A 959,842-nucleotide genomic window follows, 5' to 3' on the forward strand; every position below is an offset into this window, starting at 1 on the left:
TAAATAGATAACAAGTAATATAGTATTAATAATATACATTACAATAAGCAATATAACTATAATGTATAAACTTTTATAAATAAAATGAAAGAAAAAAATATTTAGTTTTCACTTTAAACCAATAATTGTTCATAAAATATATAAATACAAACATATATTTGTACTTGTTGTACTACGTTATAAGGCATTTGAAATATAACTTAAGCGTCAGTATAAGTGTAAATATAAAGTATTTATTTGTAAGTATAATCTTGAAATAACGTGTTTTATTTATTTTTCATATTAACCATTCATATAGTTTTAATATGTATGTCACATATGTATATAAAGATAAGTAAAAAGAGATAATATTTATATAATTTATGAATCCAATATAAAAACTGAAAAATTTAAACACTTAATATATTTAAATGCAGTCACTGTATTGCAGGGATATTATTATAACAAATTTATAGCAAAATAAAATGATAATATAGATTTTATAATAAATTTAATTAATTTAGTTTAAAAAAAAAAATTTATAAAATAAAAAAAATGTTGGTTTATATTAAATTAATTAATATAGTATTTATTTGTGTATTTAATTATATCAAGATATGTATTATATTATTTTTATTATTAAAATTATTGTTATTTTTATTCACACATAGTCGATATGCATCGCTTTAAGACTACGAAATAAGATTGTTTTTGTGACACACTAGCAACACTGAGCCGGTTGTCATTGCCTTGGTGGGATTTTCGTTTTAGAAATCTTTCAAAATGAGCGAAGAGGATCTTATCGATCCCGCTGTGACTGAGGGGGCGACGGAGCTCCACAAGTTGCCTCCGCCTACAGTGGCTCAGATCAATTCAGATAAGATCACGCAGGTAATCGCCCATTTCTACTATAACCTCAAAATACGTAATCTGCACGTATTTTTTGGAAGAAACAACGCGTCGTTTACATCGTTTATTGTTATTTTGTAGCTTGCAAATCAGTATTGGGCCCCGGCGACTCAAGAGAATCACATGCCATTTGATAGGCAGATAATTGAAGATATATACTTGTTGGAAATATGTGGTTCAAAGTAAGTTTGAAGGTGCAATATTTGTTGTTGTTGTACATATTAACATTACAATATTATTGTGCAGCTTCTCTACGAGACGTATCATGATGTTGGAGTTTTCTCAATATTTAGAGAATTTCCTCTGGCCAAATTATGAGAGTGGAAAATCGTCACACGCCCATATGATGTCAATTGTCGTAATGTTGAATGAAAAGTTTCGCGAGAGAGTTCCAGTATGGCAGGTATGGCCTAAATATATAAATTTCACATAAGAATTTGTTCTATGAAGTGTATTTTTTAGGCAATTCAAAAGAAACCAGACCATTTTGGAGGATTTTTTTCGCAATTGCTGCACGCGTGCTTAGCAGAAGAAAATACGATAGATTACCGCGAGCAAACAGCGCTAATTTTATTATTTAATAGATGTTGCGGCAGTATGGAGGTTCAAATATGCCGTGACCAGGTTAAGCGACTTGTGTCGCTCAGTATGTGGGCATGCTTACAATCAGGTAAGTTATTTTATACAATTTAGAGACTGACTGAAGCATTTTTAATATTTTTCCAAATTTGTTGTGATTCTTTTAAAACTTGAAATATAAATGTCTAATTTTTTTATATTTCATAGATTTTTTGTGTATAAAAGTGTTAAAAATTGTTTTTATTTCAATTTTTATGTTATTTAAATATCTATTATAGAACATATTTTACCACTTTTTTCTCTAAGATTTCTTAAACAGAGCTACAAATTTCTCAAATTTTTGCCTAGTCGCTTTTTAGCCGAGATATTCACAAGATTTATTTTTAGCTATGGCGTTTATTTATTTAGTTCGATATAATTAAAACTATGGCAGTTATTTTGCCCTCAATTTTGTATATATTTTTTTTATTTTTCATTTTAGTTTAATTTCTATTATAGAACGTTTTCGATTTCTCATCATTTCTCGAGGATTTTTTTAACGGGGCTATGATTTTTTTATTTTTTGAATAGCCGTCATTTTGAAACAAGTTAGTGGATCAGGCTGGCTAACGAAATTTATCTAGATATTTTCAAGATCTATTTTAACATTACCGACGGATTAAGTAGTATCTATCCATTGTCTTATGATAATCCACACAATAATCCACAATCCCTTTACTACTTTTCATGTTTAACGACGGGTTCGGTAGTATCTACCTGCAAAAACTAAAGCATTTTGTGCTGCCTAATCCATGAGTCAAATGTTTATACTTTAACTCTTTGGACTCCTATGTCGAGGTAGACATGACATCGGTTGTTTTACCAGCAACTCCAATGTCGAAGTGGACTCTACATTTTTTTCAAGCTGTTTCTTAAATAATTAAATCTATTTTATTATTTCGGAAACATCAGGTAATGGTTTAAAAAAAACAAATTTTCGATTCTACGACCAAATACCTATTTATTCAACATCTGGAATTAATAAAAAATGGTCTACTTAGGATCGCTCGATGTAGCGGGTGCTTGATACAATAGTCTGTGTTGCGACATATCATCGTGAACATCTTATGTATTTCTGTTGTAATTCATTCTTATTTGGACTATACTTACATTTCAATGGTTTTATCATTTATTAGTTAATTATATGTTAAAATTAGTGTTGTTTTTTTAAATTTATTGTATAGAAAGATGTTTTAAACTATCAAAAATTAATTTGAATGTAGTGAAGATGATGAATATTATATGAATATTTTAGATGAAGCTTCAGAACAATTAGATATAGCATAAAAATTACATTTCTTAGGGTAATCATAAATATAGAAATTGTTTAATATGGAAGCTTTTTGTTCCAGATTGCATTTTTTTATAAAATATTTTATTCCCATTAAGGTTTTCTTTTTAAATATTCTGAGTATTTTATTTAGAATATATATTTAAAAAATCATAAAAAGAATTTGAGAACCAGAACCCCAAAGTCGCTTGCTTTTAATTAAAAAATTATCATATATTTTGTTATATCTCTGTGTTGTGCAAAGTACTCGCAAAACAGTTCGTTTCCGCACATCACACAGCGAAAAACGACCCGTTGGTTAAGTGGTAAGAAGTTTCATGTTTATATGATTCAAAATACAACAGTTATCCTGTCTTCAAAATCAGTTTAATTCCACATATATGTATATGCCATTTTTTTTCAATATCTAGTTTAAAATGTTTTTGAATTTTTTATTTTTTTCTTCAAGTTTTTTTCAACGAAGTTACAAGTTAAAGAAATTAGCGAAGCAGGCTTTACTTACTTTTTTTATTTTAATTTACTAAGTATTTACTATCAATTCGTAATCTCCAAATAATAATTGTAGTTTACTATCATAACATTTGGAGACAATATTTATAACTCTGTAAGACGCAGCAGATGCTGTATTAGTTTTATAGGTTTATTTTGAATGTTAGGACTGGGTTGTTTTAAAACTTAATTTTATGAAATTTATTTATAATGTTTCTTTTGTTTACAAATTATCTAATAATATTTGTTGTCATATGATGACCATAAACGGTTTTCTTTTACCAAGTTGCATTAAATTAAAGGAGATATTCACATCTGTTTCCGTGCATATTCCTCTCAATTTAGGTTACTCAATAACTTCAATTAATTCAATATTGTAAAAAATAACTCATTATGCACCGAATAACACAGCATCTCGAATTGCAGAAGTTTAACCTCTAGCATCAGTCTGAAACGGTAATCGTTTGTTATATGTAGTTGTGAGTGAACGTAGTTTTTCTTTGTTTTATATATAATTTTCTTTACACAATTATCAGTTAAAAGCAGACATTCAAAACCTTTTTTATTAGTTACAATTTTTATTTATCAAAATATCGCTTTTTTGTAGTCATTTTCTCTATTTAATATAAAGAAGTAAAAATTTTCAAATAAATTTTGATGTACAGCTTGGCTTTTAGTTGTCTACGTTAGTCCAATAAAAGCCAATTATTTGGTTTTAGTTGAACCAATGCAAATGACAAAAAACAAAATGTGTATGTTTTGGTCGGTCTCTAATTAAATTAGATTGTTTTCGATATGATATTAATATTTTTTAAATACATAGGACGACGTGAGCAAGAATTCTTAAATGTTCCTAAGTGGAGAAAATACTGGAAAGCTATACAAAAAAAAGATAAACCAGATCAAATGGAAAAGTTAAACTGGGAGAGACATTTTCTTCAAAGATTGATGATAAAGTTTGTTAAAATATTGGAAGGTATACCATTGGATGACGATGTTAATCCGAATAAGATAAGGTAGTTCATAATCTTATGCTTATAAATAAATATAAAATATGGTTTTCTAACACGTTTTTTTTAAATTGTAGGTATTGTGAAAGATTCCTTGAACTTGTGATTGATCTCGAAGCACTATTACCGACCAGACGATTCTTCAACGTTGTAATGGATGATTGTCATCTCGTCGTACGCTGTCAACTATCTAATCTCTTGAAGAGGAATGACGGCTTTCTGTTTGATCAAGTAAGTTTTTTTTACATAATAAAAAAAAAAACCAATCGATTTGAAGGTGTATATTTATAAATTTCATATAAAAATGCATACAAAAATTAAGTACCATGTATAAACTGGTGCATACTCATAAAAAAGCTCGTTTTAATCACAACAGGCTATCATGAATATTATCAATTTAAATGTTATGTATATGTATATAAACACGAGTCTTGATTAGTCACGTTGACGTAAATCAAATAACAGGTTTATTTAACATGCATAATCACAGCAAATAGCATTATTTAATAATTAAACAATGAGGCAGATCCATTTAAATTTATATAAAAATATAAATAAGTAAAATCATAAAATCAGAGAATATCGAATATCAAAAATTATGTCATAAGTATTAAATATTATATCTTAAAAAAATAAAAAAGGCACACTATTAAGAAATATATCAGATCATAAGAAAATAAATAATAAAATAAAAAGTGATCGATAAGAATGCATCTTTTTATATCACACCGTGCTTACATCTAGAAAGCTTATAATATAAAGTCTTTTATTGGAAGGAATATGTTATAAGTTTCATATATATACCTTTTTAGAAAAGTGATTAACATACAATATCATTTTTTTAAGTACATTTTTGGTGTTAGACTATATAACAATACAATATTATAACACATTCTTACAGAATAAATATTATATCTTTTTTGGATCAATTTATAAAATATATATATATATATATATATATATATATTTAAACTTACAAAAGAAGAATAAATATGCACCAAAGTTATTCATAAAAATATGAATATGGGTATATTGATAATTATTGATCGTAAGGAATATCGTTTGATTGGGAATGTCTCAAGAGTTATATTTCAATAAGAACTGCCGTTCATTTGAGTCATTTCGTCTCCCCAGTCGTTTGTAGGCACAGGTTCGCTGTAACAACAGCTCTTTCTTAGTAAAAACATCACGTGAGTTTGTCTACCGACACAAATGTAGAGGATCAGTGGTCCTTGAAGCGCGTTTATTGCAATATGCGTATACATTAAGCCGTCATAGCGCAACCAAGACAATAAAAAGAAAAACCAACACACTGTCATGACAATGAACATCATTAAGAACATGTCGAAGCTGTAAATAAAACAAAAGTGTTATTTAAAGTTTAAGAATATAAATTTAGCAATAGCATACTTGTGTTTGAGCTTGTGATGTATTCTGCCGTAAGTGTTCATCCTCTTAATGACTTTAAGAGTTGTCACGTAAAAGAATATATTGATAATGATCGTGAACGCAATCGGAGTGAAGAATACGGCAATACCCAACCATCCTGTAATTGAAATGATGTAAATTATACAGGATCAATTTTTCTAGAATCTCAGTAATGAAAAATAATATTACCGATCGTTTCTTGGTCTCCGTTCGTAATCAAAGAATGTGCCGCTGAAGAAATGCTTTTTTGCGTACTGCTATCGATCATAAAATGAGCAAACAAAGCCAACGCGCACATTAAAAGGGTGCATCCCCAAGCGTAACACGAATAATAGCAATATTTGCGACCGTCAGTTACACGTAGAAAAACGTTTCTTGACCTGTAATATTAAATGATACAATTAGTACGTATATTAAAATAAAAATATTGCACAGTTCCACATACTTGAATGTCTTCCAAATGTAATAGCCCAAGCTATTCAGCCAGAAAAACGCAGCCAGCATACTTATGTATAGGATAAGATCTTAAATTATGTAAAAATTATTACATACATTTAAAAAAATATATATTTTTTTCGCAAAATATATTTACCAGCAACCATGAAGCTCACGTGACTGCTCAATTCGGTGAATATTCTCACAAGATCTGACGCTTGACTCACGATCAAGCAAACGTTAATCGTTGTCACTATATTTCCAGTCAAATCCCTCAATGTCGGCAAGACAAAATATATAATGGCGACTATCAAGAAGCAGATCATGCAGACGGCGTGAAAAAAAGGATTCAGTACTTTTCGCATCCAGAAGTCAAGTTTCCAGTCGAGATTGATTTTTTGCAAGCAAACTAACGCATACAAAGCAGTTTGGTTGTTGGTCGTGAGGATTTGCTGTAATGAAAGATATGTTAATATGAATTTGAAGCATGTATTATTTTATTTAATATACATACTTTGTCCATGCAGTATTTTCCTTGTTCATAATCGACAAAGTGCGTTATTGTATCTTTTTTTACATCAGGCAGTGGTTCGTTTAATCGACCCATCTTGTTTTTAATGTGATCGTCGACGAGAGATTCCAAATACTCCTCGTGGTTGATGTAATGTCTAAGTTTCCCATCAGGCAGAAGATTTAATCTGTAAAAAATTATGTTATAATTAATTTAATGAATATTTTTGTATATGATAATTGGCTTTCATTTAAACGGTCAGCTAGTTAAATACATTAAATACATTTGCAGCAATATAAGTCAGATTTAATAAAAATTTGGCAAGCTGTAAAATTTAGCTGTTATACCATTATACAGTGAAATTTCTTTGTAACTAATACCGAAATTCTCAATATAACGAATCTTCGATTTGTCCCTGAAAAACTTTCATACAAAATGTTTTCATTGTAACGAAAACTGATCTCAGTATAACGAAATAATTTGATTAATTACTTGTCTTCGGAGTTTGTGTAATGGTGTATCTGCCAATGCTGGGTGACGTCGCATTCAGGTTTTCCGATCACAAAATCATATGGCACTTGTATATTATCGACTCCTTTGTCGGTCGTAAAAATCGGTTTCCAACGACCTGAAAATTAATAATTTTAACAAAAGTCTAAGAATAACTAATTTTATTTATAATTTCAAGTGCTTTATTGAGCGTGTCTTGTATTTACGTGAAACATCCTCCGTCTGGATCTAGTAATATAATAGTTTTGATTCGGTGATCATTATTCACATGGCAATTGGTCACATGAACATTGATCACAAAGCAACTTCTCACAATGAAAATTAGACGCAAATCGATCGCAAAGTGAAAACAAAATCAATTGATTAAAATAATTATATTATTTCCTCAATAATATACATATAAGTGATATAATATAGTTTGGCTAATTTTAAAAGTACGTGTTCACCTAAAGGTGTCGAGGATTGGGTTTCATCTTTTCCTAAATAAGGAAAATCATTTAAAACATATTTCGATTTCAAATCAACTGCCAATCAAAATTTTATACCATATTTATGTGGTTTATTCGGCATCTAGATTTCGTTGGGAATAATTGTTTGTCAATAGAAATATTATCGTTGAGTTTTTTTATATAAATCTATTCCAGGTTCTAGAAACTAAAGTGAATTTATTCGTATGCAATCTTTCAAATCGTTTTGTTTTTTATTTGTTAATAATTTTTCTTTATTTAATATTCAATTATAAATGATATCTTTTAAGTAGATTCGTTGCAGAGTTATTCATGGAATGTTCACTGTATAAATTTGAAGACGTATATATGTATCAAAACAACCACTGCCGCTCATTTGCACCAAACTTGTTTAAATTTTAAAACATAAATACGTTTTAAAATTTAAACAGGTTAGGTGTTAACGAACGGTAGCGAGTGAGCATTGGTCGGGACGGTGAACATCCCATAAATGCAACACAACAGATTCTTGCAGGAATTATATGGCATCTGTTTCGATACGAGACAATTTGAACACATTCATTTTCAATGAAAATGTAATTGTATAAATATTTTCTAAGAATAAATTTGACCCTTGATAATAAGCAAGTACAGATAATTTTCATGAATTAAAACACATTGATCAGATGTTTCACATACAAATCTCAAATATTAGTTGTTTTTTCAAACCGACAAAGTATATATTAAACCCATGACTAAGAAGTATTATATTACTAGATCTACAGAGGCGAACTATGAAGGTACTCGATCCCTAATAATAGAATATCGCTCAGTATGATTTTCAAGCATAAAGTTCAACTTTGAGAAGCATCGAATTGTGCAAATCTATATTTAGGTTATGTTTTTGTTACGGGCACTGACTGGTGTTGGCGTGGTCGACGTGAGTGCACCTGGCGCCGACCATAATCTCGCTGGGCTCGCAGCACTTGTTGACACTGATGATCTCTCGTATATCGGCGGTCGCCACTGTCGTCCCCGCCCAGGGGCGCAGCAGCAGGGCCAGCGCCAGTGACGCCACCAGCGCCGGCGTCGGCATCGCGCTCTGGGCTGTCACGCAATTGTCATACTCGTCGGACCGGTCTTAACGCGTTGTTTGTTGGCCATTCGACCATATTTGTAATTCTTGCCCAAGGCTATGTTCGAACAATAATTTTTCGTTGTTTGTTAATCATATTAATGATAAATCTAACGTAGCATAGATAAACTCAGCAATATTTAACCCTTTAGCGCACTTTTTGCTCCAAGGGCTACACTGACTTATACGAAGTCGGACATATTTTTTAAAGTACTTTCCTGTTATCGGGGGTCAAATGTTGTGACCAAGGCTTACTCGCTATCGCTCGTTCGCACCTAACCTTTAGATTGATAACTGGAAAGTACATTTTCTTATACCAAAACGAAACAAAACTTTGGGTTTTTGTTTTTCATCCTCTTTCCCATAAATAATTAAATTATTTTTTAAAATCGTTTTATTTCGTGTAAATAATATAAATAAAAATAAGTACATAATGCTAATTATTTAATTTAAAAAAATACTAATAAAAATTGAAGTCTAATTTAATATCCGGTTTTTCTAGAATGAAAGGTGTTCGTGCTTTTCTTCTTTAAAATAATTTTGTCCCAAATTTTGGTATAATGTTTTTGTTCCCCCAGGCATGTAATGATTGAAAATCATGTAATAATCAATTATTGTGTAAATAAAACCATTATTACGAAAAACATATTTTGAACCACAAAGTTAGGAAAACGCCATACGTGATTTGGCTAAACTAAAAGTTAAAAAATTGATACAACACAAAAAAAATAATTAGCTGTTTTACCAAAACCACAAAAAAGTTAATACGATACTATTTGTAATTGTCGTTTTCGAGTCCAATTGATTTAGATATCATTATAGATTAAATCAAATATCAACTACTTATTATAAATATTTAAGAAATCGTTAAAATAACAGAAAAATGGGGTTCAAATGTACCCCACTTAGGGATGGGAAGGTTAAACGAGGTGGTTAGTAGTCAATACATAATACTTACATTAGAAGGATTGAATGAAAATTATAATAATAAAATAATTCAGTTCAAGACTGTATTAGAAGTCTTTTGTGAGTCTGATAAAGACCTGTAGAAAAATTGTAAAAATATGAACTTTTAAGTTTACGCAACCCTCGATACATGATTGAGGTTTGCGAAAATCAAGTTTCTAAATATGGAGGTGTTCTTTCGGACTTCTTTTTATCGACAAAAATTCGCTATATTGAACAGTATTTGTAGTTAGTAATATTGCGATCATTATTTTTTTTGTAGTTTAGTGCTTTGATAAGAAGTTCATTTTAATTTTAAACTTATGATATTTTTACTGTTCCATTATACTTTAATAGTTTATTTTAGTAATTTAAATAAAACGTGTTCAGCTAGTTTTTATTAATATTATATAATATATCTTTATAATATATATAATTTATTAGAAATCTTTCGAGATTCATTATATTTGTCGTAAATGTTTATAAAGTTTTAAACAACGATTCATGGTTGGTTCTCCTCTTCCATTATTTCTTCTTCTTCCATTTCGTTGTTATATGATACGCAAGGAATGCGTAGACCCAACTTCGCTAGACCTTTACGAGCTCTTTTTCTGAACACTACTAATATTAAAAAGTATAGCAATCCTGACAACATGCACAAAATGTCAACGACTATCCTTTAAATCAAATAATCATTATGTCAGGAGAAGAATGTTTACATGTTGAAATACAACCAAAACTCACCATGCTGTATTTTCTGCGTCGTATACAAAACTTATAAATTCGATCAGCCAAATAAATCCGTTGACTAACAACAGTTTAATGTATAAACAGAATCTAAATTATGAATAAAAATACATCATTAAATAGTATAACTTGTATATAAATACTTTTTCTTTAGATATTCACTTGTATTTTATGCTCTTCAGTTTGGTCACGTTGTTATAGTTGGTCGTATACCATAACGCTTTAAAAGTAACACCAAAGAGTATGACATTTGCAATCAAAAGCACAGTGACTGGTCCATAGAAGTAAGCCCAAGTTTCAATTTCTCCTGTAAAATATTTATTTTATTATAAAGTAATATATGCTGAAGATGATCGTTTTTTGTATCTGTGATATTAACGTTCAGCATGTTTCTATAAAATAACAACTTTCTGATTCAGCGTTTATAAAAATCTTGATATTCTTTTTGATATATTTTTTCAAAATTATTGTTTGGCCGGGCGTTATCGTGGTGCAATATGCGCGAGATTGCTCTTCGTTATTTATTCACACAGTATTTTATTTAGATCTCTTTATTTTGATTTTGTGTATCGTATATCGAACGACTAAATACATACCATAAAACCAGCAGCTGTCTGTTCCAATATGAGGCTTTATATGAGAACCTTCTATAAAATTAGCAGAGAGTGTGATCACTAGAAATGCTAAAGGTATTCCCCAACCATACAGTGTATAGTATAGAAACATGCGCTTGTCCGGTATATTGCGGTTCTTAAATCTAAAGATGAGTTTTAAATGATTATTTTATAACATTCAATAAATAACACAGTCTGAGATTCGTTGGTTAACTTACGTTACATTCTTCACCATGTCGACTGAGATTACGTTCATCCAAAAGAATGCCGCGAGTAGCCAGTAATACATACTGAAACCTAAAATGTCAATGTTTTATAGAATCCCATTTTAATAGAACAACTTTATATTTTGTAGATACCCATTATGTAACACCAGGCAGGTACTCTTACGGTTATTAATTGTATTAATAATATGTGCAAATATCCAAGAGCCAAACTTCCGCATAAGCACATTGTGCACAATCCTTGAAGATCCCTATTAATCCTTATATTTATTTATTGAACACAGGGTTTAATATATAAAATAAATACCTCAAATCTGGAACGATTATGTAGACGACGAGAGTCAGTATCAATCCTCCGATACTCAAGATCAGCAGTAAAGGTGATGATATAATGCTTAAAGAATTGAATTCATCTGCTGGAATGCATGCTACAATATAGCGCATTTTTATTTCGTATGTATCAGATTTGTTATATACAATTGTCTTTGAATCTCCTATGCAGTATCTAGTAATGTATCGAATCGTCTTAATTGTGTTTGATAGATTTTCTCTGATCTTGTTTATGATTACTCACTTTCCAGATACCAAGAAGTAAATGTCGTCTTCTTTGAGAGAATCATCAAGTTCGATATGAAACATTCCGATATCGCACTGCAGTACACTCTTGTTTGTATTTTCATTTTGGCATTTGTAATCCACAATGATGGAATTGTTGGAACAGCATTCAGGATTTTCTTTTTTTGAATCAACGAAAGCATAATGCCACAGCGTAAATAATGCGAAGTGATGCAATTTCATATCTGAAAAATAGAATCACAAAATAATTATTGGGTAGCCTTCATTCCGTCATACGCGATCGACCATTTGACCGCGAAGCTATTTGCAGTCGCCCGCAATTTATTATGATATATATTTTCTAAATAAAATAATTGTTAAAATTTAAAAAAAAGCATAAGTAAAAGCTGATTCATGCCTAATTTGCATATTTATATATGTCTGGGAATGACTATAAAATCGAGAATTTTCACATGCTTACTGGCGGCGACCGTTCGCAAATAAAAAACGTTTCTACGAAACTGAAATTTTATTCCAACTTTTTTTGAACCACTTTAAAACGAATAATTTATGGATAAAATATTTAAAAAATGGCTTAACCTACTTTGTGTTAAAGAAAAATTACAGTTGAATAGCATAAACCAAAAAAATTGCGCTGCGCGGCTACATACTCGCCGTCGTTTTATTTAATATAATATTTATTCAAAATATGTATTTTTTTAATACGTATGTATGTATAAAGTAAAGTTTATAAAATTTATATTTAAAACCTCTTTGTTATGTATCTCTATTACTCTGCGAATATATTTTGAGTAGTCTTGTGCACAATGGTTGCAAGAAGACTGATTGTACTATTATCATATATTGAATAATATGCCGCGTGATAACACTATTAAAATATATACACACATACTCATGCAACTATCAGAAGAACGGTCAATATATCCGCGATATCAATATTTGCAACACTCATTTAATTATAACTGTTGAAATTTAATATGTAATCGACGTTTTACTATTAATTTTCAAGGTTCGAGGACTAAAATTATGAAATAAAAAATGACACCTTTTTGGGTTTGCTCTTGGAACTCTTTTTGTGTACTCTAAATGATGTGAGGTAGTAAAAAGGTAGTAAAAAATAAAATATAAATCAAGTTTGATTTAAAAAACACCTATCAACACATTTTCATTATTACTTATTTTAATTACATCGTCTAGTACAACTTATCTTTAGTTTGTTAAAGAAAAAATATGTTTTTCTATTTAAATATTAATGTTTAGTGAAGCATATTTCGTAGAGTATTTGGGTAAAAATATGTCTGAATGGTGTAAAACTGTACAAATAGTAAAAAGAATTTCGTGTATGCAACACCTACTTTTGTTTTCACTTCGCCAGCCAACCTTATCATTAAAAAGGGCGTGGTCGTTTCTCTGTTACATAGCATATTTACTGGGAACTGTTAGATTTTTCTGAGATAAAGCAAATGTATTCCTGTTATGTTGACCTGTTGCGCATATACAAACAAACAAAAATATTGAACATGTTAAATTGAATTTTAATTTGATTGGTGGGATATTTCGCATAGGATGGGCCGATATTTCGGCTCTCTTGGACCAAAAGGAATAATATTATTCTACTTTGCTCTCCTACCCTGATAAAACTACTTAACTTAATCACCTACAATGAGCATTTTATGCTACGCTTTTGCTTTCAAGCAATATGAGCACCAAAGATGGATTTCAAAAAAATAAAAATATTTTCGATATTTCGGTAATACCGGTAGTACTAAAGGTAAAATTTAATATCGGTAACGGTACTGGGGCAAAATTTAGGTATTAGGTATTGTAATTCCTATTCTGAAGTACAGACCAAAAAACACCTGCTGGCTGCAATTAGTCTCTCACCAATATCCCAGATAAACTTTGTTGTAGGGCCTGGAACACCTCCACAACTGCCATATTGGAGCGGTTTATGATGTACATATCATCTGCATATGCATGTAATTGCACCGACTTTGTGTAATTGGTTCGCTTTGTCTTTCGGGCAATTTTATTATTATGCGACACGTTTTGGAAAAATCGTGACAGATGTCAGAACTAAAATATAGATGCACGTGTCCCAATCCATGCCCATTGTATATAACAAGCTATATAGTATATATACAATACTATGTAATTTTTTATATAAAATAAAAAAAAAAATAAGATACACTGCATATATAAAAAAAAACATTCACCAAATTATATGTTGTATTTACTGTTTTTTTTTTTACTGAATTAAGTTAATACGTTATTATTGCAATTCGTCTCACCTACATTTTCTTTATTTGATTATATAATTGCCGTATTGTGATATTATTGTGTATTATGATCGTATATACAAAATAGTTCAAGGATGAAATACGCCCCCTTGAATTTACAGATCATGTTAACGATTTATTATTTGCATATTGCAGCTGGATATTTTATTCAATTATAAGTTTTATAGGACGAAACTCGAGTATTGTAATGTATTTATAGATATTTGAACGCTTTAAACAATTTATGGGCGAATCGCGCTCTGTACGATACGCTAGTTCGTAGCATCCTTGAATATGGCCCAATTGTCTGGAATTCCAGTGAAGCGGAGTACTCTTTTTTGTTGGAGAGAATTCGAACATAATATCTCAAGAGTGAGTACTGGTTGTATTTGTATTCTAATACCTTTTTACTAGAAGCGTTGAAGTTCATTGTATTATAGACGTAGCGTCTATTTAATGAAATATTTTTTAAAGTGACTTGCAACTGCTAGATTTAGTCAGTGGCGTAGCTAGAAATTTTGCGCCCTCGTGGATAAATTACGCAAGGCGTGACTTTTTTAATATACGATAAAATGATTTTTACTACATGTTAGTACATATTCACATAATAGAGTAAATTAGAAATAAGATCACCGATTTTAAAATCTTCTCTTTCTCGCTTTCAGATTTGCTTGATAACCAATAAGTTTTTTACTACATTTTCGATGCTTGTTTGTTTTCAATGGCCAGAAATTCAAGTTGTTATTAAGTTCATATTAGCGCCTATCAGTTAATTTATATTTTCACTAAAAGAAATATATATCTACTAGTGAAAATGTATTTGAACTTAACCAGTGAAAATATAACTTTACTAAACAACATACATTCACTGTAACATTTATACATCGCATATAAATAAATAATGATAAATATGTAAATGTGTATATTCCTACATATGGAAAAGTTGAAATCATATAATTTTACGAACACCCGCCAGATAAATTTTATTTTCACGTAAAAATATATATCTACCGATGAAAATGTTTTTTTGAATAGATTCGAGACGGCTTTTTTTTAGATTTTTAAGAGGGATATTCCGATAAGTTATTTCAGATTTTTCCGGAGGGGGGGGGGAATGGTAGAAGTTCACCAGTCAGTGGTCGTTTGTTTTTATTATATATATTTTGATTTTATTTCGATTAATAATATTCATTAAATGACATTCATTTTTCTGGCCAAATTCAAGGGGGGGGGGAAAGGCAAATGCTTCCACCTACCACTATCCAATGTCGTCCCTGTGCACAATCTTCGATACGTGATCAAGGTTTGCGAAAAACAAGTTACTATATATGGAGGTATTCTCACAGAGTACTTTTAAGCGATTATAATCGACATATTCGACACATAAATCACGTATTTATGGTTAGTAATACTACAATGACGGATTGATATGTTTGTTTTCTTTGTGGTTAATCCGCTGATAGTTTAGTGGTCTGATAGGATGTTACTAATAAGGCATTTACGCATTTTAGACTTACGATGTTTTTCCTGTCCTCCTTTAGTTTCAATATTTTATTGTAAATTTTAGTAGCAGGTCATTAAACTCAAAAATGTTTCAAATTTATTTATAATATATTTTATAATGTACAATTCTTATCTTTATGATTATTTATATACCTCTTAAGAATTTAGAGATTTATAGTATTTGTAAAATACGATGTATATATTTATAAAAAAAATTAGTTCGACTTATGGTTGGTTCTCATTTTCCAGAATTTCTTCTTCTTCTAATTCTTCGTTATTTGAAACGCACGGAATGCGTAGACCCAACTTCGCTAGGCCTCTACGAGCTCTTTTTCTGAATACTACTAATATTAAAAAGTATATCACTCCTGATAAGCTGTTCAATATGCCGATGATAATCCTTTAAATCAAATAATCATTATACAATAACATAACGAATGTTAACATGTTGAAATGCGATCAAAACTCACCTTGCTACATATAGGCCGTCAAAAAGGGAACTTGATAATTCGAAAATCCAAAAAAATCCATTGATTATTAAGAGTTTGGCGTATAAGCATAATCTAAATTATAAATATAATTACATAATTGTTGTTAGCGGATTAGAAAAAATATTAATTTGAATATTCGCCTGTATTTCATGTTCTTGAGTTTGGTCACGTTGTTATAGCTAGTCTTATACCACAACGCTTTAAAAGCCATACCAAATAGTACGAAGTTTCCAATCAGAATTATAGTAATTGGTCCATAAAAGTATGCCCAACTTTCAAAAGCTCCTGTAAAATAGTTTTTTATTATGTAATTGAGTTTATAAGATGTACGGAGGTTGTTCGATGAGTAATGCTGTTTTTAATATTCCCATTATATAATAAAAAATAGCTCATTCATGCAAACACCACACTTTCTATGATTAATTTCCAATGTTCGACATCTTTCTGATTATGATTTTCTAAAAGTTTTTTTGGGCGTTTAGCCGGGCGTTATCGTGGTGGCATACCATAACACATACTATGTTTACAAGCTTCTTTCATAAGAGAGATTGTTGTAATTGTTCATTCACATTACCCTTTTTTTTGGCGCCAGTCGACCACACGCTGGAGCTCGCAGTAAACAGTGTGGAAGAGTGATGGACCTCTTTTGAACTTGAATTCCCAAGCTCTTGAGAGGAAGTAAACTCTGTGAGTACCCAACCGAGGTAGCGTCCTGTGGACTACCAACGACGAGCAAAGCATTGATACTTTTAGCGATTTGCTATTTGTTTTTCGTTTTAATATTATCGTTTAATTCATGTGCTCTTTATTTTTAACAAAGCGTAGAGGTCGAATTATTGAACTGATTTAAATAAATTATTTGCGTCTTGAAACAACAAATACAAATAACTCATAACTTCTCAAATATTTGCGATGCACACCTGTTTTTGAGATAAGCATTAAACGATAATTAAAGAATTTTCCATGAACGAATTCTATGAATTTCTGTCATAGTAGACATAGCCGATTAAAATTCTATTCACAAATGTTTTACGAAGGCATAAAAGCATTTCTTGTTGTTGGGAATAAGCGTCTCATTGTCTCACATTTCGAAACAAAATAAAGGCGCATTGGTTTCAGAGTTCGGGTATATTGAAAGAAAAACGACTATCTGTGTTGCTCAAGTATACAATTGTTTCAAATTTCATTTGAGATGGTATAAACGAATATTTGACGAATATTCGTCTAGTTTAAAATCGGGCAAATAATTATAATAATCGAATATTTAATTGAGATACTTTTCTCGAGCGCGTGTTGTGAAGGTGATGCTCTAACAAAAGGCAGAGCGTAATTCTTTATTATTATTATTGTAAGTATGGAGTTTGATTATTATTGTAAATATGGAGCGAAGTAGTAGTCCTAGCGTCGAAACATAGAGTAATCTAGTATTTTGTGCCGCGTTATTTACATCGTCGTGCGAGTAAGCTGTACCCCCATCCTGTACGTTCGGAGGGATCGTAAGAATACGGACGTACTTCTCGACGGTTGCTAGGTCAGCGAACACTGATCGCGCGACTACAGACGCGCGTTTGCCGTGTCTCTTTATATGTATGAGTCGCTACAATACGTTTATCAAGGATTTAAATTGATTAACCTGTTGACATTATTTTCATCAACTAGTTCATAAATAAACTTGCTTTCAACTTAATTTAAAATTCACACAGTATCCAGTAACGAATATGATGAGAGATTACTATTACAATATTGATCCAATCGAACGATCTACATGCATAGTTACGTAACTTACCATAAAACAAACAGCCGCTCTCTCCCATTTCAGACTTGATATGATTTTTTCCTATGAAGTTAGCGAAGATAGTGATCAATAGTAATAGTAAAGGCATTGCCCAACCATACAAACTGTAATATAAAAACTTGCGCTTGTCTGTTTTGTTGCTGTTTTTTAATCTAGGAAAGAGTTTTAAATTTATATTACGTTATATAACATACGTATATACTGAGATTTGTTGGTTCGTTGCTTACGTTGCAGTCCTCATCATATCGATCGAGATTACGTTTATCCAAAAGAATGCCGCGAGTAACCAGTAATATGTACCGAAACCTAAAATATAAATATTATATTAAAACCCATTATAAGATAGCTGTTTTGCTTTTGAAACATACCTATTATGTAACACGCTACACCTTCTGTTCTAAACCTTGTTATAACTTGGGCCAATAGGTGCAAATATCCGAGAGCGAAACTTCCGCATAAGCATACTGTACTCAATCCTTGAACATCTCTGATGATCGTCAGATATATTAGTTAAATACGCGGAAAAGCATTTATTTTATCAATTGATTTATTAACCTTAAATCCGGAACGATTATATAGATAATGAGAGTCAGCACCAATGCAGTGATAGACATGATCAAAAATATAGATATAACTATGGATCTAATTTTGTTGCTGTTGTGATTCGAAAAACAGACTATAACGACGCGACGAATTGTGTTGTGTGTTTCGTTATCCTTTTGAACTTTGTTTCCGAAACAGAAACTGTAAATACATAGAATCTTATTAATGTTGTATAGACGCCATTTAATATTGTTTATGATTACACAAACCTTCCTGAACCCATATGGTAAAAGTCCTCTTCTTCTAACAAAGATTCTAATTTAAATTCTAACATTTCCGTCGAGCACTGCAGCACACTTTCGTTTTGGGTCGGTACTTTTTCATCTTCACATACGAAACCGACCATGGTGTTATTGTTGGGACAGCATTCATGCATTTCTATTTGCGAATTCACCAAAGCAAAACGCCACAGTGCGAATAATGCGAAGTGACGTAATTTCATACCTGAAAAAAACATAAAAATTAGGCAGGATCTAAATAAAAAACACTACAAAAACGGGATGGTAAAGCATTCTAGCTTTACCCTCGCTTCTTTTAAAAATCATTATGTATGTTCTACTTTGATAGAAGGGTCACTTACTTAGAAAATACTAGAATATTTTAGCGGAAAATCGAAGTAAGTGATTTTGGCAGGACTTCAAATTAATTTACACCAATAAAAATGTGTGCATAGCTCTACAGCTCTACACAAATGATAGAGTAAAATTGCAGGTTCCGGACTATATGGATGTACTGAAACTTTAAACGTATCCGTAGAAACGTGTGATCTGGCATTGATATTATGGAATACGATGCTCTTTCTATTGGTTAATTCTAGTTTTTTACTTTCGATTGCTTCAGTTTAATCAATTGTGAGCAGTACTCAGTGGAATCGATGGTTCGGTGGCAGCAGCACATTGTACACTATAAACTTTACGATGACCTGTGATTCACCTCGCTCTGACCATGATTTTTATCGACTAACGTTTTTGTTTTTTTCGCTTAAGTAATGCTGCACTTAATTATCGAGTTTATTGTGACCATTAGAGTGGTTAAAACCATCTTCGACAATTTTTTGAAATTCTAATATTTTTGATCTCCATTTAAAGCATGTATATTTTCTAACATCTGGCACGGACCCATCCTTTCTTATGCAGCAGTTATATAACATTAAAAAATATATCTAAAAATTTAATTTTTAACAAAAAAGGCTTCTCGAAAAATCAATAAATTTCTCGAGAAAAGTAAATTCTCAATTTGCCATTTTTTCAATAATTAAAAAAAATATTCTCGTTAAGAAACACTAAACATATGTATAGTACATCCAAGATGTCAATTGGTCTTATTTTGATAATACTAAAATGGACATTAATCGAGATTATGAGCAGTGCGTAAAGTAACATATTTTTAAAATATTTATTTGATTTAAAATAACTAGTTTTAACACTTTACAAATATGATTAGAAAATGCATATGTCTGGTATACGACTCTTAATATATTAAAAATAATTAGCATACTAATCACGTATTATTATTATAACTATATTTAAAACTCACTGAATACTTATGCTTCTTTATTATTTCGTAAATATAATAGGAGTAGTGTTGTGCACAATGTTAGTAAGTCGACTGATTGTATTTTTTTTAGTATATCGCATATTATATATAATATGTTACAATACATGTTATTATTAATTGGCACGCACATTCATGTAAACTTGCGGGTAATATTAACAAGATAAGATGTGGTACAGTCTATAGAATAGACAGTATAGATATAGACTATTTGCGCAATGATAGTAATTTGCGACTCTAATTTAACTCAAAATTTTGTCAACGATCAAAGATCTGTTACTGTTAGCGCGATTTGTGTGAAAGTATGGAAAAGATAAGTAATTGAGTTGGCGACGCAGGTCTGGGATCGGGACCTCGACCTTTGTGGAATCTGTTCCATTACGTACGATTAATTAAATAAAAACATGTTTTAAGTAGCGTTCATGTATTTTTTTTGGGAAATTTGACGGACGGAGAATATAGTGGGTTTTTCGGTCGAGTTCGGTTGTGCCTGCTCTAAAATCTCTCGGAAGTTGTCCGAGGTTACTGAGAACGGGAGTTAAAGTGCGGGTAATTCAGTCGACTTGGCCAGCTTCGAGCGCTTCCGAACATTGTCGGCATATTTTCCGAGTCAAAGGGACCGAAGTCGGAGCTGCTTTTTCGAGCGCGAGCGGTGAGATATTTCCCCTTTCGCTCTCTCGCGTGTTAAGTGACGAGAGTGATAGAGATAATGATATGGTGCTACGCAAACTGAGATAGAACGAGTAACTCGTTTCAATTTCAGTATGCGCGTAGTCGTTCTATGGTTAAAACTCATGACGAGCGATGCATCGTGGTCACATGGTCAAGTTATAATACCGCATGCTACAGTGGGACGCATGTTAACATGCTTTATGAAACTCGATCTTAAACAGCCTCTTACTGACACCTTTGAATATTTTAGGGCACCAAAGGGGATTAATTATATTTTTGATAGTATATTAATCTTACAGATGTCGATATTATATTTTTTTCATATAAAATTAAATAATTAAAATATAATTAGTGGTACTTGATTTTGCCAAAAAAATCGTTTTTAATATCCTTATGGGTTTTTCTAGATCTGTTTATATAAATGACACACCATAACGAATTCGTGTTTAGAATCGATGGTGACCAATTCTAGGATAGTCACAGATGTGGTGTATTCTGAAGTATCATTTTTATGCCATATGGCATTTCGCAAAAGCCGACAAAGATTTTGCGTAAATTGAATATTTACGACCGAAAAGTTTTCATTTATTTTGCATTGGTGAGTGCCCACATAAACTTTTATAATTATCAGAGGCGTAATTATAATAATATTACGATTTAAAAATTGCGATTATTTGGCACTTTTTTCGATCGCCTGCAAATGTGCCGGCTGTACGTGACAGGAGCCTCCGTCCGAACGACATGCACGCCGCGAAGCGCGCGGGCATATGAAATCTGCGACAGTGTAGGCGCTTACTCGAAGTCGTAGATGTCGGCCGACTTCAGTTGTAGCTTCGGTTCGGATAACTTCCAGAGAGTGTAGTGGAAGCGTAATATACACAAAAATCTATCTGATTCTTGCAGCTTTTGTTAGACATAAAAATAATAATTAAATCAATTTTGATGTAAAAAACACATTTTATTTAATCGTATAGCTAGTACAATATATTTTTAGTTGGTAACAGAAAAAAACAAAATTTTTAAATAAAGATTTTATTTAGATTTATAGTATTACATTAAATGACGTGCATTTTTTGGCCAAATTCAAGATGGGAGAGGGGCACATGCTCCCACATACCTTTATATAATAACATCTCTGTGCCCAACCTTCGATACGTGATCAAGTTACTAAAAAAAATTAATTAAAATACGATGTAATATGCTTATAAAAAAAAATTAGTCCGACTCATGTTTGGTTATTATCTTCCAGAATGTCTTCTTCTTCTAATTCTTCGTTATTTGAAACACACGGAATGCGTAGACCTAACTTTACTAGGCCTCTGCGAGCTCTTTTTCTGAACACTACTAATAATAAAAAGTAGATCACTCCTGATAAACTGTTAAATATGCCGCTGATAATCCTTTAAATCAAATAATCATTATACAATAATACAACGAATGTTTACATGTTGAAATGCGGTCAAAACTCACTTTGCTACATATAGTTCGTCAAAAAAATAACTTAATAGTTCGAAAATCCAAAAAATTCCATAGATTATCAATAGTTTGGCGTATAAGTAGAATCTAAATTATGAATTATTAAATTACATAATTTTTGTTAGCGGATTATAAAATATTTTTATTTAAATATTCACCTGTATTTCATGCTCTTGAGTTTGGTCACGTTGTTATAGCTGGGCTTATACCACAACCCTTTAGAAGCCACACCAAATAGTATGAGGTTCGCAATCAAAATTATAGCAACTGGTCCATAGAAGTAATACCAAATTTCAATATATTCTGTAAAATATTTTTTATTATGTAGTTGAGTTTAGAAAATGCACTGAGGTTGTTCGATGAGTAATGCTGTTTATAATATTTCCATTATATGATATAATAAAAAATCATTCATACAAACACCACACTTGTTCTATAATAACTATTCTAATTCTTCCTGGTTTTGATTTTCAAAAAGTTGGATGCACAATGTTTACTGTATTTTTTTCACCGTTGTTTTTGTGGTGTGAAACCGCGCGTTATCGTGGTTGGTGTACCTTAACACATTATGTTTACAAGCTTCTTTCATAAGAGAGATTGTTGTAATTGTACATTCATATTCTTCCTTTTTCCATTAAAATAAATACTTTTAGCGATTCGGTATCTGTTTTGTTTTTCATTTTAATAATACCGTTTAATTTATGTGCTCTTTATTTTTAATGAAGTGTACAGGTTGTAATGATGAACCCTTTTTATCGTAGGTTTTACCAAAGGTGTACTTTCGCTAATGACTAATCCTACGAAATCATATTAAATGTCGGCAAAACGACCGTTTCAATTCTCCATGTTTTCATTTCACGATATGAAAAAATATCGAATCTTTGCGTCTTGTAACAATAAATTTAAAACTCATAACTTCACAAAAATTTGCGACGCACACCTATTTTTGAGATAAGCGTTAAACGATAATAAAAGGCGGGCTTCTGTAACATTTTATTTTTTTCAACGAACGAATTCTCTGAATATCGGTCATAGTAGATACCGCCGATTAACATTCTATTCACAAATGTTTTTCGAACGCGTAAAAGCATATTTTTGTTGGGAATAAGTGTCTCATTTCGAAACAAAATAAAGGCGCATGGATTTTAGAGCGGTATTTGTGACTCGGGTATTGAGAGAAAATCTGTATACAAACTGTGTTGCTCAAGTATACAGATTGTTTCATTCTAAGATACTTTTCTCGAATTCGTGTCGTGAAGGTGATGCTCAAACAGGAGGCAAAACGTAAGTTTTGATTATTATCATTGTAAGTATGGAGTTTGATTATTATTGTAAATATAAAGCGAAGTAGTAGTCCTAGCGTCGAAACAATAAGGCATTTAGTATATCTAGTCCGGATCGTCGTTTGAGTAAGCTGTAATACGTTTATCAAGGATTTAATTTCACTAACCCGTTGACTTTATTTTCATTAACCACTTCATAAATGAACTGCTGCTTTCAGCTTAATTTAAAATGCATACAGTATCCAGTAAGGACTATGTTCAGGAATTACGTTTACAATATTAATCCAATCGAACGATATACATGCATATTTACGTAACTTACCATAAAACCAACAGCTATTGTCTCCAATTTTAGGCTTAATATGATATCCATCTATGAAGGTAGCGGAGATAGTGATCAATAGTAATATCAATGGTATTCCCCAACCGTACACACTGTAATATAAAAACGTGCGCTTATCTGTTTTATTGCCAATTTTAAATCTAGAAAAGAGTTTTAAATTTATATTATGTTTATGACATATACATCTGAGATTTGTTGGTACGTTGCTTACGTTACAGTCCTCATTATATCGATCGAGATTACGTTCATCCAAAAGAATGCCGCAATTATCCAGTAGTACATACCGAAACCTAAAACAATAATAATTTACTAAAACACATTTTAAGATTTCTGTTTAGCTTTTGAAACATACCTAATATGTAACACATTACACCTTCTGTTTTATAGCTTGTTACATTTTGTGCCAATAGGTGCAAATATCCGAGAGCGAAACTTCCGCATAAGCATGCTGTACTCAATCCTTGAATATCTCTGATGATCATCAAATTTATTAATTAAATACGCGAAAAAGCGTGTAGTGTTTTATTGATTGATTAAACCTTAAATCCGGAACGATAATATGGACGATGAGAGTCAGAATCAATCCAATGATAGACATGAGCAAAAATGAAGGTAATACTATGGATCCAAATTTGCTCATCGAACTGCTGTTGTACTCCGGAATACAAACTATAACGACGCGCTTTGTTTTTGTGTTTTGTGTTTCAGTTTCATTATGCTTTTGAACATTGTTTCCGAAGCAAAAACTGGAAATACATAAAATCTTATTAATATTGTATAGACGCCATATAATCTTGTTTATAATTACACACACCTTTCAAAATCCTGATTGTCGAAGTTCACTTCTTCTAACAAAGATTCTAAATCGAATTCAAACATTTCTGTCGAGCACTGCAGCACACTTTCGTTTTGGGTCGGTACTTTTTCATCTTCACATACGAAACCGACCATGGTGTTATTGTTGGGACAGCATTCATGCATTTCAAATTGTGAATCCACCAAAGCATAATGCCACAGTGCGAATAATGCGAAGTGACGTAATTTCATTTCTGAAAAATTCATGAGAATTAGGCAGTAACCAAATCAAAAACGTTACAAAAACGGGATGGTAAAGCATTTTAGTCAAACATATGTACGTGTATTTTATAATTGAAAATATAAAGTAGAACAATGTTTTTTTTAATGGTTGTACTCTAAAGAACTTTTATAAAAAACACTATTGGCGTTCAAATGTAAATGTATTTCAGTAATGACAACTGGGCCAGTTAGAAGGGCTTAGTCCTCTTTAACCGTTTTTTCAAGTTGTCCATATTGAGGAGCTTGCTGCTTCGATATTGACGTGCTGTTAGAGCTTCGTTTTATGTTTAGCAGCAGAACGTTTTATAGCACTGGCGACGTCTTCGACACATGTCTCGCGAACATACCACGGACTTTCAATGTTTCCTAACACACCAGAGCTGTATGCCGTGGACGCGTTGACCCTAACTGTTTAAGGACTTGATTGTATATCTTGATTTTGTTATATAATGGTAGTTTAAGTTTCTTCCCATAAGCCAAATATAGCTTTCCGTATTTTATTTCATGTTATTATTTTTCATTTTTTATATTTTCCTTTCACCGCAGTGTTCATGATCATACGAGGTATTTAGCTGTATTTCAAAATGGAATAGTGTTGCCGCTTATGAAAATTTACAATTGATTAGTTACATATTTATTAGTGAAGTTGCTATGTACCGATTTTAGTTAATTCAACTTTATTTTCCATTTTTGCTACAATTGGTGATCCTATCAGTGACTTTTTGAAGTTTATATAGTGCTGTTTAGTTTTTTAATTAAGCCTTTATGTCATACTTTATCAAAAGCTTGAGCAACATCTTCAACAGAAAATAGCCGAACAAAAATATTTTTCTTTCAGCGCTTTTTCTATTAAATCAGTGATGCAATGCACCTGACCGATTGTAGAATGTGTATTTCAAAACCCAAACTGATGGTCAGAAATTGATTTTTTCTCGTCTATTATGGGTTTTCTTTTCAACGGGAGTTTTTCAATACTTTATGTATTATTGGTAGCAATGATATAGTTATGTATTGTACGATTTTACTTCGTATAATGGTTTTCCTGGTTTCGGAATTCTTATTACTTTTGGTATTTTCCAGGCACTGGCACATGTCTTAATCTAAACATAGTGTTAATTAAATATAACACAAGGAACAATATACATATATTGCTGAAACTATCATTAATTTCCAATGGTGCCACAGTTTTGACAATAAAATATTTCGTTAATTAGTAATGATTTATCTGTTTTTATTGGCGTCTAGTTAATTTTGACTGAAATAATATTTTAACGTGATCCTGATGGGATTAATTAGATATTTGAATCAGGATTGTTGCTGTTCTTTAATTCTTTATATAGCACATAACTTTTCTAAATATATAATAATTTAGCAATGAAAAATGTAATGGTTATTATTATTAGAGATTATGCGTTCATTTTTATTTCATTTATATTAATATGTGAAAATAAAACTGATCGAATCACTGGACTTATTTTGATAATACTAAAATGGACATTTATCGAGATTATGAGCAGTGCGTCACTAAAACATCCAAATTATGAAGTCATGGCTTCTTAGGTGAACAATATTAGTATAACTTTTGCGTTTGAAGTAACACATATCTTTCAAATATTTTTTTGATTTAAAATAACTAGTTTTATCACTTTACATATATGCATAGAAAATGCATATGTCTGGTATACGACTCTCAATATAATAAAACTAATTAACATACTAATCACGTTTTATTATTATAACTATATTTAAAACTTACTGAATATTACTTATGTTTTTTTATTATTTCGTAAATATAATAGGAGTAGTGTTGTGTACAATGTTTGCAAGTCGACTGATTGTGTTTTTTTTATGATATCGTATGTTATACAATTATTGTTATTATTAATTGACACGAATATTAACGCGAACTCGCGGGTAATTTAATTTTTAAGATGAGATGTGGTACAGTATATAGCAGTGATCTCTAACCTTTTTATCGCTGCGTACCAGTCAACGTTTGATTTTATTTTACCGCGGTCCGCTGAGGTGGGACGTTGATTTTTTATATTTTAGTTTGTTTTAATTTAATAATCTTATATTATATATAATTGTTCTAAGCCAGTTCCCGACGCGCATATTTTAAAATAAAACATTCTCCATATTATTTTCTACTCTGTGAATTGTATCTTTGTATGAAAGGTGTATATAATAATACACATAAACAAAGGAAATATATTTAATTATAATTTATTAAAATAAAAATAGAGTTGGCACGGTTCGAGCCTTCGCTAATGTATTATTTTGTTGTCGACCAATGAAAAATAAGCATTCAAATATAAAACAAGATGGCCGACATCAACGTGACAACAGTTTTAAATAATTATTATTTATTAATAAAATTTTGCTACGCGACAATGATTTTCATTTGTTCGATTTGACTGAATAGAAATAAACGGATTGCAAATTAACTAGGTATGTTATAACTATGAAAATTAAATATAATCATAATTTGTGTAAGGCTTAAAAAATTACATAAATTAACCCTTTGCACTCGTATTTTTTTTTTGGTTGGGGTACTGCCAGCTCGTATTTAATTTCAAGTTTTTTTTTTAAGTTCAATTTTTGAAAGTAAAAATGAAATAAAACATGTTTTGATTAATCTTTTTACAAATTAAAATTAGCACAGCGAAAGATTGATAGTTAGTCAGTATTTTAGTTAAAAAACAATAAATTAAATATTAAAAATATATTATAATTTAAATACTTTAATCGGAAAATAACTTTTTTTATTGCAATTTTTTAAATAATTTGTAAAACGTTAACCATTAAACTTAGAAAAAAATAATTTATTGAAATGTGTTCACGAAGAATTGTACTTACTATTCACAAAAAAAAAATGACATAGTATTAGGTATACATAGTATAGGAAGGTAAATGTAATGATGTTTTTAGATGATTTTTCGTCCATCGCAATCAAATGCGCGGTAAAACAAATAAATGAATTATTTAAAAAAAACAGCTGAGTGATGTAGCGGCAGGGGTTTATAACCATTAGGAAATTTGTAAATAGCTAGATGTCATATGAATTCTGAATAATTAAAATATTGGACTGTTTGTATTTTTTTGCACCTATCGTTTATTATCTTGCGCAATGCGCTTATTATCTTGCGCATCGCGCTCGTTCTATAGCGCTCATAACATCGATCAACAATTTGCGTTCATACAAAAAAATAATGGTTACAATATAATTTAATCAAGATTAAAATTACAAAGAGCACAAGTTTTCTACTTGTTGTTTTTTTTTTAGTAAAACCTTACTTTTTAGTTTTTTTAATTGTTGTTTTTTCTTGGTAAATAGTTAATATATTCCCATTAACATGTTTTAGACTTTATAGCAAATCAGATTACAATAAACGTATTATAAAAAATCAAAAAATATACTGTTAGTTAAATAAAACATATAATAACATATAATACATTTTTTAAAACATAGATAATACGAAAAATTGTTATGCACCTTACAATAAATAAAACACAAACAATATGCACATCAGTACATATGTTTTAAGCAAAAGGATACATTTTGACGATTTAATCAATGATTTTTAAAAGAAAATTTAACACTTTTGACGCTAAGTTGCCGATAATGAGATTTCGAATAAAGTGAAGCGAAGGTCCATATATAAAGGAGAATGTAGATTAGTAAATATGGTTCTAGGACACTAACCGCCTGGAAATATATTTCTTGGACAATAACCCCCCGTCAAAACCCCCCTGGACATTGACCCCTCGTGCAAATAACCCCCTGACAATTAACCCCCGCCACGTATAAAGATAAGTATTTTATATAAGTTGTTAGTATTTATACTAAATGGTCATTATTTTATTAATATAATGTTTAATACAAATAATCAGTATCAATACTAATTATTTGCACAGGGGATTATTTGTACAGGGGGGGGGTTAATGTCCAGGGGAGTTTTGATGGGGGATATATGTCCAGGGGGTATTTGTCCTGCGTTTACGTGCACTTAGGATAGGAATATTTAAAATACGAAAAAGAATGCCAATTTAAATTAGATATTTTTTTAATATATTCACTGTCTATGGCAGAGGTCAGATTACGGCCAAATCCAGCCCTCTGCTTATTTTAATCCGGCCTGCAAGTAATTGTTAGATTTGACATTTAAAAAAATCAAAGTATGTGCTATAATAGAGCGGCCAACCGTCGAGTTAAGGAGCTAGCTAGGTATCACCTTATAAGGTGCTCCTATGCTTTGGATTTCACTGTGACGTTATGCAGTTTAAATTTGACAGCATCTTCAGTGCCCACGTAACGCCTTTTGCAATAGATTTGTTCGTCTATTGCAAAAGGTTTTTCGGCGAGAACAGTTGCTAAAAGATAAGCACATTGTGTGTAACATCAATAGACAACTAAATAGCAGTTTTTTTAACTCAATTCGGTGAATTTAAATTATTTTCGACTCTTAACACCATTGCTAAATTCAGGCTTTCGCATGGCTCTTTAAGTCAAAATATTACATGTAGCCTTTGCCAAATAGTTAATATTTTTTATAAGTAAAGGGCTATGTATAAATAGTAGCAGTATTTATCCATTTTTAAAGGCTTCTGCAAACAGTAAGTTACTAAGTAAGTTACTGGTTTGCACTAAATTATTTATTCAAGCAGTCAATGCTATGTTTAAGTGACTGAAAAATTAGTTTTGACGAATAGTTTGCATGGAACTACTACAAATGAAAATATTATTTATAAAGTTTAAAAACGTTAACAAAGTACATTTTAAAGTGAATTTCGAATAAAATCCGTAACATCTGATGGTGGTAAATTTAAAAACAGAACAAGAATAAGCTTTTTTAGAAAAAAATATGATTTTTGTAAAAATGCACTATTCACCAACAGGTACTATAGAAAACATTTAAATTTATTGTGTATTATTAAAGCAATTATATTAACCGTAAACTTTATTAACTATCGTGAACTTAACCATCATCAGTTCTGTGACTATTTTTTTATCATAATATAAGCCGTATATTTCGACTTTCTCTACCATACAGTAGTCCAATGGCCCAGTCATGGTATAGGTTGACTAAGATTTTTTAAATCATAGGAGCGATTAAAATTTTTTTTCAACGAAAAACCCTACCCTCGGCTATTATTATCTAATATTAAATATATTTGAGAATTAGCCTTTGCTGCAGATATCATGAGATTTCTTAACAGATTGAACTTAGAGCTAAAAACAAAAACAGTGCTTATATTTAAAATTTACACTACATTTGAATATTTGAAAGAAATGATAAAGCTCATTTTAATTTTGCTTCCTGGCCCGCTAAGCTTAAAATATTTACAATCTGGTCCTTCACAAAAAAGGTTTGCCGACCCCTGGTCTATGGTGTTACACGAGCAAAATAACCTTGTCTATATTCTTCAGTTATATGTTTTACAGAGAGACATTGAAAGCGCGTCATGGCGATTTTACAACTTTATATTTAGATTGTCTTGTATAACCGGAATGTCGTAGTCCTTAAGGCGTTGAACTGACATCCTAGAGACTATCGGTTCATGTCCCCGCAGAAAACTAAACATTTTAATATTAAGAATGCGCTATTATTAAAATTAAGTCCTAACTGCTAAGCGACATCTATTGATTGTAAGCTGTAATTATAGTTAACAATATATAATAGATATCACTAATTTACAAACTGTGTTTTAAATCTTATCCAATTAAACGTGTAAGTGTTGATTATGTTGTGCATAAACGACTTTTACCAATAGTTTTTCAATGACGCATATTTGAGTCATTGACCTTTAGAGTGTTAAATATGGATAAATTTATATAAGTACAATACAATCCTAAAACTCACTGAAAAAAATATGTTTTACAAGACTTTTAACCCTTTCACCGCGGATGACTTCTATAGGTGTCATAAAGAAAATCGCCAGTACTCATTGGACATTTAAAGGTGCCGTAAGCATTTGAGCCTAATAAAATGGCTTTTTAGTATAATTTAAGGCTGTAAATTAATTATTTGAACCATAATATTTTTAAAAATATGGCATTAATAGGTGCCCCCACATATTAACAAATTTCGAAATGGCGCTCAAAAATATCAGCTGTGGTGATAATATAAATGCAATCGGGGCCAGGCCCCACTCAATTTTTTTGTACATAAAAAAAAATAGGTGGGGCCGGTAAAGTTTTATTATATTTTGTGAAAATGATCAAATTTTATATATAGACAAATATTCTATAAGTTTTTCGTATGTATTTGCCCATTTGAGGCAGAAATGATAAATATTACATTGTTTTTTGTGGGGATCTGTTTTGGATTGGCAGGCGTTCTTACACCTAGAGCAAACCAGCGTAGTTTGGCCTCGTGGCTTTATTTTTAAATTTTTAAGTTTTGAATTTATTAAAACAGTTTTTAAAAATATAAATAAATTGATCATAAAAAATGATTACATTAAAAGATTATCCTATAACTTGAAACGTTAAATACTTGTAACAGATTTAAAATTGGTAAAAATAGTCTTAGCATAAACGCATACTATTACTTGTCACAGTAATAATATCACGGTTAATATCGAATTCATCGTCACGTCCTTAAAATTCAATATTATATCGTCATTCGTAATTATATGGATAATTTTTAAAATAAAATCAATATATGTATTTATAAATAATTAAAACACAGATTACTAATTCTGTTTTATATAATTTAGTAATTTACTAGCTCGAAAATAAATTAAATGTGTCGAGACCAATATTATCATTTAAGTTGAGTACCCAGGTCGATAGTTGTCAATCGCTCGTTTTATTAGTGCGAGCGAGTAAGCGAGCTCTGCTTGCATAACGGCATCTCGCTCTTTTTTCCGTCTTACAAATTTTATTTTTATTTCATAGCAGACACACAATATAAAGTAATAATTATGCACAATTAGAGCATATGATCCCGTTTCATCCCATATCATAAAAATATAGATGCCCTTTGAAGGAAAAAATCAGCTTTTGAACAAATAATTGACAACCTAAATCTGTCAGTCTAGCGCGATGCCGTCCTAACACCGCGCGCTTTGACCATGTTCCGATGAAAAATCTTACAATAAACTTACACTTGTAAATTTAAAATTATTGAGCTATTTGCATAAGTTAAAAATTCAATATTACTGAAATGTGTTTAGCAGAAGTCTTTTTAATATTAATAAATTTAAATTTTCAAAATTTGCTTGAACACAAAGCCAATAAATGCATTCAAAGTTTTGTCGACATATTGTCGACGTTCGAGTACAACGCTTGAAATACGATGTCGACACATAGTCGACTTACGAGCGCAAAGGGTTAAACTAGATAAACAATCATAAAACAACCTTCGTAATGAAATCTTCAAATTTTGAATTCCTGTCGACGGGCTCCGAGGCCAAAAAGTGAGTTTTTCCTTTTTACAATTTATAAAAATTGTCATTGCTTCTGATTTAATGCACATATACGTTAGATTTGACGAATTACAAATAACCAGGTACGTTTTATACGAACGTGTCACACCATAACGAATTCTTGTTTAGAATCGATGGTGACAAATTCTAGGATTGTCAGATGTGGTGTTCGTGTTCTGAAGTATCATTTTTATGCCTTATGGCATTTTGCAAAAGCCGACAAAGATTTTGCGTAAATTGAATATTTACGACCGAAAAGTTTTCATTTATATTCTATTGGTGAGTGCCCACACAAACTTTTATAATTATCGCTAGCGTAATTTTAATAATATGACAATTTAACAATTGCGATTATTTGGCACTTTTTTCGATCACGCGCAAATATGCTGGCTGTACGTGACAGGAGCCGCCGTCCGAACGTCATGAAGGCCGCGAAGCGCGCGGGCATATGGTATCTGCGACAGTGTGGGCGCTTACTCCAAGTCGTAGATCTCGGCCGACTTCAGTTGTAGCGTCGGTTCAGACAACTTCCAGAGAGTGAAGTGGAAGCATAATAAACACAGAAATCTACCTGATTATTGCAGCTTTTGTCAGAAAAATAAATAAAAATTAAATCAATTTCGATGTTAAAAACACATTTTAATTAATCGTATAGTTAGTACAATATATTTTTAGTTGGTAACAGAAAAAAATAAAATAATTAAATAAAGATTTTATTTAGATTCATAGTATTACATTAAATGACGTGCATTTTTTTGGCCAAATTCAAGATGGGGGAGGGGGCACATGCTCCCACCTACCTCCATATAATGACATACCTGTGCCAAACCTTCGATATGTGATTCAAGTTACTAAAAAAAATTTTAAAATACGATGTAATATGCTTATAAAAAAAATTAGTCCGACTCATGGTTGGTTATCATCTTCCAGAATTTCTTCTTCTTCTAATTCTTCGTTATTTGAAACACACGGAATGCGTAGACCTAACTTTACTAGGCCTCTGCGAGCTCTTTTTCTGAACACTACTAATAATAAAAAGTAGATCACTCCTGATAAGCTGTTCAATATGCCGCTGATAATCCTTTAAATCAAATAATTATTATACAATAATACAACGAATGTTTACATGTTGAAATGCGGTCAAAACTCACCTTGCTACATATAGCCCGTCAAAAAGGGAAATTAATAATTCGAAAATCCAAAAAATTCCATAGATTATCAAGAGTTTGGCGTATAAGTAGAATCTAAATTATGAATTATTAAATTACATAAATTTTGTTAGCGGATTAGAAAATATATTTATTTAAATATTCACTTGTATTTCATGTTCTTGAGTTTGGTCACGTTGTTATAGCTGGGCTTATACCACAACCCTTTAGAAGCCACACCAAATAGTACGAGGTTCGTAATCAAAATTATAGCAATTGGTGCATAGAAGTATGACCAAATTTCAATATATTCTGTAAAATATTTTTTTATTATGTAGTTGAGTTTAGAAAGTGCACTGAGGTTGTTCGATGAGTAATGCTGTTTATAATATTCCCATTATATGATATAATAAAAAATCAATCATGCAAACACCACACTTGTTCTATAATAACTATTCTAATTCTTTCTGGTTTTGATTTTCAAAAAGTTGGATGCACAATGTTTACTGTATATTTTTCATTGTTGTTTTTGTGGTGTGAGACCGGGTGTTATCGTGGTGGTGTACCATAACACATTATGTGTATAAGCTTCTTTCATAAGAGAGATTGTTGTAATTGTTCATTCATATTCTTCATTTTTCCATTAAAATATATACTGTTAGCGAATTGGTATTTGTTTTGTTTTTTGTTTTATTAATGCTGTTTAATTCATGTGCTCTTTATTTTTAATGAAGCGTACAGGTTGTAATGATGAACCCCTTTATCGTAGGTTGTACCGAAAATGCACTTTCGCTAATGACATATTAAATGTCGGCAAAACGACCGTTTTAATTCTCCATATCTTCATTTCACGATGTGAAAAAATATCTTTGCTTCTTGTTACAATGAATTAAATAACTCATAACTTCACAACAAGTTGAGACGCACACCTATTTTTGAGATAAGCGTTTAACGATAATAAAAGGCGGGCTTCTGTAACATTTTATTTTTTTCAACGAACGAATTCTCTGAATATCGGTCATAGTAGATACCGCCGATTAACATTCTATTCACAAATGTTTTTCGAACGCGTAAAAGCATTTTTTTGTTGGGAATAAGTGTCTCATTTCGGAACAAAATAAAGGCGCATGGATTTTAGAGCGGTATTTGTGACTCGGGTATTGAGAGAAAATCTGTATACAAACTGTGTTGCTCAAGTATACAGATTGTTTCATTCTAAGATAATTCTCTCGAATTCGTGTCGTGAAGGCGATGCTAAAACAGGAGGCAAAACGTAAGTTTTGATTATTATCATTGTAAATATGGAGTTTGATTATTATTGTAAATATAGAGCGAAGTAGTAGTCCTAGCGTCGAAACAATAAGGCATTTAGTATATCTAGTCCGGATCGTCGTGTGAGTAAGCTGTAATACGTTTATCAAGGATTTAATTTCACTAACCCGTTGACTTTATTTTCATTAACCACTTCATAAATGAACTGCTGCTTTCAGCTTAATTTAAAATGCATACAGTATCCAGTAAGGACTATGTTCAGGAATTACGTTTACAATATTAATCCAATCGAACGATATACATGCATATTTACGTAACTTACCATAAAACCAACAGCTATTGTCTCCAATTTTAGACTTAATGTGATATCCATCTATGAAGGTAGCGCAGACAGTGATCAATAGTAATATCAATGGTATTCCCCAACCGTACATACTGTAATATAAAAACTGGCGCTTATCTGTTTTATTGCCATTTTTAAGTCTAGAAAAGAGTTTTAAATTTATGTTATGTTTATGATATATACATCTGAGATTTGTTGGTACGTTGCTTACGTTACAGTCCTCATTATATCGATCGAGATTACGTTCATCCAAAAGAATGCCGCAATTATCCAGTAATACATACCGAAACCTAAAACAATAATAATTGATTAAAACACATTTTAAGATTTCTGTTTAGCTTTTGAAACATACCTAATATGTAACACATTACACCTTCTGTTTTATAGCTTGTTACACTTTGTGCCAATAGGTGCAAATATCCGAGAGCGAAACTTCCGCATAAACATGCTGTACTCAATCCTTGAATATCTCTGATGATCATCAGATTTATTAATTAAATACGCGAAAAAGCATGAAGTGTTTTATTAATTAATTAAACCTTAAATCCGGAACGATAATATGGACGATGAGAGTCAGAATCAATCCAATGATAGACATGAGCAAAAATGAAGGTATTACTATGGATCCAAATTTGCTCATCGAACTGCTGTTGTACTCCGGAATACAAACTATAACGACGCGCTTTGTTTTTGTGTTTTGGGTTTCAGTTTCGTTATGCTTTTGAACTTTGTTTCCGAAGCAAAAACTGGAAATACATAAAATCTTATTAATGTTTTATAGACGCCATATAATCTTGTTTATAATTACACACACCTTTCAAAATCCTGCTCATCGAAGTCCACTTCTTCTTTCACAGATTCTAAATCGAATTCAAACATTTCTGTCGAGCACTGCAGCACACTTTTGTTTTGGTTCGATACTTTTTCATCTTCACATACGAAACCGACCATGGTGTTATTGTTGGGACAGCATTCATGCATTTTTATTTGTGAATCCACCAAAGCATAATGCCACAGTGCGAATAATGCGAAGTGACGTAATTTCATTTCTGAAAAATTCATAAGAATTAGGCAGTAACCAAATCAAAAACGTTACAAAAACGGGATGGTAAAGCATTTTAGCTAAATATATGTACGTGTATTTTATAATTTAAAATATAAAGTAGAACTATGTTTTTTTTAATGGTTGTACTCTAAAGAACTTCTATATAAAACACTCCATTGGTGTATTTCAGTAATGACAACTGGACGAGTTCGAAGGGCTAGGTCCTCTTTAACCGTTTTTTCAAGTTGTCTACATTGAGGAGTTTGTTGCTTCGATATTGACGTGCTGTTAGAGCTTCGTTTTATATTTAGCAGCTAACGTTTTAGAGTTTTAGGACTTTATTGTATATCTTGATTATGTTGAATATTGGTAGGTTGACGTTTCTTCCCATAAGCCAATATAGCTTTCCGTATTTTATTTCAAGTTATTATTTTTAATTTTGTATATGTTCCTTTCACCGCAGTGTTAGGGTCATACCGAGGTATTTAGCTGTATTTCAAAATGGAATAGTGTTGCCGTTTACAACAATTTGGAATTGATTGCAATATTAGTTCATTCAAGTTTATTTTCCATTTTTGCTACAATTGGCGAGTTTTTCGGTAGTATTCGCAATCAGTTTTTCGGTAGTATTCGCTATTTTTTTCCCCACTGCCAAGATTACTGTATATTCGGGGAATGTTGCGTTGTGGCAAATAATATGTGTACAACAAATAGAGTAACGGCCCTAGGACACTTGCTTGTGGGACTCCAGTTCTTATTTCTTTTAATTCAGTATGTTCGTTATTTTGATTATTTCTGAATATTCTGTTAGAAATGTACGATTTAAGTAATTCTATATATTGCTTCGGTTGTATGCTATTTTGTTTTTTAATTATTCCTTTGTGCCATACTTTATCAAAAGCTTGAGCAACATCTACAAAAGAAAATAGCCGAACAAAAATATTTTTCTTTCAGCGCTTTTTCTATTAAATCAGTAATGCGATGCACATGACTGATTGTAGAATGTGAATTTCAAAACCCAAACGATGGCCAGGAATTGCTTTTTCTTCTCTATTGTGGTTTTCAATCTTTTCAACAGGAGTTTTTCGAATACTTTAGGTATTACTGGTAGCAAATATATAGTTGTGTACGATTTTTCTTAGTATAATGGTTTTCCTGGCTTCGGAATCATTATTAATTTTGCTACTTTCCAGGCACTGAGCATATGTTTTAATCTAAACATAGTGTTAATTAAATATTACACATATAATACAAAAATTGCTGAAACTATCATCAATTCTCAATGCGGAATGTGGCGCCAATTTTTACAAAAAAATATTTTGTAAAAATTTGATAATGATTAATCTGTGTTGATTGGCGTCTAGTTAATTTTGACTAAAATAATATTTTAACTTGATCTTTATGGTATTAATTGAAGACATTTGAATCGGGATTGTTGCTGATCTTTAATATATGTATATAGAACATAACTTTTCTAAATATAAAATAGTTTACCATTGGAAAATATATTGGTTATTATTAATAGAGATAGTAAATATTCACAACAAACGCAGATAAGGGGAAGAAATAAATGAAATATTCAATCTATATTTTTATAACAAAAAATAAATGCACAGATATTTGTATTATGCATTTTTCTCATGCATTAATTTGGTAAATAAATGGCATATATCTGGTATACGACTCTCAATATAATAAAATTAATTAACATACTAATTACGTATTATTATTATAACTATATTTAAAACTTACTGAATATTACTTATGTTTCTTTAATATTTCGTAAATATAATAAGAGTAGTGTTGTGTACAACGTTTGCAAGTCGACTGATTGTGTTTTATTTTTGTATATCGTATGTTATATATAATGTTAAAATTATTGTTATTATTAATTGACACGCACATTTACGCAAACTCGCGGGTAATTTTAATGAGATGAGATGTGGTATAATCTATAGTAGTGGTCCCCAACCTTTTTATCGCCGCGGACCGGTCAACGTTAGATAATTTTACCGCGGCCCGCTGAGGTGGGACGTTGATTTTTTATATTTTAGTTTGTTTTAATTTAATAATCTTATATATAATTGTTCTAAGCTGCTTCCGGACGCGCAATTAAAATAAAACATTCTCCATTTAATTTTCTACTCTGTAAATCGTATCTTGTTGTATGAAGGGTGTATATAATAATACACATAAACAAAGGAAATATATTTAATTATAATTAATAAAAATAAAAATAAAGTTGGCACGGTTCGAGCCTCCGCTAATGTATTATTTTGTTGTCGACCAATGAAAAATAAGCATTCAAATATAAAACAAGATGGCCGACATCAACGTGACAACAGTTTTAAATAATTATTATTTATTAATAAAATTTTGCTACGCGACAATGATTTTCATTTGATCGATTTGACTAAATAGAAATAAACGGATTGCAAATTAACTAGTTATGTTATAACTATGAAAATGAAATATATACATAATGTGTGTAAGGATTAAAAGAATACATTGATTAAACTAGATAAACAATCATAAAACAACCTTCGTAATGAAATCTTTAAATTTTGAATTCCTGTCGACGGGCTCCGAGGCCAAAATGTGAGTTTTTCCTTTTTACAATTTATAAAAATTGTCATTGCTTTTGATTTAATGCACATATACGTTAGATTTGACGAATTGCAAATAACCAGGTACGTTTTAAACGAACGTGTAATATAACCTTAGTATGTATGAGGAGGCAAAATATGTATCTACGTCATAGTTTCTTATGAATTTTTTTCTGTGCAATAATTTCTCTTTTGGATCAGCCAAATTCAGTATATTCAGCTACATCGAACTTATGTAGTATGTTGTTTATAAAAAAATAATACTTGCTAACAGTGACCTCAACTTTTTGTTTAAATATACCAATTCTACGTTGTCAAATAGATCATATAATTGTTCGTTAAAATCATTGCTTCTGAAAAATAATTAAAAACAATAAGACCTTATCAAGAGTTAAACATTGAACACATTATAACTACTAATTGAATTCAAAAATAAATTTAAACAACATCCGAAATACAAAATTAACGGAAGTTACTGTAGAGGATTAAATACATAGATTGATATTTCTTCATATTCTTTGTCGCAATACGTCATATTTTAATTGTTTGTCATACGTAAATGTTATTAGATCTTTCATTGCTTCTGAAAATTAACTGTAAACGATACTATGGTGGGTAAAATATAACTTTTTGTTTACACTAATATGAGATTTTTCATTATTACTACCATTGTAATATATTTTTAATTGCCAAATCACTGTTGTTTGTCTTTTAATATTTGATCATAAAAAGTCAATAGTTTTTTTGTTAGAATAACCGTGATATTTTATTCGTATAACCAAACACTTACTGACACACTCATAATTTAAAGTTTTGCTTATATTATCTATAGTTCCAATGCTACATCATTTTGAATCTTCTTCAATTAACACTTTATATTAGAAAAATTATATGATTATAACACATTTCCCTGTTTATTTAATTGCACTAAACTTCGCGGCGTGCGCTTGACAGAAAGAGTTGCCATATGTAAGCAAATTTGACATTTAAGGGAAATCCCGGTTTTGCTGCGCTTGAAAATTAATTACGCAATTAATTGTATCAATTCAAATTGTAAATCATCAAGCTTTTAAAAAAATATATTTATAATTTAATATAAATTATGTAAATTTGTATAAGCTTCTCCATGAAGATAAAAGGTGTAATTAAATTTTGGAGAACGTTGGCAATTTAAAGTTATATATTTTAGAGAATTTTTAACTATTAATATGAGGTTGCAAAAATTACATTTATAGACGCGTTCAAGAGGAAACTACACAAAATTGTAAAACATTAATTTAAATATTTTTAAAGTTTCATGATTTATTAAAATATTTTTTTTTATACTTAATTTTTATTTTATTTTGAATTTAAAATATTTTTAATTTCTTATAGATTTTAGATATGCTTAGTTTATTATAAATTTTAAATACAGTGAATTTTTTTTGCACGTAATAATTATTAAAATATATAATGCTGCGCAGAAAAACATATACTTAAAAAAATATATAAATCATATTATTTTTTAATAAAAGTAGACAAAGGTCCCAAAATTATTAATATTTTTAAAGCACATATTGTGCTTACTGTTTACTTTTGGTCTAAATCAACAGATTAGGTGGTCGATATTTTAAATTTATTGTTTCTTTCTAATTAGTAAATTGTGATAAAAAACTGGATTTTATATTTACACATAAAACATATAATTTTTTTTAAATTATAAAGTAACTTATGGGTAACTAAAAAACGTACTTATTACTGAAATTTAAATTAATGATAAAATTGTGTGATATGTAAGTTATGTTATTTATATCACATGGTAGTATAGAGAGCTATTTTTTATTATATTGCTGTAGTTATTTAGACAAAAAAACATTATTTAAACAGATAAGCCAGTTTTGCGACCCATACCTTGTCACCGAAATATGCTGCCAGCGGTGACTTCTTTTCTGAGAGAAATCTTTGCAATGCTCTCGTAATTCAAATACTCTGGTTAGCGATTTCCTTTTGGATAACCATATTATTTCTATGTATACATATATTGCGAGTTACTATGATGGGCGAGTATCGTTTTCTCTGAGTAGTAGTTGAGAAGCTGACGAAGGGATGATGTCCATGGAAGATCCTCAGGTGTCTTGTATTATAGGTGGCAATGACAGTGTTTGGAGGTCGGTTCCTTTTGCTGCGATGATCGTTTTCGGGAGTCGTTGGGGGAACGTCTGCCAGGCGGGCGAATCTGCGAGTGTCTGCTTCTCCTCATTGGAGACCAGCCTTGAATATTCAGGGCTGCATAGCTTGCTGACAAATCACAATCAAAAAGCGATCATTCAGCTAATCGTTGCACTCGCTTCTTAGAACAACGAAATAAGTATACGGCGGCCCTCGACTTTCGCGAATAATTGGTTCCTGAAAATGTGTGCGAATGTTGAATGTTCGAAAGTAGAGGAAAGTAAAAAAAATTGAAATTGTGCGTATTTTAAAATATTTATTTATCAAGTAAATATAAGATGTTTAAGAGGCGTTTAAGAGACATGTTTAAGTGGGGTTTGCGGGTGTTTCCTTTGAAAAGTTATCAAGAGTTAACTGTTTTCCACTATTCTTTTTCTTTTTTCATATAGTATTTTATAACATGCTATGTCGTTATTGATCGCCCTACGCATTTGAGATATGCGTTCTCCATTGGGATCACAATCTTCCATAATATTTAAAAAAATTGTCAAGATGCGTGAAGGCTTCAATAATATTTTTCATTGGAAAAGAGTTTTCTAAAATAAACCTGTCTCATCTACATTAAATATTTGGCTAAAAGAATATTCTCCATTTTCAATAATTTTTAATAATTAGGAAATAAATTCTTTTGCAGCATCTTTATCCGCATCAGCCGATTCTCCAGTAAATTTAATATTATGAAAAGAATACCTCATTTTAAACTTGTAAAACCAACCGTTACTTGCTTGAAAAACCGCGTGATGAAAAAATGTTTTTTATCTATCCTTCCAATCTTTATGCAAACTAAGAGCTTTTGCTTGAATAATTAAAATACTCAAAGGGACATCTTTTTGATGTTGGTCATCGATCCATAATGATAAAGATTTTTCCATTTCATTCATGCTTTTTTTGCCGTGTTTTTTTGGAAACATCTTTAAAGAATGTGGAAATATATCTTTAATTTTCATAATTTTGAACGTATTCTTTAATTATATTTTTATTTTGCAAAATTGAACATATCGTAGACCTGTTTGTAATAATTTTTTGTTTAAGTTTATGAGTCCTTAATTTCTTTTTGTTTGTATCAACAATAAAGTTTTTTCGTTTTTCACTCATGTTTATAATTTTTTATAAAAAAAAATTAAATTTAAAAAAAAACAGTTTTTTTTTTAAATGTGCGAAAGTCGAACATTCGAAAGTCGAGGGCCGCCTGTAGTCACATTTGCTTGATGGACATCTCCTAGGTAGAATTGTGCAACGGGAATTCTGTAGCCTTACAGTGCTATATTATGTATATAAAGAAATATTCATTCAACGCACCGCAGAATCCTTGCGTGTTATTTATGGGTAACTCATTTTTTCTAGTTGTAACGGGGGCTTTTTCAATTTTGATCAAGATCCCCCCCACAAATGAGTCCCACTTTTGTCTAGTTTATCCTTATTGATGAATAATTATTTTTGGTCACAGATTTTAATGCGAGGTTCAAGAATAGGATTTCCCACAAAACAATAAATCTAGGACAACATCGCCTTTGATGGACCGCTTCTGGATGCCTCCTTAATTTTTATACCAATAGCCAAAACACCACTAGCCTATTTATTCTAATCAAATATATTACTCACTATTTTTTATCAGTTACGATTGATGATTGTGATATTTTTGTAATTGAGATCTGATTTATTTATAATACTTTTTTATTTATTACACAATTTTAAAATATTGCAGTAATATTTTTTTTCGAAAGATTTATCTTTCGTATACTTATTTATTTCTACTACATAATGTTAAAAGTAACATTAATGAAATTTGAACTGTTTATGTAAATATTATAGAATAAAACATATGTAACTACGGCATAACTCTTTTAGTCCCAGACAATTTGACCTAACATATATGAGAATTTTTTTTTTAAAATATCATTGATTTAAATTATATTAAATTAATTATTTTATACATATATCTTTTATATTTTAAAACTCTTTTTTTTTGTACTCTAAATGATTAGATGTAATATGGAGCAATAATATTTAGTGGTTAAAACAATTAAAAAAATCCTTATTTATTTAAAAAAATAAAATATAAATGAAGTTTGTTTTGAAAAAAGCACCCGACAACTTATTTGAATAACATCGTCTATACTATATTTGCGTTAACACAGTCAGTTCGAGAGCTATCAATTTTATTATTATTCATAATTGAGAAAGAGATGGCAAGTTGGGCTTAGGCCCCTACTATTAGCTCTAAAGCACACAGTACGGATAAACGTTAGATATATTTATCGTTACTCCTGTTTATATTTTGAACACATTTATAGAAATTAAAATCATTACTATATTTTTTATATTTATCAATTAACCGGAGTCAATTTTTTCAATAGTGAACTGGGATAAAATAAATTACACTGAGAAAATTCTGTGTATTTTTTCTGAATATATGCTTTTGATACATAATTAGTAATACTACGATGACGGATTGTTATGATTGTTTTGTTTGTGGTCGATCCGTCGATAGTTTAGTAGTCTGATAGGATGTTACTTATAAGGCATTTACGCATTTTAGACTTACGATGTTCTTCCTGTCCCATTTAACTTTCAACCAAGTTCCAATGTTTTATTTGTAATGTTTTATTATTTATAATGTACATTTCTTATCTTTATAATTATTTATATAACTCTTAATTTAAGAATTTAGAGATTCATAGTATTTTTAAAAACGATATATATGTTTATAAAAAAAATTAGTCCGACTTATGGTTGGTTCTCATCTTCTAGAATTTCTTCTTCTTCTTCTTCTAATTCTTCGTTATTTGAAACACACGGAATGCGTAGACCTAACTTCACTAGGCCTCTGCGAGCTCTTTTTCTGAACACTACTAATAATAAAAAGTAGATCACTCCAGATAAGCTGTTCAACACGACGGCGATAATCCTTTAAATCAAATAATCATTATACAATAATACAATGAATGTTTACATGTTAATATGCGGTCAAGACTCACTTTGCTACTTGTTGCCCGTCAAAAAAAGAACTTAATAATTCGAAAATCCAAAAAATTCCATAGATTATCAAGAGTTTGGCGTATAAGTAGAATCTAAATTATAAATTAAATTACATAATTGTTGTTAGCGGATTAGAAAATATATTTATTTAAATATTCACCTATATTTCATACTCTTGAGTTTGATCACGTTGTCATTGCTGATCTTATACCACAATCCTTTAGAAGCCATACCAAATAGTACGAGGTTCGCAATCAAAATTATAAAAATTGGTGCATAGAAGTAAGACCAAATTTCAATATCCCCTGTAAAATAATTTTTTTATTATGTAGTTGAGCTTAGAAGATGCACCAAGTTTGTTCGATGAGTACTGCTGTTTTTAATATTCCCATTATATAATAAGAAATAGCTCATTCATGCACACACCACACTTGTTCTATAATTACTGTTCGACAATTTTCTGGCTTTGATATTTTAAAAGTCGGATGCACAATAATATAGGCGTACTTGCCGACAGTTGCTAGGTCCGCGAGCACTGCTCGCGCGATTACAGACGCGCGTGACTCTTTTGTGTTGATATGTATGACTTTATGTTCATTAACCACTTCATAAATAAACTGTTGCTTTCAGCTTGATTTAAAATTCATACAGTATGCAGTAACGACTATGTTCAGGGATTACTATTACAATAATAATCCAATCGAACGATCTACATGCATATTTACGTAACTTACCATAAAACCAACAGACATTGTTTCCAATTTTAGGCTTAATATGATATCCTTCTATGAAGTTAGCGGAGACAGTGATCAATAGTAATATCAAAGGCATTCCCCAACCGTACACACTGTAATATAAAAACAGGTGCTTATCTGCTATATTGCCATTTTTAAATCTAGGAAAAAGTTTTAAATTTATATTATGTTTATAATATATACATCTGAGATTTGTTGGTTCGTTGCTTACGTTACAGTCCTCATTATATCGATCGAGATTACGTTCATCCAAAAGAATGCCGCCATTGTCCAGTAATACATACTGAAACCTAAAACAACAATAATTTATTAAAACACTTTTTAAGATTTCAGTTTTGATTTTTAAACATACCCATTATGTAACACATTACACTTTTTGCGCTAATCCTTGTTAAATTTATTGCCAATAGGTGCGAAAATCCGAGAGCGAAACATCCGCATAAGCACATTGTACTCAATCCTTGAATATCTCTGATGATCGTCAGATTAATTAATTAAATACGCGAAAAACCATAAAGGATTTTATTAATTGACTTAACCTTAAATCCGGAACGATAATATGGACGATGAGAGTCAGAACCAATGCAATGATAGACATTATCAAAAATATAGGTGTGACTGTGAATCTAAATTTGCTGCTGGTATGATCCGGAGAACAGCCTATAAAAACGCGCTCTTTTCTGTTGTTTGTTACTTTGTTTCCGAAGCAAAAACTGGAAATACATAGAATCTTATTAATATTGTTTAGACGCCATATAATCTTGTTTATGATTACACATACTTTCTAGTTACAAAATGGCGAAAGTGCTCTTCATCAAGCAAAAATTCTACTAATTCGAGTTCAAATATTTTCGTCGAACACTGCAGCACTTTTTTGTTTTGGGTCGGTACTTTTTCATCTTGGCATACGAAATCTATTATGGTGTTATTGTTGGGACAGCATTCATGATTTTCTGTTTTCGAATCCACCAAAGCATAATGCCACAGTGCGAATAATGCGAAATGACGTAATTTCATTCCTGAAAAAATCATAAGAATTAGGCAGTAACCAAATTAAAAACGCTACACAGACAGAACAGTGAAGCATTCTAGCAAAACGTATGTACGTATATTTTATAATTGAAGATATAAAGTAGAACTATGTTTTTTTTAATGGTTGTATTTTAAAGAACTTCTATAAAAATCACTTCACTGGTGTCCAAATGTAAATGTATTTCAGTAATCACAACTAGACCAGTTCGAAGGGCTTAGTCCTATTTAACCGTTTATTCAAGTTGTTCACATTGGAGAGTTTGCTGCTTCGATATTGACGTGCTGTTAAAGCTTCGTTTTATGTTTAGCAGCACTGGCGCGGTACAATTGGGCGACGGTCATATGAGCGACAGAAATTAAAAAAATTTGCACGCTTTGCTTTATTGTAAATATTAATAAAATATACATTAAAACGAAAAAGTATATTAAATGAAAAAGAATTTTATTTACAAATTATTAACTCATATTATAATTATATGCAATACCACGTAAATATTCTATAATATTTTTTCTATTGTACCTCAAAACTTTTATAAATATTCTTTGGTCTATTTTTTTTATAAAGATATCCATTCCAAACATATTTTTCCTTGTCCATTTATGAAGAATATAAACTGTGGTAACTCAAATTACTCGTTCTCAACAATGATCTATAAAAAACAATTATCTATAAATAACACATAAAATATAACCCACATGTGAATAAAAAGACACATACTAATTTTCTTGCTGTACTGAATTTTTTTACCAAAAACACAATGAAACTGTGATAAAGTGTTTTAAAACCACGACAAAAATAATTTTCAAAGACGCGACGAAACTTTTTGCGAACGTTTTCAATCAAAATTCAAAAGTATACTGAGCGCTAGTTATGGGTTATTATATTTATATAATATAACTATCCTATCTAGTTTTAAATAGATAACCGTAAAATATGCGATTTTTGTGTATTCCCAAAGTTTATTCTCACACTAATTTCCAAGGCGCAAAACATAAAAAAATTCGCGTTAAGGGCAAAATCCACGATAAACATTTATCAGCGCTAGTTCTGGGTTATTATATTTATATATAACTACCCTATCCAGTTTAAAATAGATAACGGTAAAATATGCGATTTTTGGAAATTCCAAAAGATTGTTCTCACAGTAATTTATAGGTCTCAAAACATAAAAAAATCGCGTAAAGGGCAAAATCCACGATAAACACTTATCAGCGCTAGTTCTGTATTATTATATTTATATATAACTATCCTATCTAATTTAAAATAGATAACTGTAAACTATGCGATTCTTGGAAATTTCAAAAGCTTGTTCTCACAGTAGTTTCCAAGGCTCAAAACATAAAAAAAATTCGCGTAAGGGCCCACTATAAACATTTATCAGGTAGGTATTTATAATAAAATTACCGACTTAACCTGTGCGTTTTAAGTGTTTTATGATATCGGGTAACTCTCTTAAATTCTTGAATAAAAAAATCAAACTGTTAAAGTGATATTTTATTATTAAATAAGCACAAATGATAAGTAAATATATACATATATCTTATATTTTGTTTAGACCGAATAATGTTTTCATCTTTTAATTCTATTCTAAAAAATATTATGTACTTATATTTTCATATGTACGTATATGTATATATATATATATATATTTTATTGTGTATTAAATTATGTTAATTATTTAATTAATTATAAGATCATGATTTGCATTACATTTATTTGTAATGCATTATTATTGTATCGCCCAAAAGACCATCGCCCATTTTTCCGTCGCCCATTTTGAATCGCCCATTTGACCGTCGCCCAATCGCCGTAGCCCAATTGACCGTGCTTTCCGTATTTTATTTCAAGTTATTATTTTTAATTTTTTATATGTTTCTTTTACCGCAGTGTTCAGGGTCATACCGAGGTATTTAGCTGTATTTTAAAATGGAATAGTGTTGCCGTTTATGAAAATTTGCAATTGATTGCAATTTTAGTTCATTCAATTTTCCGTTTTTGTTACAATTGGTGATTCTATCAGCGGCTTGTTGAAGTTTTTCGGTAGTATTCGCTATTTATTTCCCCACTGCCAGGATTGCTGTATATTCTGGGAATGTTGCGTTGTGGCAAATAATATGTGTACAACAAATAGAGTAATGGCCCTAAGACACTTCCTTGTGGGACTCCAGTACTTATTTCTTTTAATTCAGAAAAATCGTTATTTTGATTATTTCTGAATAATCTGTTAGAAATGTACGATTAAGTAATTCTATATATTGCTTCTATTGTATGCTATTTAGTTTTTTTAATTAATCATTTGTGTCATACTTTATCAAAAGCTTGAGCAACATCTACAAAATAAAATAGTCGAAAAAAAATATTTTTCTTTCAGCGCTTTTTCTATTAAATCAGTAATGCACCGATTGTAGAATGTGTATTTCAAAACCCAAACTGATGGTCAGGAATTGCTTTTTTCTCCTCTATTATGGGTTTCAATCTCTTCAACAGGAGTTTTTCGAATACTGGTAGCAAATATATAGGAATTATTATTACTTTTGCTATTTTACAGGCACTGAGCATATGTTTTAATCTAAACATAGTGTTAATTAAATATTACACATGAAGTGGCGCCAATTTTTACAAAAAAATATTTTGTAAAAATTTGTTAATGATTAATCTGTGTTGATTGGCGTCCAGTTAATTTTGACTAAAATAATATTTTAACTTGATCTTGATGGGATTAATTGAAGACATTCGAATCGGGATTGTTGCTAACCTTTAATATAGAACATAACTTTTCTAAACATAAAATAGTTTACCATTGGAAAATATATTAGTTATTATTATTAGAGATAGTAAATATTCACAACAAACGCAGATAAGGGGCAGAAATAAATAAAATATTCAATCAATATTTTTATAAAAATAAATAAATGCACATTAATTAATTTGGTAAATAATATGTCTGAAAATAAAACTTATATAATTACTGGAATTATTTTGATAATACTAAAATGGACATTAATCGAGATTAAGAGCAGTTCGTCACTAAAACATCCAAATTATAAAGTCATGGCTTCTCAAATGGACAATATTAGTATAACTTTTGCGTTTTTTATTATTTAAAATAACTAGTTTTATCACTTTACATATTTGCATAGAAAATGCACATGTCTGTTATACGACTCTCAATATAATAAAAATAATTAGCATGCTAATCACGTATTATTATTATAACTATATTTAAAACTTACTGAATATTACTTATGCTTCTCTATTATTTCGTGAATATAATAGGAGTAGTGTTGTGCATAATGTTTGCAAGTCGACTGATCGTGTTTTCATAATTTATTCTATATTATACTACGTTAAAATAAATATTATTATTAATTGATACGCACACTTATGTGTTTACATAAATAAGATTAGATGTAGTGCAGTCTATAGAATTGACAGTATAGATATGGACTATTTGCGCAATATTAGTAATTTGCGACTCTAATTTAACCAAAAATTTTGTTAGTGATCAAAGACCAGTTACTGGCAGCGCGATTGGTGTGAAAGTTTGGAGGAGATAAGTAATTGAGTTGGCGACGCAGGTCAGGGATCGGGACCTCGACCTTAGTTGGAGTCTGTTCCATTAGGCATGATTAATTAAATAAAAAAATGTTTTAGGCAGGGTTTATGTATTTTTTTTTTTTGAGAAATCTGTATTTGGAACCTCAGCTTCGTTTAAAGAAATCATAATAAAAAAAATGTTCTATATTTTACATTAATGTAAATTACACACTATTATAATATACATAAAAATCTACCTGATTCTTTCAGCTTTTGTAGTAAAGATTTTTTGTGCTTACGATGATGTTCCTTTCTCATTTAAATTTAAATCTACTTAAGACATTAAATGCAAAACATGTGTTTTAATTTTTTTAATATACAGTTACTCCTCATTTAACGACCGAGCTTCGTTCTTACAATTATTTTATTATTATTTTACCAAGTTCGGAAGCTTGTTTTATTATTATTTTACCAAGTTCGGAAGCTATTTTTATATAACGTTATATTATCATTTAGTTGATGTGCAAATCTTTTATCAAATGGCTCGAAAATAATCCGTAGTTTGTCCACATATATAACTTCATTAATCTATAGTAAAAAAAACTGATAAAGTCTTTGGTTAGTGCGGAAATAAATACAGTAATATAGGAACGGACAAAGTCCACCGCATGTCTATTGTAAAAAACTTAACAGTAGCAAAGAAAATATAATTTTAAATTTGGTCCAAAGTAATTTTATGAGCAATCATTATATTTCTATATTTTAAAAGTAGCCCAACCACAATGGCAATAAAAATATGTAGTGTAGTCCAGGGGCGTATATTCAGGGTGTGCTAGGTGTGCGGCGCACACCCGCAAAACCATCTAAAATATAAATTTAGAAATTTAGAAAATTTAGGGCGTAAAGCGACATCATTTTGCATACAGTAGTATGTAAAATTATAAAATTTTAATATGCAGTGTATAGTATGCATTGGTATTTGTCATTCGCTCTGAACGTTTTCGCGCGAGCGATCGTTTTGGAACAACACATATAACGCGCCGACCTTGCGCGCGGCCGCCGACTAAAGTAAATTGTTCCGAGATTTAACGGCTGAAGTCGATCTGTCGGCTGGCAGCGCTCAGTGGTAAAATTGGTCTCGAATTTGGTGCGCGTACTTCAAAAACTCTTGCGTCCGTCGCTGCTTTTTTATTACATTATATCACAATAACAGGTCACTCATTTTTTATATTTTGGCGTAAAATAGTTTATTATCTTATTTACATATGATCAATATTTAATTTTCTATTCTAGATTATATTTTTTTATTTACCCCAATAATGATGAAGAATACCGTTGAAGATATTTTGAATAATCTATTTTCAAAAAGAAGTTATGAAATTAAATTGAAGATCATCAAAATTGGCAAACCACGTCCACCTCTTCCCAATTTATTTATGAAGCATAAAGACAATAAATGTGAATATACAAGACATTTTTCATTTTCATCATATGAACGAACTGAGTGGTTAACAGGCTGCGAACTTCGATCTAGATTGTTCTGTTGGCCATGTTTATTGTTTTCCAAAGAAAGCAGCGTGTGGAATAAAAGTGGATTTGCTGACCTTAGTCATCTGATAACGGCACTGAAAAAACACAAAAGAGCGCAGTCACACGTTCAATCATTTTTTTCTCTCAAAATGTTTGGAAAACAACGAATTGAAGTCATGATTGACGCTCAACGTAAAGCTAATATAAGTCAACATAATGAACAAGTTCATAAAAATAGAGAAATATTAAAAGGAATGATTGACGCAGTAGTATATCTAGGAAAACAAGAACAACCTTTTCGAGGCCACGATGAATCCTGTAATTCACTAAACAAAGGAAATTACCTTGAATTTTTAAATGCACTTCGAGAATACGATTCTGTTTTGGATACTCATTTAAATACTGCAACGGTGTTTCGTGGTACTTCCCCATCCATACAGAATGACATAATTGAAGCGAATGGTGATGTTATTAAAGATCATATTAAGGAAGAAGTAAATTCAGCAAATTTTGTCGCTATTATTCTTGACGAAACTTCAGATATAATGACGAACTCACAGCTCTCGACAGTTTTGCGTTTTGTTTATGAAGGTAAAGTTTACGAGCGGTTTTTTGGCTTTACAGACGTTAGCTCTGATAAAACAGCCGATGGCTTATTTTGCCACGTTGTAAATATAATTGAAGAATTTCAAATTCAAGAAAAATTAGTTGGACAGACTTATGATGGGGCGAGTGTAATGAGTGGGCATATTAATGGTTTGCAAGCCAAAGTACTCGAAGTTTATCCATTGGCCATTTTTACACACTGCTATACTCATATGTTGAATTTAACATTACAACAAGGTCTTTCCAATATAAAAGTGTGAAAATCATTCTTTCAAACTTTAAATGGATTGTCTGCATTCTTTTCTAAATCTTCCAAACGAATAAATGCTTTACAAGAGTTTGTAGGTAGAAGACTTCCTTCTGTTACACCTACAAGATGGAATTACACATCACGATTAAGTAACACAGTGCAAAAATACAGAAATGAATTTATGGACTTTTTTCGAGACGTCGTGAAAAATTGTGAACTATGGGACCCCGACACTGTAATAAAAGCACGAGGTTTTCTTAGCTTTTTGGAAGATTTTGAAACCAGAAAACTTCTCCACATATTTTCAAACCTTTTTGGACAAACTGATGTGTTATACAACATTTTACAATCCAAATCTTTTGACATATTATATTGCTGTAAGAAAGTTACCGAAATTTTGCAACAACTCAGACATGAACAGGAAAATAATTATGAAACATTATGGGATTCTTATGTAACGGAAGAAAATTATCCAAGACTGAGTAATGATTTGCTTGTTGAAGAAAAGCACGCGTTTAGCCAACTATTTAATACAATAGTTGATAATATATGTAAGCAAATTGAATACCGTTTTTCTTCAATGTCCAAATTGGAATATTTTCACCTTCTGGAGAAAGAAAAATATGAGCAATATAAAGGAAAATTTCCAAAGGAATTACTTACCAAACTGCAACAATTCTATGGAACATTATTTGATTATATAAGTTTAAAAAATGAGCTTGCTGTTCATTATCATTTACCTGAATTTGCAGAGAAATCTGTTCATGAGCTTGTACAATTTATGAACACAAATAATCTTGAGTCAGGTTTTCAGGAAATAGATAAATTAGGCAAACTAATATTAACTCTTCCAAGCAGTACTGCTTCAACAGAACGTTCATTTTCTGCTCTGAAACGAATTAATAATTGTTATCGAAGTACCCAAGGCCAAGAAAGGCTATGTGGCCTTAGCTTGATTTCAATAGAAAAAGGAATCCTTATGGATATTAAAAAGAAGAGCACTTTTTATGACAGCGTGATAGAAAAATTCATGATTAAAGAAAGAAGATTAGATTTTATATATAAATAATTATAATTTTATGTTTATTGGAAATTTGATATAATAATATTTTAGATTAGGTTTGATGTTTATTTATTTATTTATATATGGAAAAAAGCTGTAAGGCAGTTTAGGCATGCCAAAACCTCGGCTAATAAAAATGAAAAAATGTACGTTTTTTTTATTTTTTTATAGCACACCCAATATTAACACCCACCGTACGCCACTGGTGTAGTCTACATTTTTATCCAATTTTTTCTCTACAATATGACGCACAGCTACACAATGGTTTGAATTTTTAATTTTAACAAATAAATAGTAGAACTGAAAGCTTCAACAAATAAATACTAAAATCAAAAAAATCAGAACGAATCAAAAATAATATTTATAGCACAAAAAGTTGAGGGTTCAGTATTCGTACACTCGCTAGCTGCGGTACCTCACCACAGTGAGGGACCGACAGCTATTCATGAGAATGCAATAAATAAATTATTTATATTTCTTTATTATAACTATTTCGAGATTCATAACATTTGTAAAACACGAGGTAGATGTTTATAAAAATTAGCTGTCTTCTGTTTGGTCCTCTTCAATGATTTCTTCTTCTTCTTCTTCTATTTCGTCGATTTTTGAAACGCACGGAATCCGTAGTCCCATTTTCGCTAGACCTCTAAGAGCTCTTTTTCTGAACACCACTAATATCAAAAAGTATATCACTCCTAATAAGGTGTTCAACATGTCAGCGATAATCCTTTAAATAAAATAATCATTATACTACAATACTAAGCATGTTTACATGTTGGTAAATAAGTCAAAACTCACCACGTTACATATAGTGAGTCAAAAGAGAAACTGAATAATTCGAACAGCCAAATAAATCCGGTGATAAACGACAGTTTAATGTATAAGCAGAATCTAAATTATGAATAAAATTACATAATGAAATATTATATTTTGGCGGATTTGGATGTATTTTGATTAAGATATTTACTTGTATTTCATGCTCTTGAATTTGGTCGCATTGTTATTGTTGGTCTTATACCACAACGCTCTAGAAGCCACACAAAATAATACAAAGTTTGCAACCATAATTATAGCAATCGGTCCATAGAAGTATGCCCAAGATTCAATATCACCTGTAAAATATTATTTTTATTATGTAGTTGAGTTTATAAGATGTATTGGAGGTTGTTTGATGAATAATGCTGTTTTTAATAGTTGTTATGTAGTTAATTGTGAAAAAATTGTGAATATAATGTTTCTCGGTTGTATATAATATGACTGAAATTTGCAGAATTCGTTTGTTAAACAAAACAAAATATTGAAAAAGTACACCCTTTATTATTGTTAAACGCTTATCTCAAAAACAGGTGTGCGTCGCAAATTTTGTGTTACGTTTTTATTTGTTGTTTCCAGACGTCAGTTAAATAATTTGATCGCTGTTGATTTATTAATAATTATTTAATTTAAATGCAAATACACATAAAACAAACGATTTTTATGTGTAATAAATGATGTATTTTCATACATTAATTCAATAACAGTTGATCTTAATTCTGGTGATTTTAAAAAGCTGAAATGACGCTCCTGATTAAAAAGTATGCTAAATAATAAATTAAGCATTTTGACGCTTCACTGATCAGTAATTCGCGCTATGCATATTTTGTAAAATTCGAATAGTGACAACTATAAATAATTAAGAATCCTAGTCATAAAGTAGGCGCCATGGAACAGAAAGGATTTTCTCTTAGGACTCTGATGTAATTGGTCGTCCCACCGAAAAAGTGGCAGACAACAAACTCGTGGAAAGGACCATGGATATAAATACTCGAACGTGAGCAACCAGGAATAACTTCTCCTCAAACACTTCGTCTAAGAAATTCCACTCATCATTTCACATTAGACAGTTTATCTGAGAACCATCTCTCAAAGATTTTCTTTGACACTACTGGCATCCACCCTTGAACAATAAGTACCATACTTGCGAATATTGCAGAAACCGCTGCTTCTCTCTTCGTATATACTGATTAAGCTACACATCCAGAATCAAAGGCAAACCTACTTCAGGGACCCATGCAGTCTATGAACACACATTTCAGTTGCTGATAATATTAAATATATTAAAAAAAAATAACTCCCTGAGTAGATCAGAAAAGTGGTGACCTCGACGTGATTTGAACACACAAAAATTGAGTCAGATTAATAAACTTTTTCGATTTATGACGCCACCACTGGTTCGCCATGAAGATCCACGCTTCTGGCTCACGATGCTGGAGAGTCTTTTCCAGCAGGCGAATATAACCGTGAACACGATGAAATTTTGAAAGACGTGCCGTCTCAGATAGCAATGGAAGTCCGCGACATCATTAGCACCGAGTTTACTTGTCGAGTTAAAAATAAAATTATAAAAAAAATCTAGCAATTAGTTGTGCATGAAATTAATACTTGAATTTTCTGTAGCCTGTAAGATTTGAATATTGTTATATTTGTTGAAGATCTGAAACATTACGTTACACACTTAATCTTTAAAATCAGATTTAAATAGATTAAAAATATGTCAAGGGATCACATTTACAATATCATATAAAAAACAGCATTATTGAATCGAATGATCTACATGCGTAACTTACCATAAAACCAACAGTCTAATTCTCCAATTCTAGGCTTAATATGATATCCTTCTATGAAATTAGCAGTGAGAGTGATCACTAGCAATAGTAAAGGCATTCCCCAACCATACAGATTGTAATATAAAAACGTGCGCTTGTCTGCTTTATTGTAGTTTTTAAACCTAGGAAAGAAATTTATATTATGTTATATCACATATACTGTGATTTGTTGGTTCGTTGCTTACGTTACAGTCCTCATTATATCGATCGAGATTATGTTCATCCAAAAGAATGCCGCGAGTAACCAGTAATACATACCGAAACCTAAAATATCAATATTATATTAAAACCCATTATACGATAGCTGTTTTGCTTTTGAAACATACCTATTATGTAACACGCTACACCTTCTGTGTCAGTTCTTAAAATTCGTAATAATATTGTGTTCAAATATCCGAGAATGAAACTTCCGCATAAGCACACTATGCACAATCCTTGAAGATCTCTGTTGACGTCAGATTTATTTATTAAATACACAGAAACGCATGATGTGTTTAAATAATTTATTTAACCTCAAATCCGGAACGATTATGTAGACGATGAGAGTTAAAACCAATGCAATGATAGACATGAACAAAGTTAAAAGGGAGACTATGAACGAAAATGTGTTCGTAAAAACGTCGAAATCAACAACCGGAAAACACAGCACAATAACGCGCACGTTTGAATTGTGTGTTCCTGTTCCGTTATCCTTTTTCACTTTGTTACCAAAGCAGAATCTTGAAATACATAGAATCTTATTAATGTTGTTTAAATGCTCTCTGATCTAGTTTATAATTACACTCACCTTCCAGGACTCAGCTGGTGGAAGTCCTCTTCTTCTAACAAAGATTCGAATTCGAATTCAAACATTTCCGTCGAGCACTGCAGCACGCTTTTGTTTTGGGTCGGTACTTTTTCATCTTGGCATACGAAATCTATCATGGTGTTATTGTTGGGACAGCACTCAAAATTTTCTATTCGTGAATCCACCAAAGCATATTGCCACAACGCAAATAATGCGAAATGATGAAGTTTCATATCTGAAAAAATATTTAATAATTAGGCATAACCAGATTTTGCTGTGCAACGCGTATTTTTGATTTTAAAAAATATTTATAAAAATCTATAAGAATATTTATTTAGCCGCGTAGCGAATATTTTTCTATACTAATTTTACTCAATAAAATATCTGTGTAAATACCTAATCATCGTAACCACGACCATAATAAGGATGAACGTGACAAAAGAGTGACCATACAAAAGTCCGTTATATCCAGAGAAAAAAGGGGGACACAGAAATTACATGTTGTAATTACTCCCCGATGGATAGAAATGGGCGCGGAAACAATATATTATCGGACGACAAAAAGCACCGTAAAACCACATTATCCCGTTGCACAATTCGACCTGCGAAAGATGTCCATCAAATAATGTTACTTTCTAGAGGCGTGGACATATTTTGTGGGTCTAATAAAGGAGTGCATGGTTATGATACTTAAGACCTGTCTCCAAGGGACGAAGGGTCAGAGACATCGGTGCACAGCAAGAGGAACATCGCCAGATTACGAGCCATCAATTCCGGGTCTTACTGGATGCGGCAACACTCCTTAGGGTTAGAGACCTTAAATACCCAATTAACCGTTTTATATTTCATGTTAAAATAAAATCATATATTATAGTATTCGATCAAAATATTTATTTTCGTATTAATCGTTATTCACTGTTAATGTATCATATTTATTATCAAATAATAAAATATAATTATTTATTTTACGTATGTCGTTGGTTACGATGTTTATAAAACGTTGATGCAATCAATTGATTTTATAATATAATATAATATGAAGTCAAAGAACCTACAAGACACGTGTTTATCTGAAATGATTACCTTGAAACCAGTAGCTAGAAAAGCTCGATTTTTTTTAATATTTAATAACTTATATGCATGATACAACATTTAATTATAATGAATGTATTTAATTTTTAAAATGTGCTTTCTAATACCACTTTATTTTTGTCATAATTTTAGGTTTGACTTGACAAAGCTAAAACATAAAAAAATCTTTATAGCTAAAGATTTATGCTATACATTTATATATTTTTTATTGTATTAGTTTCTAATAATTTTACGCTAATTTTATTATTTTTTAATTTTTTCCCTATTTTACATTTTTTTTTGTATTTTTTATGTATATATTTAGTAATGTTAAGCTATTTGTATACATAAGTTTTATCGAAAAAAACATTAAATTATTATACCCGAAAAACGACCGATTTTCTTTTATTCAAACCGGCCGGCGGTTTTATCTTTGCTTTGGTGATCTAGTAATATGTTACTGATTTATGGCTCTTTTTCTTTTCTGATAATTTGAAAAGGTTTTTTTTTTATATCTTTTTTGTTAAGTGGCAACAGCTGTTATTGACAATTACACTATTATTATTCACAGCCGAAGGGGCTTAAAATTTTTGTTAAAACAATTGGAAAATATCAATTCTGTGCTAAGCTAGAAATTTTAAAGGAAAATTAAAGAGAAATTAAATAATCGAAAATGTCATTAATTAAATATTTGCAAAATCCAGAATCTTTCCCCAGTCAAAAAAATAATAACTAGTTATTCTTGTAAAGCAGAAATATGTAAAATAAGGAAAGAAATTATTCGTAGATTATTTAATGGCTCGACGAATACTAAGGACCCTCGCGATTCCATTAATTCATTAAAATCCATTGAAGAAATTAAAAATTTATCATTGGCGCAACAATTAGAGAAAGAAATTTCTTTCAGCCTTACAGAGAGTAGTGTAAGAAAACTCACATCTAACGGATTAATTGAGATAAATTCAAAATATTTGAATCGACGAACAAGAGAACAAATAATTTACAGCTGTTGTTATGAAAACCATTAAATCAAATGTTGAATCCTGCGGACCAAAACCATGAATTTTTCATAAAAATAACATTCCAGGTATGAAATGGTACTTGTTTTTTCCGCGAGGGCGACTTAGTGCTCGCCCACTTATTGCTGCCACGCCCAGTTACGGCGATCTGGCAATGTAATTGGGTTAGCCTGTTTTTTGTCATGTCATGTCGTCATTTTTATCAGAGATTAATCATCTATGAGCTTCATTAATTCGTTCATTGATTGAATTAAGCTTATTTTCAATATGCTTTCATTCAGATGAGAAGGAGCATCATCTATTAACAACACTGCTTTCTGTGGCAACCATTTACTTTTTAAAAAATCTCACTTCAGTAACTCATATGGTTTTGAACCAATCTTCGAATCTATCCATTCATGCTCTTTTTTGATTTTAATAATCAAAAGGATTTTTTTCATTTCAGTCCCCTTAAATATGGTGAACAGATGTCCTACTTTAACTACAAAAATGTTGCCCTCCTTTGTTCTCCTCGAAAAAAAGTTTACAAAATGCCGTTTTTAGCTCCCATAGCAATTTCTTTTCCTCAATTTTTTTTAGATATGACCTTTAAACAAAAAGTTTCTAAATGATCTTATTTTAATTCCCGCAAAAATTTCCAATATAGACTTTTTATTTTTAGTGTCGTTCTTTTACCATCTTATCTTAAATCATCTAGCTGTTTTGCTTTTCCAATCAGTCAAAATTAAATTTTATAAATTTACCCGTATTTTCATTAAAAAATTGAAAATATAGAATTAAAAAAATGGATTTATTTCAAGCACGGATAATCCGCATCCGGATAATCGAGAGTACACTGTAATTAAAAATAATAAGTAGAACAATATATTTTGAAGGACTTCTATTATAAAATTGTAGCTTTTCTTTTTATTATATGTTATAAATAAGGAATAATACTATTGTATTAATACTATAGTACTTCTGACGGTAATTGCTATCGAATTACTATGCGAAAAAAGGCGCCATAGTTTCTACAATCTAATACGCCCACATGTGGATATCAGTGACTTTTTGTAACTTTGATAATGACTAATCTGTTGTGATTGGCGTCCATTTATTTTTAATTAAAATAGTATTTTTACGCGATCCTGATAGGATCCATTGAATACATTTTACTACACTTTAAATAGCACGTAACTTCTCTAAATATAAAATATGTACTGGGATCTATATTTACAACTGTTAGCAATAATACATTAATTATTGATTGTTATGATTATTAGAGATAGTACACATTCATAACAAATGCAGATATTATGAAGAAATAAATAAGATAATAAATCTATGTTTTTATAACGAAAAAGAAATGCGCACGATTCGCAATAATTGATTTGTTAATTCGTATATAATATATCTATAAATAAAACTGACATCACTGGACTTATTTTGATAAAACTAAAATTAAAAATAATTGAGATTACGACCACACGTCACTGAAACAACCAAATTATAAAGTTATGGCTTCTCAGGTGAACAATATTGCGTTTGCACATATTTCTTAAATATTTATTTTGCTTCTAAGAAACTAGTTTTATCACTTCACAATTTATGCATATAATTGTTATTGATTCTGGACGTCACAATTAATATATACGGATCTATATAATAAATATTGATTTACGTACTAATCATGTCATATAAAACTTACTGGTATTACTTATGATCCTCTATTATTTGGTGATTTTATTAAGAGTAGTATTGTGTGCAATGGCTGTAAAACGACTGATAGTATTTTATTACTTTATCATATATTAGGCTACGTTATAATAATTATTATTTATTGACACGCACATTTATGCAAATTTGTGGGTAGTAATAATAATGAGATGAGATGATGTGCAGTCTATAGACAATATACATAGATATTAGTAATAAGCTATTCTATAACTACACTAAATATTGAACCGCATAAAAATTCCCAGAAATTTTATCTGAATACAAAGGCATTAATCTAAAAGCGTCTTTGCGGAATTCGCTCGTTTCATGTGTATAATATAATATGTAGTTTGGCAATTGCACAAATGCGAACTCGTAGATTTTATTGTTTTTAGATCGTAGGCGTTTGTTTATTGTTTATTCATTGCTCAACAATAGATCCAGTAACTCGTGTCCGTGGCAATGATTTCTTGAAACGATTTTTGTCAATTTCTAAATGATGTCAAGGCTTTAATCACATTAAAGGTTTCATTGACACTTGGTCTTAGATTGAAAAACATTGACCGTTAATTTATTTATATTTTTATAGCCTTCTGTGGCTAACGTCCGATACTGTTGCATCAGTAAAGGTCACTATGTAAAGCTCTGAAGTGATACAGGATGAGTGAAATACTTAAATAGATAAAAACAAATTTACACTTCTTCCGTGATAAAAAATCATTTTTGTGGACAAGAGTGGACAAATATATAGTAGACCCCCCAATAACACGGTATATTGAGAACGTGCTATTTGGGGACTAGATTTAATTTTTTGAAATACGTACGTATGAATGAGATATCATCCCTTTGGCTCGCTCACACATAAAGTAACACATCCCCAGTTACCGTGTTATTAGGGGGTCTACTGTACTTCACAGTCGAACCATATACAAGTGATTCAAATTTTAATTTTAAAAGATAACTCTTAATATACACATTGAGAAATAAAATGTATGTTCTAATGTCTTCTTTTTGATCTATCAAAATTTTGATATAGGCATGAGAGATAAAGATGCTTATATATTGTGTTATATTAACACGCGTTTATTCAATTTACAAGACTTATTAATTAATTTTAGTCGCATAAATCTGCGCATTACATTTATTTTTCGTGTGGATCTGCATCGTCAAATCTCAATTTGCCCCGAAGTTAGAGTTAACTCCTGATGACTTAGGATAACGACATTGTTAGTCCAAATCTGAAGATTGAAGTAGAAAGTCTGTTTTTTTTCCAGACTTCAAAGTTTAGGATCGCTAGAATATTTCTCATGTTGAAAGTTATTTTATTGTGGTGGCGTTCTTAGCCACCATACCGCCAATATTTAATGTTTAAAATTAAGAAGTGCCTTAGAGATAAAAAACACACGCCAAAAAATCTCTATTCTTAATCTCCTAATACGAAATAACATAACTTTTACCAATTAACGTTAAAATCGTTTGAAGAACAATAATTCGTGTATTTTATAAATCTTTATATACGACTCAATATATGGGTTATTTGGGAGGAACTTGAACCTCGTTCTTATCTCATTATATTTTTTTAGCTCTTCCAAATGTTATACACTTGAATATTTGCGTAAAACCTGCAACGGTGTTTTTATATACATAGTTTTCGCTATTGCTCGTGGTTTTGACTTAATGCTATTTCTTGAATAGGTCAGTGATCTCAAAAATACGCATTTATTCCTTATTTTAAAAAGTGCATATATACCTATATTAAGAGTGTTAATTGCGCAGGAAATAAAATTTCAGCGTCATATCGCTATTTTTTTGTTTTAATAATTTATTCTTGGTGACACATTTATGGCTTACTATCGCATTACATTACATTTATTTACGTCCATTTATGATGATTCGCTACAATTTTTTTCTCGGAATCATAGAGTTTTGAAACGGATAGTATTATATAAAATACATTTATAATGGGGAGTTTGTTATAACAAAAATAAATAGGATGGTGTCAGTAGAATCACTACGTAAAGGGTTTATTAATTAATTATTTTAATTTATATACGAGCATAGTGTTTTTTACGGAATTCTACATATTATTAAATTTACAACAGCTTTTTAATCATGTGAATCATATCCTTGTCTCCATCTTATAGAATCCAGTCATTTCTTAAGATCGAGCTGAACTCTAGATTTCAGACTTTGTAGCTGGCGTGAAGTGTTAAATTGCTGCTTCCTCGGTCTTCTAAGTTTCGATATTTGGAGTAGCTCCGCTTGATGCGAATTTGGATAAAATGTAAGTGTATACAGTAGCATATTTCGAAAGGTCTGATATACGCGTTTATGTATGTATATATTGGTCAAGATAGGAGAAGTTCTTTTGTATTTTATTGTCTGTTTTATCAGTCTTAAATTTAAATAGCCGAATATTGGTAGCATTTTGCGTTTTATTTTTTTTTCGTAGCAAATCAAAACGTATATTAGTTTTTTTTATTTTTCTTGACCGTATTAAAGCGAAACCGTGTAAAACGGGTATCGTGTAAATTTTGATTTTTTACTCTTTTAAAACGACATAAGGCGTTGAGAATATTAAAGGCGAACTCAGCAAATAAGTAATCACGAGTTTGTGAAATCAATTATTTTTTGGTGTTTTATTAGCTTTTAGAGATATATTCTATTCTATGTTATTTTTTGAGATTTGAGGTTTTTTTTTAATATGAGTAAATAACTCTGTTGAGTTCGCTCATATATTCTGTTTATTATGCTGGTGTCTTTTTTTCATGTTTTAAATGGCAATAACAGTTCATTATAAGTACATTACACGAATTTCCGTGATAGGTCTTTATCTACTTTTTAATACTTTATTTTAATAATGATTATAAACCTGATCCGGAAACGTTCTTATCGCTTAATTGTCGTTTTGATATGATTTTTCGTATATTTCGGCTGTATTATTATAATGTCAATTTTAATTTGATAAGAAGTAGGTTATAAATTATAAATAATCTATATAATAAAAAATATTTATTTTAATAATATGTATGTACAAAATAAAATATATCACTTAATTTAAGTATTTCGAGGTTGCCTAATATAACATATATGAGATTCTTAATTATGTATGTATATACAGAAAAAACTTATGTTTAATAGGATACGAAAACTTATCATAAAATCATTTGTTACATTTATCATATTTTAACATGGAAAAAATGATCGAGGCTATCCTAAAAGCGTTGGTAACACATTAGATAACCTAAATTTTCGTTGTGTAACACAATATATAAATAACATTAACACTCATGTATAATATATACAAAATGTTGCACTAGATTGTTTTAAATTAGGGCATGACTGTCATGGCTGGTTGGTGTTCTTCTCCGATGATCTCGTCGCATTCTTCCTCTATATCGTTATTTCTTGATGCGTATGGAATAGGTAGACCTAATGCTGCCAGACCTCTCAGAGCCCTTCTTCTAAATACTATTAAGATCAGAAGGTATATCACTCCTTGTAATGCGTTGAAGAAATCAGTAATCAACCTTAAAAACGAACAATTATATTGTTAGTGTATTATTTATTATAAATGCGCACGAATATACGATTCTTAATAAACTTACCATGCTACATTTTTAATGTCTACTGCGAAACTGATCAATTCAAACACCCAAGAAATTCCAGTGATTAAGAATAGTTTTATGTATAGGCAAAATCTGAATAAAAGTAAATAAATAAATTATTAATTCTCATAAAATGGTATATATGGATGTTTTGTTTAGATGTTTACTTGTATTTCATGCTCTTTAGTTTTGTAACGTTTTCATAACTGGTTGTGTACCACAAAGCTCTAGAAGTAATGCCAAATAGTAAGATGTTCGCGGCTAGGAGGCCAGCGATCGGTCCGTAGAAAAAAGCCCAAGTTTCAACCTTTCCTGTGAACCAACAGGCCTTTCCAATATCAGGTCTGAGATGTTCCCCTTCTTTGAAATTCGCAAATAGGGTGATCACTAATAAGATTAAAGGCATTCCCCAGCCGTACAGATTGTAGTATAAGAATATGCGCTTGTCCGGTATGCTAGAGTTTCTAAATCTGAAGTTGGGTTTAAAATTATTATTACTTACATTACATTATAATATTTGGCTAAATTAAAATCACTTACACAACACTCTTCATCATGTTGATCGATATGATGTTCATCCAAAAAAATGCTGCCATTAGCCAGTAATACATGCCAAAAGCTGAAATTTCATATGTTTGATTTATCATGTTTTTAAAGGAATATGCTGTGTTTTTTAATATAATATATACCTATTACATAGCATCTTGCGCTTCCTCCTTGCGTTTCAAGAGTTTGAGCCAATGCCAGATGCAGAAACCCAAGAGTCAAACTTCCGCACAAACACATCGTGCATAATCCTTGAAGATCTCTGTTGATTGTGCGATTTTTGATTAAACATATGATTAAACATTAGCCATAGTAAATATAGTAATGATTGATTAACCTCAAATCTGGAACGACGATGTAGACTAGAAGAGTCAGCGCTAAGCAGCTGACAGAGATGATCAGCAATATAGGCAAAACAGTGAAAGATTCGTTTGTGCCGTTTTCAGATTGCTCTGGAAAGCAGACCAAAGCTATGCGCACCTTTGTTTGAACCATGTCAGTTTTGTTGTCTACTGTTAATTCCATTCTATTTGATACACAGAATCTAGAATTGTATAGGATTTTTGTTAATTATTTTTACACGATTTTTTCCCATATGTTTACTTCTTGACTATACTCACTTTTCAGGATCTACGTATGACGCTGTTGTGCCATTGCCTACTACCAGATACTGGAATTTGTTAATGAAGAATGTTTCTTCAGTATCTATTGAAGGATCAATGAGAAACATTCCATGCTCGCATTCTAGTAGCACCCTATTATTTTTTTCAGTACTGGTTGGATTTAAATTATGCGTTTTATGTTCATCCTGGCATCTGTTACCTATTATGAGGTTGTCGCCAGAGCAGCACGCCTTTTCTACCTCTAAACTCGGCGAGGCGAAATGCCATAGTAGAAATAATAAAAAATGATGTGCTTTCATTCTCTGCGAATGTTCTAAAACAATAAAATGAAATATTTGTTTATATTTATAATGGATTTTTTTTAGTTTCTATATGAATTAAAAAAAAAAAACACAGTTCAACAACACAGTTAGTCAACCCCCCCTCCCCAAATGATGTACTGCGTTTTATTTTATTTGTTTAAATTATTAATTACACAAGCAGTCACATAAAATAATTTATAAAAATATTTTTTAACTGCCGAAATTTCAGAAATTACTCATATTTTTTAATTATAGTAATATTTTTTAGCATACCGAGTGTAGTTGCTGCAACTCATTGCTAATAATAAATACCACATCAACAGCTATTAAATACATCTTTTCGGTAGCAGGAGTAATTACAATGAAATTTTAAATTTATTTAATATTTAAATATTTTATCTAATAGTTGAAAACAATGAATATTTGAAAAAACTAATTATAATAAAAACAATCTGAAACATATTGATAGCAGGCGCGTACGGTGAGATACATTCTCTTTCGCTCGCTCGCGTATTAAGTCGGTAAGAAAAAGTGGGCGTGTGGAACGCATGTACGCGCCTGATTGATAGTAAGATTTTTATTTAATTTCTGATTCCTTATTATAATTTTTGTAAATTAAATTGAAAAGAAATTCGTAAATTAGTTGTTTACGCATTTTCTGACAATAAATGCTCTTACTATAATTTAATTAAATATGTTATTTTTTGTGGTTTAGTAATTTTAAATATTACATTTTGAAAAATGAAAAATGAAGTAAAATCAATGTACAATATTTTTTTCAAATTTCAGTTCCCTAGGTTTTGAATTATTCAAAAATTTCAGAAGAAAAAATAAATTATTCTTCATTTAATAACTACTCCGATTCCAAATCATTCATAATTGCATCCACATAAAAAATAAATTTATAGCTGTAAAATAATTTGAAAAGTGCAATTAGCAAAAATTTTAAGGATGTATTCAGAATAATCCTATATTAAAAATCTGTTTTAGTTAAGAAATCGGTTGACTATTGTGGTGGTAAAGTAGTTTTCTGCTTTAAACAGTAAATATTTAACGAAATCTTAACATCATAGTACAAAAAAAGTTTCGTCCTTGTCTCTCGCTTTTAACCAATAAGCGACACAAAATGAAGATTATCCATGTACATAAAATTAAATAAGTTTTTTGTTGTAATGCTTAGTAAAAAACAATAAGCGATTTTGGTTATTAAAATATTCTCGCTGCGCGGTCTAGTTTATCTAGTTTTTATTAATTTGTGACGCACGCTTGTTTTTGAGATAAGCGTTAAACAATAATAAAAAATGGACTTTAAAACATTTTGTTTTGTTTAACGAGCGAATTCTGTGAATTTCAGTCATTGTGAACACCGCTGATAAACATTCTATTCACAAATGTTTTTCTAAAGCGTAAAAGCAATTTTTTTAAATATGCTTTTATCTATCGATAATTACTTGTTTTATGAATTTCATTTTATCGAAATACTATGATAGTCATATTTTAGGTTATGTCATATATGCTGTGTATACATTTTCAATTTAAAAATATTCAAATTCCATTGAAGAAAAGAATGAGTTAGTATTTTTCTAAATACAATTTAATTTTATATTAAATAGTATGAATCGTTTTTAACATTTTAATTGTCATCTACTTTTTTTATATGTATGTATCATGAATTAAAGAAATAGTTAAAATGTCTTGAAATAAATATTTATATCAGTTAACACGTTCTCGTATTCATTTAAAAAAGTGCTATTTCACTTTACTTAAATTCTAAAATTATTAAACAATTTACAATATTAATACTATTTAATATTTGGTCAAGCAATAATTTGCTGATAAACTAAATTTATTTTATTAATATTATAGTATTTTTTTAAATGAGGTATATTATAATTATAAAATAAAAGTTTTAAACCTTTTTGTACATTAGGTATGAGATAGTCTTTGTTTTAAAATAGTTTCTTTATCGCGAAATACTATACGTGTATTTCAGTATCGCTTTGTAAATCTGCGGTTTTCTTTAACATCACGTAATTAGCACATCTTGATTGGTCAGGCTATGTTTTACTTAATCTAACATGATTTTAAATGTATATTGCTTATCTATTGGAAAGCCGGATCACTTACACAAAGTTAACGGTGTTCAATCAACGGCGATAAAAGTTAAACTAAACACTAGTGTTGAAATGTGTTTTGAACCTTTAGAAAGTTTCGAGGGTGCTTAATTTCTATTTATTGCCAAATTTACAGCCAAATTTATAATTGCATACTCAATATTTGATTTTGAAAATATGTTCTGAATCACCATTGTCAATATTCTGGATGATTTCACGCGAATTTGGGTCAAGTTTAAATTCGCAAATTAAATGGAACAAATGACAGACAGGTCTGGTGGCAATTGGTATCAATTTCCGATGAGAGAATTGACGCCATGGTTTTTACAATCCAATACGCCCACAGTCAATATTTTGGAAATCAGAGAATTTACTAGATTATTGTTTGTAAACGTCATTCTGTATAATTATCGCAGTTGTCGAATTAACGTTGGCCAATAATTAAAAAATTGTATGATAATATTTAGTCGGCGTACAAATAAAATTATCAATGAACAAATACATATATATAAATATATAAAAAATATATTAATAATATATTTAACATTGCGTATAACATTATTTTATATGATATTGTAATTGATATTTTGGTTAAAGACTCACTGTTTGTTCGGATATTGGGAGCACTTTCCACCACAATGGTTCGAATACGACTGTTTGTGTTTGTTACAAAAGAGTACTATAATATGAATATAATACGTACACTCATACAATCGTGGGTGTGTTATTAATTCATATTCTTGCTATAAAATACTTATCGTATTTCTAAAAAAAAGCGCGTTATTGTTATTTTACCGAAAATCTTTTGATTAATAATAATGTTAACGTAACATATTTTTAGTTCATACAGAGATTATTGATCTTTATGTGAAAGTCCAGAACCATCATCAGACAAATCACATTTGACTACTTTTGAATAAATATATTAAAATAATAACATTAAATATAAGTTACCGAAAGTTAGAATAAAACTAAATTTTTTGGATTTTTTTTTGTTGATAAAAACAATCTAGATACTAACCAGTCTACGTCATCAAGATAAAGATTCGTCATCAAATCAATTAAATTCCATAAAGCTATAGAATAGATTCTAGATGTAAATGACAACTTTAAAATTGTATTTCTAAATACTAAATGTTAAATTTGACTGATTTTTCAAGGTTAGTCTCATTTGCGTATGTATAGCGAAGAAAGTCTAAAGATTAACATGACTGATATATTTAACTTACCAAAATAGCATCAGGCACAGGTCATGTATCAATACAGGTTCAAGAACGAGCGAATAATTTTAAGGATCGTTTGAAATAATTCTCGAAATTACTTTTAATTTAATTTTCGTTTAATTCCATTAAACAAAAGGAACAATAGAAAATATAATAAAAAAAAAACAAAGCAAAAATAATTAAACAGTCAATCATATTTTTATTATGAATTTCTAATAAAATAGGATGCAACTTGTTCTCTTGGTTAAAATTATGCCATTGTCAATTTTAAAACACAATTTTTTTTAATATCAGAATGTAGAGTGAAAATTTGCATAAGATGAAATATTCGAATATATTCGTTTTTATTTGGGTTTTTACCGATATTAATTTATTTAATTAGTTAGTGCAAAAAATAAATCAATTGTCTGTAAAATATTATTTAATTAAAAAATAATTAATTAGTGCGAATTACTGATAAGTGAGTTTTTGACATTTTTAGCATTTTATATACATCATTTACTGTATATACAATAGCTAATAATGTTTAGAACGATTTTGATATACATAAAGATTGGATCCGTATCGGCATTTGTTTTGTGCGGATTTGCATATAAATTAAACATAAAAATAAATAACCGCGATCGAATTATTGAACTGATGAAATAAAATCTTTGCGTCTTGAAACAAAAAATACAAAAATGTGAGTCGAACTTGACAAAAATATGCGACGCACACCTGTTTTTGAGATAAGCGTTTTGTTTTGTTCAACGAACTAGTTCTGCGAATTTCGGTCATAGTAGATACCGCCGATAAATATTCTATTCACAAAATAAAGGCGCATAAATGACCATGGATTTTGGAGGGCACTAGTCACTCGAGTATATTGCGAGAAAAAACGACTACATGTGTTGCTCAAGTATATTTAAAGATTTTTTAAAATAGTATAAATGAATATTTGATTGATGTGCACCAACACAGGTATCAACTAATTAAAAAAAAGCTTTCTCGAATTCGTATATTATATTTCAATGTTTTTGCTTAGCTCTTATCGCAGCACAATTGAAAAACGCACTTAAGTTGCATACTGTTCGAAATTGGAACGTGCACATTCTTATCATCAATCATAATTATAAATAAAAAAAGTATGCTGGATTTTCCTAAATACAACTCGACATTTACGCACATAACGCCTGCTATTTTGTGGTTTGTTAAATGTAAAAAAAAAATATATCACCCAAAGTGCGAATTGTTATTGTGGCTTAATTAAGTGTAACAACGAAGAGGTTAAAATACATTGATCCTTGCAAATATGCGGTTAAATGTTATTGATTAGGATATATATTTTTTGGTTGCGTTTTAATATTTTTTTTATTACAAATCTGATCAACACGATGGCCATTATACAATTAAACATTAAAAAAACAGGTATGATGTACACCCAAAATGGATAAGTACAATCCCATAAATATTCTAGTTCCTCATAACTATCGCATACACTTTAGACCCTAAAACATCCTTGTGTTTGGTAAGCTCGTTAATAAGTTAGATAGCTCATGCAAGGAAACCGTTTTCAAGCGCTGATGTTCTGGCCGCAACGGGTAAGAATAAGGGACGCGAAAAAGGGAAGCTAAAAATCGCTGAGCATTGCCAGTAGATGTTACGTCGAAAATGCAATGAATTGTATCGCAATCTCAATATCTATCTCATCAAAGAGGAACAAGGATACAAATACGGACACGACCCATTCTCCCTCTTGTAGAGATATCTCAGAATTTTTCAACATTTCCGACTACTTTTCCATCTGGAACAGTCGCTTTCCAATTCACGTCAATCTTAGTCCAGCTGATATATGTATGTATATTTCGGATATCAAAAAAACACATTTCCTTTAACCCCAACTTTCTAATAGCTTAATCACTGTACTATAAATTTGAAGGGATGTATATGAATAATGTGAGAATTTGCAGTTCCTTTTAATTAGCAATGTCTTTGTGCTGGTGTTTATTATAAGAATTAATATTAATCATTATTGCGGAAGAATGAGACACCAAATGCGTTATTTAACATACGCAAGTTCGATAGTTTTTAGTTCATTAAATGCGTCACTTCCTCGGCTATTTCCAAGCTTGCGGAAAATTGCGGAAATTTAAAATCACATCAAAGTAAAACTTTACACGAGGGCGCATATTACCACACGTTCTTGGAACAATATAAGCGTGAAGAGCGCGTATAAATCTTAAATTATGGCTCATGCTATATTTATATTACTCCTAATGCACTTTGTATGTATATTAATTAGTTATTACACTATAATAGAACACCGCAGTAAATTTATAAGTGACTGAATGACGCTATTCTGTTGTCTCATCCGATCAAGGACTATATTATTCATAATTTTCATTGGAAAAACACTTTAAATTATTTACATAATATAGATTTATATGATATATCACCCCACATCGATACTACTATTTCTTAGACTGTGCGATGACGTATAATACTAAGTGTTATCTGATAACAAGATATAATGTGACGTTCGGAACGTAGCGTACTATATTATAATATAATAATAATAATAATATATAGAACGTCAATTCAGTTACGCATCGTGGAAAAATAAATAAATATACTCGTTCTTAAAGTCGGAATATATGAATTTCAAAATTTGCTTTTTGTTCGTAATTATCATATGTGTATAAATACTATAAGCATCGATGTTTTTAGTGTTAACGATGCATTCACTCTTATAAACCAGTCCATGAAATGTTAGTAGCAATAAGTATTTACGGTTTGAGGTTTATATATAGATCGTTACAAGTTGAAAATATTTTTTTGGGATTTTTATATAAAACATTTGAAAATACATATTCTTCGTTTCATTTAACAGTCACTTTCATGATTTTTTTATAGCCAGAAGAAATATTTCATAAAATTGAAATTAAGTTTTCAGTATATAATTTTGTTAATTTTTATTCATAAATAAGGTGGTAATAAATAATATTGAACATTTGAATAGATTAAAAAAATATAGTTTGTAAAAACGATTGGAAGTATTTCTAAAGTTCTCAATTTGAAGAATTTTAATAATATCTCAGGATTTTAATTATTTAAAAATTTCTGATATAAATAAATTTAGTTAATCTGCATCTTGGATAGAATTATAAATAATTTGGCTGCTTTCAAAGCATATGTTTGTATTTGTAATCAACTTATAAAGTGCATATGTTTCTCGAATACCGACTTGACCATTTGTTTTTAATTCGATAATCGTTGTGACATTCATTAACGGTTGCATAAAAACCGTGAACAAGCCAAAAAGGTCGGTGCCAAATACAAGTGATAGGGTAGGTGCATATTTCTGCCAAACATGTGTACTTAAACAGTTATTAAGCATCCCCGGATTTGTATTTTATATAATAAGAACGTTGTTAAATTTTATTTTTTTACCGTTACGCAGTTACAATCCAATAAGATCTTTATCAAACAATAACAAATAAATTATCTGTGACACAGCTTTACATTTTAGGCATTTTGCATACAAGTATGTTTAAAACATATACTATTTCAACTAGTATAACTTTTATATTGTTCATATAATTTTCTTTATGGCCACTGCGGTTCTCCAGCTCCTGTACGAGCCGCCTCTGCGTTTGTTAAAATTGTATAGCTAATATTTTTATTGCGATTTAAAGTAAATTTACTCGTAAAAAAATAAGCTTCCTTCAAACTGCGTCATTAAAATTTGCATGTTGAACTTTAATAACGGGCAATGGTAATTGCGCCGTTTTCATAGCACGCCATATTTTTTATTGCTGAAAAAAGTTCCTGTTGTTGTTTTTATTTATTTCATTTTACGAATAAAATGTCGATATGGAAATTTATTTGCGCGGTCTGTGGTCAGAGCTTTGCTCAAAGACGCAATAGAATACAATCATTGATTTTTTTTATAACTTATATGATTAATGTATTTCATTTTTGTGGCACTCATATACAATACTTGTATTGTAATATATTTATATCAGCTTTGTTTTTTGGATTAGATATTCCTACAAGATAATTAAAGCATATGTCTGTTTAAATACAATGCTTATAAGAGGCAATGTGCGATAAACAATGCGTTTTATCCAGCTCAAAATTACTATTGTTCTTCATACCCCTTCGTTAACGATCACCGAAACTGGTCATCCGGCAGTTTCACTTTAAAGGTGTAAAAATACTTTGGGTGTCTAAAAAGCAATGAATTTAGCACACCAATTTGCCTGAGCTGGCTCGAATCAGCAATATAAAAAACGCGATACTTGGTCACAGAGAGGCAGAGAAGAGCAGATGTAGAAAGACGCTCTAGAGCAGTACAAGTTACATCAGCGGATAGTCCAGCATAATCACAAGATCATATCGCGATGTATTACAGCCGACAATAATTCAACTCGACACTCGGTATTTTATATATGCTTAATAAAATATACTGTTACCAACTTTTTCGGCGTCTATTTTGCGCCACATTTATTTGCATTATTTTGCAACTCGTTCAAAAAATTGAAAACATCATATTGATGTTTATAATTATGAAACGGTTACAGAAAAATTAAACCATCAAGCACTACATGAGTGCCGAAATATAGAACAGGTTCAAGATTTATATATAAATGGAATCGTTTGTAGTTAAAAAATAAATATATTTATATTTAAAAAATAAATAACTAGAAAACATTTTATTCAACATGTTACCCATCCATTTTATAATAATTACTATTTGTGATGTCCCAGACACATGGGATTTAAACCCAGGACTTTCAGTCATTGAATATACACTGGTCTATCGTGCTGGTCATAATAATAAAAAATAAAATAATCAAAACACTCATGGATGCGCTTTTGATGTATTGTTTGTTGTGCATATGTTAGAAAAAGCACGCCTAAGTGTAAATCAAACAATACAACGTGCCTAACCGGATGGAGTATATATTGAAGAGCTTAAAGTATGCTAGACGCACATACGTGTAACATATATATAGTACAAGTTATTTAAAATTTGCCTTACGTAAATACTATATTTATGTAATTTTTTTTTAGATTTCCAAAATCTCTGATTTCTATATCGCCACAAAATTTCGATAGCACGATGTGATACGATTTGCATTATTGATGAGTATATAATAAATGCAACTATTAATATATTGTATGACATGTACGAAAAACGACGACGGCATACCATAGTATTAGAATCGTTTGAATTAAATAAATGATTTTATTTATTTTTGCTCAAAACAAAACATTTTTTAATTTATATAATTCGTTAATATAATTAGTTAAAATGTAGATACTTATAAAAAACTAAAACACATGTACAAATTTAATTATATTGTATTTTTGTACAAACATGTGTATTTTTTAAACATAAACTTATTTATAAGTTTAATTATCTTAATGGTTCTAAAAAGCTTTGTAATATAAATGCGATATCTTTGTGCATAGATCATATGATTTATAGATACTTTTTTGTGTAATTGCTCAATTATTAATGATTTATCATTTATCTGCATTGTCTTTTATCATGATAAGAATTAATAATTGTTGGATGGTTTATTGTCAATATTAAGATTAGAAATTATATGTACATATTTTGTAATTATACTATGAATTGATTTAGAGATTATTATTATCTAAATATCGCAAGTGATAAATACATTTGACTAAGTAAAGCATATTTTATTTACAATTAAAATGTTTTATTATTATATTATATATCTTATTTTTTGTAAAAATATTGCTGTCTCTTTGTTACCATAACAAAAATGTATCGATAAGTTGTTCCTTACTGTTGCTACTATTTACATGTACATTGCTTTTTTATGGAAATATAATGTTAATAATAACATAGTGATTCATATAATATGATATGTTTATATATAAAATTAATTATTTTGATAAAATTACTTTAATTGAATATAGTAAATTAGCCTAGAATCTTAGTAATTCAAAGTCGACCATTAACGACATTCTAAACAATTATAACATGTCTCCAATTAACCGAATGCGGACACATACCTACACATAGTGTAGGATCAAGGATTCTTCAGACTATACCCGTCCATGGGAATATCGAAGTATCAGCCGGAGTTCGTTGAACTTATCCGTTTTACGAGAAAGCTCAAAAGTATCTTTTTTTAACTTCTCGTGAGAGATTAATTTTTATTTTTAACTACTTACGATGTTCTCATAAAAAATATTCTAAGAATTACTATGGCATAAGACCGAAGACAAAATTTAGCAATTTCGTGCTAACAAAACGATATGCAAATTAGATTAGCTGAGTGTGCAAAAACTAAAATCACAACGAGATTTATAGTCGCTGCGATCATCGACCAATATAAGATATGTACCTACTCACTTTATTAGAAATAATAATGATTTTCTATGATATTTCATATATAAATAAAGTCGTTATTTAACTGTGATTTTTCATCGAAATGTTGATGTTTTTTGGAATATATCAGATACTAATTAAAGCAATCAAATTACCAATGATTCATAATTATCAATTGCATTGAACGCTCATTCATAAAAAAATACACTCACCTGTCGTTGATAAGGAATCCGAATTGTTTACTAAATTTTATCAATATTTCAAGTGTTTCATTTACACTGCGTACATTTGATAGTATATTTATGTTTATTGTGTAATAAATCTATGTTTATTTATTTGATAGTATTTTTACAGTGCCGCTCGAGAGGTGTTTACTGGTAAAGAGTACGATCACTACTGGTAGTATATTCGCTCACGAATTATGTCCAATAAGAAAAGGTCAAGTCAGAGTATATAAGAGTGTATAAAAAAATAAGATTTTATTGTGTATATGTAGTATACGTATAATGTAATCAATTATTGCTTATATTCATAATAAACATGAATGAAAATAATATACTGATAAAATTATTTTTATATTTGTTTGTGCACTTTAAAAATAATTTAAAGATCATTGCACGTTAACCTCTGTTTTTCATCATTTTAAATTTAATAAATTATAATAAATCAGTATTTTACAGAAATAATATGTATTTTTTAAACTTTAATACATATCTTTTTTAAATATGAATGGGGAAGCGAATTAATTGACAAACTGCTGATATGTAAACATGACCTAGACAGATTAGATAACATTTTGATAATATAAATCTTAGTAAAATATTTGAAGAACACAAGGGATATTATTTTGTCATGTTGACTAAATTTAATCTTAAATCTTTAATAATACTAAATCTAAATTTATATGTTCCATCCGTGATTTAAAATAAATTAGATCTTAAAAAATAATTGCTTCTGATAGGAAGCTCTTAATCAGATTTGATTATTTTAAGCGCGAATAATAGCGAACTCAACTTGTTAAAGAAAATTTTAAGTCGCTAGATTTTTTACGACTACGACTCCACAGCCCTGCACGGAACTCAAGTCCATGGGCTTGCTGCAATTGCGACTCTAAACCCGATTATTTACAGATGTAATAACTTGGAATAAATAATACAATATATTCGCCCATTTTTATAACTATTTGTTATTTAAATATTTATTCATTAATAGCAAAAAAAGACACTGTAATTGCTGAAATTCTAGAAATTATTTATATTTCTGAGTTAATATTATGCAGCTGTGGACTTTCTCAATGGCTAGTATTATTTTTTAATCTCATATTTTTAAGTCTGTCGAAAATAGTTTATTCTAAAAAATTTTTTTTTTAGTATATTAAGTTGTAGTATTTTTGGAAGCAGGTATAATTAAAATTAAAACATTGCCATAACCTACAATATCTCCAGAATCGGTGAACACGACAAGACTAAACTTAAATTTTAGTTTAAACACATCTTAAGATTTAGAGGCATAAATTATATTTTTAGTAACTCCAAGTCCTTAGTTCAAGTAATAGTCTTAGCCACAATAATTTGTATTTTTATTTTTCTTTGTGACACGGTTTTTTTTATTAATATTATTTTATCTTTTCAATATCCTCATTTAACCTAGAAAATTAATTTAATTTTAAATTATGTATTGTATTCCGAATTTTGTAATAAACGTTTATATAAAAAAGTCAGTATTATTATAATAATAACAATTGATTGAGAAACACTTATCTGTAAATACTCTTGACTCAGCTTATATATATATCTGTATAAGTCACCAAAAATATAATATCGGTGATAAAGAAATTCTTTCATGGGAATAGGGCGGTTTAAAAAATTGTCTTCACGAGTAAAATTAAATGATAAAATAAACCAAGCCAAGATTTTTCACCACAAAAGAATAAGTTACAAAAATTTAGGATGTAAAATCTTACACCTGAAAGGGAGCCAAAATCTTATAAAAAACACGAGAATTTAGTTTGTATAGCACTATCCAATATATTCAAGACAACTGGTCGGTAAGCGAGTGGCTAACCTTCTCGTCGACCGACCTCGAGTCAGTTTATATTCCATTTCGTTGCCAATTCCCGCTTACCTTTGAACTACACCACCATCGTCTTTGTGCATATCTCCGCTAAACGGGCAATGATGTTCGGATAACACATTTCATAGAATGGCTACGTTGCTATTTTTATTACCGATTGCAAATCTACTGTAACAAATTTAGGCATCGAGTCTAATAATAAATATATTATACAATAACAAAGAGTCTGGTTCCTCCCCGAACGCGGAGATTGGGCAGAAGACCGAGTACTAGAAAATATGATAGACTTCCCTCAAATTTGAAGGGTATACAGGCCAAAATTATGCCATACAGAATACTACTAAAAACAAGGGTTCAGTAGAACTCACACCAAGCAGAGTTACGCAATAATAAGTATATATATTTATTGAATAAATTTTATACATACATATATACCTAATATTGTACAAATTTTACGACCATGTTTATTCCAGTGTGTCACGATTATCATACAATGTAGTGTGGTAGATAGGGATAGGCAGTAGGTTTATATATGTCACTATCCGCTACTTTATTGCAATCAATCTAAAATATATATACCCTACATATACATTATTTTTTGCTTATTTTCTCTAATATCTTTATACATTTACAATTCCAGGACGGATAGATTAGCTTCATTGCTTGATAATTAAGAGGTTGTTAGTTCAACTTCCACGTTTCTGTCTTATCTAGAAGATTGAAATTGATCTTATACATAATCATGATTCAGATTGAAGTATTTTCAAATGAATATAGAGGCGATTAATCAAAATTAGCAATAAAAAAATACAGGAAGTGAATAATAAAACCAGATTTTTACTCATAAACTTCGCTGGTATATCAGACAAGATTTTGTATTTATTTGTTATGATGATGTAATAAATATAAACATGATTTGCATCACTTAATTACGCAGCTTCTCAGTATTATCATGATTACTTCACTAAATTGTTGACTAATCACATTCTTACTATTTGGAACATTTGATTGAATAGCAAATTTTATTAAATACACCTTACTGATAAACAAATATATCACTATTAATTAAATAGAGTTGTTCGAAAATATTTTCAGAAGACGTGCAGATATTATATGATTACTGATGCATAAGTTATAAGTATGTTTGCTCTGTATATTTATCAAAAGGCATATAGCCGGCTTGTCATTCATTTTAGTCACAGATTTACATAATCGAATATTATTTTTAATAAATATTTTATTACATGATTATATTTTTAATATTTTAAATACTCTTCATCTTAATCTTTATAACATATGATGAACATTTTTTGTTGTTTCTCTACAGCTGCTGCAGATGTTGAAGTTTTACGCACGATTTGAAATAAGCGACGAGAGCGGCGATCCTTTGACTGATCACGATATGACTCTGGAGCATTATTCTAGAATTACATCATTACAAGTCAGTAATAATTATATAATTGTAGTTAATGCAGTGTGTTAATATTTATTTTATTTTATTTTATAGAAAGCCGCTTTTGCAAAATTTCCCGATCTAAGAGTCTTTTCTCTCACTAACGTTGCAAGCGTCGATACCAGAGAGAGTCTTCAAAAGCATTTTGGCAATCTAAGGTTACATTATTTTACATAGATAATTAATTTTGTGTTCAACGCTTATTTAAAATATATTTTTTTAATTTTCAGTGTAGACAAATTGCGAGCGATAGCGACTCATTTGAATCTGGTGCCTCCTCCGGGTTCCGAGGATCAAGCGAAATGGCACCGCTTGGATTTCGAGTTTCTCAGCGAGTTATTGGTATGTTGAGCATTGTACATTATAATTATCGATTCATACACTCCATGGGAAATAAAATTAAAGCAAGTAAATTATTTTTAACGAGTAAATGTTTAGTATCCATTCGAATATGTTCAACTTGAATAAGAATGTGTAACTGCATGTTTATTTAATATATATATATATATTTAATTTATTATTTTAAATGATTCTTCAGATATCCCGACACTCAAGACGTGCATCTCAATTAGAAGAATTGAATGGAATGCCATTGTATCCAACAGAAGACGTCGTTTGGAATGAAAGTGCTGTTCCGTCGGAGTACTACAACGGAGAAGGCTGTTTAGCTTTGCCTAAGCTCAATTTACAGTTTCTTACGTTGCACGATTACTTATTAAGAAACTTTAATTTATTCCGACTGGAAAGTACATGTCAGTATTATCATTAAAATAATGTTTTATTGTATTTGAACGATATTAATTTCTGTGTATATTTTACAGATGAAATAAGGCAAGATATTGAAGACGCCATAAGCAGACTTTCACCATGGTATTTATTTAAAAAAATATTAATAATGAGCCTATTGCTTTGATTAATTTTATGTTTTGAAAATTGCTGCTGTTCCACTTTTGATGGAAAACAAAGTATTATAAGTTCTGTTATCTTTCATCTTCCATTCGGCTTAGTTGTATAAATATAAAAGCAGCGTCTGCTAGAACTTAGTTTAAGCTCTCTGGAAAATGTAGATAAAAGATCATCTTTATAAAATTAATTATTTCACAGTTTACTCTTGGTAATTTTTTTTAAAAGTATAACAAAAACACGGTATAATTAGGTTGCAGATTAATTTTTAATCGGCACTGATATAAATCAGTTAAAATTTATCTTTGTCTAACCCACACTTTTCAAGCAGTTCGGTTATCTTTTAATTCATATTGGAAACATCAATGTGTCTGATATAATTTAATTCTTAAAAATTAATTATATGATATTATTTAATTAAATTTAAATTACAGGAAAGCTGAAGATACTAGCGTTTATTATGGAGGTTGGGCTCGCATGGCTCAGCCGATCACTGGTTTCGCCGTTGTCGAAGTTGCAAAGCCCAACATCGGCGAAAAGAAACCTTCTAGAGTCCGAGCCGACGTTACGGTCGTGCTTTCGTATAGAGAAGAGATTAAAGCCGAATGGGAAAACCTACGTAAACACGACGTTTGCTTTTTGATAACCGTTAAACCGACACAACCCATAGGTAACTCCTTAAATTATATTTAATTGATTTTATTTTTATTAAATTAATATTTTATTCAGGTACTAAATATGACCATAGAGCTCCATTTTTATCACAGACCGGTTTGGTCTATGTCCGAGGGTGTGAAATTGAAGGAATGTTGGACGCCAGCGGGCGGGTCATAGAAGAGGGTATTGCTGAAAAGCCTGAGTTACCGGGCGATTCAAGGACTTTTAGGGTGAGTCTGGATCCTAATCAGTACGCTCAAGATCTCGACGAGGCCAGTAAAGGAAAAGAGGATGTGTACGAGTCATTTAATATATTGATGAGACGTAAACCAAGAGAGAACAATTTTAAAGCAGTGTTAGAAACTATTAGAGAATTGATGAATACGGAGTGTGTTGTACCTGATTGGTTGCATGATATAATCTTGGGATATGGCGATCCTGGTCAAGCTCATTATTCGAGGTAAGTTTTGTTGATCGGATTAGATATATTTGTATCATTATTATTTAAAATATATACGTTATGTGTTTAGGATGCCTGATGAGATATCGACTGTAGATTTTAATGATACATTTTTGGATATGGATCATTTGAGAAACAGTTTTCCAGAATATCAGATAAAGGTGAACGTTGATGATCCGAAGAAGCTTGTTCCACCATTTAGGTAATTATTAAATGAGCATATACTCAGTGGTGTAGTGCTGAATAAAAAATAACCCAGGTGGTGTTTTATTTTTAACCCCCTTCCACTTTTTTATTTATTTAAAAAATATATGTCCTAATATTGGTAATTCAAAAATCGGTCAGGAAGATGGGGTTTGAAAAATTTGTTTAGAAGATTCATTTTCAGAATTTTTTAGTAGTAAAATTGATGCAGATTTTTTATGAATTACATTTGAGTCATTAATTTTATTCGATTCACTTATTTTTTTAATCATTTGAGTTCTTAATTCACTTATTTTATTTGATTTGCGTACTTTATTCACTTCACTTATATTATTTGATTCATCGGTGTACACTATTATCGATGATGTTTTATTTCTTTCAATGAAAAAATGTTGTATTGTATTCTGTTGACGTTTTTCACTCATCCTTATTTGAAAAAAATGATATTTAAATAATAAGAGTGGGCATTCTTGACAATATTAGACTGAAATTTGAAACAAAATTATTTTAACACTTAATCGATGGGTCATTTTTTGCCGCGTGATTTTCGCGCAACACAGAGTTACATCAATAAAATTAATCAGTGGCTTGCTTCTTGCATAAAAAAATAATTTAAACAATAAATTTTGGTCATCTGCGGTTTAAAATCAGTAGAGGCGAGAATAATACCAGCTTAAGATATGTTTTATTGCTTTGATTTTGAATAAAATTTCTGGTGACATTTTACGATCTTTATATATAAATTATACAAAGAAATAATTATATTTTCGTACCAGTAAAAATATATCGAGTGAGTAACTATCATACTCCAAATGTCAGAACGAGAGTTTGTCAGCTTTTTTATGCTGTATGCATATTTTTTGCATTCTCGTAATATCCGTCTGCTCACGATATTTGGTAAACAAAATTTTATACGAAATATTTAATATCAAATTTTTTTTGTGTACTTAAAAAGTAAATTCCAGAGTGACGCACTGACACCACTATACTGTATGTACTTAAATACAGACAAGTACAAATAAATAAATAAATACAATTAATCATGAGTCAGCTTTTAGTCACATTGTAGTGCTTGTTTCAATGAGACCACTTGTTGTTATCTCGATTATTTTATATTTAGCCAATAATGTATAATATATACTCTAAACTATGCATCTAAAAAACTAATCTATCGAAAAATGTATTTATTCTTTTATTACAGATTGACTTTTGATGAGGTTCTATATAAAAATGAACAAAAAAACACAGCTATTGAAATTCCACAAGATAAAAAAAAAATCATGGTAGAACCTCACGTACCACCGAGTCGAGGTCCTTATCCTTACAATGAACCAAAAAAGTATGAAACAATATTTAAATTTATATATTATATTTAATATACAGAACCATGAAAATAATATATTGTTTCAGGAACTTAATTTTATTCACGCCAACTCAGATTGAAGCGATTAGAGCTGGAATGCAACCAGGTCTCACTCTAGTAGTCGGACCTCCAGGAACAGGTATATTTAACGACCATAAATGATAAATTCTGTAATTGATGTTTATTTTCTTACGCATAGGTAAAACTGACGTGGCCGTGCAAATCATATCGAATCTTTACCACAACTTCCCGTGGCAAAGAACTCTGATCGTCACGCATTCAAATCAAGCGCTCAATCAGTTGTTTGAGAAGATCATGGCTCTGGACGTTGACGAGAGGCATCTGCTTCGTTTGGGTCATGGCGAAGAAGCTTTGGACACTGATAAAGATTTTTCAAGGTTTGTATTACTTTATTAAATCATTATTTTAAATAAGTATTCTATATATAATGTTGTCTTTTTTAGATATGGTCGCGTAAACTACGTTTTAGCGAAACGTATCGAATTACTAGAATCGGTGCAAAGACTCCAAGAGAGTCTCGGAGGTCATGGAGATGTTGGAGCTACTTGTGAGACTGCGGCACATTTCTTTTTGTATCATGTCGTGGCTCGTTGGGAGAAGTTTCTTTCAGTTTGTAAACCTAAATCAAAACAGAAGGTATATATTCTAATAATTTTATTTCTAAATGTAGTTCTTATATTATATGTTATATAATCTTAATTATATTGTCAGGAAATACCTGTGGCTCTTATATCTATGGAATTTCCTTTCCATGGATTCTTCGATAATGCGCCGAAACCACTCTTCAAAGGAAACACTTATCAAGAAGATATGGATATTGCTGAAGGCTGTTACAGGTATACAATCGATTTACTATTGATTATGATGATTATGGTTTGATCGTATATTTTTATCTATAGATACATTAAACGTATATTTGAAGAATTGGACGAATTCAGAGCTTTTGAGTTATTACGATCGGGCTTAGATAGGTCAAAGTATTTATTGGTGAAAGAAGCTAAGATCATAGCTATGACTTGTACTCATGCTGCTCTTAAACGCAGAGAGCTAGTTGATATGGGTATGTATTTTATTTTAGTATACATTACACAAGATCAATATTATAATTTATAATACAAATTTTAGGATTCAAATATGATAATATTTTGATGGAAGAATCAGCCCAAATCCTAGAGATAGAAACGTTCATACCATTGCTTCTGCAGAATCCTCAAGATGGATTTTCTAGATTGAAGCGATGGATCATGATTGGCGATCATCATCAGTTGCCTCCTGTTATCAAGAATATGGCTTTCCAAAAATATTCTAATATGGAACAGAGTCTTTTTACTAGGATGGTACGATTAGGAGTACCGACAGTAGATTTGGACGCCCAAGGAAGAGCTAGAGCAAGGTTTGTTCATTTTATGCTACGGTTTTGATATAATTTATTTCATAAACACAACTTTGTCCTGTTTTTGTCCATCTTTCCTCTAAATTAAATATATAATATAATAAAGCACATATTCATGACAGATGTTTATAAATATTTAGGGATTTGCTTGTAGTTTTTTAATGTATTCAGAAACAAACTTTTTAAGACCCTCTTCGAAGAATATTTGTGTGGTACTGATTATCCACTTATTGATAATCAAAATTGAAACCTAATTAATTTACACCCAAAGCGTGTTTTATTTTTATTTACAAAGAAATTTATTACTATGTTAAACTTTATTTGTCGGCGGGTTATAACAGATAATGTTGTCAAAATTAATTTATTATATAAATTATAACTTTGATACTCCAAAACGGTAGATTCTACCTGTTCTGTGAATTACCATTAGCGAATATGATGATGTGTAGGTACCACCTGACCCGTCGGTTAAGTGAGATTGGAAATGTTTGTTCTGCAGTGTTATATTCTCTAATTAGGTGGAAATCACTAGTCGCTAAATTAAGTAAATACGGGGGATGTGGAAGTATCTTAATTCTCATAGCAGATCTGCCAAAACTTCACCTGTAAGACGAGCAGTATGCAATTTTTTCCTTGGTCGGTTCTAAATCAAAATTTGTGTTAGGGATCTAATAAGTTGATCGGAATACTATTCGGCGTTTATTGTAGCTCCTTTTGGAAAGTAATTTACAAAAATTATCCCTTCATAACGTTGTGATAATTACCTTTCCAATGGACAGCATTGCATGAGCTTTAACAGTGGCCTTCTGGTCACTGAAAATGACCGGAAAAACTGAATGATCAATATCCCTAATCAATAGTGAGAATGTCAAGATGTTCTTCCATCTGTGTATGCCGATTAAATAATAGAACAAAATTTCTAGATCTTTGTAAACATTACATATTATTAGTTACTTTATTCTACAATTCTATTTTTTTAATATACATGTATTATTGATAAATTCCACAGTATTTGCAATTTATACAATTGGAGATATAAGAAATTGGGCAACTTGAAGCATGTGCTTAATTTGCCCGAGTACAAATCCGCTAATGCAGGATTCAGTGACGATTTTCAATTAATCAACGTTGAAGACTTTAACGGCGTCGGAGAAAGTGAACCTAGCCCATATTTCTATCAGGTAATTACATATTTTATATTATGATAGTACATATCTGAAATTTTACAGATTTTAAACTTATCTACTTATCTGTCTTAGAACCTGGCTGAGGCTGAATACGTTGTCGCCGTTTTCATGTACATGCGTCTGATTGGATATCCCGCAGAAAAGATCTCCATACTCACAACATACAATGGTCAAAAGCATTTGATCAGAGATGTCATTAACATCAGATGCGGCGAAAACCCTTTGATTGGAAAGCCGTATAAAGTTACCACCGTAGACAAATATCAAGGACAACAGAACGATTATGTTCTGGTTTCTTTAGTGAGGAGTCGTGCAGTCGGTCATTTACGCGATGTGAGAAGATTGGTCGTAGCCATGTCTCGTGCTCGTTTAGGTCTATATGTATTTGCACGAGTCTCGCTCTTTAAAAATTGTTTCGAGCTCCAACCGACGTTTTATCAGGTATTTATCATTTTAATAATATGTATATGATTATACTGTTGCTATATATATATTTTGTAGCTAATGTCCAGACCGCTTCAGTTGGAAATATGTCCTAAGGAAACTTATCCCGTTGAGCGTTCGATTGTCGATAAACCTTCCGAGACTCTCGTAATCAGAGACATGCAACACATGGCTCAATATGTATACGACTTTTATTTAGACAAAGTCAATCTTTTGAAAGATCAGTATAAAGAGAAGAAATTGTGGGCTGCACCGGGAGAAGCGGTCGTTCAAGAAGGAGCTGAGGGGATTGTGTCGCAACATCCAGCCGTTGATTACGATTCTGATAACAACATCGAAAACGACGAAGAGATTGAATTGCTCAAAGCTAAAAAGAAGAAAAAGGACGAGCCTTTCGTTGTCACTGATATTCAGAACGAAATAGAAGAAATGGAGACCCAGTAATGCGAATCGTATAAAACCTAATTATTTTTCATTCCGTGTATCTGTAAATAAGTGTTTGTACTTGTATTTTTTTAAATAAATAAAAAGTTAAAAATATATCAATTGTTTAAAAGTCATAGGTTATCTTGTTTGACCTCGTATATGAGATGTTTGTGGTGTGAATATTATACATAATAAATGAATACACGTCATGACAAACCTATCAACAAAATTTTTAAGAGATTCTATTTTAGCTATAGATTTTTTAGCATGTTTACGTCGTCGTAATATTCAAATTTGATTTTTTTAAATACAATACTTTGGAACTGACTACAAAATTAAAAAAATCTTAATTCATTATACATTATAAATTATAGCTGGTTTGAGCGAATAACGTTGAAACTAAAAGTTGTGACTAATTTTTCTTCTATCTGATGTAATATTTTGACCTCTTGTAAACTGTATTCAGTAAATACAAACTTACACAAATTATTCTCAGTGACATATTAGGAATTTTAAATATATAGCAGCATTTTCTAAGGAACAGACTAATTGAGCATAAGTTCATACGAAAACTTGTCTCAATGTGATTCGGATTTTAATTTAAAATATGAACTTGAGTTTACTTAAGAATCTATAATATGAAACAGAAAATAAAGGATGATCCAAATACAGTTTTCGAATTTTTTTAAAGAAAAAACAAATTTTGGATATCTTCCAATTTTTTTTATCAATGGAATATTTGATGTATTTCATGACAGAAGTTTATTACGTATAATGTATTGTAGAAGAGTCAACGTGAATTTAAAAGAAGAGAGTTTTAGGATATTTTTACATAATCTTTAGGTTCTGACTCTTTGCATCCGTGATATAAGGGATCAAAGGTTTATTATGTAGAATTTATTGGAGTTGACTATTTTATTTCTCAATGGTAGCATTTTTTAATGTGTGAGAATTGGGCAAATGAAAATCTTAGAAGAGGACTTTGTCTATGTCCGATCCCTACCTGAGCAGTCGCGAGTGATAGCCGTGGACGGATAAGCCGGTGCGAATCTATTGGTGGTATTAATCATTACTCATTAATTTAAGAAGATGGATAACGATTATCAAATGTAGGCGACGGGGGAAGAAGGTGAGTTGCACCCTGCGTATCTAAAAATCACTCTGTTGGAAAGAACGAGAAAACGCACATGAAAACAAAATAATCGATCATCGCATCAACTCTATTTGTGATAAATATAAACGCTACAAAAGAAGTGTCATCTTATTCTCTACAGTGAGAATTAGGCACGCAACAGTAGCTTAAAATGATCGTAATTTTAGTTTAGAAACCCAATGGGTTTCATTCCTGCACAGAAAATAAAATTCAGTATGTTGATACATGCCTGACATTCTAGCGAGTATATAAGTGGTCCAGATAGTTTAAAAATGGCATGAGTTTTGTATAAGTTTTTGACCAAGTACGTCAGAGTCCATTGCAGCAGTTCAACCGCTGGTCTAAAAAAAGTCACACCAGTGACTTCGGAATGTTAGAAGAATGGCGTATTACTTCTGTCAAATGACAAACACTTCTGTAGCGCTTTGAAGTACAAGGCTTTTTAGAAATAATTATCTGAATTCTGCAGAAAAAACCGGAGTTCATTACTACGAGTTGGATATTACTAGAGGGAGCAAGATTTGGCCTGTCAGTGGTAATTTTTTTAATATTTCGATTTCATTTAGATATTTCATTAAATGGCATGCATTTTTATAGTTAAATTAAAGGAGGCAAATGCCTCCACCTCCATCCTTCCGAATAACGTCCTTGGAAACAAGGACCAGAACAACTTGAATGTGTTGTTTCTATGAATCATTCCTTAACGTTTGTCTTAGTCACTATAAATCAAGAACATACACAAACAACTATGACCCATTAAGACCCACATGTTCGATGCTATATTTTCTTCTGACAGTCCATGTTTCGGAAATAATAGTCATTCCAAATTTTAACATACCTCGATTGTTAGCTGAGATTTGAAAATATTTTTGTCGAGCTCCTTTTTAATGTTAGCAATATTTTTACCGGGGAGTAAATTTATTAAGATTCAATAATGTAAAGATTTTTTAGTCGCTGTATAATATAGGGTTTTAAAATGTATTACTTTGATTCTGGAAACGATTTTTTTCTGTTTGTGCAGTCTAGTTACTTTGCATGATGTACATATATGCAATTAATTTACTTGTGATTTTAAAGAATCAGAATGTCGAACTGGTTATATTAAAATTATTTGTAATTACAATACTATATTAGTGTATTTTATATATTTTTGAATACATTTTGTATTCGTTAGATAATATTTTTTAGGGGAGGAGAGGGGCTCGTGCGTTGTATGTAATAAAATATTAAATAAAACTTTTTTGTAAAAAGCCCATTATGACGCATTGGGAAAATTTCATAATGACCAGACTTCTAATAAAAATAAATAAAAAAAATCATTGCTGCAATAACACAACTAATTATCTTTATATATCAAAATTGAATGAACAAATAATCACAAATCACAAATAATATGAGATTTACACCATCGAAAATAGTCGCATCTTATCTTCTTCAAAATACAATCGTCAATGTTTTTGTTCAGTCGTATTGATGGTTTTATTGCGCAATATATTTTGTTAGCGCAACCAAACCCAGTGCGCATGTTTTAGTTTGCGTTGAACCGCGTGTTGTGATACCGGTTCATCTGCCAGGCGCTTGTGATTGTGTGGTGTATTCGGTAAAATAGAAGTTCTATTATAAACCTTTATACGATACATTCGATTTGACTTTCAGTATCATTCATCGCAAATTACAAACCAGTGCCAAATCCACCATTTAAATTGTTAAATTTTAGCAACACGTGGGATTTTTTTGGCCATAAAAGATAAAATTTGAATCAGTTTTTTTATATAAAAAAATGAATCATAATAATTAAATACATACTTATGTGTAATTAAAATCCTTAAGCACTTACATATTTCAAAACCCCAACCATATCAGTTTTTTCCAGTGGGAGAGGGAGCAAAAGCTATCCAGTCTGGGCCTTTTTTTTAATATTTAGATTTAATTATAATTCATAGTATTTCATTAAATGACATGCATTTTTCTGTCCATATTCTTGGGAGGGCCTATTATTCCCCACTTCCCTCCCCCTTAAATGACATCCTTGACCGAACATAAATTATACCTTAAAAATAAGATATGTTTTGGGAAAGGGAACGTATGGTGGTCCTCATATATGCATTTTTATTTATTGATTGTAAATCTTACATTGTAATACGAAAGGCGTTAGGCCAATGTGTTACAACAATGTATACACAATCAACAACTACTAATACTTAAAATTGCAATCAAACTCTGTAAATCAGCGACATCTATTTTATTAATTAATAACTAATATTACAATTTACAGCCAATGTATCAATATACACGATATATCTAGATTTTATTTTAATTATTCATCCGTGGGATTAGGAAAATCTAAGAAAATATAATCAGCGATAGGCGTTTGGAATTATCTTCAAACACTAAAAAATAAAAATAAAACGGCGCTTGTAAGTTAGCACGGTGTCATGCTTAAAAATCATCAGTTGCTACTCTTTACAACGTTTCCCGTGCTGTTAAAACCCAAAACTAACCTGAACAAATTAACCATTATATTCGCTTAGGTTAGGTTTGGGCTTGAACAGCAAATAGACGTTTCGCAACTGTCAAATTTTATGATTATAAAATATTTTCATGTACAATTCCATTCCATTTAAAAATTCATAAATGTAAGACCACACTAGAGTCACGGAAAACGCAGTGTGGAATACCAATTGGTGGTTTTTGAGTGTGGCGCCGTGGTAACTAACAAGTACCAAAAAAACACTAAGGTACAAATAGGATTATTATTCAGCTAATAGTCACCGACTAATACAATTGGTCTATTGTAATGGCCAATACATATGTACATAAAGTCGAATGTGATGTAAATAAGATATTTTTTTTGTCCAGAACAAAAAAATATTATCCCTTTTATGAATAAAACTAGTATTTTATAAGTAAATCCTTATTCCTTCATACCTAAATTTAGAATTAAAAATATTGCCATTACAAATTATTTTCAGTTATGTATTAAATGTTATCATGAAATATGTTTATCGCTTTTACGTACTTGTTAAAACGATAAATAATTTAACCATGAAACTGCGCATTCATATTTTTTTAAATATATAATATTTAAATGATGACTTAAATATATCATGTTTAGATGACAACTTTAACTTCCACGTAACAGTAGCAGTTACACATTAAGCATACTAGGGAATAAATTACAAGTTGTATTTGCCAGTTGCCTTCTACAAAAATGTATATTTAAAATTAATATACTATGTATATATAAAATTAATTATCTTTTTTGCGTAGATTACATTTTAGATGACAGAGAAGAACATTATTGATTCATTTTTGTCAAAATTTTTACATGGAGCATATTTAAGATGCAGCAATAATATGATTTTTTTATATTTAACATTTCACATATTATTCTTTTATTGTTGCATTGAATTAATGGCATAGTAAACTTAATTAGCTTAAATCCACAAAACCGATCTCTCAGACACAATAGTATTTAAATGAATAACAGGTAATTTTTTTAACAGAATTAAAATGGCTTGCCCCTTTACAAACGTTACTGATGTAAAAGAGAGGGATATCGAATTCATCAGTCCTGATAAACCATCTCGCTGTACTTGGAAAGTAGGAAAAAATGATCTTCAAACGCCGCATTCAATCAAACCAACGTAAGGTTAATTTAATATATCAAATAAATAAATTATACTATTATTCAAAATTATACTTTTTCTGCAGACAACCACGTCCAAAAGTTATGCCTAATATATTGCACGCTATTGGTAATTCACCTATAGTGAAGCTAAATAAAATACCACAGTCGATGGGTATTAAGTGTGATATGTGTAAGTTTTAAAAATCGAACATAATATAATATTTAATACAATATTAAATTAAAATTATTATTTACAGATGCGAAATGTGAATTTCTTAACCCCGGAGGATCGGTTAAAGATAGAATCGGATATAGAATGATCGAAGATGCTGAAGCAAAAGGTCTTCTAAAACCAGGATACGTGATCATTGAACCATCGTCTGGTAATACCGGCATCGGTTTAGCTATGGCTAGTGCCATAAAAGGTAATTATATATAAAATATTTTAACACCTTCTTGGTCATATCTGAGTTAATTTAAAAATTTGTATTTTTTGAATTCTCATCTCAAAAATCAGTAAATTTCTCAAGAAAATTATCATAGCCTTTTTTTGGTAAAAATTAAATTTTTACGAATATTTTTATATCGCTGCATAGGAAAGGGTGGGCCTGTGCAAGAAGTTTTTGAGTCATTTTTAAAAAAATTACTGTGACTGTGATGTGGTTATATGAATTTTATGTAAATAATGTATTATAATATTTCAGAATCAATATTAAATATGACTTTCTAAAATCTTATTGTTTAGTTTTATTAGATTAAATATGAAAACACTTCATTTTTTAGGCTATAAATGCATTATTGTGATGCCTGAAAAAATGTCTAATGAAAAAGTGGATACTTTGAAAGCACTCGGAGCTGAAATTGTAAGAACTCCCACTGAAGCTTCGTTCGATTCTCCAGAAGGCCTCATATTGGTAGCTCACAAGCTGAATAAACAAATACCGAATTCGGTCATCTTAGATCAGGTATTTTTCACTTATAACACAATATCTTTATTCTAATTAAATAGTATCATTCATTGACAAATCAACATTAAAGTAGTATTCATAGCACATAATTCATTTTTAAAGGTAATAATCTAATTCTAAATATTTATGAACTGCACATAAATTATTCTATTCTATAAAAACATACTATTTTTATATATACCGAGGATTTGGAAAAAACAATGCACAATTAATACATTTTCAAGAAAAGCATTTTAAAATATTTTGACAGATATTCATTATGGATTAGCAAGCATTTTATTTATATATATGGGAACTTGAAGTTTTGTACTGCATATGAGTTATACCATAAATCAATTTGTTAACCGGGTCAAAGTAAAATATAAACTCTTTGTTGCTGCTATGAACATATTTGTATATTCATTTTTATTTTAAATAATCAGAACACTTTAGATATATGTTGATTTGACACCAACATACCTTTGACTCAGTAGTTTTACCTTATCTTCAGACCGAACATTGTTCATGATTAAGAACACCTTTTCGATAGCAAAGTTCCTGATATACTAAAAAATATACCTCGTAACTTCACTTAAATTTTGTATTGTAATGTTTTATGTATCTTAGAAATTCTTGAATAGTAGTATCAATTTTTTTTCGCAATTAACATTCATAAATTTTATTCAGACTAGAATTACTTTGCATACAAGACTTCTGCAAAAAATACTTTGACAATTACAACAGCATTATCAAATGCTTCATTATTTTGCTGTTTTAATTTCCTATCATGTAATATAACGATCCCTTATACACTTCACTATTTTCTTTAATTATGAAATCTAAATATTTGAAAATAAATAATATGGCAAAGACAGAAAAAAAGTTTTCGACAATCTTGTTTATGCACTGTTTGACGATGACTCCCTTAACAATAACAAAAATGCATGACATGATTTTATCACCAGAGTTATAATCCTCTCCATTAAAAAGGATATTCATCCATAAACTTACTATAACATTAACATACCGAAACAAAATCACACAATTTTGTCGACAGATCACCGTATTAATAAATTAATATAATCATGTTTAAATTTTAGTATCGCAATGCTGGTAATCCATTGGCTCATTATGATGGCACAGGAAACGAAATTCTGGATGCTTTTGACGGAAAAGTTGATATGGTTGTTATGGGCGCTGGTACAGGTGGTACGATTGCTGGTGTCGGTCGCAAAATCAAAGAGCGTTGCCCTACATGCACTGTTGTCGGTGCTGATCCTGAAGGATCTATTTTGTCAGTGCCTGAAGAACTGAATAAAAGTGATATCGAATTTTATGAGGTATATTTATAATTATTTAATATAACAATATTGAGAACGATTGTATGACAATAGAAAATACAGTTTTTTTTAATGATTGAATAGTTACGAATGAACATAAGAATATAAAAAAATATGGTATGATTATTTTTGAATGATTGAAGTGCTTTTATTTTATGCATCACCAAAGGTATTAGTTATTTATAAATGGTGATGAGCGCAATTCCCTTTATCTTTGCGAGAGATTCATTGTTTTAGCGATGTAAGAAATTCAATGCTTACGACACAGTGTATTACAAAGTTTATTTTCAATAGGTGGAAGGAATCGGTTATGACTTTGTACCGACTGTGATAGATAGATCAGTTGTAGATAAATGGATCAAATCTAACGATAAAGCAGCACTGCCAATGGCTAGGAGATTGATAAAAGAAGAAGGATTGCTATGCGGTAAGATCATACAAAAGATTGTCTATCATAGGATAGCTATTATATATTTATTTATATTAATTAGGTGGCAGTAGTGGCACTGCAATGGCCGTTGCACTTGAAGCCGCTAAAGACCTCGAGGAAGGTAAAAAATGTGTCGTAGTTCTCCCAGATGGAATTCGCAACTACATGACAAAATTTGTATCAGACAATTGGTTGGAAGCAAGAGATCTTAAAGAAGTTCCGATGCAAAACCATTGGTATACTCGTTTAAATTGATAATGAATGACAATATATAAAATAAATTTTAATCATTATTATATTGCTTAGGTGGTGGAATATGAAAACATCTGATTTACCAAAATATTCTGGAAAGACTTTGTCCCTTGGTGAAACTTGTAAAAATGCCGTGAATATCATGTTTATGAATAAAATGATACAATTGCCGATTGTTGATCGGGATGGGTAATTACCTGATTTGTAATTGTGTCGTTAATATTATGTTTTTAATTTATATTTTTATTTATTTTTCAGTGTTTTTCACGGAATGGTAACACATAATTTCTTAATGACTAAAAGTGTAAACAATAGAATTACTTTCAATGATAGTGTCGATAAGGCACTGTTTAAGCAATTCCGTAAATTGAGTGTTGATACATCTCTTGGTAAAATATCACGCATTTTGGAAAAAGATGCATTTGTTGTTATTACAGGTAAAGAAACACTATTTATTGTATTATACTTTTAAATAATTAAATTTTCGATTAAATACTTATTTTATAGATGGAGAGAAGTTTGTGAACATTATAACAAATATGGATTTGTTGAATTTTATAAGTGAAAAAAAGTAAAAGATGTATTAGGTTTTCAGTGATTTTAATGTAAACAAAATATTTTTTTAAATAAAATATGTATTTTTAATATAATAAAGTTTACAATACAACTGTACATATTTAATTAAATTTCAATTTACTTGTATTTTAAAGTAATTGTTTATTTATTTATGTTAAGTGTTGCACCTTGCTCCAAGAGCATCTAAAGTATTTCAGAGTTTAAATACTTGGAGTCGTTCCTACGTAGAATAACTGGGGAAGTATAGATATATCGCCAAAATCCAGAGTACCATCAGATATTATTTTGTCATAGGAAAGCTGCTGGGTAGTAAATTACTGTAAAGAAATACTAAAAATGAAATATCTTAAGCGTTTGATGGTATTTTTACATTTGTGTAACGTAGGCGATGACTATGCAAGATATGTGGTGTTTCGACAAGTTTGATAGAAATACAATTGAATAAAACTACAGGCATCTCTCAAAGTAGTCATCTCCTAGTTTTTACAATAATCATTAAAGGAGTAATAAAATAATGATTTGCTATTTCATTTACGAATTGGAACGCTTAACCACCGCTCAACTCGTTAAGATTGTTCAATTCGTAGCGTGATGAAAAAATTAAAGAGACTGGAAGCGTTGGAGATAGGGTAAGACCTGTGCATCATCGTGGCCCCCGTTCAGCTGAGAATATTGCTGCTGTAAGTGAAAGTGTGGCCGAAGACCTAGAATTGTCAATTCGCCAGCGTTCGCAGATTTTGGGTTTTTCTTAAGGGTCCCTTTGGCGCATTTTGAATCTGGACTTGCACCTACATTCGTGTAAAATTCAGATAACACAAGAACTGAAAACCAGAGACCATGGACAGTGAAGAATTTACTCTGATTGGGTGTTGGTGCTATTTTTTCAAATAAAATCTTCTCTGATGAGACAAATTTTCACCTTTCTGGGTACGTTATTAAACAAAATTGCCACACATAGGTCAAAGAAAATCCTCATGCGATTCACAAGAGATCACTACATCTTCAAAAAGTGACTGTTTGGTGAGCATTGTGGTCAGGCGGCGTCACTGGACTTTATTTTTTGAAAACGATGGAGGTTGGACTATAACAGTCAACGATGAGCGTTATAATTTTTGGTATGAAATTGAAGATATTGCTGTGGAAGACACGAGGTTCTAACAAGACGGTGCAACTTATAACATATCGAGTGCAACGTTGAATGTTTTACGTGAAAAGTTCTTAGGTTAATTATTTCACGTTTTGGGGACGTCAACTGCCCGCCAAGATGCAATTTAACGCCGTTGGACATTTTTGTGTAGTTTCGTTAATAGTAAGCCTGAAACGTCGGAGCACCTAAAAACCAACATCCGCCAGGTAATATCTAGGATAACGCCCGAAATGTACGAAAAAGTTATTAAAAATTAAAAAAACAAAAGCAGGACAAATCTTCATAATTATTGCTTTCTGAACGTGCCGCAGATATAATTTATGAGTACCATAGTTTTTGTTTAAATTATAGTACAAAAAATAAATTTTATTATGTAAATAAAAATAATATGACATGGACAAAAATTGTCGCGCTTGGACCGAAACGCAGCTGTCAGACTGTTTTGAAGCGTCGAGGTTAAGTTTTTATCAAAGATGCCGTTGCCTGCGGCTTTGGCAGCTCGTTTAGCGAAACGGGGAATTTTAGCTGCTTCGCATAAACGTAATGACCCTGACCAAGAACCAGAACCTCAGCACAACGAAGAGATCATCGCCGAAGATTATGATTCTCGCGACGACGGCGGTGATAGAGGCGAGTTTTGGGAAGGAATCGACGGCGTGAGCGTCGATCCAATCAAAGGTCACTCCGGATGTCCTAATAAATACAATATTTACCACGAATGCTCACTTTATTGCGTAAAACGCTGGAAGAAAGGAAAAGTCATCCCGACTGATGTCTATACTCAATTGAAAAACAAACTCATCGAAAAATATCCTCTACCGAACGGATGGCAAGAAGTGTACGACGAAGGTTGCGGTCAGCATTACTACTGGAACGTTTACAACAGTTTGGTGTCTTGGCTGCCTCCGACTCATCCCAAAGCGACTTTTTCTGAAAGCGCCTCGCATTTTAGAGAAGAGCGATTGTTGAAAGAAGGCGACGAAAGCGAAAGTAGCGAGGATCTGTCCGACCAGGAAGTGCCGCAGAAAAAGAAGGAGGAAATAAAGATCAATCACGACAGGTATAAGCGTGTCCGAGAAAAGGATAGGGTTGATAGAAGGCACGATAAGCGTACTAAGTTGAAAGACAACGACTTGGATCCCATGGATCCGGCTTCCTATTCTGATATACCTAGAGGTGAGTGGTCCGCCGGTTTGGAAACCCGCGGCGATGCTAAGACTGGCGTTGATACTACTGCCTCAGGACCACTCTTTCAAATGAGACCGTATCCCAGTCCAGGTGCCATATTGATGGCAAATTCGAAGTCCAAGCCTCCTCCGCCCCCGAAGAAAGCGGTGCAATTTCCAGAAGCGCCAAAATAATATATTAATGTTTACTTGGCTTTTGTGTGAATGAATTGTATAAATATTTTAATGTAATATTAATGCTGTATTAAAATACAAAGATTTTAAATACAAATATTTTATTTATTGTAGAGCATATAATTTTCATTCAGATCTTATTTATAAAGGCTCAGTTATTGATCTGTAGACTGAGATGTAGAAGAAAAAATGGTCACTCAGGAAACTGAATGGATAGTAGAGAAGAATAAAAATAAATAAAGGATAAAATTATCGGAAACATCTGAAAAAATAATAAACGATGAAAAGACTAAATAGCATTCGAAATCCATTAACACGTTACATACTAGTGGTATACAAACGTTAACAGACCAAAAGACCAACCAATGGTGAATAAACTTGAAGACATGATGACAAAGTTATAAATGTCTACTCAATTTTTGAGAATAGCATATTGGAACGCCAATGGCCTGGCACAACATAGCCAGGAAGTAAAAACTTTTAAAAATAAAATAAAATAGACATTATGCTTATAACTAAAACTTATTTTACAAACAAAACTTTCCTTAACCCTTCCGTGCCTGTGGGGTCTATTGACTCCCCCAACTTTTTGGTTTTTCTCAAATAACTTATTTAATATAAATCCTATTTGTCGCAAACTTTTTGTATTTGTCAAAAATAGTTTAAAGAATTAATATTAAAAATAATCATTGTACTTTATTATCTCCAATCGCGAGAAAAAAATAAAATCAACTCTAATCGCTACTGTCGCCGCGTGATTTGTATACCTGAGTCAGTTTTTAGAGAAATTCGCCTTCTAAGAATTTCGCGCGGCGCCCCCTCCACGCGGTTCTTTCAACGCTTTATCGCAAACTACACCGTTCCCCAAAAAAACATACAGTACGAATTGAACCGCCAAATTCGATCGTTATTGTTATTTTATTTCTCACGTTACTTTTGAAATTGTAAAATGGCTGATCGGCTTGTAACTGACGAAGAGTTGCTAAGAATTTTGCAAGATTCTGATGAGAGTAGTAGCAAATACGATAGCGATATCGATATTGATAATACATTTCAAAAAAGACATTTCTCCCGTAAATCGTATCGAAGTTGAAGCGTTTATAGGCATCCTATTATCTTCTGGAGGATTGAATGGGGGTAAAATACAGTTCAAAGAATTATGGACAACAAGCGAACTGTTCAAACAATATTTTTATTCAGCGGCCATGACTAGAGATAGATTTTCGATGCTCAGATTTGATGATCGTTTGACCAGAGAAGATATTTTTTAATAAATGCATTTTATTGTACTCACGTGTACATAATCACAATTTATAGTTTATTTTTCCAAACAGCTGCAGGTTATTTCTTATATGTATTCATATAATATTTATTACAATTTGCCAAAGTAACTGTGGCTACATACTCGTGTACATATACATGCATAACGTCCACCAAATTTAATCGATTTGAATGATTCTCTAGCCAATTCCTTCAATTTTTATAGCCGCAATCAGAGAAATATTTCGCCCTCTCACTGTTGGCAAGGACACGAATGCCAATGTAAAAGAGTTTATTTAGAAATGAAGTCAAATTACAGAAAATAAAAAATACGATGTACATATATAAAAAGTACAAAACACTAAAAATTTATCTTACCATTAACCATTAGATAATATTGGATTACTGAGAATTTAAAGATTGTCAGATTAGTAAGATTATATTGTATTTTTTTCTATCCTGTTATAAGGAAATCATAACATATTTTTTTGAGTAAATATTATCTCCCGTCAGATATTACTGGCTCACTGGAAGTACCGAATCTCAGAAATGACACATTTTTTAGAAAATGAGAATTTTTTCGAGTTATTATTTTTAAATTATTAGCACGATACACATAAAAACTTATGGATAAGAATTCAGTTTGCCTGGAAGATTTCCCATTACGGTGGAGAAAATTACAATGGTGAGTGAATATTTGATTGCAATTGAATTATATATCAATAAACTCGTATTAGCAAAAATGTCATTTCTCACTTTTATAGATAATCATTTGCACAAAATATCACAATCCGAAAGAAAGGTGTGCTTGAAAAAAGTTTTTACAAATTTGAAATTAATATAAAATGTTAATATATATATGTATAAGATAAACATATTTTTTAGTGTTACACTAGAATTTTTTTGTGTTTATAAAATAAATGTGTTTTATTTTTTCAAATTTATATTTTAATTTTAAAATAGTATTTATATATTGACTTTTTTGTATAATAACAACATAAATGTTGCAACAATTTTTTATTTCAAAAATTGAAATAATAAATAAATGAAATACTTGTTTATTTTTTTGGGTTACTCCGTAGTTTTATGTACCGAGCGCGCGGCGGTCATTCGTATACCTGCAAAGCTAGTCTGCAGCGAAATCTCGGCGTTTACGTCGTCGCTTTTTGCGTCGTAATGATTAATTAAAAAATCCTAAATATTGACCAGATGATGAAGCTTATCATGAATAACAAATTTTATACTTAGAATTATCCATTTTTAAATATATTTGATGAAGAATTCATCAATATTTTGACTTGAAATGTTTGGGGGAGTTGAGCGACCCCATCGGATGTCATTTTTCATTTCGAGGCACCGTGACGTATGGGTTAAAATGCCTGACTATGCTATATGTGACTCAAAACCAGACGACAATGCTCATGGAAGAACCATTAACAAAAAGTTTACAACCATTAATAAAGTACAATTAAAAAAAAATTTGAACCTCATAAAGCTTCTCATTGAAAGACATATTGTGTCAAACACACAGACTGGGAAGCAAGATTAACTACTATAAAAGGCAAAGAACTTATAGTCTATTTATTTTCAAGAGTCAGTGCGCAAGAACATTGTTTAACGCATAATCATAACATGCTTTTAAATTTCTGCCCTGTGATTGGTCGTTCGCCGTAAGATCAATCGTTTCATTGAGAACGACCAAGCACAAGGCAGAAATTTAAGAGCACATTTTGATTACGCGTTAAACAATGTTCTTGCGCACTGACTCTTGAAAATAAATAGACTATAGAAATGCAACAAGGGAATTAAAATGTGACTTTCATAAAACTGGTAAACCAACCTATTGTCCCACTGATGCTAAAAAATGCCAGACTCCTTGACTTCTTCATTTCCAGAAAGGTGGCAAACAACTACCTAGATATAGAAGAGAGCCTTGAGTTCTGATCATTCAGTAATATTTTGACCTATAGTGAAAGAATAATTAAGAGAAAAATTAGACCAACAAAACGACAGATTGAGAAGGTTTCTGAGTAGAACTGAAAAGCAACATTAAGTCAAATCTATAATTAAAAACAAAACAACAATTCGATGAAGCTGAATACTAGTTTAAAGACATACAAAAAGCAGTTTGGAACAATACTAAGGAACTCACCCATTAAGCATTAAGCAATAAGTACACAATAGCGATAAGAAATCTGGTAAATAAAAAAAATGGCAAGAAGAATATGGCATGAAACGAGAGACTCTAAGGATATAAATATTTTAAATAATAAAGCGCAACAATTAAAACGAAAAATTCAGAAACTAAAGGAAGATACAATAAATAATTTAACAGAAGATAGAGATACAGAATATTCTTTATGGAAAACAACGAAAAGGTAAAAAGACCTATATATAACCCATATGCCGCCAATCAAAACGATAAATAGAGATTGGGCGAAAGATAACAAGCAAATAACGCCTGTTGCTAGTTACAATTGTAAATACCTTTGATTTATGGTCCTAGATAAATAGACCAATGTATATTATCAATTATCTCCAATTTAATAATTTCTGTATTTTTCTTTTTCTATTTAACTGTAAAAGGTTTTTTAATTTTCACCCTTTAATTATAACCACAAACGTTTTACTTTATATATATTTTTTATCAAATTGTAAACATAAAAATGGTTTTAAACCAGTAACATGTATGTGTATTATATATAATTATTATGTTTGCAAAATTATTTATATAATTGAAAAAAAGTATTAAAAAATCGCTCTAATTCAAGTGCAGCTATGATACTACCGAAACTATGATGTATGTTTTTTTAAGTGTTGATTGTTTGATTTTATGATTACTACTTATCCATAAATTTATTTTTCTTACTTCACATAGCCTTGAAACAAAAACCCACTTTATTAAAAATAAATTACGTCCGAGATACTGTTACATACATATTATATGTTGTACGTTTGCCATATTTCATCATGTAAGCCTATAAGAAGTATAAATTGTGCTATGTTGCTTTCTTAATGTTTAATTATGTCAAAGTGTATCTCCAAATAAATTTTATTTAAATTACCAAAATATTATGTTTAACTTATTATGATAAAATATGTCCTTGGCTTTCATATTGTTCGTTCTATTTAATAGTAAACCAATAGTGAAACTCATGTAAAAGTTTATAGTGTTACTATCATATCTTGTTAATCTTATTATAGTTAAATAATATAAAAAAATATTTATAGTTTTAATTCAATCAAGAATTAGTTTATTAATTTTAACTAAAGTCCAAACAATCTAAGAAGATCATTGAGAATTGTGGAAGTAAATCTTTACAAACACTTTAAAGAAACTTGGAGGAATGAGGAAAAGTATTATAAACCAAGTGCTTAATTTTGCTTCATTAAAAATAAATATTTTCTTAGCTCTGACTATTTTGAGTGTAATATATTGAATTGATAACAATCATCGACCTTTTAGACCCTTAAAGTGACTAAGACACATTTTCCAGAATATTTATTTAAATGCAAGTCACGCTAAAAGTTTTTCATTTAAAATAATAATTTTCATAAGCAAAAAAAGCAAACATGAAAATTGTTTCTATTTTAAGATATAATCTAAACATTTTTTTGAAGAGGACATTTAACATCAACAATAAGACATGACATTGAGGAGATTGTTTATACGACAGATTATGTTCGTTCAAACAGTGTGACAGTGCTAATCGCAAATTGTGCTATTATGCACAGAATATGTAATATATAAACGATGATTTCGGTCGTAGGGGTTCTAATTCGATAGGTACCTCCTTTAGGCGAGCTGCGATTGAATACAACAAAATGAAAATTTCGTGTCGTGTACACGGAGAATGGCTTCAAGTCCCCAGTGCAGATGGTGTGTAATTTGCGCTTAGCAAACAATTATATTATTAGTAAAAATATATACTTTATAATATAAATATTGTTTCTTTTTTAATGCCTTTAAAAAAAGATAAAGCATTGGGTATTGCCGTTGTTGATTTGGCACTACAACCTACTCCAATATGTGACGTCATCCGTTCCTATCTTCCACTAGTTTTATTTTATTTTATTTCATTGTTCTTATCTGCTTAATGAATTGCCTCAACCTTTTAAAATGTATTCTTTGTAATGTTCTGAGTTCAGGCTGCCATTTTAATACAGTTTTAGGACTATTCCTTTGCATCATATATTATAAAAATATTTTCAATCAATTATATTGTTCAATGTGGAGTATTAGTCATTACCATCACATAAAACATATCACTGATAGTGATCAATAATAATCAAATTTAAAAATAAAATATTCTCAATCTACTGGTTTATTAATGCCGATCTACATTTGGGGTGTAGCTCTAGCAAATTCAAACACTCATTTTTTAACATACATGATCAGTTATTATAGTATATACATATAGATTAAAGTAAATATTAGTAATTAGATGGTGAGTATTATAAGTTATCTACAACATGTAAGCAAAATGATATTTTTTTATTCATTAATTTCTACATTTACCTAAAAATAATAAAATGATAAAACTTCAAACTGATAGTAGATCTATTATATAACAGTCTAGTTGTTTAAAATACAACAGTATTATTCTTGAAGAATTTTTAAATCTCTTTTTTATAAAATAAAAAAAATATACGAGCAGTTAATGTATATTATTTTGGATTAGATATGTATTATGGAAAAATTATATCTGCCGTGGATAATAGACATAGAAAACTTTTGTTTAATTTACATTATTTTTATGAATGATATTAACATAAATAATATCAGTTTTATAGAATTTGTGAATTATTAAAAAATATGGTTCTTTATATTATACTATTTTTTAAAACCAGTAGTTAAAAAATCTTATTTTGACATTCTTATAGCATTATGATTAGTTACATATGGATTAAATTTAACAGCCCAAATCAACGTTTAATTCGAAGATAGGATGATTTAGGATACACTGAGTTTTAAAGTATATGAAATAAAACTTTTAGACAATCAAATTAACAATAGATCTAGAAAAATGTTTGTGGTTTATGACATTCAAATACCCATTTCCTAGTAAATGATTTTGAACGACTTCATTATTTTAAATAAGCACCATTAGAATCGACACATTTTTTTGGCAAATTCCGGAGTTCTTGAGTTCATAAAAAAATTTAAATTCACATTTGGCAGTTGCATGGTTATAAAGTATCTTATCCTGTATTAAGAAGTTGTATTAATGCTTGCTAATTAGCAATTGATAATCTGGAATGCAAGAGAGAAGCGGTGGCGGTCTAAAGTTGGATCAGCTTCCCTCTTGGTTGAAGTTTGTAGTATCTTAGTAAGGCAAAGCTAGAGAGATCTTGAAGTTCTAATGCTTGCAAAACTGTAAATGTCAGTAAGTCTCTGGGAAAGTGACCGTTGATTGCCCGCCTTCCCTCTCTATAGGAAATTTTGTTTTCTGCCCCTTTCGGTGGGACGGTCTATTACAAAAGGGTGGTCGTACAAAAGGGTGGTCGTTAGGAATTTTTTGACAGATTGCCATTGGTTGTTAATGAAGATTACGAACAGCCGTTTGGATGTCAATTCCAAATGGATAATTATGGGTTTTCAATGAATACTTTATAATTCATGACAACTTTAAACCAAAGAGGTATTTTAATAAAAAAAACTTTTTTGTCATAGACGTTTAAACTTTGTTTAAAATTAAAAAAAATATTATAACATTTATAAATATAAATGGGCAATAAATTATTTATTTTAGAAATATCTTATAAAATATTTCAAGAAATTATTTATTTTAGAAATATCTTATAAAATATTTCGCTCGCATCTAAACTGATGGACTGGTTAGGTGCGAGCGAGCGTTAGTCGGAACATTGGACACACCATGAATAACTCTAACGAATTTATTTAATTGTATGTAATCCGTCAAACGAAATGGGAATAACGACAGAGCGGCTGCGGAGAGCTTGCTTGCCTTCTTGTATTGCTGGCCCAAACAAACAAATTGGCTCTAAAACACCTTGATAAGGACCATGTATTATTATGCTGACCACCTGTTAACATAAAACTTACATTTAGATTAAAATACAGATCATATAATAAAAATATTCTTTATAAATACTGAATAAAAAAATTATTCTGACCACCTGTTAAAATAATTCTTACCTTTTAATATAAATTCCGCCCAATTAATTCAAATTCTGACCATCTAATATTTATTCTGGCCACTTATATTCTGAACTTTTAATATAAATTTTGACCACAACCATATTAAAATTCTGATCCGAAAAATACGTGCCATAATTCAATAGCCTAATTCGAAGGAAAGGTATTAATAAGAGATATAAACTGAAAAATGCATTTTAAAATGATATTAACATAACATGATAAAATAACATTTTCGTAAAATAATCTTATACATATAAGTAATTATTGAAGAACTGTGATACTACTTGCTAAAAATCAATAGAAAACTAACCTAATATATAAAATACAATGTATGGTAAAGGAATATGTTCTAATAACTAATCTATCTTCATTGAAAATATAGTTTTAAAAGTAATATGTGATATCACATCAATAGAAATTGCTGCTCGCTGGTTTAGGGATGACTCAGTATGAAGAGAAAATACTCGCACTACATGAATACTATATTATTATAATTTATATTTTTTTTTAAAAATAGATAAAAATACAATTCGTTGGCTTGGAAATGAGGCTGTTAAAAGGTATCAAAAACTGAACAAATTTAATTCTCAAACCAATGGAAGTGGAGGTGCGAAAGAAAATGGACAGCAAGTGAACTTGAGAGTAGAAGAAGTTCGTAAAACTAGAGGTGGTGTAATACTAGATCCAGACGATTTTATCAAAACCGTTTTAGACGATAATGAATTTGTTAACGTTGGTGAGTATTTAATGATTATGTAATTACATTATTTCTCAACATCATTAAAAACATAAATTTTAGTTTTAACGTCGGACAAAGAGAAGCAAAAGATGATACCAGATGAACTGAAACACCTCTTGGAACCTGTGTATCCTTTTGAAATGAGATATATTATTAAAATAAACGTTTTTTATATACTAGACTTAATATCAGACACAATTTTACATTTCCTTGGTGAAAACATATTTTAAAATTGTAATCCAAAGAAAAATTATAACAAAGCCATATAAATAATTTCATACATGGGTTAACATCAAATGAAGATATGTATGTCTAAGAAGTCTGATATTGATTTTAGATATTATTTTAATCATCTTTGCCTTTATACATATAAATTAATACATATATTCCTTAATAATATACTTTTATAAATAGTCCTGAGGAATTTCAACGGGGTGATGATGTATGCTTTTTGTATCAATACTACATATGTATTTATGATATAAACTTATTTTAAAATTACATTTATATTAATCAGGTTCTTTACATTGACGGTTTAACATTAACGAGTGATGATCTGCGTCAATTGGGCCGTGGTCGTTATAAGATAAGATTGACAAAAGAGTCGGAGCAGAACATTGTAAAATCAAGGAATTTGGTGGAAAAAATATTGAAGGAAAAGAAAGGTATTATTAAAATGGAATTTTTATAATGTTAGTTAATGTGATATTATAGACTTGTTTGTTTTAAGTTGTTTATGGTATAACCACCGGCTTTGGAAACTTTGCCAATACCGTGATCGAGAGCGATAAGTTGGAAGATTTGCAATATAACTTGATCAGATCACATGCTGCTGGCGTTGGTAATCCATTGTCACCAGAGAGAACCAGAATGCTCTTAGCTTTGAGGATAAACGTATTGGCTAAAGGATACAGTGGGATCTCTTTGCAAACGTTGATGTGCCTCGTCAATGCATTTAATAGTAAGCTATGATACAACCACATTTTAAGTTGCAATTGATAATATATTGAATCGCTTCTTAGGTAACTGTCTCTCGTGGGTGCCGGAGCAAGGAACAGTTGGTGCTAGTGGAGATTTAGCACCATTATCACATCTCGCTTTAGGTATAATGGGTGAGGGTAAAATGTGGAGTCCTTCGACAGGATGGGGCGATTCTAAAAAGGTTCTGGAAGCCAATAACTTAAAAGCGATGCGTTTGGGTCCCAAAGAAGGTATAGCACTTATAAATGGCACACAATTGATCACAAGCTTAGGCGCTGAAGCAGTTGAAAGGGCTACTGCTTTAGCAAAACAGGTTAGTGTAAATGCAATAACATTAATCGTCACATGTATTTTGTGTATTTTTACAAATGGATCTAGTTATCTCATATTTTTTACAAACATATGTATTTTATAGTGTTAAGAGCATGTAGTATATGTTTTTGAAATTGTATCTATTTAGTGAATGAACTATATAAGTTATAATGCTTATTAATACAGTCAGATGTTAAAGCTAAGAGACATTTTACAATTAGGTGACTATAGATAACATCATATTTTTAGGCTGACGTAGTTGCTGCGATGACTCTGGAAGTATTGAAAGGTACTTCTAGGGCATTTGATGCAGACGTCCAGAAAATACGACCTCATAAAGGTCAGATATTGGTTGCAAAACGATTGAGAGCATTGTTGCATTCGGATACATATCCATCACAGATTGCAAGTGAGTTGTTTTTTATATGTATATACATATATACATATATGTATGTATATATATACTTATAATATGTATTAATTTGTTTTTATAATGTTTTAGAATCTCATAGGTTTTGTAATCGAGTTCAAGACGCTTATACTTTAAGATGTTGTCCTCAAGTGCATGGAATAGTTCATGATACAATTCAGTTTGTCGCTCAAGTTATTACAACTGAGATCAACAGCGGAACTGATAATCCTGTACGTTTCTTTTTTGTATTCTTATAATTCTGTGTAATAAAACTAATGAATTATTTATTATTTCAGATAGTTTTTGCTGACAGAGGCGAGATTATATCAGCAGGAAACTTTCACGGAGAATATCCAGCTAAAGTTTTAGATTATCTTGCAATCGGTATACATGAATTGGCATCGATGAGCGAGAGACGTATTGAACGACTTGTAAATCCAGGTAATGCAAAACGTATGAAACTGGTATTACATGAAAGGCCTGTGTTATTAGGGGTTTCAATCGAATATTTTAATTATTTTCTCTCTCAATATACGTGCTGCTCCATAATCCATGGTCCTTTATGCGCCTATATTTTGTTTCAAAATGCGAAATAAAGAGAGCTTCATCTCAACAAAAAAATGGTGTTACACCTCCGAACAACATTTGTGAATTGAATGTTTATCAGCCGTATCTACTATGACTGAAATTCGTAGAACTCGTTCGTTGAACAAAAAAAAAATGTGGGAAAGATACAGAATACTTCATTCATTCATCCATTTTTTACTCAATACTCGAATAGTTTAAAACTACGAATAATAGAGAACCCTAGATATAATCTCATATGAACCCTAATGTTTCTAACTTTCTATAGTATTTGAGAGACCGGAATTAGTGATTATTATATAATTATTATAAATTAGGTTTTCTTAGATTTTCCCAATCTTGAGGAAGAATATCGTGATGATTAATTAAAGTCGTGCATAGTGATACATGAGCTTATAATTATTACAATAGATGTCACTGATTAATATACTTTGATTTTAGCTTAGTAGTTGTTGACTTAGTGATACTATTAATACCGGTATTACAAAATGAAATACCAACAGTATCGAAAATGTTTTTTTTAATCCATACATATTATTTGTTGGGACCTACTATATTTCCATGGCTTAGAATTAGGAAAATGTCGATGCCCATATTGCTTGAAAGCAAAAGCATAGAATAAAATGATGCTCATTATAGGAGATTAGCTTAAGTAGACAGTAGAATAATATTATCCCTTTTAGTCCAAGAGGGCTGAAATATCGACACACGTTACTTATGGGAAAAATCCCAATGGCCGATATTAACATGTTGAATATATTTGTATATTGCGTGACGTGTCAACATATACGAAATACATTTTCTTTATCTCAGGCAAATATAACGGTATCGAACAGTTCCTAGTAATTCTGTTATATAACAGAAAAATAACCGCGCCTTTTTTATGATAAGGATGGCTGGCGAAGTGAAAACAAAATCAGGTATTGCATACTCGAAATTCTTTTGTACATTTGAATCTAAATTCAGACATATTTTTACCCAAATAGTCCACGGTTTATGTCTCAATAATTATATTATTTGATAAAATTGCGCGAAATGTATGTTTTTTTAAAAAAAACTTTTTCTTTGAAAAATAATGTAATGTTTTTTTTCGTTATCAACTAAGGATAGGTTGTACTAGACGATATAATTAAAATACGTAATAATTAAAATATGAAATGAATCTGAAAATCAATGATAGTTCACCAGATATTCAAGACACTTGAAGTACAGTTCTTAGACCGTTAAATTGGGCTGAGAAGTTTTCACAGATGGCAACTTCTTTTGATTCGATTGCAGATTAAATTAAATTTTACATTACACCCCTCTCTGATCTTGGAAGGTGGTGCTGATATTGGGATGAGAGCACTAAAGAGTCGGCCTTAGCGCTCGGGAGAAATACTAATGCAACTTCAATAAAATATTTAGCACTGCGGGGGATGGGGAAACCGCTCACCTGGCCGTCAAAAGCTGGGTGCCCGCCCATAAGGGTTGGACTCGTAGGGTAGTACTGGTAGCGACAGTGGCGCACGCAATGGATGACACGTAGCTAACGTGCTCCAAAATTATCCATATTTCATCCTATATGAGAGTAATATTTTTTTCCGCTGGTGTTTGGTGATGTGTAGACACGCGTGTTTTTAACATAATTTTTTTTAATTTTCAGTTTTCGTGTCAATTTTTATTAGGCATCAATTTCAACTCTATCATAAATACGTTAACCAGTTTACTAATTTCATGTGCCTAGCACTAAAATGTTACATATCTTTACCTATTGTAACAGGAAGTCATAGAAGGAGTTGAATCGGAAACAAACCCGACTATGTTATTATATGAGATATCATAATCTTTTGCGATAAGTGTCAACATGTAGTAGTATTTACAGAGTCCAACAAATTACAATGGTTTATTTATAAAAAAATACAGATGGTAAAACCGTTTTGAATAACACTTCAAAGTCAGAGTCCTATTTTATCGGTGGTTTCATCAAGCAATATCACACTTGGCTTGTTTTTTTATCATTTTTTAATTCAGCTCCACAAGTAAACGATCAATACATAGTAAATCACCGAAATGTAAATCTCAATGTCTACATATCATAAAATTTGAATAATTTATATATATTCTGTGGGCTTTAGTGATGAGATATCGCGTCATTCCTTGCTATTTCTCATAGTTTCCAAAAAGTAGGAGCTGTATCTCCAGTAACAATTATTCTTGGCATGTTATCAGACATACATAAGATATTAGAGTGTCTTAGTCATGGTCTGTCGATCCATAACTCATCTCCAGCAGTGAGAAGCTAGTTATTTCATTCACTGTTACTCGGCGATTTTCCTTCACGATGTCTTCAAATGCTGAGCATAGCAAAGAGTCTGTTACATAGCTCAACGCGTTGTCTAATATACTCATACATGCTGAATTTTCATTCGAAAAATTTATATTGCTTTCAAAACATATTATAAATGCGGCGGCCATTTTAAGCTACTACTGTGTATTCATTTCCACTATTCAATGTATATGTAATACTGTTATTATTTATTTATAGCTTTAAGCGAACTGCCAGCTTTTCTCGTACAAGAGGGTGGAATTAACTCTGGTTTCATGTTAGCTCATTGCACAGCAGCTGCTTTAGGTTAGTATGAACAAAAATTATTATTTAATGCATTTTCTTACAAAATTCTCTAACACATAAGTACATATAATGGCTTGAGCCTATTTTTGCGCGCCATTTCAAAATTTGTTAATATTTGGGAGGGGGGGGGGGCACCTAATAATACTTGTACAATAGTAGTTATTGTTACAATACGCATTGGATGGATGAAAAATATAAAAAAATGAACTAATTATATTTCTTAACTTATTTATTGCTTACAAAATACATATAAAATTTATCTAAAAATAATCAACTTATAACGCATTTTTTTAGTTTCTGAAAATAAGGTATTGTGCCATCCAAGTAGTGTGGATTCATTGAGTACAAGTGCCGCACAAGAAGATCATGTGTCTATGGGAGGCTTTTCAGCAAGAAAGTCTTTGATGGTAAATATTATGTGACGTTTAGAAGCAGTAATTTAATTAAGTGATAATTTAATAAGTTATGACAGAATGAAACTAACAATATTTGCTTTAGATTTTTGTATAGATGTCTTATATTGATTCTAGAAGTCACAGTATATTAATTTAATTTATATAATAGGTTATTGAAAACGTTGAGAGAGTAATTGGAATAGAATTGCTAGCGGCATGTCAAGCTATCGAGTTCCTCAGACCTTTAAAAACGACGGTGCCTCTGGAAGAGGTGCATAAAGTGGTGAGAGGTGTAGTGAGGTAAATTTTGGATAATATAAAGCTAATATAGAATAAAGAGATATTGATCAAGTATATTTGATACGATAGACCGTGGGATAAAGACAGATATATGGCACCTGATATAGAAGCCGTTACTAAGCTTCTCGTCGAAGAAAAGGTTTGGAACGCTGTCAAACATCATATAGATTATTACGATACATCCGCTGTGAGTATTATGTATTACATTTAAAACTAATTAATATATTATTTATTAAATTCTATTTAATACTTTTCAGGACTTTGACAATCCTGTGTTCAGCCCGACTGCCATAATGGTCGGAGAAGTGCAAAGACCGAAGGCAGCCACCAAGAAGAGAAAAATTGCATCCTAAATGACCAGAGTTACATTCAACGTGTATAGTTGTTATCAAAAATATATCATGTAATAATGAATTTTATTATTAATAAAATTCATAGTTAACGTTGTTATAAATAATCAATATTCATAATATATAATTAGCAACGATTTAACAACAATGTATGATATATACTTAATATTAAAGCTTTTAATGTTAAATCGATCAATACTTATTTTGCGGTAATGCTGTACCAAACTTATACAAACATGTTTGAGGTATTCCCTTTATCAGTCTACAACCAATTTTCTCCGTTGTATTGTCTATACAAATCGTCCCAAAATGCTAGTCTCTCTCGTTCTGGACCTCTTTGTGACGTGAACTCTTCGGTGATGTCTAAGAAGTTCATCATCGATAAGTTATCTGATGAAACCGGCTCCCAATTTATATCACGAGTCTCCTTAATATCGGCTGGAGTTGGATTTCTGTAATGAAACGAATCTAATTAGCATATGAGTGCATATGAGACAATTAAAGGAACGCCCACGTATTTTTTTACACAACTAAGTGACTCAGAAAAGTTGTTTGCTCTGTTAACTTGCATCATATTTAAGAATTTTGGAGGCGATACTTATGAACAGGACGTGGGAGTATTCTACTCAAATATGTCTTTGCATATTGCTTTTATGAATAATAATTTTTCACTGCTCTGCCACAAAAATAATATAATGTCTGACTTAAAATGCCTTTTTAATTTGTATTAAAAATACACAAAAATATTTTTAAATTAAAAATGATGATAAATGTTGATACATTGAATTGATTAAAGTTATTTGGCAATAAATCTAAATAAAATTAAAATAAAATATAATGCTAGAAAGATAGATGTAATACAAATTAAATTATAGTTGTGCATATTATACATATAACGATGCGTCACACGTATCCGTAAAAAATAATGGTTTCATAAAAATATACTACATATACATACATATCTCAATCACTACAACAGAAAACATATGATTTAATTACTAGAATAACATCTTCAGAACATTTTATTTTTATATGTTAAAAAAAATGTTTTAGCGTCATTTTAAACATCGATTTACAAACTAACCCTAGAGAGAAATCGTGATATTTAAGATACGCAAGAGTGACGAAAATGAGTGAGATAAAGATTAATCACCGTAAGTAAAATTTCAACACAAACATTTTTTGTCTTGTGATCATCAAAACACGCGTTAAAATAATATGCATTTTCTCGCTCAAAGAATAATTATTGTTAGTCGTTATTATTTCTTGTCACAATGAAGCGACTACAATGGTTTCCCTTATAAAGGGTTACCCGGAAGTCATACTCATGCATCGTTAGGAGGGGCGAATTTTGATTTAAATTTCCCATTTGTTCAAGCTTCTGTGGAAAAAACATAAAAGACTCTTAACCGTTAGCAAAGAATTAAAAAAGACACATACTTTGCTTTGAAATAACCCAACTAGAATTATTCTATTAATACTCTGCCATTGCAAGAACTCGATCGCCTTATTCGACATTTTTTTATTAGCAATATAGACCATTTTTATCTTCCGTATTCGACAACGCCACCCGATACTGATACCCGATTAAACGAATAAGTCCCATCACTCGACATCAATGCCACGAAAGTCTATATTATAAATGTTTGATATGTAATACTAATATTTTTATAATTTATTTGTATGTTGTAAGAGAAACATTAACTTAAAAAAATGGGTAAAGGCATGAGATAATTTTAAACTTAGTTTCTTCGAATTATCACTGCATTGTATTGATTTTTATGTATGTACTTTCTGATCAATTTGACTTTTAAAATTAATATCAGACATGTTACACATATTTAGTAAAATTCATGAAAAACTATAGACTAGTAAATATTATAAAATGATTTTGTCTTTCATTAACTATATATATATATCTAAGAAAAAAATAGTTTCACTGGTTTTGTCTTATATTTATAATACCAAAATATGAAACAATCATGTGGCTTTATAAAAACAACAAAAAACAAAAATTGCTGTTCTGTGTTTAAATATATACTTTTTTTAGGAAGTACTATGTAAATAAAAAAATAAAAAATATAATAAATACCCATATTTAGCAAAGTTTGTCCACATCTTGACCATCTTCTTTTTCACGTACACCTCTGGTGAATTTTCGTCCAGTCTTATATTCAACGCACTGAATTTGAACAAGTATCCCATTTCGTCTCCATGACAAGCGCCTGGCTTGTTAATTCCCAAAAATCTCTTGAAGAGTCCTAATGCGCCGTCGAAGGCAAATCGGTACATATAAATGGGCATTTCTGGAGCTGCTCTCTTTTGAAGTCGTACAGAAGTCACCAGAGCTCTCACGAACATCAAGTCGGTCAGGAGCTATATTAAAAAAAATAAAAACACAATGACTTTATTCCTCCATATTTTTCCCATATATAGAAGGGAAAGCAATTACGCATGAATCGATCTTTTTCTGAAGTTAAAAACTGGATGCTATTTAAATCTTTAAAGTGTTATTTTGTTATTAAATAATTTATATTATTTTATGCTTCAAATATTTTCAGGTATACGTTTAAAAAAAGTTGTGTTATGAATACAGTAGACCCCCCAATCATTTTATTAGAATTTTTTTGCAATACGAATTAAGCGCGTGTGGTGAGATATACTTCTTTTGGCACATTCACACATAAGGGGCATCCAAATAACACGTCCCCAATTTACCGTGTTATTAGGGGGTCTACTATACAATACAAATTCAAGAAAATATCGAGTTATAATTACATGCCCCTCAAGAAAAAATTTAATAGTTGGCAAATAAATTACATTTTTTTATTATATATATTTTAGTTTATTTTTTATAAGAGAGCGCATTTTATTTAAAATAAATTTAATAATAATTTTTTTATAGATTTTAATAATTCAATTTACCTATGAAAGAAATTGAATCTATTATATTTGCTCTACTTAATTTAACATATAGCTTAATGTGTTCTTCATTGGTGTTAAAACGTTAATCAAACAGCAACTCATAAAATTTACTTTGACCCCAAAAATATGCTTGTCTTTAAATGTTGGTCATGTTATTCTATTGCTTCAACATTTGTCGAAACATGCACATTTCCATATTTGTAAATATCATTTCATGCTTTTTATAAGTCTTCTATAGCATCGTTAGATCAATATCCTCTGTTTTATAATAAATTTAGTATGATTTGTGCTAACGTTTTAATTACATTAATCAATAATGGGTTGGATCTAACTTTATTAGTGATGAAACTAATATAAATTTTTAGTTGATCAAACTGTATAGTTTTAAATGAATAACGATTGAGAAACATTATTAAACAATTATTTATATAATTGCAAAAGTATAATATAACAACATCTGCATATAATCGAAAAAGTTAAAAATAGATTAATTGATTACTTATGAATTGAGACAATAACTGCATATTTTGGATATCTGAATTCTCAACTTACTATCGCAAAATTAAATGAATTTAGATTAAATATATATTTTATTATAATAAAATATTTATTTATTAAAGTTCATTGGTTGTATTTTAAAAGAAATATTCATTGTTATGTTAAAATTTTATTTGACTTAAATTTATTTAGAATAGATACTGGATTTTGAAAGACTTTCTCATGATGTACTATGGTGTGTTATGTATACAGTATTCCGACATATATAATTGTTTATTATCTTACCAGAACCATTTGGTTCGCTGTCTCCAAAGAAACCGGTCTTCCGTTTAAATAAAATTGTCTGATTCTATCGGCAACTATGAGACCCTCTTCACTCTGTTTCCCTCCAGGAATGTTCAGATCGTTCGGCACCATGCGCAGAAAGTCGTTTTCGATGTCTTTGATCAAATTTGGGTTTTTCCTTAGTCCTGAAAAAATCAAGGCGGATATTGAGTAACTTTACCTTATTCTTTGTATGACACAATAGCGGTTGTATTTTAACGGATGTTGACAGTGTGACGTTATATTGCGTGACCATGTTTTCAATATGAAAAAGAGTTTCACAAAACGAAGATATTCTACGCTCTCATTGAGTGGATAGTAACAATATGTGTTTTTTAAATTAACATTGAACTACACGATAACCTCTATTTAACATTGTCAAACAAATCCGCACGAACATCGCTTATTGGTTATTATTGGAATGTATTAGAAAATTGAACAACAGGTGACTAAAATTAGAATGGATTATATAACATATTATAATAGATTTTTTCTATAATTTCTCATTTTTATATGTCGTCGATATATTACTGATAAAATTCATCATATACAAGATCTCATCTTTGACTATTATTTATAAATGTGTTTTATTTACATATGTATGTATGATTGATTATAATATACTGTTTTATAATCATGATTTATGAGTTCTTAATTATTGACATTCACAGTAGAAAATTAAAAAAATGGTTAGATATTTCCAAAAAATATATAAATTACTTTGCAGTGTTTATTCTTAATATTTTTTGCTATAAATATGTAAATAGATATCTGATTAATGTCAATATGTTTGAAATCAGAGCATATATTTACATATAAACCATGTTATTTAACCTTAATAGTAAACATTTGTAATTTCAGTAAAATATTGCGTATAAATTACGTGTCACAAATTATATAATGGCTATAAAAAATTGCATATACATATAAAATGTATGATTTTATAGCAAAATATTTATTTATCTGAAATATTTTTCTACTTTAAAAAATCGTATCTTAGCATCAGATGATTTTTAAATGCACTACTCATCATTGATTAGTATAAAAAATTGACATGGCAATTCTTTTTTAGTATTTTTTTCACAGCAAAAATTAAGAAAAACGATGAGTTTTGAAAAATAAAATTGATTGTATTAAATAATTTTAGATTACTTAGTAAATTTACTTAAAATTTATCTTACAAATACATGTACAATGTTAGGAATAGAATACATATCTATGTAAATGTTTATTTTGTGTTATTTATTTACTATATATAGTTAGACATAATAAAATATAATTTTAGATTGGTCTATTGAAATCAGATAATTTTGCATTAAATTAAAAATTATTTTTAGTTATTTTAAAATAACCAAAAACATACAAAACGGAACGGGGTACAAAATGACCCCAATCAGATTGTCGTATTTAAATTCTATATTACGTCAAATACAGGTGTGTTCAAACAGAATTATATTATACTAAAATAAATAAAAGTAACAGATGCCAGTGATTGTCCGAAATAACAACCAATGGTTGTTATTTCGATTATTTTATGTGCATTACAGAGAAGATATGTACATTTAAATAAATATGTACTTATGTTTATGCATTACAATAAAAAAAATAGCATTAAATAAATATATCTATGTTCAATAAAATATATTAGATTGAGCTTAATATATTTTATTGAACATAGATATATTTTTTTAATGCTCATTTTTTATTGTTGTAATGCACAAACGATTCGTTTTATAACAATTATTTTATATATTCCTCAGTCCTCAGACAAATTTCTGAGGATAAGTGATTTTGATTTTCCTTGTCTGAGTTCTATGGGAGATTTTTTGTCTATTTTCAATGGAACGACCAAAAAAGTGGTGAGTTATTGAAACTAATTTTTGAGGTTCAAAGCGATGGATATCTTAAATCATTTTTTTAATTAATGTCGCGTACTTTGGAACTTGAGTTAATAAAAAGTTCTTCACGGTGGTGTGCCATTTTGGCGCTGGATTGATAACCCAGAGGCCACGTGTTTGATATCTATTGATTATAAATTTTAATAGATAATAGTTTATAATTAATTACATAGATTTCACGATTCCCAGACTGGTGTTTTAATATACTTGTATATAGAGGATTGATTTACATAGTTGTAACGCATTGGGTTCGAAAAAATAGGTTAAACCCTATTTTTTTTAAATATATCTATATCAAGTAATATTGTCGATTTTTCTTATGAAATTCATACAGTATACAAATTCGTAAAAACACCTTACTCGGAACGAAATCTTCCATTGAAACTTCCATTGTTGTTATTTCAAAAATCTAAATTTCTTAATTAACACTACCGAAAGAACGTCACAACTAAGTTACAACTGACCCTCAAAGTTATTCAGTATAAAAACGTCCTTTCTTTTGGGTACCTCTTTATTTATTAAACGGTCTCGCAATTAAAATGTTTCATTAAAAAGCGGATGGGAATTAACACATGAACTATTCAACTCGGACATGAAACCAAGTGGAGCGATGCCAACCATTTAATAGAAGAAAAATTAATAAAACAACCGCTTCCCTCTTCACATCAACCCTGGTCCAGCTACGACGTCCGAAATCTTCAGTTTAAGTTGAGAGAGGAGACAACTGGATCTTTCAGACGCAGACAAGGCTTCAATTTAGTATAATTAAAAAATATTGATTTTATTCTTTACAAATTTACAACAAATAAAACAGTAGTATTAAATATAGTTTTTGAAAAAAATATATCAGCCCTTTATCCCATGTTTTTTTTATTTTAAAAAATATTAAAGGTTTAGTATATAATAAAATAAAAATATTTAAAATATATATATATTAAAAATCAAACAGAATGTTGTAAATATTAAATATTATGATTTAATATTTACAACATATAATATTTTTTATAAATCAAGGTATATTATCAATATTTTTTATGAATAAAAACTCATAAATCCAGCTTTTTAAGCCTTGGCCTAGGAAGGATATTATTTGATTGGGAAAGTGCGGTTTCTAACACGCTTTTATGTACCGATCTTGAACCACTAAACCTAACCTGTTTTAAAATTGCATTACATAAGAGTAATAATTTATAATATCAATTGAAAAATGCTTTTTAGTTTTTTTTGCATATACAAGGTCGAGTATTTTTTTATGTGTAATATTTGAGTTTTTTCAACATTTCGAAATATCAACAATTTACATTCCTGATTCATTATTGGCATGCAGTTAATCATTTATTTTTGAAGTATCCCGACGCCTTGTACAAAAATCTAACGCAATCGACGCCTTAACTCTTGCAGTCATTATATGGTATTTTTTATATGCATAAATTTGAAATTTCCACTAAGGTTCTTTAGGCCAGTAATGCAGTTGCTTGCTAGCCTTGATTCGTATGTATCGCTTTCCCAACACATACTGCAACTCTTTGACAAATGACATTTCACGGTTGACACACTCGTCACTATTTTATATAAAAAGATTATTTTCATGATAGGCAAGTGTATTTTCACTGATCTAAGCGCTTATTAATTTAAGCGTAAAAGGGCGTGCTATTGAAACTGGTTGTATCGTAAAAAATCCAGAATGTTTCTAAATCAGACCTAAACCTTGATTTTCGATGCGATTTATTCGATGTAAATGGTGAATGTAACGTAAAGTGCAATTAGATAATTGGGTTGAGAAATTCTAAGAGCAATACAGTGAGCAAATAATTCACTAATGTATGTATACCTATTGATCGATAAGTTCTCTCAGTTTCTGATTTAATTGTATAAGAAAATGTGAATTGTGAAAAAGAGGAAAAACGAGTAAATAAATAGAAAGCATATTCTTTTTTACTTAATGCTACTTTGGATAAGTATATTATATATAAATATATGACATATAAATATATTAATTTAAAATTTATTTCAGATATGTCTATGAAAATAAATATACAATAGAACAAAGGTCAGTCTTCAGATTTTTTTTTATAATTTGATTTTTAGTTGGATGAAACTTTAAATGCAGACGTGTAAAATATGTTATTTACCCCTAAAGTATGTAAATACCATACAGTCCTTAAAAAATGTAGCAATGAAGACGTCGGATCTGATTTTTTTTGTCAAAGTAACAAAAATATAGATATATTGAATTTTGGCAACCAAATAAAGTAATACTGAAACACATTAAATATAAAATATTGAACGTTCTGGTTTGTTCAATTTTGGAGATTTACTGAAGATAATGTAGTAATAATAATCGTGAGGATTTAATTTAATATATTAAAATTAAGTTCTATACCACGAAGGCTGACAAGACATATAATACATATGTACTTATTTATTTATTTACATATGTTGCTCCATATACGCGGTATACTACATACGTATAAGTTCAATTACCGCATCTGAATTTAAATCTGTTGTTACGAAATTTACTTTGCTGTTACAAGGTTAAAATTTTGCTTTTATGAAATTCGTATTTTATATAAATAAATTAAATTCTTACTTCTGATGAACAGCAGTCCTTCGTGGGAGTTGAATCCTGTCATGTATGGCACTCTTGTAAAATTTCCCCTTGTTATTATATTCTCAGGAGTGTCTGATATAAATATATCTTCAGAGTACGCATAGGGCAATTCCACAGATGGCACAAATGGGATTCCGATGTTGTTTCGAATGTCCTCTTGAGTCAAGGTTTTCAGCGCGGCCACAACGAGAGTTTCGCTAGGCATGGCCCTTAAGAATCCTGAAATTTGGATGATGAATTATACTGATGTAATTATTATAGGCATTGCTGTTTTTATGATAGTACCTAATAGTTGATCGGAACTGTTAGTCTTCATTCCAAGTACGCTTCCTAACGCGAAAGCTCTTTCTACTGGATTTTCAGACAGAGCCCATGGGCACATGCTCCATCCTGATTGAGATATAGCTCTGTGAAACAAACCCTAAAACATATAAGATGTGCATAAGGAATTGAAATGGGTAAATTAGTGTTATAAAGAAGAGACAGAAATCTTAAATTATTTAGTTAAAAAATTGTAAATAATGGTAGCAAAATATTAACAATGTTTAAAATTATAATATCTCGTTAGCTTTTAAGGTTATAGAAAAAATAAGAATTACTCTCTATATACAATATCTTTTTTTGGGCAATATTTGCTCAAATTTTTTGGATGAAAAATATTTAAAAATACTAATAAGACAAAAACTTTGTGACTTATTAATCTCATCTTTAGAAATGATATCAAAAATCGACAAAATTGCGATTTTCTGAAAAAAAAATATAGAGATAAGAACTCCTTTGTCTTATGCTCAAACTACAGAATATTGCTTATTTTTAAGTTGACAAAAGGTCGTGTCGAACACCCGTCATTGCTCGGCGATTTATAGTCGCGATCGCGCCCCTTATTCTTGACCGTTGCGGCCAGGACGTCAGCGCTTCTTTTGCTAGAGTCATCCAGCTTCTCAACGAGCTTTCCAAACACAAGCGATAGCTATGAGGAGCTGGAAAAAAATATGCGGGATGGTGCTCAAATATTTTGGATGTGCACCGTAACTGGATTTTTAAATATTTAATTGTATAATTATTGTTTGTATTGTGGGGGTTCTTTTTCTTGAAAGTCGCGCCCTTAATTACCGTAACCACGACACAATAAGGATGAACTTTACTATAAAGTGTAAATAAAGGAAGGAACCACACAAAAACCTCGTTACGTCCAGAAAAAATGGTTTCACATAAATAACACGTATTTACTCTCTGATGCATCGTAAGAATATTTATTTGTTGCGAAACGGGCACGGAAACAATATAAAACCAAAATATTTCCATTGCACTACGTCTATCAAGCAAACGTCACTTTCTAGAGGCGTTGACATATTTCGTTGGTCAAAGAAATTAGTGCAATAATTGGAATTTGTTATAATTTAGAGGTCACTCTAACGACCATTTGAACAGTGAATATCAAAAGTCTTAAAAGTCAGACTAAATACGGTATATATTTGCACAATAATGGGAGAGAGATCTTGTGACTAAACAATTGCGTTACTTCACACTTGGCACATCCGTCTCGAGACGTTAATGAAAAAACTACTTTTCGCTTACTACTACGATTTTTATTTTAAGTTGTGAACATACTTCGTCAGTGTTTCCAAAAAGCGATGCAATTGGCTAACAAACATCCTCATCTGTGATTCCTCAATATAATAACATTAAAAAGACGCTTAGTCACAGAAAAGAGACGCGTGGAGAAAGCAGAAGACAGGCGAGGAGATGAGGAGATACGCTACGGAGACGAGCCAATGGACAGAAATATCAGCAGCGTAAATAATATAACTCGACTCTCCAATTTTCAACTCCACCGCCTGGTAACGGCATTTACATTTCTTTATATACATAATGCTATATTTACCATTGCGGAATATGACAATTAGTATAAGCTGTATATTTTTTTACCATGGGTAGAAATAAATTAATATTGTTGACTACTTATATTTTTATATGTCCTTCTCACGTTTCAACTTGACTTTATTTCGTCTGAAACTGAATGCTTAATCAGTCTATTTTTTATTTAATTTAAAGCTTTTTATAAAATTTTTCAAAAATAACATTTTTTTTATAGAAATTGCTTTTTTCGTTATCATTAAGTAGTAGAATTAAAAATAAAGCTCATATCGCTAAATATTTTATCGACATTGCCGACGTTGATTTTTTGCGCAATCAGTCACAATATTTCACGTGCAAAGCGATCGACGTCCAAAATGAGTAATAAGCGAATACTTGACTATAAAAAATACAAAATATCAACACGTTTCGAAACAAAGTGCGTTTCAATCATTTTTTGCATTGCGATAATGAAACCAGTATAGAATAAATAAATAAAATTTCGCCGGCGTGCAATTTTGCGGCTTTTTATTGTCTTTTTGTCGTGTATGTCTCTTACCGGCGGCAAGGTGAGTTTGATTGTAAATAATGCGTTTTCAGTAACGAAAACGTAATATGCTTTATAGCTTTTACCTTCGCCATCGGAGACAGCATCAGGTATTGGACCGAGGCGCCTCCAGCGGACTCCCCAAAAATGGTAACTTGGTCGGGATCCCCGCCGAAGAATTCAATGTTCTGCTGCACCCACTTCAGGGCCAGAAGCTGGTCCTATAATTAACAGAAAAAAATACAAGCAATTAAAAACAGTATTGAAATATTATTACAGTCGTTAATAGGTCAATTTGTATTGTCGCATAAAAGGAAAGTGATAAGCAGATACGAATTCAATATTTCATAAAATTATGATTACATTAAAAATCTAAATGGATTTAATATATATAATTTATCAGAATCAATGATGAAAATGCAGTTAGCAGGGATTTATAAGTATTTTGTTAGAGCTATAAAACAGCAAGACCTCACTGGAGAATGAGACATAAGACGCGATGTTACGCAGATTACATTAATACTCTTCCTGACCTTTTAAGAAAATATCTTTATAACTTATAATCTGATCACTTTCCAATTATTGTATTTTGATTGTTTTTTTCAGAGATAAAAAACAATTAAAAGGAAACATTACTTGCCAATAAACACACTGGCAAAATTCAATAAAATAAAAAACGTACAAAATATGTCTTAAATAAGCATATACATCGGATGACTAAAGCAAATAAAGTTTACAAACTCTTTGATTTTTATATGTTTTATATGCTAATGTTATATTTATAAATTAATGCTTTTCAATCCTTGCATTTTATTTATTGTTGTTAACATTTTGTCGGGGAGCGTTATGTCGCGTTAACATTATGTCGATTAACGTTTTGTCTGTTAGAGTTTTGTCGTGTAACATTTTCAACTTTTTGGTCTTTTAATAATAGTTTTAACTGAATAGTAATATTTTTTGAGTTTATTCTAAAAACCTGTCGAAAGATTAGATTTGTTTGTTATGCATTACGAACTATTTTACTCATAAGCTAGCATTTCACATTTTTTCACAAGATACATATTTGCTTACACAACATGACATTTCTACATATTTTACCGATAAGCCGCTGTTTTACTTAAGCATGTAAGGGAATAATTAGGCCGAAGATTGAACTTATACATATTGCATTTGTACGAATTGCGATAATTTTGGATATTTTCGTCAAACTATTTCACCGGACAAGTTCTGATATATAAAATAATATGTAAGCTATATTTTATCTAAGCTATGTTTTAAATTTTAAAACATTTGCAAAAAAAAAATATATCAGACATTGAAAAATAGATTCTAACAGTAAATTAAAAACACTTTTTTAACTTTACAATACGTCCATCAGTTACGATGAGTGCTAGTTAATGTTACACAATCAGTGTGTTTAATTAATGGATATATTTGTATTTATATTAACTACTTCTCACGCTTGTTACATTACTAGTAATCATAATGAATTATGATTGCCTAATAAAATATAATAAACATACATATACGAGAAAAATTACATTTTTTATTAAACTGACAGCACTGCTGTTTTCTAGGATCATTGGACCGAAGTAAATTTCACCAGGGTTTATTCGCAGCAACGATATACTTACACTGTGTAGAGAAAAAGCTGATTCACATATTAATGACATTGGTATTAGGAATAGAAAAGATCTTTCGAGAGCTTAAAGTAAAAATAAGTTACATTAACGACGAAGACATGAATGAAATGCCATCAATCGTCACTAATACACTCATAAAAAAGTACTTTCAATAGGTAATAAACGATTAAAGAACTTGAAGTGTTCTTTATGAAACGCTTACTAGCTATCAAGTATTTTCTATTTTTCGAATATTCCTTGTACATATTAAACATACTTATAAAATATTGATAAAACATCCAAAGCAATAAAATCGTGGTGTTGCCGTCGCAGAGCATTCCCACTGCAACGGCGCCGACACAATTTTATTGCTTTTGACGTGAATTTTTGACTTCTGAGAAGTGATAAATCTAGTTTAAAATCGAACATTTCAACTTTTTTTATATTTCGATTTCATTAAGATTCATAGTACTTATCTAAATGACATGCATTATTTTGACTAAATTCAAGGGGGGGGGGAGATATTCATTATCCGGCTGCCCTGATAAACTAATGGTCCATTTAAGTGGAAATGACTTATTTTCTTATGTACAGGTATATAAAAAGCCTTTATGCACCTTTTCTATTAAAAGTGGGTTGGTTGCATTATTTGCCAGTCGGACTAGTAGGTGCTGGGTATTAGGTAATTATACAAGCTACACAGTGCCCTCGAGCTCTTCAATCAATAAAGACAAATATCAATATCTTTGAAGTTTTATTAAAAATGTTTTCTATTTGCTGATGGAATCAGTCTCTTGATATATAACACAAATCGGTTATCACTTTTGTGCGATGAAGAGTTTTGTTGTCCATTTTATAATCAAATTTAAGTGCTCTACATTCTGTTATGGAACGAAGTTTTTCAACGCTAATATATTAGCGGATGATTACGCACATAGATTTTCAACAGTAAATTCAAGTTTTTACAATCCTCAGTGGAATCTAAATATGTTAATAAATACTTGAAGTTTATCAAAAATAATACAACAATTTGGGCCGAGATTAGAAACTCTAAAAATGTATCCAGATGACTTGTGTTACCCATATTGAACATATTGACGACGATATTAAAAGTTTTCATGAAGAAAGTAATCGTTTTGTGGGAATTATTTTTGATATCAATATATATTGATTGCCTATAATTGATCTCGATACACAAATTAAATAAATACAATAAAATGGATACGATTTAACTGGCATTTAAAGCTAGTTTATTTAGGAAAAATATAATATAAATCCATTGTACTGATCCGCCATTTTTTGCCACGATCAATTTTTGTGCAATAAGTGAAAGCAATTTTTTTGCTTAGTACAAACTATCATTGTTAGGCTTTGAAGCATTCACATTTGAGGTGATGAATGCCATTATTTCCGTACAGCTATCATCAGATGGTCAAAAGATCAGAATGTACTCAGACCGGTCTCAAATATTGGGCAATGCAATGGCTCGACCAAAGAAGCGTCAATCAATTAATGCTATAATACTTATCAATTATGTCGGTTATTAATATTATTAATTGGTTTACCTTGAGGCCTGCATTGCCGGGCACCTCATTGTTTTGCAAGCTCAAAAAGCCAAGCGTTCCCAGCCGATAGTTTATGGTCACGATCACGACGTTTTCGGCCACCAGATAATCGGGGCCGTAGAAGAACGAGTTGCCAGAGCCCATCATGAAGCCGCCGCCGTGGAGCCACACCATCACCGGATATTTTGGATTCGAACTGCAATGTTAACGGCGATATTAATTACTTTGATTCGATGCCAAAGAGTGACGCCTTCTCTTGATATTTTTGATTAAATGATTTTTTTAGGGGTCGTCGTTTCAATTAAAATAATACATTCTTCACTTCGATTAATTAATTTCATATTTTTAATTAAATACATAATATATCATTTGTTTAGTAAAATAATAAAGGTTAATTATTTTTGAACTCAAAGTATATAGTATATAATCAATACCAGAAATAAATATGTTTATGACCAGCAAGATAGACCAGTGGTACAAATCGGTGACTAATACCTGAAAGACCTAGGCTCATATAATAGTGTTTTCCAAGATTTTATTAATTTTATGGATGAATATGTAAAATAATGGTTAATTAATAATAAAATAGAAGTCATTGATATACAGACTTTCATTTCAGTCTGGTGTCTCACTATTTATTTCATAGTTGTTGATTGTGTTTACCTTGTCGTGTTGCATTAGTGCTAACGCCTGTCGTGTTGCAACTTTACTCAGTTTAAATCCACTATTAAAACACTATTACAAATTAAAAAATAAGTGATCACTTACAACTGACAACAGACTGTTGTCAATAAAATATATTCACATACTTGGGTAATTTATTTAAAAATATAAAAACAAAAATATACAAATGCCTAAAAAAAATCGCGTTTAATGAGAATAGTTGAACTGTTTTCTTCCGCTGATAATGGTTAGGTGTAAATTTACTTTTTTTTTTATCAAAAGTGATTAAAGATGCAGTTCGTTAAAACTGAATCTATTTATTATATTTAATTTTCGAAAAAGTTTTTAGTACAAGTGGTGCCAAATCAGGCGCGTACGGTGAGATACAATCGCTTTCGCTCGCTCGCGTGTTAAGCGACGAGAGTGAGTGAAAAGAAGTGGGCGTGCGAAACGCATGTAACGCACACCCTTAGAATCTCACTGTAAGCGCCTGTGCCAAATGTAGAAATAATCCCTCGAGCAAAATGGTGCATTTTTGATTGGTATAAAAATCAACAGTGACAATTTTTGAAAGTTATTTTTTAATTTATTATACCATTACACTGTAAATGAATTATTTTTAAGTTTGGCAGAACAGTTTTATTTCGCAGCTAAAATGATTTTTAAAAATACACAAAATCAGAACATCTAGAATCGAAATTATTTTTAAGCTTATCCAAGCTTTTAATGCAAATTTAATGGGAGAAAATGATTGTGTCTGCTGACTAAATTCTTTGGTGCTCGAATTTTTCCGGACATGAATTTTGCGGACAGGAACTTTTCGGACACTAATTATTTCAGGAAAAATTCATTTTATATAAAAAAAAAATTTTTTTAATTTATTTTAAAATGAATCGCAAATTTTGTTGCTCAGATTTTTCCGTACTTTTACGGACACTGATTATTCAGGACAAGATTTTTATGGATTCTCATTATTTGGGATATAGATTATTCCAGACATTAAAATATTTTTAATATTATATAATATTATAAAAAAATTGAGGTAAACATTTGGATTGTTAATTTTTTAACTACGGAGTTAATGTAGCAATTAACTTGAATTAAATCCAACGAATCAATATTTTTACTTCGTGAAAAAACGTTTCATCAGTTTTTAAAAATATTCTTTGTTGCTATTTTGACAATTTTTATAACATTATTAACTAGTTGACGTTTGTAAAAACGTTTATGAAAATTAATGGCAAATTTCGGATATGATCAATAAATAAAAACTATTGTATACACAGCAGGCGCGTACCGTGAGATACTTTTACCTTTCGCTCGCTCGCGTGTTAAGTGACGAAAGTGAGTGAGATATAAGGGCGTGCGTTACATACGTTTACTCTTTGATTTGTGCGTTGTTTTTCACCGACAAGCGCACAAAGTTTATTTTTAATTACCTTTTTCCATTATTGAAAGCGGCATTTTTGTCTAAATCCATTCGAAAGGATTGTTATAAAACATAATAGTAGTGACATATAATAAAATTATTCGCTCGCGTAACTTCAAACAATTTTTTCTATTGTCTTGCCTAAATGGCCTAATTACATTACTACATAGTTTTACGTTACTTTTATGATATTTACATTGTATAGATACATGTTTTTTTAATACATGCACTGTACAAAATTTTGCACGTTTTCTACAAATATATGATAATTTATGCAATACGTAAAAAAATAGTAAATATATTAATTTTTTGTTCGACTTTTAAAATTGTTTTTCATAAAAACGAGACATTATTAAAATTATAATTATATGATATAACTAAAAGCAGTGTGTATTTTACATATGAATTTTATTTTCCTGATAAAATATTGTATAGTAAAATAAATAAGTAGAAGAACCTTCGTGTTCTTGAACATCACAAATTAAAGGACACCGAATATCGATACTTAACATAAACATGTAAAACAAAAATTGAGATAAAAAAGATAAAAAATCATCTGACAGCAACTGCTGGGTTTCAAGTTTAAAACAAGGATCCACTTTTACATTAACACAGTGGCGGAACGGACTGATTATTTTTATAATTAATTATCGTTAATATTACATAAAATATAAGGGTATTTTAAAAAACATTGATTAGAAATATAGATTGAATTATATTATCAAAAGATTTATTATTTTATTTTCGACTATCATGATAAACCAGTGGTATCAATCGGTAAATAATATCTAAAAGACCTGATCTCGAATCCCATATGGACCCTAGTGCTTTTCAATTTCTCTAATGATATATTTTAAATTATAATTCAGATCTCTCATCACAGATTATGTTCTCTAATTTTACGATGAATATCATAATGTATTATTAAAAAATCTAGTTAGTTCGTAATATAATTTATAAATAAAAATCTATATTACTGATTAATCTATAATTATAATTCAGTTTGGGTTTTCCTAGATGTTCCTAATCTCGCGGTGAATATTGTAATAAATAATGAAAATAAAATATAGGCTATACCTCATACATAGTAACATATATTGCTTGTAAGTTGACATGAGGTCATTGATTTACTAACTAAACACAATCATCACGTAAAAGTAAGTAATGAAACACTATGACTATACCCTATTTGCGTTAACACAGTCAGTTCGAGAGCTATCCATTTAATTATTATTCATAATTCAGAAAGAGATGGCAGGTTTGTGTGTATTATTAGCTCTAAAGTACACAATACGGATATATGTTCAATATATGATACTTATCATTACATATACTTATCAAATTTATAGAAATTAAAATCATTATTTTTTTATATGTATCAATCAATATCTATAATATTGAAAAATATTTAAAATAAATAAATAAAATATAAAATGTAATATAATGTTGACTGAAAAAAAAGTTTTTAAATGCTATTCGAGCCTTAAAAAGCATGCCACTATTGTAATAGTCACGGGAGCCGTTTGAAAATAAATTGTGATGTACTTATATACATTGTCTAGAGTATTTTTATTTCTTTATAAATAGAACTTATAAAGTATATTCTTTTTTTAAAAAAGAAAAGATCTGACCGACGTAGCGCGGAATTTTTAAAGTGATTTATCAATGGCTTTTATTTAAGCTTTTACAGTAACATACACATTACAATAAATCTTTAAAATATTAACGGTAAGCCTAGTAATATAAACTCTTACCCAGTTTCCTTATCAGGTAATTTCGGCGAGTACACGTTCAAGAACAAGCAGTCTTCTTCGCCTTTGTAATTGTCGAACAGGATGAATTTGTGTGGGCAAACGCTGCCTTCTTCGAGGGCGTCTCTAGTCCCCTGCCAGGGCTCCAGTGGTCTGGGGGCCCGGAACCGGAACATTCCGGTCGGCGGCTGTGCATATCTATATTCAAGAAAAAAATACGGAAAACTAATTAAATAAATCGCGTAACTGGAGATGAATAGAGACGGTTACGAAACAACTAGTTTCAGTCTCGCTCGACTTATGGAAAAAAATCATCGCTTCGCCGGTGTGTAAAATCGTAAACTGTTTTTTTTTTGTATTTGCAGAGGAAATTGCAGGTAAATAAAATGCTAAAAATATCATCTGTCGACACTTGGAACGTTCTTAGCGCTGGCCTAGAGCAATTTCGGCCATAGTCGATAGTTCCTAGAGTGGTGCAATGTTTCTAGGCGTGTGCGGATTGCGGAAAAAAAAACATATTGCAACACGCGAATATGTATATAAAATAAAATATATTGTGATGTTAATTGATCTTTTTTTTACAATGCACGCCTCTCGTTGTGCTAACGGGGCCATCAAACTTTTGGGCTTGCAAAATATCGATACGCTTGCTAAGAGAGCTATTAAAGTTGTACTAGTTTTTTATCACATTGATCAACACGGTTATATAAATAAATAAAAAAAGCAAACGCATGATACGCAGGAATGAATACTAATCAGAATCAATACCTTTTAATCTACCACTATATAATTAACGTTATGCTGTCTAAATATTTTTCTTACTGTAAATTGATCACTGCGATGTAATAAATTTTTTAAGTGCAATTGCAATTTTTTTAGAATAAATCTTAATATTTATTTTTAAATATCTTATATGTCAACTATTTCTATGTTGATTATTTGTTTTAATAAGTCTTAAATACTATTCCTTTCATAGTATTATATTATATTTATTGGCAAGAACAGCACTTTAGAGTTTCTCACAAAGATGATCTTTAAAAACAATTAAGATATATAAAATACTGTAGCTTTTTAAGATACATTTAATGATAAATATTAAATGACATATAAATTTTTGATAACAAATAGCTCTATTTACCACTACAATTTAATACATATACATAAATTAGATCAACTTTAATTTTGGTGAAACTCATTGTTTTTATCACCTTGTGACAACATATATTATATTTCACTTTTATAAATGACTGTAAAACTCTCTAATCTGACAATTTAAGTGCCAAATGTAAGGTGTCATGTAGTGGGTGCTACTTCTGAAGATATTTTTAATTGAAAATCATCGAATTTTAAGATTTTGAAAATATCAAATAGGACACTAAAAAAGGACACCTCGGAAATTTTTAAATTAATTTCGTCCCTGATTTTAAAACATAAATTATAAAAAATAATAAAAATTAGAACATTTCCCGGGAAGGATCCAATAATGGCCTGCTATAAAAAAATCCTTGCTTCAAAAACTGTTTTTTTTTTATTTTTTATTTATTTTTTCAGTTAATTTTAGTGTTTTATATATGTAATTTTTACAGTTTTAGACGTGAAAATTATGAAATTTACTATTGCAGCTTATTTTAGTAAATAAAATAATTGCAGCGATTTTGTATTGTAGCAAACTTAAAAATCATTAATTTTAATATGCAGTTTTATAATTATAAAAAAATATAAAAGCAAAAATAATATGCACTTTAAAATAAATCCAATATATTTGTACTTTAAATTATAAAAATTTAATTAAATAAATTAAAAACGACGATTTGACTTATTAAATTATTGCATAAAAATGAAAATTTTGAGAAATAGTTATCTTTGTGGCAAAATAGAAATACAACATAAGTCCCCATTAAAGCGAAACTATCAGGCAATGTAAGTCATTGAATATATATATATATATATATATATATATATATATATATATATATATATATATATATATATATATATATATATATATATATATATATATATATATATTTCTACCCAAAAAATAAAAAGATAAAATCGAAACTTTATAGGAAAATTATTTACAATAAAGTTATCATTGTGGTATAATCTAAATACATATTAGTTTTATTGAAGCGAAACTTAAGGAATATTTATATACATATTTTCCCCCAAAATTTTAAAAATCATGATTTTTAAAAACGAAAATTTCGCAGAAAAAATAGTGCTAGATTTGAAATGATTATTACATATAAATCTAGTTATCTTTGTGCAGTAGCGTAGCTATAGGGGGGCGGAGGGGGGTGGGGCTACCCCAGGCGGCACTTGCTTGGGGGCGGCATATTCGCGATGGAATCGTCTAGTGTGGTTCTTAACCCTGAATGCACTAAAACATATATAAATCCACGAATAAATAGAGATTAATAATAACCATTTTTTTATTTTAAGAAATGCTGATTTTATGACCCTGTAAAAAATGTATGAGGGGGGCGGCAATTTTAAGGATCGCCCTGGGCAGCACATACCCTAGCTACGCCACTGTTTTTGTGGAAAAATAAAAATACACTAAGTCTCCATTGAAGCGAAACTTAAATATTTAGTATCAGGCAATGTTAATATATATTTTTGTAATAAAAAAATATCAAAATAAAATCGACGATTTCTTGACAATTAAACTTTATAGGAAAAAAATTATATTTATTACATATAAATCGACTTATCTTTGTGACAAAAAGTATTTTTTGAAAAAAATAATATATGCACTATTTATCCAAAAAATAAAATTAAAACTGGCATTTTATTAAAAAGCCACTTAAAAAAAATTTGGCCAGATTCGAATAATTAATACATATAAATCTAGTTACAATTGTGGCAAAATAAAAATAAATCTAAGTCACAATTGAAAAAAAAATTAAGATTAATTTAGTATAAGGCAATGTAAGTCATTGAATATTTTATATACATTATTTACATAAAGAATAAAAATAAAACCGACAATTTAATAAGAACGAAACTTTTAAAAACAAAAAAAATTGGACAGTTTTGAATAATTATCAAATATAAATCTAGTTATATTTGTGGTAAAATAAAGATAAATCCAAATCGCAATTTAAGCAAAAATTTAAGATTTAGTGTAAGGTAATGTAAATCATCGAATTTTCACATTATTAAGGCAAAAAATAAAAAATAAAATCGACAATTTCTTAAAACCGAAACTTTTGAAGAAAAAAATAATGGCGCATTTAAAACGATCATTACATATAAATCTAGTTATCTTTGTGGCAAAATATAAGTACACATTAATCTCAATTGAAGCGAATCTAGAGTATTTTTTATAAGGCAATTTAAATCATTAAATTTATACTTTATTTAAAACTTTTTAAAGAAAAAATAATACCCTATTTTAAATAATCATTACATATAAATATAGTTATCTTTGTGGCAAAATATAAGTACAATTGAGGCTTCATTGAAACGAATCTTGAAGATTTTTATAAGACAATTTAAAACATTATATATTTATATATATGTAGATACTTTATTTTTCTTATTATATTAACGAAACGTTATAAGGAAAAAATAATACCAGATTTTAAATTATCGTCACGTATAAATCGACTTTTCTTTGTGGCAAAACAGGTATTTTAAAAAATATATAAGGTAATGTAAATCATTGAACATATACATTATTTACCCAAAACATAAAAATAAAATCGACAATTTCTTAAAAGCGCAATGCAAATCATTGAATATTGACATTATTTAGCAAAAAAAACTACAATTTCTGAAAAGCGAAAGTTTTGAAGAAAAAATATGCTAAATACAAAATGATCTATATATATAAATCTAGTTATTTTTGTGGCAAAATATAGGTACATATTAGTCTTTATTGGAGCGAAGCTTGAGAATTTATATAAGGTATTGTAAATCATTATTTTTATTAATATATTATCGAAACTTCTTAAGGAAAAAGTAATACCAGATTTTAAATAATCATTACGTATTTTGTGGTGCAATCAAAGCTTTACTGACCGTTTATTACAATGTATTTGACCATATAATAATAATATTGTTACTGACTATCTAATTTATTGTCATTTATTATACAACGATGGGCTCAAAAATCACGTAAAATAAATGTAAGCGATACATTTAAGGCATTATTGATTTTAATATTAAACGCAGTACTATTAAAAATAACCTTGACTTCTATATGTCATTTAAATTAGAACCATGTGTGTTTTAACGCACTGATTGTACGTAATTATATAAACGTTTTAGTGTGCTTTATAAAGTGAAAATTCTTGTTTTGCTACAGTGCTAACTTTATTCGCGTACAATTAATAATATTGCATAAACGAGTTTAGTAAATTATATCAGCATTTTCATGCCTTATTTAAGATCAAGTAGTATAATTCAACTTTAGTGGTGATTAATGATTTTAATAAAAAAAAATGTAAAATACTTAATACCAATAGTTTATTTATAATTGTCGTTCATGCTATATGGATCGTTGGAATTAAATCCATTAAATATGATAACATAACATACCACAAACTAATCCCGTTTATAGATTCTGAAACTGGCCATTCAACAACAACTGTTTATCGATGCTGGATAGAACTGCGAGTGAAAGTGCTTGTAAAAAAGGTAAATTACATGCTGTTCTGTGTCTTCATACAGTGGATGCAACACCATTATTTTCGCATACGTTCACGTAACTGACACCTAAGGCGATTCGACAAGAGTGTGAAGCAATAATGATGAATTTTAACCTGATGCCCTTGAAGCTGTAGTACTGCTTCCTAGGGGTGGTCTTTGTGGTGAGCAGTCTTCCTCGCAATGTTCCAAGGGCTGTTTTGACCGACGGCGCATCTCCAGCTCTCAGTCTCTCCACTAGTGCGTGGGCGACTCTAGCAGCTTGAGCTGGAACTATTCTAAGTCTTCTGAGAGCGTTCTTCAGAGCTGTGTGGTTGTTCACGTGTGTGGCCAGACGCTTCCATGTCTCGGAAACCTGAATAGATAATACGAACGGATTATTTCCTCATACGTTACACGCTACGATTCATCGGTGGATATAATAATCAATGGAAATATGTAGATCTAGACAACATTTCACTCTTACTAAATGCAAAAATTTAGTTGATACACATCATTAGAGTTGATGAAATTTGGATTATAGAAAATTACGTATTCACACGAAACTATTTCGAGGGCACATATAAACTCACAGGAGCTTACAAATTTTGACATTTTAAATACGTTTACAAAATAAATAACGCTCTGATTATTTCAGGAGAGATTGTCAGAATATAGCTACAGTACATTACTATGACGATATATTTAAATATTATTTCTACTTATTTTTCGTATAAATTTGCTATTGGTTTTATTAAAGTTGATTAAATTTTAATATTTCTTTTTATAGTATTGTAAATATAACATGAAAATATCCAAAGTATTTTTCTACGGAAATTTATGTTATAGTCTCTTTCTACTGATCATAACAATCATTTTTTTATTATAATATATATAGATTTCAAATAATTATCAATAAGTATCACTACCAGGCGCGTACGGTGAGATACTTATTTTTTCGCTCGCTCGCGTGTTAAGCGACGAGAGTGAGTGAGAGATAAGGACGTGCGGAACGCATTTAACGCACGCCCTTATCTCTCAATCCTTCTCGTCACCTGACACGTGCAGGAGTTTGCAGGTATATTTTTAAATATACCTGCGGCGGCTAGCCGACAGTGCGTATGGGCCCTTAGAGTACGCTCGGGATAAGGATTCCGGTTTGTTATTGTGTGGCTCAAAACAATTTCGCTCAGAATATTTTTTTTTTTAATTTTAAAAGAAAATATATGTTTATTTAACATACATACATCTAAACTAAGTTGGAAATTTCAACGGATAATTAAACATATATTATATAATCGAAGAAACCAGACATTGATGTCATTAATTAAATATTTGCAAAATTTAAAATCTTTTACCAGTCAAAAAAAGAATGAAGTCTTTAGCTATTCTTCAAAATCAAAAAGATATAAAATGGGGAAAGAAATTATTCGCAGATTGTTTAATGGCTTGATGACTCTATTAAATCATTAGAATCCATTGAATAAATTAAAAAATTATCATAGGCGCTCCGATAAGAATAATAACTTTTTAAGCCTTACAGAGAATAGTGTAAAAAAACCAACAACGTACGGATTAATGGAAAAATAATTAAAATATTTTAATCCACGGGTAATAGAACGAATTTCTTAGTGTATATTTGAAGCCTTGATATCAATTAATCCAGATATGCCCAAGAAATTTTGTTCTCCTAAAATTTAATTTATAAATAAAAAACAGTGGCGCGAGTTTAGTGACCTACCCATGGGACAGTGGGCATATCTAGGTTAAACCAATATCAACATAAAATTATTTAAAATAAATCACTAGAGAAGATCAAACTTCTGTGCCACACTGCACTTTAATGACGAATACCAGCGTTGACGAATCAGCGACTGTCCTTAAAAGAGAAAGTGGGACAACGAAGTACACGTTACATCGCTTCTCCCTCTCATATACATGTATACGCACACAATAACAAACCGGCATCCTTATCCCGAGCGTACTCTACATTTATTATATCACCGCATAAGAAAGAGTATGTCCGTGCCAGATGCTTAGATTGGAAGTATTTAAATTGCAAAAAAAATTCGATTTTCTGAGCTACTTGAATCAGTCTTATCATTGCTTTGGTAATCTGAGAATTACATTAAAACTTAGATAAAAAACCGCTCCGTGTGAGAATCGACAGATTGCAAAAATGAATATGGACTTTCCACAGAGTATAAAAATACACTGAATGATACTATTTTATTTAAAGATTTACGTTTCATTAAAATCATATGTGACTATAGGAAAGTTACATAAAACCCAAACAAATACATTAAAATTAGATACAAGAGTTAAGATTGTTTCTATTTTGACTTAATTGCATTCTTAATACTTAATTAAAATTGTACAGTGTAACATGTAAAATATTAGAAATAGCCGCCACAATACCTGTATGAACCAATAACTTTTCTGTTGAGTTTCCAAATTAATTTATTTTAATTCATCTTTGGAGTACCTAATATGTACAATTAAAATATAAATAACCATTAAATTTTAAAATATAATATTTAGTATAAAAAACATACACTTACTAATTATCTAAAAAAACTACTGACCGTTTAATTAAATTATTTACTAAAAATAGTGACAAAATAGATATAGGCCTTTATATTTTTGTATGATATTCCACGTCTCTTCTTAAATTCTTGTTATTTGTAAGTACATTGATACTTATTTTTAAAAACAAGATTAAGAGTTATGTTCCCTCATTAACGTTTTCAAGAACAAAAGTCATTGAGCTACATTTTTATCACCTTCGTGTCCGAGTGACCTTGAACTTTCTACCGTTTCGATGGATTCCAGTACCCGTTCGACTTTTTTTCTTCACTTAAATGTTTGCATACCTCTTTATTTTTACAAAAACTTTCTTTTTTGGTACTGTGGTCATTGCCCACTACATTTATGCATATGTGCCAAGGTAATTGGACAATCTCTGAGGATAGCATATCTGCTCACGATGATCATTGAGAAACCCATTTCCGCATGACTTATCGTCTTCTTATTACTATATTATTAAATTTAATAATATGCATTATTACATTTTTACTTATTATAATTTTGACATTTTATTAAGAACGGTATTGCCATATTAGGAAATGCATTTTGCGGTTACAATGGAAAATATGGCAGTATACATCATAAGTTGAAAGGTCGCTCTTTTGTATGCTAAGGTCAAAATGAAATCGATTAAATACTGATTAAATTATTGGTTCATACAATTATTGTGGCGTCTATTTTTAATATTTTACATGTTACAATATACAATTTTAGATGGGTACTTACATGTTTAAGAATGCAATTAAGTCAAAATAAAAAACAATCTTAACTCTTGTATCTAATTTTAATGTTTTTTTTTGGTTTTATATAACTTTCCTATAGTCACATATGGTTTTAATGAAACGTAAATCTTTAAATAAAATAGTTGTATCATTCTGTATATTTTTATATAATATATAAAACTATTGCCATTAAAAATAATTACAAATAAATAAATGATCCGTCGCTTTCATATTGTGATATATTGGATCATTCGATTATTTAATGACAGACAGACTGACTGAATAAGGAAATTGTTTTTATGTATATATATATATTAATTAATATATATATAGTACATATATCATAAAACAAGCAAATGGCTAAGTTATAGTGATATTTTGAAATAACTTTGATAAACATTCATTATAATTATTTTTCAATTGATAATCAAGTATTGTTTATAAGTATTTAGAAAAGAAAATAGATCATAATTACTATTGTTATATAAATCAAATTTTCAACAAGAAATAAAAAACCGAAAATTATAGTTAAATGCAAAACATCTTCATATTCCAAATATGCGTTATGTTCAATCTATTATCCAACTTATGAAGAATCAGTTTTAATGAAAAATGTAAGTAAAAGTAGCAAGTTTATAAAAATAGAGCATTAGATGCTTTAAACTTTTAATCAGTATGAGTTTTCATTTATTTATTCCTACTATCGAAAAAATTACAATTTTTATTGATTTAAATAATATAAAAAAATCAATACCCGTCATTGAAACAGTCCACAGCTACATAATATTAATTTAAAAAATGTAAATTCTGAAATTTCGGCATTAAAAAGTGTATTTTTCTAAATTATTTTATTTGATGGCTATTAGTTGCTAAGTCAATGGCTGTTTTGAATAATACAATGCCTGAACTACACTTTCTGGAAGTTGTCCGAACCGAAGGTACAACTGAAGCCGGCTGAGATCTACGACTTCGAGTAAGCGACCACACTGTCGCAAATTTCATGTGCCCGCGCGCTTCGCGGCATGAATGACGTTCGGACGGCGGCTTCTGTCACGTACAGCCAGCACGTTTGCGCGCGATCGAAAAAAGTGCTAAATAATCGCAATTTTTAAATTGTCATATTATTAAAATTACGCTACTGATAATTATAAAAGTTTGTGTGGGCACTCATCAATACAATATCAGTGAAAGCTTTTCGGTCGTAAAAATTCAATTTACACAAAATCTTTGTCGGCTTTTGCAAAATGCCATAAGGCATAAAAATGATACTTCAGATTACGAACATCACATGTGTGATTATCCTAGAATTTGTCGCCATCGATTCTGAATGAGAATTCGTTATGGCGTGACATTTATATAAACCGATCTAGGAAAATACATAAGGATATTCGAAACGATTTTTTTTAACAAAATTAAGTACCACCAATTATTTTTTAATTATTTAATTTTATATGAAAAAAAATATAATAACGATATCTGTTAGAAGAATATACTATCAAAAATATAATTAATTCCTTTTGGTGCCCTAAAATATTCAAATATGTCAGTAAGAGTCTGTTGAAGTCCCCGATAAGCATGTGGTATTAGAACTTGACAACGTGACCACGATGCAGCATGCGTGTTAACCATAGGATGCCTAAATTGAACCGAGCTACTTGTTCTATCTCAGTTTGCGAAACACCATACCATTATCTCTCTCACTGTCGTCACTTAACACGCGAGAGAGCAAAAGAGAAAGTATCTCACCGCTCGCGCTCGAAAGAGCAGCTCCGACTTCGGTCCCTTTGACTCGGAAATAATACCGACAATGTTTGGAAGCGCTCGAAGCTGGCCAAGTCGACTGAATTACCCCCACTTTACCTCCCGTTCTCGGTAACTTCGGAAAACTTCCGAGAGATTTTAGAGCGGACAGAACCGAACTCGACCGAAGTAACCCACTATATTCTCCGTCCTTGGTCAACCTTGGACATCTTCCAGAGAGTGTAGTGCAGGCATAAAGATACGAATATAAATTTCGTAAATACAAAAAAATAACACAACTGTCTTTTTAGAATTAGTAGGTTTTTGCTTTTATTATAAATTATTTTTTTAAAGTAATACTTTTATTAAACATTTTTTCAAGTATTTGGGATCTTTAGTGTAGTACACATGCGTCGAAGAGTCGGAGAATATATAGCTGATTGCGTAGTACGTAAAGTCAAATATTGTGGCGGAAGCGTTATAATATGGGGTTGCATGGCAACAGCAGGGATAGAAAGCCTATACACTTGCAAGGGTAGTATGAATAGTAACATTTATATTTCAATGTTGGAATTCACTTTAATGAATTTCTACAAAAAATATTTCCAAGCACAGACTAAGCTATTATCCGATTCCAGCAAGACAATGCTCCGTGCCATACTTGGAGAAAAAGTAATATGTGCAAAAGTCAATACTGAAGTCAATATAAATATTTTATTTATTCAAGATATGATGTCAGTAACAGCATGTTTTTTTTTATTAAATTCACAAAACAGTGACAAAGATGAAGCTTTCAATTATTTTATATGAATAATAAATTCCCTGAATCTATTCATAAAAAAATTGAATCGCAAAGTTCTAAGTTTGTCGATGTAATTTTTTTATAGAACCTTCTGATTCAAATATCTATTAAAAAAATATTTTATAAATGGGTAAATACTTATTGTGATGTTAAAAAATCCCTGAATCTATGTAGATGATAAAGCACAAATGTTTTTTTAAATATTTGTATCATTTTTTCGACTTAATTTTTTCTAAAAAAAAAATATATATATATATAATATATATCCATGAGATCGAATTTAGATATTATATTAAAATTATTATAATTTAGATAGATTATCACAGATTATGTTTTCTTGGATTTTCCTAATCTCACATAAAAATAAATTAAAAAATGAGCACGGTGCTCATTTAGTTTAAGCTGTAATAATTTAAGCTTGTAATTAATAATATGATTTTAATCTAGTGTCTCATTACTAATTTGTGGGTGTTGATTGTGTTTATCATGTTGAAACGCATTGGATTAAATGCCTAAAAAATGTGCTAGCTTCCTGAAAGCATAATATAATTAGTCTAATAATTTCATTCAAAGCTTGGGTTAGAATGTTAGATGATAAGTTAAGTCAAAAACTCTTATGCAATAATCTCATTATAATTTACAATTTTTTTATATGTTACTCATTAGTAAGCTTTGAATAGCACATAATATATGTGTAACATATCAATAACATACAACCTCATTTATTGTTTGACTACAATTTGTACATTAACGCCAGTGTGTGATCATTTATTTTTTGCACTAGGTGTGTTGTGTATGTTAATTTTTTAAATTACATTGCTTTTCTCACACAACCTGTGTTTTGAAATCTGTCATTGTTGTAGAGCCGTGGACTTGTTTTTTATGACTATTTATTATTACGTGCGTTACTCGAAACAATGTCAGCATTTTTGTGTGTAAATTGCAAAATTAATTTTAAAATCCATGTACAGCGAACATATGGGAACGTTAATAGAAGGTAATATGTGTTAATTGCATAAAAATACACATATCATTAATGAAAATTCTAATGTCGTAAATGTTTTGACATATTCAATGGACGAGCTTTGAGGTTACATAATTAAAAGGGTTTTCGTGCGTTATGTAAGAAAGAAGAACTCGAAAATTTTACTGGATTTCATGAATATTTAGTTGAAAATGAGCAACTTCCCCTTTCGATTTTAACGATGATAATAAAAATTTTGCAATAATGAAACAAAGTTGCACAATCGAAATATGCACACACTAAAAAAATTCAATTGGTGTTTTGAACTGTTTCTATGCTACCATAACATGTACGGGAGATTATGTCGAAATGTTTAGAATGCGAATAGAATGAGTGGAAAATTAATTCTAATACAGCCTTGAATATAATCTTTAACGTGAAATGTACGTACGTATATGGGAGTATTATTTAGATGCTTTTAAATTTAGTCGACTTTTTAATTAATTATTTATGTAGTATTGAAAGAACTTTTAAAATATAAATATAAAAATGGCTTTAAAGAAACTTTCTTTTAACGATTTGCTTTTTTTGTGGCAGTAAAATATTTTTATACAATTTATCGTTCACTTTTTTAGGTCAAATTTAAGAAAAACTTTCTCTTTACTTAAGCATATATTAAAAAATATGTACACAATTTAATGCAGATTTTAAAATAACTACTTTAAAAAAAACTCTAGCATAAAAATAATTAGTGTAATAGTTTTTTGTTGAAAATTCTGTAAAGAATATAATCTAAATTTTTAACATAGCTTTAAATAAATGTATGAATAATATGAGTCATATTTATCATCAATATTATATAAAAAATTATAATATTTTGAGAAAATCTATTTTTCCTAATTTTTTGCCATTGATAATTGATAATAAATTTTGTTAATTTATATATTAATTTATTTACCAAATATAAAAATTATTTTTATGAGTATGATGATTTTAATCATTGACTGAGATTTAACCTTAATTTTATTTTTATAGAAAATCATTTTCTAATGAACAATTGTAATAAACTTCCTAGAAAAGTCATTACTAAATCATACTTTGAGTCATTACTTTTACAATTATTGGAAAACTGTTATACTACATATGTTTATATAATAAATTACTTTAATGCTACAGTAAAAATATCATTCGATACAACACTTCTCAATATTTATTAATTTAAATAAATTATAGTATAAAATATTATACATTTAATTGTGTAGGTTTATAAGAACCTATTCAAGGGCAAAAACACAACAAAAGTCGCTCGAAGGTACTAATAAAAATACATGGGTTCAACGAATCTGCTGACCTTCCTGTCAAGGGAGAGCATCGTCCAAACGAAGGTGAAGGTGTACAATTTTTTTTTCATCACAAAAAGTATAATGGAAACTCACCGTGACTTGATTAAATCCTGATGCAGCATTGAATATTGTATCTCCTATAGCTGCCGGTGGCACTGAAGACACTATGGTGAAGCACAAGAGAGTCGTTATGAGCGCGACTAGTCTGAACCACATTTTGAAGCACACTGATGAAAATCGACAACACGAGCCTTTTCCTAACCCATCGATACTACTGCTTGCTCGGTGGCTGAATCAAGTTTTTCGTTTATGTGCCGTTATCACAATCATCACACGCTATTATTATGTTTTTTATTAATATGAAAATCAATCATGCAATGAATTTAGGGCAATCATATGTGAGGTTTAAAATTTTCACATCACTCTGATTTTGTATTAATAATGTCTTATATATTTGAAAATATTTTTAACGTTCAATTGTTATTATTCTGAGTAAATATTTGAATCATATTTTAAAAATTACTCTGTGAAAATCAAATATAAATTAAATAAAAAAATATTATATTATGTAACTATTTGTATATTATTATTATTGCATATTTAGTATATATATAATACATATCTTATACAAAATAAATTAGTTAATAGTCGTAATCGAAACTTTACTGGCCATTTAATAAAAAGCTAGTCATTCTGTAAAAAAACTGACCATATAATTTTAATAACAGTTTTAATAAAAAGTATATAGAAAGTTTAATATTATTGCATTAATTTTAAATATAAAAAATTGTTATTCAAAAACACTGAGTAAAACACAAACTTCTTTAGAATTATAACTTCTCAGTTATACTATTTAATGAACTGAGAAATTTAATGTAATTTATTTATAATAATTTTTTTATATAGTGTCCGTTACAAATAATATTATATACTTTTTAATTAACCAAGTTTTGTGAATACCTAAATAAAAATTTGCAACGATTTTTTCACTGAAAGATGTACTTGTTTGTGTAAAAAATAATTTAAATTCTTGTAGCGTGGCATACAGAATGCATGTCAACTGTCTCTTAAATTGAAATAATTAAATAATATTTGATTTATTGTAAGTTATCAGTTGCAACATAAAAAGCGTTAGCCCAATGCGTTACAGAGGCGTAAACATAATTCAACAACTACCAAGTACATAGCGAGACACCATACTGAAGTCAAAGTCTGTTAATTAGTAACATCTATATTATTCATCATTAATTATTATGAAAGCTTACAATCAATAGATGCCACTATATGAATGACCCAGTTTGATTTTCGTCCGATTGAGAAAACTCAGGCTCGATCTGTGAAATATTTTAATATTATTTATATTTATATGTTTAGCCAAGAGCGAGTGAGAGATAAGAGCGTGCAATTGCACGCTCTTATCTCTTACTCGCTCTCGTCACTTAGCACGCGAGCGAGCGAAAGGGAAAAGATCTCACCGACCGGCTCTGAGAAAATCAATTTGGATGATCTAATGAGATGATAAAATCTATGAAAACTTATGATGATTTATAATGCTTGAAATTAAAATAAAATAATATTATTATATTATAACCTTCCAGACACGTCTAGCTCGATTTTATTTTAGATTAGAAAAATCTTGGAAAACCTAATCTTTGACGATCGATCGGAATCACAATGATATAATAATTACTAATTCTGATTTTATTATACTAGGTTTTATATCGGATTCAAACTCATGTCTCTTAGGTATTAATCACTGACTTATACAACTGGTCCAACATATAAAATCAATGAAATATAGCTATATTAACTAACTTAAAACTAAGAGTATCCCATATTACGCGCAGCGTGTGCGCGAGCTGCTAAAAACATATGTACATAATCGTCTAGACTTTTAAATATATACATGAATATAAAATATAAGCATGTTTAACCTATGTGGCAGCATTATATATAATATACATATATTTAATACATATAATATTATTTTTTATTGTTTGTTTGATTGAAAACAGTTATTTTTAATCTAATTATAGGTTAAATAGCAGTGTGTTTTTAAAGAATTATAAGAATTATAGTTTATTTAAAAAAAAAAATGTTGTATGCATCAAATATTAATTAAAGTAGGTCAGCTTAATAATTATTATTATTATTTTATTATTTTTCAGGATATGGTCGCATTTCAATGCAATTGTTGGCCAATGTTTTCGAATTAAAAAATCATTAACACACGTTTTCGCAAAGTTCGCGAGGAAGCTTATTAATTAATTATTGTTTATCATCATCTTTCACAACGAATGGAAGGAAGTTTTTGTTTTAGAAATTGCAAATAAGTAAACGTTTGCAAAGCGAAAAAATCGATCATGTTTATATTATTTATTACCTATGTATATTCGACCGCCATTTAAAACGCGTGCACAGTTTTGCACAATTTTTAAGTGTGGCAATTATTAAGTAGAGAAAATACAATTGCGACATTTTTGACAGTTCAATTCAAGCGCTTGAGTTTGCGTGTAAATAAGTATTTTTGATCAGTAGCGTGATTTATGAAAATTGGACGTATTATATAATTTTATTCAATCGGATCAAATACGACCGAGACCGGTTCTAAATAATAAATCGAATAATGACATTTGGATCCAGGGTAGCCAACTTAAAATAAATACGCTACTCCTCTTTTATTATTTTTATTTTATTTACATTCAATGCTTGAAAATGGTTATGGAAGTTACGTTTATCAAATTAACCCAGAAAAAACATATAAATAACTATAAGGATAGATAGTTGTGGTTAGTTCTATTTAATCAAACCGATCGATGCCTTTTAAGATTGTAGCTAACCTAGTAATGATTTTACTTATAAAAAAAGTAACAGTGACACGATTTAAGCAAATATTTGACCCCAAATAAAAGCCGTCAAGGTTTCTTGTACTTTCATCTAAATTAATTTAATTTATTTTAATATAAAAATTGAGATAAATTTTAAAAGTAATTTATATTTTAAAAATATAGAACGTTAGCGTATATGCATATTATGTAATAAAACTTTCTCTAGCGTTTGGGTTGATGTATTGCTTCGTTGCAACACGAGGAAGATCATCAATGATGACTGAATCAGAGACGAGGTGTACCGAGGGGCAAAAATGTTAAAATATTTATTTTTAATTTTATATAGTTAGTTTTAAAAGAATGTTTAATTATTAATCAACTAAATTCAAAAATATAATTTGTAAACTGTATTATGCATTAATTATAAATTAGTATCATTATTATTATTATTATTATTAATAATAATATATTATAGTATAAAATATTACATAAATATTTTTAGTTAATTTAGGTATTTTAAGTAAATATTAATAGAAAATTAATGAGGTAACACAAACTACTGTCTCTGCTAATATGTAACAAACGACTCGAGTTTCGCGCTTACCCACGATGAATGATAAAAGAAAGTCGATTTTGCCGTTTCCTTTTCATCGAACTTATGTGTGATAGTGCGAAAGTAATATGTATGATATACAAACACAACGATAGATACAGGCTTTACGATAAAATTATATATGAAATCGATAATAATAAATATTTATAATATTATATCATAAAGAACTAAAATTACGATTCTTAAATACATCTGTAAGGGCTAAGAAAATTGCAGTTACACTTTATCATGATTGACTAAAATATACATGGATAATAAATGCAAACACGTATCGCGTGATCTCCCATCCTCCCACTACTTAATAATCCAACCTTGACAGACGTTGACTAGACTCATGCATTTTATTAAGCCAAAGCTTTTATATTGAATCTAGGGGTTAACCTTTAGTTTAGACGGTTATAATATCAGTGGTGATATCTTCATTCATAAAATAACCGGTTTCCAACGAAACTGTTATAAAAATGCATAATTTGCTTGTTACTCTGCTTCTATAATATTATTTTGATAAAATTTTAAGTATCATTGTCATCGGTGACCCTTGAGGTGTAGATAAAAACATAGTAAGGATATACATTTGGATTTATAGTATTTTATTATCAGAAATGACCAGATTTAAATTTAAATTCAAGTTTCTGGCCAATTGTAGAACTTAATAAGGTAATCGACATAAAATATTATAAAAGTCATATGTAAAAAAACATATGGATAATTTGACAGAAATATTAGTATTGACTAAAATTTTATACATTACTGTTACATTTCTTTGCAATTTAAATAATTATAAAAAATAATCAGATCTGAAATGAAAAGGTAAAAATTTTGCTTTTTTGACCATTACAGAGTAAAGCCGCACAAATCGAGGGATATTTTATGTGACCTTTGCTTGTCTATAAACGTTTCCCAAAACATATATATCTATATATATTATATTTAGCTGGCCTATAAAGCTTCTAATACAGTCATATAAAGACAGTTTTTGGTTACGGTTATACGGAAACAGTTTTGTATATTCCGTTAAAGCTTTCTTTATAGCTAAAAATCTTTGTTTATTTGATAGTCAACAATAAAAGCTATTTGCATTTCAAAATCAACAGTAAAAAATATTTACATCCAACACACAGTGAAGCTCAGCTTGTTAGATTTAATTGGTATATTTGATTATTCGCTAAACTTTGATTGTATTCCTGGAGGTCAAAAACAGTGATTTTTGCTATATATCGCAATTTTGCGTATTGCCGATAACACAGACACTGCTTGTCAGCCCACGGTGATATAATACAGGAAAAACTCATTTATTTTTAATGATTTCTGGATGTTTTGTGCATATAATAGTGGTACGAGTCTATGATCAAAACCTGCAAGACCTGGGTTCGAATCGTGAGCTCGGGAAAATAACAATTAGTGATTATTATATAATTATAATTTCGATCGATCATCTAATTTTATTTCTAAATTTTTCTTACGGATAATTATCGTGATGATTAAATTTAATCAAACCGAGTCTAAAATTACAGGCTAAATATACACATTTCCGCCAATTTTAATATGGAAAAAGTACAAGATTAATTATGATAGACATAGAAAAAGCATTTGACACCGTTTAACACGACGGCTTAACCTAATAATTATCTAAATATAAAGCTCCTACTTATCTTATACGCATAATACTTGTGGCGTAGCTAAGGTTTGTGCCACCAGGGGTGATCCTTAAATTTGCATCCCTCAAATTTGCAAGAACAATCTGGCACTTATTTTCCCAATAATGTGCTAAATATTCATTTACATTTTTCATAATAGATACAATAATTGACTAATTTAAACATTTAATACAGTTGATGTAAAATATACAAATATTAAAAATAATTTAAATTTATATTGCTTATATTTTAATGCTTATATTGGTTATATTTCACAGACAGTTCTGATGCGCCAACGCTGAATCAACAGCTGTTGTCAACACCAACTATTAGACCTTCGCTAAGACCACCACTACGGTGAATGATAATCAAAGTGTAACATTCTAAAATAAAACAAAATTCATTTTATAACGTGGTTTTTATTTATTAATAATTACAAATTTATATAGGAAAAGGAAGGCATGGCGACTCGCTCCCGCTCGCACCGACTTTTACTGTAGAACCAAAAAACCTAACCTTTTTTTTTAATGATATTGTATTGATTTGTTCTCATTTCGGTATATATTGTAATTGTTCAGCATCATCCAATCTATAACTATCTATTCAAAAAGCGAAGGCGCATATGTGAGTACCACAATTGGAATAAGATAATAAAATGGGTTAACTTCAAGTTTTCTGCGTAAAATATGAGACTATGGCAGCAAGATACTTTATTATGACCATGTGTTATTTTTATTCTGACCGTTTATTATTTTTATTCTGACCATGTAATATTCTGACCATTTTGCTAATAAAATACTGACCGAAAATTTTTTTTAATTTTTTTTTGATTTTTATTTTGACCAAAATTTGATTTAAATTCTGACCATTTAATTACAAGTCTTATTAAAGTTATATACAACTTCTTTAACATTATACAATAAACTAGTGCAATAAGCTCAGTACCGAGCGTTCCCACTGAAACGGCGCTGACGCGATTTTATTACTTTTTACGTGAATGGAAAAATACATAAAATGAACCCATCTTAGCTGTATATCAACAAATTAAGAAATGTGCATAAACTAATATAATGTGGACCTATTATGTATAGATTTAAAAAAAATGTTGAATATGAGAAGAATTTTAGTTATTTTGAGTAAAATAGAAATTGAAAATATCCTCTACCGTATAATTAATACTAGCGATTTATGAGTTATTTTTAATGATCATTGCGCGTATTGTATGTCTGAAATTGTTGTTTTTATTATATGCATATGGTCTAAAATCAGCGGGTTAAAACCAAAAGTGATAAAAAAACGGTTCAACTTCGTGGCGCTGGCAGTGGTCGCCGGGTCGCGGGGGGGAGAGTGACGTCGCCGTTTGCCGGCTGCCGGTCGCCGCTCCGACGCAGAAGCCTAGGTGAGAAGAATCAGCCACGAGGGACGCCGTTGCCGCGTAAGAATATATATCGGCGAGGGTAGCGGGTGCCGGGCGGCGCGGTCCGACGGGAAGCGCCCGTAATGACGTGGCGGCGACGTGGCGCCGCCGGCCGCCCCCTTTGCGCCCCCTTATACTCCTTCTCGTTAGATTCCGATCGTATTCTACTTGACGTAATCGACGTCTCTATAATTTTCCATACATTACCATGCCTCGGCATCCAACGCCGATAATTAATACAATATAATAAATTTCATTTCAAAATAATATTAATATCTTTTCGATTCAAATTATTTCACCCATTTCAGAAAAAAATATAATATTTATTTTAAATTTAATTATAATTCAACTTTTTATGTATTTTTAATGCGAATGCCATTTAAAAGTATTGCTACGTTTATTTGCTCTCGTTATCTTGAAAGCATTTTTTATTCACCAAATTTTAACCGAAAATGTGTCTTTTACAGCTTTCAATATGGTAATATTATCTTTTATACTGAATGGAAAAACTCATTGTTATGCTTTATTTCATATATTCAATTATTATATACATTATATTCATTTTATAGTAGGTAGGCAGCCAACTCAATTTAATAATAATAATATATTAATTAATTTATTGTAAATTTTCCGTTACAACCGGGCTAACACAATCACCAACTACTACTAAGTAGTTAGACAGCAAAATCAAATCTATTTTTATTAATTGTAATCACATTTTCATTCATTGAATAAAAACCTAGGAAAACATACTATCTTTAAAATATATTATTATTGTAAAATTATATTATATTAGATAAAATATTTTCGGGATAGATTTGGAACTGTTTTTTTTTTTTAGATTTTCTTAAAGGGATAATCTAAAAATTTCTGGTTTAGAATCAGGAATGTAATTTCAGTTTTTCCATGGGGGGAGGGGGAGGGGCAGAAGATGGCCAGTCAGAGGTTGCTTTTTTTAATATTTCGAATTCATTAAGATTCATAGTATTTCATTAAATGACATGCATTTTTCTGGCCAAATTCAAGGAGGGGACAAATCTCTCCCAAATGACATCCCTGGATAGATCTTACTATGTTTCGCAGGTTTACAGTCAGTGTCTGTATATTAGTTGCAATACGCAAATTTCAATTGTCGTATATTACAAATATCACTGTTTTTGACCTCCAGGAATACTTCTGCGTTTGTATCATTTAATTTAATAAATTGGTAAAATTTTCCATACATTCTTTGTTGCTGATTCCAATTGATTCACAAGTAATCATCGAAACAATTTTTCTCAATTTATCTTCTTTATTATTCATTACTCATTATTATATAAGCATTGCTCATCACACTATCATTTTCAGTTATAATGTTCCAATTTAGCGAAGGTATTATTCGTCGTCAAATCTAATTTCGACTTTACTTTCTTCACTATCGTCACTAAAATAAGCAAATTCAAGTACAAAATCATTTCTAATAAATATCGATAAAAAAAATGTCATCAAAATCATTGCACAACGAAATAAAATCAAAAATATCTATAACACTGTCACAAATTAAAACAAAATAGTTTCAGCTATCGATACACAAAATATTATATAAACACTCGAGATAATGTCAGTCACAATGCTGTTAACACAAATGTCACCAATTAGAATATTGACCGACTACAACTCCTTTTTTGTTGTTCATAAATTAAAAGTTTAAAATCACTTGCATTTATTGAACTATTGATTTACATAATTCATGGCACCTATAGTTGCGATGGATCGAAATGTTGTGCATAAATTCCATCTGCGGTGAAATGATTAAAGGCGTAGATAGTTACAGTTGATGTTGAACTGGCAGGGAAATAACCGCTGAGCAGTCAGACATGTACGGTGGTCGATCTTTCACTGTTTTGAAGTGCCCCGGATAGTTGCATATTTACATATACAGTAGACCCTATAATAACACGGTAAATTGGGTATATGCTATTTGGGTGCCCATTACTTTATGTGTGAGCGAGCGAAAGGGAAGATATCTCACCACATGTGCTTGATTTGTATGTACCTATTGCAAAAAAAATGTTTTGAGTATTTTCTAGTCCCTCAACTACACGTCCCCAATTTACCGTGTTATTGGGGGGGGGGGGTTCTACTGTATAACTAGAAATAATAAATAAAAAACATAGTTATATAATACTTTTTTTAATTTGATTTAATGTAATTGATTTCTATAAAAAATATTGTGAGCTTCTGAATTGATATAAAAAAATCCACTTAAGCCGAATAATATATTGTATAAAAAATATGTAAAATAAATTAACGCAATTTAATAAAGAAAGTGTTAAAATACATTAATAAAATTTGTATAATTTACTATAAAGGCAATATAAAATAATAATAAACAAATAACAACATAAATAGTTATGAATAAATAAGTAAAATGTACTTACTCCCAAGTGTATACTAACAAATGTGTATTAATTAACTCATTACTCAAAGGGTTAATGCACTGTAGTTTTATGTTTCATATTAGTGAATGCTAAAATGTCAACAGCAGTGCCCATAAAAATTCTGTGCAAAATTTTCTAATTAGATTCCAATCATACTCTACTTAACAGAATGATAATTGATATCAAGTTTTACAACCCTTGTAAGAAAACACTACTCAACTAACATTCAAGTAATGTAAGTCTCAACCTGCACGTTTAATTCGTTCTGAATGTTTCCCCGTAAGTAGAGGTATGTTCACATTTTCCTATCAAGGGAATTTCGGAAATGCATACATTAACTAATTAATGTATGCACATTTAAATCGCTTCAGTTACAGTACACACAAAAGAATTTATAAACAATGTATCTAGTTATTGTATGCTCTCACTGTTAGGTGTTTGTCAAATTATTCAAAATTAAATAATTTATATATTTAATAAGTATCTTAAACCATTTATGTAAGGTAAATCTTATTGATAATTTGTATAATCCTCCTTTTAAATAGCTTCGTTGCAGAGAGTTATACATGGGGTGTTCACTATTCTGATCAATGATAATTATTAGCTCTATAATTAGTTGCTTGCGATTAGGTTGGTTGTCAAATTTTGTTTGTTGCCGATGTAACTTTCTCACTTCGGAGAGTTCACACAATCCCTAATTAAATCATACAATATTTAGTGAAAGTATACACGAAATGTAATATTGTAAGCTTTAACTAAAACTCAAAGTTGACGCATATTTTGTCTAGTCATTGTATACATTAACCGAAATTTAACACTAACTAAATTATATAGTAAATAATAATTTAGTGATAGTAAGTGTCTTTGATGTAAATGTTCTTAAAAGCCCTCGGATTTTCGCTATGGTAAATTAACAATGGTTTTAGTTTGCAATCCCAAGTAAACTAGCTGAATATATTTTTTAATTCTTAACTGTCTGGGTACTGACAAGATACCGTTAAGTTCAGGTGTACAAAGCACTAAATATGCTCAATATGTAAAATTAAAATATAAATGGTAACTAATTTCATGATTTAACATTTTAAAATATTTGTCCATTGTGTGATACTTATCGAAGATCTTTCATAAGTAATTTTAACAGATTCTGCTATTATTTGACAATTGATTTATTGCAAATGTCGTTTTGTCGCAAGATTGTTTTTAAATGCATCATGCAAAATTGTAGAAAGTGTCGCTTTAGAAATATTCTTTTGAAAACATACAATATCTTGACAATAAATGAGTCACCGAGCCACGTTAGCAAATTTGTTATTAGCGTAGTCTTTGTTTCCTTGTGAATGCTCTCTATGCAAAATCAGAATATTTAGTAAAAAACGATATAAATAAATCAATTGACTTAATATTCATTACCAATTCTATGATATTTTTTTTTAATATTAATATTTAAAAAAAATCTCAATGGCTGGTACAATATGAACAAATTTTAATCACTCTCGAGCATTATGGTAGTTAAAGAGTCTTCCGTTCTAATTTCCAGAGTCGTCAGAACGGAAACTTATTATTTTTTATCTAAATAGTTTCTATTACTTTTTTCACTTCAATCGAGTAAATGTTTTACATTTCAATATTATTTGTCACTATTAACTATTTCATAACTGCTATATTCCTTCTCATGGCTGGTCATGTTTCATTAAGTATTATTTAATTTACAGAATAAATTTTATTTGCTCGAATTTGTAGATTAAGAAACACAACTTAGCAAATTTCATTTAGCGAAAAAAGTCCAGACAAACAAAATGACAATATAATTAAAAATTGTTACACATCTGTGTCCACTTGCTCTAAGTAAAATTTCAAAACGCTGACTTTTTTTTTATCCTGTTTCGGTCTAAAAGGCCGATAACTGATAAACATGTTATTGCAATATATTGCTAAAGTTTGTCATGCGTTAATATTAAATAAAATAAAGTTTTTTTTTGATAAGTGTTACAAAATTGCTTTTAAAATTAAAGTTTATGTTTGTGATATACTTATTGGTCAATTCTTGTCATTTATATCACTGAAGCTTAATAATGATTGTAATGAACTATTTCAAATCATTACGACTCTTCAGCATAAAGGTTTGCATCATATGATTTTATATAAAATTCGAAATATCACTTTTTGAGAAATAATTTAAAAAAACTATCTAGTAAGTGGAATTTTCATTTTTTTGTGTTAGCTGTATTCGGAATCAGTGCATTTTAGTACAACTCCAATTTCGCTCACTGAAAATTGCTTCTAATTTGACAGCCCAATTTTGTTGCCATCTAAATCTGAAAAAATCTTATGTAAATCCTCTTGTTATCTACTGTCAGATTATATACTCTTTTTTTAATATACTATTCATTTTAGTCTTATTTTTAAATTATGAATGCCATTTCGAAATATTGCTATGTTTATTAGCTTTAAAATGATTGATTTTTTTAGCGTTATCTTGAAAGCAAGCTATGAACGGTACATTTCATGATTAAAACTTGAGCTATTTAATCGGAAATGCAGATTTTACAGCTTAACATATCAAGTAAACATAACGTCTTGGTATTACTGGACATTTTTTCAAAAATTATTGAAATTAACTAGGGTTTGTGTTTACCGTTGATGGTTTTTGTTGAGATCTGAAGAAATCTTTCACTGCCAGACAAAAAGTGACTGTGGGCCGACCCCTGCCCCGAAGCAGTGATCGCATAATAATACAAATTTATGTTTTTCGTATAGAAAATGGAGTACGAAATTGTAGCCGTCATCGTAGTTGCGATATGCACTCTGTTGCTGTTCGCAATTAGCGCCCTCAGCATCAAGGGGCAGTCGTACGAGGAAGCCGTAGCGGCCAACCGCAAGCTGATCGTCGCCCAAAGAGGCCTTCTTGAAGATCCTGTCAAGCAAAAACGTTTACAGCAGCAACAGACGAAGAAAAACAAGAAGGCTGGAAAAAAGGTATGTCATTACATAACGCTCAAAGATGACCTTGTGAACTCTCGTTATCTTCGAATGTATATGTATATTATAGGTGAAAGAAAAACAGGCTAAGGAACAAGCCGCCGCAACCAGCTCCAGCGAAATCGAAAGCGTTCATGCAGAGAGCGGCCTAGAAGATGACTCTTCGTCTTCTCGAGGACACGTAGAATTCGCCGAGACCACTATTGTCGTTACCCCAGAAGAGATCAAACCGCCCAAGGTATAAAAGCATTTAAAATTGTGACAATAATGTGTGTTTCTTAATTTATTAATCTATTTTCTAATCTATTAACAATTAATCTTTACTTCTATATCTTAATTTCTGCTTCACACTAATCAACGGTTACTAACAGTATTAATTACAAAAATGATTACGACGAGAACAATATTTTTAGATGACTTATTTTAATCTACATGTTGCATTATCTGTTTAAAATGTGATAACATTGCTGTAAATAAGCCTCGAGAAAATGCTATATCAATAATACGTACAATTCCTGCAAATAATTCCTTATCGTAACGTGTGTATAAATAGCCAGTAGTTAATTGGCGAAAGTATGCGTTTGTTTCTTATTAATCGACACAAAGAGGCGTTATGAAGTTTGAATGGACCTCTTTGCAGAATAAAAAGAAATCCAAGGATACCAAGGTGAAACCTATTTTGATAAATAAGGATGACCCTAGCTGCATCAGTGACGTATCGACTCCTCCTTCTCCTACCGAAACCGAACCTGCCAATCATTTCGAACAGATTCATCCTAAAGATGAGTTTGAACTCTTACACGAAAAAGTAAGTGACACTGCGTCAAATCATGTTCGGACTTTAACCGAAGCACTTTTGCAAACGAACTAGCACTATATTTTCACTTTTATACTAACAATTTTGGTGTGTATGGATGTATTCGATTTGAGCGATTCAAAATACTTAATTACTATTAGTTAAATTATATTTTCGCTGGTAGAAATATATATATATATATATATATATATATATATATATATATATATATATATATATATATATACCGGTGAAAATGTATTCATATATAATTTCTCTGAATCGCCAATGAAAATGTAACATGTATATATCAACAATTTTCTCTGTAATTTAAATAAAAAATAGGATAAATTACTTTATATATAAAATTAATTGCTGATCATTAGTTTTTTTAATTAATAATTATATTTCAACATTAAAAAAAGTCTAATTAATTTTCTTGTTCCTTCAGCATTTAAAATATTTTTTGTTGAATTATTTTTATTTGCCGGTACACATGGCTGTTTTGGATGCTCCGCTTATGACTTTGTGACAAAAGTGAACCATGAGAAAAGCATTCATCTCTCAAGTAAATTTTGTCACATTGAGTGTTGTGCTAATGTCTTATTTACTGTCATGGCGAGAGCAAGAAGAGAAAAGGCGAATCGCTAAGAATAGCATCAACTGGCTGTGTTCCATAGTAGCTTCAGGGAATATGATCTTGTCAATTGAGTAAAAATTATTTCATGAATCAAGATATTTATTTTATAGTTTTGAAGACATGTATTTATTAATATTAAAATTTTATTTCTACTAAATTTATACTACATTAGTACATACATACATAATATTATTTAAAAAAAGCAACATTGCACTAGATATTATTGAAAAAAATAACAATCCTGCCAAAATCGACGTGTAATTCTAGTTATCTTTTCTTTGTAGCATTAATCTTCTTGTATTGTGTTATTAATAGACATTGGAACAATTGCAAATAAAACTATATTCTGAGAAGAAAGGTCAAATAAGATAATAATATGCCTCTGACATCATCTGCAAATGGTCGTTAGCTGATTTGTAATGCAGTTTTATAGTAGTGTCTACATATTTATGAGATCTTTCAGCATGTGTCATTCTCATGATAATATTCTGGCTACATTTAAATAAATTGAACATTATCGATTCAAGAGTATCATTATACATAAATTGAATTGTACCACAGTTTTAATTTTGAAATATGTAGAATACTAAATAAATATAATTTTAAATTCTCAGTCTATGACGTCAACTTTTGTACCACATGTCCTTATTCTAAAGTTTGTTTTATGTGTTTGTTATGTTAGTAATTCAGAATATCACTTGTGCAAACAGGTCTTCAACGTGTTATAGTCGAAACGTTGCTTAAAATTATGTAATTTTTTGCAGGAAAAGATTGAAGCTAAGAAAGAGAAAGAGGCGAAGAAGTCAAAATCTGACAAAAATGTCACTAAAGTAGCCGTCAAACAGGAAAAGGAAAAAGTCGCCAAGACGGAAACTCCTATTAATCTCGAACCGCCGAAAGAACAACGCAAGGGTTTGTTTTATTGGCTTTTCAGATTGTTACATAAGCTTTTTTGTGTTTTATTTTTTATTGTCATTATTTTAGGTAAGAATAAAACTAGCACCGTAGCAACTGAAGATAAAAGCCACGAAGAAGCTTTGCCTACTATCGCAGTCAGTCAACCTAATGATCTCACAACTGATAAGATCCTGAAGCATACGTATCCGCTAGAAGTGCAGAATGTAGCTGTAAATAACGTGTCGGAAAACATTCAAACCAAGCAAGTTGTCAGTCAAACTAGTGCAGTTGTGCAAAAGCAGCCCAAAAAGAAGAAGAATGAGCTGGCCCAGTACCAGCAGTTACGTTAGTACACTTTTAATTATTTATCATGTTCATATGGACAAAAATGACAGTTCTATTGAATTTTTAGTGAGCTGTCCAGAGGGTGTGAATGTGAATATATTGGTCCAGTTGCTCGGAGATGCGCCTTTATCGCGTAGTGAGATTCAAATTCTCACCGATTGTCTATTGAACAAGCAAAACGGTCCTCTACCTGAGCATTCCGAGTGGTCTGAGGTATTGTATTATTTTAGTAAAGCTTAAAATTATTTAAGAGCTGTTTTAATCATATTTTTACTTTTATAGGGTCCGAAAGATCCTCTTCAAAAGATGAAGAAGCAACTGGCCGAAAAAGAGAAGGCTTTGACTGACGAACAGGAGGCAACCCAAGCCGCGCAAGCTAAGCTCAAAGAACTCAAGTATGAATCGTTCGCTTAATTTAATTGCTTATAAATTCTTATTTTATTAAACATGTTTACTTGCAAATCAAGGAATACGTTAAACGCTGAGAGGGCTCGCTGCAGTCAAATTAGCCACGGAGCTGAAGAAGCGAAAAATGCGCTGAAGGCTGAAAGTGCCGCACTTCAAACGAGAATTCAGCGAGGCATTGACGAAAACAAAGCGATGCGTCAACAAATACTTCAGGTTCGTATAATAAATCATTATGTTTCTGTAAACAGATACGCTATAAATAATGATTCTATTATAGTTACAAGCCAAGGTTTCCGCCGAAGCTGAATGGAACTCTCAACGTACTCAGTTGGAAAAGCATATTCAGTCACTATCCGAGGTATTTGTCTTGTATTATGGTGTTATTTCTGAGTTTTCATGCTTGCTAATGAAAATTATATTTTTAGAAAAACGTGTCGCTCAATTCAATCTTAACACCTCTGCAAGAAGAGATTGTCTTGATTCGCAAAGCCCACAATGATAAGTCAAATGAGTTGCTCGCTGCCAGAGACCTCATCAATAGTCTCGAGGTTCGATTATCACATTTTACTTATGACTAGATTTGGTTATAAAATAAACATTTAATTAAATTCGATAGGAATACCGTCAACGGTATGAACAATCCGAAATCCAGAGGGAAGGTCTTAAACAGAAGGAACAGATGCTGCTTCAAGAATTGAGATTGGCAGAAGAGAGCGCTAAATGTAATTATTCTTTGTTTGTGAATTTATGTATTTTAATAAGTGTAATTTTATGAACCGTTTGTATGTTATGTGTAGTGTTGGTCGATGCTAAGTCTGAAATAAACAAACTTATGTCAACGCACTCGCAATCTCAGAAAGATATCATCAATCATGAGAAGCGCGTAGAGGAGATGGATAAGCAAAGTCAACTGATGGAGGCAGAGTTGACCAAGTTAAAGTCGGAGAAAGATGAACTGAACAAGATGGTGACCGATCTGAACGAGAAATTGGCAACTCAGCCGACGTCGAACGGAACCACCAGTCCCGATAAGGTAAGAAATATTAAATTAAACTCTCAATCTCTTGGGTCCTCTATGTTATTTATTAATGATGTAAATACGGCAGTTACAAATTCAAGCTTTCTTCTGTACGTAGAAGATTTAAAATTGTATAAATGCATTCGATCTGTTGCGGACTTCTCTCTACAGAGTGATTTTTGGTGTCGGAAAGTGCCATACTGTGTCATTTTCTCGATCCCGTTCGCCATCAGTTTATTCCTACAATCTCAGTGGGAACATATTGACTAGAGAAACTTCCACTAAAGATCTCAGAATCACTTTTGAGAGCAAATGGAGGTTCTCTCTACACATACCCGACATCTGTGATAAATCTTCCAAGATGTTCGGCTTTGTTATAAGGAATGCCTTTCATTTTGGCGATCCGTCAGTTATACACATACTCTGACACCTTAGTTGGTAGCGTTCTTGAATCGGGATCTATAATTTGAAATCCTCGAATAACCAAACATTTCCTTTTAGTGGAAAAGATTAAAATAAGGTACCTTTACAAAAAGACATTTGGTTATTATCCGTTCTTATATCCCAGCGCCTTTCTTTTAGAAGCGTTGGAATATGATTCGCTGAGTTCTCATAGAAAGTTGTATGTCGCTAAGCATTTCTTCAAATTACTGAAGGGTGCTGTCGACAATCCAGCTATTCTCGAGAAATTCCAGTTTAGAGTTCCAGAACATCTTCGAGAATCACGATCGCGTCCTCTTTTGATGGCCGTTGGGGCTAGGACGTCCGCACTTGCCGGCTTACCTATGTCTGCTATCATCCGGCTCCTTAAAACGCTGGCATTACGCCAGCCTATTTAATGTTAGCTACAAGGAGCTGGTCCAGTTCGTATTATTTAATTTTGATATTTTATGATTTTTTCGTTGACTTCTTTGTATGTATTATTTTAATTATATATTTTTTTTGTATTGAAATAATACAATTATTGTTTTCGACCATCGTGATGCATTGGGGTAAACTGTAAAGTTTAATTTAAATAAATAATAATAAATAAATAAATGAGACCTTTCTACTAAATAAACGAATTGTTTAGATAGATATAATGGTACTTGAATCTGTATATTGAAAGTCTCTTGTGTTGTAGGAAGATACGGTCAGCACTGAGAAGGCCGTTGCTGCTGCTTGTAGAGAGTTAGAGGAGCATCACTCGCAACAAATAAAAAATTTACAAAATCAACTCGACCAATACAGAGACAAGAATAACGTAAGTATAAATTCTTTCTGTGTTCTCGCTTTATATGTTTCAATATATTCACTCGGAAGAAAATGCAACAGCAAAGAACGCATTGTTGATTTTTTTTATTATTTTGTTCATTTTCGTTAGCGCATAGTTTTTAATTCTCACATATGTAACATAAAGACGTATTGGATTTGTCAAAAAAACGACACCATTAATCTTTTTTGTTTTTGTCGTATGTTTTTACAATTACTTTAACACACATCCTATAACACAGGAACTTAGAACTAAGAACTGGAAAGTGATGGAGGCATTGCAAGCCGCCGAAATGAAATTACAATACGATGCACAGAAAGCACCCGATGACAGTAGTATTAGAGTAAGTTGAATTCAGTTGCGAGAGACGAGTTGCATTCATTCATTTTCGCTTACTTTTTGCACTGTATATAAATATATTTGTTGTAATGTTGTCATTTACTATTTCTTTAACCGTTATACTTTCCAGTTTCGTATTACGTTTTTATTATCTGTTAATATTTAGTCTCTTACATTTTTCGATAAAGTAAATTATCGATAAGCTGACAATTATTATACGCACAAGAACAATAATACACATGTCTCTTTTTAATTGTGTCATGTAATGCATATTTTAAATTCTGAATATATATCATATAAATACTTGGTATATTTAGAAAAATGTATTTTTATTCTTTTTTTTTTTCACATAGGAGGCTGTTGTAAAAGCTTGTTTGGATGAACAAAATAAAAACAAAGAGATCCTCAAGCGTCTATTCCCCGAAATAACGGTCGATCAGAGCGATTATCAGGAGTGGACGAACAGCTTCGTCCAATTGGCGAACAAAAAGTTGAATGACAATATCGCCAATGCTGAGGCTCTGACCGAAGAAAGCAAGAAAACTAAGGATATGCAAGCGCACAACGAAAAGCTCCAACTCATGGTAGACAACTATCAGAAGATAATCGACGACATGGACAAGACCCTCATGAAAATCCAAGCCGGAGCCACCGAGCAAGATAATAAATGGAAAAAGGAATTTTCCGAAAAGCAGAAGGAGCTAGATGACCTTAAACAAATTACTATTAATAATGTAAGATTAAATAATATATGATGACTTCTACGCCGATGATATTTAATAATGTTTTTATAATTTCAGATGAAAAAAGAAATAGAATCGCTGCAGAGCACTCTAGATAAAGAAAAAAAGTGTGAAAACGAGTTTAAACTCGAAGAATTCAATCCAATCCAGACTTCCAAGACATTCGCATCGGCGGGGATGGCCGATGTCGAAAGACTTTTAGAAGTATATATTTCACACATTTTAATTACAGTGTACATTTAGATCATACATATAATGCTTGTCATATTTGTAGGAAAACACTCGATTGCGCGAGACTGTTGAAAGACTGCAAATTTCGAGTCAATCACTTAACGGCCCCTCACAGGTAAGACGCTAAATTAAAAATATTTCCTTGATATAATCTAATGTTTTTCCCCACCACTATAGAAGTGAACGACGTTAAAAAAAATGCTAATGATTTGCATCCGTAACAAAGCTTGTCTCTCTTCTTGTGTTTGAATACAATCATAATACGACTAGAATAATTTAACTTTTTAATAATACCGACTTATCTCTCTAATCATTAACAATGATCACTATTATTTGACAGTTCCTCCCTATTACTGAGATTAAATCGAGCAAAAAGCGTCGTTCGATTTCAGGTAATAACGCCTTGGTTCCGTTCATGGTCTTGGTAAACTTTCTGATATCTCACTTCTGGTCTACGGGACTAAATAAAACTGCTTTCACGTCCATCATGTCATTATTTAACTTTTAACACTATTAATATTTTGTGTTTGTTCATTCATATCGATCGATAACAACATTTGTATATATAAATAACAATTTTTTTGTGTATATTTTAGTTTTAACTAGCTTCACAGGGCGGCCCTAAAAATTCCTTTTGCTAATTTATTCTCCACTGACAGCTTTATTAATAAAGAAATGAAGAGTATTATATTTAGTTTACACATTGAACACTGTGAGGATTTTGCTTTAATAAGGACAAAAAAGACCGTTAAGATAAGTTAAGGCTTAATGAATGTGCATAAGAAGGCCGACAGATGGTGATGGGATGTAAATAATAAAAGTGACTTGGAATGTGTTAATTATGCAGAAACACAAAGGAGATAAATAGGAGGATATTGATTGTTATGCACTATTTTAATTAATATGATATTAGTGACATTTAAAGGTCTAAATAAATACAGTAAACATGAAATTGAAATGACGAAATGCACAAATTTGTGCACACGGTATTCAATGTGTTAACAAATAATATTTTTTTCTAAAAGCCAATGGCAGTCATTTTATAACAGTAAGTCTAAAATAATAATAATTTAACTGCCGTTAGAACTTGACATATCTCAACAAATTCTAAAGTAAATTGCCTCTATTTTAAAATACGCACTTAATTTTTGCTACTATCACCCTTGTTAAAGATCTTAAAGTTAATACCTCAAAATCCCCAAATTTCTTTTTTTTAATACAATTCATATAATAAACTTTTATCAAAAAATATAAAAAATACACTCTAGTTTGCATGAACTCTAAAAAATATAAAAATTACGTTTTTATCAATTGTCGCAAATGAGATTGCCTCTGTCTTCTGAACAGGGTGCACAATGTTACTACTCTGCATTTTTAACACACGGTCCAATCTTCGAATGTAGGAAGCTGTATTCACCTCATATACTTGGCATGCATATAACACTTTTATATTTTGGACAGTGTTAAATGTCTTAATCAGTAAAACTGTTCTTTATCAGCTTTGGCTTGTAAATTATTTCAGATATTAGCCCTTTCTTCTTTTGTTAGGGTTTCTTTATTTTTTCGAATCTGGCTTTGCCACTGCTTTTGAGATACATCAGGTTCAGTGTCTAAATATTTCTGATAAATAATACAGACGGCTTCGTACTAACCTGGACGTTCAAAATATAATAGTTTGTTATCAAGCACATAAAGAGCAATTCTTCAGAAGGTGAAAAATGAGTAATTATTATAAATACATATACAATAGACCCCCCAATAACACGGTAAATTAAGAATTTTGGGTGCCTGTTACTTTATGTGCGAGCGAGCCAAAGGGAGGATATCTCACCACACACGCCTGATTCGTACGTACGTATTTCAAAAAAGTATGAGTATTTTCTAGTCCTCCAATTTACCGTGTTATTGGGGGGTCTACTGTATTTTAGAAATTCCTTTCCAATAATCCTATTAATACACCCGGTGTAGAAAACAACGAATAACTACTACACCTTATTTGTTGCTCTAGAAGTAGAAGGAAAAGAATGAAAATGTATTTTTTTTTATATATTCCCTAAAAATCGGTTGTGCTTCTGTGGTGATTTATCAATCATTACTGTGATTGTGTTAACGCATAGCCATTAACATTTTAATTGAATTATTGTATGTATTAGTCACTGTTCATCGCTTTTGATATGTTGATTTTAATTTAAGCACAATTATGAGTTACGTTTGAATTTTGGTGATTCAGCAATAATAACGTACGATTGCGGTCGATGCGAATTCAATTATATATGAAATTAATTACCATGAACGGCTAAATTTTAAATAGTAATCGTTTAATTGTTACAGGATGGCTCAGAAGAAAAATAACATTTAGAAGAAAAAAATCAAAGGATGTACGAGGTGTGGATAAGAGAAAGGATCCGATTGCAGCGAGAAGCCAAAGAAGCGTCATTTCAGAAATCGATAATAGCTCCGACAAGCTGTCGCAAACCAACGGCGTCAACCCCAAAACGTGACATTTGTAACAATCGTTCGTTGCGGCGCAGATAGCCAACGTTTTCGTGATACACAATGGATGCAGTGTTTTTTATATAAAAAAGTCATATCGAGTGATCCTTAATCCATCCACCTTCGTATTGCTACTTTGTCGAGGTGCAATTTTTTTTTATTAATTTCCACTAGAATATGTTCTATTCATTTACGTTACGCATCAAAAAAGACCTAATCGCCGATTCGGACCAATTTTAATTACTTTATATTCTGTTACAGATCTATGTTATAATAATATATATATTAACGTTTATGATAATCCATAAAATTCCAGAGTATTTATTCAAATTACATATATTTCGTTTATTTTTTTATTAGATTTTTATCTTAAAAGCATACCATATTATATATCGAATTAGTTCCTCAAAATTATATATATATATTTATTAATTTTTATGATATTGACATTTATCTAAAGAAATAAACATGAAAAGGTTTGTGTTATTGTATTTGCCAAACGTTCGAAGTGTACGGTATGTTGAGATGATATCAAAGTGAAAGTAAATTTTATTTTGATTATTGATATGAAAAAGACTGACCGAACGATTTTCATTGACGAATTTTTAATTAATTTCATTCATTGCAATATGTGTGTGATTCTTCATGGAACGTTAGGGAGGCATGTTCTATTATATTATATACGTACTAGTTGTCATAGTGATATTTCAAGGTAATATAATAATAACGTCACAATCAAAGTGACTGTTTGTGCTTCTTTGAACGCGAAACGTAACAGTTATAAGTTGTTTTGCTTTCGTATATTTTTTTAATTTGAACGAACGTTTATATACAACGTTCGTTTTATGCGTAATATATGTAATTTGTGCTTGTTAGTCGGTTAGTTTTTAATTGCGGATCAACTCATAAATGATTGTATATTTTGCCGAGAGATTTATGTGAAATTTGTGTATCAAGACGTCTTTATGGCACAATGTTATGTTTAATATTATTGTATACACGTAAACGTGTATAGCGCATTAATTCATACAGATTTATAAAAATAATAGTTTTTGGTGCTTTTACGGCTACAATTTATTAGTGTTGTTACTTTAAGATACAGATACTTTTTTTTATTTACTCAATTAAAACTATTTTATTATGAATTTGAAGAGGATAATTAGCAATACTTTATATGCATACAATTACTTTTTTTAGTTTCGTATCTTTATTATTATTAGTTATGTTTAAGTTTAGTTCGTAATAACGAGAGGAAAATCTAATGACTATAATGAAAGCAAGCTGTTGGTCGGAGAATTATGTATATCAACAATGTCGACTTATTGAATATAAAATGTATGTAAAGTGCTAACTCATAATATATTTCTAAATAAATATTATAAAAAAAATACGTATATTTTTGTATAATTTATTTGATTTGTATAATCTTTCATTCATCGATTAAACACGGTTCCATAAATGTAATGCTCTTCAAATCGGGAAACTTGTCTCTTAAAATTATCGTATTATTGTTTTCAGCTGTGTTTTCTAATGTCTCTATATAGCCGAACCAGTATATGATTAATCCGGGGCCGAATCTGTTCCAATAGCATAACAATTGGTCTTTTAAATAGCCGGCATGGCTCTGTTCATCTCCGAACAGAGCTTTGCTTTCGATCCAATTGATGACGAAACCGTCTATTGCTATCGGAACCACCAGCTTCACATCTGGTGTCTTATCGTAGCCTTTACTCCTCAACACGTCCTCGTCTATATACGCCACGTTCAATTTCTTCAATTCAAACTCTAACCGCTGTTCGTATTCTTTTCCAATCGTCCTGAAAATACATTTCAGATACTACAATCGATAGATACATTTTAAATAAACATATATTGTGATTATACTTACATTTTTATTATATTTCCTAAATGACCATAATCGTTGTCGTATAAATTACACTAAAAGTATATAACATTGTTATATTAAATTATAATAAATATTACATACAAAGAATACGTACCAAATATACTTCATACGCTATATATCTATCTGTTATTAGTGTTGTATCCTTTAACTGTTTTTTTATTGAACGTTTATTAGGATTCACGTGTTTCAGAATCGAACTAGCCAGTAACGATGGACTCATGTTTAATTGAACAGACATTCTAAAAAATAAACAATGCGCATTATAAGTACAAATTAAAATTTTGTTTATAGCCCATGTAAATTCAATACCTTATCATAATACCGGGCGGTTCTCCGTTGTCTATCGCTTTTTTATACATGTTATAGTACTTTTTCTTAGAGTTACTCCAGTGTCTATATGATGACTTCATGCGTGCTTGCCACTGTGCTGACAGTATGCTCCCGATCGTAAAATTGGGTGTTCTTGAAGTAGTAAAATAATAGAATATTTGAAAAAGTTTCCTATTGAATTCAGCAATATTTAAAACTCACTCTGGGTATTTGTTTTCTAAATACTCTTTACAGTTCCTAGAAAGTCCATGGAAATTTTTGATATCGTCCACGATCGCATCATAGACGCTTTCCTTTAGAACCACCATCTTGACCAACTATCAAATGTGACGTCGCGTCAAATTTCATGAAATGTTGCCATAGTAAAAAATAAACCAACAGACGCTCTCTATATTTTATTGAATTGTAATCGACGGGTACTTGATTTATATGTTATTGCTTCTGATTATTTAAATAATTTATTTAGATTAAGTAGGCGAAAGTTACAAAGCAGTTTTAATCATTTTTATTTATAGATTTTATCTGATGTAATTTATAATTTTAGATGAATCACATTTTTACTTAAACCACTTTGTTAACAAACATAGCTGCAAGATTTAAGTGCACGTATGGAGGTAGGAGCTACCTTCAGTCAGCGCCGTGAGTATAAAGCAAGAGTCGGAGTTGTTAATGAAACAAAATTCCTGAGCTTTATGCAATTACGTAATAATCTCATTGGCGTCACTAAGATTGGTGTCACCTGGTGCGGTAATTCAGGATGTTAACTCCCACCAACCCGAATTCATAAATTTATAAAGGAAAATAGACGAAAATAATATGTCATATGGAGGTGACGGGTGGCAATTAGACACAGATTGAGCCACTGCAGTAGTGTTTTTATTCAATATTATTACAGTTACATGTTAAAAATTAAGTGTGTGAGCGGACGGTGCACGAGGCCCGCGCCGGCCGTGCGAGTCCGCCGAAGTTGCAAAGAGTAGAGTCCAGTTTAAAATTATTTTAAATACTGCATTAATTAATTGATATTAATTATTAAAAATATTAATATGCACTTTATATGTTGCCATTAAATATCTGGTTTTAATCAGTTACATCTGACGAAAAGATTGATTTTTCTCGCGTATCATAATTGTTCGTGTGTGATTTTATCGATAATTATGGATTAATTATAAAGGCTTAGTCCGATAGTATTTTATTAAAAAAAAACAAGGCAAACATAAGTGATTTTTTTAATAAAACATATAAATAATACATTATTAGTTGTAAAAAATATTTTAAAATATAAAATAATATCACATTTGGTTCATAGCACGCTCGATACGCACAATACATGAAGGTTCCTAAATTCTAAACATTGTAATATATCACTGATGGCACATGTACACACAAACAAACCTAGTATTATAATATTGCGATTATTTTATGCCGTTGGCTATTTGCTTGAGTTTTTCAAAGTTGCTATTGGTATAACCTGGCAGCGTGTGTATGGTGACACCGAAGCAAATAACTTTCGCGGACTTTTCATTGTATATTTCCCAATTCAAAGTGCCTCTAGTGTTCTGCAAACAGATTAAACGTCGATCAAATGGCTATATGTTATAGTGAAACTAAATGTTAAGAAACGAACCACAGCCAAACCATTCGGTAACAACAAATTTGTCGAATAATGCGTGTTCGAGTTAATTTTCACGGGACAATTAGTCGCTTGACATGCTTCTATAATATATGATAAAAATATTATTTATATACTAATAATCATACTGTATATCAAGAATTTGCCTTAAAGATAACTTAACTCGATTTATATTTTTAATTGTACACTTACATCTCTCTATAATGTCCTATTTTTAGATACCTGTTTTTTTGATAGCGATTATCGTTTCTAATTTTATTTCTGCTATTTTTGTAAATTGTATTATCATTATATTTCGAGGGTAATTTGTTTTGCTATGAATGTGCAATTAACTTATTTATATAGTGATTTATAATCTGTTATTAATTTTATCTGAAGAACTTTAGAAAATTTATCGGAATTACCCATAATCGTCGCGTGAAATTAGTTGTACAAGACTCGATAAAAGGGCCATAAAAACTAATAGATCTGTGTCCTTCGCATTTACAACTAAAGGGAGCTGACCTTAGCTTTTAATTCTCAACAATAAAACACCAGCTATACATCTTCTTGTCAAAGAAAATTAGCGCTGAAACTGGATCTATCTAGCCAAAACACAATAACGAAACAGTGTACACTCTTAAAATATAATATTAGAACCAGAGCTGTGGAGTCGTTGGAAATTTTTCTTGTCTCCGACTTCGACTCACACCCCAAATATAAATATTTCGATAAAATAATCCTAAAATATTAAATTTATTTTTAATTATTTTATTTATTTATTTTGATGTAAATAAATATTGGAAATGTTGTCGAGTTCTGAATTTTTATGACAGGATGTGAGTCAGATGATGTGTTAGTGAATTAGGTGTAAAAGTAATAAGTAAATACATACTATTTATAATATATCATATGTAAATATGACCAGTGTAGAAACATGAACCTGGATGTCATTCGCTTGGATTAGTGCCGCGCCATTGTATGAACTTCGTGTGACCACGCCGGCCGGTGGCCGGTCGGCTGTTGTTTGGTATTTGATTAAGTGCATAATAACTTTTATTGACTTCATATTACCGACTTAAAACGCAATAATTAAAATAATATAGGTCGGGTGGAAAGGGTTAAAGAGGGTTAAAAAGAAGACCCCAACTTTGCTTAAAATGTTCCCACTCTACCGACGCCGACTCCACATAAAAAAATGGCCAGCCATTTTTTTATGTGGAGTCGGATTTAAACCATATAAAAAAATGGCCAGCCAAAATATTGTCTCTAAGCGAACAGGTTCAGTTGTACTGTGCCAAACTGATATAAACTTAAACCAAAGGCAAATATTCTATTAATTAAAGCAGTGTTCCACGCTTCCACACAGGAGCGGCACCATTACATTTTTGTAGAATTTTACTTCAATTTGTAATTTTAAGTGTTGCTATTTATAAAATGTACGTGTTATAATTCGCCTTGGGAAAACTCTGCTTCAGAAAGGGCGCCGAGAATAAAAGAATAGAACCAATAGATTAAAGAGTCTACTAAAGCAGAGTCAGAAAAAAGCAAAGATATCTTTTCACTAGTATAATTATAATTTCACTGGTCAATATCAGTGAAACTGAGCGGATGATGCGGTACACGTTCGGAACTATTTTTAGAAACGAAATTTGCCAGTGGCGTACAGGATTTAACAAGTGGTGTTAGTAATAATTATTACAGTAGAATTACCCTTTTTCGCTATGATAATATTCGACTGATCTAGAACTTAAAACTTAGTTTGAATTGAGTTTTTACTATTGATTATAAAACTATATATTAATAAACTTAAAATGGGCTTGTACTAATTATATTTTTTAAACAACTGCAGATTTAAACCAAATAGCAATTATTCATATAAATCATTGTATACTATCTTTGTGGCAAAAATATTGTATTTATAGCTACTTTTACTTACTTGGAGATACTTCAGTGTTCTTCTGAACTCCGTTTAACGTTACCGTGACTAATTCTGATAATGAATCAGACTTGAAACCTAATTTGAAATTTGCGTCGAATGATTAGTTTATTACATAGAAGGTAAATTGCAGTAAATAATATTGATTTAAAAAATATACTGACCTGCTATGTAATAGATTGTGACATTCGTTGGTTCTCCAATTGACATGTGGCAAGGAACCTTACGCCCACAACCGCTTATGTCAACTGCCCATAGATCGTATTCAGATCCTAAAAATATATATACATTTATTTATCAAAAGAGGAAAAATACAGACGTGTGTCTAAAATGCAAATAAAGTTCGCTTTGTATACAAAGTCTTCAATGACATTTCAAAAAAAGAAGTTCGACGAGTGTTCTTGACCAATTTTTGCGAATTCGACATTTATTCGCATTGATTTTTTAATAATGAAATGTAAATGTGTATGTATTGGTAATGATGACGTTATTCAACGGTGTATTAATAAACTGTTATCAATATATGTTTTAAAATAAATATTTTTTTCTAAATTAAGAATATATTTTTATATTTTTGATTGTAAATTTGAAATAGATATTTATCTCATCACTTGTCATTTTGTGATTAAGAGGACTAAAATAGAACAATTGCGTATTTTTGTGCCGTTGATAGGATCTAGTCAGCGTTATCCAAAACACGGCTCGCGGGCCAAATGCGGCCCGGTTAATTATTGCCGGTGAACTTTTAAAAATTAGCAATTCACGTTCTTCTTGTATGATTTTTTAATAATTTAATGATTTGCTCGATATTTAACAAAAGTTCAGTGTCACTTGTAAGAATAATATCTAAATATCTGTATTGTATTTGTGACAACCCTGTTCCATATAACTAAATATAAGTGGAGCAGTTTTAAATTATTATTTATTAAATAAATTTGATAGCAACATTTGTTTTCGTAAAGACGTTAGGTTCGACCCGATAACTGATTGACTCTTATCGTGTAAGTTGATTATTTATTGTGATGACGTAATATTTAGGCGAGGTCATGCGTAGAACGAAATATTTTATTACGCTAATAAAAATTTGCAATATATTATGATTGACCAGTTTCTTGAATTAATATAAATTAATAAAAAAAAATCGCATGTGGCGTGTTAATGTCACTCTCAACACTCTGTTTTTATGGCCGTGGCAAGTTGTGCGCTAAATTATACGTTATATGTTGTCAGTTGCCATGGTGCTACATTGTGGTAGTCTTTTTCTTTGCTGATGGGTCAGTGTGGAAACAGTTTAATTTCTTTTGACTCTAGTTTGGAATGAATTGTATTCCAAGTCGGAATAGAAGTGAAGTGCAAATGATACTTGTGATGAAAGCAATTTTTTACACAGCGTTTTGTGCAACTATACGATCGGGGAATACGAAAGGAATACGGGGAATACAAATAATTCGGCGTGGAATTATAAGTTTTATTTTTGCGCAGTATCTTTTATTATTTTATTTTCTCTGAGCGATCTCAGATTAAGCTCTTTATAAAATTTACGATGGCATAATTTTTATCAAGTGTATAATTTTTACAAAATTGCATGTTATTTAAATTTATTAAAAAAAAATTGCGAATACGGACACTAAAAACATTTTTAATGTGATTTATTAGATATCTGTTAATATCAAAAATAGTTTAATAAATCGAACGGAAAATTATGATATCAGGAATAGTTCTGGATGTTTGAGACTAGCAAAGATAGACGATGATGTCCTGGCTGCAAAAATTATAGCATATCAGCTGCTCGAGAAATTAAACCAGTCTGATTCAACAATGCATGGAAGATTGGGAAGGCTTGGAGACAATGTATATGAGCTCCGTGTGAATTGAGCGATAAAAATAAATCGGCGCAAGAGCTTCTGGATTTTAAGGCTGATCCTTTTTTGATCATTTGATAATCGAAGATGAGAAATAGGTGTTGTACGACACATATTAAAAGCATAGCAAAAGCTATTCCAAAGCCCAAGCTCACTGTAACAATATATTTTGTGTGTATAGTGGGATTGCAAAGAGATTGTGCATTACGAAACTCTTAATTCTGGTCAAACAATAACAGCAAGCTCATGTTGTGATCAACTGTATCATTGTGCACGAGGAAGTAAAAGAAACGCCTTGCACACGTTAACAGAAGTCGAATAGTTCTACAACAAGAACCATGTATCAAAATTCACTCTCGATAAAATCAAGGAACCTGGCTGAAAGATTTTATTTCTTCCACCTTATTCTCCAGACCTTGCTCCTTCCAACTATCATTTATTTCAATCGATGCAACACTTCCTAGACTAAAATGGAATTAAAAAATGAATTGAGATGTGGGAAAAGATTATATTCTTAAAAATAAATTATATTTTGAATCATTTAAATATAAATACGAACTTTAAATTATTTTTTTATATAATAAAAAACGATATTTATTATGGGATTATCTAATATTTAATAATAATTGCTATTGCTAATACTAAATACTATTATAATAATTTAGTAATTATTAATTGTCTACATATTATACATATATACAAATAGAACAAATCTTTTGACACTTCTTTTAGAATAAATATATTTTTGATAGGTGTATTACTTATACTACACATAATTATGTAAAAATAAGAAGAAATTATTACGTAAAAGATTTCATTTAAACGACAGATTTTTTTATGATTCTAATATCATACGAAATTATAAATATGATTAAAATATTTAATAGCAGTTTATATTTACTTATAAAATTATTATTTGTCTTTTAGAGAAATATATATTTATAACGCAATGTAAACAAAGTGCACATTTTATCGCGCTTTGTGCTCAATTTTTTGCACATCGCTCACGACGGATGAGTCATATTATTTAAAAAATTTAGTATGTGTATAGTTTTAATTATCTTCTTGATGGCGTCGACGTTTATCTTATTGGGTAATTTGCTTGATACATAATGTTATCATATACAAGATTATTATTATTATCTTAATATATTTTTACGATCAAATCAACACAAACAATTAGAGCTAAACCAATTCAAAGAGTAAACTCTAAAATATATATATTTATTTATTTATATTACACTATAAAAATACAGAAGCTATGATAATATAATATTGCACTTACCACAGTCTTCGTAGACAACTTTATCACCCAGCACCAACGCATCGACGAAGAACGTTAATAGGATCAGTAACCTTTTCATTATTTTCTTGAGGTTTAGTATCAGCCGCTTGAGGTTTCACTTACATATATGCGCAGAAAGTTGTTATGATTTCAAACACGATCGGATATTTGTAAGGCGAGAATGTGATTGATGCTAAAATCTGTACTCTTGTTGCGTAGCTGATGAGAATTTATCTGAAGGAGATAATAATTATCGCAAGCACTTGAATCAATACATCTGTATAGCAATCTCTGATATAATATTTAATTAAAGTAGTTAATATGAGAATTTATTGCTATTTAATCTCAAATTGCGATCGAAGGGCTCAATGCCATGCAACTGGATTAGTGCACCTGGATTTATAAATATTATGTAATTAATTCGACGAGTTTCCTTATATGTATTATATACCTCAATGGTAAAAATATAATACAACATATTTAATTGTTTTAATTCAATAATAATCTGAATAAATATATTGTATTTTATGTCATTATAAACGGTTTAATAATTAATTAATGATTTAATAAATATTTATCGAAGGATATCCGTTAATTACTATGCAATGTACGCATTTCTCATATTAGAAACGCTATTAAAACTTAAGTAATAAGTATATTATATTATTACATATGTTTTAATAAAAACCGTAATAATTGCAATAATAACCTATGATTACTGATATGATAACCATTTGGATCGAAAAAATGTAAATGGTAATTGTAGTGTTTGACTATCAATTAACACGTTTAATTTAATTGTTTATATTTTACTTTGCATAAAATGCCATTCATTATGAACTAATTAATATATTAATATGTGTCAGTTGTCAGAGGAAGTAACGTAATTTTAATATCAAGTTAATTGCTTTAATAATTAGTTCAGGGCTTGAAATGAATTAATGTTAAGCGGAACACAGCTCCGGTGTCAAGTATTAATTTTTATTTTTAACAACAGTTTTCAATGTAAAAAAAAAACATAAAAGGACCAGATTTTTCAGTTTTTTCCACTTATACCACTGAACAAAAATAGTTTAATTTTATATGTAATAATGTTGATAGTTAGCAGTTATCAGAATCTATTTAATTGTTATTATTTATCAACGAAAAAGCTTTAGCTTAAAATTATGCGTAAAATGTAAAAATTTATTAAATTTAATGTAATATATAAATGTCGGGATCACCCATAATCGCCGCGACGAAATTAGCCGTCAGGATTAGAAAGTCACTAATATTTTTTAATAGCAAAGTTTTATACATTTAAAATAATATCAGTCTAAGACGTTACAGACTACATTATTCCATCTCTATTATAAATACTATTCTCATTTATAAAATAGTATTTCCATTTATCTATGATTGAATAGTCATTGCCAGTGTCATACAAACTACAATAATTTATATAATTTCCACATTTTTTTAAAAGCAGGACACAACAATAAAATTACATTTGTAAATAATGTTAAAAAAAATAATTGGTATTCTCAAACATACGTCTTTTTATAAAAAAAATCGGTACATGGAGTATATTGGTAAAGCAATTAAATAATTTTGTTAATTGCTGCCTACTGACTATGATTTCTGAACAGAGTTTAATTTTAATTTATTTTAAGAAATATTAAAGCTTAAAAAAATTTCTCGTAACGTAGTTTATTTTGTGAAAAAATATATTAAAAATATTATATATTTAAAAAAATGAATAAATCAGTCAAAAAAATACTTATTCATTTTATATATTATTTACTGTGTAAATCATGCTTATGTTTTGAAACTGCAAATTTATAATATCGCAAAAAAGTACAATGTATCGTCAATAAAATTCCCAGTTCTTGAGTTTTTTTATATATTATTATTTATGTATTTTGTATATTACGACGTATATTTTGTGTATAGTAAATTTGATATTAGAAGCAAAATCAGCAATGTCCTGTATTTTTTTACAGTAGAGTTGAAAAACCTATTAATCCGCATAAAATAATACGCAGATAAAGATTTCTTATAAATGTTTTATTAATCTTGAACATTGATTCTAGGCCATTTTGATTTGATTGTTGCAATTATATGAATAATCAGTAAGATTTTTTAATAACAAAAATCGTTTGTATTTAACGACAATCTATACCTAATGCGTCTTAAGATTATAACATAATTGATGGTTACAAAAAAATCTGTTTTGACGCATTACGTATTGATTTTGTGCCTGATTTATTATTATCTTACTATAAAAAAGTAATTACTTGTATTGTGTTTCACTATAATTAAAAAACGTGTTTAATTAAATACAATATTTAATTATTATAAAGTCTTTTTAAATTTATCACAATTTACAATTAACACTAACATAACTCTTACTCAACAGACGTGTGCTTATCACATAACAGTATTATATTCTATTTCATCTTTTGTCGAAGTACAGTTTTCGCGGTAGCACTGTGTACTGAAATAATAATATAAAATACAAGTAATTTCTAACCCAAATTATACCATGTTTGTTTACAGTTTTTTACCCGAATTTGGGTTATGTTTCTAAACACTGTCCTAAACGATTCTTGCGTTCACTTCGAAACATAACAAATCTCTGTTGTTCTCGACTATGGCCCAGTGAACCACGACTGTTATCCTGGGGTACAGCTCCAATACTGGGAAAGTGTTCTTGTAGACGTATTCCTGTTTGGGAGCTAATGGACAAGGAGCTGGTGTCGTTCCATCTTCAAGGAAAATTTTCCCGCACGCGTCCACTCCATCGACTCCAATAAAAGGCAACGGGAGACCAAGAACTTCGGCGTATACGTGAGTCTTCAGCGATTTTATTTCTTTTTCTGTAAATATAATACATATTTTTAATTTGCATTTAATGTACCACGCTAATCGATAAGGACCTAATTTAAAGTTAAATGATAATTTGTAGTCAATAAAATAAGTGGAAAAACTGGTTAGAATCTTGCAATATAATAATACATAAATATCGAGGCGTCATCATTTTTCTGTAATTACATGTCATTTTTTATAATATCAATTAAATAAACCCTTTAGTTGTTTGATCTTGTCCGTGTTATTTGTAAATTATTCATGAAGGTATTAATGCTAATTCTAGCTAAAGCTCGATGATATATAATACAACACAATGTCATTAGATCAAGGTATCATCAATTAAATTATACTCTCGATTGCCTTCTGTAAAATCATATGTAAAAGTTTAATTAGTCGTAAATATAGCGAGAAAAATTATCGATGAACTCATTTTTTTATGTATGATATGTATGATAAAATAATGTCTCGCGACGTTAAAAAAAGAAGTTTACACTTGAAACGCTTACCATAAATGGCGAAAACGTGTAAGGTCAATATTGTCATTTATTAAGTATGCTCAGTGACCTTAAGAAGATTAAGAGGAAAAATACAAATCAATTAATTAATCTCGTTAAAATAAGAGAGAACTTTTGACAGGTTTTTTAATGCTCAATTAGTATCTAAGTGTATTTTATTTCTTCTTGAAACTAGTGGCCATTAGAATATCCGGTTTTAAATTACAATATGTTACATATTATTATTAAGTACAAATTCATATTAGTTGACCTAATGGATGTATATCATCTTTAAAAAAATATTTAATTCTAAAATATATTCATCATGTATATACGCCATTTAAAAGCGAATAAAATATTACATAAAAACAACTTTTTATGGAAAACTAGCAAATAGTCACTCAACGGACTCTCAACAAGTCAACACTGTCTCAAAAATATTTTTTAGATATATAATTATGTAATAATTTGTTTTATTAATTTAATTTAATACTATATAATCTTAAAATATTATAGATGATTTATACTTTATTATATTATATACTTTTATTTATAAAACATCACCATGAATTGAACTTTGATAGTCTATTACTAAAAAGTGAAGGCTATGACTTATTATTTGCATTCATCAAATCGCAGTATGTATTTTATACATATAATATTCGCCATAAAGATACATATTTTCTGAAAATCATTAAGTCAATACCTGGTCTGAATTTCATCTCAACAGAGACTGTAGTCTTCCTTTTTAGCTTACATGGTGCTTTTCGGCAGTTTTGGATCGTGATGCGTCGATCTAGATTAGAATTGCGACCTGTAAATAAAATTAACAGACAGTCATTGTATGATCAAAAAGAATACGACTCACTTTCCCTTTACAAATGCATGCTCATGCTCTTTTTGCATACGAGAAAGTAGAACAATTTTATTTAAATCACTGCATAATCACTATAGATATATTGCTAATAATAACAACGCTAATAATACAACACAAAAAGTGGTTTTCAATTATCTAATTTAAATAACCAATCAAGTCTCTTCAGCTAGCTATAAGGCCTTGGATCGTATGGTTGTCAAAAAAACATATTTACAATACATATATTTAATTCCACGTGGAAGATTTTTCTCAGTTCCGAATGCAATAAATATCATTTAAACAGGTTCGTTTCTTGAAAATATTCAAGTTACCCTTGAATCGGTTTACTTCCACGTGATTAAAAAGTCAAGATTTCACACAAATTACTACTCGTCATTTCGGAGAAATGCTTTTAGTATGTAATATTAAAATAGCAAGAAAAACAACTCACGAGTCAATTAAAAAATATTTCATTATAACTTTAATATACCTGTATGAATAAAAAAAACTTTCAAAATGAAACTCATGCTATTATATAATTGCAAAATGTACGTAATGCAATTTTAATGTTAATTAAATAATAATTACATTTACTTTAATGAATATAAACGTAATTAGTTCTATCTTATATTGTACACATATTTAGCCTAGGGTTATAAAAATAAAGTTATGTAATATAAGCACATTTATATTTATAAATATTGTTACTGAACTTCCTGATGTATTTACATAATATATAAAAATATAAATCGTTCGTGACATTTACTTACATATTTATATTCTGTTTGCTTTACAGATTTTATATCATTTATAACAAACTAGAATATTTCTAAGAATATGGAACATTTGTAAATTGCTTGCTTTAAAGTTATATTATTTGTTCAATTTTTATATGTAATTATAATATTAATATATTCCCTAAGTGACGACGACGCACAAGTTCAGTGGAATGCTAAAATCCATGGCTATGGTTATTAAGTTGCTCATGATTTTATTTTCATGACGTCACAGTATTTCGTCAGAAAATAGATTGATTTAAATTAAAGTGTGTCAATTAATTTTTTTTCGATATATTGTAGTGTGGTGCTATACAGCGAAGGTTGATACGAGATGAGAATAAATCAATGCGAGAAATATAATAAAAAAGCGAGGCGGCCTTTAGAATTAAGCTCAAAAAGTTTTATTGTTACGCTTAATTACATACAGATATTAGGCTTTTATTGAAATAATATTCATACAATTTTAGTAATAGATTTTTAATAAGAACACATTTTTAAAAATATGTATCTGATTTTCTTTGATCTTTCATCGTTTTTCAATACTTGTTTGATAAAATTTCTAGATGCAATTGGTCGTTCCTTTTGATCTCATAACACATTTTAATAAACGTTATAAAAATTGCGTTTTGCAACATTAAAATGTTATTTATTATGTGCGATTCCGCACGTGACAAGTGCAGGTGTATCGAACCTTCAAAATGTGTATTGTTTTTTGTCAAAAACATGTTCCTGAATTTTTTGGGGTTATGTTATGTTTATGAAAAAAATCCACCACTAATGAGCCAGAACTTGAAAAAAAATATAGTGCAATTCCAAATCAACTAGATTGTTGAAAGAGTCGAGGATTAAATGATAAAATTGACTCCTTCCCTTTCTAGCAAAGCAATACTATACTTATTCACTTCCATTCAGAATTTAAATTGCAAAATTTTCACTTCGCTTCTGACTTGGAATATACAAGAGCTTAGCCTGAGCTTGCAAATTGGCCCAAAAGTAGTTCAATCTGATCCAGCCTAGCAGTCCCTTTGAATCTCCAAGAGTTGAACCAGATACTCAACATACGACTTTAAAATATTTCATAAAAACGATATAATTAAAACACTAGCTGCCACAAAAAAAATTATATTTTATTTTATATTAAATATTTCTTTGAAACATGACAGGCACAAGCCCAATGCGTTACAATGGGCAAATCTGCACCAACTAAGTAAGTCAATCAAACATAATGAATACCTACATGACTGAAAGTCTGGGAATCGGTGACATCTATATTATTAATTATAAATTATTATGTACTATACAATTTATAATCAATATATATCACTGCAGTTGAGACCGGTTTTTTAATAATAGCGCATATTTATAAATAAAAATTCGAGTGCCGCTGCCGGGGCTCGAACCCGCAACTTCAAATTAACTAGTCTGACACGTTACGGACTACGCTATTCCGTCCTTAATTATAATATAATATAAATTATAATTAAATATGTTTCGATTACTTGTTACACAAATCCGACAAAATATTTAAAAAGGGGACACTGTTCCGTTTTAAATCACTAATTTCTATGTATTCATGAAATGCTACAAACATTGAGTATGAAACGAACCATTTCTGTCTGAATTAATAACCTCAAAGTATTTGTGCAAAATAAAAAAATGCTTATTTTAAAATATATGTGCCACGTTTTTGTATTATTCTGTTTTGAAGCACGAAGTGGTGCAGGCATGAAGACATTCAATCAAAATCGATGGCCTATTCTTCAGCAGCATAATTCGGAAGAGCATAGGTTTTCATTAGTTTTATTTCAGGGAATTCAATTACAAAACTTAATTTTTTCACTCGTGTGAAATCAGTTAGTGGTCAGTGTAAAATGTACGTGCTACAATGTTTAATTGATTCAATATTTAAAAACGCAATTTAAAAAATATGGCGAAGTCCTTTATTCATATTAATAGAGACTTGAAAGCTGATTTAATTATTTTTGATTTTTTTTAAGATGAAGATTATTTATAATACATATCTATTGAGTGATTAAAAAAAGTGGATACAAGGATCGGTTGCAAATTAATTTTTATTAAAGTTTAATTAAGACCATCTAATAATTATTAATTAACAGGTTATCCTAATGCGTCACGATGGACATAAAATTATTACATTGTTATTACAATACACAAAAAAATATAAAAATAATACGTAGTAAGAAAAAAAATCGTATTAACGAGCAGCTGTTAAATATCAGCGTATTAAGGATCCGGATGGCGAGAGCCATGAGCGAGTTGGATCATGCAGTCATCCTGGCTCTAAGGGTCGTAAAAAGAAGACGATCGCGGTTCTCAAAAATCGTTTCAGAAACCAAAACTGGAGTTCTTCGAGAATAGATAATGAGCAAATATCAATGCACCGACATTTACTTGAACCGAATTTGCAAATTCAATTAGGCAAGAGCAAATAGTAATTGGGCAGATAATATAAATTTACTTCTCTCCTAATTATCAATAAAATATAATCTCGAACATGATCGTATGATCATGATCATTAAAAATATATTTAAAATCAGAATTAGACACATTACAACCATTTCGCTTCTGACTTGGAATCAATGAGTGTTCAGCTGAACTCACAACAAGCGAAGACAACCCTTAAAAAATCGAGAAAGTCACCAAAATTCAAAGAATCTGATCTTCGAATATGACTAGAGTAAATAGCTTGATAACTACATCTTGAACTATCTATATCAAAGTAATTTGTATACTTATCAAAGATTTACCAAAAACATATTTTTTTAAATTCACTTGAAACGTCATAAAGCATAGATTTTATTATTAATTTTATAAAAAATATTTTATACAAAGATTATTCTCAAGGATTTCCCATTAGTGAGGAATAGTTCCATCAGAAACGCAAGAGATTTTAACGAGCGCGCAGACGTCAAACCGCACAATAAAAAATACACGTGTGACGTTTAAGAATGTTTATTTTTTTGCAGAATATTTACTATAGCAAATCCGGATTATCCATTGTATAACATTCAATGCATAAACCTGTTTTCTATGAACAGCAACGTATAATAATTGTCAAGAATCGCTCGCGGTCTACGTCGACACACTTTTCACGTTGTTGCGAATCTTTACACTTTGATCGATATCGCAATTTAATTTTATGTTCACAATCACGCGAAAAAGGTTAATACGCAGTGAAAAAACAAGCACTGAGACTACTTATAAATTTATATTTACCAATAAGTAAAAGCTAACATAGCGCTACGTTCCTGAATTGTATTAAATTAAGTGAAACAGGTAAATACGTTTTTCTTATCCAAGGTCAAGTAACTACTAACTGTCAAGTGCTTAACCCTTGAAATCCTTGAAATATACTAGTCTTTTAAAAATAAATTTATAATTTTAGAATACTCTGATTATACCTTTAGAACATATATTCATCAACGGTACAACATAATAAAAAAATGGCAGAAATTAGAATGATCGAAAGATGCAGTTCTAAATATGGAACATATTTTGTATTAAATATGATCTAAAAATATACAGTTTAATAACTTTTAATTTTTTATCTTTTTCTAAGAACAACTATATTATGCGTCAAAAATAGTTTATTATTAAAATATGGGTTATTTATTATTTTTGATACCATTGTATAGTTTTCGAAACTATATTTCAGTGTTCTGAACAATTCTTGAATTGTTTTTTTAAATCATTGACAATGAAAGGCCTTCTCTATTTTAAGTATCATAAACGTAACATATTTCTGCATTAGATTCACAATATTTTACTTGCTCGAAAATATATAATAAATAAATACAACATTGCCTCGTTACTCGAGTTTTTAATTATTTATACGTAATTTTTTCTGGTTTTATATAACCAATTAGTGCAAAAAAAACCAAATAATTGCTTATAAAATATTTTTAATTAATCATTCATTATTTTCATATTTTATAAAATATGCATAGCACATTGTTGTGTGAATTACTAATTAGGGAAGGCGTCAAAGGAATAATGTTTAATTTATTATTACATACTTTTTGATCAGGGACGCCATTTTAGCTTTTTTAAACCATGAAAATTTAGATCAGTTGCGATTGAACTAATTTAGAAAAAAAATATGTGTGTGGATTTGCATGTAAATGAAACAATTAGAAATAAATTAAATGCGATCGAATTACTATTGAACTGGTTGAAATAAAAGCATTAAAAATTTGCGATGCACACCTGTTTTTGAGATAAGCGTTATACAATAATAAAAAGTTGACCTTTCTAACATTTTGTTTCATTCAACGAATTCTGTGAATTTCGGTCATAGTAGACACATCAATACAAATTGTATTCAAAAATGTTTTTTTAAGACGTATTAGCATTTTTTTGTTGCAATTTAAAACAAAATAAAGGACCATGAATTATGGAGCAGCATTATTCACTTGGGTATATTGAGAAAAAAAACGAATACACGTATTGCTCAAATATACAAATTGTTTCATTCTAATATTTTTTAAATTTTCATTCGATATAGTAAAAACAAATATGAAAAAAAAATTATAAAGAACCAATCTTAACTTTCCGAATATAAACTTATTAATTATGTATGAATCTGTATCCTTAAATCATTATAAAATTTTAAAAGCTTATCCTTAAGCTTACAGTAACATGAAAATATCATTATGGAGTTAAATTTAATCCATAAATGTATACTTATATATACCCGATTTATTGCTTTGACATCGTTGACACTGACAATAAAAAAGGACCGAGATTATTCCACGTAGTCGTAAGACAAATAAATTTATTATTATAATCACGTCTGATCATCTACATACCTACGTAATTGAAAAAAAAGCAAATATAAAAAGTGGCATAATACTTTATTAAAATATATTTCCTCGTCTGAAAGATTAGTGTTTAAAATAATACGCTTATTTAAGTTACATTAATTATGTGTTTAACATAAGCGGATTAAACAACGTTTAAAAATATCAGAAAACAGCCTTGAAAATCAAATGTTTATTTATTACAACCCGGTTGCAACTAGTGTATTTAATTATAATATACGAATCACGAACGTGGTTTGATTTAGAGTTTCTTTTAAATATAGGCGTGAAAGTGATAAGGTTTCACTAATGGATATAGTGTACTAAAAGCAAATATAGATCTTAGGATATTATATATACTTTAGAAATCAGCATGAATAATACGATTCGTAATGAACGATGGACTTACGCAAATTTTCTCCTTATTTACATATTTTTTAAGTGAGTAATAGTGAGTTAAGTAATATTTTGCAATGAATAATTTCGTGTGTCAGTCAAAACAGTGACATGCTATTAAAATTATGCTCTGAATATAACTATGAAAATAATATAAATATTTTTATTTAAATGAATTCCTTAAAATACTAGCACCAGTGTTATAATCGGTGAATAATATCTGAAAGACCTGGTTTCAAATCATGTCGAGAGATTGGAATTAATGGTGAATATTTATTTATTTAAAATAAATTAAGACAATCGTCATTAACAGGTTATCCTCAATGCGTAATGATGGTAAAAAAAACAATACATGCTATTATTGCAATACAAGTAAGATAAAAAAATATTACAAAAAACAGTAAGGAGGAAAAATCTTTTAATAATAAAATTTAATGATACAAACTGGATTAGCTCCTCGTAGCTGACATTAAATAGATTTATGCAATGCTAGCGTATTAAGGAGCCGGATGGCAACAACCATAGACGTCCTGGCTTTAACGGCCATCAAAGGAGGACAAGATCATGATTCAGAACAGTTTGGAGAAGTGCTACCAAAGCTTTTAAAAGAAAGGGACTGGGATACAAGGTCGGATAATAACCAAATATCCACATCTAAATGTATCTCAAATTTTTAGATTAAGTATTTGGTTATTCAGGGATTCCAAAAAAGAGATCCCGATTCAAGAATGTGGCGAATTATAAGTGTCTTAGAGGACATGATTAACTTTAAAGGAAAACTAGTTCCTCTTTTGGTAACGCGTATTTTGAAAGATTTTTCACAAACGTCGTTTACGTGTAAAGAACCTCCACTTTATTTAGTGGAAGTTTATCTAGCTAAAACGTTTCCATCGAGATCGTTGGAATAATTTTATGGCGAATGACACAATATGGAACTTTCCTTTACTAAAGGGCAGATATTTAACGAAAGCTCGTCTCCATTGAGAATCTAAATCATTATGTAAGGAGTCTGCGATAGATCGAATGCATTTAAACAATTTTAAATACATACTTACAGAAGAAAACTGAAATTTTTAACTGTCATTAATAAATAAAAAATTGTGTTATGTTTCAATAGAAATTTTACAATAAATAAACAAGTCTTTGTGTGTAGCTATTCTACTAAAAACTTGCGGATGAAACATTATTAAAATTATTTTGTACAAGATGTTATACTTTGAATTGTTAGTTCAATGTTTGTTAAGTAATAATATATATATGTATAAAATAATACAGTGATTTAAATAATTATTTATGACGAGATAATGAATCAGTTATGTTATACAATTATTTAAATCCATCTGGATCACTATATCACCAACTAACCCTCAAGGTTGATCTTGTCTTATTATGCTGCTGAAAAATTCGGATTAACCTAATATGTGTAATAGAACGCGGTCAGTTGTGAAGGCTTTTAATACATTGGTTATTGAGGCAACATTTAATATTCCTATAATCCCATAGAATTGATTTAACATCACGAGTAGAGAATACAAAAAAAAATTGAATCAAACTATTTTTATTGTATCTCTTATTGTGCAAATTATTGTTTATTAAAACTAAGTCTGTAAAAAATGGAGTCTAAAGATGAATAATGAATAGTAACCAAAAAAATAAACACAGTGTTTTTATTCACTTGTCACACAAATAAAGAAAAACAACTTTTTATTGAGAAAAAGATTTTTTTGTTGAGTTGTTTTGCTTTATCATCGCTGTGTAATCGTTAAAAGACTAAAAATAATTTTAATGTATATGCACTTTTAATTAATGTAATACACACCTTGGCATTGCGAAACTTGCGTGCTGGCCATTACACAAACCGCGCAAGAGAGCACAAAAACAATCGCGACCGCACAACGCATCGTGGATAAAGTGAAAATGATAATCTAATCTTGAATGAAAAAAAATGTGTCACTGCCGGTGAGGTGTTGTAAGTGTTATTGTCGATGGCGATGGCAGCGGATCCGACTTCGCAACAGCACTGGCCAGCTGTCGTCACTTTTCCCATATAAATGGACTCGTTCCCACCACAACACCGCATCGTGTTCTTCAAACGCTCACCAGAAGAGCAAAACCGTATTACCATACAATCGTGAAACCATACAAGAGAGGTAGTGTTTTGGATTTGAATTGCGGCATAGCTCCAATCGGAAGATCCTTTGTGGAATCCATTGGACCTTGACTTCATATCCTCATTAACCCTTAATAAAAAAAATTTCAAACACACGAAGTTTCATAATAAATTAAATAACTTTATTATACAGTGGAACCTCGAATTGCGAGTATCTTAATTTACGAGTGCTTTGAAATACGAGCATTATTTAATAAATTTTGATTCGATGAATACTCGCATTGCGAAGCAATCGTAAACAAAGAAATTTATTAATGTATTAACAAAATAAGCTGGAGTAATGATAAGTATATCGTGTGCTTTAGAGCAAATCCAATATGAATAATAATGCAATGGATAGCTTTCGAACTGACTGTGTTAACGTAAATAGAGTATAGGAATATTATTATATAAATTCACACTTCGGTATATTATTCCCCGGGCCGTACTCATTTTTTATCTTTATTTCTAGTATTTAATCTAAGTACATCTTTATTCCTTATTAAATACTCATTGCGGAGCGTTCCCATTGCAACGGCGCCGACAGCATTTTATTGATTTTGACGTGAATTTTTGGCTTCTGAGAAGTGATCTTATTGACCAAAATTCGATTTTAATGTACTTTATCCAATCCTCTAAATCTAAAAAAAACATGTGTCGTATTGGGAACTTGACCAATGTCTATATATTGTACCTATGTATAGAATTAGACTCACACACATATAAAATAACTCATATATTATATTTATAAAAAACGAAAAATTTCATTTCATATATCTTTTTGCAAAAGTAAATTTCATTGTTAGTATAAAAACTCCACTCTTGTAATAAACTTGTTATATAATCGTCTTTATATCTTTATGAAATTAATTAGTTAGAATTACATTTAATTTAGATAGTTGCGCAAAGGAAAGCTAACAATTTCTCTTTGTAATTGCTAATAATTTAGATGATCAAAGTGTGATTCTTTAAGTTATAGTTTTAAATCATAAATTTTTACATTTTGTAAGAAAAATTTCGCTACGTGGATTTTATTAAGTTATGTTTGGATTTGCTTAGCAAATGCTTCGCAACTGTTACAGTGAAGATATATTTTTGCTTACTAGGCCAGTTAAAATGTATCATACAATTGACTTATAATTCTACTGGGCAATATCAGTAAAACTGTATTTATTCACTGCGTGGATAGTAAAAATAACACATTATTTTCAATTTAAAATGACCAATAAATTTATATAAATTATATATATTACCTGGCGATCATTTGTGGACTATTATTTTTTTATGGAATTAATTGACGCGGCGGTAAACTGCTAACGATTAATTGCTGGCGGTGATAAATTTTCCAAATCCCGTGATAGATACTGTTTGCCGCATTTGAATGTATACAAAAATTCGCAATAAAAGTAGATAAAGAAACATTTGTATCTAGAGATGCTTATTTAATTACATATGTTCAAAATGTTACAGAAAATAATATACAAGAAGATAGAAGACGTATTGTAACTCAATCCCTGGAAAAGGTATGTCCAATATATTTTTTAATATAATGGCCATTACTTTATGAGAACGACATAAAGTGGAATAACTGCATTGTATTCATAGCCAATGTCATTATATGCTTCACGCAGCAGCTAATGTATAAAAAATGTGAGCGAAGAACTTAACATTTAGTTATAAATTTTCAGTTTTCTTATTTAAAATTGTTTAAATGCATTCGATCGATCGCAGACTCCTCTCTACATAATGATTGAGATTCTCAATGGATACGGACTTTCGTCAAATGTCTGCCCTTTAGTGTAGGAAAGTTATAATACTTTTTAATTAGATCAATTGGAAAGAACTGCTTAAATTTATTTATAAGGCTATTGAACTAAGAGGAAAAATTGCGCTTTTTCTTGATGAAAACCACAAGAAAGAGGGAAATTTATTTACCACAAATGCATCCACTGATTCAAAACGAAACTGTGAAAGCAATCATAAAAATACAGCTACGGAAATATTAAATTTCTGATTTCTGCTTTATAATTATTTCATTGAACCAAAAGTTGATACTAAGACTGTTGAATTAAAATAAGTACTGTTTGAGAGACTTTGTCAAGCAAAGCTGTACTGCTGTTGCCAAGAGCCAATAAATCAAAATAACGACCCAGTTTTGTATTGAAAAAATAGGCCCTAGTAGTACTTTCATCGATAACACAATAATTTAATAAACTTTTGCTAAAAGACAGTTCATTCATCGCATTAAACAAATATATCAATAAATATACATATAAGTAAAACTTATTAAAAACTAATTTTTACTATTTAAAAATGTGTCTGAATTATTTTATGAAATCATATAATATTTAGGGCGTAGTAAATTTAATTTACAGCTATTATTTTATATTTAAATATTGTACTGACTAGATAGTAAATAAATAAACTAGCACATTGTTGCGCTCCTTTCTAAATAATAGAAACGCACCGTTATAATAGAAACTTCTTTATGCAACAATTAAAATAAGCATATTATTCGATTTTTTTATTCGACTTCATGAAATGGTTTCAGGGGATCTGTAATCAGTGATTTAAAAAGATTTTTCAAATACAATTGAATGTATCTGAAATGTTAAAAAAAAATGTACAAACAAAATTTTGATTTTGTCTTTCGATACTTAGTTATAAATCTTATTTTTTCTGTAAAAAATAAAACTCCTTAAGTTATCGCCACTAATTGCATTTTACACAAATATGCGCTGGATGCAAATCCAATAACTTTTGTCAACAATCATGAAATGTATCATAGTATTTTTAAAAAAATTATGACAAAATAGACCATTAGGGCCGGAACCCAATGTGACAAATGGTCACATATTTTATACTTTTACAACCGAATCACATATGCGAATGTTGGTGGGCCAATTGCATCGCTTGATTATTCAACCAACAGCATATTCTAAAGTGAACTTTAGAAATCGCTAATGCAATGGTTAGATTACAATAGTGGTTTTTATTCTGGTAGACGCATTGTCTATCGGATTATTTACGCACACTTTTTTTACAATATTTGAAATGGTCGTTTGAATGATCTTAGCGTTAACTGTACAGCTGGTTGGACGTCTCATAATTATTTTTAAATTTTATAATCAAAAAGTAGATGACATATTAAATTATAGAAGAAAATTTAAAAATTAAAACACTTTATATAATATATTTTAAGTTGACTTACATATGATTGAGATAAAATTTCCATTCAAGGTAGTAAAAATATCATTATAAATGCAACGAAAACATTACAAGGTTTTTTAAATCTAATTAATAGTCTGTAAGTAGAAAGTAGATGTTAACATTCTTGAAAGCTTCCAAAGAAGTGCTTGATCGCAATGGAGCAATACAGTATTTTTTTAATTTTTAATAATACAGTATTGATTTCTTAAAAAGATAACTACAAAACTTTTTCTATCTTGATTAGATAAAATCTAAACCATGGATTTCCAATCCAATTATTTTCGATGTTAATTGTATCAAAGATGCTGATCTTACTGATGATACGTTCATTGATCTTAGAACAATAATAAATAATGGTATTCCTTGATAGTGAATCATCCTCATCTTATATAACGAGCTATGGAAGTCTTAATTACGTTTACAACAATGTTTTTTTATTTATAATATTTATTCATATTATTGTCTCATTTCCTAGATATTTTAGCAATAAATTAATCTGTAAATACAATTTGCTAATTATTATATTTTGGATCATTTTATATACGCATAAAATATTCAAAAGTTTCACTTTAGACACACTATAGTATCTAAAATTTAATAAGTTCTCAAAAAAGTGGTTCTGTACTGCAAGAATATTGATAATTACATATTGAATCTATTAAATAATGATTATTATGTAAATAATTAATATTTTTGTGGCAATAACATAAAAATTAGATACACCTTAAAATTTTCCAGTATGTCTCATGAGTAAAAAAAATGACTAAATGAATAACGCATAAAGGACTAACAAATACAATGTTATGTATATGTATAAGCTGTAATCATTAAATAATATATGGATTGTTTTATAACTATTTTAATGCTATATAATTATTTTAATGCAAATGTATAAAATTGTTGTAAACTCGTGCAACTAATCTTAAAATATCTTTAAAATAAGTAAATTGCACGAAATGCTATTTGTCTAAATTTACTTCAAAGAAATATAAACTTGTACTAATATTTTACGTATAATATGCAGTAACTTATACAGAAAATAATTACGTTAATTCTAGATAATATAGTATACATATTAAAAATAAACATTAAATTGTCAAAAATATACTAATCAATTTTTAAATATGCAATATTTCAGCATTCAAAACACATGCACATCCGTTGACGTATGAGCCAAAATTTTGATTAATCTTGTAAGATGTCTGATAAGTATTGTATAGCTAGATAACTAAACTTTTTTTCAATAAGTCACGAAATATTTCTGATTAAGATTTTTTGGACTTCAATGTACAAAATGTAATAAATTGTATTGACTTGCTTTTATGATCTTAAAGCAATTGCAATTAAATTACAAAAAATCTCAAAATTAAACATATGTTATTATATTTAAAACTTGTAGGCAATCATTACATTTACTCCTTTAAATTGCTTGTCTTGCCACCATTGCGACACTCAGATCAATATTAAACGGGAGAAATACGTTATTAAGTAAGAGCAAAAAATAAATATGTAGACAGCTAATCAGAGTGAATTTACTACATTTGTTTCATGTAAAGTTATATAATTAATACATTCAATATAAAATTATAAAAATAATATATAACACGCATATTAATACAAATTTTATAACTTTCATAGTAGCTAATATGAAAGACAAATTTTCTACTATGAAAGTAAGTAAATAACTAAAAATATGACAAATTTTACGTATTGATTTAGCTTCTAGTTTATCCTTTCAGGTCCCTGGTCTTAAACTAATTACTTATATACAATACTTTTATTGAAAAATATCTTTGTACGTTTCTTTATATTATTTTATTATAAAATGGTAATGAATAACAAATTATGACTACATGAGCATGAATTTATTAAGATTATCTAATATTAGAATTATAAAATCATAATATACAATAACCATAATTTTGGCTTTGACCACTGTAAAGTATGGTGCTAGTAAAAAAACGAGCAAACATTTCAAAAGCCCCGAGAAAGACGTACATTTATTGTTGCTAAAGAATAATCATAAGATATAACCTACTTAAATATTTGTGCTAAAAAAGTTCACAACATCTGCATCCCATCGGGAAAGTGTACTACAAATTGTACCGTACGAATTGATCGAAGCAAAAACTTCACCGTCAGGATGTCTTCATTCGCAGATTACTGTCGCAAGATTATAATAATTGTTATTGCAAAACAAAACTTTAATCATATAATAAAAAGCCTAGTGATAATATATTTAATATTAGAAAGCTATAATTTAATAATTAACCATTTTTAGTAAAACGAACAATTACAGAAGGAAGCATTTTTTTGAAACGAATTGCCCTTGGACGCTAAGACAGGTCAGAAACGGTCGTTTTGAGGATGAACCCGAATACACTGGTTATTTATTTTCAAGGCAGATATTAATAAATCCTTTCTGATTTATCCGTTAAGAAGTTACACACTATGCACTATTTTAACGAACATATAATTTTTTTCTATTATGGTTAAAACGATTTATCACAAGTTGAACTGGATTTTTTATGATTTAACAGCATAGCAATTCAATTTATGAATCTGTCTATTACATACATAAAATAATCAGTAATTCTGATCTCCCAGACATGATAGAAATTAAAAAACTCTAGGGTCCATATGGGATTCAAACCCAGGACTTTCAGGTATTAATCACTGACTTATACCACTGTTATATAATAATAAGGCTATATAACCTTTTTATAAGTCAAAGCAAAAATGGAATAATCAAATTTTTTTTATTAGATTTTAAAAAACAACATTTATAAACATATTAGGAATACAGCAAAATATATATTTTAAAATTAAGTACAAGTTCCTGTGTTTACAACCATTTTTTATTTTACAAAATGAAATTAAAAATATTAATATTTAATATTTGCTTAATATTGTACTGTAATTAAATAAAAAAATAAACTATATACGAGTATTTAAATTAAAAAACATAAATCTGTATTACTTCTTAAAACTCTTTCGTGCTGCATGTTAATAATTTTAATTATCAATTACTTAATCACTCATCTGTATCATGAACAAGAGGAAACAATGGTCCATTAAATAAATTAATAACCATAGTTTCTTACGCAAATTAGTACAATATATTTTTATTTATATATACAAGTCTAGATTTTTCGTGTTTTTAAATTTAAAATATTTTTATATCATTATTTTTTAATTCAATTTTGCGAATTATTCAAGTTTTCAATATAATTAATATTGTAATTCCAAGTAATATAGGGTTATATTGTTAATTAATTAGTTAATTAGCATCTTTATCAAATCTAAGTAAATAGGTAGAATTTATTTATCATATCAATTTTAACCATTAACATTGACTTATTGATTGATAATTGAGTGCCATATAAGTTATATTTACATAATACGTTGTAGGTCTAGGTTAGATACTAGTTTTATAACATATTCTGTGAATTTTTCTTTAATGGCGATCTAATCAATAACGAATCATGTTTATAGTATTATTTATTACAACTGACTCGCCTAATAAAAAGTACAATATTGTTAACAATATACATATTTCACAATCAAAAACATTGCAATATTTATCATGCAAGTAAATGACTAATAAAATATGAAGTTTGGAATTGATTGAATTAAATTACCATATCTCTTTGTATGCAATTTATATCTATCGAATTATTAATATAATGTTTTTTTTTACATTAACGTTTTGTAATATTATATTATTAAAATAATTTAATGCATTTATTTTATTATGTAAGAGGAAAATATATTTTTACAAAAAAACTAAACCTATTTTTGATGATATCATTAAAGTGTTTTTTTAGAATAACGGTTGTTAAAAGCTTACGTAACAATCAATTAACTAATGTATGTTGTAATGTTCTAACATCTATCTTGATTTGAATAATAACCAGTTTTGAATGCAAGTTTGGATGCACAACTATCCCGAAACTATGGAGTTTTAACCGTCAGATGTTGAGTTTTGTAATAAATTCCAAGGTTGACAATGACCTTATGAAGAAAAAAAATATTTAAACACTACAAATTAATAACAAATACAGTGTATTTAAGAGCAATAAAAAACCATAAATATTTATGATATTTAATTAGGAGTAACCTTTGATAAATTATAGATTATATTCAACCTTGAAAAACCTTGTTGTACTTCCAGATTCTTCGGATGTATTTAACATACAAAACTTATTTCGAACCGAAAGTAAACTTTCTAACATGGGTATTTGAAAGCTTGATTCTCATATTACAAATATGAAATAATACTAAAGGTCTTTTATGTATCATTTTATTAACTAAAAATAGGTTCATGGTCTTTCTTGACTTTTAACATAAAAGGAGTTGTGCGTAAAAAAATAGTTCGAACTTAGAACTGTTTGTTTTTTATTTTTTATTTATATAGTGAATCACGCGGTCGATGGAATCGTTTTTGCTGAAGATGAATCGCAGAATTATTAATACATTATTATTATTTTTATGTACTATAAAAGTCTTGTGAGGATAAAGTTCAACGTTGATGATGCTGATTGAACGTAGTTTGAGTTATAGAGCATATAATAATTTTCATTGTTTTTATGAAAAAATTACATAGAAAAATGCAAATGAGATGTTTCAATAATAGTATTAGATAAAAAAAAAGCTTGCCAATTAAATCGTAATTTATTTCAATATTATCATATTAATTATATAAATATACAAATGTTTATTAGGAAGTTAACATTTGGCAGATAATTTATTAGCGTCTTGCTAATAGTTTGAATTGTTATCAGATTAATTATTTATAGATCCAATTAAACATGTCAGTATTAAAAACTTCTACAAAACAAATAACTAGGTCTATTGAATTTAACAAATGTTATTGAAAGATGAAAACTTTCAGTAGTACAATGTATTTAAATGGGACATTTATTTAAATATGTTTGTAAAGAACTTAAAATATAAATTGCGGATGCTGATTAAGATTCCAGTCATGTTTTTCACGATAGACCATACAATGAACGCACTGTAAGTTAGTGACGTATAGTTTACGGAAAATACGTTTAATACGGATGTTAAAAAAAGCGTGCGATGAATCAGTGAAATGTAAAACACTATTTTAGAAAATATTATTTAGAAAAATATTTTTTACAAAGCGCTACATATACTAAGTAATCAAAAATAAACGTTTAATACATTAAATTAATAAATAATTGATAGAACACTAATGTCAGCTTTAAAAGCAAAGACATATTCTACTTATTATATATTAGGTAATCCTGAAATGAATGTCGTTTTTTAATGGAGCAAAAAATCACTTTAAAATGTTTATATTTATTTTAATGATCCAAATATAATTTTATTCTAAAAATATAACCTTCTCCTACCTCTCGATCATTTTTTTAATTCCATTAGCATAAACTATTGGAGACTGATGCAAAATATTCCGATTCTTTTCCCATCGTTTGGATTGTGATTTTTTCCGTCCAGGAAGCGTTGCATTGATTGAAACAAACGGTAGTCAGAAGGAGTAAGGTCTGGAGAATAAAGTGGATGAGATTCATGCACTTTTAAAGATTTCTTTATTTACGTATACACTTAATCATAATATTTAGAAAGTGATATCACAAAAAATGTAATGAAATACGATCAAATTATGGTACACAACTCGCGTAAACAACTATTTAAGTTTTCACCTCACATATTGCTAATGTCGCTTGCATCTTAATGTGAATTATGACAAACAAAATTCTTTAAATGATCTATATTTTTACACACGATGAATATTCAAGGCATGTTAAATAATATTTACAATTCACGGTCAATCTTCTATATCCTCTTCCTATGTCGTATATTTAATGTATTCTCATCAGGCTCGAATATATCATAACATAAATCAGAAATTAATTTATAATTTTCTCAAAGTTTACCATTTAGTTTGTGTGATATTTTTACGTTAATTAATTACTTTTTTATTCTTGTTGTTCGGGCGTTGAGTTGTTCGTTTTAATTAATGTGACATTGAAGCTGCACGTTCAACTTTAATGTATGTGCTTTAATAATTTTCACTTTTTGTACTGGTGTTAATATATTTTTACGAGCAAGAGGTTTGCTATGCAAATTTATATAAAAATTATAATTTTCCTATAAATTATGGTAGCATTTATTTTATTTTTAATCAGGAAATGCTATGGTCGTATTTTAGGAAGTCTTTTATGATTTATTTATAATTTTATTCTGTATTCAATACTATAAATAAATATCCTGTTCAAGAAATCCGACGTAGAGAGAAACGGAAAATCGCTACACAAAAGATTAACATGTTCAAATCGGAAGATTTAAGCTTGGATGCTGACTTATATTCCCAATATTTCAGTCGTTGTGAAAGAAAAGATCCTCTTTCACTCAACCAAGCTTGAATATACTTTGTAAATGAAGTTTTATATAAAAATTCATTTATAAAGACATGTTTACACACATTTAACAGATTGCGTAAAACATAGCAATCGTTATCTCGGTAATAGTTACAATGCATTTGTCCCAAATTGCACGAAATTTAAGCGAATGGGTGGTTGCCAAAATAGAGAAACATATGTATATATAAATATACCAAATACCTTAATAGACAAGTCTTTTTTTCTTTTTCCTTTTGTGATTTTTCAATACAAGCACATTATACCATCAATCAGTCAATCAATCAATAACTATGTAATGTTAAAGCACAATAAATATCTGCAGCGGTCCATTAGTGTCTTTTTTGCCATCGTCATCTTCACCTCTTTGTATTTTACCTATATATTATAAAAAATACAGAGCAATTTGTAAATTAATAAATATCTTGAGACGTCCAAGTCAATCATAAAAAATGTGACCTTTAATTTTATATATTTTTTTCAATATAATAAAAATTTTGTTATTATCCTGTTTTTTATTAATTGAATACTATTTCTAAACTTTATTTTTTTATTGCTAGTTATTTTTTATTATTAATATTTATGTTCGATATTACCCCGCAACTCTAAAAATATCAAATGTTTTAAATAATTGTTTATTTATAAGTAAAAATAGTTATTTATCGAAGCATAGTGAAATATTATTAATTTTATTATACTTTTCCAAATTAATTTTACGTAAAAGAATAATCTTTACTGGCAACACTTACACTTAACCACAACTTTTGACAGTGCTATGCGGTCTGTCAAGTCAGGGAATTGTTTATTAATATAAATACGCATTGTGTAAGATATATATATTTACTATATTTTTAAGGAAAATAACCTAAAATTTATACTGCAACGTATAATAATTTTAGATTAATCAAATGGAGAGTACTTCGAAAGAAACGGTAGAAAATGATATTTCAGCCAAGATTTTACAGCTGGCACAAAATAATCCGGCTGGAATATCTGACAAGGATATATCTACGAACATACCTGAATTACAAGCGAATCAAAAAGTTGGGATTATCAACAAACTACTGCAACAGGGTTACTTCGATTTGTTCAGTCAGCATGGCTCATTAATTTATAGGTGAGATAAATATTAAACTGAAAAAAAATGAATAAAATATATATATTCAAATTTTATTTCAATTAGATTGAAAGATCCTAATAAAAAAACATCAGTCGAAGGTGCAGATAATGAAGAAAAAGTCGTGTATTCGATCATCGAGGAGGCGGCTAATAAAGGAATATGGATTCGCGACATTCGCGTCAAATCAAACCTAATTATGATACAACTAAATAAGATTTTGAAGAACTTAGAAAATAAAAAATTGATTAAAGCTGTGAAGTCTGTCAATGTAAGTTGTGTTAAATTTAATTTAATTGGTTTGAAATAATCACTATTGAAACATATGTTGATTTCAGGCGTCCAAGAAAAAAGTTTATATGTTGTATAACTTGGAACCGGATAGATCGATAACCGGAGGAGCTTGGTACCAAGATCAAGATTTCGAGTCGGAGTTTGTCGACGTTTTAAATCAACAGTGTCACCGATTTCTACAGCAGAAGGCGGAACATTCTAAGAATAATCCAGCCGGACCGTTGATTGCGAGGAATTCTGCTTATGCTACTACAAAAGATGTTCATAAATTTATTACAGATTTAGGAATAAGTAAAGTGGGTATCATTTTATTATCGAGATGAAAGGAAAAGATATTTATTTGTGATAAATATATATAATATATATCGGAATTTAACAGTTCGGCAATGTTTCTATATACATATATATTAAAATGAGAAACTTTTAGACTTTCTAATATTGTATAAAATAAAGTTTTGATTTTTGTTCTATTTCTAAATTTTATAACAGATATTGTCTTCACTTCTCGATTTAATAATGTATGGTAATGCTGTTAATTATTTATTATTTTTTTGTAATATTTTAAAGGTTTCATTAGAAGTGGAAGATCTCGAAACAATCTTAAATACTTTAGTTTACGATGGTAAAGCCGAAAGGAAGAAGGCCTTGGACGGAAGTAGCTTATATAGGTCGATCGAATCTTTGTTGCCGCCTCCAGGATTTGTTAGAACACCATGTGGCGTATGTCCCTTAATTCACAAGTGCTCAAAAAACGGTCTGATCACTCCACAACTTTGCAAATATATGACTGAATGGTTAGATTAAATAAAATATTGGTATTGTATTTGTAAACAGTGTTGTTGGTTATATGTAAGTTTATATTTATATTAAATGAATTTTAAAATACATTTAGTCTTGTTAATTTTATTATATATGTGTGTATTGTGAGGATCGGGAGAAACTTTTTTGGAGTCACAAAATTCAAAGAAATTTATTTGATAAAAATTATAAGGCTTTTATTTAACAAGAATCGACGATACACTGCGCGTTTCATTTAAGTCTGACTGAAATTTTGACTATGGATTAGAAACGAATATGCTGATTTAAAAAAGGCAATCAATATGTTGATTTAGTTTGCATCAACCTACTTATGTAAAACTAGCTTTTCTAAAAAATATCAATCACAAATGAATCGAGACTTCTGGCGACAAAATTTTAGACAAAGCGGGAGGGTCCTAAATAAAAATAAATTATGCACCACTGCTCTAGCTAACGGTGAGTTGATGCGAGATTAGCTGATCATATCAGCCCCTACAGATCGAAGTAATAAATGTTTGTAGTAACCTATAATTCAATTTGCTTACCAAAATGTCCCATCTATCCTTTGATTTGTTTTGATAGACTTTTAATTTTGACACGTTACATACTAATGGTATTTGCTGATTAAATTACTTGATTTGATTACTTGACTTGATGGATAATTACTTGATTTGCTCTTGAGGCCCATCGTGTATCTATATGAACTTTCTAAGTTGTTTATAAAACCACCTATTTTCAGCCTCTTTTCAAACATTTCCATTAAAAATATGCATCACGATAATATGCAGAATTCTCATGATTGGAAATTTTTAAACTTGGTTTTGGTTATCTGATTTTCTTCCTTCAACATAAATAATGCACGGAAAATAGAATATTGTTATGGATTTTTTTAAAAAAAATAAATCAATTGAGACAATTTCGTTCTCAAAAATATCTTTCATCCACTGATGCAATTTTTTTGAAATCTGCGTCTTCTCCTTGCTCCGGTCAAAGATTCAAACATAATGTCAATTAACAATAAATAAATTACATAAAATTTAACTAAACATGCAAAAGAACTGACGTAAAAAACAAATTCATACACTGAAATTGTTAAAGGAAAAACACATAAATTAAGTTTTAATGCTAAAATGTTCTGAGAAATATCTACTGAATTATATAAATACAAAACTGTTTTTCTTTTGAAATAGCATACTAATATATTCTAAGAACGTGTATTAATGAGTGAAGATGGTGGTCTATGTCCACATTCCTCAACTCAGTCAATAATAAGTTTACAGTTATTTTAAGACATAAAACAAATATTTTTATTCTCAATACATTTTAAAATGTCTCAAATATAATTATAATTATTATTATATTTAAATAATAAATACAGGAATGCAATAAGATTAGATACTAAATTTAATTTAGATTTCTACAAAGCGATAAAACATTTATTTTATACATAGTAATATTTAAATTACTCAGGAAGATTTGGAATTGAATAATAATAATAGCTTTAAAATTCAAAATAAGACGCTTAAAGGGTTAAACAGGTTACTGGACAATGTGAAATTACTTCATTGTAATGTTTTTCCTGTGCGATTTCATGAAATTTTATTTCAATACGTTAATTAATTTTACAAACATATCATTATATACAATACATGTTACTGGTCTATGACCATTTTCATGTTTCAATTTTTGTAAACATGAAAGTGGTTACAATAAAAAATAAGAATATAAAACGTTGTTGGTTACAACTTAAATAAAATAAAAAAAGCCGCCAAGTTTTGGCCATAATAAAATAAATAGATATATAAATAGGCCCCCACAAAATAAATAGGTAAAATACGGCTAAAACATAAATTCTTCTTTCGCTTATTTTCCACTAAGAAATGAGTTGTCTTAGTTTGTATTTTAGACTTGACCTAATGAAAGTTCTAAAACTATAATTAGTTTTAGATTTTTAATTAGGTTAGGTTTGGGTTTGAACAGCAAATGGACGTTTCACAAATGACTAATTAAGTTTCATGGACATTTTAGAGTAGCATATAATTCCACTAGCATCTATCAGTTCAATTATATTTTCGCTAGTAGAAGTATATATTCGCTGATGAAAATGTATTTGAATTTTACTAGTGAAAATATTATAACTTCACTGAAAAACACACATTCACTGTAATATTTATACATCGCATGTAAATAAATAAGGATAAGTAAATTTTTATATATTACTACGTATGGAAAAGTTATAATCGTATAATTTTACTAGCACCCGCCAGATATATTATATTTTCATGTTAAAAATATATATCTACTGGTGAAAATGTATTTTGATATGATTTCACTGAAATGACATGTCTCAAAAAATATTTTCGAAATAGATTCGAGACTGTTTTCTTTGAGGGATAGCCCGAGAATTGTTGGTTTAGAATCAGGGACGTCATTTAAGCATTTCCAGGGGGTAGAAGCAATAGTTGCCCAATCAGCGGTCGTTTTTTTAATATTTCGATTTCATTAAGTTAAACAAATACTGTAAATGTAATATTACATGTCTTAAATTAATGATCCGAATAATTGTGTGTACAGAAAGATTTTACTTTTTGTGGTAAGCGCGGACTTTTTATTAAATATTGGTCTAAGGAAGAGGTTGGCAAAGTGCGGCTCCGGAGCCGCATGCGGCTCTTTGGCCCCTTAAGTGTGGCACCAGATTTAAAAAACAAGGAAATATGGAGCTCTAAATTCGAATGTCTTTGTGTTGATTTGGAAAATTATAATAAAGGTTTGCTAAATTAATAAATAGATTTGGCTCTCAATTTTTTTTTAATCGTTGTAATGTACATATTTGGCTCTTTGGCTAATAAGTTTGCCGACCACTGGTCTAAGGGATGGTAACAGTTTTTGAAAATAATAAAGGACACTAAAAATAAAATCCATCTTGGAAATTTTTATTTAAAGTTTGTAAAAAAGTATTTTATTTTTATCTATTAAACATTTTTGACTTATTTCATTGTATCTATAGAATTTAGTTGTACGAAGTTGAGATTTTTTAATAGACGCCATTTTGAAACAAGATGGCTGATAAGATTTACCTGAAATGAGACTAGGATATATAATTAGTGAGTTTTACGCGACATTCTGCGCAATCTTTTTCGAAAAGATGAGTTCTAAAGAATAAAACAAATTATAAAATTTTTATGATTGCAAGAAAATTTTTCTTTAATAATTATGATATAGTTTATATTATACTGACCAGCGTTGTCCAACTGGCGGCTCGCGAACTTATTTTTGTGGACCGTGAAGCAATTAATGTTTTTAAAATAACATTTAAAAACATTAGCTAAAAAAGGTCATCTCAGATATTTCTTTTAACTCTTACCATCATCAGTAAACGAACAAAAATATCCGAGGTGACTTTTTCTTAGCTCCTAACAGCAAAAATGATTTTGCCCCCCCCCCCCCCCCCCCACCCCACCGAAATGTTTGCATAAGAAAAAATAGCCCAAAGATTAAGAGAACTTGGACAGTGCTGTTGTAGACTATAGAGTACAACTTTAAATTTATTATCAAAATTATAATTGTATTAAAACAAAATTATAAAGCAGAATTCAAATAAATTGCTTTGTAGTTATGCAATTTTTTTTATTTAAACCAATTATTATTCAATACAGTTTTTGTCAACAAAAACATAACACTATTTTACATATTTTAATATATGACAAAATTTGTGAAATAATTATTTTAGTAAAATTTGCAGCATAGATATGTATATAAAACTACATATTTAAACTATCGTTATGATTAATTTTTATTGAAATTCATTAAACTGAAAGTCAAGCAAACACATTTTTATTTATAAAATATTTTATGCGTGTAAGTTTTCCAATCTATTTTCCATTTTCATAAGCATAAGAACATTAACAATTACAAAAATATAGAAATCATATTTCGACAATATAAATATGTTAACTTTTAGCAAGAAACTCATATAATATCAGAAAAATTGACTACACAACAACTATCACACGTTATAGAATGCCTTTAACATCGTGTTCTAAATAACCTAATGCACCAATTATTAAATTAGGTTTCTTATAATTTAACGCATAACGAACTTCTGGCTCTTTGAATTCCGGCTGTGGAGTGTTCAATACTGATAGTTCCAGGTAATTCAACGATTTCATGAGGATTCCGTTATCAGGGTAAGGCATTGAGCATTTTTGAATTCTGACTTTCGGAGGCATAGTTTGATCATCTGGCTGTCGCAAAACGGGGCTGGCTATCGGAGCCGCTGGCGGTGCAGACGGCGGGGGCTCGTCAGAATCGTGAGTTTCAGTTTTAGCCACCCAGGGTTTAACGATGACTCGATTCTCCAGATCGTAAACTTCTCTTTGCAACTCTCGAATCTGAGTTTCTTGCTTTTGTACCGAGAAATACAAATCTCTCATTGTGTCGGTGAGTCGTTCTTGTTCAGCTTTGCGCTCGGATTCTTTTAACGCTTCTTTATTCGAGCTCCTGAGTAACGATTATATGTATAATAAATATAAAAGTAAAGTTAAATCAATATCAACGAACCTGTAGTATTCAATAATAACAACCCCAGCTCCTAATATAAATATTATTCCCTCGCCGAGCAGATTGGCGCCCAGCTCGATGGCCATTTGTTCGTTCAAGTGAGGTATGTTGACTGGTTTTCCTAAATTCATGATCCACATTTTGGATTGGACCTCGCACCAATTATAGACTGTAAAGTAGATACATTTGTGATATTAATTATACGTATAAAAAACAAATATTTTTTAATATCAATGTAAACATAATATTTAGAAAGCTAAACGGGACTGACAGTGGGCTGGCGGCATGCATACGTATGTGCGAAAAAATCTGTTGTTTTTAGCTCTCTCTTTGGCAAAATTGGCGATGGGCTTGCTGATCTGCTTGAATAGCAGAACAGCAAGCTTTATTGCGGGAAACGCGCCGACCACCATACCGCCAGACTGACATAACAATGACAGCTGACGTCAGAATTGCCATGTAAAAAATTAACATTGATGCACACAACTAAGGTAACCACATTTTCAAAATATCAAAGGAAGACACTAAAAATAAAAAGGTCATCTCGAAAAAAATTCTTTGAGGACAAATTGTCTTTGAGGACCTAAAAAATAAAGGTCACCTTGGACATTTTTGTTCAAGGAGGACAAAAAATGACAAAAGAAGGGCAACATTTTTGAAAAGGACAATCCAAAGAAAAACGTCTAGTCACCTTACTACAACAGTCTTTCGAATGTATTGTAATGCTGTAAAACAGTCAATTTTGTGATAACAACATGACTAGGAAAGTGTAAAAATATTATCTCGAAACATATATCTAAACATTTACTTAAAAAATGTGTTCTTTGTTATATGGTTATAGTGTTTATTTATATCAATTTACAAGAATTACCGACTACACCCTTTTTATGTTTGATTCCTACTCATCTTCATGTAAGCGGGACCGAATGAAAGTCTTGTGAGACCTCGAAAATAAAATACTTTTCTTTCCTGTGAAGTACATTAAGTTGTTAATTTGAGATATATATATAAATTATTTAAGTATTGTGTATTTTTCTTTCGATTAAGCATGATTTTCGCCCCGCACGATTCACGGTTGCCAACTTTAATACGGGAGTTAAAGTGAGTACAATATTTATATGTTTTGAAAATACAATTGCTACTGCTTTTGACGGACGGATGGTGACGGGTGATATTTAACGCAGATTGAGCCGCTGCAGTAGTATTTTATTGAGAATATATAGTTTACAGGATATTATTGCTAATTTAGGTAGTATATATGTACATTTCAATTGCCATTAATACAACTTAATTTTCCCCATTGAAATGAATTTATGTAATTGCAATTCTTTCAATAGAGAAAATTAATTTGACAACAAGTAATTTGAGTTACGAGTTTCGTCATGGAACGAACAAGGCTTCACTGTATATATTTATTGATATAAAAAAAATAATTATGCTAGTACAGTGTAAATATTCTACACTGGCAACATTATATTCGCACTGCACGAAACGTCAAAATTCAATCGACTTGGAAACTCGAATTGTATTTTAAAATATAATGGACGAAAGCGACAATGAAGACATTGGAAGAGATCTTTCTAAAATATTGAGAAACGCAGAAACTGTATATCAATATACATACATAATATACTTTATACTGTTTAACACATGTTTTTACTTCACAGAACGGTTATAGAGAAGGCATAATGGACGAAACGGAAGCTTTACTTCAAAAGCGATTTGATTCCGGATACAAATTGGGTGTTGAGTTAGGATTAGCATCGGGATTTTATAACGGCTTACTAAAGTAACTGAATTTATATTATGATAAATTATTTTTTATTAGATTGAATTTAATTAATATGTATTTTAGATCAATTGTTCAAGATAAAGAAGCATTATTGTCTGAAGATTTAATTGAATCAGCAAAATCAATCATTCCGTCCACGCAACTGAAAGAAGTACTAGAAACAAATTGTCAAATGTGTATAAATAACGAATTTTACACTAAACCATTTGATGAAATATATAAAATGCAACAATCAACAATTGATACGTACATAACAGATATAAAAGAACGCAACTCAAATATAGTAAACGAACTGAAGATCAGTTTGAATCCAGTAAATAAATAATCAAAAAACGCTTCTTAGTGATTGTAATTTTTAATGAATTTATTTATGTAATAATAACACATTAAAAAATAAGACATTTTGTATTATTTATGATCTATTTAGTAATCCAATTTTCATACATATATATCGAATATATTTTATTAAAAAAAATGCAGCTAATATAGTAAAGCAGTTAGAGATATAGTCCTTCGGGCGTTCCTTCTTTCTTTCTGTAAAGAACGCTCTCTTTAGACTTTTTAAAGTCTTCGTTTGTGACTTTCATTCTGCGCTCACGGAGCGCCATTAATCCGGCTTCGGTACATATTGCCTATAAAAGAGATAATCATTATGATCGATGTTCGATTACAATTATTTTAGATTTGTATATTACTTTGATATCTGCGCCTGAGAGATCATCCTTCGCCATTATGAGCTCTGATAAGTTAACGTCGTCCGCCAAAGTCATCCTTGAGGTGTGAATTGTGAATATGCGACGCTTGGTCTTTTCGTCGGGTAGAGGAAACTCGATTTTACGATCGATTCTTCCGGGTCGAATCAAAGCAGGATCTAAGGTTTCGATTCTGTTTGTTGCCATTATGACCTGAAAATATTTAAATTATTATTAATATATTCTTAAGTTGTTTATGAGCGTTGTTATTTACTTTTACGTCTCCTCTTGAATCGAAACCGTCTAATTGATTAAGCAACTCTAACATGGTACGTTGGATTTCACGTTCGCCACCAGAATTTGAATCGTATCTGTTGATATTATATGGATTAATAAATAAATTAATATTGCAATATAATTATTTATATTACCGTTTAGTTCCTACAGCGTCGATTTCATCAATGAATACGATAGAAGGGGCATGTTCTTCGGCCACCCTGAATAACTCTCGTACTAGTTTGGGACCATCACCCTGAACAAAACAAAATATTTGATTATTCCTATTATATAAACAAAATATTTTAAAAACTCCATTGTAAAAATATGTTTTTATATTTATGGTTTAGAAGGAGAAAGTCATAACTCTGAATTAGTAGTTTCATTGCATTTTATAACTTTATAAAATTTATCTATACTAACACAACACTTGTTAATCAGTGTTTCGAGGACTGATCATGATCAGCTGCACGCTTGTTTGTAAGTATTTATTTAAATACATTTGTCAACATAATTTGAGAAAATTGTATTACATTAAAATAATACGTTGTCAAGTCATAAAACTCATTTTATTTCCCAAGCTTGTTAGAACTCGAGGCATATATTTTTTAGAGTAGATAATAAATTGCATTTTTGACCTTGAAATGAAAATTTTAGTCATTCTTTTTAAGTAAACAAGACAATGGTGCAATTTTTTAATTTTATTGGTTACCAGCAAGATATATAGATTTGCATAATCAAATCACTTCTAATTAAACATAGCGCCTTGAAGAATATTTCCAAAACCTTGCTACCTATTATATAGAAAAATGGACAGTCTTATAGAAAACATATTTTTACAATAAGATTATAAAGATATATATTATTACCAAATATTTTTGGATAAGTTCCGATCCTACTACGCGCAAAAACGTAGCAGAAGTTTGATTAGCAACTGCTTTGGCTAACAACGTTTTACCAGTACCGGGCGGTCCGTATAAGATGACGCCCTTGGGCGGTTTGATACCCATTTCTTCATAATATTCGGGATGGGTGAGCGGGAGTTCGACGGATTCCTTAATTTCTTGAATTTGAGTATCGAGTCCTCCTATATCTGCGTATGTTTCTTGGGGAGCTTTTTCGAGCTTCATAACGGACACCATTGGATCGGTGTCGTCTCCGAGAACGCCTACAACAGCGTGTACTTTATGATTCAAGAGAACGGAGCAACCCGGCTCCAATTGATCTTTGTCGACGAACGAAAGAATGCTGACGTAATGCTCGGAACCGACTGACGTCGATACGATGGCGTGATTGTCGTCAATAATTTCTTCTAGATTTCCTACGGACATAGGAGTGCCTCTGAGATCGTCGACCTGAAACGCAATTTCAATATGATACACGTTACATTCATAAATAATTGGTTTACAATATCACCTTTGATCGCTCTTCTTCGATCTTCTCCTCCTGGGGCTTGAGCCTCTCTTGGTTGCGGATGAACTCCTCCTCCATCAATAGATAATCCTTGATGCGTTCGAGTTTCAACAGCTTCAATCTGCATCTAGTGTGAGGCGTGACTTGAGGCAATTTTAACGCCGCGTCAGGTCCCTTGCTCTTCCGCTTCTTCTTACCGACCCTAGTCGGTATTGGCGGTTCATATTTCTTCTTCTTGTCTTTGTCGTCCTTCTTATCGCCACCTGAACCACCTCCTGATTGATTTTGACCCTAAAATTCATATTGAGTAAGCACTTACAATAAATTAAATAAGCAATACACTAAGCCGTTGTATTTCAACGTTTCTATGACACTTCACGAAATGACAAGCGCAAGTCAAGATGACGCTCGTTAAATGATTCTTTTTTAATTAATAATTGAATATTATGAGAGCGTTCGTTAGTTTATTTGTCGTATTAGATTAGATTAAAATGCAATATTATTGCTAATAAATGAGAAAAAATGTCCGATATTTACCATAGCCGGGCTACAACGAAACCACACCGTCACCTATGCAGGCTGACAACTTCACAGACGACAAGCGGTGTTGCCAGTCGAAGCGTGAATGCCAAGCGTAAAATCATCCTAAAATACCATTTTTTGTGTCTATTGAAATATTCAAATAATACAATTTATTTAAAGCTAAAATCATTGCAAACATAATTTAATATTTGCATTGCGCTATCTTAGTGGCAATAGAGAACAATATTCTAACTTGTCTATGTTAACAAATAATGTATCAAAAACCAGTAGTGAAGCATATCAGTTGCGTTTAATAATTGCTCGTGTTCAGTCGTGATATCACATCGCTAATTCGTTATAATAATAAATTATAAAATTTTATTTTACAATTTAATAGTCATTGAACGACCAAAGACTAGTAAATTGTGACAATAAAACAAACTAATAAATAAGTTTAATCAATAAAAATATTTAAAAATGGCAACAACCGAAAATGATCATGAAGGAAAAGAACTGTTCAAAAATATTTGACTGTTCTCTTTCAAATAACTTATATCTTGATGACGGTCATCCACAACAGTATAAAACATCAAAAAGTATATAGAACATTAAAAAATAATAGAAATTAACTTCAATAAAAGTAAAACGCGTCAGCTCTCAAACGGAAAATATATAGAAAGTAAAAATTACGATAAAATACTATTATTGGTTAAGGGCGCCATCGTGCTACCTAACGCTTTACTCGATAAAATTGTAAAAAAGAGGTATTTAATAAAACAAATAAATAGAGAGAAAATTAATGTACAACTTAATAATATTCCTGTTCTGGAAGTATTAAAGGACAAAAAAATTTAATCAAAAGAAAGGACATGAAGTAAATTTTTGAAAATATAGCAAAATATGGATGTAAAGTTACTCGAGTAGCAAACATTAAAGACTAAAACAAAAATAAATCTTCCCATGTTTTTTTATTGATATTGAACAAAACGATAACGACAAAGAAATAAATAAAATTGCTTAAATATTAAATACAATAAATTGTAAAAATTGAACAACTACAAACAAAAATGTAGATGAGGTGTTGATGAGGTGTATGACGTGTCAGAACTTCGGACACACAAAAAGCTGTTATTGTTATTAAATGCGCAGAAGATCATTTAACGGCAATAAAAGGAGTATGGGAGCCGAATTTAGATGTGTTATGGCCAAAACTGGTCAGCACGGGAGTGGCATTGCGTGGCGGTTTCGTCTCTCGACCGGCAAGCTTGTAAGGGTTCGGACGCGTGCCGTCGCGCGTCCGCCCCATTTTTGTAATGTAATCACTGTAACATTAAATAAATATTACTGCAGCGGCTCAATCTGTGTCTCATTGCCACCCGTCACCAACACACCGCTAAACTGTTGACGCCGACATGATACTCGGGACACATGGAGTCAGATTCAAAATGGCAGACACAGACGCCGCTGCAGTACAAAAGCCGAGCCGCTGCTGAGCTATTTGCTGCCACCCCACCGGTGCTTCCCTGGATCTGGATTCGAGCTGGCGGACCACCAAGACTATGGGCCTGCGCCTCCGACCATGAGCCGCCATCGTCAGCCACCGTCGCCGCTGACAGCCGCCGCCGCCGACCACGTGATCCAGGAAGCACCCGGCGCCACCACGCGCCTCCAGCGAGAAGCCACCGAAGTGCTGCCGTAGACCAGGCTCGAGTGGACCACGCGTGACTCGTCACGCACCCGTAGGGCTACGGCCCCGCGACTCCGAGCTCGAACCGCATGTTCGGAGCCCGTCACGCGCGCGCCCTGTGTAGCTGCACCGACGCACCACAGGGCCCCGAAAGGTGCTCCCGGACATGCCCGTTCTTCTCGCGCCTCCTGGAGCCCTACGCACCGCCCGGGTCTACACGTGTTCCACTCGGCTTGGAGCGAAGCACGCCGCGCGTCGCTGGAGGCCGCGCCGCCGCACCATACGTCACGACTTTGCCACTTTTGTGCCACCAGCATTTTAATCCTCAGCAGTGCCAAGGCTCCCATTCTCTCGCTCTAGTTGAATATCGCGATTGTAAATCGCTAGGGCGGGAGCTATATGGGAGCCGAATTTAGATGTGTTATGGCCAAAACTGGTTGGCACGGGAGTGGCATTGCGTGGCGGTTTCGTCTCTCGACCGGCAAGCTTGTAAGGGTTCGGACGCGTGCCGTCGCGCGTCCGCCCCATTTTTGTAATGTAATCACTGTAACCTTAAATAAATATTACTGCAGCGGCTCAATCTGTGTCTCATTGCCACCCGTCACCAACACACCACTAAAGGAGCAAATAAAAATGTAACCAATAAAAACAGATGAGAAAAAATTTGACTTAAGTGATTTTGGTGTAGGAAAAGGAATCCCAGATTTTTTCTTTACGGCTCAATCGAATCTTGACTTATCGTCTGATTTTTCTCCAATTCTGATCATACAGAATTATAATATATTTAAATAAAACTAACGCACCAATTTTTTATAATAAAAAAACAAACTGGGAAATGTTCAGGCGGATAATCGATTATTAAAATGGCAATAAGTATTTATTTAGATCACCAATTGATAACACTAAACTAAATAAATCAATGAAAGAACTGAAACAGAGTATTTTAAATTAAATAATTTAATAATCAATAAAACTAAACCACATATATTTATGTATATATTCGCACGCGTGCAGTGACATACAGGGAAAATATGTTTTAGTGTGGCAACATTAGCTGTCAGTGCTCGACGGTGCCACAATTACATAAGGTCGTATTGTACAACGATTTCAAACATGTCGCTGTTAATTCGCAGTGCAAATCGTTTCACAGGTAATTATAATTACAAATCAATTAATTTTGATAATATATTTGTTAAATTGTAAAAGTTACAAGTGTTTAAATATACATAATAATCTGCCATCCATTATGAGTATTTTTAGTTTCATGCAAATTATTAATTTTCGAAAATCATTATTTCATTTACAATTTTATTCCGTTGCATAAAATGTATAAACACTATTATTTTAGGATGCTCTAATTTAATCATCAGTCAACAAGTGAAACGTATTGGATTGTCAACCTTTAATAATGGATCGACACTTAGAACGTTGAAACCCTTCCAACCGATCAAAAATACTTTCGAAATCGCACGAAACTCTGCCTTGAACAATGTTGTAAGAAAAAATAATTATAAATAATTAATCTTGTATCATTATTATCATTATTATTTTGTATCTTCAGGTAAGAACTGCTGCTACTGCTCCAGCTGCCAGCAAAAGTACATCGTTATGGATGATGGAAAGAGGAGTGTCTGTTGCACTCGTCGCAATTGTGCCTATTGCTATTGCCTTTCCGTGTAAACCGCTGGACATCATACTGTCTGTTGCTTGCGTTGCCCACACATATTGGTAAGGATTTCATGAAAAATAAAATAAGTATATGATTAATAGCTTATTAGCCTGTAATTACTTGCTAGGTAAAAAGTTACATTATTACTAGATCATAAAATATCGTCACAATACCATATGTATTCTCATATGAAATTTATTCCTAGATGAAAATATTCCAAATCATCTAGAATATTTTCTAGAACAAGATGTTATATATTTTGAATAACTTACATATTGTAAATACGCTAACACAATGCGTTACAACAGCATGAACACAATCAACAACTACTAAGTTAGTAGCGAAACACCAAACTGAAATCAAAGTCTGTAACAGTAACATTTATTTTATTAATTATAAAGTATTATTACGCCATACTTAGCTTGATGTTATCTAAATTATTTATCACAATATTCATCTGCGAGATTAGGAAAATATGGAAAACCTAATCCATCGAAATTATAATTATAGAAAAATTATTAAACACGATAAAAATTGTAAAACACTAGGATCCATATGGAATTCGAATCCAAGTCTTTCAGGCATTGGTTACTTACTTATACCACTGGTTTATCATTCTCTTTTATTGTAAATTTTTACGCTTTCTTTCAATTAAAAAAAAATGTATCATTAATTTTTATGGGACAATAAATAAATCGAATTGATTTGATAAGTTAATATTTCTCAATATAAATTCTGTAAATATTTCTTCGAATCTCAGCGATAGAGTCTTTTCAATAAATTCCTTAAATTTAATATAAGCCCTTTTTCACAATCACAAATTTATTTATTAAGTCATAAATATAGTGGAATTCACACTGTGAGGAATTAAATATTCACTCACCATTGTGATTCACTTCACACTAATCCGAAAACTTCCAGGCGCATATACAAATATTATATTGTAAATAGTTTTTTTTTTATTTTCCGTGAAACACAAACTTTGCACCTTCTTACGTGTGTATTGTTATGTGATATTTTAACCAATTGGTGTTGTTTTAGACGTCGAAGATGTTGTCATAAATGCTGCGTCCATTTCTGAATCTCCCACTGTTTTTGTTGTTTCCTTGTCCTCTATCCAAAATTTTGCAATGTACATAAAATTTCATTTTAGTGTTTAAATTTACACTTTGGTAGGCAGTAAATGCATTAAAAAGGGCACAGTTGCATAAATATAAGTCAACCTTTTTCATCCACGATATATAGGAGAGGTACTGATCGGTGCGATCTACTCCTTTCGTATATTTATTATAATATACTATACAAATCGGCTTTTTCTAAAAAAAAGTGTTCTTCCATCCTTTTTTCCGGTATTTATTATTTCTGAATTATGTATAGTTGAAATCATTCTGATATACCTCGACTTTTTACCGTTTTTCACAGTTGCAATAATATTTCCCCATATCGTTTATATTTGGTTTAAAATATTCATAATTTTGCCTTTTTCAGATTTTATGGTAAACCCCGATTTTTCCTTATGGTATTACATATTCTATTTAAAATACCATTTATAAAAAAATTTATTCTCGAGCTTTTAATTTAGGGCTCTTTTTGTCAGCGTTTTTGCAATCAAATTCGCTGAGGAATACACACTCGTCAAGCGATGCAATTATTGATCAAAGCAGTTTTTTAAATATTATATACTGATTTATTTATTTTCTGCAGGGGTTTTGAAGCCGTCATCAGCGAGTATGTGAGACCAATATTATTTGGAACTGTACTTCCTAAAGTACTGCACGTCGCTCTCGTTGGTCTTATGGTAACTACACTCGGAGGCCTTTTTTACTTAATATTCAACGATATCGGACTTGGCGCCACCATCAAAAGATTCTGGGCGATTAAATCGTCGTAAACTTGAACTTCTTTTATGATATAGTATTAAATTTATTATTTATTGTTCATCGATCAGTTCAAATTTACATTCAATAAACATCAAATGTAAATATAATCGATTTGTAAGCACTATAGGGATGTTTATAATAAAATAAAATCAAAGAGTAAACCATTCATTTTATTAAATAACATATTTATTTATACGTCAACAATATAAATAGATTAACAAACTTTTCTTATAACAATATTAAAGCATTTCCGATTCGAGAATATGAATAATATAATAAAATTGATTTAAAATAATATACTATTATTGTTTTTCATTAACTATTTGATACATTATTTTGATAAAAAATGGAAAGAGCGTCCCATTGTTTTCGATGAAGCAAAATATGTGGTCTTCTATCGCGCATGTATTCCACAGTTTCTTCAGGAGTCCATTTATTTCTCTAAAAATATATATAAAATATGAATAAATTGATAAAAATATATATTGGGTGATTCAATAGAATAGTACCATCATTAAATAGCATCCGACCAACGTGGCACTTCGCGTTCTGCCAGCCTTACAGTGTACGTAGACAGTTCCATTTCCTATGTGATCACTATTGTCCAATATTTTAGAATTTTGCGGTAGAAATCTATTGATGAATTTGACGCCTTGCAACAGTTTTTCTTGACATGGTGTTTCAAATATGTCAGTGGTTGCAAGTTGTAGGAATTCGATGTTGTGTTCTTTCCATTTCTGAAACATCACGACATTTAATTGTGATGGATGGATTAACGATGAAATTTTACAACTATCAGAAATAGAGAAAATTATCATAGCCTTTTTTTGTTAAAAATTAAATTTGTACGATTTTTTAAAATGTTTTACAATGGCTGCATATTTTTATACCACTGCATAAGAAAGGGTGGATCAGTGTACAAGTTTTTGGTCATTTTTAAAAAAGTACTATGACCGGAATAAAATTAAATACACTTTAGTATATCTATTTTCAAGAGTTAATGCACAATAATTCAACGTGTGATTATATAGTCACAAAATTTGAGTGGGTCATCAAATTTATCGAAGAATAAAAGTTTAGTACAGTGATTCACATATGTTATTCTAGCAAGTGTACAAGTGGATTTGAAAGCTCCGAAACAGCGCGAGTTTTGTAGTACTCTTTTGGACGAGGTCAGACACATAAGAGAAAATTGTACAAAATAGCCTTACTTTTATTGAGCCTAAGTTCACTATTAATAGCTAAAAAATGAGAGTGGAATTAAAAGTACAGATCTTTTATCAAAATAAGATGTGAGAAAAGTCTATGATTATCGGTGCAAGAATGCAAATGTAGACTTCTATTCCTGAACTGTATTTCTTAAGATTATCAAGTGGGTCCTGCATTAGCTGTAAAAAATGAAAACATGATAAATTATTATATGGTATTTCATAACTTATTACCTCATGGTCGTTTGAGAATATTTTCAATTCGTAAGTCTCGTTCATAGAAACGACGCCTTTGACGTTTTCCTCATCTACCAACTGTGAACAAATATTTAATTAATGAGATTTATTCGGCTTCAAGGTTAAAAACGGCGCTAATACGTGACCAGCATGATAATTTAGCGGATAAAAGTAAACAAAAGTAGGACAAGCATACCTTTCGAGTCATTCCCCTGAAGGGCAGAGCTCCTAGTATCACCGTCTCGTCCATTCTGTCGAACCAGCGGCGGGCGGAGATCTTTTCCATGAACACATTGTAGCACAGCGTCGGATAGAAAGTGATCCGCGCGAACATTGACGACACCTGGAAAGGGACGAGAAACGCGACCAGTCAGACGGGCGGCCAATCGCCAACTGTCGGAAGTGAAAGCGGTCAGAGCCGAAAGAACTTTCTTCGCGGCCTTGGCCGAGAAAATGCAAAGATAAACGTCATCTTCCGGATTGTTTACATTTCGGTGATGATTGTTGCACTTACCATTATTTTAGGATGATATTATCATTCAGAAACTACACTGCGCCGCTTTGACAGTTTAAAGGTTATCGAGACTCAGTGTTGCCATATTCGATATTTGTTTCAGCATTTTCTTTTCAATAATAAAAATTAAATCAAATTTTCAATAATAAATAAACAAAAAGCGTCAATCAGAGTTCTAATTTAAGATTATTATTCTTTATCTAAGTAAACCTTTTTAAATTATGTTGTTCTAACAAAAACCAAACGTGTTTATGCAGAAATTGAGCATAAATATCGATTACAGTTGAAACTAACTTGCATTCGTTTCAAACCGCTCACGCAAGCCCTAGTGCAAGCTCCGACACAGGCAATCGGGCATCAGACTAACACTAGTACTTCAGCTTAGGATCCAGCGCCATGCCTGTGCTCGAAAAAACAAAAACACTCGCGCAAGCCCATTGGTATTAAGGCCCTACAAGTCCATCCCATCGGGTGAGCTATTGGATTTTTTACGTCCAGAAGAGCGGTCCGTACCTCCTGTAGTACTATTTATTTTTAAAAGTTGACTAAGCATGTTCTCCGAGTGTCTATGATCGGGTTCTTAATAGTTTGCGTTATCATCATCGTTATATCTCCATCCCCCAGGAACGCCCGCACGTCTCCAATGACTTAGATAACTTCGCGAGGAATGTCAATACTTCCTCTGAGAGTCCCTCCTCTTCCTAAGGAGTCCATATTACTCTCCCACTCTGGTGTGACGGGCCTTCAGCGTATGGCGAATTTACTTTGCTAGGGGCCCAAGGTGTTATTATTTCTGAAGGCCCTTATATAATGCCCTCTATGAGGGGGCTCCTATGAAAATATCTCCAATAATTAATGATAATTTATTTTATACATTTATATAGATAAAAATAATTTATTTACGGTAAAAAAAGTAATCAGATAATAAAAAAATAGATCTTAACAAATATAGAACTAGGTATAAAAATAACTATAAATAAAATATAAATTACTAGGCTTATGAGTATTTTTGTAATAAATTTTGAAATTATGAATACTTCTGCCATAAATTGCCACTTTATATTTAAATTTATTTTTTATATTGTACTATTAAAAATCATTTCAGATTTTCTTAAATTATGAATGTATTAGAAAAATGTTCATAATATTATTAAAATGTAGTAGTCTCTATCTAACAACATTATTTAAGTAATTTATAAATCACTTCGGTAATAATATATTTAGTAACCAAAACCATAACGACTATTATATATGGAACATCTCTAGCAGTTTAGTTTGAATGGTCACGTTTGATTTTGACAGTTATCTTGTGCTGTGACCTTTCTTGTTCTCACGGGGTAATTTTTGATTTTCCATTTTAAATTCAAGTTCATTTCCGTCTTATGAGTTTATTTCAATTTTTAAGTTGTTCAATAATTGTTTCAACATGGATAGAAACATCGATTACAATTCAGTGGATGAACTGATTCAAGCTCAAAGCACTCAAGTGAAGGAATTAAAACAAGTGATATCACTCATAAGCGATCGTAAATATTTGGGCAACGATATGAAAAGAGTTTCAATTATGATCAGAGATATCAAACAGAACATGGAAGTACTTCGAAAAGAAAGGAAGAGGTGCAGTAGTATATTGGCACAAATAGAGAACTGTCATGAAACAACAAGTAATATTCAAAGAAAAATTTCTCACATAGAAAATAACTTTCCTAACAAATTCAATAAAATATATTATCCCAACGAAATGATGGAGAGTGTAAGTTGATTTTATTTTATAAATATATGTTATATATGTATGATATATTGATTAAATATCATTTTATCTTTTAGACGTTGAACGAAAATGTAACTGATACTCCGCAGCCTTCGATTAGAAGACATCTTGATTTTATGGATAGTTTTACTCATAGTGCTCAAAAACAGCAAATACAACCACAGCTTATAGAAATGCCATATTTAACGCAATCAGAGTTTCAAAGTATACCAGGGTATGCTAAAAATCATTTAGATCAAGTATTATGATTTATTAATATTGCTTCAATTTGTTCAGGTACATGCGCGGTAGAGTCACATATGAAAATTTAAATTTGTTCATCGATAAAATCAACAATTGCCTCGAGGAAAAGTATAAAATAATAAACATTGGAAAGAATAACTTAAAAAAGCGAACGGATATTGATAGATACATATCGTACAAACGACAAGAATGTCCTGATACAAAAGGTATAATTTAAAAGGTTTTTTACGATCGAATAATATCATTTTTTAATTACGTTTTATTTTTAGGTAAAACGTTCTTTACACAAGATGATCTTAAATACACTCTCGGCGGTAAAATTGATAAACATACGTTTAATTTACTGACAATGTTAAGACACACTCGGCACATTCGCGAAGTACGCCATGAAGGCTTATTGAGATATATTAAACAATAAGTAATCCAATTAAGATTATGTTTTTATTGATATTCATAGTATTAATTTGAATATGATATATTTAAATATCGAACTTGATTATATTTTTATTGATCTATAAATTTTATAGTCAATGCTATTTAGTTATACTTAATACAATATTATTATAAATTATATTCATTTCTAAATATAAAAATAAATGAATTATAAAAACTAGCTACTTTTTATTTGTAATAATGAAATTCTTTATTAATTTCCGGTTTTTTATAATATATTAATAGAGAGGTGAATCAGCCTCTTATATATTTGTCGTATATATTGTCTTATTTAAAACACGAGTTCACTGTAAATATTCTCCATCGTTAAGAGAATCCCTTTGTGGCGAAACAGTCACGGATATCATAAATTACCACATCCGTGACATTTCCGAAAATGCAATACGAACTTGGACTAGCGAACGTCGCTTTCTAAAGGCGTAGACTTATTTCGCCGTTCTACGAAGCGACTGGCTGGAAGATCGCTGCACATATGCGATTGGCCAGCAAGCCTTATAGCCCTAAAGTATACAAGTCCGGACTCTGAGTCAGAGAGTAAAACAGTCACCCAGTCAGAGTCACCAGCAGCCACCCGAAAAGACCAACAGACGCGCCTCTACCGACAGACGTGAAGAGACAATCTGGAACTCTCGAACGACCATCGCTGCAAGAAGAACTACCTCCTGACACTCGCTGAAGGCAGCCACAAGAACCATGAGGATCCTCCACGGGCATCATCACCTGCGTCAGCTTCACCACCAACGTTAATCATCCGTCGCACTCATGTAAATATTGTAATAAAATTAGATTCACATTGAGTCTCATTGGCCACGAGGCCAATCAACCCTAAGGCCAAAATCAATTAATAAGGAATTATTTAGAGTATTTTAAAAAATAAGCTCCTTAATTAGCAGTATAATCTACCCAGTGATGTCCCTAGAGTATGTGCCACTCATTGGCAGAGTTAAAAATAGCGCTTTTACTATTTTTCGAAGTAATATTTTTAAATTACATTACATATTATAGATATGTGTAAATTGCTGACAAAGATCCTCACTAGCCACATTCTGTACAAATATGATCGAAAAAGCCCACATTATTGTCAAATAATTATGTAAAAGATATCTATTACCATCATTACAACAGAAAAAATAATATCAATTTAAAATTCACTTACAGGATACCATAAATTGACGGATGGCAATAAGATACAGATTGCGCCGCTGCAATAGTATTTTTATTGAATATTATTACAGCTACATGTTGTTTACAAGTGAACGGGGGGGCGCGGGCCCGCCAGTTTCCATGAGAAGAGTGTCCGTTACGCCAGTATTACTGGAGTGCCGGTAAGTTTTGGCCATATTGAAATCTAAATAAATATATTAATATAAATAGGCCCCCTACGATACTATGAAAATTGACAAGATAATGAAAGTGCAAGTTTTGTCAATTGAGTTAAACGAAAGTGCTGCAACTGACACCATTTTTTAAATTGAGAAATTCATTTAGTCGATTTTTTATGTTGATTTGCTCAAGTACTGCTCGTTATGTGTGTTTGGACGACATATGTATTTTAATATCTACTATATTATTTAAATTTAAATAATTATCTAAATACCTACATATCCATATATGTACATACATATGTAAGTAGAACGTCTTGTAAAATATATTTTTAATTTGTATTTCATTCGCGAGATTTTAGTAAGACAGATAATCAGAAAAATAACCGTGAGAATTGAAATAGATATTACATATAATTATTAAAAATAGAAAAAGGCACGTATTTTTTATGAAAGTGTATTTAATTTATCTAATATTTGAACCGTATTTGAACTGAGCAAATATCTTCATCAAGTTTCCTACAGATGTCTCTGCATTATTATTATATAATATATTATAAAATTTATAATATTTTTTATTGCTTACTTTAATTTATTATTATATAACTATTTTTATTTGTGAGGAACTACTTTTTTATTTCCTAAAAAGTGTTTAAGTTACATATATACATTCATTTATTATGGCTCAAATTCATTGACCAGAATAAGCAGTTTTTGAGTTGTCATAAAACTTCTTTTAGCATTTCTATCATACAAAATCGTATTTTTAACATAATTTATTTAATTAGTAAAAACATTTCATTTCACTTAATATATATTGCTTCAATATCTTTCTATTATTATCATTGATTTCTTGGATTTGTACATCTATGTTAACAATATCAACATAAATATAATACAAGAGCAGTGACTTTGTAAAAGAGTTTCTAAATTTTTTTAAAAAACAAACTTTTAGTAAAACTCGAGTTGATGTACGAATGTTGAATCTATGGCTTTTTCAATATTAGTGTATATTCCTCTTTTAAACGTATTATTATTTGTTTCCTTCTTAAAAAAATAATACTTCAGCTTACTATATGTTTCATGAAATCTGACTCAGAAGCATCGTATCATCTCAACAAATATTAATTTAATTTAAAACTTGAGTGATTCTCTTTAAAAGCTGGATTCGATTTGTGACATCTAGATTCAAAATCAGATCAAATATATAATTTAAAATTGTACAATTTAATGACAAACGTGTCGAAATAAAAATTAAATAATTTAGTTCACAAGCGATAAATAAAAAAGTTTGTTGACTTAATAACGCCATTCATTGTTATCTCGGTTATCATATATTTTAGTATTGCTAAAAGATTTTTTATTACTTTCCTCACATATAAATAATGATACAATATTCATTAGCATTTTGCTTTAAAATTTAATATTACAAAATTGTTTCATGCATAGTAATGTATGATGTATAAGTAGCTAGGTCAAAATATATTCCGAAACGCTATATGGAGTTGCATTCGAGTATTGTATAGGTAGATAGGCATAGGTGGAATACGGCAAAACGTCTGCTACGTATTCAAATCAAGGGGGTTGATTTAAATACGCGTCCGTGTTTGCTTTGCGGCGAGGCGGCTATTGTTTTTGGATAGACATTGGTGGACAGCGTATCGCATAAATAAGATATGAGAGCAGATAAACTCGAAAAAGAGTTCACTCGACACTGGACGCTGACGAAGAACCTGCCCGTCGCATTTATAAAAAGGATAAACAAGTCAGGATCGAGCGAGCGCATGAGAGAATATTACGAGAGCGCTCGCATATTGTGTACAAATGGCACATTATTTTTTTGAGAACAGATTCGCACGATAAAGTAACTGAACATATCCACTGTTGAGATTGATCGTTTATATGAGGGCTGTAAAAATAAATCTCCAAAATTTTGGAAAATTGAACAACACAGTGGCTACACCAACTTTATTTGTTACACTAATTAAATTATACAATTTAACCCTTTAAACGCCAACGACATTTTAGTGAGTCGCCTGTTATTACTATTCACGCGTACCTGTTTCTAAAAATAAATATAAAATACATGATTTACTGATAAATTAAGCTAGTACAATAATCTTCAATAATTAGAAAAATATGATTTGTAAATAATGAAAAAATCGATTATAGCATTAAATCTAATTATTTTAGAGAATAAAATATATACATCACTACATTAATTAATATGTTATTTTTTTGTTTAAAATATTAAAAAATTCGTGTAGTGATTTTAATAAGGGAAATGTCACTTTTTATATTTTCGAAATATATAATTAAAACCAAATAGTGCAAAACTTAAATTTAAATGTATACCTACTATGTATTAAAATATAAAAAAATGTTAAATACATTTTTAAAGCATAATTATTGAAAATGGATGATTTCTATTCTATCGAAATCTCTTTAAAATAAAATTTACGTCTGGAATTCTTATTAAATAAGTAATGGGTTGTTTTATCATTGTTGCAAAAAGTGGTGGCAGATATTTTAGTACCAAAAATATAAAATCGATTATAACAAAAAACTACATATACTATAAAAAATTGATCTTATCACTATTAAAAGAAAAGTGATCACTCAATTAAAAGACTAATTTACAAAATTTTGCAGTATTTTTTTTTACTGAAAATTTTACTTTTTAAATTTTATAAATTTATAAATATGATCTAAAACTCAAAAACTTAGCATAAACTTTATTAAATATGTAATATGTCTCTAAAAATATAATATGAGTTTAGAATAAGTTTTCGTAATAATATAATACTTCACTAATAAAACAAAAACGATCAATTTATAGAAAGATTAATTTACAATTTTTTAGTGATTTTTTTCTGAAAATTTTATAAATCTTTAATTATAATTTAGAGCCTAAAAACTTACTATAAACTTAATCAAATAAGTTCTATGTGTCTAAATATATTAAGAAATATAATTTCTTCTTCACTATTAAAATAAATACAATAATTTTATAGAAAGACTAATAAATATTTTTTTATATGGTTGTTTTTTTACTGAAATTTTGACTTTTAATAATTAATTAACCCATATTTATAATCTAGAGTGCAAAAAATTAACATTTAATGACTTCAATATGTACTATATTTAATATTATATGATAATCAATGGTTATTAAAAATGATTTTTTATCAAAAAGCAACAATTTTAAAATCGATACAAATTTTTTTTTTAATATTTTTGTCGTATGTTGATTTGCAAGAGATATATATTTTCTATATTAGATGTAATTTATTCTATTTGCTTCAAAGAGTATGTTTAACACCTCAAATTGAACCTGTGTCTAGTAATAACTATTTACATGATAGTTTGTTTTGAAGTATGTTATACGTGGAAAAAAAGCTGACAACAATACCGATTGAAAAAAGTATAAACTATTGAAAAAATACATATTATTTTATTGTAGTGGAGTATCTTCTTGTTGTGATTTTTTGTACAACTCGATGGTATCAAATGACTTTGATACTTAATATTTCATGAATACTGCTAATAAAGTTTCCGACTAATATAATATTCTGTACTGATTGATAAATGCCATTAAAAATAAAATGATCTGTTTTTCTTTTTAAATCATTGAATGAGCTACGTAAAATATCAGATTTTAAGGATCTGAAAAATGTCATAAAACACGTAAATATATAGTAAATAAAAATATATTTTAATCATGTTTATAATTCACGTAGAATATTGAAGTACTCCATCAGCACAATGGCCAACGAGCTGTCAGGATAAGTTCGCCTCTTCGTTGAAAAGTCGCAACCAAATCAGGACACATAGTCCTTTTTTTCGAATAAAAAGCCATTGTTCTCGCCGCCAAGAGTCCATAATTAAATATAGTATTTTTTGCACCCGTAATAAATATTGTTATACAATAAAATGATAATCGTTTAACCTTAATGACAGGCGAGGAGGTCCCCTTTGATTGCCACTAAAAATGGTATCATAAAGTAGGCGTTCACTGGTAACAGGTAAGGAACGCCCATTCGTGTGAAGGAGGGCTCGCCGCCAGGGCCGCATTCGTGACAAAGGGCCATTCGGGGCAGCGTCCACGAATTCGTTTCATGTTGTACAAATGGTCAACGTTCACGCCACAGACCGCCGATTTGGGCTTGGGTTATAATTGGATACAACTATCTGGGCTATGTAATACAATTGTTCGTTGGACACTCTCAGCTGACTTCCTTGATGAATTTTCTGTACTAAGTTTTGCCATAAATGAGCTATTTATAAATTACACCAAAAAATAAAATATATTTTGCATCCTGGAAAAATCATTACAGCCAAGAGTAATTATTAAGAGATTGATAAAATGCAGTAAAAACTACAACGTCCATTCCCTACAACGTCTACTGAGAGATGGGACAAATTGTTGGGGTCCATTCTCCTTGAAAAAATCATAGCAAGAATATATGTACAATAAAAGTAAAAACTGACCTCAAATAATGAATCTGAACTAAACTACAGTTGTTTGAAATGTATCAGATATAAGTTGCTTCAGCACTAATTATACATACAAGAAAGAAAAGGAGCGGAACATTGCCTTCAAAAGCACCTACTTTCTAGTTAGTATTTTTACAATAAACATTATTATTCAAAGGGACAGATTGTAGATTTTTGACGCGGCTCCGTTTGTGTTAAAATTTGTTTGCAAATTATTGTTGTCTTAATTGCTTTTTAAACGTCTAAATAATATTAGACATGAGAGGAACTATTAAACGAATATAAATTAGTAGCAGTGAATTAAAAGCTATCCGATCTGAATTTTCAGATCAAATACCTAAGTGATATAAACATTAAATTTATATAATGAGAGCATAAGCGAGACTTGAATTCTATGACGTCAGAATTATAAACTTGTTCTTGATGATACCAATTACAATGCCGTCTATGTAGTGGCGTAGATGGGGAGTGGACCGCCCCGGGCGGCGCTTGCTTAGGGGCGGCATTTTCACGATGAAAGGAATGTTAATGTAGTGCGGTTCTCAAACAGAATACGCTGAAAATATATATCCCCGAATAGCTAAAAGCTTATTTTATGACCCAACTGGTTATAAAATGTGTTAGATATTCTTATCTAACTGATTGATTCATCATCAATTTTTGATTATTAAGAATTTAAGTATGATTTTAAACGACTCGTATTCAATTAAAAATGATTTTAAAGATTATATTAAAACCCAAGTTGTACCAATCCGTTGAGTTCTGTATGCGAGAAAAAATTTAAATAATAATCGAAATGAGATACACCGACCACACATTTTATATTCGTTTAAAATAGTTATTAAAAAAATTCCGATGTCCAGATACCATTACGCATTCCACCTTTAATTTCGTTTTATTTCTTCATATTTCAATAACACTTTTAATGCTCCCGCCGTTAAGTGTAAACAATGCATTAATTAACACCACATTCGTACGCACAGTTTTATGATCGCACATTAGAATATTATTATACACACTACATACGAAACGATCGAGATCTACGATACACGATAACGACAGCAACGACATCTGCCGTAATCAATTAGCTGATTAGATCGTTCGCGAGCGAAAGGAGGAAGAAACAGCAATTAATCAAAGAACATAAGTCTATTAGCTGCGGCCGTTTTTGAGCCCATCGATCAACGGCTCCCGGTCCCACCCTCGACGCTTTTTATTAGCGACACTATAAATTCGGACATATAAAACTCACTATATTATAGCGTCGTAAAAACCATCATGCTAATCCAGCTATCCTCCGCTAACTTCCTGTTACAATGGTGTGGATAAAAAATATATTTATATAGACGGTAAAAAAAAAAACGAAAAGGTGTTGTAATGTTCCTTATCGCGTTTTATACACCTTTCGCATATATGTATGTTGATTTGTATAGTATATATAGTTCTCACTTCTTACATATGTAAGCAAAAAGTTTTGCACGTATAAAATATATTTGCTTTTCTGATATCATATTTTTTTGCTTAATAAAATTATTTATTATTTATTATAATATATTATGAGACATGATAAGTTTTGCTATTTTAATCTTCTTGTTTCCACATACAACCATCTAAGTTTTGGTCTTCCTTTACGCTGTTTTAGAGACGTTTAGCCCTCAGATGTTGCTGGAGTGCAAAGAAACATCTATTAGTATATATCCGCTGGCATTATGAATTGACGTGTTTAATGTCAGCTACGAGGAGCTGGTCCGGACCGTATCATTTAATTTTGATATTTTTTTTTGTTTGCTTCTTTATATGTATTATTGTTTTTGACCATAGTGACGCATTGGGGTAACCTATTTGCTCACGATGCTCTTAATTTAATTTAAATAAATAAATAATCCTCTGAATGATCTCGTCGTTTATGTTATTTGAAGTTGTTATTAATAAAAATTGCAATACCGGTATATTAAAAAATTAAATACCGGTAGTATCGAAAAATTTAATTTTATTTAAATTTATATTTTTGTACTATATGCAACATAAAAGGAATACATCTGCTTCATCTCAAGCAAGTCTAATGTTATTTTACCTAGTAGTTTGCAATAATTATGTTATGTAACAGAGAAATGACCGCGCCGCTGCAGCCTACCGGCCCCTTTTTATGATAGGGAAGCAAAAACGTAGAATATAATAATGCTAGTAGTTCAAGAGAACCGAAATATTGGCCCACCCTATCTAGGCGAAAAATTTCAGCAATCGATATTTCAGCGCAAATATTAAAAATTAAATTTAATATGTTCGATATTTTTGTTTTTTGTATATGAGCGACGTGTCAACATAAAAGTAATACGTTTGCTTTATTTCAGACAAATCAATAAATCGATAAATGACCACGCACTTTTATATGATAGGGTTGGCTGGCGAAGTAAAAACAATTGCAGATATTGTATACATGAAATTCTTTCTATTGATCTCACGGCACGCGCTTGATTGTAACGTGCGACGAAAGTAAACAGTGGTGGTATTTGATAAGAGTAACATATACAGTAAGCTTATTTACGTATTGTATATAACGGTCTAAATGTAAACTTTTCTAAAATAAATATAAAAAAAACAAGGCAATCGATCGTCATGAAAAGCTCACTTTTATCTAAGTCAAGATCGAGCGCGTGTTCAAACGGCTAATTTTATTTGGCCGCATATATATTTTTCCCTCTTTCGGCCCTCATTAGCATTCATTTGTACATACACACGTTGATACTGTTAGGTGCCAACAACGGTCTACTTATCCTGTTTTATAATACATCTATCCCTACTCCGAGTTTCATTAACGAGCCCTTTCGTCGGATAGCGCGATTCGGCTTCCGTTTTTTGCTTTTCTGATTTTCGCACATAAATTACAATTTTTTTGTAGCCAAGCCAGATACGAATCGGGCATGTCGCCAACGTGAAAATATTCGCGGTGACTATGACTAATTGCTGTGCGCCAACGATCGCGATCGAGACCTTATCGGGAAGGTTTTATGACTAATTAATACGCCTCCGAAGGGAATATGCGCGGACGGGCGTCATTATTACATTTGTGAAGAATTTCACTCGGAGTGAGGCAGGTGTGTGCTTCGAATATTGTCGGCTAATTAAATTATTGGGGTATTTTTCGAGAAGAATGGTTTATTTTTATGCTAAATTTAATACTATCGGAATGCTATTCATCAAATCAATATTATTTATGGAATTTATTTTGATAGAAAAATATTCTTGAAACATATAATTAAAAATCATAGATGATAACTACTGCAAAGTGCTAGGTAGATTGGAAAATAATGGACGTTAATTAATCTTCATTGAAAATAATACATTTTTATATTGTTAGCAAGAGCTTATAACAGATTAACCTTTCTCTTTTTACGCAGTTACTAATGATATATCAGGTATGTATTGTATATAAAAAAAATAAGATTCCATATTTTTTTAGCTTTTTCTTATATAATATAATATATACAATTAATGTAAATAGACAGCACGAGCTAAAAAAGTAGACATCGTTTATACCAGAGACTCCATTCAGAATACCAACTATATTCGCCCATTTTTTAACTATTCGTTAGTCAAATATGTATGAAGTATTCCTACATATTTGTAGTGGAACATTTTTAATTTATTTTATTATTAACAACGAGGGTAGTAATTTTTAATCTGAAACTACAGCCCATTGTGCATTTTTTGCGCTTCTTATATTTGTATTATATATAACAGTCATGACCAAAAAAACTGACAAAAAATAGTTATATATAGTTTCTGATGCGGATTTTATTATGCAGGGTCAGCTCAGATATTAGGATTTTGGGACTTTTTCCGAGACTCTCGCATACGTTAAATCTATTTTTGTTTTGGTGTCCTTAAAACATTAAGCTGGCCCTGCTAGTATGGTCCAAAAAATACTTAAATAGACCTTAATCTTGTATGGATTTAAAAGAGATAGAACATTTTAAAAATCCACAGCTGCACAATAGTAACTGAGAAATTTATGGAATTTTTGCAATTAGTGTTTTTCTGGTCATGACTGTTATATATTATACAAGCAGATGTTTTGACTTGTGGTCAATCTTTTTACAAAAAATATGCGGTTTTAAATATTACACGCAATGATCCAATTGGCATATTTTTTTTGCAAATGACATAACATTACTTAGAAATATAGCAACTTATGATGTGCAACAATGAGGCAAAATTATTGATTTTTTATTCTATTCGACGGTCTACAAACTGTGAGAATTATAGTTTCAGAATAGTTATGTGACAGCCAGTAGATAAAGAATTTGCTCGTCAGCTTTTAATTTGACAATTTCGATTTATGTAAACTACTCAAATAATTCAAGAACGCGAGAACAAGATTCGTAATGAAATTTTAAGCCCAAAATCTTATGTTTTATAAATTGGAAAATGTGTAGGTATTTGAGGAATGTGTATATGTATTGATTCAGTAGCAGTAATACATATTTTTAATTATTTTTATCTCTTGCTTAATATGTTGTTCTACGATTTTTTCGGATAAATAATATTCCCATATTATTTATCCGAAAAAAAAAACATTCATATATAGATCATTTTTTTTCTCCAGTCGAAATAAATTCTTCGCTTTTATCCGACAAAACGCCAAGAAAGGATTCGATTCCAATCTTCAGAGGTGTGTGTCAAATGTGATTAGTTCCAATATGTCTCGGCTGACGGTGTCGCCGTTTGTGTCTCTGCGGGCGTCTCTAATCTCGCGCCGAGGTCTGATTGGAAGGCCTCGCGTCCTCTACGAGGGGTCCGCGGAGGGCCTCTGTGAGCCTCCGCCGGGGTCCGACGGGCCCCCGCGGTCGCACCTGCGCCCCCCGCTGCGACCTGTCCAGGTATAACCGCCATTGTGAGATCAGGGAACGACCGCTGCGAAGATCGATGGCGCAGACGTCGTGCAACATGATTTTTTTTCATTTCGATGCTACAAAATAAAAATAAAATAATAAGAATAAAATAAATTTTCAAGTCCTCGCTTCGTAGTGATTCATTTTGAGGCGTAAATGTGTGGAGTGGATGCGAAATGAAAGCAATTTGTGGTAAGTGAATGGCACAAATATATTAGAAAGACATTATCAAAACTCGATGACAAGTGTGGCGTTAAGAAATTTTTAAAACAGATTTCGTTACACCTGTAAAAAAATTGTTTTATGAAAATAATATTTGCCCTAAAGTGGTCTAATTTTTAAATAGGTATATGGGAAAGGTTGTGGCAATATGGAGGATGAGCAATTTTGCAACAAATGAGGCGTCACATTATCATGGACCAATATTGTTCTAATCCTGTTTACCAAAATCTGATGTTTTATCGTTAGTTTTTAATGCAAGATTTTAATTTATTTACAATACGATTCTGCAGTAATAGTCTCGCCTGGTTTCAGAAAAAATCTTTGAATAATTTCCACAGAATACCATCATACTGTCACTATATTATTTTTGGTGCAAACTTGGTTTTAAAATATGTTTTGGTGTTTATTTTCTATTAAACCATTATCCTGATCGTTGAGTATCTATTTTTATCGCAGGTAATGATTTTATTCCAAAAATGCTTCTCTATTGTTACTGAAGACTAATGAAGAACAGACTTAGAAACATTGCTGTTTTAGGCGGTACACATATTTTTAAACTTTCAAGATTGAAGTCCGTATTAATATCATATTTTTAAAACATAGTGTAATATCCAAGTGCAGACAAACTATGGAGCAATATGCGAGATGCAACGTCTGTCTGTTGCATCTCGCATATTGTCTGTCTGTACTTCTTCTTTCGCTTATTTCTCTCTGAGAGATGAATTGCCTTAATTTATATTTTGGACTTGATCTAATGAAAGTTTTAAAATTATATTTAGTTTTAGAACTTTCATTGTGTTAGGTTAGGGTTTGAACAGCGACGTTTCGCAACTGTTAAATTACATTTAAGAGCAGCGAATAATTTCAATAATCAATTTAATTATATTTTCGTTAGTAAAAATTTAAATAAATTAGTAATAATAATATATAAGTAATAAACATTCACAAATAAATAATGACAAGTATGGAAATATATATATAAAGTTAAAATCATATAATTTTACTAGCAACTGCCAGATAAATTATATTTTCACTGTTAAAAATATATATCTACTGGTAATGTATTCCAATATACTTTTAGATTTTCTTTAAGAGATATCCTAAGAATTTGTAATTTTGAATCAGGGACGTCATTTCAGATTATTTTAATATTTTTATTTCATTAAGCTACATGAATTTTTCTGGCCAACGTCTGTCCCATTTTAAATGACGCTTCTGCCTAGAAAGGTAAGCTAGAATGACATATGCAAATATCACGACGCTACTGTTCACCATTTAGTAAGAGTTTTTATGACAGACACATGTATTTTATGTTTTATAGTTTAGATATACAGATGTATATAATAGATAAGATTATATTGCAATATGCTTAAAAAACCATATCAATTACGTAATATTTTTAATGAATATTTTTTTGTGAAGTGAGAACCTGCTCCCGAAATTTATTCCATGTTTTTTTTTATAACAAATTGTTCAAAAATAAGATAGGCGTTTAACGATCGTTGAACTTTATTGGCAATATCAAAAATTGTTCATTAATATTATTTATGAAATGGTTATATTTTTTTATTTTATTTTTATTACAAATTTGACACAAAAACAGGTTTTTACAATGCGTCATGATGTCAAGATTTTAAAAATATATTTAAAAAAAGAGTTATTATGCATACCTAATATAAAAAAGCACGATCCCATATATTTTTTCCAGCTCCTCATAGCTATCGCTGAAAACATCCTTGTGTTTGGCAAGCTCTTTGAGAATGGGTAGAAATAACGGACGTGATCGCGACTCTCTAGAACATATCGATCAAGCATCTTCACATCGACTCTATATTTTTCTAGAGAGGTAATCCGAGTTTATGCGAATCTCTTAAATATTTTTAGACCATCAGCATGTTGTTAATAAAAAGAAAAAGAGCAGATGTACTCAACAGAGCGACGATTGCCATAGCAAAATATTTTTTTTTAACTTTGCGCATGTTTTGAAAAATGGAGCTGAAATTAATAAAATCGTTCCTGAACTTCATGCTAAAAAAAAAAATTAAGGGGGTGTTTTAAAAATATATTTTTAATTAATCGCAAATTAAAATGCTTTGAATATTTTTTTCTGAAGTGTGTACATATCTTTACTTTACAAATATGATTCGTATTATTATAATTCAATATTTTATTGCTTTAAATTTAATAATGCAATATAAAATAAAAAAAATATTTATGAAGCTTTTTATAATATGATATTAATATGTATAATACATATCATTGTTTCAGTTCACGATATCATTAAAAGTCATATTATGCTGCCGCACAACATTCGTTATTCACCGAGGGTACGTTTTATTCAAATCGGCCCCGATCAATCTTTTCGTCCGCATTTTAATTGCGCATTAAAAAAAAGGTGCACCACCCCTGCACGCTATCATTTTCATAGGCGATTACCGCGTGAAGTTTAGTTACGTATGCAAGCTTTGTTGTGCGGCTCGGTCGTTAATCGGCCATTTTCTCATTTTAGAGCGAATTTAAATCGTAATTAAACTCGGTTAATGTTGCCGCAGAGAACGCCTTTATTGCCTCAACTCGACTGCGATAATTCTTAGTGGAAAAAATAAAGAATAGAACCGAATCGAAGAATCGGACATCGGATAAAGGTCTCATGCGATAACGTCATATTTTTACCATACAAATCAGACTCGATGTCGAAAAGACTTCAACGCTCGGCGAAGCGGCGAACCTGCGTGCGATTAATTAATTACGAGCAGCTACTTTATATTTTTCAAGCCTTATAATGTATGATATGTACATAATATAATAGTCAGAATACTTACCGTGTTGAAGCTTGATATAGATATGACGAATAAAATTTATTTACGTATTAAAAAATATATTTTTGTAACATATGTTTTTCTAACTCTTTTTATTTATTTTTAGAATATACTAAAATTACGATTATTTCAGTTCATTGCCCTTTTATTTGTATTATCAACTATTTCTTGAGTACTTTAATGATACAATAAAATACAAATAAACGTATTTTACATTTCTTCACGTTCCATATGTCCCAACTTGGATATTTGCGGTTCATCGTGAGTTGTTCCTCCCTATACGTAGAATAACCATTAATTAAAAAAATAATACTAATAAAATCCAAACTATTTTACAAAATTTAATTATAGTAGGAGAATAATTATTATCGCAAATCTTCATTCAATAACCACTAATCACTTAACAATATCACATTTCCAATCTCAAGTTGCTGCTTAACGATTTTCGCTTTAGCCAAGACCAATATCTCCGAGACGAACGCCTTTTCCTAAAGCAATTTATTCGCGCGTTTTGTCATTACTTGAATTAAAACGGCCATAATTTGTGGTGGCGCGACGTTCCAGAGGAGGTTTTTCGCACGTACGGTTGCCCCTATGTCGAACCAAAAAGTAACGAAATGGTAAAAAGGAATTAAATGGATACAAGCTCCTTGTTGGTTGAAATACAAGCCCGCCCTTTTGTCTCTCGCCTCGTGTTCCCTTCTCGACTGTGGAACGGTGTTCGGCCAACAAGCCGAGACACGAATTTGTCTCATATTGCACGACCGGTGTAAAAATTTGCATACATCGACAACGCCAACATGGTGCCGTTTTTAACACAGGAACAAATAAATGGAACCGAGCTTGTAATTAATTCGATAAATGGTGTGTGCCGTGTTGAGGTATAACACGCGTGGCAAGAATTTTTCTGGATTGCAGAATAAATATACTTTTTTTTTATAAATGTATAATATGCTACATAAAATTATCTTGCTTTAATTAAAATAACAATAACAGCATTAACATTTTTGTATAATAAAATTAAATCGAGTGCTTATGCTAAAATACCACTAAAAAAAATCATCGCCTTATTCTAAGCATAATCTAACTATGGTATCATATCTCGTTTTATAAACCAGAAAATGTTATCTGAGTCATTCCATATAAGTAAAAACTTATATTTTTCTTATACATTGATGAACTACATTTAACTCGTTATTAGAGCATATTACACATAGAGTAGAATTTATTTCCAAAGAAGGAAAAAATTAAATTTTCAATGAAATTAATTTGTTAGGTCTCTATGGCTTTAATTTAATTTAAATAAATATTCATTGAATTACCCCATGGGCTTGTGATGTCATTAATGAAATAATATGTGTAGTAATAGTGTTACTAAATTCGGGTTCGCTAAAGTAGTTTTAATTCAAGCCATTTTAAATAGAACTGAATACTTTATTTAATCACAAAATAACATTAAAATATGTAGGTAAATAAAATAAAAACGCAAGGAAGATGTGGCGCAGACTCTTAGTTAAATTTATAAGAGGGCTTTATTCTGTGGATGTAACGTAAAATATGCTGTTGGCGGTCCTCTCTTGAAGATGCCATTAATAGTGCTTAGACCCAGATGGGCTTCGCTTTGTGGATATTGCTCTGGAGGCCGCAGTCTCTGGCTCTCTTTGGTGGATAATTTTATTAAGGTCGTCTTCAATAGGGATGCCCGACCAAAGACGATAGCTTACAAAGAAGCCTTCAATAGAGAAGCGCGATAAGAATACCCAGCATCGAACCATGAAAAAAAAAGTGCGCTGTATTCTCTGAGCTAGTTGACGATCCATGATCTATTTCCGGTGTGGCTCAAAACTGTTCATATCCCTAGATCACAGGTTTTTCTAAAGCATTCAGAAAGTGTAATAAACCAAAGGTTTATACGGTAGAACCTTAGTTTTAGAGCATAATTCGTTCCAGAAACGTGCTCTGATATTAAAATAAAGTTAAGAGTGTTAAAAACTTAAGTTAATTCATTCTGTCAGAACCAACAAAATAACTACCGCTGATGGTCAGGCTTAACAACCTTAAGAAAAATATTATTTATTACTAATTTAATGAAATACTATGAATTTTAAAGAAATGAAAATATTTAAAAAAACGACTACTAAATAGCCAACTATTGCCCCCCCCCTCCCCAATATTTTTGATTAAAAAACAAAAATTCTCGGATTATTAAAATTAAAAAAAAAACAGTCTCGAATCTATCCCAAAAATATTTTTAAAATATGTAATTTCAGTAAAATCGTATCGAAATACATTTTCACCAGTAGATATGTATTTTTACCAGTGCAAATATAATTTAACGAGTGTTTCCACTGTGACGGCATGATTCTATTGCTTTTGACGTGGATTTTAAACAATGAATTTGGCAAAAAAATGTTTGTCATTTAGTAAAATATTATGAATCTTAAGAAAATATGAAAAAAAACGACTATTGACTGGCCAACTTTTGCCCTCCTCCCTTTAAAAAGCCAGAATGACGTTCCTAAATATAAACCATACATTTTTGGGTTATTTCTCAATCAAAATTGATGGAAAACAGGCTTTAATCTATCCCAAAAATATTTTTAAAATATGTAAAATCATATCGAAATACATTTTCACCGGTAGATATGTATTTTTACAAGTGCAAATATAATTTAATGAGCGTTTCCACTGCGACGGCATGATTCTATTGCTTTTGACAAAGATTTTGAACAATGAATTTGGCAAAAAAAAAATGCATGTCATTTAATGAAATATTATGAATCTTAAGAAAATATTAAAAAAACGACTATTGACTGACCAACTTTTGCCCTCCTCCTATTAAAAAAGCTGGAATGACGTTCCTAAATATAAACCAGAAATTCTCGGGTTATTTCAAAATTAAAATTGAAAGAAAACAGTTTTTAATCTATCCCAAAAATAATTTTTAAAATATGTAAAATCACATCGAAATACATTTTGACCGGTAGATATGTATTTTTACAAGTGCAAATATAATTTAACGAGCGTTTCCACTGCGACGGCTTGATTATATTGCTTTTGACGTGGATTTTAAACAATGAATTTGGCAAGAAAAATACATGTCATTTAATGAAATATTATGAATCTTAAAAAATGGAAATATTATAAAAACGACTATTGACCGACCAACTTTTGCCCCCCTCCCATTAAAAAAGCTGGAATGACGTTCCTAAATATAAAACAGAAATTCTCGGGTTATTTCTCAATTAAAATTGAAGGAGAACAATATTTAATCTATCCCAAAAATATTTTTTTAAATATGTAATTTCAGTATTATCATAGCGGAATACATTTTCACCAATGAAAATATAATTTAACGAGCGTTTCCACTGCGACTGCATCGGCACGATTTTATTGCTTTAGACGTAGATTCTAAATAATGATTTTGGCCAGAAAAATGTGTGTCATTTAATGAAATACTATGAATCTTAATAAAATGTAAATATTTTAAAAACGACTATTAACCAACCAACTTTTGCCCCCCTCCCATTAAAAAAGCTAGAATGACGTTCCTAAATATAAACCAGAAATTCTCGGGTTATTTCTCAATTAAAATTGAAAGAAAACAGTCTTTAATCTATCCCAAAAATAATTTTTAAAACATATAATTTCTGTATTATCATAGCGGAATACATTTTCACCAGTGAAAATATAATTTACCGAGCGTTTCCACTGCGACTGCGTAGGCACGATTTTACTGCTTTAGACGTAGATTCTAAACAATAATTTTGGCCAGAAAAATGTATGTCATTTAATGCAATACTAAGAATCTTAATGAAATGTAAATATTTTAAAAATTACTACTAAATAGCCAAATTTTGTCTCCTCCCCCCCACCTTGAAAAATTTGAAATCATGATCCTGATTATAAACCAAAAATTTTTGGGTTATTCCTCAAATAAAATTTTAAGAAAACAGTATTGAATATAACCCAAACATATTTTTTAAATATGTTATATCAGTAAAATCATAACGGAATACATTTTCACTAGTGAAAATATAATTTATATGCCACTTTTGACAACTTTTGTCTCCCCTGAAAAAAGCTGAAGTGACGTCCCTGTCTCTGTTAATAAATGCTTATTTTTTATTATATTATAATAATCTACAGAAAGATTTTTACTTTTCCAAGCAAATAATATATTTAAAGTACGGATTATTCCCACCAGGTAATCGAGAGATATTAATTGTATAAATACTATTTTACCTTTTATTTCTTACACATGTATATATCAATTCAATGACATTTAACATTTAGTAGATTTGACTTATAATTAAATCTTGGTGGTCAACACAGAATCGGTCATATGAACTTATCCATCAAACTTATATACCTGCCATGCTTGTTTTTGCAAATCCCTTTTATTTAATTGCGACTGTAAATCGAAATGTTTCCCCAGAAAAGCATCGGCACTCATAAAATGGATGTCTATAAAACTCACATAAAAGTGAGTATTTCGCCCCTTTACGATGCCCTACTCGAGACCACCTAATAGCGCAGAGGTGGATATAAAAAAATCATTAAAAATATTACGCAACATATTAAGTTTCTCTCGGAATCCGGATGAATGAAGAGAATTTAAAAGTGCGGAAGGAAGCGGTGTTGTGTTGACTTCCGTAGTATACCTTTTACTTTAAACTTGATGATCAACATCTTTGATATACATTACGTTCTCTTTCACTGTCGCCTTTATGCAACATTTTTACGCTCACCGAAATATAATGGATGCTATAATATATTATACATATATTTATACTGTTAGAACCGGTATTTGTGATATAGATTATTGACGGCACTTTAATCTATTATATAACAATAAAAGTGATACATAACCACAAGTGATATTGGTCAGTTCAAATCGATATATTATAATGAAAGTTTAATTTGATTTCTCGAAATCTTAAGCGACAGTGAAAGTTGAATGTTTTTATTCCTTTTAATCTTATTTTGTGGATTCGATGTAAAGTAAGCAAAAAGTATTGCGCAAGAGACGTGTCTTGGTGTTATTGAATTTAATTGCTTGCGAGCATATAGTCCGAATGCTTGAACTTGACTTTAGTGAGAGTCAACGTTCGTGCAGATTGTTCGCGAGCGTGACCGAGATCGGTCAACTGGATACTCGTTTTTGTTACAGAGATGTAATTTTGCTTTCACTTTAACTGACTCATTTCTCTCTCGATCATTATACGTTTGTGTGCGATACATACTTATGTATTTTTTCAATATAAACAACACATTTTTTTATAATTTTATTTATTTAATAAAGTAAAAACATAGCAACAAAAACAACAATATATCACATGAAACACGAGCGCTTAAAATAATTAAGCGTTCGTTAAATTAACAACATCTTTAATATCATCGTCTCAATATAGCGTGTATATGCAAAGATGAGATAAAGTGGCGAAGCTTATATAGAATGGAAAATGAAGCATGAAGATCACAGATAAATATTAAGTATTGAGTTCATATACACAGCTATATGTCGTCAAATTTTAGTGCTTCCATCCGTGCGAGTGTTTTCCAGTGTGGTGGAAGATGTGCTTGTATACTGGAACATGGACTGGGTACGGTTTTGGTACTGGTATTTCGATCTTCTTCTCAATTTCGACTGGATATGGCTTTTCAACATCATAAGGTACTGGCTTCTCTACTGTGTAAGGCACTGGTTTCTCGATGATTTGAGGAACGACCTATAAAAAAAATCGGTGATTAGCCACGGAACCGGTCGATTAAACTTGATTTTCTAGCTTGCAGTTTCAAGAAAGTGTGCCAATGACACTTATCGATACCGAAAGTCATGCTTTATGTATAAATATAATCAAAGAACATCGATTAATTAAGATGAAAGTTGATTAAACACAATACCTTATAAACTGGAACGTGGATGGGTTGCTCTACGGTGACGTGGACTGGGTAGGGTTGAGGAATTGGTACTTTGACGTAATGTGGTACTGCTACTGGTACTGGATGAGGCACTGGTACACCAATCTTCTTTATGATAGGCACGTGATATGGCTTAGTACTCTCAGAGTGAGTAGTTTCAACGTGTCCTCCATATCCACCCTGTCCTCCGTATCCACTATGTCCATATCCTCCAAAGTCATGTCCTTCTCCACCATGATACTGCTCCAAGCTAGGTTTCCCTAAAACGCAGCACGCAAACAGCAGCACCAAAGCACAATTCTGAAATTCCAATTGTAATGATTAAATTTATAGGGATGCGTTTTTTTTTGTTATTTAAGGACTTACTGTGATGGTCATTTTCAAGGATTTCTTTATAAGGAAGGAAGTAATCAACTGACTCAAGACACTGTCAGCTCGATGGTTAGAGTGTTTTGATGAATTCTGAACGTCGCCGCTGCCTTATAAAGCATGCCTTCTCTCTTCGCGGGGAGAATGTCAACATTCCACATTGTGTACGTTCTATAGTATTTGGTTGGTGTTAACGAATGTATGTAACGCACTCATTTTGGGTATATTACTATATAATATTATATTGATTGCGTGATCTATCAATTGATGACATAATAACTTTGGATCATAAGATTGCTTAAAGGTCTGAAACACATATATATCTATCAAATCTTAATATGAACCTACTGACTATTTGATATGCATATATGTGATCTTTAATATATTGTGTCCAATTTATGCCCTAGAACTTCATATTAGAAAATGGACTCATGTAAATGGTATACTATAAATACGGATGTAGCAAATAGCAGGTCGGTCAATGAGTCCACAACGTTAGGGACTCAATATTTAATTTGTTTTAATTTATTTGATACGATACAATTTTTGAGAAACTTTATATGTTTCAATATAAATATAATTTTCAATTATAATATACTACGATAAAGTAGTATAAATTAAATTAAACTGTTCTATGAATAAATAAATTTAGCCAAGTTAAAAACCATTGATATTTTATGATGTGTTCCGCATGGATCTGCGTGTTTATTGAAAAAAAATCTGTTTTTAATTGTCTGAATCTGTTATTTTGTTATGAATATATGTCTGGAATGCTTTTAACTGTATCAAAATGTAAAGTATATTACATTTGATATCGAAGTGAATTAAACTACCATAAAGAATTATAAATTAACTCGAAGTGTTCAATAAATATATAAATAAAAATAATAATAAATATGCTCTACATGAATTTAAGTATTTGTTAAAATTTTCCAAATTTAAATTCTGTACGTTTTTATCTGAGAAATCTGCTCTTTTATGTTAAATATTTATCTAGAATATTTTTCACTTCATCATAATGTAAATAACTAATAAATTAATACTTATTTTCTTGAAATAATAAATTGATCATAGTTAATCTCTTGCTATTCGTAGATTTACATAAATTGTAGTTTATTCAGGGTTTAGAACCACACTAGACGATTCCATCGCGAATATGCCGCCCCCAAGCGAGTGCCGCTCGGGGCGGCCCGCCTCCCCATAGCTACGCAACTGTTTATTGCATAAAAAATGTAGTCATATGATGCAAAACAAACATTAAACATTACATTCCAGCTCAGTTGTATTTTTATTTTATATAATATCCAAGTTGATTAAACTATCGTTACGTAATTTAATTTTTTTTAATGTGTTAAAAACATAAATAATTAAAAAAATTGATAAAAAAATTTAGCTAAGTTTAAAACCATTGATGTATTTATTAAAATATTGTAAATTAAAATTCTGTTAGTTTTTATCTGGATGAATCTGCTCTTTTATGCTGAATATTTCTCTAGGATGATGTTAACTATGTCATATTGTAAATTAGCTAATAAAAAAGACTTATTGCAAAATAAATGTAGTCATATGATGCAAGATTACATCACATCTGACATTGAATTTTTATTTTATGTAATATCCAAGTATATTAAACTACCCTAAAACATTAAAATTAACTAATTGTATTTAATAAATATATAAATAAAAAATGGTAAATAAATTAAGCCAAGTTTAAAATCACTGATATAATACAATATGTTCTACATGGATCTGTGTGTTTATTAAAATATTGTTAGTTTTTAATCGGATTAATCTGCTCTTTTACGCTCAATATTGATCTAGAATATTTTTACTATATCGTAATGTAAATTAGTAAATTAGTACATATTGCATAACAAATGTAGTGATATGATGCAAAACAAACATTAAACATTACATTCCAGGTGCGATTGTATTTTTATTTTGTATAACATCAAATATATTTAATGCCAAGTATAATAAACTAGCATAAAGAATTATAAATTAACTGAATATGTGCAATAAATAGATAAATAAAAAATAATTAATAAATTTAGCAAAGTCTAAAACCATTGATATATAATAATAAGTTCTACGCGGATCTGCGTGTTTATTAAATAAATTCTTTAAATTTTTTAAGTTTTTAATTAGATAAATTTACTCTTTTAAGCTCAATATTTATTTAGAATATTTTATCATAATGTAAAGTAGCTAATATATTAGTACAAAACAAATAGTAAACATTATGTTTCAGTTGCTATTGTATTTTTATTTTGTATGATATCTAAGTATATTGAACCACCATAAAGTAGTTAAAATTGACTGAATGTGTCAATAAATATATAAATAATAAATATTAAATATATTTAGCCAAGTTTAAAACCATTGCTATATTGCTTTGCTATAATAAAATAGTACTTATTGCATAATAAACGTAGTCATATGATGCAAAACAAACATTAAAAATTTTATTCCATACATCCGAGTATATTAAACTACGATATAAATTACCTGAATGTGTTCAATAAATAAATAAATCAATAATTAATAAATTTAGCTAAGTTTAAAACCATTGATATATACGATATGCTCTGCACGGATCTGTGTTTTTCTTAAAATTTAGCAAATTTTATATTCTATTTGTTTTTAATTGGATAAATCTGCTCTTTTATGCTGAATATTTATCTAGAATAAATTTAACTATATCATTATGTAAATTAGCTAATAAAATAGTACTTATTTCATGACAAATATAGACATGATGCATAACAAACATTAAACATTACATCCCAGCTGAATTTAGAATGATTTTAACTATATCAGAGATTAAATTAGCTAATTTAATAAAACTGAAAAACACATTCCAGCTACCATTTTATTTTTATTTTATGTAATATCTAAGTATCTTAAACAACCATAAAGTAGTTTAAATTAACTGAATGTGTTTAATAAATATATATAATTAAAAAATAGTAAATAAATTGATTGATAAAATATTATTCTGTTTTACACGGATCTGCGTGTTTATGAAAATATTACAAATTTTAATCTGCTGTTTTGTGCTAAAAATTTCCTCTGCATATTTTTAACTATATATGGATATAGAGTAATTACTAAAATAATTTATATATCACAACAAATTTAGTGTACAAATTTTAAATATTTTTTTATTTATTAATTTTCACATTACGCAAATTGAGAAAAATGCAATATAAAAATATTATGGTTGTTTCAATGTATATTTACAATGTATGTATTGTTTATTTTTCTATTTTATGGCTACTATTGAAATTAATTTATTAAAAACATATATTTTCAGAAGCCCTAGCATGTATTTTATATGATCTGTTTTTTACCAGCACGATTGACTTATAGATTAATGATTAATACATAAAATATCCGAGTTCGAATCCCGTATGAAATCTACTATTTTTTAATATGTATCATATTTGGAAGATCGGAATGATTGATTATTATATAATTAAAATTTTATCGATGATCACAGATTCGTTTTTTCTAGATTTCCTAGAACGTGATGAGTAATACAAATTAAGAAAAAATAATTGTGAAAAAAATTGTACATATTAGTTTATGAAAAAATCTCTAATAATAAGCTACTTTAGTTTAAGTAAATAGAATCATCAAATTTTAAGTATTGAAAGTCGTTCACATGCTACTACTCCCTTTTAATGCACAATTGATTGATTAAATCGACTTTATTTAAACTATTTTGATTAATAAATAATTGATTTTTCAAGAGAGAGAGAGCGCGGAATAAAGTGGCTATTAAAAAGGGGTTATTGAGGCAAAAAAGTTTGAGAAACTAAATATGTAAATGAATTGCAATTATAGACATTCATACATTATTTATTTATTGTTAATCTTCTGTAAATATTTAGCATAAATGAGCTGATTCAACCAATTAATTTTAATTCGAGCAGACAGATATGTTAAATGAAAATATATTAAAATAGAGTAGTTTTAAATAAAAGTAGGTGTACTAATTGTAGAAGTATGGTTAAATATTCAAGAAATATAAAATATGCATATTTTAGTATTTATATGTAAGTTAGAGTAATTTAATAAGTATTTAATAAGAAATAAAAATGTACATAGATTTAATACCAGAAATAGAGAAAATTAAGGGATAGTTATTTATCCGAATATAAATTAAGAAGTGTAGGAGAAAGAACACATCTCTATATTAGAGTATTTTTCGTTTGATTTTCCTCAATGCTTATTACTGCTGATTGATTCCAAAACATTTTTTTGAGAAGTCTTTTCATCTTGCCCGATAGAATTTAGGCCCTCTATAAAATAAACAGGTTTTACGCGATTGAATGCTTTCTCAAAATCTATGCAGCAAATTAGATATATAATTTAGACTAAAGGCTTTTATAATTATTATATAGGATTATGTAAAAATATTCAATAAAAAATCGAAATAAAGATAAATATGAATAGAACTTGCAATTTTTTTTATCAAGTATTGTGTTATAAATATATATTTAAATATCATTAAGCTAAATGCAATATAAAATGTTATGTAATAGAGATTCATGTGAAAATTAAATATAGAGATTTAGTATGCACTGATATTAGAAACTTTTTTTAAAAATTCAATGCAATCTCTATTGTGGTAATTACTGTTAATGGAACACTTTACAAAAGCAGGGTTGTCAATTTTTGAATAATTAAAATTGTGTTTTTGTGTGAATTTTAATACAAACGCAATTTTTGTATTGATCTTTTCAATTCAACATATCTATGTGATTATTAAAAAAATATTTTTTTGCACTCATATTTTTTATCATTTATGATGCCAACCCTGACCATGATGGACTATACGAATGAAAGACAATCTATTCTGAAATCGCCTTTCTAAAGATAGTACCGTGGTCAAAGAGAGCAATTGCATCCAAATTATATATAGATTAAAAAGAAGAAATCACATTGGAATCGAGCGAGAATCGCACCGCATTTTCCTTGTAACATATTCGCGTTACTATCACATCAGATTTTTTAATAATATATTAGTTATGTCATACAACAGGTTAACGTCCGTTGTTGAAGGCGCGTCTTGGTGCGTCGTTCCTTTTTTCGCCACTCGTTACTGGATCTTTTATTGAAGTGAAAGGAGTGAGAATTTCGCGAGATATTCGAGCAGAGCCGTAATATGTTATATTGGTTCAGTGGCACTCTTTCACTATCACCTGTAGTATATCGGGTGTACAATTACATGGCATTCTCGTGTGCATCACACAACAAGGTCAGTAGTGTGATCTGACCGAGCGTATCAAACGCCTATCATGCGACTTTTTTATTAATATATTTACAATAATAACAGGATAATAGGTACGTATATGAAAAAACATATGTTAATAAAAATTAGTTTAGAAAGTCTTATTTTAATACCAAAATTACAAGTTTATAACTGGTATTATATTTTTTTATTATCACTAATATTGAGATCATAAAAAAATATTTTATAGCATTCATGATATATAATAGATGAATTGGGTTAAAAAAACTAGTTATGAAAGTTTAAGATAGGTGTTCTTCATTTAGGTATTGTCTCATAAAATATGTAGCTAAAAAATAAGTAAGATTAAAAGATCATATTTACTACCTTTGTTTTTTTTACAATCGTGAGTCATCTTCCTGCATATTTTTATGACAAATTGCATAAAATAGCTGACTACAGTTACGTAGCTCTTCCCAGTTTTAGTATTAGGTTGTTTTATATGATTGACCGCACTGTATTTCACACAATAGAGAGATTTCCTGGTTAAACAATGGCGTTAATAATTGGAATATTGCATGGGACACCCACTATTGTTCAAAAATACTCTTTAAGTGCAAAAATTGCGTTCTAAACAATACGTTTCACCTAGCGCATAATACCATTGTTCTTCTACCCTATGGTTACCGATCACCATAGTAGCCATAAAGATAGTTTCTAGTTTAAAACTCAAACATCCTCATCTGCAATTTTTTAGAGCTGTCTTGAATCAGTAATATAAAACATATGACACTTGATCACAGAAGGAAAACGCGGTGGGAGACGCGGTGAGAGACGCCACTGAGTAATAGCAGCAGAGACAAGCAGAGACACAAGAACACATCACGACAGAAGAAACCACAACCGACAATAATACGACTCGCCACTCCAGCGAAGATTCTACAACTTCCAAGACCTGCTATTTTAACAACAAAAATTGATAGCGGGACCTACATTTCTTTATAAATATGTGGTAATTTATATATGTTTTACAAAATATACTATTATCAGCTTTTCTGCCGTCTATGTTTTTTAACTAAAGTTTTTGTTGTTAAAATATGCTTAAATCAATCCATTCTGTATAAAAATCTTAATGTTTAAAATTTGCTTAAAAATATGAATAACGGTATTTTATTATTAATTAAAAAATACCATTATAAAAAAGTTCTTAAAATTTTAATTTTTATTACAACATTTTTATTCTTGCCATAAATGTTAAATCGATTTAATTTTTAATTTAATATCAACATTTAATCGATTTCTAATTTGGCAATTTTTTCTAGCAGTTTGTTTTGCTAGAAAAAAATGACATGATTTATGTATTATATAATAAAATAGTCAGTGCTATAAAACGTTTTACTGCTAAGCATGAAGCGAGGCTCCAACAGCACGTCAACATCAACGCAGCAAACTCCTCAATGTAGACAATTTGAAAAGACGGCTGAATATGACTAAGCTCTTCGAACTGGTCTAGTTATCATTTAATAAAACTTATTCAATATTATGGATTGTGTAGTGTAGAACGCCAATGGGTGAACATAGTGTAATAACAACATATTAAACATAGGGTAAAATTAATTTTTGGTCATAAACAAGACCAATTTTAATATATAAAAAATAAAAAAATATATAATGCTCTAATTTGACAACAACAATAGTTTTTTTTTGTAAATTAAATTTATATATATTATTTCATTAGAATATTAAATTATATATATATATCAGAATTTTATTACTTATTTTGTATATCTATACATATACACTTTGAAAAAATTATTCTTTTTAAAATCAAGTTAATATTTTTACTTATTTTTTTATTAAAAATATTTACATAACTGAATAATAAAATAATTATCAGGTTTAGAACAGAAACAACTTATTTGGCACTCTTGATTCATGATTAAATAATCACTAAACTTGTAGAACGTGTGTAAAAGAGTGAAAGGCTAATCAATTCCAATGTATGAGATAATTGGTATATACATAACTTAAAAGCCATGCGAGAAATATTATTTCTTGACAAAATTATTACTTAAGAATATATTAAGCTTATTAACTGTAACGTTTACGTAACATATTTACACAAAAATTCTTAAAAAAGTGTTTTTTTTTTAACAAATATTGAACATATTATTTTTGAGCAACGCATAAACTCAATTAGAATTTTTTGATATAGAAACAATTTTTTTAATTTTAAAATATATTTTACTTAATTTATTATACGTACAAGTATTCGTAGAAATTTTCTAGATTAGCAAATAAAATACAGTGTATAATCCGTTAGGAAAAAAAAATATATTTTAATAAGAAAGTGTGACATCTAGAATTTATTAAATAAAACTTTTGCTAATAATAAAAGTAGAAAGCATATGAACTAATTATTTTTATATAAACGATTATTACAAAATGACATTAATAATACAAAAACCTTTTACAAAGTTTTTTGTATTTTTCTTGAATTTTCACTTTCCGACACTAAAGATCTGACGGTAGAGAATCTAAATCACTCTGTATAGGGAAAGAGTCTGCAGCAGATTAAATATATTTAAGCAATTTTAAATCATTTCCATGCGAAAGAAAACTAAAATTTGTAACTGCCGTATTTATGCTATTAACAAATAACGCATAGAAGCGAAAGCACAGTTTGAACCCTTGAATCGATGGGAAGCAAGGAGATTTAACTTAACTGCTTTTCAATATAAAATCTTTGATTTGAGCTTCTCAAAACCGTACTTTAATTTTGTTTATGGCTAAAACAGATGATTAGTTAGAACAGATTGTCTACATCGCAATAGGAAGCTGAATATGATTTATAAATTAAATTAAATAAAAATACTCTGGGAAAGCATCAGCGATATCTTTATAAAGGTTTCAATTTATATTGTTGCTATCTGAAAAATAAAAATAATACAATAACTGCATTAGTCAGTAGGGCACTGAACAATAATAAAATTAGCATATAGCTGAAGAAAATTCGTATTGATATTCAAAAACCCTCAGAAGGTTTTCAGCAACAATTAAAATAGTTTGTATTAGAAATAAGTATATACGTTTTTGATTAAACACCAATGTATCAGGAGTTTATATTTTTTCAAAAACGATCAATAAAAATTAAAAAAATAAATCAAAAACATACATATGAGTAATGAAGAGATCCCGCTGAATTCGCCACTCGCCATTTCTCTTCGGCGAAAGATAAGAGAGGGTCTTTTGACCCCTTTTGACCCACGTATTGTCTTGTCGTATTTGACCTTACGTGGTTATATTAAGTCATACAAGGTGGTCGACCGCGTGTGTGTGTAATAAAAAATAAAATAAAATAAAAGCACAACATTGATACAAGGAATAAATATTATACGGCGGCGAACAATACAAATTTGAATATCAAACAAAGAGCTCGTAAATCTCCGTTTGCCTAGCGATGAAAATTATTAAATTAATTTACTTATATAATAATGTGATTATTTACAATGCGAGCATTTGATGCATTGAAAAAATAAACAGGTATAACCAGGGCGAATGGCGTTTTATTCCTCTTAATGAGAGCCATCTAACAAGTTTTCGGCAAAAAGATTTATGCCTACCCCGTGATTTATGGCGTCCCAAATAAACACATAAATTATAGGGAATCAGAGTAGCCGTAGGGCCAAGCCACGGACAGACAGGGCTTTTCAAACTTTTTTTAAACGGAGTTATGAACACAATTTGATACGTCGAAGCACGGCGCGAAATATTTGTGTGCTAATGACATCTGTCGACGCGTTGCGGAATGTTATGCAGATTTATTAAAAATCACACCTAAAATATAATATAAAAAATAATCAGAACAATATTTATATACGAGAATATAATTATTATATTATTTGATTTTTTAATACATAATTAACTTATGAGAAATTATCAAAAAATGCAAATAAAAACTATAATTTCAGCTAATGTAAAAAGGAAAAAGAGGCGTTTATTTATTTTTTAAATAATATTAAATCGAAATATATGTACCATAATAAAATAAATGTTTCATAAACATAATTTCGTAGCTAGAATTATAATGACATTAATTAACCCTTGTATTGCCGAGCCTTTTAGGATGGATGAATTATATAATAAAAAAAATATATGTTCAGATATATATTATTTCCTCTTAAAGCTCATTAAAAATGTACCAGATTTTTTTTCAATGATGATTCGGAATTTTTCGCTTAAGTAGCAAAAACCGATTTATCGAATTTCGGTAACCAAATGGTTAAAAATATGATTTTTTTATATTTTTATATTTTTTAAAGATTAAATTGCATTTAATGAACGCGTACTATCAATCTGCAACGGAATCCTTCTTATAAAAAATATATTTACTTCCGGTTGTTGAGGAAGGCGGGAATTTTGTCGTTGGAAAAATACTAACATTGCTACATTACAGGCGCCAATTAATTCACAATTAGCATCTATGAATAGGCATTGTAATACTATAAATATTATAGTATTACAATGAAGCCCAGGATTATTAAACATAATAGCAAAATTTCAATCGAATTGGTCTCTGAAAAAATTATAAATTTTAGATACACCTGCACTTGTCATGTGCGGGATCAACGTTTTTTCAAAGCGATATTATAATAACATCAACAATGTTGGTAATTTATTATTATTAAAAAGATTAAATATAATAACGAAAACTCATTCATGATGACTAATAACGTTTTAATTAACTAAGGGCATATTATTAAAAATAAAAAAAGATTTGTCAATCTTATAACATTATGTTTTGTATTGTATTTTCAGTGATATTTAAATGTATGTACTAAAATAAACGTCTTACATACAATAAATATTATTTAATACGTATTTAGGATACATATTATATAAGTTAATGTATAAAAAAAAATCTACACTAATCTTGCGATGCAATCTTGGCTCAAGATGGAGACAATGACAAAATGAAGCTGATTATGGGAATCGGTTTAATCTATTTTCATAACTATAACTGTTATTGCTGCTTAATAATTGCCGTTTTTTTTTTAATGAAAACGAATTATTTATAAATGAAAATTTTATTCAATGGTTCTGGATTATTAGCACATTTGATTTTTATATTCTTCAGTGGTTCATTTAAAAGATTTTAAATACTACGTTTTCTTCTGTATTCTTGAACTTAAATTTGCTGAGGAATGCGCACTTGCTAATATGATTTTAACGTAATCAAGTAACCGTAGAAAAACTTTTATCACCCATTGGTTTCTTTAAATGCACCATGTAATTATCAGTTTTTTCAAATTTTTTTATCTTGTCAATGAGCTATTAGGACCTCAAAAATCTAAGCATTTTTATGAAAAAAATTTAATTGTAGAAATATTGATTTTGGTGCGGCTATCTAATTATTTTATTTATATTTTAGTTTTTATTATAAATAGCAGATTTTCCACGCTTTGGTTTTTTTCGGTATTCTTGCACTTGAATTCGCTGAGGAATGCGCACTTGTTAGGCCGATCTTAATGCAATCGAACAACCGTAAAAACGGTAGCTTTAAAGTGGTTTCGTTAACTGCGCTATATATTTTTAACAAATTATTTGGACCACGTAATTTAATCACTTTTATAAAATTTGATTTTAATTGTAAGAATATAAATAAAAATATAAAAAAAATCGATTCTGCTACGGCAATCAAAGCAATGACTCTGGATTAGTTCAGTGCCTTACAGACTACATTATTTTGGCCTTTATAATATAAGAAAGTCGTTCATTGCAAAGCTATTTGATGTTACTGATTTTGTCGGCGTTTATGCACTTAAAATCGCTGAGGAATGCGCACTTGTTAAGCCGATTTTGATACAATCGAACAACCGTAAAAAACGTTGTCTCTTATGTATAAACAGTTTTTTTTGTATAAATGCTTATCTTGTCGAGAAGCAATAATATTTGAGCCACAAGATTTACGCATTCTTTGTTTTTAATGGTAAATAAATATAAATTTAAAAAAATTTGACGTGAAAAAACGTAAATTCGTTGAGGAATGCGCACTTGTTAGGCCTATTTTAATGCAATCTAACAAACGTGAAAAACGTTATTAGTGCGCTATATAATTAACAGAGTTTTACATAGAATTGTTTAGAAACTATTTGGAGCACAATTTTTATTTTTAATTATAGGAATACATACAAATAGATTCTGCTGCGGCAATCTAACCAATGGTTCTTGAATATCAGTCCAGCATCTTACAGACCGCGTTATTCTAGTCTTTATTATTTTAGCAGGTAGTTAATTTGAAAGCTTTACAACGTTATGTTTTTTCTATCTATATTCTTGCGATTAAACTCGCTGAGGAATGCACACTTGTTAGGCCATGCTGGATTATCTGCGCACTTTTGTATATTTACTTATTTCGTTGACGAACTATTTAAAGCTCACAATTTTTTACAATAGCGAAACAGAAAGGTAGTGTACTTTTCTTCTTAACTATATTTTTTCTATGGACTTTTACACCCCAAAAATATATCTTTCAAATAAAGCAAATAATAATATTTATAATTTAATGGTAGACTACATTCTATTTTTTCTACAGAGTGCACAAAAACAAATACACGTGATTGCTGCGAATAGGATTGAAATAGGACATAAAATATTTTTTTTAATAATTTTAGAATAAATTTTAGATATGAATAAAATTAAAAAACACGTAGAGCAAGATAAGGGTTATAATTAATATAACATATATAATTATAAAAATTGTGAAAGGGGCGATAATATAATAAACTCGATAACCGAACCTCGAAAAAAAACCCTGTGTGGTTACACGTACCGGTACATTCCTCAGGGCGATCGACCAATTAATAGGCCTTCGTATAAATTAAGTCGATAACTATGTATAATAAATTAATGATGTAATTTTTGATATCTTACGATGATAATTGAATATGTAATTTTTTGTTTAATTTAACATTTTTTTGTGTGTATTTTAAATTTTACAGATTATAAAGTTGCTATATAAACAACATACAGTAAATATTAAATTACTGTAGTATTTTGCTTTATGACATTAGTAAAAGTCAATCGACATAATGCCTTTCTTTATCGTAAACCATAAATTATTAAAAATATAATTTGCGATAAGATAAAAATAAGATATTTATTACACAAAGCGAATAGAAACTACAAGATACAATTTTACACGGATTTCAAAGAATTTTATTTCGCCATTTATCTTTTTGTGAATTTTATTGTAAAGGAATGAAAAAAATACTACACATTCCACTACCTCTGTTAAAATAAACACAGTAATGTGTACACAACTAATCCAAGTTGAAAAAATGTAAACACGCGTTTTATTCGGAACTTTTCCCACATAAAATCGTAACATTTTTTTCTGCCAAATCATTCCGGTCAGATACTAGAAGTCATGGCTTATCTTTTTCAACACGACATCGTGAAAAGCTCGGCTAATTTTAACAGGTTTTTAAGAATAAAAAAAAGCAAATAAAAGAGATCGTCGATGATAACGTCGATTTTTTCACTCCTGCCCATTGCGCTCGCCCACCGGGCGCACATAAACTCTTTTGCCGCTACAGGGTGTGCGCGTCGGCGATAAAAGGCCTGACTTTCGAAATTTATAGCGTCGAACAGATAAATAAATTTTTATAAGTGAGAATTAACAATTAAAATAAAATATAGTGACGCTGAAAGTTAGAGCGTGCGTTTAAACGTGCGCGTTTATTTTTATTTCAGACTTGATTGTGTCCACTTTGAGATAAGGTATATGCTGATTTTTTTTGTATTTACTGTGTTTTCATTGCCTTTGTGATTTTACATATGTAATATTAATATTCTGATGAGCTCGCTTGTCTCATTATTGAGTCAATAATGGCATAAGTTAGTTAGCACATCGACATTTAAGCAAGAGATAAAGAAAGTTAGATTGAAGATCATTATACATAGATAGGACATCTTTTGTCGTACACCTACAGTTTCTTATACTTGGGGGTAACCAGTTAGTACATTACTAACTGGACCCCCAATATTTATATATTATTTAACCCAGAATTCCAGAAATAATGGGCTTTGCAATCTCATGTCATCAAATCTCACCGTTCGAGAGTTTTTGCTGTTTTAGTCAAGCATTCATTAAAAGAAAGTCCGAAGGGTAAAAAGTCATAGAAACTAGATATATTTAAATCACCAAGGTGATGGTTTATCATTGTCCAATTTCGAATGCAAATCGAAGGGAGTTCTGTGAGCGTATCTCTCTGTATAATTATACAGTTTAACATTTCGGCGTCGTGGAGTAGTAATATCTCTATTGGCATCTACCGTGTCGCTTATCATAAAGCCAGCTATACGAAACCGGACGCGATTTTTCAAATTCAAATAGCCATTCGCCCCAGTCACATCACTATCGTGCGGATAATAAAAGTGAAGGAGTTGCCATTGCGTGAAGAAATGTTTATCTCCCGCAGGGAACTTTTTTGTGGCCTCAATACGCTCAATTGGTTACGCGATTACGATGCTTAATTACACACATTTGCATTTTTTACTCATAATTATTAGGTATATAGAGCCTTCTTGATTATTATTATTTTTAACACGCATTAAAGTATATGTTAAAAATAATTTTAAAAGATTTAAAAAAAATATATATTTTTAAATAATCCAGAAAATTATTTTTATTTCAGTTTATTTATTATTGTGAAAATTTCAGTGGAAATCTCTGTGAATATGAACTCAAACTTAATCAAAAATTTATATCCAGATAATTTCTGGGAAATTGAAATTTATTTTAATTGAAATATTTAAGTTTTTTAACAGTTTTCCAGTATACGTGAATAGAGTTTAATTCAAATTTTTCATATTATTATATTAAATAGTTAAGAATATAACATTATTATAATCTATTAATCAAGTCAGTACAAGCCTTCCTCAATTTTTTTGTATTTTTCAGATCGATTCTAACAATTGAGCTCAGAAAAAGCAGTAGTCATTAATACGCAATCGTCGAAAGTAGACTTTAACGGTATTTACTATAATGCTATTAATAATTTATAATCACGTTAGTAATTTAATGTGATTTTAAATTAATATTATAAAATAAAAAAAATCAATGCGATAAGCAATAACGTCTAGGTCAAAAATTCGATAGATATGTTTTTTTTTCTTTAAAAGTTCAATAGCTACAGCTAAATAATTGTATGATGTGCTATATTTTAATGTAGATAAATGCATTTTAATTCATTGGAAATGGCTATTTTTTAAGAATGCATTTAATTACATAAAATATTTTTATCATATATGTAATTATATAAAAATTATCTTATATATAAACTTCAAATATTTTTTCTGTACCTAAATGATTATACAGTTACATGAAATAAAGTGCTTGTGTGAAGAACTATACACAACAAATAAAATATGGTAAATAAATATATTATTTGATATTTTATAATAATATTAAATATTAAAATTATATATATATTTATATGAAGCAATAATTTTAATACATATAATTATAATAAAATATCTAATAATATATTTATTTGCCATATTTTCTTTGGTACATATATATAGTTTCTAGCACAAGCACTTTATTTAGATAGCTTATTTTATGTAACATTATAATAATTTAGGTACAGAAAAAAATTCTCGAGAAATATTCAAAGTTTATAAATAGAATTTTTTTTATTAATAACGACCGGTATTATATTTATTAATATAATAAAATGTTTATTAATATTAACATTTCATTTTAATCAATTGTCTAATTTTAACAATTATTAAATAAATATTTTAAATTCAATTATTTAATAATCATTAAAAATATGTATATACATACATAAAGTAATTCAGGGTTCTTTGTATTTTTTTTTAAAATATCGCAATATTTATTTATCTATGGAAAAAGTTGAGTGGCATTTAAATTGATAATGATAATCTGATAATTAAATAATGTAGTTTATAAACAGATAACTTTAATTATAAGCAGATTTTTTTCTGCTACGAAAATGGGAACTTAAATCATTTGAAAAAATATTAGATTTATTATTATACAATACTCATAATGAAGTATATTTTTTAATTGCATCTGATCTATTTAATAATCGAGTTTATATTGCATTAATATAAAATTTAGTTTTATGCTTTTTTAAGTATGATTATTTTAAATATTTATAAAGAGTGACTTTTTGGTATTATAATTCAGTGTCTATTATTTATCTTAAGAAATTAATGTTTTTGTTGACACATGTTAAACTAAACAAAACTAAAAAAAGTATCACAATTAAAATAATAAAAAAAATGTTTTTTAAATTTATATAAATATAAAAAACATTTTTTTTAAATATTTTAATTGTGATACTTTCTTAGTTTAATACGTTTTCGTTACGTTTTTATTACAATATTGCAAGAAAAAAATAGAAAGTCACAATAAGAACAGTAAATTATAACGATAAACGGATAAACGATAAATACACATATTAAATAAATCTATTTTTTATTAGAAAAAAATTTGCTAAATAAATTATTTACTTATATTTCTAAAGCTAAGATATACCATATTTTATTTAATTTAGTGTGGTTTAAAATAAACTAATTATTTGATATCATGAAATATTACAAATCTTAGTAAATATCAATATGAATATTAATTAATAATACGTATCATAGGTAATTATATTATTTACAATATTTTTTTATAATATTTGTCTACTTTTAAATTCATTAATTCGACCTTTCGTAAGTTTTATTAAAAAAAATCTAATGGTCTGTAGCTTTTAAATGAAACTTCTAGAACGCTGATTTAAGGCCTTTATTTATTCATTGGGTCAATCAATAGCCTTGATAATTGGTTAGTAATTTAAAAAAAGGGTGCTGAACATTTTTTTTATTTAATGATATGTTTTTAAATTAAATGGGTAGGTATGTTTTGACTGAATGTTAATAATTTAACATTCTAATATTTTTATAAAAAAATCATACTTTATGGACTTATATTATTGTGATTATTAACTCTCATTAAAATTAAAATTAAAATTATTTATTCTGAATTTTTTATATTAAAATCATATTTTTATCTGAATTTCTACTTCGAAATAATATGTTGATGTACACAACCACTTATGCTTTATTTTGATTTTAAAGTACATTTTTAAACTAGTTTTATAGTTTATTTTGCTTAAAATTGAGCTATAGAATTAAAGGAAAGAAAAAAGCACATTAGAACAATTTTATGTATGAGTTAAAAAAAATGCTTAACAATGGTTGAACCCAGATTAAGGTACTGGAACATTTTGCGAAACCAAAACTATAGTGATTTTTGATGATATGTGTTCAGTATAATCCAATACATTTTTTTAATCCTGGTGAAAGCAATGGAGATAAGGGTTATTTTCAAAGATTAAATTCTTTCGTAAGACAATGTGCGACCAATCAAAAATTAAACTAGTTGAGCTAAGAAATATTTCGTTATCCACCATTTCTTACATGGAGATTTTATCAATGTCAAACGTATTTGAATTAGTAGTTTATTCACCATAATTATTTTCTTGGTAACCTACTTTATTAATGATACAATTAAATACAGATTGAACAATATTTACTTGTTAATATAAGCAACGACAATTTTATGTTTATTTGCACAAGCAAAAATCATAAAACATTGAACAACACCCTCTGAAATATATTCGTCCAATCAGCAGCAGGAAAAGCTTTAGTAGGCGTTTCCCATTTTCCGCTGGCCAATTGGATCAAACGCCATATTGTCGAGTGGGCCGAGCTCGATTCACACCACTAATGTATTCCCATTCCTCTCTCTCGCGTTGATAAAACGCATACAATCATATCACCATCTCTCTCATCGCCCCAAAACTTATCCACATCCTTAGCGGGAAATTTAAATTACGTCATATTAGTGCTCATGTTGATATTTATCATCGAAAGGGATCTAAACGCTAATTTTTCCTTTTGAGGGCGATTATTCATTTTTTGCTATTAGTCCAAATTTGTTATATTATAACTAAACCTATGTTGTATTGTTGGGAAATATTTCAACCACACTTCCGTTCTACTCACTTTATCGTTATCATTTTGACGTCCGTGATATTTACCTGCGCCATTCTCTTGACAATATCTTATCTCGGCACGTTAACGTTGCATGACATTATGGGAATTTAAGTGAAAAACATTACATGTATAGATTCAATTTGAGATTTTTTTATTAAATTATTATTACAATAAAAATGTGTACCGCAAGTCGTTACTGTCGGGTACACCAGGTTTATAATTAACCACAAACAAACTGCGCGCGGCTTCTAATGGGCCAATAAAGTTGGCAAAATTATTGTCGTACTGTCATAAGTCACGAGTTAAACGGTATTATTGTTAAGTCAAAGCTTATCGCTTTGAATGACTTACAACCCTACAGGGTCATAATTCATTCCGTCGCTGCCAGATAAACACATCGAAATATGTTCAATTGTAACCTTAGTTAAGCACTTCGAGATGACTAAACGCGTGTATAAAAAAAATGATCATAAATTATACCGATTGCTATGAATGACAGGTGTATAAATTTGCAAAGGTTGTTCCAAATATTATTATTCTAAATAATTTAATATGTTAATAATAAAATATTAGATAATATATATGTTGCGTTTGGAGCTACTTATATGATTGTGTTTCAAACGTTTGCACTTTATATTATTATTATTGTTCTAATGGATGTTAAACAAAAATACAGTTGCTATAAATAGTGAGTTCATCTTATCATAGTCCACTCAAAAACATATGTCATTTTTATAACATTTGCTGAACAAACAACACGAGCGTTTTGACTCGTTATTAATATTCACCAAAAAAATAAAGTAGTACAGATAGTTCTAAAACGCTATGTTTTATTCATTTAAATAATATTTATAATCATAATACATACAAATATATAACAATAGTCTCAATAAAATCGGTTTTCTCAGAGAAGATTGAAACGTTGAATTTTGGTCAATCGTAAAAATGAAGCGTTTCGAAACATCGGACCGTTACATGATCTTTGGTTAACATTACATATATTTTTAAACAAATAATATTTAAATTGTATATTATTTTATTAAATTATTTTTTATTGTCAAACTAATTTTATTAATACATATATAAATAAATTAATTACGAAACACTAATCTATATTTATATGTAATTAATAAATCATTATTAAAACTAATTAGTTATTTTTTATTCACCTTATAGATCAATCAAAATTGGGGTTGGGAAAGTATGCCATATTTATATGCCAAAATAAAACACGTACTTATCTTTTGCATCATGCTACTGTAAAAGTAATAACCTTTATCGTAAAAATTCTTCAATTTCCAAAGCGTGCGTGATAAAAATAGTTAGTATGCGTTAAAGCAGCAAGTTTTGCAAAACTCGGTTCAATTTGAACTTGTTCATTAATCTTGATGAACGAGATGAAATGACACTTCGTGTAAGTGCAGCTTCCAGTGGCCTTTTTTTACTCTTTAGCTTCCATTCTTGAACGCCGACATTGGGCAGAGTCATTGCCATTGAAAAGCGTTAATAAATTTATACTGTTTTTTAATATTCACTCATAAAATGGCTATTAATGAATAATTTATACGCAGTATCTAAAATCGCAATTAGCAATACGATATGATTTTATTGCAGAATTAATCTGAATTTATTGTACGGTTATTACGGCACGGGAGAGACGTTGATTGGCGTTATTTACATTTCATAGAAACTATCATAATTATCTTGATATATGTACGTGTATGAGAGTTGTTTAATAAATATCTAATAAACTAATCGTAATAAAAATTAATTAAAAAAATTAGCACATAAAAATTTAATTTTTTTTTATTGTAAACAATGCAATTAACAACTACTAAGTAAATAGTGAAACACCAGACTGAAATCAATGATATATTTTATTATTTATAAACTATTTTGAGCTCGATTTTATTTTAATTATTCACCACGGTATTAACCCGTGAAATTAATAAAATTTAGTATAACCTAATATGTGATGATCTGATCTGATCTCTCAGACATTAAAAATTGAAAATCGCTGGTTTATCGTGCTGGTTATTATATGAGCAACTAGAATTTGTGAATATGCACGACATAGTTCGATTTTATTTAAGTTATTCATCATAATGTTCATTCTAATAAAATTTAATTTGTGATGATCGATTGGAATTATAAATAAATAATAAACACTAATTAAAATCTCTTATAGATTAGAAAACAGATCTTTCATTTATAAAGCATAACAGGCGTGATGGTTGAAATAAGAAAATCATCCATTATATAATTATTTATAAGATTATAAAATTTATTCTTGGGGTAAAAAGCGTGATAAAAAATAACGACAATTAAAATTTTTATTTATTATTTTATACTGATTGCTTAAAAGTCGACTATCGAAGGACGGCTGTCCTATTGGGGCATCGAAGGACCAGCGAAACGCGAATTTATATTTAAATAGTCTATTTCCTCTTTCAACAATACGGCTTACCCCCGCGTATGTACATAAATTAGGTCAATAGGTTACCGCAAAAATAATTATCACTTCTCAGAAGACAAAAATTCACGTCAAAAGCATTATAATCGTGTCGCAGTGAGAATGCTCGGTAGCGTCATATTAATTAGCAAACGGACTATTTTATATTAGTTAGCATTCAATAGCAGATTAAGAAGAAAAGATATATTGCCTATATATTGAGATATTTTCCTAAATAATAATATTATAGAATAGTCAAAAGGTGTAGGATTTTATAAAGAGACAGACACGTTAAATTTCCAATAAATATAATACACAATAATGTAATTTATTGTATATTTCGATATATCAAACTATGACGTTTTATTATTAGCATTTTACTCAATGTCACATATGTTACAGAGTACCTAAATCGAATTCTAGAGATCATATTTTATCTGCGTGTGATTTTATTGATCTGTCAAATCACAAACAAGCATATATTTTACATCGCATGATGAAATCTAATACCTTCGAATGACTCAATGTTGGAATTCCAGAATTCGATCAAATAACTGAACACACCGTTGCTTGCTATTTACGTAATTTACGTCTCTTTCAAGTTCAACGGTTATACAAACAAACGATCTTAACAGTCTCCTTTTCAGGAAGCCTAGGTCCTATGTAGGAGCGTGTCTCCTGTACAGTTGAGAATTGAACAATATAAACGATTTGAGCATTCAAAGGCTAAGACTACCTGTGGCCACCGGCTTGTCAGAGCGGGGCACATAAATAATAACCAACTATCCTTTCTTATGCCAAGGTGGCTAATTACTTGTTGCAAAATATGTCCGTCCCTGTGTCATGTTTATCGCCCCGTCGTTAATGGACGCCTCAAGCGGGGACGCCTTCTTCTGCCCACCATGTTCGCACCGAATGATTGACATATTCTTAATCGGCGAATCGATGTTGTTCGCAAAAATAAATAAATAAAAGATCATTGCAATCAAGTGATCATTGTGAGGAATGAGCGGTCAATCTCTAAGTTTGGCGATACCTACAATGTGATTTATACTGTATTAAAAATACATATTCTGCAGTGACATCATGGCTCTTTTTAAATAATACTATCTAGACACTGGCATTGTTTATTTTATATTATCAGTGATTAAAAACACTTTCTTTTCATGTCTAAAAAACCCTAAATGTAAAACAAATCGTATTTGGTTCAAATCGTTTTTTAATTGCAACATAGATTGCTATCAATGGCGCAATATTTACTATAATAACTCAGTAGCCTGATATCGTACCGTCATAAAATACATAGCTTAAGACCTTTCTGGAGAAATATCGGTTCCGCCGATCTCAAGTTTTGAGATACAATATAGACAGACAGAATTTAAATTTGCTTTTAATGAGAAGGGGGCAAAAAATAGTTACAATAAGTAGAGTACAATATCATTTATTTTTATTTATGTGGGTATGTTTTCGATTTGCAATTTAAGCATTTAAGATTAAATATTATTGCCACAAATGTAAGATTACTCGATATAAATATATAACATGCAACTGCTTCATTAGTTTTTTCCCTATAAAATATTTATGATTTTTTAATTACAACCCAGGAGTTTCGGAATTTTGTGTCGTCTCGTGTTCGGGGAAAATTAAAAAAATGAATCCAATACTTTTGACTTTCTACTGAAAAAATTGTCTAAAAATAACACAATTTTATAGTTAAAAATGTTTTAATTAAAAAAAAAATAGTTAAATCTCTAATACATTTCTTACTAAAAGTAATGCAAATTATTTTCGAAGTTGCTTCTAAAAAATATATTTGAGTAATGAGAAAGATTTGTTTAAACTATTTTTTTTATAATTTATTTGGTTCAGAATTAGATACTAAAATTATTAATGAAGGGTATAATGAACACTAATGACGATTACAATAATATGACGTTAACAATCTGAAAATAAATAAATAAATAAGTGATAAGCCACCAGAATATTTCTCCGGTAAAAATAATAAAATGTGGTCGACAAAATAGCTTAAAGATTTTGCAACCAACTTGAGTACAGATTGAAAATAAAAATCTATATTAAACCGTTGCTTACAATAGAAACAACATCAACGGAAAGCGAGTAAGTATTATCAACAGCAGACATATGCATTACAAAAAATAAAAATAATTCCTTAGTCTTTCTAAAAACTTATTTTGCCCAGCAAAAGTAAAATATGTATTTTTATTTTTATAATATAATTTTACAATTGTATTGTATATTTATAATATAATGTTTTTGTAGTTCTTATAAATATTAAATAAATACATAAATATGCCTTTTTATTAAACTAATATGTGTGTTTTTTTACACACGTATGTAAATATGTACATATATTTATTTTTAATATTTTTTAGTATGATTTTACCTATAAGCAAACAAAAGTTTCGATCCACGGGAATTCTCTGGATTTTTGTCCCATTAAACGGAACTTAGCAATTTAACTGAATTTATTGAACTTAAAATATTTTTTTTTGTTTAGTGTAATATTTTTAACTATTTTGATAGTTTTTAGTATCTCATTACTATCATAATAAATATTATATTGACGCGTAGATGAGAAAAAAATATTATTCACAATTTTTAGCAAAAAAATATTAAACAGCATGATTTATATAATACTATGCGCTTTGATTTTAAGTTCACCAATGCAAACACAATTATTTACAAATAATTACTTTCTATATATACATATGCAAAAAAAGACAGTTTCAGAGTACATTATCCGGGGGCGCAGTCTCCTGTCTGACCCTTTATGGAGGGCCTCACTCCGTGAATGCAGCGTAAAGTGCAATCTCTCTTAAAATACTGATATTTGAAGATTATTAATGATTCTCAAAAGCAAGATCTACCCCAGCATTAGCCAGAATAATCAAGAGTATACTTTATTTGTCTATAAACTATCTTTTTATAATCCCGCAAGCTTTATTAGTTTCTACTGCTTTCTAGCTATCGCATTAAATAAAATATGATATTTAATACGCACCATATTTATAATGAATACAATAATTAATTACGACTTTATAATAATTAAATAAAGTTTCACGGTGTGGCGTTCCAACGATGCGTGTAATAAATCACATTTTTTATGTCGTGTGCAGTTTCCTATTGAGGGAATAAAATGAAATAGGAGAAATCTCGCTCGGACGCCGGAGGCTGTTGGATTCAAACGTTTTGTTGTTCAAATATCAAAATGTACTATATAATAGCCGGTACTCGGCTTGGCTCTCAGCGGGGGTGCTCCAGTGGCGTCTCTTTGAGGGTAAAAAAATAAAATAATTTTATATAATTAAGTATATTCGTACATAAATAATACTTTATTGGGAAAGCAGTAGCTTAATCTGGTAAAACGTAAATTAGCAACGCATTGTCTCGTTATTTACTAACTTATTGTGTGATAAATTAAAAATGTCGTTATCGTATTTTGCCGTGGTTTATTTTATAATTAATAATGGTTTATGTCGCGTCACGCCACTGAAAGTCGAACGAGCTTCACACAGTCTCCTCAGACGGGTGGACAGGAAAATGTATATAAAAAAAGAATAACATCCCTCTCTCTTTGATTCTAGTTTAACTTTAACACATTATCTCATCAGGGACAAAGGCGTCCATTGTATCCGAAGAAACTGAAATTTCTTGTTGCCTTTTGAGTCAAATATTTGCTGCTCCGAGAATTCCACGCCGAAGATCCAGAAAAACCGAAACGAGCGTGTAATTTTTACAACAGATTTTTATCTCTGGTCTTCTACGAAACAGGTGCTCCCAACATTTTTTAGTAATTGTACCAATATCTAAATTAGATAAACGTAAACCTTTCTTATGAGATTCAACTACGAATATGATTTATTGAATTTTTATTTAAAAATATTAATTTTAATTTATTTTTATTTCAAAATATTAATTTTTATTAAAAAATATTAATTTTTATTTATTTTTATTTAAAAATATTCATTTTTATTTATTTTTATTTAAAAACATTAACATTAACTAAAGTAGCAATATTAAGGATTTCATATTTTTTGTATTAAATAATACAATTATTGTTTTCGACGATCGTGACGCATTGGGGTAAACGTTAGGTGACGATGGTCTTAATCTTAGGTTATATGCATTATAAACAGGCGTTTGCTATCTCTATGTTGTTATGTTTATTTTGTATTATATTGTATATATATATAAATATATTAAGTCATTTATAATGATTTTACTTATAAACTTATAAATAGAATCATTATAAATTTAAAATTGATATAAAAATATATCTACAATAAAATAAACACAACAACCGCCTGATTATAATATTTTATGAAACCTTTTAATATTGCTACTTTAGTTTATTTCAATATATTTTATTAAATAATTTAGGTTAAATATGTATTTGAACCAAATTTTAAGATAAAATAAAGTTTTATTATGTAAGAATTACCATACATGTAGATTTTGGGTCTTCTTTTTAATTAAATAGTTAGTGTAAATTAAGCGTGATTTAGGATTTTAAAAAAAGCGTAACATTAAATTTATGGTACTGTGGTATTTATTTAAGATAGTAATGAATAGAGAATTCATTACTGGGATTTCAGAAAACTGCAATTTTCCGATTCTGGAATCTTGAGAATGGGGAAAATTTATATTTTTATATATATAATAAAAGGATTATTCATTAACTGCGAGCATTCATCAATCCCGCATGCGACAAGCGCAGGTGTATCAAAAATTAAAAATTTGCACAGATACCAACTGGAATATTCTAAATAAAAAATCGTTACTGAAATTTTGGGTATAATGTTTACTAATCCCGAGATTCATATAATATTGCTTCATATAGTGATGAGTGATATTTTACTAATTTACTCTCACATTCTTTAAAATACACTTAATAAGTCGATTTTTAATATTAAAATTATTTCGATATTCTGTAAAAAACTTTTTTAGCAGATTTTATTTAGATCTTAAAAGTGATTAATATATGTTTTTATATAGTACCTTAATTTCTAAAATATATTTTAATTTACACAATATATAGATAGTATTGTATATTACTATATTAATTTTTTTTACTGTCACACTTTTTATGCATTGTTATGATTTATTTTAATAAATATATATACACAGTATGTATTGAATTATTTTATATCTAAGTTTTAATTATGTTTCTTTGAATAAAAAAATATAAATTTCGTTATGAGTATTGCTATAAAACAATGCTCAAAATTTTTATTTATTATATTAAAATTACTGCTATTTTTGTGATGCAAATATTTGCCTCAATGGACAACTTTATCTACTGCTGATTATAGTTCTGTAATAGTGCATGTACATTTTTGTGTTAGTTGGTTATCAATTTTCATGACAATTATTAGCCTTTGCACTATTCAACATTTTACGTATTTTAAGTCTGTTCATTAACAGGGTGAATAATACAATAAAAAAGAAGTACATGTATTACAAATATATAATAAAATAATTTATGATCATCATAGATTTTTTTGCCATAACAAAATCTGATGCATCCTGTGTTGTATCACTCCACAGAGGTGTCTGTTTTAAGGAGAATCATTAATGGTGATCTATTAAAAACCATATTTATATCTTTGTAAAACTCTTCATTTGTGAAATGTTTTAAAGTTTGCTTTTAAAAAATAAATTCAAGGCGTTAGAAACATTTTAGCGAAACACTAGCTCTGCATATTAAGTATTAAAATATATATTTCACTGTCAAAGATAAGACGCCATATTACATAGCGTAAAAAATAATTTAATAGTATTCAAATCCTAGACAGAGCGGGCAGTAAAGTACGAAAAAAAAATACTAGTCAATTAGTAAATGTCTAAATATGTCGAAACTATGTTTATGTCAATTAATATATTATTGCTTTTGTATCTGCATATATATGTTATAATAAGTCACAAAGCTAATTTAGTAAATTAGTACAATACATTATCCTGACGTTGGTTTAATAATCACAGATATACAGACATCAGAGTGACTTCCTTTTTATATATTTTTAGTTACCCAAATATAATATGAAGCAAATTTGTCATTCACGGTATGTTGTTAATGAACAATATTTTATAAACTACGAATGTCAATTCCTTGTCAATCTTGATAAATATTTATGATGAAAAAAATACATCAAAACATAAATGCACGCGGACGCGTGTAATATATTATAATAACACTTGTAGAATAATATAATATATAGGACGCCGCCTCACAATGGATCTGCCATCTAAAGTGACGGATCAATTATATGACCATCAATTACTGCTCGGTAGGGCATCAAACGGCTCAGCAACCATTCACCAAATCCCCGTCACAACTTGTCATTCCCTTCTTTGAATAATGATCATTTGGATCCACCATAGATCGGCAGCTCTCGACAATCGACTTCGGCGATGATTCCTTTATTTTTTATACTATGCTCTCGTATATATGGTGATTCAGTAATTTGTGAACGAGCCTCGTAACGAGACTGATGATTTATATGAACTTCACCGTTATCCGTGACTGGTCGATTGTCGGCAGATATGTATTAATCAACAACCGGCGACTAAAAAACAATAATTATAATATTCAATCGTTATAAATAAAATTCGATCTGTTTTTTTTAGTTCCAGGACGTCTAGATTTGTCTCGAGAATTCGGCACGTCAAGAATTTCGGAGATTCTCATCTATACGTCTGAACGAAGGACCGAAGGATTTTTGTTTTGAAGGGGAAGATTAACGTCCTGTTTGGTAGGCACGTTTTGCTTTCAATCCACATGCTTAGGTAGATCAGAGGTAGACAATTTAAAAATATAATTAATATATCTAGAGTTTCTTGACGGTCAATTGAATGCTGATTTTTAGAAACATGTGCAATTAGAAAGTTTATTTAAAGCTCTCTTGATTAATAAACTTTTATCGTATTTTTTTTAATAAGATGTAATTATTGTACAAACTAGTGTAATAAATTATTTAGATCAAACTTAATGAGTTTTACTATAATTAAATTCCTGAATAATATTTATTTATTAATGCAAAACTTAATTAAAATCCCTGTCGTCTTCTCGTTCTAGTTTATTCTGATTTTGATTAATGTGACAGGAAACAGATGGGAGCTGCAAAGCAAAACTACATAACATCAGGGTTTGCATATGAGAATAGATGCAAATGGTAGAAGAGAGTAAAAAAAATAATCATGGTGACGACAGTTTGTGGAATTTATTTATATATTAACACCCAAAGCTCTTTAGGAATGTGTGTGTTTAACACCCTTCAACAACCACTCGATATTATACCTTATATAACATAACAAGAGTGACAATATCTGATAAAATGCAAATTGACAATTTTAAATATAATCAGATATATTAAATGTGATCTTTTAAAAAATATTAATAATCAATATTGATTATTAATATTATATACTTACTGTAAAATTCATATTAAATTAATATAATTCATGAAAAAATTGTACAATATGAATAGTATATCATTACTAATAAATTAAAATGTTTATATAAATAATTCATGAAATATAAATAGCAAAATATTATGCCGATTTAATGCATGCATATTAAAATTAATAAAAAAATAATTATACGAATATATTATATTAACTTAAATATACAAACATATGTATCGTACATACAATTTTTAAAGTAAAACTAATTTATTCTATAAATATAAATGATTAGACAATTATCTAAAATATCTATAACAACAATAACACCGAACTATTATACATATATTAAAAAAGTAAAGCTTTAATATAAATATTATTTTACCTTTATTCAACTAATTATGCGATTACATAAATAATTGTTCAATTATGAAGAGTTGAGTTGAAGTTGTTTTTAATTGAGTAAAATCAAATATTATTTATGTGTTAATATAATTATTAGTTACAATGTAAAATCAATACAGCAGAAAATCCGTTTATTATTATTAGTTTTTCAACTTATCTATTTTATTATAATTGTAAATCAAATTAAGCTTAGTGATTTATTATAAATTTAACCAAAAACATATATACTGTTTATATTACAAAAAATGTATTTTAATAAATTAAAAAATAAAAACAAAAATTTAAAATATTTATTATTTGTCATTTTTTAATTCATCTTTAACAATAATATATTTTATGATAAATAAAATAAACGCTTATTTGATTTATTAATGTTTTTATTATTTATATACTTAAATTAGAATAAAGGATTTCTTTAACTAATATAAAATGATATAAGTATTCATGAATAAAAATATTTTACAAACTGATTAATTACAATTTGATAGATTTCTTAAATTAAATAATAAATTAAAAAAAAATATTTTTGAAGCTAAATAAATAAATTCTGCTTATTACAATTTTTTAATACATTTTAAACCTTTAAAAATATTTGATGAACTATAAACATATTTTCAGTCAGATTTTTTTATATAATAATATTTATAATAAATCACCTGTATTTATAGGTCGTTAATCTTGACTGTTTTAGTTTGTAATTTAATTTAATGGTAAGTAGTCTAAATAAATGGTCAGTAATATTAATAAATATTCTATTAATGTTTTTTTATATTAGGTATTCTGTTATAAAATCGACTAATACATTTTTGTAACTAATATATCACATATTATCATATATTTTAATTAATTAGAATATAAATTTAGTAAAAAAAATATATTGTCGCTATGAACGCTTAATAGCGGCAATCGTAAATTTTTAAAAAGTTACTTGCCATTTATATTTAATTATTGTCAAAAATTACAAAAAATCTAAAATAAATGAGCACCATCCCACATATTTTTTCTAGCTCCTCATAGCTATCGCCGAAAACATCATCGTGTTTGGCAAGTTCGTTGAGAAGCTGGATGGCTGGTGCAAGGGAAGCGTTCTTAAGCGCTGATATTTTGGCCGCATTGGACAGTAATAAGGGATGCGATCGCGACTTGAGTACTTTAAAGCTCGTTGCTGAAAGTCACCGAGCATTGACGGGTTGTCGACACCACCCGTTACCAACTTTAGAATTGAATATTATATCCCAATGCGCCTAGAAAAATATACTAGGATACGCACTCTCTCTTTTAGAGATGTCTCAGAAATTCTCTTTGAATTCTTTCCAATAACAATTCAGACATAAACTTAATTTGTTTATGATATATTGGTAAAATTTTGCTAAAAATATCTTAATTAAAGACATATAACCAAAACAGCTGATTATTATAGTACTTTTCGTATTGCAAATATTAGTTTAATATATATCTTAATTAAATTAAAATTCATTATTAAAAAAAAATTAAAATTATATATGGTCACGTAAACTGAAGAAACTATTCGATTGATAAATACTAAATAAAAAATATCAAATTCATTTAAAAACATAAATTATTATATATCACAGCTAAAAATCGGAAAAAAATGTTGCAATCACCAATCATGAAAAGGTAGAAATGCTAGCTAGTGCTTTTTCAATGTCTTATTTGCTGAGTAACATAGTAAATTCGCTAGAAAAAAAATAAATAATAAAAAATCTCCTGAGCTAGATAATACATTAAAAAAAATAATGGCCTTCACTACTTATCTAAAATATTTAATGCTTAGGTGTCATTTGGGTATTTTCCCATTATCTGGAAAACATATAAAATTTATTCAATTAAAAACACCATGGTAAAATATTTAAAAAAAAATATTTTATACTCCTCGGTAATAAAATTATTAAATAGCAAACAATTTACCTTTTGTGAAATACTTTTAATAACTCACCAACTTAACAAGCTAATTGTGCACATTTTTGTAAATTTTAATATGTTAATAGTAGATATAGAATAGGTATTCGACTGATTGCGGCACAATTGCTCAACATATACATATACATAAATCTAAATATAAAGCATTCGACTACGATCTTCATTATACATACTAAAAATATTATTATTATTTTTAAAATACTGACTTATCATTGTATCCTGACGACTACAAGCGATTGTAGTATTGAACAAATTGCAATTAAATTACAAAAATCTGAATAATTATTTTATTATAAAAGAGAAAACTGAAGCAATAATTTTTACAACTCACAGACAAATTCCAAAAGAACTTTCGAACAACTACTGTGCCATTTACTTTAGAACATATAAAGGGTTTAAAATGTTTTAACATTTTCTACAGAAATTCATTTCTACGTAAAGCTTAAATATTATGTTTGATTTTTTGTACCACCTGTATGTATTGTATTGTATATATTAGACAAAAAAATCTAAATGACATTTACATTAATTATTACATGATATACGATTTTTCAAAAATACAGGTATCCATTTTGATCAAATTCTATACGCTCAACCATACATAAATTAATAAATTAAAAAAAAAACACCCGCAGGGGTGTCAATGTGGTATAATTTGACGCGGCATCTTAATTTTACATATCGGATCTCACAAGCAGATCTACATAGATAGACACAGCGTTAGGAGAGAGAGAAACGAGATCTCGCCTAAACATCATCCATCATCTTTAACCCTGACAACGAGAAAATCAAACTTTCGTAAGAGTTCATCTTTGGGGTCAAGTCCCAACAACAACAACAACAATAATCCCGATTCGCGAAACGCATCGTAAATATTGACTTGCGTATAAATTGGATCATTACGTTTTATAATCCTCCCGCGCGTCCTTTTTGTCCTCTTTTTTGATGCTTATACAAAAGTCACACAGCCGGCCAGGACTGGTTTTAACATCGGACTGAAGAAATAGCGGGTGGCTTTTAATACCGAATTCAAATTTGATGGTATTTTTAGGGGCATGATTAAAATATAGCCGGACTCGGATCCCCGCTGTTAGGGTGATGCTGTATTGCTGGACCACCGGCCTCTATCCGAGCTGGGAGGGATACCTTACCGTGTCAGGGATCTCAAAAGCAATAATAATAATATTGATGATTTTTTTGTGGGATTTTTTTCAATATAAGGTTCGTACTGTATAGAATTTCATCGATTTAGTTCGATGATGATTCAATAATTCATGTTTCAAATACGAATTTAACCTAATGATCTATTCACGATCTCGTGTAACAGGTCTGCGCTTATAAATCGTATGAATATGATTATTCAAGGTCGCATTATTATAATTTTAGATTTTACATACATAATTTTGAATCAAATTTATAAAATGTATACGTAATATATAGCAATAGAGACAAATTTTATAATAAGAAGGCGTATTTTTAAAATAACATTAAGATTATATATTTATTATATTATATCATAAAAAAATTGTTAGTAACTTACAATTTTCTGTAACACAATTTTATTTTGAAAATATTGAATTAGGAATTATATTTAACTGACAGAAGTTAAAAAAACATTGACATTTTATATAATTTACCGACCATTTAATAACATCAATGACTAATCAAAATAAAGCAAAATGCGTGAAAGCCTGTGCCATTTATTTAAAAAAAAGGTAATCCCGAAATAAATGTCGTATTTTTAATGCATAAAAAATAACTTATGTTTATTTTTATTTTAATGATTAAAATCTATTTATTTTTTTGAAAATATAATTTTCTTCCACCTTTCGGTCCAATCTTTTTTTAGCATAATAGAAACTTTGATTCAAAATATTTCGATAGCCCCTTTTTCACATCGTCTGCATTTTTATTTATTTTCTGTTTAAAAAGTGCTCAAGAATCAATCAAAATAAACGGTAGTTAGTAGGAGCAAGGTCTGTAGAATAAGGTGGATGAGAATTAACATAAATTAAAGAAATATATTTTTTTCACTCGGACTGTAAAAATTATGATTTTAAACGGAATTATCTGTGGAGTAGGAATTTATATGTAAAATATTCATAATTTAAATAGATTTATTTAAAAGACGCCTTTAGTAGCATGGGTCTAATCTTTATTTTATATATATAAAAAGGGTTTATTTAAATTAACTTTATTACCATTTCTAATAACGGTTTATATTTACCATCGCTTAAAATCATGTAAATCTAAAGCAGTTAATTTAGAGTATCTAAAATTTAAATTTAAAATTAAATTGTTATAAATTTATTTGGCTATCTCGATGGCAATAACGTCTTCTTATATTACGATTTTAAAATATTTCTTCCAATAAACGTCAGATTCGCCATAATAAAATCTAATTTATAAAATGTGATCGAATGTTTAGTTTAAATAATCCATCGATTCGATTAAACAATTTTGCATAATTTATTAAAAAATCACAGTTGAACATTCCTGGCTCATAATTCCTTCATGTGAGTTCAGCAGGTCAACATTTTGCCGAGGATTACACCTTTCGAATGTCACTCGTAAAAAATACGAGTGAAAATTTTTCACAAGAATCGAATTATGTCACTGTTGATCAAACGATTGTGTTACAAGAAAAAAAACAACAACATTGGTCTCGTCTGTTTGGAATTTCCTCGAATTGGTCCTAGTCAAATTGGATTATGACACCAATAAACGAACCACCGATAATTTACAACCTGTTGCTTTGATAATCACACCTTTCCCAGTACTTCGGTGCCTAATAACGAAGCCATCATAAATCATTCGGTCCCTTGCGCTAACTAACCACGACTCGACAGGAACACGCGCAACTTGTAAATTAATATATTTAAACAGGGACGATTTTACTGTACAACAGTATTACGATTGTACAGTATAATAATAAAATCGAGCTTTTACAACACTTTCGCTAATTTTATTGTATCGATCATGCACCAATGCATCTTTGCGCTTGTTGTAATTTTGTTCATATTCGTATCGGTTTTTATTACTTTACGACATGTCATAAAACACACACGCACATATGCCAATAATTTAACATTTTATAATATGATATTGTGCGATATGCGATGAATTACGACCGTCATGTTATATGTGCATAAATAAATATAAATTGAAATAAACATCCATTAAAAATGAACCAGTGCCAATAAATTACCGTGCATGTTTCAATTCGGTTCGTTTATTTTTCTATCGGTCGCATTGTTCCTTGAAACAATTAATTAAATCCAACAGAAGTTCTTTTGCGGCTCTTCTGCCGATCGGATTGATAAATTGGCAAGCAAAAAGTAACCGATTTTATTTTTGTAAAATAAATAAATTATGTTAAAAGGAACTTACTTTGAACCACTTAAAAGTAGAAAGCTTTCATTGTTGAATATTAATTGTGACGTCTACACAGAATTAGTTTCAGACATGTATTTTTATTGTTTCCTTATTATACATACATAAATACAAATGTCGTTTTTAATCAAGCACACTTTATATTGAATTATAAGAAGAGCTATATCAATTTAGTCTACGAAAACAGCATTTATTCAATGTCGTTATTATTTTCTAAATAGGTTATTAAATATTTTAATTTTATTTAAATGAGACCAGGCATTAAATTAATAAATATCTAAGACTACAAGTAAAATAACTATTTCATGTTTTTTTATTAAACTTTAAAGTGATAAATATATTAAAAAAATGCATTCACCCTAAAATAAGTTAAAATGGATTCTAGAAGCACACTTAATTATAGCTCAACACCAAATTATATTTATAAATTACACTGAAGGACTTTAAGCTACAAAAACCTGTTGTATATGTATAAGAAAATACACTCTAATTTTATATTATTCACATTACAAAATAACTCTTAATATAAACTATCCTACACAAATGGCATCAAGAAGCAATATCTAAGACACCTTTATAAAATGCAAAAAATCATTTCACAATATTTGATAATTGAATATTTATATTTTTTTGACAGGTTAAATTTAATGAATATAATATATATTTTTTTGATAATAAATAAAATAAAATTTGAGTTATCTTATTAATCGCAGATATTGAAGTATTAGAATAAAAAGCTTGTTTAAAGATGTTTTGCTTTCTACAGAATTGTCATTATAAATTATGCAAGGAGAAAAATAAAAAGTAATTGCTAGGGGCAAAGTCACGAGGGTGATATGTTATAGACGTTGGATTGCTTCAAACTTTATGCAATTTCTCTTAATATCAGTCAAGGATCTACTTTGAAATGTTCGTTGTCAATTTTCATATGACCACTAGCAGGCCTCATCTTCCAAAGAATAATCCCCCAAAAGACACGTTCAAGTTTTTGCCACACATTTATTTAAATTAACGTACTGTTGCTACGCTATATCCTTTTTTGTATTCATATAATATGATGGTCAATATTCTTTTAATAGCTGTTGTTACACGACCGAAAACGAAAAAAAATGCACTTTTTATTTTTATAGGGGTTCCAAAACTTGATACGACTATATGAACTTTTGCTAGCAAAACATAAATATTTTACGCATCAACCCAATAGATATGCTTAGTTATTGTTCATTTCTATATATTAAAAAAAATATATACTATGAATCTAGATAATATTAAATATGTAACTATTGACATTTTGAATCTGTTTATAAATGTAAATATATGAAGCCATGATACAATAATGAAAAATAACTTAGCAGTCAGTGTTGATTTACCATATATTATGTTATATATTTTTGGAAAAAGTATAACTTTGCCACGGTAATTTAGCATCGCAAATCAATTAGCACATTTTTTAACAAAGAGTAAAATTGTCTTAAAAAGATATATATTTAATATATTATTTTCAATTAGAAACGTTTCTCTATCTTCATTTCATTTAATGTTACCACATATAAATCCGTTCGTATGTCTATCGGAGTAAAATGGCTGAAAGCCCAACCGGTCAACGCACATACACACATTCAGGAGATCTCTTCTAGATTGTCACAGTCGCGAGCTGTGTGTTGTCGGTCCGGATAAGCCAATTTAAAATTCAGTATATCTTCGAACGGTGACCGCTGCTACTATACATATACCTACAATAGTATGCGCTAAGTGTCAGGGCGGGCAGAGGTCCCCGGCATTTAAACGAGGCCCGGGATCCGCGCATACAATTTCACCTGGTGCCCTGACGAGGTCCACATAAATCTCAGCTCTTTCGCCGAAACGTCCCGCGGTCCAATGGGAGGAGGAGGGCCCTTTGTGTTGTTCGATCGGGGACCCTGCCCTGGAGGGACGCTTGAGGACCCGCATCGGTCGGGATTCGAACCGCCGAACTCGAGAGATTTACTGACGGGTGGTACTCAATGTAGATATATTTACCTAATCTGAGGCGGGTGCAGGGGTGGATTTGCGATTTCGTGCCTATTTAAATTATTAATGTTAATGACATTCCTTGTGTTTAAAGGCAGCACTGACTATTTTCGTATTATGTCAAAACATGAAAATGAAAAGCTGTCATGAAAGTGGTTATATGTTCCTACTAATGATATATTTTTTAAATATTCCAAGCTTGAATAAGTGAAATTTGCGAGAAAAACATTTCAAATATTGTTAATGTAAATAAGTATATCACAATGGTGGTTTTTATGGCAGTAGACGCATTGTTTATTGCAACTATTATGCACAAAAGGGTAGTTTTTATTGTCATTACAAGCGTTTAATTATGTCCAAATGAATTGTTATATTTATATTAAAGTGTCTTTAAATAAACTTGGTGTTAACTGTTAACAACAATATCATTAGAAATTTGCAATAAACTATGATTTTATGAATTTAAGTAAATGATTTTACTTAACATTAAACAAGAAACATTACAGATTAATTTTAATTTGCAATATCTCTGAAATTACAGCAGTTACATATTAAAATACACTGCACACTTGTGTTTTGATATAGAAAGTAACATCGACCGCTACAATTTCGCAAAATTTATAATTTTTATTTTCAATTTTTTTTTAAAAAAAGCATTTTGAATATTTAATTTATTATAGAAATATCTCTACATAATTTAATAAAAGGATAAATTAATTAAACAATTCTTATAAATAATAAACTTGTATAATCTAATAAAATTAATATTAGTACATGTCTTAAATTAATATCAATTAAATTCCATTAAATTATAAAAATTAAATTTCAATAAAAAAATAGTAATATAGTAATATATAAATAAATATAAATAATTTAAAAAATATGTTTAATATTTTAAAATTATTAAAAACTTACTTCGTAGCCAGTGAGACGTAAGGTGGAATCTAGTTAAAGTTTTATTAGATTATATTACAATTGTGACAGACGATAAATGCCGAAATGATTTCTCCGAGCGGTGGTGGAGAAGCTGGCGCAGGGATAACGTCCGTGAGAGGTCCTCAAAGGTCTTTTAGGTGGCGTGGCAGTGACACTATAGCAGAGGATAATCCCTCTCTGTTACGGTGGTGCTCGTATGAAGAAGAAGGTATATTGTCCGCGGGCGGCGGGCATCTTTTGATTTCTTCGAGTGTCTGCTTGTGACTACCCTCTTCCCATCAGAGTTTAGACTTAAGTATCCTAGGCTGCAAAGCTTGCTGACGAATCACAATCATACAGCGATCATCCAGTCAATAGGTACTCGTTTCTTTGAAGAGCTAAATAGGTATACGCCTTTAGAAAGCGGCATTTGCTTGATGGGCATTGCCTAAGTTCGTATAGTACAACGGGAATCTTTTAGACCCAGTGATTTATTATATCCGTGACTGTTTCGCAACAAATAAATGACGGAAAATATTTACAGAAAGAATAAAAAATATATAATATACACCTAGAAATATATAATATAAAAGATATGGATTTTTTATATTTTTATTGTGTTTAATAAATTATGTTATTAAATATATTTACTTAAAATGGCTTGAACTTGAATGGATACAGTACAGCAACGAGAGTCAAAAAATATTACAGCTATTATAGGTAAAAACATTGGACTGCGCCCAAAAATCGTGAGCTATGAACTGCCCTATGGAAAAATATTGATTTCACTAAGAATTGCTTACAATTGGTTAAACTAAAAGAGGCCATATCTGGCCAGTAAGTAGAGCACTCTGTTCCACCTCGAGTTTCTATGGAGATTCGATAAAAAATATTGCAGCTTTTAGGATTTGCTGGGATGTTTTACTGCATCCACCACATAGTCAGGACCATGCACCTTTAGACTATTATTTATTCATGCTTTACAGAACTCTTTCGATTACGAAATTTAAATACATTTTATTAAAAAATATAATTAATATTCATAAATATTGATACAATGAAAATGACAGCTTTTGAAACAAAAATTAAAAACCATTAATATTAATCATGCAACCGAGTCCGTCACACGTTGTCTGAACACGCGTCTCTCAACAAACTTTTGCGAGACCAATGCGTCCCACGGACCGGACCCTGCCCCCAGTATCTTTTCGCAGTCAATTTAATGTAAATGGATAGATATTTATTAGAACATTTGGACACGAAACAATGCGGCCGGGGAGGAAAGCTCGCCACATTAAATTGAGACCGTGACGGCTTTTCCCACGTAAAGCTGCCCGATGCGAGCTTTTCGACGCTCGCCACCGGTGACATTAATGTATGACCGTCCGCCTGCCATGACCTGACTGACTGGGTGACTGACTGATTTCCCGGCGACTCTGAAAAAACTTGTCCACGTCACCAGCGCCACGGGGACGTCTTAATAAACGCCTAGGAGACGCGAAAAACCCATAACGAGCCGTTCGCCTATGGCTCTATATGGCGAAACGCTGGCGAATTTGCGAACGCGCATCGTTACGGCCGTCATTCAAATGAGCGGTGGCCGTATATGGGCCGTGTGGCCAGAGGAGAAAAAATGCAGTCGAAGGGATTTACCTATGTTTGGATTTATGGCCAGTTTGAATCCGATCCGTGGTTTGCCCATAAGGCGATTATCATATTGATCGTTTTGTGGTGTAGCGTCATTTTGGTGATGTATCACTTCTTAGTAAAATACTCTTGAATCCGGATATTATTCAAAAGTATCAATACAACATCTATGGATCATTAAATGGTACATCAATTTTTTATCAAGACGTTAAGATCAACATATAAGAGCTCTAATGCCTTATACCTTATGATTGCATCTATGCGAGTTTTAGGTTAAAACTTATTTGTAACATTTTTTTAAATATTAAAATAATTAATATTTCTATTAGAAGATACATTTTGCAACAAATTGTTAATTTTTAATTTAAATATAACAATCGATATGTTTTTATATGATATATTTTTATTATAAATAATGGTTTAATATATTTAATAATTAAAAATCTATCAATCACCTCGCATCTCGCATGCCAACAGTGAAATCTCAGTATAGCGAAGCCTACGGGACCGAAGAAAAAATTCGTTATATTGAATGTAAGGAAGATGATATATTTTTATTTTATTTTTAATTACCATATTACTACAGCAGCAAAATAACCTCTAACAAAATTGATCACTTTTTGTCTATTTTTAAGAATACTACAATGAACACAATAAAATTTGTTAAAGAAATGTTTTATAAATAAAAATTTGAGGGACGTCGAAACACTTTGAGTGTCGCTTGTGAACACATCTGAACGAGCTGAATTCAGAGAAATATTGCGTCAAGTTCAAATTCGGATCAAAATATTTCGTTATACTGAGATCAGTATTCGTTACAATGAAAACAAACTGTTTTGTATGAAAGTTTTTCGGGGACAAATTGCAGATTTGTAGTATGATATAATGGAAATCAAGTGTTAAACACCAGGGTGTACAACTGAACCCCAAGAATAAATTTATTAAACATATTTAAATATAATAAATCAACTCATTAGACCAGTGGTTTAGTTGATGACTAAAATATAAAAGACCTGAGTTCGAATCATAGATGAAATTAGGGTATTTTGCGCCCTTGGACGAACTATTAAACTGACGTTATTAAACATTTTTTTAAATATTAAGTGTAAATAAAATATTAATAAAAAAATAAAATAAAATACAGAACTACAGTTTAATATAGTTAAGATCTGTAACTTTCTAAAGATTATGAACATCATAGTATAAAAAGCAAATAAAAATAATAAAATTATGGGACACGTGACGGCTAAAAATTAAAAATGTACCTATCGGGAAATTTTTCTCAGCACTAGTAGCTGATAAGAATAGCGTGTTTTTTAATTTAAATCTTATATTAGTATTGATCATTACAGATTAAAGTTTTCTATATTTTCCCATTCTCACGGATGAATAATTAAAACTCGAGTTAGGTTGTATATATTAATCGTAAGCTGTAATAATAAATTACTGTAGATTTTAAATTAAGATAGCTATGATTTGCATAGCAAATAAAGTTATTATTACGTTATTGTGAATAAGTAAGTAATGACATCTATCATGTTTTTTATCATTATATTCTTAGATATAAATAATATTTTTATTTCAGCAGTGATTGATAAATTACTGTTTACGCTTAAACATACATATGTGTGAAATAGATACAAATGCGTGACGAAAGAAACCAATTAACATTCACAGATTAAAAAGTTAAGTGAAAAAATACAAATGATGCCATATGGCGCTCGTAGTTCACTCATTTCAGTCGCAGAACGCAATTGGTTTTAAAACGTTGACCGTTTTCAAAGCGATGACATTGTCGAGTTAGTTATGTTATATTGTTAAGGAAACGTTGCCAATTGTCGCAATATTATAATTACTAAACAATAAATCAGTTTATAAATTAACCGATTATACTGTGACAACGGAAAATGACTCGAGAAACGTGTCGACGATAAATTAAGCGACGATTCTCATCTCGTCGTTGAAATTTACGTTCAATTCATTTTCAATTTTATTTTTGTTAGCCACATTGAATGATGATATATTGTCATCGAATAAAGTGTATTTTCAGCTAATGTATTATACTAAAATATATAATTAAAAAATGTGAAAGTATTTATGATTGATTATACGGTTATTTATAATCATTATAGTATTATGTATTTTTAGAGTTTCACCGTTAAAAATAAGAGCTTTTTTATATTTAATTTCAAGATTCAGAATGGAAGACCGACTTGATCTTTTGTCTGGTTTTTCCGGTTTTCATCGGCCGGAACCGCAGCAAATCCTATAATTATCCAATTTTGACCAATATTGCCTCTCACTTTAATTGGCGAATGTCGTACATAAAAATAAAAATAAAATCAAAAAAATTGTATATACTTATGAATAAAAAAAAATTAAAATAGCTTAACTATCTCAAAAATATAAATGCCAATGCAAATTTATACATTTTAAATTTAACACATATTGTCTGTATATTTTTAACAGTGTTTCAATATGATAATATATAATTTATAATGATTTTATGTTAATACTTAAATGTATTTAATATGTAAATGCTTTGTGATAATTACACTGTACAACAAGATTTCTGCCACAAAGGTAAGATTACCCGATTTATATCGCACATTTATTTGTAACTTTCATTGATTTTTTTAAAATTGTTCATTGTTTTTCAACAGTTTCGCTATTTTATGATATGTTACAATAAACATATTGAATTAATTTTAATATAAAAGATAGGTTGTTAAACATTTTATTTCATAAATATACTATATTAAATTTTTAATATATTATTATTATATATTATTTTACAAAATTTTTCCTACAAAAATAAGATAATTGGATATTTAAAATTATACAATTATTCAGATAGATGAGTTTAAGGTTTTAGAACATAATTATATTTTTTAATTAAATATTTATGGAGCATAATTTATCGAAAAAGTAATATCAAAATAATATTGGTATAATATTGGTTTGTTTGATTTGAGAATTTTTTTCTTTGACTAAAAAATTATTTTTTTTGGTTGAATATAGAACAAATTTAATTTATTTAAATCGGTGTTTAATGTTTCAGAATATATTGCAATTTTTTAAATTAAATATTTATAAAAAATATAGTTTATAGGTATTGTCTTGAAAATATCGGTTGCTTGATATAAATTAAAATCAATATTTTAAATTATTATTTTAGTTATTAGCATAAAACACAAAAAGAATGTGATTAGATATTTAAAATTATACATTCATTTAAAATGTATCATTAGTTTTTCTACATAAATTCTTTAATATCGCTGATTTTATTTCTGAAAAAATCAGTAATATTTTTTTCTTACTGAAATTTTATTTTGATTTGAATAGTACAAATTGAATTAATTTTAATTTAAGTTAAAAGTTTAAGAACATAATTATATTTTTTATAATTAAATACTTATAAGGTTTATTTAGATTATTAGATTCGTTACATAATAATCATGAAATATCAGTATAAATAATAGGCTTGATTAATAAATAAAGATCAGTATTTTTTAATAATAATATTTTACATAAAGATTCTTTTTACCCAAATAAGATAATTGGATATTTAAATTATTGGCTCATTTTAAATATGTCATATATTTAATATGCAATAAAGCAACGTATTTAGATATTCTTAAAACAAACTGCAATTTTGGTTCTACTAAAAATATTTTTAAATTACCTTTTATAATTGATTTTATTAGTATATATAGAATTTATTTTAATAAAAGTTTAAGATGATAGAACATAATTTTAGTTAAATATTTAGAAGGTGTATATTGATTATTATATTCCCCAAAAAATTGTCATAATAAAAATCAGTGTAAAAAAACATTTAGCTTAATATATAATAAATAAAAATCAGTATTTTTAAATAATATTAATATTTATATAATTTTTTTTTTACCCAAATAAAATAATAAATGTATTCATATTTTTAATATGCAATAAAGCTACGTATTTAGATATCCTTAAAATAATCGGCAATTTTTGCTTTTACTAAAAATATATTTATTTTACCTTTTACAATTGATTTTATTAGTATATATTGAGTTTAGTTTAATTTAAGTTTAAGGTTGTAGAACATAATATTTATTTAGAAGATAAATATTTAGAAGGTATATATAGATTATTAGATTCATTGAAAAATTGTCATAATAAAAATATCTATGTAAAATATATAAAAAAAAACATTTGGCTTGATATAAATAAGGATAAACTTTTATCAAAATATTATTTAACATAATGATCTTTTTATACCTAATTAAGATAATTTAAAAATTTATATTATCGGCTCATTTCCAATGTGTCACAATTTTCTTCAATAAAGTCAGGTATTTAGATATTTTCGGATATATTTCTAAAATTAATCAGTAATTTTTGCTAACTGAAAAATATTTTTATTTACGTCTACATAATTTAATTAATTGTACATATGAATTTTATTTGAACTAATTTTTTTAATAAATATGTAGATTTTTAAATTTGTTAAAAAATTGTCATATTAAAAATACTGATATAAAACATTTGGTTTGATCCTTACTTTTTTATAATACTATTTATTTTCGTAATGATTTTTTCCACAAAAAAAGATATTCAGATATTTTAAATTATTTGCTTTCTTTTATTGTCATTATTTATTAAAATAAAGTTACGTTTTTAGACATTTTACAATTTATTTTTGAAAATAATCACCATTTTTTGCTTAAACTGAAAAATATTTTCAATTTTTTTATTAAAACATTTTGAATTCATTTTAATTAAACGGTTTAAAACATATTCATTAATTTTTTATAAATACATATTTTATGGATAAATCTAGATTATTGAATTTGTTGAAAAATAACGGTAAAAAAATTTACTTTGATATAAATAAAGATAAAGATTTTTTCCAAAAAATAAAAATAAATATATATTTAAAATGAAATGTTTTTTAAAATAGTTTCATTTTTTAATACATATTTAAGTTGGTAAGAAAACGCTTTTTATCGGCTCTAATATTATGAAGAAGAATTTGTATTACTGTTTTTAAACAGTTTATAATTTTTTAAGGTACAGTTAAATTGTATTGGCATACATATTTGCTATTTTTATTATACCTTTTTTAATTTAAATTTGTAGTAAATAATTTAAATCTTAAACGATAATTAACTACACAAATAAACTCTGACCATAGTTGCTAATACTTAATTGCATAATTTTCTTCAGGTACATTAAATTTTATAGACTTTACAGAATATAAAGATCTTCTACATCGCTTCACTCACTTTAGATTACCAAATATGGTGATTTTTTATATATTATTTTAATATATATCATAAAAGTCCAAGTGCCACATTTCTATATTGAAAATCAAATATATTTGATATTATAATTTCCAGGCGCTTCGAAACGTCACGTTTATAAATTTATATCGTTTGCCGCGAGACACATCCCGTCTGAAAAAGTGTTAAACGGTGACGAACCAAACGTCGCTTTTTAGATATCTGGTAGCTGAAGCGCATTGTAGGGGTCTCCGAGAGGCTGTTCTCAGGATTTATGGTCTCATTCAATGGTCGCAACAAGCCCGGCGGTGTAACCATCCCGGGACCCATGTACCAGGCAACTCCTCCTTTTTGTACCACCAGGATCTTTACCCTTCGATCTTTCTCTCTCTCTCTCCTTAATTTGAATACAAATTAGCGCCGTGAAATAGTATTGACATCGCCTCGTGGTCATCGCCACTTAAACGATCGCCGCATAAATTAATGATTTTACTGCTCGATTCAGACGCGAGTGCTGAATGGGTTGGATGAAAAAATAAAATTAAAAACATGCGGATGAGAGAAAAAAAATCAAAATAAGGGATATAATGCCATCCGAAACGGCTTTGAATGCTTCTTCTGCGAAGAGCGTTGGCTCATGTCCTCTATCGTTCGTGGTAGTGAGTGTGCGACGGCGGCCGAGATTTTTCATCAAGATATCTTACCATGCGCGGCGATCGATACTTTGAGATTTTATAATGAAAAAGAAGTAATAAAAACGTGTGTGTACGAGAAAAAATAACAATTCTACGGCCATGCAAAAGATTTGCAGATAGATTTGGCAAAAAATTTAGAGAGAAAAACGTTAATTAAATTAATTATCTTATTGTTATTTTATTTTAATTTTTTATATAAATTACATTTACTTCGACTAAAGTTATTGTTCTTTAAGTGAATGCACTCAAGACAATATATTCTATATGTTTCAGAAAAAAATGTATATTATTTCCTTCCAGTTCCAAAGAAAATTCATTTACCTGGTTATCGATCTGCTTCTTCAATACCCTTTTGTTAGTAGTTCGTAGAAGGTAATTCATTATAATTATTATAAATTAACAGAAATCATTAAGTCTTATTGTAGTGAATATTGAGTAAGTTATTACATATGGTTAATATATTTTATTAATTTTAATTTATCTATTGCCTTTGTGGAGAATTTCTTTTTAATTTTAAACAATTAAAACATGTAAGTAAGATCCAGATTATTATACAATATGAAATGTGTCTCAGTCTACGAACGGAATAGCAATGTTCGAATAACTGTTAGAATATTGATAATAATGATTATTTATTTTCTTAAAAATTTTTAATTATACTATTTTTAATAGCTGTGCAACTTGCTATATATCACATTAATTTTAATAAATTGCTTTAAATAAATATTACTTTTCTTGTAACTATAAAATAAACTCCCAAATTCATACTTACACTATTAAAATGGCATAAAATCTATTTTTCAATTAATCAATACAGAAGTCAAGTTAATATATTTTTCTAAAATATTAAGCCAATGATCAACTAAATAGATATAAATATCGTAAACCATTTTTCATTCTTAACTTTTTTTATTAAATATTATAATTAATACTTCCTCTTAGTAATTAATTTATTCTTGTTAAGTCATTATATATAAACCAGTAACTTAATTTAAAATTTAATTTATTCATGTTAAGTCTTTATATATATATATATATATATATAAACCAGTAAGCATTTAAATATTGAGTAAAATTCTAAATAAACGTTAATATTAGTTATTCATATATTTCAGAAAATACATAATTTTGATTGTTAGTTAATATTTCTTTCAACGTTTTCCAACAAGCAATAGTTATAAGCAAAACATGTAAATACAATAAATCTGGTTGCTAAAAGTCGTCCAATATTTAGTTTTGATCAATTATTGGATAGCTTTTAAAATAAATGATTTGATAGTTAAGTATATTTGTTGAACATCCGTCGGTTTCTAAAAAATACCTATAAAAATTCATTTAAATATTTTTTTCTGGTAATTAAATTTATTAATAGTTGTAACATTGAAAATAAAAATCAGTTTTTGTACGGTATTTAAATACACTATCATTGGTTTCAATAAATGTTCAGCAACTGTAATAAATGGTTAGTGAATATATTTATATGGGTTTAAAAAAGACCATAACATTTGATAAATTAATATTAATAATTTATTTTTCTTATTTTTTTTTAAATGACAACAAATTAAATATCGGTTGTTTTAAGTATAAATAGTCAGTATTTTCTGTCAAATGATCAATAAAACAGAATTTTTAATAATATTGAATTATTTATTAAATATACTGACCATATATTTAAATGACTGTAATTTGCTTGAATATTGCTATTTTAACTTAAACTCGAAAATTAAATATTTGTATACAAATATTAAATATAATCCTATGAATAATATTATGATTTTAATATGAAAATGTTATGAAAAGTTTTGTCAAAAAAATACTGATAAATAATGATAAAGAAATTGGTCGTATATTAAAAATATTTCTGATCGTATCACTTAAAAGTAATTATTTATTTATTTTTAAAGGAACTGACCATTTAATTTGTGACCCTAATTTTACCACCAATTATATTATCAATCCTTAGATTTCTTTAACAGGTGTATAATATTTTATTAATAATACAAATTTATGCGAAATTGAATGGAAGCATTTTAATAATAAATATGGTTATTGTAATTATTAATAAGTAAATCATAATCATTATTTATTTATCCTTCAAATCAGAAAATAAATGGTTATATACTGAAATTACACAGAAAAATTACACCTAATAAATTTCACATTCTTCAGTAACATAGATAACTTTTTTGGTGTGCATATAACATATTTAAAGTGTAGATAAAATTGTATATTTTTTCCATAAATATATTTTACTGTGACTATGATTTTAAGTAAATAAAATATTATTTTATTCCCTTTATTTAACCGTTATAAAAATAAGATCTTGTATTATTATTTTTTGTAAATACTTTCTTCTGAACCTATTTTTATGTTTTTTTTTTTGTAATTGTAAGGAATTGCTAATATAATTGAAAAATATTTTTAAAACAATTTTTTAATCTGAAATTATTTTTATCAGAATATATTGATGAAAAAATATACATTTTTGGTTCCGCTTTTTATATAATATTTCATATGCACACCGAAAGGGTTAACATGCTACTGGAGAATATAAAATTACTGCAGTGTGTAATTTTTTCCTTATGTAATTCTTTCCATTTATAATTATTTCTATCTGCAATTTTTATAACATGTATTTCATACTTGTAATTTTATACTGACATGTTTTGATATTGTTGCTATATCGCAAATGAAGCTTTGTGAACCATTTAAAAAAAGTTTAGACAGTTTAAGACATGGTTACTGACAATTCATATATAAATAATATTAACACGAATTTTTCATTTCAATTTTACTGACTATTTATCATTAAAAAAACTTAAATTGTATAATTATAAATATTAAATAAATACTGATTTTCTAGTATTTATACTGACTATTTAATATTTATACTTATCACTATGCTATTTATACTTACAAAATCCATATACTACTGATCATTATTTCCATTAATAAAAATACGGATATTATTCAAATTAAAAATAAATACTGACCGTATAATATACAATATATATTTATACTGACCATTCATTGTTTAATTAATTTTCGTAAATAATAACTACTTCAAATTACGGATTTTAATCAAGGTCAAAATTGTTTTGTATATTTATACTAACTAAAAATTATATTTTAATGACCTACATCAAAATAGCTACTGATTATTTTTTTAATTATACTGACGTAATGCATAATACTGATAGTCAAAAAAGAATAGGCAATAAAAATAATTTATCTCAGCTTCGAACCTTTATTCGAGTTCAACTATCCGCTACCGGATGGCGCCACAACCTCAACAAACTCAATCGACGAACTGTTGATTCGGTCGGCAAAATTTTATCGCCTCGTTTGCAAAACTCTCACCTTATGATTTACAGTCAAAATATAATTTACCTGTCCCGAACAATGCAAAAAAATGCTCATTTAGTAACGCACCTTACGCTCAATCGGTAATTGATATTCGCAAAATAACGTATTACGTTATGAGCGTCGACTTGATTTACGATTGCGCATTTTTCGCATGCAATTTGTCACAGCGTCGTCGTTTTCAATTGAGACGTCTTAAGTCATCAATTAAGCACATTTTTTACAATTGTATCGATTTGTTATATTTTTTATTTACATCGGCGTATTAATCACAAATTTGTTAATCGATGTTGCGATACACTCAAAGATGCATTACTATTATCTTGCCCTGTGACTGAAAAGTGACAGGAACGTCACGTCTTTGATTGATTTGTAAATATACCCTGTCATTCTATCGTTTATGGAAAAAAAACTAACAATGCCCCCTTAACTGTGTCATAATCACGATAACGGTCAGATACACGCAGATTGTATAAATACACAGTATTAAATTTCGGTCTTTCGTCATAGCTATTTTGTTCTGTGCCATTATTACACAAACGATACATACTATTTTTCATTTATGACGCGCTTTAATCGTGTAAATATTTATGAGTGCAGCATTTAAATCTTTTCAATTTTAAATATGTATATGAATTCGGTTTATCAAGATGCAATATATTGCAGAATAAACATCTTTGCGAAATAACTTTTTTTACACTACAATCCGTTGCGAAAATTTTATTATTAAAAGTTTGCATTTTAACATTAAAAAGCCAAACAAAACGCCTCGCATACAAATGAGACATATCTTCACAATAAATTATAATAATCTGTATTTTTTAATTTTATAGGCATCTTATAAATTATCATGATTAATAAAATTGAATTGTTAAATCACCTGAGTCTAGTAATTTAATCAAATTGGTAGAGAGAAAGTTAAAAGGCGAGCGTTGATATATATTAACAATAAATTACTCACTTTTTTTTAATGTATCGATTTTGCATTATTGATTATTATACATGCAAATATAAATAGTTTACATACTGTGAATTATCATGTAAATAAAAGTGTTATTTTGATATATTCAGCTTTTGAACAGGTTGAGCTAATATTAAATATAATACATAATATCTACAGCCAAAGAAATGTTTTTTGTGTTTACTTAATATTAGATTTATGTACAAATATTTTAATTATGTATTTATTTCTCTATTCCTGTATATTTAAAAAATATTTAAATAAATAATATAAAAAAAGCAACATTTATTAAAAGCCGCCGGAAATTAGATCAAATAATTTTACTGAGATACAATACAAAGAAACGTGATATATTTATTTTTAGATTAATACCTAATAACAATATATTTTATTTGCGTCATATATTTGATACATAATAAGTTTTATGTACTACGTCGATGTATTTGCATGTTTATTATTTTCTATTCAATATAAAATAGCATAATACCTCACATAGTCAAACTATGTAAAGGTTTTTGTCTACTTTTATCTTCGAATATATAAATACATAATAATGGCAAATAAAGAAACTGTAGATTTGCGATGGTTTTTTAAAAATATTATTTACCATTGGTTATAAACATATTGTTATTAGTAATAGGAACAGAATTTAAAAACTTCTTTGTCTATCAACATATTTATCTGTATATTAAATACAATATCAATACTTTAGTTTTTTATCAGATCATCATTTTATTAAAATATTACCATATGTATGTCATCTTGTTTTAAAATGGTATCTATTAAAAAATATTAAATGTTCAAAACTCAGTTAAAACCAGTTAAGAAAAAAAGTATTTTACAGAAGTTGAAAATGTACTATAATAGATTATTTTTTTATTTTTGTTGAGGTAAAACTATTTTTGAAGACCACAAATTTTAATCAAACTATTTCTAAAAATTTCCTTGTAAATATATCGAATAAGTTGATCCGCCGTATTGTTTTAAAATGGCGACTTTTCAAACATGTATAGTAAAGAAAAACGTGTTTGATAGCAAAATTATTATTAAAATATCTGTTTCAGGGCATTTTTCTATTAGTTTTGAAGCATATTGTTTTTTGAAGAATTGAAGAACTTTTTTGAAAAATTGTCTTAGCAAATATTTTTTTATTATTTGATATTGTTTTAAAATTGCGGCTTTTTAGACTTTGTTAGTATTAGTCAGAAAGAAAAAACATATAACAGTGATTTAAAAACGTTATTTATGAATATAGCAAATATCTTGAATAAACTTCTTTATAATAATTTAATTATTATTAAATGTATATTTAAATGAAATGTATCTACTTTTATTTTAATTAGTTTCAAAATTGCAGTTATTCAAAAAAATGTAACAAAATAAAATAATATTTTTAATGTATAATTAAGCGTTAAAAATCCTTTTTTAATGACACTATCCTTGTAACCAAAATGTTTATTTGTATATTATTTTTATTCAATATTAAAATTACGGCTATTCAAAAAAAAAAATTTGCTGTTAAAATAAAACCGGGAGAGAAAAAAGTTAAGATATAAAACGAAATAATATTTTCAGTGTAGAATTGTAATCTCAGCTAGAATTATTTATTTTAAATAATTCTACTCGTGACCAAAATTATTATCTAAATATTTATTAGGTTTTATTTTAATTCTATTTTTAAAAAACGGCTATTGAAAAGAAATGTGCTGCTGTTAGAATAAATCTGAGAAAAAAAAGTAAAGATTAAAAACGAAAAATTATTTTTAGTGTAAAATTATAATTTTAAATAATTCTACTCTTGTTAATTTTACAATAGCGGATATTCACGAATAAAAAGAAAAGATAAAAATCGAAATATTATTTTTAATGTAGAATTATAATCTCAGCTACAATTATTTATTTTAAATAATTCTACTCTTTTAACCAACTTGTTTATCTATATATTTATTCTTATTTTATTCAATTTTAAAATAACGGCTAATAATAAAAAACGTGGCTCTATTAAAATAAATCCAAGAGAAAAAAAGTAAAAATTAAAAACTGAATATTATTCTCAGCTAGAATTACTTATTTTAAATAGTCCTACCCTTGTAACCAAAATGTTTATCTTCATATTTATTTAATTTTAATATAACTGCTTTATTTGTAATTAAATTAAAAATAACAGCTATTTAAAAAAATCTAATTCCATTTAAATAAATCCTAGAGATGAAAAATGATTTTAAAGACGAGAGCCGCCGTAGTTTTAATCAGATTAACATCAAACTTTTCTGATTTTTTTTTAGCAAGATCTGTTGTTGTGATTTCAGATAAATAAAAATACAAAAATGTTTCATTTCATATGTTTATACTAATAATATTTCAAAAATATGTATTATAGAAATAAAAAGACACGATAACTGCTGTAGTTTTAATCAGATTTGTATCAAGCTTTTTCTGATTTTTTTTAGCAAGATTGATCTGTTGTTGCGATTTTAGATAAATAAATAATAATATAAAAATGTTCCATTGAATGTCAATATTAAAAAAAATTAATTTATATTTTAAAAATAAAAAGACACGATAAATGCCGTAGTTTTAATCAGATTATATGTAGGTATATATATATAGAACTTCTTCAGTCAGAATGATCCGTCATATTTAGAAAATAGTGACTCTTCAAATATTTTTAAAATCTGTAAACTCCATTAATATTAAGAGTACAAAAAGGTTGTACAGAATGTTAAATAAAAAAATATTTTAGCGGTATCTTTATAACGGGGAATAACAATCAACATATTGTGACGTAAATTTTATCAAAAACACAATAAGTTATCCTTAACATATGAAATAGTATTAAAATTTCATTACTAGCGACGAATCGTATATAGAGATAATAATTGTAATATCATCTAAACAAAATTTATATATAAGATACGCAAAATAGATTTGCTTTAGATAACAAACGTCGTCATTACAGCATAAAACATAGCACGATATAATCTTTTCTTATGAGCAATTTAATATAGCACTTTTAAGATCTTCAACAAGCAAATATAATACACTATGTGGAAAACTTATAAACTATAAAGCTATCGAGGAATCTTCTAGTCTTCTTTATATTGTATAATTTGTATATTTAAAGGTTCTAAAATAAATTTTGTTTTGATATAAATTATTTTTAAAACATTACTATTTTATGTAGTAATTTGTATTGAGATGCTAATATAATGAAATTCAGTATCGACGACTTTACACTTTAAATATATTACCGTCGATATGATCTTGTTTATAAATAAATACACGTTTTGTATGCGCGCGTTATTTTGACGTTTTTGGTGCGCAGTTCAAGTTCACGCTCGGGGGTGCGCACCACCCCCTCCGACGACCCTCAGCAGCGTCGCGTGGCGCATTCGTCGCACTGTGAAAACATATAATGATTGCATTTTTCGACGACGAGACAACACACAAACGGGCGCTTGTCTATCATAATGTGAAAATGATTTCGTCGCACGGATAGCGTCGTTATAAGAGACAAGTGCCCGGCGTGCACGGCGCACTGACGGCTGCGACTGCCGCGGCTCGACTGGCGCTCGCTCTCGTTCCGTATAGTGGGGGGAAATAAAGGGCGGTGCCAGTTCGGCAATTGGTCGGAAGGGCGCAGAAGCCCGCCTTCGGGCGGGGCGTGGCCAGGAAGGCGGCCCCGGAGCCGCTGCCCGTCCGCAGTCCGCACACGACCGCCGAGCTTCGCGGGCCGCGACACTCCGGCTCAGCCGGCGCTTCTTCGCCGTCGCGACGACATGCGGCCCGAGTGACGAAGTGACGAGCAGCGCCGTCCCGCGACGGTGACGCGATCGCTCGCCCATTCCCGCGATACCGCGTACATCAACAATATATCAAATTGTGGCGGATATGCACCCGCTACGGCCCGAGCCGTCGGCCGCGGGCAGCTAGCCGCGACCGCGACTTGATACTTTTTTTTTATTATAATATAATCGTCGTTCTTATTATTATATTATTATTAAAACACCTATTGACGCGCGCGCATCCCGTCCGCTCTCTTATATCCGAATCGAGTGCAGTGCCTGTGAGTGAGTGTTTTTAGTGCAGGGGTGCTTAGCGGGACCGCGATTGCGGCCCGCGGACCGATCGCGGCACACATGGCCCAACCCAGGGTACGTACGCCGGATGCGCGGTGAAATGTGACGACCGAAAATATCTGTGCTATAATAGTGAAAACTCCGCGATCTGACATATGTGACATTTGACATCAAAATAATACAAACAATAAACTGTATCTTCATCGACAACCAATTACAAAATAAAGCTCCAATCATTGCTAATTTTATACAAAAACTCATAAATATACATATCAGTAATTTCATACTGACATAAAAAAAAATATAAAATTAATTTAAAACATAAACATACTAGCATCCTTCCTATAAATAAATAAAATTGTAACAATATTGATGCTATAGTTAGGGGAAAATATAGCACCGCTACAATTTTGTAGGTAAATAAATTTTACATAGCAATGGATCACATCCGTCCTATAAATTAATAAAGTTTATATAAAAAAATATTTTTATGTACATATATATCAATAATAATTCTACATAAGTTTTTTGTAACAGTATTTTTTAATAATTTATTTAGAGCATTTATATGCAATGATGCGATATGACAAAATAGGATTCAGTTTATTTACCGTGAGTTCTTAATTTTTGTATAAATATATACACAAATCAATAAATAACAATAATTGCAATTCAATATAAAACACACTATCACATCCGTCTTATACGTAAATTAGTTTTTTATAATAATCCTTCAAAATAAATTTTACACATGTTTGTTGTAATGCAACACTTTTTCAATAATTCATTTAAGCATTTATATGCAATAATGTGCTTAAAAATATAAATTTAGAATGTATAATTAAAGTGCTAAAGATAAACAAACCAATAATTAATATTTATAATTTAATATGGAATCTATCCTATAGTTAATAAAATGAATAACTAGTAATATTTCATTATATTATTCTATAAAATCAGTTTAATTAATATAAGCCATAAAATAACAATTTATAACCAAATGCTAAAGATACACAAATCAATATAAAATATACTAGCACATCGTCATATAAATATATAAAGCTGATCAAAGTATAACTAGTAATTATTTTTATAAAATATTTCATTATATTAAAATCTACATTAGTTTTTTGTGATTTATTTTAACATACATTGTATGAAAAACTATAATTATCAGTATATTTATTCTGAGCTATAAAATAACAATTTAAAATATGAAACTAAAATACTTACGAGATACAATTCAATATCACATCCATTCTATAAGTTTAGCAAGTTTATCTAGTAATTATTTTAATGAAATATTTCATTACATTAAATTCTACATAAGTTTGTTGTGATACAGAACTTTAAATAATTTATTTTTAGCATCTCATATGAAAAAATATATAACTAAAATACTAAAGCTATGCAATTCAATAAATATAACAAGTATGTATCAATATGGAACATACTATCACATCCATCCTATAAGTCATATTAATAAAAAAATTATATGTATATTACATATCATTGACTACTAATAATTATTTTTATGAAATATTTCATTACATTAAATTCTACGTAAGTTTATTGTGATACAGACTTTTAATATTTTTTTTAACACCAAGATACTAAAGATATACAATTCAATAAAAATAATAATTTTCATTTAATATGAAACATACTATTCCATCCATTCTATAAGTTAATAAAGTTCATCATAATATATAATTTTTCATACAGAACTTTAAATAATTTATTTTTAACATCATGTTATGAAAAAATGTTGTGCAATACAATAAAAATATTAATTATATATCAATATGGAACATACTATCACATCCGTCACATAAAGTTTAGCACAACATATTTTTTATATATATGTACATATATTACATATCATTGACTTTGCCTTGTAATAATTACTTTAATGAAATATTTCATTATGTTAAATTCTACATAAGTTTGTTGTAATACAGAACTTTAAATAATTTATTTTTAATATCTATGATATGAAAAAAATATGATGCTGTTAAATACCAATATATATAAAATTCTAAAGTTGTGCAATATAATAAAAATATTAATTATATATCAATATAGAACATATCACATTAATAAAGTTTATCATATATTTTTATTTATATGTATACTACATATTGACTTTGACTAGTAATATTTCATTATATTGAATTCTACTTACGTTTTATGTTATACAGAACATTAAATAATTTATTTTTAACATCTATGATATAAAGCAATATAACTAATATTCTAAAGATGTGCAATACAATATGAATATTTTATATATATCAATATAAAACATACTATCACTATCCTATAAGTTAATAAAGCTTAGCATAACATATTTTTATATATATGAAAATTACATATAATTGACTTGAATTATTAATTTTTCTATTAAAATATTTCATTGTATTAAAGTTATTGTGATACAGAACTTTAAATATCTTATTTTTAACTTCTATAACATGAGCTATAAAATAACAATATAACAAAAATTTGTGCAAGTCAATAAAAATAAAATATCAATATGGAACATACTATAAATTTATAAAGTTTATTATATATCATTGAATTTAACTATTAATTATTTTTATGAAATATTTCATTACATTAAATTTCACATAACTTTAATATGTAATGTAATACAGTGCTTTAATTTATTTATTATATGAAATAATATAATTATCAGTTTATTTAATATGATCTTTGATATAGCAATTTATAACTAATTAATAATAAATACTGGAACATACTATCCGTTTTAAAAGTAAATTAATATATTGCATATCATTGCATTAATTATTTTTAACAGGAAATAATTCCTTAGAATAAATTATATATTGGTTATAGAAAAATATTTCAGTTTATTAACTATAAGCTATAAAATAATTGTAATTAAATATAATTCATACTGTATTATCCGTCGCATAAGTAAATAAAGTTAAGCATTTATATACAATGTTAACCTAATAATAATACTTATAATTCAATATGATCAGTTTTAAATTACATATTATTGTTGTTATTAAATAAATTATTAAAGACTTGTGGTTTAATTTTATCAATATTACTTAGTGCATAGAATTTAAAGTTATAGTTTTATCTCTATTCTCTATTGATAAAATTTCAGATAAGCTACTTACATTTCATTTAACTCAAATAGCAGGAGAGTTAAAAAATATATTGTCACAATCTCATTATCCCGAATGTTGATACTTAATTTGATTTACATCAGTTTTATTGCGTCATTTGAGATAGTAAAAAATAAAATTAAGACCCTTTTAATTGATGGTCCTTCATAAATTTTACGATCCTAAACTAATCTCAAAATTGCTCATAACTGAACGCTTCACAGAATAAGGATTCTCTTGAGATAATAAAATACAAATCACGGACCTCCTGTGCGACGCGTTCTTTATTTATAAGCTTAAAACGTGATGTCCGTTTTGAATATATAAATAAATATGCATCGTTTCGAATGTAAAAAGTTTAATCGGCGTAAATAACTTTCTAAACGCACTGTCGATCGTTACGCGCCCAATTGCCGCATCCGAATTGCGCCCGCATCCCGCAACTGCTCTCCAATTGTTCTCATCTGTAGGGTTGACGAAGAGTTGTATAAAATTAAATTGTGGAATTACAACTCTAGTAGATCTAGTAGAATTCACCGAGTGTGACTCTATCAAAAAAATGTTGATCAGATTGTATAAAATCTGAGATTATTAAGATGTCGCGTCCGTCGGCCGCAACGCTACTAAAGCTTATTATAGAACTAATTTATAGCAGTTGTGGTGTGTGATTGCAATTATTTTTCGTACAATGAAAAAAATGCGTAAGATTTTCCCAACCGTCGGATTTGAGACGTTCTGTAAACACTTTCCGCAAAGCGGATAAATTATAAATTCAGAGATCCAGAGATATTTCTGCCATTATTGTATACGTCTACATGTTGAATTCTTTCCTCAATGATTGCAACTACCAATTAATACTAGTCTCAGTCGGCCGATAGTAATTTCGGACCGTTTATGAATACTTCTCTAGATTTAGACCGGTAGATATAGGGGGAATTCGGCTAAGGAATCTAACCGACACAGTCCAAAAATGTTGATTATCGCCGATTAATATTCATATTTTAGCATTTCTTAAAAAAAAAAAACAGCGTCAATTACAACGTCAATTATCTATTCATTTTATAATAATATAATAAAAATATATACAATGCGTTTTATGTGTGCTTGCCGCCGGATATAGAGTTTATGTTATTCATCAATGCTATTATTATTTAAACGACGTGTTATAATGCTATAATATAAATACATAGCTATAAAAGCGAATTGGCATTAAAAATCGTAAACTTGTAGAAACGCTAAATAAAATATTCACACATATCTCACAATAACTGTTCAATAAAAATATATAAGTAACAGTGTAAAATATAAAAACGGTTGACGTTAAATTAAAAATAATTACGGCTAATTTGTGCTTTTAAAAAAAATTGTGGCACTGTTGCTCAATTTATCAAATAAATAAATAGGCGATAAATAAAAATAACGATGGTGTAGTGATTGTTGAATTTTATTTCTAGTGGAAGTAAATAGAATAATTAAAATAAAATAAAGCAGGTAGAAATAAAAATATCAGAGGCGACGGTAAAAATATATGCAATTCTTTTAAAATTAAGTGGTCTAATAATTTATATAAATGAACACTTACATTATATAATGCAATAGAGAGAGAGTCAATAAAAATATACATTGATCCGCCTATTTGATTTATACAATCGATGAGTTTTAATTGAAAAAATTGATCAACTGTTATTATTATTTATATTATTAATTGCACATAAGCATATTGAAATTTAGTACCTTGTACGATAATTTTTATATTTTGGTCAGTCCTACCTCCGCACAAACGCCCATCGTTTAGCAAAAAATGAACGATAAGGCGTGACTGTATGCTATTTTTTATGTTATTTATTAAACTTTTATATTGTAATATTGCAAATACGCCCGTGTGTGTACATATCGAGCCATCAGCGAGATTTTCACCATAATTTACGTCGTGGGACGAACTTTTTGGTGGAGAGAGAGAGATTGTTCTGTCAGATGCCGGACGTCCTCTTTCGGATGAAACAAAATGTGCCTAGTAGTAAATATATATATACATAATACCCGACGTGCTTGTAAAAATATCTATTTTTAATAAAAAGCACATCCATAAGAGATTCAGTTATTATGAATTTTCACGTAATTTTTTTCGGAATGAATGGCGAATTCGCTACGGTTGCCATTCATCATTCACGCTTGCCAATTCGAGATGCACACCAATGTATGTGCTTAAAGCGTTTGTTGTGTATTATTGAAACGTGTGATGGATCCTCTCGAGTGTGCATACTTTAATTATTAACAATAGTAATAAAATTGAGCCGTCGGAAGTCTGTCAAATTATTACGCGCGACGCCATTTTGTTTCGTTCCGACGGATTAGATCCAGTGAATAATTTTTATTTCTAGCGAGCTTTTAAAATATTTTTATTAGCAAACTATTTTATATAAAATATTGAACCGGTGTAGCCGTCAATCGCACCACTCCCAGTCATGTTCCACGTATAATAAAAGGCCACCGATAATAGAGGGATATTATTTAAAGATATTAATCGTCAGATGTTTACTTTGTAGAGGAGCCCCCTGGCCATGGCGAGCCACAAACGCAGATCGATTAATTGTACCATAGTTATTTCGCCGCCCAAAAATCGCCACGTCATCGAAATTGATGGCCTGACGGTTTTGTTATAACTTTTTTAAAAGCCGTCATCCTTTTAAGAAGAAGACGAGTGCCCGATCGAGCCGCGAGATACCGAAGCTTTTGTTATATATCAATTCTAATCCCGGAAGATTCTTCTTAATACATACTCAATTTTTAGAAAGCTACACATCGAACAAGTTCGAGTTGTATCGCAGCTACCGAGCAATTTAACTAATTAATACCCTAAAATTAGAAGGCGACCCGCATTGGATCGCGCTTTATAACTGGTTTACCGCATACATGCCTCTTATACGGTAGCTATCCATAATATGTAATATAATAAATTGTAGGATATTCAATACGATCAAAATATATCCGCTGTAACATCAAATTTAACTTTAATATCATAGATCCGCTGGATAATGTAATATAAATAATATTGTCTTTTTTGATCAAATTATATTTTAATTTTTTTGAGATGTATAAATTCAGAAGCATAGATATTTCTTATAAATATTTACCATTAAAAACATTGTTTTGGTATTATTTAATTTTAAATAAAAAAAATATATATAAATAATAATTTACTTGTGTAATATATTTTAATTTACATATACATTTAAAATATATCTACAAATATATATATGAGATATAATAATTTTTAATGACATGATAACTACTGTAGTTTGACTTTTCTGGATAAAAAGCAGATTAATATCTCAGCTATGTTCAATAAAAAAAATGTAACTAGAAGCATAAAATGTTTTATAACTTATTTATAATATTAATAATATTTCACTATTATAAAAGAAACGATGTTTGATGTAGTTTTAATCAGATTGACATCAAACTTATATAATTTGTTTTGTATTGTGGCAAAATTATAAATTTATATTGTTAAAATGATCAGAATTAAATTAAATAATAATAAAATTGTCCTTGCAAATATATTAGCTACATTGGCGAATTTTTAAGCTTTTTAAAAATCTGTTACTTCATTAATATTAGTCCTAGAGAGAAAGGAAAAGAGTATAACAATTATTACACCATACTTATTAACTAAAAATATATTTTAGCGGCCTTTTCCGGGAGATGTGTTTTGTATTGTGGTAAAATTATAAATTTATATTGTTAAAATAATAAGAATCAAATTGAACAATAATAAAAGAGTCCTTGCAAAAATATTGGCTACATTGGCGACTTTTTAAAAATTTTAAAAATCTGTTACTTCATTAATATTAGTCCTAGAGAAAAAGGAAGAGAGTATAAAAATTATTACATCATAAATATATTTTAGCGGCCTTTTCCGGGAAATATGTTTTATATTGTGGTCAAATTACAGTATATGAGATTTTAAAACAAATTTATATTAATGAGTTTTAATTTTTAAAACAATAATAAGATTAAAATTGAACAATTGTAAATATATTGGCTCCATTAGCAAACTTCGTTGAAATTAATCCTACAGAGAAAAGAATTATACTTATTAATTACAAATATATTTTAGCGGCCTTTTCCGGGAGATTTGTTTTTTATTGCGATCTAATTTGTATTAAGCTTTAAATAAAAAAATGTTTTTGTAAATGTTCTTGTTTCAAAATGGCGATTTTTCAATAATTTAAAAATCTGTAACTCCATAAATATTGTTCATATAAAATGCATACTTAATAACTAAAAATCTATTTTAGCAGACTTTTCCTAGAGATTTGTTTTGTATTGTACACAAATTATATGTCTGAATTGCTAAGTGATATTTACGTAGTTTTAATCAGACTTTGATATATGTACACAAAAATTTTCGTCAGTTTTATAATAAACACTAGTCAAAATCGTCCTTCATATATTTCATCATGTTTAAAATGGTGGTTTTTCAAATGTCTTAAAAAATATTATTCTATTAAATAAAAAGTAATAAAATAATGAATAAAGCATGTTTTATAAGAATAACTTATTTATAAACCTGTATTTTTTGTATAATGGTGCAGATGATATAGAAGTTTTGTGATTAAAAAATCGATAATAGGGGTAGTTTTAATCATATGATCGAGCTTTTACATGCAAAAATTTCATGGAAATAAATATTTGAGAAAAACCGTTTTTTCTTGATATATAATATTGTTAACTGCCGCTTTTAATTCGAATTTATATTATTTGTATCCTGGCTAAGCTAGTTTAAAAATAACGGCTTTTCAAACATTTAAAATTAATATTGATCCTATAGAAAAAATATTTATATTACAAAATTATGTTATATACATATGTATATATTATATTGTAGAATTATGGTACAGTAATCTTTTGATTATATGAGATTAAACAAAGTTTAGAAAAAAAGTTAAGTGTAACATATTTATTAAATATACAAAAAAAATTATAGTCTTTTCTGGAGATTTTTTTTTATTTCGGTCAAATTACATATCTTAATATTATTTATATAAACATTTATTACAAATTTAAGAATACAGAAATATACATAGTTAAAATAAAAATATGCAATTTAATGATTTTTAAAGTCACGATAACAGATTTTAATCAAAAATTCTTAGAGGAAAAAGCGTTTTGTAACAAATTTATTAACTAAATCTATCTTAGCATATTTTTATATATTACTCTGTAAAATAATAAAAAGCACAAAACGCGAATTTTTCGGGATAAGCAATCAAATAAATTTTCTACGTAATTTTTTTAATTTATAAAATTAGTATGATTGGAATTTTATTTTTGTAACGATAAAAATGATTTTAAATGGCTAAAAAAGCAATTGCTTCAACGATTTAAATGCATTTTCATGACACAGTGGTTGAATTAAAATATTTTTTACACTGTATTTACGAACATATCGTACATCAAAGGCGTATTCATCAAACGAAAGTTGATTATATGAAGCTTTTATAATTTTAATAGTCCATATCGATCACGTTGAACTGATTGAAGTTGATTGACATTTATTTACGGAGCGAACGTGTGAAATAATATTTATGAACAATAAATTCGGTTTTAATATTACTTTAAATTGATTTACGGGTCGATTAAAATAATTTTAAAAATAAAGTAATGCACAGAGAAGCAGCAGTGTAGTCGTCGTCGTCGTCGTCGCATTTCATCGGAGCTTTTAGCGTTCGACGTGAGCTTTTTGATTAATCGCCTTTCGTTTCGACTTCAGTACGACGAGGGCCTGCACGGCGGGTACCTGGAGGGCGGGGGCATGTACGAGCCCCATCGGGGGGCGCTGCCTCTGGGGGCACACCACGTGCCTCACGTGCCGCACCCCGCGGCTGCGGCCGCCGCCGCCGCCATGCACTATGCGCCCACCAACCATGTCTCGCCGGTGCCCAACCACGTCATGGCCGCCGAGCCACATGTCCACAAAAGGGACAAAGACGCCATATACGGGTGAGTACATCTTGATTTTTAGAAAATAAACTCAAAAACAAGCGCTTGTCTACTAAAACGGAGCGTTCCTTTGCCTCATAAAGTAGCACTGTAACGAGGGATATAGAAAAGTAGAGATAGTAAGTCCAAAAAACATTTTATTTTAAAATTAACCCATACCTTTAGAACACTCCTTTATTTATTCTTCAACATGAACTGAAAACATAAGAATGACTTTCTTGAATCAAACATTAAAGAAGTCCTGCTACACGTGCAGTTTCAGACAGCCTTTTGACAAATGTTTTGGACACCTCTTAATTTGATTCACAAGGTTCGTCGATCCTATTAATTAGTTATGTGAAAAATAAAGCTATTGCCATTCAAAATTGAATGTAAACTTCAGCAGAAGTTTCTCCTTTACTTTACTTTCCTCATATCCCTCGCAAGGTATTATTTGTTTATATCACTAACGTTAAACTAAAGTTTTAGTTTATTAAACAATTTAATAATATTTATGTCAAATATAATTTCATGACTATTATCTTAAATATTTTTTTCAAAAGACGATCCAAAAATGATTTGCTGATTTTTTTATTATCTTTTTCCATAATTTAATTTATTTGATATTTATTTTCAGAGACATTTCCATAGTTCTAAATTAATCTGTATATCTTGGACCGCCAATCGTTCTTTCCTTATTATATAATTTGTATTTTTTATTTTATTTATGACTATGATTTACATTAAAATGTATTTTTTATGTTAATATGATTATTATATTTATATGGTTTTAAAATGTAAATAGTTCAATCTCTGTTGTTGCATATAAAATGTATTTTTCTTGAAAATTGGTATTTTATAATAGTTTAATTAAAAATTAATGTGTACACAAAGTAAAAATTTTTTTTTTTATATATTTATATTTTATGTATTAAAGTATTTTTTAAAAAAAGTGTTGCAAATGAAACATTGTCTAAATATTTTTTTTTATTGTCTGCTATTTGTTTTTCTAACAAGTGATTTTTAAGTTACGAAGCATAACACTTGATGAAAAAGTTGCCAAAACTAATTGATACTATTATCAATCTAAAGATATTTTATTACATTATAGCTAGTTATATAGCTAAATTTAAAAATACTTAAATTAATTATTTACCTGATATTTCATATACAATGTAGTCAAATTATATGTTCTTTAGTTCAATTATTTGTAATCACTAATGAAAATATTTCTTTAACTATTCAATTTAACGACTGTATTTTTAGATAATTTATTTAAATAATGCCAGATTTAAATCTACATTTTTAAGTAAATAATCTAAAAGTACGGATATGAGAAACGAAAATAATTATTTGTATAATTTTATTTTACAATTATTATGCAATACTATTAAACTATTTGTAATCAATAAAAATATTTTTTTTCACTTAAACTTTTAAAATGTAGATTTAATTTATTAATTTTAAAATAAAGTCATTAATAATGCAAATGCTTATTTATCTGATATTTCAAATATAACAATTAAATTTAATATTAATTCAATTGTTTGTGTATTTAAATTATGTATATATTAATTCTATTGTTTGTATTTTATTTGTATATATATATAATAATTCAATTCTTTGTGCTCTATATTTTTAGATAATTTACTTAAATTTACATTTTCAATTTTAATGTCAAACATTAAATTTTTAAAGTTAACGTGAATTTGTAATTGATTACAAATAATTTAATAATATTGCATAATAATAATTGTTAAATATCAAATATAAATAATTATTTTAAAAATATTGTGCTTCCATTATTTGATTACAAATATTTTGATATACAATTTAACTCTACATTGTTAAATTAAAATGTTGCATATGAAATATTAGGTAAATAATTAATTTCATTATATCTTTATTTTAAAATTAATAGATTATTGTAATAACACATTTTAAGTAAACACATATACTGAATAATTATTCCATAAAACGGATTGTTTGCGCATTTATCAGATTATCTGTGAACACTGCAATCGAAGATTTACCTTACATAAATGTACAAATAATCCGTTTTATGGAACAAAGTATGCACATATCTCTTAAAATACACGCCCATTTTTAATACCTATTAAATATAGCAATTAAGATGATTCAGTATTATTTCAAAGGCAATTTAAAATATCTTTAGATTGATATTAGTATCAATCTAAATTCTGCACATTATGCGACTTAGGCAATACATTTATAAATACATTTTAATTGCAACATATGTCATTGCTAAATGAGTAAAATATATATAATGTGCAACAATATTTCAATGTTTTATTTTTAAGTTCAATATATTTTTAAATTGAGGGAAATCTTATTCTAATTTTAGACAATATATAAAATAATTGTCACATAAAACGAATTGATTAGGTGCGAGAGAGCGGAAGCGAGTGCGCGTTGCTCAGAACAGTGAAAAATAATTCGTTTATTGGAACAATAATTTATTTAAATGTACTTATATTATAATATATTGTTCTTAATTTTTATATTTTCATTGCAGACATCCCCTGTTCCCTCTTCTCGCGCTTATCTTTGAAAAGTGCGAGTTGGCCACGTGCACGCCACGCGATCCCGGAGTGGCCGGTGGCGATGTTTGCTCCTCAGAGTCCTTCAACGAGGACATAGCAGTCTTCAGTAAACAGGTAAAAGTCCATACGCATTACTTATAAGATTATAAGCCATAGCGCGGCAGCGCCTATCGCATAATACATAAATACATTTTTTCATCGCATTGTACTATCAAAGCATCATCGGATAACAATTTCAAAGCTCATTCATTCGAATGGGACCAATGATCCGCACAGCTTCCCAGTCGGAGAGCAATGGAGCTCATGCTGCGATATCCGAGCCAAGTTTTCAATGTTAACCCTTTTGTTATTGTGCCGACGTTAACCGTTTAACGCCGCAATTACACAGACGCTGCTCGTCTGACTGCCCGCGGAACAATTCTAATTTTATTTTTCGATTGATAAATATTACATTATCGATAAATACAAGATATCTGTCAAATATAACGCTTTATCTGGACGAACCATCGGTCCAAAGGGGTCTTAACACTATCGCTATTGATTACGAAAAATATGTTTTAATCAATGCTAAATGTCAGGTATACAACATGATTAGATATTGTTTAAATATTGACATTTTATATATTTATTTATAAAATTAAAAATGTCATGCAGTATAAGCTCTATCATTCAGATATTATAATGGAAAAAATATGTCTTCAATTGAAAGCATCTCTGGGGACGATCAGGGTCCGAAACGGGGGCGCGTTTCTACCAAAACCACTCGAGGTTCAGAGTCAAAAAGTGTTCAAGCAGCCGCAAAATTCAAAACAAACGGTACAACCATTTCGCCAGTGTTTATTTATAGGGTCCACAGATTTGAAAGCACATAACGTCACAAATCACGCGTCCATATATCGTACGATTTTCAAACTTAACCCCTTGTGCTAAAGTTCGATTTTCGCTCACAGCGAAGGGTTAGAATCTATTTTAAATTTGAACCCCCCACAGTTCGTATGTATGTGTGTGTGCTCGCGCTTACACGAAAAGGACGTAAACATTTAAAAGGTTTAAATAATGAATAAGTAAGCAAATTTACATCCCCTACCCTTCGCGCGTTTAAATGAGGGTTGCCAAACTCCCCTATCTGTCTTTACGGGATTGTTTTTTGGTGCGTGCACGTCTGGTATGTTTGTGACGCTATTTGACAGGGCTGACGATCGTTTCGTTAATTTTATATTATGCTTATAACTAATTAAGATCTTTCTGAATAATACTGATTTAAATATTGTAAAAAAATCGCTTTATAAATAAAGTTTAAAAAAACAAATCGATATACATCTATCTATCTATACATTTCGTGATTGACTAGATACGATATTTTTAGCTTTAATTCGCAAACAAATACATCGTAAACACTTGTCTTATTTGACAACACCTTGTCAATAGTATTAAGATTAGATCATTTTTATTTATATATTCATTATTAGTAATACAATTTTCGCAACCCTGTATCGCAATAAATGTAAAGCTATTCGCCGCGCCATACAACAAACGATCTTCCCTTATCTAACACCACGAACGATGCACTTTTAAGGGATGCTGTGAATGTGTTCAGTAACCTTTTCTGTACGAATGCAAAGGTGTTTTATTGGCGGTTGCATCTGTCTATATTGTCAAACACACACATTGAAAAATAAATACTCAAACAGGCAAACATATTGCATGTATTCCGTATGCTTAGTCTGTACTTGAAAGCATACGAATCTAATGATTAAGTGCTGATGTTTTTGCCATAATATATATTCGTGCCATAACCATTGTAATTTCCATTTATTTCTCAAGTCGAACCATCAAGAATTCCCAAATCATTGCTTCTGGCAAAAAACTCAATTTTCGATACTTTGTCGCATATTTCCTCCTCCCAAACCGGCGTTTCGTATATACAGCCATACGATGTCGATTTGTTGCAATGTTCGACTCCATCGTGGTCTCGTCACACGCGGCCAATTTGCCGACCTCGTGAGTGAATACCTGTTTTTGAACGTGGCCATGCCATTTTCGATGTCACCTCAGAAGATCGTCTCTCTCGCGCGCAAGTCCAGCTTTTTTCCGCGGCCTTATTCGCCACGTCAAAGAGATACTCCTCTGTAAATTGTTAAAATTCCCCTTTATACACCATATACTATGCGTGTGTATGTAATATATAAAAGGGACCGGTCCGCCGGTTTATAACTGTTCATCGCTACACGAGCAATACTACCTAGTTCGATCGGCGGTGCGTTTCGATGCGTAGCGCGAAATGGCTTAATGCTGTGTCGATGGAAGTGCAAAAAATATATATAAACCTAATGTGCCGCAAAAAAATCGCGAGTGAAAAATTACCGACGATTGAGCGCTGAAAGCGACAACAAACCGTTACTAGAAAAAATAGTTGCAAACCGCTGATTTATGGCATTTAAATCTTGATTGCCACGACGTGATCGAATTCGAAAACGTGAGGTAAAGACTGCGCTGTCAAAAATAGATCAACAGTTCTCAATTGCGGCAAATCATTTTGTATTAATTATTTAATCGAAAGCGTGTTATCAAACATGTCAAATATATATACGTTTTCTATTGCGATAAGCATGGAGTTATCGCAGTTAACAAAATTTATTATATAATCAAACGTTATTCTAAAACGTATCAAAGCACGTTCTACTGATAATAATCGACACTATAAAGTCAATAATAACATGATCGATTTATGGATTCTTATAATCTAAATCGTTCAAGTGAGGCAAAAAATTATGAAATTATATAAGGCGATCGAAGAACAAAACTCATGAAACCCGTATATATGATTTATTGTTTTTTAATTGTATTTTTATTTTAATAACGTATATAAATATATAAATACAAGTTACTGGTTCGCCGAGTTATAACTGCTGCATGTATATACATATATAATACATATGTGCATTTGATGTGTTGGTTATTGCATGTGAGAAATATGCTTTCACTTGCCTTTTACGATGATCGACAAGATCTTGGATTCAGAAATCTGAATAGAATAAATTCTGTAGCATATCACTGAAATATAATTATCTTCAAGCATATGTTCCTATTTCTCATATTCATCTAAAAAAAACAAGAAAACGCATAAAAAAAGACTTGACACACGTATAAAAATAATTTTCTAAAACAGCATAAAATTCATTAGAAATTTATAAAAAAAAGTTAACAATCATTTTTTCTTTAGAATTATCGTTATGATATGTTTGGCATGAATTACAAACTGGTTCGAAATCACTACAAGAGATAGTGTATCAGAGTTATGTTCTGAAGATAATGGTTCTTCACAAATAAAATTAGCTTCAACTTCGCGTGTTGATTTTTCCATTTTAACTATATAATCAGTGATTAAACTTTGCGATGGCTTTGCTAATTTTTGTACAATTCGTGTTATCCAAATAATTTTGTATTTATTATATTTTTATTTAATAATTATATTTTAAAAATTTTTACAATTCGTGTTATAAAAATTTAAGGCTCGTTCAGAATCATCATATTTTATATCAAAAAACAATTATCAAAAATCCACGTCATAAGCAATAAAATCGTGTCGTCGCCGACACGATTTTATTGCTTTTGACGTGAATTTTTGCCTTCTGAGAAGTGATAATTGTTTTTGCGCTCTTCTATTGATCAAAATTCGGTTTGACTATACTTCAGCCAATACTCTCATATCAGAAGTTCATAGTAATATCGATAAGGATAGCACATATATATTGGTATAACTAGGGATTCCAATCCCGGGATCCCGGGATCCCGAACGATTTTCAATACCCGATGAGTCCCGGGATTATAAAACATAATCCCGAATTTTTTGGATTGGTTGATTTATCAAGCACAATCGAATTATTGTTGACAACATCGTTATATTTCGTGTACAAACTTGCGCGAGTTGCACGTGTCATCTGTGAATCTTTGAGGCTGTGAGTCTGAACGTGCTTTTTCAGCAGCAGGCTGCTTAGGAACCAAAATCAGATCAAAACTAAATGATAAAACACTTGATGCTTTGATGTTACTTCGTGAGTTTTATTCAAAATAATGTTTTCAATTAATTGTGTCTATGAATATACATACCTATGTGCATACATTGCCAAAAGTTCATTTTTTTCTTCTCAAATAAATATATAAGACCTTCTCTTTTTTTATTTTTATTATATTATTTTCTATTTTAAGTCCAAGACCAAAATTATACGTACTTTATACATTGTATGTTATAAAAAACAGATGTAAAACTATATTGTATTATTCATTTTAAATTATTTTTATCGATAAAATAACATGAAAATTATCCCGGGACTGGTCCCGGGATCCCGGGATCGACTAATTGCAATACCGAAATCCCGAGATCAAAATTTTGGCCCGGGATTGGAATCCCTAGGTATAACATATGCAGAAAAACTATGAAGCAAAATGTCTGTTCTTCTTCTTCCTGTGAGATAAGTTGGCTTAGTTCGTATTTTGGATTTGACCTAATGAAAGTTCTTAAAATTATAATTAGTTTTAGAACTTTGTTAGGTTTGGGTTGGAACAGCAAAGGGACGTTCGCAACTGTCAAATTGAGTTTCATAGACATTTTAGAACAGCTTATAATTTCACTAGCGCCTACCAGTTTTCGCTAGTAATATATCTACTCTTGAAAATAAATTTGAGCTTCACTAGTGAAAATGTAACTTCACTAAAAAATACACATTCACTATAACATTAGTATATCGCATGTAAATAAATAATGATAAGAATATAAATGTATATTACTACATATGAAATCATATCATTTTAATAGCACCTGCCAGATATATTATATTTTCACTAGTAAAAATGTATTCCATTGTGATTTATTTAAGGAATAGCCTGAGAATTTCTGGTTTAAAATTAAGGACTTCATTTTAGCTTTTTTAAATATTTTTATTTCAATAAATTTATTTCTGGCAAAATTTAATGAGGAATGAGGTTCCAGGGAAAATATTAAAAAAAATTCACCTTTGACTCAGTCCATCGTCAAAATCATTAGATCTACTATGATCATGTTTGCTTATTCATTGCTTGCGGATAACTCGGCTTTTGATATTAAAAGCCTCATATGCTTGTGCTCTAGAGGCGGCCGAACAAAAGGATATCTATGCCCTCTTTTTACTCTACTTTTATCGTTTTTTTTTCTCTCGCCGTCTGCGCGCAGGCACGCGCAATGGAATCTTGCACGATGACTGACTCCGACAATGGAACAGAGTCGAGTGTAAAAAGTCACATCACTCATCTGACCGACCCTCTGGAGGTACAGCGAACTAAATATTTGCATACTTCTGATGATGATGGCTCGGAGAGCCTCTGAGTTTTTCCCGGACGGTTATTGCCTTGGTTATGGTCGACAATTCACATGTGTGTATGTATGCATAAAAAAAACACACCATATAAACGCAGCACAATGCGACGAATGAGATTGACATAATTTAAAATTATTTATTGAAAAAAATGGAGTAGAAAAGGTTAAATGATTAAATATGGAATGCGTTTCAAAAGCACGTAATTTATTTATGGTTCATTATATGATTTTTATGATTATTATTAAATTAATATATTGGACGTGAGTCAATGGAGAACCTTTTAATTTATATTATATTTAATAAAACATCAATATATCATATATAAGTATTTGTTATAATCAAAATTAGTCATTAGTCCAATTGTTTTTTTTACGAAGCACAATAAACATTTAATTAATCTCTTTTAGATGGTACTACACTGACTGTGATTTCTGAATCTTTGTCTTTGAATGCTCATAAAAACAGTAAAAAAAATATTGATAAAAGTCAAACATGTATATAAGATGTGACGTGAAATAGATTTAGACCATTTTAAATTTAGATGCCAATGTTTCAGATTAGCTTGTTCATTAGTTATTGCAAAAATAAGTACTTTCGTATGGAGCAGCTCTCTCATTCGATGTCACGTATATTGTTTTTAGGTTATCTAGTACTAAACAAGTGATTATCCACTGTACAATTGATCCTTAAATTTGCAGTTGTCTTCAACCTTTTTGATTCGAATTAAAATGCTAAAGAGTCTGGAATGTCAGATTGGTGAGGTCGTGTCCCGAACTCGAAGCCCAATCGTGCTCGTCCATCAGCCGGTCATATTTCTCTGGTGACATGCTTCAATCGTCAACGCGGCTTTCGATCTGCGGCCGAATACTCCATTGTCGTAGGTGCCAAGACGACCGCGCGCCGATTGAATCATTGCGCGTTTCGTCACCTAGGTGCGCGCGTCAGGTGTTGCAAACCATCGTCATTAACGCGCGCTTCTTCTCGCTAATTAATTGTCTCCCGATGCTCACCACGCCTCCCGTTTTAACACCGCCGTTCGCATTCCGACCGAGACCACTGCTTCTTCCACTTCTTCCTTTTGCACTTGCGCCTTTTTTTATACCTTCCGCCTGACTCGAGAGCTTCACATTATATCTATCTACACATACATACATATAGTATGAGACCAAACATTCTATGCTGCCGCTTCTGCTCGCTGCACAGACTGGCCGACCGACGTCTTCATCCTTTTTTAAGGACATAAATAATACATACGCGTATAATTGCGGCGGGCAAAAATCAAAAACTGGGCGAATATCCGGACGTTGCTTAGTGGATCGATTGTTATATAGAAATTGAAACATAAGCAATCAAACTAGATGATAATTATTTTAAAACCAGAAGAATTTTGACCAATAGGAGAGCGCTAAAAACAATTATCACTTCTCAGAAGTCAAAAATTCACGTCAAAAGCAATAAAATCGTATCGGCGCCGTCGCAGTGGGAACGCTCGGTAACGAGCGTTCCCACTGCGACGGCGCCGACACGATTTTATTGCTTTTGACGTGGATTTTTGACTTCTGAGAAGTGATAATTGTTTTTGCGCTCTCCTATTGACCGAAATTCGGTTTGAAAATATTTTTGATCAGCTCTCTTATATTAGAAGTCCATAGTAATATCGGCAAGGATAGCTATCATATTTTTAAAACATAGTGTAATATCGAAATGCAGATAAACTGTGGAGCAATATGCGAGATGCGATGTCTGTCTGTACTTATTCTTCCGCTTATTTTCCCCTAAGAGATGTGTTGGTTTAGTTTTTTTTTGAACTTGACCTAATGAAAGTTCTGATACTATAACTTGGTTAGGTTTGGGGTTGAACAGCAAATAGACGTTTCGCAACTGTCAAATTAAGTTTCATAGACATTTTAGTGCCGCATATTAGCGCCTATCATTTAAATTATATTTTCGCTAGTAGAAATATATATCTACTGGTGAAATGTATTAGTGAAAATATAATTTAACCAAAAAATACATATTCACTATAACATTTATACATCGGATGTAAATATATATTACTACATACAAAAAAGTTGAAATCATATAATTTTACTAGCACCTGCCAGATAGTTTATATTTTCATTGGTAAAAATATATATCTACTGGTAAAAATGTATTCCAATATGGTATTACTAAAATGACATTTTAAAAAATATTTTCGGGGTAGATTCGAGATTGATTTTTCTAGATTTATATAAAGTGCAGACTAACTATGGAGCAATATGCGAGATGCGACGTCTGTCTGTATTTATTTTTCAGCTTATTTTCCCCTGAGTTGGCTTAGTTTGTATTTTGGACTTGATCTAATAAAAATTATACAGTTATAGTTATTTTCAGAACTGTTTAGGTTAGGTTTGAACAGAAAATGTCAAATAGAGTTTCATAGACATTTTAATTTCACCAGCGCCTATCAGTTAAATTATGTGAAAATGTGTTTGGACTTCACTAGTGAAAATATATATTTACTGAAAAATACAGAAGCGTCCATTTAATTAATATTATTATTCACAATTAATGAAATACATCAAATATATCTTTGTATATGTTATTTTTTTTAAATGTTAGGAAACTGAAGTTGGATCATTCTTCTTATTATATATAATATCCTTCAGCATAAATTATGTGTCGCAAAAATCTATCGTACAACTAAATGACTATTTTTGATTAAAATAATACATTCAACCTAATTTAGTTTAGGCACAATACAATAGGGCACAAAATAAAAAAATATGACAATTGATTCGTCAATATCAAATTTATGATTCGGAATTTTATGCTCTTAAAATATATTGCGTTTAATTATAAAAAGTAATTTAATTTATTTAAAGAAAATATATTACGTTACAAAACTTTTTACAAGTCTAAATCCATCGATGGATTTTATCATCAACGTATTTTAAATGGCTTCAGAAAATATCTGTCTAGACTGCAATGATAAAACCATTTTGAGAATGACATATGTAGTATGTACATGTCTTTGGACTTCTAAAGGTTAATATTATATATACATTTTTTTTTTGAAATTTAAATTTTGTGGCAAGGTTGTAAAAAATCCTATTCTATTTCTTATCATTATGTTTATTATTATGCATATATTTAAAATATTATTTTTACCATATGAAATTTGTAGAATTTTGATTCAGTTTTTATTTTTCAACACTACGTTTTTACTCTAAATATAGTATGTAATACTTCTTATTTATTTTGTTTGCAAATAGACTCACGGAATGTTCATATTATTAGTTTATTATTACTGCTGTATTATATTATTGATCTTGCGTTTTTTATTATAAATGTCCGTCGTCTTGTTAAGAGAGCAATAAATAAACGAACGCTGAATTGAAAATGCAATTAAGGGCCGACCGCTATCGACGGTCAGCTAACTGGCTGCTACAAATAAGTGTTAATGATATCATTAATGACCACTGCCAAGTATCTACGTAGGTTGTATATCGTGAGTATTTATATTTACGCTCTCAGATACGAGTATAAATATTTTATGCGCGTTCAAAAACGACTCGTCGTTTATTTTTTGCTGTTGCAATCATAATTATCGAATTATCCAAACGACGGAGGCATTTATGTTTATTTTAGTTGCACAATTGTGCATTTATCCTGCGGACAATAGGTTCATCAATTTCATAAAATATATATTGATTGTAACTGGGTCAATTCCAACCCTTTTATGATCCGTCATTATTTGATCGATGGCTTCATGCGGGCGATGCAATTTCGCTAATTGACGTACGATCGCGTGCCTAGATTAAAACATAAATTATACACCTCTTTGGTAATGTTGGCATTCTTCCTCTTCAATTTGTTCTTTGAGTGCCAACAATAAGGCACCGAGATGTCGCATCCATTCCGGTTACCTGCGACAGGTATTATACTGACGAGGTGTTGCAAAAAATCTACCATCACGAAAAAGTCGTCGCTATATTCCACTTTATTATACTAATTCGATGTAATGGTATGCGCTATAACAGGACAAACCAGTATCGGCCTTTCGCAACAGCGACAATGCTAAATGATGCAACAGGCGCCTCTCGGATCGATTTTAATTTATGGTTTTATAAATTTAAAAAATGGTTGAGAACCGCATCTGTCAATAGATTTTTATTTTAACCCGAATATATAGCTTGTGTATATATAAGATTAGTACGGTCGAGTTTTTATTCAGGTGTCCCTGATCAATAGTAGTTCCATCTACCTTTCATCTTTGTCTGGTATCCTTTCATCGCGTCCACAATAAAGGACTAATGAAAAATAGCGTTCGTCAAAAGGTTCTCATACCGCGGAAACCCTCACACAAACTTTTGTGTAAACGCGTGTGGGACTTCTACGACATTTGTCCTGTTCCAGTTGCATAATATGATTTAAACATTTAATTTTTTAAGACCACTTGTTTATGGTTTAAAAGTTAGTATTTTAGAGCAGGTAAAAATTACAGTAAGTGGCGGCTATTATTTAGAAATTTAGCAGAAATTCCATGTGGCAAAAGCTCGCCGGCCAGGGGGTCGAGGGGGAAAGGATGAAGCAATTTAGAATACAAAGGACGTTTTGTTGGAAAAGAGCATCATCTTTCCCCGGGACGGTAATGGAAGACCGCATGCTGTTGGGACGAGGTCACATGGCGCTGGTTATTTCTGTGCAAAGCGGTCGCGGGTTCGAATCCCGCTGAGATTTGCAACGACAAATTCAGAGGAAAGTCAAAACAATTACGAAGGGTGGATTTTGTGGGCCGAAAATAAACTTGTACATTATAAAAAAAATGAATAGGAATAGATATACAAATAAAAACAAACAAGGTGCGTTAGAAGGCCATAAATTACAATTATTGTCTCTCAGGTTTATGACCCACGTTGCTTTTTTTTCATTGTTCAAAATCGCCAAGATAAGTTTCTACTTCCAAGTAGTTAAGCTTTCCGTTATGCGGATGATTTATTATGGCGTACCAAGAATGTTTTTAGGAACTGAGAACTGAGTGGAAGAAAAAAACTGGGGGTATATATTTAAAACGAAAGACCATGAAACATAAAACCCTATCCTTTCAATACCCATGCACTAAATCCCAGCCGGAGAAAAAATAAATAAAAGAGATTTCTCTCGTTTTATACTGTGCAGTATATATAGATTCATACAAGCTAAATATATTATGTTTTGGTTATTATTAAACAATATTTATCATGTAAATCAATGAAAAAGTATTGATCTAATCTCATATGTATTGTTTACATTATAAAAGTTATATTACATATGTAAAAATATGTATTAAAATTGTTTAAAACCATTACTAAAATTATTAAATACCTCTTTAGTTAAAATTCAGAAATGCATAGATTGATTATAAAAATACAGAAAACTGTTGTTATCATTCTATAATTTCTCAAATCAAAAATACTGTATTTAATAAGAATGCTAAAAATGACAATCTCAAATATTCTTATTACAATTTTTCGCTAAAATAATGTCTTAACTTATTTTTGCCTATCTGAAATCATTTTTTTTGTAATAAATAAACATATATTTTGTAATTAATTTATCAAAAAACACAAAATTAAAATATACATATTTTAGTTTTGCTAACTCGTTATTATAATTCAATGTGTTCAATGATAAATATCGATATTAAAACAATCTCCTTTATTAAAAATGCCATAATTTAATATAATAGAAGTAGCAAATAGTGATCTTAAATATTCTACCACATATTTTCGTTAAAATCTTATTTTATTTTTCCAGTTTTTTTGCCTTCCTAAAATATTTTTTGATAATTGATAAGTTTAAAGACATTTAGATATATAAAATAAAATTATACATTTTTTAGATTTTCCAACAATAAAACTAGTATTTTTTAATGTTTTAAATCGTAAACACAGATATTTAAACAATTTCTATAATAAAAAATACCATATTTTATTAAAAATAATATCATAAATATCATAAAATAATATATTATTTTATTTTTTCAGATCTTTTTGCCTTCCTAGTTTATATATTTACAAATTTTATAAAATAAAAATATACATTTTTTAGAATTGCTAACAATAAATCTATAGTTATTATTCTTTAATGTGTTTAATGATAAACACAGATTTTTCCAGATATTTAATCTAGATAAGTTTACAGATTTTTAGACATTTTCAAATTAAAAAAAAATGTTACAAAAATACACATTTTTTAACAATAAAACTTAGAGGATATTATTTTGTAATATGTTCAATGATAATAGTTAAACAAATTGAAAATACCATATTTCATTAGAAGTAGCTAACAATGACAATCTATGAATATTCTGATCATTTTTTGGCTAAAATATTGTCTTATTTTATTTCTCAATATTTGTTACATATTGCTTCAATCATTTTGTATGAAAAAAACGATTTAGATATTTTTAGATATTAAAACAATTTCTAAAATAAAAAATACCATATTTCATTACCACATATTTTTGCTAATTTATTATTGGACAATTTTTGTGTTTCTGAAAGTATTTTTATTGTAAAATAATAGCACACAAACCCACAAAAACATTTGTATTTTAAAAATGTGTTTAATGCTTAGTTTTCGAACCTATTTTCAAGTAATTGCTTCTCTTTCTAGGGTCATATATTATTTAGTAATTATATAAAACATGGTTACATATTATACATAAAAAATCAATTTAATAAACACATTTTATGAATCAATGAATCAATTATTGGATTTGTACTAAAAGCTTTTCAGATTCACAATATCTGTATCTAAGACACATTTTTAGATATTTGATATCACATTTTTTGACGAATTCAATACACCTATGGATGCACAAATGTATATGTGACTTGAAATTGATACTCGATTCTGATAGTATCAACAAGTTGATGATTCCAATGTTTTTCTATACATAGTATGCCAGAGTAAATATGATTTATGTTGTTTGTGTACTTGCGGTTTCGCGTGAACGTTCGAGGTTTCCCAAGATTAGAATATCTTGGTTTTTGAAATACGACCCGAAGAAAAAATGCACACAAAAACAATCGTTATCCCTCGAAAGTTAATCGGTTGAGTATTTTCTACCTGTTCAGGAATGTTATTGTTTCTTTACCGTTATCTTTGCGACTGTACCTGGGTAAAATCAAAGTTTCATCTCAATCGCAGATAGTGCCCGAAAAGGGTTGCTTTTCGAGAAATGTACATAATTTATATTGTTTGTGTGCAAGGCAGCTGCGCGGTCCCGCGTTCTCCGGTTGGACGCCTCTGGCGACGGCGTTGAACCTGAAACGTCACAAAGCGCACGGTTTTGATTTACGATTATGGTACGTGTTGCATCGTGCGCAAAGGTCATACGCTACGGCTACACTGCGCATGATCCTCGTACAGACGTGAAGGACATCGCCCAATGAAATCTAACCCCTTTACGGATATGTCTACTCTCGATTGTGTCGTCCTTTTTATCATCATTCTACTTTCTCTGTCGAAAAATCCATGATACGACGAAAATAATACATACATATATTTTAACTACTGAACGTTACAGGAAACGTAAAAACTGTAGCCCTTTCTTTTTATATTATTTCAATATGCACAACAGCCGATTATTTTTTTTTAAGATTTTTTATTGCACAATTTTTGAAACGGCTGTCATGCCTATTTCAATGACGCTATGATATTGATATTGCATAATAATAAAAAGGGCAATGCACTTTATTGTATTTCATTGTTTAATATTTAAAAATATTTTTAACTATATTTATATATAATTAAAACTAAGACAACACAGAAAAAATCTGATCCACAATCATAAGTTATGTGCTCCTCGATTTTATGACAGCAATTATAAAGCACTGCTGCTTGTTATAAATATAATTTAATCGGCATTATATGTTTATTTTAATTAATATTGTCGCAAACAATCGATCAAGTATATAATTATTAAATTAATACAACACTAAAAGTGTTAATAAATCACCATATTTTTTGCTTTTACGACGGAAGCTAATTATCGAGTAAAATGCATCGCCATGTTCAAATGTCATATACCATTTAATAAAAACGGTCGTAAAAAGAGTTGCAGAATTAAAAATTTAACACACACGTGTTAATTAACGTTTACTGCCGGTAAAATTAATATTCATCTCTCGCACAAAGAGAGTTTTAATTATTTATAACCACCTTATTTAATATCTACAACTCGTCGCTTGTTTGTATTCATTGTTGGATAGCTTTTTTTAACTGCTGATTGTTTCAAGACATGATGTTAAATCCACATGTTGCGACGATATTAATTTTGTACCATCTGATGAATGCGATTCTTCGGCCTTGATGGCTCAAGATGATGAACTTCTGGAAGGTCGGGCGCGTAAATCTGTCTCGACGTTATTATATAAGTGTTCGGACGTTAATGGGTTACGTCGTTTATTTATCCAACAGTAACGTTTTCCACATATAAACAAACACACTCGAAACTCAGACTAAACACACGGGGACCGGTCCGAATTTGACTGTATTTTTCTTTTACGATCACGACCAATTATGCGTGTAGTATTTTTATTATTCGATATATTATATTATAAATAAAATGTATTTTTATTGTTTTACACTTCCGTTAAGTGCTGATGCATAAAAAATCTGCCTCCCTCGTGCAACGATACGCACACTTTACAAGCTTTTTATTACGTTTGAAAAAGTTTTATCGCGTCATCGTTTTATAGGAAGTGTATTTTTTTCTACACATTATCACCTGCTTGGTTGTACACATGGGCGATTTCATCATGAGTTTGACGTAGGAGAAGGTAGTGAAACTCACTTTTGTTAATAAATAAAAATCAAGCCGAGAAGGCAGAATTTTTTTAAATTTCTGTTTTTTCTACATTCTCAATTTAATATAATATAATATTTTTAATAAATTAATCACTACGCTAAAAAATAAAAAAAACGATTACTCATGACACAATCAAAATGTAATACATTTTTGCCACAAAGATAGGATAGCTCGATTTAATTGTTAATTTACAAGCTGATTTTCGATAATAATTAAAAATACTGTCATAGGATGTATTTAATATTTTTTTGGAAAAAATATTTTGTTGCTAAAAAATAATATTAAATATTGCTGCTTTTACAAAATACTTAAATATTAGTTTAACTTTTAATTTATGAGTACTTTGAATCAATTAAAATGTGATTTTTTTCTGTATTTAAAATAATTATTGAAAATTATATGTCAATTGTATACATTTTTCACACATTTATTCGTGAAAAAGTCATAAAGATATTTTTTTTTTTTTTTACTTTTGTATAATTATTCTTACTACTAAAACAATAATAATAAATATAACTGCTTTGTCAAAATACATTAGTTTAATCATTTACTAATGATAACTAGCATTCATTAAATTAATTAAAAGATTTGATTAGATTTGAAATAGAAAAAACTAGACTTTCTGTATTTAGAAAATATTTCAATAATAGTAATAATATGGAAATTTTAGCAACTTTTACCACAAATATAATATATCTCGATTTAATTGTTGAATTACAAGTTGACTACTATAATTCATGAAGATTTATTTATATTTAGATTTAAAAAAACAGCAAGTAGCTGAACTTGAAAATTTTGATTAAATTTGATTTATGAAATTTGTCCTATAAAAGCTTAAATGGTTATGTACGTGAAAGAACGTAAACACATGTGAGATAATTTCATCACATAAATTATATTTTTAAGTAGCAAATTAAATTGCTTCAAAATCATGTTATGTTAGACTATTTATTTTTTTAATCAAAAACTAAAATAATAATATATAAATATTTCTAGCTCATTATTTTTTGTGTAGATAAAACAATGGCATTCGTTAGGTCGATGATCGATGCCCAGAGCTGGGTCTTCTGACTACCTCCATTCCAACATATTTTTAATTAACAGTCGCCCGCTCGAATGCCGAATGTATCATCGTTCGAGATTTATTCTCGTTTCCTAATTAACCGAGTACACGATCTGTCTGGTTGTAAAAAATTATATAGTGTTGTCACACATAGTGTGGGTTTTTGAGGCAAGGAGCACCTGATTGATGGTACACGACTTCCACACCGGGACACTGGTAAACCCGACATTAAATGCTACTTCTACATATTGTAAAATTTATGGAGGTCGTTTAGAGGTGCAATAAAAACATTAAATTTCGACACTTTTAAAGTGGCATCAGCCCGCCGGATCTATCTACACGAATGCCCATGGGGATTGTTTTTTCCTTCACTCGTTCCGTTTTTATGACGGACTCTAGTTTTTACCTTTGCCGTTTATGGCTGTTTAGATAAAAGCGGTTAGGGTGTATGATTGAAATAAAAAAATACTTCCTAGTTTTTTATTTTGATTTATTGCCAAAGCAGATTTATCGTATCGGAATGTGTGTCAGTGTATACAACAACTTGTTGCGATTTTGTCTCCGATCGTCTGATTTGACAGTGCGCTATGTTACTCGGAGCGGGAGGTGAGCGTTTTAGTTTAGTAAAAGATTTACAATGTGGCAATAACTATTCATCATGTTTTTTTTTCTCTCCCGCGTCTGGCCTTTCGAGTCGTATTTTTCAATGTCGCATTTGTCTTCTCTGTCTGTCATGGGTGGTTTCGCGGGAAGGCGATAATGGGAAAAAGCAGAGGGATGTCATAAAGCAATAAATAACTGTGAGATTAAAAAGCAGATTACTATGAGACGAACCTTAATCATCTTCTGCATACTCTCTTTTGTGAACTTTTAAAAGAGTCATTAGTGAGATTTTTTCATTCCATACAATACCATAAACATCCGGATTTATGATGTTATATTATTTTAACATATACATTTTACGAGGGTATTACTTGTATATTATTATATCTATAAAGAAAGTCACGTTCATTAAATCTTAGTATAAAAAAAGTTATAAATTTACCATTACATTTATTAACTTAAAAAATGTAAAGTAACACAATTGTGCTAAATCAATTTTAGTTTCGAGTATTGTTAATAAAATATATATTAACTTAAAATTAACTTCTTGTTACTTCTATAGTAAGTAACTTATCATACTTTCACAATTTAATAAAACATTAATTTATACATATTTTTGGCATATTTTACTCAAATACCGTGAATACTTATTTACGCCGAAGGGTATTATAACTTTTAAAGTATTTTTACAGAATATTAAAAGTGTCTTTCAAATTCTTTATAACCGGTTTTTGGAAACCATATGGCATCGATATATGTACATTCGTAAAATATGGACATCTTTAATGAAATTAGACTATATCTATAGACTATAAATAAGGAATCTATGCAGTTAATTTTAAGTCAATATATATATTTTATTAACAATTAACCATTTGATTGCAAAAATCTGCTACTACTTAGGCTAACATATATGTTTCGACGTAATCTTAATCATATATTTTTTATGATTTAATACGTCGATGTTAAGACATTACAAGGCTCTGCAATTAAATGGTTAATATATTTATTTTATAAAACGTTTTCAATATTAAGACTTTGAAAACGAAACAAAAATATAATTTTTCACGGGAGCAAATTCGCCATTCGCCAATGCTGATGTCTCATTCTCTTTTCCTAGCTAAATTTCGCAATTATAAATTGGTAACTCTGACGTGAAAGCGGCAAGGGCAACATTTTTTGAAAGACCACGACGGTAAAACGATTGGCGGTGGCGCCTCATCCGCCGATCTCTCGTATCATAATTTTCAATAGCTATGTAATTATATAACGTCAATAAAAAAATACTGCAGTGTCTCAATCCGTGTCTAATTTTCGTAAATTTAGTAAAAGAAGAAGCATGTTAAAGTACTAATTTAGATCTGTGTGCTTATGTCTCTGAAGCATGAATATGATTTTTTTTTTTTTATATATAATTACAATAAAATTCTAATGGTTTATACATATTTAACTACTTATAGTATTCTTTATTGATTTTTCAATTACTTTAAATAAATAAATACCGCCGTTTTGTTGGATAATACTACCATTTTATTTTATTCATATATATATTATATATGCTCATTATTAAATTAATTTTTGTACATAATATGTATGACCTCAACTTCTATTTATCATCACAATATTCATACGTGAAATTAGGAAAATCTAGGAAAACCTTATCTGTGATGATTGATTTAAATTATATGTATATAATTATCACTAATTCTGATTTTCCAGACTTGTTTGTATTTTGTATAATTAGATCAATCTGGTAGGATTATGATACGCTCAATACCACTGATTTTTACATATCCTCAATTACTTAAAAGTTGATATATGGTTAAAAGTACGTTGATCTCAAATCTGTTGATAAATTAGTTATGTGTTTTAGTTAAAAATAGTTAATTTTTGTGTTGAATCTAGTATTAGAAAAATATTTAAAGACTTTTTGAAATATAGTGTCATTATCGACGCGACGCGTTCGCGGCCTTTAACGCCCTGTCAAATCCACTGACCGGCCATAAAACTTTCACTGCATAAATTGGACACAGAACAGGTCGTCGATATAATAATAAAGCAATACACACGATCGGATCGAACAAGTTCAATGTTCCCGAGAGTTCCTCGCGTTGGTGTGTGTGTGTTTATATACATACTTGAGCTCGTGTGTTTATATACAGATATTTAGTGCGCTACACACATACACATGCGGATATTCCTGGGGGTGGTTTTCCTTGTTTACCCAGCCACCCTCAGGGGGTGTACCCTCCGTTGTTTTGTTCGCCTGTCAAAACCAGAACGCGGCGGTCGTTTTCCGGAGTTTTTTGAGTTATTATACCGGGCCTTGCATATATACACACGGGCGACCCGAAAAACCAACAACCCACTTTTTAAAACAAAATAAACATTTTTTTTGTTGTTCTGTGTATGAGAAAAAATAACACACATACGCATACTTACTGTTTACGTTCGTTGGTTGTAAAAATTTGTTTTGATACAACGGGTAATTATGTGCGATGATAAAATCGCACTTCACACCGCACTATCGTGATCTATTTCAATCATACTATGAAGCGCTAAACGTGCTTGTTTAGCAAAAGCTTCATTGGTGTAAAACGATGGTAAATATGCAATTATAATATGTACAGTATTGATGGATATAATCGTATAAGTTTGACCATAATTTCACTTTTAAAAATTATTGTGCCTGTAATTTACAATAATTATAATGCCAGTTATCTGTAAATTTATTTTTGTAACATTCTAAATTTTACTTGGACACACTTTTTATTTTATCAGATACACAAAAATGTGTGTTGAAAACATATACTTAATTGTTTGTGCTTTTTATCTGCTTGAATGTAACATAAGATACGATCGAGGTTGAGTTTCTTCGTATACAATCTCTCCGGTACAACAGCTTAATAAGATAATCAATTTCAGGCCAAAAAAAAAGAAACTTGACACAGCTCGGATAATGATGATGACTTTCGTTTTGTAAGCGCGTTTAATATTATATGTATATCTTTTTTTGTAAATTAAAAATTATCATTACATATGTATAATAATACGTGTGCTTTCGTACAAATGTACTGATATAACTTTATCCCTAGGCGATTCGGTTTTTAAGTTCCGCATTTACCCTCGAAATCAACGAGTATAAAACAAATTTATAAACTTGTTATATATGCTTGAATAATTAAAGTTTTCGTATTTCAACCACACGTGCCACAGGTGGCTGCGCTGTGCACACACTTTTGTATTTTTAAAATGATCATTTTTCTTTCGAGTGTCGACCGTGTCATTATACTGTCGTATTTTGTATATGTGTATATTTTATTCCAAGCTTAATGACGTATAAATGGCTGGCGTACCCTCCTAAAAAAAGCTCTCGGTGAGCTTTTGTGATTGGCGCTTCAAGCACGTGGAAAACTTTCACGTGGTGTTTCGTTGTAATTGGAAAATCGATTTTCACTGGCCATGAATCGCCTTTGGGTGTTAAATATTAGTATACACACACTCGTACTTATATACAGGCTGACTATTAAATGTGAAATTTTATTATAATTTCTAAAAGCTAATCAGATCCTTAATAACTACATTAAAAATATATCACTTTTTTATAGCAATAAATAATGCGATTTTATGTAGTGTAATACTTGACAAACTGATGACTCAAATATGCGTCATTGTAATGCGTCATTCAATATCTGTAAATATGGTAAAAAATACATCAAAACTTTAATGAATGCATAAAATCATTTTATTTATTTTAGTCAGTCTATATATAATAATAGCGAATTTTGTGTGAAATAAAAATATTTTAATGTTAAAAATCGTATTTTTTGGCATATTTTGCGTCCATCATAAAAATGTTATTACTACAAAACTTGTTAAAAATATACATAACTGTACCTCAAAAACAATAAACTAATATTTCACTGTGTATTTACATGTGCCGGTGCATCTCTCTCTGATTACAACTGATCACAAGGCAGAAATTTCAGAGCACGTGATTATAGCGCTTTAAACAATCTCATTACTGATTCTTAAAAATAAAAATAAATGACTCGTCGTCTTATCTTTGTGGTAAAAAGTGCAATATTATTGTACGTAAATATCAGTTTCTTATCCCAAAATCATTGTATGTATTAACCTTTTTGAATGTTGGGTCTTTGTAAATACAATAGATTCGAGTGAAGATTGAGTTGGCCAGAAGTTTATTTATCAAGATATTCTAACGCTGCACTGTTCTATATGGACTGTATTGCTCTACCAAATGGTAATAATCTTATAATGGCTATTTCTGAGTAATCTGATTCATATACATCGCCACCCTGTACATAAACTTATCGGGCCAATGTTCGCGGGAGGCTTACACCCAAAAACGCGCGATTAAATCGGGGTTGTTCGCTTTTAGTACCAAATCGATCTACCCTTCTCGCTTTTGTCCGGCCAAATATGCAATGTCATGCCGTGTTTTCGAATTATTAATTTTTTCCTCTCCACCGAAAATATTATTAATATGGTCACGGAAGATTCTGGCGCTCTCGAATGCTGGTCCCATAACGTCTATGCACCGGCGAGACAATGGGCGAATTAATTAAGACGCTTTTTAGTCGCTTCGTATAAATGTTGTATTTTTATTAATGGCAACTGAGAATAATTAATTTAAAACACGGCCATAACGACGGGAGAAGAACTATCCTCATCACCATCAGAGATGGACCGTGCTACGTATCAAATTGCAAATGGCGTTTTGCGCTTTGCATAATGTATTATCTTATGTATAATATATATATGTATATACAGAGCAATTAGGTATGTTAAAAAATATTTCTAATTATCGCTCATGCGTGTTGTCGTCATGTATACATAGTACATATTCTGTATATATATAACGATATTAAATAAAGTACTATCGCGATGATATTAAGTAAATTGCCCGCTACCTTTTAACGATCGTTTAGCGATAGAAACACGTTTTCTAATTACGAGAATTAATAATGGGACATTGTCTATGTGTAGTGCTATGTGTGTTTTTTTCTGAATAAATAACGAATCCCAGACACATCTTCCAGACTGGCAGGTGCAAGTTTTTGTTTCACACCTTGGTCCGTTACTCACGCGTTGATTGGGCCGCGGAAGAACCCTCGCTCAGATGCTCGGAACAAGATAATAATTGCTTATCATACGAAATGTATTTACGATGGACCAAAGGTGAAAATTTTTGTGTGGGAAAATCTTGCGCGCGCTCAACAATACGAATCTCACGCGGAGATACATGTGAGATTGCGTCGAAAATCTTGGGATAACATCTCTAGTTTTTGGCATTGAATGTGACGCCTCGACGAAAGTTATGTGGATCGTACAGATTTATTCGATTTGAATGTATGTTTTAGCAGTGAATGGGAATGTAACTCATTCTGCTAATGCATGATATATACTAAAAGTTAAATAAAACAGCCATAATATTATAGTCAATCATTTTAAATAAGATTTGTTTTATGTATCAAGAATAACGTTTATTTTTAATTTCCGGTAAATACGTCTGAAAAAACTGCTTTTAATTCGCTAGTTTTCATTTAACAAAGAATAAATATTGGTTCACAATTTCATGAACTTCGTTCTGGTCTGCATAATATTCCGTTACGGCTGATATGGTGAACGAAAATCTTTTCAGGTTCATAAATATATTGTTTCGAGTTACCTAAGTCACCACCGTCAGTGTGTGAGCTATGGTAATCGTCCCTCCGATGAGTATTTCGCTCATCTGGAGCACCACAGGGATCCAATCGGGGTCCTCGCGTATAATAATCAGCCATGGGAAAACAATGATTCCGGGCCTCATGACAAAAATGTCATTTTATATATTTTTTAACATTATAATATAATTTTTTAAATAAATAATAATAGGTACGAGTTAACATTTTCTGAAATCATATTTTATGCGGAATATTTTAATTAGGCATTAAAAAATATTAAAAATATCTACTCATAATATTTACCTAAAAATTAGCCGTGTTTTCTTTGCTGCTCAGTGTTGCCATATAGTGAATTTCCACTCCAAACCAAAAGCAATAAAATCGTGCCCTCAATTTAAATCAAATAAAGCACATATAAACTGAATTTTGACCAATAGGAGAGCGCAAAAATCAATTATCGCTTCTCAGAAGTCAAAAATCCACGTCAAAAGCAATAAAATCGTGCCGTCGCCATCGCAGTGGGAACGCTCGTTACCGAGCGTTCCCACTGCGACGGCGCCGACACAATTTTATTGCTTTTGACGTGAATTTTTGCCTTCTGAGAAGTGATAATTGATTTTGCGCACTCCTATTGATCAAAATTCCGTTTGAAAATACTTTGATCAGCCCTCTTATATTAGAAGTCCATAGTAATATTGGTTAAGATAGCTATCATATTTTTAAAACATAGTGTAATATCGAAATGGAGCAATATGTGAGATGCGATGTCTATCTGTACTCATTCTTCCGCTTATTTTTCCCTAAGAGATGTGTTGGTTTAGTTTTTTTTTGAACTTGATCTAATGAAAGTTCTGATACTATAATTTGGTTAGGTTTGGGTTTGAACAGCAAATAGACGTTTCGCAACTGTCAAATTGAGTTTAATAGACATTTTAGTGCAGCATATTAGCGCCTATCATTTAAATTATATTTCCGCTAGTAGAAATATAAATCTACTGGTGAAAATGTATTTGAAATTTATTAGTGAAAATATAATTTTAACCAAAAAATAACATTTATACATATATATAATGAAAGTATGTAAATATATATTACTACATATAAACAATTTTACTAGCACCTGCCAGATAATTTATATTTTCATTGATAAAAATATATATCTACTGGTGAAAATGTATTCCAATATGATATTACTGAAATGACATATTTAAAAAAATATTTTCGGGATAGATTCGAGACTGATTTTTCTAGATTTTCTTTTAGGAATAACCGCATGAAACTGAATGTATTATTTTTTTGCTGCATTAAATTACCGATAATATAATCTATAAAAACATTAAATTTGTATAATTCAGCTAGAGCTGTTGTTGATTTTTTGTTATTTCTTTGCTTCTCTTTAGGTATTCGTTCTGAAAATTCAGATCGAATATCTAAATTTACTGCTACTAATTTACATTCGTTGAATATTTACTCTCATATCTAATGTTTTTTAAACGTTCAAAAAGCAATCAAGTCAAAAATATTTTGCAAACAAATTTTAACACAAACGGAGCTGCGTCAAAAAAACTACAATCTGTTCCTTTGAATAATCATGATTATTGTGAAAGTACTACCTAGAAAGTGTGTGCTTTTGAAGGCAATGTTCCGCTCCTTTTATTTATTTTATAATACGTATAAAATTAGCTAAAATAACATATACCTGTAATACATCAGTACATCTCAAACAACCGTAGTTTAGTTCTATATATTCTTGAAATGATTTTTTCCAGAGTTGGCCTTCTCAAGGAGAACTGGCCCCGGGAATTTGTCCCCCCTCGCCAGGCCTGATAATAATACATAAATTATCATTCAAATAAATTCTGAATATTCCTTAGCTTTCTACGTTGTGACGACTTTCTACGATTTGTAGTGTCTACCACATTTGAATATGTATTTTTTGTTGTTTGATATTTGCGGTCGTGTTTATCAGTAGCGTGTGCAATCTTCGCGGTTAATCTAGACATTTTCCGTTCCGCATTAGACAATGGCAGGGAGGGATTAAGCCGTATCTTAATTGCGATCGTTTCCAAGTTATCTCCCCGAAATGGTCGTGCTTCCATCGATTCGGACCGCGATATGGGGGAAAAAAACGTAAACATTTGGCCCATTTCTAGGCTGGCGAGGAATTCATTTGCGGGCGAGGCAGTTCGCGGGACTACCGGCTAATGTATTTTTAAGACCCCAGACGTGAAGTTATTCGGACGCCTCATCCTGCTTACCGTTTGATGCCCCGTTTTTGTTCACCTGGAGAGAGAACGGACCTCTTTTTTTTTACGATGTTCGAAGATGACCGCTCGGGTTTAAAAGATCAGCCGAGTTTAATTTATATTCGTTTCGGCTATGGTTTTTACTTTTTTTTAGTTGCGACACACGCGATGGACGTAATCTAAAATATTGGACAAAACATGCTTGAAAGTTGCCAACCTTGCCATTTTTTGTAAATGTGACTCTTGCGATGGACATTTATAAAAATAACTCGTTTGTTTTTATAAATGTTGATACTGATACGTATTAGTTACAATTCTAATGAAAGCTTCCAGTAAAGTTCATAAAATCTCTTGTTTAAATCAGGATTCTATAATGCGAAGAATGAGTAGTTCTTAGATTTTGTCTTCAAAATAGACTAAAGCGGTCTAATGCAGTAATAATAATAATCACGATGGGCAATATCATCGCGGTCATTTGTCGACTCTCTGGCAAGATCCCCGAAAGAGCATTAGGACCCTGAACGGGGTATAATTTTCAAATTTCAAACCTTCTTCAGTAGCCGTGCGTGTTTGGGACCATAAAGGTAAGCGGCGGCCATCAGCCGACGGCCTAATGAAATGTTATAAAACCCATTAAGTAGGAGGGCAACCCGGCGTATAAAGCCGCCGAATTACAAACCCGACCAACACTTGGCCACATATGATTTTTTGTCACACGGTACCGCGACCCAAAACCGACCCAACGTCCGGCGACTCCACAGATCAGAATCGCCCAAAAAAGACACCGAATAAAATTGATTCTTGCATAGAGAGCCCACCACATCATCTCTCAAGGTGAGCTCTTTTTTATTCCTGACGAAAAAAAATATTTATACAAAATTATAACGCTGCGACGTCGTAAGCGACGCGCGAATCTCGCGCGATTCTGCCCCCCTTGTAATGATGCAATTAAGGGTCATAATTTCGTGCGGGGTCGTTTGTTTCGATTTTCGCCTCAGAAAAATAACGAGCCGGCTCGCCTTTTAATGGGACGTAATAAAGAGCCTTTTTTGTCGTAGTTTTCGGTAGAAGAAATTTTTTGATGAAATTTGAAGGTAGCGTTTGCGGCCGATTTACCACCGGCACACGACCCGACGGTAATCATATGAATTATGACTACCTCACTGTGAACGATCGGATCGCACAGGTGATGAGCGTTTTTTATAGTAAGGAATGCCTTTTATTATGTACATACACTGACACATGTGTATAATGATTACTTCGACGAAGTAACATTTTAAAATATCGCTTAAATAAATCAAACGTATGTGCATTACTATTTTATATAACAAAAAATATATAAATGTGATATATAAAAAAAACGATTACAGATATAAAATCTAAACATCGTTTTTCATATAAACAGTTATCAGTATATTCATAACAAGCAAATGGTAATATAGATAGTATAATACCAGCGAAATATTACTATGTATTCAAAATACGCGTCAAATAAATCACAAAAAAATATACTAAATCCTGATTTTTTTTATAGCCTTCATTTTGAATTAAAATAGTGTGTTACACTGGCTAAAGATTTTATGAAAATCACCAATATTTTCCAAATATATTTTTTCTACAACATTTTTGAAGTAGCGTCATTTTGAAATAAAATTGCGCATTAGCCTTCAATTATATTTAATAAGATATTTTCCAGATATTTTATTAACATTTTTAAACTAAATTTTTTTTTTGAAAACTGTCATTTTGAAATGAAATTTTATTTAAAACATACAGTTATTAAAAAAAAGAGTTTAAAAATATTAAAAAATAAATATATTTAAAAAATATCGGTTTTTGTAGACACAATAACCCCCGTATTTTTAGTTAGATTTGTATAAATCTTTTCTGAAAAATTTACCTGAATAGATGGCTAATAAACTACACCAGGCTCACAAATGTATACAATATATATACCTGGTTAATTTTTCAAAAAAGTTGTATATAAATCTGACTAAAAATACAGTAGTTAACGTATTACTAGAAACTAATGTTTTTTCAAATATATTGCAATTTTTTTTAATATCGTCCATTTTAAAATAAAATGGTGTATTATACTGACTTAGACAAAACATTTAAGAGAAATTTTTGACACTACAAAAACCGATGTTTTCAAAATATATTTATTTTATCAACATATTTTTTTTTGAATAGCTGTAATTTTAAAATAAAATGACGCATCAGACTGGCTAAAAAATTTAGGCAATTGGTTACATTTTCATAAAAGTTTATTATAAATACGTATAGGTTATTGTGTCAAAAAAACGTTATTCCTCTAATATATTTATATTTATAAAAAAAATTGTAGTCATTTTAAAATAAAATTAGGATGAATTATGAACATATATATAATACCAGGCTAATTTTTCAAGATTTTAGAGAAATCTGACAAAAAATGTTTTTATTTCTATAACATTTTTAAATAGCTGTCATTTCGAAATTAAGTTGCGAATCATACTGGCTAACTAATTTAGACGTGATATTAACCAGGCAATTTTAAGGGAAAGAAATCTGATTAAATATATGAAACCTATTGCTCTCCAAAAACCGTTAAATCCCAACATTTTAACTGAGGGTGATTTTTTTGCAAGGTATTACATGAGACTTTGCAATGTGTAGTATTTTTTTATAAATCTATGTTAGAAGAAAATAATAATAAACATATTAAAAATATATTATAAATCCTAAATAAAAATAAGAATATTTTTTCCTTCTTTTAGTTAAAAAACATAATACATATAGCCAAGAAAACAGCTTTATCACCAGATACAGCAAATACTAGTAACTATACATATTTTTTTAGCGATTTTCTTAAATAATAAAATTTATACTATGTATTAAAATCATATGTTAGCACAATACTAGATACAGCAATATGTCCATTTAATAAAAAACATATTCCACATAGTATATTATAAAAGAGTTTTATGATATTTTATCGAATTATTTCAAAAACATCTTTGATATCTAAAATTTAGTCATTGTTGCAAAAAAATATAAGAGCTGAAATCAAAATTATTGTGCAATGTATATAAATTTGATGTGTATTTGGTTTTAGTCTAATATTAAATGCGTCACATGAATATGTTTAAATACCAAAAAGTTTTTACAAAAGACGTATTGAAAATTTACAAAATAGATGTGAATAGGTGGTCAAAAATAATGACAATTATATTTTGTGATTTTGAGTATAAAACTATAAAATAACGGTTTTCTTCTTGATTGGCGTTAAAATATTACATAAGAACAGTCAAAAATACGATTGACAAGTTATCAAAAGATACATCTTGTGCCTCATTTTCAAATTTGCGATGATCTCTTGAAATCATCTAGTAATTTAATTTATCAAATATTGTCAAAATCATATCTTGAAAACCAGTAATATAATCTGTGTGTATTATATATACATATAAACTGCCTTTCAGTGATGGATAATACTTTACTTCGATCGATATATGGAATAAATCTGTTGTTGTGTAGCACGGTATTATTTTAACCACGTGCCGCATTATGAATTTTAAGAAAATTTCAAAGTTACAAAGTCAACGCATTCAACTAATTCCATTGGTGTCAAACGCTCTATGGACCAGGTTACATGCGGACACAAAACTTTATTTGTATTTTTTCACGCTAGCATGCGTTTCTATGCAAGAATTCGTCTATTCTTTCACCTGGGTCTGCCCTATTGAATATGAAGTACGGTCGACTCAAGTAGAAGTTGAGAGCAGGTAACTTACATTTCAAACATTCCAATTTTTCCAACGCCGAACAAAACTACACGCTACAAAAAATAAATAAAAAAATCACGCATTCCAGTACGGTTCATTACCATATGTATTATTTAAAAAATATATCATAAATCGATCGTAAATCATATTTCTGCGCTTTGGATCACAATTGAAAGTACTGTACGCGCCCCTCCTGCTCGCATACCACCCTTGGTTGGCACAATGCGAGCAATACATAAAAAAGAGGTACCATTTGATGGAAGAATTGAGAAAAAAATGCATTGAATGTCGTAGTTGCACGACGAATGGTCCTTGGATGTCCTTTTTCAGGTAAGAATTCGCCTTTGAACGTGTGAACGTTGTCAGTCAGACACATCGAAATTTAGATCGGAGTTTGCAAGTTATAAATTATAGTGAAATTTTTAAGCAAACGTACCTAATGCCTAGTATGTATTTTTTGTACTTATTATGCAAAGTCGTTAACGTTACATAAGATGAGCATTTTTTTATAATGTGTGTATGTGTGTAGATGGGTAAAATTAACGGTAATTGGGCATGTGATAAAACCGAGCACAGGTAATTTTGGTAGCCTATGGTAGGCTTGCTTGCCGTGAAGCAATCGCACAGAGGCGGACTTGGGGACAATTACCTCCTTCGCCCGAGCAGGGCACACCCCGGTCGAAAATTACTGTAATTTGGACACACGCGGAAAGAAAACACAAAATTGTTAAACGAATGAAACAAAAAAAAAGAAGAACAATGGGTACCTTAAATAATAGGCTTTTAAATGGGTCTATCTTATATATTTATAAACATAAAACTTTAGATTTGTTTTGTTTGCAAATGTGTGTGTGTGTATGTTTTTTTATTGTTTAAACGTTGACAGCGATTTGTTTCCATTCAAGACCATTTAGTCCGCGTGAATTATCGCGGTTTGTTTTGGTATAAAAAAATGGCTTTTTGTTTCGCGACGCCATTGTATTCCAGTGGCGGCGCTCGAGATTACTTCCCAAATTAGTAATCAATCATGATGTAAACTTTTTCGTTGTAAACATTTCACGTGATATCCTTAATGCATTAATTAACATGTTTTGTTTTATATTTGCAGATACGCCAAGAAAAACCTTATTATATAGCAGACCCCGAAGTTGACTCCCTTGTAAGTATATTTATTATATTTTATATAAAAATAAGTTTTATTAAATCGAATACAGATTTTTATTAAATAATATTTTTACTAAATATTTGATTCGCGACCAACTTCATGCGTTATGCACGGTTCATATTAGAAGAAGCTCTCTTCATATTGACACATACCATATATTTAAAAATGTATAGTATCACATATTTTCGAACGACACTCGAACTATTACACCCACTTGATGCATTTAGCTAACGTTAGTTTACCACTGTGCCACGCACACAATTCGCGTGTAACCCGAGCGAACCGAATAGGTCCCGGTCCACACAGTGGGGCCCTTTCGCGTGTATGATTTTTATAGTTGGCAGGTACATAAATAAAAAGGGAGACTGTTTCGGGCGGCGACCACCCGCGCCGCTCGCCCATTTCGATACGGATACTTAGGCGAATTCTGCCAATAAAACTAATGTCGTTTCGTTACGATTCCCGAAGCAGGGCCGTAAATATTCTTTTCGCCTTCCGACGGGCGATTAATTATTTTGAGAACATCATACGCGCCCTTTCGCCGTGGATGGAATTTTGAACGCGGGGACCCTGACCCCGTGATGCCAGTATTTAGAAAATTCGCCGAGTCATCTCAGCGTTTGTATACAACCTGCGAATGTCTTGCTAACGATGATGGGCGAAATTTTACGGCGGCGCCCTTTCTATGTACAGTTTTGGCCCTGGTGTAAGGGTGTGACGTCAAACGGACTCTCAACTAAATTTAAATCGATCCATATCAAATTTGAATCTTAATGAAAATACTAAATAATTAACTAAGGCACACCTTTATTTTTATGTATTTATTTCTAGAGCATTTACATTTAAATAACATTTTGGTAACATTGCTCTCACCATTATAAATATCAACTAAAACTTTGTAGTGCGTGATTATGTCACTGCCTAACCGTGGCTATTTATATCGTTTGGCGATACATATGGTCGCCACACACTGATGAAACTTTCCCTGTAAAATTGTAGATTTAACCACACAGTTATTGTCCCAGTAAAGTTGATAATTATAAATAAAATGATCAGTAATTTTTTAACAATAAAAAAACTAATTATTTTTTGATACAAGAAAAATATAATCGTGTAATTTTCAACTTAACTTAGATTTTGACCGTAAATTAAATGATTATAAATAATCAGTAACTTGTAAATGAATCAGTAATATTATTAAAATATACACAAAAACTTTTTGATAAATAGAGCTTTAATCTGTATATTTAACATTTTTTTTTAAATTAATTAAAGTGTAATTCTTTTTGAAACAATCTTCTGGAAAAAAGCAATATATTTTTTCACAAGTTTAGCAATAATATGTCGTTTCTTGTCTTTCTTCGCAGCTTCAGGATATGTTATTGAGTATATGTACATAGATTCCAAATGAAGTACACAAAATATTAAAAAAACTTGATGATGAATAAAATATTTTACCAAAAACTGCATTCTGGAATAAAAGCCCCATATTCAAAATATGAATAATTCCTATATTTATTATTACTCTAAGAAATTATTTGATTTTGACTTCTGTGACAATTATGCCAAATAGAATATTTATCTAAATATATTCCAGCTATAAATTTTGATGCATACAAATGGTTTCTTAATTTTTTTTGAACAGTGCTTCCTTCCGTAAATAAAATTTTGGCTTGTTAATAAAAATATACTAGTTTTTCAATATAAATAAAATTTAGTTTAATAAAATATAAATTAATTTTTCATACTAATTATTGCTTGTAAATATTTTTATGTCGATTTTTACGAAGCAATACATAATACATATTACTATTCTCTATTAAAATATCAACATTTGATCAAAATATAATTACAATTTAATTTAAAATCATAACATTTTATATAAAAAAACAGTAATTAATAATTCCTAATCGCTTAACACTTCACACTCCATAGGTATTTCAATAGTTTTATCAAAAGCAACTCTAAACCATTTTCAGTGAATTTGTTAATAATTACGTTTAAGTTAAAATAAATGTTTTAATGATCATTTATTTGACAAATTATTATTTTAAATTAGGTTCAAAGTGATACTTTTTGAAACAATTATCTGAAAAAATCCATGTATTTTTTCACAAGTTTCATAATATTTCGTCTCAGCTTTTGCTGTTCTCATCCTTAAATCCTGATCAGTATCGTGTTATTGAATATATATTCTAAATATAGTACACAACATATTAAAAAAACTTTGAAGAATAAAAATTTGACCAAAAAAATGCATATTTTACCAGTAAAGGTACGTAATCAAAAGGTATATTCCAAACATAAGTAATTCCCATATTTATGATTACACTAAGAAATTATTTTATTTCGACTTCTGTGACATCTGTCCCATTGTGGCAAATAGAATATTCATCTAAATATATTCCAATTTTGGTGCATACGAATGTTTTCTTCAATTTTTTTGAACAGTGCTTTCGTAAATAAAGCTAAAAACAATATACTAAGTTGCCACTTATCCTTATCTATTACTTTTATCCATGTTGGTAAAAGGGGATCAACTTAAGATTAAGCAGGATTATTAATCCGCATATATCGCACTTTTACCGCATATATTTGTCTCTTTTTAGACCGTTACATGATGTTTCAAATTAACACTTTTAGTGCCAAGCGAAATTAGGCGGTGTATGCTAAAAATGTCAGGCATGAATATATTTTTGATAATTTTCATTTTTTTGTGTACTACTACTATAGGAACAAAATAAAACACAGTTTATATAATTGAGTACACAAAGTATTTTTTTTTTTTTTGTAATTTTACAAAGAAAAAGGTACAAATCTAGGACCTGCGTCCTAGTGGCATTCAAACGGTTAAAAAAATATCAAGAAAGCTTGAAAAAAAGTGGAGTCAACTTAGACATTCTGTACATCTACCATCCACATGGAGTTTAAAGGGTTAAAAATTGAATATTCAACTACTAACCCATTAAATACTGCCTTTGATTACATATTCTAAGCTCAATATGTAACTACTGTGGCAATATTATTTTATAATTCGTCTTGAGTGGCAAAAAACGATTCATTCCAAAACATATGCCGCGACTCGAAGAGCATGCAATATTATTTAATTAAAAAATCTTAAGCATGCTCAAATAAGGTCGCCACATGTCCCAATTTTGACAGGATATTTTCGGTTCCATGTCTCGTTTCCTGCTTTGATGTAACATCATATCAAAAAACATCAAAAAGCCGCCATTTAGTCTAGCGAAAAAATAATACGGATCGAATTGCAAGCGACCTCATGTTTTCTTATTTACAACTGAATCAACTGAAGCATATATAGTTTCAAGTATTATATTTATAAAAATATTTTTGATTCAAAAATGTTAAATTTGACTGCCTCATCGCGATAAATCACGTCATCTCGAGATCTGGGACCCACGATCCGGTACTCGGTAGGAAGAGGAAGTGTCCCGAACAAATATCACGGCTTATCAGGAGTCAAGCAGTCGCGGAGTTGGCAAATATGAGTTTTTCCCTCGCCCAAATCTCGGGTCTTATATAGTAGGAGCGCCACTCTATCGAACCGGCTGGTGCCGTATCCTTAACAGTTGTGTACACAAACAGTCTCTGTATAATATTTTAACAGACACGGTAAACATTTGTAAGTACACACTACTTTTGTTTACAAACACGTCCTTGAGTATGTGTATATGCATATATATCTATACACACAATGGTATACTTCGATTCACTGCAAAATAGGTTTATTTATTTATCTAAAATATTTCGATTTAAAGAAAGAATTATTGCAAAATAATATTAAAACTTAGTTATTTAGTCGAAAAATAAATAAATCGTATTATATTTTAAAAATAATAAATTACTGTAATTACAAATATATATGATTTATCGCTTGAGTGAACTAATGACAGTATACAAATAGCATCTATCATTTCTATGATGGTGGTGTCAATGAAAGGTTAAGAATTAATCGATGTAGACATTAATTACATTTACAGGAGGAATATTATAAATAAATAAACATCTATTAATTTAAATAATGTCGTCGAGAAGAAGTTATGAAATGTTGATATTGTATTATGGGTTAAAACACAGAAACCAGGATTGTTAATAGATAATGTTTCTTCTCATGTGAATGATAGTCTTATGGTTGCAATTTTTTTATCATCTTTAATTTAACCCATGGTTGTAATATCATTAATGAAACGACGTTATCGTACTGGTCTTCTCAAAACTCGTGCTGAGGAAGATGTTATCTTGATCAATGACGACATTGAATGCTATACATGGAATAGCAAAATCTTGGTCAAAAGTAAAGCTAGTGATACTTGTGATCGTGGTTCAATATTCTTTTTAACGTAAAAAATATGTATTTGATTCTGAAGTGACTGAGAAAAGTAATATATCTTAAATATGCAGATTATTGGAAATTTGAAATGCTTAAAAATATCAATTGGGAAAATATTGAGAAGTGGTTTGACTGTGATTCAAATGATGTTTTCAAAGCTTGAATGATGCAGATGTCATTTCTATTGTCATCCATACAGAAGGAAGTGAATTAAGATACTAACAGTTACATTAGAATCTTTACTGGACTATATCTACTAAAGGGATTAAAATATACCGATATAATAGTTCCTTTAAAAAATCGTACTGATATTCAAAATTATTGAGAGATTCTCAAAAATATTTATTAAGAAAATCTGTTATTTTCGTTGGAATATTAAAAGTTACCATTCTTAATACAGTATACTTTCGATTATTCGGGCTATTGCTGGGGAGGAAGTGCACATATAATTTAAAAATACGGATAATCCGAAATATGAATTTAAATTTGGTTTCAAGATATGTATAATATATTTACGATAAAGTGTATATTAAAAAACAAATAAAAATTGATTTTTCTTCAATTTTATATGTGCACTTCCTCCCCAGCAATAGCCCAAATAATCGATAGTATTATGTATTAAGAATGTTTGTTTAACGCATATTTCATTGCTTCCGAGTTAGATTGCTTACCTTTTAATATTCCATGTATGACCTTGTTAAATAAAATATTTTCTGGCCAATATATGTAAGGTTTTGGAAAAGTATGTCATTTATATTGAAGAAAGTTTTATCTTTGGGATAGTTTTAAGTGCGCCACACTCGTTTATTTACACCATCATATCATTAGCACCATCTATATGTATTTACAATGCCTATTTGAGCACGGCTTTTAACCGATTTAAATGGCACGATAATTCAACAAACGAAAGCACGCATTCCACATCGCAAACAATGAGCTAAACTTTTTTCAATCGTTCGTATTTATTACACACAGTGAGAGCATTCATACACTTTTACACCTGTTCACATCGGATTTCTATTCAATACACGAAAAAAAGCCTAATCACATATTACGATCTCGCGAGATAACATACAGAGAAACGAATGGCGTCCGCCGTCGCGCCTCCAGGGCCTTTGTTCGTGTGCATACTCTAACTTTTCCTCGCTAGGAGGAGGCGCCGGCGTTTTTGCGGCTCAGATTCAGCACCAGGCACCGGCTTTGATTTATCATTCGTCATCTGGCCGGGCGTTGTTCGGTTTAATTAGCCGGGATGTGCGTTGCGTGTCTTAATGATTACGATCGCGCCGCAAGTGCTCGCGGTGGCGGGGCTAAACGGCCTGAGATGTGCGAATGATTTATGGGATGCTGCGAGTGATGATTTATATGCCCCGGAGACGACCGGGGATAAATGCAGCGCCGTCAAAAGTGAAAGAGATCACGGTCACAGATCGCGCGTTTCCTCGTTTCGCATCACGAGATTCGCGAGAAAACGCACTCTACATAGAGAAAAGTGCGATTAAATCGACGCTTGCGCGCTTAAAAATAGCCCGTGGTGTGTGATCGTAATCTACTTTTTTCAATATTGTGAACAACTATTAAAATTAAATCGAACTAGGTCGTGCATTGTGATGTATATTGATTGTAAGCTGTATTAATAGTTGATTATTTAATCAAATATATCACTGATTTATAGATTCTGTTCTTAGTCTGCTATCTCACTATTTATTTATTAGTTGTTGATTGTGTTGACATGGTTGTACCGCATTTAACTAACAGCTTCCATGTTGCAACTTAGGATTTACAATAAATAAATAAATGTGTATGTTTATAAAATAATGATTAATGTATAGATTATCATTTTATACAAATATTTTATTTTTACTAATATAATGTTTTTATTATTACAGATGGTACAAGCAATCCAAGTGTTGCGGTTTCACCTATTAGAATTAGAAAAGGTGAGTCTTTCAAACGTAATTTTAATTTTCACACATCAGAAACATACAAATCTACACGCAAGAAAACGTATGCAAATAAACAGTACAGTATCAAACGAGAACGAAAGTATAAAATTGAAAATAAATCAAGTTGTGTACATAGTACATATATGTATATCGACTGGTTTCATTTTTCATCAATGAGAAATTAATTGATTGCAAAATGTGTATCGTTCGCTAGTACGAATTATTCAGGTCGATAGATTTTATCTAAGCCGTAAATAACAGTCGATACGTTATTTATATATGCATAAAAAATAACATATAAACATACGCGAATAGAAGAAAGTGACCGAGAGACGGCGGTTGTTATTAAAACTGACATGACTAGTAATTAACTCATAACAATTTTACAGTAATTGATATATCTATATTTACACGAGTCAATATGCTATTTTATTTATTACTTGTCAATCAATTTTGTAATATTTTTACTATGAGAAATGGGTTCATTTCTTTCGGATATATAAATGAACTTACAATTTGAGCTTTTAAGCTTCTGAATGGATTTGCAAAGTTACTGCCATTGACATTTTTATAGCCTTCGATTCGCTTCGCGCGATTAAGATTTTAACATTATTGTATGTTACAATGTTTTTATACCCTTCGCTGTGGGTTTCGCGTGTTTACTGTGTGATTAAAAAATCTTTCGATCAGAGTTATCTGCCCGAGTTTACGACGTAATAAAAACGCGTTAATTAACAAATGGATGATTCGTTTTTTTTGTTGTATATAGCTAAACTATACGTGTGTTTCTATACCTACATTGATGTATGCACATATTTATATTTATATGGGTGTATGGGGTACATTAAGCCCAGTTCGTATTTCGCGCACAGTGATTTATTTGGTTACGCCGCGTTTTCAAATGAATAATAATACACGGTTCAAATTACAATTTAAAGTGCTCACAGGGGCGGAAAGCAAATTCAAATTGACAGCTTTTGTCCAAAATATAATAACAAAATTATTTATTGCTCGCGATTCCGTTAGTATGGGATAGAAAAATAATCCGGGCGGATCGTTATTTTGGGTCCGGCTCGGATTATCCTGGGGTTGAAAAAATGCTTTATACGTAAAAATATAAACTTATATAATAATAAAAAAAAATAGGAATATATGACGAATATATGTATCTATAATGTATAATATTAAATTATTACAAAAGGAATAGACACATTTTTTATGCTAAATTGCACTTATAGGTTCAATATTGTTTTTTTCTCTTAAAATGTAGTATATGTATTTATATACAAGTTAAGAAGAGAAAAGTGTTTTTTACTATATGTGTTGAAGTAAAACTTTTCTATAGTATGTATAGCTTTTTAACTGTTGTTGTTTAAAACTATGTACTTCCTGCAAAATATGGATACAGATATTATGAGTTTTGCTTCATATTTTTATGTTGAAATATACATAGCATTTCACATAGTTTTTAATTTAGAGATAGTGCCTCAATTTAAAATACTAAAAAATAATAAAAGCTACAAAAGCATTTACTTGTTGCAAAATAAAACTTTTTTATGCATTGCTTTTAATTTTTTGTTGCTTAAAACTATACTTCCTTCAAAATATGGATTAAGAGTTTTTCTTTATGTTTATATGTTGAAAAATAACCGTTTTTAAATGTGGCTTTTCTATTTTAAAATAGTGCTTTAACTTAAAATAGCAAAAATAAATAAATGCTACACAATCATTAGCTTCTTCGTTTTTTACTATACATTTTAAAGTAAAAAAATGTGCATTGCTTTTTTATTTTTTTCGTTTAAAACTATGCTCTTTATTTAACCCTTTGCACTCTAAAGACATTTTCAAAAGTTTTTATTAGATTTTAATATATATGTATATAAAAAAGGGGGTTTAAATTATGATAACTCTTCGATGTGCATATTAAACAATTATTTGACAAATTAATTTTTAAAATTAAGTGTGACACTTTTTAAAGCAATCCCTTGCTTTGCAATAATACGTCGTTTCTTATCTTCTTTTACGATTTTCGGATTCTGGTTATGATTTTTTTAATATATGTTCTAAATTAAATACTCACGTGAATAAATATTTTACCAAAAAATGCAATCTGGAACAAAAAGCTTCCATATTCGGAACATAAATAATTCCTATTTTTATGATTACCCTAAGAAATGTCATTTTTATGCTATATCTAATTGTTCTGAAGCTTCATCTAAAATATTCATGCAATAGTGATCATCTTCACTGCATTCAAATTCATTTTGGATAGTATAAAACATCCTTCTGGACTATAAATTAAAAAAAAAATGTAATTTACTAATAAATGATAAAACTATTGAAATGTCAGTACAGTTCACATAAGAATTAATTACTGCAGAAATGCTCACGGAAATTTGTCGCAACACAGACTGTTGTATCAAGCACCGGCTGCATCTACCGAGCGATCCTAGGCAGACCATTTTTAATTAATTCCAGATAATGAATGAATAGATATTTGGTCGTAGAATAAAAAAATTATCTCTTTTTAAACCATTACCTGATGTTTCTGAAATAAAAAAAAATAATTAAAAATATTTAAGAAATAGCTTGAAAAAAATGTCGAGCCCACCTCAACATAAAAATCTTCTAAATTTCTCTATCAATTTTTGTATTGAAAGATAGAGTTTTTCTCATTGCTTTTTTATTCTAAAGTAGAGTACGCTCGGGATAAGGATGCCGGTTTGTTATTGTGTGCGTGTACATGAGAGGGAGAAGCTATGTAGCGTGTACTTCGTTGTCTCGCTTTCTCTTTTAAGGACAGTCGCTGATTCGTCAATGCTGGTATTCGTCATTAAAGTGCAGTGTGGCACAGAAGTTCGATCTTCTCTAGTGATTTATTTTAAATAATTTTGTGTTGATATTGGCTTAACCCAGATATGTCCCATGGGTAGGTCACTAAACTCGTGCCACTGTTTTTTATTTATAAATGAAATTTTAAGAGAACAAAATTTCTTGGGCATATCTGGATTAATATCAAGGCTTCAAATATACACTGTTAGTTATTCGTTCTCTTACCCGTGGATTAAAATATTTTAATTATTTTTCCATTAATCTGTACGTTGTTGGTTTTTTTCACTATTCTCTGTAAGGCTTAAAAAAGTTATTATTCTTATCGTTGCGCCAATGATAATTTTTTAATTTATTCAATGGATTCTAATGAGTTAATAGAGTTGTCAAGCCATTAAACAATCTGCGAATAATTTCTTTCCCCATTTTATATCTTTTTGCTTTTGAAGAATAGCTAAAGACTTCATTATTTTTTTGACTAGTGAAAGATTTTGAATTTTTCAAATATTTAATTAATGACATCAATGTCTGGTTTCTTCGATTATATAATATATTTATAATTGTCCGTTGAAATTTCCAACTTAGCTCAGATGTATGTATGTTAATTAAACATATATTTTCTTTTAAAATAAAAAAATTAAATATTCTGAGCGAAATTGTTTTGAGCCACACAGTTCACGCACACAATAACAAACCGGAATCCTTATCCCGAGCGTACTCTAGTGCATTTTTGTGTTGAAATATAAAAGTTTTCACGTATTTTTTTTATTCTAAAATAGTGCCTCAATTTAATCATTTGAGTAGTGAGTTAATTAATACACATTTATTAATTTGTTAGCATACACCTAGGAATTTTACGTATTTTTACATAATTGTTGTTACTCATTTTTTTTATTATTTTATATTGCATTTATAGTAAATTGTACAAAAAAATGATGGTTCTCAATGTTTTATTTTGTTGGTTTATTTTAACTCTTTTCTTAATATTAAACAAAATAGTTTCTTTATTAGTTTTTATCACTATACGTGATAAAGTAGTACTTTTTTCCCCATATTAAGTTTTTCTATTTTAAGTACTTGAAATACAAAAAATAAATATTAGCTTCAGAATTTTTTTCACGCATCATCCACTTTGATTTAAATATTTTATGCAATTCATGATTGAAACACATTTTCAATGGCTAGGCAGGGTGACCATAATTACAGGAATTTAAAATAAAAAATATTATTTCATTGAAATAAAAATGTAATAGATATTTTTTTGATATTTTATAAAATATATTATAATTGTTTACAAAACATTTTGAAATTATTGTATAATATAATAGTAAAATTGATATTAATATATACATATAGCGTAGGAATTCAGGTATTTTTGTACGTCTAAATATGTCATTGTTATGGTAATTGAAGCTTTATGTAGAATTTTTGCTCGTGTAGACACCAGACAGAAAAATTCGAAGAATTTTTAATATTCTACACAAAAATAAAAATTATCTAGACGCGACACTGCTATCGTACGTTCCATCTGCTTAGAAATTTCTTGCGAATGTATTCCGAGGAATTGCGCTTAGAAAACATCGTCTTGTTCACGCCCCATTCGAAACAGGGGGAGAAGGCGTCAACGTATCTACACGTATACACATAGGTACACTTTAAAATAATAATAAAAAAACTTGTCTCAAAATACCGAAAACATCTGTCGGCAACGTGTGTCCGATCGCCGTGTCTTTTGTGTGAAAAAGTCACCAATTGAAATTCACGCCGAGACAATTCTCTCCTTGCAGATTCTTCTGCCGTGTAACCATAACTTTGAGGGCTTGTCCCAGAGGCCAAATCCTCTCTTTGGATTCCATCCACCTGCGGCTGTGTCACACCGTGGGGCTAAACCCCGAATAACTCCGCAATCGAGTGAAAGAAATCGCCCTCGTGATGGATTGACGGGTTTGTTGGCCTGCTCGATTGACGTTTCGCCAATATATGTCCCGCACCTGATTGCGGCCTTAACACGTTCACCGCCGACTAATGTAATCGCAAAAAAATCCGAAACGAAAAAGGAGTGAAGAAACGCCTCCCGAAGATCGGGTCGGTGTCGTCGCCTCGCGGCGTTTTTTTTAATCTAATATTAATTATCAACGCGAAATTGTTGCAAAATAATTAAATATGAATTACGATAAGATCTGGTTGTAAACAAATTAGCAATCAAAGGCTTGCGTCAGTACGTCGTCGGCACGCTTTGTCATGTAATAATGATCGTAATTGCGACGGCTAACAATTAATCATGTGTGAAATGTACGATAAGGCATTGACGGCTTTTCTATCGATAATAATTAGGTATTTATCGGAAAATTGTATGATTATTTTACATTTAATTTTTGTAGTAGTTAACACATCGCTAATTGTTTTCTTTGCACTACATGTGTTGTAATATAAACTTCGGATTGATTAAAATTAATTTTCAAGGTAAAAATCTTGCTCAGTTGTTCTTTTTTATAGTAAGCTACCCATAGTTTTCTTCTTCACGTGTATCTTCTATGTAGAGGTATATCCTGCTTCTAATAATTTATTAATAACTACTAGCTTTCTCTAATAAAAAATATATAAAATGCCATTTTAGTTATGAGGTCCGGAATCATTGTTTTCTCAAGGCCCGGGTTCGTGCCACGGAATTTTTTTCTGACTCCAACTTTGAATTAAAAAAATTCATTAAGATAATCTTAAAATATTAAACGTATTTTTATTTATAATATTTTCATGTAAAAACAACAATGAAGAAAGAACAAAAAATAATTATTCGGTTGGATTAGTGCCGCGCCATTTTTATGTGTCTACGTGTGGCCGGTCAGCTGTTGTTGGGTATTTGATTTAAGTGTGTACTTCTTATTACCGATTTTTTACCACTCGGACTCCACAGCTCTAAAATTAATCTATTATTTTAACTACGCATTAGTTAACAAGAAGCGGAAAATTTTAATAAATAAGTAAATCTAATATTAAACGATTAAACATCACGGTTTTCCTTATAGAGTATAAGTTTCCTTATTTACATATTTATTATATAAATTGCATTCATACGACTACTATTAAATATAAACATTAATTAAAAGCCTTACGAACATCACGAATATTTTTCTAAGGTCCTCAATTTCGCTTCCATAACTACCGTTTAAAAAACACATTATATCCATTCGATATAAGCAGCACCTGCGTTTAATCCACAGGTCCCTGAAACGCCCACAGGGATGCGTTTTTTTTCACCATCCACCCACGGCAACGGTCGATTTATCCACAACGCTAATTGCCAGAGGGCCGAGCTGGTGTCACGAACTTCAGTGCGATCTAAACAATTAATTAAATGACAGTTCGCGTGCGTGCCGAGATGACATCCCGGATAAAAAGGCTGACTGACACTTTGGCATAAACCCTGTATGTTTACGCGCATCGAGTAGCTCTCGGCCTCCTCTTGACCTCCTCGTCTCTTTGCCCGGAATCTGAACGTTTGAACTCTTCCTGCTCGTCTGTCGTCTTCCTTTCCGGTCGTGATTGACATCGCGCTGACAGCTCAGAGATTCCACCGTTCGTCGTACACCTGCTCGTTCGCTAGTTAGCGCTTCGTAACGAGGTTAGCGAATTAGGTGAGCTCGTGTGTACAGCTACTTTTATAAAATGCATCATATTTAATATACAATTAAATACATCTATATCATAACAATTTAGATATATGTACGCATCCATCCATAACGCGTGCATGGCCGATGACCATTACCCGTATTTTTTTTTATACGCGGTAATCCAATTTGCATATTTATGTTTTATATCGACGAGAATTATTTCAATGATCGCTGGTTATCAACCAATGGCTTGCGTATCGTTTTATGTACCATGTTTATAGAACAAGAAATACCATTGATTTTAGCTTTCAGTTCATTATTAATTCCATAAAAAAATATTACACATCATCATTTATCGGCCATCAATTTTAATTAATACAAAATAAGTGACATATAACAAACTCGAAATAATATGGAATCAATTCGTATTTTATGACTACCTACATATAATTTTAATGATCTGTAGAATTCAGATTTTAGGGTTTCGTTATTTTTACTTTCTCTGTAAAATTGGGATAAGTCAAATTTTGTTACATCAGCATTTATTCGGTGTTTTAAAAAAAAATTAAAAAAAAACTCATTCATCTAGTTCTTTTCACAAGTGAATTAATCTTTATTTTTATGATGCCAAAGTTGTTTTTAGACATATTGTAGTGACATGAAGTTGTCAAATTATTATTTGGTAGATAAGTAGAAAACATTTAGCGATTATTCAATTTACACTGACACAATGCCATCAATATATACGTTACATAATATAAATGTATTTAAATATATTTAAAGCATATCTGATTACTTTCCAGTACAATATATTTAAAATATCCTTTAATTACAAATAATCGCATTCATTGACCAATCACTATGAATCATGAATGAATTGATCAATAATTTTCTATCAATGAATTATATTATAGTACTCGACATTGTGATTTTCACAACAATGAAAGGAAATCCGCGTTTCACCAGCGTCGATTTTCATTCATGTCGCCCCGCAGTATTTCTCAATCTGAGCCGTTGCGAAATTGTCGTTCTTCATTCATAAAATTTCACCCATATGTGACCAAATAATATACAGAGCCGTGTTTATCGTTTTCTCATCATCGAGAGCCGTGCGGCAAAACACGAGAGGACAGGGCCGTTTTCTGGTTTTCTACTCCGGGACAACACGGTAGTTCTATAACCGGTTTCAGTGTCCCCATCCTCTCCTGTCGCTGTCAGAGTGTGAACACACAGACGTGTATGTCACGCGAAATGAATGTTTCTATTTGACAATTGATCAGTAGCAGAACGTTCACAATTAGACATATTCCGATTTTGTTTGAAGAAGGATGACGTAATTTAGCAACTGGATTTATGATGAAATTCTAGTATAATAATGTTAAGATTGCCAAATATGTGTAAGGCCACAAATACGCAGTGCTTCTAAACGAAGCTTAAAAGCTTGAATTGCGCAATATTAATAAAAAGCGTGATAAATATTATGATTATTTTTTTTACAATATATGAAGCAGGATTGATATAATTGCATATTTATTACTATTTTTTAAAACAAGGTACACAAGCAGCAATACCTGTTTTTAGCATCGCTTTACAAACTATCATTTATATATTTTTTATTATTATATTTACTTTATTTATAAAAGCAGTTAAATCCCAATTATATCATTGATTATAAACGATGGTTTTTAGCTGTCAGTGTTATCGCGGTTCAAATTGATCAATAATGAAGCATTCATATTTTAAATCTGTCAATTTGAGCGACTGTTCTTGTGACTTATATATTGTTATGTCAGAGACATTGTGAGTTGGTTTCTCAAATCTTCAACTAGCTTTCATAACCGTTTTCTGTGTTTTATACAAAATATCGTTCATTGTATCAATGAATTTATTATAGTATTTTCACAACAATGAAAGAGAATAGAAATTATAAACATTATAATATATTTGCGTTAACACAGTCAGTTCAAGAGCTATATATTTCATCATTATTAATAATTGAGAAAGAGATGGCATGTTTGGGGTTTCGCCCCTACTTATATTTAAAAGAAATTTATTATTATATTTTTTTTATATTTATCAGTCAATCGAAGTAATGCTAAGTATTTTGTACGTGTGTTTTAGAGCTAATAGTAGGAGCAAAAACCTAAACTTGCCATCTCTTTTTCAATTATGAATAATGATGAAATGGATAGCTCTCGAACTGACCGTGTTAACGCAAATATAGTATTGTTTTTAATTTTTATCATATATAGGAGATCGAACTTAGTGATTATTATATAATTATAATTCCGATTGATCATAAAAGATTAGGTTTTCCTCGATTTTTCTAATCTCACGATTGAATATCATGGCGAAAATATAGTGGCTTCTATTCATTGCGAGCTATAATAGTAGTTAATAATTAATAAAATATATATCACTGATTTCAGTCTAATGTCTCACTACTTATTTAGTGGTTATTGATTGTGTTTACCTGGTTTTAATGCAAAATAATAATTATCGTGTCTAGGAGATCGAAATTAGTGATTTTTATATAATTATATTTCCGATCGATCATGATTTATTAGATTTTCCTAGATTTTTCTAATCCCACGGATGAATGTCGTGTTGAAAATATAGTGTTTTTTTAATTTATTTATTGTAAGCTGTAATAGTAATTAATAATTAATTAAATATATACCACTGATCAGTTTCGTGTCACACTACTTATTCAGTGGTTATTGATTGTGTTTACGTGGTTGTAACGCATTGAACTAATACACGTCTTGTTACCAATAAAAAATTACAATAAATGCAGTATAAATCGTCTTTAAATATATGGTACTGGATCACTTAATTATTGTAATTACTGTTGATTTAATTTTTTGCAGTTCCTTATAATTTGTACTTGGTTCGTATTAATTGCGGTTGAACGCAAAAGGAACAGATAATTAAAAAATCACCATATCATTCAATAGTCCGTCATAATTTTGTAAAATAATAAATAATAATAATTCGTAATAAAATATATGTCACTGATTTCAGTCTGATGTCTCATTGCTTTCTTAGTGGTTGTTGATTGTGTTTACTTAGTTATAACATTTGTTAAGTTGCAATATATAATTGGGAGCTTTTTTGTTTTTTATCATACGTACGTACTGCAACTGTTTTTGCAATTTTTTTATCCCTTGAGTACTGTATGTATTTATATATTTTTTTTTTGTAATATTTGCAAATTAATATTTAAAATATACTAAACGTATTCGTCAGTGTATAAGTCTCAGGTGTACAGCTACAATATTATTTATCAAAAACATGCATGGCCGTCTCTTTATGCCCCGTGGACATAAAACGATTTCGTTCTCATATTCCCTGGCCTTCTCCCCACCCAAACAGTTTTTTCGACCCGCCAGTGTTCGAATTTAATTCGATCATAGCTGAAGAGTGTAATTTTAAATTCAAATGACGTGTTTCGTGATGCCCAAAAACGAGTCTCTTCCTTCTCTCGCCGGTGAAGAATTTCTGGCACGGACCAATAAGGATCCACCGAAAACATAATGACGCCGAGCTATTTTATCCTCGGGGTAAATGTGTGTTGTAAACAGGCTGTTAGTTAAGAATTTTCGATGGCGTGGCATCATCGGTGGTTTTTATACATATTTTTTTTACATACACATATTTTTTTGGTCAGACACACACTGCACGATAAGCTCTCACTCTATTGTGTGTATCACCATGATTGCTATTAATTATTATAATTGTTGTTATGTGGCCATATTTTAATTCGGGTTCAACAACTCATTTTCGGAACTTTATCGCGTGTATACGTGGGCTGTTCAAAAACTTATTTATTTTATATATTTTTTTAAGCTCACTTACAAACCAGAGTCTCGACTTAAATTCTCCATATAAATTGTTACAATCCATTATCACCAACGAGTCGAATATTATGCTTTGAAGCACTGTTTTTTTTTAAATTTAAAGAACTTTTCAAGCAAGCTATATATATTGAAATATTTGTATATTTAATATGTATTAAATGCATGTGTATGGGTCGGGTTTCGAAGCATCATCTGCCGTTAAACATGTTCCGACCCACACTGGTCTCTGGCAAGGCATTAACATAATACAGGCCTTATACACATACATCTCGTCCCATTGGACGAAATTTCGTTCGGGGGATCTTTTTATGAGAATTTTATGATAATACGCGTCTTTTTACACAATCCACACTTTTATAACGCATCCTTTACATATTGATTGAAAAATGTATGGGGGGGATTATTTTTTTATGAATTAATTTTTTGGTATAATAATTTTGCGCTATTACGCCTACGTGTTTCGCCAGCATCAATCGTGTATATATGTATATATATAACACAATCATTAATGCCGGCATCAATTAATCTGTTTTTTAACCGAAGTTATACTTGAAGGAATGCATTGACTATAAATGGCGTTAATTATAAAAATGGCCGCCGTATCCAATATGGATATAATAAGAAAATAATGTTTAAAATCCATTTTTAATTCGGGCCACTCAGCTCAGCGCGCTATTATTATAATATATAGAAAAATACAAATGTTCAGATGAATAATAAATGAAAAATGGCGCGGGATACATCGCGTAACGATTTTTATATGCAAATTTTTCTATATGGATTTCGTTGCGCCTACGTTTCGCGTTTTCTACTCCATTTGTAAAACGCTAATGTCTAAAATTTTCGAGCGTCTCTGAATAAAAAATGACGGATTCCCCCGTAGTTTTTTCTTGCTTGAATAAATTACATAATATAATATATATACATTTATGTATATACGCACGATAATCGATAATGCTTGAATTATGTAAATGTTTCATGCAAATTATATAGTTTTTTTAATTAATTCCGTCAAACGACGCATACGTAATATTTTTGTGCGTTTGATATAATCGTTCAGCCTTTGACAGTTTAAAGCAGGGGTGTCTCGTTAAATGTATATAAAACATTACACGGTTTAATTTTTACAATCATACCTCACGCTAAGTATTTATAATATATTTTAAATACACACGAATTTTGTGTCTAGGGTTTATTGAGATATGATATGAGTTTTATTTCATTGCAAATGCGTGTCAATTACATATTATTGAAATCAATAAAGTCAAAGTTTAAAATTTGTTTGAAGTTTGCTGATCCTATTCCGGCATTTTTACCTGCTGATTGTTATTATTGTATATAAACATCGCTCAAAAAAGTATTTTGAACATAGTGATCTCTTTTCTGCTTGACTCGCTCGCTATACTGCGATGCACAGCTCTGTCGCATCGCAAAAAGGATCAGAGCGCAGCATCAGTCGTCCAGAAAAGTGGTGCACGTTCACTTTACATAATGCGGGCACGCCGTATTCCGCAAACTAATGAATTCAGAACCACCGCCGATAGGTTAAGTGCCGTCAAGCGGTGTTGCCCATTCATGGAAAATGCAAATTGTGTATTATATAAATATACCTATGTACATATATACAATATAAGCATGTATGATAATAATATATACGATGATGCATACACAGTGCCTTATGCGTGTATAAGTACGTACACATAAAAATATCGCATTATAATACTATGGTCGGCGGGCATTTTGAAGTCGTGAGCGCCTCGTTTCATACACTTATAGCCTGGTTGTATCATGACTGTAAATGGCAATCTATATTATGATAAATTGTGCCCAGCGACTCGGCACTATTGCTTTACATGCTTTTGTGTTTGAGCATTGTCGACACAAAACTGCTACAAGCGCCTTTTGTGCGCTGATATTATTGAATCTGAATAGCGCCGTACATGCCTTCGCGTGTTAATTAACCGAATGCCTTATCCGAGAAAATAACGAAAAAAACCTGTGTCTATTTTTAACAGCGACCAAAAATAACGCCGTTATGATTGTCTGCGTTTTGGTGAATAAATACACGCAGCTGTCGATAAAACAGACACCTGTTTGATTGATTAAATATCAAAATTTCATCGGAAAATTAAGGAATAGTTAACTTCAAAGTAGGTGCAATTCTTCTAACAAGACTCCAGCGCACATATGAAATTATTCTTCGATCAATCATATTTTTTTATATTTTCAAGCGACTTAATCGTCCTGTTTTTAGAATGCTTTCTAAACACAGTAATGCGGTAAAATACACAATAGTTAATCGACCGGTTAAATGCTTTTTAAACGCCAAAATTGTTGAATACGACGGGATAGTATTTTTAGATATTTTTCTAAATATCGATAACAATGCTTCGGGCTACTTTAAAATGCCCCTCATTATAGAGCAGTCGTTTTATTCTAATTGAACGATCAGAGGGATTTATATAAATTTACTATACAAAATATTTTTTACTTTAAATAAACTACATTTATCAAGAAAGTCATTGCTTTATCTTATACATATGTATATTCTTAAAACATTTACATTCGTGAATATATATTTTATTTGTCTTAAAATCTGATTTTAGATATTCTTCTAAATTAAAAAAAATAATACTCCCGGGTTCTTTTAAATGTCAATTAAAATATCTGAGAGATTTAAAAAATAAATTTGTTTATACACAGGCTACTTTGTCATTAAATATTTTTTAATACTTGAGAAAATAAACTAAAATATTCTCAAGAAAGTCATTGCTAATTGTACATATTCTTAAAATAATTAAAAAAATATTTATGTTCATTTCTATATATATTTGCCTTAAAATTTGTTTTTGAAATGTTTTCTAAATTTTATTATAAATTTTCCGGGCTATTTTTAAATGCCCCTTATTGTCTATTAGTCGTTTATTTCAAATTGAAAGATCAGAGGGATTTTTTGAATAAATTTGTTTTTAATTTCAATGAAAGTCTCCATTGCCAATACATTTGATTACGATCTGATTATTCTACAACTTAATTTCTTAAGAAAATAAAGATTAAACTGTATTTCTTGAAAATTATCAAGAAATTTCTTGCTTATCTTACAATGTAGTTTTATTCTAATTGAAAGATGTGAGGATATTTAAAAAAATAAATTTGCTATACATCAAGCGCCATTAAAAACACCTGATTTTTAAAATAGGTTTTTTATAAAAATTTTATTTTAAAAAGTCAGTAAAAAGTTTGTATTTCTAAAGAAAATAAATCTTACACTGTATATTTCAAGAATCCTAAATATGGTTATTGCTTATATTACTTACAATATTATATTCTCAAAACTATAAAAATGGTTATTAAATTTTTTTATGTATATATTTTATTGGTCTTAATCAGATTTTAAACAATTTCATAAATTTTAATTACATTTTTTCCAAGTTATTTTTAAATGCCCCATATTATGGATCAGTCGATGTATTCCAATTACAAGATGTAAGGGACTTTTTATAATTAATTTGTTATATAATACACATTTTAAAGATCTTTTAAATGTTAATGATAGGCTCCTATTAAAAACATCTGATTATTAAAAAAAAATTCTTAATACAATAAATCTTACAATGCATTTCTTGACAATTCTCAAAAAAGTCATTGCTAATCTTAAATATTCTCAACACAATAAAAACATTATTTCCAAAAATATTTATTTTCATTTTTTCAATACAAAAAAAATGTTTTTGTACATTTATTTTATTTCCTATAAAATGTGTTTAAAATTTCCTATAAAATTATTAAGAGTGCTTTGGGTTACTTTTAAATGTTCTTCATTCTGAATCAATCGTTTTATTCCAATTTAAATTTATAAGGGAATAAATTTGTTATAATATACATATTTAAAATTTTTTTAAACATCAATGATACTTAGCTATTAACTCTTTTACTGCAGCTGATATTTTTGCACGCCATTTCGAAATTTGTTAATATATGAGGGGGCTCTTTTTCATAAATATTATGCTTCAATAAATTCAAGTTCTTTACAGCCTTAAATTATACTAAATAACTATATTATTAGGCTTAAAGGTTTATGGCATCTTTAGTTGCCCAATTTTCTTGATGACTTCTATAGAAGCCATCCGCAGTGAAAGGGTTAAAACATATGATTATTCTACAATTTTCATTTCTTAAGAAAATAAATCTGTATTTATCAAGAATTCTCATAAAAATCATTGTTAATATTATATATCTTTAAATGGTATCGCCAAAAATATTTATGTACAATAAATTTTTTTCGAATATTTATATTTTTATATAAACTCTAGTTTTAGATATTTTTTTAATTTTTAAAATGAGCTTCGGGCTACTTTTAAGTGCCCCTCATTGTGATTTAGAAATTTAAATTTTATAAATAATTAATTATGATCTGATTTATTTCTTAAAAATATTTATTTTTACTGTATTTCTCGAGAAAGTCATTACAATTAAAATTGTTATATATACATATATTTTTTTTTTTTTAAATCTGTATTTTTAGTTATTCTTCTAAATTTTAAAACAATACTTTAGGCAATTTTTGGATGCCCAGTCGTTTTAACCCAATTAAAAGATCAGAGGAACTTTTTTTGTCATTGTTGATTTTATATATTCTCAAAAAACAGTATAAATGCATATAAACACATCTTAGGCATACAAAAATAAAATAAAATACATTTACTGAAATGTTTTATTTACTTGGAAGAAATGGATTTTAGCAATAAATGTATTTAAAGTTAAGAAATTCTTCTCGTTATTAGACCATTCATTTCGAATACAAAAATAATCTCTTATAATTTGATTTTAACCCTTTCACCGCCGATGGCTTGAAAATTAGACAGTAGGTACTCATCTAATAATATGGTTACTTAGTATATTTTAAGGCTGTAAATCACTTGAATTTATTGAACCATTATATTAAAAAAAATATGGTATGAATATATGCCCCCCACATATTTAAAAAATACTATTTTAAATATTATTTTAAATTAAAATCTGCATTATAAATAAATTAATTGAAAAATAGATACTATTTTTTAGATTAAAATAAAAATTCTGTTTTTTTTTTTATTTCAGAAAGAGATTTTAGAAACTATTATTATAGTATACATACATGATTTTGTAACGACCTGTTATATACCAAGTCATTGCTTATCGATAGAAAACTTGTGGGTATTAATCCCACATGAAATTCGATTGTTTTTAAGTTCTATAGTGCCTTAGAGATCGGAATAATTAATAATAATATTTTTTTATTCAGATAAATCACTATAAGCTATCTTAGATTTACGAATATAAATTGATTATATTGTTGAGCTTTATTCTGTATTTATGAAGCTTTGATTAACTTCAAAAATTTATTTCTGTAATATTTGTGTCAACCGTTGGCTAATTTGCAAGAATAGCGTGTGCAATATACAACTGTTTACTTTTCCGATGTTGACACTTGTAGTCATTCGCTGAATAAAATTTATAAGCCCACCGATAAAGTGCATTGTGCAAAAGGATCGTTGAAACTCTGCCAGGATTCAACAACATTCTCTAGAAATAAACAACTTTTGAGTCATTGGATGTAAAGTAAAAATCGCACATACACGTACGCGCGATAAAAATAATGCGCCTGGTCGAATCGAGAGTTAATCATCTGGAAGCTGCGGCATCGTCTTGATATCGCCGTATGTAAAGGAGATACGATTAAATTCGCTATTAACTTTAATGTGACCGGTTCGACTTTTTGCTTCGTCGGAATATGTCGCCCCCGATGCAGCGCCGATGCAACGCACAAAATAAGTTATTTATGCAAATTATTTTGCGACGCGCATGCGCATAAACTTTTCCATGATATTATGTTTTTTGTCGTCTCGCTAATAGCTGAATCGCGTGTAACTTCGCAGTTTATTACGCGATTGCGGGACGTATCTAATTGAACTTAATTTTTTCACATAATCTTTTGTGTGATTTTACCACTTTAATTGGCGATGGATAACCCGGGGCGCGTTTTGTCGTGTGTCTTGATTTCGATCGAGTTGCGGGCGTTAACGTTTTGCACTACATTTTTTTCAACAACATATATTAAATGCGCCATCATTTAATTTAAACTAGATATTAGAGAAGCGGATTTCAATAAAAGCTCAAAATTTATTACATTCATAGTTTTATTTTGTAATAATAATTCAAGGGCTACTTCTAAATGCGCAACATTATTCAGCAATTTAATTAATAAAATAATATCACAATCAATTTTCATTAATGGTTGATGTTTCGTAATCAACTACTATTTTGAAATATATTTCATTGATATTACAGCTTTTATTGATTAGCAATTGACTTTTTAATATGTTATTAATAATTATAAATTTCATAAAATTATTATTAGTTACATTTAAAATGATAAACTTATAACAAAAAAATGAATGATTAATTCGTTTTAGCGAACACAATATTTTGAGTCATTCGAGACGAGAAATCTAAGTTACTCATCTGTCGTCGGTATTTGGTGACAGCCGGCGTACATTTCTTGTTATTTTGCGGTCAAAAATTTGGTCAGCGTTTTAAATTACTGGATATTGATCCAAAAAAAAAGCAAAAATAAGAAAAAGGGTCGTTTCGTGTGGAATCTTTGAGTACTTATATAGTAGTTGGGCCGCGAATCGGATTTGTGAACGTTCATCCGACTTGATTGACGGCCGGCATTCGAGCTACGTCTGAATTTCGCCGCGAAGAAACGCCGCAGGAATACCACTGACAGTGATCTGTGGCAGAATAGATTAGAAGGTTGGAATCGTAACGAAAGGTCGCATAGCTGCGATAATGTTGCGGGTCGGCCGACAGATCGAATCGCCGAGATATCGCCGGCGATAATATCTTTTCAGTTTGCTGGATTCCTGGAAAAGTAAAATCCCCAGGTCCTGCAATTAATTCTAAGCCGATTATCTGCGTAAATCGCTTAGCTGGGTCTTAACGTGGCTGGCCCCCGACGTCATAATAGCCGATTGTTACTTTTGGTTTTATCGGCTTAGCGCGACCGTCGCTTTGACGTTTGCATTATGTATTACCTTTTTTTCTTCAATGCTCAGTTCGGATTCAGATTCTGAAAACATTTATGTGCATACGTTTGTATACGATACTGTTTATTTGCATCGTACTGGTTTTTGATATAACATCAAGGACGCTGTCAAGGTAAGCCACACACATGTGCTTTTTCATACCACATACATACACACATACACCAATTAAAAAACAATTAGATATGTTATCATAATATTTTTTTAATCTTCATTATCAGGTAACCAAAAAAAGTTCATGCTGTTTGTTTACATATATAAAAAAAAAAAAACTTCCTTAAAATAATATCATATCTAGCGTCAAAAAAGGTGATAATTCAGATTTATTTGCCCTATATGCCCTATATCTGGGAGATCGAAATTAGTGATTATTATATAATTATAATTTCAATCGATTAATGTTTTTCTAGATTTTCCTAATCTCACGGATAAATATATAGTGGCATATATTGATAATAAGCTATAAAAATAGTCTATAATTAATAAAATATGTATCACTGATTCAAATACTTTGATTTCAGTCTGGTGGCTCACCACTTATTTAGTGGTTGTTGATTGTGTTAACCTGGTTGTACGCATTTAATTAATGCATGTTAAATAAATTAACAAATGCAGGATAATTCCTCAAATAAATCAAATATAAGACGTTTATTATTCTGCAATATTATATTAATTTATTCAAAATATACTTCTTTTAAGTCAATATAGCGCTGGAAATAATCATAGAAAATTTCAAAACATCTTTTGTGCCTTTTAGGTCACGATTGAGCCATTTTGGACGTCGTCAATGGTGTCAAAACGTTTTTCTTTCAACGCCAAAATAATTTTAGGGAATAGCTAGAATTTGAGTCCAAGAATTTGCGTAAAATCTTCGCCTTGTACACTGGTGCATTATTATGCAACAACTCAAAATATTTTTTGTGGTGAGTGTCTTGATAAAGAGCTACAAAATGCATACCAGAACTAAAAAATGGCGCAACTAAACCTGGAAATTTGACTCTTTAGGACAGACGGTATAGGTTTGCTTGTTAATAGCAAAAACACAGTGAAATCTTTTTGTAACGAATACCGAAATAACGAAATTCCCAGAAAAACTATCATACAAAATGTTTTCATTGTAACGAAGATTGATCTCAGTATAACGAAATATTTTGATCCGAATTTAAGAATGATGTTACAACTTAACACAATATTTCTTTGAATTCAGTTTGTCCTTGACTTGATGTGTGCCAATATTATTAGTCTCAAAGGTTTATTTCACCTTTAGGTGCTTAATGAACACTGGCGATTTTCTTGATGACTTCTATAGAAGCCATCCGCTGTGAAAGGGTTAAACATGAAATTTGTTCTTTTGATTACAAAGTTTAATCATATCTTGCGAAAAGCTTTTTTGCTTTAAACTCATGTAGAAAGAATTATTCTCGATTCAATTATCGCAATTTAAGAGACAATGATAACACGATTAAATGCATATATATGCAATATTATTTACTTAGGTTTGAATCCATTTTGGACCTTATTGTTTATCAATTTGTATCGTGTCTGAGATTGGATAATCATTATTTCGATCGATCGTCACAGATAAGGTTTTCCAAGATTTTTTATAACCAAGAATATATATGATTGCTTTAGTCTTGTGCCTCAATACTTATGTAGTAGTTATTGATTGTGTTTATACGGTTGTATAGTATTGATTTAATGTTGCAAAATAAATATTAATATAACAAACAAACAGCATATACTTTTTTCGTTACCTAATAAAATAAGTCTGGTGTTTCATTGTCGCGAGCCTCCGTAGCAGCCGGTTGATACGCATACCGGACGCTCAACTTTTTTACTGTAAATATAAGGCAATATATGGTAAACGTGGCAATTATTTAGCCATAACATATCCAAATATCACGAATTGTTATTATAAAAAAAATATGTGTGTAGATATCTAAATGTTTCTATTACACATACACATATGATACACACAATGAGATCGTTCGATCTCTCGATCGATAAGCTACGCTGCTCCTAGAGTCGACGAGGACCTGCTCGATTTTTCAGCCTATCAGAACCGGAAGCTAATAGGGTTGGGCTGGTATGGTAGGATGGAGACGACGCACGAATCGTCCGCCTTGGGTGAGGCCGGGTCAATCAGTCGAGGGGTCGAGCGTCAGCCCTCAGAGGGTCACAAGAGAAAGATGGAGTATTGACGCCGCGTTTATTGCCCGGCAGGTGCACGAGCTGTGCGACAACTTCTGCCACCGGTACATCAGCTGCCTGAAGGGCAAGATGCCCATCGACCTGGTGATAGACGAGCGGGACGGCGGCCGCCCCGGGGACGGCTCCACCAACGGCGAGGGCGGCGCCCGCAGCAACGCGGACTCCACCTCGCACACGGACGGCGCTAGCACCCCCGACGTAGTGAGTACCCCCTTCAGCGCGCCCCCTCCGCAACTCCTCAACACCTATAGTCACGTGGTCCACCCGTGTTCCTAATGTGTCCATACCCCAAACACCCAACCCGATCCTCACATCCTTCCACCGCTCACTGTCACTCCGCGGACCGACCGACACACGCGGGCGCCCCTGTTCCTCAAATACGAAGGCCAATATGCAAAAACGAAGTCTGAACGGGGGTGCTACTCGCGCACTTTCTAGATATGTTAAAATAATCTAATATAAGCTCACTAAGTGTACGGGTAAGTCGCATATCACACATTATATGTTAAGTGTACGACTCTGAGGAAGATTATATCAAATTTCACTTTCAAAGAGGAACAAGTCAAATATGTTATTTATATATATATACACTATTGATTGAATTTATATATATAAATATATATAAAAAAAATAAAGTTCTAATTTTTTAATCAATAATGACTTGTTACTCTTTTTAACTCGTAATTAAACTTTGATTTAAAAGAATAGTTTTATATAAAGGCGGATCGTAAAATTGATGTATTTATGATAAGCAATCCTACGCAGAGTCGCACACTACACCTACAAAATACATACTTATATTTAAGTACAATTATTTTATAATATTTATATAATATATACTATGTATCTATGTATATAAAATATGTATTTAAAAAATGGTTTTATTTGTATGATATATGCGACAAATCCGTATTTTTAGTGATGTTATTATTGTAATCGTCGTTGTGAAGAGTTTAACATATTTTTAACCATTGAAATAGGTATTTTTATTGCATTCCGAATGTATCATATTTGTTTCATAATCTATGTTCAATTCAATGTAGCTCTTCACGCGACGACTCAAATGTTTTTTTTGTAATTGAAAAAATCTTCGTTTTTGCAATTGGCCGACCCTTGAATAAACCACTGTAAAAAAATATACGCATTTCTGAGACTGACATTCGTGAACGCGTGCACGATCGAGTTATCTTCCTAATTTTGTGATATTCGAAAGAATTTAATCTAAAAAAATACAGTGGCGATCTGATCCTCAAACTCCAACATCCTTTTCATCATCGAACAATCCTCCCGTACCTTTCGATTATTGACCTTTTATTAATTTATTATTTTAATAACTTGTTGCTAGTTGATAATTAACATGTAGTGTGTAGATTTTGTAATTAATTTTTAAATATTTTTTTACTAATTTTTCGAACATTTTTTTGTTGTTGTTACCCACATTTATTGTTTTATTATTGATTGTTCTTGTAAAAAAATGTTAGGTTTTTTAGCGAATTGTTTTTTCAACATTTATGATAAGAACATAATACGAATGTTTTGATATAGCCCTTAAAAATATACCATCGGCGCGTTGAGTGTTGAAATTCTAGAATTTTGCGTTAAGCGCTGATTATTATTATTATATATTTTTTCTAATTTTTCGACTCGATGAAAATCGACGCGAAATGTTGTGAGAAAAGCCTAAATATATATAATATATAATAATAAAATAAATGCGTAGATTAAATGGTCAAAACTTAGGATAATTGTCAATTAAAATAATATACTACGAAGAACGTTTCTAAGATACCTGCTCCAGTTTTTGCCTGAACAGAGCTCAATAATATATTTTAAAATATGACGTGCTCTTAACGATTGATGATACAAAATAATGTATACGAAATATACTTTTAAAAAAAGATAAATATAATTATATTTACTATTTTACTTACATATTTCTCATAATGACTAACGATAATGTGCTTACCTTATTAAATTTACGTGTATTATATATTTACATAATATATACGAATGATAATTAAATGAAAAAAATGAAAAACACACGCGAAGATGGTGAATATATGAATGGTTAAATGTTAATTGTAAACTCAGTATACGTAAAATGAGACAATGATTGTATGGCATAAGTACTTACGCATAAGTTGTATATTGATATTTTACACTTTTTGATCTCACTTAATAAGATGTCTGCGCTTAGCACTAGTTGAATATGTATGTATATATAATTTACATATACATATATACATTCTTTTCGAAAATACGAAACGCCATTTTTTGTCAGTGTTGAAATTGTGATCATTTATATTATCTAGAATTGAATTAGTTGTGCATAGACTGTTTTATTAGGAAAATAAAATACTATGATAATTAAAAATAAAAATAAAACAGAATCTCTTCGAACGCACCTGTCCCCGAATAAAATTTGCCACCCACCTGTCTGTCGTATACGATTTGTCTTAAATTAGGATTGTTTTTTAATGCGTAATTAATACTCGAACCTGTCTTTAGTTTTATTAGTATAGTTTTTAATAACTTGTTTAATTCGCGCAAAACGAGGCTCGCGTAGAACGAGGGGATGGGGTGTGTAAGATTAACTCATTCGATACAATTAGTCTGTCTTCAACGTCCTTGTTTTATCGGTGTTAACGACTAACTCGTGTTATTATTAAATTAATGAAAAATATATACGTAAAAAGAGTATACGAAAAAATATTTTTATTATACGAAAGATGAAATATGTCAATAATTTTTCAGGACAGCATATTAAAAAAAATGTATTATATATTTACCCAAGAAATACCACTTTAATCTACGTTTAGAATGTTAGGGATAAAAGCAAAATAAAAATTATATACATATATAATTTTAATACATAAGTAATAAACAATAATTGGGCATTTTACTTATGATTTTCTGATGGTTTACATTGCAATGTTGATCTTTAAAAAATATTGTGTTTATGAACATTGTGTTATTAATTTCTATCGCATGTGTTGGATAGGTAGAAAATTAAACTCATTTTTTGTTTTTTGTGTTAAGGTATTATCATTTTAGTATTTTGAGTATTAAATTATTTATATTATATAAAAATGGACTTGTATTATATATACATATTGAAAAAAACGTGATATGTTTGCCCTCACAGGTAACTGATATTTTCTTTTATACACATATACAATATAGGTATAATATTATTTTTCATTTTTTTGGATGTTCGACGAAGTGGCTGAGATTAATAATGAATAAACGTTATGTTTCAATGTAAATGAAAAACTGTGTTTTTATTGATATTTTCAGATGTATACATTTTTTTTTGGTAATGATCGACGTTTCGTGGTTATTAAAAAATATGTATGACCGTAAAAAAGGGGGGCGTTCAGGGTAAACATGAACGAAAATTCCATTAATTCCTTTTCCTCACGAATATAGCCGGTTATTAGCATAGGATTTCTATTTCATTTGCAAACTGCATACCATTACGAAGAAATGGCCTCCTTCAGCGGCCTCTGCGTTCACCTTTTCAGCGTTCATAATTTGTTCTGAATTGGTGCTGGGTAAACGCAATAAAGAATATGATTTTCAGCGCTTTTACACACACACATAAACCCTTGAAAAAATATTTATTAAATAAACCTTTAGGGATTTTACGCGCTGCTTTTGCGGTCTTCGATAACGCCTTATCGGCGCCGCTGTAATAAAATTCGCAGTAATTTACTTTTAATTTTGTTTATATGCAACGTACGTGTAAAATAATCAAAATTGACCATAAACATAAGCGCCCTAATTGTTTTTTCAATATTGCTATGAAAACATTTGATAATTGCTTTACGAGGGAGCTTAACCCTTTATAAAAATAAATACAAGCCGACAATAACAACCCCAGCGATTTGGATAAAATAAAATATTGAATTTTTATGTCTCTATTTCAATCATAGCGCGGAGCAGTTATGAAAGTTGAAAGGTCTGTTTTTGGTATATCGGTGTCTGGATGGAATAAAAAAGCGTAGATTTAGGCGAAGTATTTCCTCGGAGGGGTTGAAACTTTCCCTTATCCCTGCAGGAGCAGCGGGAGGGCAACCTCGGCGTGCATAACTTTTCAACTTAACCGTTTTTAAAATTGATTTTTTATGGCACGTTTTGAGAATTCTTAAGCAGACGGAAATATTTTCCTAGGACGAGGGGAAAAACTTTTCATTTTCTACCGAAGCTTTTCTTCGACTGCGAACAAATTAAATAATAAAATATATCAGATTAAATATAATACATAGAACACCACTACGAGCTTTTAATTGATATTTGAATTTTGATCCGAAGCGCCGCCCTAATGGCGTAAACTTTCTCATGTGTGTCACTAACATTTGCGATAATCGCAACTTCCTACTCTTGTAAAAGACATTACATTCGGCGAAATTGCAACTACAATAACCGGAATCGTCGGAAACGCTTCGAGTCCGTCATTAGGACACAGGAAATTGGTTCATCACCGACGTGGGGATGTAACGTTTGATAATGATTTCATAATAGTCGCACAGCACCAATAATGTTATGATGAAATCTAATCATAAATTAAGCTCGAGATTTTTTTATTCTTGTACAACGCCAACGGCGCGAAGTACAATTTCGTTTATTCATAAAAATATAATAAAAATGTAAATTTCGCTTAACGTGCAAGGTAATTATGGAAGGATTAGAACAACAGTACCATTTCAATGGGGGGATTCATTTGCATATTTTTATATTCAGCTTTTATTCGTCGGCTCAAACGAATCACGTATTGTACGCAAAGGAGGTATAATAGTTGTTTTTAACATAATAAGTTAATAATATCAAAAAACGCAATGCGGTCAGCGCTATTATTGCCTTTTTTAATTTAACAACGAGCGAACGCGTGATCATAAAGAACAATTCAGAACAGTGCTTTACAAGCTTTAATATTTTTTATTATTATCATTAAAATATTAAAATGTTTACGAAGAGTAAGGAAATTGCTCTTTTTATCAATATATTATTTGTTTAATATTTTTTTTTCAAAAAGTTAAACCTAATAATTTCAAGATAAAAATTTTGGTATATTAATAAAATACGTTCCTTCATTCCATGTATAGTTTTTTAATTAATGTATCTTAGAATATGATAACGTAAATAATATATAATATATGTATTGATTATCAGATTATTTGATAACCTACGAGAAAAATATTTACGTTTAAATAAAAAAAATTTTTCCTTAAAATTCAGATTATTTCACGAATATTATTATTAATGGACGTATCATGGGGTATGGTAACATAAATAATAGATAATGTATTTATTTATTTAAAATTAAATTACTCCATAATACAACCAATAATTATTATATCATATATAGCCTACAAGAAAAATATTGAAATTAGAAATTTGATATTCTAGGAAAAAAATATTAAGCACAAAATAATAAAAAATACGTTTCTTAAATTTAGATTATTCCATGCGAAGTTTTTCAATGGACGTATCATGGGGTATGCTAGCGTAAATAATACATATCATATCTATTTATTTTCAATTATTTACCTCATGATACAACCTGAAATTTGATTTTCTACCAGAAAAATATTAAGCATAAAATAATAAAAAAATAGATTTATTAAAATTCAAAATTTTCAATGCAATTTTTTTAATGGACGTATCATGGGGTATGCTAGCATAAATTATACATATCATATAAATTATTTACCCCATGATACAACCATAAATTTGATATTCTTCGAGAAAAATATTTAGCATAAAAAAAATCATTTCTTATAATTCAAAATTTTCCATGAAAATTTTATTTTAATAGACGTATCTTGGGGTATGCTTACGTAAGTAATACATAATATATCTATTTATTTTTTAATTATTTACCCCATGATACGACTATATATTTTATAACCAAGAAAAAAATATTGGATATAAAATTTAAAAAATACTTACCCTAAAATTCAGATTATTGCATTAAAAGTTTTTTTAACGTATCTTGGGGTAGGATGACGTAGATAATACATAATATATCTATTATTTTTTAATTTAATTTTTCTATAATAATACATAGCCAAAAATAAATTCCTTAAAATTCAGAGTATTCTATACAAAGTTTTTTAATGGACTTATTTTGGGGTATTGTAACGTAAATAATACATAATATGTCTATTTATTTTCTAATTACTTACCCCTCGATACAACCAGAAATTTGTTTTTTTTTCAAGAAAAATATTAGGCATAATATAAAAATATATATTTCTTAAAATTAAAAAATCGATGAACTCTTTTAATGGACGTATCTTAGGGTATGCTAACATAAATACTATATAACATATCTATTTTTTAATCATTTACCCCATGATACGACTATATATTTCATAACCAAGACTTGGATATAAAATTTAAAACTACATTCCCTAAAATTCGTCCATAAATTTACCAAACTACAAAAAAAATATAAAATATAGAATAAAAAAATTCATTCTCTAAAATTTAGATTATTCCATGCATAGTTTTTTAATGGACGTATCTTGAGGTACAATATCGTAAATAATACTTATTAAAGCTATTTATTTCAAATTCAATAACCCCATAATACTACTGGTAATTATTATATATACCATACTAGGAAAAATATTGGAATAATAAACATAAACATATTCCCTATAATTTAGATTAGACATATCTTGGGATATGATACTTAAATAATATTTGTAATTTAATTACCCCATATAATTATTAATAATTATTATATATAGCCTATGAAGAAAATATTAGATATAAAATAAAAAAATACGTTCCTCAAAATCCAGATTATTACATGCATAGTTTTTTTTTAATACGACAACGTAAATAAATAATACATAATATATATATTTACTCGAATTATTCACTACATAATTCGCGCAGAAATATATTCAGATATTAAAAAAATCATTCCTTAAAATTTGGATTATGCAGTGCTTAGATTCTTTAATATACGTATTTTAAGTAATGATAACGTAAATAATATATACGACCAAAAATTGAATTATATTGATTTCTACAATTACGTTTAACATAGTTAGTAATATATTTCATTTTATTGTCTGGATAGTATACTTTTGAAAAAGAGAACTTGTCTTCATAAAAATGTAAACAGCATTTTAGCTATACTAAGATTTATAAATATTTATTATTAATTTACTAGAAAATTCTTATCCTTTATTCTTTAAATATAATCCGATTCATTTTTAAATTTAATAATAAATTAATAATTATATAGGCTTTACCGTTAATTGCAATTTTTCTTTTCGAATTTACTTTTAAATATTACAAAAATTTGGTTTAGATTTAAACCAATTATATGTAAATTTTAGAAAGGTATTTTACTATCATTGAATATTTTAATTCATCGTAAAAAAAATACAATACAAATATTCCAATAATGTTTAAGTATTTCCTTTAAATGTATCAAACCAAGCAGAAGAATTGGTAAGGCTATGTTTTATTAATTAAAAAACGGATAAACGCATTCAGGTTATTATCGACCGTTAGATCTGACCGTCAGCTGTTTGCAGTTAAATTTTACTCTCACTCGACCGACGAAAGTTAATGTCGCACAATATCCGGCGCGAACGTCTTGGATGTTATAAGCCGCGACACAATTATTATTATACACATTCGCGTTTTTGCGTTTAATATTCCCGTTAACACGTTTTTGACACCGAACCGTGTAGTAGTCGTCCAGTTAAAGCTACACACAGGTGCATGCGTTCTAATTTTACGATCGGACATTTTAATATCCGGAATGCGACCCGCGGTTGGAAATATTCGAATACCTGTAGGAATTTTAATTTGAGTCAGGATAATTTGAAAGTTAAATTTCTATACATAAACGCCTCCGAATCGATAAGTTGTAATTAATATGTTGAATAAATTTTCGACCGAAAAAATAACGACCCCCCGAATAATTTGCAATCGGAGGGTGCCGTTTTTTGAACCTGGCCGAAATCCTATCCATTAATACTTTTATCACGGCGGGCCATTCATTAACGATCGGAAAGGCAATTAAAGCCTGACCGGGGTGAGGGGTCGGAAGACTTTGCATGCAAAATGAGGCTGCGGGCTAGGACAGGGCTAAAGACCTATTAAAATCACCACGTCGGCGTGAGATTACAGTGTGGATTCCTTCCACCCGAACGCTACCCCTAAATTGGAATAAAATTAATCTAAGCCGATATATTTTTGGTGGACCAATACTTTTCTGAAATTAAAATTGTGACAATGCCATAGATTGATTCGGATTACTTATAAAAGCATAAACATTTAAAGTTGCATGCTAGCATGGAATTAATTAAGAGTTCGATCATTATTTATAACTGGTCGTTGAGTTGAATATCTATTTTTTTCTTAATTATAATCTAACGATTTAATTAAAGACTATTTCAGGGCCAGTTCTAGAATTTATCTCTACATTTTTCTTATGTTCTGTATTATTTTTTAGTAAAAAACATTATTGAATACAGTGCAAAAAATTTAAACTCACATGCTATTTCACTGTTCCTTCTATTCTGGAATATACGAAGCACCCCTTGACAATGTGCAGAAACATCCACGAAGTTGCAGTTTAAGTTTGAGCTCACGTGCTAAAAAAAAAATTATAAAACTGTTTCATCAACGAAGTGGATACATTCCATTCGGGAATATAAGCAGCACCCCCAGATCATTTGACTCTCTGGATTCACTTGGACTTATTTTTAGTTACATACACATAGATACACTTATTAGTGCACTCCATCTGACCCTTATACATATATTTTAGTCTCATCAGAGAGCATGACTCTTCCTCAATCCAAAACAGTCCAGTTTTGGTCTCAATTCGCCCATTTCATGTGTGTTTTTAGTAATATGATCCTTACGTACATCCTCTATAATATTTATCAACATTTATTTATTGCAAATGCTTCAGAAGGAATAGTTATTTTTACCGTTAACATAAATTTAGATATTTGTATGTCTTTGAATTGATATTGATAGTCGATAATGCATTATAATTTTTATAAATATTTTCACCACAAACGTTTTCTAGCTATTCAAAAACAATTTATATATATAATATATAAATAAGTAACTGTCTAGTTTAGTAGGCATTTAATCTGGTTTAGCTTTTACCTATTTCTTAATTTTACTTTTAGTTATATGATATATATAACAACTAATTTTTATTTTATTCGTATTATTCGGGCGTTAATGGGTGGGGTAATTCGTTCATTGTTTTCGATTGGGCTCGTTATTTATGCATTGGAATAGATTAGGGGCGGAGATGGCTAACTACCCTAATTGCGATCCCTGCACAGGTACGTGGGTGGTTTATAAGCGTGTAAGGATTAATGCTTCTGAGTTCAATTGCGCGAAACGGTTGATCCGCAGCGACCCTCGCACCTAGGGGTTGACTTCGGACAGTACTTTGGGGTCGGTAACGACCCTGCAGTTTCACGTAGCACTCCTTCGATCGAGATTCCGCGGAAACATTTTAATTAAAGCGTGCTTAGGGAAAAATAAAACACTCACCGAGAATTTAGTTTCATTAATTCTAATTTAAATTACATATTATATAATTGGGGAAGGAAGCGCCTTGTCTCGAACGCGCGTAGGAATTTCCTATTTTGAGGGGGTGGCTCATTGGCTCTTTGCTCAGGCAATGGCCAATTTAAAAAGGAGCTTTTCTTTAACTTTGGGGTGGGACATTCCCACGCGCCAGTAACACCACCGCAGGTTTGAATTTCATTATAATTGGACGAGCAACCATTATCGCACCCTATTTTTCACATTCCCAATCCTGGTCGAAAATTACTCCGGAGCCCTCCCTATATATTATACATACATACGTCTATGACGGACATACTCTCTGCCGGTATTATATCTTCAAATCCTATTAGGAGATTTGCACACCGACCGTTTCCCTAATTTAAATACCTCCCTAACTCACTCCCTCGCCCCTGTGCCTCTTCCGCGGGGGGTGGCTTTAATCCACCCCTGGACATCGACTAACCCTGCGTTGACTTTTCGTGATTTTGTAAGCAAATATAATCCAACGTTTTGATTGCATTTAATGAATGTTAATGGACGCAAAGGACGCGTGCTATGCTATTCGGCTCACGTAATTCTTATATGTAAATTTGACGAGCGCGTGAGTAATGTTCCGAATATATGATAATTATAAGGGATATAAAGGCTAACGTCTGGTGTGTAAAAGACAATACAACTGTCCTTGGATTTATTTATTTATATTTTGACAAGTCGGCCTCCCACAGTCGCCCGTGATTTTATATGTGTCGCCTATGATTTTATAATTTATAAGTACGGTATATTTATTATTATATATAAGATGTTGGAAGTAAAAATTTGATATATATGATAATATAGATTAAGTTCGTGGTGGGGGAGGTAATTACATTCGGAGAGATAGGTCCGCACCAAGGCCTTCGCGTCTTGAGGGACCGCTGGCAATTGACCCTGCACCTCTCTGTGTCGAAATTATAGAATGTGATCACGCAGGTGAGATAAGGTGTTCAAACAATGAGGCAGAGTTAATGCGGCCAAGCAGGTTGTACTGCTCCCACAGCCAATCGCGAGACCGACAGGGCGGGCCTCCACCATAATTGTACCTCTAAAATTCGGTCTGGTGATTCAGATAATTTTATAGTGACTCCGTATTATAGGTAGAAACGAAAAAACACGACCTCGCAGTGGACACGGCCTAAATTATCTCGTCCACCGGGTGTTTCAGAGATATATTGCATACATTATATATGGAATTTATACATATTTAATTCATAAAAAAATATCAATGAGAATCAATAATCTCACGCTGAGCTAATCGATTGGATTGACTCAAAAAGGATAAAATAAAAAACGTATGTTTATTCATAAATATAGTATTTAAATTATAATGAAATCACATTAAAAAATATTGAGATATTAAAAATGCTATTAAACTACAGATAGCAAAAATAAAATATAATTGTAAATGTATCAAAGTTGAATTTAAACCAGATTTTCAGGAAAAACTACTGTACCATTTACTTAAAAACGATAAAAAATACAATAAATAATTACTTCGTAAGTTGCACAAACTTTAGGATTGTAAAATAGATTTTTTTAAATGATTATATTTTTCTATTTTAAAAATGTGATATATTCATAGCATATGCAATAGAGTAGTGTGGTCAAAGTTACTTATAAAAGTGAAGTTAGATATGTTACACCTAGTGCAAAAATAAATATAATATGCTCTTAAAAAAACCGCAATAAATTACAATTAATTTCCAAACTGAACTTTTACTTTGTAAGTTGTATAAATAAAATAGTTCAGATTATTTTTTAAACATTTTTTTAAAGATTTTTTTCTATTTTAGAAATGTGTCAGAATGGTGAAATTAAATTAACTTATAAAAGTTCCATTAAATACGGTACACCTAGCTCAAAAATAAACATAATTACTTAAAAATGGGCTAAAAACTAATTGCCTAATTTAAGTATCATTTAATAAGTTGTACAAATAAAATAGTGGAGCTATTTCTAATATTGCCTTCAGTGACTAAAAGGGTTTTTTGCGATGATTTTTGTCTATTAAAAATGTAAGATATTCATAACATTTGTATCCGAATGGTGGATTCAAAGTTACTTCTAAAAGTGCAACTTAGTTGGAACATAAACATAATATTCTCTTGAAAATGAGCAAAAAAAAATAATTTCCCAACTAAACCATTACTTTGTTAATCTGTATAAATAATTTTTTTTGAGATTGCTTTTGATGATTTTTCCGCTATTTTAGCGATTTGAGATATTCATAGCATATGCATAATAATAGTAAGTTTCAATGTTACTTCTGAAAGTTGAACATTTTACATTCATTTAATAAAACGTGTTATACTCTTAATATATATTTACCTAAAAAAAGAGCAAAAAACCGCAATAGATAACAATTAATTGTCTAAAAATAAAAATACATGATTTTTCATGATTTTTTGTTATTTTAGAAATGTGAGATATTCGTATCACATATATCGAAATGGTTAGATTAAAGTTACCTTTAAAAGTTAAGTTTGAGATGCTTTTTATGATTTTTTCACTATTTAAGAAATTCATAGCATATGCATAAAAATAGTGGGTTAAAAGTTATTTTTAAAGGAGAAGTTAAACATTTTATATTTAGCTAAAATCATTAAAAAAAAACAAAAATTGTCTAAAAATGAATAGATATGTTTTTTTATGATTGTTTCACTATTTTAGAAATTTGAGATATTTATAGCATATGCATTAGAATAGTGGGTTCAAAGTTGTTACTAAAAAGTGAAGTTAAAAATTTTACAATTAGCTAAAAAAAACATGATATACTCTTAATATATATTTATTTAAAAAATAGCAAAAAACCTCAATAGATTACAATTGTCTAAAAATAAACCAATATCTCGTATTTTGTACAAAATTTAAGATTTCTAGTACTTTCTTTTCTTACAGATCCATAGGTAAAATGGTGGATTATTGTAGTATTGCTCTCAGAAGCAATTTATGCAATGCTTTTTAGTATGTTTATTAAATGATTATTATACACTAGATTTCAATAAATAAATATTACTTAGAAAGCTTAAAATTATCGATATGAATAATAAAAAAAATTTAATGCTCAGTCCTTAAACGAAAATAGTACCTTAAACGAAAGGAGGAAGAGTGTTTTCATAAACAAAGTTGAATTAACTATAGGTTTTAAATTATTTTTTAAGTCATGAAATACTTTTGATTATAAGAAAAAACGTGGAACATACTAACAATTAAAATATACAACATAAACAATTTTTAACTAAAAATAAAGTTTAGAGATTAAATAATAGTAGAAAAATCACTTTTATAACTATAAATCAATTATCATAAGTTTTTAGTATGAAGCATAATCTGAATTTTCTAAAGAGTTGTTTCAGAAAATTTAATTTTAGAGTACGATCAATAAACAACAGTAACCAATTGTTCTTCTTTTTGTAGCGAAAATTATAATTTTCTATACATAAAGTTTGAAATTAAAAATAAGTTCTTCAAATAGTGTTAAATACTATTATATAAATAAAATAATTACCTCAGTCATTTCATGTACTTTTCCAATAATCATCGAAAGTTAAATATATCGATATAAATTATAATAAAAATCTTAACTAATTTTGTAAACGCCCTACTCGTTCCACATACAATACGTGAGCGTATCCGTCTTTACGTTTGGTTGGCTCCTTTGGGAATAACTACAATAATAAGAAATTTTCAAACGTATGTATATGCACACACATACATAAAAATACACGCATTACTACGTACATTTTTATACTGTCTAATTTATCTATTACGCTTGTAGGTTTTTATGTATTTTTTTTTGTATTCGGTGGTGGTATTCAGGCATTGCAACTACCATACGAATTACGTCTTTTTCAACATTTATTGTCGGCTTGTCGTAATTAAGGTTGTTCGTCTATTGTCTAATTAATTGTTAGGCGGAAGTTGTATATATGTATATTATGTATGTGTATTCGCTTCTCGAATATCATTGTTGGTATACTTGGGAACCGTACAAATTAGGCGATATTTATAGCCGAACCGAATCGTATGAGAAAATTTTATGATGATCGGGTCTCAGTTAATTTATCGCGTTCGCCATTGAAATGTGGGTAGTCTCTTTTTGTTGTTCAGTTGGGATTTCCCGCCGGGAAACGCTGCGCCCGGAAAAGGGATGTTCGCGTACCGGAAACGGGATCTACGAGGAGCAGGAACTCGGTAGATGTACAGCCATTTTTATTTAAAAACATTATATTATTATTATGAACATGATCCATAACTGGTTTCAGTGTCGTCGAGCTTTTATCATGCAAATAAAACAATCAATTTGGGGGCCTATCTGTAGTACAGGCGAAGCGGGCGAAATGGAAGAGGTGGATAGAATCCTTAAGAAAGGGTTTTCGGCGATAGTCGTTTTACAAGCAATTTCAGCTCAATAAAATGATAATGTCGGAACAATAAAACGACGTGCGCGGTTTAACGTTGGGTGAATCGGCAGCGTAAAAGGGGAGAGATTTTCGGGGCGAATCGGGGTGAAAACGTTCGTGTAATTTTACGTACATCTAAAACGACCCTGCGTGTGCGGATGCTGCGCAATCGGAAGGTACGTAACTGATTGTGTAAGTACACATGTAATTACATATATTTAAAAATTAAAAAATCCATTCAAATAAACGTGTCTTCGCATATCTTGCATCGTCATATGGAGCAAGCTTAGATTAATCATTTTTATATGTACATGTTTATACGAGACGTATCAGCGAAAAAACATAATGGACGTTATTAATAAAACTTTTCGAATAAATCGCTCCATTCTGACGTTAAAATTACATAGGATTTTCCATATTATTACAATGTGTAATGAATAATTTGCGATTTAATAGAGTCAGTGGAGTAAACTAGCGCGTTACGCGATCGCTATCGAAGTAAATTACTTAATCGTATACGTTAACGTTCTTTTTTGTTGTTCGAAATCATTATTAACGTTGCAAAAAAATCAGACGTCGAAGTTCTCTCAGTTCTAATAATATACACCATTCGTATAAATTAAGATAAAATTCGACTAATTTAAATTAATTAGTATACGAATTTGCATTGTAAGCCAATTTTACATCGGATGCGGAACGTTCGCGCAAGGTCGACTTTTTTCGTTTCAATGTTAGACAAAAACAATTTCTTCCGAATGAGCATTTGATTTTGCCAAATTCGCCATTTTGCCGATTGACGAATGTTTCGCGACGCAGTACACGATCGGAATATTTATCGTTTCGGCCGTTGCTTGATGCCCAATTGGTCTGCGGAGGTGTATACCTCCGCGGGTCCATCGGACCTCTTCGGCCAATCCTCAATCGCTTGACGTCACGCTCATTGGCAACACTTCTGTCAACGCTTCAAATGCGTCCATTGTGTTGACCTTCGATCGATGAAGACTTGGACAGATGGCGATGAGCATATATACTCAAGTCCAAGAGCTATTTTCTCGATATTTATCCAATCGGCTAGAACAATAATTCAGCATAAATTATCGGCGTACTAATTTTTTTGTCAATACAGTCTTCAATGCAGTGATTCTAAAACTTTGTCTCTTATTGAAGTTAATATTTATATAATACGAATAAGTAAGGACATGCACCTATTAAAAATGTATGATTTTAGGGTCATTACACCAGCATCTGTTCCGTGAGAAAATGTACTCTCGAGAAAAACTGTTGTTTCTAGAGGCTGTAAAGTGTATCTGTAAATATCTTTTGAGTCTAAAAATATGATTTACTGTGAGTATATAGTGCTAAAAAATATATGTATTACATCGGCCATTTAATATTAAATAAGAGCTGCACTTTTTTTATTAGCAAGTATAAACTTTTATTTATAATATGTATTATAATTAATCTTATAAAATTATTTAAAATCAATTTTGCAAGTATAAAAGTTAAACGGTTTTATTATAGTGATTTTATAGATGTACACCGATTTATCTAGAGCAGCACCCTCTCGAGATATTCTGGAGTTAAATTCTAAATCCTCGAGATAGGCCGTTTCGCGGGTATGATCCTGGCTTCTTTCCTGTTCCCCTCCTAGCACGCCACGCCCTATTCAAATTAAATAATAAAATCGGTCTATTGAAAACGGAGAGACAGAAGTTGGCCCAAGACTTTTCCCAGCGATGTGTTCTGCATAATGTCCGCCCGATGAATATTAATGGCCCTCCCCCCTTTCGGCCGCGTCCATTTTTGTTCCTCGAGCTTTTCGTGGGAAAGCTCTCGGAAATGTGCGCTTTCGTTAGAATATACCCCAATTCGTATGGCGGTCACATATGAAATCAAATGCCGCCCACCCACCAATCGTCGATTGATTTGATTAACAGAACACGTGGAACGTGGTATAATTTATGGTGCACACACCGAAAAGGACAGGTGGTGAGCTTTTTCGGCCGGTGTGTGCGTTAAAAAATTCAACGTATGTCCCGAAACGCATATATTTCTTTCACACTACGAATTATCATTTTAAAGTTTTTTGTATGGGTATTTAAATAATGTATTTGAGAATATCCCGATTCGATCGGATCCCACAATCAATCATTGAATATAATAGATTCATCTACAATGCAAATATTACTAAAAAGATTTTTTATTGCAGTATCTAAGTTATAATTATGCAGTAGATGTATATATAATTACCTTTTTATGATTTTAGTCTATGCTCCTATTTTATTTTATGTTCAATATTTTTCCTACAACTAAAAGATCTACGTTAATTTTTATTATGGTACTATTTTTTATGACTGGTTACACAAATTTGCAATAAAGCTTATCGTTTTTCAACACTTTTAACATTTTTAATTAATTTAAAACTAATTTTGGAAGCAATGTATTTTGAAAATGGAAAATGTGCTACAACATACTATTGTTATTTTAAGTATAATTCTGTAAATAGTTAACTTTCGCTAAAATTAAATTTGATTATAAATTTTCTTACAAAATTTAAATTAGCCGATGTATTTGTAGGGTTATTCTTTAATTGCATATATTTATTTATATTAAAAAAATTAATTTATTATATATGCTTATTTCAGCATTATTGAATATGTATAGCATAAAGAATTATATTAAGTGTATAATATTTAATTTAATAACAATTACATTTTGCGAAAGTTAGCTAAAGATTTATGTAGTGTTTTTAGTTTTTAGTAAAAAAACAGAAAAACTACGTATCAAATATAATACATTAAATATATCAAAAATATTATAATTTGCAAGAACTAGCTAAAGATTTTTTAGGATTTTCCTCAAAAAAATATCAGTTAATATCATAAATAAAATATAGTGTATAAAACTTTAAATTAATTTTATTTATTATTAATTGTATATTAATCATTAATTTTTTTTTATTTATTAGTTTGTCAAAAAAGTGTGGAAAAACGATGAATTTTGGCGAAAATTTTCTATACATTAAAAATTATATATTTTAATCAAATTATTCAAAGTCTAAATATTTTTTTGCGATTTAGCAAGAAAATTTCAGTTTTACTACTTTAAAAATCCATAAATATTACATAGTCATAAAATTAATCCCATATGTACCATCACATAAAACTAACGAAAACACTACATTATTGCAATACAGATTTTTCTGTTTTAAAAATCCATAATCCATAAAATAGTCTCTAAAACTCAATTTTAAATTAATTTTATATGTAATAAATATCAATGTACATATGTATAACTTAATTAATTGTAAAAACAATTAATAATGTTTTTTTTAATATTTTGTTAAAATAAGTATAGCAAAAAAAATATGAATTTTGACGAAAATTTTCGATACATAAAAAAATATATATTTGAATCAAATTATCGTCTCTTTTGGATTTATCGAGAAAATTTCAGTTTTATTACTTAAAAAACTCAACATAAAAATAATCTCATATGAACTATCAAATAACATTAACAAAATATTTTTTTTTAAAGGATTTTATAATAAAAAATCAGTTTTTCTATTTTAAAAATTCATAAATAAAATACAGTCTCTAAAACTCAACTTTAAATTAATCCTTTACGTACCATATATCAAAATCAATCATAAAATACATTAAATATTTTATTAATATAAAAGTGTATAAAAACGATGAATTTTTATAAAAATTTTGGAAACATAAAAAAATGATTCAGGTTAAACTATTGTGTAATTATATATTTGAATCATGTTATTAAGTCTAATATTTTTAGAGATTTAATGAGAAAATTTTAGTTTTACTGCTTTAAAAATCCATAAATATAACAGTATGTATGTATATTTATTAACACATTATTGCAAAAAATAGCTATAGTTTTTTCTTAGGAATTTATTAAAAAAACAGTTCTTCTTCTATAAAAATCTATAATTAAAATACATATAATAATGTTTTTTGTTTAATATTTTGTCAAAGTAAGTATAGAAAAACGATGAATTTTGACGAAAATTTTCGATACATAAATATATATGATATATTTGAATCAAATTGTCTTAATATATTTTTTGCCATTTATCGAGAAAATTTCAGTTTTACTACTTTAAAAATACATAAATATAACACAGGCATAAAATTAATTCAAAATATATTATTAAATACTACATTATTGCAAAAAATAGCTAGATTTTTTTAGCGATTAAATAAAAAAACAGTATTTCTACTTTAAAAATCTATAAATAAAATACAGTTTCTAAAACTTAACTTTAAATAATTTAATACGTACTATATATCATTATTAATCACATGATTATTATCCTGTCAATATAAAAGTGTAGAAAAAAGGAAATTTTTCGATCCATATAAAAATAAATTTAGTGAGTAATTATGTATTTGAATCAAGTTCTATTATAACGTTATTAAGTTTTATAATTATACGTCTGAAAACTTGAGATTATGGTATAATTAATATGTTTTGATGAATCTCACCGATGTGATGCTATCAATTTTATGTTGTTATTTTACGTGTGTTTTTTGAAATCATAGATAAAACTCAGCTATTATTCTCAGCTTCCAGGTTCAAAGTTTATCGCAGAAGATTTGAGATAGCTCCAGCTTTCAGATTTATTGAAAAATTTATTATCAGTATCCTAATGAAGCTTATAGTGTCGAATATCAAATTAAAATATAGATCCGTCATTGCCCAATATGAACTAAATACGATGCAATCATACAAATGTTAAATATAAATATATGATGTCTTTCAACGCTTAAAAGTTTATTTATCTATTATTTAGCGGTATGTGACGGCACCCTAAGAATAAGAGTTTTTACTATTTATTTTCTTCAATCTCAACGAGACAAGAATGAAAATGGGCGACAAAAATAATGCGACACGAGTGTGATGACCCGCCGTCTCATTAGTCATAATGACCGAAATACTGTCTTCCTTTAGTGACTGTCATTCGTACAGATAGACCATTACTTAAAGTCAAATGTTGTTTATAAAACAAAAGGTTTTTATAGAGCATTGCCATAAACGATAATCAACTCCGCTCTACATTATGAATTATTCAAAATCGATTTTTTTGTATCAAAACCGTGTGAGAAAATTCCAAATTCACCGTCATTGTCAACTCGCATAATTCACTCTATTTTGAGTATAAAAAATGCATTTTTGGCAACGGAACGCTTCAGATGCATTCTAATTTTCTACTTAGCAGTCTCGATCATATTCGTGATTTTTCTCTAAAAAAATACGAACGTTCGTGAACCGCTCTTGATTTCCATAAAGCGCCAGATTTATGTGAGACAGCTCGGCGAATGTGACTGATTTAATATTCCTCCCGTTTAGATGTCTATGTCGTTATGTGTCACATAATTTCTAGGCTCCTTGCAGTCGGTGCTGCTCGCGTTTAAATTCTACCGTCATACGTGCAAAAAAAAGTATTGAGTGTCGCTTTTATTTGACATGATGACTGGCATGACATTCCTACCGACTCTCGAGATATCCGCCGAAAAGGTTCGCCTTGATGGAAGTCTTACGTAACATTTCTATATTGATAATTTTGGAAAGGCAATAGAGACTTCTAGGAATCCACTCTAAACGACAATTCATTATGTGTCAAATGTGACGATTTCTTTGGAATTATATGAATAAATGTAATAAGGTTCTTAGTGGTAATGATATGAATTTTTAAGTATTTTTCCGGTCGAAATGCTTCGGTCATAGTGCGTGGAAAGTCCGCGCGTGAAAATTGGAATATGGCCGGACGAGTGTGTCACTCGGGAGACTTCCTCGCACCATGATGGATATCTGGTTTAAATGAAACCTTATTAGTTATGTTGTCTCGGCTAAATGCCCCAAAACTGTGGGCAATTAATCAGATTTTTTATACACACCGGTGCGACGCCGCGCTTCAAACGCTCGTCGGCTTATCTCGTGAAATATGTCCCATAATTTATAAGTACCGCATTAACTCGACAGATTAGCGGTTCCTCTCGCTTTTTTGTGCCTAGAATACGACTCGATTGAAGGCGGATAAAAATTTTGAGCAATTAGCGAAGATAACGCGCCGTGTCAAAGAGCGCAATTTGTTTAAAAAATAAATAAAAACGGTACTTGGTTTTTTAAGGTCGAAGGTGCCAAAAGTGATTTGTTGGACTTTGACGATTATGATGGCGAAACGTGAACGAGCAGCTGTCCAGGTTTTGTCACACACACACAATGCTTCATTAGCGTCCTTTACAACACTCAAGACGGCCAATTTGACACAGATACAAAACGCAACATCAATCAACGCTTCTTAGCGTCCGAGATGCAGCATCTCACGGGGTGGGTGGTTAGCTATAAAATTGCGATTCTGAAGCGCTGTGCAGTTTGCGGCCGGAAGGCCGTTCATTCACACCGGGGGCATGTTTCATTAGTTGTCATTTCATTAACCGGCATGACGCTAGAGAGGTATTTATCTCCGGGGCCACATGTTGTTTGGGGCCCATGATTGATTCCCGCGGCCCAGAAATACCGCCGCGCCGGCGAATTTGGCCAGAGATAATGAACAGTGGCGCTGCCAGCGGAGTAAATGCGTCGCGGTACATTAATCTCTTTACAGTTTATTTATTGCCGGCCGCGGAACCAGCACGTGTTGGCCCTGCCTTCGATGCAGCACGCGGAGAGGAAAAAATGTGTCACCAAAACATCGGACCGTTATAGAAAATCTCGTCGAAGTGGCCCTGCACTATACAAACAATCCGAAATGTCATCAAAAACGATAATATTATACTTTGGCTCGAGTTAAACAGAAAGTTACGGCGATTGTGCTACTCGATTTGGATCGATGCAATTTACATTGAGATAACCAACTGTCACGTATAACGGCCATTTTATATCGATTCTTAGTCACTTATTACAGAAGGTATTGGTACAGATACATTTTAGTATATATTATATTTATGCTTATTTTATTTGATAATAATAATATTGAGAACAAATATCAGGAAAATCAGTATTTTTCGATAAGAAAAATATATTTTAATTGCACTTTCATGATTGATTATAATAGACAATGATACAGTGTACATATAAGATATATTTATAAATGAGCTTTAGGCTCTAAATTATAAATATTATTTTTTAAAGTAAAAAAGTGAAATTTTATAATCATGACTAATTAATTTTATTATAAATAATGCTGGTTCTATATAATATAATTAAATTTATAGATTAAAACACATCTTTTTCTAAACAAAAAAGTTATCGGAACTCAATTCTTGTCAAGCGTTTTACTAAAATTTCATGTTTTTATTCCTAAAAGAAAATCGAGAAAAAACAGTCTCGAATCTATCCAAGAAATATTTTTTAATATATGTCATTTCAGTAAAATCACATCGGAATACATTTTCACCAGTAGATATATATTTTTACCAGTGAAAATATAAATTATCTAGCAGGTGCTAGTAAAATTTTATGATTTCAACTTTTACATATATATTTAAATACATACGTATCATTATTTGCATCCGATGTATTATATAAATGTTACAGGGAATGTTATATTTTCACTAGTTAAGTCCAAATACATTTTCACCAGTAGATATATATTTCTACTAGCGAAAATATAATTTAAATGATGCTCTAAAATGTCTATGAAATTCAATTTGACAGTTGCGAAACGTCTGTTTGCTGTTCAAACCCTAATCTAACCTAATGAAAGTTTTAAAACAAAATATAGTTTTTGAACTTTCATTAGGTCAAGTCCAAAATACAAACTAAGCTAAGTCATCTCTCGGGTGAAAATAAGCGGAAGAATAAATACAGACAGATATCGTATCTCACATTTTGCTCTACAGTTTGTCTGCATTTCGATATTACACTATGTTTTAAAAATATGATAGCTATTCTTACCGATATTACTATAGACTTTTATTATAAGAGGGCTGATTAAAGTATATTCAAACCGAATTTTGGTCAATAGGAGAGCGCAAAAAACAACTATCACTTCTCAGAAGGCAAAAATTCACGTCAAAAGCAATGCAATCGCCGTCGCAGTGGGAACGCTCGTTACCGAGCGTTCCCACTGCGACGGCTCCGACACGATTTTATTGCTTTTGACGTGAATTTTTGCCTTCTGAGAAGTGATAGTTGTTTTTTGCGCTCTCCTATTGGGCAAAATTCGGTTTAGATGTGCTTTATTTGATCGTTACCGAGCGTTCCCACTGCGACGGCGACGGCACGATTTTATTGCTTTTGACGTGGATTTTTGACTTCTGAGAAGGGATAATTGTTTTTTGCGCTCTCCTATTGGGCAAAATTCGGTTTAAATGTGCTTTATTTGATTCTTTGAATTTTCTTTAATTTTTAAACTTGGGGTTAAACTTTTACACTTAAAAATAAGTTAAATGAAAATAATTACGGCATATTTACGTAAAAATAAAGAAATGAAATGATATGCAGATTAGAAATGTTTTTTAAACATTAAAAATATTGTAAAAAAGTTACTGCGTTACATGTCAAAATATCCCTGGATTTAAACATTAGTTTTTTATCCTATATGCTATTGTTTTTTTGGATATCACTAAAAACTTTGAATTTATTATTAAATTTAATATATAATAATATAAACTTGTATTATTATACATTATACTTACAAAGTATATAAACCTCTAGATTATAATTGTGATATTTTATAATTGAAAAAGTGAAATTTTAAATAATACTAATTTTTTTTAGGAATAATTCTAAAACTTTAGGTTATAGGTTATTATAGCATAGGGTTATTTATATAGCAAATTTTATTTAAAAAAAAAATTGTAATTTCGAATAAATAATTCTGCCATTGTAAATTTTGGGGGGTTATCTTTTTTTTAATGTCGGAATAAAACACAAATATAACAAAAAACGTTCTTAGGAATCTTCGGCCAAAGCAAGACTGACTGTTAAAAATATTTTTTTAAATAAATGATATTTATTATGTGATTGGTCAAATTAACAAAATATATATTTTGGCTTCACTTAAAATTTTTAAGTTAGAAAAAGTGAAATTTTATGAATTAAATGACATTTGACTACTTCTAGTAGAACGCAAAGTCGTAAAAATGATAAAAAACGCGAAATTAGAAAAAAAATCATTATAGCAGTGAAACGCAGTAAAATAAAAATTATAAGCAGTTTTTTGTTTGAGGTATGTTTATACAAAAAAAAAATATATATTATATTAAAAATCCATAGCTAAAACTCGACTTTAATGGTATAAAAAATGTATTAAAATTATTTTAAAGTAAAAAATAATAATCAACGTTTAATTTTACATATAAATATTAATTAAAATCTTCTACATATTTTAGAATTCAGAAAAAAACATGCAGATATGAATTTGATTATAAGAAAAATTGATTAGTAGACAAAATATCGAGTTTTGTTATATATATATTATAATTATGGATTTTAAAAGTGTTTAAAATATAATGCAAATACCTTCACTTCACAAATATCAATTAAAGTTAAAGCAGTTGGCTAATTATAATACAACAATAAAAAAATAATAATCTATATATACAATGGTTTTAAATACACTGAATATAAATTATTTAAAATTAGTTTAACTCACAGTAAAGTGATTAATACCAATAAGCTTTAAAATACAAAATCGAAATATATGATAATCAAAGTTAAATTTTACGATTTGTCAATCGAACGAAAATGTTCAAAATTCGAAATAAAACATAGATTTGAGAAAAAGACAAATGAATTGTTGTTATGTTTTTTCTTTTTTTATATTGAAAACTGTGTTTTTTAACAATAACAAAAATTGGCACTGACCTCTATTGACGTTGACGTTCACGCACTAAGCCGATTCAAGATAAATTTTCGCTTCTCACATAGGTCAGTTATCTTAAAATTTATTCGCTTTTTAATTTTGTTTTTCGGTTTATTTTGATTTTTACACTCGCGTTAAATATAGAATTTCATAATAAAATCGTCCCAATCGAATTTGTCACCCGGAAACTGTATCGGACCGAGCGACAATGTCTCGAAAACGTTAATGGCCGACCAATAAAACTGTCATGGCGGTAATAAAATTTAATTTATGCCATCAAGGTGCATAGAAATTCGTACCGTGAATTAATTCGTTTTTTTTATACTATCGAATCGAACGCGCGTATATACGTTTCACATTATCGACGCATTGTTTAGTCGATTACGGCAATAAACGTTCGACCGTTGAATATTTAATTTTTCCCACGAATCGTTCTTTATTTTATTATTATATTGTCATTCATCTGATGTATAAAATTAAATATTTAATCACCAATATGACAACATTGACCCATTGCGTGGAAATCAGTAGCGAAGTCGCATATTTTAATGGCAACGAAGTGTAGATGTGGTTATTTTTTTTTGGTGGCGTAGTTCATCTCGCGAGGCTCATTGTGCATTTATGCAAAACGATTTTCGTACACACATTAACATCGTCGAACGGTTTCGTTTTGTTTCCGTTTCTTAATGTTTTTCAGCCGCCTCGTTGTGAATGTTGGTACATTGTCGTTAAAGACGATCCGTGGCCAATTGGTGGGTGTCTGTTCATATCTCGTCCGTGTCCAATTTCGGTGCCGGCGATGTTATTTAATAAACATAACGACAGGAAGACAATAAGCGCAATGAATCGATTATGTCATCTGCGGAACGCCAATTTAGCTGTGCCCAATAAGCAACTGATTCACGGCCATCTTTGGACACTGACCCCCTTCGGGAGTGCGCAATCAGATCATCGTTTGCTTGGTAGAGGCTGACAGGAATTATTCTGGTCTAGTTCTAGTTCTTTTTTATAAATATTGTTGTTTTTATATAAAAATACAACAATATTTTCGAGCAGCTAATATGTATACAGTACACGGATAATCCGAACTAACAATTTTTATTTGATTTTAAAATATTTATAATATATTATTTACAATATAGAATATCATGTTTTATATGTATTAAGAAAATCTGTGATTCTCTTTGCTTTTGAGAATATTTGAATTAGGTTTCTCATAATGGGAGGTGCTTGTTAAACGAGGTTCTACTGTAATTCATTAAATGATAAATTTAAGAAGGAATTTTTCCCCCAAAATTACGTCCCTGTTTAGAATCCACGTCAAAAGCAATAAAATCATGCCGTCGCCGTCGCAGTTGAAACACTTATCTAGCGTTCATATTATTTTTTTATGACAATATTACGACTTACAATAAGCGAGAATGGAATGTAGCATATCTAAACCGAATTTTGACCAATAGGAGAGCGCAAAAAACAATTATCTCTTCTCAGAAGTCAAAAATCCGTCGCCGACACGATTTTATTGCTTTTGACGTGAATTTTTGCCTTCTGAGAAGTGATAATTGTTTTTTGCGCCCTCCTATTGACCAAAATTCGATTTGGATACACTTTAACTAATACTCTCATATCAAAAGTACGTAGTACTATCGGTAAGGATAGTTATCATATTTTTAAAACACGGTGTAATATCGTAGTGCAGTTTATGCGATTATGTACTTCTTCTTCCGCTTATTTTCCCCTGAGAGTTGAGATGGTTTAGTTTGTATTTTGGACTTGACTTAATGAAAGTTCTACAACTATGATTATTTTTAGAACTTTTATTAGGTCAAGTTGGGTTTGATTGCTTAATGTAGGTTAGGTTTGGATTTGAACAGCAAATGTACGTTTCGCAACTGTCAAATTGAGTTTCATAGACATATTAGAGGAGCATATTATTTCACTTGCGCCTATCAGTTAAATTATATTTTCGCTAGCATCTGCTAGATAAATTATATTTTCAATGGTGAAAGGTTTTTAAGTAAAAAAAATACTGTTGAATATGTATTCAGAGTTTAGGGATTGCAATAATATCGGTATTACCAAGAGAGAAAACCACCAATACCGGTATTACCGGTATTGATATAATTTTTTTTTAATAATTGGTAATAAAAAATACCGAAAAAATATCGAAAAAGTCCAACTAAATATTTATTGCTAACTTTATGCTATAATATATCTTGAGTGTTGATACTCAAGATATATTATAGCATAATTTAAAATTGAAAACATTGAATAAAGATATAGTAACTATTGTCGTCTTCACATTTTTTTGGATTTTTATTAACAAAACAGGTCAAATTTCGACTTAAGTTGTCGATAATTATGACAAATTATCTGCCTGTTTATGCATATTTCGTGCTTTAAACAATGAGAAGCTTTTGTGCAATCTTCCTTACCTTCAGGTTCTTATAAAAATATTTTATACGCTGATCCTTCAATTTGTTGTCTACGAGTATTAATAAAAAGTCATTAGGACGTGTACAAAAACTTTTTGTGCCATTTATTTTTTCACTTTCATTCATTTACCTTATTTTTGATTAACATATTTTTGAAAATACGAGTGCCAAATATTTTTTTGGAACAATTAGTCTGGAAAATCACGGTCAAAATAACACAAAAATTATATTTTTATTTTTTATTTTTAATTTTATTTTTTTCCAGGGGGAATGCAACATATTTCGATTTTATTCAAATTTATGGTGATTCAATAAATGATATGCATTTTTCTGGCCAAATTCAAGGGGGGGGGGGGAGAGAAGGGTAAAAGCTTGCAAAATTTTACTTTTTAAAATATCTTTCATTTGGTTTAAAATAATCTTCGTAGATCTTATCATGTTTTTTTGCTTATAATAATCAACAGATAGATTTTTCATTTCAGTTGCCTTAAATGATACGAATTAATGAGTTCCAGATGCTTTGAACATTAAAAAAAATATTTAGCTAATATGGCTAAGTTTTAATACATAATATAAATATGAACAGAAAAAGTAAAAAAAGCTTAGAAAAACAGCTACATTTTTATTTGTATATTATTATACAAGTTCACACCTCCGTACATAAATCCCCTGGCCGTACTCATTTTTTTATAACTATCTTTAAATTGTCTCTATTTCTCGTATTAAATCTATGTACATATTATTAAATATTTATTAAAATACTCTGGTTTAAGTTTATTCTTAAAATATTGCACTTTAGATCTCTTTATTAGTATAGAGCTTTTAATCTCATCTTTCATGTAATATAAATATTCAAGAAGCATAGATTAATTTGTTAGTTCTTTTTCTTTTTTTTTGAGCTTGCTCATATGATATGCCAGATTTGGATCCGGTCTATGATAGAAAGAGCCGACCATAAGCGGTTTCTCTATGGCCGTTATAGATAGCATTGTTGCGTATTTACGTATCGAATGGGCGTAAGACGCGTCTCAGTCGAGACGTTTTAATTATTTTTTTGTCAATCATTCAAGTCATTATCCCCGCGAAGAATTTAATTATCATCCACTATCGGTACTCATTGAGACGTCTCCGGACGTCTTCATTTCGTGGCATGGCCAATCGCGGCGTGGCGTTTCTGTTTTGTCATTACGGAAAGAAACAGAAAAGAAATCATCACCGGCACAAATAAGGATATAATTGGAGACGACTGGACCGTTCGGACCCCCGCTGTTCGGTCCTGCTCCGAGGCTGCGGGGGTCTGCCTGTAATTTTCCTCCGAGCTTTCCGGGCTTTCCCGGATAAACAGCGGGGCATCGAGTTTTGCTTTTTTTTCATCCGATCCCCTTTCTTCTTCGATTCCGATGCGTTTGTCACAATATCTCCGGTCCTATCTGGTGCGCGTCGCATAATGATGAGTCTCAACAATCATCATACTCGGCTTGGCTGTCTGCGACTTTTCCTTCACAAATCAATTGGTGGCTCGCCCACGGGGTATCCATGCCACAATGAGTGAGCTGTCGTTATCCAGATGACACGCAACAATGGTTTCTGTCAACGCGGTAGGATAGGTGGAAAACATCATCAGTTGTCGTTATGCATTCGGTGGAAAAAAAATTGATGTGGTCCAACGTGTTAAACTGCGCGTCAGTGTTTGCTTTATAAATTAGAACGCTACTACTGAGTATCGATTACTGCCTTTAAAAATATATATTTTTTAGAAATTTTGTTGAAGTGCGTTTCTTGTTTTAACACCATCTCTCGCTTAGCTCGCCATATACAGCCGCTATGTTTCGATGCGTAAACATCCAATTATAATCGACGATGCGACATTCGCCGTCGACGGACACGAGACACACTCTCGTGCTTTTTGCCCTGACTCATTTATATGAAACGTTTTCTAAGCTAAGAAGAAGAATCGCCTTTCTTCTCTTACAGAGACCGCCCACGGTGAAAGCGCCGATATTTACACTCGCGTCGATCTTCGTTCGATTCGTGGCAAAAAGCGATCAGATACAGCTGGATCTCGGCCGTCTTGATTATCTCACAATGGTTTATAGATAGATTGTTGCAATTGTGTGGCGGCGCCTCTACAAACAATTAAAATTTGACAAACAGCAGAAGAGCTTCGGCTATTTTGGGCAAAATCGCAAGTAAACCAAGCGGGAATTCTCGAACGCCTACGCCAATTCGTGCGATTTTTTTTATGTATCGGGACTCGTAGCCAAACGCGCTCGTTGCGTCGTTTTCCTGACAGTTATGAGAGAAACTGGATAAATTGTATTGGGTGTGAAATCAGGGACAGTGGTAAAATATTTATATATAAATATAAATATGACGGACAAGGCTCTCGCCTCTATCCGATGTAATGACGCAATTTACAAGAGATCGATCCGGGAATACCTAAAGGGAATATAAATATATTTATGATGCGAGTATATAGAGCGCTATGGGGTACCAGTCTGATCTGAATCATGGACCTCGCGGTGCGACAAAGGCAGGACCCCCGCGGACCTCGCGGTTGAGCTGAAACAATGCATCGAATGCTCTTTTTGCTCTTTGCACGTGGGAAGTTATATAGACTTTTGTTCGCGGCACAACCACCGAGTTGTGTACCTGTTGACATCCTCGTAACACATGTTAATGCTACACCCGATTATGAATTCATACGCGGACGGCTCAATCTATTAATTCTAGAAAAGTATTTCGATTGTATCGAAATAAACGCCGTAATTGAAACGACGCGCTCCGCACTCGTCAGATTATCAAGAGACGAGTCGCCCTCGTCTCTCTCTCCTGTATCATATATTTCGTGGCAATTTATCCGAGACAGGAGCTCAAATGTTCTTCTCCGTCTCTGTCGCGCGGTCTATTTCTGTTCGCGCAGAGACGACAGTATGTAAGTTAACGTCATGATGTCAAAAATCCTGGCACTTCTGTGACAGTAAACACTAAATTAATTTGGCACAGCCGAGCGACTACTACTACTACTACTACACCAGACCACGTACGCGCGCCGTGTTTATTTAATTGAAGAAAAATAATAATACTCGAGAAGAAAAAAAAACAGTGCCAAAGTGGCCCATCGGAAATATTTCAGGATTCTGTAGTGTTTGATCTGATGTCTTTATTGTGGGTTGAGATTTTCGGCGTGACGTGTTTCGGAATGTTTGATGCGTAAAAAAATACACGCATGAGCCAAAGGTCAATTTTATTGCCAAGCGATCGCGAAACTTGTATGATGAGACATTATTAATAAATCGGGGAACAAAACGCGCGCGTCGTCCATGTAAAACGAGAAGAAATGAAGATTCGCTGCCATATGCATGGCAGTAAGCCAGTTAAACAACTAGGCAAAATGCATGCATATATTTATTTACTAAATTATATATTTAATTATCAGAGAATGCAATTCTTTTGAGAAAGGCCGAAAAATTACATATAAACACAAAGCTAACTCAATTAATAACCATATATAATATCTTAGAAAATAAATAACATAGTTAATAGAACAGAAAGAAACGTAATAATTTGCTCTCAGATAGGCTTAATAAAATGAACAATTTATTTAACACGAGAAAGTGTTTGATATCCATTTGCTTTAAATTATTTAGAGACACTTTATAATTTATTGCTTGCATTTTTTTATCATTTATTTTATAACAGTTTTGATTTTATAAAAAAGTGTTCAATGCAACTATATATTATTTTCTCTAAATCCTAATAAAAAGTTGTTTTAATTAATCAGATGCCACAATTTAGAGGTTCACAAGTTTTTATCAAAATAAATCTGCATTTCGATAGATCATAAAACGGTAATTTATGAAAGGTAAATTACATTCCAAAGATTTTTTCATTAGTAGTTTTTCAATAAAAAAATTCCAATATTTTTGTTTAAATTTTCATTATTCAGAGGCTCACGAGTTTTTATTATCTGCTTTTCGAGATTTATTAGACGTTTATTTATGATTTTATTAAAAAAAAAAGTTAACAGTCTGCAATGGTAAAATTAGGGGAATGTTTTCAATGCAACAATATATTGTTTTCTCTAAATCGCAATAAAAAAATCAGTTGTCATCATTCAGAGATTCACTACTTTTTATCTCGATTAAATCTGCACTTCAAAAGATCAAAAAACGGTATTTATGATAGGTATATTACCTTCCAATTTTTTTCAAACATGTTCTAACAACTCGGAAGTTATTTGTAGTAAATTTCAAAATATATAGTATGTTTGAAGTTTTCATCATTTAAAGCTTCATGAATTTATATCACGATTAAATCTGCATTTCTATATATTATATTGAAATGTTTATTAGTGTTTTTTTCTGATTAATAAAATCAAGAGATCAACTAGTGTTAATTTATGAAAATTTAATTTACCCTCCAAAGATTTTTACAAAAGTGTTCCAGCAACTCACATTTTCATTATTTTTTATGATTCTTAAAGTGTATGTTGGACATTTATTTTGCCATTTATTTTCTTTAAAAGTTTCGCAAAAATACGTATTTTTTCATTTTTGCGGGATTTTCCAAGGAATACATATTCTAAATCTAGTACTTAGAATGATTAAAGAAGTACGCAGAATTAAAAATATTATAACAAAAAATTCTGAAATGAAAGTCTTCTATATTTTAAACATACATAATTCCAATTTGTATGATAACTTTAAAATTTCGATTTTAGTGTCATTATCCATGTATGCCAAGTACAAAAATATATCTGTGATATTTGTGCCAGTTAAAAATTTAAATCAGTTTAATAATTATTATTTGTTACAAAATAAAGTGCTACGAAACATTGTGATATGTTCGCGATAAAGACACACATCGTGACCTACATGTCGAAGACATCGCCAGTGCTATCAAACGTTTTTCTGCTAAACACGAAGCGAGGCTCCTACAGCACGTCAACATCGAGGCAACAAACTCCTCAAGGCGGCTGAAGAGGACCAAGGCCTTCAAACTGGTCTAGTTATCATTAATGAAACTCATCTACTAATAGTGATTGTGTAGTGTAGAAGTGTTTAAAAACATAAATTATTGAACAAGATCAGTTTTAATTTAATTAAAAAAAATGTTACATCTATCATGGTTGTGAAATGGGATCAACTTAAGAAGCACGGTTATTATTAGCTCCACTGTCGCTTTATCTCTAATTGAAATCATCATATATAGTGTGAATAATAATTAAGTGGTCAGTTCTATCAATAACATCTTCAGATGTTTCGAATTGTTACAAAGCTCCATCTAAAATATGATTATGAGAGTCAGCATAATCACTACAATAAAATTTATTTTTGATGTTTTAAGACATTCTTATGGACTATAAATTTAATAAACGCCACTCTAATTTTATTGTATAATTAACTAAACACAGATTAGACTATTGAAACATAAGTACAGTCCAAGAGACAGTGAATTAATTGTATCATCTCGTATCAGAAGTTGGCTTCGATATTGTTGATTTTTATTTTATGGAATATTACAGTGGAATTTAACTAAATCAATTCTTTCAAAATTCTTCTTCTGCTTATTTTCCAGTTTAGTTTGTATTTCGGTCCTCTTAAACATGCGTCTATAGATTCTTATCTGTTAGATAATGGATGTCTTATTCTGAGAAATGCTTCTTCTTGCCATTTGCTTTTTCTGAGAATTGCATTTCTTGTCATTTCAATTTGAGCTCTTATTTCTTAAGATTCACTCATATAAATAATACGCAAAAATAATGTTTCATGTAAATAATTTAACTCAAGATATATAAATCTTATATTCGGAAGAGTAAGCAATTACGCACGGGTCTTTTTGTGTTGAAGGCGTGTGAGTAATATCTCATGAAGTATCTGCAGTTAAAAATTTAAGAAATGCTATTAATTTAATTATAAAAATTGTACTTATATGTACATTAACAATAGCAATGGTTTTTATATTTGAAATCAACGTATAATTATATTTTTAATTCTGTTTAGTCGATTATGACGCGTGAGAAGAATATTGTTGTGTTTTATAAGATCAGACAGTATGTTATTCTACTAATAATATGAAATACATTTGCTTAACATTTTTATGTTATGATTATCAAATATGGTGTTCTACTGATACATACCATATTTTTTCAAGTAATTAAAAAAAGCGAGTCTCCAGATTTCGAGAAGCTACAACATCCCGGCGTGCGTAAAGGGTGGGAATTTCTGTATCCGTCGTCGGATTTTTGGATGTGTCTCGTGTATGTTTTGGGCATTCGCCGGTCGTTTTTGGCCCGCTTGTGCCTGTGTGCGTCTGTGCATACGGGCCGCTCTGTTCGTGTGTGCGTTGGGCCGTCTGGCCGTGGAATGCAAATTGTCTCATCTCGCTCGCATCGAGTTATTTTGGACGTCGGATCTCAGTCGGCCGAGATGCACTCGCGAGAGCGGTATAAGAGGACTGGTAAAAAAAGACCAAGGAATAAAACGAAAACGAAACAACAAAAATAAGAAGAAGAAGACGACGGGGAGACAGCCATCGAAAATAAATGAAAAATAAAACGAGACACGGCACCCAAGTATTTGGTTAACCCTCGAAATAAGACTGCTTGAATCGACCGCCGATGAATGACTCTCGTGGGCCTTAACCGATATTTTGTTTGTGTTCATTGGTGTTTGAATTTATTTTTATAAATCTAGACATGTTTTGCGTTATGTTAAAAAAATAATCAGATAAATGGCATTACACGTGTATGTAAGAATAATCTATGAATGTATCTATACAGCGTAACAATACTCTTCAATTCGTCCGAGTCTTGTTATATTAGTATCCATTATGTGGCGAGTCTTTGTGTGTGAGATCCACAATACAGAAACGTTTACTAATGGACTTGAATTAAGTGTTTTGGAGACGTATAATAAATTAGATATTTTAGATGCAGATATCAAAGCACAACATATTTGCTGTAACACTGATTTCAGTTGTATTATTAGTCTCAGTTTATTATTAAGTTGAAAGGTAAAATTTTAGACTAGAAAATTGCTTATATCTTGTAGTGATGTATATATAGTATACATATGTGACTATTTCACTGAGATTTTTATAAAAATATTCAACTTAAAAAATATATATGATAGCATAAACAATAATTTTATTAAAAATACTGTAGAGATTTTTTAAATAAAAAATTTCATCTTTTCTACTTTAAAAATTCATGATCTTGAACCCGAAATTTTAAATGAATTAAATATGTACTATTGATAAGTATCTATAATAATTAATCATAAATATGTAGTTAAAAATGTTTTATAGATGAGTTTCACAGATATTTAAAAAAGTGGAACTTATAGATAAAAGTCAATGACACTACTGACAACTGTTTCAATTTACATCCAAATCTTATCTTTTTGGCATAAAAAATGCTTGATTATTGAACAGTATGATACAAGAGATAATTACACTGTTCTTTCTATAATATAATAGTGAATCAACAGTATAAAAAGTATCCATATTATGAGTCTGACGCTTCATATGTAATAAGCGAATCGCTCGGCTCGTCTTTGCGACTTTTTATCATTTCCCACGAAACACAGTTAAGGTGCCGGCAGGTATTTGTACCGTAAGCAGGGACGATTAAGAAATAAATTCGTACCGAAGAAATAATTTCAATTGTTTTTGCGATCGCGGGGCCGACAAACGCCTTTACGCAAACCACGGGCGATACGAGTCTCTCGCTCTCGTCGTTTTTTCCCTCGACTCCTGCGAGGATGCCGAGGAATCTCATTCAGGACCAGTCTCGAGGATGGTGGAATGTCTCCAAGACGTCTCTCGGCGACATTCTTCTAGGAATAGACTCGGGCGGGTGTTAATTATGTATGCCGAAAGTCGCCTTTTGCCGTGCAGACGCGATAATTTCATTAAACCGAAAACGCTCCTCGGCTCGGCGTCTGTCAACCAGACATGACGTGCAATTTGATTAATAATGTATTCCCTGTCTGTTTCTGCTCTGTTCTGTTCTGTTCGGATAGACGTAGGCAGCTCGGGAGTCAGCAGGAGGGAAAAAAACATTTTTTTCGATCGCCTCATATACGCTTCCCTCTCGAAATAAATAAATAATTAATTAGCTTTGACGAACTTTTAGAAGCGGCGTGAAACGCTTGGCTATTTTAGAAACGGAAAACTTTGAAATATAATTAAAAATATATATTATGATTGATCTAAATATATCGGAAAATCAATCCAGTTAGCTTATTTTTTCACAATACATTGCTAGATAATATGATCGGGAGAGCGTAGTCCGTAATGTCTAGACTCGTAATCCAGATCCCGCGGGTTTTAGACACGTATTTATTTTATCAAAATGTGCTTTGATTAGAAATCGGTCCCAGCTGTAAAGTGATTGTAAATTACAATTTATAATTAATTATATAGATTGCACCGATATCTTACTTGTAGGTTTTTATCTTGTCTGATTGATCCCGCTGTAACGCATTGGGCTTACGCCTGTCAGATTACAACGAAAGATTTAAAAAATGTATATATATATATTCAATTAAAATTATTATGATCGATTATCATCTGCATCTGCAGACTTTCTAGAGCCATTTTATTTTCACTTTCTTCTAAAAAATAAATATAAAAAGATACTTTTGCGATGCATAATTTATTTAGAAATTGATGCAATTTTTTAAATTATATTTTTTAATAATGTTAGTGTATTAAAGTAGTGTAATACTGATATAAAGATTTTTATAATTAATTCCTAAAATACGCGAATTAGTTATTATTACATAATTAAAATTCCGATCGATTAGCTCAGATTAAGTTTTCCGAAATTTTCCTAATTTTCATAATTACGGATTTAAATAAAATGGAGTTGGATATATATTGATTGTAAGCTGTAATACATGTTTATACTTAATAAAATAGTCACTGATTTACAAACATTAATTTCAGTCTGATTTCTCACTACTTACTCTTTCTAGATTTTTATAATCTCAAGGATGATTAATTAAAAAAATCGTGAACTTTTATTCCTATGTATTGTATGTCATATTCAATAAAAAGTAAAACATACACATGACATTAAAAAAATATAATTATATAAACTAAAAATTTATTAAAATTTCAATGTGCAAATATTCTAATTTACTTTCATCTCTTTACGAAGGCATTGAAGTACTAATTAATCGCAAATATGCTAATAAACGTATTGACGTAGTTTTGCTAGAATAATTATCGTAATTATGTAAAATTTAATCGATGAGCATTCCAGAAAATTTAATTAACAAAAAAAACTTATTTTTTTAGTTTTGTTTCGCGCGGCATTGTTAGCGCAAGTTTGTTGGCGCGGCGGCATTGACGGGGTTGATTCGCGCGAATTTGTTTTGCGCGGTTTGTCTATCGATTATGAGCCATACACATCCAATCAACAATATGTTAGAGAAGTTCATAAATATATTATATATAAATCAATTAATTGTATTTTTCATAATATAAATATTTATTTTATTTATATTTAATAAATAAATAAAATAAATATTTATATAATATTACAAAAAAAAATTATACTTTTTAATCAATTTTCCAAATTAATCGAATTATAAATAATGTATTTATGATCTTCTCTAACATATTGTTGATTGTATGTGTTTTAATGTTAAATCGGTTAACTTTTAAGTTTAACAAAAAACACGGTAATTATTTATTATGATATATGAATAAGCTTTTGAGTTTAGTGTATCTCAATGATACAGTATAGTCCATCCAAGATGTTAGCGCTCATCATCGTTGTATTGGAAATAAGGGTGCGTGTACGCATGCATGCATACATATACAGTTTACCGCGAATTTGTTTACACCGATAGGAGAACGTTACCTAAATCAGGGCTGTTTTAAGGGTAGAAATTGAATTAAAAATTATAATGTGTGTAATTTGTAATCAATGAAACAATTCATGTAATATTCTATTGGTATTTTAAAAAATATTATATTAAACAGATATTCAATATGGAGAGTGATTCCAAAACTGCTATCATGTTTTTGATGTTATTTGTATATAAATAAACAAAAGAAGTAAGAAAGTGATATTTTACACTTTCCTCAACTAATTAAATTAAAAAATTAAAAATTAATTGCATATTATTTTTTCTCACCAATACTGTGACGATGAGTGTTCATATCTTGGACGGACTGTACTTATTGAATTAGCTAAAACTGAATTTAGGACTAGATTTTTATAAATGCTTCTAATGTTTGCCCTTCTCTTAAGATGTTGGGTCGATTATCATAGTCGTTCAAGCTGAATAAAATTGAAAATTTTCTCACCTCGCCCGAATTTTTCCCGGAACGCGGGCTTGGATAATTCACGGCCAGGAGAGTCGATGCAAATCGGGCATGAATTAGCCGGACACAGGCCGCGCTTAATGGGCGGAATATCTCACTCTGGTCAGGACAGCTAATTAATTGGGCATTCGGAAACCTGTTCGCGAGAAGAAGAAAGGGGGCGAAATACAAAAAAGTCGCGAGGTGTCCGTCCGATCGTCCGTCTTCCTTCATCAGCCAACTCCTCCGGTTGCCGAGGCCGAAGAAGAAGAGTACAGGCACGCGGACCAGACATTCCTCAACGGATCGGTCGGGAGCCACTCTCATTAGCACTCGCCCCGCCATAATGTGACCCAGCCGATGGTCGTAAATTAAGCGACGCGTCACCAGAAACGGAGTCCCGGGATTCCCGCGCGGGCTGATCATTCCCGGTGCTTCTTTCGCCGATAAAGATTCGCGACAGCTCATAGACGCCGGCTAAGAATAGAGTCGTTACACAGATCGAATGTGAGGTGTTAAATTAATATGCGTGAAATTAGTGCAACGTATATGTTCTTCAACGCTTTCAATGTATATCTTTCAACTTGATTTTCATATTTATAGGGTTCCATTTTCACTTGTACTTCAATAAAGCCGATTCTCAAAGGCTCAAAGAGGATAATCTAACCAGCCAAAGCTCGTCAAAGTTTTATATATAATTGATTGTTATTTTAGTGTAGGCTCAATCGGCCAAACGCTCCAATTTGCCTGGTCGTTAATATTGTGCAGGTCGATAAATCGCCGCGTAAACTAGACACTGATCGGTTTAAGTGTCCGGTTTACGCATACGCCGAGTGTGTTAATGAATTTATTAGGTTTGGCGCGAGTGCTCTTGTAAACACATAAAGTCTTCGAGCAACAATCGACCGACCGACGGTCTTCGGCGGCAAATTTAACCACGTACGTGGTCTCGTGGCTATTTGGCATCGACAATTTGGGTCATGCCCGTGCCAAAAATCTCTGTCAGCTTAATTATTGTGGCACGTCGACATTTCGGCTTTATGTAAGGCAACACATCATAAGACACTGCTGGGAATAGTCTTGGGCTTCGACGCGGATGCACTGAGAATATGCGATCTGAAAGCATACCACATCCAGCATACAGATTTTGCGATAAGGACATTGAATAACATTTGTGCGGCGGCGGTTGGATGCAGTTGTGCATACTGGCGCACAACTTAGATTTGCATATAAGTATCTAAAGACCGAATCGAAATCTTATATATTTTTTTTAGGAATCACTCGATGTATATTTTTAGAATTTCCCTTGACCTAGCGGCGCTCGCCAATGAAAATCGCGAGCCAACTCGCATTCAATCCGTACGTTAAACCAAAACTTACATACTACATTTTATTTTATTTTTATTCTCTAAACTTTTTTAAGTTTTCCCACGGGTATAGTGACGCAGTCAAACGCGCTATACTCAGCAGAGATCATCACCACTTTGATGGCCTCTTTTATAATTTTATGCTCCCGTGAATTCCTCTTGTCGATGTAAAAACGCGCATAAACTGTTAAAGATGCAATCGTGTTTGCCCCCGCGGCTGTCATAAAAAGCCCATCATTTCCCCAAGACGTTATCCCCCGGTTTTTCCTCTTGCTCGATTTAACGTTGAATTACAATTGTATGTCTCTCTGCCGAACGACACAAAACACGATGTATCACTAGGTATATATTTTTCCATACTTGTGCTAAAAATCACCTTCAAAATCATAACATTTCAAATACATTTAAAGGCATTTTTATATAATAATATACATATTTTTTGAACACTCAAAATAAAATAAATAATAAAATTATTAAATCAATTATTAAAATTTTATTAATTAAAACCAGTAGTTACATCAATTATTAATTAAAACCAGTAGTTACATATAATATTATTTTGTTGCACCCACACAAAAAAGCATAGAATTAATCAACCATTCAGTAGGCACGTGGTGTAAATCTTCGCAGCACTATCATTTCTATAAGTTTTTGTTAAGTTTTGCAATCTGTTTTTCATCTGAAAATTGCTTCAAATAAGGACTATTCCAAGGCCATTACTGGAATTTATTTCCACATTTTTCTCATGTTCTGAATATTTTTACTGCATTATTAAAAAATACTAATGAATATTTTCACTCTATAAGATATAAAAAGCCCAAAATACGGATGAATACCGATATTACTATATACTTCTAACGCTCTGAATTTTTTTACTGCATTGCTAAAAAATACTAATAAATTATTTCACTCAATGAAAAGGTACTAAAAGTGCAAAGTATGGATGAATACCGATATTACTATAGACTTCTATTGCTCTGAATTTTTTTATTGCATTGTTAAAAAATACTAATAAATATTTTCACTCAATGAAAAGGTACTAAAAGTGCAAAATATGGATGAATACCGATATTACTATGAACTTCTAATATAAAAAGGCTGATCAAAGTATATTTAAACCAAATTTTGGTCAATAGGAGAGCGCAAAAAACAATTATCACTTCTCAGAAGGCAAAAATTCACGTCAAAAGCAATAAAATCGCGTTGGCGCCGTCGCAGTGGGAACGCTCGGTAACGAGCGTTCCCACTGCGACGGCGCCGACACGATTTTATTGCTTTTGACGTGGATTTTTGACTTCTGAGAAGGGATAATTGTTTTTTTGCGCTCTCCTATTGGTCAAAATTTGGTTTAGATATGCTTTATTCGATTCTCATTTGTAATATTGCTATAAAAAATAATATAAACGCTTGATAATTGAGCGTTTTCACCGCGATGGCACGATTTTATTGCTTTTGACCTGTATTAGAAATTCACTATATGGCAACACTGAGCAGCAAATAAAATACGACTAATTATATCAAGCATAAAATATGAAATGCAACAGTGGCTGATTTTTATATTTATTTGTATTTATTTGTGTTTATTTATTACGATGTTAAAAAATATATAAAATGAGGCCCGGAATCATTGTTTTCCCAGCACTCTCCATGAAATTACAGTCCAAATTTGAGCTTTGAATCAATATAAAAAAATTCACAACTATTTTATAATCCATCCCACTGTCATTTATGAATATAAAAAGCATCCACAGATTATTTAGCTCTTTAAATTTTGCATAGTTGCCTGATGAAATTTTTCGCTATATTTTATTCTCATCAGAGAGCAACACTCTTCTTCAATCCAAAACAGTCCAGGTTTTTTGTCGATTATTTGGTATTTATAGAAATTTTCGCAAATACTCATTTGTAATATCCAAACAGTTTTACAGCATCACTCTTATTTTTATCCTTAAATTGTTTTATTGCCTCTATTGCGACATTTTTAAATCAAAGTTTTTGAACTACTGCTTGTATTAATAATCATACATACTGTATAATTTATCTTGTTGATAACCTAAATGACCATAAATACAATATGATATCGGATTTTTTTTAGTTAAGCTTAGAATTTTAAACGATTTTTTTGTTTTAAATATTTTCACCACGACAGCAAATTAGAATTTGGAATCCAAATGTGCACCAACACCTATGTATATAACAAAATATTAACGGCCAAATCATGACTAACTTAAAACCTAAATTTAAAATAAATTACTTTTAATTTAGGAATATCTTATTTATACAGCTTTAATTGAGCTCAATTAGATTATCTATCATGCTATAAAAATATTTTTAAGTCACAGTTATTAATCTTGTCGATAGCTAACAAACTTATTTTCGTAGCAAGCATTGCTAAAGGTTACAAAATATTGCTATAAATAAGCATTGGTACACTTTTAAATAAGCCACTTCCTGCTACAAACTATCGTATACATTTGAAAAATTCACAGGTGATTGAACTCTTAAAACTGATTTATCTCGCATTTAAACGATTTTCATTGCAGTAAAAACCTCGCTTATTATAATAAATACTTCACACAAGCATAAAACGATAGATATTATTAGGCGCATTCGTACATCGATCTCTAATAATAAACTGAACATAAATCATAGGTTTGAAAAAAAAAATGACTGACGCGAGTTTAGACGTCAAACTTTACGACCGGCCCCGTCAATTTATTAAATGTGCGTTATTAACTTTATAATATCGTAAATCTTTTAGCGACCGCAAAAACCACAAGAAACTGGAAGGGGCGCACGCGCAGAACACTTTGCGAATCTTTGCGAGAAAAGCTCGAAAAAAGCTCGCGGACTTTTTATTTGCGCTTAATTGGATAGTGACTTGCATTCGCGATGCAATAGCAGAATCTACATCGAAATAAGGCACAGAGCAATTAGCGTAATATATCGATAGTGAACGACGTTGTTTTTTTATTGTGTTTATATTTTTTAAATTTATATCCCGACTTCCTGTCGCGTGATTAGGATCACCAGGAATCCGACGACGGAAATGGAATAAAACAAGAAGAGGACGTGTAATGCGACGCACGAATGGACTCACTTCTCCCCTTAATTAAATAGAACGGTTCACAAATAGATCCGATCTTGTTATACATTTCCTACCATAAACCATTTCATAAAGCGATTGGTGGAACTCGTGCTTTACTGCATATCATAGTTGAGTACTTTCGAGTCACACACACCTTTATCGCGTGTGACTCTTATAAATTCCCTTTGTCCATGAAATGTTTAATTTTGTCTCCTAATGACATGGAATATCCGATGACGGCATGGCAGCTTTTTCTCACCAGTCGACACTTACAATAAATCGTCACCACTCTTCAAGTTTCCTCGGCCAGTCACTCTTAATAGATCCACGCGACCGGCCATATATCACGGCCCAGTTTGGACCAGCACTGGATATCTTGTTTCTCTTCGTAACCCAGATTGATGGAACCCTTTCGATAGCAATTTCGATAATGACGCACGTATTAATTTAGAACAGCAATAAAATTCGAACAGGTGAACTTCTTGCTTTCATATTTTTTCCCACTACAAAAAAAAAATAACAGGTTGCAGAAGACATTTTTTTATATATACATATATAAAACCCCCGCAAGAGATACCTTTTGAAATTTTCAATGGCGACCATTCTCACTTGGCCGACCATGATATATATTCAACCGATTGTTCAGTTCGGAATTTATGAAGGATCAAGTTAGTCATAAGTAGTTTTTTTCTTTCTCTCGTGGTCCTGATCTTTTTCTCCGTGCGCTCGTCCGAGTGGAAGAAGACAAACAACCGTTTTATATCTTATACGTATGACATATATTTTTTAAATAAATAATATCACAATTTCATTCTATGCATTTGTATATAAAAATAAAAATCCGTAAACATTTTTTTTATTATGTTTTTCTGCGTTTGTGATCTCAAAGCGTTCTCGAGCCCCCTAACAAGGATACCTTCGGATAAAAATGAGAATAAAAAAATGTACACATTGTCGAATCGCTACTTATCTATCTTATAAAATCTCTTCTGCCTCTATTGATCTTGCGATGCTACATTCTGTGGCCACGCTTGTCTGTAAAGATGCACAAAAAATATCAAAGCATCTTAGATCGCCGTTCAATTAAACGATATGAAATATATTTAAAAAATATTATTAGGTCACATCGTTCTACACCTGTTACGTCATTAAAGATCAACGCACAGGTATTAAATAATATTTTTTGGGTCTCGAATAAAAAAAATGTTAAGTTTCGCCGTTTGGTCTTGTCATCTATTAGCATTTTATCTGATAAGAAACCACCTCTCTCATAAAACGTCCTTTGAGGGCGCCCTTAAATCTTCCACGATATATAATTTCGTAAACGACTACATTCTAAAAACGCCTCTATTGTGCGTTTAACTAAGGATCATATTCAACCGTTACGACTCTTCGAACTTGAGCCATTTCTGATAGCGGCCGTCCGATCTGTAATTCTTGATTTTTCGTTCGTCTCTCTTTCATATTGTCACCGTAACAATTTATTATAGGTGAAGTTATGTCCCTTTTCATTTTTTTTCTTTCGGGAGTATTACAAAAAAAAACTTTTCTTCTCCCCTTACCTTGGGATTCGAACCCAAAGCACATAAATCAAATAGCAAGGTGTTTCGGTCCAAATAAAATCCGATATGAGTTCCCAGAAAAATTAAACCACCTTTGAATTTGTTGTAATTTCGCCAAATAATCATGTATCAGATGGATGTGTATGTATTTTTTTCAAAATGAAGACACGTCGTTACCTGGTGCCGTGGAATGTCGTCGACTTGAGAGACGGAATATCTGATATCTCGATCTAGATTGAGAAGAACGCCCGCGTGAGGATTAAAAAAAGGCGAGTGTGTGACTTTTAATGTCTCCGCATTTCTTGGGACAATTCGGTGTTAAATTGCAATGTTCCCAGAATCCGCCCAGTCACTCTGGGAGGACACTCAATTAAAGCGACCCTTTATTAATAATAATTATTAAGAAGGCCGACGAAAAAAATGCAATTATAAACGTTCCACGGTCTTGTAAGTGTAGTTATATTTTTTTTGAATAAAATTAAAACTGACACTGTTGGATTATCATATTTTTAGGCGCGTAACGATGAGAATGCTTATTTTTTCGGGTATGCACAATGAGGTGTAATGCGCGCACGGGAATTCAAGAACATATTAAAAATATTTTAATTATACAGAATCAAGATGTGTAACAATTAAAACTATAATGGGGGAAGGAGCGATATCAGATAGAACGTAGCAACATTTTTTAAAATTAAATTTCATAAGCGTGAATTCTGAAATGTTGTAATTGAATCCATTTACATGTTCATCACTTTGGTAATGACGCCATTAACATTCATACGATGTATTGTTGAAATTGTGCGAAATATATATTTAGTCGCATATGTTTGTGCAGCGTAATCTGGTTTTTAGAAAGACTAGATATATATATAAATATAAATTTACAGTGATATAACGAAATATATCAATATAAAATAACGCTAATTTGTGATATGTATCAATAATGAAAATAAAAATATTTGATACAATACTTTCAATAAAAATTTTAATTAATCATGACGCTCTAAAACATTTAAAATTTGATCGTTCATTTACGAAACGTGCGGTTGGAGCAAGCAAATACTACCCTTCAACAAACAACTGGTCGGTCGGCGAGTGATTAATTTTTTGCCGGCCGACCCAAAGACAGTTTTTGGTCCTGCACTTGCAACTCGACCCAGATAGCTGAAAATTAACCTGGACATACGTCCGCATGTTACATACGTATAACTTCATTCCATCTTCATCCAATATATAGTTTACTAGAAACCGAATTCATGTTATAAATACATAAGTCCAGTGACACATATTTTGGCATTATCCTAATTTTCACCTTGACACGTTTCTGCTTAAGCCCAGAGACACGTTGCGTATAAGGTATGTACATATAAGGAACAATTTACACGATTCGTTCGGCGCGGGGGATTCGTGCGTTATATAGTACGCGGGCCCCCGTAAAACACTACGTCTTCCAAGGGCCATTATTTATTTAGGTGCGACGGGCATGGACCCAGCTCTCGGATACTTTCGGAGATAGATACGATCAAATATTCATTCCGATTTATACCTAACAGTCATCTTACGTTTACGCCGGAATGACTCCCGGCTTCAAATATTAAATTGACGTGTCCCGGAGTGCACCCGTCCCCTCCGGAGGGCCGTAAATATTTTCCGGGCCTCCATAAGTGTAATGAGTAAAATTTTCCACATCCTACTATCAGGTAAATACGACGAAAATCTTAAAAAATAACAGTCACGATTTCACCGAATTATTTATTAAAGTTATTTAGGAGAAGTGTTGGGCTAAAGTAGATACTTTGCTGGTCGCAAATAGTGTGATTTTAAGGAGCAAATATTTTTTTAAACGTTAATTGAACTTTAGCATAGCAATAATAGAAATAAGCTTAAGGTCTATACTATTCCAATAATAACTAATTTAGTTAAAATATTTATAGAATTTTTTTATTGAAGTCATATTAAATTTATGATAAACTCAAGGCAAGCTTTTTCAATACATTTTTTGTAGAAAATGAGCTATATGTACTATCTATTGAATTTTAATTATTTATTGCGGTTATTTAGAAGTGATGGACTAAAGTCGAGATTTTGTTGATCTCAAATAATGGGATTTTGAAGATCAAATATTTTTTAAATGTAAATTGTTATTAATAACAAAATATTTATAATATCACTTTTTTTTAGAAAAATTTGATCAAAGTCATATAAAATTTATTTTGAACCCAAGGCAAGCATTATTAAGACATTTTCTGTAGAAAATGAGTTATATAATACTATATATTGAATCCCAATAAATAGTTTTGTATACTCTTTAAAATGAACATATTGTTCTAAAATAGCTAGAAAACGTAGAACCAGAAAGTTTAGAATATGTTAACTGCACTTTTCTATGAAAGCCAAATATTAATATATTTTGATATTTGAGTCTGTTTTAACTTTATTATAAAAAAATACATAAAGAGGAAAAACTGCCTTATTTCATGAATCTGTGAAAGAATTAGACAATTTAATTCGGTTTAAAAAATTATCAAATGCCTTTATTTACAATTGTACTAACTGTAGTTTTGGAATTAACTACAGTTTAATTTAAAAAAATAAAAATATAAATATGAAAATTATACTTAATCGTTTTTAAACCTTTTGATTGCCGTAATCTAATCTACTCATGAAATCTAGCAAAAAAGAAATAATACAATAACCCTTTGCATAGAAAACAGTATACATATTTAAAACGCTTTTATACACCAATACAATATATAAGCTTTTATTATATTTGTTTCCACAGATCGTATGAATAAATATGAACCACTGTCTCTTTGCATAGACGACGGAGTCCATAAGGTTCATATTTTTTCTGGCACACTCCGTATTGGAAACGCGGTTTGTTTACCGCGCAGAATTTGTAGTAAGGATGAATCGGCGACGCATTCCGACCCCCCAAAACCGCCCCCTAAAAACCGAGCGGTGGCTCACGACCACTTATGCAATATTGAAGCCACCCACAACCCCATTCGGTTGTTTGTGTGAGCCGCCCTTTACCCGCGAGCCAACCAGGGCCGTTTCTGAGAGGGCGAATAGATCCGTTGTTGTCCAAAGTCGGTTCGACTGTTACGACCTTTCCGGTTCCGGCGGGGCTCCCCGCGGGGGTGGTGGAAGATTTTAGTGATGTAATATGAGGGTAGCGTGGGGCTAAATTGGGACCAATTACCAGTAAAACTCTCTGCTAAGCCACAATCCCCGGACTCCCCCGCTGCGGGCGAAAACGTTTGCTTGCCCCCAATCGGCTGGACTTTTGCTGCTTGTTTTTGTCATTTTTCCAGGGCTGATAATTTAACTAAAACATTAAAGCATTCTTATATACTGCCATAATTCAACCATTAATTTATCTTATAAAAGCATGACCTTTCATGTCATCAAATAAGAACTTCGAAGTTATGAAAGGATTTGCTTTAAAGTATTATTCTTTTTCTAGGAAATGACTAATTTAAATTATTGTTAACGCTTAGAGTTATTTTGTCAAGTACATAAACCCCCCTCCGAGGTCTTTAAATATATTTATTAAAAAAAATTATACGCATGGTTTTACACGGTTTTGTGGGCACGATCAGATTTATTTTAAATTGTTAGTATGTAGTCTTATCCTTCATTTTATTTTTGTAATGTGGAAATTCTGATAAGTGTTAGAAACACCGTTAAAAAATCATAAAAAAATTTAAAGGTAAAAAATGTTTTATAACATATTTATTTTGAATCTAAAGTTGCTTTAGAAAAATGAAAAAATAACTAATATTTTTATCTATTATAGACATATATTAATATCCAATGGTTTCACAAAAGTATACGTTTTATTATGGCAGTTTTTTTATGGTGAAATGCTACTGTCAAAGTAATATGAATTGTAGCTGTAAGTTAATGGCAAAACGCTGTTTTGCTCGTTCGTCTAAGGTCAATTTATCTCAAATTGTTCAAAATGACAAAATTGCACCTAACGGAGTTATTCCGTTCTAGGAGCGTCTGGGTAGTAATTTTCACTTAAAAAATGCACCCACAGACACTTACGGTCCCCAGTTGTCCCATTACCGACAGAGTTGCAGCAAAATGCACTTCTATACTCTCTCATCTCTCATGCGTCACATTACACACACGTACGACGTAACATCGAAAATTTACAACCGACGACTGTATCGGCGCCGAAACCATGATCATGATCATCATACGAAGAAACTTTTCGCGCACGCGATGTGTGTGCACGCGTCACCGATACAACGTCGGTTAACAGCATTAATAATATGTTAAACGTCGATATTGTTATATAGATACCCATGGTACACGTGGTGTGTGCGTGACGGGAAAACTTTGCGGGAGATGGATGCGTGCGCTGACAACATCCAATGGTGTACGCCTTTCGTGGTCAAAGATAAATGGCCGCGAGGAACGCGAATGAAGCGCGGTGAATCGGGACTGAATCGGGAATATGGAAATGGGGAGGATGGGGGAGAGTTTTGGAGTGCTTTGGAAGCTCAAAATTTACATGCGACTATGACTTACAAAAAGTTTAGCATTTGATAGCACAACTAATTCATATAAAAATGTTAGGATTAAGTTTTTCTTCATGCCTTTAATCATGGAATATCTGGGGCAAGAAATTGAAATGATTTGTGGCAAAATAAAGACAACAAAGACATAGGGTGTATGTTTCACTATCGCTAATTGATTACACGTGAATCTCAATATACTATTATTTATTATAGATAGTTATTTTATTCAGAATTATTAGTGTCTTTTTTCTAATTTAAGTTAAGTTATCATTACTATTATCATTTCTAAGCTAACTGTAAACCTAGTAGAATTAGTTGTTGTAATATGTATGCAATTTAAAGAGAATAGCTATATATAAAAATATGATACAGAATATTTTCTAATAATTTGGTATTGGAAAAAAATTTGCTATATATTTTACTTGCAGAAACACAGTTTTTACTGTGTTTGCTGCATGTGGTATTATTCTTTTTTGATTCAAAAATATTTTGCTGGTGTATTAAGTAAATAGTTTTAAAGATATTCAAGGTTGATAATTAAATAAACATATTTTTCATTCCTAATTTGTTTTTGTTGCAATGTTTTTCTCAATCATGTGTCTATAATGTCTTACAAAAGTATTATTCATAATAAATTTATAGTCATCTTCTAATATACATTTTGCTATTTTAAGAGTATCAATTCGATAAATTGTTATGCTTTTCTTTTCACATCTAAATAATTTTCTCTCTCATAAATGACTTCTGAGTATTTGTCTCTGTAGTTTCATTTACATTTAAAAATATGCAATCTCTTTATTTCACATAATTTTATATATTTATAGTTTTAAAACATATACTATTTATATACTCCATTTGCGTTAAAATAGTCAGTGTGAGAGCTATCCATTTCATCATTATTCATAATTGAGAAAGAGATGGCAAGTTTGAGTTTTCGCCCCTACTACAGGCGGCCCTCGACTTTCGCACATAATTGGTTGCTGAAAATGTGTGCGAATGTTGAATGTACGAAAGTCGAGGTAAGTAAAAAAATTGAAATTGTGTGTATTTTAAAATATTTATTTATCAAGTAAATATAAAATGTTTAAGAGGCGTTTAAGGTACATGTTTAAATGGGGTTAGTGGGTGTTTCCTTTGAAAAGTTATCAAGAGTTAACTGTTTTCCACTATTCTTTTTCTTTTCTTCATATAGTATTTTATAACATGCTGTCTTTATTGATCGCCCTACGCACTTGAGATATGCGTTCTCCATTGGAATCACAATCTTCCATAATATTTAAAATTTGCCAAGATGCGTGAAGGCTTCATTCATATTTTTCATTGTTAAAGAGTTTTACAAAATAAACCTGCCTCATCTACATTAAATATTTGGCTAGAGGAATATTCTCCATCTTCAATTATTTTTTAATAATTAGGAAATAAATTCTTTTGCAGCATCTTTATCCGCATCAGCCGAATCTCTAGTAAATTTAATATTGTGAAAAGAATACCTCATTTTAAAATTGTAAAACCAACCGTTACTTGCTTGAAAAACCGTGATAAAATCTTTTTTTTAATCTATCCTTCCAATATTTGTGCAAACTAAGAGCTTTTGCTTGAATAATTGAAATACTCAGAGGGACATCTTTTTGATGTTGGTCAGAACGTCTAATAATTTCCATCTTTGTCTCGAATCGTGTGAAGTTTATAAGTCCTTGATTTTTTTTTCGTATCAACACTAAAGTTTTTCCGTTTCTCACTCATGTTTATAATTTAAAAAAAAAAAAATTAAATTTAAAAACATGTTTTTTTTAAATGTGCGAAAGTCGAACGTTCGAAAGTCGAGGGCCGCCTGTATTAGTTCTAAAGCACACGGTAAAGATATACGTTCGATATATTTATCATTACTCCGATTGATTAATAAATATAAAAAATATAGTAATGATTTTAATTACTATAAATTTGTTCAAAATATAAACAGGTTATCTTCTAATAAATATTGTTGTATTCTGAGCATAGATTTGGGTATTATATTATATACAATCTTCTGTTCCGTCAAGGAATGATCTTTGATTATTTATCTCTGTAGAGTTTAAATAAAAAAATACATTTTCTTTATTGCACATTATTTTATATCAGTGTAAAAAAATATAATTATAAGTTCACTACCATAGTTTTACTTTTTTTAGAGAAAAGTTCATAAAAAAACTATACATCAATTATTTGCGAGCTTTATGTGCAAGTATTATAAGTATTCATTAAAAAATTTAAATCATTTTCTAAAAAATATTATTATTTTGTGAGCATTGATTTGATTACTTGTTCGGCTCTTTTTCATATCTAAACGTTCTGTTCCATCAATGACCTCTGACTGTTTGTCTCAATAAAGTTTCTTTTAAAAAATTAAAAAAATATATTTCTTTTATATAATTTTATATATAGTTTCAAAACAGATAATATAAAGTACATAACCTAAGTTATAATTACATTTTTTAATACTTTGATAATTGATAAAATAATTGACTTAAATGAAAAATAAAATTAAAATGCTATTTTGCGATCATTGATTTGATTACTTGTTATGTTCTTCTTTTCGTATCTAAACGATCTTTTTTCTCATCAATGCCCATTGACTATTAGTCTCTGTAGAGCTTCTTTTAAAAAAATAAAAAATACAATACATAACTTTATATATAGTCATAAGACAGAACATATTAAATACATATTTAGTTTATTACTTTATATGTAGAAAAAAGTCAATAAAAACTCTTTATGAATTATTGAGTTTTATTTCAATGCGCAAGTATAGTATTCAAGAAAAAATTAAAGTTATCTTCAAATAAATATTGTTATATTAAGAGCATCGATTTGACAACTTGTCTAGTTTATTTTTTTCATATATAAACGATCTTCTTTTTGGTCAAAGACTGTAGTTTCATTTAAAAAATAAAATAAAAATACTAACTTTCTCAGTTATTTTAAATTATATGAACTTTAAAACATTTTAAAATACATTTGACGTACATACAATGCAGTTAATTGTTGTTGTTGTGCGATTGTTAACTGTAAACGCGTCATCACATAAATTTATAAATCAAATGCCAATTTAATATCCGTCTGGTTAATTAGCAACAATTGATTGACACCCAGATAGATGTAGACTCTCCAATCTTCTTTTAGATCGGCGATTTCTCGATAGAGACGTAACTAGAGGTGAGGGTGTCGATTTGGACCGTGGCGTTTGTAAAGTTATTAAGGGTCTCTGGCATCTCCTGGGACACCATTAGGCGTCATCCCAACAATATACCATGACATTTGATACGTGCATTTTGGTCACGTGCCACCTCGTTACCCGCGGCTTAAGGGATGTACGGTCTCACGAAAAATTGCACCCCCAGCCCTCTCCGAGGGTTTATTATTCGTTACGCCTAGAAAGATTGATTAGCCCCCGATGGATAGAGTCTACTCGTCTGATCCGGCAGATTTCTATTACAAGATTTCGCCCACGTCCCTTTACCAAATTACTACATCCACCGCACAAGACGTGCCTATACAAAAACTATCATAGAGAAATATTATGCAAAATGAACACAATACGATCTCAAGCTTAGATAAACTGCAAATTACATCCATTCGAAAAAGGACGTTTTAACGGCACTCTGCGTTTTCAGAGATAAATACGCTGATAGTGTTCAATGCCTTTTTTTAACATTGGCGCCACCTTTATCATACTTTCAATTTAACAAATGGACTCTATTTTATTATATTAAATTTTGAGCGCTAGTATATAAAAATTGTATCTTTATATAAGCAATATTGAGATTTATTATATATGAAGATTTTAGATCTATTGTGCTCTGGGTCGTGATTACATGTTTTCGGTCTTTTCAGAGAGGGGATATCATTGTTATTCGACGATATGTAGAAAAATGGGTTTACGTTGTCTTTCGCCCTCAGGTCTCTCGAGTTCTTATATAGCTATAGATATATGTATGTGTAGGTTTGCGAAGACGGGGGGAATAGTTGTTCGCGGAAGAAAGGTTTAATGGATTGTCAGACCTCTGGGACCATTAAAATGATATACAGCTTGCTTACTTTTCACTTTTTCGTCTGATTTTTGTTTTGCCATGAGACCGACGGTCGCCAAAGGTCTGCGTATGTACTTTTTGGGCAAAATCGGCGCCTATCGATTCACACGGTGGCCGGTGATGATGTGTTTTTAATGTATATGATTTGTTGGACCGGATATGCCTTTTCTTAATCAAGCGACTCAAAACATAATCGATGGAATTGCCTCATCAGTCAAAAGTTATTATGCGGGACGGGAACGTCATTGTGAGTCTTCTTCTGGATGCTACCCAATGGGCGCAATTTCTCGCGTTTGATCTTCAGTAATGAAGATGTCACCTCTCGGTGTCGGTGAGGTGACATGCCAGTTAAAAAATCCTCATAAATAACGCGTCCGGCGAGAAAATGTCTAGGTGGTCGCTCTGCCTGTCAGACAAAAGTGAGGACATAACTCTCTTTCGTATACATATATATGTATGTTATTGGATAACCCCGTCCTTAGCAAACACGAAAATTATTTACGACGCACTAAACCTCTTCTTCCTATTCGTGATTTATATTTTATGCCGAATAAATTCCAAACCACCTTGTAGTATGAATGTAATACGTCAGCACGCATCTTACTTAATCGCCCTTTAAGTATTCATTTTAATTGGCGCAGACACACATGTAGATATTAAACCTTAATGACACTTAATGGCTGCTTTGCGGGTTTCGTGTCAAATCACACTGTTTCGTATCTTAATATCATTTTGCAAAAATACCGTAATTATATCGTCAGCGTGTGCATTAATAACGCTTATGTTGCAATTTGTAATTTTTTATACATGCGGGTTAATTCAATTAATCAAGATGATGATTTAACGAGTGGTTTATCTTGCGTGTATTTAGCGAGTCTGTAGTCAGTTGTTCTTCTTATTTATACCTTGACCGAGATTCCCCTTTTTTACATGTAATTGTTTTTTTAACATTGCAAACTCAGACGCTTTCCTGTGTGGGGTGACACAATCCCCCACAGCGCACAGTCCTCGAGCGTTCGCGTTCAGCTGTCAAAGCTAAAGCGAGCTGTCAAATTCACGTGTTAAGTGTGCAGTATGAATGTTATTAGGGTAGATTGTGCCCCGGAAGGTTGGTTATTTGTTCTGTGGTGCGCGGCTTGTTTGTGCAGCAAATGTACCATAGTCCATAGGGGGCGAAATGGGAGGCAGCCAATCGCTCCAAAGATTAGTATGTTTATGCTGTCTTTAATAACAACAATGAAACAGCGAGACGAAGGTAGTACTACAACTACAAGCAGGAGAATAAATAAACGCTATATTTCAATCATGATTACTTTTGAAGAACATAGTTATTATTAAATATTAATAATCTTGATTTGATATCATATTAAAAAATCATTATTAATTGCATTTTTATTATTGATTATGATAGATTAAGAAGCTCATTGAAGTAGACAATATATTGTTAAAATTGCAAAAAATCATGAGTAGTAAAAAATGAACTTTTTTGTAATGATTTTATATTTTTTAATTTAGGCAGGGGTTCTTGAATATTTTTTATCTGATTCTTGGAAGCGGAACACATATTAAATTATATGCAATGTTTTAGCTGAGCTACTTTTAAATGCACTATTAGATTAGTTTTTCATTTAAATGTGATCATAATAGTGATTGCTCATTTTTTTTTTTTTTTTATGAATTGTTTGAACACTAATGAGTGCTTGTTTTCCATGTCGACTTTACCCTAGGCCAACGTCGACTTCGCCTTACCCTAACAAACACTCGATTCCCGCTAATAACAAAGAATAATTCATCAGCGAGCACAATTAATCTCCTCACACATACGCTCCGTGTTTGAACGCCATCGACAAAGACTTATTTGTTGTTGTTGGCCGAGTGTAGTGCCGAGTCTTCCCACAAGTAGCGATAAGCCCTTGGCCCTTTGTGCTCCCGCCACCCTCCCAGTTTCGCGTTTCGGGTTTCGAAAAACAGCCCCGATCCACGTGGAAACAATGCCGAAAAATTCAGCCAGCGCAAATAGGGTTGCTCGTGGTCCACGCGAGTTTCTGCCGATTTCACTCTTCATCCCTAACTGGCCCGTATCCAGAACGGCTTATGGGCGGCGACTGGCACGCGTCGCGCGCGCGCACTGTTTGATTCGGCACGTGTCCTCAGAAAAACCCCGCAATAATAATTACTATTCCCATTCTTAGCGATTATTATGGTCGCCCAACATTCGCAGATGACCGAGGGATAAATTAACCATGTGACAATTTACACAAACTGACGCTGGTCGAGCGTGAGAGTGAGCGAAAATTTTCAACGCCGGCGGGTATTTACAGAAACAATTCACCCATGATAGTAAACAAATTATTATTTTTTATTCCACTCAAAACATAGCACAAGGCGCATTTAAAAGTAGCCCGAAATTGTTTTTTAGATAAGCGTATAATTCGAAAAGAATCGAATAATGTGTTGTGAGATCGCAGAATATAAAAGGCCAAGGACGGAGAATATAGTGAGTTACTTCGGTCGAGTTCGGTTCTGCTCGCTCTAAGATCTCTCGGAAGTTGTCCGAGGCTACAGAGAACAAGAGGTAAAGTGGGGGTAATTCAGTCGACTTGGCCAGCTTCGAGCGCTTCCGAACATTGTCGGCAAAAGGACCGAAGTTGGAGCTGCTCTTTCGAGTGCGAGCGGTGAGATACTCCCCCTTTCGCTCTCTCGCGTGTTAAGTGACGAGAGTGAGTGGTAGTTCGCAAACTGAGATAGAACGAGTACCTCGGCTCAATTTCAGTATGCGCGTAGGCGTCCTATGGTTAACACGCATGTCGAGCGCTGCATCGTAGTCACGTGGTTAAGTTATAATACCACACGCTTATCGGGGACTTCAACAGACTCTAACTGACATCTTTGAATATTTTAGGGCACTAAAAGGGATTAATTATATTTTTTAAAGTATATTCTTCTAACAGATATTATTATATTTTTTTCCATATAAAATTAAATAATTAAAAAATAATTAGCGGTACTTGATTTTGTTAAAAAAAATCATTTCGAATTATGTATTTTCCTAGATCGGTTTATATAAATGTCACACCATAACGAATTCTTATTTAGAATCGATGGCGACTAATTCTAGGATAGTCACAGATGTGGTGTTCGTATTCTGAATTATTATTTTTATGCCTTATGGCATTTTGCAAAAGCCGACAAAGATTTACGACCGAAAAGTTTTCACTGATATTGTATTGGTAATACTTTTATAATTATCAGTAGCGTAATTTTAATAAAATGACAATTTAAAAATTGCGATTATTTGGCACATTTTTCGCCGAGCGGACGTCATTCACGGCCGCCGTCCGGACGGCATTTTAAATTTGCGGAAGTGTGGTCGCTTACTCGAAGTCGTAGGTCTCGGCCGACTTCAGTTGTAACTTCGGTTCGGACAACTTCCAGATAGTGTAGTGCAGGCATTATATTAGATTTCAAAGTGGTTCAGAGAAACGTCTTGTTTGTGCGAGCGGTCGCCACACATACAACTATTTATACGTAGATGATGTTCTGCATTATCTGAATCTAGTGCATTAGATAATTATTTATAACACAAATGCACGTCATAGTTCCATTTTAATGAATCATCACAATATTGATCTGTGATGATCGATCAGAATTTTAATTATATAATAATCACTATTTGATTTCTTAGATACGATAAAAATGAAAAACAGTAGGTATTTAGTCATTGACTTATTAAAAAAAATTGATTCATGTGAAATATTGATTATATGTATTTGGTAAACATTTCGTGTAAACAATATTTTGTCAATATATATATATATATATAGGTACAAATGTATATGTATTGTAAGAGTACCGTGCCAAGTTTATAACAATAAACCTTCCAATGCCTCAGAACTAAATTAACGGTAATGGAAAAGTCAGATTTCCTCCGTTCACACTGTCGTGTAGTATCGTGCCAGTATTTTTCCATTTTCATCTTTGGCATTCCCGCTCGTCCTTTTTACCTGAAAATACCTCCCCTATGTTTACCTCTATTTATTTATCTTTAAATAAAAGCACTCTCGAAAAGTTTCGTTTGTACATACGCACAATCTTTCCGATTAAAATCGAACATCGGTTAAACAAGAATTTATCGGAAGTTTTTCCGCGAACCCATCCAGGAATGAAAAGACCATTTGTAATGGGTGAAGTTGAGCCGAAACCGGAGTGTACGAAATTAATGGATTCCATGTTTCCAAATACGCAGGCTTTCTTCCCGAATCGCTATCCGCAAATCGAGAGCTTCCATTAATTTGAGGGATGAAAAGACGCAGATGTGCGGGGGTGGAGCTTCGGGGGTTGTAATCAAACGTCTGGACCGGGACGAAGCCTGGTATGGCAAAAGCACTCCCCCCGTTCCGTATTGTCTGAGACAGAAACGTTGGAAGACGAATGGCTTTGTAACATTAGTCCACCCCCCGGTTACGGAGAAGGGTTGTTTGCTCCTTCACGACTGTTTTTCATTTGTGGAAGTGCGGCGCGGCGAGCGGATGCGTGGATCCGTAGGCCAAAACGATCCAAAAACAACACATGGGGGCCAGATAACAACGTTGTGCTCTTAAAATAAAACTTTTCAAGTCTCCGACCGAGATATATGGATATTGATGAACTTTGCTTCGACTTGTTCGAATATTAGCGTCGCTGCTATCTACTGGTCATACCCAGATATGTTACATAAAATATGTAATATATCGAACAGGCCCATAAACGAGCGATAAAAAAATGCAAGCTTAGTACACGTACGAAATGAGTAGCTAGCGATAAGAAAACTAATCCTCGTACCGGCGATAATCGGCGAAGCCCCAGTGCAAATATCCAAAATATGATATCATTTTTTAGTAGTCGTTTCTAATGTTAACATTGAATCATAGCTAAATTTAAACTAAATATTGTGTATTTTATTATATTATATTGTATAATACAATGAATGGTTAAGCGTTGACATGTTCTATAAATCTTTGATAAACTTTTGTCACGCACGCTTCACATTGCATTGGTTTTTCGGACTCATGCAATATTGCAATAAAGCTACATAGCTAGATTTATGTTAAACTTGTTGGGCAATTGGAAGCTGTTTGTTCATCTCGCGTATTATTATTATACGGAGATAACGAAGGTGGAGGTGGTCTCATCTGGCACAAGGCACACGTCGCAGACACCTTATAACAAATTTCCCACTGTATTATTTTTTTAGAATGTTTTTCATGAAAGTCAGATGGCAATTCCCACGGGTGCCCTACCTAGTTATCTCGCCGGCTGGAGATAGAAAAATAAAGTATAATGTCGCCGTTATCCTGAGCCATCTTCGGTGTCGTAACCGCGTTGCGTATCTATAACGGGAAATTGTGATAAACGATTCCCGACCCCTGGGTGCGTATCCCGACACCGTTGACGTTGGTAATTTTAAAACTGAAAACTTGACTTTGAAATTGCTGTCTAGCGGCGTTTTAACCCCTCGAGCCACCGCCTATTCCATCTACTCACACACACCTGCTTTTCTCCTTCGCGAACCTTCAGACTTGTTATTACTTTTATAGCCCAATATTTTCATAGCGAGACTTTTTGATGAATACTTAATTTTGTACGGGTGCAGTACGCGTACAATTGCACTAAATTGGCCGTATGCTATGTATTCTAATCAATCCGGAACTGTAAATCACAGATATGAATCCGAGCGCGGAATTTCAATATTGCAAAATGGGCTGTGCACTTTGCGTGATTTGAATTTAGCCATTAAATCGCACCGTTCACTTTCAGATATGTCGTATTAATTAAATTGATAAAGGCTATGCGAGCCGTAAATTCAATCGTTTCGCTAAAAATTGAGTATGCAGATATGCCTATGAAATGTTACATGGGAAATTCAAGTCACACTATAACTAGATCTAGATCGAAAGGCGATTAAACGTTCATGTAACAAACGGGCGTGTTAAAGTTTCAAAAGCACACATTCATAACGTAGGTAAACTTTATTGCAGCGGCGCTGTAAAGTTTTACAGCGCACTGGCTCGCTAACTAGGATCGAAAAGGTTGCGCACTGCTGGCCATAGAAAGTGGACAAATTGTGCCGCGGGCGGCCCACGGAGTTTTTGGCGCGTGTAACGTCACATTGTAATCGCACCTTGTCAATCAAAACGTACGGCGGGCCACGTTAGAATGTGACATGCTCGCTTTCGGTGCGGTCGGCCATTTTTGAATGCGTGCAAGGACGCCATTTTATTTTATTACGCGTAATTCCAGAGACGAATTGGTTTGATTTTAGCCAGAAGTACTCAATCCGAATACAGTAAATTATATCGATTTAATCTGAAGAAGAATTTTACACAAAACTCTAAAAAAAAACATTTTCAGTAAAAATAATTTAGTAAGTTTAATACGAATATAATTTGTGATTATTTTTTAGTAGATTTTAAACTTAATTAAAGCAAAATATTAGGTTCTATGCTATTTTTTTTATTTTCGAAGTAAAATAACGTAGTCTGCTGTATTGTATATTTTTAGTTCAGTTTAGGAATATATTGCAGATATAAAACATTAAATGGTATTAATCATGTTTAACCAGTTATAGTTACGAATGACGCATATATGCGCGTCCCGGCGCTAAAAAAGCACACTTTTTTTGTATAAAATCTGTAATATAAAGAGTCGTTTTTTCAAGTATTATTAAAAACTAATTAAATAATTAAAAAATTAGTTTAGAAATAAAATCGTTTAAAAATCAAATTAAAAAAAATGTAATTTAAAATAAAGTTTTTTTGTTACTACACATTTAGCTTAAAATATTTTAGAAAAAAAGTAAAAATTGTTTGAAAATATTTTTTTTTCTGTATTTATTGTAAATATCACAGTTCGTTAGCCAGCTTGATCTGCCATTTTATTTCAAAATGGCGGTTGTATATAACATTAAAAAATCGCAACTTTGCTAACAAATAGAAATAAAATACAATATTAAAAAAAATAATTCATATTTTTTCTTTATTTTTGTGAGATATTCCGAAATTTTAGGACACGATAACAACCGGAGTTTTAAAGCATATATCGCCATGAAAGCTTTCTCCACTATCTTGTTTCAAAATGGCGACTCTTTTAAAACATAAAAAAATCGTGGTTTTATTTTAAAAATATCTAAATAAAATAGTTTTTACTAATTTATATGCGAAGATACCACAGCTACCGTAGTTTTAATTATACTTTCATGAAAATGTTTCTAAAAATAGATCTAACTTGTAAATATTTTAGCTAAATTCGTCAGCCAAACTTCGCTTTAGAAAAATTGCTTAGAAATAGAAATTAATATAAAATAAAATTAAAACAAAAACTTTTTCTTTATTTTTGCGATGATTTTGGGACAAGATATCTACCGTAGTTTGAAACATATCGTCGTCATGACAGTTGTTCTGAAAATATATTTTATAAATATCTTTAAGTTTGTTAGCCAGCCTAAATGCCATTATGTTTAAAAATGGCGACTATTCAAAATATTAAAAAACTTAGCTAAAATTATTCTAGAAAAAAAAGTAAAAATGTAAAAAAATGATAAATAATTTTTTTTAAAAATCAGAATAAAAAATATATTTTTTTTTATTCAGATTTTTTTTGTCATGTCACAAAACTTGCTATCATATCGACATAAACTTTGCTATTAAAAAAAATCGCAACATGGTTTTTTTAAAGAAAATTAAAAATGAATAAAATGTTTCAAAATCGAAATAACTAAAAATAGTGTTATTTTTTTAAATGTCTATAGAAAAAATGTTACTTTTTACCTTAAAAATTCATAAAGAAAAATTTAAATTGAATATTAACTAAAACAACTGATGTCGAGGTGGACTCGACATCAGTTGTTTTACCAGCAACTCTAATGTCATTTTTTTAAAACTGTTTCTTAAATAATTTTAATCTAATTTTTTTTTTTTTTTTTGAAAATGACTGAGTTGTTGAAAAGCTTTTAAAAATGACTTTGGAGTGCAAAGAGTTAAAATATTTTTTTACACACTTTTATACAGAAATATCTGCCTTAACTCTTATATTTGCCAAACATAATTTTTGTTATAGTTGCAGAACTAATATTTAGTATAAAATCTTTGTTAACAAAATAAATTATTGTCATTTTTGTATTGCAGGAAATTCAATAGTATTTTTTTAAGAATAGGGTCAGTCAGTACTTTTAAATGAAACGATCGTTAATATTATTAGTATTTGATCAATAATTAAATTTTATTTACGTTTATATATTTTTGTTTGTGATTTATGTATATAAATATTTTATAATTATATATTAATTCTAGCAACGCTCTCTATTAAAAACGTTTGGTTATAATATAACCATTTAATTTAAAAACATAAAATTCAATAAAAAATAACAGATTACTGATCATTTAATTACTAACCACTTAATAAAACTACTGACCCATTAAATACGAGCCTTTTTATGAAAGAATTCAAGCGAAAAGCGATCGTTAAAAAGATAAAATCGTCAATAAAAAAATAATTACATAATTTTTAATTAGATACGATACTTATGTGTTGATTCTATACTGAATATTTGATTAAAAATATATTCAATATGTATCATAAAAAAAGTGTAAAATTACTTTGCTCTTTTTCTCAATATTTAATAGATAATTACACAACGTTTTCCAGGAAAATATAAGACCTGACATAATATTATAATAGGATTGAAACAGTGCCTATATGCTTATCTTAGAAAAAACATTTTTGATTGTGGAGTATAAGTGAAAGCGATACAGCATCTTAAAGATAATATTGTAACAGAAATATTAAGATTGAATATAAATGTATGTAGAAGATGTAAATATGTTAATCGAACGATCAAAATTAGTCTATTTGCACGAATCCGCTTCGCGAATGAAATTAGACAGTGATCGGACGTTGATAGACGATTTGTCTAAAGACTATGAACATAATATTTACTGCATATTGAAATGGTTCACGATAAAATTTGGGGCGCTTCCGTTATTTGAGCGCGCATTGATGGATAATTCATGACTTATGTTCGACAAACAATGAAGGGTCTTTAAGTTTTTGTTGAACCGCCGCCGCTTCACTCCAACCCCATCGATACGGGGGTGGGGCTATTATTATAGTCGGTTACGACAATCATTCGCAGGTTTTGCATTCAGCTTCCGGCGAACAATATTCGGCGAGTGAATGGGTCGAGTGGACCCCGACAATAAAGGGTTCAACGATGATTTGTAGTGAAAGGGCCGCGTGCCTCGTATCGAATTTCGCGCCAGGTGATCAACCACCACAGCTCTGTATATACCCACATAAATACCAGATTCGTCCAAATTCTGCGATGCCATATAAAAAAGGGCTTTCCTTACAATAAACTCATAAAATACTAATTTTACCGAGTCGCAATACAATGTGCTGATAAGCGTCGGTGTAATATGGACAGGTTTACGGCCATCGTAAATTATATTTTTTTTATATGCCAGCTGGTTTTATATTACTTTGATATTGATAACAGGTAGTTTAGTGCTTTACAATATATACGTATGTATTTCAATACAATATAACAGCACATAAATTTGCCATTTATTCATCGTGATTAATAAATTAATACGTTCGCGTGTTGCTATAATCCAAACTAACGGAGCTTAGATACGATTTCGCATTTGCAAATTCGAATCAATTACGCAAACCGTGATCTTCCCACGCAAACACATTATATACATAACATAGTTATGTTAGAATTCATATACATACATAAACACGTCGTTATTTATTGTGTTTTATAAGGCAACGGATGTGTGATGCGAAAAGATAACACACATCCCGTGACAACCCTGTTCGTCCCTTGATAAGGAACAGGTAAAACACACTATTCGTCAAATATTTTACATACGAGATAAACTGAAACATGAGGCTTATAATATCAAAAACGGCCTTGTCCATATGTTTTTAAAAAATATATATTGTTACTAGGTATCCTTTAACAAAATACATTTTTTTGATGCTCGCTCGTGACATTACTACACAAATTTTATTGTGACGTGTATCAAGTCATGAATTAAAAAAATATTAGAAACAGCCTTTTTAAAACATTTTCATCAGAATCACGTGTGTGTGTTTAAGCTTTCACAACCAATTATTTGCTAAATAAATTAAAATTCTTTGATATGTATAAATCTTACTTAATTAAATTGAGTAAAATTAACGATCTACAAATGTTCGTTTTTTAAGTCATTTTTGTAGCTACTTATATGACTATTTTAATTACCTTTCAAAACAATATAAAGGATGTGTGTTTTGAAAGCTCTTTATTGAATCTAAAATATATTGTAATTTTTTAACAAGCATCTAAGTACTTTTAAGCACAATATTATTAAACAAAACAGTTGTTTTGGCTTAGAAAATCTATAGTGAAATTAGCATTATTTTTACTACCGATTAGAATTAAATATTAAATATAAAGGAGTGTCCACATCTGCCTGTTTATCTTAAAAGTTCTGGTTACCACGTTTCTACACATATCCCAAAATTCACGGTGGTTCCTCTCTTTATCAGTTGTTTGGCTTTATCTTATACGATGGCCGATAAGCGATAAGAAATTTTCGTTGAATGCGTACGTGTGTATGTATATCCATATATACTAAAAAAGTGTGTTCTTTTATTGTTTTTTTATATGCTACGGATTGTACAGGTAGTTGCGATCGGAATTTTATAGCGAACGGATAACGAAATGAATTCTTATTTTATAGAATGATTTTATAGAACCATAAAGATAATGTCTTTTACGTGTTATTAAATATTTAATAATTATATAAAACAAGATAGATAGTAGACGCCATACATGGCTTTTATCTCGGTCGTGTATATTTTGCATATTTAATTATGTTTGGACGTATTTTAACCTTTCGAGGATTAGCGTCGACGGTATTTTTTAACCCGGCGAATATTCAACATTTTCGAAAAAAATAATAATAATAAAATAAACATATAAAGGGTGGCGCCATAAATTTTGAGATTTTAACCCAGGCGAACGTTTGCGGTTTCGTCGCGCTCAAACGCTTATTTATTAACGTTACACAATGCGTTACGTTCGCATAACGATTTGGTTCAAACGTAACCCTCCCCTGTTTTATATTTTATGTACAATGTACAGGATGAACCATTATCTCGGATATTTTTGATCCACTCTATATATATAATACATTCACGTCTTTATTCATAAAACGCTTGATGATATTTGCACACCGTCTTATCATAGTGGAGTTTGGAGGTTGATCACGTTATCTTGTACACAAGCGACTCTGTTTGATATCCATTATGGTAGGATTATGTTGTCACTACTGCATTACAGGGTCTGTATTCGTGTTTAAGATAGAAGTCCAAACAGTAACGCTGAATTAAGTAGCACGTCTTAAACGATTTGCTAATATGTAAATATAAGATTTAGTAATTTTTAAAATGAAAAAAAGTTCAGCGCCTCGCGTTCTACGCTTATCTCCGAAATTAAGCCGAACAACTCACCATATAATCTATGCCCGTATCCCATATTTACCTTGGCGTATTGTTGAATCGTCCCTTTAACACGTGTTAATGTAGATATGTATATATTTGTTTATATAAAAGATAAAGTAAATAAATAAATAATATCCGGAACCCCTCTGGGAAACAGCGGATATCGTACATTCGATTTTTTCGTCCGTCATTTATTATATTGAATAATATAATACATTTTTAAAACTCATCTTAATTAATAGGTCAACCCGTTCAGACGCAGGCCTTTTAATAACGAACCCGTTCAAACGGCACAAAGGGAAATAATGAAATTTCGTACAACGAGTACGCATTTGAAAAATTGAATGGCCACTCAAAAGTTTTCTCGGAAGGCGTCATGAAAGGAACGAAATAAGAACATCTATCGTTATACAGAATATAATATATTATTATTAATAGTACTGCGTATTCATAGCCGCACTATTGTAAATATTATACTTATTTTATTATACGCTCGTACGTGTGCATACAAAGTAAATGATTGACACGTAAAATGGTTACAACTTTTTTTCGCCCGAATAAGATAAGATTGAAACGCTTTAAATTCGACGATAAACTATTTGCTGATTGAATCAGTTCCACTTGCCATGGACGGATAAGTGACAACGAACGATTTTCACTTTATCGCGATTTACATGATATGTGCCATCGATGTGTATTTTTGGATGTTATCTATGAAGATGATTAATATGCTGAACAAATATATACGTTAACGCTTGTATAAAACTGTAACGTAATACTAGTTTATTTTTTATTTTATTATATGTTTGTACAGTTATTATCTTTCACGTACTAAGAAATATTTTTAACTTATTTATTATATATATACTATTATATAATATAAATAAGCTATGAAATATAGAACATTATTCAATATATTATTTGGTCTCAAAATTAAACATCAATAATTCAGTTGTAATCAATACTTATGTATTAATTATTTTCTTTGAATTATTTAGACATGATCTAATATGAGAAAATCAAAATAAAATAAAATATTTTTTTTATATCAAACATAATATTTTTTGTGCCTGATCATTACATATATTTTATTTTATTATTAATATTATTTTTGTACACTGATCAATAAAAAGTTCGATTGTAAAATATTTATAAAAACACAAGTTTTATATCTATATTAAAAATATTGAAGATACATATTTAATGGAAAGTGTTTCTATTAAATGATCAGTTTTATTTTGATATTTAATCGATATGGCATTTTTTTTGACATCACAATTAGAACTCAAAATTACGTTTTTAATGAAAATATGGATTCAATTTATATAAAAGTTTTTGTGGAATAAATCACAACAAACCCAATTATTTTAATATATAATAGTTACCAATTTAAAAAATAGTACTGATCAAAATTAATAATGATACAGATTTTTTAATAATATTTTAATTATTAATAAAAGTCATTATTGCTCGTTTAAATATTAGTCTATAATATTTACATATGATATAAATAGGGCCCTGGGAAAACAATGATTCCGAGCCTCATGACAAAAATGGCATGTATATTTTTTTAAGATTAAATACATAATAATAGGTATGAGTTAACCCTTTTTATGCTACAGATATATATAAAAATTAGCCATCGTTGCAACATATTTTCTGAAATCATATTTTATGCGAAATATTTTAATTAGGCATTAAAATTTTTCCAAAAAAATCTACTCATAATATATACCTGATAATGCGTCGATGTTTTCTTTGCTGCTCAGTGTTGCCATATAGTGAATTTCTAGTCCAGGTCAAAAGCAGTAAAATCGTGCCATCGCAATGTTTATACCAATATTACGAGTGAGAATCGAATAAAGCACATATAAACCAAATTTTGACCAATAGGAGAGCGCAAAAAAACAATTATCCCTTCTCAGAAGGCAAAAATTCACGTCAAAAGCAACAAAATCGTGCCGTCGCCGTCGCAGTGGGAACGCTCGTTACCGAGCGTTCCCACTGCGACGGCTCCGGCACGATTTTATTGCTTTTGACGTGAATTTTTGCCTTCTGAGAAGTGATAATTGTTTTTGCGCTCTCCTATTGACCAAAATTCGGTTTGAAAATACTTTGATCAGCCCTCTTATCTAATAAGTCCGTAGTAACATTGGTAAGGATAGCTATTCTGTTTTTAAAACATAGTGTAATATCGAAATACAGACAAACTGTGGAGCAATATTATTTTCTTATTTTCCCCTGAGAGATCAGTTAGGCTAAGTTTATATTTTGAACTTGAACTAATGAAAGTATTAAAACTATAATTAGGTTAGGTTTGGGTTTGAACAGCAAATGAACGCTTCACAACTGTCAAATTGAGTTTCATAGAAATTTTATAGCAGCATATTAGCGCCTATCAGTTAAATTATATTTTCGCTTTAAGAAATATATATCTACTAATGAAAATGTATTTGAAATTTATTAATGAAAATATAATTTTAACCAAAAAATACATATTCACTGTAACATTTATACATCGGATGTAAATAAATAATGATTAGTATGTAAATATATATATATTAAGATTGAAATCATATAATTGTACTAGCACCTGCCAGATAATTTATATGTTCACTGGTAAAAATATATTTCTACTGGTGAAAATGTATTCCAATATGATATTACTGAAATGACATTTTAAAAAATATTTTCGGGATAGATTCGAGACTGATTTTTCTAGATTTTCTTTTAGGAATAACCACATGAAACTTATTGTATTATTAATTTATTTTTAAGGAGAACAGGCGTCGGGAATTTGTCCTTTTTCTCCCCCCACCCCATCTCGGCAGGCCTGTTTATATATATCTAGTATCAATACCTCATTTATATGTATTGTTTTGTGAAAAATATGATTACATCGTGAGTTCTTCTTCAATCAATTTATGGATCTTTCTATATCGATGTTTTTCTTACTTTCTCTATCTTAATATATACTTGGTGGCGCTCCTAAAAGTAGCCTTATCATTGTTTATGGAAGCATAATGGGGAATCTGAATATATTCTCTCTGTTTTCTTTGTGAAATCCTTCTTTCTCTGTTAATTCTGTGTGGTCATTCACTACATTACCCTTGTTGTTCTAATCTTGTCGTTTTTAGTATTTGTAGATATTCTCTGAAAGTAAACAGAAATCCGATCCTTGCCACACCACATAAATATCCATATATGCACACACACATCCCCAGTTCCCAGTTCCATTCAATCTGATTTATGAGTCGCATGTCCGCGTACAGAACAACCACATCCATCCGAGACCACTCGTTCTCCGAAATTTTCTCGTCAGATATCTGTCATGTGACGGATGCGCCAAGGCTGCTGATTCGTCAATTACGCCGATTGACGTGTGTTGTTGTACTACATACACACCATACACGTTCATTCATAAAGACGTCGGTCGCCGTTGAATGGAGCCGCTTCGTGTCGCATTGTTCGTGACATGATTGACTCGGTCACGAGCCCCCGTTAATTTCGGCGGTTCCGAATTGCGGTTCCGATGCGCACACACATACACCGCACATAATGAGCTCGGGGTTCATTTTGCGGCCACTTTTCGGAAAATGAGCCCGCGCAGTCCACCGGCCGTATTGGTCAAAGCTCGCGCTTGCTCGTCTGCTATGGCGAGAGGCGTGCGCGGGTCGAGGCACGACAGTGGCGTGTCGTGCTATTGTCATGTTATTATAAAAAATAACACATGTTACGTTGACTTATGTGTTATTAAAAAAAAAGGAAGTTGATGGCTTGTTTGCACTCGACGATGCAAATTGTCAATGATTCACGCAGCCGTGAAGGTAATTGAATAATTAGCTGTCAATTATTCACCGTTATTGGATAGCTGTTGATTAGGTATAAGGGCTAATTAAAAATGCTTGAATGCATAGACGACTGCGTGACTGTCATTTATTACCTAACCCACTGAACTAAAAAATTTTATGAGTAATTATTTTAAAGATACGTGTATTGTATGATATTTAAAAACTAAACAGAAAGATTGATATCTATGCGAGATTTAACCCTAATGAATTTTATGAGCCTGAAAATTTATTGGTTCTATCATCATAAAAATCTCACTTCTGTCCTATTTTTCAGCCATTATTTTACTGTTATCAATTATTTTATAATATAAAAAATATAAACTGTGTTATTTAAGGCATATGACTGAACTGAAATGTCCGTCACATGTATTCAACTATTAAATAACTATAAATAAATTACATGCGATCGAATTATTAAGCTGATTTAAATAAAATCTTTGTATCTTGAAACAACAAATATAAAAACGTAACATGAACTTCCCAAAAATTTGCGACGCACACCTGTTTTTGAAATAAGCTTTAAACGATAATAAATGGTGGGCCTTTCCAGCATTTTGTTTCGTTCAATGAACGAATTCTGCGAATTTCGGTCATAGTAGATACAGCCGATAAACATTTAAAACCACAAATGTTTTTCAAAAGCGTGAAAGCATTTTTTTTGTTGAGAAGAATCGTTTTATTGTCTCACATTTTGATTCAAAATAAAGGACCATGGATTTTGAAGCGGCTCTAGGCACTCGAATATATTGAAAAAAAAATCGATTGAAGATTTTTTCAACTTTCATTCGAGTTAGTATACAAGCGGCCCTTGACTTTCGAACGTTCGACTTTCGCACAAATCGCTATTTCGCACATTTAAAAATTTTTTTTTTTTAAATTTCATTTTTTTTAAAAAACGTTCTGATAGCGGTGAATCTTTTCAATTTTGCAAAATAAAATATAATTAAAGAATACGTTCAAAATTGTGGAAAATAAAGATATATTTCCACAATCTTTAATGATATGTTTCCAAAAAAACTCATCAAAAAAAAAACACATGGATGAAATGGAAAATCTTTGTCATCGTAGATCGATGACCAACATCAAAAAGAGGTCCCTCTGAGTATTTTAATTATTCAAGCAAAAGCTCTTAGTTTGCATAAAGATTGGAAGGATAGATTAAAAAAATATTTTAACACGGTTTTTCAAGCAAGTAACAGTTGGTTTACAATTTTAAAATGAGGTATTCTTTTCATAATATTAACTTTACTGGAGAATCGGCTGATGCGGATAAAGATGCTGCAAAAAAAATATTTCCTAATTATCCAAAATTATTGAAGATGTACAATATACCTATAGCCAAATATTTAATGTAGATGAGGCAGGTTTATTTTGGAAAACTCTTTAACAATGAAAAATATGAATGTAGCTTTCACGCACCTTGACAAATTTTTAAATATTATGAAAGATTGTGATCCCAATGGAGAACGCATATCTCAAGTGCGTGGGGCGATCAATAAAAACATAGCATGTTATAAAGTACTATATGAAGAAAATAATAGTGAAAAACAGTTAACTCTTGATAACTTTTCAAAGGAAACGCCCGCAAACTTCACTTGAACGTATCTCTTAAACGCCTTTATAACATCTTATATTTACTTGATAAATAAATATTTTAAAATACACACAATTTCAATTTTTTTTACTTCCCTCTACTTTCGTACATTCAACATTCGCACACATTTTCAGGAACCAATTATGTGCGAAAGTCGAGGGCTGCCTGTAAACGAATATTTGATCAATTAATCGAATATTCATATAGCTGAAAATCGGGCGAATAATTCTAATATTCGAATAGCCACAAGGTTATGATTTTTCTAGGCTAATTATAAAAAAAATGTTACTGACATTAGAATATATTTAAAATTATTTATATTATCTTTACTGATATTGAATGACGCATAAGCGATTCTTACCAATAATTTTACAATGATGCATATTTGAGTCATCGGCCAGTAAAGTGTTAATAACAAATATTTATTTTATGATTTTTTAATTTACTCCCTCGGTAAATACACAGCACCATTTTGCCTATTCCTATTTAAAATATTCCTATTAAAAGTAAATAGCATGAGATTTTAAGACATACTTATAAAAAAACGTGCAGAAATAGTATTACTTCTCAAATATTTTTTCAATAAGTAAATATAAACAGACTTCGTTAAAATTTAAAATGCATGTCTTCCAAGAATAACAGAATGTTTGATGATATGATAGCTGTCATTTCAATCCAATTATGATTGTTAGTAACAGGTAGAAAAATGTTGGTTCGTCATAATTCTCGACCGCACAAAGGCATTGTTTAGACTGGCTCAAGAATATGATTGTTACGTGTAGAAAATGTGATTTGTGGCCCTATTCGAAAAGACCCCAAAAATGTAAAGGAGTCGCACACACGATAGCAAAAAAATGACACTCAGACTCCCGGCGCGTTGACTCTCCCATGCAGCTGTCAAAATTGATTTCGTTTCGCAACATTTTCTCAAAAGTCAGGTAGCTGGGGCTGCCATTTTTTGCCAGATTTGCATTTCAGGCGCGTCCCAGTGCGTTTCCAAGTATAGTTTTTTTCTTTGGCTCTTCACAAAGACAAGGTTTGAAAAGCATAGAGTCGCCGGACGTATATGGGTTTCCATCTTTTACAAAAATAGCACCCCCGCAGCGGTTCATCTCGCTCCAGCGAACGAAAAAAAAAGCGCAAGAAATTTCTCAGAAAATTCAATTTCGGTATCTGTCGCCGCGATTTAAACAATCAAACCCACAGAGTTCTTTTCTTCTCGCCTTTGGCTTATTCAAAATTATGTTTACGATCTTTGGCGTTATCTTAGGAACTCGACTCGCCTTCAGGGCGATTGTGTTTCAAGAGAAATTTTAATATTTAGTTCTCGTCCATATGCGTAAACATCAATAGTGTTTCAACGAATCAATATTATGCGAGATTTGTCACATTTAATCTGATATTATCCAGCTCATTAATCGTGTCTATGAAACAATATTTACTCGAAACATATTTCACTAGATTTTCGATGTATTCTCATCTTGAAATATACGCCATCGAGAAAAATAAATATTTGTTTTGGCTACTGTCGATCCATCGTCACGGCTCCGGTGACGTTAACGATAATAATAATAATAATAACAACGACAACATCAAAAGTAATAATAACGTTAAAAAAAGAAATCTTTTGATGTTGGTACAGACCGATTCTTGACATTCCGTCTAAGATTTGGTCTCCAGAAGTCGTCGACGCGTCTATTTCTGTCTCGCCGCGGTGATAAAGAGAAAATGTGGATTTTGGCATTCCTTCTAATTCTAATTTTGGTAACGAATGGGGTTGCTATTCAACGGAATGCACACACAGATTGTAAATACGCGTTTTTAATGTCTGAATAAACAATTTACTTTTGCATGATGCATGTACTATACACACAACCTGTCATTATCGTATTCGTCCAACGTAGCATTCGCAGTCCGAGTGCAATCCATCATATATTTATATAAGCCCTTCTTGTTTCGCGAATGACAATTTGTAAGTACACGAAGCGCATTATAAAGCGTTACTGAGAAAATTGTCATCCGGAGAATCGCAGAAATTCTCATACGATGGGAGTTTTTTCATGATTCGACTTTGGGGTGGTTTTTGAGTGACGTGTCACCGTCGCCTGGGGTTGCTCTATTCCCAGTTCTGTTAATTCCGTCCGGAGACGGGCACATGTGGTGTTAATTCCGAAAATATTCCCCCGTTTCGTTCATCTACCCTATTTTTGGACAAGTATCGTCATTATCATCATGTGTGTGTATTCAAATGCATATAAAAGTTACAGCTCTATATTTGTGTTATACAAAGTTTTACACATATTTATTTCATATGTAATTATATACATTTTGAACACAGCTGCTTCAGCGATAGGGTTGATTTTATTTGTATCAAAAACTCATTGGTCATTCTGATATCGTTTACGTCACCAAAGGTAACATTTGTTCCCCAATTTGAATATTATAATTCGGCTCTAAGTAATAATTCCGTCACAGCGTATGTGTTGGGTCGCTTCACGGTTCATTTACTTGAGTAAATAATGATATACATTTTGTACTTTTTTTTGCGCCACCCGGTAGGCCGCGGGTCGTTAGCTGTCCGACACTTGCGCACTTACTACGCTACATTTATTATACGATTAAGTCAGGTCATTCGAAGCGGAAACATACGGCGCCGATGCACGAAAGACTATCTATAAACTTTATTTACTTTTCTAAAAAATAAAATTCTCCTTCAAAAGCAACATTTTGTAGTCGAGCATAAATTAACGTAACCATTACACACCTTACGTGTGTTTAATTAACTTGAGCAAGCTAAGATCGGGCGTAATAGAGGCTGATACATAATTTATAAAGCCGCTTATAATTGATTATAATTTAATGCCGAATTAGATTTATTTCGAATAAATTGAAAGCGATCGATTCCTTTCGCGTGGTTAATGGCGTAAATTAACCGCGATCGTAAACACTCATGTGACGATTCAATCACGCTTAAACACTTTTAATTATACACATCAGAACGTGGGTGTGTTTCTACATATTATAGATTGATATAAAATAGATCGATTTTCAACCTGAATCTCACATTAAATTATAATAAATTAAATAACTATCATTATTGGACTACTTATTTTGATAAAATCAATGTAGTAAATAATATAAAAAACAACCAGTGGAGTCATTGAAACAATCAAATTCTATAATGGCATATCAATACTGTCCAAACGCTTGCCTATGATTAATTGTTTTTATTTATCTTGGATCTTGCAACTTTATTTTATTTAAAAAAAAATAGTTTTATCTGATTTGCATATACGAATATTTATTATTTTGATAAAGGCAATATATAAAATAATCAAGAAAACAGCCAGTGGTGTCATTAAAACATAACTGTCGAAACGATTTCCTCTGATTGATTGTATTTATTTATTTACACAAAATCTTGCAATTTTGTTTGATTTTTAAATAATAGTTTTATAAATACTGATTATCGTTACATTTCTGCATATATCATAATAAATAATCGATAAAACAACCAGTGGTGTCATTGAAACAACTTAACTCCATAATGGCATATCAATACTGTCTAAACCTTTACCTCTAATTGCTTGTTTATATTTATTTAGGTTTGCTATATTTTTACTTGCAACCAGGGCTTTTTTTAAAACAAAAAAGGCGCCGGAACTCTTGTCAAGCATTTTATGTTATTAATTATATTAAAATACAATTTAAATTAAATTTAAAGCAGCTTTTTCTATGCCTCGAAGCTCATAAAAAAATTATATGAAATTTATTTATTTCAAAATTCATTGATATGAGAGTATTGGTCAAAGTTTATTAAAACCGAATTTTGGTCAATAGGAAGGCGCAAAAACAATTATCACTTCTCAGAAGTCAAAAATTCACGTCAAAAGCAATAAAATCGTGTCGGAGTCGTTGCAGTGGGAACGCTCGGTAACGAGCGTTCCCACTGCAACGGCTCCGACACGATTTTATTGCTTTTGACGTGGATTTTTGACTTCTGAGAAGAGATAATTGTTTTTTGCGCTTTCCTATTGGTCAAAATTCGGTTTATATGTTCTTCACTTGATTCTTACTCATTTAAAATCATAACATTGTAAAAAAAGTCGTAAATTAATTTGTACTTATCCATACTTTTTCATAGCGTTTTCATTGTAACGAAGACTGATCTCAGTATAACGAAATATTTTGATCTGAATTTAAGAATGCTGTTTCAACTTGCACACTATTTCTCCGAATTCAGTTCGTCCTCAAACTTTTTTTATAAAACATTTTCTCAACAAATTTTATTGTGTTTATTACAGTATCTTTAAAATGGACAAAAAACAATCTGTCAATCATTCAGTTAAGTTTGAGATGCTTCCCCTGAGCGGTGAGATACTTCCCCTTTCGCTCTCTCGCGTGTTAAGTGATGAGAGTGAGAGAGATAATGAAGCTTAGTGTTTCGCGAACTAAGATAGAACGAGTAACTCGGTTCAATTTCAATATGCGCGTAGGCGTCCTATGGTTAACACGCATATCGTGCGCTGCATCGTGGTCACGTGGTCAAGTTATAATACCACATGCTTATCGTGGACTTCAACAGACTCTTACTGACATCTTTGAATATTTTAGGGCACCAAAAAGGATTAATTATATTTTTAATAGTATGTTATTCTAACATATATCGTTATTATATTTTTTTTCATATAAAATTAAATAATTAAAAAATTATTAGTGGTACTTGAGTTTGTTAAAAAAAATCTTATGTATTTTCCTAGATCGGTTTATATAAATGTCACACGATAACGAATTCTTATTTAGAATCGATGGCGACAAATTCTAGGATAGTCACAGATGTGGTGTTCGTATTCTGAAGTATCATTTTTATGCCTTATGGCATTTTTCAAAAGCCGACAAAGATTTTGCGTAAATTGAATATTTACGACTGAAAAGTTTTCACTGATATTGTATTGGTGAGTTCCTACACAAACTTTTATAATTATCAGTAGCGTAATTTTAATAATAAGACAATTTAAAAATTGCGATTATTTGGCACATTTTTCGATCGCGCGCAAATATGCCGGCTGTACGTGACAAAAGCCGCCGTCCATACGTCTTAATATGAAATTTGCGACAGTGTGGTCGCTTACTCGAAGTCCTAGGTCTTGGCTGACTTCAGTTGTAACTTCGGTTCGGACAACTTCGAGAGAGTGTAGTGCAGGCATAATATAGTAAATTATTACAAAATGCTGGCTATTTAAAAAAATAAAAAAAATACATAATAGCTCCGATAAAAAAATCGCACAGAGAGCAAAAATGTTTTTTGACATATTTATGAAATACATATGGAGCTTATTAATAAATCTATATATAATTTGCAAAACATGTCTTATTTTTATGTATAGATTTTTTAAAACTGCTTTCCAAAGAAATGCGATTTTTTTTTAACATGTGACGATTGAAACAATAAAATCATTTTTGTAAAAATGTTTTAGTCTTTAATTTAGCTAATATTAAAACATACAATTTTCATATATCTCTCTAATACAGATAATATATGTGACCTATAGAATCAATATCACATTTATATTGTTTGAGTCTATTTGTATTAAATAGTATTAAATTTTATGTAAAATGTTTATTTTAATATATTTTAACTTTGGACCTTTTATTACATAGCTATGGCTGATAAAATCGATTTATAAAGGAATCGATAAAATAAACAGTGGTGCCATAGAAACAACTAATAAAACATTAAACCATAAGAAACAACTAATAAAGCATAAAAACGCGATTTTATTTATCGTGAAACGTCTGCATTAAACACCAGTAAGTAACTAACAACTTTCTTGGATTTTAAAATATAAATTTTATAGAAATTGATCTGCTTTACATTTCTGCATATGGACTTGTCAGTTATTAATTCCAGACGTCACAAATGATCGCATCAATAAATTTATTGTGTTATGGAAATCATTTTCAATTTGAAAAACATTGGTTTGGCATTGTGAAATTTTTTTTGTAAGAATTGCATATGGTAATTGCATAAAAATATGGTGTAAAGATTGGGAATCTAGTTAGATTATATCAAAAGCTTTTATTTCGTGAACAGAGTGTAATATCAATTTAAAAAAATACGTACCAGATGTTTTTTTGCATAAAATTTTATAGATTATATTTAATTTTTTAATGTAACTATCTCAACTGCAGATTTGTAAGGTATTGCAACAGAGTTAGTTGTAGAATTAATCTGATGGATAATATTCCGATTTATAAATCTTTCGATGATCCAAAGTGACATCTCGGCTTAATAAGGCGATGCAGACGAGTGCACCGTTACTAGGAACGCGTGCCTCGTTAATGTTGCACTTTTAACAGATTTCTGCACGCATTTCCCTGATAATAAATTACACACAGATCTAGATCAGTGGCATCATGCGTCATTAACGTTTATCGCAGAGAATCTCTACGTTTCGCTGTTTGTATGGACGCTGCCGTTTCCTAGCAAATAAATTCCGTTTAACTAGCTCGACGACTGATCTCAATTATTAGATACACTCATAAAAATATATTATTTAAAACAATAATTGAAAAACGCGAAAGCAATAAAAATCAAATCATCGATGCGTTTGTTGCGCCGTAAAAAAGGCAATGAAATCTCTTTAACGCCCCCCCTCGAGCGTATGAATATTGGAGCGTCTTTTGTAATTTACGGTAATGATGATTAAGTCTCGAGCGTCCATTAGTTAAGAATCGATTTAAAAGCAGGTAAACTAAAAGACGGACACCTGTTCGCCGTTAAAGCTCAAATCCTAATGGAGCGAGGTGTGTAAATATCGACTGTTCATATTCGCGGCTAACCTTATATTATATAGTGGAGATGAACAACAAAAAACACACGATGATAATCTCTTCTTCAAGAGGTAGAAGTTGAACGAGGCGTTCTTTGATTGCTATGTTATTTAAATGGCGACCGCAGCTATGTAATCATCTCGTTTTCTGGGCTGAAAAGACACACGTTTGCGTCGTTTTTATGTCGGGTAATTGATTAGGAGTGTTGTGTTGAGGATTTTTTGAGGGTTTTAAGCAGATGGCTCCGGAGTCGAATCGGTTGACTTTTTTCCCTCGCTTCTCTGTATTCGACCCTCGCCGGATGTCAACATGTCAACAGATGCGCGTTGGCAGCATTCGCCGAATTTAACTAGATAATGTAATGATCACAAAGTGAAGTGTCGTGTAACCCGGGGTTCGATCCTCGAAGGGATAGGCGCCATTAAACACCCCGTGGCAAGGTGACATCGATTTGTACGAGCTCGCAAATGCGAACCCTCAATGTATAAATAAACATTGCGATCAAATATATATGATAGTTGGAAAGTAATGATTGTACTTCAAATAAAAAATATAATAAAAATAGCAGTTGAAGATCATAACTATATTACAAAATAAGATTCATTCCATTTCTTTAAAATATATTATGGTTCAGTGTTTTTAGTGACAATTTATTTATCTTTAAATCAGCTATTATTTTCCGGACAGTATAATATTAACGCAATTCTCTTCGACTGTGCGAGAATATCCATCACTATTTTTCCTCGTGCATATCAGATTTTCATCAAAATTATTCACAAGCGCGAATCGTATCGTGTTTCGCGCCGCACACGTCGCCCCAGCATCTCGTCTCCCCATGGACCATATTCTCGGCGTATTTTCCATCATCTTATATGCAAAACAAAAAGCTGATGTATTGCGTGGCGCTATGCATATTTTACAATGCAATACTTGCAAGGCTTCGTCTCTCCGCAGGGACATAAAGAAGGGAATGAGAAAAATATGTTTTTATTTTCCGCGCTCGCACTACACACGAGACCACATTCTTATCAACAGAGTAAAATAACACCTAAAAAAATATGACGGAAGTACGAGAAACTGATCACGTTTTCGAACCGAAAACGATTTTAATATGCATACTGGAAAACTGGTTCTTTGATATCGGTCAGCCTAAATATGTGCGAAGACAGATCGTGGCGCCCTGTACCCAATCTTGGTTTTAATTAATTTCAACACAAAAAAATCTATGATATTCCGTTCATTAAACCAGAGCTTCTAAATCGATAAAATATTAAATTCATATCCTTAACATAATTATTATGCAATAAATACATTTTATTTACGCTGATCTTATCTGCGTATATATTATGAAGTGGTTTATCAATCATTAGAAAATTACATAGGCGACTCGAGTTCATATCCAGCTACTGTTTAACTCATGCACTATAGATAAATAATTAATAATTCAACTGGACCCGATATTCTAATCTCACAATCTAAAAAACCCGGTCGTAACTTTTTTCATCACTTCTAAGCGGGTAATACATCATATACATTTTTTCAACTGAACGTATATTATATTTAATATTTTTTAATTACCGCCCAGCCCCTTTCTCATGATTGTATATGTATATATATGGTGTTTTTTTATAGTATGTGTTTATAAATATATTTATTATAATCCATTATGTGTTCATCAAATAAGAAACACCTGGTTTTTCATATGATTTATCGCGAGCCTCTGTTGATTTAGCCTTAATCAAATTAGTGCTTATTGTCTCACTTTATGAGTGCGTGTATGTGTGTGAAATAATTATTGTATATTATCCGCGACATGGCAGGAATGATGGATGATGGAAAATTACAGATAGTGTCAATACGACGCTGAGTCTAGTCGGTTATAAAATTTATGGATCCCACGTCTGTCTGCTTCGTTTGATAATTCAATCTGATGCAGTAGTACTGCTTACTAGCTATAGTGGAGACTTTCGAATTTATTCTAACGAGACACTCATTTGACTGCTTAATTATGGCTTTTATTTATTGTCTATTTAGATTTGTAAAGTGACGTTTATTACGTTTTAAATACAATAATCAATAAATAATATTTGCACTGAATTATAAAAAATAATGAATATGAAAAAAATATATATAAATAATATTTTATGTATGTGGGTATTATTCACACATGCTTGGGCACGCGCGCTTTGAACAATAAAGTAAAGTTCAGGCTTGTGCGTCATTGATAAATTATTTTTTAAAACTAAAACTCAACTGAAAATTATATATATTTTATAAATAAATATCACAGCTTCATGCGTTACACAATGAAAACTGTGTTTATATATGTATGTATGTATATATAATAAATAAATATCTTAACTGAGTCTTATTGATATTTGAGCCATTAAAAATATTTTTTGTCAATTTGACATTTAATATATTTGCAATGAAGTCAATTTCTGATTCGATTTAAAATATTATATTATAAATATTTTTATATCACGCTGTATAAATCCTTATACGGATTCTCCAACGCTCATATACATAGTTCCGTTAGGCTCGCCTATACATTTTATAATATCATAAAATTGTTAACGATAATTGCGCTTAATTGAAAAGTGTCATAAAAGGCTCCACAGCTTCCGAACGATTCTGTTCGTTGTGCCAGAGCGCTTTTCGGTTCACGTTTGTGCGTTTTTCATTCCCGACCGATGATGCAGAGCCTTCTTCGTGTATAGCACTAAAAAAAATCCATATAAAATTCTTAATGAAGATTTCTGCTACCGGTAAAAGAGGCGTTCTAAATCATAATTTACTAACGAACTCTCCTCTTTTATTATTTTACCACGTTAATGAATAATAAAACGTCGACGTGGACGCAACATTGAGTGTGTTATATTATTATTATATATTTTATATAAGAGGGGTGGGCGATTAATCAAAAAAAGTGCATCGCATCAACAATGCCTGCCCACGAGACGTAAATCAAAATTTATCGTTTGTTTTGATACGATATTTCACGACGATCGGGATGTTGGCTTCTTGCATTCCGTGCGTTTGCAACGCGCGATAATTTATGAAGACGTCTCGAAATTAACGATCGTCATTGTTTGACGAGGCGGCCGTGCAAATATTTCAACAACAGCTTTTCCAATCTTAAAGAATTTATTTATAACGTATAAAGACAAAAAAGAGCGTCGATTTCACACACGATGATTTATCGACTATTAATGGTTTGCGCGGACTGAGAGCTGTGATAGAATTTTTACGACCCGCAATAAATTGTCTATTAAAATAAAACAACTCTTTTCTATAATAAAATATCCATTGCTACTGATCTCATAAGGTATTTTATACAGGAAGCTCAACATCAATCACTAAATATATATAATTTATATTACGATTCAATATACACAATAATTCGTAAAAAAAATATTTTTCATATAATTATAGGATTAGATTATTTAAGTTATAATCATTTACTATGTATTGATGGCTGAAATGAAAGTGACTTTGCTTCTATGATTCTGATAAAAAAATCAGTTCTCTAAAGTAACAAGTAATCTAAAAAAGGCGTTTGAAAAAAATTTGTTTGAAAATGTCTACGAGGAACGTAATTAACTAAAGCGTGGGGTCTAATAGGTTTGTAGACAAGATAAGGAAAATTCTCTACTATTTGCACGAATAAATATAAGTATTAAACTAAATTCAAGATACAGAAATTTAAAACATTTTAATATAAATGAAATAAAGTAATTTTATCTTAAAATTATTATGAACAATGTTCCTTGATAAAAAAATATAAGATTTTTTATTCCTGCAGTTCTATCAAATAGGATTTAATTTTCAACTAAACAGCTATTTATAAATATATAATTATCATCTGTAACAAATTACATTTTTATTATTATTAAATTAAACTAAACAATGTTTTACAATAAGTAAGAGTTTTTTAAAAACGTTGTTTATTTGCATTAAAAATATTAAAAAAATATTTACTCAATTGTGAATATTGTGATAGATAATAATAAACAAAGTGATATATTAGCTCTAAAAATTGTTACAAAAACTGCTTATTTACATATGCTCATATTATATAATGATAAATTATTAAGTCGCTAAATTTATAGCTTTGTATAAATTTAGCTTTTATATATACATATATTTCTTGTGATTGTAGTAAAAAACTTTACTTATAAAGAAATAATGTCAAATTATAAAACTGCCTTTTCAGCTTATTGAATATTTATAGCAAAACATTATAATCAAATTATATTTAAAAATTATAAAATAATTATTTTTATATGAAGTGATTTAATTCTTAATTCTTAACCGTTTATGTGGCAGAGTAACTTTTCGTAATACGTAATGGAAAAGAAGCACATTAATATTAGCTATTTAAGTGGTAATAAATTTTAACATTTCTTTATGGGTGACTCTTGCAATATTATTTCGTAGCGTAAGTGAGTTTTCATAAGAGTGGCTCTTAACAATACGGTCGCGAAGCGACTAAGCCTCGTAAGTGGCTCGCGGCATTAGAAAGGTTAATATTTCATATTTTATATTTAAAAATAAATATGTTATTCCCAAAAAAAGTAACAAAAAAAACCAATTTACAATTAAAAATTATTCATAAAAATTTAACCAAATGACATATTGCATTTTTATGCAACAAAAAATCATAATACTATATAAAAAAAGCAGTTGTGCGAAAAATATGTGTATTTTTTATTTTAAAAAACTTTAATAAATATAATTTCAAGTCTAAAACTCAGTTATAAATTAATTTAATATTTAATATCACAATCTTAAATATTTTTTTTTAAACAAAAAATCATATTTATAAATCTGAAGCTAAAAAAATGTATGTAGTTATTTAATTATAAATATTGTACATTTTCTGTTTTTTTTTTTTAATTTATTATTGATCATAAAAATAGTTACATTTATACTCACATTATATTATAACAATGCAATATAAAATATTTCATTAAAGCAAAAAATTATGTTTATAAGAAAAAACCTAAAAAATAGTATGTTGTGATTTATTATAAATATTTAATTTTTTTGTTTTAAAAATTATTAATTAAATAAGTTAAAATAAATTCACAATTTAACATTTTGTCAAATCAAAAAAAAAAAAACAAAACTTTTTTATTTAATTCCAAATATTTAACTTTTCCTATTTTTTTTTTAAATTTAACACAATATTGAACCTAATGTTAAGTTAAGAATTAATTTAATCCTTAAGCACGCAAGAATAAAAACTATTTTGTCAAAGTAAAATAATTATATTTATTAAATGTAACCTAAGAAATACCGTTTTGTAAAAAAATATAAACAGTGGTTTTATATCACATTTTATATTTAAAAAATTAATAATCAATTATAATCTATCATGAAAATGCAATAAAATTAAATTTTGATAATTTTGTCAAAGTAAAAAATCATATATTTAAATTAAACCAAACCTAAAAATACAGCTTAGTAAAAAAATATATGTAACAATTTAATTCTAATATGCAACTTTTCTATTTTTTAAAAATTAAATATAATTTTCAATCTAAAGCTGAGCTAAGAACAAATTTAATCATTAAACATGTAATAAAAAAAATACTTTTTTGTCAAAGAAAAATAATTATAATTATTAAACAAAACCTAAAAAATACCGTTTTATAAAAAAATATATCACATTTTATATTTAAAAAATTCATAATCACATATACAATAATATTTTTCCCAAAACTAAGTAACAACTAAATTTAATAGTTACAAATGCAATAAAAAATATTTTAAAGAGTATTTTGGCAAAACAAAAATATTTTATTTATAAATCAACCAAAAAGTACTCCTTACTAAAAATATATATATTTAGTGAATTAGATCTGAATAATATTTTTTTTATTTAAATATTATAGAGATCTCAAAACTAAGCTACAAATTAATTTAATATGCTGGTTACTGTCAACATCTATAATAAAAAATGACTTGAATAAAACACAACATAAAAACACTGTTTTATAAAAAAATATACATGTAACGATTTAATTCCAAATAATGCTTTTTCAATTATGTGTTAAGAAAATTATTAATTAAATTAAATATTGACCACAAAACCAAGTTAAATATAAATTAAAAAATACAATAACAATGCAATAAAAATGACTGAAAAATGGCAAATTTAATAATATACAAATATATATATCATCAAAATTCAATAAAAAATGTTTTTCGCGTATTTTTTCGAATGAAAAAAATCATATTTATTAAACGAAACCACATTAGATATATTTAATGATACATATTGAAGCAGCATTTATATATAAAGTTGGTTGTATAATTTTGTATAAAAAAGTATGAAAGTGTGAGTATATTTTATTTTTAAATAAAACGCTTTGTGTTCAATTTGGGTATGGATGGTTTATATAATAATAAAATATATTTAAATATAATTAATACAAATAAAAATGATTGAATTCTTTTGTTTATAACTGGAGGATCTGATTGTCGACCAATAAAAAATCAGTATTTAAATATAACACAAAACGGCCGTTAGCAACGTAACGATAGTTTTTTCTATTTTTTCGCGTGTGTTGTTCGAGTTGATTGGATAATATTCGGTTTGCAAATTAACTGGGTATGTTTTAACTATAAAAATTAAATAATCATATACATAATACACGTAAGGATTATCAGTATACACTGATTAAACTATATAATCAGTTATAAATCATTCTTTGTAACGACATCTTAACGGGCTTCGATACCGAAAAGTGAGTTTTTAATTTGCATTACATAAATCTTTGCTTCTGATTTAACGCATATATTCGTTGGATTTGACTGGACATAATTATAAGAATTGCAAATAAACCAACTACATTTTAAATGTTACATTTAACGTATATTTATCTTTAATTGCCAAATCACTGTGTTTGTCATATAATATTTGATGCTAGAAAATCAGTAGTAATTTTGTTAGAATAACTGTGATATATTATCCATATAATCAAATACTTGCACTCTCATAATTTGAGTTTTTTTTTATAGTGTCTATAATTACAAGTGCCACATAATAACACTGTGTAAAAAATGCACTGTGATTATAACATATTATTTCACTGTTTATTTAATTGCACTAGCTAGTATAAAATTTACTTTATTTTTGCTGAGTCTATATGTTTTTTTCGTTAAATTTCTCTCCCCGAATCAAAATTCCCACCGTAAGCTTTCATCGTTTGACCCGTAGACACAGCTCGTCATCATTTTTGAGAAGCGTGATTTAAAATTCTAAACGCGCGTGTCCTTGTGCCGAGACCTTGCTTTGTGAAATGGTCGCCGTTTGTGTACACGTTAATAAATTAAAGTGAATAGCTTGTATATAAGTATATATATCTATATAAAAAAAACACTCATGGGCACGTAAAAAAGTGTGACAAAGAGAGTGATGATCCGTCGTCGCTATACTATGTTTATTTTTTGAAACACTGTGTATTCAATGTAATGTAATATAACCGTGAATGCTTTTTTTATAAACCGCAATACGTGTCTTCATTATTTTTTTTAAAGATGGCATAAATCAACTTGAGGCAAATTTAGCTATTATAGATAATTTGAATAATCATGTATGCGAGAGGAGAGGAAAGGTGGATTTTTAGAAGCAGTAAATGTTATTTTCACTGTTTTGAATACGGACATAACTCTTGATGCCTCTCTCGCCGGCGAAACAATGGCATTCGCGAGGTCCCAACAAAGACGCAAATTGATTGTGCGATCGAGCAGAACCAAACCATAAGCTTGTACATCAGCCAGAACGAGATCGCCGAAGAGCAGAATAGATTTATTGTCGGTAAATGACTTATCATTCGGAACATGTAATTCCTGCCATATTTATTATGCCTCGGGTAACGGTAAGACCGTTTCGATAATACACAATACTTCAATTGTCTCGTATTGGTAGTGTGCATATAGTATGAGTTTTTTCCGTTGTTAAATTATTTATTTATGCCTCGGCAATCGTGACGTGCACTTTTGTTTTCTATCGTGATCAATGAAACTTTATTGTGGCTTTGTCGGAGCTTTCGTTAATTTGTCGGATTAATAATACCGTGCTTTGTGATCGTTCGCGGTGGATACCTCTTTGATTTGTATTACTGAAAGCCCTTTGAACTGAATCACCTTCGGGCGGTTTGCCACAACGGTAAAGATCAGAAGGAAAACTGCGAATTGTGTATGGAAATGGGGTTATACATACATAGGTACAATTTTAAACAAGCGTTGTGATTTATATTTCATTCAAATATAAGTTACAATAATTTTTAGTGACTAGAAAAAAACACATATTCGGGTTTCGTGCTTGCTCGTGCGTCGAATTCTTTCATATCTATTTCGTTTAATTTTAATAAAATATTTATTTTATCGTATTTAAATATTATATTTCTACTTTTTAATTATTATATATTATGATCGATCAAAAAATGACATCATAAGATTCTGACTAAAAGTAGATATTTTATTAAAAATTATTAAAAAAAAATTGTGTGTTTGACTGAGAAGATTTTTAACAAAACATTACAATAGAGATCAACGATATTAAAAAAATGACAATAGATCATCTGCCATAATCTAAAGATCATTTGTACAAATAAATATGCATTTTAATATTATACGTTGCTTTTTAAATAATGTTTACTTAATTATAAACTTTAATTCAGTTATGTGCATTATTTCATAAATTAATAATAAACATTTTATATATAAACTCAACCTCTTTACCTTCTCCTTGCATATAGTCTCATCCTAAATTTAAGATAATATACTTGCTAATGAAATATTCTTCATCAAGCGATTGCAAAAAGCTTATTCACATGCTCACAAGTCAATCCTAAAATTTAATGCCTAAGATTTCAAGATAATACTAATAGCATTCCAATGCGTGTTAATTACACGGTTGTCAATCTTTTCAACGATATAATCGTATACAACTTCACACAAAGTAAAACGTTTTAGGGAGAGCTATAATATTTACATATTTAACAAAATTTGAATACGATCTAATGTGATTCACATTATAGATATGCAACTATCTCAAAATTTAAGTTTAACGGTGCTTTTTATTTTAATTTAAATTTGTATAAGTAAAATTGGCTTTTATTTATATTTGTATTTTTTATATTTTCCAGCGGCCACCGTCGTCGTCGTTGTCATACGGAGGTGCGGCAAACGAAGATGTCCGTTCTCCCGGTTCCGGAGGAACTCCAGGCCCATTACCACACCACCCCCCGCAGACACTCGACGCCCCTGATCCAGGTAAATTTGAGTCTATTAATTTCCTCGCCATAGTTTTATAATAATATACGAACGACCGGCGCCCGAGATTTATGATTGATGGCGTTATGTGCATGGGAGGTGTGCGCTGCGGCATAAACGTCCGGATTATGCCTCTATGGCACAATCGTCCTGAATATATGGACCATTGTTTGCAAATCGACGATTGTATCGGAGATTTGATCGAGATGCGTGCAGAATTCATACACATAGTAGCATCAGTGTGCGACGATGGCTAATCTCGGAATGTGCTCGTTAGGGACAATTCTATCGCGCGATCGTCTGGGAAGAATATTCTAATTATGTTTTAGAATAAATAGAGTAAATCATTAAGCGGTCATATATATAGTCTTGTTTCAAGATTAATATATTATAGATATGTATATATACATATATACATATATCTTTAAAGTTAATGTTTATACAATCGAAAAGAAATAAGATATTTTTAAATGAACTAAAGAATTGTAGAAATTGATTTGATTTCAATTAGATGCAACCAGGGCTTTTTTTTAAACTAAAAAGTGACGAAACATACTTATTGACAAGCATTTTACTAAAGAAAATTATGTTCAAAAATTATTTAAATTAAATTTATAGCAGCTTTTCCTATGCCACAAGGTGCTTAAAAAATTAAACAATTTTTTTATGAGAGATTTATTTATTTTAAAATTTATTACTATGAGGGTATTTATCAAAGGGTATTCAAACCTAATTTTGGTCAATAGGAGTGCGCAAAAACAATTATCACTTCTTAGAAGTCAAAAATTCACGTCAAAAGCAATAAAATCGTGTCGGCGCCGTCGCAGTGGGAACGCTCGGTAACGAGCGTTCCCACTGCGATGGCGTCGGCACGATTTTATTGCTTTTGACGTGGATTTTTGACTTCTGAGAAGGGATAATTGTTTTTGCGCACTCCTATTGGTCAAAATTTGGTTTAGATGTATTTCATTTGATTATCACTCATTGAAAATCGTAGTATTGTAAAAAAATCGTAAATTAAATTGTAGCTTTTTATCTATCCATACTTTAAATAGCTTCTTATCATACTAATATTGCCATATTTTCTGTCGTCGTTTCAGTTATCGTTGTGGTATTTTTTTAGTGGGACCTGCGATTGAAAAATAACCGAAATCTTAAAGGTTAATCTTTTACACTTAAAAAAAAAAAAAAAAAATCCGTCATATTTACGTAAAAATAGAGAAATAAAATGTTACACAGATTGTCAATCGATTTTTAAACATCAAAAGTACCGTAAAAAAATGGTGTCGGAACGCCGTTCCACCGCGTTACATAAGAAAAAAGCCCTGGATGCAACTATCAAAATACACATAAAATTTTGCCAGTACGATTAGTAAGTTTTCTAGAAAAAAAATGAAATACAATATAAAGGAACTTTTTTCAATCCTAAGATTATTAAATGGCACGAATATAAACAGTGCATATTCATCTTTACAAATTAGGTTAAAAAATCGACATTTATTGTAAAAATCTGTACCCTAAATATTTTATTAAAAATACAAACAAGCATTGAAAAAAATTAATGAAAAATACCATCAATAATATTTTGATGTACTAAAATCTATTAAAATAAATAAACACAATTTTTCGCAGTTATATATGATACATTTTTTTAGAACAGCTTCAATTTATTTTTTGTATGCATTTTATTATAATTAAATAAAATGTATTACTATTGGGATATAACGGTTTTTGAGGACACGATAACTGCAGTAGTTTTAATCATATCATCATTAAACTTTTCTTAAAAATATACCTTGTTTCTGTTTCAATTATTTTTCTATGAACTTTTTTGAAAAATTTATATTGTAAATATTTCGGCTTTCATTAACCAGACTCGTGCTATATTATTATATAAATTCGTAACTTAGTAAAAAAAACTTAAAAATGTTTTATAATAGAAATTGAAATAAAAAATGTTTTTAAGGACATCATTAATTGTCATTTAACTTTTTTTAAATCATACCTTAATTTTGATTCAATTATATATCTGAAAAAATTATATTGTAAATTATTTTGGCGTAAAATTTTCGTTAGCCAATCTCATCTTTCAACTTGTTCTTAAATCGCGTCTTATAAAAATTAAAAACTCCGTTTAAAAAGGTTGTAAAAAAAAGTAGTGTTCATAAGTGTATTATAATAAAAATTGAATTAAAAAAAGTTTCTATTATATAACATTTTTCGCTCATTTGGTGAGATAGTTTTGATTATATTGTCATGAAAGTTTTTTTAAATTTACCTTGTTTTTGTTTCAATTATTTTTCTGCAAACTTTTCTGAAAAATTGATAGTATATCTTTGTTAGCAAAACTTCTTTCACAAACGTTTTTTAATAGATTTTCTGTTTTTAAAAATTGGATCTTGCTTGTCTTGAAATATTCATTAAAAATTATGGTTATTAAATAAAATTAAAACAATCGTAGCTCAGTTAAAAATATAGAAAAAATTAAATAAAGAGGTCAAAAACGTTCTCTAATAGATTAAGAATTAATTTATCTGTTAATAAAACTAAATGTATGTTTATTAATTATAAAAATGTGTTAGATGATAGTACCAAAATAGTAATAAATAACTCTAATATAGAAATAGTGGATAATATAAAATATTTAGGAGTAATTGTTGATACAAAATTAAACTTTAAAGAACATTGTAATTACATATTAAAAAAAATTAGTAGAAAAATAGGTTTATTATCTAGATTAAGAAATATATTAAGTATAAATACAAAAAAATTAATTTACAATAGTATAATATTGCCCCATTTTAATTATTGTGCAACACTATTAAATATGTTGAATAAATTAGATAAACAAATGTTGCAAAAATTACAAAATAGGGCAATGAGAGTAATCTTAAATAAAAATAGATTAACTAATTGTAAAAGTATGATTGATAGATTAGAATGGTTGAATGTTCAAGAAATATTGAGTATGAATGTTTTAGTATTTATATATAAGTTAGAAAATAATATGTTACCACACTATTTTAATAAGTATTTAATAAGAAATAAAGATGTACATAAATATAATACTAGAAATAGAGAAAATTTAAAGATAATTAAGTATAAGAAAACGAGTACGGCTAGGGGAATTATGTACGGAGGTTTTAATTTATATAATAGTCTTCCAAGAGAAATCCGAAACAGCAAAAATATAACGGGTTTTATAAATGGAATAAAAAAACACCTTCGTACATATAGAAATAAAATATTATAATATTAAGTCTTTATTATTGTATATTTTTTCTTTCTGTTATGTATTTTTTATATATTTTTATATATGTTTACTAAATTTGTTAGATGTAAAGATTAGCTATTAAGCTAAATAAATTAATAAAATAAAAAAAAAATAAAATAAATATAACAGTATTTTAAGAAACGATAATAATCGTAGTTTTTATCAGATAATCGCTATTCTCAAAAATATACCTTGTAAATATCTCGGTCAAGTTTGTTATTATTTTTTTTTCAGCTAAAAAATATAAATTTTCAACAATTTTTTATTTTTATTAATATTTATTACATTACATATTTTAATTGATATTATTTACATTTAGAGTAACACAAGGAGCTTATTTATTTTTATGATTTAGAATTAGTATTTTCTTTCTCTTATAAAATTTTGATTTTTTAACATTCGTAGTTGTATTTTTTCGGAACTAAAATTTTTTTCGTATTTTATCATATACTCAACACACTATGTAAATGCTTATTTTATAAAATAAATAATTAACAAGTAAAGTATTGAATTAAAAATATACTTTGTGTTATGGTTTATCAATAACCGCGAATAAGTATTTTCTGTAATTATGTTGTTTAAATATGTACCATCCATTATATGAAAAAATTAATCAGTATAAAGTCAAAGCAAATGTATTGAAAATCGATCTCTGAATTGAAATATTAACCTAAATTTTTAAAATAAATATGTTTTTTTATACAACTCTGCTGAAAAATATGCGAAATCTAAATAAAATAACAAGACAATTAGAAAAATTCAGACGCGTTTAAAATTATATTGTATTTATTTGATAACATAGTTTTGTTTATGTTTTATGGTATTTTTACAGATTTTTAATGCCACTTCAAAATTCATAATTTATCAATTAGTTGTTTAGTTAAATAATGATTATATTACTATTGTTTTCTAAAGTTTCGTTAGTTAATTGAATATTTAACAAGATGCGTAAATCATATTTTTTTTTGTATTTTTAAACCATTATCACGAGTTCCATAGTCTGGCGCCTTTGACTCTTGATCTTTTTATCTGGAAGCAACAGATACTGCGGCGGAAGTTTTGCTTTCGGATTATGTTATGACACGATATTTTTATACCATTGCTTCTGTATCGCGATCGTTCAATGACTCGACATCGACACAATATTTCAAGGCAAATCGAATTCGGCAATGTCAATTTCGACATTGTCGGCAAAGAAGCGGCAATGCTCGAGGCGCGACGTCAGTTGTTTGACAAAGACATCTATCTGATTCACAGCTGTCAAAACAGTGTCTTATTTGATCCAACTCATTGTCTCAGACAACTGCCATGACTTGGTACATGTTTGCCAGTTTGCTCTCTCTGTGTATAATCGGTTCAGGATTAGACGTACGTTGATAAAGGTCGCACACTCAATTTGACATAGTTATTTTTTTGACACCTGCTAACACACGGTCGAATGCGAAAATATGGCGAATTTCTTAATCTATGTCACTTCAATTATGTATATATATAATAATGTTTCTGCGGTCGTTTTACTCTCCAGCGCCACTTTAACAGATCTATTTGAGTTGTGTTGTTATCATTTCTGAGGATGTTTACTTAGACATTTTAAACTGCTACTAAACACATATTAGTAATCTTTCGCTTTATTGCCGTCACGACCGTGTATGTTTAAGATTTTTACAACAGAGCTCTCTGTATTGAATCGTCTAGTTACAGCTCGTGAGAGACTATTATGTATTTTCAGCGTTGCTGTTATTTATTTGCTCTGAATGTTCTAAACCCAATATCGTGCGAACATTTGCGTCAATTTACAACGATTAATAACACGCTGTTTAATATTTGACAATATTGACTCACGCGGAGTTGCATTTAAATTGTTATTTAAACCTAAACTTTAATTTTTGGGCGTAAGAGCTTGATTTACGCTTTTTTTAAGAGTCGTGACTTATGAGTGAAATTATATTAATTAGCGATTTATTTATTTTCGAGCATCGTAATTGCTGTTTATGTACGTTTAGCGCTCTAATTATTTCTATATATACAAAAGTGCTTCGCTCAGCACGACACGAATGTAAAAAAAAGAAGATGAAGATATAAACGAACGGCATAACGATTCGGCAATTACCAAATTAAGCAATTATCGCTTGCTTTTATTAAGCGTACGACCATAAAGCGTTATTGTAATGATCGCCCGGTTATGACTGAAAAAAAATATTTATACGTATAAATATTATTTTAAAAACACGAGCTCTCATTGCTTTTATCGCGGTCGTTAATTTCGCGATTTGTTACAAATAAAAGTCGGCCTGTTTGTCAAGCGTGACTCTCGGTATGATTTATTCGGTGCTTCATTATCAAAACGTGTACATACGTATACTTTATGTGTGTATGCATATAGCGTAATAATATTGTAAAATACACACATAAAGTTGCGCGGGTAAGTAGTGATAAGAAGGAGGAAAGATTTATGGGATTTTTGGCAAATGAAAAGTGAAGCGGCAGTTGTCGAATCAAACGCCGATGATATTTATGAAGCCATTTGTGTCAGTTGCTTTAAGCGCCACTTGACTTATGGGCTCGGTCACTGGTGAATTATTGAACGACTCGTAATGGATTGTTAATTGGACACTTTTAATTTGTATGCAAGGGTCGGTGTTTGTTTATGGTCGCGTCTTATCAATCTTATCACTGTGCGCATACGTCATTCGCGTGTGGGAATTTCGTTTACGAGTACAGTTAGAAATTTGTCACGATTCAATGTTTACGATGGTAATGTAATGCACATAATGTAATTGACGCGAATCAAATATAAATAAATACAAAAGCATAGGTTATCATAAATATACATATACTAATGTACACTCACTAGACTTTCAGACCAGTCTGATTACTTTTATATTATAATATTATTATAAACTATAAACAAAACGTCAGTAGATTCCATATAAGAAAAAAAATATTATTCAGTTCCACTTAAGTTAGTTAACCCATTATCATCCGTCCGTCAAACTTTGAACCGAGACGGGGTCGCCAACCCCCGCGTTAAGTTATCATTGTTTACTTCATTTGCGTCATTATAATTACACATTAAAATAATTTTTATTGAGGCGTTCGAGCGTTAATAGATATTATAAAAAATAAATAACATCACAAATATATCGTTATAACATTATATAACACGAATAAAGTACGCGTTTAATGATCCGTCGCTTTTTATGGAGTGTTGAATTTTATCCATTCTTAACGACATTTTAATATACTTTATATTCGGCGAAATTTTTGTTGTTGCTTTGAATATTATGCAGATGCGATCAACGTTAATTAGAGTTGCGAATAATCGTTACTATAATATAATAGTTGTTTTAAAGAATTTGCGAATCGTTGAATTGATAGAAAATGTGTAAATCATCGAGATGTCACGTTATTTGTATTACATATTTTGCGAAAATATGGCTTGAAATAATATTGGTTTTAGGAATATAAAAATGGCAGCTGTATTATTATACAAGGCTCTTTGTTGGTCACTGAATTTTTTTGGATCGGCTGCGTTGCATAAAAAATGTTGGATTAATAGAATTTCTAATTATTTTGCACTTTAGTGTAATATCTAACTCTTTTAATTTGGGATAAATATATGTTTAATATATTCACTATTATATTATATTGTAAGATGATGAGCCTTATTTTTTATGAGCAATGTTTCTGTTTGAGATTTTTTTTCAAAACTGTTGTTTTGCAAAGTACTCCAGAATCACTATTTATTAAATTTTATGTATAATACATATTTAATTTATGTTTTTAAGTCATAAATCAGATTAATTTTTAATTATGAAAATGGTTCTAAGCTTTTTTCTTACTTAAAATATTACTTTTTTAATTTTATTTTTAATCTGGATCTAAATATTTAATTTTAAATAAATCCAATAAGTAGAATGTATCATTGTATGCATATATTATTTTTTTAGTATTTTGTGTTTATTACGCTTTTGACTTAAGGTAATTCTTAATATTGTCTTGATGTATGTAAATCTAAAATTCATAGTTGAATTTAAGTCTTGTCAGATGTTTTATTGATCATTAAGTTTATATTTTTTTTGCACCAGCAAGACTTACTATCTTTTATGTATTTTTTCAGTCAATTGAATAATTGTAAAATACAGTTATATATTCTGCTACAATTTAAATCTTGTTAGATAGTAAGACTTATTTTTTTTTTTTTTGCAAATAACAGTGTTAAGTTTATAATTTTTTTAACAAACAAATTTAATATTGTTTTTAGTCTTGTATTAAATAATTATAAAATTCACATTTATAATTGATTCTTGAATTAAAATATTTTAAGATTATCTAAGCCATAATTGCAGCAAAAATTTTTTTTCTCAAAGTTATTTTTAAAAAGTGATTTTATAAAGTACTTGTAGTATCATTATTAATTGACACTTGTACATGTGTTAAGTTTAAAAGTCATCAATCTATATTTTTTTTAATTATTGCAAAGATACTTTGTTGGATAATTGATTTTTGTGCAGAAAATCATACTTTTTTATTTATCTAAAATCTAGATCTTACAATTTAAATGAATCTAATATGTAAAATGTATTATTGTGTCTAATAGTCCATTAAAAATGTTTAATATTTACTATTGATTATGTCAATTCTCAGTATTGTCTTGTTTAAATATATTCACAGTTATTACTGTTTTTAGAAATAAAATATTTTTAGATGATATTATTTTTTTAACTTATTTTTTTTGATAAACATCGTTATGTTTATACAATTTTTGTGGCAAAATTTATTTTTTCATTGCTTTTCTAAACTTTTGGTTATGCAAAATAATCATTATTAAAAGTATTTGTATTACTGATTTTTATAGATTATGATGTTACATATTATAATTAAATTTAGAAGTACGTAAATAAATATATATTCTACACTTAATTATAAAAATAATTTTGATAATTTTTTAGGAATATTTTTTATATTGATATAAAACTTACGTTTTTTACTTTATAAATACATAATGATAACGGAAAGCTTTCAATATTTGACTGTAAATCAATCCAAACTATAAAATATAACAATTTCAAAAAAATGCCATTAAAAATAATTTTCGTTTAGACCAAGTATGATATTTGTGTTTTTGGTTAAATATTTACTATTGGGCTAATAGTTTATTTATGTCAATTCTCAGTCATGACATTTATAGCGAATTAAGATTGAGAGCTTTCTATCAATGTTTAATTTTCAGTTTTAATTACTTTTTGGATTCAAATAATGAGCTTCGTTTAAGATAAACTTTTTTATGTAATTAAAAATTGTTTTTTTAAAAAAAAAACGTTTATTTTAATAACATGTATAATTTTACAGTATGTATAATATACACGTTACCAGTTAATAACCATTTTCATGCTTACGATTAGTTATTAGCTACAATTTGAAAGCTACAAAACGTTTGTGATTATATGTATTTAAGGAAAAATAAATAAAAAACTTTTACAATTTTAGCGAAAAAATAAAATACAGGAAAAGAAAACAATAAATTCACTGATAATTTGAGTACATTTAATTGCGTCTAAAGCAATTAGGGCTTTGCCATTTTGTGCTTGTATATTTAAATTTAATATTGTTTTTATTGTGGTCACTGATACACGACATTAGTGGGTTAGTGTAGTTTCGCGAAATATTTTTATAATATTTTCTAGTATGAAAACGTGTTCTTTAATTGTTAATGTTGAAGAACAATGTATGATTTTTAAGTCAATTAATAAATAAGCATTTTTTATAATTTTTTTAAGTCATATATTAAATTATATATTAGGATACATTGATCATATTCTAAATAAGCTAAACTTTAGATTAAATTTACTACCTCAGTAAAATTATTGAATGAGTAATTTTTATAAGATTGACAGTTTGTATATACTTACTGAATTAAAAGCATATTAAATGATGAGCTTTTTTTTGCTAATAAATACTAAATGAAAAAATATTTTGAATGTATCAGACTTTTTAAAAAATAACCATGAAAATTTTTTGCCATGAAGATATGATATGATATACTCGTTTTATCATCAGTTTTTATTCAATGAAGGGATTTCATTGGATAAAAAATAATGATTATAAAAAACAAGACTTTATTGCTTTTTTAGGTCTTTAAAAAGTTTAGACACTTTTGCTTTGACAAAATAATCAATTATGGTCCATATTGTAACTAGGTTTAACAGTACTCAATTTTTTAAGAGCTTCTTTTGTAATTGTTTTACAGAATATTTTAATTTTATTTTATAAAAACATAATTATAATGCAGAGCTTACAATTTAACTTTAAATGAATCATTGTGGCAAAAATAGTAATATTTTTCTTAGCCAACATATCGGTCCATCTGTGTCTTATTCTTAATCTATGCACTGTTTAAGAATAAATTTTCAATGAAAATTACAAAAACTTGCTTCTTTTATAGGAACTCAATAAGTGCTTTTTTGCTTTGTAAGTGTACAAATTACTAAGCAAAAACAGAGCTAATATATTACAAGTAATTACTTTTTCCATATTGAGCTCATCGGACACCCTGTGCATAATTTGCAAAAATATCTCCCATATTGTGCTACAAATGAGTATTACATAATGGGATAATGAAATAACCCCTAGTCGTGACGGTGCTCACACGTCACACAACAAATACCTCCGAGGATTGAGTTCCCTCTCCGTCGTCTCATCAAATTATTTGATAATTTCATAATAATTATGTAAAGCCGGGGGCCCCTTTGACGGCGGCGGCGCAGGGCCGGACTGGAATTGAAAATCGCATTAATATTTACCCCCGGTGCAGCGGCCCCGGGGAATACGGGCCACTTGTGTGTGCACGGGGGCCGCATCCGCCATAGCTCTCTATGAATAATCATACCTATTCGTTCGTGTAATAAGTTTCACTTTGCGATGCGGCCCCGGGGACGCGACGCGGCCCACTCGCGCTAAATGAATAATTGGTACTTAAACAAAAATCGTACCGCATGAATTTTGAATGGGAATAAGTGGCGTCGGGAATTCGGACGGGGAAGAAATTCAATCAATACCCACCAGAACTGGAATGCAATTGTGTGACGTGCGAATAAATTCAATCAAAATCTAGACTTGAATTAGAGCCGAGGCAAGGTGGGGTTGGATTTTTTCATTTGGTAGGGAATGTGGATCAATAAGTACCACTTGGATATAGGAAAATTATATTATGTGATACACACATTGGAGCATTTAAAATTAGTCTATAATCAAAATTGTATGCTTAATTTGATGTGCTATAAAAAAAGTCACACGCCTGTCACACCTATAAGAATTGTATATCACTTATTCGAATCTTGACAAATATTCCTCAACAATCACCCCCAATTCCGAATACATTTGAATTATTACATTTTTTAGCCAAAGTATGACACCTCCGGCATGACATGCCTTCCGAAAAAAAACTTCCCCTTTGCCAAGTGTATGAATTATAATTTTTCGCCTCCTCATCCCCGCCGGGCGTCTGAAATTAGATTTCCACTCGGTTCGAACGAAACAACCGGTATTGAATTAACGTTAACCGGAGTGTAACGTACCAAGTCACCTTCGTCCTCCCCCGTTACTGGGGTACATATGTAACGGAAAATATTGAGTTATGCCCGAATGACTTTTATTTAATAATGGCCTTTTGTCTGATTCGAGTGCTCTATGGGTATATATGTATGTATTTATATACATATGTATTATACGTACCATACAACGATGTATAATACTCGTTCATCGTTGATGAATTTCGCCTCTTATTTATCGTCCCAATTATTTAATTAAAAATGGACACCCTAAATTGCCTCTCGGTTTAAGAAGAGCGCCTACGATCTTTCGCAACATCATCATCCACTTCACTTATCTTGTGTGTAATTGCGAGCGTATTTAGCAAAGTCCACTTAATTGTGGCGTGACGATGTACTAAACGTCTAGTGTGGGTATACTATACTGGTGTGTTTATGTTTAGGAGTACGTTTGTACCGTTTTATATAAATATTTTTGTACGCATGTTGTACATTATTTTATCTTCACGTCAAAATCTTGTTGCGTCGTACGGTGTACGTTTCGAGAAAACAAAACACGAGTGTTTGATTTCGGCACGGACAGTGGTGTTCAAACATCGATTTCAAAAATCCAAGTTATTGATATTTAAGTTATATTAAGATAACGACTATTTTAACATAGAAGGAATTTGCAGTTCAAACCTTATTTCAATACTGTTGTCAATTTTTATGTTTAAGGCAATACAATAAATAAATGAGATTTTAATGTATATAAAATGGGGTTAAAATTATGATGACTCACTCATGTGTATATTAAACATTTATTTGACAAATTAAGTGTGATACTTTTTGATACAATCCTCTGGAAGAAAGCCAGATTTTCTTTACAAATTTCATAATAGTCTTCCTCTGCGGTTTTTGCGGTTCTTGTCTTCAAATCCTGATCGGTATCTGTTATTGAATATATATTCTAAATGACGTATCTTAAAAAAATGTTATTAAATACTATTATTTCGACTTCTGTTACATCTGTCTAATTATGCGAAGTATAACTGTTTTTTAGCTATGATTTTTAATGCATGTAAATAAGTTTCTACAAAAAAAATTAGAGTAGCGCTTCCGTATAAAATTTTTTTCCAGTAACATTTGTGTTAGATGAAAAATTTATGTCAACTTCATAATTGTTATTATTTATCAACCCATGGTAGTGAAATGTGATCAATTAAAATTGAAGCAAGATCAAATAAAATTTAAGACTCTTCCTCCGGATTTAAATCTATTATATTATATATAGCTTTAATGCTTCATCTAAAATATTTGTATTCGGTTTTCCCAAAATAAATGTCGTTTTTTAATTTTAATTTTTATTATTTTATTTTACTGATTAAAAACATAATTTACTTTTAAAGATTTAATCTTCTCCTACCTCTCGGTCATTTTTTAAATCACATTAGCATAAAATGTTAGAAGGTTTGATGCAAAATATTCCGATAGTCTTTTTTTCATGTCGTCTGCATTTTTATTTTTTTTACCTCGAAAGCGTTGCATAAATTAAAATAAATGGTATTCGAAAGGAGCAAGGTCTGGATAATCTGGTGGATGAGATAAAACCAAACATTGGGACGCATATTCGAATTTTGTTGGCAAGTGCAGGCAAACGATCCAGCTGCTCACAAGCTTGCTGTTATTGTTTGGCCATGTTTAAAAGTTTCGTAATGCACAGATCCTTTCCAATCCCACCATATACACAACTTTTTTTACAATGTATCAGGATTTGAAGTACATATGTTTTACTACTTGATATTAGAATAACCACTTTCTTCAATGACAATTTTTGTGGTACAACAAACATTTTTTTTATTTCATGTTATCAAATGATCGAGAAAAAGCGACTTGAATATGCAAACATGCGTCTCCAAGCTTTACCAGACTTTTGATTGTGTCTATGCACTGTTTTGGTTTCTCAGTCAGCTGATGTATAGTTTGAGTAGGATTTGTTTCCATTTCTGCATCTTTTCCGGTCTCCAGGACGTAATTTCTCGTTAATTTTTTAAAACTATTTTTGACATTAACGATGTTGTTATACCTGCACTACACTTTCTGGAAGCTAGCAAAGATTGACAAAGGACGGAGAATATAATGGGTTACTTTGGTCGAGTTCAGTTCTGTCCGCTCTAAAATCTCTCGGAAGTTGTCCGAGGTTACCGAGAACGGGAGGTAAAGTGAGGGTAATTCAGTTGACTTGGCCAGCTTCGAGCGCTTCCGAACATTGTCGGCATACTTTCCGAGTCAAATGGACCGAAGTCGGAGCTGCTCTTTCGAGCGCGAGTGGTGAGATACTTTCCCTTGCTCTCTCTCGCGTGTTAAGTAACGAGAGTGAGAGAGATAATGATATGGTGTTTCGCAAACTGAGATAGAAGGAGTAACTCGCTTCAATTTCAATATGCGCGTAGGCGTTCTATGGTTAGCACGCATGTCGAGCGCTGCATCGTGGTCACGTGGTCAATTTATAACACTTGCTTATCGGGGATTTCAACAGACTCTTACTGACATCTTTGAATATTTTAGGGCACCAAAAGGGATGCATTATATTTTTGATAGTATATTCTTCTAACAGATATCGTTATTATATTTTTTCATATAAAATTAAATAACTAAAAAATAATTAGTGGTACTTGATTTTGTTAAAAAAAATCGTTTCGAATATCCTTATGTATTTTTCTAGATAGGTTTATATAAATGTCACACCATAACGAATTCTTATTTAGAATCTATGGCGACAAATTCTAGGATAGTCACAGATGTGGTTTTTGTATTCTGAAGTATCATTTTCATGCCTTATGGCATTTTTCAAAAGCCGACAAAGATTTTGCGTAAATTGAATATTTACGACCGAAAAGTTTTCACTGATATTGTATTGGTGAGTGCCCACACAAACTTTTATAATTATCAGTAGCGTAATTTTAATAAAATGACAATTTAAAAATTGCGATTATTTGGCACATTTTTAGATCGCGCGCAAATATGACGGCTGTACATGACAGCAACCGCCGTGCGGACGGCATATGAAATTTGCGAAGTCGTAGGTCTCGGTCGACTTTAGTTATAACTTCGGTTCGGACAACTTACAGAGAGTGTAGTGCAGGCATTAGTTAATAAATAAATTAATCTAGCATGCAATTTCCTATAAGTTGTTTGCTTTGTAAAAATTCTGCAATCGTAAATTTTAAATTGTGGACTATAGAATCATGATCATTCGTAAAAATAATTTTGGGTTTGTGATATTTTTGTCAGCTTTAAAAATTATAGAAGGTTGATAATTGTTCTTATTTGTTACATGTTGGTAAAATTTTTCTACTAGAAAATTAAATATTAAGATTTATTTGATAATATTAAAATCTTTGCCTTTGCAATTTATAAAAATACATTTTTTTAAAATAATGTATGTTTATTAATTGTAAAGATATGTTACATAAAAATAGTTTTAGATAACTCTATTATTGAAATAGTTAATAATATAAAATATTTAGGAGTAATTGTAGATATACAAATAAATTTTAAGTAACAGTTTAATTACATATTAAAAAAATAGTAAAATAGGTTAAAAACTAGGATAAAAAATATGTTTAGCATAAACACAAAAAAAATAATATACAATAATATTATATTGCCTCACTTTAATTATTATCCAACAATATTATATATGCTTAATAAACGATGTTGCAAAAGTTACAAAATAGGGCAATGAGAGTAGTTTTAAATAAAAATAGATTAACTAGTTATAAAAGTATGATTGATAGATTGGAATGGTTGGATGTTCAAGAAATATTGTAAATTTGAGTAAGTTTTAGTATTTAAATATGTTAGAAAATAATGTGTTACCAGAGTATTTTAATATGTATTTAATAATAAATAAGATATACATAGATTTAATACTAAAACTAGAGACAATTTAAGGATAGTTATGTATAATAAAATGAGTACGGTCATGAGAATAATTAACGTAATAATAATGTTCATAGAACAATTCGCAAAAATAAAAATGTAGCGGGTTTCATTAATGAAATAAAGAAATACTTTCGATTTTTTTATCCGAGTTCTGAGCCTCTGAAATTTAGGATTTTTTTCAACTGTTTTTAGTTAATATGATATTAGTAACATCTGTAGGTTTTTTTTCCGTATGAAGTTAAAATGACGAAATGCACAAATTTGTGCACACGGTACGCAATGTGTTAAGAAAAAATGTTTAATATAAAAGTATTTTTTATAATTGATTATTTGTTTAAATAATAGCTAAATAAATTATTAAAGTAACAATAATTTGACACAGGATCTCTAGCTGGATTTCCATATAGTACATGTAAAATAAATGCTCTTATTAGTTAGTTGATGATAATTAAAAATCAGAGCTATCCGAATGCATAGTTATTGAAAATGTATTGGCATGTTATTTGCGATGATATTCACGTAGATAAAAAGCGATTTTTTGCACTTAGGGTCTATTTTATTTCCAGTGTTCATATGTCCAACCTATCTCGTGGTGTTAGATATATGGGATTTTTTTAATCATCTGGTCAAAATCGCATGCATGTTTTGACACCGGAATGAGTTGTGAGCTCATGCGGCCCGCGTGACCAATTTGCGTCCCAAGTATTCCCGGCTTTAATTTTTCAAACGCAATGGATGCAAAGCACCGGCGCAGGGGGATGTTTCGAGAGGCATTCAGCGGTGTTAGATAGGAATAATTTTTAATCAAATAACTTCCCCCTTTTGGTTTTTCGAGTGGGGTGGTGGTTCGGGTAGTATTTTTCCTGTTGTGTTCTGTTGTTATTGCTGCCTCATCCCCGCCCGACCAGATGTCGTGTTGTACCCGATCACAAGTCAACTTTTAATATGTTTATTTTACAAACAATATTAACGTGTGTTAAACCTGCTTTTTCTCAATTAGCGCCCCATTGTGCGATTTATCAATGGGAAATCTTTTCGGCGACCGATTGAATTTATTTTATAATAATAATATAGCTATATTCATAGATACACCGAGCTGAATCGATTATTCAATTATGATTGGCAATAAATCGTACAACTTGCAATTTTCCCGTCGCGACGTTTTGCATTTATCGACCGCGATTAAATCAACGCGTTAACGCGCTTAATTCGATTATAAAATAATACGAATTTAACAGATCGCATTACAAATTCTAAAGGTGAATGTCACGTATCTGCATATTATGTGTGAAAATATGACGAATGCATAATGCATTGCGAAATAAGCGGTTGTGCATATTTTTGTCGTGGATCGTGAAAATAACCGATGTGTTTATCATATTACAAGGGGTATTATGTTGAACTCACTGTTTACATTAACCGTTTGAATTGAAAAATATGGCTCTTAAAAATACATATTTGTCAATATAAAGACATTTGCAATTTAATAAATTCATACCAGTGGCAAAATTACGTTAATGTTATGTGTTACTCAAATAAATTATTATTATTATTGTCTTCAATGTATGCATTTATTAAATCTGATTTTTGCGTAAAAAAAAATCCGATTTACAACCATCACAATACCATGATATTAACTTTGTGTGCATACGGACGACACATAGGTAAAAAGCTGGGGTATCCTCTGACCGGTTGAAATGCGTGTGAATGGCAGACGGCAATTCGTCAAAGGTTACCGGAGGGGATCAACAGCAGTCCTCAAACTATCGCAATCACATACATACATAGGTTATACGTTCGTAGAGCATGTCAAGCAAAAAATTGCAACAACAAAAGGGATGACCTACCCTCGGTCACAATGACAGAATCGTACCGAAAACGGGCGGATACCCGTCGTACTACGAACGCGTTTTTTACTATGCATTATACACGTTATGCACTATTATTATTATTATTATTAATGCTACAAAACGCGTATACGCGTCCCAGCCCTTTGTGAGCCGACAATGAGCATTCACGCTTGATTAAAACGTTTTGTCAGTCGGTCGATCCGATTTTTTTTAGTGACGGATGCACTTTTGTGCGCACTGCTTCATTATGCTTTATATATTCAAAGTTTTCGTTTTTGATTCGTGTTATTGTTGTGGAGTTTTTTTGGATATATGGAACGATTGTGGGCGATCTAGCGAGAGAATTTGACTTTAAGGTCACTGAGATAAAATTGTTTTGCAGATTAAAGTAAAAAATAACGTTAAGAGCTTTAGGTAAATCGAAAATTGCTTGTTAGGCTACTTTTAAATGCACATAAAATTTATTCCATCTGAGTTCTCCTATTTTTATGTTGGTTTTTTGTGGATAACCTAGCGTTACTAGAATAAAATTATTTTGCAGATGAAAATTCAAAATAATGTTAAGAGCTTTGTGTAAATAAAAAAAAATTGTTGAGCTACTTCTAAATGCCAATTACATATTTTAAGTCCTTAAAATATAAATAACACAAAACTTATAGCTTCTGAGCTTTTTTTTATTTCTTATTTAGAGAGAATTAGATTCTTAAATTGATCACTGGAATAAAATTATTTTGTAGATGACATTCCAATAGAGCTTTGAGTAAATAGGTTACTCTTAAATGCAAATTTCATTGTTTTTAGTCAATAAAATATAAATTACGCTAAACTTATAGCGTCTAAGCTTTTTCTCTTATTTTTAAGTTAGCTATTTTAATGCAAAAAATACAGTTATATTTTGTCAAAATATACAGCATCTCATTTTAATATTTTACAGCTAATAATAATTAAACATATATTGAAAACAGTATATTTTTGAAGCTTTATATATTATGTCGAGTTTTTGAGTCTTTTAGAACGATTGTGGATCTGGATAGAGAATTTGTCTTTAAAGTCACTATAATAAAATTATTTTGCAGATAACAGTGACTTTAGGTGTATCAGAAATTATTTGTTGGGCTACTTTTAAATGCCAATGTAATAAATTACACTAAACTTATAACGTTTGAGCTTTTTTATTATTTAAAAATTGGCTATTTTAATGCAAAAAATATAGCTATAAATTCAGCAGCTCATAGAGATAAAAAAACTGTCTTTAAAGTCACTAGGATAAAATTATTCTGCAGATAAAAGTGACTAGGCGAACCAAAAATTATTTGTTGGGCTACTTTTAAATGCCAATTTAATAATTTGTAGTCCATAAAATATAAATTACACTAAACTCATAACGTTTGAGCTTTTTTCTTATTTAAAAGTTGCCTATTTCAATGCAAAAATATAGTTATATTTAATCATAAAATACAGCAGCTCAAATTTTTTTTGCAGCTCATAATAATGAAACAATATTCATCAATATATTCAATACAGTTAATGTATTTCTGGGACAAGAATATACAAAAGCAATCAATGAAAAAATTGTTATAAGCGAATTTTCACAAATTGTTTAGATTAGTAACACATTTTATTTTTTATATAATTCTTGAGACATTCAGTTCTATTTTTTACTGACAGTTTTGATCTTGATTTATTTTTAGGAACATAATTTATTATCTGCAATATTATTCTTAAAAAATCACGGTTCTTTACTTCAAATTAATATTTTGTAAAAATGTGCCGTTTGCAGTTGCATTAAATAACATTGATTATTTAATAGGTAAATAGAAAAGAACATATTAAATATATTGATTGATTGAAAGCTTTATTTTTACTGACTTTAAAAGTGCATGAATCGAATTTTCATTGTTATTACGTCACATTCTATTATATTTCCTTGGCATATTCTTCTGTGCTGAAAGTTATTTTATAAAATATTTTTTTCGATTTAGTTTGTATTGCAAATTAGTCATTGAATTACCTTTGATGAATAATAGTATTTTTTATGGACAAAACTTATTAAATTTGCATATTCTTTGGGCATTATATTTTAAGCAATTTGGGCATTATATTTTAAACAACTTTTTCAATTATATATAAATTGTTTTCTAATAAAGTATGTCTGCTAATTTTCAGTATTTTTCTTCATATTGTAGTGTATAAATTTATATACTCTTATATGAAGCTACTTTACGGAAAAATAGATAAGTTGAAATCTTTGTTAATGCAAAGATTTAATGTTGATTTTTTATTCGATTTCTATAGAAAAAGTATAAATTGAGGAAGATCTTGAATTTCAAAAAAATCTTGACTATCATCAAGAGACACAAAATCACAATCGTTGCTATAGTCCTAATCGGATTTTTTATTAAATTTTTCTGAATTATTACCCCTGATCCGCTTGATCCTGTTGTTTCAAAATAGCGACTAATCAAATATAAAAATTAAAGTGTAGCTTCTTTAAAAAATATACAGAAAATTAGTGCTTTATTGTATAATAAAATTAAATAAAAATAATAAAATATAATTTTTAAGTAGAAATGATCTGAATAAATTTTTTTTGGCATAAATAAATTCAGCCAGTAATACTTAAACTTTTTCAATTCTTTCATAAATTAAATAATGGTATAAGTGTATAATAATCAAGTGTTATTATTATAAACATAGACTGTGTTTTTAAAAAGGCAATCTCTTGTAAATGCACTGGCACTATAATAGTCCACATGTCATTTCCATAGTGCGTCCCATTCATTCATTCCACTGCGATAAGATTAAAAAGCGGTAATTTGTCGGTGTCGCTTTAGCGTCCAGATTGTCATCTCTTGACGGGATCATGTCAAACACCACTCGTGGCGCAAAAATAATAAACACACGTTGGTTTATGGGTCCAAGCCGCTTTTCAACCCTGGCCCGGTCGGACCACCCCTGTCCTACTATATAGAACCACGGGGGGAGACTCGGGGTGTTAAGTGTATCACACACCCAGCGTTATAATATCGAATAATTTGATAATGTATGAATGGAGGAAAAAATGCGCAACTGGAAAGGTATAGGGTGGGCTTTTTACGGGGCGCGTTTTATTTCATTTTTTCCATACGCTCACATACACACAATCATCCCCGAAAACTTTCGTCGGTGGCGAGGAAAAAAACAATTTTAATAAACGCCGCCTAGGGTCGTTCGGCATTGAAGTTTTTTTGTTGTGCCGGAACACGCAGCGGGGTTCTGCGGATTTTACTTGCACGATCAAGGGCTAATGTTTGTAATGTATGCCGTTCGCGATTTAAATGCGTCATTCGCGGCGGCGGCGTTTGATTAAGTTACTTTTTATTCAAAATGCCGATTACGACCGCATGCGATTTTGTTTAGGACGATTTAAATCGAATTATCGATTCTGGAAAAGGGGAAGAGGGGCAACTATCCTAGCATATCTTTCCATCATCATTGATTTTTCTTAACCCATTTGCATTAAAAGCAGCCTTATTTACTCCTAAATCATTCATTCTTGTGTTACCAGAAATATTTATCATTATTATTACCGCTTCAGTGTTTGAGTCTAGGAACATTTTTCGCCTGCAATTACCGCCAGCAATTAATCGCTAGCAGTTTACCACCGTATCAATTGATTATATAAACAATTAATAGCATATAAATGACCGCTAGCATATTTTACCGTCTAAAAACAATTAGACATGTTTATACATACTCGTCTATTGATTGGTATGGCAAGTCTAAATTTTTTTTAATAAAGTTTTTTAAGTGTGTTGTTCTAAAATGTGTATGAAACGCAATTTGCCAGTTGTGAAACATTCATTTGCTGATCAAATCAAAAACTAACATTACTTTTGGAACTTTCATTTGGTTAGGTTTGGGTTTGAACAACAAATAAACGTTTCACAACTATTAAAATAAGATGTTTTACATATGTTTTCAATACTATGAATATAATGTAACTAACTAGTCAATATCAGTGGAACTGTAATAAAAATAACGCATAGTAAAATCTTATTTTTAATTTAAAATGGCGAATAAATTTATATAAATTATATGCATTGCCTGGTTAGTGATCATTTGTATGCTATAAATTGTTTATGCAATCTTTATGTAAACTGCTGGCGATTAATTGCTGGCGGTGAATTGTGGGCAGTACATATGCTGAAACGGATCTATTTCTCCTAATTTTTTTTTCTACTTTTTTGGTTGAACTTAATACGTATTTTTCTTATCAGTAATGAAATATTTTATAATTTAATCTTGCTTCACTTTTTTAGTAACTACAAAAAAATAATCCATAGATAGCATTCAATCACATTATCTTTCATTACTGGTCAAGATCGAATGATTGAATCCAATACAAAGGCATATTTTGTTATCAGCAACATTTATAAATATTGTTGCCTCATGCCCTAGCAGCTTATGCCCAAGCGCATGCTTCTTAATTTATTCTTAGACATTTGCTTTTAACTTTTATCATACAATGCTTTATGCTATTATTTTTGGATGGATTAAATACATATTTTTCATATCAGTAATGGAATGTTTTGTAATTTAATCTTGGTTCACTTTTTTCGATTAGACTACAAAAATAATCTATAGATTGTATTTAATCGCATTAAAAGCAGACTTAATGAATCTTGAATCACTGCTTAAGATCGAATGAGCAATTCCTATGAACTCGTCTTGCGTTACCAGCATCATTGCTATGCCGAAACAAAGCAGCTTATGCCCGAGCGCATGCTTTCTAATTTCTTCTTTGACACTTGCCTCGCATGACTTTTTATCTTCACTTTATGAATGTCATGCGCCTATAAATTTTCCGCGATTAGAAAACTGGTGAAAATGAAAATATATAAATTTTCCAATTTACTGCGTTCTTATTGTGTTTGGCACGCGCAAAGTTCTCGATCGTTATCCGAAACAGTTCGCAAAAGTTTTGCGCGTTGAACTTGGCTTATTATTATTATTAGGAATACACGGATGAAAATGCAGCCAAGTCGAGGAGGAGTGAGATTTTGTGTAAAGTTATGCATTAAAACCCACCCTCTCATCTTCGACAGCAACAGTTGCTTTTCTCGCGATTTCTCTCGACCGAGGATGCAGGTTTTAATAAAGTCGTGAATCACACCACGCCCTGTTGAAGGTGTCCCATCGAATCAGGGGCGCCTCATTGCACACATCATATCCAGTTATTCTACTAGATAATCATTCAGCTAGCGCGATACGATCGATGAATATTTATAAACTTTCTCGTTTATATAGTACCTACATAAGTGCGTAGGTATACCTTTGTTGTTCCTCGTAACTATCTATTATATAATTTAAAAAATAAAATTAACATATTAATACTGCTGAAACACAATTTAAGACTTATATTGGAAAACAAATCTCTATACGAATAATGAAATATTAGTAGCGAAATGATTTTTTTAATAAATATGTTTAATCAATTCACACACTGTGAACACGTCGTAAATATACATTTCGCTACCAATGTACACACAAACATCTCGCTGTGTTCTTTCGCATGTTCCGTCGCAAATATTTCATCAGGGCAGAAGACCGTGACGTTTCTCTATTTGTAAGGGGAAATGTCCACCCTCTGCAAAATATCACAATAAAATAAAAATGCCATAAAAATGATTTGTGTGACGAACGGATGAGAGGAATTCGCCGAGGAGAAAAAATACAACAGGAGAGGATTTGTTTTTGCGAAAGAGAAAAAAAGAACATACATTATACAATCACGCATGCAATATATATGAATTTTATATATTAATAGTAACCGTAATAGATCGTTGAATTAAAAAAAAATTGTTTAACATGTTTAAAATTCATGGATGTGTCTAGATCTAGAGTGCATTTAGGGTTGAAAAGTGTCGATTTTACACATGCGGCTTTTGTGTACCCGGGAGGATTCGCCCCCGTCGTTTATTTTTGCAAGAGATATCCATGCGAAATCCTTTTCGTTTGTCCCTTCTGGATTTCGGACAATTTTCCACTGTGCATTTGCTTCGGACGCTTTCCCTCGGAAAATGTCCCGTTACGCCGCATTTGCTGCGGATTTCTGCGTTTCCGGAATATTTTCATTGTGTCGTAGCATTAAACACGCATTACGCATGTTTTATTTATGTCTTCCATTATATACATATGTTTTTCGTTTTATGTATTTTAATATTAATATATAACTTTTTCTTTGTTCGCAGGTAAGATTTTTTCATACATTGGAAGTCGGTTAGTTTGCGTGATCCCGGTGAGTTTTTTTTTATTTGAATAAACACAATTCGATATACATTACGTGTAATGTATTCAATGATGATGATATATCTCGATAATAATAATATACGCTCTAGCGCCTTATTCATAAGATGGGGTTTCTTCTATTGTTGTGAACTTTGACAGATGTAATCTGAAAACGCTTACTTTTGACATATTTGCTTACCAATCAGGGCTCACACATTATAATAATTTATATTAATAAATATATTAAGTCGAGTTTTCATTTAGAAATTTACTATTCATATTGTATGATTGATTATGCTAGTACAAATTTATTTATTTAGACTCGTTCTTTTTAATAAATTTTATTTCCTGAATTTTTATATGTATTCTAAAATGCATATTAATAATGGAATATATAATTTTAATCTAATCCTTAATATAATTCCACTGGCATAAAAAATATTTGAGGCTTTAATGTAATTTTTTATGATTGCACATTGTCTGCATTTTATTTATTTTTTGACCTAGCAAGTATTGCATCGATCAAAATAAATAATAGTTGAAAGGAGCAAGGTCTAGAGTATAATATGTGTGAGATAAAAGTTCCTTGATTTTATCGCTATTTTGCGACGCGCGTTGTCGTTTTGTAGAATTATTCTATTGACAGCTGTATTTTTTAACAATTTTATTTTATCAGTTAGTTATTTAGTTATTTTTGCCAGTTTTACGTGTTTCGTAATGCTCAATCCCTTTGCAATTCCACCATATACACAAAATAGCTTTTTTATATAATATAAAAAAACTCGGGCTTGAAGGTATGTTTTGCTATTTGACAATTTGATAACCACTGTTTTATACATAGATTATTGTTGTACAACTCATCTCCGATTATTAAATGATCAAAATTACTTCTAGATCTTGAAAAAGCGATCAGTTTCAAGGTCTAGAAGTCATAGTATATGCGGATACGCACCGACTTGTTTACTTCGTGTGGAATTCTTACACTTTGTCTCCAAACCTTCCCAATATCTTAATTTGTCTATACACTGTTGAATCGGACTGGTTTAGTTTCTCGTAATGAGATTTGCTTCCATTTCTGCAGCCATGAATCACTTACCACTTTACAAATGATTTTAATAGCATTTTATAAAATTAAAATTTTAGCAATTTTTTGAAGGACAACTACTATATAAAAGTTTTAATAATGTAACGGAAGCAAAAATAATTATTTTATAAAATATGATTTTCATGAATAAAATTTCACTAAAAATCTATTATTAAAATCTAAGGGGAATATTTATGAAAAAACTTTAAATAAAATTTACTTTTTGAAAAAACTTTAAATAAAATTTACTTTATAGTATTTTCAAAATTGCAAAAAATATATATAAAAACGAGACCTTTTTGGAAAATAATGTAGCATACATATATAGGGATATATTATATTATCATATAGTTGTGGATAAAAATGAAAAATTATTGTAGTATTAAAGTAAAATGTAGTATTATTTTGAAATACCTTGATGAAAGTAATTTGCCAATGAATTCAAGAATGATTGTTTCTCGGAGGTCAATCATTTGAGTTGACAACCCTTTCGTTCTCCATAACGGCAATAATAAACTTGGTGTGCACGCATATCTTGATGCAAGAAGTTGAGGCACATCTTACGTGAACCGAAGAGGGTGAGGAGCAGACACCGTGCATAATGGATAAAAGGAACTTTGTCCAAGTTTAGGCACCAAGACGGCGATAACAAAGCCCCCCTTTGACACAATGCCGGTGTGTCGTGCTCATTGTCGGGAAAACCGCCCAATGGTGAAATTTGCCCCAAGTCAAGAAGAAGAAGAGCGGATCCTCCTACGCTTTTTGGCTCTTCTCTCACGACTCATTTCGGACGGGTTCGAGCAACAATGAGCGGAAAAAAGAGCGTCTAATTGACACGCCGTGACCAATTACTCAGACAAACCAACATTGTGCTCAGTTCGATCCGCGTAACTCAGTCCAATTTATTAACGGACCGTTCTACGGGTTCGACTCTCTCAAAAATGCCCACCCAAGACAGCATAAAATAAATCGCATTAGCTTGTATTAAAGTGGCAATTTGCATTCATATTTATTTCTTATAGCAAGTCGCGTCCGCTGGGGATGACGCTACACTACCCTTAATAATGCACGAAATAAAAATGCACGTCTTACAACACGGGGGCGCGTTATAATGAAGTGCTTAATATTAAAATACTGTGAATTAGGCTCGTTTGAAAAATGAAAAAAAAACGTAAGAAATTGTCCCTCTAGTCCTGGCACTTGAGCGTGTCATGAATTTCAAATGAAGGCTAGGTGTTAGTCAAACGCGAAACAGTCAGTTATTATTACAGGTGAAATATGTACAATTTATATATGTAGTACATACGTTTTTAAATTGTAGTACATGTGTGCAAAATTGGATTGTTATAGCAATACATTACAATTTGTACTTGGAAATGGAAAATGAGTTGTTTCATTTGCGTTGACATTAATTACATAGTAGACATCTTTCTTATCTGTATCAGCACATAACTTAAAAGCTAGATTTTGAAAACACGCGGACTATACAAATTTAATATTGTTTCAGTGTGTCTCACTTTTTATTTGTCGTCTAATTGCTCATTTTTTTAACATATTTTTTTTTAATATGTAGATGCAAAATTTCCAATAGCTAATACCATTTTTGAGCTGAACTTTTGACTTTGCAAAAGTAAAATTAACTGTTTTCTACTATTCTTTTTTTTTCTTCATATAGTATGTTATAACATGCTATGTCTTTATTGATCGCCCTACGCACTTGAGATATGCGTTCTCCATTGGGATCACAATCTTCCATAATATTTAAAAATTTGTCAAGGTGTGTGAAGGCTTCATTCATATTTTTCATTGTTAAAGAGTTTTCCAAAAGAAATCTGTCTCATCTACATTAAATATTTGGCTAGAGGAATATTCTCCATCTTCAATAATTTTGGATAATTAGGAAATAAATTCTTTTGCAGCATCTTTACCGCATCAGCCGATTCTCCAGTAAATTTAATATTATGAAAAGAATACCTTATTTTAAAACTGTAAACCAACCGTTACTTGCTTGAAAAACCGTGTTAAAATCTTGTTTTAATCTATCCTTCCAATCTTTGTGCAAACTAAGAGCTTTTGCTTGAATAATTGAAATACTCAGAGGGACGTCTTTTTGATGTTGGTCATCGATACATAATGACAAAGATTGTTCCATTTCACCCATGTTTTTTTGCCGTGTTTTTTTGGAAACATATCTTTAAATATTTTGGAAATATATCTTTTATTTCCACAATTTTGAACGTATTCCTTAATTATATTTTTATTTTGCAAAACTGAACATATCGTAGACCTGTTTGTATCATACGAACGTCCGATTGAAGCAATAGATTCACCGCTATCAGAACGTCTAATAATTTCCATCTTTGAAATGAGTCCTTGGTTTCTTTTTGTTCGTATCAACACTGAAGTTTTTCGTTTCTCACTCATGTTTATAATTTAAAAAAAAAAAATTAAAATTAAAAAAAAATGTTTTTTTTTTTAATGTGCGAAATAGCGAATTGTGCGAAAGTCGAGGGCCGCCTGTATTTCTTAAAGCTATTTCGTTTAGGATGTTTTAAATAAAATACTACAATCTATTCCTTTATATAATAATGTTTATTTTAAAAGTACTACCTAGAAAGTGGGTGCTTTTGAAGGCAATGTTCCGCTCATTTTATTTCTTGTATAATACCTGAATACATCGTAAACAACTGTGGTTTAGTTCAGATTAATTATTTGAGGTCTTTTTTTATTTTTTTTATGAATATATTCTTGCTATGATTTTTTCCAGAATTGGGCCCTTCAAGTAGAACGGGCCCTAGGAGTTTGTCCCCTCTCGGCAAGCTTTTATATATGCATAACGATTATTACGTGTACTAGCAATAAAATATTGTTTGATTCAATATTTATACGATTTTTAATAGTTTTTCTAGTGTGTCTGTCAAAATTCTGAAATACAATATATGAAAATTTTACATTTACAAAATTGCAAGCATGGAACCAATGAAATTTTGCCTGTGTAATAAATTAACAATATTTTCAGGTTTATCACTGATTTTTATAGTTTGCCCGTCAATATTTTCATACTCATGCTATGAACATTTTAAATCTACAAAGTTGCAAGTAATCATTAACTAGAGTTACTTTAAAATTTGATTGATGAAACTAATGATATTTATCCTGTGAAATCTATAATAAATCCGAATATTTTTACGCATTTACTAAAAGAAGTTTTTCTTATTTTCCAAATGGTTTTACAGTTTCGGTTAAATATTGTACTGAATATTTGGGAAATTTTTATAATTAAAAAAAATATTTAAAATATCGATTTATAATATTTTACATTTTTTTTTTAATAAATCCCTGTCATTTGTGCAAACTCATCAGATTCGCTCGGGTTGTTTTTATTAGAGGTCGTCTGTCTAATCTTTAATCGACTCGTTCTAGGTATAATATATTATTTCTCACTCCTTTTCATCGCACGTACATATATCAGTCTCCTTTTTCTCTCGCTCTGCTGACCTGTTCGCAATCGCACAACTTTTACTTTCGTCGAGATAAAATTGTCATGTCGACAGTTTTTTCCAGTTTTCTTTGCACGGCAGTGAACTATGTGTACGGGGCCAGAAGTTCCATTATGTATTAGACTCCTAGGAGGCGGCGGATGGTAAACTGGGAAACCGGAGTGTAAGGATGCCATTTGTTTTTATCAAGCTACCCTCCTAGCCAGGCTTCCTGCTTCCCCTGCGTCCCCGGGGGAGACTCAACGCTTCGTTTTTCGAAACCTTTATTTTTTTCCCGGCGCGCCTTCCACCCCCGCAACCCCTTTTTTGTTGGCAACAATGAAGAAGAATGAAGTTTTAGTGCGGTTGATAGAGGAAAAACATTGCGAGATTTTTTATTCCGGACGGCTTATCGGAAAAGATTCGCGGCATAAGCTCCTATATATTATATTAGAAATCCACTGACCTGGTAATCTTAAATGTGCTGATAAGGTATAAAGCGTATATAAGATATGACGCCTTGCCACTATCCTTACAATTTACTTTCTCGCTGCATGGCTAATGTGGAATTATGGAGTAGCGCTGTAAGTCTCGAAGCCGAGCATTAGGCGCGCCGATCGGCTTAAAACATTCGCCGAAGATTTCTCATCCGGAAAATGAATAGCTAAGAGGAAAGTTTAAAAACCACCCCGCGGTGCCTAGCTGGTAAAGGGTAGTTCAGTATCGGGTCGCTCCTCTCTCTCTCCTACGAGCGGCGGAGCATAAAAGGAGCGTCGAGTGGAAAACTTCTTAACAAGCAACCGGAGATGGGAGCCAACTCTTGGCGAGAATAAAAATAAGAAGGTGGCACCACCGAGAGAGAGATACGAGGGATGAGATGAGGCCACCGAACGGCGATGAAAACAACGCCGAGAGATTTATCGCCACCGGAAACACTACACCCCTTTTCCTGACGTCACGGGATAGGCCTCGTTCCTGCGATGGACCATGTGTCTTCATGGTTGGCGCGAGAGCTGCGGCTTAGTTTTCTATAATCGAAAACAACCGCATTTAAAAGTGGCCATGAGCTATCTGGAATAGGTGTTATGTGCAACAAAGCATAAATAATTTAATATAAAGATGAAGCATTTCTTGATATAGTCAGTCATAATAAAATCTGTAAACGCTTCTAAATTAATATTCATATAGTATCTGATTAGCGAAAAGTGGCGCCAGGGAAGTTAAAAGATGCATATTTAATTTTATATATTTATATTACGCTATTGGGGTAGTTTTTGGCACTGTTCTTTATTATATTATACATGTGGTATGTGTGTGTGTGTCGTCCTTCCGAGTTTTCCGCCGAGTCGGCGGGGTCCCTGTTTAATCGAAATCACCATTCGGAGCAGCGATCCAAAATGAAATTGAAAAAAGGAACGGAGGAAGCGAGATACTGGAGTCTCCAGTCGTGATAAATCACCTTCGGGAAATTAAAAGCAGGAGGCAAAAACAATGCGTCGCGGCGCGAAATGAAGCGGAATAATGCGCCTGGGGGGATTTCTGCCCCGGGCGAAAAGGGAGGTGCACGTCCCCGTAATTATATTAAATTTTTATTTTTATAAAACATTTACTTTTTTGCATTTCTGCGCTTAGCGTACAGGTGTAATATTAATTTTACCCGTCAATTTGCGGCTGCGAAGCTATACCTATTCTCAGTCAGGATTTGAATTTTTTTAATAACGCGATAAAAACGGTGTATTTTATATATATATATATATATGATACGTATTGGGCTACTTTTAAATGCGCCACTATTTTAATGTTATTAGGTTAATACCTAGCTAAAGGCCTAACAGCTTTATCGTGACGTCATGAGCGTCAGGGCGTCGAGCCAGAAGCGTAGCTTTTCTTATGCCACGAAGCGCATTAAACAATATTGCAATCGCTATAAGCTAGCTGCGACTCAGTTATATATCGATATTATCAATGTCCTGAAGGACTGTATGCTATAGAATGCTATAGGATAATTCCCCCTACAACAAAAGATACTTTCCTAATCATAATTTTATTTACTGGTTAAAAATGACTACTCAAATTTTTTTTCAAGCTATTTTATTTGTAACATCAATAAAGATAAATAAAAATATTCATTTAACACCTGAAATATAAAAAATAGGCTGCCTATATCAATTTTACCGATTTAAATGATGTGTTTCTGCAGTAATTCATTCTTATTAGAACTGCATTTATATTTCAATTATTTTATCTGTGTTTAAATAATTATATAATAAACTTAAGGATTTTTTTTAATTTATAGTTCAGAAGAATGTCTCAAATTTCTAACATAAGTGGGTTGATCAAAGTATTTTTAAATCGAATTTTGATCAATAGGAGTGCGCAAAAACAATTATCACTTCTCAGAAGTCAAAAATTCACGTCAAAAGCAATAAAATAGTGTCGGCGCCGTCGCAGTGGGAACGCTCGGTAACGAGCGTTCCCACTGCGACGGTGCCGACACGATTTTATTGCGTTTGACGTGGATTTTTGACTTCTGAGAAGGGATAGTTGTTTTTTGCGCTCTCCTATTGGGCAAAATTTGGTTTAGATGTTCTCATTGAGAATCGTAATATTGTAAAAAGTCGTAAATTAAATTGTAGCTTCTTATCTTTCCATACGTTACATAGCTTCTTATCATACCAATATTGCCATAATTTCTATCGTCGATATGTAACAGATTTTTTTTTATTTTTAAACTTGAGGTTAAATTTTCACACTTAAAAAATAAAAATAATGTCGTCATAATTGACCGTAAAAAAAGGTGCCGGAACGCCGTTCCATCGCATTACATGAGAAAAAAAGCCCTGTAAAATATTATATTGATGTAATATTTTTTAATTTGATTTATATAAATCTATTGAAAATAATTTAATAGCAACGATAAATGCAAACCCTTATCAATTAAAAAGATTTTTTCCTAATAGTATAGACAAAAAATGTATTTAAACTGCGCTTATTTATTTCATAAATTTAATTTGATTGTGCTGAACAGCTTTTTGTATTCACTATCCCTCTTTTTGATGACGTCACATGTTTTGTATAATAGTAGATGATGGCTTTATTCGTTTTAAGAAGTCAGATTAGGATCAAATGCTAAATTAAGAAACAGATCAATCGCGTTTCGAACATTTATTATATATATATATAATAACATGACATAAATAAAAATATATGATGTACTAATCTGAATATAGTATATTTATCATTTCCTAATTAACTAAAGCTTTTTAAAATAACTGTATCTATAGTTTATATCGTCATGCTTAGTATATGCAAAAATGCGATCTATTAGCAAAATAAGCGAGCTTTCTACATGTTTTAGCATTTGAGACGATCAATTACAAATCATCTTGTTGAATATGGAATAAATTTATCGATCATTTTTAGAGGTATTAAAGGTGATTGTTAATGGATTATAGTACACAAAAAAAGATTGCCTATAAAAAATATAATATGTGCAACTTGTCATTATTTAGGTTGGAAATAATTTTACTGAAAAATATGCTCGTTTTGATTTTACCCAAGTAGGTTAAATTGTATTAATTGTAAATATTGCCTTCATTAATTATGTTATTAGTGTTATAAGTTTAAATATTATTATTATTTTATTCCGTCGCACGCCACTGCAATTTTTATATTGACTTCACAGCGTTCTGAGCGCCTCGAACGAAACAGTAGCGAAGATCAGATACAGCAACGAGGCCAAAGTAAATTAGGTGCCAGTTTTTAATTTATTTTTGCTTTATCTTCTAGGTGTGTCACCCTTCTCACCTAACCACCCGCCGGTAATGCTGTTTACCCTCTTTATTTTTTTCATGTATAATAGAATATACTTTTTCGTTGATAAACGCCCCCGAAAAATCGGACGCATCTGACGAGACAAATATTTATTAAAAATGTATGTATAATGTAATTAAAATACACATACAGCAGTGCCAATATACAATATGCATATTGATCTACAGTGGATTGTACTTTTTTTAATATACGAGTATATGAAACACACCAATTATTTTCACACATCATAAATTTTCATCATTCTCGCTGCGCTCGACGGACGTGTTTGTGTGCGATGCACCGAATGCGATTGTTTGCACATTTTTGCAATGATTTTTTAAATAATATATGCCGTTTAATATATCAGATACCATTTAACTTAATGTTTTTCGACTTTATTTAGTACAATATTTACATTGATATATATATATATATATATTTATAGGAGTTACTTGTTCATGAAATGGATATTATTTTTATGTATTATATAGTAGGAAACAATTTCATTTTTACTACTACAAGAGAAGTAACTGTTCATTTAGAGGCACTTAGGTAACGTTTATTGCCTGATGGCAATAAATTATAATTTATATTTAAATATATTCTTAAGCACTTAAAATTAAAATAATATAAACGCGAGGTAAAAACGCAATAAACTGCAAATTTGAGATGATGGGAAAAAGCGTTTCATTTATTTTTTACACTGCATCAGTCATGACAAAAAAATGTAGCTTTTGAGAAGTTTCTTGTTGTTCTTGGTTTCCATATTGAATTTAACTATGCATTGTATGAATCACATGAAACGGGATCGAAATGAATTTTTATTTCCCATGCGTTTTTATTATTATTATTTACTTACTTGTAACGTGTTTATATGCACAGATGCGAGAGTTTGTCGATTTCGCAACAGGTCGCCGGTTTTGTGCAACTCTCTCACAGATCACATTCTCACATATGCGTTGATTAGTTATCTTTTACGATCATCGCCGTGCGCTGCTCGCTCGAAAGTAATAAAACGGAATTAATAGCCATCACGTTTATGCTCGGCAGGAGAACTGCTTCTTGTTCTTTCTCGATAACAATGATCAGCGGCCTTCGCTTATTAATAATAAATAAGATTCCCCTCAAACATACGATGCTTAATTTATATGCACCGTAATTGGATCACCGTATAAACTACAGAAAAAAGCATCAGTTCTAGAACTTATCGGCGACATTGTTGCGTTTCAAACACGTGACGTATATACATTTTTCTAACGTAAAAACCACCTGGAATTCGCACACCGTTTATTGCATTTTCACCCGAGTTGCACCCGCGCATTTCTTCGCAACGCGTCATAAATTAACCCGTTAATAACGCGGCATATAAATATGCTCATTTCCTTGTATATATATTTAATTATTATTTTATATATGTATGTAGATTGATTTAATACGCTTTATAAATAAGTTAAACCATTAAACGCGGCTGCTTGATTATGTTATAAGTTACGCGTTGTATAATATCTCGTCATGGGCGATGGTTTTATAAACATTGGGTCAATGTTTGCCATTTTATTGACGAGTTTGACGTGTAATTTGTCAATAAATTGTTTGTTTTGCATGCGCCATAAATCAAGGCAGACAATCGGATGTGTCTATCAAATTATATCTCGTCTATTAAGATCGAAAGTGTTGTTATACTATCTATAACTAATTATTAGGTCAGTATAACTTCATGCATCAATAAAATAATAATTTTTTTGGATGTGTCATAATTGTAACAATGATGTCATATTCATTATATCGTCATTAACACCTTCAAGATCTAGGATTCGAATAATGTTTTTCAATTTCTATCGTCTTCTAATCAATTTATAAGAATTTTATATGTTTAAATAATTTGCAACTTTTCAATATGCATTTTATTTTTTTGTAAAATAATAAAAATAATGACCTTATTTTTTAATAAAATATAAACGGTCTTTGTGTTTTTCTGTATTTAAGAATCTGACGTGTCTTATTAATTTGATATATTTTGAGGATTTTTCTTAAAAAAAATTGAATGTCAGTTTAATGTATTTACGTATGTATACCAAAATTATAGACCAGTAATATAGTTGGTAATTGATACCTAAAAGAAAACTAGTGTTTACCAATTTCTAATAACCTGATTTGTTTTGAGGAATTATTTTATTACACTTTTACTGTTGTAAATTTGCTGATTGACAATGTTAATTCTAATCAAATTCCATTGCAGCTCTCATGAAAGAACTATGTATATTTAAAACCACAGCTTGATCTATTTTTTATACCATAATATATTACCGTTATTGTATATCTACAGTAATCTTAATGTACACATCAATGTAATAGACGTAATACATGAAATACCTGGGTTTAAATTTCACAAAAACTCTCGAGTTTTACGATTTCTAATAACCTGATTTGTTTAAATAATTTGAAGCGTTCAAAATCTTTAGAAAATAAAAAAATATGGGTCGCCTTAATGTATACAATAAAAAATATGTTATGATCGGTAACTAATACTTGAAAGATCTGGGTTCAAATCTCATAAAAACCTTAAGTGTTTTTAAATTTTTGTAATAATCTAATTTGTTTGATTAATTTGATACTTTTGTGGCCTCATTTTACCAATAAACCTTTATAATTAAATACAAATAAGAGCAGAATTAGTGTTAATATATAATTATAATTCACAGATTAGATTTTCATAATTTTTGCTTATCTGGCAGATTAATATTGTGATGAATAGTTAAAATAAAATGATCGTTAGCTGTTATTTATAATTAATAAAAACCATCAATAACAGACTTTGATTTCAGTACTACTTACTTAGTATAAATTTATTATAGGTATAATAAGTTAATAGAAAAAAAAATATTTTCATCAAAATTTTTTTTCTGCATTTAAATAGTCAATTAAAAAAAAATAGTTAAATTTATATTGAATGTAATTGGCATTTAAAAATTGTAATCTAATCTAACAAGTAATTTTTCATTTACAGAAAGCTCTCGACATTATTTTGAACTTTATTTCAGTGCCATTAAAGTCAAAATAAATTCTATTGCTCGTGTAGCACCCACTTTTTAAGCTTGAATATATTTTTATTATTTATGCCATTTGGAATTTATTTATGTTTCAAAAAGAAATTTATTTAATACACAATTGAACCTTAAAAAATATTGAATGAACATAATTTTTATATATACATACATATTATTCAGAAATCACTATCAGTAGAGCAAGTTAAAAAAGAGCTCAAAATTTGGCTTAAAATATGTTAAAATGGTATATCAGAATAGATTTACTTTTTATTCTTTATTTTTCAATAATACTTTATGGTAAAAATATGGGTATTTCGAGATTGATTATTAGTGTATAAATAAGTAATAAAATCGAAAGAAAGTGTATGGTTAGGATAATTTGCTGATTCGTTACGCCGGCGCACGTGATATTTAAAGATGTAGACGGATTAGGGTAACTTGCATATACATAATGGTTGGTAGAATGTGTTAAGCAGGTATCCCTGCAACATTATTTCCAAATCTATTTAAATTATGACTATTACGCAAAAAGTCTGTTTCTGCCTCAAAACGTTGCATTGGCTTATATATCGGGAATAGGAAAAGGCGAAAGCGCTTGCAATGTACAGATGAGGTTTTAATTGGCTATTTAAATGCAAAATATTAATTTTCTTCATTAATTTATTGTAAATCTTCTGTAAACACCAGACTGTAATCAAAGTCTGTAAATTTTATTAATTATAAGCTATTATGATAGCTTACAATCAATAATTTTATTTCAATTATTCACTACGATGTTCTTTTAAAAGATGAAGAAAATCTAGGAAAATATAATCTATGATGATTTATCAGAAATATAATATAATTATATTTTAATCACAAATTAAGATCTTTCATATCCGATGGAAATTTAAAAACACTAGAGTTCTTATGGGATTCGAACTCAGGCCTTTCAGGTATTAATTACCACTTATATCATTATTCTATCACGTTATTATCAAGACCATACATATGATATATAAAATAGAAAAACAAAAAAAGAATCCACACGATTAGAGCATAAATATTTGATTTTGTAAAAACAATATTATTCTGACCATTGTAAGGATTATTGTTATGAAAAACTACTACTATTTTTCCATATTTTCAGAACTCACATAATGTTACTAGCTTCTAATCTATCATTGACATTATTGACTGTTTTATAAAAAAATAATTTCAACCGTTTTTAGAAAGCAATCAGTATTCTTAAATATATAGTTTATAAAGTTACGGCAAAACAAAGAAATAGTTGAAAAGTATGTGATTATTAAATTCTGCCTACTGATTGTGATTTCTGAACCGAGTATAAAAGGGTATATATTAAACCCTCGATATTAATTGTATTTTTGTTCTATTTTTCAAAACAAAAACCTCAGTATTTCAGCCTGTTACAATACTGATTCAATAACAATACCGATATTTCATAAATAATAATTAAACATATTTCTTATGTATACAGTTTACAACATTAGTTTTTCTTGTTTAGTATGGAAAAATCTTTCATATTTTTTTTTGTCGGTGTTGCTTACATTTAATGCCCTTATATAGTAACACAAGAACGGAGGATGAAAAATATAGTTTTGATAAATAAATTTGAAAACCGTTTATCATACAGTTCTAAATTATATTAAAAAAGTGAATGGTATGAGTTGATTACGCTGTTTTGATGACTCTCAAGTGGTACCAAATTTTAGATGATCACATTACTTTTAAACGTGTATAAATACGCACTTATCAATTGCTTGGCGTGCGTGTGACGTACGTCGAATCGCGCCGTGAAACCAAAGCGTTTCATTATGATAATGCCTCCGATGAAAAATCAATTCTACTCCGACACGTAAACGACATTAGTATTTCCATAGAAATGCAATAAGAACCGACTGCATTGCCACCTTTAGCGGTTCGAACCCCGCCGAATCCGCAACAATGGGTTTATTACGCATCCCCGCGTAATTATTATTACGCCGACAATAAGTGGCGGATCATTGAATACAAACGCGTGCAATTATACATATACTATAGGCGGTTATACAACCTAAATCTTATATGCTAACACGTGTCTTTGTGTCGCGCCAGACGAGATTCAGCAATTGTGCCACGGCGATTATGCGATACGACTATTGCACAATTGCGATCGGGATTATAATGTTGCTCAATGTTCGAGGCGCTTATGCGCCGGTTAATTGTGGCTGTGTTTTGGATTTGGCGATGTTTATCGCTTGTACATGTGTACTTACATGTGTTGGAATAATATCACACGTACCAGAGTTAATACTTGATTTTTATAATTGGGTTCAGTGAAATGATATATTTTATTTACTTGTAGATGTTTCGGGACTGCTCTATTTTCGGCACTTAACACTTATCGATATTGTTTATAAAGTTGGGCAATCATTAAATGTCTCCCAATTTTTTTTTGTTTTTTGTGCGACAACAGATTCACTACTTTCTGTTATTAATTCTTCATAGAATTTTGACATAGTATGCTTGGACAATTGCATCAATGCATTAAACAGAAACAAACAGAGACAGTTGCTCTATTTCTACAGTAAAAAATCAGATCGTTTATTAATCTTGCAATTGTAACCAGAAGCACAACTTCATTGTGCTTAATTACAAATACAGCATCGATTCAAGAACGACCTAATGCATACCTGACAATATTTGATACAGTTTTGTGTTTATTTTTCTGATCTTAATTTGGATTTGTCTATCTTTTAGTTAGGAATAGATAATTAAGAAGATGTTTTGAGGAAGCAGTTTTTTTTAAACTTTGTAGAGTAGTCTAGGGTGCCACAATTTGTCAAAAGCCTGGTCTATATCTGAGAATACAGCTCATTTAGCAAGTCTTCATTGATATATATTACCAATATATGACCTGGGTTTGCAATATTACCGATAGAAAAATAACTTTGTTTATTATTTGGTAATTAAAAATACCAAACTGAATGTTTTATTGCTAAGTTTATGCTGAATGTTGATAGAGTACGCTCGGGATAAGGATGCCGGTTTGTTATTGTGTGCGTGTACATGTATATGAGAGGGAGAAGCGATGTAGCGTGTACTTCGTTGTCTCGCTTTCTCTTTTAAGGACAGTCGCTGCTTCGTCAACGCTGGTATTCGTCATTAAAGTGCAGTGTGGCACAAAAGTTCGATCTTCTCTAGTGATTTATTTTTTAATAATTTTGTGTTGATATTGGTTTAACCCAGATATGCCCACTGTCCCATGGGTAGGTTACTAAACTCATGCCACGGTTTTTTATTTATAAATAAAATTTTAAGAGAATATAATTTATTGGGCATATCTGGGTTAATTGATATCAAGGCTTCAAATATACACTGTAAGTTATTCGTTCTCTTACCCGTGGATTAAAATATTTTAATTATTTTTCCATTAATCCGTACGTTGTTGGTTTTTTTTACACTATTCTCTGTAAGGCTTAAAAAAGTTATTATTCTTATCGTTGCGCCAATGATATTTTTTTAATTTATTTAATGGATTCTAATGATTTAATAGAGTCGTCGAATAATTTCTTTCCCCATTTTATATCTTTTTGCTTTTGAAGAATAGCTAAAGACTTCATTATTTTTTTGACTAGTGAAAGATTTTGAATTTTGCAAATATTTAATTAATCACATCAATGTCTGGTTTCTTCGATTATATAATATATTTTTAATTGTCCGTTGAAATTTCCAACTTAGTTCAGATCTATGTATGTTAAATAAACATATATTTTCTTTTAAAATAAAAAAAATAAATATTCTGAGCGAAATTGTTTTGAGCCACACAGTTCACGCACACAATAACAAACCGGAATCCTTATCCCGAGCGTACTCTACATGCTTGCGAATTTTGTGAAAAAATACAAAGGTTCAAGAGTTGTAACATTTTTTTAAATACATTACATTAATATGTAGTAACTATTCTTGTCATATTTTTTGGAAAAATATAATAAACAAGCAGGTCAAATTTGTGTCATGTATGACCAACAATTGCATTTTTTTTTTGTTTAAAAAAATAAGAAGTTTTTTAACAATCTTCCCTACATTCAGGTACTTCTAAAAATACTTGATACGCTGATTTTTTTTTGTTGTATAAAAATAAAAAAGACGACTGTTTACAAATCCATTAATTTCCTCATTTTTGTTCATTTACTATATTGTCGAAAAATATTTTTTTTAAATACAGGCGCCAGATCTTTCATCTTTTGTAACAATAAGTCTTTGATCGAACACTTCTGGATGCCTTTTAAATTTTTATGCCAGTGGCCAGAGTACCACTACAATACGATATATTCCTATTTTGCTCATTATTTTAGATCAGTTACAATTTTCTGAAAGAATCTAATGACAAAGGAGTGCGATGAAAATTTTAAATCTGTTTTTTTTTTCATAAAACAGATTTAAATGATTGAGATGAGATTTATTTATATTTTATTATTTTATTTATTGCACATTTTATGTTTATTTTAGAATATAGCAATTATTTTTATTTTTAAAATATGTATATGTGTATATCTCGTATACTTATATATTTCTACTCTTGTTAAAAGCAACATAAATTTAATTTTAGTTGAATACGTTAATACTGCATAATATTTTTTTAAATGTATATTTTACGCCGATACAACTACTAAAGATAATCACTTACAAAGTAATTATTTCATTAAAGCAATATACAAATATTCGCTTTGAAATTCTAAATTTAAAAAAATATTCAGTACTACCAGTATTTTATTTTATAATACCGGTAGTACCGATGGTCGATTTTTGTCTTAATACCGGTACTACCGGTATTTCAATCTCTATTTATCCCACTTGTTATATTATAAAATTGATTAAGATATTTATCGGTATGTAGGAAGCAATTATATTTAAAGCAAACTTGCATTAGATTGGAATGAAGTTAAATCTATAATCAAAAATACTATTATTCTCACATTTCATTCGATTTTTTTTATAAAATATAAGATATGAACTACCATAAGCTTTTATAAAAATTTCATTATTTTTTTATTTAGTATGAAACTATTTGTTATTGAAAAATATTTTAGGCTCAGAAGTTTTACAGAAAATAAAGTCTTATTTCTATATTCAATTTTTAGTCTCATTAGTTTATAACTAACTATGTTTATTTACTTCATAATGAACGAAAACATAACATGTACGATTGTAAACACGCTCAATGAACATATTTTATGCATTATTTAGCATATATTTCGCTCGAGCGATTTTTATGCCGCCTATGCAACATTGCATATTATTAATATTAAATCATGATGCTTAGCTAACTTGAGAATGAATTTAAGGTCGACGAACGTCCTTGTTGTATCTAACGTCATAACGATAGCTAAATTTGTGTCATTTTCCCCAAATCGCACAATGAAACGTCTAAAAATTGTCAGTGGATCGTATTTGGGTGTACAGAAATTAGGTTTGAGCACGCTAGTCCCTCTTTAGATATTGATGTTCGGCACAGGGTTGTTTCAGCACATGCCGTGAGGATATGACGAATGAGCTCGCGAAGGCCCTTTCGGATAAGGCTTCCGGTTTCAGCTGAAAATATAGCTAGGGGAACGGGCCGAGTCAGGCACGCCATGGCACCACCATGGAGAATACTGTCAACCCAGAAGTACGCAAACATGAGAGAGAAAAAACATTATGTCCCATAATAATGCTTGAATCGACAATTTATTTGATATGTATTCATTTTATTATTTTTACTGCATCGTTAATTATTTTTCTAGGGTGTCAGTAAAATTGCAGATTATAAGATCGATGGGGCGTTTACTGGTTTTGTTGTCATTATTGATTTAAATTATATTTTAAATCAGACAATCGTTTGTTGAACTAAACAGTAATTGCCTCAACTAGCTCATATCGAGTGTGTGCTGATCCGCTGTGAAACCATTCAATTAAACGCACACAGTGCAAAGCGCGAAACGGTGCCTAATAACGCAGCAATGATATTGTATGAAAACCGACATGAATGTACGGCGATAATTAAATGTGGGTAACCCTCTATTACCCATTGTCCTCTGTTTGTATGCCAATGGAACGAACGACGCTGAGGCGAGAGCTTTTTTTAATTCGCTCCGATGGAAATTTCAAAGTATTGATGAATCGTGTAATTATTATCATCGTTAGCGGTTATTGTAGTATTGTGTTATTCAAAGCAACCGCGATATATTAAAAATAGGAATAGATATGATACAGTTTTAGGGTGAATGAAAAAAATAGGTACAATTAAGTTAATCAAGATTCGGATATACAAAAATGCTCTTTGAAATCAATATAATATCTCACACACAGGATAGATTATTAAGTATAGTATTATATATAAAAAGGAGGCAATGATATTATTATGCTTTTAAGCTCTTTTCATTTTAGATCTTTGTTTTTTCTTTTCATTACTTTTAAAAATATATAAAATTATATTTATTCCACTTAAAATTAGTAGCTCGGTCTATTTGAAATTTAATTATTACGTACAATAATATTTTGCCACAAAGATGAGATAAATTGTTTATTTGTAAAATTATATGGTGATCGTTTTTTTATAGTTTGTCAATATTTTTTTAAATACTGTAAAATTAATTTTTGTTATCGATTATGCTCATTAATGAAACATTGTATATGTTACAGACCGTAACATAAAAACATTTACTGTAACTTACAGTGCATTATTAGTGAAATTATATTTTCACTGACATTTCTGTGAATCATATTTCACCGCTTTAATGAATTTAAATAATTCAAAATTTAATTTTCAATAAAATTTAAAGTAGCTCGGTAACAATGTGAAGCCAATTTGCAATTTAATTACCATGTACAACAATATTTTTGCCACAAAGATAAGATAACTTGATTTATATGTAAAATTATAAAAAAATTAAATGTTTAACAATATTTTTCTAAAAATTTTCAGAATATACTATAAATTAAATTTTTGCTATTGCTCGGTAAAATCGAATCAAAATACATTTTCACTAGTAACTATATATTTCTAATGTAAAAATATATTTATATTTATTAAATGTAAAAAATCAGTTGTGAACGCCATTTGTTAAATTCTGTCAACAACCAGCGACTTCGTTTTAAAAAATTGTTTTACGGCGACAAATCACTTCTTGAAGTAAAAATGTTCCAAACGTACGTAAGTTAAATTAATAAAATTAGATTTATACTAGTGAAAGTATAATTACTGAAAAATACACATTTCTTGTAATAGTTGCGAAACGTTTATTTGCTGTTCAAACCCAAACCTAACCTAAGCGAACTAAACAAGCTCAACTTGACCTAACGAAAGTTCCAAAACTTAATATATTTTTCAAACTTTTATTAGGTCAAGTTGGGTTTGCTTGATTCGCTTAGGTTAGGTTTGGTTTGAAACGCAAATAGACGTTATGCAACTGTTAAATTGATTTTCAAAAACATTTTTGTACAGCATATTTGCAGAAAATTATAACTACCGACTTATTATTTTTGTTAGTAGAAAAATATATCTACCGATGAAAATGTATTTGGATATGATTTTACTGAAACATTTAGTTAAAATAGTGAAAATTTAACTTCACTGCAAAATACATTCTTTTGATGTTAAATTCGCTTAGGTTTGGGTCTGAACAGCAACTGAATTTTATAATCTATCAGTTAAATTTTATTTAATGATTTAACAAGTGGTGTTTATAACTGTCAGTTAAAAATAATCATAATTGCTTCTTACCAATTAAATTATATTTTCGCTAGTAGAAATATATAGTATCGGTAAAAAATATCCTGATATGATTTCACTGAAACAGTGAAATCATATCAGAATATTAAAATAATATTTATACTATTAAAAAAATAAAACTCTCAGGGGGCTTTCAGTTTTAAGAGAAAATGGATGTTACTCGCTTCGAGGCACTAAGTCCTTCAACAATCTCTCTAATAGTGATTTGGCGAATATTACGCACAATTTTCTTAATTTTTTTTACATTTCAATCTTGGTGTGATAAACAGCTAATTACTCTTATCACGATCATCTTTGATATGTTTGTTTCATTCATTAAAAAAATATTTTATCATAGCATTATAGCTAAAAGGTCTGTCTTTCTAACATTTGCACTGCTTCACTACATTCTACTACAAAACATATGTTGTACAAGTTCTATCATTTTTAATATAAAGAAATCGCTGAGCGTGACAAAATACGTCTACAATACTTGGCTATCAATCAAACTACGCGTGCAATATGACTGACAATTGACAAACAAAAACTAATATATTTTTTTAGCACATTTACTTTTCTCTTATATAAATAAGCTTGTGGCATAACAAGTCTATAAATGTATTTTAAATATAGTGCTAATACATTTTAATGGAAAGAGATATTTCCAGTACGGAAATAGGTAGTTATTATGTTTATATTAATTATTTATACTTTTAAATATTATTATTATTATTTCATTAAGCTCCACTGACGTAGAGAATGATCGCTCACGGGCGTTCGTTTCAATTTTCATACCCATATGTTCAGACATACATTTATATATTTATACGTGTATATATTCATTAGTCGGTTTTCCTCACCTTTCATACAGAAACCGCAGAAACAATGGCCTGTAGCTAATACAACAATGGGCCCACTCCGGTCCTGGGCGGGGTGAGCTTTAATTAGCGCCATTCTAATAAGAACCGCAGAGACTTTTAACCGCACACGGCGATGAGTGCTGAAACACACAAACCCAAACCCACTATTGTTATTGTTATTGTAGTCCCGGTACGGCTAATCTCACCTCGCCTCTTCCAATTGCCCCCCACATTTTTACCCACCGCACCATTATTATTGTTGGGACACTTTTTCTTTTCTATAGCCAATCACCCTCAGTATGGCGGTGGAATAAAAAGCATTTTGTAATTAGTGTGAATGATTTTTCATTCAGATCGTAAAATGCTTCATCTATTGTATTTTAGTGTAATAAGTTTAATGCTCTCAATATTCATAATCGTTGGTAAAATACCGTCATTATTTTAACACTCTTATAATTAGTTATACTGTTTAATATTATTTACGACGACTTTCAACGGGCATCGATTGCTCTGTATTATTATTCTCCGTTTTCTCATTTAAAAGCGCTTTCATATCCTATAATATATTTTAATCGTTGGTCATTCGCGATACTTTTAACTGCCGTTTAATGGTTTATTTTACGCGCAGTTGTGGCCAATTTTATGACAGCGGCCACAACCTTAGCAATTATGCAACAATTGTCTCGTTATTCGAATTCGACAAAACCGCCGGCTGCTCACTGGAATTATTGGCGATTTTTCATTTTTATAGCCCTCCCAGTTGGCTAGGAAACTCAAGCTCTTGACCGCTTAACCGCCGAAGAAATAACCGCAGTTTTAAGTGGAAAACTCACAATTGTGCAAATTTCAAAGTAAAAAAATGATTTATTGCTAATAGATGTTATGAAGTTGGATCTAAATTATAATTACATATTATGAGCATTGAAGTTTTAGAGATGGAGCTTTTGAAGTATGATGATTTTTTAACGCTGTAGAAGTTTCAAATACTTAAAGTTATACATCTGTTAAATGCTTAAAATAAAATCAGCCGAATCTTTTTTAGCTTTTTTTCAATTCGTGATTTACTTTAAATTGAATGTGACACATGTTTATTTAAGCACTCCGAGCTTTATCTTTAAAGTTTCGAGCGTTCTCATGCGACATGTGCTTCGCAATCGTACACTTACGAACAGCAAAAAAACATACTTGTAATAATTGAAAACAAAATGGCGTAATTACATTATAGCGTAATTGAATCCGCCACAGCACAGTCTCCCATTGTTGCTCTCTCTCGGTTCACATAATTGTGAGGCATAATCACGAATCCTGACCCGTGACAGCATCCGCGTCGGATTCTATAACGAAATTTTCGATTCGTCTCGCGTACCATACATTTTATTACCATGAATGCCTCCACCATCGGGGCCGAAACTATTCCGGGGTAACATTGTTACACAGACGGGTCGGTACCTACAGGCATTTCAATATTAAAATACCAAAGCCTCCCTCGCTCCCTCGCCGGAGCACCACCAGCCGCCGTCTGACAGACTTATAAGACGTTTTAAGAACATTACGACCGAATTCTCATTTCGCCCTTAATAAATATTGTCACATTTATCGGATAACTCAATGTTATTGTGACCGCCGCTCGGGGAATTCTACTCGCGAGGGGGTGGCTGGGCGCGCTTTCGCCTCGGGGAAATGTGTAATTAAAATCCTAACGATTTGTACGTGTTTTAATATATGGAGAGAGTGCGAACAGTGTGCTCTAATGACCGACAAAATATTATACACATAGTGGATTATTGTCCTTTTGTGTGTTTATTGGCGTATCATTAGCGTCTTTCGCGAACGAGGCACAATAGCCAATGTTTGCTTTACAAATTGACGTGTCTCCTTTTGTTGATTAATAACGCATGTACAACACGCTAAGAAATCGCACGTGATGCTAAAAAGATTCGTGATTGACCGTTAAATTGATCAAACCTTATTTATACTACTGAAGTTGAGAAAATATAAAATAATTTATATTTGCAACAAAACTTTAATTTTTTTCAGTTACTGCAATTATTTATTTTAATAATTAAAAAATCCTTTCTTATTGCATTTTTATTATTGATAATGCTTAGATACAGGTGGCCCTCGACTTTCGCACATAATTGGTTCCTGAAAATGTGTGCGAATGTTGAATGTACGAAAGTCGATGGAAGTAAAAAAATTGAAATTGTGTGTATTTTAAAATATTTATTTATAAAGTAAATATAAGATGTTTAAAAGGCTTTTAAGTGGGGTTTGTGGGGTGTGGGGTGTTTACTTTGAAAAGTTATCAAGAGTTAACTGTTTTCGCTATTCTTTTTCTTTTCTTCACATAGTATTTTATAACATGCTATGTTTTTATTGATCGCCCCACGCACTTGAGATATGCGTTCTCCATTGGGATCACAATCTTCCATAATATTTAAAAAATTGTCATGGTGCGTGAAGGCTTCATTAATATTTTTCATTGTTAAAGAGTTTTCCAAAATAAACCTGTCTCATCTACATTAAATATTTGGCTAGAGGAATATTCTCCATCTTCAATAATTTTGGATAATTAGGAAATAAATTCTTTTGCAGCATCTTTATCCGCATCAGCCGATTCTCCAGTAAATTTAATATTATGAAAAGAATACCTCATTTTAAAATTGTAAAACCAACCGTTACTTGCTTGAAAAACCGTGTTAAAATATTTTTTTAATTTATCCTTCCAATCTTTGTGCAAACTAAGAGCTTTTGCTTGAATAATTGAAATACTCAGAGGGACATCTTTTTGATGTCGGTCATCGATCTACGATGACAAAGATTTTTCATTTCATCCATGTTTTTTTTGCTGTGTTTTTTGGAAACATATTATTAAAGATTGTGGAAATATATGTTTATTTTCCACAATTTTTAACGTATTCTTTATTTATATTTTTATTTTGCAAAATTGAACATATCGTAGACCTGTTTGTATCATACGAACGTCCGATTGAAGCATAAGATTCACCGCTATCAGAACGTTTTTATAAAAAAAAAATGTTTTTTTTAATGTACGAATTGTGCGAAAGTTGAACGTTCGAAAGTCGAGGGCCGCCTTTACTCTATTTTAAACAATTTGTGATAGATAAAAAAATTACGTTTTGTCTCAGTGAGTACAAAATGACATTGTTTGAAATTCACCAATTTACCTCTAGGATATAATTGATAACCCTAATATCAGGGAAACTGTTTAATTTTAAATACTTGTTTTCACAGCATTATGTAATTAATTGGCTCTGTTATACTTATTCGTTTACACTTAATGATTCTCTAGACGTTGTTGTAAATTGCATTGGTTAATTTTCACAAAAGCGACTAATGAACAAATCACGTCTATATACGGCTTCGTCGCTTTTACGCTCATTATCTCAACGAGTTCTGGTCTGCCATATTGGCCATAGAATAATAATTACATACATTTTCGCATTTTTTCTCCTCGCTCTCCCTCCACGCTCGATTTATGGGTGTGTGACCCATCGGATCACGGCGTCTATCCCTCATTCACGACCCGTCCGTGATTATTATGGAATTTTAAGCTGCCATAAGGTTCAGCTGAAAAGCACTTGGGCTCGCGCATAAAATGTTTACTGTGATGGGCGGTAAAAGGGAAAAGTCTAGTGCGGGAGGCTTTTTTTATGTGCCCGTTTTATGGGCGAATAAACGCGGCGGTGATGCCCTGACACGGTGCCCTCAGGAGTAATTGCAGATAATGCCCGCCCGGTACCGGGACCACAATGTACCCCGTGAAATAAGACGGAGAAGGGGCGTGATGATACAGGAACGCTTGGGCGGACTCTCACAGATGCTTGATTTTTAATAATATTGGTTTATGTAATAACATATCCGATCAATATAGACAGGGCCGCTGAGAGCGAAACTGGACCCTGGAAAAAAAAAGATTTTGAGCCGCATGACAAAAATGGCATTTTATATATTTTTTAACATCGAAATGTAATTTCTTTAATAATAATAATAGGTACGAATTAACTCTTTCTATGCTGCAAATAAATATAAAAAATAGCAACCGTTGCGACATATTTTTTGAAATCATATTTTATGCGAAATGTTTTAATTAGGCATTTATTTTATTAAAAAATCTATTTTCTTTGCTGCTCAGTGTTGCTATATAGTGAATTTCCAGTCCAAGTCAAAAGCAATAAAATTGCCCCATTTCGGTGAAAACGCTCGATTATCAAGCGCTTTTATTAAGACTTTATAAAAATATTACGAGTGAGAATCAAATAAAGCACATCTAAACCGAATTTTGCCCAATAGGAGAGCGCAAAAAACAATTATCCCTTCTCAGAAGGCAAAAATCCACGTCAAAAGCAATAAAATCGTGCCGTCGCCGTCGCAGTGGGAACGCTCGTTACCGAGCGTTCCCACTGCGACGGCGCCGACACGATTTCATTGCTTTTGACGTGAATTTTTGCCTTCTGAGAAGTGATAATTGTTTTTGCGCTCTTCTATTGACCAAAATTCGGTTTGAAAATACTTTTGATCAGCCCTCTTATATTAGAAGTCCATAGTTATATCTGCAAAGATAGCTATCATATTTTTAAAACATAGTGTAATACCAAAATGCAGACAAACTATGGAGCAATATGTGAGATGCGATGTCTATCTGTACTCATTCATCTGCTTCTTTTCCCCTAAGAGATGTGTTGGTTTAGTTTTTTTTTTAACTTGACCTAATGAAAGTTCTGATACTATAATTTGGTTAGGTTTGGGTTTGAACAGCAAATGGACGTTTCGCAACTGTCAAATTAAGTTTCATAGATATTTTAGTGCAGCATATTAGCGCTTATCATTTAAATTATATTTTCGCTAATAGAAATATATATCTACTGGTGAAAATGTATTTGGACTTAACTAGTAAAAATATAAGTTTACAAAAAAATACAATATTACATATAACATTTATACATCGGATGTAAATATACAATATATTACTACATATAGAAAAGTTGAAATCATATAATTTTACTAGCATCTGCCATATAATTTATATTTTCACTTGTAAAAATATATATTTACTGGTGAAAATGTATTCCGATATGATTTTACTGAAATGACATATTTTAAAAAATATTTTCAGGATAGATTCGAGACTGTTTTTTCTAGATTTTCTTATTGGAATAACCACATGAAACTGAAAATATTATTTATTTATTTTGCTGCATTAAATCTAGTTGTCAAATTACCGATAGTACAATCTATAAAAACAATACATTTATATAATTCGCTTGGTGCTATTGTTGATTTTTCTTCCTTAAGTATTCGATTTAAATTTTCAGATCGAATACCTAAATTTACTGCTACTAATTTACATTCGTTGAATATTTTCTGTATTATCTAATATTTTTTAAACGTTCAAAAAGCAGTCAAGTCAATGATAATTTGCAAACAAATTTTAACCTAAACCCATCTGTCTCTGAATAATGATGTTTATTTTGAAAGTACTATCTCGAAAGTGTGTGCTTTTGAAGGCAATGTTCCGCTCCTTTTATTTCTTGTATATATAAAAAGGACTGTAGGAGCTTATACCTGAAATACGTCAGTATATAGGTACATCTTTTTGAGAAATCATATTTTATTAATTTTATTAATAAATATAAAAAAATGATGATATATGAAATATAAAAAATGAAAATAATAATATATAGCCCATATATACTGTACTCATTTAACAGTTACTGATAAATATATCACGTTATATATAAAGGCAATGTAATTTAACTTAATTTTAAAATGTTACTTTTGAAATATATATAATTTGGTTATATGGCGATGATGAGTATTTATTACTTTTTTTTTGGTACCAGAATTTTGTATTTTTTTCTGTTTCTAAACCATTATAAAATAATGAATGGATTATGTTGTTTTTATTGCATAAATATTTTAATTGTAATTGTACATTTATATTTCATTTCTTAACTGACTAATCGACGATAATTTGAGGCAAAAAATCCGATAGCATTCAGCCTCAATTTCCATTTTTCAAGCGTTGGAAAAAAATGTCATTTTTATATGCTTACGTTTCCTCATTAATACTCGACTTTATTACTACTATTATGTGTGTAGTATATACGTAAAAAAATACGCGTATCACACAAGCTTTTTTATTATTGCAATACACAAGTTCGAAAATCCGATACGAGATTTGTGTTTCGAGGGCAAAGGGCCGTAAAAGCGCTCTACCGATTTGAATAAAATATCGACATTGCGCGACACCACGTGATCGTAAATTAAGCGCGAACACAGAAAATTTGTACAGGGCCGTAATAATCGAACGACAAGGACCCTAGCGATAAAATAAAAAATACATATAAAAAAACACAAATAAATAAACCGCGATAACGTCTGCTGAAAAATCGTCCCTGTCACTTGACGGTGCCCCGGAGCCACCGCCGCTCGCAACTATAAATAGTGGTTTACTACCTTTTTATGCGATACTTTTGGCGTAAAAATAAAATAAAAAGCCGGCATCGGGCACTAAATGATAACGTGCTGTAATACGTGTGTACGACCCCCGGTATGGTGCCGTAAAACGAAAGGAGACACTAAAACACAGCTTGGCCCCTTCCTACATCTTCTTCTTCTTCTTCCTGTGCGAGAGATGCGGTCCCGTGCCATGGAAACACTTGCCGAACCCCCTCTGTGTAGTCTCAGTGATGGACCGTAAATCCAAATTATACGACGCGTTGTTTATGTATGCGATTTTTACTGTAATTCCGCCATCAGGATGGCCCGTATTCATTACGGGGTCTAGATTGACCGTTAACTGCGGTAGAGCGTCTTCGGGGGTCGGATTAGAATTACAGTGCTTAATGGCATGAAAGTTCAGACTTTTTGCGGTTTAAATAATGCCGTGTTCTGAATTACCTTTAATGAAACATTATTAACTGTTTTAAATTATTTTATATTTATTTTATGAACATAATTTATAATTGTACATATAAGTACCTACTATAAAACTACAAAAATAATATACGCGGGCTACATTTAAATGCGCCACTTATATATTTTTAATATAATCCTATTAAATATATCAAAAATATGTGAGTGCCGCATTTAAAAGTAGGCTATAAATATAATTTGTTCCGTTAAAAATGTAAGATTTCAGATTGGTAATTTAGAGACCGTGGGTTCGAGCCACAGCAGCAGAATTTGTATTAAAAAACGTGCTATTATTAAAAAAAAAACAGCCTTAGCCGTAAAGTGACATCTGTTGCTTATGAATTATTATATGTAATATATTACATATACTATTTTTTAATTAATTATATAGATGCCACCGATTTCCAGATTTTTAATCAGATGGTTAATACTTACTTGTAGGTATTCATTATGCCTGATTGACTTATCCAGTTAGTACAGATTTACCCCGTTGTAACGTTTAAGAACTATTTGTAGGCGCTACTTTTAAGTGCGCCACTCATCTCGTATTTTCATATTTAAATAAAATCGTGTGTTACTTTATTTAAATATGTCATAATAGTAATTAATAGTAATTAAATCGCTTCAAAAAATATCTTATTTTTATATCACTATCTGTCGGCCTTCCTATGTACATTCATCAATCCCCCAAACTTACTTTAATGCTTCCACTACACTCTCTGGAAGTTGTCCGAACCGAAGCTACAACGGAAGTCGGCCGAGATCTACGACTTCGAGTAAGCGTCCACACTGTCGCAGATTTCATATACCCGCGCGCTTCGCTGCTGCCATATTTGCATATTTGTGCGCGATCATAGAAAGTGCCAAATAATTGCAATTTTAAATTGTCATATTATTAAAATTACGCTACTGATAATTATAAAAGTTTGTGTGGGCACTCACCAATACAATATCAATAAAAACTTTTCAGTCGTAAATATTCAGTTTACGTAAAATGTTTGTCGGCTTTTGCAAAATGCCATAAGGCATAAAAATGATACTTCAGAATACGAACACCACATCTGTGACTATCCTAGAATTTGTCGCCATCGATTCTAAATAAAAATTCGTTATGGTATGACATTTATATAAACCGATCTAGGAAAATACATAAGGATACTGGAAAAGATTTTTTTCAACAAAATCAAGTACCACTAATTATTTTTTAATTATTTAATTTTATATGAAAAAAAAATATAATAACGATATTTGTTAGAAGAATATACTATCAAAAATACAATTAATCCTTTTTGGTGCCCTACAATATTAGTAAGAGTCTGTTGAGAATCGATTTTTATAAAAGCATGTTAACATGCGTTCCACTCTAGCATGTGGTATTATAACTTGAACACGTGACCACGATGCAGCGCTCGTCATGCGTGCTAACCATAGGACGCTTATGAGCATACTGAAATTGAAGCGAGTTACTCGTTCTATCTCAGTTTGCGAACTACAACTCACTCTTGTCACTTAACACGCGAGAGAGCGAAAGGGGAAGTATCTCACCGCTCGCGCTCGAAAGAGCAGCTCCGACTTCGGTCCCTTTGACTCGGAAAATATGTCGACAATGTTGGGAAGCGCTTGAAGCTGGCAAAGTCGACTGAATTACCCCCACTTTACCTCCCGTTCTCAATACCTCGGACAACTTCCGAGAGATTTTAGAGCGGGCAGAACCGAACTCGACCGAAGTAACCCACTATATTCTCCGTCCTTGGCCAACTTTGGCTAACTTCCAGAGAGTGTAGTGCAGGCATAAAGATATCCTGAAGTTTTGCCGCTAATAGTTGGTTAAAGAACGTTTTTTTAAATACAAATATATATTTTATTTTATTGCCACGCGATTCACAGTTTAGCGTTTACTGATTTAATCATCGCGAATACAAAAAATAATCGATTTTAAAACGCTAACTAATAAAAAAATATGATTATTCAAAAATCATAAACGTCGCAAAAATAATTAAACTAACTTACATAATTGTTACGTTTTAGTATTACTTTTTTATTGGAGTGATTACAAACCAAATTATTTCATTTTTGTATTATGTTTATTATCATTTAAGAAAATAAGTTTTTTATGTATTTTAAACTAAAACATATAGAAATAAAGCAGTAGTATTTCTAAATACGCAAAGATTGTTATATTTTCAGCTTCACATAATTCGAAACCTTTGAGTATAACTGGCATATTTGTATTTTTAGGCACTCACTTTGAAATCTTTTTTTGGGGGAGGTTGTTTTTTAATGTATTATGAAATTATAGTGAGAATCAGCTTAAAACATTTATATTGAAAATTTAAAAGAAAAAAAATGGTACTTGATAAATTCAGAGTACTAGAAATTATTAATATTGAAGATCTTTATTGCTCATTCTTTTTCTAAAACTGCTTACGTCTGAAATTTGCCTATTTTTTATAAATGTAACACAATATGATATTTTCTCTTTTTGAAATTAATTTGGATTTCTCTCACAGTTTAAAATTTATTATTTTTTCAAGGTAAGACAATATAATTAATAAATCTGAATTGCTTCTCTTTTTTTTAAATCCAATTTGAATTTCTCTTCTATATCAGATTTTAATGAAGTTCTCGTTTAAGAAATAATGTTTAGATTCATTTTATATTTAGTTAAATTAAATTTAAATCTTTTGGTATCAACTATTTTCAGGTGATACATAGCTGTTTTCATGCAAAATGTAGCAATCATACAAAAATTACAGACGTGAGCATTACATAATAAGGTATATAAATTAATCTCATGATTTAACTTGCACTGCAAAATCGGCACTCAATGCGAAAAATGCATCATAAATCCGTAAATCTTTCATCAAAATTATCTGGAAGTAAAATATTTTTTTTATTTTTTTATTCTCTTTTAATTTGCTCAAAGAAGCAATCTGATGAATTACGATTAACTATTGAAAAAATAGTTCGATCCTTTTAATTAATGTGAATCTGAGCTTTTGGAAGGCAATTTAAAAATAGTTTTGAGCTCCAAGCTTATATTGTATTTGGTATATTTTTAAGTAATGGTTGTTTGGGTCTAATGTGTGTATATTTAAATTTTGGCTTTATTCAAAACAAGTTGTTGATAAAACGATCTCAATTCACGTTCACATCTCATTCACATATTTTACGGCGGGTAACAAAACTTTTACTTTTTTAAAAAACCGCTCTATCTGGCATACAAACACGGTGCATACTCGGCTTGTTAGCACAAGGATTGCTCCACAGATGATGCTCACAGCCTCCGACGTCTTATCACGCCTTTGCTCTCCAAGGTGAGCGGTTGCTCGTTATAAAATTGTATCTCAGCGCACACACAGTAGCTATGCTGATGACAGCGCAGCGCCGCTGGCAAACATTTACCCAACGCTTGTGGGTTTTTGAAGAAAAATACGCGCATTCGTATTATTACAGGAGATTAGAGGCGACTGGTAGTTGTGTGTGTTTATTTTTCATCGCAGCCACCGACCGTCAGATAAGGTGATAAGCTCGCTTTGTGTCACACGATAGAGTGAAAAATCGATCTCGTATTTTTACTGCTATGATTCAATACCTAGTTTCTGTTTATTTTCTACCGGTCGTAAAGCGACATAATTGATTGGTGCCAGTCAGAAATAGGAAGCGGTTTTAATACGCGTATATTTTATTTCGTCTACGTGTATTTACTCCCGTTTATACGACGATCACAGGACCGGCCGTAAGTCGCGCCGCGACGCTCATCTCAAGCGTCGAGCGGAGATTTTACGATCGGTCGTAAAAAGGCCATTCGCGCAGTGTGTAAAGACATTTTCCTCTTTTTTACGTTCCTAATAATATTATCGCATCTTAGACCTAATATTCACTCGGCCATGGGCGGCGAAACATATCGGGCGGGTCTTTTACTGCCGCCCAAAGTTCACCAATTTATTGAGTGATCGCATTCCCTCGTTTTTATATCACTGGCGCACTTAAAAAAAAAGCACACTACCGATTTACGACGGCTCACTCAATTTTCTTCGAGTGCATCGTGTCGATTGCTATTAAAAAATAAAATACAATAAAATACATTACACATTTAATCGATCATTAAAATATTGTAAAGCGTATTTTATGTCGATGCTTAAAGCGTTATAAAATATTTTTTTTATATAAATAATAAACATTTAACTTGACTGAATCGTAAATTAAATAATGCGCCACTAACAAGTCACTTAAACTTTTTATATGTGTATGGTTAAATTATATAAGTTAAAAACGACGTGTATGTTTTTATATCATTTTTATTGCTCACAGCGAAGATCAGTTAGAAATAGCGGATTATATTCATATAAATAAAATGCAATTAATACCACTGATAGTTAAAGCTTTTCATATTAGAAATCGTTAAATTTTATTAAAATGATTGTGAATACTCATAATATGTTTTAACGCTTTACAGACACATATGTATTTCTTAATCAGTTTATTGATATTTTATTAGTTGATAAAACCATTTCTTCAGTTGTAAATAGCTTTAATTCAAGTAGTTGTTTATACAATACATCTTTTAAAATTCTTGAAAGTCGTAAACTCGATCTAATTGGGGAACAATCGCAAAAGCTCTGCTTGGTCATTGCAGATGCACTTTTAACTTTATCGCTCGTTAACGTCTCACATAAATTCCTGTAAGCTTGTTGTATATGTCGCCGAAGATGATTTTTCTCGTAAAGTCTCATCTTTATGCGCTTGTTTTTATTTCGAATATAAAATAGAAAACTAGAGGGCTGCCTAAAAACGCCGTCGTCCTGGGACGAGCCATAAGAAAATGTGTCGCAAGAGACTCGGAGATGGTGCGGGTAGTCTTGCGGCGCACAAAATTGAGAGCAATGGAGATTGGTATTCCGAAAGCAGAGGGGGCGAACATTTTGACTCTTTCATAGTTTAATAAATTCAGACAGAGGTGCCGGTCTGGGAATATGTAGTAGGCTCACCTGCATGCGCCATTTCTGCGTATTTTTTTGGTACCTTTACTATCTACCCGCCGTATAGAGTACCACCTCTCGTTGTCAATATTTAAAGCGTTCTTTTGGTCGGACGTGTCATGTCAACGTCAAAGTCTGGTAAACGTATGCGGGAATGTGTACGTTCTCCAGAGTCGGGCTCCTGCGGGGGCGACTCACCCGCCGAGGGTTGAAGGTACGCCGTCCTTGTATGGAAAATTTCATGAATTACCAATATAGACTCGGAAAAGTACAAAAGTTTTTTTTTTAAAAGAACAACTCGAATTTCGGTGAATTTTAAAATAACCGCACGCATGAATGTATGCATGCATAACAGGGTGTCTATACACTTTTACTATTTATGTGAAACGTTTGGAAATTGATTCACGACTTACCGATTTCAATCGTTAAATTTTATAAATAAACGTTTCTATATTATCTTTAAAAATATATTTATATATATTATTTTATAACAATATACTTATTTTACTAGAAACAATAATAAAGGGGTTTATATTGTAATATTTTTTCAAATATGTTTGAGATCTATTAAAAAATTTAGGAGCTATTCAGAAATTTATTCCATATACATGTCGTGATCGCAATGATTTTCTGACATACATACATACATACATATATAGTATTTCTATCAAAATCGAATTAAAACTAATATCAGCTTTGCAATCAACGCATAATGCTACAAATAATTTAAGATTTTGTATCTCTTAGAAAAAAAAATGTTATAAGATAAAAAACATGTTCATTTGTAAAATATACATAACAATAATACCAGATTAATATAATTTTTTGAAGATATTATAGTGCCATTTTTATACAAAAAATACAATTTCTCTACATTTTAGTATACAAAAATATAACAATTTTCTACATAAAAAATGTGTTATTGAATTTTTAGAGCCAAATCTTATTTTTAATTAAAATAATTTATTATGTAGTTTAAGTAACGTTTAGTCTCACTGATTAAACCGACTATAAAAAAGTATATGCTAAAAAATATATTTACATTGATAGACTATATATATATATATATATATATATATATATATATATATATATATATATATATATATATATATATATATATATATATATATATATATATATATATATATATATATATATATATATATATATATATATATATATATATATATATATATATATATATATATATATATATATATATATATATATATATATATATATATATATATATATATATATATATATATATATATATATATATATATATATATATATATATATATATATATATATATATATATATATATATTTATATATATATATATATATATATATATATATATATATATATATATATATATATATATATATATATATATATATATGTAGAGTACGCTAGGGATAAGGATGCCGGTTTGTTATTGTGTGCGTGTACATGTAATGAGAGGGAGAAGCGATGTAACGTGTACTTCGTTGTCTCGCTTTCTCTTTTAAGGACAGTCGCTGATTCGTCAACGCTGGTATTCGTCATTAAAGTGCAGTGTGGCACAGAAGTTCGATCTTCTCTAGTGATTTATTTTAAATAATTTTGTGTTGATATTGGTTTAACCCAGATATGCCCACTGTCCCATGGGTAGGTCACTAAACTCGTGCCACTGTTTTTTATTTATTAATGAAATTTAAGGAGAACAAAATTTCTTGGACATATCTGGGTTAATTGATATCAAGGCTTCAAATATACACTGTAAGTTATTCGTTCTCTTACCCGTAAATTAAAATATTTTTATTATTTTTCCATTAATACGTACGTTGTTGGTTTTTTTACACTATTCTCTGTAAGGCTTAAAAAAGTTATTATTCTTATCGTTGCGCTAATGATAATTTTTTAATTTATTCAATGGATTCTAATGATTTAATAGAGTCGTCGAGCCATTAAACAATCTGCAAATAATTTCTTTCCTGATTTTATATCTTTTTGCTTTTGAAGAATAGCTAAAGACTTCATTATTTTTTTGACTAGTGAAAGATTTTGAATTTTGCAAATATTTAATTAATCACATCAATGTCTGGTTTCTTCGATAATATAATATATTTTTAATTGTCCGTTGAAATTTCCAATTTAGCTCAGATGTATGTATGTTATATAAACATATATTTTATTTTAAAATAAAAAAATTAAATATTCTGAGCGAAATTGTTTTGAGCCACACAGTTCACGCACAAAATAACAAACCGGAATCCTTATCCCGAGCGTACTCTATATGTATGTATATAACAGCAAAAAAAATATTTTTTTGAGAAATTTTTTATAATGATTTATTTTAAAAAATATCGAAAATGCATTATTATAATTTAGAGTTAAAAACTATTTTTTTTAATTATTTATTTTACGGTTTTAAGTACGATAAAAAAAGTGTATTGAAATTTTTGCCATAAGTAGTATTTTTATTGAATTCAAATTTTAAACTATTTTTTTATTTTGTATCTTTGTAGCTAATTTTTATTATTTAAAATAATTACATTATGTAGTTTTGATCTATTAACAGACTTAGAAACAACGCATTATGCTACATTTAATTTAAGATCTTAGCAAAAAAATGTAGTTAAAATCGATTAAAGCACATAATATCGTAGCTATTAGTCACACTGATTAAATCGACTTTAACAAAAAACGATACATGTTATACAATAAAAAAACAATTATACTTGTAAACTCTTTACTTAGCAACAATAGCAGAAAAATTTAATTTTGTAGAAATATAATGGTACCTTTTTATAAAAAAAATATAATTTTAGGAAAAACATATCATTTTTATATATTAAAAATGTGTGATTATAATCGAGAGCCAAAAAATATTTTTAATTAAAGTACTTTATTATGTAGTTTTGAGTTATGATTGTAGAAAGGATATTGAAGTTTTTGTCATAGGTAGTATCTCTATTAACATGTAATTAAAACTAATAAGAGATTTGCAATCAATACATAATGCCACATATAATTTAAGATATTGTATCTTTGTAGCAAAAAAATGTATCCAGAATTAAAATAAAGTATGTTATTAATTAAAAAATTCTATACACAATAATAGCATAAACTTTTTTTATTATGCTATAGTTTATATTTTTATCGAATTCAAATAAAACTAATAACCGAATAAATTTTATTTCTGATTTTAGATTTTTGTAGCAAATTTTTATTATTTAAGATAATTGCATTATGTAGTTTAGATCTAATAACAGATTTTCTATCAACGCATATAATTTAAGATTTTTTGATCTTAGTAAAAAATGTAGTCAAAATTGAAATAAAGCACACAATATCATAACTATTAGTCACACTGATTACATTTACTATAACAAATAAAATATATATATGGTATAAAAATATATTGATAGACTATATTTAATTAAAAAAAATTGATAGACTATATTAATTAAAAAAACTTTTTTTTTTTAATTAATTTTAATTATACAAATTTAAAGCTAAGAACCTGTTTTTATTAAAAAAAAAATATTGTGTAGTTTTAAATTTATTATTATTTTTAAAAATAAAAATAAATCATTATGTAGAAAAAAATGAGAAATGCGATTTTTAACAGTGGTTTTAATATGTATTAAAATATATTTTTTTCTATTCATAAAGATATGATTATATTCTAATATTTTTTAAATAAATTTAACACGTACTATGTTTACGCCAGAATATATATAAAATAGAAAGACATTTCAGTAGCAAAACTCTTTTAGTTCTGTTTATTAAATGTTACACATCACTTTATCGTTTTACTTTATAAAATTAGTTACAGGGAATATTCATTATTTTTTTTCTAACATGATTTAAATTTGACATAAAGCAAACCTTTTACTATTAAAAATACAATATAAAAGAATGTACTCGCAATTCTGCCAGTACCTATCCACTCTGGTCGTGGAAATTTTGCAGGCATCGTCTAAACCGCCAATTTCCACCTGACGTCTCGTTAAAATGAAATATTTTTCATTCCCTCTCTTTCTCTCCACTCCACTCTCCCGACCGTTTTTTTTTCTTATTTCTACGGTTTCAAAATAGATTGACGTGTTCTAATACCAGAGAATGGAGTTTTCTCTCCCTCTGTGAGTTTCAGCGTCTGCCTGACTACGGGGATGCTGAAATTCAAATGTCTGCAAACGTTACACACCCCTTGACGTAGTCAGTTTGATGTCCTAGAATTTTATTTTTTACAGAAAAAAAAGTGAAACGTCCGAAATGCATCGCGTGACGTCTCCACCTTTCGCATCCCCAATGTTCGATTCGATGTTCGTGGACATCCATCATGCTTTCCTCGCTAATAGAACCATCTTGCCATCTCCACTCTCTCGTGTACAATAGGACACAATGAACTTTTTCATACTTCACCGTTTTAACATCAGACCTAATTTCACAAATACACGCTCGAAAAGATTCTCTCTTAGGTGTTTGCGTTCGCTGTTGCATTTCGGTAAATAAAATAATTACGTAATTGTTACGAGAAGAGCGAGGGTGTGTTTTGCCCTTCGGGTGAGCTTTCGTGCCGTGTGGGAGTTTGGCAAGTGAGCGTATCCATTTGATCCATTATTCGATCCTTTGTTGTTCAACTCACCATGGAACTGAGGGAAGGTGGGGCGAGGTGTTTCCAATTATTATTGCTTATTGGGGCCATAAGGGATGCGTGTCTGTGATGAATGGTTTCCTAATTAGATCATTGTTTCTGCGGCACGTAATACGCCCAGGGGTTGCTAGAATCTCTTGTCTGTGACTCGAGCGAAAATGACTATTTCTGAGCCTTCATTATATTATTAATATTAAATAGAGGTTTTGAATGAATATTATTTATATATAAATTACATTAGTATGTATAACCATGACCAGCTAATGTAATGGATTCTGCAATCTCGAGTCATTTGTCAGCTAATTAAAGGCAAAAGTCATTCATTTTGTTAATCGACTACAGGTAGTGCTTCAATTAGGGTCTCACGTGCATTGGAGAGAACGACCATGTTGCTTTGAGAGAACACGTCTCCTCGGACCCCTCGGGGGTTGATGGATGCGTATCAATCTGCCGTCGGGCCTTTAAGAAGTGGCGTGTTCGTGATGGAAGCGCATTTCGAAAGGCCATGGAGTGGCGGGCGTTACGACCACACCCTCCCACAATATCAATAGGGTCCAACCGCCCCTTGACTCTGCCCGCTGTTTACTTATTGTGGTTTCCAGCTAGGAAACTCAATGCTTGTCTATCATACGACACAGGATACGTGATGCAGATTCTTCGCGCGATGAATTGGATTTACAATATCACTCCGAATGAATCTCAGAAGCTTTCAATTGATAGCATCTCTGATCCGTTATAGCGGACGGGTAAGTACTCTGCCCTCTCACCTACCGAACGATCGAATCGATAGAAATAGATCATAGATCTATGATTGACGCGTTCACCCCCCTTTGATGTCGGCGGCGTTACTAGGAAGTAAACAAAGAGCCGCAGCGCCGTTACATCATCGTAGATGAACTCCTGTCGAGTTTATTTCTTTTTTTATCTTCCTTCAAACGGGGATTATAAAACTTTAAAGGAAATGATACTGGGAAAAGAGTGTTTACGCGGCGCGAACACAAAAAAAGTGTTTGGTGGGCGGCTTTGTTTAGAGAATCTTGACTAGCGGTCGTTTGCGAGAATGTGCTCTCTGAAAAGGAATAATCCCAAATAGTTAGTAATGCGATATGAACATTAAAAAATGGAATGATCTCATAAGTCTTTCAATAAGCTCACCCAAGGACATTATATGAATAATATTCTTTGTGGGCTCGGTCCAGCTGTTGTCAAATTAGACATCTGCCGTTGTTCCTGTGCATTATGTATTATGTGGCGTGAAATTTCCCATCGATTATAAAAGACAATAATTAATTTAAAAATTAGCACTTAAATCCAAGGTTCATCGCGTCAAATAAATATATGGCTATCTTACTAAGATCCATGATCCATATATAATTCATAAGTTTAAAAATGACGTAGATGTAGCAGTGACCCCAAAGTGTGCAATAAATCATAGTGGAGTAACTTTTCGTTGCGCTTTCCCGCAGAAGAACCGACGGTGCGGTTTTTAAAGAGCAATTAAAAACACACAAGAAATTTTATTTGAATCCCATAACGTCTAAGAAAGCGGCTTCCTCCTTTGAAACCGCTTGTAAACAATCGAACCGCGTTTCACGGCGGCGCTTCTCAAATGTTCGCGGTGTGCGGTAGTAATCTGCGCCCGTTAACTATATCGCGATTGTTTTTTCTCTACTCAGATACTATCTTACGCGCTTATAGTATATATAGTAAGTTGACTATTATTAGAAATAGCTCGCTCGATTTATAGCGCTATTTTCGTCATTTCAAACTTTGAAACTTTGGACAGCTGCCGTACGGTTCGTCACGTTCGCAGACATCGGCCAATTTCATAGGCAAGTGAAGATATGATATACTATACATCGTTTCGCTAGATTTTAATATTTCGAAGTCGGTGGAAACGCCGCGGTTAAAAAATATATACACAGTCTTGATACAAGCGAGAGCCAGAGCTTTTGTATAAAAGCTCGCTGAGCGCTCAACACAGCGAGGAGTAAACTTAATAATGTTTGGATTATTCTCTCAGTATAACGCATATTTAATATTTAGTGGTTGTATTAATAACTTGTTTTTGTACAGATCAAAATAACTAAATTTTTCATCATTGAAACTTTCACTAAGAGATCATTTATAAATATGAGTTTTCTAGATTGTTAGCAATAAAATTAAAAACGTAAAGCTGGGCTTGAATTCCATAAAAACCATAGTGTTTTTTAATTTCTATCGTGTCTGCAAAATCTGAATTAGTGGCTATTATGTAATTATAATCCATTAGGGTTACCTAGATTTTATTATTCTCAATGAGGAATATCGTGATGATATTATTTAAATCGAGCTAGTTCAAGCATATTATGTATTAAAAATCTGTAACACTTTTATTTCAGCTCATAGATGTATGTACAAAAAAATATGTCAGTCAGTAAAAGCATCTCATTGGTCTGCTATTGTCAAAAAGAACCGCCATACACGTTCTTCTGAAAATGTGCATATTTAAAAATTAATACATTATTTCCATATGTATTTTAATTGCTGTGTCCTGCTTTCTACAAAGTTGAAATATAATTAATGTGATTTAATTTGTCTTAAATTGCCAATTACTATAAAATATTATGTATGTATAAGCATAAAATGTGCATATTTGAGAATAGTAGCAGTTCATAGATTGTTTAAAACAGTATTTTTATATAATATCAAATAGTTAAGCCAAATGTTTTTTTTATTTCATGTATGGCTCTGAAAATATTTGTTTTTATTCATTTGTACATTTCCACGATGAATCAAAATATCCCCAAACCCTTTAAGCGATATCGCCGTACATGTACGGCGGTCGATCTTTCACTGCTTAAGGTATGCGACTGAATAAATTATAAATAAAAAACATTATGTTAATCAAATATATTTTTAAATTTGATATTATAAAAATTATTTATATAGAAAATTATAGCAATAAATTAGAGCACAAAAGAGCTTCTGAATTTATTTTTAAAAAAATTACAAAAGCCGAATAATACATAAAAAATATGTAAAATAAATGATTAAGACATACTAATACTAATAAATCAAAGCAATAAAACATTGCAAATCACTTATTTTCTATTTTACCATAAATGCAATATTAAATAAAAATAAATAAATACCAACAGAAATATTTATGGTAAGATATGTAAAATAACTCACTCCCAGGTGTATGTATACTAACAAATTAAAAAGTGTGTATAAATTAACTTACTACTCAAAAGGTTAATTCGGATTTTTTTTATTAGCGTAAAATTCCATAAAAAAATATTTTTTTATAACATATTTTAATATAAACTCGATGTGCTTTCTATATATTTTTATTTGAAAACGGTTGGATAAGAGACTAAATAATTTTAGGACGTTTGGTTCTAAAATTATTTAGCATATGGAATTAAGAAAAAGTCTGCCTAAGGTTGTTCGGTCGATGGAGCGTGTGCTTATTCTACAGTAATTTATTCTTACACTGTACTTATGTTTTAATGGTTTTATTCGTGTTTAGCTAATATTTTATTATTTAATCTATTATGTTAATATTCTAGACAGCTTTAAAACAATTTGAAATATCCGTAGATGATATTTATGAAACTGACTTTACTTTATCATAATTGATTTAAATCCGGATAAACAGTTCATTCTAAGAAGTCGAATACGACAATTTATGCGGATTCCAAGAGACAGTGAAGTAAATAATTATCCTGCTTCAACTTTAATTGATCTCATTTTACCATCACTGGTAAATGTAACAAATAAGGACAATTAACAACCTGGAATAAATTTTCCAACTATTATAAATGTCACAGGCCCAAACCTTTTTATGAAATGAACTGTTCAAAAAAATCTATAGAAAGCAATTTGTATGCATCAATAATTATAGCTATATAATATTTTACTTGGCATAATTAGATAGATGGGAATTATTTATATTCTGAATATAAAAATCTTTTATTCCAGAATGTAATAAACAAGGATTTTATTAACCTTGTGAAATTTTTTAACTGGAATAATTTCTTTTACGGAAACGCTGTTCAAAAAAATCGAAGAAACCATTTGTATACATTAAATTTGGATAAATATTTTGTCTGGCATAATTGGATGTCACAGAAGTCGAAATGAAGTATTTTTTCAGAGTAATCATATACTATATGGAATTTTACTAAAAAATGTATAAACATTTTTTTGGTAAATTGTTTTATTCCCCATAAAGGATTTTTAAATCTTTTGTGTACTTTATTTGGAATATATATTTAATAACAAATCCTGGTTTGGATTTTAAATCTAGAACCGCAAGAGCCGCGAATGAAGATAAAAAAAATTATTGCTTCTATATATTTAATATTTAAATTAAAAAATAATATTTTCTAAAATTCAGGTGCCAAATTTTTCTTCTTCTTTTTCTTCGTTTTCACTTCTCCAGCCATCCCTATCATCATTTAAACTCCTTTTTTATATAAATATATATTAAAACCTATTTTGTTTACTTAATCTTACCTTAAATATTATTATTTTCAAATTCACTGAGAAGTTGCTGTATTATTTTTGAAAAAACATTTGGAGTGTAAACGGTTAAGTTTTTTATTTTAGTCACATTAATAGATTTAGTCTTTGTCATAATGAGCTATTATTTTATGGTTTGACGTCAATCCATACTAATTTGTCTGTCGGTCAGCGAGGCGAAATTTATGTTAAATAGGAAGGTGGGCACAGAGCAGACGTCCCGTGAAACTCGATCGACGTCATTTCCTTCTCCTCTTGTGTCTGTCGAGTTCTCTTCTAATTGACACATAATCAATTCCCGGTATTTTATTTCTGGACGCGCGCGTCTTCCGGACATCTCCCCGGGAATTTATATGGGAAAACCGAGAATTGCGTGTTTATTATTCGATGTCGCTGCGTGTGTGGTCCAGCGGCGTCTGCATCGTCAGCTGCGCACGTTCCGATTAAAGACCAAATCCCGTAGATTTCAAACACAAAAATCGCAGAAAAATACATAAACACATAACCCTCCAGTCAAATATTTGCACCCGTCTGATGCACCGCATATGGCATAAAAATCGTTTACGTATGCGCCGCTCGGCGTGGGCGTATTAAAATTTGAGTTTTATCATTTTGTTACTGAAATATTTTCGGAACTCTATAGAATAGATTTGTGAAGGAGTATGTGTGTGTAAAAACGTTTTCTTTGAGGCGCATCCGTGGGGCGTATTCTCATTTCCTAGAAGATTGTAAGTTGTGTTCTGTGTCCTCCACCTGTTGTCGGCTAAGGAAACGAGAGGGTGGGTTGTTTGATCCAGCATTAAGGGAAGATACGGCCAACTCATTTCGCCGGAATCACCGCGTGAAGTGAGAGGGTGTGTGTCTTACAACCCCCAAATGTCCTCGGGGTCGCGCCATACCGACAAAACAAAGTCTCAGCAAAACACCGTTCGCTTACAAATTATGCAATGACATCACACATATGCAGATTTGACATAACGTCATGAGTTTCCTCAGAATCGGCGTTTGAGCATTCGGATTCGACCGTGAAACGAGCCTTTATCGCTATGCAAATTGAGCTAATGGTCGTCGTTTAGCGCCACAATAGCCTCCTCCGATCTGTGTCAGCGTTGCCCAAAAAGTGCGAAAATGTAACGAGGGCACGCAAAATCAATTCTTGTCGATGCAAAGCCGCTTGATTCCGAACTTTATAAAGGCTGTATATCAATCGGCGGTCCTATAAACTGCGTTCGTTACGATTCCTCGCGAACGCTGCGCCCTAAATCATTTAGGCTTCGGAATCCAAAGCCCGTAGCCATCTTGCGCCGGGGTAAGGCCCTCCGGGGAGAAGGTAATCCTCAGTTAATAACAAACAAAAGCTGGCCGGATCTAGACGGCTCCCCTTATATGGCGAACGCACCCCAAAAAAAGAAACTTCGGTAAATAGGCTATGGAAAGGTAAAAATGAGGCAATTTATAGATTGTCCCCGACGACGTGTTGGATCTTTGAGATTTTTTCTTTCGAAAACATTTTTTTTTTCAATTATTACGCATTCGTGTGCTTCGTACCACATCGCCTTGAATTGCGTTCCATTTTACACAGCTCAATGCTACTTCTATTCACATGCGACACCCATTCGAATGACCACTTATGCGAGTATAAAGCGACCGATGCTTTATGACATGTTAATGTCACAACATTAACAGTTCATGAAATAATTTCAAGAGTGAGCGAATGTAGTCCATGCGCTCTACCGCGATCGACTTTGATATTTTTATTCGAACAACTACGAAATTGCACGTCGTTTAACAACCCATCAGTTTATGAGTGTGTAAAAGTGTCAAAGAGCACACGCTTGTACAGTTGAAAGAGGTTGCAAATGAGGTGTGTGCAAAATGCGAGGAATGCGCCCATACTCGTCGTTAGTTTCCTGCTCATTATTTTCTTCATTACTGCAAACCGTTTGGCTTATCGTAAATTACTCTACTAATATGTGCTTTTTCTCTTTGTTGCAGGTAAGAAATTATTGCTTTTGAACGTCGATGTTTGTCGCATAACTTAAGCCAACGAGACAGACGTGTGCACTCCTTGAGTGGACGTGAGTACTGAATAAACAATGTATAACCAAACCGATCCCGTTAACTGTCCGTTAAGGATGATTCATTTTTAAGTAGCAACTTGTAGACATATATTTTAATACCAAGTATTAAAATATATGTCTACAAGTATTATTATTATAATCACAATACCTCTGACTATTTGCTTTATTTATTATTTATTTTATCGCAAAAACTCACATTTATTCTTTGAAATTATATTACAAGACTTAGGCATATTGCGCCATGAACCACTCTATAGCATTCATAAAATGTTAACTTTTCAACGTCGCCATGGCTGTCGCAAGCAACTTGTGCCAATGTAATTTTTAATAACAATAGCTGGTCCAGTTTAAAAAAACGCTGAGATAACCAAAAATCTGCATATAGTGATATCTCAAGCAGCTTTTCTGCACTTTTTTGGTTATTCGGAGATTTTTATTTGTTTTACAACAACGGCATTTTTTATTTTTAGAAAAGGATGGATCCGTGCCAGATATTTTAAAGTCATTTTTAAAAAGTACTGTAACCGGGTAGTGGTTAAATTTGTAATAAGATGTGTGAAAGTTTAATTCCAGATTATTGCCCATTTTTTTGTATTATATTTAATGTAATACACTTATAGTTTTTGCAAACAGTGAATAATGTGATCAATACATTTTATTCAATCGACTTCATATTTATTTATTTTTAGTACTCGGAAATTTGTATTTTGTGAATTTTCATCTCAATAATAAGCAAATTTATCAATAAAATTATCATAGCCTTTTTTTGATTCAAATTAAATTTGTAGGAATATTTATGAATATTTTACAACGGTTGCATTTTTTATACCACTGCATAGGAAAGGGTGGGTCCGTGCCAGATGTTTTGTCATATTGTACGGTTTTGAGGTATCTGAAGAAATAATAAATAAATAACATTAATTTATATATAATTTTTTTAATGTGCTGTAACCTTTTGAGTAGTAAGTTAATTTAAAAACATTTGTTAATTTGTTAGTATACACATGGGAATGAGTTAATTTTACGTATTTTCCCATTATTATTTATATTGCATTTATAATAAGTTATTGAAGAAAAAAAATAGTGTTTTTCAATGTTTAATTGTTTTGATAGATTTTACTATTTTTTTGTATATTTTTCGGCTTTTGTGGATTTTTTTCATATATATTCAGAGGCTCTCAATATTTTGTTAAATTAATATAAAATTTTTGTGTTCATTTACGTACTTTTTTTTTTTTTTTAAATAATTTATAAATTTAATGTTTCTTATTTATTATTTCTTTAGTTAAATATCGGTATCTGTATCGCCGTACATGTACGGCCATACCGCTCAAATGGTTAATTTAAATGATTTCTATAGAAAATCATAGTAATAAATTATTATTATACCATCATTAAAATGATGCGATTTTCTAATGTTGAAAAGTTAACATTTGTCATCAGCTAGAAGGAATCCAGATCTTTTAAACACTTACGAATGGTCATGTATATGTTTATGAATAATATAAATAACAGTGGTCTCAAGCTGAAACTCTGTGGAACTCCAAAGAAGTGAAATACTCGTTGAATAGATAGCCACTAATCCTTTAACCCTTTGAACACGGAAAGCGACTAAAGTCGCCCAATTGATTTTTTTATCTCTTTACGCAAAAATCAGTAAAAAAAATGCTTTTTAAGAAATTTTTTTTTTTTGTGAATTAACATAAAATATCATTTTAAATGAATAAAAATTAAAAAATCAGAACATTTAAACACAGTATCAAGGTAAAATTTGCATTTTTCAAAAAAAAAAAAAAAAACAATTAAATATTATTTTTGATAACGCGTTCAAAGGGTTAAATAAGAAAAAAATTGTGGTGCACGATTTTTTACAGAAAAATGTCATGACAAAAATATATAATCTAAATCCATTCATATATTATCCAGTTGAGTTTTAATACTTAAATTTTGTTTTGAAATCTTTGCTTCAAAATCATGAAGCTCTCGAATCTGTAGGTTCTAATATATGCTGTTTAATTTTTGTCTGATATAGTGCTTAAGCCTCAGATAGTTTAGTTAATATATCACAGAAAAAAGTTGGCAACCCTAATTTGAACCCATGACATATCGGTTAGTAATATCGAGTATCGTTGTTTTATCGTGCCGCTCTTAAGCATGAGTCATATGTATTATTATATATTATACAAAGAGTGCAAAGTGTAACCTTTGAATTAAAAAATAATATTTTATATTATTTACGATGAAGTACTCTGTACGTAGTTTTAAAGTCGACATTGATGATTATATTGACCTATCCTCATCGGCGTATTTTAGATTTAGTAACATAAAATAAAGAAAACATGTTTCATTTTTTAGAACAATAGTCGCTCTCGAGCGCTGCATTTGAATTTTTACCAAGATAATGCACATTGTTAGAGTCACAAAATGATTTTCTGAAAACGGTTTTTCCATCCATGCGCGACCAATGTGCGCATAATAAAGACATATTCGCACATTTTCAGACGGCTTAAAGATCGTGCGCCTCCACCGCGTTACTATGCGCTACACTTTTTTTGTTCATCGCCGCCTCCTCCTCCTATGCCGTGTCGAATGAAGTGCAATATTTCAACAACAATGCATGGCACAAGTATAAATTTTGATCGAGCACTAGACACACAGCCTCATTGTGTCGAAAACCTGTTGACAGTACTATCGCGGCACGATCTGGCGTGACGCAGCGCATAGCGCGACGCGCGACGTCAATTAATGCGCGTCGTGCAATTTATCACGTGACCGCTCGTTACGTAGACGTCGACGTCGATTTCTTGCACAATAAGACCTTTTGTTCTAACCGCGAATCTCCATCGAACTTATAAGGTGAGATGTGGCAATGAGATCCAATTAAAAGATGATCTTCCATACGTCCCAATTGTTAAGTCCATTCAAATGATTATTATACTGCTTCCTTATATAGACGGGATCAGCAGAAGTTCAGCAATAGCAAGCATTATAAACATAAAATATAATAATCTTATTCTTCCTCATGATCTTATGATTGTGACTCACAAACGCCGATTAATCAGATTTAGTACGATTGTTCTCCAATTATCTCAATACTCTACACATAAGTGTTTATGAAAGCTGCAAGCCTGTGGCATCCTTTATTTGATCCATATTTGAGGAGGTAAATCTTCTTTCGACGATTTCTTGTTATGTGTGATACATGTACATATGTCTAAGAAATAAGATACACCTCAAAACTTAACCCATTGAACTCCTATGTCTGTTTTTTAAATAATTTACAGCTATTTTGATATTTTTTCATTTGAAACATTAGGAAACGGTTTAAGGAGGGACACATTTCTCATTTAACCTTTTTAGTGCCAAGCGAAATTAGGCGGTATGTGCTAAGAATGCCAAACATTTTTTTGGCATATATAGATAATTTTATAAATATATTTAAATTTTTTTTTTTTAAGTTAACTACTATATATTTTAGGAACAAAATTTATACAAGTAAATACACAAAAAATATAGAAAAATTTCAAAAATTGGCTTTAAATAAATATTTTGTTAAAATGAAAGTGTTAAAGGGTAAAGAATTTTAGAAAAAAATAATCAAAAGGGTAAAAACTAAAAATTTGTATAATTGTATTTTTATAAAATTTATTGTAAATATAACATTAAACTATCTTTTCTATAGAAAAAAAATCTTTCTAAGATTTACGCTTAATTTAACTTAAGAATAAATGTGTTGTATCTCTGTGATTAGAAATTGGAAGCAAGTTAATCTCATATGTAATGCCTGAACTACACTCTCTAGAAGTTGGCCGACGGAGAATATAGTGGGTTACTTCGGTCGAGTTCGGTTCTGCCCGCTCTAAAATCTCTCGGAAGTTGTCCGAGGTTACCGAGAACGGGAGGTAAAGTGGTGGTAATTCAGTCGACTTGGCCAGCTTCGAGCGCTTCCAAACATTGTCGGCAAACTGCTCTTTCGAGCGCGAGCAGTGAGATACTTCCCCTTTTGCTCTCTCGCGTGTTAAGTGACGAGAGTGAGAGAGATAATGATATGGTGTTTCGCAAACTGAGATAGAACGAGTAACTCGGTTTAATTTCAATATGCGCGTAGGCGTCCAATGGTCAACACGCATGTCGAGCGCTGCATCGTGGTCACGTAGTCAAGTTATAATACCACATGCTTATCGGGGACTTTAACAGACTCTTACTGACATCTTTGAATATTTTAGGGCACAAAAAGGAATAAATGATATTTTTGATAGTACATTCTTCTAACAGATATCGTTATTATATTTTTTTCATATAAATTAAAAAAATTAGTGGTACTTGATTTTGTTAAAAATCGTTTCGAATATCCTTACGTATTTTCCTAGATCGGTTTATATAAATGTCACACCATAACGAATTCTTATTTAGAGTCGATGGCGAAAAATTCTAGGATAGTCACAGATGTGGTGTTCGTATTCTAAAGTATCATTTTTATGCTTTATGGCATTTTGCAAAAGCCAACAAAGATTTTGCGTAAATTGAATATTTACGACCGAAAAGTTTTCACTGATATTGTATTAGTGAGTGCCTACACAAACTTTTATAATTATCAGTAGCGTAATTTTAATAATATGACAATTTAAAAATTGCGATTATTTGGCACATTTTTCGATCGCGCTCAAATATGCCAGCTGTACATGACAGCAGCCGCCGTGCGGACGTCATTCACGCCCGCCGACTTCAGTTGAACTTCGGTTTGAACAACTTTCAGAGAGTGTAGTGCAAGCATAATAAAATCGATTTAATAAAAAAAAAAATATTATTTATTATACTATTAAACTATTAAACCAAAAAAGGTTGTAATTTTGGCATCTTGTGTTGGTTTCAAAAATATTGTTGTATGTTATAATCGATTTGTTGTTTTTCTCTGGTAGAACTCATTGTTCTTCTTTTCATCATATTTTTAAAAGTCTATTCTTAGTTTCTCTAGTGGTTAATGTTGGTATTTGAAATATACGCATTTTAGATTTTCGCGATGTTTTTGTTTCTGAGACATCACTCCTTTTGCCATACATATTATTAATGTATTTATAGTGAGCTTAGTAGTATACATATAATAATTGCTAATAAAATACAAAGGTTAAAGATGAAACTCCTCGTTTATTAACCTCATTGTTTATTATGCGAATCTATACATACGCGTTTGCTTTCGCGGGAATGAAAAGGCTTGATTTATCGTTGACACATTCGGTCTCACAGGCTGTTGTAGTAGATTTCCGATTTTATGTCCGAGCTTTCGCGGCGACGATCGTCTCCGCAGAATGAAGTGTGTGGGCTGCAATAAACTTGGTCCTCTGTTGGTTTTTAGCTCGGCTCGAATGCGAATATGCATCGTAAAACGCGTCTCAAAAATGATGGGACAGCTCCGAGTCGCGTCGATGCAAAAGGTCGGACCACTATAAAATTACATGTGCTAACTCTGGATATGCAATTCTAGCCGGACATGATGATTTACGAGCTCTTGGTCCTTGCCTCCCTAATTCCGAGGAATGGCACTCCTCTGATCTTTGACGCGGTTGTCTCAATTCTAACTTTAGTTGGCTTAACACTTGACCTTTTATTGGTATACTTCAGATAAATTGCCAACGAACAACTTTCGACGCATTTTCTTTATCAAATTAACAACTAACGGACGGGATTATATATCGGGTAATTAAAGGATTTTAACGCCGATTTATATAAGGAATCGTTCGATGTCGGCAATAAGGAAAACCGGAAAAACTCGACCGAGGAACGAGCGATCGCTTAATTGGTTTCTCGGTACGAATGAAACGGTGATATTTCATGAACGACAATTTACACGAGACTTTTATATGTATTGAGCAAATACAATTATTATAATAGTAAAATCAACATCGTAATGTACGCACCGATGTCAGTTTAAATTTTGTATAATTTACTTAAGCACTCATGGTAGCAAGTAAAAGTTTTTGTGTATGGAGAAAAAATGACATGAAATGAGTGTTTATTAGATATTGATGATAAAAAATATACTAAATAAACATCTTTAATTTTTAAGTATTTACTATATTCAAGTTTTCTCATTTATATATTTTAGTTTTTTATTGAATATTTATTTGTCTTATTATGCAATTATTTTTTTGGATTTTTTTTATTAATACATACGATTAAATAATACATATTTTACTAATGCATAGACCACCAAGAATCCATCATCTGTATAATGACAAATAAATACTATCCGACAGATGGTTTAAAAGTCGGATAGTTGTGCTTATTAGGAAGTTGTTCAATAATCGGGAACGCTGGTATTTAAGTGGCTTACAAAAACGTAATTTTTCCATAATCTTCGGATTGTGTATATTCCATTCTAACAGCACACTCGTCGACGCGATTCAAGGGAATCGTATTCCAGCATAAAAATAATAGATAATATTTATATTTCTTCATGGCGATTAGATCCTTGAGTTCATCAAGATATATGTAGTGCGCTTGAAATAGGACCCCTAAATCGGTTACAATCTGTGCGATAAAGCACATTTCATAATCATAAAATGCAACTAATATTAAAAAAAAACATTAGTAATAAAATTAATATATTTTATTTAGTTTCTCGATTGATTTAGATAATATAATAGCATTTTTGAAAGGCGATGTATTATTAAATTGTAAAATAATAATATAATAATCGTTCCGTTCAATCAACTGGCTTTGCCACGTTTACGATCAAATTGTCGATTAAATACGGACGTTTCATAAGATAATATTTATGATTTACAACCAAGTGTGAGATCTGAGCTTTATTATTCAGTAAAATTCCATACGTTTAACAACCGAATAAATCAGCGACTATTCGTTATGATATAATGAGACGCTGAATATGTTTTCTATATTTTTTTAACTAGTGATAGTGCAGTGGATAGTTAAATTTCACACATGACCGTGTCCGTTACGTTATTATGCGATATTGTTCGCTAACAACATAATCACAGTGAATCGGCTCGTTATTCCCACTGCGTTGACCGTCGTTTAATTGCAGTTTTGCACTCTTCAATTAGATTGGTCTTAATTAATTTGCAAGCACGCACACGAGTCCAGTTAGTAATTAGTTGCACGGACGCCACTGCGCTGTTATGGGTCGACGGATTTTTGACAATTATTTCCAACTGCTTTCGCTTATTTAATAACAGTGAAAAGAAAACAATTTCATTAGTAGAAAAAAGTTTCTGATGTATGTAACATATCATACCATTAATGATTTATCTCGTTGCTTCCTTATTGATGAATTTATAATATTCAATAAAAATTTACTTATTATGTTATTGTTAATATGCAGTTTTCAAAAAAAATTCAGACTATCAATAACACGACAAAATTCCATATATTGAGCACGATTCCTGCAACGTCAATTCTCTTTTGTCTGGTCGCCGATTTGATTACTTTCGGCGGTTCTAAACGATTTTTCAGGTCCACCGAACGTTATGCGCGTATTTTTTTTAATTTTCGCAAAGTAGATAAACACCGAAAGCACTTTAGCCAGCGCCAGATTGACAGACAGGTTATGACGGCCGCATATAAATATTTCTACGTCGAATATGAAGGGCTGTCGATAAGTTAAGTAAGCGGCCGTTTCGTAGCGGTCGTTTTGTGCATTATACGTGTGTATTCATTCCTTATATACACACAGGTATTCCGATAAGTACGGCCAGCGCTGGCGAGCTGCACTTTCTTATTATCTTAGACATGCAATTCCACTTAGTCGATGCAACTCACTTAAAAGGGGGCTGCAACCCGCGGTTCACGGGGCGTCGTCGATTTATGTATCGTATATATACTACAAATATATATTTCAATTAGCTAATTTTTTTACAATGATTAGTGAAAATGTGATTATTTTAATCGAAACCGGTATAAGTTTATGAATAAGGTATGGAGCGGACCATTCGATGCCATTATTGGAAATCATGATACACGCTCGCCAGTCCCTTTTCTCTCGCATTCGCATTTATCTGACTCCGTTCTCAAAGTTTTTGCAGACCCAAGCTCCTACATGTCGATAAGCTTTTGGCTCGATTAAGTTATTGATTATTCCGCACCCTTTTTGCTTCGCTCGATGGTGCTTGAAGCTTTCAGAATCGTGGAAATGTGGCTACCGTGTATAACTCAAAATGTTGACGACTACTATCGTACGTTCATGATTTGCTTAGGATTTTGGATATACAATAATTAATTTGACAGCTTTTAGCGCCCTTAATACATAAATAGATATTAACATTTATTCACAAAAAACAATACAAGATTTTATAAATAAAGCAAACAGTGCTTACGGTTGTTTTATTATAAAATTCAGCAAGGGTTTAATATATCAGTTCTACAAATTATTATATCATCACATATTATCTAGATATATAGACATTATCAATTTTACATTGTGTTGATCTAGAAATTTTAAACAAAGCGTTTTAGCTGCTATAGTAAAAATAACTAAAATACAGAGTATTATATCGGGGACTTATGTTCAATACGCACTTTTTATTTATGTTAAAATATCTGTAGGTAATTCCAAAATTACAGTTGAATACTTAAATCATACTTTCTTTAATAATATAGGTATTTAACAATTTCATTAAAAATAGCTAACGATATTTTTATAAAATAACGGTAGTTAATTCCAAAACTGCAGCTTATGTCACTATTTAATAATAGGTATTTGAACAATTTCTATAATTGAAAAGACAATAATATTTCACTAAAAATTGCTAAAGATTGTAGTTAATTATAAAAGTACAGCTGAATCATTTTGCTGTATCTGTCTTTAATAATAGTTAGAGCCATTTAAACAATTTATGTAATTATAAAGGCAACATTTCATTAAATATTGCTAACAATATTTTTTATTATGAAGCTGTGTTTGTAATTATAAAACCATAGTGTTCAATAATAAGTATAGACTTTTGAACAATTTCCTTAATAAAAATTAAACAATGTTCCAATAAAAATTGCTTAATATATTCTTATCAAAGAACTGTATTTAATTATAAAATTACATCTGAATCATTTAGTTATGTATTTTGTTCAATAATAGGTATAGCCATTTACTCAATTTTTTTAGTTAAAAAACTATATTGTATTGGAAAAGGAGTTGTAGTTAATTAAAATTAACTACAACTCCTTTTCCAATACAATATAGTAAAGCTGTTTTCTGTTCACTATTAAGTTAAAGCATCTTAAAGATTTATTCAGTTAGAAAGAGCATATATTATTATAAATAGTTAACGATATTCTTACGAGAGACCTAGTTAATCATAAAATTACAGCTGAATCATTTAGTCGTGCCACTCTTTAATACATTCGCTCAATTTATTTAGTTGAAAGAGCATATATGATTAGAAATTACTAATGCTATTTTAATTTTTCGACTGCAACTTAATTATTTAGTTATGTATTCTTTATAAGCATTCGAACAATTTCTTTAGTTTTTTATAAAAAATTGCTAACATTTTTTTATGAATGAGCTGTAGTTAATTCTAATATTATACTACAACTAATTTATTTAGTCATGTATAGAGACTTCTGAACAATTTCAATAAAAACTGCTAAAGATATTCTTATGAAAAATCTGTAGATAATTATAAAACTACAGCTTAATTATTTAGTCGTATATTTTTTTTAATAGTAATTGCATTTTAAGAATTTATTTAACTGAAAAAACAATTTTTAATAAAATATTCTTTATATGTTGGTATGAAGATGCTGTAGTTATTTATAAAACTGCAAACTACAAATAATTCAGTCGTGTCTTTGTTTAATAATAAAAAAATAAATATTATAATTTTTTGAATAAATAATATTCCTAATAGGTACAAGTTAACCCTTTCCATGCCACAAATAAATATAAAAATTAGCCACCGTTGCGACATATTTTATACAAAATATTTAAATTAGGCGTTAAAATTTTTAAAAAATATCCACTCGTGTTTTCTTTGCTGCTCAGTGTTGCCATATAGTGAATTTCCAGTCCAGGTCAAAAGCAATAAAATCGTGTAATCGCAGTGAAAACGCTCGATTATCAAGCGTTTATAGTGTAAAAATCGAATAAAACACATCTAAACCGAATTTTGACCAATAGAAGAGCGCAAAAACAATTATCACTTCTCAGAAGGCAAAAATTCACGTCAAAAGCAATAAAATCGTGTCGGCGCCGTCGCAGTGGGAACGCTCGGTAAAAATACTTTAATCAACCCTTTTATATTAAAAGTCCATAGTAATATTGGTAAGAATAGCTATCATATTTTTAAAACATAGTGTAGTATCGAAATGCAGACAAACTATAGAGCAATATGTGAGACGCGATGTCTGTCTGTACTCATTCATCTGCTTATTTTCCCCTAAGATATGAATTGGCTTAGTTTTTATTTTGGACTTGCCCTAATGAAAGTTCTGGTACTATAATTTGATTAAGTTTGGGTTTGAACAGCAAATGAACGTTTCGCAACTGTCAAATTGAGTTTCATATACATTTTATAGCAGCATATTAGCGCCTATCAGTTAAATTATATTTTCGCTTGTAGAAATATATATCTACTGGTGAAAATGTATTTGAATTAGTGAAAATATAACTGTATCAAAAATACACAGGATGTAAATATATAAATTAAGATTGAAATCATATAATTGTACTAGCATCTGCCAGATAATTTATATGTTCACTAGTAAAAATATATATCTACTAGTGAAAATGTATTTCAATATGATTTTACTAAAATTATATATTTTAAAAAATATTTTCGGGATAGATTCGAGACTGTTTTTTCTACATTTTCTTTTAAGAAAAACCACATAAAACTGAATGTATTATATATTTATTTTGCTGCATTAAAATCCAGTTGTCAAATACCGGTAATACAATTCATATAATTCAGCTGGTGCTGTTGCTGATTTTTTGTCATTTCTTTGCTTCTTCCTAAATTTTTAAATCGAATATCTAAATTTACTGCTACTAATTTACATTCGTTGAATATTTTTTAAACGTTCAAAAAGCTATAAAATCAACAATAGTTTGCAAAAAAAAAATTAACACAAAGCCGCGTCAAAATCTACAATCTTTACCATTAAATAATAATGTTTATTGTGAAAGTACTACCTAGAACGTGAGTGATTTTGAAGGCAATGTTCCACTTCTTTTATTTATTGTATGAATAAAAAGTGCTTGAAAAACATCAGTACATACATCTCAAACAACTATAGCTTAGTTCAGATTCATTATTTGAGATTCGTTTTTACTTTTTTTATAAATATATTTTTATAGAGGCATTTTAACGCTTTTTTTTAAAGTTAAAAGGACCATATTTTATTAAAAATTGCATCTAATTCTTATAGTATTTTTAATAAATAAAAAAAAACTTGCAGTATAAATACATATATACATATGTGTATATGTTTAAATGTGAAACTTCAAGATCTAAGCATAATAATGTGCATAAAATGCTAATGCAGTTGGTGACATTTAAAGTCAACGCACGTATTGATTTAATCGGTGGAAAATTTGCATCTTGTAATCTTTTTTCATAAATAATAAATACAAATCGTTTATAAAGCATTAATGTTTAATGTTTTGCAAACATTATAATAGTAATGTAATATTGAATTAGTTTATGGACATTCGGTACTTCATTTAACATTAAATGAAGTAAATCGTTTTAATTTCATATTAAAACTACCTTGACGTATTATTATATTGTAAACACTATTGGCAACTCTTCAAAAGTGGGTTTGTCAACAGTTGTGTTCATCCAGCATTAAACCACAGGGTAAACGTACTATATTATCGTCATCATCTAGTTCTAGGTATACGGCACCTTCCACCAGGAAACGCACGACTGGTTCTAGCTAAAATCGCGGTGTCACGCGCTGGCACAGTTACGTTGATCCAACACACGCGATTCCGTTAATAGTTTCATTTTCACGATCGTATCGGGATAAATCATATGTCATGGATCAATTAAAATAAATTAAATGTCAGTATTACACATATAGTTTATATTATTTTGAGTTTTAATCCGGATAAATCATTCCATTCTAAACCCGGATTCAGAGGCTGGTCATAAAGCGGCGCTCCTCCTGTCTCCAACGTCCGATGTCTAATTGTTAACGATGGCCAACTGGCAGCGGGAGATTGCAGATATGCAACCGGTGGATGTCATTGGATTTTACTCGTCATTTCGTTAACGACTTCGCGTAGATGCAGCTCCGGGCCGCATTCCACCGTTTTATCGCCTTTTGCCTCTCTTCTTCTTCTCTATTTTAAGTGGATGCGATATTTTATCGACGCTTATTTCACTCGTTTTTATTGAAAGCGGTAAACGCACCAGTACATGCTATCGATTGTGTGTGAGATAGTGAATTGACATTGCACGATAATATTAATATCGCCGTTTGCGTATTCAACTCGATTCGACGTAGCGTCTTGTGTATATTAGGTACATGTTTATGTTTGAGGAAAATTGTCACGTAATTGATAACGGATTATAGTATTGAATGGTAGCTTCAAATGTAATCCGAATAGCCTTTTTAACAAACAAAGTTCATATTATAATTTATGAAAGTGTATCACAGTGAAAAGTTTTTGCTTAATACATAATTGAATATGCACACGCACATGCCTTTTTTATGTTGTATTGCCATCGATGCACATTCGAGCGAATTCGACTGCATATTAAATATTATTTTTATAATTAATAATGCTTTGTTGCGGCCATTATGGCTCGCAGCGGGAGTTTCGGTACTAATTATTTCAGTCGAACCGTAAAAGAGGCAACCAACTGAGAGAGGAGGTTGTTGGTTCGATTACCGCGGGCCGCTCGAGAATATTACGTATGTCAATAGTTCATGTGTGAAACTACTATAATACATACATATGAGTTATGATCTCAGGCGACAAATATTCTCGTATTTTTTCCTCGTATTCCATCAGACGTGCATAGGTACTGCGTCTGCTAGCTAGACGCTTGTATTCACAATAAAAAAATGAGACATCATTAGATACTGTTATTAAAAAAATAATCAGCGGCGCCATATGCTTTACGAAATTCGTTTTGCATAAAAAATATATACGAGTATAATTGACAACATTTGTGTGATGAAATTTTCGTATTCATTGTACAAATAAAGAAATGATTTTGAACTGTGCGAACTGTGTTGTGCTAATGAGTTTCGAATTTTAACCTTTTGCCTTTAGCACATATGTTTCAAGTTCCCATATGTCAAAGCATTTTGGAGCATAATAGTGGTTTGAAATATATGGAAATAAAACAACACTTTTAAAGGTTAGTTCAGAATTTGTTGATATATTTTATATAATAGGAATGTTTTTTTTTTTTTGGATTACAATTGAAATATATTTCATTTTATAGCTAAATAAAACTGAATTATATAAAGGTATTATTTAACACATTTAAGTTCTGAAATATTATGTTTATTGAATATTTTTTTAACAAAAAAGTACTCTCAAGATTAAAATTGTAATGACAGGTTTTAATTTGGAATATAAATTCAAATAAAAATCTTTGTAGGAACAAATTGCAATACAAGTTTTTTTGCTAGCATATACAATTTTTTGGTTTACAATAATTATAATAAGTTTAATTTTTTTCTATGCTATTATTATTATTATTCTTGTGAAATATGAAATGCATAAGCCAGTGGCTTTTTTATTCGTTTATAATTTTTTTTCTGTGTTCTGCCAAAATGCGTTATTATATATCCAAAAATGTTATTTTTATTAAATAATATTAAATTATTAGGTACTCCTAAAATTAATGTCATTTTTTAATGAATCGAAAAATAATCTTTTAACTAATTATTTTAAGTGTAATGCTTTAAAAAACAATTTCTTTCTAAAAATACAATCTTCTCTCATCTTTAGGTTATTTTTATACAGTGGCTTGTATTTATTTATAATTTTTTTTCTGTGTTCTATCAAAATGCAATTTTCCAAAAAATGTAGAGCTCAAAAATGTAATTTTTAATAAATAATACTAAATTATTAGGTACTCCAAAAATTAATGTCGTTTTTTAATGAATCGAAAAATAATCTTGTAAATAATTATTCTAATTGTAATGCTTAAAAAAATAATTTCTTTCTAAAAATACAATCTTCTCCGATTTTTAAGTCATTTTTATACAGTGGCTTGTATTTATTTATAACTTTTTTCTGTGTTCTATCAAAATGCAATTTTCCAAAATATGTAGAGCTCAAAAATGTAATTTTTAATAAATAATGCTAAATTATTAGGTACACCAAAAATTAATGTCGTTTTTTAATAAATCAAAAAATAATCGTTTAAATGAGTATTTTAATTTTAATGCTTTAAAAAACAATTTCTTTCTAAAAATACAATCTTCTCCCATTTTTCGGTCGTTTTTATACAGTGGCTTGTATTTATTTATGTATTTTTTCTGTGTTCTATCAAAATGCAATTTTCATAAAAATGTAGAGCTCTAATATGTATTTTTTAATAAATAATACTAAATTATTAGGTACTCCTAAAATTAATGTCGTTTTTTAATAAATCGAAAAATAATCTTTTAAATGATTATTTTAATTTTAATGCCTTAAAAAACAATTTCTTTCTAAAAATACAATCTTCTCCCATTTTTCGGTCGTTTTTATACAGTGGCTTGTATTTATTTATAATTTTTTTCTGTGTTCTATCAAAATTTTTTTTAAAAACGTTGAGCTCAAAAATGTAATTTTTAATAAATAATACTAAATTATTAGGTAATCCAAAAATAATATTTTTTTTATTTGTATTATATTTTAATGCTTAGAATATAATTTCTTTCTAAAGATATAATCTTCTCCAATCTTTCGGTCATTTTTATATAGTGGCTTGTATTTATTTATATATTTTTTCTGTGTTCTATCAAAATGCAATTTTCATAAAAATGTAGAGCCCAAAAATGTTATTTTTATTAAATAATATTAAATTATTATGTAGTCACAAAATTAATGTCATTTTTAATGAATCGAAAAGCATAAAATGTTAAGAGGCATTTCGATTTTTTACGAAATAAATAGTCGAAAAGAGCAAGGTCTGCAGAATAGCGTGGATGAGAGTCAAGTTCCTTGATTTTATCGAGAGTCAAACTATTCGATTGCTATTGCCAAGGTAATGCCTATTTTCTTTAATTCCTTGTGCAAACGATTTATCTGATCACAATAATTTGCTGTTATTGTTTGTTTCATAATGCACAATCTCTTTCCAATCTTACCAAGCACACAAAATATTTTTTTACTGTAAACTAGGTTTCGAGGTACGCTTTGCTACTTGACCCATAGATAACCACTGTCTTCTATTACGATTTTTTCGTACAGCATCCATTTCTCATCTATGTTTATCAAGACCAGCTTTAAGATCCAAAAGCTCTTGGGATATGCAGATACGCGCTGACTTATTTTCTTCGCTTGATTCGTTTGGAATCCATACACTTTGTCTCTAATGTTGAATTGAACAAGTTTAGTTTCTCTGACAGTTTGAGTAGGATTTGCTTTCATATATGCAGCCAGGATACAATCTTCTATCTTTGCTGCTCTCCCACATCCAGGTAAATTCCTGAATAATCATTTTTAAGAAATTCATATAACATGCAATTTTATATAAATGGTTCATTTTGTTTTTAATAGTTAAATGAATATTCTATAACTCATAATGTGTTGACTTAGCTTAACTTTATGATGCCAGAGCTCATTGTATGATACAATACTATTTTAAACTTTATATTAGTACTGTATTGCCCGTTTGCAAACTGTGATGGTTTACACTTGATGCTTTTTTTTCTACATCCTGAAAGGCGAATGGATAATAAGCTAGTTTTTTTGGTTGTATAAAAGAGTTAACCCGCGTTGGTTACGACGACCGCTGCCTTACCTACGCACTTGTGGCGCAATCAAAATGGGAAGACAACCCGCTGCGGCCAGCATAATGGTGTTTGTTGATCCGGCGATGTTGTTGCGATATAATTTATTGATATTGTGATATTATCATTACTCATGGACCCGGAGGGGTCAGATGCGACTGTGAGAAAGCTGCGGAGGTTCGCGCCATGGGCGGCCAATCGGCGACACGCGGACGATTGAAAATCCATATCGACCACTGCAACACCGCAAGAGATGCACTCGTATATCTTAAGCCTTGGACACGTCTGAATAACGGTTTGGACACAGCGTACTAACGAAGGGGTCAAACAGTGATTTATCGATCCGAGCACATTCGGCGACACAAGATGATATGATTGATAACATTCGTGGAGGTGTGACCTCATCGTCGGGAAACGAGTTGATTGTCGTAGTGTTATTAATTTAGCTTATTTATCACGCTCACTAACGGCTCTCGACGTGTTTTTTTCTAGTTAGATAATGATAAAAAAATACATGGAAGATATAAAACATGGACAAGGACCGATACGCTTGTACATTTTACACAATAAAGGTGTAGATGGAGTGGACGAGCAGGTGGGGTGTGCTCATAAGTGCCAACATAACGAGAAATGTTTTATCTTTACTAACAGAGCTGGCAAAACGCCTTTTCCCATATATATAATAGATATAATGTGGTTGTGAGAAATAACATACTAACTTAAATATGACAAAATTAAAATCCTTGATCATTTCTTTCTTAAATGTGAATTGAAAATGAAAGACTACGATGGACGATGAAGGACTGCAATGAAATGTTCAGTCATAGATTAAATGTGTAATTTCAAAAGTTTTCCTAACGATTATCTGAATAAATAGTCGATTAAATATACTTGATATTTTAAATAAGGAAAACCATTTCAGCAAATGTACGCATAAATTTAAATAAACGATTTATTTACTCTGATCGTTTCGTTGAACCGTAGCTTAATAGCTACTCAAGCTCAGTTTTATGAAAATGTGGGTTTTTAAACGACTTTTGCATAACATATAAATGACATCGTCCTCAGCTGCCATCGATTCGACGAAAAGGCGATCGCTTCCTTATTGTGATCGAATTTATTGCCTGTGGATGTCCTTATCTTGTGGTTTTCTCCAGATTCGACCCTCCTACTTGGACATGGCGTTTTTGAAGGAGTCAACTGGCCGGAAGAGCAGAGTTGTGGTGTTGTTGTTTTGTGTGTGGTGCGGGGGTCTCCTCGGCAAGACGAGTTTGTCGGGTCGCGTAGGTTGAACAGTGCCATATCTCCGATAACGTATACAAGGGACAACAATCATACGTAGGCCCGCTGCTTCGGTCCAACGGACACATAACGTCCTCGACACGCCGCCATAATGAGGCCCGAGTGCATAAATGTGTTACAGATTAATATCGTCAGATAGCCGTCGCATACCACCATTGGGATACCCCACTTCTACATCCCTGGGTTGACCATAATTTTGAATGACACCGAAAAGGGTAGGGGGTACTTGAGGTTATTATTTTTTATAATCAGAAATAATAAGCAGGACACAGCAACGATCCTCTGCCAAAAACCTGCAAGAAGTATAGGTATTTTATGGCTAGTTCAAATTTTGTTGCTGGTCCAACAACAGATTTTTTTTCTTATATTATTTGAATCAATATATTTTACATATATTTGTAACATGCATATTAGAAGAATTCCAGATAAGTCTAAAAATATTTATATATTTTTAAATTGCACATATTTTATGTATCTGGGCTACTTTTAAATGCACTTCATATTATTTTTCATCATTTATACATCGTCACATTTTTAAAAAAAAAATCCATTTGAAAAGTTTTTCTTTAGTAAACATTAAATATTAAAAAAAAAACAGTTTTTATGTATATAGGCTACTTTTAAATGCACCATATATTGTAAATTATTTCGTTTTTCTTGTTTAAAAATCGTACTATAATGCATAATTTTTCAGTATTTATATGATACATTCTCATAAAAAATATTTGTATAAATTCCATTTAATGCACCTTTGCATAGTAAATATCAAATAATCAAAAAAGCACTCTTGTACCATGTTCTGATGTAACTTATCTACTATTAAATGCACTATCAACTGGTAATTATATCGATTTTCTTGTTCAAAAGTCTTATTTTTAAGCATTTAAATGAAACATTCTCAAGTTAATAATTATAAAAATCCATTTACAAAGTAAACTTGAAATAATCAAAAAAATAGTATTGTATCATATTAAAAAAAACAGTTATGATGTATCTAGGCTACTTTTAAATGCACTATATACAATTTATTATATTTATTTCCTTATTCAAAAGTCTTATTTTAATATGGAGTTTTTATAAAAAGAAAAATATTTATAGCAATTTAATTTTTGGATGCTTTTAATAGTCAAAAATTAATTTCGTATTGATTTTTAACGAATATGATTTTTTTATATGGGCTACTTTTAAATGCACCATATACTGTTAATTATATTTATTTCCTTGTTCAAAATTTATTATAATATCTTATTATAATATCCAATTTTTAGTCATTTATATGATACATTCTCAAGAAAAATAATAATGAAAAAATTTTTTTACTAAATAGTCACAAAAATAGTTTTGTATTTGTTAAAAATCTGTTTTGAAGTATATGGGCTACTCTTAAATGCACCATCTTCTGTTAATATAATATATTCAAATATAGTATTTTTTAGGATTTATTAAATATGTTCTTAAAAACATATTTATAGAAATTTATTTTTTATACACTTTCATTCAGTTAATAATAATTAACATAAAAACAGTATCTTATTCGTTGAAAAATCAGTTTTAGATGTATCTAGGGTACTTTTAAATGTGCCACATACTGTCAATTATATCGATTTCATGGTTTCCGTTTTTAATCTATTACATTTTATAAGCATTTATTTTTATATGATATTTTTATACTTTTTACGTAGTAAATATTAAATAATAAAAAAATAGTTTTGAAGTATTTGGACTATTTTTAAATGAAATGAATTTTTTTATTGAAATGAATTTTTTTTAACATTTATTTGATATTTACATTTAAAAAAATTCATAGAAATTCCATTTCATACACTTTTACTCAGTGAATATTAAATATTAAAAATAGTGTATCTGAGCTACTTGTAAATAGACTACATACTATTAAATATATTAATGAATATTTTTTAGGATTTTTTGATACACTCCCAAAAAAATATTTATTCAAAAGAAATTTTATTTCAGACGTATTCACTTAGTAAATAAAAAATAAACAAAAAATTGGATTAGCATTTATGTTTATTTTTAACTGCACTATTTATTATTTTGTAAACATTTTAAAAATCATATTTATTAAAAATTTTTTTTAGTAAACATTAAATAATCAGAAAACTAGTACCATATTCATTAAAAACAATGGGCAACTTTTAAATGCAACATTTACTGTAAATTATTTCGATTTTCTTGTTTAAAAATCGTATTATAATGTAGATTTTTTCAGTATTAAATCAAAGTATTTATAGAAATTCTATTTCAGACATTTTTATTTAGTAAATATTAAATAATCAATAAAATATATTAACGATGTAAATTAATGAAGTATTGCATAGCATATTTATTTTATACTATATATTATTAGAAATAGAAACAATCAAAATAGTATTATCATATCCGTTTAAAAAACAATTTTATTGTATCTGGGATACTTTTAAATGTGCCATCGATTTAGTTGTTTAAAAATCTTATTTTAATTCAGATTTTTTTAGCATTTTTTTGACACATTCTTAAAAACTATTTATAGAAATTTCATTTCAGACGTTTTCATTAAGTACATCAAAAAAATATTATCGTATCCGTTAAAAGATCAACGTAGTGTGATATAAATCAACGACAAAAAAATATTCAGTAACTTGTATAAAATATTTTATATTAAATTTTTACGTAGCTATTTCATTTCATGTTTGATATCTAATATTTTCGTTTTATGTTAAAATATAATGAAAAATAAAGCTAACCATTTAATATAAAAAATATATTTTTTTAAAAATACCGACTATTTAATTAAAATATATTTATCATTTAATATTAACAGATCCTTCAAAAATACTAACCATTCATTCTAAATACTGGCCTTTTGCCAACTGACCATTTATTAAAATAACTTACTAACTAAACTGTAAAAAAAATCTGATCCAATAAATACAGATTTTAACTAATTATTCTTTTAAATTATTCACAATATATTTTTAGTATTGGTTCAATAAAATTTGAATAGTACAAATTTGATTTATTAATTTTTATATTTTATAAAAACAGTGTGTTCATGACGCTTAGAATAATATTTTTGTATTTTATAAAGTTAGACAGTACGTATTAATTTGAATAAATATATTATCAACTTTTAAATGCACCGTAAATTTAAAATTAAAATAAATTATATGTATAGTTTTTATATTTAAAAATTGAACGTATGGTCATCTCCTGGATATATTCCTGAGCTGAGGTTGACGATTCACATTTTGTCGTCTAATTAAGATAATTCTTATCCCGGCCGATCGGCTGTCTTATCTCTCGACATTCCATAAGGTACGCCGCGCATCCTTTGACGGCGTATTTTTAAGGACTTGTTTTACGATTTCTTTTTTTGCATTCGTTGCAAAATACAAAAGTAAAAAAAAAAAGTTTTTCGATCGCTTTCGAACGGACGTCCCGCAGCGGACCGCGCGATTAAACTGGCGGCTACCGCGTGTGCGCCTATAAAATTTTATATAGACGCATAAGTATTATATTTATTTTTATTGTGTGTATGAATATAATAAATATAATATATATATATGAAAAAAAAACTTGTTATAATCGTACACGGTCCGCGGGAGGAAGAGAAAAAATGAGATTTTCCCGTCTCGGAATGCGTGCATAAAATGTATACGACTTAATAAATTTTAATATTAATTTTTGACGGTGCGATTTTGAAAGTTGCAAGATGCATAAGAGGTTTTTTGTTGTCTGAGATTAAATTGCTGTTGTAAATATTCATATAAATATTTGTTGTGGAAATTGTGTGGGATGATAACACTGGGAAATTAATCGCAAATAAAATCATTCTTGTATAATGACTCAAATTCAGATGAAAAAATATTTTCTGGAGAATCAAATAAAATAATATTAGTTTTTTAATTATTTTTAGTTAGTTATTCACAATTAGATAACTCTTTAATTGCGATCCAATTTATGCGATGTCTTGATCATGTATAATAAAAACACTGAAGTATATTTTCATACAATATAAAAGAAATAAAAATTACTACTATCTAAAAATCCCTCCCACCGATCGGGTTATGCAAAGTGGTCAAGTTATACATGCAAACGTGCTCTTAATACGTATAATAATAAAAAATACATTAGTAAATGTTAAATGGAAACAATATCTTCTGGAACTTAAGAATGAGATAACGCGAAAATCGCTCCTTCTAGTCGCGCTTATCAAATCGATTACTTTTATATGGACAATTTTTATAACGTTTGTTTATAATAATATTCGGCCGGTGTTTCCAGAACTGGTTTGCTTGGATTTCGGACACGTTATTTTTTGTCCTCACCATTCAACTTTATTCATGGTTCGAGGGTCGGGGTCCGCGAGGGCTTTGACTCTTCTTGTGGGTAAAAATTTTCGCGCGGAAATGGCGTTTAATTACCGCTGAAAAATATTTTGGCCGAAACCGTAGAAAAAAGGTGTATTGTTGTAGCAAATTAAGATCTCGGCGGAAACGAGCAAGAGATAAATCGCGAGCTTTTTGGACTCGCGTATTTTTAATTGTTGTACGCGGATTGTAATTAGAGTGAGAATTTCGAAATAAAAACACACATTAGAGGTACTACTATGTTGTATGAATTATTAGGCGTGCGTGCCGCATTTTAAATCAACGCGAATTAATTTATTATGAAAAATAATGTTATAAAACAGTAAGCCATAAATATGCATACACGTATTTGCTAAATTTAAACCCATGATAGATAAACAGCTTAATTCAGATTTAGTGCATTTTTTTTATTTTGTCTGCAAGCTACATTTTTTAATCTTTTATATGACTTAAGAATCAGTTGTGAAAAAGTAAAAGTCATAAGCTGTGCAATATATAAGCAACTAATGGGATCAAAATGGCAAAAAGGCGTGCAGTGACTCTTGTCATTGCATAAATAACTGTCGCCCCAACTCATGAACTTCTCCCATATTGGTCAATTGAATGGTTTGCTATAGAAGAAAACGTGTTTTAAATATGAGGGTTTGTGAACAGTATATTTTCACTTACTGACGATCTAAAGCACTGTTTCTCAACACTTTAAGGCAGACCTACCGATTCTTAACTTTACATATTTTAAAAGCATATGGTATTATGTTTTAATATTTTTTAACAATCTGATTGTTTTTAAAAAAGCTACACAATTTTTTTTTATTAACTGTAGATTTATTTAAGAACTATTAAAGTATTAATTTACTATAATATTGTTGTATTTTATATAAAAATACGGTTTTAATACGCGTGAGAAGTATATATTATTGTACATTATAAAATATGATATATTATTTTTAAATTCTTATTAAGTCTTTTTACCCCTTATTACAATTGTATTTATTTAAATTAAATTAAAATAATTGTTACCAAACAGGTAACCCCAATGCGCCACGATGGTCGAAAACAAGAATTGTAATATTTCAATACACAAAAAATATATGTAATTAAAATAATACATATAAAGAAGTAAACAAAAAAATCATGACATATTAAAATAATATGATACGAACCGGACCAGCTCCTTCTAGATGACATTAAACATATCATGTGCAATGCCAGTGTATGGCAATAGAAATGCAATTTTATTTGGCTGTTTGCTGTTCAATTATATTTTTTTTTAAATTTATTTATTGGGGATTTATTAGATTTCAGAAAGTAGAATTTTTTTTTACAAATATACCCCATATTTGTTGTCAATGAGTACTCATTTTCGGTTACTTAATTTGTAATATTTCGGTAAGATTTTTTGGTTTAATTGGTTTGTCATCTCCATCAATTTATTCCCTATAATTTCAGGCTTTTCTGCTGGTGTTCCGGGACAAAAAATAGCCCGAGAATCGAAACATTCTAATTTTCTACTAAAAAAGTAGTTTGAAATTAACACGTCTTTATTAGTAGAAATGTTTATATTGTTAAGTAAAAATAAATAAGCAAGTTCATTGGCTTAATACACTTTTTACAATTAAGTTGCTCCCAAAAAATATTTTTTAGAACCTATTATTAAAATTTAAATAATTTAAAATCGGATACTTCAATAAATAATGAAGTTGGCACATGAAGAATATTTAATAACGAATAAACCCCCAGAATATTTCCAGAAGCGAATTAAAGATTTTGCAACCAACCGGAGAACGAGCTCAAAATCTAAATCTTTGCTTAAATTTGAGCCAACATCAACGGAAAGCGAGCGAGTATTCTCAACTGCAGGAATGACTTGGCCTTTTAAAAACTAATTTCATTCAGAAAAAATAATATGATTTTTTTGTATAATTATACAACTGATGATATATTATTTATTATATTACAGTTAGTGTTAAATTTCGATAAATAAATTACTAGACGAAGTATGCACTATTAACGAATTTTAGTTAAAGCCTACAATGCTACATTTCGTGTATACTTTCACTAAATAATGTATGCTTTAGTATCCTAAAATATTTTTCAAAAGTTAAGCATTATTAATTTTTCTCTTTTTAATTTTATAAATTAATTGAAATTTTGATTCCTGGGAATTTTCAGGACTTGATTTTTTTGTTTCGCTTCCCAGGACTTTAAAATCACTAATATCAACACATTTATTTGTCTAGTTGTAATTCAAAATTACTTCCAGCTTTTTCTGTTGATAGCTTTATATTTTTTAATATTACGATACGCAAACTATTCATTTCAATAGTATTAGTTGTTAAAAATATTATTTATTATTTTATTTAAATTTTTACTATCGTGACCTAAAAGGTTACCCCAATGTGTCACTATAGTAAAAAAACAATACAAAGTATTATTAATACATTAAAATTAAAAAATCACAAAATATAGAAAATGGGGTACTAACGTCCCCCGCTTCGTCCAGGCTGGCTTATGCTGCAGATTTTTAATATATTTGACTTAAATATCTCACGGTTGATAAATACTGCTATTACGAATTAATTTTACATTTGATAACAATGTGATTTTGAGGAAATTGTTACAATGTTATTTTTTAAGAACATTTTATATTTTATGCATGCGAGTTACCGCTGCATAATTATTAAATTACAGTGTATTAATTTGCAATAATCCCTTGTAACAATGACGTGTGCATCTCATATACGTTTTTACACACATACGCAAACCACATTGACGTTCGGCTGTCACGTGAGAGATGTAAGACTTGCATGCAGCGTTAATCTCACCATTGTCCTCTGATTGAAATATGCTCATCGCATCATATTCTGACACAATCATGCCTCTTTTATACTATATTATTATAAGTAACCTTAAGTATGTTATTTATTGTGCTCGCACAAGTCTATATGGTAATAATGATTGTGATGTGTGAGACGCTGTAACAATTCTGCAAATTGTTGCTGGATTTTCTCACACACGTTGTGTATATATTTATTTACAATATATCCGTAGGCGGCGCGGTGCGGAGGGGTGTCGTAAATTTCATTAGTGAATTAGAGAAGAGAGGTCGTTAAAACTAAAAACAGACAGGTACACGTGTTGCGGCCGACCATTAGGACGGAATTTTTTAATTATAACACCACTGGCATTTGGGGATTTCCCTCGCCTTAATGACGTATCTGGGACTCGCATAGTTTACATGCGTGACCGACATGATAAGGAGAGATTGCGCGGAGACGCTGGCATTGTTTGATACTATGTAGTTTTGTAAACAATGGACTGTGTTATTATTAAATGTTTCGTTCAAAATCAGCACGGATTGAGTCAAGCATGTTTTTAAAATTTAAACTTAAATCTAGGCGTGCTGATGGCACAACATTCGGATTTTATGAATGCGTGTTGTGGCCAGACTCTAGCACGGACGTCCAATATTAAAATGTCAAATGGACAAAATACTTTGATAATTTTAATGCCCGATAACACGCGAAATGCCACGGGGTGTTTGTTGTCCTAACGGGGAATTTTTGATGATACGATTCGTTGGGGGAGGGCTAGAGTGACCCGACGTCACGCGAAGGGTTAACGCCCTGCCCCATACGTACCATACTCTCTAATTCGATTACCACCTTACGATTTTTCCTCATTACTATGCATATTAACGATCTGTTTTTGTTTGTTTCAGACGCCATGGGTAAGCCAAAAACCTGCTTATACGTAATAATTATGATTCGCCAAAGGTACGTTGTTTGTGTGTATTTTGATTAATCCCCATCCGAAGTGCCGGCACCCCCGCCGCCGCCGCCGCGTTTGCTCTTCTGATTATCTTCCGAATATCCGTGATGATTTCATTAATTCCCGACTTAGTGACGTTAAGGGATTAAGTCCGGGTGTGATCCGGGATTTACTAAATCGGGGATGAGGATTAACTTCGGCAGTATCCGCGCTCCTGCGACTAAGCGGGGATCACCATCGTGAAGCGGTTCGGATTCGCAGACGCAGCTCTCGTATACCTTCTTTATTGTTTTGTTTGACGAGAACTGGTTGGCCGCCGCTGATGTAACACGGGGAGTCGACGTCGGATTCGATACGCGCCATAAAATGTGATTGCATCATTAGCCGCGCTAATTTATCGCCCTGGACCAGAGGAGCTGGGCCAGCCCTTTTCATCATTCTTGCAATAACGATCAACCAATGAACATTTGCGCTTGTATAATATTCGAAGGGTATGAATTCAATCATCCATATCCAGATCTAAATTATTTTCTTATTTTTTATATACTCTTCAACGAATATCATACCCCCCTATAGACGATTTAAATTTCTCGCAACCCTTCTTATGTATTTTGAGGGCCCAAGTGTCCGACACAGTCCTCTTGAATTATTATTCTGCACGCGCAACACTCCGATGGTCACTCTATCGAGTCGCCCGAGGGTTGCATTGAAACAAAACGTATTTAGAAATTTAAATGTACTGGTGCGTGTGTTCCCTTAATACAGAATGCAGCGGTCATCGTATTTCGTATTGGGACGGAAGCACCAAGTCCAGAATTTTAAACAACCCCAGAAGTCTTCTCGACGCTGTGCAGCGAACGGGTGGTAGACGGGGGGTGGCTGCGGGGCAGTAATATGTTTCAAAGAGAAGTGCTCGCTTTTTATTTGTGATAAATGATGTGAATATGAATGATGAGCGCAGGGTTCCCGGGGGCCGAAGGGAGAGTTTATTTTTAACGATTACCCCCGGATAATGGCGGCGCGATTGCGTACGGTAAGGGTAGTTGTAGCTACGTCCCTTGAACCGTGAACGTAATATGTACGCAAGCAGTCGATAGAGACAGAATTGTGCAAAGTGAAAAGTTGTGTTGAAAAATACATTGTATGCTAATTAATAATTAGGAAAAGATACGTGCGCATACGTTTTGTTCCCAATTAAATTATTTATATCGTATCAATGTCATGTCAATGCAAAAGCAATCTCATTCTGAAATTTATCCCATATTTATGGTACATTAATTGTCGTTTTTGTAAAATTACTTATTTTAAAGTAGTATTTAAAAATCGCTGTAGCGCAAAATTCCTTAGCAACGTTATATGGCTTCCAACTTTTTGGGTTAATCTGTGCTATAGTAGTCCATTTAGTATCAGGGAATTTAAGAACTAAACTATATATTATATTAACAATTTAGTATATATAACGAATTGAAACTGGCTCTTGATTAATTTAATTTATGTATTACTCATAATAAGAACATATATTATAGATGCTTAAATAATTATTTATGAAAATTATGGATGTAAATGTATTTGTAAATCACTAGTGCTCAAAATTTCTTAGCAGAATAATAAGTAGAGTTCTCAATCATAGTTTTCAACTATTCAAATATGAAATAAAAAATGTATTTGTAATTATTTCTCGGTTTTTACTGATATTAATTTATGCAAAAAAATAATTAATTTCCTGTAAAATATTATTTTAACACAAAAATAATATTTGGTTATTAATTTATATTTTAATTTATTTTTAATTACTTTTATAATCGTTAAATTATTAATTTATTATTAACAATTTTTTGATCAGGGACGTGAGCTTTTTCGAATTGAATCAATTCAGCAAAATTCATATATATATCAATAGCATTTTAAAAACATAATGTATATACATTATCTAATAATGCATTGTGCGAATTTGGATATAAATTAACTGATCGAAATAAAATCTTTACGTCTTGAAACAACAAATACAAATACATGGCACGAACTTCTTTTTAGATAAGCGTTAAACGATAATAAAAAGTGGGCCTATCCAACATTTTGTTTCGTTCAACTAACGAATTCTGCGAATTTCGGTCATAGTCGATACCGCCGATAAACATTAATTTTTCGTAAAGAGACGAATTCGTGTGTTTTTAATGGGAAGGATAAACAGATATTGTATAATATATATTTATAATTACTCCCTTGCAAATCATTCACTTTAAATCATTGCGTTTTGGATGGACTGGTGTTGAGAAAAAGGCATCTTATTTATATTTTAATTTTTTTAAAAACACATTTTATAACATAATAATTTTAGACTAAACCCAGATTTTTTATTACATATGTTTGTATCAAACATAAGTTGTGATTCTTAGATTAACACTTTGTATGAGGGTCGCGATAGTGAATAAAAAAATCATTATAATAAATTAGTTTTCATAATACCAAGTAATTGTAACATTGCAAGCACATAAAAAAACGATTTTGTCTCCCGCTGTTAACCGATTCACAAAACGAAGATTTTCGTTTATAAAGTATTTAAATAATTTTCAGACATATTGCTTTTTATATATATTTATTTCGATAGTATGTTAGTCGAGCACAGACATATATTAATCATAGAAATTAGTGAAAATATTTTGATTGATAATATATTTCTTTTTATACTCATATATTTAACTAATGTAAGGCTTTTTTGGCGTTAGATACCTAAATTATTTTTGTGTTTGGCTTTCGTGATGAATTTAATTAATACGGACAAGACGTGTGACAAGCCATTACGCAATGTAAATCGGTAATTAAATTAGTAAATAAATTACTAATTCCACTCTGGCCATGACTTATAGCCGCTCGAGGGCGTCAAACGATAATTAATTCGGAACTAATGCCGTATTAGCGTTAATTCGTTGGTCAAAATTTATCACTAACAAAACGTCCAATGTAACGTTTCTAAATACATAATACAGCTACGTAGTAGTATATTATATATTTAGAAACAATCACATCTTCAACGCCCCGTTTCGAATCCCTAAGATGCCGAACATTAAAATTTCTAACTGAAACATAAAAGGAGGAATTCCTCGGGCGGAATATCCTCGCGGTCTGAATACAAAGCTGGTTCTCGGATGCTGTCTTCTTCGCTCGCTCGTCAGGGAATATTATTTCAAACAATCCCCAGGGATACGTACGCGTGTATAAATACATACATAATGCGAGAGCATAAATTTTTAAAACTACACGCCGCCTTCGACGTGGCAATTTCGTGCCTCTCCGGGGTGAAAGAGAGTGTATTATTTTTTCATTAAAATCTGAAGGAGCACATATGCCTCCCAATATGTCAAAATTTATACGGCCGCTCAAATGAAATCGTTTTTTGCCCGAAAGCTCCGTCGAAAGCGCGTCAAAAGCTCTGCCCCGTGTAAAATGTTAATGCGCATAAATAGAATGCACTGTGGTGGAAAAAAATTAGGATACGTCTTCACAAGACGGAATATGCACTTAAAAGGATGACGGTAATAATAATGGGATCGGTTTCGATGAATACGTCAGCGAAAAATGCCCAAAAAGCCTCCTCACATCGACCGCTTAAATAAATTCGGGCTGCGCGCATCGTTTTGTCGTTTATTTTTCGACTCGTTTTAAATTTTAAATGGGACACGTCGCGAGCTGAATTTTCAGTATGCCACTATTATCCCGTCGGCAAAAGGATGGGATTTTACATTTTCGTCGACGGTTACCGTAATTGACATAATGCAGTTGCGCCGTGTAATATTCAACGGTGCAATAATGAAAAACGAGGTTTTCTTTCCACTTTTTTATTTTCTTGGGACGCTGCAAATATCGCGATTTTGTGTATTTCAGAAGTTTTATAATTGCTCAGGTACTTGACATTTTTCATTATGATTTTTTTTACTTTTAGTCGAATTAATGAGCAATTATAAAAATCAATACATACACATATGTATCTATATTCTATATCATCACGATATTTTTCAGTGAAATAAAGAAAAGCTAGAAAAAACTAATCGTTATCATAATTTTTCTTGGAAGATTTCAAAAATTCAACCCTTGGTTGCCGAAATCTAATATATCGCCTTTTGTTAAAGTTAGCTTGCTTTTCTCATACTCATATCATTGGAGATAAAAAGTTAATTTTATACAACGTTAGTCAAAAAGGAACAGTACAGAGCATTGCAGAGGCTGGATTGCATCCAAAGAAGCTGCTGCTTTAGATTTCATTAAGTACTGCTCACAATTGATAAAAATAATAGAACAGGAATATACTGAGGCATGTGTTAGTTCATTCACCATATAATCCGCACTTTGCAGATCTTTCTTAACCCTTTGCTTGCCGAAATAAGAGATATTTCCTTTTTCTACTTTGGAAAGAATCAGCATTAAAGAAAGACTCGAATATTTTTTAAGGAGTTGTAGGGTATTTGCTTTTAAAGTAAATGCCATTTTTTTAAAACATATGTTTTACTATGTAATTTAAATATGAATCCTAAAAATCTTGGCAAAACCTTGCTATAAAAACTATAACTTTAACTCATAAATGCATCTTATTGTCATTTTGAAACACAACTGATATCACTGTCATGTTATTATTTAGTATTTTTATCATTGGCGATGAAAAGTAGAGTTTTCATCGCCAGGTTTCTCAGGTTTGAGAAATCACATTTTTAGCAATTTTGTGAATTTCGAGAATTCGAGAATTTTATTTAATATTTTCGAAGAATTTCCAGAAAATCGAGAATCATGATTTTTAAAAAAAACATGTTTTTTTTTTAAGAATTATGTTTGACAAATTTAATGAAGAATTTATTCTTAAAAGCAATCTTTTTTTTTCTGATTTATCCGATAATCTTTTTTCGAGAAATCTCTTTTTAAGCAATTTTGTGAATTTTGAGAATTTGAGAATTTTATTTAATGTTCTCGAAAAATTTCGAGAAAATCGAGAATTTTCAAAATTTATTAAAAGGAATATTGTACATTATTTATTTGGAATATTTTGAACTAAATACTGAAATAATACGTGACTAAACTTTATCATAAATGATTCACAAATAATACAGATAATAAATAATAAATACAAAAATATATCACGAATCATGATAAATAACAAAAAAATATTATGTAATTATTTTTAAGAATAATGATCAATAAATTTAATGAAAATTTTTTTCTTAAAGAATATGTCTTATAAAAAAATGAAGGCAATTTCTTTTCATCCGATTTATCCGATAATCTTGTTCTTTTTTTGACATGAAGTTTCCAAAAATTGTGAACTTTTTATCGTTCTGTTTAATGCTGTTTTAGAAATTTTAGATGCATAACATGCAAATTACGATATATCAGACAATAATTTAACTTAGAATGTAATATATAATTAGTGAAAAATTTTTAATTCTAAAATAAAAATCAAAATTATAAAGAATTTCTCGAGAATTCTCGATCACAATCTCTAGCTACTACTAACCAAATGATTTAAATTCACTAAGTACTAAATATAATATTCTAAGGCAGAATTAAAAGCTTTGTAGTGTTAGTGCATTTTTCATTATTCTAGGCCTTGCAGAACTCTCTTAAACTTTGATTGTCGAAATCCGAGATATTGGGTTTTCTACTTTAGAAAAAAATCGACGTCATCATTGAAGAATGAATCAAATATTTTTTTATTGCGCTGTAAGGTATAGTTTTTTACTATACTTATAATATATTGATATTTAAATATGAAGGGTTATTAGCTATAAAATCTCTAGCTTAAACTCTCGAATGCACCATTTCGTCATTTTAAGACAAACCTATATTGCTCTATCAAGTTTTCATGAAGTATTTTTATCATTGGCGATGAAAAGTGGACTCAGTAGGCTCCAAAGAAACTGCTACTACCAAGCAAATGATTTAATTCCACTAAGTACTATTATTTTATAATTGATTTAAATAAAAAAAAACATGAGTCAGAATTATTATACTTTGATTCATTTTTTGACAAAATCAGAAATATCGTATTTTTTACTTTGAAAATCACAAATGGGGTGTAGGGTATTTGCTTTAAGGTTTTTATCCAAAAATATATTTTTAATAAAAAACCAAAAGACTAAGCAACTAACAAAAGACTATTTTATCAGGTTAATCTCGTTGCACAGTATTATTATTCATTTAGTGTTCAATTTAGTTCGATTTAAGCGAAGAATAATGAAGTACTTAAATGTCAGGAGAAAAACTCGCAAAACATTTAAAACTCGTCTTTATAATCAATCTTAATAAATAAATTAAAAATATTTTTTGCTGAAGCAAAAGTGTTAATAAAGCTTTCAATAATAAAGCTGAATATTATCTATAAAATCAGCGTGTATTTTTTTCTCTGTTAAACAGTTTCACTAGTAACTTTTAAACATAATTTGATTTCTTAGTAACGTCTTGCTTTGTCAGATGGATAAATATCTTAAAGCTTATTAGGAAGTAATTTAAATTGATCTAAAAATTCCGGGTATATTTCATGACACCAGAGCTCACCGTATGTGAGTTTTTACTTTAGTTTATGCAAGTCTGGCGCTCGATAACACCTGTTCGAGTTGTCTTCTGGGGATTATTATTATTAAATTATCAATTTGAATTATCAGTTATACTTATATATGTGTAACTGACTATTTAAAAATCATTTTAAACAGTCAGTTAATCGAAAGCCGCGTCGACGTTTTGATCCACGGGCGCGTTTCAATTAAAATTATCCCCGCGAACAATAATCAGCGATGCAGTTAATCACTTTTGAACTGTCCTATAACTATAACACTATATAGATATATACCCATCGGTGCCCAATCGCCGACAAAGCCTGTCACTCGCCACACGTATCGCCGCCGCTGCCGATGAGACCGTTTTTGTTTTTCGATAATTTTTACATTATTTCGCACTCGACGCCACCCTGCGTGGGGGTGGGTTGGCGGTTTGAGCGGGTGCTGTGCCGGAAATAAATTTCACGCGGAAGCGTTAAAACAGGAAGCGCAGGTGAACGTTTCCATCACCGCACGCCGATATTTTTGAATGCACGCGCGGACACGCCAATAATCCGGTTTGGCGAAAAATTGGATTTAATGGATGTCGTTGCACTTTTACCTTGGACACTGTTGCCATTTTAACCCTTTTTAAGATGTCATCTTGATAGATCGCTCTTCTTTTTCTTTCAGCTTAATCTTTTAGTACTAGTTTTTTATTTTACTGTGGACACATTACTTATATTGTGCATCCGTTTATTTCGAGACATTCGAAAAATGACTTTTTACTTAAAAAACATTCGATTTTTGGATTAGAATATAGGTATATTATTTGATACAATACATATACATTGTTATCTAAGAAATTTATTAGAAAAAATTGACTCAAACAGGGTCGGATCGGTGACCTATTGAACAACATCACCGATGGACTCTAAGCTGGCGTGTCGGAAAAATTGGATTTAATGGATGTTGTACGCGGTCGGATTTCGTCTTGTTGCATACGCGGGCAGGGGTGGTCCAGGGCCGTCTCGAGGAATAAATCCAATCCGGTTGGCAGTAAAGCAGCCATCCTGGGGGAACTCTCCTGCCTAGCCGCAAATAGATTACGTGCGCGGCAACCGGCCGAGGGGAAGTACGTACATACGTACGAGACTTGAATGTCTGAGGTCTCTCGAATTATTATTATCTATAGATTTACTAATGCTAAGTGGTGTTGCGCTAAGCGTTATCCGGAATACGAATTTCCCGCGAGTCCCGCGGGATTCGCTCCAGTCCCGCGCGCGAATGTATAAAATGCTCTGACTCCAACCCCCGCGGGAATCGTGTGAGCCAAATTATCAAATTGTTACAAGTCGTAAGTCTCACTCTATCTATGTATCTATCTATATGTCTAATTCAATATATCATTAGTGATGTAACGCTTGAATATTAATGCGGATACAATCGACGGCGGCGGTTCCGTTGAATTATTAATTCGCGCGATTGAATGCGATATTCAATTCGGGTATCGATTGGTAAGGTGTGTTTTTATTTTGTATAATACATACTGTAGGTGTAGATGAAATATTTAATTGAAAATATCGTTTAGATCATTTTAAATGCGCGAATATCAAATAAAATACTGCAATAAATTTAATTGAAATATAAATAATTTCTAAATTATATTCAATTTTACTATCGTTTTTATGGTCTAATATATCACACCGTTGCACACTGTGTGTCGTAGATCTGTCGTTAAAGGATTTAAATGTCAGCTTCGGGGCGTAAAGTGTTAATGGCTGATTTAAAAATAAATAAGTTTTATTTTTATGTATTATCCAAAAATACATAAATTAAATGGCTGAGGATTAAAAATTAGTAGATATAATGATAAAGTTGAAATCATCATTATGAATACATTTTTGCTATTTAAGCTATGGAATCGAGGCTAAGTGATTCAATAACATATTTATTAACACATTTAAAAAATTTTTTAAATCGTCAAAATTGAGTATAATGTCTGTAATGTAATCACTTGCGATTTTACAACCCCCACAAAAGCTTAGTTTTTCAGACGATTTCCGCAATAGACTCGAACAAAGTCGCTATCCTCGGTTACCATTAATCACTTTCGGATTTAAATTGCGCCGACAGTATCTCGATTTAAGTCGTCCGATACGTTTTAAGAAGATATCAAAGATGCTGCGTTGCGGTCAACGCCTACGGCTGCGACGCGCGTAAACTATTAATCATCGCACTCGGCCACTTTTTCAATCAATTCCTTTGCTCGCACACCACCACCACCACCGCCATGATAATGACGACGATAATGATGATGATGATGATGACGACTGCGACGGCGGTGATTCATTATTAAAAAGAAGGGGGCACCTACGTAAAGAGCGAATCTCTGCGGCGCGAAGCAAGTGGATAATGAGCGGGCGATGATGGATTCAATTGTATGCAGAATTATAATTTTAACACATGCACAGGATTGAATGGAGGTGAATTAAACTGAGGTGTTTTATTTTGTTTTTTTTTGCTCGACGTCTCAATGAGAACCGTTTCAAAAGAGTACTTATAAAAGAGGACGCGTTGTGCAACGCCGCGCTCAAAAGAAACGACTCATCTTGTATTATTATTATTGTAGCGAGTTATTAAAAGTTGATGAATTTTATAATGTATTAAAGCGATCAGGGATGCCTATAAAACAGGGATGGCCATACTTTTAAAGACTTGTCTATTCGATATTTTAATGAAAATGTTGAAAAAAAACTAATTTTCCCACATAGTTTTTTTATGTAAATATATTCATGTTAAGAAACAGTTTGCTTAAACAACACACATTTTACAAATAACTACAATATTATGAATAATTATTACTATATATCATCTGTGAATTTTTTAGACTCATTGGCTGTGAATTCAGGTTTTAAATATTGCTTTTTTTTAGTATTTTGCATAAAGTAATTTTCGATACACAATATTCTTTGAGAAGTGTTGTTGCTATTAAATTGTGTTTTTTTGAGAAATGTTTAATGGAAAATATTTTTTTTTATAAATTAATATTTTTGAGAAAGGATTGACGCTGCGCAGCAAATTTTTTAAAAAACATTTTATTCATTAGTTTAAATTTTATTTACATAAAACTTTTGTGTTTTATTTTTCATGGATTAATATTTGTAAATTTTACTTTTAAATGGAAATTTTTTATAGTGATTGTGTCAATTATTACATATTAATTCTATATTCTCAAGTGAAAAGATTAAAAATATCATTTCAACTTTATTGATTCTGTTTACGTTGATATTTACAAATCTTATCTGATGTTAAAAAGCTAATCATGTACAAACTAATTAAAACGCAGTGCAAAATTTTGGGTAGTTTTATTATTCTTATTTGAAGAAATGGCAAAGTTAAATACTAGATGTGCATTTTGTTGTGCAGCAGAATTTTTCAATATCATACTCATAAGTTGTCATTATATTAAAATAAAACTATGATGATTTATTGATTGTACAATGATATTTGCAATTTTTTCTTAAAAATTAAAAGTTATTGTTATACACATATAGTGATTGCCTCAATTATTTTAATGCCCGATTTTCAAGTAGAAAGATTGAAAATATTCCAACTTCATTCATTATTTTTTCGTGGATATTTACTCTCTGTTTCTAAAAAGTAAAGAAAATTTAGATAGTTTTATGAATTAATTGTAATTTTTTTAAGAAATGCGTTAGGTTAGGTTTTAAAATTTTTTAATGTAAAAAATATGATGAGCATTTTGATGCGTGATAGTTTCTTAATATTTTATTTATAAATTGTCAATTCATTAAAATAAAACTGGTAGTTTTATTGCTCGTGCAATGATATTTGTAAATTTTACTTGAAAATTAAAATTTATTATTTTCGGTAATATTTAATAAATTTGAGTAGTTTTGCTAATTATTTATTTTTATTTTTGAAAAAAAGCAGAGATTAAGTTCTGAAGATTTTTAGTATAATTGTTTCATAAATTTTATGATAGTATTCTTGAGTCTAGGAAAATTCACCGCCAGCAATTAATCGCTAGCAGTTTATCTCCGTGTCAATTAGTTGCATAAACAATTTATAGCCCACATATGATCGCTAGCATATTTTAACGTCTAGAAGAAATGAGACGTATTTATAAATTTTATTTTTAATTAAGACGTATTTTAAGTGGTTTGCATGAAACTCAATTTGACAGTTACGAAACGTATATTTACTGTTCAAACATAAACCTAATCTAACGGAAGTTAAAAAACTTTAGTTTTAGTACTTTCATTAGGTTTGCGTTTTGCAACTGTTATAGTAAACTTATATTTTAAATATTATGAATATCATTTTTGTAACTAGGCCAGTTGTACCAAACAATTGATTTTTAATTCTATTGGTCAATAATTGTATTTATTCACTGCGCGAATGATAAAAATAACACATTACCTTCAATTTAAAATGACCAATAAATTAATGTAAATATTGCTTGGCGATAAAATATGCTAGCGATCATTTGTAGGCTATAAATTGTTCATGTGGGAAATTGACGCGGCGGTAAGTTGCTAGCGATTAATTGCTGGCGGTGAATTGCGAGCGATAAATTTTCTGGAGCCTAGTATTATTATCTGGTGTTAAAATGTTAACCATTAAAAAATAAATTAGAACTGTGCTTTAATTTTTTTTTCAATATTTTTTAAATATTGATTACAATTCACAGTGAAAATTTTTTTAGATTTTTTGCTTATAAATTATACTTTTTTGTTTTAAAAAAATGAGCATAAGAGTAGTCTTTTTCTGGCGATAAAATGTCAATCAATAACATAATTATGTTTTTTGTATGCATTATTTTTTAAACATGTCTGTTTTACTCGATCTTTTAAAGTAGTATCGGCGCTGATTTTTGTTTATTCCATGACAGAAGCGAAGTGGTAGTTCTGGATAAAATTCCTGACTAAAGTTTTTGAAAGAAGTGAAATAGCATAACCGTGTTTTGGCTTAAGTATCCAGCTCACAATCGTCCGGTCAATCTTGATGTTAATTGAAGGCGGATCTAAATTACTAATATTTATATTCCAAATAAATCAATTACTCTGCCGAGTAATCACGAATGCTTTCGTAGCAACGTTTACGTGTGATCCTGACAGTGTTTTACTTAAAAATTGTAATTTGTATTTTGTATTCTAAATGTATGTTTGCGAGTAATTTTTTCGATTGTTCAGACTTATTTTACAGTCTAATATTGAGTTCGCGGTCGTCTTGGACATTTTTCACATACACTAGATAGATATAGGAAATGATTTAGCATTCCACCTCATATTTTCCACGTCTAGTAAAATGCAAACGCCAACTGTAACGGATCGCGTCAATTTTTCCGCAAGACTTCTACTCGTATCATTCGCGTATATCTCTTCGTATATAACTGGCGGTCATCAATTTCGCCCATGTCACCGTACACGATCTGGTCATTTCACGTCTCATTACGCTTTCAAAGTCGGCTTTGGCAATAAAACAGATACGATCCACGCGAAATATCAATTCCGATCAGTTAGCGGCGCTCTGACCGTTGACTCCGGACTAACCGGACGACATTGACACACAAATGACAAAACAATCGCAGACATTCACTCTCGGCATTCTATGTTATTAAATTGACATGTCACTAGATCCAAAGAGTCAAATTAACAACGGCAAAAAAAGCACAGGAATACTATCAAAGACCAATTGAGCGCGATAGACGGCCATTAACGTATGTTGCATTCGGAAAGACGGATCGCGATAAATATCTCGCGGATGGTTCGTTTGAGATGATTTACAGCCTCCCGTGTGCTGAAAATCATTTTCGGGGCAGTCGACAAATCACTGACCGACTGCCGCGTGTCTGGTGTACCGGCCAACTATAAATTATGCCATACAATAAAATACATGTAACATATATCCATTATCGCACATCGAAACCATTTATCAACATCTATTTAAACTGTTCGCTTTCTAAGTAAGGAGTTTTTATATAGTGCTTTGTATACAGACGACGTACAGCGTTCGACGTACGCATCATCTTCATAAAAATATGTGCGTGACACTAGCAATAAAATTAGGATTCTCATTATGTACATATGGTTTGTGTTATCTTCTGTATAAGTGACTAAATAAATATTAATAATACATATAAAATGCCTCATCAAAGATTTTGTCAAAGCAAACGTCGAAATTTTTTAAATGGAAAATCAAGTATATCTAAAAAACTAGCCCTTATTTAAAAAAAACTAATGATACAGCTTGATTCAGCGTATAATTCTACATAAAAATCACTGTATTTTATTTTTGTGGCAAGAATATTGTTGTACATTGTTATATAAAATAGTTACGATGTATTTTTAAAACATCATAATTCATTTCAATTCTAACCTATTATTTTCAAGTATATTAACTAAATATAATATTATGGTTCATATCCTATGTTTATCTAGATAACATCTAGTTTATAAAAAAATAAAAAAAAAGTCAATTTTATGACCTTTTACGCGAGTTTTCCCAACGCTTTCCCGGGCGCATGTGTACGCATGCACGAGTATATGTGTGTTATGTCTACGCCCCGCGAAAATGGCCGCGCCGGTTTATTGCACCCAAAAATTATTTATTGCAGTCATTTTGTTTGGTCGTGACCTACGACAACCCGGCTATGCCCGCCTCGTGGTGTGTGTATACACAATTTTTTCCCTACTTCGCACATCGCATCAGCTGATCACATAAATTACAACTTTTACTGCTCCCACAAAAGTTGTGCCCGTCTCGTTCTGGCCGAGTAGAAAAGAGCGAGACGAAGAGGACGAGAGCGAGCACAGGATGTTTATAATGTGTTGTAATATTTTTGCTCGCAGACTCTCTCATTCTCTCGCGGGTATTGAATGGAAAGCTCCCTGACAGCTTTCGCGCCCGGGATAGCTTTTGATAAGGACCTGTCCGTCTCGGTTCCCGACCTTCGCCCATTGATCATCAACGCACATTAAAAACATTCTTGAGACGTCTGGTACTATATAGATACATTACATACAGTATTTCGTTCAAATAAAACGATAAAAGAGCAATCAATATCACAAGCATCAATTGCTGATAAAATAGATTTCGTACGTCGTAGTTGAATTACTATTGACGTAAAGAGAGAAGCTGCTGCTGTATCGAGAGTTAGACTGAAATATCTTGTATCTCAAATCGGGTGTAACTAGTGAAAGTTCTTGATTAAGGATGAAAATAAATTATATACGCTTGGTCGGGTGGAAGATGTTCTATTGCTTTTTTATTAGATTTATTTACTTTAGTCGCCTTTCTTAATAGATTCGTGGATATTTAGCAACACTGCACATTTCGCATTCTAATTGCTGCACTCATCAATCAGCCCTATTGAAGATGCCAATTCCTCAGAATATTCACATGCAAAAGCTATTTTGTTTATTGCGCTTTTAACGCGTATATGCAACTGTTAAATCGTAAATTTCAATAAGTGTTTTATTGTATATGTTCTAAAGACTGAATTAACATTAATCCTTAACCCTTTTACCGCCTCACTATTTAGAAATTTGTTAATATGTGGGGGGTATCTATTCATGCCAGTCTTAAAAGTTATGGCAGCTATAGGTGTCCCATGAGTACTTACTGGCGATTTTCTTGATGACACCTATAGAAGCCATCCGCGGTAAAAGGGTTAACTAGTTATTTTAGAAAACATAAATGAGTTTGATTATAATATTCTGAATTTTTCGGTGCAGGATTATTTTTTATTTTATCAACATTTATTCTGGAGACCACTTAACATTATGTTATTCTTAGAGAATGCGTTAAATAGTTGATATTGGTTATTTAACCCTTTGGTTGCCGAAATCTCATATAAAGACTTTTGCTTTTTTTATAATTAAGAGTACATTTTATCTTTTAATTTAAAAATAATTATGAAGGGTTTGTTGCTAACAAAAACTTTGACCAAATATGCTTCAATAAGACAATAATTTAAGTTATTTTGATAGGTTTATTTTTTCAAAAAAGTCAGGGGTTTTTGTTTCGCATGTGACCTCGTAGAAAGATCGTCTTATCAGACATCGAAGGACCAGCGAATATGCTCATTTTCTTCATACTACGTACTTCATATAACTTCCGTATATCTTAGAGGCCAGCGAGTTTTCATGCATATTTTTTGAGCATGTCCTAAATCAATATCTGTATCAAGCTAAACAATAAGTCACAGTGATCAAATTATTTTATTTAGTTAAGACTACATAGGTTCTTACATAAATCTTGAATTTATGATTATTTATATATTAACTTTTTTGCTAATATTGTGTTGAATATTTTACTTACAATTAATATATTTTAGTATTTAATATTGCACGATGTAAAATACATAAGTTATGTATTTCACATCAGTACAAAGTCTAGGAAATGAGTAAATTAATTTAAAATAAATATCTTGACATTAATTGTTATTGCATAGCCATAGCATAAATTTTATGTTGATTTTTCTGACATTGCTATAAATATATTGTAATTTCAGTTGCTTGCCAAGTAATATATATATACAATTTATATAGGACAATAGTTTTTTTACAATTAGAACAGTAAATATTTCATGCACGTAAAATTTACGTAGTTTTATTTTAAACCGTGTATTTTTTGTGCTTATATGATTTTTTTTGATAGTATTGTGATTTGTTCAAAATTTTACAATATTTTAGTACTCCTTATGATACTTAGGTATCTCATATTGGGGCAACGACTTCCGAAAACGGCGGCCGTTGCTAAAAATCGCTCGATAACATCATCGGCGGCTGTCAAAAAAGTAGTAAAAAATGAATTACGGGTAGAGTTGGCAATGGAGCACCGGAGCTCCGGGAATACGTCATCCCGACGTGATGTATTTTATTCGGGTCACAATGTCGATTGGTTTTCGAGTATATTTTTATCGTTGGCACCCCTGCCCGAATGTGACCGTCACAACATCAAAGCAGTTCCGTGACCGGCACTTGACATTCGATAGGCGTAGCCAGAGCTAGTAGTTTTATGGCAAAGACTATTATTCAGTATACTTAGTACACAACATGTCACAGTAATAACACTGCTTTTGAATGACTTCATTAAAATTATTTAATAATGTTCGCCCGTGAACTTATGATCGCTGTTTGAGCATAAATGACAGTTGTGTTTTGATATTTGACGTTTGGGAGTGGCCTTTTTTAAAAAGTAATTAATATGATTATACATAGATGAAGATACTATTATTAGTATATCACACACATGTCGGACGATTAATATAGGTTGTAATATGTATGTATTTTTTTTAGTTTAGTAGGTTATATGCGAATCGGACGTCTAAGTTTGTGACGAAGGTTTGACGTTTAGTGGAACAGCTCGGTTAGCGACGTTAAAAAATTCAGTTTATACTTTTAATTTTGAGGTATATGAAAATTTCTGAATGTTTCACGTGACTTTTAAAATTAAAATTAAAAATAAATATTTCGCGCATTATTAAATCATATTCATAAATAATATTAGAATCAATCTCAAACAATATCAGTATTTTTCAAAAGAAGTTGTGTATTCTTTTCAAGCATATGATCCTGTGCTTTTAATTATATTTTTTGTATCTATTAATATCTTTACGAAATCGTTGCAACCCCAATGATAATGATAAATCACTGCGTCGTATCTGATTTATTTTCCAAGTCCCGATCGTTCCGGACGGGTGTGTTTTGGTTAATTGCACACCTTCGGTCCCGAAACCTACCCCATGTCGAGCTTCGGTTTCCCTCTAATTTTTTCCCCCCGATCAATTATATTTATATAAACAAACCTTGGCATTCGGGCTGGTACCTACGCAGCCTGCGCGAGACGTGCCCCGAGAGAAAGTCGGCCATGTTGTGCGTCACTCCCCCAGCATCCAGGACCACCAGGACCAGGAGATTTCCTCTTGCGTCTGCTCGTGACATCTTCAATGCCGTCTCACTTAATCATCCCCGTTTCCTTCCGAATCTTCCCTCGTGCATTTTCTCTTGGAGCAAAATTTTACAAACGCGCGCACAAAACGTTCATCGACCCGTATTTTTTCTCTCTCGGTACTATCAAACGTATATAATAATATCAACCCTCACGATCAAGGCGCACTTCATGATGAGCTTTCAAAATTTTACAACCAATCTTGGGGTTTGATTATAATATTTTTATTAACAGTATATCTAGATTTTTACATTTACAATTATTCTATCCTTATTCATTTGCATTATTTATACTAAAATAAGTTGCATTGATAGAAACCGGATAATGAAGAACATGAACTTTTTATTATTGATGATAAATATTTTTGCCATATTTTTTAAATCGAAACTCATGAATCTATGTAAAAATTAGGAGAAGCATGAATAAAAAAATACTACATAATTTAAAACTATCCCACTCATCTCTCTCATGACATTGTAGCATGGCTCGATTTTCGTCGGTCCCAATGTCATTAAGCTAGTCAATCGCTTTTAGCAGTTCAGAAACGCGATTTAAACGTTCAAAACGAAGCCGTGATGTGAATATCCGAGTGGAAAATGTTAAAAATGCCACCGAACCATATAGGCGCCGTTCATACGTCGATATTAATGTAAGTCATTCGGAATTCACCCAACGAACTGTACGCGTCTTATCTCTCAAATCATCACAGGGAAATTATTGACAGGAATAATTGTGAGAGAATCGTCTGCTACGTAATCCGGCAGCATGTAAAAAATCGTACGTGATCACTCGCACAAATTTATTGTGTCAAACGCGCGACATGTTTTATTTTTATGTTCGGTTCGAGGTTAACATCCTGAAAATTGACGTGTGGTATATAAATATTCACAGGCGTATAATAATGTATACTTGATTGTGCGTAATCGATTAACATTGTAATACGTCAAGCGGTTGCGGTTCGAGACTTGCCCGAGCCCATTGAATGTCAATCAACGTCTGCGACTCTTTGGGCGATTCGTCAAATTTTCAGAAGACCTCTTGATCCTTATTCCTGGCAGGTATCGCAGTTTAATTACCGGCGTGAATATTTAACGAGGTTCTCTCGCTCGTGGCAGGTGCTTTGCGAGCAAGACGTGGGTCCAGATTTGAGCAAAATTGGCAAATATGACTTTTAGTGATGAAATTACTGTAATGGATCTGTTTGACTTCATACATAGTGTTTACTATGTATTATTTAATTTATTTTACAATTTTTGTTTATAAGTAATATTTAATTACAATAAAACAATATATTGTATCTAGTTTATTGTCTGAAAAGCGTTGTTTGTATCATTTCGGAAAAATTTGCTAAAAGTTACTCCTCCTCCAGCAATTGATTATGTATATAAACTAATTATTTTTTTAATCATAATATTTTTGATTTTAATAAAAGTTAAATTCGACCTTTTTCGATTTATTTTATTTTTAGACTCTTATCGCATTAATGGTTAAGGGTATAAAAATATAAAAATATGATATTTATGGTAATATAATAAAATCTTGATGTAAAACAAGAAATTATTATTATTATTATTATATTATATAAAGAATTTAACTTTTAACTAATTTTTACCAAACATTTAAATTTAATGCATTAACTAATGCATTTCATGTTTTTTTAATGTGATAAAAAATATTTATATGTGGGTATTTGTATCATTCAGTTATCTTGTTTTAAAACTTTCTTTGGTCGCATAACGTTGACCTTTCAATGTACATTTTATCTGTAAAACAGAAAAAAGTCACCTTATTCATAAATAATGAATAAAGTGACATTGCCGTTGTTAGCCTAAATTTCGCAAATTACTAGTATATTGTTAAAAAAAATAAAAGATAAGCCTCAAATTCTGAACGTTTCAGTGAAATTATTTGTAATTACATAAAGCACATATTTTTTGTATTTATTTATTATTTATAACAACTACAAAAAACGCAGTTTTAAATATACAGCAATTGTAAAAATATATTATAAAAATATATTTTATTTTTGCTAAGTAAAAGACCAGACATTTAGGGACGAATCTGTTGAACTATTTCTAGTTTGTAGTGAATATTTCTGCGATCAAGAATACTTGCTCGCTTTCCGTTGATGTTGGTTTATTTGTGAGCAAATATTTATTTGCCAAATTTAGTTTTCCGGTTGATTGCTAAATCTTAAATTTATTATTTTTTACCGTAATATTCCGGTGGTTTGTTTAATTAATTTTCGATTGTCAACGCATTATTAAAATCGTCAACAGTATTATCTTTAATAATTATTTCAGTATCCGATTCTGAACTATCTAAATTAGAATGAAAGTCATTCTAATAAATCTACCTAAAAAATATGTTTTATAGGAGCAACTTAATCGGGCTTTTGTAAAAAATATACAAAAGCATTATATAATATATAACATTGTACAATTTTTAATTTCTGTATTGCTAGTAAAGTTGTTTTGATTTCAGACAACTTTTAAAATAAAAAAATAAAAATCTCTCTAGTATCAAAATTTGAGAATTTCTGTGTTGTCTCGACACATATTCCTTATTAATCGTATGACTTATTAGTGAGAATTTCTACTAGACTGTTACTGTACCGTTTTAATCAAATAAAAAAGTAGGTAGAACCTTTACATTTGATTGAACTTGACGTGGTTTTTAGCGCTTCTATTGAGACGGTGCGTTTTCGTGGATCAAACTACAATTATAATTTAAAAAAACTGCAAGGAGAACTTTCATATTTGTTCAATCTTGGTAAATTTTTTGGTCTTGACTCTTCATCGGATCTTTGTTTCGATCTGTATCGACAGCTAAAAATTCAACTGCCATGCCTAAGATGTCAGTCAAAGTTGCTTTGCATACAATTATTACTAGACACAAATTACTTAAAAATCAACGATTATTAAGCACATTGTCCTTAATTTATTTTACATTTTCATCGTTGCTTGATGTTTTCATGGCCACCTTTGATGTATTCACGACCTTCTTGAATACACTTGATCCAACATAAACCATTATTTTGGACGATTTGCACCACTTCACTTCACTTTATTCCACCTTTAATGCAAAATTTAATGCAATTTTTTAAATAAATAAATCGCCGAGCGTCAGATAATGCTGTCAAACACAAACTACGTGTCCAAAATATATCTGACGAGAGATTTATTTTTCGTGATTCTTGGGATTGATTCACATTTCACAGCAATAGTATTTCAATAAATCACGAAATGTAATAATAATATTTAATAATAATCATTATGATTAATAATATATATTAGGCACATGTTACTGCTAGATTTTGCATCTTATTTACTAGTCGTCTTCTTGAACAGTTTATTATAATATCTATCGCTTCGGTCCTCGTTTTGCATACACCTGGTTCACGAGGCGAACGCGAATCATTATTCAAGAAGCCTCGACTAGAAGACCCATACCTCGCGCATATACAAATTATTTATATAATACACCTAAGGGGCTTCCAGGGGGGAAATGCGTGACGGCAATAATAACCAAAACGACACCATTAATTTCCCAACTTACATACGAATTAAGCGCCAATTAGCCGGCTAACTACGCCGGATCTCAAATCCCAGCATCGCCTGGACCGGATTGCGTTTCGATTCCCACAGCCGAAGGCCTTGTACGTATTCGCTGCAAGGAGAGAGAGGCATTCCGATTATTTATTGCTCGGAGCAAACCCTTCGGAATATTAAGTCATTACGCGTCACAGCCAGGAGTTATTGTGGGATAAGCAATATGCAAAGCGCGCGCGCCATTGATAGTACATTATAACACAATTAAAACAAAGGCCAATTACACTCATTGAACATGTCATATTCACACGATGCGTTAATGGTTTCACGGTTCACGTGGTAAAAGCTCGGCACCGTAACTAGGAAGTGCGTGTAATAATGATTCGGAGATGTTGAGTGTTGTGGATTCGATTAGAATTGAATTTTGGCAGTGTAAAACTTGTATAAGATTACTACAGTCTTAATAAGTATATATAAATTAAGCATTTTAAATACAGTTAAATCATTTTAGATTATACAGACATATACATTTATTTTAATATGTGTGAATAAATGGAAAGTGTGTATATAAATATATTACTAAAAGATTCACAACTTAAGAATATAAAAAAAGCACTGTAAACGACGCAGGATAGATAGGGTAATTGTTTCACAATGACTCAAACCTTTCAATGACATAAATTGTGCCATATTTTATTTTTCTTGTTTCTTTGATACACACATATTAAAATTTACAATATCTAATGGTTGATTTATCTGAAGATGCATAATCAAACTAAAATACTGACGCGTACTTTCACACAAGTGCGTGCACATCCTGCCTGCCCTTTTATTCCATTATCCTTTTTCAACCGTCGATACATTCCGCTTATAAACGTTATTATGCAACGTATTCTCCTTCCCGTCGGTTTTTCCGTCAGGTGAAAACACAATTACTGTCCGACGCACGCATATGAAAAGCTTGATTATGCGAGCGTGGCTAATTGAATTAGTCGAATGTGTAATTTACATACGACTGCTCGTATCGAACTGTTACAACCCAATATAGACAATTTATTTGAATGATTGTATGGCGATCGATAGTGTCAGTTCCTGGAAGGACTTCGCAGGCGTTGCTTGTAGTAATACTATACATCTCTTTATTTTGACTTATGTGTAGATTGTGCTCTCGGTGCATTGACACGTTTGTCCTAATGTGACATTTCAAAGATATGTTATAAACAAATATTATAATTGACTCGTATCGATTTTATTTTGACGCCGTTTATAATTGTTTGGAATGAGTGATGATAAAAAATACATTTATGACGTTAATTTTGATTGACAAGGTTGCGATTGTGACAAAAAGTTCGTGTGTTTTTTTATTTTTGATATATATTTTTTTCGCTTATTAGTCACTATAAATATTTATCACAAAACCTTGAGCATGTAGTTGAAAGTTTATTGTTTAATTTGTAAAACACTATAGATATATCATATAAAAAACATGTTTAATATATTTTTTGTTGCTTTATCTATTATATTATTTTTCATATCAAATCACCGTTTTTTTAACGAGTCAATAAAAATATGCTTCATTTATAGAAATGTTTTTTTTTTGCCACCGATTTAACAATAAATAAAACTCTTGTATAGAAAATTCATTAAAAGCATTTATAATATCAATCTGATTATTGACCTTAGTGTTACAAAAAAATGTTTGAATATTATGTTAGGAAAAGGTCAGGGAAACATGAGGGATGAGGAAAAAATTTCAAACCTAATTCGTTTAATCTTGCAAGAGTAATTAATGAAGTATGAGTTTTCGCATTATCATCAAGCAATATCTCTGAGTCTCTGAGTGAATTTAGTTAATTTTTTGTGCATGTGTTAAATTTCTCTACTGTAATAGTATCACCTGGTTTAAGAAACGATCAATTAATAATTTTGTAGCGGGCTTATTTATATGTATTTATTCAGGTTTATTATGGCCAAAACTTGGCGGCTCTCTGGTAACACTGGCGTGACGGAGTAGCGGGCCCGCGCCCCGTATTTTGTAAACAACAACTTTATACTTCAATAAACATACTATGCAGCGGCTCAATCTAATTGCCACCCGTCGCCAAAATTTATTCTGAATGAATTATACTTTTCGGGTGCAAACTTGGTTTCAGAGCTTCTTTTCTGTTTTTTTAATTATCATGAAGAATCAAAAATGGTTCTCTACTATTTCTAAAAACTATTGAAGAACAGACTTGCTGTTTTTACCCTTTGATTAGTTCATGTGCTATCCACCATACTGTCAATATAATTTTTGTGTGCAAATTCATTGTCCTGATTACATTAAGATCCGATCACGCGTTTTTGTGTAATGGCAAAATGTTGCGGTCAGTCCTTACACACGTTGTAAAATTTTAAAAATAATATAACGTAAGCTGGTTATATTTAAAAAAATGTTTTATATGCATAAGATAAAATATGTCACTTTCGTCAAATCGTAATGTGTTAATTAGAAGCTCAATGTATTATTATTATTATTCCCCACATTTTTTTGAGTGAAAAGCGTGTTTTAGTTATACTATCTTACCATTGTTCTAATCTCTTCTGGCTATCGCATATAATCCATTATACATCGTAAATAATGATTATCTTGAAGAATAGTTTCATTGTCTATTGATTTTAAGAACTAATTAAGGGAAGACTTTGAAATAGTGCAGTTTTAATATTTCGGTCAATTCGTGCGGTACCCATTTGTCAATTTTTTGCGCCTTAGGTATGCAAGAGAAATCTTAAAATAGTTGTTTATGGTATAGCTTAATCAACAGCAGATGTAGCCAAATTTTCATACTAAACCTCACAGTTCTCAGACTAATAGTACCTTCGTTACATCCCAAATTTATTTTTCTCGTGACCTGTGTCTTATTGTGTTCCTATTTAAGCTTTTACAAAAACATACGATAACGTTTTTTTAACTAAAAATAACATAAAAAAATTAGTCGGACTGCAAATAAGAAAAAATAAAGAACACAATAATTAAAATAAAAAATATGGTTATTTAGAATAAACGTTTTGTTCCATTCCAAACATGGTCTGTTTTTGATATGAAACAATATAATTTAAATGATAATTTTAGTCGGACTACATTCTATATATTATAAATACACGCAAAATTCAAATGATCGCTGAAAACAGGGCCGAATTAGAACTAATGATTTTGTTTAAAATAAATAAAATACTAATAAAAAATATATTAAGGAATTTAATAAATAAAATATGTTTAACTATAATAATATCAACTGTATGATTATTTATTTTAAATGAAAACAGTTTTATACTTATTTTCTGTATAATTATTATCCAAAAGCCACAATAAATATGCGAAAAATCAGTGGTAGCTGAAAAAAATATGTTCTAAAAATTTCGATAACAGAAATTTATATCGTCTCTTGTAAAGTTGCTATATTTATAATCAATTAAGAGTCTTCTTCTTCAAGTATAATGGATTTCTTTTACTTTTAAGTGTTCATGTTACATAAACAGTAGTAATATTGAAATTATAGATGTATGTATTAATCAAATTGAGTCTGAAGTTAAAAATGTAAATTTTAATCGACGCGTCTGCTCACATGTGAGTGTTTCTTTATGCATTTTACATAAGCATCACACGAAGGGCGCTTAATCAAAAGCGACACAGTAAATTATCGCATAACTATTCCCACTTGTGTTTTTAGCTCATGGAAACGTCTCGTAAAATGCAGTTTTTATTAGCGAAATGCACAAACGGCTTAAAAGCCAACCATCGCATGCTTAATTGCAATATAGCGACGTTAATTCGTCGCCCATGCGAAACCGAAAAAAAATCCAAAAAAGTAAATAATAAGAGCCTAACCCTAGAATGCACAATTCCTGACTTCTGTTTTTTTCTTCATATCTAACCAGCGTTTGCCAGGAATTGTGTGATCGGAATTCCGCGCCTTTATAGGGAATCGTCTTTTTATTCGCGTGGCAACTCGCGCCTCGCATGAATTTCATTATACGTGACGTGGAAAATCGATTCGCGATCATCAATAAATAATTATCGAACCGCCGAAAAAAGTGTAACATTTTTTCCTACGAATAAAAGTGGGGTTCGGAATTAAAAAGTCGATTTTTATCGCCGCGTCGCGTTTCCCTGTTATCACCGCGTTTTGTATCACTGAATAATTAATGCGGCGCCTTTCATTAAATGTCCATTATTAAACAATCAATTTTTACGTACTAATGAAACGAATTCCATGAATTATTGAGCGACAAAGCGAATCGATTAGTAATCGAGTTCTTTTCAAAAAAATAATAACGCATCATTAAAATTAAAACGGTCTATCGGTGCCTAATTAAACTTTATTCATACCCATGGATGTGTATTTTTTGTCGGTATTTGGATCGAATCTAAAAACGGAGCTAAGGCTTTTGGATGTAGAGAAAAAAAAATAAGAAAACATACACACAAAAACGTATCCGAGCATTGAAAAGACCACAATGACTGCTTAATGATAGGGCAACACCGTCAGACATGACAGGTGTATGAGTGTACAACATTAACTGCTCTCTCGTTTTGGACTTATCGCATTTGGAAATTGAAAAATGGACGAATGCTACTTTTTATTAGATTGTTGCATATGCAATGTATTATTTTTTTGTATAAAAAAAAAATATAATTAATTGTAAATTTATATTTTATTGAACATCTTATGTCGACAAATAAACGATACTGTTTTCAGTGTGTTGTTATAATTAAACATATTTTTTTATAAATATATTTATATAATTTTAATCATCAGGACCGTTTCTACGAATTTAGAATTGTCAGTAACGTTTATATGAAAAAGTCAGTTAACAATCATACACGATCAGTAACTGTCATAAACTTTTTGACAGAGGGTCAGTTAAGCTCCGATTTCTGCTATTAACCCTTCATAGTGACAATACCAAAACTAATTTATTTCTTTATGCATATTTTTTTTTACCTTTTCAATCAAATAATTGTGATTTTTGTATAAAAATATTTTATATTCGAATTTTAGGTTTTTATGTAACGCATATTAACGTTGTGTTAAAAAACAACATACAGTTAAAATATAACTAATCATATAGTTAATAATTAGTGACTAGTTCATTTAAATAAATAAATTTTCTGACTCAAAAAATACTTGCATATATTATATATTCATAATCAATCTAGTCATATACATATATATGTATATATTTATATTGTGCTATAGTATTGTTGTATGTTATAAAAAGTGACATATACTTATCAGGAAATATAGCGTAAATCGAAGTAATAAAACTTACATTTTACCGTTTCCTTTAATTATAAATGAAAGAAGCAAAATCTTTAGTGACACACGTGCACTATAAAAATCAACTCAGGACACTGCATAAGCAGCGAGAGAGGTTCCAGATGTAGGTCAAGTACAAGTAGTGAAAGTGAGTACATAATCCATGCATTTGTATATTAATAAAAAAAAGTTTTTTCTCAACTGCGAAAAGTCAAGCGCCCTTTTCAATTCTTGATCGTAAGGCCAATGCATGTTTCGGGGCGGAAACAGATTTGTTGTGTTTGTATAAATATCTTGTTAGACTGTATATGCATAACAGTGATTTGAAAATCAATAAAATTTGTCAAGTTTCACTTTAGAATTAGGGTAAGTCTAGCATCCTCTTCATTTATTATCCCTCTAAAATACGTAACGATGGTTTGAAAATTATTTTATATTTTGAATGTATATTTTTGAAGATGGAAGTACTTTGAAACTGTTAATGGATACCGTTTAATGGATTTCTGCTCAGATACACCAACGAAAAAATCCGAGGGATACAAATATACAATTAGTTTTATGAGATAAAATCAATCCTGTGCGACTAATTTCGTCGCAATGATTACGGATGGTCCTGACATTTTGATTATATTTATTTTAATATTAGTTTAGTTTTTATTTAATGTTTAAAAAATATGTATACATAAACGAGGTTACCCCTTAAATCAATATTTTACAATTTTTTTATGTATTTTGGATCGTTAAACAAATCTATTGGAAGTATTATTGTGGAAGTATGATTTAATTATGTTTACTGCAAGAATGGGACTTATGTTTCCTACAGATATTTCTTAAAAAATTATGTCAAAGTACCATAAAACAATCAATAATATGTTAATGAAATATTTTTGCAAAACACCTGTGTAAACGTATGATGCATAAACTCGCAAGAGAAAGCAATTACGCACAGAGCTTACTAAAAACGTAATGACAATGATATCATTTGCATGCATTCAAAATTGGAACCATTTATTGCAGTTTATAGAAAGTTTGTGCATGAATAGATACTGAAACGTTAAATTTATTTATTTTAAAATCGTTGTTACTTTATTTTCAATCACGTTTGTTTAGCTTTAGATGTAAAAAATATCATTTTCATTGAAAATTGACTCAGATCTCTTGAGGCGCAGTAGCTTCCAAAGACAAATAAGAATTTTCATATTAAGGGAAAAGGCGACATTTCATACGCACCACGATAAGTTTTCCCAACCCCTACTCCCACCCCAACCACAGTTTGTTGTGCCATGCTACAACCTTGAAACCGTTCAATGGCGCTGTCAAAATACGGCCGTTTGATGTCTTGTGCCGGCATTATCTGTTTGGGTGCCACGGGGGCATCCATTAATCTCCCTGACACTTGAGAATGTGTTCCCGTTGTTGCGCGATCAGCTGATCATCAAACGGCGGCCATGTTGGAGGAGGATGCCACTCGCAGCTGTCTTCAAGACATATCAATAAATTACTCGCAACGTTTATGCGCCATATACACAAGAGCGCGACTCGTGTCTCGAAATTTATGGCTTTTAAATACATTTTCCTTTAATAAGCGATTTTTTGTTAAGGCAGACACAGACGAAAAGTTTCTGAACTTTTTAAACAATCCATTTTTAAGCAAGTTTACTGCTATTACTATTTTACGTAGCTTCATTTAAAAAAAATAAAATAAAGTTCGGTAACTTTTTAAACAGCCTACGTACCGCTATTCGAGCGTAAGTTCATAACGTCGAGGGCTGAAAATGTTGTCTCTTATAAAAGCATTACGCTATCGGAACCGGACAGGAGGGTGCATAATTCATGCATTTATTTTTTTAATGTACTGGCAACACCGGACGCACGGTGCGAGCACTTTTTTAACCCACACAAAAAAAACTTCTCGATAAATATCATTATGCAATTTTTTTTTGATTTAATGCGTATCGATATAATATTTTTATTTCGTTAACACATCTGCTCTTCTACATACGTACAATTTTTGTCCATCATCCTTTCCGGAAGGATTTATGCTGAATAACGATATTTAAAAATGTTATTATTACACCGCCGAGACTCAGTAGAACAGGGGCGGCTCTCGGATATCAAATCGATAAAAAATATATTTTAAATTCTGTATCATATAGTAGTGAGCCGGTTCGGTTGTTCACCCTCGCTCATTTTTAGAATGACTTGGCACAAATATATTGTTCACCCTTAGTCGAACCCGGTGTTACCCTGATACCTTATTTCCTTATCGTCACTGTGCGCGGCGTGTTATATTAAAAACATACCCCATTATACACACCCACATAAAAAAATCAAAATCTTTTTTATTTATATTTTTCTTTCGCGCAAGGTAAAAAGTAAGAGTCGTAAAAGTGCGATAAGCCATCTCGGAGATGGGCGAAAAGATCTTATTAATTCCTCTCGGTCAACTTATCTCGTGTCAAGTATTAAATTTTACGACATTTCGGTGTTGTACGTAAAAGAGCAGTAAATATCCCGCACATAGAAAAGTGCCCCCATAAAAGCCGGGAATAAAAATATAAAAAATAAATAAACAGCCTTACCTATAGGATATAAAAATATGTGTGCCCCGTAATAAAAAAGTTAACCCTTCAAACACATGTTCGATCGTAAAAGTTGGAGAATATAAGCTCGCGTCAGGTATATATGAATGTGAGTACATACATACATACATACTTATATTGACACACACGGGTCTAGTGAAGTTTAACCTAAGCGCAAGTAGAGAATTTTATGTCCACTTTGGAGCCCGTTAAGGCCCCGCAGGAGGGGTTTTAACCCCCTGAAAGATCTGTCCGAGTAATTGGTTCGATTTTAACGACGTCCAGACGCTATCTCCCTTCCTGGTTAAATTTAAACGAGTGCTTAAGGTGTTGTATTACATATAAAAAATATGATTTGTGACTTATTTTTAACAATTCCCACATATGTCACAAGAACATAATAATTGTAAAAACACTCCCCATTTTTATACTTTACGGCGTAATATCAACCAGGTTTTATTTCATTTTATGTGTGCTCCAGTTCATGGGCTAAACAAGTTGTCCTCCTCGTATTGTACGTACTCTGTTCGGCAATAGGATATGGGATATAAAAAAGTAATAAAAGGCAGACTTACAGCGAGTTAAACACACCATAAGAGAGTGTGCCAGAGGCCATTCTAGAGTATCTCTATAATTCTCGTGCCTCTCCACTCATATCAGATGCTGCAGAAACAAAAGAGGCAGAAGCTGATATACGCGTCGGTTCGAGAGGGACAGCCGTATCATGGGTGGTGGAGATGTGCTCTCAAAAACACATATCCATCATTGGGACGATCGTAAAAATAAAAACAACGGGTCGTTTCAGAGTCCGTTTTATGGGCAGGGCAGGACAAGGGTTACGACAGCCGAATCCGTCTTCTTCCTCCCGAACGTCTGCTGCTCTTTTCTTCTAAGGATCTAAAGCTTCTGCCTGACCACTTTCGCTTTTATATCGACCGGACGACGACAAAACCAATTCGAGGCGGCCGGTCAATCTGTCAGGTCGGTCGTAAAGCGGTCGAAGTAAATAATTGAGGTCCGGATTTGCATTCCCTCTATTCGCGTCCCGCCGTGGTTCGCAATTTTATAGTTTCGCCCCAGCTGTAAAAAAATCCCTCATAAGTTGTAATTTACAAGACGAGAAACAGTCGAATCGTAAAGTTGAGCACAATATCTACGAGGTAATTTATTTCATATTTAATACATCAACTTTCTATAAAAGGGAATTGTTCATATGTCGTGTTAACATATTCGAAAGCTGAAAAGGTTAATAAAATGTAATATGATTATGTTTTAACAGGTGACGCATTTACTTAAAGCAAAAACATGCGTTTTTATACATTTTTAAAATAATACAGTCGCAAAGATCGTGATGACAGTAACTCAAATCGCTTTATATTGTAGTAAACGCGAGAAATAAAATCGCTTGGGTTAACAAATTTATTGAGGCAATAAATTGAAAAGTAGTCTTTAAATCGTGCTTTTTCCGTCGTGTTTGCTTATATTTTTTTATAATACTGTCAGTACATTGACTGAAAAAATAATTTCCAAGTCGGAAAATATTTCTAATAATCATATTTTGTATAATTTAACGGTTTGGTTATATTGAATTGCGATTTTAATTTTATCGTAGTTTAATATTTATCTAATATATTTATAAAATAATTGGAAATTGTGAAACATTTTTTTAAGAATGTCAGTTTATTTCTAAAAAATGTTTCATGCAACATATTAGCATGCGGGTGCTTTTTTGCAAAATAATATTTTATAAAAAAATCGCGATGCGCAGCTCTTGCAATTTTTAGATATAGTGCAATATTATTTTTAAAATATTTAGGATTTTTTTAAGTTCAGTTCAAGAATATATAAACTAGTGATTATAAACTATTATTATTAAGCTATAGCTTATGCTAAACATTTTATTTTAATTATTCATTACGAAAGATTAGGAAAATCTAGAAAAACATAATCTGTGATGCTGATCTTTCATTCAGGTTAGATACAAATTAAAAAACAATAGTATTCATATGGGATTCGAATCTAGGTATTTAATATATTAGTCACCGACTAATACCACTGATATATTGTGCACATTTACGATTCATATGGAATTCTAATCCATGACTTCTGGTGTGTATATACAATACATATATATTATTATTTGATAATGTTATAAATTATCTACAGTCCCATAAATTAAGCGCAAAGCTCAAAAGTGACTGTTGCTAGATAGCAGCGCCTCTCAATGAGTATTCAATTATCGAGCACAATTTTTTTTTTTGGGGTTGCATTGTTTTTTTGTGGTTTTAGCTGGGAAGAGACACCGTAACAGTCTTAACAGTATCCTCCATATAGTAAAGACCTTGATCATAATAATTTATATTTTTTCGTCCTCTATAAGCGATTTTCCGACGATGATAACAATAATATATTTTACTTAATTAAGTTTCATATGGGGTTCAGATATTAATCAACAACTTATATCACCAGTTTATCGTGCTGGTTATTAAAACATCCATATTTTTGCGCTGTGCTATTTTTAAAAAATATAGTTTTTTTTAGAAAAATAAAATAAGCCAATCTAGAAATTATTTAGATTTATAATAAGTTGAAATCATGTACAATATAATTTTTATTAATATATTACAAAAAAATCACAATTTCTACTTAGAAAATTCTTAATTATAATCTAGAGCTTAAAACTAAGTCTTAAATTAATTATACATATACTATGCATCATAGCTTATCATATTAAATCATAAAAATATGGTTTTTCATTCTGTTTATCTTATCTTTGTGGCAAAATTTTGTGTAGTTATCAATATGTTTCAATGCTATTGAAAAATATAAATTAGTTCAACTGATTTTTAATTTATCTGAGCTGTTTTTTTAAAGAATTCTTTCTCGAAAAATTTTCGAGGAAAGCAAAAATTCCTATTTCTCAATTTTATGATATTATTAAATATTTAATTTTTATAATCTCAAGTACATAAATAATTTTAGTAAAAAATTTATTTCAAAAAATATGGATACTAAAAGCATAGGAAATGTTAAACAGACTCTTTGGAAATAGCTTAAATATTTATAAATCTACAATTTAGGCTTATCATAATTATGAAACTCTAAACCGGGACAGCTAGAAAAAAGTAACTTCAAACATTTTCGTCAACAATGTCTGGTGTAAGCTAAAAAAAGGGCGATTAGGAAATTTTTGTTCATTTAGGAATGTTGCGGAAGCTAAAAAATTTTCGTCTCGGATTTTTTTTCTGTGAAATTCTAGGACAATTTGACATTCGAAGCGATTTCAATTCAAGACAATCCCAGTCAATCCTGTTTGTTAGTAGCCCTAGTCTATTTACATCTTATGTAAAAATGGATATTTCTTTCGCAGATCGAATCAGAGATATTAAAATAAGCAAAATCTGTAAAGCAATATTGGGCTCAAATTATTCGAAACACAGAACATAACATAACACATACTTACTGCATAAACAATCATGTATATAAAAAGTAACAGCATCACCATTTCATGAAATACGAAGTCTTTATTATTTGGAACTGTATCTAAATACTATTTTTTTAAATTCAATAATAAATACATCTTTCTTAAAAAAAACACATTTTTTTTTTTGAGATTTTACACTCTTTGCGATTTTTTACTTTGCATAATCTGGATTCATTAAAAAGTCTGAATGCTAATTCTACTGTGAAAATGAAGGAAATCTGAATTTTCTCATGTAAAGAACAAGTAATTGTAGGTTTCGGGGAAATCTGTAATTTGGGTATCAATGATCTTAAAAATGTTCTTTGCAGGTCTTAGATCATATGTATAATACTAGTTGTGTATGTTATGATTTATACATTGAATACATTTTGTAAAGTTTTCCGATGATGGTGCGCCCTTGACCCGGTTATCCAGGGGTGCCACATGCATTCGAAACATTGCATCGCCCGTCATCATCGATCCTCGTGCGGCTTCCGCACACAAATCGGGACGCGTCCCACATAAATTTCGAACACACAATAAAACAGCCTTGACATTGCTCGGCCGTGTCAGTGCTCGTGCTTGTCAGCGGCACGTAAATAAACCTGTCAATGAGAGAGAGCGAGAGAGTCGGGGGCGCGGCCCCGGCCTGTCAATCAGCCCCCCTGGACGGGGGAGGCGCCACGTCCCGCACAGACGCGCGCGTCAAAACGGGCCCTGGAATCGACGTCTCGCACTTATTTTCACTGCACATAAAAGCCATTATGGCGTGTAATGTAAATGCCTTTTACTGTCTGGCTGAACTTGAAAACGGAGCGGCGCGACAGGCGAAAAGCGCATCTATCGACGCCGGGGGTAGGTGCCGGATTCGGTTTTTCCGACCGACAGGGGCGTCCGTGAAAACTGCATAGCGACGGCGCGAGCGTCCCGGGGTGGATCTATAAAGTACGTGCAAGTTGTTTTCCGCTCTTTCTTTCGCATAGGGCCGTCTCGGTCTGTCGTTCGTGGGCCATATAAATATAGATTGGGAGTTAGGGCGTCGGCGCGCCCAGAGACGTCTCGACGCTTTCGTCCGAACACCGATATCGGCCCTTGTAACGCGACCGATTCCGATCGATTCGCCACGTACTACGTTGAGCTTTTGGGTGTTTGTATGTGTATGAATGACGTAACGTTTACGTACTTGCTCGAGAGTGGCGTTCAAGTACCTATTTTAGGAAGAAACTAGAGCGCCCTAATATTTTTTTTATCAAAGTTAGATATTGAATTATTTTCATCTGCCAATTGTCCATTCGCAGTTTTGATAGATATATACAAATGGTTCTTCAAAAGTTTTTTTTATTCTGTTCGTTGTAGCTTGACAGTGGATGTAATCAAAGTATATTTTATTAATTATGAACAACTTACTATCAATATATGATTTTTTTATAAATAAAAAACATGATTCTGCCGCGGGACCCGAACCCGCGCCCTCTAGATCAGACTAGCGCTTTACGGACTACGCTATTCCGGCCGGTTAATTTGAGCTGTGACTCATCTGGATAATTGTTAGTTCTTATTCATTCTGTATCTTGTAAATTTAGTACAATTAACGTACAATTAATTATATTTTTTAATACTAAAAACAAATTGCTTATCAGATTAATTTCTTCTTCATCGAATGAATAGTACGATTCTGAATCGACTAATCGATAATTCCGTCAACACAACGATCGATATTTTAATTGCGTCAATTTTGAATATACATATATTATTTACTTCCTACTGTGAAATAGTATAGGGATGAAATACAGATATGAAATTTTAACCAGATGTCAGTTATTCGACTTTGCTACAGTTTTAAAATATCTGTAGACTGTGTAAATGCTAAGTTCTAAATAGTAAATATATTATTTATGACAACAGATCATCAACATCGCAGTACAAAAATAGTTTTGCCCTCGTCTCCCGCTTTTAACAGATAAGCGTCGCAAAATTTCTTCCGCATACAAAGCCTAAATCAAATGTGAAAACTTTATGTCATATGATTAAAATATTTGCAATTATTACACCATAAAACAATTTTTTGCCACAGGATATTTTAAAAATATAAGATAATTTATTTTTCAACACTGCTTCGTAAAAAAACCATAAAAGCGCCTCCAAATAATATTAATATCTAATTAAGATTTTCGCAAAAATCGGTAAAAAATGATTTTTTTATGTCACTAATTTATGCTATATAATCAAATAATATAATTTTTTAAACAACATTACTAATTATTTTATAATTTAATTATAAAAAAATGTTAAAGTTCTCTGTCACAACAGTGCAAGAAAAATAAGTTTTGTTATTTTGTATATTTGTATTTTTTTTATTATTATTTAAAATCCTTGTTTTTTTATGCTAGATTATTTTAGTGAAGTGTGATTTTTTTTCTATGATATGTATTCAGTTTATTTCAATAAAGTATTGCTAATTATATATTGTAAATTTTCACTTTTGCTTTGAAAAACTATATAAAAATCATTACTGCTTCGTCAAAAAACTATGAAAGCCTCTTCAAATATTAATAATATCTGATTGTGATAGACTAGCTCATTGTATATATTTAATTAATTTAAAGCTGAGTGTTATTATTTTATATACTAGTATTTTTTTTGATTTATAAGTCGTTTTTTATGCTAGATTATTGTATGTATTGCAATTTCTCACTTTTACCTTGAAAAACTAATAAAAAAATCACATTTTATGACTAATTGTAATCGATGCATATATTATGTATGTTACAGTGAATATGTATTATCAGTAAAGTTATATTTTCACTGACGTTTCAGTGAAATCATATTCGAATAAATTTTCACCGATCACTATCAAATATATAATTTAACTGCACTGAAATATCCATCGTTCAAAAAAACGTTTAACAAACCTAAACCTAACTTAATGAAAGTTTTAAAATTAACTATAGCTTTTGAACTTTCATTAGTAGTTTAACACTTTAAAGAAATCCATACCCAACTTAACCTAATAAAAGTATTTGGTATGGTACCTCATTAGGTTAGGTTGAATTTATGACGTTGTGAGCAAATACAGTTTTACTAATACAGCGTAGAGAAATTGTAAATTAATTGTTTGATGTATTTTAACTGGCTGAGTTAATAAATATAATTATATTTATACTAGTGAAAATATAAGTTGGTGCTGTTTCCGAGGATTTTTTCAATCCCGGGAGTCATGATTTAAAATTGATAAAACTTGAAAATTTTGTCGATTAAAAATTATAATTTCCTGTAAATATGTGATATTCTAGTAATATACATATATGAGATTTCGTTTTATAAAAAATAAACCTTTGGTATATCTAAGTTAATTATTTTTAATATTTAAAAAATTATTTAATTTCTATAGAGAATGTGGATAAAAAATAAAATATGTAACTTGATCTTGTTTTTATAAGAAAGACCTTTAGATTTATTTCCGAATATTATTAATATATAAATAATCGATATAAAATTATCTTCAAACATTACTGATATTTTCTCGTACCTGTTTTTGAAACATGATAAAATTCAGGACCTACTACTGGTAATACACACTAGCTGTAACGTATATCCTGAATATATTTTAATACTATTTTTAAAATTATGATAAAATGCAAAATAATTAATATTTTGTGTGTTTTAAAAATCACTTTAATATGAAGTTCATTCAAGTTCTTAAAGCGAATTTTCTAGACTTGCAAACATATTTTTATTCTGACCTAACACTTGATTTATATTTTCCATTTATTTAAGGCCCTCGTAGTTCTACTTAAACTTTTTTTTACAACGCTTTAATTAATTTGCAAATCATTTGGAAACGTTGCAATTGTGCCATATGAGCCTAAAACTATTATCGATTAATTCATAAATATTTTATTCATAGATCGTTAATTTATTTATTATATTATACATACAAAATAGCGAAGACATCGATCATATAAATTAAATGTATAGTATAGACTCACGTATTACACACATGGATATGTACTCTTGTCCGTGTGTTTGTCTCGGTTTAGCCGTATACTCCAGAGGAGATATATAAAGCAATTTTCTTAATGGTATCCCGATATCTTCGTAGAAAGTTATGTGTGTGTAACGTACGAGATAGCGGCCGGGCCGAGAGAGGAAGCTTTCGAAAGAATGTAATAAGGCTCTCTCTTGCGAGGAAAAGAAGAGAACGAAAAAAGAGCTACGTAGATGGAAATGCTTTGTGAAATGAAAATTCGTGCGCGAAGCCTTTTGGCTCTTACTGTGTACGTACGTAAGAAGTATATTTTATACACACATGTGTGTCTAACATAGATACAAGTACGTTTCAGTATATTTGAATATTATTTTCATATATTTATATTATAAATAAAAAAGTACGCTTCGATAAAATCGATCGGCTCCTCGCTTTGCATTGTGCACTGTGTAGTAGATGTTAAACGTGGGTAGAAACTGGGGGAGAAGATCTCATCAGACTGTGTCAATGGTCCATTAAAATTATCATTGCCCTTAATGCGTGGGTTAACTGCGGCCCTTCGCTGCCATTGTCGTTGAAACAAGTATAAAACAACGCTTGATTTTTTTATCATTCAGAAATTTCCTCTACTATTTTAAAGCCCTCCGAGTGATTCAATGGGGGAAACAACTCATTTTCATTAGAGTGATTTTATGGTTTTAAAGCTGATTCTTTGTATGCGTATGCGTGATTTATGAACCATATGTATATGATATATAAATTATTAGAGTCAATTGTTGAAGTTTCGATGATCTAATCGCGCACTATCGCGGTCAATTCAGCCTCACATAAAATGTCACTTTACAAATTGATACGGACCATTCGTATTTTGAACAACCCTGTCGGTGATATCGAGTCTTATTTATTTTTTTAAACGTACCCAAAAATAAGAGATAGGCGCTAATGGGGTTAAAAGCGATTTATGTCGACGAAGCACTTAATTGAACAGCCATATTTTATATCATAAATATCATTGTTTTTACCTAATAGCTTATATCACCAATGTCACGGTTAACCTGTTGTTATGTAATATAAATAGCGACATTTAAATAATATACTTATTAGTTATTCGAATCTGATTTTCACTTTCTGGTAGCTTAGTGTGATTTAAGCTATTTTATCTTTAAGCATGCATAATTAATTAATACAAGTTTTTTATTAGATTCGATCTCCGTTTATGAAGTAGTGACGTTCATAATTCATCGATGAACTTTTGTTTAGAAACGCCATTAACATTGTGTTATATATTTATATATTATAAATAAAAAAATCCAATGTGAAATGATTTTAAAATCACCACAACACAGTTCATAATGGAGTTTATATGTTTGAGATAAGGCGTATCGTTATTGAATACGCGAACGGCACACGAAATTTTGACGGTTTAAATGATCATTGGTTCTCAACAGTTTCAACGACAAGACTGTTCCCTCTTGTCACTCCAACAAATCATCTGTAATTAGATGACGTCACGGTTAATTTTGATCCGTCCCAAGATCAATTGACGCTGGTCCTATACACATAGTTTGGTACGCATTCTACGAATTGAGCCACGGAATATTTTAATAATGGGATAAAATTAGAGCCATTGAAATTGATGACATGTATTAGGATCGATTTAGATAATGTTTGTAATAAAAAAGGTCAAGTATCGCCGATCCATTTGTTTGAAATATGTGTGTTAATAAATCATCGCATCGAATGGAGTGTTGATGAGATAGATATGTGAGAGGAGTGAATGGGATGAATTTTTAATAATTTTAAAGATTTTAGTTTTAGACTTTCGGTCCAATCTGTGTACCAATTGAAGCGGTGACCGAATCAGGGTCCATTTGGTTCAATTTAGTCGACAATTGTCGGTACGATGGGAGCAACGGCCGATCGCGAATCAGTGTCTGATGCCACGGCCAAACTCCCTGGGTCGTCTCCAAGGCTATCCGTCAGATTCAGGATCATCAATAACCTTCCAGGCAACCCCGAAACTCACACGTCATCCTGATAATGATGCCACGCGTCGCCATTCACAATTTCAACTCAAAACATATCGGTGCGTTGTTCTTGAAAAGCCACATAATTTTCGTCGAGGAAATCGGAATTGAAAATTATGTACCATATAAGATAATCAAAGATTACATTAGGCACATCAGTCATGCAAACAGGCAGGTTACACAAGCCCAGACGGACATTTACATTTCCAAATGTTACGGATTATGCGGACATTGAAATTCAAATTATCCCCGATTCAGATTCATCGATTTCCTATTTTGAATGTCAAGGTTGCGTGGGTCAGATGGATAGATAGATCGGTTTCGGTGAATCGAACACACAATACAATCTTATCTCGTTTTCACATCTCTTCAGTCCAAGCGCTGACTTTGATTCTTCTCAAACATTCGATTCGATAGAGATAACTATTTATTTTGTCGTTTAAAATAGTCAGTCTATCATTCGCAATCATAATAAATCATTGGCTCGCGTGTTTAGCATAAATACATACGGAAACACACGATGACACTTTATATAAATAATGCATGTACGCGAAAATCGAACATGTACGAGATTAGACGCTTAAACTCACTGTCGTTACACGTGAATGTCATTTATTAGATAAAGAGTTGCGCATTTTAAAATAAGCCCATTTTGATTAGTTTGACCACTCCTGTTTTATGATGTAGCATGTTGTTTTAGATCTAAAAATCAGCGCGCGATAAGAACTACACTGCGTGTGGACGCGCCTTAATAAAACGCTGCACACTGATATAGTATTATAATTAAATTAATTCAAATACATCTCATCAATTAAAAAAAACCATGCGCATAATCGCGCGTAGTCTTTCGTAGTAGTTATCGTAGCAACATCATCACACACGAGGTCCAAAACCGAGAGTGAGAGAGAGGCTTTGGTATCTTCCGACAACGAGAAAAATGATCCGACGATGACTTGCAGACGTGTCATTCTGGCTGACTTATAATGAGCCGCGTGGCTTGAAAGCTTTGTGGAGTAGATAAACACCGTTCAGACACTCAAATAAGCATATTATTTATTATGTCTGAGTATTGAGCGCTCCTCTACGGGTACTGGCGTTTCGTTGCTCAATTATACACTCGTACAGGTGTCCGACGCTATAGGGGGCACTTACGCCTTTTATTGAGACCTCAAACCGCGAGAAATCTCAATAAGCGTATCGGAAGCCATTGTTTGGGTCGCGAGATCCAAAGCTCATTGTGTATACTATGTACATATTTTAGCACAAATACGATTAATTAGAAACGTCGCTGCGATAACCGCAACGGCTGAACGCTTTTATGGTCTCATGTGTCTGAAACATAACCTCATAAGATCAAAACGCATCACTTCAGTTTATAAAGACGGTGATATTTTCAATTATTACGCCATAATACTGAGTTTAAATTAAAAACAGTTGTTTTTTAATAGAAAATATCAATACTGTTGTTATGTATATGCGCTTAACCCTTTTCACTCCAGCGGCTTATTCAAACCCGTTCTAGCAATTATTAATTAAAATAAATAACATAATTTTTGACAATAAATTGTCAACAATTATATTTAAGGTAATTGATAAATAATGACTTTTTAATGTTTATATTCGACATTTATTCAGTAAATTAATTTTTAAAATTAATCTAGAGTACGCTCGGGATAAGGATGCCGGTTTGTTATTGTGTGCGTGTTCATGTATATGAGAGGGAGAAGCGATGTAGCGTGTACTTCGTTGTCTCGCTTTCTCTTTTAAGGACAGTCGCTGATTCGTCAACGCTGATATTCATCATTAAAGTGCAGTGTGGCACAGAAGTTCGATCTTCTCTAGTGATTTATTTTAAATATTTTTGTGTTGATATTGGCTTAACTCAGATATGCCCACTGTCCCATGGGTAGGTCACTAAACTCGTGCCACTGTTTTTTATTTATAAATGAAATTTTAAGAGAACAAAATTTCTTAGGCATATCTGGGTTAATCGATATCAAGGCTTCAAATATACACTGTAAGTTATTTGTTCTCTTACCCGTGGATTAAAATATTTTAATTATTTTTTCATTAATCCGTACGTTGTTGGTTTTTTTACACTATTCTCTGTAAGGCTTAAAAAAGTTATTATTCTTATCGTTGCGCCAATAATACTTTTTTAATTTATTCAATGAATTCTAATGATTTAATAGAGTTGTCGAGCCATTATCTGCGAATAGTTTCTTTTCCCATTTTATATCTTTTTGCTTTTGAAGAATAGCTAAAGACTTCATTATTTTTTTGGCTAGTGAAAGATTTTGAATTTTGCAAATATTTAATTAATGACATCAATGTCTGGTTTCTTCGAATATATAATATATTTTTAATTGTCCATTGAAATTTTCAACTTAGCTCAGATGTATGTATGTTAAATAAACATATATTTTCTTTTAAAATAAAAAAATGAAATATTCTGAGCGAAATTGTTTTGAGCCACACAGTTCACGCACACAATAACAAACCGGAATCCTTATCCCGAGCGTACTCTACGTGTGATACTTTTTGAAACAATTCAGATATTTTTTACAAATTTTCAATATTACGCCGTTTCTAGTCTTATTGTATAGCTCTTTAGCATACATCCACAAATTCTGATCAAAATCTATAATTGAATATATATTTCAAATGAAGTACCCAGAATATTAAAAAAAAACTACGGAGAATGAAGTATTTTACAGAAAAAGGCCCATATCCAAAACTCTTTCATATATGGAATAAATAATTCCCATATTTATGATTACTCTAACAAATCTATCTAATCATGTTAAATAGAATATTTATGTTATTGTTTTCTAGCTATGATTTTTGGTACATAAAAACAGGTTTCTTCTTCTTATTAAAAAATTTGGGATTAAATTTGTGCTAGTTAAAAATAATATAATATATATCAGGTTGATAATTGACTAGGGCCGTCGAGAGCGAACCCAGGCCCTGGAAAAACAATGATTCCGGGCCTCATGACAAAAATGGGTTTTTATATATTTTTTAACAACGTATTATAATGTATTGCATAAATAATAATTCTATGCTACAAATAAATATAAAAATTAGCCATCCTTGCGACATATTTTCTAAAATCATATTTTATGCGAAATATTTTAATTAAGCATTAAAATTTATTAAAAATATAGCACATCTAAACCAAATTTTGCCCAATAGGAGTGCGCAAAAAACAATTATCCCTTCTCAGAAGTCAAAAATCCACGTCAAAAGCAATAAAATCGTGCCGTCGCCGTCGCAGTGGGAACGCTCGTTACCGAGCGTTCCCACTGCGACGGCGCCGACACGATTTTATTACTTTTGACGTGAATTTTTGCCTTCTGAGAAGTGATAATTGTTTTTGCGCTCTCCTATTGACCAAAATTCGGTTTGAAAATACTTTGATCAGCCCTCTTATGTTAGAAGTTTGAGACATTCTTCTGAACCATAAATTTAAAAAAATCCTTAAGTTTATTATATAATTAGGTAAACACAGATAAAATAATTGAAATATAAATGCAGTTCCAATAAGATTGAATTACTGCAGAAATTCATCATTTAAATCGGGAAAAATTGACTGTTTTAAATGTTTCAAAGATATAGGCAGCCTATTTTTTTATATTTTAGATGTAAATTGAATGTTTTTATTTATTTGATGCTACAAATAAAAAAATCTCAAGATAGCTTGAAAAAAAATTTGAGTAGTCATTTTTAACCGGTAAAAATGCGGAATAAAATCTTAATGATTTTTTTACATTGTAATTAACATAACATTATGATTAGGCAAGTATCCTTTGTTGTAGGGGGAATTACCATATATCATTTTATAGCATACAGTCCTTCAGGACATTGATAATATCGATATTTAACTGAGTCGCAGCTAGCTTATAGCGATTGTAATATTGTTTAATGAGTGTAATTAGAATATCCCAAACCTTCCGCTATAAACTGCATCTATAAGAATAGCCAAGTTTCAAAGAAGACCAGACTCTTCAAAACCTTCACAACCACAAAATGAATTTATAGCACGCAAAATAAAAAACAAATTGGTAGCTTCGGTGAACTTCGATGCCACCAATTCGAATCTGCTAATTTATAACAATATATAATATCGATCAAGTATGTTTAGTTTATCAGCGTGTTATTGTACTTATTATCTTTGTCCATCTCAGTACACAAATTTATTTTTGCCTTTTCTACTTTCTATTATCGCGTGCAGCTACGAAAGTAAGTGTATTCTTAAGCTAATTGTAATAAATTATACTGGTTTTCTAGCTATGTTTTTATAATTATGTAGCAGAATGTGTATTTAGATTTTTCCGACTTTTCTGCGCTTCGCAGGCTTAATCTTCGGGAGCGTATAATATCAGTCTCCCTTGTTTCGTTTACGTATAAACAAAGGGGTGTATGTGGTACGGCGACATGTACCGGGAACATCTTGCACTCAACTTAATACCCGAGAGAGAGCACGACTAATAAAAAAGAAAAGCTAAAAGGAAGAAGACTTACTTACCCTCTTGTTATGGCAAAAACTTTTCAATTTACCAAATTAAATTACTCGTAATTCCCTTAAACGTTCCGACGACGTCGCGTATGTTAACCCTGAGTGTGTATATATTTAAGAAAATATTTAAAAAAAATACGATTGCGAGAAAAAGCGTGATCACTATATTACCTCGCGCTGATGAGTCACGTCCAAAGTCGGCTCACACGAGTCGATTTTTTGACCTTTTCAGACTGTTTTTCTGTTTTTTTTCAAGTCGGACCCCTTCTCGGAATTGTCTCCCTATGAATATTTGATACATCTCCGCGCATAAGTCCGGTATTTATTAGCGAAGAGCCCAAATTCCGCGCGGTGTCAGACGGGCTGAATAAAAATCGCGTCCCGTTCGGAACAAACACCTGAATATATTTTTGTACCATTTGAAATTCCGATACTCTACCCGAAACCAATGCCAGATGCTCGGAAACTATTCGAATTCGCGAATGTGTGTGCATATGATTTTTTTTGCACTATTTTCGCAAACGAAAATAACTTCTTATGTAGCGACCGAGGTGTCGTCGTCGGCTTCATGAATTTCAAAACGAAAACGCTTATAAGGAAAAACGTTTTTCATTTGGGAGGTACAAATTTTCGATCGAGCCGAAGAACGTGCCGGATAACAGGCAGTGTTTTTATTTGCGTATGTTTACGATATGTCGGTTCAATAGTTCAATTTGGATCTCAATATAAAATAAACTGATGAATATATATACATTATACATATGCAACATCACGTCCTTTCGAGGTCTAAAGATACATCTTTTATACGAACATATAATTATGAAGTTTTAAAAAATTAGCTACTGAGTTGGTTGTTAAGAATGAGTTGTAATAAAAACGATTAAAGTCAAGAAAAATAGTTTACGGCTAATAAGCGCGCGGTCAGGATCGGCACTATACTTTCAGACCGCTTAAATGTTTGAACGAAACTTGACTTTGATGTCGCTACCCTCAGTAGCTGAATTAGTCAATACTACATATATTTGATTCGCCTTAAAATTTTCGTTACCGTGAAAATGTAATCAAATATTTTTCTATGATCTGAGAATATTTTCTCAGATAATTTTTAATAATCCGGCTTTTGAACAAAACATCTATTGCTTTAGATATTTTTCATGCTTTGTATTAGATTTAAGAGAACAGTGCTACACATTATCATTATAAATAAATTAATTTAGTTACGATACAGACAAACGATTTGAGAATTTCACATGACTCTTTAATGCAATGTATATCTCATTTTCATCCCCTTTGAAATAATATTAATGTACCACACATTCACCATGATAGATTTTTGCATTGATAAGCCCCAAAATCACCATTGTCCAATAATTTTTTGTTGTAAACGTCAAAGAGTGTCGTCACGTGAAAATCTCTCCGTTCATACCGTTTGTTTAATAAACAAAGGCCACATGGCGGTTGTTTTCCCTAGCGGGGCCACAAAAACGTCACACTAAAGTCAGGGTTATTTATATCGGTATGACATGATAATTTATATGGTCGTTCCTCCGCCCGGCGAGGGGAGGGGGCGCCTAGCGAGCGACAGGGACGGCGCGAGTAATTGTAATAATTTATTGTAGGAGGTTTATAAGAGGACCATGACCTAGTGCAAGCTCACTTCCACGGCTCTGTTATGCCCGCCGATATATCTTCTCTCACACTATTTGCTCTAGAGCCGCGTTACACATTCGGCGGGGTGAGGTTAAAAAACCACCTCACCTTGAACTTGCCAGTCAATGGACTCTTCCACAGTTCCCTGTCATCAATCGCCGCTGATTGACGGATACGTGGTCGGAACTTTTTTCCATATATTTTTATTTCGCCTCATGCCACCATACCACGTGTTCGTAAATATATACAGTATGGATAGAAATATTGGTATTTTATTTATAAATAATATTTTATAATGGTACGAGTTTCGCATGCAATTCATTTATCTAGGGGTGATCCTAAAATTATGCTCGGATGGCCGTGTTTTACCATCGAAAGCATTTACATGCGAGTTTCAGTCAGGCATCATGACACGAGATCATGACGTGAGAAGTGGCGAAGGTCACGATTTTGAGAACGGTTCAGTTACACACCGCGTAACCCGAACGCCGACAGGGGTATTGCGTTACCCCATGATACATGCCCCTTAAACTTTTTATTCTTGCACATTTTTTTCTGTCTCCTCTTCTTCAATATTGTCTCACGGCGCCAAGTTGAAATTTATTCAAATCGTCGATTTTATCTGAAGCGGTCGCGCGACCCTAAAAAGGGTCTTTTTTAACGTTTTGATTGACGAATGACGCGTTAACTCCGAGCTCGTGTCCAAATTATAATATCAGGGGATTCCTTTGAAGATAGCAAAGGCAACAATTGCAACTAAAATAAAACATTGTATAGCTATTTATTTTTTTAATATACAATACATACCCAATAAATTACTATTGGTATTTGTATGCACATAGATTGTATAGAAATGTATCAATAAAATTATCGATTTAATTTAGAAACAGCTATTGTATTTATAGGTTAAAATAAGTATGATTAATCAATAATTTTAATGAACTTTAACCCTACAATTACCAAAATATTTTATCAACTTTTGTTGCTACAAGAAATATTAAATAAACAATTAGATATATTTTAATGTGCTGTAGAGTTTTTTTAATTTGCTTTAAAGCATTTTTTCTAAAATATTTGCTACTAACACATAAAAAAATGGTTAAATTTAAATCAATACATCGAAGTTTAGAATACGTTATCTGACCAACGAGTACTTAAGTTTCAGAATAAATTTACATTCATATGAACACCTCAATTAAAAAACATGCTAACTGAAATAAACATAGCTTTTTATTTATTTTAAAATGTTTGTTTCTTTGTCAAAACATTAGATCATAATAGTATATATGTTACAGTTAAGCTATTAAATTTCGATAGTATACAATGACTATGAGTTTTAGGTAAAGCTTACAATGCTATATTTCGTGTATACTTTCACTAAATATGCTTTAACTAGTGAGTGTGTGAACTCTCCGGCGTGATCTAGTTACATCGTCAACTAGTTACAAACGTAGTTTCGAAATATTTTCAAATTTATCTGCAAGTTTTTTAGAGCAATGTACATTAAATATGAATAACATCTGTTAATAATAAAAAACTGTTTCGAGATATAGACATTTGAAAATTTTCCTGCAGGATTTTTTAGCAATGCACGTTAAATCTAAATAGCATATGTAATGTAAAAATAAAATACAAGACAAGAACACGTTAACTGAGATTATGTCATTTGGAAATATACTTGTATGTTTTTTTTGTAAGGACATTAAATCTAAATAGCATATATAAATTTAAGTCTCCAAGACAAGAATATGTTAACTGACATAAACGAGTACTAAAGATTCAAGATATAAATATATACGGATGATTAACCCCCCTTTTCAACTGACAAAAATTGACATGTATTTTTATAATTTATAGGAAAAATAGAAAAAAATATGATAGCAATTATAATTGAAATTTTAAAATAGATGTTTTATATATTTTTTAAAAAGATAATTTTAGTTAATTCTAAAACTGTAATATTCTGTTTTAATTAAGGGCATACATAACATAACCTCAAATATAATTTAATGAGATTAAATTCATCTAATTTCATAGATTATTTTCGATAAAAAAGTCGCTTTTTTAAAATTAAAACTGGTCTTCATAAGCAACGATTAATTTTACTCTATATTTATTTATGTATGTTTAAAAGTCTATATTCACCCATTGGCGTCCAAATTTTTTTTTGTTTCAAACTGCACAATCAATAATAGTAAATGAGTTTCAATAATGATAATTAGACCAGTTTTAAAGGTCTTCTTTATCTTTTCAAGTTGTCCATATTGAGTAGATTGCTGCCTCGATGTTGACGTGCCTCGTTTCATGTTCACCATAAAATCATTTTGCTTTGTGACGGTTTTGGGATTTCCTACAATAGTTTTTGCTGTTTCAGCAGACATGGATTTTGTGAGATATTTACGGTTATACTTATTTTCTTTTGTGCTTCTCATCACTTAAATATTTTTTATTGTTTCGGCCCAAACTCATAATTATCCGTCGATAATCGAAAGCGTTAAATTGTCGATCGTCTGCCAGAGCGAATGCATTTCGGCCGGGCTATAAATAAAAGTTACGGTCGGATTATGTAAATGTGACATTTATTTGTCAAAATAAATAATTGATACATCACACACGATGAAATGTCGCGTTCGTCAAGCGCTGGCGAACATTTTGAGCAGTGGCAGGAGCGGAGGCGGTGCTGCCATCTCTGATCGCTGTCACGACTCAGCGGCCATAAAACATAAAACCGTCCTTATTATCAATTATCATAAGGTTCAGAATCGCGCACACAGTCGTAAATTAAAAATACCATTCCGTCCCAGGTATTATAGCGGCTGTATCGCGTTACAGATTTATTAAACCTACGCGGCAATCGGAAAAAGTCTCACTTTCGAATCGGTATCAAATTTGCCTTTGCTCGCGTAGGTGAAGTCATAACATTTGTCCGACATATATCACTCGGTTGATATGCAGGATATGTGATGCTGGGTGAAGCGGCCGAAGAAATCTGGAAGAACTGGTTTTTTTAACCACGACTTTATGATTTACAGCTGTGTCAGGCGGACCAATCATGGTCCAGCCTTGCCTCCGAGATGGGACGGTACATGTGTATCTCTTCTTCGACTTTTTCATTTTTTTATATTCTATATATTTTTTTCAATATATATATATATATGTTTTTTTGTTGTTGTTCGGAATGCGTTTCTTTTTAACGTCCGGTCAGATTTTTATTATTGGGATAAAATAATCGCTCGTGTTTTTACTGCAGAGTTCTTGGCATTTTCTTCGATATTCAGACGACCCGCTGAGTTATATATACTATATACATATATTTTTTCATTCAAAACTTTAATTATGAAGCTTTCGAGAATTTATAGCCCGCCACCATTCGATTTTACCGTATTTTTTATTTATAAAATATCTTTTTTATAGCTCTTTTATGACGATATCGATGTTTAATATACTTTGTTAAACGGTTTTAATACTCGCATGAAGTCGATTGGTGAGCGAGCGAGCGACCTCCCCGCGAAAACCAATCAAATAAGGAAAAGGTTGTAAAAATGTTTTTACAGTGTGGTTAAAAAGTAACGATCGTCAGGAGTAAAGGGTGCCCCATAAAAGCATAATGCGTCCGGAACGTATCAACCATAAAAATATACACGTGTGTGTGTACGCGAAGTGCATGATGTCCCAGAGGTTTTTAGAATCGAGAAAACGAGATCAAATGATTTATGGGGTGGCTTAAAAACGCCGGGGCGTCCAATCCGCGGCCGCAATTATATTTTTTGTGGGCTAATAAAAGCCTTTCGGCGCAATGGTATCGCATGTCAAACGCTCAACTACCGTATCTTGGATCTGTTAATTATTAATAGTTGTCCGCGTGAGATGTATACGTATAAATTCTGACGTATTGATAAATGATCAGCGTCCAAGAGTGAATGGTTCTAAAACTTCGTACTAATTAAATTATGATTAATGCATCGGACTGTGGTGGAATCGGCGATGTAATGTATTGTACGTTTATATTATGTTTTTCGGTGGCATAATCGTTTTAATGGCAGCGATTAAACGAAATCGGTTCGAATTCCGTTTCGAATTGTAACAGCGTTAATTATGATCGTTTATACCTAAATTTTGTGATATATATAAAAAAGGGTGTTTTGTTGAAGACGCCTGAGGTTAAAGTTGTCGAATGAGGATGTTACGGCTGGAGATGCGGAATAACCATAATGGTCGAGATTATAAACAAATGGTTTTGTGATTTACTGTGGGAACGTGTCGGCGAAATATGCCATATTATACACAGGTATACGATTTTTTATTGCGAATAGGAATGCGCTCTGGACGAATGCTGTGAGAAAAGCGTTTTTCTCTCGTGTTTCGATTTTTCTCTTTTGGCGTCTTATGGTTTTGCGGTTCTTAGTAATAATATGGCTAGAAAGATCCGTGAGGAAGCCATTCGCGGAGAAAATAATGGGCAAAAAAGGTGATGGGAGCCGCGAGACGATGGGGGAGAAAGCAATATCATACACCATTAACAATTTTCTCATTTATTCCAAACCATAAGGCGTGTCGTGAGATATCCACACGTCGAAGCGAGACACCGCAGCTAGACGGCGCACGACCTACGTATTATATTAAAATTAAATAAAATATATATTATTTTAATATGTATTTTTCTGACATATTTACTCGGTAAGCCAATTTAGTGCAACGAGTTTTTTCTAGCGCCCCAAAACCAACCTTGCTTCCTCCCCCTCACGTGTGACACTGCACTTACGGGGGCGTACGACGAAAAAAATTGTAATCTATTCCCGGCGACGAATTTCCTTTCGTTTTTATTTTGATATCATATTTTCTTTTTTTCGATGAGGGGTTCACGGCAGCTTCTGGCAATATCAACCGTAATGAATATATGCGCCATTATTTTTATTACACCAGGGGGGTTAACGCAGGCGAATTTGTTCAGGATCAATGTCTGAATCAGTTTATAATGTAGCAAATAATGCATTTGCATGTGCGGCCGTAACAACGGTTAAACCTGTTATTTTCGGCGCTGCCATTTCTTCGATACGTTTGCTCGTCTATCTGAGAAGATCTCATGCCCAAAAGGTTTTGATTATAGGTTGGGCTAAAGTTCATTCGAAACGTTCAATTACTCTCGTGTTAAATCTGATTTCCACCCATAGCTATGATATTATTATGTAGTCGTTTTTTGTCGATACGTAATTGCACGTCTGCGCGCGATTAATTCGTTCCATTTATATTTTTTTTATTGTATTCTAAGCGTTTTTTTTATTTATTTATAGGAAAATGGTGTCCGAGAAGGGAATGGTCATCACCCCCCGACGTTGCGAGAAGGGTGTACTCCTCCGTATTCTTAGGTAGTCCCGGCGAATACCCTGGTAAGTAATCATCAACAATCAATTAATTTAATTCGAATAAATACCCTGAAAAAGTTTGGACGCCACTGACTTGGGCGCTCGAGTTGTGGCCTTTAGATTACTTTTGCCATTTCATTAGCTTTATTGCTTGTGTACAGAGTTCTACACCGCATTATAGCCACGCACAACACAACCAACGACGCTTTAACAAAGTAATCAAGTATCCATTCTTATTTTCTCTTTATAACTTTAGAATTTACTCTCGGTAAACGTATCTAATATCGCCACACAACGGTGCGCGGAAGTTTAAAATTAATCTCGCCGCTGTGCGATTGCAAACTTTTTCTATATAGATGAAAACCTAAATTGATACATATATATATATATGTATATATACGTTTCGGTCCTCGGCGCGGGACCATCGTCACGCCGTATGTTTATTTCCGCACTCTGTTTATTTTCATTTTTCAATTTGACGTCTATCGATCGGAAGGATGACGTTTATAAACGTCGCACAGAGCGTCCCGTTTGTTTCCTGGCTGTCTGCGTAGAAAGAGAGCTTTTGCGCCAGTGGCGGCCGATGCGAACGGCGCGCAATCGATGTGTTTCCCCGCCGTAGTGATGTGCCGTTAAAACGTCACGACTCGGCTCGTTATCGTTATAAAGTCATAATTTCAATATTCGGGCATAATTTATGGCGTTGTAACCGCTGTGTATTTACATTTTTTTGCTATGATTTATTCGATCATATTGATTGGTATTCCTGACCTATTCAGGGTGTACCATGAATGATTCACATTTAATAAAGTAAAAACTATCTATATTTTTTTTTAGTAAATGTCACACACAGTCTTCTTTGTTTTAGTAAGAAAAAAATATTTGTATTATTACATATTTAAGCCACGAAACAAAAAATAATTTGTTAAATGCAGATTTATATTATCTCGAAAGCAATAAAAATTTCTATCTGCTTTAAAACTCATTTTTACATTTTCATAAAATGATGCAAATGTTGAGAATGGAAAGGAGCACTTTTGTTTAAAATTTACCACCATTCATAAAATGACAAAAATTAAATGTTAAATTTTCAATGCCGCCAAGGCTATCACAAGCAACTTGTGCCTTTGTAATTTTAATAAAAATATCTGGCTTTATGGTCGTATATTATGCTAAGGTACTTTGGCACATAAAGGGTTAGGTATCAATTCTTATCAATTTGTTATTTAAAACATGCTAATGCTTAAATATATATTTATCTAATTGTACCCATAAACTAATCTCACACATCTTAACTCAAGATCTTAAAAATATGCTTAATTTGCCAACTTTGAAAAAATCAATAATTCAATTTTCTATAAAACGTATATTTTAATATTTTTTTTTAAAAAATACTAAAATCTTATTTATTTTCGCCAATTTACATCGAATATTGATTTAAATATTTTTTTTAATAAAAAAATATTGATTTTCTGAATGTAAAAAATTGAACACTTCTGCCTAATATATAAATTTGTATTTATTGAATTTTTTTGCGCATATCGCAAGAGTTAAAAAAATATAATATTTTTTAGTTGTTGTTGTTGACACTTAAAATTTCAGTGGCGTGTAAAGTGTTAAAATGTATTTTGTCTCATATGTCATTAATAAATAGATTTAAAATAGGAATAAATTTTTGACTTACTGCTAAGTAAGAGTAAAATCACTAACCTGCGATACAATTAGTGGTACAGTTTAAAACAAATGGGTATCAGAACGCTATTCCCCTTTATTGTTAGGTTGTTGTTAGTAATGCAGTGTGAAGTCAGTGACTAATAAATTAAGCTCAAACAAATTTTAACATATTAACAATTGTACCGGAACGACTTTCCGTCGCGTTCGAGCCTGAGCACGAGACAGAATTAAAATAGAGTGCAAGAAAATACATAAATTTTGTATACAAAAAAAAAAGATTTAGACCACACGCTAAAGATAAAAAGCTAGATCGACAAGGCTAGGACAACATTCACATGAGTGGGGAAAGCTTTTTATTGGCACGACTTCCGTTTTTTTATTATTAAAAATGAGGATAAGTTGTTAAATGGCTGTTCAAAAGCATGCTCTGTATCTAGTGAAAAATCTGGAAGTGAAGCTATAAAAAATAAAAATGATTGACTGACAAATCTATCAAGAATATCTAGTCAGAATGAAGCACTAAAATAATAATGTTTTACAATTTTTTGAGTACAGAACGTAAGAAGATAACTGAGAGAAGTGCAGAATGGATTGGAGTTGTATAAAATTATAAATGGATTAGTACTTCAGAAGCATGCTCTGTATCTAGTGAAAAATCTGGAAGTAAAGCTATAAAAAATAAAAATGATTGACTGAAAAATCTATTTAGAGTATCTAGTCAGAATGAGGCACTAAAATAATAATGTTTTATGATTGTTTGAGGACACAACGAAAGAAGATAACTGAATATTGTATAATGAGAAAAGTGCAGGACGGATTGGGGTTATTTACAATTATATTTAAACGTTTAACAGTGGCTTATATATGTGTATTATTATCCGCTTTTCACTGCGTATATTTTATTTTGTTATTTTATAATAATTTCTAATGGTTTATTGTGAATTACAAAAATAGTAACTGGTGTGCACATCCCTAGTCGGTCGGGCGGGTCGCGCGTCCGCTGGTGGGGGTCTCCATGGCGACCGTCACGTGCCCGCCTCGTTGCCATGGCGACTGTGCGCAGGCCAACGGCGCACCACGCCCCGCCCTACTCTCCCCCTCCGCTCGCTATGTTCTCTTGCGTCTGACGCCGGCGCCGGGCAGACGTGTCGCCGAAAATGCTCTCCACCCAAAACAATGTTACCCAAATAAAACGACACTCAAAATGATCCATTACGAGCCGTTTACGTTTCACGACATTCGCTTTACGCCTCTCCACAATAACAACAACAACAGCACAACACACGTGCTCGTGTTTACGTCTATAAACCGAACAATTAAACTCGGGTTTTTTGCGTTCATTAAAACTTTACGGCACCGGCTTATTTATCGCGTTCATTATGTTAATTAACGTTCGGTCCCGCGCCTCCCGGCTGCGTTTTACAATTGCGCGCGTGTAAAATCGATTGACCTTTCGGCTATAACGAGCGTTCTTCTTGTACATATATATATACATACCCAGGTATACGTAGATACTATACGCAGCATTGTGAAAGAAAGCCAGACGATGCGGTGATGGATGATCCGATCGGACCTCCAATGACCCGCGGCTCTCGCTCGCTAATCTTGGGCGCATTGTAATCTCATTCTCCCTGTCGTTATTATTATTATTATTATATAAGTTTTTTCGTTTCTCCTCTTTCTGTGTGTTGTTATCGAAAACATACTATTTCAGAGGGGTCGCGCGCGCCCCTGGACAAGCGGGTCGCAATCTGGGAATGACAGGTCGGAAAATGAAACGCGCCGTGATTGCAATACTTTTGCAATACCTACTGCGAAGGCAACGGATCCCTCTGCGGTGTTTAAGCTTTTCTTATTAGACGTTAAACAGCTTAAAAATAACATTATTTTTAAAACTGTATTTTTTACGTTCGTTAGGAGCAAGGTCTTGACTACATGGGGGATACTCTAAGACTTGAATTTTGTTTGCTTCAATACGAAGATTTTAGTCTACCTAACTGGAACATAAAAAAACAATACAACATACAACCCCAGAAAAATCTCAGAATGGATCACTGCCCGATAATGTAGCACTCATTGAGAGGCGCTACTATCTGGCAACGGCTGCTTCTTCACTTAGCTTTTAATTACAACTTAATGAGTATTTAAACGCCCTATTTTATTATTTATTCAGCTTATATTATCAAATCATATAACAGAGGTATACTTGGTAACTATTACTGTAATAAAATTCCATGTGAATCATTGTGAACTGTTTATATAGATCTATTAGTAATATACAAATATTTTAGTTGTTTCTTGTGTTCCGATTACTTCTTGAGGTATATATGTTTAACTAACCATCACAATAGACCATTGGTATATAAGTTAGAATCCAATATGATCCCTAGTGTTTTTAATTTGTATCGTGTCAGGAGGTTTGGAATAGTGATCGTCAATTAAAATTTTGATCGATCATTACAGATTAGGTTTTATTCATTTTTTCCTACTATCTCACGAATGAATAACTAAATAAAAATCAAGTTAAATCGCGCATAGTGAAATCTATTGATTGTGAGCTCTAACTCTTTTTAATTTATACTATATGAATATATAAATAGATATAGGTATTGTGAATTATCTGCTTATTTTGTGATTGAGAGAAACAAATTATTATGAGCAAATTTCTGTTAGATTCTACGCGATTGTCGTTTATACTTTTTTTTGTCATGGCAAAATCATAGCAAATTGGAAATAAAATGAGCTTGAACCGAAAGGGAAAATTGTTAATAATTAATAAAAATCTCTCTTGTTAAGATTGCAATTTTAAAATATATGTATATTTCTCCAGAATCTTGAAATGAAAAAGTGCAAAATTGTATGTAAAAATTAAATTAAATTATGATATCTTATTCCTTCAGCACATTATTTCAAACAAAGTGCAATGACTTTTAAAGCGTTACTTATTGCTAAAAAATATTCTATAAATAATAGTAAATGCAATTTTTTTATGGCAAACAATGAAAATGACTATGCTTTATATGCTAAAAAAAGTTATTTAAAAATAAATTGCTTCTTTTCGTTAAAGTTTTAGAAAGCGCATGATTAATTAGTTTAACCATCTTAGTACATTATAAATTTTTGGCCAGAAATAACCTACGTATTTTTGTATTTCAATTAAAAATACTAAGATTTATAAAATAATGGTACAACATAGTTAATAATTGATAATAAAAAACGAGTTAATTTCTTCCATTTGAAAATACTTAATGGTTACAAAAAAAATCTCAAGGAAAAATATTTGCAACGTTTGCAATGCAAGAAGATGCTATTCAAAAATTATTTGCTTCTTTTTATTAAAGCTTTATTAATTTTTAAGAATTTTCAAAATATCGCTGAGAAAATTATGCTCTCATTAGTGATGATTATTTTAGGACAGCTATTTTAAATGCGAGTGAATCTTTCCTGCGAAGATTTCAGCAAAATTTAATATGTAGTAAATTAACCCTAGCTTTTCTTACAAATCCTTTTAATTGTTGGTGTCAACGAATTTACTTATTCCATTACTTATTCCACACAAAAAAAAGTAAATCACAAGGAAATAGATACACAATGTTTTCGATGCAAGAAGTAGCTATTCAAAAATAAATTGCTTCTTTTCATTGAAGCTTTATTAATTTAGAAGTATTTTCAAAATATCGCTGAGAAAATTGTGCTTTCATTAGTGATGATTATTTAAAAACGGATTTTTTAAATATAAATTAATCTTAGCTGCAAATATTTCAGCAAAATAAAAAAATAGTAAATCAATGCAAGCCTTTTCATTGTCAATATCAGCGAATTCATTTTTCTATATTTTATAATAGTAAATAGTTAAAAAAAAAGTAATTCACAAAGAAGCTATTCAAAAATAAATTGAAGCTTCATTAATTTTGAAGAAGTTTAAAAATATCGCTTTTATTATCGATAATTATTTTAGAACAGCTATTTTAAATGCGAGTGAATCTTTCAGCAAAATTTAGTATATAGTAAATTAACCGTAGCTTTTCTTACAAATCCTTTTATTGCCAATGTCAACGAAGTAATTTTTTTTTACATTTTATAATATTCAGTAGTTACAAAAATAGTAAATCACAAAAACAAATATACACAATGTTTTCAATGCAAGAGGAAGCTATTCAAAAATATGTTTTGCTTCTAATTGAAGCTTTAAAGAGGGATCCTTAATTAAATTTGAAGAATTTTCAAAACATCGCTGTGAAAATTATGATTTGATTGATGATGATTATTTTAGGACTGTTATTTTAAATACGAGTGAATCTTTCCTGCGAAGATTTCAGTAACATTTAAAAAAATAGTGAATCAATCTTTTCTGTTAAATCCTTTCATTACAATTGTACACATTTTGAGTATTGTATACATTTCCAATGTAAAAATAGAGAAATATATATTTATACTTTTTTATGTGCAAAGTTGTAATTCTATTATTTATGCAAATGATATTTTGTAATTATTTAATAGTTTCTTCTTCTTCTATACTGTAAATTGTTGTGCTATCTGTATAAAAAAATAGTTATTAAAATTCCCTATTATAGGAAAACTCCTATTAATATTTTTTATATGAAAACATGCAAAAAATTCCATAGTGTTGCTCGGCTGTCGGTCGGTCGACTTACCTGCGTGTCTAAAATTCCGTGCCTAAAATACCTTGTATTTACCTGTTACCAAATAGCCGAACGATATTTTACTTTCTCTCGCATCTGGCAGCGTCCGTTCGGAGTTATTGCTCTCCTTGCTAGAGTGATTTATGTCCGAAGACATATTTGGACCCGGACGCATCACCTCGCCGTCATCCCCCGCCGTCTATTTCGGACTATAAAATTTTCGATTTTTTTCCGATCTCTCAGCATTCGTACTGGACCGAAACTGGACCGATACGCCCTCGGGGGACGTGTGCGGTTTATTGTTTACGACCGCTTATAAATTAAAGCTAAAAAAAATAAACTTGTATTAAGTTGAAATATTAAATTATCCCCTACGATACAACCCCCGAGGCGGTTATAAATCATTTACCTGGATCGCCGCCGCATAGACAAAAACATGTATTGACAATTGGCAAAAGTATTAATTATGCAGGTGTAGCGGCAAAAAATACATTTATATAAGAAGTAAGAAAAGGTAAAGGAGATGGAGAAAAAACACGTCGCAAGAATAAGTTTCTTTTTCACGTTTACCGGCCGACGGCGTGTCTGAAATTTATTCTGAACGCAATACGCTTTCAGCGTTCGCAAACATTTTAACATTTATATGTATAACGTAAATACAACATATTCGAGATCAATGTTTAATTTTATTTATTTGTAGAACTCGATTTAATATGCGCCGCAAATGTATGATTCCATTAGTGACCGATCGGACGCACGCGTGCCAATCTTAACAACCGCTGTCCTACCGTACAGCGGCTAAGAAAAAAAATAAAAAACCTTTAATATGGCGTCTGCCCAACCTTGTCCCGCCCTGTTCCAGAACCGTAAATTCATATTTTTTATGCACACGCAGTCCGCTCCGGGTAAAGCGACATAACGTGAACGTTTTGTTGGCCACCGAAATGACCCAGAGGACGTCTCTTCCTTTTTTTATATATATATATATACGTATACATGTCTCGCAAAAGGACGCCCACTGTCTTCAGGACGCTGCCAATTTATAATGCAAATGTTTTATATTAAAAAATCATCGTCGATCTGTACGTGTATATAAGGTCAGGCTATCTATGCACAGTACTGTTTTAGTCGTGACTAATGGCGTCTACTTTGCTTTTCCATATTGAGATTAATTCAAATTGCTTAATCGCATCGTGTTTAATATATAAATATGTGACCTTCTGTTAATATGGAAAATAATACGCATTAAAGAGCAGGGACCCGCTGATTAACATTACCATATGTCATCTTGTGCGTTATATTATTAATAATGTAATTAAAATGATAAATTTCACACTTAACCGATCACGAGAATTTCGCGTTTTAATGCTAATATTGGAATGAATTAAAAAAATACTATTTTTAATGTCTTTGATTAGATCTTCAACACCTTTATGTCTAACAATGATGTATAAAATTAATAGAAGCATTGACCCTATTGAAGCATTTTTATAGCTCGCATTAAAAGCGACACAAAACACATTGTCTGAACCAATGAAAAATTAAAAACACCCCTAGTAAATATTTAACGAATCGATTACGATCGTTTAACGGTGCTCGATTTTATTGGTTATTTTCAGCGACAGTATCGGAAAACGCATAAAACTGGGGGCGCACGTGTGTGTTTTGTGCTTTTTTTTGGTCAAATATAATTTAATGGTAATACACATGTATCGGTGGTATCCACTTGGACATTTGAAACCATACAAAATGTAAATGAGACAGTGAACCGCCGGGCCATTTCCATAAGCACACCGCACTGGTAATTTAAATATGATTATGTACAATACGTATTTTTTCCGAATTAATACATAGATATAAAATCATATAATATAATGCTTGTATACTCTGCTTGAGTATGGCTTTATTAAGGGTTGAAATTTGACCTTTAGGATTTTTTGCTTTTCGTATATAAATCAATTTAAAGAGAACTTAATTTATATGAAGATTAGATAATTAATGTTTATTATATTAAAACTTCATAATATGTATGGATAAAAAAAATAATTTTGAAAGCATTTTAATTATATGTAAAAATTAGGATTATTAACCCTCTGATTGCCGAAATTCAAAACATTAGTTCCTGATAAATGTTTGATTAGTTATTATTTGCATACTTGAATATGTAGACCAAAAATATCCATATTAAATAATATCATTTAATTGCATAATATTGATTATTTTGCATTTCACACTAAAAATCTCAATAAGTTTGAGTACATTTTTTAACCCTTTGGTTGCCGAAATTTGATATTTATTTGTAAAGTTTAAGCTTTGTAGACATGTTTAATTAAATTTCTGCGTGAACTTATTTAATATTAATTTAGCTGAATATGCAGAAATAAATATTCATATTCGATCATATACGAATATTGCCCCTTTAAGCGTCATCGCCATAGATGTACGGTAGTAAATTTTGCCTATACCTCAGATAGTTATATGTTTACATATACATATATTTTAATTTAATGTAAATGATTTCTATATAAAATAATCAATAAACTGTTTTATATTAATTTTATAAAACATATTTGGAGCCTCTAAAAAATCCATAAAAGTTAAATAAAAAATATAAAATAAATTAACAAAATTTAGACCAAAAATATCTGATTTAATAATATTGATTATGCTGCATTTTTAACCCATTAATTGCCGAAAATTTTTTTTGATTAAATTTCTATGTGAACTCAATTAATATTATTTTATCTGAATATGCAGAAAAAAAATATTCATATTTGATCATATAAAAATATTAACCCTTTGAGTGTTATCGTTGTAGATGTACGGTAGTAAATTTTTCACCTGAATTTGCAGATGAAAAATATCCATATTTAATCATATACATTAAAAATATATTTTGTATCCTTTGATTATTGTACCTTGAATTTCACATCATTACAATCCTAAATGTTAATAAATAAATGTTAACAATTTATTAACTCTTTAATTGCCGAAGTCTGATATATCAGCTTTTGATAATTATGCAAAAATTAATTAAATAAGGAATCTGCTACATTTTTAATGGATAGTTTCTTTTTTCGAATATTTTGCTATATCTCAGTCAGAATAATGTGCTTCTTTGTATATGTATTTAAAATGAGCTCGACCATTATTTTTTTAAATTCCATTCCAATCAACACGACCAGATTCGATTGCGCGTCCACTTGACCATTCTGCGTAATCGTCCGGAATTAAACCGATTTTCGTGACTGATTATTTATTTTATTTTTTTACGGTCGGAATGACATCGTGACTCGCCATTCATATTCAAATGGCGGCGACTTTGTGCTCTTCTGGGTATGAGATACCTAAGGTGTGCGTCCGTGGCTAATTGGGCAGGTGATACAGAGTCGGCCCACGCGCGTTTAAGTCCCAGGCTGTAAGATGCATCGATCACCGGCGTCCATTGTAATTGGCGGAAAGCGCGATTTGTGCGTCGCGATACTTAAGATGATGATGGTGGTGGTGGTGATGAGGTGATCTAATTGCGAGGCGCGTGGCCGAGGTGTTAAAGTGATTGCGCACGGTGATTTATTAGCGAGTCATAAAACGGTCGGACGTTAATTGAAACCGAGATTCTGCTCGTGAGTGTTTGTGCGTAAATTTGAGAGAGGTGTGTGATTGCAATATGATTAAAATATATTTTTAGAATAATTAACTCATTACCATAGGCATTAATTGGCAGTTATTATAATAATAATATAATATAGAGATGTTTTAAAAAAATATTTTTTTTATTGCAGTATTTTTTTATTAATTAAAATTTTATTTTCAAGGTAGAAAATGTATGTAGCTTATTTTGTTTTTAATAGTCATATATAAGCATCTTACGTTTTCATTCGATAAATTAAAAATAAATCCTTGGCGATCCCTTTTAAGGTCTGAATCGTTGTGAATCTGCACGCTTATCATTATATACGCATACCAAAGCTCGAATACAGAATTTATACACAGCCAGCGAATTTTCCAGCATTCGCTGCAGAATATAATGAATAAATTTTCGCGAGTTTCGACGCCGTTTCGTCAGTTCTCGCAGAAAAGGGCGTCGCTCCCTTTTCCGCGGCGTCGCACCCCTTTTTCCAGACACAACGGACGGCCGAGGCTTTTGTTTCTGCGCCCCTGTGTAAATCACCACCGCACAGTTTGAAATTATTAAAATAAAACCGAGCCGAAATAATGGAAGAAAAAAATACGTATATATAAATATATTATATATACATGTGCGTATCGGCTTTCTGGAATGAAAGAAACGTTTTTTTTTGTGTGTTCGAAAGCGTCCCCGTTCGGGACTTAACATGGGGGCGGACTCGTAAAGGGAAACACGGCTGTGCCCCTTGCAGTATTTTTCCGGAACAATCGCTTTTCCTTTGTTGCCGACGATAAGAATACGAAATTTCGGGGGTTGCACGGCTGCGGTTCTGCGGGTGTGAAATTGACTTGTAATTGATTCGAAACCAGAACGACGCGTGCGGTTCGATCGAAAAATATTAAAGGAAAAATAGCTGATATCCTGAAATTAAATTATTGTATGAAAGAAACTTATTCCAAAGTATAAAGATGTAAGATAACAGTCATGGAAATGTCCAATTTCGTATTTTGAAATATAATTTTCAAAACTTGGGGAGAAAACCATGAAAAAAATAGAAAATTGGATGGGAATAAACTAATAACTTTCAAAGCATATTTCGAAAATAAATAATCTAAAATGCGTTTCGAGTTCATTGATATTATTATATAGTATATTTGCACGAGGGCTTTTTACGAGCCATTCATCTCAACACTCGAAGCGTAAGAGCACTCGAACTTGTCCGAACATATTTCCCATTGAGGTGTCGATAGTGCAACGTCTCTACGTATTATTGCAGGATTTCAGTGACAACAAGGGGCCAAAAGGTGTTTTGGGGATAGAGTTGGCGAAGGTTCGAGTTTGACGATTTGCCAACTATCAAATCGTATCTATCCACTGATCTTGGCTCTCGAGATGGAAGACGAATAGAAAAACATAAAATAAAATAAAAATATAATCTCGCGCGGAAATGCTAAATCTTGGCTTGTTAACGTCAATTAAGTTTATTTTAACTTTTATTTCGTTTGAAGCCCCATAAGAGCACGGGGTGATCCTTTGAATCGGAGAGATTTATGAACGCGCGAGGCGACTTATATTAATCTCGAACATTATCGTAAAACTTATCGTATGTATTAATATATAATATTCGCTTTTATACATAGATGTATAATGTAAACGGGGTGGCGTTCTGCAGAATAGAATTGCAACGCTTTCAACGCTCGTGTAGGAAAAAGATATTACTTCCAGCTGTTAGCAATTATTACATGGGGCATACGTTATAAAATAGACTTTCTACAATACTTGTATATTTTACATATCGCGTACGAGCCGAGCCACTTTCCTATAGTCGGTTCGTGCGACGGTATAAAGCCGGTGGGATTAAAATCCACATTTTGCCTTTTTTGCTTATATTTTTATTGCATAAACGGATTCTGTGATGTCTGAGCCGTTTTTTACCGACCAAACTAAATTTTTTAAAATACGACGTGGACAATACACGTTTATATTTATATTAAAAAAATATATTATTGATAAAATGTTTATTTTAATACAGTGTATTCTGTATTATCCAGACGCGGAGTATTCGTGTTGAAATAAATTTAATTTTTAATTGAGAGCGTTTTACAATTATGTGTTGTAAAAGTGCATCTGAAACTCAGTGATCGTAGAAGCAAAAAAAAACAAGATCATTTATAGCCACTGAAATAAAAAAAAGACCTCACTTTGAGGTGGCCATAATTTATTCAAGTTGAAAGAAAAATAAATTTATAAACACCATAAATTTATTGATTTTTTAAATTAAAACATGACGTTAAAAAAGCCAGGTTATTAATTCTGGAATTGCTCAATCTTGATTAGATTTTCATGCAAATAAATTCGTCTGCAGAAAAATCTCTCTCAGATTTAACACTTGCTGGACCGTCATTAAATAAGTATTTTTCAAAAATGTTTTTTGATTTTATTGTTTATATGTTTTGCAATGTATCTTAAAATGATAGAGAGCTATCTAGATTTGATGATACAATTTTTATATCTTCATATTAATCATCACTTTCATTTTCTTATTTCCAACAAAATCGTTCTAAAAAGCGCACAATTATTTTAATTAATTTTGATTATATGAGAATCGATAAAAGTCTGTGTTTTTTTTGTATCAAAAACTGAAATATCAGTTCGTCTTTCTTGAATCTTAAGTTATCTTAAATTTATTGCTTAAAGATAAAATCAGTTTTTTAACTCCTTAAATAAAAAAAGCAGTGTAGCGTCTGCTTTCAAAAGAGTTGCTTCATGATGACATAAATCTTCCACATACAATTTGATTAGCAATATAGTAGAAATAATAGATGTAATGGTGTTAAAATCATATCCAGAAAAATGTACTTTGAGTTAATATCGATGAATGATTTCTGAATACGGTTTTTCAGCATATAAAACCGTTCAATCATTGTAAGATTTTTAGATTAATTTTCTGCAAATTTCTGCAAAATTTTTATATGGTGAATAGCATGAAACATTTTCACTGTTTTTTTTTTAATTTACAAAAAGAAAAAAAAAATATTTTTATAAGTATATTGATTATATAATAAAAAAATACTAATGTCAAAATTTTTGTTTTAAATTACAATCACTTCAGGTTATCCAAAATAGTGCTATAAAATATTTCGATGTTCACACAAAAGACTATTTTTTTTCTATAACTATTCTATTAAAATATTAATTAATAATGGTAACCAAAAAAAATCGATTACAAATATTAAATTTAAATTTAGAAAACAGCTACATAATTATGAAATTATATCTGCTTATGATTTACCCATTTATTTAAATATATTTCATTTTGAAACCAATAAAGATTTACCAAATCAACTAGGAATAATTGCAAAAAAATAAAAAATATTTTTTTAATCAATTCATGAAACTTTATTTTAATAAAATTAAGTCAATTAATAATACATATAACAATTTATTATATAATTGTTATTTATGTTTTTCTTTACCATGCTTATTATTTTTCTTAACTGTTCTTTTAAAATTTAATTATAAATATCTTAAGTATACTTATTATATTTTTTTAAATGCATACGTATTATATTTATAATTTGAATGTATCAAATTTTGACCGCAGAATGAGTTATTTCTTAATCATACGGAATTACGTAAAAAAATAATTATCATTTTTGGAATATGATCGTTCGCTATTTCTCTATATTTATTAAATTATTATTATTAATAACTGTTTCCATCAGTTTATTCATCACTATCTTCAGCTATAGATATCGAAATACTGGTATTTCGGTATCTAATTTTAAAATACCGGTTTTTGAAATACCGGTATAATTTAATAAACCAGTTATTAAACGTAGTGTTCGATTTGATCCAATGTTTGCATGAAAAACTATCTATATTTATCTAAAATGTAGACATAAACAATACTACATGTCTAAATTAAGATTATAAGTCTTTTTGTATAACTTAAATTCACTTTTGAGTGACATATGGAATCCTAAAATGAATACGTGGGGCTTGAACTGCGCCGACGATGTGTATAAATACACTGTGTTTTTTTTTGTATTCTTTTTTGTAAATCGTTTAAATATAATGTGACCAATATTAACTAAAAAAAAATCAAAGGTGTAAGACCTAATATGTTATTGTATAACACATACATATTGCGAAATGTGTTTTCTGTTATTTTTTTTGCAATTAAAAAGTTTTTTCTTTTTTTTTGTTTAAAAAAACGCATATTAAACACCGTGCCGAAATGATTTATAGGCGAACTAGGGTCGGCCGAGTGTACACAGCACAACACAACACACATACGTGTGTTTGAGTGTGAAAAAAGTGTTATTAGCGAGAAAATTCGCAGAATGCTTCGGGTCTCGGGGAAAAAGAGCGTCGCGGCGCCATTTGCCACTCAACGCGTTTTAAATTGCTCCACGGCTCTCCGCGCTCACGAATTATAAATCACGACATTTGCTGAACAAACTGTGCACTCTCTCTCCTCCTTCGTCTCTTCTCTTTCTCTCTGTAAAATATAAACAAAGCTCTGAAAAGCGTAATGGGGGAAAAACAATCCGACTTGAAAACATCCACACCTGTTACTCGAGTGTCAACCGCTGACAGCAGCCATCTTCGCCTACAACTACGTTGCCCTCTCGGACTTTGACTTCTCTTTGGGATGCCTATTTTCTCTCGGACGCATAGAATAGATGATCTGTGAAATGCTAGTTGATCGCGTGTTAGATTTATGTCGTGCCACAGTAGTGTAAAGTTATAATTTATATCGAACGAAAAAAATCAAAACGAAACGCGCGATACAGTGAAACTATTTTATTTAAGATAAAGATATTGGCTTTAATCTATTTAAATGCATGTTTTATTGTCATTATTGAACATGTAAATTTTTATTATTTTCGTTGCTCTATGTCCGGTTTATGGAGGGCGCCGAACTTTGTGCCAAGAACTGTAAAACTGTCAACCGACCACCGGTCGCCAAAGCTCGCCAGTAATCTTTATCCCGACATCAAAACACAGTGCCAAGTCTCTATCTCATTGTTGAAAATCGGCTAATTTAACAGTCACGACGATGAAGAACACAAGAAGAATAAAAAATATAACGGCAAATATACGACAGCTACGCAATGTGCGACGAGCGAGGAAAAATTAGAATGAAAAGGACACAGTCGCAGAAAATAGACCGTCGGACCGCGACCTACGTATTATATTTATTTCAGGGGTGTCGGCCGTTTAATTAAAATTTAATAAATTCACTGCTCTGTAAAATTAATTTCAGCAAAGTGCATACATGCAGGCAAAACTTATGGTCCGAAGACGCGAGATGAAGTGATGAATCTATTAAGGTTTTGATTTACGAGCTTAATTATAATATGTACGACTATCGCAAACGGCGAGAAGTGTGTATAAATCATGCGCTCGTTTCGGCGCACAGTTTTCTTTTGAAATTGTGTTATGATAATATTTCCACGATTTATCGCTGTTTATTTACGTTTTTTCAAGTGTTATGACACGCTTCATAAAAAAATGGGTTGAAAAATTACAATTTAAACACAAGAAGATGCATTATAACTTTTCGTCATATATTTGAACGATCGCTATATATTCCAATTGTATTTTTCTATTCCTTAATATACAATGATTTTAGAAGAGAGTATGCTAATAGTAAGAATACACTTACATGTATAAACTCATTGGACGTTTTTATGAAAAATATATTTATATCGGAATGCCACGTCGACTTTTGCTCTCTTCGCCACATCGTCATGACGCTGGTACCATAATAGCACCGAGAGACTATAATTAGGTGCCGGTGGACCCGTAATAGAGGCGAAGAAGATGTGAACGCCCACCGGGCGCTCGTGTATGCGAGAAATATCACCTAATAATGAGTCCTCCAAGAGTGATTTATGCCTTGTATGCGACGTTTTATATGAAAAAATAAAATAAAATAAAAAATTAAGCCGTGATATACGAGCGCAGAGCTTTTCCGCCAGAATTCGGCGCTGCTTATATTTAGTTGGAGATTTTTTAATTAATTATTTCGAGCGCTTTAGGCGAAATTCTTTCAAATTGCGCGTGTCCGAATTCGACGCTGCGAAATGCGAAGATTCCTCGAAATGCGTTTTAATTAATATAATATATTTATATTTTATAAATTATGATGAATCGATGATGAATTTAAAAGAGCAACGGGAAAAATATTGTTCGATAAAAATCGATCAATGAAATCGATTGCCTGGAAAAGACATCGACGCACTAGCGTTAAGCAAACCTGTCGATTATTTCTATTTTTTTATGCTGTATTTTTAATAAAAAAATAAAAATATTTATCTTACTAATGATTTTTAGTAAATAATTAATTTCCAGTACAAAAAAAATATCTTCAAGATATTTATATATTTGAAATAATATATTGAAAAAAATCACTCATTGCCAAAATATTTTATACACATTGCATAATGTTACAATATGTAAGATACATAATAAACTCATTTAAAGCTGAGCTTGGAGTTTTAAAATAAAACTGAAATGTTGTATTTATTGCATTTTTTTACCAATACAACGTTGGTAAAGAGTATAAAAAATCCCTGTTAAATCATATTAACTATAAATATATCTAAATAATTACACTGTACAGACAGATTTTTGCTACAAAAATGAGATAAATTGATAACGTAATTGCCTATTTTTCTTTTTTATCAATATGAATTAAATTCAATGTAAATTTAATAATCAGATTATTTCATTAGCATTTTTATTAGAATCAGTTGTTAATAAAAAAATAACATACATTTTAAAGCTATGCTGCGAGGTAAAGAGCTTTATTGAGCTTTACATCAGTTTACGATTATTATTTTTTAATTTTACAATTATTAATTGTAATTATATACTTAAAATATTTATAATTTGCAATCAATTTATTTTTGTATATTTTTAATTATATATTAAAAAATCACATTTTATAATGGATATTATGTTACAATGTGTAATACATATATATGATAGATTATGCTACATGCTATATATTAAATTCATTTAAAGCTTAGTTTTGAGTTTAGAAAATGTATTCCTAATGACTTTTCTTTTAGATTATATATTACTTTTTTTTATAATATTTTTAATAACAGAAATGTTATAATTTTTAATACAGTTTTTACCAATTGTGTAACGAATTAATTCATAAAAATAAAATAAATGTATGTTTTATAATTTTTGCCACGAAGATACGATATAATTATTCGTATATTACAAAGGTAGTTATAAATCATATTTATAAAAATATTTTAGAATAACTTATATCTCACATAATCTAACATTTAAATTATAGCACATAGTATATACTGAACTTATTTAAAGCTTAGAGTTGTACTATTTGATTTTTTTATATTAAATGTATAATTTTAGCAATATATTGTATATTGCATAAAAATATGAATATCTACAATAAACTAATTTTTAATGTCTTATATGATAAGGTAATTTGATACAGAAATATACAAAAATAATAATTTAATACAGTTTTTTTGCCAATCAATATACCGCAGAAGTAATCTTAGTAAAAAATAAAGAAACAATAACTGCCTTATTTTTATTAGTATCACCGAAGTTCCCGGAATTTAAAGATTGTGGGACTGTAATATAATATAAATGTTATTTTATACATACTATATGTATACTACAATATATACTTAATAGCATATATAAAATAGGTTAAAAATAACAAATACAATTTATTATATGTACATGCACATCATTTTTTTTAGATTTATAATAGAGTACATAATTATATTAAAAAAAAGTAGCTTCGAATATTACGCTTAAAGTAAATTAAAACATTTTTTTATTACTATAAATGAGTTCTCGTTTTTCTAATTCATATTTCACGTTTTATAGTTACATTGTTATTAAATGCTTATTTATTACTGATCCCGCATGTGACAAGTGCATGTGTATCAAACGTTTAAAAATTGTTCAATCTTGAAATTTTCAAGAATATGTTTGCTAATATTGTAGATTATCAGATCCCGGAATATTTCTTCCTAATTTCTTCTTAAAAATGATACATTAAAAATTATGCATGCTATCAAAATTATCAGTATGATAATTTTTATAAAAAAATATTGATCAGTATCTATTAAAATTAATAATAAAAATGCAAATTTAATGAGTTTTAGTATATACTAAAAATTTACGTGCATTCATCTTCTTTTATTTGTGAAGTAAAAAGGGTGTTTAATTAAAAAAAAGTGTTTGATTATATTTTTTCAGACTAGTTTAATATTTACGACTAGTTATAAAGAATCATAGAAAGTTTATATTTTTAGTCTAATATTATGAATTATCAGTAATCCCTAGAATCCTAGATCCTGGAATATTTCTCTTTTATCTAGTGTAATCCCAATGTGTCGTAAAATTGATAAATAAAAAATATACATGCTATCAAAATATTATTACAGCAGTAGATAATTAAAATGATAATTTTATATAAAAAAATACTGATTAGTATTTATTAAGATGAATAATAAAAATGCAAATAATGAGTTTTAGTATATATTATAAATTTACGTTTTTAATTAAAAAATATTTTTGCACACCTTGTCAGACTACTTTAATTTTTACAATTAGTTTTAAGGAATCATTTTTTAAGTTTCATAAATATTTTCATAAAAACTGATGTTAAAGCTCAATAAAGCTTTTTACCTGGCAGAGTAGTTTTAAAATGTGTTTTAATTGCTGTGCAATGCGATTTTTTTAATAAGTACTGCTTCTAATATAATGCTAAAAAATAATATTTTTCATTAAATTTAATTCAAATCGATAAAATCATTTTTGTAGTAAAAATCTGTCTGTACTGTGTAATTATTTAGTTATATTTATAGTTAATAAGATCTAACAGTGATTTTTTATACTCTTTACCAACGCTGTAATTTGAATTAAAAGCTTAATAAACGTTATATAATTGCCGCGAGAATTATACAGGTAACATATGTTTTTCATTCGAATGTGTGGCGAGAGTCGAAAATAAACACGTACGAATAAAAAAAGACCATCATACATTATACATAAGAAGGCATATTATGTGTAAGTATTAGGTTGGCGTAGATAATTCTATAGTCCCGGTTCGCCGGACCGCCCTTAGGTTCGCCTAATGAGAGGTCCCGTCCATCAAGTTTACCAATCGCCGCGATGCCTCGGCTCTATATGGTTTTTGAGCGGTCGTGACCCTCGGATCGTATGCATACCCACAAAGGTATGTAGCGTATACCTCTTTGTAAAAATTCAATATTGGTCGTTGCTTTTAAGCGGCGGTATCTATGGATTGCGCGGCGACGCGAAACGCGCCATAAATTTCGCAACGCGGCGCGTCCATGCATAAGCCTTATCTGCGTTTATTCGACGCCAATAGTTCACCGGTTCGACTATTACGGACTAAAAGGTTTAACAAATTGCATTTATGAAGACCGGAGTATAGTTGTGTGTATGTAGTAGTAGCGAAGTTGCATTAGCGACGGGATGACAGCCCGACGAAAAGCGCCACGCCATTATCATGGCTGCATGCATTATATGTGTGTGCTTATTATTAATGCGAAGCCATTATCAGATATAAACATTGGAAAAAGGAGATCGATGTTGTTTTATATTATTGACATGATTATCTTCTGGCATATATAGTTGTTTGGGATGCTTCATTTTTATGACATTGTGACATAAAAATAATCATGAGATTTATTTATTGAAGCAAAAAATGTGTTGATCATAGTTTTGATGGATTCAATTTCCGTAGCAGCTCAATATTGCTGTAATATAATATATTTAACTAGTAAGATAAAACATTGAGAGCCATTGAGTTAAATGATACGAAATTCCCATGGAGCGAAGCTCTCGCTGCGAGCGTAATTAATACTGAAAAATATGCATTTTACCCAGGCAATATCAGTAATCGACGTAATGATACATGATTGGGTAATCGAGAGTCCATCTTTTGTATACGGCCATTATGTTAATATACTCGCAGCCATTTAGAAGGCCATAGCTCAAGAGTGCGGCCCAATGAGAGGATGACTTACGACCGGTCGGCCACGGATCGAGATCTCGTCGATCGTGACCGAGATAACGCGTCGAGATGAGACGAGATTTTTCCCGTCTCGAGGAAAGCTCGCGTGAAAAATACGACGCTATTAATCAGCAGCAATTCACCAATTAAAACTTACATATGTATGACCGTAATATGAGCAAAGTGAGATTACGGTAGCGTTTCCGGCTCATCAATCACGATTATTTCCAAATCCGGCGAGTTCCAAGACCCGTCAATCAATATTGTTATTTAAAAAACGCAATTAGATATGTGTGTTTTGTGGGTACTTCAGAAGCTGAAGAAAAAATAAACACGCTGTATGTTTAATTGGATCGCTCGAACCGCATCGGACCACCGACCGTTTTAAAAATTGCTCACAACTCTACCATATGTAGTATGAATATTAATAAAATATATTAGCGTATATGAATACTTTGGAGCAGTCAATAAATTTGCATTACGGTAAAATCATAATTGTAATATACAACCATTTTTTTTTATTTCATAAGTATTAGATATCGTTAGTAAAATATTTCTAGTCCAAGATAAAATTATTTATATTTTATTTGAATCAATTTTAGGCTAAGCTTTAGACTTTTAATTATGGTTATGAATTTGTGAAAAGCGTAAATATGTCTAAATAAATGGATTATAATATAATATGATCTATAGTTCATGTTGAATGAATTTAAAACTAAGTTTTATGTTGTTGGTTATGATAATGATTTTTCAAAAATTAAGTAAGCTTCACAAAAAATGCTCAGTATTCTTAGTAAAAAATATATTATGCTTAGAGCAGAAAATAAATTTGCTTTGCAGTTAAAATCATATCAATTTAGCACTTCTTATTTGCCACAAAAAATCTACATATGCTTTCTTCTACATTTCCCAACGCGATCCACTTAGATTTTTTCTTAATCTTGCTTGAAAAAAACATACTTCTAAACGCCTATATTGACTGCTTTTGGGAATGTTTAGTGTTCAATATTAATGTCCTCACTTTTGCACATTTTTCGGGACCTGTCTGAAGAACTGGCCATACTTAAAAAATACAATTTTGGGGTTTAAATGGTAAAAATATGAATTAAAGTAATATATAAACAATAAACTTGATAGATAATTAGTTTTGGTATAGTTAAACTGTTAAAATTCGTAATAAATAATATTATTATACGTGTTTTCACAAAAATGCTGGCCACGTGAAAATAATCTTAAATTTTTTAAGTGTCAGTGGTGATACCAGCAGAAAAAATAACACAAGAATGACCATTAAAAACAAGTTCTTTAGAAGTAGAGACAATGTAAACATGAAAACTACAAAATATTGCTACTGTCCCTATTAATTAGTTTTGCCCCTAAATTAAATGAAGCTCAAGGTTTATTTTTGACGCAATACATATTTATTATATTCTAAAAACATTTTTATTACTGATTATAGTAAAATATGATTCATATTACATGTTAAGTCCATTTAGAGCTAATTTATAAACTGTTGCTTATGATTTATGATTTTTTGCAAAACTTATAATGTGTGTTTCAACATTATTTTTGATACTAGTTTAATAAAAATCTTAAAAATCATTTTCATTACATTTACTAATGATTATAATTAAATATGGTTTATAGTATATGTTAAATCTATTTAAAGCTTAGTTATAAGCTCTTGATTATGATTATGAATTTTTGAATGAGTAAAAATGTTTTTTTTCTAAATAGTTTGACAAGAAATATTTTTTCACTACACTGTTATTATTGATTATGATAAAGCATAATTCACAGAATACGTTAAATAAACTAAATGCTATTTAAAATATAATTATGAATTATTAAAAAAGTAAAAATATATTTTCTAAAAAAAATAAGTATTACAAAATTAAAAAAAAAATACATTTACTATTATTCATAAAACAGGTTCAATCAATCTAAGGCTAAGAATATAAATAGGAATTTTTGGAAAAATTAATTTATTTGTATAAAACATATTTTTGTAACAATTTAAAAAAAATGTGAAAAGTAATCTTTCATTTCATTTTTAATATTGATTGATTTATAATACAAGTTAAGTATATTTAAAGCTAAGTTTTATACTGTAAAATATTTTTGAAAAATCTGCTTTAAATTAAATTTTAGATTTCTTCGGTTTATTTTTGAAACAATCATTTTCAGAAGTTTTAAATAATTCTATAACATAATTTTTCAGTACCCATTTTTTATCGATTATGATTAAGTATAATTCAATTCACACATGAATAATTTATTGAAGGCTGAATTTTATGACATAAAAATAAAAATGTCTGTTTAAAATCTTTACAAAAAATACAAAAAATCACAAAATTGTTATCGTATTATATTTTTTTATCGCAGTGATGCATATTCTACAATGAATGTGTGTTACCAGTAAAGTTATACTTTTACTAGCATAAATATAATTTTAATAAATCAGCAAGTTAAAATTAATATACAATTATTGCTTTACAATTTCACTGCTCAGTATATAATACATGATCAGAGATTCAGAGACTTATGACGTCACATATTTCTACAAAATATGATACTAAATTATTTAAAACTATATATATTACGATATTTAAACATATAAACATTCTGTAAAATTTAAAACTTTTGTTAGGTTTGGGCTTGAACACCAAATAGACGTTTCGCGATTGTCAAATTGAGTTTCATAGACATTTTAGAGCAGCATATAATTTCACTAGTGCCTATCAGTTAAATTATATTTTTGCTAGTTTAAATATGAGCCAGTGACCACAACTGTAATACACATTCACTATAATATTATTTGTTTGATTGTATATGTTTTTGTTATATTCGTATTTATTTTGCAAGAATAATTATTAGTTTTATAGTAATGCTTAGATTTAAAATATAAATCGAAGGAATATGTCATCAATATAAAAACTAATTTTAATTAAGCATAATAGCTCTGTATATCACTAATATATAAAAAAATATTTTGAAAATAAATACTAAAAAATTAGCTCCAAAACTAAAAAAATATAAATAATAATGAATGTTTTTTGATTATTTTGGTAACGTACAAGAATTGAAAAATTATTATTTGTTCATAAGATCTTCAAGATATTGAACTTATATTGCATATAAATATGTGTAGCAACATTCTTGTTTTACATTGTGAATAATTAATGGTGATATTATCAGAAGTCGTATAAAATTGATGGCTTATAATTTATAAACAATAAATACGCACTCTATAAATTCAATTGACACAATAATAAAAGTCGTAATAAATTAGCGTCGGGTGAAAATCGTATTTGCGTAACTTGTAATAATATTGATACAGTTCAATGATTGCTTGTTAAGTGCTCGTTTTAATCGAAATTTGTCGAGATTAATTTATTACGCAAATTATTAATTATTATGTAACGCCGCGGATCTCCTGCTTTATATTATTATGTATTTTACACATGCGCGTTTCTCGATTCAGAATCCATTAACTTCTAATAGACGGACTAGAAATAGACAGAATTAAACGTAAAAAACTACTCAACTGAAAGAATGTAGACCTCTCTTGAGGTCGCTCCGCACTTGTGATTTACGAGATGGTATATTTCATAAGAAGTAAACACCCACATCTCGGAGATATCGGCATATCCACTTAAGAATCCAGGCGCGGATCGCGCGAATTAGAAAAATCGATTTAACCTATGCGCTCAATAATTGTTTTTTTAACTTGAAAAATAAAAGTTGCCAATTTCGCAACGGTGTGTAGAGAATTGACATTTTACGATAAGTGCCGTTCGATATTAGCCGCTTCGAAAATAAATCTCTAATTGGCCCTATTTTAAAATTTACGAGGTCCCGAATGCGGCTCTTGCGTAACGCATTATATATATATCTATATACACATACACAAATGGACCACTCGAGTGTATCTTTTTCCGTCTCTCCCCATATCCCGAGATTCGATGTTTAGTCTTAAATCTTTCATTTGTACCCTTTGAATATGCATTCGGTTTAATTTATCGTTGATGCTCCGCGATCTGTCGTCGCGTGAACCCACAATGGTGTCCATAAATCTTTGAGAGGGACAACGCAGTTCGTGTAAAGAAAGGACCATAATTGTCTGTTTTTTGTGTTCAATTTTCGTAAAAAGATCATACCTCAATTGTAGTTTATTAATTCTGCATCAGCACAAGTACTCAAATCACCCTTTTCTAGTCAATATACGTAATGGTAGGAACAAAGGTTTTATAAAGAATCACACCGATCTTGAAGCGATTCAGAATCGGTCTATTAAGCCCTCATCCGATCGTCTGATCCTTGTCTAGTATGACTGAGCAATTACATAAACATTTCCTTTCATCCGAACCGATGTCTCGTAAAGTTTACAAGCGAAATCCCCTCGCTAGCGCGCTGCACAAATTTCTCTGAAACTATCTGATGAATTTCGCCCCGGCTTCTCAAGCGCTGCAAAGAAAGAGTGTGGCGAAATTTGAATACACCATAGAATCTCACCATCTAGTTCGGAACTCTTCCTAAGCGATCGCGAGAGAAAGTTGTATGCTATGTTACCACCAAGAGTTTCTCCCGAGGTTCAGTAGAGGAATTGGGCGCGTTTAGGGTGAAAGTTCGGGTCTAAATCGGAGGCTGCGACGTTTCGTCATCTCGGCAGAGGCTGAAGGGGAGCCACCTCGTAAAAAGCAAGTGCCACTAAAAATGATCGTAACAATAAAATCCGCGTTCTGGCTGATCCCTCCTCGCCGTGGGATCCCGAAGGAGACGAGACACCTACTAGGTCTTCTTCGGTTAGACGCCGAGGCGCGAGGGAAAGCAAATGCCCTCGTAATTGTCGGAAAATTGATGTTCGAAAAACAATGGCGCCGCAATCTGGCGTCGTAAAAGATGCGCCCGAATTAAACTTCGCTCTGAACAATTAGTTTTATGCAAATATAATTGTTTATTGCTCTGACGGTAGACGCGCGGAAGACGAGGATCGGTTTTTAATGAATTGCCCTGTTGAATCTATTTGTATTTTGAAATATGCAATCTACGTAGTTAAAGTTCATTATTAGATGCTTATTTTTATATTTAAGCAGAAGCTTACAAATTTACGTATTTATTTATTAAAAAAGAGCGTTACGTTTTTTAAGAATAAAGTTATTTGCAACCGATAAATTCAGTTTAATCGTAGACAAAGTTGTTGTAATTTTTTGTAATTTTAATTAAGACTCAATCAATATTTTTAATCATCATCATTATGTGCTTAAAATATTTTTTCGATATAAAAATAAAAATAATTATAAATTCTTGAGAATAAACATTACAAACAGTTTTTGCGCAGTGAACTAGCACATTTCTGCAAGGTTAATATTAACTCTTTGCACTACCATCTTTTTTTTAGTAAATTTTTCAATAATACAAGTATACATAAAATGAGATTTAAATTATGATGACTCCTAAATTTGTATATTGAATATTTATTTAACTATTTTTTTCCCTGGATAAAGTCAGATTTTTAAGTCTCGCAATAATTCCTCGTTTCTCATCTTCCTTTTCGACTCTTGCGGTTCTCGTCCTCATATCCTGATTCATAAAAATGCCATATTTATGATTACACTATGAAATCTGTCTAATTACGCTAAGTAGAATATTTTTGGTGCATAATTATTGTTTTTTTCAAAAAAAAATTGTTTTGCACATAGCTTCTACATACATTTTTATGGAAAAAATTTGTTTAGGTAATTTAGTTAATTATGTAATCGTTTTTTTAATAAAATCGATTTAATTACATTTAAGATTAACTTGCTTACAATTTCTAATTACAAAGATACAACTCAATTATTAATAAGTTAAATTAAGCTTAGATTTTAAGGATAATTTTATGATATAGTCTTTTTTATCATTCATATTATACTCTTTCTAGTTAAAAATGTATTATAATCTAGAGATTAAAACGCAGTTTTATTTAATAGTACATGTATGATATAATGATATTTTATAAAATACAATTAAAAGTTACAGAGGAGCTTACATTTAACCATTTGCACTCCAAGGGTTATAGCATCTCTAATCCATTTTCGATAAATTTGTTAATAATTACATTTAAAGTAATTTAGGGTAAAAAATGTTTATAAAAGGAGGCTTAAATTAATTTGTATATTGAACATTTACTTGACTAATTATTTTTCTTAAATTAAATTAAGTGTGATACTTTTTGAAACAATCCAATTTTTACTAAAAATATTTTACTAAAAAATGCATTAAAAATAAATAAAAAAAGGCTTTTAAACTAAGAACATAAATAATTCCTATATTAATAATTATTCATATCGACGTTGATGAAGTATGTATATTATTTATTTATTTATTTTCTATATGAAAAAAAATTCAACAGTTCTTTCGTAAAAATAATTTTGAGTATGTGACATTTGTGTCATATGAAAATTTTATACAAGGTTGATATTATCCTTATTTGTTAATCTAACAATGGTGGTTAAATGGGATTAATGAAAGTTAAATCAGGATAATTATTAGCTTCACTGTCACTTCGATACTGTATTTGCTTTCTTAGAAAGAACTTTTCTTTAGATAAAATCTATCATAATATGTTGTGGATAATGGTTAAGTAAAATCAGTTCCACTAAGAAAATTTTCCGATATTTCTAATTATTATAAAGCTTCATCATCATGACTACATTTAAAATGACTATCTATTTTTGAAATAAACTTTTATAAAAAAAATGACTACATTCAAAATACTTTTTGATAGTTTGAGATATGAATTAAAAAAAAACATTACTAATTTAAATATATAATTTGATAAACACTAATTAAACCATTGAAACCATTGAAGTACAGTCCAAATAAGAATGAATTTCTGCATAAATACACAATAGGTTTACGGCGATACATCGCGACACAGACTATTGTATCAAGCACCCGCTACATTGGCCAAGCGATCCTATGCAATCCATTTTTTAAATTCCAGATTTATCTCTTTTTAAACCGTTACCTATTTTTTTAAAGTGAAAATTATCAACATAGCTTTAAATCTAAAAATACAACTTGAGTCTACCTCAATATAGGAGTTCAAAGGGTTAAAGTTAGCCAGCATTTAAATCGGAATTTTTTTTCTGTAGAGCTATTGAATACTTATGCAGTTATATTAATGTATTTGAATGATTTAAACGTTTGAAAGATAGACCATTCGATCTTGAAATTGTATAAAAGATCATCAAATAATAGAAGATGATTTAATGAATATTGCATTAAGATTTCGATAAATGGGATACTTTTGGGATAAAAACATTTATAATAAAACAATGCGTTGTAAAGAGAACTTACTTATTTTATTATTTAAAAAAATAATAATATATGTTTATAGGATCAATCCATGATTCATTTCCATCTGTCAAAATTTCACATATTATGTATGATTTAAATAATCAGTATTTAATTACTAAAACTATTTAGTTTTAATATATTTTGATTATGTGTTTTTAATTACCGTAATATGTATGTGTGTTTGTTACAATGTAAGGTAATATAAAACATGTTACGTTTTGCATTTAAAAATAATCCGATGTACGTATAAACTGGTTCCGCAGTAGCAATCGTACAATTAAGCTGTCTTCTTATTATTTTAATATAATTTATGCAATGAATTATATTCCATTTCGCAACCTGGTCTTTTTGCAATTACGCGTAATATATTTTATTATGTTAATACGTAGCAATTTGGCTTTATTCGCTTTTTAATAAACACACCACCGACGCGCGTAATTGACGCGGATTAAGCGCCGTTTTACACTCGAAGGTTAACTCGGTTCGTTAAAACTGCATTTTAAAACAAAATTTAATATATGACAGTATGCAAATTCGGCACTGTTAACACCGTTATTAACGTCAACGAGAATTATGCACTTCCCCTTTGCCGATCGAGAAGTTTATATTCACGAGCGTTTAATTCCGAATCACCTGCTCGCAGTTCTGCGGTAGATTTGCATAAATTTCATACCGAAGCAAGAGGTCGCTTCTCCCCGTTTTCGATTATTTAAAGACATTTCAACCCCTTGCCTCGACGCGGTGCCATTAACTGCACGTCGATGCATTTTCCCTCCGGCACAACACCGGAATAAACTACAATTAAATTTTAAATTAAAATCAATGCTCGAATGGACTCCCCGCTCGGTGTGCTCATTTGTTAAAAACGGGGGCAAAACACCCCCGAAAGCCACCCCCGCGTTTGCATAATTTTCGGGACATCCGTATCTGCGCCGAGAGGGTATCATTTTAATGGGTGTCGATAATGTGAGCTAAATATTCAACATCGACCCGATCCAAAACTGAACCTTACGCAGATTTACAATTTGTATTATTTCACATCACGCCTGTGGGTCGCTTGTTCCATTTTGTCTCCGAGCGAATGACCCGTTGTTTTAAATCATATTTCGACGCAAATGCGAGGTTATTTGCGCCATTCTGATGCGAATGTACTTCGGAATAGGAGTCGTTTTTGCGCGATGCCACGTGGGACAGTTGGGATGTTTTTATGCGTGTCTATGTCGATTCTATCAGCGGTACACAATAGACGGGGTTGAAAGTTAATGAGTCACGCGCTTGCAGGACTTTTGGTTATAGCGTTGGGGTCGTATCCCCATACTGTTATTTTCTGGTGTCAGTTATGGTTCGGCGAGGTGATGGCTTTCGGGGGTACAATTTGCGATTTGCCATTTGACGGAATTGGGTGAGTGAGTCGAAGGTCGGATTTTAAAACAAATCAATATTATACATAGGGTTGAAATTTCTAAATTATTTTTAACTAAAAATATACCACTTAATGTTAAAAACAATCTTTTAAAATTTCAAAATGATAGGATGACATTATTATTTATAAAATTTAATCTGTCATTATTATTTAAACAATTTAGCAAAATTAATTTATGGTTAAATGTTTATTATATATGATGCTAAAATTAAATATAAATGTTTTTATATTTTTTTTGCGTTCAGTTCCTCTCTATGTTTCGCCAAAAATATATTTCGTCATTCTCAAGAGAATGTCTTAATATATTTTATTAATAATTGTTAAAATTACGTTTAGGGTAAAATGTTTTTTTTTTTGTTCAGTGTGATTTATATCGATTACAAGTTTTTTACTACAATAAATTGAATAGACTATGTTGGCTATATGTAAAAATTATTTTATAATTATTTAAGCTATATTATGAATAATAATACATATTGTATTAATTTATAACCGATTTGAGTAAAGTAGAGAGAAGTGAAGAATAAAATTTTTGCTACTGAATTTTTGCTATAAAATGTTTTTTCCTATATTTTTTATTACGATACTGTATTTCAATTTTAGAGTAGACTTTTTTGTAGTTGTTTTCATCATTTTTATACCAACGTGTGACACGTGGTTGAAAAATTTATATCGCTTGAATTACATTTAATTTACATGTAAAATTATACGCTAATAGTAAATCTGCCTTTTTTAGATAGGAGCAATTAAGTTTTTTAGATTTCAGTAAATTAATTAACTTTTGCGTTGGTAATATTTTGTAATATATTTTTGAGCTAATAAATATGTATATTATATTTTGAACATGAGATTATATAGATGTAAATTCTTAACATAAAGTGTTGATTGGTTTTGCTTTCGTAAAGATATAAATTATCTGTCATGTCATACTTTTTTTACCACAAACTCGTAATAATCTGATTTAAGAATGCAACAGTATTCAATCTACTAATTTAAAATGTTTTCTTATTAGCAACAATTTGATTTTTAGTCCAAAAGTCAGTTTTTAATCATTTTAATATACAATATGTTTCATAATATATTATAATTTAGTGTAATCGTCTGTTTTTTTAGATGGATCAATTATGTTTTGAAAATTGTACCAAAATTCATTGATCATAGCAGCCGAATCTCACATAATAATGACATGTACACTCGGTGTACATCACAGTAATAAAAAGGATATATTATAATACATTCTACTCATTTTTGAATTTGTTAAAGACAGGAATGTATAATGCAACTACACTGACTGAATTATTTGACAAAATTTTGGTCATTCGAAAAATGCAAATGCTGCGCTACCCACCTCATAATCTCTTATTACACCCCCTCAGAGTCGAAAATTAAGGGGGACCCCCATAGAAAAATGTTTGCATAACAGTGCCTAATGATATTAATATAGCCTGAGAACTAGGGGATGGCTTTCGGGTAGTTCACCCTAATGGAAGACACGGTCGTGAGATGAAACAATGCGACAAAACGGGTGCGGTTTTTTATTATTATTTACCGCCCTCAAAATTATATTTACAATCTCGAAGTATAATTGCGCGCAATAACAACGTCTTGGTTAACTTACAATTTTAAATTCAAGATTTCACATCTTGGCTGTTAGGCGTGGAGTTCAGGGGTTGAAAGAGTAGAGTAACCCATTCAATATTTCCCAGAAACTAATCAATCAACCCGGCTGCCGTTTTCGTATCGCACATGCAATAAATGTGTGTATGTGAGCACAACAGAAAAGTGCGTTAGGGTGAGCCCAAATTGCATTATGCAGGGAAATTTCATATGTATCTATTCCAGGGTGCACTTTCGGGGAACGATTTGAACTAATCCAGTGATCTATCATTACATTAGCGGGAATCCACCCTCGCGTTTGCTAGTGTCGAAGCGCTCACACAAAATAAGCATCGCGGTGCTTCGTGCGTACGAATCGAAACTGAGCAAACTGGCGTATGAACATGCGACGTTCTGGATTCTGTGCAGTCCATAAACAAAAATAGTTCACCCGGCGTGACACATGTGACTTTTGTGGAATTCGTCAACTGTTTTCCGTGTCGCAAATATTTATACGAAACGTCTGGTTTTTACGATCTGTTTATTCGATTTTTATTCGTCGATTGATTTGTCGCTCACTTTTTGTTTTGACCTGCTTTTCAGTCTTAATTTGGAAATGCGCTTCTTCACAGGCTGATACGAAGAACGCGACTGTAGCGACCCTAGATGTAAATATAAATAAATAGGCCGGGGGTGAGTGACTTGGAGCTTTTAGCTATAAAGAATAAATGCCATAATCCGATTTGGGCGTCATACATCGGCCTGCTCGTTCATTTGATTTGTTTGCCGAATGAATATTTTATTCCTGCTTTATTGCGATACGCGTACGGGGCGCGTAACGGATGCGGAATGTAATTTTGTGACACACTATACTTACCCCACCCGGTTGATGGATGAAGACGCGCTTTAATTTAATTGACTCTGCACGAAACGAATGCACGAGCGCGAGACATTTTTTCATTAACTTATTTTTATATGAATTAATATATTTATATTATAATAAATCTCATATGCTAAAAAGGGTTAAAACAATTAATTAAATACAAACTCCACTTACATAAATTTTATATTAGGTAATCCCAAAATGAATCTATTTTTATTTAAATGATTTAAAATATAATTTATTTCTAAATATACCTTCGATTTCCTAGTTATTTTTAAATTAAATTAGCATAAAATTTTACTTATTATCAGACTGGTTTTAGCTTTGATATAAAACATTCCAATAGTCCCTTTTTTTACATCGTCTGCATTTTTAAAAAAAATGATTTATATAAAAAAATTCCAAATACAAAAAATATTTTTTATTAACTTAATAAACAATATTGAAAGCCTCTGTATTGATTTTAAAAAAATACACAAAAGCCAAATAATATATTGTTTAATAAATATGTAAAATAAATTAACCATATTAAAAAAAAGAAATATATTTAATTATAATAATAAAATTTGAATTTGCTCTGATTGATTTACGAGCCGCCGGTAATGCATTCGATTGTTTCGACCAATGAAAAACAAGCATTTAAATATAAAACAAGATGGACGACATGTACGTGACCACAGATTTAAATAATTATAAATAAAATTTTGTTACGCGACAATAATTTTCATTTGTTTGATTTTACTGAATATAAATAATCGGATTGCAAATTAACTAGTTGTGTTATAACTATGAAAATTAAATATATACATAACGTGTGGAGGATTAGAAGAATACATTGATTAAACTAGATAACCTTCGTAATGAAATCTTCAAATTTTGAATTCCCGTCAACGAGCTCCGAGGCCGAAAAGTGAGTTTTTACTTTTATAATACATAAACATTATCATTGCTTTCGATTTAATTTTACTGAACATGTAATATAATATATACTTAGTACGTATGAAGATTGAGGTTAATGTCGATCAAACCGTATTTTTTTATCTATTGACATTTGGTGATACTATCTTTTACGACGATCGCGTGACATAATTGTGATGCAGTTGGTTATTTAGCTTATGAAGCTTGGTTACATCAAAATAAATTAAAACCATTATTACAGCAAAAAAATCACCTACATCGTTCCGTTGTAAGTGACGATTCGCAATATACATATGTGTAGTTGCTTTAATGCTATCTAATAGACGACATTTTACAATGATTATAAATATGTGATTGCATACCTGGAATAATCGATAACCAAAATATGAGTGGCTTATTTTTAATTCCGATGTGGCAAAATATGTATTTATACGTCATGGTTTTTATGCCATCATTTCTCTTAGGAATAGCCAAATTCATGATATTCAGTTACATCAAACATATGTAGTTTGTTCTTTATAAAAAAGGTAATACTTGCTGACATTGACTTCAACATGAGAAGATTCACTCTTTGTTTATATATACCAATTCTACGTTATAGCCATACAGGTCATCAAATTGCTTCTGAAAAATAATTAAAAACAATATGATCTTTATCAAGAGTAAACATTGAACACATTATTACTACTAATGTAATGCATAGATTAAATTTAAATGACAAACGAATAACAAAATTGTCAGAAGTTTCTGTAGAGGATTAAACACATAGATTGGCATCTCTTCATCTTTTTCAAAATTGTCGCAATATGTAATATATTAATTGTTTGCCATACGTAAATATTATTAGATCTATCATTGCTTCTGAAAAATAACTCTAAATGATATAGTGGGTAAAATGTAACTTTTTGTTTACAATATTTATACTTTTTGTTTAAATATATTATTTTTGTGATTCTAATAACTCAGTATCGTTTTTCAAAATAAGCAGTGTTCTATTCGAGATGTTAATGAGACACATAGATAAGATTGCTATTTAATATTTGATATGTAACAATATTTTTTAGCTTATGAAAGTTTGCGCGTCGCTGAGTCAATTTGATTCATCAACAATCATCCTAGATTAATTTGCGCTGATATAATTGTTTTATTTAATTGATTTTCCTTTGTACGCGCGTAGAATGCATCTGTCAATCATGCCGCAACAATCAATTGACCTTCTCTTTCGTACCTCAAGATTTGATTCATCTCGCGAAAGGGATGGAGGACCTGTTTTTTTGAAAATGCGACTTGAATCCGAGACCGCGAAGTGAACATTCACTCAGATTCAATTACGGCACATTAAAAGTTTGTTCGGCGCATAACATTAACCGCTGCGGGACGTGACCGTGCTTGCTTACCGTCGCAGACGACGCTTCTCAAAGTTTTTAATTTATATCAAAAACAATTTCAAGAAATGATCAAAATTATATAATACTGCACCCTATTTTAATTTATAATAATAAATAATCTGTAAGATTATCGTGCTTCTAAATTTGCAGATTCTTGCTAATTTCCTTGACATTTAATTTATAATTTGTTATGAAATGATTAGAGGCTATTCATGATAAAACGTGCTATTTTTGATATATGGATTACTCGGTATATTTGCATATAAAAAGTTCGCAAATCACACGGATGCGAGATGTGCATTAAATCACCGCGTCTATTCGGTGCAATCAAAAAAATATTCGCTTAGCGTGTGAAGCTCCAGTGACGATCCTTATCGAATTAGCATATGCATAGTTAGATTCCATAAATCAGACTTGGACCTATTAATCTTCCGAATTCGCTTAACCATTATGGTTGTGTAAACATTAAAAAATATATAAGGACGGACTGTTTGAACAGCGCTGAGGCGCTCGGCTCGCAGTGTAGTCCTCGAGCGCGCGCTATCTGTCGTAATTAGTTAAAACAGCATTTTAAATGCAAAGCGCACAGCTATTCTGTAATGCGATAAGAAACAATCATTAAAGGTGTGGCAACTCCCCCGAGAAGGCGGCCAATCTTAATGGCTGACACTATTGATGCTCGCAAGAAAGAGGGGAACTCGGATTTTAAATTAAACATTACATTAGTGTATACTTGTTTGCTTTAATTAATTAATTAGCTAATTGATTTTTTGGTATTGTTTCAGGCGATGCGAGTAATGCGAGTATCGGCAGTGGTGAAGGCACGGGCGAAGAAGACGATGACACAAATGGAAAGAAAAACCAGAAGAAAAGAGGAATTTTCCCCAAAGTAGCCACGAATATTCTTAGAGCGTGGCTCTTTCAACACTTAACGGTAAGTTTTTTTAATAAATATTTTTATTTGATATTTTGAATACTTTCTGCGAGTAGAATGTTACACACACATTGTTTTAAATTTGAGGCTCATAAATATGTATCTAATACATGTTTTGACCTATTTTACAATTGCCATCTATATACGTACGTGTATAATATTTTTGCAAATTTTAGTTAAGGATATTATTTGGAATTTATTGATCTCTCTAGACCAGGCATGGCGAACCTAGGGCACGCGTGCCCGAGGTGGCACGTTTGAGAATTTGGATTGCACGCGAACGATTTCCAAGTTCAAAAATATTTTTTAATTTGAAATTTAAAAAATTTAAATCTTGATTAAATAACCTGTGAATTATTAATTTATTTTATTTTATTAATTATCAAATGTTTTCTAAGATAAATTACAATCGTTTAAAAGAAAAATAATTATTTATTTTTTCTATCTTAGTAAATTTTATACTCCTTGGGCACGCCACACAATTGAGGAATAATATTTGAGGATTTTTGGCACGCGAACCCAAAAAGGTTCGCCATGCCTGCTCTAGACCCTATTGCTTTTATTCATATATTATAAGCTCTTGCAGCTCATAATTTTTGAGTATCCAAATATACTTTTCTTCGGCAAGAAGGCATCTTGTTTTAAAGTTTAACAATCATTCGTTATCTGTTCTATGCTAAGATTCGTCTTATAATTTTCTCTAATATTTAATTTGTGGAGTTTAATAAAAATAAGCAATAAAAAGATTTTAAAAAATCCTCCGTATAAACATAGATTCTACCTTTTTTCAATGATCACTCATTTATAAAAAAAATTCTAGGCTTTGACGCAAAATTCTCTGTATTATTCTTAAATCTAAATAATACTGCAAAAAATAAAACAAAGTCTTGCATTTCCGTATGTTTTTAATGATGAATGCAATCGATCCAGTATTTCTCTGTTTGAGCAATTAAAAATTAATGATTCCACGAACGTTCCATCAGGTTTTGGGGTTGTTTTTGCTATCTGTCTCATTGATAACTATTCCATATGTTTTTATTTTTTATTCCCACATTCTTTCATCGATCTTTCGTTTATAAAAAAGCTTCTAGGATTTCTACGCAAAATACTCTGTTAAATTAAGTATTATAAAAATATATCCAAAGAATACTGCAAAATTCGAAACAAAAACTTTCGTAATTTTTTGCTATATGAAGTCGTGCATTGATGCAATCGTTCCAATATTTCTCTGTTTGAGCAATTTAAAAGTAATGATGTCCCATTAAACAGACAATATAACTTTTTTAAGTGATGCCCGATTTTAGGGTTGTTTTTGCTATTTGTTTTTTGCTAGTTATTTGTTATCTGCACATACCATATGGTGCAAAAACTATAAATTCAACCTTTTTCCAATAATCTTTTATTTATAAAAAAATCTAGAATTTGACGCAAAATAATCTATTAAGACTGTTTCTATTTTATTAGAATTATTATTAAAATATACTCAAATACTACTGCAAAAATCTGAACAAAAACTTTCTATTCAAGTCTGTTTTTGCCATATGAAGTTGAGCATTAATGTATGTTTTTATTGATTGATACAATCAAACCGATATCACTGTTTGAGCAATTCAAAATTAATGATTCTATAGATTCGACTTTCTTCCATCGATCTTTAGGGTTTTTATTTTACCAAAAATATTATATCCATCTGTTTCTTTAATATATAAATAGATCGCAGTATCCATATTTTATTCCCACTTACTACATGATGCAAAAAAATGCTTAAGTGTTACTTGTGAAATAAAAGTGTTACACTACTGCTTTACATTTTTTGTGTCATCCATTTTTGTATCATGCGTGGTACAACACGTGAAACACATGTTTCCAAACCTTCCATATTTTTTTAACAAATCTTTGGACACTTGACATAGAAATATATTCTTATTAGTTTTTCTATAACACTTTCTATAATTGTTAAATCTATTTTTGCCATTGGAAAACATGCAAAATGTCGCTATATATAATAAAATAAATATTTTTAATCCTGTGTTTTTTGTTAAATTAATTTTTTTCTCATTCCGAGAGATTGTAGTTTTTTGACGCGGCTCCGTTTGTGATAAAATTTGTTAGCAAATTATTGTTGACTCTATTGCTAAATTATTAGCAGTAATTTTCCTAAAAGAAAATCTAAAAAAAAACAGTATCGAATCTATCCCGAAAATATTTTTTTAAAATCTGTCATTTTAGTAAAATCATATAGGAATAAATTTTCATCAGTGAATATATATTTTAACCAGTGAAAATTTAAATTATCTGGCAGGTTCTAGTAAAATTATATGATTTCAACTTCTCTATATGTATTATGGTAATATATTTACATACTTATCATTATTTATTTACATCCATTTTCACCAGTAGATATACTGGTGCTGCTCTAAAATGTCTATGAAACTCAATTTGACAGTTGCGAAACGTCCATTTGCTGTTCAAACCCAATCCTAATCTAGTGAAAGTTCTAACACTAATTATGGTTGTAGAAATTTCATTAGATTCAAGTCCAAAATACAAACTAAGCCAACTCATCTCTCAGGGGAAAATAAACGGAAGAATAAATACAGACAAACATCGCATCTCTCATATTGCTCCATAGTTTGTCTGCATTTCGATAATACACTATGTTTTAAAAATATGATAGCTATCCTTATCAATATTACTATGCATTTCTAACAAAAGAGGGCTTATTAAAGTATATTCAAACCGAATTTTGGTCAATAGGAGAGCGCAAAAACAATTATCACTTCTCAGAAGTCAAAAATTCACGTCAAAAGCAATAAAATCGTGTCGGCGCCGTCGCAGTGGGAACGCTCGGCAACGAGCGTTCCCACTGCGTACATAGTAATATGGTAATGGCAACATAGTAATTTACTCTTCATACTTATAGTAATGGCAACATAGTAATTTACTCTTCATACTTTTTATTTGTTTACTTACATGCAGGGCATTTTTTTTCAAGCTTTTTACCAAAGAAAATTATATTCAAACATCATTTAAATTAAATTTAAAGCAGCTTTTCCAATTCCACGAAGCTCATAAATCAAACATAATTTATATGAGATATTCATTTATTAAAAAATTATTGATATGAAAGTATTAATCAAAGTATATTCAAACCGAATTTTGGTCAATAGGAGGGCGCAAAAACAATTATCACTTCTCAGAAGTCAAAAATTCACGTCAAAAGCAATAAAATCGTGTCGGCGCCGTCGCAGTGGGAACGCTCGGCAACGAGCGTTCCCACTGCGACGGCGACGGCACGATTTTATTGCTTTTGGCGTGGATTTTTGACTTCTGAGAAGGGATAATTGCTTTTTGCGCTCTACTTTTGATCAAAATTTGGTTTAGATGTGCTTCATTCGATTCTCATTTAATAATAATATTGTTTTAATATGTGTTAATATAAACGCGATGACATGAAAATAAATATATGAGTAGATAATTTTTATTGCCCAATTTAAATATGTTTTCAGAAAATATGTCGAAACAGTGGCAGATTTTTATTATTAGTTGTAGCATAGATAGGGATAACTCGTACCTATTATTATTTATTCAAGCAATTATATTACGATGTTAAAAATATTTAAAATGCCATTTTTATCATGATGACCTGAATCATTGTTTTCCCAGGGTCTGGGTTCATATGTAGATGAACTGATAAATATTTTGTCTATAAAAATAATAGGACATTAATTTAGAAGCCAATGAAAAAAAGTAAACCATACTGCTTTTTATGTAGTTTCTGTAAATTTTGTATGACATATTCGTGAGCTAATGTGATTTAAAAATTTAATTACAAATTATTTCTTTTGATATAAAGTATCAAAGTTCTTATTTTTATAGATGTTTTTTTTAAAGAAAAGAAGCATAAAATTTAACGGTATATTGCATATTTATATAATATATTAAATTAGTCGTGATTACGTCCAATTTGGCTACGATCAATTTTAAAACGCGCAACTGTCGTAAAATTCGTTTTACGGCATAAAAGTTAACGTTTCGTCCCCCCGAGCCGAGGGCTCAGGTGGCAAAGGCGCTGGGGCTTTACGGGGGCTCCCGGGCTAATTCAGTATTGTCCCTCAATATGGAATACTTTAAAATAATACCAATTTACCGCGAACCACCCCCCAGCCCCAGACTCTTCCTAGCCATTTAGCCATATTGACGGATTACGAAAAATTCATCCTAGCGTGGACTCTATTCAGTCCGGGGCTGCTCCGCAAGGACATCGGGCAAATCCTTCCAAATAGAGACAAATCTCCAGTGACATTACGAGGGCACCATGTGTTTCGTTTGGTATTTTAAGCGCTAATTTAAATATTTATTATAGCGATTCGTTCGTTTGCTTTTTCCGCTCGCAATTATAAAATGCAAAGCGATCCTTTATGTATATAGGGAGTTTTTTTTACATCAAATAAAGAAATGGTCGTAAAACGCTTACGGAAACGACCGTGCGTATGTACATATCTATAAAATGTATGTATAAATATTAATACAGACAATCATCGCAAATTTGCATACGTAACCGCACCTGGTTTTAACTGGAGATAGGATATTTTTTAATTCGTAACAAATTTTAATTAAATAATAACTGTCATAGATATTAGGTGACAATTAATGAGCGTTAATAATTTATGCTAATACTGTATCTCTAATCAATTATATTTAAATTAAAAACGAATTTTAATCATTAGATCTTAAGTATCTGATTTCATTCAATAATATATTTTGCGATTGAGTATCCCTTTTTATTTTTAATTACCTCAACGAATAGTTCTGGATGTTGTTATCTATCAAATATTTTTCTTAAAATATACTTATTGATGAACTTTAATTTGCCTTTAATTCTCGATATTATTTTGCCACATTGCATATTTATAATTTATAAACATAAACAGACGATTCAACGAACTTATTAAAAAATAAATTTTTACTACCCTTGCATTTTTATTTTAAAGTGATTTATAAATACCTAAATATATATTCATGTACGACCTAATATCAGAGATTGCACAAATCCCGCTGGAATGAAATGACATAGCAATCCCCAATCGCGATTTGGTACGAAATATTTTTTTATTTTATCGAGTCGACATCGTTCACCTGCTGCGCGATACAAATCCCTCATTTTTATCCCGACTTTTCTCCGAGGGCATCATGAAACTATTGACTAGGAACACATGGGGATTGCATCCATAACACATTTGTATGTGTGAAAATCCTTCATGTAGGAAATTCGCTTTTATAGATCGCGTATATGGAGTTTGAGCAGCATCTGAGCATTGTGGGCGCCTTTTCCGCTCGCGTCCCGCGAATCCTGCCTATTTCCGGTTAGAGCCGTCTATATTTCCTGTCCGGGTTATTCGGGGCTTTGCTACGTAAGACTCGGAAAGGGGAAATGACATCCTCACAGACACGGCAATAATCTGACGTGCTGTGCGACGCCCGCGGCGAGCCCGTCATCCCTTGAGCGTTTGCATCCGTTGAACCGATCCGAAAACAATTCCGTGATATTATGCATTCTTCCGGAGCAAAGTCACATTTAATTCCGTCCGTTTAACATTCCGGCGAGTTCGATAATGAAAATTCCCCGAGAGAGATACGCATTAAAGATTTCCTTAATCATGAAAAAATAGCCCGTATTAAGGACGTAAGGTTTCGAGGGGACCTTTTTATTCTCTTTATAACAACCGTGCTAGAAACAATCTTATATAAGTATAAATATAAGCCTGCAAATATTAATTAAACTCGAGGGGTCGTCGGAGCGCCATAAGCGCCTCGACGCACAAATTGTATTTTTGCTCGTCGGTTGGATTATTCATAAATGGTATGATACAATACATTAGAACTGTGACTACTATATATTAAAATATAATTAGAAATTGCTATTACACCTCAAACATTTTTATAATTCTAACTGAATATGTATTGTTTTGTACGCATATCTAAACAACGAGATTTTGTTCACAAAGTTAAGATAACTCAATTTATATTTGTTTTATCAGCTGTACTATAATTTTTTTCTTATCTTATTTTTCAATTACATTCGATAATTAAAAATATTCGTTTTGTAACACTTTTGCTTTATTAAATTATGCTTATAATTAAACTTATTTAAAGCTGAATTCTTAATGTAGATATAGTGAAACAATATTTTTTTTACTAAATAATATTTTTTTTTGCTTATATATATACATTTTTTTTATATTTTGTATATATGATATAAACAGTTAATTCGTTATTTAACAAATATTCAATTAGCAGCGAAATATCATATCAGCGACATTTGTGAATATTATGCACAAAAAATTGTGAGTTGAGTCATTTTAATTGCATATAAAAAACATTTGCTAAAGATCGCAAAAATTAAGTAGATTTCTGTATGTAAGACTGTGTATATTTATTATATCTATTATAGAACATTTATGTCTGTTTTTAATTGAGTATTTTAAATTTTTTAATTATAAAAGTTTTTAAAAAAAAAGACAGGTTGATCTGCTATTTTGATCAGCCTGTTTTTTTAGTCGCGTCATGATTCCAATTGCAATAGCTAGATTTTCATTAAAAAAGTGAAACTATGTATTTATTAAGTCCCTTAGCTAAAGATGTCGCTGATATCACAGTAAATAAAATAGTTTTAAAAAAATCGTGTCCTTATGTAATAAACACATTTTGAGCGCTTTAAAATTACTCATATCCTATCATCATATATCGGTCTTTTTACGCACCTCCGTCAATCCCAAACTTATTTTAAAAAATTTGCTTTTCAAATAATCTCAATCTGTTTAAAATAGTTCAGTGGCCCCTGATTTTTTAAGTGTATTTGTACGCAATTCACAGTTTTACGCTATACTGATTTTACATTTAATATCGGCAGTATGTTGTTATATTTATAACAACATATTGCCAAAGATTATTAGAAAAATAAAACACTTTGTAATTGCCAAAATTATGATTATTGAGCGGCTGAAGATTTTTTTAATAGATAATATTTAATATTTCATCTCCTTTAAATCAATACAGATAATATTTAATTTTAAGTCTCTCTATATATACTGATTAATTTGAAACACTAAATGCTTTATTATTTTTAAAATTTCAATACTTTTTCTGTTATTTTTAAATATCATATAATTATTCATTATTTAAACTGTATTTTTAAAATCTTCATATCTATACGATTAAACTCGAATATTTTTTCGTTAACCGTATGATTATTGAATGGTTTAAAATAACAAGTATTTGGAGACTAGTGACGATCAGAATTATACTTATATTAATTAAGTCTGGTCTTTTAGATTCGAAAACAATTTTAAAAAAAAATATTTAAATCCAGGTATTTTAGATATTAGTCATTGGTCTATTACGCAGGTTAAAATAGTTTTTAATGGTAATTTATGCCTTTTGGATGTGTGTGGCTATTGTGCAACTCCGGGTTTTCTGCCATTTTTAATGGATAATGATTTATTTTAGCCAAGAGTGTTCAATTTCACTAAAATAATAATAAACATCAATGGTTTTAATTACTGAGTTACTTTATTATTGTAGCAAAAAATATTAGTTTAAATAATTGATTTAATGAATAAAAATACTAAATCATTTAAATTGTTATAATATTGTTTTTATTAATATCTTTGCTATTCCTTTACAATCGGCATTAATTATTACGAGCCATTTCATATAATCTTATCGCAATTTGTACGCCAGTTTGATCTATGTATGCCTAATGGTTGAAAAGACGCATTATGATCACCTGTTAATCTCTTGGCAAACGCGCTCAATTGGCGCAAGCCAACTCAACTATTATCGTCAAAATAAACTCGAAGCTCGCGAAACATTTTAATTCTGCGCAGAAAATATCGTTTGGCACCTTATGGATTTGGATCGTTAGAAGCGTACGAAGAATCCCTCGGTAGCGAAAGCGAGGCCTCGGAAGGAAGGTGGCAAAATTCCGGCTAACGTTGCAATTTCATTACAGTCTTAGCGCCGTGGACATAAATCAACGGTGCGTCTTGACGGGGGCGCCGGGGTCCCGGAGGGGGACGCGAGGGTGCTCCTGGAAAATTGTATACGAGGGTGAGGGGTCCCCGGTGGGCGGCGGAGTCCCCCAAAAACGGCGCCCCCCATTCTCGTATCACAATCGAAGATAGATGAAATCCTGGTTGATTTATACTTTATTCAAATCTCTCAGTATCGGTGGCCCGGAATCTCCGTAGGCTATGCCAAAAAGGAAAAAAACACGCGGAAAGTCGGACCATTAGCGCCCGCGACGCCTTCGAAAACTGTCGACGTCGTGACAAATTTAAGAGTGTGTTTTTCTCGTCAAACAAAAAAAATCTTCTCGCCGGTGAAAAAACCATCCATTCCTGGGGGTTGTTTACGCGTCCGCGGCCATATTTTCATATTTACGACTTCCATGTTTCGAACAATCAAAATATTTGCTCCGGACGCGGCGGCTTTGTATGCCGCAATCTAAACGTAATATATTATATACGACCATCAGAGCCTATAAATATAAAGTGCGAGAACGTATTACATATATTGCAAAAATTTTACAACAACAAACATTTCGGCAGTATTTTATTTTAAAATTAATATAAAAAAACATTTTTGAATAACGATAGAGTAGCACAGAATCAATATGCATACATTTTAAAAATACTCACTTTTAAACATCAGTTTGCGTTACTTTTGCTTAAATATTCACAGTTTAATTTCTTCAGAACTAAAAACTGTTTTCTTAAGTGCTTTTTAACACTTATTAAATGAGGTAGATGTATGACGGTAAAGCTTAATATATAATTTTGCATATTCTTGAAAAAGGCAAATATTCAAATAGCTTTAAAACCATTGTTTATATAGTGTTCCTGCTTAGTTACAAATTTATTATATGTAAAAATGTTTTTCTTTCAATAACAGATCAATGGGTTACAATTACAATCGTTTCCGAATGAAATTACTGATTATTAGATAGTTTTAATTCGGATCGATCATCCTTTATTTTGTAATCTCATAAATGAATATCGTGAGGATTAGTTAGAATAAAATCTAGCTAAGTCATGCTTAGTGACATCCTTGTATAATATATATTTACTATTTATATATAGTGTGCTATTTAAGTAATCCTATCGAATCTATAGAATCTTACTATTACAAATAACTTTAAACGATCACAAATTAAAAATAATAATTCACCTGGATAATTAACAAATTTCCTACGTGAATGCAAATAGATGAATAGAATTAAATATGTTTTACTTGAATTTTAAAAATTTTATCTGCCTAAATAAAAATATATACAGTATGTTTATATTTTAGGTTGTAGTACATACATTTGTAAGTAGCTTTTTTCTCGTATGGAGCAAAATAAAAAAATATTGAAAAAAAAGAATTTAGTGTTCATCTTAATCTTTTAATTGCCGAAATGTAATATATCCGCTTTTATAATTTGGAGATCTGACGTCATCATTTAAGAAATAATCTGATACATTTTAATGTGCCGCATAAAATATTTTCTTTAATAAAAAATAAGTTTTTTTTTCAAAAACAAATTTTAATACGCTCGATAGCAAAGGGTTAAATCTAAATTAGTAAAATTATCGATTTAATTCAGAAATATTTTATTCATTTAAAGGTTTTGTTAGATACCTGGATTCTTTATTAAATAAACTATTTAAGGTGTTGTAGGGTATTTGCTTTAGGAGCAAATAACATTTTTTTCAAAATCATTTTATTTATAATGTAATACATCGTTATTCATATAGTAATCCCAAAAGGCACGTCAATAAAGGGTTACATTTAACTGTAATAATTAAAGATCTCACGAATACGTTAACTGACATAAACCAGTACCAAAGTTTCAAAATATAAAGACTTCAAAGAAAAAACATGTTTCAATATATTTATACATTTTCAAATTTTCCTGCAGGATTTTTTAATTAATGATATTTGCCTGAGGGGCTAATAACATATGTTCTAAGCAGATATTAATAAATTGACATTAAGATAGTAATGCCAAAAAGCTTGTTGATATATTTTTGTTTACTTTAACCTTTTGATTGCCGAGATCTGATATTTTGTTTTTCTATGAAGAAAAAAAAATAATTAAACTTGTTGCCAAAATCCAACGTCTTCATTAAAGAAATAATTTATTATAATTGTGTAGTATATCGATAGTTAAACAGTAGTCTCAAAATGTTGTTGATATTTTTTGTTTAAAAGGTAAACGTAATTTCATTTTACTTACTGATTGTTGTCAATATTAAATTATATACATATGTTACCCCTCAATTTGTTGTTGAAAATTCAGAAGGCTTGAACTCGTATGTAAATAATAATTATTTTAAAATCTGTATGCTTTTCTGTGGATATCGTAGCGGTACTTAAAACCTCATTAGACTTTATTAAGTAATATTTTGGTATATTACCCTCAAACTATAAAACTTTCGCTGCGATTAAACACGCAAAAATCTAAATTCCACCGCCGTTAGGAAAAGTCTCATAAGCGCACACAACGTGCATTTAATTAATCCGCATTTATACGCAAACACTGCCATTAACGTTACCGTTCTTTATTTAAATTTCTCGAATGTAACATCCCCATAAGCCGACGAAAAAAAGTAAAAAATAAAAAACTCTCTAGTTCTCCGTCCGCCTAGGTACCTTCTCACTTCATTTTATACGGCCGTTACTTAGTCTTAAGACTTAACACCGCGGCGTAATGCATGTACTGGGTATTTTTAGCACTTTTTTACTTAGCAAAGTGAGAGAAAGAGAGAGAACGAGAGGAGGGCGCCCGCCCGGCGTGGAGGGCTCAACCCCCGGGGGAGCCGCCCCACACTTTCGTGTCTCGCCATAACTAAACGTAAAAATAACTAGAAGCGGGCAGCCAGCGCGGGGTATGCTTAAGTGTTCCAGCACGAAGCGTTACGGGCTTAGAACATCTTTTTCGCTAAAACGGAAATCTTGTGTCTCATTATTTGTGCTTAAGAAACAGAAAAGAAAGAATTACGACCCGCCCTGCCGCGACGTATACGTATATAAAACAAGCGTATTGCACGTTCAGTAGTCGTGGAAAGAAATTAACTGCTCGAATAGTTAAATACGTTCGGTGCGCAAAGAAAGCCGTTCAGATTGTGAGACTACGTGCTGTTAGCGCTGTCCGAACTTGTGAAAATGCGGTTGGTGTTGAAACCAAAGAATAAAAATAAAGAACGCTAGATTTAAAGCTTTTCTTTAAACTTCTACTTTGGTATCGGGCAAACACAAGTTAAACTTTAAGTCTGTTATTTTCATTGATGAAAAAACAGAGGAAGCGCTTTTCTGTTCAGAATTGCGTGACTTACTACCTACACTATTCCGTCGATTAAATTTAAATTTTGTTTTTATAATTAATATTTTGACAGCATTTAAAAAAAATATTTTTTTTGTCATATTATTTTATTTCCATTTACGTGCTAATAATTTACTATTGAATAAACATCGGATGATTTTGTAAAAGAAAAATATTTTTTTTGCCTTACGTTCTCAAGTTGAAAATTAGTTCTTTACTGTGATATTTTTTAATTAAATATATTAAAAGTAGTAGTATCTACCTACTATTAATAATTTGACATTGCTTATGGAACAGGCCTTTATTTTCTTGGAAGATTATACATTTTTCGATTTGAAAATATTTCACGCGTATACGTGTGTGTATGTACGCTTCATCATTCCATTAAGCTAAGCTTGACAAAGATGGACCGTAGCGAGGCCATGAGCTTTTAGAGCCCGGGGATCGGGGGTAGTAGCGACACCCAACACCGCGATAAAGTTATTATTGAAAGGGGTAAGACGAGAGAGAGAGTGGTGGCGGTCCTGCCGCTACACTTAGCTCTTCGGAGAGAACATCGCCTATCTATGCGCTAAAAGGATATCGGATTATATACTAATAAGAGCGTCGTTAATTTATGTGTCGACGAAAGCAAAACTGCGACACAATTGCAAAGCACATTATCTATCAAAGTACATAATGTACATTTATGGCGATGGTGCACTCTGTACGGGTGTGACCGGCGGGTATTATCTGGCGGTGGTCGATCGACCTCTGGCTGTGTGTAATGTTGCGTAAGTAATCCAAAGGCCATTAGATATTAGCTATTAGCGAGCGTAGTGAATCACTTAGTAAGACGATACCGTCGTCGGTGACCAGCACTTGACAAGATGGCAGAATCTCTCCGTTGGTATCGCATTGTTGATATCATCACAAAAGGGTACGATCGAGTGGTATATTGTGTAACCACCGTGCGTCTGTCTGTCTGTTAGCTTTTAATCGAGCGTGCAGCTGGTCAAGATGATTTATTCGCCATTAAGAGAGCATTGTGCGTAATTACATTAGGTATACTTTTGTGTGCTTGGAAAATCCTATTGTTAACACAGTAGTGTGTAGTATCTATTCTATTCAATATACACACCCATTCATGCTTCTTCAGAGATAAAATTAAAAGCAAATGCCACTATTTATATTGATTGAAGGACTGGCTTATATTTCTTATTACTATCAATATCGTATTATTTTTACATGTCTAGAAATAACATATGTCCCATAGTTTAAATTATTAAATTAAATTTATTATAAATGTTAGTTTAAATAAACATTTAACTGACATCAAATTTTGCTAAACAATATTCATTAAAAAGCAGAACACCCAGAGTTGCACAATAGCCAAGCAGACTTTCAAATTCTATAAATTTCCACAAAAAATATCATTAAAGCAGCACGGTATACTAATGACTAATATCTGAAATATCGTGGTTTAAATCCCATGTTTTTAATTTTCTGTCGTGTTTGAAAACAAAATAATTGTAATTTCAGTCAATCATCACTAGAGTTTACAAATATTCGCTATTTTAGATTATTTAAAAATCGAATATTAACCGATAAAATATGCAAATATATTCTTTAAGTTATGACGAATCATAAAATACAGATTGAATAATAAATAGATTCATTAAATAATTTTGACCAATGTTGTATTTTATTTATTACAAATTACTTGGAAATTACACAATATATTAGCAAAATTTTCCATACCTCTTCTTATTCCTGCATTAGGTTATCGCATATGATGTTGTATAATAATTACTTTATAAATTTATCTCTCTCCTATGGCTTAAATAATCAATTTTTTTTTTATAAATATCAGTTTTGTAAATGAACATCAAAGTGACAAAAATGTCTAGAAAAAACACAATACATTAGCAAACTTTTTTTATTTCTGCATTATGTTAATGCATATGACGTTGTATAATAATTACTTAATTTTGCTTTATAAATTTGGCTCCGACCTAGGTTTAAAAAAATAAATTAAACTGACAATGATTTTGCTCAATTAATATACATTAAAAATCAGAAGAGCACCCAGAGTTGCACAATAGCCACCCAGACTTTTAAAAGCTATAAATTTCCACAAAAACTAACCAGCACGTATTAGAATATTTGTATAATCAAATTGGATTCTCTATTTGATATATGTCTTATTAACCATTTTACAAGAATTAGATATGCTTTATATCATTTTTGTCATCTTACATATGAATATTGTTATGAATAATGTGTAAGCCGTGTTAGTTTATAATTAATAAAATATGCAATAGTGACTAATTTCAGTATGATATCTCACTACTTACTAATTAGCTGCTGATTTTATTTATCTCGTCAGCTAACGTCTGTAATGTTATAAATAAATAAATAAAAAAAACTTCATAAGCTTTATAAAAAGCTAATGTATGAATAGGCATTGCTTGAACTATCCTTTGTAATTGTTGGACAACTTTAACAAAGGGATGATTTTAGAGGAAATGTTAAACCCTAATGCGTTTGGCTCTTAATTGGATCATCTTCTATTCGTCCAAAATTTCTCGAAGAACTATTATAAAATATGTGATACTCGATCACTCGATGACTTTTTTTTATATAAATGATATATTTTGTATGATAAGCTGACTGTAAAAGTCACATCACTCGGCTATGAAACCCGATTTTTAATAACTCAATTCACTATATATTATATCTAGAAAGATACATAACCATTTTGAATGAAATAAAAATCATATATTCACCTATTTTGTGTATAGCTAGTACAAAGCATATATTTTTCCTGTGGGTTTCGTTCTTTTCTTTTACTGTTTTTGTCAGACATATTCATTACATTTTCATAAAACGGTTTTCTGCGTGTTTTTCATATATAATTATTCTAGTGTATTTAAGACCGTTGTTTCCAAATGTTCAGTATAGGGATTTTCTATAGGTAAAAATTAAAAATATATATTCTACATCTCCTTATTTATTAAGTACCTTTCAGAAGAAAAAAAGTTAAGACTGGAAAAATTGACTTCAAGATCAATATAAAATTAAACTAACCTTTTTTTTATAATCTAACAATAATAATCAAATAGCTCATTATAATCAATTACATATTACTTGTAAATCTAAGATTGGTATTTAAAGAGCACGATGAAAGTATTTTTATGACAAATTACAATTATATTATTAGCATTAATCTACTCTTAAGGGACTTCTGAGTCAATAGATGGATCGATTTGTTTGTGATGTGATGAATGATATATTTTATCAGCCCGATTTGAAGACGTTTTTCAACGATTTCTACAGGAGTAGCGGGTAAATCCAATAATTAATATTCGCTCTTTAACCTTGACTTAAATATATGTATAGCATTTAAAAAACATTTAAGAAAACACAAGAAACTGCATTATTTTTTTTTCCCACTATTATTGCAAAGGTTGTAATGTATTGATATTTAGTATAGCATACAGTAAGGTTTAGATAGCTACTACTTATATAGAAAGTATAAGCGCGATCTTCGTAGATCATACCTATAGACTACCTATAGGTTGGACTCCAATATCTTTTTTCCGGTCCTGCGAAAACTTCCAAGCCGAGCTGATCTCCCGTAATAAATTGCATACATTTTCTTCATAATGCCCGGCGTCCCTTTAAATACCTCTTGGGGCTGGTGGGCCGGCGCCCCCCGTCGCCATGGCGACCCAGCGGCTATCTAGAGACACGGCGTATAAAAAATAATATATCATTGAGGATTGCAGGGTGCCTGCGTATCAGCCGGGATCCCCGACGAGCCCGTTCCCCTGATCCCTGGATTAGGACGCACGACTCATTAACCCCTGTCTCTGTGCCGACCTTCCACACCGGCTGTTAGCTGCTGCTACGATTGCCAAACGTCGATTATTAAAAATAATTAATAAATAATTCTCCATGAATATGGATACATAATCAAATACCTACAATGAAACGATATCCATATACATCGCAGTAGACAAACTAAAAGAGCTTCTTATAACTTCTTGTTCCATAATCTTATTTATGGTTTCGATGTGTTATTCATTCAATGCTTGTCTAAGCCCATCTCGTTTTAATGTATTAAACTATATTTTTATACTAGAACGTCCAAGAAAAGTTTGAGAAAATTGCCTTTCGCGTTTCGGCCTCTGAGAAAATATTATCAATAATATATGAAACTGTGCGTGTAACCGAAACGAACGTATTTATTTATTAATACGCTCTTTTTCGTGTCGCCGTATATCGAGTGTGTAAGAGAGGAAAGTTTAAGAGTTTTATCGAAGTTTGGAAAGCGCCCCTGTTGCCCAATACCCAAAATCCAAAGGTACAAGCGCCCGCACGTATCTTTGTCCACCGCGAGGGGTTGGTCATCGGCCATCCGAAAACACCCCATCATCTCTCCCCATGCGGCCGTCTCCACGGCCATATCTCTCTAGATATAACCTTTCACCTCCCGAGTGCCGATTTATACACACAAACTCACATTTAGCATGTATATATATATGTACATATAGGCTAAAAAATATAAGTAAATAATTTTTAGAATCAATCTAGTATCAACAGATAATTATATACATAATAAATAATAATGCAATATAAAAATATATAAAATGCCATTTTTGTTATGAGGCCCGGAATCATGGTTTTCGGCGGCGGCCCTGTAAAAATAATTATTGTAACACTCGAATCATATTTATTTTGGACACGCAGTGAGCCTTTGCTTATATTTTTTACTGAAAACACATAAAAGTATCATTTGACAGATTCTTATTTGATTATATATAACTTTTCCTGACAAATTTATAAATCATATAAAAATCTAGACAAAAATGATTAAGTGAGGCGTAGGTTTTTTATACTTTTAATCTTCGAACGCTATATTCTTATTATTATTTGTCTGAGAATTTTTAAGTTATATGTGATTTCTCTTCAAGGATTCTATGTTTGTAAATATTATGAACATATGGTAGAAAATAGCATCAGTTTCATTGATAGTAGTGAGATGAGGGTCGAGTTTCTATTGAAGAAGTTAAAGCTAGAGTGGTCGTCCTTGGTGCGTTTCGTCCCATAGTCAGGAATTTTCGGACGTATCAAATGAATAATTTATTTCGCTCGGTGAATTTTGGCAGCAATAAAGAGGCTTTCTCTGCGGGCCGATCTTGGTCCATCTCCTGACTCCCCGGAGACCTCGGACCGGGCTCGGGCTTTTACCGCGCCGCCTCCGGGACGAATAACTCCTTATCTTAACAACCGCAAAGGGGACGATGATGGTATTACTGGAACATGCAAAATGTTTTCGAATGGGATTTGGAGACGCGTCCGAGTGCCGTCTTATCCTCTTTTACTTCGTGTCAAAAGTTACATTAAATTCGCGTGTGGATTTCGAACGCTTACCGAAAGGATCGACCCGAGAAATGTTTACTATCTCGACCGGGGCCGTAAACCCATATACGTTATGCGCAATTCGCTATGGCTTTTTTACGGGTTCTTTACGGCCACTACATGTTTACGGTCGTACATTTCGCATGCTACTATCAAAACACTCGTGATTGGCTCGTTTATTTTTATTTTTTTAACCCCTTACGCGCGCGCAACGCGATTCTTTTCGCAATACGCCCATTGAAGCCAGTGCGTTGTTATGCCATCGTAAAGCTATACGATCTACTAATCAATTTAGATACGATTTTATCACATGGTATGCTATATGTATATGTGTCAGTGATTTTGACAGTAGATCAAGCTGTTTATATTTTGAATGATTTTCATACTTACACTATCACAATTAACAAGAAATCTTTAATTGTAATTAAATCAATATAGCACAAATAAATATAAACTTATTTATACTATTTTCTATCAATTGAAACGCAGGCATTATTTTTTTGCAATAATTTATTATTGTTGATATGCCAAAAGAGACTGAAGAATTGACACAGGCACTTAAACCTCGTTCCTAGAATAAATTTAAGAACAAAGCAGATCTGTTATTCTTTTAATGATTTTAAAACTGTGCACGAAGAAGCGATAAAAAACCACTGCCTTTGTAACAACTTATCTATGTAAACATGGATTCTATACTAATAAATATAAAAAAAAAATTAGCCATGAATGATTTTAAAAAGATTTTTTTTATGTTCATGTCTTAAAAATAAAACAATATTATTTTTTAGTAGTTTAAAAAAGGCTGTATTATTTGATAGATTGTTGTGTATAAAAATAGTTTTTTATTAAAATTTTAATTTTGTTATAAAACATATTTTACCTACTTTTTTCCAAAGATTTTTAATCGATTTAATAGATTTTTAATCGAATAAGTCATGGTTTATTTATATTTTTAATAGCCGCCATTTTAAAACAATACGTCGGATCAGAGTAGTTAGGAAAACAAGTTACGATATTTACAAGATCTATTTTTTAGGAAAGTTTAATGGAAATCAAATTAAAATTACAGCACTTTTTATATCCACAAAACCCTTATATTCCAAATATCTAAAAAACATTTACCCTATTCAGATTTTTATTATGAAACGATCTCTTCACTTGAATCTCTACAATTATGAATTTTTAAATTGCCATGTTGCCATGACAATATGTTTAAGCATTTTTTTTAATTAAAATTTCTCATATAGAACGTTTATGATTTTTTTGTATTTTCTTTAGAATTTTTTAGTAAAGTTACGATTTTTTTTATATTTTTCAATAGCTGAAATATTGAAACAATTTGGGCTGGCTCATTAGTCTTGTGAATATGTCGGATAAGTTTATTAACTTAGTCAAAATATTTACAAGGCCTATTTAAAAAAATCATCAAGATATGATTAAAAACTATGGCAGTTATGGTGCCCTCAAAAACCGCTATATCCCACAAACTTAGCAAAAAGGTGTTTTTAATATTCATTTTTATCATAGAACGATTTTTAAAACGTCCTGTAATATAGTGGCTTATAATAGAAACGGTTTATCGCTATAACTTTTTCTCTAGAAATTATCAAATAGTTTATGTTTTAATTATTTTTAATAGCCGCAGTTTTGAAACAATATGCCATATTAAGATGACTAACTTAGTCAATATATTATATTTACAAGGTTTCATAAAGATCTGCTTAAAATTATAGCAGTTATCGTATCCTAAAAAATCGCTTTATTCCACAAACATATTTTTTTATTATAGAACGTTTTTTAACTAGTACATTTTTTCTCTAGAATTTTTTTGAATAGGTGCTATTTTTAAAATTGCGGCTTAGGCTAGCTAACGAACTCAGTCAAAATATTTATAAATTATATTTAAAAATCACATTTCATTAAGATCTGATTAAAATTACATCAGTTATCGTGTTTTTAAAAATAGCTATATTCCATAAGCACAACTAATGTTGAAAACATTTTTTTTATATTAATTTATATTTTACGTTTTAAACCGCTAAACATTTTTCTCTAGAAATTTTAGAGAGAAATAATATTTTTTCAAGTAGCGAGATATTTCTTAAGTCTATTTAAAAAAAGTTTTGTGAAGATTTGATTAAAACTAGAATGCTTAAAAAACATTTTTTTATTTAAATTTATATTATGGGATGTTTTTGCATGTTTGTTTTTTTTCTCTAGATTTTTTCAAAGTGTTACGAATTTTTGAATAGTTGCCATTGTGAAACAATATGGTAGATTAAGCTGGGTAACGAACATAGTCGAGCTATTTTTATAAAAAAAACGTTTCTTAAACATCTGATAAAATTCACTGCAATTATTGTTTCCCAAAAACTCCCACAAGAATTTTTTTTTTGAATAACCAGTATTTCGAGACTTAATCGAGATATTTACATGGTAAATTTTTGTTAAAATGTTTGATTAAGATCTTATTAAAGCTAGTTATCGTGTCGTCAAAACAGTTATATCCCACATAAATAGAAAAATAAATAATAAATTATTTTTTATCTTTAGTGAGCTAATGTCGTATTGTGTTGAAGGATATCATATTATAAATTATTTTCCTTAGATTTTTGACTTTGTATATTATATCCAATGACGCATATAACTGTATTAATAAATTACAATTTTGTGGACATGATATCTGCCATAGTTATTTATTATTGATTCTGTAACAATGTCATATTTCATTAAAAATATTGTTTATGAAATTATTTAATTTATTGAGTATTAGCTTTTTTAAATTTGAACAGCTTATTGGGTAAATAAGTAACTGTTACGTCAGTGATTATCTTATATTAAGTTTTCATGAGATAGTAGTATTATTTGTGCTTTATATTGAGCCACCCTCTACTTATATACTGGTGAAAGACACTGAATCCTTCAGTTTTTTTTAGCGTACATAAAAGGAATTTTCTTTTGTTGAAAAGCTCGTCAGGTAGTCCACACGAAGCTTTCGAGCATACGCGTTCGAGCACACTGGCACGATAAGTCGCATGGTAATGCGGCAATTTGTTTGCGCCTCATTTTCTTTAAAGCTCCGCCACGTCCAACTGGCGCTAACGTATTGCTGATAAAATGGCGGTCGCCTGCACTGGCTGTCCCTCTTGACCGGGGTGTAATTTTCCTTTTTGGTCAACGGCAACGTGCCCCGCGTTGATATGTCGCATTAGTTCCGCCAGGGCGCAAACAAAGATAGATGCAAGCAAAAAGATCTTCCCCCGGCTCGACCCAGCCCGGCCTAGATCTTTATTTAGAAACGTATAACCCTTCTATCCGGGCCGCTCCCCGGGGACGCTTATATTAGTGTTGAATTCTCTTATCGGCTTCACCTACCCCCGTCGACCCACCCCGCGTGCTTAGGTGGAATTTAAACTTTATTTTTATTCAAGATGGAGGAGATACGTATCCAGTTTGCTCCTCTCTTATTTATTTATTTAATCTGATAATTGAAGTTCCTCTTGCCGGAGCGAGCCTCTCTTCTTTCTACCTGTTTTCCTCTCTTCTACGTACAAAGAGCGTTACTGTATATATTCATTTGTGTAAGCAAAGAAAACTTTTCCTTTTATCAGCGCGCGCGCGACGAACGCAACTATAAATTTCGGCTCGAACAACAGATCGTTTGTCTTCTTAATCCCGATTTTATGTTTGGGGAAAAAGCGTGTTTAATTACCGACGCCCGATTATTATTATCGGCCTTAAAGTGCCAATTTGCAGATTACGAATTAAAAATACAGCTTTTAAAAACGCTTTTATCGCTTTGTAAATGTTAATGTTTACACAGTCAAAAAACACCGTGTTTTGTGCGCTAGTGAACATATATTCCACTTGCAATACTTTCGTTTATATCCTGCAACTTTTATTTTAAATAAATTAAAAGTGGTGATAGAGAGTTGTAAGACAATCCCACAATATAAAAATGCTGGGCAAATAAACATCATTAAATCCAATTACATTTGTAGTCTAATTAGTCGAAAAAGGTTAGTGGGTCGATTTTCTCGAACATATCCGGACTGAAATTCATTATTAATCCACCTAGTTTACGTATTAATAATGCTCGGATTTTATTCTACCTTATTAATACATCACATAGTTAACCCGACAATTTATTAATTAGTGGGCGTCACTCGTACGCAGTAGTGTTAACCTGACGTTAATTTATAGAGCAATTGTTGCCTACACTTACCAAGTATCACTATACCATAAAATGTCTATTCGTAGAATGAGTCAAGATAACCCAATATTAAATTTTAATATAGATACCCACCAAGAGGTATTTTCTTTCATCCTATCCTTTGGTAGTTACCTGGTTAGATACGGCATGTACGTAAGTCGGGGGTGCGGGAAAACCCTCCGCCGGCCATCCTTTAATTCCGGCTGACAGGTGACCGCGCTGCGCCCCCCCTGGGGACCTGCCCCCGGGGATCCGCCCTCGGCTGGCTTTAACCCACTACGTAACATTCGTCAAACGTTGGCCGTTATTATTTTTTCGTTAGATGAAAAAATCGCGAAACGCCCACGCGAGTAGCTCGCTGCGTTTACTACTCGATTTAGAGGCGATTCTTCTTGTATATCTCGGATCTGCTCGGACATTTTGATCGATGGCAGCGAGAGGAATTGCGATCTAAACACTCTTTCGGATCGCTTTTCGGCTGGGAAGGCGTATCTTGACCTTTGCAACGGATATTATGTCGCGAGATTTTTCTTATAAATATTTGTTCATGGTAAACACAACGACAAGCCTTCAATCATTGGTATTGTGAAGTTTTGTTTATGTAAGTCTATTCTTTAGATTTGATAGTGAAATATTAAAATATGCTAACTATTAATCTTATTAGATAATATCATCATTCCCACAATATTATGAAACAGTTAAATTTAATTTAACACATTTTTTTATCTTGCCCTTTAAGCAGTAATATAACTATATATAATATAAAGAATGAGAGTATCTCTTAAAATAATCTAAAAAATATTTATTTTAATGGTTTATATGGATAAAATATTGTTTCGTTAATGACATAATCTACACACATTTGTATCAAAGAACTACTATTTAAATAAATAAAAATGCAATTCATTATTTGTATATTTGGTGATAAATACCTGAAAAAAAATTGTATCGGAATTTGTGATTATTATATAATTATATGATACATCTGATCGATTATCTCAAATTAGATTTTCCTAATTGCACGTTGAATATACTGCTGAATAAATAAAATCAAGGTAAGTCCGATTAACTTGATTTATACGTATTTTCTGTTATTCATTTTTTTTAATAATGTCTCATTTTTAAGATTCATAAATAAAGATTAAATTTATTGATTTATTTTTACTTTGATTAAATAAAAAAACTTTATTATATACTTAATATATTTTACTAAAAGAAAACATTTTTATAATTTCACTAACCTGACTTATGCTAGAATTTGGAAAGGTTTTTTTTCAGTAAATTTTGTTTTGAAAAATATCGATTAAATTTATTGCTTAATTTTTGCTTTGCTGAAATTTAAAAAAGTTTTTGCAATAATTTTAAGCCTAGTTTTTGGTTTATATTTAGTAAAATTATACGCTGGTTGTAAATCTGTTAAGTTTGTTTAATGCTTAGGTTTTTGATGTTTTCAAAAGTTAGGACGAAATTCATTGATTAATGTTTACTTTGCCAAAATTAAAAAAAATACTTTTTAGTTAAATATATCTTATAATTTATAATAAATATTACATACTAAAATAATAATTTAAAGCAAAGTTTTGGATCGGAAATTATATGTGTATAATCATTTTGTTAAGATATAATTTGATTACATTTTTTTTGTAACAATGTTTGAATATCTTGAAGGTTATTTGTTCTTTTTCTCAATATGGTTACATTTTTTAAATAGAGTTATTACTGTTCTTAAAAATTTAGATGCAATTCATTGATCCATTTTCACTTTGCCAAAAATAAAAATTTATTTTTCAGATAAAGTTGATGATGTTCTCAAAAATAATAATTTTTTTTATGGTTTAAAAGATCATAAATGTATCGTTTGAAAGTAATAATGTGTATCTAATATTTTAAACTAAATTCAGTGAAATATGCAGCTTTAGAATATATATTTATATAACAAAAAAACCAGCCTATTAGATTTGTTGTTTATTTGTTTCGTAGAAGAAATTGTCAAAAACTGTTTTCAATCAAAGTTTAGTTTAGTTGTGAAACATTTTTTTTTTCTATATGAAAAAATTTGATTATGCTTTATAAATATTTTTGATTTTATATTACTTAAGTGAAGTATAATATAGAATGCAAAACTCAGCTTTAACTCAAGTGTTCATATACAAAATCGAGTATTAGGAAATATTTTTAGGAGGTGTCTTATATGTAAATTCTTAAAGTAAAAGTGTCATCCCATTGTTTTGGTTTAGATTAATTTTAATTTTGAAACAAAAAAAACTGTTTTATTCTTATTTATTGTTAAGGTGTGAAAGTTGACTCAAACTTCCTCTTTCAGACACAATCTAGAGGTAAGCGTGTAAGCTAACGTACAACCACAAGTTAAGTGGGAGAGGGTGCAATTTAACCCACAATGTGACAAGTAGGCGTTGCTTAGTTCCAATATCACATATTAAACAATTTCGTACAATTGCGCCATGAATTCTATTCTTAATTTGATTGTATGTATTCAATGATGGTTTATAGTCACTTTAATTCAGTTATAATATCAGGTTTATGTTGATATTCGAGTAAAATTAACGCCCGTCAAGATTTCGTCAATGTAACTCGACCCAAACAAATTGAATTTGATTTGTTCTCCGTCGTTAATTAGTTATCGCGGCCGTGCTTATTATTTGTTATTGCTTTTATTACGACCGCACCGGCAATCGAGTCGTCGTCTCCTCTCTCACCATAGGCAAAATGGCGTCCATCCATTCATCCAGGAGCAGTTACTCCGACCGCGGGACTCTCCCATATTATCTTTCAACCCTTCAGTGGGCCATAAATCTTCTCCAAGCTCCATCTGCAATCGCCTAAACGAAATAATTACACGTCGGAATGAGCTCATCAGAGTTCGCCGGAATGAATCCCCAGGGTTATGAGTCCCCTCTCCCCGCCGCCCCGCCTCACCCCTCGCCGCCTCTCGCAGCCCTTTTGTTTTCCGCCAAGTTGGTCCGGGGCTAAACGCCTGAGGGACGCGTCGTTGTTGTGGCTCGGGGAACTTAATATGACTATTTGCAAATTGTTATATGACACATACGTTCATTTCGGCGGTGTAAAACGATTATGCGGACGATTTTTAATGGCCGCGACGGGCGTTCATTACCGAGGACGTCAAACGGGGCGACGACAGCGCGACGAAACGTTTTGCGTGGTTTAATTGGGATTCGTACTTTGGCGTGGCGTGAAAAGGCGGATTTCAGGTTGTTACGGGATAAACTGGAGATTATTTAATATTTAAATTAGGTTATTAATTATAAATATCAATGACTAATCATACAATATACATGATTTTTGTAGTATTCCTATTGAAAACTTTTTTTTATTATATTCCTATAGAAAGCATCAGATTTTATGCCCATTACTGACTATATACTATATAGTTGTAATTTTAATAAAAATATGTATATGCACATACATACAGTATAGTCTCTAAAAATATCTATAACCCATAAAATTTGAATCAAAAATTTTTTTAGTGCTTTTTTTTAGTTTTTTTTTAATTTAGTAATACATCATTAAAAGTTTGTAAAATTATTTTTAAAGTTTTTCTCGGAATGTTAATTTTTTAACAAGTGATTTAATAAGCACGCTAAATTATATATTGGAATACAGTGTTTTTTGTATTTTCTCCCCTGAATTTAAATCAAATTTAATTAATATAATTGTAAGTATGCTTCTACACTTGTTTATTCCCGAGTATATCTTGATACTCAACGGTATAGTATTATCAATCAGGAGTTTGCAGTAAAACGTAGCATACGTAGTATGTATTCATGGCCCCGCGCCCCCGGCTAATATCTCACGCGGGCACAAAATTGAAGATTTGCATACAAAATCAGCGCCGGATCGGGGGGTTCGAGTCCCGCGACGGACATTTTCCGAGGCAATATTCATACCGTTTGTGTTCACGTTTAGATACGGATCCGACATAACAATTCGCAATACTGCTACTAGGCACACCCTCGACTTCGAGTAATCGCGCGAAAAATCCCATTACGCAGCACGCGTCTCGGCGTGTATCATTATCATCGCGCTTGCGATTCTATCAACGTGTGTTTCATTGTGTGACATACATATACCTGTTAATAACGCCATTTTGAATTCTAAATTTTCTGCTAATCATAATATATAATTGTATTAAAATATGCGCTGGTTGTTCTAAGAATGTATCACTAGCAACTAGTGTTTTTTTGCTGGTCTATATCTATCAATAGCGTAATAGAAAAGACGTACAGTCTTATTTAATGACTCGTGACTTGTGAGTGGTCAATATAGTATTTAAATTAAACGTTATACTTCAAGCTAAGAGATCCATAAACATCTAAAATATATATGTTAATGTATTTTATTATTTTGGTTTGTTTAAAAGTTGCAATTAAGACTATCACGAGCATTAAATAATTAACGCCCGGACACGCATATATGCGTCATTCGTCGTTCGTGAATTTAACTATTTAAAAAAAGGGTCATAACAATACATTTAATTTATACGATTGAATTATTGTTATATTATTTTACAATTATGTTGAGGTGTATCTTTATCATTAAAATGCTTCTCAAATTAATGCTGTTTGCTAAAATATTTTTCTGAAAATATAATTTCAATAAAATTATATGTTCAATAATAAATATTAAAAAAATATTTAATCCCAGTTATTAAAGTCAACTAATTATAGGAATGGTACTTATTTTCGATTTAAGTTATTAATACAATATTACAGATGTGTTTTAAAATAAAAAATAATTATACCATCCTGATTTCGTTTCAAAAAATAGTTATAGGTCGTCACATCATCTGTTTAGGCCAAAATGTTTAAACCCAAACATAGCCTAAATGAACCTAATGAAAGTTCTAACACTAACTATAGTTTTTGTTATTTAGATTTGATTAATTAATTTAGGTTAGTTTGGGTTTAAACAGCAAATTAAGGTTTTGTAACTGCCAAATAAAGTTTCAACGACAGTAGGGCCACACAAAATGTCCCGAACCTATGTAAGCGTAATACAGTCTCACTGATATTTACCAGTGAAATTATAAATTAATTATTTGATACTTTTTCACTGGTTTAGTAAGTGGAATTATATTTTTACTATTGAGCTATAATTTGTATAAGTTAAGTTTGGGTTTGAACAGCAAATATACGTTTCACAACTATTAAATAAAGTTTCAACAACACATGTTAAGGCCAAAATGTTCCGAACATATGTTGGTAAAATTCTGGTTTAGTTAGTGTATATTTCTACTAGTTCGCTCTAGTTAGGTTTGGGTTTGAATTGCAAATAGCCTTTTCATAACTGTCAAATTATGTTTCAACGAGAGTTGGGTTGCACTGATATTGGTCAGGTAAATTATAAATCAATTGCTTGATAGTTTTATACTGGCCTAGTTAGTGAAATTATATTTCTATTAGTGAAAATATAATTTTATTGAAAGGTATACATTCTCTGCAAGATTTTGTTTAAATACTATAATGAGATAGATGTTTTCTATTTTTTATCATTTGAATTATTATACTTTATTTTAATTTTAATTTAGTAATTATAATCTACTTAAAAATTAAACATACTTTAATGAAATTAAAACTTGTGTGTTCCTGTTCTTCTAATATAAAAAATACTTATCATTTGCTCATACACTTTTGTTGCAGTGACTTTCTGTTTGCATCCACAACTTAATACCGCGTTAATGTGTGTGTCTTATAAAGCATAACGCCATTTTTGGGTGCCGCCCAATTACTAGTTGTGCTCATCTTATTCACAACTATATATTTTAAAACAAGAGAGTTGAGTTATAAACATATTGAAATTGAACTGATGTCATGACCCTGAAAAATATATTTAATCCTTTCAGCGACGCCCAAGCTAAATTGTATGTTAAATACACCTGTATATGGTTACTATAAAGGTATTCGCTTACATTATAATATCTTATTGAGTCGTCGCGGCCGCGAGAGTAGTGCATATTTAGCGTTGTTGCCATTGTGAAAATTTCGCCATTGTGTCGGCGTGTTTATTCTGTCGCCGTTTTTCGAGGGCGGTCTCGTTTTCGGCCGGTTTTAAACGGGTTTTACAGCCTTTATTGGATATATAGGCTGTTAAGATAGCCATCTAAATGGCGGCAGTCGAACCTTCCCGCCGGCTCTGGGAAAATGAATTTCCTCCGGAGTATTTCTTTCCTTCCTTCCTCTCGGCTTGGGGGATGACAATGACGCGTCGGCAGGTGTTGTAACATTTAAAACTCAAAGTAAACCGTTTCAAAAATAAACATGTAAAATAAAAAATCACGTAATAATTTATTTTTTCTTTTTCGTTCCAGGTAAGTCCGATTTTCTACTCTTCGTGGCGTTTTTTCCGGTAGGGCGTATGTATAAATAAATTGGTCTATACATTAATATCCCGGCTCGAGATTAGGGAGATGAATAATGATCTAGATGCGACACTCGGAAGACGTTTCAATCAGAGTAAGTGGTTCCTAAATGTATCCATTATAAAGTCCTAATTCGGCTTTGCCCAACTGCGGTCCGCGCCATCATTAAATGCTAAGTGATTGAATTATAATTTATTTTATTTACATAATATTTATTGATGTGCCGTCACTTTTCTCACATGCTTTAACATTCCTATGCGGAAGCAGACGCAGCTTATGCCCGGGTGCATGCTTCTTCATTTTCAAGTCTATCTTGTTAATGGTATCGCGACGTCTGCGCCACACAACGCAACACCTTATTCTGGAATTTCTGGATGGAGTCCAGCAGCTATCTTATTTGACAACCTCAGTGTCTGTTTTCGCTGTTCTTTTGTGACACATATACTATGCATAAGTACAGACGAGCTTAAAAGCACAATATTAACATATCAAAACAGTATTCGTTTCGTCTCTGGAGACAAGTTTTTGAGTGACGCTGAGCCAATTGGTCCGGCGCGGATTAGCGGCCGTCGAACAGAGCCGGGAGCCAAACCAACGGCCCGCGAGCGATAAATAACGCGGCCCGGCCGCACACCGCGCCCAATACATCACAACTACACGGCCCGATGCACACCGATTGTTTGCGATCCGCAAATGAGAAGTAGCCATCCGGAACGGACCGCGGCCGACGTGCACCACCGACGAAATCCGCCAGCCGCACATACACACACATAGAGAGAAAATTTTCACAAAAATAAAGATGTGGCACACAACGGACGACGATCGCTGATAAGCAAAAAACAATAGGAGAGGATGGGAGAACGCTTATCATCGCAATTTATACGGCGGAGCCGGAGCGCTCGGAGGAAGAAGCTTTAAGCTAAAGTTTGCATGAGTAATAATACCGTCTGGGGATGAACGGACACATAGTCGATGAGTTACACTGTAGCATCTTCAATTTTAATAATAATATCGTGTAAGCTGTTCATAGTTTCAACAGGGTGTTCCTTAAAATTGCTTATATATTTTAGTCATTATATTAAAATTTTAGTCCTTAATTATGTTTTATATTCTAACATACATCTACGATAATATCTTCTTCTGCTAGCACATATAATTATTTTGAATGCATGAGAGAAGCATACATCGCTCAAATCAATTTATGTCACATTAAGCGTCTCTCGTGTTTACTATAATAATATATTAGCTCAATCACAAATACATATTCGCAACTTTTGGTTGTTCTAAATTACTCAGCAGCTTTTAATATTGATGTATAGTTTGCGCTTAAACTTCTCTTAGATTCAGGATATTTAAGAACCAGATATTAAACAGCTTCTTATTCGTCCAAAATCTTGACAATTAAATTGCTTTAATCGACTTTTAAGTATTGCTCAGTTTTAAACCATTTGTCTAATTTAGATAACTATTTCTGTTACGTTTCAAAAGATGAGGCCCATATAATACTATTATAGTGAAACAATGTTGCCTTCACAGTGTGTTTTTCTGCAACTCCCAAGTCATTCTCAGAAAATTTAAGTAAAAAATCATAACCAGAATATATTTATAAAAAAAGTAAAAATCGACCTCAAATAATCAATCTGAAATAAATTACAGCTTTTTCAGTTGTATGTACTGAAGCATTTCAGGTATAAGTTCCCTCATTTCTTTTTATATATACAATAAATAAAAGGAGCGGAACCTTGCCTTCAAAACCACCCACTTTCTAGGTAGTACTTTCACAATAAAAATTATTATTCAAAGCGACAGATTGTAGTTTTTTGACGCGGCTCCGTTTGTGTTAAAATTTGTTTGCAAATTATTGTTGACTTATATTCAACTAGAAAATATTCAAAGCTTGTAAATTAGTAGCAGTAAATTTAGGTATTCGATCTGAAAATTCAGAAAGTAGTAAAAAATAACGAAAAATTAACAACAGCACCAGCTGAATTAAATAAATTAAATGTTTAGATTGTATTATCGGTAATTTGACAACTAGATTTAATGCAACAAAATAAATAGATAATACACTCAGTTTCATGTGCTTATTCTTAAAAGGAAATATAGAAAAAACAGTCTCGAATCTATCCCGAAAATATTTTTAAAATATGTCATTTCAGTTAAATCATATCGGAATATATTTTAATCAGTAGATATATATTTTCGCAAGTGAAAATATAAATTATCTGGCAGGTGCTAGTAAAATTATATGATTTCAACTTTTCTGTATGTAGTAATATATATATTTACATACTTATCATAATTTATTTACATGTGATGTATAAACGTGTATTTTTTGGTTATATTTCCATTAGTAAAGTCACGTTTTCACCAGTAGATATATATTTACTAGCGAAAATATAATTAACTAATAGGTGTTAACATGCGTTTTGCATCAGCCAATCTATTATTTACATATATCGCGATTTTTTCAATAACATATTAAAAAGTCACTAGTATAATATAACAAGTTATATCAGACTTTGATAATGAAGGCAATTATTTTATAGCATTCAGATTGCTAATCCAATCTTTAAAAAAATTGTAATATCGATATTTTTTTTCGTTAAATTATGGTTATTCCTGAGTGACAATTCTCTGGAATAACTCACTGCTACTTAGTAGTTGGTAATTGTATTTACCCCGTTGTAACGCATTGGGATAATGTTTGTTATGTTGCAACGAAAAATTTACAATCAGTAAATAATGGTTTTCATCATAATTGATTACGACTATTTCACAACTTTGACAATAAGGCAATATCTCAACATTGATCACAACGAGTTGTTACAATTTATTGTATGCTTCTCTCTTGACGCATTCACAATCAATTCATTATAAATTGATATTTTTTAAAGAGTAAAAAAATTGGTAGAAAAATTCGATGATAATGTTTTTGATAGCTTAGTCCCTTTAATATATGAGTTCACATATATTAAAGGGACGACATAGTATAGGTTTAATCTTATGTATATTTTAATTAAAAAAATACGATCTTAATAAAAATAAGTTAAATTCAACAGACTTCAGTTTCACTCTGATATTGTCACAATATGTGTATTGAGTTACAATACATAAATTAATACACCATTAAACATTGATTCATTCATAATTAGTAACTGTTTCTATTGTATTTTTTATTACTGGGATTTTAAAACCTCACTATAATTCAATTCATGTTTTTTTTATCTCGGTTCGATAAATTTAAACTCATATATCAAATAATGGTCAATTTTTAATCTGTTCCATACATGCTTGTCAAAACTTTAATCTGTCAAATTCACGCGTTATGTTTTATATAGGTTTAATTTAACGGCAGTTATTTTGCCGATTCTCCGTAATTTATTTTACACACGTAAATTAAGTAGAATATCTACTGCCTAATGAGACGTTTTTATCACTTTTTTAATTTTAATTATACTAAAATAAATAAGTCACATTTAACACTGATAAGTGATAACCTTATTATATCAAAAATAATAAATAATTCGAGCGCGTGGTCGACAAAATGTATGTATGAGACATTTATTAGTATAATTTGTGTAATTTCTATAGTAAAACTTAATCGCTCGGAATGATTTGCTTGCAATAAACAATTATTTTATATTCATAAAATAAAAATAACATAGATGTTATTTATGATAACTATTAATCGATTTGACAGTGTCATTTTTAACCGACATTCGATTACCGCTCCTACGATAACTCTTTTGACATTGAGTTTTAAAATAAAATACAAGAATAATAATAAGAATAAAAAAAACACATATCTCAGGCGTATAACGTTACTTTATACAGCGATCGTGACTAGAGAAAAACGTTATCGCGATACACAATCGTCCGCGAGTTTTCCTATCACCTTCTTGGCAACTCGCCCGATTGATCAAACGATACTTGCGCGATAAGTTTTACATTCAGGAATTCAGGCTTTCACCCCGCGAGGTCACGGCGCGACCTCAAGACATCATCATCGATTCAACAATCCGTTTATAATGTAAGAAAATATCGCACTAATTTTAACCCTAAGATAACGTCGATTGAAGTATGTTTCTTGTAATGGTATAAAGTTCAGATTCTTTTGGAACAGCCCATGTGTATTCTTATGAGACAGTATAATATTACCGAGTCGTGAATTGCTTATCGCGGGCAGACAGCGTCACGCCTGACACGCATCGAATCTCGAGCCTTTCCCGACAATCTGATGACGATCTCGGTCAAAGTAACGCACAATAAAATCACGAATGAAAAAAAGAAACACAAGAATTAATTAGCAGCCGGGGTTAAACGAAAGAGACGCGCCGCCGTTTTCGATCGGAACGAGATTAAAACGCTCGAGAGAGGAAAGAAATTTTCATCCGGCGGCGATTTTTCATGCAAATGAAGCCTTTTTATTCAGATACCGGGAGATAATAAGATGAATGGAGATATAACGAGTGAGCCGCTCCACAATTGCTTTGTTGTACTTCATTCCGGACGGTGTATCGCCATTAATCTCCAGCCCGGGGGGAGAAGAGCGCGGAGGTGAGGCGGGAGGGGGATCCTTATACAGCCGGACGATAGTCGAAACCGGGCGTAGCTTCGGGCCGAATATTATTATTATACGGACGACCTGTGTGTATGTGCCATGTGCCGGCTGCAATCAGGCGGCCATCTCTGTGTTGTGTTGAATCTAATTTGAAAGACGTTTTGTACCTTGTCTAGATTGTCTAAGCATATATTTCAAATATTAATAATAATAATAATACTAGATAATATTATTCATAATTTTAAATTATCAATATTTTTTCAACTCGTTCGCATATGCATGCAATTCGTATTAGCATATAAAACGAGTCAAACGTACGCGCCGCGAATTAATTTCGAGTTTCTCTCCTTGCTTCGTTAAGTATGTTAATACTGTGCCGCATTAAAGCGATATTAATTGCCGATAAAAATATTTTAAACAAATAAAAAATCGATTTATTAACGTTTAATTCTATTGAAAAAACGCACCACTTTATATAGTATTGTGTAACTTAATTATAAAATATTACTTAATAGACTGACTATTACAATATAATTAATTTAATATAATTTAAAAGATAAGTTAGCCGAATTGAGGGAAAGAATATTGGGGTGAGGAGCCGGGGGGGGGGGTAAACATATTTTTTACACATTTGCCCTTTTGGAATTTGGCAACATTTATTATTCCGTAAAGATGTGTTTAGATTTTTAAATGCGAATTATTATTTAGATTTAGATTTGAAGGTGGTTGATATTTTTTTTTAATTCACATGACTTCACAGTAGCAACTAATATATACAATTTTATAAAGCTTGTTTATTTGATAGTCAGTACTTTACAATCTTGACAGTTTTCTTTACGAAAGTAGATTGAAAACTTTAATAAATATAGTTCATTTTTAAATATTTACATCCCTGGTTTTTGTATGCAAAATTATCTGCATTTTAAGGTTTAGAAATAGATGAAAGTCTACTCGAGCTAGAACTAGTGAATAGTAAGGATGAGATATCAATGTGTTATGTACGTAAAATCGAGCAAACTCTTTTAATATAAATCAATATTTATTTATATATTGCTTAGCACAAAGTGGCGCAGACTCCAAGCTGATTTTTTTTTTGATTAAGTTAGAAAGTCGTTTTAATCTGGTTCGAAGAAACGTCGTTATCTCAATAGGCGTAGCAACGATTGCCACAAATTTATTTCATCGCATAATATGACAGTTTCTAAAGCGTTATCTTATTATTTTGTTAGTATTCACATTAGTATTGTTATAGTTTAATCATTAGAATGATAATTCCCTTCTCACTATAAAAAAACATAAACCATAACTTTGCCAGCGAATGGTATCAACATTGCTTTTTTTGGGAGCGGTGAAGTAATATTTTTCTACAGTTTAACTGTTAGTTTGATTCAAGCTCATGTTTCATCAATAGTAAGCAATGTTTCCATAAAATTCTTATTCAGCTACATATCTGAGCAGCAAATCTAAAAAAAATGTGAGACATTTCCAATTCATTGCTCAAGATGTTTTTCACCCTTTTCAAATGAGATCTACTATTTATTGATTTGAAGCATTGATTCTCCATATCGTGAATCAAATCAATGTTTTCTTCAATGGTGTAGTAGTTGTAAGTCTTCCACAGCAAATATCATCTTTAAAGCCACTTTGTATGAAGGACAAGTTGTTCCCATATTTTTTGTTGTCCCTGCTTCAGAAAATTCCAAAAATAACGATTATCGCAAAAATTTGTAAATACACTAATGACAATTCATATAACATAATAATTGTCAGTCCTCTCTGTGTGGGGTATTAGCTCGTCTTTCTCGCTAACCATCGCCGTCACTTCTAACATAAGTGGGTTGATCAAAATATTTTCAAACCGAATTTTGGGCAATAGGAGAGCGCAAAAACAATTATCCCTTCTCAGAAGTCAAAAATTCACGTCAAAAGCAATAAAATCGTGTCGGCGCCGTCGCAGTGGGAACGCTCGCTACCGAGCGTTCCCACTGCGACGGCGCCGACACGATTTTATTGCTTTTGACGTGAATTTTTGACTTCTGAGAAGAGATAATTGTTTTTTTGCGCTCTCCTATTGTACAAAATTCGGTTTAGATGTGCTCTATTCGATTCTCACTCTTAATATTGTTATAAAAAGTTTTTATAAAAACGTTTCATATTCGAGCGTTTCACTGCGATTGCACAATTTTATTGCTTTTGACCTGGACTGTAAATTCACTAACACTGAGCAGAAAAGAAAACACGACTAATTATCAAATTATTATATATTTTTAATGATTTTTAATGCCTAACTAAAATATTTCGCATAAAATATGATTTCAGAAAATATGTCGCAACGGTGACTGATTTTTATATTTATTTGTAGCATAGAAAGGGTTAACTCGTACCAATTATTATTTATTCAAGAAATTATATTACGATGTTAAAAAATATATAAAATGCCATTTTTGTCATGAGGTCCGGAATCATTGTTTTCCCAGGGCTAGGGTTCGCTATCGGCGGCCCTGATCATGCCAGATAGATGTTCTTGCAAAATTTCAATGACTAATTTATTGATATTAATAGTCTTTCAAGGATTCTTGATATATGTTTTAATAATTAATTGTAGATTGTAGAAAAGAAAACATTTTTCTAATGTTTTTCCCCGGTTGTTATTCAAGAGAAACGTTATGGTTTTTTTCACTTGAAAATTTTCCATGATTGAAATAACGTATTTACAAAATTCAGCACTTTTTTAAAAAATGTCTTTAAGTTGCACACTTGAAATTTCTATACACTGAAATAATCTAAATTTGTCATATAATAAGTAATTGATTTACAATCTTATCAATGAATTCCATTCTTATTAGTAATACAGCAAAAAACTGATTAAATATTTGCAATATTTTATTATGATATTTGTAAATTGTATGCACAGTTGACATAATATTTTTCAGCAACACGCATCTAAGATAAAATATCGCCGACGATGTTCTAATAAATCGTAACAGTTATGCACGTTAAATCATAGATGTTGAATAATTTTCTCTCGTTAGAGCGATCGTTTAGAACAAGCACGACGATACATAACTATTAGCGCTGTAATTAATTACAATAAATGGAAATTAATTGGACGACTCGCTCTTATCATATTGGTACTATTCAGAGAGATTATTTTTTTTTCAAATTAAGTTATACCACAGCCATTCATCCTTCTGTCTTCTTGATTCTGTTGCGACAGTCGAGTGTATTTTTCTTCTTTGGCCCCTCTTTTTCTCATGTCCACGCACTTAAGTTACATCACCGTCCCAAGACTGGAGACAAGATATTTTCGGCGTCGGGCGACGATGTGTCCGCTCTTAATCTTCTCTCGTGTGCGTGTGCGTCTTCGATGACGACAAGGAGAGAGAGAAAGATTCTTCCGCGGTCTGAGATATTTATTTGTAATCGCCTTTCCAGCGGGGTGTTTGTAAATACACGGCCGCTGAAAGTTGGGCGTTGAAAGGAGTCCAAGTAATACACGAACGAAGACTTGGCTCACAGAAACGAGCGTGGCTTAGGTTGCAAACCTTTTATTTTCATCTGGTAATAAACTCAATTTAAGATCTGAAATAATAGGCTTTCGAATGATTTATATATGAATCATTAATAATATGTCCAAGTCTATTTGCGAAATTTTTTATTTAGATTAAATTTTCCAATCTTTATAAGGTTGGTTTTAACTAGAGCTAATTTTAAGTAGTTTTGTATGCTAATCGGACACGCGAGCCAAACGTTGGTCGTCGCTGCTATTTTTACATCCGTTAAGCAAGACGGTAACGCAGTGACAGTGACATATCGGTACATGGCCATCGGGAAACGGCATTACCCGCGGTATTAGACAAAAACACCCACTCGAAACACCCGCCGTTTCGAAATGTCGCCGTCGAACTACGGCCTCAAGGGCGAAAATCCCTAGCCATTGATTTGAAAGCTCGCATAGTGCATTTGCAGACGTTACCAAAGTCGCGATACGCCAATGTCGCCTTTGTCGTATTTCGAAGGTTTAACGTCTCAATCGGAAACGTCCGCGTTTCACCCCGACAACCTCGTACGATAATCCATTAATAATTCATGCGCTTAAAAATGTAGGTATCCGTGAAAAATAAATTAAAAAAAAAACATTCTCACGTATACGCGTGTTTTACAATATATAATCCTTTTGTGATTTTGACAAAGTCCGAACTTGATTAATTTATTATTTCGCCACGGTTATTTATACGTACGACTCTATGCGTTAATCTTTAGCGAAGCGTCATAAATTACGTTTCGCTAAAAATGTATACGCAGATATATAAATATTAATTTGCGACTCGGATCAAATGACAATTTCACCGTAAAGGTTAATGCACATTTTTTAAAACTGGTTTCAAAAGTATTATGTATACGCATAATGTATGCGAAAGCTTTGTAACATCTTGGGTTACTACATGTATTAATTGTGTAGTACTGCAGTGTAGAACACACATGCGTTTTTAACAGTTAATTCTTGTTATTGTGTCATATCAATCTCAGAACTGTAACCACATACATACCAATCTCTCGTAAATATATGGTGAAGTTATGTACGGAGAGAATATATGCATTTCATTATTGTCTATATGTAAAAGTTTGTGGATAATACGGATATTTACTTTTAATATCTGTACAACACCCTTTTATTTATTTGTCAATGATATCAATGCATTCATATACAGTAAGTCTTTGAATTCGAGCTATGGTTAGTTTCAAATGAGTTATAATAAAATGCTGTAATGAAACATTCTCAAGTTCTTTAACTAGACTGTTTACTTCTTTCACTCCGACTTCCTAGTATTACAATATCATTGAAATTATAAATTTATGATTCAATAGTCATGGAAAACAGTATAAATTGTGTTCCTTGTTAGCTTCTAAAAGATCAACAGCCTTAGACTTACGTGATTAATTGATTTCAAAAGTTTTTGTGCAAGTCGAACAAAACTTGAATAAGGACAATGTCCTACATTATTATTAAAATATGTAGTTTGTACTGTATGTAGAGTATACCTTGTAGTTTTTTTTATAATCGTTTATGATCCCATTCGTAAATAAAAATAGCTTCAATTGCTGTTCTTATTTTCATGGTACTCAAGTTCCATCAGAACTTCGTTGCTCATTTCCGTTGAAAACGAAACCCTTCTGTTTGTGTTTTGTTATTTTCAAATCAAGTCCTCGGATTTGAGCTTTTAATATAATAAGGTTAGTTTCGAAGGATAAGTGATAATAAAATTATTTTAAAGACAAAACGTAAAATATATGATTATTAATTTAAATACCTACTTATTATAAATTAAATATATATAGAACAATTATTACCTTATGCAATTACATCATTTACTGCTTTAAACACTTTTAAAGAACCTGGTGCTTGAGTTTCACCAGAATAACTTAAATATTCAATTTTTATTTCATGCATTACTAAGTGCCATACTTTTTTAAATTAACGTTAAGGATTTGATGTTCTTTCTATCAATAACTCTAATTGTCTGCTTAAATAAGGTCCATATGTAATGCTTTTTAAATGTATGTTTTACACCTTGATCCACTGGTGATTGTATTCGATGGAAGGAACATTATTTTTATGTGTTTCTTATAACAGCTATACAATATTAAATGGTAGGTTATTAAGCATGCCATATTTTTCTATCGTGTGTATAAAATTATGAAAAAATCATCTTAAAAAAACCATGCTCTTTGATTAAATCTCCATAAAATAAATAGCAATGTTTTGGAAATATTTTTAAAACCAAATTATAAATGGTTTGATTTTGCAATCTTCAGCAGAATTTTTAAGCACATTTTAGCCCATTTTTAGATACTTTATAATCTAGAGTTTTTTATCTGAATTTTACATTATTTAAAATTATGACGAAACCATTTTTGTTATCCATGCTTTTAGATTGGATATCCATATAACAGGTGGCAATGTTTTTGAAATATTATTTTGAGGCCCTTGCATTTTTGCTGTTATATATTAGAAATGATTGGATATTCGAATCTCCATCAGCATTTTTTACTAAGTGGAAGTTTAGCATATGCTTAAGAAATTCTGATTGAGCGATTTAGATTTTTTTCTTGGACTTTCTTTTACATTATCTAAACTCTGCTTTAAAATTGTGACCAGTTTTAAAATATATTTAATTATTCATGCTTTTAGATTAGATCTCCATACATGTGGCAAAGTTTTTGAAATATTATTTTAAGGCCCTTGGGTTTTCGCTGTTACATATTAGAAATGATTTTTACTAAGTAGACGTTTTAGCATATATTTAGATACTTTAAAAGACTGGATAAGATTTTCTTGGATGAGTGATCTAGCATTTTTTTCTATAAAATTATGACAAAACCAGTTTTAAAGTAAATATTTAGTAATCCATGCTCTTATATTGTATCTCTATATAACAGGTAGCAATGCTTTGGAAATATTATTTACGACCCTTTGGTTTTCTCTTATATATATTAAAAATGATTTGATATTTCAATCTCCAGCAAAAATTTTACTAGTTATAAGTTTTACTCTATCTTAAGATACTGTAAACTTGGAAAAGATTTTTCTAGATGTGGGATCTAGAATTTTTTACTTCGACTTTTTTCTATTGTGCTATAAAATCATAACAAAACTAGTTTAAAAACAAATATTTAGTTATTCATGATCTTATATTAGATCTCCATATAACAAGTAGTAATGTTTTGAACATGTTTTTAATATTGAAATATCCAGCAGCAGTTTAAGTATAAGTTTATGCCTATGTATAGCCTATAAAACACAGAAAAAATCTGATTTTATTATACAGCATCAAAGATCTGCTGTAAAATTATGAGTTGATTAATAAAACCAGTTTTTTAAGAAGTTCTTTATTAATCCATACGCTTAGATTAGATCTCCTTATAATAGTTAGCAATGTATTCGAAATATACATTAAGACCCTTTGGTTTTCGCGGCTATGAATTAGAAATTATTTAAAAGTAATTAAGAAGTATTAATTCATCTTTAGATACTCTAAAACCTGTCATTTTTTAGTTGGAATGTGTGAAACTGATCTATCAATTTTTTATATTATTACTATTTTATGTAATTATATTAAAAAAAAATACTTTTCAAGTAGCTATCATCTATATCTATCAAGTCGACTTTTCCTTCTATTTTTGAAAGAGATCAATGACAACATGTTACCTTTCACTCCTTTCTTTGTCATGGTCTATTTTGCGTGTTCATAACGTCATTGCTATAAACAGAAAGTTGGTGATGAATATCAGCTGCAGTTTCTTCTTTGACTTAAAATAAATAGGAACAACTTCTGTCTGGTAAACTATGCCACATTATGCGGATTTAACGAGTAAATCTATGTATTACTGTTATTTTTGCATACACCTGTTGAGCTTATAGTGTAAATAATATAATTATCTCGGCCCTAATGCAGGTATAATGTAAAGTTAGAGTACTTAACTCAGAAAGTGGCAACGCAAATATTTATAGAATAATAGGAACTTGGCGCAAATATCGTTATCATCCAGCCGCAGCATCCGCGCATTCCCACACTCTCCCGAGACAAATCTCGGGGCCGTAATGACGAAACGTCACCACTATCTGAGAGAACGTTGGCATCAATGAGCGATAGTGCATTCCGGCCGTAATGGAGTGCACGTCTCTTGCCGACGATAAAGGTGATCGATCACGTGCGGATATTATGCATTTCAGGCTCGCAGATGTTTCGATACGGCGCCCTTTTCGCCCACATTCAATGCAAATGCTGCCCGATAAAACTTTCAGCGGGGCATGCTTCATATTTAACATCAGATAAAGCTCAAATTACCTAAGTGAACGTACGCACGTACGTACGTACAAGAACGGACGGATATGATTGATCGACTTGTGTCGTATCCGATTTTCGATCGGCCACTTGTTTGACCGCGTCGGGGTTTTGATCAATTTGCACCTGTTGGGGTATCGGGGATATAGTAATACTCGCAATTAACATCTAAGATGGTAGAACATAATCTTAATGGCAAATGATCAAAGAGAAAGTATTCGGTACATATGAAACCTTGATCTGGAATCGTGCTTTGAGTGTCAAACTGAGAATGAGAATGGTTAACAATGATTTAATTTATATTAATTATGTATGTAAACGTCGCTGTTCAATAATTTTAATTATGGTATTTAATTAGATCTCGCCACAGGTGTACGCGGATGTTTGTAGTTAAATGATAAATTACATTCTTAGTTAATTTATACCTCAATTTGAATAAATAACACGTATATTTTATATCCCTTTTGCATTTATGTTATCGCACACATCGCGTTGTCGACAGTGTTAAAGTATGACTCGAAGTGATTCGTTTCGCAATTATGCATTTATTCGCATCTCTCTTGGTTATAAATAATTGCAAATTTCGCACGCGATAATCGCAATTGTTTAATTTTATTTCACGTTTCCTGAGCTTTTGACGTTGAGTAATTAAAACGTCGCTAATGCGCCGCGTGCACAACGCGCTCTCTTATTGCATTAACGAATAAATTATTCATATAATAAAAAAAATGCAGTACACACAAGTGCCGATCGAAAGAGTAGACGTTGAATGGACGTATGTATGTGTATGTTAGTTAAAAGCTAACGAATGCGTTTAACGACCGTTAGGGGGTGGTTTAGCGGAAAATGCTGAGAAAAGTGGGAAACGTTCCAGCCGTAATTAATTGTAATTGCGGCGCATATATTTGCCGAATGGATGCAGCCATAGTTTTATATGCACCCCTCACCTGCGCTCGAGGAGCTTAAAAGCTCCGAGCTTTCTCACAATTGGCCGCTCGTTCACTTATATAAATCGCCGGATAATTGTCGGCGCTCGCCCCTCGTCATCTTTAAATGGCAAGCGCACAAAGTGACCGTTTAATTTTTCGCGGTACACCTTACTTGAGAACAGATCAAACGGACGGGGGCGCCTGTATCTATAAAGCTTGTCACGTCTTGTGCGCCTCAAAGGACTGTGCTGTAGCCTGGAGGCACCCTCGTCAGCCTCTACGAGACCACGACCCGAATGTGCGTAATCAAAATCGAATTTCAGTGTACATATTATATTTACAATTAGATAGAGAAGCTACAAAAGTATAAGTTTATTTACCATATAATTTAAAATTTATTAAAATTCTAAAGTGCTACTTACTACCATATTTTTTAGATCATTTTTCTTTGTGGCGCTGTACATAAAAAAGGGGTTGGAAACCTATATTAATATAGATCATATCTTACTGCTATTTATCTAGTCTTTAAAACATTTTTTACATTTTCGCAACTGTAAATTCCATAATTATGAGAGTTTATCATAACATCTGACTCGACCGTAAATACATTTATAAATAATATACCAGAGCTTCAAAGCATTTATATCTTGCTATAGATTAATTGTATTTGAATAGTAATCGGATGGTAAGAATTGGTTTTAAGTGTGCAATATACCCGGTATGTGTTCTCGATTGTCCTTGTGTGTGTCGGGTATGGTATGGGTGGGAAAAGGGAGAATCAGCAGGTGCAGCGAATGCCATTGGCTCCCAGCATCCGTCTACGTTATGTGAGAGCGCGGAAGATTATTATGAAAGGCCGTAATTCGTGGGCGGCCCCGTCTGGGGGGCGTCGGTCGCGTCCCGGCGCCCGAAAGGGTTTTCCCGGAGGGATGTGTCCATTACACGTCGTCGGGAAATGCGGTCGGGGCGCCATTGTTTCGCCTCTCTCGGATATCGATATCGCCAGCCACCGCCTCCTCCGCAAACGCTTTGTCATGGAAAATGGATGTGGCACAAAGCCGAACCTGTGGAATCTGGGACGTCGAACAATCAAAGAATTGTATTATCGCCTGTACATACACCTAGGTATCCCGTTCAGCCTATCTACGTATCCGTTATGATACATATCTGTTCCCCTGAGAATGACTAATTTTGACAAATACTTATTAGAATTTTTATAAATACAAATTTACATTTGGTAAAAACAGTAACAGCGCTGTTGAGTGAGTCTCTATAATACATTTTTTATTTACGGTATTAAAAACAGCTTTTATTGTAAAAAATATATTTGCTTGTAATATAGATTACTTTAGTCCCTGAGTTCAGAGGTTAGGTCTTACCTCCTACCTAGGCTCTCGCGAGTGATATCTACAGTCATCAATAAATGATATCAGAGCTGGGAGAAGGTAAAATAATATTAATTATATATACTAATGTTTTAGTCAAACTTTTAAGGACCCTTCAAAATAATACCAATTCCCTATCTCTAAAATCATCAATAAGCATAGTAAATAGTGTTATTAAAAAATGTGGAATAATTAAAAAAGGCATTAAAAAATTTGCGCACTTTTTTGTGATGTTCAAAATGTTTTGCTAAAAATGTCTTTAAGCATCGTGTGGTGAACTTGAGTAGTACTTTTTTATTGTTGCACAATATTTGTACAATAGACAATACGCCTTAAATAAAACTAAATTGTTTTGCGTAAATGTGTTTAATATATAATATTGAACAAAAATTATGCGACGAAAAAATTGTGTTATTCAAATGCACCAGACAATAGCGAAACGTTGTAAAAACATCACTAAAAAACAACGTATGAAATTCTGTGATTATGTATATTTCATAGTGATTTTAATAATATTATTAAGGTTACTAACTCAATATGTATGTATTATATTGCTAATTTTTATAAATGAAAAAAATATAATAATTTAATTTTTTACGAAAAATAATATCACCAGATGATGCCGAAAACATTCTTAGCGAAACATCTTGAACGTTAAAAAAACAACGTAGAAAGTTTCATAATTATATTTTATTTATCTTAAAAAAAACAATACAATTCATACATTATAAGTTAAAAAAATATTTAAAAGTTGTTGAATATATTGTACTTTTAGTAAAAAATATGTTCAAGTATGATTGAACACGCATAATGCATATAACTTTCCGTTTTGCTGCAATTTTCGTTAAATTATTTCTGTATTACTTATTAATTTATTATATTATATGTATGTTAAGTATAGTGTTTGAATTTGGCTGCGTAGCGCAAATCTTATGAATATTCTATTTTTTTGTAAATTTTACTTATAAATGAAAATATAATACTTTCTGTGAAAATCGTTCGCAATTATTATGCTTATTTAAAATTGCATTTATATTAAATTTATAACATAAAAATCAAGCTGATTGATGATTTTTACGTAGTAGTAGTTCACCGGTATTATGAAAACTAGGTTATGAAAACTGCCTTTTATAAAATTTTATCATTTACATAAGCATACATATTTATTTATATATATTTTTAGAATATTTATGGTTATTTATTATGGTTATGATATATAGTATCATATTGTATATTTTTTACTATCTCGTTCTACTAATAATGTATATCTTTAACCCTTTGAGTAGTGAGTTGTAATTTATTAGTTAATTTTAAGCATTTTTCCATAATTATTTATTAATATTATTTTATTGCATTGACTTAAATTAGTACTTTTTTGTATTAGTATGTTTTAATAATTTCTCTTAACAATTACTAAATTTCGTTAATTTATTTTATATATTATTTGGCTATTGTGAATTTTGTGGACAGGTTTAGAAGCTCTCAATATTATTTATAAAATTAATATAAAATATGTTTATTTATTTCGTACTCTTTAATTTGTCAATATTACTTTTTATATAAATCATTTACATTGATTGAAATTTTTTGAAAAAATTTGAAGAAATTTGAAAAAAATCTTAGAATGAAACAATTAGTATACTTGCGCAACACATGTAGTCATTTTTTCTCCCAATATACCCAAGTAATCAGTGCAGCTATAAAATACATGGAACTTTTATTTATTTTGTTTCGAAATGTAAGACAATGAGACTCTTCTTATTAAAAAAAAAATACTTTTGCGCCTTTAAAAAATCTGTGAATGTTTATCGGTTGTATCTACTATGACCGAAATACGCAGAATTCGTTCATTGAATCGCTTATCTCAAAAACAGGACTGCGTCGCAATTTTTGAATTTGTTGTTTCAAGACGCAAATATTTTATTTCAGTCAATTTAATAATTCTATCGCGGTTAATTTATTTCTAGTTATTTAATTTACATGAAAATCTGCGCACAAAAACGCCGATACAGATCCGATCTTAATGTATATAAAATGCGTTCCAATCATCATTTTATATTCAATATTCAAATAGTTGAAAACTTCGAATAATAGTATAGAAGTCTGTTTGGTTTTTTCTTGTAAAAATCAGGCAGAAATGGTACGTTTCATTATTAGCGATCGCAGCATTTTACGAAAACATAAAAATAGTTGAAATGCCGTTATTTTATTGTTAAAATACAATATTTTTTAAAAAGAGTAGTATTCTTAAATCTTGCCCATCATTTATATGTTTCTCATAAAAAGAAACAACAATCAGAGAAATTAATAGAGAATATTTCTTAACAACAAGTTTGTTTGAAATTTCTGTAGGTCATTCGTGGACATAATATATTATATTTCTTTATTAAATAATTAACATACACGTTAATATATACGAACACATAAATTTATAAACCACTCAAAGTGCACCTAAAGCGTCATACACGTCCGACGAAACAACTTAACACAATTCACGGTGAAATATATATATAATTTTAATAAGCAGTTTTAACTATCTAGATCTATTCGATATATGGAAGGGGACTCGTTATTATTATAATACGAAATGCGCTTTTCTGCCATACTAGCCATAGCAACCCTTAGGTCGTACGTCACGCGCGCAAAAGACGTGGCATGCAAAGGTAAATAAGGACTATAAGGGAGTGCGTGTGCGGCGGCCATTGTATGTATGCCTCCTGTGCACCGATGCGAGATAAGGTGCATTATATAAAGGCCGAGGTGCCATTTTTATACACTCACCTGCATTATGTGACCGCGAGACCTTATCAATCCATATTTATTATGTTGCACTTTCGTCTCGGATAAGAACGAATGCATAGGAGGTCCCATAAATGCGCATAGTAGATATATAATAATGCATATTGTTATGCATCGATACATAGGTATTTATCTTCAGGCTAAATACTCAATTAAGAATCGAACCGGCATTGAAAAAATATTTATTACAAATTACGCATTCACGTAGGTAATTGATGTGTGAATCACTTTTTTTAATCAGCCTTTTCCAAGGGAATGACATCTCACATAACGATGCTCGTAACGATTTATCGAACCTTTCCGCGTTGGCCATAAATCTGTATAGCGCCTGAGGTCCACATAAATTTGGTTACGACTGCTAATCGTTCTATACTTTTGTTTTTAACATATCCGATACTGTATTTATATACATATATATACAAGCACATGTCAATGCATTACATTAACAGGTGAGTGATGCGCCCGCATATATACATAATGCAAATTGTTCATCGGTAGCGATAAATTATGGGGGAAACGTGTCAAAACTATAGACAATTAATATCGCTCGGTAATTAGCGATTAATTTCATTACGCCTTTTTGCCGGGGTTCGAGCCGAGGGTTTTCGCATTCTTCGAATACGAATGCATAGCAAGCGTCACGAATGCAGCGAGTCATGCACTTCTAATTGCTTTTGCGCCGACTTTTTTTATTATATATAAATACGATCTGGTTCGAGTTAATCCAGCGGTGCTTAAATGTCAAATTAAGATTACAAATATAATAAAATAACAGTCTATATTATATTATATTATTATACTGCCATTTTATTTTTATTATTAATTTTATACGATAATAATTTTACTATTTTAGATTGAATTAATTTTTAAGAAATGTCCTGTTTGTTATTACAAATATCGATCATTAGGAGCAGCTTTGTTTAATTTAAATTAATCAGCTCACTATTCAAAAACTAGTGAATGCGTTGCCTTTGACGCAATATGTATTGATGCGCTCCAATTTAAAAACGTATGCAGAAAATCAGATCACATTTAAATGTTTATTGCTATATTACATATTAACAAATAAAATAAAGCCTCACAATAAATATTAACAAATTAAACGTCAGCCACTCACCGGTGTGTCATTTGATGATTATTTTTTTAAATAAACTATTTTTTAAAACAAGTTTAGGAATTATTTAAAAAATATTTTTTATTACTTATTAAAGATTATTGTACTAGCTTCATTGTCCAGTAAGCCAAGTATTTTTTATTTATTTAAATAAGAGATGCAGCGAAATAACATGAGACTCACTAAAAGTCGCTGGCGTTAAAAGGGTTAAAATAAATTATGAAACAGTAATATTTGTTCAATACTTTTAATTATGCCGCAAAAATATTCAATCAACGTAATTTAAAATTATTCCAGGGTCATTCAAATGATTTATTTCCACATTTATCAAAATATCATTTTTTAAATTTCATCTGAAATGCTCTGCTTAAATTTGGTATAAAAAAATGACTGACTTTTTTCGTCAGATGATGAAGAAGCTGCAAATTGCAATCTAAATTTGAGCTAATTTTTTAAGGAAGTGGATACCTTCCATTCCGGAATATAAGCATCACTCCCAAATAATTTGGCTCTCTGGATTTTGCATTGTTATTTGAGAGACATTTTTCACTATATTATTCACTAGATTGCCGACAAACTCATCAGAGAGCATCAATCTTTTTCAATCCGAAACAGATTCTGTGTCGATTGGATATATTTGTCGCTGTATCTTTCGCTACATTGACGATGAACGTAGTGCAGAATATCTGACCCATAAAAATGTTATTGCATACACTTCAACATTTATATATTTAATAATAAGTTATAACCTATATACTGATTTATTTTTTTACATACTGTTGTGTCAATAATCTAATTTAAGAATACAGAATATATAATATAAATATTTTTGTTTAATTATATTTTTATGAATATTTGAGCTACAAAAGTTGCAGATTAATTGCTATTTAAGAACTCAAAAACAATGTAGACAACCCCATAAATAAGTTCTGAGAAATCCAATAACCTACGTACTGATTTATTTTTTACATACGCTTTGTCAATAATCTAATTGAAGAATACAGAATAATATCAATATTTTTACCCAATTATATTTTTATGAATATTTTCAATATAAAATCTGAAGGTTAACTGGCTATTTACCTACTTAAAAACAATGTAGACATACCACATAAATAAGTTCTGAGAAATCCAACCAATACCTAAAATTCACACGATTTTCATAGTGGTGCGGTCTTTTTTGTACGCTACTGTATAACATATATTTTATTATTAATATAATTTTCCAGAAACGAGTAAATTTAAATATTGTATATAGTTAATGTAAGGTTTATTATATTAGTATATACGTTGATAGCATAGTCTGGTCTAAAATATTTTTTTAGAGACTCCTGTTCCTGTTCTTATATTTGATGTATGAAAGACAGCATAATTCTCTACACATACAGGAAATTTGTACGTCTCGCTGTAAACGAAGATGAGACTAAAATACAGTCTGAGAACCACACGCTTAGTACAAATCATATGTATTCACATTAAAACGCAACCATTGTACATAAACACACTGCCTTTCTTTGAAATGTATCACTGAAAAAAACTATTCCCAGTAAGTCATTTCCACACCAGGCGTTGATTTATTATTGAGAGCACATGATTTGTAATTTAATTTAAAATAATTATAACATTATTGTTGTATATATGGTGTTAATATATTTTATTATACCGTGTTTTTTTGCATTATTTATATATGTGTTCTGCATGTTTTATGTGTGCGATTTAATAGATAAAAACTAGACATCATTGAAAGGCGATCATAATGGAACACATATGCACAATCTATCTATCTAACCATTAAAATTGCATCTATGTGTGAGTGTATGTAGGTTTCTCGTGAGAAAGTGCAATGTGTGCGGGACACAATGCAATGGTGGCGAAGTCGGTTCCGGTTCCATTTCGCGGTGCATATGCAATTTCGCGTTATCGTGTGCAATTGCACGCGTCTAATTGGTCTATCGAAATAATTTCTAGATAAAGGCCAATTCCGCCTCGAAGGCCGGATGATGGCGCGTGATGGCTGAATGGATAATTTCGAAGCAATTTTCTACCGGCTGATGGGAATTTTCTCAATTTAACTGTCATTCTCGGGGCCGATATCGTTACTTGTACGATTCACGTAGGTATAGGAAAAACTTTTTTTAGCACTTAGTACCTTTTTGTTTTACAATATACTTGATACAATTACTTGATTTTAAGCAGTGGATTTAAAAAATATATTTTGATAGTACATGAAATATTTTTTGTAAAAGAAATTCTTTGATTCATGAAAGATTGTATTTTTTATTAAAAATTTTGTGTGATTTTTTAACTATACACTAGCGAATACAAAAAGGAATTTACTATTCTACTTAATTAAGTATTAGTTGCTTGATAAAACACAGGTTTTTTGGTGGAATATGTAATACATATTTTTTTGCTCAATTATTTATAATCAAACGAAAATATTATCACGCCATATGCCACACAACTTACAGCAGTGAAGTCAACAATATTAGTAGTATTGTCATCATTGCAAGGTGTCTTCTTCAAATTTTATATTCTTGAGATCTTTTTATATGACAAGGCCTCGCACTGAATAATAAAATTTAAATGGCTATGAACAATATCACTTTATTTTTTTGTCCAAAATTAGTCAAAAGCAAAATCAAGTGATTCAAATAACATTTTAAAAGTTAGTTATCGAAATGGCACGTATCCAAAACTTATGCTATTGCAGCAATATTGTATTGTCTATTTTACAAATTGAAACTAAAGAGGGGGATGGTAGGTGTATAGGGAGGAGTTATAAACGCGAATTGGCAAAATAAGTGAAACTGGCAAAAGCGTAGGTTGCCAACCCCGTGTGTAGGCACGTAGGTAGAGCAGACGCCGATGCAGAGGCGCCGAGAGGTGAAATTTGACATTTTGACAGGCGCCGCCTGCGTCGGCAACGATAGAGCCTATCCCGACGACGCCATACAAATTATCCGGGATTCGACTACGTACCTCACGCAAATGCAAACCTGTCTCGCTTCATTTCCATTCTTCACAACTCAACTTAACCGTGTATATTATATTAGATTTATTAACGCAAAATATAATTTCATTACTATATCACGATGATTTTTTAACCTAGTACCGTATATTTTAATAATTATTCCTTGGGAAACGCTTAATTTGTAATATGATCATTAATCTTTTGATTTGTGTGCGCCTATTTTTTTTATTTATCTATTATGGCCAAAACTAGGCAGCATTCTGGTAACACTGACTTGACGGCGGCTTTGGCGGACCGCGACGAGAGTTTGTCGACCGGCGGTGCTTCACCCGCCGATCACTCACGTCATTTAATATTTAAAATTAATATGTTTTGATAAATTACATTTTTAACATATTTGTAATTGATCCATACATGTTTAACATAAAATGTAAAAAGTATCCAAATATATGTCAGTGATCATAGACTATTAAGAGCCTAGTAGTATTTTACTACAATTATACAATTCTTTGTTTTGCATTTTTCATATTGATTGTGCTATTTTATGATACATAGTAAATATTTTATTGATATATATAAACTTTGTGTGTCAGATTATATAAGTAAAAGTTAAAATATCGCTATAAATCGCCACTAAGATTTTTTTAACCAAAAATATGGTCTTATTATTAGTGTTCATTCAATGGTTGAACTTCATTTTGTGGGATTTTTTCACCAAAATTTCACTTTTTCTAATTTAAAGTTCATACTCATTAAAATAAACGTAATTTATATTGTAGTTAATAGTAGCAAATAATTGAATAATATATATTACAAAAAATACAAGCAAATTTTACCATTCTAAGAAAATAATAAATTTTAAGATAACGTGATAGTATCATAAAAATCAAAATATTTTATCTTTGTGACAAAAAAAACTTACCGTAAATATATCCTAAAGTCTAAAAAGTCAAATCAAAATTATGTTTTACTTACACAAAACTTATTATTCATAAGTTTTTTTTCTTTAGTGTCTTATTTTACGTAAATATTATTTTAATTATTGCTGTGTTATAGAGAGACTATTTTTGTAATTAATTTTATTAAATCACGATTTTTAATGTAGTATTAATAATTCTTAAGACGTTTTTACGTAGCTGTATCATATACAATATTTCACTAGATGTGCGACTTTTATTTCTAGTTTAAATGTCATAAAAATAAGCTGTAGTTTGAAATTCATTAAACTAAATGCAGAATAATGTATCATAGTTAGTAGTTAAAAAAATATTTACTTTGAATAAAATTGTAAATCATAAAAAAGTAAAACATTTCTTGCATTAAAAATTGATGATTAACATTTAAAGCAATATAAAAAATTATAAATAATGTATACAGATTTTTCTGTCTTTCCTATTTTTTTAGGAAAATTTTCGCCAAAGCTAATTGTTTTTTAACATTTAAAAAAGAAATAAAAAATCACGCTTAACTTTGTTTTTATCATTAATTCTAATATATTATGATACATAAATAGATTTAGGACGATTGTAATTAAGTTAGGTTTTTGTATTGCATTTCATTTTGTGCGACCTTTATATTTTTTTGTAGTTGAAGTGCCATAATTATAAGCTGTAGCCCAAAATGAATTAAAATAAATGCAGAATATACTAAAAATATTTATTAGCATATCTTTAAAGAAAATTGTAAAGTAAACCAATTAGGTGTCACATTTCAAATCAACGTGACATTACTAATACAAATCTAGTTATTTTATCTTTGCGGTAAAACATTTTTTTGCAATAAAAATGTATTATTATATCTAAAGCTTCAATTTAAATTAATTTAAAAAATCATAAATAATTTACCCAAATTTTTCTGTCTTTCCTATTTTTTTAGGAAAATGTTTTTGAAACTGTTTTTCAATATTTATAAAAGTAATTAAAAATCATGTTTAACTGTATTTTTATGATTAGATATACAGTTTTTGGATTTACTGTATCGCAAACTATCATTATAAATGCTAGAATCGATTGTAATTAAATAAGGTTTTTATTATTTTGGTAAAAAAATGTTTTACGTTTTCGTCTGCCTGTATAAAAATCCGTTAAAATTATATGTGCGCCTTGTATGAAAAAATAAGCGACTTCAATACCGAAAGTATATAATGAAAAGCGACAAAACATCAATTTTTCTTTACTTTCAGAAAGCGATCCCCTTGCAGAGCCGTCAATCTTTCTCCCTTGTTCGAAAAGCGACGCCGCTTTCCTATATTATTTTTCGTACACACATACACACAGACTCTTTTTCTGTCCACACATACACATAATATCACGCGGTATAAATATCATTTATTAATCGTAAAACGCGTTTCCTGTATTAAAATAAATACACAACAACGGCGTTAAAACCAAAGTTCTTATTAAGCCGACCTCGAACGGTTATTAATATGATTTACCACGCATAAAAAGACTAAATAAAGCCTCCCTTAAGTCTCAAATTTAATAAGCTCATTTACATTATGAAAATAACACTTTATTATAACGAGATCGTAAAACTTGTATGTTATTTTTTTATTATTATAGATGCAATACGCACCTCGCTATTAAAGAAATTGATTTACAATCTGTCAGTGTTGTAAGTAGGTAGTAAATATTTTTTATATTTCGTTTAATTCGCTATATAATAATGGACGCGATATCTCATGCGTTAATGCGCGATATCATTGATACGTTTCACTCATTGAGGTCGTAAATGTGAGGCGGAATTAAACACCACTTTTTAACACGTTAACGCCCATATTTTAATGACGCGAATGCGTTACGGAGGGTGGTCGGCCCGAGCAATCAAGACGGCCGTGTCAGACATGATGTGTCACTTTTTTCAGGATGCATCCTAGAGAGGACGGGGGCCTTGGGGGCCTCGTTAGGCCCTGGGCGGGTCCGGAGGCCTGCGACAAGGGGTCAAAACGGGGACACGCCTTCGATCACGACACTTGGCCCCGGGCGATCGTGATTTCGAATAGGCATTGTCACTTAATGGCATATATTATATACTTTATTATTAGATAAATTGACACACATGTTTAGATGATTGGATGTATTTTTAAAATAATTCCAGTATAAATGGAGTAGTACAAATCATCATTATTAAAGATGAGCTTCTGTGAATATTTTTTAAGCCAGTATTGTACTCAAAATAATAGGGCGATTCAATGAACAGGCAATAGACTTATTCAGCTTTAGAACTGCTCGAGTGATATGGATGTATTTCAGCTTTCGCAGAGATGTTTGGAAAAAAAGTCGAAAGTGAAAATGTGTGTAGTATGAAATGTGGGTGGGATTCAAGGTAATGAAGTGGGCCCCCCCATGAGCTTGTACCCTTATCGAATAAACAATTTTGGGGTACGTACCACCTACCCCCTTACATGAGCGTAATGCGTTGTAAAAAGCAGACACCCGAAAATTCGGAAATAAAAATGCATAGGGGAAACTCATCTGCATACGATCGTTACACCTACGTTGCTTTGTATTTTATCTTTGTATATATTGTATACCAAAATCTTTATTTCGAGTTAGTCTATCTGCATTTATTATATTAATAAAAAATAGGTTAATTGTATCATATTTTAATAATTTAACTGTAACATTGTAAGATAAATAGATAATGGATTAGAATGTACAAGTTGATCCAATTTTACACATTGAATAATTGGGTCATTGGTTTATTTGTATTTTGTGTATCATTGGATTAGAAAAAGCAAGGAAACCATTATTTATAATTAAAATCTCACATGCTAAAAAATTAACAACAGAGATTTAAACCCATGTTTCTTCTGATAAGCTAATCTTCAGTTGTAATGTGTAAATATCGCAATCAACAACTACTAAGCAAATTGTGAAATTTATTAATTGTAAATTGGAATCAAAAATGTATTTATAATAAAAAATATTAATAATAAAATCAGCCCCTAGCGAAGTTAAATATGTATATGTATGTATGTCATCAAATCCTAATTTTGGTATTTTCACCAAAAGGTGTATGTTGTGGATATTTAGTCAAACTTTTGTGCTTGCGATAATAAGTGTTTCTCAATTTTTTATTTTTTAAATATTTTTTCAATTACAATAAATTGTCGGTTTTATATATTTTTAAATAATTCGCTTTCCCCAGATGCTCTGCTCCAATACAAAGCTAGTTACACATTCGCGTTTGCCGATGAAAAATTGAATTTTCCCAATAGAACGCGATTCACCAGCGCTCCTTCCATTAAGTGGCAAATTCGATTTCCGCCGCGGAAAAATCAAAATCTCTCGCGCGATGCGCATGCGCTCGAAATAAATTATCCACGGGGCATTTTCGACCGCTCAACCCTCGCGTGGGGTTCATCACCCCTAGCGGCAGGAAAACGTCGAATATTACACTGTTAAAATATTTATATACACACAGCGCGTAGGGAAGTCGGGAATTCATATTCAATCGTAACGTTTGTCGGTTAATGTTGATCTAATAACCCTCGCGTGAGTGATTTTACGCCGCTGCGCGTACGCGCACGGTTAATTTATATTTATTATAATAAAATATTTTATTATATTGTGAAGTTAGTTGAAGTTATCAACGATTTTAACGACACACTTTTACGCGTGAAAAGTAAAACGCATAAATTCGGTGTCGCTTTGATCCGGTCGTATAGCGCGCAGTATTAACGGTCGTTTCGAAAGATTTGCGACTGGCGACTTTTTTTTATTTTTATGTAATATAAATACAATAAAAAGTAGTTATAGTTGGATAATTAAAAAATAATAAAAATATATATATTTCCGTTTAATTAAAATTTTTGATGTAAATAAAATAGCGCTGGGCGATAAACGCAGTCTATTAACGTTTTACGACGCAACGATTTATCATGGTTATAAAATAATTTACAAGAGGTTCAAAGCTAGATTCAGGCTACTCTTAAATGCACCATACATATCGGTTTATTTTATTTTCTTACATAAATACATAAAAATCAGATTTATACTTCATTTTAAAATAAAAAGTATGACTTTATTAATAAATCAATGACTTTTCTTAGAAATTGTTTTATCTAAACTGTTCATTAGATAGTTTTGTCCGCAATCTTAATTCAAAATAGTGTTTTTAAGTAAATTAAAATATTTTATTGTATCATATCAATATTGTAAAAATAACTACAGATATCCTCTCACACAAAATTCTCATAGAATCGTAATTATGAGTTTTATTGTTTTGTACTACGTTATTAATACACAAGCACAGCTATTATTTATCTAACATTGTTACGTTATATTGTGCACACAGACTCTACTGTCTACATACATACGGTTTAGAAGCAAATATACAGATCACGTGTAATTTATCCGCGTGCAATTCACGCGCCATATAAATCGCGTCGGTTTTCCGCAAATTTGCCGGCTTCGCGCGAATTTCCACAGTTTACATTGTGCCGGTACACACGTGCGCGGTAAATACATACATACATACATACGTGCATTCGCAAATGCAGCCTCCAGCAAATGATTGGTGTGCATCCGATCCGCCGGCGCATGTGTCGCGATTTCCGATTTTACGTGTACGTGTGTATGCATGTGGGTGTGCTCACGGTTGCGGTGTGGCGTCACAGTTCGTGAGTGACACGTGTGAAATTGGTTACATGCATTACACGTGGAAACGAAGCTCTGTGACTGGGATGAGCCGTTCGCCGCGGTATCTGCTGTCGCAGAATCAAGGATTCTTGTTGTGCAGCATCCCCAAATACTGCATCTCAAACTGTTTACGTTTAATTGTTATTGTCTTATTTTATGAGACTTTCTTAATTATTATGATCTTGATTGTATGAAATTTAAAAAATAGATTTTCGTCAACTTTGAAATGGGATTTCATTTCAACTATTTTTTAGTAGCTATTTTATTGATCTTGATCAAACTTCTGTTCTACCTATTACATTGATGCTTTGAATTTAAATATATACATACATCGCTAGAAGTATAATTTCTACCCCTATGATCATTGATTGTAAAGTTACTATAATATAATCGTATGTTTTGATATACAATTGTAAAAAAAAACATAGTTTAGTAATTAATATTTTTTTAATACTATAAATTAATATTTTTAAAAGTATTTTAAATACGCAAGTTGATATTTTACACGTTGATAAATTAAAAAAAAATTAAAGCCAAAAATCATGCTATTATTACATTTTAATATTGTTGGAAAAAGAAAATTTTAATCTTTGTACATATATTACTTTGTCTATATATTATATACATATTTTTTTTAATCTAGAGATATTACGAAAAAAATTTAAAAGTAGCCCATGCTTTTCAATTTCTCAGTAAGCTCTTAATATTACTATAAATTATACTAAGCTTTTCTTAAATAGTTTACTTGTGCTATTAATATATATTTTATATGTTAAAAAATTAAAAAAATGCTTTTATAGCTAAAAAATTAAGCTTTTGCTTGAAAGAGAAACGTTTTAAATTGTTTGATTTTTGATATATGTATTTTACATATTAATGAATTTAAAAAACTTATATTATTATGTTAAATACAATATATAAAAAACGTTATAATTTAATTTAAAATATTAAACATAATGTAAGCATACAAATATTTTAATAGCGCATTTAAAAGCAGCCCATGCTTTTTAATTTAATATTTGACAGTTTTAAACGTATTTAAATTATTACAAAAATCATAAAAAAAACTATAAAATAGTTAGTGCATGTAATTTAAGCAGCTTAAAGATATTTAGGAATAGATTCATAATTTAAAAGTTAATTTATATATACTTTGTATATATGTATGTATGTAATAAACATATGTACAACTTTTATGTTCATTCCGTTGATTCTAATATATATTATATATAGATTCATGTGTAACAGCTAGCAATTCTAAATACTATTAGAGCAGAATTTCTTAGTTTGAACTTCAAAGATTACAGATTATTTATAAAATCAACTTCAATCAATCAGAAGAAGTTCATTGAATTATCGTATTTTCAAAACATTTTTTTAAGAAATGGGAGCAGAATTCGAAGTGCTTCTTCTTTAACTCTAAATACTAGGTATTAGAGCAAGGTTTCTTGATTTGGGCTTCAAAGATTTCAGAGAGTCTGTTGTCAATTATTTAAAAAATTAACTTCAATCAAAAGCAGTATATCATCGTATGTTTAAATGATTTTCTTAAGAATTTTAGAACGACTTGAAGCACGCTTTAAGTCGTGCTAAAAATAAGGTAAAAAAGTTCAACTTTTTCTGGAAGTCAAAAAAAAATACCACCCTTGGAAAATTTTAGCAGAATGGATAGATTGCATAGCTTTCTTGCCTAATTACCAATCTGGAAGAAAAAAGTAGAGACCAATATTTTTGATAAATTTCTACTGTTAAAAAAAATTATTATATAAAATTTACTGTCAATTATTTTGAGTGATATCTGCGAACACTTAACATTACATAACATATTTTACCATGATACGATGAACGCAAAACCATGGATTCACAATCCTTTTCTTATTGGTATAAGCTGCACCGAATATGCTGACCAAATCAAGGATAAAATCATTGATCTTAAGACAAAAAAAACAATTTAAGTTGAACCCAAAATCTTTCGAATAATTATGGTGCTTCCTGAAAGTATCTTATATTTGTATTGTAAATTGAATATGTTTATATTATTTTATATTATTTGAAGTAATTAGGTTTCTAATATTCTCGATAAAAAAATATAATAAAAATCTCTTGAATAATCAGTTTTAATCGACATTTAAAAAATTGAGAAGCACCGTTTGAATTAGCGTCATTAGTGTGTGCAGGGTCGTCCGTATTCGTGGGCAATTGTCGATTGTATTCAAAAGGCACACGGCAGAGCATTGTCGGCAGTCTGGCAACATTTGTTTTATTTGCACGGCGCGGCCAATAGAAACGCCGACTTCATACCGCATGCAAACGACTTGTGCATTAATTAATACTTCCACCCGACCTCCCCGTTCAACCTCCCGGCCACCTCGGGGGTCGTCGTCGTCGCCGCCGCCTTCCCGCCGGCGACATGACAGCGAACACTCTTCCCAAATTTAGAACGCTAATCCCGAAATTGTCTCTGTGAATAATGCAAGCGAGACTATGGGCGTAAAGAATTCGCAACCGTTAGGCTTATTCGGAACGCTAATCCGGAAATTGTCTCTGCGTGAATAATGCAAGCTGGAAAATTTTTCTCGCGCCCATCAATATTTGAGCGCCCCCTGCGCCCGGGCAAGGAGTGACTTGCCCACTCTGCTCGCCCGCTCTAGTTACTATTCATATATTCAGACCGGCGTGTCGTATTATAATACATGCGGAGAGATTGCTTCTGCTACGGCGATGCGTGTAAACATTGCTCTTTGTGGCTGTACCCACACATGTGCAAAAATTTGCCATACATGCGTGTGTGTGTGTACGTGTGTTTGCTTCGTTTCCCGATTTTGATACGTGTATAATTCGATATTGTTACAGGACATGGGCGGAGTGGAGCTCGCGAAAATTTGCATCGAGGGTGTATTTTTATTTTCGTTTTATTTTTCTGCGAGTTTTATTAACAATTTTCGTACGTTTCGTATGTTGATTGTGCGGAAGGATACCATTTCAAAAATACGTATATAAATGTCCTTTACATGTTATACTTTGTCTACTGAATTGGGCTTATACATAGTCACCGCTCGTTTAGGCAACAGAAGATAGTTATTTTAAGAAGAAATGACATTTCTAATTTAAATAATAAAAGCGGATTATTTTTTGTTCTGAGCCAATATCATATAACATTTCGTACCATACGGTCCGTCAAGACACTGATACTATTTATATTCTCCAGAGTTACGTCTGTCTTAGATAAAAAGTAATTTTTATCGTGTCTATAAATTTCATCAATAAACATGTAAGCGTGAATTACCGAGAGTTTAATTAACCTCAAACCGGCTAGAACCGGATACGGGTACCCGCAAATTTTTAAGATAACTGCATACCCTGTTATTTTTAACGGATACACAGCCATTTTAATTTTAATATAATATTTATTTTTTTTATATTACATATATATCTCACACAATTTTCAAGATACAAAATTTTTCAACTATTGCTATATTTTGCAAAACCCATGTAGAGATTGAGTATGTAGTGAGAGCAATGTATCAAGAAGAGACAGGAAATCCATGTTTATCAGTCTGCAAATATTGTTTCACAATGTAAGTCTTATGACACATTTTGTTACATTTGTCCTTTTATTTGCAAAAAATATGCACGGCATAATCGGTGGACGGTCGTACACAAAAAAACGACATTTAATTCTATTGTTATTATTTACCATCAGTGATTTATGATCGTTAGAGTCTTGCTTGCTCAAAATTTTTTTTAAAACTAATTAAAGTTTTAGTTTGTCTGCACTTATACTATGTTTTAAAAATATGATAGCTATCCTTACCGATATTACTACTGACTTATGATATGAGAGTATTGGTTAAAGTGGATTCAAACCGAATTTTGGTCAATACAGTGCCGACACGATTTTATTGCTTTTGCCGTGAATTTTTGCCTTCTGAGAAGGGATAATTGTTTTTTGCGCTTTCCTATCGGGAAACATTCGGTTTAGATATGCCTCGATTGATTCTCACTCATATTAATTAGTCGTAATATTGTTATAAAAAGTCCTAATATGAACGCTAGATAACCGAGTGTTTTTACTGCAACAGCGGCGGCACAGTTTTATTGCTTTTGACGTAGATTCTAATCAAGGATTTCTTGAATTTGCCTAAAAAATGTCATTTAATGAAATACTATGAATCTTGAGGAAATGGAAATATTAAAAAAATTAAACATCTTTTTTAATTTTCTATGCAATTATTTTTTTAAAAATTAAATACTATTTGAGAAAAATACGAAAATCAAATATTTTTGTTTGTAATATAAATTATTACTCTGTGTCAGTATTTAATAATAGACAAAAAATACCCAGAACTGAACCGGGTACCCGGTTAATTTAAGGAAAAATATCTGAGATTTGGGTATATACCCATATTGAGTACAAACCATACTAAAAACTGGAATCTGAGAAGTCACCAAGTTTCATTGAAGACTTCAGACCCTTATCGAAAGCTTCACAACCACAGGATTAAGTAACAACTTTCAATTGGTGGCAACTGTCCGGCTAATTTATATGAATAGTTTGAAATTTGCAGCATCTATCAAGTATAAACTTTTTGTTAAGAGTTTTAGTATTTTTTTCTCTTTTGAAACTTTTGGAAAATTCCCAATTTATACAAACAATTGGAGTTAGTTAGTTGTGCGACTTTCAATTATTTTGCAAGTTTTGCAAGGCTTTGGAATGACTTATTAATATCATAAACATGTTTGCTATTAATTGGTTTTCAATTTTTGTAGTACTTCAAAGAACGTTAACCAAAAATTGAACTAATCGATTCACCCGTTTTTTTGTCATTAACCATCGATTTTAATATGTGTCAGGAATACAGTGTCAAATGTGTGGATATGTAGGAATTTGTGAGCTTTGTTGTTTTTAAAACTATGTTACAAAATCGATGAAAACAAAAATACTCATCTGTGTTTAAGTTGATTATACGGTATTTAGGTTTATTAGCGTGAGTTATTATTTATTATGTACTTTTCATAATTGTTTATAATGCTTGAAAAATATTAGTTTGTCTGTTTTCTTTAGTCAATTTATGCCACAGTGCCCATAGTATATTTTCATAGGTCCTCTATTATGATTTCCTTATACTCATGCTCATATAAAATACATAAGTTTATATATGGGTGCGTAGAAGCCTCCATACATACATATATACATGTTTGTTAAGGCACAAACGCAAACAAATCCAGTAGTAGTAGTAGTAGTAGTAGGTCGGTATCGGACAAAAGCGGCGAAAGGGTCGCAAAGGACCTCATAGTTTTAACGAGCGTCGAATCCTGCGAATATCTGGTCCGGATCTGTCCGCGCATAATCCTTTGTAGCCTTTAGGGTATCGCAGGATGTAGCCCTGCAGATATATCATCCGGCGAGTGAGCGGTCCAGAAAGGAAGAGAATCTGAATGCGAAATCAGTCGGCCGCGGAGGCCCTCTACATTGTTTTCTGCGTCAACATGGAACGGCCGGGGCACTTGTCTTTCACTTTTTTCCGTCCCTTTTTTCCCCGATCTCGTTTTTCGTAACGTTTTCCCGTGCTTGTTTTTTTTTTCGTTTTGAATGTGTATGTGTTTTTTCGCTCTCGTTTTTATTTTTTCGTCCAGTCCGTGCCTTTAATTTTATTGTTTCTGAGCGCTGCCTTCTGCCCAATGTCTGCCGGCTTTCGGGCCGTATTTTGTATGTGTGTCGTATACACACTACCATGGACTGTATATTAAACCACCAAAACGCTTACTTTAATTCGGAATACGAGTATAAAACGCAAATATACGGCGCCGTTTGCAAAATTTGACAGTCGGGCTTGTATAATGCACAATGTCGAAATTAAACAAACAACGAACGTTCGTTTATCCGATGAATGAATGTATCGATGGACAGTGAAAGGAATGAATATTAATACTAACAAAATTTGCTACTTTGTATAATATTATATGTATCCTTGTTAATAATTCAGGGTATATAAGTTTTATGGCAATACACACTTCACAATAAAAAATATGTATATTTACAAAACAATAAATTAATTAAAGCGTCAATCAACTGTGAGTACCTAAATGAAAACAAATCAATATAATTCGACAATAGCTGTGCTTATTGGTTAAGGTCTTCTATGTAGTATCTTAAACAATACTCGAGAACGCAAGCACTGGTTATTAAAATGTACACAATAACAAAGCTCTTCCATAAAAAACTTATAAATTGTAAACGCAAATAACAATCTTGCAGATTTTTTAGTACTGTTACATATACATATTTTCAACAATGCCACTTCACTAAATCTAAAAACATATTACACACATAGATTAGATACCACATGGATACGATAATACAATCAAGTCATGAATAAAACATGGTTTCTGTGTATCCAGCATCGAAAAGTTTAATTTCTCGTCCAGCAGCTTTCGCTCTCTAAGCTTCGCATATGTCTCGCCGTGAAAAATTCGCAGACTGTGGACCTCGCAGGAGGAGGAGGAGGAGGAGGAATTTATTGCGTCGCAAGATCGCCGACAGATAGCATTGTGTATACTTTCGGGCAACGTCTCATCCCTAATTGACGTCCTTTCCTAGATTGCGAGACGAGACGGGATTTTATCTCAGATTTCCCGACGCCACTCATTTTATATATTCGCGCCCGTTCGTTTTACATATTCGGACAAATGGGGGCCCGATGAACTGACGACTTGTTGTTTTATTTTTTAATGTTTTTGGTGATTCGCCTTCGGAAGCAATCGCAGCCTCTCGGCGTTGACAAGAGGCGTCTCTTCTCGTCTCGTCATCGGCGGTCGCGAACCGTCGGCGCGCGTGCCTCGCTTTGTATTCGCCGTGATGTGTCCTCTTCTCGGGGCCGTACCCATTACCATAATGCGGCTTGTTGCATTTTAAAATCACGACAAATTCTCCCTTTGTCAGCAATTTACTCGGCGGTCGCGGGTAATGTGTTATTTAAATGCGGCGCACACGAACCCAATTCGGAATGCGCGTACCCACTATGTAAAATGATCCCGTTGATTTGTTGGTTCGGTTCGAAATAACCTAACATAAAAGGTTTGCCGTCGCTGATTCATTGACTAATTTTAAAATAAGAAGAATTCGCGAATTGCTTCCAATCATCAAACAGTAACGTATCATATTTTACTATTATACAATCATCTTTAATAATAGAATGTTTAAAATCGAGTACATGTAATATTGTTGTATTTTTTAAATACTATTTGTTCTTTATGCAGCTACTATAGTTTTCACTTATGCATTGATTTACTCAAGTGCAATTATAATAAATGGATATCGATCCATCCAAAGCAATACACGGCCATAACTCCCGCTTACCGCGGTTCATTTGGGTCCGCGGACAAATGGCGGACGCAGTGTTATGGCACTAATTTCATTTACGGCATTACGGCCGTACCATTTGACACGACAGTACCACTAATGGTACAGTGAACTGCACTCGCGTCGTATCGACGCACATTAGCGGCGACGCGTCACTCGTTCACAAGAAAATATGGACGAATCGCAATTTCATTAGCGGTCTCGGTCCGAAATCGCCGCGTCCCACTAATTGAAACGTTGCTCCGAAACGCGAAATGACATACATTTTAGGAAAATGATGCCTATTTTGCAGATCGTGAAATAAATATAAACATACAAATCTGCCCCAAAAATACTGCACTTCGCTACGACATCGCGCAGATAAATAAGTTTTGTTGTCAATTAGCGCCGTCGACGGATGTGTTGTACTGTACGCGACGACAGCTCCCAGATTTTAATTAAGTTTTCAGCGTATTCAACGGTGGTGGTAGTAGTAGTAGTAGTCAATAACCGAAACATTTCCGACAAGACGCGAGAGGTAGCATCTATACTGGTTGGTGACTGGCACGTCATGTTAAAACGCCGCAATTGCAGTCTGTTTGACGCGCGATGACATCGCTCTCATTATGTGCGCGCTCACGGGTGCGGACGTATTATAGATGGCTCCTGTCATCTGGTGTCGTGTAGTGTCGAATTCGCGTGCTATTTGACACCGATCAAACGCGCCGGTAGCTAAGTCGAAACTGACCGACAGGCGGACAAAGAAGCCGCCGATTTGAGGTTAGGCAAACGGTTCGATTGTTTCTTGGACATTGCACTCCTTAAGCCACGAAAAAATGTCACTCAATCTCTTCTAAAAACATTGTTGCGAAAAGATCCCAATCTGGCGTTTTCTTTATCCTTTGGTTAAGATTTTGTGCGAAAATAACGTAGAAACGATTTTAAGTTAAAATATTCTTTAGCGAAGTTGTATTATGTATACAGATACTTTGATATAGTGATTGCATTTACAACTGATTTTAAGTATGGAGATATACAATTCAATCGTGCACTAAATCCCAAATGAAGCTTAGTCATTCATTTGTGTATGCTTAAGAAAAGCATGAAAGTTCGTGACTCTCAATCGAATATTAGATTATTTTAATTATTCCCCAGACTTTTAACTATATGAATAATTTAATATTTGCTTATATACTTTTTATACTTATTTATAAAAAAAACTTAGGATGAAATAATTTGTGTACTTGAGCCGTACAGGTGACTAGAGCCGCTCCATAATCTAAACTCCTTTATGTACCCTTTATTTTGTTTCAAAATGCGAGATAATAAGATCATATTTCTTAACAAAAAATGCTTTTACGCCTTTTAGAAACATTTGGGAACAGAATTTTTATCGGTGGTGTCTACTATGACTGAAATAATTCGATTGCGGTCAATTTATTTCGTATTTTCCTCTAAGAAACGCCGATCTTTATGTATATCAATTTCGTCCAAATATCAGCGTTTCCCAACCTTTTTTGGCTCGCGTACCACTTGGTATTACATCACGCTTAATTGTACCACTTCATAAAAATGATTGTATTTCAAGAAATTTGTTATTCTATTTGCATTATAAATTTTATAGGGTGACTATATATTCCAGAAATCAATTTATTTAAGTTAAAAAAATACCAAAGTTTTTATTTTTTCTGATGAAAATTTGACATTTGAACTTTACATATCACAATGTTTTTTTTTTTAAATAAAAGGTGCCAAAGCTCATTTCTTGTCTAAATTCGAAACCAGGATATTTAAAGAAGTATTTTTTTGACAACTAATTTTTATTAAAATAAAATTACATGGAATTAAATTAAATTACTTGTATAAAAAAATGAAATGCGCCGCAGGCAATTTTTTCCAAAAATTACCGATATTAATAGAATAAATATGTATATAAAATTAATTAAACACGGTAAACGTAAAAATTCTTCTGATAAAAACGAGACAATTTAATTTTTTTAATTTTACAGCAGCGCCGCAGTCAAAATTTTTGTTTTAAATATAATAATATTAATGAAATTGTATTTAAAAATATTTTTATTGCCGAAATTTTATATTTATTATCGAAAATAATAGTTCTGAAAGTGTTGCTTAAGATTATAATTCATTGTTATCAAGTTATAAGTTTAATTTTTAAACAAATTTTACGAAAATATAAGCACAATAATATTAGAAAAATAAATTTAATGAGATCCTTGTGCTTGTTTCGAACAACATAATTTTTTGAAATTTGGTTCAAAAGATGTGAGATATACCCTTAAATCTACACCTGCGTCCAATTTGTTTCGATACTTATTTTAAAAAAAAACATATAAAGAAAAAGCTCTTTCTACTAATTCTGTACTAGTGAACGGTAATAAGAATTTGAGTGCTTTTTCAGGAAGCTCATCATATCGATGTATAACCAAAAATTAATTAGATTGTTTCGTTCGAATTTTACTTGTATAGTTTTGTCACTTGATAAGTAAATTTTATTTATCTTTTATTGATAACGATGAAGCTGTTTATAAATTTTATGCAAAGAAGGAGTTTAAAATTCATTTATTATCTTTGTTTTCGGGTTTTAGAAAATATTCCATGAAAGACGATTTTAATCCTGTTAAATGAACTATTATGTTTTCGTAAATCTTGAGACAAGCTAACCTTATTTTCAACCAAAAAAGTATGTAGAGTTTCGAATACTTTTGATTGTTCGAATACCGGTTGATTATTTTCGATACACTGTTTCCAAAAATCTAATTTCTTAATCATACTTTCAATTTTATCATTAACATTAAAGATCATCGAGCTTTTATGAAAAATTACATTTAGGAAAAATACAATAGTTTAAATGATATTTTTATGACTGATTTTTTTTTACTTTTCATGTCCGTCATTACTGATTATTTTTCGCGTACCACTGGTGGTACGCGTACCTCAGGTTGGGAACCGCTGGTATATACAATAAAATTATGACATAAAATATGTAATAATAAATTAGATCTCTTCCTTTTGCCTACCTCACCGATCACATAGCATTGTTGCGGGCAAAACCCCAAACTTGCTATTTCTTTCTAAATTATGAATAATGATGAAATGGATAGCTCTCGAACTGACTGTGCTAACGCAAATTTAATGCATGTATTATTTTAATCATTCAAGTAGCTCGTCATATAATTTATATATTCAATTTTTTTTTTTAAATTTATAGACCATTAATTCATAGACAACACAAATCTAAACAGCCTTAATCTTTAATGTATTCTTAAATATTTCACGGTTAAATATAAAGATGAAAAGTTGCCATACACACCGTATACAAATTGAATGATTCCAATAGACTTTATTTTGAGAAAAACATACTAATTGAGCGCTACTTAGTACTTAAAAATATTCATAAATTTATAAAAGTACTGACAATCTGAAGATTTACAATCATTGTTTATAAGTTTATTTTGTTTTAAAACCTTATCTAGCTTTTTTGCCTATTGATCTATACCAAAACAATAGCATAACTGTTAAGCATATTTAAAACCGAAAATAAGATACTTTAGTCTGAAACTAAACTCTAATGAATAAAAATGAAAGTGTTAAAAATACATGCTTACATCTATCTGAAATCATTTTATTTTTGCACAAAAATATTGTTTTACAGTGTAACATTTAAATGTAACTGTAATGGAGTTTTAATGTAGATATAATTTCCTACTATTAAAACGTAACGCTACAATGTTTAAAACAATCGTTTCGTTATTGTTGTACAATACAGTACACACCATCAGATACACGCCGGGGCCATAAAGCGTCGAGAATGGATAATGAACCATCAACGAAATCGCCCACTTGTTGTTGCGGAGCGGCCATATTGGGCCAGAAAAGAGGTACGCGGGACCCGTAAAGTTTATATTCACTTTTTGAGTGTATCCCAATCGGTCGTTTGCGCTCAACCCGACCAAGTTGTCAGCCCTTTACCCGTCCTTAAACTACGTGTCATATCGATACCCACCGAACCGTGAACGTTGACGGCGCGACCCCTTAACATTTTTTTAATCGAAACCGTTTCGCTTTTTATCGCAAATCACGAACGGGATCACTTTGTTACGTTCTAAGATTTGATCCGTGTAACAGATAGCCTGGGGTGGTCCTCGCGCAGCCATTATATTACCATACAGAGTCGCTGCGGTCGTGGAGCCCTATTTCTGGGCTACGTAGCCAGACGTAGCTGTAGGGCTCCTGTGGGCCCACTGCGGACGATGGGGTTACGACTCTCTCGGGCTAAATAAACGTCCCCTGTCTCGCAATTCTCTTGTCTAACCCTTAACTCGTATACTTTACGCGGGACCTTCTGCACGCATCGCGGAAAAATCGACCATTCTCTTCCTGGATGCATCGCCTCTTTAATTAAACTCCTAAACAATTCAAAGAAGCAGAACATTGCCTATGTAGAGCTGTTAAAGATATTTAAAAATATTTACAAATGTGACTGCATTAGTTTCATCATACAGTAAATAAAGAAGGCAGAGATGCTTTAGTTTATTTCATTTGTGTACATTAGAAACGTTAATGATTGTTAGTGCTGCTGTTTCTCTCATACTTTATCAATCGATCTATCGTTTAGCGATTGAATGAAAATCTAGCAAAGCAACACTTTGTGGTTGTAAATCTGCGATACATACAAAATATAGGTGAAAAATTTAAGATTGTCGACGTGGTACGATTGCACTCGCCGCTTTCTTCTCGCCCTCGCCATCCAGTAGTGCCAAGATTTATATCGACACTGGAAATACCATTATTCCAATAACAATAACTTCACGGGTCGCACCGGTACACCGGGATAGGTAAAACTCTTTCCTATTCCCCATGGGCTGGCGCATATAAAATTGCCAATATGCAGGAAAAAGATGTAAAGCAGGGACGCTCAATCGTCGACGCCGAAGCGGATATCGCAACTGACAAGAGGGGAAATTGGAAATATACGTATGTGTTTTTTTATTTTGGCAAAATCGATTTTTTTTTATGAAATCAACTGATACTTTAATTATTTATTTTATAATAAATAATAAAAAAAATGGAATCACAATACAATGAAAAATTAAATATAAAAAAATAATTAACGCTCGACTCTGACAGATAAATATACACTTAGCATAATCCGCACATTCTATTTTATTTATAGCATATCGAATGTAAAAATATTGCAAAATAAATATAAAAAAAACAGGACTCCCCGCAGTTATATTAAATTATTTATAACACTACGACATTTCGAATGACAAAAAAATATCATTCGACTAATTGATTATGAGAATATCATTAAAATCATATCGTGCAGTTATGTAGTATGATTTGGGTCAAGTTGCATTATCAAAACAGCATTCCATACACGTATATGAGCTTTTTAAGCAGTCGATTATATTTTTTTTCTCGTAGATATGGTTGAGGACGCCTGCTTTTTGCACGCGACACTCGCGAAATATCTTTTACGGCATGACGGCATTGCATAGTGATTTTTACGACTTTGGCGGCAGGTCGTAGGCAGTTGGAAATGCATTATCTGCGCATTTCAGGGTGTTCATCCCTCCTTCGATCGCGATCCCTCTTTTTTGAAGAATTTACTTTTATTACATCCTCTCTCGTAAACCGAATACGGTTTTATTTGACGGATTTGACAGGTCGTTTCGCGGCTCTTTTACTTGCGCGTCAATCCAACTTTGATAAAAAATATAACTGATAATGTGAAATTTTGGATCATGGCAAAAATTAAGTCTACTTGATTCATATGTAACAATAACATCTTAAAAGTATACAATTTTCTTCTTATCAGTATTTTATAAACATCGATTTATAAGTGACTTACTTTTGGAGCTTAAAGCTTAATCTTTTTTTTTAATTGAAACAATTTAATTAAAATAATTCGCCATTTAGAATAAAATCTATTTTATAATAAATTGGTATAAAGCATGTCTTTATTGAAATTTTAATTGTGTAAAATTTATATTTACAAACTTTAAAGTTGCACATTTTTTTATAAAAAATTGAATTCAAGTACTTAGCTTCAATATTACCATAATCAATTTGTAAATTATAAATATGTGTTATAATAACATTGTTTTTTTCATACATCAAAATTGAATAAACGAATTTTTAACGTGCTGTTTCTATAAAGAACAACAATATTCGAGCATTTGGAATATTAATACTTTTCAGATGGAATTAATGTATTATAAATATATTTTTAATGGTAATATAATAATATAGGTCAGTCAATATTACTTAAGCTCGAATCGCATATAATACCTAGTGTTTTTTATTTTTTTATATTATATAGGAGATCAGAATTAGTGTTTATTATATATTTATAATTTCAATCGATCATCGCATATTAAATTTTTATTGATTTCCTAATCTCATGATTCAATATCGTTATGAATTGAGCTGTAATAATCGACTGCAATCAATAAAATAGATCCAGTCAGGTGTCTCACTTCTTATTTAGTAGTTATTGATTGTGTTTAACCCGTTGTAATGCATTTTACAATAAATAAAATATGTACTATACAGTAAATATCAACGCATATGATATTAGTAATATAATATTTGTTACATACAAAAATAATATTTAGATCATTTTGTGTCTTATTAGTAAAAAAAATAAAACTGATACCTCAATTAATTATTTTCTAGTATAATCTAAAAATGTAATGCTAACATCTTCATTAATATTTAGTGGTGAGTTATTAATTTTATTTATTATAGTATAATTTCCATTGGCTATTTCTGTTCTCTAAACATTGTTAAGTTTAAAATTATATTATAAAAGATAAATTGAGGTAAAAACATTTGTGTTATAAATGAAGTTGCTTGAATGCTGTTTTGTGTACGAAACAACTTAACTGCCAGATTGAGTTGCATTCGACGTTACTCGATTGTTCAACTTTTAACTTATTTTTCAATAGCTGCTATCTTGGGTATTGAGTCTGTTTTCATTACCAAAAGGATATGAGGGGGTCCGCGTATTATTCGTTCCAAGGACCTCCCAAATCGCCGATGCGACCAACGTTCGCTTTAATGCCCCCGCGTTTTGCTTCTGAAATGTAACCTAAAAAATGTGAACGAAACAATCGATCCAAAAACATCATAAATATAAGGGGACAATCATATGCGTTCTTTCTCGTTTTTGGACCCTCCGCCTTAATCAAGTATGATTTATGTCGTATTGCGTTCAAGGCACCTGCATTATTTTATTCGGTCGAAAAATATTTTTCAGACCGCTTTTATGTAGTATATAAATAAATATGTGGAAAAAAGTATATATATTTTTAAATGTAACAAGAATGAAAAATGCGCTACGTTAACTTTTGCCGAATGATGGTTAAAAAAGCTGCGTATTCCATATATGAAGTCGTTTTGTTGTATAATGTGCGCTCGAACGATGATGACTTTGACGTTCGATTTTATAGCATTGAAACGGACTTAAATTGTACAAATTAGTTCGATTTTTATAATGAAAGGCAATAAAGTATATAATGTTGTTTTTTGTGCACCTCTGTGCTTTTCAACTTACTGAATTACATATTGTATTTTTATATATTTTTTATTTGTATCAAGTCGGACTTATGTATAAGTATATACAGGATCTGAAAATGCTATGATATCATTGAATTAATTTAATTAAATGACATCATCACCAGTCAATCTAGATTCTTGATCTTACTTATGTTTAATAAGTCGTCTCGACTCGCATAATTTTATGCGTTTTCGTGTCGTGCGCATTATCGAGAACGAGATTATTATATATTGAATTTATTCAGCAGTGTCGCCGTTAAATTGCGAATAGATAAAAGCGATTCGATTGCCACTACGACTTCACACCTTCGCTGGCCGTCGTCCACTTAAGCCATCCTCAGGCTTTAGCTCGTGGTCGGCGAGTATATGAAGGTGGTAAATTATGCAGATTGGCAATCGGAGGACACTTTCCTAGTAACTCAGCATGAGGTACCTCCCCACGGGAGGTTACCTTCGAGAGTGTGGGACTCCCTCGACGAGGACACCGTATCAAATTTCACTCCGTGACGGTCACAAAGCAATAAACATCGCGATTTGTTACGTCGACCACCGCACAAGACGAATAAACTCGCATGTACATATTATACGCGTTAAAATTGTGGATAACGGATAAAATGACACGATTAATATCGGCGAATCAGGAAATTGCGGTGTAACATTGTAGACGTGGTGTCGCAATAAAACGCCTAGGAATTCTATCGGTTATTGTGTATTAACTTAATTTATTAGATTCCGTCGTCGCTTAATCCTCTAGATAACAATCGTGTGCGAATTGTGTGTTAATAGGAATTTTAATCGACATTTAAATTGTAGTAGGGGAACCATTTTAAATATTTCAAACAGGTTTTTACTACAATTTTATATTTACAATAACGCATTAGCTTATTTCCTAGCATTACAGATATTTTAAGAAACACTAGTTCATTATACACATGTACGTTTACAAAACATCATAAATCACGAGTGTTTGTTTTGCTGACTTATACCGAGAAATAGGAAATTAATCAATCAGGCTACTTTTAAATGCGCCACTTACTATTTTCATAAAATATTTATTGAAGTTTTCCGATACGATTTTTCGCTACAAAAACATTGTACATGTTGTTATATAATTATTGTTTTAACTATTTGCTTGTCTCAAAGATAAAATTAGTCTTATTAATAATTTGTATCAAATCTTTAATTGCTACATGACGGACGTTAATGTGTGCTAACTGTGCAAACACAATCAACAACTTTGTAAATAAGTAGTGAGACAACAGACTGAAACCACTTTGTAAATAAGTGACATCCATTTTATTTATTAAATCTATTAGTACAGCTTCCTATGCATGACCTAGCTCAATTCATTTTTAATATGTATCACATCCGTGAGATTGGAAAAACATAGGAAAACCGATCATAAATCAAAAATATTTATCAATTCTTATTTTCCGAACACGATAGAAATTTAAAAACATTAAAATATTTAAAAGAAAATTTCTTACAAAATAAAAAAAAACACAAGAGGTTAGTTAAAAGCACGTTTTAAAATCAAAAATCATAAAAATGTTCCAAAGTAGTCTTAGTATATGTTTGTATTATATATAAAAATCACAAAAGAAAGTAAGGGCGTTTTATGCTTGTGATTTTATTGGAATTAATTACATACGAGGCGTCCATTAAAAAACAATTTTTAATACATATTATTTTTTCAAAGGCTCGAAAAATAGCTTATTTAAAATATTAATCATTCCATAAATTTTCATAAAAAATAATAAGAATAGGAAAATCAAGGAAAACTTAATTGTCATGATGAATCAAAATTAAAAATACTTTTTAATCACTAATTATATAGTGCTCGATTTTTTAATCTTAAAATTATATAATAATCGATTTCCCAGACAAAAATTGAAAAACATTTCGAACCCAGGTTTTTATACATATGATTTATATTTTTTTGCTACAATAATCTGACTTAAATTAAAAGTCTTTGAATTTTGTAGTTTTTTTCACCATTTTTTTTGTATTTTCTAGTTTTAAAATCAATAAATGTAACATAGAGCCTAAATCATAGGCTTTAAATCAATGCACTATATATAATACAATGCATCATTACATACAAAAAATCTAATTAAAATATTTTTAACACATTCAATACCGTATGCATATTTTTTTGCGTTTCGTTATTTCAAATTCATACAAGAAAAACATGCTAGCATTATTAACTATTATGATATATTATAAAATATACATTATACTATTTTGCTACAATAATAAAATCAAAGTTAAATTAAAAGTTTTACACTTTAAAAATCTACATTTTTTTATTATTTTTTTTGTATTTTCTAGTTTTAAAATCAATAAATGTATCATAGAGCCTAAAACATAAGCTTTTAATCAATGCAATATATACAATGCATCAAAATGTATATAATAAAATTTAATAAAAATATTTTTAACACTTTGAATACCGTATGCATAATTGTTTGTGTTTCGTCATTTCAAATTCAAATTCTGTGATATATTTATTTAGTCCTTTATTTGTATTAACTAAAATATCGACATAATTTTCTCGATCCTCTTAGTGTTTCTATGTAATAGATTTCGTGTCTCTTTTTTATTACTCACATAGCCACGTCCCACAATCATCTGTCGGCTTTTCTATGCACAATCATCAGCCCCTTACTTATCTTAAAGTTTCGCCACCAATATTTATAATAAAACATTGTTTTTAAAACACAAGTTTATTTCTTATTTTATAGATATGCAATTCACAGGTAAACGTTTACTGATACAACAAATCATTAAACAATTGCATACCAAATATGACTTTAAACGTTCAGTAATGAAATAGTTATGATTTATTTTAAAAATCGCATTATTCAATGTATTGAAAACTTGTTAAAAGCAAAATCAAAACAGATTTTAAACCAACATGTAATTGTATTGTTGTAAAGACATGGCAATTATATTGTTGTAAAGATATTCACGATTTTGTCTGATTATTTGTGTTATATACTGAGCGAAATTAAATTAAAAATGGACCGCTCTATTTTTACATTCAACATACAATTAACCATTAATTAACCTTTTGCTTGCCGAATTCTGATAAATTTATATACACAGATTTGATGTCATTATTGAAGAAAGAATTTTTCTAAGAATGTTATATTCATATATATTCTAATAGAATTAGAAAACAATCGATTAATTCAATGATCATATTACGATTAAAATTTGGCTCTAAGTAATTTTCAGGCAAACTAAAAATAAATATTTTAATTTATTGCTTGCTTTAATATGCAAGAATTCTATTTTTAGATGCATAGAAAGTTTAACGATGTATTGATACAAACAAATATAAAGTACTATATCTATAAATCTGATACGTTTATGTATCAATTTGTATCTAGATGTTTTTTCACTCAATCCAGTGGCTCGCCTCTCCGTACGCATTCTCTATTATGTTCCAGAGAACAATTTACAGTACTCATAAATAAAGCTTGCCCACACACTGCGGCCACCGTACATATATAATATTATAATATTATTTCGCCATAGAAAATATAACCCGGTGTGTTTTGAAACACTTCACAGCGGATGATGTGGGTGTAGTGTGCATTTCTCGTCCCCGGGGTTCACTAGCTTATCCGAATACGTATGTACATGTATGTGAAAAACGAAAAGTATAGGGTAAAAAATCCACGTCGAACCTTTTTCTACAATCTTTGCCTCGTATATCCTATCATTATATATGTTGGGTATAGTTGCGATGCAAGTAGAGATGGATGTAAAAGAACGATTGAGCTACCTGCGGCTAGGGGGTGGGCGGGGCGGACCCGCCCAAGTTAAAATAGAGCCATTTCGACCCCTCCCGGACTCGGGAGGGTTGAGGTATACATACTTCTAGGCAACGCCCGAAGTTGAGGCGTATTGGGATGAGGTGAAACGGACTCGGAGAAACCAATACGTACGAAACGACCGCAAGGTAGTTTTGCGGGCCAGTCGCGGTTTTTTCGCACAGGGCTTGTTTGCGAAACCTATATATGTAGTATGTGTAGTTCATGCGCACAGCAAACGTAGTTAATACAATGTTTTAAATAATATGTTGAAACTAGTTTTGATGTTTGTTAATTTATCTATTTTTTCTTTGTTGCAGCATCCCTACCCTTCAGAAGACCAGAAAAAACAATTAGCGCAAGACACGGGGTTAACAATACTTCAAGTAAATAATTGGTGAGTACGCTTCATATTTTATTAAATGTGTGTCGTCTGAAACTAAGTGATTAGTTTACGACCTGATAAGAAAGAAGATGTGTAGCAAAATAAATTGAATAAAACAATGTTCTCGATTACATATACAAGTAAAATATAGATTAAAACAGTGTATAAAGTTAGTTATTTATGAGCAATTTATATCCTTTGACTATACTAATTAGGTTGAAATTAGAAATGTAGTGAGTTATATTTCATTACATATGCGCAACATTACTGGGTTTGATATATCACTCAAATAACGAGTTGAATTTAATGAATAATACTAGTGTTTCTCCTGAAATCTAATAAATATTGAATGTTATGTAATGCTATAAAATCTGGTTTAAATTTAAGTTTACAATATAAATTTAATTTGAGTATTCTTTGCAATTTTGCAAGATTTTTTCACGAACATATTATGGGTTTTCATAAATGGAATTTTCGGCTAAATAATTTTCTTTGACTAAATAATGAAAAAATTTACACAGTGTCCATTCTTTAGATATTTTTCTTAAATAAATCAAATCTATTTATTTTCTATTTTCTAATGAAAATTTTTAGAGTTTTTGTAATATGCTAAAATATTTTCATTTTCATGTTAAACAGACTAATAATTGTAAACTGAGTTTTTAGATCTGTATTTACGAGTTTTTAAAATAAAATAATGCAGTATTTTTTAATTTAATAATATGATTTATTATTTAATTTTAATAATGTAGTCAAATATAAAATCTATTACATAATTTTAAAGTTAGTGTATGACGCGTAAATATTTTTATTATTTTTTGTAATTTATTTTGATTTAAAAAATTTCGGATTAGATTAAAAAAATATTTTTCAAGTACTTAAAAAACGATTTCCAGTCTAAAATAAATATTTTATTTATTTACATATATAATTTAAATTAAATCTTCCAGTTTTATATAGTAATTCTAAAGCCCAAACTTTTTTGTAGTCCCGTAAAATGAGGTAAAAAACACTTACTTATCAGTAAATTCATGCCAAAAACATTATATGAGCCGTTTTTTTGGAAAGTAGTATAAGTCTATTTTTGGGAAAAAATTATGCTAGTTTTAGTCAGATAATAATATCCTCTTGTCACATTTATAATCACACATAGAACAGTGTACAACATCATCATAAATTAATCTATAGAAGTTGAGTTGTAAAATGCTATAGCAAGAATTATTTTGTTAAAAATGAAATATGTCCATTCTTGTGTAAAGTATAAATAATATTGACATATGAACAAGTTTGTGATTATTAATTAGCTTAACATAGTAATTTACTCTTCATACTTGTTCATTTATAAATTCATTATAATATAACCGAATTTTTTATTTGTTTACTTACATGCAGGGCATTTTTTTTCAAGCTTTTTACCAAAGAAAATTATATTCAAACATCATTTAAATTAAATTTAAAGCAGCTTTTCCAATTCCACGAAGCTCATAAATCAAACATAATTTATATAAGATATTCATTTATTAAAAAATTATTGATATGAAAGTATTAATCAAAGTATATTCAAACCGAATTTTGGTCAATAGGAGGGCGCAAAAACAATTATCACTTCTCAGAAGTCAAAAATTCACGTCAAAAGCAATAAAATCGTGTCGGCGCCGTCGCAGTGGGAACGCTCGGCAACGAGCGTTCCCACTGCAACGGCGACGGCACGATTTTATTACTTTTGGCGTGGATTTTTGACTTCTGAGAAGGGATAATTGTTTTTTTGCGCTCTCCTATTGGTCAAAATTTGGTTTAGATGCTCTTCATTTGGTTCTGACTCATTTAAAATTGTAATATTGTAAAAAAATCGTAAATTAAATTGTAGCTTCTTATCTTTCTATATTTTACATCCATACTAATATTTCCGTATTTTCTGTCGTCGTTTTTGTTATTGTTTTGGTCCTTTTTAAAAGAGAAGTAACCGAAATTTTTTATAATTTTTAAACTTGGGGTTAAACTTGTATACTTAAAAATAAGTAAAATGAAAATAATGAAATGTTACATTTTGAAACATGAAAAATTATTGCTTTTGACGTGGATTTTTGACTTCTGAGAAGTGATAATTGTTTTTTGCGCTATCCTATTGGTCAAAATTCGGTTTAGATGTTCTTCGTTTGATTCTGACTCATTTAAAATCGTGATATTGTAAAAAAAGCGTCCCTATTGAGCGTTTTTATTTAATAACATTTTTTGGGAGCAACTTCGAAAATAGTTTTCATTGCCAAACATAGTCAGACTTTTGTAAAAAATGTATTGAACCAATTATGCTATTGCTTATTTTTGGCTTAAAACAATTTTTTCAGTAGAAAATCAGAAAGATTCAAATCACGGCTTAGTTTTTGAATGTCCCGGGACATGAGACGGCACAACAATAGAAAATTCCCGGGTACTACGTTCTAATTAGGGATTATCTGTTGAGAAAACCCGGAAATTCTTATTACTTTTTATTTGAGCTTTTTTGCATTTTTTTTAAAGAAATTTTCTTAATTTTTTTATACTTTTTTCAATAGTGAGACTAAAATGAAAAGCTAAAAAAATAGGCAAATTTGTATAATAGTAGACTAATACTGTTTTTAATTAAATATAATTATATTTTTTTAAGATAGTTTTATAAGTCAACCTCTCAAAAATTTAATGACCTTAAATTAAATATTATTTTTTAGTTACTTTTATATAAATACAATTCAGATTTAAAATCAAAACAACATTTTTTTAGCTTTAAATTAATGCAATTGATAGTAGTAGTATAATCGATTAAGACATATTTTAATATACAACCGATTAAGACAAAAATAAAAAGTTCTAGTGAAAAAATAAATTCAGACAAATTTTTGCAATAGCATAAAAATATGTTTTTTAATTATTTTTAGAAATCAGCCGATTTCTAAAAATATTTTTCTGATTTCAATCAATTTCACAAATTCTAGCTTTGAATGAATTCAATAGAACATGGTACTATATATCAATGTCTAGTTTAGTTTCAGTCTTTCAGTCTGACTGCTTAAATTGACAGACTCTTATAATTGGTCGTCGACGCCGCGCTTGGAATTCATTGCGCCCATTATTGCCATAATAAATTCGTTTTGTTTTGATGGGAGAATGCAAAAGTTGTGGTGTGTGCGTGTGTGCGAACTCCTGTGCGCGATTTCCGTCTCTCTATTCCTGGACCAAACCGGGATAACAACCCGCCTTGATTCATACGCCATGAAATATTTTAATGATGTAAGCGAGACCGGATCGCGTTTACGAGCGCGATTTCCATTATTTCCGACCGGCCGTAAATTTCGGATTGTGCGCTTTTCTCGCGGGTCCCACGGCGAAATCCTATCTTGAAGGGAATGTGAACTAATCACGTAGACCACGTGATTCAGAACGAATCTTCTACGGTATCGGTTCAATTTTCAGGCCATCTAAGAAGCTCACAATTCAGTTCCAATTCAGAAATTTTAAGTGAATATAAGTTGTGAAAGAAAAACACACTGGTGTTCAATCTGATTATTTTTTTAATACATATATTTTGGAGTTTCATATGAGTTATTTTTAAATGTCGGATTCGCTTCGCGAGAATGGCAATTTTCCACGTTCGTCCCAGCGAGAAATAACCGCGAAATATTGGCGAGGCGAGATATATAAAGTGTCACATAATTTCGAGAAGGAGCGTTTATAAGTCGTTATTTTTTTCGGCTTTGAAGAGCGTAATAAAAATATACAATAAATTTGTTAATGTGAAATTATAAAATTTGCCATCGTAAATGTCGTAAATGAAAATATGCATTACAAACGCACCATTCGTTTAAAATTAAATTATGTATAACATTATATCGATAAATTAAATACAAATAAGTAACACAAACAACGGATAGTTTGACTTAGCTCAAAGATGGATTTTTTGGTATAAGTGACTTTTTCTCAATCTTTTTTTGAAAGCAATACAAATTTTTCAAGTTTTTTTTAGATATGTAACATAGCACCATTATTTCTTATCTAAACCAATCTATATCCTCAATTGAAAAAAATCTTTCTTACTATATAAAAAAAATACTGAACTTAATAAAAATTGCATTAATGTGATTAATTTTATTTTCATAAAACAAGATATTATCAATGTCAACTTTTGTCTCTCCATCTTCATGAAGCTTTCGTATCGATTACGTGACCTCGTCAACGAGATATAAATTCGATAATTTACGACATGATCGGTCGTTAAGATGACTTGACACCGGCCCCAGTCGCCTGACCGGCGAATCTTCCATTGCCGCCATGAAAATGTCTCGCATAATTATGCATCATGCACACGAAACGTCGTTTTATGTTTCCGTGGGCCAATTTCAAAATACCCATAAAATTGGTCGCCCGGCCACCCTGTACACATTATTTAAACGATCGATAATAAGTTGGCGAATTAAAGCGTCAACTTCGCCGCTTTCTTTCCTCTGCCTCTGTAATGCGTAAATATTAAATACATATTATTGCGAATGAGAAAGTTGACCGATATAATTAAATATTCTATATACGATAAAATCTGTTAAACTATGGATAATTTGTATTTATTAATAGTTGTTTATGGGGTTGAAATGTGGTGTCAAAATGGCGCATTAACAGCAGTGGTACGACCTCTCTCAGCCTCGATGGGAGATGATGGGAGATTCGTGACTGGCAGAAGGCCATTCCTCGGTGCTCGATTTTGCCTCAATTCCATCAGCGAATCGGACGTTAGCGTTGTTTCTAAATTGCGTTCGGATAATTCCATCTACCTCGATGTGAGACCGAGAGAGAACGAGAGCCATTTGCGGGCATGAACCGAAAGGAATTATCGTAATTGCTCGTGGCCATTTTTGCTTCACTCCACAATTTTGAAACAATGCTATGCCATGCGATATAAAACGGCCCGTCCGTCGTTCTCTGCTTTTGTTGTTCTTTTTTATTAGTATTTTATTATTGCTCTCTCTTTATAACAAATTCGTCGGCAACAATGAAAAAACTGTGTGCACAAACAATATATACGCGATGTAATTTTGTCTCCGTTTAAATGTTTTGTGAAAGGCAAAAAAATAATTGTGTGGCTAGATACGAGTAATAATAATATAATAGCACGAATAGCTCAATCATTATAATAACGCGTTTCGTAATATAAATACCTTTTAAATTACAAAATTGCCCTCAAATAATAGTCATTTTTATCGACTCACTTATAAAAAAATTGTTTTATAACTGATCTTTGATCAAAACATCATATTTTCTCTTTCCTTAATATTATTTTTAAGCTTTTTCAGCAGTTTCTAAATAATTTTGATGACAAAAAACGGATAGGCCTTAAGTAAATATATTTTTTTTTGTGTATTAATAATACTAAGTATTGTAATTTTTTACAATCGGACAAATTGAAGTAACTTGTTAGGTCACAATGGTCTTAATTTAATTAAAATAAATTTCTATGCCTTTTTTGTAAGATATTAGCATATAATATTTTATGCCATACTCTAAACCAAGAAGCAAACGAATCGTACTTGATGTTTATCGTCTCGGAGGATGTTAGTAATCATTCTGGTTATTTTAAGCGCTACTCTGAACAATGACTTTGTGCTTTAATGAAATATTCTCAAGTTCTTTACCTAGATTGTTTACTTTCTTGTAATACAATCTTATTGAATTTACAAATTTAGGTCTTATTAGTCATAAACAATAGGATATGTATTATTAATTTACATTAATCATACATATAAAATATAATTTAAACATAAACATATATTTCTTAATGCACGAAGGTATTTCTTGATTTCATTTAAAAAACCCGCTACATTTTTATTTTTGCGGATTGTCCTAGGAATATTATTATACAAATTCACACTACCGTACAATATTCCCTTATCTGTAATTGTATTCTTATATAATATAATATATAACTATCCTTAAATTATCTCTATTTATAGTATTAAATCTATGCGCATCTTTATTTATTATACTTATTAAAATACTCTGGTAACATCTTAATTTCCAACTTATCCAACCATTCCAATCTTTCAATCATATTTTGTAGCTTTTAAAAGATCTGCAGTAAGTCAAAGCTTTTGTCTTACGTGATTAACCCTTTGAGTAGTGAGTTAATTTATACACATTTGTTAATTGGTTAGTATACACGTGGTAGTGAGTTAATTTATTTTCCCATAATTATTTATGTCGTAATTTATTTATTAATATTTTATATTGCATTTATAGAAAATTATAAAAAAATCACTGAGTCTCAACTTATTTTACTCCTTTTTTGTATTAGCATGTTTTAATAATATATTTAAATACTTTTCTAATGATATATTTCGTTTATTTATTTTACATATTTGACTTTTGTGGATTTTTTATATCAATTCTGAGGCTTTTAATATTTTTTATAAAATTATTATAAAATATTTTTTCTTTTGTTTTTTCAATAAAAAACCGTTAGTATTATTTTCTGTAAAAATTTAGATTAAATTTATTATTTCTTCAGTTGTATGTGTTAATATATGACTGTTTGGGGTGCTTTAAAATATAAATACCGACCGCCGTACAGGTACGGCGATACCGCTCAAATGGTTAATTGGGTTGAAATGTTTTCATGTAAGTGGAACTAAACTTAAATTCGAACAATTTTCGACGTAATATATTGTAGTGAAATTAAAATTGTCCTATACATACATAATAAATTATTACATATTCCTCTACTAACATTTTATATTTTATAAACACATATTTTGGTACAAACTACTTATTAAAATACGTAGCTTGTACTTTAATATATGAAAGTTAACTTTACAGTTTTTGATAATCGTTCTCAATCATGTTTAAATATTAAGTCGTTTGTAAATAAAAATAGCTTCAGTTTCTCATTTTCTTCCTGTTCTTCTGAGTAAATAAAATAAAAAAGAATATTATTTTCCATGGTATACAAGTTCCATCAGAACTTCGTTGCTCATTTCCGTTGAAAACGAAACCCTTTTGCTTAGTTGTTTTGAAAGTTTTGTTCAGGTCCTCGACTTGAACAAAACTTAAAGTCGAGCTTTTTATATAATATTGCTATTTTCAAAAGCTAAGTGATAATAAAAAGGCAAAAAAAAGCAAAGCGTAAAAGAAATGATAATTAATTAAAACACATACATTATATGAATAAAACTACTTATTAAAATATGTTTGTACTAAATTTAAAATAGTATCATATTAGCCTTTTAACCCTTTTTTTAGTCATGCAATAGCATCATACTCTGCTTTAATTATATTTAAATATTAGCCAATCTTCATGGTAAAAAAATGTTCAGAAAAAAAGTAATTTTTTTCTGGTCCTCTTTATTGCTCTTTAAAATGAAATAATTTTTAATGCTTAGTAAAAATATTTCGCATAAAATATGTCGCAACGGTGGCTAATTTTTATATTTATTTGTAGCATAGTTATTACGATGTTAAAAGATGTATAAAATGACATTTTTGTCATGAGGCCCGGAATCATTGTTTTTCCAGGGCCCGGATTTGCTCTCGGCGGCCCTGAACATATTACATTACCAAAATAGCAAGTAATTCCAAAAAAATATGCTTCAATATTACTGAAAGCAATTATCTGTCCTTTCTGTAGAACTTAGCAATGGTTTTATGGCGTGAAAGCTATTTCTAAAATACGCAATCGTACTGTAACTTTATCATTCGATAACACCAAGATGCTTTTAAAAATGAGTACAGTACTTAGTTATAGATTTATGACAAGGCAAAAAACCCTCTGTTAGATAGTAACTATTTTTCTGTTGCTTTAAAAAATACAGTGTCTGGACAAATTATTTACCCATTTTATAAATTAACATTAAATAATCTACATTTTATATGCAGCAACTACATTCATGCATCACTCATTACATAATTAATCACAGCAATCCCCTAAAGTGTGGCTAGATACCGTCCGAAGACGAATAACTCCGAATCGGCACCAGGTGGCAACCGTTCGCCCTAATGCTCGCCCGCCCTATTAAGGGTCCGGTTTTTTAATTGCCGAAAATAACAACCCTTCCACCGTCGCCTCTTGCGAAGATTCATAATCCATTAGCGGGAAGCGCCGCATCAGAAACAATTACCGAGGGGATAGCGCATTCGCAGATGGAGCCGACTGTACTAACACAATAAATCTCGACACTACACTGAAGTAATAAAATATTTACCTACGGAATTACTCCCGCGAGGTTTTCAATACTGACACTTGTTTGAACAACTCACCCCTTGCCTTTTCCGCAGCGAAAGGGTCGCTCCGGACTAAAAGAAAACTATTGACCTTTCATCGGATAGAGCAGCGATTAACCGAATATCGCATAACTCTCAGATTTATAATTATGAATATACTAAAATCATTATTTAATTACACGTATGAATATAAAGGCAATACTTTTTTATCGCTAATACAATATGAATGATACATAAAGTATAATGTAATGTAAATTGTCGTAGGGATTCCCGCAGGAATCTATTCGTAATCCATTAGCAAATATTTTTATATTTTCCCCCAAAGATGTGCCCTCTCCGTTGTTGTTCTGATCGCTTGTCCCTCCGGATCTCGGATGCTGTGGCACGCCTTATAATATCACAGAGGGATAACAAAACAGAAAACACACGCTGGGAGGGCTCAAAGATTTACAGACAAAACAAATTCTTACACGCTCAAGTATAAATATAGCGAGGCGAGCCGAGAGCGAATTTACAATATTGCGTAATACTATTTTAATGAATTTAATTATATGGAAGCGCCTTTGCCGAAATCCGATTATACGTATATATATTGCGCAAAAATATATTAAAGGATTATTATATAATATTATATGTATACGTTCATCTCGCTCGAGGCAAAATCAAGTACATTCCGGTACACGTCATAAAGACGACGAAGGTATTTTGTGAGACTGCCGCGGTACTTGGCTCAGGCCGGAGCAAAGCACAGAGAAATAAACGAGCTGATCTCTCATAACCCTTTCATAACCTCGGAGACCCCCGCAGGTTCACTCGGGACGTCTACTCTTTTTTTCGTTGTTATATTATTATGATTATATAACGTAAAGCTCGCCGTATCGGCGCTCTTCGATCGAAAGCATTAATCATAACCGAGGCGAAAGTGACTCCGGAATTGTAATTGTCGTCACACGATAAATAAATCGTTGGCGTGCCTCGTGTGTCGTTTTCGTTGTCTTCTGACCTTACAAATTTTATACATGTTTTTTTTTCGCACGCGAACCGTCCCGCCGGCCGTAGATCAAATCGGACGTAAAAGGAAAGCTTTTATAAAGCTCCGCTATTCGACACGTCATCTGAGATATCTTATTTTTCTTCGAGTCTGGATTTCGACGCTCTTATCATAAATTATACTACCATAGTTACCATTTTTTCTTGTGAAGAATACTTGAAATTGACATTTTATTGTACGTAAATAATATGCAATTCTAACTTCGGGCTTTTCCCGCATATGTTCCCAGTCCCGTAACGTTTAACCTTGTAAACGAAAGTAAAAGCGTATAATAAAATGATGCTCATTATAAGGAATTAACCTGAGTAGTTTTGTCGGGTAGAATAATATTATCCATTTTAGTCCAAAATATCGGCTCACTCACTTATGCAAAAATTCCACGGGCCGATATTTCGGCGTAAAATTTGAAAAAAATAATTGTTCGATATTTTTGTATATGCGAGACGTGTCAACGGTACCTAGCAATTCCCAGTTATTCTGATGACCGCGCCCTTTTTTATGATAGGGATGGCTGGCGAAGTTTCTACTATTTGTACATTTTTATCTCTATTCAGACATATTTTTACTTAAATAGTCCGTGAAATATGCTTCACTAAACATTGGTGCTAAATATTACATAAAACGCGTATTTGAAATGTTTTTTTAAAAAAAAACTTTTTTATTGAAAAAAAATGCAATGTCATTTTTTTATGTTACCAACTAAATATATGTTGTATAAATCGATAACATCAAGCTAAGTAATGATTCAAAGGTGTTTTTATAAATTATACTTGATTTATATTTTATTTATTTAAGTAATTTTATTGTTGTAACAACTATATATAATTGCTTTTTGTACCTCACATCACTGAGAGTGCACAAAAAAAGTTTATAATTTTTAAAACACATATCTACAACATAATTTATTCAAAAATGCAAATCAATTGCAAAAAATCGTATATGTTAGGCCAAATTGTCTGGGACTAAAAGAGTATTATTGCGATATTAAATGTGCCATAATTAAAATAAATTAAATCACAATTACAATCATTACATGTTATTTTAAAAAATATGTCGCACTTTGAACAAACAAATTTATAATTTTCTACATATTCTTTTCTCATCAGATTCTTTCGGGAAATCTGACAAAAAATAATGGGTTATATATTTTATTGCTTAGTGATGCTCAGGCCCCTAGAATAAAAATTGAATAGACATATTTTGTAAAAAACAATGTCATCCTAAATTTATTTCTAAAAAAAAAATATTTGGCACACAAATTTTCGATTTTTTTTATAATTAATGAGTATATTTTTATTAAAATTATTTGTAATTAAAATATTAAATATATTAAAACAATAGTTTTTGGTTTCTTCGAATGTTTTGCTTTTACTGATCAATGAACATGGTGAATCATGTGAGCGATACTCTGATTATTTTTTCTATCCATTAATTAAATTAATAATAATAATGTCAATAACGGTAATACCGGTATTGACTGTTTTTCTCTCGGTAATACCGGAATTATTGCAATCCCTTGTGAGATACTAACAATTAGATTAGTAAATATGACAGCGTTGAAATTTTAATGGACTACGTTGACCTTAAAAAATTCGAGTATAACGATATAATTTATTGTAACCTTTAGAAAAATTCGCTCTGATATTTAAAAATATTAAGAGATTTTCAAGAATCACAGGTTTTCTTAATAAATACAAATTTGATAATATCTTGTGTTAATGTTATATAATATACACATTTTAAAACCAAATTAAAATTTATAGTTCGGAGTATACTTTATTTTCATTTGCTAGAACATATTTTGGATACGTATAATAGCAACTTGAATCAAATATGTAGATTGCTAGAAATTATTTTTTCAATATGTTCAATGCCTTCACATTTCATCTACAATTTTATGGAACCAAAATTCTCAGTAATATAAATGATTAACTTTAGCACAAATTAACTTATGGATTTTGCTACTGAGAAATTTGAGAGTAATTAAAAAGTATGTAATTAAATTCGTCTTTATGAGACATGTGTTTTGGTAGCCATTTAATTATTATTATAATTTTAACAATTATTAAAAAATTGTTTTTAAAGTCAAGTCTGATTGAAGCAACATGTTTATAATAAAAAATCATTTCACACTCACTAAAGTTATCTATCTAATTAAATAGAGGTATCTCTATATATTTAAGCATCATATTACAATGTATTGTGTCTGTGTATGTGTTTGTTAGTAGAACACAGACCTGCATTAAGTTACACGTTTCCCCATTTGACGCCAGCATTCCCCGTCTCCCGTTGCACAGACATTGCGTAACCGAGTACAAACAAAGGCTAATCACATTTGCGTTAACTCATTGTCTATTGAGTGTTTGTTGGCGACCGTCAGGGGGAGATCCAGGATCTAATTAGGACGGAACACAAGGAGCAATGCGCCCGTCACTACGTATCGATGGCGAATTTGTCAGACGGCTCATCCGTGCTTGCATCTCTCGATCAATCAATAATTTAATAAAATAAAATAATAAAAAATACCGCAAGGGCAATAAATCCATCAGGGTATTTCATACTACTCTTCTATAAATTTATATGCTGTTTGCGTCAATTGTACGATGCACTTTGGTGCAGACGACCACCGCACTTCGCATTCGCCCCGATATGCCACCACGATCGGTAATTACAACAATTAATCAATCCGCTTTCCATTTCCCCCGGGTTTGTATACAGAGACGAGATAGAGGGCTCAGGACCAGCAGCTGAATATATTCGTATATGATCTAATAATATTAATTTAATTTTCTGTATATGAATAGTCACTCTTATATGATTAGTTGTATGTAAAAAAATATAGTTAATGAGTGTATGAATGATTATTTTATTATTATTGATATGATAAATTATTATTAATATTATAAAAATATATATTAGTTAGGTTATGTGTATGTATTGCTATCTCGCATGTCCTTAAAGGGTTTACACGTTGTAAGTACGTCGCGCGACTTTGGGAATAAAACAGCCCCGTTTCGAATGTATCGAGTCATTGTCCCATTACCTGTGTATCGGCAGGAAGATACATAATGCATGTGCGTGGCTCCGGGAGGGTTCGCTAACTGAATTAGTCCCTCAGAGTACCTACAGACTCAAACCATTGTCTGACGCCGTGAGCCTTTTGTATAGAGAAAGAGCCGCTCCCGGAGGAAACCGGGGAAAACGCACCGAACCGCTTTCCCATTGACATCAACTATAATTATTATTATTATTTATATTAATATTAATATTTAAGAACACCTTTATAATTCTGACAATATATATTTTTATGAAGAACTATCGATATACAGGCGGCCCTCGACTTTCGCACATATTTGGTTCCTAAAAATGTGTGCGAATGTTGAATGTTTGAAAGTAGAGGGAAGTCAAAATTTTTAAATTGTGTGTATTTTAAAATATTTATTTATCTAGTAAATATAAGAGGCGTTTAAGAGACATGTTTAAGTGGGGGTTGCGGGTGTTTCCTTTGAAAACTTATCAAGAGTTAACTGTTTTCCACTATACTTTTTCTTTTCTTCATATAGTATTTTATAACATGCTATGTCTTTATTGATCGCCCTACGCACTTGAGATGCGTTCTCGATTGGGATCACAATCTTCCATAATATTTAAAAAATTGTCAAGATGCGTGAAGGCTTCATTCATATTTTTCATTGTTAAAGAGTTTTCCAAAATAAACCTGTCTCATCTACATTAAATATTTGGCTTAAAGAATATTCTCCATCTTCAATTATTTTGGATAATTAGGAAATTAATTCTTTTGCAGCATCTTTATCCGCATCAGCCGATTCTCCAGTAAATTTAATGTTATGAAAAGAATACCTCATTTTAAAATTGTAAAACCAAACGTTACTTGCCAGAAAAACCTTGTTAATTTATTTTTTAACTGTTCTTCCAATCTTTGTGCAAACTAAGAGCTTTTGCTTGAATAATTGAAATAGTCAGTGGGACATCTCTTTGATGTTGGTCATCGATCCATGATGACAAAGATTTTTTTTTGTTTTTTTTAATGTGCCAAATAGCAAATTGTGCGAAAGTCAAGAGCCGCCTATATTAAGCTTATTCAAGACTCTTGATTATCAATTTTTATTTGGTTTTGAAATGTGTTTTTTTTTATTTAGTTGTGATACTCTTAATATTTTTTTAAGAACAATTATATCATTATATTAGAATTCTTTTTGGTCGATTTAATCTAGTAAAGTTTCAACAGAAGTCACTGTAATTATTAGTTTTTATTCTGAATATCATTTTTGAGTGACAATGACACTGAAAACCCGGATCATTTCAATTGCGGTTAAAACACTTCTCAATGTTTTCCTGACCGATCCATTTTTTAAAGCATTTTAATTTTTTTATTAATTTGCATATTATAGATATATCACTTGCCTCAGTCTTTTCAGAATTTAATACATATATCTCTTTAGGATCAAAATAGTCTTGGAGTCCAAGATTGTGCTATTCCATGTTGTCATTTTTTCTAAAAATTGATCAAGTTTTTATGATAAACAATTTAATCAAAGGGTTGAATTATTCTTGTAACATTAGACGGTATTCAACCATATGACTGTCTTTCGTATTTAATATGCTTTTATTTAGATGAAAAAGAGCATTATCTATTAACAATACCGTTTACTTTTTAAAAAATTCTTACTTCAGGAACCATATGATTATGGACTAATCTTAGATGATCTTCCTTATAATAATCCTTTTTCCTTATAATAATCAACAGGTAGATATTTTATTTTAGTTACAATAGTATTGTGACTATTGACTGTCATATTAATAGGGAATAATAGGTAAAGGGGATTGGGAATTAAAATCGCTTTTTTAAAATACGTTTATTTTAATAATATAAATAATTTTACAGACATACTAATTGTAAACTATATACAGTAACGTGCAAAAAAACGCATTATATAAAACTAAAAACTTATTATAGTGTAAGTAAATTTATTAAACTATTTAAAAGTTTTTTTGAAGTATTCCATATAAAAATATTAATAAAAAAAATAATATAAAAAAGTATTAGATAACATTTTTAGACACAAGTAAATATACTTTGCAATTTATTAGTAAATTCAAAAACTATTTTTAAAGTAAGAAACTTATAAAGACAACTTGCATTAGTACTAATATTTTTTATTTATATTTTATTGCACCCTCTTTAGCCTTCAACCCTGCTAATGCACGCGACGGGATAGAATTAATCAAGGATTTAAACAATTTATTGTCAAAATATTCGTAGCACACCTTTTCGATCATTACTTTTAGTTTTAATACACTAGATAGTTTTTGCACTGGTTTTATTTTTCAAAGATTTTCAATAGGGTTCAAATTTAGGTTGTCTCGGGCCAGCTCCGCATTTTTCCTTATAATCTGAAATCTTTTATTAAATAATTAGTTATATTTTAATTTTAAATATCATTTTTAAGACATTGATAGAATTGATTTAAAAAAAATATAACTGACTATTTTCGCCCAAAAACAGGTTGCACGGTAAAATGTAAGTCCTGGTGCTCTTCCATCAAAGGGAATTAAAAAACGTCTTTACCGTTCAGTTGATTGTATACTTTCCAATCTGAAATACGAAAAGCATCCCCAGATCATCTGGCTTCCAGGATTTCGCACAGTTAGCTGGATACAATAATCATGGTATTTTTCACTTTTTCGACGACCAACGTACCCGAATAAATTATTTTTGCTCTCATTAGAGAACAGCACCCTTCTTCAATCGATCTAAATTAATTTTTATGCCAATTAATTGCGTTAACTGCGATCCATTTCAAAATTCATCAGCAGTGTTTTCACGTTTTATTAGCTAGCAAAGTTAGGATTAGTTTGTGCCGTGTTGGTGAATTTTAGAACTTAACTGAGTATCTTATTTTAAGATTGTGTTTGAAAATCTTATATTTTGAAAAAAAATAGTTTTAGGAAACTATTATTTTTTAACTAGATTTGAAGTAGTAGCTATTGTGTTGTAATGTTAATTGAGTAGATTTGTATTTTGACCGTAATCTCGATTATATTAGAATATCATAATACAGTCGTATTTATCTGACGTTTTAATTTTCATATTAAGTTAAGTCACAATATAAATAATAACCATTACAGTCAACACCCGGCGTTATGACCATCGATTATTCGGCTGTCTCGCTCTAGCTAATTCGGCACACGTATGTACGTACTAAGTCGTACGTGTATGGGTGTTTGGAAATGGATACCACATCTCACTAACTTATTCAATACGATTCGCGTACACATCGGGCCGCCCCCGTACAACGTCTGCGCTCTCCTATTCAATTCAATATATTATGTATGGCAGGTACAGCGGAACATTAGCAAGATTATTGGCGGAGGAACTCCACGGGCGAGCGTTCATGTCGACCGTATTGCCATACAATATTCATGCGTAGCCGACCTTCTTTGTCTGACGAATGTCGGCGGAAAAGCGCACGAAAATTATTTCCATGGGTTAAAAAAAGTGGCACCACCGTGCGGCCGCACAGTGTATTATATTGACAATTCTGTAGCAAAAAATGTTGCTAGTTTCAGCTTCATTATACTCTGATGCTTTCAAACTTTACTTTTATACCCTTATATAAAAACCCAATGCAACAATAGGTATCGCATTATACTGCCATATAACCCTTTTTTTTTACTTATTCAGACTATATGTGTTAATCTATAAATAACTTATGATCGTAGTGGTTTATAAGAGCCATAAATAAAAATATTACTAGTCAAATGTGCATGAAGTGATCCGTTAAAAAATGCATGCTTTTAAATTTCTGTCCTGTTATTAGTCATACGACGTGAATAATGTGCCAGCACATGTAAAAACACAGGACAGTATTCTTGAGGTACCTTTGTCAAGATTATTATCTTATCGTCTCTTTAAATTAATTTTAAAAACTAAAACAGCTAGAATAAAATTTGAATAAATATATAACTAGAAAGCAATAAATTTGTTTTCTGAAGCAACAAAAGTTCTTGTACGGTGAGCTACGACGTCTTGAAATTTATAATTATGTAAAACTATATTTTTATTTACAAAATTAAATTAAATTATTACGCATACGAATGTAAATGTTGTATTTAATTAAAACAGACAGTATGTTAATATATTATATAAACATATAATCAATCATACATAGATTTATGTAAAAATCTATGTTTATTAAAATATTAAAATAATTGGTGAATATGTCTAAAATTTAAAACCATTAAAAAAAAAAATATTATTTAACTCAAGCTTCATACGTTCCACATGGATCTGTGCGCTTATTGCGAATTATACATTTTATTTGCTTCAAATGCTATTATATATTTGAATTAAAGTAACTAGCGAATATTTTAACTTTAAAAATTAATTGTAAAAATGTTACTTATGAATAATAATGTCGTTTTGTTTGATTCAATTTAAGATAATAAAATAAATCTTGAGTAGTATATTTATAAAATATATAGGCATATGCAGAATAATATTGTCTTATTAAAATAAACAGTATGTTATTATATCATATAAAAATATACAATCAATCATTTAATACACACTTTAAATAAAATATTAAAATAATTAGTAAATATGTCTATCAAAATTTAAAACCATTAATAAAATGTATAATGTATTATTTCACTTACTACTAGCTTCACACGTTTCACGTGAATCTGTGTGTTTATTATACGAATTTTATATTTTATTTATCGAACCTAGAAATTAAGTAGCTAGCGAATATTTTAACGTTAAAACTTAATTGTGCAAAACCCTTTTTGTTTGATTTAATTTGAGGTATTACAGTAAAAGCTCGAGTAGTATATTAAAATTAAAATATATGCATACGAATAATAATATTTTATTTAAAAAAATTAGACAGTATGGTATTATATAATAAATAAATAAAAAGTCAATCATACGAACTTTAAATAAAAATATAATTTCTGAGTATATTTAACCAAATTTTTTCATTAGCTTCAAATGCCATTATATAGTTGAATGGAACTTGAACTTAGAATTAAAGTAACTAGCGAATGTTTCAACGTTAAACCTTAATTGTAAAAAATATTACTTAGGTTTGATATAATTTTATTAGAATAAAAGCTCAAGTAATATATTAATATAAATATTTACGCATACGAATAATAATGTTGTATAAAATTAAAACAGATGGTATGTTATTATATATTATGTAAAAATACAATCAATCATACGTACTTTAAATAAAATATTAAAATTATTGCTAAATATGTATCAAAATTTAAAACTATTACTAAAATATTAAATATTTAGCTAACTAGTTTCATACGTTCCACATGGATCTGTGTGTTTATTATACAGATTTTACATTTTATTAGGTTCAAATGGTATCATATATTTGAATGGCATTTGAACATTTGCAAGCGAATAATAATGTTGTATTTTATTAAAAACAGAGAATATGTTAATTTATCCTATATAAATACTAAAATAAAATACTAAAATAATTAGTAAATATATCAATCGAAATTTAAAACCATTGAATTTTTTTTAATATTTCACTCACAACTAGACTTATACGTTTCACATGGATCTGTGTGTTTATTATATTAATTTAACATTTAAATGCTATTATAGCTTTATTAAACTTGAGTAGTATATATATTTATTTATAAATTAATTACCTTAGCCCTTTGGACGCGTTAATCAAAAATAAATATAATTTTTTTTTTAAAAATGCAAATTTTACCTTGATACTGTGTTTAAATGTTTATTGATTCAAAATGATATTTTATGTTTTATTTACAAAAAAAAAATTTAAAAACATTGTTTTTACTGATTTTTGTGTAAAGAGATAAAAAATCAATTAAGCGACATAAGTCGATTTCCGCGTCCAAAGGCTTAAGATACGACCACACGTGGAATCAAACTAAATGCGGAGTTAGCCAGTAGATAGAAATATTTGTTTTTAAACTTAAACCTCATGTTAATAATTTGAAATTATTTTTTAAGACGTTTGTCCAAATATAATGGATGTCGCACCCACCGCCGCGCCGTCACGTTAGTGTCGCCTAGTTTTGTGGCCAATAAATCGGGCCCCCACATACCCAATACGTCCTGTATATCCTTCATTGAGACTAGATTCAGCAATAATCTTATGCTGTAAGAGAGTAGTTACTCAAAACCTTTATTGATGCAATAATTATAAATCCTGTTGCTTTATTATGATTAAGGTATCAGAACTATTCTTATTTATTTTGTATAATCTGTACTATATTTTAAATAACATCAAAAATGGCATATATTTGGTGTCTGCGTTGAATCGAAACCTTGCAACGAAAGCTTCGTTGGTAGTAAATTAAAAAAATGCCAAAATTATCCGTTGGTATATCTTTCACTTGGCCACGGTGGCCACCCATGATACTTTCGAACGTAAATAACTTTCGATTCCGATGCATGGACATGCCGCGCTGACAGGCGAGTCGCAGAGCTTTCTTCGGTGAAGAATCGCTTATTTACACAACCGCTCTATTGTTTATTTCTATTAAATCATTTATATAAACGCGGATGACTGACTCGTCGGTGTGTTAATCGCGCCATCGCCAGATGGGACTTGTTTGTTTTGACGTTGGCTCGGGAAGACCTGGAAATATAATTACATCGGTTCGATATACACACATACCTACGTATCCATAATACATATCTATACCTAATATATAATATATTAGCAATATGCGACAAATATTCTATTGTGCTATAATTTTTAATACATATAGTAAATCGGGAGCTAGACGAATATAGAAATTCACGTTCAAAGTTTATAGGTCTATTACACGTAGAGACGCCCAGTGTGGAATATGAACGCCATTATTTTCATATATTTCCACATTATTATTGCATGCGCTCAGTCTTCGGGATTGTCGGGGCGCAGACGCCTCCATTTGGCGACACCTGGATGGCTCTCACAGTATAAACAGCGCTTCTCAATTTTGCCGTTAATATTTTATGAATATTCCACATCATATAAATTATATATTGTACAAACATACGTACCTGTCAATTCTACACTAGACTGATAAACATGGTGAAAAATATGGTAAATAAATAAACAGTATAGTACTTGAAATATCATGTGTTAATATTTATCTAAATTTATACATCAAATTAAATGATTTTTTAATATATAAATTCATACTGCGTTTATCACATATCATATCACACTCACATATTTATTCGTTTAATAATAAAAATCCGACAAACCTTCATATATCACAACCAAATAAAGTCTCAGGGAATTCTTTCTATCTTACGATAAGTGCACAAACGTTACTTTTGGTTACAAGGCACTTATTAAATTTCGCCAAGGTAAATTATGCGATTGTAAATTTATATCTATGCACAGACATTCTCGTATAAGGGTAGTTCTTCTCACACCCCGATTGTCGGGGTATTGTGCTTGTTGGCTGTCAACGCCATCGGGCGCTATAACGCATAGCAATAATACTGACTTTTCTTCATATATAGCTTTTACATACGCAGCTCTTCGTTACATGCAGACTGTAATTGCATTTTTAACTTCTTTTATAAATTAAAAGTTAGTCAGACAGTGTAGCAAATTCAAATTGCCTTGCGCCACCCCAAAGCTCTAAGAAAAAAGCTCAAAAATCTTCCCCCCAGCGAGTGATGGGGCGTCGCACCGATTACATCGACACGACGGCCCTCCCACGTCATAATAAGAAAATAAGTGTGGCTTATCTCGCCTCTAAGACCCGACAACGACCCATCAAAATCGTAAGACTTAAAAGGTCCCGTCGTAAAATGCAAAAAAAAAATCACCGACTCCCGAAGTGAAGGAAAAAAGAGCCAACGCCTACGACGCTTTAGAAGGGTCGCATCTACGAAGGGAGCTTTTTTAAAAATATTTATTAATAATAATATTAAAATTATTCTAATGGATTTGAACGAACGTGAATACGTGAAAACTTATATGAGTCGATTAAAAATGAAAGCGGCCAGTAATGAAAATCGAAATATTTTAGTTAGATATGTGCATACGTATAGTATACAATGGAGGATTTTTGGGGGTAAGGGGCGTGCGTAAAATGTGGGTCATATCATTCTCATTCGGCTGATTGTAAAATTACATATTCAAGATGCGGCACGACCCCGGCTCGTGCATAGATAAAGCCTCCGAGGGGCGAAGTCGTACGTTTCGGCAGCGATATGAAGATGGGTCGCTCCTGTGGGATGTAAAAAAGGATGATGATGCACGAGATGACCGAATTTGTACGAATGATATTACTTTCAACTATGATGCACTATAGTTAAACATTTCATATCATATTGTTATACACACACACTTTACTTATTAGCTAATATAACCTATCCTTATTCTTATTAATCAAGTTTTACGATCAATGGTATATTTATAGTTATTTCAGAATATGACTTATTGCAATAAAAAAATAATTTGCTAAACATTTTTTTAATAAAGTAAAACATTATCTGTATATCTTTTTTTATTATATCAGATTGTTTCATCGTAACTACTTTTAGTCATATCTTATTCAAACTTATGTGTAAAATCTGATTTAAACATAATAAGATTTTTGCCACTAAGATAACACGATTTATATGGTAGCTATATCATTAGATTTTTTCCAATATGGTCTCAATATCTATATAGTTTTATAACAAAAAAAAATATATTAATTTATTACTATTTCTATTATTAATGACACTACTAAACGATGTGGAATTACACTATTATTACATCTGTAACATTAGTATTTTTAGGGTCTCATATTTCAGATTTTATATTAAAATCAATTATTGATACATTTTTTAATGAATTCTTGATTTTTCAGTACTTTTGCTTAGAATATAAAAAAATATAAACACACAAAAAAACTACATGTAGGGATTTTTTTAAACAAAAAAGATGCCGGAACACGCTTTTTGTCAAGCGTTTTACTAAAAAAAATGATATTTATATATCTTTTATATTAAATTTAAAGCAGCTTTTCCTATGCCAGAATGCGCATAAAATTTGTATGAGAGATACATTTATTTTTAAATTTATTGATATGAGAGTATTGATCAAAGTATATTCAAACCGAATTTTGGTCAATAGGAGTGCGCAAAAAACAATTATCACTTCTCAGAAGTCAAAAATTCACGTCAAAAGCAATAAAATCGTGTCGGTGCCGTCGCAGTGGGAACGCTCGGCAACGAGCGTTCCCACTGCGATGGCGACGGCACGATTTTATTGCTTTTGGCGTGGATTTTTGACTTCTGAGAAGGGATAATTGTTTTTTTGCGCTCTCCTATTGGTCAAAATTTGGTTTAGATGTTCTTCATTTGATTTTGACTCATTTAAAATCGTAATATTTTAATAAAGTCGTAAATTAAATTGTAGTTTCATATATTTCTATATTTTACATCTATACTAATATTTCCGTATTTTCTGTCGTCGTTTTTGTTATTGTTTTGGTCCTTTTTAAAAGAGAAGTAACCGAAATTTTCTATAATTTTCAATCTTGGGGTTAAACTTGTATACTTAAAAATAAGTAAAATGAAAATAATGAAATGTTACATTTTGAAACATGAAAAATACTGTAAAAAAAGTAGCCGCAACGCCATTCCACCGCGTTACATGACAAAAAAGCCCTGACTATATGTAAGTGTTCACCAGACTGAAAGTCAATTATAAATTTTTAATAATAATTTTAAATTATTATATGCATTAAAATTTAAAATCAATAGATGTCACTTTGTAGCTATGGCCGATTTTTAATACTAAAAATTTGAATTTGCTGCCGTGACTCGAACACCCAGCCTCTGTGTTATCAGTCAAGACCATACAGACTACGTTATTCCGATCTTATTGATATTCTTAAAACCATTATTAACAAAGATTTCGGAATCTTGGTTCATATTAATTAAATTAAAAAACATAATTTCATATTATGGTGCTGCGAATACATTCGTGGTTATTTTTTATTAATTCTATGATTATTGAAATATTTCTACTTTCATTGTATGAGGGTGGTTCGAATTGAAATTATTCAAACGTCCCGTTTATACGGCAACAGAGGCGCAACCAATTTCATTTTTAATCTACTCGGATCCCGCCGCGAATCCTACATCTTCCGGGAACAACGTCTCTATATACCACCCCGGGCTTTTTCCGGGGCCGGAAAAATGCCTCCCTGCCCCGGACGGGATATGAGATGAAAGCCACCCGAACACTGTGTGAAGGCACTGCATGAAATTACGCTTTACAAGTTTAGCACTTCCTTTACGACGCCGTTGTACTGCATACTAGTACACAGGCGGAGCCGCGGGGGACTGAGGTGTGGGATAGCATTTTTACACACGCCGAGGGGAATTGATCATTTTGCGCGAATTACCCCGTGAACAAAATTGACTCTGTTTTCTAGGCTAACTGCTTTCATCTTCCCAGACAATTATAATTATCGTTAATAGTCATAAAGCACCGGGGCAAATATAAAACTCGGGGTATTGGTTTATAATAGTGTTTTATGCGCGCACTCGACGTCTCGGTCGTAATGGGCTCGGAGGTTGTAAATTTGGCATACGGGAAGTGTCATTGCGATGTCAGGGAAATTGTGAGCTCGTAACGGATTTTCCCGGCCCGGTCGTAACAATAGAACGTAACGGGCGTTAGTTGAATCCAACTGCTGCGGATGACGTCGTTTCGGGTTTACGACTCCCCTGTCGTCGTCGTCTTCGACGGGGGCGGCCGTAAATACGGCGTGGCCAAACTTTGATTGAAATTAAGGAGAGTGCATATATTGACATCGCAATAATCAGCCTTCTGATTAATAACTACTAAAATAATAAAAAAATATTTTAAATAATAAAAAAAATCTTGTAAGATAAAAAAGTATTTTTTTATCTTACAAGAAATGTTAACCACGTGCGAATATAAAATTCTAGTTATTATTAAATAAAATGTCAAGATTGTTTATAGATTTTTGACATACAAGAAAAGCGTGTAGCTTTCTAGAATATGTAACAACATGACATTTTTTAACGCTGAAACAAAGCCTATCTCTAGAATCACTAATCGCTCTATATCTTTGAATATTTTTAATCAATCATCACTTAATAAAATAAAATACGTCTTTAATATTTCAATGAAAGTTTAAATACGCAATACTATATAATATACATATATTCAGTAAAAATATGCAACAATAATAATAAACATATTCGTAATCAATACCCGTATTATTCATATAAACGTGTCATACGCTTAGGCGTTACGACGACACGATCGTTCCGCTTCATCCCCCAGGGTTGTAACAGTAATTTTACGCAGTCGTCAAAATAAAGTCGGGGAGTTTTCCCGCGACGACCTTGGCACCTGGTACCAGTCTTTATGCGGCCATCATCCTCCTCCGAAGAGGCTGTCTCGTCGCTTGATGGCTCATTCCATTACGTCGTCTTCGGCAGCCCCCCGATTCGTTCTGGCAGACGACGGAAGTATTCTACGCCCGCGCATAAAACACGGGGTGTCGAATGTCGACAGTTTATCGCCGCCAACTTGTTGGCGACCATAACACTAAAGAGGAATGTGGCGGAATAATTCAGTCGCTCGCTTATTATCGTCTGCTCATCCCGAAAGAGTCAACCCACCACCCTCGCCCGTCCGAATGCGCTCGTAAAAAAGGGGATTCCCTCGGCTCGAAAGCGCCGACTAATCTTGTGTTGTCGTAAATTCGGCTTTATTAAAACGACAGGTGAGCCATAATTCGGCGGCTGAGCGAACGAAATCAATTGAGATTTTTTATCTTCATTTATATGTTTAAGCTTTTGTGCCATTAGAGTATAAAATATATTTTATGATTGCAACAATGATTTAATAAAAATAATGTATTAAGTTTAAATATATAGATTCTATTTTATCTGGGTGATCTGAATAATAATGTTTTTCTGCATAAATATATGTTTTTATTAAAGATAATTGATAATAAATATCTGTTTATTATTACAGCCAGAAAAAAGATCTTTGAAGATTGTAATATGTTCTTGCAGTTAAAGTAATTAAAAAAAATAATTCAACACATGGGTTATTTATAAGTTGTTTCTCAAAACCATTGATAGCGAAGACGACGACATGATACAACTTTGAAAGTATCTGAAATTTCATCTAATATATTATAAAACCAGTGACACAAGTTTAATTTTTGAGTCAGATGTGATATTGTGGATTGCGATAAACCTGAGACAAGGGTAAAATCTAAAATATGGGAATTTTAAGGGTTTTTAAAATGGCGATATATATATATACCATGTAGTTGGAAAACTGATTCGGTTTTTAAATTTATAAATGCTGCAGAACTTTTATTGTTTCAATCAACCTTAAGAGGAAAAGAATACATGTGAAAAATAATTTACAAACTGTATCGAGCATTATAAATTATAAATAAATATTTTCAAACATATTGAGTATTAGGCAGTATCAAAAATAAGTATGTACGTTTTTTAAAAGTAAGTAATTATTAGTCATTTTTTTATCAGATTGTTTTTTAATGTGAATGTGATATTTAAAGAAATTGCATTGATTTTTAGGGCTTCTACCTAAAATAGTCGGAATTATCCCATTTTAAATTTTTTTTAATATGAATGTATATTAAAAGAAATTGCATTGATTTTTAGGAATCTAGCTAAAATAAAACAAGCTTCACTGTTGATGATATTAATTACTTTTCGTTAAATTAGTTAAAAAAAAAGTCAAAAATTATAAGTACCAAAACCATTTTCTAAAATGGAAAATCCAATTTTACAGGAGAGAAAAATATTAATAAAGATTAATATTTGCCTCTCTTGTAAAATTTAATTTGCCATTTTAGAAAATGGTATATAGCTAAAAACGATCAATATCGAAGTAGTTTTTATATATGTATTATTATTGTTATAGTGCACTTTAAATTTTTTTATTTTTATACTATTCTAATAATATGACACATCTCTAAATATAAAACGTGCAAAATAAATTATATTTCTGAATAATTTTTTAAAAAATAGTTTTAAATAAATGCATCAAACTTTTTACGAAAAAAAAAAGACAAGTCCTTGTTTTTATCGTTTTTTTCATTGGGGATGTACAGTTTTGTAGTAAAAACTGTCGTAGTAAAAACGTAGTAAAAAGTTTTTATAAAGTTTCCATATTTTTGGTTAAAATTAACCTTATAAATATCTCAAATAAATTTGGAACTTAGCTTGATCTATATTGTTTTAAAATGACAGCTTTAATAAAAAAAAAATCGTCAAAAAACCCATAAAAAAAATAAAGTCGACCAAAAATTATTTATGGCCTATTTATTAGATTAAAAAAAAAACATGAAAAAAATCCTAATAATGTCGAATAATTTTGTTATCTTATTCTACAATAAAAAAAATTATGACTCCGGCAAAAAAATTCTACATAACAAAGTAAACAATGCGAAAATGTTTTATAACATATAAATCAGGAAAATATATATATAAAAATGAAATGAGGTTGATTATGCGTTTTTCGGGAAAACCAAATATGTCTTGTTTTAATCTTTTTCTTTCTTGGACATGTACAGTTTTATATTATAGTAACGATCCATTAAATTTATATGAAAAATTGATCTAGTATATATCTAGAATAAATTTGTTGCTGTTTCGAAATGGCGGATACTCTAAAAAAATATAAATATGATAGCTCCAATAAAAAAAATCTTACAGAAAAAAATATAAATGGCAAAAATAGCATTAGGGTAGCTATGTACAGCTTTAATCAAAACGGCGTTTTTTCGAAGCCCTCTTAAAAGTTTTGAGGACTATCGATTGAAGCAATAAAAGCATTTTAAAAAATAGGAGTCTTTAATTGCACTTATGTCGCAAAAATATTATTTAATCATTGTATAGCATATTTACAAGTAGCCCAGAATGATTAAAAGCAAATATTTTTAAATCTTTGATTACCGTAACTTATCATATTTTGTAACAGTGCTTTAAAACGAGCTTCATAAGATTATTAGAATTGCTTAGTGTAGAGTTATAGAAAATATTTTAATTTTAAGTGTTTAATTTTAATATCAACTTCACTGTGAGATAAGTTTGACTTAATTTTTTATCACTTTTGACGTGTGCAATGTTTGATATTAAATCAGAATTTTAATTAATATTTCCAACTTTTCAATTGCTTTTTCATGAATAGATCCAAAAATTGATTGACTAGTTTTAGTACTCAATGGATTGATTTTTTACGTATTTATGTAGAATGATAATATTAAAATTGTATTTTAAAATATTTTATTATTTTATTATTTTTGTTACAGGTGAGTTTTACTACATGCTTATAGAAAATTATCAACATTGAGGTATTTATGATAGTCATTATGTTTAAAATTAAGTTTAAACTACAACACATTTTCATCTGAAAATACACACACATTCTGTCGGCGTGACGTCACGCGTGCGTCATGACATTTCATTTTCTATTATTAAATTATATTTTCCGCACAGACGCTTGTTTTCCGCGTGCGCACTTTTCGAAAACCATTAGCGCACTAATCTCAATAATCGTGATACATGTTGGCTCTTTGCTAAATAACGTGTTATTTTATACATTTTTTACACACGTTGTGTAATGATCCGCTAGGCTAGGTGCGTAGCTCATCAACGCCCTGAAATATTTTCTAATGTGTGCCATTAATCACCGGGCTCTTCGAGTCGCATTAGCAACCAGCGCCTTTGTATTATCTTAATCCATTAGCCGGCGAGAATTTAAGCGAATTTTTTGGAAAATGTAAAAGAAAAAGACGCTCGTGCATATATGAGTCGCCCGTGTTTACAATTTGGGGACGTTTTAGTAAAGTGTTTAGACAGAGAGACGTAGACCTGTCGCACGAAATGCTCTCACGTTAATTGCCCTAATTTCATATAGTTGCTTGCGGCCCGCGGGCTGCGGGGGTGGGGTAGGCGAGGGGGAGGGAATGGCAGTTCGCGGAGTATTTGTTTCTCGTTCGTACCGAACCCAACATCTGCGTCTCTAATTTCCTTAATGTCTTTTGAGCGAGCGGACCCTTAATGGCCCCCTTGTATAATTACAAACAAAAGCCACGAAAAATGTACAATCTTTCATTTCTAGGCATGGCATGGCTGCTGTGTGTATGCGTGTCAATTAAAATCTGGGTAATTCGTAATTATATTTATTAAAAATATACAGGATCTCCATTTAATAAGACAAGCGACAAACCAAAAAACCACCCTCGCCCCGTTTCGCGCACATTACACTCCCTTTTACACGTGCGTTTAATTTGTTTTTATTGTTTACGGCCCGAGTGTTTAAGGGCGCTCACAGGTAAACAATAGCCGCTGGTCCAGCTGTAAACACACATCGTGCGGAGATTTTCACATGCGAGGAAGCAACTTTTTCCCGCCCGGCCGGGCAGTAAAAATGCACTTTGCCGCTCTCAAAGTGTCCATTAAGAAGCACTACGTCCTTTCGAAACGTCCCTTATGCGAGTATGAAGTGGCACGGAGGAATACGCGAGGGCTCGAGGACTCTTCTGAGATTTTCAAACATTCTCACAAAGGGATATCTAGTATGTACTAACGTTTCATCGACAATCCGTTGGTTCTTCGTTAAAAAAATATAAAAAAACACGCAAATTATATTTTATTGTGATGAAAAGTGAAATTATTATAAGTATATTAAACTATTTAACAGGTTGAAAAATAATTTAAAAAAAAACAACATATTTTAATACATAAAAAATTTCTTTAACTTCAGAAAGGTTACAATGCACTTTCTTCGACTATAACCAGAAGACATAATATAGTATCTTTCATTAAAAAAATTAACGGTTAACGGTTTTTATAAACACGATAATTCGCGTAGTTATTACAAAATTTTGCTTCAACTATTTCGAAAAAGTCTTGTGAATATAAAAAAAAATTCTCTTCTACCTAATTCGTACTGTTTAATTATATTACATATATTTATTGATAAAAATACGTTACTACATAGCTCTGTATTTGTCTTGTATTTGACAGTTACACTGCAGCTTTAAAGCTTTGTAGCTCATCATTGAAGATTTTACTGCTTCTCAAGAAGCAGAAAATCTTTTTATTCACTCACATCTCGAAAATTTTATAATAATATAAAAAATGATTTTTTTTATATCATAAATATATTTTTCCGTTTATACACAATGTTATATTTATATGGGTTAATACAGAGGGCAATTAATAAATTATGTGATAAACGCTACATAGTTATTTTAATAAAAATGATGTCCCCTTATTTCTTTACATTCTTAATTACTATAATATTTAAAATATGGAAATCGTATTAGCTTATAAAATTCAGTACTATACGCAAGCTCGTAAAGCGTGTTAATTAGAAAACCTCAAATCTTCCTCGAAACATTTCACGATAAACTTTGTACCTGGAAGTTGACATCGTAGTCAATCAATCAATTATTATAACTGTATTCATTTTTGCTACAGAGATAAAGTTACTCAGTTAGTGATCGTTTATAGATATTTTAATAAACACTTGGTTTTAAAAATATTTAAAAATCAATAAATATTAGAAATCAGCAGAAAACCTTGAGTTGCACAATAGCCACGCAGATGCTCAAAGTCATAAATTATCACCAATCATGAATTCACATCAAAACAATGATATTTATTGAGTTGAAGTAATGAGATACACATATGAAAAAAAAATCAAATTGTTGAGGATCCTAGGTTCCAGGTTATTGTGGATATAAGAAGGAAAAGAGCTCCACCGGTCATTTCGAAGCCTTTTTACGATTGCGTAGAGCGCCATAACGCCCCACTTATACCCCGATCGCTCGTTACACCGACCAAAGTTCAACTTTTCTTCAGCACGAGCAAACAAATCCCGAAAAGGCGAGATAAAACCCAAGTGCGGTTTCAACGCGGCGCACGATTAGGACGATGGGTGAAATATTTGATTTTAAGGGTGGTCGGGTCAGAAAACGGCTATGCGGGGATGCTAATGAGTTCGATACGCCCGCCGACCAGAGAGAAGATGAGTTATGTATTTTCTCAGTCATGCACGGCAGTGGGTACGTGTAAGGACTTGTGCAAATGTGGCTCGTCTGCTTCCCTCTCTCTCTCTCTCACTTTTGGAACGGGGGTGTGCGAAGGCGTCGGCGTATAGGTGAAATTCTGTAATCTGCAGAATTCACCTGGTACCACGAGAATGGAAGACACACAGAGATATAAGGGTTACGTGCAACTATAATTGCGACGAGGGCTGCCTATGAACCGTTTCGGTTTAATAACATTTAAAATGTTTATTTGATTCGAATTCCGCGCATTCTGAAACACCCTCGTCAATCACACTCATACGCCCTAGCTAGAATTCCAATGGTTTAATCTAAGCATATGAATTAAATAGTTGTTATATTGGGACTTTTTTTATAACTCATAGTGTGCTTGCGAATTTTTCAATTAGATTCTTGTCGGTGAAAAAAGAAATACTGCACGTAGTAGCTAGGTGGTTGGAGATAGTTGTTTTTTATTGTTTCTAACCGAGTTGCATCCCTGAAAGGCGACTGTCGCAACTCAGTCTCCCTAGGTCCCCGGGCCCCGCAGCACCTCGCCCGGATGATAAATTGTCGCAGCAACCTCCCCTTGAGCGCCCCCGTATCGCCCCCGTGACGTTCTCCTCCCTTGAACACCACCAGCCTTATCTTCTTGCTCCCGTGTCCCTGCTTGGCTGATGAAAAAGGGAAACAATGACGCCATCTAAGCTGCATTACGGATTTTGGAAGGATTTTTACAACAAAAAATTCAGTTAAACACAGAAAATCTATCTAAACGTTTCATGATTATTCAATATAAATTGTGAAATTATCTGCTTTAAAATTTTTTATTATTATTTAAAAAACATTCATAGCTTAAATATGATTCACTCAAAAGTAAAGTTCATCTAGCCTAACTGATTTTTTTTTAAGAATCACTAATACATAATTTTTCAAGCTCTAACATTTATTTTTCTTACAAGTTTGCTAATCGCTGCTTTGAAAAAATATACAACTGTTTTTTTTTTACATAATGTAATATGTAGAAATAAATATAATATTTGACTTGAGACAAATTTCTGTAGAAAAGTGTAGTGTATTTTACAGAATTTTGTGTCTAATTTCAATGAAACATATCTCATGAGATTTTCAACGTTTTAGTACAAATCGTTCCAAAATTGTACAGTATTAACTAATTCTTTCATAAGTACTGATTTTTGTACATAAATATTTTTCAATAGGGGAGAAAAAAATATATTGGTATTTCACAAAATATTGTGACTAATTTCAATGAATTATCGTAGTAGTGTTTATAAAAATCTTACTTTTAAATAATTGTAAAGTAATAATGATGAAGTACATGTGCTTAACAATAATTATAAAGGCATAATCTTTAAATTATGCCAAGCAATTGGTTCTCAAACACTTCCCATTTAAATTTGTATTATTACTGTTTAATCTACAATACAATATTATATATATAGGAAACACACAGGAAGTTAAATGTTTTATTAATAGTTTTAAGTTTGATAAATTTATTTATTAAATATTATAATATTTTTTTGTTATTATGATTTTATTTTAAATTGATATTAAATCTACAATATACATATATAGTAACATGCTGATTTTATAAAATACAACAATATTCGAGCAGCTCATAAATATAAGAAATACAACTAATAATGTTTTTTAAAATAGTGTAGAACGAAAAAATTTAATTTTTTCATGGATAATTTGGATTCAGCGATTTTTTAATGGACGGGTTATAATTAAATATTTTTTACTCAAACCTTTCACTTTAAAATATCGATTTTTCAATTCCTGGTATTTAAAATACTGCTTTTGAATTCAGCAGTTTCACTTTTCCCTGATATCGTTTTAATTTTCATCAAAATAGATGAAAATCAGTTGATGACAAATTTAATCTTTTTAGAATATTCGTAATAAAAGTACCAAGTATGTTTCAATTTATATTTTAATATTTTAGTATATTCGTAATGTTATGAAGAATTGAAAAGTACGGTTTAAATATTGAAATATAAAAAGATTTTGCTTTAATTTTATTTCTTATAAAGCATTAATTATACCCATTAGAGTACATTAAAAAATAATATGATAATATATTACTTTAAACTTAAAATAAAATAAGATAAAAATTCTATATTAACTATTGAAAAAATTCACAGCTGCAAAATATTAACTTTAAAAAATGAGTTATTTCTGGAATTTCTGCAATCACAAAGTGAATTTTTATCATTATTTTGTCTGGTTATTACTTACGTGTATGGCTGGCATAAATAGCTTAAAGATGATAAGATATATTTCGCAAAATAAAAAAGGCACATTTGGGCTTGCGTTTCTGTAATACAATTAAATAATACACAATGTTTTAAGACTTTGAGAATAGTGTTCATAAAGAGTCTACAGATATCAAATTTGTGATCTATTCCAGGTTTTGCCTAACAAAAAATATCCTTTTGAGTAACGCGTTAATTTATACATATTTGTAAATTATACGTATTTTTTACACCTGTGAAGTATACGTATTTTTCCATAATTATTTCTGTTATTATTTATTTATTAATATTTTATATTGCATTTATAGTAAATTATAGAAAAAATACCGATTTTTAACATTTTATTGCTGTGATTTATTTAAGTATGTTTTAAAAAATATTTTAACACTTTTTTAATATTAAATTTCGTTAATTTATTTTACATATTTTTGATGTCTTATTATTTGGCTTTTGTGGTTTGTTTTTATAGAAATACAGAGGCTCTCAATTTTTTTTAATAAATTGTTACAAAATATTTTTCGTTTTGTTTATTTAAAATTAATTTTTTTTTATACAAATATAATGTTTTTGATTTATTATTTATTCAGTTGTATGTATAAATATATAATATAACTTACTGTGGTACCTCAAAACAGTAAAAGATTGATCACCGTACATGTACGGCGAAACCGCTCGAAAGGTTAAGAATAAACTGCTTTATGTCCATTATTTATATTTAACTTGATATTCTACGATCTGAAATCGTTTTAATTTGCAAATGTTTTTTACTTGAAAAAAGAGAGCAAAATCTGTTTATGTTGAATATAAAATTTAATTTCTGTATTTGTACAATGAAATTAATTAAAAATGTATTTACAATAACATCCATTTACTATAATATATATAGACTTGAAATGTTCTCTGAGTTTCAGAATAAGCTGTTTTTTGTTAATCACTTACATTTAACCTAATCTTCTATGATCTGAAATCGTATTAATTTGCAAATGATTTTTACTTGATAAAAGAGAGCAAAATCTGCTTATGTTAACTATAAAATTTAATTTCTGTATTTGTACAATAGTCTGAATTAAAATGTATTTAAAGTAACATCCATTTACTATATATATATAGACTTACTGCAATGTTCAATAGATTGTTTTTTTTAATCACTTGCATTTAATTTGATCTTCTACGATCTGATATCGTTTTAATTTGTGAATAATTTTCACTTTAGAAAACAGTGAAAAGTCTGTTGATGTCATATATACAATTTAATATTATGATTTTCAAATAAAAAGAACCGAAAAACTTGTAATATCCAGTTACTATATATAGATTCATTGCAACATTCTAAAAGTGTTAAAATAAACAGTTGACATATCTATAAGTATATTATAACATAATATGTATTCAAAGTATCCATATATGGACTTTTTACAACTTTCTTAAAACGTCAGTAAAACTGTTAAGTACTGCAGTTATATTTTACTTGATGCCTTATACATTATGCTACTGGAAAATGATCCTTGTTACTGTTAAATCATTTGGAGTACAATTTAGCGATCGTCTGCCACAATTAATGATTATGTGCGATTGAAACAGCCGTGCTTAAAACTATTTAAACACACATTTTTAATATTTTTACAGCACATTTGATAGGACGTCTAACATAAATCCTTAGCATATCTACTTTATATTTATTTTTGTCAATTGATTATCAGTGTCCAGTATATTTAATAAAAAAATATCTGTTGATTTTACTTGCTTTTTTCCTCTCTAATCGTATGTTTAGACATTTTACTGCGTTGGCAATACGCAATTCAATGAAGTGTGCGGTGGCACAGACCCACAAAACATCCGTTTGCACAATGGCGTATTCAGTGCACCGAATCATTGCACGGTTTTGTCTGAGCAACCCCTAGTCCTAGCCCTAGCATATAGCTAACACATAACAGAGAAAGAGAACGCTTAGGCCGCATTCGCCACCCTCGCCCGCCTCTGCCGCAGGGAGCCCCTCTTATCTGCTATTTTTTCCAATTTACGACTCAGCCCTTTTTTGGCAGATGCCGATGGATTGCTCCTGATTAAACTCGAAGTCGGCGCGAAGAAAAGGGAAAAATTTGAATTTGAAAAGGACCCAATCCCGAGCGGTAATTACGTTCGCCGCGAAAACGGCGACAATGCACATTGTGCGTCATACGTATTGCAAAAAAGAAATACTCTACAATAGACTAGAATATATATTTGATCGATCTGAAAGAATCACATTCATGCAGATGTACGCTTCGAAGCTGTGAGTAGTATATGCATTTCAGTAATGAATGGACAGACCTTACAATTTCAGTATCTAGTAGTAGGGATACCAATGTTTTCTAATACAGCCTGCGTCGTTACAATATACAAGTACGCTTGACGGATGCCGTTTATTAGCGGCTTCCTGGCAATTTTCGGGGTTCGGGACTTTTGCAAAGTTTACCTTTGCGACACGGCGCCGCGTGTAAACAGAAGATATTGCGACTAAACGACACCCACAGGAGTGATAGTGTGCCCTTCGAATGGCCGCCCCGAATACCTCTTTAATGAACTGCTTCTCGGTTATTTGCTCCAGGATGTGTAAGTACATACACACACGCCGGACGAAGGAGTCGCGTAAATAATTTATTTGCTAATGTTTATATTTACAAACGCAAGTTTACGTCTTCTACGACTCCCTCATACGCCATCGCACTTGTCTGAATGGGCAGCTTTGACCTCGTGGTGTAGGCTCCTAGGCGGCTATAATCTTTGCTATATATGTGACCTGAGTGTATTGTATCTTCTTGTGTATAATTTAATTGCAAATTATATACAAATCAGTGGCGGTGCGACCAAATAAGCTTTAGAAGCACCACTATTATATTATATTTCATGATTCATGACTTTTATATATTATTAACAAGAGATACATGAGCTGTATTGTGCGTGTTCATTACACCTACAATACTTTACCCTTAGTCATAATGTTTTCGTTCACATAGAATCGATTTTATGCACCCCATAACTATTAACAAGTTTAGAACGCAAGATCAAGATTATATACTCTACATACATATTTTTTATTCAATATAAAAAAATGAACTCACTAAAGCTTATTGAAAAATAAAAATCGAGGCATCTGTACCATATGTGTTTCATTCTTTGGAATGTATCATATCAGTTTTTTAAATATATTTTCAACCGGAAAGGGTTAACGACTTCGCCCTCCCTTTATTGCACTTTTAACGACCGCATATTCGCGAATGCCTTTTTCTTTTGCTCAAATCATTACAATCGCTTCGCTGACAGTTTCGCATAATGATTTTTACAGCGCATGCGCTACGGTTTTGCATACAAAAAAGCAATCATCGCGCCTTTACGATTCATCAACCATCAACTTTACACATGTCTGGGATGCCATAAAACGGCCGAACGACACGCACAAGTCATAAAGCAGTTATCGTGTTCGTCGACAGTTACTACCAATAAACGTCCGCGTGGTGTTGTCGCTCTTTTTTCAGCGAGCGATACGACAAGGAATGTCTCGACTGATTGATTGTTACGAATTTTAGACATTTTTTGTGTAAAGTTCATATGAAATGAATTTTTCTTTCGAGCCGGCGCCATCGCTGTGCCCTCTCAACTGTGAACTCCTTCTTCACTCACTGGAAAACCATTTTCCCGAAAACCGTTCCGATCCCAACTTTCCGATACCTGGGGTATTTCTGACCCGCGAGGCGTAATTTAAGCGCCCCATCCCCTAACCGAGTCCGCCATTAACTTTTGTGCGCTGAATTATGACCACTACATTAATTTTAATCCGGATCGATTGCGATTGTACATTATTTAATATTATTATTATTTTTTACATATTTATTTTATAATATTTCCTAACATAAACAAACACGAAAAATATTTTCTTCTGACAAATGTAGTACTGCCATCTATCGTCGAATGGCTCAAGTTAAATACTATTTAATTTATATATTTCTATATTATAATATAAATTTAACTCTTTAATATTCTAAAAGTAAAGGTTTTTATTATAAAAACATATTTAATAAGCATTACTTTAATATATCATTATTTATAGTACAATTAAGTCACAAGTAGGTTCACACTATTCCTTACGATTTTTTTAATACTAATAGTCGAGATTCCGTGGATTTTTAAGTAATTTTACTGAAAAACTAAAATACACAATATTTTTTTTTCTTTATTTAAAAGAAATAAAATAATTCAAACATTTAACCTAACTGTCTTCTATTATGTTTGATTCGTACATTCGTAATTTAATTTCATTATTTTGGTACATTCAAATTTTTTATTTGTACATGGGAGCTAGTAATTATTTTAAGATTTAAAAATGTTCTTAATTTCTGTAATTTCTTCAGAGGATATGAACAGATAAAAAATAGCAATAAACTTTGAAGCTTAAGCTTGTTTTTATGAGAAAGAACTTAAGATTTATAACATCAATATATAAATAATCGATGGTAAAACATCGCTGATAATTTCTCGTCTTGGTTTTTGAAACGTGAATCCTTCGAGTCAAGATTAAAAAATTATAAAAATTTTCTGGGTTTTCCTGAAAAGGACCCACTAGTCACAATGCATTGGGTGAACCCTAGAACGCTTTTTTTTAATTTCAGCGTCATAAAAGTCTCGCGTCTATATTTATTATTTCTTTTGATAACAAATCTCCAATAACCGTTCGTAAAATAATAAAATCAGAACAATTTTTTAATGAGTTTGTTACTTACATATAATAATATATAAGTATATGGTTTAACTTAGTCACAATGCATTTTATAAAGCTTAGAACGCGTTTCTCGATTCCAGCGTCATAGAAGTCTTGCGTCTTTTTAGCATTAAGCGCAAATCTCTGATAAAAAATGTAATTCTTGCAATTTTTTAATGCATTCGTACTTATATTATATAATATATTATTATATACTTCAACTGTATTTAGTCACAATGTATTTGGTTAACCTAAGAACGCTTTTCATGAGTCCAGCGTCATAGAAGTCTCGCGTCTGCTTTTATTTTTCACATTCAACGCAAATCTTCAATAACCGTTTTATTTTTTTGAATGATTTCAAGGCTTATATAATATATCAATATATAATTTTACTTATTAAAATTATATATTGATATAATAATTAAAGTAAAATTATATATTTACTAAGTAAAATTATAATATAAGCCTTTGTTGATTCACATTTTTTTGTATTTTTTTAAATTAATTCGTTGCTTATATATTATTATTTAGTGCAACTTAGTCACTGTTCTTTCAGTTATTTCCGTTAAAAAATTTAAATAAGTTCATCAGTGATAACACCTGATTGCTATACATTCACGACGTAATTTTGACACATTTTATTTGATTATAAGCAAGTTGGCTTTATTTTTTCTAGCGCATTATAATCTTTATATATTATATATACATGTGCTTTTAACCTTACATTTACTATGATGTACACCGAGTGTACATGTGAATATCTTTATGAATATATTGAATACAATTTTAGGTATTTTAATGCGATACACTTACATAAAAAAATATAATCACAATATTTATATAATTATAGGAAGTAACAAAAATCAAGAATAAATTCACTAATTTTTTCTTTGCATGAAAGCAGTGGCGTAGCTAGGATTTGTGCTGCCCGAGGGGATCCTTTACAAAATCTAACTTTTTTCTCTGTAATTTTATCCATGTCTTCAATATTCCAAAACTGACGCCCCCCCCCCCCCCAACTGCTACGCTACACACCCTTCACATATTATATGCATATAAAACATATGTGCAAAACAGGCATTTCATTATTTTAGCATTTGCTCGACCAAATTTTTGGGTCAGAGAAAAATATTTTTATCCATAGGGGCTGAAATTTATTACATGCGGGTTCAAAAAATTGTTGTATATTGTTTTCACGTATTCAATTTAACTCTATATAATTTTTAGCGCATTTAATTTTAAAGAACCACATTATATTAACGGTCCTTTCATCGTGGAAATGCCGCCCCCAAGCATGTGCCGCCCGGGACGGTCCGTCTCTCTAGCTTACGTCACTGCATGGGTGTGATGGTCATTTAGAGAAGTTTTAAATAATAATTTATACGCTAAATTTCTGCATTTAAACATAATAATTGCGATGCAATGATTAAATTACTGTTTTTAGAATTTATAATAAATAAATTTAACACTTTTTTACATGTACTCTGAACATACATATATCACAGAAGCGCTCATATTATTTTTCATTTTTAGAGGAATAAATTAAGGTTATAGCACTTTTTAAAATGATTGAATAGAATCTAGAATAAATATACAGTTTTTCCACATATGTACTATATATATTTTTTGCTGTATGACTGTTATACAATATAATATCATAAAAGTTATGTCCGCATTGTTTTTTGAACGTTTGATTTTGATGCACCGCAAATTTTTTATATGATCAAAAGTCCACCGTGACATCGAAAAGGTTAAAAACCACTAGAATAGATAATCTATATAACTTTTAATTTACTTTATCAACAATGGACAGTTGTATCATATTGTTTCCACTACATGCCAGTTCTTCAATACGACTTCATGGGAACTCCTTAATGGACTATTGTTACTGGAAGAAATTTTTAAGATGAAAATTACTTATGTGTGCTCACTGTATTTGAGTGTTTCTATCGTTTTTTTTAATATATATTTTAAGATTATAAAATAAAAATATTTATAACCATAAAATAACTAACTAATTAAGGGACTTTTGGCCTTTACTATACAAATACATACATGCAAAAATGAAATACTATCTTTAAGATCACTCAATCGAAGACTAAAATTTGATCGATCCCCATCCAGATCGAACGATCGTTAACCTCTTAAACGCCCCGCGGGTAATAACCGTGCTTCATTCTGTTTGTTTTCGCGACACGGAATCGTTCACCGTAGGTGTTATTATTCGCAGCTAAGCACACCTCGGCGTCCCGGGGTCCCGTGTACCCCGGCCGTAATTCGGGAAATCTTTGATTCCCAGGGGCGGCATTAGAGGGGGTGCGTCGTTGCGTCATTAGTCGGCGATATTACCTATTAACTTTGCCGTTGTACAAGCCACTCAGTCACACACGTACACGTCCAGAAGTTGCGCGAGGGTTAGTTAGTCAGACTTCCGGACCGCCCTGTATGTATGTGTATTGGCTTGCGATCTCATAGTTCACACGTACGGGCCATTTCCTTAATAACCTCATACGCGAGTCGTTATTTCTGCGCCGGAGGAGCTTAGCAATAATCTAATTGTTGCACATAATTGTTCCGGGGGGCTTATGTATCAATTTTCAGCGCTGATTAATCCTCGCTCTGGTTGTTAGCTTTACATATATTCTATACAACACGTTTGTTATGTATCAATCGAGCGTTGATCTTTAAAGAGTAATGCCTAATATGAGTAAATCGCGTGCACGGATCGCCAATGCAACGGCACGAGATGCAATTAACTTCTGGACCACAACAATGGCTAACAAAGCGGCCATTGTTTTAAAAAAGCCTACACGCCAAAGCTCTAAAAAGCTCTAAACCCTCCTGCGCTCATACGATGCTAATCGATTTATACTCACATGAAGTGAACTTTTTTTAATTTTATTTTTTCAACAAAATCAATGCGAGATGGCGACCGCGCGGCTCAGGTATGTTTATGGAATCCCGTCAGATTGTAGTTAAATCTTGATATACAGCCTTAAGCCTCACTGACAATGAGGAGAGAGGAGATCAAACCCGGAGATATCACCCGGGTGTATAATGCACAAGGATAGAAGAAGAATACGCGCGAGTTATGAGGCCTCGGGTCTTTAATGCCGGCTTAGCGCTCACTCTCGGGATTTTGCTTTGTCCGAGTTTTATTGCTTCAAATAATAATAATAATAACGTTGATAGTAACAATAGTAATCATGATGGCCGAGAGTAATAAGGACGGTCCGGTGGGACCTTTGCCATTTTTTTATTTGGATCGAAATCACATATTCCTTTTAACACAATAAATACAAAGATAGTTTGCTACATATTGCAACATTTAAGATTCAGACCTAGTGTGCTAAAAAAATAATGTTTTAGCTAATAGCAATTTAGATAAAAATCACTAGATGACAAGAATAAATTTACTTGACTTTATATGAACTGTTATTAGTATCTTACACTGTTTTACATTAATCCGTTAATTTGGACTAAATACATGCGTTGCAAACAATCGATTATCATAGTTTCGATTCTCCTAGATTTTTCTAATCTCTTATAATGACATATATATATAGAGTATATATTAATTTTATTCATATGAAGTAAACAGGTGTGTGCTATGGTGCATTTTAACAATCGGTTTTAGCATATTGTTGTCGACGATGGGTCATTAGTTCGACCTCTCCTGCCTAATGAGTATCAAAAAAACGTCAAAGAAAACATAAATACAAATGAATTGCCTTCAGCAAGATTATTATTTATTATCATTGCGTTTGCACGCGATGGGCCATATGTTAACACCGCAACAATCGAACCACCGCGGTGGTTCAACCGCGGTGCCCAACGTGTGCCACTTTTTTCGTTAAATATGTAAAAAAAATCTGCGGTCGCACATATGCAAGTGTAATTTTGAACAATTGTGAATCAATGTATCGGTTAGCTAATGATTTTTTGCAATGTAAACATTCCATGTGGTGTAAAAAAAGACTTCGCCCAAAAGAAATTTTGCCCAAACACTTTCCCACGCCGTCTCGCTTGTCCGCGTGTACAACACACCTGAGCGTCATTCAAAATTGCGCAAGTCGAAAGGTCATGCAATTGTCTACATTGTTGCAAATTTTCTCTCGCACTTGCGAATTAAAATATATTGTTGTCAATGTTCCCTGTAAGGTGTGCGCGTGTGCGCGCGCACACCTACTGAAATGTCTCCGCACACATGTTTTACCCTCCGCACAGTCAATATTATAAAAGAAAGTTTCCTTTGCCAGATTTTAGTTTTGTTCGAATGCATGAAACAATACAGGCACAATTCTTTCGCACGCTTTCGGAGAAATGAGTCGAATCATTTCTCAGAAGGATTGCGAGGGTCAAGCAAAATTTTATGTCGAGCGGGATCACTATTCCATCCCGTTCTATCGCATGCCAAAGTATAGGAAAAGAAGATCGTATTTTAGTGTTTAGGTCCTCTACATTTCATAGTCTTTGACATGCTTCAACTTGCAAGAAACATTACACTCGGTAATGAGTTCAGTCTCATAGCAGTCCTTATTGTGAAAACAACGCAATTCTTTTAATATTTTTTTAATTAAACGGTAAAAGTGTCCGTGCTAAAAAGTAGTGATTTTTTTTACTTAAATTATAAATAATACAAAACTAATAATCAACTTTTGTAATAAACAACAACAGGTGTGTTCAGTTTACGTAACAAACAATTCAAGTGAAAAATTACTTACAGAGTTACAGTACAATTTTACCTATTAATTATATAAAACTTATCCCCTTAAAATGTCGAAAAGGAGTGGATGTGATATTTCTAATACGACGATTAAGAAGAAATCCTGCGATAAATTTAAACTGGAATGGCTCTCTGAAATCGTCGAAACAAAAATGCCATCTTCAATGCATTTACAAAAAGTAAGAATTGGTGAAATATTTGTTTATTCCGAGACGTATGATTGTGTCAAATGCATCATATGTTCCGAAGCCAATATGCCAGGAGAATTCACGTCTGGAAAGAAGTGGACTGAATGGAGGCTGTTTCTTTTAAAAAGACATCTAAGTCATAAAGCACACCGGGATGCTATTACAAAATCGAACAATTTGAAAACAGGTGGACTTTTGAAAATAATGACTGAAACACCTGAAGAACGGAAGAATAGGATTGAGATCACTGAGCGCAAAAAATCTAGTTGCGATCTAGTCAAAGTTTTAATCGATAATGTTCTATTGGCAATAAAAATAAACGCGTCTTTGTGCTCTGTACAAGACATTCATAATCATGTATCTAAATACACAGATATTCCCGAAAGCTGGCGAAGTAAAAATTATGGGTGTGAATTTGTCGAATGCATTAATGCAGTCATTAAAAAGGAATATTTTGACGAATTTCGAAAGTCTCGGTTTCATACATTAATTGTTGATGAAAGTACGGATATATCTGTACAAAAAATACTAATTTTGTACGTCAAATATCGATATGGGATGAATTACAAGACTATTTTTGCGGGAATAATAAAATTGTGTTCTTGTGATAGCAATAGCATTTTTTCAGCCCTAAAGAAATTTTATAGTGACAATGAAATAAATATACAAAATATGGTTATGTTTACATCAGACGGAGCTGCAGTAATGCTTGGAAAAAAGAATGGAGTAGCAGCTATGTTGAAGCGGGAAATAAACCACTTAACAGAACAACATTGCGTAGCTCACAGAGAGGACTTAGGAATCGATGATGCCTGGAAACAAGTTTCAATAATGCAGGACATTGAAACTTTATTAAAAACAACCTATACAATGTTCAGCAGGTCATCTGTTAAAAAAGGCCAATTTGAAGAGTTATCTAAATTTATGGAAAGTGATGTTGTTTCATTTCGACCAATTAATGAAGTTAGGTGGCTATCGAGGCATTTCGCAGTTAGCGCTTTTGTGCGTAATTATAATGTCTTAATAGATTATTGCACAGAACAAGTGGACAAATATAATGACCCAATCAACAAATATTGCTTGAAAATGCTGAAAGATCCTCAAATTCACGTCTCGATAATGATTTTGAACGATGTTTTGGGTGAACTATCATCAATGTGCAAATATTTTCAAAGGAGCAATATAACAAGTATAGAGGCCACTCAATTTGCAAAAGCTAAAATTAATCAACTAAGAGCTCAATATTTAAGTGAAGAAGTTCATTGGAGCAAAGATGTGAAAAATATATTGTCATTAAATAGCAGCGATATAAATTTAACCGCGATTTTGAGATTCATCCAATTGCTCTGTGATCATCTAGAAATGCGATTTCCAGAAGAAGAATTATTGGAGTGGCGTGCTTTCGATCAGGCCGCAATAGGAAGAGCTAAAGAGTTTGAATACGGAAAGGATCAATTAGACAGACTTATATTTAAATATACTCAATTATTACAAATTACTGACAAAGATACAATCGAAAATATGCATAAACAATATTGTAATCTTAAATTTATAGTTGCCGAGAAAGTGAAGACTGGTTCGATTCAAACATTTGCCGATTTATTAACCTTTGCACATAGTGATCCAGATCAATTTGATTGTATATTAGTTTTACTAGATATTTGTGGAACCTTTCAGGCATCAAGCGCTGAATGTGAACGAGGATTTAGTTTAATGAATGCAATTAAATCAAGATCAAGAAATAGAATGGAAGTAGAACATTTAGAATGTTTACTACGAATAAAGTCATACATTTCATCCGGGGAAAATGTTGATTTAAATGTGGTTTATAAATATTGGGTCGATAGAACGGACAGAAGAGAGAAAAAATAATTATTGAAAAAAAATAATAAATAATTTATATGTTCATTGTATAATAATATAATATTTTCAATACACTAATAATAATATTAATAATAAACACTTGTAATAATAATATAATCTTTTCAATACACTAATTCATAAAATATATATTTTGTTCTAAATTGTGCAACAAATTGGTTGACTGGCTGAACCCCAATGTGATATAGTGCCAAGCGATTGGGTAAGAATATTATGCAATTTTCATAAAATTAATTACCTACTTTCTAGTGTTTTTGCTTTGGAGCATTGAATCTCCTAGGGTCGGTCCATTAGTATATTTATTCCGTTTAAAAAAGTAGGTACAATAGAAATCGACAAAATTCGGAGAAAGATTTTTTTACGTAGTTGAAAATTTAATAAGAATAATTTTGAATAAAAGTGAAAAAACTACATTTTTATAAATGTTTATTTTGAAAAAAAAAACACAACATACAAATATATAGATTCAATATAAATAAAAAGAAAATTCTAAAAGTTTAGTATTTATTATATTATATCAACGAATATTTTTTTTTCTTTTTTATTTATTTCAAAAATTATCTTTGTTAGTGTTGTTATTATATAAAATCACTGTGACTAATAAATATACATTTTAATGAAAAATTTTATGCATTTATGGGGGGGGGGGGGTGTAAATTTATCGCACCGCCATTGCACAGATGCATCGAAGATCCGCACACACAATAGAAAAATTAGAGGGAACGTTGATTGTTGTGTATAAGAAAGGGGTGGACCGAGCTTGGGAGATCGACGCTCAAATTGAGCTTTTGTCGTGTATCGCGATGCACGCGACAAGCAACATTAAAAGTTGTATCTTTCGCATGATTCATATTTTAAAATAAAAATATTATATTTAAAATATTTTTATTTAATTTTTTTAAGCTATAAATTTTTATTACATATTTTCTTAATCATAAGTTTCACAAATCAAAAAAAAATTTTATACAATATTCTCATTTAAATAAATTTAATAGTGTTTGGTTAAAAATACTAATCTTATTAATCATATAAGATTAACTTCTTTAACATAAATTTATATAAATTACATATCGATTACTTAAAAAACGGTGGTATACTTTAGTTTATTATCTTTAGTCGTTATTTTTTATCTTTGTATACGTTACTTTTTAACAATTCTGAATTTTTTTCTATATTTTACAGTGACACGCGAATTTTATTAATTATTTTTTGTAAAAGCAAAGTTAAAAAAATCTTTTTCGCTCAAATGTTAAAATTATTAATACAAAATAAAAAAAATACATAGAAAAAACAACTTTATAATTAAATTCAAGCAATTGGTTTACAAACATTTTCTTGTTTAAAATAGTCAATAAAAAAAGTTAAACCTTTTGCAAAAGTTACTGATTTATAAACATTTTTAATTTTTAAGAGTCAATAGAATTAAAGTCAAAACCTTTTAAAACAGTTAAAGAACAATAATATTTATAATCATATTTAATAGTTTTAAAACTGTAATAACAAAATTAAGTTTATAAAGATAAATGCATAATTTTAAATTAAATATAAGGCAATAAAATTGAGTTAAAACCTATGATAACAGTTAAAAAACACAGCAATATAGATATTTCTTTTTGATAAATAGTTTTAATTTGTTATTTAAAAATTATATAGCTTATTATCATCTAAAATAAAAGTAAATTCCTATTCAAATTAAAAATAACGTAAACAGAAATTCTAAATAATTGTTGAATAATTTTAAAACTGTTATTACTAAATTAAGATTATAAATAAATACATACTTTATAATTTATTAAAAGTGACAAATTTATAATCATTCTTTGGTTTATATGCTAATAAATTAATTATAAGATAAAAAAACAATATACACTGTATTTGCGTAAACACAGTCAGTTTGAGAGCTATCCATTTCATTATTATTTATAATTTAGAAAGAGATGGGATGTTTGGGTTTACTAAAGCACACGATACTGATATACGTTCAATTTATTTATCATTACTCCGGTTTATTTTTTGAACACATTTATAGAAAAAAATTCTATATTCTATAAAATAAATGATATCGAACGTATATCCATATCGTGTGCTTTAGAGCTAATGGTGTTTATAAACGATGTTTCGGTATTAAAATACAGGCGGCCCTCGACTTTTGCACATACTTGGTTCCTGAAAATGTGTGCGAATGTTGAATGTTCAAAAGTAGAGGAAAGTAAAAAATTTTTAAATTGTGTGTATTTTAAAATATTTATTTATCAAGTAAATATAAGATGCTTAAGAGGCGTTTAAGAGACATGTTTAAGTGGGGTTTGCGGATATTTCCTTTAAAAAGTTATCAAGAGCTAACTGTTTTCCACTATTCTTTTTCTTTTCTTCATATAGTATTTTATAACATGCTATGTCTTTATTGATCGCCCTACGCACTTGAGATATGCGTTCTCCATTGGGATCACAATCTTCCATAATATTTAAAAAATTGTTAAGATGCGTGAAGGCTTCATTCATATTTTTCATTGTTAAAGAGTTTTCCAAAATAAACCTGTCTCATCTACATTAAATATTTGGCTAGAGGAATATTCTACATCTTCAATAATTTTAAATAATTAGGAAATAAATTCTTTTGCAGCATCTTTATCCGCATCAGTTGATTATCCAGTAAATTTAATATTATGAAAAGAATACCTCATTTTAAAATTGTAAATCCAACCGTTACTTGCTTGAAAAACTGTGTTAAAATCTATTTTTTAACTGTTCTTCCAATCTTTGTGCAAACTAAGAGCTTTTGCTTGAATAATTGAAATAGTCAGTGGGACATCTTTTTGATGTTGGTCATCGATCCATGATGACAAAGATTTTTCCATTTCATCCATGTTTTTTTTTGCCGTGTTTTTTTGGAAACATGTCTTTAAAGCTTGTGGAAATATATCTTTAATTTTCACAATTTTGAACGTATTGCTTAATTATATTTTTATTTTGCATAATTGAACATATCGTACCTGTTTGTATCATACGAACTTCCGATTGAAGCAAAAGATTCACCGCTATTAGAACGTCTAATAATTTCCATCTTTGTCTCGAATCGTTTGAAGTCCTTGATTTCTTTTTGTTCGTATCAACACTGAAATTTTTCCGTTTTTCACTCATGTTTATAATTAGTTTTTTAAAAAAATTTTTTTTTTTAAATGTGCGAAATAGAGAATTGTGTGAAAGTCGAGGGCCGCCTATATTGTTTATACTGGTTTGAGGTGCTAAATTCTGTGGTGGTATTGATGCATTTACTTTTATAGGCGAAATCAATCCACATTACCTGTATATAAGCGCACATTTTTATTAAAGTAACGAATCAGACGTCCATTTTTTTTGTCTATCGAATATCGATCAATTTGTTCGGCGCTTTGACACTGAAAAGTTCGGATAAGGAAAGTTTCGCTCGCAGCAACGGGATTAATGAATAGATTGGTGTTGCGGTGTCGCGCCGGATTTGAACCGGCGACCTTTCTTAATTGAATTTAGCCGGCTGTTTCGAAAAACATCGTCCTCTCTGGCAGCATGCCCGCTCGCAAGCGAACACAGGATGACCTGAAAGTGTTAAATGGATAACATCCGCCTTGACGAGCCGCGGCCGTAAATCAAGGATGTCCACTTAACGTTTGTGTATGCCAAAAATCCTAACGCGGGATTGTTCCAGCGTTTTATTTATCACTTAGCTACTTAGTATAACGTCATTCGGACAGTATACTTAAACTCTTCCAGAGGCAGATTAAAATCTAATATATTTATAAAATTTATGCGCAGCCTCTCGTAATGTAAATATGTCCATCATCTCAAGATTAAAATAACTCTTCGCATCATACCGACGGTTAAGTGAGTGGCCGCGGTGTATTTCTTCAACCCTCGACCCCGCGCTTATCCCCGTTCCTTTTTTTCGGACCCCTGGGAATAGGACCGCTGCACTAAATTGAAATAAACATTTCCGTTTCACTTTTTTAGCCCCATCCGTTTTCTTTCGAAGCATTTTTTCCTTCGTTTCCTCTTACACAACTTATCCCCGCTTTTCCTTACGCGAAAATATCGCGCAAGGTCGATGATGCATCAAATGCTTTAGAGATTTTCTAGGGGTTAAAAATACGCTATGTATGCGTTCTATTTTATTTTTTATATACTAAATTGTACATATCCATTTATTTTGATACTGAACTATAATATTTAATTGTATTTCAGATTCCCTAGTATTTTTTATTATAAATATAATATGTTGTAATCATAAGTGTGGTACATACGCACATCATGATCAAATATGTAAGTCGCTAATAACATATTTATGTGCGAATTCCGACGGGCGTACATAAGTGCTAAGAGACAGAAAAAGACAGAGCCGGGCTGGGGGAGGCGGTCGGTCCGTGTACCCTATCGGATTCCAGTATATTTCGGAATAGCTTCCCGGGCTTTCACGGTCTCTGAGGAAATCATTGGGAAGGCAACCAGAAAATTTACCGCATCTTTCCCAATGGAAATATACCTGCAGATGTATCTGCGACCCGAATAACGCGACTCCGGATATATGTGACTTGTTCTTTTAAACGCCATATTTTATACCTATTTTGCCCCCTAATAATATGTACCACCCCATCAGAGAGCGCAATCCTAATATATTAAAACAAATTTCTTCATAATATGTTATATCAAGTATAACGTTTTTTCTTGTAAATGCAAAAAATGTATTTCTAGAAAAAATATAATACATCCGTAATTTTCGTTGAATTTTATGGAAATTTTTAGTACACATTTAGGAGTATGTCTACATTTTTTTAAAAGTAGTTTTCTGGCTTTTGCGATAAAAATGTTCATAAAATATATAATGGCACATCGTCCAAATTTTATTTTGAATAATTATTGTATTAGAAGCAAAGTTATTAAATCTTAAGTCAAATTTAGTGTTTCAGATTTCTCTTAATTTTATAGTAAAGACCATACTAATCTTATTAATTTTTATACATTATTTATTTATAGATTTTTCTAAATTATATAGAGAAAATACATTTTACGGGGTCCGGAAAATTTATCGCCGGCAATTCACCGCCAGCAATTATTCGCTAGTAGTTTACCGCCGCGTTAATCTCTAGCATATTTTATCGCCAATTAATACATATAATTTATATACAATATATATCATTATAATTGAAAATATGTTTTTTATCATCCGCTCAGAAAATAAATACAAGCTCAGTGATATTGACCAGTGTAATTATAAATTAATTGTTTGCTACTACTGATCTACTTATTAAAATAATATTCATACTATTGAAAAAATAACATTCAATAACGTCCATTTGCTGTTTAAACCTAAGCATAACATAATAAAAGTTCTAAACTAATTATATTTTTTAAACTTTCATTGCATTTAAAAGTTTATTTTTTTAGACTTCCCACAACGTCAATCAACTAATGAATAAGCGAGTTTGTATAAACAAATCTCATTGCTTCTAGACATTAAAATATGACATTGTTTATGCGATCAATTGGCGCGGTGGTAAACTGCTAGTGATTAATTGCTGGCGGCGATTTGCATGCAATTAATTTTCCTAGACTCAAGACTATGTTTTAAAATTCATTAACAACTGTATAGTGTGATCATAATTTAAGTTTTTATAAGTAATTAAACTTTCTTTTTAATATCCTGCAGGGGACAAAATATTATTCAGTTCATTCTTATAAACGTACATAGTATATCTGATAGATCAATTAATCGAATGGTTTATTTATTAAGTGCAAAGTTATATTTAATGTATTTAAGAATTCTCTAAATTTTGTAAAGAAGAGAAATCTTCCACTATAGTTTTCACAATTATTAAAAAATACGTGATTATTATACATATGTCCATATTTAGTAATTTATAGTATTTCTGATTTTTCTAAATTATTTAGAGAAAATATATTTTACCTTTGTCTCCCAGAATTCTCAAGAAAGATTTATAAACAACTATGCGGTCTATTAATTCGAAATAAGTAACTGAAGTTAGTCATTAGTCAAAATGACATTATCAAGTCATATATAATGTTTTTGATTTCTTTAATAATATCGTTATCCATTGAATAATTCGTTACGCTTTAAACAATGTTAACTTAAGAGTTGTAATCAAGAGAAGATATCAAGTGGGAACAATGTTTGATTGTATTGTTAATTCAATGTGCATATTTTGAATTATCAAAAAATATAAATAAATATGGATACTATTATTCGTTTAAATTCATTTGTTTATTTTTTATCTTTGTAGCAACGGTAGTCGCGGTGAATTTGTTTACGATACGAATCGTTTGTGACCATCGAGCCGTAATGGCAAACAAGTACGAAATGTTAACACCAGTCCGGTCGACGAACCTTCCAGGTGTAACCTGCGGGACATAACCCTAATGCGACCGCATTTTTTATATTAAAAAATCATCGCCATATTTACGTTAATTTTTCGGTTATTATTATTCCAGCGCAATTGGCGGCGCGCCCCGGCGAAATTAATATTTCCGCAAGGAGTGCACAGAACAAAACGCAAACCGCAAAGTGGCCCGTTGACTCGCTCGCTCGCTGGTTCTCAACCCTTCCCATTATGTAAGGAATAATTCAAAAGGCCAACGGGGGTCGAAAACAATTGTCACTGGAAAATTTCTGTCTGTCTGTCTGCAGGGCAGGGGGCGCCCGAAAAAGGAAAATAAAAATTTAACATTTCTTGTAATTGGGCAATGGCAATTATCCTTCCACCCTCTATCTCTGCGCTCCCTTCCAAACGTTTCTTTTGTCCGACGGTGGTGTAGAGTCATCGCTTGCGGTTAACAGTTGATTTCGTACATTATTGAACAGATTCTGCGGTCGGCGACGTGATTTTCATCCACCGTGCGGTCTTAATGAAATATTCAATTTTAAATTACGCCCCTGACTCTCACAAAACCACTCTAGGAAAACCACCCCGTTTATTTGAGTACCTACTAATACAGAGCAAACTCTCAGGCATTTTATTTTATTATGTAAAATGTAATTTTAACGTCATTTATAATTTGTTTTAATTTATATTATTTTTATTTTTCAGGTAAGTCCCGATCTTAAACCATTGCCACCCGAACTGAGAACGCGAATGTAAGTCGCTTTATTTATTGCGCTCAAACGCTAATTTTCCATTATTATTCACGTGAATATATTTATTGCGGCCTTGGGGGCTATATATAATAAACAATTCGATTCGATATAGTATTTTTTGTATGCATCCGGCATCGACCAACGTCGTTGAACTGTCATTTTTTTACGTCAAAAAGAAGGACTCGTTACGAGCGAATTCGTAAGCGTATCAGACTATCGGTGATTTGAGACCAAATCAATTATTTCCCCGAGAGCGGTCACTACAAACAAGTCACGCGATCCTCCGACCGTTATAAGTGTCTATGTGTAAAATTTAATTTAATTACGCAAAATCGGATTGCGACAAAGCCGATTTACCGGTAGAGGTGAGATGGGAATGCAGGAGAGTAAAAATCTTACGCGTGTATTAATTATAATCGGCGGAGCGGTCAGGGATCAAGATATTCGTTTCGCTCGAGAAATCTATCCCTTTGAGCGACGACCGCTGGAGCAGATCCAAAGGAAAATGCCGATCGCGTGACCGCAAACAGGGTCGATACCCTATACGAGGACTCTTCCTGAACGGCGGGTTTCTTTGGCAGATTTTTTTTGTATACTTACACAGCTACTTATAGAATTAAATCATAATGTATACTGTGTAAGAGGCTTAATTATATGACATTTTTTTAAATAATGTAGATGAACAATCCTAGTTATCTTGAATACATATTGTTCAGCACATATCGTCATTCTCTCTCAAAATAATTTCTGTTGTTGTGACTTATGTCGCTTTCAAATGAGTCAATTATAATTGTTGTCTCAATCACATTTATTTATTTATTAAGTGACAAAGAAGAGACAAATAACGCGTTCCTCATTACAAAGTTTTTTGCATACATTGCTCTCAATTTTCAGTTGAATTTTCACAGAACGTTCCTACCGAGATCATAGGAATAATCTGAAATGAAGCCCATTTTCATAGAGAATCTAAATAGTCTGCAACTCCTTGTTCATTGAATGTCCATGTTAACATTCAAGGAACCTCTGAATATTTTTAATGTATTCCTAACCAGGACTGTTAATAGGGGGGGGGGGGATATGAGACAAATTCTCGATGCTCAACTCTGAAAAATCATAGCAAAAAAATATTTATAAAAAAAGTAAAAATCGACCTCAAATAGTGAATTTAAAATAAACTACAGTTGTTTGTAATGTATGTACTGATGTATTTCAGGTATAAGTTCCTTTAGGTTTTATTTATATATACAATAAATAAAAGGAGCGGAACATTGCCTTCAAAAGCACCTATTTTCTAGGTAGTACTTTCACAATAAACATTAATATTCAAAGGAACAGATTGTAGTTTTTGATGCCGCTCTGTGTTAAAGTTTGTTTGCAAATTTTTGTTGATTTTATTGCTTTTTGAATGTTTAAAAAATATTTGTCATGAGATGAAATATTCAACTAATATAAATTAGTAGTAGTAAATTTAGGTATTCGATCTAAAAATTCAGATCAAATACTAAGCACCAGCTGAATTATAAAAATTTAATGTTTTTATAGATCGTTTTATCAGTAATATGACAACCGGATTTAATACAGCAAAATAAATAAATAATGAATTCAGGTTCATGTGGTTATTCCTAAAAAAAAATCTAAAAAAAAACAGTAAAATCATATCGGAATACATTTTCATAAGTAGATATATAATTTTAGCATAGTACAATTATATGATTTATACTTTTATATATGTAGTAACATATATATATTTGCATACTTATCAATATTTATTTGTATCCGGTGTATAAATACAGTGAATGTATATTTTCTTTTGTAAAGTCAAAATACATTTTCACCAGTAGATATATATTTATATTAGCGAAAATATAATTTAACTGATAGGCGCTAATGTTTATGAAATTCAATTTGACAGTTGCGAAACGTCCATTTGGTGTTCAAACCCAAACCTAACCTAATGAAAGTACAAACAAAATACAAACTAACCCAACTCACCTCTCAGGGGAAAATAAGCGGAAGTATAAGTACAGACAGAAATCGCATCTCACATATTGCTTCACAGTTTCTCTGCATTTCGATATTACACTATGTTTTAAAAAGATGATGGCTATTTTTACTGATATTAATATGGACTTCTAATGTAATAGGCGTGATAAAAGTATTTTCAAACCGAATTTTGGTCAATAGGAGAGCGCAAAAACAATTATCACTTCTCAGAAGGCAAAAATTCACGTCAAAAGCAATAAAATCGTGTCGGCGCCGTCGCAGTGGGAACGCTCGGTAACGAGCGTTCCCACTGCGACGTTATACCTTTTGATTGAGCAGTGCGTTATACCTTTTGATTGAGCAGTGCGAATATTTGTTTGAAACACGGGCCCTAGGAAAACAATGATTCCGGATTTCATGACAAAAATGGCACTCTATATATTTTTGAATAAATAATAATAAGTACATGTTAGCCCTTTCTATGCTACAAATAAATATAAAAATTAGCCTTTGTTACGACATATTTTTTGAAAGCATATTTTATGTGAAATATGACATTAAAAATTATTGAAAAAATCTACTCATAATATTTATCTGATAATGAGTCATGTTTTCTTAGCTGCTTAGTGTTGCTCGTTACCGAGCGTTCCCACTGCGACGGCGCCGACACGATTTTATTGCTTTTGACGTGAATTTTTGCCTTCTGAGAAGTGATAATTGTTTTTTGCGCTCTCCTATTGGACAAAATTTGGTTTAAATGTGCTTTATTCGACTCTCTGATTGTATTTAGATTTTTGAATTCAAACTACGTTTTTTGATTTATATCATGCAAATTTATATCATTTTACAAGTTGTAAATCTTTATCTGCAATTGGTTAACAAAAACAAAAGATAACCTTTATTGGAATTATTAAAGATTTATAATGTGAATTTTCGAGTAGATTTGCGGATTTTCGTAAAAAAGAAAATGATAAAAAATGTTTTTTAACTCCTTTAATATTGACGATGTACCACATCACTCATTAATGAAATATTTCAGAAAATATTCAGCTATTTTATCGAAGTTTACTCCAAAAATTTAAGGGATTAATCAGTTTCGCGAAAATTTATAGTGGCATTAGAAAGTACGTATATTTGCGAAGAAACATTTTCTGTAATGTGTTTTAAAAAGAATGAATTTTATTCTGTACTGGCCAATGAACATCTGGATGTTTGTATTTGGATTTTCACCTCCAGTTTCAAAGCAAATGTGGAAAAATTAGTGAAGGAAAAAGCCACACAAATCACTTTAAATATTCTTATTTCGTTTTTACTCTTGTATACATAATTTAAAAATGTTTTCTGTGGAGTCGCCAGATTAAAAGTAATCTAAAATAATATAAATTATAGGTTATTAAGGAAAAACATTTTTTTCGCGACTAATTTAATTGAGCAAAATTAGCGGTTTTTATATGAAAAATACTAATTTTTTTATATAATAAAAAAATAAAAAAAATTATGTACCATAAATATAATTTTGTCTTCTATGTCTTAAATAATCTCTAAACCAATTTGGTACATTTCTCTTTAAACCGTATTCATCGTACAGTGTTATGGCCCCTTATTTAATTAACCGAATTGCTTCTCATTGTAAGTTGCTACCATATTTATTCAAACGTTCCTCGCAAACGTTACTCTCCGAATTAAACTCGCTATTTACGAGCATATGCATAAAGAAAAACGCGTCTACCACTAAGCCTTGATATCAAAGCGAATTTTTCTCGTGTGTCGCACACTCGGCCATTAATATTTCTTCCAGAGAACAAAACACTTAAAGAGCACGTAACAATCGTCACGCGGGCCGACAAATCCTAGCCCCGGCGGCTATAGGGGTGCGCTTTTTATTCATATCTCCACCGTGTACCCCACGTGAATCACCTTCTTTTTTTCCTTCTTTTTGCGCGAGCACACGCACCACCGTCTCGATTTATGTGCCGCTGTCACAAGGTGTTATAGAAAATCATACATAATTCCCATTACCCAGAGCGGAGAGGAAAAAAAGGATGACGCGTAAACATCGCCGCCCACTTTACACATCTCTGGAATATGAATACGGAAATATGATTTCGCTCGGCGGCGGCGTCTCCACGAAAAATATATTTGTTTGCGAGAACAGATTGTTACTGCGATACAATAAAATACGGCTGTTAGAGCGCGCGTGCGAGCGCTTGATTCTTTTCGGATTTCGTCGGGTTATTTATTGCGACACACATACAGGGGAAACGGTTCAAATTTATAATATTAATTCGATAATGCTGGAGAGAAGAAGAAGAATGCTTGTGATGTTATAATTTAATTTCATGAACAACAACACACTTAAAATATTATTCTGATACAAGTGATGTCACGTTAGAAATAAAAAATAATGGCACCCAACAATATGTTTGTGAGCTTAGATGTTAATACGCATTACATTACATTACATTAAACTTTTTATAGGTTTTTTCTTTACTTAATAAATAAATATTTTTAATGATTGTGATTTTTTAAAACACGAGAGATTGTTTTGAATACCGGTATGTCAGTATTAAAGAATGTTTGAATACTAGGAATACTCGTATTTAATTTATTTGTATTAAAAGCTCTCAAAGGTTAATGAATTTTCTTGGAAAACATGTTTTTCCATTGCCTTCTATCATAGAAAAGCAATTTTTGAGACATGTACAGAACTACTTAAAATATCATATTTATAAGATTTTATATTTTTGCATAAGCTAATTTATATATAATATAAATAATGCTTATTTTATAAATTTATCTGGTTTTTAAAAAAATATTTTAGGCAGTTTATTATATATAATATTTAAACACATTTATACAAAATTTATTTTCTATTACTTATATTATTAAATAATTTATTATCTTATTTAAATAAAAATACTTTTATATTCATAAGGACATCTTCTCTTACGCCCAACTATTTAATTCATCTAGCAGAATTTATTTTTTATTGTTATAATTTTTTTATTTATATTTCCAGTATTCAGTATTTCTCAAAAGCTCTATAAATAATACATTATCTTATTTAAATAAAAATACTATTATGTTTATAAGGACATCTTTCTCAAAACTTATCTATTTAATTCTTCTAGCAATATTTATTTAAGCATATTTGTATAGCTTACACATTTTTTATTTATATTTCTAATATTCATTATTTTTAAAAATTTTGGATCAAATTTTTATCTAATTTAAACAAAAATATCATATATTTATATCAAAAACTTTTTGATACTCAACCATTTAATTCTTCTATCATTATTATGTTTTTACACAATATTTTTTTTTTTTGAAAACATCGGCATTCCTAACGCTTAAGAATGTATTGTAAATATGGTTTTTAGATCTACTAATTTTTTTATTCATAAAATGAAAATTTATTTATTTTTAGCCTAGTTTTTTTTGTCTTTTATAATTATACAAACCGCTATCTCACTCATACCCATTGGAAGGAAAGAGATTGAAATTCAGAAAATATTTTTGATGTGGCTAAATTATTTTTGCCTATTTAATTAATGTAAGAGATAATTATATGCAACCTAAGATTTTGTAAGCTTAATTAATTTTATTACAACTTCCGCGATTTCTTTCATATAAATAGCTGGACTAAATTACTTTTTTACTACATGCACAGTATCATTTTACATACACAATTAATAAATTTCTGTGGTGTTCTTATGGTGTCTAGTCTATTAATCCAGAAGCCGCGGACTCGAATTTTATTCATAAAATGCGCTCTTTTTTACTCTGGTGATTAATACTCACTTAAATATATTTATTATGTCCAGTTGGTACAAATTTATCCCATTTTAACGCATTGGGCTTACGCTTGTTAGATTTAAAAAAATAAAAAAATGTACTTAATAATATATTTTTTTAAATATATTATTTCTTGCTTTTTATTAATTAATTTATATAATATAATAAAATAAGCACAATAGATTAATAGTAAGAAGCTGTTGGCTAATACCCGAAAGATCTGGGTTCGAATCCCATATAGATCTTAGTGTTTTTACATTTATATTGTGTTTGGGAGATCAATATTAGTGATTATTATATATGTACAATAATTATAATTTCGATTGATCATTATCCTGATCTCACTGTAGATATATCGTGATTAATAATTAAAATAAAATTGATCTAGATTGTGCTTAGTGACATACATTGATTATATAGCTATAATAATTGTCTATAATCAATAAAACTAATATATGATTTTAGTCTTGTGTTCTCATTACTTATTGATTGTATTTACATCGTTGTAACACGATGCTATAACGTCAGATTTATAAAAACTAAATATATTTATATAATTGCAGTTAAAGAAATTGTATTTAGTACATTTATCATATCAGAAATATATACTGTAATCAGTTAAATATTTTTAACGCTATTTATAGTTCATTAAACTATGTTTAGCAGCATTCAAACCAAATATTTTTTTGTCATAGCAATGGTACAATATTGGTAATTGAATAAAATAAAAAAATAATGCTAAATATGAATAATTTTAATAATATATGTATTCCAATGTTATAAACATGATTCAATGTCAAAATAGGGTTTATTTAAATTGTAGTATGTACTATATGCCTAGGGCGCAATTAATTAACAGTCGTGGTGATTTATCGTTTATTACTATACAAAAAAATTGTAAGCTATAAGACAACGCCTGAGGCTTTGAACGATTCAATGCCTTGATTACTTCATCGCTTAAATCATTCAATATTTTCATTTTGAATTAATATATTAAAAAAAATATATATGTAACCATCTTATTCATATACATATTTTTTTATTAAAATATAGACTACATCCGATTGTATACGCGGTCACGATAAATTCGCGAGCTTTTCATGCGTCCCCCAGATATTTTTATTGTTTCGCCATGTTGTTATTTGTGTGGAAAAATTGCGTGTTTTTCGTGCATCTAGAGGTGAATTTCGCACGCACGCACACATAGTATCAAATGCATACGTACACACATCCACCCACAAACATCTAAAGGTTTCCTTGTGAATATTTTCCTCGGCAGCTTTGGGAGCAGATGTAGGGAACGAATAAATCACCAGGCATTCCTCAGTGACTCTGTCTTCCTGTTACATTAAAATACATTCTCTCACGTCTGTTTTTCTCGTTTTAATGCTTATTTCCGTTGTTCGGGAAAACCGGCCATCTTGCTGCGATAAACTCGCAACGCACTTAGACAAATGAAAGGAACGCTTAAACTCCATCTTATATACACTATGTGTGTATCTGTATATAAAACACGAGTGTATATACCTGATCAATTTAACTCAGCCTTGAAAATTCGCGATCGTTATGTTCACAAAATTATATACAATCAAGATCGCGAATCGGCGTTCGATATAATTTGGTATAGAAAATGCATAAATATAGCATATCGGCGTCTCGCACATGTTGTTCTCAAACATGCACGTAATCTTTTATAATTATACGCTGTGTATGCATAAGTAAATTTTTGCGGTTAAAAATCGATCGCTGGTATAAGGGATCGCCTATATATATTTTTTTAATGTATAATACAATATCCACCCCTGTTGGTTTTCTTGGAAAATATGTAAATCACTCAAGCAGGAAAGTGTGTGTATGTGTGCTTATATATATTTATATATAATATGTATCTAAAAGCATTGTTTCCACACTGTATGTCGGCACGAACGCTCCATCATAACTCATCCGTTTGTCACACGCGCCGATTTACATGTGTAAACCGACCTTAACTCTCGCTCCGATCGAGAAAACTTGAAAATGTAAACAAGCCGCATTTTGCCGCATTATATAACATTTGAAAACAATATTATTTTTTTGACTATATTTTATATTGTTAAAAGATGGATATTTACTAGCTGTCGGTTTCTCACTGTCGCGAGGTACCGCAGCTAGGTGATGGTATCAAACATTAATTGTTTTTAAATTATTTATATTGAGCATTTTATAGTTATAAAAATTGCAGTGCTACTATTCACTTTTATTTACACAAAAGCTTGTTACATGAATTGAAAAAGTATTTTTTTTAGATTTTTTGTAGCAATGAATTAAAATATTTGCTACTTACTTCTTTATATGTAATAAAATAATTTTTGCATTTTTTTGAGAATAACAATACTTTTTTTTTGAATAAATTTGGATTGTATTTATATTGTATTTAAAATATAATTCAATACAATATTATTTCGATTTTAAATTGAATTTAAATAAAATACATTTCATACGCAACTATCTAATAAAAATAAATTTAGATTAAGACATTATATCGTTCGTTGCTTAAGGTGGGTGTATTAATTTTATCAGATTTTTTAATTGATAAAAATATGATATATCCACTACAGTGAATCGTTACTATGTATCGTATTATACGATCGTATTAGTGAGATATTGAATCGATTTCGAATTTACAGCCGCGTCGATCGGCACCGTATCGCCGCGGCCAAGAGACGAACAGGTTCGATATGGAATTATTTATTATCATATGATCAGAGTAATTACCGCGAGAGAATATAAACATATAAATAACGCAGCATCCATTACCAGACCGCGGGTGGATATTAATTAAAAATAGCCTTTAGGGTAAATTAATGAAAAAAATAATACACGTTTTATCCATATGTGCTTAATATATATTACGTACAAGCATCTTACGATATTGCAAAATTAAATAAACTGGTATTTGTGACTTGTATATTATATTACGATGTAACGGCGATGATTTTTATTTTATGCAATTGCATGTGTTGTATATGGAATATGTGCTAGAAATTCAAAAACACACTGTCTCCATACAGATTTGCATGTACATTGCGAGAGGCTCAGATATGTATTATACTTACTATAGGTGGCTGGTTCGAATCGCGTTCGAAGTACGATTGTCATTTTATTACGTGTATACACTTTCCTTCTCATAATTTACGACTTTAATATTATATGCGTTTATTTACAACGTATTCGTATTGTGTCAACTGGCAACAACGCGCATAATTAATTGACGGCGAATTTGCATATAGCGTATAAACGTCGAATTTTCTATTCATTGTTAATGGCGCACGATTGCTAAATTATTATATCGCGATGTGTGTATTTTTCGTGCTGGTTATAAATAATTTTAACGACAGACGTATGAATTTATTAATAACAATCGATCGCTTTGCAATTTAGTTTGGCCTCGTCTTTTTAATATGCAAGTAACTCACAACTAATTGTGAAGAAAAAATTTAATTATTTTTTTCTGGTTATACAAAATGAGTTCTGGTTTATCTTTAATTTTATATTTGTGGTAAAAATCACTGTTTATTTAGATAATTTAAAAAAAAAGCCTGATAGTTAAAATATCATGTGAGTACTATACATATAATATAATTGATTTTAAAAAAATAGGGACAGAAATTATATTATATATGTATCACTAAGGCAAGAGAAAAACACACGAAGCTATTTTTTATAGCAATTTTATACCAAGCTTTAAGCTTTCTCTCATTTTAATTCTATACCTATAATTCATTGCCCAAGTATCTCCTTTTAATTAATTTTAATGGTGCTACATATTATTATTTATAATAAATAGTAATTAACATCTGATGTTTTTACTTTTTATTTTTCCTTCCTATTTAATAACTGATTATAATAAATAAAAAATAATATAAATTAGATTATATAATATAAATCATTTATATAATTCAATTTTTTTGTAGCGATTTTGTACTAAAAATTACATTTTTATTCTGAAATTTTATATTTATAATTCAGATTTGTCTTTTATTACTTAAAAAATCTAAAAAGCATTGTTTTATCTATACTTAATGTATTATATGACAAATTCAATGCAAGGTTTATTTTATAATGTATTTTTTTAAATACATATTCTAACAACCACCATTGAAATTGTATAACTTACTTTTATAAATAAAAAAAGTACATAAATTATTTTATATTTTTCACTAAAGCAATAAGAAAAATATGAAGCTATTTTTTTGTACCGATTTATTCTAAAAATTTCATATTTTTTACTTTAATCTATAAGATTTATTATATTATTTTTAGTTTTAATGCATACTTTTATTTTATAATAAATGTGACTATTTTAAATAGAGCACATAAATTAGATTATATACATTACTACAGCAATATGCAGGTATTTTTCTTAGCAATTTGAAATTAAAAATTTTCAATTTTCTAAAATAAAATTCCATATTTATAATTCAGAGTTTAGAGTTTTGCTTTAAATGAATTAAAATTATGATATGTGTTTGAATCTAGTATAAAATATAATAAACAGTAAATTTTTAGTATTTTTTCCATATTTAATATATAATATTATACAACAAATCTATTTGATGCAAGGTTTGCTTTATAGTGGTATTTTTACAACATATTTTGGTTTAAGCTCTAATTTTAATTATTTAAGTTACTTTTTTCTCTAATCAATAAGACAAACACTTAAATTAGATCATATAAATCACTAATACAGAAAAAAATATGAAGCTATTTTTTTTTCTAACAAATAATATCAATTTTTTTGTTTAAAATTTCATAGTTATAATTCAGAGTTTAAACTTTAAACTAAAAATTTCACATTTTTATTCTAGCGTTAAATATAATAAACGGTGATTTTTTTTAATTTGATATTTAACAGATCTATTAGATGTTATTTTACTACATATTTTTGCTTAAGCTATTATTTTAATACCTTCAGTTATTGAGCTGTAAAAATTATAAAGGTTTTTAAAGCTTAACTTTAAATTAAATAAAATTGTTATATTATATATATAATTTTTCATACATAAAAAAAATATTTTTTTCTTGCATTTTAATAATATTTAATACATAATAAATCTTTATGATGCAATACTTGTTTTTGCTACATATTCTTGCTTCAACTACTATTTCAGTAACTTATTGGTAAAAATACGAAAATCACTATAATAAATAATAAAACAAGCTCATAAATTAGATTTTACCCATTACTACCGTAACAAAAAAATATGATGGTACATTTTTAGCAATTTTAAACTAAAAATTTCACATTTTTTAAAATAAATAAAATAAAATTCTATATTTATAATCCAGAGTTTACCTTTAAATAAATGAAAATTTGCTGTTTTTTTAATCTAGCATAAAATATAATAAACAGTGATTTTTTAATATCTAATATAACAGATATATTTGATGTTATTTAATTACATTTATTTTCTTTCTTTTCATCCATATTTAATTTTTAATAATAACCTATGTAATTAATGTTATATAAATCGTAAAAAACATCTTTTAATACTCAGTCAATGAAGGACATTTAATATTTCTTTCTGACTTCCATTTACGTATTTAACTTTTTCAAGCTTTTTTCACTCATAGATTCTGTCTTCATAGCTTATTATTTATATCTAATATTCTATATAATAATAACCATAATATATAGTAAAAGTTTTATTCAGTAGGCGTCTTAATTTTGCTCGTACTATAATGACTATTATATTTTAGAATGTCCTGGATTAATCTTAATTTGCAGTTAGACAACGTTATTTTATCTTTCGAATTTTCTATCATTTCTTTAGGATCATTTTGTAATATAAAAAAAAATCTGACTACTTCTGTGTTTTATATAGTGGTATCTAGTTAATTATAACAGATTTATAATAATTAAAGAATGATGTCTGAATAGTATAACACTGCGGGCTCTATCCTTCATTCCGGTTTAACTTCGCAAATATCCATAGATTGTGTTTTTTGCTGATTACTACACACGTCGATCAGGGTTGGTGGTGGCCATGTAAATTTATTGTAAATCCGAGTTGGCCCATATTATTCAGGAACGTCTGTGGCCACCACTATCTCGTACCATATTTTACCTCCGGGCCCGTTCGGCCGTACATTATCCGTCTATTTGTTTATTTTCCATAACCGCGGGCATAAATTTCGTATGCCGAACCGGCCCGGGGAAACTCGTGTTTCCTCCTCTGCTGCGGATATATATCCGCTAACAACCCGCCAAAGCTTCTGCAATGTTTTCACGTGTCAAATTGGCACGTTTCATCGCATCCATCTTGCATTGTAACGACGCGCACTGTCGCCTCATAAAATAATATAGTGAATATGAAAGGTACATTTAAATAATATCTATCACAAGACAACCAAAAATCAGCAGAATTCTGAAACAATATATTAAGCTGAAAAAGTATATTATAAAAATAAAAAATATATTTAATATATTGACATGATTAAAAAGTATCTATCGATGTATGCAAATTATGTACATTTTATTTATTATAGACAGCTAATTTTTATTTATAAAAAAATATTTGTCGCCCGTATAATTTATTTTATATATTAACGTGAATCCGACATATCGAGTTGTAACATTCCTGTAATGGAATACTTTTCGTCGGAGCCGATGGACGATATGACCGGTATTGATGCTGCGGGGTTAACGCGTCCGTGTATTCATATATCCGAGGCTAAATTGTGTTTATGTTCACAATAAATCTATCCACGAATGTCGTCCGAGATATCCAGATAGCAACAAAAGAATCCAACATCAGAATTATGAGCTTGGACCCTGTTTTTTTCTCCATTTTTAATTTAATCCCGGACCCCTCGTCCGCTGGACACCTGTGACTCCCGAGAGGTATTTGTCGCCTGGTCCAGTGGCGTCGCGCTTTTAATTTTCATATATATATATATTTCTAATTAATCGTTTACGCCTTTCAACGTCGCCACTGTGGAAAAATTATCATGAATAAACGTTAATATTTTTTACCCCAAGAAATATTTTATTGCGTTATAAATATGCTCAGCCAATGGAGTTAATAAAGTGTCCGGTTCGACGGTCGCTTTTTGAAGATGTTTTTTTTTTCGTCGCAAGATCCCTTAAGCTCATCAAAAGGGAAATGTGTTCTTTTTTTAATCCGCGTCAGTCGAACCGGCTATGTGTGTTGTTGGAAAGGTTACTATGGTATGTATCGCGATGTGGCGAGGACTGCATTTTTTGTCATTATATTCCCACGGTGTCGCGTCCTGCCAGTGACCCGAGTAATAGCGAAACCTCGGATCGTATATTATATTTATGTATATGTTACAACAGCTCAAGAAGATAATCTGAGAGTGACGTCATAATCTGGTCGTATAAGTTAAGTGCCAAAATTGCAAGACGATAAATTAAATACATAGCCAATACCACCTAAATTCAATACCTTTAATTCACAAGATATTATTAATAATACAAATTTAGTTTAGTTTATAAATACAAAACATTAAAAACGTCGTTTTAAATACGTCCAGAAAATTTAATTTTCTAAATATTTTATGGTATTTTTAAACGGGTAAGGTTTATTGTATTTAAGTTATTTAAAGCTTTTTTAACTCTCAGAAAGTTTTTAAGCCCTATTTATTTTCTAAGAATTTTATTAACTAAACTACATCTTTTATAAATAGCCGCTATTTTTAAACAATTATTCAACTCAAATATTTATTAATGATTTTTATAGTATAGTTTAAAAAAATATAGATAAAATTTTTATCTAAGGGTAATTTTGCGATCTCTTTTATCTCATCTCATTTTAAATTGTGACACGAGACATTAAAATATATAGTATTTTATCGTGATTTCCGATAATTTTGCAAAAGCAGATTGGATGATGAATCCTACTTTGCTAATAAATAAAAGATGCAGTATTTACATAGTTACAATGTAAAATTACACAATGGAGTCAGTTTTGAGTAACTCCAGTACCATCTTTATAAAAAAAAATCAATTACTTTTTTTCAATCTAGAGTGCATAACTTAATTTTCGTTGATTAATCCACCTCAAAGTATTTTTATGAAATCTATAAAATAAACCTTTTACCTTTTCGGTATTCATATAAAATATAAGAAACGGAGCAAAAATATTTTATATTAAAATTAGTAATTTTAATTGATATGGAAAACTTTTTTATTTAATTATTTAATATTTATATTTATTTTTTGCTGACTTTATCTATGTTTTTAAAGTGTATTTTATATAAATAATATTTTTAGTATTTTATTTTTGTAAATATTTTTGTAAAAAGTTTTGCATACTAAAGTAAATTACTAAAATGATTAAATGATAAAATGAATAACTAAAATTTTTTATTTAAAAATATATTTTATAACATAATTTTAAGATACAAATTACGCATTTTTGGTTTCGTTTTGTAATATTTTATATGCACCTTAATTTTACTGCAGTGTTAAGCTTATTGTGTACGTACTTTTTTTTTTGTAATTTTATCACGTATAATTTTATATTTCAATCTTTTTAACTTCCATTTATTTTATTATATTTTTCTAAAAATAGGAATTGCCAAAAATTTTCGTTTAATTTAAGGTAAATTTAAAAAGGAATATTTCGTAATGAAGGATGTGCTTCGGTTATATCATATATAGTCGAAATATTGTTTTAGAAAAAAAAAACAAATCTAGTCGCTAATTTAGATTTAGAAGTTAAGTTGTTAGTGTTTTATTAACGAGTAATACATAATTTCACTTTATCACTTAAAAAAAATTCTCAGATAATTAATCGGTTGTTTCTTTTGTTTTTAATTTATGCAAAAATGAAAAATTAGAATTAAGCAAAATATGTAAATCTGTACTATCAGTGAAAACACTGACAGTACAGATTTCCACTTATTTAAATCATATAGAAACATTGTTTTTATTGCTATATGATTTGATTTCAATAAGTCTGGACATATATATATACAAAATCCTTCTATTTTAAAAAAACTTAAAAAAAACAGTTTTAAATATGAGTAATTATCTGTGCAAAAAATAATCATAGTTTTTTTATTTATTTATTTATCATGCATTTTAAAATTAACATTAAACATAATTATATCTAAATATAAAATATAATATGCTTATTTTTTTAATCAAAATATTGAAATATTTTGAGAAATCTAGACCAAAAAATTTGTTTGACAGAATTCCTAGTAGGTATTTGATCAATGAAAAAAAATCTTTTTTTTATTGAATATAAAATAAAAATGGTTTAAACTTTTCTATATGTAGTAATATATATATACATATTTATCATTATTTATTTACATCTGATGTATAAATGTTACAATAAATGTGTGTTTTTCTTGAATTTATATTTTCACTAGTTAAGTCCAAATACATTTTTACCATTAGATATACTTTTCTACTAGCGAAGATATAATTTAACTGATAGGCGCTCATATGCTGCTCTAAAATGTCTATGAAGCTTGATTGCAAAATGTCTGTTTGCTGTTCAAACTCAAACCTAACCTAATGAATGTTCAAAAACTAATTATTGTTTTAGAATTTTCTTTAGATATAGTTAAAAATACAAACTAAGCCAACTCATCTCTCAGGGGAAAATAAGTGGAAGAATAAGTACAGACAAACATCGCATCTCATATATTGCTCCATAGTTTGTCTGCATTTCGATAATACACTATGTGTAAAAAAATATGATAGCTATCCTTACCGATTTTACTATGGACTTCTAATATAAAAGGGCTAATCAAAGTAAATTCAAACTGAATTTTGGTCAATAGAAGAGCGCAAAAACAATTATCACTTCTCAGAAGGCAAAAATTCACGTCAAAAGCAATAAAATCGTGTCGGCGCCGTCGCAGCGTTCCCACTGCGACGGCGACGGCACGATTTTATTGCTTTTGACGTGGATTTTTGACTTCTGAGAAGGGATAATTGTTTTTTGCGCTCTCCTATTGACCAAAATTTGGTTTAGATGTGCTTTATTCGATTCTCACTCGCAATATTGCTATAAAAATTCTTAATATTAACGCTTTGATAATCGAAAATTTTTGACCTTGACTGAAAATTCACTATATGGCAACACTAAGCAGCTAAGAAAACATGACTCATTATCAGATAAATATTATGAGTAGATTTTTTCAATAATTTTTAATGTCATATTTCACATAAAATATGCTTTCAAAAAATATGTCGTAACAAAGGCTAATTTTTATATTTATTTGTAGCATAGAAAGGGCTAACATGTACTTATTATTATTTATTCAAAAATATATAGAGTGCCATTTTTGTCATGAAATCCGGAATCATTGTTTTCCTAGGGCCCGTGTTTCAAACAAATATTCGCACTGCTCAATCAAAAGGTATAATTTTCTTGCTAGACATTACAATATTTTTTTAACTACCTTATTCGACAGATATCTCGCTACTATTGTTGGTACATATTTGTTGAATAATGCGCAAAGTTATATTTTTAATGTGTATACTTCCCATCCTTGGTCAGTAGTTCGCCATATGGTAGTCCACGCGCTTTTCGCATTGTGAGTGGTCGCGCGACTTTCATAATGAACGCGTGTTTTTTTTTAAACCCTAAGCTTTTTGTTTCACGGCGACGAGACTCCACCCCCTGTGGTGGTAGGGCGCCTCCCCCCGACCCATTCATCCTTGTCTATCGCGCGTCGCCGCGGTGCAATCAATCGCGAGATAGAGAGAGACAAGTGCATGTGCACCGTGCCGTCGCGACATTCGCAATCGTGCTTATCAAATGGCGACGTAATCGAAGAAAATATGGCGGAAACCATGAAAACGATCTTTTGATTGGACTTTATTTAAGTGGATAAAATAGGCGTTTCTGACTTACCAAGTCGAGAATATTTATTAACTAATATATCTAAATCATTAATAGTCATTTGCTAATAGAGTGGAATGGTTTATTAAATTTTACCATACATGTAGTACAATATTTTAATATTAAAAAACTCATAAATATATAACATATACATATAGCAATAAAAATAAAATTAATAGCCAAGTCCAAATGTAAGAATCCTATAATATGCAGTATTTCATATAATTCGTTCACACAAACGTTCGATTTAACGCTCCATCTGTCTATTGTAGTGCGTACGCCATATGCTTTTAAAACATATTAATATGCTCTTGCAACAACAAAAAAATAAAATATAATACGTTAACAACTTTCGTTCGAGAATTAGACGCTCACAGGTGATATTTCCCCATGATGTTTTAGATTTATCGCCAACGCAGGTGTATTAAAATTTCACCTGTATTATGCGCGCATTAATCAAGCTCGGGTTTCGTCTATACCGCGCGTTTTATCGCTCGAACCGCGAAATTAAAATTCGAGCTTTAGATGAATGTTTTCCTATTTGTCAATTGACGTTATTTTTTCTTTATCAATTTATTTTTTATCTAATACAGGATTAGTGAAATGTTGAAAAAAATAAATTTTTCAATATTGATATTACCATAGATAGGACGAGGACTTTAAGCATGACTTATACGTGTAAAAAAATAGTCATTGTTGTATAAAAAAACAACGTGACACATTCATCGCGCGTTGGGTAACCGAAACCGGCATTGTGAAAGTAATTCCCGTTGTGTTCGAATTCGTGAGATAGCCGCGCGAATCTGTCAGTCTGTCAGTTCGCAGCGATTTTATGGCACAACCGTAAAGTTTAGAAAAAAATAACAGTTTCAAAATTACACACACACGCGACCCATAAATTAGACGCTCCGGAGATTGCCCAATTAGCATGCGCTGCGAAACTCGAGAAAACCAAAGCACTTATGTTTACCTGTCAATGCTTTAATTTGGAATATTTAGAGACTAGTGAGAAATATTTTCGACGTTTCACTAATTTATGGCGATCGACTTTCTAAAGCCATTGTCGTGTAAGACGCATTAAAGCTGATAGATAATTTAATGGAGCGCCGTTAAAAAATAAGCACATCAATCAACGAGGCGTTAAATTGATTGCCCATGTAACGTAATAAATTAAAACATGATATATGTCAAGCTGTAACTATTAATACACATATGACATAATTAAATTATAGTTAAACTAAATTTATAGATATAAACATTTTATTTAATGTTTTTATGCAATACTACTGAAATCGTTGAATAAAAAAAAACAGTTCCTAAATTATTTATAATAACGCAATATTTTATTGCTTATTACGTAAATTTTTATATTACAATCTTAAATATAATAAATATTATAGTAAAAAATACATTTTGATCGATGATCTTATCTCAAAAATTACTAGTTAGCAAAATATTGATCACAGAAGTTAAGATCTGGTCAATTTACAGCATAAACCCTTTAGTTGCAAAAGCTCTTGAGATGTATATAATACATATATATCGATGTATTACATATTCAAAAATAGCGGAGTCTGTATGGTATTGACTGGTAATCTAGAGGCCGCGAGTTCGAGCCATGACAGCGTCCCAAGGCTGCAAAGTGACATTTATTGATTATATATTATAATACACATATTAATTATATAGATGTCACAGATTCTTGGATTAAAAAGTATGTTTTTTCAATACTTGTAAATTTTCATTATGTCTGATTGACTTACTCAGTTGTTACAGATTAACTCCGTTGTAACGCACTGGGCTTATACCTGTTAGGTTACGACCAAATATTTTAAAATAATAATGTTAGATATTATATTCGTTTTCATACATATGTAGTGTGCACTAAAACAAATGATATGTGCATTAAAATATTAAAAAATAAGCATTAAATAAATATATTTTTATTCAATACAATATTTTATGTGTGCACTAAATCGAATTATTTGTGCATTAAAATATTTAAAAAATGAGCATTAAATAAATATAAATTTATTTAATAAAAATATTATTATTAGCAATATTTTATTTAAACCGAATTATATGTGCATTAAAATATTGAATATTGTGCATTAAAAAACTATTTTCAATCAATTTAATTTTTACTGTAGTATTTTATTTGTAGTGTGCACAATTTTTTGTTTGCTTATTAAACCAAAATATACTATAATTAGTATATATCAGTTTCAGAACTTTCATTAGATTTGATTTTGGTTTGAACAGCAATTGTTACTGTAAAGTTATATTATTTAATGCTCAATTTTTAATATTTTAATGCACACATCATTCGTTTCAAATAAGATGTTGCTCAATCTAATATTTTTTATTGAACATAGATATATGTATTTAAATAATGCACCAAAAATTAAAATGTTTATTTAAATGCACATCTCTTAAAATAATTTCCTGCTATTTTTGTCATAGTATCAAATACAGATGTATCGGATTTTAGCAACTAAGGAGTTATTATAGTTTTGCAAAGCTTTAATACAATGTAGGCGCAAGGTCCGGATTATATGATGGATGCATTAAATATTAATTTTTTCAAATGTTTCTTTTATCTCACTTGGACGATGTACGCTGCACAGTTATTTTAAAACGTAATGCTCTCCTTGTTTATTTATATTTTGATGTAACATAACGTTATAAATATCATATTACATTTTCCATTCCATACCATACGGTCTGTCAGGATCGTGATAATATTGAAATTCACCTGAGTTGCAGCTAGATATGTGAATAAGTTTATTAATAAACCATGAAGCTGTATTCTGAGGTCTTTAATTATCCTCAAAACTTCACCAAAACATTCTGCGATAAACTTTGAACCTGGATTATGAAAATAGCTGAATTTAGACCCTCCTCGAAACCTTCAAAACTACAGGATTAATCAATGACATGGAAAATAATAACATCGAACTTCATCGAGACCGTATAACAATAGTTCGGTTGATGACAGCAGATTCTTTGAATATAATCCATACTTTTGCGGTGCTTTGTACTTTGTCTATGTTCTTTTTAGACTAACACTATTGTGCTGAATCATCTTTCATCGCCAATGATGAGCTTTTTTTATAAAATACTCGTTAAAATCAAAATTCAAAAGTGAACATTTGGTTTTCTTAGCATGTATTGAAATAGTAGTGACAGTCAAGATTAGTTCCTGAGCAATTTGTGTTTATTAAAAAAGTATTATATTTTCTGATTTGTTTAAAAATTAATGGCTCACTGATTTGATTATGAATACAGCTGGATTGTTGCTTTTTTTAAATAAAGTGTTGTCAATCGCCATAAACATATAATTTACTCATATTTTTTCTTCATGGTGTATCATACCTCACAGTAACGCACTTAATTTGCTGTATCAAAGTCACGTGACTCTCAAATCGTGCGAATGTTCGCCTCGCATGCGATCGAGGCCTTCTTGACCCTTCGCGGCCATCCCATTGTTGACGGTCGCCGAGCACATAGACAGTCATTATCCCCTTGTCCTCTTGTGACCCTTTCACTGAGGCCACACGAGGAGGCTTCGCGGGGGCGTGCGGTGGGCGGGAAGGGCCCCGCGGGTGGGCGGGGGAGGCTGCCACTCTCATTAGGGCCTCATTCTTTGCCATCTACCACCGGAGCCTTGAACTTGCGTGAATCTCGGACACAACGCAACAATAAAGACGCACCTCTATATCAATTAAACTGGTAGTGCTGTGATTAATGATTTCGCGTCGCAATTACCGACCATTGAATTTATGACGTTTCTCGGAATGGCGTGCGGGAATATTAAAAATGTGAAATATTCCAATTGCTCGCGGCGAGATCGAACCGCGAGATACGAGAAATTATTGAACGCATTCTTGTGGTGTTTTAACATTTTTTTAATTAGTAATAATACACGCGGTTAAATATGTTAACGGGTCAAATCGTGATTTTTTAAATATCACACATTTCAATGGTATTTTTATAATATATTTTACGAGCATCCGCTTTTTTCGATTCACGATAAACGCCTTTTATGATTATGGTATGTATTCAAATAAAAACACGCCGAGTGTTTAATTGTCTGTAATTATTATTATCGGCATTGTTTGTTATTAATTTTAAGGGTTGATGGAGTTTGACGAGTCGGACACGAAAAAGGCAGAGCTCGCTCCTTACAATGGAGCTTAACATATTTATACGAGCTCATTGTTTGGCGCGGTTGGCGCGGCGGGGGAACTTCGTGGACGGTGAATTGAATTCGTACGCCATACGAAGCCGCAAATGGTCATTATCGTAAAGCGTGCCATAATTACAGTCATCGTCGGCTAACTACGTGTGGAAACTACCATGCGTTATATGCGATTATAAGACTTTTTCCTTTCGATTATTGAACGGGATAATAATTTCAATGTACAATGAAGCTTTGCGAAATTGTACAATGTTGTGAAATAAGTTATTGCGGCGCGTAAACAGCATAATCGCGTGTGCGATATCAAAGGGACAGGCATAAAAGGAGTATCATCAAGGAAACGCTCGCTTGTCGATAATGACAGGCATCGACGTGTGCGGGGTCTTTGATGAAGGCGTTAACGGCGATATGGCGATGATTCATCTGACCGATGGTTGTCGACATTGACTATGGACACTCCTATCCATCCTGCCCACCCAGGACACGAACGAGCCAGAAAGGGCGGTCTTCCGACGACCTGTCAAGGGCCCCTGTGACGACCGCCAATTTGCGAAAGTTCCGACACTATAATTTCGCGGGGAAATTCGACGACCCCTCGCGTTTCTTTAAAAAATAAAGAATAATAGATAGGATCGCGATAATTTTAGTGGGAGTCGCAAAACAGTAGGGGGTGTGTTTACCGGTAAATAGTAATTGTCGATAATGGCGAGCGATGAAACATTTATGAATTAATATCATAGGGCTTTGAAAGAAAATTATAGTTTGCGAAAGTAACATGCGTATTTCAATACCATAATATAATATTAGATGAACCGAATACGTGCATATTTAAAACATTCATTATTTTCTCAAATGGATAGATATCTAAGTATGTATACATGCGTCATTGTTAGTCTCCTAGCATGGTACCGTCTCTTTAATAAGATTTTTTTTGTACATATTGTAATATTATACACCTGCCTTTTGTAGTTGTTATTTTTTTAATAATATTTTAACGCTCATACAAATTAGACGGTCTTTGTTCGACCACAATCGACCCGAACGTATTTTGTTACATGCGACCACACTGGGTCAAGACCTTCAAAAATTGACATACAACCTCTCAAATCGTGAATAATCACCATCGACGACGTATGTTAATCGTCGATAAATAAAAATCGTGTAAGTCCACATTGCCCACGAGCAATTATCTTGATTGATACAATCGTTTTATCTGCGGTAAAAATTAATATTCTAGAATTCGTGTTGCCGCGTCGTACCTAAATCACTCGCGTCTAATTTAATGGCGCTCAGAGTTATTTGTCTCTTATTCAAATTAATTACTTAATCCTCTCGGTTCGATACGTGAAACGTGTGTTTGTAGTTGATCCGGTATCGTGTTTTTATAAATTTATAGTCCACGATATCGATCGAAGACATTAGTTGCAGTTGGAGGCCGTACGTTCTATAATATGCAACTATTTGCTTAAACTCTATGTTATATATCTTTTATTTATACACACGACTGTGCCTAATGATGGTGTATTGATTTTTTCCATTCTCGACGCCTTCGCGGTAACGTCTTTTCTGTATGCATTATTAAATATATATAGAAAGAACGAGGCACACCATGACAAGAGTGACGTTTCAATACGAGTGCACAATTAACGTGCGCGGCTCACTTGTTAGCCGTCGATACTCAAAAAGATAATATTGTGTAGTACGAGCGTGGGGACTTATATCGTTGTGCTCAAACTTTTCATATTTAATTAAATTTTATTGTATTGTAAATTAAGCGATTGACTCTAACGTACAATAATAATTTTTAAGCCGTTCGTGATTTTTTTTTTAATTATATAAATGAGATAGTAGAGGTACAGCAAAAATACAATTTGTATTTTTTCTAGCACATCATGATATAAATACTATCAACTGCAATTTATTCGACCATAAAACAACATCAGTCAAAATGATCAGATTTACATAAAATTTTAAGGAAATAAATATAATTTTTTTAGTCAAGCTAAATGGCGCTTTTAAAAAGCATAGTGTAATATTTACAGTAAAAAATATAAATGCCGTAGTTTTAATTAGTTTGACTTGAAGCTTTTCTGAGGCACAGTTTGATTCGCCTCTCGTTATAAAATGGCGGTTATTTAAAAAATTAAAAACTTAGGTAAAATATCTTATAAAAATTACAAAAATATATATGCGTAGTTATTTGACTTTTACTAGTAAATATCTAGGCTAGGTTTTTTTATATAGTTTAATTCGCTAACTTGTTCCAAAATATCAGTTATTAAAAAAGCTGTTAAATTATCTTAGATAAACAGTACAAAAACATATTTGAGATCTTACAATAATTTATACCTGCCGTGTTTTAATTAGTTTGACTTAAAATTTGCTCTTGTAAATATTTTATATCCAGTTTGATTCGCTCTCTTCTTCCAAAATTGCGGTCGGTTTAAAAAAATTAAAACTATTGTAGCGTGTTAAAATATATTTTTTTAGGAAATGTTATAGTTTTTTCTATAAAAATTGCTCTTGTGAATACCTAGACTTTTGTCCATTATCTTGCTTAAAAATGTCGGATACTAAAAAACATAATTTCGTTAAAAATGCTAGAAAAAGTAAAATTGGAAAAAAATGCTATTTAATATCTCGGCTGAGTTTTTTAGATTGCCTAATTTGTCATTTTGTTTGAAAATGGCGTATAGTAAAAATAAAATTCATTAAAAAATCTGTGACAAAAAATACATATGTGATAAATAGGTTTTGTAGACTCGAAAATATCTTCGCTTAGTAAGCCAGTGCTTAAATTGAAACTGCTTATAAAATACAAAATAGTATATAATATCTGTTTACATACCAAAATCTCCCTAAATTTTACGGCCAGTGCCATAAGCTCATAAGCCATATAAAATATAAATTCGGCTTTAATAAATAAAAAGTAAAATAAAAGTAGAAGTATGTTTAAAGTTGCAAATCTTAGTTAGCTTAAGCTCTCATATAAACTAACCTATTTTTTTAAGCTAGTCTGATTTAAAAAATCGCGAATAAAAAATAAATATAATATCAATTTACACGCAGATTAAATGCCGAAAAAATACAATTTAAAGTAAAAATTTAAAACATATTCTAACCTAACTTTGTAAATATATAGTATATATTGTCTAACTTTGATTTTAAAATAGCGATTATTAAAACATACAGATTTGCAGGAGATTGACATTTTTTTATAGAAACATAAGCATCTCGGTTTTAATAAAACACTATACAATATTTAACATATAACGTAACCTAACATTGTAAATATAAAAAGTCCATTAGCCAGTCTCATTTCCAAAATGGCAACTATTCAAAAACATTTAAAATTGTAATAAAATTAATTAAGAGTGAAAACCTAAGTATTCCATTTTTTTACTCACAGGAATTTAACTGATTGTTGTAATGAGTGCCGGAAAAATGACAATTTTAGGTAAAAATTTAAAACCTAACCTAACTTTTTAAATATATATTGTCCACAATCGTTAGCTATTTTTATATCAAAAAAAATCATATAAAAAGCTCAAAGAGAAATTATTATTTAGTAAACAAATTACAGATTTAAATATAAATAAAAATATTTTATTTTTTATTTTACAAAAAATAATAATACTATTTTAGAGCTTAAAAGTTCAGTTTTTAATAATTATATACAGGCGGCCCTCTAGTTTCGCACATAATTGGTTCCTGAAAATGTGTGCGAATGTTGAATGTACGAAAGTCGAGGGAAGTAAAAAAAATTGAAATTGTGTGTATTTTAAAATATTTATTTACCAAGTAAATATACAATAGAATGTTTAAGAGACACGTTTAAGTGGAGTTTGCAGGTGTTTTCTTCGGAAAGTTATCAAGAATTAACTGTTTTTCACTATTCTTTTTCTTTTCTTCGTATAGTATTTTATAACATGCTATGTTTTTATTGATCGCCTCACGCACTTGAGATATGCGTTCTCTATTGGGATCACAATCTTCCATAATATTTAAAAATTTGTCAAGGTGCGTGAAGGCTTCATTCATATTTTTCATTGTTAAAGAGTTTTCCAAAATAAACCTGTCTCATCTACATTAAATATTTGGCTAGAGGAATATTCTACATCTTCAATAATTTTAGATAATTAGGAAATAAATTCTTTTGCAGCATCTTTATCCGCATCAGCCGATTCTCCAGTAAATTTAATATTATGAAAAGAATACCTCATATTAAAATTGTAAAACCAACCGTTACTTGTTGAAGAACCGTGTTAAAATATTTGTTTAATCTATCCTTCCAATCTTTGTGCAAACTAAGAGCTTTTGCTTGAATAATTGAAATACTCAAAGGGACGTATTTTTGATGTTGGTTATCGATCTACGATGACTAAGATTTTCCATTTCATCCATGTTTTTTTTTTTTGCTGTGTTTTTTTGGAAACATATCATTAAAGATTATGGAAATATATCTTTATTTTCCACAATTTTGAACGTATTCTTTAATTATATTTTTATTTTGCAAAATTAAACATATCGTAGACCTGTTTGTATCTTACGAACGTCCGATTGAAGCAAAAGATTCACCGCTATCAGAACGTTTTTTAAAAAAAAAATTGTTTTTTTTTCTAAATGTGCGAAATAGCGAATTGTGCGAAAGCCGAACGTTCGAAAGTCGAGGGCCGCCTGTATGTATTAATGTATCGATACATATTATAACTGATCATAAAAAATGCAATTATGCGTATTTTTAAATATTTTTTCAATAAAAAGAACAGGAGTTTTAACTTATTTTGTGCTACTATTATTAAATACATGTTACAATAATCGATTGTTATTGTAATAGTTATATTATATTAGTGTCACAGTTATGCTCATTACAGTAATTTTTAATTGATGCATCTGATGCAGAACATTTATTAATTGAGCTTTAGTTCGTAATAATCACACATTTTTGACTAAATATTGAGAAGCTCTCTGTGCACCATAGGCATACCCCGAAATGTAAATACGCCAGTGGTATTTGTACGTATAGACGACGTCCCGGGCATAGAGGCACAATGGCATTAACTTATTATTCAACAATGCGTGAAATGCGCTGACAAACGATGACAGTGCACTGATCTCGCGATGCGTTATGTCAGGAATGCGGTTTATCCGTCCGACATGCAAAGACTCAGCATCCATCTCCTGGCCGCTCTTTTTTATTAAATGTTCTCTTCCCATCTGGATGAACCCTTTTCAGCTACGAAACGAGAAAAACACGCGACTCGATTGCATATTTCGCGGCTCGAGAGCTAATGCAAGCGGACACCTTGTTTGGATTATTTCTGATATGTTTATCGGCGCAGAGGATCTGCGTGGAAATTATTATATGAATGAAATCATTTTTTTATTATTAATAAATCTTTTTTTATTGACTATATTGATTCAAAGCACTCATATAAATAACTGTAATATATTATTATTTTATAATATTACAAATATATGGACTGTACCTATATATAAAAAGCAATATTTCAGATGGCTCTTTAAAAATTCAGCAGCGTAATTCCACCGCCATGCTCTCGCTTCGTAAAGGTCAAAATTTTAATATTAAAACATTTTTACGTTCAAAAACAAATATTTTTAATAGTAAAATAATATTAGTATATATGTATATATGTGTGTGTGTGTATAAGAATTTCTTCGAGACCTTGCTGCATTGACGGTGGTGGTACTCTTGCGTATCCCATTTATAACAGTTGGTAAATGGACCATATTCGCCATTCATTTCAGCTCTAAATCAAATGCGGCTTTTCCATTAGCCAGCCTCGAGACGGATCTGGCGGAGAAAGAGAGGCGATTGGTTAGAGCGAGACGGAAACATTGCATTATACACCACACGACGACTATTCATTACAATATCAATTCAATGGCAACATTGCTCGAATCAAAAGAGCCGATACATTCAATCACGCGATTCCGCCGTGCGCTTTTGCTGAAATCTCAATAGTGGCACTCTACCATTCAAGGCAATGCGATAACGTACATACGTTATAATTCTATAATATATAACGCGTGTGTAATATCACATAATGGCGAAACGTTCCAAATGAATCAGACGTTTATAATTTTAGCACAAATGACGTAGTATGTTATAGATAGAGAAAATGGTAGACTTATCATATACTATATTATTTTAATTTAAATGAGCATTGATTTACTAAATATTATTTAAGCTTATTAGCTCTGTAAAAAATCATTTTTTATATGTATGTTTTCAATCTGATTCAATCCCGATTATATTTATGACGGTATGAATATAGTACATTTTCTATACTTCTTTAAAGTCTCGTCTCAAACCACCTTGCTTAGTAGCTTTCTCGTATGTTTCGGCTTTCAATCTCAACCGATAGAGCTCAAATCCGTCGAAATTGGCCATTGTTGCAATCCGCGCCGCTGCACCGCCATTGCAAAAGTCAGATTTTCCATTGCGGCATGTCGGCAATCAATCTTCGAATTAAATTTGCGGTTCAAACCCATCGCTGTCGCTTTTCTCTTATCGGGAACGGGAGCAGAATACGGGCCGGGGCTTATCGGACGAAATATTCTCGTCACATAAACTTGTCGGTCTGGATCTCTACTAGGAGTGGCGCGAGATTATCCCGTGTTGGCTTTTGTGACTTACAACCGCAAAATATAACACACGCACATACATACATATACCAGAAGAGGCCGTAAAGCTAGAGAGCGCGCTGAATGCTCATGAGCGAAATTTTATTTATTTATTTATTATTCTGTGTAGTATATTTTTTTAATTTTCGCTCTCAAAAAATAATATGATTTGGAGAGCTAGCGACTGCGCCTCGCCTTGAGAAATGACGGAGAACTGTTCTGCGGCGATAACTTTTGACGTGACGCGTCACGGCTCGGCAGGGGGTTGCTTTTTGAGGGTGGCTGAAAAAGGGGTTGATTAATACCGTGGCCTGCGCAAAAATATACTTGTTAAAAGCTCTTTGCCGCTTGATAGTTACGGTGTTGATGAGCGTATCATGAACTACTTTTAAATCAACATGTTTTTAAGTATTCATATAAGAGTTCTTTTAACGATAATTTGATACTTTTAATAACATTTAAAAATGTTATATTTTTATTTCATTTTTTATTACAAATTTCAATATCATGACTTGACAGTTTTTTTCTTACAAATCTAACATTATTATGTTTTATTTCATGTATATTTTTTATGGCTCAATTTTATATTATGTTTAAGGCACAATAGTTATTTTAAGAAATAGTAAAAAAATAGTTAATCTTCTGAAATATATTAAAAATCCATTCATATTAGATTATTTTTCCAGTTTATTATTTTTTTCCATTATCAATTATTTATATCGCTTACTATGAATATTAGAAAACGAAATAGTCAATGAATGATAAATTAAATTCCGAAGTGCAAATCCCATATAAGTATAAACTTTAGTATTTTAAAATTTGTATCGTGTCTGGAAGATCAAAATTAGTAATTATTAATATAATATATTTCCGACCGATCATTACAGATTATAAAAACAGTAAAAAAGTAATCAAATTTTTATATTCTGAAATATATGAAATTTCCGTTGACCATACATTATAGTTCTTGTTGTTTTTTATTATTATATCATTCATTTTTATCTTCCACTAATTTTTATGAATATTAGAAAATGAAAAAATCGACGAATTATAAATAAAAGAACGAGGTTCAAAACCCGTTTTCTCAATGTTTTTTTTTTAATTTCTCTTATGTCTAAAGGATCAAAATTAGTAAATATAATTAAATTATATATCTGAGTAATACCGAATCCCATATTTATTTCATGGTTTGTTACAAATCTGCCATTATTATATTTATGCCAAGTATATTTTTAATGATTTAATTTTATATTATATTTACAGCACAATAAGATCCAATTATTTAAAAAAAAAAAACAGTAAAATATTAGTCTAACTTTTATATTCTAAAATATGTTTATTTTTATTAACATTAAAAAATATTTCCTGTTTTTTTAATTATTATATAAGTTGTCGTGAATATTAGGAAACGAAAAAGCCTACAAAAAAATAACGAAAGACTTAGGTTCAAATCATATATAAACTTTAGTATCTTTTAATTTCTATCGTGCCTAAAGATCAAAATTAGTAAATATTATTAAATTATATTTCTGACCGATCAATATTTTTTGTGTTTATTTCATGTTTTTGTTACAAATCTGGCATTATTGTGCTTATGTTTTTTTATATTATATGCATTATTCTCTAAATATTTTAAAAAGTGGGAAAAACTAGTCAAACTTTCATATTCTGAAATATATTTAATTTTCAATTAGACTAGATTAATAATTTTTTTATCTACTAATTATTTATTTTAGTTTTTATGAAAATTAAAAAACGAAAAAGTTTTTTAATTTTATATCCCGTATGAAGTGCTTTTTTAATCTGAAAGATCAATATTAGTTAATATTATTAAAATTTAATTCTGATTGATCATCCTAATCTTATGAATGAATAATTTAAATTAACTTTAGCTAGCTATATTAATAATTTATAATTATTAGAATATATGTCACTGATTTCAGTCTGTGTTTCATTACCTACGCGTGGGTGTTGTAACGCATTGGGCTAACTTATGTTATGTCAAAACTGAAGATATGAAATAAATCACTTGTGAATTGTGAATTTCCTTTGATTGAATTCGATTGTATTTATATCTATTATTATATTATCTATCCATCTGAAATTCAGCTTCAATTGATTTCAATGAAAAATAGTTTCTTATATATATTTAAAATGTTATAAAACAAACATAAGATCTCGGATTAAAATAAAACGTTAAACCCATAAATAAAATATTAAAAGAAATATATTTCACAAAAAATCAAGGATCAATTTAATTGACTATGAATTTTAACATACTTTTCTATCTTTTAAAAATGAGGGTCTCAAAAAATCTATTGTCGGTAAATACCTAAAAATCGTTGATTGTTTTCCAATTATAAAGTTAAGCAATATGAATTTTTACACTATTGAATTCTGAACCAAAAATTACTCTATTTTTAATTGACGTTTAAAAAAACTTTATAGTTTTAAATATTATTTTAATGAAATACATGTTTTTAAATTTTGACTAAACATTTTCGAACATCCTTCACTTTTTTATATATTTATACAAACACACGTACGCAAAATAACACGCACACAAAGGAAGTACAGAGTACAGAATTGCCGCGGGGCAACCGCACTAATTTGAATGTGGGAGACTAGGAGATTACGCACGTAACCTGACAAATATTTACGGTATATTATACATATCTTACACACGTTATTCACCATATCTATATGCACACATTTCCCCCAAACCCCCACAATCATCCATTGTTCTTCATCGACATCGAATAATATTATAAATAAATATTATGCTCGTCTCGGTGTTATTTTTCTCCTATCAATAACTTCGACAAGGTGTACAAAGCCCCCGGGCGGACTTCGCCTCCTTAATTATGCCGAAAAATGGACAGGTAATTTCCATTATCAGGGGAGCGGAACAAAGCGGCGGACGAGCCGAGGCGGAAAAAAAAGTTCGCCCGCGCAAAGGTGGGTAATTTGTTAGACGCGAAAAACTTTGCGATTAATGAAACAATGCCGCGGGCAACACGTCAAGATTTAAACCTGGATCATAATTACTGGTTGGAACCTCACCAACCCCTTTCGTCCCGGGGTGGAAAGTTTCTTCGCGGCAAAGTTGCTCGCCCCCGCTAGCAACATCACTCAGCCCCCGCCGCTCTCTCTTTCTCTCTGTTTTGGATCACGGCGACAGCGGGTTAACTTTTCTTGTGCTCCCGATATCCTAATCGGGATAGCCAACTTAATGAGACAGGAAAAAGTTCATCGCGGTTTTCAGAGCTCAACCCCCACGTTGCCTGATAAGCGTTTTCCGCGAAAACACACATTTTCTCTTGTGGTAATTTCGACTGCTTGCGACTCTTTCTTCACATGAGACATTCATTTTTTGGAGAAAATTACGCAGATTATTTTGAATTGCTAATCTATTTCTCATCTCTTTAAAGAATGTTCTCTATTGTTTCTGAAAACTAATTAAGAACAGACCCTGTTTTTGCCTCTTTAGGTTAGTTAGTATACCAACATACTGTCACCATCATTTTTTGTGTGTAAAATTAATTTCTGAGCATATTTTGAAGCTTCCTCACTGTCTAATTTTTATACTGCTCTCTTATGGTCACTGTAGAGAATATATTTTTTATATCTTCAAGAACGGCTCTCTATTGTTTCTAAAAACTAATGAAGAACAGACACTAAAAACTCCGTGTTGAAAGAATCACCATCACTTTTCATGTACAAAATCAGTTCTGGAGCATGTTTTTGAGCTTGTTTTTTGCCTAACCATTACAATGCCCTCTTCTAGTTATCGTAGAGTATCCATTTCTCATATTTTTAACAATGATTCTTTTTATGATAACTAATGAAAAACAGTCCTCGAAACGTTTCTTTTTCACCATTTCATCATATCAAAGTCTATTTTCGAGTGTTCCAACAGTAGTTTGTGGGTTAATTTCAATCTTTCTTCATAAACAGCGGGTGAAAGTCTTATATGGGACTAATTTTTACTGTTCTCTGACTAACAGCACCTTCGCCAAATCCAATCTTAATATTTTTTGTGACGTGCGCCGCTTTGTGTTTCAGATTGAATACGTAAATCTTAATATATATATAAAATAATTAAAGCTTATGTATTTACAATTGATATAAAAATATATATATACATATATATTTATACTTAAAATAGTTTTATGTCAAATCGAAAAATTATACACATATGTGAAGTTTTAAAACTTTAAATTTAATCTTTTTTAATTTATTATCTATAATTGCTACAATTATTATTAAAATGTGTAGAAAGGTTCGTGAATGTATTTTATGTAAATTAAAAACAAATTAGTACTATTCTGATTGTAATACATATTTATTTGATTGCGTGCGATTACCAATCGTTATGTATGTCAAATATTTTATAGGTTAATTTGTATTAAATCAAATTTTTTTTTAATAAATAATTGAACATGTATATTGTATATACATATCAAATATAAAATTGTCAACAGCCTAAAAGATATATTTTCGCACGAATGAAATTGTGTGATACATACGATTCTAAATCTGTTTCTATCTGTAGGTCATTATATTATAAAATGTAATTTTTAATCTTTTCCCCTAGTTGCCAATCAATCAGCCCCTAATCTGGCTCATCACTCGCTAAACAATCATTAAAACATTTGTGTGATAAACTAACGCGAGCGGCTTTATCCGCGCGCGCTATCTAACCCCCCAGCGCCCGTTTCTGTTTTCTATCCGACCCCCCTACGGTTCAGACCCCACGTCCCCGTCTCTTATTTCACAGCGGTGGCTTGTGTAGCTACCCTCCGCATGGCGGGCCTGTCTACCCACTCCGCGGCAGTAGTAGTACGCTACGGCGAGAGAGATAAGAGAATTGGCCTGTCAAGCCAGGATGATATATTTGACCAACATTTCCATACTGTGTGTTCGCTGTGCGAGCTGGTGTGCCAAAAGCGTATAACCCCAGACTCCACCTCACCCCTCCGCCCACTCTTCTACCCGTTGCCGAACACATTTCATATATATTTTTGTGTGCACCGCTCTGGGAAATTCTCTTTGGCGAAAAATCGCTTCGTCGCCCCCGTTTTCGCCATACGCTCTGATGTAACGGCGACGGATTGGAGAATAATGAAAAATAATTAACGCCCCCAGACTCATTCCCACCAATTGCAATTGTGCTCATATAAACTTGTAAGATATGTATTTTAAATAAAAATAAAAACATCCCTCATGCAACTGTGATTAAAAATATAAGGCAAACCTGAGACTGGATCACGTCTTATTTAAAGTTACAAGAACCATAACTCTTGATTGATTCAACACATCCAGGCAAAATTCAGATAATAATAAGATGTATATTTAGTGTCAGTGTATATATTTTATTTCTCCGTCACAATATTAAAAAAAAACTTAATCTAAATAAGGGTGCTTGTGCTTCACATTGCTCTATATATACCTTCATAGATGATACTATGTGATTATATAAATATAGCAATATGCGGCATTGATTCGATTATGTTTTAGTTCTATCTCTATTACAGTAATTCTTCAATACATCTTTCTTATAATTACATAAACTATAACCTTAAAACAAGTACCAGTATTGCGGAGTGCTCGCGCCAAGTTCAGATTTTAATTAGCGGGCGTAATTCGAAAATGTGTATTTTATTAATTAATTTAGGCCCTCCGGGTAGGTGTGGCAGGGGCTGCTCGCACCGGCAGTATTGTTTTCATATCTCTTTGCCGATGTGAATAATTTTCAAGTTTAATTTTGGAAACTTTGTTTATTTTCTTGCGGGGAGATTATTTCGCGCGTTACCGGCGACCGGTGGAGTGGGTTGGTGGACCAAGAAGCACATACATCTTACCCCAATTTTCCGCGCTGATTCTTTTGTTTTCCAACCCCAGGATAAGTAAAGGGATGTGCCAAAGTTCCATTTATTTACAAACTTACACACGAAGAATTGCAATACCTCTTTTTATTCGCTTGGAACGATTGAAAGCATAAAAATATACCTGAATATTTTTAACACTGATTCAATGTTTATAGCTGTTTTTAATATGCTATACACGTGTTATCTTTATCCTGTCATATTTTTTAAAAATCTAACATCAACATCTATTGAATTTTCTAAATCGAGATGGCAGAATTTGTCAACAATATGCGAGATTGATTCGTAGAAACAAAATTTAAAAAAAGTAGCTTTTATTTACTAATATGTTACAAACATATGTGAATCAATATCAGTTCTCATCATAAGCATTTTTTATTAATCACTTTGATCAACAAAATATTTTTTTATAAAATCGAAACAGTATTATATTTTTCTCATTGTTTATTTAAATAGAGATAGATAAAAATTCTGCTTATTACGTCTATTCAAAAAGTATAATTACTAGCGATTCTGAAACAGATATAATGTGTAGTTTCTTTATTATATTATTATATATTTATTTCAAAATTTTATTTCTATAAAAAATCAGATTATTAATTGCACTTTTTACTGTCATTTCTATATTGCTTTGCAATCTAAAATCAGTAATTGTGCTTCTTACTTATTATATATACAAATATTCATTTAATACACAATTTCTAACTGTAGATATATTTTAAAACTTTCCTAATAATCCTAGTATTCATAATATTTTTTTTCTGCAGTTTCTTCTCTTCTGAATATTAATGATTTATTTACACATTTATTATTTGTATTTTTAACTTTGAAGTTGTATTTGTTACTCACATTTTCATATAATGGTAAATTATCTTTCGTATCATAATCATCGACATACTTATTTTTGTTTTTAATATCTGTAATTGTCTTTTCTGCAGTTTTTCATTTTATGGGTATTTATGATTTATTCATACGTTCATTATTTATATTTTTAACTTTGAAGTTGTACTATTTACATCTTCATATTGTGTTAAATTATCTTTAGTATCAATATTATCGTCATATTCTTAATATCGTTTTTTCTGTAGTTTTTTCTTTTATGAATATAAATATATATGATTTATTCATATATTAAATATTTATATATTTAACTTAGAATTTGTATTTATTATTCTCATCTTCATATTATGTTAAATTATCTTTAGTATTATATAAACAACATCGTCATATTTTTAATTATCATTTCTAATCTGTAATTGTTTTTTTTTGTAGCTTCTTCTTTTCTGTATATTTATGCTTTATTCATATATTAATTATTTTAAGTTATGTTATTACTCACATCTTCATATTATATTAAATTATTTTCACTATTAATACCAAAAGAAAAAGATAAATTTAAATAAAAAAGGTAAAATTCACGCAGATTTGCAAAAACGTGCATTCATCGCTTTTGTTTAAATATATTTTTTTTTTCAAAATAAATTGTAAATTAATTTATATATTTTGTCATCTTGCAAAAAATAAAATAAAACACCAAACATATATTTTTAATTCAATCGAAACTATCACATACACGTGACGCCAATTGGCTTTCGCTGTGTTTACCTTTCGGCACGCCCATGACGCCAATTGGCGTGACCGGTAGGTTAAGTGTTAATAATGAAAAACTTATATTTCCTAGCTCGTTATTTTTATTCGCGTTTATATTATGAGTAAGAATCGAATAAGGTACATCTAAACCGAATTTTGACCAATAGGAGAGCGCAAAAAATAATTATCGCTTCTCAGAAGTCAAAAATCCACGTCAAAAGCAATAAAATCGTGCCGTCGCCGTCGCAGTGGGAACGCTCGTTACCGAGCGTTCCCACTGCAACGGCGCCGGCACGATTTTATTGCTTTTGACGTGAATTTTTGCCTTCTGAGAAGGGATAATTATTTTTGCGCTCTCCTATTGACCAAAATTCGGTTTGAAAATACTTTGATTAGTCTTCTTATATTAGGATTCCATAGTAACATCGAAATGCAGACAAATTATTGAGCAATATGTAAGATGCAATGTCTGTATGTACTTATTCTTTCGCTTATTTTCCCCTGAGAGATAAGTTGGATAAGTTTTTATTTTGGACTAAGATAGTTATAAAACTATAATTAGTTTTAGAACTTGTGTTAGGTTAGGTTTGGGTTTGAACAGCAAATGCACGTTTCGCAACTGTCAAATTAAGCTTCATAGACATTTTAGAGAAGCATATTAGCGCTTATCAGTTAAATTATATTTAATATATTGCTCGTGAGATTAAAATATTTTGGAAAACCTAATATATCGATCGGAATTATTATTATATAATAAAAAAAATATTAATTCCGATTTTCCAGACAGGATAAAAATTTTAAAATGGTAGTGTTCATATGTGATTCAAGCCCAGATCTATAGTGCTGTTAAATTCCATTCCTGCTTTTCAATTTCCTTTTTTTTTTCAAGAAAGAAGACTGCTAAATGCAGTCCATGGTTAAAGCAAAGTTTCTGAATTTATTTAGCTATTTTTTAATATAATACATCAATTATATTCAGAATCAAGATAATGAACTTATTTAAAGCAAAGTAAGATTTGACTGATAAATAATTATATGTAAAAATAATAGGATTTGCTTTTTGTCGTAAAATTCTCAAGAATAAAATCTTCAGAATTCAAATTTACTACCTAAAAAAATATGCCAAATAAAACGAATCTATTAATATAGTAATCTTTTATGTATTTTGAGTTGAACGATAGATAGATAGTAAATACATAGTCACAGTGGTTAGATAAGAATCGAGGAAGATAACATTGAGGTTTACATATCAATGGCATAAGTAAATTGTCTTACTCTATAATTGTCAACTAAACTTGAATGATAAAAAACTGTGTTTTCTTTAAATTTCTGTTGCCTTTTAAATTACTTTTTTATTTTAAACATAGACTTTAAAAAACTACTAAATACATATATAGATACTTTATCGTTTTCAATTGAAAAAACAAACGTTACTTTCACAACACGTTTGATTAATGTTATTTTGGTATTTAGATTAACATAACAGAGTCATAGTTTGTATATGTAAAAATAATGAAAGTAAGATCTGGTTCTATTCATATATCATATATTATAATGTAAAAATAACAATGGGTATAATAAGTAGTTTGTACCATAAATAGTGTATTTTTTCCAATATACTCATCATTGAAGTTAGGTGATAATAATCAAACATATGGAATTTTAGATTGCCTAATTGTGGGGGTAAATTTTATATTTACAAACATATTATATATAATATCTAAATTTTATAAGATAATTCGTTGTAAAAAAATATTTAAAATGATTTATTTAACATTATAATTACATTTTTATGTTTTCTTCTCCTAAATTTCCAAGTTTGCCTCTCGGTCCCCTATACGTGTTAATTTTGAGTTTTATTTAAAACGTCGTAACTCTCTCCCACTCTCCCGAGTCGTATCGCGATAAATATAATTAATCCGGTCTAAGGTAAGCGAAACGCCCGGTTTTTCGAATTGTGCAGGGCTTATTTATTTCGGGATTGTAATGGTATCCGAACCCTCGAAGGCTTAGGGCGCCTAGCTTAGCGCCGCTTTTCGTTTTCGGGCACATGCGTACGTTTAAGACCCGCGAAACGATGATTAATTCTTTTCATATAAACTCGAGCTTATTTAAAAGCGCATAAATTATCGCGCTACACAACAGTGCGGGCCAAAAATTACCGTCAGCGAGACGCCGGACGCTGAAGCCAAAGGGGTCACTTTCGACCCCCGACTGTCCGCGGCGGACGTCCACCATTAAACAATTAAAAATTTGGCACCGGACACTACACAAAAATCCGGCGGCCATTGTTTGAATTGCATTTCTCCGTACGGAATGAATACGTGTTGGCAATATGCACTGCGCCGACACTTTTTTGCTTCCGCAACGCTGATTTTTTTATTCTTTTGCTGAAAAATGCACTTTTTAAATATGACCCGCGAACGTTTTCATTGAATACAATAGCAGTCATTGTATTTTTAACATTTTCATAACATAAATACGACACATGCCTATAGATTTTGTGTGGTACGGAAACTGTGTACGCAAGAAAAGTAATCTCGTAGCCAATTTCTCGTGGTTTATCACGGCGCATTCGGTGAGATCAGATCGAAATTGAAGCGAATAGAGCCTTCGGTAACAAACAAGTTTTTCCGCGGATTAAAGTCCACATAATAGGCCCAGGCCTGGCAAGCATCCATTCCATCTAGGCACAGCATGAAATATGGGTTTTCAGAACACACATTCTATTGTCCTCTATTATTTCGTATCTTTGACAAAAACATCATCCCCTAACTGACGCATGCGTATATAAATCTATGCTATACATACCTATTGTATATGCCAATTCTACATTTTGACCTCTAGTCTCTAATAAAAAAATGTTATCCAAAACATTACACTGTATAACAAGATTTTTTCGTTACGATATATTTATTTTGGTCACATCTTGTAATTTTGACAAAATTCATATTTTTATGATTAATTAAGAAAATATAAGATATTTTTAGTCCTTTTGAATTAACTTTTATTAAGCTTAAGATTGCAATTATATTTTTTTAAATACAATAAAATTTTTGCTATAAAATTGCTTCAAAAGTGGGTTTATAAATAAACTGGATGTTACTTAAAAAAACGATTAAAATTGTATTTTTATATTTTAATATAATAAGCTAAAATACATATTACATATCTAATTCAATTAAAGCTTAGTTTTGAACTTTAAATAAAAATTATGAATTTTTATAGCTTAACAAATGTTAAATTTTTGGTAACATTTCGTTACAAAATATCACTTAAATAAAACACTTGACAATATATTTAAAAATAATTTAAAAATGCTTTTTTATGCTTAATTTAAATAAATGTATCTTAAACTTAACATTAGATTTAGATAATAACTTAAATTTTTAGTCTGAAAATTGCTAAAAAATCGTTTACAAAATTATGTTTTTTAATAGTACCCATACAATATAATCCAAAACTTAGCTTTAAATAAAATTAATTTGTACTAAGCTTTGTAACATATTTTAAAAGCTCATACTTTTGAGTAGGGTTTTGTGCTTAAGATTATAATAATATTATTGTTAAATCAAAAAAGTAATAAAAAAATATTTAATTGACATAAAAAATGCTCAAAATATTGTTTCTCAAAAGTGTATCAAAAAAGTTTTTAAATGCATTTTTATGCTTTATTTAAATAAATTTATCTTAAACTAAAAGTTTGGTTCTAGATAATAAGTTAAATTTTCAGTTTAAAAATCGCTAAAAATCTTTGTTTACAAAATTATGTTTTTTAATAATAGCTCTCTAAAATCCAAAACTTAGCTCTAAATAATATTAATTTAAATTACAGATTTTCACATATAATATCATAATTTGTACAAAAAAGCTCTAAGTTACAGTTACATATCCTTTTTTAAAGAAATAGTTAAAAAAGTATAATTAATTCAAAAAAATTCTGTTTCAAAAATGGATTTAAAAATAAAGTTCATGTCATTTTAAAATCTGTTTAAATTGCATTTTTATTATTAAATATATTAACCTAGAGTACATAGTACATATTTAACTTAAGTAGAGCTCAGCTGCAAGCTCTATAAATAAATTAGTCATATGTTACATGCTCATGAGTTTTGTGTTCTAGATTGTAAAAATATTTTTGTTAAATCAAAAAAAAAATCATATAAAAAAAATTCTCCAATATTTTGCTTCTCAAAAGTGTATCAAAAAAAGTTTGAAAATGCATTTTATGATTTATTTTAATACATTTAATACATTGCCATTTAATTAAACGTTTGATTTTCAATTATGTTAAGTAAAATTTTTAGTTAAAAATAATTTTAATTAGTATTAAGCATTTTTACATATGTTATATTGTCATAATTTTGAGCTATTGCTTTACAGCTATTTTTATATTAAATTGATAGTGTGCTTTAATTTAATTTTCGTGGTTTATTATAATAAATTTAATTTTTTGGTAATATTGATCAAATGTAAGTAGAAAACTGTTAGAGAAATATTTAAAAAAAATGTCTTTTATTCTTAATATTATTAAGAAGTCTTTAAGTAGAAAAAATAATATGTTTACGTAGACAAATCGCTGGAAGATGTTATTTTAATTGAATTACAAAATGTTAATGTAGAACAAAAAAAAACATTTTGATGCAAACTTTCAATGATATCTATGAAAAGAAATCATACACTGTAATATTTAAATTTCTTAGGTTAGATAGGCTTTATTGTATACGTGTTTTTGAGCGATTAAAAATAATTTAATATTTTAATCATATCAATTTTTGAACACCCCGTGTATATATCGTATAGGGCACATTAGACACAGAGGATATACCGCATTATTTCCAGCGACCACTATGAAAGCATTACTTTTATCCATCCTCCTCCGAGGCAATAAATCAGTCGCAGAGCTTTTGTGTCGATGGTCTTAAAAACGGCTCAAACGGAGGACCGACTCACCCCAATCGCCCCTTTCTTCGAACTCACACACACATATCAATACTCAATATGTGTATGCGCTAGATGAAAGTTTCATGAAAAAATAATGTAATAATTAATAAAAAATACATTTCGTTACCTTTGGAGCGAAACTCATATCTAGATTTACGTATTTTTCTTGCGTATACACGTGCTGTGTTATCAGAAGCGAATTATATATATCTTAAGGGATTTTCTCCTAATGTATCATGTGTGTTTTCGCATTTTCGCGAGGCCGTATTTATTTCGCTTGATAAAGAAGGCGGCCAGTGTAGCGTGAGATCATAATTCGTACATTTTCGCCCCGAAATAGCACAACACGAATATCGGGAGCTGCGAAGGGCGGTGGGATGAAGGACTTTTTTCGACTCCCCATAGTCTCCGCATAAAGCGATAGTGGGTCTGCTCTCTGATTGTCCCCGCATGGACGAGAAATCGTGAATTATTGTCCTTCTTGTGCTTGTCGTAAGTAACGATGAGACCTCCTTACAAGAGTATCATCCCTAGAATGCTTCTCTCTCTGACTCCCGCGCACCGTAGAAAGAGTCGGAAAATTCACGGGAAAAGTCTGACTAGTAGGAAATGAAAGAGGCGCTAGTAAATATTCTCGTTTGTAATATTTCCGTTTTTCCCTGGTCGTTTTGGGATTCGGTTCTATTTCTTCCGTCGTATAAATTCTGCATTGTCGACGTTAATTTTATATCAATGGTAAAAGTAAAACTTTTTTCTACTAGCTTTAGTGATTATATGTTATTTTATGTATTTATTTTTTGCGGTACTAACACAATCTTATTACAGTACGGAAGTTCCAGAAACGCTTCGGTCAAAAGGCTTCGGTTACTGAACGAATCCATTTTCTTCCTGGAAACGAATCGCCGCAGTAGGACAGGAGGAAATGGAAAATGTGGGAAATTTACATTGGAACCACCTCCTTACCCTCCAGGACTCAACGATACAGTATTTACACATACACACACGTAATAAAAAGTGTAAAAAAACGTCGAATTTTCTCCGGGAATATAATCCGGAATAATGATAATCTCTCCCGTCGGCGTTTTGGGATATTCTCGCCATACTAAGCTGCCATAGAAAGACTTAGCGGTCTCCTTCGGCCAAAATCTCGATAGAATCTAGTACGTATGTGTGTATATACGTAGTCGGTGAACTTAATCCACTATATTATATTACCCATCAGGTATTGGACGTCGTCTTAAGTGCATTTTGCAATTTCCTGTAAGACGGCTAACACCATCGCCCATTTCGCCTCCCCGAAAACCCACCTTCGACACCCAATGTCCACGGCCAGACTATCGATAGTTTCTCTAATAACCCCATATAACTCACCTATAATATTCTTTAAGGAAAAACGCCTTATATATCACAAATGACTTATTACTCTCTAGTGTATTTATCACATAAAAATATCGTTCCACATACACAGGACTTTTATATGTTTCATATTATAATACGTATTTTTTATTTGTTTCAGGTATGTATCAAAGTTTGATATTGATATGAAAAAAGCTGATACTGTAAGTCGATTTTTTGTATATAGTAAATATGCGCTTCGTTACCGGCGAACAATAAGAAACGTCTCGAATTTCTAGTAAACTGAGTTCCATTGTGATCACTTTGACGTTGTAACATTATAATGTTTCTTAAATATCTTAATTAATAATATTGCTGATCATTTTAAAATAAATTGTATAGGAGATTTATTATTATGGTACATAAAACCGAGTTCAATCTACTCCAAAGGATTACACATCTCCTCTGGGATGATAAATGGAAGGAGGTGAAGTTGAAAAAAAATATTATATACGAATCCTATTTAAATTTCATGTCTTCGTTGGGGTTGTAGAAAAAATATGGGGAAGCACAGATTAACCGTTCATATTTTATCTCTTCATTTTTATAATTGCCTGCCATTTTTTCGGATTACGTTTTTATTCCTCGGTGACGTTGTTTCATAGTTACGGAAGATTGTTTTAAAACGATAGCATATATGTACGTGTATTGATATGGTGGGTCACATTTGGGATACAGGTGTGCAAATAATGAATATTTTACATTTAATTGCGTCCGGTCAATATTCGCATATTCCCAAAATATGTACAGCTTTCGAATACAACATGAATATATTATGCTGTACCCAAACGTGTATTGTGTGTATGTACTTGTGTGTAGGCAATCTAATATTATTAAAAAATATATGAAAAAGTATATTTTTTTTTTGCAAAGAAGAGGGAACGAACGAAAGAAATGAAATTATCTTTGTACGTTTCATTTCTGCGAGAAGTACTTAAAAAGTAAATCCGCGGCCCGTCGTTCGTACCGGGCAAAACCGGGAAAAACTTTTTCCCATTATCATTATCTGCGACTCACACAACCGAATTGAAATTTTATATCATTCACTGCCGCCATAAAGACGGAGGCATTACAAGTAATTTGGGAAAATAAAACAAACAGACGATTGCTTCGGGCCCGCAGCCCGCGGCCCCAGAGGGGAAGATTCAAAAGAAATGATTAAACGCTCGGAATGAAGGAAAAAACTGAAACTTTTTTTTAAATATGACTTTATTGCATCGTAAAATTGTCTTTGTGATACTTTGGCAAAAGTAAAATTTTCGATAGAATCGAACCGTTGAAGTAGAATGAGGTGTTTGTCGGTGTGCGTTTGTGTGAAGGTAGACGTGTGTGTGTGTGGGTTTTGTGTGAAAACAAAGAGTGAGCTGGGGGCGCCGGGGGCGAGGGCGCAGGGTCCGGAGAGGCCCCCGGCCAGGAGAGGAGGGACAGCCGAGGGGAGGGAGCAACCATGTAATTGGCCATTTATCAAACGGGAAAAAGGGGTTAGGGTATTGCAGCGCCGTCCGGCGTATCAGGTCCGTAGTAGAATATCTCATTTATCCGGAAAATAAGTAAAAATATATATTGTATTATAAATAATATAAATGCCCAAAATGTATATCAACTAATGATGAATCAAATAACAGATACAATTTCAGTAGATCGTATAAATATGATCGATAGCCTCTGTTTTCTGTATTGCTTTTGCCTTAATACATAAAATTAGCTATGCTTTTGAGGAAACACTTTTCATTACAAATTAATCAAGAATGCCTCGACTTAACAACTTGACTTAACTTGTATGTAAAATTTAAATTTAGATATTGTCGTTTTAAATACTCTTTATTATTGCCAAAACACTAAAATATTTTTATGATAAATTATGATACATAGTATATTATATATTTTATTTATTTCTAGCGTAGTTTTAGCTGAAGATTTAATTTTATGTATAAAAATTGTTACTAAAAAAATGTATAGATGACTAAATAATTATTTTTATTACTACTTTTTTTATAAAAAGGTAATTTTACTTTGAAATATAACTGTTTTCTAAGCGTTTATTAACTTAAAATTGTGCTATTTTATTACAATAAAATATTTTTTTGTGTATTGTAACAATGCATATATATTTTCATGGCCATTTTGAAACATTGTGATGATGTTTATAATTCAAATAATTATTATATATTTAGATAAATATATATTTTTTTAATCATCTTTGTACTCTAGATCTATATTAAGTTCAATAAATATGTATCATAATCTATCATTTAAAATCAATTAAAAATTATTTTGTCTAAGAAAAAGTTTTAAAAAAACATAAATGATGATAGAATAGATACAGTGGCAAAAAATTGTATAGTTTTTTTTTATTTTATTTAGAATGACTTTAAATTACCTTAATTTTCATATTGTTTAGAAAAAAAAGTTGCTTAAGTTTATTTATAAGACTTTTATCACTATGATAAATTTAAAATAAATTAAAAATATAAATGGTACTAGTTTTTTTACTATTTTCATATAATAAAAATATTTGTGTTCACAATTTAAGTGAAAATGATATAATTTAAATTAGAGAAATAATTAATAATGGTGAGACTAATTACTGAAAATAGCATTTTATATTTTTTGAAGCAGAAAACGTAGTTATAAATTGATTAAATATGTACAAATATAGTTTTGTTATATTCAATAATTTAAATTAAATTATTTTATCTAGGAAATAGTGTTTAAAATTCATAAATAAATAGAAAATAAATATATTGAGTAACCTTATCTTTGTAGCAACAATCGTATTCTGATTTCATTGATTCACAGGAGCTTATTTTTAATGTTCGTTTTATTGCTTCAAAAACGATAGATTATCGAAAATAAAATAAAAATATATCGAGCGATCTTATCCTAATGGCAAAAATGGTGTTGCATAGTATTTTATTTATTTATTTCGGATAGCTTAAGATAACCTGTATTTTAAAGTGTTTTTTTTATGTTAGGTTAAACTACTAAAATATAAATAAAGTTTTTTATATGATTTACTAACTGATTTTAAGCAATTTTCACATTTATACTATTTTAATATGAAAAATATTATTTGTTAAAACTTAGGAAAAATACTTCTAAATATTTTAAGAAAGAAGAAACATATTTAGATATGTTTATTAAAGTGTTGGGTTTTTCTTCTGAAATAATTTAAAGTTGTTTTGATAATTTTTAAGTAATTTAAAATTAATGGTTTATTGTTGTTATAAAACATATTTTTATGTTTTTTATATAATAATTAATATTGCACTATTGCTACTTGGTATTATTTTACTTTCACGTACGAATTTTAACCTTAAAAATCTGTTTTAGTATGTATATGTCAAGTTGTTGAAATGTAATGTAATGTAATCAATAATAATTTAAGCAACGAAATGCACAGAGTTGCGTATAAACATGATATTTTAAATTAGTAGTTTATTGTAATGTTAAATATTTTTTAGTGTGGAAATTAATTGGTGCTATTTCGCATTTATGATTAATTAGCTATCACAAATATTTTATACAAATTTATTCAAATTGATTTAATGTTAACTAGAGTACGCTCGGGATAAGGATGCCGGTTTGTTATTGTGTGCGTGTATATGTATATGAGAGGGAGAAGCAAAGTAGCGTGTACTTCGTTGTCTCGCTTTCTCTTTTAAGGACAGTCGCTGATTCGTCAACGCTGGTATTCGTCATTAAAATGCAATGTGGCACAGAAGTTCGATCTTCTCTAGTTATTTATTTTAAATAATTTTGTGTTGATATTGGTTTAACCCAGATATGCCTACTGTCCCATGGGTGGGTCACTAAACTCGTGCCACTGTTTTTTATTTATAAATGAAATTTTAAGAGAACAAAATTTCTTGGGCATATCTGGGTTAATTGATATCAAGGCTTCAAATATACACTGTAAGTTATTCGTTTTCTTACCCGTGGATTAAAATATTTTAATTATTTTTCCATTAATCCGTACGTTGTTGGTTTTTTTACACTATTTTCTGTAAGGCTTAAAAAATTTATTATTCTTATCGTTGCGCCAATGATAATTTTTTAATTTATGCAATGGATTCTAATGATTTAATAGAGTCGTCAAGCCATTAAACAATCTGCGAATAATTTTTTTCCCCATTTTATATCTTTTTGCTTTTGAAGAATAGCTAAAGACTTGATTATTTTTTTGACTAGTGAATGATTTTGAATTTTGTAAATATTTAATTAATAACATCAATGTCTGGTTTCTTCGATTATATAATATATTTTTAATTGTCCGTTGAAATTTACAACTTAGCTCAGATGTATGTATGTTAAATAAATATATATTTTCTTTTAAAATAAAAAAACTTAAATATTCTGAGCAAAATTGTCTTGAGTCACACAGTTCACGCACACAATAACAAACCGGAATCCTTATCTCGAGCGTACTCTACAGTATATTATATATAAACATTTATGCTAATAATGCACTTATAGACTCATAACATTCACAGCAATAATACTTTTAAATTTCAATAATTTATAATCAATCTGATATGTTGAATTTTTAAATATTTTTTGTGAATGTATTAAAAAATAATTTTACAGTGTTATTATTATATTATTCAGATCAGAGAAGCATATTTTAGAATTGATTATTTTATATACTATACCATTATGTATGGTTTAAGAAAATCTTGTGATCCCCTTTGTGTATCAATGTACACACAAACGTGTGTCCGTCAGCCTGTCCACATGCGCCCCGACGACCGCTCTTGTGGAAATAATAATCTCATTTGTGCGCAATCGACAAAACTCCATCACACTTCTGGGCACTAATAGAAGTCAAAGGGTTCAGCGCTAAGGGGACCGAGTCCCCGTGGGGCCAAACACCCTACAAGACACGAAGCAATTACACATTTTTGATTGAGAACACCGCGTGCGAAATGAAAATAATCATACGGCACCCCCTACATATACACACTGTCGTTAATGACCCAACAACAACCCCGCCATAATTCATCTTGTGCACATTGAATAAATACAGATTTTAATATCTGAAATTCGCGAACGAATGTAGTAGTAGAAGCGGACGATAAATCATTCGAGACGCTGGATCCAGGAGGGATCAGTTGCTTCGGATGGTGGCTCCGGATCCAGGACACCTCCGGGAACTCCGGAAACGCTAATTATTTTCCTATCGCCAGATGACGAACAGAAGGGGTTGTTGTTGTTGCCGTCGTGAGCCATCTTGCGTAACAGGTACGCCCCCGGAACGAGATAAATCTCGGCGTAATTTAGTGCCCGAGCCTCCGCTCGTTCATAAATTAACGCCGGGAGAAAAATACGCCACGTCGAAAGTATCGATATTACAAGAAAAAATGTTTTTCATTTAAATTTAAATAGGAAAACGAAAAGAGCCGTGTGCTATCGGCATTTTGGGTAATGCCTTTGGATTTGCATAAATCTTGAATCACTTTTTTTAATGTGATGTATTGGATTTTGTGGACGCCTCTGGCTTCTCTCTCTCTACATTGCATTCAATAATTCATGGGAGTCACTTATTTATTAAGCGTTCTCATTATAACGCAATGCAAAATAATGTTTTAGTCATATTATCTGCCTTTTTAAATATTGTAGATTTTGGATTCAGACATTTCTTAGAAGTCGCGTTTTTTTATTTATTTATTTTTTATTAAAGCGAACATTTGTCATATGATTTTAAAAATAACACAATGCTTAACAGCATATATAAAATGATTAAAATATAATTTTAATTTGTCGCATCATGTATCATTCGGCGAGTGAATAGAGCAATTTTCAAAAAACGTGCAACGGTAGCAAAGGGAGAGGATTTCAGAGTTTCAGCGGATAAAAATTCTCGTTAAAACATAATCAGCGAAATATCATTCTCGTAAAAATTAACGTCAACCGTCGGACAGATCCTAATTACCCTGTCACGTAGTCATAAAACTTTATATCCGACTCGTAACGTTCGTGCGTCGACAATCGCGAGCATATTATTACATAAATAAATATAAACACGCGTAATAGGGAAAAATAATAATACGCTTATATTGTAATACGTTATTACGTAATATATAATATATTCATATTCGGGGGGCTGAATTGAATCGAAAGCGGAAGCGGCGGGAAATTCAAATTGGAAGTTTCGCATAATGCGAGCATGAGTTAAATGCAAACGTTGGGCTTTAATACACACAGAGGCGGGAGTTAATTTGGGCGAAACGGGCCGCAGGTGCTCGAAATTCCTAATTTATCCAGGCGCGTTGTGAGCTTTACTTACTTACTTACTTACTTACTTGCTATGCCATGAGCCGAGAGACGTTTCAACTGCATCCTGTGCGCAAAATGTCGACCCGCTAAAGACGTCTCTCGCGATGACGTTCGCTGAATTTAAACGATCCTCGTAAACGGCGGCAGGTGACTCGATAAATAATGTAGAAGCAGGGCTGAATTCAGGGCTTGAGGCTTAATCGTACTTTCCTATGAAAGAATCTTTAAATAATCTCGATTAGAAATAGTCATTAATATAGGCTCAAATTTTTAAATATAAAAAAATACATGGAGCAGGAAAAATATTTATAATAATATTAGGTTGTTTTATATATTTTTTACTACAACTATATTAATTAAACTAGGCTTATTCATAAAAAATGATTTCTCAAAAAAAAAAAATTTAGAGGCTCTAGTGTCGTCAAAAGCTTTCATAATATAAATATTCGTACTTATTGTGATTATCTGTAAGGCAAAGGTCAAGGGAACTTGCATTCCTAATTTGCTTAATTTTGCCGTGAAGTATGAGTTTTCGCATTATGATGGAGCAATATCACTCTTAGTATGTTTATTGACATCAAATGTCTAATGGTTAATTTCCAATGCATGTTTTTAATTACCTTACGATATGATTATGTTGTTGACCTAAGAAACGATCGATGTTCCTATACTTTTCTGGTTCAAACTAACCATTGTCTGATCTGTTTTAGTTCTATAGTAGAAAATACATTTCTCATCTCTTCAAAAATGGTTCTTTATTATAAAAAAAAAGGTAAAACGTTGCTGTTTTTGATTTTAAGTCAATTTGTGCCATAGAGTACGCTCGGGATAAGGATGCCGTTTTGTTATTGTGTGCGTGTACATGTATATGAGAGGGAGAAGCGATGTAGCGTGTACTTCGTTGTCTTTCGCTTTCTCTTTTAAGGACAGTCGCTGCTTCGTCAACGCTGGTATTCGTCATTAAAGTGCAGTGTGGCACAGAAGTTCGATCTCCTCAAGTGATTTATTTTAAAGAATTTTGTGTTGATATTGGTTTAACCCAGATATTCCCACTGTTCCATGGGTAGGTCACTAAGCTCGTGCCACTGTTTTTTATTTATAAATGAAATTTTAAGAGAACAAAATTTCTTGGGCATATCTGGGTTAATTGATATCAAGGCTTCAAATATACACTGTGAGTTATTCGTTCTCTTACCCGTGGATTAAAATATTTTAATTATTTTTCCATTAATCCGTACGTTGCTGGTTTTTTTACACTATTCTCTGTAAGGCTTAAAAAAGTTATTATTCTTATCGTTGCGCCAATGATATTTTTTTAATTTATTCAATGGATTCTAATGATTTAATAGAGTCGTCGAGCCATTAAACAATCTGCGAATAATTTCTTTCTTCATTTTATATCTTTTTGCTTTTGAAGAATATCTAAAGACTTCATTATTTTTTTGACTAGTGAAAGATTTTGAATTTTGCAAATATTTAATTAATGACATCAATGTCTGGTTTTTTCGATTATATAATACATTTTTAATTGTCCATTGAAATTTCCAACTTAGCTCAGATGTATGTATGTTAAATAAACATATATTTTCTTTTAAAATAAAAAAATTAAATATTCTGAGCGAAATTGTTTTGAGCCACACAGTTCACGCATACAATAACAAACCGGAATCCTTATCCCGAGTGTACTCTACCTAAAATATCGTCATATCATATTACCAACATAATTTTTTATGTCCAAACTCAATTTCAAATAAGATTTTGAAGCTCTTTTGCGATCATACCATTGTCCTGATCTCTTATGGCTACCCTTCGGTAGCCATAAGAGATCAGAAGAAGAAACCATTTTTCACATTGTTTTTTTATAGTTTTTAAAAACTAGAAAAAAACAGACTTTAAAACGTTGTTGTTTTTACCTTTCGGCCAATTCGTGTAGTATCCAGAATACCACCATAAATTTTCGTGTTGAAACTGAGTCAAGAAGAATGCTTTTGAGCTTCTTCACAGTCAAACCATTTGCATGATCTTTTATGGTTATGTTGAGATTATATTATATTTTTCATCTCTTCAAGAATGGTTGTCTATTATTTTTAAAAACTAATGAAAAAATACGTCGAAACGTTGCTGTTATTGATTTTAGGTCAGTTCGTGCGGTACCTAGAATACCATCATATTTTTTATGTGCAAACTCTATTTCAAATAATATTTTGAAGCACTTTTACTGTCTTATCATTGTCCTGATCTCTTCTGGCTATCGGAGAGAAACCATTTCTCATGAATGTTTTTTTTTATTATTTTTAAAAACTTGAGAAAATATACTTTAAAACGCTGTTGTTTTTGCCTTTCCATGTAGTATCCAGAATACCACCATATTTTCACCATAATTTTTCGTGTGCAAACTCAGTCAAGAAGAATGCTTTAGAGCTTCTTTACGGTCAAACCATTGTCATGATCTTTAATGGTAATCAAAGAGATTCCATTTCTCATCTCTTCAATAATAGTTCTCTATTGATTCTAAGAACTATTAACCACTTAAACGCCAGCGACTCACCAGTGCGCCATTTGTTAATATTTTTTTACAAATTAATAAGTTAACGAATTATTTACAAATAATATTTTTTTATTTATAAATTCATCAGTAAACCAAGTATTTTAAATGTATTTTTAAAAAAAAGATACTGACCCGTGAAGGAAAATAACAGGTGTTACTAAAATATCGCTGGCGTTTAAAGGGTTAAAGAACAGACTTCTAAACGTTGCTTTTTTTCCATTTGAGCAGTTTTGTTTGATACCCAAAATTCCACAATAATTTTTCTGGTAAAAACTTAGTTTCAATTTTAATGACTGTCACGAATAAAAGCGGTTATATATAGTTCTGATGTTATTTTATTATACTTAATAATAACATCTTATAGTGAGTGACATTACGAGAGCTTATGTGTGAACTTTTTATTTTTTGCACGTGTATGATAATGTTTTTACCGTGTTTTGATTTATAAAAAAATTCAGAACATATTTTCTAAGTTAATAAATGTTATAATTATATCAAGTATGTTCGAAATCTTTCATAAGACAATCGGTTTTCGCTCGCGGGCCGCAAACGCGTATCGCTCTTACAGCAACGAGCGCTTCTTGCGCGATTAATCCTCGCATGTGTTTACTCAGGAAACGGGCGATTCCGCAACAAGCCCTTGAAATTGGCTAATTTATGCGATTGCAAAACGGTCGTCGGGGGGAGACCGGGGGGCGTCCGCACACACGAAGCACCATCGTATCTTCTGAGCACAATTTGCCCAGTGTTGGCGCCTGTTGCTGCCGCAGATTTGATAAATTGCCCCTCGGCGAGGATCGTGTACACATACACACATACGTATATCCTTCGAGGTTAATTGTGAACTTCCTACCCCACGAAGAAAGCCGCGGAAGTGTGCTGATGGGTTGATCGAGCTTATGGCCTAACATTCCTAAATGTAAAAAGACCGAATCCTAAGATAATGTTATGAAGGATGGGTTAGGGGTGGGACCTAAGGTGAGAACTGGGGTGAGTCGTGTGTGTCGTTGGCCATGTACAAGTCTGCGGCGGCGGTCATTAGTCACTGGATAACATGACGTGGACGGAGGTAACAAGTGAACGGGCACAGTTGCGGCCCCCGCCTTGTCTACCCCTGTAATTGCACATATTTAAATGTACCTATGTACCCACCGGGGGGAATTTTAATTACTTTAGAAATACGGACTGCCTGCTTACCGTCGCTGGGATGTGTTGTACTATGTTTTAAACGTATTTATTGCAAAAGCGAAGATGCGTCGTTAACGCCCCCCGAAAACCACCCCCTTACTACTACTCATTCGCAACATGCCTAGGGACTCAGTGCTGGCGATTCGAGCCAAATACAAAACGGCGAAGTCATTAAAAACTACTTGTTCGGACTTCATTTCGTACAATTAAACATTCAAGACTGATGGATGTGAAAGACGTTTTTTAAATTAAAAATATTTTTTTTATTTATTTTGCCCAAAAATTTAAAACAAATTTTAGCTTGTTTCAAAATATTCTTTGAAACTAAGTTTTCACCAGAAAAATGATTGTGACAGTATGGTGGTATTCTGGGTATCAAACAAAACTAATCAAATGGCAAAAAAAGTAACGTTTAGAAGTCTGTTCTTTAACCCTTTAAACGCCAGCGATATTTTAGTTACACATGTTATTTCCCTTCACGGGTCTGTATCTCTTTTTAAAAATACTTGGTTATTCAATATACATAGTTAAATAATAAATATACTACTAAATAAATATACTTGGTTATTCAATATACATAGTTAAATAAACATTACAACTTGCATCAGCTCTTAAATCGACTTTTACATTGATTGGCACAAGTTTAACCCGTTTTTAAAGCTATTGGTTGTAAAGTTCTTCGATAATTATTTAAATCGCGCTAAGAGAAAAAATGTATGTTTGGAAAGCTTGTTATTGCATCCATACTAGTATTTCTGATTTCTCTACATTTTTAATTTTTAAAGAAGAGAAATTTTTCACCGCACTTCTTGAAAATGACCGAGAAAGTCATTGCTTATTTTATACATTAAAAATATAATGTTTTAGAAAATATAACGCATTCAAAATTGTTTTTTTAATATAAAAGCATAAGCTTCTAGGAAATATAATTTGTCCTATGCATTTAGAATTATTTTAGCTGCTTTCAAAAAATCTTTTAGATTTATTTAAATTTATTTAAATTTTTACTTCACTTTTTCGCAGTTAATAAAGATAAATCTTCTCTGCTCAAACATTCGAGCAGGCTCTAATGCTGTCATTAATATAATATTTTAGCGTTTCTAATGAGTTCATAAATCCACATATGATCGATGTTTAGATCAATTACCGAACCTCAAAAATTAAAAATTATTTATTTATAAAGGAAAAAAAAGATATTTTAATTTATTTTTATTTTTTCAATATTCCAAATACGTAATTATTTTTTCTGATAATTCCTGCATCTAGACACTTATTATATCTATATTTTCAATTTATTATTCAGATATTTTTTAAGCGAGTCTTCAGTGTCTTCTTTAGCAACTTTAGTGTCATTATTTCATTTAAAGCTGGAATTCCTTTTAATTTTTAAGATAGATGACTTAAAAAAATATTAAAAACAGCTTACAGCGAAATTTTTGTTGTGCTTTAGATAGTTCTCCGACACTTAAAACTCATAAAGTTGAACGTCCGGTTTTTACACTCACTTTCTAGCTGCGGTACCTCACGATAGTGAGAGACCGACAGCTAAAAACATATTGAAAAATATAGTATGATTTTTTAAATATATTGTTTTCGAATATACATGTGTATGTACACACATACATAAAAACAAAATTCTAATCTGAGCATTTGCCCGGTTTTCGCCATATCTAACCGTCGTTTTTGCGCCAATCTCACTTCGCCTGCATAGCCAGAAATTCGACGTAGTCCAGTGTGGTGGTGGTTGCGCAAATTCGCGTTGTAATTCATTCGCGTAACAAATTGCACGGTAAATGCCTTGAATACAAACACGTTTGACTGATAAAGCAGCGCGTCGCGCTTTATCTCGGACCACGCGTGTGCGATACGAACGGACGTACGGACGGACCGCGTTTTTGTTTGGCTATCAGCAATCTGCGCGCGGCCAACCCCCGAGGACCCGGGGGCGCAGCCCCCAACAATGGCCGAGATCCACTGATAAAATACTCATTATATAAATATTGCGGAGGCATGTTTATGCGCGGGGGCCCCGACCGCACACGACCCGAAAGGAGCGACCGCGCCATGAATCCATTGCCAAGATTAAAACTAGCCCAGATACGTCGATCCTAGGGGCTCTCGAAAAGTGATAGGGATGCGGAATAGATTTTTTGTTTTCAGTAAAAGTTATTAGCGACGAGATGCGCTTTTTGGCAAACCGTCAACGCTTTGATCTCGATCGCGCGTTTCGACGGCACGAATGCGATCGTGTTCCGGCATAATGTATCGTGTTCACATGTGCGCGCATGATAAACGTTTCGTATGTAGTTTAAGTCAATGTGCGATAATCTGGCGAATTTCCGCAGTGTGTACACGCAATAATTAATCTCAGCGACAATGTCAACTGCTCTATAACGAGGATGCTATTTTATTAAAATTATACATATATTTTTTAGTTTGGACTTTATTTCGCGTCAAGGTGAAATTACTTATAAATTCAAAATTATGTTCCGTTTACTTAAGTCTTATAAAAACACCTTTTAGTATACAAATATATTGCTCTTGATATAGGATTTAATATTAATGACCTTTCTCAGTTATACAAAATATTAAGAATGAATTATAAACATCCCGCTTTTATATAGTTAATTATATTAAAGGGTTTTAGAAAGTCTTGTAAATAAATTATGTAGTATAATTGTTACAACATTAATTCAATAAATAATATTTTTTTGTATTCTTCTAATATAGAATATGTTCCTAAGTTTAAAATTCTCGCAGAAGGCAATTAAAAACTAGTAGTGTAGCTGTTACTGTGAAATAAGTAAAAACTTGAAAAATACAATCAATTTTATGTTTATATTTTTTGTAAATTACAATCAACAGATTATATATGAAAAACTTAAGGCAAATGCAGTAACATTAAAATAATTGTAAATTAACTAGTATTTTTTTTTATAATTTATACCAAAAATACAAAGTTTTATGGTTATATTTATCTTATTTTTTAGAACAGATAATGCATAAATATTTTAAGACAAAAACAGTAATATTCAGATAAATTAAATTAACTTGTATTTTTAATGATCCATAAATATAACAAAAAATATGAAGTTTTATGGTAATTTATGTCTTTATTTTCCTTGTAAATTATAATCAACAAATAACGATCTTTAGCCAAAAACCTTTAGATAATTGTAATTTTTTTTATAATTTATAACAAAAATACAAATTTCAATGGTATTATATGTCAATATTTTCTTAGTAAATTACAATTAACAAATAATATATGAAGGCTTTAAAGCATAAATACTAACACTTAGATAAATTATATTATCTTATATTTTCAGTTGTGTTATGGAAATAATAAAATTTAAATGATAAAAAACAGATCTCATATATGTTACGTCGAGTACATGAAATTGCTTATTGCATGAAATGGGAAAAAATTTGCCTGATCCATAAAAAGTGCAAGCACATTGCCTTATTTGTGAATTAGAAAATTTATCTGCAGAATAATGTTTTTTGGTTTAAGCCAAATGTCATTTTTGACAGTTGCGAAACGTCACGTTTATTAAAGGGTCCAACTTTTTTGCTCCTGTTATGTGTATGAATATTATTTCCGTAAAAATAGTCGTATAACATGCCAGTAGATTGGCAGATATATTGTATTTTAAATAAATAAAACCTTTATTAACTATAACAAGTTTTTCATGTAAAAGCTGGACAGTTTAGGTGCGTGCAAGCGGCAGCGAGCGAGCGTTGGTCAGAATAGTGAACACCCCATGAATAATGAGGTGTTCACTGTGCCGGCAAACGCTTGCTCGGTCCAAAAAACATATTTAAAAATTATATGTTATCATGTTCATAGATCTAGACTTTTTTTCCATTCTGAATAAAGATGAACATTACTATAATGATCGATTTATTTTTATATAATGAAATGCTATTTTCTCTAATGACAAAAATCATTCGGCATATATTTTGCTTATTTCACGTAATAAACAATTTTACTTATTTGGTGTAACATATAATGAAAACTACATTAATTTTGCATTAAAATTGCAATCATTTTTTTAAAAGATGTCGAAATGTCAAAAAACATTTTAGCTATTTCATTATACTTGACATAAATTATATATTTGGCTCCCATATAAAAGTGCAGTTTTTAGTAGAATAGACCCCCCAATAACACGGTAATGCCTGTTTTTTGTGTGAGCGAACCAAAGAAAGGATCTCACCACACGCGCCTGATTCGTACGTACATATTGCAAAAAAGTATAGTTCCCCAACTACACGCACCCAAATAGCACGTCCCGAATTTACCGTGTTATTGGAGGGTCTACTGTAGGTTTAGGGCAATGCATATATTTAATTTTCACATATTTTAATATAAACTATTAAATTTAGCTTCCTAAATATTTTAAGTTTAATACAGTGTTTGACGTGTTCTATTTATTTATTATTTTAATAATTTAAACTATAAAATCAATCTGTATTTTTATAGCAGATTTCGATATAAATACTACTAATTGCAGATTTCAGTTGATCAGTCAAAATGTCATATTTTTGATCGTATTTTCATTAAAATTAGTCAAATAATAGTACGGCTAAGAAAAAATCATACATGACGGGTTTTTTTCAACAAAATTTTATTAAAAATTTACTCTGTTAATAACTCGAATAAGCTGATATGCCAACTTGCTTCTAAATGGCAGATAAGATTGAAATAGTGTAGTCCGTAAGGTCTAAACTGATAACCCAAAAGCTGCGGGTTCAACCCATGGCAGTGGACCCTAATTTTTATTTATAAAAATTGCGCTTATATTAGAAATTTACCCCAGCTACAAAGCGACGTCTATTGATTATAAAATATAACACACATAATATTTTTTATTTAATTAAATAGGTATCACCGACTTTCAGTATGGTGATTAATATTTAATGGTAATTATTCATTATGTCTGAATCACTTAACAAGTTGGTACAGATTTACTCTGTTAAAACGCATTGAGCTAAGATTAAAATAAAAAAATATTTAAAATTTTCTGTAAACTTCATTTTTTGGAAAATTAACTTTGAAAATATATCGGCCTTCAAAATGCTAAAGCACTTATTTTTACAAATGTGACACATGCTTAAACATGCGATTTTTTGAAGAACTAAATAAAAGTTCTCTTACGTTCTTCACTGATTTAGATTTAGAAAATCAAACATAGAACTTTAATGTTACTCATTTAAGTAATAGAATTGTTAAAGTGACTTATACTTGAATGGTCTGGGTATTTATTTGGGGATTTAGAATCGGTTAAGATTATATAATTAAAATTCCAAACGTGTATCACAGATTTCTTAGATTTTTTAATTCATATAAAAATGTTCATAGTGTCATATATTGAATGTAAGCTATAATAATAGTACATTAATAATAAAATATAAGTCATTCATTTACAGAATTCAGTCTAGTGTCTCACTACATTGTGTTTACATCGTTATAGCACATTAGATGAACATCTGTCATGCTATAACGAAAGATTTACAATAAATAAATTAATTTGTGTATATATATACAATATAATATAAAATCACAAATCTTACTATATAGATATTTTTCTAAGCAAATTTGTTTAATCATTGTTTTGATATTTACTTTTGACTATTTGTGTTTTTATTTCAGAATTCTTGCACACATTTGCAACTTATAATGTAAAATTGAAAATTAATTTCGAGCTTTGTTAAGCCTCGTTAAAATCTCTTCGAATTTCTGTTAAAGCCATTGTCGTAAAAGACCGTTGAAATAACAACCAACGAGAGCTTCACACCCTGATTTTGATTGACGACCAATCGACGATAGGTCGCTGACTGGTAAATAACGATCGCGGATTCGGTGTCATTATCAGTTGATATGAGCACCAAAATTTTAATATATATATATAAAATTTATAAAACTCATTCATTCACCCGACCAGAACTGGTTAAATTCGCACCACGCCTTCTGAGAAACGCTAGCCATTCTCGAAGGTGGTAAATTTTGAACAGGGTCGAACCGGAGGTTTGTGAGGTTTCCTCGCCCCCGAGTTCATAATCGGATAATGCTTCTGGATAATAATTCTACCCCCGGTAAATAATTACTTTGAGATGAGACGGTAACAGATTGAAATCTTAATGAAATGGTGTTTTTACCTACGATGTTATTCATGAAAACGTTCATTATACAACGTTGCTATTATATTGAGATTTAAAAAATATCATATTATATAATATTTGAACAGTGAATCTCAAAGCGGATGCGAAGCGTCCATTAATTAAAATGTATCAAAACGGAATCGCGTATTACTCAATTAACCTCTTAGACAACACAAAGGCGTGAACGGCAATAAATCCATCGTTTATTGGCCGTTGTGTACCGGATAGTCGACGCCGGAATGGAATAATGACCGTCACGTGAACGTTATATATATTTATAACAAAAAAATGAACGGTCGTAAATCATTTTTATTATTATATTGGGCTTCGAATCCAAAGCCGTATTTACGGACACACGTATATTAATTTGATTATCAATTTAATTACCTATTAAAAACGGTCCGGTCTCACCACGTCGTCAATTTACCGGGCCGCGTTCGTCAACGCCCACCGTTTGAGAAACGCTGAGTCGCGACGCCCCTAAATCTTCGGCGCCGAACGCCCCGGGCGTCATATTGTCACATCGCGTACATTCCGCGAAAATTAAACTCCCAACTATATGAAATTTATCCGCGTTTTAATTTGGAAATAGTTGTCGCTCCCGGCGTTCATTCGCTGTCGGGAATTTCGCGACGGAATTCGGGAAATTCGCGCTAATTCAACTCGTTCTTCCTCGAGCCTGGGCGTCCCGTATTTCACGTATTTACGCTTCGCTGTGTGCTCTTTTTTCATTCGAGACTCGGTCACGTGATAAAATGACAATTGCGCGTGCTCTAGCTTTATAAAATTAAATACTAAAACCCTTGACATATTTATATAATAAATATAATTGTTATAGGAATGCTTCCAGCAAATAATGTATATCAAACGAGGCGTTGATAATATTAAGGGCGAACTCAACATATTAATGTTTCAAAATATAGTATTTTAAAATATTAACTGCCAATTAAACTTATGGATCTAGTCAATTTAAATTCATAGTAATCTGCATTATATTAGTGGATACAGTAAAACTCACTTTAACGAAGCTTTTTTTTGTAATTAAAAATCTTTTGTTGCAACCCCTCATATTATATTAATTTATCTTGAAATATTTAAGTCTCAGTCATTACTGCGACGGTTCTTCATTACTGAGGGTTGCTGCTACCGTTGTAATGCTCTCGGAAGATTGATGTTGCGGTTTTGGGTCTCCTTTCCGCGCACGTACTATAAACTGTACTACCTCGCCAAATTATACCTCGCCGAAATATCGTATTTTTGATTTGCGCAATTAAAATCGGACCCTATTATTGCGTTAGTTATTGCCAACGACCCCCCACGCCGAGATTAGAAATTATTCGTCAAACTGTTAAGACGGGGTGCCGCGCTACACTGTTGTAATATAATTTCGGTATCGGCCCCCTTGCGTTACAGTGCGAAGACTGGTGTCATTTGGCAGTTATGGCCGCGGGGTCGGCAGTTGGGGTCAAACGTAGGGTCAACCCCATCGCCATCGTGTTACAAGAAGCCGGTGATAATGCCATTACGGGGCGCCGTATGGGCCCTTCGAGGGGGGCCCCCAGTCCGCCGCCGCCTTATTGCCGCGCGCAATTTGTACGCCGCACGGCGACAGCTTGTGCAACTGAGGACAAATCACTTGTGCGAATTATCAGGACCTATTCGTAACTTTTGACCAACATGGCCGGCCGGTGCCGTCGCTTTTTGCCTAGGCCGCATTAATTGCCAAAAAGGACTCTGTCAATCATAAATTACATCTTGGCACTTATACCATCATATTAAACTAAAAAAAATAATAATATTAACTATGCTTCCTCAACTTACTGAGTGAACGTGACACATTTAAATATAGTTTTTCAAGTAAGAGAGACCTTGATTTTAATTTCTGCGGATTGTCTATTATATAAATTTACACATCCGTACAATATACCACACACTCATTTTCTTATATCTATCTATACTTGAATTATCGCAACTTCTAGTTTTAAATTCATATTTATCCATTACGACTAATATGTACATATGTATACTAAACACAATAATTGATTAAAATACTAAATTAACCCAACGTCTTGGCTCATTTCTGACCATAGGGATGGAAATTTTCGATATACAGACATATATCATATGCGTGGGTTTAATAATATATTAATTTTCTTACAGATTAAACGTTTAAAACATGAATCGTTTAATTAACAAAAATATATTATATAATATTCGTACTCAGCCGACATTCACGATAGTGTAGTTGTTTAAAATAAATTTAAAAAAAAGGTCTGATGAGCCATATATCTGCCTTGTAACTGTACGCATTTATTGCAAGTCAAGTTGATGATAATTTGTCAATTTAATGAAACATTATAGAACAAATCTAATGAAAAATTCAAAATCAGCGTTTCATTTAATAAATAATAATAAATTTAATAAATATTAATGTTTTCATTGGCTAATCATTTTAATCGTCATTACGCTCTGGCACATAAAATACTAATTTTACTGCCTATATCTCGTGAATTTTTATTCTTTGTAAATTCTCAGAATTTACATATATTTTGTATACTTAATTCCTAAAATATTCCTTACTTGATTTTCTCCAAATATTTTTGCGCTCTTATGACGCGCCCTCTTTTGTTAAACTCTCATATGACTGTCTGCGCATTTGACGCACGTTATTTTGTTACAGAGCTACTTTGGTAACGCTCTTATGACGCAAGGTTTATAATGCAGCGCTCTTTTGACGCACGCTCATTTGTCCGCGCTCATATGTGACGTTACAGATTTACCCCATTGTAATGCATTGGGCTTACGCCTGTCAGATTACACCGAAAGATTTAATAAAAAAATATTTCTGTATTTTTTTATATATAAAATGTTTATTTCAATACGATAATTAATTTTACAAACATTATAGTATTTATATTCAACACGTGTAACTTGTTCATCCCTATTTAATTTAATGTCTATGATTTTATTATTATTTACAATATAATAAAAATAAGTGTATAAAATAAAACCTTCTAATTTCAGTTAAAAATAAAACAATGGATCAAGTGCTAATTTACATATTTTTACCTGAAAATCTGGAAGCATTGAAATATGTTCTTTAGCAACTAAAACAATATTTGTTTTGGCATTTTGTGCTTATTTTTAAATTTAAGGTTGTTTTAAAACATTGCTCTTTAAAAATTTATATTTATAGGCTAATATAATTTTTTTTAAATATTTTCATAGCTTTATTAGACTTGTATATATGCTAAAATCAAAAACACTGATATAATTAGAACACTAAAAAAATATTTGAGTAATCTAGTGATAAAAGTGCTAATGAAAGTGGACATATGAGTAAAGTGACGAAACGAAAGGACTTATCAGTTTAGGTTAAAATGAATTTACTTATAGACTAGATTGTAGCATAAACAGTATAACCTAAAATACAACTAAAATAAAATAATATAATAAAAAAAATCAATTAAAAGCTCTGAACTGATTCTGATTTTCTTAACACAATTTTAATTTAATTGGCTGTTAAATTTTTTATTTTACAATAGTTCATTTAAGTTTTATGATCATACACCCAAATTTAAAATCCAGATAAAGTTATTTTAACAAGCAAAATAACTTAATAAATAAATCATTATGCTAGTGAAATATTAAAGCATTTTATAATAAAAAATCTATTAAAAATTATTCGTTAGAGTGTTAAGACTATTTCCTGCTTGATTATAAACCTTGTCAAGATTTCAGTTTATACAACTATCCAATTTTAACATCGCGGTTTATTTTGAAATTCCTTAATCTATTTAAAGTTATGTTGCCATTCTGGAGATATCGTGCGTTTTAAAATCGTTTAAGATTGTTCGGGTGTATATATTTTAAAGCGTAAAAACTTGACGATGCATTGATGGTTTTCTCGCCAAGAGCTTTTCCTCCTTTTCCGCGATGCACTCAAGCACCAAAATCGCTCGTACGTCCGTTACTCGCCTAAAATCGGCTGTCGACGTAATTATTTACTTTTGATAAGATACACAGAGAGCGTAACAAACGCTTCGACGAAACGTTAACGCGTTCGATTATTGGAATCGAATAAATATTTGAGAAAGCGCTAACGGCCGCGCCGAAAGAGCGCACATATATAGTGCTAATTTTTATTTCGGAATCGAAATTACAACCTTCGGGGGGTCAATAGGAACGGTCTCTGAATACCAACAGCCCCCATCTACATAATAAATACGGCTTCCAATCGCGAGCCGACATCGGGACACGCGCAAAGGGCACAAATCATATTTCAATCTCATAAACTGACCAGAGGGACCGGCCCTCACCTCCGGCCGGCCCAAGACGGGCCATATCCCAAAGCCGGGACGTGATATTTGATTCGCCCCGAATCATAGCCGGGCGTTATTTAGGAGCGAATGCGGCCCGCATGGAAACTACCCTAAAGCAGGAGGCCCGCGGGCCGCACGGGGCGCGGGGGCCCTCTCCCACAGGATGCTGGACCAATTTCCACAGATTTCCAAAGGGATATTGTTCTTGCTCCGGTAGACGTGCTTCCATTCCGAAACTTGCGCCGGCTCTTGTCAAATAATACGACTACCTTATTGGTCATACCGGGGTCGAAAACTCATGCTGAATAATTCACGCGAGACCCTAAAACCTTTGTGGCCGTCACACAAATTCTCGGACCCGATGCGGGAGCCGCTCTTTCATTAGCGACTCTTGGATATGTGCAGAATTACAGATATGGTATTATTACAGAGTGTATAAATTATTTTTCAGCAATATCACCAGATGTATTAGATGTAAGAAACTATAACTTATGCACATTAATATAATTCATTTAAATACAGTAAAATTATGTTATGAATATTTAATCAAAAATATAAAATTAAACCAGAAACATATCAAAGCTTATAGCATAAAAAAATACATGCATCCTGTATTTTTATTCATCAAATCAATCAACCTTAAAAGTACCATATCATTTTATTTTAGGCATTACATGCTTTAGATTTTAGTCAGTTCATTGACCAACATATGAAATGGTGTTCTAGTCTAACTTTATATTATATTTTTCATGTTTAATCATTTTCTTATGTACAAATATGCATTTAAGAATATTATTTAACTTATGCTTATTAAAATTTACAATTCTAATAAATTATTTCAGAATGAATTCTCATAGTTTTTACTAATCTTGCATATTTGCCAATTTAATAACTATCTGTTATTTGAATATTTCTAATTTTTCGTTATTATTTGTAGTAGAATGTTTTTAATTTTTCGCTTTCTTACAACACCAAAAACCGACTAACGCAGGTAGTAATTTTTTCTTGTTGTTTTTTTTTTGTTTTGCGATTTTTTCTTTTTATCCTTTTGTTAATTATAACATCCAAAGATACAACAACTAATAGCCGACAATCAAAATAATGGATTAAAAACTTTTTGTAATTGCCGAAATTCCAAAAATCATGCATATTTACAAATTAATATTGTGTAACTTAATGGCTTGTGTTGATTTTTAATAATACTTCATTTTAAATCTAACTTAAATTATTTATTATAAAAAATGTATTTTTGTCATATAGTTATAAAACTTTTCACTCGCAAGTTTAATTACAATTAAATTTAATTTTTAAATATTAACCAGATATTTTTGTTCGCCATTTTGAAATTTGCAAATATTTGGGGAGCACCTATTTATGCCATAAGTTATTTAAAAATGTTTTTCAGCATTAATTTATACAAAAAAAAAACATATTAAAAGGATCAAAGGTTGATGTCACCTTTAGGTTGGGCTTGATACATACTAGCAATTTTCTTGCTGACATCTATATGTGTCATACGCGGTCAATGGGTTAATACTATTTTGTTTTGTGTATGAATCTGTGTTCTTTATATTTCTGTATGAATTTTTAAATTCTTCATAACTTTTCAAATATACTCGAATATTTTATCGTTTACTATTGAAAATAACGAATATTTGGAAACTCCAAAATTGATGTAATAAATAAAATTCACTAAAATGTGTTTAAAAAAATGCTTATTACATTCTTAATATATTCTAATATTGCAATATTATATTAGAAACATTTCAAATAATCGATTACTCATTACCATGCTTGTGAAATGTAATTATAAATGAGTAAAATCCTTACATTTTTAATATATTCTACAGCAAGCTGTGTTAACTGATGTTACATATAGCTGCTCCTTTTTTCTCAAAAATTTTACAATAATATAAAATATTTTAATTTAACATAAACCTATAAAAATATCAATATATTACAAAATAATAACCACCATAGCCCATTAAAAATGTATCCGATATTTTTTATTCTTTCTTTGCTATAGAATCTAGCAATTCTTGTAAAAATAGTAAAATATCAGATTTGGGCAAGCAAAAGCCTAAGTTTTTAATTTGATATATTTATTTTAAGTACATACCTAATATAAATTAACCGTTTTATAATAACAAGATTAGCTTATTATTGAAAATAATATAAAAAGTACTTTTTGGAAGCAGTCAAAATATTTAAAATTCTGTCAAAGACAAAAAGTATAAAAAAATTACATCTCATGTAGAAAATAATATATATGTTAAATGCACAATTTTCAAATAAACAGCTACAATTTTTGTGTTATATTATATAAATAATAACTGAAATATTTTAATGCTATACTATTATAAATGCATATAAAAATATTTATACATATATTAATATATTTTTTATTGCTTTGAAAATATATATGACTTTTTTCGATGCACGTTTAATTATTATATATATATTTTCGAGGTAGGTGGCGCATTTAAAAGTAGCCCGCAGCACAAAAATGTTACTACATCATTACTAAAATTAACTTCAGAAGGTATTGCTCTTGCGCCACATTGGTAACCCACTCAAATTTATTGCTTAATTAAAATTTGAGAGCCTATCAGTGAGCGTAATGGAGCATAATAAATTTGAAGTGCGTTTGACCGTAACGTAACGATAAATTTATAAGTTTAATATGACAAAAAAAGCTTCTAGACAATATTTTAATTAGACATTATTCATGTCGGGGTATTATTGTTAGTTAGTCGAGAAAAATGGTAGTTTAAGAGTCGCAAGGACGAATGCTTAATTCGAGCGCCTCGACCGGAGCGCTCGCGCGTTAATTCGCAATATTTTCCTTGTCAAATAATTAATTAGCGGGGCATTTATTAAAATGCGACATTACAAAACACTCAAGGTGCGCGCCTTTCCCCGTTTTCCCCGTTCGGGCGTCTTAATTTCCATAATGTCCTTTCCCTTGGCTAAAAAATAATTTTCGCCCTCGGCGCCCGGGAAATTATTATTTCCCCGGCCTGTAAATTTAAGTGCAGATATTTCTGGGCGCCGGCGGAGAAATCCGCCCTGCTGCAGGGCTAGAGCGATCCAGCCGGGCAAATTAACCCTTAATTAAACAAAATCACAATTTATGGCGGTGGGCTCCCGGCGACTTAAGGCTTGTTTTCCGCAGTTCGCGCAATTACCTTCTCGCCCGGCGTTGCCCAGGAACCGTTCAGGTGTAAGCCTAATCCCTTCTATCATTACGCACAAACGTATATATATATTCACAGTGTATATGTATATAAGGTAATAACGCTCCTAAATCGCGCGAGAAATCGTCGAAAATTGCCTATTCCTAATTGTTTGCCCATAAAAGATCGCTGAGCGTGTTCGCGGAGCGATTAAGCCGCCGAATTCCGATTTTAACGCCAAATTCCGCAGAAATTTGCAGAAAATTTATGTGCAAAAACGCTACTTGTACCTGCTACGAAACGCTAAAATGTGTATAATAATATATACAGTTAGCATTAATTAGGTTTAATTTACGATTGGGTGTATTTTAATGCAATCAATCATATGAAATTACCTGACATGATTGCTACTCATCATAGACGGAATTGTTGTTTATAATGGGTAAATAATGCAATTACGACTGATTTTTAATGTGTTTTTATAAGTATAAATATACATAAAAAAGTAAGATGTATGAATATATAATTGTAACAATCAAATACTAAATATAAATCAGAAATAATTAGCGACCGATATGTTCACTTTTTGACTGCTGTGGTATCTCACTACAGTGAGTAACTAACATATCGTATTATATATTCCAGATTATTCCTATACAGGTAGAGGGAGTACAGATAATCTGTACTATCAATTTTTATTTGATTTTAAATTATGTATTCATAATCTGTATTTACAATACAGATTATTTTTTTTGCTTCGATCTGAAAATTCAGATCGAATACCTAAGGAAGAAGAAAAGAAATAATGAAAAATCAATATCAGCACTGCCTGAATTATATTAATTTAACGTTTTTATAGATTATATTATTAATTTTTTTTTTTTATGCCATTTCAGTAAAATTATATCGGAATACATTTTCACCAATAGATATATATTTTTACCAGTGAAAATATAAATTATCTGGAAGGTGATATATATATTATAGTAATATATATCTACAATATATATAAATACTTATCATTATTTATTTACATCCGATGTATAAATCTTAAAGCATATGTCTATTTTTTAGTGAAGTTATATTTTTACTAGTTATGTTCAAATACATTTTCACTAATGCTGCCCTAAAATGGCTATAAAACTCAATTTGACAGTTCCGAAACGCCCATTTTCTCTTCAAAACCAAACCTAACCTAATGAAAGTTCTAAAACTAGTTTTAATCAAGTCCAAAATACAAACTAAGCCACTTCATTTCTCAGGGAAAAATAAACGGAAGATTAATAAGTACAGACAGACAACGCATCTCACATATTGCTCCACAGTTTGTCTGCATTTCGATATTACACTATGTTTTAAAAATATGATAGCTATCCTTACTGATATTACTATGGACTTCTAATATAAGAGGGCTGTTCAAAGTATATTCAAAACAAATTTTGGTCAATAGGAGAGCGCAAAAATAATTATCATTTCTCAGAAGGCAAAAATTCACATCAAAAGCAATAAAACAGTGGCACGATTTTATTGCTTTTGACGTAAATTTTTGCCTTCTGAGAAGGGATAATTATTTTTTGCGTTCTCCTGTTTGTCAAAATTTGGTTTATTCTTATTAGATATGCAATTTTTCCAGGCCCCGGGTTCGCTCTCAACTGCCCTTTTTATAATACTGCTTTCTGTGGCAACTTTTCTCTATCCATTCATGTTACTTTTTGGTTAAAATAATCAAACCACACCGTTTTTTTTATATGTCACAATAGACGCGCATTTATATTATTAAAAAAATTACAAAAAAATATTTTAAGCACGGAAAGAGAGCATACTGTAGTTTTATTGCTTATATACATTTATAAATATAAAAAATATAATTAAAGCTGTATACTTTTAGTAGATAATTTAGAAGGTAATCTCAAAATAATTGTCGTTTTTTTTTAATTTAATTGTCCGTTTTTTTCAATCAAATTGTACTTTGGTCGTAAAAAACTTAGTGTGTTATTTTTTTATTTTTTGTTTATGGCCAAAACTAGGCGGCATTCTGGTAACACGGAAAACATTTTTGGCGGACCTCGGCGGACAACGACCGGTGGTGCATCGTCCGCCGGTCACTCATTAATATCATATATTAAGCATGTAAACATAAAGACGGAATAGCGTAGTCCGTAACGTATCAGATTAGTAACTCTGAGGTTACGCCCTGGCAGCGGCACCGAATTTTTATTTATATAAAAATGCGCTAATATTAAAAAAAACGGCTTCAGCTGCAGTGACATCTATTGGTTATAAATTATATTACACATAATAATTTTTAATTAATAATATATATGTCACGGATTACCAGACTTTCAGTCTGGTGGTTAATACTTGATTGACTTACTCAGTTAGTACGGATTTGTTCGTTGTAACGCATTGGGCTTACGCATGACAGATTACTGAATTTAATTTTATTTATTAATAGCAGTCTGACGAAATTGAACTTTGATAAAATCAAGAAACTCGAATGGATAATTTTATTTCATTCACCTTATTCTTCTTTCGACTACCATTTATTTCGATCGATGCAACACTAGGGTCTATCAGAATATTTTGCATCAATTAGTTCATGGAATTAAAAGATGACCGAGATATTTTGAATCATTTGAATAAAAATATACAGTGATTTTTTTAATTCAATACAAAAATGACATTAATTATAGGAAATACAATATTATTTTTGAGCAATCCAAAAACATTCATAATTATATTAATTTAATTTATTATTATTAATGATATTTTACAGTCACAAATACAATTTTTTGCTCATTTAAATCAAAGATACATGAAACGTGATATTGTACATGATTTTTCCATTCTAAAGATAGTTATCATTATAATCGAATTTATTTTTATTATATCTAATAGTAGAATATTTTAATCTTTGCACGTCTTCTCCGCTGGGAATATAAACAAAGGTTATTAATACCAAACAGTGGGAATGGTTGTATTTATTTTTCTTCTTTGAAAATCGTCTCGCCCTCAAACGGTGCCATATTAATTCAGCCTGCGTATACATTAGCTGTCGATGGCTATTAGGCGTTCTTCTTCGACTTTTTCCTTTTCATTTCCCCCGCACCGGAGTCCGCCACTTTATTCGTACGTGTCAAACGAGCCGAATTGCCTATTTAACTCATATCGCCTATTTCATCGGGCAATTTCTGGGGGATTTGCAATGAATTCGTCGGCCAGCTTTCGGCCATTCCGGTTTCGGGCACAGTCTTATCGCGGAACAAACACGGAACGCGCCTCGGAATAAATTTTCAAAAATTAACCTCAAAGGGTAGATACGTTTTAATTTCCCCAGATTTGTGTCTCCTCTCTAGCGCCCCTACGCGCTGAGATATAAGACTCTTATGCATAATGGCTAATGGCACCGAATCGGATTATCGAACAACAATGATCGCTAATTACCGCGTGGGGTGTGAAGGAACGAAATGGATCCTTGGTGATGTGTAATAAATCATTATTGCCCGAGGCCTGAGAGGAGGGTCGAGAGGACAATACATCACATTGCGCCATATTGATTGCGTTACAGTGCGTGACGCGTTGCAGTTGCAACCCTCCCGACAACTCTTTCTATAACACATTGTGTGCATTGTATTGTAGTCGTAGCTTGCTAATGATGACAATGTTTTTAATCGCGAAAATATACATGGCGTTAAAATTTAATATCAAAAGGAAAAGACATGACGCATGTAATTCTTTCCCACATAAGCAATCAATGTCATTTAACATTAATAATCTATTTAATATTAGTATCATTAGATGAAACAATGTAATCATCCATTACAATGCATAGTAATGGGGCTTGAATATTTATAACAAACGCTTTCAACAGTTTATGTTGTGTTCTTTTTACATCCTGTATTGATATATTTTTCATGGAATTTAATTGAATAATATGATAGTATTATGTTGTCCATCCCACTTGAATATAGTCATAGTATTGCTATATTTTTCATGGAATTTAATTGAATAATATAATAGTATTATGTTGTCCATCCCACTTGAATATAGTCATTGCATTGTTGCAATTATCCTCACGTATTGAGCAATGGGAAAGACCCGACGAAGGGTTTTGTTTTTTAGTTGAATTCAGTTTTTATTGTGCGCCATCCGTGACCCGTGAACGAAGGGTTGAAATGTAAGGGTGGCACCGCTCGAATGCGTTCATCTGTACATTATCTAAGCCGGATTATGCGTCTGCCTGTCATGTATGTGTGCCAGAAGTCAGCGTCGATGTTTTTCTAGGCAATTTGTTTGTCGGGAACATTAATCACGAGCCTCCGGCTGCCGCGTGGCTGCTCCGCCCGCTACGCCACCATCCGAAGGACAGGGGTGGATTGGGAGAGTGACATCTAACTGGGCATTGTTAAAAAATAGATCATAATAAAAGCAATGTTATATATTTTTGAGAATGTTCACACGTCTATTTTAACGTCACATCTTTCCACTTGAAACTCACGAGACCATTTCGCTTGTTCAAAACGTCATTGCTATTTATTTTTCAAACACACAGGCTCTAAACTTTTTTTTAAATAAATTTGGCAGACAAGAGTAGTTTATATTGATATTGATATTTATTTAGTACTACTGTAGATTGAAATTCAATGAGTTTTACGAAGTGAAGCATAACAAAATTGTTATGTTATGACTGTATATTTCTTGAATAGCCAATTTACGATTTTTCTATGTATGCATATTTGTTATAAAATGCTCCAATTAAATCATTTAAATTCTACACTACGTCCCTTTTTAAATCGGCTCGCGTTGTCCCAATGTAAGGGATTACAATGGGAAAGGGCCGAAATTGTCATCCGTACACTTTGCGTATTTATATATGCTTATACACAAGTGCGTACAACAAAAACACTGAAAAAAATATATATTCAATTTCGCCAACAATGTGTTTCGTTGTGGTATTAAACGTTATTCTTTATAAACGAAAATTCCTCAGCAATTTATGGCGACGGGGCTTAACCCCTTTTGTTTTTGAATTATTGTGTATTTTTATTATTATTCATATAATTATTTTTCTCGATACAAGAGAAGAAAAATACATACATCAGAATGGGTCCTGTGGGGATTAAGATCGCGGAGGAGGGCTCGAAATCTATCGGAATCCGCTATCACGGGTTATGGCGAAATTATTCATAAGCACCTTACCCCCTTACACGATACAAGAAAATAATAATATCGTGCGGTCGCCCGCGAACAAGTGGCCGTATGAGCAATCTATATTTTATGCACGAAAATGGCGGTGTGCGATTTATGCACGCGCCGCTCGCATTTATCATATGTTTGAGGCGGCCCGCGTGGGACTTTCGGCGACGATTTTAATATTTTTATGCAAATGAACACACGTGTAGGTATAGAATATACATATCATAATAGAAAGAAGCTTAACATTTTGTCGTAAAAAATAATAAGTCGCGGTGCGGTCGACAAACATACATTTTCACGCTTTGAAGAACTACATTATAAATCATTCACCATCGACTTTTTTCATACATGGATACATTTTTTATTTTATTGTTATAAAAATACAATTATCAATATATAAAAATGATCTAAAAAAAATATTGTTGTATTTTATAAAAGCAGGCTATTAAAAGTCTTCCAGTAACAATATTGTTGCATTTAATCAAATTGAACTGTCAATTTCTATTTATTATCTACTATCGATATAAGATCAAAATATTTTTTTATTATTACAAAATTGCAAAAAAAAACATATAAACATAGTATTCACAAATCATGACTTTTAGCACATAATTTATATAAATAATTGACGCTGAATTTTTTTAAATAATTAGTAAATAAATATAGTATGTATTCTTTTTTTAGTATTTTACACAAAACTAGTATTTTTTTATTAATAATCACGAAAGAAATGGTCATAATAATAGTTTTTCAAAATTCGCATAAATTTATGATATAGAATGTACTGTTCCTTAATTATTTAGACACACATTTTAAATCATAATTCGTGATAAAAAAAAAAATTCTAAATAATAATTAAATTAAGAAAATTACAAATCTATTCATTTTTGAACTCTAAGATCGTAAACAAGTAGTCTAAATTATCCTGAATTAACCTGACATACCATATCGAAATATGTTCATTCACGAGCTTTAAAATCGTAAAGAATAAAACATAAAGTATATGTCCATGCAACGAAATTCTTCTCGCAATGTCATTTTTATCACGAGCTTTAAAATATTATAAAAAATCATAGAACAGTACAAAAAAAAAACTAAAAATTAATTAGAAGAACTTGCATTACTTTATTTAAATAAATTACAGTTTTTTTAAATTTGCAATTTTTGGGCATAAAAAGCGTAAAGAAATAGCTATAACAATTGTTTTCTTTAATATACACAAATTCAAGATATAGTCGAGGCCCTCGACTTTCGTACATAATTGGTTCCTGAAAATGTGTGCGAATGTTGAATGTTCGAAAGTAGAGGGAAGTAAAAAAAATTGATATTGTGTGAATTTTAAAATATTTATTTATCAAGTAAATATAAGATGTTTAAGAGGCGTTTAAAAGACATGTTTAAGTGGGGTTTGCGGGTGTTTCCATTGAAAAGTTATCAAGAGTTAACTGTGTTCCACTATTCTTTTTCTTTTCTTCATATAGTATTTTATAACATGCTATGTCTTTATTGATCGCCCTACGCACTTGAGATATGCGTTCTCCAATGGGATCAAAATCTTCCATAATATTTAAAAAAAATTGTCAAGATGCGTAAAGGCTTCATTCATATTTTTCATTGTTAGAGTTTTCCAAAATAAACCTGTCTCATCTACATTAAATATTTGGCTAGAAGAATATTCTCCATTTTCAATAATTTTGGATAATTAGGAAATAAATTCTTTTGCAGCATCTTTATCCGCATCAGCCGATTCTCCAGTAAATTTAATATTATGAAAAAAAATACTTAATTTTAAAATTATAAAACCAACCGTTACTTGCTTGAAAAACCGTGTTAAAATATTTTTTTTAATCTATCCTTTCAATCTTTGTGCAAACTAAGAGCTTTTGCTTGAATAATTAAAATACTCAGAAGGACATATTTTTGATGTTGGTCATCAAACCATGATGACAGAGATTTTTCCATTTCATCCATGTTTTTTTTTTGCCGTGTTTTTTTGGAAACATACCTTTAAAGATTGTGGAAATATATCTTTAATTTCCACAATTTTGAACGTATTCCTTAATTATATTTTTATTTTGCAAAATTGAACATATCGTAGACCTTTTTGTATCATACGAACGTCCGATTGAAGCAAAAGATTCACCGCTATCAGAACGTCTAATAATTTCCATCTTTGTTTCGAATCGTGCGAAGTCTTTGATTTTTTTTTGTTCGTATCAACACTGAAATTTTTCCGTTTCTCACAAATGTTTATAATTTAAAAAAAAATATATTTTCAAATGTGCGAAGTGCGAATTGTGCGAAATTTGAGGGCCGCTTGTATTCAAGAAAACTGTTCATTCTCGAGCTTTAAAGATAATTATTATGTTGTATTATGCATGTCTTTGGTCAAAGCTATTTTGTAAAACAGTATTGCAAATATTGTATATCTATTAGGTTTTAATTGTCTTTCAACTCCACTTTTGAGTGAAAACTACACAATAATGCCACATTGCTACTTTTATTATATAGCATAAAATTTGTTTGATAAAGCAGCAAAAAAACATACAATGAGCTTTAGCGTCATAAATTAAAGCACAGTTTATTATGTCTGGAATTTATAAGTATATGTATCAAAATTCTTCTCGCAATGTCATTTTTATCATGAGCTTTGAAATATGTATCTAATTGTCTGTTACAAGACTCCATATTTAATATAATAATATACAAAAATATATTATAAAAAATCATAGAACAATACAAAAAAAACTACAAAATTTAGCATATAAAAAAATAAATCAGATGTTCTTGCATTACTTTATTTTAATAAATTACACAGTTTTTTTAAATTTATAATTATGGAGCTCAACAATTTGCACTTAATGATTTTTAATTTATATGCAATATATATTAGTTATAAATATGTTATATGAAAAAACTAAACGTGTCTTCAAGCTGAATAAAATATAATAAGTATGATATAAATATGCACGATTTAACGGACTAACATGATAAAATATTTTTTTCTTAGTACGAAACCATTGAGATTTATTTTCTTATTTAAAGCATGTCTGTGTAATAAAAATTGTATGTGCGCATTACAAGGAAATTGCGAATTAACAATATTACATTCGAGCACACGTGTGTTAAAAATAGCTCAGAGTCGCACCCCTCGCGCCTATGGCTGTTTTACAACGACCATATTTTACGCCGCAAGTAGATTATTCACCATTTTTCGCCTTTCCACTGTTTTATGTTTTTAGATGAGACCTCAAACAGCACCTCGGGGAACAGTCGCAGTTCACATGTAATCATTGCTAACGTATCACTCCATAAATATTCTTTGCGCAAAAAATACGCGATGCAGTCACGCGTGTTTTCACACCTTATTATATTATTACACCCATATAATATATTATTAATTAATCACACGGCTCATCACGAGTTGTAATCAAGATAATTCTTCGTACGATTTATGCGATTTTAATTGGACCGACTCAGCTTGCGCGGTGATTATTGTATGTTTTTTATTCACACATCGAGAGATCTTCTCGCGGATTTGGCGGAGGAAATCGTTCGGAATAACGCGAAAAATTCATTTTAACGAAGTTGAAAATTTTCCACGGGAAAATCGGTCGTTAACCCACACCAGGTCCATTGATCTGCCGGCGTCAGACGGTGTCCCGCCGCGTCAGCTGTTTGGGACGTTTTTTCCCGGGATACTTTCCAATATTTTTTTTGATCGAATCCCGCGGACACAAAGAGTCCGATATCAAAGATTTTCTTTTAATATAATATTAACGTGTATTTTTATTGTTTGTTTCAGGTTTATCAACGCGCGGCGTAGGATCGTACAGCCAATGATCGACCAATCGAATAGAGCAGGTGGGTCTTACTAAATGATCTGAATTAAAATAAAATGCTAATTAATAAGTTTAGAAACACATGATCAGTTCCGATGTATTTATATATCACGGCCTTGATCTAATTTACAGAACCTGATAGATAATCGGAAAAGTTCTTATGCGTATGTAAAATTTATATATAGTCTAATAATAATTCATTACTTTAACGATACTTTTACCAAAGGTTCAGATTTAAGAATACCGATTCTTTTGCCCGAATATGCATTGTTTTCAGATGTATTGTATGTGCTCACTAAAAAAGATTGTAATATTATACAATTAACCTAATTTATCACACCCTCGTTGAAAGTTTATATGAAGCTGTCAATGATTATAGATTTTTTTCAACATTATAAAATATAATATATTATATGTATGTACTAATAAGTTTCCTTAAAATATTATGTTACATTTTCAAGTACTTTTATTATATTAATAATATATTTTTAAAACATATTATTGAAGTGCTGATTAACTATGGAGCAATATGCATCTGTACTTTTTCTTCATCTTATTTTTCCCTGAGAGATGAGTTGGCTTAGTTTGTATTTTCGACTTAACCTGATACAATTCTAAAACTGCAATTAGTTTTTAATTTTTTACTAGATCAAATTTGTTTTGGTTTGGGTTTGAACAGCAATTCAAATTGAGTCATTTTAAAACAGCATATAATTTGACTAGCGCCTATCATTTAAATTATATTTTTGCTAGTAAAAATATATTTCTATTGATGAAAATGTATTTAGACTTCACTAGTGAAAATATAACTTCACCGAAACATTCACTGTAACATTTGCATGTAAATAATATAATGTCCAAATCATATAATTTTACTAGCACATGTCAGATAAATTATATTTTCACTGGTAAAAATATATATCTACCGGTGAATATGATTTCACTGAAATGACATATTTTAAAATATATATTTTTTATTTGATTTTCTTAGAAGGACTAACTAATAATTTCTAGTTTAAAATCAGAGACGGCATATAAGCTTTTTTTTATAAGGGGGGGGGGGAGGAACAAAAATTGGCCAGTCAGTGGACGTTATTTTAATATTTAAATTTTAATAAAATTCATAGTATTACATTCAATGAAATGCATTTTTCTGGCCGAATTCAAGGGGGGGGGAAACAAATTTCTTTACCCCCCCCCCCCCTGTTCAGATTACCATTTTTTTAATTTATTAAGAAAATCTGTGATTAGAATATCGGTACGATTTTTTTTATTAAAAGAGTTATTATATCGTTAAATGCGAATCCCTTTTGATTAATGTAATTCAAGTCAGTGTGTGACAATAGAAGCTCCTCGATATTTTCAAATCATTAATAATGCGATAAAACTGCATATTTCAGATAAATCACTTGCTTCAGTCTCCTCAGAATATATATATTTCCACGTTAGGAAGAATCTTCTTTCACGATCTAACATGGCTTTATTTTTGCTTAAAATTGTGCTATTCCATACATAGCATCTTTTGAGAAGACTAGTATTTTTTTTAAATACGTTTGTTTTAATAATACAAATAATTTCACAGACACTTTAATTAAATATATAATGTACATGTTACTGGCTTATAACCATTTTCATGTTTACAATTATTAGCTTTATTTAATAAAAAAAATAAGATAAGACGTTTTGGGTTTTAATTTAAGGAAAAAATTTAAAAACATTTTACATAGAAGACTAGACTAAAACCGTTTCACACTTACTTTTTTATAATTACACAATGTTTTACTCAAAAATATAGAAAAATATCAATCAGTTGGAATTAAAAGTAAAATATATTTGGTAATCAAACAATATTATGATAAACTTATTTTTCCTATAATTACTCAAAAATATTAAGCAGTTGGAATTTAAAGGAAAATATATTTTACAATCAAACAATCACCTATTTTCTGACTTTTCGTGTGCGCAATTTTTATTTGCGCAATAATCTAGTCCACAATGATTGCACTTTGATCTATGGTTTAAATTAAACTTGCAACCATAATACTGTCGTTCGTTTTCAATATGCTTTCATTCGGATGAGAAGTAACATTATTTTAATAACAATACTGCTTATCTTATTAAAAAATATCTCACTTCAGGAACATATTTGGTTTTGAATCAATCTTCTTCTATTTTGGTTTTAATAATCAGTAAAAATTTAAGCCCCTTATATTATCTATGTGGTTTTTCCGATAACCAAAAGATACTTTCGCGTTTAAAATAAAAATCAATTTATTTGAAGCACGGATATTCCGCATGTTTATATTGATCAGATTTCTATAATTATTTTATATTACAATGTCGCTATTTAATTATCTATAAATATAATGGAATTATTCCACATTTTTTAATAAAATGTTTACATTACGATAAAGCAATAAAATTTAAAAAAATCTCAAGATAAACATACCTTTATAAAAGTCTTGTGTTTCTGTGTGTAGGTACGTGCATGCATATATGGATCTCAGGGGGACGAGAAGGGAGTGATCATTCCTTAGTATGCCCTTGGGACTCTGTGTGATCACTAAAAGCTTTCAAAGCTATTCGCTAGAGTAACTACGAAAGAAAACTCGCCCGGCCCGATTGGCTAGCGCTTATTGAACGCGATTTCATTATTTTACTCTCAGGTTTACACCGCCTCTGCGTTTTAAATTCATTCTATATCATCCGAAAGCTTTGTTTGCAAGACTAATTAAGTATTTATGTGCTTTTAAAGTATATTATATTATTCAATCATAGCGTGTTTATAAAATGGCTGTTGGATATATAATGGAGCATAATAAATATTGTTTGGCGTTGGCTCAAGACATCGGCCACCCCATGGAGCAACCCACCTTCCCGCCCCAACGAGAGGCCATAAAGTTGAAGCCCATCAGCTGTGAGCTAGTAATTGTTTACTGCGCACTAAAGACCATTAGGTGGCAGACAAGGTTTGTTATACTGCCGGCGTCTACCTTGCATAGGAGCGCTTAATAGTCGTAGCTAAGTGGAGCGCTTTCTAACCCTGTTGCGCTAGTTATGTATTATATGCACACTTTTAATTCAGCCTTGATATCGAAGGTGTCGTGTGTGAATTTGGCGCCTGTGCCACCGCTTTGGGGGGTGGTTCGATGAGGTGGTTGCCAAGTCGGCGTCTTCGACTATTTCAGATTTATTGTCGACGTGAGAATGGCCCCAGGCAATTAGTTCCGAGCGGCTAATAGGGAACTTGGGGACCGTTATCTGGCAATAGACCGTAGGAAGGCAGTTTAGCCTCCCTGGTCCGGAGGCTGAAGCTTAATTCGGAACCAGATAACCCTCGGACTGGCCGACCATTCTGCACTTCTGACGCCGAATCAATTGATAATACATATTTATGAATTGGGCTTGAGATGTCACCAATGACAATAAGTTAATCGATTTAAAAGATTTCATTCATTAGCTACAATTAAATCAGAATATTTTTGTGTTGCGCTTAAGCAGCCAATTGGAATTGGGATACAAGTATCCAAATGATGTTTTTTTTTTTAATACATATAAATGTATATGTGTATTTTTTGTTGTTGGCATCCGGTTCCTCCCCATTAGCCGGGGCTCGAACATAAAGGAAGCCGTGCTTCTGCGATTTTTCCGTTGGGCGCCCCCGGTGCCTCCCCCGGTCAGCGCCGGCCCTGCCCGGAGAGTGATGGATAACCCAGAACGGGTCAACGGTTTCGGACATTATTCTCTTTTTCCCTTTTTTCTCTCTCCGCCACCGCCGAAAAAGACCCACCTACAACTAACCGTAACTAACAGCCTCCGTTCGGATGGGTCGCGAATTGCCTCGCTCCGATCCGAAATTTAATTTCGGACATTGTTCATACAATGGCGACTTGGGTGTATAAACGAATTTACGGCGATTCGCATAAATTCGTTGATAATGTAGCTTTATGCTATGCCCGATTATTAATCCTCGTTTGTGCTCACTCCGTCTGTTTGAATACATTAAACTTCTGGTGCATTCGTTGCACGGTTAACATGCACTACAAACGATATATTATTCAAACGGCAATTAGTCATAATGACGCATTGTCTCGGCACTGAACCACAAATGTGTGCACTAGCTCATCTTTAACGAGATTGGCAATATGTGAAACTTAGAATTTCGCTACAATAATCAGAGCTCCAAAAGTGTTCGTCTAGTTATGTTTCAAGACGTCTAAACAAAAAATAATGTTTAGATCTAAAATTTATGTAAGTAAAGACAGTGTGAAACTATTAACAAATCAATCATTTTTTGAGTTGAACATAAGGGTAATTCAGAAACCATAGTTCTAAGCTATGCTGTATACAAGTTTTTTCCATTAACTTTTATATATGTAGAATTACAGTTTTTTTTTTCAATTACGTCTTGCTTTACAATGGCAAAATATTAAATTGATTAAAAACTACTGTTGCGAATTTTTAACTCTTGATTATATATTATAATTAAATGTATAATTACAATAGTGGATTATATATTTCAAAGTAAAAGTATGTTTTACAACTGTATATTTATTTAACCGTTCTAATGCCGCGCGCCTCATGCGGAGCTCAGTCGCTACACGCCCGTAATGTCAAGAGCCACATACGTTGCATATACAGAATCTGTTCCTTATGTTACGAAATAATATAAATTTATCTATGGAGATAAAATATGTATAAAAATATTATTTTTTTAATAAAACAAAAAATAATTTAATATAGCTGCAAATGCACCGGAAATGGCACGCGGAGCCCCTTTTTGGGTTATATAAGAAGTCGTTAACACTTGTCATAAATATTTTTTTAATTCTAAAAATGGCTGGCACTGTGGTCCTGTAGTCCGAAATATATCATGGCATGAAAACGGTTAAATTATTAACCATCTATCGACTAAAATTTAAAAAACATGCTATGCTGCAACTAAGTTTATTTTTACAATTATAAAATATGTATATTTATGTGTTGATTTATTTTTTACTCAGTCTTGATTTTAAAATACACCCATCTCCTGATTTATGCGGTAGATATATTCTTCCCAAACAATGCGTAAAAACTTGGAATAAAACTAAAATTTATTCATCCATATTTTCGCTGCTGTCTTCTAACATTCTAACCATTTTCTTCATAACTGGTTCGAAATCATCATTATAGAAACTGATCAGTGCAATTCCACAATTAGCGAATATATCAATGTTATCTTGAGTATTTTTTTTATTAAAAAATCTGTGATTTTTTATTGATCTTTATTTTTCGTAAATTTTTTGTATATTTCTTCACACTGTGCACAAGTATTTTGAGAGTACGTTCCGTACTTGGATCAATTTTTTACAAGATGTTTTCGAATTTTCTGGCCATGTGAAGAGCTTAATCTTTTTTTCAGTAAATAATGATAATTTGCCTGATTCACTGAGGGATTCAATTTCACTTTCATGATCTGATTCAGATATGCTTAACTAATTCATCTTCTGTTCATTAATATTTAAGTATTTAAATCCTTCTCTTTTCAATGATTTTGACAAATTATTAATTTGAGGAAATTTATTATTTCTTAATGTAGAGTACGCTCGGGATAAGGATTCCGGTTTGTTATTGTGTGCGTGAACTGTGTGGCTTAAAACAATTTCGCTCAGAATATTTAATTTTTTTATTTTAAAAGAAAATATATGTTTATTTAACATACATACATCTGAGCTAAGTTGGAAATTTCAACGGATAATTAAAAATATATTATATAATCGGAGAAACCAGATATTGATGTCATTAATTAAATATTTGCAAAATTCAAAATCTTTCACTAGTCAAAAAAATAATGAAGTCTTTAGCTATTCTTCAAAAGCAAAAAGATATAAAATGGGAAAGAAATTATTCACAGATTGCTTAATGGCTCGACGATTCTATTAAATCATTAGAATTCATTGAATAAATTAAAAAATTATCATTGGCGCAACGATAAGAATAATAACTTTTTTAAGCCTTACAGAGAATAGTGTAAAAAAACCAACAACATACGGATTAATGAAAAAAAAATTAAAATATTTTAATCCACGGGTAAGAGAACAAATATCTTACAGTGTATATTAGAAGCCTTGATATCAATTAACCCAGATATGCCCAAGAAATTTTGTTCTCTTAAAATTTAATTTATAAATAAAAAACAGTGGCATGAGTTTAGTGACCTACCCATGGGACAGTGGGCATATCTGGGTTAAACCAATATCAACACAAAATTATTTAAAATAAATCACTAGAGAAGATCGAACTTCTGTGCCACATTGCACTTTAATGACGAATACCAGCGTTTACGAACCAGCGACTGTCCTTAAAAGAGAAAGCGAGACAACGAAGTACACGCTACATCGCTTCTCCCTCTCATATATATGTACACGAACACAATAACAAACCGGCATCCTTATCCCGAGCGTACTCTAACGACAATATATTTTACAACCATTAAAAATATATATAAAAAAATACATTTTTCTTACCGCATTAATCGGGAGATGGGTGTACATATTTTGAGCTTTTAAATTAAATTAATATTACAGTAGTAGATTTTATACATTACAACAATAATAAAAATGAGCATGTTGTACAAAAAATAGGAATTTCGCTATAAGTTCAACTAAAAATTGCTACTTTAAAAATTTATAAAATCGAGACCAAAACTCTACTTTAACCATACCATCCTTAATTTGATAAATAATAATAATATTTACCTGATATTTATTGTAATTTATAAAGCAAAAAATTAAAAATAATATTATATGATCTTTGAAATTAAAATTTGAATGGGTCACATTATACCCCAGTATGAAAAAATTGCGCAACAAAATAAATGGTCAATAACTATTTAATTAAACTATTTTTGTCAATATTTAGTTATAAACGATAATAACAAAACGAATTTATTTTTTCATCATATATTTACAAAACTATTTGATAGATTATAAAAATATTTTTAGGTAAAAATATAACTAAGAATTTAATCTTAAAACAATATTTTATTAAAATAACATCTAATCGTGTATTTAGGCTCATTATAACTACTGACATTTTAATAAAATTACTGAATGAAATAAAAAAAATGGTCAGTAACTATATAATGAGACTGTTATTACTAATTAATAAATATAAATGATTTTTGACAATCACCACAACGAAAATATTAAAACTAATTTATTTTTGCATCACATATGTACGTACTTATAAAACTATTCAATGTAATATTTGTATTAAAATATTTTAATTAGATTTTTACGTCAAAATAAAACAATTGATCATTGTTCCGACTTTTTAATTAAATTACTTAATAAAACTAAAAAAATTACACACCTAAGTTAAATGGCCAGTAACTCTTCAATGAAACTATTTTTACTATTTTTAAATAAGATCATATATTAATTATAAACGGTCAGTTACTATTTGACGATCACCACAGTGACAATTTATTTTAGTATCACATATGTATATAAATACTACTTAAAAAACTATTTAATGGATTGTGTATGATTTTTGTGATAAAATATTTTAATTAGATCAAAATATAACTAAGCATTTAATTAAAAAATAAAATTTTATTAAAAAACAAACCATTGACTTAAATTAGTTTTTTATATAAAAAATAGAAAAAAAATTATAAGTACTTACAATTCAATACTAATAAGATTGTTTTAAATATATATGTATATCGTGTACCTACTACCACTTTATATCAGGTATAGCTTTTTTCTTGTATATCGTTTATAGTATACATATTTATATGCGATGTACGTACACTCCCCTTATATAGCGTATATCTTGTGCGCCAAAAGGAAATGAGCACAATGATATGTATGCGATTGGAAAAGCGGTTTTGGCTAGGAAGCTGCTGGACCACAGGAAATGCGGCGGCCATTTCTTCCTCTGGACCACCCCCAGAAATCCACCCTTGCTTTCTCGATAAGATCCGAGGGTCTTTTGCTCGATATTTCCAAAACGTATATTGCTTTGTCAACATTTTTGATCCGCTCCTAATAATTGTACAATAATTTGTACTCTCTCAAGGATAGGGCGTGTGCGCTCGGTACGATTCGGATATCTTTTCACCATTCAGTAGTTTTCCAGTCTGGTCCTTCCTTCTCCCGTAACCCCCCGGCGTCCTTTATTGCTTCCTGTTATCCCAGTAACGGTTCCGTGGCCCTTGATAGAGAACCGTGCAGTGGTAATAACTCTCGTAAATCAATGGACCGTGCCGGATAATGGGCATTCTTATGGTTGGCGGGAGAGACAAGAATAAAAAAAAATAGGAAAACAGATTTATTAGGGCGAAAAGCTTCGAATCGGAAGGCTGATCTTTAACGTGTATTAGTTTGTTTTCGACCTTCTAAATTCACCACCAGCATAGCTTAATTTTAGTGACGTATCCTTTTGCAGTTTTTCCACACGCGGGTCCCAGTGGAGCTTACAGTCCTGATGCAACAATGGGCTACATGATGGACGGACAGGCTCAAATGATGCATCGTCCTCCGACTGATGCTGCTTTCCACCAAGGATACGCGCATTATCCACCGGCCGAATACTATGGACATCATATTTAATTGGAGCTAAATGTAAGTATTTTTTATTATATTGATTTTAAATATATTATAAGCAATAGCTAATATTTTGATTATTTCCGCAGATCAACTGATAATTCTACCAATCGATAATCTTCAAACATCTCATCAGGTACTTCCATGGAGAAGTATACGCATCCGGAATCAATCCGGATATTAAAAAAAACAAACATTCTCCTCCAGTGCCCCGAAAAGTTGAATTGAAACGAAATATCATTCATGTGATTCGCCCATTGTACAAAAAAAAGTGTAAAATATATATATCTTTTATCGAATTGTGTTTGCGTGTGTGATTTTGACCTGTAATGTGATCGTGGCTTAAACTAATAGCATGATGATAACGCAGCATCTAAAATTAAATAAGATTACTTCAAAATGGAACACAAATTTCGAAGACGGATACAACGAAGAGAGAACCACGGTTCAGTGACAAACGGAACTTTAAATGTGATCCTTCGCTGAAAAAAAATGTATACGATAACTTACGATTTTTTAATTGTGAAAATGATACGGACTGCTAAGGACATTTTCACCTGATACGATAAAAAGTGACTTAAATAAATAAAATTTGTACACAAATTGTAAACGAGAGGTGCAATTCTGTCGATACACTTTTCGCGCAACAAAATCGGGGAAGATAAAACGCGTTCTCCAAAAAATATATATAGTATGAATGTATGATACGTCGAAGGGCGCGATTTTGTGCTTTGATCGAAAAGTGTACCGACACACTAAATTTAAGAATCCTAACAAGAATGAAACAATGTTAAAATATTAATACGACTATGTAATATTATTTGTAAAGGTGTGTTTTTTTTTTAGTTAATGGCATATTAAATGTAAATCGCAAAAACCCCTCGACCCCCAAAATCCTGAATATATAAATTAAAAGATAAAATAAAATAACAAGAGTTTAAATTAATTTAGTATGGATAAATGCTACAGTAAATTTAAGTGATACTTGACTTAGATGTAAGTATTGTGTATAAATTATGAAAAATTAAAGATCTAGGGAAAATAATTATTATGGCGTATGAAAAAAAAATAGGAAAAGGGACAAAATGAAAACATTTTTAGCGAAAGCTTAATTCAACCTCGAACTGTCGGCTCTTTTGGCCGATCAGTCGTGCACTTGTACATAAATTAAAAGGTCAAAATGAAACATGAACAAAGCAGTTTTGAGACAATTCGACGAACGGGACGAAAACTAAAAAAAAATTAGATGAGAAAATTAATTGTGTAAGCTTTGTATACGTAAATGTTCAAAAAAGTTTTCGTTCAGAGTATTCGATTAATGTAGCACCACTGTGATGTTTAATAATTGCGTTTATACGAGATTGCATATTTTTAACCCCATCCCCCCGAAATCATTTTACACCCACTTGTATGCAAATATACGTAATAAAAGTTAAAATCTACTATCGCAGACCACTTGTTAACTTTAAGACGTCGATATTAATGCCGATTGTTGTGTTCTACATTAGCATTTCTCGTTCATGGATACATATGTATTATATAACGATATGCATACTGTGAGATAGTCGAAGGAAGTGTGTTTGATGAGTGAATCTGTGTGTGTGTGTTATGAGAAATCAGATTCATCGCATATGTATAATTTATTTTTATTTAACATACTTCAACGTCACTTTTCTTAAAAGACTGCAATATTTATTAATAATGGGCAATAATAAATTATTTTTTTAATATATGACATATGCATTGATGTATGTATGTATGTGCATTTTATGTGTATATATTGTAAATGCTAATGTAGAATAGGAACAATTTATACATATATATATATATATTTAATATACTGAAATTGAGTATACCAAACCTTGCATCGTACACCCATACACACACATCATTATTTTTTAAGTGTTACAATTTCGAGTGTGATATACGTATATATTATACATATATTTAAAGAACGAGATGCATCTATTTAATTTTTGTTTAAATAAAAACGTGATATTATTAAATAATTGCTTCTTATCTTGTCTTCTCGATGCACTCACAGTATACAAAAAAATAAATATATTTACGGTGAAAAGTCATACGTTTTTCCCTTTAAAGTCTACGTATATAATTAACGTTTTATGAGTTACTGACATGGACGTTTATTTACTATGTGATTTTTTTTAAAAAGACACTATGCAATATCGTTGATGGGAATCAACAGAATCTGAATATACTACATCTGAGATACGAGAGAAAAAAGACCAAGACAATCAAATTGTATACGATTGACAAATCATTTCGCTTCTAGTTTTGCAACGGCGATGTGTTTAATTTTTTGTGCAACAGTTTTTTATATGTGTAGACTTTATTGTTCACTTACAGGGTACTGATTATACGAGCGTAATAAAAAAATGATATATACATATATATATTTTAAAAATGATATTATTTAATTTTGTAAAATTTTATCAAAATGAAATTACGACGAGAGTGACAGAAAATCTATTGTATCCACACATTCTAAATTTTTTCGATTGCATTTCCTGAAATCACATAGTAAATTTGTGTTTTGTGTCATTTCAATACCATCACGAGTCTATCACACGTTTCTCACCTTCTAATGATGAAATTTCACGTTGTATAAAAATTCATCATAAGCCTTATTCAATGTATACGATAAACGAAAATCAATTTTGTTTGCAAACGCGATGGTTTTCGTCTTACCTGCGCGAAATACGAAGAGAAAACTCACAGAAAAATATTAGAAAAAAAGTCTAATATTATATTATATATTATATATGTTTACACTTTATTGAAATGTATAGGTATATTCAAATGTACGTTCAGGTTGCTTAGAAAATTGTTTTGTATATGTATACAAATTTGGTTCATTCTTTATATTGCGTTTACTATAATTATACTTTCTTCCACTTATAGCGAATCAATGCGACAGCGAATCTATAGTTAATTTATTTATTGATTTCCTTCGTTCGTATAGTTCGATTTTAATGAAATGAAAACATATCAATGTATACAAAAATATTTTATTTCAATCAGTGAGAGGTTAACGCAACCGGAATTTTAATAAATCATTATTTAATTTATTTTTAATCTATTCGAAACCTTGCGAAAATAAAATATTTATTAAATTCCAAAATTCCGATTGCGATGACCGCTTAATTATGGATCAAACACTTTTTTGTTGATAAGTTGACCCTTGTACATTGTATTGATTTTTATATCGCGTCTGTTTCTCGTTGGTTAAATTGTATTATATTTTCATATTGTTTTATTTTGTAATTATGTAATATATTATAAAAATATAATAACGAATCATTTTAAACGATTTTTTTCTCTGAACTATCAAAGAATCAAATTTTAAGTACTACAACACAAATTAAGCAAAACTTTTTAATTTAAAATAAACAGAGAAAAAAATCGCGTAAATGAAAAGTTAAGTTATTATATTCTTCATTATTATTGAATGGAAAACCGACGATATGTATATATCGACGAAATATATGTATGAATTTTTTATCCAACATTTAAGATAATTAGTGCATATGCTATAAACTTACCTCTATACTGAATTTAATTAATTATTATATATAAATAATGAAATATATTATTATTGATTGATTATTAAGTGATTTAATTAATGAAAATGGAGAAGGATGTTGCGCGGGAGAGCTTGAGTCCTCTGTATAGTGTTTTTTTTTTTTTTTGAATGATGGATTAATGAAATTTGTCAGCATTATGAATGCTACATCTTGTGTAAAAAATTATTAAAAAAAAATATTAAAAAATAAATGCGTTTCATTTAATTCCTTTTTTAAAGAAAAAATATTTAAATAAAAGTAAATGGTATGTAGTGCATGCAGTGTACTGTTGATCGATGTATTTCGTTAGAATGTGCCTCGTCGGAGGGTAAGGGCTGCTTTTGGGGGAGGAAGTGAACCTTCTACCCTACGAAGGTTGACAAATGGGCCGGCAGCTGTATCGCGCGCGCCCAGCGAGATGGAATTGCAACTTTAGTTAAGGATAAAAGGGAAAGGGCCTCGCCTCGTCTTTCAGGGCTTTTCTAACACAAACACAATTTTTTTATAGTGCGAACAAAGCCTTTTTTCATATACTTTTCACTGAAATTTCAACAACCAAAATGCGGTAAAATAAATAAAATAATATTTAATTTCTGACACATAGGTAAGAACAAAAAAGTTGAAGACGATACAGTTTTTTTAAGAATATAATTAATATAATCAAATAATAATTTAAAAAAACGGTTTTTCAATTTTAAATTAAGTCCGTTTCAATCTGATATTAATAATGATGTCTTTAGATACACAAAAGTTTAGGATATTCGATTTCGGACCGGAAAAAGCAAAGATCCATTAAGTCGAGAGTCCTCGTATTCGATTCAATTTTCGATTGCATCTTGCAATTACAATGAGGCGAGACTTGGAAATGATCATGAAGGCAGACGAAAATGGCATAGCTATAGGGAGGAGCGTCAAAGGGAGGGTGAGGAGTCGCAGTCGACGTTGAGTAATGACGCGCCGCGAAGGCCTAGGGCGTCTGATAACAACGAGGGTCTGCAGAATTAGTGTCACAGGCTCTGATGCTGTATGTGTGAGTGTATTTTAAACACGTTCGTCAAACTCACCTTCATATTGCCTTATCGCAAAGGTGGATTTGGGAATGGGAGTTTCGTGGATCGAATGTTTCTAAAACGATAAGTACTTACTAGGCCAGTGATGGAGAACCTATGACACAATCTTGGCCCAATAACAGTTGTCTGTGTTGACTGATTTTAGTCAAAAACCGAAGTGTCTCACAAATAAAAAATATTTGATAATGTTAGAATCAGTGATAATGAGTTCATCAGGGAACGTAATATGTAAGATTAATTTAAAAAATCCGCAACGAAAGCAATGATCTGTTTAAAGGTGTGTCATATTTTTACAAAAAGTTGATTTTAACCAGGACTTTTTTGATTTTTTTTTTTTGAGTAAATGTTTAACTCTAAGTTTAAAAATGAAAGAAAATTCCAGTTATTTCTCAACCGCCGGTTCTAATAAAAATACTCCAAAACAATAACAGAAACGACGACAGAAAATATTGGTGCAAGTGGATGATTCTGAATCATCTCAAATCTGATCTAGAGGAGCAAAGCCGATCTCAAAACGATTGGCCGAATTGCTAGTCATTAGATGAAAAGAAACGATTTTGAACATACCCCAAAGAAAAGTTGGATGCACACTTAGCAGATGTTGAAACTTTTGGAACTGCAACGACGCTTGGAATGAAAATTTCCAAAAATTAGGCCACCAATTAAATCACATAACAATTTTTAACGCTGCACACAAAGCAGCGTTAAAAAATATTTCTGAAGCTGAAAAAAAAGAATAGTATGAATTTTTTTATAAATTATTACCTCGCGATAAGTAATAAAATGCCTCTACCTGCCCCCTACTCCACCTCTTAAATGACATCTCTGCGCGTACCGTTTATTAAGACTTTTTATAGCAATATTACAATAAATGAGAATCGAACGAAGCATATCTAAACCGAATTTTGACCAATAGGATAGCGCAAAAAACAATTATCACTTCTCAGAAGTCAAAAATTCACGTCAAAAGCAATAAAATCGTGTCAGCGCCGTCGCAGTGGGAACGCTCGGTAACGAGCGTTCGGTAACGAGCGTTCACGATTTTATTGCTTTTGACGTGGATTTTTGACTTCTGAGAAGTGATAATTGTTTTTGCGCCCTCCTATTGACCAAAATTCGATTTGAATACACTTTGACCAATACTCTCATATCAGAAGTTCGTTGTAATGTCGGTAAGGATAGCTATAATATTTTTAAAACATTGTGTAATATCGTTGTGCAGATTATGGAACAATATATGAGTCGGTACTTCTTCTTCCGCTTATTTTCCCCTCAGACATAGTAAAGAAATGAGTTCTGACACCTTTTTTGTTTAAAAAAATTTGTAGTGAACTGCTAATGTTCATTTATCTGCGATTTGTATAGTACTTTGTAGAAATTATTTATTGTAGATAAGAATCTGGAAAACTTTTCTTCATAGATCATAGATTGCATATTTATGCACTGAACTTAAAATTACAAAGTTTTGCCAAAAGCATTAACGCAATGTTTAGATACATAAAAGTAAACTTGAAATTTTTAAACGAGATATAGAGACGTATTTTTCTCAAGTAAAATAGTATTTCGAGAAGGCCAGCAAAATTATACAAAATAAAATGGAGACCATGCATAATAATGACCGGCAAATTTTAGTTGATCAGTTTGGTAAAAGATTTAATCAATTTCAAAGCTTGGAACAAATAGATTTAATTAATTAAGTATCCGGATGTAGTAGTGTACAAGTACTTTGGAATTAAATTGTTGTCAATGGATGCAAATTAATGATTTGGATATGCAACTTGCAGAATTTAAAGATAGCATCTGGGCTCAAGAGTTTGCTGACTTGCGATCCAAACTTGAGAGTCTTGGAAAAAATCGTTTAGAATATGAAGAAGACTGCCACTGCAAACAATAAATTTTGAGTGCCTGTGAACTGATTACAGGACACTTAAAAATCTTTCCTCACAATTTTACCAATTACATACTTTTTTTAGACACTCATCCCTCAATTTACGCGGTAGATACGTTCCAGAAAACCGCGTAAATCAAAGCATAGAATAAAATTTGTTAAAAAAACACAATTGAATAGTATTCAAGTGTTCTTTTTAACGATTTTTGTTAAATGAGCAAAATCTTCTGCAACACACTTTAAAAATAACCCAGACCAAACTGCATGAGCAGTGTGAGAGGTTCCAGACGTAGGTCAAGTGCAAGAAGTGGAAATAAACTCTTAACTCATGCGTTTGTATATCGTTGCGTTACACATGTGAAACCAAATATGTTTGACTTAAGTATTTAAAAAATAAATAAATTCTCAACCGCGTAAAACAGAGGGATAAGGGTACGAATCTTCAATTAAAAATATAGCAAATGCAATTCTGTAATAAAATAGTTTATATTTTAACATAAATAACTAAATTAATAATATCTCTAGATGTGACACGAGTTAAGATAAGACACACTTAACTCAAAAGTTTTGCCACCACTGCTAAGCTATGATGTTCTGATAATGTTAGGTAAAGCTAATGTAAAGCATATATTTATATCATTACTATTAAAGTACTATTATTATAGTTAAATGTCGAAATTGTATTTTTATGCACAAAGGAATTTTTTGCAACTTTTATTACTAATTTATATGTAATTTATTCTAGCTAATTGACTGCTAGCTTTCATAGTTAAAATATTTATAAACAATATGCCAAATCGTCTACAATTATTTTGAGCAGAAATTCGATTTAATTATGTATTTGGAAATTAGCTTATCGAGTTGAATTTTACAGTATGTAGGTTATGTTTAAGCATATGTTTAAAGACTTTTAATAAAAAATGTCGAAATAGGTCTAATAAGTTGGGTTAGGGGGAGAAATAACTACCTTTAGTTAAGATTGACTGATACTTCAAATCTACTGATGAGATTTGAAAAAATGCCGAGGATTTCAGGAATGTGTATTTGTGAAACATTTGATAAAGAAATAAATATTGACAGCCCATAAAAGGAAGTGTATGCAGTCGAGACCTGCCAAAAAACATGCATCTAACATGCATTAAAAGGCTCAATCAATACAAAAGCTGGATTGTTTTGGATTGAGGAAGAATGACGCACTCGGATGAGAGTGAAATAAATTTATACAGGTCAGTTATACAGGTCGTCAAGGTGGCGATAGATACAGTGGAAAATAGCACTAGGCAACTCTGCGAAATTTAGATCTGGGATTGCTTCTTATATTTCGGAATGGAAGGTATTCATTTCATCGACGGAACAATGAATTTTGGGTTGAAAAACTGTCTGATTTTTTTGCTGTTAAAATGTTTACGTATCTAATTGTTATAAGAATGCTAATATTTATAAAAAAATATGTGAATGCGGCAGAGAATTTTTGACTAAGAATATTCAGGAATATATCATAGTTTTATTGCTTCTTGTATTCGCAATTTTCAAAATAATATTAATATCAAATTTGTCGATGAAGTATGCGCCATCTGTATAATATAGTCCATATTTCCCGTTCGCGATTTGATTAATAATTGGCTGAATCGTCATATCCGATACGTCGGATTTAATCGCCAGAACTGCATCGCTCTAAGCCGTGAAAACATCCGAAACGTGTCTCGGGGTCTAATTCGGTCTCGCAAATATTTCGCTTAATTACCGGGCGGGTGCGGGCCGCGTATTTATGGCATCTGGGAAGATCGTTACCTGGTTCTCTCCTTACGCAAAACTTAAATTAGCCAATAAACCTGTCAGGCGCGGGCCCGGCTCTTCCCGGAGGTAAATACGATTCTCTGTTTATAATTAGTTTATATAAGTTGATACAGGTGGCGCGCAATTGGGAATTTATGCGCGAATCCGACTCGGCTCCACCTAATCTCATTACTCGCCTATAATTCCGCCGTGTTATTGCCTCACAACCGCCATCGGAAAACATGCCTGTGCCATATACTATAAATATAAATTCATTTTGCCATACCTATACGCACATCGGTGATTCGTTTTTGATTTGCGGCAGAAAAATAATCGGTGGAGTGCGGCAAAAGTGCGAAATTTTTTACCACATATATCACCCTTGGAAAAACAGCCTGAATTTTTAAAATTACTTCTCAAAAGCCGCAAACTCTGTACTTTTTTATTCACTAAGATTTTTATACCAATATTAAAAACGCATAATATTATTTATATCATATTAATTTACCTTTGGTAAGTCACACTCGCATTTAAAGTACTTTTCATAGTCGCGTAATGATGACTAATTAACTTTAGATTCTAGAAATCTTGGGAGAATGCCTGATAGTTATGCACAATTTTTTTTGTCATATGCAAAACATCTTCCTATTGTTTGTTTGCTTACGAAATCTTCAACATTTTCTCAACCCTCTTTGAAAGCTTTGTGCCACCTAGAACAAATAATCCATAAGCTGTGTTTTGACATAATTTGATAGCATAACTTTGTTCGATATTTTACTTTTATCATAAACGTATTGACGTATAAAAATACTACCATAGACAAATAGAGATAGCGCAGCACTGATTTTATAAATTAATTTCATATAAATATCAGTGGCGTACGGTGGGTGTTAATATGGGGTGTGCTATAAAATTTTTAAAAAAACGTACATTTTTTCATTTTTATTAGCCGAGCTTTTTTCTATATATATATAAATAAATAAATAAACATAAACTTATAATTATTTATATATAAAATCTAATCTTCTTTTTTTGATCATAAATTTTTCTATCACGCTGTCATAAAAAGTGCTCTTCTTTTTAATATCCATAAGGATCCCTTTTTCTATTGAAATCAAGCTAAGGCCACATAGCCTTTCTTGGCCTTGGGTACTTCGATAACAATTATTAATTCGTTTCAGAGCAGAAAATGAACGTTCTGCTGAAGCAGTACTGCTTGGAAGAGTTAATATTAGTTTGCCTAATTTATCTATTTCCTGAAAACCTGACTCAAGATTATTTGTGTTCATAAATTGTACAAGCTCGTGAACAGATTTCTCTGCAAATTCAGGTAAATGATAAAGAACAGCAAGCTCATTTTTTTTAACTTATATAATCAAATAATGTCCCATAGAATTGTTGCAGTTTGGTAAGTAATTCATTTGGAAATTTTCCTTTATATTGCTCATATTTTTCTTTCTCCAGAAGGTGAAAATATTCCAATTTGGACATTGAAGAAAAACGGTATTCAATTTGTTTACATATATTATCAACTATTGTATTAAATAGTTGGCTAAACGCGTGCTTTTCTTTAACAAGCAAATCATTACTCAGTCTTGGATAATTTTCTTCCGTTACATAAGAATCCCATAATGTTTCATAATTATTTTCCTGTTCATGTCTCAGTTGTTGCAAAATTTCGGTAACTTTCTTACAGCAATATAATTTGTCAAAAGATTTGGATTGTAAAATGTTGTATAACCATAATCCAAAAAGGTTTGAAAATATGTGGAGAAGTTTTTTTGTTTCAAAATCTTCCAAAAAGCTAAGAAAACCTCGTGCTTTTATTACAGTGTCGGGGTCCATAGTTCACAATTTTTCACGACGTCTCGAAAAAAGTCCGTAAATTCATTTCTGTATTTTTGCACTGTGTTACTTAACCGTGATGTGTAATTCCATCTTGTAGGTGTAACAGAAGGAAGTCTTCTATCTACAAACTCTTGTAAAGCAAGGCCATGAAAGGCTATATGGCCTTAGCTTGATTTCAATAGAAAAAGGGATCCTTATGGATATTAAAAAGAAGAGCACTTTTTATGACAGCGTGCTAGAAAATTTTATGATCAAAAAAAGAAGATTAGATTTTATATATAAATAATTATAAGTTTATGTTTATTTATTTATTTATATATGGGAAAAAGCTCGGCTAATAAAAATGAAAAAATGTACGCTTTTTTTTATTTTTTATAGCACACCCAATATTAACACCCACCGTACGCCACTGATTTAAATATATATTACAATGCTACAAAAATATCTAAAAAATCAAACCAACTAATTAAAGTCAAAATTTTAAATTAATTTTGCATCTTTCGTTCTTGGAAAATTAAATAAAAAAAGTTACATATATTTATTATAAATTAAAATACACATAATAATTTATTATTATTTAATTTTATGATACCGATTCCCAGATATTTTTTTATAAAAGTGTATTTCAAAAATATACACATGTACAAAAAAAATATTAAATGCACAATAATCCATTATTTACAAATGTTGAAGTTATAAATAAAAAAATAGTAATATATATGTAACTAAAATTAAATTTAAGGAAAGGATTTTTGTAGTTGCAATAAGTTTAAGACCATTAAAATTAGTTAATATTGCAGTGTAGTTGGCGTGCATTGAATATTTTTTTTAAAATGATAATTTGTATATAGAATGAAGAGAAACGGCCCAAGTATACTTCCTTGACGTACACCAGTTGGTATTTTACGCGGTTTTAAAAATGTATTATTTAGCGAAACAAAATTGCTTCGATTTTTTCAGGTATGACTGTAAAATGTAGATGTTCTGTATTTTAAAAGTTCATATATTAAAACGGCATGTCTGTATCAAAAGCCTTTTCTATATCTAGCAATAAAAGACCTGAACTTTTTTTCATATTAAAATTGGCGGATATGTGCTCTGTCAGTCTGTAAAATTGATACATAATCAGAATGATATTCGCGAAAATAAATTAATTATGAATGAGTTTGCTATTAAGAGATACTTTAATCGCAATAATATGATTTTTCGCATAATTTGCTTAACGACAGCAGTTAACTAATGGCTGGCGTTTTCCAGATAATTGGTAAATATTCAAAATAGAAGTATGAACTACATATTTTGTCACTTATTGATTATTTTTTAAAACAAATGAATTAATTGTTTACAATTTTTTTGCTATGAAAAAATATTTTTCAATCAGTTTTTTAATTCGTGTTAAAACCATATATCATCTAAATAACATAAACTATTGAATGACATGTGACTTAGGTATTTATCTATCATTAAAATGAACATATTACAAAATCAAAGATTCTCATCTTGACACCCAAACAAACATTAGACACTAATAAAATTAGTATTTACTGTCATCTAGAAACATTTACATATGTTTTTAGATGACAGCTGTCAAAATTGAAACAATATATAGAAATAGAATAAAAATAATGCAAAATTTTATGGGTGTCCAATAAAATATATATAATAAAAAAACTATAAAGTGCTTAAAAATATTGATTATTTACAACAATTATTCATATTTTTAATACCTAGCTTGAAACGCTCAATCCCTTGACGTGTTAAAAAATGAAAAATATATAATAAAAATAATCGCGTCGTAAATTTCTTTGTTGGCTTATCATCAACGTTTAAAACAGTTTCGACATATTTACGATTAAAGCCGTGTTTATGAAAATGAAAAAAATATAATATAGAAGCGGTCGTGTAAAATCAAAGCTTGAGAGACACATAAATTAAGTGTATGGCAGCGGGTCACGAACCGCGCCGCGTTTGATGTGTTTTTTCCCTTTACTATTATTATATACGTAGGAGGGCGCGTAAAGAAATTATTATCGCGAGAACAGTATATTTTTCAAATAATTTGAATCCGAAATGGGTGGGACTCGGGCGAGGGACCCGCGGATTGGACAAGTGCGAGAAGAAAGCGGGGGTAACGAGCGCCGGACACGGAAGCCCCCCGGCCCGGCTTGGCGGCCATGTTAATAGGTCACGTGACGCTTTTCAGGAGCTGGAACGTTAGTGAAAGGTCGCTTTTAGAGTGACTGTAAAAATTCCATTGACCGATTGATATACTGAAGATACTCTGAAATAAAAATTTACAAAATAAATTTTGTGAGTAAGTAAAAATAATTAAAAAAAAAAATAAAAAAATTGTATCTGAGATGTTTTTCTGATGCAATAAGTTTCTTTTATTAATATTTAATATTCATGTAAAAAATTAGGCATAAAGTGCTTTTATCCGTGTTTGCGCCTGAATATACGTTAAGAGAGAAGCGGCTGTTTTATTAATTGTATCTTTAGATGATCAGCGGTTCATCTTGGTACAAATTTGAGCGAACTCTAGTGTGTGAATAGCTTTAAGGCATGTAAGAATTCAAATTTAAGCATACATTTTTGATAATTTATTAAATAACACTGTAAATATTTTTAGAATTTAACTATGCTTCATAATATATGAAATGGCTCCAATTTGACTAATTTGATATAATGAGCGACGAAATAATGCGACATTGTTTGTCACGATCATGAATGAAGCTCAATGTCGTGCTCTGCGATTGTTGACGATGACGACGGCACGCGCTGATGGTGGATGTTAGTCGTCGTTGTTGCGCTGGTGTTGATTGACAAAATGCGTTCGCGATCCATGACGGCAGGCGTCCAGGGACGGCACGTGGTTTGTCCGTTGTTATTTATTGCCGCGCGCCGCCTCTGGCCGCAGCGCAAATTGCTCTATAGCCAAATATTATTTTTAATTCAAACGTAACACGATTATTTGTCACTGTAGTTACGAGATAGTAATTGCTGAAAACACTGAAGCAAGACTTTAAAATTAAAATAGAAATCGTTATTGACTTTATCTATAATATCACAATGTGGTCAGAAAAAAACGAGTATTTAAGTGATCATGAATGTATATTATGCAATAGCATTATTTATTCCTCCCGAAACTTTTGCAAATGATTCTCGATCATATATAAATATTTATTAAAAATACAAATCACAGAAAATCAGCTGCAATTGAGAACATTTTTTTGTATATACGATATTTATAATGATTAGAATGAATTTGATATACATTATGATCTGATCTGTATCTGCGTTTTTTAGTGCAGATTTGCATATAAATTAAATAAATAAAAATAAATCAACCGCGATCAAATTATTAAATCTTTGAGATTGAAATAACAAATACAAAAATGTAGCACGAATTTCACAAAAATTTGTGACGCACACCTGTTTTTGAGATGAGCTTTAAACGATAATAAAGAGTGGGCCTTTCCAACATTTTATTTCGTTCAACGGACGAATTCTGCGAATTTCGGTCATAGCAGACACGCTGATAAGCATTATATTCACAAATGTTTTACGAAGGCGTAAACGCAACTTTTTCACGATGGTCCTAATTTAATTTAAATAAATGTATGACCGATTTTTTATATTTTTCTTTGGTTCTTTTTTATGGGATTCAAGCTCTTTAATATTGATAAAGCAGCGCAGCGAAATTCAAAATAAATGTTATTTTTTTAATTTCCTAAGTATTAATTTCGTGAGTCAAAGATTCGCTATATTAAAATGTTTGACATATCTTTATGTGTTTTATAACAGTTGGGTGTTTTTTTTTCTATTTTTTAAAAGTCGATGTATACTTTACTTTAGGCAATTTCACAGAGGTCACAAATAAACGAAAAATCTGTAAAGTCTATTTTTATCAAATAAATCAATTATTTCTTTCAAGAAGTTAGTTCTAAAATATATTTAAGGTTTGGTTAATAGTTTTTGTATTAAATTAAAGTCAATCCTGATTCATTAAATTTTCAAACCGTCAGACATCACTAGGGCAATGATTGCAGTCAGTAAAAAATACTAGATTTATGCACTAGTTGGATATATAGATATACATAGGTGCAAGTATAATACCCATTAAATACATGCATAGTTTTCAGCGTCCATTATCCATCGGTACACAGGGCCGCAATAAACAAAAGTGGTGTCGGGCAGTTGCACGCGGCCACAGCGTCCATCTATCCGCTTTATATTGACAGATAATATCATTAAAGTCATTATGGCCGGCCTTTTCGCATTTTTCCTATTTACCCCGTCGATTTATGGCGGTGGCGAAAGGGGGCCGAGCAAAAACGTGCGGCCCGCGTGCATATTTCACGTATAATGAATGCGTTTAGTTTTGGCCGACGTCATTCTCGGTCAGCGCTCGACAAACACAATTGATTTATCGCGCCAACCCTATAAACGTATGCATGGCGATGAATTGTGCAATAACATTATTATAATGTAGTATAATATAATAATCGGAATGGTCTGTGGTTGTTTTCTTGCTCTTTTGTATGTTTTCAACGCTGTGGATGTAAAGATTTATTATATACTACTCCACGCTAGCTTTTTTGTTTGGGTGATATTATTTGCATTGCTAGATGAATATTCCGTCACATTGTAATGTATATATAAATATATAGAAACGCAAAAAACAATGATATAACCTTAATTAATTCATTGGTTTAAGAGTCTGTATAAATATGTGTATAAATAAATTATCAAAAAAATCACTTCAATGTTTTTATTCTATGACCACAATTTAAGAGCAATAGATTTTAATTTTTTTATAAAATAATAACCTGTCTTTGTTAAATATAATGTGTATAAAATAGTAGTTCTAAGACAATTTGTATTTTATTTGTGGCCAAAAAGAGCCATACAATATTATTATTTTAACCTTTGTAATGCATTCAATAAAACAATACTTATATCGATTCTAATGCAGTTATATATTTATGTATTATATCAGTACTTAAATTATAGGTAATTTAAAAAATAATATAGAATACCTTCTCCAAAAATATTCATTGGCAAAATAATATACAGGCGGCCCTCGACTTTCGAACGTTCTACTTTAGCACAATTCGCTATTTTGCACATTTAAAAAACAAACATTTTTTTTAAATTTAATTTTTTTTTTTAAAAAGTTTATAAACATGAGTGAGAAACTGAAAAACTTCAGTGTTGATCCGAACAAAAAGAAATCAAAGACAATACAAAGAAATCAATACAAACAGATCTATGATATGTTCAATTTTGCAAAATAAAAATATAATTAAGGAATACCTTCAAAATTTTGAAAATTAAAGACATATTTCCACAATCTTTAAAGATATGTTTTCAAAAAAACACAGCAAAAAAAACATAGATGAAATGGAAAAATCTTTGTCATCATGGATCGATGACCAACATTAAAAAGATGCCCCTCTGAGTATTTAAATTATTCAAGCAAAATCTCTTAGTTTACACAAAGATTGGAAGGACAGATTAAAAAGAAGATTTTAACACGGGTTTTCAAGCAAGTAACGGTTGGTTTTACAATTTTAAAATGAGGTATTCCTTTCATAATATTAAATTTGCTGGAGAATCGGCTGATGCGGATAAAGATGCTGCAAAAGAATTTATTTCTTAATTATCCAAAATTATTGAAGATGTAGAATATTCCTCTAGCCAAATATTTAATGTAGATGAGACAGGTTTATTTTGGAAAACTCTTTAACAATGAAAAATATTAATGAAGCCTTCACGGATCTTGACAATTTTTTAAATATTATGGAAGATTGTGATCCTAATGGAGAACGCATATCTCAAGTTCGTAGGGCGATCAATAAAGACATAGCATGTTATAAAATACTATATGAAGAAAAGAAAAAGAATAGTGGAAAACAGTTAACTCTTGATAACTTTTCAAAGGAAACACCCGCAAACCCCACTTAAACATGTCTCTTAAACGCCTCTTAAGCATCTTATATTTACTTGATAAATAAATATTTTAAAATACACACAATTTCAATTTTTTTTACTTCCCTCTACTTTCAAACATTCAACATTCGCACACATTTTCAGGAACCAAATATGTGCGAAAGTCTAGGGCCGCTTGTATCTGTATAAATTAATTTATAAAAAAAATATATCTCAAAAAGGAAACAGTTTCACGACATGAATCTATAATTTAAATTCCCAAACTTAGCGGTATTCAATGTCAAGTTGTCTGTTGTATTTTTAAAACGCATCAACCAGGAGCGCTGTCAATCAGTGACATGTACAAAACGAATATTCGATTGGCGATAGTGATTTATTTATTATCGGTCCAGTCGGCCGCGATCGGGACGATTTTTATTAAGCTTTCGTCGATTCCCATATTTTATTTTTGAAAATATTTTTTCTTCCTTTGCCTCCCCCGAATAACGGGGTTAATATTCGTTGCACGGGCGGCAGTAATGTGTTTTTGTGCATTAATGGCGAACGGCGAACCTGCCTCAAAGCGTTGATCGCAAAGACGTCGTTTTAAAATAATTTATCATTCACAAAAGGGTACGTTCACACAGGAAGGAAGCGCGACGAACAGAGAAAAGTGCTCCTTCTTTTCCCGACGGCCTTATTTGTTCGAGGGGGACTTAAGTGAAATATGCATTAGCGATCGCCTCTCTATAATACACAGACGCCGATGACTGCCGGCGCTAAGTATGATTTCGCAAAAATAGCTAAATACTACTTGAAAGGGAAGCCGAAGAGTATTTTTTAATGGTGGCATCACTGACGTATCAATTGAAGCTATTTTTCATCTGTAAATGTGATATTTTTCACAATAATGATGGTATTTATTTTTCTTGTGTATTGTTTCCAGTTATATTTATACAATATTTTGTATTATTTGTTGTGATAACTGAAGGCAATTGAAGCGAAAAAAAATCACTAGGGATTAAAAACATACTCTTAAGAATTAAAATTTTCACTGCTATCAATAGGTTAATCTCGTTATTACTCAATTTGCTTTTGAAACGTATAAAATAAATTAATTTAAAATTTAATAGGAGACAATTTCTCAAAACTAAATTGTAAAGACGTTTAAAATTATCAAAATATTGATAGATTAAGATATAACATGCTTCTTTTGCCATGACGCTAATCCCTAGATAGAGCTCAACGCGCGACACATCGAGAACGTTCCAGAGGTTACACCGCTTTATTCCCACGGGATTAAAATTACAAGTAACACATGTGAAGAAGGTTAAGTTCTCGTTTTATGATGTTTCGTATTTTTGGTAACATCATTTATATTTAAAAGTGTTTTAAGGGTCGATTCAAAATATAAATATCTGTATAATACAAAACTGGAAAGTATCATATTTTAATCAAGGTTTTTCATTTATAAATTATCTATGCCTTTATTCGCTCATTTGATAACCGAAGATGAGGTAAATAACAAAACCTAGCTCGAAGCAGGCTTACGGTATAATAAGCTATTTTGTGTATATGATGGGATTAAAAAAGAATTATGCATTATGAAGCTCTTTGGATAAACAATAACAGCAAGCTTCTATTGTGATTAGCTAGATAAGGTATGTACAACTCAAAATTGACTCTTGATAACAGCAAGAAATTTGGCTAGAAGGTTCTTTTGACTACCAGAACCACCGAGAAGCCCTGGGAAAACAATGATTCCGGGCCTCATGGCGAAAATGGCATTTTATACGTTTTTTAACATCGTCATATAATTTCTCGAATAAATAATAATAGTTATGGGTTAATAAATAATAAATATAAAAATTAGCCACCGTTTCGGCATCATTTCTTAAATCATATTTTATGCGAAATATTTTGGGATTTTTATAAAAAAATATAAAAATCAATAAAAATGACAACAATACTAGTCTGATATATTACATATTTTTCTGATCTAATAAATATTATCAAATTACTTTTTTTTTAACCAAAATTAAGATCATTTCTAATGTTTCTTTTCGAGCAAAATTATGTTTTTTTATTTTTCAATAAATATCAATAAAAATCAAAAAAATTCATATTTTTTTTTGGTAAAAAATTAATTTATATGAAAATTTTCGAATGGGTTGCAACCACTATTATTTGAAAACAAAAATGGTTTTATTCGGGTAAATTCACAGCTACTTCTAAAATTGTTTTACAAAAGTGTTATGACCGACTATAGGAATGACGTTAAGCAAACATTTCATTACGAATTCAACAAAAAATAAAAACGCTAAGATCAATGACTATAATAATTATATTAATAATTGCTTAGCAAGGGTTTGTTCAATTTTTTTATGTCAATGCTATAAATAATACAATTTTATTATTTTTTCAAAATATTAAGAAAACTGATCGTTGATAAAGTATATGAGTTAAAATTATATTAATATATCATAAAGAAATTACGTTTTTATTTTTTATATAATAATTTACTATTCTTCGCATTTGTTTATATTTTATTAAATAACTGTATATATACTTTACATGCATATTGTTATTAAAAATAGTAAAAAATCTCAATAATTTTTTATACTGTAATTGTATATTTCACATATTGTTTTAAAGGTCCATATTTCTAAAAACTTCGAGAAATGATAACCTATGCACTAAAGCAGAACGTTCCAAGCCTTCCGAAATTCCCATATAGCATATATAATAAAGGTAGATTGAATATTTTGAAGGCAGTATATAAGTGGTGGAATCACCGGATATATCTTAATTTGCTTTATACAAATCCTATTCTAGTTTATATTTATACTGTTTATTTTGACATAGGTTTTAGCACGAGATAAGCATATCTGAAACTAAAACGCGGGCGATTGCAAATAACTTCGCGATCGACGAACTGGTAACTGAGGATCATGTATGACAAATGCTTATCTTGAACGGATGTGTCAATTATATGCTTAGAATTCATAATTACCCGTGAAAGCTGACAAAGTTTACTTTTGCTCGCATGTTCATTGATTGTCAGGCGCTAATTGAATTTATTTACATTATTATTATAAAAAATTATTTATAATAATAAATATTTTTAAATTAAAAATACTACATTAACCCTTTTTGTGCAACTATCAAAATGAAAGCATCTAAAAGTATTGCATTTGAACAAACCACAGCAAATCAGATGATAATTTGAAATGCTTTAGTGACACTTTTCTTTTACAAGATTATTTAACAAGACTTACACAGAAGCAGATCTACCTTTTGTATTTTGATTTATGTTATTATTTCAATGCAAACAATACTAATTGATATCGATCTCTCAAGATCATTTAATTATTCGGTTTAGAAGGTGATAGTAAGATGTGGAAGCCCAAGAGCAATTAATCGAACCCTATTGATTATTGCATTGTGAAGTGGAATAAAAAATGAACAGAAGATACGATCGAGGTCTCCATCCAAGTTGGACGTTCTGGTTTCGTAAGTCACGTCTGCGGCGTGTAGGTCGCACGATGGCAGGGCCGGATTAGCGTGCGGCCCGCGGGATTCGAGCCGCGGCCCGTATCAAAGGCGCGCCCCCCGCCGTCGGGGCCCCATGCAGAGTGCGGCCCGACAGTCGAGCACATGCGTCAGCTACAAATATCCCGTGTTCGAATCTGACCTTTGCATGTCCACGGACAGGGGTGGCCAACGAACGGCCAGCCGCGGGGACAACTTCATAACGGCCGATCGGAACCAAGATAGTAGAGTAGCAAATTTCTCTTTGACTACGCCCCATTGCCTGCTGATCGAGGGGTGTTTTACATCATTTTGGAGCGAGTCTATAAACTTTTTGGATAAACGATTTTTTTTAAATAAACAGGATTTACTGTAAGTGATTTTTTCAGACATGATCTACGATTGAAAACGATATAAAACAATTATTATTGTAAATTTTGTTATGTAATATGACATGCATTAAAAGAGGTATCAATTAACAATATACTTAACTCCTATAATTTATTAATATTACAGTTTTCAATTACTAGTGTAAATTTTATTAATATTGTATTTTTATTATAAATATAAACACGATTCTACAGAATCAAACCCATTGCTCTGAATTATTAATGAAGCGCTTTACATGCTATGTTATTCGACCCTTTAAATTGAATATATAAAGGTTTTAGAAGTATTACAAATTTATTTTAACTAATTAAATTTTTATTCCAATCTTATAACATTAGAGCATTCAGATTTTTTATTATATGCAGATGACTTGAAATTTTACAAGAAAATGCATTCGATTTCTGATTCCCTCGACCTACAGGAGGATCTCAACTCTATATGGAAATGGGCTTGCTATAACCAATTGCCTTTCAGTGTAAAGAAATGTCACACAATTTCATTTTCAAGGTCGTTAACGCCGGCAAAATATTCATACCACCTAGGCGGATATTTTCTGGAAAGGTTTTCTTCAACTAAGGATTTAGGAGTGACTTTCGAAGAACGTTGGAAATTTAGCCAGCACATTGCAGAGACTCATAGCAAATCCTTAAAAATGCTCGGTTTTATCTTGAGAAATGCGCGTTACTTCAGGAATACTTTAGTATTGCGCACTCTGTATGATACTCTAGTCCGCAGCATACTAGAAACTAGCTCCATCATTTGGATCCCAGGCGTAATGAATCAATGTAATGAATTGAAGCTGGAAAAAGTACAACGTAAATTTCTTCGATATTTATACTTGAAGGAATACGGGTATTATCCGTTATTGTTTCCCAGTGCTTTTATTTTGGGAGCCCTGGGATACGTTTCTTTGTCGACTCGCAGAAGTGTTTATGTAATTAAACACTTCTGGAAATTGCTCAAGGGCATCGTAGACAATCCTTCAGTGCTCGAGCAGCTTCAAATGTGGGCTCCTGAAGGTGGATATAGTTCTCGGTCGCGTCCACTATTCTTGCCTGTTAAGTGTAGAACTGGAGCACTTGCCAACTCTTCTCTGGCCAAGGCCATTTATCTGCTCAATTCTGTCCATAGTAATATTGACATTTTCTCTTGCCCTTATGGAGTTTTGGTTCAATTCGTATGGGACAATGCACACCTGTTGAGGTGATTTGTGTCTGTTGTTTTGTCTTGTTTATATTTGTATGTATTATGATGTATTAGTACTTTTGACTATCGTGACGCATTAGGTTTGCCTGTCAGGTCACGATGGTTATAATTTTAATAAATAAATAAATAAATAACAAGATTTTTAATTCGATTTATTTATTTTAATTTAAAGTCAGATTTTCGTACCCTTTTATTTGACATAAAATTTAAAAGTCGCATTTATAGCTAAATTTTGCTTTATAAATTTTAATAATTATTTTTTGAAGTATACAGAGTGAAATTTTAACTACCCAGAATATTGTGTTATGAGCTGTTTTGTCTTGTACCATTCTGGTGGAATACCATATTTTTATTAGTACATAGTCTACTAATATAATTAGTTATTTTTATATAGTATGCTAATTTTACGGTAAACCCGTTTTTAGTCAACATAAACATTACCCGAAAATTATGGCATTGGCAGCTAGCCCTCTTTAAATATTAAAAGATTCAGGAGTTTCGGCCCTACCCAGGCGGGCTTTGCTCGGACCTCCTACCTAGGCTGTCGCGGGTAACAATCGGTAAACCGACGCGAAAACATAAATAAAATAACGCGCCTGAAAAAATATCATCGAACGTTTAATCAACGATTTCATTTGCGATATATGCAAATGCTTAAATAAAAATATTAAAACTTTCTTCTATTTTCTTCATAAGAGAAAATAACTAAATCAACTTTAAAAAGAATAGAGAGTAAGGAAAAATAAAATAAAGCCAATAAAATGTCACTACACTTGAGGAACGAACATTTTTCTGATTTCCATAGGTCATACAAAAACGCTTAATAATATATCAGGTATTGATTTATTGTCAAAAACAATTGAGTAAGTCTCTAATTTGATACACATGCACTTGCAATGTGCGGGATCACCGGATGCTACAGGTAAAAAGTAACTATTTAAATATGCAAAACGCTATTATAGCAACGTAAGAGGTACAAAAATTCTTGGCAAAACAGTAGAATAGTTCTCTTAACAAATTTTAAATATTTGATACACCTGCACTTGTCACGTGCGATATTGCCAGATAACTGCAATAAATGCAATTAAAACAACATCAGAGGTGAATAGTTTTATTACTATAATATAATTAATTTAAATAACCTGTTTTTTGGGCGACTTTAGGCGAATGTTGTATGGTAAAATAAATATTTTATTTTTTAGATAAGTAGGGAAAAAAATTATAATAAGTATTTTTAGAAAAATACGCGTCACGTGTAACTATTAAAAAATTATAATCGATTCTACCGAAAAAATATGTATAATATAATCACTGTCAGTAGACTTTAGTGGACCAAGAACATGGTTTTAAAAACACGATTTTTTTTATAAAATTTTTTTTTATAAAAATCGTGTTTTTATAAAAAAAAAATATAAAAAGCGTGAAGCAAATTAGATTTACATTAATGCTAAAACCAATCTCTGTATCTTAATACATAATTTTTCACGTATCAGGCAGGGCTATATTTATTCTTTAATATTCTTATCAGCTACATAAACTATATATATATATATATATATAAATATATATATATATATATATATATATATATATATATATATATATATATATATATATATATATATATATATATATATATATATATATATATATATATATATATATATATATATTAATAAAAAAAAATATAAAACAATACTAATCTTTTAAATGTTGGTAATCGTTCACGACGTGTACTGCGATTTTCACTCGTCTCAATCGATCGTTTTTTCTCCATTCAAACCAACATCTATCGGTCAATCCACTGGAGATAGATTTAATTGATAACCTCTGCATTTTTCACACATTAGTCATTTGGCCGATTAGATCAGATAGCAGCGTATTCACAATGTCATATTTTTTTCTCCACGCAAGTGTTAAGATTGTTGGCGAAGCCCTGCTGCCGTAGCACGACTTGATTCATGACGGATGCTGGACAGGTTTAGTCCATCATGACGTCCCGAAGAATTCCACTAACCTGAACACATAAAGCAAATAGCCCATTAACAACGTCACAATCATAACCAGATCGTAGAATAACGACCGGCATTTGCGATCACGACAACGCGCGCGCACACACACGAAAAATCACAACCGGTTACTGCTCACACGATTGTTGAAAATGAAAATTACATAAGCTACGATGATGAAATATGACATTTTAATTCGGTTTCGGAACTCTTCTCCTTTGTATTAGCTTAGATAAAATCGCCACTTTGATATTTTTTAAATGTGTTTCACTTTCATGACATCAGTATATACTAGGAATACTTCAAATGCTCAAAATCGGAAGATAATAAATATTACCGTAACAATGAATATTTTAAGATTTATTTTTTCACTGCAATGAAAAATTCCAATGAAACAATGAAAAGTTGCAGAGATGCTACAATGATGTCAGCTGAAGTAATCATTAATTTTTATAATAATAATTTACATTAATAAGAAATATTTTAATGTATTCTACTGTAAGTAAAAATAGTATAATAGCTTACGTAATTGACGCTTTCAGATACTGAGAAAGTTTTTTATGCATTGAAACCCAGATTATTTGAATCACGATCAAACCACTCCTCAGTGTTTTCCTGATTGACGTTTTTAAAGAATTTTAATTTTTTAATTATTTTTAATATTATAAATATATCATTTGCCTCAGTTTTTCAGAATCCAAAATATTTATTTTCACATTATTTCTTTTGCGCAAGTTTGAGCTATTTCATGTATATCATTTACTGTTGTAATTTTATCCAGAAATTTTTTGCATAAGGATAATCAAAAATACACTACATTAGTAATATATAAAATTATTTAAAAATCTATAACATTTTTTAAATCAGCAAAATGAACTTTTCCGATATTGGTTTTTATATAATGGACTATAACAGAAATGCGGCAATAATCGTTTGCGATCCTAACGACTGTCGCGAGTCTTTATTCGGAAATTATCAAAAAGAGAATATGGGACTTTTTTATATGAATGAAATAAAAAAATTGGCATTTCAATAATGGCTTCGGCTGGGCTTTCATAATGGCAGGATTTAAGCCCGAAACGTGTGGCTAAAAACCCGACTATTTCCTGGCGGGGAAAACCTCTCCCGGAATATCGGCGAATAATTAACTTTCCGAACGATCGGTTTTTCTTAAGCCCCCAATCGTTTTTCCCCGAATTCGACCCTATCGCCGCGGAGCCCTAGTTCATTTTCTCGTCAATCCCGCGAAAGCTCGCGCCGAGAAAAATCCGATGAAAATAAATCGACGAATCGATTTGTATTTGCATAAATTTATTTTGCACTCAAATTGCAAATTCGGAATGGAAGACGTTGCGTTGGGATTTTTTTAAATCAATGTGCTGTCAGGAATGATCTGTTACCGAAGACTAATGACGGATCGCAAAAGATAGACTAAATTATAATATAATCAAGATGATCTGATAGATAAGTTTAAACAAAATAAATTCTTTAACTGTAATACATATTTTGGAATATAAACCATAATTATCATAAGTAATTAATGTATCAATAATAACTGTTACAATTATATTTATTAAAAAAATATTTAATATATTATAAATAACATTAGCCTCTTAAGTTCACAAAATTGTATTTTTTTAAAGATAGTTATACTCATTACAGAAGTGGTATAAATATAATTTATTTTAATTATTTGTCTGTAAAAATAATTTTTAATAAAAATATCCAAATTATTTTGTAATAATTAATTTATGGTTTAAAAATGTTGATTAAAAATTATTTGATATTTTTTCGTTAAAAACAAACGTCTAAATAACACATTAATAGCTAATTAAAAATTTTTAAATAAACCATAGTTTTTGTAAAGTTGACAAAATTGTTGATTTTCTTAATGTTTAATATATTAATGTAGTATTTTTATAATCGAAGCTAATTCCAATTCAAAAATGTCGTTTAAGCATTTATTTGGCGGTCGGATAAGTTCAGTGCCGATCCGGACCACGCGCTTTTTGGCTGTTGCCATACTTTCTTGTCTTTAACGCCATCTTTAAATTATATATACATTTGTTTATAAATATATGATATTATCTATTATCTGAAGTAGTTAATATATTTCAATTTATAGCTTTGTTATTGCTTAGATTTGAATGCTGAGAGTAAAGTTCATTGCTCTGAAATCTAGATGGATGATACACAAAAACAGCTATGCAAAATATTTTTAAGTACGTGCTACTTATATTATACAGTCATGAGCGAAGGTCGGATTTCCCTTTTTGTGTATATAATTTCGTCGAGGACGACGATAAAAGTTCTAAAGATGACATCGCTTTTGGAATTCAATGAGTCATGGAGAACGGTCAGCGCTTGTCAGTACACTTTCCGGGTAAACCGAGGAGCGAGAATTCCGGATAAGATGATGGCCAGCCCCGGAGGGTGGCGGACCCTCCCTTCGTTCGGGGAGTGGAAGGAACGCCGCCAGCCCCTATTCCTCCCATTCGAGACTATCCCGCCTCCATCCAGAACCGGAAACCGGATGTGAATCTAGCTGAGTCGTGCGCGGACACACCGGCGTTTTATATTACCCCGACGACGTTCTTCTATAATACAGACTCATCATTCAAAATGAGATTTCAATTTCAAAATCGAAATTAATAAATACAACTTATATACAAAAGATTTAACGTTTAAGAGTATAAATAAATTTCAGATTTTATTTAAATTAGTAAGCTTAGAGTCACTCATTCCTTATATGTTCCAGATAATATTGCGTAAATCGAGGCATAGAACGAAATTTGTAATGAAACGATTGAATAATATTACTTTAAATTATGAACTAAACGAGAAAATTTTTCAGTAACACGCGTTTACTCCAACAACTCAAGACACTTCATGGGCAGTGGGAGAGGTTCCAGATGTAGGGCAAGTGTAAGAAGTGGGAGTTTGCCATTAATCTATGCGCTTGTACTTTGTGTGGAATAAAATATGGTTGACTCAAAGTAATTAAAAAAAAATTAGCCGTATAAAAGTGAAACCGAATAAATCGAGGGATAAGTTATACATTCGTAAAAATAATATTTGGTGCTATTTTTGGCAATAGATATTATATTGTATATACATATGTACATTGTATATACAATATAATATCTTTTTAGATTTCGTGAGAATTGCTTCTTGACTGGAGATTTCTCGGAACATTAAAAAATTATGTTTTTACTTCACAATTAAACAAATTTTGATTGCACTTTCTATTTTTTACGCACAAATGAAACGTTTTCTGTTCTATACAGTAGAGTACGCTCGGGATAAGGATTCCGGTTTGTTATTGTGTGCGTGAACTGTGTGGCTAAAAATAATTTCGCTCAGAATATTTAATTTTTTTATTTTAAAAGAAAATATATGTTTATTTAACATACATACATCTGAGCTAAGTTGGAAATTTCAACGGACAATTAAAAACATATTATATAATCGAAGAAACCGGACATTGATGTCATTAATTAAATATTTGCAAAATTCAAAATCTTTCACTAGTCAAAAAAATAATGAAGTCTTTAGCTATTCTTCAAAAGCAAAAAGATATAAAATGGGGAAAGAAATTATTCGCAGATTGTTTAATGCCTCGACGACTTTATTAAATCATTAGAATCCATTGAATAAATTAAAAATTATCATTGGCGCACCGATAAGAATAATAACTTTTTTAAGCCTTACAGAGAATAATGTAAAAAAACCAACAACGTATGGATTAATGGAAAAATAATTAAAATATTTTAATCCACGGGTAAGAGAACGAATAACTTACAGTATATTTGAAGCCTTGATATCAATTAACCCATATATGCCCAAGAAATTTTGTTCTATTAAAATTTCATTTATAAATAAAAAAAAGTGGCACGAGTTTAGTGACCTACCCATGGGACAGTGGGCATATCTGGGTTAAACCAATATCAACACAAAATTATTTAAAAGAAATCACTAGAGAAGATCGAACTTCTGTGCCACACTGCACTTTAATGACGAATACCAGCGTTGACGAATCAGCGACTGTCCTTAAGAGAAAGTGAGACAACGAAGTACACGCTACATCGCTTCTCCATCTCATATACATGTACACGCACACAATAACAAACCGGCATCCTTATCCCGAGCGTACTTTACATCAATCAGTATTTACTGACTTAACATATAGTAAAACTGACAAAGATACGTAATAAACGCTTTCTTAAGAGTTCAGAAAAACTCTAAATATAACTCGATAATTTAAAGATAACAGATTTAGAGCGCAAAATATATATTTACTGTTTGTTAGGCACGCTCAAATTGATTCCATACATTTCTATAGAATTTGAAAAAGCATGTTTTGCAGCAAGAAACTAAAAATTACTAGATCTTAAGTCAGTCTTTTTTATCTTATAAGCAAATAATATAAAAAATCTAATCAATTTAATAGAGCATACTTTCTCAACAGTCCACCGTATTTCTCAAAACGGCACCCGTTTGACGTCACCGATCCGCAGACACGACCGAGTTTGTGTGCCGGACACAATTTCCGGTTTTCGCCGCTGGACAGCAGCAGGGTCCAGAAGATGCAGAGGAAAAGGAAGCGACGACAAGACTTAAGGGCGCCCCGCGGAAACCTACCCCGAACTTTTTCCAGCGTTCGCCCCGAAAGCATCGCCGACCTGCCAAGACTTAACGGGAGCTTATGGTGCACTGCCCCCGAGCACGTGGGGGGCAGACGTAATATAGGAAATGGAAGATAGATGTCACGGCTGTGCCCGGTCTCTCATAATAACGTGGTCAGCGAACGTGACTTGTTATTTATGTCGACGGCCATTACATGCTTTGCATGGTCAAAACTTTTGTCTGATTGATGACGATTCGGTGTGTGAGAATCGAACGCCTGGGATTAACTGCGCGAGGTCGAGAAGACGGAGTATTTTTTATAAATTATATAAACTTCAATTCACACTAAATTCTGAGTCAATTTTACATGCAAAAAAGTTTTTTGATTTTTTTCTCATAGTCATATTGTAAGAAAATAATAATAAACTTAACGATTGCCTTGGGAATATATTTGTAGTCTCAGTAATTATTAACTATATTGTTGAAGGACAAAATACTGTTTGAAAAATTGTAGTTAAATGTCTTTTTTCGAGCTCAGTATTAAGAGTAAATTTAATCTCATAATGTAATTTATTTATGTAAAATAAAAATTACGATTATTTTGATTGAAAAACGCAAGATTTTATAAGCGTGTTTTATTTATATTGCTCAGATTATAGGTTGATTTAGATTCAACAGTTGTAGTTATTTTTTGCAGAGCAGTGCAGGAATCTTATAATTATAATCATAATCAAGAGAAACAAAAACATCATATTATTCTAATTTATAGAATAACTCGTATCATCATATACAGCTTTTTATGTTAATTAAGAACTAATAATTAATATCGTTGACCTAATGTATGTATATTGTATTCAATTAAACCTAAATGTAAATGTTAGTGAGCACTATCAATTTATTTTTGTTCCAATGTGGATTTTTATTTATTTTACAAAAATACATAGTACTTATACTAAATATATTGTCAAACATTACTTTTAAAATGTTAATTAATATTCCCGGTCCGTTTTAAAAACACACTATCTACACTGTATGCAGCTGTGAATATAGCGGATTTAAACCACTACTTGTTTTTAATATTGCAGTAGTCTTAAACCATTTAAAAATATTCGTATAAGTTTATTTTTTAACAAAAAAAGTTTTTCTATAAATTTTAGAGAAACCTGCATTTTTTCAAAATTAATAAATCGTCATTTTGAATAGAGAAAAAATAAATCACAAATAATCAAATCGAGAAGATTGCTGTTTTCCAAAATTTTAAAATCTACTCTTAGTCATGTGATAAAATAGCCACATATTTTTTTGATTTTAACGTGACTTAAATAAAAAAAAAGTATTAAATTCTAAATGGCGCCCTTGCCAATTTTTCGTCAGGTAGAGTACGCTCGGGATAAAGATTCCGGTTTGTTACTGTGTGCGTGAACTGTGTGGTTCAAAACAATTTCGCTCAGAATATTTCATTTTTTTATTTTAAAAGAAAATATATGTTTATTTAACATACATACATCTGAGCTAAGTTGGAAATTTCAACGAACAATTAAAAATATATTATATAATCGAAGAAACCAGACATTGATGTCATTAATTAAATATTTGCAAAATTCAAAATCTTTCACTAGTCAAAAAAATAATGAAGTCCTTAGCTATTCTTCAAAAGCAAAAAGATACAAAATGGAGAAAGAAATTATTCGCAGATTGTTTAATGGCTCGACGACTCTATTAAATCATTAGAATCCATTGAATAAATTAAAAATTATCATTGGCGCAACGATAAGAATAATAACTTTTTTAAGCCTTACAGAGAATAGTGTAAAAAAACCAACAACGTACGGATTAATGAAAAAAAAATTAAAATATTTTAATCCACGGGTAAGAGAACAAATATCTTACAGTGTATATGAGAAGCCTTGATATCAATTAACCCAGATATGCCCAAGAAATTTTGTTCTCTTAAAATTTCATTTATAAATAAAAAACAGTGGCATGAGTTTAGTGACCTACCCATGGGACAGTGGGCATATCTGGGTTAAACCAATATCAACACAAAATTATTTAAAATAAATCACTAGAGAAGATCGAACTTCTGTGCCACACTGCACTTTAATAACGAATACCAGCGTTGACGAACCAGCGACTGTCCTTAAAAGAGAAAGCGAGACAACGAAGTACACGCTACATCGCTTCTCCCTCTCATATACATGTACACGCACACAATAACAAACCGGCATCCTTATCCCGAGCGTACTCTAATGCAGCCAAAAAGATCTTAAATGTATGACTCTGATGTAATCTATCTATAAAAACCTCCTATTATCAATAGTTTATAAGGGTAGATTTTTATCTTTGATTTCTTTTCTAGACTAAATTTTCATTAGTCTTATAATGTACACTTATTTTTTTATGGGATAATAAACAGCTACATAATTTTTAGTGTTACTTTTAATTGTTGTTCCTAGTCAGTGAAATTGTTAATTTTTTGGGCTACCCTATAGACGATACAGACTAGTCCAAAGAAATAATTATTTTAAATGGTAAAAAATAATGACAGATAAGTAACATAACACACGTGAAAAAAAATAGTACAATAAGTTTAAGCATATTTCTTGGACTTGATTACTATTTTTAATAGCAGTAAATTATTTCATATTATTTAAGATAATTTCTCATTTGCCTAAAATATAATTTATGCGTAACGAAATAATTAGACAAGCCGAGTCCATCAGAGGCGCAAATTTCCAATCGAGAAGCTACACTCCCCCAAATAATATTACCATCGTCTGTAAATCAATTTTGCAAAGCCGCGCTTAATAATTTTCTTCTTGTCTCGTTCGCCCAAGTTTTGGGGACCCTACGGACCGCAAACTCGCAACTCGCCCACGGTTTTCGGGAACGAAACGCCTATAAGTTTTAATTCCACTTTGCGGCGGCAAAATCCCGCGTTATTAAAAGAATTCAGAAGTTCGCAAAAGTGGAAAGGGGACTCCTGGAACGCCTAGTATATACTACCATCCTTCGTTTCCTTTGTATCAGTTACACGTGTCGCTGGTATGTATAATACATGTATCTACCGTTCTTACATATAAAACGTATCTTCCTCTTTATCACAATACCGTTTTTAATTTTAAAAAAATTGTATCAATTGAAGATTTATTAGAATTATGTGACTGGATATTTAAAAAAATATTCTTTCTAGTGTCTTCAGTTGAAAGACTTTATCGAATTAAATAAAGTTCTGACGAGATAAATTAAAATAATACATCCAAATTGAGTTTTTGCTAACGAATAATACATTTTTAATGTTACAATATTTTTAAGTGGTTTTTAAGCTCTTAACATAAAACTTAACATTGTGCTGGTAAGAGTTAATTATTTTAATTGTCTACATTAACGATATTGGAAGTAGTGTCAGAAGATTAATTAGTAAGAAGTGGAACTAAGATTGACACATTCATTACTAATATTACGATCTCATAAGCTAGCCTAAATATTTTTTCATTGTGAGTATATTGTTTTAACTCCAATTGGATCACACACGCATGAACGTTCATCACGATTCGTTCCTCTTCATATGGTCACGGTACGATAGAGAAATAGAAGTGCAAGGAAGCTTGACAATTCCCAAGGCCCTCAAGGGTAAAGCAAAGCACCGGAGCGGCAAAGATATACGACCCCAATGCCGAAACTTAGCCAAGTGCTTAACACTATCATACAATCCGATTCGTTTCTTTTTATCTCTAATTATTTTCGCCAAATTACAAAAATACACAACTGGAAACTCGCACACATCAGATCCGGTATCCGATAAGCGCGCTCGTTTAGCTGTTTTTTATATATACATATTTATTTACCAGATCGTGAGAATAGAGCGCAGGCTCCAATTAGACAATATGGACGCTGGAAATCAAAATCAAAACATCTCACGCTTTTCACACAGGATCGTCCCACACGTCTGTCAAAAAACCTACACATGTTGTTCGCGTTTGAATTGAACCCGATAATTAACCGTACGTGTTTCCGTACCGAGAGACATCAAAACACGCGTGTCGGTCGAATTAATACGGTTACACATCTAGACCGATCTAGACACCGATCTAATTTCGGACCAGGTGGAAAAAACTTTTTTGAGTTTCAATTGTTGATGGGCTATTATTAAACTGTCAACGGAGTGACTTGCCGCCGTCGACGAAGTAGAAAAAAAACGACACAGTTCATTTATTTTAATACAATCGATTCGTACGAAACGACGACATTTTGACAAGCGGCGGAGTAGGAAATTTTTAGGCGTTTGTGGGAACTCGGCAGGAAATCAATTAGCTCGGATATTGCCAATTAAACGTGAGACTTTTGGGATTTATACGAAAAAAAAACGGTTTTTCAGTGGTATTGTGTAGTATTATATGGCAAGAGCAACGTACTCCAAAGATTTTGTTTTATTTAATAATAAATCCTTCAGTAATACTAAAGAAATATCTAGCAATTACAGCATTTTAATTTATATTAAAAATATTAAAATTAACTTGGCTGAAGAAAAGTATTACATTTTTAATTTTATGCATTTGTATCAAAAAACACATGCTTTGTCCTTTTATTTGAAATAAAAAAATTAGCATTAATTTAAAAATAAGCATCAAGAAATCTCGTTATATTAAATAAATTATGGTAAAATCTTCAAGGATAAAAAGTATATAGAAAATTAAATTAATGAACTAATTTAAAAAAAAAATTAAGAAAAACAGGTATTCTAAATTTTTTTAGTTCAACTTTTTTTGCTATGCTTTTTTAATAAAGATTTTTAATCTTTATAAAATACTTAATATCACAATGCTTTTTATATAAAAAAAAAAACAATGTAATTGATAGCATTTATATCCATATGAATGTAAAGATCTTACCATAAAGCTTGAAGATCCAAAATTATTAACAATAACACTGCTTTTTAAGTTACGAGATGTATATTTGAAAGTTCAAGTAGTTTTCTCTTCACCTCATAGTGCATTTTTTCTGAGTGTATTTAGTATACATTATATGTAAAATTGACAGTAAGAATCCTTGTTTTATGCTCTGAAAAAAGTAAAAAAATTATGATTAATTTTAAGTCAATAATTTTAATGACAAAAATACATATAAAAATTTACGACCAAAGAACGACGTTAAAATAAAATTACAAGTTACTTGCTGCAGTGAAAAAAATATTAATTTAACCGAAAATTATTATTGTATACTATGTATAACTTGTATAATAAACATAAATATTTTGTAATCAATATATATTATGAATTTTTGTCTAGATTTTTATTCCATACTCTAAAAAAATCACAATTATAATTTTGAGCTTAAAAATCACCTATAAATTAATTTAATATATAATACGTATAATAGAGAATCATAACTATACTTAAAAGGCAAATATGTTTTTGTATTAAATTATTCAAAAATTAAAAATTCGATGTTATTATTGTAAATTAAATACAGTATTAATTTTTATTTTACAAATAAATACATATCTGTCTATATTTGTACAAAAAATATACAGTGGTAAAAATAAAAACTCATCAAATGTGCTCAAGATTGTGATTTAAATTTTGGATTTATTTCATACAATATTTCACAGAATATATTTATAATTATTTAATTTTATTAAAGTCTAGGTTTCTAGATTTTTGTGAAAAAAAAAATTATAAAAATTTATTACTAAGCAAATAATGTCAAACTAAATATATTATACCTACATCACTTATCATTACAAGTAGTGATAAATGATTGGCTGTTGGCTAAGGATACAAACAAAATCATTGGAGCAGTTTTCTTGGATTTCAAGAGAGCCTTCGAAACAATAGACAGAAAAATAACGTTAAAGAAATTGGAAAGTATAGGTATAAGCGATATAGTTTTAAGATGGTTTAATAATTACTTATATAAAAGAAAACAAAAAGTTAAAATAAATAATGTATATTCTGAAGAGAAATTAGTGTCTTTTGGAGTACCACAAGGGTCTAAATTGGGACCATTGTTATTTGTTTTGTATATTAATGATATAGTTAATAACGTGAAAAAATGTAAAATTCATCTATTTGCGGATGACACATTAATGTATTGCATAGGTGATAACATTAAAGAAATTTTAAATAATTTAAATAATGAATTAAGTATATTAGAAATATGGTTAAAGAATAATGTACTTAAATTAAATGAGAATAAAACTAAATGTATGTTTATTAATTATAAAAATGTGTTAGATAATAGTACCAAAATAGTAATAAATAACTCTAGTATAGAAATAGTGGATAATATAAAATATTTAGGAGTAATTGTTGATACAAAATTAAATTTTAAAGAACATTGTAATTACATATTAAAAAAAAATTAGTAGAAAAATAGGTTTATTATCTAGATTAAGAAATATATTAAGTATAAATACAAAAAAAATAATTTACAATAGTATAATATTGCCCCATTTTAATTATTGTGCAACACTATTAAATATGTTAAATAAATTAGATAAACAAATGTTGCAAAAATTACAAAATAGGGCAATGAGAGTAATCTTAAATAAAAATAGATTAACTAATTGTAAAAGTATGATTGATAGATTAGAATGGTTGAATGTTCAAGAAATATTGAGTATGAATGTTTTAGTATTTATATATAAGTTAGAAAATAATATGTTACCAAAATATTTTAATAAGTATTTAATAAGAAATAAAGATGTACATAAGTATAATACTAGAAATAAAGAAAATTTAAAGATAATTAAGTATAAGAAAACGAGTACGGCTAGGGTAATTATGTACGGAGGTTTTGATTTATATAATAGTCTTCCAAGAGAAATCCGAAACAGCAAAAATATAACGGGTTTCATAAATGGAATAAAAAAACACCTTCGTACATATAGAAATAAATTATAATATTAAGACTTTATTATTGTATATTTTTATTTTTTCTTTCTGTTATGTATTTTTTATATATTTTTATATATGTTTACTAAATTTGTTAGATGTAAAGATTAGCTATTAAGCTAAATAAATTAATAAAATAAATAAATAAATAAATAAATAATCACACATTGGCGTTAAAAATGATGTTAAACCGAAAATTTACATAAGTATTCTATGAATAACTTAATATTAGTATATTATTTTACTAGTAAATTATAGTTAATCATAAAAAGGCGTTTTTTATTAAATTATTCAATAATGTACAAAACCAAAAATTCAATCGTCAATATAAATACGAGACTGTTATTATAAATTAAATGAATTTTACAACTAAATACATATCTGTCTATATTTGTGCAAAAAAATATACACTGGTAAAAATAAAAACTCATCAAATAGATTGTGATTTAAAATTTCGATTTTTCTAATCTCACAAATATTGAGAAAATGAAGATATATATATTTGCAATTAGGACACTAAAGTATTTTTTTGTTATATTCTGAAATAAAATAATATACGAAATACCATGCAGCAAATATTTCATCATACAATTACATAATTTAATAACATCATGTTCCGAAAAAAGTTTAAATTTGCTGATTTAATATATTTTTTTCTATTAGATACTTAAAGACAAAGCTGAAAATCACTAAGTTTTGGTAATGAAAAATAACTTAATAATCAGTGGAGACAACAAAATATCTAAATTTTACATTTTTTTGTCAAACATGAAAAATACTTTTACTTTAATAAACAGTAAAAAAATGACAATGATTACTTAATGAAATATTTAAATTAAGATATCTGCCACAAATAAATATTTTTAAATGGTCTCAAAATAGGGTGAATAATTTCTTACTAGAGTCTGGAACAATTACAGTTTTGAGACGGGTCTAAAATTTTGGTATGGATTTTGGATCGAGACTTACATAGAATATCAAATATATTTTCCCGTTTTTTACTATACTAAGCAAATATTTGTCCAACTATTCATACAGTTTTCCTTCATATGTGTAATTGTATATTAAAAGAATATTTTTTCAAAGACCCCAAAACACAAACCAACTTTAAGCCTTTGTGTATTTTATACAACGCAGGTAGTCAATTTTAATTTACCGCTATATAAATAGATGAAATGTGCCCCAATATTTTCCAAAAATATTTTTCATTTTTATATTATTTATAATAGCCACAGCCGCAACAACTAATCAACGAAAAAACAAATAATGATAATATAGCTGTAGACTTTCTGAATTTTTTCCTAAATTTTTTTATCGCATGTGTATTGTCTGGTTTCAGAAAGTTTTTAGTGGAATTATGTTATGGAAAACCATATATTTTTTGCTTATTGAAAAAATCGTAGCTCATGTTGACTTCAGTAGTATAAATATTAAAATGAATATTGTAATTTTTTGCCCTTAGAATAAATATAAGTCAATTTAATTTAGTTGAATATATAGTATATGACAATAGTACTTAAGATATTTTAAATATATCTCATGGCTCTATTGATAATAATATATATTAATTATATGTTTTAAAACGTATGCTTTAATTATATTATATGAATTTAGGATAATTTAAATACTTAAACGTATCTCTCCTGCTTACGCTTTCGCTCAAAAGTCGAAGAAATTTTGAGCGAAAGTGTTTCGTATTAACTTTTCCAGCTCTCGTTGGGGGTCGAAACGGAAAGTTTAATACGGTTACCACATACGAGAGAAATAATTTATTACGGCTCCATATCATTAGCCTAATAGGAGTAAGTTATTCAAGAGCAGCTTGTACCGGAATATTGCTTCGCTCGCACACATACACACACGCACTCGGCTAATAGTGTAACTTATAACTAAAACGTACACAAACAGATGTTATTCGATTACACAGTGCGCTGTAAGTAATTAAGATAATGAGTTAAGTTTACCCGGTGGGTAAAGAGGCGGTGGTGTGTCAGGTGGGCGCCGGAGGGGTTGGAAACCCACCCTTGGGCCACCTTCGACGTTCGCGAGTGTCATTTTCAGGCACGCTCATTGTTCTCGGCTTGTGTAATATGCTATTTTCGACACGTATTCAAAACGTGTGGCACTAGACATTATGAAACGATCGACTAACGACGTTTATGGTGTGCTGAAATCATAATAAAGACATTCTCAGTGGTCAGATAAAAATTAGTTACGACATTTACACATTGTTTATAGGTATGTGATATGAATGCACATACCTAGCTATGTATAAATATCATAATATATTAAATAACATTAAGTTTTTCAACACGAAAATATGTAGATCAGTATACATTAAAACATAGCAATCACAGTAATTGAAAACATATAGATAGGTATACAATACAAATTTGGACAACCAGAAATATTATATTTGTCAGTTATAAGTTTAATTCAGTCTTAGTATGAGGGATTAAGAATAAAATAAGTCAATTAATGTTGAATAAGGTAAAATAGTTGTTTTTACATGATTAAAATATATTTCTACAAAGCTGAAATCCGCAGTTTTGTGAAAGATTTGTCATTTATAAATACATACTTACAATATTATAAATTATTGAATCAAGTAAATACTTAGTGAAGGTTATCTAAATGCATTAAAAATAATACTCTACAGTTAACAGTCCTACCATAAATATTATTAATAAAAATCAAAATAATGGCATACAAAAATGAATTTAGAAATAAATGTAGCCTATGTATTTTTCTGAAAATGTTGAAGCATTGGAGATAGTGTATAAGTATAATATTAATCAAACATCCGAAGAACTATTCAAAAACATCTCGATCCGTTTAGGGTTAAAAAAAAAAATTCTAATAATTTGCATCGAAAAACGGAATGCGAAATGACAAGTGCAAGGTTGCCAAATATACACTTGTTGTCTCTAAGCAATGATAGCTACTTAAATATTATAATAAAAAAGCATATGGAAATACACAAACCCAATTACAGCCTAATATATTTGTAAATGTCAAACGTGTTGAGCAACGAAAACTTCCCCAGTCAAACCTAATGTTTATAAATATATTATGCTTATCATTTAAAATTTTCTCCCAACAGTGTTTTATGTGAGTTCATGTAAACCTACACCTAGTAGAGCTACGCTGCTTATAGTCAGAAACTGTAAAGTTTGTGTTTTTAGATTTTTTTTTAAAGTTTAATAAATTATATAAAATTGTTAACGAGAGAATATCGACGCTATTTATTTGGTATTTAGTAGTAAAGTACACTGTTTATTTTCTAATCAACATTTTTTTACTTTTGTTACCATAGAGATCATTTTTTTTAGCAAAATATAAAACGATATTTTTATCTACAATTTTACTATTTAAATTATTCTCTATTTACAGAAATTATCTTTTGCCAACAATTTAACGGAGAATGAATCTCCTGATTTTTTGAGATGTGAAGTGTTATTGATTTTCGTATTTCATGTATGTTTAAATGGGTTATTATCGGTAGGGGAAAAGGTCAGAATAATATAGGGTGAGAACTTTTTTAATCCTAATTTGTTTTAATTTTTTAACAATAATGAATGTAAGGATTAGGTCTCGCATTATCATGGAACAATATCGCTCCAAATACAAATTAAAATATAATAAAAAACTTTAAAATATTTTGACGACATCGTAATGCATAACCCTAAAGAGCCTTTTTGATTTACAATTTTTGACTTAAAATAAGATGAAAAATATAGAACACGACTTGTTCCAATCACAATCTGTTTTCGACTAAATAAAAATCGGCCACTTAATATGAAAATACCTAAGAAATATATGTCATTCATTACATTTTTAAATTTTTTTTAGTGATTTTGGAATTTTTAAAATAGGTACGTTTTATTTGAAAAATATAGTCGCACAAAAAATACTCTTTTGAGTAATAGGTTTCTATAATATATTAATTGCTTTCTTATGTCTGCAACTCTAATGTGTATCTAGTTTAATTTTAATTTTCAACAAGTAATCATCCTAATGTACTATATAATCAACGATCCACCATTAACCACACGATACCGGCGAACAAATTCGCAATTGCATTGTTCACGTTGTTTTGCATTATAAGGGCGTAATGTTATCGCCATGTTTCCGTTCGATTGACCATTGCGTATTGCCTAACTAAATCCGTCGATTGTAACGTTGCTAATGGGGTAATTAACCCTCGCGGTGGCAAGATTCGCCAAATCGCAGAACATGACTTAAAATGTTAACGTTCGATTAGCTGATAAAAAAAATGGGTCCTATAAAGTAGCACACAATAATAGCACAAACATAGCAATCGATAGTGTTCTGCGCCAGACGCCTTTAATACCACGGTTACAACCTGTCCAACTTTTCTTAAGCCGGCGGCAAAAGTTTCCATTCTTGGTTAAGTGCAACCTCGAGCGCTAAGTTTCAACATTATTAACTGAACGATTGCAAAAAATACGAATTAAAACGAATAATCACGTGACGATTTTAATGCGATTATAAAGAAGAATTAATCCGTCGATATAATTCAATCGTCATGGTTTAACGTTACAATAATGAGCCAATGATTTAATGGAAAAGCTCGAACGAAAGCTTCCGGTGTTTATGATAAATTTATTGATTCTAATAAATGAAAGTTTTATAATCCATGAAAATGGTACGAGCTTAATTCACGACGTAGTAAAACTTTAATGCTGGAGGAATATTCATTGGTCGTAAGAGGAGTGGTTCGTATTTTTAAGCTGGAAAAATGAACATAATTTATGTATACTTTATATACTTATGTAGTTATCAATATAAATGCATTCATATTTTAGATATTTAGTACAATTTGTCATCAATACGTTTATGGCGCTAAGAAGTAATTACGTTAATGGCAAACATATTATTTTGTATTTATTGGAACAGTAGTTAAGTTATGTGTTCAATAGTTTCATTAAATGCTTTGTTTTTTATACTAAATAATCTATTTTTAATTAAATAGTAGTTAAATTTAAATCAAATTAACAGATAAGTATAATATGCTCTGCTAAGCATTATAAATTTGTTCTTTAAAAATTGACTATAAAATATTTATTTAACCCTGTGAATTTATGAACCGCTCTTCTATTCACATTTGGAGGGATAAAATCATGCTAGTGAATTAAAAAAAAAAAGTTTTAAACCGTTAAAATGGAACACCACCGAATGAAACATTTTAACAGCTCAAATTGCAAGGTATACGCTATAAATTAGAAAGGATTTAAATATCCGTAGTATTGATACAAAATCTGCCTTAATGTCCAACGGATATTTATTGTTTTTTTCACCAAAATAGAAGTGTGCAACAAAATTCACAATGAAGGTCATGGATATAAATACTGAAACACCGGCAATCAATAATCACTTCCCCACAGACACTTCGTCTGAGGACTCCTCTGAGATTTTCTCAGATACTGAAAGTCACACAGCATAATATATAATATATTAAGAACAACTTTTGGTTTATCTAGTTAAATATTATTTTTATCTAATTTGTTAGATCAATGTGCTTAACCAGCTTACGGTGGTCGAGCTTAATACCCTAATTATATTTACATATATAACTGAAAAAATAATAAGTTTTTTACTCATGCGAAATTACGTAAATAAATAAAATTAAGAACTAATATTTTAATATAAATTATATATTTCTTAAATTATTGTTAATAAAATAATACCAATAAATTAAAGAGTGCGTTATGAATAAATGTAACAAAAAAAAATTTAAATTGATTTTTTAAAAATTATTGAAAGCCTATTATCAAAAACCGAATAATATATAATAAATATCTAAAAAAAATTACCGAATTTTTTTAATAGAAAAGTGTTAAAATAAATTATTAAAACGTACTATAACAAAATAGTAAAATGTATTAATATAAATCAAAACAATAAAACTTCGAGAATCACAGATTTAAAATAATAATAAATACAGAAATAATTATGGAAAAATACTTTAAATTAACTCACTCTTAGGGGTACACTAACAAATTAACGTCTATAAACTAATTCACTACTCAAAAGGTTAAAACAATATTTTAGTAATAAAATCAACGATTTATGATATATTTATTAAAAACAATTGAAAAAAATATACAACATTATTTTGAATCTTATTTAAACCTTATTTTTCGGCCAAAACTTTAAGAACAGACTAAATATAACATTAATAAGATAATTAAATAGAAAACTTAAAATAGGTGTATTTATAAAAAAGTAAATGGTATTTTTTAATAATCCTTTGAATGAATGTATTTAGTCAGTATTTTGATTATACGATCAATAGTTTCAATAAATGATGAGTAATAAATTAGTTTTAATAAATGACTAGTTGTTAAATAATAGTAATTATATTTAATGAACAGTAACTATAAAATGTTATGATTTGTATATTAAATGTTACTTTGCGCAGTGTGACTCACAACCCAATATTAAACTAAATTATTGTGAGGGACCACACCTTCGCCCAAGTAAAATCATTATAAATTAAGAGAAACTGGAAACAAAAAATATTGTCGCAATACACGTTAAAAACGCAATAATCAAACATGCCATTAGTTCTTTAGGACTCGCCGTTGAGAGCTTTCGTTAGTGATGATAATATATTGCGAAGAACTATACAAAAACATCTCAATCATCCGTGTAGGGTTCAAAAAAAACAAATGGCACTAATTTGCATCGACAAATGGAATGCGAAATGACAAGTGCAAGGTTGCCAAATTTTTTACATATTATCTCCAAACACTGACGGCTACTTAAACATTATAATAAAAAAATCAGATGGAAATATACAAACCCAATTACACCCTAAAATATTTGTTAATGATTAACACGTTGAGCAACGAAAACTGCCCTAATCAGATATTATGCTTATCATTCTATATTTGCTTCCAACAGCTACGCTACTAATAGTCAGAAACTGTAAAGACCGAGAAAGCAGCTACACTGGGCCAGCTAAGAAATTCTGATCAACAACAAAAAATATTTTTTATATCTCTACATAAAGAAGTGATTAAATTCGCACTTGTATTTTGTCTGAGAAATGCCTTAGAGAGTGAGTCGCGATTGTGTCCCTTATTCTTGACTGGAAAATTTGAATTATAAATACAAATAATATAAAAAATAGATAGAAACAAATATTAATCGAATTAAAATTTATTATTATTATTATTTTGTTTAATTTATATTTTTGAGCTCAATGCTCTCTAGCTCGAACATCTACTATGAAAAGGACTACTCAATTTCAAGCAATCGAAGATCGCAGAAGCCGCCGCTTCTCTCTTCGCATCCACAGGTCCAGATCAACGCCTGGAATCCAGAGCAAACTCGCAGCCAAGTCAGGACAGCGGCAATCAAAGCTTTTTAGACTATTTATCATAGAGTTACTAACCATTCATGACAAAGTTACTGAGCAATTCTAATAATTAATTTATCATATATTCAAAAGGTTTTAAACCATAAATTCAGAATTTGTAAAATATTAAAATTGTAAATAAAACTACATTTTATAAAAACATTATTTATAATAAAATAAAATAAAAAAACAGTATGAAATCTTAACATGCCAATATATTTTTTCAACGTGCTATAGTTATTACTTTAATAGTGTAAATAAAACTTAATTAAATATATCTAGGGAAAGAAACGTAAAATATTATTTTTTTAATTTAATAACTAGTAGTAAACATTACATTACTTATAAAAAAAAATTTAAATAACATGAAAATTTTGTTACATCAAGGTGAAAAATATGATTGTAGCTTAAAAATATTGCTTTCTTTCAATTTATTTATTTACCGTCATTTTTAAATAGATCAATGTATAAACTATTATGTTATTAGAGATATGTTAAAAAAATAATCAAAAATATTTTTATCTAAAAGGTTGTTTACCTATATTAAAAATATATAGTAAAATTTAAAATATTTGTTAAATATAAAATATTTTAATACATAATCAATCATATATACAAAATGTATATATTTTTAAGAGTTTCTTTTCAGTTCCTACATTAGTTAAGTAATAAAATTAAATATTTAAATTGGAAAATACGCCAGAATAACAAGACTCGGCGTTAAAAGTTCGATTTTGCTGTGTGTTTTTTATGGATCTTGGGAAGGTTCTAACGGAGAGGTAAGGCTGCTGGTATCAGCAATGCTGCTCGTCGGGGAAAAACAAAGGAAAAGACCGTTTCGAGGAAAACTTTAAGTTACAGGTTTGAAGTTGAGTTAAAAGATCCCTGGCTCAGACCAACAGCAATATAATTACGTTTCTAAAATTATTAAAAATAATAATAATATGTACAATATATGATTTTCTAATTAGAGTATCAAATAATATTTATTGTTATTTGAGATATATATACATTGAGAACAGTATATATCGATTCGATTAAAAAAACTCGAACAAAACTATAATAGTCTCGCATAGTAATTATCGTAGTTAATGACTTTGGAGTTTTACCGTTCGAATTAAATTGCGAATAATCGGACGTCACGGCGAATATATTTACGGTCGCGTTTATTTTCGCCGAACGCCATTATAATTTATTATTGTTTTTGCGTTTTTAAAGAAAGTCATTATTCCTCTGGAAATTGGCTGCGGGGATAAGTTCAGTCAGCGAAAACTTTAAAAGCCGGCGAGCGCCGGATTCAGTTTTAAATTACGCCAACCAGAGACGTCCTGTGGCTCTATAAGCGCTTACTCCATTTCCAAATCCATAAAATACACATTGTTCCCATTGGATTCCCTAATTGCTTTATTTTACCAATAGGTGTTCTGGGCTCGCTCGCAGAAATAAATTACAGATTTAATAATCGAATAAAAAAGTTCATTGCTTCAATGTTAGTATTAATGCCATTATGTTAATTAAGTTTTCATGTTAATAATATAATTTAAATAAGAACAAAACTATTAGCTTAATAGTGGTTTGTAAAACCTTATTTAATCACTCGCTGTGATATATAGGCATACTTTTAATACTGATGTTTCAGTAATTAAAAAAATCAATATGGGTATTATTACCTGTATAACGATTATGTTTTTTCATTGTAATTTTTTATGTTTTTATTTTACATTTTATTTTAGCTTTACCATTAGTTTTTTTTTATAGAAATTGTTTCGTTATGTAGATATCGGATATACTAATGCATTTAATAAATAAATCACATAGGAAAAATAATTTTAAATAGTTTGATTTATGCTATTTAACAAAAATATACTGAAAATTTACTCATTGCTATAAAGTACCTGCATGTGAGAGTTACTCGCTATTAACATCATATCCGATTTAAAATACGACCAATTTATTTTAATTACTTGTGTTTATAACGAGGATTTATTTATTATATAAAGGATTTAGAATCATATTAAATATCACGTTTGCTTTAAATATTTATTAACAACAATTACACACAAAGGACCTTAAAATGTAATTGAACGCGCTAACACAGTCAAACACATACACATACACGTTAGAAGTGTAAAACTAAAGTTAAATTTGCAAGTGATAGATATGCGAGGCACTCGCGGAATGTAATTTACCCCACACGCCCTAAATTTCAAGGGTTGCTCGTGATGTTATAAAATCGCATATTTGCTATACACTTATTTTTTTCAATTTTAAGGGCGTCGACCTATGTATTAATGTTATACAATTTTTCTGTTTAAATTTTTTTACTGTATACATAATTTAAGCATGTTTTAAAAATTGTCAATAGATCGTAAAAAAAATAAAAAATAATAATCGATAAATTTTAGTTAAATATGTTTGTGAAATGCGAAGTTTGTCTACATAAATAAACCTTAGAAGGTTTTTATTGAATAAAAAAGTATAAATTTATTTAGTATATTAGATTGAAATCTCTACATAAATGAATTAATAATTTAATCCGCATAATTATCACAGAAAGTGTGATTAAGTTAACAATTGTAACGTAAAGCTAAAATAAAAATATATTAAATGATTAACTATCTGCATCTAATGAAGCGTCGTGACTATTAATTTTATTTTAATGTTATAATATTTTTTATTACAAATCTAATTTTAAACATATTTAGCGTCTTCTAATTGTTATAGCCATAGATTATCAGTATATTAATAATATTAAAATGTTGCTAAATATGAAATTAGTAATAAAACTATTTTTTTAATTTAATTTAAAAACTATTTTTAATACATTAAAATGTATTTTAATAGTCGCGTACGGTGAGAAACATTCTCTTTTGCTCGCTCGCATGTTAAGTGACGAGAGTGAGTGAGAGATAAGGGCTGCGTTACATGCGTTCCTCACGCTCGCTTCTTCTCACTCCCTTTTGTCACTTAACATGCGAGCGAGCAAAAGAAAATGTATCTCACCTTACGCGACTATTAAAATGCCCTGGAGATGTTTCTTAAAATTTTTTAGTAAAATAGTAAATTTTGAAGCACATTTTAAGGGAAAAATCATCAAGTTTCAGAATTGTCTATTTAAATAATGAAGTCAATTTTTAAAAAAAATACTTTTTATAAATCCGCATATTTAAAAATTTACTTGCTCACGTCTTTTAATTATTGACTCACGCATATGATCATAAAGACATAAAGCTCATTCAAAATTCGAGGAAAAAACTATGATCTACATGGAATAAATGAAAATTGTAATATCACAATTAATTTTTTTTAATAATGCACACATAAAACACTTTTTTTTATGAATATAGTATCAGTAATATTAAAAAAAATTTAGCACTCTCTGAAAAATGCTTTAAAGAAATAAAGTTTTATTTTATAATTTTTTTAAGCTTTTATATATTTAAATAAAATAGTTAATTGTTAAACTTTGCTTATATTATTATTAGTATCATATATAAATTAACTAGTTAAGGCTATATAAATTGTATTAAATCGAATAATACTTTAAGCTAATTTTATAATAATTAACATATTTCGACTAGCTATATTTTTGTAAATGAATATTAAAATATATAACTTAATTTAAGATTGAGTGTTTTAGTAGGTACACAATTTGTTTTCCATCTTATCGACTAAATTACTGGACGTATTGTGTGTAAAATTAAAATTATTCAACCCTGGTTGTAAATAAGTATTTAGAGACAGTAATAATTTATATTTAATTTTAATAAATAATTGGTTCGACGCCAATGAACACCAGAGAGAGGCAGGCGTCCCAACGCCGATGCCTCATGCCAGTGGCGTCGCCAACGGGGAGCCTTCATACTAAAATTGAACTCGCAAGTGTTTTCTTCGCAATTAATATTCGGGACACATTCCTCTCCCATTTCTGTGATACAGTTTTTTATACACCCGACGCTCTGTGTAGAGCGATTGTATTCTAAATTGGCGCTTGTTCTCCAATTCCAAGCTAATTTTCCGACAAAATTTAGACTCAAGCAACTGTGATAACCACGTTCAAAGATCAAAGACCACTAATATATTATCTATATAATAAAACAGGACTATCTCTATCTAGAATGCTTTCACATAAATGTATAATAATAATTATTAATAATAATAAAAATACTGAGGTAATTAATTGTAAGCTGTCATTATAGTTTATATTTAATAAAATAAATGTCACTGATAAACAGATTTTGTTGACACTTACTTATAGTTGTTCAGATTGTGTTTACCCCGTAGTAACTCATTAGGATCATGCCTGTCAAATTACAATAAAAAAATTGAAAAAAAATGTAAGATCCTAATCAATTTGGATTGGTTCTGAATTACTTTAAATATCCTGAAATAAATACAAAAGTACACATAAATCAAGTAAAATTATATTTGTGTTTTTTTATTTATAAATAGTCAAAATTGCCAATTGATAATCATCAGATATTATTTGAAATGGTAAAGTCAAAATAAAAACATGACTGCGATTAAAAACTTTGGCCATAATATTTTTAATTGAATTTATTTTTGACAATTATAAATTTCGCCCTCAACTTTTTGAATGTCATTAAAACAATGTAGCTATGTTTATTTAATATATTCATTTGTTTCAAAGCGAAGCTTTGTAATAGTAATCTTTCTGCAATTTAAATAATTGATAATTTCGAACCGGTGTGTTTAAAAATGTACAAGGTATCCAAAATAAAATCGAATGTAAAATGAAAATCGGTCGAGACTCTTTAATAATGTATCCGATGAAATTGTCGGAGAAAGGCGAAGGGAATACGTATTCGCGTGTGTGAGTGTGTGTGTGTTGGTTTGGGTCGGTGGTATCTTCATGTGTGTGCTTTATATGTGTAGTGAGAACATTCCAAATATTTAATTTCGGCCTTACGGAGATGGAAAATTAGCGAAACAAGTGAGTGCCGGAGCGTTCGTTGCATTATCGTAATGGTGGCAGCAGTGCGCGGCGGTGGGCGGGCAAGGGCGGCGGGCGGCGGGGGCCGGGGGCGGCTGACATGGCAGCCAACTGACACCTTGACAGTTATGCTGCCTGTTTGGCCCGCCGGAGCGAGAACCGAGCAGCCTTCTGTGGCTCACGGCCCTGGCCAACAGAAGCGAATTTATCTCCAAATTTAATTATTCAAATTAAAAATATACATCTTTTACTATGCCTATGCTTTTTTTTCACTACAAAAAACAATCGAGCAACACTGGTTTTAGCATATACCAAAATATAGCTTGATTTAAAATTAACTTGAATTTGATTTTAACGTAAGTAATATATACTAAAAATAAAGATAAAAACATAGTAAATATGGAAACGATTTTTTGACTCCGTTATGTAATTTAACTTTATTTAGCCTAAATTATAATGCCGGAAAGTATGAGATTTGTTAAAGTATGAACGATGTGAATAAGTGATAATCAGAAACTATACGCGCGTTGGGTGCCGAAAAATAAAGTAGAGGATAGACTTTTATGTCACTGAAATAATTTATTAACTATATAAATTAACAAAAAAATATTGAATCCTAAAATATGCATCAAAAATATATTTTATATTCTATGCTTTATTTTCTTAAATTCCAAGTATTATCATTCGATTGTTAAGCTATAAGTTACTTTATTTATTAACCTTCTAAACTACTGTAACTACTCAACATTTATTCATATGCATAGAGACATACATGTAAAAATATTAAAATCGATAGTAAATCCTATATATCTCATATTATATAATAATAAATTGTTTATTTTTTTTTTAAATAGTTTATAAAATAATAAAAAGTATTATTCTGGTTTATTTAAGGCATGCTCGTTACAAATTTTGTTATGGCTAATAAATGTTTGGCACACCCCGAAAAAAAATTTGCAAAACTCTCGCCCGGTCGTTTTTATACTGTTGGCTTCCGTACTGCGCGGACACGTTAGTGAGCGTACATATAATATTATATGCAAGAAAAATATTTATTTTGCTTTTGCTTCCATTTTTAATAAAACGATATTCTCACGTGCGTTAATGTTCTAAGCGTAAGAAACATTGATTGCCGACTTCTCCATGAGGGAAAAAATATAAATAATTTGCATGCATCTAAATTGATTAGAGGAATCTGTTTTTTTAAATATCAAATACAACCATATATTTATATTTATGAAATAATTATTAAATATTGTAATTGTATTTTATGTTATATAGATATGCTATAAAATGCTCTATAATAAAGATTACAAAACTTGTTATTTGTTGTATTGGGCCAAAAATCGATCTTCGATAATACCGGTATTACAAAAAACCGGTAGTACCGATTTCTTAATTTCCATTTAATTTTTTTTAAATCCGTACATATTATTTGTTGAAAACGATATCTCCATGCCTTAGAAATACAGAAACGAGTGCTATCTATATTTACATAAACATTTAAAAAATAAATTAAATTAATGTTACTTTCAATATGAGTAGAAAAAAATATGTATACGAAATATAAGTCTTTCTTATATGAATTTTATTGCGATACTCCAAAATAAATAATATATGTGCAATAGTAATATATAAATAAGTCATAAATGTTTTTAGAATAAAATATGTTGCGTTTTAAACAAAAAGACTTATAATTTTCTACGCACTCCTTTCTCATACGGTTGTTTTGAATAATCGTAACTGACTAAAAATGATAAGTAATACAGGAATATATTTTATTAAAATAAATTAAGAAGTGGTGGTCTGGACCCTGATATAAAAATTTAGGAGGCATCCATACGTTTTCTTATATTTATTGTTTGAGAAAAATAAAAGTTACCGTCCATATTTAAAAAAAAAAAATAGGACAAAAAGGTTTTTACACACAGTTGTCTTAATAATTTGTATCAGTACATGTAAACATCACAATAAAAAATCAGCGTATGAAGTATTTTTAGAAGTACCTGAATGTAAGGAATATTGCTTAAAAGCTTTTGACACAAAATATATAGACATAAATAGACAGACAGATAAATAACTTAAGTCGAAATTTAACCCGCTTGTTAATTATATTATTAACTAGATCTTAGCTACGTTGTCTTTGACTTGATCTTATTACTGCAAGTCTTTCGTTGCAACGTGGCAGGCCCAATATTTTTTAACGGTGTAAACACAATCAACAAACTACTTAATAATGACACTAAAGTCTGTACGTCAGACATATATTTTAATAATTTTAAAATATTATTGCATTAAACAATAAATATAATTTTTTCTATTTATTATAATAATCACAAATAATAAGTATTTCAGGCTTAAGTATTAGTAATATATTTCACAAAAATATTTTTAGCTAATAATATATTGCAAACTTATGTATGCTAACATTTGAAAAATGGTATGAAAATAAAAATTTAAACTAATAAGCTGAAGACATTGGAAAAAAATAAATATTCGTTCTTTCTTTTTCTTTATCATTATAATTTTATTTAAATAATTATCTCTTAGTGATTTATAAATACGATTATTAAAATGTACAGCAAACGCAGATATTGGAGAGTTACATATGTAAATTAGTATTTTATTCTAAAAAAATATTTAACGCAGATATTATATTGTAAATTCATGTATAATAAAACCTGAAAAATACTATAAAAAAAATTTAAATAATAAATTGAAGACATTGCCACAAAAATTAAACTTCCTTCTTTCTTTTCATTATCATTGTTAATTTATTTAAATTAATAACTATTAGTGATTTATAAATACGATTATTTTTATTGAATTAAATAGTATTAAGGATTAAAACGGTATTATCTCAGACACTTAAATATTAATATTACATATATAATTGTTAGTATTTATCTTTTAAATTTTGCAGAAAATTTTTAGTGTTATATAATACATATGTATATTTAAACCAAATTATCAAAATTGCCTTTTACGCAGAATATACATATTATATATAATGACATCTGAATACATGAATTCGTGGAATAGCTAAATTGAATCAAAGTTGTTATTATGTATAAGAGTAACATATTAAGATGATTAAATAAATACATATGTTTAGTACTGAATACTATTATTTTTTTCTATGATACTAAAATGCAGTATTATGATTACTATTCATGTAAATGAAAAATAATACGACTCATTGCTAAGTGATTGGCATTAAGATCCGACGTGCCTCTTTATCACACCCCGAGCTTATTTCCGACAATTCGGCAATATTTGCTGGTAGCTTCTTTTATAAATCAGTGGAGGCAAACGGTGAAAAGCAAAAGACAACGTGTCGTTTATATCAGAGATATTTATGTGTATGAAAAAATAATTGACTATACGCTAAGGTCGTCGTACACATGAAGAGATAAATGGTCGAATAAAAACTTGCAATAGGACAAAAGACCAAAAAGATACATTGAAACGAACGCGGTGTTTGCTTTAGTATTATTTTTCATTGCTTATATCCATGAATGAATTTATTAAATAATTAATATATTCATGTCTGGTTTCTTACCTCTGATTCGTATTTTACGAGGGTAGACACGTTCCTTCAGCTCTATCGCCCTTCAGGCAAAAATACAAACGGGCCAAAGGGCACAACCTTCCTTTGCCTATGGTAACAAATAGAACAATGGCTAAGATGACCGAAACGTCAGATGTATTTATTTTATGAAGACATTTAAGCTGTCTGAGAACTATATAATATATATATACAAATTAAAAGCGAATTTAAAGTAGATGTTTTTATTTTATATTTAGTGTGTTATTATAAAATACAACAATATTGTTCTCATAATTGATTTAAGCAGTTTGTTATATAATATATATATAAATATATATATATATATATATATATATATATATATATATATATATATATATATGTATATATATATATATATATATATATATATATATATATATATATATATATTATTTATATATATATATATATATATATATATATATATATATATATATATATATATATATATTTATATATATATATATATATATATATATATTTATGTATATATATGTATATATATATATACATATATATACATAAAATCCAACAATATGTACTATGAATAAATTATGCTGAAAAATCTCGGTTGATTTATACTATTTTTTAATATTTATTTATTGCGATAGAAATTAATTTTTATGTATAGTTTCATATAATTTCCGACAACACCGTTTGTTAAAAATTTAAAAATAGACATTATAATATAATTTTATATGATATAGTAAGTCTTCACTTATATTCAATAATATGCTGTGTGTTATTATAAAATACAACATTAATATTCTTATAATTGCAATAATACAATAGTTAATAAATATTTTAAATTAAAATAATTTCATATTTATATTTTTAATAATTTAAGATATTTCAATATTTATTTGTTGAGATAGCAACATATTTTTTGATTATTAAAATAAATTTTAAAATACAAATTTTGAAACATTTCAAATGCATTAAATATAAAAAATTATGCATTTTTTAATTATTATTATTGCTAATAGACTACAATTGAAGTTAAATTTGTATAATATATTAAATAATTTTTAAATTGAAGCTTTCAAAAATATTTCTGTATATGTTTGATACTTAGATTATAACCAAAAAAACTACCAGAATTAAAATCAAATTTTATAATTTAAAATCATGTTTCTGAGAAATATAATAAAATTAATTTACAAATATTAAAAATGTCTTAATTGCCTTATATTGATTTTTTGTCTAAAGTATTGTTACTTATTGACTTACGCACTGTAATCCTTTCGATTAACACCAGCAATAGATAAATAACTAGCACAATTTTCAATATTTTCCACTATATTAATATATAAACATAGTTTTTTACTTTATTCATATTCACACTCGTATTTAATGCTTCTGCATTCAACATAATTTTACTTCTATATATATAGGTAAGCGTAGTAGATTTATCATTAAAAAAATGTAGCAAGGAATTGTTAAGGCAAAATATATTTTTATTAACCCTTTTATTATACTTTTAATAAAATAGGAGTATCGTCGTTCAAACTTTCTATGTTATCTTCTTTTTGTGTCGAGATTTAAATAAAAACGCGGATAAGGAGAGATAAATCTCACAAAGAAAGGGTGTAAAAATAAAATAAACACCTTTGTAGCGAATCTCACCCTCTGGTTTGGAAATGCGTTTTCTACTCCGCTCAAGATTTAATTACGACGATAACAATACAGCTACGAATACCCCAGACACATACCATTAAATTAAATTAATTTTAAATAAAAATAATACTTGCATAATCAAAATATCTGTCTAATAGATTATATACGGTATGTATTAAATATATTATAATAATCAAATTCATCACAAAATGTCTCTGAGTGCTTATAAAATTAACACAGCGCTTATCTTTAAGCGCCTCGAGATTTTCTTTGTACTTGTCGACGTTTTGTGTTTGTATGTGTGCGCTAGATAGAGTACGAGGGCGTGTATGTGTGCATTTTCTGAAGCTATGTTTCTAATTACTCTTTCGTTGGGTAAGTAAATAAGTACCTGAGTCGTTAGTAGCGAAGACAGAAAACCGCCCTTAGCTGGTTGCTCTATTTGACTACTCTGCCATATTAATTATCGCAATTATTAAAATGTATAAGATAATGAAAATCAATTGCTAAGCATTCACAATTGAAGTGAACAATCTGGATGGAGAAAATTACTAATTATTTTTATAAAACTGTATTCTTGATTCAGAAATCACAATCAGTGAAGACCTACCTATTTCAATAATAATGATAAATTAGAAAGACGTGCCAATCAACAATCCTATCTTAATCTTAATTTTAAAGAACATTTTTATCAACAAAAAAAATGACATTTTAGAGTTCACCCTTATGATTCTAAAAGTCATATAAATTTATATTTATTATATACGTTTTTTAAATATTTTAGGATTAAGCTTTAAATTACGCAATCAATCATAAAAATATAAATTCCTTAAATAAAATTTCGATTATATTTTTTAATATTAGTACCATGAAAAGTAGATCAAAGGTTAAAAAATCATCGAAGAAGCAAGGCAACCATTATCTTATTATACAGAATATAAGTGCCTGCAATATGGCGCGTTGAATTATTAACGTGCATATAATATTTTTTTTGGTCTCGTCCCATCGAGCTCCATTAAGTTGGGGTCATGCTGTACGACTCCACCCTTCTCGCTGCAGCGAAGGTGGCAGAGTTATTCGCCTCGGCGATGCTAAGTGGAAATGCCTTCGTTATAGTATACATTATATATAACCGAAAAAGTGTGTTCACCTTTATATATTTTGCATACCTTTATTTTCCCGCCGGCCGGAAGAGTGCCACCCCCTAGCCGTGGCCGCCCTGTTCCAAGAGACAATACCAACTTTACGCCTGGCATTAAATAAATGAATGGCCGGTTCGGGGGTGGAGAGGAGCACACTTAAAAGCAATGAACAAGGAGATTAGCAACGTCGTTTTACATACATAGGCAGTATATTTTACGTATACCTAGGTATGTGTATGATTTTTTTGTTTTTTTTTCTGTGCTCGCTTTCGTTCGGAGTAAAATACAGAAAAAAAGTTTTAGGATTTATAAGAGAGGCCGTTTCGCGACGCGAAACTAAATCCGTCCTCCGCCATAACTCTACCGGATAAATAAGTGTTTAAATGCGATTTAAATCCGTGAACAATGTATACATTTATCGCTTACGTATGTTTTTTATTAAACGTATACGTGATAGTGAGTTTTAAACAGTGACAAAACTTATGGAGATATTAATAATAAAAACAGTTATGTTATGTTCAAGAAAAGACATAAATTCATAATTGAAATGGGTAAAGGAGCTATGTTAGGTTGCCAGAGTTGTCCTAGTACATTGTTTATAGCAGTTAGGTTAGGTTGGGCTAGAACACAGTAGTTAGGCTATGTTAAAAAATAAATAGATGTTTTTAAAGTATTTTTTCTTTTAAATTCACAATTTATAAAGATATGTTACATGTTTATTTACATTTCATTAGACTCCATTTTTACAACAGTTATGTCAAGTTATCAAAGTTGTGCTAACACATAGCTTACGGCAGTTAGGTTAGGTTGTGCTAGCACATGGTTCACGAAGTTTATTTTTGATTTTAAATTCACAAATGAAATGCGACATTTTAATTTTGTGTTATATGTTTGTTAACTCGTTAAACTTTTATATCAATTATGTCAGATTGTCAAAGTTGTGCTAACACATTGCAGTTAGGTTAGGTTGTGCTCAGGACTGCCGATAGGGGGTGGAAGAAGGGACAAATTCTCGGTGCCCATTGTCCTTGAAAGGCCCAACTCTAGAAAAAACCATTGCAAAAATATATTTATAAAAAAAAACTGACCTCAAATAATGAATCTTAACTTAACAAGTTGTTTAAAATGTACGTATATACTGATAATTTCAGGTAGTTCCTTAAGCCATATTTATACATATTATACAATAAACGGAGCGGAACATTGCCTTCAAAAGCACTCACTTTTACAATATTTTTGACGCGGCTCTCTTGGTGTTAAAATTTATTTGCAAATTATTTTTGACTTTATTGCTTTTTGAACGCTTAAAAAATATTAAATTAGTAGCAGTAAATTAAGGTATTCGATTTCAAAATTCAGGAAGAAGCAAATAAATACAGAAAAATCAAGAACAGCACCAGCTGAATTATATAAATTTAATGTTTTATAGATTGTATTATCGGTAATTTGACAACTAGATTTAATGCAGCAAAATAAATATATAATACATTCTAAAAGAAAATCTTGAAAAAACAATCTCGAATCTATCACGAAAATAATTTTTAAAATATGTCATTTCAGTAAAATCATATCGGAATACATTTTAACTAGTAAATATATATGTTTACAAGTGAAAATATAAATTATGTGGCAGATGCTAGTAAAATTATATTATTTTAACTTCTCTATGTGTAGAAATATATATATTTACATATTTATCATTATTTGTTTACATCCGATGTATAAATGTTACAGTTTTGGTAAAGGTATATTTTCACTAGTCAAGTCCAAATACATTTTCACTAGTAGATATATATTTCTACTAACGAAAATTGAATTTAACTGCTGCTGCTCTAAAATTTCTATGAAACTCAACGTCCATTTGCTGTTTAAACCTTATTATAATTTTAGAACTTTCATTGGGTGAAGTCCAAAATATATACTAAACCAACTCATATCTCATGTAAAAATACGTTGCTTAATTATTGTTATTGCTGACAAATAGCATTTTAATTCAATACATTAATTAATACATAGTACTAACTATAAGAATAATTGTATTGTGCTGTACAAATATTTTTGTTAATTGTATTTAAAAACCAAAATTTATTACAAAAGTAAATTATCATTAATGTGCAATTCGCTTAATTAAAAAATAAAAATTGCATTAAATTTACCTCCATTATTTTAACCAAATTTATTCTACGGAATTTGGTTGTTCTGTATTGATTTAATCTAAACTAAACTTTTTATTCTAATAGTTTTATTTATTAGGTTTTGTTATTTTGTAAAAATATTTTTGTGAATTTAATTAAAAAATAAAAATTTAATACTGAAGTAAATTATAATAAGGTCTAATGCGCTGGTGTAGAAAATATAAAAATTAAAATAATATTTATTTTAATTGCATTTATTTAACCAAACTAAAACTGATTGTCCGTATAGTTTTATTTTACAAAATTTGGTTGTGCTGTTAGAATGCTCGTATTAATTTTGCTTATTAAGTAAAATTTATTACATATGTAAATTAATTATATTAAGCAATTAGTTTATGAGAGAAATTTAAATAACTTTTTATTTTATATAATTTAACCTAACCTAAACTGATCATCAGGAAAGTTTTTCTTGTAAATTAAAATTGAATTTTGTGACCAATTATCAATAATACTCAATTCGCTAGTAAGAAAAAGTAAAATAGCATTGAAATTTATTATTAACGTAAACTAAAAAGATTTCTAAATTTCACAAGATTGTTTTTTTTAATGCTCACGCAATCAAATATATTATGAAAGATAAATTTTAGATTTGATAAGTAGGGCGTTAAGAATATTTTTTCAAGTCTTACTTACAATTTAAAATGTAATACATTGTTAATTATTAATCATTCACCCGTGTGAAAAAATATTACAGCATTCCAATTTGCCCAATTATTCCTTTTACGCTATTCTAAACTTATTATCCTACTAGTATTATTTATATATAAATGATGTTAACAAAAAATAAGAGTCATGTTAAATAACTAATAGTAACTATGTAAATATTATAAATACTAAAATAAAAACAATAGCAGTCATATTTATGTCTTTTTTGCTATTGTACTACATACAAATTCTAAAATGAGATCTTGTAAAAATAAACTGTTATTTTAATTTATAGAAAATGAAGGGTTATTTGGATGCAAAAATTTTGAAACAAAGTTTTATGAATTATTATCTGTATGTGTATTTGCCTGCGTAACATAAATGTTTAGTCGCATAATTCGCTATTTTATTTAAATAAAATTAATAAAAATATATTTGCTAATAATAAATATTATTACTATTATTATCAATGTTGATAGTTATGTACATATTTAGGTTTAATTCATCCGCGAAATAAATAAATATAGTATTACAATTTATTTTAACATAATATATTCTTTGCTTATCTTGATTTGATATTCTTCTACAAAACTATTTCATCATTTAGAGATGCAATTATTAAAGTTTCTATGCTTTCCAATGCTTAAAATTTAGTCATTAAATTTGTAGGAATAATTTGTAACAATATTATTTATAAAGAAGAATACAACTAAAATTATTTATATATTACTTTTCATCATGTTTATTATATCAAAAAATCAAAATTTGATTGCTAAGAACATCACCTTACTATGTTGGATTCAATGTTTTGTATTATAATTTATTCACCTCTAAATATTTATACCATTTATGTAACATTAAAGTTATGCTAAGACAAATTGTATTAAGATAAAATAAGTAGATAATATTTTATTCATATAAAAATATATTTTAATTAAACAGCTGTATAATAGATTAGATTAATAAAAAAACAAACATATCTTTAAGCACAGACAGCCACAATAAGAATTGATCTAAGCTTTCAAAAGTATATTAACGGTTACCAATATGAAATAAATTTTATTTTGTTTCATTTCATATAAAAATTGGGTGTATTGTGAAGATCTAAAATCAATTTAAAATTGTACAAATATTATAGAGTTTTGTAACACTAACATATAGTGCTTTCCTATAAGATTTTCTGTTTTTAAACAATTTGACAAAATAAAGCATAATAACTTATAATATTTATGATTGATTATAATTAAGGGTTGAAATGCGGATATTTTTTCTCGGAATGCAGAAACTCTTTGGTACCTGTTATTATAATTACAACGAAGTAAACAAAGAATTAATGCGGGTCTGCGTTCTGAGAAAAAGAATCCGCAATCCTACCTTTGATTATGATACATAACATAAATTAAATTATTTTAAAATGAGTTTTTAAGTCAATATTTTAAACAGTATAAAGTTTAAAAAATGTATAAATATCGCTATATAATTTTTACTGTAAAGCAAAATATTTGTCTGTAAAGCAAAATTATTTTCGACTAATATACATATAAAGAATTTTTCTCAAAATCTGTTTTTCATGTTTATAAATTATTGAATAAAAAATATACTTAATTATTATTGCATAATTTAAGTAAAATGAAAAAATATTTAATTGTGAACAAATAATTATATATGATTTTTTTTATTAAAAAAAAATAATAAAAATACTTTTATTGCTTTTCATTAATAATAAAAAAATCTTTTAAATCCTAGTATTTATAAAACTATTTATTTTATGTGTTATTCTATAAAATTATATCTATGCATGTTATAAATGTTAAAAGCGCAACACAAAGTTTTACGGGTCGCTATGGACATCTGTCGGTGAAAAACCCAAGTTATGCGTAATAGTAAATTTTCTTCGGTTTCTAACTTTGATAAGATCCCGAGGGATTGGTTGTCCCGTGAAAAGTTAAAATTAAATATGACAATATTTATATTACGCAATTAGAGTGATTATTTTATTCATTAGTTACCGGTTATGTGTGCACATAAGATTTAATTAATCAAATAATTTATGATTAAGCAAATACAACTTCTATTTGCATAATGTATTGTACAAACAGAATGCGCGATAAATAAATTTTGTTTGAATTAAAAACGATTCGTGTTTTCAGTAGCGAACAGGGGCGTATCCGGACGTCATCTCGAACACCCATAAAAGTATTAACCCGCACAAATTTATTCGATTGTAATGTTGATTTATAACTCAAATAAACGCATACATATTAACACAGATACACACTCTTTCGTGTGTATCATCAATAATGATATTGTTTATTTAGTAAAAAATTATAAAAATATATTAATTAAGCCTGAAATACACATATTTATCATAGTAGTAATAAATAATTATAAAAATATATTTTTAAAATACAATAAATATTTAAACTATGAATCAAGACTCTGAAATGAAGTTCTGAGACTCTAGAATATAATATCAGAAGGAATGTACAGGATAGTAGTGCACCATAAATTAAGCTCGATACTAAACTCGTCCTTTACATAATTTTGTGAAACAGAATTTTTCATGTGACTTTTTCTGAATATTTTTTTAATTTGACGAATTATTAAAGCTCTGTTTTTAGATCAATATGGAATATATTATAAATATATTACTGTAAATGTTTAGACCGTTCACTATTTTTTAAATTATTGAATAGAAAATTTTATAAATTTAAATCTGTAAAATACTGACTTCATGTTTTTCTACATTGTAGATTATTAATAATAAGTTACTATTTATTAAAGCTTAGAATATAGATACTATGGACCAATGCTATACCAAACGAAACTAAATGAATTGTATATTTTTTTATCATATCTTTAGATTCATCACCGTCGAAGAATTTTCACTCTTCTTGGCAATACCTCACATACTACGATTCTGATTACCGTCTCGTATCGGAATTTCGGGCATTTAACGACCTCTGAGCCATCTCGCCATTATGCGAGTCCCAAAACTGCGGTTTGTTTGTGCCTCAAACGGCATGAATTATTTGATCTGCTGTCCATTCCGAGAATGAAGATCCCTTATGATAAGCGTGAAGTCTATGCCCGCCATTACCATATTTTCTTATGCGCGCATTTTTTTTTCTTATTCCTCATTTTGCTTTGCTCCTTTTCATTTTTAATAATGAACTCGCGCCGTCCTTAAGACCTCTACCTGTGCGCATCGCTCGGACCCCATCGGTTCAAAGAATAAAATAATAATAATATTAAAAGCATACGAAATGCCTTCCTTCTTTTCGAGAAATTTGATTTAACGAAATGAGTTCTTATGTGCTCGGCTCATAGGCTTTCCGTTCGTTTGAAATCCATTAAGTCGTATGTGTACGTGTGCACACATGCTACGAAAACTCAGAGATGAATTAGTAATTTTAATAAAATATTAAAATAAAATGCTCAATTTTAAAGTGATATTATTTAAATATCGTTAAAATGAGACGGAAACAACCAAGATTTATCTGATATTATCCGTAATAAAATTTATTTAAAAATAATGCATAATCTTGCTGTAATTATTCTCTAAGAAATTACAAAAGTAATAATTATATTATTGTAATAATGAGTTACAGTTAACTACTGTAATTAAATTTGTAATAGTTAACTAGAACCAGTTTTAGTTTTAATTATTAAATAAAAAAATCTATAAAAATATTCAAAAATATGGATAAAATATTTTTTTTATTGTAGTGATGTATAGTTGCAAAAAAAAAACTGCTGTAATAAAAAATCGAATTTGTTATCTAAAACTGAAATTTTTAATAATAGTTTTTAGTTTAAAAATAAAAATGCTAATACTTTTTTAATATTATATATTATATTCAATTCAAAAGTTTTGAAAAAATATGAATTTCAATATTGTAATAATAATAATTAGCTACTGTAATTAAAGAAGCTTAATTTTAATCTAGAAATAAAAACGTGTAACAGTAAATTTATTCAATAAATAAAAATGCTAATAAAAAATATTTTTTAATATGTTAATACAAAAGTTTTGAAAAAATATTAATTTCCTTATTGTAATAAAAAATATAATTAACTACTGTAGTTAAAGAGGCATAATAGTAATCTAGAAATAAAAACTTGTAATAGTAGATTTAAATCGATAAATAAGAATGGATATAAAAAATATTTTGCATGCATAATACAGTGGTATTAAAATAATATGAATTTCGTTATTATAGTGATGAATTGAGTTAATACTGTAATTAAGGAATTATAATAGTTATCTTGAACCAACAATTGTAATCATAGTTTTTTAAATAATTAAATATCATATATATTTGAATAATAAATATCAGATAAAAAACATGATTTTTATTGTAGTGATGTATAGAGCTAACTAGAGTAATTAAAAAGTAGTATTAATAATCTAAAATATAAAAATGCTAATAAATATAATTTTTAATATTATGTCAATACAAAAATATAAAAACTTTTCTATTGCAATAATATAAATAATTAACTACTGTAATTAAAATCAAAATAGTAAACTATAAATAAATATTTGTAGCAATAGTTTTAAAACAATGAATAAGAATGCTGATAAATTATATTTATAATATTTTTTCAATACAAAAGTATAACAAAAAATATAAATTTCGTTATTTTAAAGATGTAGAGTTAAATACTGTAATTAAAGAACCATAATGGTTATCCAAAAGCAAAAAACATGTAACCGTAGTTTTTATTTATTAAATAAAAATGGTAATATTTTTTTCTAAATAATAAATCGATACAATTTATTTATTAAAATATTAATTTTGTCACTTAAATAATCTATCAAATTTAGTATTGTAAATAAAGATGCCAAATACTGATCTTAAACTAATACAGTAATTTTTGATCAATAAATTAGGATACAGATAATTTTTTTTTAATATTTTGTCAACACAAAAGTAGTGTAAAAATTATATTCTCCGTTATTATAGCAATGTATATTGCTTAACTACTGTAATTAAAAAATATAAATAATTATATAGAACCAAAAACATTAAACTGCAGCATAAATAAGAAAACCAATAAAAATATGTTTTTTTCGAAAGCCTACAAAATCCAAAAATAAAATAAAAATTGAAAAAATACAATTCTACTTATAAATTACTAGCAATAAATGAATAATTTAACTGATCTTTGAATCTAAAATTTATTGATTCTTAATAACCTATTGAATTTGCTGCTCTTTTCTATTTATTTCTATCAAAATAAATTTATATTCCTAAATTCCAAATTTTATTAAAATCATTTTAAAATATTTTTTTATGATAAATTGTATTGATTTAATAATGATATAAAAAATATGATAACATATATTATATTAATATATTTATATTTTGTAGCTTTTTATTGACTAAATTTCAATAAGGTACTTATAATTGTGTGCAAAAATGAGATTTAAATATAGATATTATTCATTGATTCTCTGACTCATCAATTAAATAGACAATATTTTCATATAACATTAAATGAAAAAATAATAAATCGATTATATTAAATATTTTTTCGCTTAATTTTTATAATTCAGAATGACATTTAATCAGCAATTTACAAGATTTATATCATACTTATTAAATATGAGATTACTAGTGATATAAAGTAAGACATTAAAAAATATGTTTACCATATGAGATTTATTTATTAATAAATTTTAATAAATTCCTAATTCATACAAATAAAATCAAGTACAAACTAAGTTTATATACGAATATTTTTAATATATGTATACCATATAAAATAAAATCGAATCCGGCCCCAGCGCCAAAGGTGTATCCCCGACTCTCGGTTTCATAATAAAACACAGATAAAAAAGTATAAATTAAAAATATTATTATTTTGTTATAGAGCGCGTCTTGTGGAGATAATTAGGCGGCGGGTCTCAGACCGACAAAAATTAAATCTCATAATTACACCATACTAAATCCCGTAAGTGGTCAGACATTCGTCACGGGTCATTTACACACAACCCCGTGACCCAATTGTGTTACCACTGAGTGGAATCGTCGTTTTGTGCCGAGGAGGAGGCGATCTTGTGCAATTATCGACACAAAAAATAAAAACATAAAAACGTATCACTTTGCTTTTGGACGATACGTATCTAACCTTTATCTCGTTCGTGATTCTCATTCATTAGTTGTTGTTTTTTTTATTTGGGATCGGTTCTATTGATGTTAGATTTATTTTTGAGCAATTAAAAAACTCACTTGCTAATACAGACGAGAGGGTTAATTTTAATATATTTACAAATATATAAATTTAAAATACAAATAAATTTCACATGAGCATTTTCATATATTAGTACGAATTTTCTTTAGCGCTGTTTAGCAAATACTAATATTATCAAATATCGACAGAAATCTCTGCCGTGGTGTGACTAATTCAGTTTGTAAATATTTAGATTTTTCTTCACTCATATTCTCATCCTTTCCATCTCCACAAGATTGACAAATAAAAAAAACTCTGTATCTACTCATAAGTCGTTTAAATATTTCAGATTTTTCAAAGCCTTTTAAATATGCGAATTTGAAAATGCTTTGATACTCACATCAAAAGTGGTAAAAGTTCACTATTTAATATATTTTATTAATTAAATTCCGTATGAATAAATCCGCCAATTTATGATTATTAATAATATAATATATACCGTTGTAAATTTGGTATATCATAATGAATTGTCGGATGTTAAAGGCAGCATAAAAGCTTTCAACGGAGAAAAAAAAGTTATTAGAGATCGTGATCGGTGTATATCGTTTTTATGATATGCCCACTTGATATATCGCCACGATAGCGGCATTCACATGTTAATACTATAAACTACTACTACTGCTATTTCATATCTTTCGTCTTCCACATTTCAACGTTCATCATTCGAATCCCTAATGGACGGAATAAATCAATGGGGATGGGCGAAAATGAACGCGCGCCGCTTCGGCAACAATTTGCCAGCCATGAGGTCCTTGCTGGAAAAAAATTCACAGAACATCTGTTCCCTGAGCGGGTCAGCCTTCTTTAGCCTATCCATCAAAGTCGCGGTGGGAAGCGTTTGATCCGAGTGGGGCAGAAAAAACGTAAACAAATCCAAATGCAGGTATAACCAAAACATGGTTGGATCACTAACACAATCGATAGTGAGCGTTGACAAAGTAATTTGGAAATCATTGAAAAACTGTCACCTAAGATAAGATTGAAACTGAAGGAAGGAAAATAATGTTCATAATCTAGTGATAAGCAAGTTAGATATGAATATGTGCAGTAGAAATGTTGCGTAATAGAGATCAAAGCCTCAATAAGCAGTATATAATAAAAGCAGCTCATTTATTGTTTATTTCATTATTTTACTGATACTCATGTATTTCTAAAATATGGATTATTACAGACCTTGGGAAAACATGAAAAAATGGCATTTTATATATTTTTCAACATCGTAATATAATTTCTTGAATAAATAATAATAGGTACGAGTTTCCATGCTACAATTAAATATAAAAATCAGCCACCGTCGCAATATATTTTCTGAAATCATATTTAATGCGAAATATTTTAATATTTTATAATGCCAATTTTTAAGTTAAAATATTTAGTGAATTTTCAGACCAGGTCAAACGCAATAAAATCGTGCCGTCACAGTATATTAAGATTTTTTAGAACAATATTACGATTGAGTATAGGAGAGCGTAAAAAACAATTATCACTTCTCAGAAGTCAAAATCCACGTCAAAAGCAATAAAATCGTGTCGTCGCCATCGCAGTGGGAATGAGCCATATTTCCATAATAAATTTCATAAGACTTAAAATAAATACAAATGGTTTATAAGAGATAAAAAAAATCATCTCCAGTCGTTACGGAATTCTACAATTGCATAACTCGGAAATATGAGCAATTTCTGAAATTTCGGCAATTAAAATATATTTTTTTATTTATTTTTTTGATTGACGGTTATGATTGTGTCTGTTATTAATGGCACAAAAATATAAATTTCGCAAAGCAAAAAAGGCACAATTGTTGTAATACACCATATTATTTTTAGTTAATCGTTTTTTGTGTATTTTTATTAAATTAAAAATATCGAAATATGAACGATTACTTGAAGAATAGTAAAATAACGAATTGTTTAAAGAGCTTTAGAAGCTTATTACAAACCGTTTGATTTGCTATTCGCAAAATGCGTTCAATACTGTTTCGTTAAACGAAATGTAGACATTTTTTATTTATTAAAAAACATGTGTATCCGAAATAATAATATTATACATATAGAGATTTATAGATTCATAAAATATTTTTAAAGAAAACAATAGTATTTTTTACACTAAATAGTATACATGTGTATATGTGATTAAACATGCATGTTTAATAGCTTACACACTCTTTTATACCTACGCATTATTCATAGGAATGTTTTAATTGCGTTTTCACGAAGGCACCGGCCATTAGTCGCCTATACATATTGAAATATCGTGGGGCCGACTCCCAACGAGCCGAAAAATTTTCGCTAATTAAACTCGCAAATGCAACGCAATATTTTACTTTTGGTAATTTCCGACGCTAGTTTCTTATGAAACGTTACAACAACACCGTAATGCCGCCGCGATTTATTCCAAGTGGTTCGCTTTTAATTAAACCATTGTCAGGTGGAAAATTTTAGACTATGGGGGAACGACTTAATGGGAAATGTACACATTGGTGTATATAGTACGTACATTTTTCCCTTTGGCTTATCTGGGAATCTTAATTATGCCTTTTAGCAGTGTTTCGAATAATTCAAGCGCCTTATCATTAATGATCCAGTTTGGACAATGAAGAAACATATTTTCACTGTGACGAAGTTCAGATAAGCAATTTTTTTATTTAATAATATAGTGATTTGAGTATATTGTTAAGAATATCTTAACAAGTCAAATATATTTTAATTACATTTCACGACTAATTTTAAGAAGCTTCTTGAAAAGGCATTACAGAAAATGACGCATTTAGTTGACCCTACAGTTGACAACATGTTTAAATAAATATGAGTTGCTTATTAAAAAAGTGTATATATAATAAATGCTTTATCGAGCTCTTATTTAATTTAAGATACAATTTTCAGAAAGCTACTACTATGCAAAATAATTGGCGTAAACTGAAATATAATTCAGTTATTTATATTCATCATAGATATCTTTACCACTTATGCGTATTTCAGAAATATAGATAATTCTATGATATAAACATAAAAATAATATACCATTGAAAAAAATATGTCAAAATTCCCATTTTAACGATAATCAGTTCCGATATTAGTATACATTTTGGTCATAAATTGTACACACACACACACAGAAACGCGTTCGTGTTGGTTTGAACGTTACTTATACATTTTTTATTGCATCGGAACGAGTTCACGATTCGACCAAACTACGTTGATTATAATAACAAAAGCGTGCTGTAAGAGAGTCGGCCAGGCGTAGGGGGATGTAATAAAACATAATTGGTTTTGAATGCTGACGATTGGTCGGAAAGGATCCACGATGCAATTTACTTAAAACCCCGCCATGAACCCACCAACATATACTCATATATAATAATACTTTTATATACACACCTTGAAGACCAGGTGATAGACATCCGGCCCACCGTAACGGCCTCGGGTATCGATCGAGACCTCGAGACTCTGAGACGATCACGAATCCTCAGATCCGTAACACTAATTAATAATAGCATCAATGCGTCTGCAAATTACATCTATGAAATGAATACATATCGATGGCTTTAAACATAAATTAACTGACTCTAATTTAAGATTTATTAAAACAAGCCATTTTGTCCCTAACATTCTGATACTGTACCTTCGTAAATCTTATTATTAATTACTATCAATAAAAAAGGACATAACACAGATATTTTACAGTGAATGAAATCATATCTGAATACATTTTCAATTTGACAGTTGAAAAACATCCATTTGCTGTTGGGTAAAATCCAACTAAACCTCATAAAACATTACTTTGGATCCGTGTCTTTATATCGATCTCAAAAATATTTAAAACAAATTAATTTTTTTAGAAAAATCACAAATGAACAAGCAAAATCATCCAGTGAAACGACCATACGAAGGGAGACGACTGAGAGGATTTTTTAAGAAGTAAAAAATTGCCAATAGCGACATAGATTCCCTATTTCTACGGGTGTGAACATTGCATCCATATTGAATAACTTAAACCATAAAAATAAAAATACATATCCTCATTTATACAAAACTGCAATGCAGTTTTTAGAAGCTCTTGTTTATTCTACGAGACAATAAAAATAAATTGAAAGATATTTTGTTAATTAAAAGTAACTTTCATATTTTTAATTAAAAGTAAAAATATACCCAAGAATCGTATATACTTCAACCGTTAATGTACGAATTTATTTCGTTTATATATGTTTCGTTTAATAAAAAAATATTATCATCATATATTATATACTTCTACTTCTGATTATTAATTATTAAAATCGATATTATATCAACGTTCCAAATTAAAGTGAAAAATATTTTTATAATAAATACAAATAAAAACATTTTAAAAATTTAAAAATGAATTAATTGGAGATGAACCAAAAACAGAAAATTTAAAAAACCGTAATTTTTTCTAGAATGAAAATTGGAATTGATACATATTTTTTTAATTGAAGTGAAAAAAATAACAGTACGAAGCCCTGAGTGAAATCATATTTATGCCAGTGAGTATTTACGTTATTTGGTAATACATACATATTCATTGTAATATATATTTAATACATATCGAGAGTAAAAAATATGTTTTATTTAACATTGACTATATACATTTTTAATTATATATTTCCTGATATTTTTCAATTTTTATTAGTGTAACTAATAGTGATACTTAATAAATGGTGTATTAGAAACCCATCGATATAAATAATATCTTAATTAAATTTAAATTAAAATTATACATACATTTCCCTGTATATTTAAACTTGCAAATACATCTACAAACTTGTACAATAAATCCTCGATTTATGTGATTAATTAGTCGAGAAATTGCATATTCAGGTAATTTTTTATTTAAATAATAAGTTTCAAATAGTGTTTTTTTCGAGAATTTTTCGAAAAAATAATACTAAATCGATAATTCTTATTTCTCGAAAAATTCCATATAACCTTTTTATGTTAAAAAATAAATTTGTACGAATATTTTTAAATGTTTTACAACCACTGCATTTGTTTATACCACTGTATAATAAATAGTCTTCTAAGCTTTTAATATGTGTAAGTCAAAAATATTTTAATGTGAATAAAAATGTTGACGATTCTCTCAACTACATTAATCGGTCTTATTTTTACTGTATTAATCTAAGAACTACATCATTAATCAGATAAGAAGAAGACGCTCTAAGTAGAAATCGGCAGATTTTGAAAATATATGGGGGCTTTACTATAAAATTTGTTTATCGCCCAACTTAAATCTTATTTTTTAATAATCCAAACACGTTTTTAATAATCTATTATATTATAATAATCACATGCTATAAGTAGCATATCTTTATTTATCAGAATTTTGCGAGAATTCTCGAGAAAATCAAGAATGGAAAATAAAAACTCTTATTTCTCGAGAAATAAAAAACGATGACCAACCAGAATGCCTACTTTTAAACGCTAGGTAAAAAAAATAATTGGTCTATAACATTCACATAAGAGAAAAAAATACGTTAATATTATAAAAACAACATACATTTATAATATGTAATTTGTACTTAAATTAATGTAATGTTTGTCATATATCCTTTTTATTTTATTCATAAAGCATGAAATAGCATCATTTACTACTTTTGACATTTTAGCAAATTGCTCTCGATAATATTTAAATATTATTTTTTTTGGGTAAAGTTGCTTCGGTTGCTCATTTTCTTATCTCTGGTCCTCAAGTTCTCTACTTCCAGTACTTTAGTCATTTTAACTAGTTTCTCTGATAACCTCATAAACTTCTTTAGTTTGAAAAATATCCTCGACCAACTAAGAAGTGAGCTTATTCCATATTTTACTCATCGTAGATATTTAAATTTCTCTCCAGACATTATCAATATTTTCAGCTTTATAAATGTTATACTATTTTTAGAATTGCGTTTTCAAATTATTAAAGCTTAAATCTGGTCCGTAAGTTATACTTTTGAAATGTAAGTAAAAACACCTTGATCCATTGGTTCCATAATTACGAAGGATGAAGGAATAGCGTTTTAATGTTTTCAATACAGTCACATGGAGGATGATTAGAAAATATTGAACATTATATTATTATATAATATTTGTCACTGTATAATATATATGAAATGTGTCCATGAGTCTTCGAATCAAAGACAAAAGTCTAACAATCAAAATAATAACTTTAATTTATTCTGTTTATATTATTGTTTTTAGATGACGCGATTTTTTACTTACCGGTCAGGAAATAAAAACATATAAGTAGATTCAGAATTATTAATGATCGCTCATATAATTGTTTTTTGTAGATGGGATATTAGCATGTATGCTAATGTTTCTGTCTTTTTATTTTGTTCAATTCGTCAAGATATGACGCCCGGCCAGATTTAATCAGCGAGATTTTATCTCCAGCTCAGCATCATCCGAAGATTAACTGCTACGGAGAGCTACTAATGTTGCAGTCAGCGGGAGGCTGTGGATTGTTGCTCGACATCGTGCTACTGACTTAAAACTACTATTTCATTATGGAAGCATATATTATAAATATAGGTACATGTGCGTATCCATATTTATATCAGGGATGTCAATATATTTAATATATTTTTTATATAGTAAATAAAAATCTGGAAATGGTTAATAATTTACATTTCACTAAAAATATAAGTTAAATAATGTATACCAATTAAAAAGCCTAATGAGTTATATTCTAGGTTTACAATTTAAAGTTATCGCTAAATTTAGGATGATTCACTTAATATTGCTATTCAACTGACACAAAATTGAGGAATATTTGTATTTATTTTGGCACACTATACATAATTATTGCAAAAGAAAAACTTTTTTAATTATGTTTTTCTTATTTAAAATGAGCTTTGTAGGCTTAATATCTCATAATTCTAAAGTATATAAATAAAATAGTTTTTGCATTTCAAGTATTTTTTTAATTATTAGTTATAAGAACATTAATATTGTAATTTAATGACTTCATGCAGCAAACCAATGATTATTTTTTAATAAAGAACATAACTTACTTGTATAACTATAAGAATCACGATCGCAGCATGATACGTAATATGTACGTTATTTTATAGATATAGCTTAATTTTATGGCTTAAAACTAAATAATTTCGATTTTAATTAAAACTTTTTGATCTAAGATGAAAAAATATATATAAAGAAACTCCAGTTTTTACTTTAAAGCTTATTGAACAAGTATTATCAGATATTAAAATTATTTTTACTGATTAAATTAAAGTGAATTATATAATAATTAAATAGTATTATATAATACACTAAATTATTTTGCTTTAAAAAATTGAATTATGTAATTTAATTATATTGTAATACTTGTTACAATTAAGACATTTAATAAAGCAAATATAATATCAATATATGTTATAATATCAATAATAAATTAAACTATACACAAGCCCAATGAAAAAAAAATGGTTGAAAGTTAGATTTAGATATTACCAATAGAGCTAGAACTAGATGAAGTTAGGTTTGGGTAATTTTCTTAGGTTATATTTAGGTTTAAACAGTCATTTGAGCTTAGTATACATTTTAGAGGAGCATATCATTTCATCGGCACCCATCAGTTAAATTATATTTTTGCTAGCATAAATTTATATCAACCGATGAAAATGTATTCAAATATGATTTCACTAAAACTTCAGTGAAAATATAACTGTTTACGTACTTTGAGCTTTATTTATAGATATGTCAATAAAAACATAAAAATGAAATGGCATAATTTTCTAGTAGTATTTAACATCTGTTAAAAACGCAACAAACACATTCGATTGTGTATTTAAGAAACCATAAAGCTGACTTATGCATATAATATAAATAGTTATCTAACTTGATTCTCGACAATTGGTCGATCAGCGGGTGATTAATTTCTGGCCGGTTGACCCAGACGAACATAATTTATTGCTGTAAATTGAACCTATATTTGCGAACGACTCAGCTGAAGCTAACTTGGTAATCTGACTGAAAATATATATGTATATACCGGCAGTATCTACAAAAAATATGTGTAAATACATATTAATTGTTGGTTACTACAATAACATTTAATAAATGGTACAGATTCAACTGGTTTTATTTCTTATCTACATAATCAATAATTTTATTAACCACTGCGAAAAATAAACTATTTTTAAATATACCTGCCATCACTACACTTATTTATTGCTTGATTTAGATAACATTATACATGTGTGTACATAATGAAATATATACATTGTTATAAGTACACATGAGACAATTATTATTGAATAAACAAAAATAAAAATAAAGGTCATTTTTGCAATTTTTGTGTTTATTTATTTTAGATTGTCATTTTCTATTATGCTAGAATATCATGAGTATGAATATTTGAGGTCTACTTCTTTTCTTTGAATTAAATGCTTACGCAAAAAATTGAGATGATTATTTAAGACTATTCAATAAAAAAAAGCGGAGGATTATCTTTGTCGGGAAAAACGTAAAATTTATATGTTTAACTTATAAAATCTTTAAAGAAAATGTCAGTGTTTTGTTAACGTTGAAATATTAATATTTTTGAGTTTTATATAACATCAGATTGTCAACACTTTCAGTGCCACCAATTTTGGGTTTTGAGGCCGAAGGGATGTGAGTAGGGTTTTCAATTGAATATTTTAATTATTTTCAACTATATGTATATTCTAATAATTGTTCGAATATTCGTTTTTACTATCCTGAATAAAATTTGAATTTTTTTTAGAATAAACAATTTGTATACTTGGGCAACACAGATTTTTCTCTCAATATACCCGAGTGACTAGTGCTGCTCCAAAATCCATGTTATTTATACGCCTTTATTTTGTTTGAAAAAATTGTTTTTTTATTTATATTTATTATCAGTACATAGAAAGCAATAAAAGCGGTATTCTTAATTAATGTCGAAAGCCACTCCTATAAATTTATTTTTAATATTCTCGATAATATGGAAAAATCAGTTTTTGAAATAGTATGCGTATATGTAATTAAGCCAATTTTCACAAAAATGCCTAGGATTAATCCGCCTGAATTGTTTTTAGCTCCCAATTTTGGATTAGTAGAGTATTTTTTTGCTCTCGGGTCTCGCTGAAAATATTATATATGTGGCTCGCATTCAAATATTAATAAGAACCACTGCTCTAAGCATAACATTTATTCACTGAGCTAAGGTCTGCCCTTATTTTTTTATAGTTTTTCAATTATTTTTTTAAATATTTTAATTGCAAATCGATCGGAAGATTTCGACAAAGAGGTGGGGAGGTCAGTATGCGGGCATCGAGAGTAAATAAAAAAGCGTGGGCAGGGCCGCGCCCTCCCATGCGACGGCGCCCCGGGCGCTAATTGTCCACGGGTACGATTCCAGCCATTTCACGGTGCCTGGTCCAGTTCAACAGCTGCAATTATGAATGCAGATCCGCTCTTTCCCTCTCTCTCGGTTGTTCGTCCGGGGTCTGTTCCAAATTACGACTTCTCCCGCCGAGGCGGCCATTAAGTGTTTTAACATCGCAATTCCAGTGGGAAACGCCGTGCCGGAGAGCGAGATCGACGATAAAAACGCCGTTTTTACATATGTAATTATTAATTAAGCCTGAATAAATGCATATTAATCGGCGTGCATCTGGCGAACGGTGGCCGATGCACTTCTTTTGTTGTCGATCGGCGAATACCTCGGACACAACACCAGAACGCAAGACCAGAAATTAAATGAAAGAAGAATAAGCACTTGAAATACAAATCCTGCAAAAAACTATCAGACACTTTTCCATGAAGGAGTAGATGAGCTCAATAGTGTCTCGAATTCTAAATGCATCTTTGCGTGTCGTTATGGTAAAATATATACATTAGTTAGGTCATTGAATGGTTTTATTTTTATAATTTATTGTATTATTTCGACAGGCTTCGATATAGTAAAATACGTAGGGTAGGTACTTATATAGGCATTAGATTCATAATAGGGTTCTCAATCGAATATTCAAATATTCGATTATTAGAATTATTCAACTGATTTTTAATCGTTCGTTTATACTCTCAAAAGAAATTTTAAAATATCGTTTTTTTCTCAATATACCCGAGTGACTAGTGCCGCTCTAAGATTCATTGGCCTTTATTTGGTTTAAAAATGTGAGACAATGAGACGGTTTTTATTAACAAAAAAATTATTTTACCATGAAAAAAATTGTGAATAGAATTTTTATCGGTTGTATCTACTATGACCGAAATAAACAGAATTCGCACGTTGAACGAAAAAGAATGTTGGAAAGGCATATAGCTTATCTCAAAAACAGGTGTGCGTCGCAATTTTTTTAATTTATTTAATAATATTTAATTTATTTTCTGTTATTTAATTTAAATGCAAATCCGTACAAAAAACCGCCGATACATATCCGATCTTAATTTACATTAAAATTTGTTCCAATCATTATTAACTATTGTATGTACAAAAAAAATCGATAAAATCATCTATTTAAAATGTTTCATCTCTTTTCATCGTGTTTTGAAAAAGAATGAAGTCCCTGATCAAAAAGTATGTAATAATAAATTAATCTTTAAACTGTAGACATAAGATCAATGGAAGGGCTTCTAAATTCAATTTAATTCAAAGCATATTGCAAAAACTTCAAATTTAAAGCCACTGGTTTTAGTGTTTTTGCAATGTTGTTTATTGAATAGAGTACTAAATGTTATTTTAAAATTCCCTATATTTCTGGACTTTTACTAAAGAAATTAAAAAATTTCTGGGCAGAACCAAAAAACGGTATTGCTTCTTTGCAAGATTTTTTCTAAATCCACTCCGACTAAAATCAATCTTTAGACTGTGGTTTCCACAATCAGAAAATTTACAATTTTTAAGATTCAATTTTAATTCTTGTAAAAAAGTTGGCTAGCAGTTTTTATCCGTTTTAGCAGAATAATTATCAAAGCATATGTTCTTTAATAGCAAATTCCAATTTGGCTAAATTGACGTAATGAATAATTAATGTAGTTTGTTCCATATGAGATAAATTTAGAGTCGTATCAGCAATAATAGCAAAAAAAATTAGCCTTCCTCAATGATCGTGTTTCGAACAAACAAACTGTTTTGTATTCTCGTTAAAAGATAATGAACTTGCATTCTCCTGTGTAGCACGAACTTTTTAAACATGCTCCGCTAATATTGGATCATATTAAAAGTGCATCTAATCCATTAAAATATTATATCAAGATTGCTCTCCAGCAGCTTTTTACAATGCTTTGTTTGGTCATTAATACCATTCAGAAGCAAATTTTTAAATCAGCTTTAAGCGCATTTATGTGAATTTTGCCATAAAACATCATTCTCTTTACGTGTAAAAGAATTTACGTGAAATTCTATAAATAATTTTAATCGAATTTTCAACATATTGAATACAATTGTCAAATCAAAAAAATTTTAAATTAATATTTTCTTCTTAAGGCAACACATTCATCGTCACACAACAATCTCATGCATTCCTTCCGCACTAAAATTCGAAATATACACGCACAGCTGGAATTATTAATCGAACGCCGTAATTAATCAACAAATAAATACGAGCGTATGTAAATGTTTCCGATGATGGTTTTGATAAATATCTATATTTTTTATAGAGCGTTGACTGATGCTATATCATTTTTTTTACCGCATTTTCGTATAAATCAGTAAGCAGTGTAACTATGTAATTTATACGAAACATTCTACGATTTAATCGCTTCGAATATTTGTCCGAGATCAACTCGTTGAATTACAATTGTTTAAATCATTTATTTAGGAAATACTCTACCGAGGTAGTTATAAAATGTTTTAAGATCATTATACAGGAATACTTATTTAAGTATATTTTTAGAACTTGCAAACATTCCATAAGAATTCAGAAAAATATGGAATATTTCAAGAAATATTTAATGTTTAAAAAAAGGTATTTTACAAATTAATATTTTTTGCATTCTAATGAATATCTAAAAGCAGAAGTTCTGACAGAATCTAATTAAACACATTTTTTTATAATTATTTTCGTTAAAAACGTATATGTATATCAATACTGTCATATATTAGTAAAAAATATAGATATGTTATGCTAATACTATTTAATAAACAATTATAACAAACGTACAACTTTATCAAGTAGCTCAACAGAAAATATCATTTTTATAAGTCAATAAGAACTTAAAAGTCTGAAGAGCATAACTCAAATGGCAATGTTTATTTAACGTTCAATAGTATATTATATTGATCCATAAATACTATAGAGTCGGTTTTAAAAATTTATTTAAAGCCCTAGTGCTTAAATAATCTTACAATAAATAAATAATCGGCGATGATTTGAATTGTTTGAATTTTGTCGATTTTTGCTAAGTAGAAATTTATATTTGGTCGACTTTTTCTAAGTCAACATTGCATACTATTTTTAAAATGTATATATAATCCCTAACAACTGAAAGTGTTGAGGATTGAAAACTGAAAATTAAAAACCTTTTCGAGAAACAAAACAAAAAAAAAGCAACAAAGAGAAATTCACACTACAATATTTCTCATCGAAAAATTTATTTTCTAAATACAAAAATTTAAATAAATTCATTTGACAAAAAATATAAGGCTTTTATTAAACAATAATCAAGTACCAGTAATATATCGAAGACAAATTATATATTCATTTCTGTGACGGCAGCAGAGGACAGTCTCAATAGCCGCTATATGGAGTACCAAGTGACGCGACGCACATCGCGTACTGTCTCAGTCTTTTAGCGACTGCCGGAAAATCAGCACGTGATTAGGATGACATTTGACGTGTACAGAGAATGAATTACGGCTTGCGATTTCCAATACAGATTTAAACATAAAATAATTCATGCGTATAACTAGCATTGAATTCGTATAATTCAAGTTTTATATAAAAAAAATATTTATAACCTATATACATTGTTTTATTCAGACCTCTAGAATCCAGAAAAATAAGCGCAAGTTTTACGAAGAATTTTATTTCAACCACATTTATGAATAAATAAAAAAATTTTAAACAAAATGGAGAGTCGGAAATTAATATACTTTACGCACAACTGTTCTAAAGCCATTATTTCGTAAGGATGCTAATGTATTTGAAAATATTTAAAATATTTACTAATAAAAAATAAAAAGCGTATTTACTACAAGAAGCGCATTTATTAATTCAAAGGTTAAACAACTGCCCTTCTATACTTTTTTTAATTATTTATTATTAATATTTTACAATAATTATATTTTTTTATATTACAAAAATTTATTAAGAATATCATAAAAATATATAAAACGTACTACAACTATAAAATATATCAATAAATTGAAAAAACGTTTTGATGTTCTTTATATTCTAGATTCTAAACTTACGTTTTTTTGATGTAAGGGCTAAAGAGTTTTTCCGATATTAACTAAATACATAGAAATCTTAACTGTTTAAAAAATCATTTCTCATTAACAGTATTACCCACGTGATAAAACGATTTCAACTTTTACCTACTTACTTTTGTTTGTTTATTCGTCTAAATAAGAGGTTACAATTGTGTTGTTTTGGTGATAGTATGAGTAAGATGCAATTATTTGTTTCGATACGAAAACAATTTTCATTATTTTAGTTTAAAAACACAATAATAATAATAATAATAATGAATTGCTATACACAGTTATACGAGAATAACACATGAATTTAGCACAACTGGAATAACAAAAATATTTTAAGGGCTTTAAAATTAACTAAATTTATTTTCAATTTTTTAATTTAATTAAATAAATTTTTAAATAATTGTTTTATAGTTTTTCAGTATCACAGTTAGTTATCCATATACAGGATTGGGTTAATACTTTTTAAATTAAAAACCATATCAAAATATTAATTTTCAATAACTTAAAAAATCTTTATACCTCTGAAAATAATAACTGTATAAATATTTAAATTTATTTAAATATATATATAATTAAAATTTAAGAAAAAATACACAAATTGCAAAAAGTAATTTTTTTCTTCAGACAAACATTAGACAATGTGACACCTAATGTTTTTTCAACAGAGCATTAAATATTAATAATTAGTGTTATTACATAGATAACGTTAAGTTATATTAAATAAAAAACTATTTTAATACTAAAATATTATTTTAAGTTTTTTACAAAAATATTATTTAATTTAGTTATTAAATCTACACTGTTTCAGTATTTTTTAAATTAAATCATTTGAAATCTATTAAATCAATATGTTAATTAAAACTCATTACTAATGCATTTTCCTTAAATAATTTTATATATAATACATAATTAATAAAGAAAACGATAACTCTCGGTATTTTATTTGGAATAATTCTACATGTGCATATGTATATCATAAAACAGAAATATATCTGTCTGTCACAATAGCAACGTGACATTTGCACATGGCATTCTGGCTGCCGTTTCTAAATGTAACAGGACGAATAAAATTAAATATAATAAATAAAAAAATAGTTTAAATTCATATCGGGCAAAGCGAAAACATATTAAAATAATACAATTGATTAACTATATGCCAGTGATTCTATAAGTCTTATAATTTAAGAGATTTTTTTCAATAGAAATGTAATAAATAAATGACCTAATAAGAATCGTATATTTTAAAAAACAAATTATATATTATATAATTATTTTTTTTGCAAAATACTTTGCTGTGAAAATAGCAACAACCTTGAACACTAAATAAAACACTGCCAAAAATGTATTGATCGACCACAGATCAAACTTTTTAATCAATAATATTATTTACCTTGATTTTCGTTTATTTTTTTAAATATACACAAACGCAGATTAGGTTATCAAGTGAGTAATACAATCATATGATTTATAGATACAACTCTATCTATCCTAAGTTTAGCGCTATTGCATAAATATTCAGCTAATATATAAGATGCACCAGTTACAGCGGACCTTTATTTAGAGTGATGTTTAATGTTAAAATGGTTATTATTACATTAAATCTAGATTTTTTCCCCAAAAATATTATATTTTATTGAAATTAATAATGAGCACTTGGTATTCGATTTCGGTCTCGGCACCTTAATGGGTCCATTGAATCAGAGGGAACATATTAGTGCCGTTTTATAGGCCATATAATATTTATATGGACATTTTTTTATTGTCATATCGGCGTCCGAGGCCAAAATCAAAGGCAGATTCGGGCATGACCGTCAAATCAACGGGTGATACGTTTAAAATTCAACTCGACGCTTCGGAATCGGAATAAAACATTGCCCTTTGGTTAAATTTATTCATAGGATGGAAATCGTTTCGGGCCGTTTTAATATTAGTTTTTTTATTTTTTGCGCCGGCCCCAAGAGTGGCCAGAACGTGTTTACAGCGTGTTGTTTATGAAGAAACAAAAGAGAACAAAAAACGACTAGCGTACACATATATACCTTCGAGTAGAAGAAGAAGAAAAAGAAGAAGATGAGGAGCGTGCGTTTATGAAACGGCGAGGAGCGGCGATAATTTTGAAATATGGTAGCTCCCCCGTGATTGGTTGATAGCTTAGCCCTTGGCGGTCGCCCTGATGACTATCATTACCTGGCGACTGGCCACAAATAATAATTTATGTGCCCGTCCTTGCGGCTCTCTAGTCCCGCAGTTTCGCGGTAATCGGCCGCTGATCCATTTGACAGCTGTCCGCCATTTTGATCGGCGTGCAAACGTAAATTTTCATCGCCGGCTCCTGTTGGCCCATATATTTTTTAGAAGTTAACGCATATATTTCCTGCTTGTGATTAATATGATCAATTAATAATAAATATATATAGGAATTTATAAAGGTATTGAGAATATTAAGGGCAAACTAAGCAAATGTATATTTAGAGATAAGTTTGTCAATACAGTCTTTCATTTTTGAGTTTTAGAATAATTCACATATTATTTCTTATTTAATGCTAATAAACTATAAAACCTTTTATTATTAAACCATTTTTAACCACCGGGCCTACAAACACAATTTCCGGACATTTTAACATATATCGAAATATAGCGAATACGTTAAATAAAAAAATCATAATATTTTTTCAATAATTTTAACACTATAATGGATTATAATTAGCATTTATATATTATATAAACCATCAACAAAATTGAGCCTTGAATTGTGATTATTTTACATAATTCATGACTAAAGATCACTTTAATTTATTGAATTTTATTATTTAAAAATGTATGGCATGAGTAAGAAATAACTCATTCTGGGGTTAAAATTTAATACATTACAATTATAAATATAATACGTGTACATTTAGAAAAATATGATAAGTACACTTGAAATATTTATTATTTATTTTTTTTATTTTTTCGATTATAAAATTTTAAAAGAAGAAATAAGAAAAATAAAATGCATAGTAAAATAAAAACAAAAATAACAATCATATAATCATATGATACATGTATATATTGACTTAATTTTATTTTGTTAAAGTTGCATGAATTCATAAAAAAAAATTTTTTTGCAATTATTATTAGTTGATTTTGGGAAATTATTAAAAGTTATAAATGCAATATATTTCAAAGAATTTGTACTAAACTTCACATCACATCAGCAGCAGATCTAATTTCATAATTATGTAGCTGCTTTATATATTTATATTGAGTATTTATAATCAATTTTCTATCTAGCATTTTTTTTTGTTTAAGTAGAATAGTAAAATAGTTATAGGCAAAAATTCTAGTTTTCATATAAATGTATTTTATATGAGCATCCAAAGGCCAATTTAACAAATTTTTTATAGCACTATTTGAATAACCTGAAGTTATTTTAATTTAAATTTACTTATAAGTAACTAAACACAAGACATATATGAATGCTAGATGATTATGAATATGTGCATAATAAATTTTTAATCTAATTTTTTAAGATAATATAATTTGAAACCTGTATAAAATTTTTGACATTGGTTAAAATTTTTTTATTAATATAAAAAAAATATTTGTTTTCAAAAATAGACCGAAGTATTTTATATTATCACTTTTTATAATTAGAGAATATATCTATAATATCTAGAATAAATACAGTTAAATACGCGGTAAAAATCATTACTTTAAAAAAAATCAAAATATTTTTTAATAAAAATAAATAAAGGTATTGGAAGTATGCATTAATATTTTTAAAGCGCATTTGGTGCTTACTGTCCACTCGTTATTTTCAGTTTATTGTTTCTTTTTAATTAGAAAATGTAATTAAAAACTTGCTTTTATATTTACCAGAAAACTTATATTTTTTTAATTAAAATACTGAATAATGTAACTAAAAACCTTTCTTATTACTAAAATTTGAATTTATGATAAAATTGTGTTATATGTAAGTTATATATTATTTGTATTACATATTAATACAGAAAAATATGTTTTTTATATTGATATAGCTATTTAAACAAAATAAATATTTCAAGAAAACGGGCACTCGACACCTAAAATGCGCTAAAACACAATCAATGACTTATAATCGCTCACATTAAACCAATTATAGCTCATTGATTGTGTTGTAGCATCAGTAAGGTAGACCAAAATATTTTTATTATTATTCATATTTCTGAGCGGATGTGTAACAGTTGCTTAAACTAAAATCCAATTTTTAAATAATACAAAATGTTACATTTTATTATTAGTTTTTATGTATTTAAAAAAGTAGTACAATATTTGGTTTTATTACTAAATATATGAATTTCAAACCTCACTTTGATTAAAATAAAAAAACTTTTGGAAATATTTAGCTAAGTTGTAAACCTATTTTAAAAAGAGTTGAAAGTAGTTTTAATAGATTAAACCATTTTGACCAATAGTTATAAAACCTTAAATATTTGTCTATGTAGTACGCAAATTTACGCAACAATGCGGTAAGAGTAAAAAATGCACTAGAATCAACCGCATATCCCTCGGAAGCACACGTGCAATCTCTTTCCATTTATATTATAAATAGCACAGATACAAAATGATTTTAATATCTAATTTTAACCATTTAATTTAAAAATAGATTATAAAAAATCAGAACAAAGCATAAATATTTAAAACACAAAAAGATGAAGGTCCGATATTTGCACACTCGCTAGCCTCGGTATCTCACGACAGTAAGATACTGACAGCTAGTTCTTAATATCATATAGTTAGTTTTTTTTCATTAATTGTTCATTTGCTTAATCTCATCCATTTACTAATATGGATCATATCACTCTGCATGCTTCTTTGCATATCTATGTATGTTCTAAAGTTATATATTAGCACTGTATCATTAGCAAACAGTTAAATCCCTCCTGCAAGTTTACATAGATGTATAGATTAATTAATAAAGGTTCCAAAATATAATCCTGTAGGCTACACATCCACAGTTATAAACACAGTATAACTATTTCACAGTATAAAGGAGCTCTCTAAACTAAATATTATTTTAATGAATATTAAAAAATGAACCAGTTATACATTTATGACGTGAGTGTCCAACCTACGACCTTGACAATAATAAAATTATTTTTTTTATCGTGGTTTGCCTTCGACTATATGATCATATCAGAAAGTGCTTAATTATATCATGAAGGTGACCGTTCGGCATACTGATTTTTTTCGTGAACGAACTCTGCGAAGTTTGCTCGATAGGAATTCTGTGTCGAGTCGAGTCCCGGGAATTTCAAAAAAGATAACCTGAAAATTGAGACTTTTAGAATTTATATAATATTTCGTACATTTAAAGTTTTTTATAAGATCTGCATCGACGAAAACACCAAAATAACCCGAACCCGCTTGGTATATGAGCAGGTAGCAACCGGGCAATTAAAGATGACTCGTTTGTAGCAGTGTATACTATGACTGAAATCGCAGAATTTGTTTCTTAAAAGAAACGAAATATTGGAAAGGCCACTCCCTTATTATCGTTTTACGCTTAGTAGAAAGTATAAATTATTTGTATTTGTTCTTTCAAGACGCAAAGATTTTATTTCAATAAATTTAATAATTCAACCGCGGTTAATTTATTTCTAGTTATTTAATCAATATGCAAATCCGCACAAAACAAACGCTGAAACGGATCCGATCTTTATGAATATCAAATTCGTTCCAAACATTATATACAATAAATTCGATAAAAATATGTATATATATAAAAAATAACTTATTTCAAACACTTATTATTGCTTTTAGACGATAAAGTATGCTAGCGATCATTTGTAGGCTATAAACTGCTTATGCGATCAATTGACACGGCGGTAAACTGCTAACGATTAATTGCTGGCGGTGAATTGCGGCTGATAAATTTTCCTAGACACCTAAAATCCATGGTCCTTTATGCGCCTTTATTTTGTTTAAATAAAATTGTTTTCATCTACATTTAATATCCATTTCCTAATAGTTGATTGACAAAGAGTCGCAAAACGTAAGCATAGAAAGCAATAAAAGCGGAATTATTTATATTTGCCGAAAGTCACTCCTATATCCACTATAAATTTGCTTTTGACATTCTTGAAAATACGGAAATAAGATTTTATTGGCGTTCAAAATAGTATAAATAAACATTAAAAGTTCACACTCGTCTAGGAAATATTGAGGAGTTAAAATATTTGGATCTATGAACAACTTATTTTGAGTGCGTGTCCTTTTAAAACTTTAAGAAAAAAAATTAAATAAACATATGTAAATCACTCGGTAAAATCTTTCTGTATTAAAATTTAAAATTGGTAACTTTGCAGAAGAAACAAGAAACTAAACAGACTAAACTAAATATCTCACGTTTGCAGTATTTAATTGGAGATTTTGAGATAGTGTATTTCGATTAAAGGTACTAGAATACTAGATGACATTGTTCATTTCCACCCAAAAATGGAGGTACAAATTCATACTTTAAGCCAGCAATATGATCTTTTACTAGTTACTGGATTAAATAAAAAAACATGGATGATATTCCACATAAGGAATGGTTGTAATTTTAAATATAAATTTAAAAACTGGCTCCACCCTGACAAAAGTTTTGCTCCACCCTAAAATGTCCCTGATCAAAAAGTAGGTAAAATAGAAAATTATGTATTTTCCTTTTGATCATCTCACTGACCAGTAATTCTTAAAGTATTGTGCTATGCATATTTTATAAAATTAAAAAAATATGATTATGAAAGTAACTATTGATTGTTTAAAATAATTAATATTAACCATTTTTTTTATTTAACTAAATAATATTTTACAGGCAGTAGCCTAATTGATTTTTTACACTAATTAGTTAAATAAATTAAGAACTGCGGCAGTCATTTACGACAACTTAGGTAGGAGATCAAGCCTTGCCTCAGCTCGTACAGTGTTTTAACATAATGGATTGCATCATCAGTTCCAACTCTCAGTCGAAATCTAAGCTGTCTATCCTATTTTGAGCAGACTTTAAATGCTCTTCAAGTCTTGCTACAAAATAACGAATTGATGGAATTAACACTAATTTCGAGAATTTCTGGAAATTAGCTATAAGGATGTTGCGTACTTTACTGAAGTAAAGTGATTAAGCCGTGAACTCTTAATAATCTTAATTGAACCTATCTAAAAATCTTAATTGAACCTAACAATTTATCGATTTTATCTATACAATTTAATAAATCTTGATAAGCTTATGATGCTGAACAAAATATTTTTTTAACAGATTATATTTACAATTGTTTAACTACATTAATTTTAAAAAATCATCAAAATCCCCTAATTTATCACAATTTTTTGTGATAAAGATACACATTCAAAATAGCTGAAAATCAACTTAAAATCAGAAATAAAATGACAAAAAAACAATAATATCAGTGAAGTGAATTAAATGCGATCAAGATTGGGAAAATGTGCTCAAAGATTCATGTCATGTGTAGGTTTAAACCACCTGTTTAATTTGTTACAATTCAAAGATTATTTTAACCACCAGTATATTTACAACAATGGAATAGAGATCTGGTGACCAAATAATTGCGTTAATATTTGGAAATATTGCACGAAATATTTATTTGCACATTCATCTCAATTTGTTAATTATCAATAAATACCACCAAAAAAACTAATCTTTGTTTGGAAAGGACGCGCACAAGAAACAATACGTTCTTCCTTGAGCACGTAACTATAGTACATTAATTCTTTGATTCTGCCTATCTGGACGTTACTCTTTAGACATAATCAAATTTTGGATATGTATCCAAGAAGTAATGCAATTAGTTCGCAAACATCTTCATTGCAATTCGCCAGAGATGTTTTGAACCGGCATTATAAAATATGTAGCACTTGGCCACAGCACGAGAGACGAAAAGAGACGAGCCAGGAGACAAAGACTCTCCGACATCCAACACCTGATAGTGCTATTTACATTATTATTTATGTATGGTAATTTATATATGGTTTTAAAATAAGTTATTAAGCTTTTTGGGCGTCTATTTGGTGCAAAGTCACATCTTTTCGGCCTTTAAAACCAAAAGTCACTTTTAAAATATCTAAAATTTAAGATTTTGTATTTACAATTTTTTAAGTTAGTGTTTTGGTGTGTTATTGCAATTTATAATGGCACGTTCTTCTTCCACACCATATAAAAACTATCATAATTATATATTTATTTTTATTTAGAGCTGCTTTTATTATTCTGTTATTCATATACATATATAAATCTTTTTGCATACACAATAGATAAAAATAAGATAGCTGCACAATAAGAGTAATGACGCAACAATATTAAGTTACATTATTTACATTTTGTTTTAATCAATACTTGACATATTTATTTTACTAATTAGTACAGCAATATTCATTATAGAATTTTAAATTCAATTTGGTATCAACAACAATATATTAATATTCAAGTGAATTTTTATTGATGGACAACAAAAATATTTTAATGAAAACCCGTTTTAATAGCTTAGTTTTTGCATTTATAATTTTCGAATTAGCAATAAGGTGACTGTAGTGACCATATTTTTAAATTTGAATGATTAATAAAAATCATATTTAATAAAAAAAAAAATTAATTCCTACCACCTGTACCTTAAATAATGCACGTATATAAATTGCTTTGAAGAACTTATATAAATTGCTTTAAATATTGCACGTAATTAAATTGGCAATAAAAGTATATTAAAAGAATTACTTATTTTAATACTTATAGTGACCTCAAAAATGACAAAAAAAAATTTTCCTTATTTTTTTAAAATTTATTTAATCTTTACTTTATATTCAATACTAGAAAAAAACAAATGTACTATTAAACACTAATACCGCATAAGCTATTAATGTTTTTTAGGCTATTTTGTTAAGATATTATTTATACACATCATTAGAAGTTTTTCCCATCAAAAAACCGCGAGATAAAAAAATATAAAAATAACTAAACTAGCCAATTTACATAATTTGGGCAACGATAATATAAATTTTCTTCCGACTTGGGTAAATGTATCCTAATATTTCCTTTACGCAATATGGCAGTTCAAAATAAAAATAGGACTTTGTTGGGCTCGTTATATTGTTTTAAAATATTGTATGGTGTGTAATCGTTATATATGTACATATGTTGATAAATATGGCTAGCAATCTAATCGCGAAGACGTTAGTAATTTGACAACACATTTACTATTCCCATACTGAAGATTCATTAAGATTATCTTTGTCGGAGAATATACCCAAGAGTGAAATTAAGCCGGAACTCTTCGGAACACATTCCAGTTTAAGAGTATTGAGTTTTATACATATAATGATGTAGAATCAGTTATTTTATACATCTTTGTGAAATGCTGCGAACGTTGTGAATCAAACGGATCGTTTTTGCCTATATTTGTCAATGAATTATTATTTTTTATAAATAATATTTTTAATATTTTTGTTGATAAATTGCCATTTTATTACGAATTGGAAGGTGCGTCGTTTTTATTTATTATATTAACAAAAAACTTTTGCTTAAAAGTTTGTCTAAACATGCGTATTTTATAATTATTCTGGCTATATATAAACAGTTATTGCACCGAAAGAAACTTTGCAGCAATAAAAAAAGTACAATGTTTCTATAATAAACTGCTTTTTCTTTAATTAAAATAATAAAATAAAAATAATTTAAATAAAATGAAAAATCAAATAGTGGATATATATTTATTAATAACTAATTTAAACCGAGATTCTCACGCCAAAAACGAAAAATAAAATCTGAATTTAAAGAAGTTTTGAATTAATTTTATATTTAATTCTGACTCATTAAGAATGACTAAATTTGCTATATTTTTTTAAATTGATTATCGAAAAATTCATTCCGAAATTCTGTTTTATCAACAACTTGGCCTCCATTTTTTTTTTTAAATCAACTATTCAAATCTTTGCGCCAGACACTCGTCACTACACTAAAAATATTTTTAAACGTTGCATTTGCATGTGCAATAGTGATAATGTATTTGATATTTTTTTTAAATTGTGGAGAATTTTTAATAAAACAAACCCCTTGTTTATTACACAATAATGTCAACTTTACATGGAGTTAGCTTCTGCGCGCACACTTTGAACGTTTGATACTGAGTGAGCAGTGAGACATACGGCGATTACGCAGACGCTTACGTTTAAATATGAAATAACTATGAAACTAGCAAAGAGAATGAAACATTTCTTTTATGTACAATTAATAAAAGAATGCTTAGAAGCTGCAGTAGACGTTGCTTCTTCAGACAAAAAATACCTAATCTCGTTTTATGATTGTCTTTTTTGTCTAATCGCGATATAGCCAAATATTATATATTTTTTTGTGAATTTTAATATTTTTATTTCTTTCGAGCTGCTATGCCTTGCACATGTATTTAAATAAATATATATGGACAAATTAAAAAATGTTTTATAAATTATTGTCACCAATATTCTGCACGTATAAAACCTAATCATAATCCAGCACCGCTTTTTACTCGTGTTATTATCAAGCACTGTCGTACGAATGCGAGTGGGATTATATAAAGACGAAGAGAGAAGTTACAAAAGCGAGAGTGCGCGTCGCGGTCAAGTGGTAGCTACCGATGTTCGTCAATCGGTGATCAATTTGTGTAAATTTGGACATTCAATATGTTTGCCAAATGCGGCCCTGTGTCGCATCTATGTCGCAAAGGGCGCGTTATCATCGCCGTGTCCCGCTCGATCAGACTTATCGGCCGGCCGAGTGTGAGATTGTACTCCAGCGAGAGATCGAAACCGGAATGGGATAGGGCCATGATTGAGGCGGAAAGGATCGTCGATTATCCGTCGTCATTCGCCAATCTGAGATGGCTGATAGGCGGTGAGATGGAGAACGTGGCTCTGCATTTGAAGAAATTGGTCGGTGACAGCTGGCAACATCGACATTATATCTATTTTTTAAAATAAGTCCTCCAAGGGTCGTAATAATTGGTTGATGACCATTTTTTTTATATGTTATAGAGCATTTTTGACCCTTTTATTTCTTTTAACGAAGTTAGGATATTTTTAATTTTTAAATAGCTGTTATTTTAAAACAAAATGGCAAGTTTTGTAGCAATAGGAATAAAACTAAAAGAAGTTATCGTATTCCCAAAAACAGAGTATTAAAGTAGCTAAGATAACGCGAAATTTAAAATAGCCTATATCGATATGAAATATTTAAAGATTTTTTAAATTATATTTTCCTAATTTTGTATCACTGTAATAAATAGATTAAAAAATATCTAAACCTTTTTAATTCAAAATTGGTTTAAAAACAAACCTTTTAAATAAATTAACATTAAATAATATAATGCTAAAACAAATAATTCACAAAACGAGTTAGTCCACTTTTATTCATAAAAAGTTCGAGTGACGTTTTTAGTACCAATTTACATATCTGGTAACATTTATTCAACATTTAGGCTGGCGACCTTGCTTTTAACTCTAAAATTGCCAATCATCTAACACACATATATTATTTAATCTTGTTGTCTTGTTGTTCCGCAGAATGAGTCAGCCGAAATTTATTTAAATTTTTGCTTCTGACATTAATGTTTACTTCCCTACTAATAAGCTCACCAATATTTATTTTAAATACTTCAAATGTATTTTTATTTTTGCCACAATAAAACAACAGTAATTCAAAAACTATAGCAGAATCATTATGTAACCAGCACGACAGAAAGGTGGTATAAGTCGACGACTAATACCTGAAAGAGCTGGGTTCGAATCCCATACGGATACTAATTTTATTTTTAATTCTATCGTGTCTGGGATATCCGAGATTATATAATTATAATCTCGCGGATGAAAATCGTGATTGAAATAACATCGAGATAGTAATTGTAAGTTGTAATAATTGTTAGGTTAATCAATAAAATAGATTTCAGTCTAGTGTCTCACTACTTAGTAGTAGTTAATAAATGCATTTAACTAATGTCTGTCATATTGCAATAAATAAATTTAGAATGGTATGTATTTAAATTTTATTGAATACCTTTTTAAAATAAAAAGATCAGATTTCATGAGAAATAGCTAATGATATTTTCAATGCTGGACATATATGACATAACTTCAAATACTTTTTTTCAGTAAAATGGGCTTCATGATCAATATATTTGTCTTACATAATTCTTTCACAAATTCATTACTAAAACATACGTCTTAACCAAAAAAATCAAACAGAACATATTTATAAAATTACAGTTAATATATTTGTATAATTATATAGTTGTTTCCATAATAAAAGTGCATTTGAGATACTGAGAGAAAAATGGATTTATTTTCAAAAGTATGCCAAATTTAGTCTAATTCATATTATTGTGCACCCAATTTTAACAACAAAAACAATTGACATACTCTTATCTTAAAGATCCAATAAAATTATTAGCTTAATTTTTTTTTCCTAACTTATGCATAAGTCGACAATAATCCAAAATTTTCACTGAAAATGTAAATTTAAACCTTTTTTTGCCACCAGAAAAAATTACTAGTTGTAATTATAAAGTTACAAGCTAATTTTAAATATGTAATATTTCGCAAATTTCTTTACGCTGTGTTTTAACTACTTTTTTAATCCAATTATGATAAACGTCACACGTAGCGTAAAATAATGTCTGTTTCAAAAAACAGAAACAAATATGAATAACACCAATAGATTTTTTTAAATATTTTTATACAGAAGATCTGACGATAATACCTACCGAAGGATACCTTTTTATAAATTGTTAATTACCATAAATATATTTTGGAGCACAAAAACTATATACATATAAATAAGTTACTATTAATTTCATATACATACATAATCATAAATTTTACTATGTGGTTTACCTTCATTAAAATAAAATCAACTTGTTCTTTCTCCTATTTTTTTACATGCAATTTTTTGCCACTTCACCTACATATGTATACTTTTTTAGACAGTATAGCAAATAAAATAGTTTTTCAAATACTTTTAGTAGCAATTAAGGTACTATATTCTATTATGGAGATGTAAGATTTTTAACTATCAAAAAAGTAAGAGTAAAATGCCTTTAATAAATAATTTTAACTTCAAAGTACTGTGAGCCAACAGGCATTTACATCTAAAGATCTAATATGTATCATAATAAATAATACAAATGCAGATATTTTTATTTTTTATATTATTCCGTGAAAGCTAAGGTGATTATAGTTTATGTATTCTATCAATAACATAAACACACTAAAAATCAAATGTATCACAATGTATTAGATAAAGAACCATGCGACCATATAAGCACTAAGTAAAAAATACTATAAATAATATTTGCAAAGAGAAAGCTGATGTAAATACAATGAGAATCAAAGTCGAATAATGCAATTTATTGATATATCTAACATTTTTTGATAATCCAAAATATACATAAAATATTGTATGCAAATGACAAGTATTTGTTTACTATAAATGTATTTTTTAATATTAATATTGCCAGTACAAAAACTTATATTTAACATAGGACAAAGTCGACAATTAGACTACATTAACACTATATCTCTTCGTGCTTACTATATTATGCATAATAGGTGCATTGAGTTTTTGTGGTATTTATGCAAATATCATGTTAATAACACTAACATAGGTACATACATATTATTACTTGTGAGATAAAATAAAAAAAAACATTAATAAACATTTTTTATAATTATTATTTAATAAATAAATAACTATAATCTCATTGTATTTTTACTTAAGGCTTATGCGTTTTCTTGTACATAATTAGAATCTACAGTGAGTCGACAACCATCGAAAAATTGTGTAGCATATCACTTAAAAAATTACATTTATGATTCAATAAACTTAATCATTGTAATGGCCGAGTATGTATTTTTATATTCATTTTACGCTTTGTCTATTCATGGGTACTATTTCTAACTCTAGTGGTGATCGTTTTCTTGAACTTACAATCTCGTGCATTTATTACATATAATGATAATAATTCATTCTAATATATTTATTAATATTGAATATGTGTTACAGGTCGGCAGTGAGCATCCTATATTACGAATGGCGAAAACTTTACTGTACGGTTGTAAAGACAATTCCAAAGCATGGGGTTTGCTCGTTTTATTGCTTTCGAAGGCAGTTGGAAATATTCCAAAGTATGATCAAATTATCGAAAGCGTCGAAGTCAACGGCGTTCTGCAAAGTCAGAGAATTTATGCTGAAATAACGGAATTGATCAGGACCGGTCATCTCATTCACAAGTGTTTGGTTAATATTAGAGAAACCGTCGATCCCAAGAATAACGATATTATGGTATATGGAAATAAAATTGCTTTGTTAAGCGGAGATTTCTTAATATCAACAGCCAATGCTATGCTGTGTGGACTGAAAGATCAGCACGTATTAATGCTTATATCGTCAGCTCTTCGGGATTTAACTGAAGCTGAGTTTGTCGGCGAGAGAACCTTGCAAAACGCTCCAATACCATCAAAGCCCGAAAAATCCAATAATGAAATCGTCATCGATATCAATCAAGACAATAAAGTAATGTCTATAATTGACAATGCTAGAAAGACAGAACCTTTGGATACATTTGACTGCATAGGGGATCCAATCAAGGAATGGACTATGAGGAATATGTTGAATGGGGCCAGTCTCTTGGGCCGAGGATGCGAAGGAGCTCTTCATCTTGGAGGTCATGATCAAAAGATGCAAAGCAAAGGTTATAATTTTGGATGTCATGTGGCTTTGGCTTGGCAAGCAGCGATGGATCACAAATCGTTCTCTTCAGACGGCAACGAAACATTCTCGTTAGTTTCTGCTCCAGTACTGTTCGCTTTAGAAGACGACCCTTCTTTATACGACGAGATAGACTTTTCAAAAGGAAACCCATTCGATTATGATATTTTTAAAACTGCTGTCAAGAAGACGACAGCCATAGACAAAACGATGAATCTCTATCGTGAAAATTGTATGGCGGCTATTAAGAATATTGAAGATTTTCCGAACACAGGTGCAACTAATGCATTAAGAAAATTCATATCTTTTTAACAAACATGATTACGGCAAAATTGGCTATTTGTAGATCTTTATTATTTTTTATAGAATACTATTTATTGTAAATATATTTAAATGTATGTGCAAGTAATTTTATTGTCTTTTAATTATTTTATTGATTCAATTTGATTTGTCTTTTTCATTTGCATTTTATTTTTTATTAGTAATTAATGATAAATACACTTAGAAATGGGCAGTTAGATAACTATATTAGACACCACCAGCAATTTAGTGCTAGCAGTTTACCGTCGCGTCAATTGATCACATAAACAATTTAATGACCGCTAGCATATTTTATCGCCAGGCAATACATATAATTAATATAAATTTATTGGTAATTTTTAATTGAAAACATAGGTTTGTCAATATGTGTTATTTTTGCAATCCGCGCAATAAATAAATACAGTTTTACTGAATTATAAATAAATTATTGATTATATTTTGACTTGTCTAGATAGTAAAATTATATTCATAATAATAAAAATGTAATAGTATTAAAAACATAATAAAAACATAATTTCCCGATAATAACCTTTATTGCAGCGCAGGTAGAAACAAAAACAACACACAATTGTATTTTTGTGTGACATATACGACTTTATTTTAAATTGGATTCTATGACGTTCACTGTTCTAGAGCAAGAACTTAAAATGTACTATATAATAGATTACAATATGTTTCATCGCAAAGAAGTGGTAACCGATTTGGGTGTGCTATTACAAGAGGACTGCTATAATATAATACATACGCAATAAAGCGTCTAAAATGTTGGGATTCGTCTTAGGATCAATTGAGGAGCTATTTTTATCAAAAGTTAAAGGTTCCGTTGTTATGACAATAAGCGAATTCCGCTGCATTATTGCACTTAATTGTATAAACCTCACTTATTCTAAGAATATCCTTATATAATTTTATTTATTTATTTAAATTAAAAGACCATCGTAACTTAACAGGTTACTCCAAAGCGTCACTTCAATTGGCATCAAAAGAGGACGAGATAGTGATTCTCGAAGATGTTCTGGAACCCAAAACTGAAATTTCTCAAGAATAGCTGGATTGTCGACAGCACCTATTGACAATTGGAAAATATCAATTCGAGCTTAGCTCAGAATTGATATTTTCTAATTGTTTTAACTAAAAATTTAAGGCCCATTCGACTGTCAATAACAATCGTGATACAATTAGCAATAACAGCTGCAGCTACATTACAAAAACAATATAAAAAACCTTTTTCAAATATCGAAAAAGAAAATAAACCTAAATCTTTTTGCATTCTGCATAATTTATTCTTATCGGAGCGGATTCATAGATCACCAAAGCAAAGATAAAGCCGCCGGCCGGTTAGTTGTTGGACATTCAAATACTTTTAAACATCTGGCAACAACGCCTTCGGAAAGATTTCTTATCTTATTTCTTGTCTACTTTTATTACACAAAAATAAGGGTAGTAATAAAAAATTGTAAACAAATTTTTGTCATTCCTAGATCCTTAATAAAACCTTCCAAGAAGTATGCATATTAAGCATGAACCAGCCTTTACTGCAGTGTTATAAATAAGGCAGTAGTTGTAAACCATTCAAAAATATTTTTAAAGAAAATATTTTATTTAATAAAAAATTCTATGCCAATTACTTTTTTAGGTAACCCCATTTTTGTACCTCTAATAAAAGATGCCAGAGAGAAAATATTATTTTGAATATTAATATACCAAAAATTGGGCATTTACAAAATAGGATTAAAAATATATTTTTTTATCTTAAATGTTTTTTTAATTTTTCTGAAAAATATATTTCCTAGGCGATATTATTGATTCTTTGAAGAAAAAATTGCAATTGCAAAAACAGTTTGTGGATGCCTTATGGTATAGCTATAATATAATATATAATAATATATTGTTTTTGTGAATTTTATTATTTTTAATTATTTACACATGTATTTAAGTAAATAAATATTGTCAAAATAAAAATGTAAATTAATAAATTATTGTCACCATAATGCTAATTGTTTTTTTCTATATGCATAAAAAGTAATCATAATCTAGCATCGCTTTTTTACTCGTATTATTTTAATAGCACAGTCGTACGGGTGCGAGTGGGATATAAAGACGAAGAGAGAAGTCACGAGTGCAAGAGTGCGCGTCGCGGTCGAGCAATAGCTACCGATGTTCGTCAATCAGTGATCAATTTGTATCAATTTGGACGTTGAATATGTTCGCCAAATGCGGCCCTGCGTCGAATCTATGTCACAAAGTGCGCGTTATCATCGCCGCGTCCCGCTCGATAAGACTTATCGGCCGGCCGAGTGTGAGGTTATACTCCAGCGACAGATCGAAACCGGAATGGGACAGGGCCGTGAGCGAAGCTGAGAGGATCGTCGGCTATCCGTCGTCATTCGCCAATCTGAGATGGCTGATGAGCGACGAGGTGGCGAACGTGGCTCTGCACTTGAGGAAATTGGTCGGTGACAGCTGGCGACGGCGACATTACATAACACCGCGTTTTTGGGCCATACGATGCGCGCGCATCCAAACACACGCGGTGCCATAACAACACTGTCCACCAAAATACACGCATAACTTGTTGAGCGGCCTTTTTTAAATTATGGCCTAAATTAATTCAATATGTTGGTGTATTTAAGACCTATTATTTTTCACATTATATCTGAAAATTAAAAAAAAAATGTCTATATTAAATTTGTGTATAAAAGTTTTTTTAATATTTTTAGTATCTAATATCCAACATTTTTGACCCTTTTATTTTTTACGATTTCTTTTAACAAAGTTAGCATTTTATTAATTTCTAAATAGCTATTAGTTTAAAACAAAATGGCAAATAATATTTTTATTATTTGCCATTTTGTTTTATAGCGATAAGTATAAAACTACGGGAGTTATCGTATTCCCAAAAACCGTTATATACCCTATAAATGACTAAAAAAAAAACATTTTGTAGAAAATCAAGTTTATTTTTTTTTTAAACGAAGTTTCGGGCTTTTAATCTATTTAATTGCCGTCATTTTGAAACAAGATGGTGAATCTAGCAAACTGAGCCAAAATATTTAGTCTACTTTTTTGTGATGTTTTATAGCGAAACTACGATAGTTACATATACTGTTAAAAATAATAAAATTAAAAAAAAAAAATTTATCTAAACATATTTTTGACACCTTTACTTTTTTCTCTACTGTTTTTAAGCGATTTTTTAATTTAAAAAAAAAGATATCAGACGTATTTTACAAAATTAACTGAGATATTTTAAAAGTTTTTTAAAGCTATGTTTTATAGCGAAACTATGGTAGTTATCGTGGTCGAAAAACTTTTTTTTTTATTTTTTTATAAAAATTTAAATTTATTTTTAATTTATATTATAAAACATTTTTTCTACGATTTTTTTATTCTTTTAATACCCGCCATTTTAAAACAAGATACCGGATCATAAATATTTAACAAACATTGTCGAGACATTTTTGTGATTTGAGATATCATTTCAAATACATTTTAAATTGTATTCAAAATGATATTAAAAAATCATTTTTATTTTTATTATAAAATATTTTTACCATCTTTACTTTTTTCTCAATGATTTTTTATTACAAAATTACTTTGTTAATAATTAAATATATTTTTTTGATTTTCATTTATACTGTACTTAATTTTTTTGAACACAATAACTCGTAGTTTTGCTTTGAAACAAGATGGAGGATTAGACGAATTAAACTTAACAGCGATATTTACAAGTACTATTTTTGAATATAGTTTTATTGTGGTACGATCAAAACTATGAGTTTACGTGTTCTAAAAAATCGTTATATACCGTATAAATAAAAAAATAAAAATTCAAATTTATTTTCATTGCATAAAAAACATTTTTTAATCTCTAATTTTTCTCTGTAATATTTTTATAAATTACGACTTTTAATTTTTAAATAGCTGCAAGTTTTAAACAATTAGGTAGATCAGGCAGATTTATCGATTTACAAGATCTATTTTTTAGTAAAAATGTATAGCGATACGATTAAAGGTACGGGAGTTATCGTGTTTTCAAAAACTTCATTTAAAAAACTTTTTTAATCAGGCTGGCTACATGATAAAAACTACAGATATTCAATATTTTTTGCAATAGGTGCACTTCGGCCATTTAACCAACAGATCAAGTAGTACCTATCCGTCATATTAGCTGATGGCAATCTACGGAACGGGTAGAATCATCTTTTTTAGTCTTTAATATTTAATAACGGATTCTGCAGTATCTACTCACAATGACATATATTGATTGTAAACTTAAATAAGACTAACTAATCAACAAAATAAATTTCAGTCTAGTGTTTCACTGCTTACTTAGTAGTATTTGATTGTATTTGCCCCGTTATAATACATTGGGTAAACGTCTTTCATACTGCAACTGAATATTTACAATAAAAAATGTAATGTATTTTTTTAAATGGCATTTAAATAACTTTTAAATTAAAAAGATCAGATTTCATGAGAAATAGCTAATGATATTTTTATGATGGGCATATATGACATAACCTTAAATACTTTTTTTCCGTAATATGTGCTATAAGGTCATGGTTAACCTAATCATATCACAAATTCATGAAATTGAAAATGATTTCCCAAAAGAAATACGTATAAACCTATGAAAACGTCATTTATAACATTACAATTAATCATATATAGTTCAACAAATTATATAGTTTTTCGCATAATAAAATTGTAGTTGACATATCCTACACTTACTAATTCTACATATATTGAGCATTTAGGAAAAAAATGGGTTTCTTTAGTCAAATGCATATTACAGTGCATCCAAATTAAACAATAAAAACAGTTGACATACTTAGTCGATAATTATCCATAATTTTCACCGAAAATATAAATTTAAACCTTTTCAGTCAACAATTTTTCGCATTCCTTAAAATATAAAATAGAATAGCATTTTATTGGGAAATAATAACGCGGCTTATTTGTGATATCAAACATTAATTTTAAATATGCTAAATTTTTCTCTCATAGTCTTACAAAATTTTTTACAAAATTTTTTTTCACGATGTTTTTATTACTTTTTAATAAATTATGATAGACGTCACACGTAGCGTAAAATAATGGCTGTGTCAAAATACTAATAACAAAAAACAGAAGCAGAAATGAATAATTATAGATTTAATATTATGCAAAAATAATAAGCATTTTTTAAATATTTTTATATAGAAGAATACCTTCTTATAAACTGTAAATTACCATTAATATATTTTGGAGCCTAAAACTTGGCTTTAAATTAATTCTATATACATATTAGTTACTCTTATTAATATATATTTTACAGGAATAATAAAAAAACTGTGTGATTTACATTCTTTAAAATAAAATTATCTGGTTCTTTCTCCTATTTTTTACATGTAATTTTTTTATCATATTTACCACGTATACTTTTTCTGACAGTATAGCAAATAAAATGGTCAAGTTATTATTTTAGTATTTTTTTATGATTACATTATATTATGGATATGTAAGATTCTTAGGTATCAAAACGGTGAGAGCAAAATAGCTTTATTAAATAATTTTAACTATAAAGTGCTATTAGCCGATTTACATTTACATCTAAAGATATAATATGTATCATAATATTATTATTATTCTGTGAAAGCAAAAGTGATTACAGTTTATATATGAATTCTTTCAATAAAATAAACACATTAAAAACCAAACATATCACAATGTCTTGGAAAAGAAATCTATGAGACAATATCAAAATTTAGTCAAAATAATACCATAAATAATATTTCCAATAAAAAATTGATATACGTACAATGTGCGTTAAAGTCGAAAAATATTTGATAATCCAAAATTTACATAAAATATTGTACGCAAATGACAATGAAGTATTTTTTACTGTAAATGTGTTTTTTTATTAATAATATTTCCAGTACAAAAACTAATATTCGACATAAGACAAAGTCTACATTTAGAAACTAACACTATATCTCCTCGTGTTTATTATACTATGTGCATTAAATTGTTTATAGTAATTATACAAATATCATGTGAATAACACTAACATAGTTATATACATATATAATATAATGAAAAATATATTTATAAACATTTTTTATAATTCATATTTAATAAATATATTACTATAATTTCACTGTATTTTTACTTTAAGCTCATGCGTGCTGTTTATATATTATTATAATCTACAGTGAGTACTTAACAAACTACACTCATGATTCAATACACTCAATCATTTAATTGGCCGAGTATGTATTTTTTATATTCATTTTACGCTTTGTTTATTCCTGGGTACTATTTCTAACTCTATTGGTGCTAGTTTTATTGAGCTTACAATCTCATGCATTTATTACATATTGTGATAATAATTAATTTTTATATATTTATTAATATTGAATATATGTTACAGGTCGGCAGCGAGCATCCCATATTGCGAATTGCGAAAACTTTACTGTATGGTGGCAAAAACAATTCTCAAGCTTGGGGCTTGCTAGTTTTATTGATATCGAAGGCAGTCGGAAATATACCAAAGTATGATGAAATTATCGAGACCGTCGAAGTCAACGGCGTTCTGCACAGTCAGAGAAATTATGCCGAAATTACAGAAATGATCAGGACTGGTCATCTCATTCACAAGTGTTTGGTTAACATTAGAGAAAATATCGATCCCAAGAATAATGACATTATGGTATTTGGAAATAAAATCGCTTTGTTGACCGGAGATTACTTATTAGCGACAGCCAATGGTATGCTATCTGCACTGAAAGATCAACACTTATCAATGCTCATATCGTCAGCTCTGCGGGATTTAACTGAAGCTGAGTTTGTCGGCGAAAGGACCTTACAAAACACTCCAATACCATCAAAACCCGAAAAATCCAATGATAGAATCGTCATTGATATCAATCAAGACAACAATATAATATCTATGATTGACAATAGTAGAAAGACTGAACCTTTAAATACATTCGACTGCATAGGAGATCCAGTCAAGGAATGGACTATGAGGAATATGTTGAATGGGGCCAGTCTCTTGGGCCGAGGATGCGAAGGAGCTCTTCATCTTGGAGGTCATGATCAAAAGATGCAAAGCAAAGGTTATAATTTTGGATGTCATGTGGCTTTGGCTTGGCAAGCAGCGATGGATGTCGAATCGTTCTCTTCAGAATGCGACGAAACATTCTCGTTGGTTTCTGCTCCAGTGCTGTTCGCTTTAGAAGACGACCCTTCTTTATATGACGAGATAGACTTTTCGAATGGTAACCAACCAGATTATGATATTTTTAAGACTGCTGTTAATAAGACGACAGCCATATCCAAAACGATGAATCTCTATCATGAAAATTGTATGGCGGCCGTGAAGAGCATTGAAGATTTTCCGAACACAGATGCAACTAATGCGTTAAGAAAATTAATATTTTTTAGCAAAAATGATCACGTCAAAATTTGATATTTGTAGATCTTTATTAAAATTATGTTGAAGACTATTTATTATAAATATATTTAAATATATGTACAAGTAATTTTATAGTCTTTTAATTATTTTATTATTTAAATTTAATGCGCCTTTTTTTCGCATTTCATATTATATTAGTATTTCATGATATATCAACAAAAACGTGCAGTTAATAAACTATAATGGACACCACCAGCAATTTACCGCCAGCAATTAATCACTTGCATAAACAATGTATAGCCTACAAATGATCACTAGCATATTTTAACGTCAAGCAATACATATAATTAATGTTATTTTTATCATCGCGCAGTAAATACAAGTACACTGATATTGCCCATTGAAATTATAAATTACTAATTTGAAACATTTTAACTGGCCTAGTTAGTAAATGTATATTCATAATATTCAAACCCAAACCTAACCTAATGAAATTTCTAAAAATAATTATAGTTTTTGAAATTCCGTTAGAATAATTCATTTAGGTTATTTTTGTGTTTAAACAACAAATGGACTATTCGCAACTGTCAAATTGAGTTTCATAGACATTTTAAATCTCTTAAAATACATCTTGATTTAAAAAAAAATATTTTTTTTAGCCCACAGAGTTTGTAAAAAATGCTAGAGATTTGCATTTGTATGCTATAAATTGTTTGCATGCAGTAAGCTGCTAACGATTAATTGCTGCCGGTGAATTGGAGACGATATTTTTTTCTACATTCATTGTCCAGATTACCGAGTTAACGACTTATGCCTTTATTATTTATTCTAACTTAGGTGAGATTAATATTGTCATGAAAATGTTCCAAAAACAATCAGTATATTTAAGGGGGGGGGCAAAAAATGCGCTGCGTTACTTCATTTTTTATTAAAAAAGGGAATATATGTCAACGATGTAATTTATAGGTAAGGTATTAAAAATTCGTTCCGCGTCCTTAAGTAACCTTACAGTTTTTAGATAATTATTTAACCCTTTACTTGCCAAAATATTATGTATCGGTATTTACTACATTAAAGAAAAAAATCGGATACATTTTATATTTTGCATCTTTAAAAAAGATTTTTTTTTACCAAAGATGTATCATTTTTATTATGAAATACATCGATATTCAGATAAGTACACATAGAGACTCGGCAACAAAGAGTAAAATAAAATAAGTTTTAACCTGTTCCTTCCTAACAAAATAACAATTGGTAAATAAACATTATTATTATTTTTTTAAATTGCATGCATTTTAGTTAATAAGTAAGTATAATATCCGTTAAGAGCCATTGTAAAGAAAACAAGGTAATCTTCCAGTTCATTTAATTGAAAACATTTAACATTTATTTTTTGCCTATAGCAACGCATTGGGGTAACCTGTTTTGCTAATTTAATTTAAATAAATTAATAAGTACCTGCTCATGCTGTGAATCCTAAAATTTGCCTTGAACTTGATCCTACGATAAAATTGTTTATTTCTTAAATCTAATCTATAGATACGTATACACTATATAATTTATTATAAACAGTCCCAGTAAAGAGCAGAAAAAAAATTAATAAAGCCATGATGTATGAGATTTGTTGGACTCGCGTGAATAAAGCAACCAATAGATATATGTCACTGCAGCTAGGGCCGATTTTTTTTATAATATGGCATTTCTTATAAAATAAAAAGTCGAATGCTGCTGATGGGGCCCGAACCCGCAACCTCAGAATTACTAGTCTGAGACGTTACGAATACGCTATTACGTCCTTAATACATCATTAGTCCATTACGCAATATTTATTTTAACCAGACCATTAAAACGCGGTTTCTTAACACGTGCATAGAACAAAACATCCTTAGTAAAATATTGTTTATGACTTTTGAAAGAATCTTGTATAATTTATTTGCAACGTGCAATTTTAGATTTACTTTTTTTTAAAAAGTACTTTGTATGAATCGAGGCTCTATTAACGTGTAGGATAATTAAAATTAAGGATACCAAGTAAAATAGGGACGGTTTGGACAGAGTTTAAGAACGGTGGCTCGCTACCTGATCGCTCGGGAACGATATTTAAACTTTACGTGCACATTGTACATTAGGGTGAAACAAAAAATAATCGTCTTTCTTAAAGGACACAGCGATAAAAATGTGCTAAATGGTTTCAAAATAACATGTGAGAAATATTATTACATTATTAGTTTTTTTATTAGAAAAGATTTTTAATCGACCAACGAAAAGGCAGCCAAGTCTGTGACAGTAGTTTTGCTTAAAATCTGAGATAGAAGGCTTCATAAAAAAAACAAATATGGTCTCGAAAAGCCATGCCGAAATTCAATAGCAAGAATAATTTTCGTTCTACTTGAAATAATATTAGTGGAACCCAAAAGAAAGAACGTTTTTTTTAATAAAAACTATTTTTTCAATCACAAATTCATTTTACAATTATATTCTACAAAATAATTTTCATCAACAGATACAACCTTCTTTATAATCCCACATTTATAAAAACTGACTAGTTGTGAATTAAAATACATATAAAGAAATGTTTTAACTTCACTAACACTATTAATTTTTTACCAACTAAATTATGACTTAAATAAATGGTAATCTGATGGTACTAAATCGGTGGAATATGGATTATGAACAACAGTTTTACATAAATAATTTTTAAGAGTGCATTCATTTTTTCTCGCAGTATGAGGCAGGCGCGTTGCCTTGTTCTCGTCGCTTACTGCGCGTGCAACCCATAATAATACCGTTTTAACGTTAATTGCTTTCGATAAAGAAATGCATAACTGGTGTCTACTCTAAAGTAAAGACATGAATGCTGTTCCGTTGCATCATAAATTTGCGGGTTATAAAACAATTAGTTAATAATACTTTTTAACGAGTCTTGTACAAGTTATTGCATCGCGACGATTATAAGTAGTCCCGACAGATTAATACTTATTCAATTTAATTACGTAAGATAATGTGTAATATTGTGTATATATATAGTAAACTTATTTTAAAGTTAATTTATAATAATTTTATTGTTTTATCAATCATTATTTATTAAATAATAAAAAAAACTGTATAATTTTAAACCATATTTAAATTTTGAAGACAACAGCATCAATAAGGTGAAAATGTAGTCATTAATTTAAAATTATAATCTATGGTTAATTTATTGTCAAGAATAAAACTACTCTTATAAAATAAGTAATTGAAATACACTACCTAGTACACGTAAAATATCGCCTGTTAGTGTACAATATGTAAAGGGTCCCGACCGCTAAGCAATTATCTAATATCTCGAGTTAACAATCTCGAAATACGGCCAATACATATTTCATACTGTTATAGCATGCAAATGGATACTGGGGTGATTAAAATGTTAAATAGGGATATTACTGACTCATTTCGTTTCACGACAGAGTTCACAAAGCATATTTCACCTACGCTACTACCTATCGCCCGTCATAAAATGTTTTCGGCTATTGGAAAGATTTAATTTTCACTCCTATCGTAGCTTTTCATCTAAAAGTGGCTCGGTTGCCTTTTTCCGCGCTTTTCCACATGGAAAGTATTATATGTGAAAGACGATAACATCGAAGCTATAGCAGTAAATAAATAATATTTATATACAGCCTTAAATATATTCTTTGCACAAACTTCGCTGACGATTATCGTAAATTTCGTACGTTTTTAATATTCATCGAGTGATTAAAAAACGAATTATATCGATAATATTAGTGCGTTTATAAAAAAAAATTAATCTAATCGTTCGTTTATTGTGGCATAATTATAAACAGACCGGCCATTAGTTCCTAGTCAATTTAAATTGGTATAAAAAGCCGTATTATGTATGACGTGTCAATGACAGCTTTTAATGAATCGTGAGCATATATAAGCAGAAATCAAAAACATTTTTTTTTGTTTTCATTGTATTATATTCACAACATAATTTTTAAGATACAATCAAACTGTGTTTAAAGAAATATACGAATTCAATTATTTTGTCACCAATCATTAGTAATTAACCTATTCAAATATTCTTATTACATTTTTTTAATAATAAGATTTTTCGAATATCATAAAAATAGATATAAGGTTGTATTCTAATTTACGATTAAATTTAGAATTGTAAAAAAATATTTTTTCGTAAAAGTACGTTCATAACCGATCGTTCACACTATAACAATGACAGCAAGATTTTATTGGTTATGGTTTTAATTTTTTGTATTCTTTACTTCTGATAAATTTTAAAACTGCTTCAAATCACAACATTGGTAGCGTTCATCTGAACCACCAGTTTAATTATTTTAAACGCGTATCATAACTTTTACGTTCTCGGGACCACCCACTATTGTTGCGACAACATGAATTGCAAAAGAAAATGTTTCACAAAACAAATTAATTTATTTTGAGTCCATTGGATCTTTAAATAAACGATTGCGTATCTGAGGGGATATTCATTAAAAGTTTCAAAGTCCAACAAATTCTAGGGCTTGTGCATATCTCCACCGAACAGGTATGTAGCAAGCCCGGATTTTAAATTTCATAGAGTGGTGACGTTTAAAACATATATTTTATATTGAAAACTTATATTAATAAAAAAAAATACGCAGGTTCCGTACATTATCTATCCATATTTTTAAAGTTTTACACTTCTTGCTTACCCGAAAAGACAACACTCGGTAAATGGTCAAAAAAAAATTACCATAATGAATGACTTTAGAAATATTTACAATTAAACATTATTCGCATTTATAAGTCAACAGCCTCACAATAATAACTAGAAAATATGAGTATTTTCTGGAATTTCGGCAATTACAAAGAACTTTTTCTTCTTTATTTTGTTTGTCACCTATTAGTTGTTATGATTATGGCTACTATAAGTAACAAATATAAAAAGATAAACTTCATAAAACCATAAAAGGCTTGTGGATAATACAAATCAAAGAAAAATATCACTACATGCGATCAGGGCCGCCGAGAGCGAATCCGGGCTCTGGGAAAACAATAATTGCGGACTTCATGACAAAATTGGCATTTAATATATATTTTTTAACATTGTAATATAATTTATTGCATAAAAATAATAGGTACGAGTTAACCATTTCTATGCTACAAATAAATATTATGCAAAATATTTATCTGGTAATTTGTCGTGTTTTCTTTGCTGCTCAGTGTTGCCATATTGTGAATTTTCAGTCCAGGTGAAAAACAATAAAATCGTGCCATCACAGTAAAAACGCTCGATTAACAAGCGTTTATATTAAGACTTTTTAGAACAATATTACGATTAAGAATCGAATAAAGCACACCCAGTAAAGCAGGCCCAGTTTGCACCCTTGGGGGCAATCGGCTGCCATAGATTATCTATGATCGCTCAAATACGAGAATAACTGAGTTAAATCCGCCGAGAAGAAAAGAATATTTTTACTGATAATTCATGACTTTTTAAAAATCTATATATTCCAACTAGAAAATATTTTCCAGGTGTTATAGTATCTAAAGTTTAACACTTCTACTTTGTGGAAATGCTGTTAAAGATTCCAAAATTAAACTACTTCTAAAAAAATATGATATACTAGCTGTTAGATAGCAATCTAATATAAGAGCATGGATGACATGCATTTTATACAAGAGGTAGAAAATCTAAATTATTCTATAGAGAGGAGTATGCAACAGATCTAATGCATTTATATAATTTCAAATCGTCTGTATATAGAAGAAAACTTGAATTTATAACTGCAGTATTTATTTCATTACCAAATAATGTAAAAAGCAGAGGGTCCAGATTGGACCTTTGAGGAACTCCCATATCATTATTAAGTAGAGCAATAATGAAAGGGGTGATAAGATAATATTCGCCCTGTGTACACATACCAATACTACCCCTCAGGACGATCGAATAATCATAGGACAGAAATTTAGCAACACTTGATGAACCACGCATTAACCATTTGGAGAATTTTTACTGGCACCTCCTATGTCCATAACGTCTGGACATTTTTTTCAATTTATTTAAACTTATATCTTAAAATTGATAATATTTTAAATAAAATAAATAATAAAACTAAATAAGTAAAATATATTTTTAATTTTATTTATTATATAAATATCTCTCTATAATTTAATAAAACCTTTATAATCGAATAAGATTAATATTAATACATTTCTAGAATAAATATCAATTAAACTCGACTCAATTAAAAAAATTAAATTTCAATAAAAAAAAATACAAATAATATAATAAAAATTAATTATGAAAAATAAAATTTATTTCATAAATTATACACATAGAACGATATAATATAGAAAAAAAAATTATTATAATTATTATATTTACAGATCAATAAATTATTTAATTAAATATATTTTTTCAAAATGGCTTGGATTAATGGCAGCACTTTGAACTACAAAAGGTTAAGCAATGTTTTATGCACTTACTGTACAAAATAAATACTGTAAGTCACTGTGAAACTTTCAAAGTGCATTAATTTATAATATGATTCATTGGAAGTGATCACAATCATAAAAACGTAAATATATATCATAAAATAATTATATTAGAATAATTAGCTTTTATAGTTTTACATTCTCTATGGAACATAGTAAAATTGTCTATTGAATAAAATGTATTTCATAAAATATTACATAGTATGATTTAATATAAAAGAAATAGATTTTTATTTTAATTATTATATTTACTGATCATTAAATTATTTAAATAAATATATTTGTTTAAAATGGCTTTGACTTATGGCAACACTTTGAACTACAAAGGGTTAAGCAATGTTTTTATGCACTTACTCTTCAAAATAAATACTGTAAATCACTGTGAAATTTTCAAAGTTCAGTAATTTATAATATGATTTATGCAAATGAGCGTTATTATAAAAAGTATAGATCAATTAAAAATGTCATAAAATAATTATATTAGGATAATTAGCTTTTATAGTTTTGCGTTCTCGATGGAACGTAGTAAAATTGTCTAATGAACTATAAATTTAGTAGAACCTTGTGTACCTGTGTACTAATGAGCTATAAATTTATTAAAACCTGTATTATCCTCGACTATCCGATTATTTGGTGAGTGAATTAGAAAAAAAATATATAGACATGTAAATACCTAATTATACACCTATATAACATTATTATTGTTTTGAAAAAAATATGTTACACGGTAAACTAAAAGCTAGCTATCATTTTCTAAGCTAAAGATATATTTTAGTCATGTTTCTGAAGCAACTTCACTTAAAATCTTCATAATATTTAGGACCAAAGCCTTTTCCTCTTTCCTTCGACAGACTCCTCCATATCTTCTTAGTTTTGTGTAAGTAAGAAATGGTCTCAATTATTTATTCATCAATTTAATGACAGGCCATTTCTAAATCGGATTCAATGAAAATAGAAATTTATTATTTTAGAACGCCTTTATTTAAAATTGAGGACATACGTTTTCGACTATTTCTTTCTTTGTAGTTATCTTGGAAAATTACATATATACTGAACAAAAAAAACGTATTTTTTGTAGATAGTTATATGTATTATTAACCCATCGTACTATAAGTATATTCACTGTATCTTTGCCTTTTCCCACATTAAAGTCCTGCGCACATTATTACTGCATTATAAATATGTAAATAGCAAATGAAACTCTTGTCGATTTGCATAAAAGCGGGTCTTGGCGTGTTGTCCGTAGTATAAAAATTGTAATACCAAGAGAGACTTTAAAATTATAGTCCTCTCAGGTCTTCCGAAGCAAAACGTCACTTCCAGGACGTTTTCCTTTGGCGCTTTAGCCTTTATGTCAACGGACGTCGTAGGTAATAAAAGTGTTCGGGGCGTGTCCGCGTGGCGCACCACCTGCCGATTGGCTGACGGACAAGACGAGGCGGGGGAGGAGGCACCTGAGGAGGGCGAAGCCCTCTGACTTGACGGACTGTCTTCGTGAGGCCGCAATCGATGCACTTAGATTTTTAGTCAAAAATTTCGACAACGGAAGCAGTGTCACTAACACTGTTTCCGATATCGATTTTGTTACCTATTTTTGTCCTACACCTAAGCCTAAATTATAACCTTTAGATATTACCTTGAAGATGGTATACTAAAGTTGCCTCATATATTAATAAGGTCATATAATAATATTAACTATTTATTATTAATTTAGCTTTAAACTAAGTTATTAGTTTAAGGATGAAAAAGATGCATGTTATTTAAAGCATTAGGCGTCAATAATTCAACAGTTATGGACCACTCAAAACAGCCTAAATACTGTAAAAAGCTTGACTAATGGATGCCGCACAAACTAAATAAAAAGAAAAAAATATTGTGCTTTTTATAATTTGATACGAAAATTATCGATCGTAGCGTAACGTGCGGTAAAAAGTATCTAAGACTTTTACATCACAAAATATGTTTTTTATACATATATATGATGTTTTCTATAAGCTTTGTTGTTCATACCTAATATTTAGTACCCGTTGTAATGTTTCGACTTTAAAAGTTATTATATTTCATAATAGTAATCATGTTTTTTTCAATTTTAAATATATAATATTCACATTTTTACATGTATACTGAGTGTACATTACCGAGAAAAAATGTAAAAAATTTAATATCAAGAATTTCAGAAATTTCTTACATGATAAGGTCTGCAATAAGCAGACCATTGAAATTTTACACTACAAATAAGTTTTCTGTATTTTTATCTAAATATTATATTTAAATTATCTAAATATTGGTTAAATTAAGACCATCGTGGCCTAACAGGTTACCCCAATGCGCCACGATGGTCAAAAACAATGATGACATTATTTTTATTTTTAAGTGTAAAAGTTTAAAAATGAAATAAAATTTCGGTTACTACTCAATCGCCGGTCCCACTAAAAAAAAGACCACAAAAATAACTAAAACAACGACAGAAATATGGCTATATTGGTATGATAAGAAGCTATGTAAAGTATGGACGCAAAATAAGAAAAGATAAGAAGCTGCAATTCAATTCACGATTTTTACAATATTACGATTTTTAATGTTTGATAATTAAATGAAGAACATCTAAACCGAATTTTGACCAATAGAAGAGCGCAAAAAACAAATATCATTTCTCAGAAGTCAAAAATCCACGCTAAAAGCAATAAAATCGTGGCGTCACCGTCGCAGTGGGAACGCTCGTTGCCGAGCGTTCACACTGCGACGACATAATACATAAAACAATTATAGAAAAAATGTCTGCTACAAACCTACGAACAATTATATGTCAATTAGCTTTATAAATCTTTTGTCGACATGCGTAGCTCAAAACAAAAAAACATATCTGACTGCCAATAAGTTAAAAGATAAAGACCACAACACCATTCGTAAAATAATTTTCAAAAGGGTTCTTTACTACAAAGGTATTGTTCCAATCACGATCCGTTTTCGACCAAGTTAAAATCGACAACTGCATTTAAAACAACCTAACATTATTAATTTTAAATATTACATTCTTTAAGAACAACATTTCAGAGAGATTACAAATAACTAAGGTGAACATTTGCACAAAGATTATATCCATAATATTTTTCTATAAACTATGAATAGTATTATATGATATTATACAATTATCTATAGATATCTAGTGACTAGATTCATGTTTGTGTCATATTAATTCTTACTGCTATTAATGAATTTAGTTTATCCCTTGCTGCTATTAACATTGTGTCATATTAAGTTCAAGTGGAGAAATTATCACACTATTAATAAATACCTTTTTTAATTTTTGTCAATTTTCGTTAGGTAGAAAATATACATATAAATTTTAGTAAGTACATAGTGACTATTAACAAGTCACAAGGGCAATCGTTTAATTATGTAGGGTGAATTTGGATGAGCTCACAAAATATAAACTAAACAAATAAAAGTGTTTCAAAAGATTATTTACTACAAGAAAAACTTATAGACAACAAACAAATATTCATACAAAATATTGCTTATCGATAAATTGTGTAACGATAAAGAAATGCAAATTTTAATTGTTTAGATTATAATTATCAAGTGCAACGAAACGAAATATAATGAAGTCCTATATGTATTTACCAAAAAAAAACTCTAGCTATGTATTTTATGTTGAACAATTATTTTTGAAAGGAATAAATATTTCTATTTTATGATGAATTAATAAAAAATAGAATAAGAATAAGTTGTTTATTTATAAATATGTAAGTAGCTATATAAGCACTTTTATATGTTAATTATATAAATTATAAATCTAATAAAATGCATTCACAAATGCAACACGAATACATTATTTGTCTTTAATGAGGGCCATTGTTTGCGTGGTACCTAAAAATGCTTTTTGCACGCAACGACACAACAATTCTCAAGTATACTTTTACGTTATACTTTAAAAAAATATATAATTCACCTTTCTACATTAATTTCTAAATTTTTAAATTAAATATAGACACGCGTTTGATCTACTGCAATGCTCATCCTTTTCCTTACAAAATGCTAAAACAGGAAATGAAATGCCACTGGTTTAATTATATGTTACTCGCTATCGTTATAAATATTGTTTAATTATATGATTTGCTTTCGTTCTGAGGAAAAACAAACTGCGAACAATCTGTTTGTTTGTAAAGATGATGTGTATTAAGTAAATGCAATACAAAATAATATTGTTTCACAGCTATCATTGTTTTCTTAGACAGTTGCATGAAACATGATATGCTACCTAATCTATTTTAATTGATATAATTAAAACGCGTCGACTTGATACGCCATAATATTTTAATTAATTTTATACAGAAAAAATCATATGGAAACTAAAATATACGGTGAGAATCGTAAGAAACATATCTACCTTTTGTTTTTAGTACTTACTAATAGATATCACTGTTAAATATTAAATAAAAATATTTATAAAAGATATTATACTATTCACAAATCAATAATGAATTTAATTTAATGTAATTATATAATTACATAATTCTAGGAATTTCTTATACAGCACATAACGTAATCTATCATAGAAATTTAATTAAATATTTTTAGCAAATTGTGACAAAACTCTTAATTTAAAATGACAAACTAATACAAACATCTGAAAAATTGTATTGTAAATATGTATGTATTTAATAATAAAAATGTTTTTAATATTTGTCAAATAGTTACTGATCATATATCAATAAGAAAAAAATAACTAGATACTAATCCAAATACCGAATATATTTTACATCTATTTTTAAAGTATTCGATTATATGTATGGTAAAATAAAAATTGTTTAATTATAAATCAATTCTCTGATACATATTAACTGACCTAGTTAGTAAAATTATATTTATATTATTGAATATTTAACTTCACAGTTGCTGAACGTCAATTTACTGTTAAAACTCAAATCTATCTCAAATCTAATTTGTTTAGGTTAAGTTTGGGTTTGGGACTATCGCAACTGTAAAATTGAGTTACATAAACATTTTAGAACAGCATTTAATTTTAACATCATTAAGTGATAATAAAATCTTGTTTTAAATATTCATTTTTTTAAACTTGCCACACCGTCAATCAATCAAAAAATAATTCTAAAAATAACAGCTATATAAAAATTATTTTTAATATAAAATGATCAATATATTTATATATATTATCTGACAATAAATTATGTTAACGATCATTTCTAGCTGTAAACTGCTAGCGATTAATTGCTGGCGGTGAATTAATTGCTGGCAAACTTGCCTAAGGTTTTTGTATATTTCTTGTTTAGAAATATATGAAAACCATATAACAGTTAAGAAATCACAGTCAGTGGGCAGAATTTAATAAAAGCTTTTCAATGGTACGCTTTCGCCGAATAAGCCCGCCATAAACATTTTTACGTACGTATCTTGATTTTTGATGTAAATCTTGATTTTTGAAGTACTAAAGAATGGGTGCGATTTAACAGGAAATTATATTAAGGGGCATGTGGATTTAAATAAATATTTTTTGCATAAAATGAATTGCTTGTGCATTAATTAAATGTAAATCTTCAGAAATGAGTTATTCATGGGGTGCTAACTATTCTGAACAATGCTCGCTCGCTACCGCAATCTATGCACAAACAATTTGATTTATATAACAATTATTTTATATAATATTCATTTAAATTGTCTTCCTAAAAATTTTTCACCTCTTTCTTACCTATGAATATTGCGTTTTACTTACTGCGATCTCCAATTTTTTTTTAAATCAATATAATAATAATATATTATATGTCTTTATGCTCTAATATAATTAATCTACTGGATATCAGTGACACTTAATAAATATAAAACAATATTATTTATTTAATTAAACCACTTACAGTGATTCGTATCATAACGATTAAAATTATCCGAGTGTTGACAGCGTCATGCAATGCTGCCAACTTGACGCGCGAGTTTGGCCATAAGCGCTCAATTTCTATAAAAAGGGGAAAAATAATTGTTTTCAATTAACCGCGGATCTTATTTTATAAAGATGGACAAAAAAGATGAAGTCCACGGTCCGTCGTCGCACATAACGTCAACGTCAACATCAATCTGGACGCCTGACGCAACGAGTGACGTTCTGACGGAAACACGCCAGACCCGGTTGCTTTTTCTGACATCGCAGCACGGTGGCCGCTGCCTAATATGAATAATTGCCAATCGAAAAACGAAAGCTCAACGGGCCTGAATAAGGGGCGTCGGTGTTGCCGCAGCACAAAAACATTGACACGAAGCGTTCCCATGTCAAAGGCGTTAATTGTTATTGACTGTTTGTCTTTCGGGTTTGCGCTAAAAAAATACTAAAATTCCATATAAGCTATGTAATCTTATTTCAAAATTGAATTTTGTATCTGTATTTTCAGCCTCATATTATTATATCAGCTTCATTGCCGATTTTTTTTTTCAAAAAGTAATATTTCAAAATTATCAATGCATCTAGTTTTTCATATTTCAAAGAATTTTTTGATTAAAAATTGTTAGCAACAAAAAATACGCGTTCACTTGCCGTTGAAATAGATTTAATAGATAGCAAGCAATTAAAAAGTTTTTCTAGAATTGGACTTCTAGAAAAACTTTTTAATTTAAAATGTTTTTGTAAATCCCACGAATCCATTAATTTTGCTTCGGTAGCATTAGTAACCAAAATAATAGTATTTTTCATTTATTGAATTAAAGATTCGGTGTGCGAAGTTTTATTACACATCACTTTTTCTGAATTATTTTCCATTAATTTATGTTACCTTGTGGATATAGTCGCTCCATATAAACATATTTATAGCTAGAATCGAAAATTGCTTTTGAAAGCGGAATATCAGATGAAACTAAAGTAATTTTTATAAAGTTGTATCTAGAAAGATTTAATTTTACTCATAGTCCACAGTCAAGATTAAATTTTGTTATGAAACCAACGTAAGATAATAAAAGTGGCAAAAAAAGATTTCAGAACCACTCTTGTTTCGCATTTTGTCCTTGAAAGTGGGACAATTTTAATATTCAAATTTGCTTATCGTAAAAACACGTGAAACGGCTCACTCGTCCCAATATATTGTTGACAACAAAAATGTGTTTCTACAATGAATCAAAAAATTAACATAAACTTTATAAAGTACCGACCATTGGCAACTCTCGCGGATTATAAACTTGATAGCATCATTAAATTTTGAATGAAAATTTTATAATCTTTTATTTATGAATCCCTTAATTGGACATGCAGAAGTATCTCTTTTCATATTTGCAAAAGTGAAGAATAAAATTACTTTTAAAACGATATTAAATATTAATTATCTAATCAAATCCTAGATTATAAGCAAAATCTCGCAAAATTGTATGCCATTATTGAACCCTTTACCCTTTGTTAAATAAATCCAGCAAACACTTGCATTTTTATTTTTTTGTTAACCAGCAAACGCTCAAAGATGCCGAAGCAAATTGTGTTTGCTTATCGAAATAGATTTATCTTATCGTCATAAAACTTACATTGTGAAAAAATACTTTCAGACTGTTAAATAGGGATTCCCTGTGTCCTTTCGATATACCGCTCTCACTACCTGGTCTAAATGCAGCAGTGAATTCAACGGACTTTTTGAAAGCACCCAATATCGTTGCGGGGATGCATTCATTTAATTTCTAAATGCGTTTTGCGAAATATAAAAACATTCGGAGAATTTTTCATCTTGAAAAATGTATACATATAGTACTGATCAAATAATATAAATTAATAGGTGGCAGATATGCAAAAAAATATTGTTTAAATATACCTATGAAAATACATATTGATTTGGAGTTGTAAAGTATTCTATTACATATTAATATACGTAATATGTTTAATTTTTCAATTAACCTAGACTTCAAAAAATATGTTCATAATCAGCTATGTAAGTGGCATATAAAAAGTATCTGGTTAAGGCTTTAATCTCGTAAGTTATAAGATTCAAGCATGTCGATACAAACCATAAACACTTCTTGGCTACTGCTCTTGTTCATTCATGAGCCATAAAAGTTTTTACCCCTCTACAATTTACGTTTTCAAACTTGCAATTATGCATTCGCTAAATTACGTAGCAGCCGTTGAACATGGTAATCTCGCTTATTAAACGCGATATATAGATTGAATTTATGCTAACGCCTCTTGTATGGTATTTTGCGTCATTATGCGTCATTCCCGTAACGTTATGTTTTCTTCGTGGTATCTTTAAAACGACACTTCTCAACAGTCATCATTATGTTACTTTTACAACCCGTCGCGTATATATGATATCAGAACACTCGCAGCGATTGTAGTCGTAAAACTTATTTTCGCAATTGGATATATCGAGAACATTTAGTCCATCCAAACGATGCTTATATGCATGCAAAATATCCTGCAAATGGGCCATAATCTTCATAAAATAATGATTTCGAAGCAGCGCTCAAAGGTATCAATTATACCATGGAAATACATATATATATTTAATTTTTACATAAGAAAATTAATTATTATGCAAATAATAAATGATAATTTAACACCTGAAGGTCTGGTGATAATTTATTTAATTACATTCTCGGAAAATATGCACATATGCAGTGTGACTAAACACTTCTGTGTCGAATCGCATAATGTCCGATAATGGCAAATGTACATTTTGAGAATCAACGTTTTGCAACAGAGCAAATTTGCATAAGCCATGGCAATCTTAAATGATACGCGTGTTTGGTTTGTCCGGTTTTATGGCTCAGAATGGAGCGTATTTATAATTTAACCTCCATTATGAATAGTATCGTGAAGTTATATTCTGATAATAACCCTTCGAGACATTTATACTTGAACTCGATATTTTACGAGCATAATATTTAAAATGATTCACACACGTTATGTGGCGTTTTGAAGGTTTTAAATAATATTATAAAAACTACATATAATTATAATAAGTAGAAATAAATCATTTGCTAATAACTATAAATTCTACTCCAAAATAAATAAAAGGAACATTTAAAGAATACTATATAATTCCGCGCTAGATTCAAAGAAAATGCGAAATGCCAACACCCAAAAGAAGAGATCGCAATAGACTTTCGAAAATCTAAACAAATGACGTTCACTTAACCTTTGCAAAGACATAACCATAAACATTATTAAAAATGGTCAAAATTTTTATAAACGTTTTTCAAATACAAATATTGAAAATACACTCAAATTGATAATGATAAACTCTGCTCTGAAAATTGAAATTTTGCTTTTATTACTAAATGTAGAGACTTAGATTTAGAATTATAGATAACTGAACAACAATTTTGCACTTTTCTGCCATAAAAATAGAATAAAATTACATTAGAAATAAATAAATTTGATCAATTTTATTTTTTCAAAATATATTAGTTTTTCATAAATTTTGCAAACTATTTAAAAATCAACTTCATTATTAATTATGCTAAATTATGACACACGGTTCATATTTCATTAATTTGTAGTTAAATTTTGTGCTTAATATTTAAATCGTGATTTTTAAAATAGAAATAGTGAATAGAAATTCAGCAACTAGGGTGAAGATCAATATTATCGGTGCATTGACTGACCGTTTGCTACAATTTGAAATCATTTTATTAATGCTCTCGGACAATTTATATCATTATGCTAAATAAATTATGTTGAAACAAGATGACGTTATTAAGTATTTTGTGCCTCCTCGTGTCCCAGTACATTCAGATAAATTAAACCATGACTGATTTTTTAGTGAAAAAATTTTAAAATCTCTAAATAATACTACTTTGTCAATATAATTTTTTTCAGCACTGAAATCAAAATTTAATGGAAGAAGAAATGAGCAATTCATGGATTAAATACATTTTTATATAATATTCACAATGCTGCCAATTAAAAATTATTTTCGAAGTTAATACCAAAAATATATATTTTAAATTTTATACCAAAAATATATATATTAAAGATTTTTTCCTTATTTATATTGCACTGGATCGGAACATAAAATAATTAATAAAAATAATACTGATGACGATATTAGTAATGTGTCATTTACAATATTTATCCGGTAAAAATAATAAATATGGCCAACGAAATGAATTTTGCAATCAACCGGAGAACAGGCTTGAAAATCAAAATCTTTTATTTAAATCTTTGCACACAATTAAACCAACATCAACGGAAAGCGACTGAATATTCTCAACACATTCTAAAATCTTAATTTACCAAGCAGAAATTAAATTTATTTGACTATATAACAGTATACTACTTAATAGGATTTTTTCTCTTCTTGAGTAATGTTTGTTAGATTTACACCTATATACATATGTATATCATAATACATATTGCTTATAATATCTCTATACAAAAAATTAAGGCGAATTTTAAAGTAAAAGATTAAAAAAATAAAAAAAATTAAAAGGATTAGTATGTTTAAAAAATTCGAGTGAATCGTATATATATATATATGTACATATGTAAAAAAGAATCAAAATTTTCGTACAAAGTAGTAGGAGTACAAAAGACTGGTATGATGTAATTCGTAATGTGCTGGACTTTTCCAATATTTATATGTATATATTTACAAAATTTTAAAATATACTATCAAAGACGATAAGATTATTACAATACGAAAAATTCATAGTCATCGAACGGTTAACCAACTGTCGGTGTCCAGGCCAAGGATCAAAGCAGCTGTGAAGAGTCGGAGCGGTCATCAAGCGACCAGTTTATGGTCAAAGGAAGACACTCTTGCAGCGACATCGCCAAATTTGCATGCTGGAGACTTGATCTTGGCATCTTTTGAATTTATGTCGGTGTATACATAGAAATGCATATGCTGGCCCAGCGAAAAGATACTCCTTTCGCAACAGATAGATGATAATAATGCCCTATGACAAGAGCTAAAACGGTAAACGTAGATCTGATCATCGTAAAAGATTATTCACGCACAATTCAATTATAAACCGTTTCAATGGTAGCTAGTATGAGATCGAACGCCGATGATTGGATGCTGACTGAGATGACTGCGGATAACCAATCGACGAGTCGTTAATCAGACCGTTTATCGACCGATTAAGATGGAGGCGTAAAGTTTGATTTTTTACAATTATTGTGTTCTAGTACAGTAGTGAATATCTATCTCTCAACAATTTATTTTTTAATTGAATTACAAATAACGTTTGTGGGCTAATAAAAAAATCATGCACTCTTACTTCATTTGTCGCATTCGAATTATATTTAACACAATTCAACCGAGTTATCAATGTGTAATTATTTTGGAATATCTACAGACACGCACACAGTTAAGGAACTTTTTGCACAAGTTATGAATGTATCTCTTCGTCTCATTTACTAAACATATTAACTTTATGAATAGCGTTGCGTCAAAGTCAACTTAAAGTTAATTGCATCCGAAATATAAATAAAAAGGTGGCGAAGCACCTGTTCACCAAGGTCCGATTGTATCCGGCGGCCACAATAATTCGAGACCTCTTTTGCATTTAACTGAGGGACCGAGCACCCGCTGGCAGCCGCTTGCGTTCATTTCTGTATTTTTTTAATAATAATCTCCCTCTCGGAGAGATGCAGTTATCATCCGTCCGCCGGCATTATTGCATTCGTAAGGGGCTATTAGAGACATCTCTTATAGGATGCTGGGCATTCCGTCCGGTATCCGAAAGGATTTAGCGGCGATTCGAATCGCTTATAATGGTCTCGATTACAAATCGCGCTCGAGAAAATTAATCCGAATATATTTACATCGATGGTTATTTTTAGCCCATTGAATCGCTAATTTAGCATTTGGATATGTGCTTAATGTTTTGAAACTTTTTAAGTTAAAAAAATGTTTGAAGCTTAATTTAAATACATATACCATGTTTCGGTGATTTTGATAGTGGACTAAGTCACTTACAAATTTATTGTTCTGAGAAATAACTACTTTATATTCGTATGCTTTAAATACACAGAAGAGTATGTGATTATAAAATGACATGAATATTATATAATTTTATTATAAATTGGCGCGTCTAGATGAAGCAATTTTATATTGTTAATTTTGACGTTGATGAATCCTGTGGTTATGAATGTTACTCATTAACACGATAAACTCATTGCCACGATAGTGTGAAGTGTGAAGATCGATATTATCAGTGTCCTATCGGACCGTATGATATAAAATGCTATATAATAATGCCCCCATAACAAAAAACTTCTCAACTGCAAGCGAGTGATATTTGCTTAAGTCCATAATTATAAATACAAAATAAAACTCTATTTTTTTAGAGATAAGAAAGCAATTTTGTTTTTATTTTTATTTATGATTAATATTAACATAGGTTTTGATGTACACTTTAAAATATGATATTTATAAATATAATTATATTTATAAAGCATACTTTCCTACTCAACCCTTTTAAACCACACAAATTTCAGACTATAACCAACAATATCGGCAAAAGGAAAAATAAATGCAATTAATTTCAAATTCTACCCTTTGATATTAATTATAATAGTTAAATATTATAATCGAATCATGAAAAAAATACACTTTTAATATCTGTATTATTTTAATTTATTTATCCATCCATATTATAGTATTTCAAATTTGTTTTGTGGCGATATATGGAGAATTTAAATAGCTAAAAACAGACACGCATTGAACATGAGAAAATGACTTGTCGCAAATACGCGTAAAAATATTTATCTACTGGTGAGAATGTATTTCGATATGATTTTACTGAAATGACAAATTTAAAAAAATATTTTCGGGATAGATTCGAGACTTTTTTCTAGATTTTATTTTAGGAATAAGCACATGAAACTGAGAGAATTATTTATTTATTTTACTGAATTAAATCTAGTTGTCAAATTACCGATAATACAATCTATAAAAATATTTCATTTATATAATTCAGCTGGTGCTGTTGTTGATTTTTTGTTATTTCTTTGCTTCTTCCTTAGATATTCGGTATAGTAAATTTAGGTATTCGATCTGAATTTTCAGTTCGAATACCTAAATTTACTGCTACTAATTTATATTCATCGAATATTTCCTCTCATGTTTAATATTTTTTAACGTTTAAAAATCAATAAAGTCAACAATAATTTGCAAACAAATTTTAAGACAAAAAAATCTGTCCCTTTGAATAATAATGTTTATTGTGAAAGTAATCTCAATGGATAGAACGGATATATATTGTATGTATGTATAACATAAATTATTATCCATTTACATCTCAAAAACAAGACTAATTCGAAACAATTAAAGCTTATAATACGGAGCTTGATCGGTTAAGCTTTAAATGACAATATTTCCAAATCAAAACATATAGCGTAATTTTTAATAACAAGAAATTTGAATAATAATTGATTTTTTTTCTATATGATTAAAATAAATATCGACATCGAGTTATGTTGTGTTCTAAAAAAAAGGTTTAATAACTCTCAACTATAAATGCATATGTATTAACGACGTGATGGGATCTTAACCTGCAGCGTTCCCCTTTATAATTAATACCTTCTCAATCAGCTGCAGTGCGTTGAGCTTTTGTGAGCCAGCTTTTATAAACGCATTAAGATTCCTGTATATTAATGTTTCCAATATCTAAATTATTTCGTTTGACGATAATGTAGCTGTCGAACATTTTTGTTAAAATTTTATCAGTTAAAAAGGTCAAGTCCAAGATTATTTTACGGTGGGTCCCTTGTCCGTCGTTTTCTGACCTTTTGATTGTTTCGTATTCTTGTTGTCGGATTTAATGCGGCTCTTCCGGGCGTTATGCCCTGTTGTTTCGCCTGACCTTTGGGCGCCAATTTGGTCGTGCAACTTTATGGAACATCGGCGTGAGCGACAAGGCCCCGGAATCGAACCCCAGATCTGCCCGCCTGACCGATTCTGGGAACCAATTTCACGTATCCGCCGCTAATTTGCCTCGTCCGATCACGACAATTAACCGAATACGACTCATTGTTAGGAGCCGATGCGCCGATTTGATTCGACAATGATCGCATCAAAGGAAGCTATTTAATGCTGTAATTTGATTACAGTAAATTATTTAATGTAATGCAGATTATTAAGTAATCCAAAGTTTACTTTAACTATATTTAATCATAACTCATCTAGAACGGTGACAAATTTAATTAAACTTATGATAAGATTTATTTGCTAAAGTACTATCGTTACTTAACAGATTACTTAACCCAATGCGCCAATGCAAAACAATATACAAAAATTAATACATAATAATATTTTAAGTAATAGCTACAAACCGGACAGCTCTTCGTAGTTGCCATTAATTAAATAGATCAATGTATAATGCACAACATATTAAAGAGCCGTATGACGAAGCCATATGTAGAGATTACAATACTGGTAATACCGGTACTGGGGCAAAAATCGCCTTTCTATACTACCGGTATTACAAAATAAAATACTGGTAGTACCCAAAACAAATGTTAAATATAATATTTGATTTCTTTATATTAAATATATATCTCACAATTTTTAAAATGTAAAAATCTCCAGCTATTATTTTATTTCGCAAAAGTAGGTAGTGAGAGTGGTATATCGAAAAAGGACAGGAAATCTCTATTTAATAGTTCAAAAGTATTGTTTCACAATGTAAGTTTTATGACACATTTCGTATCGTTATTCTCAATCAATTGCCGTTTAACAAAAAAATGCGAGTATTCGCATATATACACGGCATACTCGGAGGACGGTTGTACACAAAAAACTACGTTTAAGACTATCGTTATTATTTACCTCAAATATTACCCGGAACCGAACCAGGTACCCAGTCCGGCTTATAGTTTGAAAACATACTAAGCGCATATTATTTGCAAAAACGTAAAACTACCTCATAATTGGAGATATCAGCTTTTAGACATCGTAATTTATTCGAATATCGAATATCGAATAAGAAAACCAAAAATATTTGAGTATATACTAATTTCTAGTAAGGTAAAGTTTAATAATTAAAATAAACCCCATTGTATATTAATAAATTTAAATCACTAAAAAAGGAACTATTAATATAAATCGTTTCGCATTTAAAATTTGTTCTCAATTTTATTTTGATTGCTCCATATGTTATTATTATTATCATTAATAATATTAGGGTATTTTATATTTCGATATGTATTTATTTTCTACACGTAAACATATTTGCTTAAGAATAAACCATACTTTACTTGACATATCTTATTTTGAATAAAAAATCGAGATAACAATCATTGGCGCTACACAACCAAACTACATCCGATCCACAATATCCGATCACGAGACCAAAATCACCCTTATGATTGATTTCATCTGAGTTTTAAATAACGTTTATAAAAATAAAATATAAAACCTAACTGATTTTAAAATACTGATTGCAATCATGTTTATATAAAGTATCTTATATGATATTAAAATAAAAACTAACCGAAAATCATAAATATATTTGCTTTGATGTATTATACAATTATGGTATTTCTTTGAAACGAAACCGCATTAATATAGCAAATTATCATAAATCGTATTCACATACATGTTATACAAAAGAAATCGGTCAATTAAACCCAACGACATATTCAATATAATACCAACCGCAGCGCACTCCTCAAATTTGACGCGCGCCGTTAAGTTGGCAACAATGAGCCGGGCGATGACAGGCGGTCTTTATGTCGGAAGTTGGACATGATATGTTTAATTGCGAAAAAATCGTCGCGGAAATTGCCGCCCGGTCACGTGGTGAGGTGACATGGCGTGACAGTGATGCGCGCGCATCGCTGCAACCAACTTCCGGTCATCCAGCGCACGCAACGGTTATCAGGTTGGCCAACCGACTGTACCGACCCCCAACCGCCGCCAAATTGCGACCATGTAAATCTGATACAAAACGATGGCATGTTGTTTTTGCTTCGTGAATTAAGTGCACGCATGTAAGTGTAAACTTACACTAATTACTCGATATGGGCCAGAGAAAAATCACTACGATATAATTGACTCAAAAGAAAGTTTACGTTAACACTTTTAAAAGCTCCCAGATTTATAGTTTTCTTTACAATTGATACCACTATTATTTTTAAGTTATGAATAATATTTCTTACTCTAAACAGCAAAAAAAATGTTGTTCATGATTACGAATTACAATAGTAATTTATACAAATAACTACTATAGAGTATTTATTCATATATTCGTCTGATCATAAAAAATATGTTTTTTATTATGTGCAGAAATTGCAAATAAATAGCTGCAAAATTGACATAATATTTTTTTGCTTCTTAACGTCTATGACGATAAAAAATCCGTTTAACAACCAGAACAGATGATTAATATCCCAAGGACTTAGGTGAGAATCCTATATGAACCTTAGTGTTTTTTTTTTATTTCTATCGTGTCTGGAAATTATATTTTCACTAAATAAAACAGTATACTTTTCGGCAGTACTTTTTTGACACCGAAACGGCGTTCTAGCACTATTTTTCGATGAATAACTGTATCGAAAGTGTTGGAATAAATTCGCCGATAATTTTTTTCTTAGAACTTGAAAAAGAAACAGAAAAAAGTATTTCATTTTTTACTTCAAAGACTTTACTCTTATGGGATGATACAAGATTATTAAAAAAAATATTTGGCTTGCAACTGTGCTATTGTGATGTTCAAATGTAAAAGTAGAGTGAAAAAATCGCTGTCAGAGACAAAACTGTTGTATTTTTAGTGGAAGAATTTTTGAGCGCTAGAGCCTAATATATTAAGCCAGATTTCTCCGAAACAACGTTCCAGTTTAATAATATTGCGTTTTATAATTTAAATAGCGGTATTTCGAAGCGATATAAAACTCGGTTAAGACCATTTTAAAACATATTCGTGAAATGCTGCGAACGCTAAGAATCGAATGGGCTACTTCCTCCTGAATTTTATATCCGTACTTAATATTTGTATAATGGCGCTTCTGCTTGATTTTATTTCCATATGTTCTGAAATATTTTAATGAAGTAAATATTTATTTATTTTTTATTGCATTAATAAAAGTGATAAAAACAATTATTTTTATCCGATGATACAGTAAATTAATCCATGAAATTGCAGTCAAAATCTGAAACAACGTTCTTTACCATCAAAGGTATGAAAAAAAATCCTAGACAGTTTAAAAATCTTTTACCGTCACAGTTCTGTCGATAAAGTGAATACCTTCCATTCCGAAATATAAGAAGCACTTCAATATGAATTTCGCACTGATGCCTGAATACATTTTTCGCTATATCTTTCACCACTTTGACGACTAACGAAGTGTTCCACATCAAACACCTATATATTTATTTTACACTTCCTTGACCAAAAAATTCAAAAATTTTTTTATTACTAATCTATTTCTAAAATTTCTAAAACAAAAATTAAGACATTAAAAATAGTAGAAAATTAGAAACAATTTTTGCCACTCAAATACTTCCGAATTTTAACAAAACCTTCCAAGAAAGCATACATATTTTCAAACATCTGGCACGGACTCACCCATTATATGCAGCGATTTTAAAACAATAAAAAACATTTGTATAAATTTATTTTTAACAAAAAAAAACTCCATGATAAATCTCGAGAAATCGGCAAAAAATATTTTTTGTGAATAAACACTAATTATTTGTTTTGCTGGAGCACTGAAGTAACATCCTTCCCCCACCCCCTATTTTTTCGTGTATTTTTTAAAATAGATAATATTGATATTTCAAAAGATTTTAATTTTTTTATCAGAAATAAAAAAAAATTAATATTTCAGTAATGTATTATATAATTTTCCAAATTTAATATGTGTTTTTTTTAAATCTAAAAACAATATTTGTATTACATAAATCAAAGGATTGTAACATTAAAATTCAGGGCTGTAGAGTCGTTAAAAAAACACGACTCCGATTCCGATATTTACCAACAACACGACTCCACTCCGACTCCGACTCCGGCAAAAAAGTTTAATTTTATCAGGTATTTTTGGTGTTTTTCTACACGTTTATTATTCATACGCTATACACATTCATTATTATGCAATTAAAATTTCATAATTTAAAAAAATGCATTTTATAGAAAAAATGGTCGGAGTCGCTCATTTTTCACGACTCCGACTCCGACTCCAACTCCGGCCAAAACACCACGACTCCACAGCCCTGTTAAAATTTATGATTTTTATTATACAATATAATATTATATAATACAAGTCAAAAAAACTACCTATAGAAATGGACCACGTTACACTTGAGCAGAAGGTAAACATTTTTTTTTCTAGTTTCATAAAAAAAATGATTTTGTTAATAAATTTGAATTTTTTTAAAAGATTTTTGGAAATGAAGGGCTTGGAAAAAAAGGGCCGATAACTTACTTGATGAATCAATTTTTTTACTCAAACTATATTGTGGACCATTTGACAATATAATTTTTATAAATTATTTCACCCCGAAAACGTCGGTCAATTGACTAAGAAAGAATAACGACATATGTCTAAGTATTATAGGTAAATCTAAGTGAATGATTGTATAATACATTTTGTTTTACTTTACGAGTTATCCGATTTCTTGTCACTTCCATTCTATCGGCGCCTAGACTTCCTACGCTATCAATACACATTTACATATTCAAGAAAGCCTTTAATTAAATATCAGCACAGTAAGTGTTAGTGACGCACCTGCATCAATTATTTCCAATATTATTAAACCGTACACAGGTTTGCACGACATTTGCATAGATAATCATATAGTCTCCGGAAGGTGCAGATACCGATCCGAGAGCACTTTGCACCGTCTTTAGTAATTAAAACAGTGGTTTATATTATATGTATATGTATGTATATATATATACATATACCTATCGGATGTAAGATTTATTAATCAATTAAACGCGTTGATACGTATGCGCATGCGCACGCCCCCTATGCATCATGTAAATGTATACATTTTTAATTGTGCGTAATGGGATACAATATCATTTATTCGGACATGGTAAATTATGACTTTTCAGCACACTCGGCTAGTTGAAAAATATGCTACTACAACGCGATTTGCGTGGGAGAAAAATAGCATTTGCTATTTGCCATTAGCGCGGCGATGGAGTCAACGAGGTGTGTCTTCATCATTGTGCGATGGCGGAAAGTTCGATGTTTATTAGACCCGCAGTGTATTAAGTGTGTAATTTCCTCCTTTGAAATGTAATTTGTGTTTTTGTACTTTTAAATTAATAGACCAATGAACGCATGTTATGAAGCCTATATGTATATATTTTGACGTGAACTAGCTACATATATCCATTTGCTATCTCACTTTAGTTGAGTAATTTTAATTATATAATATTCAATATAGTTCAGTGAAACTTTTTGAAAATAAAGATAATATATTTAGTAAAAAATAACTTAATTTCTTTATTTAAAGTATTATTATTTGCCGATACTATTGATAAACTATTTCCTTATACATATAAGTATTCAGCCGATTACGTTCAATTTTTAAATGTTAAATAATACATGCATATTTGATTGCAATATTATTAAAATAAAAATCGTTTTACGATTGGGCGTCCCCGACGGTAGCGCTGACAGCGGCCCTGTCTATGATTTACTGCAGTCGCGCTCAACATTTCACGTGTGTGAACACAATTATTTATTAATTTCGATATCAGATCCAAATGTCGCGTTAATAAAATCGTCAGACAAATTTTCGTGACTAAATAAATTACACCAACGCATGAACCCCATTAATTATATTTTATAAGTAGAAAAATAAAATATAATTAAAACGACATTCCCCTTTTTATGTTTAATATAACTTTAAATAATAAATTAATTAATTATAAAGCAATTAAATTGGCTTTATTCGAATCTGTGTTATATTAAACGTTAAACATGCAAGCACTTAACTTGAATGTGTAGGTTATTCCATGACTAATCTCATTGTTCGCTATGAATAAGCCCTTCGTTTCGGAGAATCGAGCCTCGTATTCCGAAGAAGTACATCGATAGGATATCGTATCGAAAGGTACGTACGACGATTACACCTGGTAGCTGTAAAAAATGAAACAATCGATTCGAGCCCTTTAGAGTGCAAGTTATTTTAGGCCCATGGTAGCGTGTCCGAGTACTACATTGTAATTTGTATTGAGTCATGAAAGGTGTGGAAGCAGACAATGAAGAATGCAGCAATTTCACCTCTGGTTACTTTTGTAACAGAAACAGTATATTTTATTGATTTTTTTAAGACAAATAGTGTAAAAGGTTTAAGAGAATGGCACGAAAGCGATATAATGGTTAGACAATGTCGGTGGAAAATCGCTGACGAATCATTTACTTAACAATTGACGACTTCATCGTCGTTCTTTGTTTAAATATTCAACATTTGAAGTATGTACATAGGCCGACGGCGGTTGCACCAAGATACTCATCGGCCAAAGAGCAAAAAGAGCAAATCATCTTCATCAGCAATATTCAATTCAAATAGAAGAGGCGTTCACGCCTCATAGTCGTAGTAATATCGATGAGGTAGTCGGCGATAGATAAGTGATCAAAAATATCGGATCTTTAAAAAAAATATTTTATTGACAGAATCATTAATAAATTGACAGTAAAAATACATACTATATATTATTACAATATTAAATACTTTTAATAGTGATAAATTATTATATCACATTTACTTTATCGACTACTAGTTTTTTATTAAAAAAATTAAAATCTCTTGTTATGCTTCAAAAGCTTGGCTAAATTTTCAGCTTTCAGCTATTTTAAGATAATCCATTGGTTTTAATTTAAGCTATGTACAGAATTATAATCTGATTTAGTTTAATCTATTTTTATTTTATTTTTACAATACACAGTAGGTACTATATATTTTGTCGATCACTTTCAGAATTAAAATTAACGCGTATTATTAAAAACAGATTATTAAATCTTTATTAAAAAAACCGTAAGTATCGATTATACTAAGAAGAAAAAAATGATAAAATCGACTACTATATATATTATTTGTATATGCTTCAAAAATCACTATAATGCTTACAAAATCTATTTATCATTAAAATTATTATTTTATGAATATTATTATTAATAAGTAATATTTTTTATTATTTCAGTTTTTTAATTTATTATGAATTTTATAGTATTTTAATAATCAATATTAAGGTGTTCCTAAACAAGATGAATATATTCATATAACTATATTTTAGTATAGTGATTTTTATAGCAAAAAAATATTACTTCTACTTAAAAAATTCTAGAAAAAATAAGTATTTAATTAGTCTAATATGTACAATGAACAATACAAGACAATCAAAATTTGTTTTCAAAAGTTTTAATAATAAAGCAATACCTAAAAGTCAATGGTTGCTATTATTGGCAAAATAACACAATGTATCGTTCTGTAAAAAATATAATTTCATAGCATTTATATTGCGAAAAATACACGTTATCTATTTAAAAAATTAAAAATTTAATAAAAATCCTCAAACTTAGCCAAAAATAAATTAGGTCTGTACAATGAAATATAGACTATCAAAATCACGTAAAAATAAAAATAAAAAATAACTTTTTACATCATTTTGAAAAATTATTATTTTTTTAAAATTTGCTCAATAATAAAATTGATAATTTAAATAATCAAAAATTGATAAATCAGGTTAAATTAAATTTTTGCTCAACATAATGTATTATTTCATAAAAATAGCAAAATACAAGAAAACGAAATACTTTTTCAGATACTGTTTTTGCACAAATTCTGGGTTCTATTTTAAATTTAACGTTTTGTTATTTTTTAATATTTCTATAGTTTTTAACCTTCAACTCTTAAAAACGGTTGATTGAAATTCACGAGCTACTGGTAGCTCATTAGTTTTTGGTAAAATATCGAAAAAATACACTACGCGGCAATTTACTGATAAAGATAAAATTTATCTAAATATCGAAAAGCCACAAACTTAGAATACAACATTACGTTTTTTAGTTAGTGTCTTAAAATTTTATTAAAAAAATATTTCGCAAAAATTTTCTCAATCATGAATGCATACAATAATTTATGAGTAACCTTACTTCACACAGACCTAAAAAATTGTTTTTTTTTAAATCTACGATTTATACGCAGCACAGAATTATGAACCTCATTGTTTTTTATGAGTAAACACTACAGGCCAATGACTCACATCTGCGTCATTGTAAAACGCCATTATATAACAGTAACAATGATATAGAGAAGTTTACATAAAATCTAACGTCATAAACATTTTTGCCAGTGTACATATATCATGCTAACTAATAATTAATTATTTAAAATAAAAAGAATTTTAAATTTAGAAAAACATTGTTTGTAACATCTTTTTAATAAATAAATACGTATATATTGACTTATTTTGTATCCATGGCAAAAATAAATATATTTAGAGCGATTACTTCTGTGAGTTTCAAAAGCATTCAAGATTCTCGCCATATAGTTTGAATATTTAAAGTAGCTCAACACTGATTCTAGAAAACCGTCCATATCAATTGTTTCTCTAACCATTTGGAAATTATTTCTTAATTATTTCATAGTTAAGTATTGAAGTAAAAAGTTGCCATAAGCCCCTTTGGATTAAATTTTAATAACTAATCGTTAATTGAGTTCAAAATTTTTTTTAAATCACTGAATAAGTATTACTTTACATTATAAAAATAATATACTAAATTTTGTATATTTTACAGTGAATGTGTATTATCAGTAAAGCTATATATTCATTGGTGTTTCAGTAAAATAATATATAAATACATATTTACTGATAAATATATATTTTTAGTAGCGAAAATATATTTGCTCTAATAGCTGATTTGAGGCAATTAATTGATAAATATAAAAATATAGAAATGATTTTAATTTCTATAAAATTGTTTAAGATATAAGCAAGAGTAATAATAATAAGTATATCGAACGTATATTCGTATCGTGTGCTTTAGAGCTAATAGGAAGAGCGTAAACGCAAACTTTCCAACTCTTTCTCAATTATGAATAATGATTAAATGGATAGCTCTCGAACTGACTGTGTTAACGCAAATAGATTATAGTAAAATTATATGCTGGTCCAAAATGTCGGCGCCGTAACAAAAGAGCGGAGGATAAGAGACAATAGAGCGCGTACAAAAGAGCGTAGCACCAAAAACGATGCAACGACAAAACAGCGCAATAAAAAAACGAGAATATAAAAATAAATAATAAAAACTGGAATAATGTTTATCGAAAAATTCGATAAAATACAATAATAATAAAACGAGAACTGTTTTTTTTATTATTTTTTCATTAGAATTTTTAAAACTTCCACAAAACATCACCTATTAACTTACAAACATTTTTACCGGGTGTTTGCTATTTTGATATTTCCTCAACATTTGAAAAACCGCAATAATTCACAAATTAAGAGACCAGGGGGAAAAAGCTAAAATTCATATAAATTATCGCCATATTAGTTTATTGTAAAATAATTGAAAAAAAGAAGGAATAAAATCATGAACAAATAAATATGTATTTTTCATTATTAATATTTTTTGTAAATTGAAAATTGTTGCAATGGTTACAAGCCATTTATTAATAATTTAATATGTATGTTTAAATGCCTCTATAAATTTTTGTATACGTGATTTAGAAAAAAAATATCCGTTTTTAATTAATATAATATAATTTGCACTCACCAAATTTTTCTGCGTCCTTTTTCTGCTTACAACTGTCACAGACATATTAATTTTTATCACTACACTATATATTTTTTTTTATAATTACACTATATTTATTTTTTATCACCACACTATATTTATTTTTATTATTTACACTTTTTTTATCTATTTCACTATTTTTTGACTCGTATAAAAACACTCGTCAATATGAAGAGGAATTTCACAACTTCTGAACATGTATGCTGTATCTTTCCTTATCCATGTTCAGAACAAACACGAAATTTTCTTCTCACATATTTCACTACACATTTTTATTGGCTAATGATTTTTTAGCTCATCTGAAAGCCTCTCTGGTGGATCAACAGCACGGGCACGGCAAGATGTGGTAGAAACTGGTGAAATGTCTTCCGATTCGATTGATTCCACTGAATTCTGCATCCATCCTTTAGCCTTACTCAAAAGAAAATCTTTGAATTTAATTTTGCTGTTACGATTCAAATTTTGATAGACACTGAACGAATAAAACAATGCGCATCGAAATAAATGAAAAAACAAAATTTATTATTTATTCCATTGTTTTTTTGAAATATTAGATAAATATCGATATTTTATATTTATTACAGTTTATTACACATTGAGGCTTATATATTTTAAAGCAGGTCGTTCTGGTTTTTTTCCTGTGTCTATCATCTGGCTGTTATGAAAAGTATATTCTGAAATCTTTTCTTATTTGTTTTCCAAATTTGGATAAGCGTTTTACCTTTCCTGCCATGTTTCATCTGTAGGAGCTTTAATTTTATATTTTTGAGATTCTGGTTTTTTCGAATTGTTCCACTAAATTCTGCTTTCCGTAAAAATAAATATTTTGTGAGAAAACTCTATTTTAAAATCAGCATAAACACGGTGTCGCTTGTCTAAATATGAGCTTAGTACTTTTATCGCCGTGTTTACTAATCTTTGATATGTCTCAATATATTTATGCAAAAAATCATTAGGAAGCTACATATTAAATTTCAATAAAATATCTTATTTGGTTTACAAGATATTGGGAATTTACGAATAAAAGATAATTTTTTGCTATTATTCTAGTTCGGCAAAGTTTGGCAAAAAAGCTGTTAATGTTTGTGTTTTTATTTTGTTATATGTATGTGTTGCGCTGTTTTGTCTCGCGTTATTTTGTCGCTGCGCTCTTTTGTCAGCGCTCTTTTGCCCTGCGTTGACAGCATACCAAAATGTCTATGAAACTTATCTTGACAGTTGCGAAATGTCCATTTAATGTTTATACTCAATTCTAAACTAAATGAGTTATTCAAACCCAGTTTTTCAAAATACAGTTTTTATTAGGTGTATGTTTGGGTTTGGTTTAATTAATTTTTAATACTGTATTAGTTTGTCAAACGATGTGACGACACAATTTGGTGAATCTCTGATCATGTAACAGATCATCTGCTTGTTTTACTAAAAGTTTTACTAAAACTGAGCAGCGAAATTGTAAATCAATTGTTTGATACATTTATGTTACATTTATTGTAACATATACAATCTTTTTTCTTGAAACGATAGTACATTTTTAACCAATTTGTTGATTTTACCCGTTTTTTGTGTTTATCCAACGCGTCTAATCAGGTACGTGAACAAATAATAGCTAAACGAGGAAAAACCGCCGGCGCATGTCTCGTTCATTTCTCTCGCTAACTACGTGATGCTCAAACGAGAACCGCTCGTTTGATACAAACATAGCTAAACGGCAAACGAGCCCACGTTTAGGCATCGTGATCCCGAATTACATGCGAAGGACGTGATACCGATTCATCTAAAGGCCCGTTCCGATTTATGTATTGGGTGGAACAAAAAGCCGAATCTTCACGCGGTGCCACGTAACATTGTTCTTCAATATCGGGCTCCGTTGTCTTCTTCTTCTCTTTTTTTTATTCTTTCTTCTGCTTCCCGTCAGACTGTTCCTTTTTTACCCTTGCCCTCTCTCCACATTGTTGGCCGCGGTTCGGTCAATAAAACTTCATGACTGTTAAATTGTATTGTTAACTCTGTGTGTCTCTATTATGTGGTGTAAATAATGGTTCAAATTCACAATGGGCTGGTCGATGGTTAAGCGCGCTGATTGACGCTAAAATAATCTTAAATTTAAGCTCTGGATTATCGCTCAAATTTGTTAAGTGTTGAGTGTGGATTTTTAACGATCTTCGGCTACCGACCTCTTCCTTAAATTTTATATTTTATTTAATGCAATAATTTTACTATTATGTAACTAATTTATTAATTGATATTATACACCCCTGATTGGGCTCTCAATAAATTCGAATATTAAATAAAAAATTGATATTCGAATATTCGAACATATTCGTAATTTTTTTCTCGGTTTTTACCGATCTTATTTTTTTAAACCAATTAATTAAAAATATTTCTTTTAATTAATCATTATTTACTATTATAGTCTTTAAGCTTTTGAAACTTTATAAAATATGCACTACCAATGATCAGTAAGGATGTCAAAAAAATGCTTAATTTATTATTACATAACTTTGATCAACTGCAATTGAATTAATTCAGTAAAAGTAATTTTATACACAATTATATAATCATACATAAATATCGGATCCGTATCGGCTTTTATTTTATGCGGATTTGCATATAAATTAAATAGCTAGAAATGAATTTACCGCAAACGAATTATTGAATCGATTAAAATAAAATAATATAATACAAAAACGTAACACAAACTTCAGAAAAATTTGTAACATACAACTGTTTTTGAGATAATAAAGATTGGGCCTTTCCAATATTTTGTTTCGTGCAAAACGAACGAATTCCGCGAATTTCGGCCATAATATACACCGTTTTATTATTATTGCACATTTATTAAAAATATTAAATTTAAATAATTAAAATAAGATTATATAAATTAATCCAATAAATCTGTTCTTAGAATAAAATGTGTCACATTTTAAACACATTTACAATTTTCTACGCATTTATTTCTCATAAGATTCTTGGAAAAATCGTAACTGACTAAAAATAATAAGCGTACAGGAATCTCATTTAAATAAACTGGCATTAAAATTTAGAAAGCATCCGGAAACAGTTGATCAAAGATGACGATTGTCCAGATTTATTGCTCCAAAAGAAGAAAGATTCGCCACCTGTATTTTTTAAAATATTTTCCGACAATATAATAAATAATGAAAGTAAAATAATTAATGGGACAAAAAGGTTTTTGTACACAGTCGTCTTATTAATTTTATTAGCACTCGTTGACAACACAATAAAAGATTAGCGTATAAAATATTTTTAGAAGTACCTGAATGCAAGGAAGATTGTTAAAATCTTCTATCGGATAATTGGTCATGATTCATGAATATAGGCAACTTGAGTCAAAATTTGCCCTTGTATAAATAGTATTGGACTAATGCATGTCATGTTGCAACGAAAGATTCACAATAGATAAATATCTGTGGATCTCATAGTCTACTAAAGATGCTATAAAATGTACGTGTAACTCAACTAGCAGATATTATAAACAAGCAAAATATTGCCATAAATTTAAAACAGTTCGATTATTATAAATTAAAGAAAAAATGCATTCAACGAGTGATGCACTTTATGAACAATTTTAAGATATGTTTGTTCATAGACACGCGTTTAATTTTATATTGACAATGAAAAATAAATAAATGGGCGTTCTAAAAGTATTCAATGGAAGGCATATTTTAATTTTCAACATGCATTCGTGAAAAAAAGTCTAGTTACTACAAATTAGTTTATAGTAACTGATTTCAAAAAAATCGTTTTTAGGTGAATTCAAAAAACACATTGTTCTCACCTACAAAACCCCGTGAAATTTCGATCCAAGACCACCGACACTCGAAAACCCGCTTATCCCTCTCAAAGTCCAAAAGCCTCGAATCGAAGGTCACAAAGGAGTCCCTTGTCGTCCAATTACCGCGGCGTCGGAAGACCGCGACTCGGATAATTGGACTTTGTCCATTGTTATGAGGGAAATCCGTGCTCCTCAACCCTTCTTTTTGTCCGTCTCTGTATTAAATGCTTTAATGGATACATAATAGGTGATTGAATCGACTATGATAGCCCTCGCCGGCCGTTGAATCGGAAGACCTCGGTCATCGGCGAAGTCTCAAAGGATCAAAGAGTGGCGACATTACCATATAGGTCGTGCTGTTTATTTTTTCGCTGATATGTGTCCGTGTACTATTTATGGTTTGGATTTATCCGAGGCTTAGCCTTGTCGCAAAAATTTCAAAACAATTTAATTAAACGTAAAGACATGTTAATCATATTTATGCCGAAATTTATTTTATAATTAGGTTAATGCTATAGTAAAAAAAAAAATTTTAAAGTTCTACTTTACTTCAAGTGAAAATGAGTCCAAAGAAAATGTTCTGTTGTTCCTATGAGGCCACTATTTAATATCTCAATTGTATTTAATGTTCGTTTTATCACGATAAGATAAGCCACGTAGTACTATAAATAAATAGACATACTAATACTGTTGTATTTTTATAATTATCCAATCTTTTTTTATTGCACTCAAAACTATATAATTGTTATGACTAATAGATATTCTCGACTTTCATTGTTTCTGTAAAACCTTAATATATATAAAAAAAAATGAATTTCTATGTTCTTCTTATTCTTATCTATCGATATACGTAACATATTTGGAGTCCAATATTTCTATATATTTTTTACAAAAAATAAGATGTTTTTCTAAAGCTCTATGCAATGCGAAATAAATTATAATATTTTTTTTTATATTCTGTTAATTTTCATGTTATATTTTATAATTATAAATAATTAAATATTTTACTACAAATTTTATTTTAAAAAAGTTTAGGTAAAGTCCAAATCAAGATATCTAAAAATTCACACAAACTATTCGGCAGTTTATCAATCGTATGTTATAAAAAATATAATTACAGTCCGACTTGTTCAATGATTAATAAATCAATGGATTAAGTTTTCGATTCGAGTGTGTCTCTTTTCTGTATATCATTTTCAGGTCATCAAGGTCGCTCCCGAAGCCGCCCACGCCATCATCAGAGCCTCGGGGTCTTTGATGGTAACCGCTGTCCATTCAACATGTTCTCTGGACAAAAGGGTCCTCCGGTGCCCTTCGAGGGCTCTGGGTCCCTTGTACCTCTAATGCGACCAAAGTATCCGTGGCCAATCGGCCTAATGCCATCATCGCGTTATACCGAAAAAGAGTGCGGCGGCACCGATTCCATCAATAGGAAAATATGTTTTATTTTGGAACAAGTGTTGATGAAAAAAAAAACTCGTTCGATCTTTTTTCAACACAACACAAATCGCTGAATGCGCCCGTGATTAACACAAAAATTTCAATGATACGTTTCGAGGCGAGTTTTTTCGATCTTATAATCGACCGCGTGGGAAAAATTGTACGTTGGTGGTAATTGAATCGGTGGCGATTGTGAAGCGGAACTCGAACGAGAGATTTCCCACAGAGCGGTCACATGTGGAATTGTTCCGAGAAAACTGAAATTTAAAGTGTCATTTGCTGATGTATTGAGAAGCTATCCACAGATTCACAAACAAAATTTTTGCTATTTTTAAAATTAAAATACATTATATGACTCTAAACATAATTATTTATTTTATTGACACGTGCGAATATCACCGCTTAAATCAACCATAAAGTGTTAAAAATATATAAAATGACTGGTGTGCAATGTATTAAATACGATAGAAAAACGCAAAAGTTCATATGGGGATTGAGCCCAGGTCTTTCAGGTATTAGGCAACGACTATACTAATGTTATAAATATGTTCAATGATAATATAATATATAAATATAGGATGCGGATAAATATTATATATACTCATAATTTTCAATTTACCTTTTTTTGGTATGCCAAAAAAAATTTGTTTATTATTAGAGTAAAATATCCAAATAATTATATAATAGAACCAAGATTGTATATATATAAACCCAATGCTTTCAACGTGAAATATGTGCGCGTTAACAGAATTAAAAATATTTTCACGGACCATCGTTAAAGCAATCAATCTCACAGTTGAAATCAGACGTCCAGACGTTAACCAAAGATATAATTTCATTGATACATATAATATATGTTTTATAAAAAAAATGATATAATGGCGGATCGATGCGTTAAACACCGGCCTCCTAAGCGAACTGGTAGTCCCCAATAATTTATGTCAGAAACGTCAGGACACATAAGGATATATTCTGGGGGCCCTTTTGTGATGCCTCGGCAAATCGGTCTCATTAAACGGGAGGGGCTTCCTTTACCTGGCCGCATATAATGATTACACCCTACTCTATAATGACTGAATGTAAAAATTATCAATTTTATTTATTGAAACATTCTGTGCGAATGCGTACATATGCAATTAAAATAATAATAAAAAATACATACCCAGACCGAAAAATAAAACAAAGTTTAATTACACACATCGACGGTTTCGTATGGAAATTGTAATTATTGTGTTTTTTATTGGTATGCATCATACATAGTACGTTCAGCGTTTACAACAGTGTTTATATGTTAATAATAATGATGAATTTAATTGATGTGTGTTGTGTAACGTTCAACAGATTTTCAATCAGATAACGCAGTTAAAATTATAATCGGTACCTGTTGCAAAAAAAGTGTATGTACTTACGTTTATTATAAATATGCTTTAATGCGATTATTATGTATATATTTTTATAAATTAAAAATTATGTAAGCTAACTATTTATCATAAAATATAAACAATTTACACAATTAAATAAATCATATAATTTACAATTAAAATAATATTTTTATTTTTTATTTATTGTTTATATATACATATATATATTGGGAAATCCTAAAATAAATGTATTTTTAATGAACCCAAAACATTACATTTAAAGGTTTACTTTTATGATTTAAAATATAATTACTTTGTGATGTAAAAATTTAACCTTCTCTCTCCTCTCGATCATTTTTTAAATTTCTTGGGATATGCGAATACGCACCGACTTGTTTTCTTCGCTCAATTCATGTGAAATCTATACATCTTGTTTCCAAGCCTTCCAACTCTTATTAATGTATCTATGCACTATTGAATTAGACTGGTTTAGTTTCTCATTCAGCTAATAGATAGTTTGAGTAGGATTTGCTTCTGTTTCTGCAGCGAGAATATCATGTTTGTGGTCTCACAGATCCAGGATTATTCTTGATATCGTAATTTTCCATTTGATTTTTTTTAAATCATCTTTGCTATTTACGGATATTTAAGAAACCATTTTACAAACGTTTTTAGTGGCCGTACTTAAAGATATTCATATATTTATTTATTTATTATTTATTTATTTATTAAAATTATAACCATCGTGACCTGACAGGCAAACCTAATGCGTCACGATAGTCAAAAGTACTAATACATCATAATACATACAAATATAAACAAGACAAAACAACAGACACAAATCACCTCAACAGGTGTGCATTGTCCCATACGAACTGAACCAAAACTCCATATGTGCAAGAGAAAATGTCAATATTACTATGGACAGAATTGAGCAGATAAATAGCCTTGGCCAGAGAAGAGTTGGCAAGTGCTCCAGTTCTACACTTAACAGGCAAGAATAGTAGACGCGACCGAGAACTATAACCACCTTCAGGAGCCCACATTTGATTGTCAAATGTGGGCTCCTGAGCCCACAAGGATTGTCAACGATGCCCTTGAGCAATTTCCAGAAGTGTTTAATTACATAAACACTTCTGCGAGTCGACAAAGAAACGTATCCCAGGGCTCCCAAAATAAAAGCACTGGGAAACAAGAACGGATAATACCCGTATTCCTTCAAGTATAAATATCGAAGAAATTTACGTTGTACTTTTTCCAGCTTCAATTCATTACATTGATTCATTACGCCTGGGATCCAAATGATGGAGCTAGTTTCTAGTATGCTGCGGACTAGAGTATCGTAAAGAGTGCAAGTACTCCTGAAGTAACGCGCATTTCTCAAGATAAAACCGAGCATTTTTAAGGATTTGCTATGAGTCTCTGCAATGTGCTGGCTAAATTTCCAACGTTCTTCGAAAGTCACTCCTAAATCCTTAGTTGAAGAAAACCTTTCCAGAAAATATCCGCCTAGATGGTATGAATATTTTGCCTGCGTTAACGACCTTGAAAAGGAAATTGTGTGACATTTCTTTACACTGAAAGGCAATTGGTTATAGCAAGACCATTTCCATATAGAGTTGAGATCCTCCTGTAGGTCGAGGGAATCAGAAATCGAATGCATTTTCTTGTAAATTTTCAAGTCATCTGCATATAATAAAAAAATCTGAATGCTCTATTGCTGTTTCTATGTCATTAATGAACAATAAAAACAACAATGGACCCAAATTGGATCCTTGAGGTACTCCAGTATGGTAATAATAATAATATAATCTCACTTGGTAAAATTTCTGCCATCGTAAATTTTTGAGGTCCAATTTTTTTATGATTATCCAGATGTGCAACAACACAGATATATCAAGATACTTGCTTTAAATTTTTTTAAGAATATTTATGATATTAAAGAAGTAAAATATAAACAAAATAATTAACTCATATTCAAAGTCTTCAACCAAATATTATCACAAATTTATCTAGTTATGTATAACTTTTACATTATTAGCGTTTATTATTAAATCTTAATTATGTTAAATATCTTGCTTCTATAACTATCATAAATTAAAATAAATATAATTATATTATACCCAAAAAAAATGGAAACCAGCTATTGATTTTTTTTACAATTAGACAATTAAAATAACAGTTTTTAATAATAGATCATGATGAATTTGTATTTATTGTATTTTCAAAATATAATAAATAAATAAAAATATTGTACAAAATAATAATTGATTTCTGAATCTTATATAATATATAAGATTTATATATTCAATGAAAAATTATTTACTATATACATATTTATTTACTTAAATTAAATTAAGATCATCATGAACAGGTGATAACCTTGTGAGATATTTAATTATTAAATTGTGTAAATCTATTAAATTACATTAAAGAAATAAATAATAAGAAAAAAAATGTATATTTTATTTGCTTACTATTTTGCGTTTTATTTTTATGTATATCATAATAATACTATTTATTGTTTTTTTATCATTATGAATTAAAAATACATAGTATTTTTTCAATATACGTATGATTGAAAATAATACATCAAAAATAGCAATAGATAAAAAAATCATCAATTAACATATTTAATCATACGAAGTGGACCAGCTCCTCGTAGCTGACATTTAACATATCAATGTGCAATGCCAGCGTATTGAGGAGCCAGATGGCGACAGCCATAGGCGAGTCGGCTAGTGCGTACTTTAAAAGAGAATGCAATCATGATTCTCGAAGAACAGTTTGATTGTCGACAGTACTTTTCAGTAGTTTTGCTTATCGAGAACTCATCGAATCATATCCCAACACGTTTGGATACAACCTAAATAAATAATCGTATTAAAAAAATTGAGGAATAACTTGCACTATATCGTTTTAATATTATTCTTCATGAAGTGACAGAATTTCAACGAATACAATACAATACATATCATTTTTCTATATCAGCTTTTAGGCCATGTAGGCTTTTGACTTTATCAGTATTTCAACATGAAATAAGTGTAATTATTTCTATCTCAACACCAACGTTTATGTTATTATTCCCCAAAATATAAAAAAAACCGGTGAGGCTCGAGGGCTCGAATTAATAAATAATTATTGTAATAAGAGTTTTTTTACCGCTAATTATAAAAACACAAGAGCCAGTTGCGTTTTACGTTAAATCGTGAGTAATAATTATTGCCGAAGAGTCCGATGATGAATAAAAAAATAAATAAAATAAAAAACTCAACATTTAAATACAAAATTGCTCTCAATTAACATAAGGTCTAATTCGAGCGAGCCGAAGAGATTTTTGGCCCCGTTTAATCAGGCACTGCAATCAAACGATCCGGCACAGGGACGGAGTGGGGCCCATCAATTTTGATGGATTTTTTTCATTGTTTGGGGAGGTGGTCCGACCACGAAACGCGAGAGTTTCTCGAGCGTACGTGTGTTCGTGAAACCCGTAATGGTATGCTTTGAGCAAGCGGACGTAATCGCTTTCGTGAACGAAATTACAGGTTTGTGGGTTGCCCGCTTCCATTTCATTGGCCCGGGCTCCTTGATAATCGACCTCTCGTGATATTCGTTATTATTACATGAGAACACCTACCATTCGGTAATGCTGGGCGCAGGGGCGGAACTGGTGTTTAGGGGCGACCAAAAAAATATCAAACCCCTTCATTGAACAGTAATGTAAAATTGTAATTTCTAATAAGGCAGATTTTAATTAAGAGAATTACTGCTTTGGGCAATATAAACCCATAAACAAGAACATGTTAACTGACGTAAACATAGACTCGATACATTTAAACATTTGCAAATTTATCATAATTTATAAGACACATGCAAAGCTTCCTATCATGATGATAATTGAAATGTTCATAACTTTGTTGTACATTTTTCACAGTACATTATTTTTAATGAGGAATTAAATTAGTACGCTTGTTAAAATGTTGTTAAAATGCAAAATAATATAAGCACTAATATCTTGGCATTTTTAAACACTTTTAAATATTAATTTTAAGTATATAAATCTGTATAAAATCACATTTTAGCACCCAAACTTTGCAGCTCAGATTTTTTAGTGTGGTCAGTGATATGGTAATTATTATAACAATGATTTTAAATTAAAATAGCATTGGTATAATCTTCACGATGGTTTAAAAAATACATTCATCATATCTATTAGATAAATAATTATAATTTATACATTTATCTAACCTCCCAAATAAAAAAATCTCAAAAATCAGCTTTAAATTGAACAACAAAGAAGCAACTCAACATATTTTAATATACCACATTCTAATCAAATCATTCTCTCTCGAGAAAGATACTATATCACTCGACGCCCCAAGCGGTCAACTTTATTATTATTATCCAAAAAGTGATGATAGTTTATTTTTAGTTTATGAATGGATTTTTCCGCCAAGAGTGAAGCTGATTGCTTCGGAGCCGTAAATCCCGTCTCGCTATTGGCGTTTCGTCTTTGGAATGGCGTTAAAAAAGCATTAAAACGCGTCCAGCATCCGACATAATAAACGACTCCCCTTGAGCCACGAGAGCGGATTATCAACCATACCTACAGCATGAAGCGAATTTTGTTTCTGGTTTTTGTATCTACCTGTATCATTGATCCCTACTGAAGATCGATATTTTTCCCAAATACATATCAGTAGCACCATCTGTTGGTAAATAATTAAACGACAAAACTAAATGTCAATTTAATAACAAGAAATAATTAAGACATACTAGGTTGATAATGAAAATTAATGTATTCGCTAAATAATTTATTCTTAAGCTTCCACTTAATTATTAATACATAAATTATTTTAAATAATAAATCAAAACTATTGGATTTATAAGAAAAAATATGGAATAAAACGTTACTATATTATTTAATCAATTTATATAAATCATTTAATTCGCTCTTAAATTGATCATGATCTATATTATCAAAAGCTAGATAGCGCTTAAAATAGTGTTTTATTCCTGAAATCTAATATAGTATATAATAAGTTTATACAATAGCTCGTTCAAGATACGCAAAATGTCACTTTGACTTATTAACAATAATTATGAACAACATATCATATAAATATATAAATATAAGTTAAATTCTCTGTTGATAATAATAAAATTATTTACAGAAGTGAGTACTATAAATGAATATAATTAAAATGTATATAAATACACATTAAATTAAAATTATTTATCCTTTTTATACTAGATTTTTATTTTAAAATGTACCAGCACGATAGACTATCAGCATAAGTAAGTGATTAATACCTGAACGACATGTTTCTTAATTTCTATCATGTCTAGAAGATTGAATTAAGCTATTATTAAAAAGCTCAATTCAATCTCCTAGACATGATAGCTCAGCTTATTTGTTTAAAAGCGACTCAAACCGTAAAAATACCTTCCCTTATGAATTAAAGAAGGGTAATTTTACACCAAGTATCTAAGAAGATGATAGAAAAAATCAAGAATTTTCTTAGGAACTCCTTTCTCGCCCACCGTATTCTTCAAACATTGCTCCAAAGCACTATTATTTATTTAGATCCCTGAAACAGTTTTTATATGAAAAAATATATTTTACAAAAACTGATATTAACGACACTAAATAATTTATTGCCTCCAAAAGTACAATATTTCTCGAATCAGATAAAAAAAATGGATTAATATATGGAGAATAATTGTAGAAAAAGATGGGGAATATATAATTTAATAAAAGTATCACACGTTTTAATTTATAACCATAAAAAAACGCAAAAACTTATGGAACAACCTGAGTTATAAAAAATCGAAAAAATAGCTTGAAATATGTATTAAATAATTCTATAAAACTAATATGTTTTAACTTAAAAAATAATAAATCTAGCATTAAAGCTGCCTGAAAGACCCTTAGTTGCTGTTGATGTGTGCTTTTTATTAATTGTGTTGTGTGATACAACACAACGAGCTAAAGCTATTTTAATTCATCAGTAACCGTCGGAGAAAGAACACAGCAATATGAGGAATATATGGAATTTCGGCAATTAAAAATAATAATTATTTTGCATTTGACTGCTTGTTCGTCGGCAATTATTCGTATTGATTTAAAAGAGATAAAAAAATCAATAATAACCATTGTTAATGTCCACAGCTACACAATATTAATTCAGAAATATGATGTTTTTAGGGAATTTCGGCAAATAAAAAGTATTTTCCTTATTTGATTGTTTGCTGATTATTAGTTATTATGGCCAAAACAATATTTTAAACAGACTTAAAATTAAACATAATACGTATTGCCTTAAAAGAAAGCCATTGAGAAAATCCACAGCTACACAATAATAATTTTAAAATATATGGAATTTCGATAATTACAAAGTATTTTTTTCATTATTATTTTGTAAAAGAATACTTTACGAAAAGTTAGACAAATATTCGAATTATATTTTTTTTGTTAAACGGACGTATTGGAATCTCTAGATTTTCAATTAATAAATAAATTAATAACTGATACATTTATGTCAGTTAAATTAATATATAAAAATCTCATCCTTTTTTAGCTATAATGTATTAATGTTATTTGATTACTTGAGTAAAATTTATATTTACTTATTTATTAACGTTTTAAAAATAACTTTAAAGATCAATAATTCATATCTTAAAATATAAATAAAATATAATTGTCTCCTTGCGAGAGAGTCAATGAAATATAAATTTCGATTCAAATGTATGACACATTTCCATATATTCATCTAATTGAGTTACACATTTTTA

The 959,842-nt window shown here is 30.4% G+C and overlaps 27 protein-coding genes and 1 long non-coding RNA gene across 54 annotated transcripts; 12 read left to right on the top strand and 16 right to left on the bottom strand.

The window, feature by feature from the left end:
• Positions 1–694: 694 nt before the first annotated feature.
• Positions 695–85,430, top strand: LOC148233374 (RNA helicase aquarius). 3 transcript variants are annotated; one of them, XM_088189388.1, is made up of 24 exons: positions 695–870; positions 970–1,070; positions 1,135–1,291; positions 1,351–1,558; positions 4,110–4,302; positions 4,374–4,527; positions 78,135–78,248; positions 78,315–78,418; positions 78,491–78,602; positions 78,799–79,012; positions 79,082–79,130; positions 79,598–79,833; positions 79,893–80,280; positions 80,351–80,482; positions 81,686–81,823; positions 81,895–81,986; positions 82,047–82,245; positions 82,312–82,504; positions 82,580–82,704; positions 82,768–82,928; positions 82,994–83,261; positions 84,271–84,442; positions 84,521–84,889; positions 84,950–85,430. In XM_088189388.1, the coding sequence occupies exons 1-24, from the start codon at positions 763–765 to the stop codon at positions 85,334–85,336; spliced, it is 4,374 nt and encodes a 1,457-aa protein (XP_088045514.1). In that variant the 5' UTR covers positions 695–762; the 3' UTR covers positions 85,337–85,430. The 3 variants fall into 3 exon arrangements, with proteins under 3 accessions (XP_088045514.1, XP_088045516.1, XP_088045515.1); XM_088189389.1 differs by lacking the exons at positions 695–870; positions 970–1,070; positions 1,135–1,291; ... (1 more) ...; positions 4,110–4,302; positions 4,374–4,527 and adding exons at positions 27,256–27,394; positions 32,292–32,368; XM_088189390.1 differs by lacking the exons at positions 695–870; positions 970–1,070; positions 1,135–1,291; ... (1 more) ...; positions 4,110–4,302; positions 4,374–4,527 and adding an exon at positions 20,726–20,744.
• mthl5 (G-protein coupled receptor Mth-like 5) lies at positions 4,563–8,776 on the bottom strand. Its single transcript, XM_088189393.1, has 8 exons — positions 8,548–8,776; positions 7,163–7,298; positions 6,674–6,857; positions 6,317–6,611; positions 6,170–6,248; positions 5,914–6,104; positions 5,707–5,842; positions 4,563–5,646 (listed from the first exon to the last, which is right to left on the bottom strand). Exons 1-8 carry the CDS (start codon positions 8,720–8,722, stop codon positions 5,388–5,390), a joined length of 1,455 nt encoding a protein of 484 aa, XP_088045519.1. The 5' UTR covers positions 8,723–8,776; the 3' UTR covers positions 4,563–5,387.
• LOC148233376 (G protein-coupled receptor Mth2-like) lies at positions 10,081–12,684 on the bottom strand. 2 transcript variants are annotated; one of them, XM_088189399.1, is made up of 9 exons: positions 12,617–12,684; positions 11,866–12,091; positions 11,599–11,796; positions 11,427–11,542; positions 11,286–11,364; positions 11,050–11,210; positions 10,616–10,760; positions 10,451–10,543; positions 10,081–10,383 (listed from the first exon to the last, which is right to left on the bottom strand). In XM_088189399.1, exons 2-9 carry the CDS (start codon positions 12,087–12,089, stop codon positions 10,209–10,211), a joined length of 1,191 nt encoding a protein of 396 aa, XP_088045525.1. In that variant the 5' UTR covers positions 12,090–12,091; positions 12,617–12,684; the 3' UTR covers positions 10,081–10,208. The 2 variants fall into 2 exon arrangements, with proteins under 2 accessions (XP_088045525.1, XP_088045528.1); XM_088189402.1 differs by having other exon boundaries at positions 10,236–10,378.
• LOC148233377 (G protein-coupled receptor Mth2-like) lies at positions 15,739–20,241 on the bottom strand. Its single transcript, XM_088189398.1, has 9 exons — positions 20,224–20,241; positions 18,748–18,982; positions 18,491–18,679; positions 18,304–18,422; positions 18,163–18,241; positions 17,927–18,087; positions 16,281–16,425; positions 16,120–16,212; positions 15,739–16,049 (listed from the first exon to the last, which is right to left on the bottom strand). The coding sequence occupies exons 2-9, from the start codon at positions 18,978–18,980 to the stop codon at positions 15,875–15,877; spliced, it is 1,194 nt and encodes a 397-aa protein (XP_088045524.1). The 5' UTR covers positions 18,981–18,982; positions 20,224–20,241; the 3' UTR covers positions 15,739–15,874.
• On the bottom strand, positions 21,702–26,853 carry LOC148233378 (G protein-coupled receptor Mth2-like). 2 transcript variants are annotated; one of them, XM_088189396.1, is made up of 9 exons: positions 26,700–26,853; positions 24,681–24,915; positions 24,406–24,612; positions 24,219–24,337; positions 24,078–24,156; positions 23,846–24,006; positions 22,399–22,543; positions 22,235–22,327; positions 21,702–22,164 (listed from the first exon to the last, which is right to left on the bottom strand). In XM_088189396.1, exons 2-9 carry the CDS (start codon positions 24,911–24,913, stop codon positions 21,990–21,992), a joined length of 1,212 nt encoding a protein of 403 aa, XP_088045522.1. In that variant the 5' UTR covers positions 24,914–24,915; positions 26,700–26,853; the 3' UTR covers positions 21,702–21,989. The 2 variants fall into 2 exon arrangements, with proteins under 2 accessions (XP_088045522.1, XP_088045520.1); XM_088189394.1 differs by having other exon boundaries at positions 26,710–26,800.
• On the bottom strand, positions 32,996–38,049 carry LOC148233379 (G protein-coupled receptor Mth2-like). Its single transcript, XM_088189397.1, has 9 exons — positions 37,938–38,049; positions 35,955–36,189; positions 35,680–35,886; positions 35,493–35,611; positions 35,352–35,430; positions 35,120–35,280; positions 33,693–33,837; positions 33,529–33,621; positions 32,996–33,458 (listed from the first exon to the last, which is right to left on the bottom strand). The coding sequence occupies exons 2-9, from the start codon at positions 36,185–36,187 to the stop codon at positions 33,284–33,286; spliced, it is 1,212 nt and encodes a 403-aa protein (XP_088045523.1). The 5' UTR covers positions 36,188–36,189; positions 37,938–38,049; the 3' UTR covers positions 32,996–33,283.
• On the bottom strand, positions 43,583–49,131 carry LOC148233380 (G protein-coupled receptor Mth2-like). Its single transcript, XM_088189403.1, has 9 exons — positions 49,000–49,131; positions 45,515–45,752; positions 45,273–45,446; positions 45,086–45,204; positions 44,945–45,023; positions 44,713–44,873; positions 44,139–44,283; positions 43,978–44,070; positions 43,583–43,907 (listed from the first exon to the last, which is right to left on the bottom strand). Exons 2-9 carry the CDS (start codon positions 45,748–45,750, stop codon positions 43,727–43,729), a joined length of 1,188 nt encoding a protein of 395 aa, XP_088045529.1. The 5' UTR covers positions 45,751–45,752; positions 49,000–49,131; the 3' UTR covers positions 43,583–43,726.
• On the bottom strand, positions 53,221–75,087 carry LOC148233381 (uncharacterized). Its single transcript, XM_088190648.1, has 16 exons — positions 74,947–75,087; positions 64,744–65,059; positions 64,461–64,667; positions 64,267–64,385; positions 64,118–64,196; positions 63,745–64,047; positions 63,578–63,670; positions 63,303–63,499; positions 56,185–56,419; positions 55,910–56,116; positions 55,724–55,842; positions 55,583–55,661; positions 55,359–55,519; positions 53,720–53,864; positions 53,551–53,643; positions 53,221–53,479 (listed from the first exon to the last, which is right to left on the bottom strand). Exons 2-16 carry the CDS (start codon positions 65,043–65,045, stop codon positions 53,293–53,295), a joined length of 2,526 nt encoding a protein of 841 aa, XP_088046774.1. The 5' UTR covers positions 65,046–65,059; positions 74,947–75,087; the 3' UTR covers positions 53,221–53,292.
• Positions 82,237–82,720, bottom strand: LOC148233382 (uncharacterized). The gene is made up of 2 exons (XR_015810338.1): positions 82,587–82,720; positions 82,237–82,487 (listed from the first exon to the last, which is right to left on the bottom strand). It is a non-coding gene; the product is annotated as an uncharacterized LOC148233382 (long non-coding RNA).
• A 2,534-nt stretch (positions 85,431–87,964) lies between the features above and the next one.
• Positions 87,965–93,741, top strand: Cbs (Cystathionine beta-synthase). The gene is made up of 11 exons (XM_088189392.1): positions 87,965–88,071; positions 89,978–90,118; positions 90,186–90,292; positions 90,360–90,527; positions 90,886–91,067; positions 92,150–92,389; positions 92,684–92,816; positions 92,881–93,055; positions 93,126–93,260; positions 93,330–93,508; positions 93,579–93,741. Exons 2-11 carry the CDS (start codon positions 89,985–89,987, stop codon positions 93,644–93,646), a joined length of 1,521 nt encoding a protein of 506 aa, XP_088045518.1. The 5' UTR covers positions 87,965–88,071; positions 89,978–89,984; the 3' UTR covers positions 93,647–93,741.
• Positions 93,742–95,193: 1,452 nt separating this feature from the next.
• Positions 95,194–96,252, top strand: PQBP1 (poly-glutamine tract binding protein 1). Its single transcript, XM_088190202.1, has one exon. It carries the CDS (start codon positions 95,268–95,270, stop codon positions 96,153–96,155), a length of 888 nt encoding a protein of 295 aa, XP_088046328.1. The 5' UTR covers positions 95,194–95,267; the 3' UTR covers positions 96,156–96,252.
• Positions 96,253–101,144: 4,892 nt separating this feature from the next.
• Positions 101,145–110,454, top strand: LOC148233385 (histidine ammonia-lyase-like). Its single transcript, XM_088189618.1, has 15 exons — positions 101,145–101,295; positions 104,096–104,314; positions 104,378–104,444; positions 104,732–104,759; positions 104,835–104,982; positions 105,048–105,278; positions 105,340–105,611; positions 105,860–106,019; positions 106,113–106,252; positions 106,319–106,463; positions 109,135–109,221; positions 109,516–109,628; positions 109,786–109,916; positions 109,986–110,103; positions 110,174–110,454. The coding sequence occupies exons 1-15, from the start codon at positions 101,241–101,243 to the stop codon at positions 110,267–110,269; spliced, it is 2,010 nt and encodes a 669-aa protein (XP_088045744.1). The 5' UTR covers positions 101,145–101,240; the 3' UTR covers positions 110,270–110,454.
• On the bottom strand, positions 109,433–140,987 carry LOC148233386 (esterase FE4). The gene is made up of 10 exons (XM_088189619.1): positions 140,842–140,987; positions 132,729–132,967; positions 127,960–128,154; positions 124,114–124,309; positions 121,013–121,147; positions 118,808–118,943; positions 118,502–118,741; positions 113,975–114,159; positions 112,359–112,642; positions 109,433–110,718 (listed from the first exon to the last, which is right to left on the bottom strand). The coding sequence occupies exons 1-10, from the start codon at positions 140,962–140,964 to the stop codon at positions 110,529–110,531; spliced, it is 1,923 nt and encodes a 640-aa protein (XP_088045745.1). The 5' UTR covers positions 140,965–140,987; the 3' UTR covers positions 109,433–110,528.
• A 6,159-nt stretch (positions 140,988–147,146) lies between these two features.
• On the top strand, positions 147,147–163,154 carry LOC148233387 (uncharacterized). Of its 16 annotated transcripts, none has more exons than XM_088190826.1 (20): positions 147,147–147,261; positions 152,421–152,639; positions 152,713–152,880; positions 153,283–153,450; positions 154,843–154,990; positions 155,063–155,320; positions 155,388–155,533; positions 155,603–155,715; positions 155,788–155,941; positions 156,006–156,086; positions 156,154–156,276; positions 156,345–156,450; positions 156,526–156,761; positions 157,870–157,989; positions 158,240–158,341; positions 158,691–159,071; positions 159,138–159,284; positions 159,355–159,426; positions 159,652–159,703; positions 161,643–163,154. In XM_088190826.1, exons 2-20 carry the CDS (start codon positions 152,424–152,426, stop codon positions 161,810–161,812), a joined length of 2,961 nt encoding a protein of 986 aa, XP_088046952.1. In that variant the 5' UTR covers positions 147,147–147,261; positions 152,421–152,423; the 3' UTR covers positions 161,813–163,154. The 16 variants fall into 16 exon arrangements, with proteins under 16 accessions (XP_088046952.1, XP_088046953.1, XP_088046958.1 ...); XM_088190827.1 differs by having other exon boundaries at positions 147,147–147,225; XM_088190832.1 differs by lacking the exon at positions 159,652–159,703.
• A 46-nt stretch (positions 163,155–163,200) lies between these two features.
• LOC148233388 (CDAN1-interacting nuclease 1) lies at positions 163,201–164,402 on the bottom strand. Its single transcript, XM_088190843.1, has 5 exons — positions 164,242–164,402; positions 164,020–164,172; positions 163,805–163,949; positions 163,693–163,742; positions 163,201–163,621 (listed from the first exon to the last, which is right to left on the bottom strand). The coding sequence occupies exons 1-5, from the start codon at positions 164,346–164,348 to the stop codon at positions 163,234–163,236; spliced, it is 843 nt and encodes a 280-aa protein (XP_088046969.1). The 5' UTR covers positions 164,349–164,402; the 3' UTR covers positions 163,201–163,233.
• An 867-nt stretch (positions 164,403–165,269) lies between these two features.
• Positions 165,270–171,159, bottom strand: Npc2f (Niemann-Pick type C-2f). Its single transcript, XM_088189887.1, has 5 exons — positions 170,739–171,159; positions 167,756–167,863; positions 167,592–167,669; positions 165,668–165,756; positions 165,270–165,599 (listed from the first exon to the last, which is right to left on the bottom strand). The coding sequence occupies exons 1-5, from the start codon at positions 170,815–170,817 to the stop codon at positions 165,456–165,458; spliced, it is 498 nt and encodes a 165-aa protein (XP_088046013.1). The 5' UTR covers positions 170,818–171,159; the 3' UTR covers positions 165,270–165,455.
• A 1,606-nt stretch (positions 171,160–172,765) lies between these two features.
• Npc2b (Niemann-Pick type C-2b) lies at positions 172,766–182,961 on the bottom strand. The gene is made up of 4 exons (XM_088190029.1): positions 182,753–182,961; positions 174,789–174,896; positions 173,285–173,596; positions 172,766–173,214 (listed from the first exon to the last, which is right to left on the bottom strand). Exons 1-3 carry the CDS (start codon positions 182,832–182,834, stop codon positions 173,316–173,318), a joined length of 471 nt encoding a protein of 156 aa, XP_088046155.1. The 5' UTR covers positions 182,835–182,961; the 3' UTR covers positions 172,766–173,214; positions 173,285–173,315.
• Positions 182,962–193,430: 10,469 nt separating this feature from the next.
• On the top strand, positions 193,431–194,994 carry Polr3F (RNA polymerase III subunit F). Its single transcript, XM_088190844.1, has 5 exons — positions 193,431–193,521; positions 193,596–193,813; positions 193,880–194,084; positions 194,152–194,403; positions 194,675–194,994. The coding sequence occupies exons 2-5, from the start codon at positions 193,605–193,607 to the stop codon at positions 194,909–194,911; spliced, it is 903 nt and encodes a 300-aa protein (XP_088046970.1). The 5' UTR covers positions 193,431–193,521; positions 193,596–193,604; the 3' UTR covers positions 194,912–194,994.
• A 3,523-nt stretch (positions 194,995–198,517) lies between these two features.
• On the bottom strand, positions 198,518–199,913 carry LOC148233392 (optic atrophy 3 protein homolog). The gene is made up of 3 exons (XM_088190845.1): positions 199,737–199,913; positions 199,466–199,634; positions 198,518–199,405 (listed from the first exon to the last, which is right to left on the bottom strand). Exons 1-3 carry the CDS (start codon positions 199,876–199,878, stop codon positions 198,919–198,921), a joined length of 798 nt encoding a protein of 265 aa, XP_088046971.1. The 5' UTR covers positions 199,879–199,913; the 3' UTR covers positions 198,518–198,918.
• A 1,011-nt stretch (positions 199,914–200,924) lies between these two features.
• On the top strand, positions 200,925–201,652 carry LOC148233393 (uncharacterized). Its single transcript, XM_088191048.1, has 3 exons — positions 200,925–201,071; positions 201,133–201,254; positions 201,321–201,652. Exons 1-3 carry the CDS (start codon positions 201,006–201,008, stop codon positions 201,580–201,582), a joined length of 450 nt encoding a protein of 149 aa, XP_088047174.1. The 5' UTR covers positions 200,925–201,005; the 3' UTR covers positions 201,583–201,652.
• Positions 201,653–201,658: 6 nt separating this feature from the next.
• Rpt2 (26S proteasome regulatory subunit Rpt2) lies at positions 201,659–204,237 on the bottom strand. The gene is made up of 7 exons (XM_088191047.1): positions 204,176–204,237; positions 203,642–203,929; positions 203,095–203,580; positions 202,381–202,481; positions 202,224–202,320; positions 201,953–202,162; positions 201,659–201,889 (listed from the first exon to the last, which is right to left on the bottom strand). Exons 1-7 carry the CDS (start codon positions 204,176–204,178, stop codon positions 201,755–201,757), a joined length of 1,320 nt encoding a protein of 439 aa, XP_088047173.1. The 5' UTR covers positions 204,179–204,237; the 3' UTR covers positions 201,659–201,754.
• A 2,648-nt stretch (positions 204,238–206,885) lies between these two features.
• On the top strand, positions 206,886–209,557 carry SdhD (succinate dehydrogenase, subunit D). The gene is made up of 4 exons (XM_088189896.1): positions 206,886–206,997; positions 207,196–207,341; positions 207,409–207,575; positions 209,221–209,557. Exons 1-4 carry the CDS (start codon positions 206,961–206,963, stop codon positions 209,405–209,407), a joined length of 537 nt encoding a protein of 178 aa, XP_088046022.1. The 5' UTR covers positions 206,886–206,960; the 3' UTR covers positions 209,408–209,557.
• On the bottom strand, positions 209,549–211,447 carry PTPMT1 (protein tyrosine phosphatase, mitochondrial 1). Of its 3 annotated transcripts, none has more exons than XM_088189892.1 (5): positions 211,356–211,447; positions 211,038–211,184; positions 210,839–210,919; positions 209,906–210,133; positions 209,549–209,837 (listed from the first exon to the last, which is right to left on the bottom strand). In XM_088189892.1, exons 1-5 carry the CDS (start codon positions 211,356–211,358, stop codon positions 209,712–209,714), a joined length of 585 nt encoding a protein of 194 aa, XP_088046018.1. In that variant the 5' UTR covers positions 211,359–211,447; the 3' UTR covers positions 209,549–209,711. The 3 variants fall into 3 exon arrangements, with proteins under 3 accessions (XP_088046018.1, XP_088046020.1, XP_088046021.1); XM_088189894.1 differs by having other exon boundaries at positions 211,038–211,281; positions 211,356–211,440; XM_088189895.1 differs by having other exon boundaries at positions 211,038–211,234; positions 211,356–211,433.
• A 1,159-nt stretch (positions 211,448–212,606) lies between these two features.
• Positions 212,607–213,925, top strand: LOC148233397 (SKA complex subunit 1-like). Of its 3 annotated transcripts, none has more exons than XM_088190112.1 (5): positions 212,607–212,692; positions 212,761–213,108; positions 213,183–213,340; positions 213,403–213,575; positions 213,639–213,925. In XM_088190112.1, the coding sequence occupies exons 2-5, from the start codon at positions 212,782–212,784 to the stop codon at positions 213,785–213,787; spliced, it is 807 nt and encodes a 268-aa protein (XP_088046238.1). In that variant the 5' UTR covers positions 212,607–212,692; positions 212,761–212,781; the 3' UTR covers positions 213,788–213,925. The 3 variants fall into 3 exon arrangements, with proteins under 3 accessions (XP_088046238.1, XP_088046240.1, XP_088046239.1); XM_088190114.1 differs by having other exon boundaries at positions 212,638–212,692; positions 212,790–213,108; XM_088190113.1 differs by lacking the exon at positions 212,607–212,692 and having other exon boundaries at positions 212,707–213,108.
• An 18,924-nt stretch (positions 213,926–232,849) lies between these two features.
• Positions 232,850–233,961, bottom strand: LOC148233398 (uncharacterized). The gene is made up of 3 exons (XM_088189448.1): positions 233,866–233,961; positions 233,482–233,799; positions 232,850–233,306 (listed from the first exon to the last, which is right to left on the bottom strand). Exons 1-3 carry the CDS (start codon positions 233,875–233,877, stop codon positions 233,109–233,111), a joined length of 528 nt encoding a protein of 175 aa, XP_088045574.1. The 5' UTR covers positions 233,878–233,961; the 3' UTR covers positions 232,850–233,108.
• A 51,398-nt stretch (positions 233,962–285,359) lies between these two features.
• hth (Meis homeobox homothorax) lies at positions 285,360–818,953 on the top strand. 4 transcript variants are annotated; one of them, XM_088189405.1, is made up of 14 exons: positions 285,360–285,810; positions 294,652–294,881; positions 297,397–297,538; positions 326,095–326,145; positions 332,392–332,442; positions 352,060–352,248; positions 436,235–436,361; positions 527,731–527,739; positions 576,654–576,749; positions 611,059–611,207; positions 684,913–684,989; positions 809,284–809,342; positions 817,736–817,929; positions 818,001–818,953. In XM_088189405.1, exons 1-13 carry the CDS (start codon positions 285,796–285,798, stop codon positions 817,915–817,917), a joined length of 1,377 nt encoding a protein of 458 aa, XP_088045531.1. In that variant the 5' UTR covers positions 285,360–285,795; the 3' UTR covers positions 817,918–817,929; positions 818,001–818,953. The 4 variants fall into 4 exon arrangements, with proteins under 4 accessions (XP_088045531.1, XP_088045533.1, XP_088045532.1 ...); XM_088189407.1 differs by having other exon boundaries at positions 817,754–817,929; XM_088189406.1 differs by lacking the exon at positions 527,731–527,739.
• Positions 818,954–904,344: 85,391 nt separating this feature from the next.
• Positions 904,345–909,021, top strand: LOC148233400 (all trans-polyprenyl-diphosphate synthase PDSS2-like). The gene is made up of 2 exons (XM_088190735.1): positions 904,345–904,732; positions 907,857–909,021. The coding sequence occupies exons 1-2, from the start codon at positions 904,484–904,486 to the stop codon at positions 908,871–908,873; spliced, it is 1,266 nt and encodes a 421-aa protein (XP_088046861.1). The 5' UTR covers positions 904,345–904,483; the 3' UTR covers positions 908,874–909,021.
• Positions 909,022–910,923: 1,902 nt separating this feature from the next.
• Positions 910,924–916,411, top strand: LOC148233401 (all trans-polyprenyl-diphosphate synthase PDSS2-like). Its single transcript, XM_088190668.1, has 2 exons — positions 910,924–911,334; positions 915,298–916,411. The coding sequence occupies exons 1-2, from the start codon at positions 911,086–911,088 to the stop codon at positions 916,336–916,338; spliced, it is 1,290 nt and encodes a 429-aa protein (XP_088046794.1). The 5' UTR covers positions 910,924–911,085; the 3' UTR covers positions 916,339–916,411.
• The last annotated feature ends 43,431 nt before the right edge of the window (positions 916,412–959,842 follow it).

This window comes from Plectrocnemia conspersa, unplaced genomic scaffold, assembly GCF_051122295.1.
Source record: "Plectrocnemia conspersa isolate PC_06_02 unplaced genomic scaffold, ASM5112229v1 ptg000008l, whole genome shotgun sequence".
NCBI lineage: Eukaryota > Metazoa > Arthropoda > Insecta > Trichoptera > Polycentropodidae > Plectrocnemia > Plectrocnemia conspersa.

Excerpts from the sequence above, each read along its gene's own strand:
- LOC148233374 (XM_088189388.1), top strand. The coding sequence starts at position 763 with ATGAGCGAAGAGGATCTTATCGATCCCGCTGTGACTGAGGGGGCGACG. Across the intron at positions 4,528-78,134 it reads ACGGCTTTCTGTTTGATCAA|CTGCTGCAGATGTTGAAGTT; the intron begins GTAAGTTTTTTT and ends GTTTCTCTACAG. Across the intron at positions 80,281-80,350 it reads GGTCAAGCTCATTATTCGAG|GATGCCTGATGAGATATCGA; the intron begins GTAAGTTTTGTT and ends TTATGTGTTTAG.
- mthl5 (XM_088189393.1), bottom strand. The coding sequence starts at position 8,722 with ATGCCGACGCCGGCGCTGGTGGCGTCACTGGCGCTGGCCCTGCTGCTG. Across the intron at positions 7,299-8,547 it reads CGTCGACCACGCCAACACCA|GTCGTTGGAAACCGATTTTT; the intron begins GTCAGTGCCCGT and ends ATTAATTTTCAG. Across the intron at positions 6,612-6,673 it reads GAAAATACTGCATGGACAAA|CAAATCCTCACGACCAACAA; the intron begins GTATGTATATTA and ends CTTTCATTACAG.
- LOC148233376 (XM_088189399.1), bottom strand. The coding sequence starts at position 12,089 with ATGAAATTGCATCACTTCGCATTATTTACGCTGTGGCATTATGCTTTC. Across the intron at positions 11,797-11,865 it reads TACTTCTTGGTATCTGGAAA|ATACTGCATAGGAGATTCAA; the intron begins GTGAGTAATCAT and ends ATACATTACTAG. Across the intron at positions 11,365-11,426 it reads TGCCTGGTGTTACATAATGG|GTTTCAGTATGTATTACTGG; the intron begins GTATCTACAAAA and ends TTGACATTTTAG.
- LOC148233377 (XM_088189398.1), bottom strand. The coding sequence starts at position 18,980 with ATGAAATTACGTCACTTCGCATTATTCGCACTGTGGCGTTTTGCTTTG. Across the intron at positions 18,423-18,490 it reads ATAATCGTTCCGGATTTAAG|AGATGTTCAAGGATTGAGTA; the intron begins GTTAATAAATCA and ends GACGATCATCAG. Across the intron at positions 16,213-16,280 it reads CTCAAGAACATGAAATACAG|ATTATGCTTATACGCCAAAC; the intron begins GCGAATATTCAA and ends TTTATAATTTAG.
- LOC148233378 (XM_088189396.1), bottom strand. The coding sequence starts at position 24,913 with ATGAAATTACGTCACTTCGCATTATTCGCACTGTGGCATTATGCTTTG. Across the intron at positions 24,338-24,405 it reads ATTATCGTTCCGGATTTAAG|AGATATTCAAGGATTGAGTA; the intron begins GTTTAATCAATC and ends GATGATCATCAG. Across the intron at positions 22,328-22,398 it reads CTCAAGAGCATGAAATACAG|ATTCTACTTATACGCCAAAC; the intron begins GTGAATATTTAA and ends TTCATAATTTAG.
- LOC148233379 (XM_088189397.1), bottom strand. The coding sequence starts at position 36,187 with ATGAAATTACGTCACTTCGCATTATTCGCACTGTGGCATTATGCTTTG. Across the intron at positions 33,838-35,119 it reads CAATAGCTGTTGGTTTTATG|AATATATTGAAATTTGGTCA; the intron begins GTAAGTTACGTA and ends AATATTTTACAG. Across the intron at positions 33,622-33,692 it reads CTCAAGAACATGAAATACAA|ATTCTACTTATACGCCAAAC; the intron begins GTGAATATTTAA and ends TTCATAATTTAG.
- LOC148233380 (XM_088189403.1), bottom strand. The coding sequence starts at position 45,750 with ATGAAATTACGTCATTTCGCATTATTCGCACTGTGGCATTATGCTTTG. Across the intron at positions 45,024-45,085 it reads TGTAATGTGTTACATAATGG|GTTTCAGTATGTATTACTGG; the intron begins GTATGTTTAAAA and ends TTGTTGTTTTAG. Across the intron at positions 44,071-44,138 it reads CTCAAGAGTATGAAATATAG|ATTCTACTTATACGCCAAAC; the intron begins GTGAATATTTAA and ends TTTATAATTTAG.
- LOC148233381 (XM_088190648.1), bottom strand. The coding sequence starts at position 65,045 with ATGAAAGCACATCATTTTTTATTATTTCTACTATGGCATTTCGCCTCG. Across the intron at positions 64,386-64,460 it reads ATCGTCGTTCCAGATTTGAG|AGATCTTCAAGGATTATGCA; the intron begins GTTAATCAATCA and ends CACAATCAACAG. Across the intron at positions 63,671-63,744 it reads CTAAAGAGCATGAAATACAA|ATTTTGCCTATACATAAAAC; the intron begins GTAAACATCTAA and ends ACTTTTATTCAG.
- Cbs (XM_088189392.1), top strand. The coding sequence starts at position 89,985 with ATGGCTTGCCCCTTTACAAACGTTACTGATGTAAAAGAGAGGGATATC. Across the intron at positions 90,293-90,359 it reads GGGTATTAAGTGTGATATGT|ATGCGAAATGTGAATTTCTT; the intron begins GTAAGTTTTAAA and ends TATTATTTACAG. Across the intron at positions 91,068-92,149 it reads ATTCGGTCATCTTAGATCAG|TATCGCAATGCTGGTAATCC; the intron begins GTATTTTTCACT and ends TTTAAATTTTAG.
- PQBP1 (XM_088190202.1), top strand. The coding sequence starts at position 95,268 with ATGCCGTTGCCTGCGGCTTTGGCAGCTCGTTTAGCGAAACGGGGAATT.
- LOC148233385 (XM_088189618.1), top strand. The coding sequence starts at position 101,241 with ATGAAAATTTCGTGTCGTGTACACGGAGAATGGCTTCAAGTCCCCAGT. Across the intron at positions 104,445-104,731 it reads AAACACCTCTTGGAACCTGT|TCCTGAGGAATTTCAACGGG; the intron begins GTATCCTTTTGA and ends TTTTATAAATAG. Across the intron at positions 104,760-104,834 it reads AATTTCAACGGGGTGATGAT|GTTCTTTACATTGACGGTTT; the intron begins GTATGCTTTTTG and ends TATATTAATCAG.
- LOC148233386 (XM_088189619.1), bottom strand. The coding sequence starts at position 140,964 with ATGTGGTTCAGACTAGTCGCGCTCATAACGACTCTCTTGTGCTTCACC. Across the intron at positions 112,643-113,974 it reads CAGCGAACCAAATGGTTCTG|CTCCTGACCGACTTGATGTT; the intron begins GTAAGATAATAA and ends TTTTTAATATAG. Across the intron at positions 110,719-112,358 it reads ACAAACTTTGCTAAATATGG|AAATCCAACTCCAGCCGATA; the intron begins GTATTTATTATA and ends GTTTCATTACAG.
- LOC148233387 (XM_088190826.1), top strand. The coding sequence starts at position 152,424 with ATGGAGTACGAAATTGTAGCCGTCATCGTAGTTGCGATATGCACTCTG. Across the intron at positions 155,716-155,787 it reads GCTAAGCTCAAAGAACTCAA|GAATACGTTAAACGCTGAGA; the intron begins GTATGAATCGTT and ends TTGCAAATCAAG. Across the intron at positions 156,762-157,869 it reads GAACCACCAGTCCCGATAAG|GAAGATACGGTCAGCACTGA; the intron begins GTAAGAAATATT and ends CTTGTGTTGTAG.
- LOC148233388 (XM_088190843.1), bottom strand. The coding sequence starts at position 164,348 with ATGGTGGTTCTAAAGGAAAGCGTCTATGATGCGATCGTGGACGATATC. Across the intron at positions 163,950-164,019 it reads CCGCCCGGTATTATGATAAG|AATGTCTGTTCAATTAAACA; the intron begins GTATTGAATTTA and ends TTTATTTTTTAG. Across the intron at positions 163,743-163,804 it reads TAGCGTATGAAGTATATTTG|TGTAATTTATACGACAACGA; the intron begins GTACGTATTCTT and ends ATATACTTTTAG.
- Npc2f (XM_088189887.1), bottom strand. The coding sequence starts at position 170,817 with ATGAAAAGGTTACTGATCCTATTAACGTTCTTCGTCGATGCGTTGGTG. Across the intron at positions 167,670-167,755 it reads CACAATCTATTACATAGCAG|GTTTCAAGTCTGATTCATTA; the intron begins GTCAGTATATTT and ends ATTTCAAATTAG. Across the intron at positions 165,757-167,591 it reads GAACACTGAAGTATCTCCAA|AAGCATGTCAAGCGACTAAT; the intron begins GTAAGTAAAAGT and ends CATATATTATAG.
- Npc2b (XM_088190029.1), bottom strand. The coding sequence starts at position 182,834 with ATGCGTTGTGCGGTCGCGATTGTTTTTGTGCTCTCTTGCGCGGTTTGT. Across the intron at positions 174,897-182,752 it reads GCAAGTTTCGCAATGCCAAG|GTCGCAATTCTAATCTAGAT; the intron begins GTGTGTATTACA and ends TTTTATTTACAG. Across the intron at positions 173,597-174,788 it reads TGAGATGAAATTCAGACCAG|AAAAAGAAATAAAATCGCTG; the intron begins GTATTGACTTAA and ends TTATATTTACAG.
- Polr3F (XM_088190844.1), top strand. The coding sequence starts at position 193,605 with ATGGAGAGTACTTCGAAAGAAACGGTAGAAAATGATATTTCAGCCAAG. Across the intron at positions 194,085-194,151 it reads AAGCTGTGAAGTCTGTCAAT|GCGTCCAAGAAAAAAGTTTA; the intron begins GTAAGTTGTGTT and ends TGTTGATTTCAG. Across the intron at positions 194,404-194,674 it reads CAGATTTAGGAATAAGTAAA|GTTTCATTAGAAGTGGAAGA; the intron begins GTGGGTATCATT and ends AATATTTTAAAG.
- LOC148233392 (XM_088190845.1), bottom strand. The coding sequence starts at position 199,878 with ATGGTGGTCGGCGCGTTTCCCGCAATAAAGCTTGCTGTTCTGCTATTC. Across the intron at positions 199,635-199,736 it reads ATGCATGCCGCCAGCCCACT|TCTATAATTGGTGCGAGGTC; the intron begins GTCAGTCCCGTT and ends TCTACTTTACAG. Across the intron at positions 199,406-199,465 it reads GTTATTATTGAATACTACAG|GAGCTCGAATAAAGAAGCGT; the intron begins GTTCGTTGATAT and ends ATCGTTACTCAG.
- LOC148233393 (XM_088191048.1), top strand. The coding sequence starts at position 201,006 with ATGGACGAAAGCGACAATGAAGACATTGGAAGAGATCTTTCTAAAATA. Across the intron at positions 201,072-201,132 it reads TATTGAGAAACGCAGAAACT|AACGGTTATAGAGAAGGCAT; the intron begins GTATATCAATAT and ends TTTACTTCACAG. Across the intron at positions 201,255-201,320 it reads TTTTATAACGGCTTACTAAA|ATCAATTGTTCAAGATAAAG; the intron begins GTAACTGAATTT and ends TATGTATTTTAG.
- Rpt2 (XM_088191047.1), bottom strand. Across the intron at positions 202,163-202,223 it reads ATTCAAGAGGAGACGTAAAA|GTCATAATGGCAACAAACAG; the intron begins GTAAATAACAAC and ends AAATATTTTCAG. Across the intron at positions 201,890-201,952 it reads TCTCAGGCGCAGATATCAAA|GCAATATGTACCGAAGCCGG; the intron begins GTAATATACAAA and ends TCTCTTTTATAG.
- SdhD (XM_088189896.1), top strand. The coding sequence starts at position 206,961 with ATGTCGCTGTTAATTCGCAGTGCAAATCGTTTCACAG. Across the intron at positions 206,998-207,195 it reads CAGTGCAAATCGTTTCACAG|GATGCTCTAATTTAATCATC; the intron begins GTAATTATAATT and ends CTATTATTTTAG. Across the intron at positions 207,342-207,408 it reads ACTCTGCCTTGAACAATGTT|GTAAGAACTGCTGCTACTGC; the intron begins GTAAGAAAAAAT and ends TTGTATCTTCAG.
- PTPMT1 (XM_088189892.1), bottom strand. Across the intron at positions 210,920-211,037 it reads TCAGGGGAATGACTCGAAAG|TTGGTAGATGAGGAAAACGT; the intron begins GTATGCTTGTCC and ends ATTTGTTCACAG. Across the intron at positions 209,838-209,905 it reads TCGGATGCTATTTAATGATG|AGAAATAAATGGACTCCTGA; the intron begins GTACTATTCTAT and ends ATATATTTTTAG.
- LOC148233397 (XM_088190112.1), top strand. The coding sequence starts at position 212,782 with ATGGATAGAAACATCGATTACAATTCAGTGGATGAACTGATTCAAGCT. Across the intron at positions 213,109-213,182 it reads CCAACGAAATGATGGAGAGT|ACGTTGAACGAAAATGTAAC; the intron begins GTAAGTTGATTT and ends TTTATCTTTTAG. Across the intron at positions 213,341-213,402 it reads GAGTTTCAAAGTATACCAGG|GTACATGCGCGGTAGAGTCA; the intron begins GTATGCTAAAAA and ends CAATTTGTTCAG.
- LOC148233398 (XM_088189448.1), bottom strand. Across the intron at positions 233,307-233,481 it reads TCCACGTTCCAGTTTATAAG|GTCGTTCCTCAAATCATCGA; the intron begins GTATTGTGTTTA and ends TTTTTTTTATAG.
- hth (XM_088189405.1), top strand. Across the intron at positions 294,882-297,396 it reads GACAAAGACGCCATATACGG|ACATCCCCTGTTCCCTCTTC; the intron begins GTGAGTACATCT and ends TTTTCATTGCAG. Across the intron at positions 809,343-817,735 it reads CGACCAATCGAATAGAGCAG|TGACGTATCCTTTTGCAGTT; the intron begins GTGGGTCTTACT and ends GCTTAATTTTAG.
- LOC148233400 (XM_088190735.1), top strand. The coding sequence starts at position 904,484 with ATGTTTGCCAAATGCGGCCCTGTGTCGCATCTATGTCGCAAAGGGCGC. Across the intron at positions 904,733-907,856 it reads CTCTGCATTTGAAGAAATTG|GTCGGCAGTGAGCATCCTAT; the intron begins GTCGGTGACAGC and ends TATGTGTTACAG.
- LOC148233401 (XM_088190668.1), top strand. The coding sequence starts at position 911,086 with ATGTTCGCCAAATGCGGCCCTGCGTCGAATCTATGTCACAAAGTGCGC. Across the intron at positions 911,335-915,297 it reads CTCTGCACTTGAGGAAATTG|GTCGGCAGCGAGCATCCCAT; the intron begins GTCGGTGACAGC and ends TATATGTTACAG.